This window comes from Hermetia illucens, chromosome 4, assembly GCF_905115235.1.
Source record: "Hermetia illucens chromosome 4, iHerIll2.2.curated.20191125, whole genome shotgun sequence".
NCBI classification, from domain to species: domain Eukaryota; kingdom Metazoa; phylum Arthropoda; class Insecta; order Diptera; family Stratiomyidae; genus Hermetia; species Hermetia illucens.
Window position 1 is genome coordinate 162,942,673 of NC_051852.1, and position 1,153,433 is coordinate 164,096,105.

A 1,153,433-nucleotide genomic window follows, 5' to 3' on the forward strand; every position below is an offset into this window, starting at 1 on the left:
AGTCCTTTAGTTTTTAAGTAGGTAGGATCGTCCGAGCCTAAATGCTTGGCACTTAATGCTAGTATTAGGTAAAATCCGGCATCTGCCGAGATTGTGATAACTCGGAAAGTATACCTGTATCTTCGTTAGTCTAGATAGATAGTCCTACATTGAAATATCTGGAAAAATTGTGCAATACTTACATTCGATTGGAACTCAGGACAAAATTGATGAACTCCTGGTTTTGTGAAATTGTTTTAAATCTTTTTATTAATTCTATTTCAATTATGTGTGGTTTTCTTTTCTAGACAGTAATTTCTAATGATGTCATGAAATGTGTAACATAAAATCTTTTCATAGATAGAAAAGTAAGACCAAAACCATGCAAAACTGGATAATACAAAAGAAACGGAAAATGAAAGGAAATCCACGAGAAAACAGTGGCAGTTGATCCTATATCTATTCATTTTCAGCACGCGATCTAATTAAAATTTATTGTTCACTTGGATTCAGACGAACAGGAATCGATTTAGAAATTATTGAAAATAGATTGAGATTGATCAAAAATACATTATTTTCAAATTACCTATCTAAAATATATAAAAAACGGGACTTATGTTATTTTAATATAAAAACACTTGAATCGCGTTAACGTGCATTTGAATATATTTTTTAAAATTTCTAACAGCTTTTGTGTTCGATTCACCTAATGTTTAGTGGTTTTTTTTTCAGTAGTTTATGTAACGATATCCTCTTTTTTTTTATCCCATAGAAATTGCCACTCAAAATTCTTATTTTCTTCGAAAATAAATTATTTATTTTTCTCATTCTACCATGAGAATATCCTTCATTTATCCAATTATTTATCTACTTACTGATTTTAGCTATTTTTATTATCATGATATAAATTTATTACTATTAAACATCAAATTACTTTACGGGGAAAATGCCAGTGTCAATTTTCCTCGCCTGTTAACCCTTTCGTTTCAACTCCTTCGTGTTGTTGTTTCAGTGCTGGTGGCACTTTGTCCTTGATTGAATGTGTCGGTTCGCTGGCAACACCTTCTCTACTGGACGAAGAAATCCTTTCTAGCAACTCAACTGTGTCAGAAGATGTTCGCTGCTCACTACTTCTGTAATTGAAACGAAACTTGATGAACGGAGGGCAGATAAATTCATTCAACCCACAACCCTTGTTAGTAATGTTAGCAGTGCAAACTATAAATAGTTTAAATCCAGGCCAAGAAATGGAATTGAAAGGAAGATTTAAATGGTTAAAGATTAGGCATGAAACTAAGCATAAGTAAAACCACAAAACATCTGAAAAATAATAATGATTCATATAGGGCTATCTAAGCTATTTGCATTAAAGCTACCCCCGAGGAAATCTTATGCTTTTTGATCGCAATTATTGTTAGTACGAACGCAAATATCATCCTGGAGTCGATTTAAAAGTTACTGGTCAGACTCGTCAGCAATTGATATCATCCTAGGTCAAGTGCACCTTCAGGCAAAGTAGTAAAAGGTTACCCTTCCAATCTAAATCTATGCAGACTGATAGGAAACCAGATACTGATAGTACCAATACTGTACTGACACAGCAGAGCAGAAGTACCACGCATTTATCATGAGAGAATTAATGTGCTCCTAACAGGGATGGGGTTGAAAAAGTAAGAGGAAATTAGAAGAAGAAAAAACGAGGCGGGTAGGATAGAAAATTGCTTGATAAGGTTGGCTAACCCCCAAAAAGGCCCTACAAGTTCGTCGGCCTGAAAGTCAATGTCCACCGCTACATCAAGGTAGTGGTCGAGAATGTTAAGGATGCCTATGAACAGGCCACGTTGGATGAATTCGACGCCAACGATGAACTGTGAGACATCCGCAAGCCCAAAGTAGAGAGCGGCAGAGTTCATAAACGGAAGTAGAGTTGTAAATATTGGACTAAAGCTTCCCAAACAAAACGAGAAAAACCCCAAAGATGGGGGGTATAACCCCATTATGGTGGGTATAACTTTTGGGTATAAATTTTGGAAACGCCGTCTGGGCCTGCACGCACTCCGGATATTTGAATGTGTTAGCGAACACCGCGGTGAAAATCCATGCCCCGCGATCAGAGAAATGTCGCGGGAGGCCACGGACGATGGCAGCCATCGCGGCTACAGTTTTCAAGCAGGCAGCAACAGTAGGGGCTTTGTGTTCGCGAGGTACGAGGTACGTCCCGAACTTGTTCGCGGTCCGCCAACCGAAATTCGCGATCGGATGGTCGCGCGTCGGGGACCTCAACGAGTCCTGCAATGTACTAGTATAATCGGTGGTTACCCAGAACGCAGCTCTATGCCGCTTAACCATGTATAGTCCTTTCAGCAAGCCCTATTACCTAATTGACACAGGCGTAAACGTCTCGGTTCTCCCGGTATCGCAGAATCACTAACTGATTCCGCGAAAACTCAAACGAGCAGCAAAAAATTACAACCATACACACTAACGGCTATAGGCAAGTAGACGTATGTCTAGGACTGACGAACGTTTTCATGGCGTTTTATTGTGGCGGACATCAGCAGTCCCATATGAAATGCAGATTTTCTAGGCCACTATGAGTTGCTAGTGGATCTGCGGACTAGGTCTCTTGTAGACTCCGTAACATCGCTCAGGTCTTCAGGAAAACTTGCCACCTGTTGAACTGTCAGTCTTTTTATCATTTTCAAAGAAGTAGGCGACTCTAGTATTCGTGCGCTCCTTCAAAAACACAGCAATATAACCACCAAAAGTAGTCTATCGCAGCCAGATAAGCACCTCATTCACACAATTGACTCCCATATCTTCTCAAAGGTGCGTTCAACACCCCGGAAGCTTGCTGCTGCTAAGAAAAACTTCAATATACTTTTAAAGCAGGGAATTTGCAAACCATCAAAAAGCTGGTAGTCCTCTCCATTATGCATGGTCCCTAAGCCCAATGGTGAATGCAGACGATACCAGACTGCTACTCCATGTCACTTATCCACGAATTTGCGCACAATCTGGATAACTGCATGCTTTCACGGCCTTAGACTTAACCAAGCCGTGCTATCAAACCCCTGTATGCACACCCTTCAAAGACTTCGAGTTCATACGGATGCCTTTTGGTCTGTGCAATGCGCACAGAGGTTCAGAGGTTCATCCGCTATTCCCTGCGAAACCTTCGTTTTTGCTTCGTGTACTTGGATGATATTTTGATCACCTCTTCGTCCGAGTCTCAGCATTTGGAGCACCTCGAATGCATTTTTCAACGTCCCCTTAAGGTCGGACTTGTACTTAACGCTGAAAAATGCAAATTAGGCCACACGATTTCCCCTGCCGGAATCCAACCGGAACCAGGTAAAATTCAGCCAATCGCAGACTTCCCGCAACCTAAAACGTTGCGAGCATGTTAAAGTTCTATCGTCGTTTCTTGCCCAAAACCGCACAACATCAAGCAATCCTGAACGCGTACTTGTCTCGAGGACTCATGCGCGATTGCATCGTCTACAGAGGCCATCCAGGCATTTAAGCTAGCCAAGCGAAAGCTAGCGAACGCTACACTCCTGGCATTCTCACAATCAGAAACATCCCTAGCAGTATTCGTCGATACCTGGAATAGTAGGAGCTACCCTTCACCAGAAGGTGAACCAAATATGGTAGCCATTGAGCTTCTTTCCCAAGAAATTGAATACAGCTCAATGGAACTGCAGCACCTATGATCGTGAGCTGTCAGCAGCATACATGGCCATAAAATACTTACGATTCTCCCTAGACCACAACCTTCTTACCTTCACTTTTAAGCAAAAGCCCGACCAACCGTCCCTTCGTCAACTTCGGCACCTGAACTTCATAAGTCAGTTTACTTTGGACACTCAGCGCGTGTCTGGCGAGATTAATGTAATTGTGGACGATTTGCCACGCGTTTCGGAGGTTAAAATCGCTGCCATGGTCGATTTTATGGCAATCGCCGAACCACAGAGGGATGACGCAGTGCTTCAGAGCCCCAAGGACAACCCCAAATTCAAATTTCGGCTCTACCTCCGAAACACTCTGCGAAACTTCTGAAAAGGATCTAGACCATATATTCCCATTAGACCATTAGTTCCCAAGGAACTATTCCATGCGGTACACGATCTTGCGTAAGCATTGGGACAACAAACTGGCTGGTCACAAGCAAATATTTCAGGCCTTCAATGAATAATGATGGTAACTCTTGGGTCCGATAGCGCATCGCAAGACAGAAGGGTAAAGTCACCAAGCACATACAGAACGATGTACAAAATGTTTTTACACGATCAACATCGTCATCATTGGCCCCTTGCGAGATTCGCATCAAGTATTGCCTCACAACCATTGATAGGTACATGCGGTGGCCTGAACACTGAAGGGCGCTATGATGGCAGACGATGACTCTTGGTGGTCGCAAGTCCTCCGTTCTACTTGGCCTACGTACAGCCCAGCATGAAGAGTTTGCCGCCAGCTCCGCTGCGCTAGTATACGGGGAGAATTTAAGACTCCCTAGCGATCCTGTGTTCGATACCAGGTCAGTCCTTTCCACCACAGGGCTTTTACGTTTGCCCCGCGGCGCCCTCGCTAAATTAAAGTCACCCTCATTATCCCGTCATTCTTCGACGAAGGCTAACACCCCAAAGGACCTGGACATTTGAACTCGGGCCTTGGTGCGCGTTGATGCTTCGCGAAAGTCTTTGCAACTACCATATGAGGGCCCATATGAAGTATTGAATACAGGAGAGCACTTCTTTAGGCTCGAAGTCGGTGGCAGGCCCAAGCACGTCTCCACGTCCAGACTAAAGCCGTTTGTCCCCGGGGCGGAGATTTCGGGGAAGAAAAGTGCACGGCCCTGCATCAACTGAGCCAGCCCTAAATGCAAATGGCAGCCTTAGAAATTTCCATCCTTAGACCACAATCAGTTGATTCACGTTAAATGAGACCTGCAATGCCCCACCACCATTGCTGCCTAAGTCTACAAGTATTTTGCGGTCCCCCCACTTTCGGCATCATTCTTGCCAGAGTCACATTCACAGTGGATACCTTGTCACATGCATACCGCACGCATTATTGATAACCTAGCTTCGTATCTATCATCAACCCCAAGTATTATTTATTTCTTTTACAGCGCTTGGTAAGGAGGACCGCTTCCAACACTCTTTAATTGGACCTTAGGTAAATGCTTTGCGACTACAACAATTGGCATCATCGGAATGTACGTGTGTGGTATATGTGCCCGGATAAATAGGCGGTTAGAGCACAAGGCTGCCGTACGGAAATTCGCGGTTCAAAACTCGCTGATGGTATTGGGATTTGTATCGCGGCCTGACGTCGGATACAAGTCGACTCAGTTTTGAATGAGTACCCGAGTGCCTAACAACGATTATTATTATGGTAAATAAGGTCGTAATGCCTATTCCAAAATCGGGGCTACATAGAGCAATATCGAGCTCACCTTGACCCACCTTGACAAAAAGTCCAGGAGCCTACAAGTCTACCGCGCTCCCAAAGCCATACCCACCGTAGATGATTTTTCACAAGCATCCGACAAGTGTTGTTTAGAACTTAGCTTTGTGTTTACCATCACCCTAAAAAATTCGATTGTCAACTCGGCGCGATTTTTTTGCAATGCTTAGTAATGAGGACCTTCTCCCGCTATTTCTCCTGGAAGAGTCTATTCAGCGCTCTCTAAGTCTTAACATCAATGGTTGTTTCATTTGAGCATTACGACTACAATCATTTCTATGTCATCGACGTACCCCATCGCAATGGTTTCTTGCAGAATCGGCAGGGGGTCCATTGTGGAGCCCTGTGAGACACCGGCAGAGGCAACGTAATCCTAGAATCAGCATTACGCTCGCCCGAGATTATTAAGCTGATTTGACTCAGATACTATTTCCCAGCTGCGTGGACTGGTATCCGACGTCAAATCACGATGCAAATCCCTCTGCCACCAGTAAGATTTGGACCGCGACCTTCCGTACGACAGCCTAGAGCTCTAACCCCTCAGCTCTCTGAACACTACTACCATATTTGAAAAGTCTCCTTCGTTCCCACAAACCGGCAGTAATCTATTAAAGATTGCTCTCTCTCTCTCTCTAACACTTTTCGCTTAGTATCTAGAAGACATCTTGGTCTGTAGGAGGATAGCCAACATGGAAGTTTACTAACCGTAGGCAACAACCCAGCCTTTGCCGTTTCCATGCTGCAGGAAATACCCCTCAACCATCTCCTTTTCCTTCGTTTTCTTCAGTCTGTTGTCCCCTCACAAGCGGGTTAGTTCATTATGATCGGTTTCGCAATTTCGTTTTATCAAAAGGTTGATCTGGATGCAATCGCAAGGCTTTTAAATCTTTTAATACCCCATGTCAAGCCACCGTGGTTTGGACTGGTCTTTTGGTCCCTTACCATCGTCCATACCTCAAATAACACTGTCTTGGAATTCATGGCGAACTTAAAGCCCCCATTTGATACCACGTTCAGACCCGGAGCTCGTCTATAATTATAGCAGGAATTACAACAAGCGACTTGTGAACGGTGTCAGTGCTTACCTCTTGTTGAGAGAAGAGTTACCGCAACTGTCCGATATTTGTGCAAGCTCGCGCCTACCAAACAGAATGTACCCTCCCCTCACCTTGACGACCTTGACTCTCAGGCCAACACGTTATTCAACAGTTCTACCGATGAATTAGCTTCAAATCTCAACAACTTCCTAAAACCCTACTAACCCTACTTTCTTTCGTCGCCGATGGAGAAAAGACTAGCTCTATTGTCCTTCCTCTTCCAAGTATCTCGTAAATATGTTAACTGAAGTGTCAATTCAGTAATTAGTCGAGAGAAAAGTCATGAATTGTCCAACTTACTTAACAGCTAAAAACCAAACCGACTCCTTCTCACCGAATTCCAACTAAATCCGAAGCATAAGTTTTCCATTCCTTACTATACCATTTTCAACTCTGACCGCATTGACCGCTAAGGCGAAGGCACGGCCATCCACTTGATTCCAACGAATCTTCATTCCAACCACAATACCCTCTTCTCTTCAACGAATGGTCATCTCCATTTCCACCCACTTCTCCATCATATTTCTGGTTAGACTCTGTTGTCGCGATCAATCCATTAACTCCTTCCACATCTCCAACCTAGCGATACTCCTCAAATCCCTCCCAATTAGTCACAATACTAGGTGGCGACATGAATTTCAAACATAACGCATGGTATAACACCCCCATAAACCTCAATGGCAATAGGTTAGCCTACTGGTACGCCCAGCACTCTCATCCTCTCCAACTGACCCTCCTCACCACCAACCAACGTACTTTCCACAGACAAAATATAGGATAATATAACCCATGTCCGGGGTTCACCTAATGATGTTGCGGCTCGCAGCACGTGGATGATGCTTTCAGTTCAACTGGCGGGCCGATACGTTGCGGACTCATTCGGTATAACTGACAGGCCAAACTGAACCTGGGTGACAGGCTTTAGGGTCATGCACTCCAAAAATTTTATCAGCCATCTCAGCTAGTCGTTCTAGCACCGACGTATGGGAAATTGACAAAATGGCCTAAGCAAACTAGACTTCAGAGCCCCAATTTCCATACCTATTAACAGATCCCCCCCCGCTCCATTCGCCTCGTCGGGGTGTGCCTCCATATTTGTTAGATAATTTTTAAGAATAGCGTTCTTATGTTCATCGGAAGGATTTTCCACAACATCCGCTACTTGAGCGAGGACGCCCTGATCCAGTGCTGACAACATGATCAAAGCTCCTATATTGCTACTTACTTTATAAAAGCGAAATTGCGCCTATACTCTGGCGAACTGCTACGATGGAGGAGTTTTCCAAAAAGGATGTATTTTAATCGCCGCTATGCCATGGACGGTCACTGTTGTTGTTGCATAGTAGCATCTCGGCAACTACGTCGACGCATATTTGAATCGATCACTCCGCACGTTGGAAGTTGACAGTTTAGTGGTGCACAAAGGATTGGGGCAAAAAAGATAACAACTTTACCACTAGGACGGGGTACATACTGGACTTCTTGCAATGGCTGCCATTGAAAGCGAGAGAGTGCGCTAAGTCTTGTAAATAGCTACAGTGCCATGGTGTTTAACATAAACCAGGCGTTGGTATGCTCGGATTGAATCACTATTCTGACTTTTATCTTTTATGGCCTGCCATTCGCGGAGATCTTAGAATTGCCGAGCTTCCCCAGAATGGGCCATTCTCTTGGTCCCAGAGTACCTCCTGCTGTCTCCCCCCTTCAACAGATACGGTGTGGATTGGGTAAGTTACCCACCAACGGCCAAGGCAAGAAGAGTACATACAGAAGATGGAAGACAACTCCCGGCGCATTACTTAATTTTGTGTGGCGGAAGAAAACCATTGCGCATATTCGACATTCTTCAATTGTTTTCACGCGAAAAATTTCGCGCATTTGCTACGGGGAAACTTGCGGAAGAGAATCATCTAGGCGCCATCGAAACACTCGCCGGTAGCTACCTCGTACCTAGTCCGGGTATTTCTAACGAAACACAATCGTCTTTGCCGTCTTCTTGGGTCAAGGGCAGAAGATACCCACGACGTGGTCAGAAAGAGAACATTGAAACTGAACTGGCCAGAACCCCGCCCCCTTTCCCTTACGCTCATTCGAAAAAATACTAAAACTTGGCACTACTATAGGCTAGTAGGTCAAATTAGTCTTCTCTGCTGTAAATTTACTACACGCTTAGATTCTTTATGTACCTAGAAGCTATAGGTCACGCATTTGTATCTAAATGACTCTTTCTTTAGTTACTACGCCCCAAAGGATAGTGAGTCAGACTTTAAAGTTTTAAAGCACTAAATTTGCTGGTTTTCATATTTTAATCTATTTCCTTGTTTTGAACAAGCAATGGCTATTGTAGATGCCTACATACCGCATCCAAATGGCTCTGGGAACATTCCAATGGTAGAACTTGGAATCTCTAACGAATTCAATTAAAAAAACGTTTGCATATTAAATGCTAAACTCATCATCCCCGTTGGGCGCTTTGAGACCAGTTCAATTATATTTACTAACCAAATGCACTTTTACGTTCCCTCCCTTTGACAAAGGGAAAATATGCACAATGGGTTCTGGTCTGACCACCGAAAAGCCGGCTGTGCATTTCCCCCGTAGCTGATGCAAATTTCATTTAGGAAGCGATTTAATAAAAGTTGATTGCTTCCCACCAAATTGGTAGCCTACGCATAGCGGAACAAATTCCATTGAAGTTTTTCTTTAATGAGAGTTTTCCAGTTAAACAGGATTGATGGACACGTGGTTTTGTTCCGAGCCTAACCATGGGACGGCTTCGTTCTTCCAACCATCATATTAAATGCGTCAGTCAAACTAACCATTAATTTTGATGTTGCATGATATCTCATATGAACCGAAATGAATGAACAAAAGATACAGATACAAATAATAAAGGAATATAAATCGAAAAATAAGAAGAAAATATTTCCGAGACGCTGATGAAACGTGAAACCTTCCATCAGTCAGCTCGCCCCCTAACCTGCCTGGTGAATCCTTGATGCTATCCATGAAGTCCTTGCCGGTGATGTCGACTAATGAGTTTGGATCCATGTTGGAGAGTGAATCCAGGTCCGGGCCGCTCACCACCGAAACATCGCACAAATTATTCTGCAGTTGACCTACTAATTTCTTCAGCTTGGCATTCTCGGCATCCGTTTGGTCCGCTGAGTGTGGATTTCGACCCGATATCGTCACGTAGTGGGTCGGCTGGTGACCAAGAATAGAAACAGAATGTGAAAATGTAGACAAATGTAAACTTTATTAGCAAAAAGGATTGGTCGTTAACTATATGATAGTGTTCAGGTGGAAAGCAGATGAAATATTTAAATATGTGAAGGTTACGGGGGCTACGATCCTCAAGGACACTGGCTCACTATTCAAAACGATTAATGGAGCGTGTGTCGACTTGACAGTGTTTTAATGGGATTTAGCAAAGTGTAAGTGCTTGTCGGCATGCTTGCGAATAATTTACTGGCATTCGAGGTATGTGTGTCGCTGAATTTAATTATAATAACGTTCTCTCCGGAAGCTGGCTGTGACCAAAGCTGAATCCTTTGAGAATTATTTATATGGTATGTTTCGATTATAATGAATTGAGGCTTCAGAAGGGAAGCAATTTTAATTGTGGATTGCACCATTCATTTGAGGATAATTGTTCCATGGAATAGCCACTCTATCTTTCATCGTTACAGAGCTATTTCATTTTTCGTAAAAAGTGTCAAAAAGCTTGACCTGCCCAACAAAATCAGAATTTTCGACTACTCTAACAATTTAATTCCAGATTTGATACCATTTTCGACAACTAACCCCAACCCAATTCCTGTCCATTTCCCCGCGGAACCACCCCAAAGTATTTCATCTCAGGGTGAACATGGCTCTAGACCCTCCCTTTGCCCATCGATTGCAAACAAATTCTCGCCTCCTCTGCCTCTCTCAACCTGCACTAAGTCCACCCCACCATGTCGTTAACTGCATTCCAGTTCTCCTAGGACGCAAGCATTTCCCAATTAAACTTTCCGAAGCTGCTCTTCCTGCCAATGTCTCCCCTAGACTCTTCTTTCCCACTGCGAATCTAGGATCATGAAAGAAAACAGGCTCCGGCCCTTCCGGAATACCATCGAGGCTGGAACAGTTGGGTGAGTTGTCCAGTTTAAACCTATAGAGGTATTCACGGTATCCGCCATGTCCCGCGAGAGATCATAGTTTCCCTACGTCCGCATTCTGAGACGGTTCCAAAACCACAGTAGGATCTTAAGGCAGCTTTTCTATAAACCGCGCTTATCTTTTGAACATTACATGTGGTATGCAATACAGTTGCCTAGCCAGCAAATAGGATATTGAGAACATCATTATATGTACACGATGTTCCAGAATAGAACCCTGTGGAACATCCTCGGAGACAATGCATTCTCTGGGTCCAGGACAGTTAAGTTACTGGGTACACCAATTGTCGCCAAAGACCTTTTTATAAGGTTCCAACTGGCCGAGTCAAATTTTGCACGTCAAGGGTAATTAGTATACAGTTCTTGCTAGTGCCACCCTTTCCGCGCATAGCATTTCCTGCTAAGTGATCAGTTTGATAGCGTAGATGGTTGATCTGGTCATACGGAAGCCAAATTATCGGTCTGATAAGCCTTCTAGACTCTCTGTAGTAGATTTTCCGCTCCAACATTTTCCGCATAGTCTCCAATAGTCATTCTGTAGGTAAATCGTTCACTGTAGGACAGATCCCACCCAGTAAACCTGTTTCAAACAACTGTACAAATATGTCTGGTTCGATTTAACAACCACCTTAAGGGCTTTACTTGGTATACCGTCGAGGGGCGGTGCGTTGTTGCCTCCCAACTAATCTTTTCAACATGTTCTTGAATTTAACCACCGTCAAGTTTGGAGAACCCTAGGAGCTATAGAGATCTATACCGTCTATTTTTGCCCATAAAAACTAACTTGTGGGTTGCCTCATGCATTTCTGTATGCCTTGGTCCCCGCAAACCCACAAAGCCACACCACCAGCAGGCTCGACTACCCATACTGGGGTTTTTATTGGGTTCGCATATTATAGCAACTTATACCTTTGATTCGTGCATAGTCTGCAAAAGCAGGTCTTGACCGACCCTAGATTAATTGAAATTGACTTGGGTCAACCTCGTTTTCCATTTTTGAACTCAGGAACTTGCCGCTTCCGGCAATATGCCCGCTGTCCAGGCCTTCCCTTGGATCGCAAAATGCTTTGCCTCATAACGTCTGCATCGGTCAAACCAGTCAGCCATATTTGTGCATGCTCACGCTAGATGTTCACTTACCCATCCCATCCAATATCGATCTTCCCGACATCTGGAAGCTTACGCACTTCTGTTGGCAGCCGTATGGTTCCCGTCTGTGTAGATCCATACGTTTTTCTGATGCTAACAATGGATGCCCCCGGCAAGTCGTTGCACGGCTCCGCTAAGGCAGTACCGATTTTCGCCTTAGAAGAGGCTTCATCTAGGTCCTTACAGTGTTTAGCTATCTAATACTTTTGAACACTCACTTCCCCACATAAATTTTTTATTTGGAAGCGGAAACATTTAACTTTGCTTTGTTCGGGCCTTTCCAAATTCAGTATGAGATCCCTGTTTAGGTTCTCCCGAATCCTGCTTACATTTCCCCCAAAGCCTTTGAGATCAAGGTTAGTCTTCACTCCTTTTAATATATCTACGCAGGACATGCGTGCTTGACATCGTCTCGGAACTGACCCTCATTCACTCCTTCTTCTTTTTAGGCTTTTTGGCTCGGACTTAGTCCAACATAGTTTCGCATAGTTTCTGATCAGACATCAACTCCCTTGGTAGTGCTAATGTTCTAGGCACAATTTTCCCGCCTACTGAAGTTTTAGACACCTTTCATAGAGTGGCGAGCAACCTTTTGTTCTTTGGGAACGTGCTAATTTCCTGGATGTTCTCTTTACTTTTCCCGAACCGTCTTTTTCCCCGCCCATCCACGAACATAATCTTGGGTGTCACCTGCGTTAATTACCTTACCATCGAAGAAGTAATTTTAGGGCGCTCCTTCGATTGTTTCGCATCTTTCCGAAATTTGTTATAAAGAACCCTGATGGCGCCCACCATATGCTTGATTGCTTGGTGCACATTGTGTTTATCTATGATAAATTCGGACAACTCAACAATTTTCACTCCAAGAAAAAAGGAAAGATGATCTTTCCAAATCCGACTGCTTCACAGCGTCCATTCTTCTTTCCGCACATTTTGAATCATTAAAGGAATTTCTTTAGCCCAGGTCTTTTTCAGGCTTGAGGAGAGCTCACAATTGTTGAGGAGAGGGGAGCTCATAATCGTTAAGCCTTTCTTAAGCGGATCCGGCTCTCAATCCTGATGAGCCTCTCCTAACCCCTTATACTCGGATGCGGTTGATATCATTATCGCTTTTGGCGGCTCCGTTCTCTCTTGGACAGATTCTTCTGGGCTTTTATTATGGGTGTTCCAGGAAGTGATGTGCTCGGTTCAAATACATTTTTCTCTAAGTTGCTTGCAGCATTAGATGTCACTGTAGTCAAGCTATCCACCAGCGAGACACTGCAGTCGAGGGATGCCGACAACCGGGAGCCTCTTTCCCTATTCCCAAAAGCCGCCTGTACAGTGATTCGGAGCCCCTGAAACATAAGTTTAAACACCTTCTCTTCGCCCATATCGATTTGCTGTTCTGGACCATTTTTCTTCTACCTACCCGACCTATGTATAAACATGCCCATGCGCGAACACCTCTGATTGTGTACAAGAGCATTCCCTTATCTACACGAAGCGACGCACCTGATGGAAGATCAGGCAACTCTCTCGGTCTATCTGTCTTCTTTTTTGTTTTCTAGGGAAACAGATATTTACGGTATTCTCCACGGCCGGCAAGAAACTGAGTGAGATTATAATTCATATCACCAGCCACTCCCTAATGGAAGGGATCAAACTGTAAGTTCAAAGACCCTTTCCTGACTGGTCCCAGGGCAGATGAACTTGGCGCTATAGATGTTCATAGTTTCGTCTGCCAGCATTGCCAATCGGCATCATTCCCTAGATGAAGAGTGGCGCATCATTTGAGATGGTCCTGAAGGTAGAACATATCTTTAGGGCTGTTCTTCTGCAGACAGCTTATGTCCGTTACTTAACATATGCGGCGTTATTTTCCAAATTGTACACAGTAGAGGGCCCAGTAGGGAACCCTGTGGGACACCCGCGGAGACAACGTTCTCAGCAGTGGGCCCAGTAGGGAGCCCCGTGGGACATCCGCGGAGACAACGTACATCTGAGGTCCATCATCGCTGTTATACCAGAGCGTCCGTTTCGCAAGTAGCCGTCCACAATGACACCGAGATAGGTAGGCTACCTTGGCTCTCAACGACCGAAATCAATATATTATATATACCCGCTCTAGCATTTTCCCATAGTGCCTAGAAGACATATAGGTCTATAGGAGGATAGTTTACTTGCAGATTTGCCAGCCTTAAGCAGCAGGGCCAACTTTTGCCAGTTCCATGCTGTAGAGAACATCTCCTTGGACATGTATGCTTCGAACAACTCGAAGGAAATGCCCGGCTTAGATATCGCGGCGAGCTTAAGCTTCCAACAGCTCGTTTGTGGTTACTGTTGAAATTGACGTCACATCCAGAGCAGGACACGTGATCTGCGGAAATAACCGGCCTTTGAATCGTTCCATCATAATTCTATAGGCGCTTCCCCATGGGTTTACATCCGCCAGAGAGCAGAGCTCCTTAAAACATTCCTTTTTGCTCCGCTGGGTGGCAAACTTGAGGTTATTGCAGGCTTTCTTGTTTACATCCTCCTTCTGCACCTGACCGATCCTACCAACAACCAACTCTGGGCCATTCTTCTGGTTCGGGGGCAGGTTAATCGATTCACTATTCCACCACAGTTGGGTCTTCTCCTAGAGAATGTTCCCTCCTAGGCATTCACGCGCCCTAAAGATGCATTGTGTGACATGGAGAACTTTTCTGTAGTGCCGCCAGCCTTAGTCGGTTGGTGCAGACACAGTTCCATGAAGCTCTGTTCATCCAATGCTTTCGCGAACCAACCTGATATCCCTCTCAGCTTTGAATACGTTATTTGCCTCCCGTGTGGCTGTCTCCTTCACTTGAAGATAAATGCTTGATAATCGCTGTGGGTGCAGTCCTCATTAACGTACCAGGTCATACAATGTGGGCTTACAAAGATCAGGCCTATGGTTGAAGTAAACCCTCTTTCCCGTTGCGGTCCTTTGCGCTATTCTCTCCGCTTCCCCATTCCAGGGACCACACAATAAAATCATCGGCAATCACTTACTTTAGGGCTTCATCTCCTTACGTCATGAGCAAGGTTATCCAACAACTCAAACAATGTGACCAACCTTAGTATCTGTACACGTACACGCCGCTTATTTTTGGCCACAAAAAGCCACTGGCCGCCTGACCCATAATGCGTTGAATAGTTTGCCTACCAAAAGACCACATCGCCGCTCCACCAGTCGAGTCAGCGACCTTTACGCCACTATGACGATTCCTGTATGGTTCACGTACGATGATAGCTTCCATCTCAAGCTCGTGGGTGGTACACTCAAGTAAATCCTGAGCAAACCCGCAATGATTTAGGTTTATTTGAAAGAACCTCATTTTCTTATTGCAGTCAACGCTTTCCTAAATTCCAGGCATTTGCTTGGTGCTGCAATATGCCGTTTATTCCGTCCCTTTTTCTCTTCGGCCCAGAGACACTTGGGGCCCCTATTGCATTACGTAGTAATATGGCCTTTCTGCTAGCACTTTCTGTATCAATTGGGCCTTTGCGAAGTATCTAAATATGAAATTTTTAATGAAACTTGCTCTCTCAGACAGCAGACAAGAAAATATGATACATACAATGTCGTTAGAAACAAGATGATCGGACTGAGTCGAGCCGACCCCGCTTTTGGCTGAAAAAAGAAGAAGAAGAGAGCAGTAAACCCAACGAATTTATAGTCGCATTGTGGCTGGTTGAGTGCAACCACAGGCATTCCTCAAACTCACAATCGAGTCTTCGCCCAGTTCTTGCAACTTAAATTGCTCTTTCAATGCAGCGCAAATTTCTCTGAGATGTAGATGGATCCCATGTCTTTGGACCTGTAAAGTGACTTTCTCCCTAATTTGGTTGGTCATCAGTTTTGCCTAAGCTAGATTTTTTCAGCTCAAACTTGAGATCGTCTTTCTGGCTCGAATTTTGCTGACATTTCCGCCCGGATTTTTTATGACGGGGTCGGCTTTGGTCTTTTTTTACTATCTCCGCCTAAGACCGATTTTCCTTGTTGTAGATAACACTCGGCTCTGGGCGAATTCGCACCTTCGATTTCTCCTTTGCCTTTTTTTAGGTGACCCTGGCCCATCCACTATTTTCGCCTGCCTTAGGTGTTGCTGCGCCGATGATCGCACTATGGACTAAGGCTTTTTTCTTTCCCTTCTTTTAGCTCCATTCTTCAGAACTACTAGTGTGCCTTTCTTGATCTTAGGCGCCTGCTCATTCTCTAAAGGCTCAGTATCTTTCTCTGCACTCTTTTATTTAGTGGCAGGTCGATGGTACTACGATTAGGTATCACTTGGATCGCCTATGACACTGTTTGGACAGCCGGTTTCCTAATGACTCTCACCATGTTTTTATAGCTTGGTCCACGCTGTGCTTGTCCTTGCTGAACTCGGACAACTCAACTATCTTTGCTCAAAACTGCATGAAAGGTAGTTCTTCTATCAAGGCTTTATTCTCGACGAGTGCTGACCGAATCACCTTTTTCAAACACTCTGTGTCGTGTTTTGCATTGGTGAGAATTGAAGAATTAAAGAGTCCCTCCTAATTGGGTCGATACCTTGATCTTGGAGTATCTCTTACGGTGATTCTTCTTGAGCAGATAAAGCGGGTGTCCAAACCCCCTTCATATCCCAACAATTTTCTTTCAGCCTATCATTTGTCGCTTTTATTATTGGTGTTCTTGGCAAACTCTTGTTTCGCTTGAGTCCCTCTACCTCCAAATCTAAATCACTTGTGGCATTTGATACCATGGTGGCCAAATTGTCCACCACCAAGGCACTGCGGTCGAGGAATATCGGTCGCCGGGAGTCCGCTTGCTCTCGCCCAAAAGCCACCGATACTGGTGTTCCGAGCCCCTGCACGGTAACTGTCTCTCTGTCTATTTGTCACGTACTTTTGTCAGAAACCACAGTACCGATTAACACCAAACTTGGCAGGAAGATGGGAACTGCAAACCCCCACGTATGAAGTGAGCTACATTGGTCTATGTGGAACGTAATGCGAGGAGGGGGGTTTCAGACATGCAAAAGAGGATGTACATTTTTTTCATCACACATAGTCAAGTGGGGTATCAAATGAAAGGTCTCGATTAGCCAGATTCAATACTGACCTTAGTTCTAACATTTAATGTAAAAGGGGCGAGAGCGGAGACTGGAAACTGGTCATTTCTTCCACGGACCCATTCTCAGAACCTCCGGGGAATGGCAAATTCCCTCCGGGTCCCCGAGTTTTCTCAAGCGAAAAAAAAAGTCATAATTAGGGCCCTGATATTTTTTGCCCCAGATTTGTATAATTTTCAACCCGGCCCCGTTTTTCAGCATAATTTTTCTCTACGACCCTAATGTGATGAAATATATTCATAACTCAATTCTCAACTTTGAACAATGCATCCGGAATTCATCGCATCATTTATCATTCTATAGAGTGCAGCCCTACTCCCCTAGAAAGGCTAAGTTAGCTCTTCCGCTTTCAATATTCACGGAGATAAGATAATATCTCAGAATGGTGTGGTCTGATCTAAACTGGAAATTTTCGCATTCAAATAATCAAATATTTGTTCCTATCATTTATGAAACGGTTGTCCCATTTTCCAACTATTTTGCCGTTACCCTTTCGAAATTTATTATTGAATGGGGTAGCAATCGAGTTCAAGTGGAACAGGCGAAGCTTAGGGCAAGTTTCCGAAAAGTTTTCTTTACAGTGCCTTTAGTATTTTAATATCCTGCTATTGGAAGAGGGAAATATTCGCCTCTATATAGATTGGAAAATTGTTTGCTGCTTTTTAGTAAACGTTTTCAATTCCTATCAATGTCATCAGTTATTCGAAATTCAAGTTGTCCCTTGCATGGTGTGTCAAGGAGTGCTTCTCACTCTTCTGAAGTCCAACCCAACTATGTTGATGTGCTAATTGAATAGTTCTCGTAATTCATGAATTTCCGAGAAAAGTCCTTTGAAAATTCCCTTCATCACTTGCTTGTGCAATTCCCTCCATTCCTTACACTCAAAACTTTCCAACGACCCTCCAGATAGTGTGTCTCAAAGAACTTGCTGCTAATTAGAAGAAAGCAGGTTCAAACCATACTTTCTCCTCTAAAAATCTACTTCAAACTCGAAAGTACTCACTCTACTTACATCAAGCCAACGTTCGCCTGGGAAAACAGCTATCAGTTCAGCGTTTGGCTCTAATGTGCGAAAATATTCTTCATCGTCAACTTCAGTCCCGTCGCAGTCAAAGTGGATTGTTGGCATCGTATCAGTTTTCCCGAATTTATCTGCAGCCTTCGTTCGCATCTCCTCCAACGTTGCAGCCACAACGGCTTTTTTTATATTTCTCGTAACATCCTTAATCTGAAACCACAAAAAGATATAAGATGTAAGAAATTGACGAAGAGAAGATTAAAAGGAAAGCACCTGCTTCCTTCGTTTAGATATAGAGAGTGAAACTGCAGAAATGTTTTTTCGGATCGGAAAAGAGCTGAGCCAAGTTTGAAGTAAGCAATTTAATGAATTTCCTTTTTCACCCTCCGGAAAATGTCAGTAGGCCAAGATGACGGAAAAGAACTTAATCATGCCTCAACTTTTTCCAAGTGCAACCCCTACTTAAGTGGACTCTCAACATTAGTGATACGAAAAATTGGCTATAAATTTAAGAGCCTTTCATAGGTTGTCCTGTAATTGCGGTTTTTCCAAGAATCACTTATTATAAAAGCAAGCAAGCCACCGGAACTTTTGCACCCTTTTGTGCCTTTCATGTAGTGAAATTTAGGATTACTTTCCAGTATGTGAAAATATGTTGAAAACCGAATACCATATCAAACTCTTGTGTAATTGATGATAGGTGTGAGTACAGTCCATTGAGATGGGGTTTTAGAAAACACTCAAGGTATTCTCTACTTGTCGTTAAATTTCTGGAAGTTCGAAATTTCCACTCTACCGAAACGTCAACAGCGCCTCGAATAGGGACCAACCTCCCGGACGCAACCTCCAAGGTCAAGTCAAGTCAAGAGTTGTTGAGAATCCACAGAATGCCCGCTTTCTCCAATTTGACTGGGAATTCGAGAATTCGAGCTAACTGGACATCTTAAGCAAAGTAAGATATTGTGCGAGTGACTCTGGAGATCATCCCTATTCCTCTTACGACACCGTTCATTTTGCACCCCAAAAAACTCAGTTGTAGCACACACGAGTCCAAAGTCAGACTATTATTTACGGCTACTGCGAGGTGCGACCTCATGCCCTGAAAGCAATTAAACGTAGTTCAGGAGAAACTTCCTAAAAGTGACATTTTGATTGTGATAGGTGAATGCCAAGGTGAACTTTGACAGCACTTTGCTCAGACACCTGATGGGGAAGCATGATTTTGGTGACCATAGCAACGACTATGAAAGGTGTGCAAATTTTCGCAACTTTCGCCGCCCGCTATGAAGCTATCTTTGCATATACCTAATCAAAGGTGTGTCGCCATCCGCCTCGGAAAGGACCATCTGCTGGTTGCTTACTTTCGATTGCGTGCCACTACTGAATCTGCTCGCACGGGGACGAAGCCTCGCCCCCGAATTCAATACTTTCGCAGTTGACATTATTGACCACGTTTCAAGAGGACCTCAGAAGGACCTGGCTGACTGCGGGAACGGGAAGACTAATTGATAACCGATGAATGTAAGGGCATGAGAGCTCTGTTGACGGCTGCAAGTGGGGGTCAAAGGCATTCTACCTTTTTTGGAGGTGACTGTATGACTATCAATCGCCTTGTGTGGAGCATTCACGGTTGGCAGGCAGACATCTTTTTTTTTTTTTTGCGCGTACACGGAGGTGGAAAATCTTAGAAAGACACGTCCGCCGCCCGAACGGCGGAACTACAGCGGGCGTGTGTGGGATTCACACCCACTAAAAACCACCCCCGGTCTCTCCAGCCCCAGCCCCGCGGGACCACCATTAATGTATTACTTCGCGGAGTAGGTTTGCTCTTAGGCACTCATCCTTCTCCTATTTGCAGCTTGCCTCCTTCTTTGTTCCTTCAGCAACTCCTCCTGCATTTGGATGATTGCGGAGCCAACCGCAAGCCACTTCTCCTCGGACTCCAGCATCTCAGTAACCAAGCTCTCCGGGGTCCCGCTCCTGCCCAGCACCTGGTTTAAGCTCCTTCTCTCCATCCCAAATCGTGGGCAGTGAAACATCACATGCTCTGGATCCTCCGGTATGCCATCGCATCTGGGACAGTTCGGAAAATCATCCAACCCAAAGCGGTGCAGATACTGCCTGTAGCAACCACCGTGTCCCGTGAGGAACTGGGTAATGTGGTAGTTGGTCTCCCCATGTTTTTGCTCAAGCCACACCCTAATGTTGGGAATGAGCCTGTGCGTCCACCGACCTTTCGTAGACTCGCCCTATCTGCGTTGCCAGAGATCAAGCGACTCTGACCTTGCCGCATTTCTACGCTGTGCATGCCCCTCCATATGTCTTGCATTGTACAGGACACTCATTTCTTTGGCCAGAATGTCAACCGGGATCATGCCTGCCACCACCAATACTGCCTCATCTGATGTGGTTCTAAAAGCACTGCAAACCCTCAAAGCCATCCGCCGGTAAACCGAGTTCCGTCTCTGAGAGTTTGCAAGCGCCTCTGCCCACACAGGCGACGAGTAGAGCAGGATGGAGCGCACCACTCCGGCTAGCACCAACCTCCGGCAATGTTTAGGCCCACCAATATTTGGCAGCATTTTTGCAAGTGCCGTGGTGGCACTGGCTGCCTTTTGGCATGCATACTCCAGGTGTTCCCTAAAACTCAATTTGGTGTCAATTATTACCCCCAGGTATTTGATAGCCGGCTTTGATACAACCGTATGTCCACCGACCTCCACTTCTACTGTGTTATTTTTCCTGCGTTTCGTTATTAAGACCGCTTCCGTTTTTGCGTCCGCCAAGGTCAACCCGGCCTTTTCTAGCCAGGACTTTACCGCTCTCACTGTTTCTGTTGCGTAAACCTCCACATCTTCTGGGTGTTTTGCGGCAACAACCAAAGCTAGGTCATCAGCAAAGCCGACAATCGTAGTCCCCTCTGGGACGGGAAGAGCAAGCACGCCATTAAACATGATATTCCACAACAGGGGACCAAGTACCAATCCCTGTGGTACCCCGGCTGTGACAATGTACTCTTTGGGGCCCTCATCCGTCCCGTACCAGAGAGTCCTCTCTGAGAGGTAGTTTTCCACCAAATTCGCTAAGTATCCGGGGACACCTATGTCAGCCAACGCCCCTTTAATTCTATTCCAGTTGGCCGAGTTGAATGCGTTTTTGACATTCAACGCCACCACGGCACAGCAGCCGCCAGAAATCAGTGCACCTTTTGCCAGGTTTACCACCATGCCAATTGCATCCACCGTAGAGTGGGCGCATCGGAAACCAAACTGGCGCTCCGACAAACCATTGCTGGCTTCGACGATGTGCAGGAGTTTGTTGTAGATGACTCTCTCCATCATCTTCCCCATTGTATCCAACAGGCAGATAGGTCGATAAGACGCTGGGTTTCCAGGTGGCTTGCCAGGCTTCGGAAGCAACACCACCTTTTGCTGGGCAGGGAATATTCCTTCTTTTAGGCACGCCTCGAAGGTGTTGGCAAAAAGTTCGGGCCTAGTCTTCACTGCCAGTTTCAAAGCTCGGTTGGGGATGCCATCCAAACCTGGGGCCTTGTTGTCACCGAACCTACCACATATTTCCCGCAGCTCCTCCACAGTTACTGGCGGTATTATGTCGTCATTTGGTTGGACAAAAATTTGCCTTCCCCTATTTTCGTGGTGAGGGAACAGAGTGGTAACAATGTGTTTCAGGAAGCGCGGACAGGTCACCTGGGGTGATTTCCGTAGCCTTTTCATCACCACTCTGTAAGCCTCGCCCCAAGGGTTTATGTCCGCATGGTCGCACAGCTGTTTGAAGCAGTTCTTTTTGCTCCTCCGAATGGCTTGCTTTAGGCGGCCACGCAATTGCTTGTGTGCCTCCTCTCGACCGTCGCCACCGGGTTTTCCCCTGAGCCTCTGACAAAGCCTCCTTGTCCGAAAACATGCGGCTCGCAAACTTGCGATTTCGTTGTTCCACCAGTAGTTGGGTTGCCTACTGGGGAGCAATCGCCTTCTGGGGATAGTAGCATCGCATGCTTCCGTCACCCATCGAGTGATCTGGGTGGCTTTCTCTCCAGCCGTACCATTCAGGGATATGTCGGATTTGAGCACCGCGGAAAACGTGTAAAACGTGTCCCCCTCCAAAGCTTTCACTGTCCAGCCAAGCATACCACCCGGCATTCTGCGAAAACTCTTCTTCGAACTCGATCCGTCCTTGATCTCTATGCAGATTGCCTGGTGGTCGCTGTGAGTATAGTCCTCACTGACATGCCAAGCGATTCTACTGGCTAAAGTGGCACTCACGTATGTCAGGTCCACTATAGACCCCAGGCCCCTTCCCCGGAAAGTGTACGAAGACTCAACATTCGCCAGTACCACGTCCAGCTCCGCGAATGCTTCGAGGAGAACACGTCTCCTGACATTAGTTATCCGGCTGCCCCATTCAAGAGCCCATGCATTGAAATCGCCTCCTATTATGTTCGGCCAACGTCCTCTTGCATCCAAAACAGGAGCAGCAAGCATCCGCTTATACTCGACGAGTGTAGCGCTGGGTGGAGCATAGCAGCTGTAGATGTGGATGCCCTTCACCTTCGCTCTGATGAAGCCCACCTCCGGGTGCTCCATTATTTCCTGGAAGGCTTGTTCTCCACAAGTCCACAGCACTGCTTGGCCCGTTTGGTCTTTGACCCAAACGCTACCACCACGGTTTCGGTATGGTTCACTTAGTATGGCCACATCGATGTTTTTCTCGCGGATGGTTTGCGCGAGTAGATCCTGCGCCGCCTCGCTGCGCTGATTTGTATCAACCTCATCTGCGATTTGTGCTAAGGGCTCTTCTGTATTCCGGGCACCTGCTGCTGCCCGCAATATGCCGATGGTCCACACCATGCTTTCCTTTGCACAGTAGACAATTTGGGTCAGCTCCGCAGTCCTTGCTGATATGGCCTTCCACTCCGTATTTCCTGCATTGCTGTGACCTGTCATTTGGGTTAGTGCATGCCTTCGCAATGTGACCAAAGCCAAGGCATCTAAAGCACCGTTTTAACGCCACCTGTTCCCTAAGGCGACACATAACCCAGCCTATTCTCACTCTCCCTGCTGCTAACAGTTTGAGTGCGTTCTCCACTGGAAGGCTGATGATGGCGGTTTGTGTTCCCCCATAGGCTTTCCTTAGCGTTTTCACCACTGACTCTTGTAGTCCAGCAAGATCGAACTGTTTCTCCAACGCTTCGCGAACCTCCTCCTTCGTCGTGATTTCATCTATATCTTTGCAGATTATAGTGATCTCCTGCCTACTAGCTCTTATGTCGGCTTCCTGTCCCAAAAAGCCTTCCCGATTTGGCTTAATAATTTGTCCGCGGTTACATCCGTCTAATGCGGATGACGTTGTCTCCCAAATTGGTGAGTTCGGGGTCTGCCTTTACTTTCCTGAGAATGTCGGCGTATGACCCTTCGCCTCGTTTGGAAATGAAAATCACCTCCGATCTAATCTTCCTCCGATAATTTCTTTTCCGTGGTTCTACCTTCCTCCAAGCTTCCGCATCCGCCTTTGAAGGTTCGATCCCTTTTCCCGAGGTAGCCACTGCAGTATTTTCACTGGCAGCTTCAGACGTACTTTTCATGAACTCCGCCTTTTTGGGAGTTGAGTCCTTTTTTCTTTTCGGGGTTTGCTGGCCTGTTGAGTCATTCAGCTTCTCGCGCAGCCTCTTCCCCGGTTTCTCCCCTTTTGTGTTTTGAACCGGCGTTACTTGAGTTGACTGGTTCACTTTTCCAATCGGCGACTTCCCTACTCGTTCATACTCTGCCTTGCCGTACGTCAAACGGATGCCTCTTATCATGGCCCTTTTGGTGAATATTCCTGCGCTCCTTTATAAACTCACACAGCTCCATGATCTTTTTACCGAGGGCAGTAAAGGCAGCTCCAGACTGACCATTACCCAAAACATCATCGAAGACTCCCGCTATACGCTTCCCACTGGGGGTAGCGATCGTGGGGGCTTGTGCCCGTGTGGGAGGGGATTTGCGAAAAATCGAGCTCCTTCTGAACGGGTCCATCACTGGAGCCAGTTCAAGTTCCTCCCGTACGCTTGTAACATTAGATGCCACAGTAGCCAAGGTTCCCACTACTGAGGCACTGCGGTCGTTGGATATTGACGGCCTGGAGCCCGCTTGCTCACTCCCAAAAACCGCTGGTACTGGGTTTCCCAAGCCCTGCACCGTAACTTCATTCTTCTTCTGCTCCTCCATGTTTGGTTTTATTTCTGGGTATCTTTCCCATAACCAATTTTTATCCGGGTGGGCGTTTACTTACCACCTAACCGGCCTGCGAATAAACATGCCCATACACGCACATCTCTGGATACGTGCATTAGCATGGCCATGACACATTCACCGAGCATTCCCTTATCCGCACGAAGGGACGCGCCTGATGGGAGATTTGGCAACTCCACACAGGCTGCTAGAGAAGCTATCATCTGGGGAAGCGAGCATACACGTTGAAGGATAGTGTCGCCACTTGTGCAAAGTAGGCCGAGGGGACTATAGCCTCCTTAGTAGTAGTCTAATTGATATCTCAGCCGATGTTTGGCCTATCTCGCTGAGTTTAAAAAAATAGGAGCTAATTTTGAGTCCTTGTTGTTTGCAACACTTAAATTTTCAGGCTACTTTCAGAATCGACTACCCACTCGCCTTTTGGTATTCTAGGGGTTATTTATATTCATTTTGAAGTGTGTAATAGTTACTAAGTGATTCGTTGGTTATTTATGCAACCTACGAGGTCTTGCAAGAGTTGACGCAAACCCTTATGGGGTTGATCCAGATCGGTGCTAATCAGGTATGGTTCATCTGAAGCTAAACGACCTACCTAATGGTGACAGAATATTGACTGCAGACTCATTACTGGTCGGGGACCACATGGAGGTAAAACCAGAGTTTAACAACAGAGCTCCATGAGGTAATCCAGAGTGTTTTTCCAAAAATGTTGACCACTATGGACCATGTCATGCGGCACATCATGCCAGGTTACATCCTGCCTTTCAATCACATATATTTATATTTGAGATTCTGCATATCCCTTGCCTTATATTCGCTGAATTTTCACCAGTGTTCACGAAACATCCCTCAGTTAAATATCGTTATCCTTTTCATAGCGTCTAAAATCTCTTGAAGGCTCGGCAATGTGCATTAAACGGCCCATATTTTTGCTCTCAACTATCATCTATTCTTCTCATGATGGAAACGCTAACTTCATACGAACTAAGGACATTTTTTTGGCTTCATCTCACAACTTGCTTCCAACGTCGACATTGAAAGGAACGTTGGAAAGGTCAACAACGTTAATTTGCAGTGCTTAAGAGCAGTAAGTTTTCATGGTCATACCGTTTAAGAGGTATATCATATGCGTGTGTAAAAACACATAGTTCAGGGGGGGGGGGGGGTTACTGTTGTTCAAACTAAATTTGAGGGTTATGAGTCCTGGAATTAAATAGCATTAAATTCATTGAGGTTTCCGTTCAAATGTTATTTTGTTCTCAACAATGTCCTTGGAGTTTTCGAGACTTTTCTCTTAATGGGGTGCCTTAAAGATGGTTGGTGAAACTAAGATGAATTTCAGTGATTTCTAACAAACGAATCCTTACTCATTTATCAAATTTATCAGATTTGTGAACATAAAGGAGTTGAAAGTGTCGTTTTGAAGGATTATCCGGAGTATTAACTCATTGTATCCGTTTAATCTAGGGAAATTGATGGAGATTCATTGTTCGCATCTTCAGTTCTATTTCCATCTAAATTCACGAATATTAGGAAATCTTGATTGGAAGCAAAGTGTATTTAAATTCCACTAATCCTCGTGAAACTCCTGGCAAATCCGGAGCTTACTCGGAACGCTTCCGCCAGTGTAAGCCCTACTCGTGACGAATACTAGCAATTAACGTAATTACAATAGTTCAGCATTTCCCCATTTGCCTGAAACCTAGCGTGATACGTGAATACATCAAATTTCTTGTGATGCAGGTAAATCCCGTGTCATTCAACTTCCGTTCATCATGTTAGCATTCCGCATTATATCACAAGGAGCCGTGTTAGTTAAGACCAATCCGAGCGCGAAGAGCTCAACTTCCTCATTATCTTGGCATTTTCCGCTTGCATTGCCTAAGCCGAAGGTGAGTTTTTCCTGCTCTTGGCACCGGATTACACTACACCCCACGTGACTTTCACTGGCAAACCTTACAAGAGCCTTCCCTCTCCACATGGAATGAAGCTGGCGAAATTAATTTGAGAGCGAAACAACTATGGCGGAGAAACTTAATCCCAGAACTTTTCCCATTACATTGTACTCCTTTCGTCTTTGTTCTGAGCAGGATCTTGTAGCACCGTCAACACTTCCGGGAATAATATGTTATTTTGATGTGGAGTTGTCGAGCTCATAATATGATGTTTTGTGATCGTTATGAGAATAGAAGTTGGGCAAAATCCTCATATTCCGCTTAATATGCGAGCAGTGTTCACACCAATGATGCATGTAGTGCTCGCTGGGGGATGCATCCATGTACGCTGCGAATAGTTCTCCAAATGGAACTGGCAGTCCTTGAAATGTGAGGAAGAGTGTGCTTAGAGTGGGTGGATTGTTATTGTGTGCATCTAGGCATGAGTTTTCACAACAAAGGAGTCGTATGTTTCCTTTCAGTGTTTTTGCGTTGGTTACGGCGTAAATGCATTTCTACTGCATGAAATGCAAACCAACTCGACACTATGAGCGCGACAATGCACCTACATACAATTTTCCCAAAGTGGATCTTAATTACGGTTTCAGCCTTACGTGAAAATTGAGTCGAGCTTCCATTCGAAGCTTGTTCCGTTGTATTCAATTATTTTCTTAGCCACGTCTTCTCTCCTCACTTCGGCTACTGTTATCCTTAGAGATAGAATCCAGGCTATTTTCCCTGCTACAGTTGGACTAAAGGAACATCTCATCCTTACACCGAAAACACGCCAACATTCAGCCTAAAGTACCTCTCCCTCATCCAGTGCTAATAACACATTCAAATTCATTCGCTTTCCTTCTGGAAACTTGAAACTTTCCTGTAAATTTCAACCCCTAAGTGATATGATTAAATTTCCATTTTCCACTCCGTAAATAGGATGTCTCCTCCGCGCCTGTGATATCATAAAACTGACTAACTGACTGTCATATTGTTGATGCTTCCATGTCTTTTGGCATCGTCTGGAAGTTTTCAGTTTGTACGTTTTAATTGTTTTATGAGAACTCGCGAACTCTCTTTGCTGGCGACACGGCTTCCACGTTTCTCGCTTTTGACGAGCCAGCAATACGTTGAAGGGAGGTTTATTCCTTCGAAAATGAATTATTGCCTCACCGCCATCAGCTCTCTCGTTTGGCGTTAGCGACGTCAATGCATGGAGTCAAAGTTTCAATTTTTCCCAGGAAAAGTTCAAAGTTGTCTGGATATTTACTAAAGAGAAAAGGCTAATTAAAATTGGCTTTTATCGTTCAGTTAACCTTGAAATAAGTTTCCTGGCACGTTTCGAACACGACATTTGAATTGGCTTTGAGGGTGGATGCCATGAAATGAACCTTTATCAGGCAACTACTAACATTGCTAAATTGACGTGGCCTAGTCGATCAAAGTCATATTAGATCTTTGATTTGACAGATTCATCGAAAACTTCACCATTGGGTGGAAGGAAGAAACTTCGTCTCAACCTCTCAAAAACATAAATAGGAAGTGACTTAAAGGTTGATTTTTATCATAGAATGAAGTAAACAATGGCAACATCTAACCAATGGAACAGTTTGATGTCTAGTTCTACCAGAAGTGACTTCGCTTGTCGTCCTAATTGAAGGGACAACTTACGCTCTTTACTATAATCGGTCCTACATCGAACCTGTGATGTCCTCAATCCCCGCCCTCTTATCTAGGAATCGGTTTCTGAAAGGATCCTCATTTCGACATTCCAGTCCAAATTTAGGAACATCACAATTGTGCAGTGTTAGGCAGCAACGGAGATTTCCGAAGCAAAAGAAACTTTCTATGAGCAACGACATGCAGTTCAAAAGACACTAGCTAAAGTTGATGCTCTGATTGTGGGTACTTTAAACAATTACAATCACGTTACTGAAAAAAGGAAAAATAATAATTAAAGTCAATTAAGGCGGCCTATCTAATCAACTCTATCTGTAAATGCAATGCGAGGAGCCAAATTAGCGCTGTGTCGAGCCATTTTGATGCCATGAATTCCTAAGACCATGAGAGTTATTGCCAGAACAAGGGGAGCAGAATCCAGGCTCCGATATTCAGCGCCAAGCCGTAGTATTTATAAAGTATCGCAGCTCGCCTAAAGAGTTCTTTGAAGTCTCCAAGGAATTATGAACGTAGCACAGCCTGGCTAATTAGAGGTGGGCAATCGAAACGGAAGTTCCTGAGTATTTGTTGTCCCTTATTTTCCCAAATATCGCAATGTGAACGGTGGACCCGAATATGACGGGTCTTGTTATAGGAGGGAAAAATCCTCCTCGACTTGGCGCAGGTGACGAGCCTTTGCCACCCGAGGAGTGTAACTTTGATCATGTCGCCACCAGCCTGGGGGATATCACTGCTGAGCACAAATCCTAAACGGCTGTCAGTCAGTTTGACCATTTTACGCTTGGGGCTTAAATCTTGCTCTATTTATCGACAGGATTTCAGTATCTCAGCTACTTCCGACGAATTCCAAAAAAGCATATGAGTCTGTTACAAGTGTTTAAGTACAATACATTGACAGCACTTACCAGGCATGAGTGAACAGCCGCAGTAGTAGCTGCCTAAGCAGTTCTATGAATTCTATTAGGATTCTATTGTACTTTTTACTCAGTGCTTACTACCACACAATAGAGACATATGTTAACATGAAAAGAAAAACGGCTGATTACATTCAGAGAAACATTCTCGCCCAAAGACCTTATTTTCTTAAAAAGATCTTCTAGCAGGGAACCTAGGATCCGGGTTTATATTCAGGCTTATCTTGCACCTCACACGCGCATCTTTCCCCACGCGCCCTCCATGATTGCACTCAAAGGCAAACATCCCCGACACCAACATCGCTAAGTTCATGGCATGCGTCACCACCTTCACCTCTCCCCTGCCCAATATCCACAACACCAAAGGGATGGTACCGGGCTAAAGCATCCATCTGCTCACAGTTGTGGTCACCCGGAGATGGGCTGTTTTGAGGCCGAAAATTCAGAAGACCATGGCTGCTGCAGGCAAAACAAGGGAAGCAGAATTCCGCCAGCGCAGATCTCCAAAGTGAGGCCGAAGCATTTACATAAGATAGCAGCTCCCCAATTCTACAACTAAAGAACTGTCGGAGATCCCAAAAGGAGCTGTGTATCTAGTGTCCGTAGGACCCAGAGCCGACTAATCAGAAAGGAAATCGAATTCTTCGGCTATACATTTAAAAGTATCTGGGACAAAAGCTCTTGCGATCGGGGCTTCTCTTAGAATGCCCAAATTCCACCCTCGACAATCCCCCAACTGCGCCAATCAAGGGGCTGCTAAGTACAGAGGCTCGCTTGGTCGACCTGTTTATTCCCATCTATGCGTGTCCCTATACTACTCCCACAGCCTAGAGGATATCGTCCCTGAGTAGAAATGTAACAAGGGTAGGGGCGCAGAGCCCATAACTTGCGGAAGTAAGTTTTGAAATAGTGTTGATAAAGTGAATTCGTCCATGCAAATCGTGAAAAACTACTAACACAAACATAGATATTATCCTCACCATAAACTAACAAACTGCCTAATTCCGAATACTGTACGTATCCACGACCATATATAAATTGATCGTACTTATATTCCCAATTTACTTCATGCATAAAATCATACATATGTACATATAAAGTACGTATATTAAATACGGCTGGTTTAATGTACACATATATCTATCTGAATTATACACTACCCGCAAACTTCAAAAGTACCAATCGACCCCTTTCATTTGATACCCCACATGACCACATTTTATGAAAAAAAATGTTGCACCCTCCATTCACATGTATGGGGAGCCCCGCCTCCCTAAACTTAACACAAAATGGTGCCATTTGCAGTATGTGAAGGGAACAACAGGTCACACGTTCTTATCAATTTTCGTGACAATCGGTTTAGCCATTTCCGAATAAATCTGGTGTGACAGACAGACAGACAAACGGACAGACAGACATCGCCTCGATTCTAATAAGGTTTTGTGTTTACAACTTGAAAAAGTGGCAGGAGTAGTAGAATCCCACTCCGCGAGATTTTGCTAGCGTAGTCGGTGTACCGTGAACGTGGCCAAGTAAAGTTTTGCCACTCAGCAACAGTGAACGTTAAAAAAACAGCGGCCAGAACGAATTCACCCTCAGCGGAGGGCGGAGTGCCGTGGGATTCCCCTATATGAAGTACTCGAGTCCGAGTACGAATCGGAGACAGTGGTCGTAACGGATAATGGGTCCGAGTTGCCAATGGACTCCGGCGAAATTCTAGATGAACCCATTGCGAGAAGCAAGAAGGAGCAAGAAGGAGCAAGAAGGAGCTAGCCCTCATGAAGTAGCAAAACTCGCACCCACAAATCAAGTTCCAGGAGGATCTAATCCGGGGGCTTCAAGCGACTATCTTCTCTCTCGAAGCGAGTATCAAAGACACATCTAAGGGACGCAACCCGCAAACGATGTCAGCAACTCAGCAAAATTAGTCAGAATTGATGGAGCAAGCACCCTGTGCAGAAGCTTTCGTAAAAGCAGCCTTATCCTCCGAGACCTTGATTCCACTTTCTCAGCTACAGAAATCGCTGAAGCACTAAAGGCGGAGGGAGTATTCGGCGTTATCAGCGTTGAACCCTTCGTAATGACCTGGACAAAAACGATGAATATCCAGATGGACCTCTGGCTGGTCACATTTCACGCGAAGTTCTCCGAAAAGCATATCAAAAATATTTAAGCCATTCTTACCATAGTTCGATTGGAACAAATTAAGAGCAAAGAGGTACTATAATGCAAAAACTGCCAGCAGGTGAATCATGCGGCAAGCAGCTATCACTTAACCCACCGTTGCGTCAGGTGTGACCAGGTTCGCGATCTCGAAGAATGCTCTAAAGTATCGGAGCATTAATTGCGGGAGAAACGACCACCCTGCAAACTATCGAAACAATCCAAGCTTTGCTCAGGTCATGGCGAGGAGAAATGCTCAAAAGCGAGCACTACCTTCTCGCCTCCCACCCCTTCAAACCACTTGAACGAGTGTTAATAATCCGGCTTTCACACGTCCGTCTGTATCCGTCCCAGATGCCGTACGAAGTACCACTACACCACCCGCCCAGTGCCACCCAGCAGGCGCGATTATGTTATCCACTCCTGATTTCCTTGAATTCGCCAGGAAATGGCAACAATTCCTGCACATGTTCAACGCAATGGTTGGTATTCTGACTTCCATAAATGAACGTTAGGATCATCGAGTTGAACATCAATTCCATCATTGGCCGAGCCCGCAGACCCAAGTTCGAGCTATTCCTTGATGAACACAAGCCCCGAATAGTGCTTTTGTACTAAACTAGGTTGCACTATAAAAAAAAACCTAGCTTTCACAACTTCAACTTTTCAATACTGACCCCCGCGCGCACCCCTCCTTACCGCAGAGAAATTCCTGTCCTACCAATATTTCCCACCCGGCGACAGCTTCAAATCACCCGAAGTTACTCTCATTTCCTTTGAAACAAAATCGTCCCCGATCTTCGTTGCTACCGTCTTGTCTGGACCATTCCCTCAATACCCCCGATTTCCAACGGATTTAATCCTTTTACGATTCCCAACCAGGAGCACAAGGTAGAGCTTGGTACCTGATAATAGGTGGCAGTCTTGGTTGGCGAAAGACTCCACCGTTTCCTAACAAAGACCCACCCAACTTGTCCAACTTTAACCCAGACCTCCCCGCCTTATATAAAGGTTACTATCACTCATATCTGAATCATTTTATCATTAGCAGTAACCCATCCTAATATGTACCCTTTCCTGGAAACCGTCCCCAGCATGAACGACCCCAATGCTCTGATCCCCAATATTAAACTTCCTGAAAGGACCATCCGTCCCGACCCATCCTCAGCTCCTCAGTTCTCAACTACCGTAACCTCATCTCTCTCCCTAATGATATCCTTGACCATATAATAATAATCGTTGGTGCAACAATGCATATTGGATCAGGGCTTTAAAGTGTGTTCGAGCACTTCATTCAAGACCGTAACGGTACAATACAATAGTACACTGTAGGAGGTAATATGGTCAGCATTGCGCTCGCCTGAGATTATTACCCTGATTTGACTCATGTACTCATTCACACCTGAGTCGACTGGTATCCTACGTCAAGTCACAATACAAATCGCACTGCTACTAGTGAGATTTGAACCGCGACCTTTTGTACGACAGCCTGGTGCGCTAACCACTCAGCTATCCGGACACATTCTCGACTATATCAAATTCAAAAAGACCCTTCAAGAGAGACTTTTTAGAAATATATATTCTCCGCTGTCCTCCTACCTTAGTGAGAAAATCCGCAACCTTGACCGTTCAATCCGCCAACGAATTTTAACCTTATATATCTACTACCTCCATAAACGTCCCTCCAACATCGAATTAAGCCTTGGCGGTTTAGAGAAACCAGAAAAACTTGTCCTCGCCTGGACAAAACAACCAAACAAATCTCAATCCTACCATAAACCATCTCCCTATCTGAAAAGGCTAACATCCTAGCGAAGCACTTCCTGCAAGCACATCATTGCGCATATGCGACCAGGTTTTCGAAACCGAGGTCACTGAATCAAGTTCCCGACTTCAATCAATTCCATACTTCGAACGCACCCAAACTACCCAAAACCTCTTCATCCATCCCCTCAATCACCTGGATCGCCAGGGACACATCCCACCCAACCATTTTGTCACACCGTATTGTAGCGTCGAAAAACAGGAAATCCGTAGGGGTGTTCCAAGCATTTCCACCTCCCTTGCTTTAATTATCAACCACTACTTCCTCAACGAGCATTTCCCACTCATTGCAAGAGTGCTCGTATAAGTTCCATCCCAAAAAATAAAAACCCTCTTAATCCCGATAGCTGCAGGCCTAGCTCCATCCTTTCATCTCCGCCAAGACCTTCGAGGAGACCATTAAGTCCATTATCGATAAGCACTGTGACTCCAATTGCACACATAAGAAGTGTGCCACATTTCGATATTCTCCTGGGCATAAAAGCTTCGCAGGCCGTCGTTATCAGGTTCATAACTGACCCTGACAGTGACAGTGTGACCTGCAGCGTCCCCCTCCCCAGGAGTACCCTCCATCGCGGCCTCACCTGTTCCAAGAGTTTTGACAATCTTCCCGGGATTCGACTTCGCGACGTTCCATGCACAGAAAAAACGCCGGTGTAGTACAGCTCGGAAATTTATGTCAACCACGTCGAAGGCAATGTATGGATGTTCACTTACCGACAAGTCTTCTAGAACTCGCCACCTTCCACCAGCGACATCAGTGACTGCGACACGAAAGTTATGTCTGGAATTCTTCCCTCGCAGCCTGGGAGTCGGAACTTTCTCGTGAATCCGGTCTATAAAACTACACGTCCTGTTCTTACCACTATTTAGAAAATTTATTTCCATCTGGAGTCTGGGCGAGTCATGCCCTATTCAAGTGCCCTGCATTAAAGTTACCTCCGACCAAGATCCGCCCCTCTGTGCCCAAGGTACCACCCTCCAGAGTCAAGCCTCAGTCGAAAGTCCGACATTGTCTCATTCGATGTGTGAGATAGACACTCAAAAATGTTACCCCTGAACACCGAATCCAGACAAAGCCGTCCCCTCAAAAACCTAAGGAGGGTGCCGTCCTGAACCCAGATAGCAATGCCACTTGATATGTCGAAGTGCCACGAACCTGGGTCCTTGTTTCTATACTATTCACTGATGAGTACTAGAACAATGTTGATCTCTGCAACAAACTGGGCTAGTAACTGGTGAGCGGTCGCCCTCCGGCGCATATTGATTTGTAGGATGCGAATCATGTTGACCGCGTGCTACCCTTTTCTAGTTCCACTTTGAAGACTGGCCACCGGCCGGAGCCCTCAGTGTGCGCGATGCTTTCATCAGACGCGCCACGGACCCTGCATAGGACGTAGCTCTTCCTTTCGTTGCAGATATTCGATTTATGGCCTATCTGACCGCATTTGTGGTATGTTCCCCTTCTGTCAAGTCTGTCAAGGCCCCGACAGCTTGCTGTCCATAATCCAAACATCAGTAACATGAAGTTGGGACGGCCCGGATTCGTATCCTGCACACTACCCAACCAATTATAATTTTCCGCTGTTTAGAAGCTTCCTAGCATATTGCTCCGCAACTTCCACCACAGCGAGTTTTTGTCCTTGGTAGTTTGCAGAGGTGGAAATTGGACATTTATGTTCGATGGCCTTTTCTACCTTGTTCTTTCCTGAGACGCAGTCACGGTCTCGGATTTCTAGAGTCCAAGTGGACTCGAGGCTGGAAAAAAGCCCCTTTGACTGCTTCACAGAATGTAAGTTTACTTGTTGTCCTCGGGCTTAATTCGACTAGCACTCCAGTATTCGTTCGTCTCCCTAACTTTCTTTTTAGTGCTCCATTATTCGTGCCCGCCTTAATTTTAAGCAGAAGTTTTCCTAATGATGCGGCATGTCGTTGCTTCTTATCCCTCTTCGCATTCTTGTTATGAGCCCTGAAGGGTACCTGAGTGATGTCTTCTTCAGATGCCTCTTCCTACCTTCGTTTTATGCCCAGTTCGCTCTGTAGCAGGCCAGTGTCTGCGATCCGTTTAATGCTCGCAGTGTTCTCAGCGGGAGATAAGGTTTTTTCTGCTTTTCGCGTATTCTGTTGCTCTCCAAGTCCGTCTGTAAAACGAAATTCTGTCCAAGAGATCCTCCTCCCCCATCAGCCCACTCTTCGCCCCTTTGTTGACGTTCTTTTTTAAGAAACTTTGCAGACCGCATATGCTCCACAATTGCTTCGTATTTGTTGATAAACCTCTGCTCTTCAGCTTCCGCCAAAGTAGTCGACAGCGCTCCCACTCTGCTTATATTTGAAACCGTCTAGTCAGTTTCCACAGTTTCCATTGTGCCCCTTTCCACAAAAACAGCACCGCGTGGTACTGTCTGCGAACCTTCTTCTCTGTTTGCACATCCCGATGTCTCGTTGAGTATTTCAGCCCTTGCTGCATCCTTCACTGGGCACTGGGGCGAACAATGGATTTTCGGGCAGCGTACAAACGCCATCAACTCATTCTCCATTCGCCCTATCTCCTCATTTGTATTGTTTGTATTCACCATTTAAGTTTTTGCCAGCGCATCGTGTGCAATAGAGCGGGCTGCAATAATCAGGAACGAGTATACCCCGGGGGACAAAGGCACTTCCCCATTTCCCTGAGGCCTGACCAACGATTAGCTGATCTTGAAACTCACGAACGGATTAGTGCTCGCTCAGGGCAACGTGATCTGCTAATACCAGTTCAATGCACACTACGCGACCAGGGTCCTGAAGGAGCTGACTCACACCACAACCACCACTTCGGCAGGCTCACGTCACCCTATCGACTCCGGCTGTGTTCGAAGCATTTCCACCTTCCTTGCTTTAATTATCATTTCCCAACCGCGAACCACGTCGAAGGCTATGGATTTTAGCTTACCGAGAAGTCTTCCAGAACTCGCCACCCGTCCACCAGTGACACCAGTGACTCCGACGCGAAGTTTATGTCTGGAATTCTTCCCTCACAGTCTGGGAGTTGGAACTTTGGCGTGACTCCGGTGTTTGAAACTACAAGTCCTGTTCTCGCAGCCATTTCGAAAATTCATTTACCTCTGGAGTCTGGACGAGTCATGCCCCACTCAAGTGTCCTGCATTAAAGTTACCCCTGACCAAAATCCGCCCCTCTGTGCCCAAGGTAACATCCTCCAGAGAATCAAACCTGCGTCGAAAGTCCGGTATCGTCTCATTCGATGTTAGATTGAGACCGAAAAATGATATCCCTGAACACCGAATTCAGATAAAGTCATTTCTTCAACCCTTGGCAAGAACCCTAAGGTGGTCCCGTTACGAATATAGATAACAGCAGTACCCGATATGAAGCTAGGTCCCTGTTTCGGTACTGTTTATTGATCAGCACTAGATCAGTTTGATCTCCGCTACGAAATGTGTCAGTAACTCATGACCGGTTTAACTCCAGTGCATATTGATTTGTAGGATGCGAATTATATTGACCGCGTCCAGTTATGCCCTAAAAACTGGACACTGCCCCAAGCCCGCAGTGAGCGCAATGTTTTCATCAGACGTGCCACAGTCCCTGCATAGGACGCAACTCTTGTTTTCGTTACAGGTGTTCGCTCTATGGCCTGCCTAACCGCATTTGCAGCATGTTGCCCTTCTGTCAGGTCTATCAAGATCCCCGACAGGTTTCAGGCGTGTGCCCATAATCCAAACATCTATAACATTTGGTTATGGCGACCCGGATTCGTATCCTACACACTACCCAACCAATTTTGATTTTCCCACTGTTTGACAGCGTCCTCTCGTATTGCTCCGCAACTACCATCACAGGGAGTTTTTGCCTTCGGGAATTCGTAGAGCTGGGCATTGGTTACCTCATACATTCGCGTTTGATGGCCTCTTCTACCTCGTACTTCTCTGTGGAATAATCAAAGTCTCGCATTTCCAGGGAGCACGTGGTTTCCAGACTAGAAACCAAAGCTTTCGCTCCCATAAGCCCCTTGACTGCTTCACAGAACCTAACTGTATTTGCTGTCCCCAAATCTAATTCGACTAGGACTCCAGAACCGATCGCTTTTCGAATGAAAGACACTTCGGCCCCGCTATCTCTGGGCTTAATGTTATAACGGGTTTAGTTGAGGGTTTTCGCAGAAGTCTTGACTTCCATCGGCTTAATAAGCAGAGCTGGCGGTTTAGTCTTCCCTCGTCTCCCCACCTTTTCTTTTAGTGCTTCAACCTTCGTAGCCGCCTTAATTTTAAGCAGAAGTTTTTCTGATGACGCGGCGTGTTGTTGTCTCTTGTCTCTCTTCGCTTTTTTCATTTGAGCCCTGGAGAGTCCCTGAATGGTGTCTCCTTCAGATGCCTCTTCCTACCTTCGCTCTGCAGGGGACTGTCTGATATCCATTTAGTGCTCTCGGTGTTCTCAGCGGGAGGCGCGTTTCTGTTTTTTCATAATTTGTTACTCCCATGTCCGCCTGTAATACGAAATTCTGTCCAGGATCTCCTTCAGCTCCATCACCCTGTTTTTCACTCATTTACTGACATTTTTTAGAAAAACGTCACTGGCCACATGCGCTTCAAAACTGCCTCGTATTTCTTGATAAAACTTTCCTTTTCAGCTTTCGTCAGAATATTAGAAACCATCTGGTCAATTTCAGCAGTTTCCACTGTGCCTCTTTCTGCAACTATAGCCCTTTAGTAAATGACTTTTTCCGCACTTGTAGGAGACTGACCGATGGAGCCCTGAAACTCTTCAGACTTTTATCAAACAGAATTTTGCACACTTCACGAGGCGGAATCGAAAATTGTCCGTTCGCACGACAAGCTCGCTCTTGTGAGATGCCCGGGGAATTTTCGTTGTAACTTTCGGGTGTCGAGGACAGTAAATAGAAAAGTCGAGATCGGATCGAAAGCAAAGAAAAGGTTGGACTTGTAATGATTTGACTTGATTTACTTTAACTATTTAATTCTTATAATATTTTTTTATGATCGCGCTGAAGTGTTCCGTGTCGCGGTTGGGAACAGAAGAGACCGACTTATTTCCATGCGGTCCTTACTGTCCCAACCAACGGCACTTTTTTACCGCTGGCTCTCCACTTCCCCGGTGCGTTCTGAAAACGCGTGAGTGGAGAGTTTCCACGTTCAGCGCCATCTACCCGTCCGCATCCGCAACATCCGAAATAAATTTCGAATGCTGCAGATCCTGCCGCGCCACATCACTCCGCCCCCAGACGAAACCTAGGGGGTTTCGGCGACGGATCCCCGAACTTCGTTCGCCGTTAATCCACAAAGCGGACACGACGTTGCTTCGGGGCGCACACGGGTTTCAGCCTGGCCAAAGAGACCGCCTTTTTGTGACCACCGATCTCGAGCTGGAAGAAATGTTCTCCCCTCTCGAGAACGCGGTACGGGCCCTCATATGGAGGCTGCAGCGGCTTCCGGACGGCATCCGTCCTGATCAGCACGTGCGTGCACGTGTCCAGTTCCTTGAGCGAACAAGCAGGTATGGACGAGTGTCGAGTGGGTGGTGGCGCTTTGATGCGTCGGAGATTGTCCCTCAGCAGACGCACCAACCCCGACTCCGTGAGACCCGATCTCTTGTCGAAGACCGGATCGCTTGGGAGTCTTGGGTTCTCCCCGTAAACCAGCTCCGCGGGGCTGGCAGCAAATTCCTCTCGGCGGGTTGTACGAAGGCCGAGAAGGACGAGAGGCAAGACTTGAGTCCAGGACGGGTCGTCGCGTGCCATAATGGCGGCTTTCAGCGTCCGGTGCCAACGTTCTAGCATCCCATTGGACTGCGGGTGGTATGCAGTAGTCCGCTGGCGTTTAAAACCCAGGAGTTTGCCTAACTCGGAGAAAAGGGTGGACTCAAATTGCATTCCCTGGTCAGTGATGATCACTGCAGGGACGCCAAAGCGAGGTATCCACTCTCGGCAGAGGGCTTCGGCACAAGATTGCGCCGTAATGTCCTTCAGAGGTATTGCCTCAGGCCACCGCGTGAACCTGTCGATGATTGTGAGGCAATACTTGTAACCGTGCGAGTCTCGCAAAGGCCCTATTATGTCGAGGTGTATTGTGTGGAAACGCTTGGTAGTGCGGGGGAATGAGCCCACTTCTTTCCTTACATGCCTGGAGACTTTACACTTCTGGCATGCGATGCACTCTCTGGCCCAGGAATTGATATCCTTGTTCATGGAGGGCCAGAAGTATTTTCCGGTGACTAACCGGTTTGTTGTCCTGATGCCGGGATGCGCCAAGTCGTGAACTGCGTGGAACACTTCCTTGCGAAATGTGGCCGGAATGTATGGCCGAGGTCCCTTTTCCGAGTCTTCGCAGCAGAGCGAGAGGTTTGAGCCGAAGATGGGCAACTCCCGAAATTTGTATTTGGGGTTGGACTTGAGGCTCTGAAGTGCTGCGTCATCCACTTGCGCCTTGGCAATAGCCGAGAAATCGAGTGAGGCGGGGATGTTGACTTCGGAGACACGAGACAAAGCGTCAGCAACAATGTTGTCCTTCCCGGACACGTGCTGGATGTCTGACGTGAACTGGCTTATGAAGCTCAGGTGTCGAAGCTGACGAGGGGACGCTTTGTCGGGCTTCTGTTTCAAAGCGAACGTGAGAGGCTTATGGTCCGTGAACACTGTGAACGGCCTGCCTTCTAGGAAGAAACGGAAGTATTTGATGGACAGATATGCGGCGAGCAGTTCGCGATCGTAGGTGCTGTAGTTCCGTTGAGCGGGATTCAACTGCTTCGAGAAGAAGCTCAACGGCTGCCAAACTTGGTCCACCTTTTGGTGAAGGGCAGCACCTACTGCGATGTCAGAGGCATCAACAAAAACGGCTAGGGGTGCATCTTGATGAGGAAATGCCAAAAGTGTAGCATCAGCCAGTTGCTGTCTGGATTTATTGAACGCGCAGACAGCCTCTTCAGACCACACAATCTCTCGTGTGTCTTTTGTTTTGGGGCCAGACAAGTACGCGTTCAAAACGGACTGGTGATGGGCGGCCTTGGGCAGGAAACGACGATAAAAGTTTAGCATGCCCAAGAACCTCCTCAACTCCCTCACTGTTTTTGGACGCGGGAAGCTTGTTATTGCTTGCACCTTGTCTGGGTCGGGCTGTATTCCTTCAGAGGAAATGGAGTGGCCGAGGAATCTCACCTGTTTTTGAAGGAATTTGCACTTCTCAACGTTTAAGACTAAACCGGCCTCAAGGAGACGTTGAAAAATGCACTCGAGATGGGCTAAGTGCTCAGACTCAGTAGAAGAAGCGACCAAAACATCATCCAAATAGACGAAACAGAAATCGAGGTTTCGCAGGACTGAGTGAATGAACCTTTGAAAGGTTTGCGCCGCATTGCACAATCCGAAAGTCATTCGGGTGAACTCGAAGAGTCCAAAGGGTGTGCATATTGCCGTCTTTGGAATGTCTTCAGGAGCTACTGGGATTTGGTGGTATGCCTTGGCTAAGTCCAAGGTCGAAAAGATGCGGCAATTCGCGAGGTGATGCGCAAAGTCGTGGATGAGTGGAATCGGATATCGGTCAGGAACAGTCTGTGCGTTTAGCCTTCTGTAATCCCCACAGGGACGCCATTCGCCATTTGGCTTAGGGACCATATGTAAAGGGGAAGACCAACAGCTGTTTGAGGGCCTGCAGATACCCTGTTGAACAAGTTGTTCAAATTCTTTCCGCGCGATAGCCAGTTTCTGGGGTGGTAGAGGACGCACCTTTGAGAAAATCGGGGAACCAGTAGTATTTATGTGGTGCTGCACATTGTGCTTTACTGGTTTCGAGAGACTACACTCGGTAGTTATCTGGCTGAACTTTTGGAGGAGTGTCCGAACACGAGAGTCGGAGATGTCTTCCAAAAGAACGGAAAGGTTATTGTCAGCGTGAGATACCATTTGGCCCGACGAATTTAGTTTGGTTGTGGGGTCTATAAGGGACTTATTTTGCAAGTCCACCAGCAACCCATAGTGACACAAGAAGTCTGCGCCTAATATGGGGAAGCTGACATCCGCCAGGATGAAACGCCACGGAAACGTCCTACGCAAGCCAAGACTCACGTCCACTTGCCTGTACCCGTATGTATTGATGCGGGAGGAATTTGCTGCCGCCAGTTTGAGGGGTTGTGGATATAGTCGATGATGCTGGGGTACGGGAAGAACCGAAACCTCCGCACCCGTGTCGACGAGGTAGTTGCGCCTGCTGAGGGGGTCGAAAATAGTTAGGCGACGTGGCGCTGCGCTCTGGGTGGCCGTCGCCAAGACCCCCCGCGGACCTAGTTTTTTGTGGTAGGCGCGAATTTGCAAGGTAGCGTACATCTTGTCGCTTTATCTCCGAAGTTACGATGATACCAGCAAATACCCTGGTCCGCAGGCTGTCTTGACGACCTGCTACCCGAACGCCCTTTTCGTGTGGCAGACCGTGAGCGAGCTCGCGGCCTGGCACTCGAACGCTGAGCGTCCAACGTCGCCCGCATCTCGGCCACGCTGGCAGTTAAGGCCGCGATCTCGCGCCGTAAGTCGCCGACCTCATCCGACGGTGGTTGAACGGCCGCTATGGTTGGGCGAACGTACACCTCCTGTACTTGATCGGCCGTTGCTGCTAGTTCCTCCAAGGAACCGGAGACGCATGCTAGGATCGCCTGGGTGCCCTCCGGGAGCCGACGCAGCCAGAGCGACTTGATCAGGTCGTCGCCGATCTTGCTCCCACCCAATTGCCTCATTTCTCGAAGCAATTGGCTGGGAGTTCGATCACCCAACGTTAAACCCGCCAGCAAGTGGTCTAATTTTGCCGACTCGCTTGCCGACAGGCGCCTGATCAACTCGCTCTTGAGCTGAGCGTACGATGCCGACTTCACTACGTCGGACACCAGAAGTATGGACTCTTCGTCCAGGCCGACCACCGCGTAGTTGAAACGGGTCGCGTCCGATGTGATACCGGACATTTGGAACTGTGCTTCCAAATGCACGAACCACAGCTCGGGGTTCCGACGCCAAAACGGAGGAACGCGTACGGCGAGGGCGGTCACTTGTGGGTCTGATGGGCCTGCCGCGTCTTTATTTTCAAACGACATTTTTCCTAACGAGAAGTACGAGATTGTGATGCAGACGCGGTGAGTTTATACTGAAACGCGGTGAAATTTACACCGACACGGCAGGCCGCACCCACAAATGCACGCACGAAACGAGAAAAAGAAAACGACGACCGAAGCGGACGCTCTCCAGCGCAGACCAAAAACACCGGGAAAACCGAGAACTTGCGATTTGAAACACCTCAACGCCGTCTCTTGCAGCGGCTTTAATTTTATTAATTTCCTTTTTTTATATTTACAATGTATGCACGAAATCACTTAATTTTGCAAATAGTAGTAAATGTAGTATAGTAGTAAATAGTAATTTAGTAAATGACCTTTAGTAAATGACTTAATTGTCCGCTGTGGTAGCGGTGGCTACGGCGTCTGCAGCGGCTACGACGTCTGCGGTGGCAACGTTGGTGGCTGTGTCTGACGAGACGAGGACGACGATGATGATGATGATGAAAGTGTTGGCGGTCTAGTTGTTAGAGATGTCGATGCTGATGATGTAGAATTCTGCTGCTCTAGATACTTCGGCGGCTTCCAACAGTGTAGTTCCTGGGGACGTCCGTTTGCTGCACAATGACGACGGCAATGACGCGGCCACTGACGGCGAGGAGACCGGGCGGTTGTTCAACTTATCCTTTCCGAACGCTGCAGCGCCCAATTGCTCTGAACCTGATCGCGGGCTGGGCACGGACTCGGAACAGCTGCGAGCGACACAGCCACAATTCAAAGCGATAAGCAAAAATGTCTGGCGTTTACAGGAATTCAATGTGGAGATCTCGTCGACACTTTCTTTTTGTTGACGAACGTCGTCAGATTTTTACGCCCTTAATCCGCACACACACATTGGGAACACTTCTGAAGCGCGGATAGTATTTCCTGCAAAGATTGTCGGAATCTCGTGGCAATGATGGCTGGTCCGGTGTGTGAAAGGCGTTTGAAAGTTCTTTATCGGGGTCACCACTTTAGTAAATGACTTTTTCCGCACTTGTAGGAGACTGACCGATGGAGCCCTGAAACTCTTCAGACTTTTATCAAACAGAATTTTGCACACTTCACGAGGCGGAATCGAAAATTGTCCGTTCGCACGACAAGCTCGCTCTTGTGAGATGCCCGGGGAATTTTCGTTGTAACTTTCGGGTGTCGAGGACAGTAAATAGAAAAGTCGAGATCGGATCGAAAGCAAAGAAAAGGTTGGACTTGTAATGATTTGACTTGATTTACTTTAACTATTTAATTCTTATAATATTTTTTTATGATCGCGCTGAAGTGTTCCGTGTCGCGGTTGGGAACAGAAGAGACCGACTTATTTCCATGCGGTCCTTACTGTCCCAACCAACGGCACTTTTTTACCGCTGGCTCTCCACTTCCCCGGTGCGTTCTGAAAACGCGTGAGTGGAGAGTTTCCACGTTCAGCGCCATCTACCCGTCCGCATCCGCAACATCCGAAATAAATTTCGAATGCTGCAGATCCTGCCGCGCCACAGCCCTGCGTGGTGTGGTCCGGGTTGCAGTCTCCGTTGAAGATGTCGCATCACTTTCCGAGTCATCTTCCCTGTTTGCGCATCCCGATGTCTCGTTAGGTATTTCAGCCCTTCCTGGGTCCTTCGTTGCGCCCTGGGGCGAGCGATACATTTTCTTGTTGCATATGGGCGCAGCCAACTCATTCTCCATTGCCACAATGTCCTCATTCGTATTGTTGGTATTCACCATTTAAATTTTTACCAGCGTATCGTGTGTAAAGGAGTGGGACTAAACAATCAAGAACAGGTATACCCTCGTGGACAAAGTCGCTAGCCCAGTTCCATGAAGCCTGACCTACGATTAGCAGATACTGGAACTCACGAACGGATTAACGCTAACTCAGGGCAACGCCGTCTACTAATAGCAGTTCAATGCATACTACCCGACTAGGGTCCCAAAGAGGCTGGCTCCTGATACACACCATAACTACCACCTTGGCAGAGCTAGGCTTAGTTCACCCCATCGACGTCCGGGCTCCGAGACTCCCAGTCTATCCGCCATTAACAGTTCGCTCTTCATCGAGAAACTTTCTCGAGGCTACTACTTAGGACACCAGCTAGGGGGTCAGAACTATTTGCTCGGGCACCTCGGGGGCACCACGCCCTTTATCGTAAGCGACCGGTTAGGGATCGTTAACGACCTTTGGTTTTGCCCAGCCTCACCTCCGAGAGATAGAAGACTAAAGAGCGAGGTCTGACGGCTATAACAATCTCTTGGAGAGAACTTTGACCATGTCCAATAAATCACGCTACACATAGACGGTGCTTCAGAAGAATCGCATAGGATTTCCAATCAGGGCGGAGTGGAAAGCTGGCAATGTGCGGTGGAGTTGTAGCGAGATTTTTTTCGGATACACAATATATCTGAATCAAGAGCATGTTAGCATCTTCCAGATAAAGGTCCTGGTGGCAAGGGAAACGAATGAGGTGTGACGCAAGTCTCAAACGTAATATACTTCTTTTCTAAGCTCAGTGTCAGTGCAAGGACGAACTGTCTGCAACCATATAGTTAATCGAATGCTTCCTGTCTGCCTATTTTAATTGTATCTTATCAAGACACACAAATTATGTTACCGTCTGACAGTGATAGTTTTCAAACTATTGCACGACCCTGCGGTCTTAAGTGAAGGTTTTTCAATTTATTTCCCCGGAAATGAGCTAGTTGTAGCAATGTTTAATGGTTCTTGGAAACCCCACAGTAAAATATTGCCCATCACTGTCTTATTTATGTGGATCCTTCCACCTAACTAAGTGCTGAAGGAAATCTCAATTACACTAAATTATTTCCCATAAAACGGACGTTTTAATTAAAACTTTGATCAGTTGCAGATGCTCCTCTCGTCTCTGAGCAAAAGTGTAAACAGCGAGTATCATGAAATCGTGATCCCTTCACGGAAGTGTACAATAATTCCACCAGACTACAATCTTTTTTTTTCATAAGATTTTCATTTTTAATTCTCCCCACTATGCAAAAACACGGTAAACCCCCGGCTCAATAGTAGAAATTGCTTTTATGCAATTCTGTTGCACCAAGCGAAAATCATACCTGAAGTCTTGGTAATTCCACCGGAGTTCATATAATTTAATGCAAATTTATGGGGTAGTTGCTCACCTTGGAAGGTAGTAGTAAGGTAGGTGGTTCGCAGCAAGAGGGTGGTAATGCAATAAATCTGACAAGTCACGAGAATGGGATAATCCTCAATATATAGTGGTTTGCGGCACGGTGTTGAATTTTTGATATTGCATCCTGGAAATGGTTCCATTTTATTATTCCATTTCGGGAAGAATTTTTATGTACTATGTGGTACCCTTGCTGGACCTCCGAATCCGAAAGAAAATTACAATTCCAGGTCGTTTTTGAAAAGGAAGTCCTTTGTGTATATTTTATAACTCAATCTCATGAAAAAGATATTATCATTTCGATTGCATTCCACTAATTAGTCCGTTAAAAAAATGCCTGACCTACTTTATCTGCATTTATTCGTGAGAGGAATTCACTCTGCATTGCGAATTTCCCGGTTCCCTCCTTATCCTTAAACAATTTCGGCTTGGCTAAGCTTGCGATGCCAATTAAGGTCTACAAGTTTTTATCAGGATAATCTTTTATTCCTTCTCGCTGCATCTTAAATTATATATCTTAACCATTAGTGTCAAGACAATTTATTCTTTCCATCAGCCCAAAAGATTTAGAGTCATTGATAAAAGATACCTCGGAAAGTTATTTATCTGGCGTGTTGTCCTACGCTAAAGTTGGATAAAGATTTGCAGACTAATACAGAGATGTATGGAAAAAATTTGAGACTTTGTAAAAGTTTGATGGAATCTTTCGTGTTTCGGAGAAGAAGATTTAATCCGTTGCCTACACTTTTCACTTGTCAGAAGATACGTAGGAGTTGAAATGGAAACGTTGAGAGCCTAGATGATTTCATAAGTGTTTTATATATTTATAGAAACTTTTATTCGGACACATATACATAAATAATGCAATAGATACGGTCCTTCTCCTTAGCGTTTTTATAATACAGGGTGCGGCAGCATAACTTCCTTTTTTAAAATGCGCGCCACTCAGTTAGTTGATGCCATAGCGGAGCGCTAGTGGTCTCGTTCAAGAGGGGATATGTGTAAAGTTTTGTCCCGACACGGTTCAGTTGCCATCATGCGTTGGAATAGTGAGGAGCGTGCCTTTGCCGTTGAGGTTTACTTTCCAAGCGGATGTTCGGTTATTATTTTCATTTGTGTGGATCGGTTAACAAACAAAACATGCGCTACTGAGCTGACACCAACCCTCGAGAATTGCATCAAAAGCCTTTGCATTCACCCAAAGTCACAGTGTGGTGTGCAATTTCCTTAGCTGGAATTATTGGTCCCTGGTTTTTTGAGGAATATGAGGTTACAGTGACAGTGAATTCGGACCGGTATGTAAACATGCTACAGAATTTTTTTTTTCCACGGCTAGAAAATTTGGATTTGGGGGACACTTGGTACCAACAAGACGGTGCAACAGTACACACTTCAAGAGCATCGATGACTGTTCATGTTCACGCTGTGGCTGGTAATTAAATTACACATTTGACACCTTTAAATCTCAGTTGGTTCATGTTCACTTCCACTATTATGCCTGTAATTACAAAATGTCATTTGTCGAAGCCCAGAATCCCTCCTGAGCGTTCGGAGAAGACGAAATCATTTTGTAATTACAAAGGGCGCCAAGTAGGGTTCAGGCCATCGTCAAATCACATTTTGCCATTACACACCTTATAGCTTCCGCATAGACGACCATACCACAAACCTATATGCGTGAAGTGTCATTATGCGACCAGGAGCCATGCCTGACCATCGTGGAATGCGCCCTGCATTGAGGTCGTCCCTTCCTTTGCGAAAAATGAGCCGTATTCGTACGATTATGGGTACCTTAAAGCCAACAGGAGAGAAAGAGAGAGATTAGTCACCTCACTAAGGACGTATCGTTTATTCGGGGGTGATATCGAGGAAGGAAGATCCACTCAGAACAGGAGCTCGTCAGAGGATGAAGCACATCATAGGCCAAGTACCGACGTGGGAGATTAGTCGATAGTCAACGCGGTAAGCGTTGGAGAAACACCAGAGATTGGTTGTGCTACTGCAATTTCATTGGACTTCCACATGCATTAGTTAGTTTAGTTCAGTGGGGGGAGCCGCAGCACCAAGCACTCAGACCTTTGCTAGGTCCGTTATACTAGCCCTGGAGATCGCCTATTTATTGGCCTCTCGCCGACGGCGCGCATTCGCGCTTTCACGAATCTGAGAACATTCTCCAGAGACAGAGAGCACGCAGACTCTTCGCTGTTGAAAACCTTATCAAAGTATCTTTGTCTGAGGTTTGAGGAAGCCGAGCAGCAGCATACGAAGTACACTGCTGGAAGAAGGGACTCCTCCACGCATTGGCTGCATATGGTCGAGACCACCACTTCGATTTTTTCCATGTGATAGTTTAATGGGAAATGTCCCGTTAAAAACCCTAGTAGGGTTTTCATGTACGACACAAATATGCCGCTCTAGCGACCTTGGACTCCTTCACAAAGATTTCAAAGAGAGAGAAAGTTCAAATTACCACATTCGGCTGCGTAAATCCTTGCCATTTTTCCCTTCAAAGTAGACTTGACAGTAAATGGCCAGATGCCAAAACTGGTTACGGCCCCACCATTGCGGATTCAGAACCTTGACGAGCCAGCTTCTTCATTACCCGTTGGCCAAATTTCAGCGGCATCTGGCGGAAACTCCATACCAACCGGTTTTATATGTCATTGCTGTTAAGTGCTGCCCGACTATCGGAACAGATTCGAATGATGCAACCTCTCCATTCCATCCTTCTGCTACCAATCAAATTGCATACACTCGCTAGAAAAGATGTGCGTACACTAAGCAGTTCCTGGTTATTCGTTAGTAAAACACACGAATAAATTAGTTTTTTAAAAACATTTTATTGTTTGCATATTGCGTGTGGTCTTGTTGCTTTGATAAGGCCACTTTTACGAAATTAGAATTTAAGGAAACTGAAATAAAAAAAGGGAAATAAGAAAAGTCACAAATGTTCAGTAGAAAAAGTCTGCGTACAGCCACATAATTATGTAGGTGATTCCCCGAAATATAAATCCTTGCCATTTGGAGTAAATTGATTGTGAGTTATTGGTTTATGGCTGTGTTTGAAGTGTGAAAAATAAGGACGTTTTTTCGTTATTTTGTGTGTATAATTGTTATTATGGAATTGAAGCGAAAAGAGATTTGTGTAAGTGAAAGAAAAGTTATAATAAAATTATGGGAAGAAGGAAAAAGTTTCCGCGAAATAGCCAGGATAGTAGGAAGGCGACATTCATCTGTTCAAATGGTAGTTAACAACTTTAAATCGACGGGAATAATAACATCGAAGCCACGATCTGGTCGCCCATCGAAGTTGTCGATTAGGGAAAGGCGAAGTATTATAGGTTCGGTGAAAAAGAATCCACGAATAACTGCACCACAAATCGCGAAAGATATTGAACTTAAGTTCAACAAAAAAATTTGTGCTGATACTGCACGGAAAATACTCAAGAGAGCTGGTTACCATGGGCGAGTTGCACGTAAGAAACCATTTATTTCATTAACTAATAGGCGAAAACGAATAAAATTTGCGAATAAGTACGTAAACCAATCAAATGAATTCTGGGAAAATGTGCTTTTCTCAGATGAAAGTAAATACTGCATTTTTGGAATAAAAGGAAGAAAAATAGTGTGGAGAAAAGCATGTACAGCATTGAATAAAGAAAATTTGATGCCAATGGTAAAGCATGGTGGTGGCGGAATAATGATTTGGGGGTGTATGGCAAGTGGTGGCGTAGGTAATCTGCAATTTATAGAGTCTACCATGGACAAATATGACTACCTAAATATTTTAAAACGTAATTTAAAACAAAGTGCTGAAAATTTACGCCTGGGTGACGAATTTTATTTTATGCATGACAACGACCCTAAGCATACGGCTGAGGTTAATAAGCTGTGGCTATTATATCATATAATGTTCCCAAACAGTTACATACACCCCCACAATCGCCAGATTTAAATCCCATAGAACATCTGTGGGATTTATTAGAACGCAGAATTCGCCAATACGATATAACTTCAAAGGATATGCTGAAAAATGTATTACAAGAAGAATGGAATAAAATAAGTGTTGAAGAAACATCTAAACTTGTATCTTCTATGCCGAAAAGATTAAAAGAGGTCATAAAAAGAAAAGGGTATCCTACAAGCTACTGATTTGCTTTTCATATTTACTCAAATATAATTTTTTTTAAATATTTGTTTACTGTACGCAGACTTTTTCTACTGAATTATTGCGATTCTTTTAATTTTTGGCTTTATAACCTGGTTTTTGTAAGACTTATAACTTAGTGAATTAAATACACTAAAACTACGGAACTATTTGTAATGTTTGGATAATAAATTCGCCACAAAAATTAGCTTAATTTTTTTGTTTTACTAAGGAAAAGTATCATACTACTGAGTGTACGCACACTTTTTCTGCCTAGTGTATATCTCCCCCTGGAATATGGTCGCCCATTTCCGAGAAGTCGAGCCAGTTCCGTAATCGGATTTTCGGAGAACACCCCTGCGCCCGTTCCATTTTCCATCACGGACCCGTCGGTGAGTCTGTAATCCCCAAAGATTCGTGCGCCATTTATCGACCATTCTTTTCTTTCGGTGATTACGTCGGAATGTGCCTTTCGAAGACGAATCTGGAAACCATTTAATCAGCGAGCATCAGAGCCACAGAATAGGCTAACGGAGAGTAAAATGTTTTCACTACTAGTGATGTGTACCGCATCTGCAAGAGGTATTAAATGCGGAACTGCAGGCCCACTGCCTTACGCAAATCTGATTCCGAGTAAGTGTATCATGTAGTACAATCCATTATTGAATCTTCTAACTATAAACTAAAAAATTATATACACGACAGCAGAATTCCTAACAGATCCCTGAAGTTGGCAGTAGCAACTACATTCGACCTTTACTCCAACACCTTCTAGGCGTACCTAACAGTATTCCCTCCCAGTGGAAAAAGCGAAAGTTGGTATTGCTTCCTAAACTTAATAAACCATCTGGACATCCAGTAACATATCATATGTTTTGCCTGTTGGACACCATGGTGAAGATGACATGAGAGTCATCTAGAACGAACTGCTACCATCGTCGAAAGCAACAATGGCCTATCAGAGTGCCAGTACTGGTATCAGCGTGCCTACTCTACGGTGGATCCACTAAGATGTACAGAATTCTGATGGCTTCTGCGTCGTGCTGGCAGGCGGTATTAAAAACACATTCAACTCCACCAGCTGAAGCTAAATCAAAGATGCATTGGTGACATTGGTGTTCCTGTATATTTGGGTAAAAGACTTGCTTTCTCCAATAAAATAAAGACCATGACAGTTAACTATGATAAATCTCACAATATAAAACAAAACCTAAAACATAATACAAAGCAAAAATTAAATTTCGATCACGGTGACCCAACCCTAAGTGAAACGGTAACCTTGAGCTCATCAACTCAAGTGTAGACTCAAATTCTCCACTGATACAAATAGGGACCCAGTCCTTAAGAAGCCCTAATTGTCAGCACTCCAGAACGGTAGCTTCAATCAGCGGTATTCGTCTTCAGCCAAAAGACAGCTTCCAGGCAAACCACCTCTGGGTAAACCGCCTTCGGGTAAATGGCTTCAAAACAACCCAGAACCCCCAGGTTGCGCCAAGGTAGAGGCAAAAGGATTGTCTGGGGCTGAAGACAAACCAGAGCGGTAGCGGTCCTCCGGCGGTCCCAACTCCTCAGGCCAAAAAACAGTAAATAGGTCTTGGCCAGCAATAGCTAAGTCTTCATTTGCAATCAAGGTTATCGAAGCCGATGAATTGGTCACCAACGGTTCCACTTACAAAAATGAACGGTATGAACAGCTTATAAGCAAATTCCTACTAGCTACAAGGACTGCATCATTGCAAGGTATCGAACTTCGCCTTGAGTTAGCAGGTATATACCGTAAGATCTTACGATTGAACTTTGCTGACAAAAGGACGAACAATTAGCTCAAGCAATACAGTATCGCCGTCTACGATGTGTGAGAGAATGCGGGATTAACTGTGAGGAGGACTCTTGGCTGCCATTGTCCATTAAGTTCTTTCTCAATCTCCCAGATGAGGAGCATAATGGTACTGAGGCTCTGGGTCTACCCAGTGTGAAGAATATCCTCAACACCTACATTTCGATTCTGCTGGGTAACATAGCAGAAGAGAGAGACGATAAGTTGAAAATTTTTCTTATTGTCCCGTGTCCAGTGTCCTTCATCGGATATTAAGAAGGTTCGGGCAAAACGAGCTGGCAGCTCTCCTACGAACCGGGAAACACGTTAAAAGCGCCGGCTTCCAAGGCTAATGAAAAGGACGTGCGGCTCACGGTATCTTTATCTAAAGCGCAAATGAGGTAAAGTGCTTCCCGAGTAAATTTTAGGGTGTTGTTAATCCGGCACTGCACTAATGAGCCGTTAGATCAATGACTGCAAGCCATCTAAATACCTCATACATGAACCCTGGGGTGGGAATATCACTGATCTTTCGTATGACAATAGAAGTACTAGACTCCGGAGCAGCATGGGTGCTTTCAAACGACCTCCAGGCTATCTTGGTTAACAACCTATTTCCCTTACGACGGGTACGACGTTCCCAGACTTCCCACACTAACTGGCAAGAACCGAACTGTAGATCCTCAACTTGGGAAATGAAACCACTTTTTTCAATGTAATCAACCGAGAGATCAGTTTCTTCCCTTACTTACACATGCCTTCTGTTTGTGAACCCCTTCCTATGGCTTCAAGAGAGTACATAGATATGAGAAATATGAAGAAGACTGGATTAGTGATATTCACTATGAACGTTAGAAGAGGATGCTGCATGCTACCCAACTTATCCGGAGCGGAAATCCAGCACAAATAGTCAAGTACATACCATATTGATTCCAAGCTAAAGTGGAAGCACCATATCCAGGAGTTACACACGACATCCTTTTTTTTCTCGCTGATAAGCGGAAAGCTTCAGAGGATAATTTTGGCTCCTGCCCTGTTCCTCCTTCCATTCTCCCCGCGGGACTTCCGTATGGTATTGCTTCGCGGGCCGAATCAAAATTTATCCTGCACTCCTGCTCACGTTTATGCTCCTGACTCGTTCCTTTTTCCAGCAAACTCCTTCTGTCTAAGCTCCTTGTGAGTGACTGCTATCACCTTTTCAATTGTATTCTATATCCCCTTCAATTTCAGCATATGCTCCATCTTCTTTTCAGATCCCTGGTTGTAGCTTCTAAAACGGCCTTTGGCTCCTTCCACCTCTTCTGCCACTTGGCGATAGTTTCACTTCGTGTGAACTGCTCACGTCTGTCCGTCGGTCTGAGATATGTTACGTTCGATCATCAAGACGTTGACCTTTCTCGCAGGCCACTTCATGGTTTATTGTTCGATAGATGCATCAAGAAGGCGTGCAACAACGGTCAGCCTAATGTGGGTATTGCGGCATTCCATGGTTTCAGGGCATCACCAAAAGTTCGGTCCTTGTTTCAGGGAACCAGCACACTTTGGTGTGGACCCATCGCATGCTTGTCCTAATTTTTTGCCGATCAGGGAATCCTTATCATTTACATTTTCTTCTAGCGTTGAGTTTTGTAGCAAAACCTCTTTGAAAATTTTCATGCCAAACTCGTTGACTGCCCGTGTTACAGTTATATTCTAAGGTCAATTTATTTTGCAAAGCTTTTAATTTCAAAATCGCATTCAACTCAGCCAACTCGAACAAAATTAAACGTTGGCTGACATTGGCGTTCCCCGATATTCAACTAATCTGGTGAAAAATTACCTGTCAGAGATGACTCTCTGGTACGGGTCACATGAGGGCTCATAAAAGTACATTGTCTAGGCTGGGGTACTCCAAGGATGGGTGCTGGCCTCCCGTTGTGGAATACCATGTATCGTTGTCCTGCTATACGTGGCTACCAAATACCCCGAGGTGATAATTGAAGCCAAATCGAGCTTTAGAGAGCACCTAGAGCCCTTATGCCAAAAGCCAGTCAGTGACACCGCAGGAAAAACGTTGTCGAATATTGATGAGCCCAAACACTGCCAGAGGTTGATTCTAGCGGGAATAGTGCGATGCTCGTCATCTGTGCGAGCAGAGGCGCTTACGAACTCTCAATTCAGTTTACCGGCTGATGGCTTTGAGGCTTTCTAGTGCATTTAGAACCACATCAAATGAGACATGATCCCTATGACTGGAGGAGCATACAAAACTCAGCAAAGCGGCAACATCAGAGTTGAATGATCTCTGGAAACCCAGATGGAACGAGTCTACGAAAGATCGATGGACACGATGGTTACTACACTCAGTATTTACAACGCTTTGGATTGGATGATTCACCGAATTGTCCTATATATGGTGGCATGACAGAGGATCCAGAGTATGTCATGATTCACTGCCCAACTGTTTTGAGCAGGAGCGTAAACTCGTAGAACTTAGCTGCGAAGATGCTGAATTCGAAGGAGAACTGGCTTCGATTTCCTCTCCATACTTGGAACTACAGGAGAAGTTGCTGAACGAAGGAAGTCGAAAGAAGAAGAAGGACCAGTGCCTAAAGGCAAACGCAGTTTGCGAAGTAATACTTAAATGGTGGTCTCCGGGGCTGGGGCTGGAGAAACCATTGAAGCATTTATTCTCCTTTTGTTTTTTGGCAATTTGCGCCACAACGTCTCCACCAACCATATTTTAACGCCATGAAGTATCACATTCACCAATTTATCACCACGACTCCATAATTACAGAAGCAGTAATGTGTATTTTCAAACCTAGATAACTAGGTATCTCTGGCTACAGGCAAACCTTTATAGTCCAGAATTTTAGAGGTTTAGGCATGGTTGAGCGTCCTGTTCGCAAGTTGAGATATTATAACCCCACAAATGGAGTTCTAACTGTCAAGAAGACTCTGTTGTTTTCAACAGGAGTTAGTCTTAATTTCAACACTCATAACATATTCAGTCCCATTCATATAACCACCACCCCGTCCTTTAATTACAACGAGCTGTTTACGTCTCACGTCCTGACTATAATGTTTTAATGCTTTGGATTTCCCAGAATTTCAAACAAATCATATTAAAATTTAATTTACAAATGACTAACATGCATCCATCCGTCATAAAACCTTCATTTTACCATTGAATTCCCGAATAATGGATACCCAGAAAGACAACAAGTCAGGCGATGTGCCAGAGGAAATTTTGCAGGTTGCCCGACCGTGTCATTAATAGTTAATAACGGTACCCATTTGGGAACCATAAAGTGACCTTGTTCTGTGTCCAGTTTGAGTCAAGTTCGAATGGAGACATGAACAAGGGTAAGTCAAATAAGGGGATTGCGAAACAAGAAAAAGGAAGAAACTTTATTGTCCGTAACAATTACCTTGGAGCCAGGCACACTTGAATAATTGGTGAGGCTTTGCAGGTTTTCTGTCCTTCTGGTTCGGAGGAGGGGTAGCATGGGGGGTTGGAGTTTTGCACACGAGCATAAATAACATCAACATTAGAGGCTACGCTATCTGCTCTCAAACACTACAAGGATGTGCATCTTGTTAACTTTGTTGAATTGTTGAAAATTGTGTTCCTTAATAATCAATATGTGTTGAATGAATTGCTGGTGAAGGATACCTTCCTTTCCAGTAAGAAAGATGAAGCATCCTTGCTGAGTCTACATCTTACTCGACCACAAACACTCGTCTCCTAAATGATGTATGCATTTTCGAGTAAAACAGAATGTCCTGAATGCAAATTCGCTATAGTTCACCATTCACCAACTCAACTATGACCCACTTTCGTAATAAATTAACTTCGTCCTTTTTCCCATCCATTGAAAGGACTGTCTGACGCATTAAAGAAACAAAATACTCCATGGAATTTCATGATGACATCGTAAAGGTACAACCATATAATGTGGGAATGGATAACTTCAATTTGTAACTGTGGGTGAAACCCAAAAGGAAGTCTAGAATGTTTATACTGGGAGCTGTCACAGCTGGATGGATACATTACCATTTCAGGTATTCGAGGATCTCTGTCACATACATATGTGTGTCATTTGTTTCCATAATATAATTACGGCACGGCAGTCGTGCATATAAAGTGACCCAAAGGTCAACATATCATTTAATGGAAAGGACGAGCATCATCACACCGCCATTCTCATATGGCACTCCCAGTGAGCGCTCGTGTGCAAATTGATACCGTGTTTCAATATTGACAAATTTCGTTACGACCAGGAATGGATGGATGCCACGAGATTGCTCCCTGATGGTATTCGGTTTCGCTTTCCTACTCTGCTTAGGGAAGAGTAGTCTACGACTAGCAGAAGTAACATATAAAGCTACTTGTAGGGGATGATAAATGATTCTGTTAGACCACCACTGTCTTGTCAATTATTGGACAGAAGCTAATATAAAAAGATGGTGATGTTAGAAAACCAAAGGAAATGAGTCTAGACTGTCAAATAATTGTTTGAGATGGAATTTTCACATCATAGTGCGTGGAATAACAACCTAGTGATGTGGAAGCATCATTTAGAGAATATGTCAAACACAACCCCGCAACGAAGGGAAAGAGAGGATCGTCGGTAAGGGTACGATGATTACGATTCCAGAACCAGAACAAGCAACAAGGTCCAGGTCCAGATCTTCTGTATACTTATCGCACTATCCCCCATGCAATATAACCTTATCCAAGTCAGCGGCTATATTCATCCCTACGAAAAAATATTTCTTAACAATTAATCTTCTTCTTCTTCTTAATATCTCTCCTCCTCTAGATGACCATGATGGGAGCAACCCATATCGATCGCGGATGTACATATATTAAACCATCAGACCATACAACGCCCTTGATCCCACGCAACATCATCACTTACAATACTGCGAGGCGTCATTCATCGTATTTAATGGTCGGCAACCACTCTACACTGTGGCGCGGCATGGTTCGCGGCATTCGAAATTTATTTCGAATGTTGCGAATGCGAGCGGACAGATGACGCCACTCAGTTTAGACCTCGCGACAGGAGACTTGCAAAACAAGTCTCTTATAAATTCCACGACCAATCTTAATTCGTCGGGACAAATGGTATCTCACCCACAATAATCTTTCCATTCTTTTAGAAGACGATGCCAACTCTCGTGTTCGGGCACTTCTCCAAAAGTTCAGCCAGATTACTACCGAGTGTAGTCTCTCCAAACCAGTGAAGCACAATGTGCAGCACCACATTAACACTATTGGTTTCCTGATCTACTCGAAGGTGCGTCCTCTATCATCCCAGAATCTGGCTATTGCGCGGAAAGAGTTTGAAGAACTCGTTCAACAGGGTATCTGCAGACCCTCAAACAGCTGTTGGTCTTCCCCACTGCATATGGTCCCTAAGCAAAACGGCGAATGGCGCCCATGTGGGGATTACAGAAAGCTAAATGCACAGACTGTTCCTAACCGATATCCAATTCCACTCATCCACGACTTTGCGCATCACTCCGCGAATTGCCGCATCTTTTCGACCTTTAACCAAGGCTTCTCATCAAATCCCTGTAGCTCCAGAAGACGGCAATATGCACACCCTTTAAACTCTTCGAGTTCGCCCGGATGACTTTCGGATTGTGCAATGCGGCGCAAACCTTTCAAAGGTTCATCCACTCGGTCCTGCGAAACCTCGACTTCTGCTTCGTATATTTGGATGATATTTTGGTCGCTTCTTCCTCAGTGTCTGAGCACTTAGCCCATCTCGAGTGCATTTTTCAACGTCTCCTTGAGGCCGGGTTAGCCCTAAACGTTGAGAAATGTAAGTTCCTTCAAACACAGATGAGATTCCTCGGCCACTCCATTTCCCCTGAAGGAATACAGCCCGACTCAGACAAGGTGCAAACGATTACAAGCTTCCCGCGTCCGAAAACTGTAATGGATTTGCGGAGGATCTTGGGCATGCTAAACTTCTATTGTCGTTTCCACCACTCCGTTTTGAACGCGTACTTGCCTGGCCCCAAAACTAAGGACACACGAGAGATCGTGTGGTCTGAAGAAGCTGTCCGCGCGTTCAATAAATCCCGACAGCAACTGGCTGATGCTACACTCTTGGCATTTCCTCTGCAAGATGCACCTTTAGCCGTTTTTGTTGATGCCTCTGACACCGCAGTAAGTGCCGCTCTTCACCAAAAGGTGAACCAAGTCTGACAGCCGTTGAGCTTCTTCTCTAGGCAGTTGAACCCCGCTCAACGGAACTACAGTACCTACGATCGTGAACTGGTCGACGCGTACTTGAGCAACAAATACTTCCGCCTCTCCCTAGAAGGCAGGCCGTTCATAGTGTTCACGGACCATAAGCCTCTCACGTATGCTTTGAAACAAAAGCCCAACAAAGCGTCCCCCTCGTCGGCTTCGACATCTGAGTTTTATAAGCCAGTTTACGTGTCCGGCAAGGACAACATAGTTGCTGACGCTTTGTCTCGTATCTCCGAGATTAACATCCCCGCCTCACCCGATTTCTCGGCTATTGCCAAGGCGCAGGAGGATGACGCAGCACTTCAAAGCCTCAAATCCAACCCCAAATACAAATTTCGGGAGTTGCCCATCTTCAGCTAGAACCTCACTCTCTGCGGCGAAGACTCGGAAAAGGGACCTCGGCCATACATTCCGGCCACCTTTCGCAAGGAAGTGTTCCACGCGATTCACGACTTAGCGCATCCAGGCATCAGGTCAACAAATCGGTTAGTCACCGATAAATACTTCTGGCCCTCAATGAAGAAGGAAGTCAATTCCAGTCAGTGTAAAATTACCAGACATGTAAGAAAAGAAATGGGCTCATTCCCCCGCACTACTAAGCGGTTCCACACCATACACCTCGACATGGCCTGAGGCAATACCTCTGAAAGACATTACGGCACAATCTTGTGCCGAAGCCCTCTGTCGAGAGTGAATAACTCGCTTTGGCGTCCCTGCAGTGGTCATCACTGACCAGGGAATGCAATTTGAGTCCACCCTTTTCTCAGAGTTAGGCAAACTCCTGGGGTTTAAACGCCAGCGGACTGCTGCATACCACCCGCAATTCAATGAGATGCTAAAACGTTGGCACAGGACGCTGAAAGCACGCGACGATCCGTCCTGGACTCAAGTCTTGCCTCTCGTCCCACTCGGCCTACGTACAACTCGCCGAGAGGAATTTGCTGCCAGCCCCACTGGAACTGGTATACGGGGAGAACCCGAGACTCCCAAGCGATTCGGTCTTCGACAAGAGATCGGGTCTCACAGAGTCGCGATTGGTGCGTCTGCTGAGAGACAACCTTCGACGCATCAAGGCCACTCCTCCAACCCAACACTCGTCCGCACCTGTCTGTGCGCCCAAGGAACTGGACACGTGTACGCACGGATTCGGTCGCTGAAACCCCTCGGTTTCATCTTGGGGTGGACTGATGTGGCGCGGCAGGATTCGCGGCATTCGAAATTTATTTCGAATGTTGCGAATGCGAGCGGACAGATGACGCCACCGGCGCTCTCCACTCAGTTTAGACCTCGCCACAGGAGTGGAGAGCAGAGTGCCATGAAGGGATGGCAGATATGTCAGATATAAAAACATAATGGCTGGACTTCTACTTCAACTGACAAGAGTTGAAGAAGAAGAAGGACTTCGACTTCGACTCAGCTTACATTTTTGAGACGTGAAAAAGTTGTTGCTTGAGATATTGAATTCAATTTGACTGAATGACTGAAAATATTTTACTTAAATAAAAAAATAATTAACAAATTAATTAATGAAATAAAGTAAACTCATACAAAAACACCATTGGGGGTAACTGGACGAATTTCACTGCGGTAAATTTTGGATTGAGAAGTTCCTCGATGCATCGATCACAAAGAGTGTCAGTTGTGGAACGATTTTTTATCTATGGTGCGTTTGCGCATGAAGCAATTTCATTGAACTTCACCCACCCCTGTAAGTTGGTGTTTAAGAATATATTTAAAGTCTCATCTGCTTGTCGCCGCCTAAAAAAGATAAAAATTTATGGGCCAGCAATCTGCAATGCAAACTTCAAAAACTGTTCTGATGGGGACTTACGTCATGGTGCCGGTCTTTGACTATCGAAAATGGGCTACGATTGGTTTCTGGAAGGTGCGTACGCTCCTCAACAATCGTACGAGGTTTCCCAGAATGCTCGCTTTCTCCAACTCGAGGGGGAATGCGAACGATATGGGTTGAGCAATCGGGTCCTAAGTGAAGGAATATAGTGGAATTCTGGAGAGTACCCTTCTCCATATGCTCTAGAAAGACAAGTGGTAGCAGATACGAATCTGGTCTTGGATAGTTTCTGGCAGTTACCCCAAGGTGCATTCACTTGAGCTTGCCATAAGGTCAGGTGGGTTTCAACTGATCGACACCGTACGAACAATCAAATTGACCACTATGTGATCAGCAGCAGAATTAGAAGCAGTTTTCTGGATGTACGTAATAAAAGAAGAACGGGACTGACCTCAATATCTAATGGTCGCCTGCGTCCGCTTGGGTATTATTTCCACTGCCTTTCATAGGGTTGGAAAGATGCGATCCTCCTTCAACTTCGATAGCTTATATGGTCCAATTCACATTCGACACTATCTGGTCTAGGCCTGCTTTAATAAAGAACTCCAGACCTCCCGGTTTTGCGCCGAGGCCCACCAATTCGATATCCTTATGATGAATTCGCCCCTGCCGACGCACTTTACTGCCGCTAAAATAGCTAGCGGTCTGGAACGAGGCCGGCGCAGTTCATTCAGTTCTTTCTCCGCTACGATCGTCGGGTTTTGAACTGGACGCGCGATCCCTCCTATAACGGCGGTTTCAGTCAGGGCGCCTCCTCTTATGGTAACGCAATTTGGTGGCATGGTTCCGCCAAACAACAAAAGCCACGCGTTTTAACCACTTCCTTATCGGTCTCGACGTGGAGACAATTGGTTTGATCACTGGAGGTCCACGAAGTGTTCACACGCCCCGCGGTCGCAGAAGTCTCTAAGACATGCACTTCTGGAAGTGGATCTGCTGGTAGACTTGCAAAACAAAGCCCTAATAGACCTCACAACTTATTTAAAATCGTCAGGAAAAATGTCCAACTGCGCACAACTCTCTTTCCAATATTATCAACGACGTTGTCGACCATCGCATTCGCGCATTTCTCCGAAAGTATCGCATCGAGACTACTGGAACTAGTCTGTACCAGCCCGTCAAACACGAGGTGCAGCACCAGATTAACACTACCCATTCACCAATCTTCTCAAAGGTACGCCTCCTATCACTCCAGAAGCTAGCTGTTGCAAAGAAAGAGTTCGATGATCTCATAAAACAGGGCATTTGCAAACCTTCCAATAACTGTTGGTCATCTCCACTCAATTTGATTCCTAAGTCGAACGGTGAATAGAGACCTTGTGAAGATTACAGGCGTCTGAATGTTCAGACAATTCCCGACTGGTACCCTATTCCACTTATCCATGATTTTGGGTATTCACTAACAAACTGGGTATTTTCACGACCTAGGGTCTATCCAAGCCGTATCACCAAATCCCCGTTGCTGCCGAAGACATACTAAAAACGGCTATCTGCACATCTTTCGGAGTCTTCAAGTTCACCAGGATGACTTTTGGCCTGTGCCCCCACTCTGTCCTACGAAACAAACTTCTATTTCATTTACATGGATGATGTTTTGGTCGCCTCTTCTTCCGAATCTGAGCATTTGGATCATCTCAATTTGGATCCTGCACCTTCAGGCCGGGCTCGTTTTAAACGTTGAAAAATGCAAATTCCTACAGAAACAGGTGAAAGTTCCCGGACACATGATTACCCATGACGCAATTCAACCAAACCCAGACAAAATTGAAGCGATAAAAAAACTTTCCCCTGCCAAGCCCGGTGAAGGACCTAGAAGGTTCTTGTGCATGTTAAACTTCTATCGTCATTTCTTGTTCAAGGCTGTTCATTACCAAACAACCCTCAACGCCTACCTGTCTGGATCCAAAACCAATAACTTCCACAAGGTTGCGTGGTTTGAGTCGGTCAAACAAAAGCTTGTTGATGCTACACTACTGGTATTTCCTCAGCCAGATGCACCCCTAGCTGTGTTCGTTGATGCTTCATACACAGCTTTTCACCAACGAGTGAACCAAACCTGGCAACCATTGAACTTCTTTTCGATGCAACTCAACCCAGCTCGGCGTAACTACAGCCCCTACGATCGGGAGCTACATGCCGGGTAACTCGCCATTAAATACTTCCGTTTCTCCCACAAACTTCTTAATTTAAAAGGATCTAGGCCATTTATTCCGGTCGATTTTTTCAAGGAAGTATTTCATGCAGTACACGATCTTGCGCACCCAGTCATCAAGGCGACGAACCGGTTAGCCGCTGGAAAATACTTCTGGTCGTCCATGAACAAGGATGTTAACTCTTGGGACAGACAGTGCATCGGGTGCCAGAAGACGTGTTCCCTCGGTCGACCAAGCGCTTCCACGAGGCTTGCACGGATACAAGTATTGTCTCACAATCATCGACAGATTTACGTAGTGGCTGCAAGCAATACCTCTGCCCGACATTACGGTACAATCATGCACCGCGGCCCTCTGTTGAGAGTGGATCCTGCGCTATGGTGTCCCAGCCGTAATTACCACGAAGCATGGAATGCAGATTGACCCTACCCTTTTCTCGGAGTTAGACAAGCTCCTTGGTTTCAAACGTCACAGGACCACTGCATACCATCCGCAGTCCAATGGGACGCTGGAACTCTGGCATCGGATACTAAAGGCCGCCTTCATGGCTCGCGATCCTTATCCTTTGTCTTCCTTGGCCTTCGCACAGCTCCCCGAGAGGAGTTCACATCTATCCCATCGGAGACGGTGTACGGGGAGAATCTGCGGCTCCCCGTCGACCCTGTGCTGGATATCAGAAGAGGACTAAGCGACTCCAACATGCTGTACCTGCTCAGGTTTCAAAATTACGGCCATTTTCACCTTCCCAAGACACAACGCCGGGGGTCGACACCCCCAGGAACCTCGAGACATACTAACGAGTCCTCATTCAGGTAGCCACTGCACCCACCATACGAGGACTCATTTAAAGCCCTGGAGCAACGGGAGCAGTCTTTCAACCTCGACGTTCGGGGCGGGTCTAAAGAGGTCTTCTTATCAAGGCTGAAGGCATTTGGCGAACCGGGGGATGCTCCAAACAAGTGCCCGCGAAGCATCAGCGTCACCCAGTAGCTCCATTAGCGCGATAAAGTTTCAAGAAAGTAGAGAATATAAAGTAGTAGAAGTTTAGATAAAGCTGGTTTTCCCTGAAAATGGTGGCATTTTCCCTTAACGTTTCCTCCATCCCAAAATTAATTGGTATTTCCTGGAAAACCACTTCGACTGCTCCCTAATTAGCAAATAGAGACTACCTTCTGCCTGCCCAAATTTACCTATGGACTGATTGGTATTCGTAATAGCCCACTCTGGCCAGGTTAAATTGTAAAATCATTTGGCGCAGATCCAATGCAAACATTCTCGAAAATTCCAATGAATACTCAATAAGGCAAAAATTACGACCGAATCATCCCCGTTTAACTATGATGGAAACTACTTCGCTTACAAACTAAACTGCTGGACGCAAATTCTCTGAATCGGTTGCGAGGATATTTGTATCTGCCACTGATACCAAAAGGACTCTAATGTCAATGACGGCTAATGTTTGGAAGGCAATCTGTGAGGCAATCAAATTCGCATAGTAAATACTATGACAAACAGGAAAGTTAGCGTTCTAGTCATCAATTTTTCGGAATATACCATTTCATCCGTTAATTAAATTAAATTACACCTTCATCAGCCATTCAACGATTACATTGCATTCCAAAGTGCACTTAACGAAATTTAAAATTCGTCCAAATATCGTTTATCCTGCAGAGTTTTACCATTTTCGGATTTTAATCTGTTTCAGTTTCTTATCTACTTTCAATTGATAAAAACTTTTCATCCATTACTTAACATGTCTATTTATTGTTTCATGCACCACCGGGGGTGGGGGAAAATGGAAAAACGTCTCTGCCGAAGAAAGGCAATTCCGCAAAGCCAAAGTCGCGTTGTTTCACCCACTACACTGGCAATGGGTGATGCCATGATTTTGTCAGGTTAGGGACGCAGGAACTAGGAGGCCCGCCAAAAACTATGCTGGAAGGGATGAGGTCAGCACCCTGATCGTCTGAGAGAGAGACGACACTGAGGATGGCTTAGGGCTATAGTCTTTAAATTGCCACATGAGGAAAGTGTACCTTCCTGAAGCCTCAGCGCTGGAGATAGAAGAATTTGTGGCCTCTTGATTGCTCGAAATAATGATCGCATAGCCGCTCATGAAGGGTTTTCAGAAGTAACGTGGAGGGTAAAATAAACTCTTCAGGATCAGGGTAGTTGACCTACCCCTGAAGGCAATCAAACGACGCAACAGGCTTATCAGCTATTGATTCGGAAACAACCCGGAGCAAATGCACAGCAAAAGGCCAAGGAAAGATACTTCGGAAGATACATCGCGTGGAAAGCTTACCGATATCCTCAAAGTAATCGCGGAGGCCATAGACACCGAAAGGACAGGGACCAACGGGGAATCTGACATGGTACCCAATTAAGAGAAGAAGCTGGATGACCTGTACCTGGCCATGGCGGAGGAGGATGAAACCCTGACAGTGGAAAAGAGCTCCAGCATCTGCAGTGATGGCAGGGTCAATCGACAAAGACAACTTTGGAATAATGCAACCTAAAATATACAAATATGTCAGAGTTGCTTACTAGTGACTTTTTGGCTGTCCAAGCTTCACTGGAAGCCGGGGGGAGAACTTGAGAGGCAGCTGTCGCATCAAAATACTTTCCAGTTGACGACACCCAGACCCCACCGAAGTTAGTCGCTAGGCTGTGAAATTTTATGAAAAGAAGGCACTACCACGGCTGCGATGTCATCGTCCAGCACAAAGTCTGAGGAAGCACCGACACTATTCGAAGAGGTGAGTACCTTCCTCAATTTATTCTTGGCGATAAGTTGGAAATATACTACATAGGAAATACTCCAATATACTTGACCAGCACTGGACAGAAATAAACAAGTCGGGAAACCGGAAGCTAGACCCTTCAGGTATGAAAGGTTTTGTGTATTTCTTTTATAAAGACATTTGAGTGGACATTTGTCCCATTAGTACCCAATGTATTATATGAGATTATACACTTTCGGATGATATTGGCGTTCGTCATGAACTTCTAGGGCAGCGACAACGCTAGCCTCATATAACTTTGTTAATAATAGTGCGATTTCTGCAAAACTTGCTAGGATGCTGCTAGGATGAACTTAAGGTAGGTTTTGCATTTCGAGACCTAGGGACCAAACAGTGGCAGCCTCCTGATTTTTAAGATTTGCCGGTTGAGTAGCTTCTGAGAATGGGTCCGTGAAAGAAATTATCACTTTAGACTCCCCGCATTCCCCACCTTTCCAATAAAAGTCAACACTAAGACCGTCTTTGGTAAGTACTCACCGAGACCTTTCATTCATTCCTATGCAAGGCACCTCACCAATAGCAGGGCTCATCAATGGTGACCCCAACCAAGTCGTCATTGATGTATATGAGATCAGCTGTCGCGCCGAGACAGTCACAACATCAAGGGAAACGAAGCCAGAATGGGAACAGAGGACTGAAAACTCTTCAATAGTGCATGCGCTCTTCAATAGTGCAATGCACTGACGGCGTATAGTAACACGATTAGAGAATCAAAACGAAGCAGCTTCAGGGAATTTTGTGGAGGAATCATACAAACCAGACTATACAAAGCTATTACCAAGGATAGGGTAATCTCTTTCGTCTCTCCGAAGAAAAAAGAGGAGAACAGGCTGCATCTATTTCTCAGAACTCATTCCCTCCTACCCTTCTACGGACGAAGACAACATTCTGGCTGACACGCCAACGACGAATAGGAGAGAGAAAAAGAAGAACTAGAAACTAGTAAAACAGGCATGCTCGGAAACTAGGTTAATATGGACAGTGGGAACTTTTAAACCATGGAAATTATCTTGAGTGTATGGCGTTTTTCCAGCACTACTCGAGAAGGGGATAAAAATTAACCAAGCTTCTCTTGTAAGGCAATTTGGTCAGTATTGTGGTCACCCGTGATTATTACCCTAATGTGACTCAGGTACAGGCATTCACAGCTGAATCCACTGGTATCCAGTCACGATACAAATTCCATTGCCACCAGTGATGTTTGAACCGTAACTTTCTGCACGGCAGCTTAGCGGTCCCAACACTGACCCATTCGGATAGGGGCAGCATAGCCTTGGGATATGTACCAAGGTGGGCAAAAGTAGTCTTTATTCCAAAGGTGGATGAAAAGGCTTTTTTCACCCTAATTTTTTGCAGAACAATTTTCCTAGCCTCATTTGTACTCAACACACCGAGTACTCAAGCATTTGTTAGGCCCACTGTATAATCCCCACTACCCGCTTATTCAATGGCTTCCACCAGCAGCGTTCGAAAGCTTTTGCGAATCTGAGAATGTTCTCCAGATGCAGAGAGTGTGCAGATTCTTCGTTGAAGTAAATTTTGCCGCGGTGTCTTTGTCTGAGATCTGAGGAGACCAGACAGCTGCATGGGAAGTGCAGGGCAGTCTCTTCCTCCTTCCAACATTGACTGTATATAGCCAAAACCACCACCCCAGTTTTTCCCCATATGGCAGTTAAAGAGGCAGTGTCTCGTTAAAAGCCCTAATAAGCTCGGGTTACAAAAATGCCGCAATAAGCTGCCCCAATTTCCTTCACAACGATTTTCGCCAGCCAGCAAGGGTCCAAGTTTTCGTTTGGCTGCATGAATCCTTGACAGTTCACCCTTTAGAGTAGACGTGACAGTGGATAGCCGGATGCCAAAGGCTGGTTCTGGTACGATTATGGATCCGGAACCTTGGCGAGCCAGTCGGCCATTTTCGTCATTACCAGCGATCTTTGAGTTCCCTGGCGTGAGCGCCGGGAATGTTTCATTTAGTCAGCCAAGTTTCAGCTGCAACTGGTGGCAACTCCATACGAGCTGATTTGATATACTTTGCTGTGCTGATAGCGTTGCCCGACTATTAGAACAGACTCGAATGGTACGACCCCGCCATTTTTTCCAAAAGCATTCTTCTACTACCAATAAAATGGCATATATCTCACCTAGAATATGGCCGTAATTTTTCAGAAGGTTGGGCCAGTTCCTAAACCAAATAACCCGAAAACACCCCTGGCTCTGATCTGCCCTCCATGACTGACCGCTTGGTGAAGATTATAAGGTCAGTAATCCCGAAAGACTCGTGTTCATTTATCAACCATCCTTCTCTTTTGGTGATTACGACAGAGTATGTCTTTTCAAAGACGAATCAGGAATCGACCGACATCAGAGCAACCGTTATTGCGACTAAATCGTCCGCAAATGCTTGTGCCAAGACTCCAGGAGCCATAGCAAAGTGTCTATTACCAAGAGCCATAACAGAATAGAGTGAACTTCTTCCTATGAACAATCTCTGAGACGTTTTTGACTTTATGGACTTCTGGCCGACCACTATATAGATTTTTCTCCTGGGGTATGGTAATGGATAAACTCCTAGGAGAGTTAACAAATACTGGAGCACAGGTCCAAGGTTATGCTAACGAAATTCTTTCAACCTATAGGCGCAAATATGAGAATGCCTTATGTGATAGAAGCGAAACTGGATTATACTTTACTGGTACCTAGTGCAGGAAGGCGAGACTGTGCTCAAGTTTTGCCAAAGCCACTATGCTACCGTTTAATGGGGAGCGCAAACTTGATCACTTCAGAGCGATTAGGTTACATCGCATGGAGTTGAAGCGATAAAGAGAGGCCACATATTTGCGATTTACATTAGATCAGAAACTACTCTGAAAGGAATATATGTCGGAAAGCTTAAAGGGCTCTGATGACTTGCAGGTCCATTACAGGAAAAAAGTGGGATCCCACCCCGAAATACCACCTTACTATGCACAACAACCTGTGTGTTAGACAAACTGTAAAGACTAGCTTGAATGAATGTCAGAGGATATTTCTTTTTGAGAATTATGGGGTCCCAAGTCCGCATCAACTTGATGCTGGACCGGACCAAATGGGGAGCAACTTACTCCCTCTTTTTTTGGTCCACGGACTCCTCGTTTAGGGTTTAGCACCCAAACTTTAAAAAAATGTCAGGCGATGACGGCTTTACGGTATCTTACCAGGGCAGAGCCAAACCGTCAGACGCTGCCTCACCTCTCCGGAATCAAGTTGATGCGGACTTGAGACCCCACAATTCTCAAAAAAAATATCTTCAGCTCTGGCCAAGCTTTGGTCAATAGAATTGGCGGATTTGCACTCGTAGTCATCTTGTGTTCTGCGAATTATATAAAGGAACACTTAACATCTGCGAGCCGTTTCGGTCACGCTGCCCCCAGGGCAGAGGTTAGGCAGCGATGATGATTTACCTCCTACCCGGTAAGAAACAGTAATGCCGTCATCGCCTGACATTTTTTTAATATCAGAGGAGGAATGAGGATATGCCCAACCGCGTCCCTGGAGGTCCTTCTGAGACTAACTCCTCTTCAACTTCACGTATAGATGCAAAGAAGAATGCCCGAGAGTATCAGTCAAGCGAGGAGTTGCACAAACCGAAGGAAGATTAATATTTTCTCTAGACAGGATCCCGAACTACTGATCCAGTGGAATAGATAAATAGACAACAAGGTTTCATTCCGAGAAGGAATTTAAAGTAGGTTGGAGTAATAGGGCAAACTGGAAGAACGTAGCAATGACCAACGGGTTAAACCTGGAGCTGATTACCTGGTACACTGATGGATTGATCCCTCAAGGCAGAGGGTGTAGGCCCTAAGTCATTAGTCCAAGAGAAACGTATTCTAGGTTGAAATATACTTCATAAATAGATAAGCCTCCTCCAACAACCAAAGAAACTTTAGAGACTGATATTCAAGCAGTCATTAAGGCACTTAGGTCCTACCAGTTGAACTAGAGTTCAAACCGGTATGGGAATAATTTGAGACACTGAACGCGCTTGGCTCGCACGGTGAGGTCTGAATACTCTGGATTTCAGACCATATTGAGTTAGAAAGTAATGACACAGCGGACAAACTGGCCAGGAAAGAAGCAGAGACGCCTCAACACGGACCAGAACCCTGTTTGGGAATTGGAAACGGATTCATGACTACGACGTTGAAAAATGAAAAAGAACGGCTGAAGCTATTTTACTGGACAAACCTACAAGGAAGGGAGTAGTCCAGGGACTCTTTGGGGGATACGAACCTAAGCGCTCTAAGGATCGTTTAAATGCCTCCGAACCATAGTAGGAATCACTGGTTATTATCGAGTAAACTATCACTTGGGGAAGCTGGGGATATCTACGGTCAGTGTCTCAAGATTCTGTAAGGAAAATAACGAAACCACCATACGTGTTCTTGGCCACAATCACCATCTGTGCAAAGCAGGTTGAGGGAGAATGCTTAACACCATGCGAGGACGTTGCGCAACTTCCCTTAACAACGTCATTATTAAGGCTAAGGAAGAAATAAAATAAAATCACTTTACTAAAGATGGCTGAATAAAATTTTCGTATCCCTTAACTACAAAGCTATATAATCCTTATATTGTGAACATGTGGGGTTAAAACAATTTCCAACTCCACTTTATGAGTATGCAACATTCGCAAGCGGAAAGCAAAACAAATCGACCCAATTTAAAGTTAGTTTGCAAACGACAGGTTGTTTGAAATTCACCCTTATCTGTATTCCTCCAAAAAATCTGATTTCCTGGAAAAGAAATTCAAGGATTCATGTATCTCAAAGCAGAACTAGTTGATTTCAAATATGCACGATTTCAGTCCCTGGACCGCACGTTACCTGAAAACCCAATGAGATCATGACACATTATCGAAATACAAGCTTCAGCCTGGGGGAGGATGTTGGGGTGCCTTTGAAACAATCCCCTGGAAAATGTCAGCCAGAGAACAAGGCAATGCCGAGGATATTCCAATAGTGCCTCGAGTATATGTTCGGATCTTGAATTCACAACATAGTCTAATTAAAAGAAAATTATGACGTTACCAGGACCCTACATAGTTGTTTTCCTTGGAAATCTCTACATATTCTCCGTAATTTTTGCTACCTGGTGTTCTAATTATTTCAAGAATGTTGTGTAATCTTAACTTTGTCGGAAATTTACCGTCCATAATGTGTGTTGGCAAGGAGAAGTCCTTGAAAAGGCTTGAGATTATACGTATGTATGCGCCTTGGGTCGGGCCAGAGCAGGTGTTATGACTTCATCCTTTCATTTGTCCTAACGAGTGATACCGCTCATAACCTCTTTCAGACAGGCATAAAATGGCTTTGAAAACATTATAATATCTCTAATGACATTTTTATGTCCCATTTAGGGAAATGTGACCTTTCTCACCAAGAAGTATTTTAGAGTATACCTCCGTAACGGTTGCCTTTATCCTGGAACCAAATTTTCCGAAAGTCCCGCGAGTGTTTTATGTATGGTAGGCAATGTAATTACGACATACATACATGGAACATTTACCAAACTGGCTAGACGATCCCAAAAATAACTAAGTTAGGCAAAAATAAACCAAATTGGTAAAAGATATTAAAAACTTTCTCCAAATTAAATTTTCCCATTACTTTATCATAGCTAACAGGATTTTGGGGAAAGGTTGGAAAATTGAACCCCTGGTGACATTATGGGTAACGAGGGGAATGCGTTTGGGCAGGTAACATTCACCGAATACGTAATGAATGCTACAGAATTAAAGCTCAGTTTAAGCAGGATATATTTCCATATATCTCGCAGTTTCTGTTCAAAACCGTCCTCCTCCTTTTCAGTGGGAAGCCATTGATGATTACCATGAACATAACCATCGTTGTCGGTGCCTGGCAATGCACTTCAACTTTCTCCAAGAGCGTTCGAGGAATTTCCGCTTTTCCTCCGCATTTGCTCTAGGGCGACCAATTTATTGGTCATTCAGCATAGAAAATTCCTTCCTTCATACCGTAGTAAAAATCCCCCAATCAATACCCAAGCATCACCTTTTCCCGGAACAGCATGTAAACTGGGATGACAAAATGCCATTGTCTCCACCCTCTAAAGGCAACCAATCGTCCAACAATGAAAAATAAAAAACACTGAAAACCAGCAATATGGAACGAGGCACCGGTTTAATGAAAAATAAACTCCTAACTAAAAAGCTAAAAAGAAAGCTCAAATTTCCCAAAACCCCCAAATTTTGCTACATTAATTGAAGCCACAGGATACTGAAGATTTACAGAAGGCAGCAGAAGGCAACGCCATCGGTGGCATCATAGGATCAAGCCAAACTGTCAAATAGACTCATCAAAACACTGGAACCTGCCATAATCCGACTAGGTCATACCTGTCAACCCACCAATTGGAATATTTCAAGGAAACGTCAACAGTGCAATTGCTCAACAATACGGTCGACTTCGCGATAGCACAAATGATTTTACGAAGAAATAGATTGAAAGCTTCCTCAATGACTGTTCCATTCGAGTTGTATTGGACGGTGTAATATCAGAACTTCTAACCCAGAATGCCGGGGTACCTCAAGTACTGTTCTGTCACCCACCATCTTTCTCATCTTCATTAATGACTTCTTAGGTAGCACTTTCTATCCAATCCACAGCTTTGCTGATGACAGCACCCTTGACTTCGGATATTCGTTTGATTCGCTGGCTTACTCTCGTCGTAACACATTGGGTGTCTCCTCTATTGTTATTATAACGGTCACTACTCCCAGGAAATATCAGATCTTATCCCTTGTAGAGCCTCTCTCAAACGCAAAACCCGGCTAAGTAACCGCTTCAGTCAGTGCTAGTCGCACCGTGAAATACCACGAATCCTTCTTACCTCGAGCTATACGAATGTCGACCAGACTATCATCTTCTGTCGTCAGACTACAACATATCTATATATTTAGGCAAGGAGTGCATCGCCGCTTCCTTCACGCTCAACTGCTTCCCCATTCCAACCCCGAACTTCATTCCTCCTGGTCAAGGCTATGCTATAGCTTTATAGAATCAAAGGGCATCCCCTGAGCTTCGGCATCACGATAAAAAAAAGCTTGCCACTGCAAAGTAAACCTTCGCTGATATACTCGCAAAAAGTATAATTCGGCCCTCTCTCAGTTAATAAGCCAGTCCGCTCAGCATATTGTGCAATAAGAATGGCGGCCATCCTTTTAAAGCAGACAGCTTTCGCTAAATTGATTGTTCAAAGGTTTTTATCGGGCTCCAGTTGCCCTACATGCTATAGGTCATACGGCAGCAAAGCAGAGATTGCGTAAACCGAAGATAGCACTCAAACTTTTCACAGGGAGAGTTAAAGTAATTTGATTCAGGCGTTTGCCTAGGAAGCGGTGCTACAGCACACTCTGAAGCCGGCTTCTTAAATAATTTCCAACTCCCTCTGAATTGACGGCGATACTGAGCACTCTAGTCATGAAGGCAAAAGAGAACAACCAAGCACTCATAGCCGACGATTTTAGTTCGTTGTCCCATAAGTGGAAGTGGCAAAACGGGGGTGTCGACAAATATATCCTTCTCGAAGCATTTACCTAGTTCGGCATGACACCCTAAAATATCCGGAAAAGAAACACTCTCCAAGGAAATGGCCTCAGTTTACCGACGTTCCAATTGTTGTGTCAGTTAAGTACGTGATTAGGTTGGGCATCAAATTCAAAAATCGCCAGGGAATTAATAACGGTGTAGGTAGTTCGGGATCGTTTTGAAGAATTACCTGTTACAGAAAATTGTCTAGCACAGAATGGACGGTGTAATCACCAAATAGAAATTGAGACCATCCTGTGTGGCTGGAGACGATTAAGAGGGGAGACCTATATCAAAAACCAAACAATTCGCGAAACCGGAAGCTTGACACTTCAGCTACAGCTGTTAGATCTATTAGAAGCAGTAACCTGCCCAGAACTAAGCGATTTAAATACCTCAGGTCAATGCTATCAACCAATGGAGAACTCCGTAATAAAAATGCTTCACGCATTAACGCAACCTGGATGAAGTGGCATTCCACAACTAGTGTTCTTTGTGATCGACGTATCAGCGGACCTCTAAAATTTATCCCAATGTCGTCCGTCCTCTCGCTCGCTATGATTCTGATTGTTGGCCGACTATAAAAGGCAATGGACAGGGTCTTGTGGTAATGGAGACGAAGATGTTGCGTTGGACTATTGGTGTGACACCCTTTGACTACATGAGGATATCCGCGACCGCTATGGGATTTCACTAATCGTGGAAAAACTGCGAGAAAGGCATCTTCGATTGTTTGGTCACGTAATTCGCGCTAACGAGAATTCACTTGCCAAGATTGGGCTAAACATCGAAGTTGATGGTAAGCGACCAAACGGAAACCATGTGCTCGGAGTTGGTTTCTTAGTCAGCCAAGGAATGAAATTTGCTGTTATCGACATTGAAAATATAATCGAAAGGTTATGCACTCTGCGTTTGCGAGGTACATTTAGAAATATAAGCATCATAAACATTCACGTTCCAACAGGGAGACTTCAGATTCGGAGAATGATACCTTCTACGAGGCACTTGAGCGGACATTCGAAGTCTGTCCCACGTATGATATCAAAATGATAATTGGAGATTTCATCAGTCAACTAGGGACGGAGCCCGTATTCAGGTGGTACGTCAGCTCCCATAGCTTACATAGGGACACCAATTATAACGGACTGCCGATTATTCAGTTAGCCTTCACTCCAGGCAAATCAGCAACAGATTAGATTTTCTCTGGGCAGCAAGCGATGGAAAAACTGTTTGAATATGGACATCAGTTGCACCGCCTTTTCATCGACTTTAAAACGGCCTATGACAGCACAACCAGGGTATCTCAATTTCCCAATTTTCAAGTTATACAGTTCAACAAAATTAGAACAAGTCGGGAAACCGGAAGCTGGACGCTTCAGTTACGAAAGGTTTTGTGCATTTCTTAGTACGTAGCACGTAATATATGCATATACAATATAATGTGAGAATATCCACTTTCGGATGATATTGACATTTATAGCCTTGAATTTGCAAAGAAGCGACAACTTTGACGTATTATACCTTTGTTAGCAATAGTGCGATTTCCACCAAACTTGGTAACATCATGCTCTATGTTACACCCTATATTGTTGCGAAATTTCGTCGTCCTAGCATGAACTTAAGGGGGGTTTTGCAGCGAATTACTAAAAATTATAGTAATATACTATTATTAACTTTATTTGTGCAGATATCAGTGTGGAAGGTATTTCGGAGCCCAGGCACCATATAGTGGCAGCCTCTTGATTTTTTTCAGATTTTTCGGTTGGGTAGTTTGTGAGAATGGCCCCCGTAAAGGAATGGTCACTTTCAACCTCCCGCACTCCCCACCTTTCCAACAAATGTCAAAACTAAGTCCGTTTTCGAAAAGTACTAACCGAGATCTTTAATTTGATACCCCACATGACTATATTTGATGAAAAAAAAAATTACACCCCCCTTTTGCATGTATGGGGACCCCCCCCTTAAATTCGACGTAAGAGGATGTAACTCACTGTATGCGTGAGCGTTCACAGTTCCCACCTTTCTACCAAATTTGGTGTCAATCGCTATAACCGTTTCCAAGAAAAATGCGTGTGACGGACAGACAGACAGACAGACAGACAGACAGACAGACAGACAGACGGACAGACAGACAGACAGACAGACAGACAGACGGTAAACCGATTTTAATAAGGTTTTGTGTTTACACAAAACCTTAAAAACTGCACGAAACAATTAATATGGAAAATCGAGATATTCTTTTTAATACAATTCTCTACTGATGCAGAAGGAAAATCGCGGAAAAAGACGTACCAAAACCCAGCCTAAAAGTGCAAGGTTTGAGACCGCTCCACAATGTCAAATTTTATTTGGGAAAACTACTGAAAAGGGCAAGCCGCACAACAAAAATCACATCTTACGTCCAGAAAAAATTTCACGTGCGTTTTACAAGGAACAAAATCCTCCCTGGTTCTCCTTTTCGTATCCTAATTTACGAGGAGCCCGAAATTAAAAACACTATCCAACCTCGACAATTTGCCATCTCCAACCACCCGAAATATCTCACTCGCTCCAAGACACACCATCAACTCCACGGTTTAACTGTTCCGCTGTCCATTGATCAGCCGTTCCCGGTCCCATTCATCCTCAGTCCGCTAAACAGGGCCTTGAACTTAGAAGTTGGAAGTTAAAATTAGAATTGAAAGTAGCAAATTGGGAAGGCTAAGAAGTGTTAGGGCAAGACAAAACGAAGGAGTATTGCAAATCACTAGATAGATTGCCCCCGTCAGATTGTCCCTGAACAAGCAAAGCAAATGTTGTCAATATTGCGAATCCGCGGCTACTACAACGGTGAATACTAAGAAAATATATTGATATCGTGCATTCCACAAGGCTTGATACTGAATACTGTCAGAATCGAAATTTATGGACCAACGATCACCGATCACCGATCTATGGTAGAAAAAGAAGACGAGGCAGACCCCGCCTAAGATGGATATCGAATTGGTGAACCTTGGCGCAAAACCGGGATGTCTGGAGTTCCTTATTAAGGCAGGCCTAGACCGGATACCGGTTTTTGCGCCGTTGATGATGATGACGATCACCGTGTTACTTGCAATAAATGATTCATAGCTAGAATGAAGATATTCACACTGTTATAGGCATCCCCCATAAAGGACGAGGACGCTAATACCATCAGAGTACCAGAGAAAGATAAACTATGCTTACCACCTGATGGCCCAGAGCAAGACACTGACGAGTTAAACAGAAAAAGAGATTACAAAAAGATGAAAGAATATGAGTAACCAACTGATTGAGTTTTCGACCTCTCCCTCCATCAACCTCGAGGAAAGTTTGTAGCGGTCAACCCCTTAAATTTTTACGGTACTTCAAAGCGGTCTTTTTATTTTATCATGATAAAGTTTGATTTGTCAACCCCACCCGGGATGAGTTTAATTTTTAAAACCAGGGGATAAACAGGGTATGGAAGCAAAAGGAATAGATATTTTCCCCAAAATTTTATCGGAAATTGTGCCGCTCCCCCTCTCCCTCAAAAAATTATAGCGGACCAAAAGGGATATGTTTTGGTGAAATCATGGTAAAATTTTATTTCTCAATTTGGGTGGAAGGGGGTAAGAAAAGTCCTCTTTTTAGCTGCAGTGAAAACTCGTGAATTTTGGCCGCTCCTTGTTTCACCTTAAGGGGGAATTTTCATTTCATTAACAAGTTTCTTGGCAAGGCCAATATGGTGCGATTTACTAGGAAAATTGCGGAGGGGGCGGGAGAGAAAACAGTTCCTTTTTAGGGCAATTTACCTTTTTAAGATTTGCGACCACAGCCATTACTAAACAGGATTAGAGAGGGAAAAACTTTACTCTTATTCCTACATACCCCTCTTACACAAATGAAGATTTATTATTAACAGGTTTGGAGGGTGAAGATCTCTCGCGTCCTTTCCTCTTTACTGCCCCCCCCCCCTTTTCATAGGCAGGGTTCAGAAATAAACTGCCCAATTTTATGCGTCATAACTTTTTAAGGGCTAATCTATGCTGCAATTTTTCCACGGAGGTTACAGTGGAATGGCCTTATTCCCTCCTACACTCCTTCCCCTTGCAACACGGTTAAAAGATCAAGGCTTGCCATGATGATCTTAAAAGGACCACTTTTGAGTGCCTTCACTTTTTACCTGCCACAAATTTGATCGAGGTTGTCAATGATGGACCTCCCTCTCTCCGTTCCATAACCTCTCTAATAGCTCTGGGATGGGGTTAAAATTTTAGCCATTACCTAATGATATTTGGTTTTGTTGTTTTCCTTCAACAATATGCAAGATGACATAGTGTCAATAAAATATCTAACCAGGAGAATCCTTCTTCATTTATATACAATTTGCATAAAAGCTGGTGGAATTGAAAACACGGTTGAAAGTTACACCGCCATTCGTGCATGTTTCCCAACAAACGAAGAGTCAACCATTTGTTGATGTGGTGCAGAAAATGGTAATTCACTCCTTCTGGGTTGTTTGCCTGGAACATGCATTTTTGCTGAAATGTGAGTATTGTTACAAACCTTGTTATAAACATATGGAAGGTCAGAGTTCACAGCTGCCGGGAAATTTGAATATAAACTCGTGGAAATTTTTCAAATCAATGGGGTCAACTGTGTTTTTACGTTGAATCGTTTTCCGTTGTTAGTTTTGGGGGTTTTTTGAGAAAAAATTTAAATTTATTTTCAGGAAAAATGAACTGAGGTTTCGTTCATTTATATGAATGAAAATTCTAAGATGTTTGAATCCAATTTTTTGCATCCAGAAAAAGTCATTAGAAATAAGAATTTTGGTCATACATGGCTATCTCATCGATTCAACCTCACAAATAGTATTCCAGGTTTTCTGAAGATTATGGAAAATCATTTAATTTCAGTCATCTTTTTTTTTTAAATGTGAGTGAATTATGAAGAATTGATTTAAAATCCATCAAAGCTAATAAATTTTATGAATTATATGTAAGAAATATATGTGCAATCCCCATAAATAAATATACTTCATACCGCGAGCGAGCAGCCTCCAACATGGACCTTTCATCTCAGTTTTCGAATCATCTGATTCTGAAGACCAAATATCTACAAACCTGTAAAATAAAAAATACATTTTAGACATATTATTATAAACATCTTAAAGTTTTAAGGAAAAAATTGGGGGAAAATCAAGAACTCTATAATGCAGCTGTTATACGGATGCGTCAGAGCCCCAACAGTCCAAGTTCATTTCTCGAAATTTAGAAATTTTCCAGACCAAGACAGATCATTACGAGTGACAAATACCTCGCCGGCGACTGCAGCCAACAAAACTGGCGCCATACCTAAGTCACCCCGGTCGACTAATTCTAATTCTCTGCTTCTATCCAATGTGTCCATAAAAGATGGTATCAACCCGATGACGTCCGCTAGCCTTCTGAAAAATTCTCCCTCCGAGGGACAAGTTCCCTACGCAACATCGGATGCGCTACGAATTTCTGGCGTTTATCCTACAGTCGCTGCATTAGCATCATTGCACGCTTCAACCTGTGTATCATCGACGCCCCCCAACCCTTGAACCTGAGCCTTTCCGACCTCATGTCGTCCAAGCGGACCCCAATTGAACGACGCCTCGCCACTGAAACATATGTTCGTGCCAAGGCTAGCGTACTCCTCTACGCCCGACGAAATTCAGGCCTCCATCAGAAGCAAAACCAACTCAATTTTGTCACCTCTTTCCTGTGAGAAGCTGACGTAAGGATGGCTCTCCTGACCGAGTGATAGCTTCCTTCAAAGTGACATATCCCCATGACTTCGATGCTATCGTCCAATCTTCCTAAGCTTCGTGCAAATTTCCGGCCCGCCCGCCTACCTCGCCGAACTTGAATGATTCCAATAACTATACGCTATTTTATCAAAATGTAAGGGGTCTAAGGACCAAGCTGTCGGATTTCAAACTGTCTGCCTGAGCATTCCAACATAATGTAATCTGCATTTCTGAAACCTGGCTTGATGACAGGATTTTAGATTCTAAGCTCCTCGAAGGTTACTTTGTTTTTCGTTATGACAGAGACTGCATTGCGCTTGGCAAGACAACTGGCGGAGGTGCCCTAATAGCTGTTAAGTCCCCTCTCCGTGCCGAAATCATTTTTTCCACCTCCTCCTCCACCTACGATTCTGTTACCATACGTGTCCTTTCCGCCGTCCCTTTATCATATCGTGTGTATATTTTCCCTGCCTAAGCCCGCCTTCTCTGTACGAGGATTTCTTCGACAGATTATCAGAGGCCCTAATCGTTTTGTTTCCCTCACTTCCTTTCATCTTCTGTGGTGACTTTCATCTTCCTATGCTCTCCTGGCCCATTACTCCTGGCCTTCCCTCCCTCCCTAATAACTCGACCCACCCTTCCCTTCCTCTATCCACTTTCATGTACACCTGTGGCGCCCTAAAATTTAACCTTTCTGGAAACCACTTAGATCGGACTCTTGACCTTGTCCTTTTTAACCTTCCTGTACGCTATCTTTCCCAATCCCTTCATGCTCCGTTTTACGTTGCCCCTGACGTCCATCATCCTTCTCTTGAGTTCGATATTCAGATATCCCGACTCCTCCTGAAGGAAGTTCAACTTTCGTAAGGCGAACTTCGAAGGTCTGAATTCAGCGCTGGCGTCAATCAACTGGGTCCCCCTGCTCTCTCCATTTACGTGTGACCAAGCACTCAACACTTTCTATACCATTTTATCTGATCTTCTTCCTTGTTACATTCCCTCCTTACGCTCTTACCACGTCTGGTTCACCACTGAAATTCACAAAAAACTACGTCAAAAACAGACTGCGAGAAAGAAGTTCCTGTCTTCTAGAAACGTTGCTGACTAAGTTTTTTTTCAAATACCTTCGTTCCTCGGTCAAATTCTTAACACGTGAGTCCAGAAACGAATATTTGTCCAGCGTGGAAGACTCACTAAAGCGCGAAATGTGAAACCTTTCTGGTCCCACATTCGCAACTGCCGCTTCCCTGCCCAGTTATCCCCTCCGACCATTAAATTCTATGGCTTCTCAGCTAACTCCCCCAACTATCTTGTGATTTACTTTCCCACTACTTTTCGTCAGTCTGTACGGTAGTGGATATAGCCTGCCCCGCATCGCCTACCATTCCCCTTCTTATCCCTATCCTTGCCGAATACCCCATTGGCAAACTTGATGCCAATGTCAGACCTGGCTACGATGGTCTTCCAAACCTCTTTTTGTTCAAAACTGGTAAGTCTATTTCCCTTCCCCTATCTCTTATTTTCAACAAAAGCCTCGAAGAGAATCATTTTCCTGGCTTGTGGAAAGGGGCTCTCATTATCCCCATTCACAAAAGTGACGATCGTTCGCTTGCCGAGAATTACCGTCCCATTTCCCTCCTCTCCTCCTGTTCCAAAATCGTGGAAAGATATGTCAGTGACTGGTCGTCCGCCTACTTTGGCCAACACATAGTGAAAGAGCAACACGGCTTCGTTAAACGTAGGTCCACTGCCTCTAACCTGCTTGACTTTACGAGCTTTGTCGACAAATGTCTAAATTCATGGCAATATGTGCATACCAATTAAACTGACTTCGCGAAAGCCTTCGACACTGAAAATCACAGGATACTTCTATCCAAACTCTCGTCCCTAAACGTTCCCATACCACTTGTTTTATGGCTTGCCTGTTACTTTTCTAACCGATCCTGCCGCGTCTCTTTTGACAGCTGCACTTCCCGCTTCTTCTCCCCCTCTTCTGGCGTCCCACAGGGGTCTATTCTGGGTCCTTTGCTATTTTTATTTTTTATTAACGGCCCTCCTACCCTCCTTACTTGTCCCTGTTTGCTCTATGCAGACGACCTTAAGCGGTTTCCCGCTATATCGTCGCCTATGGACTGTGTTTCCCTTCAGTATAACCTGGACACTCTGGTTCGTTGGTGCTCGACTAATGGTTTAACGCTAAACGTCAGAAAGTGTCACTCTATGTGCTACTCCCTAAAATCCTCACCCACTTCTTTCTCCTACCCGCTTAACGGACATTCCTTATCCTGCTTAAATTGCACTCAAGACCTTTGGAATCACTTTCAACAATAAGCTCCGGGTATGATGGACTGCTCCGCCGCTGACGAGATCATCTGCCATCCTGCGTCTTATAACACACGTAGCGCAGACATTTTCAACGATTCCCAAACTTTACCGAAATTATAATGCAAAACAGCTTGGTCCATTTAACTTCCCTACTTTAAGTAGTTTTAAACGTAGGATAAGTTTTTTGCTTTCTCCTCCTCCTGAGGACAATAATTAATTGGAATTTTCTCTGTTTGTTGTCCGTTAATTAAATAAATAAATAAATTTTGTTCGACTATAAACCAGGTCAAACAGAACCTCGAAACTCGACGGAAAAGGAATCCTCTCAGTCGATGCAGGAGGGGAATGCTCCAAAACTTAATTAGGGCAATTAGATCCAAGTCTGTACGAGGACTTATCTTAAGACATTTCGGCCACGAAACCTCACCAGAGATTATCTAATACCATGAAAACTGGGATAGCCCTCTCTCTTCCTGGGACATGCATTCTCTGTCTGGTTATTTCCGGTTGGTCTCCTAGTGGAAGTTTCATGGGAATTGCAGTTACGTCCAAGCGGACAAGGGAGTTTCGGGAGTGGAGTTGCATTTACAACTCAGATACCGTACTCCTCAGTTCGGTAGAGATTTAAGTAGGACATAACTCCTTTGGAAACTCAAAACATATTTCCCATTTGCAAAAGTTGGGCCAACCGTACAATTAGAAATAACCTGCTGCAAACAATGCGCTTCGGCAACTTACCATACCGTCCAGTAAACAAATGGAGCGATACGATGATGGCCCACCAGGCGGTTTGTCACTCTTTGGTAGCAACATCAGTATCTGCTTTTCCACTACGGATTTGAATCGGGAAGACGCCCTTTACCAAACAGGTGGAAATGAGCCACTCCGGTTTTGCTTTTATCGTCACCTTCAAGGCCAGGTATGGTATTCCATACAACCTGGGTGCATTGTTAGCCTCTAAGTTTTCGTGGGTAATGGTAAGTTCGTCTCTTGTTATAGCTGGAATATCTTGCTGATAACTTGCTCAGTTCTTTTTTCTGTGTGGAACTTTCCTAAAATATTTCGGCTAACATTTCCGCGTCAAAAGTCTTCGAACTCCACTTCTTCGTCCGACATGACCTTATGCCCCTCAAATGCATCGTTCTCCTACTTTCCATTACACAAAATAGTACAGCTAGACAGTAGCTGTGATTGCAGTGTTCACTAGGTAGTTTCCCTTATTGACATTGCTTACGAAGGTGATATCTACCACTAAACCTATCCGCTCTTTACGGGAGGTATTGATGTTAGCAAGCAGAAAGTCCAGCAGGGGGAATGCTTCCAGTAATATCAGCTCCATGGAAAACATCCCTCCATCCCCTCCCTCCCCCATCCCCCTTTATTCAATATACTCTCAATGATTTTTTCGTCCTGTTTCGCCACACCGGCTACGTCAATCAAATCGTGCTTGACCGCACTCCGGGATCCTACAGGCTACTCATCCGATTTAAATTTTGCTAGCTTCCAAAAACTTGTTTGCCCAAACAGCCAGCGGGAAGACGATTACCGTTTGCGTCATAGGTTTCTCGCAAGTTCTTTATTGGATCAAGCCTCCCGTCTGTAATTTGAAATTGCCGCGCCAATTCCCTCCATAAGTCTTTTTTCGTCGTAATCTCGTCAATGACCCTGCACTCCACAGCTACCTCGTGGCTCAATTGTTTCATCATAAGCTTCTTACCTACGGATCTACATAACCGGCTCTAGTAGCTAAGCCCCCTCTCGTACTGCGTTATCCAGAACTCCATAAGTAGTTCTCTTTTCTGTGTTCTTCTGATTTTTGTAACATTTTCACCTCACCCGCTTAGCGTCGAATCTTTGCCTATTTTTTGGCTTCAAAATAGTCCAAGCATTTGCTCTCACCTTCTAGGATTCCACTTGTGTACCCAAACTAAAATCCAGATGTTCCGTTTCCTACACTGCTGGCTCTTTACAGCTTCTGCACTTTTTGGTCGTTGGAAGCTTAATGCTAATAGGCCCCATCACTTCCCTACCCCCTTATACTCCTTAAAAATTTCTACTTTGGGCTTTCCGTAGCTTACTCTATCTTTTTAGTAAGAATAGGTACCCATCGCGATGGGGCCATATCCTGAGTTGGTTGTAGTCCTGCTGAACATTAACTCGTCGAACTCAATTTGACAAGTGCCTTTGCCACTAGTAATACTTAATCTTTCATCAAGCTGCAAGAGCCTAGGGGCACAACGTAGCATTTTTCCACTTTGCTTAAAGGGATCCTAGTTCGTTATCTCCTTCTGATCACTTCTTGGCTAACTAATCAACCAGGGCAGCGTCAATATACTCTCAGGCCTCAAATGTTAATGGTAACATGTTTGGATTCAGGCACTGGCTCGCCTTCACGAAACGCAGCCGTGGCAATCACCAGCTTCTCGCTTCCCGCTACCCCTGTATCCCATCGAAAGTCCTAATCCCCCAATCTTAGCCGTATTTGAACTAGCTACCTAGTAAACAGCAGACAGCTACCAAAAGTTCCACAGTCTTTCAGAAATAATTCCTGTTTACAGGGTCGTCCAGGAAATGGGCAAGTCATCAGATGCTGCTTCACCGCTACCCTGGGAGCAGCGTGACCGAAGCAGTTCGCAACATTTGGACATTTGACCATAAAGTTGAGGACACGACTAGCAAGGAAGGCGTCAATACGTGGGATGAGGCTGGAGATGTATTTGGAACGGTCTTTGTTTTTGCGCTCGATCAGGCGGAGTTTTTCATTTCGGAATGGGGAGCTATCGGAAGGAAGGAAGGATTTTGAGTGACAGATTTCTGATGTCACTCTGAATTTTCGGCGATATTCTCATGTTTCCATGGAACACGATGGTTTGGCATTGGTCAGGATTTAAGAAAAGTTTTCAACGGATGAAGTAACTGTAAAGCTCATTAAATAAGAATTTAGACTGGCTTCATCGTAAGAAATAGATTTGGTGGAAGTATAAAGGATGACGACATTACGAGGGTAGATGTCCTCCGATTGATACCAAAAAGGATATCAATCCTGAGGACTGGCGAATCGGAACTCGGGAGGAGTGTTTGTTGGAGTCACAGTGGTCGCAGATGAGGGATTTAATAGTCCCCTCAAAAATTTTGGGGGTGCACTCTTCGAATCGATGGAGAAATAGGCATTTAGATTAATGATTGCAAAAAGTGTGGTGGAAATAATGGGAACGCATTTTTTCAAAACTATAGATGGAATTTTGTCAAGACTCACCGATTTTTTGTTTTTGGAAACTGCAAAAATGGATATGAGGAACATCTTCAGGTTCGTTAGGGTTGATAAGAGGTTAGAAAAAAGGTTTTGGCTGGATAGAGGACGGTAAAAATTTGGCATGGATTAAAGTTGGTCTATGGATTCTCTAACAACGCTTTGGAAACGTTGAACGCCAATATGAAGGGTGCAGCGATGCGCTTCAAGGAAATGGTTTGCAAGGATGTTCACCCTTTTCGCGTGTGGAGATATTCTGCGAAGGATACTAGTTTGTCCAGTGGTTTTACTTAGACGAGGGTAAGTTTTCCTGAGTTTAAAGTTGCAGGGTTCAGTTCTATGTAGTTGGAGGTGTTTGTGAAGGTGATTATTGGAAAAAGTTAAGACTATCTCGACAATTGACCGCACAAGGGAATGAATTTCGTGGTAGAGAGGAGAAAACTGTAGGAAGCATCTATTTCCACATAGTCTCCACCTTACGGTTCGTTTGTATTCGACATCTTCAAGGATATCATTTTGGGAGAAAAATTAGATTGCGGTAGTTAAGGGACCGAGATGGGATCAGTTCGTCGTACACTTGCAGAACTGTTTTAATGTATGGACAACCTGTCCTATCAATGGTATCGTTCGAAACCGTTTCATTGGATGGGACAAGGAGAGGTTCAAGTTTGAATTTGAGGATTCGACAGATAAGTATCAAATTCGCCTTCTGGAAGTCGGGGATTAAGGTTGGAAATGGATGGATGGCTCTTTCGGAGAGTAGCATATCCAGCACCACGGTATTGTGGTCACTGATACCGAGGACTTCTTCTAAGAAGGGATAGATATTGAAATTCGGTTTGAGAGTTAGATTGCTGCTGACTAGAAAGTAGTCAAGGTAGGATTGGTAATATTCTTTACGGAAAATGCGGAGGGCACGGCAGAAGTGTGGTAGGTTGATATTGGGATGAGAATTGGCAAGAAAATGGTGGAAAGTTTTCCGGTTCTTCTTGGGAAAAATACCAGGTCCCGGTTGTGTGTCGCAGAAGGCTAGAATATGGCGAAAACCATGAGTATCGAAGGATTGATTGTTCGGGCAGTAGTAACGAAGGCCAAAGAAGATTTGAAGGATATAAAGTGATATCAACGGACTTAAAGATATTAGATGGTGGGAACATTTGCTTGTCAGTTCGTCAAAGGTTGAAAAATTGAACCAATGTTAATAATGCAGCCTGGTTTTACACGGGAGCACTATGTGGGATTCATGCTCGCAAAGAAATAGCTCGAGCTCGTGTCTACAAGCTCGGCCGATGATTGATAATGTTCGACTCAATAATCCTAGGATCCATTATTGGACGTCAGGACCATTGCGTTGAACATGTGCAGCAATTCCTGCGAATTCCTTACGAACTCCAGGCAATCGGGATTGGAGATACTGTTGGAATGACGTTTGAATTAGATTCTTCCTTCGCACCCCATCCGCGAAGGACACAAATGACCGTGTGAAAGTGAGATTGTCGATGATTCTTGGAGTTTGGTTAGGATGAAAAAGTGGCCCTCGTTTCTGGATATTTCTCTCCCTGCACAACTTGAACGAAACTCGGGCACTTTGATGCTTACTCAGATCTAGGGGTAGATAGGGGTAGAATTCTGCTGTAGAGAGGGGTAGAATTCTGCTGTAGCACACATCCGTGTTAGTAACTGTGTGCCACAGCAGAATACCACTCAAAAGATTTTCTTCACAAAGGTAGTGCTCAGAAGTTAACGCTCCTTTTTATCCACTCGCAAGGTCCAACATGAATGCGAGAGGTGTAGACTTAGGATCTCTCAACTATCTGGATCAGGTATTCCACCAGTCTAAAACTTGCTACCTCCACTAAACTGCAGTTCACTCGTCTCCTAATTGCAACAAAGTGACGCAAACCCGCAGAAATCGTTCACCTCAACCGTTCAATCACATTCCTACCTATGTTACCGTGTCACCCATACGGAGAGTAACATGGACGTCCCACTGACAGGCGCAGGTGGAAACGGCGCCTATGGTTATAACAAACCCATAAACAGATACTGTCGAACATACAACTCACTAAGTGTCCATTTTTTTCCCACGCCTTCAAGGGTAACCTAACAGGAGCTTCCTCAATATACTAGTCTGTTTGAAACAAACAAACTTTGGAGAACCATTTGCCCCAATATACTGAAAGATCCGTTTCCTTCATCGACCACACATTTTAATGCACAATTCTCCGTAAAACTGTCACAGATGTCTCTAAGATTACCAAAATGTTAAATTCATTACAATTCGTTAAATTAGCTACAAATCGGTCACTTTTTGAACCTTTTGGAAGAATCGCTCTTCGCTGGCCAACGAACAAGATTAGAGTGGCTTTGTGACAAAATGTCATTCTTGGCATTTGTCACGTCAGTCTTCTGTCAGGCCATCAGCTGTTTCCACGGCCATTCAATGTGGCGACAAAGGCAAATTCATGGTCAGCGCCTTCAATCAGTCGCCACATATCACATCAACCCAACTCAGCTACTCTATAAAATGTTAAGTGTCCAATTCAGAATATTTCAACGGAATGGACTAAGAAAATAAATTTAAATAAAATAATAAAATAAAATAAATCTAAAATTTACTAAAATAAATAATTTAATATTGGCCACTGTTAAGGAAATCACAATGCATCTGACTTTCAGTTTGCTCTAATCCCATACACTTGACGCTTTACAGATTGAATATGATGAATCCTTGGCAATATATCTTCCACACTCTCGGTCCCATATCCTCCCATAATCCAATGGAAATGGCGCAAATAAATTTAATGTCATACATGTACGAATGTATATAACGAATAATATATTACGAGTGACACAAGCACCGAGCGTGATGCTGGCGAAAATAGAAAATAAAACCCTGGACGAGTAGTGACTATCACGTCCTTAGGGTGAACTCCTGGCCTGATGGTATCGCTACCATTGTTAGTGGCTTCCTTCCACTGCCACAGCAACCACTGCAGACAAGCTGAATCCTTTGTTTTATCGCTCCCGAAGTACTCGAACCCCCTCGCTACTTGCTCCATTCTGTAAAATGAATATATCCCCACAGAAAGCAACATTACTCTCAATATCGCCTATAAACCTCGGTGATGACAACGACACAAATTTGTCATATTGATGAGGGTAATGTCTTCCGTTCGAGAGGAGATGGAACACAGATTGATGGAAATCTTTATCCTTTTAATGATAACCATTTGAAGGATGTGTTTTCACAGGAATAGCAGTTGTTTTGAGTTGGGTCTCAAAAGGCTCGACGCATTGGAAGAGGTTTTTGCATTGTTCAAGTTTACACGCTGCCTTTGACACTTTGTCAATTATCAACAAACCACAACAATTGATGGCAACATCAATTTATTCGTAAACTTGATGCAAAATCAGGGAACCTTGATTGGCTTCAAATATTGATAAAATATGGCACTTCACCGGGGCGCTGTTTAGCACACACGCTCCTCCACTCGAATCACCCTTAAAGTCGGTCAATCGATTTACCGAAATTGTATCCTTTTGCTGCAAATTGCCGACAATTTAGTGATTTTGCATTCCAGATATTGTGTGCGAAACGTAAATTGTTGACTAACAATAATTTCAAATTAGCTCCCCCTCGAATACGCTTCCTGTGGTGATCAGGAAATTGATGGGGAACCTGCATCAGAGAAGACCAAAATCAATATGATGCCCACGTGCTCAGACCGCCCTTAAATTACACAGTTCCGCAGATAATATAATATTTCACCCATACAAGATACATTTATTCACTGATAAGCTTCTGCATATGGTCGGGTATTTCACCTACTAAAATATGCAAATTCAATCAAATTAAGTAATCGTTATTATATCCTCGCTTGAAGCTCTAAAAGGTGTTTCTTTGGGAAATTTACACGAGAAAATTGGTGGCTTAGGGAATTCCAGGGAAAAGCAAATACAAGGAGGGTTCGATTCTTTCGTTTGCGTTGAGAATTCTGAGTTTGTTGGGGTGGAAACTCATACACGAAGGATTTGATTAGAGTGTTCTTAGTCAATTAGGCTTAAAATTTGCAAGACCTGAATTATTTAGAGCAGAGACCGTGAATTTGGAATATGCAAACTAATTCCTATTTCTATTGACTGACTTGGTGTCTCCTCTCAATATACTACAGATTAACTATGCACAATTCAGCAAGTCCTCACATGGGCTCCTGCGTACCTACTGAAAACTAAGGGAGCGGGGTTGGTTGACGCTTTGACATTTTCCCGGATTGCTCGTGGGAACCAACACTTGGACTCTATCTTACGAAAAAAAAAACAAAAGCAGAAACGGAGGAAAATTAATGAAGATAAGTAAAGATGCCAGACGCATCATCGGAGTACGAAAGGACGGCATGCAGGCAGGTCTCCAACAACAGGGACCCGCACGAACGAGGGGACAAAAACTGTAACTGGACGTAGCGAATACCAACCACAGGGTACCTCGACACCGGGAATTCTTATGCAACAAGGGCCGACCAAAATATCGGCGGAAAAAGAGACCGCTTCTGTGGTAAGCGGGATAAGAAGGACCTCGCAGAAATCTGGGGATTGTCGGGAAATACAGCAGAAAACAGCTTCGAAACCGACAAAAAGCTACACTTAACGCCTCCAAATTAAATCAATCTCAGGATGAGATCAAACACCAAAACAACGACGAAGCACGAACTGCGAAATCCTTCACCAACGTGGCTAGAAACCACTTACAGATGGCACTTGCGGATGGTCATCAAGCATCCTGGATGGTAAGGGATAGCAGAGGGATGCATTCCCCGCTTTAATTTCTCTGCAGAACCTTCGTGATAACATGTGAGCACCGATTCTCCAGCAACATAGAAAACGATCTGAGATATGCGACAAGATTTCCAGCAGACGGTGGTCCGTATCTGGTTGGTGATGATCAACATGGATAAGGACATCATCGTCCGATTCCTACGTCTTCAAAACTCCAGGACCCCCCCCCCCCCCCCCCCCGCTGGGGAACTAGACGATTATCAAGGTGAAGAACACCGAAGTGAACAGACAATCTCCTCTACTTCGTATAAGGTTCCCGCAGGCGCTGGAAAGGCAAACTACAAAGTGCGGTTCGAAGTCAAGACCCAAAGGTGAAAGTGTTCTGTTTCATGAAACCAGGCAACGACCTGGAACCAGGCAACATGGCCAATGAACTGTTGGTTAAGATGAAGATCAATAGTCCGACGGGGATTGATAGCAGAATATGCTGAGGGTAGCGAAGATAAATCTGAAACACTCGTAGTGTACCTCAGCTGTTGATCTTCCTCTAAGAGAAGAGCATAAACGTCGCATTAACACAGGAGCCTTTTATATGAAGTGGTTGAAATATCAAACGAATGTTAAGTATATATCATAGTTTACTATACAGCGCAATGGGCACTAATCGCGACAGACATACAGCACCCAGCTTCTCCAGGAAAAACCTCCATGCAATTCTGCGTCCAAACTTGAGTTCCAAAGACCTTATTATGGTCAAACCGGAGGAGGCGGAAGAAGAGAACATGTCTATATTACATATTACGGCTTACATGGCTCAAGAAGAGATCACCTTCACCCAAAAAAAACTACATCACCTGTGAGACATACGCTTGCGTAGTTCGGGGCTCTAAAAAAGGCATTCGAAATAGCCTTTAAAGCCTCGTGATCTGTCCAACCCCAGAACGCGTCGCTTACGATACGAGGAGTGATATTCCCGAGGTGCCCGAGTAAGTAATTCTGACCCCCTAGTAAGCAGTACACCTTGAAGAAAAGCGGTAAAGAGCGAACCTCGAATGACCGGCACACATCGGGAGTCCTTGGGGACAGGTCTGATGGGATGAAGTCAGTCTTGCTCCGCTAAGGTGGTAGTTGCGATGTGTATCAGGAGCCAACCTCTTCACGACCCGGAGTATCCATTAAACAGGTATTAGTAGACCGCGCTACATCGAAAGAGTACTGGTTTGTCCATGAGTTCTGGATTCAGCTAAAAGTAGGTTAGGCCTGAGGGAACTGGGATAGGGATCTTATCCTCGGGGGTACACACATTCCTGACCATTGCGGCTGCTTTTTGCGCACGATGTGCTGATGAAATTCAAATGGAGAACAAAGACACAAAAACTGAAAAAAAAAATGACCAAACATCAGGAAAGAAGGAAGAGCTGACCGCGTTTTGAAAACGCGAAAATCCTTCGCTCGCTCCTTCAACCAACGAAAGAGGCAGCGAGCACTAGAAAACCCAATGCGACCCAGGGAGGCCTAAATAAATAGGAATTCTTACAAAATCACGTGGCTGACGGTGTAGGGACGGCCACTCTAATACGCTCTAAACAATGGATCGTAAATAGCCCATCACAAAGCGTACTGCGGAAAAGTGGAAAGACTATTCAAGGTCAAGGGAAGTCTATATTATGATATCTCTAGAAATCCAAGATCTTAATTGCCTGATAGAAAAGGTCGAAATGGAGGAGCCCATAAAGCGTGAATGTCTCGAGGTAACCAGTCCCCGGATAAGTATCACTTCTGTGAATGCTTCAGGCCAAAATCTCGCTGTGGTAGAAGTCGCCGAACAATATGCAAGGAAACTCCTTAAGAACGAAAAAATCAAACATGGATGGGTAGTATGCAAGGTACGATTGTGAAATCCTACCAAATGCTACAGGGGTCTGGACTATGGTCACACGTCTCCAACTTGCAAGGAACCCGACAGGAGGAGAGCATACCACAGATACGATCAGGTAGGTCACCAAGCAAAGACCTGCAACGAAAGCGAAAATTTCATTCTCTGCAAAGGATCGTGGTACGTCTGGTTAAAGTGTTAGACACACTGCGGGTTCGGGGTTCAGTCTCCAGGGCGGAATTAGAAAGGGCTAGGAAGCGATTAGCATGATCGGCATTCTACAAATTAACATGCACCGCTGCGAAGATAAAAGCTGATTAAGCGGAACTGGAATATGGGCTCGGCTTCATGGCATTTCAACTTATCGGATACTACTGCCATCTGGGTTCAGGATGGCGTTCGACTTCGTCTTCTTGGCCAAGGCCGCGGGAACGGCGTTTTTATCGTTTACTTAACACAGAATCAGACAATGCCGGACTTTCGGCGCGGACTCGATAATCTGGAGGACGTCGTTTAGCGCGCAAAGGGACTAATTGAATAATTGATCTCTCCATGCTTTCCCAACAGCCACCCTACAATAGCGCTCATCAATCTAGGTATCCAGCCACCCTTCTTTGAATTTTCCTGTCGTTTTTGTCATCTGACTATAGATCTCTTATGTTCCCATCCCGCCTGTCAATTTGTCCCAAACCATCATACCTGAGATGAGGAACGCCTTGTCACCTAAGACTGTTCTCAGGATAGTCTATGCCCTTAGAGCTGTTCTTCAGTACGCCGCACTCAGGCGATGTGCTTGCTATAAAACATGCTGGAGGTATACTCCAAATCAGGCAACACACATCAAGATGAAGCCCACCATCTTCGCCCGGAGCAACCAGTCGATATGCGTCGCCCTACCTATGTCCGACATTATTCGGGCTAGAGTCATATTTGTGGTAGAAGCTTTTCAGAAGGAGTGAGTTTTCATACATCATCACCCCCAAGGCCTATCAGTTAGGGCTTAAGAATATCCTCTTTGTTGTAAGCGGCAACTTAAAAGGATTGAAGTTTGTAAAGTTTCAAAAGGACACCATTGGGTATCTAAGTTCAACATGGTATGATCCACAAATTTTTCGCCAATTTTAGAGCTATCTTGTTGATTGGGCGGCAGATACATACCTGAAACGATCAGTAAGCGTAAGGCCGACATAAAAATGCTCTTTCCTGAGATACTACAGATGTCACCGACCACTTTCCGACGTGGCATTATAATTTTCGCTGGCTGCAGCATTGTGGAAACGAATCGATGAACGAAAGGGATTGAAGGCTCTATTGACCGAGTGATGGCGTCGTCACACACTCGAACTCCGATACCGATATCTTACGGAATCCCGGGGGGTCAACGTAGTATGCGCCGTGACAAAAGAGAAATTGTTATCGCACTAGTCAGGGAAGCGGAAGATGCCGCCATTCGCAATGATTTCAGAAGTGAATACCGCATCACGGAAGAGCTTGCGTCTTCCGATGGTCCTTTGAAGGACGTTGAGAGTCGACTAGACGAGCAATTGAAGAAGTAGAAGGAAATCTCATCCAGTGAAGTTTTTCCTCTTGTGGATGGCATGGCTGGCCACCGTAATATGCAGATACGGACTGTTCCTTCAAGCAGAAGAGAAATCATTTCGGCCATCGATCCACTCGAGCGGAGTAAAACCGCTGAGCTTGATGGTCTCTCCCCAGAGTTATCTATCGCTGCACTTGAAATCCGAGACCTCCCCCAGGGAGTGGAAGAAGGAGAAGGAGAGAAAATTTAGAGCAATGCGCGGAGTTTAGATCTTCGCTTCAACTGCTCCACATCGATTTCGAGAAAGTTTCCGACAGAACTTAGAGGAAGAGCATCTGACGTGCAGAGCGGTATACTTTTATGATGACGCAAAATGTCACGTGCTGCCTCGAGATAAAATCTCTGTGGAATTTGCGCTCCAAAGTGGAGTCCGCCAGGGTTGCATCTTGGAACCGATATTATTTCTTCTTGCTATCGGTGATGATTTTCATGTTGCCTTCTCCGGAGTTCAATGGACTATGGCATCTTTAGTCAAACACCTCGACTAAACTGATGATATCTGTTCTCTCATTATCATGGACCTTGGCAAAATAGCACACCCAAACCAAGGTTCTCAGTCTGACTTGCATTAATGGGCAGGATATTAACAGCGCTAGATCCGTTTTCGCTACCCTGTCAAAAATCTCGGAATGCAGTTACCATTCAGTGCACGAAGATCAAGTTGAGACTGTTCTGTGCTAGTGTTATTTCCGTGTTGCTATATGGAAAGTGTCAACACTATGTGCCACATATCATCGGAGCACGCTGGACTGATAGTATTACAAATGAAGAACTTGGTCGGCGCACAGGCCTGGACAGGCTAAACATTGAGGACTGGCGACAACGGCTGACTACGACAATTGGTAGAATCCACTCTCCCAAGATAGCCAACGAGAGGTCGCCCCTAGAGCACTTGCCTCAGAACAGCGGACGAGGAGTGCAGACGTCTGGGAAAGCCGTGAGGGGAGCTGAAGCCCATTTCAGATAACCGCACGATGACGCGTAGGTGTGGTTGACGCGCTATACCCCACCAAGCGGTGAATTGTAACCACCTATATAGATGGGTAAATCGTCCAATTTATATAACCTGCTCGATTCCAGTATTGCATACTCTCGTAATCTTCCCTATTCCTGATAGTTCGGATCATCTTTTTTGCCACCTTATCCGGATTAAATCGAATTCACAATGATCCAATCACCAGCCTATGCAGGTTCCGTCATTTTCCCAAGAAAATTCAAAATCGATAGTATTTCACCTTTGATGCAGAAAAGCCCTATCATTTTACAAAATTAATCCCGCATAAAATTAATTGAGCCCTACGTCAATTAACGTTATTCTCATACATGCCACGTCGTTTAACCTGCTCCGCGCAATCAGTCACTCCTTCTCAGATCAATGGAAAATGTCGAGTTAATTACTTCGATTTTCGATGAAATCACCGCCCAACAGCATTAAATGAGATCCTTTTTACAGAAGTTCGACACAACAGGCAACATTTCAGTGAATTTCATTTTCGTGTAATAGGACCAACACTCATCCTTTTTACCCCCTCCTCGCTCTAGTAAATACTATGCAGGAAACTGATTCCGTATCGTAGCGAAATTGCTTTGATAATACCAATTCAATTTAAGTTATTGGCCTCCTTCCAAATTCTAAGCTAAATCGATAATCCCATCTGCAATTTCCATATTCATTCATTTTTGTGGGTAAGCCTCGAGTCCAGGAAAGCTAGTCCAGCCCAGTGGAATCTCTGTAACTTTTTTATTAAAATTACTTTATCTTGGATAGACAAAATCACTTAATTTAATCACGGACGTTTCATGGTAAATTGACTTTTACAATTCATATTAGCAGTATTTCGTCTATTGGGTTGGCAGTTAAATAATTGCAGATTTCGCAATTAAAATTAACCGAACCTTATCTTTTGGAGTGACATTTAAGGTCTACACATTTTTACGGTCATTTAACTAAAGCTGAAGGATAATAACTGAGAACCAAGCAATCAAATTATCTAAAACCTTAATCGCTTTCTTCCCCTCTCTTTCTTCCATCCTCTGTGGCGACTTGAACCATTCCATGCTCTCTTGGCCTACTATCAGCCTTTTTCCCCTCCCCAATAACTCCACCCACCCTTCCTTTCTATTACCCGCTTTCATTAACACCTGTGCCGCCCTCCAATTTAACCTTAATCTTGTACTTTCTAATCTTCCTGTGCGTTTCATTTTACAATCCCACCATGCCCCCTCGTACGTTGCTCCTGCCAATTCTGGCCGGCAACTTTCACTTTCGTAAAACAAAATTCTAAAGTCTGAACTCAGCCCTGGTCCCTGAGTTCCTTTCCTCCCTCCATTAACGAATGACCAAGAACTCAACACCTTCTACACTTCCTTTTCTTCTTCCCTGTTACGTTCTCTCCTCCCCTAGGTCCATGCGCTTTTACTCTGTCTGATTCACCATTTAAATCCACAAAAAACTTAGTTAAAACACGCTGCGAAGAAGAAATACCCGTCCTCTAAGACCCATGTTGACTTCGTTTTGTCTTCACAACTCTCTCTCTTTCTCAGTCAAATCCTTAATACTTAAGTCCAGAAAGGAATATCTGGCCAGCGTTGAAGACTCACTGGAGCACGGAAACCTGATACTTTTCTGGTTCTACATACACAACTCGCACAGTTTCACCCAGCTATATCCTCCTTCGATTCAATTCCCTGGCTCCTCTGGTCTCTAGCCCCCCAGCTATTTACTCTGGCGCTGCTTCTCTTCAGTCTGTATTCCCTTTCCTCCCTTCTCTTCTCTCTCCCTAGTGGATACAACCTACCCCGTATCTCTTACCACTCCCCTCCTTACGCCCCTCCTTATCGAATACCTCACTGGCAAGCTTGACGCCAATCTCGGTCTTGGATACGACCAGTCCATCTGCTTCCTCCTCTCCATCATTTTCAACAAGAGCTTCGAAGAGAGCCTGGTCTATGGGGAAAGTCTTTTATCATCATCGCCATCATCAACGGCGCAACAACCGGTATCCGGTCTAGGCCTACCTTAATAAGGAACTCCAGACATCCCGGTTTTGGACCGAGTTCCACCAATTCGATATCCCTAAAAGCTGTCTGGCATCCTGACATACGCCATCGTTCCATCTCAGGCATGGTCTGCCTTGTCTTCTTTTTCTACCATAGATATTGCCCTTATAAACTTTCCGGGCTGGATCATCCTCATTCATACGGATTAAGTGACCCGCCCACCGTAACCTATCGAGCCGGATTTTATCATCACCATTCACAAAAGTGATGATCGCACTCTTGCCGAGAATTACCGTCCTATTTCGCTCTTCTCCTCCTGTTCCAAAATCTTCGAATAGTATGTCCACCCTTCCGGCCAACTTATAATGAACGAACAACATGGCTTTGTTAAGCGTAGGTCCACTGCCTCCAACCTACTTGACTTTACCAACTTTGTAGCCAAATATCTAAATTCGCGGCAGATAGTGCATACTATCTACACCGACTTTGCTAAAACCTTCGACACTCTAGATCACAGGATACTTCTGTCCAAACTCTCGTCTCTAAGCAAGTTCCCATACAACTTGTTATATGGTTTACATCTTACCTTTCCAACCGATTCTGCTATGTCCATTTTGATGGTTGCATATTCTGTTCCTTCTTCCCTCCCTCCTGGCGTCCCATATTCTATCTATTCTGGGTTCTTTATTATAAAAGGACGCAACGTAAATTCACCGGGGTTTTCCTCTTTAAGAAAAACTTTCCTCGTTTGGAATACCTCTCCCGCCTCCGCCTTCTGAACATCCCCATCCTACAACAGTAGTACTCCTTAGTTCGATGGAGGGTTTAAATGGGCCTTGCATTCCTTAGTATAAATGCGGACCCTGCACTATGGCGGGGCTCTGATTGTATTAACAAAATCAACCCATGTTAGAAGACCGGCTCAATTATGAGAATTTACTCTGGTTACTACTGGTTTACCAGCGTTTCTGAAGCTGGTAGAGGCAAAGCCGCGGCAAGGAGGGGTCGCCCCTGAAAGTGCCATTGAACACGCTGCACTTTGTGGGGTTCAGGAATGTGGCAGCTAACAATGCTGTCATCGAAGGCACACGAGCTGTGATTAACAAGCAGACGTCCACAAAAAGAGCGTATGCCAAGTGGTTAGGTTTCAGGGTCTGGTTGCGTGAACTACTCCTTGCATGTTTTGGGTGTTGCATCTTTTTGTAACAACGAGGTGCATTGCCAAAATTGTGCCTCACCCTATATACGCCACAAGGGTGGCTAGGCTTGATACAGCCACTAAATACCATATTGCCCAAACTGCTGCAGCTGAACTGAGAGGCTGCAATGATAGCATAACCATGTTACTGGAACCATAGGCAGTCAATGGCTGTGTGAGAGGTTTGCCTGGAGAGATGCGGGAATTCTATGCTAGGGGGTTAACCAAGGAAGCCGAGTCTAGATTGCATATGTGCTGAGAGACTTACCAATGAGTGGGACTTGTTTGTTTCAACCACTAGGCCTTCTAGACCGTAGTTTTGCGTAAACATGTCATATCAACGTAAAGGACCTGGTGCAGTACCTGGATAGGCTGATTCCGCGTCTTCGTCCAAAAAGATATATCCTGGGCGCGAACGCTATTGCAGCTATCGCTATGTGGCACAGCAGCATTGCTCAGCAGATATCCTGTCACTATGCTACATCTAGGAGAAAGGCAAATGCTTATCCGTTTGAGAACTCCAGGGACGTTAATAATATTAGTGTAACATTTGAGAACGCTCCATCAAAGGCGTTTCTACAGTCATCGAGCTTGTTGAATGAACACAATGTGAGTAACCACACTTCCCGTGGAGTCGTGCTGGTCAATAAGAAAATTAATGTCGGCGTTGATCCCCCACTTATGCCGATTCCTTAAGTTAGCTGGTCGCCCTTTCCTCTCAGAGTTTATGCTTCTGACAATGCATGAGAAAGTGGAATTTTTGAATGTGTGGATATGTATCGTGAAGTATAACATGGCAAGGAATCCCAAAACAGAGGACTCCGAAGCATGCCACGCGATGGACGAATGTTCGCAATGAGCGAAGAGAAATTCGTAGTCTGAGGAAGAGATTCCAAAGGGCGTCCAGTGATGTCACTCCTTGGCTGGCTTACAAGCGAGTGAAAGCTTTTGAGGCAATTAAATAGGCAGAAGCTGGAGGCGTTTCATCGATAAACACAGCGATGACACTTAGGGAAGGGAAAAGAAGTGAGGATAATGCAGACATTAAGATGATGGGAGAGCCTATTCTGACATGGCGGAACAGCGGTTATGCCTAGGTGAACTGCTTCTGAGATCCGAACGTTTAATGGGAAATTCACCCTTTGCAGTGTTTTGAGATCGCGAAGAGAATGGTGAGCCGCAGGTCTCGAAAGTCATCTGACGGCCCATCCCATCTCATATGCACTTCCTATATGTGTGTTGTTGGCAGAAGGGCTACTTCCCTGTATTCTCAAAGACTGCCAAGCTTGTTTTACTTCTGAAGCTACCAAATGAGACTAGGAGTAATCCTCGGCCGGATAGGCCATACCTTTTCTCCGGTCCTGAAGAGGATTGTCATGCAGCGACAGGGATCCCATCTCGTATCAGAAAGGTACCACAGCTTCCGAACTGATTGCTCCACCGAACACGCCTGGATTCATTTGAAAAGGTTTGTTGTCCATTGTGTTTATAAGAAACGTTCTTAGACTCTTTGTAAATTTGAAATCGTGCATTTGATTATCTACGAAATTGGTCGTCTGTATTGTCGTAGCTTCGTGAGTGTAGCTATATAGAATTAGCTCTCGGGAAGCGATATTTTCATGGCAGAAAAGTATTCATCAAAGATGTCAATAAGCGTGTATGGATTAATATGAGACTCACAGCCATCTATCGCAAACCCATTCATATGGAACCTGATGATAGATGACTGTCAGGTGACCTTACTTCGGTGGTTGAATACGTGCTTACACGGGCGAACTCCTCTTCTTATTGAGTGGAACAGTCAACTTGAACTCGAGTAGCGAGGGCCTGAGTACATCCGCATCGTAATACGTGATCTCACAAAGTCGATGTCGCGGGCTCAACGGACCAATATATATAGGACTTTTTCTTATATTTCTACGTATGCGTCTGCTCTGCTGTATGATGGGCGGAAAACTGCTTTCGGCTTGTCAATGAGTGACGTTATTAACGTACCGTCCTATATCTCACACTGTTTAGACAGGCACCATGCAGGTATTGTTGGGTATTCCTCCTCTTGATCCACCGAAAGTCCAGCTTTCCACCGCCTACAGGATCGGCAGGTTCAGGAGGAGGGGATAGGACCGCTTACCGCCAAAAAAGTTATATCTAAGTGAGCAAGATCAGACCACATAGAAGTACGTAAAATGCATATCTGAAGAACTACATCGTTCATATCCGAACCAAAAAGGACTGATCTAAAACGGCTCTTGCCACGAAGCCTCAACAATGGTTATTTGGTGCTATCAGAACCGGCAATGTACTCTGAGAGCATATGTTCTGGGAAAATTCCTGGCGGATGTGTTCTCGGTTCACTTTTTTGCGGTTGGCAATAGTATGAGTGCTGAACTTCCACCCAGTACAAAGCAGCACCACTGTACCAGTCAGGTACCGCCGATTGTGGTCCCTAAATGAACCCGTGTCCGAAACGGACCATAGGATTATGCATACACAGTAAGTACTCACGTTAAACCACCACTATCGAGCGGCAATATTCGGTAATCGGAGAACACATGAGTGCGCCTGTATGAATCAAGTATCAGCAGAAAAACTGTCCAAAGAATTAACTCAGATTGTTGTCAACGGGCGCGATGCAGCAAAGCCGGATATAGTTCGCCTTCTCGAACGAAGAAATAAAAGAACTCCACAAAATGCCTGCATGCCCCTAGAATCGTTCAACGATCGAAAGGAAGGTTGCACCTGCAATAACAGCTCACTTTGTCTAAACAATTGAGCGGGGCCTACAGAAAGCAATAAAGAAAGCAAGAACAGGAACTTCAAAGAGGTCTGCAATGAAGCTGACGTAAACACCCGATGCATAGCATACAGAAGGGTGATGTCTTAAATTAAGTGAAAAAAGACCCTGCAGGTAACCTCTCTGATAATACTGAAATTATGAGTGGAGACGCTGCCTGGTCTTGCAAAAATCGAACACCACGAATGAAGTGGAAGGAAAATGCTGGAACCTGATGGTATCCTGTACAAAGCAATAAAAGCTGCCATCCGCATGAGGCATGTTTATAAAAACCGTGGAAGCAGCAAGGTTTAGTTTCGTTACCATATCATCATCATATCATCCAATATAGATCCTCAATTTCAAGCGCTAATAAGTGCCAACCGATTGCTTAATGCACCTAAAAACGGAAGAGTTCCATTAGACATGCAGTGTGGATACAGGAAATGCCGCTCCAATGCCGATGCAAGACAAATGTTGATGGACATTGTAGCTGCTGGAGGAGAAGGCTAGGGATGGCAGCGGGGAACAAAAGATCGGGATATCTGGAGTTCCTTATTAAGGCAGGCCTAGCCCGGATACCGATTGTTGCGCCGTTGATGATGATGATGATTATTATCAAAAGATCAAAAGAAGGCCAATGCGCACATAAGCTGATTTCAATTATGCCTATACAGGTTTGACCTCGACAAGTCTCCAGCATGACCAACTTGCTCAAGCCAAAAAGAAAACACAGAGCACACAATATTCTTTTGCAAAACCCTCTGTAACATGAAGGATAAACATTCCGAGCGTGCGGTTGCTGGTGGAGTAGAGGCTGCAGACAGAGGACGGATGGCAGGGTATAGAAACATTTGTAGCAAAGGGGCAAAGGGAGCCCCGTAGTGTGGAAGGAAGGAATCGAACGATAGCCACTAAGGGATAACAGCATAATTTCAAACCCGCCACGAAGTAATATCTAACGACAATTCTGCTAACACCTAAATACTGATTCACTAAAATGTCAAAAAACACTCACCTATCGCATCTCCAAGCATTAACTAGCGCAAGCGTGCAAACCGCTCCCGGCGGGACACTTCAGTGGAAATGCACTGAAGTCATGTAGATCTACACCGTCCACTTTTGAAATAGTCTGCGCTCGTAGTAATGATTCAATACTAAATGGCGCCCAACGTGGGGCCTAAAACGGTTAAGATTTTCAAGTATCTTTCTGTGAAAGATAGCTTCTTCAGGGTCGTAGTGAGGTGTCAGATCCAGATACATTAGTTTCTCAATTTTGTTCCCGGCTAGACTCCAAACGCACTTGATTTCGTCTTCATTGAAGCAGAAAAATTAGAATGAAACGTTCAGTGTCCCCCTCCAAATACCTTACCGCTCCCTAGAACGCTTAACCTCGATGACCACTTACGTGATTCAGCCAATTAAAGTTCGATTTTTTTACTACTATGACTTGCTACATAGGATGATCGTTTAACAACATAAAGCCGGCGAGAATCGTCTCGTGTTATATATACATATGAATGTATAATAATGGGCCTTTGATACGTCCGACTTTTTAACCTGGATTAGGATTTCCCCCTACGACCCTGACCATATGAAAAACACCCACTAACATTTTCAAACGGATTGCAATTTATGAAATTTCATAACTAAAACCACAGTCTGGATATTTTAACCACAAAAATGGAATGCGATGATCTACTTAAGTTTGTAATATTTTTCGTTAAACTTTAAATTGGAATTTAATTCTCGTGACCTAGGAAACCATTATGCTGAAATTAATTTGCTGACCAGCCCTTTATCTTGGCTAACATACCACACAGGATTCTGCATATGAGCGCTCCTGGTAAATTGTTCAATTAGAGTCTGAAACGAGTGTTCTCTGCTGCAATATAAATTGATTCATGTGAATCCATGCGTTGCGAAAACGTACTTACTTAACAGTTTGTTAATTAAGTTGATTCATTATCTCTCAAGTGAAATAGATTAGTACGTCAAGAAAGGGATTCGGTTTCTGAAGTTTAAATTTAAATTCCACATGACGTAATGAGTGGTTTCTGTTTGTGTTTTAGTATGGGGCTAGGGGGCGTACACTTGACTAATGAATATAACTGAATTCTGTGTTGCAATACTGCAGTATGACGAAGTATAAAATGCATTATCATGAGTAATACCATTTGACAAACTTTTCTTTGAAGATTGACTCTGAATAAAGTTTCGCCCGAAACTGTCGGAAGATATATATATATATATATCGCAAAATTGGGATATTTCCTAGTTTATGAAGGCCCGAATGACAGTATGCAGCCAAGCACAAATTGGATACCACAAATTTGAAGTATGGCGCTCCAGTGAAACTTTTGAGAGCAGCTTTTTCGAATAATAAGGAAAGTGGTGCCAAGCTTTGAATTCAACTACCAGGGATGAAGTGGCCTTCTACAACTGGTGTTCTTTGTGTTCGACGTATCAACGAATGTCTGAAATCAATTAAAATTTACCGCAATATCGTCCGTCCTGTCGCTATCTATAGTTCTGAGTGTTGGCCGACTATAAAAGAGAATAACCCGCGCATCACGGTAATGGAGACAAAGATGCTGCATTAGCCTAATGGTGTGACACGTTTTGATCAGTCATTTTTACATAAGATAATGCTCCCGTTTCGTCTCCTAACAGGCTGGGAGTGTACTGGACCCGCTTAGGGTGCTAGGTTCACTTGAATAACAAAAGTTAGCTTGCCTACTGATCACGTTTAACTGGATGGACCAACTAAAGTAACAGTTGGGGGCTTATCTTCCATACAACACTAAAGACACTAAGCAAGCCAAAATTTAACAGAATACACCCATGGTCCAAGTATGGAAACAATTTTGAAACAAAATACTTCGTTAATTTAAAACAAACTATGCCAGGCCAAACCAACGCTGAGGAATTCGAATGCAAGGTCGATGCCACGACCACTTCAGAGTAGGGTTGGTCAAGGAGGACAATAAATCCAAATTAGCTAACAATACCGGCGATACTAGCAAATCCTCGCAGGAGGTCCTGAAATTGAGATGAGAGAAACAAAACTTTCGCCTCCTAAACTCGACGATTAAGCGTTGATGGCGAACTGTTACCAGGCGTGGCTAATAAAAGCACTAAAGGTGACCACCGCACCACTTTAGGCAACCATAGGTTGTCTCGAAACAACTATCGCCTCAGTTTCGTCTGATAAAAACTCATTGAAGGAGAGGACAACTGGTCCTCGAAATACCGGCATATGAGGAAGAAAAAACTCACTTTTCGGCATTAAAAAATAAAATTTGTCTTTTTTTTTTCATTGTAATATTCTGACAATAGTACAGCCAGGACAACTCCCCGACAGCCCTGATGAATCAGGCAGTCCTTATATGACTGCCAATATTTGTACCTGTAGCAGATTTTGAAGACCTTTTAGGTCACTTTCCCAATGTTGGACAGATCACAGTGGGAATGCCACAAGTTTAAAAGCGATTTCGAAAGCCTTTTGCAGAGCCCCAACCTAAGACTAGTTCGTCTGTCGCAGCAATATCGTTGTGACAAAAACAAAATTTCCTTCTTAATAACGTCACCAAACTTCTTTCAATCGATCTTCTCGGGACCTCTGCTTCTACAGTAAGAATTAGAATGAAAAGTATGAAGGTGTGTTCTAAATGAACACCCTGAAAATGTCATTTTCGACTAGGAGGGTGATGGAAAGGACCTCCCCAAAAACGTCACAGTTCTCCCAACTGAGGAAATCGAAAGTTAGTGTACTGCCATTGTTACACATCGACAGTCAAAGAGATACTCGTATCTTTCGTTGATTTCTAAGCTACCTCAAAGCATGTACCTGTCATCGACATCGTCGCAGCCACCTTTGTTGTGATAAAGGACGTCAGATGTCGAAATTCTTCTAGTGGAGGTAATCGGTCATGAGCCCTGTAGTCTGAGTAGATACACACATTCTCCGCTCCCGTCTGTAACAGATTGATCAAAGGTTGATCGCAGGAACCCAGATTCAGACAGAAAAACGGGGACGCTCTTTCTGACGAGGATATGTGTTTTAGGTCTCTTCCCATCAGCGACTCTGTATGGGTGCCATTCATCTTGGTGAGACATAGCTCGTGAACCACACCTACGCGCCATCGTTCGCAGGTACATGAAATGCTCTGCAGCGCTGCCAAAGACTTCCTGAGACGCTCACATTTCTAGACTTCTGCGCCAAGTGCCTTTTTGGCGACCCACTCGTCGTAGCCCCCCTCGTCAAAGTGTGACCTATCAACTGTCACTTCCGATCACAGTGCCCACAAGTGCCAAGGCTAGGCACCGACTAAGTTCTTGTTTGAGATAGTGTCAGGCCAGCGAATTCCGATGATACGACGCAGACAGGTACTGACGAAAGCTTTGAGCTTTTAGGTATAAGTGTTTAGAGTTTACTTTCCATGTACTACTCCCACATAACACAACATAAGAAGAACACTTGCCCAGAACAGTCTCAACTTGATCTTGGTGTTGAGATAGCTGCATTTCCAGATTTTACACTAGGAAGCGAAAGCGGATCTACCGCTGTTAATGCATCGGGCAATATCCAATTCGACGCCAGTGTCAGAAACCACGCTTCCTAAATATATATCATAAATTGATCGATGCCTTCGATGCTCTGGCCATTGATTCATACACAGAGAGCGCGATGGCCCGGCAGACTGAGAACCTTGGTTCTTGGTTAGTATTTATCTTTAGTCCAACTCTGCTTGCCTCTCTTTCTTAATCCAGAGCCTTTTAGCCAAGATCAATGATCCGCTGAGAGAGCAAGCAGATCTCATCAGCGTATTCGAGGTGTTTGAGGAAATATATCATCCACGTTTGAATTCCTTCACGTTCTCCGAACAAGCCAGCATAAAGAACGCCACCGACAACAAAACGCAATAATATCGGTGACAGGATGCAACCCCAGCGGACTCCGACATTTTGCTTCGATGCAACACGTATTTACGTATAACATTTTTTAGCGTTTACTTGACGCCGAATGTGACAATGCCTCATTTTCGGGGCTGGCTTAATGCTCTGGCGAACACCGTTTTGGGCGCGATGCGGCGAATTCTGGTAGGCGTTGATTTTAATGCAAGGGACCTCCAGAGGGAAACAAATCCTAGAAATGGTGGCAAGAACGAGGGTCGTAGTTTTAAACATCGGATCCACGCCAACTTTTCGACACCCAGGCTGCAAAGAAAGCATCACTGACATTACTACTGCTTCGAAATCTCTGGCACCATCGATGAACGGGTGGCGAGTCCTAGAAGACAAGTGATCACCAGTACATCATGTTGGAATGTTGCGAGAATGAGCATCGGGAAGTTCGTCGCAGCTTTAGTCGCAGAACAGTGAGAGTCGCACTTGAGGGCGCTTTGGGAGTCGTAAATTCAGTGACAAACCTGATAACGACAGCTTGTAAGGCTTGCGTACTCCAAGGGATATCCAGCCGTGGCAAGCTTTCTATGTACTGATAGATGCCTGAAATTGCCAACCTATGAAAGGGGTGCCATAATCGCCGCCGTTTGGCAAAACGTTTACACGCCCGCGAGGAAGCAGCCATAAAGGCATAGTATAGATCAATAAAAGCAAAGCTCGCGGCTGGCAGAACCTAGTCAATGAGGTAAATGAGGAGCTGTGGGAATGGCTATAAGCTTGTCTCACGGATAATCGCACCGACCAGATGGACCGCATTATTCGGACATTATTCCCCAGCCATCCCGTACAGGTTGATGCCAATAGCAAGAGAAGCGTCGAGGATTTCCCTCTTTTCACAATAAAATAGCTCGAAGAGGCAATTCTTGCATTAAAAAACAAGAAGGCGCCTGGTCCTGATGGTATACCGGTGGAAGTTTACCAACATTGTGTTCTGCCAACGGCCAGACTTCCTCGGGGCGTTCAACGTCTGCTTGAAGAAGGGCATTTTTTCTTGTTGCTGTTGCAAAGGAAAAGGAGACCCTGAACTACCGTCTGCATACTGATCGCCGTGTATGCTTGACACGGCCAGAATAGTGCTCGGAAAACTCATCAAGAGTGGGCTCGCTGAAGCGATCCGCGTTGCTAGGGACTTATCCCCAGGCAGTCCGGATTTAGAGCAGGGAGATCCACGGTTTATGCCGTTGTGGTGGTCGTGGATGTTGTTCAACGAGCCAGGCGCACAGCAACTGATCTCGATGGATAGTGGTCCTTATAACACTTGATGTCAAAAATGCTTTGAATTCCGTAAGAAGGAAAGATATGCTAGACACATTAGAAAACTCATTCCACTTCTACGGATATTGGAGGATTATCTAAGAGATCTCTCTCTCCTCTATGAGATGCTAGACCGCCAGACAGGAGTGAAGATCACATCGAGAGTAACACAGGGTTCCATCTTAGGGCACGACCTCTGGAACGCTTCCTATGATAATCTGCTAAGACTCGACATGCACCTCGTTGGACCCCGGACGCATTGTTGAACAGGCGCAAAGTAGACTTGGTAAGAAGGTGAATGACTTCTCATGGTTTCAGCCTTGCGTTGGAAAAAATCTTGACAAGAAATAGAATCCCGAGCCCGCGTCCCATATCAATAGGCGAATTGACTTTAGAGTCAAAACCAGCGGTTAAATACTTCAGTTTAATGCTCGACTCAAAGATAAGCTTCTTCGAGCAATCAAGCAGCGTACAGAACTGCAGCTGGAGTCTCCGCCTTGAGACGGCTAATAGTGAATATAGTATGTATGTATGTATGACAAGGAGCTGCAACGTAAGCGCCTTCCCCAAGTGCAGGAACGGGAAGTTTTGAGAGTGACTTTTGCTTATCAGACTGTCTCAGGATCAGCCGCGATGAGAGAGTGATCCCTGTTGTCCTCCGTGCTAAGGAACGTAAAACTACCTAGAGCACCAAGGACGAAAATTTAAACTGCCCGTGAAGAATGCCATCCCACATTTACCGAGTGGCAGCTGGGCATAAGAGCATGGAGGTTTTCGATCTTAACTGCACAAGACTGAGAAAACGCGATCTCCTGTTGTATGTGAGGCAATGGAGTGACCGACGATGCGGAACACACCCTCTTCTCTTGTGAAAGGTGGGACGGCTTTCAGACACAGGGGAGTTCTCTCCAGATAACACTGTCAAGGAAACGCTGAGGAGCGCGGACAGATGGAGTCCTCTTGCGCATTAACTTCAGGCTCTTCTTATTGCGAAGGAGATTGAACTTGACTGACGAAGGGACCGGATGGCAAAGGGTTCCCTAAAATAACAACTCTCCTCCTCCTTTCCCAACCCGTTAATGAAAGGAATTCCCTAAGCTGAGAGAACGGGAGGATTAGTCCAAAGTAATATGTCAAACGGTTCCAAGCTAATGACAGGGAAGTTTTTAATTAGAGGCGTAAGAAAAGCAGAGATTGGACGAGTTTGTCCTTGTTCATACGGATTTTCAGCAGCAAAATCTAAATCCCTGATCGCCTGGGAATCCCGTCGCATGGGATGACCTTGAGTTTTACGCCCTAGCAGATGTCGTTGACCTTAGTGGCAGTTGAGAGAGTGGTGCGGGAGGGATAGTCCCCATGGGGGAAGCTTTTTTAAGAAGAAGGGAAACGGTAAGATTTCAATTGTGGCCGCAGGTGTCTAGCCAGATTACGAGACATTATTCGAGGATATTTCAAATGAAGGAGTTGAAAGAAGTCAAAATCAGAGGAACCGCGTAGAAAAAACCCTGGAGATTTCGCAGGCCAATTAATGACTTCGAAGCAATGGATGTCGAAACGGAGCTTACTGTCGGAAGTGGTTCCGAAGTGTAGTTCTCATTTGGAAAGGAATATCCGGGGAGAGACTGGGTCGGGTTTTGAGCGAGTAGCACAAAGAGTTATGCATTCTGACGTTTAACTCTAAACCATTAAAAGAGCACCAACAAACTAGAGTGTATAGCTTTAATTGAAGGGGACACAGCCCATAGACGCTGATGTAATGGAAAAACGGCATAGAGCAATGAATGGGGAGGGGGCAAGCAAGGAAGAGGGAAGGTCGTTGATAAATTATAAGAATAATAAAAGGACCAGAATAGAGCCTTGAGGAATACCAGAGAAAGGAGCGAGATGTGCAGCCAACAGCCATCAAAAGATTAGACAAAGTTATCTTGTGTCGAAGTTTTTAGCAACATCAAAGTAGTGCATACTATGCACTTCCTGCGATGCATTAAGAGACTTAGCTCCAAAGTTGGTAAAGTCGAGCAGGTCGTAGGCAATGGTCCTACATTTAACAAAGTCGTATTGATCTTTCAATGAGGTGCCCAAAATGAGCGGACAACCAGTCACGGACATGCCTTGTCGGAATTTTGGAACAGGAGGAGAGGCGCGAAATAGGGCAGTTCTCAGGAAGATTGCGATTACTACTTTGGGAAAGTGGATGATGAGGACCTCTTTCACAAGTTAGGGAAATTGTAATATTCGAGGCTTTTGTTGTAAATAATGGAGAGGTGAAGAGAAGTGAACTAACCACTATTAGACAAAAAGAGGTTTGGAAGATCGTCACGACCAGGGCCAGCATTGGTTACCAATGAGGTACCCGGCAGGAGATACGTGGAAGGCTGCACCCACTCGTGGAAAGGGAGAAACGGGAGGAGACAGACAACAGACTGATTGAATTTGGCGGCAGAGTAAGTCACAAGGAGAAAACTACCAGAGGAGCCAGAGAATTTAATGAACGGAGGAAATAGCTGGACGGGATGGCGGAAGTTTCGCATGAAAGACCAGAGTATGATTTGTTGTTTCCGCGCTCCAGTGGGGCTTCAACACTAGATAAATATTACTTTCTGAGTTTAACTATAAAACATTGGGCCGAGGAGCACAGAGTTTTTTAAAAAAATGAAGTCAGCATAATTTGTAAAGAAGAGAAGGCGCATGTTATGATATGGAATCTACGAACCAACGAGGGAATGTTCCCCTTTGCCGTCCAGCGGATGATCCATGACCATCTCCGGCACCCTGGCCTCAACACTCATCCACACTTCCGGCGTCAGTTTGCCACTAAGAGAATTACCATCCACGACTGCTACCTGTAAGTGACTCCTGGCCATGTCCCGGAAGGTGGCTGCAGCCGACCGTTGCTACTTCATTGTTTTCAGAAGTTGTTTCGCAACCAAGCTCCGCTTGTTTTCTTATTCAACGACCTCCTGAGATATATTGCACTTGAATGGGATAGGTTTCATCTTTTGCTGGTTTCCTCGGCGTTTGTTATTATAGTCCTCGACAATCGCTTGGTATCTAATGAAATCCTTTTCAACCCGCTCTTCAACCATATCATCCTTTCTATCGGAGTTGCCGATTCTTCGCTGACTTCCGTTAGCCAACAATCTTGTTGGGCCTTGTTCACTGGGAGCCTCCCGACTTCAAAGGTCTTGTTGTAGGAGTACTGTGGCAGATACTCGCTATGTCCACTTCGGCAACAGTGGTTTACAGGTAGACAACCCCCAGTTTGTCTACCATCTCATTCTCGGAGGCTGATGGCTCCAGTCATGCGGTACTACGACTGGCACTAGCTGTACTGCTCTCAATTGCTACTGTCTCCTGACTGCATGCCAGCTGTTCGTCCTCTTTTAAGACAGTTGCTAAGTTAGCTATTGCTATAGGAAGGAATAACAAAGAGATGGAATGAATAAAAAACTGTTGCTTCTAAAAAGGTCGACTTTGTTGGATCGAACAGTCCCATTTACTTAATACATTTTCAGCAACTTTCTTCAAGTTCACGACCCTAAAACAATCAAATAGCTATCTTTTCTAATATCGATTTCGGGACTTTGTCGTCTTTTCATTTCAGCGATTACAACTTCAAGGATACCGTCTGAAGCCAGACAGAAGGTGCTCATAATTCATTCCAGTATCGAAACTTTATCTAGGCGGCGGCATTTCAAATTCCTTTTTCATATCAGAAAAGGTTAAAAAGTCCCTCTCCCTTCAGGCATATCTCCTTGAATCCGCCAAAGTTCCCTGCCCTATCAAGTTGATCGCATAAATCAAGGCGCATCCCTACCAAACTAATTTAAATTTCCTTTCTTCACGGTGTCGAGAATGAATTTTGCATAGTCAATAACCAACTTATAAGTAACGTGTTCTAGCTCCAAAATTCACAGTCATAAATCGTGTAATCCTTGAAAGTACGAGGAAAATGTGTTTTGAAAACAAAAAGCATCAATACGCCCGGAAACAATAAGCGTGTGACCGAACAACAAGTTCAAAAGTTCCAAAGTGAAACATGTTCGTTCTGTCCCTTCGGGTTGCAATGTGCATCCCCTGCACAGAGAGGGTGCATTATGCATGCTCTGAAAAGTTTCGTCCAAATCGTTTTCATTGATATTTATGGCTAGCAGAAAACTTTTACGAACGTTAATGTGGAGGACAGCAAACTTGTACCCGGGAGGTTGGTTCTCGTTTGTAGAGGGCAAAAGGATATGAAATGCAAGGCAAGCATCGACTGGCTTTATCAGTGATGGTAGAAGGGTATTCTGTAGGAAACCAGTTGCTCCAGCAAAAAAAAATATTCTTTTCTTCGGTCAGAAGATGCAAAGTTGTTAAAAAAGAAGGTACTCCGTGGGGCTGTGTGAAAATGAAGGAAACATTAAGGAGTGCTGAAGAAGTTTTGCTTCTGCTGAGTCCACTTAGACATCCCCCACACTTGGTAGGCACACACGCCGTGTTCTAAACGCCAACACAAATATCCGGGTTCATCCTTACTTCTGTTCCTTTCCAGGAAAACTTTTTCGATAAGGATCATGTCACAGTTTTTGGACTAAAAAAATCTCTTGTAATTCACTTGGAAATTCAAGATGAGCGAGCGCCTCCTTCGAAAAGTTCAAAAATATCCCAGCATCAATGAATTGCGAATTGGTTATTTACAAGGATATTTCACATGTAACTTAATTCTTATATGAAGGGGGAAGTACTATATAAATATTTTGAATTTTTGCTTCAGTTACTCGTGTTATTTCGTCCTTTCTATGAATATCAAACATTTCGAATTCCTGCGAAAAGATAAGCTCGCCTACATCAGCAAGTAGGTCCTCCAAAGGCAAGGCATCTTCCATAGAATTTGCTCAATGGATTTTATTATCCCGACATCCACAAAATAAGATTCATTCTGATACCGAAAGCCAAATCTACCCTTAACATTTCAAACAGGCGTACTCGTCCTGTCTGCCTTCAACCCTTCGACTGGAGCAATCGCACAAAGTCAACCGCAATCAACTTCTCCGAGAAACCTTCACCCGAGATTATGTAAACCAATGCCATTTCATTTTATTAAATTGACCTGATTTAGGCTGTCTCGTGGTCTGCTCCTCTTCGCCACTCTAAAAAGTTCCATAGCCTAATAAAAAGTTGCAAAACAGGAGCCCTTCCGTTCGCTACGAAACGGGGCCATCATATCTTGCAACGCATAACTCAAGGGCTAGGTCGAAAAGGATACAACCGCTTGTAAGCATGATTTATTGCAGTTTCATTTTCCTCATACTATATTTGCACTGTGGATCTCAATCTCAAGTATTCCAGGAGTATTCAGGGAATTCATTCCTTGTTATAATTCCTGCTGAAATACCAACTTTTATTGTACATGGAAGTACGTTGAATGGAGGGAGGTGAATGCCTGGAAGGAGCCATTGTTTGATTTTGCTTGTACTTATGTAGCACAACAGCCAAGTATACTCTGAACTTTGACGATTCAGCTCAATTGAGTTTTATTTCCAAAAAATTTCCTTGTACGGACTGAAGTGAGCAACCTGTACATGTTCGTCCTGATGGAAACTTTTAATTAAATGAAATTTTATTTGGAAGCGGATTTGTATTTTCTCTCGTTCTCGAATGTCTTTCAAGTAATTAATTAAGCAAAATAATAGCTTGAATGATAACAGGGACGTGAATTGATTTCCAGGAAGTCTCGTGTAGCCGTAGATATTGAGTGAGATATGAAAGGAAATAAAGGATATCGGAAAAGTCATAGGGTCAGGTCCGTATTCTGCGCCAAGAAAAAGTTTACAGCTGAGAACAAATGGGAGATCTTTCATTCATAATTGCTGATATATGGATACTATCGTAAGCACCACGTCAACCACTTCTATGCGCCATCACTGTCAGTTTCTTGAAATGTGTTTCAGCTCGTTCCAGGACTTTCCGAGAAGCTCCCACCCTTCTGCCATAGTTCCAACCCATGTCTTTCTAAACGACCCACTTCCCAGTCATCTTGGGAAAGTAGGGGAGGATCGGAGGCGCGAACCTGGGCGCCATTATGGATTCGCCACCACCGCTGCATCCAATGGCCGCGGAAAATAGCTGACATTCTGACAGTTACCGCAGTAGACAACAGGTCACCTGTCGACTTTGTTTACCTTAAGTGCCAGAAAAGAAAATAAACAACAATTTCCCGTGCGAAAAGAGTCGAGTGGAAAATGTACAAGAAGTAGTTGTAATATTAGAAAGAGTGGTTCGCCGTACTTCATTATGTGTTAAAATGAAAAGGTTGCCAAAAATAATTCCTGAATTCCAAGCGTGGTGTTTCGATGTAAAAGAGTCGGTTTAATCTAGAAAGTAATAAACAAAAGAGCCCCAAAGAAGGACATTTTCCTAAACTTCTATGATGTCACGCTTTCAAGTAACAACAGCGGTGACTTCTCCATACACTGCTCTCAGAGAGGACATGAATATAGACGAATCTCAACTTCAAGCAAATGCTTAGGATAAGATAGAAAAGGCATTTTCGCGTTGTTATTTCCTCATTCGAACGAGGTATCGCCCGCCGAAATCTGAAGATTTAGCATTTTTGGCCATTTTTCCTACCCGGAGGTCGTGAAAATTTTCAATTTTCCTCGAGCTTCCGAAGGCCTCCCAGGTCGACAATGTTGCGTCATATCTAGCCTCCCCGACGTCGTCGCGATAAAGTTTTTGTATTTCCTGAATCTGGGCAGCCTCCGCTTTCGAACAAGGTATCGCTCGCTGAAATCTGACGATTTTGCATTTTTGGCCATTTTTCGTACCCGGGGGTTGTGGAAATTTTCAATTTTCCTCGAGCTTCTGAAGGCTTCCCAGCTCGTGAACTTTGGATCATATCTGGCCTCCCCGACGTCGTAGCGTTAAAATTTTTACGTTTCCTGAATCTGGGCCGCCTCCATTTTTCGAACGAGGCATCGCCCGCCGAAATCCGACGATTTTGCATTTTTCGCCGCTTTTCCTAGCCGGGGTTTGTGGAAATTTTCAATTTTCCTCGAGCTTCTGAAGGCCTCCCAGCTCGAGAACTTTGGATCATATCTGGCCTCCCCGACGTCGTATCGTTAACATTTTTGTATTTCCTGAATCTGGGCCGCCTCCGCTTTCTAACGAGGCATCACCCGCCGAAATCCCACGATTTTGCATTTTTGGCCATTTTCCTACCCGGGGGTTGTGGAAATTTTCAATTTTCCTCGAGCTTCTGAAGGCCTCCCAGCTCGAGAACTTTGGATCATATCTGGCCTCCCCCCACGTTGTAGCGTTAAAATTTTTCCTAGCCGGGGATTGTGGAAATTTTCAATTTTCCTCGAGCTTCTGAAGGCCTCCCAGCTCGAGAACTTTGGATCATATCTGACCTCCCCGACGTCGTAGCGTTAACATTTTTGTATTTCCTGAATTTGGTCCGCCTCCGCTTTCGAACGAGGTATCGCCCGCCGAATTTCGACGATTTTGCATTTTTGGCCATTTTTCCTACCCGAGGGTGTCGTGGCAAATTTAAATTTTCCTCGAGCTTCTGGAGGCCTCCCAGCTCGAGAACTTTGGATCACTTCTGACCTCACCCGACGGCACAGCGCTAAAACCTTTGTATTTCCTGATTCTGGGTCGCCTCCTCTTTCGAACGGGGTATCGCCCGCCGAATTTCGACGATTTTGCATTTTTGGCCATTTTTCCTACCCGGGGGTTGTGGAAATTTTTAATTTTCCTCAAGCTTCTGAAGGCCTCCCAACTCGAGAACTTTAGATCATATCTGGCCTCTCCAACGTCGTAGCGTTAAAATTTTTGTACTTCCTGAATCTGGGCCGCCTCCGCTTTCGAACGAGGTATCGCCCGCCGAAATCCCACGATTTTGCATTTTTGGCCGTTTTTCCTACCCGGGGGTTGTGGAAATTTTCAATTTTCCTCGAGCTTCTGAAGGCCTCCCAGCTCGAGAACTTTGGATCATATCTGGCCTCCCCCCACGTTGTAGCGTTAAAATTTTTCCTAGCCGGGGGTCGTGGAAATTTTCAATTTTTCTCGAGGTTCTGAAGGCCTCCCAGCTCGAGAACTTTGGATCATATCTGCCCTCCCCGACGTCGTATCGTTAACATTTTTGTATTTCCTGAATTTGGTCCGCCTCCGCTTTCGAACGAAGTATCGCCCGCCGAAATCCGACGATTTTGCATTTTTCGCCATTTTTCCTAGCCGGGGGTTGTGGAAATTTTCAATTTTGCTGGAGCTTCTGAAGGCCTCCCAGATCGAGAACTTTGCGTCATATCTAGCCTCCTGGATGTCGTAGGGTTAAAATTTTTGTATTTCCTGAATCTGGGCCGCCTCCGCTTTCGAACGAGGTATCGCCGGCCGAAATCCGACGATTTTGCACTTTTGGTCATTGGCCATTGGTCGTGGAAATTTTTAAGTTTCTTCCAGCTTCTGAGGGCCTCCGAGGTGGTGAATTTTCCGTGATAGCTTAAAATTTTTACATTTCCTGAATCTGGGCGGCTGGGTACACTCTGGCTCGTTGTTCTTATGACAGTTGGCATGGTCTTAGGAGTTTGGGGCGTTAAAATGGCGTACCGCTGTGCAACCTAGCCCTAACCTGGACCGAAATCTTACAGTCAGTTGTTTATCAGAAATCGGCTCGGAAGTCAAGAGAGCGCACTTTGCGGTAGCCTTCATAAGCAACCTGACACCGGAGTCATGTCTGCTACCACTCGGCTTTCCAGAATGCAAAGCACATTGCCATCAATGTGGCAAGGAGGAGAGGAGCATTCTCCAGTCTCCGACCATCTTATTTCGGCTAGGCCCACAATGTTCAGCTTTTATTGTTGGAATTATCGCTCGAATTGAAGAAAGCCAACATCGTGTGGATCCTCACTCCCGAAATCAATGTTCTCCATTTTCGGTAGGCAACAGAACGTCTTCACAGTCCCCGGAGTAACCGAGGATGAACAACTATTGATTTGTGCAGAAATTGGGGATAATAAGGCTCCAAGATTGAATGGGATTCCAAACAAAGCCTTGAAGCTCATCACCATCATCATCAATACCACAACAACCGGTATTCGGTCTAGGCCTACCTTAATAAAGGACTCCAGACACCCCAGTTTTCCGCCGAAGTCCACCAACTCGATATCACTAAAATCTGTCTGGCATCCTGACCTAGGCCATCGTTCCATTTCGGGCAAAATTTACCTCGTCTTCTTTTTCTGCCATTGCTTTTCAGCTCTTATAGACTTTCTGGGCTGGATCATTCTCATACATACGGATTAGGTGACCCGCCCACCGTAACCTATTGAGCCGGATTTTATCCACATCCAGACGGTCGTGGTATCCCTCATAGATTTCATCGTTATGTAGGCTACGAAATCGTCCATTCTCATGTAGGAGGCCGTTGTTTTCATTTGACCAGTGTGATTTGATGTTGTTGGTTCTTTGCTTTTTGGATTTGAATCATGCATAGCGTCTTTTGACACTAAGGAGAAGACGTCAGAGAGGGAGGAATACAACACGCTGCTTCCGTTTATGGAGCTAGCTGGTGGTCTATCGGAGCGGCAGTATGGTTTCGCTGAGCAAGATCTGCTGTCGATGCAATAGTTACGGTCGTAGACCTGACCTGGAAGGCACTGGATGCTGGTAAGTGACGCTAGATGCCGCAATGCCTTTAACTCAGCCAAACAGGGTTGGATTAAGGGCACCATAGCTAAACTGGATGTCCCTGGTTACTTAGCTGGGATAATCGAGAGTTACCTCTCTTGGTGCAAGACGAACGACGGGTCCAAGTAATATGTTGTGACAGCAGGTGTTCCCCACCACCCCTAGGACGTGGAAGTGTATGAAAGTGAAACCATTCATCCCTTCAAAGCACCAAATGGTGAAAGTGGACCTGGCGGAAAATAAGACGGAGGTGGTCCTTATTACCAATCTCAAGAAAAATAATACTGTCAAAATCGGGGTTGGTAATCGCGAGGTCATACCAAAATAGATCATTAGATACCTGCGGATAACGATCAATGCCAAGCTGAGCTTCAAGGGGCAAATCTCTAGCAAGGATGATGCTTAACATTGTAGGGCCAAAATCTAGTCGGCGGCTGCTTATCGCAGTGGTGGTGAAATCCATCCTGCTATATTCGAGTCCTGTTTGGGCGTGTGCACTGGATAGCACAGTGAACCAGGGAAGGGTAAGTTCGACATACCGGCCGATCGCGCTGAGGGTGTGCTGTACATGTAGGACTGTATCCGGTGAGACAGTGTGTGTCCTCTGGGGAATGATTCTCTCGGATCCTCTAGCGAATGAGGTACACTGAATTCACCGGAGAAGCAAGGCGAATCCAGCCGAGGTGATTGCGGCCTTCCGGAGAGCCACAGAAGCTGGTAGTAACGATGGAATAATTCCGAAAAAGGCTGCTGGACCGAGACACTGATCCCTTGTATTGAGAGATGGATCGAGCGAAGCATGATGAGTTGCATTACCACCTAACACAGTTCCTTACGGAACACGAGAGATACAGAAATTACCTACATCGCTTTGGATTGGATAAGTCCGCAGACTATCCCAAGTGCGAAGTTATCGGACCCCAGAATTTCATGGAGGAAATGATGAAGTTGAAAGGAGATTGCAGTGCGATAAACACAACATTAACTACGATACAAGAAAAGCAGCAGGATCTGATCGAACCCGGAAAGCATGACGGACGCGTGACTAAATTGTGCTGGTGTAAACCAGACCCCTTCTGGAGAAGTAATACTTCACTGTGGTCCCTCGGGGATATGGGTGAAGAAGTAGGGGTGGTTCTGGTGGGCGAGAATCCCATACACAGCTGCCGCCTGGCGTAGCAGCGTCTTTTCAAAATTTCCACCTCCACCCATAAACACTTGCGGTCAAAAGGCTGTTAACTGAGAGTGTAACATCTAAGTGGCAGCTTAGATGGGATGAATGTGGGAAAGGTCGGGTCACGTATGAGTACGTTAGAAACGTGTGTGTCAGAGTAAGTTCCATCGTGGACTTCGGACACGAGATGGGCTTCCTCCTGACGGGGCATGGTAGCTTGAATGAATTCCTCTTCAAGCGCAACTTTGCCTCCAGTCAGGGCTGTGTTTTATGTCGGGCTGACTCGGAGGACTGGTTACATGTTCTCTGTGTTTGTCCAGCGTACCGTCACATCCGCAATGTAGACGACATGGGCGTTCACGTATTGAACGGTATCTTCGATGTTAGCCAGTGCCTTGCTAGCAGTGGGACACATAAATGCGTACTGCCTTCCGACGAAGAAGGGAGCTCCTCGACGCTGCTGCCCCTGCAGTTGATGGGCGATTGGCCTAGTGACCGTGGTGGTCAGCCACCAGTCTTGCGTGTTTGGTGTTAGTGTCGTCTTGTGATGTCCTTTGTGTTGTATTGTACGCAGAGCGGTAGTTAGCTGGTGAAAGGTTCCGTTACGGTTCTCCGCCCCGGGCTGATTTCAGTTAACCCGTTGGGGAGTTCCATCCCCATCTGACGTGGCTCTGCCATGAAGCCTCACCGGAGGTTATCTGGTACCATGGGAACCGGGATGGCCCTCTGAGAGCATATGCTCCAGGAGAATTCCTGGAGGATGTGTTCTCGGCCCGGTTATTTGCGGTTGGCGGTTGGGAGTTTCATGGTAGTTGTGGTTATGCCTACATCGCGGGCAGAGCTCCTCGGAGCTCAAGCGTGGAGTTGCGCTCTACAACTCGCACCCCTCAGTTGCGGCAGAGCTGTTAGATAGACCTCGCATCCACTGGTATGAATACTGAGCCTGCACTCAGTATAAACCAGAACCGCTGTGCTTGCATGGCGGGGGCTCTGACTGTGGTCCCAAAATCAATCGGTGTCCGAAGAGGACCGCGGGATTATGCCTACACGGCAGGTACTCATGTTAAACCCCCCCCCCCCCCGGACTTTCCACCCATAAACAAAAAAAATCCTCTTTAATTATTACACTATGTTGCCTGAAGTACGCATTATTCAATGTAGCCGGTAGCTTTGTTATGGTCCTCTAAATACAATTGTGGACATATAACCATTCTCAGGGAGTTCGTTGGATTGAAGGCTCAGGAAAGGTTTGTTATTAATATCCATCGTGGCAGGAGGTCAATTTATCATATCCAATGAGAAGTCGGATGAAGTGGTTGATTGCTATATTTTCGGCGCGGTACCAGTGATGCGAATAATATGAGCTTTTGTTGAGACAGAGTTTGACACACCAGGCGGACACTGTAGACAAACTATTTCCAGTTGAGTACGGTTCAAAAGCAGAAGCACCAACGCAGACTGATGAAGCAAGAATTTAACTGCAACATAAATCGTGATCCCCGGCAAATATGAAAGCAGACGGAATAGTGTAATAGTCACATAATTGTCTGGTTCTAATGAGCGTTATTTTTCCAGATTCCTATTTTCCATTAAAATGAGAAAAATTAAACTAATTTTAATCAATAAATTCTTCAGTGGTTGTAATCAGTACATTGACTAAGCTATTTTGAATTATATAGTACCGTACATCCATCCATGCCCGTCCTCTATGGTTCTGAGTGTTGGCCGACTATGAAAGACAATGATCGGCGCCTTGGGATAATGGAGACGAAAATGTTGCGTTGGACAAGTGGTATAACGCGCCTTGATTCTTGATCCTTGATATCCGAAATGAGGATAGGCTTCTTCGATGGTTCGTTCACTTGCCAAGATTGGTCTGAACATCGAAGTCGATGGTAAACAACCAAAAGTACGGCCGAAACAATGGTGGTTTGATCTGTTGGATGGGATTGGACAGCTTCGCGACTCCATCTAAATCTGGAAAATGACAGAACAAAACAGTACAACCGATCACAACGAACCGACCCCGCTTGTGAACGGGAGGAAGGCTAAAGAACAAGAAGAAGATTTCAATAAACTCCTATTTGGGTCCTTCAATATCTTTTTGGTATTTCTTTAGGTTTTTTCTATCTTTGATGATGATTGCCTGACAACTTTAATGTCAAGTAAATGGAATAAGTTCGAAGCCATCTCCATACGTCTAAGGAAAAGGTTCTCGTCTGTAAGAAAGGGGCATTGTATTTGATGACAATAGTTTTCGTCCTCAAACTAATGGGACGTGATCCCTATTCGATAGATAAGAAATCTGTTCATCTTAGAAGCCAAGTGAATATGAATGTGGTTACATACATATAGGAGCTCTTGGGGCGTACAACCAAGCCTAGAGGCTGCACATTTCCACACATAGTTCATCCTGTGAATCTAATATACTCGTATCTTCACAATTGCTAGATAATTTTCATAAGATTTCATTTTCCTGGTGAGAACGGGAAAAAATAAGCCAATAAACTGTCCCAACATATTACTCCTGCCATCACGCATCCAGACGACGAGGACGACGTTTCCTCACATTCACTAGAACTCGCTTTTCGCTAGGCAATTCCATTATTACAACCAACGTTCCTCAGGATAAAGGACTATCTGCAGTACAAGTAGTTGAGTAACGGAGTATTTTGCAGAGGCATCCTATTTAACTCTTCCTTGGAAAGTTTCCTGGCTCATAAAAAATTCACATTCGCATTACTAGCTCTGTACCTTTGCCTACTTCTGGGTAGGAAAGCATCGTTTATATGGATAGGCATCGGGGGGTGGGTTTGCGTATGTGTCTATACAGAATTTGCATCCCCATAAGGGGTGAGTGGAGCTTCCTGTTCATGGATACTGAACTGAAACGTGATGAAATGTACGAGCACTTCCCCATTATGTTTGGTACTTTCCACGATAATGGAATGTATTAAGTGATATTTGAGTCTGATGAATATTCGAATATTTCGGACAAACGACAAGTGCTGGGAAATTGATGATTGCATGAAAAATTATGGAAGCGTAAATAATGCAATTAATTCATGAATCAATATTATGGGATATGTTTTAACACTTTGAAATCTAGAGAGGATAAAACCGAATGGTGGCAATTTATAATGAAGTTGATGGCAGGTTACAAGGACTTTTTCGCCATAAATACAAGCTTCACATTTTAACAAAAACAACGCTAAAACTGCATGTTGGGAGTAATTAATCACTCGCGACATGAACACCAAAATGCAATTTCCTTTTTAAGTTTCAACCAATAATTATCTAACAATTAAATTGGAAGTAGTTGAAAAAAAAATCTAGCAATCTAACAGAAATTAGTTCGTCCTACATATGATTGTCATTCACCCCTTGGTAAGGTATAGCGCTTCAGCCAAACCTACGAGTTCGCGGCTATCCGAAATGCGCTTCAGCTCCCCCAGGACTTCCCGAGATGCCTGCCTCCTCCTCCACTGTTCAGGGCCAAATGCTCTTGGGGAGACCAACCCGTCACCCACCTTGAGAGAGTGCAATCTTTTTTTTTTATACGTACACGGAGGTGGAAAATCTTAGAAACACACGTCCGCCGCAGCTCCGCCGCCCGAACGGCGGAACTACAGCGGGCGCGTGTGGGATTCACACCCACTAAAAACCACCCCGGTCTCTCCTGCCCTAGAGCCCCAGCCCCGCGAGACCACCATTGAGGTATTACTTCGCGGGGTAGGTTTGCTCTTAGGCACTCGTCCTTCTCCTATTTGCAGCTTTCCTCCTTCTTTGTTCCTTCAGCAACTCCTCCTGCATTTGGATGATTGCGGAGCCAACGCAAGCCACTTCTCCTCGGACTCCAGCATCTCAGCAACCAAGCTCTCCGGGGTCCCGCTCTTGCCCAGCACCTGGTTTAAGCTCCTTCTCTCCATCGCAAATCGTGGGCAGTGAAACATCACATGCTCTGGATCCTCCGGTATGCCATCGCATCTGGGACAGTTCGGAAAATCATCCAACCCAAAGCGGTGCAGATACTGCCTGTAGCAACCACCGTGTCCCGTGAGGAACTGGGTAATGTGGTAGTTGGTCCCCCCATGTTTTCGCTCAAGCCACACCCTAATGTTGGGAATGAGCCTGTGCGTCTACCGACCTTTCGTAAACTCGTCCCATCTGCGTTGCCAGATATCAAGCGACTCTGACCTTGCCGCATTTCTACGCTGTGCATGCCCCTCCATATGTCTGGAATTGTACAGGACACTCATTTCTTTGGCCAGAATGTCAACCGGGATCATGCCTGCCACCACCAATATTGCCTCATCTGATGTCGTTCTAAAAGCACTGCAAACCCTCAAAGCCATCCGCCGGTAAACCGCGTTCACCTGCTTCCGTCTCTGAGAGTTTGCCAGCGCCTCTGCCCACACAGGCGACGAGTAGAGCAGGATGGAGCGCACCACTCGGGCTAGCACCAACCTCCGGCAATGTTTCGGTCCACCAATATTTGGCAACATTTTTGCAAGTGCCGTGGTGGCACTGGCTGCCTTTTGGCATGCATACTCTAGGTGTTCCCTAAAACTCAACTTGGTGTCAATTATTACTCGCCGGCTTTGATACGACCGTATGTCCACCGACCTCCACTTTTACAGTGTTATTTTTCCTACGTTTCGTTATTAAGACCGCTTCCGGTTTCGCGTCCGCCAAGGTCAGCCCGGCCTTTTCTAGCCAGGACTTTACCGCTCTCACTGTTTCCGTTGCGTAAACCTCCACATCTTCTGGGTGTTTTGCTGCAACAACCACAGCTAGTTCATCAGCAAAGCCGACAATCGTAGTCCCCTCTGGGATGGGAAGAGCAAGCACCCCATTATACATGATATTCCATAACAGGGGACCAAGTACCGATCCCTGTGGTACCCCGGCTGTGACAATGTACTCTTTGGGGCCCTCATCCGTCCCGTACCAGAGAGTCCTCTCTGAGAGGTAGTTTTCCACCAAATTCGCTAAGTATCCGGGGACACCTATGTCAGGCAACGCCTCTTTAATTCTATTCCAGTTGGCCGAGTTGAATGCGTTTTTCACATCCAACGCCACCACGGCACAGCAGCCGCCAGAAATCAGTGCACCTTTTGCTAGGTTTACCACCATGCCAATTGCGTCCACCGTAGAGTGGGCGCGTCGGAAACCAAACTGGCGTTCCGACAAACCATTGCTGACTTCGACGATGGGGAGGAGTCTGTTGTAGATGACTCTCTCCATCATCTTCCCCATTGTATCCAACAGGCAGATAGGACGATACGACGCTGGGTTTCCAGGTGGCTTACCAGGCTTCGGAAGCAACACCAACTTTTGCTTTTTCCACTGGGCAGGGAATATTCCTTCTTTTAGGCACGCCTCGAAGGTGTTGGCGAAAAGATCGGGCCTAGTCTTCACTGCCAGTTTCAAAGCTCGGTTGGGGATGCCATCCAAACCTGGGGCCTTGTTGTCACCGAACCTACCACATATTTCCCGCAGCTCCTCCACAGTTACAGGCGGTATTATGCCGTCATTTAGCTGGACAAAAATTTTCCTTCCCCTATTTTCGTGGTGAAGGAACAGAGTGGTAACAATCTGTTTCAGGAGGCGCGGACAGGTCACTTGGGGTGATTTCCGCAGCCTTTTCATCACCACTCTGTAAGCCTCGCCCCAAGGGCTTATGTTGGCATGGTCGCACAGCTGTTTGAAGCAGTTCTTTTTGTTCCTCCGAATGGCTTCCTTTAGGCGGCCACGCAATTGCCTGTGTGCCTCCTCTCGACCGTCACCACCGGGTTTTCCCCTGAGCCTCTGGCAAAGCCTCCTTGCCCGAAAACATGCGGCTCGCAAACTTGCGATTTCGTTGTTCCACCAGTAGTTGGGTTGCCTACTGGGGAGCAATCGCCTTCTGGGCATAGTAGCATCGCATGCTTCCGTCACCCATCGAGTGATCTGGGTGGCTTTCTCTCCAGCTGTACCATTCAGGGATATGTCGGATTTGAGCACCGCGGAAAACGTGTCCCCCTCGAAAGCTTTCACTGTCCAGCCAAGCACACCACCCGGCATTCTGCGAAAACTCTTTTTCGAGCTCGATCCGCCCTTGATCACTATGCAGATTGCCTGGTGGTCGCTGTGAGTATAGTCCTCACTGACATGTCAAGCGATTCTACTGGCTAAAGTGGCACTCACGTATGTCAGGTCCACTATAGACCCCAGGCCCCTTCCTCGGAAAGTGTACGAAGACCCAACATTCGCCAGTACAACGTCCAGCTCCGCGAATGTTTCGAGGAGAACACGTCCCCTGACATTAGTTATTCGGCTGCCCCATTCAAGAGCCCACGCATTGAAATCGCCTCCTATTATGATCGGCCAACGTCCTCTTGCATCCAAAACAAGAGCAGCAAGCATCCGCTCAAACTCGACGAGTGTAGCGCTGGGTGGAGCATAGCAGCTGTAGATGTGGATGCCTTCACCTTCGCTCTGATGAAGCCCTCCTCCGGGTGCTCTATTATTTAATGGAAGGCTTGTTCACCACAAGTCCACAGCGCTGCTTGGCCCGTTTGGTCTTTGACCCAAACGCTACCACCGCGGTTTCGGTATGGTTCACTTAGTATGGCCACATCAATGTTTTTCTCGCGGATGGTTTGCGCGAGTAGGTCCTGCGCCGCCTCGCAGTGGTTGAGGTTGATTTGTATCAACCTCATCTGCGATTTGTACTAAGGGCTCTCCTGTATTCCGGGCACCTGCTGCTGCCCGCAATGTGCCGATGGTCCACACCCTCCTTTCCTTTGCACAGTAGACAATTTGGGTCAGCTCCGCAGTCCTTGCTGATATGGCCTTCCACTCCGCACCTCCTGCATTACTTTGACCTGTCATTTGGGTTAGTGCATGCCTTCGCAATGTGACCAAAGCCAAGGCATCTAAAGCACCGTTTTAACGCCACCTGTTCCCTAAGGCGACACATAACCCAGCCTATTCTCACTCTCCCTGCTGCTAACAGTTTGAGTGCGTTCTCCACTGGTAGGCTGATGATGGCGGTTTGTGTTCCCCCATAGGCTTTCCTTAGCGTTTTCACCACTGACTCTTGTAGTCCGGCAAGATCGAACTGTTTCTCCAACGCTTCGCGAACCTCCTCCTTCGTCGTGATTTCATCTATATCTTTGCAGATTATAATGATCTCCGGCCAGCTAGCTCTTATGTCGGCTTCTTCCCTAAAGTCTTCCCGATTTGGTTTAAGAATTTGTCCGCAGCAATGCAATTGTCGCCCTCTTTAATGTGTGACCTATCCACTGCCACTTCCAACTTCCGATCACATCGCATACAACCAAGTTCTTCGTTTGTAATAGTATCACGCTAGTATACTCCGATGATATGACGAAGACTTGGAGCCAGAATCAACATCCAATTCAGGGCCACCATTGACAGAAACAATGCTTCCTAAATATAGAAACAGATCGACGCCTTCGATACTCCGCCCATTAATGCAGATTGGGAGGGTGCCATGACCCACTGAAAACCTGACTGAAAACCCAGATAATGTCGATAAGCACAACAAAAACCTGCAGGTTTCCACGAACTAGAACTTGGTAAAACTTGCAAACACTTATCACAGCCTTAGATGACCGTGAGTATAGTGAAAAGTCAATGAAATTCGATGTGAAACTGCGCGGGTGGTAAAAGTATTGACATTACCACTAGAAAGAGCACCAGAACAGTTTTTCATGGCTTTGGAGGTCAAAGGGTGGTCTAGGTCCCAGGGCGAAACGAGGATTGGTACCCACAATGGAGCACAAAACCTGGGAAACGCCTGCTGAATCAACACCAACAGCTCTTTCACCAAATCTTATCTCCACCTCCACATGGTGATCGCTGGGAGTTCTTTCTTAATGAAAGCCTGCAGACGGAAAGGGATGAAGACGGGTCTCCCGCGTCTAAAAACGGGACAAATTGTACCAAGTGGTCCTCCAGGTTAGTGGGTGGATAGGACTGACAACACTATACGCAAAACCAAAATTACAAAGCCACGAAAAGTTCCTCGGACAGGATGGACTTTACAATGAAGAACATGGCAACGAAAACGGAATAACTCTATACAGACCGAATACTGCTCAGCAGCTGGCATATACCCTCTCCAAATATAAGACTGATGTAACAGCATTGCAAGAGATGCGTTGCACAGGAACCGACTTTCTGGTGAAGCGCCATTACACCATATATTATAGCCACCATCCAGTAACCCATGTACTAGGAGTAGGTTCACTAGCTAAAAAATGAGACCCGCTGTTATCGACTTTGAAAACATAAGCGAAAGGTTAAGCACTCTGCGTTTCCGAGGCAAGTTTGGATATATAAACCCTATAAACGTTCACTCCCTACAGAAGAGACTGCATAGTCGTAGAAGCTACCTTCTATTAGGCAATTGAGCAGACCGTCAACGCCTGTCCCAAGTACAAGACAATAATCTTGCCAGTCCTCATATATTCCTCGAAGACCTGGGTTCTTAGCAAGAAAAAACTGTCAACTCTTGATTTCGTTCGAGAGAAGAATCCTCCGAAGAATTATTGGCCCCTACATGAGGATGAACGAGAGAGAGAGCCTACTTAACAACGAAATATATGATCGATACAACTACCGTCTGGTTTGGAATAAAATCAATCTCAATAGGTTACGGTGGGCGGGTCACTTAATCCGTATAGATGAGGATGATCCAGCCCGGAAAGTCTATAAGGGCAATATCTATGGTAGAAAAAGAAGACGAGGCTGACCCTGCCTGAGATGGAACGATGGCGTATGTCAGGACACCAGACAGCTTTTAGGGATATCGAATTGGTGGTCCTCGGCGCAAAACTGGGTTGTCTGGAGTTCCTTTTTAAAGCAGGCCTAGACCGGATACCGGATGTCGCGCCTTTGATGATGATGATGATGATATGAGAACGGATGAGCCTACATAACGACGAAACCTATGAGCGATACGACGACCATCTGGTTGTAGATAAAAATCGGCTCAACAGGTTGCGTCGGGCAGGTCACCTAATCCGTATGGATGAGTGTGTTCAAGCCTGGAAAGTCTATAAAGACAATATCTATCGTAGAAAAAGAAGACGAGGCAAACCCTGCCTGAGATGGGGCGATGGCGTAGATCAGGGAGCCTTTTAGCGATATTGAATTGGTGGACCTGATGATGATGAGTAGGGCGGGCCTAGACCGGATGCCGGTTGTTGCACCGTGGATGATGATGATGATGATAATGCCGGCAAAACCTTTAAACACTCTAATCTCTAAGTACGATAAAATAAAAGACACAAAAGTCGAACAGTTGTATACCGGGATACTGTGATCAAGGGAGAGAAACCCATGATGGGCTGCATCAACAACCTCACATTGACCCGAACGACACTATCTGAGCTATGTGGATAACATGTACAAATTCTCGAACTCGAATTTGGTTGGGTGGACCGGACCAAATGGAGAGCAACTTGCTCCTACTCTTTAAGGTCCACGGACACCTCTTTTTGAGTTAACACCCAAAGTTAAAAAATTATAAGAGGGACGAATACCGTCAAAAAGAGGAGTCCGTGGACCATAAAGAGTGGGAGCAAGTTGCTCTCCATTTGGTCCGGTCCTTTATTAAATGGATGCGGACTTAGGACTCCTCAATGTCTAAAAAAATTGTCTAGGTCCGGCCAAGCTTTGGTCCGAACTATAGGCGGATTTACGCTGAATATAGTTCGTACCCTTGTTAGGTTTTACGAATTATAAAAGGGGCGTACAACACCTGCGAGCCGCTTCGGTCACCCTGCTCCCAAGGCAGAGGTGAGGCAGCGTCTGATGAGTTGCATCTGCTCTGGTACGAAACCGTAGCCGTCTTCGTCCCTCTTTTCAGAAATTGAAAAGTCTACCCTACTTGAGGCCCAGGTAAGTATGGGTTTTGCAAATCAAATTCAGAGTTTTTTCAATATTTTAATTATAAAGTTTAATACCAACTTTTTGCTACTAGGTAAGGATGGAGCCGTGATTTTTGAAAAAAGATTAAGCATTAAATCAATTTTATTTAAATATTTTTTAATGGAGATTGTTATGATCTACTCTCTAAAGATTTTGCTTAATTTTTAGAAGGTTAAGTAGAGGGGTCTCTTAATAGAAACGTCAGGTTAACCCTCTTACAATCAAGGACCATTTTAAATTAAAGTAGTTAAGGGAACTCCAGAATTTCTTGTTCCAGGTAGAAGGTAACCATCTATCCATCCCCACAATTTAAATTTTTTAATTCCTGGAAACGAAACGAACGATCATCAGCGGATATTGATAAGGAAACTATGGAATGAATAAGCGGGATCACAATCCCAGGTGCAAGCACGCTCGATTTGCTGCCGCTGCAGATACGCCGGCTAAAAACCAGACGCGGGAAGAACTCGCCGCGGCCTCTGATCAGTGAAGCCCATGGTGTTTTACGTAGGCACCTGTCGTGAGACTTAATCCTACGGTCCTCTTCAGACACGGATTGATTTTGTGACCACAATCAGAGCCCCGCTGAGACAAGCAACAACGGTACCAGTCTATACCAAGTGCATGGCTTAGCATTCATACTGGTGGATGCAAGAATTACCTAAATCTCTACTGAACTATGGAGTACGGCACCCGTGTTGATAAGCAACACCACGTCGAGGCCCGAAGGTCTCTTCTCGCTTGAGCATAACCACAACCACCATGAAACTCCCTCCCACTAGGGGGGCCAACCGCAAATAACCGAACTATCCTCACATACAACAGGAGTTCACCCGAAGTATGTGAGTCCAGGGGCTTTCCCGGTTCCCATGGTACCAGTATACCCCTGGTAAGGTTTCGTGACCAATTTGCCACTGCAGACTCGGGTCTGATCGCCCTGATTAGGCCTTTGGAGCATTCGCCTACTGAATCACGGCCGGCAAACCAAAGTGATTACAGCGTCTCCCTGTGCCACCACTATGGAGGTTCTCCTCGGCCACTTGGTTTTGGTTTGGCCGATAGGGTTGCCGCCCCATCTTCCTCGCCGCCACCTCTGAGCACCCGCAGCCTCTGATCAGGCAAACGACATGGGCCCTTCTATTAAGGCCACCCTTACATCAGCAAGCGTACCAACGGTAATCCACAAACTCACCAAGCCCGTCGCCGGATCAGACCCTCTGTGGAACTCGCCGATTTGCATGTGGCCATCGCACAGCTTGCCAGCCTGACAATTTCATCAGTCAGCATTACAACGCAGCGATGCCGCTCGCCTCGTGTAACAGCAACCATGGTAGTGCCCGTTCTACAACGCCTGATCCAGATCCAAGGGCCGGTTACGGTTGATGGCCCACAAATTTGGTGTCCTGGCTGTACACTATAGGCAACTGTACCCTTTTCCGGCTCAAATCGCTGCTACCGGCACATCGGTAAACTAAAACCGCCGACATTGTATTAGGCGATCAACGTCGGCACTTCTTCAAAGAGCCGTCTCTACGTGGCGGTTCGGCGCACTACAACCAACAATTCCGAAGCAACTCATTGCCAGGTCACTTACCAAACAAAACCACGTGTTACCTACCGGCAGCCAATAAGATGGCCATCACCACTTTCGACACTCAGCGTTTCACCTTCCACCTCGGCCTGCGCTAACCATTCCATTCACCAATCATCATCGCTGGCCTCCCCGACCTTTCCACGAGCAGCACATTCAACCCGCCTCCACAAATTCACACCATCAGCATCGTCTTAATCTTAATCGATACTTCACGGCCTTTCGGAGGACAAATATAGGCAAGTTATTACCAAGTTCTCTCGAACCGCCCTTTTTCCAAGAAAAATGGCAACCTTGCTAGACCTACTAATTCACCACCAAATCATCACCAATGGACCACCGGTTTTCGCACGTAACACACCTAATCGCAACGATTCAGGAGTTCGACATTTCATTGGAGTTTTTTCGAGTCAGTATGCCTGCCCTCTACACATGATACTGAAGGCTGGCGACAAGTGACGCGCTACGGGTAACTACCGACAACTAAATTCGATCAACCGATGAGACTGGTACCCACTACCCTTTATAGAGGATCTGCTCCAGGAGACTAGCGACTCGGTATTCTCGGTCATCGACATGCAATGAGCGTTGAATTAGATTTCGGTCGTTCCCGAGGATGTCTTCAAAAGAGCCGTCACTATGCCTTTTGCCCTATTTAAATTCGTAGGCATGCCAATGGGGCTGAGGAATGTAAACTTTGAACCACCTCATCAAGAATCTCGATTTTTCTCGCAGATATCAAGACGGCGTCCTGGTTTCCTCAACGGCCAAGAAGAACATTAACGTAACCTCAAGAAACTTCTTTTGCTCCTACAGACAGCCGAGCTGGGACCAATGTTCAATCGACCAGTTTGAGGTCACATTTGCTGGTTACCACATCAGTAAAAACAGTTTCCGTCCACCAAAATCACGGATTTCCTGAAATACCCACAGACTTCTTGCAGCTAAGACGTTTTCTCGGCGTCATTAAATATTATCGCTGTTGCGTTCAGCATGCCGTTGAGCTCCAGACCCCACTAGCTGAGCTACTCAAGAATTCCAAAATCAGTTGGACAATCGAGGCTGACTCTGCGTTTGAGTGTTGCAAGTAGGACATCGCCTCTGCTGCCACTTTAGTCTTCTTATCATCCACCCAAAGGATAGCTTTGTGCGGCGACGCATCCAAAATGGTTATCGGTGCGACCTTGGATCAACAACGAGCAGATGATGCACGGGCTCCACCAGGCTTCTTCTCGTGCAAGCGTTCGCAAGCTTAGCAAAGGTATTGGACCTATGACTGCGAACTTCTCACCGTTTTCGCTGTAACCAAATACTTTCAACCGACCCTGGAGGGATGTTAGTTCGTAATCTACACCGACCATCGCCCGTTTACCTTTGCGATGGCACAGCGTTCCGACAAAACCTGACCACGTCAAGTCAGGCAACTTAACTTCATCGACTAGTTTGACACCCGTTTCGAGTGCATGCCTGGCGGCCAAAACGTTACCACAGACGCTCTGTCTCGCTTGAAAATGGTCTCCATTCCCACCACATTGAGTTCCCAACCTCTCAATGAGCCGCAGACAAAAATACAAGTAACTGTCGCATCTCATCGTCAGGCCTTGTCTCAAGTTTCACCGAATCAAGTTGACGGGCATGCGGCCTACTATGCAGAGTTCAATAGTTTTGCTTCGATGTCAGGCTTTTGGCATCGTTCATCAACTGGCACACCCCAGGGACCGGGCCACAGCTAAGTATCTAGCGCTTAAACTCTGTTGGGCGAGTTTCCGCAAAGACGTCTTACGTTGAACCAAGCAATGTGTACCATGACAGCTCTCAAAGGTACACCGCCGCAACAGAGCAGAGTTCAGTAATTTCAAAGCTCCTGACACTCACTTCGGGCATATCTACCTAGATCTCATCCAGCTTCCTCTTTGCAAAAGCTACGAGAGTTGCCTTACTATTATTGATAATTATACACGTTGGTCGCAAGCAGTTCCAGCCCTGGATGCGCCGGTTTCAACATTCGCACGGGACATATACGTTCATTGAGTCTCTATTTTCGACAAGTCTCTGGATCAAAGTCACCAATTTGAGGCCGACCTACTCGTCCAGCTCAACCACCTCATAGGAGCGAAGCACGTCCACCTTACCACCCCCAAGTGTGGAAAGCGTCGTGGATTGCCCCCTTTTCACAATGAGAAAGCTCGAAGAAGCGGTTCTCACTATGAAAAACAGGAAGGCGTCAGGTCCTGATGGCATCCCGGCGGAAGTTTACAAATTGGTATTCCGCCAACGGCCAGAATTGCTGCTTGAAGTGTTCAACGCGTGCTTGAAGGAGGGTATTTTTCCTTGTCGCTGGAAAGTGGCCAGACTCGCGTTGATCAGTAAGGGTACAGGAGACCCGGAGCTCCCGTCTGCATACCGACCGCTGTGTATGCTTAACACGGCCGGAAAAGTGCTCAAGAAGCTCATCAGGGGTAGACTCGCTGAAGCGATCCGTGCTGCCGGGGACTTATCCGCAAGGCAGTTCGGGTTTAGAGCAGGGAAATCTACAGTGGATGCTGTTATGGAAGTCGTAAATGCGTTTAATCGAGCCGGGGCACACAGCCGCCGATCTCGACGGATAGTGCTCCTCATAACGCTTGATGTCAGAAATGCCGTCAATTCCGTAAGATGGACAGATATGCTAGGCACGCTAGAGAACTCCTTTCACGTGCCTTGATCTCTAGCGGATATTGAGGGATTATCTGAAAAACTGTTCCCTGCTTTATGAGACGCTAAAGGGCCAGAGGAGGATGGAAATCACGTCGGGAGTAGCACAGGAATCCATCCTAGGGCCGGACTTCTGGAACGCTTCCTACGATAGTCTGCTGAGACTCGATATGCCCGAAGAGTAGCGCCTGGTCGGTTATGCAGACGACGTTGCAGCACTTGTTGCCGGACGTACTGTTGAACAGGCGCAAAGCAGACTTGGCATATTGATGCGACGGGTAAGCGGATGGATGACTGCTCACGGTTTCAACCTTGCGATGGAAAAAACCGAAGTAGCCATCCTGACCAGAAGGAGAATCCCGGCCTTGCGAGTTGACTATAGAGTCAAAACCAGCGATTAAATACCTTGGTTTAATGCTCGACTCGAAGATGAGCTTCTTCGAGCAAATCAAAGCAGCAGCGGACAGGACTACAGCTGGAGTTGCGGCCTTGAGTCGGCTAATGGCGAATGTCGGGGGCCCTATATCAACTAGGAGACGTCTCCTCATGGGAGCAACGCAGTCCCTTCTTCTCTATGGTGCGGAGGTATGGGCTGATGCCCTTGACAAGGAGGTGCATCGTAAACGCCTCGCTCAAGTGCAGAGGCGGGGAGCTTTGCGAGTGGCGTCGACTTATCGCACCGTCACCGAACCGGCTGTGATGGTGATTGCGGGAGTGATCCCCGTTGCCCTCCTTGGCAAGGAACGCAAAGCTATCTATGGCCGTAAGGGCGAAAACTTAAGAGAAGTGGTTGCCCGTGAAGAACGTCAACGCACCCTTAGCGAGTGACAACTTTCTTGGCAAAATGAGCCAAGGGGCAGGTGCACTGCGTGGCTCATCGACAAATTAGACCCATGGTTGAACAGAAAGCACGGTGGGATTGATTTCTTCCTTACCCAACTTCTAAGTGGGCATGGAGGTTTTCAGTCTCACCTGCACAGAATTGGGAAGGCGCGATCTCCTGATTATGTGTTCTGCAATAGAGTGGCGGATGACGCTGAACACACCTCGACCGGCAGAAGGATCGGACGGTAAGGGGTTCCCTGAACTAACAACAACTCCCTTCCTCCCCTCCCCTCCCGTTGGTGAAAGGAATTCCCTGATTTGAAGGCTGCTAAAGCCGGGAGAGCGAGAGGGCTAGCCGAAGTAATTTGTCAAACGGTTCCAGGCTAGTTCTCTGATGACGAGGAGGTGTTTAGTTGGTAGTCCGCCAGCGTGCTGTTGCTGGAGTGCAACACTCTGTGCGTAAACGCATTCGCCTACCCTGCTCCCAAAAAAAAAAGCTAACGGAATGGCTTTAAAGTGCATGTCCGAGTTTCCACGGCTCCAAGCATTTCCACCATTCCTCCTTGGGTTACGCGATTCTTTCAAAAGCAATCGTCGAGCATCTTCGGCAGAAATAATTTTCAACTCATCGCTCCACATTCCGGGCGAGTTCATCGCTCCACAGGATAAACCAACCACCAGCCCCAAGGACAAGGAACTCCGATGCCTCTTTAGAGCTATTTGCCCAGTGCCAACGTCTAGGCATCAAGAGCACCACCCTTTTGCCTTCAAGGATCGCATCGAGTGACAAAACGGTTTGACGCCCGCACGTTCCTCGTAGACATTAACAGAATTTCAAAGACCCTCTCTACGGACTATCTGAAACCTGCTTATCTGCACTAAAAAACTATCTAAATCCAAAACAAATATTCTTCATCCTCTTTCTGAAGTTTTATGAATATTTTTCAATTTTTAGCCCGAAATCTTCAGTTATATCATAAAATAATCAAGGATTACCTAATCCCTTTTGAATCTTTTCAAACTTAAACAAATTGAAAACAATTAATTGAATTATCCTTGCGAAAGGTAATTTCCAGGCAACAATAACTCTCCTTTGCAGTTTTTCACAAATATGCTAATTGGATCGGAAACAAACCCAACTTTATCCAGAGAATTTCTGGGAGAAGCATGGCCTTGTATTTTCCTTTTTCTTTTATTTATTTCGCCCGAAACTGCTCTGATAAATTTCCGGCTCCAACCTTTGTAAGAAATTCACAGGATCACCGTACTATGCCGTACTATGCCGTACTATGTACATATTGCCGCCTCAAGACTTTTAAGGAAAGTTAATTTTCGCGCCGCAGGCTTGGTAGGGAAAGCGAAATATGGAGATTACAAGATTTTTTTCTGTCTTGAAATTGTAAAAGATGCACATTTTCCAACATCGTTACTTTCACAATTTTCATTATTTTTCTTTTACTAACATCAGTGTCGGTGTGGGGAGTGAGTGAGTTTCCAATTTATCGTTATTCGCTTACGGTAAGCTTTGGTCGAAAGTTATCTCTGAACAATTTTCACGGAGGAACTAGGCAAGAATTTTGGATATTCTGAGAAATTTGGAATTCACAGTTGACCACTTACCCGACAAGTTCCAAACTTCCCAAGCAACCTTGCATGGTTATGCATCATAGTTCAAATAGGGGCGAAATCAATACACGAGAAATAATCGGCAAACTTATCCAAACATTTCCAACTCGCATGAACTCTAGTATCAACCAGAACGCGGTTAATGCTATGCTTCTTGGAGCTTCCCCCTCCCCCGAAAGTGGTTTTCGCCAGCAGCAATTTAGTACCCTGTAAACAAAATCTGGCAGTAAATCGCCTCTATTTACACACTTGAGTATTTATTGAAGCAGGCTGGATCCGATTTCCCATCGTGAGTCCCGTCCCAGACGACAGACATTCAGACACGAGCTACGGCCAAATTCGGTAGCATCATGCATATGAGAGGACGAAAAAGGCATATTCCACTCGAGAGCATCCCTTTTAAGTCCCCCAGGAGGTAGTTGGCGCGACTCGACGCGGCGCTGGCATCGTCCCAACTCTGTATTCATGTCAATGCACCGCACCCTAACTTCGAGACTATGTCTACGTAAACAGTTATTAAGTCTTTTCTTGCTGAAGTACATATAAACGCGAGGCTGAATGAACAACAAAGCCCCCAACTTGTCTTTCCTCGTTTACCAATAAGGAAGTTCGCCTTTGAAGGGAAGTTGCTTATTGTTAGGTTCCTTGTTTGATGAAAGGCTTTGCATTGCTTTCCAAGAGTATTTACTCGTCTTTGTAGGATCGAGGTGAGACATGGACTAATGAGCTCCGATGAGGAGTTGTAAATAATGCAAGGAATGCAGTTTGGCTTATCAGTCGGAGAGGGAGAGAGAGAGAGTCGACAGAGCCTTAAAATAGTCAGTAGCAAGACAGTCCCACCTTAAACGGCTTCCTGGTTTCTGCTTCCATTGGTGCTTCTTCGGTCGCCACGCTGAACACTTAACTATCAAACTTCACAGAAGATAAACAAAAAACCTCGCCAAACGCACTGTCAGACGCTTCAAAAAAAGCGCGAAAAATTGAGGAACACAAGACAAAGGAACTTGTGAACGTAATACACTGTACCGAACTTAATCACAAAACTTTGTCAGACCACTCTCCGCTGAGTGTTCAGTTGGCAAACGAAATAGCACGAGACACCACGCTACTCAGCGAACTCGAACAACGTCCAGACCAACGGGTAGCTTTCAATGCAATAAACAGTTTCTTTCCTGATAATGCTCCAGCCATGGAGCTCTCGGAATCAAGCGAAAAATTCCCAACCTCCAACACAACCGAAGGAAAAAGTCTACACAAGAAAGTATCTTGGATACCTCCAATATCTAAATGGGGAAGTGCGCATGCTTCCATTTGGCTATAGAAGCGTCTGTGCTTGGAAACGCATCGCCGCTCCTAGTGGAGGTTCCATTGCCAAAGCTCCCATGCTGCAAGATGGTAGGGAGCCTGGGTAGGTGGCTAATAGCTAGACTTATTCAGTGTATGCAGTGATAGCGAGCTGTCTGACGGGTGTGGTACTCATGCCTGAAATCTCAGGGAAAACATGTTATGTGTTAGGAATGGTAAGTGAAGTGACGTCTCGTCGATACTTGAAATCTTATGGGATGGGTTTCGCAGCAGCGAGAAGATACCATTGTTGTATTTATCTACTTCTGATGGGTATTTTGTTATCTCTCATGCATTAGATGTGGCTGTACCAGCTTGAAGACTTTAAAGAGCTCATCAACCCAATGATGGCTCGAAAATGTTAAACCACTTAGACACCGTCTGAAGAATAATATATTGCAGCCATTTTGAATAGATTGCTTGCAATGAATTTAATGGAATTCTCCTGCAAAGGATGGTGTACGGGGGTAAAATGGGATTCTTAATTCCAAATTACGGGAAGCAAATTGGCATATGAAAGATTCATTGCATAATGATTACTATTTGAAACGCTAAGCATATAATTTATTGCAAAGATGTTTCCACTCATTCGCCTTGATATGCTTCCACAAAAACCAACTATCCTTGAGTTCTTCAGTTTCTAGAACAAATGGCTGCATATGCATAAAACATGCATATTTGCATCTGGGAGATATGATAATATCCACCATAAATAAGAAGTATCTAATAATGATTTTGAAAATAAAGTGGTCATCTCTGAGTAAAAGAGGTTCAATGCACTACTTTATTAAAGAAATCGCAAACTAGAAGTTCAGCGCTTCACGTAGAAAAGGTTTTGCAGATTCCCCTTGTCCTTTGTCCTAGTCGGCCTGAGTGTTTTTGTAACTGAAGCGCTTCAACCAATCTGCCTGAATTAGTTTTCCTAAAATTTCAGATAAAACCTTACTCTTAGTTGGGAATTGACCAATCCAACACTGCAAGTTTTTGTAATTTCCTAACTGATCCAACATAATATGTCTTTCCAGCCAAAGTGTCATTCTGCCCTATGCTACCAACCAAGTAGGTTACCTGTTCTCTTACTAAGGATTCGCTTGAGTGCCAATTCTTGGAGAAAAAATCTACATCAACCGACAAATCCATCCCAAAAGTTACTTCACGACCAGCTTTCCCAGAAAACTATCCCTACAACGTGGTTTGTAGCGTTGAACCTTTTGGTTGATCTCGTTATTGGGATGAAACGAAAAGATTGTTTTTTGATTAGGGACAACCCTATTGTATTTAATCCCGCAAGGAGCATTGTCATAGCCCCAGAAATCCGTGTTGTGGTGAAGCTGGCCGTGTTCTTCATTCAGTTGGAAGATTGGGTTCTGGTTCTCAGTATTTGGTTTGGTGATCACTTGCTGCCCAATCCTTACGATTGTGGGGCACATGCGGTAATGATTAACTATTCTGGTTGGTGAAATTGTCAGGCATTATTTCCTCTGCGCTAATCTCCATAACCTTAGCTCTGCCAGGGTTGATCGAAGCAACATGCCGTTCACTCGTATTAGACAAGTGCCGCGAGGGTGTAGTGTAGTGGCCGTTTCGAGGATCCCTCTGGGATGCGACACTGTGGTGCGCCATTTTGATGTTTGTTGTTATGAGAGCAGAGAGGCAAAGTCTAGCCGGCTCAGATCTTCAGAGCCAGTCCGTAGCATTCACGAAGGAAAGCAGCTCTCCCACTCTATAGCTAGGAATCTCACTGAGGTCCCCAAAGAATAGTTTATCCAGTGTCCGTTGCCTGACTCTAGCTACAGCTGGGCAATCGCAGAGGAAGTGCCTGAGAGTTTCCTCCCCTTATCTGCAGCTTCGATAATATGAATTGTAGTGTAGGCTGCAGGCATGGTCCCTTATGGGCACGCGTTTGGCACAGGAGCTCTCGTGATCGGGCTATATTATAATCAGACTAAATCCTCCTTGACTTGGCACAGGTGGTAAGCTTTCGCCATTTAAGGCCCACGGCTGCTAAATAGTGGAAATAAATTCCGCCAGCGAGACACCGACTATACCCGCAGAAGGGCTGCCAAGAGCAGAGCTCTGCCTGGTCAATCCGGCAGCCCGCTCATTCCCCTCAATGTTCCTATGCCCGGGAAACCAGAGAAGCGTGCCTCCTAAACTGTCCAACGCAATTCTGCACCGCCCACCAGCCTGGAGGATGTCCTTGCTGAGTACAAGGCCTTAATGCCCGCTTGGCTGTCGGTCAGAATGGCTATGTTACGCTTGGAGCTCGGATCATGCTCCAGTCATCGACAGACTTCCAGTATCGCCACTATTTAAGCTTGGAATACACTGACGAAACCTAGGAGACCATCCGATCACATCATCGGCTGGAGACCCCATTTCTTCACAAAGGTTCTCTTGCAGGCATAGAAGGCTATACAGTTGTTCCTAACCCTGGATTCTATGTTCAATCTCCAATATAGTTTTGGATTCAAGATTACACCCAAATACTTTATATTGGAGGAAAGAACCATTCTTTGTTCATTCAGCCGTGGTAGGTGGAATCCAGGTCCCCTTACCTTGGTGGTAAATAGCATCAGCTCCGTTTTGTTTGAGTTTATGCCTAGTCCGCATCTGGTAGCACACAGGTATACCTTTCGCAACGCTCCTTCCATGAAGTCGCTCATAAAGGATGGAAACATGCCTGACACTAATATCGCCAAGTCGTTGGCATACGCCACTACCTTTACCTCGTTCCTGTCCAATATTCGAAAAATTTCGTCCTTCCTGATTAAAGTTTGAGTAATCGATGACTGTTAGATATGATGATACGATCTGCACACTCAGGCTAGCAGCACCTCATTGAAAAACCAACCATCCATCTTGTTTACTGATGTGTGCACTTCATCCAGATTTTTGAAGAATTCTTCCAACTCGCTAAAGGCAACCGAATTGCATACCCCTATGCGGGCGTTAACCAATACGTTTTGTTGAGTCGTCGTTGTAGATTTCATCATTGACCACAAGGACCGCTGTCAACAGTTTGCCGAGCAGCCCTCTCTTACTTTTCTTCATTGTAGGGATGTCAATAAGCTCGCCGATTTTATGAATAATGCCTTTTGTCTTGAACAGTAGGTGCTTAATATATCATCATCACTAATCTCCCTATGTGCTCGCGCATATTTCGCGTCTGATCCAATACGGCTAACATATCCTGTTTCCTTCAATGTTTCGTTGATAGGAAAATCAACCTCTATTCTGAATATGCTCTGAACCATTCTAGCTTGGCATAATTTTTATAAGTAGTACCCAGTGGGAGGTCTCCATATCTCATACTCGTAGTCATGTGTGGAAATGTTTTTCGGGCATACCACGCTGAATGCAAGGAGCAGTATTGTCAAATTCAGGAGTGTACACGCCAATGTACTTGGTGCATTTTGCGGTTTCGTGGGTCGTTTCATCATCTTCGCATCAACTGTAGCCATTAAGAAATTCGCACTGCATGTTGCCCTTGTGGGCAAATCCGGGCTAAAGGTAGGTGATGCAAATATTCCTGGGACCACCTCTTCTAGAATATCTGATAAACTGCTTTTAACTGCTGCCACCGTTCATGGAGGTATTGCCGAGATCTATCTACCTCCGGTAATGCTCTTAATGGTCGATGTACTAAAATGTGGCCCGGTGTTAATGCTTCGAGATTTTTAGGATTCTTTGATGTTGGAACCAGCGGTTTTGAATTTAAGCAAGCCTCAATTTATCGTAAATTCCTCGAACGTTGGGATTATTTTTGCCCGCCAAACACACGTCTCAGCTGTCGCTTAGCCAGTTTTACAGCACTGCAAAAGTTTCGAATGAAACTGTTGTCAGGACGTATTCCAAAACCGGCATGTCCCTAGTCGATCTGCGCAGTTCACGTTGCAAGTTCGTATAACTTGGTTGAATATTAATCATATGGAATACCTTCTCGGGTGGTCAAAGGGTAGTATAGGTCCCAGGGCGAAACGCGGATTGGTACCCACGATGGAGCATAAAACCTGGGAAATGCCTGCTGAACCAACACCAACAGCTCTACTACCAAACCCTATCTCCACCTCCACGTGGTGACCGCTGGGAGCTCTTTCTTAACGAAAAGCTGCAGACGGAGAAGGATGAAGGCGAGTCTCCCGCGCCTAAAAACGGGACAAATTGTACCAACTGGTCCTCCAGGTTGGGGGTTGGGTAGGGCTGACAACCCTACACGGAAAACAACCTGTTACGAAGCCACAACAGGAGCCTCGGATAGGACGGATTTTAAAATGACGGACCCGGCAAAGAACACGGAATAACGATTTGCGCATTTTCTCATGGAACGTGCGCTCCCTGTACAGAGATGAAGCTGACGAGCAACTAGCCGATACCCTGTCCCAATATAGGGCTGATATAACAGCGTTGCAAGAGATGCGATAGACAGGGACCGGTTTCCTGGAGAAGAGCCACTACACCATATATTATAGCGGTCATCCAGTAAACCATGTGCTCGGAGTAGGTTTCTTAGTCAGCCAAAAAATGAAACCTGCTGTTATCGGCTTTAAAAACATAAGCGAACGGCTATGCACTCTGCGCTTGCGGAGCAAGTTTAGAAATATAAGCCTCATAAACGTTCACGCCCCTACAGAGGAGACTGCAGAGTCGGAGAAGGATACTTTCTACGAGGCAGTAGAACGAACCCTCGAAGCCTGTCCCAGATATGATATCAAAATCATACATGGGGATTTTAACAGTCAAGTAGGGAAGGAGCCCGTATTCAGGCGATACGTTGGCTCCCATAGCTTACACGAAAATACAAATGATAACGGACTGCGGACTATTCAATTAGCAGAGTCACACGAAATGGTTGTTGGAAGTGCCTGGTTTGCGCGGAAAGCGGTCCACAAACATACGTGGGCCCCTCCAGACGGGACCACTTTCAACCAAATTGACCACGTGTTGATCGAACGCCGCCACCTCTCAGCCATGATGAATGTCAGAACATATAGGGGGGCCAATATAGACTCGGATCACTATCTCGTTGGCATGGTGCTCCGAGCTCGAATAACAATACCACCTAGAATCCCCTCTGACAATCAGGTGAGAGTGAACACTGAAGCCATCCACAACACAACCCTCCGCGACACCTATAAGAGGGAAATGGATGCCGCAATAACCGCAGTCAACAGAGGACCTGGAGATGAAGCATCAACAAATGATCTTCACAATCACCTGAAGAACGTTATCATGGATACGGCCACAAACATACTTGGCCCCAGCCGCAAAAGGAGTCGGAACGGCTGATTTGACGATGAATGTAAGCTAGCAACGGAACGGAAGAATGCCGCATACCGAGTAATGTTGCATTCTCAAAGAACGCGGGCACGCGCAGCGACTTATCACGAACTCCGTCGAGCGGAGAAGCGACTTCACAGACGGAAAAAGGAAGCCTGGGAGAACCAACAAGTCTGTGAACTAGAAAAGTACAGGGAGCAACTGCACCAGGCGCGGAAGTTTTACCAACAAGTCAGCAGGCCTTATACACCTCAATGCTCATCCTGCCGAGACAAAGAGGGAAATCTGATTTCCAACAGAATGGGCATATTAGAGCGATGGGTTGAGTACTTTAATGAGCTACTGAACAACCAGAACATCGGCGAGTTGGAGGTCCTGCCAACTGAAGACGACGGACAAATACTGCCACCACCAAGTTTAGTAGAAACAGTCCGTGCAATTCATCGGCTAAAAAATCATAAGTCGCCAGGAGCCGATGGAATTACAGCCGAATTGGTTAAATATGGAGGCGACCAATTACACCAAGTGGTTCATCAACTTGTGCTCAAGGTATGGGACAGCGAATCAATGCCTGACGATTGGCAACGAGGCATTATCTGTCTCATACATAAAAAGGGAGATATCACACAGTGCAGCAATTATAGAGGTATCACGTTGCTGAGTACCATCTATAAAATATTCTCCACTATCTTGCTAGGCCGGATAGCCCCATACGCCCAGAACATCATTGGCCCATACCAAAGAGGCCTCACTCCAGGCAAATCAGCAACAGATCAGATTTTCTCTCTGCGGCAAGCGATGGAAAAACTGTTGGAATATGGACAACAGTGACACCATCTGTTCATCGACTTTAAAGCCGCCTATGATAGCATAGCCAGGGTAAAACTGTACACGCCATGAGGGAATTCGGTATCCCGACGAAATTAATAAAAGCAGCAGGATCACTCTCAAGACCATTCGACATCAACAACGGTCTACGACAAGGGGATGCCCTATCATGCGTCCTCTTTAACCTGGCCCTCGAGAAAGTGATCCGTGATGCTGAGGTAAATGCAAGAGGTACGATCCTCTTGAATTCCACCCAACTACTGGCCTATGCTGACGATATCGACATCATGGGAAGAACCACCCGAGATGTGCAAACTGCCTTCATCCAGATCGAGCAGGCGGCTATGAAGGCGAGCTCTTGGGCTGCACATCAATGAAGGCAAGACAAAATATAATATATGTTGGCAACGTCAGCACCAAAGACGAATCAACCAACAACATCAAACCGCACTGGTCAAACACAAACACGAACAAGAATAAGGATAGGAGAATACAACTTTGAGACCGTTGACAATTTCTCCTATCTAGGGTCGAAAATCACAACCGATAACAACTACGATGATGAAATCCACGCACGGTTGTTGTCAGCCAACAGAGCCTATTTCAGCTTACAAAGACTGTTCCGCTCGAAACGTCTCACCATAGGGTCAAAGCTCTTACTGTACAAGACTATGATCTTGCCAGTCCTCATGTATTCCTCGGAAACTTGGGTTCTTAGCAAGAAAAATTGCGAACTCTTGGCCGCGTTCGAGAGAAGAATCCTCCGAAGAATTTTTGGCCCCCTACATGAGGATGGACGATTCCGTAGTCTACACAATGACGAAATCTATGAGCGATACCATGACCGTCCGGTTGTGGATAAAATCCGGCTCAATAGGTTACGGTGGGCGGGTCACTTAATCCGTATGGATGAAGATGATCCCACCCGGAAAGTCTATAAGGGCAATATCTATGGTAGGAAATGAAGACGAGGCAGACCCTGCCTAAGATGGAGCGATGGCGTGGGTCAGGACGCCAGACAGCTTTTAGGGATATCGAATTGGTGGACCTCGGCGCAAAACCGGGATGTCTGGAGTTCCTTATTAAGGCAGGCCTAGACCGGATACCGGTTGTTGCGCCGTTGATGATGATGATGAATACCTTCTCGATATCGGAGGACACGGCAATTGAAGTTTCTTCCATATAAGCAAAATCTGAGCGAGGTCATCCTGTAATTTGTAGCAGGTCGTTTAAACTGGTACCACTCGATGTGCTTTCCATTACCATTATTACCAGCTGATGTGGAACGTAATATACATCCCTATCCCCCAACGGGGGTCACTTGCTCTGTCTGACCTAGGTCCACTACACGCAAATCATCATTCTTTTCGAGTCTTTTTCGAGTTGCCTCTGACGTCCTATTTCTGGAGTTACCTAGCGGCATTACTTTGGGGGCAATGCAACCGCGTATCTCCCGTCTATTCCAAGCTGCACCGTGCTCTCAAAAATCACCTCACATTCGTTCTCGGCGGTACATCGTTTGGAGCAGCTCCCGTCACGAAGAACCGCTGTAGTACTGCATTGAACTCTACCATGGATATATTGGACACTAATGTGGTAGCTTCTGACCTGATGAGAATTCTGCCCAAAAGTACTAACTTCGTCTTCTGGGCCATCAAAGGATTTCCTTTCTTTATTCACGGCTTGATTATCTATTCAGATACTTCTTCTCCTAATATCAAATCAATGCCCGTCTTGACGTTATATTTCAGATCAGCTAGTCGTAGTTTACTCATCCAACCTGAGCTGGTTTCCGCCATGTCTCTCAGGTCGTTAACGATCGTAGCAGATAACCGTCAACTGTCAGCACAAAGTTCGAATCAAAATTAGGCCTTACCATCTGGGCTGCTTTCCGCACTGTAGCCGCGTGGACACTACTGATCCCTGAGATTGACGCCAACACATTTCTTACTTTTACATAGTTAGTTTGTTTGCCGCACCCAATACGATAAATGATGCCTGCGATCCAGGGCTGATTAAAGCGCGAAGTATCAAACTCTTACCAGTTGGACCTTCTGTTCTTTCTGGAGCGGTTGCTAGCAGCATGGATGTCGTTTCTGTTATCCCCTTTGGTTAACAGACTGTATTTTCACTAAATGCCTTTTTGAAATGCAGCATAGTGGGGGGATCTTTATTGCACTCCAGACACCATACCTTGCTGTTGCACTTCCACGAGTCGAAATTATTCCTTTCCTCGATCGACAGATTCTGGAATCCATCACAGGGATACATTGCATGTTCTCCTTGGCTTGCACCGTAAACCATTTCTTCTTCTTGGGTTGAATTGTCGCAATTCCTGAAAGACTCGATTGAAGTATCTTATACCTTTTCAGAAGGAAGTTGCATACTTTGCTCACTGGAGGTAGTTCCTTGCACCCTCGATGACCTCTTCGAAACACATACATCACAGTTTATTTAATCCCACCAAATCTTCTTCCGCCTCCTCTCGTAGATATCCTAATGAGTTTTGCAGCTTTTGAATGTTACCAATCACAGCTTTGATTCAACAAGAGCAACTAGCTCCCGATATCTGTGAATAATTACCATAAGATTGTCCCTAAACAAAAACAAGTCGGGAAACCGGAAGCTGGACGCTTCAGGTACGAAAGGTTTTGTGTATTTCTTAGTACGTAGCACGTAATATATGCATATATTATGTAAGAATATTTACTTTCGGATGATATTGACATTCATAGTCTTGAATTTGCAAAGAAACGACAACTTTGACGTATTATAATTTTGTTAGTAATAGTGCGATTTCCACCAAACTTGGTGAGATCATGCTCTATGTTATATGCTATATTGTTGCGAAATTTCGTGGTCCTAGCATGAACTTAAGGGGGGTCTTGCAGCGAATTACTAAAAATTATAGTAATATACTATTATTAACTTTATTTGCGCAGATATCAGTGTGGAAGGTATTTCGGAGCCCAGGCACCATATAGTGGCAGCCTCTCGATTTTTTTTTCAGATTTTTCGGTTTGGTAGTTTCTGAGAATGGCCCCCGTAAAGGAATGGTCACTTTCAACCCCCCGCCCTCCCTACCTTTTCAACAAATGTCAAAACTAAGACCGTCTTCGAAAAGTACTAACCGAGACCTTTAATTTGATACCCCACATGACTATATTTGATGAAAAAAAAATTTACACCCCCGTTTTGCATGTATGGGGACCCCCCCCCTTAAATTCGTCATTAAACGATGTAATTCACTGTATGCGTGAGCGTTCACAGTTCCCAGCTTTCCACCAAATTTAGTGTCAATCGCTGCAACCGTTTCCGAGAAAAATGCGTGTGACGGACAGACAGACAGACAGACAGACAGACAGACAGGCCGGGGCTGGTCCGTGAAGGGGCTTGAGGAGGATGCATTCATAGAGATGCTATTGGGAGGCCAAAGTCCCGGTGGTGCGGCTACGGAAAAGGTAGAGCAAATGATGGGACGCATAACAAGAGCATGCGATGCTGCTATGCCGAGGCGACGAGTTCTCGCAAAAAGGCGCTCAAACTATTGGTGGAATGAAGAGATCGCGGTGCTACGGAATGCATGTTTTCGTGCTAGAAGGATCTGCCAACGAGCTAGAGCAAGACCAGACTTCGACGAGAAACGGCTAGCATATGTGAACCTTCGAGGTAGGCTTAAGCAGGCTATACGGACCAGCAAGCGAGAATGCTTCAAGGAGCTTTGCACAGAGGCAGACCAAAGCCCCTGGGGAACAGCGTACAGGATAGTTATGAAGAAGATGAGAGGGCGAACACCACAATTGACCTGTCCGCATCTTCTGCTCGATATCGTGACGGCGCTCTTCCCCCCGGATAAAGGGGAGCGCAAACAACACAAGCGAGCACTCGACGTCTACACCATACCTGCGGTAACTGAGGAGGAACTTATGCAAATTTGCCGGAGAATTGGTGATAATAAAGCACCCGGTCTGGATGCTGTTCCCAATAGAGCCCTTAAACTCGCTGTTAAGACCAGACCCGACTGGTTTATCAGCGTGTTTGAGACATGCATGATAGAAGGAATTTTCCCCGATCGGTGGAAGAGGCAAAAACTAGTTTTGCTCCCGAAGCCGAATAAACACCCAGGACACCCTTCATCATACCGACCGATTTGCCTTATCGACACGGCAGGAAAGATGCTCGAAAGGGTCATCTACAACAGACTACTCCCTATCATCGAATACAAGGATGGACTATCGGAGCGACAATTTGGATTTCGTCAAGCCCACTCAACCATCGACGCCGTAGACGTTGTTTTGAAGCTGGCTCGAGACGCGATGTCGTCTAAAAAATGCTGTGCCGTAGTGACATTGGACATCAAAAATGCGTTCAATTCCGCAAGCTGGGAGTGGATAAAAAGCTCACTGGCTAACACGGGTGTCCCTAGTTACTTGACTAAGCTCCTCAACAGTTACCTTTCGGAGAGGACACTTTGGTACGACACGGATGAGGGATCCAAGCAGTACACCGTCACCGCAGGAGTACCACAGGGCTCAGTGTTGGGTCCTCTCCTGTGGAACGTCATGTACAATGGGGTCCTTGTCCTTCCCGTGCCAAAGGAGGCCACGATAATCGGTTTCGCAGATGATCTAGCTGTGGTTGTCGTCGCGAAAGAACCTGAAGACGTCGAAATGTACGCTAACGAAACCATTAGCGCCATAAAAGCGTGGCTGGAGATGGTTCAGCTTGACCTTGCGGAACAAAAGACGGAGGCGGTCTTGATTACCAATCGTAGGAAGAGGAATACGATTAATATTCGCGTTGGTGGTCACGTTGTCACTTCGAAGCCGGTTATCAAATACCTGGGGGTGATGATTGACGCTAAGATCAATTTCAGGGGACATCTGGACTATGCCTGTGAGAAAGCGGCAAACACCAGCGTATCATTAGCGCGGATGATGCCTAACATTGGAGGTCCAAGATATAGTCGCAGATTACTTGTGGCCGGAGTGGTTCGCTCCACACTATTATACGCGGCACCAGTTTGGGAGGAAGCATTAGCGTGTGAGAGTAATCGTAGGAGAGTAAATATGACTTACCGCTTAGTGGCGCTAAGGGTGTGCAGCGCCTTCAGAACAATATCAGGCGAGGCAGCGTGTGTTATTGCGGGAATGATCCCGATAGACATTCTGGCAAATGAGACACGCTGCCTGTACGAGGCAAGGAAGATGAATCCTCTTGAAAAGGATGCAGAATTCCGAAAGGCGGCAAGGCGAGAGTCGCTGGAAAAGTGGCAGAAACGGTGGGATGACTCGCAGAGGGGTCGCTGGACCCACACTTTGATTCCCCGTATTGAAGAGTGGATCCAGCGACGACACGGTGAGATTAACTACCATCTGACGCAATTCCTGTCAGGACATGGTGGTTACAGGAAGTACCTGCACCAATTCAGGCTGGATGATTCTCCCTTGTGTCCTGAATGTGGTTGCACACCTGAGGACCCGGAGCATGTTATGTTCCACTGTCCACGATTTCTCTCAGAAAGGAGGAGTCTGGAAAACTCCCTGAAAACCACTCTAAGCCCGCAGAGTATCGTCGGGGAAATGTTGAAATCGGAGGGAAACTGGTGTGCGGTGAACACCGCCATCAAACAAATACAAGAGGAACTGGCAAGAGCGGAGCGCGCAAGGAGGACGCCAAGAACGGAAGGCGTGGTCGCGTAAAGCGCAGTCCACCCCGCGAAGTAATGCTTTGCGGCGGTCCCGCGGGGAAGGAAAAAGGAGAAAGTGGGGGTGGTTTTAGTGGGTGAGAATCCCACACGCTGCTGCAACCTGGCGCGGCAGTGTCTTTCTAAGATTTCCACCTCCATCCATAAAAAAAAAAAAAAAAAAAAAGACAGACAGACAGACGGACAGACAGACAGACAGACAGTAAACCGATTTTAATAAGGTTTTGTGCTTACACAAAACCTTAAAAACAATCTTTTCATTTCAGTATCTCATCAACATCGGCCAGACACAGGATCAGAACTTTTAGTCATATATGCCCAGGGTTTGCTTCTGTGTTACATTTTCTTCTTTTCCTCTAGCCTGTGTCCCTTTCACAAGCAAGGTCAGCTCATGTCAAGATCGGTTGCGCCATTTTGTTTCACCAAAAGCCTGAGCTGGATGCAGAAGCGAAGTTTTCAAATCCCCATCCAGCGTATTATAAGCCACCGTTGTTTCGGCTGAACTTTTGGTCGCGTGAATTACATTACTAAAAAATCAAGGATGCGTCTCTCGCAATTTTTCCACGATCGATGAAATCTCATATCGGTCGCGGATATCCTCATTTCGAATATGATGCGTGTTTCTCCAGTGGTTTAACGCAACATCTTCGTCTCCATTACCGCGAGGCGGGGTAATCATTGTTGAGAGTTACACCATGAAGTTGAAACTGGTATTTGATGCATCTGCCAAAACAACAGCCTTAGGGTCCTTAGAATGTCGGTTTTCCCCAACTTGAGCGAAAATTTCAACGATATATAAGCTGGGCATTCCGGGCCTAAGCGTAATAAGATGGTGGCACTCTGAAGAGTACTCCCCTTCCTAAACGTGGCATTGTATTTGTGATGGGTGGTTTTAATACGAAGGTGAACTCTGACAACCGACTGTAATGATAACGTTCTCTCGGGTACCATAGGGAATATCGGCCATGTTCTGACTGACTGTTTAATCTTCTTGTTCTTCAGCCTTTATCAAGTTCAAAAGCCGAGTAGGTCATCTTGATCGGTTGTGTCATTTTGCTTCGTCAAAGGCCTGACTTGAATGCAGTCGCAAGTATTTCTTAGGTTGGTAGATTCCATTGCACAACATAACGAGCTTGCGGTCCTTTTTTGATGCGTTTTGGAATGTCAGGACGAGGAGAATGATCGACACCCTCCACCCATGTAACAGACGGAACACGTAAGCGAAAATAAACGATCATCATCTCTTTCTTCTTCTTCTGAGTCTTTGTAGTTCCTTCTTGTCATATTCGTTAACTTGAACCGAAATCTTGTGGTGGAGATCATGTCGAAAATCGGCTGACCTTACTTTTGGCCATCAGTGCTAGTACAACACGAGGAGTGTCCACTATTACAGTCCCTGCAGAGTACAAAAGCACAGTGTGACAGAGGTGACAGAAGTACTCCCCAGAGTCCTATACTTCGGTTCAGATCCGACAGTTTTACTCTTAGAAAGACTGTCCTGGACTGAATTGAATTGCTCGTGGGAAGCCTACGCATCCTTCGCTTTATCGGAAGTCTCGGTTGATGCATACCACTTTTCTATTGAAATATTCCTCATTCCGGATCGAACTCTAGCACACAACATCCTGTTAAAAGCCGGCTCCTAGGTAGTGATGTACTGAAGGGTAGTTTGTGTGCAGTCCAACAACGGGTTCATTATAATCACCATCTAAAGTTCCATAGCACAGTTTTGCAAGGGAAAGGATCGCTTTAAAAAGTCCCGCGGTCTAACCACCATCCAAAGTCTCATAATGTTTTGGCGGACATCGGAGGCGCAAACCTGGACGCCATTATGGATTCGTCTCCACCGCTGCATCCAGTGGCAGCGGAAAACATTTGACTACCTGACAGTGACAGGAGGAGACAACTGATCATCTGTCAAATTTGTTTACCAAAATATCATGAAAGACAATAGAAAACAATAGCTTAAAATGTAAAGGAAGTAGTTGTAATATTGGAAAGACCGTATTTCATTATGTGTTAAATTAAAAAGGTTGCCAAAAATAAATAATTACTGAAGTTCCAAGTGCAACCACTAAACCAATCAGACACCAAGCTACATTATCCTTAAATTTTAAAATAAGGACTATAATTAGTGTTCTCCAACCACTTGTAAAAACTCTTTACTTCTAGGCCCCTTCCTCCAATCTGAACTCTTACAAGCATTCCCCAGCAAATCATTGAATCGAAAGTTCTTAAGGTGCTTAACATTCTTTAGACAGAATCATGTCCTACCAGAGCCTGGACTTATTTATGTATTTATAGCTGTATATCTTCTATCTATTATGGTATCTCTGAAGACTAGCCGATATTTTCTGGGCGGACGCATTTATTATTGAAACTTGCGGATTCGTGACTAATAGATTCAACATCTGCTCTCCGAAGAGGACTTTCTCTGGGTTCATTGGCCTGTTATTATCGGTCGTTATTCATCTCTTTACATCCTTTTCCGATTTTATTCTGCCACCAGACGGATTTCTGAGTGTAATTTATTCTTTGCGAAGAATATTCGAGACAAGTGTTCAGAAAGTTCCACTTTCTATTTACCATTTTCCTTGAAAGGAGATGTAGGGCTTTGCATTTGAAGGGACTTCAAGGTATTACGATATAAGCTATGTTGGCTTAAGGATTCTGCATAAAATACTTATTTTGTTTGGGAAGAAAACATGTTGCATTTTCACTTTTGCGAAAACATGTTGGCAATTATTTGCGAAAGTGGAGCAGCTAGAAACGAGTGTCCTTAACTGGGATATATAGCATGGGGGCTGACATTCATTTGAGAATGAAGTAATATTGAAAGACATGAAACACTACAGTCTTCTTCTCTGTCTATAAGGACTCGTATATCGAAAGGACGCAAAGTACACTTTACCAAATAGCAACAGATATCGAACAGACCAGCCGAATTCATATTCTCCAAAGAGCTCGGCAGCTATAGAAGGAGCTAGAGGTATGTTGAACTAAGTCGCGTCTAGACGTTTCTCTACGAAAAGCTGACGACAGCATCTGTTGGAAATAATGAAGTACGTGACGTGAGTCCCGTAAAACAAGAAAATGGGAAAATGATAAAAATGGATTCGAGCAAGGTCACTTAGTTGTCAAGCGATTTTCGTTTGATATCGATCCAGGTAGGACTCCATCGACCCAAAAAGTATAGATCAAATAGGCAACGCACGAAGGAAAGGTCCATCTTTCCAGAACTGTTTGATTAATGGGTTTGATTGAAAATGTCAACATGTCCTCCGTCAAAGCAATCCCCATGGCCATATTGCCTTCCTCTCAAATACAACGCTCGATTGATGATCAAATCAAACGGGGGTTGGATAAGAGTTGCCCCAAGTCTAATATTAAAGTAGACGACGAAGTCTGAAACATTAAATTGAATTCACTCTTGAAAGTCAATGGTACGGTTTGGGTTATTGAATATAAAAATTTTCGAATTTATCTACACCCAATATCCTTTGAAATTACAAAATTCGAAAGGATTTGCTATTCGGCTCAACACCTACTTGGGAGCTGGTGATAGATAGGAACAGTCAGACTTTCAATGTCAAGGTGTTGCTTATCTGTTTTCATTTCATTCGCTTGAAAGGATCTAATTCAGTTGGCTCTGACGCAAAAGGGGTTTATTTTTATCCTTCTCGAGTGTACTGCATGGGTGAAAGCCTCATAGTCTTTGTTCTCATGTTCCTAGAAGGAATAATCCGTGGCGCATAATCCCGAAAGCAAACACTGCAGAAAGTTTTCAATCCAACATCCTGGCACTATGCGGAAAAAGTCTTTGTGGGAAGCGGATTGACATGCATACATTGTTACAGTTTGCGTGTCGTTTATACGTCATTCTTTTATAAATAAATAAATAAATCTACTTTTACTTTCCTCAAACTTTTCTGACTATTGCAAAAATAAACGCGGTGCCAATTTAGGACGGCCTGGTCTGATTATGCCTCTGGTTAAAGTTGCATGATTCGGCAAGTCCTCACACGACCTCCTCGTGGTGGCCGCTGAAAAACCATCTTCGGGCGGGCCAAGAGTGTGTAGGGTCGGGCTGGGAGTAGGCTCATCCAACTGACGAGAATCTATTTGTCTGCTGGTCATGTGTCAGGGGCAAGTAGATCTGGCGGGGGGATGGGCCGAAGCAACCACCCGGGGATCGTTCTCCCTGCACCGGAGAAGGTGCTAATAGGACGCCGAGGACTACGTGGCCAATGGAGAGCTTGAACTTTAGTATGCGAACTCTGAATACCTTGGGCTCCTTCAGTTTCAAATAAGACCCTTACCCTGATGGCCGGGCCAGCCAGGGTGGACATCCTTCCCGGACTACTCGTGGGACCAGGACATGGGCTCTTATTCTCAAAGAAACAAAAACAAAAAACGAGGATAGAAGAAGAGGGGGGATGCCAGGCGCATCATTGAAGGACGAGCTGCTGGCCTCCAGCTAGGAGACAGTAGCCGTCGAGAGCAGACACTCGGTGCTAGCCGTGGCACCGTTGTGCTGAAACCAACCGCAGGGACCTCCCGGAGCCAGGCGGCAGACGGACTAGTGGCTTGCAGCCTGGAATCCACTGCCGTCATGCTGGGTGTAGCGAGTACCATACAGAATAATTCTAACCCAAAACCCTCAGCGTCGGAGGATTCCTCAAAAGCGAAAACCGACAAGAATGTCGGTCGCCGGAAACCGGCAAAGAAGCGAAGCTCCACTGGTGTCCTGCTCAAGAGCCAGTAGCAGAAGGCCTTGCATATTCTCAGAAAGATTCCTAAGAATAAGGAGGCCGGTACTGTCGCCGAGCGGGATGAAAAAGACATCGCTAAATACCAGGCGATTGTTGATGAATGCAATAGCAAACGCCTGACTGACGAACAGAAGGCGAAGCCCATCACTCTGAAACGCAATCGATCTCAAGACGGAGTCGAGCAAAATAAGAAGCGGAGCAGAGTGGGCAAGAGCGTAGACGCTAAGCAATATCCGATGGAAATTGCGCAGCAACCGTCAGCCGACGGGCCACGAACTGCGAAGCCCTTCAGGGACGTGGCCAGGAGCCACTTACGTCTGACGCTGGCGGATGGTAATTCAGCTAGCGGCAAACTATCGCTGCGGGTGTGGACCAGCAATGAGGCCAAGCTATCGGGCATGGTCTATGAACATCTCCTGGACACCGAAGGCAAACACCCGGGACTCATCCCCCACTTTGATTCATCTCAGGTGGTCCGTGGGTTCCACGTAATAGCTTGCATGGACCAGTTCTCTAAAGACTTTCTCAGTTCGTGTGTCGCTAAGATCAGTGACGCCTGGGAGGGCGTAAAGTACAAGATTATCCCTTACGACGAGATTCCCAGGAGACCGATCGCTCACATCTGGTTGCCGAAGATCTGCATGGATAAGGACAAGCTCGTCCAATTCCGCGCGTTCACAACCCCGGGATTCCTATAGACATCTGGGTTATTATCAAGGAGGAGGAACCTCAGACGAGCCAGCCTGCACTACTCCGTATAAACGAGGAGTGCCTGGAGGCACTGAAAAAGGCCGACTATAATGTGTGTTCGGGGTCAGGAATGCAAAGGTAAAAGTGTTCCGCTCTGCAAAACCGGACGACGACCTAGACCCAATCGACGCCGCCAATGAGCTGTTGGAGGAGATGACGATCGACGGTCCGACGGGGACTGACGAACCCCCACGCAAGCAGATCATGCTGAGGATAAAGCAGATAAATCTGCAGCACTCGAAGTGCGCCTCGACTAATCTGCTTGTCTTCCTCTTAGAAGAAGACATCAACATCGCACTAATACAGGAGCCTTTGGTCGCAGGCAACCGAACCATCAAAGGGCTCCAAAGCAAATATTTCAATTTATTCCACAGCACAGGAGACGCTGATCAGGATAGACCTAGAGCATGTATTCTTGCGACGAAGAATCTGCACGCTTTCCTGTGTCCGGAATTGAGGTCCAGCGACTCAGTCGTGGTCAAGCTGGAGCAGGTGGGGGAAGAAGATCAGCTCTGCCAGAAGAACTAGAATAGCTGACGAACACCATAGCAACAAAGAAAGCCAACCTGCTGATCGGCTGCGACGCTAATACAAGGCATGCGCTTTGGAGCAGCTCCGAAACCAACGAAAGAGGTGAGTCATTCTTTGATTTTATTATTACTTCAAATCTGTCGGTGTGTAACAGGGGCAGTACACCAACCTTCCATTTCCTCTACTTGGAGAACTGTGGCGGTTGGGAGGAGGTCCTTGATATCACCCTAGTAACCGGCAATGAGATTCTTAGGGTTTAAGACTAGAGAGTGTCTGACCAGAGATCCTTCCCTGATCACAGTTGGATACTCTTCAATCTAGATCTCACCGCAGAGCTCTCCAAGCCCTTTAGAGAGCCCCAGGAGGATCGACTGGAGAATGTTTGGTCAGGTAATTAAGAACAAACCCTCCGGTGCGCAAATTGTCAAGATTGGCACGACAGACGAACTGGAGTCAAAGGTCGGGGCTCTGGAGAAGGCATTCAATACCGCCTTTTAAGTCTCGTGCCCTACTAAGTATATCACAAAGACCCTGCCACCGTCGTCGAATGAAGATCTCTCTAGCCTCCGTAGTGGAATGAAGATCTCTCTAGCTCAGGAAACTGACCAGAGAAATCTTCAACATCTGCTACAGGCAAAAATACTGGCAACCATACAAGGACTGCCCGAAGAAGTACAAGTCGGCCATCAGGACCACCAAGAAGCGGTCTTGCTTGGACTATTGCCAGAACATCGAAAGCACAAGTGAATCCACGAGGCTCAATAAGATTCTGTCCGAGGAACATAAGAGCCCATCCTTTCTTAAAAAGTCGGAAGGCTCCTGGACGGAATCTTCTAGCGAAACCCTCGAGCTGCTGGTTCAAAAGCACTTTCCTCCAGCGAGGAGGACTGTGAGTCAGAACCTTGCTTGGAGGGTTTGCGGCAACCCCAGTAATTACCGAGGATAGGATCGGCTGGGCTATAAACAACTTCTCCGCATACAAATCTCCAGGCCCAGATGGCATAATGCCAGTCATGCTACAGAAGCAGCAGGAAAGGGTTGTGCCGTGACTTGTTGAGATCTACCGGAACTGCATCTCTTTAGGATACGTACCACAGTCCTGGAGGCACGCACGAGTGGTTTTCATACTGAAAGCGAGTAGGCACGATCATGAGTCCGCGAAGGGCTTTCGACCAATCAGCCTAACCTCTTTCATGCTGAAGACCCTAGAACATGTGCTGGATATTCACTTAAGGATGATTATAGGGAGAACGCCTTTCTCTAAGTCCCAGCATGCCTACCTCAAAGGTAAATCCACTGAAACCGCCCTCCACGTGGTAATTGGCACGGTTGGGCGATCACTGCAGTACAAGCAGTATACCCTTGCTGCCTTCTTGGATATAGAGGGAGCTTTTAACAACGTCAGTACCAACGCCTTGACCGGTATTGGATTGAAGGGGTATCTCACGCATTGGATTATATCCATGCTAAGAACCAGGATAATCCAGCCGGATCTGGGAGGCAACCACTTGACAGAGGGCTGTGAACAGAAGCACGCCCCAGGGTGGCGCCATCTCACCGGTGCTCTGGTTAATAGTAATGAACAAAATTTTACGTACATTGGACAGCAGCGGGATGAAGGTGGTGGCGTATGTCGACGACTTGGTGATATTAGTATCAGGGATGTTTCTGTCCATTATGAGCGACATCAAGGAATGAGCGTTGCGAAAGGTATGCCTGTGGGCCGCAAGATGCGGACTCAGCATAAATCCAACCAAAATGCAACTGATGCTATTCACCACCAAGACAAGGATGCCTGAATTCCATCTACCACGGCTGAATGAACAAAGAATGGTTCTTTCCTCTAATGTAAAGTATCTGGGTGTAATCCTGGATCCTAAGCTAAATTGGAGGTTGAACATAGAACTTAGTGTTAAGAAGGCCTGTATAGCCTTCTATGCCTGTAAGAGAACCTGTGCAAAGAAATGGGGTCTCCGGCCGAGGATGGTTCTCTGGATGTACACCGCTGTAGTGTGTCCGATCCTGACGTACGGGTCTATTGTATGGTGGCAGGCTTTGAAGAAGAAATACAATAGAACGAAGCTTAATAGGATTTAAAGAACCGCGTGTGCAAGTGCTACTGGGGCTCTGCAGTCCTGCCCGGCAGATGCTCTCAATGTACTCCTGCGTCTTCTCCCCCTAGATCTCCACATTAAATATGTTGCAGTGTGCAGTGCTGTCGGACTACGTGGGTCCGGATGCTGGGCAGCGAAGTCCTACGGCCACAGCATCATCCTAGATGAAATACCTCGGGAAATCTGGGAATCCCCCACGGACTATGCCACACGCAAGCTGAACTTCACGAGAAACTTTGCTGTGGACCTTCCAACCAGGGCAGTGCGTGTTGCAAGACTATGATACATTATTCTTTACGGACGGATCTGACGGCCTGACGAGTCGGTGCGAGGGTTTTCTCGAATACACACGGTGTATCCAAGTCGTATGGTCTCGCTGGTTTCGCCAGTGTATTCCAGGTGGAAGTACTGGCGATATTGGAAGTCTGTCCGTGGCTGGAGCGAGATTCGAGTCCCAAGCGTAATATAGCCATTCTGACCGACAGCCAAGCGGCCATCAAGGCCTTGTACTCAGCGATGACATCTTCCAGGCTAGTTTTGGCAGTGCAGAGACGCGCTGAACCGTCTAGGCGGCACGCTCAAGGTTACCTTCCTCAGGGTTCCCGGGCATAGGAACATAGGATTGGCCAGGTAAGGCTCTGCTCTTGGCAGTCCTTCGTGTTCCGTTTGGGCTGTTGGGGGCCGGGTCTACTCGCACTACCTAGCAGCCGTGAGCCTAAGATGGCGGTCTGCACGGGGTACTGGCCAATAGGCGACCATGCCGCTAGGCTCGGCATACCCTACAATTCTCATTGCCGAAGTTGCTGCTGCTGAGAGATATATCCAGCTACAAGGTGGGAGAGCTGCTTTCTTTCGTGAATGCTACGCGCTGGCCCTGAAGATCCGAGCCGGCTGGACTCTGCCTCCCTGCTTCCACAACAACAGTCACGGTCTTAGGAGTTTGTGGCATCAAAACGGCGCAATAAAATGCTAATTAGGCTCCTCGGAGCGGCCACTGATACCTACCTACCCCCTACCATGCGGAAAAAGTCTTCGTGGAAAGCGGATTGACATGCATACATTGTTACATTTTGCGTGTCATTTATACGTCATTCTTTTATAAATAAATAAATAAATCTATTTTTACTTTCTTCAAACTTTTCTGATTATTGCAAAAATAAACGCGATGCCAATTTTCAGTATCTTTCTCAACTCAGATATTTGGAACCAACACACGAAGTTGAAAACTCTTTCATATATCTAAATTTTGCCAGTAGCCAAATAATAGATACTTCTTATGACATTTAACTCGCCCACGGTTTGTTTTCGCCATTTTCCTGCGGAATAATCCATTAGGTAATGTTTTTCTAATGTGACTCAGAAACAGTCCTTATCACTCCATCATGGGTTGCAAATGATTTCGCGCCTTATAGACAAAAAGGTCGACAATAAAAAACATTTCAAACTGTCATATCATTACACTCGACATTTATGAATAATTCCAAGTATCTTACAGCGTTGAGTATCTGAGCAAACAATAAGAAGTGTAGAGCGCCATTAATTCGTATAAATAATTTTGTCATTAGGTTGAAACTCTAAACAAGGATATCATTTGTCTGTTTATTGCATGCGACAGGAATGGGCGAAATATTATGTATATTTTTGCCAACGACAACAACACGAATCATTAATATAAGAACAACTCAACTAGGATATACAATAGCTTCCAAAGGAGCCCATCAAGGACGAAATTTGGCACTTTGACATTTCTCGTATGTTTCCTGTTCAGTGGTTGCATTGTTAGTTATTCACGCTACAACGTCATGCCCTTCTGAATTCAGTTAAAAAAGTCAGAATTAATTCCAAAGGATGAGTACAATTTTATGGAAAACTTTCTGACAGGACATTTTAACATTGTCATAATAAGGAGACGAAAATGCTAGGTATATTATGACAGGCTCTACTGCATTTGTGGAATAAGTTAACGGAGCGAAACTCAAACAGTGGAAAAGGGGATCATCTCGCGACGGATGGACGAAGGGCTTTAGTCGAGCCAAGGGGACCCGTTTGGTCGTGCCCTTTCAGGACTACGTTCAAGCTATAATAATGTCAGCATCGCCCGAAGATTTTGAAGTGGCTGCCGCGGCCTCCGAGGGGCGTACGTCCTACCTAGGACGTGCGTACAGGATTCGCATGGTGGTGGCGGCTTCAGTTTTGGCATTGCGTCCTTGAGCAGACACAACAGACCAGTAGTGTTGAGTCCCGACCTGACGTCGAGACCATGGTCACTGGGGAGCCTCAGGTTCTCTCTGTATACCAGCTCCGTCGGACTTGCAACAAACTCTTCGCGATTGGCTATTCGGAGGCCTAATACACCGAGTGGCAGGACCTGCGACCAAAAAGAGTCATCTTCAGCCATTATAGCGGCCTCCAGCGTCCTGTGCCACCTTTCGAGCGTCTGCAGATGATATGCGTTTGTCCGGTGGCGATCGAAGCAGAGAAGTTCGTCCAACTCTGAGAAAATGAAAGGGCTCAAACTGCATTCCCTGATCGGTGATTATAATTACCGGCATACGAAAGCGTGGAACCCATTCTCGACAGGAGGCCTCAGCACAAGATTGTTCAGTAATGTCTTTCAAAGTTATCGCCTCAGGCCACCGTATGAATCGATGATTACGAGGCAATGCCAAAAACCATGTGAGTCTCGGAAAAAGGGCCAATTATGTCGAGGTGGATTGTGTGAAAACGCTTGGTAGACCGAAAAACATTCCTAGTTCTTTCACCATATGCTTTGCAGTCCTGTATTTCTGGCATGCGATACACTGTCTGGCCCAATACTTAATATCCTTATTCGTGAGAGGCCACAAATATTTTGTGGTCACTAACAGATTCGTTCGCCGAATGACTAGGTGGCCCAGATCGTGAACGGCGTAAGATACCTCCTTTCGGAAATCGGCCGGAATATATGGCCTTGGCCCTTGTCTGAGGTGTCACAGTATACGAGTATACTGGATGATAAGCCGAAGATAGGAAACTCCCTAAATGTGTATTTAAAGTTGGTCCACAAGCACTGGAAAACAACGTTGTCCTTCTACGCCAACCGCTCGGTAATTGCCGGGAAATTGGAAGAACAGCACTTACGGCAATGTCTGAGGCATCAACTTATACGGCTAAAGGTCCATTTTTGCTGAGGGAATGCCTGAAGTGTAGCAACGTTAAGTACTAGACCGGCTTCAAGGAAGCGTTGGAAAATGTACTCGAAGTGCCTAAATGCTGGAACTCAGAGTAAGGCGGACCAGAACAACAGAACAACAGAAGTTGAAGTTTCGCACCACAGAGTGGATGAATTTTTGAAAGGTTTGCGCCGCGTTTCACAGTCCAAAAGTCATAGTGAACTCAAGGAGTCCGAAAGGTGTGCAAATTGTCGTTTTCAGAATGTCTTCGGGGGCTACAGGGATTTGATAGTATGCCTTGACTATGTCCAACGTCGAGAAAATGCGGCAATTTGCGATAGTCTGGAATGGTCTGAGCATTCAGATATCTGTTATCGCCGCATGGCCTACATTTGCCACTGGGCTTTGGGATCAAGTATAGTGGAGACAACCAGCAGCTATTCGAAGGTCTTCAAATACCCTGCTCTAAAAGTATGTCGAATCCTTTCTTAGAAACAGTGAGCTTCTGAGGTAGTAATGAACGCACCTTAGAAAAAAACGGGGAGCCAGTAGTGTTGATGTGGTGCTGAACATTATGCTTAAGGAACTCAGAGAGACTACGTAGTGGTAGTGATGTTGCAGTATTTTTGAAGAAGTGCGAGAATGCGTGGATTGGCAACGTGTTCAAAAACCATGGGAAGAGTGCTCGGTGATTAGGATGAGATTTTTCCTAATAACCTAAGGGAAGATGAGGGGTCAATGACGGATCTGTTATGTAGATCCGCTACCAACCCATACTAGCATAGGAAATCCGTGCCTAAAATGGGAATGCTGATGTCCGCGATAATGAAGCACCAAGAAAGTGCATCATTCTATCCTACCAAAAAGGCACACCAGCAATGGTTATCGAACTTGAGATGGAAAAGCACACCTGCTTGGCAACGCAATGGAACTCCCCAGCACCGCGACGAGCGTAGACGAGACCTCCTCGAAGGAAAACGAAATTCTTCTTTCGTGGCTGACCAATACCAGAGGCCACTCCTGCCGAACGGACGTCAGTAAGCCATCACGAAATTAACAGCAGTAGCCAATGCAAGCTGCCTTCCTTCTGGTGCTCCAGTCCAGACTTATGGTTTCTGCATATCGAGTCGCAGTTCCATGACCATCGCATCACAAACGATATTTCGCGGTACAACCTGACTCTGTCGCCTGTAGATATGAACGCCATAAGTGAAATCCGACCGAAACGTACTTATCGCTTAAGTCAGCCATCATTCCCACAATGACAGATTCCCCGGACGCTCAGCTAAACAAGCTGCTTACCTGCGTCGAACTCGGTGACCGACGCCCCTCGCAGCTAATATGCGCCGACAACATCATTAGGGTCAAATGGCTGGACAACTCGCAATTGCGCAAACTCGGAGAACGCTGCTCCGATGAGATGTCCCAGATCAGTCCGAGTGTCTGCGCTACGTACACATGACGCGGCATCGCGCAGCCCATCGGAGAGCCGCGTAGCCGAGGAGTTGTCGACCATACCCATATGTACTGACCCAACTCACCACGCTAACGCGTGACCTTCTCCAGCAACCACGCGACTTCAACCATAGGGGGCGCTCAGAGTCACGAGGGCTCCATCATCAGCGTAGTCGTTCGACAACTCCGGGACCGGACCCCAGGACAAAGTATTGTCGGTACCACAGAAAACATAGCATCCGCCACCGGCGCGGTGATGTACGCTGCGAGCATCACCATCCGAGAAACGGCTCTACGCCTCCGACCGCTGCACGAATATATGTTTTCTAGTCGACTCAACCACTGTTCTGTCCATCGTCTCGAAGCGGTACGCAGCTAAACTCCTCGAGAAGCAGAGCCTGACATTACAAGCCGCCATTTCAACCTTTGGCACCCAGCTCTCCGTCATCACGGGCTTCTCATTGACCTGCGCCACGGATGTCTCCTGGACAGAATCACCAATCTCTCCACGGCCTGTACTATAGGCTTGCTTCCGGACGTGAACACCATTAGCACAGTACCAACACCATTGCTTCCCTAGAAGTCCTCGACGACGCATATTTCGATAACCTGACCAAGCTTATCAAAGCCACCGTCCCATCTGGGGAGCTGGTCTCGATCGCTGACCTGCCGATCCATCGCCGAATTATAACTACGGGACCACCGAGAGCTCCCTTTTGTTCGGGCGTACCAGGAGGACATCTTAGTCTTTTCCGACAGTCACGACCAGCATGAACATCTCCTGGGCCAGCTTTTCGAAGCGCTACGCCAAACCAAGCTCCGGATTAACTGGGCAAGTGCCAAGTCGATCTCCCAGAGATCCTCTTCGCCGGATTCTCTGTTAACAGTGAAGGCTTCCGACCACCACCACCGAAAACTCGTGCTATCATCGAGTTCCCCAAACTAACTCATCGCAGCTTAGGCGCTTCTTCGGAATGATCAATTATTAACGGCCACTACCAGGCGCCTCTCTCCAAATTTCTGAAAGGGTGCAAAGCCAAACGGTCCAAGGTAAACTGGACACCGGACGCCGACGCCACTTTCAAACGCGGCAAAAAAAGCATAATATCTGCAGCAACTACGTCCTTTCTCGAGCCTTCCCAACCGTTAGCTTTCCGGACCGATGTCTCGAACATAGCTCTCGACGCGGTAATCCATTAGCAGTGACCTAATGGCACCTGGGTCCCCTTGGGTTTCTTTTCGAGGAAACTATCGGACAGCGATCAGCGATACTCAACGTACGACTACGGACTCTTGGCAGTCTTCGCGGCCATCAAGTACTTTCAGCGCATTCTCGAAGGGCGGAAATTCATCATTCACACCGATCACTTTCGAATCCGCGCAACACTCTGATAAGGCTTCCCCCAGGTAAACTGGAGTTTACCAATCGATTCGACGCGTCTGGCGCCTGGCGGGGACAACGTGGTCGCCGACGCTCTCTCATGGGTTAAGACTGTCTCTATGGCCACAGCAATATCTTTAAAGAACAGCAGTCACGCCCAGGCCAAATACATTCAGCTTTCTCATTCACTGGTCAGTCCTCGCCAGAAGTTGCACCGCCTCAATCTCACCGGCCACGAGGCCTACTATCCGGAGTTCAATAGGAATATCAGGCCGTACCTGCCGCCTTCCCGTCGTTGCCGAGCCCTCGATACGGCACACCAGCTATCTCACCCGAGCGGACGCGCCACTGCCGAAAGGGTGATAATTAAGTGCTTCTGGCCCAGTCTCCGCAAGAACATCTTTCGCTGGATCAAACAATGCGTTCCGTGTCAGCTCTCGAAGGTTCATCGCCACAACCACACCGAGCTGGGTAATTTTCGAATTCCGGACAGGCGCTTTGACCACGTCCATCTAGATCTCGCCAAAATACTAATGTTGCTGTGTTTCAGCATCGAGCGAAGGTCCTCCTTTAATCCTCTTGTCGACTTTATTTCCCTTTTTCTATTGAGCAGGCCTAATTTGCGTGGTCAGTATGATGTTTGCTTTTATCGCAAGACTTATTTTTTCATAGTACTGTTGTACAGAACCCTAATACCCCTGACCATGTTTTTAATCGTATACGTTGTGTTGTGTGTTTATGGATTCGGGAAGCTCAATTATTTTTCTTCCAAAGAAGGGGAAGGAAGGGTCCGTATTGAGATACTGCTTCTCGGTGTGATTTTATATTTATGCTCTCCAAATTTGATTGTTTTCCAGGAAGCCCACTGACTTCCACTTTTCACCGGCCTTGGCATACGAGAAGTTCGTATAGTTGTTCAGCCCCTCCTAAATGGGTTAGACACTAGCTATGATATTTTTCTACCATCGGACTAGTGCCCGCTATATAGGGAATCTTTTCGCCCCGTTACGGGTGATATACTACCTCGGATTACCTATTTCACCAGATGGCCTCTCTTAAAATGCTCGAAATCCCAATATCTGTCCAAAATAAAATTAATGGTAGTATACTACTACATTTTGCTACGAAGTCCCTTCAAGTTAATCCGAGAAGCAATTTCTTAATATTTCTTAACATCATAGTATGAGCACCATATTTGAAAATGTTGGTAGAAAACCTTCTATTATTAAGAGAGTTAGAATAAGTTGAAGTCGCATTTTTCGCGTGAAATGACTAGACCCGAAGATATAAAATGTCAGTATTATATTGAAGTGAATAATCATACATACTCAATGCATATACCCTACGAGCAATGCAACCATTTTGCACCCAAATAAAATCCACAAAACCCCCAGCTCCTGTTTGCGACTCCTTCCAACTACATAGAAGTAACTAGTAAAATAAATAGAAACTTTTAATATAAATAGATGCACATTATATATATGTTTATATTACTTCCGCGTAAAAAGATTGTTTTATCTTAACAAAAAGAAATTCTTTTCTCTTAAACTTGATTTCGCTTCGTTCTACTTTCTCCCTTATTTCCGCTTTTTGTGCGTCTTTCAGATTTCTTCATCTTTGCTGGTTACATACGGTAAAGAGCTTCCAATGTCCTTAGGATACTTTAATTCTTTCTCCGTTCTTCTGTTCTTTTTCCTTCCAGTTTTCTTCTGTTGACACTAGCGTGACTTATTATTGTCTTTCAACATTTCAAGAATCTCGAAAGCATAAAGCGCAGGATATTTACTTTTGTAAGATAAAATGGCATCTTTTGGGTGTAGAAATGCTAGACAATTAAATGTGTTTAATGTGTCGTGGCGTTAAAGGTGAATTTTATAATGATTATGGATGTTATCTCATATTGCATAGTATAATAAAATATAGAAGCAATGTTGGAAGGGAAAGGACTTAAACCACTTGTGATCAAATATCTCTGCTCGCAAAATATCAGAACGAATAGCATTGGCTTACAGGAAGAAGCAAACCAATAAGATCCTGGATCGGTTTCCTAAAGGTGACATTGCCATCGTGCTGGGTGACCTGAATACCAAGGTGGGCTCTAATAACGCCTTCTACGGACCTATGTTAGGGAAAAACGATCTTAATGACAGATATCTGGGAGTATTGCGGTACTGGTTCATGCTGAGTGCAAGCTCAGCACTCATGCCAGTGAATGCGAGACCTATTTAACAGCTCTGTCTCAAGTAAGGGCCTAAATTTCACCTTCACGCATTGAACTCACAAGGAGCTCTGCCCGCAACTGCCATGAATCCCCAAGGTGACCAACTGCAAGTAACTGAGCCGAGAGTACACCCTTCAAGAATTCTCCTGGAGCATATCTTCTCGGAGAGCTATTCCGGTTCCCATGGTACCAAAAAACTCCCGTTGAGACTTCGTGGAAAAAATCACTTTAGATGAGTCCCTTGCACACTCGGGTCTGATCGCCCCACTGGGGTACGTAGAGATGGCACTCTTCAACGTCCTCTGCTACGTCATTAGCCGCAGGGAGGAAAAGGCAGCTTGCTATAGGGTCAGTTAACATAGATTGCAACTGACCGGCAACGTAAATCTAACTAGACTAACCCCATTGCAGTCAGCAGAAGACTTGAAAATTATCTTATCTTTCAAATGTGCACAAAAAGAAAGTCACTAAAATCTACCAAAAACGCAATCATCAATTGATAACTGTCTGCCTTCCCTTGTTTGTTACGTTGACATCTACTAGTACGATCTCAGAGGTTTGATTCTTCAGAACTTAAACACGGCCCGCTTTCGTGATCCGATTATCATTCAACAGTGGGAGAATGAAACTAATCTCAACACAATCACGTAGAATAGCTCACTGTGGAATATTGACGACGTGTGTTGTCTTCTCTTATGCAGTGTTGACAATTAGATCACTAACAATGGGTACCAATCATCAATTGGGTTGTTAAAGCCAAACGAGCCTACCAATTTTTAAGCGAATGTCATAAAAAAAATTAGACCTCTACTCAATTGGTATACCTTTTTCATTCGGATCTCTATTCCAAGCCTTACAGAAAACTCCAAGCCACTGAGGCAATCCCCTCCCTTTTTCATCAAACCTAGTTAGTGTATGTGAGAAGAAGGATTCTCAATTTTTTAGTTCTTTTTATGGCAAAAATTCCATGTCTCCCCGTATTGTTTCCATGTTTAAACTTAGGTTTGACTGTCCAATGCCCATGCTTTCACATTAGGGAGGTAGTGGACAATCTCGCCGTTTAGTCTGGGTTTCGGTCACTAAACATCATTAAGCCATCGATTCCCCCATTAATGTTTCTAATACATTTTTGGTGGACCAGTAATAAAACCAAAAGAAAGAGGTGTTGGTAGTAGTACCCACCTCATTTGTTGAAGAAGTTCGACAGGAGGGAGTACTTAGAGACCAACAGAAAGACCATTCAGGAGCGACCCGTCAACTCGATATCTTTGCCAATGCTGAAGGTCGCAAAATATGAAGCACAGAGAAGGTCAATAAACGCCAAATGTAATAGACTGTTTTAAAGAAGGAGCAGAGCCCGTCGAGTATATCAAGGACAAGAACAATGTGCCCAAAGTCATAAAAAATGACAAGAGCAATTAGGATCCTCGATAACAAATCCTAGATAAAGAAAGAAGTCGAAAGCTGCTCCCCTAACAATATCACAGGAAACTCAAGTAGTGACAGATTTCCCCTTCAATTCAGAAACCCACTCAGAGCAAAAGGCGCAGTGCGCGCTCAAAAACATGGGGTCTACATACACCGTAAGGATCTCAATGATATGACATCCAAAAGATAAATCCGCACTGCCTTGGAGTAGCAAAAATTGTAGAAATTCGCGGAGAAGTCTGTTGTGAGTTTAGAAAAAGCCAAGGGCGGTATTCGAACGGCCACAATATGATTAACAACAAAGGCAACGCAGAAGTTGCTACCCGAAGGAAAAGTTCGGATTGGATAAGTCAGTCGTTTAACAGAACAGATCACACTAAAGAGACACTTAAAACGCCTCATGCCGGGACACTCCGTGAAGGCTTAAGGCGATCCGATGGATGCGAAAGAAGTGTCCTTCCCCTGTCAGAGGAATTTGAGGTCTAAAGTGAAGTCCTGTCATCGGTGATGTTCTCCATGTTGCTTTGTCAGGAAGAGTGCAATGAACCACAACATCTTTCCTCAAACACCTCGACTACGCTGATGACATCTATTTGCTCTCTCAAGGGATCATGGACCTTGGCCAAATAGTTCTGAATTTGGAAAGAGAGGAAAGTAGAGCTGGATTGAAACCAAACCAACATCCTCAGTCTAACGGATCATTCCACCCTCTCTGTTTGGATTAATGTGCAGTTCATCGAAGTTGTCGGTAAATTTGTATATCTAGGAAGCGATAGTGATGTTGTCCGACGCATTAACTACGTTAGATGCACTTTCGCTGGCTTGAAATTTGGAAATCCAGTTATCGCAACACCAAGATTAAGCTGAGACTGGTTGCTATCTGGGTTTAACACATGGGAAGTAATCCCAATTTACACTCGAGGGTTCCAAGCCTTTGTCAACATCCGTCTGCGTCATTTCAATGAATACACTGGCCTGATACTAACGAAGAACTTGATCGACGCAAAGGCCTAGCCGTACGCGGTGTGATCGGAGGGCAAGACAAGCACTGCGTAGGTCACACAGGGAGGGACGATAATTGCATTTCAGGCTACAGAATGTAGTGGAATCCACCCTCTCGAGATGGTCTTTGTGCAGAAAATGATTACGAGCCTTTTGGGAAGTCCCGGAGGGTAGTGAAACGCATTTCAAGTAACTGCGAGCGATTGTGCGCAAGTGTGCTTGTGAACCCACGAAGTGATAAACGGCAACCATATATAAATGTCTATTGTACAAAGAAGAGAAGGGACAGGATAATCGTCATATTGCCGAAAGTGATAAACGCCCAGAATACAAAAAAGCGTTGAGTACAAGAAAGAAATGAAATTCATTCAAATAAACCTCAATCATTGTAGTCTCCCGCAGGATTTGCTTAAGCGGACTACTTATAAATCTAAGATGGGGATCGCCATCATAAATGAACCATACGGAAACCTTGACGATGGTATATGGCTGACAGACTTGACTGGCGGAATAACGACTATAAGTCAGTCGGCCAGTGGCTTCGTGTAGACGAAAATAAGCGGTATATACCTATACAGCTGCTACGCTTCACACAATCTTTCATCGTCTGAATTTGAAAACATATTACACAACCTTTCTCGATGACCCCTTGCATCGAGAAAGGTGACTTAAACTCGTGGAACCACAAGTGAGGTTGTAAAAAGGCTTTTGCGCAGCTGTCAGCACCTTTCGGAAAGAAGAAGAATTGCCTGGTGCGTTTTACGCCTACTACCACTGCAATCACCAAGCAATTATTTTCACACTATAGAGAAACGGTATACCCAAAGCCGAGAAGGGCATTAGACTGGACTGCAAAAGCAAACGTGGCAATCTTGATAGAGGGGTGGCTTGATCAACTGACTAACGTAAGCAGCAACAATGACGTGACAATGTCAGAAATGCACATTTCCAGTAGAAAACCCAACTATTGGTGGAATTGTGAACTGGCCACAAGACCAATAAGGAAACCCTCAAAACCTCAAACTCACCATCGAGTAAGCAGTAATGTTTCAAGGAGCTCTGCTTCGAGGCGAATAAATTTATTGCAGGCAGATAAACCATTATCTGGGACGATGATATAGGTCAATTACAATTAATATCTAGACAGGTAAGATGACAAACTTCAACTTATCAACGAACCTCCTTAGTCTAAAATTTAGAGCAATGCCATTCCTCCTGTCGCCCCTTATGGTTCTGAGTGTTGGGCGACTATAAAAGACAATGAATGGCGCCTTGCAGTGATGGAAGCGAAGGTGTTACATTGGACTTATGGCGTGACACGCCTTGATCACATCCGAAATGAGGGTATTTGCGATCGCTATGGGGTTGAACCGACTGTGGTAAAGTTGCGAGAGAGGCGTCATCAATGGTATGGTCATGTCATTAGCGCTAAAGAGACTTCACTTGCCAAGATTGGTTTGAACAACGATGCTGATGGAAAGCGACCAAAAAGCCGATCGAAACCACTGTGGATTGAGGGCCTCACAACTACATCTACATCAGGCCTTTGATAAAATACAATGGTGCGGCCCATCAGGCCGAGTCAACTCCGCCTGTGAACGGGACAAAGGTTAAAGGAAAAGAAGAAGGTAAAACGACAAACGGCAAAGTGAAGTCCATCTTTCCTTTATCACAGACGAAAAACGACAAAACGACAAAACAAAGAGATCTGTAAATAGATACCAAGAGCGTTGGGGGGGGGGAGGGAAGGTTTGGTAGACACACAAGCTGACCCCTTCTATCAACGAGTGGTTGAAGAGATGGCAATCACACCCTTATTAGTTATAATCTCACAAAATCTTCCACAGGGCATGGAGGATATTGCCATTACCTGCACGACTATCCAAACTGAGGAAAGATGGTTAGCCTATTGAGTTGGGGTTGGTTTTAGTCAGTAGGCCAGGAAGACAGACAGACATCAAATGCATTTTAATAAGCTTTCATTGTTACAAAAAACCTTAACAATGAACTGACACTACAAAGGCGAACTAAGCTCAAGTAATACATATGAAATTGCTATTCTCCTAATTTACAAAGGCCATTTTGGCTTCCAGGATACCACGTTCTAAATCATCTAAAATTCTGCAGCAGGTGGATTGACTTCGTAGATAATTATGGGTGAAAGCCTGTCATGGGACGATACATGAAGCTCTAAATGCAAGACGGCTGGGCGAAATTGCACTTTTTAATAATCCAAAGAACAACGTAATAGCAAAAGTTACTCTTCTAGCTTCCTTGGTCATTTACTGGAAAGTTAACTTCTGGCCATGGTTAATATGAACTTCACTTTGGAAACTATCGGCAAATGGAGTTTTAATAATTTATTTCAATTTAAGTCGTTAGTGGAGAGTATCCTGGAGTGGAATACCAGAACAGGTCTTCGTAAATTCAAGGTCGAGTTCGGTCCATTTTTCTCTTTCTTTGGAAATAGTTGATATTAATTGCGAGGTTGGTGCTGCATCTGCCTAGCTTTAACTATATTCCAGAGAATGGAGCTTACTAATATTCTTTTGTGGAGAAGGTTGCTAAATATTTATGCAATCTCTTAAGCCTAACTCTTTCCAAATCCACCGATGCAGAACGAAGCAATTTTCTGGCTAGTATGGTATTATTTTCCATTGAAAAGGGGGCCTGTCTGCCGGGGGAGGGGCCAGTCGTCTCCCACTATTTAGATAAAAGCAGCTTAGATGTCAACCCATTTCGAAGGGTTCATATTTGTATAACATTTCTAGGAGCAAATAAACGGACCCCATCATCCTGCATACATACTGGAAAATTGTGAGGTCCTTCGACAATCCAACTCCTCCCTTTGCCTCTGAAGTTATTTCAATTTCTCCATTTGGAGATACGAAAAGCGAATTCCATGTTTATACTTTGCATATTTCATGATTCTCTAAAGTGAATTCACCGTACAAGGAGTTCTTTTTTGCCGAAAAATTTGTCAACAGAATCCTTTAGCATTATTAGTTTGATGATGCACTCCCATGTTTGCGATGTTTTTCCACTGAAGTTTGCCAGACGAACAAAGACGCTTCTGTAAACAGGGACTCGGCAGAAAGTCAATATAAAAGGATTATTATAGGGATTTCAAGTATAATAGGATGGACCTTTATGAATTTTTCCTTTTTGCAGCACAATATGTGGATGGATCGATGCAGTCAACTTTCAGGATCAAATTACTGCTATAATGTCGTATCTAAACTATCTTTTTTTGTAGAAACTGGAAACTGTATCAGAATAACGATAACAATCTGCAGTCTCCGCTTGAGCTCCTGATTCGCAGTAACTGATGAAAAGGACATACGCCAAAGCAATTTTCTCACAAGGACAAATTAAACTGACGTGGGAGCAACAGAGGAATGCGCGTCTCATTTGATGTGATAACGATTTTCAATTAACGCTTAGCTCTTATCGAAGCAAAGTATCCTTCTCGACCTTATATCAGCAGAGCTTCCAACGAGGACATGATGGAAACCATCCACCTCCTAGTAACATCACTAGCAGACGAAAGCATTTCGGCGAATTAATTCAGTTCGACAATTCATCTAAGACACGACATTGAATGTTAGATAAAAAGTAGACAATTTTCTCGATAAAATTGAATTAACTAGCTATCAAGCTGGCAGGCAATCGTAGCAAATTATTTCAACGAGTCTCGATCCTGGAGGAAATTTTCTAAGCCAATGAGTCTTATCCATTCCAAGAGCCATTCAGACTATTCAATTGATTGTTACTCCGCAATGCACCCGGGAAAATTAAATTTTCCTGGCCTTTATTCGGTTTATTTATGAAAAGGAAACAATATATATAGAGGTCGGAGAGTTCTAATCCTCCGACTAAGGTTCTTGAGATACTCTCTTAAAAATAGAGAAATGTCCTTAATGAAGTTATCGGCGAAGATGGATAAAGCAATTCGATAAATAAACTAAAGCTTCGTTATTAATTTCATCATCAATTTCATCATTTCATCATAGATTTTTTCTTCTTCAAAGTACACGCCTTCAGTATCCAGATAACCCCGCACGTTAGACTTAAAGGAGACAATATGATGCAGCTTTAAGAAGCAAACGCTGGACAACTTGTACTGGTATGCCTACAGGATAACAAGAAGGATAAGGCGTAGGCACTTCGAAGTATTTCAATTTTCCATCTGGTATTAAGTATTCTCCCCCTTGGCCCACTTTGCACAAATACCAGACACTGTCCCAGTACGTATAGAGGTTTCATCACACTCCCCACAGAACCTGCAGACAGTGTCCGTAAATATCCCTACCTTCCCTAGGTGATACTTTAGTCGGCAGTCACCAGTAAAAATTCCCCCTATGATTCGGAGGTTCTTCTTGGTGAGGTTTAAACAGTCCTTTGTGTCCTTGGGTTCGTATCCCCCAAAAAGCACCCTGGCTGCATCATTTTTGGTAGGCTCGTCCAGTATAGTTCCCTCAGCCGTTCCTCTTCATTTTTTTAATATCATAGCCATGAATGCGTTTCTGATTCCACAGAAGGCTTTTGTTTGAGGATCGCTCCCAGAGCATAAGTGAGGCAGCATCTGATGAGTTGCCTCTGCCCTGAATGAAACCGCACCTCATGTATCCCCAGAAGCGTTCTGGCCCGTGAGGAGGCGTCCCTGCTCCCTTATTGGCTAGTTCGTCCATTGTCTCATTGCCTTCCAACCCAGCATGGCATGGAAACCAGAGAATTCAGAGTTTATTTTATGGGTGGTGGAAATCTTAAAAAGACGCTGCTGCGCCAGGTTACAGCATTGTATGCATTTGTCAACCACTAGAACCACCCCCATTTCTCGGTGAAGTATTACTTCGCGAGGAGAAGTCTGGTTTACACATGCACAACTAAATCTCACATTCCAGGCTCGTTCGAATTCCTTCAGCTTCTCCTGTATCGCAGTTACTATTCCGCTTATCGCACTCCATTTTGCTGCGGACCTCAGCATCTCTTCCACGAAATTATGGGGTCCGATAACTGCGTCGAGGGCATCGTTTAACCTCCCTCTTTTATTCGCAAATGTCGGACAGTGGAACATAATATACCCCGGATCCTCAGGTATAGCGGCGCATTCAGGAGTCTGGAGACTCATCCAATCCGAAACGATCTAAGTACTTCCTGTACCCACCGTGTCCCGTAAGAAACTATGTTAGGTGGCAATTTAATTCTCCATGCTGGGGCTCGACCAATCTCTCAATGCACGGAATCAGTGAATGGGTCCAGCGGCATTTTTCGGAATTATACCACCGTTGCTGCTATCTCCTGTACAGCTCCATCCTAGTGAGTTTTAGAAATCCCGTAGTCATTTCAATTGGATTCACTCTCCTTCCCCGGTGAAGGCAGTGTGCCTCATTCGCTGGAAGATCCAAGAGAATCATCCCCGCGATGACACACACTGCCTCACCTGATACCATCCTATATGCACTGTACACCCTCAGTGCGATTGGCCGGTGTGCCGAACTTACCATTCCCTGGTTCACTGAGTTATTCAGTGCGCACTCCCAGACTTATAACAGGCTTGATGTCACCACCCCTGCGATAAGCACCCGGCGACTATATTTTGGCCCTCCTATATTTGGCATCATCGTTGCAAGAGGTGAACTAGCCTTTGCTGCTTTTTCTCGCGCATAGTCCAGGTGCCTCGAGCCAAGCTCAACTTGACATTGATCATTACCCCCAGGTATCTAATGATCAAATTTGAAACGCCCTGGTGATTACCAACCCGGACTTTAACAGTGTTTTTTTCCTGCGATTGGTAATAAGGACCGCCTCCACCTTATTTTCTGCCAATTTTACCATTAGAATGAATGGTTTCACTTGCATACAGTTCCACGTCCTGGTGGTGTTTCGCAAATACTACCACTACCAGGTCGTCTATAAAACCAATCAATGTTCCTCCCTTGGCGCGCGAAGACCGAGCCCGCCGTTAGGTATTATGTTCCACAGCAGGGGCCTTGGGGAGCACCTGCTATCACAACATATTCCTTCGACTCGTCGTCCATCTGGTACCAAAGAAGTCTCTCCGAAAGGTAACTCTCAATTATCTGAACTAAGTAAACAGTTTAGCCAGGGTGCCCTTAATCCAACCCAACCACCGCGCTGCACTTACCAGCGGCCGATACCTCCCGGGTCAGGTCCACAACCGCTGGAATGGCATCAACCGTGAGGTCCACTTTCTTCTTGTTGTGGGAAAAGGGTTGCAATTATTTTGAACAAGAGCCGCGGGCACGTTATTTGGGGTGATTTTTGTCCACGAATCTTGTTCATTCCAACCTTGTAAGCAGCGCCTCACGGGTTCGTATTTGCTTCAAGGCGGAACTGTTTGAAGCAATTCCTTTTACTTTCCCATGTAGCCTTCTTAAGGCTATTTCGGAAATCACGGTATTCCTTCTCCGACTGCCGGTGTTCTGGCTTCTCACTAGTCCTTTGGCAAAGTCTCCTCGCTCACAGACACGATGCTCTCAACAACGAGATTTTTTGGCTCCATCAGTAGTGTGGTTTCCTACTTTGATGGAACTTGCGTGGCGGCATTGTAAAGTCGCATGCCTCAGTTATCCGTTGACATAACTGGCTCACTTTTTCCAGCGTTGTTCCTTTCGGGTCATAACCTCTTTCTGAAGCCGCCAGGAATGTTTCGTCCTCAAAAACTCCGCTGGACTATCTAGCCTCCGTTCCTGATGTCGAGAAAGATGGCCTCTTGGTCACTGTGGGTGTAGTGTTCACTCACCCGTCAGACCATCCTTCTTGCCAACAAAGTACTGAGGTAAGTCAGATCGATGATTGAGTCTAGCCCTCACGGAAGGTGTGCAGGCATCCAGCATTGGCTAGTACGATCTCCAGCTCCACAAAGGTTTTAAGCAGGATTTGGCCCCTGGTGTTCGGCACACGACTTCCTCAATCTAAAGCCCACGCGTCTAGCACCTCCTCATATTGCGCTAATGTTGCACTAGGAGGGGTATAGCGGACGCCGTTGACTTTCGCTGCTCCCGGGAATGCCATTGTTTCTTGAATGGCTTGCCTTCCACATGTCCATATAGCCCAAGTAGCACTAACGTAATCTCGCTACCGTTCACAGATTACTGCCACGTCTACATTCTCTCGAATGGTTTGCGAGAGCAAGTCTTGAGTTGTCTCACAATGAATGAGGTTAATTTGTATCAGCCTCATTTCTTTTTCTTCAGCCTTTGTTCCGTTCAGAAACGGGGTCGGCTCTGATATCAACCTCATTTATCCATACGATTCAGTTTCGTTCTATCTGCCGAACACCTTCCACGACCGGAGCGTTGCAGGTCGTCTACTCTGGTTTTCCCTTTCCACAATATGCATCGTGGATCTCCAATGCAATCTTTGATAAGGTGACCCTTTTTCTCTAAACTTCCTGCACCCTCTCGAACTGTCGTACTCACCAGTACATGCTGCTGCAAAGTGACTGAAATCAAGGCATCTGAAGCATCTCGAGAGAGATACTTGCTTCCGAAGTCGGCACACGACCCAAACTATCCTTACCTTACCGGCGGTAATCGGTTTAATCCCTGATTCCACCGGCGAGCTAATAACAGCGGTCTGTGTACCTCCATATGCCTTTTTCATCCTTTGAGTGGCACTTTCTTCAATTTCGCTAAGGTTAAATTGTTCCCTTCGCGCAACACAGATATCCTCTCGTGATATGACCTTGTCTAGGTCTTTGCACTTGATCACTATTTCTTGCTTTCGAGCTTTCACGTCAGCTTGCTCATCACCAACAGATCCCCTTTTGCGTACGCGTGATATAGCTCACACTGCCACCCAGCTCTATTAGTTGCAGATCGGCTTTGGCTTTCCGGGGGATATCGGCGTAGGATACATTTCCTTTTTTGCCAATAATGGTTATTTCCGAACGAAGCTTCTTTTTCTCCTATTGCTGCTTTTTGCCGGCCACCTTTGTCCATTTTTCGGGTTTACAAGCTGTAGGTTCTGCCCCTTTTATCAAAGTTTGACCCGTAATCGAAGAACTACGCGGAACTTTCTCTGATTCAACTTTCTTTGGTGATGAGGCTTTTTTTCCTGGCCACTTGTTGGACACCAAGGGATTCATTTATTCCATCTCTCCTCCGTTTACCCGCGTTCCCACCTATCTTATGTTGTGGTAGCGTCACCTGCGCCTCCCGCGTGACTTTGCCACGCGCTGGTCGTTTTTCTCCTCCACCGCCCTAATATAGGACAACATAATACCTCGTATTAGAGCCCTGATATTTTGGTGGATATTATGCCTTTCCTTAATGAACTCTCAGAGTTCATTTTTGCCTTTCCCCAGTGAAACGCTATTGCAGTTTGCTGCCTTCCACAATCACCTTTTACAGCACCGATAGTTATGTTAGTCCGGGGACTCTCCAAGTTCCATTCCGAGTCCCTTGACGAATGTCGACTGCCAAGGGGTAAAGTTGCCTTCAGCGGTTGAAGGCGCAGCGATTGGACGAGATTGTCCTTTTCATGCGGCAACCAGATGCGAGTGACCGATCTCCTGGGAATCTCGTCGCAAGGATGAGTTTAAGCTTCACGCCCTCCCAAGCGTCACTGATCTTAGCGGCGCACAAACCGAGCAAGTCCCTGGAGAATTGATCCTCGCTATAATGTGGAACCCACGGACCACCTGAAAGGGATCAAATCAGGGGATGGATCCCGTGCGTTTGCCTTTGGCGTCCAGTATATGCTCAATGCACATCTCCGATAGACTGGCCTCAATACTGGTGCACACCACCGGCGCTAGTTTGCCGCTAGTGGAATTACCATCCGCCAACGCCACGCGTAAGTGGTTCGTGGCAACCTGAAAGACCTGAAGGACGTCAAAATTTCTGCCTAATCTGCTCCGCTTGTGTTTTGGTTCGACTTTGTCTTGAGATCGATTGCATTTGAGAGCGTGGGCTTCGCCTTCTGCTCGTCTATCATGCATTTTGTGATATATTCCTCAGCAATCGCCTGGTATTTTTCGAGGTCCTTTTCATCCCGCTCGTTAACAGTAGCAGTCTCCTTATTCTTAGCAACCTTATTGATGATGCGTCTGGCATCACCACCTCTTCTACTCTTCTCAGTTTATTTGTTTTTTTTTTTTGAAAATTGAGTCCATGTCTTGGTCCCAAGATTAATCCGGGGAGAATGTTCAACCTGGCTAGCCCGGCCAACGTATGCTGTTCCACCTTGGCTTGGGTTCATATTAGCACTTTCTCCAGTGCAGGAAGGGCGTTCTCCGGGCTGATTCTTCGGCTCATCCCCCGCCAGATCCACTTACTAAAGACCCATGCAAGCAAGCAGATCCTTGTCAGTTGGATAATTCTACTCCCAGCCTCGCCCTACACACTCTTGGCCCCTGCGAAGACGGTTTCTAGTGAGGTGGTCGTGTGAGGACCTGCCGAATTATGCAACTTAAACCTGAACCGGGGCTGTATCCATAAGTGCGCTCCTATTTGAAGCACTGTCCCATGATGGGACATGAAAGGGGTCCTAAGTATGCTTTAATCTGATATCAATCGATTGTTCGTATTTGCATCATCCATAATGCAGCCAAAAACGAAGCAAATCGATATTGTGCTCCAAAAAAAGTAACGCCAGCAACGCAAAATAATTTTGATCCAATCAGCATCGCTCATATCACGATAAATTAATTTGTGCACGAGTAGTTGCTGCATGGATGCAACGTCACAAACCCTTCCATGCCCAATTTCATCATTGCAGCAAACAAAGGGAGGAACTCCTTCCATGCCTACTCGCAGAACACACCCCCCTCCCGAATGAATTATTATAGTGCTGTACACTTGACCTAATCTCCCGAAACAAGCACGGCACTTATCCTTCTCCTCGACGCAATCTACATCCATACAACAAAGCCTATCTTCCTTTCTGGAGAGCCTACGCTGACGAGCGCTATCCACCATCAAACAGTCGAAAAGATTATGCTAATCGCCCGACTCTATTCAAGCATATTGCTCCAATTTCCTATTCCCCCCCCCCAATCGAATTTAGTGGAAGCGCTACGGATTCATAAACCCAATAAATGAGACTTTATATGGAGTAGCATTCGGGTCATTGAATTATCGATCCTGAACGGGAATCAAAGAACTCTGGGGCTCCTTCCCCTTTTCTTGCTGAAAAATGTCAAGAAAGGAGGAAAGTAGCATCATAACGGCGGGAAGATGTTATTCTGTTCATTGTCTTTCACATATTTTCGAAGCAACCCCGAACCTTTCGCTCCTTTATGGCCAATATCTCTACCCCCTCAATTTCCTGTGTATTCGGGGACCGACAGCCCATCCGAAATTCTCTTCATTCAGAAAACTTCCTCCCTAAGTCTGGCGGATGAAAGGGCTTCGTCCGAGGGGTTGTCAGAAAGCAGCGGTTCATACTCAAGTGTCGTTAAACATTTATCTATTGCCCCATTCAGGCCGGAAAGGAAACTGACCTCTGTGAAAAGATGTCTTTCATACAACCCTCAAGAGGCGGGCATGGAGAATAATCCTTGTGCACTTCTTCAAGCTTTCTTAAGACGAAAGAAATTCTGAGGACGAACAACCGCCCATTGAACTTTTTTCAAAGCCACATTTAACCTCATTTGCGGGAGGTTATGCTTTGTCTTAAGGAACGCAAGAAAACATCGGAGTGGGTCTGAAAGGAAACAGCAAAACAAAGCAGGCTCCCGTTTAATCTTTCTGGGCACTTAGAAAAACAAGCTCAATGTTCACCCACACGCCCGCAAAATTTATCTAGGCCAAACTGGTCCGTATAGTGACGTGTAGGGCAATGCCAGTGTAGTGCGAAATCCATACCGGACGGGTGTCCCAGTGACGTAGTTTCGCACCACAGCTATCTGTGAGCCGCACGATGTAATTCTCTTGCCAGCTATGTATCGAAACGGTCGTTCACCTTGTGCACTCGTCGTTCTCGTCAAGTTTCGCCGGTAACACACTTTTCTGGCCCGAAGTAACTAAGCGGGTCAACCCCCATCAACACGACGTCGACCCAGTTGTGTAGCAACTGCAGGGGAACTTCCTTTTCCACGCTCTACACACTATCCTGTCACTAGTTACTGCACGAGTGTACATAGCATGTACGCTGGTGGAGACTTGCCTGCATCCAATGGTCCACGGTGGAGCAGAACGGCTGGTACTATGGAAATCTGTGGAGGATTCTCTGTGATGCAGAAAGCTTTTGTGGTGTTCAAGTAAACAATGGAAGACGCACGCTGCCTTGGTGACATCTGAACCGGTGGAAGGAAAGGGAAATGACCGAGTTTGCGTAGGACAGAACAGGATGTTCCTGAAGGTAAATGGAATAAATTAGCATCAGAGGCTCCTAATAACATACGTTCAGTCAACCCTTAAAGCGAAATATTAAAGGAAATCTGCTGAAAAAGAGGAAATTGAATTAAAAATGACATTCAAATGACAAACTTAGAAAAAATAATAATAATAAGGACACCGCAGATACCAGACCGATTACTTGCTTACCAACTTTCTTCAAACTCATGACATCTCTTATTAATGGAAGGATCAATGCACACCTCGCGACCAATACCATTTTGTTCGAAGACCGGAAGGGCTGTCAAGTAGGATCGAAAGCTTGAAAATACATGTCATTATCAACAAGTTTTAAGATAGGCAACTAAAGGCAAAAGATATAGATGATTACGCCAACGCCTTTGATAGCATTTTGCATACCAGGCAAATCATTGTTCTACATCTATATTGCATTGATCCAAAATTGTTTCATGAGAAAATTCAGATGTTAGCCAAAAGAGAGGAGCCCATGGACCAGAAAACTGAAAAAAACCATCAAGCGGACGGCAGACTCATGGCTTCCTCCATTCTTAACAAAAATTAGTTCATTCGTTTCTGGCGACAGCTATGGAAGGGTAACATATCACCTTGTCAGCCAGTTCATCAGATGGTGACAATACCTCAGAGTCCATTCGTGTACAGAGAAGCATTTTCCAGGAGGAATCAATGAGTCCCTTGGAAACACCTTTAAGTATTAGAGTGGGCGAAGTTAGCTTACTTTAGCTAGGTCTCCTTCCGTCTACCCGCGAGGTTCGTCACCACGCCTTCCTCATTTCTTCTGCTTTTCGCAGTTTATCCTGGATTACTGCGATCATGGAGTTGATCGGATCCCAATCCTCCTAGCAAGCTATCATTCTCCGGACAAAATTTTCTGGTGATAGCACTTCACCTAGAGTTTTCTCTAGGTTCCTCCTTTCTTCCACGAACCTAGAACATTGGAAGAATACGTGTGCAGTTTAGACAATTAGATGAGGTGTCCAATTTAAACCTGTACAGGTATTGACGGTATCCTCCATAGCCGGTGAGAAACTGGATAAGATTATAATTGATCTCCCTTTGCTTTCTGTCCAGCCAGTCCCCAATGGAAGGGATCAACCCGTAAGTCCAACGACCCTTTTCTGACTGGTTTCATCTCTTTTGCCATCTGCTTATGGATCTCTCCCTTTCGGCTTTTTTAACTTGCTATAAGGGAGAGATGGACCTGTTCATCATCTCGGTTGCTAGGATGTAAATCGGCGACGCTGCATCATACTGAAGGCAGAACACACCCTTAAGGCTGTTCTTCTGTAAACCGTACTCAGTTTATGTGCATTGCCTAAAACATGCAGTGCTTTTCCCCAAACTGTAACTGCTTACAGCAAAATAGAACTCACCACCCTGACTATAAGCAGCCTGCAAGTATGTCGCAGTCCTCCTACGTTCGGCACCATCCTTGCGAGAGCCATACTCGTGGTGGATGCTTTTCCGCAAGTATGTCCTATGTGCTGCTTAAAATTGAGTTTTCCGTCTATCATCAGCCGACTTAGAAGAGATGATACGATTCCCGATTCTAATACAGGCGTTATTTTTCTTGCGGCGCTTAGTGATGAGGAACGCTTCCGACTTTTCCTCCGCGAGTGCCAGTCCAGCACTCTCTAACCAACCCTTAATAACAGTGATTACTTCGTTTGAGTACAACTCAGTATCCTAAAGATGCTTTGCGACCACAACCAGTGCTATATCGTCGGCGTAACTCACCACTGTGGCCTCCTCGAGAACCGGAAGATAAAATACATCATTATATATGATGTTCCACAATAGTGGGCCCAATACAGAGCCCTGTGGGACACCCGCGGAGACAATGTACTCCTTGAGTCCATCATCGGTATTATACTAGAGCGTCCGCTTTTGCAAGTAACTATCAATAATAACGGCGAGATAGGTGGGAACACCAATCGTCGCCAGAGACTTTCGTATAAGGTCCCAATTCGCCGTGTTGAATGCATTCCTCACATCCAGGGCTACCACTACACAATATTAGCTGGTACAACCCCTTCCATGAATTGCATTTTCGGCCAAGCCATTATCCATTTTGATGGCGTCAATGGTTGATATGGCTTTACGGACCCCATACAGCCTATCTGAAACCCTCTTTGGCTCTCGACGACTGGGAGTAATCTATTATAAATTACCCGCTCCGACATTATCCCCATAGTGTCTCGAAGACATATGGACCTATAGAAGGACGGTTCCGCTGGAGGTTTGCTGCCTTAGGCAGCAGCAGCAGCTTCTGGCGCTTCCATGGTGCAGGAAAGATACCCTCGAACATGGACATTTCGAACAACTCTGCGAACGTATCAGTTCTATATTTGACGGCAAGTTTGAGGGCCTTATTCGGTATGCCGACCAGATCCTTGGCTTTGCAGTCGCCTATTCGACTGCAGATCTCCAGCAACTCTTCCCTGATGACTGCTGGAATCAGCGTCACATTCAGGGGGCGCTAGAAGGTACAGTGCCCCCTTTTGCCGGAGAAATAACCCCTAAATAATTATTAACAAGAGTATAGTATCTGCGGAGACGAGCGCGCTCTGAATTGTTCTGTCACCATTTTAAAGGCGCTACCCCACCGTTCCGCTTCCGAACTGAATTCCTTAAAACATTCCCTCTATCTCCGCTGGATGGTAACTTGAGGTTCTTGCGGGCTTCCCTATAAGCATCCTCCTTTTGCCCTTGATCGATCCTATCTAGTGCGTTCTGAGCCATTCGGCTGGCTCGGCGGCAAACCGATCGAAGACTGGCAAGTTCACTATTCTATCAATTGTTGGCTCTTCTAGTGAGGAATGAACACCTTCAAGGCATCGATGGGTCACATGCTTTGAAGATGCTTTGTGTGACTTTATCCGTAGAGGTGTCTGCTTTGCTAGGCAGGTCTAACCACACGTCCAAGAATGTTTGCTCATCCATTGCTTGTGCAGACCATCCTGGTGTTCTTTTGGATTTCGGCTTCGGGGGTGCCGGTATCCTCCTCTGTGACTCCGTTCTTAGTTCAAAGGTGATTGCCTGGTGATCGTTGTACGTGAAATCCTTGCTAATTTTCCAGGACTTATCACGTACCAACGCAGGGCTGATAAAAGTCAGATCTACGATTGGACCAGATCTTCATTTCCGGTAAGTATTTACATTACCTTCGCCGGTCAGAGCTATATACAACTGGGTGAATCCCATGCATTAAAGTCGCCTTTAGACCTCGTCCCTTTGCGTAGCGAACAAGATCGTCCAACAGGTTCTCAAACCCAGGCACTGTGAGGCTTGCTGGGACTAGCCGTTTATTTTTTCCCACAAGAAGCCACTAGCCATCTGATTCATGCTATATTGTATGGCTTGACGACCGCACGCGCATATCGCAGTTCCGCCAATCAAATCAGTGACCCAAACACCACCGCCAAAGTTTCTGTACGGTTCACTAATGGCAGCATTCCAGTTATCCCGTTCCTCTTTTCCATCGCACAAAATGCATTTTGGGTCTCTATTGCACTCTTTGGCATTTTGCTCTTTCTCCTCACACCTTCGACATCGATCGAACCGATATCTGTTCCCTTCGTCGGCAAACAACCCATCCAATGCGGACCTTCCTCAGGACCAAAAACTTCTACGCTGCTTCCACTGGCAGCCTCATTATGAGGAAGAGGACGACAACTGGTCCTCGAAATACCAGTATATGAGGAATAAGAAACTCATTATTAAATTATAAGTTAAAATTTGTCTTTTTTTTCATTATAGTCGCATTATGGCCGTTTGAGTACTGTCGTAAGCTTTTCTTAGACTCACGATAGATTCTTCCCCGAATTCCTCCAACTTGAATCGTTATTTCAAGGGAGTACAGATCTCTTCCCTGGATATTACCTCATCGAGATCCTTGCCTTTATGCTGACCTCATGTTTTTGGAAACGTACCGCGACATTCTCTCCAAGTGAGCGTATAACTTGGTTACGAAAGTCGTCAGTTTTTCCCACGCTGGACTTTTTTCAACTAGAACATGAGATCTCCTTTCCGGGTCCTCCGGATTTTGCTGATATTTTCGCCTAGATCTCTTAGGTCGGGGTCAGATTTAAACTTTTTCAGTATCTCTGCGTACAATAAATATCCTTTACTGGAGATTATAATTGCTTCTGAGCAAATTCGCACCTTTGGTTTCTTGTTCTTTTTTTGTTCACTACCTTACTTCCAGCCACCGTTTTTATGTTCCTTTGGTTGCGGTTCGCTAGCCGGCATTCCCCCTCTTTCTGAACTTTTAGTTTTGTTTGTTGGACTGGTCAGGACCACTTTTTTCCTTTTTGGCGCCTTTTGGCTCCCCAAAACTTCCTCTTCTTTGTCTTGCCCTCTCTTACTTGGTCGAAAGTCGATAACCTTGTGCATTGGTATCATTTGGGCCGCCTGTAAAATTTGAAATTCAAGTTTGGAATCTCAAATTTTATTCGCCAAGCTTTGGCCACAGACGGAAAATTTCTCGTTGTGGCTGCCCTGCCCTGCTTTGCACGCTAATTGGTGTACAGTAAAGTGTTAAGTTGAACTGAAAAGCCTAGAAATCGGAAATCCCAGAAAATAATTATTTTTGGGTGTGTAAAAATAACTAGTGCAGGATGACGAGAGATTATCCAACATTTGAAAACCTATCAAACTTTCCTAACTGGTCCTGTGACCAAAACATTACATTTCATCAGAAAATACCTAAATAAATTCAACTTTAGGTATCAGAAATCACGTCAAGCAAGAAGTACATCGCAAGCTTAGATGGTGCTACTTTTGCCGAAACATTCACTACTCTAAGTCCCGATTAGTAAAAATCTCTAAATAGAACCAAGGACAGGACAAATTTGCTTCAGGGGCGTGATTGCTCTCTGCGGTGCCAGAGGGACATCACAGCAACACGACAGTATCAGGATCATATCATAGTTATAGTCATTCTCATACGAGCTACAACAGCAAAAACATGAATAGTCGCAAGAAAATCCGAAAGTCAACTCAATAAAGCACCACATACCTCTCCCCCCCCCCCCCCCCCCAATCTAATTGAGAAAAAAAATTTAAAAGAAAGGATTTTAAATATTACGTTTAGTCATGCATTGACCTAAGTTATTTTGCGCTCTAACATCCCCAGGGAGGCGTCAGTCCTCTCAAATAATTAGGGTTCCCCTCCATTATATTGGAAGCGACAGACGTGAGCGTTTAGATTGGGGTGGGCCGCCGCAGAGCCACCATGTTATCTGGCCCGCCATGAAGAAGAAAAGAAGACGGAAGCTACTCTTCGGGTAGATGCTGGGAATCGGCTCAGAGGAAGCCCTTCCCCGTCCATCCCTTGCGCGTTAGTTTTTTTTTTGTAACTGTGTCCCCTCCCGTTTGGTAGTTTAGTACCTTTGAGATTGAAATTTTCAGTGGCATCAACCCACCTCGACTTTTTACGTCTCTTTTATAGTAGTTTACCCCGGGTGAGTTTAGTTATTTTTTTACTATGGAGTCAAGGCAAGTGATAAAATCGATGTGTCCTGACAGGAAGATAATATTTGAGAACCAAGAACCTCGGCCCTCATCTCGTCGAATTGCTAGCATTCGTGTTAGCTCCAGCACGTGCCTCCGGTTCCTCATATTATCTCGCGCAGTCGGTGTTCACGACTGGGCGACTTGTTAGGGGAGTTTGGTTGGTTGATACCCTTGGTAACCGTGTTTGTGCAGAGGTGAAGCAACGCCGTACTCTCTTCTTAATATTTTCACCAAAACGAAAGGCATATTCAAATCATTGGCAATAGCCAATCAGTTTCAATATTTGCGCGAATTGAATTTTGTGGGGAATAACGTACATATCATATGTACTTATAGAGAACTTTGGTGGTAATCCAAACTTTGTCATCGTCTCCCTGTTGGCTGTGTGCACATTGTCTGCATTAAAATGCACCCTAACAACAAAAGGTTGGTTTTAAGACTAAAATTCTATGAATTTGATCCGATAGTCCACCGTTCAATTAAAATTTAAAAGTAATTCAAACCATATCATTATTTAGCCCCAACTGGGAGACAAGCGGACACTACAAATACCTAATCTAATCTAATCTAATTTTTCGAAATTGGTTTGCATATTTAAGGTCTTTTTTCATAGCTTCGGGAATAAAATTTAGAAGAAAAACTACTTCAAGTTTAATACCAAATTTAGCTTCAAAATAATGTACTGTGCACGCCACTGGTTCAATATTTTGGGGTATGTATAGAATAGTAGAAACAAAACATCTGGTTTGAACCCTGACTTTTGTCGTATCCTATTTTGAACGATAGATGGCCGACATTTTATGCAAAATTCTATAAATGAAATCTAGCGTTCTGTAATTAAGGGAGTAATAGTTACTTACGAAATTGATTAAATTGATTAGGGATGAAATTTTGACTGTTGGATTGATAGAAACAGGCATTACTGTGAACAGCAACAACAACAATAATAATGCTGAGTGGATCAGCCCCGGAAGCACCAGCCATGCCGCAACGTCTGGCATGAATTTTGCGGATGTTACCGAAGAGGAAGTTCGACGAGCCATAAACAGCTCAAGGAACTAGATGGCATCAGGTCTGGATCAGGTGCAGAATTTCTGATATAAAAAATTTACCAGCGTACAAAGTCGGTTGGTACACATCATAAATCAGATCATGAGTCGGCCGGAGGAATTTCCACACTTCCTCACTGCGGAGATTACCTACCTTATCCCTAAGGACACGGTGCAGAACCCCGCAGACACAAGACCGATTACATACTTACCAACCCTCTACAAATTCAAAACGTTTATTATTAGTGGAAGGGTCAATGCGCATCTCAAGACCAACAACATTCTGTCCGAGGAGCAGAAAGGCTGCCGAGTTGGGTCAAGGAGTTGCAAAGAGCAACTTATTATCGACTCAGTACGTGTAGGACAAGCAACTAGAGGCCAAAGAAACCTCTTTAGTTGCTATATCGATTATGGCAAGGCTTTCGATAGCGTCTCGCATACCTGGCTAATCGATGTCCTACATCTGTATCGCATTGATCCCAAACCAAACCAATAAAGTTTTTGGCGACAGTCATGAAAAGGTGGCACACCACCTTATCAGTGCCTCCATCTGAGGGTGTCAACACCTCGGAGCCCATCCACATACGGAGGAGCATCATCCAGGGGGACTCTTTGAGTCCCCTTTGGTTTTGCATGGTACTAAACCCCCCATTCATAGCTACAGAATGGTGCTAGAGGGCATGGTTTTGCAATAAGATATGGCCTATGTGCTAAGTGCGAACTGACACACTTGATGTACTTAGATGACATCAGGTTGTATGCTGGTACTGAAGACCATCCTAGAAGTCTGTTGCGAATAATAGACATATTCAGCCGTGATATTCGGATAGAGTTTGGATTAGATAAGTGTGGAATCCAACCCATCCGCAAAGGTCATCACGAGCGGCATGCCGGACATTGCATTGGTGGTCCACGTCGAAGCAATGACCGAGCTAGACTTCTATAAGTCTCTAGAAATTCTGCAAGGAACCCATGCTCGAGTTAACGATCTGAAGGATGCTCTCTAACACTACCGATGAATCGACCCTGTTAGTGAAGGGGTGATAATTTACTAAGTTCAATCAGACAATACTGGAGAAAGCAGAGTATTGACTAACAAAAACCAAAAAAGGACTAACGATTTCGTCCAGGGCAGAGGCAACTCTTCAGACGCTGCCTCACGTCTGCCGTGGGAGCAGCGTGACTGGCGGTTTAACTTTAATATAATTCGCCACCTTCTCGTGTTTATGAACTTCCACGCTAGCTTTGGTAGCTTGTGAGTAAGTGCAATTTTTGGTTAATACTTCTTTGGAGAGGATGGTTGGGTTGTGGAAATTTGTTTTGTTTTTTTCGCTTGTGGATCGATCACTGGGAAATTGGTTGCATCCTCTGGCAGCGAACTAAGAAATTCAAACCTATTCTTTGATAGTACCACTTTCTTACTGGTTTGCTTCCTGGAAGTATTTGTTAGGCTCATAATTTTAATTATGTTTTTCTCGGTTGTCTTTTTAGGGCAATCGGAGGACGGAGTGTCGTGTTATCATTGCTATTATAGAGGATACACAGTGTTGTTTTGCAGGTTGGGTTGCTGGCTAGGAAGGAGCCGTATTGAAGGCATCGTTGGGGGATTTGCACCATTTCTTTGTGCGCCCTTGTCTGGCATTGTTTTTGTATTCTTTTACCTTTGGAAGGTAGTATTTAACTTTCTTAACACTAGCTTAGTGTGGGAGGGTTGTACCGCAAAAAGCTATTTTGAATTGTTTTTGTTTGGATAGACGCTAAGGGGTTGTCCCGGTTATATCGTGAGATTCATCCAACTCGGAGTATTGGGAGGTCAGTTTCTATAATTTCATTATGGTACAATGTCGGTTTGTGGTACAGTTCTATTGGTTGTTTGTAGGAGCTGAAGAAATTGCTTACCATCTTCCTCTTTAGAGAGACTGAAGGGCTGCACATTCTCAAAACGGTTTGTATCGATAGAGTAGGGGGATTCAGCTTTTGCCTTTTTTAAAGGCAGGGGAGGGATTCTTGTTAAATCGGTGTTTTTTTATTTTATCATTTTGACACCAATCTTGCAGAGGATCTGCTACTTTCTATTATATTGAGGGGTTGGGGTAAGGCGACTTCACTACACCTTTTTATTTATTTATTTATTTAATGAAGACAATACACAGAAAGCAGATTTCTTATTACATATTGTCCTCAGAGCGAGGAGGAAGTAAATGGCATATTTTGCGCTTAAAGCTAGAGAGGGATATAGAGTCAAAGGAACCAAGCTGTAGGGCATTGTAGGACCGGCAAAACCTCGGGATCGGAGAGTGAAAGTAAATCTCGAGCTCGGCGAAGGGTACATCAAAAATGTCCGCATTACGTGTGTTATGAGACGAGGCGATACGGAAAGTAATATCCGAGTAGGCGGAGCAGTCCATCAGACCATTGCAGAGTTTGAAAAGAGTACACGTATCAAGGAAGATACGGCGTTGCTGTAGGGAGGGGAGATTGAGGGTGCGGAGTTGTGACGGATAATCAACCCGTGGAAGGTTCTTTTTATAAAAGAGGGACCGGGTGAATTTGCTTTGTACAGCTTCAAGAGCGCGGCCGTCACGGATGCGGTAGGGGGACCAGACTACACAGCAATATTCAAGGATGTTTTTGACAAGGGAATTGAATAGTGTTAAGGAGGGCTGGATTGAGGTAAAGTCGGACGAGAAACGTAGGATAAAACCAGACATTTTGGAAGCTCTATTGATGATGTCAACGAAGTGGGAATTGAAACGAAGTTTATCGTCGAATATTACACCCAGGCCTTAGAAGGAAGTCAGTAGTGAAAGGGGTTGACCACTGGAAAAGGACGATGGGGAGGGTTTAAGGGAATAGCGCATCCAGTGGCATTTGTTGACATTCAGTGTTAGCTTTTTGACTGAACACCAACGGGCTAAATTATCAAGGTTGGATTGTAAGAGAGCACAGTCCAATTGAGACGAAACAGAGGCAAACAATTTAAGGTCGTCTGCGTAAAGCAAATACGGACAGGTGAGGATGGAGGCGAGGTTATTGATAAAAAACAGGAAGAGTAGGGGGCCAAGTGTAGAGCCTTGGGGAACACCAGAGGAAGGAGAGATGAGTGACCACGAAAAGAAAGGTATGAGAGATAGGAGGAAAGCCAGGAGATGACTGAGGGAGGGAAGTCTAGCGATGAAAGTTTAGAGAGGAGAATGTCATGGTCAACGGTGCCAAAGGCTTTGTAGAAGTCAGTATAAACAGCATGTACCTCCTGTCGTGAACTCAAGCGTTTAGCAACAAAGTTGGTAAAGACCAGAAGATTTGAAGCCGTTGATCTATGTTTCACGAAACCATGTTGCTTTTTAAGGTTTTGTGTAAACACAAAACCTTATTAAAATCGGTTTACCGTCTGTCTGTCTGTCTGTCCGTCTGTCTGTCTGTCTGTCTGTCTGTCCGTCACACGCATTACAGGTGTTACAGCGATTAACACCAAATTTGGTAGAAAGGTGGGAACTGTGAACGCTCACGCATACAGTGAGTTACATCCTCTTACGTCGAATTTAAGGGGGGTCTCCATACATGCAAAAGGGGGGTGTAATTTTTTCTTTCATCAAATATAATCATGTGGGGTATCAAATTAAAGGTCTCAGTTAGTACTTTTCGAAAACGGTCTTAGTTTTGACATTTGTTGGAAAGGTGGGGAGTGCGGGGGGTTGAAAGTGACCATTCCTTTACGGGGGCCATTCTCAGAAACTACCAAACCGAAAAATCTGAAGAAAATCAAGAGGCTGCCACTATATGGTGCCTGGGCTCCGAAGTACCTTCCACACTGATATCTGCACAAATAAAGTTAATAATAGTATATTACTATAATTTTTAGTAATTCGCTGCGAAACCCCCCTTAAGTTCATGCTAGGACCACGAAATTTCGCAACAATATAGGGTGTAACATAGAGCATGATGTTACCAAGTTTGGTGGAAATCGCACTATTGCTAACAAAGTTATAATACGTCAAAGTTGTCGCTTCTTTGCAAATTCAAGGCTATAAATGTCAATATCATCCGAAAGTGGATATTCTCACATAATATTGTATATGCATATGTTACGTGCTACGTACTAAGAAATGCACAAAACCTTTCGTACCTGAAGCGTCCAGCTTCCGGTTTCCCGACTTGTTGATAATGAGGTGACCGAAGTGCGCGGTCAACCAGTCGTTGACGTATCTTTCTAGGATTTTAGAGCAAGAGGAGAGAAGAGAAATGGGGCGGTAGTTCACAGCAAGGGAAGGGTCTCCGCTCTTGAGGATAGGAATGATAAGGGCCTCTTTTCAGAGACGGGGAAAGTAGCATTCATCTAGACTTTTGTTGTAGATTACACAGGGGGAGGGAAATGTGTTTTCTACAGTTAAGGAGGAAGAGATTAGGAAGCCCATCGGGGCCAGGTCCGACATTGGGGTCAAGGTTACCAATGAGGAATTCAACAACTTGCCACTAGAATCCTCGCTATAACGTCTTTCCTCTTCGGAGGACCAGTTTTGAATGCCCGACATATCTAACTCGCTCAGTTCTGAGCAGGTTACTGCCGCTGACAGTACTAGTGTCTTTTCCATAGGGATCAAACGTCAAAAATTCAGTTTCATTCAGCTTCAATCTGAGACCGTGTTGCATGAAGGGATCGTTCCATTTTTGGACAAGTTGTTCGAGATCATTTTTGCTATTAGACGCCAAGAAAACATCATCTGCATAAAGCAATGTGTAGAGCGTTGGACGTAGGATGTCACATGTGACGGTGTCCATAACTAGAACAAAGAGGAGTGCGCGCGGTGGTGAGAGGGCCTTTCCTTGATGAACATCAATAGAGAAACGAAGTGATTTTGATATATTAATACAATAGCTACCCTATTATCAATGTTTTATCACCGTAAAGTAATTACTGGTGAAATTTGCAAACATTTAGATTGACTAAATACCGTGATTATGGGCTTGGTGTAATTTTAGATTATTCACATTGCTTAAAGATTCAATTGGGATTGGTCATGTAGCTCATGTGAAAACAAATTATACATATTTAAATAACGAGAATCTTATTTATCTGCATAACAATATAAAATCGGAGTCAATTAGACTTTTCTTTATTTCATTGCTCTTAATATGAAAAAAAATATCAAAAAAGTCCTCCCCGGCGGGGAATCGAACCCCGGTCTCCCGCGTGACAGGCGGGGATACTGACCACTATACTACCGAGGACACATATTCAAGTATTTACTGTACTATCAGAACGTAATTGCCAGACTAGACAACTAAAACAAAATTTTTACATAAGCATTTGACGTCTGTCACTTCATGAGAACTTGGTTGTCACTGGTTGTTTACGTTTCTTGAAGGTTTCACTATATTTTACGGGAAAAGGTTTTAACGATTATAGCGAGTAAATAGCTAAGAAAGTCTCCATGTAAGAAGTGCAAGATGGTGTTCGAATGCTTCAATTGCCATGCGACGGAGAATTTGTACAAGTGAGTCTTTCATAGATGATTTCGGTGTTGCCGCCAATTTGGTTTCATTGGTCTCACCCGCGTCTTACGCTCATTCTTGTTCTATAGGGCCCCTCAGTCAACGGAAATGCGTCAAAAATGGTTGGAGTTGTTCCCGGAAGGAGACGAAACGATATTCAGTGATTCTTTCCGGCTGTGCGCCGAGCATTTTGACAACAAATACATCCTCCCGGGAGGCATTTTATCGGCACGTGCAGTACCCACTAAGTTTCTGGTGCACAATGTTTGGTGAGTAGCGAGTTCACTTGGTAGTCAATTATTTCTACTGCATTCATTGGAGACTTATTTCCTTAAAAAGAAGACAATAACGATAATTTAAAGATTTCATATGGAGTCCGTGCATTTAGTGCAACTCGACGGAAGTCGGTTATCGACATGACCTTCCAGGCATCTATGCAAGTTGGGCTCGGGCAGCTTCCACGAAAGAAAGATTTTCCGCATAATTTTCACTCAGTGGACGGCCTTTCTCTCTACGGTCCTGATGTTATGCTGTTCACCGCTTCAAACCATTAAAATCAGCTTCGCCGCTCAATGCAGGACGTGATCTATCAAATTCTATTTAATCATTGTGAGATTCTCCAGAGACTTATTTTACCTCCGAGCCTATAAACTGTGAATACATCCTGCAGAATAAATACTATCAAGTTTGTCAGAGTAGATGGCCTATGGAGTCGGCGCGGGGGTTTTCTCGAATACACACGGTGTACCCAAGTCGTATGGTCTCCCAGGTTTCGCCAGTGTATTCCAGGCGGAAGTACTGGCGATATTGGAAGTCTGTCGATGGCTGGAGCGTGATTCGAGCCCCAGGCGTAATATAGCCATTCTGACCGACAGCCAAGCGGCAATCAAGGCCTTGTACCCAACGACGACGTCTTCCCGGCTGGTGGGGCAGTGCAGAGACGCGCTCAACCATCTGGGCGGCACGCTCAAGATCACTCTCCTCTGGGTTCCCAGGCATAGGAACATAGAGGGGAATCAGCGGGCTGACGGATTGGCCAGGCAAGGCTCTGCTCTTGGCAGTCCCTCGGCGAATACAGTCGGTGTTCCGCTGGCGGCTGTCGGGGGCCGAGTCTCCTCGCACTACCTAGCAGCCGCGGGCCTGAGATGGCGAAGGCTTACAAGCTGTGCCAAGTCAAGGAGAATTTGGCCCGCTTATAACATAGCCCGATCACGAGAGCTCCTGTGCCAGACGCGTGCTAATGCATTCAATATTACGGCGGTCTACACGGGCCACTGGCCCATAGGGGACCATGCCGCTAGGCTCGTTAGGCTACAACTCGCATTGCCGAAGCTGCGGAGAAGGAAGGGAAACCCTCATGCACTTTCTCTGTGATTGCCCAGCTCTGGCTCGAGTCAGGCTGCGGACACTGGGTAAACCATTCTTTGGGGACCTCAGCGAGATTTCTTGCTGCAGGGTCGGAGAGCTGCTTTCCTTTGTGAATGCTACGGGCTGGCTCTGAAGATCCGAGCCGGTTGGACTCTGCTTCCCTGTTCCCATAACAACAGTCACGGTCTTAGGAGTTTGTGACATCAAAACGGCGCACCAAAGCGCTAATTGGGCTCCTCGGAGCGGCCACTGATACCTACCCTACCTTGTCAGAGTAGGACAAAATCCTGTTGAGATAACCTCAATTATTTCGCCTTTGTTAATCTTTTCAAAGTTTCAGATAATGGTCGTACTTTAGTCCACTGTCTGAACATTTATCCATTATTAGAGCCTGCATGGCAACTTACCAGGTATCAAGAGTTTGTGTAACTTTCCAACTGGCTGAAGGTGGCACGGTTGACGATTTTCTAACCATAGAGGAAGACTTCCATAGCCCTTTTTGGAATGGGATACGGGCGGACCTCGGATGAAAATTAGGCGCTCCTCTCGCATTGAAAAGCAGCATACTGTTGATCGCTGGCTATTCTGCTAAACATTTTTTAGCAGCTGTGTGTGACTAAAAATTCTGATAAAAAAGATAAGGTCAGTAACAGTTTTCATTGTAACCAGATCGTGGAAATGTTGGGACGTAACTAATGTTCAGATGACGATCATGCATCGATTGAGGACTCATTCATTGAAATATTTCCTAACAAGAAACCACATTTCGTTGTTTCAAGGTTTAACTTTCAGACAACGAAACCTATCCCACACACATTTTTTTTTCCTTGAAGAAGTGGCGTTCCACAACTGGTGTTCTTTGTGATCGACGTATCAACGAACGTCTGAATTTAAAATTTACCGCAATGTCGTCTATCTTGCCGCTCTCTATGCTTCTGAGTGTTGGTCGACTATAAAAGACAATGCACGACGTCTTGCGGTGATGGAGACGAAGATGTTAGGTTGGACTAGTGGCGTCACATGTTTTGATCACATCCGAAATGAAGATATCCGCGATCGTTATGGGGTTGCACCGGTCGTGGGAAAGTTGCGAGAGAGGCGTCTTCGATGGTATGATGACGCAATGCGGGCAAATGAGAATTCACTTGCCAAGATTAATTTGAACATCGAAATCAATGGAAAACGACCAAAAGGCCGACCGAAACAACGATGGCTCGATAGGCTGGATGGGGATTTAAAAGTCTCGAGATTGCACCCAGTTCCGATGATCACGACGAGCCGAACACGCTTGTGAACGGGACAAATCCTGAAGAAAAAGAAGTCCAGAGTAAATATCACAATTTTCACCTCCAATATTTCTAGTGCAGCTTTGGCGAGAATGGATTTTTCCCGGGAGTATGGAATAGAGGCTTTATTAAAATATAGAGATAGTAGGTGTGTCCGCATAATTTTCACCTTAGGTAAGGATTTACTCTTTATGGTCCTCGGCACATGATAATGATCCACTTATGGTTTTGAAATTGCGGGGGGGATTACGGTTTCCGTGGCCCCGCGATTTGATCTCGGATTCTGCTATAATTGCCCAAAATAAGACTAAAATAGAATAATTCAAATTGGATGAGATAAATCCGCCCTCATTTTCTCCCTCTTATCAGATGAGGCAGTAATGGCGATGGCGGAGGTGATCATAGTTAACATTTCTGGCACATATAACGCAGGAATGCAACAAAATCAGACTAGCATGATCTCTAGCAACGCAGATCGGGCAAGTCTTCGAATGGTCGGCTCATTCCCACTATAAGGTTTGTCTTGAGCGGAAATTCGGAGGGAAAAACTACAGCATTTTCAAGTTCCTCCCGGAGCACTGTTGTTGCGCCGGTTTAAGCTGTATGATTCGTCGAATTATTCTATATTCAATGGCTCATCGAAGCATGCAGAGCATGTGGAATTTCACTACACAGACCCGAGGAATATAATTGCAAAGATGCTGAAGTTTCCTTTGCGACGATGCAGGTGAAGTTTAATGGGGAGGAAAGTTCAAAGGACAAAAAGTATGAGTGCATAAAGGTAAACTCAATCCGTGAAGAGATACCTCTATGGCTCTAGTATGAAAGAACAGATGTGTTGGTCTTACGTTTCCTGCACATATTATCACTGATTACAGCGTCCAGTGTAGGTTTCATCGTGATTACCAGTTTGTCTCCACCTTCCGTCGAAGATTTCGCTTCTTTATGTCCGATTTCCCCGAATATTACCGCACCATACATGATGATGGAGCCGAGGAGAACCTCGATAGTGGTGGCACCGGGAGACGCTGTAATCACTTTGGTTTGCCGGCCGTGATTCAGTAGGCGAATGCTCCAAAGGCCTAATCAGGGCGATCAGACCCCAGGGGCATACTGGTACCATGGGAACCGGGAAAGCCCCTGGACTCACATACTTCGGGTGAACTCCTGTTGTATGTGAGGACAGCTCGGTTATTTGCGGTTGGCCCCCTAGTGGGAGTTTCATGGTGGTTGTGGTTCTACTCAAGCGAGAAGAGATCTTCGGGCCTCGACGTGGTGTTGCATATCAACACCGGTGCCGTACTCCATAGTTCAGTAGAGATTTAGGTAATTTTTGCATCCACCAGTATGAATGCTAAGCCATGCACTTGGTATAGATTGGTACCGTTGTTGCTTGTTTCAGCGGGGCTCTGATTGTGGTCACAAAATCAATCCGTGTCTGAAGAGGACCGCATACATACAGCGAGTGGCATAAATTTAGGTGGAGTTTAAAGGGGGACTCCCCCATACATGCAAAGGGGAGGATTCAAACATTTTTTTCATTGGATATAGTCGGGTAGGGTATCAAATGAAAGGTAAAAGGCTTAAATTGCAAAGTGCGTGAGTAAGGAATCAAAATGTACGCCCTTAAAGTGAGACAGGACTCATTTTCGGAAACTACCCAACCTAAAAATCCGAAAAAAAAACAGGGTAGTGCACTTAGATGAAATCTAGGCCTCAAAATATGTCCCATTCCGATTTCTGCTCAAATAAACTTACTAATAGTATATTACCAACTTTTAGAAATTGACCAAAACACCCCCCTTAAGTTCATCCTGGGAGAACTAAATTTTGCACCGGATGTGTCTGTTACATTCTTCGCATTTGATAATAATATTAAACTCAAAATATGAAGCGTATGAGGTTGACTATTATCAATACAAGGCTTTCCATCAAAAGATTTATTTAAATAGTTTTCTAAAAAATAGAGATCAATGGACTTTTTAGCTATGTGACACCGAGCTGTCATGCACTCGTCATTCCTCACATATTCTTCGTTTTCTTCAGCTGTTGTGTCTTTCACAAGCGGGGTCGGCTGGTCGAGAGTGGTTTTACCATTTTATTTTATCAAATGCCTGATCTGGATGTAATCGCGAGACTTTTAAATCCCCATCCAGTGTATCATTGACTTTGATGTTCAGATATTGGTAAGTGAATTCTCGTTAGCGGGAATTACGTAACCACACCATCGAAAACGCCTCTCGCAGTTTTTTCCACGATCTATGCAACCCTATATCGATCGCGGATATCCTCATTTCAGATGTGATCAAAACGTGTCACGCCACTAGTCCAATAGAACATCTTAGTCCCCATTACCGCAAAACGCCGTTCATTGTCTTTTATAGTAGGCCAACATTCAGAAGTCTAGGGATACGTCGATCACAAAGAACACCGGTTGTGGAATGCCACTTCATTCAGATTGCGTTAATGCGTGATGCAGCTTCATTACCCCGTTCTCCATTGGCTGATAGCATTGACCCGAGATATTTAAATCGCTTAGTTCTTGGCAGGTCACCGCCGCTGACAGAATTGAGCGATTTAAATATCTCGAGTCAATGCTATCGGCCAATGGAGAACTGCGTTATGCTCCTCACATAAGGAAACACAAAACGTTTTATACCTGAAGCGTCAAGCTTCCGGGACTTGTTTTTTAATTAAGTTTATCCTAAAATCATCAAGTTTTGCAGCACCTTATTCTTTAGAGCGCAATACTAACAAGTTTGGTGGAAATCACACCATTACTACCAGAGTTATAATAGGTCTAAGTTGTGCAAATTTCTTGCATTCTAAGACTTTGAATGTCAATATCATACTAAAGTCTGGCAAACTAAATCCATAAACATTACGAGCGAGGTGCAAATGGGACAATGCCCACTCAAATATGCTTATATAATCAATACGCAAGACTTTTCACTCCTAAAGCGTCACGCTTTCCCGACATGTTAGGCCCTTACGGTGGTGTTACCCTTTAAAACGGGAAGTCGGTGCCTATTGTGAGATGGGGGTTGTGGAATTCACTAAAAGTGCTCCCTGTTTGTCTTAAAAGGCGACTAAAAAGGAATAGAGATTTGTGGACTGGCAACCTACAAATCTCGAAATTAATTATGCTTCGGAGACGGCTATAACGTTTGGGAATGACCTTTCGGCTATGACTTCAACGGTTTATGATTGGATTATGGAATGTGCGAACGCTTTTTGACGATGGTATCGAAGCTCTTGGATGGTCGTTTTCTCCAACTTGTTGGGGAGCACCTTTTATCCTTCTGCGGCACTATATTGTTGCGTTCTGACAACGCTGCCGGAAGTGAGCGAAATTCTGATGTTAGATTAATGCTTGCTACATCCGCTAAGCGCGTTCTCTTATTCTGAAAACCGGTAGCAGCCAGAATACTGGAATTCTGATCCAGGATGGGGGACATCTCAATAGTGAAGTGTTAGGCACCAACAGACACTTCCCGATGCCCGCTTGCTTCGACTTGTTAGGCAAAGTAAAATGATAGGACTCTAGGAACCACTCTTTTTCCTCCTGCGGCGCTATATTGCTGTATTCTGGCAACTCTGCCGAAAGTGAGCGAAAATCTGGTGACGGGTTAATGCTTATTGCATCCGCTAGGCGAATCCTCTTATTCTGGGAACCGGTAGCAGCCCGAATACTGAGATTCCGTTCCAGGATGGGGAACATCTTAATAGTACAGTGCTAGGCACCAACAGAGACTTCCGATGCAGAGGAGGTGGACGCTTTCTATGAGCAACATGGAGCGGTCCAGAAGAGGCTTCCTAAAAGGGACATTGCAATCATGATGGGAAATCTAAAGCGCCAAGGTGGGCTCTGAAAACACCATGCTCGAATATATGATGAGGAAATATGGTTTTAAGGATCGTAATGATAATGGTGAGGGCTTTGTGGTTTTGTGCAGTTTCACCACCTTGTCATCGGTGGCACATTGTTCAATTACAGAGCCTGTCATAAAGTCAGTTGGCTTTCAACCGACCGGTCATGTAATCAGATCGACGGCATCGCGATTAGCATTAGATTTAGGAGTTGTCTTTTGGATGCGCGTAATAAGAGGAGGGGTGACATCAAGCGGCGAAATAGCTCACCGAAGAAGATTGATGAGTACTGGGCCGTCAAATGCCTCAGTGCAAATGAGGTTGAGGAGCGATACCGCGAAAAATCTCGTTCCCGCAAACTTGGATTTCACTGCCGTATACCACATCACGAAAGAACTTGCTGGTGATCGTAAGTTTACCGATGGTCCTGTGAGGAACTATAACGGTAGATTCTTTATTCTTGATGACGAGCGGTTTAGGAGGTAGAGGAAACATTTCACCACGGTTCTGTGCGAACTTCTCCTCCAAAAGAGGAATCATCTCGGCCATCATTGCACTCAAGCGGGAGAAGATCGCTGGGCTTGGCGGTCTTCCGTGGAGTTGTTAATCGCAGCTCCGGGGCAATGCGAAATTGTTTCCATACATCCGTAAATCCTTTCAATTTTTCAGGGGATGATCGAGAAGATTTCAAAAAAAGGAACCCGTCTTGAATACGATATTGGAGGGGTATTTGCGTACTTCCTGTCATTGTAGAGATAATAACTAAAATAATCCTGAAATGCAATCAAGAATATTTCGAAACCTTAATCAACAGATACCAGGCTGATTTCAGCTTTGGATCCTCCTGCATTGACCATATTAACACTCAGCGGATTATTTTGGAACACTGCGTGGAGTTTAAAATCTTGGCTTCACTTGCTTTTCATCGATTTCGAGAAAACTGTTGACAGCGTGAACAGGGAGTGTATATGATGTACCCTACGCGACATTCTGGATAAAACCAATAGCTACTATCAGAACGACATAAATTGACGCAAAATGTGGCGCGGTGCATTGAGGTAAAATTTGAGAGGAAAAGCGGAGTCGGCCGGGGTTGCATTTTGTGGCCGATATTATTTTTTCTTTTCATCGGTGACGTTCTTCATACTGCCCTCTCCGGAGGATGTGGAGGATTTCAATGGACCATGACCTCTTCAAACACCTCGATTACGTTGTTGACAGTTGTTTGCTCTGTCACCGGATCGTGGACCCTGGTCAAATGGCTCCGGATTTGGTAAGAGACGCAAATAGAATTGGTCTGAAGAAAAACACAAACAAAAATAAGGTTCTCAGTCTGACGAGTCATCGCACTCCCTATCTACATTAATGGGCAGAGCATCTAGGAAGCGTGGTTTCTGCCCACGACGGTGACATCGAATTGAATGGCGATCGACCCATGATCAGGGACAGAGTCACCGTCGCTCAACACCAAGATCAAGTTGAGCCTGTTATTTCTGTGCTGCTTTATGAGAGTAGCACATGGAAAGTGACCCCACTGTTACTCAAAAGCTTCAACTCTTCCTGAACACTTGTCTGCGACGTATCATCGGAATACGCATCTATAGATAGTTCGCAAGAGAAATATAATGGGAAGAAATGGTCATTGTACATCACACAACAGCGATTCAAGACATTGAAATGTCCTTTGAGTGAAGAAACAAATAATTTATGAAGTGGAAAACAGATGTCAAGCTCATGGAGATGCACCTAAAATATCAGATTTGACAGCGAGTTTTCTTTGTAGCCAAGAATGAGTTGATGATTTTAAGGAAGATACAGAATCTTATTCATCCTTTCACGTCCACATAATGGCGAACAGGTGCTTATGAATGGAGAAGTTTAGTAGAACACGTAATGATCCTTTGCTGCTAATGATGGAACGCCTTGAACGGTCCTACCCGAATTTTCTCTTCAACTTTTATCACCACCTCTAGAGTTAAAGGAAAATTATATTGCTTAGATTTTTGAGATTTCATCGGATATTGATAAAGATTGTTTACAGCATCTTCATATATTGAAAAGCTCAGAGAAAACATTTGAAAATTTTCCTTTTTCTCCTGTAGGTGCGAGATAGAAGATGAATTTGACGATGATGAACAATTAGACTGTATGTCAGATGACGACGTGGAGTTTATATCAGAAAGTATTCCTGTTTCACCAGAACCCATTAACTTCTTCGGAACACCAGGCAATATCACGAGAAACTTAAGTCAAGTTTACTGTACATTGGGAGGCAGTCAGGAAAAAAATCCAAATGACGGAGTAAAGTCTGAACAAATGGCACCTGTTATAGAGAGAAAAACACCAGAACTAATAGCAACTTGGTCGACAGATTCGATGCCTGAAAACTCTCCAGTGATCTCCAAAGTAATGATATTACAGAATGTGCAAAAGGTTGAAAGTATTCGATGTAATGATATAGTCCCCTCTAAACCTCACCCTATAGTCGTGACGCAAATATTGCAAACGCCAGAAATGAAAGTAGGACCACAAAATGATAAAATAATTATTACTCAGCAAAATGTAATTGAGGCAAAAGCATGTAAACCGCCTGCACACTTAGGCAGCTCTCCTAGTTTAGCAGAAAATAAGGTTGTGGGAGGGTTCAAAATGACACCGAAAGATAGTCAAGTGGACGCAAACAGTGTTGTTGAAGTGAAAGTTGTTTTGCCCGCGAAAGAAACAATTACGCCCTGCAGTCCATCGGGCAATGAGTCGCCGCTATCAAAACCTATTGCAAAATTAACAGAGGATAAGGTGGCTGTAAATGTAGCGCCTCAAGAAAAGGGAGCAGTCTCAACGAATCCTACCGTGTCAGTGGTCATTCTTGAAAATACTAATGTGATCGCAACCCCACCATCATCGATACCGACAGCCTCGCCGTTGACATGCCCAGAAAGACCTAAACCTCCACAAAAGCGAGTGAGTTTTTCTCCAAAAATCGAAATTGCGCATCTCTCACCAGAACCGCCGAAAATCCCAAAAATAGATCCAGTGACCATAACGCGATCAGGACGAAAGGTCATGAGAAAACGAAACGATTCACCCGTAATTCAACGCAAACAACGAGCCCCCTATAAACAAGATACACCTCTGAATAATCGAAAGCGGAAAAATGTACAAGCAGCCGTGGTCATGCTGAAAAGGCTGAACTTCCCAAATAACGAAAAACCACCCTTAGGCACCATGTTGGACATCAAAACTTTGGAGAAATTGAATAATTTTAGTGTTTATAAGAAAAAATATAGAAACGGTCATGGCGAGGATGGGAATATCACTCAAAGTAAATCACCTCCTGGACCGAAAAGTCGGCAAGTTATGAGCAAATCAATGGACAAATCTAAAGGGTCAAAGGCCAGTGTTCCTCCTCATGTACCAACGAATCTTCCCATTTGGAAACAATTGGATTTGTGTAAGCAAGAGCTAAAAATATGGGAGTCGCGGGCAGACGCTCTTAATCGACAATTTTACATATTTGACGCAAAACATACGAGGTTAAAAGAATTTTTAGATAAATTAGTGGAAAATAGAATGATCTCCAAAAAAGAGAGTTAGGATTAGTTGTAAGTTTTATTGTAGATTAAGGTTATAATGAATGAACCCTTTGTCTTGTTCATTAAATATTTTATTCAGCGAAAATGGCATTTTTTCTTTGCATCTTTTAGGTATTTTTTTGTTAGATGTATTCTTTTAGGGTTTGGGGCACCTTACTTTGTACTATCCCCAGTAAAACAAAAATAAAATGCTGAGATCAGGGAAAGACATAAATAAAGTGTAGTTGGACTTATCCTACTATTCTAAATCCTAACCTGATCTCTCTTGGTGACAGGTCCCGGGACAGGCCGAGCAAGAGAATGCATCCAACGTCAACGTCCAAAAACAACGTGATCGAATTGAATAACACACCTCGAAAAAATGTCGACGCGGTAGGGCGGGCCCCGGTCCTATCGAAAAATGAGTAAGGTTTCTTGATGCATGGCGTCAGGATGTAAGTAAGTTAGTCCGAGCAAAACAAATACGTGTCTGCACGCTAAATATTGGTACCCTAACTTAAAAGACCGAAGAACTCGCAAGATCCCCTCGGAAAAGGCACATTGGGGGCAAGAAATCTGATATTCCTGAGTGCCAAAGCTGTGACTTAGAGCGCGGACGTAGTAAAAATGGCTGTCAACTATTTTGGTAGCCTACACACTCAATACGGTGTTGTCTCAGAGGGTTTCTGTGATGTCATTAAAGAAATCGAACGATTTGATGACCGATTGATGAAGCTCACTACTATATCAGCTGATCGCACTATCCACCTCCCCTCTGTAGGGGAGGAGGGTAGGTAGAAAGCACCATTGTATCAGCTGATCGCACTATTCACTTCCTCACCGCGTAGGTCGATCTGATGCCGCGAAAGATGCCTTTTGGCAACTTCTCGATGAAAAAACTTGTCACGCGCCTGCTGACGACTATATCACCATTCCAGGCGACCTTAATTGTCATGCGGGTGAAAAGGCAGAAGGTAACAGGTGCCAAGGCGGAAAGGGGCTCAGACCGCACAATGAGGGTGGCGAGTGTAAAAATGATTTTGCGGACACGCATGACCTTGTAGTTATGAATACATGGTTCATCAAATTATTGTCTCGTCTTCCTACACTTTATAGTGGGAATCGTAAAATGCAAATCGATTATATTCTCATAAGACGCCGACATTTTACCACCTTCACTTCCTTACCAGCCGTTAAGCCGTGACGGATAGAAGGCGAGAATATTTCGAGCAGATTTCACCTGAAGAATTTATTTATCCTCCATTTCCACAATCATTGCCGAGATTTGGAACAGTTGGAAGACAGGGGCGGCAACCCTGTCGGCCAAACCAGAACCAAGTGGCCGAGGAGAACCTCCATAGTGGTGGCACCGGGAGACGCTGTATTCACTTTGGCTTGCTGACCGTGATGCAGTAGCGAATGCCCCAAAGGCCTAATCAGGGCGATCAGATCCGAGTCTACACGGGGACTCATCTGAAGTGGTAATTGGCCACGAAACCTCACCAGGGGTATACTAATACCATGGGAACCGAGATAGCTCCTGGACTCTCATACTTCGGGTGAACTCCCGTTGTATGTGAGTGCAGCTCGGTTATTTGCGGCTGGCCCCCTAGTGGGAGCTTCATGGGGGTTGTTGGTTATGCTCAAGTGAGAAGAGATCTTCGGGCCTCGGCGTGATGTTGCGTTTCGACACGGGTGCCGTACTCCTTAGTTCGGTAGAGATTTAGGTAGGTCTTGCATCCACTAGTATGAATGCTAAGCCATGCGCTTGGTATAAACTGGTACCGTTGTTGCTTGTCACAGCGGGTCTCTGATTGTGGTCACAAAATCAATCCGTGTCTTAAGAAGACCATGGGATTAAGTCTCCACGACAGGTACCCACGTAAAATACTCAAGGAAGTTGAGGAAGCAATAAAACGAATGAAATCGGGGAAAGCAACAAGACCTGACGATCGATATGGAGTTGCCCCGATGATGGAAAGATTGCGAGAGAGACGTTTTCGATGGTATCGTCACATAATTCACGAAAACGAAACGCCCAGATTGCCAAGATCCTCCGGAGGATGTACGATTCCGTAGCCTACATAACGACGAAATCTATGAGCGATACCATGAGCGTCCGGTTGTGGATAAAATCCGGCTCAATAGGTGACGGTGGGCGGGTCACTTAATTCGTGTGGATGAGGATGATCCAGCCCGGAAAGTTTATAAGGGCAATATCTGTGGTAGAAAAAAAAACGAGGGAGACCCTGCCTAAGATGGAGCGATGGCGTAGGTCAGGGCGCCAGACAGCTTTTAGGGATTTTCGAATTGGTGGACCTAGGCGCAAAACCGGGATGTCTGGAGTTCCTTATTAAGGCAGGCCTAGACATGATGAATAAATATCGTTACTAATTTTCAACGAAATAGACAATCGATTAAAAAAGTGTGTATAAAGTTTAGTCAGAAAAAAATCCTCCAGTTTGTAACATGGCCGATGAAGCTTTTCAAACCTTATTTGGTCAAGAGGAATCTCCATCAGTGGTTCGATTTTCATTCCCGAAGTATTGATAATTCACGATGGAGTCAAGAATGTAATAGGATGGCTTGATCGTTGGAAAAGTGAGTGGTGTTCAACGTTGTTGAAATTGGTGTGGAGGTGCGGCAACGTGGAACCGTTTAACGAAGATTCACCCGAGCTCCATATTAAAATAGCGTAGCATAATTTACCACGACTCGGCAACTCGAACCTCACCCGCCTGAGTAGCTCGCCTACCTGTCGGTAGCAAGATGATAGCCAAGGGGCCGGCGCAGGAAACGGGTCGAGTCAGTCTAAAAAGTCGCTGTGGTTGCAGGGTCCCGTGGCCAGTGTTGTATCGGAGGAGGACACGGACCAAATTACCGAGCTTCAACAGACGGTGGCCACCCTCATGACTACAGTCTCTAAATTAGCGACAACAGTGGGAGCTTTGCTTTCGGGAAGTAGGTCCCGAACTCATTCGCGGGCCGCCAACCGGCGATTGAATACTCGCGCGTCGGGGCTTTCAACGAGTCCTGCAGTTTGCTGCTACCACTGCATCTTTGCCGATAAGGCAAGGAAGTGTGCCAGCCCCTGCACCTTCATAGGATCAAAAAGCTAAACTCGTTGGAAGCTCCGGCACCGGCTACCCAAAATGCAGCTTAACCATCACCACAACCATCTACGACCCTTTGAGCAAGCGCCCATTACCTAATCAACACAGGCTCAAACGTCTCAGTCTTCCCGGTATCGCGGAATCAACAACTCAAATTAGCGGTGCTAAATCCTCAACCACAGGCAAGTGGATGCAAATCTTGGACTTCGACGAACGTTTTCGTTTTATTACAGCGGATATCAGCAGCCCCATATTAGATACTGACTTCCTAGGCCACTATGGATTGCTGGGAGATCTGCAGAACAGGTCTCTTATAGACCCCGCAACCTAGATCAGATCTTCAGGAAAACTTGCCATCTGCTCAACCGTCAGTCTTTCTATCATTTTTGAAGAAATAGCCAACCCTCGCATTTGTGCTTTCTTTCAAAAATACAGCAGCATAAGTACCGAAAGTAGTCTTTCGCAGCCAGCTAAGCCTAATGTACAGCACTGCATCTGTACTACTCGCTCCCATATTTTCTTGAAGGTCCGTCTATCACCACCACAACAGCTCACTGTTGCTTAGAAAGAGTTTGACATACTTTTAAAGTAGGGCAGCTGCTGGTCTTCTCCACTATACATGGTCCCAAAGCCTTACAGCGAATTGCGATTACAGACGTCTAAATGCTCACCACATTCCAGACCCCTACCCCATACCACTCATCCACGAGTCTGCGTACAACCTCACTAACTGTAGACCTTGGACTTAGCCTTTTGGCATGTGTAATACGGTACAAACTTTTCACAAGTTCATAAACTCTGTCCTGCGAAACCTTAACTTTGGACTTGGATGATGTTTTGATCCCCTCTTCCTCTGAGTCTGAGCATTCGGAAAATCGCGAGTGCATTTTTTCGACGTCTCCTTGAGCCGGTCTTGTACTAAACGTTGAAAAATGCAAAACTTCCTTGAACAGCAGGTGCCATTTTTAGGCCACATGATTTCTCCAGAGGGGATCCACCCGGATTCAGGCAACGTTCAGGCCATCACAGACTTCCTACAACCAAAAACAGTCAAGAATCTGCGAAGGGTTTTAGGCATGGTGAACTTCTATCGTCGTTTCTTGCCGCACAACATCAAGCGATCCTCAACGCCTACTTGTCTGGGTCTAGCCAAATAACAACTAGCGGACGCCGCTGCCCTTCACCAAAAGGTGGCCCAAATTTGGCAGCCGATGAGTTTTCTTTACAAGAAATTGAATACAACTCAACAGAGCTACAGGACCTACGATCGTGAGCTATTAGCCGCGTACATGGCAATCAAATTCTTCCGATATATCCTTGAAGGCAGACCATTCACAGTACTGAGGGACCACAAGCCTCTTACCTTCGGTTTTAAGCAGAAGCCTGGCGAGCACTTAACATCTGCCAGCCACTTTGGTCACGTTGCTCCCAGGGTAGAGGTGAGGCGGTGTCTGATGATCTGCCTCTGCCCTGGTAAGAAACCGTAAACCCGTCATCGCCTAATATTTTGAAAGTTTGGGTGCTAAATCCTAAACGAGGGTTTCGTGGACCAAAAAAGAGGGGGTAAGTTGCTCCCCATTTGGTCCGGTCCGGCATCAAGTTGATACGGACTTAGGACCACGTAATTCTCAAAAAAAATTAAGAGTTCTGAATTTTCTTATATTTGAGAGCCTAATGGAATGCGCAACACGCTTTACCCCCTCCCCCCATCTGTTTTTTGACTCGGTTTCCCAAGAACGTTGTCACTCACTTAGTGTATGTTGTCGTTTTTCAGAAGTAACCACCTCCTTTGAGTCATCTTCCTTGCTGCAGTAGATAGTTTCCGTTCCTTAGTAAGAGGGTGGGGAGCATTATTCCTGTGTTCATCATCACAGGCGGTTCTGAGATAGCGCGGTAGGCAGACGTCACCCGGAAATGCGATACACTTCCTTAATACAAGAGAATCAGCCCAAACCTCCGCGCTATAGACCAGAACGGACTGCGTTGCACTGATAAGAAGACGTCTCTTGCTTGAGGTAGTTTGTCATTAGTCGACTTAAGGGCGAACTTCCAGCGGAGCCTATGACATTCCCTTCACAGGTCGGCAATTTCTGCGGTCCACCAATGTATGGGACGCTTCTCACTATCGCGTCATGGAAGCCCCGCAGGCTGTCAATACTAGGTTCTTTACTGAATTTACAACATTGCAATGTGCAGCACCATCATACGCTGAAGTATCCCCCAGCGTGGCTCTGCTTGTTCCAAGACATTTGACAAATAGCTTGATGTAAGCCATGAGAGGTTTAGGTACAATATTAGTGGAAGGCTTGTCGTTTGGTATATGGCGATCAGTTAAAAGTTGCAGGTCCTAACACACACCTTAAGCACAACTATCAAGTACTGCCTGCGATTCATATCGGGTTGCAAGGTTTTGGTAAATCACGGTACATACAGCATGACTGGCGCCATGAGAGTGCAGCCGGGAATGAGATTGTCCAATGTCTCTCACGTTGAACCACACATTCTGATGTAGCCGTTGTTATTGAGCTTGGGTCTTTTGCGGGATTAATAATAATTTATTCAAGGAAACTGCGTCCCGGGAAATTACCTGTTTACTGGTGGACGTCTGAAATCGCAAGCCCACCGGGACTCAGACTTCGGCGGATTGCACAGGGCGTAAGAGGCCAAGACGAGGCGATGGTTAGAACCGGGGAATATTAGAGTGGGAAACAGGCAGAAGGTACGCTGTTGGCAGGAGCTAATCAACGAGGTAAACCGAGAGTCATGAGGCCTCGGGTATAAGTTGGTTTCCAAAAACTCGGTGCTCATCGATCGCCCTGTTCTATGGAAGCAGCGACGATGGAAGAAATCAGGTCCTTCTTCCTGTCCGTCCCATCCGAACTGACGCTGTCGGTGTAGGACTAAGTACTGACGAATTCCCACTCTTCAATGCAAAGGAACTCGAGGAGGCGGTCCTGTCCATGGAGGACAAAAAAGCACCAGGACTGTCCCAGTGAAGTATTGAAACTGGTATGTAAATACAAACCGGGCTTGCTATTTGGTGCATTCTACGCATGTTTGACAGCGGGTGTTTTTCCCTCCCGCTGGGAGGTTGTGAAACTTGTGCTGATAAGCAAGGGCAAAGGCAACCCAGAGACGCTATCAGCGTATCGTCCGCCCAGTATGTTGGGAAGCTGCTTGAGAAGCTCATCACGCCACGACTGACTCACGTAATATGTGTTGCGGGAGACTACTCACCAACATAATATGGTTTTAGAGCGGGGCGAATCACAATTGATGCCATTGAGGAAGTGGTCCAATTGGTAAAGCTGGCTGAGGCACACAGTTGCCACTTTCGGCGAGTGTGACCCTCGACATAAGGAACGCCTTTAATTCTGTTAGGTGGTGCGTCGTTTCGTTTCCATACTCCAGGCTACCTATTGCGGTTGTTGAGGAACTATTTAAAGCACCGTGCCCTACTCTATGAGACCCGGGAAGAACAACGCAGAATGAAGGTAATATCGGGGCACCTCAGGGATCTATCCTTGGTCCGGACTTTTGGAACGCCTTATACGATAGCCTTCTACAACCCGAGATGCCGGATGAATCGCATCTGGTCGTATACGCGGACGATGTCGCGGTATTTGTTGCTGCACGCATAGTTGAGCAGGCCCAGCGCACACTGGGAATGGTGATGCGGCGAGTAAGCAGATGGATGGCTGAGCATGGATTCTCCCTCGCTCTGGAGAAAACCGAAGTCGTTGTGCTGACCCAGAAGAGGGTTCCAACAGTCCTCCCTATGCAGGTTGGTGAAATCATGGTTTTGTCAAAGCCACCGCAACACCGCAGACAATGTTCCGGCTAGAATATTTGCGATTTGCCGGCTAATGTCCAACGCCGGAGGTACCTTATTCAGCAGGCATCGCTGGACATAAGGACTGATTCCCTCAGTAAGGAAATGTACCATAAGCGTTTATCGCAAGTACAAAGAGGAGGGGGTCTGCGAGTTGCGTCCGCGTATCGTACCGCCTCGAAGCCAACTGTAATGCTGATTGCGGGAGTTATTCTGATCGCCCTCCATGCTGCCGAGCGGAGGTTTATATATCTTAGAAAAGGCGAGGAAAATGAGAAAGCTATCGCGTGTGCATGCTGCAGAGCGAAGGCATGTGGAACCGAGTGGCAGGTTACATTCAAGGCATTCTTAAGACCAAAAAAAGGGAAATAAATAGGAACAAAAACAGGGGTAGCTAAGGCTCCCTAAGTCTACGGAGTTTTACTCCCATACTGAATAGGCCTGGCCTAAAGTAATGTGCCAAAAGGTTCCGGGTCAGAGTCCTGGACGCTCCAGGGGGTCTTTTAGCCGGTAGTCTGTCTGAGATAGGAGTCTGGCACTTTATGCGTAAATGCATTTCACTTTTCTACCTCCCCAAAAAAAGCTAGGGTTGAAAATCAAAACTTAGCTATGACGATATAAAAAATCCACCTTGAGGTTCCATAACTTTTTAAGGGAGGATGACCTTTATGAGTTTTCATCTTGGCTAATATGCCACATGGCTTGCGCATTTGCATGATCCGATCCTCCTTTTGAAAATTTTGTCAATTCTGACGTGTCTGATATACCCAGAATGGGTTATGTAGTCACTGGAACCGCAAGGTTTTCAGGACATTTTCGTTTTTTTCGCGAATTGCGTAAAGGAGGTTCGAAAAGTTTTGATCCCTTAGTTCAAAATCGACTGACAATTTTCGTATCCTTTAAAACGACAAATAAGCTTTAGATTCGCGTCCTGAAAGTTTCATCTTTTCCTTCCGAAGCAGCTGGGTCACCTGCGCTAGAATTTCGGTGTTCAATTCATTGATGACTTTGTTGAATTTGGGATGGTCCTTTTTGTGACCTTGAATGTTTATAAGTTCAATTTTATTAAGAACAATATAAAACGCTCCTTTATTATGAACTCGTAACATTTTATTTGATACTTCTTCTGCTCATCTTTTCAGGTGTTGTTCCCCTTTAGAAGGAGATGACGAAAAGGATTTGGTCTCCGGAATTGACCCCGAAGATCCAGGCAACATTTTAGAATTTATTCTTCCATCAATTGAAAGACAGAAGGCTTCACTAGTAGCTTTGGATAAATCCATTGAGTCACTACGAAACAGGAAGCAGACACCAGCTTCAGGGCAGAGTTGTGAAGATGACAAGGAAGAATTAGAAGAACCAACGGTGACCATCCAGAAGTTGGACATATCTAATCCTTCAGAGCCTTGTTCGTGTGGCACGAGTGATAAGGAAATTTGTAAGCAACGTGGATTTTGCGACGATTTCGGCGAATTTAATCGTAAACGAGACTTAGTAACTCCATGGATTCCGACGAAAGTGATTTTAAAAAGGCTGCAAGAAAGATTGGCTAAAACGGATATTCCTGGCAATGTGCTGGATGTTCGATTGCAAACTGCGGTTAACTATTATACTAAGGAGATGGAGGAAGAGGAAGAAAAGCAGAGACAGGCAATGTTGAAAGTATCCCGCTATGAGAGGGCTTATGTGAAATACAAAAAATTTTTAGAAGACCTCGAGGCAAAAGGACTAATTACTAAAAGGAATTCAAATAATAATGAATTAAGGGAATATTTTCGACATCTTAATGAGAAAGCGGGGGTAAATGTAAGCAATATGACAAAATCGTAAAGGATGATGCACAATGGTAGAAAGGATCTAAACTTTTTTTGTTTATGTAAAGCTACGTCTGTGAATGAGTTGAATAGAAAAGAATGTCCAACAGATATTTTTCGTTAACAATAAAAAATCAGAATAAGTCATAAGAAAGTTATTGTTAATTGTGGTAATCCTTTGATTGGGTACCTCACGTCTCACATTCAAGTTAAGGATCATAAAGATTTGTTCACTCATAGACTACAATTTATATCATAATATTGCGCTGCTAATACAATCAATCAATCTCTGCGGCAAGCCAACCAAAAGAGCCTATTTCAGCTTATAAAAACTGTTCCGCTCGCAACGTCTCACCATAGGGTCAAAGCTCTTACTGTACAAGACTATGATCTTGCCAGTCCTTATGTATTCCTCGGGGGTTCTTAGGAAGAAAAAACAGTGAACTCTTGACTATGTTCGAGAGAAGAATCCTCCGAAGAATTATTGGCCCCTACATGAGGATGGACGAGAGAGAGCCTACATAACGACGAAATCTATGAACGATACAACGGCCGTCTGGTTTGGGGTTAAATCCGGCTATAGGTTGCGATTGGCGGGTCACTTAATCCCGCCTGATTTCCTCCTTGAGCTGGCCGGAAGTGTGCACAAGGGTGTTTCATCCTTATCAACGGTGCAACAACCGGTATCCGGTATAGGTCTGCCTTAATAAGGAACTTCAGACATCCCGGTTTTGCGCCGAGGTCCACCAATTACATATCTCTAAAAGCCGCCTGGCGTCTACGCCATCACTCTATTTCAGGCAGGGTCTGCCACGTTTTCTTTTTATACTTGGGTGAACTTAAAGAGGATCGTACCCCTTCCATTTACCTCAGCATCACAGATCACTTTTTCCAGCGCCAGGTTCTGTCAGCGGTAATGCGCGCAAGAAGCGTAAGACCAACACATCTGCTGTGGCCAACGCTTTATTGTGCTCCGCACCAGGGCTTATATCCACGCGTCTCGCGGGGATTAGGACCGGTGTGCCGGGAGGTGATCAAATCAGCGAGAGAGATCTCAATGAAGCTGGTCCCTCCCACAGGAATACGAACACGAAGGCGGGAAGGGAGAGGACGTATGCGCAAGCTGCAGCCTCTGTTCTGACTGCTGCCTTGGGAGTTTCCTTCAAAGATGGCAAAATGTCAGAGGGACAATATACCATCCTCCGGGAATGCCTGTGGAAAAAAAAATGCTGGAGCCTGCAACGAAGCCACGATTTAACGATCAAGGTTTTCGTGATGGGCTTTTCCATTTGGAGTGCGCTGACGAGGCTGCCTTAAAGTGGCTCCAGCAGGTAATCCCAACTTTGAGTTCCGGCGGTCGGTCCAAGTTCACTATTGTGAACACTGAGCTACGCAGGACAGAACATGTCGGATGTTGGCTACCGGGCCCTCGAAGGAAGGCAGAGGACATCATCCGCATGCTGGGTGAACAGAACTCGGGCATGGACTTTGCACATTGGAGGGTAAAGTTCATGAATGCCAGGAAGGACCAATTTACAAACGTGGAGGGTTTCAACGTGGTATTCGAACTGGACCAACAGAATCTGAATGTGCTCAGGGGAAGTCACCATATGGTGCTCCACTTTTTCCTATATAGACTGAAATTCAGTCATATCAGGAGACTGTAGGGCATCATCTCCATTTTGAGAGTGAAGAACAATGATGGTCTTCGACTCACACAACATAGAGCAAATTGCAGCATCTTCGGTGCGCTCTCCCACAATGGAGACGTGCGCGGAGGATAATGCCTACAGGGGCGGAACCCCCGTATGGGGGCTCGCACTGGGGAAGGGACTACAGAGTGAATCCTACTTCTCCTACACCTTCCAAAGAACAGGCGGAAGGAAGGGAAGCCAGAGACATGAACGGAACTGACTTGATGCCAGTTCGAGTGATCGAATCTATGCAACCCGGACACCGCAAACCAATTAAGGTGCTAAGTGGAAAACCGACGAATGCTCTGCGGGATGAGATGAGATCTTTCGTGGATGAGAACATGGGAATTGCGGTACTTCCATGTACGGCTTTTCTCAGAGAAATCAATCACGAGGGGATCGAGTCTCTGGCGGTATGGTGTGGGGGAAACCCCGTCATACGCGGACTGCCGCATACGCTTCTAACTGTTTTCTATAAGACAATAGACTAAGTTTATGTCGAAAAACATAAAGATTGGTCAAATCAACCTGCAGCATGCCAAAGCTCCCTCCTACCTGTTGGCAGCGAGAATGACAAAGCTACAGGATTTCCCCTATATCTTTCTGGTGCAAGAACCGTGGGTTCGATTTAACAGAATCTGTCGCATTGGATCAGTAAAGGGAGCTAGGATCTTCTACGACGAAAGATCCATAAGACCGAGAGCTTGCGTCCTGATGTCAAGACGGTTAGAGGCAACTATGCTGAGACAATATTGTTCCCAGGACTTAGCTACGGTCATCATACAATACCAGATAAATGGCGAGAGGAAAAACATCATAGTTGCCTCCGCTTATTTACCCTATGATTCTTTGTATCCTCCACCGACGCAAGAACTTAGGGATCTGGTGGCGTATGCAGAATCAAGTGGTCTCGAACTCTTAATAGATTGCGATACGAATGCTCAACGTATTTGTTGGGGCAGTAGCAAATGCAATCCAAGAGGAGAGAAGCTATTTGATTTCATCACTTCAGCTGGTCTTATGACTGCAAACGTAGGGTGCGCCCCTACGTTCGTGGGACCGAGAAGAAGCCAAGTAATTGACCTAACAATCAGCACCCCAAAATTGTTAGAGTTGATTACACACTGGCGAGTGCTAGACGAGGTCTCACTGTCAGATCACCGATATCTAGAATTCAATCTGACTATTGCGGCCGAATAGTCTACAATACAAAAACGGAACCCTATGAAAACGGATTGGGCAAAGTTCAATGAACTTCTTGGCAATAAAGTACAGTTCCCTAGGCGACTAAGGGCTGCTTTGGTGCTGGAAGATGAATTGAAAACTCTGAACTGCACACTTTTAGAGTGCTATGAAGAGGCTTGTCCTATTTCCCGAGGCCAAAGCGGTAAAACGGTTCCTTGGTGGAACCGAGAACTGCAAAAACTCAGGAAATCAACCAGGCGACTTCTAAATCGTGCTTGCAAAAGTAACAAGAACGAAGACTGGTTAAATTTCAGGAACTCACAACGTGAATATAAGAGGCTCGTGAGGTGCTCGAAACGAGACTCCTTTAGAGCGTACTGTGAGGAACTGGAAGGCGAAAGGGAGACTTCAAGGCTGTGCCGAGTCCTCAAAAAGGATGAGTCGACCAAGTTGGATTCTCTTAAAAAGCCCGACGGTACTTTCACGAGCTCCAGACGGGACTCAGTACAGACCCTCCTGGAAGTACACCACCCGGGAGAACGGGTGAGAGAAGTGGTAGGGGGAGAGTTGACGGTTCCTGCAAACCCTTCAACACGCAAGTGTTGCAAGGGGAATTGGAACACTGCGAAAGCGGTTGTCACCCATGAAAAGGTGAGAGTTGCCATACTGTCCTTTGAACATTTCAAAGCACCTGGCATGGATGGCATCTATCCGGCAATGCTAAAGGAGGGTATGGAGCATTTAGAGCGACTTCTAAGAAATATTTTTCGAGGATGTCTTGCTCTGGGCTACGTGCCTTCTTCTTGGCAACATGTTAAGGTAGTTTTCATACCGAAACCTGGGAAAGATGACTATTCTAATCCAAAGAACTTCAGACAAATCAGCTTGACTTCATTCTTGCTGAAAGGTTTGGAGAGACTGGTGGAGCACCCCATTCGTGGAAACGCACTTAGGTCACACCCACTTAGTGAAAACCAACATGCTTACCAACGTGGAAAGTCCTGTGAGTCTGCTCTTCATTCTTTGGTCACAAAGATAGAGGATGCAACTTTGAATGGTGAGTACGCGATGGGGGTGTTCGTGGACATTGAAGGGGCTTTTGACTGTGCGCCTTTTCAAAAACTTTGTGATGCCGCCAGAGCGCATGGTGTTGATGATGCTTTAATTAAGTGGATCCAGGCTATGCTAACGCAAAGATTGCTGTGCGCTGAGGTAGGGGTCGATCGCTACCTGACTACAGAAGCAACGAAGGGCTGCCCCCAAGGAGGTATGCTTTCGCCGCTTCTGTGAAGTATGCTGATCGACTCACTGCTATGCGAATTGCAAAATTTGCCAATACGCGCTTAAGTTTGCGCTGATGACGTGGCTGTACTTGCTGTTGATCGGGATCTTGGAACGGTGTGTAAGAATATACAACGTGCCGTTGATTTGATAGACAGCTGGTGCCTCAGACATGGTTTGTCAGTTAATCCAAATAAACCCACAATGGTTTTATTCACAAAAAGGAGAAAACTGGATGGACTTTGTCTCCCGGAGATGAGGGGTACTACCCTTCAACTCTCCGTCACTCTAGATAAAAAACTTCTTTGGAACAAACATGTAGAGGTAAAGATGAAACGAGCTCTCACAGCTTATGGGCTGTGCAGACGGACCTTTGCCTCGACATGGGGACTCAGGCCTCATGTGGTAATGTGGATATACGTTGCCATCATTAGGCCGATGTCCGTATATGCATCCGTAGTGTGGTGGGTTAAGGTGAGACAAAAAGGTTTTCACTGTAAACTAGACGCACTGCAAAGAACTGTTTGTCTGGGTATCATTGGTGCCATGAGCACGACATCCGGCGCAGCTCTGAATGCACTACTCAATTTGCAGCCCCTGGATATATTTATTCAAAGCACTGCAATGAGAGCAGCTCATAGGCTAATTCGATTAGATCTATGGGAAAACAACGGATGTGGGGGCACAGAGCATTGAAAGAGTTACTGGGAGGACTAAATCCAGTTCTTACAATGCCTTCCGATTCTCGTGTCCCCATACATCTGTTTGGTAGAAGATATGTAGTTACCCTGAAGCGTAGAGAGGACTGGGAAGACCCAGAGGAATGCGTGGCGGGATATACGGAAGTCTTCTACACCGATGGCTCAAAAACAGAAGAGGGTTCTGGAGCCGGAGTCTACCTCTCGAATAAAAACGAGAAGTGGGCTTTTTCTTTGGGACAATATGCAACGGTTTTTGAAGCCGAAGTTCATGCGATCCTAAGGGTGGCAAACTGGGTGATTGACGAGCGGTTGAAGGGCAGGCGCATCGCAATCTGCAGTGACAGTCAAGCTGCACTGAGGGCATTGAGCCGTCCTTTGATTACCTCGAAAATCGTTCAGGAATGCAGAAACCGTTTGAAGTCTATGTCTAGATTCAATACGGTGGAACTACTCTGGGTACCTGGTCACTGTCGCATAGAGGGAAATGAAATCTCGGACGCTTTAGCGAAAGAGGGGTCAATCTCCCCTATGCCGGGACCGGAGCCAGCAATTGGGATATCAGTAGCATTGGCTAAATCTGTTTTCAAAAACTGGGAACAAGTTTCCCGTAATGACAGGTGGCAGAGCCTAAATGCTGCTCGACACACCAAACTTTTCCTGCCAGAACCCAACATACGTACCGCAAAGTTTATCCTGTCGAAAAGCAGGAGGACCTGCAGGTGTATTGTGGGCATTCTGACAGGCCATAATTCACTAACTGTGCATATGTTCAGAATAGGAATTACCGAAGATGATACGTGTCCCTCCTGTAATGAGGAAGCGGAATCCACGGAGCATTTCCTATGTAAATGCCCCGCCTATGATGCCGATGTCCTCCAATTGCGACGGGTAGCATCACATCCACTAACCGAAATCCTGCGATACGTTAACGAATCCGGAATATTCCGTTAGACGGGGGAGGCGAGTACAATGGGCCAACACGGCCTGAGTGCTCAGAAGCTGTAGCTCCTCCCCCACCATAAACACACATACACACACACCCTTTGACCGCCAGGGTGACGTTTAGGCAGTAGAAAACCTCAAGTAAGATTCTTCCCCTTTTATTTGTTTTCTGGCTTCCCCACTCCATTGCCTAAGCATTAACGTCGTAAGTTTGGGGTTACGATCTTTGGCGTCTCTCGCCAGTTTACCTAGTATGTTGCAATATTCTGGGGCGGTATAACAGCTGTAAATGTAGAGGTCATCGATCCTAACCCTTTCAAAATCCTGTTCACGGTGCTTCATTGTTGGGTGGAAGGCTCGATTACCACAAGCCCACACCGCAGCCTTTCCACTTATGTCTGTTTCCTAAATGCCGTGATGGAGGGTTTTGTATTGTTCGCAGATAGTAGCAACATCCATCTCCTCTTCATACCTTTTCTGTGCTAGCAGGTCCTGGGCGGCTTGGCACTGATTTAGATTCAGCTGGGTGAATCTCATCTCCTTTTTTTTGAGGAGGTGGGAATCTTCAAAAGACACTGGTCTGGACACACATGTGTGAGGCATTTTTACCCATTAAAACCACTCCCTGCTCCGCGGAACCACCATAAGTTATTACATCACGCGGGGGAGTCAGCTCACTCTTGCTTAGTCACCTTTCTTCTATACGCGGCGTACGTGATCGCACTTTTCTTCTCTCTTCTGCCTTTCGCAGTTTGTTTTGGATAGATGTGATCATAGAGTTGACCATCGCTCTTGCACCTATTTATGGATCTCCCCCTCTCAGCGCATTGACTTCGCATTGTATATGTTCGCCATTTCATCTGTCAAGATATGAATCGGCATTATTCCAGAGATGACGAATGCTGCATCATCTGAGACAGTCTTGAAGGCAGAGCATAACCTCAGGGCTGTCCTCCTGTAGACTCCACCCAGTTTGTTGGCGTTAACTGACATCCTCAACGCCTCCCTCTAAACTGGGGTCGCACAGAGCATGATTGAGGTCCCCACCCTGGCTATAAGCAACCTAGAGGTATACCAGGTATGCCAGGGCCATACTTGCAGGGGAAGATTCTGTTTATCACCACCTCCAAGTATTTGATAGTCGACTTTAAAGTGATGATGTTCATCTGCGTGTCCGCCTGTCTGTCTGTCTGTCACACCCGATTTATTCGGAAACGGTTTGGCCGATTGTCACGAAAATTGGTAAGAGCGTGTGGGCTCTTGTTCTCTCTCTGTAAGTGGCACCATTTTGTCTAAAGTTTAAGGGGGCTCCCCATACATGTAAATGGAGGGTGCAACATTTTTTTTCACAGAGTGTGACCATGTGTGGTATCAAATGGAAGAAGTCAATAAGTACTTTTCGAAACTGGCCTAATATTTGATATCGGGTGAAATGTAGGGGAGGGAGGGGTTAAAATATGACCCTTAAAAAGTGTAACAGGTCTTGTTCTCAGAGCCTATCCAACCGAAAAATCTGAAAAAAAAAACACAGTGGTACATCCCGTTCCGATCTCTGCGCAAATAAAGTTAATAATATTATATTTCCATATTTTAGAAATTTGGCTGGAAATCCCCCTTAACTTCATGCTAGAAATACACAATTTGACAGTGGTATAAGGTATCTTAGGGGACGTGGTATAAGGGATCGAATTGCGAATTCTTGTCCGCGTTCGAAAGAAGAATCCTCCGAAGACTTTTCGGTTTCCTACATGAGGATGGACGATTCCGTAGCCATGGCCGCCAGGTTGTTGATAAAATTCGGCTCAATAGGTTACGTGGGCGGGTCACTTAATTCGTATGGATGAGGATGATCCCACCCGGAAAGTCTGTAAGGGCAATATATATGGTAGAAAAAGAAGGCGAGGTAGACCCTGCCTAAGATGGAGCGATGGCGTAGGTCAGGACGCCAGACAGCTTTTAGGGATATTTAATTGGTAAACCTAGGCGCAAAACCGGGATGTCCGGAGTTCTTTATTAACGCAGGCCTAGACCGGATACCGGTTGTTGCGCGGTTGATGATGATGATGATGAGGAAAGGAGTGCGGCCTATTGTCATCGTTACCGTCGCGGGAATTCCTAAAGTGTCGTTCGATCTGACATTTTAGCTGCCCGAAACACAACATTGGATCAACTTGAGCCAAGCAACTTCATTTCATTCCCTTTATATTTTTTAAAAATATTCATTTATTTTCCTCTTTTTTTTTTATCAGTTTCATTTATTTATTTTATCTTTGGTTCGGTTTTATTATTTTATTTATTATTATCATTTTTATGTTTTTTAAATAACGCTATGGTCGGCAAGAGTTTTTCAGTTTTTTTTTACATTTCTTCCCTCCGGTCTCTGTCAGATCATTTTCCGCTTTGCTGCTGAGATGTATCGGCGGATGCAATTTCGTGGGGCCATAGCCGTTCTCCGCTCGGTATTCCGTCCCTTTTGTCTCTTTCCTCTACTCTCGTTCAATTATGCGAAATATGTCGCGCGAGGTTAACACCGCGGAAGACACCATACCACCGCTGGCGTCAGTCGCTGTTAGGGTGCCTCCCTTTTGGCGACGCAATCCGGCAGTTGGAGGCGCAATTTGCGCAGTGTGTATGTCGCGGCGGATGCCACCCGGTTTCACCACGCCCTCATCGGTTTCGACAAGGAGACCATCGAGCTTGTTTCGGACATGCTTGAGGAATGTTCATACGTCCGCCTGAAGGAACAGCTAATTTGGCGCCCTTCAGTAAGTGAGGAAGGTAAGCTAAATCACTTGCTGAATGAGCTGACGTTAGGCGACCGTACCCTCAGTCAGTTGCTTCGTGAAATGAGGCGTTTGGGTGTGGATGAGGTTGGCTCAGAGCTCCTGAAGTCCCTCTGGTTGTAACAACTCCTGGAAAGCACCCGCACCATCTTGCCATATACGCCCCATTCCCTTAGGGATCGCTGGTGGTTTTGGCTGGATTGATCCGCAGTCCCACCTTCCTGCACCGGGGACTAGTAACCCTTAGTACAGTTTGGATTGTATCACGTAGGGTATCTTCACATTTGCGCCTACAGATTAAAACAATGTCGTCCGTGTAACCCTGGACTTGTATTCCAGTATTTGTTAGCACATCCAGGAGTTCGTCCAATATTATACTCCAGATAAGCGGCGATAGTACCCCGCCCTATGGACAACCTTGAGTAGTGTTCATGAAATAGAATTTGTACCTGTCGGTACTTCTATTTGCCTGTCTTCTAGCATTTTGCCCATCCAGAATGCCAGGGTGTTTCCCACTGCGGCTCAGGGCATCTTGTATTTCTGTGTGCGATGTGTTGTTGAATGCTCCTTCGATATCCAAAAATGAACATAGCGCTATCTCTTTTGTTTCTATGCCATCCCGTAGTATATGCCGCCAGCTGATACAGAGCAGTTTCAGTTGACCATCATGTCCGGTAATCGTGATGTATGGGATTACGCTTTAGAACTTAAGTTCTAATATAGTTAATATGACCTCCTCCACCGTTTTGAGTGCGAACGACGATAGGTAAATTGGTCTGAAAGATTTAGGGTGAAAAGGATTTTTTTTACCCGCCTTTGGAATAAATACCACTTTTGCCGTCTCCATGCCCTTGGTATATATCCCAGTGCTATCTTCTTCCTTACCACTCTGAGAAGAGACTCTAAGATGATTCCTAGGCCTCTCTGGATTAGTGCTGGGAAAATGCTATCTATTCCGGATGATTTCAGCGGTTTAAAAGTTCCCAATGTCCACTTTATCCTCTCACCTTCTTCTTTCTTCCCCTTTTATTGGTTGTTGGGGTGTCAGGCAGAATGTTGTCACCTGCCACCGGGGGTAGGACTCCGGGAAATGAGTTCTGAGAAGCAGGTGTACCCTGTCCTCCTCATTCGGTAAATGTCCTATTTTCCTTCTTCAAACAGACAGAGGATATTGTCCCGTCTTTGGCTACAGCCTTGCAAAGCCTGGTTGCTTATGTGATTTGTTCGATCCCTTCACAGAATTCCCTGAAATTGTTCCGTTCTGCTTCCCTGATCGCGTTGCTATACGCAGTCAATGCATTTTTGTACCTTGGCCAATCCCCGGTTTGTTTTGCCCGCTGGAAGAGTATTCGTGCCTCTGTTCTCATTCTGGCCAGGTTTCTGTTCCACCATGGTACATCCCTTGATGACTCAACTGTCTTAGCCGGACAGGTGCCCTCATAGGCGTCAATGATGACTGTGTTGAAGTTTTCCACTGTTTCTAGTTTCAGTTCGCTCCTGATGTCATTGCCCCCTTGAAGGTGGGCCATGTTGTTGCTCAAATGCGCTGCATAGGATTCCCAATCCGTTCTCCTGGGATTCCTTATTATTCTTTTTATTTCGGAGTTTATTTGTGAGTTGTGAGTGTGTCTGTGATCAGACATAGAGGGCTCATCCGACACCCTCCAGTTCCTGACCATCCCGTTCATTAGAGTAATTCATAGAGTTATGTCTAGTACCTCCTGACTAGTGCTGGTTACAAATGTTGGAGTGTTCCCTAAGTTATATACATATAACTTATTGCTAAGAATAAATTCAAGAAAGTACTCATCTCTTTGATTGGTGTCGCTGCTTCCCCACACTTCATGGTGGGCGTTGGCATCGCAGCCGAGGAGAAGTGGTAACGCCCTCTTCTTACAATACTTTACTAGTTTAGCTACTTGTTCTCGTGGAGCCCGGATTTCGTCTCCTGGCAAGTATCCCGATAGTGCTGGTCATTGGCTCCGTTATTGTTTGGAGTTCTTCTCCACTGTTGGAGTGTCACCCTCCTCCTCTGACATGGCGCTTTCCTGCGCGTCGTTGTCCACCCCGAGCCCTAGGAGTCCTAGGTCTAGGTCGTCCAGCTTCTGCTTTTCACTGGGCAGCAGGTCTATTTCCCTGGTTGATCCAGTTCTTTCCGCCTCTATGGCTTCCGCGACTTCGGTAAGTTTTTCACCCGATGCCTCCTCCTAGGTCTCTTTCCTTGGCTTTTCCTTGTGCACATGCACGGGTATGTTGCCAAATCGGTAGTTGATATGACAACTCCGACGTTTAATTGCCTCCAGGGATCGGTCATCTACCCCGATCGTGAGGAGTTTACCCTTGCCCTCCACCTTGCTTCTGAAGACTCTCCATAATTGCGTAAGGAGGTCCTCATTCTCAACAATTAGGAGGTCCATGAGAGCATCCGTCCCTATTGTCGCGGCTTTTGGGAGAAAAACTGTCACCATGTGTGCTCCTGGTATATCATCCCCAGCATATGTTGACAGTTCTGCCCCTTCCTAGCCTGGCAATCTAGGAACTATGGTCCTAATCCACTCTGCAGTGTCTTCCGTCGCGCAGTCCACTAGTATAAGACTTAGTCGAAAGCGTATCCCGGTGAACACAAGTTTTGAAGTCCATCCCTTGCATATCTGCCTGACGACAAGGTCTTCGATGGTTTCTTGTTCCTCACGAGTGAGTATTTGCTCGGGAAACATTTATGGCCAGTTGAATGCCCTTGACCGCATTAGCATAGCTAGCGGCAGACTTCGTGAGTTCTGCCTTCCCCCTTGACCTGGCCGGGTCTTCTCCCCCTTTGGGTTCAGGTTCGGATTTTTTGTGGAGCATTCCCTTCATGCGGGCTAATCTCTGCTGCTGCCCGCTTTCTCGGCTCCGGTAAAGATGGCTTAGGTCTATCCTGAGCCTTCTTAAGGGCCTCTTCTAGTTTCAAGACTTCAAGATAATGCAGGCACCATTTAGCATCTGCGCCACTGAGAACTGTCTTCTTCCTGACATTTGATATATTGATCTCAGACGTGCTTTTGGAGCTGTGGTCCTTGTTGGTTGTTCTCCTTGCAGTATACCAGTGTTGACTTTTCATCCACTGCTTGACGTCCCAACTTCTCCCTTATTGGGTGTAATTACCTGGTTCTCAGTATTTCGGAGATGTGCCTTCGCCTGATTAACCAGTTTGTATGCGGTACGGGGTCGCGCTTTATTAGTTTTAGTTTTTTTATTTTTATTGCTGGTACTCATTTGATTCCCACGAGTATGGGGGTTAGGAGGTCCGCAGTGCCATAGCCTCCTGTAGCATGGTAAGGCCTAATTAACTCACTGAGGCGACCAGGTATCAGTTAGGCTCTGTTCGAATACAGTCAGTTACCCCCGACTGTAAAGTATCCAATGGGCACGGTTGGCATGACACCCTGGGTTGGGGGAGATGTTTTTCGACTCCCCAGACTAGATCCCTAACTTTTCGTTAATAGTAGGGTCACCTCGTACAGGGTGTGGCTATCACCACTCACTAACGGTGTTGGTAGACGAGAGGCTTCGTCCCTGAAAAGCCAAACATCGTCTGAGATAAGCGCGATCTAACAGTGCGTAACCAGGTTTTCCTCACACTATACCGTAAAAGACTTAATCCCCTCAATACTTGGTGTCCCCAATGTAAACTGTGGTCATCCTTTGATTGGGTGCCTCACGCAGTCTCACGTTGAGGTCGATAATTACGTGGGGATCACCAACTAAACTGTTGTTGTTTCTGGTAACAATGTTTACAATCGAAATCCTAAAGTCTTTAGAGGCTCCTCAACACGCTAAAGATGTTGTCGCATAAACCATAAAAAGCCAATGCAACGTTCAACTTTGCTAGTTTGCCAATGAAACCATATATCACCGAACTAATCCAAAATGGTTTACTTATATTTTTCCACGAGATCAGGTGGAACAGGTGCGTGCACTAATAGCTTACGCCTATATTCCGACAGTGCTTAGCTATTCTATCTTGATTTATCATTATGTCGACTTATAAACAATCTCGTTAACCACTAAGTCGACATTATTCTCTTTTGCACGAAATATTTTACGAATAAATGACCAACCATAAATACTTTATGCATTTACGTATGCGCGGCATGCATACAATATCTAATATTTAAAAAAAGATACAATCCGCGAACACAGGAGAACATTAAATCCAACAAGTTTTTGGCCTGAAGCGAGTGATTTTGTTGGAAAAATTAGTTGGTTTAGTTTGCATGGGACAATATTTTTGCTGGTCAACATGATTTTCCGGAATGGTTGAGATAAATCATCCAAATTGTGAGAAATATCTTTTATTGGGTTAGCCATAAATTCAAGATTTCGAGTAGCTAAATTGTGGATTTTCACACGTCCGCGATGGTAGTTATTAATTTGCGAAGGTACTAGGATTGCTGACTGAGTCGTGGACCGTGCATGCATCAACAGTTGCATTTTAGGCATCAGCAGTCATTTGAACAATTTCGTTGAGCCTAGACTATTGAAACTTGGGCCTCTGAAGATATTTCCCCGACATCTATTTAGTTAAGTTTAGCTTAGTTAACTGGGAGGAGCCGCAGCTCCGAGCACTCAGGCCATTATTAGGCCCATTGTACTATCCCCGTAAGTTGCCTATTCAATGGTTTCCCGCCTACGGTGTTCGCAGGCTTTAGCGAATCATAGAGAATTCTCCAGAGGTAGAGAGTGTGCAGATTCTTCATTGAAGAAAACCTTGCCAAGATGTCTTCGTCTGAGATCTGAGGATGCCGGGCAGCTGCATAAAAAGTGCAGGGCCGTCTCCTCCTCCTCCTCACATTGGCTGCACACAACCGAAACCACTACCCCAATCTTTTCCATATGGTAGTTTAAGGGGCAGTGTCCCGTCAAAAGCCCTACTAGGGTTTTCATTTCCCACTTCTTAAGGGACAACAAAAATGCCGCTCTAGTGGTCCTAGGCTAATTCACAAGGATTTTCGCTTGCCGGCAAGAGTCCAAATTTCTCCACTCGGTTGCATGAATCCTTGCAATTTCTCCCTTCAGAGTAGACTTGACAGTAGACGGTCGGATTCGAAGAGCTGGTTCTGGCCCCACCATTTTGGATCCACACCCTCGGCGAGCCAGTCTGTCAGCCTCCTCATTACCGGCCATGTTAGAGTGCCCCGGCACCCACATCAGGAATGTTTCGTTCAGTCGGCCAAGTTTCAGCAGGACCTGATGACAACTCCACACCAACTGGCTTGATATGTTGTTGCCATTTAGTGCTGATAATGCCGCCAGACTGTCGGATGGTGCGACCCCTCCATTTTTGTCGCAGACATTCTTCTGTTGCCAATGAAATGGCATATATCTCCGCCTGGAATATGGTCGTCATTTTTCCGAGGGGTCGGGCCAGCTCTATAATCGGATTCTCCGAGAACACCCTTGCACCCGATCCATCCTCCATGACTGACCCGTCGGTGAAGATTATTAGGTCTGTAATCTGAAAAGACTCATGGCCACTTGTCGACCATTCTTCTCTTTCGGTGATTACGACAGTGTATGTCTTATCAAAGACGAATCTGGAAACCATATGATCGGTCGACATCAGGGCTACCGGATGTTTTTCAAGGAATTTCCAGATAGACGCATGCCCGTTGGATTGGCCGCCTTTCCATGCCCCAATGTTATCGAGCCTATATGGGTCGTTGACCGCTTTCCGTTTCACCTCCAAGTGAATGGGGGGTAAATTTAGGATAGCTTCAAGTGCCGCAATCGGCGTAGTACTCATTGCTCCAGTAATACTTAGGCAACCAAGTCTCTGAATCTGCGTTAGCAGTTTCCTGCTGTTAGCAAAGTTCAGTCTTGGCCACCAGACGATGCATGCATACATCAAAATGGGTTTTATTATGGATGTATACATCCAGTATATCCGTTTAGGTGAAAGTCCCTAGGTCTTACCTATCGCATTCCTACAGCACCAGAGCAATCTGCAGGATTTCTGATATTGTTCCTGGATATGGTGCTTCCACGTTAACTTGGAGTCGAAATGTACTCCTAAGCACTTGACTGTTTGTGCCAGCTGAATTCCTGCTCCTGCTAAGGTGGGTAGCGCATAGCTGCCCCACCTGACGTTCGTAGTGAACATAACTAGTCCAGTCTTCCTAGCATTCACCGTGAATCCATTGCGGAGGCACCAGCTGTGGATTACATGCAGAGTTGCATATACTGTGCCCGCAAACTTGCCGGTAATTATTACGGCTAGGTCGTCCGCAAATGCTTGCACGAAGACGTTTTTGTCCTCCAGGAGCCAGTAGGGTATCCATCACCAAGAGCCATAACAGTGGAGAGAGAACCCCTCCCTGTGGGCAGCCCCTGAGACATCCTGCTTCAATAGACTTCTGGCCGACCGATATGTGGATTTTTCTCCACTCTAGCATGTGAAGGATCCAACTGATTAGCAGCGGTTCGATTCCATGCTGTTTTGCCGCATCACAAATTGCCGCAAATGAGGCAAAATTGAAAGCACCTTCGATGTCCATGAATGCCCCTAAGCCGTATTCTTTTTCGGACATCGCCTTTTCAATTTTTGCCGTAAGTTCATGGAGTGCTGTCTCCGTGGATTTGCCTTTCTGGTAGGTGTGTTGCCTATGGTGAAGTGGCCACTTAGGAATGTGTGTATCCCTTATGAACTGATCTACTAGTTTTTCTAGTCCTTTTAGCAGAAAGGACGTTAGGCTGATCGGTCGAAAGCTTTTTGCGTCTGTGTAGATGGGTTTTCCTGGTTTGGGAATGAACAACACCTTCACATCCCGCCATTTAATTGGAATATAAGCGTGTGCTAGGCATGCACGATATATATTCCGAATGTGTAGACCCAGGACATCCATTCCTTCTATTACTAGTGCAGGGATGATGCCATCCGGACCTGCAGACTTGTATCTATGGAACGAGTTAAATGCCCATTTCACTCGCTCCAGTAATACTACTTTGCATGCCAGATTCCAGTCTCCCGGTTGAGGGCTGTATGCACCTGTTGGCCCCGAGATTAGATTTTGGATGCTGCCTGGGAAGTGTACTTCAAGCAAATGATTTGCCGTTTCTTCATTGCTTTCTGTGTAAAGCTCATTCTGTAAACGAAAATAACCCAGTTTCTGGCTACGTTTTGACCAGAATCGGCTTCAGCTTTGAGGTTGCCTCAAGAGAGTTAGTCTTTTCGCAAAAGCGTCTCCAAGATGATCGTTTAGCTGATCTTATGCTCTTCTTTAGAGTCTTCTGTGCCTCTTTATAGCGATTCCAGCTAGTGCTTGATTAACCCTTGAGAGCACGATTAAGGAGCATCCTTGTCGTTCTCCTCTGTTTTGCCAAATCCGAGTTCCACCATGGTGTTTTACCCTTCTTTGGTATCTTGAGTGGACAGCTTTCTTCGAAAGCTTCTCTCATGCTAGTTGTGATCATTTGGGTTGTCTTCTCCATTCCATCAATGGATTTGATGCGCTTCGCAGTGATCGTGACTCGGGCGCTCAATTCTGTTTGATACATTACCCAATCTGTTTTCCTCGGATTCCGAAATGGAGTGGGTGGAGGTAGATCCATGCCCATAACCAAATCAATGCGTCTGTGATCCGAGGGTGTGATATCGTTTGATACTCTCCACTCTCCGATTAGAGCCGCGATGTCAGGAGATGCCACCGTGATGTCGATGACCTCTCGCCTGACCACATTGAAGAAAGTGGGTTCATTACCCACATTTAGGATCTGTAAATCGGTTCCTACTAGATACTCCAGTAGTCTCGATCCTCTTGCATTGATGTTCGAACTTCCCCAGCATATGTGGTGAACGTTGACATCACATCCTGCTATTACCCCCCTGCCTCTACTTTTGGCATATTGGATAGCTCTGATGAATGTTCTACTGGAAAGGTCTTCTGCGTCGTAGGGGAAATATGCAGACCACCATAGTATTTCTTTATCTCCCTGTTGACTTTTTATGGTTAGCTTAGCCGATGTGGTGTCGCCATCACATAGGTCGTTAACCAGGTTAGCCTGGAAGTCTTTGGAGACTACCATGCAGGTGCGGGGTCGATCGCTTCCATTGGCATACAATAGGTCAGCATGTTGGAAGTTTAGGCCCCTGACTGCCCCACCAACAACCCACGGTTCTTGTATGAGGTATATAAATGTCTTGCAGCTCTTGATCCGACGACTGATAAGTGCAGTCGCCGCTTTACAATGCTGCAAATTTACTTGGGAAATGTGGCATCTCATCTACGTTTCAGGTGTAGATACCGGGGGCTGCATGTCCCCTTCAATGGTTTTAGGAGCCGACACTTGTAACGTGACGGTCCCCAGCCCATGGTAGAGCCGGCAACCCGATTTTTCCCGAACCTTCTTCGTTCGGGAACGCCGATAGTGTGAAAAGTTCCCGGCCTATCAGTTCTCTCTCCTGTTTTGCTGCCTAGCAGCAACCAGGTGGAAGTGTTAAGGTTGTTCTGTACACCAAGTTGTTCCAGAACCCCAACACCACTTCGCTCTTCTTCTGGAAGCCAGAGAAAGCACTTTTTGATCGATGGAAGCTCAGAGACCCTTTTCAAGGTTAATAGCGCACCCTCCCACACATCGGTAAGGGAGGAGCAGTACTGCCTGAGCCACTCGTTCGTGTCTTCGTCGGCAAAGTTCAGCCGTAGCATTTTACGGTATACACCTACCGACTCAAGCGGACGCAGTCCTTACAGCTAGAAGGAGTTTCCTCCTAAGCGGTTCGCACTGCTCAGTATCGTAGCCGGATGGATTAGAGTCGTCATACAGGACCCATCCATCGGCTTCGATTGCCTTGAGTGCAAATGAAGGCCTAGCCGTTGCCGGCCGAGCCCTATTTGCTGCCTTTTGTGTCGAAGAGTTAGGATCGTCCGAGGACCGCTGCCGCTTCGGTTTCCCCTTAGCCGCCGGCGCCCAGAACGCTCCTTTCCCCTCAACCTTGGCACAGCTCTTTGGTTGTGCGTTGCCCGGAGGCGGTTTGCCCGAAGGCGGTTTGCCCGGAGGCGGTTTGCCCGAAGGAGGTTTGCCCGAAGGCGGTTTGCCCGAAGGCGGTTTGCCCGGAGGCGGTTTGCCCGAAGGCGGTTTGCCCGAAGGCAGTTTGCTGTCCGTGGACAGGTACTTACCCATGGGCAAGACTTTAGCCTCAGCAGGTGGCGCCGATTGGAGCCTGGGGTCAGGAGTGCTGACAGAAGGGGCCTGCTTCGGCTCGTCTGTTAAGGACTGGGTCCCAACATCTATTACAAAAGCCAGTTAATCGAAAGCGATAAATCGAAACTTGTTAACTGCATACCTGCAAAGGTCAGAAGTCTCATTAGTGCGAAGCAACAATAATTGCTGAGCGCAACATTGACTTTAAATTAAGGGCGCATGAAGCAACTATGTTACGTTGTCATCCAGCCTCTTCCTACAAAAAGCTGGAGTTGAATCTTGTGTACATCATCTGAATCCCAGCCATTATTCCAATTACCACTGGCAGCTATTCAACCAAAATACGTACTCCTGATACCACAGGAAACATTTTCCCATTTCGCAATGCATTCGCGTTCGAATGCACGCCTAGTAGTACGATAATACGCGTTAAATGCACTTTGCGACTTAATAACTCGTTTGCGCTCAATTGCATGTGATGTTCAATAAAACCGATTCATCTCTAATGATTTCTCCTCATCGTTTAATGCCATTAATCATTAATTATTGAACATTTTATTAGATTCATGACTTTGTCGTTTTGGTGCGTGCAATGTTAACATACAGAAGAGATAGTAAAAAGACTGGTAGACTCAGAAATGCGTAGCTAATGCATTATGTTGCCAAATCTGATTAAGATACAACCGTAGCCTGGCATCTTTTAGATACTATACAACAATGTTGTCATATCCCCTGAATAAAAACTAGATAGGTGAGAATTTATAATTATGTCACATTCAAGTCGGTGGTTATTTATTGAGATGTTTGTTAAGTTTTCTTAGTTGCTTCTTGGAACTGTGATGAATCTAGAGCTGATGTTCGACACCTTTGCTCCCCTTTTCTCTGCGGACATTGTTGTCCATCTTTACTCGGGTTTGTTATCGTTCCTCTTTTTTTTTCCTTTTTTCCAAACGTTATAATACTTATATCTTATACTACTTATAAATTACTTACAATACTTATAATAATAATTTTATCTTATCTTAACTAACAATATTACTTTAACCTATAATACTAATTACCTTATAATACTATATATTCTTACAATACTAGTGCCCTTAAGCTAGGATAAGTTTAATTTTTCTGATTTTCTGTTTTTAAAATATTTAGGGTTTTATTCTTGTGGGAATCAATTTTTTTGAATAATTTTAGGGCTTTATCTTTAATATACTATAGGCTATAGGCTATAGTTTCTAATCTTAGATCGCTATGTATGTCTAGATTTCTTATATAATGCGGGACATTAAAAATTTTTCTTACAGCTATATTCTGACATATTTGCAGTTGTTTTTTATATGTCTTACACGTTTGGTAAAAAATACTGCTCCCGTATAGCAGAGATGGGCGAATTACTTGCTTATAAATTAAAAGTCTATTCTTAATGTTTAGTTTCTTAGATCTAATTAAAGGGTAAAGGGAATTCAACGTACCTGTGCATGCGTCTCTTTTCAACTTGATGTGTTTTCTCCAATTTAGTCTGCTGTCGAAAGTCAGTCCTAAATATTTCGCTGTTGGTTTCCAATCGATGGGCTGATTTTCGATTTTCATTTTCCCCGGTTTCTGTTCTCTCTTTCTTGTGATGAAGATTGCCTGGGTCTTCTCCAGGTTTATTTTTATCTTCCACTTTTTGAAGTATTCTAACATTGTGTTGGTTGCCTTCTGAAGATTGCTTGTGATGAGGCGTGCCTGTTTCGATGTGTGGAAGAGGCATGTGTCGTCCGCGAATAAGGAGATCCCTGTGAAGCGGTTAAATTGGCTTGGAATGTCTGCCGTGAATACTGTGTATAACAGCGGGGAAAGCGGCGATCCTTGGAGTACTCCTGCCTCTATTCTTTTTTCCGTTGATTGGTGCCCCTCCAGTGCCACCCTAAAACTTCGATCTGCAATAAAGGATTGGATTAGTCTTATCATTGAATCAGATATTTTAAATTTCTTTAGTTTGGCTACGAGCCCTGCGTGCCAGACTTTATCGAAAGCTTTCGATATATCGAACATTATTAGTCCGGTCGATTTCCGCTCGTTTAATCCACTGCGAATGTGCTGGACTACTCTGGCCAGTTGAAGCTCGCATGAATGATCTCGTTGGAATCCGTATTGTTCCTCTGGGATGATGTTGAGCTCGTTGAGTTAATCTTGCAGTCTGCTCCGTATTACCCTTTCTGCAATTTTTCCAATTGTTGGAAGTAGGCTGATGGGTCTCCAGTTCTGTGGGAAGGTTGAGTTCTTTCCCGGTTTCGGCAGAAGGATGATGATGGACTTTTTCCATGCTTTTGGATATGTTCTGAGACGGAGTACAGCATTTATTACTGCGGTGATTGATTCGGCGATGTTATTCGGTGCATTCTTGATGCACTCGTTTGTAAGCATATCTCATCCTGGGGCTTTTTTGCTGCTTAGTCCATGGATGATGGTTTGGACTTCCACCTGATCTGTTTGCAGTTCCCAGTCTTCTCTTTGTGTTGAGTCATCTTGTGTCTTTGTTTCTGATTCGTACTCTTCTTCAGATTCATCGTCCGATGCGGTGTTCTCCCTGAACTGTAGTTCGAGTGAGTCCGCGAACGCTTCGGCCTTTCCCTCTTTATAGAATTCAAGGCCATTGGGACCATGAATTGTAGGCATTTGCTTTCTCGAGCCTCTTTTAAAATATTTGCTGACCCGTCAGAAGTTGTTGTTTCCCGGCTCTAAGTTTTGGAGGAAGTATTCCCACTGTTCTTTTCTGAATCGGTCAATGTCATCTCTGATGACGTTAGTGAGCCGATTCGCTTCTCTTTTTAGATTGGGATCTCCTGTCATTCCTCCTCTTTTTCTGATGCGATTTCTCTCCCTTATATTTCTTGGGAGCCGGTAGTATTGTTGGTCGTTTACTTCTGTCTCCGTTGAGCTCTCCTGCTTGACTGAAGTTAGTTGGGCGGTTAAGTTTTGAATCTCTGTCTCTACCTGCTCCGATGTTTCTAGTTTTGAGGTTGTGGTGTATTGTCTTAGAATGTGGCGGTAGGTGTCCCAGTTGGTGCTTTTTATCATTTTCGGCGGATTTTCAATATATATGTTGTATATTGAAAATAACACCGGTTTGTGGTCCGACGAGAGTCGTCCAACACGTTGATTGTGATGTGGTTGTTGTAATTCTTTGTAATAGCCACATCGATTATGGTGCCGGTCGTGCTGCGTCCATATGTGTTGGTTCCTCTGGTGCGTGAATAGTTGCTCCGTTTCCGTTTAGGAAAGGGAGCAGTTCTCTCCCCGTTTTGGTGTTTCGGGTTGCTCCCCAGTCTCGATGACGCGCGTTCAGATCCCCGGCGAGAAAAGTAGGTTTGTCCTCGTTGAGTAGCAATTGAAGGTCCTCTGAAAAATTATCTGCTGATGGTGGACGGTAGGCTGATATAATTTTTATATCAGCTGGTCCTGTCCTTGCCTCGATGACTGTAGCTTCCATTCCAGTGATGAGTGGTGTTTCCAGGCGGTGATGCTCGATGCTTCTCTTAATGAGGATTGCGGTTCCTTCTCCACGGCCAGTAAGTCGGTCGTTTCTATATATGTCGTAGTTGGGTACTTTAAGTGGGTCTGTTGGTTGAGGAACGTTTCCTGGATGAGTAGTATATCTACTTCTGCCTCGTAAAGGAATTCTTTCAATTCTCCCATTTTTCCTTTTACGGAATTTGCGTTCCATGAGATAATGTTAAGCTTAATGCTTACCATGGTGGTTCTTAGTTGGGTTGCCTAGAGGGATCTGCGAGCTAAACAGGTTTTGAATCATTTTAGTCATCATTGACTCCATCATGTTCTGGATCTGTGCTTGCATGCTGCTCAGCACTTGATCCATTTGTACGGGCTTCGGGTTCGCTGAGGAAGAGGGAGTTTTCGGTGCTGTTAGAGTTTTTCTTGTCGGTTTGTTGATTGGTTGTGTTATCTGTAATACCTGTGGAGAAGAGTTAGATTTCGCCATCTGGGCGAAGGTTTTCTTAATATTTTTAGGATTTTTTGGACATCCGCCGTAGCTGGCTGGGTGTAGGTTGCCTTCTGCTCCTGCTTCCTCTCGCATTTTGAAAAGTGATGCGATCCCTCGCATTTAACGCAACGTCCGTCGGCGAAACAGTTGTTCGCAGAGTGTCCAAACTGCTGACAGTTATGGCACTGCGATTGGGAAGTCCTCGGTTTTTGGGACTCGATTTTCACGATCAGGTGGCAGATCGATTTGACATTGTATATGCCGGTTTCGTTTTTCGGCATTAACACCTTTAATAGCCTGGAGGGCCCGTTCTTCATTTTAATGAAGAAACACTCTATAGGATGGAAGCCCTGATCCTCAAGGTATTCCTTCACATCTTCGGGCGCTATTCCCTCGAGTCCCCGGATTATAATGTTGATGTTCTTCTCTTCTGGGAGAAGATATGTGTGGAATTGAATTCCACTATCTCTAAAAAATTTAGTGATCTTCCGGTGGTCGCTCGGCTGCTCTGGAGTTATTCTCACTCCCAGGTGTATCCTCCTCGCGTGAAGGATATTAATTTTCCTTTTTCTCAACTCTTTCTCAATGGCTGGCCATTTTGATGGCTGCCTTAAAATCACGGGTACCGTACCCTTTTCGGCTTCTTTAGCCTTAGGACTTTCCTGTCCTGAAGGCTTTGGCTTTTCCGGTGACTTCACTACTGCTTTTTTAAAAATGGGCGGAAGAGTTGGCACTGGTTTCAGTGGCGGCAGAGGTGGAAAGTCCACATCTTCCTCCTCCTCGGTGGCGGTGTTGTCCGTGTTGTCGGTGGACATCTCCTCTTCCGATGAGGAGTTACTTTCAGAGTCCGACACTTGTGGACTCTCGATACGCAAACGCTTGCCGTTTTCTTTCTTCTCCCTGTTTTGCAGGTCTATTGACTCCTGCAAGCTTTTGATGAGGGCTGTCAGACCCTCGTTCTGTTTCCGCTGCTCCTCTATCTCAATTTTTGCAGCGGCTAGCTGCTTGTTGATTTCATCCAGACTGCGTTGCAGACTGGCGATTAGCTTTTCTTGGGATTGGTCCGATAGTAATCGGACCTCTGGGGCTTTCTGGGCCCTCGTCTCCATAACGATTTCTGCTGAAAAAATTCTTCAAAAACAAAAACTATTTTCTACCCACAAAAACTTAACACTATCCACGCTTATCACTAAAGGGTACTTAAAAGATAACCACTCCTGTAAAAAGAAAATAAATTTGTAATTAGAAATTCTCAAAAACTTTTACCACTCTGCTGCTGTCCAAAGACGTCTGCTGCGTTCGGCTGCACTCTCAAGAATGCTTAGTTGCTTCCTTCATCCTCCATATTTTCTTGCGATTTTTCTTTAGGTCGCCAGATGCTGATAAGAGACAGAGGTCGAAACTCCGACATTGTTGCACATGGAGCGGGTTTGGTAATCAAATTTTGAAGCGTAAAATATCACACTGAAGAAGTGAACAATTGACTCCCGAAATGCCGTATATGCAGAAATGCAATCAAAACGTTTGACCGGAATGTTTGTTCCAAAGAAGCTTCTTGTCTAGAATAATTTCCAGATACTTCACTTCTTCGGAGAGTTGAAGGGTTGCACCCCTCATGTCTGGAAGGCAAAAACATTCAGGTGCCTCCTTTTTGTAAATAATATCATTGTGATTTTATTTGGATTTACTGAAAGTCTGTGTCTGAGATACCAACTGGCAATCAAATCAACGACGCGTTGTGTATTTCTACAAATCATTCCGAGATCTCGAGCAACAACCAGCACAGCCACGTCATTCGCATAAGCTTGCAGTCTGCATAGTAGTGAGTTGCTGATATTCCACAGAAGTGGCGGGAGCACACCTCCTTGAGGGCAGCCTTTCGTCGCTTCCGCTGTTAGGTAGCGATAAACACCCACTTCAGCACACAATAATCTCTGCGTTAGCATACCGTAGATCCATTTTATTAGAGTTTCGTCAACACCATGCTCTCTGGCGGCGTCACAGAGCTTTTGAAAATTCGCGCAGTCAAAAGCTCCTTCAATGTCCATGAACACCCCCATCGGGTACTCACCCTTCAGAATTGCATCCTGTATCTTTGAAACCAAAGAATGAAGAACAGACTCACAGGACTCTCCACGTTGGTAAGCATGTTGGTTTTCATTTAGTAGGTGCGCCTTGGCGCCTTCTCGCGAATGTGATGCCAACCAGTCTCTCCATACATTTTAATAAAAATGATGTTAGGCTGATTTGCCTGAAGTTCTTTGGACTTGAATAGTCACCTTTTCCAGGCTTTGGTATGAAGACTACCTTCACTTTCTGCCAAGAGGAAGGCACGTAGCCTAGAGCAAGAAATCCCCGAAAAATATTTCTTAGAAATTGCTCTAAGGGCTCTATACCCTCCTTTAGCATCGCTGAGTAGATGCCATCCACGCCAGGTGCTTTGAAGTCTTCTGAGGATGGTATAGCAGCTCTCGCTTCTCCATTGGTAACTACCGCTCTCGCAGTGTCCTAATTTCCTTCATGTTGAGAGGTTTGAAGAAGCTGGCAATTCTCTTCTTCCCATTTCTGAGGCCTATTCTCCCGGGTGGTTTACTTCCAAAAGAGTCTGTATAGACTCAACTCTGGAGTTCGCGAAAGTACCATCCGGTTTTCTAAGAAAGTTCAATTTGACCGACTCATCCTTAGTAAGGACTCTGCACAGCATAGAAGTTTTCCTTTCACCTTCCACTTCTTCACAGTGCGCTTTAAGGGAGTATCGTTTCGAACGCTTTACGAGCCTCTTATATTCACGCTGTGAGTTCCGGACGTTTAACCAGTTTTCATTTTTATTGTTTTTGTAAGCACGATTTAGAAGTCGACAGTTGATTTTCTCAGACTTTGCAGTTCTCGGTTCCACTATGGAAGTGTATTACCGCGTTGGCTTCGGGAAATAGGACAAGCCTCTTCAAAGCACTCTAAAAGTATACGATTCAGAGTTTCCAATTCTATTGCTAAAGGAGTCCTTAGTCGGCTAGGGAGCTCCACTTTGTCGCCAAGATGTTCATCAAACATTGTCCAATCCATTTTCCAAGGTTCCGTCTTTGCATTACAGACTGTTAGCCTGAAATTGTCACACTTAATTCTAAGTAACGGTGATCTGAGAGTGGGATCTCATCTAGCGCTCGCCAGTCTCTAATCAACTCTAACAATTTTGAAGTGCAGATTGTTAGGTCAATTATTTTACTTCTTCTTAGCCACACGAATGAAGGGGCGCACCTTACCTTCGCGGTCATGAGACCAGCTGAAGTGATAAAATCAAACAGTTTCTCTTCCCTACGATTGCATTTTCTACTGCCCTAAAAAATATGCCGAGCCCTTGCATCACAACCTATTAAGAGTTCGAGACTACTTGACTCTGCATACACTACCAGATTCCTTAGTTCTTGCGTCGGTGAAGGAGACAGAGGATCATAGGAAAAGTAAGCAACTATGACGTTTCTTCCACAATAAGGTCCTGGGAACAGAATTATCTCTGCATGGTTGCCTCTAACAATTGTGACAACAGAAAGCAGGCCCTCGGTCTCGAGAATCTTTCTTTGAAGAAGAATCTAGTCCCTTTGACTGATCCAATACCACAGATTCTGTTAAAACGAACTCATGGCTCTTAAACCAGAAATATATAAGGACAATCCTGCAACTTTGCCAGCCTTGCCGCCAGTAGATAGGAAGAGGCTTTGCAATTCTGTAGATTAACTTGACTAACTTTTATGTTTATAGACATAAGTGCAGGCTTCAGCCTTCAACGAACTGAAAAGTCTGCTGCTTTCAATGTGTATCTCACGGGGGTTACCAGCTTGTCGTTACCTTTCGCCAATAGTTCCGTTTTCTTGCTTTCGATTTTTCTGTATGTCGCCACACTTGGTGGAGTAGCAATGCCCATGGCCTTCTTTCGTAATGCCTTCCATTGCTGCCGGCTAGAAGCCCTTCCAGGTTCACGGTGTCCATGAATCTGTTTCCGCTTTTCATCGTAGAGGCGGAGGTTCTGACAGGCAAGTCTGTAGCCCCTTCTCCTTTGCGGTTGAAGTTTCCTTCTGTCGAGCCTTCCCCTCCCATTTTTTTAAAATAGGTAAGCAACAGTGTCACTGACAGGCTGATAATAGTCAGGTTTTCAGTTCCTCTCATTGAGGGAGTTGCTGTACTACCTTTTCTGGTTGACCGCACACCAGGTGCTGCCTGTTCTCCATAGATTTCTCCATCAGGGAACATGAATCTGCTATGTAAAATTTTCTTGCAGCAGAGTGTCAGAGTGGGCAGTCCAGAGAAGAAAAATTCTTTGGACCTAGCGGTGCTGCATCAGATCTGATCACGAGTCGGTCTCTTAATCTTCGAACCTTGAAGCGAGATGGTCGCAATGAAAAATAATAATGATATAAACTTAAAAATGCACTAACAAATGAAGTTTGACCGTCGTTCCGGTAAGACCACGGAGGAGAACCCCAAGGCTACCAACTCTGGTGGCATCGCCATCCTCGCCTCGACGAAACCAGAGGCAGACCGTCGTTGTCGGTGTAAAATTAATACTAAATAATTACTCTTTATACATTATTAGTAAATATTACAATAAAAAGTGTACATTCGTCGCAAGAGGTGGCGCGAAATTTTTGGTAGTGTGCTCTGCTACCGTGATTCGCTGTTGCAGTTTTGGCTTCGGTTCTGTTAGTTTCGCTTCTTTGGTTGTTTCGGTGAGTGCTCTATTACACTCCACTTTAGCGAAGGCCACTGAACAAAAGAGCGCAACACGACCCGCATAACCCGTGGCCGTATGAGTGAGGCGTGGTTCCGCTAGCTCGACGCGCAATCTGCGCCGGTGGGCGCCACATCTGATGTCAGACGTTTCGTTGGTCGGGCTAGACGAGGAATCTATTGGGCTCGTCTTTGACGTGTTGGAGTATTCTCCTACGACATACTAAAGTAGTATCTAATATGGCTCCTGTCAGTGAGGTAACCAAGCTAAATCACTTGTTGACAGACCTCATGCTGGACGACCGGACCCCCAGTCAGCTGCCTAGGGAACTGAAGTAGCTAACTTGAGATACGGTGGAACCTGTTCTACTCTAGTCTTTGTCGTTGCAGAGGCTTCCTGAGGGGACTCGCGCAATTTCGGCGTGTGCGGACTCTGGGTTGCTGGATATGGTACCGGCAACCGTCGACAAAATCCCTGAGGTTCACTCGCGGCCTATGGCTGGCGAGATGTCGAGCAACGCGTTGGATAAACTCACGGAACTAGAATAATCAATCGCCGACACTGTTGTTGCTCTCCATCCGGGACGAAGCTCGCGAAACAGGTCGAGGTCAGCTCCTCGAAATAGGCACTCGAGTAGTAGTACTCGTCAGGGCCCTTGACAGGTATTGGGTTATGCCGGTAACACCGAACGTGCGCAGAAAAGGCCCACAAAATGAATCAGTCCTTACGCCTTTGCAACAAAAAACTAATCCTGTCGTAGCCCTGGCGACAGTTACCCGAAGCACAACATCACCTCGCCTGCCCGTTTACGACCCCCTGAGTAGACGCAACTATTTGATTGATGCAGATGCTGAGGTTTCAGTTCTCCCTGTATCCAAGTCCATCAACTAGCGCCTCAGGCTTTAAAATTGGCGGCAGCAAATTTATCGTCCATCAGCACTTATGTCTACAGACAAGTGGACCTGAGTTTGGGACTTTGACGCACATATTCGTGGCGTTTTATTATAGCGGATCTTGGCACTCCCATGCCGACTCAAACGTTTGTACACTTCTTCAAAAATGCCGCAACGCAGCTTCCGAGAGTAGTCTCTACAAGCCAGTAAAGCATGATGTTCAGCACCACATCAACACTACCGGCTCTCCCATCTTCTCTAACATACGTCCACTACCACCACAGGAGCTCGCTGTAGCGTGGAAAGGGGTATATGCAGACCTTGACTTCTTCGCCACTCCACATGGTCCCTAAATCAAACGGCGAATGGAGACCTTGTGGTGACTATAAACGACTAAACGCTCAGACAACTCTGGACCCATATCCCATACCGCTCATCCATGACTTCGCGCATTCTTTCGCTGGTGGCCGTATTTTTTCTACTTCTAGCCTACTTCTACTTCTAGGATCTAGCCGAGGACTACCACCAAATTCCCGGTAGGCCCTGAAGACATGCCGAAAACGGCAATATGCACATCCTTCGGACTCTTCGAGTTCACCAGAATGACTTTTGCGCATTGCGGCGCTAAGATTCATCCACTCTGTTCTACAAAACCTAAACTTTTGTTTCGTTTACATGGATGATGTTATGGTCGCCTTCTCTTCTCAGTCTGATCATGTAGCGCATCTCGAATGTATTTTTCAGCGTCTTCTTGAGGCTTGTTCTCAACATTGGAAAGTATTCTTCACAAAAAGGTGAACCAAATCTGGCAGCCGTTGAGCTTCTACTCGAAACCGTTGAACCCGGCCAACCGAATTGAAGTATCTACGATCGTGAATCATTAGCCGCGTATCTCGCAATTAAAGTCTGTCAAGTAAGAGCGTGGTCGACTTCACCGACAGGTAATGGAAGAACTCGCTCTAATTCCTTCGCGAGCCGATAGAGGGAAGCTTTGTCCTTGATGCATTGTCAACAAAGATTCAGTTATCGTTGATCTTTTGAAAGAGAATCACGTTAAACGCCATGAGTGTTAAGTACGCGTCGCGCTACGAGACTGTGTTCCTTTGCATCCACCCGAAAGGTCCCAAAATGTCGCAATCAGCGGTTGCTAAATATATGAGAAAGTCGAAGGCATTTGTACAGAAGTGGATACAGCGATATAAAGTGACTAAACATGTCGATGATTTACCAGAACGTGGCTCGATAGGAAAAGTGAACAAAAAAGATGAAAAAGGTATAGTGAATCTGTTTTCGTGGAATCCTGCTTTAACACTGCGGCAAGGACAAGCAAAATTAATGGCAAAAGGTTTAGATTTATCCTACGAAACTATCCGAACCCATCTTTGTACTTATGATCTGAAATGGCGCAACACAATGACGAAGCCTCTGTTGACTGAAAAACATGTGACAAAGCGACTCGCTTGGGCGCATGAGAATATTGAAAGAGATTTTGAAAATGTCATTTTTACTGATGAATGTTCTATATGGGCACGTTCTGTCCTCACGCGAGCCTGGTCAATTTCCACCAATAAGCTTTTTCAGCGGACCGTAAAACATGGAATAAAGGTGCATCTTTGGGGCTGCTTCTCAAAGCAAGGATTCGGCACTTTGCACCTCTTTACTGGCAACCTAAATGCCGAGAAAATGATAAAAATCTACAAAAAGGCTTTACTGCCATCTGCCAAACGATGGTTCATCACAAGAAATGAAGATTGGATTCTGCAGGAGAACAACGATCCTAAACACCGCAGCAAGGTCTGTACTCAGTGGAAGACTCAATCTGACATCGTTACATTGGATTGGCCGTCGCAGTCGCCCGATGCAAACCCTATTGAAAATGTGGAATGTGGAAGCTTCGTGGAAGACGCACATTCAAGCAGTTGTCTTACGAAATTCGTCGGATCTGGAGATCCTTGCCACTAGAATACGCCGTCAAATTAGTAGAAAGCATACCTCGGAGATGCCAGGCAATTATCGACGCCGGTGGTGACTGGACACATTATTGACCGAATTGCATCATTGTTTGTAATGTGTATAATGAATATATGGATATGAAAGTTTTATTAAATAAACTTTTTAAAAATTAACACGACCACGCTCTTACTTGACAGAATGTAAATATTTTCGGTGTTCCCATGAAGGCAGGTTCACATTATTCACCAACCATAAGCCACTCACTTTTGCTATGAAACAGAAGTCCGACAAAGTGTCCTCTCGGCAACTTCTGTACTTCAGCTAGCCAGTTCTTTTTCGACATTCAACACGTGTTTGGAAAAGATAACGTAGTTTCTGACGCTTTGTAACGTGCTGCAGAGGTGAAGATCCCCACCACCGTCGATTTTCCGGCAATCACCGAGGCGCAGAAGGACGACACAGTTCTTCAGAGCTTGAGGACCAACTCCAAATACGCATTTAGAAAGGAAGTATTTCACGCGGTTCACGATTTGGCGCACCCAGACATTCGGATAACGAATCGGTTAGTCATCGTAAAATATTTCCGGCTGTCAATGAACAAGGACACTAATTCTTGGGCCAGCCACCAAGACTACAAAGCATGAGAGGAAAGAGGTAGGCGTATTTCCTCGGTCCACCAACCGTTTTCACACAATCCACCCCAACATTATTGGCCCTTTGCCAGACTGGCACGGTTTCAGGTATTGTCTCTCAATCATCGATAGGTTCACGCGGTGGCTTGAGGTGATACCGCTGAAAGACATTATTGCATAATCTTGTTCAGAGGCTCACTGTCGAAAATGGATTCCACGCTTTGGTATTTCGCCAATTATAATCACCGAACAGGGATTGCAGTTTGAGTCCTGTCCTCTCTCAGAGTTGGCCAAACGCGCCGGCTTCAAACGTCACCGGACAACTGCGTACCACTTGCAGTCCAGTGGGATACTCGAAAGGTGGCACAGTATGTTGGAAGCCGCTAAAATGGCCCAAGGGCGACCCTTCTTGGTCGCAGGTCCTGCCACTCGTTCCACTTGGCCTCCGGACAGCCAATTGGGAATAATTTGCTTCAAGTTCCGTGGAGCTGGTATACGACCCTGTTCTCGACATCAGATCAGGACTCAACACTACCGCTCGGTTGGGTCTATTCAAGGACACAATAGCTGAAACCGCCACTATATGGGCATCCAATAAAAACTTTATATTTTTCATTGTATATTGTAGCCCCCGGAAGGTTATTCACACAAGAAAATCAAAGTATCTTTTCTTTTCAATTTGCAAATTTATTTAATAAAAAATTGAACAACAATCTTTTTAAGAGACGTATACTTTTTGTTTTTTCATTTTCCTAACAGTATATATACTTTTAAATCAGTTTCTTCAAATGTTCTCATACTTTTTCAAAAAATCAATTCAATTGATCCTTTACAAGGAATTTTTTTTTGTTCCACTATTAAATACTTTTATATTATTTGTATGTCTTTTTTGTCAAGTATTTCTTATATAAACTTTATCACTTGTTGTTTCCCCACACAGAAGAAGAGTATTAAGGATTCTTTTCATTTAATTCTCATTCTATCTATAAAAATATATAATATATAAATGTATATTTCATCTAGTGATTGATAATATAAATCTTTTCTTCATTTTTCTATATAATATCATTCATAGGTCTCTTAGAGAGTTTTCTTTTTTTTTTTAAATAATTGTAGTGATTTATATAACAAGTTTTAAGATTTATTTTCAAAGTAGATACATTCACTTCTCTATTGTTTTTTTTTTGTTTTTTGTTTTGTCATTTCAGCTTTCTGTACAAAGAAGTCATTTAACGATAAATATAAATAAATTGTCTATGAATATACCGTAGAGAGGAATCTATACATAAATAATCGAAAGCATCAAAAATAAAGTAATACTACGAAAAATTAAAATTATTCTGTTAAAATAGCACTGACCCAATTGCCTTCATATTTGATACGATACTGGTCTTCAGAAGTTTAGTTTAAGTTTAGGACATTCGAAACTACTGGATTGTTTCCTTCCTGCATTTGCTAAAACTAGTTGTAGATACATCTATCTTTTAAATAAATTACACAAAATGGGATTTTCAGTTTCAGAAGTATGTCACCTGGGGAGTGATATACTTCCCTTAAATTGGTCTTTTATAATGCCATGTGATTTCCTGTTTTCACAACTCTTATACATTTTAATTTCTAAAATTGATTATGTAACTATTGAGAAAGGTTTGAGACTGAATACTGATCAAGACGGTGTTAAGATACACGAAAGTCATTTCGGTTGAGCATGTTTTCTAATAGAGATAATTCGATCTAAGATAGTAAAAGTTGAAGCCTTGTTAAGGAAGGTGCGAAGTACCACCGAAAAAGATACTTTGCTCAAACGAAATTCTTAAAAAGGTCTGCGAAATAGTATATCTAAAGAATAGTGTGGAATGCACTTGTGAAGATTGGAATGCAAAGGGATTTCGCCGTCCCGTTGACAGCTCTCGAGAGATGGAAAATAGTGAAAAATTTCGTAAAACTACGTCCTCTTTTAAACACAATCCTAACTAGACCCTTACACATAAAGTAATACTCTAAAAAGTAATTCATGAGTACAAAAAAAAACGGAATTATCTACAGAATAAATTACTAAAACTGTAAAACTATAGTATTGCAATTCGTAATCGCATAACAAAGTACAACATAAAAAATCGTTTTGTATATTATAAATATAAAATATAAAGTAAAACAATAACTGGCTATAGTGTACTGGCATTGAAGCTCCTTCTCGTAAACAGAATGTTGCACTACTATATTCTCATTAATATCTATTATAATTAAAAAGAAATCCTAGAATAAATACTTACAACTATAGGCAAAGACAATTCCTTAGTATTTTTCCAATTCGAGATATCTAACGAACTAAAAAGAGCGCCTCAAAGATAGTAGTCCCAACTTGAGTAAGAAACAATGCTCCTATAAAACAGAATATAGGCGGAGAATCAAGCTGAGACTACCCTCTTTGGAACAACCCCTCCTTTTTTAATACTCAACGTATATTTATATCAATTTGCAGTATTTGTTTGTTCAGGCATCGAGTTTTGTAATGTACTTTAGATAATCAAAAACTTAGCCTAAGCATTTTCTAGCTCCTCCTAGCCTCCTTCGTTAGTGTCGTCGCATATGTAGCGATAGATGGTCCGAACGACTGAAAGATCGGGTACATAGTTTACATCGAAACGGCTTGACTCCTGTGTGTTTTCGAAAGTGTCGTGTCAGTTCGTCGGAGCGTGCAAAACGCCATACACATCCTTCCCAGGTACAAACGTAAGGTTTTTCGCCTGGTGAAAATAAGGAAAAAATTTAAAATAATTAATCTCTTCATTTTTAATTTTAATTTAAGGTTAAAAAAATTTTAAAGTTTGTGTAAAAGCAAAACGGTAACTTTGGTGGGTAGATGTAGAGGGAGAGAAGGAGGGGGTCAAGTAGTGCACTGCAGGATACACTGACGCAGAATATAGCTCTCTGGGGTCAACTTATCCCTCTCTGAGAGTGATCTGTCTCTCTTCGAGGATGATATGTGGCTCTCCAGGAACTAGGCCTCTTGTTGACCAAGACCGTTAGTGAGTGGTGATAGCCACACCCTGTGCAAGGTAACCTTACTATTATGAAAATGTTACGGATCTAGACTGGGAAATCGAAAAACACCTCCTCTAATCCAGGGTGTCATACGAACAGTACCCATTGGATAGTTTGTAGCCGTGGGTAACTGACTGTATTCGAACGGAATCTCACTGATATCTAGTCGCTTCAGTGAGTAGCTTTGACCTTACTCAAGGTCAACATTGTCCTACTGCGAGGACTACAACCAACAAAATCCACTACTCAAAAAGCAGGGACAAGCAAAAGCACATCTGAAGTCAGTATATCAGGCATCAGGAAGGAAACAGGCCTCAGTAGCGTAGGTGAAGAAAGACCTAAAACCAGAGGATGCCCTTAAGAAGACTCAGGATAAGACCTAAGCCATCCTTATGGGGCCAAGAAAGCGGGGAGCAGCGGAGACTACCCCACAAGAGGGGAATGCTCCCTAAAACCCAAACCAAACCCAAAAGAGGGAAAATCCCGGGTAGGTTATTGATGAAGGTAGGAGTCAGGAAGCCCGTCGCCGTGGTCACTTAGCTATGATAGTGCGGTCAGGGGCATTCAACTGGCCATACTGTCAAAAACGTTCTCCACTCGTCAGTGGAACGAAATTATCGAAATTTTGCCGACAGGCATATGTGAAAGGATACGCTTTCGACCAGGCCTTATACTAGCGACGGAGGACACTGCGGAGAGGCTTAGGACTATAGTTCCTAAATTACCAGGCTGAAAAGCAGTAGAATTGTCGACATGTTCTGGGGTTTATCTATCAGAAGTGTATATTGTGACAGTGTTTCTTCTTGAAGCTGCGGCACTAGAGGCGGTAGATCTCATGGGTTCACTAATTGCTCAAAATGAGGATCTCCATACGCTATTATTGAGATTCTTCAGAAGTAAGGTGAAGAGCAAGGGATGTACCATGGTGGAACAAGAACCTAGCCAGAATGAGAACTGAGGTACGAAAACTCTTTAACCGGACAAAACAAACCGGGGACTGGCGGAGGTATAAAAATGCACTGACTGCGTATAGCAACGCGATCAGAGAAGTGAAACGGAACAGCTTTAGGGAATTCTGTGAAGGGATTGAACAGATCACAGAAGCAACCCGGCTGTACAAGGCTGTAGCCAAAGACGGGGGAATATCCTCTATCTGCTTGAAAAAGGAAGATGGGGCATTCATCGAGAATGAGGAGGACAGGGTACATCTGCTTCTCAGAACTTATTTCCCGGGGTCCTACCCCTCGGCGGCAGGCGACAACAATCTGCCTGACACCCCAACAACGAATAAAAGGGGAAGGAAAGAGAGCTGGAAACTAACTTAGAAGCTAGGCTAAGACGGGCAGTGGGAACTTTTAAACCAATGAAATCTCCCGGAGTAGATGGCATTTTCCCAGCACTTATCCAGAGAGGCCTAGGAATTATCTTAGAATCTCTTCTGAGGGTGGTAAGGGGGAGCATAGCACTGGGTTACATACCAAGGGCATGGAGACGGGCAACAGTGGCCTTTATTCCGAAAGCGGGTAAAAAGGATCCTTTTCACCCTAAATCTTTCAGACCAATCTGCCTAACTTCGTTCGTACTCAAAACGGTGGAGAAGATCATAGATAACTATACTAGAACTAACGTTCTAAAGCGTAATTCCCTGCATCACTGTCAACACGCTTACCGGGCAGGACGGTCAACTGAAACTGGTCTGTATCAGCTGAAAGAGGTACTACACATCGCCGCTGATGTGGAGTATGGTAGTGGATGAACTCCTGGACGTGTTAACTAATACTGGAATACAAGTCCAGGGCTACGGGGACGACATTGTTTTAATCTGTAGGGGGAAATATGAAGATACCCTGTGTGATAGAATCCAAACTGGACTAAGGGTTACTAGTGCCTGGTGGGAGGAAGGTGGGACTGCGGATCAACCCAGCCAAAACCACCATAGTACCATTCACTAGGAGGCGTAAGCTGGATCACCAGAAAGCCATAACATTACATGATATGGAGATGAAATGAGAAACAGAGGTCAAATATCTGGGAATCACCCTAGACCAACAATTACTCTGGAAGACACATTTCGGAAAGCCACGAGGGCTCTGATGACTTGCAGATCCATAGCAGGATAACCTCGGAGCAGCCCGAAGATACTACTTTATATATTCTGCAATAGTAAGGCCAATGATTACCTATGGAGCGTTAATCTGGGCAGAAAGAACCCAACTCAGCACACAAGCCAGGGAATTACATAAGCTCGAAAGGCTGGCTTGCGTGTGTATCAGTGGGGCAATGAGGACATACCCAACGGCATCCCTGGAGGTCCTTCTGGGATTGACCCCTCTCCATCTGCACATACAGATGCAGGCAAGGAGATCAATATTCAGAATGGCCGGTAGTATGAGTGAGGTGGGGAGCTGCCTAAATCAAAGGAAGATTGATATCCTTTCTAGGCGGTATCCCGAATTACTGATACCGAGGGACAACATGACAACGAGGTTTCACTTCGATAAGAAGTTTGAAACACGTTGGAGTAACAAGGCAAACTGGGGGAGCGTGGCTGCGACATACGGCTTAAATCAGCAACTGATTACTTGGTACACTGACGGATCCCTCACAGTAGAGGGAGCGGGTGCCGGTGTCATTGGTCCAAGGAAAATGTACTTTGAGCCAATGGGCAGGTACACTTGCATATTCCAGGCGGAAATTTACGCCATAGACAAATGTGCCTCCTTTAATCTGCAAAGGAACTACAGGGGGCAGAACATAGCTATTCTCACCGATAGCCAAGCAGCGGTCAAGGCACTTAGGTCCAACCAGGTGAACTCTAAACTGGTATGGGAATGCCTTGAGAGACTGAATACACTCGGCTCATCCAACAAGGTGTGAATACTTTGGGTTTCAAGCCATGCTGGGTTGGAAGGCAATGAGGCAGCGGATGAACTAGCCAAGAAGGGAGCAGGGATGCCTTTACACGGGCCAGAACCCTTCTGTGGAATCGGAAACGGTTTCATGGCTATGAATCTAAGAAACGAAGAGAAACGGTTGAGGGAACTATATTGGGCGGGCCTACCAGGGATGGAGCAGTCCAGGGTGCTTATTGGGGAATACGAACCCATGCGTACAAAGTATTGCTTAAACCTCACCAAAAAGAACCTCCGAATCATAGTGGGAATTGTCACTGGTCATTGTCGGCTGAACTATCACCTAGGGAAGCTAGGGATATCTACGGACACTGCCTGCAGGTTCTGTGAGGAGGAGGATGAAACCTCTATGCACGTCCTGGGACAGTGTCCGGGACTTGTGCAAAGTAGGTCGATACATCTGGGAGAACACTTAATACCAGATGCAAAGCTGAAACTTCTGGAAGTGGGGAACATACTAAAGTTCCTAACGGTTACAGGCCTGCTTGAGATACTATGATCAACAGGTACACTATAACCAGTAAAAGGGGCACAATAGTTCTTCAAGGACGCGGTGCGACTTTCCCTTAACAGAATAATAAGGGAAAATTCCTCACGATCGGCGTGGATGACCGAACACTGGAGGCGATCAAACATCGAAGTTGCCTTATTAGCAATAAATTTGGCAACTTATAGTACAGTAGTACACAAGGAAAAGCCGTGTAAACCCATTTCGGAGTAGACACCAGGTGAAAAACCTACCTAGGTCGGAGGCCATGGAGACTAAAAAGACTGAATCAAGCAGGGAAGTAAACCAGATCTTCTAGGGTGGGGATGCACCCTGAAGATATTATTTTGGATATACACTGCAATAGTAAGGCCCATGATTACCTATGTCACGGTAATCTTAGCAGAAATAATTGAACTCACCACACAAGCCAGGGGTTACACAAACTCAAAAGGCTGGCTTGCGTGTGTATCAGGGGGGTAATGAGGGCATACCCAACGGCATCTCTGGAGGTCCTTCTGGGATTAACCCCTCTCCACCTGCACGTGTAAACGCAGGCATGGAGGGTGATTTCCAGGATGACCGGGAGTATCAGAGAGGCGGAGAACTGCCTAAAACGAAGGAAGATTGATATTCTTTCTAAGTGATACTTCGAATTGTTGATGCCGAGGGTTTATCGGGCAACGAGGTTTCTTTTCGACAGGAAGTTCGAAACACGTTGGAGAGGCGAACTGAGAGAGCGTGGCTGTGACATACAGTTTAAACCAGCAAATGATTAATTGGTACACTGAAGGGTCCCCCATAGCAGAGGGAGAGCCCGCCGAGGTCATTGGTCGAAGGACAATGTACTTGGAACCAATAGGTAAACACACTATAGTCCAGGCGAAACTATACACCATAGACAGATGTGCCTTCTTTAACTTTCAAAAGAACTACAGCAGGCAGAGCATTGCTACTCTGACCGACAGCCGAACATTGGTCAAGGCATTTAGGTCCAGGTGAACTCTAAACTGGTATGGAAATGGCTTGAGTGATTGAATACGTTTGGCTCGTATAAGACGGTCTAGATACTCTGGATTGGCTTGTAAAGCAATGAGAGAGCGGACGAACTGGCCAGGCCGGGAACAGCAATGCCTCTACACGGGGTAGAACCCTTCTGTGGAATCGGAAGCGAGTACACAACGGACTGTTTAAACCTCACATAGAAGAATATGTGGACTATAGCGGGAATTCTCACCGGCCACTGCCGACTAAACTATCATCTGGGGAAGTTAGGGATATCTACGGACACAGCCTACAAGTCCTATGTGAAGTGTGTCGAAATCTCAATACACATTCTGGGACAGTGTCCGGCACCTGTACAAAATAGGCCGAGGCACCACCCTTATGGCAATGTGCTTTTATACAAGGCGCGTTCTCTTGACCTAGGAACCGGTTTCGGACGGATTTTTGACTACAAGGATCTCGTCCAGGTTAAGGAGCAGCACTATTGTATAGTGGTGGTATCAGCGGAGACCTTCGATATAGTTGAAAAGGATACATTACACGCAGTTGAGGCGGGCTTCCTAAAGATGACATTGTGCTCGTGATGGGTAATCTAAATGCCAAGCTGAACTCTGACAACGTCGTGCTCGGAAACGTGATTGGAAAGCATAATCTTGGCGACCGTAAGGATAATTGTGACAGGTTTTTGGGTTTCGCACATTTTTCAAATACTGAACTTGCAATAAAGTCATTTCGAGCTACCGACACCGTATTAGTAATGAGGTCGACCACTTCGCGATCCGTGGCAGAGGTAGGAGTTTTCTCCTGGATGTGCGCAACAAGAGAAATGCTAATATCGGCTTCGAAAGGGGTCACCACTTGATGGTTCCTTACGTTTGCTTGTGTGTTGCATACACTACTTCTCGCAGGGTCAGAGAGCGGCGATCTCCCAAGTTCAACATCAACCGCTTGTATGATCCAGCTCTCGCTCGGCAGTGGGGAGCTATCTTGCTGATGCCACGCCTGAAATAATGAATCTTTTCTCAGGTACTACGCAGGTCGTCGGCCACGTCCTGAACGGGCGTCACAAAATCTAGCTGATTGCGGAATCATGGAAGCGGATCGATGAATGGAGGAGGTTGAAGGTTGAAGAAGTTCAGCGTAATGTGCGCAGAGACAAGAGAATTGCCATTGCGCTGGCAAGGGAAGTGAAAGATGTTGCAAAATGCAATGAATTCAGAAGTCTATACTGCATCACGGAAGACCTTGTATTTCAACAGTCGGCCTTTCTTCCACGATGACGAACAACTAATTGAAGAAGTGGAAAGAATACTTCACAATGGTCTTAACCGTATCACATCCGAGGAAGTTTCGCCTCCTGTGGATAAAATGGTCAGTCACCGTAACAAAGGGGTTACGGGCTGTTTGCCCAAGCAGAAGAGACATCATTTCGGTCATCAATGAACTCAAAAAGAATAAAGCCACTGGTCTCGACAGTTTCCCGCAGAGTTGTTTATCGCTGCACTTGTAGTTACTGTAGATCTGCTATTTCCACTCTTACGGAAATCCTGGGAATCCGAGTCCTTTCCCAGAGAGTGGGAGAAGGGGATGATCATCAAGATTCCAAAGAAATGCAGCCGTTTTGAGTGAGACAATTGGAAGGTTATCTGTGTGCTCTCTAATAACTTAAGTAATCCTGGAACCTATCAAAGCACATCTCGAAAGCTTGATCTTCAGAGAGGAGACTGGTTTTCGCTCCGGGTCCTCCTGCATTGACCATATCAACACCCTACGGATCATTTTGGAGCAGTGCGCGGAGACTAAACCTTGGCTTCACTTGCTATTCATCGACTTCGAGAAAGCCTCTTATGGCGTGAAAAGAAAGTGTATCTGGAGTACTCTCCGGAGAATTCTAATTCCGGAGAAACTAACAGCAGCACCGAGGTAAAATCTCGGAGGATTTTGAGGTCCAAAGCGGAGTCCGCCAAAGATGCATTCTGCCACCGATATTATTTCTTCTTGTTATCACTGACGTCCTTCAGGTTGGCTTGCCCGAAAGACGTGGAGCAATTCAATGGACTTGTGACATCCTTCTTCAAACACCTCGACTACGCTGATGACATCTGTTTGCTCTGGATTTGGCAATTGAGGCAGGTAGATTTGGAATTAAGATAATTACTAACAAAACCAAGGTTCTCAGTTTGACGGGTCACCATACCCTGCCTATCTGCATTAATGGGCCGAGCATTGACAAATTCGATCAGTTTGTATGTCTAGAAGTCGTGGTTTTTGCCGACTGTGGCATAAAACTAGAGGTTGCGGAACGCGTTGCCAGCTCTATGTTAGATCCGCTTTTGCTGCCTTGTCTAAAATCTGGAAATGCAGTAATCTCAACACCAATATTAAGTTGAGGCTGTTCTGTGCTAGTGTTTTTTCCTGTTTTGTTATATGGGAGTAGCACATGGAAAGTAAACTACACTGTTAACCAAAAGTTCCAAGGATAAGTCAATACCTACCCGTGACGCATGATCGGAGTACACTGGTTTGACACTATCTCGAATGAAGAACTCGGTCGGCGCAGAGGCTTGGCAGTCATACCCAATGTGATCATAAGGTAGAGGTGGCAGTAGATTTGTCAGACATTAAAGAGGGGGGCACTTGGCGCAGAACAGTAGTGGAGGAGTGCGAGCGTCTCGGGAAGTCGTGGGAGGAGTTGAAGGGCATTTCAGGTAACCTGCAACGATGGCGTGGTGATGTGGTTGACGCGCTATACGCGACCAAGGGGTAAATGGAGACCATTTTATCTATAAGGGCAATATCTATGGTAGAACAAGAAGACGAGGCAGACCCTGCCTGAGATGGAGGGATGGTGTAGGTCAGCACGCTAAACAGCTTTTAGGGATATCGAATTGGTGGACCTCGGCGTAAAACTGGGATGTCTGGAGTTCCTTATTAAGGCAGGCCTAGACCGGATACCGTTAGTTGCACCGTTGATGATGATGATGACGAATTGACAAAGAAATGAATATTTCAGCCACCCCGAAAAACTTTTGATTGCTAATGCTTGGAGACGACAGAGAAATTATCCGTGTTCTGGGATATCGACGAATTATAAAAGGAAGATCAGAGAATGCTCGAGGACTTCGAAAGTTTAAGGTGCAGGCATTCAACGTCGACGCCAAAGATTATACCGACATTAATATGTGGCGAGACTGTGAGATTACAGACCCTCTTCCTTTGAATGTGTCTGATGAAGTCTTGAAAGTAATTGTCAGGTCTGTTTTAGCTAGTATATTTACGATACCAGGGAACACCGAAATATTGTAGAGAAGGCGTGAGGTCAGACATTTTTACTCTACCTAAATGCGGTAATGACAGAAGTGATTCTTCCTGGAAGAGCAGACCGCATCTGGAAGTTACAATGAGTTGCCATTTTATTCACAGAAAGTAGAACTTAAACAGATAGTATTCAGTGAATAACCGTCGTCAGGAGCAACTTTCACCAGGAAAGCTCTTCATGATCTGTTAATGTACTTCAAGGATTATCGAAGCTTTCACGAGCAATACCACGATGGACACGATATACGGTAGTGCATTTATTGCGGTTCATGGCTTCTCCGACTAGTAAAATGGTAAAATTACCTCTCATATTTTGTCACGGCAGCGCAAATCACGCACATTGCATCCACCCGCTGCTGCCCCCACCCCCAGTAGCCGCTTTTGTCGATTCGTCTTTAAAATTCCCCAGTATAGCGATCTTTGGGAGCTCGCTCCGAATGCGAACTTGTCTAGCGCTTCACTAGTGGTGGAAGTTAGATTGTTCAAGGTTTATGCAATCCGTGAAGCAAGAAAGCTTCCTCAATTCCAGGTTGCTGGACAATAGTCGGATCACGAAAGCAGTTAATATGGAGGTTGAGGGACCAATGCTATCCGCTACTGGGAGCAAACGCGGTTTCATCAGATGATGGTCTGCTTTTAGGTTGATGTCAAGGCCCTTCTTGGTATACGCAATCTATGCACGCTAATGCGGACACAATGAAAGTAGCAGGAATATAGAGCTTTGACAATGAAGACCATGCCTCCCCCATCACATGCGAATAGGCTTTGCCGGACCCACTTTGATACCTATGTAACCTTCAGCGATCACAATCTACGCTGCACTAGATACAGTTGCTAATAGAGATCACCTCTCTGGGTGAGGGGAGTACTGTATAGGGCACCATCATTTTACTCCTCTTGAACCCACATTCTCCAACACATATTGCTGAAATTGTTATCTAAAAAAGACACGACGAGGACCTTGCGTACAGTTTAAAAATCAGTAATAATCATCAAAGTAATACTTTGAATGAATTTTCAACTCACAGTTCAAAGTGTCACTACCCCGACAAGTTTTTAGTGTTCTGCCATATGCCCTCTCTCAACCGAAGGTAGGGTTTACCTCATCGCCCCTACCATAGATCTTCTTCTTTTTTGCAATTTGCTTTGCTAATGACTTGAACTTTTCTAACGATCATGCCAGATTGCAGTCATGTTCAGTGAGAGTTTTTCACCATGAGGTGAAATTTTGAGCAGAAGGATTTTGATGGATTCTAGAAGATTCTGTTAGAGACCAAAAATTGGAACCAACTTGACTTTGGCCTTAGAAAAGAGAATGATTTAACTTCTCTGAAGTTGTATCTTTCTATCTGTAATTGACTAGTTCGTCTAGTAGCTGTTCTTTGTGCTGATGCGGTCAGCAGCACTTTGGCCCTGCTTTCTATGATTTCCATTTGTAGATTTTGAGTTGGTTGATCAATTGGAGCGTCTCGTAGGCCGTAGAGAGAATACTTTATCGGTTGCTGATTTTTCTGGGGCGGAATCTTGTTGAAACAGCCCGGTGATGTTTTCGAAGTATAGGGCTGAACTCCTAAGTGGAATGACGGACAATATCGTATAGACGGAAATTAGCCACCTATTGCACTTAGGGATATCACCTGCTCTATATACGGAACAAACGATGCCTCTGCACCATTCATCTGGCATCAATTCGTTGTTCCATACTTTCAACATTACCTAACAAACCACTTGATAAAGCTTGTCGTTCTCGTATTTCATCAGCACTGCTTGTATACCATCGGATTCAGACGACTTTTTAATTCGTCGTTTTCGCAGGAGGTTCCAACTCAGCAAACTCTCTCAAAGTCCCTCACTCCCCATTATAAATTGACTATTCGATTGGCAGTGCAAGCATCTCGAGAAGTCCTGGAAGAATCTGAAACATCTGGATGACGACTATGCCTCATTTAGGCGAGGTTGGCAGCCATATATAAAAGTGATGGGCAAATACGAAAACATTTTCGAAATGCAAGGACTTTTCCCAAACGGAGTTGTTTGAATTTCAGTTGAGAGGGGACAATTACGAGGGGGTGACCAATTGAAAGGGGAATTGCTCTTTTGGGGGAGACAGAAAGTATATGTTAAATGAAAGTTTCTACTACATTTTATGGAAGTGGTACTACTAATTGTAATCTTGCGATGTTTCTAATAATTAAATTATTTGAAATAATTAAGATTGCTTTTGCGTTTCCGCCATTATTATCTATTATATTTGCATATACCGATATTTGGGGAACCATGTGTTTCCTTCATCAGTACTACAAGTCCCTCTATCTAGACAAAACGGAATATTCGCGGGAGAAGAAGAAATAGGTCATACTGCATCAGTTGACGCAAGTAGAGTGTTTTGTATTTGGAAGTGCGCTGTTGTACCTGTAGGATCAACTTTCCCCACGTTTTTTGCTTTTAGGGCGCCTGTTCTGATTATGTTTCAGGTTAAAGTTGCATTTATTCGGCAGGTCCTCAGACGACCTCCTCGCGGTGGAGACCGTTTTCAAACGGGTGTTCAGGGCCGGGCTAGGAGTAGGCTTCTCTGACTGACGAGGATTTATTTATCTGCTGGTCATATGTTGAGTTCAAGCGGATTTGTTAGAGGATGAGCCGAAGTAACAGTATGAAGATTGTCCCCTCTGCGGTGAAAAAGGTGTTAACAGGGCCGAGCCAAAGTGGAGCTGCATATACCCAGGGCTTGGTCTTTAGTATGCGACCTCTGAATACCTTAGGAACCTTCGGTTTCAAATAAGACCCTTACTCTGTTGGCCGGGCTAGCTAGGATGGACATTTTTCCCGGATTAGTAGTGGGACTATGAGATAGTAATCACATGTAGGGGTTACCATAACCATTGAAGACAGTACAGCCAGTGCCAGCCGTAGGAAGGCTGTGCAGAAACCAATAACAGGGACGTCCGTGGCAAGGTGGCAGACGGACTGGTGGTTTCCAGGTTGGGAACCACTGTCATCGAGCTGGTTGTGGCGAGTACTAGCCATATAACTCCAAACCCGAAACTGTCAACGTCGGGGGTTCCTCCAAAAGCGAGGGTGACAAGAATGTCATTCATCAGAAGCCAGCAATGAAGCGGAGTCCTGTTGAAAGGCCAGTACAAGAAGGCCATACATGTTCTGAACAAGATTATGAAGAATAAGAAGGCAGCTACTGCTGAGAACAACAAATGCTTGGGAAACCAGCAGTAGGCGAGGTCCATTGTCTTCAAGCTGAATCTATCTCAAGATGAGGTCGAACTACAACACAAGCGGAGCCGGTTGTGGAAAGACTCGGGCGCTAAGTAATCTCTGTAAACGAGTAAGCAGCAAAAGCGACCCGATGAGGAACGAACTGTGAAACCCTGCAGCGACGTGGAGTTAAGTGTGACGCTGGTGGATGGTAATTCTGCTACCAGAAAACTGGCGCCAGAGGTGTGGACCAGTGCTGAGGCCAGGCTACCGGCGATGGTCATCGAGCACTTCCGGGACGGAAAAGGGGTGCAGGGAGGATTCATCCTGATTCCTCTTACGTGGTCCGCGGGTTCCATGTCACGGAATGCGGAACCAGTTCTTTAGGGAATTTCTCGTTTCGTGAATTGTTAGAAGGGCATAAAACTGAAAGTCCCCATACGACGGGATCCAGGTCGTCGTCCGGTTTCGTGAAGCGGAGCAGTTTCACCTTTGCGTTCCTGACTCCAAACTGTACTTTGTAATCCGTGTTTTCCTGTCCCTCCAGGCTCTCTCCATTTGTACCGAACAAAAAAGGTTTGCTGTTCGCCTGGGGTTCCTTTTCCTTGAAAACCAACCATTCGTCTATGGTAATCCTGGTGGTTTGAACGCGCAGGAATTGGACGAGTCTTTCCTTATTCAAGCGAATCTTCGCAACCAGATAACAACGACCGATCTTCTGGAGGGTCCAATTCCTGCGCGTTCAAAACACCAGGGTTCTCATGGACGGCTGGCTGGCTATCATGGAAGAGGGACCCCAGACAGCTTTTAGGGATATCGAATTGGTGGATCTCGGTGCAAAACCGGGATGTCTGGTTCCTTATTAAGGCAGGCTTCGACCGGATACCCGTTGCTGCGCCGTTGATGATGACGATGTTCCCTTCTTCATGTACATTCACACATATATGATTTGCAGGGAGAAAAAGGAATAATATTACTATAAACCTACCTGTGTGAGTTCTTTTGTGAGCCTTCAAATGTGAACTCTTCGTATAGACCTTGTCACAACCATCAGCATCACATTTGTGAACCTTGCGATTCTTTGAGAGATCACTGAAACTACTGCCATCGGCACCATCTCGATATGCACCACTAACTCCTAAACTCCGACTGCTACTGCCACCATTATTGCTGCTGTTGTGACTGCTACTACTGCTATTGTTCATACCGGAAAACGATTGTGATGCCATCACCTTCCAGGACGATAGTGGCGAAATTGCAGGTGACAGTCTGGAACTACTGAAGGCAGAGAAAGGATGCTGATGATGCGAGTGGAATATGCTCAAGGCAGTTGTACTATTGTTGCTACTGTTACTGTTGCTATTGTTGCTAATCGCTCCCAGAGATGCGGCCGGACTGGCTAAAGGTGAGGGGCAGGCGGACGGTAGTGAACGTGTACCTAGTATCGGTGGTCTATCGTTGTTGTTGTTGTTATTGTATTTGTACGGGTTCTTAAATAAATTCAGTAGATTCAATTTCTTATCGTAGCTGCTAAATATCGATGTGGATGCATTGTTGTTATTGTAATTTAAACTATTGTTGTTAGTGTAGCTAGTGTTGTTGTTATTAGCCTCGTCCTTGAATCGGCGATAGGTGAAGAGGTACGGGGGTGCTGCTAATAGGGGAGGTATTGGACGTTTCGTTAAGCTAGACGCCACTATACTGGCCATCGATGATGATGTGGACGTGGATGATATCGAAGATGAATGTGTCGCTGTTGATGTTTTATGAGACGATCCTGAAATGGAAGGAAAAGTTCTATTAGTCGAAAGTAGGTTGTGATTCTCTTAGATGGAGAAAGGGAGGGGAAGAAGTTATTGACGATTATACTCTTGGTGGTCTTATAAAAATTTTCCGTGGGTGTGTTGTTTGAAGATAAAAGTCGGCATCCCGTGTATTAGATAAGCGAACCTTGGGAAGAAAAATAGATAGTAACATTAAGGGGGGATGCTAATCAGCAAAATCGTAATGGCAATTCCTCTAAAGGAAATCCGACCCAACAAAGGCTTTACACTATCAAAGTAATATATCAATTCGGAATCTACCATTTCTAGCGAAAACAGAGAGGGAGTAGTAACCATCGTTGAAATAGAATAGAAGTCCAAGGAAAGGAGGAAAGGACGAAAAGGAAATTTAGTCAATGAATTCAGTGGGAAGGTTTCGGCAGATGTCACTGTCAGGTGGATTATTAGTTTAAACAGAGAGCAAAAACCCAAAAATTTTTGTTAAATATAAAAGCCTAGAAGACATCATTTTACTTCTCTTCAGTCCTAAACTACAAATTTGAAGTTCGAGAAGGTGGAACTCAAACATGCGGGGAATAATATTGCTGCACGTTGAATTTAAGGGGTCCCCATACACATGGACATATTTTTTCGACCGAATATATCCATGTGGGATATCAAATCAAAAGGACTCGGTTAGTACTTTTCGAACCAAATGTTAGTTTACACATTGGTTGCAAAGGGGAGAAGTGAAAGTGACGGTTCGGAAAGGGCTGATTACTTTGAACACCCTAGGTAGCGCATAACGAGACGGATTTCACACTTTGAGAAATTTGCTAGACACTTTTCACAAGAGATGACCCTGAGTCAATAGTTTTGAACATACTAACATCAAATTGGTCTTATTTTGAAAGGGAGGAGTGTCGAAATAACATACCCTATGGCCGTGAGTACACCGACTTTCTGGACGTGGCCGGGGGGGGGGGGCATTGTACCTTAACCATCCTTATGCGTTATCGTTGATGATTTTCTAAAAAGTGTCTCACCTCCCTTAGAGACTCCCGGACAAGTTCGCATTTGTCCCTGACCGTTCGGCGTCATGTGTTTCTGAGAGGACTCACTCGTCGGGCACTTCGGAATATTTGATCTGGCTGACATACCCAGTAATGGAGTAGTCGTCCTTGTTTAATATGTTGCTTGTTCACTATTCTTACGGTCTTCTCATTGCAGCTATTTAGTCCGCATACCGACGAAGTTCTTCGTTCGAAATTGCATCAAGCCAAAGTGCCCCGATGATACGATGCAGATTAGTATTGGAAAAGACTTGGACCTTTCTAATAATAGTGGGGGTCACTTTTCATGTGTTATATCCATATAGCATCACAGAAAGAACATTAGGTATGGAATAGCCTGTACTAGATGTTGGTGGATTGGTTGGTGGTTGGTGCGTTCGGTAGTTCGGTACCGCCATTGGCAGAACCGATACTTCCTAGATATGTCAATTGATCCAAACCTTCAATACTTTGGGCCTTAATGCAGGTAACTATGTAGTCAGACTGAGAATCATGATTTTGTTAATGTTTGTTTTCAGTCTGACTCTGCTAGGTTTTTTCTTCAAATGCAGATTAGCTCCTTGATCGGCTTTCAAGACTAAACACCTAGCCAGGTTTTGTCGCACCCTTTCAGGACGTGCCCAACAATTTGACTTGGGCTAGTGAAAATAGTAATTTTAATGGTAATCCAATGCCCCTAGCTGCTCTAAATGTCTGCGGGAGTTTTTTTCAGGAGAAGGAGTCACTCATCAGAGTTCAGGTGGCCTCGTCATGCCACCAAAATTTATACCAATCCCACTACCAGTTTTTATTGACCAAAGTAGAGACTGGAGTCAGTTCATTGAATTGCGCGAAGACATGATTCACAATAATCCATCTACGGGCTCCCTCTTCATAAGGGGCAACTTCTTTGTTTCCCTCATCTTTTCTGAGCTAATATATACGTTATATAAACCTTCGCTCGGCAGCATGGAGATTCATCGGAGTAACTCCTGTTATCACCATTATTGCTTGCTCCGAGACGGTACGATAGGTGGACTCAACTTGTAGATCTTTGTACTTGCGCTAAGCGCTCGCGGTACATCTCCTTACTGAGGGAGTCAGCCCATACATCGGAACCGTAAAGAAGCAGGCGACGCCTGCTGAATAGGAGATCTCCGACATTAGACATCAGTCAGCAAATCGCAAACAATCTAACCGCAGCCTTCTCCGCGGTGTTGCTCTGCTCGACGACGCTTATCTTCATGTTTATCATGATGCAGAGGTATTTCACCGCCGGCTTCGATAAGACCATTGTTTCACGGACCTGAATAGGGAGGGTGTGAGAATCCTTTCTTCAAAGCTACAGATCATCAATGCTTAGTCGTCCATCTGTTGACTCGCCACATCACCATTCCCAGTGGTCGCACAACCGTGCGTGCGATAACCAGTGCCACAACACCATTCATTCAGAGGGAGTGGTATCATTATTTGACGTCGGATACCAGTCGACTCAACTGTGAATGTGTACTTGAGTCAAATCAGGGTAATAATCTCGAGCGAGCGCAATGCTGACCACATTGCCTCCTAGAGGGTACTGTAATACTGTAGTGTACCGTTACGGTTTTGAATTAAGGGCTCTGACACACTTCAAGGCCCTGATCCAATTGGATTGTAGCGCCAACGATTATTATTATTATTATATTCTGTGGATCTACATGTCACCTCATCTTGGCCTCTTGCGTGCTGAGCAATCCGCTGAAATCTAAGGCCACCAGTGCACAGATAATTTCCCGGGACGCAGTTTCCTGTTCCGAGCCGATGCATTGTAAGGCTCATTGTTGATTGAGCTAGCGATTAAGTCGCAGTTCTTCTGTATGCGCCTGGCTCTTGTCGTCGATTAGCCCCTCTTCAGGGAGCTTCGACAAATTTTGAACGCCGATTTTCCCCATGTTCCAACCGATAGGTGCTTGCCAGGTGTCAGAACATTGGGAGGAGTCATCTTTCCGTTGGACCGCTAACACTACGCGTTCCGTAACAAAACTTACGTCAGAGATAGTGCTCTTGCAATGGAATGTCGGAGCGCTACCAGTATTTAGGACAAGAAATCCTATCTTGGCAGCCATCTCCAGAATCTGCTCGTCTCGAGAATTTGGTTGAGGCATGCCCTATTCGAAGGCTCTGGCGTTAAAATCTCTCCTTAAACTATTCTCACTTCCGTGTTTCTAATTTGGTGCTGCAAGGTGGCGGGCCTATTCCAAAAATCAAGCATAGATTCGTTCGATGTGAGGTAAACGCTGAAAAAAGTCACTTCCGCACAACGAACCCAAACGAAGTTATCTCCGCGACCATGGTTCTCAATTAACGATATATATGGGCTTATCACAATGGTGAGCTCCTATCTTAGTACTGCTCACTGAGAAGCAGCAAGTCAGTTTTTCTTTTTTTCACCATCTGTCCCATCAGGTCGTGAGCAGTTGCACTCCTATGCATGTTTGCTTGAGATGTGGATCATAGTGCTTGACTTTTCGCTTTTTGTAACTTTTCGTTGAAGACCTGGCACCACCCAGAACCGGCAACATGAGCCACATTTCTTTCTGCAGACTGCGGTCCTCCAAAACGACACATCGCTTTGTTGAATCACAAGTCTTTGCTTTGTGCTCGGGTTCGCCTCACTTGTAACATAAAGTGCTTTTGTCCTGCCCTTTGCAAGCTTCTGCTATATGTCCGTATGCCCAGCACACACCCAGGGAATTCGTTTCAGTAACGGAGTTGTGGACGATGCCCACCACACTTTTTTTTCTTGAGGAAGGTGGGATGGTGTTCGTCAGCAGCTCTATTTAAACACAGGGGATCTCTCTCCAGACAACATTGTGGAAGAGATGCTGAGGACTGCTGACAGGTGGAACCGTGTTGGCCATTACGTTCGGGCCCTTCTCGTTGCTAAGAAGATAGAACTCGACCGGTGGAGGAGCCGGATGGCAGGGGGTTCCTTGAACTGACAGTTCCCTTCCTCCTCTCCCCTCCCGTTGGTGAAAGGAATTCCCTGATTTGAAGGCTCCGCAAGGCGGGAGAGTTCGGGGGCTGGCCCGAAGTAATGTGACAAACGGTTCCAGGCTAGCTCTCTGACGATGGGGAGGTGTTTAGTTGGTAGTCCGACGACGTACCGAATCGGGAGTCCAACACTGTGTGCGTAAATGCATTCACCTACCCTACCCCAAAAAAAAAACAAAAAAAAAACCCAGGGAATTCGTTTCAGTAACGGGAGGGGGGATGAGGAAGGGAACCGTCAGTTCAAGGAATCCCCTGCCAACCGGCCCCTGCACCGGTCGAGCTCTATCTTTTTTGCAACAAGAAGAACCCGAACGTAATGCCCAACAAAACTCCACCTGTCAGCGCTCCTCAGCATCTCTTCGACAATGTTGTCTGGGGAGAGATCCCCACAAGGAAAAAAGGTGCAAAACACACAAACCGGAGATCGTGCCTTTCCAATCGTGTCATGGTAAGACTGAAAACCTCCATACCCACTTAAGGACTGGGTAGGGAAATAATCAGTCTCACTACGCTGCCGATTCAGCCACGCACCTAAGTGACCAAAGAGTCTCTCAGTGCAATTGCCTCTAGTTTCATTTTGCCAAGAGAGTTGCAAATCATTTCCCCTTTCTTTTATATATGGCTTGACACTCTTTGGCAAAAAGGGCAACGGGGATCGTTCCCGCGATCACCAGCGCTGCCTTCTCATTTTACGACATTACAGGCGATTCTGACGTCAAACGTTATGAGGAGCACCATCCGACAAGCTGGCGGCTATGTGCCTCTGCTTGACGAATGATATCCACAACTTGCATGTCAACATCAACCAAACTGCCGTGGATATAAGTGTCCAACAGTGGATATCGCTTCAGCAAGTTTACTTTTGATGAGCTTTTCGAGCACTTTCGCAACAGTGTCAAGCATACAAAGTCAACGATATAAAGACGGCAACTCAGTGTCCCCTTTGCCTTTGCTGCTCAGTGGAAGCCTTGACACCTTCCAACGAGAAGGGAAAATGACTTCTTTCACCAACCGTTGAATGCGCCGAGCAGTACTGGCCGATGTTGCAGCGCCAGTTTGTATACCATTGCTGGGATGCCACCGAGTCCTGGCGTCTTCTTGTTTTTTATGGAGAGGACTGCTTGGTCCAACTCTTTTATAGGAAAAAAGTGGATAGTACTCCGCGCTATCCGCGGCGACGCCATCATCCCATAAGAGGTGCGCAGGAAATAGTGCCCGTTCGATGCGGTCCATCTAGCACGGCCTTTAGTGAATAGGGGTTCCGTAGAGCTCCGATTTTTCTGGTTACCAGTTTGTAACCTAGTCCCCACGGGTACCCATTCACCTCGTCGACCACATCCTGCCAACAGTGAGCTTTGCTACTGTTTATTACGCTACGGAGTTTCTTTTTGACTGATTTGTATTCTGTGATTATGGTACCCGCCTCCTGCCGATCGTTGCAATTTGCAATTTCCATCATCCACCAATACATTGAGGGTTCGCCACGTCTGGATGCCCTCCTGGGCATGGAAGCTTCGCAGGTCGACTTTATCAGGTTCATAACTGAATTTACGACAGTGTCAGCTGCAGGAGTACGCTATCTGTTCCAAGAGTTTCGGCAAACCTCCCGGTGTTCACCTTCGCCATGTTATACGCACAGAAAGAGCGCCGGGTAGGCGCACACCGAGAGTTTGTAACAACCACTTTGAAGGCAATGTGTCGATCGCATTAGAGTTGATAAAAAAGGAGTTGTTGTACCTGGAGGGCTACGTAGTAAACCGGGTTGATGCCATACCAAAGCTCAATAAAGAATCCTGGAAGTGGAGTCATATCAGGTCAAAAGAGAATCCTGTCGACTGCGCTTCGAGAGGCATCACACCCACTGAGGTATTGAAACATCAGCTATGGTCGCAAGGACCGTCTTGGCTGCTGGAAGGCCGACACTCTGACAAAGTAACTTATTTCACTGGTACTACCAAGGAAGGCAGTATACTAGAATGATACGAATCGACCTTTAAAAGCTGGTAAGATTGGTGACCTACACGTCCTGTTTTGACACTCGGCTGAAGGGATCAATAAGTGGGGCCGAATGTGAACCGATTTGACTTAGGGTGAATTACGAGGAATAGGGATAAGACGCTGACCACCGGGGGAAATCTGAATTCTCCGGGGTGGCAAGGAAGAAAATTGACCATAGTAGGGGGCATTTCGATATAAAGAATATTGAAAGATCTCTGACCACCTATCCCTGTGAAATCTTGGTTCCCTTTTGAAAACAACATTGTACCATTAAAAAGCAACATTGTATCCTCAGCGATGCTCCTTTACATTGTAAACTGTGGTCCGACTTGAGATCCAAATCATCCCAACTATTTTCACCGTATGAAACCACTTATCAGCGGTTTATTGCTGATAATAAAACTGCTAACGCACAGTGAGCGCATATATTTTCTGGTAGATAATGGCCGCCTCGAAGCTGACATCCATGCACTGAGAACATTCCGCAATTGGTGCCACTGTGCCGTTTCGAATTTTGCAACAAACCTGAAGTAATTTTCCTCATCTTTATTGAACAATTAGATTTTCTAATTGATTTACAACGTAATAAGCCGCGATATCGGTGGATAGTGGCTTTTACCGAGGATCGTAACTTTCAATCAAATTGCTCCGTTGGCGGGCGGATCGTGGCAAAAAGGGGGCGATTAGGCCGTTGTCGACTACACTCTCTAATTTTAATTTTGGTTTTTCTTCTTTCTCGCTGAATTTTTCGTAATATCTTACAGATTTTTTTGTTATTCAGATAGGTTTCATAAAGCATCCATAATTCACGTAACTGATGGCTTGTATGGACGCGCAGTGCAGTTGCAGCGAATAAATTAACTTTTACGTTAAATCAACGTTTTTTTGAAATTCACTCAGTCACGTAAAATATTGATTTATCTATAAATTGAATATCCACTTGGGAAAGATACAGGAAATGTGACGATAGTGTGGTGGGTGGCTCATAAGAAGAGACGGAATTGTACTCCAATTTGCATGGTAAGGACTAATTGAGGGACCGTTCTACAAAATTTCTAAAGGAACTAGGAAACTCAGAAAGCAGTATCCTGACTTTAACAGTCCTTAAGGGAGCATCGAACAAAGATACTTCTCTTATACTAAAAAATTCAAGTGCATTCACCAAAGATTTTCCGGCTTTTCCCTACATTGAAGCGCGGTACCACCGAATGGTGGCATTGGGATTTCACTGATGAAGATCTTTTGAAACTTGATTAAATGTTGATGAGGATGATGAAATTGGAGTCGTTGTTTCAATTATCCATAGGCGGATGAGGTGGGTGGAGTTTGACATGATTAAATTAGAGGAACACCACCGAAGTTTTCTGAGCTTTGGCTGCATAGGATCCGACAATGTCTGCAAAAATAGTAGTTGAGGCTGTAGCTCGTTGCTAGCGAACACCTTGATGCCTAGCACCTGCTCGCATTCACCCTGAAGAATCTCATGAATACCTAATCCCGTTTTATTCTTAATGGCTGGCCTACTTTGCGTTTTGTTAGCCATAAATTAATTCAATTTTTCTTTTCAGTTGAGCAAAAGTGAATGTTGGGGATCGATCGATGATGACTATTGCACCATGCACGACTGCTGACATGCAACATTAGGCGATGATCCTATGAATGAGCCAGTTGCGAAGCATGATCTTGTCACCGCAATCGAGGACTGGGATGACGATCTTCATGCTTTCATGCCACTTTTCAAATTGCATGTCTAGCATTCATCTGTAAGCCTCAGAGCAGCCTCCCTGTCATCTCAGCCTTCTTATTTTCCACTCATGACATCTTCATATGGAAAATAGCAATGCATGCAAGATGCACGGAACGAACGAACGTGATCGCGGAGGTAGGTTGCCCGAGAGCCATTGGCAAACAAATAAAGCACAATCGTTCCCAGATTTAATAACAAATATTTTCACTTTAACCAACCACTTCATTGGTTTTCAATGTTATTATACGCTCGACTGTGAGAGGTGCTCAGCAACGCTTTATTCGGGTTATGCCACCATCTGGCCTTCGTAGCCTTGTTACAAACCGCAGGAGCACCAACCAGCTTTGTAATTCAAGATGGTGTGATCAAATAGGCGTGAAATCGCCAACAATGCATGTGGCAGCACGCCTGGAAAGGTCATCGCGATCACTTGGTACAAATCGATTTTCCTGATCTTCGATTTATTGCTGAGTTGGATGCAGCCTCTTCAGAGCTTGATATGGTGTTCCAGTATTCAAATTATATGACTCCTTCAATAGATGTGGTATAGCGTGCGGAACCGAGTAACCGATACCTATGGAAATAAAATGTCTTCACGTAAGTAATTTTATTACTTTTTAATCTGTGCATGGCGTGAGCTTTGTTGATCTCAATTCCAGCTAAGCCATCCCCATGACATTTGGTGGCAAATGACAATGATCAGATCAGAAGCACAGGTGTTATACGGAGCTATAAAACACACATTTGATCTTTATTATTAAAAGTTGTTCCATTAGATAGGAATTTTGTATCTAGTCTACTAAGATAGTTTGTTTTATGATATGTGGCATCACATTATCACATTGTATAGGTGGAAGGCAGTTGGATAGCCACCAACAAGCGCTCTTGTAATCCTACTGCACTTGTAGCAAGTCATCCCTCGCGTAGTGTCTTCGTAATTCCACTCAATTTGTGACAAGACTCACCAGAAAATCAAACCTTTACTGAGTTTCGGCTGTTCATTCAGCGATCACCTAACCTGTCGTGGTCACGCAGCTTGGTAAGGAAAGTCCTCTAGGGAATAAGAGGAGAGACATTAAGCTAAGCGGCAATCAAACCTTAAGACAAGGTATGAATACCGTGTCGAAGGCTGATAGGCACAGAAATTAAAATATGGCCGCGAACAGCAAACGGTGGTGTACTAGGTGATCTCCAGTTTCAACTAGTCTTGTCTAGTCTAAAGGGAACTCTGTGGAAATCGACCTACATTTCGAACATGGTTATCTAACTTCTAATAAGGAAGCAAACGCTTCTAGCTGCAAGGCTTGAGTCGGTAGAAATACACTTTAAACTTTGCCGGCGAAGGTACTAATGATTCTTTCAGGCAGTACTGCTTCTCGCTTAACTATGTGTGGGAGGGTAACGCGTAGCTAACCCCGAAGAAAGTCTCTGAGCTGCTATTGTTAAATATGTACTTTTATCTGGTTTCAAATGGAGGGAGTAATGACGTTGGGGCCTTGGAATAGCTTGGTGTCTAAAACAACCTCAACAACACCACGATGCTGTCAGGTAGCAAAGCAGTGGCGAGAGCTGATTTCATTACTATCAGCGCTCGTGAACCGGATATTAGCAAGCTTAGAGAACGAACAAATGACCAGCTCAAATATAGGCTAGGGACCTTTCTGTTACAAAGTTGGCTCCGAAGGCCAGTCAAAGGGGCGCACATTCCACATCCGGTGAGAGTTCCCTTGGCGAGTCGTCACAAAGGACCTTTTTTTGTCAGGAGGTGGACCTCTGCATAACCTGGATACGCCAGACACTCCTCTCCCTCTTCCCTGTCCCGTGGAACGATCATAAGGTATTATATCATGGGGCAGAGTTAGCTTACTTCAGCTATTTCTCTGATTTTCTATTCGCGTTCCTCACCTCTCCCAATCCTATTCCTCCCGTGAAATTAGCATTCTCCCCACCATATTTTCCGGTATCAGTGCTTCACCTAAAGTTTCTTCTAGATTTCTTTTCTCGTCCCTGAATCTTGGACAGTGGCAGAATATGTGCCCTGGGTCCCCTGAGACTCCCTCGTAGGGGGGGGGGGGAATTGCCCAATTCAAACCTGTAGAGGTACTGGCGATATCCCCGATATTCCGGCAGAAACTACCTTGATGGTAGGGAGTAGCCTATGCGTCCATCGGTCCTTTCCCGAGTGGTCCCAACGCTCCTGCTATCTATTTACAGATCTCTCCTCCTCCCTCCTTACAGCATTCCCTCTTGCTCTGCTGAATGGCAAGCTTACGATTTTTACAGGCTCCCTTGTAAGCATGCTCCTTTCGTTCCTGATAACTCCAACCTACCCCCTATGAGCCTTTCGTCTGGCTCGGTGGCCGGCTGATCAAAGGTTGGCCAATTTACTATTCCACCAGTAGTTGGGTCTTCTATTGAACACCTCCTAGGCATAGACGGGTCACTTGCCTTTGCGAGGCATGGTTTAACATGGAGAGCTCTCTTCGTGGGAAGGCCTGCCTTAGTTCGTTAGTCTAGCCACACCTTCACGAAGCTTCCTTCGTCCAATGCCTTTGCAGACCAGTCGGATTCCCTTCTCGGCTTTAGGTGTCATATTTCCCTGACCCGTAGCTCCCTCCTCAGTTCAAAGTAGATTGCCTGGTGATCGCTGTTGGCGTAGTCCTCGCTAACGTGCCAGGATATATAATCTACTAGTGCAGGACTGACAAAGGTCAGATCTTCGATTGAGAAAGACCCCCTTTGCGAAAGGTGCTTGCAATACCTTTATTGGCCAAAACTAAATCCACCTGGGCAAAAGCCTGTAATAGCCATCGGTCCTTTGCACTACTCCTTGCTTGCCCCCCCCCCCCGCCAAACGTTGAAGTTACCGGCAATCACCCTTTGGACTTCGTCCCCTTGCATCGAGAACAAGGTTGTCTAACATGTCTTCAAATTCAGGCGATGTGAGACTAGGTGGTGTCGAAGCTGTATATGTACACACCGCTTATTTTCGCCCATATGAAACCACTGGCCGACAGACTCATTGAGCATCGTCTAGCTTGCTGGCGACAGAACGCTGATATCGTCGCTCTACTAGTGACGCATACACCAACTTCACGGTTTTGTAGGGTTCACTGATGATGACAATTGAGAGATTCATAAGTGGTCTGTTCAAGTAAGTCGTGAGACACTCTGCATGATTGAGGTTTATTGCAATAAACCACATTTTTACATTGAAGTCAAAGCCTTCCTGAATTCCGGGCATTTACTCCTTCCGGAAATATACCAAGGAAAGGCCTTGGCACAATAGGCATATGGGATCCCTATTGCACTCCTTGGCAGTATGTCCTTTCTCTCCACATTTTCTGCGTAGATCGGATCGACCAATGTTCCTGATACCTGCTTTCACGAAGTATCCAAGCAGGAGGCGCTTGAAGCACTACTTTATTGAAACCTGCTATCGCAGGCGGCAGCCAGGCCATCCGATTCGAACCTTTCCGGCGGACAATAATTTCTGCGCAGCATCAACTGGTAGTCGCATTGTGGCCATTTCAGTATTATCATAGGTCTTCCTCAAGTTTACGATGGATTTTTTCTACAGTTACTCCAAATTAAACTGTTCTTTCAATGCAGTGCATATTTCTTCTCTGGATGTCACTTCGTCAAGATCGTTGCACTGTATGTAGATCTCACGCTTTTGGGCCCGAATTGTGGTATTCTCCCCAATCGAGCTCTTCACTTGGGTGCCCAAGCTGGATTTTTTCAGCTCAGACATGAGATAGCCTTTCTGAGTCCTTCGGATCTTGCTGGCATTTCCACCTAGATCTTTTAGATCGGGGTAAAATTTCACATGCCTACTCCCAAACCCGGTTCCCAGTCAAAACTCCCTCAAATTCGCCCTTCACCCACTACATCTCCACCATTCTCATATGCAGCAGTGGCTAGAAACGCCTCTCGCCCGATACTCACCTTCGACCTCGACTACGAGATCCTCTCGCTGCTCAACACCTTCACCGCCCTACTAGCTTTTCAACTCACCACATTCCTCCCCACATACAACTCCTTTTCTTCACCAATGGGGTATTCCCCCATTCCAGTTTGTCAACAGGCGTGACCACAGCACCTAACACCCTCTTAGTCCTCAAAACTAACATCCTCTTCCAATTAAACAACAACATCCCCACCACCGCTGGCATCCTTTATATCCAGAAAGCCTTCGATACTGTCTGGCACGAAGACCTCACCTTCAAATTCTCCCATACATTCAAATTTCACCCACAACTATGCAGACTTATTCTGAATTACCTTTCCGATCGCCAATCCCTAGTCTGCATCCATGATACCCTATCCACTCCATCACGATACCAATTCCCATCAAGCTGTCAAAATCATTCAATACGCTGACGACTTGATCCTGTATACCACTTCTCGAAGTATACAATCCGCCCAAAACAGCATCAATTCAATGATCGTAATCCTCAACAAATTCCTCCATTCCTGGAAACTCGTCCTCAACCCCAGCAAATGTAAAGCCATTGTCTTCCGCGATAGAGCCATGTTTACCCGCAAGATGGTAGCCGATACCCGTAACCTCGCTATTAAAATCGGGACATCCCTCATTCCCTCCGTCCAACCCATTAAATATCCCGGAATAACTCTCAATACCCGCCTATCACCCGTACCTCAAGTAAATTTCATCCCCTCCAAACGTTAGTTGGGCTAAAAATCTTAAGGCCTATCTTCAAGAAAGACTCCGCCACCCTTCCCAAAGTTAAACTCTTCTGCTATAAGCAGTTTATCCATCCTCTAATTACATATGGATTCGCCGCATGGTGCGTTTCCTTAGCCCACATGGAACGTCTAGCGGTACGTGAAAGGGGGTTCTTCCGCTTGTCCCTTCCCCAGTCCATGACGAGATAAACTGCACACGCATTGACCGGCTCTTCCTTACCTTACTAACCTAAATTTTGCATTAAATACCCATCCCACGATAATGACCTCATCCAGTTTGCTCCCACATTCACAGCGACAGGAGAAAGTGATTCGCGTTGCAGATGTAAATGCGAGAGGCACCATCCTCTTCAAGCTCACCCAACTACTGGCCTACGCTGACGATATTGACCTTATGGGAAGAACAACCCGAGATGTCTATCTTCATCCAGATCGGAATCTCTCACCGTAGGGTTAAAACTCTTACTGTACAAGACTATAATCTTGCCCGTCCTTATGTCTTCTTCTTTTTCTTCAGCCTTTGTCCCGTTCACAAGGGGGGTCGGCTCGTCGTGATCGGTTGCACCATTTAGCTCTATTGAATGCCTGATCTGAGTGCAATCTCGAGGCTTTTAAATCCTCATCTAGCGTATCAAGCCACCGTTGTTTCGGACTGCCTTTTGGTCGTTTACCATCGACTTCGATGTTCAGACCAATCTTGGCAAGTGAATTCTCGTTAGCGTGAATTGAGTGACCATACCATCGAAGACGTCGCAATTTTTCCACGATCGGTGCAAACCCATAACGATCGCGGATATCCTCATTTCGGATGTGATCGAAACGTGTCACGCCACAACGCAACATCTTCGTCTCTATTACCGCAAAACGCCGTTCATTGTCTTTAATAGTCAGCCAATACTCAGAACCATGGAGGGAGACAGGACGGACGACTTTGCTGTAAATTTTCGATTTGAGACGTTCGTTGATACGTCGATGACAAAGAACACCAGTTGTGGAACGCCACTTCATTCAGGTTGCATTAATGCGTGAAGCAATTTCATAACGCAGTTCTCCATTGTCTGGTAGCAACATAAATCCATATCACTACCTGAGGCCTAAGTCCACATGTCGAGGCAAAGGTCCGCCTATATAGCCCATAGGTTGTGAGAGCTCGTTTCATCGTTACCTTTACATGCTTCTTTCAAAAAAGCTTCTTGTCTAGAATAACTCCCAGATATTTTACCTCTTCGGAGGGTTGAAGGGCTGTATCCCTCATCTCTAGAAGGCAAAGACCATTCCACCTTTTTGTAAATAATACCATTGTGCTTTGTCCATGCCTGAGACATTAACGGTTAATGAAATCAACGGCGCGTTGTCTATTTCTACACACCATTCCGCGATCTCGACCAACAGCCACCACAGCCGCGTCATTCGCATAAGTTTGAAGGTGTCTTGGTAGATTTTGCAGTTCGCATAGTAGTGAATTGATCAGCCTACTTCACAGAAGTGATGATAGCACACCTCCTTGAGGGCAGCCTTTCGTCGCTTCGTTGTTAGGTACCGATCACGAAAATACTCCAAAAGTATGCGATTCAGAGTTTTCAATTGATCTTCTATTGCCAAAGGAGTCCTTAGTAGCTTAGGGATCTCCATTTTGTCGCCAAGAAGTTCACTGAACTTTGTCCAATCCATTTTTCTAGGATTCCACCTTTGTATCAGACTAAATTCTAAGTAACGCTGATCTGAGAATGACAGCTCATCTAGCACTCGCCAGTTTCTAATCAACTCTACCAACTTTGAACTGCAGATTATTAGGTCAATTACTTCACTTCTGGTTGGCCCGGCGAATGTAGGGGCGCACCTACGTCAACACACCAGCTGAAGTGATAAAATCAAACAGCTTTTCTCCTCTAGGAGCGCATTCGCTACTGCCCCAACAAATATTCTAAACGTTCCCACCACAAGTTCAAGGCCACTTGATTCTGCGTACACTATCAGATACCTTAGTTCTTCCGTCAGCGCAGGTCACAAAGAATCATAGGGTAAGTAAGCAGACGCAACGGTGACGTTTCTCCTCTTACCATGAACCTAGTATTGTAAGTTGACTGCAACAAGGTCCTGGGAGCAGAATTATCTCAGCATGGTTGCCTCTAACAATTTTGGCATCAGAACGCAGGCCCTCGGTCTGGAGGAGCTTTCATCGAAGAAGATCCTAGTCCCCTTGACTTATCCAATACCACAGATTCTGTTTAAAACGAACCCATGGCTCTTGAACTAGAAATATATAAGGGCAGTCCTGCAACTTGGCCAGCCTTGCCATCAGTAGATAGGAAGAAGCTTTGGCATGCTGCAGGTTAATTTGACTAACTCTTCTGTTCAGTGTGGATTTCACCCGGGGTTACCAGTCTGTCCTCATCTTCCGCCGAATGCGTCCGATTTTTTTGGATATCATCACACTTGGTGGTATAGCAACGTCTATGTCCTCATTCGCAAGAAACTTCGCCTTCTTTCGCAGTGCCTTTCGTTATCGTCGACTAGGAGCCCCCCAGGTTCACGGTGTCCGGGCTGCATGGATCTGTTTTAACATACCGGCATTAGATATGTTGCGTCCACATCACCAGCTTCCCTTCCTTCCGTTTTTCCGGGTATAGGCGGGGATAAAGTTCTGACAGGCAAGCCTGTATTCCTTTCTCCTTTGCGGCTAAAGGTTGCTTCTGCTGAGCCTTCCTCTTCCGTATTTTAGAAAAGTTAGGCAAAGGTGTTACCGACAGGCCGACTGTAGTCAGGTTTCCAGTTCCTCTCATTAAGGGATTTGCTGTACTATCCTTTCTGACTGACCGCGCCGTAAACACCGGTTGTAGGTTTTCCACTGAAGCGGAGAGCCTGTCTTCCACAAATTTCTACGTGGGGGAACATGAATTTGGTAAGGCCTTTAAAATCCGTTCCCCGGGCACGACCTGATTTCTCAAAGTCGCGGGTCGATTCAAAGTCTTCTTACCACTTGGAGAGTTACTGTCTTTTGTTTTTATTTTCATGTGTTTTTCGACACCCTTAGTATGGCAGATAACCCCCACTAGTTCCCCCACCATGATAACGCGGTAATCGAGAGGGAGGGGGTAGGGGTTTAGTCGGGGGTGGTTTCAGTGGATAAAAATCTTGCTTGTCCAGGCCATTGTTTTTTGAAGATTTCCAGCTTCCAAAAAGGAAGACAGACAGGCAGATGTCGAATCGTTTATACAAAACCTTCAAAAAAATAGTAAGATATGCAACCAATAAGATTATCCAACGCAATTGAAATGAAAACGCCACAACCGTTCTTTTTACTGAATGTCCCTGGAACTCATCATCTCCGAGCACTATAATGCTTACACTTGACGGTGCCCTTCAGCCCATACTCTCGATGCAATTGAGTAATATCACCGGCGGTAAAACTGAATAAAAACACTCAAACAGTTTCCAAGTCAGCCGCTGTAAATCCGCTATTATTAGTAAGCAATATCTTCAAAACTAATCCTCGAGTGACACATCTAGAAAGGCCATCATGTTTTCATGCAAATCGTTGAGGTGGAGATGAGATGAGTCGAGCATCATAGATACACCACGGCCTAACATTACACGATCAAGTGCAATATCACCAACAAGGTTCGAGTGCAATGTGGAGTGCATTACTTGCACACCTGAATCAGAAAATGGTGAATGGATGGTAGCAAATGGCATGTAAGCATGCAGACCGTTGTCTATCTTTTTTTTTTTTTCAATCCGCACAAATATAGCGCATATCACCATAATCGTGTCTTCATCTGGAGAAGTGAGATGTGCACATATCATACTTACTACCACCTCTGCCCGGATTCCAGCCAACTCTAGCTAACTCCTCGGCACTCATTGAACATTTTCTTTTTGCTGCAATTTTTTCTTTTTTGCTAATTAAGATAAACACTAAAGAGATGTGGATCACGATCGCGATCATATTTGCTGTGATGTAAGATGCATCTAATGCAAATGCTGCCAACATTTGTCTAGATTAGATACTGGCACATCTGTAGAGTTTTGAGGCAGCTGTTTTTCTACTTTCAATTTTCAGGTTGAGGCGGTAGAACTGGGAAGATGACGACAGTCATGATTAGTGGTGCAATATGTTAGAGATCACTGCGTATGGGAAAAGATAATTACTGGACGCATCGTTTTGAAATAGTTTGATATATGGGTCTGTGCCTTTGCATAACCACTCAGAAACTAACCCCTAGGAGGTTCGCTAGCAACATTTCAACGTTGATGCCTCTCTTAGAGGTCTAAAAGTGAAACTTACGAGAATTTCGAAATAGTATTTGCTCTAGAAAAGATGCATCTGAATCTGAATATGCTCAATATTGTACACAAGAAGAGCAATCAGAAGCGAAAAATGGGGTTTTAAATAAGACTATAAATCTCTATTCCAATCACTCTTTGAGCTGGTGTCGTATTAGTATATTATTCTGGGGACCATGTTTTTCTGATCGTGCAGATTAATTGCTAATCGAATAAACCAAGCAAACTGACTGCTGCAAAAATTGAAATTGATAGTTCTTCCTAGCTAATTCCATGGACTAGCTGTCCTACTGAAGACTGCTGATCTTAACTTTGCCTAGGATCACCGATCGTACTTGATTTGTTGCCTAGGATACGACTAATCGATGTTAAGAGCTGTAACTTAGAGGCAGCTCCAGCCTAAGCCATTTAATATCAAAGGTATGACCATAATGGCTCTTGATGTACGGCTTTTGATAGTATAATTAATGGATTGCGCACGATAATAATTTGCACCCGATAAATAAATTTGCCCGGCGTGTTTGAGACGACAGCGACAGTTTTGTCTACCTTCACTAGACATGGATAGTTGTCAACTAGCGGCTTGTCGCTGGACGCTACAAGATACAAGGAAGGGAAGACATCTTTATCGACAGTGAAGATGCACGGATATACCTGTAGATAGGGAGAAAACAGTTCAAGCGTGATCGAAAAGATACCATGCAATCCAAGAATTTTTTTTCTACACCAAATATGACGATGCTATTTTTTTCCAGCATTCTCATGACCACTTTTCTTTGCGCCATTGGCGCAGTGGAATTTCTATAGAATGTAGAATATCCTGTTTTATGCCTTATGATAATTAGCTTTTTATTGTTCAACTACCAGGAAAAGTATCGCATTAATCGAGCGGATCATTTGCTTTCTTTCATTCACGACCGGACGGATTGACCAAAAACTTAGGAGAAAAAGTTATCTGATTCGTTCTTGAATAGATAAACATAAAGTCTGGGCAGGGAGACCACAGCATTGAAGCTTGCAATTGGAATTTTATCTTGATGCTAGCGTGATAATCATTAAACGGCTTTATTCAAAATTAGGTACAGGTAACTTGTGAATGGCATGGAGAATCAGATTGAGTTGATTGGAGACGATAGAGTTGTTAGCCGCGATCGTATATGTTAACCTGATCAGGAGAGCTAAGAACTGAGTAAATTGCGTGAACATTCAGTTTGAAGCAGTCAATTTAAAATTAACACCGGAGTTTCAATATTGCTGTTTATATGTTTCACAAGATCTTATTTCTAACGCTAACACTGACAACGCCTTGATATTTCAAAGGAAAGAAACTGGGTTGGATAGCAGATTTTGCAAACCTAACGATACCGCTTGGTAAAGGTCTTGATTCAACGAGTACGCATTGGTGGCAGACAGACAAAAAGATACTCCTGTGGGAGTTGCCACATCTTCCATTAGGCGCGACCCCAAGTGACGGACAAGGGCATACCTGTGGCGCAGCAGGGTTAACAACATTCGAAATTTATTTCGAATGTTGTTAATTCGATTGACAGTTGCCAACATCGGTGTTCTCCATATCGGAGTAGGTCTTGATTTGTCGAGAAAAATAATTGAAGTTAAAAAGTTTAATTTGTCCTTTGAATTTCAAGGAAACAGAACGAATTATAAAAAGTTGTGAAGTTTTTCGACTGAGAGAGTCTCGCTAATTATTCATTAACTTTATATTAATAAAACTAGCTGAGTTTCTAGGTTTATTTTAAAATAAGACAAGAAGAAATAGTAAGTTACGATGGATTCCGCTGCAACGGCGACTACTGCTGCGGATAAACAATACCGGGGTGCGTCGGTGGTGTCTTTTTTTCGGTCGTGCGGGCATTTGTGGGTGCGGTCTGCCGTAGTCAGGGTAGAGCCTTTTAGAATTCGGTTTTCGGCAAAACTCGCGTCGTAAACTTAGCTGTTGTGATGGACGATGGACGACAAATACGCAGCAGGCCCATCGCGGGATCACGGCGGACGCGACAAAGTTTAATTACGCGATTGTAGGTCTGCATGAGGAGTCCATCCTCCTGGTGGCCGACATTGTGAAATCGGCCTCCTACACACTGTTGAAGACCGAGTTAATCAAACGCCTGTCGGTAAGTGAGTCAGCTAAGCTGGATCACTTGCTGGCAGGTTTGTCGTTGGGTGATCGAACTCCCAGTCAATTATAATACTTCGCGAAATGAGGCAGTTGGGTGGGAGCAAGATCGACGACGACTTATTAAAATCACTCTGGCTCCGACAACTCCCGGAGGGCACCCAGGCGGTCCTTGTATGCGTCTCCGGTTCTTTGGAGGCGCTGGCAACTGCGGCCGATAAGGTGCATGAGGTGCACGCGCGTCCAACAATAGCGGCCGTTCAGCAGCCTTCTGACGAAGTTGGTGAGTTAAAGCGCGAGATGGCCGCGATTGTGGCCTGTATGGCTGAGATGAGGGCGACCCTGGATGCTCAGCGTTCGGGCGGCAGATCGCTCGCGGTCTACTGCTCGAAAAGGGCGATCGGGTAGTAGGTCGTCAGGATAACCGAAGCATTTGTTGGTACCATCGCATATTTGGCCAAAAAGCTACCAAATGTACGATCCTGTGTAAATTTGCGCCTACCTCGAAAACTAGGTCCGTGGGGGGTCCTGGTGACGGCCACCTAGAACGCAGCGCCACGTCGCCTAACAATTTATGACCTTCTCAGCAGGCGCAGTTATCTTGTAGATACTGGTGCGGAGGTTTCGGTTCTTCAGTACCCCGGCATCATCGGCTATTCCCTTCCCAATCTTTAAAATTTGCGGCGGCAAATTCCTCGCGTATTAACACCCACGTAGGACGTTCTCGTGGCGATTTATCCTGGCGGATGTCAGCTTCCCCCATTTTAGGCGCAGACTTCTTGTGTTACTATGGGTTGCTGGTGGACTTGCAGAACAGGTCCCTTATAGACTCCACAACCAACCTTAATTCGTCAGGCAGAATCTCATCTCTTCCCAACAACAATCTTTCCGTTCTTTTGGAGGACATTACTGACTCTTGTGTTGGGGCACTCCTCCAAAAGTTCAGCCAGATTACAACCTCTCTAAACCACCACAATAACACTACTGATTCTCCTATCTTCTCAAAGTTGCATCCCCTATCATCCCAGAAGCTGGCTATTGCACCGAAAGAGTTCGAATAAATTATGCAACAGGATATCTGCAGACCTTCGGATAGCTGTTGGTCTTCCCCACTCCATATGGTCCCTAAGCCAAATGGCGAATGGCGCCCCTGTGGGGATTATAGAAGACTAAACGCACAGACTGTTCTAGACCTATATCCTATTCCGCGCATCCACGACTTTGCTCATCATCTCGCAAACTGCCGCATCTTTTCGACCTTGGATTTTACCAAAATCCCTGTAGCTCCAGAAGATATTCCAAAGACGGCAATATGTCCACCCTTTGGACTCTTCGAGTTCACACGGATGACTTTCGGGTTGTACAATGCGGCGCAAACCTTTCAAAGGTTCATTCACTCGGTGCTGCGAAACCTCTAGTTCTGTTTCGTATATTTGGATGGTGTTTTGGTCGCTTCTTCCTCAGAGTTTGAGCACTTAGCCCATCTCGAGTGCATTTTTCAACGTCTCCTTGAGGCCGGTTTAGTCCTAAACGTTGATAAATGCAAGTATCTCCAGACACAGATGAGATTCCTCGGCCAATTCAGGAGTTACGGTGTACCACCCGGGTTTTGGGAGTGAGCAAGCGGGGCAAGCGGGTCGATATCCCTCGACCGCATTGCTTTGGTGGTGGACAACTTGGCCACAGCGGAATCTAATGTTACACGTGTTTTAGATTTGGAGAAGGAAGTGTTCAAACGAAGCAGCATTCTGCTAAGAAAACCAACTGCAAAGGCAAAGAATGATGGGCTAAAAGGAGATAGTTGGCCAAAAAAGGCGATTTCGACACCCATCGGATCAAGAGGTACTCCAGCAGCAGCAAATAGATCCATTCAGGAGAAGCTCATCAATTTTACGATTTCCTCCAATACCAAAGCCGGCAAAAGAGAAAGCTCTTGGGAGCTCAGCAAATGAAAAAGGTGAAGGAGTCAGTAAAAGGAGTAATCTGGCTAAGACTCACCGAGAACTGAGCCTTATGCCAGAAGAACCATCATTTATGCAGCTTGGGACTAAAATAGTTGAGCTGTCCGAATTCATCAAGGACAAGCACAACGTGCACCAAACCGTTAAGGACACGGCGAGAGCCATCAGGGTGCTTTACAATAGATCGCAGGAAGAAGAAAGAAAGCTTAAGGAAAGGTCGGGCATCTCAGTCGTAACAGTGTCACAGGCAACCCAATTCTTCTTCTTTTTCTTCAGCCTTTGTCCCGTTCACAAGCGGGGCCGGCTCGTCGTGATCGGTTTCGCCATTTGACTCTATCGAATGTCTGATCTGGGTGCAATCTCGAGGCTTTCAAATCCACATCCAGCGTATCAAGCCACCGTTGCTTAGGTCTGCCTTTTGGTCGTTTACCATCGACTTCGATGTTCAGACCAATCTTGGCAAGTGAATTCTCGTTTGCACGAACTGCGTGACCATACCATCGAAGACGCCTCTCTCGCAACTTTTCCACGATCGGTGTAACCCCATAACGATCGCGGATATCCTCATTTCGGATGTGATCTAAACGTGTGACGCCACTAGTCCAACGTAGCATCTTCGTCTCCATTACCACAAGACGCCATTCATTGTCTTTTATGGTCGGCCAACATTCAGAACCATAGAGAGCGACTGGACGGACGACATTGATACCAAAGAACAAGACTATCGACCTTCGATCAAGTAAGAGAGTGCGAGACAAAGAGGGGGAAGCTTTGGGGAATCAGCAGGCACCAAAAAAGGGGTCTTGACCAGTCCAACAAACGGAACTAAAAGTTCAGAAGGGCCCAAAGTAGGAATGCTCACTAATGAAGCGAAACTGAACGAAAATAAGAACGGTGTTTGGACTAACAAACTGGAAAAACAAACAAAGAAACAAGAGACTAAAGGTGCGAATTCGCCCGGAGGCAATTGTAATCTCCAGCAGAGGATATCTAATGTATGCAAAGATACTGAAGAAGGTGAAATCTGACCTCGACCTTGGAGAAATTCAGCCAAGAATCGATCGTGAGCCTAAGAAAAGCTTATGGCGGTACTCAAACAGCCACAATGCGACTGCCAGTGGAGTCAGCGCAGAAGTTGTTGGCCGTGGGGAAGGTTCGGATTGGATGGGTTGTTTGCCGACTAAGGGAACCGATCTCTTTAAAGAGGTGCTTCAAATGCCTAATGTTTGGACACTTCTCGAAGGCATGCACTAGCGGCAGTGATCGAGCCGATGTCGAAGGTGTGGGGAGAAAGGACGTATTGCCAAGGAGTGCAATGGAGAATGAAAGGAGGGACAGGATAACCGGCATATTGCCAGAAGTAGTTAATGCCCGGAATTTAGGAAGGCATTAACTGTAGTGAGAAATTGAGGTTTATTCAAATAAACCTCAATCATTGCAGGGTCGCACAAAATTTGCTTGCGCAGACCACTTACGAATCCGGAGATTGCTATTATTAGTGGACCGTACATAAATCTTGTGGTGCATCTGGTGTATGGGTCACAGATTAGATTGGTAGAGCGGCGATATGGGCGTGCGGTCGTCAAGCCATACAATATAGCATGGGTCAGGCGACTAGTGGCTTTGTATGGGCAAAACTAAGCGATATATTCGTATTCAGCTGTTACGCCCCACCGAGCCTCACACTGCTTGAGTTTAAATAACTGTTAGACCATCTTGTTCACGACGCAAGGGGACGAGGTCCAAAGGTGATAGCCGGTGACCTTGATGCGTGGGCTATCGAGGGGGCAGCAAAGAGACTAACGCAAGGGGGCAGTGCTTATTAGAAGCATTCGTCCAGTTGGATGTAGTTCTGGCCAACGAAGGTGATGTAAACACTAATCGAGAAGGGGGATCTGGTTTAATTGTAAATCTGACTTTTGTCAGCCGTGCACTAGCACGTGACATTTCCTGGCAAGTTAGCGAGGACTTCACGTACAGCGACCACCAGGCAATCACTTTTGAACTAAAGACGGAGCCACAAGGTAGGAGACCAGCCTCCCGGAAGCCGAAATCCAAAAGAACACCAGGATGGCCTGCAAAAGCGATGGATGAGCAAACATTTATAGAGGTGTGGCTAGACCTGCCTAGCAAAGCAGGCACCTCCGCGGATAGAACTTTCCATGTTACAGAAAGCATATCTAATACATGTGACGCGCCGAGCCTAGGAGATGCTCATTCCCCACTAGAAGTCCCAATTATTGGTGGAATAATGAACTTGCCAGCCTTCAATCGATTTGCCACAGAACTAGACGAACGGCGCAGAGGGCAATAGGTAGGATCGATCAAGGGCAAAAGGAGCATGCCTGTAGGGAAGCCCGCAAGAACCTCAAGATCGCCATCCGGAGTAAGAGGGAAAGTTTTAATGAGCTCTGTTTGGAAGCGGAGGCTCAGAGGGTATGCTCTGCCTTCAGGACTGTGTCAGATGACGCAGCATTCGTGATCTCTGGAATGATGCCCATTGACGTCTTGGCAGATGAGATGACGAACGTGTACAATGCGAGGCCAATCTCTTCCTTATCGCAGATGAAGAACGCTGAAAGAGAGAGATCCATAAATAGATGGCAAGAGCGATGGGAACACTTGGGAATGGGTCTGTGGACTCACAGGCTTTAGTGGGTAAAAATCCCACACACTGGTGTGTCCAGACGAATGTCTTTTTAAGAATTCCATCTCCTCAAAGATTTCCTCCACCTTAAATACGCTCTAGTGTGCAGTGCTGTAAGGTTAACTGAGTCCGGATGCTGGGCAGCGAAGCCCTATGACCATAGTAGCATCCTTGTCGAAGTATCCCAGGAACTCCAGGCGTCCCTAATGCCCATCATCCACGTTCAGTTTGGTCAATAAGTTACGTCTGAAGAGTTCCCAGCTGATCGGCGGCTTTAACGTGGATGGGATGTAGTTGGTCTGTCAGTTTTGATTATTCAGGCGGCCAAGATATGTTTCCTGTGAGCGAGGTTTTCATGTTTGTTGAGGCTATGAGCAAGCATTTTATGGGCATCTTCATTGCTGGTGAACATCAACACAAAAATATCTCAAATTCTTTTCTCAAAGCTTTTCACATCCAGAGTTGAACTAATGATTTTGCGACTTGCCATTACGTGGATGTTGCTTTCAGTTCAACTGGCAACCGGGTGTATTGCTGGCTCTTCCGGCATAACTGATAGGCAAAACTGAACGTGGATAGCCTAAATGGACTACGCCACACGCAAGCCATGTTTTATCTGGAATTTGGTTGTGAACTTTCCAACCAGGGTAGAGTGGAGGGTCGACAATGTGTTGCAAGGTAATGCCAAATATTCTTCACCGGATCAAAGATGGTCTCTGGGGTCGGTGCGGGAGTTTTCTCGGATAGGCACAGCGTGGCTGAGTCATATGGTCTTCCAGGATTCGCCAGTGTATTTCAAGGAGAAATACTGTTGATACTGGAGGCCGGTTGCATGATTGAAGCCTCAAATCTAACATTCTGATCGTCTGTATCCAGTGGCAACATACTTCAGGTTCACACCGCAATGCAATGATGCGCTGAACAGTCTAGATGGTACGCTTAAAGCAACCTTCCTCTGGGTTCCCAATTATAGCAATATAGAGGAGAATGGACGGGCTGACGAACAGGCCAGACGGTGATTTGGTTTTGGCAGTCCTTCGGTGTGCATAGTCTGTATCCCGCGGCGAGTGTCAGGTGCAGAATCTACTCGCACTGCTTAGCAGCTGCCGACTTCAAATGGTGAAGACTTATCACTTCCGTTAAGTATAGGCAATTTGGCCTGTCTATAACTAGACCGGATCGCAAGAGCCCTTGTGCCTGACGCGCGCGAATGCATACAATATTAGGGCAGTCCATAGGGGACCACGAGGCTAGACTCAGTATACCCTCTAATTCGCATTGCTGAAGCTGCGAAAGGCGCATTCGCATTGCTGAAGCGGCGAACATTAGGTAAATCGGAGCGTATGTCCTTGTTCCCGGATTTTATTGTGCTTAAGGTGCGTATTATCAAGTTCAAGTATATGTTGAGGCATGTTATGAGGTGCGTAAGGGGTCTAAGGAGTAGAGTTGCTAGATCTATATAGGTGAGACTCTTTGTTGCGTGTTCTACATAGGGGTCTCCTCTCTTGTACGACTGTACGTTAACTGTGCAGGGCAGGAAACTGCTCTATGCTTGTCAGCAAGTAGCATTTTTAACGTATCTTCCTATGTGTCGCACGATTTCGACCGATGGGTTGCAGGTGCTGTTGGGTGCTCCTCCTCTTAATCTAGGAGTAGTCCCACGTGGCACTGGACTATAGGATCAAGAGAGTCGTACCTTTTCTGCAAACTGATTTAGTTAGGGGGAATCGGGTGGAAGGGTTAGATTAATTGAAAAAGCGGTTGCGGCCAAAAAGTTGTCAGAGGAGAGTGTAACATCTAAGTTTCAGCTTAGATGTGACGAATGTGGGAAAGGTTGGGCAACCTATTAATACGTGAAATGTGTGTCCTACAAAGGGACCTCCATAGTCGAATTTGGGGTTGAGATGGCCTTTCTTCTAACAGGACATGGTAGCTTCTATCCTCGCGAAGTCGGTACGGCACTCGAGTTGTACAGCGTAACTTCATGCTTGAACCCCAAGGAGTTCTGCCTGCGATGTAGGCATAACCACGCCCTATATAACCGGGACGAAAGCAGATCCTGCAGGAATTCTCCTGGAGCATATGCTTTCAGAGGGCCATCCCGGTTCCCATGGTAGCAGATAACCTCCGGTGAGGTTTTGTGGCAAGAGGCACTTCAGATGACATCCTTAATCTAGTCGACTTGGGCGTTTACATGTTTAACGGTATCTTTGATTTTAAGTTGGGCCCTGCTAGTATATACGGTCTTCCGACGTAAAAGGAAGTTTGTCGAAGTTTGTCTCGGGTGTTTTGTGTTAGCGTTGTCAGGTGATGTTCTAAATGTTGTATTATACGCAGAGCAGTATTTGACTGGTGGAAAGCAACATTGGGGAGTGTCGTCCCCGCGTACTCGAAGAATGCGATCTGACTTGAGTCTGCAAGGTATTCATTTGAAGTGGCTTTTGTTACGAAGCCTAATCATCAATGGACACTACAGTTGAGCTTTCTATGACCAATTACACACAATTCATAGGGGCTTCCTAAGGTGACATTTTGAGCGTGATGGGTGATCTGAATGTCAAGGCGGGGTTTGACAAGGCCTTGCTCGGACGTGTGATGTATGATGAAGATGGTGGAATGTTTGTGAATTTCTGCAACTCCCACCGCCTCGTCATTGGTGGCATGTTATTCGAGCACAGAGTATGCCATAAGGTCTATTGGGTCTTAACTTACCGACATTGTGCGAGCAATCAGATTAACCACTTTTTGGTCAGCAGTCGTCTTAAGAGTTGTCGTCTTGATGTTTGTAACAAGAGAGACGCTGACATCGCCTTAATTGTCGTATTTGTTCACTTGCATGTTGCGCCCGCCACTAGCAGGGTTGGAGAGCTACAACCGAGAGTTAACTTGCTCATTTGACTGCAGATACCCTGAATAACTCGTCTGAGAATATTTATGAGCATTGGATTACCATCAAAAATGGTCTTTTCTCGTATGCTGAGCAGTTCATTCGTCAGTTTCCAAAGGGACTAATAAAGATGAGCCTGCTTATAGTTAGGGCGATGAGCTCTAAACTGCCCGATTCATTGCCAGTTGTGGTAGCTGCACTGTCCACCACTGGCAAAAGATGGGACCTATCAAGGTTGGTGTATTAGACTATCCAGTTTACGGGATAGTTGGAATCACGCCGATCGACCCTCTGGTCCGGTATCTACGATGGATCCAGTTCTTCCTTTGATCTGTATGCACAAACATTGAAAGGAAGAAATTGTTGAGCTTGTGATAACCACAATGGGAGAACGGTCGATTGATCCGAGGCATCAAGGCCTGAATGCAGAGAAATCACGTGAGAGTAAAGTATCTTTGCAATGGGATGGATGTATGGGTTTAACTTGTACAGTTGACCTAACTGCCCCAAATGCGATGGTATCCTCAAGGTGGCGGAGCATGTCTTCTTCCATTGTCCAAGATTTACGGAGGCAAGTAAGAGTCTAAAGGAGATTTTGGAAGGAAGTTGTACTGTAACCCTTGATTGGAATGTACTTGGTCACATGCGCGATGCGGATTCAGTGTAGGCTGTAGGGAGGCGGAATTTCACTTCTTCCGCATGGTTGCGAATGCAGTTAGGTCGAACAGGGAGGTGGTATCCACCTCGAAATGTAGTGACTATTTGGCAGTTGTATCCCGAGGAAGATGACAGGTTTTACGGGATAGTTTCAGGGGGGTAAATTTGACAGGCATGTGCCCGTGTCTTTTTGACATTTCCACCTGCGAAAAACAGGGCTAGGTAGACGAAATACAAAACCTTAAAAATCCCGATTATAGGATTGCAAGACCATGCAAAGGAGAGAATTAATTTCTAGGGCTCTACTATGTTACTTTGAAATGTAGGAAATCGTCCTTGAACAGCGTAATGAGCATTTTTTTTTATTTTTTTTATTGTATCTTTGACTTCCTCCGAATTAGCTTTTGTGGACGCAGATAATACTTGCACAATTACCGAGACTTTTCTTGATGCGGATATTTCTATGGATTTTGATGATTCTATTCAGCCCCGATTTGACTTGCATGCGACCTTGGGTAAACTCAATGGCACTATAACCCACCTTGAGACAAGGTGCGGCCCTAGCCACCCCAGCATTATTCGAAATTTCAATATCACGCTGTGTCGCCACATCATATTTCATGTAAATTGCTCCAATGAAATTTATTAACAAAATGCAATAATTCAAATTAGCACAAAATCAGGAGAGAAATCGAACTAGCTGAAGGCCGGCGTGGCGGAACAGCCTACCTGATGTTGTGATTCCTGTGTGTTGCGCGTACGAAACATGATCGAATCTAATCCAAATTAATCGCTCCAACATCAAAATACGTAGTGAATGATTGCATCGGGAGATTTATGGTCATTGCGTCTATTCGAATATCAATTGCATTCATACATAAAATATGGCTGGATATTGAGCCGTTCGATTGTATCTTGACAAATGCTGGTGGTGCTTGGTGACTTGGATTTAATCCCTTGGAGTCATACGTAAGAATGTTTGATTTATTCCGCCTCTTGCATAGTCCGATTACAGGCCTAGTGATCAGTGCAGCTGTAGATGCAATCCAGCTTGGCAATATCAAGAACAAAGATAGAAGATGAGATGTACTGTTCCAATGTTGTAGCCCAATTAGGAGTAGCCGTTCTGAATTCCGTGTCCTGCTGACTTCGGTCCGGTTTCTGTTTATTCTTGGGATATAAATTCACAGATTTTACGAATCACAGGCTGCAGCGCTTCTGGTGATACGCATCTGTTTTATGCCTTTGCATTCCTCATGCACTCGACGCATATCTTGACCAGTTCAACTCGCTAAATTGTAACATTCAGAAATAACAGATTCGAAGATAAAAGTATCTTTTACGTGGAGCAATCAGCGGACGACAAGGTGTTGATAGTAAAATCCATAATAATGATTCTAGCCTGGTCGCTTCTGTGCAGAAATGCGGAAAAATTGATTGCGATGCAGGTGAATTTGTGCAGTGAATGCAACGGGGGGAGACAGATGCAAGACGTATCTGTGACGCAGATTGCGTTCATTTCAAGCCCCACAGGGCATTCCGTGATTTTTATTGCGTTTTTAATGCCATCGTAATAAGTGATTTATTGGTCAGTTTGCGTGTTAAGATGTGATCAAAAGATAGATTTTGAGGTAGGTTCCCCGTTTGTCTTCTCATAGGAGACATTGCAATGGATGTAGAAGAATAATTTGTAAAGAAATTTAGTTATAGGTTTGCTGCTATCTGACTTCCTAGTTATCTCTGAAATGATTTCAATCCTTCCTGCAGATTCCCCATCAGCTTCCGGACTTGGAATAGTTTCATTTGGTTAATTACTGAAGGACATTTTATGCATTTTCCTGGGTCGAAAAGTGAAAGGAATGATTTCATTTGTGGTTCTCTAAGGGTCTTTGGCTGGTATAATATAAAATGAGGCTGTCCTGAACCCTGACAGAGCTAATGTTTGATGACTTTCCCTAAGGTCCATGGTTCTAAATCAATACCATGATTGGACTATCCCAGACGAGGTTGCTCGATGAAACGAGCCTTCAAGAGCCTACCCATAAATGGAAAATCCTCGTAAAATGGAAACCATTAAAATCGACCAGGTTTTTCCAGCACAAACTGTATTTATACAATATAAATATTAAACATTGGATAGGTGGTGTTGAGCATTAACGGTATAAACCAATTAATTATTTGTATTTATTTAAATGTTGCTTGGTCATTTGTTTTACTTTGGACAACTTCTTCTCATGTTGAATGTTGTTTAAGAGGTGTAGCTACAAGGAACTGGCCGTATATGCACTTACTTTGATATTGACGTAGTGAAGGCAGCGTAAGGTAACCTGTTCTACGATAAGTTCATGGCAACAGGGACGGTTCGTGATCTAGTAGAGTAACGGATGTAGTCAAATGATGGAGAGCCTCCGCGGAGTGTTATTACCACATAAATTATGCATTTGATGACTGAAAGTCAATTCAGAAAAATAATTGCGGAATATGAAAGTGACACATGTCAGTGGTGGAATACACATTGTCCCTGTGTATACTTCTGTATGAAATGAGTTAAGCAATATCTCAGTCGGATAGAAAGTCAGTAAAACTCCTCTTGGACACTACTGTTGCAATCACAGTCTTCGAATTCATTCGCGATTATGAGCAATCAGGTCGCGACCGAAGTACGGGTTTGGATTTTCCTGCACATGAAAGCTTGTGGAAGGCATGCTCTCCTTTTCAATGGAAAGCTTGCACTTAGGGTTTGAACTTACAGCCCTTTCTGCATGGCGACTTCTATTTTGAGGCAAACTGAAAATCCGACTGCGGCCGCCCATCTGAGGCATTACTGCCTAAATCATCTAGAAAGCGGAAGAGGAGGGTTTGGCATGAAGGTCCTGGGCATTAACGTGAGTACTTGCCATGTAGGCGTTACTCCGCGCCCCTCTCCGGACAGGGATTGAGTTGGAGACCGCAAACAGATCCCCGCCGACTGATTGACACAGCGGTACTATTTTATAATGAGTGCAGGAGGAAGGTTCCGCAAAAAGAAATTCAGCCGCAGGAAGCTGCCGAAGAGAGGAAAGCGTGTGATGTGGACGCTACTGGCCCAATCCAGATATGTGAAAATGGACAGTGTAAATCTTGGAAGGTTCCCAAGCGACGGCAGTGAAAGATATTGCGGAAGAAGGAGAAGCTTCCTGGGAATGAGAATATGGAGGTGATTGCATCATCAGGTGTGGTAATGTTCAGAGAAATCGGACACAAGGAAGCGAGATCTTCGGCGGAAGGTGGAGACAAACTGGTAATCTCGAAGAAACCTACACTGAACGCATTGATCAGTGACAATATGCACAAAAAGGGTAGGATCAACACATTTGTGATTGGCAACGGCTTGTTGTGTTTTACACTGCGGCCATTGAGATATCCTTTCAGAGATTGAGTTTACCTTTGTGCACTCGTGCTTCTCGTCCTTTGAACTTCCCTTCCCAATACTTCTTCACCAGCAAATTCTGTATAATCGCGAAGGAAACCGCATGTTAAATTCCCTTTGAGTTGAGTTTCTTCACAATTATATTCCTCGAAATACCACATACTCTGCATGCTTTGGTGATCCATTGCAAACAGAACAATTCGACGAATTATCCAGCTCAAACCGGTGCCTACAGTAGCCACGGTGCTTCGGAAAGAACTTGGAAATGCGGTCTGTATTTTTGTTTAAAACATACCCTATCCTGGGAATGAGCCGACTTTTGGAAGACTTGCCCCGTCTGCAATGCTAGAGATCATGTGAGTTTGACCTCTGTTATGTGTGCCAGAATGGTAACCGTCATCACTCCCGCCATCGCCTCACTGCCTCATCTGATATGGTTCTTTAATTTTTTTTTTGTTCGTACACGGATGGAAAACCTTAGGAAGACACGTCCGGCCCAGTTCCGCCGGAACTATAGCGGGCTCGTGTGGGGGATTCGCGCCCTCTAAAACCATCCGTGGCCTCTCCAGCCCCAGCCTCGCGGGACCACCATTTAGGTATTACTTCGCGGGGTAGCTTTGCCCTTAGACACTCCTCCTTCTCCTCCTTTCGGTTTTCCTCCTTCTTTGCTCCTTCAGCAATTCCTCCTGTATTTTCATGATTGTGGAGCAAACTGTAAGCCAGTTCTCCACGGATTTCAACATCTCCGGGCTCACGCTCCTGCCCAACACTTGGTTTAGGCTCCCCCTATCCATTACAAATCTTGGGCAGTGAAACATTAGATCCTCTTGATAATCCGGTATGCCATCGCATTTAGGACAATTCGGAGAATCATCCAACCTAAAGCGGTGTTGATACAGCTGTAGCAACCCATGTTCTGCTGAAGCCACACCCTAATGTTGGGAATGAGCCTGTGCGTTTACTGACCCTTCGTAGACTCGTCCCATCTGCGTTGCTTGAGATTATGCGACTCTGGCCTTGCCGCATTTCTATGATCTGTGCGCCCCTCCATACACTCATTTCTTCAGCCACAATGTCGACAGGGATCATGCCTGCCACCACCAATACTGCCTTATCTGATGTGGTTCAAAAGGCACTGAAAGCAATCAAAGCCATTAGCCGGTAAATCCAGTTCACCTGCTTCCGCTTCTGAGAGTTTCCAAGCGTCCTCCCCACACAGGTGACGAGTAAAGCAGAATGGAACGCACCACTCCGGCTAGAAGCAAACTGCGGGAGTGGTTCGGTCCACCAATATTTAGCACCATTTTTGCAAGTGCCGCGGTGGCACTGGTTGCCTTTTGCATGCACATTCTAGGTGCTCCCTAAAGCACATTTTTTTGTCAATTATCATTCCCAGGTACTTGATAGACGGCTTTGATGCGACCGTATATCCACCGACTTCAACTTTTACAGTGTTACTTTTTCTGCGGTTGGTTGTTAAGACCGCTTCTGTTTTCGCGTCCGCGAAGATCAGACCAGCTCTAGCCAGGACTTTACCGTTCTTACTGTTTCCGTCGTAGATTTGCGATTTCATTGTTCCACCAGTAGTTGGGTTGCCTACTGGAGAGCAATCGCCTTCTGGGCATAGTAACATCGTATGCTTCCGTCACCCATCGGGTGATTTGGGTGGCTTTCTCTCTAGCCGTACCATTAAGGGAAATGTTGGGTTTGAGCGCCGCGGAAAACATGTTCTCCTCAAAAGCTTTCACCATCCAGTCGGGCATACCACCCGGCATTCTGCGAGAATTCTTTTGCGAGCTCGATCCGCACTTGATTTCCAAGCAGATTGCCTGGTGATCGCTATGAGTATAGTCCTCACTGACATGCCAAGCGATTCTACCGGCTAAAGTGGCACTCACGTATGTCAGGCCCAATATATACCCCAGGCCCCTTTGCCGGCAAGTGTACGAGGTCCCAATATTCGCCAGTACCACGTCTAGCTACGCGAATGGTTCGAGGAGAACACGTCTCCTCACATTAGTTGTCCGGATACTCCACTGAGGAGCCTACGCATTAAAGTCTCTTGCAATTATGGTCGGCCAACATCCTCTTGCATCCAAAATCAGAGCGGCAAACATCTGCTCATACCCCGCAAGTGTGGCGCTGGATGGAGCATAGAAACTGTAGATGTGGACGCTTTTCACCTCCGCTCTGATGAAGCCCTGCTCCAGGTGCTCCATTATTTCCTCGAAGGCTTGTTCTCTACAGTAGGTCCTCCGCTCCACATCTCCGGCATAGCTTCGACCTGTCATCGACACTGGAACATGCCTTCACGATCTGACCAAAGCCAAAACATCAAAAATACCGCTTCAGCAACACCTGCTCTCTGAAGTGACACATAACCTAGCCTATTTTAACTCTCCCTGCTGCCAACAGTTTGAGTGCTGCCTCCACTGGCAGACTGATGATAGCGGTTTGTGTCCGTCAGAAGGCTTTTCGTAGCGTCTTTACCGCTGACTCTTGAAGTTCAATGAAGTCGAATGCTTTTTTCAAAGCTTCACGAAACTCCTCCTTTTGGGGTGACCTCATCTATATCTTTGAGACAATAGAGATCTCCGGTCTGCTAGCCCTAATTTCGGCTTCCTGTCCTAAGGATTTTGCAATTTGGCTCAAGAATTTATCCCCCGCTATATCCTTGAACTTCTGAGTCTCCTTTCTGAGACCTTCTAATATGGCTAACATTATTACTCAGTGTGGTAAGTTCAGGGTCTGCCTTCACTCTCTTGAAAATGTCAGCGTATGACCCTTCGACATGCTTGGAGATGATGATAACCTCCGGTCGTATCCTCCTCCTATCTTTCTTTTTCCGAGGAGCCACCTTTCTCCAGGTTTCCACATTCTGCGTGACATCTACATCAAATCAAGAACAAGATGATGGGCATCGGGAGCAACATAGGGAAGAGCAAGAGAAGATTGAGAAAGTAGCCGTTCTGGCATGTTGGAGAGGACTAGGTCCAGAGTACGATTTAGATGATTTGTAGTGCGGTTGAATTGAAAAGCAGGACAGGTGTTCATGAAAGTGAATAAAGGGAGAGACGGATGAGAGGAGTAATTTGAAAGTTGTGGCGGGCCGGGAATGATGGGTTAGGAGAGTAATGGAGGGTTGAAGTGACCACAGACAATCAAGGGAAGAGAGGGGAAAGTTACAGTAAGGACTTCTGAAAGACTGTCGAAGAATTCATTGGGCAGATAGGAGGGGCTGAGGCTAGGGAAGTATACACAACAGATAATAAAAGGACCGACGTCGGGAGGGAAAACACGTAAGGTGATACAATCATAGGGGGTAGAAGATGAAGAAAAGATGGATTCGGCATTTAGGGGGGGGTTTAACGGCGATCAAGGCATCTCACCAGCTGACTTACCTAAAGCTACGCGATTTCTGTCGCAACGAAAGATAGAGAACCCTCGCGGAGCTCAGAGCTTAAAATTCTGTCATCCAATCACGTTTCAGTGATACAGACGAGATGGTGATGGAAAGCCATGGCAGAAAGATTGGTACGAAGGCCTCTCACATTTTGATAATAAAGACTACTTGACAAGTTGTTTATGTTGGTCAGCGAGGCGGGCGGGCGACACAGAAATTTGTTCTCAATTTATTCCGCTGGCAAGGCTTAACCAATACTCCTTACGGCCAAAAAGACGGTTGGATGACGGCATCGAAGTCATGTGAATACCTCACTTTGAAGGATGCAATTACGCGGATGGAGGAGCCAACTTTCATTAGTTTCACGCCCGAAAGAGGCGAGGGTTCGCTGGGAAGGTCGAAGCTATCGGAGCCGCGTCAAAACAGTGCAAAGCAGTTGGAGTAGGCGAGTTACGTGCACGGGGGGACTTAGGTATCATCATCAACAGCGCAGCAACCGGTATCCGGTCTAGGCTCCAGACACCCCGGTTTTGCCCCGAGGTCCACCAATTCGATATCCCTAAAGGCTACCTGGCGTCCTGGCCTACGCTTCTTTTTCTACCATAGATATTCCCCTTATAGACTTTTCGGGCTGGATCTTCCTTATCCATACGGATTAAGTGACTCGCCCACCGCAACCTATGCTATCGCTCATAGATTTCGTCGTTATGTAGGCTATCCACATTGCCTTCTCAATATCCAAGTAGTTTTCGTCTAATACAATGAAGGAAGGAGAAGACGAAAAGCTATTTTAATTTTTTCGAACCTGACTCATTATAAAAACAAGATCCTCGCAAAAGTTCTATAATTGTTATACCTTGAAGCAAACGTCCGAAATGCATTTAATATTATGGGGTGTTATCAGGTCAACAACAACAAAAGTTAATGATCATGTTTGGAATATTTGAAAATTTTTTTGATTTTATTAGAAACTTTAAAAGGATTTGAGGGTTTCGGAAAGTTTCAATGGTGAGAGGGTTTTGTCAATAAAATTAGGAAAAGAAAATTAAAATTTAAAAGTTTCCTGAGCGATTGTTTTTGAAAACTTGTATGCTTTTAAAGGTTTCGGTTTGTATTTTTAAGGTTTCGTGTGAAACAAAACCTTATTAGAATTGATTCAATGTCTGTCTGATGTCTGTTTGTTACACCCGATTTATTCGGAAAAAAACTTTGTGAGAGGGTGTGGTCCGATATTCACTTTACATATAGTAAGTTGCGCCATTTTGTGTTAAGTTTAAGGGAGGCTCCTCATACATGTGAATGGAGGGTGGAATTTTTTTTTGACAGAATGTAGTCATGTGGGGTATCAAATGAAAGGGCTCAATTAGCACTTTTTAAAATTGGTTCTGTATTTGATATTGAGTGAAACGTACGGAAGTAACGGAACAGGTTTCGTTCTCAGAACCTATCCAACTGAAAAAAGTCACTGTGGTGTATCTAAACAAAATTTAAGTGTCAAAATTCATCTCCTTCCGATATCTGCATGAATAAAGTTAATAATAGCATATTAGCATACTTTAAATGCTAAATTCATGCTAGAACAGGTTGAAGTGGGCAAGTACATTCTAACATTGTCCCTTTCATTATCTCTGATTAATACTTAATAATGTAACCTGATATAGTCAGGGAGAAATTTAAGCCATTTAAAAGGTATAATCAGGCAGTCTAGATGCCGAAGCAGGCAAGTCATTGTAAGCTGTTAGGCGTGCAAGAGTTTCTTAAAAATCAATTGCTACCTCTGTCGGCCCCACCAGTTAATGTACAAAATTATGCATCACCTCGAAACCATCACTATCCATATTCAAATGCTTCTTACTTATTTAGCATGCAAAGGTGGTAATGGTAATATAGTGTTAGATGGTCGCACCAGCAGAGAATATTGACTGCGGGAAAGAAGCCCTGTCCACATAGTCGAAGTCCTCCAGACGGCGTTTGTTAAATGTAATTTTAATGCTCTGGGAAAATGCTCACCTTGTTAGCTATGATATCATTATTTAGTTAATATCTTGTACGTATGTACATTGATATGGTACAAGCGGATTATTCTTAGGTTCTTGGTAGGAAGTTCTCATATAATTGGTAGGAACTTCTTAACATTACGCATGTAGGGACAGTTATAAAGTGAGGCACACATTATTATTATTCTGTTAAGGGAAAGTCGCACCGCGTCCTTAAAGAACTATTGTACTCCTTCTGCTAGCTATAGTGTACCTATTAATCATAGTGTCTCAAGCAAGCTTATAACCGTGAGGAATTTTAGTATATTCCCCTCCACCGTTTTGAGTACGAACGATTAGGCAAATTGGTCTCAAAGATTTAGAGAATCCTTTTTACCCGCTTTCGCAATAAAGACGACTTTTTTCCATCTCCATGCCCTTGGTATATATCCCAGGGCCATGCTGTCCCTTACCGCCCTCAGAAGAGACTCTAAGATAATTCCTGGATCTCAGGATCAGTGCTAGCCTACTTTACCCTAGCTTCTAAGCACACGTTTTTTGCTAGTTTTCAGTTCTCCTTTCTTCCCCTTTTATTCGTTGTTGGGGTGTCAAGCACAATGTTGTTGCCTGCCGCGTGCGATACGACCCCGGGAAATTCCCTAATTTTCGGTAAATGTCCCATCTTCCTTCTTCGAACAGACAGTGGATATTGCCCCGTCTTTGGCTACAGCCTTGTAAAGCCTGGTCGCTTCCATGATCTGTTTGATCCTTTCACAGAATTCCCTGAAGCTGTACCGTTTTGCTTCCCTCATCGCGCTGCTATACGCAGTCAGTGCATTTTTGTACCTCTGCCAGTCCCCGATTGAAGAGTTTTCGTACCTATGTTCTCATTTTGGTCAGATTCCTGTTCCACCAGGGTGCATCCCTTGAGGACTTAACTGTCTTAGCCGGACAGCTGGCCTCATAAGCGTCAATGGCGACTGTGTGGTGGTTCTCCATCATTGTTTCTAGTTCCAGTTCCCTCCTGATGACATCGCTCCCTTGAAGGTGAGCCATATTATTGCTCAGGTGCATTGCGTAGGATTCTCAATCCATTCTCTTGGGATTCCTTATTATTCTTTTTATTTTGGAGTTACCCTCAATGTCCAATCTGATCACACAGTACTTCACCAGATTAGCGACTTGTTCCGGTGGAGCACGGATACAGTTTCCTGGGAAGTATCCCGATGCTACGACTGCCTCTCGGGTGTTCCTTCCGGTTTCCAATGAGACTTGGATAGCCACAAGGTCCCCGGCAAGAACTCTGAAAGACATATATATTTTAAATTACGTTTAAGAATTATGCAAGCTCTTGGTTTTTCACAAGAGGAATCCTAAATTATCTGCATGCTTGCTCCTTGCAGACCGTGAATTTGCCCCAGATACACCCAGGCTCCTAAGCCAGCACTATTTCAATGTCCTCCTTGGAACTTGTGCTGGCAATTACCGAAGATGCACCTTTCGCATGGTGGAGGTTTATCTGGGCTATCTTAGTGCTGGCCATTGGCTTCGTTATTGTTTGGAGCTCTTCACCATTGTCGAAGTATCGCCCTCCTCCTCCGATTTGTTGTTATCTTATGCGTCTCTCTCCATAATCGCGTGTGGAGATCCTCATTCTGAGCAATTACGAAGTCCATGAGATCTTCTCCCTCTGTTGTTGCGATTTTCAGGAGAAACACTGTCACCATGTGTACTCCTGGTATATCATCCCCAGCATATATTGACAGTTCTGCTCCTTCCTAGCATGGCAATTTAGGAACTATGGTCTTAACCACTCTGCAGTGTCTTCCATCGCACAGTCCACCAGTATATGATCTGGTCGAAAGCGTATCCCGGTGAACATAAGTTTCGCAGACCATCTCTTGCACATCTGCCTGGCGCCGTTGAAAATGTCTGCGTTATGTGTGTTATAAGACGCAGGACGGCAGTTGATGACGTTAGTGGCGGAGCAGTCCATCAGACCCGAGGAAAGTTTAAAAAATGTGCGTAGATTCAGATAGGAAAGGGGGGGGGGGAGAGGAAAGGTCGTTAATAAAAAATAAAAACAACAAAGGGCCCAGAATAGATCTCTGTGGAACGCCAGAGGAGGGGGAAGTGCAGTCGTCAAAAGAGATGCGGCACGATCGGTTGGAAAGGTAAGAAGCAAGCCATAAAACAATTGGTATGAGAACAATTGAAGACGAGAGTTTGGATAGAAGTATCTTGTGATTTACAGTGTCGAAGGCTTTAGCGAAATCAGTGTAAATGATATGAAATTCTTGCCATGAATTTACACATTTGGCGACAAGGTTGGTAATGTCAAGCAGGTTGGAGGCAGTGGACCTACGATTAACAAAGCCGTGTTGCTCTTTCACTATGTGATGGCCAAAGTGGGCGGACAACCAGTAGCCGATATATCATTCCAAGATTTTAGAACAGGAGGAAAGGAGGGGAATGGGACGATAATTCTCGGCGTACGATCGCCACTTTTGTGATGATGGGAGTCTCTTTCCACAAGCCGGGAAAATGATTCTCTTCGAGGGTTTTTTTGAAAATAAGGGATAGGAGAGGAGACCCTTGGACAGTTTTGAGCAAAAAGAGGTTTGAAAGCACATCGTAGCTAGGTCCGACATTGGCATCAAGTTTGCCAATGAGGTACTCGACAAGGGGAGGGGTAAGAAGGGGAATGGTAGGCGATGCGGGGCAGACTACATCCACTATCGGGAGGGATTCAGAGGAAGGAGAAAGAACATAGACTGAGGAAAACTAGAGGCAGAGTAAATCAAAAAATAGTTGGATGGAGTTAGCTGAGGAACGGGAGAATTTAATGGATGGAGGGGATAACTGGGCAGGGCAGCAGCAGTTGCGAATGTGGGACCAGAAAGGTTTGACGTTTCCGCGCTTTAATGAGTCTTCAACACTGATCAAATAGTCGTTTCTAGACTTACGTATTAAGAATTTGACCGAGGAACGTAGAGATTTGAAAGAAACCAAGTCAGCATAGATTCTAGAAGACAGGAACTCCTTCCTCACAGTCTGTTTTGGACGTATTTTTTTGTGGACTTCAGTGGTGAACCAGACGGGTTGAAAGTGTAAGCACTTAGAGGAGGAGGGGACGTAACAATGAAAAAGATTAGATAAAATAATGTAGAAGGTGTTGAGTGCTTGATCACACATAAATGGAGAGAGGAGGGGAACCCAGTTGATTACCGCTAGGGCAGAGTTCAGACCTTCGGAGTTCGCTTTACGAAGATTGAACTTGGTAGGCTTGCGAGCGACAGGAGAGTGGAGTCGGGATATCTGAGCATCGAACTCGAGAGCAGAATGATTTGCGTCAGGGGCAACGTAAGGCGGGGCATGAACGGATTGGGAAAGGCCACGCACAGGAGAGGACAAGGTCAAGAGTGCAATCTAAGTGGTTTCTAGCAAGGTTAAACTGGGGGGCGCCACAGGTGTACATGAAAGTGGATAGAGGAAGAGAAGGGTGGGTGGAATTATTAGGGAAGGCCAGGTGTAAAGGGCCAGGAGAGCATGGGAAGATTAAGATCGCCACAGAAGATGAAAGGAAGTGAGGGAAACAAAATGATTAGGACCGCTGATAATCTGTCGAAGAAATTCTCGCACAAGGAAGTCGGGCTGAGGCAGGGAAAATACACACACGATATGGTAAAGGGGCATAAGTTTGGCGGAATGACTCGTAAGATGACCGAATCGTAGGTGGTGGAGGAGGAAAAGATGATTTTGTCAAGGGATGGGGGCTAAACAGCTATTAGGGCATCACCGCCGGTTGTGTTGTCAAGCGCAACGCAGTTTCTGTCACAACAAAAGACAGAATAGCCTTCGAGGAGCTTGGAATCTAAAATCTTGTCATTAAGTTAGGTTTCAGAAATGCAGATGACATGATGTTGGAATGCTAAGGCAGACAGTTTGATATCCGACAGCTTGGTCCTTACCCCTTACATTTTGTTAAAAGATTGTAAAGTAGTCGGAATCATTTACGTTCGGCGATGCAGACGGGCGGGCCGAACATTTTCACGAAGCTTAGTCCTCTGATAAGGTTTGACGAATACCTCCTGTGGCCAAAAGGAAGATTGGACGACAGCATCGAAGTCGTATGGATATGTCACTTAGAAGGAAGCTATCATTCGGTCAGAAGACCCATCCTTGTTTAGGAGGACCGCCATGGAGGTCCCCTCCATAGTTAGGGAGTCCGCCGTTTCCAAGCCCCCCGCAGCACGGTAAGGTCAAACTTACTCACTGAGGCGACCAGGTATTATTATTATTATTCTGTGAAGGGAAAATCGCACCGCATCCTTAAGAATTATTGTGCCCCTTCTACTGGTTATAGTGTATCTATTGATCATAGTATCTCAAGCAGGCCTGTAAACGTTAGGAACTTTAGTATGTTCCCTACTTCCAGATCTTCTAGCCTTGCATCTGGTAGTAAGTGTTCTTCCAGATGCCTCGACCTACTTTGCACAAGGGCCGGACACTGTTCCAGGACGTGTATAGAGGTTTCGTCCTCCTTCTCACAAAACCTGCAGGCAGTGTCCGTAGATATGCCTAGCTTCCCTAGGTGATAGTTCAGCCGACAATGACCAGTGAGAATTCTCACTATGATTTGGAGGTTCTTTTTGGTGAGGTTTAAGCAATCCTTTGTGCGTTTGGGTTCGTATCCCCCAATAAGCACCCTGGACTGCTCCATCTCCGGTAGGCCCGCCCAGTATAGTTCCCTCAACCGTCCCTTTTCATCTCATAGATTCATAGCCATGAAACCGTTTCCGATTCCACAGAAAGGTTCTAGCCCGTGTAAAGGTGTTCCCGCTCTCTTCTTGGTAAGTTCGTCCGCTGCCTCGTTGCTTCCAACCCAGCATGGCCTGGAACCCAAAGTACCTAGACCTTGTTGGACGAGCCGAGTGTATTGAATCTCTCAAGCCATTCCCATACCAGTTTAGAGTTCACCTGGTTGGACCTAAGTGCCTTTATCGCTGCTTGGCTATCGACTATCGGTGAGAGTAGTTATGTTCTGCCCCCTATAGTTCCTTCGCAGATTAAAGGATATGGTATCAGTAATTCGGGATATCGTCTAGAAAGAGTATCAATCTTCCTTCGATTTAGGCAGCTCCCCGCCTCACTCATACTACCGGCCATCCTGAATATTGCCCTCCTTGCCTGCATCTGTATATGCAGATGGAAAGGGGTTAATCTCAGAAGGACCTCCAGGGATGCCATTGGGCATGTCCTCATTGCCCTACTGATACACACACAAGCCAGCCTTTGGAGCTTATATAATTCCCTGGTTTGTGTGCTGAGTTCGGTTCTTTCTGCCCAGATTACCGCCCCATAGTTAATAATTGGCCTTACTATTGCAGTATATATTCAAAGTAGTATCTTCGGGCTGCAACCCCATTTTTTTCCTGCTATGGATCTGCAAGTCATCAGAGCCTTCGTGGATTTCCGACAAGTGTTTTCGACATGTGTCTTCCAGAGTAATTTTTGGTCTAGTGTAATTCCCAAATATTTGACCTCTGTTTCTGGTTTCACCTCCATATCATGTAATGTTATGGTTCTCAGTTGATCACGCTTACGCCTCCTAGTGAATGGTACTATGGTGGTTTTAGCTGGGTTGATCCGCAGTCCCACCTTCCAGCACCAGGTACTAGTAACCCTTAGTACAGTTTGGATTCTATCACATAGGGTATCTTCATATTTGCCCCTACAGATTAGAACAATGTCGTCCGCGTAGCCCTGGACTTGTATTCCAGTATTTGTTAACACGTCCAGGAGTTCATCCACTATCATGCTCCACATCAGCGGCGAAGTACCCCACCCTGTGGACAGCCTTGAGTGGTGTTCATGATAATAGAATTTGTAACTGTCGGTACCTCTATTTGCCTGCTTTCTAGCATTTTGAACATCCAGAATGCCAGGGTGTTTCCCACTCCTTTGCGGCTCAGGGCATCCAAAAACTCGCACAGTGCAATTTTTTTTTGTTTCTATGGCGTCCGGTAGTACCTCTGTCAGCTGATACAGAGGAGTTTCAGTTGACCGTCCTGCCCAGTAGGCGTGTTGACAGTGATGTAGGGGATTACGCTTTAGAACGTTAGTTCTAATATAGTTGCCTATGACCTTCTCCCGTTTTGAGTACGAATGATGTTAGGCAAATTGATCTGAAAGATTTAGGGTGAAAAGGATCCTTTTTACCCGCTTTCGGAATAAAGATCAGTTTTGCCCGTCTCCATGCCCTCGGTATGTATCCCAATGCTATGCTCCCCCTTACCACCCTCAGAAGAGACTCTAAGATAATTCCTAGGCCTCGCTCTATAAGTGCTGGGAAAATACCATCTACTTCGGGAGATTTCAGTGGTTTAAAAGTTCCCACTGCCCATCTTAGCCTAGCTTTTGAGCATACCTCTTTTGCTAGTTTCCAGCTTTCCTTCCTTCCACTTCTATTCGTTGTTGGCGTGTCAGGCAGAATGTTGTCGCCTGCCACCCTGGGGTACGAACCCGGAAAATGAGTTCTAAGAAGCAGATGTACCATGTCCTCCTCATTCTCGGTAAATGTTGTAGTGACCGCGGCTGCGCGACGGGAGCGGAATTTCATTCGGCTCTTTCTTAATTAATTTGCCTAAACAATGCATTTAATAGTGTGCAATTGCCTTAAAGTTCGCCGCAGATTGCACATTATTCAATGTATTCAAGCGAATTGATCTTGACAGGAGGGGAATGATTTGCCGCATCTGCAGGCGCATGCGCATGTTGCCGCAACATTGCCGAGTGAGAAAGGCTATGTAGCGGGAATAAAAGCGGTGCACGAACAAAGGCAGCGAGAATGTTGCTGGAGAGAAGGTTTTTGGCGGGAAGAAAGAGGAGTTTGGTTTTGGATCTGGAGGACGGTGGTTGGAGCGTCTTGGCGGAGAATTCGGAGGAAAAAAGATATCAAGAGTTTGGTTTTGGATCTGGAGGACGGTGTTGGAGCGTCTTGGCGGAGAATTCGGAGGAAAAAACTATCAAGAGTTTGGTTTTGGAGCTGGAGGACGGTGGTTGGAGCGTCTTGGCGGAGAATTCGGAGGAGAAAGATCAAGAGAAGGTGACTCATCGGGCTGTGGCTAGAAGTTTTGGTCTTGGCAGAGAATTCTGAGGGGAAAGATCAAGAGAAGGTGACTCATCGGGCTGTGGCTAGAAGTTTTGGTCTTGGCGGAGAATTCTGAGGAGGAATATCAAGAGAAGGTTGCTCATCGGGCTGTGTCAAGAAGTTTTGGTAGTGACGGAGAATTTTTGGATGTTTCGGAGGTGGTTTTTCGGAAAGTGACCAGTTTGTGAGAAGAAAAACAAAAGGAACAATAAGGCTGGGAAACGTGCGAGTTCGAACATGTTATTATTAATGATTAATAGTACTTAATTGTTTTTTTTTTTTATATAAATCTTTTTTTTTTAGAACCTGTTACACCAGCCGCCAGCCGAGCTCGGAGGGACGAACTGGGTGAGTCCTGGTTATCATTTTTCTACCATTTATTTTTCTTTTTTTTGTTGTTTTTTTTTTTATTATTATTATTAGTTGAATTTTACCATATTTTTTTTCTTTGAATTGAATTTTGAATTTTTCTTTCTTTAAATTTTACCATAATTTTTTTTTCAATTTATTTTTTTTATTGTTATGATCTTGAACTCTTATAAATAATGTGTGAATAATATGAAGTAGTTTGAGGACTTCCTCCCCTTAGTTCCTCCTTACTCCCGCGGAATTCTTATGCAAGGGACATCCTCTAATCGAATAACTGGCCGGAGGATGTCGAGGAAGGGTGGGAACCTCACCGGCCGCGCCTCGTATAAGATCTGAGGCGGAAGGGACGGCAATCGGGACGGTGATCCGTCGTGGATCTTCCCCTACGTGATCGCGGCACTCGGGTCCGGAGACAAACGGCTCCACGCGCGCGGTCGAGCCGTTTTTTTTTTATTTTCCAATTTAGCTCGCGTTCTGGTTTTATTCGATAGGCCGTCGCGAATTCCTACGTAAAATCGATTTTAAAATCCGGTGCGGACCCACGCACCGGTAAAGACACGTTGTTTTAAGTAATGAAGCGCGAGGGATCAAAGCGCTCAAAGGACCCCCCCCCACATTCCCGAGCCAGGCTAGCACAGAGGCGTGCAAGAACGTGTCGACCGAGAGCTTTGATAGAGCTGCAATCTTTGTGGGCGGACCTTCACGGTCAAATTTTGCCAATTTGTTTAGCTTTTTGGGATAGCTCTGCCCTCTAGGTCGTTATCGGCCACTCAAGGGATCGACTTGATCTCCTATCTCGATAACTATCATTACAATGTCCCATCTTCCTTTTTCAGACAGACAGACAGAGGATATTCCCCCGTCTTTGGCTACAGCCTTGTACAGCCTGGTTGCTTCAGTGATTTGTTTGATCTCTTCCGTTTCGTTTCCCTGATCGCGTTGTTATACGCAATCAGTGCATTTTTATACCTCTGCCAGTCCCCGGTTTGTTTTACCCGGTTAACGGCCAGGTATCAGTGGGGCTCCATTCAAATACAGTCAGTTACCCCCGACTGGAAAGTATCAGGGAGCTATATTCCGCGTCAGTTTATCTTGCAGTGCACTGTTTGCCCACCTGTGAGGCAGGCATACATAAATTAAGATCTTTCAATTTAAATTTTTTAAATTTCTGCATTCATAAAAACAATTTTTGATGGAAATATCCATCTAGAAAGCATCCTTTATGACTATCTACGATTTTTCAGTAATTCCCTACAATCGACTATAATCGAATACCTATTACCGCGTATTATAGATGCTGATTGAAATCCATGGGAACAATGCGCAACTTCTTTCACAGATTAGGATCGAATTTCAATCGTTTCCAGTAGCTTTTCAAAAATTATTCGGTTTTTTTGCCTCTTTGAAAATTACAAATAATTTCTCTCAATTTACCTGAAAAGATCTTCAAAAAATCCACAATTTTTTTATAAGAATTCAGCAGAATAAATAGCACTATGTATGCATAGATGTATTTACGGATTATTAGGAGCTTAATTCGAGACCTCACACATATCTTCATTGTTCAATCCCGTTGAGGATCGGCCGAAGATGGGCTTTTTTCACCACATTCCTGTATTCATTGTTGGAGAAGGTGATCATCTTCACCTTCTTCGGATCATGTAATGCCAGCTAATCCGTAACCAGACGAGCGAATCAACCAGCAGCACTACAATTGTTATGGCAAACAATTAAACGAATGTGAGAATGATTTATAATATCAAGCATTGTGGCCTATTGTGGCAGCGACCAGCTAATGTGCTCATATATGCACAGTGAAAGTAATTTCGTTATAATAATGCGCGAGGCTTGAATAATGGCGTGCGCAGATCGTGTTGTAATATGCAATGGGGAAATACTCAGATTGTGGCAAATTATGAGTATTGGCAGCTTGGGGCCAGAGGATTCGACTGGGGGTGAGGGGAGCTAGTGCCTCCCCCTCCTTGCTCCGCGCATACGTGCAAGTGCCAATAAATCCATTAAAGAATCTTAAATTCACCCTTCGTCTGAGGCATGGCAAATAGCTCCCGTAATCGCAGATATTAGTTACTCAATCACCTCATTATAGTCAGATCATATGACTTCAGATGCAGTCTAGTGAAAATCTAATATATTCTGGCCTCCTCAATCTTTTTGAGCCCACAAGCGTAATTCCTGGCGGCCTAGTCTGGCAAATAGACTGAATGCGTGTATCTGAGGGGCTGCCCGTGTATCTGTTTGCTCTCCATTAGGTGCATAAATTAAATTTAATCTTTGCACTTTATAAAGTGTGAAATGTTGCTCTACCCATAAATGGCTGCGGGGCGGTAATGCGAGAGCGGTCTTAAATTGTAATCATAGTTAATTTATGGGCTCTGAAAGCACTCCACCCTTGAGAGGTAGCTGCCAGACTGTATTGTGCTCAGTCGTATTGTGGAAATATGCAGATAAGTTTGGCGATAATATGTTGATGCATTGTAGGCTCAGCGGAATTAATATTTGTGCGAGAGAGATAAGCTCGAGTAAATGAACCATTAATTTGTCAGCTCGTAAATATCGTTTTTAACCAAATGAAATATGAATAAGTTAAACGTATTTAACGTGGCATTGCAAATACGGATATTTTCTTAGTGCATTTGCTTGTCAACCCTTCAACTTTTGAATTGTGAAATGTGAAAATTTTCTGATTAAATTGGATGTCTTGAAACCAGAACCTCATAAATAGACGATTTTAGAGTGGAGTTTCTACAAAAAATTTGATGATAATCGGTAAAGGTTGATTTTTCAACCCTTTTCCGGAGGGGGTGGGGATGAAAATGATGGAAGCGAGCTTCAAAATTTAATTCTACCGTGCTGGCTTGAAACGGCCTCATTTTGAGGCGCCATAATTTGTTTAGCGGAGGAGGAGCAGAGAGAGGGTGACTACCAGAATTCCTCATTGGGCTCGGAGAGGAGGAACCCTCCTTTTCTTCGTACATAAACTCTCCATCTGATCCCCTTTCCCGGGTAAAGTTGAAAATTAAAATTTTACCATGAAAAAGGCACAATCATTTTCAGCGGCAGTGACCCGCCCAGAACTGAGTGATTCAAATGTCTCGGGTCAATACTATCAGCCAATGGAGAACTGCGTTATGAAATTGCTTCACTCATTTACGCAACCTGGATAAAGTGGCGTTTCACAGCTGGTGTTCTTTGTGATCGACGATTCAACGAACGTCACAAGTCTAAACTTTACCGCAATGTCGTCCGTCGTATCGCTCTCTATGGTTCTGAGTGTTGGCCGAATATAAAAAACAATGAACGGCGTCTTGCAGTAATGGAGACGAAAATGTTGCGCTGGACTAATGTTTCGATCACATCCAAAATGGGATGCACCGATCCTGGAAAAACTGCGAGAGAAGCGTCTTCGATGGATGGGGATTCAAAAGCCTCGCGACTACATCCAGATCAGGCATTTGATTGAGCCATTGAAGTTGGTGGGAGGAACCGGTGGCGGAGGAGGAACTACTTCCATATCATACATAAGCCTGCTACAATCACGGCGGTGCGAAAGGGGTTGAGTGCGGAAGAGCGCCACTCCTCTCTAACCATCTTGAAAATCGAGGCGATAATGATTCTGTCAATGAACTTATTAATGATATGAAAATAGCCAATTTTCGGATGCCATAACTTTTTAATGAGTAGTTTGCTGTCGAAAATTTTCAATCGTGCTAAGAGACGGAAATGAGGCTGACAAATCAAACATAAACATTACGATCTCAAAATAACACCCCCGCCTCTTTGAAGCTTTAGAACCTTTCGAGGAATTTGGCCCTTTCCCCGCCTCCCGATGATGCGCCAATGAAGTTGCAGAGAAAGAATCTCTTGCTTCTTCCTCCATACCTCTTTTATTCTTTCTGATGGCGCCGTAATTATTTCAGAGGAGCGTGGGCTTCCCATAACGATTCCTCAACGGATTTAGAAAGAAAGAATCTTCCTCTATCTGAGATATCCTAGCTTCTTCTAGCTTAGGTCTATGGTAATAAAAACTGGAAGCCTTACTGTGGCTGATTTGGCTGCTTTTATTATTCTAATCCTGGAATTTACAACTTTCTATATAAGCAAGAAACATAACTCAAAACAAGAAAAAAATATCTTTGCCCTTGAATAAACGCAAAATTCGGGGGTTAGTTTGCTTTACTTTATTTTAACGGGGAGATCCGTAGTTCCCAGTGCTTACGCCTTTCCTAGACCCATTGCACTATCCCCGTAAATCACCTCTTTAATGGCATTAGCGAATGGCGTTCGCAGGCTTTTCCGAATCTGAAAACCTTCTCCAGAGGCAGAGAGTGCGCGGAATCTTCGTTGAAGAAAACCTTACTGTGGTGTCTTCGTCTGAGATCTGAGGAGACTGGGCAGCTGCATATCAAGTGCAGGGCTGTCCCTTCCTCATATTGGCTATGGGAGGTATATAGCCGAAACCTCCACTCCACATTTTTCCACCTTAGGTTTAAAGAACAGTGACCTGTTAAAAGCCTTCTACCGATTTCATATGCCACTTCTCCAGGAATAACCAAAATCTCGCTATAGCGGGCCCCGGTTCTTTCACAAGGATCTTCGCGTGCCGCCAGAAGTTCAAATTTCTCCATTCGCCAGCGCAAATCCTTGCAATTTCCCCCTTCAGAGTGAACTTTACAGTCGATAGCCGGATGCCAAAAGCTGATTATGGCCCCACAATTGTAGATCCATAACCTTGGCGAGCCAGTCTGTCAGCCTCTTGTCATTGCTAGCAATATTTCCTCCTTTCCAATCCTCGAAAGATACGTCAACGACTGATTGACTACGCACTTCGGTTCAGCTTATTGTCAAAGAGCAGCATGGTTTCGTGAAATATAGATCTACGGTTTCACACCTTATGGTCTTTACCAACTTCGTTGCTAAATGCTCCAATTGACGACAGGAGGTATATGCTATTTATACAAATTTCTTCGAAGCCTTTGATATTCTTGACCATAATATTTTCCTCTTTAAACTCACTCTACTCAACTTCCCTCCCTCATTCATCTCCTGACTTTCCTCCTATCTCTCATACCGTTCTTGCAGACTTTCTTTTTCGTAGTTACTCATTTCGTTTCTTCTCTCGTTCCTCAGGTGTTCCCCAAGGCTCTATACTTGGCCCTCTACTCTTCCTGTTTTTTATCAATGACCTCGCCTCCATCCTCACCTGAACGTGTTTGTTTTACACAGACGACCTTATATTATTTGTCTCTCTTGCGTCTACGCTGGACTGAGCTCCCTTGCAGTCCAACCTTGATAATCTGGTCCATTGATGTTCGGTCAATAAGCTGACAGGCATTAAATGCCAGCAAATGCCACAGGATATGCTATTCGCTTCAACCCTCCCCAACATCCCTTTCATATTCTCTTAGTGGACAACTCTTTTCACTACTGACCTCCTTCCAAAACCCGAGTGTAATATTCGACGAAAAAATTCGTTTCAATTCACACTTCGTCGACATCGTCAATAGATCTTCCGAAATGTCTAGTTTTATCCTACGTTCCTCCTCCGACTTTACCAAATTTCATTCCTCCTTAATACTCTGCAACTCCTCTGTCAGAAGCATCCTTGAATATTGCTGTGTAGTTTGTTCCCCCTCTCGCATCCGTGACTGTCGCACTCTCACGGGTTGACTGTCCGCCACGGCTCTGCACTCTCAATCTCCCTTCCTTGCAGCAACGCCGTATCTTCCTTGATATATGTACTCTCTACAAACTCTGAAATTGCCCGATGAACTACTCTGTCAACTCGGATATCACTTTCCGCAGCGCCTCTCATAACACGCGTATTGCGCACATTTTTGAAAACTCTTCGCGGAGCTCGAAATTTGCTTTCACTCCCCGGTCCCGAGGCTATGCCGGTCCTTCAACGCCCTACAGCTTGGGACCTTTGGCTCTGTCTCCTTTGGAATTTGTTTTCTGTATATATTACCTGCGAATACCTCTGCGCCCGATCCGTCTTCCAGTACTGACCCCTCGGTGATGATTACAGGTCTGTAATCCTGAAAGGTTCGTTTCCATTTACCGAGTCTTTTGGTAAGGGAGTGGTTAGAGGTTAGGTTGCGGTTCAAACCTCAGTGGTGGCAGAGGGATTTGTTATCCTAACTGAATGTCGGATATCACTCAGCTGAACGAGTACCTAAGTCAAATAAGGGTAATAATCCCGGGCGGGCGCAATGCTGACCACATTGCCTCCTATAGTGTTCTGTAGTGTGCCCTTATGGTCTTAAATGAAGTGTTCTTACACAATTCAAGGCCCTGATCTAATATGGATTGTTGCCCCAACCTCTATTATTTTTATGTCTTTTCAAAGACGAATTTGGAAACGATACCGGTGGACGTGGAATTTCCAGATGGACGCATGGCTGTATAATTGGTCGCCTTTCCACGCGATAATGATATTGAGTCCTATATGCGACGTTGGCTGTTTTCCATTTCATCTTCAAAGGAATGGAGGGTAGATTTACGATAGCTTCGAGTGCCGCGGTCGGCGTAGTATTTGTTGCTCCGGTAATACCTAGGCAACCGCGCTCTTGTATCTGCCCTAGTAACTTCCCGCTGTTAGCAAAGTTCAGTCTCGGCCACCAGATAATTCAATAATAAATAAGAACGGCATTATTACGGATATATTCATCCTATGAATCCGTTGTAGTGAAAGTCTCGAGGTGTTACCTATCGCAGTCCTACAGCACCAATGTAATCTGCAGGATTTCTGATATTTTTCTTGGATATGGTGCTTCCACTTTAGCTTCGAGTCGAGATGTACTCCTCAAAACTAGACAGTTCGTACCAGCTGGATTTCCGCCCCTGTTAAGGTGGGTAGCGTGTAGCTGCCCTACCTCCTAGTGATCATAACCAGTCCAGTCTTCCTTGCGTTCAACGTGGGCCGGTTACGGAGGCATCAACTGTGGACATCATGTAGAGTTGCCGATAATTATTACGACTTTATCGCTCGCAAATGCTTGTGCGAAGAACTTTGTATCGTCCAGGAGCCATAGCAAACTGTGCATCACCATAAGCCATAACAGAGGAGAGAGAACTCCTCCCTGTGGGCACCCCCTAAGACATGCTGTCTCAATAGACTTATATCTAACCAGCATATGGTTCTTTCTCTATTCCGGTAATGAATTCCATGCTGTCTTGCCGCGTTATGAATTACCGTGAATGAGGGATAATTAAAGATAGATTCGATGTCCATGAATGCGCCTCAGCCGTATTCTTTTTGCCGTGAGCTCATGGCCTGCTGCTTCCGTGAGTTTGCCTTCTTGGTAGGCATGTTGAGCTCGGGTGCGCCGATGGTAAGGAAAATTCCCAGTCTATCAGTTTTCTTCCCTTCTTAACTGCGTTGTTTCGTTTTTTATAGGCAAAGATTAGCTCCAACATTTTACGGTATACGCCTATCGACTGAAAGCGAAGTTTAAAGCCTTGTGAGGATGCAGTCCTTTCAGCTAGGAGGAGTTTCTTTCTATGTTGTTTGCTCTGCTCAGTATAAGAACCGGATGGATAGATGTCACCATACCAGACCCATCCATCGACTTCGATAGCATTGGCAGCAAATAAAGGCTTAGCTGTTGCCGGTTGAGCCCCTTTGGTCCCTTTTGTGTCGAAGAGTTGGGATACTCCGAGGACCGCTGCCCCTTCGGATGACCCTTATCCAGAGATGCTCTGGATGCTCCTTTCCCCTCAACCTTGAAACAGCCCATGGATTGTAATTTGCCCGGAGCCAGTTTGGCCGAAGGCGGTCTGCAGGAAAGCTGTTTCCTGTCCGAGGACAGATGCTAAGCCGTGGACAAGACTTTAGCCCCCGCAGATGGCGCCAATTTTAACCCGGGGTCAGGAGTGCTGATAGAAGGGGCCTGCATCGACTTGTCCATTAAGGACTGGGTCGCAATTAGATTGGTTCTAACTTGAATAAGTGAATCTGAATCTGGTTTATTAGTATGCAGACGGTGATAGACATTGCAGAGTTGTGGAGCCGGAGATACTGAATGTCATCGTCAGTTGTTCGGCCATAAAATCATCCGAGATGTTCGGCAGTAAAGCATGAGCAGCAGGTTTCCTAAAAATCTCATCATATGCAATAAACCTGAGATTTGTATTAATCCTTGATTTAAATGATCTTTTCAGAAAAATCGACTTTAACACATCTACCTGCACGACATGCGAGTGAAGCCTGATAATTTCGCTGAAGAGCTGTGACAAGGCCACACCATTGAGCAGCCATCATAGCTTCCTTTTATGCTGAGTTTGCTCAATCGATTTACTGATGCAATCGGCGACAGGGGACATTTCGCTGTACTGGGCTAAATTCGTTCTCCAGGCGTTTGTAGTTGTATCCACTGATAGCTGCCAAATATAGTTCCATCGTTTTTCACCGTTTTGACCTTTCAAACTTCAGGATTTCATTTGACTGACGTTTTTTCTGTAGCTGTTGGTCGCGGCAAATGGGGTCCTTTCCTGCTTGTTTCCTGGGGTATACCCCGCTGCCAGCGGTTTCATTTCTGATTTTGTGTAGACTTTAGGAGGATCGTCCTTATAAGCGAAGAGAGGGTGCCAAGATTTCTTTATCGAAAGGTTTCGGTAAGTAATTTAGGGTTTTACAAATCAGCATATTCTTTACTTATGAGGATATGTGGAGGTTGAATGAGAACTTGTCTGCTTGTGCAACTTTTACCTGAAGCATCACTCAGGTCTATCTGGGTCTGACTCGGTCATTTATGGTAACCAATCAGGACTAATTATATTAGCACTAAGAGATCCAAGTACAATTTGGTTATTTTGTTGTGAAGGGTATGATGAAGTAACAGAAGAGTTAGCACCTCAAATTATGAGTGGATTCATTTGGAAAGAAGAGGCGATCGGTAGTATTCTTCCAAAAGCCTTGCATTTGAAATAAGAAGTCTGAAGAAGTCAGCTCTGTAAGTTGAAGAAGTCAGCTCTGTAAGTATGGTTAAACTGTTATAAGGTAATATTTGAAACTGAATTATCAGCTGATCCCCCTCTCCCACTTTCCGGCTCTGACCAGAGAGTGTACTAGTGGATTTTCTTCCGGACCAGTGAAAGTAAATATAAGTGGTAGTTCAATAGTGCCGGTTAGCTCCTGGCCAGCCTTCAATAAACAAATCCATGATACCAGTCAATGTCCAATATTCAGATTTGTTTTAAACAAATCCTATCGCACTTTTAAGCCACAAGATACAATTTTCCTCCTTCCGTTCTTTTTCTCTAATTTTTCCATCACGATTTGCTTACATTAGCGTTTTCCAAGCATATCATGGTGTTCTTTTCGCGCGAGTGCCATAATTCACAACACTGGACTCCGCTTCAGTGCACGAAACTCCTCACAAGGCACATATTAGTTGGCTTGTTACCACTCGAGACGACAATGGAGGAAATCTGGGTGCTACCACAAAATAAATCAAAATCCCAGCATGACAATGAAACTGAGAAAACGATTCCACCGTTCACACAATTTACTGGAGCTTCTAGGTCTCATGCAGAATATGCATGCACGGGAGAATCAATTTCATCCTAGGTCCGCCACGGATCAAACTAGATTAGACCCACGGCGCTATGGCTAATTTGTCTCTAACAAGTCAGGCTAATGTTAACAAGGCGCATAGATCACAATTCGTAATGGTTTGGTGGAGTGTGAAGGTTCCTTGGATTGTGGAAGGTTCCTTTGCGGGTGTTGTGAGACTCTGTCAGTGACATTTGAACACGATCTTGGGTATAATGTATTGTTCGCAACGTGTTTTGTCACCTATGTTTATGGGATTTGATTAATGTGTTTTTGGGTTGCTGCCTCCTGAAATGATTGCATCTTGCAGGCATTGTTATAACAATAACAGTAGAAATGAGGAGCAAGAACAAAGCTGAGTTATGAATTCATATCATATACCGCAAGGAGCATGGGTGCATTTTCAATTAGTTGGTAGATATTTCTGGGGAGACATGATTTTTTCCCAGATGCAGTGCCGGAAACCTTACAGAATATGTATAGAGATTTCATTGTTATTCCCACAACGACCTGTAAGTATTTCCACTATGATCCTAAGGATCTTCTTGGTAAAGTTCCAATAATTCTACGAACACTTTGGTTCATATTTCCCCACAAGTACTCTGGACTGTTCCATTTCTGGTATGTTCGCCCAGTATGCTCCTCTAATGTGCCTCTCTTTTTTCCTGGTGACATGACCATGCACCACTTCTCAATTCTACAAGAAGGTCCTGGTCTATTTGGCAACCTTTCTGTTCCTTTCTTGACCAGCTCGTCCGGTGGCTCGTTGCCTTCTATCCGAAATTGGCGTAGAACCCAGAGTACTTAGATGCCATTGTAGAAGCCAGGCGGATTTTAGTTAAGGAGGCATTCACAGACCAGTCTACAGTTCCCTTTGTTGGAACTGTGTTCCTTGACAACCGCCTTACAATCAGTTAGGGTCGCAATGTTCTGCCTCCTATAGTTATTTGGAGGTGAAAGTAGTTAAATCTATCCATGGACTATATTTCTGCAATAATGTATTGATATGCTTATCTATCGGTTCGAGGTAAATGTTCCCAGGATCAATATTCCATCTACTGTCAGAGGCGCGTCAGTGTCCAAGGTAATCAAGGGTTTAGTTTAAGCAGTAGCCCTGTTGGGATACCGGCTATAAAAAATATCAATCTTCTTTCAATTTAGATAATTCTCCGTCTCGATGATGTCCCCCGACATTCGTAAAATTGCTCCCCTGGCCTGCACATATATATGAACATAAAGACCAGCCAATCTTAAAGAACTTCGAGGGATGCTGTTGGACATCTTCTCAGTGATACACGCACAAGCCACTATTTGATTTTTGTGTAGCTTCCTGACAATCGCTGCAAGACATGTATATACCTTATACAAGGACCATGGGTTGTTGGTGAGGAAATAAGCCGCATAAACTTTCGACATGCTGACTTCTTGATGCCAATGGAAGGGATAGATTCCGCTCCTGTGTGGTGTTTTCAAAAAACTTCCAAGCTATCTTGATTAACGACCTATGTGATGGGGGCACCACAACGGTCAAACGGACTATAAAAAGTCAACAGGGAGATAATGAGGTTCTATGGTGCTTTGCTTTTTGTTCCTTATGACGTAGTTGAAGTCCCTAGTGGAACGTTCATCAGAGCTAACCAATATTCAAAAAATATAAACATGCAAAGGAGCAGGATGTGATGTTGACGCCCACTGTATATGCTTGGGAAGTTGCAACATCAACGCGAGAGGATCGAGACTACAGGAGTATCTGGTAGGTGCCGAACTGCACATCTTCAATTTGGGTTATGAATCCACTTTGTTCAAAGTGGTCAATCCATTGCTGGAATTGAAGAAACAACCCAGAGGATCACAACTAGCATGAGAGAAGAGAGGTAACCTCAAAGCTGAAACAGATCCTAGTCAAAGGACACCAGAATCTGATAAGGGAACGGCAAACTATTTGCTTGAAGTGCAGTGAAGGGCTGACAGTTGCATCCAAAGTGGTATCATCTAACTCGTTCCATCGATATCAGTCTGCGGGTTCGGACGGCATTATTCCAGCTATAGTAACAGAGATAATGGATGCCTTGCGTCTACATATTCGGAATGTATACCTTGTTTGCCTAGTACACGCTTTTATTCCCATTAACTGGCGTGATATGAAGGTGATATTTATTCCGAAACCAACCTATATGGTCATACAAAGCTTCCGACCTATGTAGTGACCGCGGCTGCGCGACGGGAGCGGAATTTCATTCGGCTTTTTCTTAATTAATTTGCTTAAACAATGCATTTAATAGTGTGCAATTGCCTTAATGTTCGCCGCAGATTGCACATTATTCAATGCATTCGAGCGAATTGATCTTGACAGGAGGCGAATGATTTGCCGCATCTGCAGGCGCATGCGCATGTTGCCGCAACATTGCCGAGTGAGAAAGGCTATGTAGCGGGAATAGAAGCGGTGCACGAACAAAGACAGCGAGGATGTTGCTGGGGAGAAGAGTTTTGGCGGCAGGGGAGATTGGTTTTTGGGTGTGCAGAGTGAGGACGGAGGAAGGAAAAGAGGAGCGGTTTTTTTTTTTTGTTTGCTGGCTGGAGAATCGAGGAAGAAAAGAAGAAAGAATTGGAGAAGTCTTGGAGAAGAGGAAACAAGGAATTGGAAAGGTCGTGGAGAAGAAGAAGAAGGAATTGGAAAAGTGTTGGAGAAGAGGTTCAGGAACGCAAGTGATTGTTAAACGAAGGTTCGGAAGCGCTAGTGATTTTCAAGCGGAGATGCCGTGAATAAGTTCAAATCGTTGACAAATCGATCAATCGTTAACAGATAATAAAGGCACAGTGATTTGAAGCAAAGACATAGAAAAAACAATTGAAGGGACGGATAACTGAATTATCAAATGAATTAAAGTTAATATTTGGCGGAGAAGTAGAGTTCGGAATTCCCGCGCTGTGTGATTATATATCTTGTAATAATTAATATTTTGAATTTTAAAAGCAAAAAAAATAGGTACTCCAGCCGCCAACCGAGCTCGGCGTGACGACCTGGGTGAGTTATTGTTTGGATTTTCTTTTTATTTGATTTTCTTTTTATTTTTATTTATTTTTCATTTGTTTTATTATTTTCTTTTTTTTTTGTATTTGAACAATTGTTTATTTTTATTTTCATTTTTGGTGTTTATGATTAATATTTTGGAATCTTATAAATAATGATTGAATAATCTGAAGTAGTTTGAGGACTTCCTCCCCTTAGTTCCTCCTTACTCCCGCGGAATTCATATGAAAGGGACATCCTCTAATCGAATAACTGGCCGGAGGATGTCGAGGAAGGGCGGGAACCTCACAGGCCGCGCCTCGTACAAGATCTGAGGCGGAAGAGACGGCAATCGAGACGGTGATCCGTCGTGGATCTTCCCCTCCTTGATCGCGGCACTCGGGTCCGGAGACTTACGGCTCCACGCGCGCGGTCGAGTCGGTTTTTTTTTTTTATTTTCCAATTTAGCTCGCGTTCTGGTTTTCATTCGATAGGCCGTCGCGAAATCCTACTTAAAATCGAATTTAAAATCCGGTGCGGACCCACGCATCGGAAAAGGCACGTTGTTTTTAGTAATGAAGCGTGAGGGATCAAAGCGCTCAAAGGACCCCCCCACATTCCCGAGCCTGGCTAGCACAGAGGCGTGCAAGAACGTGTCGACCGAGCACTTTGATAGAGCTTCAATCTTTGTGGGCGGACCTTCACGGTCAATTTTGCCAATTTGTTTAGATTTTTGGGATAGCTCTGCCCTCTAGGTCGTTATAGGCCACTCAGGATGATCGACTTGATCTCCTATTTCCACTCATATCATTACACCTAACTTTCTACTAAAAGGATCGGAAAGGTTAGTAGATCGTTTCATGTGGGTTACGCATATCCCTAGCTGGCCACTTCACTCTTAGCAACAGCCCTTCCAGAAAAGCAAATCCACGGAGGCTGCACATTGAGACCACGGCAAAAATTGAGTCCAATATACGCCTATGCCTCAGTTGCAGCGATCTATGACGCGGCAGGACAGGAACACATAGAATCGATCCGTTGTTAATCAGTTGGATTCTCCACATGCTAAAGTGGAGAAACATCCATATATTGTTCGGACAGAAGTCTATTGAGGGATGATGTCTTATTGGTTGCCCACATGGAGGGGAGGTTATGGAAGACATAAGGGTCCTCACACAAGCATTTGCTGACGACCTAGGCGTGATAATTATCGCGAAGTTTGCGGGCATAGTGTGTGACCGCTGGAATATCACAGCTGGTGCTTCCGTAATGGAATGGTGAACGCTAGAAATACTGGACTAGTTATGTTCGCCTTAGTTTAAACGGAAATTCAGCTGGTACAGTCAAATATTTAGGAGTACATTTCACTTTCAAACTAACGTCAAAGCCCAATATCCAGGAACAATACCAGAAATCCTGCAGATTGCTCTCGTGCTGCAGGACTGCGATAGGTAAGACCTGGGGAAGTTCACTAAAACGGATTCATTGGATGTTTACATTCTTATTAAATTCTATTGTGATGTATGCAAGCACCGTCTGGTGGCCGAGATCGAATTTTGCTAACAGCAGCTAACGCTAGCGCAAATTTATAGGCCAGGTAACTAAGTATTACTGGCGCAATGAGTATACCTTGGCACGCGAAGCTGTCGTTAACCTCCTCCTTCATTTAGAGGTAAAACGGAAAGCAGCTAACCACGCAGAAAAGCTTGATACCATTGGCGGATAAAAAGGCGGCCAATCATGAGGTCATGCGCCCGTCTTGAAATTCGTTGGCAAACATCAGGTGGTTCTGATACTGGGCGATCATATGGCTTCTAGGTTCACCATTGATACTTTGTCGTATTCGCCAAAAGAGAAGAATAGTCGCCAAATGAATAGGAGTCTTTTGGGATTAGTGGCTTAATAATCCTCAGCAATGGGTTAGTTATGGAAGTAGTGTTCTCGGGAAATTCGATTATGGAGCTGCCCCGAGCCCTCGGAAAAATGACGATCATATTCCGAGCGGAGATATATGTCATTCCATTACCAGCAAAATAATGTTTGCGGCAAAAATGGAGTAGTCGCACCATTCGAATCTGTGTCGACAGTTGGGCAGCATTATCAGCACTAAACACCAACAAAATATCAAGCCAATTGGCGAAACTTGGCCGACTAAACGAAACATTCCTGATATTGGTGCCACGGCACTTAAATAGCGCTGGTGATGAGGAAGCTGACAGATTGGTTCGCCAAGGTTCTGGATCTATAATGGCAATTGGCATACGGCATCCACTGTATAGTCCACTCTGAAGGGAAAATTGCGAGGATTAATTAAGCTGAATGGAGACATTTGAACCTTTGTCGGCAAGCGAAGGTCATTGTGGAAAAATTTGGGGCCGCTAGAGCGCAATTTTTCCTGCCCCTTAAAAAATGGACACGGAAAAGCTTTCCAGGGATAGTACAGTGGGCCTAACAAAGGCCTGAGTATTTGGAGCTGTAACCTCCCCACTAAACTACACTAACTAATTTGGCTCTGTTTGTCCAAATTATCGCCATGGCCATAGGTAAGTTGGGGTAGTATTTGCAGGATGTACTCCTATTTTTTCAGCTATTGGCCTCAAAAATATCAAAACTCTCTACATATGTTTCCAACGTGTGTCTTCCAGAGTGGCTTTTGATCTGGGGATTCCCAAATTCCCTGCCAGTGAACAACTTGGTACCTATTTCTATTTCTACTTATCAGCCTTTTAGAATGTTAATGGTTTCTTCACTCCATTGCCGATTAGGACAGTCTTCGTTTCAGCATGCAATGTGTTGTCGAAAGCAGATTTGATATTCAGAAAAGTACGCAGGGATATGTCCTCGGTATTTGCTGTAACACGTAATACTTCCGTTAGTTGATCCAGCATAGTTTCGTTTGATTATCTTGGCCCGCAATGTGTTGGCTAGACCGTAGAAGTTCTCATGCTGCTGTTCATGGCCTTCTCAACTTGCAGTAAAAAGTAAAAAGGTTGCCAGAGAAATTTGCTTAACTTAGGGTGAAAATCCTTTTTCCTCATTTTCTGGATGTAGACCAGTCTAACCCACCTCTATGTGTTTGGTAGATGTCCCAAACCTATACTGCTCCTTACCACCCTCACGTGGGAACCTAGAATACTTTCCAGGTTCCTGCGCAGTAGTGTGCGGGAGACACTATTCACTCTGGGTGATATCAACGGTTCTAAACTTCTCATTACCCTTCTTACTGTAGCTTTCGGACATATTTCTTTTGTTGTTATCGAGTTTTCCATTTTCCTACCACCACCTGTAATTGGGTAAATAGAATGTTGATCTATCGTAGGCAAGGACCCCAGGAACTTATCTTTCAAAAATAGATGTGCCCTGGAATCCTTATTCTCGCCAAGGTTCTCAGAACATCCTCTTCCTACTCCGATATGGTGAATTATCGTGGCACACTGTCTTCCTTGTGCCCTAGAAGATCCAATGTATCGTCCCGCTTGTGCTTATTCTTTCGGCATCCATGATATGCAAGATTCATTCAGCTATCTCGGTTGGCTTTCTAGATGGATCCTTCAAAGTATTTTTCTTTGATTCCTTTTAATACACGTGAACGGAGATAATACCGAATCTCTTTTCGATGTACGCTTGTTGTTTTTGATTGCCTCCAGGGATCTGTCTCCAATCTCGATTTTAAGGAGTTCACCTTTGCCTCTGCTTTGTTTTCGAATACTCTCCCTAACCATATGCGAAAACTCTCATTTTTTACTAATTCGAGCTTCAGAAGCTCTCTTTTACTGCGAATTCGGGAAGGTAGAAGACTGTCACCATGTTTATACCTGGACATTGCTGCTTTCTCTTAGTTTTGAAATTTAGAAGCTATGGTCCTCAGTCATTGCGTCGCATCCTTTGTCGGACAGTTGCGCAGTACTATACCTGGTCGAAATTGTATACGCGCGAGCCTCGTGGACGCAAAAGTTTCCCGAGACACAAGTCGGGAAGTGGAGGAGTTTAACTGGCGGACGCGGTCACAAAACTCGCAGGGAAAGTTAGCACTTTACGTTCGGGAGGTTGATCTCCAATGCGGTCACGGTTTAGGTCCGTTCTCCGAAAAGGGTGTTCGGGTAGTCGTACGCCGGACCCTCATCGGCCACGACAGTTTGTTAATACCATCGGCAATACGGAGCTTGAGCGGCTAAATATTCCACCCGATATACGTTTAACGCAACAAAAAACTAGGCTGGCAGGGTGCCACGGCGACGACTACCCGAAGCCCAATAGTACCTTACAATTTTCGATCCCCTGAGCAGACGTTGCTTACTCGTCGACACAAGCGCGAAGGTATCGTTCCGAAAACTTTAATACCGCAAAAATAACGATTGGCTGCGGCCAATTCTTCTCCTATCCGCACGTGGACGTGAGTCTCGGACAGCTTCGAACGTTTTCTTGGCGTTTCGTTCTGGCGTACATTAGCATCCCCATATTAGGCGCAGACTTCCTGTGTCACTGTGGACAATTGGTAGTCTTGCAGAACAAGGCTTTGGTAGACCCCGCAAACTCATTACAGATCAGGGAAAATTTCTGCCAAAATGACACTCTTTCGATAATTTTCGAGGACGTTGCCGACCATCGCATTCGCGCACTCCTCAGAAAGTATTTCAACATTACTACGGAAAGTAGTTTCTCCAAGCCGGTTTAGCACGGTGTGCAGCACGATATCAAAACTACCGGCACCCCAATCTTCTCAAAAGTGCGTCCACTTTAACCCCAGAAGCTAGCTGTTGCGAGGAAAGAGTTTGAAGATTTAATGAAACAGGGTATCTGCAGACCATCCAATAACTGCTGGTCCTCTCCACTTCATTTGGTCCCTCAGCCAAACGGTAAATGACGACCATGTGGAGATTATAGGCGCCTGAATGCTCAGACAGATCCAGACCGATATTCCATTCGACTCATCCATGATTTTGGCATTCGCTAACGAACTGCCTTATTTTTACGACCTTGGATCTAACCAAGGCATAGCACCAAATCCCTGTCGCTCCCGAAGACACTCCGAAAACGGTTATCTGCACACCTTTCGGACTCTTCGAGTTCACCAGGATGACTTTCTGCTTGTGGAATGCTAGCCAGACTTTCCAGAGGTTCATCCACTCTGTCTTGCGAAGCTTAAACTTTCGTATACATGTATGATGTTTGGGTCGCTTCTTCTTCAGAATCTGAGCGCCTGGATGATGTTTTGGTTGCTTCTTCTTCCGAATCTGAGCGCTTAAACCATCTCGAGTGCATTTTTCAATGTCTCCTTTAGGGCGGACACGTCCTAAACATTGAAAAAATGCAGATTCCTACAGAAGCAGGAGAAATTTCTCGACCACCAGATAACCGCTGCCGGTATCCAACCTGACCCAAGCAAGGTTGATGCGTTTAAGAGCGTTTTCCCCCTGCCAACCACGGTGAAGGATCTGTGAAGGTTCTTGGGCATGTTAAATTTCTATCGAGATTCTTGCCCAAGGCCACTCATCACCAAGCGATCCTTAACGCCTACTTGTCTGGTCCCAAAACTAGAGACTCCCGCGACCTCACTATCAAATACTTTGGTTTTCCCTTTGAGGGTAGGCCTGTGTTCATGGCCCACAAGCCCCTTACTTTCGCGCATAGATAAAGCGGGACAAAGCGTCTCATCGCCAACTTCTGCACTTGAGTTATATCAGCCAGTTTACTTTTGATAGCCAACACATGTCTGCAAAAGACAATGTTGTTGCAAACCCTTTGTCTCGATTTTCGGAGGTCACAGTCCCCGCCGTGGTTGATTATACGGGAATCGCTGAGATACAAAAAGACGACGGAGCCTGAAGGCAAACTCCAAATACGAATTCAAGGAGTTTCCTATTTTCGGCTTAAACTCTGCGAAACCTTATATAAGAAACCTGGGCCATTCATTCTGGCTCGATTTTCGCAGGGAAGTGTTTAAAGCAATACACGATCATGCGTATCCAGGTATCAGGACGACGAACCGGTTAGTCACCGAAAAATACTTTTGGCCTTTCACGAATAAAGATGTGGACTCTCGTGTTCCCGATGTGCTATTCTAAAAATTTTTGAATCTGGCCGCCTCCCCTCTTGAACAAGATATCCCCCACAGAAATCCGACGATTTTGAATTTGTCACATTTTTACGACACCGGGCTCGTGGAAATTTTCAATTTTCTTCGATTTTCAACAATCCTTCAGCGGCGGATTTACCGTGATATCTCGCTTTCCCGATGTGCTATTCTAATATTTTTGCGTTTCCTGAATCTGGGTCGGCTCCCCTCTCGACCGAGATTTCCCCACATAGAAATCCGACGATTTTGAATTTTTCCCATTTTTACGACACCGGGCTCGTGGAAATTTTCAATTTTCTTGGACCAGACAGTACATCGCGTGGCAGAAGTGCAAGAGCAACAAGCACGTTAGACCACCATCCATCTGGAAAACATTGGCCCTTTGCGAGACTCGCACGGATTCAAGTATTGTCTCACAATCATCGACAGGTTTACGCGGTGGCCTCTGTCTGACATGACGGCCCAATCATGTGTCGAGGCCCTCTGTCGAGAGTGGATTCTGGGCTTTAGTGTTCCAGCTGTAATCATCCCGGACCAGGGAATGCAATTCGAATCTACTTTTTTCGCGGAAATAGTCCAATTGTATTTTGTAAGGTTAGCACCGGACATTGAAGGTCGTCTTAATAGCTCAAGACTGTCCGTCATGGTCACGCCTAGCCTTTCGTCCTCCTCGGCCTCCCTCCAGCCCAACGAGAGGGATTCACTGTCAGCCCCGCGGAAATGGTATACGCGGAGAATCTGCGGCTGCCTACCGACCCTGTGCTAGACATCACAGCAGGGTGAAGCGACTCAGGAATGCTGCCTCTGTTCAGGGGTGCAGTTTGGAAGATGCAACCAATTCCCCCAGGGACCTTGAGACGCCTATGCAGGTCCTCATTAAAGTGGACGCTGCTCGGAGGCCTCTGCAAACACCATATAAGCGCCCCTTCAAAGTGCTGGAACGAGGCGAGCACTCGTACAAGCTCGACGTCAAGGCGGGCCCAAGTGGGCCTCCTTGTTTAGGCTGAAGGCTTCCGACGACCCGCGCAACAGAGTGTCAGATTCGCCCCATTGCCGGAATCAGGTGGTCGTCGGTTTGCTCCGCTAGCCTAAGTAACCTCGCATTTCGTGGGTCCTACCTTCACCTCTAAACCACTCGACGGTTCCTTCTTCTTGGGTTCGGGTTTGAGTTTTCCGTATTTTGGTTGCATTTGCTCCTTTCCAATTTAGTTCTGTCACTGAAGGTGTATGTTTAACCAGAGCCTCCTTGAAAACCCGCTCTTCTCCCAAGGTTTCCTACAGCTGGCGCTGATGTTATTTAGAACCTGTATCACTGAGACTTGCGTTCTTTCTGAAGTCTGATATGCCAATCTCATATGTACTATTGCTGATATCTACATTCTGATCATGGGCCTTTATAGGTTGCGGTATTCGCAGCAGGCCATTGTTGAACTTGGCTCCGATTTCTTTCTTGAGGGTTATCACCTTCTCATCAGTATTGTCGAGATGTGTCCCCGGCTGATGCACCATTTTCTTTTTGCGGGATGGGGTCCTGCTTGGATTCGGAGAGGCTTTTCATTGTCTTCACGGTTTAGATCCATAGTGTTTTGTTAATAGTAGGGTCACCTTCTACAAGGTTTGGGGCTATTACCGCGCACTAACGATCTTAAAGCTTGACTTTCTGAGAGCTATATGTTGGAACCCGCTTGGCGTCCGAAGGGGCGCCTTGAATCCATAAAATAACCCAAAGGTCAACATTTGTCTAGGAAACTGTAACCAGTGGCTCCAATGCTCACATGCTCGGAATAGTCATAAATTTTCGAATTAAAATCAACACCATAAAACTATGATTTATTGTCACAAAAAAATGTAAACTAAGAATTCCAAGTGGAATGTGTTAATGGCCCGCATAAAAACTTAATATTTTTCCTGGATTGTAGTAACAATCTGCCTGCATAGCTTGTTAATCGTTAATAAGTGGTGGATACTGTTAGTACGTATCTGAAGGTTGTCCGTTTGCTTCTCTGTGTTAAATGTTGTTTTGTTTTCAAGTTGTTAAGGTGATATCCTAGGGAGCATTCAATCTACTCGGTGATATTATTCCAAGTGCTCTGTTAAGGGTGGGTAGTGGATATCCAATTCAAAGAGGTTCTTTTCCTTTTCATTCTAGTTGCAGGGTCAGTCTGACCTTTCTGGATGGATACATAGTCCCCCATTGCATTCGATATCTTGAAATTGTCCCATGTAAATTGCACCCTGAGAATCTCAGGAGGAGCTCCCATTTCTGCTGGAGAGTAGTCTCGATCCCCTTAAACAAATTAAAGTAGCAAGCGAACTGGAAGTGCAACAATCTTTCCCAGCGGCAGTCGCAGTAACAGCAGCAATAAGGTAGCGACCATCAGTTATCAATTTACAGCTACAGCTTAGCTAAGTACATTCCATATTTTAAGAGCGCAGCAAGACTACAATCACAATCCATACTTGGAAATTGGAGAATGTAATCTGCACCTTAAATCACCCCGTTGTCGATCGGATTGGATCGATCGCCAAACAACCACAACAGTGCAGCGTATCGTTTTGATTCCTCATTGGGACGCCTTGGTCTGCGGCACCCAAGTGACTGTTGTTGTTGCTCTCATAGGTACTAAGTACCTGCAACTGCTATGGCGTGCGATCCATCGATTAACTCCAAGTCCGTATCATTTAAAACCACTTAATCACTTCTTTACTAATCCGCTAATTGAAATTTACTAGTGATCGACGATAGTCAATCAGTCCAATCTTTGTTTTGTTTTGCACCGGATGGGGTTGTTGTTGGCTCATTGAATTATCCAAGTTGATTAATGCAGTTTTAATTCTGGTGCATTATAGGTTCTACTTGCGATTTTAGTGAAACCGGCTCTTTTTGTGTTATATTGTATCTTTGGTGCAGCAATATGGATTAAGATTTCAGATAGGACTTCAAACATGTGAAATTTGTCACTACCACTGATCCCTTCCATCTTTAGTCTGAATTACTATGTTTTCACTGACCGGGGTCTCTCCTGGATATCCCTTCATTGATAACTGATGTCCGCGTAAAGCGAAAATTCAGCCCCAGAGAGAAAATCAAGCGAGGATTCGAGCACTATTTCGCAAGCTATTATAGAAACCATTTTTACAGAGAAGAGCCTGTAACTGACATTATCTCTCTAGTGACACAGAGAGGAAGTCGGATTTGTTGTGGACATTACCGTCATGTTCCGCTACATTACTCCTGCTGCATCGGAGTATTTTTGCCTTCCCTGCCCTTAAGCCTATGAAGGCGCTAGCTTGTCGCTTTCTTGGGCCCTCCTCTGGGTTGTTTTCCCATCAACTCAATTGGAACCTTTGATCGGAGTCGCCACTATTATCTGGTGAAACATTTTCTCTATGTCAGCCATAAAGATGAACCTCGCGTTCTAAAATAAATGGGGGCTGCAACCAGGTCATCCTGCATTTTAGACATTGTATGGAGGACTTGGTTTAACGATTCACTGGAGTCGGTAGTGGCAGATGCATCGAACACGAGACGCATTTTGGTGGTCGTTCTCTCTGTTTTAGATCTGAAATAGCGTGATTGCTGAACAAACTTAATATCTACCCCCTCCAGGCCAATTTCCTAGAGCACCCTAACTAATTAGTTTGTTTAGCGAAAGTTTACAATGAACCGACCTGTGTAATACCGTTTGTGAGTTTGGTTGTATCGAACCAGGCGTGACCTTTATTTCAAGGTTATTCTAGGATTATTGTCCTTGATTTCTTCGAGATGTCCAAATCGTTTAGTCCTTTGGGTCAGACGTTCGGTTTCGCCTTTATTTGACAGAATATTAACTCATAACGAACCAGCTTGGCATCGACAACTTGAGTCATTTTGCTTGCCAGGCAAGGTTGGTCTGCAAACTGAGTCAGTCTCCCTATTTTACTTGTCCCACTACTAAAATGGAGTAGAAGATATCCCTGGTACGTGATTATATGGTAACTAGCGCTGCACCTGGTGATCGTTGATTATGTTACCTGATTCCTTGAATCTGCAAATTTGCGTGAATCATTAAGAAGGTTTGCTTTCTTTGATAAAGTCTATTTGAGAACCAGAATCAAGGATTGCCCGACAATTAAAACAGTTGGCTACCTTCCGAGAATACTGTGGTCGGTACAAAAAATAGCTCCATCGCAGAAGTGCCCGATGTTTGTTGGCAAAGAGATATTCGATTCGCTTGCACAAACCTTGGTTGTCACATTGTCCCAGAATTTGTTGGATAATGATTCGGCTTGTGAGATCTTGTTGCCTTTTTCAAAAGAAGGAGGTGTTGAACAATTTCTTGCCTTTCAGAACTCTAATGTGTGCTCATGCCGGCGAAAATTTATACAGACCTTCGCTCTTTCAATGATGGTGGGCCTCTTGTTAAGCGGGAGCTATAGAAACTTCTGGCAGATAGGTATTGGATGAGTTCTTTGAGGTGGAGCGCGGGAAGGAGGTGACATAGAAACTACGGGTTCTTTAGCTGGTTGTTCGTGGTGTCGATGGGTCTGGACTTGATGTTCAGCTCCTATGAAGTTGGCGCAGACGAAGTAAAAGGACGGAGAAGTCATTGAACTTAGGCAACTCCATGCCCGGTAGCTCTACTATTGGCCTTGTTGACAAATGCGTTAGTCTCATCTATGCTGTTTGTTGACTGTGTGCTAAGAACATTCCTCATCTGTTCTGTGAGCATCATGGTGCGATCTTGGGTCTGTAAGATGGTCACTAAATATTTGTCGGTATTTTAGGCGCTCATTGCACCTGAGTCATTTATTGCCGCCCATATGCTGTTATACAGTTGTTTCGGTTGGGTTGGGTTCGTCTTACGCCTGCTTTTACCGGTGATAGTAAAAGTGGTTGGTTTGCCGACGTTATTGCCGTGGGTGTGGCAGATGGGGATGGAGATAGCAGCAAATGAAGTGATTTGGAAGATCCAAAGTTAACTTCGAATTGGTAGACTGATACTCGAGGATCAGAATATTGAAGCTATCCTAATAACAAGCTAAGGTGCATGTGTAATAAGCAGACAGAAAAGGCACCACATTTACAGACAGCACTCTCGCGAATGCTTCCAAATATCGCTTGACCTGGATACATCAGCAAGGTATTGCTTTCTCGAGACATTAGCTCGGTTTTGCTCTCTGTCACATTAGCAGCAAAGAAAATCAGGGAAACCCTATCGCGGTTCTGTATGATATATGACCTGAGATTGATTAATGGCTTTCGAGCGCGGCTTAGTAGTAGCCAGTTTGTTGTCGATAAATATTTTAGCTGACAACCGAAAACGAGAAGGAAATTATTAAGATCAAAGAAAGGGCAGCATCAATAGTCAGATGCCAGAAACGATAGAAGAGATCAACGGAAGGCCGATGGACACATAATCTGACTCAATTCATCGATAGGTGGGTTGCTGCAGTTTTAGAGAAGGGGTCCATGAAGTAACTAATCTTTTTCGCACCGCCGCACTCCTCCCCTTTGCAACCAACCGTAAAACTAATACCGGAAGGTACTGATCGAGACCTTTCATTTGATATCCCACTTGACTATACTTGAGGAAAAAAAAATTTTCCATCCTTCCTTTGCATGTACGGGGAATCCCCTTAAAAACTGCAATATACATTTATGTCGTTTGAGTCGGTATAGCCGTTTTGGAGAAAAGTGCGTGTGACATACAGAGATACAGACATTGAATCGGACAAATTGGATTGCTAAGTACCTTCAAAAGAATCTCCTTTTAGTAAAAGAATTGAACGGCTGATTGTACCTGACGTTCCACAGCAGAATGTTTAATAGCCAGAAATATTTTATACCTGTTGAGACAATAAAGTCATTGAGATGTAGCAGAGCCGCTTTTCGTCCAGTTAACTGTCGGTAAAAGCGACAAAAATATTGACAATAGGTAAGGGCCTTCCGATTTGGTCACGAATTTGATGCGGCTAATATCCACACTTCTGGTTAACCGGTAACCAATTTTATGGTTTTAGTGTTCCGATTATTTTTGGAAATCAGACTGTTAATTTGGAAGGCTTCAAAGTCAGATACACAATGAGAAAATTGCCTGCAGATTGCCAGTTTCAGTTACCAACACAAACTTTTGCCACCCCTATTATGTTGAAAAGATTTCCTTGGCAATACTCCTCCGTACAACATGCCCAGCCTTGTCTTCACGTTACGGGTCCGAAATTTAATTTCCTCATTTTTTATTGTGAACTATCAGCAGTTTTTCTCTGGGTAATGTGGTTCGAATCATTAGACTAAGGAGTTTTTATGGCAGTGATAATCCCTTTCTTGTTGAGGGAGTAACCATTGAATGATGGTTAAATGAGTGCATGGCATTCCTTGTATGGCTTTTAGGTGAACCGACTACAACCCTCTAGACACACACTACTCTACACAACCAACTTTTCTTTAGGCTTTCCCTACCAGCTGGCTCTTTTGTTCTTGAGCAGTCTTATCTACGGTCGTCTGGAAAATTGTTCGGTTCGCCCTGTCCTGCTGGGGAATGCTCCTCATATTGACATTGTATTGTGTTTTCTGCTGACATTCGTATAGCCATCATTCTTCCTCCTCAATTCAGAGTCTCATTTTTGGCTCCTCATTGTAGGCATCTATCGGTTGCAGATACTACCGGGTCCAAGATGCATTAAGGGGTTGAAGGGTAGTATTCATTTCAGAGGGCTTAAAGATTCGGTACTGATATTTTTAACAAATACCTGGGTAATACCCACAGGACACCCCCTACTTTCACATGTTACACCTTCATTCTGTAAAACAGCAGACGAGAGATGGTGGACATCAAGTTCTCTGCACCGTAAAACAAAGTCGACTAGGCTTCAAAGTTGGGGCGGCAACCGATAGGATCGAAAATGCAACGACGACTATAGCAGCAGAAAAAAGATTATGAGTTTGGAACCTGGAACGTGTGATCCCTGCTCAGAACTAGCGTTTTTCGGGGACTCATTGAATATGTCGAAAAGTACGTGGTGCTTCGGCGGTCTAGAAAACAAAATTATTAGAGAGTAAGGTATTTGAGCCCCCATTGCACATTAAAGAGTAACTTTCGGCCATGTCATGGTAACGGAATGCGATTCACGCCAGAGGCAAAAAAAGTCAATGCTTTCGAGTCTTCAGGAGATTTTTAGTTCCAGTGGAAGTGGACGGCGAATGGCGAACGAGGTCTTAGGCATGAAATAGTGTCACTGCTGAACAAACTTAACATCTACCACCTCCCACTGCTAAAATGAAGTAGAAGATTTTGACGCCGAGTAATATCGCGAGTTACAGATATTTTGCCGAGCCTTAAGGATTGTCCGGCGGTTGAAATAGTTGCACTGTTCGCCACTTTTGTTGAAAGCTGCGATCGACACAAAGACAATTCCACGATAGATAGAGTTTCGCTCTTCCAATGATGTTGTGGCTCTCGTTAGGCAGAAGCTGCATAATTTATGGAAAGGATGAGTTCCTTGACAGGAAGTAGATGATGCAGGAACCATGGGTGCATTTGCGGCTTGTTCGTTTTATCGGCGGGCCTTGCCTTGATGCCCAAATCTCCAGCAGATTTAATTCTTATACCCTACAAAAAATTCAATTTAAGGAACGTGTCTATCGATTGCAATCCTCTAGAGTCTTGCAATGACTGTTCCCAGAGGGTATACGACGCGCGATCTAGTTTTTATGCCAATAGGAAGAGCAATATCGGATCTCAGTTCACAAGTACTTTCTGAATCCCAATAGGCGTTTCTGCTCGGAATCATCAAGTAACTCAGCTATGACATTTTGCCGCGTTTGTGTTCAGATTAGTTATAAGCTTCCTTAAAAACGCGTTGATCAGTAAGAGACTGTTCTCATAACGCTAATTCATGACTTTCGAAGCTGAAGTTAGCGTCTGATCAAGTGAAGGGACGAAGAAGCCTCCCTGCTTCCAAGAATTATGCTAGTTTTTAAGCATCATAGTTTGTGCCAATCAAGGATATTTGTCTATGGTCCAACTCGGTGAATAAATCAATCAATTGGCATCTTCACCATAATCAACGGCGCAACACCCGGTATCCGGTCTAGGCCTGCCTTAATAGAGAACTCCAGACATCCCATTTTTGTGCCGAGGTCGCATCGTCCCATCTTAGACAGGGTCTACCTCGTCTTCTTTTTCTACCATAGATATTGCCCTTATAGACTTTCCGGGTGGGATAATCCTCATCTATACGGATTAAGTGACTCGCCCACCGTAACCTATTGAGCCGGATTTTATCCACAACCGGACGGTCATGGTATCGCTCATAGATTCCGCCATTGTGTAGGCTAGGGAATCGTCCATCCTCATGTAGGGGGCCAAAAGTTCCTCGGAGGATTCTTCTCTCGAACGCGGCCAAGAGTTCGCGATTTGGCATCACTTTGGATAATCCCTTTCAAACTTAGGTAATTCTAAACTCATAGCTCTGTAATTTACTTTATTGACTGATACTTGAGCTTCATTTTTGGTGGTGTTGCTGTTTGTTGACTATATGCCGATATTGAGTTGTGATTCTGGATTGTCGATAGTTACAACGCTGTTAGTTCATACACTAGTGAGCAGAAGAAATCCTGAAGCATGTGGATTTAGCTCGGTGGTTTGCGGCTGGCTCCCTTGTGAAGCTTCATGGGACTGTGGGTATGTTCAAGTGAACAAGAGACCTACTGGCCTGAAACGTCGTGTTGCGGTTCAACACGGGTGCCGTACTACAAAGTTCGATAGAGATTTAGGTAGGTCATTCAGTATAGACTGGTACCGTTCTGCTTGCCTCCGCGGAGCTCTGATTGTGGTAACAAAATCAATCCCTGTCCACTGGACAGGTGCTCAGTTAAAGCCGATGAAGACATGACTAAGCACTTTTGAACAAACCTCCTCCAAGTACTGAACTTGAACTTTTATGCTGCAGATGCATAATGTACATGACGTTCCACAACAGAAGGCGTAATAGCTAGACCTATTTTATACCCACTGAGGCAATACAGTCCTTGAGACGTAGCAGAGTCGTTTTTCCTGCAACAACCGCAAATTGGTAAAGGTCTTCTGATTTGGTTCCAGCTATATTCACACTCTTTTGGTCAACCGGTAAAAAATTTTATGGTTTCAGTGTTCCGATTATTTCATGGAAATCAGACTGTCAATCTGGAAAGCTTCCAAGTCATCAACTGATCATAGCAGGTATTACCCGTTTCAGTACTTTCTTCATAGGACAGAGAGAGGGTTGCCTGCTGATCGCCAGCTGACGAGAGCTCATTCGTTTTATTGCCTCCTCGACTTCAGTTGCGCTGACAGGTGGAACTGGTCCTATTGTTACTTCCGGGATGTCTCCAGCTCGTTATTAAGGCAAGCCTACATCGGGTGCTGATTGATGGTGATGATTATTACCTGCTGAAACCGTTCTCTAAAATGAAGTAGCAAATGGAACAACGTAGCGATTTAATGCTAGTTCATGCTGAGGAAGGGACTAGAATAAAATCACTAGTGAATAGAAAAAGGTCGTCTCATTCAATGGTTTAAAATACTGCGGGGATGCATTTAGTTAGATGAGGTAGCAGGATTTAGCTATCGTGCGGACATCACCTGCGTGTAATGACGTACATGGTCTCCCCACACAACTGTAACTTAACCAGCTCGTCTTTCCTTATTGTACCTTCTGTATGTAGCCAAGAGCAAGACTGGTCCCATACATTTTTAAAGTTAAAAAATCTTATTAAAATCAGTTCGTTATCTGCTGTTCGTGGAAAGAAACGAAGAGTTTCCAGCCTCCCAACAGGGTTGGCCGGTAAGGTCGTCTGAAGATAAGCCTTCATTTAAAAGAAGACGGATAATATCCAGCCCTCTTCCACCAAGACCTCTGTAGTGGCCGTGGCTTCACGACGGGAGCGGAATCTCATTCGCCTGTTTCTGAATTAACTTGCTCAAATAATGCATTCCATAATGTGCAATTACCGTCATTTTCGCCACATATTGCAGATTATTGAATGCATTCGGGCGAATTGATCTTGACAGAGGGGAATGATTTGCCGCCTCCGTATGCGCACGCGTATTTTGCTGCAACATAAACTCTCGGAGTTCAATCGAGTTCAACGCGAGCGTAGCGGCATGGAGACCAGTTTGCGGGTGGACAGCTGATCAACGGCCGGTGGGATTTAAAAATTTGATTGTTTGTACTGGAATCGTGTAGAGTGGAGTTGGAGGTGATTTATTGGTCTCCTGAATTTCAGCTTCGGAAATTAAGTAAGGAAAGTTTTCTTTTTGAAATTCTAATTAGTAATATACTGGCTTGAGGAATGCATTCCATCCTCGTAATAAGTGGATCCCAGTGGATTTTTTTATAAGAGGAGACATGAAAAACGCTGGGATTCGGAAAAGAAGTTGACCAGAAATGGAATGGTTGTCATAGAGGCGTAGTCGAAAAGTCACGGAATTAGTTAGATGAGGTAGCGGTGCACAGTTTTGATGTTGTAACGACGTTAATCAAGTTTTGACAAATTTGTGCATGGGCGTGAGGCAGCAGGATGAAAAGCCACAGAAAACATAGTTTGCCGAGAAGACGTAATTAACGAACGTCAAAACGTTTGTCAAAGAAGAGGTTGCTTTGCTGCCGCTAATGTGAATGATGGGAGGGAACCTCAGAGGCCGCGCCTAAATAACTATCTGCGGCAGAAGAAGCAATGATTGGGACTGTGATCCTTCGTGGATTTTCCTTCTCAATCGCGACGCTCGGGTCCAGAGACTTACGGCTCCACGTGCGGGGGCGAGCCATTTTTTTATTTGCCAGGATTAGCTAGCGTTCTGGTTTTTTCGTTAGGCCATCGCAAGTTCCTTTGTTTGTTGTCTATTTTTAGATCCGGTGCGGACCCACGCATCGGTATAGACACGTTGATTTTGTACAAATGACAAGTGAGGGGTCAAAGCGCTCAAAGGGAGTGGATTTAGTAACAAAAGGTAAAGTTCCTATTTGCCCCCAACACGGCAAGCGCCAGTAACATTTTTTGCTAATGCCTGTGTGGCGGCACATCGGAGGCGCCAACCTGAACGCCTCCGCGAATTCGCCTGTGCCGCCGCATTGAAAGGTCGTGGAAACGGCTGATGGCCTGACAGACCACCACCGAGGCGAAAAATATCAAAATGACTGTGGCTCTTGACTAGAAGGCCGGAGAGTGCGGACGTCGTCCAAAACGTAAAATAGAAAAACGGAAGAAATAAAACAAATCCCTGTATAACAATTAATATTGTATATATTATACTCGTTATTACTTAATAAATAAACAAAAAATATTAAATATATTTCAAAGTGTAAAAAGTGCCTTCCAATCCCGACAATAAAGAGGGGATATTAAAACCTGAATCAAGTCGACTCACACCGCCAATGGTAGCCTTAGACAAGCATCGGGTGGTGAGCGAACATGAGGGTGGTCTAAGCTTACAATTGAATACAGACACCACTGAACCTGGCAATGGAGGTGTGAATTACGCCCATCCATCCATAAATAATGAAGCAAAATTGATGAAATATACCAGGTGACAGAACAGTTCTGTGAGAAAGTTCACACTCTCAGGTGGCTGGTTCTAGGGATTGTGGGGACGAACTTTTATTGTATTTAATTGATCCTTCTAGTAGGGGTTCGAGGGTTACAAGACCACTACTATGGGTAAAAAATATAATCCAAGGTACCAAAAACATGATACTAATAACGAAGGAAGTGTTAGCGGAATTTACCTTAGTAACGACGTGGGTAATCCTTGTCTCCACCTTACTTCTTTTGGAACCCATGTTTCCGCCGTGGTTATATACCATCGGAGTCAACAGCCAAACACATCTAGGTACATATATTTACTTTGTCTATCTACTAAGCTTAATGACATTACTACAGGTTGTATAGTGTGCATGAGTGGACGGTATTTTCAGAAAATCACCGTTGAGCTGGCCTTTTACGACTAGCAAGGTTTCATTTTTGATAAGTATATGGTAATTACAATTGTGGAACCTGGCAACCAAGACGGTTCACTACAAGAAAAGCGGTTTACTCCAGATTCAAACCTAGTTTCTGACTACCCAACACACACCTTCGTCCATCCAAAGATGAATAGCTTCTGTGAATGATAGGCATATAAAATCTGGTCCTGAAGAGTACAGTTTTCTGTGTTCTACTTTGTAGTCCAGCTTTCCTTTCATAGAATACAAAAAAAAATGTTTTTGCCGGTGTCAACGAAGTGCTGTGGTATTTGCGGACCTACAGGGTTGATTGTCACGGCTTTGCACATTTTTGAGATTGCTGGACCCTCGTGGTTGACCACAGAAAACCCCGATTTTCATTCTGAATCATCTCAAAGTTGACAGTGTCATTACAAAGGCATGTGACATAGTTTCAAAAAATTTTTGGAAATATACATATATTTTATTTCCCCCCCCCCCCTCCCTATATTATTCTGGGCAGTTTTGATCTTTCTACATAACTTCTCCGCTCAGAGGTTGATGACCAGTGCACACCATTTTTGAGAAATTATTGTTCACTGCTGTTCTTGAAACCTGATCCTTTCCCAACATAATAAAGGACAACAACAGAAACCAATAGATTAATTCTGAAAAAAATAGATTCCTTACTTCCAAGAAAACAGGCTTCCAATGTTTTTTTAACAATCCCTCTAACTCCTTCACGTCTATCTATTATAAAAAGAAGCTCTTCAACCACTTAATTCCAATTTCTCCAGAATTCCAACTCGTTCACTCCCACCGTCCTTCCTATAATAATTAGTGAATACATAAGTCCAAAGAATGCAATATATCAGTGAAATCATCTGTGATCTATTGTCCATTCTCTCATAATGATCCCGTCAAATCGTTAATCATTCCCTAGATGGCATTGCCCACTGGTCATTCTTGTCGATCCTCCACAAAAATGGTATGACATTTAACAAATGCGCATAAAATTGTAGCAAAGTACAGACGCACTATAAAAGTGCAACTGGTAGAACTGTCGTTGATCCTCGAAAAGGCTACTACACCTCAACTGAGTACTTTTGCTGCGCAACCACTATTGGGAGAAGACCACCTTAAACGGAAGCCTCGATGTCAAGCATCTTTTCACACCTTTCTTTGCTTCCATTCTGGACCTTTTAGCAATTGCATATGCCATGATCACGCTGATCTTGTCCAACTATCTTACAAATTCGTAGTACAAACAAGAGATATTTAAATGCTATTATGTTGGTAGTGCCAATAATCATCCAAATCGGGGCTCGATCGCCTGGCCTGGCGGTGATATTGCGTAAAAGCATGAGATATACATACTTTGGTCGTCGTTGTCGTCGATATCAACGTGGACGTATTTATTGATATCAGTGCACTCCCGGAAAGGCTCTGTCCGCTCCTCTGACCAAATGGAAGCTGTAACAAATTACTTTGATCTTCCATCTGAAGTGGTAAGGCCCCGTGCGTACTTATCTGCACCGTGTACATATTACGCTGGCTATGGCTTCCAATTGCGTACGGATTCAAGCGGTTTCCGCTCCTATTACTTATAGCGATCCGAAGAAGCACTTCATCCTATTTCCAGGAAAGTTTGCTCGCAATAGCGAACAGTTGTTTTGTGGGGTTTGGTTCAGGGAAACCTTTGAAGATCTCACCAATTCATAACGGAGATATGCCGCTGCCGCGCTTAATATTAACTTAATACAATTTAGTTTAGCTTCTTCCCATAGTAGACTGAGTGCTTCCAACTCAACTTCCAAATCTGTATCTCAATGGCCATTCGAACAGTAACTATTACTTGTACTGTTCACATTACGATTCCAAGATCTGCATTTGGGGAGCGCAATTTGAATTGTCGCACCACAGCGCGACACCAACTGGAGTGGATCGCCTGGCATTAACAACCACGGTTTCCATATAAGTTTGTTTGTGATCATTGGAAACATACTTAAGGTTCCAGCCACTAGGCCAGGCTCGTCTAACTCTGATTGCGCAGGTGTAATAGTGGCCATCTTTGGAATATTGCCTGCTTCTAAGGCGATCTTGTATGGTCTACGATGTTGAGTGATCCTCGGTTTTTACGGGCCTCAGTTTGGAACTTAATTGCCAGCGATCCTGGGAGAGTTTCCTTTGCAACTACTACACTGGTCAAGCGACATAGTGGAAACAGTAGGTGACAAAAATTAATAGGAGTTTTTTTGCATCTGTGACATGACCGTGTTTTCTGGCGCTAGTTATTTTGCGAAATGATAAAGTCCATTTTTGGAGTTCGACCGCTCGGAGATGTGTCCCACTTTTAACTGTGAGAATATAATGCAAGTTTTTGTAGATTTTGGTAAGTAAAAACGAATGTACTTATGTAGATGCCATGTGCAGAGCTGTTTGCCACGATAGTTGCAGTTGGGTCTTAAAAACGTCATTAGGCCACCTATGCAAAGTACAATTCTAGTTTAGGCAATAATTGAAAGTGGAGTTGGCCATGGGAAAATGTTGTGTGAATTAGTTCACATCCTTGTTACATAATCTCTTATATGAATGGTGGTGAGAAAAAGTTACTGATTTTTTATTGTGTTTACCGTGTTGTGAGTTTATACTTCTAAAATCCATCTTCGAAGTTCAACGCCCAGAGGATCCTTATTTGCCTTATTTGCATAGGTGTGAGACTCAAAATCAGAACCGAGTTAAGAGCGTTGGCAGTTAGACCATCAAAAAAGAAAGGGAACAAAAGACACAACATAAAATACGGAGCGAAACGTGCTTCTCTTAAAAAGCACAGTTTCCTTCTTTCCTAGGCAACTTAAGGTCCACAATGTTTGGCGGGGCACTTTTTCTACGTGACCTACCTACCTGATAGGAGGAGGAGGAAGAAAATTGCTTCGAAAACTAAAGGGAGATTTAATAGAATGGCATTATATGCAGAGAACAATGGCTAGCGCGCGGTATTTCTTACCGATACCGATATATTCTACGAAAACCGGGAAGGAAGGGGGAGCCGAAAACTATCGAAATCTATAAAAAACCTGCCCGGAATGTTGGATGAAGTACATAGGATAAACCAAAAGACTAATCTACAACGCTCTACTGAACATCTAAAAGAAGCAGCATATAAGGTCACCGCCAGCAAAACACGTTGTGGAATAGGGACATAAGCTATTATGGGAATACACGGAGATAACCAAAGAAAGCCCACCAACAAGACTAAATGCAGCAGATTCGTCTTTTGACACACTGTTTGAATTTGTATGGTGCAAATCATTGCACATGTTCAATCTTCTTCGGTAGTTGCGTGAGAAAACTTCCTTGCATTTACTTTGGTATTAGTGCCGTCTGTGTAATGCATTGCAATAGTGTGTAACCACGTGGTTGTGAGCACATGGCTGCGAGCACAGTTGTTCATGGTTTGGCACATGAGATAGGGAAATACGTACAAGAAGACCATCTAGGCGCCATCGACACACAAATACACCAAGACATGAACCATATGGGCTACGGGTCGGTTAGTTCCCCCCCCCCCCGCAAATGCGCAATGACGTTCCCGTATCCTAGATACTTGATTTGTTCCTCCTATGTTTAGTTTTCTTAGGTCGCACTATTAAAATCTGTTCAGACAACATAGTATATTGGCATTTTCAGCATTAAATGGAAACACCATATCGAGGCAGTTAGTGTGGAGCTACCACCAATTGATGCTCGAAACCTTCTTGATGAACACTTGGCTCTTTAATGGTTGGGACCGGGTTACATCGGAGGCTTTATTCGATCTGGTTATATTCTGCCTCTTAAAAACCTTTTCAGACTCGCAAAAGCTTATGAATACGCTGGTAAAAGGCCATTGAATAAGTGCTTCAAAGGACAGTATAAGAAACATAATATATGAGGTCTGAGTATTTGCAAGCGCAGCTCCCTAAAAGTCTCTTAACCTAATCTAACTTTCTTTCACCATGGCAAACAGTCGACGTAATCTGCTATGTGGTTATTTTCGAAATATTTAGAAACAAGTCGGGATACCGGAAGTTGGGCTGACCAAATTTCGTCACAGTTGGTTCAACCGTTTCCGAGTTAATCAGTTGCGGCAGACAGACAGACAATGAATTGATTTCAGCTCAGTAAGTTATGGGGGTGCAACACCGCATCATTGTGTTCCTTGGAGGGCGCTAATTGAAAACTTTGTTTCAAACCCTTTCCATTGTTGACTTAGGACTGCATTTCTTTGGCAGGATTAAGACAGCTTTCAAAAGATACCTTTTTAAAGTTTTGTGTGAAACAAAACGTTATTAGAATCCATTCGATGTCTGTCTGTCCGTCTGTCTGTATTTTTTTTGTAAAGAGGTTGAAATCTTCAAAAGACTTTGACCTGGTTACGCTAGAGTGTCTAATTTTTTTCTACTAAAACCACCCTCGGCTCCGCTCCTGCCTCGTGGAACCACCATAAGGTATTACATCACGGGGCGGAGTTAGCTCACTTTAGCTATTTCTCCACTCTTCTATGCACGACGTTCTTAACCGCGCTTTCCTCTCCTACTCAGTTTTGCCCAGTTCGCCCTGGATTCATGCGATTATTGAGTGGATAGCATTCCAATTCTACTGCAATGTTAGCATTCCCCTTACCACGTTTTGCCCTATCAACTAAAGCTTCCTCTAGGTTTCTCCTCTAGTCCCTGAATCTCGGACAGTGGAAGAATATGTGCTGTGGCTCCTCGGGGACTCCCTCGCAGTTTGGACATTTAAGCGAACTGTCCAATTTGAACCTGTAGAGGTAGTGGCGACATTCCCCATGCCCCATCAAAAACTAAAAAAAAATAATCTCCGTATTTTCTCCCCCCAGTCAACTTCTTCATGGTAGCCTGTGTGTCCACCGGCTCCTTCCCGATTGGTCCCAATGCTCCTGCGAATTAAATGCATTCTTCACGTTCAAGGTCACCACAACGCAATATTTGGTGGTACTACCCCTTCCGTGCATTGCATTTTTGGCCAAGCCAGTAACCATTTTGGTGGTATTAATGGTTGATTTAACTTTACGGAACCCATACTGCCGGTCTGAAATGCCTCCCTGACTCTCGACGATCGGGAGTAACCTATTGTAAAGTACCCGCTCCAACATTTTCTCTAGAAGACATATAAGAGGATGGTTCCCCTTGAGGTTTACCAGTCTTAGGCAGCAGTACCAGCTTCTGCTGCTTTCATGCTGTAGGGCACTGTTCGGTATGCCATGCTGCAGATCTCTAACAGCTCGTCCGCTGCAGGAATTGCCGTCACATACTGAGATCTCTGAATTTCCAACAAGAGAATCTGTGATCTGTGGGGATGACCGTTCTCTCAACCATCGCATCACAATTCTATAGACGCCCCCCCCCACCGATTTACATCCGTTTCCTTGCAGAGCTCCTCGAAGAATTCCCTCTTGCTCCGCTGAATGGTAAGCTTCAGGTTTTTGTAGGTTACTTATAAGCATGTCCTTGCAGAGCTCCTCAAAGAATTCCCTCTTGCTCCGCTGAATGGTAAGCTTCAGGTTTTTGCAGATTACTTATAAGCATGCCCTGTTTGTTCCTAATCACTCCTTCCTACTACGTTCCCAGCCATTCGTCTGGCTCGGTGGTAAGCTGACCGAACCCTGGCTAAGTCACCATTCTACCAGTAGTTGTGTGCTTTCTGTGACATGAAGAGGTCTTGTTACCGCTTGTTAGCACTGATGAAGGAAACAAGTGGTTCCCGAAATATCGGTATTTGCTGAAACAGTAAATAACACCAACGAATAGAAAAAAAATAAAGTTTTAATTATTTCAAATAATTTAATCGCTAAAGATACCGCGTAATTACACTCAGAAAAAATTAGTAGATCTTGCAAAATTTATAGTCCTTAAAAATATGTACCAGGCATTTTCGCCTTCCTTTTCTCAATTATCCACCACTGCTTTCTTAACCCATTTCCTAACTGATTTGAAGAATGCTCATATAACTCTCATCGCAAAAAGAAATGAAGGCCCTCTTAATCCCGGTAGCTATAGACCTATTTCTATATTTCTTCCGTCGCCAAGCTCTTTGAGCAGACCATTGAATTCTTTAATCAACGAGCACTATGATTCCAATTGCAAACCTACCGATCGAATTCAGCAACTAACCTTCTCATTTGGTTAAATACACGCTTCTTGTCCTTAGCACGGACAATCAAAAACCTTAAACAATTGGCTGTCTCCAAGATCTAAGAAAAATGTCCACTCCGTATACTCCGAATACTCACTTTTATGTAAGGTTAACCCTAGCTTCTTAAATGGGCATACATACTAGTAGGCATTACGCAGGACTCAGTTCTATCAGCTGTTTTCTCTGTTCACCCCTGACTTTTCTAAGTTCTAACCTTAATCGCATCAAAGTCGTACAAAACGCGATGAGGTAATGTTTTACACGTCGACTAAAAACGCTTCCTTTGATTCTTCACCGATACTTTGCCGGTTGGAAATTATGCGTTAATCCCAGAAATGTGACACCATTGTGTTTTCCAGCGACATTATGGTAACGCCGAAAATAAGCAAGGACATTGTCGCCTATTAATCCAAAATACATGACACGGCAACAATGAAGGCACTGAACCCAGCAAACGGTGGCTGTAAATCTCTGTATCCCGCCCTAAAATAGTACGGCCCAATACCACAGAACATTTACTTCTTCTATTACAAACAACTTATCAGACCTTTCTTCATTTTTAGCTTTATCCTCCGGTTTGACAATTTCCAATTTCCAAACCTACTGACTGAGAGAATGGAAGCTCCTCCGTCAGCGCCCCAAAGTCTACAAGAATGAAGACCATTTCAAATGCCGTTCCATTCAAATCCTATCTGATGCCTGCCAAACTGCCCACATCGACACACCCCAACCACCTTATCAACCAAGTCATACAGATTGGAAATAAAGAGCCTCTTCGACTCGGAAGGTAGAGTTGCTTTTTATACGCGCAATTCCTTCCTTCCCATCATTCATCTCATCTCCTACCCCTCCCCAAGCCTTTCTTGTATATATCCAATTCCTTTTCTGTTCTAATTGAAAATTTCATTGAAAAGTCAAAAGGGTGCAGTGTGTAGGACCCCCATTTCGTCGCCCATATCCTCACAATAACACCGTGAAATATTACTTCGATTTAATCACATATCCGGCTTGCTTTCCAGGCTATATCCAATTCCAGGCGCTTTTTCTTGTATTGCGGTTCTCTTTTTCAGTATCTCCACCACGGGATTATGGGATTCGATAACTATGTTAAGGCTCTACCTCTTCCATTTGGCGGGAAAGAGTCCTTTCAGCATACACAATTGAAGGGGGTTTATGAACCATGTAGCCCTGCTTTTAGCAGCCAACTTGAGAGCTTTGTTAAGAGTCCCGTCCAATCTCAGAGCCTCAAATTTGTTGAGTTCCTGCTAGGTAGCCCCCGGGATCGTGAAGACTCCTAATTGAATCATTGGTTAAAGTTCGCTTTTTTCATGTTACGGGAAAAAGATTCTTATTATTTTGAAGAAAAGTCTGGAGCACATCACGGGTGATTTTAGCACCGAATTTTGTTCATTACAAATTCGTAGGCACTGCCCCATACCTACCTATAGCAACTCCGCTTACTTTTCTGTTGGCCCTTTTAAGGCTAACGACGATCCAGTTTGGTTTCCCATTGTGGTGGGAACCTCGTCGCATCATTCCAGCGCATTTTATTTCGAGTTGTGACTTTCTTCTAAAGCTGTGCGGATTGACCACTTCTTCGAAAGCCATCATGAACCATCCAACTATCCTTGTTTTTTCAATTCTGTTGTGCCCTGTCATGGACTTTGCTTCCTTCGTTTGTAATGTTAAGGTAGGCGGCCTTACAGATGTAGTGTTTATTCACCTGCCAGACCACCTCTCATACAAATTTGGATGGTGACTAGTACAATGTCCAACTCGGCATAAGTTTCAAGGATTAGACTCCTGGTGTTCGTCATTCGGTTTCCCCATTCCAAGGCCCACGGGTGGAAGTGCTGATAATAATTTTAGGGCTGTGATTTCTAGCAGAAGGCGACCAGTTACACCAAGTGGTTCATCAACTTGTGCTCAAGGTATGGGACAGCGAATCAATGCCTGACGATTGGCAACGAGGCATTATCTGTCTCATACATAAAAAGGAGATATCACACAGTGCAGCAATTATAGAGGTATCACGTTGCTGAGTACCATCTATAAGATATTCTCCACTGTCTTGCTAGGCCGGGTAGCCCCATACGGCCAGAACATCATTGGCCCATACCAAAGAGGCTTCACTCCAGGCAAATCAGCAACAGATCAGATTTTCTCTCTGCGGCAAGCGATGGAAAAACTGTTGGAATATGGACAACAGTTGCACCATCTGCTCATCACGGCCATGAGAGAATTCGGTATCCCGACGAAATTAATAAGACTGACTAGGCTGACCCTGACCAATGTGCGAGGCCAGATAAAAGCAGCAGGATCACTCTGAAGACCATTCGACATCAACAACGGTCTACGATAAGGGGATGCCCTATCATGCGTCCTCTTTAACCTGGCCCTCGAGAAAGTGATCCGTGATGCCGAGGTAAATGCAAGAGGTACGATCCTCTTCAAGTCCACCCAACTACTGGCCTATGCTGAGGATATCGACATCATGGGAAGAACCACCCGAGACGTACAAACTGCCTTCATCCAGATCGAGCAGGCGGCTTTCGGCGCGAGATCTTGGGCTGCACATCAATGAAGGCAAGACAAAATATATGGTGGCAACGTCAGCATCGAAGACGAATCAACCAACAACATCAAACCGCACTGGTCAAACACAAACACGAAGAAGAATAAGGATAGGAGAATACAACTTTGAGACCGTTGACAATTTTTCCTATCTAGGGTCGAAAATCACAACCGATAACAACTACGGTGATGAAATCCGCGCACGGTTGTTGTCAGCCAACAGAGCCTATTTCAGCTTACAAAGACTGTTCCGCTCGAAACGTCTCACCATAGGGTCAAAGCTCTTACTGTACAAGACTATGATCTTGCCAGTCCTCATGTATTCCTCGGAAACTTGGGTTCTTAGCAAGAAAAATTGCGAACTCTTGGCTGCGTTCGAGAGAAGAATCCTCCGAAGAATTTTTGGCTCCTTACATGAAGATGGACGATACCGTAGCCTACACAATGACGAAATCTATGAGCGATACCATGACGGTCCGGTTGTGGATAAAATCCGGCTCAATAGGTTACGGTGGGCGGGTCACTTAATCCGTATGGATGAGGATGATCCCACCCGGAAAGTTTATAAGGGCAATATCTATGGTAGAAAAAGAAGACGAGGCAGACCCTGCCTAAGATGGAGCGATGGCGTGGGTCAGGACGCCAGACAGGGATGTCTGGAGTTCCTTATTAAGGCAGGCCTAGACCGGATACCGGTTGTTGCGCCGTTGATGATGATGATGATTTCTAGCATCCAACATCGAGCAGTCTGGCTAGGAAGATCGTAACAGTTAAAGATATGGACGCCGTTGACTTTTGCCCTTCCAAATCCGACTCCCGAAAATGCCATTGTTTTGTGTATAGGTTGCCTTCTGCATTGCTATATCGCTGCGTTTCCAGATGTATCATTCACTTTGGTATCAATAAGGTAATGTCAATAAGGGATTGTGAGGGCAGATCTTAAGCTGCCTTGCAATTGTTAAGGTTAATTGATATTCATCTCATTTAGTCCTACGGTTCAGCTCCCTCCCATATGCTGGACACCTGCAACGTACCGGTCGCCCACTCCCTCTTTGTTTTAGAATAACATGTATTCCGGGTCTCCAGCACAATCTTTATCAGTTGACCCTCTTCTCCACACTTTCTGCACCTTTTCGACATATCGCATGTGAAGCATCTCTTAAGGGATACTTACTCCTTAAGTCGTCACACATTCTTTCTTTCTTAGCTTGCTTGCGTTTATCATATATATACCATATACCTTCTTTATCTTCTTTATTGCACTCTCTTTTCCTCCGCAAAGGTTAAATTGATCCCTCAGCGCCGTATAGGTATACTTCCTGGTGTCACCACGGTGAAAATATTAAATACGAGTGCGCATTCGCCAAAAGATGAGAGATATATATCTCATACTTATTTTCCTGATCCTCAGACAGAGAGAGTTTTAAAAAGAGTAGTACTTTGGGTTGAATAGGTCTCTCCAGAACCTCCATTCAGGAGCTAGGAGGGAGGGGATTAACTCTTTAGTAATTAGTGGCTGCTATTTCAATTTCCAGAGAACATCCTTGTGTTAATTTTAATACACACTGAAATGTTTAGCTGAAACTAACAGACACATTTCAGAATTGTACATTACTATTGAATCGTGTAATACTGCACCAAATGCCTACACACTTTATTACTCTAATATAAAGATTCAATTAAACTTCCCCGCTCAGTATATAGTCATTGAGTGCAAAGCTTTGTACTTTCTAACTGCGTTCGTATCTGCATTCTTGACTCCAGACCATTTAAAATGGACCAAATCCACATACTCACTCACCAATTATCTTGTCCATTACATCTTTTGAAAATCACGCGGTACATGTTCGCGAATCACAGCGCGGATAAATGATTCCGAAAAAAACCTAAACGATTCGGAAAACAGCAAACACCACAGAGTCCTCATAAAAGCCTGCGTGTGACAAAATCTTGAGGAAATAGTCAACGTGGACAACGTTCTCCTCAATTTACATAAACAAATGTGACAGACAACTTAATTATGAATATTTTAAAGATTAAAGACTTAACAAGATATATCTGTCCACATTGCGGCCAGTGCATGTAATTTCAAATGCGTGCAGTAATAAAGAAATTAAGTATTTTATCGCGACTTTATTTTAGATGAAATATCTGACCAGACCAGATCTCCGGAAAACATGAAACGGATCTTGTAAACAAGAAATACGGAGTCAGCTCGAATAATGTCTGTGGATATCTGTATGAGACTTTCAATCCGATCAGAGATTATTCAGTTTTTAATGCGAATATTATCACCTCGGTTTGTGGTAGAATTGGATTAATTTATTGGACAAATTAATCAGTGGTGAGCTTCTGAATAGCTTACTCCGCGATAGATAATCTGTCTGTTAATCTCTTTATAGATGTAGATTTTAGGGTGGAATGATTTTTATTTTTTTAAGGTTTTGTGTAAAACAAAACCTTATTAAAATCGATTCAATGTCTGTCTGTCTGTCTGTCTGTCACACGCATTTTTCTCCAAAACGGCTAAACCGATCCGAACGAAATTTGGTGGACAGATGGGAACTATGAAATCCCACGCATACAGTGAGTGGCATAAATTTAGGTGGAGTTTAAAGGGGGGCTCCCCATTTATGCAAAGGGGGGATTCAAACATTTTTTCCACCGGCTATAGTTGTGTAGGGTATCAAATGAAAGGTCTCGATTTGTACTTTCCGAAACTGATATTAGTTTTGGCATGAATTGCAAAGTACGTGAGTAACGAGTCAAAATGTACGCACTTGAAGTGAGACAGGACTCATTTTCGGAAACTACCCAACCTAAAAATCCGGAAAAAATCGGAGTGGTGCGCCTAGATGAAATTTAGGCCTCAAAATATGTCCCATTCCGATATCTGCTCAAATAAACTTACTATTAGTATATTACTACTTTTTAGAAATTTACTGAAAAACCCCCTTAAATTCATCCTAGGACTGCATCAGCATAGAGGATAATATTTCGTATACACATGCAAAATTTCGTAGAAATCTGGCAATTAACGCCAAAGTTATAGCAGTTCAAACTTAGCAACTTTGCGCGAATTTACCGCTTCCAAAGCCATGCAAATCAGATGCTTACCCGGAATAATTGACATTCGCGTGAAACATTAAAGTCGCATTTATGAAGAATCTACTTATCTGCAGCACTTTTTAAGATTTTGTGTAAAACACTTATGTGAAATCTAATCTTTGAGAGATGTCCTATTCCGGTATCTGCTCAAAAAATTTACTAATAGTATATTATCATCTTTTAGAAATTGACTAAAAAACTCCCCTTAAGTTACTCCTAAGTGTACTAAATTTTGCACCGACATAGAGGACAGCCTCGTGCATACACATGCCAAGTTTCATGAAAATCCAACTATTATTGGGAAAGTTATAGAAGTTCAAACTTATCAATTTCGTGCTAATTAACAGCATCCTAAGCCATACAAATAAGATGCTGACGTCATAATTAACGAGAATAATTGAAATTCGAGTGAAATGTTAAAATTCCATTCAAGAAGAATCTAATTCTCCCTAGCCCTTTTTAAGGTAGTCATCGTTCCGATGCTTGTAGTTCTTCTAAATAAAAATAAAACTAGGTAGCTTGCTCCTACTACAATATATTTTAATAGTTAGTAAATACGTATTTCGAAAGCTACTTACTTTCTTCCTCAGTACTTAAGCTACTAAATCATTGGGAAGTTTTTCCTGAATTTTTAAATAAAACAAATTAAAAGTCTGTAGCGACAGATTATAAAAAGTTGCTTAAAAGCTAAAAATCCGTATGTGGGTACAGATTCTAAAAGGTAAAGAGAAAAACGTAAAAAGGTCCACATGCAGGTAGGGATAATATAATAACTTTTAGGGTTCATGGCCATCAATTATCAATAGTTAGTGGGTGGTGCGGTCTCTGTGTTTGTCAGCGAGTTTTTTGATTAGCCTTGATGCACAATTCCCTCCATCTGTGTTCATCAATTTTGCCGCATCCTTTCGCAGTATTTCCAAGCTTTCCCATGCGTCCAAGGTGTGTGGCTTATTCACTTGTCGTACCAGCTCAAGATTTGCCCTCGTCACAGAATGCCCCTCCTCTATGACGTGCATCGCAACCGAAGAACGCACCGTGTTGGCTCCTCGTCTTTCTCCCCTCTCTACTTCCTTTAGGTGTTCTTGGAACCTAGTAGTGATGAGGCGTTTTGTCTGGCCAATGTAGACCATCTCGCAGTCATTGCAGCTGATCTTGTAGATCCCACTTTTTTCCTTTTCCGTTAATGGGTCCTTTTCGCTCCCTAATTGTTTTTTAAGGGTTGCGTCTCTGCTTGATCCGACCACTTTTATATTATATTTCCCTAGGAGAGATTTCATTCTATAAAAGTCTTTGGATAATGGTATGCTCACCCATTTAGTATCAGCTAGAGTGCTTTCTTGCTCGAACAATGTTGACTGTTGGTTCTTCCATATCTGGTCTTTCTTTCTCTTGATCAGCTTTTCGATTTTTTCGACCGTGTAACCATTCTTGATAGCTGTATCAAGTATGAACATTATTTCTTTATGGAAGCCATCTTTGTTTAGGGGGTATGTGCAGAGACGGTGCACCATTGAGTTGTAGGCAGCCATTTGTTGTGTTGCGGTTTGAGCCGAAGTTGCTGGTATCGTTCTTTGGGTTGCCGTTGGCTTCCTGTATATCTCGAATTCGAGTTTTCCGCTATTGTTAATTACTCGTAGGTCCAAAAATGGTAGCGATCCATGCTCTTATTTTTCTATTGTGAATTGGATCTTCGGGTGTATCCTATTAATTTCTGTTAACGTGTTGTCTACCCTATCCTTTTCAGCTATGGCAAATATATCATCGACATACCTGAACCAAATTCTCGGCATTATCCCCTTTTCTTCGATGATTGTTTCAACGTATGCCATAAACATTTCCGTCACCAGTGGTGACATTGGGTTGCCCATGGAGACTCCCGCTGTGGTTTTATAAAATTTTTCACGAAATGTGAAATAATTTTCACCCATGCATAGTGATGCCAATTTAGTGTATTGTCTCACTTTGGCCACTCACTTTTGTGTAAACACAAAACCTTATTAAAATCGGTTTACTGTCTGTCCGTCTGTCTGTCTGTCTGTCTGTCTGTCCGTCACACGCATTTTTCTCGGAGACGGTTATAGCGATTGACACCAAATTTGGTAGAAAGGTGGGAACTGTGAACGCTCACGCATATAGTGAGTTACATCCTTGTACGACGAATTTAAGGGGGGATCCCCATACATGCAAAGGGAGGGTGTAAATTTTTTTTTCATCAAATATAGTCATGTGGGGTATCAAATTAAAGGTCTCGGTCAGTACTTTCTGAAGATGGTCTTAGTTTTGACTTTTGTTGAAAAGCTGGGGAGTGCGGGGGGTTGAAAGTGGTCATTTTTTTAACGAACCCATTCTCAGAAACTACTCAACCGAAAAATCTGCTACTCTATGGTGTCTAGGCTCCGAAATACCTTCCATACCGATACTTGTTCAAATAAAGTTAATAATAGTACATGACTATAATTTTTAGTAATTGACGGGGAAACCCCCCTTAAGTTCACCCTAGAATGACAAAATTATGCAGCAATATAGGCTAGAGTATAGAGCATGATCCTGCCAAATTTGGTGAAAATCACGCTATTACTAACAAAGTTACACTAGGTCAAAACTGTCGCTCCTCTGCAAATTCAAGACTATGAATGTCAATATCACTTAAAAGTAGCTATTTTCACATAATATATACATATTTTACGTGCTACATGCTAATGGGACAAATGCACATTCAAATCTCTTTATAAAAGAAATACACAAAACCTTTCACACCTGAAGCGTCTAGCTTCCGGTTTCCCGACTTGTTTATAATTTCTTGGGAATCTTCGGAATCCAACACAAAAAAATCAGTTGGCTCGTTTAAAGGTGCCCGCAACATCATAAAGTTTCGAAAAATCACGAATTTTCTCATAGAAACACAAATATTTTATGAACACTGAATTACATCCTGAGCAATGCCGTGTCAATGTAAAATAGATAAGAATACCCTTGACATGTGCCTGTTGAGACCCACGTGTGGCAAGGTGGTGGGGAGGTGATTTCACATTTCGTTCTTCACACTCTAACACTGATCGCATGACATTTAGTCGACTCGCGGGCATATAGCAGTTCACTTGTTTCACGCTTTGAATTTTATGGCTAAAACCGAGATATATGAGTCTTATTTTCTATTTTCTGAATTCGTAATTGAATAATTATTGTTATATTTAAGTATATATTATTTGTCTTGGTTACAATCAAATGTTTCAAGTCAAAACACGACAAATAACAAAAAGTTACCAGCAACTCAGTTACCAACTTATAACGACGTTATGAGAAATTATCTATTCATCGAAAATGAATTAAAGTCTGATAAAACAACAAAAGAGCCGACAGCTCATGACATATCTAAAGGCTCGTCGTAATCGGTTTCGCCATTTGGCTCAATCGAACGCCTGATCTGGGTGCATATGGACAACTCTTGGAGGATGTGTTCTCCTTTCGGTTATTTGTGGTTGGCCCCCTTGTGGGAGTTCTGCGGTGGTTGTGGTTATGCCTACATAGCGGGCAGAGTTCCTTGGAGCTCAACGTGGAGTTTGGCTCGACAACTCGGGTGCGGCAGCGGTGTCAGATTTGTGGCGCAGCGGGGTTAACAACATTCGAAATTTCTTTCGAATGTTGTTAATGTGATTGATAGTTGCCACCACCGGTGTTCTCTGTGGCGGAGTAGACCGTGATTTTGAAATAATAATTGAATTAAAAAAAAATAATTTTGATATGTCAGTTAAAAAAAGAGTTGATACAAAGCTGTATGGTTTCTCGTCAACTTTATGTGATAAAATTAGTTAAATTATGAAATTAAATAAAGTTTTTATGATTGACTCCCCTCTGCGGTTTTAACCAGAAACAACAAGTTTGTAACCTTTGTAAAAGGAGGGGAGGGAGGGAGGAAACGGTTTGACGAATCGCGTTGCATTAAAGACTTGCGGAAAGTTCAAGATTTACTCGAAATTGGTGACCCCGAAGAACTCAGCCGATTGGAACAAGGAAAGCTGCGACCACGGCCTGAGCTGTAAAAGTGCCACCGGCGGACATTTTCGTTGCCCCTTCCTCGAACTCGAGGCCCTACCTAACGGCCTTGCACGCTGGCGTGTCTGCAATTTTTGCAGAAGTCTACTACTTTCCCGGTGATATTTGGATATTTTCACCCAATTTGTGTTTCAAATCTTGTGTGTCGTCAGCGGCGATGAGAACACAAACTAGGTGCGACTGTCCGGTCGTCTGCATCATATAATTTCACAGCAAATTGATTGCAGCCAGTTCGGCGAGACAAACTCAACAACAATCTGACTTCAACGACGTCACCGCATGGAACCAGAGCCGCCGTCAAGGATCAATCACACGCTTAGGAACCCCAACCTCAAGAAAGAAAAAGTTGCCACTGTAAACCACCGAAGGAAAAATTTAAGTTTTGAGTATTATTTCCGAGTTATCACAATCTCGGCAGATGCCGGATTTTACCTAATACTAGCACTAAGTGCCAAGCATTTAGGCTCGGACGATCCTACCTACTTAAAAACTAAAGGGGCGCTGGTGATGGTGGCCGGTGGTAGGTCAGTGGGAGAATCCGTCGAGTACTCCCCGCAACATCGAGCACGTATGCAGTATGGTTTACTTTTGCATGGTTTGAACCAGACTGTGCGAAAGTCCCAGGACATCAAGGGAAGCCGTCAGGGATTTAGGTACAATACCTGTAGCTGACAATATTATGGGAACTACAACCACACGCTCGAGACGCCAAATTTCTTTGATTTCACGAGCCAATGGCTCATAGTTCACCTTCTTCTCCACGCATTTCCGTTCAATGTTGCTATTATGGGGGATAGCAACATCAATAATATACGCGGAGCGACCCGTCTTGTCAACTAACAGTACGTCAGGCTTGTTGTGTGCGGTATGGCGATCAGTCAGAACTTGCCGGTCCCAATACATGCTGTAAGCTGAACTATCAAGTACTGCTTGCGGCTCATATCGGTAAACCGGACATGTTCCCGTGATCAGCCCATGCTTATATGCAAGGTTTTGATGGATAACCTTACATACAGCATTATGCCTGGTGATGTATTGCACCGGTGCCATAACAGTACAGCCAGAAATGAGATGGTCCAACGTCTCTAACGCCGAACCACACATTCTGCACTGGTCGTTCTCCACCCGTTCTTTCATGATGAGCTTTTTATAAGCTCGGGTGGCGACCACGCCATCCTGAATGGCACACATGAACCCCTCCGTCTCAGCAAAGAGCTCCCCAGCACACAGCCATCTGTTCGACAGATGCAAATCGACAAATGGCTGCCAAAGACAATTCACGTGTTTACCGTGCATTGCCTTCGACTTCCATTCATCGATCCGCTCCTGGTCCGACTCCACCCCACTCAGAGGATTGAAAGATCAATCCTTCAAGTTAAGTGGAGTCAGTCCACAGTCTGCCTTACAGACAGCCGCATGCAAGGGACTCGCATATTTATTATTATTATCCGAGTTATTAGTATTGCATTATTTTTTATACAAATAATTTTAAATCGCCGCAAGACATATCATTGATACGATTTCAGAAATTCATCGGTGTAGTTCCTCTCTTGTGGTGAGTTTCTTTTCATTTTGGTCTGCGCATCCGCTTGGGGGTGCATTGTTGGTGTCTTCGTATCGCTCGTGCGGGCATTTGTGGGAGCGGCCTGCCGCGGTCAAAATATTGCCTTAGAGAATTCGGTACCGCCGCGGCTTCGACAAAAACTCGCGTCGGAAAATCAGCTTTAGATACGCCGTTTGACAATAAAGATGCTGCAGGCCCATCAGACCCTCTAGGCGACCGCCCTCGCTGTCTGCGTCCCTGCATGTTGGTGACGGAATCCGGAACTGTGGTTCGTCCATTTGGAAGGGCAATTCCAGATGTCCGAAATAACGTAGGTCTGGATGAGGAGTCCATCCTCCTGGTAGCCGACATTCTAAAATCGGCCTCCTAGACACTGTTGAAGCGCCTGTCGGTAAGTGAGTCAGCTAAGCTGGGGCGCCAGGGCGCGAGCTCGCTCGTGATCTTCTGCTCGAAAAGGGCGATCGGGTAGCAGGTCGTCAGGACAACCTACGGACCGAAGCATTTGTTGGTACCATCGCGAATTCGGCAAAAAGTCACCAGATGTACTATCCCGTGTAAATTTGGGTTCACCTCTAAAAAGTAGGTCCGCGGAGGGTCCTGGCGACGGCCACCCAGAACGCAGGCCAACTTCGCTTTTACGACCTTCTCAGTAGGCGCAGTTATCTCGTAGATACTGGTGTGGAGGTTTCGGTTCTTCCCATACCCCGGCACCATCGACTATTTCCTCAACCGTTGAAACTGGCGGCAGCAAATTCCTCCCGAATTAACACCTACAGGTATAGGCAAATGGACGTGAGTCTTGGCTTGCGTAGGACGTTTTCGTGGCGATTCATCCTGGCGGATGTCAGCTTCCCCATTTTAGGCGCAGACTTCTTGTGTCACTGTGGGTTGCTAGTGGACTTGCAGAACAGGTCCCTTATGACTCCACAACCAACTTTAATTCGTCAGGCCAAATTTCATCTCTTCCCAATAACAATCTTTTCGTACTTTTGGAGGACATTACTGACTCTCGTGTTCGGGCAGTCCTCCAAAAACTCAGCCAGATTACTACTGAATGTAGTCTCTCTAAACCAGTGAAGCACAATGTGCAGCACCACATTAGTACTACTGGTTCCCCTATCTTCTCGAAGGTACGTCCCCTACCACCCCAGAAACTGGCTATTCCATGGAAAGAGTTTGAACAACTTATGCAACAGGGTATCTGCAGACCTTCGGACAGCTGTTGGTCTTCCCCACTCCATATAGTTCCTAAGCCGAACGGCGAATGGTGCCCCTGTGGGGATTATAGAAGGCTAAACGCGCAGACTGTTCCAGACCGATATCCTATTCCGCTTATCCACGGCTTTGCGCATCATCTCGCAAACTGCCGAATCTTTCCAACCTTGGTTTTAACCAAGGCCTATCACCAAGTCCCTGTAGCTCCAGAAGACATTCCAAAGACGAAAATATGAACACATTTTGGGTTCTTCGAGTTTACATGGATGACTTTCGGGTTGTGCAATGCGGCGCAAACCTTTCAAAGTTTTATTTACTCGGCCCTGCGAAACCTCGACTTCTGTTTCGTATATTTGGATGATGTTTTGGTCGCTTCTTTCTCAGAGTCTGAGCACTTAGCCCATCCCGAGTGCATTTTTCAACGTGTCTTTGAGGCCGGTTTAGTCGTAAACGTTGATAAATGCAAGTTTCTCCAAACACAGGTGAGATTCCTCGGCCATTTCATTTCCCCAGACGGAATACAGCCCGACCCAGACAAAGTGCAAGCGAACCCAAGCTTCACGCGTCCGAAAACCGCGAAGGATTTGCGGAGGTTCTTGGGCATGCTAAACTTCTACTGTCAATTCCTGCCCAAGGCCCTCCGTTTTGAACGCGTACTTGTATGGCCCCAAAACAAAGGACACACAAGAGATTGTGTGGTCTAAAGAGGCTGCTCACGCGTTGATAAATCCCGATAGCAACTGGCTAATGCTACACTCTTGGCATTTCCTCGACAAGATGCACCCCTAGCCATCTTTGTTGATACCTCTGACATCGCAGTAGGTGCTGCTCTTCACCAAAAGGTGAACCAAGTCTGGCAGCCGTTGAGCTTCTTCTCCAGACAGTTAAACCCCGCTCAACGGAACTACAGCACCTACGATCGAGAACTGCTCGCCGCGTACTTGAGCATTAAGTACTTCCGCTTCTCCCTAGAAGACAGGCGGTTCACAGTGTTCACGGACCATAAGCCTCTCACATATGCTTTGAAACAAAAGCCCGACAAAGCGTCCCCTCGTCAGCTTCGACATCTGAGCTTTATAAGCCAGTTCACGTCCGACATACAGCACGTGTCTGGCAAGGACAACATAGTTGCTGACGTTTTGTCACGTGTCTCCGAGGTTAACATCCCCGCCGCACTCGACTTCACGGCTATCGCCAAGGCGCAGGTAGATGACGTAGTACTTCAGAGTCTCAAATCCAACCCCAAATATAAAGTTCGGCAGTTGCCCATTTTCGGCTCGAACCTCTCTCTCTGCTGCGTATACTCAGAAAAGGGACCCGGGCCATTCATTCCGGCCACCTTTCGCAAGGAGGTGTTCCACGTAGTTCACGAAGTAGCGCATCCAGGCATCAAAACGACAAATCGGTTAGTCACCGAGAGATACTTCTGGCCCTCCATGAATAAGGACATCATGGCATGTAAGAAAAGAAGTGGGCTCATTTCCTTGCAGTACCAAGCGGTTCCACCCCATACACCTCGACATCGTAGACCCTTCGCGAGACTCGCACGGTTACAAGTATTGCCCTACAATCATCGACAGGTTTACGCGATGGCCTGAGGCAATACCTCTGAAGGACATTACGGCGCAATCTTGTGCCGAAGCCCTCTGGCGAGAGTGGATACCTCGCTTTGGCGTCCTTGCAGTGGTCATCACTGACCAGGGAATCCAATTTGAGTCCACCCTTTTCTCGGAGTTAGGAAAACTTGTGGGATTCAAACGCCAGCGAACTACGGCTTATCACCCACACTCCAATGGGATGCTAGAGCATTCGCACCGGACGCTGAAAGCCGCCATTATGGTTCGCGATGATCCGTCCTGGACTCAGGTCTTGCCTCTCGTCCTACTCGGCCTACGAACAACCCGCCGAGAGGAATTTGCTGCTCCCAAGTGATCCGGTCTTCGACAAGAGATCGGGTCTCACAGACTTGGGATTGGTGCATCTGCTGAGAGATAATCTCGGCCGCATTAAAGCCCCATCTCCCACACGACACTTGTCCGCAACTGCCTGCGCGCCCAAGGAGCTGGACACGTGCACGCACGTCCTGGTCAGGACGGATGCTGTCCGGAAGCCGCTGCAGCCTTCATACGAAGGCCCGTACCGTGTTCTCGAGCGGGGAGAGCATTTCTTCCAACTCGAGATCGGGGGACATAAAAAGGGGGTCTCCTTATCCAGACTAAAGCCCGTTTGCGCCCCAAATCAACGTCGCGTTCGCTTCGCCGTATGATGAGGAACGCAGTTCCGAGTTCAATCGCTGAAACCCCTAGGTTTCATCTGAGGCCGGAGTGACGTGGCGCAGCGGGGTTAATTGGATAGACAGTTGCCACCGTCGGTGTTCTCCGTGGCGGAGTAGACCGTGATTTTTGAAATAATAATTGAATTTAAAAAAATTAATTTTGACATGTCAGTTAAGAGAACAGTTGATATGAAGTTGTTTAGTTTCTCGTCAACTTTATGTAATAAAATTAGTTAAATTATGAAATTAAATAAAGTTTTTATGATTGACTCCCCTCTGCGGTTTTAACCAGAAACAACAAGTTTGTAACCTTTGTAAAAGGCTTTGCGAAATCTTGAAGCGTCGTACGATCGAAGGCATATTTATCGCTACCAAGCTGTACTCCTGAGGAAACGGTTTGACGAATCGCGTTGCATTTAAGACTTGCGGAAAGTTCAAGATTTACTCGAAAGATAGGCCTTGCATTCAGTGGTTTTAATGTTGAGTCTGCACTCAGTATAAACCGGTACCGCTGTGCCAGTCATGGCGGGGCTCTGATTATGGTCTCCAAATTAATCCGCGTCCGAAGAGGACCGTGGGATTATGCCTGCACGGCAGGTACTCACGTTAAACCCCCAGACGGTTTCATTAGGGCAAGACTACTATGGCGTCAACGAATGCTTAACTTCAATACAAAAAAACAATTTGACTTTGCTTCTAAGTAATTTCTACAATAAATGACAAAAATAAATAATTTTTTTTCTGATTTTCCACGGTTTTGGGGCACCTCTAAACATTAAGGCAAGTAGGTAAAATTGTGTACGCTTGATTTATTTATAGTAAGGCGACTTGCCATCGCTATGCCGTTGAAAATAAAAAAAAATTAAAAAAAGTCTATGCAGGATCGCTCCACCCTAGTAGATATATCTGACATAGAGGCAGATGCAAGTGGAACTTCCTAAAAATAATGTATCTGAGTCGAGGTATCTTTTGGGGCGAAGCCCTTTGGCAAACCTGTTGGAATATTCTTGTGATGCTTGAAGAGCCAGCCAGAAGATACTACTGAAGCTGAATCCTTGCACTGCAATTAAGTAGTCCAGTTCTTACCTGAAACAAAAGAATGAACCATATCAATTACGCTGGCTTTGTATACATATTACTTGTAATTATAGTCATTAATTAAAGGTGTTGAACGAACAAGCTTTGCAAATATCTGCGAATAATTTAAATATGGTGTATGCAAAATAAATGCTGAGTTGTTATTCAATGTTGCATAAAATTGATGGTTGCAAACAGACCACCCAGTTTCAGTAGCAAACGAACAAATTAACTGCAAATACGTTGATTTTTATGCGGCTCCATTCGCCGCTAAACCAACTCGCCAGCCATTTTTAGGTTGTTATTGAGAGTGAAACGATTTGCCTTAATATCCTAAATTAATTCTCGGACAAGTCATGTTAGTGGATAGCACACTAAATTAGCTCAACTAACTATCCGCCCATCCCACTATGGTCAACTGGCCGTTCTGCTAGTTGTCCAGCAGCAGCGCCAGCAATCCGGCCCGTTACTATCTCAAGTCGCGAGGTTTATCTTTATTTAGCCTAAGGTCGGAAATTTAAATCTACTTTACTAATAACATTAACTCCCGAGAGCGACAATTAAGATTACGTTTAAAAAATTTATTAATACCACGAACAAGTTTTATGCGATTTCAATTCCACTCTAGATAGTGCAAGAGATCGATACATTTGACCGGGGTAGATTCGCGGGGATACAAAGTCTCCGTATTAGGACTAAGTGCGTACTACATACACTTTGAGTGTATTCAATTAGCCATCAAAACTAATGAATGTCGTTTCCAGCGACCTGATTAGAATGTACACACTTCGAGCTACTAATTGGACACTAAATTATTGAACTGATATCGAACATGGGAATGCAATAGTCGAGCTCCGGCGCAGGAGGATGCTGAAGATGTCAAAGGTTTTTATGGGAACGAATCACGGAAGTTGACACAAGAGTTATTATCAATTCATCAAGTTAGTTTGCATTCGGATTGGAGTTGTTGCTAATAATTAGGAGTAAGCAATTTGTGGACCTCACTACATGACATTTAGATGAATAAACCATTTTCAATCTATAGGTCATCCAAAAGTATCTTCTTTGTTGGCGTTATCTAGTCCTTATTTCACTGAAGCGGCTTCATTACTATTACAATTAGTTCCAGTGATAAAACTACAGTAGATAGTCCACGTGAAGATAGTCTTGAATGTGAATTTATCTTATTCGCTGTTATATAAAATCTTCAAGACATCACATAAGCCGCTATCTTTATTTTCTCTTAGATAACTAACCATGCCATGAATCTCATTCATTTTAATCAATTTCGTAGTTACTATCAGAGTTAAACTTGCCGCCAAGAAAATTAACAGATTTTATCGAAATCTTGCCTTATATCATAGTTGGCTGAGGGTGCTAATATCTTATTTTGAATTTATCCACTTTCAGTACTATAGTCAAAAGTTTATTGCCATTTTCAATAAAATAAAAACAAAATGCCGGGATCAAGGAAAGGTTGAGATTGCATAATTCGGCAAGTCCTCACACGACCTCCTCGCGGTGACCGCTTAGAAACCGTCTTCGGACGAGCTAAGAGTATGTAGGGCCGAGCTGGGAGTAGACTCCAGCTGACGAGGATCTGCTTGTGAGTCGAAGAACAGCCCGGGACCAATGGGGAGGTTGGTCTTTAAGAAGCGAATTCTGAATACCTAAGACACCTTCAGTTTCAAGTAAGACCCTTACCCTGGTGGCTGAGCTAGCCAGAGTGGACATTCTTACAGGACTACTCCTGGGACCAAGATATGGCCTCAATTAAAAAAAACCGAAGGTAGAAGAAGAGGTGGTGATGCCAGGCGCATCATCGGAGGAGGAGCTGCTGGCATCCAACCAGGAGACAGTAGCCGTCAAGAGTTGCGCACTCGGTGCCAGCCGTAGCACCGATGTGCTAAAACCAACCGTAGGGACCTTCCGGAGCGAGGCGCCAGAAGGGGTCTAGCGAGTATCAGACGTAGTACTCCTGACTCGAGATCCTTCACGTCGGGGATCCTCGAAAGTAAAGACCGACGACAACATCAGTCACTGGAAACCGGCTACGAAGCGAAGGTCCGCTGGTGTCCCGCTCAAGAGGCAGTACCGCAAGGCCATAAATATTCTCAGCAAGAAGAATAAGAATAAGGAGGCCGGTAATGTCGAAGAGCGAGATGAAAAAGATTTCGCTAAATAGGTGATTATTGAGGAATACAACAGCAAACCTATGGCGGACGAGCAGAAAACGAAGTCAACCGTAATAAAATGCAATCGAACTCAAAACGAGGTCTAACATGATCACAACCGGATCAGAGTGGGCAAGAGATCGGACGCTAAGCAACATTTGGAGCCAGCCGTCGAGCCACGAACTACGAAACCCGTCAGTGACGTAGTCAGGAGCCATTTACGTGTGGCGCAGGCGGATGGTAATTCGGCCTGGCGGCAAACTAGCGCTGGAGGTGTGGACTAGTGTTGAAGCCAAGCTGTCGGAGATGTGGTCATTGGGCATCTTCTGGACGCCAAAGGCAAACACACGGGATCCATTTACTGCTTTGATTCCTTTCAGGTAGTTCGTGGATTCCACGTTATAGCTTGCGAGGACCCATTCTCCAGGGACTTTCTTGGTTCGGGTGCCGCTAAGATCAGCGATGCCTGGGAGGGCACTCAAAGTCGACGAGATTCCCAGAAGACCGGTCGCTCGCATCTGGTTGCTGAAGATTCGCATGGAAAAGGGCAAGCTCGTCCAATACCTGCGCCTTAAAACCCCAGGATTCCTATAGACGACTGGGTTGTTATTAGGAGGAACCCCCCCGTGTAAATCGAGACTGCCGGGAGGCACTGGAAAAGGTAGACTGGTGTGGTCCGGAGTCAGGAACGCAAAGGTGAAATGTTCCGCTCTGCAAAACCGGACGACGACCTGAATCCAATCGACGCCAACGAGCTGTTAGAGAAGATGAGGGTCGACGATCCGACGGGGACTGACGAAACCCTTACGCAATCAGATCATGCTGAGGGTAAAGTGGATAAATATGCAGCCCTCGAAGTGCGCCTCAGCTACTCTGCTTGTCTTCCTCCTAGAGGAAGACATCGACAGCGCACTATTATAGGAGCCTTGGGTCGTAGGCGACCGAACCATCAAAGGGCTCCAAGGCAAATAATGTTAATTTATTCCACAGCACAGGAGACGCTGATCAGGAGAGACCTGGAGCAAGTATCCTCACGTCCTCCTGTCCGGACCTGAGGTGCTCAGAGGTGGCGGCGAGGAAGATGGGGCGGCAATCCTATTGGCCAAACCAAAACCAAGTGGCCGAGGAGAACCTCCATAGTGGTGGCACCGGGAGACGCTGTAATCGCTTTGGTTTGCCGGCCGTGATTCAGTAGGCGAATGCTCCAAAGGCCTAATCTAGGCGATCAGATCCGAGTCTGCACGGGGACTCATAAGAAGTGGCAAATTGGTCACGAAACCTTACCAGGGGTATACTGGTACCATGGGAACCGGGAAAGCCCCTGAACTCACATACTTCGGGTGAACTCCTGTTGTATGTGAGGACAGCTCGGTTATTTGTGGTTGGCCCCCCTAGTGGGAGTTTCATGGTGGTTGTGGTTATGCTCAAGCGAGAAGAGACCTTCGGGCCTCGATGTGGTGTTGCGTATCAACACGGGTGCCGTACTCCATAGTTCGGTAGAGATTTAGGTAATTCTTGCATCCACCAGTATGAATGCTAAGCCATGCACTTGGTATAGACTGGTACCGTTGTTGCTTGTCTCAACGGGTCTCTGATTGTGGTCACAAAATCAATCCGTGTCTTAAGAGGACCGTAGGATTAAGTCTCACGACAGGTGCCTACGTAAAATACCATGGGCTTCACTGTCCGGACTTGAGTTCTAGCGAAGTAGTCGTGGTCAAACTGAAGCAGGCGGAAACAGAGAACGTGTATACTTCCTCAACTTACATGGCTCACGACCGATCAGCTTCGCCAGAAGAACTAAAACATTTGACGAACACCATAGCAACAAAGAAAGCCAATCTGTTGAGGAGGATCGACCGGAGAGATTTTTGGTCAAGTAATTAGAACATGACAAAATCCGCGCACGGTTGTTGGCAACCAACAGAGCCTATTTCAGCTTACAAAAACTGTTCCGCTCGAAACGTCTCACCATAGGGTCAGAGCTCTTACTGTACAAGACAATGATCTTGCCAGTCGTCATGTATACCTCGGAAACGTGGGTTCCTACCAAAAAAAATTGCGAACTCTTGACCGCGTTCGAGAGAAGAATCCTCCGAAGAATTTTTGACCCACTACATGATAATGGACGATTCCGTAGTCTTTACAATGACGAAATCTATGACCGATACCATGGCCGTCAAGTTATGGATAAAATTCGGCTGAATCGGTTACGGTGAGGGGTCACTTAATCGGCATGGTTGACGATGATCCAGCCCGAAAAGTCTATAAGGGCAATATCTATGGTAGAAAAAGAAGACGAGGCAGACCCTGCCTAAGATGGAGCGATGGCGTAGGCCAGGATGTCAGGCAGCTTTTAGGGATATCGAATTGGTAGACCTCGTCGCAAAACCGGGTTGTCTGGAGTTCCTTATTAAGGCAGGTCTAGACCGGATGCCGGTTGTTACGCCATTGATGATGATAATGGTGTGTGATCAACAGAAAAATAGCCTTATGAGTGTGTTCTGCCTCCTGGACCATCTCAAATGATACAGCGTTCGTCATCTCGGGAATGATGCCGATTGACATCCTGGCATCTGAAATGATGAACATATATAACACGGGATCCATCTCTTCTTTATCGCGGGTGAAAAAAGCCGAAAGGGAGAGATCCATAAGCAGAAGGTTGAATGTTTCCACCTCCTTAAAAAAAAGAGAGGTGGAGATGCCGACATTGCGCACATTGTAGAAACCAGTCACGCATGCTCATCGACAACGGTTGCGATGGTCCCCAGAATGCTCGCTTTGTCCAACTTGAGCGAAAAAAGAAGACGAAGCAGACCCTACCTAAGATAGAGTGATGGTGTAGGTCAGGGCGCAGACAGTTCTTTGGGATATCGAATTGGTGGACCTCGGCGAAAAATTCCGATATCTGGAGTACTTCAATAAGGCAGACTAGACTGGATACTGGTTGTTGCACCGTTGAAGATGGGTGGGAATTCCAGCGATACAAATTAGATATTCTTGACCCAAGCGAAGTAAGATGGTGGAACTCTGGAGAGTACTCCTCTCCCTCTTCCGGCAATGTGATTTTGTACTCTGGAAAGCCTAGTGGTAGCAGACGCGCATCCGATTTAGACACCAAAGTAGGCCTCAGAGAAGGATGCTTTCTAGGAGCAGTCAAACACAGTTCAGGGGAAGCTTCCTAACGGTTACATTGTGTTGATGATGGGTGATCTGAATGCCAAGATGCGGTTTGATAACACCTTGCTCAGACATGTGATGGGAAAACATGGTGTTGGTGGGAGATTCGTGCATTTCTGTAACTTCCACCGCTTCGTCATTAGTGGCACGTTGTTCGAGCATGGAGCCTACCATAAGGTTAGTTGGGTTACACTTGACCGACGTCGTACGACCAATTAGTGTGACCACTTTACGATCATCAATAGATTTAGGAAATGTCTTTTGGATGTGGGTAACAACAGAGGTGCTGACATTGGCTTTGGAAGCGATCATCACCCGATGGTCACTTACATTTGCTTCCGTGCTGTGTCCACCACTTCTCGCGGGGTTGGCGAGCTGCGACCCTCTAAGTTCAATATGGACCGCTTGTATGAACCAGCTGTCGCTTGAGTGGGTGAACTATCTTGTTGACCGAACGGCAGATATACTGAGTGATCTACCTGAAAATATCGATGAGCGCTCGGCCACCATCAAAATTGCTCTTTCCATGGGTGCTGCAGTTGCCGTCCACGCCTCGAAGGACCGTCATAAGATCTCGCTGCGGAATCGTGAAAGCGAATCGATGAACAGAAGGGGATGAAGGCTCTATTGGCCGCTGCGAGTAATTCCAGGCGTGATCTGTTCGAACTCCTCCACCTAGCGAAGCTCCGGGTAGTTCAGCGTAGTGTATGTGACAAGAGAGAATTCGCTACTGCGCTGTTCAGCGAAGCGGAGAATGTCGCTAAACACAATGATTTCAGAAGTGCATATCTTTCCATGGTCCTGTGAAGGACGTCAACGGTCGACTTCACATCTATGATGATGAACAATTGAAGAGGTGAAAACCCACTTCACCACATAGCTGTATCACTTCTGGTGAGGTTCCTCTTCTTTTGAATGAAATAGCTAGTCATCATGACTTGGGAATACGAACTGTTTGTTCAAGCAGAAGAGATGTCATTTCGGCCATCAATGTACTCAAACGCTGTGAAGCCGCTGAGTTTGACGGTCTCCCCGCGGAATTATTTATCGCTGCACCTGCAGTTATTGCTGATCTGTTGCTTGCACTCCTTTGGATTTCTTTTGAATTCGAAACCTCTCTCAGAGAGTGGAAGACGGGGATGATTGTCAAGATTCCAAAGAAGGGGATAGGCTTTGAGTATGGCAATTGGAAGAGTATCGTGCTTCCTGCCATCGCAAAGATAATGGCTAAAATGATCGTGAAACATTTCGAAAGCGCGATCGGCAGAGAGCAGGTTGTTTTCCGCCCCGGATCCTCCAGTGTTGACAACATCGACATGCTACGGATCATTTTAGAAAATTGCGAGGAGTTTAGATCTTCGTTGCACCTGTTATTCATCGATTTCGAGGAAGCCACTAAATTCGATGTTACCTAACGCACTAGCAACGCTAGATTCGCCTTTGCTACTTTGGATTTGGAAATGCAATAAACGCATTAACTAGAGTACTAAGCTAATGTTCTCCCTAGCCTGGAAGCAGCGCATCGAAGGTCGTTACAAGAATACAACCCCTTGTTAACACCTGCCTCCGCTGTGCCATCGGTGTACTCTAGCCTGACACAGTTTCAAACGCAGAGCTGCGTCGACATAGGAACCAGGTACCGGTGAAGAGGAAGCGTGACAGTGAATAGATCACACTTTAAGAAAGGTCGATCACTACCTTACTATTTTTCCAGAGTGTTCACCAACTGGATCGACTTATAACACACATGGCAGTGTGCAGTAGAGGCAGGAGCGTAGACTTCGCAGGAAGACTAGGAAGGAGCTGAAGTGAATCAAGAAATATGGCACGTAGAGGTTGTTGACGCACTCTCTCTCGTATATGGGATAATGACAACGATATATAATAGAAGATTCTGTATTCGAATTTAGTGGCTTCAAAAATAACGATGGTGATGTCATTTACAGTTTTTCTTGGTGATTTACTATCTGCAATGTTAGCCTATAAGTTTAAAATTACACCCAACTAGCCTCGGCATACATGAAATGATGCAGCCTTACATTGCATGCGTAATTCAAAGACTTTCGAAATATCTTTTAACTATTGTAGAAGCAATCTACCTACCTACGTATGTATTCCTTTCTATCTGGGTACGATTGGATATACTATCATTAGACTAACCGATTCAAATGCAATATCAATTCCACAAAATCGTGGTCATTCCGCATGGGCTGCAGTCCTAGCATCCCAGATAATCGTTCATGTTTTTGAATCTAAGCAAACAAATCGTTGTCTTATCAGAAGTCAATTAAAGGCCACGCAAACATTTCAAATCAATTACCTACAACACGAACAATTCGACCACCTAAGGGGTTATACGTTGGGTCAATGGTGCTGCCAACAATCATCAGCAACCCAGATAGTTTGAGGTTTGCGATGATGTTTCTGCTCGGCACTGGTGGTAGACACTAGCAAAATGTTATATTCTTTGGGTTTTCAGAAGCTATCTGAATTTTTACGTATCTAAATGGTTGGTGTAGGTATGTTGGCAGGTAGGTATCAGTGGCCGCTCCGAGGAGCCCAGTTAGCGGTGTGGTGCGCCCTTTTGACTCCAGAAACTCCTAAGACCGTGACTGCTGTTATGAGAGCAGGGAGGTAGAATCCAGCCGGTTTAGATCCTTAAAGCCAGCCCGTAGTATTCAAGAAGGAAAACAGCTCTCCCACCCTGCAGCTAGAAACCTTTCTGAGGTACCCAAAGAATGGTTTACTCAGTGTCCGTAGCCTGACTCTAGCTAGAGCTGGGCAATCGAAGAGAAAGTGACTGAGAGTTTTCCCGTCTCCTCTTGTAAGGTATGCCAATGGTTGGTGTTCATCTTAATTTTTTGTTAAAGGGGCATTATCAGTAGAACCTTTTAATTGTGAACTTTGTATTCCAAAAAGTAATTGACAATTCACCCCATAATGAACCAACCTTTATCCGCATTCGACCACACTCATCTGGAACAGTCTCCATTACAACAATGATCTGACCCAGCAGACTGGCCACAAAGAAGCCACAGGTCGCCTGGGTTTTATCAATTAGCCGCAATAGGAACCAATAGAGCTATCACAGAGCAATCGCAACCATTCATTTGTGAGCTGGATGCAGCCTCATGCACTTCTGCAGACATGGATCCGCGATGGCCGCAATAGACGCTTCCATAAATAAAACTCTCATTATAACTTTTAAAACTGTTTCCAAACAGCCGCGCTGTTGTTGTAAATGCTAAAAGCATGATTGTGCAATTTCGTATTTCACACCGAACTGACCGTTTGTTATTGTTAATGGTGTGCGAAAGAATTTAAACGATGAGCAGTACCTCACTTAGATTAATTGCATGGTTTTAAGTGAACATTCACTAGAACTGACCTTCCTTACCTGTACCTGTACCTTCACCAGCACCAGCACCAGCGTCATGATCTTAATCTCGCGATGTTGCTGTTATTCCACAAAGGCTTCAAGTGGTTTGCGCAGCCAGTCCGCACCGCATTTGCACCTCATTTGCTTTATAGTCCACACTTCGACGTATTCAGATCGATTTTGAAAAATCTCCGGAACATTCTATTGAGCAGACAACGGGCAGCTTGGACGGTAATGTGATTTAATGTGTTACAGTTTGAATACTATGTTCCTCAGGTGAACACATATTTCTTAGACAATATCCACTTGTTTTGTGCGAACATAGATTGAAAGTACAGCTCAGAATTACGCAGATACTAGCGGTGCCAGTGAGCGCTACTAAAATATTTTAGGTCCCGCAGATATTAGATAGTCTGATTTCTGGGTGCCCAACATAAATTGCCATTGCGTTGAATAGGGTATGCCAAATCTCCTTTGCGGATTTCAGTCCTAACTTATACGGATAACTTACATTGGTGAATTACGGAACTTTGGAAACCGTCATACTTCAGACTAATAAGCAGGCTTCGAACATCAAACAGGGGATGGATTGTCCAATTTCCACCCGAAGGTTTCCCCTTTTACAGATGGATGAATTGCTACTTGGCAAAAAGGGTAAGACTTGGTGGCATCCAATCGTTGGTAGTAACTATAGCCCGCCTATAGTACCTTTGTGAGGGTACCAACAAAGGGAGGAGTCATTTGGGGGTTGGGATGTAATATGTGTTGCCTGGCAGCACACCCTCTTGAGCATACATACCTCCCACGTCGAGGCTGAAATGGTGTAGGCCTCGCTCGACGCCTTCGGAGGGGTCCTCGAAAGATGATAGCCAAGATCTCTGGGCAGGCAAGTAGGACGAGTGACAGGGCTTCCGAGCAAGAAGGTCTTGGCCCATTATAGTGGACTTTAGCGTCCTGTGAACTTTTGCAGCATCTCATTGGACTGCGAGTTGTCTGTTGGCGTTTGAAGTCGAAGAGTTTGCGTAGCTCCAAGGAAAGGGGGGACTCGAACTGTTTTGCCTTGTGGGCGATTATAATTATTGACACACCGAAGCGTTGAATCCACTCTCGATAGAGCCCTCCGCACAAGAATTTGCAGTAATGCCTTCCAAAGGTATCGCTTCATGACACTGCGTGAGGCAATATCTGAAACTTTGCGAGTTTCTCAAAGGGGCGATTATGTCAAGATAAATTACGTGAATGGGCATGGTCGACCCAGGGAAAATGCCTATTTCATTTCTCGCATGTTTTGTAGCTTTGCACTTTCGGCATTAATTAACATGGACGGCCGAAAATACTTTGCGGTAACTTACCGATTCGTTGTCCGGATGCGTGCATGCGCTAGATCGTGAACAGTGTGAAACACTTCTTTACAAAAATCGGTCAGATTATATGGCCCTGTTCTCCTATCTGAGGTCTCCCAGTATATACTAAACGTTGAACCAAATATGGGAAAATTTGTAGTTGATCCTGATGCTCTGAAGAACTGAATAATCTTCGGCGCCTTCGTGATTGTCAGATCATTGACGGTGACGGGGATCTTCATCACGTGACAGTTGCTGATTGTCGGAAGTGTACCGGCTGGTAAAACGCAGGTGCGAAGTTCTTTAGGGAGCGTTTTGTCGGACTTCTGTTTCAAAATAAAAATGAATGGCTTATGGTCCGTCAACACTGTGACCACCCTGCCTTCAAGGGAATATTGGAATTATGCGAAGTATGCGGCTAACAACTAACAATCGTAAGTGTTCTAGTTTCGTTGAGGGGGGTAAGCTGCTTGGCAAAGAAAGTCAATGGCTGCCAAACTTGGATCTCCTTTTAATGAAGGGCAACACCTTTGACAATGTCTGAAGGATCAAAGAATACGGCTAGGGGTGCATCTTCCTGAGGAAATTCCAGAAGTGCAGCTTGCACCAGCTGTTGCTTGGTACTCTCAAATGCCTGGCTAGCCTCTGGGGACCACACAATCAGCCAGGAGTCTTTACTCTTCGGCCCAGGCAGGTAAGCGTTAATGATCAACTGATGCTGGGCCCCTTGGCAAGAAACTCAGATCCTTAATTGTTTTCGGAAGCGAGAAGCTCAAAGTAGCTTCCACTTTGATGCGTTCAGTTGGATGCCTCCAGGGGTTACCAGGTGGAAGAGGAATCTCAATTGCGATTCTAAGGTTTGCGTACCATTGTCAAGTCATCCAAGTGAACTCTTAGAACTCAGTTTTCGGGATGTCTTCAAGAGCTTTACGGATTTGTTGATCTGCCCTATCAAAATCCCAAAGCTCGAAAAAATACGGCAGCCTGCGATAGAACGTCAGTGTACTAAATGACGCACGTTAGAAAAGATAGGGAAGCCAATAGTTGTGATGTACTGGTGAACATCATGCTCAACAGGCTCAAAGACTACGTGACTGCGTGATGTTGCGTGCACGAATGCATGGGGTAGTAACGTGTTCAAAAACGATGGGAAGAGTTTTGGGCGTGTAGGTTGAGATTCTTCCTATTGACCTCAGATCGATTACAAGGTCAATGAAAGACCTGTTGTATAGATCCACTAGTGGCACAGGAAGCCTATACCTAGGGTGGGAATACTGATATCCGCTATAATAACTCGCTAAGAAACCGCTCATCCCAATGCTAGACTAATGTCGGTCTGCCTGTAATCATATGTCTGCCTGTAGCCATGAATCGACGAGGAATTTGCTGCTGGAGTATCCGGGAAAAACCAAGACTTCAGCGCCTGTATCGACAATGTAGTGATAACGGCTCAAGAAGTCGTAATTGCGACGTAGTGCTGTATTTCAGGAAGCTGTGGCCAAAGTTCGCGGCAAGCTTAGCTCTTTCACCGAAAAAGTACCAGGTTTTGTCGGCATTTCGGCGAACCTTGGGTAGTATAAGTATACCCCAGCACTTGTCAAGTGTCTGACGAACCACTATCGGTGTCGACTTTGTAACCCCCTAACTGCTTCATTTCGCGCAGCAGTTAGCTTGACGTACGGTCACCCAGCGTTGCTCCGTTAGCAAGTGATAAAGTTTAGTCATTTGACTCACTGACAGGAGTTTAGGGAACAACTCCTTCAGCTTTTTGAAGGATCGGTACTTGAGTAGGGAAATAAGGTCAATTGTCTCTTCAACCCCTTCAATGAATGCATGCTTAAACCATTTGGCATTCATGGTGACGCCAGCTAGAGCAAATTGTGCCTCACGCTGGTGCAACCATCCTGCCAGGTTCCTATGCTAAAATGGAGGGACCTACCTGCGTCTTTCTTCTCTTCTTTTTGTGGACATTTTATGATGAATCAAAGTAACTCACGAGGGCAAACAACACACAAGGCGAACAATGGTAGGGAAGAGTAGAGGAGGAAGAAAAAAGGCCCGTACCGTCACTTGCGACCTTTTTGTTCTTAATTATGAAAATAGATTTTACAAATCATTGCAGATATATAGTGTTTATTGCTCAACGAATGAAAAGTTTTGATTTCTATTTAGCTTTCCAACTTGCTTCCGAAAATTCTTGTCTCTGTGATTTTTTGGGAATCGTCGCTTCCCCTTTTCTGACAAGCACTTGAGTTCGGTTCGACCCTCGTCCGAAGACTTCACATTCCGTAGGGACTTTGCAGGGCCAAGAAGCATCTCAGAATCCGGGGTTACGTTTCCTTCCTCGAACGGAGTTCACTGTTTACTTGGCTAGTTGGGCCGCCGTTTATTCGCCACCAACGGACTCGATACCGATTGGACGCAGACATTTTTTTGAGAGAGCGCTTTCTTGATTCACCCAAGCTGCGATTGCGAAATTCATTTGGGTTTTTCGTATACAGTCGCCTGCGATCCTATACGCAGAGCTGTTGTTCGAGGCTGCGAAGACACTTAGAAGCTTCTTGTTTCAACGCTAACGAAGTTGGATCGAACGGTTCAAATATCGTAGGAAGTACAAATACTAATTGCTAGGATAACCGCGGCTGACGAATCACTCAGAAACGACGCTTAGGAAACACAACATTTGTCTTTAGTGGCATGGCAGTCCTAATGTTGACCTGTAAATCTCTTCGGAGCCAGCACAAAGCCGCTGCGAGTCAGAGGAATAGACGTGGAAACCTCTGCCTTGGATCAATCGCTGAAGCCCCCCTTCACTTTCGTTTTCTCACGCTCTATTGCGTAGCACGCGGTCACAATTAATCCAAATACACGAGTTCTCCTGGTAGAGGGGAAGACGTTGTTACTCGACCCTGGAGTACCATGACAACGAGGATCACGACAACGGTGGTGAAGGCCAGAACCTCCATAATGAAACAAACAGTAATGTGAGTTGAAAAAAGAGCTAGGTTTTTTTTCCTTATCCTGTGTCAAGGACAGCTTGAAGAAGAATGAGGTACGAGTAGCATTTAGCAAAACGAAACCGACGAGGATAGGTTTTAATCCGTGATCCACCCTCTGAAGAGATCAGAATGGCAATACCATTAGCAACGCGACTCAAATAAAAGCAAGATGGTTCAGTATTTTCAGGCCACCTTGAATCCAACGACGACACATTGGTTCCATCTGTCATTCTGGATGATCAAAACGGAGAACAAGTGCCTATACCCGCAACTTGGTACGAAATAGAGGCAGCTTTTTTTAAATTAAAATCAAATAAAGCTCCCGGAGTTGATGGCATCCCAGCCGAGCTCCTAAACGACGGTGGGGCAGAGCTCACCAGTCGAATCTACAAACTAATCAACCGAATCTGGACACCGAACAAATACTTGATGGCTGGAGGAAAAGTTTAATTTGTCCAGCGTACAAAAGGGTGATCGTCTGCTTTGCGAAAACTACCAAGGGATCTCATTGCTGTGCACATGCTACAAGGTGTGGATGAATATAATCGAAGGATGACTGAGAGCGAATACATACAATATCATCGGGAAATATAAAGGTGGCTTCAGATGCGGACGATTAACAACCAGGTGCTTGAAAAGGGCAGGATAGCTGAGTGGTTAGAGCACAAGGCTGTCAAATCTCACAGGTAGCAATGGGATTTGTATCGTGATTTAACGTCGGATACCAGTTGACTCAGCTGTGAATGAGTACCTTAGTCAAATCGGGGTAATAATCTCTGGCGAGCGCAATGCTGACCACATTACCTCCTATAGGGTACTATAATTCTGTAGTATACCGTGACGGTTTTGAATGAAGTGCTCTAACACACTTCAAGGCCCTGATCCAATTGGATTGTTGCGCCAATGATTATTATTATTATTGAAAATTTCTGGGAATATGACATGTGCACCAACTGTTCGTTGGCTTCTGTCAGGCATGCGATAGTGGAAATCTGTACAGAATAATGATGGAGATGGACATTTCACCAAAGCTAGTCAAGCTAGTGAAAACCACAATGGTTAACAACGAGGGCCAGGTAAAAATCCAACGTGAATTGACACAAAGCATTCCTATAGTGTAGGCACTTAAAGGAAGGGATGGTCCCGTCCTTGCCCTCTTTAACTTGGTGCTCAATTAAGTCGTCAGGAAGAAGGTCTTAGCTGATACTAGAGGTACGTTACTACTCAAATCCGCGCAACTGGTGACCTATGCAGACAATGTGGATATTCTTGCCCGATCGATGCTTTGTGAGGAGAAAGTGTTCGGGCAGTTTGCGTCAGCAGCAAGTTAAGTGGGGCTCTTGGTCAATGAATTCAAAAGAAAACACCCAGCTCAAACCCGAAAACTACACAGACGCAATAAGAAAGAAGAAAGCTTTTCGGAGCCATAGAAGAAGGAGATGCCTGGCGAATCACATACAATAATGAATTGTATGAAATATTTGACGACCCGCCAGGATCAACACTAGCCAACATCCGGAATTTGCAATGGGCTGGCCACATCGAGCGAATACACGAGCCGATGGTAGCTGACTAAAAGGGAAGGCAAGGAAACGTTGAGAAGGCTTAGTGGACGCAGATTGCAGATCAATTCTAGAGTTTTCTAACTGAAGGACGCGGTCTTTGGATCGAGATAATTGAAGGCGTTGTATCCGGGAGCCCAAGGATCGATTTGGTCTGTAGCGCCATCAAAGGAAAAGAAAAAGAAAATATTTCTAGGCCATCAGCAACTCAGAATGAAGGTGCCAATAATATAAGGCTCGCCTAGAGGTATATGTACCCAAAAAAATTACTGCCACTCCCATAACGCAGGGAAGATGTTCTGTGCAATGCATGCTGCGAGATGATCTTGCAAGCATCGTCCGAAGAATTTTTGGCTCCTACATGAGGATGGACAATTCCGTAGCATCTAGAATAAAATCCGGTTTAACAATTTGCGGTGGGCGGATCACCTAACCCGTATGGATGACGATGTTCCAACTCGAAAAGTATATAAGAGAAGAAAAAGAAAGCATGGCGCACCCTACCTGAGATGGAGCGATGACGGCCAGCACGTCAGACAGCTTCAAAGGAGATGGAATTAGTGAGGAATATCGGCTATTGTTTAATTGATGACGATCTGGCCAGGATGGCGCCAATGAGATTTATGCTAAACTTCAAAATACATGCGGAGTGTCACGTAACGAAGGCATATGGCAGTCAGAAAAAGGGTGCTTAACTCGCAGAGTCATATAGGGTATTCGGAGATGATTCGGGGCATCCAACGTGCACCACTGCTACACTGCTTTATGCTGATGTTTTCCTAGCACCTAAAAGCAAAAATAATCTGGAGTAAAATGGTCCAGAACGAAGCGATTTAAATATCCCGTGCCAAAGCTATCACCTAATGGAGAACTGCGTTATGAACTTGCTTCATGCATTAACGTCTCAAACCGAAAATTTACCGCGATGTCCTCCGTCCTGTCGGCCTCTATGGTTCTGAGTGTTGGCCGACTATAAAAGGCAATGAACGGCGTCTTGCGGTAAAGGAGATGAAGATGTTGGACTAGTGGCGTGACTCGTTTTTTTCGCCTGACCGGAATTTTTCGAACCACCGCTGTATGGTTCGTTCGCCTACCGTATCAGCTCCAAATGCGCTGTTAATGTTCCTGGTCACCTCCGCTGCTTTGTGACCGAGTTTGAGCTCATACTGAAAAAAGTATACGTTCTTGGCTCTTTTCCATCCTTTTTTTCCTTTTTATTCACTGTTTTCACAACGATGGAGTATTTATACTTCATCATCCGACACCAACAGCGCCAACTGGTGATGGTTTAATACAGGAAAATCGCAACTAACTTCACTTCATTGCCAAATCGGTCATTTCATGTGCAACAACCTAATAGGTTCTTTTCTGTCTACTTCGGTGTTGAGGCCAATTTTAGGCTATCTATTATGATCAGCTCTCTCTCTGGCTTGACTTTATTCCAACTTCTCGACACGTGGTCATCCAGGTTACAGTGATATACGAGGTAATTTCGTAACATGAAAGTATGCGGAAAAAAGGACTTGGGGTGAAAATTATATGGGTTTGGAATAAAAATTATGCGGCCCTTCTTTTATCTCTCTTTCTATAGACATCATTACACCTTTCGATATCAATAAGGTCTGGAGAACGAAAATTCTATCAAATCAAACTGGAGGCCGAAGATATAATGAAGTGTGTCCTCCACCTAAACCTGCATGGCCGATTATAATTTGCCTGATTCTATTTAATTGGAAAATACTAGTGATAACTCCTAAGAACCTTCTTACAGATAAATCTCATTACTCACAATTTATTAGCCAATGGTCATTTAGACGGCATCCCATAGACACTCCTCTCCTCAACTGCGGCAACAGCCATGTTCCTAATGATTTATTGATGCACATTTGCCTAGTTATTAACATGATTTATCGATTTCCTATGAAAATATTCGAAAAACGCTGGTGATTTGTAAATTGTCTTGCCTGATAACGTCATGAATTATTTTGTCGGCCTTAAGCCCGTGGATATGAATACGAGACAAATGGTGCCAATTTCATCAGCATAGTGCCTTAATAAGATCAATAATTTATGCTTGGTAAATTTATTGAAGAGATTCCTTTATTAACAACTCGAACGGGTACTACGACGATTAATATCAATTTTCCGGTTGGTGAAAAACCTCACGCCGAAACGCAGCGCGAATGTGATTAAATTTCTCCTACTTGGCGTCCTCAACAAGAAATTTCCTCATTTGTACGCATATCGAATAGGACGTATCTCAACAAGTCCCGTAAATTTAAACATTTATATGACAATTGTTATTATCTATGCTTACTTCCATTTCTTACAGGAAAAATATTGTATAAGTAATAATTTCACATTTTTCAATTTTAATGAGCTCCATAGTGGCTCGTTGCAGTGTTCCAACAGCGCCACCATCTAAAATTCAGTTTCCATCCTGCGTTCTTGTATCTTCTCGATTGTTAGTACGTAGTACGTACCAGTAAGCGTATCCATACATGAGGAACGGGCACTCGTAAGTGTGTGGACTTTACAAATTGAAAATGCTCGTAAAAAGTTATTACATTGTAAATAATGTAATATATATTCGCCTCGGCCCCCATGTCCGAGCGTTGGTTGTGGAGAATGTTTTATGGAAAGAAAGTCGCGAGGTTCATGTATTTGCTGCATACTAGCTTTATTGCTACTTACTGTAATTATGTACGTGGATGCAGCTGGGGCGTAAAGATAGATACGTCCGTCTGTGATCGTAACGATCAGAGAATGGACTCATAAAATTTTAACAGCTTTCCTCCATGATTTGTTAAGGATGCAGGGAACGCCTGCAGGTAAACCAACTGCGATTACATCTTAGTATACTTGCGAAGGAAGAAAGGAAGGACCAACACTTAATAAAATCGCGGAAGATGTCTAGCTTCAGTATTGCTCCCCTCCTTCATCAGTGACGCAATGAAAGGTGGTGGCCTCAGTGTTAATGCAAGTGAAGCAGACGTGATGCTCTTCACCACGAAAACCAAAATATAAGAATCCAGCCTTCACCGATTGAAAGGTGAGAGGTTGATACTGTCCGCTGTTACAAGGAAGATCCCTTGAGAAAGTTCAGGATATAACTAAGTTTCCAACAGCGAAACTGAAGATGAAAGGAGCAACGAAAGTTAGCCCAGAAGGGGGGGGGGGGCGACCTCGGGTAGGTCAGAAGCGTTAAATAAGTTAGTGCAGTGACTGGCATTCGACTGACCATACTACCAAAATCGTATCCGGGGATGATATACCAATGGCACCCATGATGGCACCGGTGGAGATGGCTGTCCAACATTCATTGGCAGGCAACTTTGGCATAGGGCCACTTTCCAAGAGACCAAATATCGTCAAATATCCCAACGAAATTACCCGTTAGACTGGTGAAGTCGTGAATGGGAAAGCGCTAGCACTTCCCCTCGGTTGAGATCCCAATACGCTTCTGAACCTCTTAATTGCTCAAAAAAAAAGATATTCAGACATGGTGTCCTCAGACGCAAAAGATGCTTCGACTGTTTTTTTGGGGTAGGGTGGCTGAATGCATTCACGCACAGAGTGTTAGATTCCCGAAATGGTACACTGTCGGACTACCAACTAAACACCTCCCCATAGACATAGAGCTAATTCGGAACCGTTTGTCACATTACTTCGGTGTAGTTCTAACTTCTCCCGCCTCGCGGAGCCTGCAAATCAAGGAATTCCCTTCACCGGCGGGAGGGGCGACGTGGAAGTGCACTGTCAGTTCAAGGAAACCCCTGCCATCCGGCTCATCCACCGGTCGAGCTCTACCTTCTTAACAACGAGAAGGACCCGAACGTAATAGGCAATACAACTTCACCTGTCAGCACTCCTCAGAATCTCTTCGACAATGTTTTCTGTTTCCAGACAGAAAACCTCCATGCCCGCTTAAAAATTGGGTAAGGAAATAGTCAGTGTCACCATGTTTCCGATTCAGCCACGCACCTAAGTTGCCGAAGAGCCGCGCAGTCTATTTGCCTCTAGTTTCATTTTGCCAAGAGAGCTGCCACACGTCTAGAATCCGTTGCCGTCCTTCACGAGTAACCAGTTCTCTTGACTTATCTCCCTTGCCTCTGTATATGGCTTGACACTTCTTAGTAAGAAGGGCAAGGGGGACCACTCCCGCGATCACCATCACGGCCGGTTCGGAGACAGTGCGGTACGCAGGCGCCACCCGCAAAGGTCCCAGTCTCTGTACTTGCCCGAGATGTTTACGATATACCTTCTTGCAAAGAGCGTCAGCCCATACCTCTGCGCCGTAGAGCAGGACAGACTGCGTTCAACTCATCAGGAGACGTCGCCTATTAGACGTAGGACCCCCAATGTTTGCCATTAGCCTACTCAACGTCGAAATTCCAGCTGCAACCTTGTTCGTTGCTGCTCTGATTTGCTCAAAAAAGCTCATCTTTGAGTCAAGAGTCAACCCGAGGTGCTTTACTGCTGGTTTTGACTCGATTATCGACTCGCCAAACGATATGGGACGCACGTTCGGAAATCTCTTTTTAGTCAGGATAACTACTTCGGTTTTTTTTCAGTGCAAGGTTATAATCATGAGTAGCCATCCATCCACTAACCCGTCGCATCAATATGCCGAGTCTGCTTTGCGCCTGCTCGACAGCGCGTCCAGCAACAAGTGCCGCGACATCATCTGCATAGCTAACCAGGCGTGACTCTTCTGGCACGTCGCGTTTAAGTAGACTATAATATGTAGCGTTCCAGAGGTCCGGCCATAGGATGGTTCCCTGTGCTACCCCCGACGTGACCTCCATCCTCCTTTGACCCTCTATTGTTTAATAGAGCAGGGAGCGGTTCCTCAGTTAGTCCCCCAATATCCGTAAGAGATAGTTCGGCACGTCGAAAGTATTGTCTAGTGTGCCTAGAATGTCTTTCCATCTTACGTCAAGCGTTACGAGGAGCACCACCCGCCGAGTTTGGTGGCTATGTGACTCCGCTTGTCAAACGGCATCCACGACTTGCATGACAGCATCAACTGTGGATCTCCCTGCTCTAAAACGAAACTGCCGGGAGAGATAAATTTCCAGCAGCGCGTATCGCTTCAGCGAGTCTACCTCTGATGAGTTTTTCGATTATTTTTCCAGCAGTGTCAAGCATACATAGTGGGCGGTATGAAAGCGGCAATTCGCCTTTCCCTTTGTGGATCAGCGCAAGCCTCGCCACTTTCCGACGAGCATGGAAAGTACCCTCTTTCAAGCAAGCGTTGAATGCGCTGAGCTGTAGGTCTGGCCGGTGTTTGAATACCAGTTTGTATACCTCTGCTGGAATATCATCGGGTCCTGGCGCCTTCTAACTTTTCATAGAGACGACTGCCTGTTCTCCTCTGCGCTCTCCGCGGTGACGTCATCATCCCATACGGAGTGCGCAGGGAATAGTGCCCTCACAATGGGGTCCATCTGCTCTTGTTTAAGTAAACAGGGTTTCCGCACAACCCCGATTTTTCGGGTTATCAATTTGTAACCGAGTCCCCACGGGTCCCCATTCACTTCGTCGACCAGATCTTGCCAGCAGCGAGCATTGCTCTTGTTTATTGCGCTGCGGAGTCTCCTTTTGGCGGATTTGTACTCCGTCATTATGGTACATGCCTTCTCGCGCTTAAACGTTGTGTTAAGCGGTGGAGCTTGTGACACTCTTTCCGGAGCTCTGCGATTTCCACTGTCCACCAATACATGGAAGGTTTGCCGCGCCTCGATGTCTTCCTGGGCATGGAGGCTCCGCAGACCGTCGTTATTAGGTTCATAACTGAATTTACGACAGTGTCAGCCGCGGCGCCACCGTCCCCAGGAGTACCCTTCCGCGTGCCCCACCTGTTCCCAGAGTTTCGACAAACTTCCCGGTGTTCACTTTCGCGACGTTCCATACACAGAAAGATCGCTGGGGTGGCGCACACCGAGAGTTTGTGTCCATCACTTCGAAAGCAATGTATTGGTGGTCACTTGCCGAAAAGTCTTCCAGAACTCGCCAGCCGTCCACCAGCGACACCAGTGATTCCGACGCGAAGGTTACGTCTGGAATGCTTCCTTCGCAGCCCGGGCGCCGGAACGTTGGTGTGGATCCGGTGTTTAGAACTACCAGTCCTGTTCTCGCCTCCATTTCCAGAATTCGTTTCCCTCTGGAATCTATCTGAGGCATGCCACATTCAAGTGCCCTAGCATTGAAGTCACCCCCGACCAGGATCCGCCCATCCGTGCTTAAGATAGCGTCCTTCAAAGCATCAAGCCTCCGACGAAAGTCCGGCATCGTCTCGTTCGGCGTAAGATAGACACTAAAAAACGTTATCCCTGAACACCGAATCCAGACAAAGCCGTCCCCTCGGCCTTGGGCAAGAACGGCGGTCGGCATAAACCTGACGTATGTGACCAACTTGACATCTCATTGTCACTAGGATTTTGAGAATGCCATTAAATCCTTCATTGAAAATAATTACAGCCAGAAAACCGGCTATTTCTACGACTTTGGCCCCAGAATGAAGGTGAAGTCCAGATCAATGCATTTAACGACTCATTGTTATTCTGGGTCTCTGCTCCTAAACATCTGTTCAAGAGATCATCTCGTGAGAAGTCTTCGTAGATTGGTTTGATGACTGTTCGAACTTCTTCAGTCAAGGGTCAGTGTGGTGGAAACTATCCAGTTCACCTTTAGTTTCCGCTTTGCGTCATTTGCACCAAGTGTCCTCGACTGCTGGTCAATTTTGATGCTGAGGATTTTCGTCTGTGAACATTTATGGAAGAAAGTTGCCCAAATTTCTTGCTTCATTCCTTCTATCGAATTTGCGTGTCGATGAATAGCTAGCCCAAAAAATATAGTGAGGTCGTTATCAGTAAGTTTTCCAGCGCCGTTTGCACCAATGCCTTTGTGATTCTTCTTTGCATTTCTAAGGCGCGTTCCCGTTCTTTTCTCGACATATCCTACGCATTCCTTTTTTACTACAACGTATATTCTATTGTTTGCAGAAATTTGCAGAAATACCGGAGAAAGCTCCAGTAAAATCAAATATACAAAACTTGTCGCAATTGGAACATCCATGTTCATGCTTACTAAAAGTTTCTTTGCTGAAGTTTATGCGAAGTCCTTTTTCTTCTCTGATAAGTATCGATTCCCATGAAATACTCGTTTTTAGTGCGAGCATGACGTTGAACGTTAAAGCGATCTCCCTCCGTACGATCCATTTAAAAAAATCACTGAACACTGATTTGAAAGCCTCGAGATCAGGCACCCAGATCAGGCATTCACATATTCTCCACTATATATAGATACAATTCATGCAAAAAAAATCGATTTCTACAACCCGCCACACGGGATGGCCCCCTTAATAAAATCGGGATTAGAGCGGTATTGTCCTCCTTCGTCATCAGTGATTTAATGAACAGTATCTAAGATGACTCCTTATTTCAAGGGTGGTCAGTTCGATCCTACTGTATGCAGCCCCAGTATGGGCAGATGTACTGGAAAATATAATAAATAAGAAAAAGATTGGAGCTGCGTGTAGCATAAGTGTACTCCGAACATGTTGCGCTTACAGAATAATTTCCAATAAAGCAGCTTGCGTGATAGCAGGAATGGTCCCGATTGAGATTCTGGCGAAAGAAATACAACGACTTTACGATCGAACTACCTCACCGGAGAATCTCCTGCCCGTCGGCGACAGTTCGCACGAGCTGAAACTGTCGCGGAATGGCAAGAGAAGTGGGACGAGTCAGAAAAAGGCCGTTGGACTCACAAAATCATATGGGATATCCGGAAATGGATCGAGCGACCTCACGGCGAAGTAGGTTTCGACCTAACTCAATTCTTGAGCGGACACGGAGGCTATCGAGCATATCTGTATCGATTTGGGCGTGATGATTCGCCATATTGGCCAAAGTGTGCAAACATTCCAGAGGACGCAGAACACGTCTTTTTTCACGGCCCCAGATTCGAAACCCGAAGCACTTTACACCCGAAAATCATGGAGCTTATGGTGAAAGCCAAGGGGATATGGACCGAAGTTGAAAAAGTGATTACAGCCATCGGAAAGAAGCTTAGGCAGGAGGAAGTCATCCGAAAGAATGAACACTAGAGGAACACGAATGTTGACATGAGCGCAGAATAAATTCTGATCCAGCCCCGCGACGTAATACCAAATGGGAGTCCCGCGGGGAGAGTGGAAGGAGAAGGAGGTGGTTTTAGTGGGTAAGAGTCCCACATAATCGTGTGGAAGGAGCCTACGGTAGCTTTTGAAGCTTTCCACCTTCCATCGGGGGGGGGAAAAAAAAGATGATGTGTACTAGTGACCTGACCTCAGTGTTAATCCAGGTGAAGTCATGACTACTCTAATCCATCAATCCATCACGAAACCCAAAATATGAGAATCCAGCCTTTACCGATTGAATAGGAAGAGAGTGATACTGTCCATTATTACGAGGGTGAGACTTAAGAAGATTCAGGATAGACTTAAGTCTTCAACAACGGAAGCGAAGAAGAAGGGAGCTGCAGAAATCAGCCCAAAAATGGAGTAGTTTCTGCGCCTCTTAAACGCTCAGAATAAGGATCTTGGCACATGGTTGTGGAGAATCTTCAGAAGTAGGGTGAATAGCTAAGGCAAACTTCTCATGTGCGGGATAGATGACCCTTCCCTGAAAGCAATTATACACCATAACTTCCGCATGAATTATAGATCTGGTAGCATCCCGCTCCATATGTACACCGAGAAACCTAGGGAAGATAGCTCGGGTGAAAAGCCTATGAGATACCTAAAATAATCACAGGCTTCATAGGGGCCGAGTTGACAGCTTCCTAGAGTTCAAGGCGGACAGCCAATCACAGGGAAGTGCCACGTTGGGCAAGGAGAACGACACTTCAACATTGTAAAAGTGCCCTAAACGCTAATGAAGCCAATAGCTATCGGCCAAGTTCCACCAAGCGAAAACTCCATTTGCAGTAATTATAAGGGCAATTTCCAAGGACAACACTACATTAGTGTTGACTTAAGGACACTGGGTATACCAACGGCAGGGTCGTGGTCCTCAACGAGGAAACAATGCAGATAATTTGCGATTTTTCTTGCTGAAAACTAAGTCTAATTTAAAATATCTATCCGAGTTTCATTGGAAGCCGGCGCAATAGTTTGGGAGACGGTTGTAGCAACGTGCTACTCGTTACACATGTGAAGTCTTGAGAGAGAATCGCGTTACCACTCTCGGCTGCGATGCCAACACGCATAAGGTGATCTGAAGATGCAGCGACATTAATCGATGAGGTAGGAACTTTTTTGGATTTATCCTTAACAATAGGTTCGACGTATATACTGTAGCGGACACGTCAATACTCGTAACCAGTACCAGGAATACTAGACATAACCCTAGTGTTTCGGCGATATCCTAGACGGCCTCGTTCGGGGGCCATACTGCTTGGGCGTTGGCCAAACTCGCGCACTAGCTCCTGGATTTAACTGTGATGGCCGCAGGTTTGCGTATGTATACTCTAGTGATATTACTAAGATGTATCGGCAGATACTTTTGAGACCGGAGGATCAGATCAGGCTTAGGATTCTCTGGCGGCAAAGCCTGAGGAACCGATAGGAGAGTTTTACCTGAAAACGGTGACCTACGGGTTAGACTGTGCACCCTGGCAAGCAATTCGAAAGCTTCACCAGGTGGCAGACGTCAATGCTCTTGATGAGGAGGTCAACTGGATCATCAAGACCGCGTTCTATATGGATGATCTGTTGTACGGGACGTCCAGTATAAAAGAAGCTCAAGAGGTCATCCGTAAAATCGCAGAAACTCTAGGAAAAGGGAAACTTTCGCTAACGAAGTGGGCGACGAACTGCCCAGAGGTCCCAGGGATGACTGTTTCCTCTACAGTATCAAGCCAAATTTAAATGTTGGGTATACCAAACGAAGAGTGCTTAGTATAGCCGCTTCTATTTTCGATCCTATTGGTTGGCTGTTTCCAGTTGTAATGAAGCTGAGAATAGAAATTCAACGTCTAGGCAGGAAGGTTGCTACTGGGATGACATTATTGAGGAACCGTCCCGAAGGCAACTCGAAAATGTGTTCTCGTCCCTAGAATACGTGAATAAAATCCGGCTCGAAGGACCACCTGTTTCGGCGATATCCTAGACGTCCAGAGGCTGTTCTGCTTGGGCGTTGGCCAAGCTCGCGCACTGGCTCCTGGATTTACCTTTGATGGCCGTGGTTGCTCTCGTTCCGGACTGCCGAAACTTAGCTGTGGAACGATAGGGTATTCGAGAAGTTTGTTGAAAGAGCTAAAGTGTTCTAATCGAGAATAGATTATATAGGAAATTTAGAAAATAGAATAGTCAAAAGTAGAATATTGGTTTTTTTGGAAATAAAAGTAAGTTTTTGAAAGTGGAAACGCGAGTGTTCTTAATAAGTCCAAGAGTTCAAGAGTTGGGCAACGACGTAAGCAGTAATAAATCTTGAGCTCTTCCTTTTCAGGAGTTCGAATACCCTATCGTTCCGCAACTTCGGCAGCCCGGAACGAGAGCAGCCACGGCCATCAAACTTAAATCCAGGAGCTTGGTCAACACCCAAGCGGAATAGCCCCTGGACGAGGCCGTCTAGGATATCGCCGAAACACCTAGAGTATTCTAACTTATAAATTGGCCGTGCGAGAATTGAACAAAACAACAAGAATAATACTAAGGAATCCCAGGGGAACAGATTAGCGTTACTCATCTAAAGTTGATATCAGGAATGAACTGGAACTGGTGGAAGATCTCAACAGAGTCATCATTAACACCTATAACGTTGGGTTCACGACTAATGTCATCACGTCATTAATATATATACCCTAGTGAAATACAAACCTAACCAGAATGAGAACAGATATCCGAAAACTCTTTAAAAGAGATAAACAAACCCGAGACGTGCTGGCTTTGTATAACCACGACAATCAGAAAGCGAAACGGTTTGAAGAAATTTGAAGGGATTGAATAAACGCCAGAATTATCTAACCTTTACAAGGTTATAGTCAGGGGTAGGCTAGTATTCTCTGTCTGTGAAGGGAAAACCAGGCATTCTCCAACAATTAGGAAAGCAGAGTACATCTGCTTCTCGAAACTTATTTTCCGGAACCCTATCGCTGGGCGGGAGACAACAACATTCTGCCTGGCACCTCAATAGCAGATAGAAGGAACAAAAATGGCAGATTTGACACTAACGAAAGAGGTATTTTCGGAAGCTAGGGTAAGATAGGGAGTGGGAGCCTTTATACTAATCAAATCATCCGGAGTGGATGGCATTTTCCTAACACTACTTCAGACGGACCTAGATATCACTTCTGGATTTGTCTTAAGGGTGGTAGGAGTGGCATAGCCTTCAGGTGTAGAAGGGGCATCGAGACCAGCGAAATTGGTCTTTATTTCGAAAGTGAGTAAAAGGGATCCTTTCACTCTAAATCAATTTACCGATTGTACTGAAAACTGTGGAAAAGGTCTTAGATAACTTCATTCGAACAACAGTCAACATGCTTACCGGGCAGGAAGGTAAACCGAAATTGCCGTGCATCAGCTGATGCATATATTATCAGCTCGTGTGGAAACCAAGGGAACGGACAATTGTGCATTTTAGGCTATCAAAGGAGCTAATCCATAAGGAAAGCGGAAACCCCTTGGCCTTCTGGATGGGCACGATGTTATAGAGCAGGCATGCTATTGTCATGAACACTAATCAAAGTTGTTCATAGGAGACAACAACAACTTTGAGACCGTTGATAATTTCTCCTATCTAGGGTCGATAACCGCTATGGCGATGGAATCTGCGCACGGTTGTTGGTAGGCAACAGAGCCTACCAAAACTGTTTCGCTCGCTACTGTACAAGACTGTGATCTTGCCAGTCTTCATGTCTTCTTCGAAAATCTGGACTCTAGCAAGAAAAATTGCGAACTCTTGCCGCGTTCGAGAGAAGAATCCTCCGAAGAATTTTTGGCCCCCTATATCAGAATGGACAATTCTGTAGCCTACATAACGGCGAAAATTGTGAGTGATAACATGACCGTCAGGTTGTCGGTAAAATTCAGCTCAATAGGTTACGGTGGGCGGGTCATTTAAGCCGTATGCATGAGGAAGGTCCAGCTCGGAAAATCTAAAGGGCAATATCTATGGTAGAAAAAGAAGACGAGGCAGACCTTGCCTGACGTGGAGCGATGGCGTAGGTCAGGACGACAGACAGATTTTAGGGATATCGAATTGGTGGACCTTGGCGCGAAACCGGGATGTTTGGATTGACCCAATACCGTTTGTTGGGCCGTTGATGATGATGATGAAGCCGAAAAAATATTAAGGAATTCCAGGGGAATAAATTGTACTTCCCATATAAGGCGCCTGAGGAATAACGTCATTCATCTAAAGGTGATGTTAGGAACAGACTGAACATAAAGATAGTGGTGGAAGACTTCAACAGAGCCGTCATTAAAGTCATTAAAGTATAACAGGTCAGCTATCCGGCAGAGGTCATCGCTCCATAAATGCATATACCCTGGTGAAACAGAAACCTTTAAACCACTGAAATTATCCGAGATGGATGGCATTTTCGCGGCACTACTTCATAAGGGCCAATAAATCATTCTAGGACTTCTCTTGAGGTTGATAAAGGGCGACATATACTTTGGATAAATACCGAAGCCGGCAATAATGGTCTTTCTTCACCAAAGCGGCAAAAAGGATCCTTTTCACCCTACATCTTTCAAACCAATTTGCCTATCATCATTTTTACATTAAAACCAATTATCTAATGCGTAATCCTTCGCATTCATGTGAACACGCTGAGAGCAATTAGATTACTTGGTATGGAAGTGAAACCAGTAACAGGGGTATTTGAGAAACACACTAGACCAAAAAGAATTCTTGAAGAATCTTCTTGAAAACATATGTTGGGAAGCTACAGAGGCTATGATGACTTACAGATCCATAGCATGGAAAAAATGGCGGTGCATCCCGAGAATACTGCATTGGATATACATGTGCAATAGTAACATCAATTATTATCCATGGGACAGACAAAACTAAACTCAGCACAGCAAGGAGAGGAGTTACACAAATATCAAACACTCGTTTTTGCGTATCACTGGGATAATGAGGACATGTCCAACGGCATCCCTAGAGGTCCTTCCGGGATTGGCTCTTTTCCATCTGCACATACAAACGCAGGCAAGGAAGATGATTTTCAGAATATCCGGAAGTATGCAGCTATCTAAATCGAAAGGAGATTGATATTCTTTTTAGGCGGCTAAGGAGGAAACTCGAACTACTGATACCAAGGGATAACATGACGATGAAATTTCATTTTAATAAGAAGTTTGGAACACGTTGGAGCAACAGGGCCAACTGGAAGATTGTGGCAGTAACCAGCGGGTTATACCAGCAACGGATTACCTGATACATTGACGGATTCTTCACATTACATTCCAGAAGGGGATATATGCTATGGATAGGTGTACCTCCTTCAACCTCGAAAGGAACTATAGGGGGCAGAACGTTCCTATTTTAACCGCGGCTATTAAGGCACTTAGGACTTACCTGGTCAATTACAAACTGATATGGGAATGCCTTTGTGGCGGCGCATCGGCGACTTAATGTATCACCGAATGCACGTTTAGCGCAACAAAAATCTAGGCTCGCTGGGTGCTTCAGCGATCGCTACCCGAAGCGCTATACCACGTCGCCTTTCAATTTTCGACCCCCTAAGCAGACGTTGCTTCCTGGTTGACACGGACGCTGAGGTTTCGGTTCTCCCTGTACCCCGTTCGAATATCCTAATTCCGCAAAATCTACGACTGGCGGCCACGAACTCTTCTCCCATCCGCACCTATAGCTAGGAGTCTCGGACTGCGCCGAATGTTTTTGTGGCGTTTCGTTCTGGCGGACATTAGCATCCCCATATTAGGCTAAGACTTCCTGTGTCATTATGGGCTGCTGGCGGACTTGCAGACCAAGGCTCCGATAGACCCCGCAATCTCATTATAAACAACAGGGAAAATTTCTGCCCGCCAAAATGACCCTCTTTCGATAATTTTTGAAGACGTTGCCGACCATCGTATTTGCGCACTCCTCAGAAACTATCGCAATATTACTAGGGAAAGTAATTTCTCCAAGCCGTTTACGCACGATGCGCAGTACCACATCGATACTACCGGCTCTCCAATCTTCTCAAAGGTGCGTCGACTTTCACCACAGAAGTTTATTGTAGCGAAGAAAGAGTTTGAAGATTTAATATCTGCAGATCTTCCAATAGCTGTTGGTCCTCTTCATTTCATTTGGTCCCTAAGCCAAACGGCGAATGGCGGCAATGCGGACATTATAGGTGTCTGAATGCTCAGACTTGCTCTAAACGTTGAAAAATGCAGATTCCTCCAGAGGCAGGTAAAATTTCTCGGCCACTTGATGACCTCTGACGGTATCCAACTTGACCCAAACAAGGTTGAGGCAATAAAGAGCTTTCCGCTACCAACTTCGGTGGGGTGCTCAGAGGTGGCGGCGAGGAAGATGGGGCGGCAACCCTATTGGCCAAACCAAAACCAAGTGGCCGAGGAGAACCTCCATAGTGGTGGTACCGGGAGACGCTGTAATCGCTTTGGTTTGCCGGCCGTGATTCAGTAGGCGAATGCTCCAAAGGCCTAATTAGGGCGATCAGACCCGGGTCTGCACGGGGACTCATCTGAAGTGGCAAATTGGTCACGAAACCTTATCAGGAGTATACTGGTACCATGGGAACCGGGAAAGCCCCTGGACTCACATACTTCGGGTGAACTCCTGTTGTATGTGAGGACAGCTCGGTCATTTGTGGGAGTTTCATGGTGGTTGTGGTTGTGCTGAAGCGAGAAGAGACCTTCGGGCCTCGACGTGGTGTTGCGTATCAACACGGGTGCCGTACTCCGTAGTCCGGTAGAGATTTAGGTAATTCTTGAATTCACCAGTATGAATGCTAAGCCATGCACTTGGTATAGACTGGTACCCTTGTTGATTGTCTCAGCGGGGCTCTGATTGTAGTCACAAAACCAATCCGTGTCTTAAGAGGACCGTAAGATTAAGTTTCACGACAGGTGCCTACGTAAAACACTATGCTTCACCAACTACTATCGTCGTTTCTTGCCCAATGCCGCTCATAACCAAGCGATCCTGAACGCCTACTTGTTTGGGCCCAAAACTAGAGACTTCCGCGAGGTTGCGTGGTTTGCTGAGGCCGTCCATGCGTTTGAGACAGTCAAACAGCAGCTTGTTCATGCCACACTACTGGCATTTTCTCAGCCAGATGCACCCCTAGCAGTGTTCGTCGATGGCTTATTATGAATTGGCTGCATTATGAATTCGCTGCATTCAATGGCCGTAGAAACAGCTGTCGGCCTGACATAGGACTGGGGTGACAAATGTTAAGAATGACAACATATTAACACTCGAGTCCGATCTGCTGGCCAGCTAAGGCTCCCAACAAGTCTGCCGGCCGTTGACCTCATTTAAAAAAGCAAAGTCTAGTTACAATTATTATCGAATTAATTTGTGAATAATATATTATAGTAATAGTTTGAGAGACATCTCGGGTTTTTATGTATTGGGAAAACAGTCACCAAACCTGGCTTATGGATCTCGGGGAATAATTTGATCCTAGGTCTTCTTCTGCAGCTTTTCCCTCATCCAGTTATTGTTCCTTTTATCTCTTTTTCCAAGATGGCTACTGTGTTCCCTTCGTCTGCTTTGATGTAGTAAACGGGCTTCTCCCTAAGTTCTTTGATTATCTTCTTCTCTTCGTTGGTATTTAGCCTTGATCCAGACTTCCCTTCTGAAGGGACAGGTGATGTTGAAGAGTATCCATTGATTCCTGCCGGTATGTCTATGCTGAGAAGTGGAATATCTGCTCGTCCTTGGACGGACAAAATTGGTTTATTGTTTAGAAGGTTCAAGTGTTGCTCTGTGAAACTCTGCGAAATTGGTTTATTATGAATTTAACAATTTAGTGGATATAGGATCCCGCTACCCTCCTCGGCTCCTATTTTTTCATTAGAGCTTCAGCAGTTTCCTCTTCCTTTCATTTTCGCATCTTTCCACCCTTTTCACTTTGGTGGGAAATAACAGCAATGCATGTGTGGGGTTTGTTGGTGGTGCTGTTCGCTGCTAGGTTTTACTGCAGAGATGGCCTAAGGTATGTTACCCGTTTCTGCGGCACAGAGGTAAAGCAATTGATCTACCTAAGGTTAGGTCTTCCGTATATTGACTTAATTGCCGTCTCTAGCGACGCTATGGTAGCAAGTACACGACTGCCTTTTTCTTGGTAATTCTTCCAGGCAGGTATGGATGAGGATGATCCCACCCGGAAAGTCTATAAGGGCAATATCTATGGTAGAAAAAGAAGACGAGGCAGACCCTGCCTAATATGGAGCGATGGATGACATGCTGGACATTAAACCAAACGATGTCCACAAAATCCAAGATATCATGGATCTTTAGAAGACGAAAAAGCAACTCCTTGCAATGTCTAAAACTCGGCGAGAACAAATTGCCGTGTTGACGAAAATCGTCAGACCGTTGGAGTCGAAGTTGAGTCAGATGAGAATTTCCGAATTGTATGGGTGAAAAATGCATGAAAAAACAATGAAAACACGCTTGCCGTAAGACACTCGATCAGGTTTCGCAACTGATTTGCTTGTTTCACGAATATATTTTTGAAAAATTTGTAACTTTAACCATTCCTTTCTTACCCTGGCCTATGTAAACAAGAGAGCGCCAAAATTTAGCTTCATTGGTGTCTATAAAGATGACAGATAATTGAGCTCCATCTTCATCCACACCGAATTTCCCAACTACGAATAGGCAAAATATATTTTACACGTTGATGTCGCATAGCGCTCAATCATACCTACACGCCATTGTTAATGATTATCTTATATGCGCTTCAGCTCACCTCTAAGTCAACGCCCATTAATTAGCTCAACTTTTCTCGCCCCCAAGAACTCGACTTCCGTTCTAGTCAGATCATTCCCAATTCGCTTGCGATTGTCTGCCCAATGTCTCGCTAATTTTTGGTTCAGACAATGAACTTAGAATTCATCATCAACAAGGACAATAACAGCTTCGGTGCTGTGATCAGGTAGAAGGCTTTTAAGCTTTCACATTGAGCATACCGATCGCTGCCCAACAATAAAAATCCCCGAAATATCTCAGCTTTCGTATCTGTATGAATATTTTGACCAGCCGGGCCTAGCCAGAAACGAACACTAGAAATGCATTTAATAATATGCAGCATGATTAGGTCCATATCCGAGCAATGGAATGCATGATGAAAGCAACAATAGAAAAAAGGTTATTGATCATTTTTAATGTATGTAAAATTTGTTTATTTTTATCGAAAATATTTAAATGAATCTTAGAGTTTCGGGAAATCTAAAAGATGAGATGGCTTTGTGGTTCAAATTGAAAAAAGGAAATAAAAATGAATGTCGAGATGGGAAGTAGGAAATTCAAAGGAGAATGATGTAGGTGTTGAAGGAAGCTAAATAGGAAAAAGAAAAGATGAAAAAAATATGAATGTTCTTGCCAGTTCGCCAGAAGACAAAGCGAACGGAATGATGTACGTGCTGCAAGGATACGGACCCTGCAATCTGTTTGTGATTATGAATCCACTCAAAGCCAATAAAGTGGGGATTATCGTTCTCACTGGGGTGTGATCGTCGATTTTAAAGGAGGTGTTACAAGTGCCTCGCCCTCAATGTGACGAAGGGTTTGACGGACAACTTGCAGTAGATGTCTCGGGTTTGCAGATCCTCAGCAATCTCCTGTGCGGAGTAGGTGTGATCCAGACCACGAATAATTAGTGACGCGGCTATTGCTCTTCATGAGAAGTTTCTGGGTTTCGGGGTATTTTTAGATTTGAGGAGAATTTGATGTTTAGAGCTTTCTGATTTGTAAACTAAGATTTCCTTGGTTGCGGCATTGGAAATGGTGGTTTCCCTAACCCTGAAATTCTAACTGGGGTTAATAATGATAAAAGGAGGAATATTGGGACTGTTTCCTTCGAGGTAGGAGTGAGGTTTGTTGCTGAGGTTTGGTTAAAGCCACTGGATGAAAACTCAATCACTCATTAAAACGTTGTTACCCCAATGAAATCAAGATGATTGCTGAAGCATGTACAGTGCAATTATGCATCTAATGAACTCGCCTTTCGACTGTAGATACATGTATCTGAACTATGCTGTATTTTGCGATTGACAGAGTCGGTAATGTTTAGATCATTCAGTGCTAACAATTTACATTGTTGAATAAATAATATTTATCTACAGACTTCGCTAGTCTATCAGTAAGCAATTCAGCAATTTGGCGAACTGATCGGTTCTGGAACCGAATGACAATATCTTCGAATACTTTATATGATTATTATGCGGCTTGGGTAGCAAATTACACTCGCAAGGCTACCCAAAGAAGAAAGGTAGATGTAATTCGATTTTCCTTTTGCGGCATTCCCAGAACCGCAAAAGTAAATGTTGCCATCAACGTCTATGTCACTTGTCTCTGGATGGGACACTCCTCATACTGTCCTAAGATTTTTTCTCTAAATGATTTTACCGCAAACATAGCATGTATGGCTACAGGTGTAATATTTGCACTTGAAAATTGGAAGCGGCAGATAAAAGGGTATCTAATGTGTTAAGTGGTGATTTCAAATTGCTCATAGAAACCTCTTCAGCGTAGCCTGGGTCTATTGGGAAATGATTATAAATTGACAAGCTATTTCTTATGTTATGTTTCTGTTATTTTCTTTCTTGTTCCTTTCCAGAAAATGATTTTCCGAAGGTTAGACGACGTACCAACAACGAGTGAACATCTCGCTGACTGATTTAGGTATCTCAATAACACTGCACTGAGATACTTGCTGCAATTCAACCCGGCCTGGGTTAGATCTGAACACTGTATCCACTTTGTGTCAATTAAAATTGTTTGTAAAAGTACTAATGGAACATTTAATGGGATGTAATTACTACACGAAATGGCCACCTTGGTTTTGTTTTCAAGAAGGTTACCAGGGAGGTCTGTGGAGTAGCTGCCGCCTAATTTGATATGTATGCAATATTATGTTGTGAAGTGGCTATGAACCGTAGTTTGCAGGGAGTATTGTGGAGCTAACTCAAGAGAAGATACTTGCAGACTAAGCGTATGACCCATCCAAATAAAATTTAAATGATCCCCGTAAAAACCGAATAACTTTATTGAAATTTCATTGCTAGTGCAATCAATAAGATACAAGGTTGGTTTGGTTTCGCGACTCTAGTCGAGTTCGAGGAAGTTATCTGAAATTATCCAGTCCATCGACAACATTTTGCAGTCCACGGTGAGAACATCACAGTCCCTAATTGAAATTCTGTGTAGACCATCGTTGGACCAGAATATAAAAAGCATCGAGTTTTCCAAACATTTAACCTAATTATTGAAGATATTTAATCGTTTGCAGATGAAGAGGTTTGCAGCACCTGCCGGAGTTTAGAGAAAGGCGCTCACTATCAAATAATGACTGAAAAAGAGTCATAAAGTGAGAGCAATAAACAGGCGTTCCATCTTTCAGTGGAGCAGCATAAATCCAATTTTTCATTGAATCTATTCCGGTGGATGGATGAAGCTTGTTCCATAAATGTTCGTTAAGTTTCCTAACAACACCAGGAACGTCGTTAGTCTAGCTCATGAGTGCCAACCGCTAAAATCTATGCGTTGGAATCTAAATATATGCGTGAAACGCTTGCATGTAATTTAAATGTGCGCGCATTTGATTTGACCATTTTTCCTCCAATCTGATACGAAGATTGCTCCCGATATCAAGTTCCCCTAGAGAGGCTTCACTATAAGTGACATATTTCAAAACAGAACATTTGGATACCCATGCAACGACCACAAGTGCAGGCATATCGGATTCTCCTTGCTAATCCAGTGAAGGGATACAAAATAATGGAGCAGTTCTTCCAGCAGACGTGTGAGTTTAAATGAGCCGATTTCAGTCCCAGTGACACTGACGAATTCTTCGACGTGAGGCTGAGATTAACGCCTATTGAAGACTCAGTTGGGCTCTTGGCTAGGTGTTGAAATTTTCCCACATATGAAGTTATCTTTTGCATGACCACAAATTTTCTTGGACAGCTATGATCATGGGTCTTCATGGTCTAAGCTATATTTTATCATGTTGTCAGTGTGGTTCCCATCTGCTTACTTGGAGTGCATATAATCTGGGACATTTATGAATATGCACACGTTTATTTGCTTATTCTAGCAACATCATTGTGGGAAGCTCAACATTTTTGAAATTAGATTTATGTTCTCTCAAAACTGTTGAAATCGACGAAGCACATCGTTAACAAAACCTCGAATCTAAAAGTCAATTGATAGTAAAGATGGTAGCTTTCATCTTGCCAAATCCGCAATTGAGATAGATTTACATAGTCGATAATGTATCCTTTAAAAGGCACAGAAGAAAGAGAGAGAAATATTCTTATGATACCATGCACAGATAATACTTTAAATTAAGAAGATCCTGAATCCCTATCAACTTGACGACGGATCGGATTAATTGGGAAAGCTGAGTTCTTTGTTTTTGACTACGTTCCCTTCGTCTCAGTCACAGCTTTTTTTCCGGGTAGAGGTAACTCAGAAGGGATTGGCTCATTTTTGTTGTGGGAGTTGCGTGACAGAAAGTGTCAAGTGCTGTTTGTTCCCTTATATAAATTCGTAAACACGACATGATTGTGCCACCAAGATATTTGACGGGTTGCCTTTGTCCTGGTTGAAAGTGTCTGTCACTATCTTTTTGTGCAAAACAATCGATCCATGACTATAAAGAGAGTCCCCCCTCCCCTTTATTCGGCCCATCATCAAGTTATTGAAGGGAGTTCTGCAACACTTCTTCGGCTTGTTGTAGGCGAACTACTAGCCTTCGCATTAAAACCAACATAAAAAAAAATTACACACATCATCCTACCATGTTCAGCAAGCTCTAACGGCTGACGTGATTAGAAAAGTCTTTCCGTAAATTTCAGGTGTATTGTGTATATCAATTCGTGGTTGATTCGGTGCTCATTTATGCCACTATAATATTGTGGCGACAAAAAGAGCAAAGAAAAGCTGGGATGGTCTCATTCCGGTCTTAAGGGCTCCTCTTTCTCTGCATTACGGGCGCGGTGTGAGATAGATCTACTCCTCCCACGAGAACGTTGTTGCAACTCCCTGCAATCTTGTAATTTCCAGATTCCATCTAAATGGTATATGAGACACCTGAAATGTATCTTTTATAAAATTAATCACGAAATTGCAAAACGAACTCTTGAATTTCCGGGAAAACAACGATCTTAGAAACCTGGGATTTATAGTATAAAATTGTTAGTCAGGCGTCCTAAAATTCGTATCCTCTATGACAACCAGGCAAGCTCAAAGGCTATTGCATAACCCGAAGACAGATCCAAATTTTTGTGGTAACGCCAGTAATGCCTAAAGACCCTGACAATTAACAAAAGTAGTAGTATTGGCGCAGATAGCGGTATTACATGATTATTACACATCCCTATATAGGCACAGCTGATCAACCATACTCATGCGCCATTTTCGTTCCAGTTGGCTCCCGGTTTCGTTGACAAGTTTACAGTCTTCTTCCATTGTTCTGTTTTATCCAGTTGTAGGGCTATCTACTTTTTGGACTTATCGAGATTACCCGACCTTCGATGGGGCAGCGCAATGCAACATAATCTCTATGAATCGTCTTTTTCGCAACCTACACTTCGCAAGAGCATATCACATCATTATCGCTTCCGAGGACCATGCACAGCATCTTCGACATATTTGCAGGTCTTTGAAGTTTTCCGTAGCATGCAGCTATTGATACTAAAAAGCGCTCCCTGAGAAAAGAGCGGGTAACATACTTGGCATATTCCGTCTCTGTCGATGGTTTCAGGTCGCCGCCACAGAAAATTAAGCTCATCGAGACTTCCTCTATATCGTAATCTTTCGTCAATGGAGAAGGCAATTTGGTCGCTAACGCGCTCTCTCGAGTTGCCACCAGAGTCCATTGCCTTGGCGTAAACCGAAGGTCAGGAGCTTCAGCATATCCCTAACACATCAAGATTGGAGCTCCAGCGGCAAATAATCGACGGTTTCCAAATTTCCTGCGAGGTCTCTTTGGGAACAGTCAGACTAGCCTGTAATACCGGAAGGTGAAGTCTACCACGTACATGGTATCCTCAAACTTCATTTGACTTGGCATGCACCGAGATTTCAATCGATAGACGCGAACCCTGTCAACCCGCTAAAATTTTTTGACGTAACCGCGCTTTGGACAACTTCGACACACCGATTACCTGCACACTGACCTCATTAAACTTCCTCTTTGCTAAGAGTTCCAGTATCACCTCATGATTATGTACAGATTAAACAGATGGTCGGAAGCAATACCGTTTTCCAATCAGTAAGCAATCACCGTCGCTACAGTCCTGATATTCATCGATCAGAACTCAGCCTATATGGGACGCCACAAACCATCACGGCAGACCCAAGGGGCTCATTTGAAATTTGTTCTGTTGTCCAAATTAGTGAAACTCCTGGGATTCTCAAGAATACGCTCTACATCTTACCATGCACAAACAAACGGAACTGTAGAGCGCACCCAGCGCACGCTAAAAGCAACTTTCTCATGCAAACCAAGGACGCCTCTGCTTGTAGTCTTACTAGGTCTAAGCACCACTTTTGAGGACAATTTGCAGGCATCCCCTGCTAAGATGCTCCACGGCACGATACTTAGAGTTTCGGGAGAATACTTCTCCGGCCAGGCCTTCCAGACGCTCCACATTCTTCAGAAGTTTCCGTCGCCTTCGCAGACCATAAAACCAGTGGCATCTTCGGGACATATTCCAGAGAAGTCTGCGTTCTTTTTCAGAAACCTACGCTCGTGGACCCACGTTTTTAAAAGGTTCGATGCTATAAGGGAGCCCCTGGATCCGCCATACTCAGGTCTGGGAACCTTATTATTGCCGAGAGAGAGTGTGCGATGACCCGTCAGATTGTAAGCAGTTGTTTTTGTTGCTTTTTGTCCAATTTACTTGCCCTATTTTCTAAATCCAAGGACCAGAATTAGTTAGAAATGGCGCAGATACCATTAACGTAGTTTAGGGGTTTGAGCATATCGAAATCCTCCACATCCTCCCGTCGAGCAATAGGAAATAATATCGGTGGTAAAATGCAATCTAGTCAGACTTAGCCTTGGGCTTTAAGTTACTTTGAATTTTACCTCCATACAGCATGCGACTTTTTGCGTCGTCATATGTCGCTTTGACAATAGCTATTAACTTCTCCGGAATTCCCTTTTCGATTTCAGACACAATTCCCATTCATACTGGGAAAACTCTATCAAAATCGATAAAGAGCAGGTAGAGCGGTGATCTAATCTACTTACTCTGTCCCACACTGAACCTAAGGCTGTCAATGTGGTCGGTACAGGAAGATCCAGAGCGGAAATTAGCGTGCACTCTGTCGATCAAGCTTTCGAGGTGTTGAGAACCCTTCAGAGCGTGCCCTGCGGCAACTTTTGGCTCCAGTCGGATAGTGGTTCGAAATTTGTAGGTTGCCGGCCAAAATTTCTGTGCTGATTAGTCGTCTTTTAAGCGGGGAATTTTTCACCTGCATTCCTAAACCTTAACTAAGCGAGGCAGTACATTCAACCGACTTAAAAGTTGCATCCTTGGGAGCATGACCTCCAAATGAGAGTTCAAATTTTCAACAACCCCACCGTCAACCCCAACCCCACCCCAATCAATCCCACTTTCAACCTTCTTTATCGATTTGAACTTTTTGTGACATTTAACGGCCATCCTGGCTGACGGCTTGCCTATGCAATTTAAAGCTGTTCAACGCCGTTCGTCTTGATACCACTGTCTGAGAAGGATGATTAGTCAAACCTATCATTTGAAATATCTGGAGAGAGTGGTTGAATCTAATATTCGTGAGAAGGCGCAAGGTTCATACCGGCTAAATGAACGCTACACGCTTACCAAAGTGAAAATTTCCGTGAGTCCACTTTCCATTTCTTGGTCTCCAAGAGAGAGGACGCAACTTTGGAAGCTGACTACGTGATGGGGCGCACGTGAACACTGAAGGGGCTTTTGAGTATACGCCTTTCTCAAACATTAAGTTTTATCACAGAGCATAGTGATGACGATACTTTGATTAAGTTGACTTACGCTATGCTAACTTAGACATTACTGAAAGCTGAAGGAGCGTCTATCACCTGTGGTTACAGGTGTTTCCAATGTAAAGGTTTATTGAGTTTCCTCTGTTCTGAAAGAAACCACCAGTCGTCCTTTTGAAAACTTTAGTGCTCAGCTCAAAAAGAGGAGTACGTCGACCACAAAGGTAGACGAAAGTTTCTTCCCAATTGGACCGGTTCATATAAGGTGAATGCAGACTTAGAACTCCATCAATTGTCAAACAAATATATCAGTTCACTTTACTTTAGGTCGGAACATAAGGCGGTGTTCTCTTGGATATCATTCAACCCACATCGTATTTGCGATTAAATATCAAGGAACGATTACCTCTCGTCGTGACTCTTAGTCACGTTGCTTAACTCTACTTTGGTCGCTTTTTATATTCCACTGTCGTTTGGAGGAGCACTAGGTATCTGGATATCACGACGGCCAGCCATTTTAATTCAAGTTATTGACTGAGAATCGTGGTGGAATGTTCGATCCAGCTTTTAAGCGGTTCGTATTTCTACATGGCGCGTCAACCACTTGGAAGTTCTTTTGCCATGCCGTACACCGACTTTATCTAGTGCAGCTTCTGTTTCTCTGCAACAACGCAATAATAAATTCCTTTTTGTCACGGCGTACACTATGTCATGCGGTTACGAATGTCAAATCCATCATGTTTGCCCTGACATTCACCGTCAATGAGAACCTTTCATTCTTTTCAGTCAGTTCTTTTCCGCTTCTAAACTTCGGCAATCACACAGAACATGGTTCTCCTTTGGGACCTCCTTCGGGGTGATGGAAGCTACAGAATGCAACCAGCTTATCACCATTATCGTAACGGTCCCCAAGACAGAGTCCCATCTGACGTCACTTTTAGGAACACTACCTCCCTCCTGGACTGCAATAAGTTGCTCAAAGGATCTGGATCAGAATCTCGTAGCTAATATTCCGTCCGATACTGGTTCCCACGAGATAAGTTTGCGCCTAGCAGATGCGATAAACATTAATTCGACGCTAGATTCACGCTTACTTTCTGCAGGTTTGCCAAAGTAGTACGTAGTGCTACCTCAGAATGCCTAGCTTATGTCGCTCAATTTGAAACAAACTAGCATTCTGGAGAAGATCGATACCATCGCTGAGAAACACTAGTACATTCCAGAAACAGAAGGTCTTAGCCAGAACATTAGTCAATATAGGGATGATAACGGTTCTCGAACTACAAGGAAAGTTGGGAATTGCTTATTGCTAGCTCACAAATTTGAATCCCTTTCAGTTGCCTCTTACGATAATCAGGGAACGCTTCAAGTGAATTCTAAGCCTCAATACTTATGCTGATGACCACTAATTTGATATCCTTCAGAACTATCTGGAGTTCTGGCCTACGCGATCGGTTCATTTGAGCCAGGATCCGCTACATCCTATTTTTCTACCATAGCTTCTCGGGGCTGGATCATTCTCAACAATAGGAATTAGGTGACCCACCCATCGTTGTCTATTTAGCCGTATTTTATCCACGACTAGATGGTCCTGGTGTTGCTCATAAAATTCATCGTTTTATAGGGGGAGAAGGAGCGGCAAGTACAGCCGTGAAAAGATGGGTTGGAAAGGTAAAAGGCAAGCCATGGGTATATTCATCCTATTCTGGGGGGTTAAAAGTTTTTTCTCCTATCTCCATTGTGTTTTGGTGACTAGTACTGTTTGATGTCGTTCTTATCTTGGTTTTTGGTGCTGACGTCGTCACCAAGTATTTTGATTTTACTATAAATGTGCAGCACAAAATCTCGAGCCGATGATCACCTGGATGAATGCACTTTTGACATCTCGTGTTGTTCTTCCTAATATATCAGCATTGTCAACATAGGGCAGTAGTTAGGGGGACTTGAAGAGGATAGTATCTATCACGGCATTATGGATCACTTTTTCCAAGGCCAGGTTAAAAAGGGTACCTGATAGGATATGCCTTCACCTTAGTTTACTTTAATTTAGTTTACGGGGAGGGGGGGGGGGCGCAGCTCCGAGCACTCAGGCCATTTTTAGGCCCATTGTATCATACTATCCCCGTAAATCACCTATTCAATGGCTTCCCACCTACGGTATTCGCAGGCTTTAGCGAATCTGAGAACATTCTCCAGAGGCAGAGAGTGTACAGATTCTTCATTGTAGAAGACCTTGCCAAGGTGTCTTCGTCTGAGATCTGAGCAGGTCGGGCAAGTACATAAAAAATGCGGACCCGCCTCCTCCTCCTCCTCCTCACACTGGCTGTACATAGCCGAAACCACCACGCCAATCCTTTCCATATGGTAGTTTAAGGAGCAGTGTCCCATTACAAGCCCTACTAGGGTTTTCATGTCCCACTTCTTAAGGGACAACAAAAATGCCGCTCTAGAGGCTCTAGGTTCTTCCAGAAGGATTTTCGCCTGCCGGCGAGAGTCCAAATTTCTCCACTCGGCTGCGTGAATCCTTGTAATTTCACCCTTCAGAGTAGACTTGACAGTAGATGGTTGAATTCCAAGAGCTCTGGCCTCACCATTGTGGATCCAGACCCTCGGCGAGGCAGTCAGTCACCCTCCTTATTACCAGCAATGTTATAATGCCCTGGCACCCACATCAGGAATGTTTCGTTCAGTCGATCAAGTTTCAGCAGCATCTGATGACAACTCCACACCAACTAGTTTGATGTGTCGTTGCTATTTAGTGCTGATAATGCCGCCCGACTGTCGGAATAGATTCGAATGGTGCGACCTGCCTTTACCTTAGACCGTTGTTGAAAATGAGGATGATCCTGCTGCTTTTATTTTGACTTGATTGTAAATATTGTCCGGAGTTCCATGTCATAATTTGTGAGCCATATGGAAATCAAAGTTGTAGCATTTGAGGGGACAGTTTTTCTGCGACGCTTGAGGTTCACATTCCCCTGAATGGTACCGTCATAAGAAAAGTTATCCAAATCACTCAATAGGGGACGGAAGCGCGCTATGCTACGATGCCCAGAAGGCGACTTCTCCCCAGTGGACCACCCTGTTTCCTCATCAACAAAACAGTAAAAGGCAAACGATGGTGTAAGTCAACAAGTGCGTGGTACATCTATTTATCGAGGTGCGGTACCGCATCATTTGTACTGTTTCTTGGGTACAATGACAGAACACCAGTGTGGTTTTCGGTTTGCTCATCTTACGCCGGATACAACAATCACGGTGGTAGGCCTGTCAAAGACGCACTTGGTACATTCTGTGTGTTGTTGTCACTGGATGTTAAAAACGCATTCAACTGCAGGGACTGCAGCCAAATTACAGGCGCATTGGATATAGGTAGGTGTTCCTGGATATTTTCGAGTCTGGTTGAGAATTACTTTTTAGGAAGAACTCTTTTTAACGGGACGAATAGGCAGTCCTATGCCTATACTGGGTTTCCTGTTATGGAATGTCATCTATATACGAGTACAGTGAAGTCCTTGCGTTTTCCGTCCGAAAGGAGCCTATAGTTTTTGGCTTTGAAGAAGAAGTGCAGTTGTCGTAACAAAGCATCTATAGAATGTGGAGGTCTACGCCACAGAGACTGTGAAAGCAGTAAAGACTTGACTGAAAAAGGCCAGGCTGACCTTGGTGGATGAGAGAAAGGAAGCGATCTTCAAAACAAACCGGAAAAAACCACTGTGATAGTGGGTGCACATACGGTCGCTTCGAAGTCAGCTATGAAATACCGTGGGTGATGATTGATGCTAAACTGAGTAACTAGTGTCACCGGGGCACTTGGAAAAATGTAGTTGAATATTGAGGCTGTGCTGATGCGTCCTTAACAAACTATTGTGCCGCTTTTACTGGTTATAGTGTACCTATTAATCACAGTATCTCAAGCAAGCCTATAACCGTTAGGAGCTTTAGTATATTCCCTACTTCCAGACCTTTCAACTTTGTATCAGGTATTAAGTGTACTCCCAGATGCCTCGACCTGAGGAGGCACACAAGCAATTGCGTGGCCGCCTAAAGGAAGCCATTCGGAGGAGCAAAAAGAACTGCTTCAAACAGCTGTGCGACCATGCCGACATAAACCCTTGGGGCGAGGCTTACAGAGTGGTAATGAAAAGGCTGCGGAAATCACCCCAGGCGACCTGTCCGCGCCTCCTGAAACACATTGTTACCACTCTGTTCCCTCACCACGAAAATAGGGGAAGGCAAATTTTTGTTCAGCCAAATGACGGCATAATACCGCCTGTAACTGTCGAGGAGCTGCGGAAAATATGTGGTAGGTTCGGTGACAACAAGGCCCCAGGTTTGGATGGCATCCCCAAACGAGCTTTGAAACTGGCAGTGAAGACTAGGCCCGACCTTTCGCCAACACCTTCGAGGCGTGCCTAAAAGAAGGAATATTCCTTGCCCAGTGGAAAAAGCAAAAGTTGGTGTTGCTTCCGAAGCCTGGCAAGCAACCTGGAAACCCAACGTCGTATCGTCCTATCTGCCTGTTGGATACAATGGGGAAGATGATGGAGAGAGTCATCTACAACAGACTCCTGCCCATCGTCGAAACCAGCAATGGTTTGTCGGAACGCCAGTTTGGTTTCCGACGCGCCCACTCTACGGTGGACGCAATTGGCATGGTGGTAAACCTGGCAAAAGGTGCACTGATTTCTGGCGGCTGCTGTGCCGTGGTGGCGTTGGATGTGAAAAACGCATTCAACTCGGCCAACTGGAATAGAATTAAAGGGGCGTTGGCTGACATAGGTGTCACCGGATACTTAGCGAATTTGGTGGAAAACTACCTCTCAGAGAGGACTCTCTGGTACGGGACGGATGAGGGCCCCAAAGAGTACATTGTCACAGCCGGGGTACCACAGGGATTGGTACTTGGTCCCCTGTTGTGGAATATCATGTATAATGGGGTGCTTGCTCTCCTGTCCCAGAGGGGACTACGATTGTCGGCTTTGCTGATGACCTAGCTGTGGTTGTTGCAGCAAAACACCCAGAAGATGTGGAGGTTTACGCAACAGAAACAGTGAGAGCGGTAAAGTCCTGGCTAGAAAAGGCCGGGCTGACCTTGGCGGACGCGAAAACGGAAGCGGTCTTGATAACGAAACGCAGGACAAATAACACTGTACAAGCGGAGGTCGGTGGACATACGGTCGTATCAAAGCCGGCTATCAAATACCTGGGGGTAATAATTGACACCAAATTGAGTTTTAGGGAGCTCCTAGAGTATGCATGCCAAAAGGCAGCCAGTGCTACCACGGCACTGGCAAAAATGTTGCCAAATATTGGCGGGCTGAAACATTCCCGGAGGTTGGTGCTAGCCGGAGTGGTGCGCTCCATCCTGCTCTACTCGTCGCCTGTGTGGGCAGAGGCGCTTGCAAACTCTCAGAGACGGAAGCAGGTGAACTCGGTTTACCGGCGGATGGCTTTGAGGGTTTGCAGTGCTTTTAGAACCACATCAGATGAGGCAGTATTGGTGGTGGCAGGCATGATTCCCGTTGACATTCTGGCCAAAGAAATGAGTGTCCTGTACAATGCAAGACATATGGAGGGGCATGCACAGCGTAGAAATGCGGCAAGGTCAGAGTCGCTTGATCTCTGGCAACGCAGATGGACCGAGTCTGCGAAAGGTCGGTGGACGCACAGGCTCATTCCCAATATTAGGGTCTGGCTTGAGCGAAAACATGGGGATACCAACTACCACGTTACCCAGTTCCTCACGGGACACGGTGTACAGGCAGTATCTGCACCGCTTTGGGTTGGATGATTCTCCGAACTGTCTTAGATGCGATGGCATACCGGAGGATCCAGAGCATGTGATGTTTCACTGCCCACGATTTGTGATGGAGAGAAGGAGCTTAAACCAGGTGCTGGGCAGGAGCGGGACCCCGGAGAGCTTGGTTACTGTGATGCTGGAGTCCGAGGAGAAGTGGCTTGCGGTTGGCTCCGCAATCATCCAAATGCAGGAGGAGTTGCAGAAGGAACAAAGAAGGAGGAAAGTTGCAAATAGGAGAAGGATGAGTGCCTAAGAGCAAACCTACCCCGCGAAGTAATACCTCAATGGTGGTCCCGCGGGGCTGGGGCTGGAGAGACCGGGGGTGGTTTTAAGTGGGTGTGAATCCCACACGCGCCCGCTGTTGTTCCGCCGTTCGGGCGGGGGAGCTGCGGCAGACGTGTCTTTCTAAGATTTTCCACCTCCGTGTACGCACAAAAAAAAAAAGATGCCTCGACCTACGTTGAGCAAGTGCCGGACACTGTCCGCACAAAACCTGCACGCAATGTCCGTAGATATCCCTAGCTTCTCTAAGTGATAGTTTAGCTGACAGTGACCAGTGAGAATTCCCAGTATGATTTGGAGTTTCTTGTTGGTGAGGTTTAAGCAATCCTTTGTGCGTATGGGTTACTATACCCTTATAAGCACCGTGGACTGCTCCATCCCTGGTAGGCCCGCCCAGTATTTTTCCCTCAACCGTTCCTCTTCATTGCTTAGTGTCATAGCCATCAAATGGTTTCCGACTCCAGAGAAGGGTTCTGGCCTGTGTAAAGGCATCCCTGCTCCCTTTTGGGCTAGATCATCCACTGCCTCGTTGCCTCCCAACCCAGCATGGCCTACAACCAAGAGTATCCAGACCTTGTTGGACGAGCCGGGTGTATTCAGTCTTTCAAGGCATTCCCATACCAGTTTAGAGTTCACCTGGTTGGAGCTAAGCGCCTTGATTGCTGCTTGGCTACCAGTGAGAATAGCAATGTTCTGCCCCCTGTAGTTCCTTTGGAGATTAAAGGAGGCACATGACGGACATGATCTTAGACAACATTTAAGCGAAAGAAATGAGAGTGCTGTACTGTGGAGGAGCACATAGAACGCAGCAATGCGGCAAGACTAGAGTCGCATAATTCCTGGCAACGCAGTGGACGCACTGGTGTAATCCCAACAAAGTCAAGTGACAAACTGTTCTATATGCGGTGACATACCGGACAACGCAGAGAATGTGATGTTTCACTGCCCAAGGTTCGCGATGGAGGGAAGGAAACTAAACCAAGGAGCTTGGAGCCGAAGGGTATGGTTGTGGGGTACTGAGAAGAGGTATGGTTTCCTCCGCAATTGTAAAAACTCCTGAAGGAAGAAGGACGAGAAGCACGAGTGCTTAGATGTACACCCACCCCACGAAGTCATATAAAAAAAGGCGGTCCCATGGAGCTGAGGGGGTGGTCTTTAGTGGCATACTCTAGCTCAGACAATTGGTCACGCGGTCATTCAAACCATAGTGAGTCTCTTTTCCCCTCCTTTCTTAAAAGAACGTACAAAGGGTTGTTTGGGGAACATTCGGGGAACTACAAGATAGGGAAAATGGTGTGGTCTCCTCCTTCGACGTGCTCCGAGATATGTATATGTGGAGAATCCTCGATATAATGAGTATCCTGATGAGGTCCTCGGTTCAAAAAAGAAGGTTTGTCTTCAGTGGAAAACTTTGAAACGATTTTACGAAATTTCTCCATACTGTAGACAAACTACATTAAAAAGCCTTTGAGTTCATATCTGCCTAGTTAAAGTGAATTCCTTAATTGGCACCACAGCGAATTGCGTGATATGCAACGGTTTACCAATCCGAAGATTCTGTCTTGAAAAATTACATTTCTCGCGAAGATTATGTCCTTGTTTATGATGATACCATATTAAAAACCCAGTGTGGAGCTATTTCTTCATTCTGCTCGGCTGTTGGGATTACATCGTCACACTTCATCTGAAACCCTTAAACACCGCGAAGACGCGACAGATACTTTGTATGGTGTCTTGAAAATTGAATTTTACACCTTGTGGCAGCGTAAATCTTGCATATAATTGCCATGCATATCGGAACGCATCAATCAGCTTAATTAAATTTTGCAGGAACACCATTAATAGGATTTTCCTAGGCGCTGGCTTGGGGATGACAGGTTACCTAGCTTCATCTTGGAAGATGCTGGTCGAGTGACTTCACCTTATCTCTCGGCATTTCAATGTTTTATTGCATTGTTAAAAGATGCACCAAAGAAGTCCAGAGACAACACGACGACAACATCAAGGTGCTGAGGTTCTGGCCTTGTTTGCATTCGCCGTTATCCAGGCCAAAGACTACATGTATGTTATTAGATGGGTTCAGGTACAGTTGAGGTAAGAAATGTTTGAAATTCAATGCCTTGAGGACTGGTCGGTTTGTAGCTTCCCAGAGTTGTGGGATGGGTATCAGGGGAGACTATTGAGATTACTGGATGTGGAGTGGCCTAGGTTACATCCTTTCATATATGTTTTTTCGGGAAGAACACGCGTAATACAAGCCCAATACCAGAGGTCCAGCTTCCTATCTTCTTCGGTGCGTCAATGTACATACCAGCGGAGAGTCAGTGCGACAATCCTCTCCACCTAACCTATGCTAACTATTCGTTTCGGCCCGCGGGACGTGTTTTCCCGATACCATCTTCCAGCTAAGGAGGCCCAACATTTTCATACCTGAATAGCGAAGAGGCGACGCGACGCGGCTCCGATAAATTGCTGGATCTCTTTTTGCACGTTTTATTATCATTAATTTACCGTGCGTTTGCAAAAGATAGTGATCAGATGAAGTGATCTTGCCGTACAATCACTCGCATAAGTCTTGTTTCTAGGATTCGCATGTGGTACGAGTACCATGCGAATGTTCTACAATGCACGGTTAACACATCCCCAACTACAATACCGTCCCCATGCATGTTACAAGACATCCCAGACTAGCTGAGAAACCACAGATAAATCCGCAGAGATTTGCGGAAAAACGTGCTCACCTCGTCATGATCATCACGATCATAATCATCATCATCTTCATTATAATCATCACCACCATCACGGGGCACATATGGAGGCTGACTGGGATGGGATGGGCATTTGACCATGCATGGATATTAATGTAGGAGCAGCGGCGAACTTTTTGATATATTGACGCTCATTTGTAGCACGCGATAGTTGTTATTATGCAGAGAATTATGGCGAAGGATGTTTATGTGCGGTTTGCACATTATGCGATCGGGGATTAGCCACTTAATCTGCACCGGCTGCCAGGACTAGGACGCAAGGGAGCGGGAGGCTGTGATCTCGATGTGTAAATTCACCGAGTTCTGCACTAAATCATGTTTTCCTTAGGTTGAAAGTTAGTGATTCCATTTCGCAGCGAGTGTTATCCGGGAAGAAGGAAATCTCATTGCGAACGGGCATGAGTGAATGTTTGCCTACACGAAGCGGCCAGGAAACGTTGTAAAAGTTGTAAGACACCCAAAGTGCTTTCACTCCACACCACAATTTCCAGATTTCTCTGAATATTAACAGAACTGATGGAAGTAACCTTATATCAGCGTCTCCTATTTTGCAGCACGAAGAGTGTTCCTCCGCCAATGTCTACCAATCTAGTCTCCATGGGCAATTAGCTAAGGTGGCTTGGAGGGCGTACAGTTCCCATTTCAAACTCGCGGGAGCGATCGAGGGAAGAAAAAGGGAATATGACTGATACTGTGGACAAGATACAGAGGGCCTTTCAATGCGAAAAGGCACGGAAGAGGATAGGAAAAGAGCAAACCATTTGATACAGACGTCTGGCGAAAACATTAATCTGCCCAGAACAGCGATACTTCCAAACTTCGTAGTGAATAAATCCAAACAAATCTTCAATAAGGACCAAAAGGAACGTTTAAACATGGGCTTAAACTTTGCACTCCAACAACCAAGTCTGCCCAAGGAACAGATAGTCATCGATATTGATAATGAGGGACCCTAAGTCCACACCCATTTGATGTCAGACCAGACCAAACGGAGGGCAACTTAGTCTGACGTTATTTGGTTCACGGACCCTTCGTTTGGGTCATAGCACCCCTGAAGGGCAGAGGTGAGGCAGCGTCTGATGAGTTGCCTCCGCCCTGGACGAAACTATTAGTCCCTCTTTTTGAATACTTGGGTGCTATGCCCCAAATGAGGCTCCGGCTTCAGAAAGTACCTTTCATTTGATGTCCCACATGATTATATTTAGTGAAAAAAATGTGCACCCCACTTTTGCATCTATGGGGACCCTTCTTTAAATTCGATGTAGAAGTATGTGACTCACTGTGAGGGTTCACAGTGCCCACCTTTTCACCGAATTTGGTGTCAATTTCTATAACCGTCTCCCAAAAACTGGGTGTGACGGAGAGGCAGACAGATCTCTGGGGAGTTACCAGATCTCCTATCAGGCGCGACCCCAGTTCGCGTCTCTGGTGCGGGGACCAACATAGCTATGGGAAGGACACTCGAAACATAAAACTACCATGGAAGACGAGAGAAGGAGGAAACTTTCGGTGCCGGGGCTCGGAACCTCAGTACCGGCGGCTTTTGGTAGTGAGCAAGCTGGCTCCCGGTGGTCGATATCCCTCGACCGCAGTGCCTCGGTGGTAGACAACCAAGAACAACAGTAACAAAATCGCAGAAGGATGAATTAAAAGCTTGACGAAAAAAACAGCAACAACACCGACCGCACATATACAAGAGGAGCAACAGCAGGAGGTACTCCAGGACCAGGAAAGGGGCCATTCAGAAGAAGTTCGTCAACTTTGAGATCTTCGCCGAAAAAGATAAAACGGAGGAAAGGTCAATGAATGCCAAATGTGAAGGACTATTTAAAAGTAGTAATCCGGTTAGGATTAGGCCTTAAAAAGGCGAAGGAAAAGGCAAAAGTGCGAATTGGTCCAGAAGCAGATCTCAGCAAGGGAAATTTATCCTACGCGGAGATACTGAAAAAGGTCAAAGCGGACCCCGACCTAAAAGATCTAGTCGGAAATGTCACAGTACGGACCCAAAAACATGAGCACTATATACATTGCAAGAATCTCGATGAAGTGACATCCAATGGAGAAATTTGGACTGCCTTGATGGAACAGTTCAAGATGGAGGAACTCGCCGAGGAGTGCATTGTGAGTTTGCGGAAAGCCTAAGGCAATACTCAAATGGCCACATTGCGATTACCAGTTGACGCAGCGCAGAAGTTATTATTACAAGGGGCTGCAGTATACTAGACGCTTTTGTACAGTTGGATATAATTCTGGCCAACGACTACACCCATAGCGATCACCAGACAATCTTCTTTGGGCTATGGGTGGAGCCACCGGGCAGAAGACCCGGATGTGAGGAATGCACTCAATTCGACCATTTGGAACCTAATACGGAAAACCCTGGCAAAGATTGGTATTTCCGCTTATTTTGCAGTTATTGTCAGCAGCTATCTACAAGAATGGAGGCTTTGGTATGACACTGATGACGGACCTCAGGAGTTCGTTGTCTCCGAGGGTGTCCGACAGGACACCGTACTGGGCGCTGCTGTGGAACATCATGTACACGACGTACTTAACTTCCCCTTCCGGTGGAAGCCACGGTGGTGGGTTACGCCGACGATATGGCGCTAATTGTGGTCGAAAAGCACCTTGGGACCCGAAAAGTTTGAGGCTTCCGCGCTTTAGTGGGTCTTCAACACTGGTCAAATATTCTGGACTTAAGTATTAATGATTTGACCAAGGAACGCAGAGTTTTGAAAAAAAACTAAGTCAGCGTAGATTCTACACCACAGGAACTCCTCGCAGTATGTTTTTGACGAAGTTTCCTGTGGACTATGGTGAATCAGACAGGGTAAGAACGTAAGCACTTAAAAGAGGAGGGAACATAACAGGGAAGAAGATCAGATAAAATGGTATAGAAGGTGTTGAGTGCTTAGTCACATGTTAATGGAGACAAGAGGGGAAACCATTTGATTGCCGCCAGGACTGAGGAAGGTCTGAACCTTCGAAGTTTGCCTTACGAAAGTTGAACTTGGCAGGGTTGTGCGCGGCAGGAGGGTGGAGTCGGGGGATTTGAGCATCGAAATCGAAAGCTGGATGATGGGCATCAGGGGCAACGTAAAGTGGGGCACGCGAGGATTGGGAAAGGCAAGGCACAGGAAGGTTAGAAAGAACAAGGTGGAAAGTGCGATCTGGGTCGTATCTAGAAAGGTTAAACTGGAGGGCGGCACAGATGTACATGAAAGTGGATAAAGGAACGGAAGGGTAGGTGGAGTTATTAGAGAGGGAAGAAAGGCCAGGAGAGCATGGGAAGATTAAAATCGCCACAGAGGACGAAAGGAAATGAGGGAAGCAAAATGATTAGTACCTTTGATAATCAGTAGAAGTACAGAGAAGAGGGGCAGAGAAAATATACACACGTTATGATAAAGGGGCGTACCTTTGGCGGAATGACTCCTATGGTGACAAAATCGTAGCTGAAGCAGGAAGAGGAAAATATGATTTCGCACGGAGGAAGGAAGGATTAAACAGCTAGTAGAGCACCTCCGTGGGTTGGCTTGCCAAGCGCAGTGCAGTCTCTGTCACAACGAAAGACAGAGTAACCTTCGAGTAGCTTGGAATCTAAAAGCCTGGTCCTTAGACCCCTACATTTTGATAAAACAGTGTAGAGTTGTGAAAATTATTTAAGGCAGGCGGGTGGGCCAGAAATTTTCATGAAGCTAAATCTTTTGATAAGACTTGACGAAGACCCCCTGTTGCAAAAAGGAATATTGGACGACAACATTGAAGTCGTGGGGATACGTCACTTTGAAGGAAGCTATCACTCGGTAAGAAGAGTCAGCCTTTGTCAGCTTCACACATGAGAGAGGTGACAAGTTTGGGTTGACTTTGCTTCTGATATAGGCCAGAATTTCGTCGGGCGTGGTGGAGTACGCTAGCCTCGACACGAACAGTTATTTCGACGGCGACGCAACAATCAGTTGGGCCCCCCTCGGTGCATGATGTGGGAAGAACCTGCGGTTCAGCGATGGCGGGCATCGTTGATTATGCATATGATGACGTGTGTGGTGACGCTAATGCAGCAACAGTAGGACAATCGTCAGAAGTGCGTACCGCAGCCGCTGTTAAGTAGGGAACACGTCCCTAGGATGGAGGACGATTTTTAAGTTAGCTAGCGAACGTTGCCGGACTGATACTTTCTTCTATAGACGCATTGGAATAATCCTTGGCAGATAGAAGCTGAGAATAAGTCGACCAGGGTGACTTAGATTTGTCAACAGGGTTTGTTATTAGCGGAGAAAAGTGCGCGCGGAATCAAACTCAGCACCCAACGCCCAATAAGACAACAAGAAGCGCGAAAATTAGCCGTTTCACTTGTGGAAGGTATTGACATAACGCACAGCAGCAGGTCAATCGGGAAAAGGCTCAAGGAATAAGGTAAAGACAAACTACAGAATATTAGCGATAAAAGCGCGTGTCGCATGTCCGTTCCATAATAAACTTGCCTTCAAGGAACTACGGATAGCGCGAAGACAAAGACAAGTCTTGAAAGAACTATAAGATAAAAACCTGTATTTTATTTAAAAGCGGGCAAAGGAAATGCGGTCGTAATAGTGAAGAAAACGGACTACGACACGGCTATGTTCGAAAAATTTCACTCGGGAGAATACTTTGAACTGCCAGATTCCATCAAACTGGTAGAAAAAGCATGAAAGGAATGTCGCCACATTAATGAGAGTCTAGCCAAACTTCGGATGACCAACCCCGTATTGCCAAGAATAAAGGGTCTACCAAAGATCCACACGGGAAATTATAACAGCCACAAATTCGCACACTCAAAATATTGCCAAGTGGCAATTTTTAGGAAATAGGAGGACCTTATCAGAAAACTAAAAGATATAGGATTTACGACACCGGATAAACGACTAGTGTCATTTCACATGGAGGACTTGTTTCCAAGCATCGCAGTGAAGGAGGCGCTTTTATACCTAAAGGAGTGGCTACTGAAGAGAAACAGGGGTGCTCATGAAATTTGCAGGGGCATGCATGTCGGAGAGCTACCTGATATTCAAAGGGAAGTTCTACAAAGGAACCAGAGGGTGGCAATGGGGGATAGTAAATAATGTCCAGAGTACATCAGAACATTCAAAGTGGTTAATACAAATCAACCTGAACCACTGCCAGACGGCGAAGGACTTACTCTCGCAAACCATCTATGAGGAAGATGTTGATATGGCCAATAATTTGTGAGCCATATCGAAGTCAAGATGGTGGCATTTGAGGCGGCCACGTTCTCGATGGGGCTAATACACCACAACAGTAAAAGGCAAACGATGGTGTAAATCAACTAGTGCGTGGTACCTCCAGTTACCGAGGAAGCATTGCAGTAAATATGTGGTAGGATTGGCGATAATAGAGCCCCAGATTTGTATGGCATCCCTAAAAAGACTATTAAACTGACAGAGAGGATTGGGTTCGACCTTCTCGGTAACATCTGCGAGGTGTGCCTAAAAGAAGGAATACTATCCTCTGGCCAGTGGAGAAAGCAAAAGTTGGTATTGCTTCCCAAACCCAATAAGTCACGTGGATATGCAGCACCGTGTCGCCCGATCTGCCTGTTAGATGCAATGACGGGGCGCCAGTATGGTTTTTGGTTCACTCGTTCTACGCCGAATGCAACAGGCATGGTGGTGAGACTGGTAAAAGATGCACTGAATTCTAGTGCTTTCTATGCCGTGTTGTCACTGGATGTCAAAAACGCATTTAACTGCGGGAACTGGAATCCCCTTTCACAATTTTTGAGCGACGTATTCATGAACAAGATCGAGAATATTCTACATTTCAAAGACCTACTCCCAAAATTCTGACCAAGGTATGTGGACGACATTTTCACCATTGCCCATGAAGACAAAGTGGATGAAATGCTGGAGGCCCTGAATAAAGTACATCGGAACCTTAGATTTACAATCGTGGTAGAGGTCAATAGAGAACTCTCGTTTTTTGATTTAAGAACCATTAGAGAGGAGAAAGGGATCTCTTTTGCCATCCACAGGAAGCCTAGACATACGTAGCGAACGATACCAGGTAATTCAAACTAGGTTTCTCCCTATTCGCGTGGTCGAAACGAAGCGAAAATTCCGAACACTGTTCCAAAATGATACGTGGGGTGTTAATGTGGTCAATCTTGAAGGACATGGAGCGGAAACCAACCTGTTCGTTGTCAATCAAGCATGCGAAACGCTCTTCAATGCGTTCCAGGATTATTTTATCTATTATACTTCCTACGGCAGAGAGGACGCTGATAACCCTCCAAATGTCAAACTCAAAATGGGTCTCCTTTTTTTCGATATTCAGGATCATCCCCTTCTTTCACTCTGTGGGAAAGGTCTCGGGTTTTCAAGATTTCCGTCGGAGATGTAGATCTGCAGTAACTGCAAGTGCAGTCGTATGTAGAACTACGGGTGGACCATCAAGTTCAGCGGATTTGCTCCGTTTTACTGCATAGATGGTTTTGGAATTTGCTTCCTAAATCACTTCTTGTCACGGTACACACTACATTGAACTCCCAAGGATTTCGCATGGTTCCGGAGGTCAACCACGTCACGCTTCCACCATTCTACAATCAGCCAGATCTTGGGACGTCCCTTCGGCACCTTGGACGTTGACCTTCATAGCATTTGAGAAAAGAACATTTTTGATGGTGGCCCAATAATAATAATAATAATCGTTGGCACAACAATCTATTTTGGATCAGCGCCTCGAAGTGTGTTAGAGCACTTCATTCAAGACCGTAGCGGTACACAACAATGTTGAAGTTAGGACACACAAATCTCCCCCATTATCGTTACGTTACAGACCGTGTTTTCCCATCACATATCCGAGCAAGGTGTTGTACCCAGCTTGGCATCACCGATCACGATTCCAATTTCACCTTTAGGAAGCCTCTCCTGCCTCTCCCTACATGTAACTGCTCATTGAAAACATTCTTCTCCATTATATCTCCGTTGATGGAAAGCAATTGCAATGCTTCTTAACCTGGACGGGAACCTTGCATTTAAAATTCTGTCAGAAATCGCTCCCAGATAAAGAGAGCGCACCTTAAGGTAGCCGTCGGTAACAATGGGACACCGAAGCCGAGTCTGCTACCAATTGGCTTTCATGAGTACACGACCAAATTGCCATTCGTGCCGCAAGAGGGGAAGGAGTACTCACCAGAATTATTTCGCATAGGTTTCCAGTTTATCCTTGCAGTTCTTCCTCGAATTGGAAAAGAACGAGCGTTCTGAGGATCATCGATAGCGTTGTTGAGGTGCATGTTTACGCCCTGTGAGTTGTAGCGTAAAGTTCAAAGCCTTTTCTGCGTGTCGTAAGAGGCGACTAAAAGGGATTGAAATTTTCTGGGCTAGCAACTAGCAACTAACTTTTGAAAATCTACTGGTACCGAAACGTCAAAAACGCCTCGGATAGGGATTGATCTCACGGCAATGACCTTTGACTATCGAAAATGGACTGTCATGCAGGGGAATCCACTCTCCTGTGGCGGCACATCGGAGGCGCAAACCTGAGCACCATCGCTAATTCGCCTCTGTCGCCGCATTGAACGGCCGTGGAAATAGCTGACGGTCTGACAGGAAACGAGGCGAGACATATCAAAATGCCAGGAAGCGGATTCTCTTGCGGAGACAGTTGGAGCAGAACGTTTAAAAAAATGAAGTAAATACACAATTAAAGTAACGGATTTTTCATTTTGGATTTCGGAAAAAACCATCCCAAGCTTCCAAGATGGCCGACGAGGGGGTCGCCCCAAGAGCACTTTGCGCAGAACAGTATAGCACGGTATATGATTAAAGGGAGACATAGCATCACATGGGACAACGTAGATGGCATCAAGGAGTACGGGAACAGGAGGAAATTGGACGCACAAGAGAGCTTGGAGATCTTGAGGGAACCAGATTGCAAGCTGCTGAGAGAGGTGGCATGGGTGACACCGGGCAACATTAGTGTCTCCACGATCTCTAATTAAGTAATCAGGTAGCAATCATTGGACCCAAAAGTTAAATCTTAATATTTATAGTATAGATTGGAAGTTGTTATCTTAGTTGATCAGGTACTGAAGAAGGGCACAACTGGCGCTCGAGATACGTATATACTACCAAATAATTTATCCCGTTTATTTAGATGCTACTTAGTTGTATGCATCCGAAAGAACTCTCTAAATTCCTCGAACAACGATTCTCCATAAAGAAATCGGGGCACGGATAACAGTTTGCTACACTATCTGCCCGCTTTACCATAACGATCTGCGGTTAGTGCCAATTGGCAGTACTTACACTGCATGAACTCTGGTCCCACTAGAATCCGTCTAAGAACTAGCACAACTCGGACACACTTCTAGATCAGATAAGACCCTTGCACTGTGACTATTTTCGTCAATAAATTTACACACTCGCTCCTACTACTTATGGTCAAAACAATTAATGAGATCAGAACATTATGTTCGAATCCACAAGCTGGTGAGACCACCACGGTTTCTTTGGCGTTCTTGCAAATCGTCCGAAATTTACATATAGAATCTGTTACCGACGGCTTATATGGCAATAGTATGGGAATAGTGCATACAATGGAGTGTCAAATGCGAAGTCCAAATGGAAATTGCATGTGTAGACAACGAAAAAAGAGAAAGGAGCCTATTATGGTCCTTCCTAATAAACTGATTTGACAGCCAGGCAAGCTGAACGCTTTGCAAATTGAGTTTGCGTTAAAAATTTGCAATTGACCGCAAAGTAGTGATTGCTCGTTGCCATTGGATCTTGCAGCTTGAAATCAACTTCCAATTTTGCAATAAAAACAACACCATATATGCTCCCGGTTGAAGCATTGTTTGACGCCATTGAAATTGATCGAGATTTTATTGCTGGAAGGTACAAGGTGTTGACAAAGTCAGGTATTATTCCCTGTTGCTATCAGTGCCAAAAAACCGGAAACTTTTCGGGGTTGAAATCCCAAGCCATGCAATAGAGAGAAGGAAACTCTGCTAGGAATCTTATATATTCAACCAAAAAATCCATCAGATGAGACTCCAGACCACAAAATCGTTATATGCACCCTTGGAACACCTAACAACATCCAACATCTCCCACTCGTACACCCTGTGCTCTCCATATATGTGCACCTAACTGTTTACGTGATATGTGCTCCAGTTAATCACGTACCATACGCTAATTAAAATAGCATACTCCAGCATTAAACATAGATTTTTCACTGTCATTTATCAGATTTTTATTATGGGGGAAAATACAATAAAAAAAAAGTTCGCCATTAGTACAACGAATAATAATAATGAAAATATCCATGGGGACTGTGATTTCAAGGTAACATCGTATAAGGAAAAGAAAATGCTGGTGAATGGAGTCCAACTACTTGCATTGGTGGCGCATGCTGGCTATTGTTATACAGTTAAAGGTACCAGAACTAGTTAAAATTGGTTTCTACTTAGATAATTTGCTTTGTGGAGACATTTGTTGGCGGCAGTTAATTGAGGGGTGTAGGGGAAATGCCAGTCATAATTAACCAAATATTAACCAACAATCATCTGACGGCAACCACTGAAGTGATCCACAGCAAAGATCCCCGTAACAATCATGGAATTTTTTAGAGTAGGTGAATGTTGGACTGCCAATTAAATACCTTCCTGTCATTAGAGAGCTAGCTTGGAACCGTTCGATACATTACTTCGGGGTAGCCCTCCCGCTCTCCTCGCTTGAAGAGCCTTCAATCCAGGGAATTCCTTTCCAAAAACGGGAGAAGAGATGAGGAAGGGAGTTGTTAGTTCAGGCAACCCCTTGCCATCCGGTCCCTTCGCCGGTCCAGTTCGATCTTCTTCGCAACAAGAAGAGCCAGCATATAGCGTGTAACATGATCCCATCTGTCGCGCTCCTCAGCATCCCTCTGACAATGTTGTCTGGAGGTCCCTTGGTCCCTTGTGTCTGCATAAACCTCAAGCGCACCTTACTTCAGGTGCCAAAAACTCTTGCCAACGCCCTTATGCGGTTAGCAATATAACAGTGAAATTGGAGTAGCCAACCGGCTGGCAGCCTTACCAGTCCCGCATGCCCACGGTGCAATTCAACATGGCAGAGGAGAAGTTCGATGACGCCCGCAGCTCATCAAGTGGCCAGCAGGAGAGCGAAATCAACAGCCTGACTGCTTTTCGGTTAACAAAGGACGACGCCGCATTCGATAAAATAGTGAGCAAATTGGATACAGGAAATTCTTGGCCAAGTGGCCGGTATCATTGAGTCATCGCCTGACAGGCATCGAACAATCAAAAACAGGATTATTACTGCTTTTACCATGTCGGAGGAGTCAACTGCGTGAGCTGCTTACCGATGTGCAACTCGGAAATCGTCCTCAAATCATTGTGGCTACAACGCCTACCAGCTGGTGTCCAGGCCATCCTCAGCATTTCGGAAGCTACGGATGTGTGACGGTTGTCAGAGATGACCGATAGGATCTTAGAGGTTCGAGAGCCGTTACCAGTATCTGCGGTGGTTGCATCTTCCTCCCCGTGGCCTCCAGCGGAAGAAGAAATCCGCAGTCGCCTCGATCGAATGGGGACGAACCGATTCCCAAGCTGTCGCGATCCCAGCGGGGGTAAATGCACGGGTTCCAAAAACGTCGGGAACCATATGCCACCTCCAGTGCTATTCCGGCCGGAAATTCCCAGAATACGCAAGGAAGTGCCAAACACTTTTTTCTTGAGTTTCCAGGGACGAGTGGCCGTAACTAGCACGGCGCTTGCAGATTCGGTAGATGAAAGTGCCGCCAAACAGAGTCACCTCCATATATGTACTTGACGAACATACCGAATTGAAATTTTTAATAGACACGGTTGCGGACGTATCAAACTCAAAGCTGGCGACATCAAAATTTTCGCCACCAACGGATCGGGTAGTAACACATATGGCCAGCAAGTGATCGCAGTTAGCCTTGGTCTTCGCAGGGAATTCTGTTGGAAGTTTTTCGTCCCCGACGCCTAGAATGATGCGACTTAATAAGAAAAATTGCTGGTACACTTCCAACCGAACGTACTAATTGCATTGGTAACCGATCCAACGGACGGGGCCGTAGCTGGGTTCATGCCCACCTAGAAGTTGGGTTGGGAAGTAATCAATCTCACCATACGTTTGGTTGAGCTACGGATCTAAATTGTTGATACCTCTTGGCTCATTTTGCTAAGATAGTTGCCACCCGATAAGTGTGCGTTGACGTTCATCATAAGCAACAATCTCTTTGAATATTCGCCCCTGCGGCTATTATAACAGTGTGGATCTTCCTGATCTGAACCCGAACTGCCTTGAAGATAAGTTCTGGGCACTTCTTCACTTCTTCGAGCATTTCCTTGGCCATGCCAAGCATTCACAGCGGTCGGTATGCAGGCAGCAGCTCACTGGGTTTTTTTTTCCTTTACCACGTTACCACCTACCTTTGCCAGCTTCCAGCGACAAAGCAAACTGTTTTCCTTCAAACAAGCGTTGAACGCCCCGAGCAGCAAATTTAACCGTTGGTAGAACACCAGTTTGTAAACTTCCGCCAGGATACCATCAGGACCTAGCGTCTTCCTATTCTTCATTGTAAGAACTACTTCTTCGAGTTATTTTATTGTGAAAAGGGGTCGTCGACGCTTTCCACGTTGTTGACATCAACCTGAACGGGATGTTTGGGGAATAGTGTCCGTAAAATGGGGTCCATCTGGTCGATACTCAATATGCTTGGTTTCCGCAGAGCCCCAATATTCCGGATGATAGCTTTGCCACCCCGAGACTCCTTCTTTGAAAAGTCGCGAAGGTAAACATCGGGAGGTTTGTCAAAACTCTTAGAACAAGTGGAAATGATAACGAGGACCTGCGGAGCCTCCACGCCATAGAGGGTATCAAGATGTGGCAAGCCTTCTATGTATTGGTGGACGGCGGCAATTGTAGAGCTCCGAAAGGAGTATCACAAACTCGGCCCCTTGACGCAATGTCTAAACGACCAAGAGGAGGCATACACTATAATCACAGAGTACAATTCCGTCAAAAAGAGATTCTGCAGCACAATAAACAGGAGCAAAGCTCGCTGCTTGTAGGACTTGGTCGACGCGGTGAATGGGGATCCGTGCGGACTCGGTTACAAACTGGAAACCGGAAAAATCAGGATGGACCGCATCGTATGTGCACTATTCCCTGCGCACCCCGTATGGGCGGCGGCGCCGAGGAGTGCCCACTTTTCTCTGTAAAAGAATTGGAAGAGGCAGCCCATTCTATGAAAAACTAGAAAGCGCCAAGACCCGATGGCATCCCAGCAGAGGAACACAAACTAGTCCTGCAACATCGGCCAGACCTACTGCTCGGCGCATTCAACGCTTGCCTGATAGAAGGCGTTGGAAAGTACCGAGGTTAGCGCTGATCAATCAAGGGAAAAGCGACCCTGAATTACCATCTTCAGATCGACCACTTTGTATGCTTGACACTGCTGGGAAAATGCTCGAAAAGCTCGTCAAAAGTAGACTCGCTGAAGCGATACGCGCTGCCAGAGACTTACCCCCACGGCAGTTTGACTTTAGACTGGGGAGATTCACAGTTGATGTTGTCATGTAAGTCGTGGATTTCGTTCGTCGAGCGGCGGCAAACAACCGCCAATCTCGTAACGCTTGACATCAGAAATGGCGTTAATTCCGTAAGATGGAAAGACATTCTAGACACACTAAACAATACTTTCCACGTGCCGAACTATCTCTTACGAATATTGGGGGATTATCTGAGGAACCGCTTCCTGCTCTATGAGACGCTAGAGGGTCAGAGGAGAATGGCGGTCACATCGGGGGTAGCGCAGGGGTTCATCCTATGATAGTCTGCTTAGACTCGACACACCGATGTTGCGGCGCCAGTTGTTGGACGCACTGTCGAACAAGCGCAAAGCAGACTAGGCATATTGATGCGACTTGTAAGTGGATGGATAGTTTCAAACTTGCACTGGAAAAAACCGAAGTAGTCATCTTGACTAAAAAGAGAATTCCGACGCTGCGTCTCATATCGACCGGCGACATCTTGAGACATCTTGACTCAAAGATGAGCTTTTTCGATGATCATAAATTGATCAAGCGCTAGTTCCAGCGTCATCTCCCGACCAGGTGCAGTCGCCCTACTGTGAACTGATGAATGACCACCAAGCAATGCAGCCGAGAGATATCATCGGCCGGAGGCCTGCTTGCAAACTCGCAAAAGCTGCCGGTACTGGGGTTCCGAGCGCTGGATCGTACATTTTTTCTCCTTGTTACTACCATATTGGTTTCTTGTTTCGAATGACTTTTTTGTAACCATTTTTTCTACGGGTGGGTATTTTTCTTCCATCTATCCAATCTGTGCATAAACAGGCCTACCTCCAAATGGGTACAAATCCATGTTCATACCGGGGACGCACCTGATAGGAGATCTGGCTACTCCGGATAGGTCTGTCTGTCACATACGATTTATTCTGAAACGGTTTACAAAATTTGGTGAGAATATGTGGTTATGAATTCCTTTACATATAGCAAGGGGCGCCATTTTCTGTTCTCTTACATGAGAAAAGAGAATGTGATTTTTTTCACAGAATATGGTTATGTGGGGTATCAAACGAAAGGGCTTGATTACTACCGCAACCGGCGGCGAAAACTGGGCTCGAAGTTTAAACCAGATTATTGGAGCACACAAATTTTGGACGCCTGGACAAAAATTATTGTCCATAAATATGGGTAGCATGCCGGTATTCTGACACCCTGGTTGTGAGAGCACAATTGACAGAGTTCTTAGTGTCAGGATATTAACCAGTGATCACCAGTATATTTCCTTCAAAGTATGAAACGTCTCCTCCAAATTTTCCGACATCCGGTAAATACCTACTAGGTGGAACATTGCGCAAGTCCCAAAATAACTGAAGCTCTTTAGCGAGGGGTAAAACAGTCACAAGACCCGGATGCGGATACAAGAACTATGACTGAGTCTTCACTGAATTCAACGATGAGCCTTATCACGGTAGTTAGCTTCACATCGGCGACCAAAAGAATAGAGGAGCATATCTACTGGGGAACGGCTGAAAGTACAAGTCTGTGAAGTAGCTGTCTCAGATTTCGGCAAATTGTACAAAAAAAGCAATAAGCCACGCCACGAAATCAACAGGTATTAGGTCTTAGGTCCTATTGATCACCCTATTGATCACCCTATACGAGCTGACATTGTCGATAGGTAGTATTGAGGAATGTCCATTCTTTACCGCAAGGAAGGACAAAAAATTTCAGCACCAGATGATATTCAAAACGAAGTGTTGAAACTTTTATTCAAATATAAGCCGGGCTTACTATTCAGCGCTTTTCAACGCATATTTAACAGTTGGTGTCCTTCTCTTCTATTGGAAAGCTGTGAGGTTCGTGCTGATAAGTAAAATAAACGGTGACCTCGAGGCGCCATTGGCGTGCCGTCCTCTCAATATATTCAACATGGTGAAGAAATTGCCTGAGAGGTTCATCAAGCCAAGATTGACTGATTCAATACGTTCTGCGTGAGACTTCTCATCAAACCAATACGGTATTGGGTTAGGGTTACAGACGATTTACAATTGATGGGATTGAGGGAGGGGTCCAAGCGGCGGCGAGTGGTGTTTCTTATGAAGGCAGATGCAAGAAGTAATGTGCTATGCTCAAAGTGATGAAGAATTATTTCCATATTTCAACCTACTCTTTCCAGATATTAAGGAACTCTTTAAAGGATAGTGCCTCGCTCTACGAGACTCCGGAAGCACAGCCCAAAATGAGGGTCATATTGGGGGCAGTTCAAGGGTTTATCATTGGTACGGACCTTTCAAAAACCTCATACGAGAGTTTGCTACCGTTCGTGATGCCCGATGAATTGCATCTGTTGGAATATGCGGATGATTTTGCGGCACTGGTCGCCGCAAGCACGTCGAATAAGCTCAGCGCCCAATGGGAATAGTGATGCCTGACCTGAATTCTTCCTAGATCTGGAAAAAACCGAAACGGTCGTTCTGACCAAGGGGAGGGTTCCCACAGTCCACCCTTTCCAGGTTGTGGTTCGTGGTCGTGTCGAAGACGACAATGAAATACCCCGGCATCATGGTAGACACGAGGGTAAGCTCCTTCGAAAAAAATTGAAATGTTGTAGCTAAGGCTGCATTTAGAATGTTTGCGAATTGGTGGCTGATGGCGAATACCGGTGGTTCCTTATTCAGCAGGCGTTGTTTACTGATCAATAAGGTTCGATCCGTTCTTCTTTAGTATGGATCGGCGTCATCAAATTATGAACATTATATTCTTTTATTCTTAAAGGAAGAATTTCGCCAATGTCCTGACTGTCTATTAAATGTTCGTCTCCTCCGGGGTGCCCTTAAATAACCCGCTGAAATCTACTCTGTACCAAACATCAATAAGAAACTTCTCCAGGTCTCGTTCTGTTGATAGCAGCGGTCAAGTCAACCGTATCTTGTGTCGATCTAAAAGCAGCTTTTCCGCAACTCGCATGCCGTCTAATTCAACAAGAAGATATTCGCAGTGGTATCCAGTCTCGTTTAACCCGTCATCCGTAAAACAATGCCTTAGTTAATTATGGACAATGGAGAATGTTAATAGTCCATCGCGTAAACTGTTCAGCCAACGTTAATCTCAGTTTGAAAAATCCAAGTAGCTTTAGGTCTGGCTAGTCGCATGCACTTGGTCCACAGGCAGATACAGATATACAATGTATCTTAACATATATGAAAGGTCACCACCGCCGTGGCTATGCAGGAAACAAAAACAATGGACCACAATGAATGAAGGGAGAATTTATCAAAGCCAAAGTGGAAGGAAAACTTTGAAACAACACGACACAGATATGTTAGCCATGTCGTCGTTTTGCAATCCATTTTAGGTCTGGGCCAGTTAATCTTGGGTTAAGGTCCGGGCTGGCGGCGAAGGAGACCCGGCCTACCCCAATCGGAATAAAAGTTTTTATGTTTATTGGTGTTTTCGATTATCCAGAGCAAATTGATGAGGTGTTTTGCAATCACATTGAAAACCGAGAGAAACAAATGGGGTTCGTTGTGAGTAATTCAATCTATTTTTCCGATTTGGAATGCTATTTAAATGTGGAACTATCGACTTTTCAGATATACTTTCAAATTTTACAGCAGCACAATTAGCTATTATTTCATTGAGATTATGGGATATGTTGGATTTCGAAACTCTGACTTGGGCCACTGTGCAGAGGAATTTCTTACATTCTAAAACTAATTGATAAAGAAATGTCGGAAACATTACCTGAATAAGATACATTTGCCAATTGTGTGGATAATGAGTAACATAAAATATAATAGCTTTCGCTGTAAGGCATGGAAAAGTGGTAATAGTTGGCTCAAAATCAATTATACTCGGACATTTACCATCTGTAATATAAAAAGCTGAAAACTGAGGCGTTTAGTTTGACTTAGCGATATATTTTCCTAAGGCATGACTTCTTAAATAACTGAACACATCAACAAGTATTTTGTTTTATTGGCAGTAAAATGATTAAGTTAAGTAAGGTGAGCTCCTTTTACCTTTGGGCTGCTTTATATTAAGCAATTTCCCGATTGTATTTCATAACCTTTAGTGCGCAGTTACGCAAAGCCGCCTTGTACTGCAACAGATACAAGTAAGCAATACCCTAGTATGTTGCATGCACCACAGCAGGATAAAGCGTACACCATACTCATGCAAGGAATCTAGATACTGCTCCTATTTGTATGATAGCGCAAGGCAAGGTCCTACATAACCCCGCATGGTTTCCAGGTCGTTAGCTAATAGTTAACTGGTCACTTACGATTTACTTGAAAACAAGATATTTAGATCTGAGTGAAATTATCTGAGTGAAATTTCAAGATATGTAGAGATTTTAATCTTTTTTTGGCAAAATGGGAACGAAGGCAATTTTGATTTTGTGGCCCTTTCGTTGAATCAGGATAATAATACCTCCAAGATATACTCATTGGTTTCGATATTCTTGGCTTGAAAAAAAAAAGCTTAGGCATTGCCAGTCGAGCCTTATTTAGTGCCATTTAGGTTGACGAGGTGATGTTGACCCTTCTTAGACACAAATGCCCCGGAAAATTCTTTCCCATCTGCCTTGGTGCAAGTTTTTTGCCCGAGGAAAATGGTTATCGGTTGGTTAAGTTTTCGTCTCAACGGAGGGCGCCAACTGAAGTCCACTATCAAGAATACTGACAGAAGGGACCTTCCTCTGCTAAACCATTAAAGACTGGGTCTTAATTGATACATGGCGCCACAAATGAAGTTTCGTTTTTATTCCTATTTATTTTATTCTTTTTGTAAAGTATTTCATAATTGACAACCTTGTCCTTGGTTGTACTAAAGAAAATAGGTCAACCTTGGGCAGGACCCCTTTTTGCTGAGACAAGGCTAGTAGAAATTGGAGTTTACCCGGTACCCAAGGATCAGTTTACTATTTCCTAGAAATTTTACCAATGTAGCGAACGCAAACGTTCCACCATACTTTTATTTATAAAACTCTATGGCCGTTTAGGTTTCACCAAAAACCTAAAATTCATTATCATTTAAATATTATAATATTTTAAGACAACAAATTTCTAATATTACAAAATGATCAGTTATCCTCTTGTTTTCACATAGCCTAGCTTATTGTATGCATTTCCAACGTTTGTTCCTGGCTGAGGCGAAATGCATGCGACCGCAAATGATGCTAAGAATTTGTTTCTGTAATGAGGCCGATCCGGGGCACACAGATTATGAAAAAATTCAAAGCAGTTTTTACTGTTGCCCCAATCGACGTTGAATTTCGAGTCCAAGGTCGGGGTCATCCGAAACCAAATTAGCGAGACATTGAGCAGCACAGGAAGATGGACTGGTGATCAGCTTGACTCGCGGAATTTCGTTAGGAGCGGTGGTATTTCGGGCTTTCGGGCAAAAATTAGATAGTGTTCCCCTTCTAGGGTTTTGTGTAAAACAAAACCTTATTAAAATCGGTTTACTGTCTGTTTGTCTGTTTGTCTGTCCATCTGGCTGTCTGTCTGTCTGTCTGTCGGTCACACGCATTTTTCTCGGAGACAGTAGCAGCGATCGACACTAAATTTGGTGGAATTGTGGGAACTATGCTCACGCATAGAGTGAGTTAGATCCATTTATGTCAAATTTAAGGGGGGGGGGGGGTTCCCATACATGCAGAAGAGGCGGATATGTTTCTTCCCCAAATATACTCATATGGGGTATCAAATGCAAAGTCTCAGTTAATACTTTCCAACGCTGGTCTTAATTTTGACATTTGTTGGAAAGACGGGGAGTTTGGGGGGTCGAAAGTGATCATTCACTTAACGGGGCCATTCGCAGAAATTGGTCAACCTAAAAATCTGAAAAAAGTCAAGTGACCCCCACTAGATGATAGCTAGGCTCCGAAATACCTATCATACCGATATTCCTTCAAATAAAGTTAATAATAGTATATTACTATAACTTTCAGCAGTTGGCTGCAGAACCCTCCTTAAGTTCATCCTAGTACCGCATTTTGCAACAATATAGGCTATAGTCTAGAGCTTGATCCTACCAAGTTTGGTGAAAATCGCACTATTACTAATAATAGGGCAAAGTTGTCACTTCTTTGGAAATTCAAGATTTTGAATGTCAATATCACCCGAAAGTGAATATTCTCACATAATATATGCGCAAATGTCAAATGGGACAAGTTCACATTCAAATGTCTTTACAAACGAAATACACAAACCCTTTTATACCTGAAGCGCCGAGCTTCCGGTTTCCCGACTTGTTAGCACTTTGTGAGTTTACCTGCAGCCCAGAAGGAATGTGTTGTGTGGGCAAAATTATGTTTGATGAAAAGATGAGTTATACCTGTGTCAATCTATCTTACAGTTCTGGCTGAGAGGTGTTCTAATATTTTATGATTCCTTTCCAACCCGCAGCACTTACACTAAAAAGGGATATACTCCAATTTTATGGGCTGTGGATGCCAAGCCAGGTTAGGAACACGAAAGGTCAGACGCCGTGAAGAACTGAGGCAGAAGAAGCATCGATTGAGGATGCGATCTGCCGTGGACCTTCCCTTTTGGTCGCAGTTCTCGGGTACGGAGTTTGACAGCTCTACGCCAGATGTCAAGCTGTTATTTTTTTTTGGTCTCTCATTTTCAACTTTAGCTTGCGTGCCATATTTCGGTATGTACACTCGATATCCCGATGGTTGTTCGTTTTTCAGATTCCGGTGCGAATCCACACATCGGTATAAGAACACGTGAAGTTTTGCAGAATGAAGTGTTCAAAGGACCTCCTTTACTCGTTCTCGAGCTTGACTAAAGAAGGGGTAAGCAAGCGTGTTTGGTTTGAAATTTTCGAAGGAGCTTCAGTACTTGCGGGCGGACTATCACGGTCGATTCCACCAACTTTTCTCTTTTTAATTTTTCGGGAAAGCTCCCCTTTTTGCCCATTCCCAACCACAAAGGATGATCTTTTAACCATTGACAAATCCACTAAGATATTGCATCCTTCTTAACTCGGACCGAATGACCTGCCTTGCGGAGCATCTGTAGCGTGATCTTTTCCACGAGTGCGCAGATTTAATCGATATTTAGGAATCAGAACCGTCGATCCTGATGAAGTGGGCTGAAAATTCTTCAAAGGATTATTCGCTCGAACGCGGAGAGGGAGAAATTTGTTCGCATATGACCAACATTTCGGAAGAATACGTAAGACAAAATGGAGGGGGGGGGGGGGTCCTTGCTCTTATGGATATACATTTTGTGCGAAACGATTGTGATTAACTGAAGTAGGCGCTATCGAATGCCTTGGGCATCCCTGAGCATTCAATATCATTTTCAAATCCTAAATTTGCAAGATGCAGATTGATTATTAGAGGGTTGTTCACTAGTGTGATAATTAAGCCAATAAAACATTACTTCGAACCTAAGGAGGAACAGTTTGAATTTTATAGAAGCCATTACAGAAAAGACGCCATATTTACCAATCAAACGATGACAGAAAAATTAAGCGACTTTGACTTTGACTTCATAAACCTAACTCAGGAAGACCACACTGTAGGCAAACTATCTGATTATCCTGTCCATTATCAGGCTTAGGTCTCGTACCACATTTGGGAACTCGTGCTGAAAGAAGAGTTCAAGCCTCATCGTTTTCTGAAGCCTAAGGACACCTTACGGTTCTCGGAGGACTTCATGCGACTTCATGAATGTTCATACCGATCGTCGAGGCCCTGCTAGAGCCGATCTAAACAATATTATAACTGCTTTCAGGCGCTTTGAACAACGTTTTCACTATTCCAATCAGTTCTCGAACTCCTCCGCAGCGCCAAGCTCTATACCAACGCCTAAAAGTGGTGAGGCATTTTGTTTTCATTGACGGCTGCAAGCCTTCATGACACAATGTTAAGATGAACATGAACTTTTCTGGTCCGCAAACTCTTGCCGAATTTCATCGTTAAAAAACACCTCTGAATTTCAATCCAGATTATACAGGATGTCAAATGAGGGGCAACGCCCTGCCGCTGTTCTGAAAATTTTTAAATGGCCTTTTACCAAAGAAGAAATAGAAGTAGAAACTGCATCAAGTGGATGGCTGACTCGATTTTCGGACTTTCTAAACAAAATCTAGTATAACTTCGGCCAACCTAGGGCGGCATAATCTTTGGTGGTCAGAACTCAGTTACTAAAATTTGATTGAGAATCGATTCGCATTCGATGGGAAACGAATCAGAAAACCCATCAATGGGCTTCCTAGCCTCTTCCTTCTTAACTATAAAAAACACATTTTCCTTCTCCTATGTATAATTTACAATAAAAGTCTTGAAGAATGCTCCTTTCCCCATCTCTGGAAAGAGATCCTTATCATCCCTGTCCTCAAAAGTGGAGACCCTTCTCTCGCTGTTAACTATCCGCCGCCCTATCTCTCTTCTCTCCTCTTGCTCCAAATCCTTGAAAGATACGTCAAAGACTGGTTGATCGCTTACTTCGGCCACCTCATTGTCAAAGAGTAGCATGGTTTCGTTAAACATAAATCTACAGCTTCAAACCTTCTGGTCTTTACCAACTTCATTGCTAAATGTTTTAATTGACGACAGGAGGTACATGCTATTTATAATGATTTCCCCAAAGCCTTTAATACCATGACCATAGTATTCTCTTCTCTAAAGTCTCTCTACTCAACGTCCCTCCTTCATTCATCTCCTGGTTTTCCTCCTATTTCTCACACCGCTTCTGCAGAGTTTCTTTTCATGGTTACTCATCTCGTCCCTTCTCTCTTTCCTTTGGTGTTCCCCAAGGCTCTATACTTTGACCCCTACTCGTCCTATTCTTTTGTCAATGATCACGCCTTCATCCTTACCTGCCCGTTTTTGCTCCATGCAGACAACCTTAAATTATTTGTTTTTGTTTCGTTCCCGCTGGACTGTGCTCTCCTGCAGTTCAAACTTGATAATCTGGTCCGTTGGTGTTCGGTCAACAAGCTGATACTAAATGTCATCAAATACCGCTGAGTGTGCTATACGCTTGAACCTTCCACAACAGCCTTTTCCTATTCTCTTAGTGGAGAACATCTTTCAGGACTGACCTCGTTCCAAGACCTGTGCGTAGTATTCGACGAAAAACTTCGTTTCATTTCCCACTTCGTTGACATCATCAATGGAGCTTCCAAAATGTCAGCTTTGAACCTACGTTCCTCTTCCGATTTTTCCCCATTTCAGCCCTCCTTAACACTCTTCAACTCTCCAAGTCAGAAATATCCCTGAATATTGTTGTGTAGTCTGATTCTCGTTTCGCATCCGTGACTATCGCGCTCTTGAAGTTGTACAACGCAAATTCACCTGGACGCTATTTTACAAAAAGAACCTTCCACGGGTTGACTATCCCCAACAGCTCTGCACCTTTAATCTCCCGTCTCCGCAGCAACGCCGTATCTTCCTTGATATGTGTACACTTTTCGTACTCTGTAAATGCCTGATGGACTGCTCTGCCAACTCGGGTATTACTTTCCGTACTGCCTCACATAACACACGTAGTGCGAACATTTTTGGTGTCCCCGTCATGGAGCTCGAGATTTACCTCGACTTCCCGATTTGGAGGCTTTGCTGGTCCTACAACGCCCTACAACTTGGGTCCTTTGACTTTGTCTCCTTCTTTAGTTTCAAGCCAAAGGTAAGCCATTTATTTCCTCCTCCCTCTGAGGACGATACGCAACAACCAATTTGGTTTTCTATATATTGCCATAATTAATTAAATAAATAAATGAATAAATAACAAAACCATTGAACGATGCGAAGTATATCCCTTTTCCTGCTACATAGCATTTTTATCATTTTCGTCTTCCCATTTTCAATTTCCAGCAGCCAATCCTAACTTGACAAATACTTCATGACATCGGACAAATTAACGTCCAGGTTCAGGTGATAAAGCCACCTTTGTTTAAAAGTTTTTACGCTAAATCTATTAATCGTACGATCGCCCACAACCCTAAATCCTATTTAGTAATTATACACTTGAAAACAAGAGCCATAATTGACGCCTTTTTTTACTTTTTGCATCGCAATATATATGGCCACGCTAGCATGCAATTAAATGCATTTTGTCTAGGCGATTCGGGTCGAAAATCACAACCGATAACAGCTACGATGATGAAATCCGCGCACGGTTGTTGTCAGCCAACAGAGCCTATTTCAGCTTACAAAAACTGTTCTGCTCGAAACGTCTCGGCATAGGGTCAAAGCTCTTACTGTACAAGACTATGATCTTGCCAGTCCTCATGTATTCCTCGGAAGCTTGGGTTCTTAGCAAGAAAAATTGCGAACTCTTGGCCGCGCTCGAGAGAAGAATCCTCCGAAGAATTTTTGGCCCCCTACATGAGGATGGACGATTCCGTAGCCTACACAATGACGAAATCTATGAGCGATACCATGACCGTCCGGTTGTGGATAAAATCCGACTTATAGGTTACGGTGGGCGGGTCACTTAATCCGTATGAATGAGGATGATCCCACCCGCAAAGTTTATAAGGGCAATATCTATGGTAGAAAAAAAATAGACGAGACAGACCCTGCCTAAGATGGAGCGATGGCGTGGGTCAGGACGCCAGACAGATTTTGGGGATATCGAATTGGTGGACCTCGGCGCAAAACCGGGATATCTGGAGTTCCTTATTAAGGCAGGCCTAGACCGGATACCGGTTGTTGCGCCGTTAATGATTATGATCGGAAGTATTTTACTGCCATGTATACGGCTAATAGCTCACGATCGTAGATGCTGTAGTTTATTTATTTATTTATTAAACGGACAATAAACAGAAAAAATTCCAATTACAAATTGCCCTCAAAAGGAGGAAAAAGCAAAGATCGTAGTGCGCACTTAAAGCTAAAAGGGCAAGAAGGAGTCCACGGGACCAAACTTTAGTGGATTATAACTCCAACATAGTCTCGGGATCGGGGAATGGAAATAGACTTCGAGCTCCACGAAGGACACACCGAAAATGCCAGCATTGGGCTACTAAGAGCAATATCAGCGGATTCGGAACAGTCCATTAAGCCCGTAGAGAGTTTGAAGAGGGTACGAAGATCGAGGAAGATTCTACGTTGTTGGAAGTAAGGAATATAAAAGGTACGGAAACGGGCCGGATAGTCAACACGGGGAAGCTTCATCTTGAAGAAGAGAGAGCGGGTGAATTTGCGCCGGATCTTCTCTAGGACAAGACAATCACAATTACAATAGGAGGACCAAATCATAGAGCAATACTCAAGGATACACGAGGGAGTTAAAAAACATTATCGAGAGTTGGACCGAGGTGAAATCAATACAGGAATATAGTATGGAACTTGTCATTTTAGAAGCACGGTTGGTGATAGCGAAGCAGTGGCTGTCAAAACGGAGTTTATCGTTAAAGGTTGCGCTCAGGTCGAGGATAGAGTTCAGATAAGACAAAGAGCAACCACCGAGAGAGTAGGAGAGGTTTTAAGCGAGAAACACATCGAGTGGCATTTACTGACATTAAGAGCCAATTTGTTAACTGAGCACCAATGAACCAAAAAATCCAGATTTGCGCAGGGATGCGCAATCTATTGGGGACGAAACAGAGGAAAACAGCTTAAGGTCATCGGCGTATAACAAGCAAGGACAAGTGTGAGAGGGAGGGGAAAAAAATAAAGCAGGTCCTAGGATGAATCCTTGTGCTACACCCGGGGAGAGGAAAAAAGGACTAGAAGTGAAACTATCAAAGAAAACGCGACAGGATCGGAAGGAAAGGTAGGAAACAGGCCATGTAATAAGTGATGAAGGAATGTTGAGAGAGGCGAGTTTGGACAATAGTATCTCGTGGCTAACGGAATCGAAGGCCTTAGAAAGGTCTTAGTCCAATTGAGCTGTATTCAGTTCCTTAGAAGAGAAGTTCAACGGCTGCCCGATTTGGTTCACCTTTTTGGTGAAGGGCAGAACCTACCGCGATATCTGAGGCATTGACGAAGGCGGTTAGAGGTGCATTAGATTGAGAGAATGCCACGAGTGTAGCGTCCGCCAGCTGACGTTTGGCATGCCTCTCTATATAACGCAATCACGGGTGAGTCTTTGGTCTTGGATCCAGAAAATTGGCATTGAGTATAGCTTGATGTTGAGCGGCTTTGGGCAAGAAACGACGTTAGAAGTTTAACATGCCCGAAACCCTTCGCGGGTCCTTGAGCGTTTTAGGATGTGTAGAGTCTATGATTTTCTGAACCTTGTCTGGATCTGGTTGGATTCGATCCAGGGAAATCATGTTGCTTAAAAACTGCACCTGCTGTTGAAGGATTTTGCACTTTTCAACGTTAAGTACAAGACTGGCTTGAAGAAGTCTTTGAAAAATGCACTCAAGATGTTCCAAATGCTCAGCTTTAGTGGAAGAGGCGACCAAAACATCATCCAAGTACACAAAACAAAAGTTAAAGTTTCACAGGACAGAGGGGATGAACCTCTGAAAAGTTTACGTCGCATTGCATAGACCGAAAGGCATCCGCGTGAACTCGAAGAGTCCCAAGATTGTGCAGATTACTGTTTTCGAAATATCTTCTGGAGCTACTGGGATTTGATGGTACGCCTGGCTAAGTACAAGGTCGCGAAAGCACGGTAGTTAGCGAGGTTGACGACGAGTGGTATGGGATTGCGCTCTGCAAGGATCTGAGAATTCAGACGTCTGTAATCACATGGCCTCCATTCGTCGTTGAACTTTGGGACCATATGTATTAGAGAAGATCAGCAGCTATTTGATGGTCTACGAATACCCTGCTGTTTATCAAATTCTTTCTTAGCAGTTGGTTTCTGGTGTGGTAAAGGACGCACCCTCGAGAAGATATGAGTGCCAGTAATACGGATGTAGTGCTGCACATCATGCTTAGCTGACTGCGACAGATTATTTTTGGTAGTTATGTTGCTGTATTTTTGAAGAAGCGCGCGAATGTGAGGGTCGCCACTTTTTCAAAAGTGATTGACTGGCAGCAGTGCAGGTGGCAAGTTTTCCTGAAGACCTGAGCGAAGTTACGGGATCTATAAGAGATCTATTCTGTACATCTACTAGCAATCTATAGTGGCCTAGAAAGCTTGCGCCTAATGTGGAACTACTGATATCTGCTACAACAAAACGCCATGAGAACGTTCGTCGAAGACCCAGACTTACGTCTGCCTTCTGTAGCCGTAAATGTGTATGGTTGACGAATTTGCCGCCGCTAGTTTAAATTGTTGCGGAATCAGCTTGTGATTCCCGATACCGGGAGAACTAAGACATTTGCGCCTGTTTAGACCAGGTAATGGCACTCAAGGGATCGTGTATTGTTAAACGGCGTGGAGCTGTATTCTGAGTGGCCGCCGCTTGACCTCCTATCGAGTTCAGTTTGAACGTTCACGGGCTAGTACTCTTCTTTGCTTTATCGGCAAAGATTCGGTGATACCAGCAAATTACTGGATTCCGATAAAGTCCCTAAAGCGCGATTACTCGGGTCCTGGTGTCGACCGCGAACTAGTTCTGAGTGTTCGTCAACTATAAAAGGCAATGAGCGGTGTCTTGCGGTAATGGAGACGATGATGTTGCATTGGACAAGTGGCGTTACACGTTTTGATCACATCCAAAATGAGGATATCAGCGATCGATATGGGGTTGCACCAATCGTGGAAAAATTGCGAGAGAAACGTCTCCGATGGTATGGTCATTTAATTCGCGCTAACTTCACTTGCCAAAATTGGTCTAACCATCAATGTCGATGGTAATCGATCAAAAGGCCAGCCAAAACAACGGTGGCTTAATACGCTCAATGGAGATTTAAAAGCCTCGCAATTGCTGCCAGATCAGGCATTTGATATGACCAAATGGCGAAACTGATCACGACGAGTTGATGAATGGTACAATGGTTGAAGAAAAGGAAGAAGATTTGACAAGGAGAGCTATCGGTGGAGTTCTAGTTTGCAAATACCGAATATCCAGGGGAAATTTTTCTGAGATTGTGCAGGAATTTTGGTTTTTTTTCCACCGCCCCATTTCTAATTTTGGATTCAGTTATTGGATAGCACGTCACGGTTTGTGGTAAAACATCTCAACAATGGATTATCAAGTTTGCTAGCACCAGCAAGGAGTCACTGTTCGTTGGAAGCTTCAGACGTTTATCTTGTGGTAAGGTCTTTTCTTCTTTTTCTTCAGCCTTTGTCCCGTTCACAAGCGGGGTCGGCTCGTCGTGATCGGCTTCGCCATTTGGCTCTATCGAATGCCTGATCTGGGTGCAATCTCGAGGCTTTCAAATCCCCATCCAGCGTATCAAGCCACCGTTGCTTAGGTCTGCCTTTTGGTCGTTTACCATCGACTTCGATGTTCAGACCAATCTTGGCAAGTGAATTCTCATTTGCACGAACTACGTGACCATACCATCGAAGACGCCTCTCTCGCAACTTTTCCACGATCGGTGCAACCCCATAACGATCGCGGATATCCTCATTTCGGATGTGATCTAAACGTGTGACGCCACTAGTCCAACGTAGCATCTTCATCTCCATTACCGCAAGACGCCGTTCATTGTCTTTTATGGTCGGCCAACACTCAGAACCATAGAGAGCGACTGGACGGACGACATTGCGGTAAATTTTAGATTTGAGACGTTCGTTGATATGTCGATCACAAAGGACACCGGTTGTGGAACGCCACTTCATCCAGGTTCCGTTAATGCGCGAAGCAATTTCATAACGCAGTTCTCCATTGGCTGATAGCGTTGACCCGAGGTATTTAAATCGCTCAGTTCTGGGTATTAACCATTATTGAAGCGCGGAGACCGGTGTTAAGATCTATCGATTGTTGCCGCCCACAAAGCTTGCTCTAAATCTCTGCTGTCACCGCGACTGGTGCTATCCTATTTGGTACCTCGAGATTTCAAATATCTTTGTCCTTCGTATAAATGAACGTTAATTTGAACTGTTAAAATACGTTCAATCTTTCTATCTATCAAAAGTAAACTAATAGTGCTAAATGGTAAAGATTACGTCGGCTAGAGCTTAACGAAGGGAGTGGTACTTACTATATAATTGGGTGAAGTTGCAAGAACTTACCTGGAAATTGAAAAAAATAGATTAGTTGTTGTTTACAATGCAAGGTCAATTTTAAATACATATGAAATGAACAGAAAACAACCTTCAAACGGACGTTAAGGTAGGTTGACCAGTAAAGGGTATTATTTTCCAGCAATTTTTGTATATTTAAAAAAAAAAACAATTTTTTATTTTTTCCAATTTCAAAATTTGGAAAATATAATGTTCTTCCCAATAAATAATCCAGAATTATTTTGAAATTCAAAAGATATAAAATTCTTGAAATTTTTCCAACCAACCCACATTGGGCGCAAAAACGACAAACATGTCCTGACCCAATAACTTCAAGAGTATCTGCAAATGCAGTTATTCTTAAATATTATGTTGGGTCTCCATAAAACTGTAGGATCAGTACAAACACTAGATACCCACGAAATAAGCAATAAAACTTCATTGCTGGATTCCTTCTGGCTGCAACCGAACGAAGGTAAATACTTGAGGAGTGCTTTCGGCTCCAGCACAATTCAACGGTTGAAATCTACGAAGTCAATCGCGTAGCTAACAATGGCATAAATTGCCTTAATCAATGCAAATAATGTTGAGAGTAATGTGTGTCGCGTAAATTACTATTTAATATACACACAGAATGCACACAAAACAACAGCTCGTATGGCTTAAATTGTTGGAGAATGGGTGGCGGCCAGATTCAGTATGTTCACAAAAGATAGTGTTGTCGGTTTGATGTTGGTCTGTCTCTTTTGAGTTTTGGATACTGTAACTATCTATTTGAAGTGAGATATCTTTTCATGTATTCTGGCTTTGGTTTTATCAGGGTACGGAGAGTCAACCATGGTTCGCATCTGATAAGTTTCCGTTTAAAGTCAGATTCAAAAACTATCTGGCCTTAAAATCGACTATTGATTACCCAGGATTTAAAGATACTTAAAACCGGTCTCCTAACAGAAATTTCAGAGGGGCGGTCACCATCTGACTACATTATTGCTTTAGTACCATCACCTCTTACCCATAACCAGCAACACTACCTTAAAATTCTCCAGTCAGGATGTAGCCCGTCCCCGGGCTCAGCAGTATCTTGAACCGGACGGACGCCTAATAGTCTCCGTTGAATGCTTAATGCTCATATAGGATGCCAATTTTCTAAGATTTTAATCAGTACACAACGAAAGTTATGACCCTCAGGTGTTTTCCCATTCGCATGCATACATATATGCATATGGACTCTATTTGAGATGCAGAACAGGCTAGAGCCGAACCTACTGATCAACCGCCGCAGTACCGGCAAAATTACTGTGCACTATCCAGACAAGTTGCAACCTATGAAAATTTATCGGTTTCTTACGTTTTAATGAACAATCTCACGTTAGATTTTAATTCTTGTCGGGCAGGGTAGCCGGGCTGGCTGCTGTGCGATTCGCGTCAGGTGTTATTATCTAATACAGAGGTCGGAGTATTTATCAAAAGCATATTTGCAGGGTGTGCAGGATTATTGGTTCACGACTGCTACTCTTTTGGAGGAGATTCATTAGGTGAGAATAAAAGAAAAGTTATCTCTTTTGGGGATCATAAATCACGCCTGATGTTGGAAGATGATCGAGGAATAGAAAGTAAAAGTTCATGGATTCGTAATAACTCATAAGAACTGGGTTCACATGGATGGTTGGTGAGAGTGGCCTACAATGAACTATCTCACTCATCTATAGTCCTGCATCTTTCCATTCAAGCCAACCCTAAAATTGACCTGTATTACCTGCAAAATACCATAAAGTGTCGCTAACACTTTCGACAAAATTCGTGACTTTAAGGAGCTTCGTCGTTGTTTTTATCTGATATCCAAAGACAAAGCAACTAGTTGACCCTACACCAGTACACAGTAGTAATTTGTCTCCAAGTAGTTCCTCCTATGGTCTGACTATACGTATATTGTAACTGCCTTGAAATTGGAGACATGAGTAAAAGCAAAGTCTGCCGTATCCATAATGATAAGAGCTAACTCTGGCAACAAGCATTTTGGGAAACTTGGTATGTCACCAGCAAAAACTGAATTCTGGTGTGCCACTGAAAGTATAAGAAGTGCAAAAACTGGCGGTGTAACCAAAAACAAAAACTCTTTAGCTGGTAGAATACAGCTATGTAGGGCCTTGAGTTTCTTCGTGAGTGTGCCCTATGTACAACTCTCCAACATGGACAATACAGGGGCGGGAAATAACAATGTCGAGTACCTAAGCAACTTTATTATAAATTGGTTCACAGAAAGGGATGAACTAACCTCTAAAAGACAGCAGACTCCCAATACACGGCATAATAGTGGACATTGACAATTCTAGGCCCCACGTTGGGCGCCATTTGTGATGAGCCTAAGAGGTTTAGATGGTAAAATGACCATCTTGAATGGCCAGGGTGACCTAGACGGAAGAGATATCCCTAAACCTAAAAGAAATTGGCTAAGTGGACCCTGAAGGTCTGCCCACAAATATAGAAGCTCCATCAAAGCACTCGGTTGACACGTTCTTGCACGCTTCTCTCTTTGATCCCTCACGTGTCATCATATAAAATAACGTGTATATACCGTTGCGAAGGGAAGGGGGGAGGGGGAATTCGCGACGACATAACGAGTTAAAAGACTAAAACTAAAGTTGGAAAATAAAAAAAAACGGCTCAACCGTAAACTTCCGGACCCGAGTGCTGTGATCGAAGAGTGAAAGATCCCAGACGGATCAAAACCTCAATCATTGATACCTCTGCGAGGAGACGTAGCCTCTGAAGTTTTCTCGTTTTCTCAACATCCTCAGGCCATTATTTGAGAGGATGGAAAAAGGAGGAGGAAAAAAGTGCAAGGAAGTCCTCAGATCAAGGAAACCAACCTCTCAACGTATCGTAATTCAAGCTCGGAGCACCATGCCAACGAGATAGTGATCCCAGTTTATATTGCCCCTCTCTATGTTCTGACATTCATCAAGGCGGCGTTCAATCAACAAGTGGTCAATTTGGGCGAAAGTGGTCCCGTCCGCAGAGGTCCACGTATGTTTGTGGACCGCTTTCCGCACAAACCAAGTACTTCCAACAAGCATTTTGTGCGATACTGCTAACTGAATAATCCGCACTCCGTTATCATTGGTATCCCTGTGTAAGGTATGGGTGGCGACGAATCGCCTTATTACGGGCTCCGTCTCTACTTGACTGTTGAAATCTCCAAGTATGATTTTCTATATCATACTTGGGACAGGCTTCGAGGGTCCGCTCAGCTGCCTCGCAGAAGGTATCCTTCTCCAACTGCAGTTTTCTCTATAGGGCGTGGACGTTAATGAGGCTTATATTTCTAAATTTGTTTAGCAAACGCAGAGCCGATAACAGCAGGTTTCATTTTTTGGTTGACTAAGAAACCTACTCCGAGCACATGGTTTACTGGATGGTCGCTATAATATATGGTGTAATGGCTCTTCTCCAGGAAGCCGGACCCGGTCCATCGCATCTCTTCCAACGCTGTTACATCAGCCTTATATTGGAACGGCTAGCGGCTCAGTAGCTTCATCTCTATACAGGGAGCGCACGTTTCATGAGAAAATGCGCAAATCGTTAATCCGTTGTTGTTGCCGGGTTCGTCGCTTTGAAATCCATCCTGTCTGAGCCTCCTCCCGTGGTGTCGTAACTTTGGTTTTCCGTGAAGGGTTGTCAGCTCTACCCAACCCCCAACCTGGAGGACCAGTTGGCACCATTTTTAGGCGCAAGGGACTCGCCTTCATCCTTCTTCCTCTGCAGTTTTTCATAAAGAAAGAACTCCTAGCGATCACTACTTGGAGGTGGAGATAGGAGTTGGTAGTTGTTGTTGGTTCAGCAGGCGTTTCCCAGGTTTTATGTTCCATCGTCGGTACCAATCCACGTTTCGCCCTGGGACCTATACTACCCTTTGACCTCCTGCATGGTGGTATCCAAAGACCTCCAAAGTATTTTGGTTAACGACCTATGTGATGGTGACACCACAACGATCGAAGTGCCCCTAAAAAGCCAGGAGGTAAGAAGATTCTATGGTGCTCTGCTAATTTCTCTTATGACGTAGACGAAGTTCCCAGTTGAACATTCATCAGAGCTAACCAATATGCCAAAAGTGAAGGCGTAGGAATAATAGCAGGATGTGATGTTAATATCCACCATGTATGCTATCGAAATTCCAACATAAACGCCGGAGGATCGAGACTACTACTGGTAGGAACTGAACTGCAAATCCTTAATTTGGCTAATGAACTCACTTTCTTCAACGTGGTCAGGCATGAGGTCACACGTCACATCACGGCGGCATCCTCTGACATTGCCTCTCTAGCCGGAAAGTGAGGAGCATCAAACGATATCACACTCTCGGGTTACAGGCGCTTGGATTTCGTTATGGACCTGGATCCACCTTCACCTACTCCATTTCGGAATCCACATAAGAGAGATTGACGTACAAAACAGAACTGAGCGCCCGAGTTACGATCCCTGGGAGACGCATCAAATCTATTGGTGGAATTGAGAAAACAACCGAAATGATCACTACCAGGATGAGAGAAGCTTTCTAAGAGAGCTGTTCACTCAAGATGCCAAAGAAGGGTAAAATAACACGGTGGAACTCGGATTTTGCGAAACAGAGAAGAACAGGTATTCCTCAACCGAGTTCTGAGTTCGATGCAAAGAGGATCGAAAAGATCTAAAGAAATGCATAAGGTCAAACGATAATCATGGAGACGCTTTTGTGAAGAGACTAACTCTCTTGAGGCAACCTCAAAGCCAAAACGGATCCTTGTCAAAGAACATAGCCAGTTGGGTTGTTTACGTTTGCAGACCGGGCGGTACACAGAAAGCGATGAGGAAACGACAAACCATTTGCTTGAAAGGAACTTCCAGGCAGCTTCCAAAATCTCATCTTAGGGCCGATAGACACATACTGCCCTCAACCGGAAGATTGGATTCTGGCATACAAAGTAGTTCCACGAGAGCGAATGAAATGGTCGTTTACCTTGTTCTATAGATACAAGTCTGCAGGTCTGGAACCTATTATTCCTGCTCTAATAACAGAGGGAATGGATGCCCTGGGTCTACACATTCGGAATATATACTGTGTTTGCCTAGCACACGCTTATATTTCAACCAGCTGGCGTGATGTCTTTTTCTGCAGTTCACAAGCACGGTCGGCTCGTCGTGATCGGTTTCGCCATTTGGCTCTATCAAATGCCTGATTTTGATGCAATCTCTAGGCGTTTAAATCTGCATTCAGCGTATCAAGCCACCGTTGTTTCGGCCTGCTTTTTGGTCGTTTACCACCGACTTCGATGTTCAGACCAATCTTGGCAACTGAATTCTCGTTAGCGCGAATGGCATGACCATACCATCGAAAATGCCTCTCTCGCAACTTTTCCACGATCTGTGCAACCAACTGGCGTGATATGAATGGTAGTATTTATTCCAAACCACGAATTAATAGCAAGAATTGAGAAGACAATGTTTGGTAAAGAATACGCCTTGGTCACATTTATGGACATGGAATGCGCTTTCGATTATGCCTCCTTCGCAGCGATTTGTAACGCGGCAAGACAGCATGGAATCAATCCACAGTTAATCAGTTGGATCCTGCATATGCTAGAGTGGAGAAACATCCATGTATTGGTCGGGCATAAATCTATTGAGGCAGGATGTCTTATCGGTTTCCCACAGGAAGGGGTTATCTTCTGCTAATGGACATCTTGCTATGGCTTACTGTCCCTCCTACTGAAGGCTAGGAAGACTAGACTAATTATGTTCACTAGCAGCGTCAGTTGGGGCAGCTACATGCTATCCACCTTAGTAGGGGCGGAAATCCAGCTGGTATATTTAGGAGTACATCTTGACTCTAAGTTGACGTGGAAGCACCGAATGGTGATTCATTAAAAAACGATTCGGTGTGCTGACTTGCAGGGAGATCAGGCAAGCCAGTAAGTGGGACGAGGCGTCAGTCCGATAGGTCCTCTAGTTCAAGGGTAACTGGCAGACCTGCGAAAACCTGTATGGCTGGCTGAATGAACTCCGAATATCGAGGTTGTACGACGAAGTCCACCAATTCGATATACCTAGCAGCTGTCTGACGTCATGGGTGCTGTACCATGCACTTTGCTTCCTTTTTTATCCATATATAGTCAAAGATCTCGCGCCATCTGTTCGATTTGAATAAGGCAGTTTGTGCATCTCCGATTATTGCACTCATCTCAGGGTCACATGACAGTTTCTTCTAGATAAATGTAGGTTAGGTGGTTGAGGGCTCCCTTTTCTTAAACGGATGATGATGAAAGTTCATTAGAGCTATATTGAGACACGGCGTCGGTTCTGTGTAGGAGGCGCGTATTCCATGCAAAGACTACCTTAGTGGCTACATGACAGGAAGTTTTTCTTGCTAAGGCTAGATAAAGGAAGAGGATTTGAGGTAACACATCTTGTACTGTGTTAAGTAAATTAGATTGCTGAGATCAAGGATCTCTTTCTTATAGCAAAGGATTTTTCAGAGTCTTACCTAATCTCTGTTGACCGCACTTGCCCCCGACCCAGAAAATCGATTCAATGTCGTTAAAAAATGCCTACCTTGCACAAAACGCCTTGGGGAATGCTAGCGCGTTCACCTCAATCTATGTCAGGATGGGTCCCGTTCCTATCAAGGAATGAGGAAGGGTTTTTGACACATTGACGACATCAGAACGTAAGTAAATTAGTCCGAAAAACAAACAAATCTGAGTCCGTGTCTGCACGCTTAAGATGGATGTACCTTCAGTGGAAGGACGAGGGAACTCGTGAGAGCCTTTAAAAGGAGGCACAATCATATTTGCGCACTATAAGATACTCCATGGTGTAGTGCCGAGAGCTTGACATGGAACGCGAACACGGTCAAAATGGTTATGTCTTGTCCTATTTTGGCAGCTCAGATACTCAATGTTTTCTAATTTGAGCGATTTGATGACTGGCCAACGAAGCTTACTATTATATGAACTGATGGCATAAATCATTTTTTCACCGTATACTCATCAATGTGGAGAAAAATGTCTGCTGGCATCTTTTCCATGAAAGCATCTCTAAGATGCCTGCCGTCATTACGGGCAATCTTAATAGTCATGTGGGTGAAAACACAGACCATAACAGGTCCAATTTGGGAAAGGGTTCCCACAGAAAGGGTGACGAGGATACAGTCAATTTTGCGGACATCCATGACCTTGTACTTGTTGACACATGGTTCATCAAACGATGGTTTCAGTTTTCAACATTTTTTAGTGGGAACAGTAAAACGAAAATCGACTATATCCTCATAAGACCCCGCCATATTACCGTCACTGACTGGAGGGCCATTCCCTATCAGAACATCGCACCTGAATCCCATTAGTGATTACTGTCTTTCGAATCAACCCCAATAAAACGACACGAGGAGCGCACTGGCCGACCGCAAATTGAATGGCGGCAATTTCGTGAGAAAAGGGAGGAAGTGATCTCAGTAGCACGATTGCGAAAGCTGCAAATGACGAAGAATCGTAGAAGCAACCCTCGATGTCACCAAACCTGAAAAGGGGTTCATCAACCGAAATACTTGGCTTTGGAATGACGGTGTCCAAATGAAGGTCGGTGAGAACACCTTTATCATATGTCCATAACAAGGACCTTTGCGCTAAACTGAATACTCAGGTCAGCGAGAGGGATCTATATCGAATTGTTAAAAACCAGCACCAGTGCACACAGGTTATCGCAACCTTGTGTAGCGTTAATGGCAAGAACTGTACTTTGCTTACTGATCGGCAAGCCACTCTAGACAGATGGTGGGAAAACTTCCAGTAGATTTCATTCAAAGGATTTGCTGATCTCCGCTTCCGCAAGCACTGCCTCTTACCACCACAGGAATCGAGGAAGGAATCGAGAAAAGCGAATCGACTTCGCAGCTCAGCTCTACAAAACGAAGAGCAGGGGCTTAACAAAGTGGCTCAGTGACTTTTCCATCAGGTTATTGAGGAGGTTAGAGTATCATCTGCCAAGAAAGCACCACCGTTCTCATAAGGAAAAAGAAAAGCAGTCGAATATCGTTCAAATCACCGTGATCCGGGTAAAGAACTGTGAAGCTACTGACGGAATACAATCTGCGTGATTACCTCATGAAAAATACCACGAGAAAAACTGCCATTTCTAGATAGGTTATCTGGATATGGGCAGGCTGGGACCTACAAAGACTCATCTGGTATATCTTGCGGAAACACCTAGTGCCAAGGGACTCGGGCAGTGAGTTTTATAAATGGCTTTAACGTGTTCCGAAAAGTAAAGTTAAAAGTGTATATAATGATTTCCCGGTGTATCAACAAACAACAAAGGTGATCTCCAGGAATTTTAAAAGTTGAATGATCTTGGATTGGATATTAGCCGAGGCTAACACTTGATGTTCGGCTGTTTTCACTAACGAATCGTGTCCTCATCTTTTCGCTAGGCTGGGGAGCTTCACTCCAAGGAACTCAACACGTTTCGCAGACCCGGTTGTCCTCCAACAGTTAGAAAATTATCTTTCTTTTCTGACGACAAACTGTATGAACAGCTGGAAGGAGAATATTGATCAGCACTATAGAAAGCAGACATGCAAGCTAAACCTAGATAATGGCTCTACCAAGCGGGTGGAGCCAGAAGACTCCAGACCCGAGTGCTGTGATCGAAAGAAAAGATCCGCAACAGATAAAATTCTCCATCAATGCTTCTCCTACCTTAGATGTTCAAGAGGTGCGCCCTTTGATGTTCCCATCCTGCCTTAGCATCCCCCGGCGATAATATTGCAGCAAGAATTATGATATCTTTCCTCAAGTACTTCAACTTCGCTTATGACATTTCGCTGGACTCTCACCAAGTCATGGCAAGAAAGCGTGACCGTTGTCATAAGAAAAAAGAAAAGCGGACCCGAGCCCACACGAGCAGTCGAGTCATCGTTTTTTTTATTTTTTTTTTCAGGTTTTAGCTCGCGTTTTGGTTTAACTCGTTAGACTTATGCGACTCCCTATGTTTGTGCAGTTATTTTCAAGATCCGATGAATTTTGTATAATGACACCTAAAGGATTGGAGCGCTTAAAGGACCCCCACATTCCCGACCAATTTTTCAGGTTTTTCGGATAGCTGTTCCTTCTAGGCCGTCTTCGGCCACTCAGAATGGTCGTTTGTTTATTGCAATTCCCATTAGTTCATTACAAATGGTGCCCAACGTGGGAGCGACATTTTCTGGATTCAGGCCTAAAACTTCTTATTTACAGCTTTCCTGAATCAGTCAAAGATAGCCTATTCCTTCTCGCAATTTCGTTTTGCGGTGCCGGATACGTACCCTTGCCTTCAGCTTTCTAGTTTTCGGTTTCACGCCTTTTGCCCTAGAAGCATGTGTTCCTAAGCCTCAATTTTCCTTCCTACCTTGTAAAGTAGAGTTTCCTGCCCTATTCTTGATATTATACCACATGAGCAAGTCGTTTGCTGTATCTGTCTTTGAGATTTAAAGTCTCATAGGTGATTGCCTTCCTGTCTTCCTGCCTGAGACTTCTGGATCTACGGGCCAGTCAGTCAAGATTTTTTCTTTTTGAACTTGGGTGTTTTGTTTTTTTTTTCGGGTGGGGTAGGTGAATGCATTTACGCACGCAGTGTTGGACTCCCGATTCGGTACGTCGTCGGACTGCCAACTAAACACCTCCCCATCGTCAGAGAGCTAGCCTGTCACATTACTTCGGGCCAGCCCCCGAACTCTCCCGCCTTGCGGAGCCTTCAAATCAGGGAATTCCTTTCACCAACGGAAGGGGAGAGGGGGAAGGGAACTGTCAGTTCGAGGAACCCCCTGCCATCCGGCTCCTCCACCGGTCGAGTTCTATCTTCTTAGCAACGAGAAGGGCCCGAACGTAATGGGCAACACGGTTCCAGCTCTCAGCAGTCCTCAGCATCTCTTCCACAATGTTGTCTGGAGAGAGATCCCCTGTGTTTAAATAGAGCTGCTGACGAACCCCATCCCACCTTCCACAAGAAAAAAAGTGTGGTGGGCATCATCCACAACTCCATTGCAAAACACACAATCCGGAGAACGCGCCTTTCCAATCTTGTGCAGGTAAGACTGAAAACTTCCATGCCCACTTAAAAATTGGGTAAGGAAATAGTCAGTCTCACCATGCTTCCGATTCAGCCACGCACCTAAGTTGCCGATGAGCCGCGCACTCCATCTGCCTCTAGCTTCATTTTGCCAAGAGAGCTGCCACTCGTCTAGAGTGTGTTGCCGTTCTTCGCGAGCAACCACCTCCCTTGGCTCATCTCCCTTGCGCTTGTGTATGGCCTGACGCTCTCTAGCAAGAAGGGCAACGGGGATAACTCCCGCGATCACCATCACGGCCGGTTCAGAGACTGTGCGGTACGCAGACGCCACCCGCAAAGCTCCCCGTCTCTGTACTTGCGCGAGGCGTCTATGATATACCTCCTTGATAAGAGTCGATAATCGAGTCAAAATCAGCGGTAAAGTACCTCGGGTTGACTCTTGACTCAAAGATGAGCTTTTCTGAGCAAATCCAAGCAGCAGCGAACAAGGCTGCGGCTGGAGTTTCGGCGTTAAGTAGGCTAATGGCAAACATTGGGGGTCCTGCGTCTAGTAGGCGACGTCTCCTGATGAGCTCAACGCAGTCTGCCCTGCTCTACGGCGCAAAGGTATGGGCTAGCGCTCTTAACAAGGAACTTGGGTGTTTAACCCAAAGGAGGAGTCCGCGGACTACAAGAGAGGAAGTATGGAGGAGGAAGAAGGGAGAGTTAGGTCCGTCACCAAGTTGACGCAGACTCAGGACTCCCAGCATCCTCAACAAAAAAAAATTCACTTCGGTGTGGTCTAGGTTTGAGCTTAGGACGGATTTCACTTCAATATAATTCGCACTCATGTAGTGTTTGCGTTCATATATAAATGGAGCGATTACCACCTGTTGCCACTTTCTGTTACGTTGCTCCCAGGGCAGAGGTGAGGCAGCATCTGATGAGTTGCCTCTACCCTGGACGAAACCGTCAGTCAAGACTTTTTTTAATTCTTTATTTTATTTATCTCAACTGACGTTCTTTGTGATCGAGGTAATGACGAACGTGTCAAATCTAAAATTTACCGCAATGTCGTCCGTCCTGTCACTCTTTATGATTCTGAGTGTTGGCCCACTATAAAATACAATAAACGACCTCTTTTGATAATGGAAACAAAGATCTTGTGTTGGACTAGTGGTGTGACACGTTTTAATCACATTTCAAATGAGGATATCCGCGATCGATATGGAGTTGCAATGATCGTGGAAAAACTGCGAGAGAGACGCCTTCGATGGTATGGTCACGTAGCCCGCGCTAACGAAAATTCACTTGTCAAGATTGATTTAAACATAGAAGTCGATGGTAAGCGACCAAACTGCCGGGCGACACAGCGGTGGCTTGATACGCTGGATGGGGATTTAAAAGCCCCGCGACTGCATCTTGATCAGGCATTTGATAAAGCCAAAAGGCAAAATCGATATCGATAAGCCGACCCCGCTTGTGAATGGGACAAAGGCTGAAGAAAAAGAAGCAAATTTTATTTATATAATTTGCCTTTTTGCTAGTTGAGTTTTAGCTGAATTTCGAGGTTTGAGTTGAGTTTCCATATACTGACTGGATTGATTTTTGTCTAGTTTTTTCTCGTGCCTTTCTTTTCATGTATATTTGGAGCAGCAGGTTGGCCCATGACCCAACATGATGGAGTACCTGCGAAGCAGCGCTGGACCTTGGCTACTCTCCCAGACTCCCCTTATCCTTCGGCAGAGGACACCCAATGAGGCTCTTATAACACGGGCACTCAAGATAGTCGCTTGATCATTCTAATCCAGAGAGACCGCCTTCTCTACATTGCTTATCTTGATATGGACTAGGCGGTTGACTGTGTTCCACACAAATTCATCTGGTGCGGAAATACTTAGTGCCAAAAGAACTCGTGAAGCTAAGTTACATGAATGGCTTTACCTTGATCCGAAGAATAAATCTCGAAGTGTACATGATGATTTCCCGGTGTTTCTTAGCAAAGATGATCTCGAGGAACGTCCAAAGTTGAATGATCTTGGATCGATGCTATTAGCCAATGGTAAATTGGATTATGAAATTATTTCACGCATCAGCGCAATTTCGATGAACTGGCGTTTCAGATATGGCATTCTTTCTGAACGAATGTCTCAAATCCAACATCTATCTCAGCGTCGTCTGTCGCATTGCCCTCTATGGTTCCGAGCACTGTCCGACTATAAAAGACAATGAATTGCGGCTTGCGGTAATGACGACAAGAATGTTGCGTTGGGTTAGTGTAGTGAAACGCCATAGTCACATCCGAAATGAGGACATGCGTGATCGGTATGCTGCACAGATGGTCGAAAAATTATGAGAGAGGGGACTTCGATGGTATGGACATGTAATTTTCACTGATGACGCTCCGTTGCTTAGATTCGTCTGATGGAAATTTATCTAGTGGGCGGCTGAAGTAATTATGGGTTCACGATGATGATTTGCAAGTCTCTAAACCCCACCCAGATAAGGTTTACAACCGAGCAAAAGGGCGGAATCAATCAAGACGACCATGAGATCCCATGGCCCGATAGCAGTTTTGCCCCGTCTATATTTTCTTAAGAATTTTGAATAGAGGGATAGTTTTCGCTTCGACCATAACCATGACTGCTTTGCATTAAAACCTCTTTGGTAGAGACCAATGAAGTTTGCCTGTATTTTGGTCGCCAAGAGACTTCATAAAAATTTGGCTTCCGCAGGATGAGCATCGATGTTTCCTGGGTTTCTTCTTGGTGGCAATGGCTGGTGCCAGCGTTCACTCAGAATTGAATGGCTGCATTGCCGAATGAGCAGCATTGTCCCTGTCTGTTGTCATAGCCCTACCAGTCACTATAACTATTTTTAAGAATGACAGGTGGTTGTCAAGGTTACCTGTCGATGGTCGATGGTTTATCTGCAGGTCATTCAATAGCTATCGTTAATGCAACAAGAGTTATGAGAGTGACCTAAATGTACTTCTGCAAAGAGACAGAAATATCAAATTGACCCATGAGTCTTTCTGCTGAATAGGTTACCCTGTACCGGCTCAAATTTTCTACCAGTTTCCCACTGTTCCTGGAACCTCTTATTCGGGTTAACATAATAATTTCCTCATTTAATTCACACACATAGTCAAAGCGTGGAAATTTATATCACACACTTTACGATTAACGGCTAGGAAGCCCGGAAAATCGTATAACCAACCAACCGGCCCCTGTCAAGGGGAATACATTCGTAAGCGGTGGTCGCCATAAAGAACTATGATTTTCGTGCTCATACAATCATCGAACATTTGTTAGCAATATATGTCTTCGCACGATGACCGGACCGGTACCAGCGTAACAACGTCGGCCATCATCACAGCACCTCCTGTGGGAAGCGACTGACGACATGAGAACTTGGTTGCATTATGAGGAGATGATATCGAAACCATGAGGAAGGAGAAGACCCATTAAATCTGTTCATATGCAAGCTGCGCATTAGAGATCATAAGCCAGAGGACGTCTTCCTGTGATTCCCAGATTCACGAACTGTTTGCACTGCCTAAGTTTGGCAATTCCCAGAGATCTCCCGCGGATTGCAGTGATTTACGCATGCATCGCATTCAACCGTGAAGGCGTTTTGTGCTAGTTTTGAAATTTCCATTTTCGTGACTCCATTCTAATGAAGTTATTCAGAGAAATATGATCTGATAAAAAAAAGATAAAAATAAGTGGATTTTAGATACTTGCTTGAAAATAGGAAATCATTTGCTGCTGTGCCGATTTGGGAGAGAAAGTACCATTTTCGTAGATTTTGTATATAACATCAACTATGGGGTAAGAGCCTCAAACCTGCATTTCATGTAGTACAGATTAGATTAAAGATAGATTTTAATCTTTTTACTTTGAATGCGAACTTGAGGGCACAAAGCCTTCCACATCGAAACGGCTTTTCTGGGACAGCATTCAAAAGCAGATGGCAATAGGCATTCAATCATTTCCAATTCCCTTTATGCGTTAATCAAAGCACATTCTCCAGGAATCATTCCAGGGATTTCCTCGAACCTGGCACCCATTCGAGCAAGCATTCATTTCAATTTGCGAGCATTAGTCGTCCCATAAAGTTTTCACTAATTTATTATCTCGAAACATGAAACACTTTGGCCGGGTCAACCTCCTTCACCGCTACAAAGTGGATCAAGGGTGGTGGGCGGGTAATTAATTTGTGCGGTACTTTACCTACATTTGCTCTCTTCAGGCCGACGGAATTCAATCAGCAATTTAACCTCTTCAAGTCGTTACTTGGGCTCAATCCATCCGACAAAAAGCCTCTGAAATATTATTTTCCTCCATTTATGTTTTAATGTTTGGATGTTTTTCTTATGCATCGAAAATGTTGATGTTGTGTGTTTGTTCTGTTGCCTTAATCCTGCACGTCAACGAACAATACCTGAAAATGTTTTTTGGGCTATTCAACTTTTGACCTGTGGCTATTTCTCTCGTTTACCACGCATGCCGGTGACCAGGCGGGTTGACGTGGTCATGTTATTATTCAATTAATCTGGCGATGAGGAGTCTTTGGAGCTGTTCCCTGTATTGTTCAGTCAATATTTGATTGATGTCCAAATACTACAGAAAAGTATCCAAAAATTATGACTATTGTTCGTGTTCGACCTTCAAGTGTGACCTAGAAACTTTTTCTTGGATTTTGTGCGAAGCGATGAAATAAAGATGTCTGGGAAAGACGCCAGAAAGAATTTTAGTTGAGTCCTTAAGCGATAATTGTTGGGCATTCAAATACGGAGAAGGAATTCGGGCCAGACAGTTTAAAACATTTTACTATTGCTGCATCCTGGGAGAGCTTTTCGGAAGATAAGATTATTCCTCTCATTTTGCAAATGGATTCTTTTCAGAGATTTTTTGTTTTAACCATTCTTATCCTAACACTTTCCATTGCCCTCTGTTCCAGTTTTTTTTTGCGATTTCATTTCCCTTCTGGCAAAACTGTTATTGGTTAGGTGCTCTTCATCTGACTGACAGAAGCACAAGGACTCAATCTTGCTGCAGGTAATTAACCTTCAAGCAATATTGAGGAAGCCTCGGAGCGCGTTGACTATAGTGGTCCATCCTAGATCCGTTTATGTATCGTTGGATTTCCGCTAATGGGTATAATTCTACACACACTTCGAGTCCACCCTCCTCAATGTTTTACCTACCATAAAAAGTAATACCAGTTTGGAAAAGTACTAATCGAGCTCTTTCATTTGATACCCCACATGACTATATTTTGAGAAAAAAAACTGCCCACCCCCTTTTCACATGTATAAGGAACCCCCCCGGGTTCAAATCTCATGTGTTGTGATGATCAAGAATATCTATATCAAACATTACGACCAAATGTCAAAAAAAAAGATAATGTTGCAAAAATGTTCTCGCGTAGATATTGTTGAGAAAACTCGATAAAATTCAATTTTGTCATGGTATCATCATCATCAACGGCGCAACAACCGGTATCTGGTCTAGGCCTGCCTTAATAAGGAACTCCAGACATCCCGGTTTTGCGCCGAGGTCCACCAATTCGATATCCCTGTCATGGTATGGCAGCTAATGATCCCACACTTGAAATTTACTTCAGCGTTGAGTTTGTAAGTTATGGTATCTAATCAGGAAATCTCTTCTTCAGGGCCTTCAGTGTTTTGTAGTCTATTTTAACCCTGACAACGAGTATCTGCCTCTATACAGCTTGATGTTGTCCACAATAGTGATCAGGTACATTACCTGATAGTTGTGGCCTCTCGATTGACAAGAGAAAACTGTATCGTTCTCAGAAACACTCGCTTATGACCGCCATATTGCAGGTCAACCTGTCCTCGAAACTAATACTGAAAGTAGTCTAAACTGACCTGAAGTATATTGAGCACTAGCTCCAAGGTGAGCTTAAAAGTTCTATCAAAATGATGATGAGGCCTTAACAATGGAGATACTTTTTGCAAGCGAGTCTTCTGCATAGGTTATCGGCTTATCGGGGAGTTCTTAACAAAAAATAATAATAATTAATAACAAACAAAAAACATAAGTCAAGAAGCAATAATAGGGTCATGGGGTTAAATTATTGGGTGCTTTCCAATTCAGTGAGATAAGGATTCCCAATACCAAAAACAAGTGGATTTCAAAAGTGGGCTCGTGCTCAACTGCTTGCTGAACTGATATTGGATTTCCCTAGAGCTCGACCATAACGTGAAAGTAACAGAAGAACGAGAAAAGGGTTTCGTTAATACTTCTAGAAACTCTGCTCATTCAGAGGCAAGTCAAACGAAATCTAAAGGGTGCATTTGAGCAAATGCACTCGCAAGATCGGTAGATACTATGAATGAAATAGCGAAAAGGTAGCTGAAACTCAAACCTTAAAAGAAACAAAAAATCATGTTCTCCAACTGACAAAAATAAGGAAGTAAGACTGCAGGAATTTAGCCGGTTTCGCAATCATTTGCAACAGTGAATCCCAGTTTCTGCTCCAACTGGCCAAGATCGCCAAAATCAACCATTCGTTACGGTTTGGGTCGGATACAGTTGGATTTTTCATTTGATAACCCACATGACCGCAAGGACATCGAACAATTTCCTTCTGGAATAAAAGGACTGCGTCAATCCCAGAAAAAATAAATATGACACACACCAACAACCTAAGGGAAGCTAAATCCGAATCGGAGCGGATGTGCTTCAGATGAAACGTCAGTCGGATCAGACATTCAAGGAGGATTTGACGCTGCAGTTAAAGGAGTTTACAATGTAAAGAAGTTTTTAGAAGAATAGGGCCCAGTCAAAACCAGAAAGTCTGAAATCGCCACACAAGAACACCAAAAACGTCACGGCAAAGGAGAACATTCGCAAAACTTTGGAAAAACCATTCCAACTGCTGAGCCAGCAGAGCGTTTGTGTCTATTAAGCGCTATTGCAGATGCGTCAAAGTTAGCATGGTAGCCTACCAACAAAGACGAATTGATCCCCCCAAATGGTCTCCCAACAACACCTATAACTCGGATACTATAAATTGCCCATCATGACTTTTACAAAGGTTGAGGATGACCCATACATCAATTACAGACCTTCAGTCCTGTAAAGATTCAGCGACCAAGGAAAACCAGACAGTTAGGATAACCATTGTAGGTAAAATTGTTTTTGAAATATTAAGGCCACATGCACTAACAAGGGAAAATGCTTTAGTTTACTTTGCACGGAAGTCGATTTGAAACCTTGGGGAAAAGCATAGGAGGTTGTTATGAAAAAATTTAAATGGCGACCACTATATCTACCGCCATCTTATTCTCAATATAGCAACGGAAATTTTTCTCCCTCAAAGAGGACCTGTAAATACCAACCAACCTTTAGTAACTGGGAAAAAACCTTCGAGCCTCGTTGTTAAAACCAGACCCCGCTGATTTATTAGCGTAATTGAGACGTGCATGACAGAAGGAAGAGAGGAAAGTAATCAGTCCCTCCTCTCTTCTTTTTATTATACATGTCTCAATTACGCTGGAGGAGGAGAAAGAAGAGAAGAAGATGAAAGGATCAGAGTCAGAGCGTATATATCCAGCTTCCCAAAGCAAACCTCAAAAAGACTCCTATTACGTATGTATGTGTTAAGACGCCTTGCGAGGGGCAAACGATTTTGGACGACAGTTTTTTATGGTCGACTGCGTTAAAGGCTTTAGAAAATCGATACCAATGGAGTGCACCTCCTACCGTGAACACAATTGGTAAAGTTAGTTTGCTGTCTGCTGTTAACCAGTTTTTGGTATACCTTTCGAGGATTTTGGACCTAAACCGGATAAGTGCAGTGTAGCGATACTTCTCAATACGTGTAGGGGCTGCTCTGTCTTTGTCAGAAGGAACAATAAAGTCATTTTCCAAAGGATTGGAATGTAACACCCTTTGGATTCTTGTTGAAGATTTTACTTGGAGAGAACGAGATTCACTGTTAGTGTTCAGTAGAAAAGAAGGAGGAATGGGGATAAGGCCGATAGTGGCATCAAGTCTGCCAATGATAGTGGCATCAAGTCTGTCAATAGGAAACTCTACCAAGAAAGGTGCAAGGAAGGTAGCTCAAACCCATGTGGGCTCTAGAAGCGTAAAAGTGAGGACAAACCTAATAACAAGATACTTCCCTTGAATTGGCAGTAGAATTATCAAATATGATGTAAAAGAGGAAGAACTGAGTAAAGTTCCGAGTTTCGCCAGCGTAAAAAGCAATATAAAAATTTAACTTAACTGACTTTGAGGCTAGCTTCATAGGCATCAAATTCAACAGCTAAGTGATGCACACTGATTTTGACATACCAGGATATACACGGAAATAGGAAGAGATAACACTCCCTGACGCGGTAAAGCCGCATCGCATGAATCCGCTGCCAATCAGTTGGATCGTTCACATACTGGAGTGGAGAAAGATTCACATACTGGTCGGACAGAAATCTACTGATGCAGGATGTCTTAGGGACTCCCCACATGGCTCCTGAAGGATACAAAGGCCTTTGTATAAGCATTTAGAGACACGGTATGTGACCGCTCGAATGCAACCCTGCAGGTAATCCACAGTGGGTGCCTCCGTAACAGAAGACTGGACTACATACATAGTTATGTTCACTAGAAACGTCAGGTAGGGCGGTCAAATAAGGTGGGTATTATCAGGGACGGAAATCCACCTGGTACAAAACAGTCAAGTACTTAAGAGGACATCTTTACTCCAAGCCAATGCAGAAGCATCATATCAGAAATGCTGCAGATTGATCTAGTGTTGTAGGATTCCGTTAGGTGAGACTACAAAGGATTCATCTATAATAAAGCCTATTTTCATGTACTTCTTTTTAATTGGCGTAGGGTAGGTGAAGGCGTTTACGCACAGCGTGTTGGACTCCCGCAACGGTGCGTCATGGGACTACTAACTCAACACCTCCTCATAGTCAGGGAGCTGCCCTGGAATCGTTTGTCACATTACCACACTACTTCGGGCTAGCTCCCGAGCTTTCCCGTCTTGCGGAACCTTCAAATCAGGAAATTTCTCTCATATACGGGAAGGGAGAGGAGGAAAGGAACTGTTAGTTCAAGAATCCCCATGGCATTCGGCCCTCTGCCGTTCGAGCTCTATCTTCTTTGCAATGAGAAGAACATAATCCACAACGCGACTCCTTCTACAATAAAAAAAGGTGTGATAAGCGTCGTCCACAACTCCTTTGCAAAATACACAATCAGGAGGTCGTGCCTTTCCAATTTTATGCAGGTAGGACTGAAAACCTCCATGCCTAATAAGCGGTGCAATCTATCACCCTCCAGTCTCATTTCGCCAAGAGAGTTGCCACTCATCTAGTGTACGATGCCATTCTTCACCAGCAACCACCTCCTTTGACTCTTACGCTCCTTAGAAAGAACGGCAACGTAGATCACTCCCACGATCACCATCATGATCGGCTCACAGACAGTGCGGTAAGCAGATGCCACCCGCAAAGCTCCCCATGTCCTTGTGGTAAACGCTTACGATATACCTCTTTGCCAAGAGTGTCAGTCCATACCTCTGCGCGGTAGAGCAGAACGAACGGCGATGAACTCATCAGGAGACGTCACCTGCTAGATGTACTATTTTCATGTATACATACGTCTGGTAACCTAACTGCAGGAAGCTTAAGGCGCGATATTTCAAACAGAGGTATATGTCATTTTATTGGGAAGTGAAAAATGTTTAGAGACAAAACGGGCATGGAGCAGGGTCGCCCAATTCAATCCAGTTAAAGTGGAGTTGATACCAGTTGCTGTTGAAACTTGGCCGACCAATGGAAACATTCCTGATGTGAGTGCCAGGTCACTCGAGGAAATTGAGATAGTGCCTCGCCAGGGATCCACAATTGTTGAGTCAAAACCAGCATCTGGCGTCCGGTCATCCACTGTCAAGTCTATTCTGGAGGATTCACGCAGCCGAATGGGGAAATTTCAATTCCTTCGAGGCGAAAGTCTTTGTGAAAGAACTAAGGGCTACTAGAGCGGCATGTTTGTTGTCCGATAAGAAGTAGGACATGAAAACCTTAAGAGGCCTTTAAACGGGACACAACTTAAACAATCACATGGAAAAAATTGGAATGATTGTCTTGGCTATATGAGCGAATATGAGGAGAAGGAAAAGGCGACCCCGCAGTTCATATACAGATGGCCGGTCTCCTCAGAGTTGACATGGAAATACCTGAGTAATGTTTATTTCAACGATGCATCTGCGAATTCTCTGTGTCTGGAGGATCTCAGATCTCGCATGGCCATACAATCTGCGATTTTAGAAGATAGTACAATGGGTGTAACAACAGGCCTAATTACTTGAAACTTCGGTTTCCCCACTATTCTAACTGGCTAGTCGTGATATTGATATTAGCTCAAAAAGACTTCAGGAAGGATTCCGCCATAGTGAACTTCGACGTCGAAAATCCATTCAATTCCACTGAAATAAGTTTTCCTAGTTATCTAACTGAGCAAGAATTAAATTTCCAAAAGATAAGAATTAAAAACCTAAAGAACGTGACATGTAATGAAGAATGTCGTGGACAATGTGGCTCTCATTGTCGACGAAAAACATCCTGAAAATAATCTCAACGGATAATGGTGGTGGTGGCGGAACGACAGCCGAATTGGTTAAATATGGAGACGACCAGTTACACCAAGTGGTTCATCAACTTGTTTCCAAGGTATGGGACGGCGAATCAATGCCTGACGATTGGCAACGAGGCATTATCTGTCTCATAAATAAAAAGGGAGATATCACGCAGTGCAGTAATTATAGAGGTATCACGTTGCTGAGTACTATCTATAAGATATTCTCCGCTATCTTGCTAGGCCGGATAGCCCTATACGCCCATGGTCCATACCGAAGAGGCTTCACTCCAGGCAAAGCAGTAATACATCGAATTCTCCCTCTGCGGTAAGCGATGGAAAAACTGTTGGAATATGGACATTAGTTTCACCATCTTTTCATCGACTTTAAAGCCGCAAGATCAAACCGCACTGGTCGAAAGGGAAGAGTAAAGATAGGAGACTACAACTTTGAGACCGTTGATAATTTCTCTTACCTAAGGTAGAAAATCATAACCGATAACAGCTACGAGGATGAAATCTGCGCATGGTTGTTGGCAGCCAACAGAACCTATTTCAGTTTTCAAAAACTATTCCGCTCGAAATATCTCACCATAGGGTCAAAGCTCTTACTGTACAAGAAAATGATCTTACCAGTCCGCATGTATTCCTCGGAGAGCTGAGAGAAAAATACTCCGAAGGATTTTTGGCCTCCTACATGGTGATAATAGATAGATAGATGCATAACGACTTACATTGGGGATAAAATCCGGCTCAACAGGTTACGGTGGGTGGGTCACTTAATTCGTGTGGATGAGGATGATAAAGCCCGAAAAGTCTATAAGGGCAATATCTATGATAGAAAAGGAATACGAGGTTGACCCTGTCTGAGATGGAGCGATGGCGTAGGCCGGACGCCAGGCAGATTTAGGAATATCGAATTGGTGTACCTCAGCGTAAAACCGGGATGTCTGGAGTTCCTTATTAAAGCAGGCCTAGACCGGATACCGGTCGTTGCGCCGTTGATGATGATGATGTTTGCTGAGGCATGTAAGGGAAGTTCTGCACCAACAGATACAGCGACAGAAAAATCTGACCAAATTGTCATAAACCTTATCGCAGCCTGTAAAGCCTCTATGCCAAGGCTCAGAAATAATGCTCACAAATTCACAGGAAATTACAAACGCGCGAATGACTGATCGAAAGAGAGCATCCTCCAATGGATATTTCAAGTATATATATATATGGTTTTCGCACTGGCTGTGCAACGGTGGATGCTGTCAATGGAGTGATAAATCAGGCAGACGTTGCAATGACAGATAATAGGTTGCAGGTGGTACTAAAAACACTGTGCTATCATTGCCCTCGATGTGAGGAATGCTTTCAAGTCAACGCAATGGCAGCATATAATAAGATTTCTAAACGAGCTAAATGTGCCCACGTATATTCAGGGATGTTTTCATGGATAGAAAGCGACGAAGGCCCTTTTGAATATTTGGTAACCAGCGGAGTGCCTCAAGTATCGGCTATTGGCCAACTACTCTGGAACGTAATGTATGACCATGCCTTGCGCATCAAATTCCCACAACAAACTACCCTTATTGGGCATGCAGACGACATTGCAATTGTCGTAGTAGAGAATGTTGCCTGGGCATCAGTAAGGCTGGTCAAAGACTGGCTGGTATCACCTGGACAAGAGTTGGCAGAACACAAGACTGAGGCTTTACTAGTCAGCAGTCGTATGGAACAACGTGTGGTACAGGCCAAGCCCTTCATCAAATACCTCAGTGTTGTGATGGATCTTCGATTGATCTTTTAGGAACACATGAGCTACGTGGACGAGAAAGTAGCAGAAAGTTGTAGTTGTTGTAGGCACTATATAGTGGCAGACTCTTGATTTTTTCACATTTTTCGGTTGGGTAGTTTCTAAGAATGGGTCCGTTAAAGAAACGATCAATTTCGCCCCCTTGCATTCCTCACCTTTCCAACAAATGTTAAAACTACTAATCAAGACTTTTTTTTTGATACCCAACATGGCTATATTTAGTGAAAAAAATATACACCCCCTTTTGCATGTATGGGGACCCCCCTTAAATTCAACGTAAAAGTATGTAACTCACTGTATGAGCGTTCACAGTTCCCAACTTTGCACCAAATTTGGTGTCAATCGCTGTAATCGTCTCCGAGAAAAATGTGTGTGATAGACAGATAGACAGACAGACAGCGGGGAAAATAGTGCCTAAGACAACAAGGGAACCGATATATTAAAAGGTACACGGCGATTAGACTAAGGTTGGCCAAAACGCGGTCGTCATTTCAAACACGGGTAGTATGTTCTATGCAAACATTCTAAGAAGATTGAAAGCTGCCGATGATCTCAAGGGTTTGGGGGGAAAGTAATCATGATCCGGAGAAACCAAAAGGGAAATCTTATGCTGGAACTGAAAAGGTCCGAAGAGAGCCAATCTGAAGAGCTCCGCAGCCAAGTCAAAAATTTACTTGGGGAAAGTGCTACCGCGCGTCCTGAAAAGCATGTGATCGCTATACAGTGCAAGGATCTAGATGAAGCCGCTGCCTTAGCGGGGCAGTGCGAGCTGTACGATTTGTAGGAGGAATCCATTGTAAGCCTTAGAAAGGCGTATGGAGGTACACAGACGGCGACCATCCGGCTGCCAACACAAGTAGCGCGCAAGCTGCTGGATGTCGGGAAGGTCCGCATTGGATTGGTAGTATGTCGCCTAAAATCTCGTTGAAGAGATGCTTCAAGTGTCTCTCGTACGGACATCTAGCGAGAGTGTGCACAAGTGAGGTCTAGCCAAAGCAGACATTGTGGTGAAACAGTTCACATTGCTCGGATCCCAAATGCATGTTGTGTGATCAAAACGAGGGTTTGACAATGGGCGTATTGCTGGAAGCGGCAGGTGTCCCGAGCTTAAAGGGACGCTAATTGCAGGGGGTCCGGGTTGGGGTCGGTTGTGGATCTAACTTTTGTTAGTCCTTCACTAGTTTGTGATATGTCCTGGAACGTAAGTGAGTGGTACACTCACAGTGATCACCAGGCAATAGTCTTTGACCAGAAAAGCAAGTCAAGCAGTTGGAAATCTACTTGTCCAAAGATGAGCAGAACGTCAGGTTGGTCTTCTGGTCTCCGAAAGCAATTGACGAGCAAACATTCATAAATATGTGGTTGGACCAGGACACTATAGAAGGTACACCCTCGGAAAGAGCCCTCCATATCACGGAGTGTATCGCGAAGACATGCGACTCATCGATGCCGAGACGTTATTCTTTCCCCAGTAGAAGGCTCAGATGTTGGTGGAATAGAGAATTGTCAGATCTTCGGTGGGCCTGCCATCACACCAGACGAGCGGCTTAGAAAGCAATGGGTAGGGTTGACCAGGAGGTGAAAAAGCGAGTTTACAAGGAAGCGCGGAGAAACCCGAAGCAAGAGGGACCGCTTCTAGCAATTTTTCGCAGAGGCGGATATAACCCCATTGGGTAGCACCTACAAGGTTGTATTGAGGAGATTTAGAGGCCAGGCAGCTACGCAAATTACATGCCCCGATCTCCTACTGAAAATCCTTCAGATTTTGTTCCCTCAGGAGAGCACAAGGGATTACAGTTTACAGACATCTCTGGAAGTGGTTGTAATACCCCCAGTAACGACGGCAGAAGTACTGGAGATTTTCGGTAGGCTGAGAGACAACAAAGCGCCCACCTTCAACGGCATACCAAAAAAAGCCCTTAAGCTGGTCGTTAAGGCAAGGCAACAAAGACAGTGGAACCAAAGAATACATTATCTCCGCGTATTGTGAAACATCATGTATAATGCTGTCCCCAACATCCCAGTTGCTAGCGAGGCCACAATAGTGGGTTGCACCGAAGACAAAGCGATGATTGTTGTTGCGAAAAATCCGGCGGATGTGGAATTAAATTCATCCGAAGTTATCACTGCTGTAAAATAGTGGCTGAAAGATGCAGGTCTTGACCCGAGATGTACAAACTGCCTTCATCCAAATCGAGCAGGTGGCGCCAGATCTCGGGCTGCACATCAATGAAGACAAGACAAAATATATGGTGGCAACGTCAGCACCAAAATCCAACCAACCAACAACATCAAACCACACTGGTCAAACGGGAAGAATAAAGATAGGAGACTACAACTTTGAGACCGTTGATAATTTCCCTTATCCAGGGTCTAAAATCACCTCATTATCTACGACGACGAAATCCGCGCACGGTTGCTGGTAGCCAACAGAGCCCATTTCAGCTTACAAAAACTGTTGGGCTCAAAAAGTCTCACCATAGGGTCAAAGCTCTTACTGTACAAGACAATGATCTTGCCGGTCCTCATGTATTCCTCGGAGACTTGGGTTCTTAGCAAGAAAAATTGTGAACTCTAGGCCGTGTTCGAGAGAAGAATCCTCCGAAGAATTTTACGACCCCTACATGAGGATGGACGACTCCGTAGTCTACACAATGACGAAATCTATGATTCATACCATGACCGTCAGATTGTGGATAAAATCCGGCTGAACAGGTTGCGGTGGGCGGGACACTTAATCAGCATGGATGATGATGATCCAGCCCGAAAAGTCTATAAGGGCAATATCTATGGCAGAAAAAGAAGACGAGGAAGACCCTGCCTAAGATGGAGCGATGGCGTAGGCCAGGGCGTTAGGCAGCTTTTAAGGATATCGAATTGGTGGACCTCGTCGCAAAGCCGGATTGTCTGGAGTTCCTTATTAAGGCAGGCCTAGACGGTATACCGGTTCTTACGCCGTGGATAATGATGACGATGATGATGTTATTCTCAGTAATTACCGAATTGGTAGTCTTGTACGAATCAGGCTACAATCGAGGCTCTGGCTTACAGTCCTCCTTGCCTGTAGAGAAGTGCATCTAAACTAATAGCTACGGAGTTTCACCAGAAGATTCCGTCCAGGAGCGTGGATCCGCCTGGAATCCCTGAAATTCTTTGAGACTTCTGCGGTGAGATCTACACTGAAGAGTGTTCAACTGTAGGAAGGATCTCTCGCCAGACACTAACCTAAGAATCCAATGTGGGTTAGTAGGAATGCAAGACGTCCTCCTAATCGTTATAGTTACCCGAACTAGGAAAATGAAAGATTTGTATACTGCCCTTGTTACACGCCGATAGATTTTTATTAATAATAAAATCAAAGAATGACTGACCTCTTTAGTTGACTTCGACCCGCCCTAAAGCGTATTCATTGCATTGGCCCCGCACTCTATCCAAAGGTTGGCCTGCCTTGTTTCTATAATGAACAAAAAATGTGGCAATTCTTCTGGCGAAACTGGTCATGTTCATAGTAGTAGGAAATATACAGGTTCTCCAATCCCACCTGCTCTACTTTGACCGCGACTAGGTCGCTGGAACTCACGTTCGGAGACAGGAAATCGTGAAGATTCTTTCTGGCGACGATACACGCTCTAAATCTGTCTCCATCAGCATCTTTTGTCTTGTGGAATAAATCATAATATTTGTTTTATTTGTTTCGAAGCCCATTGATGGTTCAGTCACCTTCGATCTAGGTCTGCTATATTAGGGCAACGTCCATGTCTTTCTTTAGGAGGGAGACCAGTAGATTAGCTGAGGTGCACTTCGAGTGCGGTAGATTTATCTGCGGTTGATTTATCTCAGCACGATCTGCTTGCTTGTAAGATTATTCAGTTCCCTTCGGACCATCGATCTTCATCTCCTCCCTGGTTTTGCAGACCGGAATACTTTCACTTTTGCGTTCCTCCTTCCGAACCTTGCTTTGTAATTTACTTTTTCCAGTACCTCCAGCCACTTTCCCCTTATACGGAGCAGAAAAATTTGGTTGTTCGCCTGGGATTCCTCCTTTTTGATAGTAGTCTATGGAAGTCCTGAGGTTTTGAAGGCGCAGGGTTTAGACGAGCTTGTCCCTATCCATGCAGATCTTGAGCAACCAGATGCCAACTGGTCTCCTGGAGATCCCGTCGTATGGGATGACTTTGAACTTTACGCCCTCCCAGGCGTTGCTGATTTTTGCGACGCACGAACCGAGAAAGGTCCAGCAGAATTGGTATGCACATGTTATAATGGGTAACCCACGAACCACCTGTAAGCCTTTGTCGTGCAGAAGATTATCCATAACCATCTTCGAAAACCTGGCTTCAATACGGGTCTAAACCTCCGGCTACTTGACGTCCGAATCCTTGTACACTCTCTTCTGCTTGTGTTTTTGTCCAACTTCTTGAGATCGATGCGTTTGAAGGCGGTGGGCTTTGCCTTTTGCTCGTGTCCCAGGCATTTGCTGGTATATTCCTCAAAAATTCCCTGGTATTTAACGAGTCCTTTTCATCCCGTTCGTCGAAAATACCGGTCTTTTTATTCTTCGCAATCTTGCCCAGAATATGTATGACCTTCCGGTACTGGCTTCAGGGGTTAGGAGTAGTATGGCTGGTACTTGCTACAACCAGCTCCACGGCCGCGGATTTCAAACTGGAAGCAACTAGTCCATCTGCCGCTTCGTTCCCGGAGGTCCTTCTGGTTGATTTCATCACAGCGGTGCAACGGCTGGCATCGACTGCACTGCCCTCGACTACTCATTGCCAGGATCTCGTCCTTCGATGATGTATCTGGCATCACCATATTTTCTTCTATCGATCGTTTTAAGTATTTTTGATATTGTGTCCATGTCATGGTATCAGGAATAGTTTAAAAAAAAAATTCCACCCTGGCTACCTAGGCATCAGGGTAGAGGTCTTATTTGAAACTGAAGATATTCAGAGTTCGTATACTAAAGACCAAGCTCCCCATTGTCTCCACGAAGCTCTCGGCGTATGCTGTTTCACCATGGCATGGTGTAGTGTTAGGGCCTTCTGCAGAGAGGAAAACACCCCCTGGGCTGGACATAAGTTGCTTTTTTTAGAAATTGGGTGTTTTGTCTAAAATGAGGGGTCCATATACCAAAAAAATTGGAGAGCTTCGCCAACATTAGTCCCTTCCGGTGGATAGGTATTCAATCTCCCCCACAATCCTTAAAATCTCCCTCTTAACGACAGGATAAAAATCACTCATTCTGGACCCCGAACAATCTCCATTCGGCCTCAAATTGGACCATGTGTGATTTACTTGTAACCGATCAACGCGAAAAGATTGTTATGTTAGTGGTGACATGACGATCTCCATCAATATATACGCTTACAACAAAATGCTCCACAATTGGATTTTACTACCAAACACCAGAAAATAATTGGCCATAAGGCACAATCGGGACCAACTGAACACCAGATCGTCTCAAGCGGAAATTTCTCACACCTCAGATATTGGTGACTACTCCGGTTAGCGGACGCGATAATCGCGAGATGTTAACCTACACCGACAGCACAGTATCCACAGTTAAGAAAGTCGCGCCGTAAATCTCCGCGGCTGATCTCTGCTTTTAGGCTCGCTACCTTGAATCCGACATCTGTTTTGCAAATTCAGTTCACATGCTATGCCATGTAAAACTTCACACAATTAATTAAGCCTTTCCCGTCAGCGCGATGGATGCAGATCGCGACATGGAAACGCTTGGGATCAGTTAGCTGCTAGCTGTAAGGCGGCTGCTACACGGGTTACATAGCGGTGCAATTGTAGAGCAGCGTGTTTTGCAGCCGTCGCCGTTACCGCCCAGCTCCAAAGACCCCAATCAGGCGGAAGGTATCCACCGACCATTCCGCAGCACTACCTAGTTTGGAGTGCGCAGCGCATACAAAAGCCTCCTTGCAGTTGTGGGGCCGCTGAAGAGAAGACATGGCTCTGGCTTGGTATCTATTCCGACCATGTATAACAAATCGATATCAAATGCTTAGATCAATGTCACAGACCTTGTTGTTGGACCGTTTGCTGTTCCTGCGATTCTTTTGCCAACTTGTCACCTTTTTAGATCGCAGCGATCAAGTGCAGATTGAACCCTCATTTGGAGCCAGCGAACTGCTAGTGCTCGTCGCCGTGTCGTCTCCCCAAACCGGCGCGTCGTTGTACTGAGTTAGACCAGAACCACGGGACCGATTTTAGCCTAGCTCCGCTAATTTGCTGAACTCAGAATAGATCTGGAGATTGGTTCCCACGCTGATGCTGCTGGTTTCAGATGCAAACTGATTACTCAAAGGGCCTCCAAGGTGGAGTTCTGATCGAGAGTTCACAGGCTCCGATTTCTTGGTACCCAAGGTTTACTTGTGATTTCGATGATATACCTAAACTATAGGGACCTTACAGAAGGACACTATATCTTTCCTTCATAGCTGTAACTTATTTGCTCTAGACCAGAAATGTGAACCTAGGTAAGCTAACACTGAGCAAAGGGTGCATATAACTCTGCCATGGAAGCCAGTAGATTCAATGAAACGGTCGCCTACCAAGAGAACCTAAAAAGTCCCAGGCTAATCCGCTATGTGACCTCTTCGAATAAATGACTGACTATCTGACTGACAATTTTATGGATTATCGCGTGACACGCCCAATTGCCAGACGTTGCATCTCTCATCTTGGAATCCGGCGCAATAGTGTATGCAGTCGACCTCCGATAATTGTTTGTCGTGCTGTCGTGGTGTGGCAGCATAAGCAATGACTTGGAAGATCTATTGCTGGTAATTGGGCCTCAACTGTTATTCTGCAGCGTTCCAAAGGTGTTGCAAGTTTCACTCAGGTAAATTATTGAAATTTTCCCAGAAAAAAGAGAATTTGCATGAATATGGATGCAACAAATGAATAATAATGAATTGGAAAGTTACAGAGTAAAACCAGATAAACGAGAGTTGAGCTAGTGGAGCTGGGCTCATTTTCCAATAAAATGGAATCCGATAGTACCAAAGGGAATTTTCGGTTGAATCCTTCCAGATAAACTATGGTCACCATGTGGGATCACCTGCATTGAACAGAACACAATCTAAAGGTAACACCGGTCAATAATAGCGGCTTGGATAGCCCGGTTTCTCGGCAACCGTACAGGTAATCCAAGAGTAGCCTCATAGCAGACGATGCAATGATCGTGAGAAGTCAGTCCCGGATGTATCTAATGTGGACTTGAACGTGTGTTTAAGAACGTTAAGTGCAAACATTCCCAATAGGGAGAATGTGCATGGCAAGCTCACAAATAATCAAAACACGAGGGTGTAAATTACTTGAGGTGTTCATTATTCTAAAGAGGATATTTAATTGTTTGATTGGAGGACGTAGAGTAGGTATTGCCTGGGGATGATTATGGGTTGGCAGCGAAAAAAAGAATATTGGATTTTTTGGTCCAAAATGTTGGTTGGGAAGGAGCAGGCAAAAGCAACTTAATCCGGACCATACAAGGGCATGTTTGGTATGGGGAGGAACTTGGAAGGGCCTTTAAAAAGGAGCGAACACGTTAACAGTTGTTAGAAACCCTTTTGCTTTAGTAGCCTATGCACTAAATACGGTGACCATATTGCTGTCTTTGGGAGTTTCCGTGACAACATTCGATCTCATGAGCTGTTGATATAGGCCAATATTATCCCAACAGCACTCGACGTGCACCTTAACTAATCTGCTGGTGTACCTCCTAGGCAAAGACATAGACGTCGCACTAATACAGAAGCCCTGGATCGGAGCCGACCAAACCATCAAAGGGCTCGAAAGCAAATAGTACAATTTATTCCAAAAGACAAGAGACGCCGACCATATCCGGACCTGAGTTTCACCGACCTTGTCGTAGTCAAATTAGAGTAGGCGGGGGAGGAGGACGTGCATGCTCCCTCGCCATGTACTCACAACCGATCAGCTCCGTCAGAAGAACTGCAACATGTCATGTCGATCATAACAGCAAAGAAGTTCAACCTGCGGGGCCAAGGCAAGACATAGTCATTCCTTGATTTTATTACCAAAATAAATCTATTGAAGTGTAACAGGGACAGTGAACCAACCTCCCATTTTCCTAGCTCGGAAAACTGTGACCGAAAAAGGGCCTCGATATCACCTTACTAACCGACAATGGAATTCTTAAGATGGAGAACTGGAGAGCATCTGACCAGAGATCCTGTTCAATTCGTGGTTGGATGCTTTTCCATCTAGATCTCACCGACAAAGTCCTCAAACCTGTCTGAGACCCCAAAAGGATCGACTGGATGCAGTTTGGTCAAGTTATCAAGAATTATCTCTCCGGTCTGGTAATTGGTAAGATTGTCATCACAGATGAACTGGAGTCAAAGGTTGGGGCTCTGGAAACGGGATTCGAAACCGCCTTCCAAGCCTCGTGCCCTACTACATACATCAAGAAGACATTGTCGCTGAGGTAAAATGAAGATTTGTCCAGCTTCAAGATCTGCTAGAGGCGCAAATATTGACAACCATGAAGACTGCCAAGGGCGGTCCTGGTTGGACTATTTTCAAAACATTAAAAGCACCGGCAAATAGACGAGTCTCAGTAGGATTGTGTTCAAGGAACATAGGTGCCCAACCTTTCTTAAAAAATCGGAACGCTCCTGGATGAAATCTGGAGATGACACCCTGGAGCTGCTGGTTCAGACGCACCTCCTCGCCAGCGAAGAGGACTTTGAGTCAAAGGCTTACTCCAGTCGTACGAGACTATCAAAATGGTTATTACCGAGGGTAAAATCGACTGGGCTATAAACAGCTTCTCTGCATATAAATCTGCGGTCCGGGATGACATAATGCAAGTCATGCTATAGAAATAGGAGGAAAGGGCTGTCAAGATTTACCGGAGCTATATTTCTTTGGGATACGTACCACAGTCTTGAAGACGTACACGCGTCGTTTTCATATCGGAAGCGCGCAGGCACGGCCTCGAGTTCAATCAATCAGCCTCTCATCGTGTTGAAGATCCTAGAGCGCGTCATGGATATCCATTTAAGGATGATTATAGAGAAAACGCGCTTCTTCAAATCTCTGCACGTCTACCTCAATAGAAACCGCTCTCCCCGAGCTATTTAGCATACCTGAACGGTCGCTACCGTACAAGCTTTATACCCTAGCTGCCTTCCTGATTATAAGGAGAGCATTTAACAACGTTAGTACCAGCGTTATCAAGGAAGACTTAATGAGTATATGATTCGAAAGGTATCTTACGTATAGGATAATATCCATACTAATAGGATAATCCACTCTGATTTGGGAGCTAGCAGCATGACCAAAGCTGTGCGCAGACGTACGCGCCAGGGAGACGCCATCTCTCCGGAACGCTGGTTGATAGTGCTGGACGAAATTTTCACGGATGCTGAACAGAAACGAAGTGAAGGGTGTGGTTTATGCCCACGAATTGGTGATATTGGTGTTATGAGTGAAAGGATCATTGGGAGAGATGTCCCTTTGGGCTGCCAGATACGTGCTCGGCACAAAACAAAGTTCATGCTATTCACCATCAAGACGGAGGTCCCGAATTTCACCTTTTCGCACCAGAGATTTACTCTTTTCTTCAACGTAAAGTGTGCGCCTGTATTACTAGATCCTAAATTAAATTAGAGATTGAACATAGAACTGAGGGATAAGAAGGCCTGTGTAGCCTACTATGTCTGCAAAAGGATCTTGGAAAGGAAGCTGTGTCTCCAGCTGAGGATGGTTCTCTGGATATAAACAGCAGTATTTCGTCCCGTCCTAACGTGCGGTTCTATTATGTCAAGGTAGTCGTTGAATTGTAGCACAACAAAATTAAGCTTAATGGAATTCAAAGTTGTACAGTTGCTACCGGGATTCTGCAGTCCTGTCCTGCAGATGCCCTCAATGTATTCCTAAACCTCCTCCCTCTAGAATTCCCCATTAAATACCCGATAGCGTGCAGTGCTCGGAGATTACGTGAGTCTGGATGCTGGACTGCAAAACCTTACGGTCATAGTAACATTCTAGACGAAATACACTGGGTCATCCCCGACGGTCTACGCTACATCCAAACCGAACACGAAACTTTCTTGAGGACTTTTCAACCAGGGCAGAGTGGAATACCGGCTGCGTGTTGCAAGACTATGACAGAGAATTCTTCAACGACGGATCAAAGATGGTCTATGGAGTCAGTGCAGAATTTTTCCCCACTAGGTGCATCGGACTCGTAAAGTTTCTCAGGATTCGTCAAGCTATTCTGACCAAGAGCCAAGCGGCCGTTAGGACCTTGAATTCAACAGAGACATCCTGCAAACTAGTGTGACAGTGCAGAAATGCGTTTAACAGTCTGCACATAAGGTCAACCCCCTCTAGGTTTCCAGTCATGGGAACATAGAAGGGAATGAGCGGACTGACCGACTGGCCAGACCGAGCCCTGCTCTGGGCAGTCTTTCGAGGGTTACAGTCTATGGCAAAAAAGGGTCGAATCTGTTCACACTACTTTACCGTCGCAGACCACGTAGGGCGAAGGATCACCACCTGAGACAAATAAAGGAGAATTTGGGCGGCTATAACAAAAAACCCGATCGCAGGAGCTTTTGTGCGCGCAAATGCGTACAAGATTGCGGGGAACGGGCACGGAACACTGGCCTACTGCCGCTAGACTCGGCATACTCTACATTTCGCACTGCTGAATCTGCGGAGGAGAGGGAGAAACCCACGCTTCCTTTACTATTGCCCAGCTAGAGTCAGGCTACGAACACAATGTAAACCATTCTTTGAGGACTTCTGAGAAATCTCTAGCTAGAGGGTGAGAGAGCTGCTTTCCTTTGTGAATGTTATGGGCTGACTCTGAAGAGCTGTGCCGGCTGGAATCTGTTTCCTTGCTCTAATCATAGTAGTCATGGCCTTAAGCGTTTTCAGCTTCCAACGGCACACAACAGCGCTAACTGGGCTCCTCAGAGCGACTGCTGCTACCCACCTACCTATCCATATCCATCACAAAGCTAAACGGCAACCAATGCCATCTGGATGAAAGCTTTGGCGCACACAACGAGGGTAGCGAGCAATTCACTTTTCACCTGTGTGGGCAGAGGCGCATGCAAACTCTCAGATATGGAACTAAGTGAACTCGGTTGAAGGCTGAGGGCCTTGATTGATGGTACCGGGCATGATCCGTGTCGACATTCTGGCGAAAGGAATGAGTGTGCAGCACCATGGAAGACGAGTGCAAGGCACACAGAGTGTAAGAATGCGGCAAGGTCAGAGTCACATCATCTCTGGCAATGCAGATGGGACGAGTCTACGAAAGGTCGGTGGACGCAAAAGAACATTCCCAACATAAGGGTGTGGCTTGAGTGGAAACACAAGGAGACCACCCACCACATTTTCTTTTGGGAGTAGGGTTGTCGAATGCATTTAAGCACAGAGGTTGGAGTCCCGCAACAGTACGCTATCAGGCCCACCAACTAGACACTTCCCTGTCATCAGAAAACTAGCATGGAACCGTTTGACATATTACTTCGGGCTAGCCTTCCCGCTCTCCCGGCTTTGGGAGCCTTCAAGTCAGAGAATTCCTTTCACCAACTAGAGGGGAGGGGACGAAGGAAATTGTTAGTTCAGGGTACCCCTTGTCATCCTGTCAGCTGTTCTGGCATATTGAGTCCCAACAGACTATCGTAGGGAGTGTTCGAGAGATCAGGCCCTAGGAGGGATCCCTATGCTACTTGCGACATGATTTTCATCCTCCTCTGGCCCTCTACCGTCTCATAGGCAGAGAGCGGTCTCTCACATAATCCCTCAATATCGGGAACAGATAGCTTCGCACGTGGAATGAATTTTCTAATGGACCTAGCATATCTGTCCATCTTATGGAATTGAAGGCATTTCTAACATAAAGTGTTGTGAGGAATACTATCCATTGAGATCGGCGATTCTGTGCCTGGGCTCGATGAACCGCATTTATGACCTACATAAAAGCATCCACTGTGGATCTTCCTGTTCTCAACGGGAACTGCCTTGGAGATAAGTCTCCGACAGCGCGAATTGCTTCAACGAGTCTACTCCTGAAGAGCTTTTCGAGCATTTTCCTACCCGTGTCAAGCATACACAGCAGTAAGTAGTCAGACGGCAGTTCCGGGTCTCCTTGCTGCCCAGTGCGAATCTTCTACCTTTCAGCGACAAGGAAAAATGCCCTCCTTCATGCAAGCGTTGAATGCCCCAAGCAGCAAGCTTGGCCGGTGGCGGAACACCAGTTTGTAAACTTCCGCCGGGATGCGGTCAGAACCTGACATCTTCTTGCTTTTCATAGTGAGAACCGCTTATTCGAGCTCTTTCATTGTGGAAAGGGGCAATCATCGGCGCTTTCCGCGCTATTAACATCAACCCTTACAGGATGCTCGGGGAATAATGCCCGTATAATGCGGTCAATTTGGTTGGTACTTAGTATGCACGGCTTCCGCAGAGCCCCGATTTTTCGGGTGACAAGCTTGTAGCTAAGTTCCCACGAGTACTCATTTATATAGTTGACCAGGTTCTGTCTGCCGCGAGCTTTGCTTTTATGGTTTGAATTAGGAGGTAGTTTGCTGTTGTTGTTTGGAAGATAATACACTGAAGAAGGCAACAGTTGGTTCCCGAAATACGTATTTGTATAGAGTTGATACTTTTAGCCAATAAAAAGGAAAAATATCTTCCAAAGCAATCTTTCATCTTTGCTTTTATTTATCGCGTTACGGAGTTTTTTTTTTGCTGATCTATAATGTGCCTTTATGGTGCACGCCTCCACATTGGGCTGTAAACGTTGTGGCAAACGGTGGAGCTTATGGCACTCCCTCTGTAGGTCGGCAATTTCTGTCATCCACCAGTATATAGAAGGCTTGTCGGGGATGGAAGCCTCACACGCCGTCGTTATCGGGTTCATCACTGAATTTACGACTGTGACGCTACCTGCTCCCGGAGCGCCTCCAGGTTGGCTCCGCCTGCTCTAAGAGCTTTGACGAACTTCCCCATGTTCACCCTCGTGACATTCCACAGGCAAGGCGAGCGTCGGATTAGTGGTCGCCGGCAAGTAGCGTCAACCACTTCGAACGCGATGTACTGGTAATCACTTGCCGAGAAGTCTTTTAGGACTCAACACTGGTCCAACGATGATGCCAAAGATTTCGACGCACAAGTGGTGTGAAGAGCGCTTCCTTCTGAGCCTGGACGCCGAAATGTTGGCGTAGAGCCGGTGTTTAAAACCGAGCTCGGTTCTCGCCACCGTTTCCAAAATCCGTTTCGCTCTGGAGTCCGGCTGAGGCATGCCCCATTCAAGGGCCGTAGAATTAAAATCACCACCTACCAGAATTGGCCCCTCCGTGCTCGAAACGGCGTCCTTAGAGTATCAAGCCGGCTCCGAAAGTCGGACATCGTCTCATTCAGGATCAGGTTAACGCTACATAACGTTATTTCGGCGCCCGATAAGTCGAGATACCACGAAGCCGGGTCCCTGTTTATTGCTCGCTGATTAACACTATATTAGCATTTACCTCCGTAGCGAACTGCGCTAGCAACTGCTGAGAATGCAACCTTTTCCTTAATTTCTGTACGGTCCCTTGCAAGTTGCTAACGTGTGTCCATAGTCCAGACACCTGTAGCACTTGGTGGAGACTACCCGCATTCGTACTCTGTATACAATCAATCCAATTTTGATTTCCCCGAGGAGGCGAGTTTGCGGCCTCGAACATTTACAGAGGTGATACCTACTCGGGCATTTATTACCTCTGGACATTCACGCTTCATGGCTTCCTACACGCCGACATTTTCTGTGAAGCAGTCAAGATCTCGGATTTCTTTCTCAATAAACCTTTGACCGCTTTGCAGAATGTACTCTTGCAAGTCATCTTCGGTCCCAGTTTGACGACGACTCCGCCACCCTTTGTTTTCCACATGGAAGACACCGCTGCGCCGTTGCCTTCGGCGTAGTAGATTTCACTAAGGACTTCCGCAAATGTCTTCCCCTCCGTCGGTTTCATTAGCAGAGCCGACGGTCTAGTCCTTCTTCGTTCTTTTCTGCTACTGGTTTTGATTTGTAGCCTCCTTGTCTTTAGACAGACGGGTCTCTGGTGGCGTAGTCAGTTGTTTCCTTTTATCCTTCCGCAGAAAATTGCGCTAACAACTGGAGAGCGGTTGCACTCCGGTGCACGTTAATTTGTAAAATGCGGGTCATCCCAGTCGCGTCCTAGCCCTTTTCAGTTCCGCCCTAAAGATTGGACACCGTCCCGAGCCCGCACTGTGTGCGACGCTCTCACCAGACGTGCCACGATCCTTGCAGGGAACGCAACTTTCGCCTTTATTGCAAGGTCTTCGCTTGGTGACCTACCTGACCGCATCTCCGAGATGCTGTCCTCCTGTCCGGTCCCTTACAAGCTGCTGATGTGTGTCCATTATTCTGTAGCACCACCTACTACATTACGCAGTTCCTTACGGGACGCAGTGGTTGCTATAGGCAGTATGTGCATTGTTTTAGGTTGGATGACTCTCGGAATTGTCCTAGATGCGGTGCTATACGGGAAGATCTAGAGCATGTGATCTGAACCTAAACCAAGCGGAGCCTGGAAAACTTAGTTGCGGAGATGCTGATGTCGAAGGAGAACTGGCTTACAGGAGGAGTTGCTGAAGGAGCAAAAGAGGAGGATAGCAGAAGGAAGGAGAAGGACGAGTGCCTGAGGGCAAACCTACCCAGTGAAATAATAGCTAAATGGTGGTCACGCGGGGTTGAGGCTGGAAGGACTGAGGGTGGTTTTTAATGGGTGCGAATCCCACACGGGCACGCTGTAGCTTTGGCGTTAATGCGGAGGAGCTGGAGCTATTTCGTTCGATGTAGACGCCCTCGTTACAAGTCAAGGATCGATGTATCTATTGACGTTTTACAAAGATAATATGTCCTTTCGGGTACATCGGCCTTCATTGTTTTCGTAAATTTTTCTTCTGAAATATCTGCGAAAGGCTGCATAGCATGCAATTCCCCTGGGTGCACTAACGGCGGCAAATAAATCCGAATGCGTCCCAATGTGTAACGGTGATATTCCTTGCATTTCATTTTTCATGATTATTGCCTTTGAGAGCATTTCGTTACGAATTAAAACGATCGAGCCATAAAATGCATTGCGGCCATTTCAGCGATTGAACTGCGATTTTATGTCTTCCCGTTCATTATGCATTCACGTTCAATAAGTGTGCATTCGATTGAAAAGTAGCGATAAGTGCGGAAAGAACAGAAAAACATGACAAAAGTGACAATCGTCATTCGGAATGAGGGCATAAAAGTACGGAGCCGTAGGACCAAACTGATTGACAGGTAATGCGAAGGCAATCGACAACAAAATGAAGAAGTGTAGCGTGGAACTGCGACTGACAATGAGTACGTATGGCAATAAAAAAGCTAATGCACTTGGGCAATTTGAGGCTGACGATAATGTTGTTTCCATGTTAGTTGGGGATCAGCCGCGGTACGAGGGGCTCCCAACCAACACTGGAAACACACAGTCGACATGTGTTGCCTTCGATTACGCAACGCTCAATTGACATGACGCGATCGTGCACGCGGTAGCTTTCCTTTTATCTTTGGCAAACTGTTTTGAACTTAAAGTACGTTTTTTCGTTGGTTTCGACATTTTCAAATTGAATTGAAATGACGCCATTAATCGGCGGCAATGCAGCCGAACACAGTGCAACGCGGCACTGCACAGCCCCTGCCACAATAGCGCAATGTGCACTATCGAAACACAATCGAACAATTACCGAAGAACTTATGCAATTTTCTAATTCTCGAAAGTGTACCAAGCCACAGTAGGCCGAAAGTCAGACACTGGCGGAACGCCACTATGACACGATCCAATTGCGCATATATGAATGCGAAAAGCAAAAGTCGATAATGCAATGCGGATCAATTCTCTCGCCTTTGCGATAATAATAATGATTGCACGATCTTTTGTTAGCCGCCATGACATGAGACGCGGCTTATTGCGCGTCACCCCGCCATCTTGAAATTACTGCAACGCCAAGATCGATCTTATTTGAAAATCTGCCGATCATTCCCGCTGATTGTTAATCAATTCTCGTTCAAAGAGGATCGCATCTACCTCCATCTTCACGCTCGAGGTGAGCGCTAGGAGGAATTTCAGATAAAAATTTAATTATTGAAAGTAATGAAGTGTAGGGATTCCAATGGCGGCTTGGTTATCATGTGCTCAGTGCGATTCACACGTTCTTTTCCACTCGATGCAACTTACGAGAACCTTACGCTTCCTGGAAGGCCCAAATGTTGCAGCCACCTCTTCGCCTTCGATAGAACAGTGTTAGATGACTGGTAACCCCCCCTAACATAGGCCTGAAAGCGGCTGACTCGCGATTTTCATCTTTTGTTTCCCTTTCACCATCGGACCCCATTAACCAGAGCCACCAAGTTATTTATTAAATTCACCGCGTGCACGTCTCTCACCTCAAATGAATGTTAATGATTGCACGATCCTCAGCCCAAAAAACTGTTAGCACTTCAAAATATTTACTGTAGATACTTTTCCCCCGATAAAACGTTCCGCGATCTTTTATCTTTCCATTGGATTTTTTCCTCGTTTTCCGCACTTTTGATTGATGGAATCGATCTCTGATAGATCCATCGGATCGGCGAATCCAGCTAAATTGAAACGATTTGCTGACATGCAGATTATGCAGGAATTCAATTTGAACTGAAAACGTAAAGCTGTAGATAGTGCCAAGCGGTTTCGGCCACTTGGAGTATGTGTGTAATGAGTGTTTGCCTAGCAATTGGCAGCTGTAATTAAGAGTGTTTATTCTGCTAGATAGGTAGCCGGTGAGGGTGTTTTAATGGATGTTCGGAATAATAGAGGCGATAAAATCTTGCATATGTGAAATTGATTGCGACTCGAATCGATTGCACGGAAGAGATGATGGTGTGGTGCTTGTTTGAAGACAAGCCCTCTTAGCAGCTTAAGTGATTAGATCTGCACTGAAAAGAACCGTGGGCGCATGGTTAAATGAAACGATTATTGATTCGAACACTTTCAAAAGAGGTCATTGTTTAGCGTACGGTGTGGGATGGGATCACGAACGGAAGCGAACGGTAGATTATTCAATAGTAGCTTACAGCCTTGAAAAGAAAATTGAAATCTAGGAGCAAATACTGTCTATAGCCTTCGACTATGTTAACAATAAGATGACTATACTTTCGGAACCATATTACTTCGATTGAGGTCGACTTTTAACATAAAGTTCTGTCATAAATTCCAAAGCCTGTGAAAGCCCGTCTAAGGTTCCTACTGCATCGAGATGAGGTATACCCGAACTTTGAGGTACGAACAGTGTGCTCGGAGAACTTTAAGGATGCAGACTCTGTAAAATTACAAACCACAATTTCCCTGGAATAGCAAAAAGCAATAAACAAAAAGATAAACTAGGGGTTTAGCCAATGGACCTGCCTCTAGATTGGATAGTAGGCCACCAGGACCCTCGACAAGTACCAGGACCTGTTGGTACCAACATAAGGTCGCCAAAAAGGCCACAAAATGTACAGGCCCCAGCACCTTTTCTTCAAAAAACTAGACTTACCGGGAGCTCCGGCGACGATTACCCGAAATGCAGCACCACGTCGCCTAACAATTTACGACCCCTTGAGCCAATACTGCTCGATAGAGCCGCTGAAGCCTTGATTCTTCCCATATTCTGGAATCGTCGATACGCAAGTATGGCTAGAGGAACTGTTACGAAGTGAGTAGGGGTTGCATCACCTTAGCACCAGCACGGTCACCAAGGCTGTCAATCAACCAAACTTCCCTGACAGGCTCGCCAGTCGTGAACACGGACTACGCGAGAAAATATATGGAACAAGACGACACGTGCGCATTAGTTTTATTTCTAGTTTTTGTCCCCTCCCTTACTAGGCCCTTTGGCAGTTTAATTCCTTTGGTGAAGAAATTTTCGGTGGTATCAATTCACCTTGGAATTTAACGTCTCTATTAGAGTAGTCTACCCCAGGTGGGTTTTGCTTTTTAAGGTTTTGTGTGAAACAAAACCCTATTAAAATCGGTTTACTGTCTTTTTTTAAGAAGATGAGAATCTTCAAAAGACTCTGGCCTGGGCACACCAGAGTGTGGGATTTTTACCCACTAAAACCACCGTCAACACCCCTCCTAGCCTGTGGAACCATTATTACATCACGGAGCGGAGTAAGTTTACTTTAGCTGGGTCTCCTTCCGTCTACCCGCGGGGTTCACAACCGCGCTGTCCTCACTCTTTCTGCTTTTCGCAGTTTATCGTGGATTACTGCGATCATGGAATTGATCTCCTGACAAACTACCATTCTGCGAAACAAATTTTCCGGTGATAGCACCAGAACCTAGAGTTTTCTCCTTTCTTCCACGAACTTAGGACATTGGAAGAATACGTGCGCTGGGTCCTCTGGGACCCCGCCGCAGTTTGGACAATTAGATGAGGTGTCCAATTTAAACCTGCCCAGGTATTGATGGTATCCTCTATGGTCGGTGAGAAACTGGACGAGATTATAATTGATCGCTCCATGCTTCCCCTCCAGCCACTCCTCCCACTAACGATCCTTTTCCGAATGGTCCATCGTTGTCGTCATTGGCTTAGGCATCTATCCTTTTCGGCCTTTTTTTACCTGCGATATGAGAGAGATGGACCTGGTGTTATAAATGCTCATCACCTCGGTTGCCAGGATGGCAATCGGCATCATTCTCGAGATGACGAACGCTGCATCATCTAAGACGGTCCTGAAGGCAGAACACGCCCTTAAGGTTGTTCTTCTGTAGACCGTACTCAGTTTATGTGCATTATCTACAACATGCAGCACTTTTCCCCAAACTGGGATTGCATACAACAAAATAGAACTCACCACCCTGGCTATGAGCAGCCTGCAAGTATGCCGCGGTCCTCCTACGTTCTGCATCATCCTTGCGAGAACCATACTCGTGGTGGATGCTTTTTCGTAACTATGCCCTATGTGCTGCTTGAAATTGAGTTTTCCGTCTATCATCACACCCAAGTATTTGATGGCCGGGTTGGAAATGATGATACGATTCCCGATTCTAATGCAGGCGTAATTTCTCTTGCGGCGCTTAGTGATGAGGACCGCTTCCGTCTTTTTTTCCGCGAGTGTCAGTCCAGCGCTCTCTAACCCAGCCTCAACAACAATGATTGCTTCGCTTGAGTAGCATCGTCGAGATGTTTTGCGACCACAACCAGTGCTATATCGCCGGTATAACCCACCACCGTGGCCTCCTTCGGAACCGGAAGGATAAGTACATCATTATACATGATATTCCACAGTAGTGGGCACAGTACAGAGCCTTGTTTGACACCGAGACAATGTACTCTTTGGATCCATCATCGGTATTATACCAGAACGTCCGCTCTTGCAAGTAGCTATCGATAATAGTGGCGAGGTAGGTGGGCACACAAATCATCGTCAGAGACTTTCGTATAAGGTTCCAATTGGCCTAGTTTAATGCATTCCTCACATACAGGGTCCCTACCACACAATATTTGCAGGTACAGCCCTTGAAAGGCCCCCTTGGCTCTCGGCGACTTTATAGTAATCTACTATAAATTACCGATTCCAGCATTTTCCCCATAGTGTCTAGAAAACATATGGAACTATAGGAGGACGGTTCCCCTGGAGGTTTGACAGCCTTAGACAGCAGCACCAGCTTTTGCTCTCCCGTGGTGTGTCACGATTTTATAAGCGCTACCCCACGGATTTATGTCCGCTTCCGAACAGAGCTCATTAAAACATTCCCTCTTATTCCGCTGGGTATCGCTCTGAAGGTTCTTGCAGGCTTCTCTATAGATATGGTCCTTTTGCGCTTGATCGGTTCTATCTATTGCCCCCTGAGCCATTCGTCTGGCTCTGTGGCAAATTCACTATTCCACCAATAATTGGGTTTCTTAGTGGGGAATGATTATTTCCTAGGCATCGATGCGTTACATGTTTGGAGATGCTTTGTGCGACATGGAAAGCTCTATCCATCGAAGTGACTGCTTTGCTAGGCAGGTCTAACCTCACTTCCATGAATGTTTGCTCATCCATCGCTTTTGCCTGATGATTGCCTGATGCTAACTTGTCAGGATATATCACGTGCCAGCACAAGGCTGACAAAAGTCAAATCTACAATTGAACCCGAACCCCCTTTCCCATAAGTGTGTACATCACCTTCGTTGGCCAGAACTACATCCAACTGGGCGAATACTTCTAGTAAGCACCGTCTCCGCGTTAGTCTCTGTCACACTCGATGGCCAACGCATTAACGTCACCAGCTATCATCTTTGGACCTCGCCTCCTTACGTCTAACATGTCTTCAAACTCAGGCAGTGTGAGGCTCGGTGTATACAGATATATCGCTTATTTTTGCCTACACAAAGCCACTAGCGGCCTGACCCATGCTATATTGTATGGTTTGACGACCGCACGACCCTATCGCCGCTCCACCAGTCCAATCTGTGACCCATACTGTACGGTTCACTAATGATAGCAATCTCCATCAGGGATTCGTAAGTGATCTGCCCACGCAAATCTCGTGCGAACCTGCAATGCAATGATTGAGGTTTATGTACATATATTAACCTCATTTTTTCGTTGCAGCTAACACTTTCTTAAATGCTGGCCATTTACCACTTCCGGCGATACGCCGATTATCCCGACATTTCTACTTTGGGCCCTTCTGAATTTTTAGTTCCCTTTGTTGGACTGATCAAGACCCCTTCTTTCTTTTGTGGTGGCTGTTGATTCCCCAAAGCTTCCGCCTCTTTGTCTCACACTCTCTTACTTGACCGAAGGTCGATGACCTTGTGCTTTGGTGTCACTTGGGTCACCTGTGACACTGTTGGGGCTGAGATGTCAGGCTTTTATTGTACTTAGTCTTTCTTTCTTCTTCTTGCGAGCTATCCTAAAGCACTCTGATGGCTCTCGTCATGTTCTTAATTGCTTAATGCACGTTGTGCTTGTCCTTGATGAATTCGGACAGCTCAACAATTTTAGTCCCAAGCTGCGTAAAAGGTATTTCTTCTAGGTCAGTTCTCTGTTCTCTGCAATGGGACAAATGCACACTCAAATGTCTTTATAAAAGAAATACACAAAACCTTTCATATTGAGTCTAGCCACTTAAGTAAAATTTCTGTGTCCTGATAGAAAGATGTTTGTGAGCCACAAATACCGGGGCTCATCTCGCGTACCTGCCAATAGTCGGGTTAGCTCCAACACGTGCCGTCTGGTTCCATTTATTATATCGCGAAGTCGGTGTTCACGACTAGCAAATCTATGAGGAGAGTTTGCTTGGTTGACAGTCTTGGTGATCTTATTGGTGCAAAGGTGATGCAACACCTGACTCTCATCGTAACAAAGTTGTTAAGTGTTGTGGTTGCCTTTATAAAGCTGTCGTTAGAAGACACGTTAAATGCAACCCCGGAATCATCGCATTGTGAAGAAACTATGCCTGGCGATAGAGACGGACCAAGCATATGACAAATGGGTGAAACAGTTAACTCAGTATCTCCTCTATTCTGGGTTCACCATCACCCTGGTGATGAAAAGCTGCAGGTGGTGAGATGGCCGTTTTTTTATGCAAAGGCAGTGCAATCAGGTTTGTAAATATCCGACGCGCCGCATCCGTAGCAAAATAACTTACGGGGGGCCCGACCCATATCCCAAGGATGGTCACGCTGATGATGATCACGCTCCCGGTAATTCTAGCAAAGAGGGCAGGCAATAGCTTTCAACTGGTTATCAACCTCCTTGACGGTCGAAGCTGGAAACTCCGAATCACTGGAGACCTCAATCACGATGGGTCTAGAGAAGAAGGACGGGGTGAAGGATTCGGCCTCCGATATATTCCAAAGCTTCCCCTATATCGCTTCCTTCTATCCAAGAACTACAGTCCGCCTGCTGGATGACCAAACTGTGCTACGGTGCTAAGACGTTGTCTGAGCAGAGCTGTTTTTAACGTTATGTTCAGCACATCGATGAGTTCGACGTTGGTCTTCCAACTGTAAAATGGCCTGAAGACACGCGCCCGCTCCTCGAAACCAGCTGCTCATAAGCTTGATGATATCTCCTTCGGATGTATGCTGACTGAACCGCTCTAGCAGTTTGTCGCACAGCAAATTACTGGACAGAGGATCAGCCTTCCGTCGACACGGCCAGTACCACTACAGTGGAGGGCCTGCTAACAATAGGTGGAAATGCCGACTCAGGGAGTAAAACTGCCCTCCCGGAGTATCTTCGTCAGCATTGCCACCAGAGCCAGGAAACTGTCCATCAGCATCGAGTCAGGTACTCCCGAGAACTTCCGGACCCTGTTTTAATTAAAAGGTCATCCAGGTGATTGTCTCTTCTGGAGAATCTGTTCAGGTCGTCAGCTGGTCTCCGACCCGAACTCGCAGATGGTAAATGTGATGCTTTAACTAGAGGAGTAGAAGAATTACGATACAACGGGGGATCCGGCGAGTCTTTATTTGATATGGTCGCCGAAGAGCGAAGAGGTGGGACTCCGGTCCGACTACTTTCGGATCTTCTCCCGTAGAGGCTCAATCTGCTGGACGAGACGCACAAGATCGTTCTACGGGTATGTTGCATTCGGTCGTCGAGAGGAATGTGCGGCGTTTTCAGTTCAATCTTTGGTAGATCCGCTTAATACGCTAAAAAGACGGCTCTGGCTCCCTTTTTAGTGTTATGTCAAACGACCATTTGCCCTATGGGAAATTTGGACACAATTCGAAAAATGTTCGGTAGTATCAACTCGTCTCGAGACTTCACGTCTACCCCGGGTGGGTTTAGTTTTTTTAGCATTGAGCCTAGTCACGTGAGTAAAATCTCTGTGCCCCGATAGAGAGATAATATTAGCGAACTAAGAACTCCGGCCTTCATCTGGAAGAACTGCTAGCGTTCGGGATAGCTCCAGCACATGCTGTCTGTTCCATTTATTATTTCGCGGTGTCAGTGTTCACGACAGGCTATAAGGAGAGTTTAGTTGGTTGACAGCCCGTATTGGTGCCATGGGGATGCAACGCTTGACTCTCATCGTAGCAGAACGTTTTCTTGACGCTTCATTAAATTTCCTATGGATTGCTAGTGGGTCTACATCACAGGTTTCTCATTGATCGTACAACTTCCCTTAGTAGGTCATCAAGAAAAATTTCAACCTGCACGCCTAACATACTTTGATTGTTTTAGAAGACGTCGCCGACCCACGTATTGGTGCACTTCTGCAAAAATGCTGCGATATCACTAACGAGTGTAGTCTCTCTGAACCTATTAAACATAATGTTCAGCACCACATCAACAACAACACTACTGTGTCTCCTATCTTTCCTAAGGCGAATCTTTACCACAGTAAAAGTTTGTAGTTGCGCGAAAAGAGTTGGAAGAACTATTTCAATAGGGTTTCCGCAGACCTTCAGACAGTCACTAGTTTTCACCAATTCACATGGTCCCTAAACCTAGTAGCGAATGGGATCCTTGGCGCCATTATAGGCGATTCATTGACCAAACGATTTCAAACAAATACTCTATCGCTGATTGCCGTATTTTCTCTAACCTGGACTTAGTCAAAGCATTTCATCAAATCCCTGTATTTGCCGAAGACATTCCGAAAACGGCAATATGCACACTTGAGTTCACAAGGCTAACTTTTGGACTATGCAATGCGGCACAAACCATTCAGAGATTCATCCACTCTGTGCTGTGAAACCTCTACTTTTGTTTCCTTTATTTGGATGAAGTCTTGGTCTAGAGTTTGAGCATTTAGATCACCTCGAGTATCTTTTTCAATGTCTCTTTGCGACCAGTCTAATACTTAACTTTGAGAAGAAGAAGAAAAGAAAGTGGTGCACTTCAGAAAGTAGTTTGGACGTTTTGGTGTGCCGGCATTGGTAATTACTGACCAAGGAATGCAGTTCGTATCCTCTCTTTTTTCGGAGTTGGGCGAATTGCTCGGCCTCAAATACCACTGGACAACCATGCACCACTAACTGGGATGCTTGAAAGGTCGCTCGTGATATTGAAGGCTTCAATAATAGCTCAAGACGGTCCTTTTTGGTCGTAAGTTTTGCCACTCGTTCTATCCTGCGGACAGTGTGACTGCATATGGGAAACTCTGTTTGCCACGAAGACCTTCCACTTTGCATGCTGGACTGTCAATCCACTGTAGAACTCATAAAAATAGGAGAGAGGATGTTCTGGATGCTTGGCCCTGTCAGCAGGATGTCGTTGAGAGACTGACCGATGTCATCTCTTGGGATGCATTAAAAACCATCCGCAGTTTCGTGGTTGTGCTCTGCTGTTTGTAGACGCCGTGGTGTGGTAAGTAGTAGCTGTGTACTGCATGATTCTCCTCTGCATGGACTTCTATCATGTGGCCCAAACGTTGGTACTCTTTCATGAGGTCGATGTATTGTCGACTTAAAGTCTAGTCACTAACTTTTTTTTCAAGCTAGGAGAACCTTACGTGTGCCAATCTTTGTGAATCGGTTCAGCAGTTTCCTTGAATGGAAGCCTCACACGATATCTCTCGGATTCTTTGCATTAGTTCATTCTCTGGTAGTAATCGACTGCTGCTACTCCTTCTGATGTGAAGATAGGATTGGCTGATGATTCTGTGATTTTCTAGAATCGTGTCGTTAACTAACCTGTTCTCTCTGAGGTGTTAGGACTTAGTGGACGATACCAGTAAAGAGGTGTTCAAATTTTCCAACTGGAGGACGCGATCAAAGGAATGTGATGGTTGGAGGAAGCCTATGCTGGAGGCCAAGAGCCCATTTGGCCTGTCGCGCCTTTGAAGAAGAATGAAGAATACTGCCAAACCGGAACTCGGTGGACATCGGTCGTCTCGAAGCCGGTTAGCCCTGGGGGTAATGCGTGATGGCAGACTGAGGTTTAGGGAACAACTAGACTATGCAGGTGAGAAGGCAGCTTCACTTGCAAAAATGTTTCCGAATGTTGGCGGCCCGAAGCACTGTCGGCGATTGTTTCTACGCGAAGTAGTACGATCCATTCGGCTTTACGTGTTACCCTAGTAGGCGCAGCCCCTGGCAAACTATCAGAGGTTGAAGCAGTTGAATTTAGTTTACCGGTTGGGGACTTTGAGGGTTTCTAGGGTGTTTAGAACCACATCAGAAAGGGCGGAACTGGAAGTTGTAGGCATGATACTAGCCGACGTTCTAGCACATGAACTTAATATCATACTATTGTATATGGAACCTATTAGAGGAATTTGGTTAGTTACCAACCTTGATCGTATTGGTGCCAAGGTGATGCAAAGCCTGACTCTCATCGTAACAGAGTTGTTGGGTGTTGCGGTTGTTTTTATAAAGCTATCGTTAGAAGACACTAGGGACTTATCAGATTCAAACGTATTAAAGACGATAAATGCAGGCCGGAACTCAATCTTTTTTATGTACACGCAATGCAGTCAACTTTGTAAGTGTCCAGAGCGTCGCATCCGTATCAAAATAACTTACGGGGCGCCTGCCACATATCCTAGCAATGGCCTGGCTCCCGGCAATTCCAACACAGAGGAGCAGGCAAATTAGCCTCCAACTGGTTATCAAACTCAAAGACGCTCAAAGGTGGAAACTTCGAATCACTGAAAACCTCGCTCAAAATGGGTCTGAGAACTAGACGAGAGGAAGGATAGAGTGAACGGTTCGGTCTCCGAGAAATTCCAAATCTGCCCCTCCATCGCTGCTCCATATCCAAAAACTCCAATTCGCCAGCTGCCTGACCAAACTGTGCTACGGCGCTAAGAGGATGTCTAAGCAGAGCTATCCTTAGCGATATGCTCATTTCTATTCACAGCACATCGATCAGGTGGTAGTTGATTAAGGACATTGGATAGGCAGTGTTCCAGCTATAGAATGGTCTGAAAATACTCGCCGAAAGGCTCGCCCGCTCCCTGAAACCGCTTTAGCAGTTCGTCGCACGGCAGATTCCAGGGCAGAGGACCAGCCCTCCGCCGACTCCGCCAGTACCACTCCAGTGCAGGTCCTGCTAACAATAGGTGGTAATGGCAACTCAGGGAGTGAAACTGCCTCCCAGAGTATCTTCCGTAGGCATTCCCGCCCGATCCAGGAAACTGCCTATCGGCGTAGAGTCAGGGGCTCCCGAGAACTTTAGGCCCCATCCGGACACTGTTTTACTTACACAGTCGTCCGGCTAATTGTCTCCTTTGGAGGTCGTTAGCTGGTCAGATGACAAATGTGATGCTCCACTGCTATAGGAGTAGAAGAATTACGGTACGACGAGGGACCCGGCGAGTCGTTATTTGATACGGTCGTCGAAGAGCGAACCGTATAGTGCTCCGGTGGGAACTTTAGTTTCCAGATCTCCTCCCGTAGCGGTCAATATGCTGAACAATAGGCAGAGGATCGCTCTGCGCGTATGTAACATCCGGTATTTATTTGTCGAGAAGGGATGCGGCGCCTTTTCAGTTCAGCGCTTGATGGTAGATCCGCTGAATACGCTGAAGAAGCGGTTCTGGCTCCCTTTTCAGTATAATGTCGAGCGACCATTTGACCTATTTAAATTTTAGAGACAGCTCAAGAAATTTTCGATGGTATCAACCTGTCTCGAGACTTCACGTCTCTATTAGAGTAGTCTACCCGGGGTGGGTTTAGTTTTCAGTATTGAGTCTAGGCACGTGAGCGAAATCTCTGTTATCTCTGATAGGGTGATAATATTTGTGAACCAAGAACCCCGGCCCTCATCTGGCCGGTTCTATTTATTCTCTCATGAAGTCGGTGTTCACGACTGGTTAACCTATTAGGCGAACTCGGTTGGTTGCCAGCCTTGGTGATCGTGTTGATGTCAAGGTGATGCAACGCTCGATTCTCATTGTAGCAGAATGTTTTCTTGACGTTTCATAAAATTTCCTGTGAATTGCTAGTGGGTCTACACCAAAGGTTTCTCACTAACCCTACAATTTCCCTAAGGTTTTCAGGAAGAATTTCAACCTGCGCACCCAACACGTCGAAGACGTCGCTGACCCACGTATTCGTGCATTACTTCAAAAATACTGCAATATCACTAACGAGCGTAGTCTCTCTAAGCCCGTTACGCATAATATGTTCAGCACTACGTCAACACTACTGAGTCCCCTAGTTTTCTAAGGTGCCTCTTACCACCGTAGAAGCTTGTAGTTGCAGGTCAAAGGTAGGGGCTCTAGAAAAGGCATTCGATACAGCCTTTAAAGACCCGTGGTCTGTTAAATATTGCAAGGAGACACTGCCACCGTGGTGGAATCGAGATCTCTCCAGCCTCACAATGCTGACCCGGGAAATCTTCATCATTTGCTACAGGCGTAAATATTGGCAGCCATACAAGGATAGCCTGAAGAAAGAAAGTAAGATACTGTCCCATGCACATAGGAGCCCATCCTTCCTTAAAAAAACGGAAGGCTCTTGGAAGAAATTTTCTGGTGAAAGAGGAGCGAAGAGGATTGTGAGTCAGAGCCTAGTTTGGAGGGTTTGCAGCCACCCCAGCTATGGGAGACTATCAAATCGATAATTACCGAGGATAGGGTCGGCTGGGCTGTAAAAAGTTTCTCCGCATATTAATTTTCGGGTCCAGATAGCATAATGACAGTCTTCCTACAGAAACAGGAGGAAAGGGCTGCGCCGTGGCTTGTCGAGATTTACCAAAGCTGTATCTCTTTAGGACAGGTATCACAGTCTTGGGGACACGAACGAGTGGTTTTCATACCGAAAGCGGGCAGGCGCGGCCATGAGTCCACGAAGGACTTTCAACCAATCAGCCTCAACTTTTTCGTGTTGAAGACCCTAGAGCGGTTCCTGGACATCCACTTAAAGGCGATTATGAAGAGAACGCTTTTCTCTAAGCCCCAGTATGCCTACTTAATTGGCACATTTGAGTGGTCAATGCAGTACAAACAGTATACGTATGTACCAATGTTTCAAGGAAGCCTTGCTCAATATTAGGTTCGAAGGATATCTTATGCATTGGAGTATATCCATGCTAAGAACCAAGGTAACCCAGTAAGATCTGGGAGGCAACCACTTGACCAGAGCTGTGTACAGAGGCACACCCCAGGGTGGCGAAATTGTGCGACTGTTCGACTGTAGCGGGATTAAGGTGGTGGCGTATGCCGACGACTTGGTGAAATTAGTGTAAGGGATATTTCCCTCCATTATGATTGACATTATGGAAGGGACATTGGGAATGGTGTGCTTGTGGGCCGCAAGATGCGAAGTAGTCATAAAGACTACCAAGACAATGGTACCTAAATTCCACCTACCGCGGCTCAATTATCAAAGATTGGTTCTTTTCTCGAATGTAAAGTATCTGGGTGCAACCCTGGATCCAAAACTAAATTGGAGATTGAACACAGAATTGAGGATTAAGAAGGCTTGTATAACCTTCGATGCCTGCAAGAGAACCTTTGCAAAGAAACGGGATCTCCGACCGAGGATGGTTCTCTAGATGTACACAGCTACGATGCGCCCATTCCTAACGTACGGCTCTATTGTATGGTAGCAGGCTTTAGGCAAAAGGTACAATAGATTCCCTACTGCGCTTCTGCAGTCCTGCCCGATAGATGCTCTCAATGTACTCCTGCATCTCATCCTGCTGGACCTCCACATTAAATATGTTGTTGTAGTTCCGTCAGAGTGCATGAATCCGGATGCTGGAGAACGAAGCCCTACGGCCACAGTAACATCCTAGACAAAGTACCTCAGGAAATCTGAGCATTCCCCACGGACTATACCACATCCAAACTGAATTTCATGAGGGCACAGTGGAAGACAAGCGGCGTGTTGCAAGGCTAGGATACAGTATTCTTCACCGACCGATCAAAGATCGTCTGTGGAGTAGTATGGTCTGCCAGGTTTCTCCAATGTATTCTAAGCGGAAGTACTGGCGATACTGGAAGCCTATTGATGACTAGGGCGTGATCCGGGCTGGTGCCGCATTGCAGAAATATGCTGCACAGTCTGGACGGCACGCTCAAGGTCACACTCCTCTGGGTTGCCGGTCATAGGAGAATGAGTGGTTTCAGGGATTGGCTAGACAGGACTCTGCTCTTGGCAGTCCTTCGGCGGGTACATTCGGTGTTTCGTTGTCAAGAGCGGAATTTACTCGCACTATTTAGCTGCCGCGGACCAGATGGCAAATTCTCATCACCTGTGTCAAGGAGGATTTGGTACGATCACGAAAGCTCCTATGTCAAACGTGTTCAAATGCATGCAAGTTTACAGCGGTCTGCACGAAGCACTAACCCATAGGGGACCATGCCGCCTGGCCCGGTACATACCGCATTGGCGAAGCTGCGGAAGAGACGGGGAAGCCCTCAGGCAGATCTGTTTTCCTTCGTGAATGCTACGGGTTAGCTCTGAAGATCTAGGCCGGCTGAACTCTGCCTCCCTCCTCTCATAACAGCAATCACTTACCTTCCTACTTTAAATGGTCTTCCTATGAGGTAGGAACGATAATGTTTGGTCGTCCACGTCAGTGCCGATCATTTTTGTTCTGACGTCGAGTAATTTCTTTATGTGTGGTTTAGCATTCGACTCGTGCATGCCACGGGCCATCTCTCCTGTTCCAGTACGGTACCTAATACCTCATCACTAGCGTTTGTCACCAAAGCCAAACTCCTTATCGAATTGCGGGCACGCCAAAACGGGCGGTGAAAAATTGAATTGAATCCCATCAACCTCTCAACAACATTCTCGCATTCTTCGTTCAATTCTTCACTTCCTGTCTCACCAATCAATTAATTGGAACCGCATTATACAATGCCGAAAACTGGTGGACCGAAACACTGTCGGAGATTGCTTCTAGGCGAAGCATTGCGAACCAGTCTACTTGACGAGTCACCTGACTGGGCGGAGCCACTGGCAAACTTTCAGAGGTGGAAGCAGTTGAATTCGGTCTACCGATTGGTTACTTTGAGGGTTTGCAGCGTTTTTAGAACCGCATCAGGTAAGACAGTACAGGAAGTTGCAGGCATGATACCAGTCGACGTTCTGGCGAAAGAAATGATTGTTTTTTACCATGCGGGATGTGTGGAGACGTGTACAGATCGTAGGAGATCGGCAAGGTCATAGTCATATGAATTCTAATAACGCAGATGGCACGGGTTTATTAATTGTTTTCTGGACACTCAGGTTCATATCCAGCATAAGGCTTTAGTTCCAGTTCTTCACCGAACGTGGTGGTTGTTAGATGATCCCTGTTAGAATCATGGGGCCGGTGTCTACTGCAGAGTGCCGTTGGAGTGCGTACCACCCCCCCCCCCCCCACCTTCCGGGATGGCTTATTTTCTGGTTTTACCTGATGGTAGATTTCTCGCAAAAATTCGTCCTCACAAGCCCTTCACCGGGGGATGCGACTCTAGCTTGTCGACTTATTCAACACCACAACCACCTCGAGTCCAAAGTCAATGTTGAGTTTCACACAATGTTGCGAATATGCCACACTCGGCCCCGAGGTTCGCGTTTGCCCCGCATTCCTCTCAGACCGGTGCAATCATCCCTTCGACAGCCTTCCAGAGGAAAAGCATCTCCTAGCTCTACATGGGCTCATTGCCGCCAACTTTGCTGCTGTGGCAACAGCTCAGCCTTTGATAATGCTCGTTTCGCGTTGCTGGCCTCGTTAGCGGGCTATCCGAATCTTCGTGTCCTCTTTTCCCATTCCTTTCTCTTATCCCTTATCTAACCTTCTTCATCTTCCATATAATATTTCCCTTTCGCCCTGTGTTTTTCCTGCAAAACATTTGTGATTCAGTATTTAAACCTGAACCATTTTCCCAGTGTTGCTCCACCGTGCTGACCTGTTTCGTAGTTAACAGGCACGAAAACCTCCTTTAGTTACATTAGCCGAATATTATAATTATCCGTGGGTGTTTTCCCTATATTAAAGTTAAGGTCAAGCTTAAATGTTTAGTATAGACCAGAGGCATTCCCCGAGACAAAGATTTTAGCCCGAGCCTCCCTTAAAAGTTGACCTATGAGCCACGTTTAACTATTTGCCTTGTCGCCAAGGACGGTAATTAACCGGTAATGTCTATATTCTTAAGGTTGCAGCGACTGCTTGTGCTGAACTGGCCTTAACTTCCACTTGAAGTCATCGTGTCCTGTAAGAAATTGGCTTGTAAAATTATTGGCTATCATCCAATTCATTTTCAGTCTCCTCACAATGTCTGGAAGAAAACCCTTGTAATTTGCCCTTTTGACTATTGTTTCATTCCCTCTGCCATTGTCAGCTTGGTTTTCATGCTTATGGAATGGTCTCCATTGAAGACACCTCCTTCCATCATGAACCTGATCCCTCTCCTTAGCATGTACAAATAGAGCTTCTCCATTACTGCCAGCTTTATCGGCAGCTGTCCCGCTAGAACGCAAAGGGCGTCAATCGAGGTAGTCAGATATACTCCCGTAACTGCGAGAAACGTCATTCATTATGCTACCCTGATCGGCCCTATGTATGGGTTACTCGTATACCATGCCCATCCTATTGTTCCACAGGTTAAGATCGGCAGCGATAACCCCTGGCATAGGATGGTTTTTGCCCGATTTGCTAGTCCCCACTCGCAATTTGCAAGGCTGGCAAGCTGACTGAATATTTTCTTTTGGTTTGCTAGCAGTTTCAGCCAAATGTCGCTTATGTCTCTTACATCCACTGATCCATAAGCCTGGGTACTTGAGGTCTGTTATCATTTGAATGTGCTGCTCTGCCCCCTTTCAGCTGGACAATTTCTCTTTCAAGAGGATTGCCTACTTGACAACGCTTACCAAGAGGTAATATTGTCTGTGGCGTTGCGGGCAAGGGTCCGACTCCTGCTCTCGACGAAGATGAGAATGTCATCCGCGTAGTCAAGAGTAGTAAGTTGTTCCGATATAATGGACAGCTTGATGACTAGTTGGTCAAAGACAGAATTCCATAAACACGGCCCAAGTGTGGAACCCTGAGGCAGCCTTTACTAACTCCTTTTTCTTTCCTTAGAAGCAGTATTCCTTTCCCTTGGCTTGAATTATTCTCTAAATTTTGCTGCATACGGAATAGCGGAGGATCCAGAGCGTGTGATGTTTCCCTGCCGAAGTTCGCAATCGAGAGAAGGAATCTGAACCAAGGAACTGACTTAGGGTTTCATCCGCAAATGTAAAAATGCAGAATGAGTTGCTGAAAAAAAAGGAAGGCAAAAAGGAGCACAAATCTGCCCTACCAGGTAATACCTAAATAGTGACGTGCGGGGCTAGGGGTGGATTTTAGAGGATGCAAATCCCACACACTGATCTGAAGCGGATGTGCCTTTCTAAGATTTTAAAGATACATCAATCTAAATGGCTTGACCACCAGTGACCATGAGTAACATTTCTTGTAATTACAACATTGTATTTGATAAATGCATCACGACTTCTATCCAAATACATCCTGCGATCATCGCCTGCTTATGTATCAAATTTATTATTTAAGATTCGCGATCAAACTCTTTAACCGCTGATAGTTATCAGCGTTGACAACCTCAGTGGACACGGTCCAATCGAGTGTCAGGGCATTTATAATCCGCCGTAGGTTGAGTCCGATTTCCACCTATTCAATCAGGTGCAGCGCGATCTTTTACACCTAACAAATAGCCTGACAAGCTCGGCACTTTGAACTTGATAACTCCAATGCGGACGCGCATTGCATTACTCGAGGTGTTGGCTACAAGATGACTGCAAAAGATTTGCAGAAACCATTTACAGTGAAAAAACAGCAAAATTCAAATGTAAAGCGGTGACACTGAAAATGTTCAACTAGAAACGGAACAGGACAGGACAGATGTAAAGCCACGATTTCCTCAACGAAACACGTAAATCAGGTTCGCGAAAGATCAACCGAAGGCTGGCGCGATCGTTAGGAGTTAGTACATAATAACAGTAAGTAATGCATATCTTGTATATCCGCGGTATGAATAGTGTTCATGCCTTGCGATCCCATCTCTGCTGACGTTCTGGATTAATGTTATCTTAACCCACTGATCATGATCATGATTCGAGGGGAATTAATTTCCAGTTAGATCGCGGGAAAATTGATCGTTCGAGAGGCTCCATTATATCCAGCTATCACCCTGCACTAGCGACATTTTTTGAGTTTTTCTCCGGCAGCTTCCACATAATTTGATGCAAGTTGATACCAAGCTTGTTCCGTAGAAGGAAAATCTGTCTCCCCCCTCACCTACAAGGAGGACTCTTTACGGGGTCGACCAGCTTATATGTGCGTAGATCCTCGATGTAATTAAATCATACTGCATTTTTGCGAACAGACCAGTTATTCGAAACATCTATTTCTGCAGATGAGTGCTCTGGGTGATAGTTGCACCAAGCAAGGCAATCCTGCAGTTTCATTTTTTTCTCACCGAAAGGCCATTGCTGGAGATAACCACTCCAGTCACCACATCTCAACCCCGCGCTCGTTATCATAATCTTTGATGGCATTCTTCCATTTGACATTTCGTGCCACCTCACCGCCTCAACTACAAGATATTTGTAGATATCTGAATGCTGGTTACCTTTTCAGAAGAAGATCGAAGATCGGAAACCGCCGATCACCTTGAACGTACTCGTACACAAATAGCAAACATGAAACGCGTCATTGTGAAAAGAAAATGCCAAAGTCATGCTGTGTGAATCTTCCTCAGATTACAACAGTTAGCGAAGAGGAAGAAGCATCTAAAGATTGCACAAGTCGCTGGGTAACTCCCAAATGAATAACCAAATCAGGTGGGGTCAGTCAGGTAAGAGGTTCGACGAAGTTTCATTTGGTTACTTGGTGGTTCTTTTTTTTTCGTGCGATCACCTGAATGGCTGATTTGCTTAGCTCTTCAAATGATGATCATTCCTGAGATGGGTTAGGCTTTCCATGGAACTGGTAATACAGTGGATCTCCGCACTATTCGAATGTGTTATTTTGGTCTTCCAATTCCAGTGGGCTTACATCCTCTTGGGAAATCATCTGAAGGTTTATAATTGGAGTCAATCCCGATTCACCCATTGCGGCTACAGGTGAGAGTACTGCTGACTTTCACTCTTGCAACTCATGCTATTTCGGGGGCTCATTTCCGTTTGCATTCCCAGAGCACTTTTCTGAAGGAACCTAGAGCTAAGTAGGTGACCGGGATATGATTCGATAGACTGTGCCACGGATTAGCACGGGGTATATCTCATCAAATGTGCTCTACGGATATTTTTCCACAGAAGGGAAAAACACCTCGCCCGCAACCACAAACATAGTCAACGTTTGGCTATAGATCGGAAGATGGGAGAGGAATCTTCTTGTTTAGTTAAGTATTGTTGGTACCTTAGGGTTATGCGAAAGGTCAAGTTCGTGAACATTTCCCAACACGACCGGTCGAGGTCTCGTCTTCTTCTGTACTCCAACTGTTCTCTCACTCCCGATCTGCCCCTCATTTAGATTCTTTCGCGACTCGCCATTATCTGTGGGAGATGCATACTTTCTAGCTGAATGTTCTTCACTCTCTAAATTCCACAAGGTGTGTCTACGTGTAAATGCATTTAGCTTGTTCAGGTTCTTTCGGGTTGGCATCCGTAAGCATAATAGAGTACCCAGAGATAATAACAGACTTAAAAATGTACTTTATTGCTCCACAGATAAATTCCATTAGGGGCCCTTTTCTTAAAACGTGAAATAAGGCATATTCGCATCTGTATCTTCGTCTTAGATCTTCGTACAAGTCTAGAAACTTATTGAGAATAAAATCTCATTTTGAAACAGGTCGACAGCGGGAATTGTTTACTAAATCTATAAAAGATCAACACAAAAGGAACTTCAGTAGTTAAAGATGTACATCTTCGTGTTGCAAGCCGCCAACGTTTATTGCAGTGGCCGTCATTTGCATAATTGCAATTATATAGCTGAACACGAAATATAATCTCGGAGATATTGCACTACTTTTACCGCCGTGCGAAGTATAGTGTGTATTGAAAAGTCGAGGGTTGTCAGTACCAAGGATATCTATACATATGAGGCCTGACAGGAGGGGGTCAAAGGAAGAGGATCCCTCCGGACCCGGAATTTTCTCGGGACCCACAAAATTTTCACCCCAGACCCATACAATTTTCACCCCGGGTCCAGATTTCCTCTGTGAGACCCTGACTGCCACTACTTTGAGCACTGTCAACCTACCTTAGTACCACTCTTTGTATTTCCCAGAAATCCTCGGGCTTGCATTCTCCCATCAAGGCTCTAAGTTAGAAACAAACCCACCGAACCCCATTTTCGTCACTAATCCAACTACGACTACTTTCCAAGCGTGAACTGTTTGGATCTTCCTTCCCATCGGCAAAGTGTTAACAACAAAAAGGTGAAGCAGATTTCAGATAGGTGTGTAGTCTTCAACTGGTTTTTCATTGTTTTGCATAAACGAGAGATGGGTTGGGCGCGTGAACATCGCCCGAAGAGTACTGGAAATAGAGGTTGTAGATATTTTCTTACTTTGTGAGCACAGTGTATCATATGTGCTGGTGTTTCCTACTCATTGACCCTTATTTTGTTGAATTATCAACAGAATTTTCGTTCCGATACAATTTCCTTACAGGATCATAGTTGGAACCTTGTAGAGTCTAATTTATCAAGCAGTTTCAGGGACAAGCGATTCCCTAAATAATGAGAGCCAAAAAATTCAAAGGGATCTATTGCCTTTCCTTTAACCCTCTCTTCTGCTGCTATTATTGTTATAATTCGTATCTTATTTAAGTTGTTTACCACATATACATGGTTATATACTGACATGCCAGGGTCAGCTACGAATAACACACATTAATCAGACGAGTTTTCCTTAGCAAGACGCGACGAACTCCATCAGCAATTTCCCTCAGGGGATAGGGGTCCTTTCAATACCTTAGTGTCACCCATATCATTCTAAAAAACTTCACATGTCCCTCTACGAGCTCATGAGTCCGCACCAGAAGCAGAAAACCAAAATGAACACCAGGATATCGCTCGAACCTAGCGGGAGATAACACGTGAACTAAACGAGTAAATTAAAACCCGTAGAACTCACGACCCGGATGGCGTCACCAAGAGGGAAGATCCACAATAGTTCCCATCCTTAATCGATGATTTTCCCGTCTTAGATGTACAATGAGGCGCAGTCTCTAGGTTCCTATCGTGCCTTGGCATCATCAGACCATAATATTTTTGATTCATCCATCTTAGTAGAGCTAGTCTGGGACCGTTTGCAACATTACTTCGAGCTAGCCCCGGAAATCTCTAGCCTCGAGGAACCTTCAAATCAGCGAATTCCTTTCACCAACAGGAGGGCAGAGGGGAGAGGGGACTGTTAGTTCTGGGAACCCCTGCCATTCAACCCCTCAACCAGTTGAGCTCTATCTTCTTTGCAAGGAAAAGAATCCGGGCCTAACATGTAACACGGCTCCACCTATCAGGACTCCTCAGCGTCTTCCTGTTAACGTTGTCTGGACAGAAATCCCCAGTGTTTAAATAAAGTGTGCTAACGAATCCCATTTCATCTTCCAAAAGAAAAAAAGGTGTAATGGGCGTCATCCACAATGCAATTGGTAAACACACAAACAGGAGATCGTGCCTTCCCAATCTTGCCTAGGTAAGACTGAAAACCTCCATGCCCAGCTGAGTAAGAAAATAATCAATCTCACCATGTTTCAGCGACGTACCTAACTCGTCAATGAACCCCGCAGCAACCTCCTCACTTGGCTCTTCTCCTATGCTCTTATACATGGCTTTACACCCCTTAGCAACGAAAATCGTCATCACGGCCGATTCAGAGACAGTGCGACACGGTTTTCCGTTAACACGGCTTTACTAAGCTGCCTTCAACTTATTCGACTTTACCAACTTTTTCGTCAAATGTCTAAATTCACGGCAAGAAGTGCATACCATTTTGCTAAAGCCTTTGACAATGTAAACCACAAAATGCTTCTATCCAAACTCTCGTCTCTAAGCGTTCCAATACCACTTGTTTTATGGCTTGTCACTTACCTTTCCAACCGATCTTGCCGCGTCTCTTTTGCACATCCCGCTCCTTCTCTTTCACCTCTGGCATCCTGCATGGATCAATTCTCGGTCCTTTATTGTTTTTATTTTTCATAAATGTCCTTCCCCCTCCTTACTTGACTCTGTTTGCTCTATGCAGACGACCTTAAGTGGTTTTCCGCTATATCGTCGCCTGTGGAGTGTGTATTCCTCCAATCTAACCTAGACACTCCGGTTCGTTGGTGCTCGACTAATGGTTAGCGCCAAACGTCAGGAAATGATACTCCCTAAAATCCTTACCCACTTCTTTCTGCTACTCTCTGAACAGACATTCCTTATCCTTCTTAAATTCCACTCAACACCTCGGAGTCACTTTCGACAATAAGTTCCGCTTTGACACCCATTGCCTCCAAGTGACCATTCGAGCAGCAAAATTTTCAGGCTTTATACTTTGCTCCTCCTCTGATTTTGACTCCATCCAATCCTCCTTAGCTCTCTTCAATTCCTTCGTGAGGAATACCCTCGAGAACTACTCTGTGATTTGGTCACCTTCCTGTAACTGTGACTGTCTTGCCCTCTTTTAAGAAAAACTTCTCTCATGTGGACTACTCATCCCGCCTCGACTTTCTGAACCTCCGTTTTCTACAACAGCGTACAGCCTATCTAGATTTATTCATATTTTTAAACTTCCCTCAGGTCTGATGGGCTGCTCTGCCTCTTACGACATCTCCTGCCGTTCCGCTTCTTATAATACTTATAATTCTCCTACTGCTGCCCATACCTCTGCACACTGGAGCAGAGCAGACTGCGTTGTACTAATCAGAAAAGTCGCCTGCTAGATGTAGGATCCCCAACATTCGTCATTAACCGACTTAAAGCCAGCTCTTTGTCCATTGCTGCTGTCATTCGGTGGAGAAAGTTCATCTTAAGATCCAGGGTCAGTCTAAGACATTTAACTGTTGGCTTTGACTCGATTATCGACTCGCTAACGATTTGAGACCCAGGATTCAGGATGGCTACTTCGGTTTTTTCAAGTGCAAGGTTGAAACCACCCACTTACTCGTCAATGCGTGCCTGTTCGAAAGGTCATCCAGCCTGTTCTGGTATGTCGAGCCCCAAAATGCCTTTCTGCGCTAACCCTGATGTGACCCCCATCTTCCTCTGACCCTCTAGCATCTCATAGAGCAAGGAGCGGTCTCTCACATAATCCCTCAACACCCGTAAGACGACTCTGAGGTCAGCTGTTACGAGGAGCACTACCCGTCAAGTTCGACGGCTAGTTGACTGCATGACAACATCTATCGTCGATCTCCCTGCTCTCAAGCTGCTTCAGCGAGTCTACTGCTAATGAGGTTTTCGAGCACTTTCGCGGCAATGTCAAGCATGCAACTTTCCCTTTGCTTTCCAATGAGAAGGCAAAATGCCCTCTTTCAAGCAAACATTGAATGCAAAAGCACAGGAAGTCTGACCAATGTTGGAGCACCAGTCTCTTTACCTCTACCGGGATACAGTTGGATCTTGGCGCCTTATTGTTTTTCATTGAGAGAATTCCCTCTTTCAATTATTTTATAGACAAAAGTAAGCAGCTCTCGGCACTCTCCGCGCTGCCGTTTTCATCCCGGACGGGATATCTCGACCTTAAGTGAACAGGGTTTCTGTAGAGCCCAGATTTTTCGGGTTAGCTTGTAACCCAAACCCCGCAGGTCCCATTCACCACATCGACCAGGTCCTCTCAGCAGCGACGTTTAGTTCTGTTTAATGCGCTGTGGGGTCTCCTCCTCGTTGCTCTATACTCTTTCATTGTAGTGGTACATGCCTTCTCCCATCGTTTAAGCGTTGTATCAAGCGGCTGAGTTTGTGACACTTCTTTCTAAGCTTTGCAAATTTTTTGCCGTGTGCCATAGAAGGCTTGTCACGTCTCGATACTCTCATGGGCATGGAAGCTCCGCCGATTGTCGTTCTGAACTGAATTTACGACCGTTGGAACGTTACCTGCACCAAGAGTTCCGACACCTTCACGAAGTTCCACGCACAGAAACATCGCTGGGGTGGCACACCTCCAGAGGTTGTGTAAACTACCCTGAAAGCAATGTATTGATGGTCGCTTGTTTAGAACTCTTCCAAAACTAGCCACCCGTCCACCAGCGACACCAGTGATTCCGATTCAAAGGGTTACATCGAGAATGCTTTCCTCACAGCCTGGGCTCTGAAACGTTCGGTTGGATCCGGTGCTTAAAACTACGAGCCCTGTACTCACCCCATTTCGACAATTTGTTTTCCTCCAGATTCGGTATAAGGCACGTCCCATTCAATTGGCCTTACATTAAAGCCAACCCCAACCAGGTTTCGGCCCTCCGTACGCAAGAAAACATCCTTCAGAGCATCAAGCCTGCGTCCAAACTCCGGTTTCGTTTTATTTGGTGCAAGATTCGACACTAAATAATGTTACTGGAAAACCCCTAAGGTGAGTGCCGAACCGAACTGAAGTGTTACCTGATATGTCAGGTGCCATGAAGCTAACTCCTTGTTCCGGTACTATTTACTAATGAGCGCTAAATCAGCTTTGACCTCCGAAACGAACTGCGTTAGCGAATTCTGAGCGGTTGCGGTCGGGGGCAAATTGATCTATGGGATGCGGATCATGTTAACAACGTCCTAGCTCCTTCCAGCCCTGCTCTGGACACGCCACGATCCCTGTATATAACAAAATCTCCTCTTCATTATAGGTATTCGCTTTATGACCTACCTAATCATATTTGCGTCATGTTGCCCTCCTGTCAGGTCCCCGGCAGTTTCCAGGCGTGTACCCATAATCTTATCATCTGTAACATCGGTTGTGGGGCGCCGATACAGTCACAAGAAATCACTTAAAACATATTCCTGATCTGGTTTTCTCCAACTTGCCTGTGTATTGCCCCCCTTCCTTACGTAGCACCTGATGTTTAACATTTCGTCAATTCGAAGGTCGGAATTCAGCCCAAGCGATCATTGTCTGCGTCCTCAAGTCTCACGTCTTTCACTTGTGGCGAAGAATTCGTGGGTTGAATATCCCGTTCCTTTTTTCTCTCTTCTGGTGTACCCCAAAGATCCACTCTAGGTCCAATACTCTCTCAATGTTTCATCAACGACCTTACCTCTCTCCTCGCGGTGCTTTGATTGCTTTGGACCGGTGACCTCAGGTTTTTTCTCCGTAGATTCTCCTGTAAACTGTTCTTTTGACCAAACTTAGACACACTTGTTCGCTGGTGTTCTATACATAAGTTGGCATCAATAGTTAGCATTCTATTCTATGTGCTACTGTCTCAAATCCTCTGCCACTCTGTCTTCCAACTCTGTTCGAAACCACCCTTTTTAATATCGGAGCCTGATCGAAGACCTCCGCGTAACTTCCGACGATAAACTCTGCTTCGACAGGATGTTTCCAATCGTGCTTCCAGAATATTTGGCCGTCGGTAGAGTGGGCGCGCGTAGGATTTTTACGCACTAAAAAGAACCCCCGCCTCTCCACTCCTAGCCCCGGGAGACCACTATTAAAATATAGCTTCACGGGTTATGTTTGCCTTTAATCACTCGTGCCTCTGCTCCTTTTAGCTTTCCTCCTCTTTACTTCGTTCGTAGCTCGTTCTGTATTTTTAGGATTCGAATGCATATTTAGGAGTTGTATCATTATCGAATTGGTGGACCTCGGCGCAAAACCGGGATGTCTGGGCTTCCTTATTAAGGGAGGTCTAGACCGGATACCGGTTGTTGCGCCGTTAATGATGATGATGATCGGCATCTCCGTAAGTATATTTTCTTGGCTCATGCTCTTTCCTAGCCTTTTGTTTAGATTCCTTCTTTCCACCACGAACTTTGGCCAGTGAAACATCACATACACAAGATCCTCTGTTATGCTTCGGCATTAAGGACAATTCGTCGAATCATCTAGTCCGAAACAATGCAGATACTGCTTATTGAAACCACCGTGCTCCCTGAGGAGCTGGGTAATGTGGTAGTTGGTCTCCTCGTACTTTCACCCAAGCGTGCAACGATCCTCCAAAAACTCATCTCATCTGTATTGCTTGAGATCGTACGAATCTGAGCTTGCCACATTTCTGGGTTCTATGCGCTTCTCTGTACGTCTTGCATGATACAGCACACTTATTTCTCTCCCCGGAATATCGAATGAAATCACGTTCAAAACCACCAATACTGCCTCATCTGATCTGGTTATAAAAGCGTTTCAAATCCTCCAAACCATCAAGCGATAAACCGAATTCACTTGCTTCCGTCTCCGGATCATCCACAAAGTCGACAATCGTGGCTACTTCTGTGACGGGAAGACGCACCCCATTATACAAGACAGTCCACAGCGGACGACACACTATTGATACCTCTGAAAGTATATGAGGTCCCGACATTTATGAGTACCATTGTGGGCCACTAGTTTAGACCACATCGATATCTTTTTCGCGGATAGTTCATGATGACTAGCAGTGTGGTTGATTTGTATCATATTGTCTTGAGGACGTGCCTGTACTCCGGGCGTATGCTACTGAATGCAATTTGCCGATGATTCACACCCCCCTCCCTTTCTACAGTGGGAAATTTAAGCCAGCTTTACAGTCCTTACTGATATGGCTTGCTCCTCCGCATTTCCTCCATTGTTTTGACCTATCATTCAAACTAGTGCATATCTTCGCAATGTGACTGAAGCCAGGACCTCCAAACATTATCGAGCCTATACAGTTCATCATAAGTTTCTCTAAGAGTTTTCACCACTGACTCTTCAAGTCCGATTAGGTCGAACGGCTTTTCCAAGGCCTCGCGAACATCCTCCTTCTTGGTGACCTCATCTACGTCAGACTATTTTCGGACTATAGCGATCTTCCACCTGTCCTTATATCCGCGTCCTGTCCTAAAGGGCCTAATTTGGCTAAAGAATTTGTCAGCGGTTACATCCTTCGGATTTCTTGAGCTAAAACGTAAGGTTGCCTTTCTGGGACCGTCTAATGCGGCTAACATGATTTCCCAAATTAGTGAGTTCTGGGTCTACCTTCATTCCCCTGGAAATGTCAGTGTTTGACCGTTTACCTCATTTGGAGGTTATGATACTTTCATTTACCCTTTCCTTTTCCGAGGTGCCAGCTTTCTCCAATCTCCCGCATCGCTCTTGTGCGTATGAATTAAATTCAAGACAAAAAACGATTAGTAGATTGAGGCTTAAGCCAGTCGAATCTGGGTAAAATTAGTTTAGGAATTGAGTGGCGAAACCATAGGTCGCTCAATTTCAGACAATTCTAACATAGGCGTCTGTGGACCGAAACAGTAGGGGGAACTCTCTTTCCAATAGGTACAATCCACCATCAGGTCATCAATCGATTAGGTGGACTAAGGACTCCTTCAATTCATGAACAATATTTTACTTACCTTATGTGTAAACTGCCCAATTCTGCAACCCCTATCTAGTCTAGCTAGTCACCAGGTAAAATCTATTGGACGAAATCCCTCCCCTAGATACAGCATGATATTACCTTATTCTACTTTTATTGAGAACGTAGAATTTCGAGCACAAATATAGAGATTCACCTCAAAAATCTGACAACATCGACACTAATTACGATATCTATTTAGCGAATCAAATGAATCAATAAAAACTATAAATTAATAATTTATACTGATCGTAACACGAGCGTACGCAACCTTTTGGTTAATCCGTGAAATCCGGTAGAGAAAGATTGAATTTTCCACGCCTGTAATAGGTGAAAATTATGGGGAGTCTAAGAAATTGATGTTGAGAAAAAGCACTTTGTATCGGAATGGAACGGAAGCTGAAAATCTCTGAAACCTTCGGATCTCCCAAATAAACAAAATTATTGCTAATTGGCCTAATCGCGGCGCTCTGATCTACGGACACAGTTGCTGATTTATAAATTGGCGTTGATAATTGCAAGTTCGACTTCATGCTTTTCTTTTGTTGCAGGATTTTTTCGTCATTTGATTCGCCCGAGTATCTTTTTATCTGGAATTAGATCATTCATCTTTAGATCTCAAGTGCATATCTAACATTGGGTGATGCCCAGCAAGAAAATGAGCATTAGCTCCACTGGGTTTGCCAGGATATCTTGGAGAGAGAATTCATATGACCCACGAGACAGAGGTCCTGGCAATGGTGCCCATAATCAAGAAACCTTCTCCACTGTTTTCAGTTATAGGGGTTAGAGCCAGAAGGTGTTAATACGCAATTTCCAATTACCTCCACGTATGGAATTTCCAGAGAGGCTCACTGAAAAATCAGCGCAAAGTATCTTATTATTTCCAGCTCAGATCGATCATCGCCAAACATAGGGGGCTTAGTGAAATGACCAAAAACTTAGGCGATGATTGTTTCAGCATTCCCCAACACATTAGCCGATTGGTTTCCCTCTTTCTTATGCAGGTTCCAGAGTGGATTGCGGCAATGGGGAGGCAAAAAGTCGAGTGTTCAAGCGACAATTAACCTGTTACGGGAGTGATCGCGCTAAATCGCCCAGAACGGCTTAATCGCGTCTATAACAGCCTTATCTCAGTCCAATACATTTGTACTGCATTAATCGATCATGGATGGTTGCCGCACTTCTGGACCATTCAGTCCACCAGGTTTCTTAGACTGTCCACTTCGAGGAGGGCCCGCCTGCATTTGATTGTGATCTAATTTCTGAGTAGTTGTTGAGTAATGACTGACAGGCTCATCAGATCATTGTCGAGATAATGAAATGATGGATTAGGCGTATGGGATCGTGCGCGCAGCGAGCATATGTGTGATTCTCAGTCGCCTGGGAGATGGTTATCGACTGCCATAATAAGCCATTAAACACGGATAGTGTGGACTTGGTGAAAGCTGGCAAAAGGTGTAATGAAAACTACATTTGATCGTAAAAAGAGATAATTGGAACTTTGAAAATTTGTCTGTTGGTTGAAAATTTAAGTCATATTGTTGTGAGTTGCTTTTATTTTAATGACTATTTAACTCAGAAGCCTCTGTTGAGCATCAAATACAAAAAGTTAACGACTCTATGATTATAGCCCCTGGACTGATGTTAAGTTGAATTCAACAATCGAAAGTTGGTGATGGATCTGACCACCTTTTAGGGACAGTTATTATGGGTCCCACGGCGAAAAGTGACTTGGTACCCATGATGAAGTATAAAACCTGGGAAACGCCTGCCGCTACCAACTGGTCCTCTAGGTTGTGGGGTGGTTAGGACTGACAACCCCACACCGAAAACCGAATTTACGAAGCCACGGGAGGAGCCTCGGACAGGCTGGATTTTACAACAGCGAACCCGGCAACGACAACGGAATAACGATTTACGCATTTTTTCAGCGAATGTTTGCTCCCTGTACAGACCAAATACTGCTTAGCAGCTAGCCGACACCCTGTCCCAACATAAGGCAGATGTATCAGCGTTGCAAGAGATGCGCTGTACGGGGACCGATTTTCAGAAGAAGAGCAATTACCCCACATATTACAACGGCCATCCAGTACACCATGTGCTCAGAGTAGGTTGCCTAGCTAGCCAAAAAATGAAATCTGCTGTTATCGGCTTTGAAAACATAAGTGAAAGGCTATGCCCTCCGCGTTTGCGAGACAAATTTATAAACATATGCCTCATTATCGTTCACGCCCCTAGAGAGGAGACTGTAGAGCCGGAGAAGGATACCTTCTACGAAGCAGTTGAACGAACCCTCGAAGCTTGTCCTAAGATAGATATCAAAATCGTACTTGGAGATTTCAACAGTCAAGTAGGGACGGAGCCCGTATTCAGGCGATATGTTGGGCCCCATAGCTTACATAAGGATACCAATTATAACGAACTCCACGAATAACCGCAGCTAACAGATGTCCTGGGGACTAAGCATCAACAAATGATCTTTACAACCACCTGAGGAGTATTATCATTGATAAGACTACAAACATAATTGGCCCCAGTCGTAGAAAAGGTTGGAACGACTGGTTTGACGATGAATGTAAACCAAAAATGGGTGGAGAAGCGACTTCGCATACGAAGAAAGGAAGCCTGGGATAACCGCCACGTCTGTGAACTCGTAAAGTACAGGGAGCAACCGCACCAAGCGCGGATGTCTTAGCAACAAGTCAGCAAGATCAAGCCTGATACACCTCAATGCTCGTCCTGACGAGACAAAGAGGGAAATCTGATTTCCGACAGACTAGGCATAGACCAGTTACACCAAACGATTCATCAACGTATGTTCAAGGTGTGGGGCAGCGAATCAATGCCTGACGACTGGCAACGAGGCATTATCTGTTGCATACATAAAAAGGGAGATATCACACAATGCAGCAATTTTATAGGTATCATGTTGCTGAGTACCATCTATAAGATATTCTCCCGTATCTTGTTCGGTCGGATAGATGCAGAACATCATTGGCCCATACCAAAGAGGCTTCACTCCAGGCAAATCAGTAACAGATCAGATATTCTCTCTGCGGCAAGCGATGATGGGAAGAACCACCCGAGACGTACAAACTGCCTTCATCCAGATCGAGCAGGCGGCGGGAGAAGGCAAGGCGATGTACATGGGGGCAATGTCAGCACCAAAAATCAACAACCAACAACATCGAATCACGCTTGTCAAACGGGAAGAATAAACATAGGAGAATACAACTTTGAGACCGTGGAAAGTTGCTCCTATCTAGGGTCGAAAATTACAACTGATAACAGCTATGACAGTGAAATCTGCGCACGATTGTTGGCAGCTAGCAGAGCCTAATTCTGCTTACAAAAACTATTCCGCTTGAAACGTCTCACCATAGGGTCTCTTACTGTACAAGACAATGATCTTGCCAGACCCCATGTATTCCTCTGAGACTTGGGTATGAAGAAAAATTTCGAACTCTCGACCGCGTTCGAGAAAAGAATCCTCCGAAGAATATTCGGCCCTCTACATGAGGATGGACGATTCCGTAGCCTACATAACGACGAAATCTATGAGCGATACCATGACCGTCAGGTTATGGATAAAATCCGGTACAATAGGTTGTAGCGGGCGGGTTACTTAATCCGTATGGATGAGGATTATCCAGGTGGGAAAGTCTGTAAGGACAATATCATAGTAGAAAAAGAAGCCGAGGCAGACCCTGCCTGAGATGGAGCGATGGTATAGGTCAGGGCGCCAGATAGCTTTTAGGGATATCGAATTGACATCGGCGCAAAACCGGGATGTCTGGAGTTCCTTATTAAGGCAGGTCTAGACCGAACTCCGGTTGATGAGCCGTTGATGATGATGATAGGTTATTTAAACGTCTATCCCCTGTAGAGGATCGAAAATTCTTTGCAGAGTTTCTTTCTGGAATGCGGCTAAGGAATTGGAAATTTTCTTGTTAAGAAACCAAGCTTCTCTGCCCTCATTGGAAAGTCTCCAGAAGAGTTCCTCATGAATTACGGCTTGCGTATGGTGCAGCCCCTACTGCTACTATGGCGGCAAAGTTTTGCTGCCCAATATCTGGACTCGCATAGATTCAACATATTTAACTAGAGGTCTAAGGGAAAATGTAAAAGTACAAAAGTACATTGGAGGAAAGCACCAATTTTTGTTCAGTTAGCTGCAGGAGGTGGAATTCAGGCACCCTTGCTTTGGTGGTGTATAGCATCAGTTCCGTCTTGGTTGGATTTATCCCGAGTCCGCGTCTTGCTTCCTACGATCATACTTTTCTGAACACTCCTTCCATGTTTTCATTCGTAAATGAGCGAAACATACCTGGCATCAGTATCATCAAATCGTCGGCATACGCCACCACCTTTGCTTCGCTTCTGTCCAATATACATAGAACTTTTTCGATCACTATCAACCAAAGCACAAGAGAGGCGGCACCACCCTGGGACGTACCTTCGCTCACAGCTCGGGTCAAGTGTTCCCATGTTCCTTGGACAGAATCGTGCTGAGTTTCTCATCTTCGCTCGTGCTTTCAATGCTATGACAATAGTCCAATCACGACCGCCTCTTGGTAATCTTTTTGGCCGACCTCTACTTCTTCAGGTGGTCCTTGCATGGCTACCAATATTTGTGCCTCTACCACATGTTGAAGACCTCCCTGGTCAGCTTCCTGAGAATGAGCAGATCTCCATTCCACCACGGTGGGAATGTCTTCATGCTGTATTTAGAATGGCACGAGACTTTGAAGGCGGTTTCAAATGCGTCAGCAACGACTTTTAAATTCTGTTCATCTGTCGTGCCAATGTTATCCGACAGTTTGTTCTTGATAACTTGACCAAACTTCATCCAGCCGGTCCTCCTGAAATTTCTGAAAGGGACTGACCTGACCTGTCAGTCGATCCTCGATCTTTAAAAGGGTTGGAGGCTTCTACAGCGAGATCTAGACTGAAAAGTGTCCAATTGTGATCCGAGAAGGATATCTGGTCACACGCCAAATTTTGTAGTTCTTCTGGCGGAGCTGAACAGTCGTGGGCCACGGAAGCCACGGCGCCTGCTCCAGTTTCACCATTGGTACGTCACTGAAACTCAAGTTTGGACACAGAAAAGCATTCAGGCTGATGAGGTGGGGATGCATGGTATAAATTTGTCCCGATCAGTACCTCTTGTACTGTGGAATAAATTGTAATATTTGCCTTGCCCTTGGATGGGTCGGCATCCACCAATCCAGGGTTTCTGTATAAGTGCGCGCATTAGATTAGCCGAGGTGCATTTCTGCCGCAAATCTGTTTACGCTAATCTTAGTATGATCTTATTACGTAGGGGTTCGTCTATCCCTGTTGGACCGTCGATCTGGCGGCATCAACTAGATCCTTGCAATCTTGCCCAGAATATGTGTGGCGGCGCAGCGGAGACACAAACCAGGCGCTGCATTGCCAGCGGGCAGTGCGTCGTACTGTGAGCGCACCCAGCACCGATGCACTGAATCCCCCCTAACACATTTGAGGGCCATAACCTCCAGTGGGTGCAGATGTATTTGCTTTCTTGATTTATATTTGTGTAATAAATACTACTTATCTTTAATCTCTACAAACTTTCCTCTGTGAAATAATATAATATGTATATCCCGGAAGTTCTCGATGGATAGAATTAAGATTGACAATATCATTTCAGTGTGCAATGTTTCCAAAAATAAAGTTCCAGTCGGAAAGCTTCTAATATATTGAATTCAACTTTACCTGGAGCCAGCCATACTGTAATAACCTTATCTTTTTCTGAGCAGCGTGCCAACCAAATGGTTTGTTGGTACTTGCTCTTAAGCAGGACTCCAGTAGGCCTCCGCTTCTTCGCTCGTTTTTAGTGGCTAACATTCCTTTCAGCCCTTGCTTTGTCGGACCTGCTACTCCGACGGTTTCAGGTTATGGCACTATGGTACCTACACGCTAAAACCAGCTCGACGAGAGCGGTTGCAAGCTAGAAACCACTAGTCCGTCTGCCGCCTCGCTCTCGCCAGTCCATATTCTTGATTTCAGTACAGCCACACTATAACTCCGCCATGCTATTAACATAGTATGCTGGTCCCAAGCCCAGGTAAAGGAGGAGGGTTTGAGGCAACGTACTCTGTACTATCCTCAGTAAAACAAAAATAAAATGCTGAGATCAGGGAAAGAGATAAATAGAGTATAGTTGGAGTTATTCTACTATGCTAAATCCTACCTGATCTCTCTTGGTGACAGGCCCCGCGACAGGTCGACCAAGAAAATGCATAGAATGTCGTTACAAACATGATGATCGGATTAAGTCACAGGCCTCGGAGAAATGCTAGGGCGTCCACCTCAGTCGACGCGGCAGGACGGGCCCCGGTCCTGTCGAGAAATGGGCAAGGGTTCTTGACGCATGGACGGCGTCAGGACGTAAGCAAGTTAGTCCGCACACAACGAACAAAACAAATACGTGTCTGCACGCTAAATGTTGGTACCCTAACTGGAAAGACCGAGGAACTCGCAAGAGTCCTTCGGAAAAGGTGCATTGACATCTGCGCTCTGCAAGAAACCCGATGGTCTGGTGCCAAAAGCTGCGACATTGAACGCGAACGCGGTAAAAATGGCTACAAACTTGTCTATTTTGGTAACCCACACACTCAATATGGTATTGGCATTGCCATCTCAGAGGGTTTCCGTGATGCCATTAAAGAAGTCGAACGATTTGATGATCGGCTGATGAAGCTCACCATTATATCAGCTGATCGCACTATTCACTTCTTCACCGCGTATGCACCACAGACAGGCCGACCTGATGCCGAGAAAGATGCCTTCTGGCAACTTCTCGATGAAAAGACTTGTCACGTGCCTGCTGATGATTACATAATCATTGCCGGCGACCTTAATGGTCATGTGGGTGAAAAGGCAGACGGTAACAGGTGCCATGGGGGAAAGGGGTTCGGAGCGCGCAACGAAGGTGGCGAGCGTATAATCGATTTTGCGGACACCCATGACCTTGTACTTATGAATACATGGTTCATCAAACGATTGTCTCATCTTCCCACATTTTATAGTGGGAACAATAAAACGCAAATCGACTATATTCTCATAAGACGTCAACATTTTACCACTGTCATTGATTGCAAAGTCGTTCCCTATGAGACCATCGCACCTCAACATCGGCCGTTGATTGCTGTCCTGCGAATTAAGCCACCGATAAAACGGCGTGAGGAACGCACTGGCCCGCCGCGCATTAAATGGTGGCGATTTGGTGAGAAGAACGAAGAAACGGTCTCACTCATACGATTGCCAACCATTACGAATGTGGAAGAATCATGGAACCAAATGAAAGACACGATCCACAAAGCGGCCTCTGCAACCCTCGGGGTCACCAAGCCGGGTAAGCGGTACATCAACCGAGATACTTGGCTTTGGAATGATGATGTTGAAATGAAGGTCCGTGAAAAGAAACGCCTCTACCACAAATTTCTCGACGATAAAACGCCTGCTAATTGGCAAATTTATAAGAATGCCAACCGGGAAGCAAAGAAAGCGGTCGCTGTCACCCGAGCGAACCATTTCAAAAATCTTTACGATAAACTGGACACTCGGGATGGCGAGAGAGATCTATACCGACTTGCTAAAAGCCGTGATGAACGCACACAGGATATCGAACACTTCTGTTGTGTTAATGACAAGAACGGTACTTTGCTTACCAACCGTCGAGCCGCAACGGATAGATGGCGAGAATACTTCGAGCAGATTTCAACTGAAGAATTTGCTCATCCTCCACTTCCACAATCATTGCCGACGTTTGGAGCAGTTCCACCAGTCAGCGCAACTGAAGTCGAGGAGGCAATAAAACAAATGAAATCGGGGAAAGCAACAGGACCTGACGACATCGCATCTGAGCTCTGGAAAGCAAAGAGCTGGGACCCAACACCGTGGCTCAGTGAATTCTTTAACCGGGTTATTCAGGAAGGAAGAACACCATCTGACTGGCAAGAAAGTACCACTGTTCCAATATGGAAAAAGAAAGGTAGTCCAGCAGAATGTTCAAATTACCGTCCGATCCGGTTACTTTCCCATACCATGAAGATTTTTGAACGCATTCTTGACAACCGTATTCGCGAAATCGTTGAAATAACCGTGAATCAAGCCGGATTTGTCAAGAACTGCGGAACTACTGACGCAATACACGCTGCGCGGTTACTCATGGAGAAACACCGTGAGAAGCATCGCCCTCTTTACATTGCCTTTCTGGATCTAGAGAAAGCGTTTGACCGTGTACCACACGAACTCATCTGGTATGCTTTACGACAACACTTCGTGCCAGAAGAACTCGTGCGCTGGGTTCAATTGCTCTACCACGATCCGAAAAGTAAAGTTCGAAGTATGGCGGGTGTATCAAAACCGCTTCGTGTCTCTGTTGGAGTTCATCAAGGAAGTGCCCTCTCACCACTCCTCTTTGTCCTTGTTATGGACACCGTCACACGGGATATCCAACGTCCAGCGCCCTACACACTGCTTTATGCAGATGATGTTTTCCTAGCATCTGATAGCAAAAATGATCTCGAGCAACTTGTTCAAAAATGGAACGATCGCCTCATGCAACACGGTCTCAGATTGAATTTAAACAAAACTGAATTTTTGACGACCGATCCCCATGAAACAGGCACAATCACTGTCAGCGGCAGTGATCTGCCCAGATCTGAGCGATTTAAATACCTCGGGTCAACGCTATCAGCCAATGGAGAGCTGCGTTATGAAATTGCTTCACGCATTAACGCAACCTGGATGAAGTGGCGTTCCACAACTGGTGTCCTTTGTGATCGACGTATCAACGAACGTCTCAAATCTAAAATTTACCGCAATGTTGTCCGTCCAGTCGCTCTCTATGGTTCTGAGTGTTGGCCGACCATAAAAGACAATGAACGGCGTCTCGCGGTAATGGAGACGAAGATGCTACGTTGGACTAGTGGCGTCACACGTTTAGATCACATCCGAAATGAGGATATCCGCGATCGTTATGGGGTTGCACCGATCGTGGAAAAGTTGCGAGAGAGGCGTCTTCGATGGTATGGTCACGCAATTCGTGCAAACGAGAATTCACTTGCAAAGATTGGTCTGAACATCGAAGTCGATGGTAAACGACCAAAAGGCAGACCTAAGCAACGGTGGCTTGATACGCTGGATGGGGATTTGAAAGCCTCGAGATTGCACCCAGATCAGGCATTCGATAGAGCCAAATGGCGAAGCCGATCACGACGAGCCGACCCCGCTTGTGAACGGGACAAAGGCTGAAGAAAAAGAAGAAGTACAGCCACACTATGGTTGACACCGATTGTATAGTGGTTGACGGTAACTGTCTCTTAGCTGGATGCTAGCAGCTAATCCTCCAGTAATGCGCATGCCATCGCAATCTTTTCATCTTGTAGCGTTATCCTTTAATTTTTTTAATTTGGGATCCATGTATAGGTCCTCTGAGTAATCCAGCTTTCCCCTACCAACGACGGGAAAGGATCTGCGAAGGTTCTTGGGCATGTAGCACTTCTATCGTCGTTTCCTGTCCAAGGTCACTCATCACCAAGCGATCCTCAACGCCTTCTTGTCTGGCCCCAAAAGGTTGCGTGGTCTGCTGTGGCCGTTCATGTGTTTGAGACAGTCAAACAGCAGCTTGCTGATGGAATACTGCCGGCATTTCCTAAGCAAGATACACCCCTAGCTGTGTCCGTCGATGCCTCAGATACATCGGTTGGCGCTGCTTTTCACCAATGGGTGAATCAAATGTGGCAATCGCTGAACTTTCTTTTCAAAACAGGTCAACCTGGCTCAACGCTACTGCAGCGCCTACGATGGTGAGCTACTCCCTTTTCTCCCTTGAGCGCAGACCGTTCACCGTGTTCACGGACCACAAATCCCTTACTTTCGCGCTTAGACAAAAACTCGACAAAGCGTCCGCTCGCCAACCTCGGCGCTTGAATTATATAAGTCAGTTTATTTCTGATATTCAACACGTGTTCGGAAAAGATAATGTTGTTGCAGAAGCTTTGTCTCGAATCTGGGAAGTCACAGTCCTCGCCGCGCGATTATACGGCAATCGCCGAGGTACAAAAAGACGACGCAGAGTTTCAGAGTCTGAGGGAAACTCAAAATACAAATTCAAGGCGTCTCCTATTTTCAGCTCAACCTCTTATTTACTATGTGGGACCTCAGATAAGGGACCCAGGCCATTCATTCCGGCCGATTTTTGCAGGGAAATATTTCACGCAATACACGGTATAGCGCATCCAGGCATCAGGATGACAAGCCGGTTAGCCACTGAAAAATACTTCTGGCCGTCCATTTACTAACCTTTTTAGCACTGATGAAGGGAACAAGTGATTCCCGAAATATCGGTATTTGCAAAGTATAAATCGACACTGGCGAATAGGAAAAACAAGTCTTTGTTATTTCAAATAATGAATCGCTAAAAATACCGCGGAATTACAATCAGATCATCTTAAAAGTTTTACCTGATGATATTGTGACGGCACATCCGAGACATGGACCTGAACGCCTTTGTCGCCATATTGAACGGCTGTGGAAACAGCTGACGGTCTGACAGAGGACCGAGACGAGAGATATCAAGATGACAAGAAAACTCTCGGGTAATCCATCGGCGCAGTGAAAGTCAGATACCAGATTTGATGGTAAGAAATGGAGAAGTGTAACGTTTAGAAGTAAATAAAGTCAAAAAATAAGAAAATAGAAACGAATTTTTATTTTAAATGGGGGGAAAAAATATCCCCAAAATTGATGCCCCCGGGAGAAGGAGACCCCCGGGAGAAGGAGACCCCCGTGAGACGATTTGTATTAGCGATTGTAACGTTGTCCTGCCTGTTAACCTTATATTCGTGGTCCACACGGAGTTTCGCTGAAAAGCCGGTAATAAAGTGCGACGGGAAAGCAGTCCATTCCTTTATTCTCTTTTAGTGTTATTCATTTATTTTCGTTGGACCATTGTTATTATTTTTTTTTCGATTATTATTTTAATATATTCATTTTTACATTTTTCAAATTCCACTACTTTGGGCGGGAGTTTTTTCGGTTTTTGTTTGTCATCTGCTCTCTCCGGTCTATGCCAGACCATGCCAGAAATTGTTGCGTCAGTGGACGCTAATTCAATTGGGCCACAGCCGTTCTCCGCTCCGTTGTGTCGTCCCTTCTCTTTTCTCTTCATTTTCTCCGCTCTATGTCGCACGAGGAGAAATCTGCTGGTGAGAGAAATTAAGCAGCTGGTTGGGGAAAAGGTCGGCTCTAAGCTGCTAAAGTTTCTCTGGCTGCAACGACTCCCGGAGAGTGCACGCGCCATTTTGGTCTGCGTGGACTCGGGATCGCTGTAGGTGTTGTCCACCATGGGTGGCAAAGTGCACGTAGTCGTGCACTCTCGATAGATGTCTGCTTCCCGAAAAGGGCATCATCGGATGCACGTTTAGCGCAACAAAAAAACTAGGCTCGCTGCACCACATCGCCTTACAATCTCCGACCCCCTAAGCAGACGTTGCTTCCTGGTCGGCAAGGGTGCTGAGGTATCTGTTCTTCCTCTACCCCGTCCGAACACCCTAATTCCGTAAAATTTACGACTGGTTGCCGCTAATTCTTCTTCCATCCGCATCCTACTATAGGTAGGTAGCCGCGAATCTCGGACTGTGCCGATCGTTTCCGTGGCGTTTCATTTGGGCAGACATTAGCAACCCTATATTAGGCACAGACTTCCTACAGACGCCAGGGAAAATTTCCACATGCCAAGATGACACTTTTTCGATAATTTTCGAAGATGTTGCCGGCTACCGCATTTGCGAACTCCTCACAAAGTACCACAAAACTACTATGGAAAGTATGGTTTGAATTAGGAGTTAGTTTGTTAGGCGAAGTCTTAAAATGAAAGATTGCCTTAGAAGATATATTTCCTTTCAATTGACTAAAAGTATGTAATCTATCAAATACGAGAAGATAAAACACTGAAGAAGGGGACAGTTGGTCCCCGAAATACGTATTTGTATAGATTAGATACTTTTAGCCATTAAAAAGGAAAAATAGCTTCCAAGGCAATCTTTCATTTTACGGAAAGTAGTTTTACGGTTTAGCACGATGTGCAGCACAACATATTGAAGTGAATTCTATCTGGAGCTAGCCATGCAGTACTTATCTTTCTCTAAGTGGCGTGCCATCCAAATAGCCTTTTAGTAATGGCTCTTAAGCAGGACTCTAGTGGACCTCCACTTCCTTGCTGTTTTCAGGTGGCCGACATTCCTGTCAAACCTTGCTTTTCGTGGACCCCTGACGCCATTTCGAGTTATGAGTACTACGGCTGGTACTCGCTATATCCACCTTGATAGTAGCGGTTGCTAAGCTGGAAACCACTACTGCGATTTAAGCACAGCGGTACTAGGGCTGGTACCGAGTGTACTGCCTTCGACGGTTATTGCCTTCTGACTGGTTTCAAGCAGCTCGTCCTCCGGTGTTGCGTCTGGCATCGCTATCTTTTCTTCTTCTGTTGTTATTTTTTTTTTTTATTTTTAGCTTGGAATCCTAGTCTTGGTTCCACAAGTAATCCGAGAAATATGTCTACATTGGCTGGCTGAAACTGAAAATTTTCCTCTAACCTGAAGTCCGTCTAGAGCTTGCACATCTTTGGGCTTGAAGTCAAAACCCTGGTCCTGTTGCGTGGGGGTGTAAACTGATCTTGAAAGTTTAACGTTATGACACCCCCTCCTTCTATCAAATCCACCTCACAGACTGACCCCTCTTCACTTTTCGTATAAAGCATTTTCCATTATCTGAATACGCATTCCAAGGATGTTTATCTAAACTGAAAATAAAACCATTAGCAATCAGCCTCCGAAAGATGATTAAAATCGGCAAAAAACATCTTCCATCGATTACGTATTCGCTCCTCGAATTCCGAAAAAAACCTTTCTTTAAGAGGGTACTAAATTGATTTCATTACGACTATTATTAGATTCGTTCTACATCGAATCTATTGTTTGTTTACATTTATCTCGCGTGCTGATTTTTTCCCTTCTCTTGCCTTGTCCAATCTCTTTTTTTATCGAATTTTATTCAAATAAATCAAAATTTGACTATAACCACCGGACGTGTAAAAATTGCGAAAAACTATCATTAAATCGGTCAATAGTTGAGCATGGAATCTGCTTTGAAAAAAAGACCACGATCTTCACAATGATTACCGCTAGAGCCCGTCAAAGAAAAGATAGGGACCAAACAAAAAAAGGGAAGCAACATCCACTGGACCAATAGAAAATTTGTTTTCTTCATTTTTAATGAATAATTACTGCCTTTCACCCTGGAAATTATCCAATAAATTTTCAGCACGATCTCTGGACGATGTAACGACACGGCCTAAAGATACAACCATCTTTTCGTGTTGATGCAAATAAAAATTAAATTCAATCAAGTGATCGACAGTCGCTAATTATTATTGTTGTGTGCATGTGTCTATATTATGTCCGTTTTGGAATTCCTGGCAGGAATATTAATCACCTGTTCGGCCAGGAATACCCATTTGGCGGGTCGTTAATGTGAAATTTCCCAAGATACGCATTGTTGTATCACTGCTATGGCTTCATCAGAAGAGCAGATATAAACGAATATTTGATCGCGCCATTTTGACGGATTTTTCGTGATGATGGAGCGTGAAAAATTCGCTGTTTAATCGAATGGAAGTGCGTGCACGCACTAAAGATACTTGAACCCCGAAATTAGGTCGTTTTTGGGGAAAATCTAAATTTTCAGCTGCTTCAGAATATTTAGATGTTTTCCAAAACAGCAATACTGAAGGAGGTTTTTGGGTTTGACTGCTTTAGGTAAGTAGACATTAAGAAGTTAACGGAATACAAAGAAATTGAAAGTGTTTGCTTGTTTGCAGCAAACCGTTCTGCACTTGAAAACTGAAATCACCAAAGGCACTTGTAACACATTACAAATGTATTACCTTTCATGCGAGGCCATCGGTAGCCACTTGAGTTTTTTGTTCCCATCAAACTTCCTTTTGGCGCAACCACTATCCATTACCCAAACGCTGACAATGATGGACAGTTGGATTGCTCTCGATACAAAGAAACCCCTTCTTAGCTCCTGCTTTCAAAAGCGATCTTCGTCACCACTCCGGGCATCATGTTCCTTAGCCTCAGCTCCTCGAATAACATTGTAAAACTCGTATCTAACCCACTTTTCGGAGTACTCTCAAAAACACTATAGATCACCATCTTTAGTATCTCGAGGAGTGGTTAGAGATGAAGACGGCGATGATGACGATCAACGGTCTTCGAGGCCCATTCAATTTACTTAAACAAGACAAGAATTCTCTTGATCTTGCGGATGATGGCGATATTATGCTGATCTCGGCGGTTGATCTTGTCGAAGCGATCTGCAAATAAGCATCCAAACACGGACCGCTCTCTCTCGGAGCCAGGGCCAGACCAGTGGGGCTGCTTAGATACTGTCGATCGGTAGATCGTGGATACTAGATATAGTGTGCTTTTAAAAAACGATTATGAGGTGATATGGCAAAAATGAATGCTTTCGAAACGTGTCTCTGGCATAACATATCGCCTTGTATGTCTTCTAGAAGTCAAGTCCGGACCCGCAAAGATAGTGTACTTCGTTTCAAGAGTCCCGCTAAAAATTACCCATGGCAATTTTGTTAAATAATTAACGTCATTAGTTAAAGCGATCACATATGTAATTTTCTCACGATCGTTCGATCCGCGATGCTCTTCAGGAGGTTACCTGACCAAGAACAATTCCCTTTTACGTACAGTTAAAAGCCGGTTAAAGTGGTTTTGCTAATTAGATATTTAGAGTTGGATGGATTTGCGTTGCAGTGCGTGTCTCCTATGTCGATTTCGGCACCTTCTGGACAGGTAACAAGTACTTGACAAGGCATGAGATTTTCTCAGCTTAGGAATCCAATATTTTTCGGCCGAAGTGTTTGGAAACCATTGCGAGCCAGGTCAACTCCAAATCACATCCACAAAGCCCTCCTCAAGTAGTTTTCGGCCCTCCATTTAGCATAGTTTCCCACTATAAACTGTCCTTCGTAGCTACCATACAGATCTAGGACGTGCACACGCTTACATCCTGAATGGCTCCAGGTCGTCCATTTGGCAGTCTTACATTAAGTACGTGATGCAGTTTTCCAAGAAATTGTGCGTTCTCTCACCTTTTACGGTTCTCTTTCATTAGAATGGTGGAGCGCTCAGATTTCTTGTTTTACAGCGCTCCCAGTGTGCAAATTGCATGCTTATTGGTAATTACTGTGTGAAATATGATGATGATACCATGCTATCTGCCAGATATATGAGGCTTGGTAACTTTGTTTGCGCTTCTTAGAGATACCCCCCGAACCTGGGATTAGGCTGCTTTCTCTTGAGCCACTGCCTAATTGCATGCCGACCAGTTGCATGCAGAACGCGTTTAGTAAACATATGTCAATTATTCATAAAAAAATGCTTAAATTTCCAGTAAATTGTGGGAATGTTAATCGATAAACATCATGGAAACGAGCCATCAGGGTAGGAAATCGGGTTTTACCGGTGCATTAAGCAAATGGTAGCTTTGAATTAGTTTTCAATATAAATAATAACTTTATTGAACACATTTGTAATAAGTTATCACTTATCGGTACGTACCTCTTGGTGATCGTAAGCTGAGATCAACTGGTTCCACTTGAACAGGAGGGCCCTCTGCCTGAAAAGGAGAAAAAAGTATATTAGGGTTATTTGTGAATAGATTTTGGATAATAAATGAAGGCACATGACAAATTGACCATATAAGTCAACACCTGTATGCGTGACACAATTAATACCTCAACGTCGAACCCTTTTTTTGCTGACCTATTGTCTTGGTCAATTTTCCCATCAATCACTCTGCATCTGGTAGTTCGCTCCGAATTCACGAAGCAAACACACATCAGGAGCAAAGGCATCTCGAGAGCTATTAAGTGACCTTTTTAAGGAAGAGTCTCTCCTAAACAAATTTTTTTTATAATTTCAGATCTGCGTGCAACACCAGGCACGGGCTTGGGGACAGGATGCCCGCCCAGAGTTGCAAGCTGGTACTCTCGGAGGAGTTATCATCAGAAGAAGAAGGAAGCCCTTCGGAACTAAAGAACGTAAATGCGACCTTCTCGGAAAAATTGTGGAAGTAAAACATTGGAAGCCCATAGCCGAGCAACGATTTTAATTCCGTGCAGCGGAAGAAGAGAAGAACAACAAAAAATAAGGTCAGTGTTAGTCGTGTAATTATCCCTCCGACAAACTCACAGACACCCACAGCTCGAACTACCCGTCCAAAAAAAGAAAAAATTTCGCTCATCACTGGGTACAAAATTAAAGTACCTCAGTTTCTGCGAATTCTAAAAAAAAGGTTAAAAGCAACCCTAAAGATTACGAGGGTCGGTAGGACCCTCATCTTTGCGCAGAGCATCGAAGATCATGCGCTTATCTCCCACTTTATTAAAGGAAAAGGGCTATATGCCACATCTAGCACCTCACCAGCCTTAAGGACTCAGTCCTTAGTAATCCGCGGTCTTCACAGAGAGACAGACCCGGCTGACATAATGCAAGAGCTCAATGAAGAGTATCCGCAATTGAAGGTCAAAAGCGTGTCGAACCTGGTCACGCGAGCCAACAAGCTTATCCATAGCCACAACCGAGCGCTCCCGTTGAAGTCGCAATCGGGGCTATTTATGGCTACCTTCAAGTCCTCGCAAGAGCTCAATGAAGCATTTAATGTGAAGTATATGCTCCACCAAAAGATTTCGCTTGAGAAAGTCAAACCTATCTAGGAAGTGCAGTGCTGCAACTGCCAAAACTTTGGACACATCGCCCTCAATTGATCCATCGTGCACAAGTGCGTGAAGTGCATAAAACCCGCGGCAGACACACCAACTTGCTGCAATTGCGGTGTAAACACAAAATCTTATTAAAATCGGTTTACTGTGTGTCTGCCTGTAAGATTATAATTAATCTCACCGTGCCGTTTTTCCAACCACTCCTTTATGGCGGGGATGAGCCTGTATATCCATCGACCATTTCCCGACCATTCCCAACCCTCTTGCCATCTATTTAGAGATCTCTCCCTTTTCGACGTTCTTCATCTGCGATAGAGGAAAGATAGACTTCGCATTGCGTACATCTCATCTGCCAAGATGTCAATGGGCATCATTCCAGAACACGAATGCTGCATCCGCTGAGACAGTCCCGAATGCTGAGCACACCCTTAGGGATGTCCTTCTGTAGACTGAACTGAGTTTGTTAGCGTTAACTGTAACCTGTAATGCCTTTCCCCAAACTGGAGCTGCATAGAGCAGGATCGAACTCACTACCCTAGCTATAAGCAACCTGGAAGCAAACCGTGGCCCTCCCACGTTCGGCCAGTGGATGCTTTGTCAAAAGCTTACCGTCTATCATCACTCCCAAGTATTTGACGGCAGGCTTAGAAGTGATGATATGATCTTCAATTTGAATACGGGAATAATTTCTTTCACGGATGAAGATCACTTTCTCCGCAAATATCAGGCCAGAACTCTCTAGCCAACCCTTAACAGCACTGACCCCTTCGCCTGAGTTTAACTCAGCACCTGCGAGATCCTTTGCGACTATAACCAGCGCTATATTGTCGGCGTAACCCATCACCGTGGCTTCCTTCGGAAGGGGGAGATTAATTACATCGTTGTACATGATGCTCCACAGCAGTGGGCCCAGTATAGAGCCCTGTGGGATAGCCGCAGAGACAACCTACTTCTGGGGTTCGTCATCAGTGTCATACCAAAGCGTCCGTTCTTGTAAATAGCTGTTGACAATAGCTGCAAGATTAGCGGGAATACCAATCTTCGCCAGGTATTCCCGTATTAAGTTCCAATTGGCCGAATTAAATGCATTTCTCACATCCAGGGTCACCACCATACAATATTTGCTAGTACTGGCATTTCCGTGTATTGCATTTTCGACCAAGCCCATACTGTCGATCTGAGAAGCCTCCTTGGCTCTCAACAACCGAGGGTAATCTATTATAGATTACTCGCTCTAATATTCTCCCCACAGTGTCCGAAAGACAAACAGGACAGTAGGAGGTTGGCTCACCTGAGGTTTTACCAGGCTTAGGCAGTAGCACTAACTTCTGTCGCTTCCATGATGCAGGAAATATCCCCTCGGATATGCGCGTTTCTACCAACTCAGCAAACATGTCCGGTCTGGATTTCACGGCAAGCCCAAGGGCCCTATTCGGCACGCCATCCAGATCCGCAGCTTTGTTATCTCCTATTCTAGCAATGATCACTGTGGTGATCACTGTGGGTGTAGTCCTTGCTGACGCACCAGGACATACCACGTGCCAGTGCAAAGCTGACAAAAATTAAGTCTGCGATTCAGGAAGACCCCCCTTTCTGAAAGATGTTTACATAACCTTCGTTGGCCAGAATTGTATTCAACTGTGCAAAAGCGTCTAATAATTTGCGACCCCTTGCATTTGTTTCTCTGCTACCCCACTCACGGGCCCAAGTATTGAAGTCACCAGCAATCACCCTTGGACTACGACCCTTTGCGTCGAGAAAAAAACTGTCAAGCATTTCCTCGAATGCGGACAGTGTCAGGCTTGGTGGGCTGTGACAGCTGTACACATATACCCCGTTTATTTTCGCCCACACAAAGCCGCCGTATGTCCGACTCAGAGTACATTGTGTGGCTTGTCGACCGTGTGCCCTTACCACGACTCCACCAGTGGAATCTGTGCCACAGTGGGGTTCGCTAATGATAGCAATTTATTTGGAGAAACCTAATTTTTTCATTAAAGTCAGCACCTTCCTAAATTCCGGGCATTTAGCACTTCCTGCAATATGCCGGTAATCCCGTCTTTCACTTTCTTCACACAATAAGCATTTGGGGTCCCGGTGGCACGCTTTGGCAATATGACCTTGCTCCCCACACCTTCTGCATCGATCGAACCGATCGTCTGCCTGTCCGTCTGTCTGTTTGTTCCTTACATGCACTTTTCTCGGAGATGCTTGTAGCGATTCACAGCAAATTTGATGGAATGGTGGAAACTGCGAACACTCACGCATTCAGTGAGTTACATAATTCAACACCCAATTAAAGGGAGGGGGGGGGGGGGAGGTCCCCATACATGCAAAAGAGGAGTTTACATTTTTTTTTCATCAAATATAGTAATGTGGGGTTTCAAATGAAAGGTCTTGATTAGTGCTTTCTGAAGCCGGTCTGGGTTTTGACATTTGTTGGAAAGGTGGGGAGTGCGTGGGTCGAAAGTGATCATTTCTTTCACAGACCGATGCTCAGAAGCCGAAAAATCTGAAAAAAATCAAGAGGCTCTCACTATATGGTGCCTAGGCTCTGAAATACCCTCCCTACCGATATTTATTCAAATAAAGTTAATAATAGTATATTACTATAACTTTTAGTAATTGGCTTCAAAACCCTCCTTAAGTTAGTGCACCAACAATATAGGGTATAACATAAAGCATGATCCTACCAAACGTGGTGCAAATCGCACTATTACTAACAAAGCTATAAGGGGTCAAAATTGTCATTTCTTTGCAAATTCAGTACATAATGTGGATATTCTTACATAATATATTCGTGTATTACGTGCTACATAGTAATGTGACAAATGCACACTGAAAAGTCTTTATCGAAGTAATACACAAAACCGTTCATACCTGAAGCGTCCAGCTCCCGGTTTCCCGACTTGTTGCAGTTGTAGCGGACAAAATTAACCAGTCACCATTGCTAGGGTCCACATATGTGAGCTGACTTCTGCGATAAGCTTTGGGTTGCCTGCACTGAGTTTTGGACTCCCGCAACAATGGGCCATCGGATTACCAACTAAACATCTTCTTGTTACCGGAAACACTTTTATCCAACAGGAAAGAAGAAGGAAGGGAACATATTAGTTAAAAGAATCTCCTGCCATCCGTTGCCTTCACCGGTCCATCTCAATCTTCTTCATGAAAAGAAGAAATAGAAACTAGTTTATTGCACAGCGACACACATGTCTTAACAACTGACTTTCATCTCAGTTACTACAACGCCTCTTGGGGAGATATCGGGAATGCCACAGCACCCTCCTAGTAGTGACCACATCCGTCACGATGAGATAATCTTTGCAAGCGGAGTCGTCTGGCTGAGGAGTACATACTGGCTGAGGAGTAATATCGTCGTACAACACGCAACAATTAAGCCCACGAAGTGTCTGAAAACTGGAACGAATGCGGGGCGTTACAGAGGTCCAACGTCATTACCGTGAACTCATACAGGCGGAACGGGGTAATGACCGCTGCCTTTAGGATATCGTCTTCCGCAATCTGATGAAAAACCTTGATTACGTCGATTTTGCCAAAAATGCGTTTACCCACCAAACTTGCGGAAATTTCTTTAATGTGTCTTATCGGGTAGCGTTCAGGACGCGTGACTGCACTGATGCGGCGATAATCTGCACACTGGCGCCATGATCTGTCCTTATTGGGTACGAGGTGCAGCAAAATTGCCCATGAGCTGCTGGACGGCCGACAGTGTTCTATCCTGAAGAGGGAAACTCTACCTAAGCTGCCACCTGCTTCTCGGGTGGGAGTCGTGGAACCTGGTATAAAACTGTGAGGCTCATTCTCCCCACCATTCTGCGGATCCGATTCCTCTTGAATCTGAAAGGCGCATTGAAACTCGTATGATGATGGTATGGAAAGGACTAAGTGATCGGTGGCCAGGAGTATGAATTCGCCAGCGGCAGCTGTTTCACACAGTCCCCAATCCATGGCGATGAAATATATATATATACCAGGTGGGGCAAAGCGCACAAACAGACATTTTAGAATTCCCTATTTCTTCCTATTTTTGCCTTTTGCTTAGTTTTAGATATTCCTCCAGGTGTGTTTTCCGGCCGTGCATAAAAATGAACCCCAGAACACATATATAATCGGCAGATAATGTCTTTAGGTATCTTTCATTCCCATAAGTGGTACTTTAACCGTCACTTATTGGTGAGTATTCCTGTTGTGAGCCTAAGGTTCTTTTCGGTTAGGTCCGAACAATGTTGCAACTGTTTTAGCTCAGGTATTCTCATATGCATCTCTTCCTGGTAAGCTCGTATGATATTTCGCTTAATCGCTCCTCCTCTCTCCGGAATCGACAATCCTTGTGCGCCAACAAAACCTTATTAGAATCGATTCAATGTCTGTCTGTCGGTTTGTAGGTGAATGGCCATGTGGGTGAAAAGGCAGAGTAACAGGTGCCATGGGGGAAGGGGTTCGAAGCGCGCAATGACGGTGCCGAGCGTTTAATCGATTTTGCAGACACTCATGACCTTTAACTTAGGAATACATGTTTGTGTGTCTCATCTTCCTATATTTTATAGTGGAAATCGTAAAACGTAAATCGACTATATTCTCATAAGACGCCGACATTTTACCACCGTCACTGATTGCAAAGCCGTTCCTTATAAGACTATCGCACATTAACATCCGCCGTTGATTGGCATCCTGAGAATTCAGCCACCGATAAAACAGCGTGAGGAACGCACTGGTCCGCCGTGCAGAAAGAAAGAAGAAATGATCTCACTTACGGGATTACCAACCATTACGAATGTGGAAGAATCGTGGAACCAAATGAAAGACACGATCCACACCTTCACACCACCTCTACCACAAGTTTTTCGATGATAAAACGCTCGCCAATTGGAAAATTTATAAGAATGCTAACCGAGAAGTAAAGAAAGCGATCGCTGTCACCCGAGCGGACCATTACAAAAGCCTTTACAATAAACTCGACACTCGGGATGGCGAGAGAGATCTGTATTGTCTTTGCGGCGTCTTGTGGTAATGGAGACGAAGATGTTGGAATAGTGGCGTGCACGATGCGATCACATCCGAAATGAGGATATCTGCGATCGATATAGGGTTGCACCGATCGTAGAAAAACTGCGACAGAGGCGTGTTGGATAGTATGGTCACGTAATTCGTGCTAACGAGAGTTCATTTGCCAAGATTGGTCTGAAGTCGATGGTAAACGACCAAAGGCAGGCCGAAACAACGGTGGCTTGATACGCTGGATGGGGATTTAAAAGCCTCTAGATTGCATCCAGGTCAGGCATTTGATAGAGGTAAATGGCAAAACTGATCATGGCGAGCCGACCCCGCTTGTGAACGAGACAAAGGCTGAAGAAAAAGAAGAAGAAAAGAAAGGCAATTAAAAGTTCAAGTTCCGAGAGATGTACAGGAACCGGCGAATCTTGCCACAATAATGGCCTTGTGCTTTTGTACTCTGGAAAGCTAAATGATAGTAGACGCGAATCCGTTGTCGGGTTGCTTTTGACAGCCACCGCAAGGCACTCTCTCTTGACCTGGAAACTGGTTTCAAATAGACTTCCGCTAGATTTCGGTCCAGGTTAAGGAGCCTCACAATTGTACAATGCTAAGCATCAACGGAGACTTCTGACATAGAGAAGAAGGATGCTTTCTACGACCAATTAAACGCGTTTCAGGGGAAGCTTCCTAAAGGTGACATTATGATCGTGGTGAGTGACCTGAATGATAAGGTGGGACCTGACAACACCTTGCTCGGACATGTGAATGACAAGCACGGTCTTGCCGACCGTAAAAGCAATGGTGAGAGGTTCGTGGATTTCTGAAACTTCCACCATCTACTGTTCGAGCACACAACCAAAAGGTTTTCCAATGTCATAAGATCTAGCTGACTGCGGAGTTGTTGAAGCGGATCGATGAACGGAAAGGATTGAAGACTCTACTGACCACTGTTACTGATATTCGGGTGTGACGCGCTCGAACTCTGATACCGAGCGAAATCCCGTTCGGCGTAATGTACGCCGTGACAAAAGAGAATTTGCTATAGCGGTTGGTTAGGAAGCGAAAGATGCCGCAGATGGCAATGATTCCAAAGTGTACATCATCATCATCATCAACGGCGCAACAACCGGTATCCGGTCTAGGCCTGCCTTAATAAGGAACTCCAGACATCCCGGTTTTGCGCCGAGGTCCACCAATTCGATATCCCTAAAAGCTGTCTGGCGTCCTGACCCACGCCATCGCTCCATCTTAGGCAGGGTCTGCCTCGTCTTCTTTTTCTACCATAGATATTGCCCTTATAGACTTTCCGGGTGGGATCATCCTCATCCATACGGATTAAGTGACCCGCCCACCGTAACCTATTGAGCCGGATTTTATCCACAACCGAGCGGTCATGGTATCGCTCATAGATTTCGTCATTGTGTAGGCTATGGAAACAGTGTGTGAAGTGTACATCGCTTCACGAAAGAGCTGGCAATCTTTCGATGGTCCTGTTAAGGACGCTAACGGTCGACTTGTCATCCACGATGATGAACAATTGAAGAGGTGGAAAGACGACTTTACCGGGGTCCTTAACTATATTACATCCGGTGAGTTTCATCCTCTTGTGGATAAGATGGCTGTAACTTGCGGATACAGACTGTTCTTTCAAGCCGAAGAGAAATCATTTCGGCCACTCAAACGAAGTAAAGCCACTGGACTTGACGTACTCCCGGTAGAGTTATTTATCGCTGCAACTGCAGTTACTGCAGGGCTGGTGTCTCCACTTGTACGGAAATCTTGAGAATCCGAGACCTTTCCCAAAGAGTGGAGGAAGGGATGATCGTTAAGATCCCAAAAAAAAAAGAAACTTCTTTTGAGTGTGACAATTGGAGGAGTATCTCCGTGCTCCCTGCCGTCGCAAAGATAATAGCAAAAATAATCCTGGAACGCATCAAAGAACATCTCGAAAGCTTGATCGATAGAGATCAGTCAGGTTTCCGTTCCGGATCCTCCTCCATCGACCACATTAAAATCCTACGGATAATTTTGGAACAGTGCGCGGAATTTAAATCTTCGCTGCACCTGTTCTTCATTGATTTCGAGAAAGCCTTCGATAGCGGGAACAAGGAGTCTATCTGGAGTGCTCTACGTAGAAGGGGGGCATTCCGGAGAAACTAATAGCTATTATCAGAGGGTTATGATGGCGCAAATTGTCACGTACTGCACCAAGGTAAAATCTTGGAGGAATTTGAGGTCTAAAGCGAAGTCCGCCAGGGATGGATTCTGTCACCGATATTATTTCTTCTTGTTATCGATAACGTTCTTCCTGCTATCCTGTCCGGAGGATAATGGAAAATGACATCTTTCCTCACCTCGATTACGCTGATCACATTTGTTTGCTCTCTCAGCGGGACATGGACCTTGGCCATATGGCTTCGGATTTGGAAAAAGAGGCAAGTAAGGTCATCATCATCATCATCAACGGCGCAACAACCGGTATCCGGTCTAGGCCTGCCTTAATAAGGAACCCCAGACATCCCGGTTTTGCGCCGAGGTCCACCAATTCGATATCCCTAAAAGCTGTCTGGCGTCCTGGCCCACGCCATCGCTCCATCTTAGGCAGGGTCTGCCTCGTCTTCTTTTCCTACCATAGATATTGCCCTTATAGACTTTCCGGGTGGGATCATCCTCATCCATACGGATTAAGTGACCCGCCCACCGTAACCTATTGAGCCGGATTTTATCCACAACCGGACGGTCATGGTATCGCTCATAGATTTCGTCATTGTGTAGGCTACGGAAACGTCCATCCTCATGTAGGGGGCCAAAAATTCTTCGGAGGATTCTTCTCTCGAACGCGGCCAAGAGTTCGCAATTTTTCTTGCTAAGAACCCAAGTTTCCGAGGAATACATGAGGACTGGCAAGATCATAGTCTTGTACAGTAAGAGCTTTGACCCTATGGTGAGACGTTTCGAGTGGAACAGTCTTTGTAAGCTGAAATAGGCTCTGTTGGCTGACAACAACCGTGCGCGGATTTCATCATCGTAGTTGTTATCGGTTGTGATTTTCGACCCTAGATAGGAGAAATTGTCAACGGTCTCAAAGTTATATTCTCCTATCCTTATTCTTGTTCGTGTTTGTGTTTGACCAGTGCGGTTTGATGTTGTTGGTTGATTGGTCTTCGGTGCTGACGTTGCTACCATATATTTTGTCTTGCCTTCATTGATGTGCAGCCCAAGATCTCGCGCCGCCTGCTCGATCTGGATGAAGGCAGTTTGCACGTCTCGGGTGGTTCTTCCCATGATGTCGATATCGTCAGCATAGGCCAGTAGTTGGGTGGACTTGAAGAGGATCGTACCTCTTGCATTCACCTCAGCATCACGGATCACTTTCTCTAGGGCCAGGTTAAAGAGGACGCATGATAGCGCATCCCCTTGTCGTAGACCGTTGTTGATGTCGAATGGTCTTGAGAGTGATCCTGCTGCTTTTATCTGGCCTCGCACATTGGTCAGGGTCAGCCTAGTCAGTCTTATTAATTTCGTTGGGATACCGAATTCTCTCATGGCCGTGTACAGTTTTACCCTGGCTATGCTATCATAGGCGGCTTTAAAGTCGATGAACAGATGGTGCAACTGTTGTCCATATTCCAACAGTTTTTCCATCGCCTGCCGCAGAGAGAAAAGTAAGGTCGTATAGCGTTAATCAATTTGTGTCTCTAGGAAGCGTGGTTTCTGCTGAAGGCGGCACCAAACTAGATGTTGCCCGACGCATAAACGGCGGTAGACCCGCTTTCGCTGCCCTGTTTAAGATTTAGAACTGCAACTATCTCAACAATAAGATTAAGTTGAGATTGTTTTACGCTAGTGTTCTTTCTGTGTTGCTATATCGGAGTAGCACATGGACAGTAAACTCCATTGTTACTCAAAAGCTCCAAGCTTTCGTCAATATCTGTTTGCATCGTATCATCAGAGTTCGCTGGCCTGACACTCAAATGAACAACTTGGTCGGCGCACAGGCTTGGCACTCGTATGTGATGTGATTGAAAGGCAGAAGTGACAGTAGAGAGGCCACACATTAAAGAGGGGCGACAATTGCATTGCGGGCTATGCAATGCAGTAGAATCCACTCTCCCAAGATGACCGACGAGTGGTTCGCACCAAGAGCACTTAACGCAGATCAGTATACGAACAGTGCGAATATTTTGGGAAGTCGTGGTGGGAACTGAGGCGCATTTCAGGTGTGGTTGACGCGCCAAGGAGTGAAAGACAACCATATTATTATCCCCTTTTATTGAAATGACTGTTGGGAAATGTAGTTTGGGTGTTATCTTCAGTAGCGGAAACAGTCTGCTCAAATCCTTTTGAAATCAACCAAGGACGCAATGTGGAATATACGAAATTTTCTGCATCCATTGAAAGAAGGTATGCGTCGGACAAACGAGAAGAAAGCTTAATGAGTTGCCGAAAAAAAAGGAGTTGACAGGCTTCAGACCGAAGTTGCCAGGGCATATCGTTTCTGGCGAACCACACCATTTTCAAGGAGAATGTAAACTTAGAGATACACAAAAAAAATAAATATGGCCCAAAGTATAATATGTAGTTTTACAGAACGCAAAAGGATGCACCTCTCAATAAGAGCGAAGGCAACGTATGTTAGCGGCCATTGAAGTTTATCAGCAGATGTACTCGCGAGATTAATTATAACACCAGTTCCACCAGTGAGACGAGTAACCAAGGCGAGGTGATAACGAGAATTAAATTGTTCACCCAGTTCGGGAGGCGGGAAACGAAAATAGGACGATCAAAGATTTCATCCCTCATTCGAATTTTAGCACTGGGGAAGGTGTAAAAGTGGGTTTAGATACAAGATCTTGAATCTGATAAGAATTTAGATACTTTCCACAACTCTAGGCTTTGGGCAATCTTCCTACTTCTGGGGTCGTATTGAAGATTTCATTTTGACTGATCAGATTTTAATACGCCGATTCCGATACCACCGATCAACCTTTCATTTAACTCTCCCATGGTTACACAAAGTATTGGCAGTTTATATAAACATGGTCCAAAAATTTCAATAAATTCTCAAATTCAGCATCCCACGATGCATTCATACCGATTGAATCTCCGCGCATGTATGATACATGATCACTGATCATAACCAATATTACGGCAACCTGATCTCCGAGGATCGCTGGCTTGGTATCTCCAAGTTAAATATTGATCAAAATTGATCACTGAGTGCAATGAATTGGTTCGTAAATCTTCACAAACATTGGATTTGTAGGCCCGGCAAGCCAGCCACTATCCGCAGTCATACCTGCCGGGATCGTTTGCCATCTTCGATCGAGAACAAATCGCAGCTGAAATACTGACAAAACCCAAAGAGGAAAAAAATCCCTCCCGTGAAATATGGGCTAAGGTAAGAATCGCCGCGATTTTTACCACCTTCTCAGTGTTGATGGTATGGATGTGATTTTGCTAAGATATCAACGGTATGGATACAACAAAGCCCCACTGGCCTAGCCAATATTTCAACGAGCACGTAGCTGTCTTTGCCGAGGAGCGCTGTTCCTCTGAGTATCTGGTTTTCGCTGGACCGCGGCACAAACAGAATGTATGACAGCTGCATAATTTGTTACAAGTATCTGAGCTGTTTGTTTCGCGATTTCTCACAACATGTTCCATGTGCTCGGTGTGCGATACCGTGTGTTGTATGCTCATGAGACTTATGCAAAACCGATGTTAAGTGGATTTTCTTGGCTCCGCTCACGGACTCACTCCAAGTTGCCCGTGTACGTATGAGGTACGTGTATGGTGCGGAAGCTCAGAAACATGCATTGTTACCAGTTTCCCGGCTGCTCTGCGGTTTCCATACGTATATTCTAGACAAGTTGCGCCAGAAGAAGGAAGGTATGGTACAGGGAGCAGACTGGGTGAGAAGTTCCTAATGAAAATAACAGAGAAGGGTTTTGGATACGCTACCAATTTCAGGGCACAATGGGTCCGGTTTTGACAATCTTGTTAAGGAGGAATAAAAGCCAGCAGGACACATGGAGCCAAAATACCGCTTCTACCCTGGAAAAGGGAAGTATTCAAATCCTGAGGATCACCAATCAAGATCAGTTCTAGTCCAAGTATATTTGGATGGTCCCTGATCATCTGCTGACCACTTGACTGGATAATTTGAAAATGGATCCACTAGTTTGCCTGATATCTATGGACAGTTTCACTCCCAGTTCACCCTGTCCGCAGCGATGCAGCGGCCACAATGTCTAGCCGCTACACAGTGCACTATGGTTCCTGGCTACCATGTCTAAGAACTGTTGTTTTCTTCCACTCAAAGAGGCCATATCCAGTTTCCACGAAGGAAAATGTGTCGGAGGTGTTTGGATACCATGTTCACAGCCCTGTTATGGAAAGGTGAGCAAATGAATGTTCACCTGAAATCGTGATTTTGAATTTTGCAAGGAAAAACGTTCGTGAGACCACTGCGCCGCCACATCCATAGACGCTGCGTCCACATTAGAAGCTCCTTATTCAGTGTTCATCCCAGCCTTTTTCAATACACCCGCCGCTTTGTACGTACAACCATGGACAGGGTATGAGTTAGTTCATGGGTTTTTATGTCCAACAGAATAACAATATTTGGATGTTGTTGTTGCCTGTGCGAGTGGAAATGGATTTCTTGGATCATGATTTTCTTGAATCTTTGATAGAGAGAGGAGTCATTATGAGGAATGGTTACAATATGTCCCCGGGTTTCCACAGAAGGCGAAACGTTTTATGTTTTGTGATTTCAATTGTGAGGTGAATATTGATTTTGTAGATTTCCTAACAGAATTATGGAATGGTTCCCATATCACGTCTGCACTGGAATTGTAAGAAGTAAAAGTACATGCTCTTTGAAGATGTAGAGACAAATGATTCTAACAAGTACTTAATTGGGCCGATTCCAGGCGATCGTTTTTCAGTGGAGTAAGTGGGAATTCTGCCGGCAGTGTGTGTAACGAATGGCAATGATCTAATGATGTGAAAAAACCTGGGATATTCAAGCCATCATGAAATGCGCAATTATACCTATAAAAGGAAGCTTTCAAACCTGGATGGGGACCTCAGATTTTGCTATTTTCTGGGAGGCTTTTACAAAAAGTGTAGCGGGGTCACTTGGCAGCTGCACAATTAAGGCTGTGACTTATTATTTGTTCTCTTCTCAGGTCCCTCTTCAGGAGGGACACGTATCATATAGGAACATAGGCATATTGTCCCAAAGGAAAAGCCCACTTCTCGTTTTTATTCGAGAGGTAGACTCCGGCTTCAGAACACTTTTCTGTTTTTGAGCCATCTGTGTAGAAGACTTCCGTATATCCCGCCACGCATTCCTCTGGGTCTTCCCAGTCCTCTCTACGCTTCAGGGTAACTACATATCTTCTACCAAATAGATGTATGGGGACACGAGAGTCGGAAGGCATTGCAAGAACTGGATTTAGTCCTCCCAGTAACTCTTCCAATGCTCTGTGCCCGCCACATCCGTGGTTTTCCCATAGATCTAATCGAATTAGCTTATGAGCTGCTCTCATTGCAGTGCTTTGAATAAATATATCCAGGGGTTGCAAATTGAGTAGTGCATTCAGAGCTGCGCTGGATGTCGTGCTCATGGCACCAGTGATACCCAGACAAACAGTTCTTTGCAGTGCGTCTAGTTTACGGTGAAAACCTTTTTGTCTCACCTTAACCCACCACACTACGGATGCATATACGAACATCGGCCTAATGATGGCAACGTATATCCACATTACCACATGAGGCCTGAGTCCCCATGTCGAGGCAAAGGTCCGTCTGCACAGCCCATAAGCTGTGAGAGCTCGTTTCATTTTTACCTCTACATGTTTGTTCCAAAGAAGTTCTTTATCTAGAGTGACCCCCAGATATTTCACTTCTTCGGAGAGTTGAAGGGTAGTACTCCTCATCTCAGGGAGACAAAGTCCATCCAGTTTTCTCCTTTTTGTGAATAAAACCATTGTGGTTTTATTTGGATTAACTGACAAACCATGTCTAAAGCACCAGCTGTCTATCAAATCAACGGCACGTTGTATATTCCTACATACCGTTCCAAGATCCCGCTCAACAGCAAGTACAGCCATGTCATCAGCATAAGCTTGACCGTGTATTGGCAAATTTTGCAGTTCGCATAGCAGTGAGTCGATCAGCATACTTCACAGAAGTGGCGAAAGCACACCTCCTTGGGGGCAGCCCTTCGTTGCTTCCGTAGTCAGGTAGCGATCGACCCCTACCTCAGCGCATAACAATCTTTGCATTAGCATAGCATGGGTCCACTTAATTAAAGCATCATCAACACCATGCGCTCTGGCGGCATCACAAAGTTTTTGAAAAGGCGCACAGTCAAAAGCCCCTTCAATGTCCACGAACAACCCCGTCGCGTACTCACCATTCAAAGTTGCATCCTCCATCTTTGTGACCAAAGAATGAAGAGCAAACTCACAGGACTTTCCACGTTGGTAAGCATGTTGGTTTTCACTAAGTGGGTGTCACCTAAGTGCGTTTCCACGAATGTGACGCTCCACTAGTCTCTCCAAACCTTTCAGCAAGAATGAAGTCAAGCTGATCTGTCTGAAGTTCTTCGGATTAGAATAGTCATCTTTCTCAGGTTTCGGTATGAAAACTACCTTAACCTGTTGCCAAGAAGAAGGCACGTAGCCCAGAGCAAGACATCCTCGAAAAATATTTCTTAGAAGTCGCTCTAAATGCCGGTTAGATGCCATCCATGCCAGGTGCTTTGAAATGTTCAAAGGACAGTATGGCAGCTCTCACCTTTTCATGGGTAACAACCGCTTTCGCAGTGTTCCAGTTCCCCTTGCAACACTTGCGTGTTGAAGGGGTTGCAAGAACCGTCAACTCTCCCCTTACCACTCCTCTCACCCGTTCTCCCGGGTGGTGTACTTCCAGGAGGGTCTGTACTGAGTCCAGTCTGGAGCTCGTGAAGGTACCGTCGGGTTTTCTAAGAGAATCCAACTTGGCCGACTCATCCCTTTCGATGACCCTGCACAGCCTTGAAGTCTCTCTTTCGCCTTCCAGTTCCTCACAGTACGCTCTAAAGGAGTCTCGTTTCGAACATCTTACAAGCCTCTTATATTCACGTTGTGAGTTCCTGAAATTTAACCAGTCTTCGTTCTTGTTACTTTTGCAAGCACGATTTAGAAGTCGTCTGAGTGATGAAATCAAATAGCTTCTCTCCTCTTGGATTGCATTTGCTACTGCCCCAACAAATATATTGAGCATTCGCATCGCAACCTATTAAGAGTTCGAGACCACTTGATTCTGCATACGCCACCACATCCCTAAGTTCTTGCGTCGGTGGAGGATACAAAGAATCATAGGGTAAATAAGCGGAGGCAACTATGATGTTTTTTCTCTCGCCATTTATCTGGTATTGTATGATGACCGTAGCTAAGTCCTGGGAACAATATTGTCTCGGCATAGTTGCCTCTAACCGTCTTGACATCAGGACGCAAGCTCTCGGTCTTATGGATCTTTCGTCGTAGAAGATTCTAGCCCCCTTTACTGATCCAATACCACAGATTCTGTTAAATCGAACCCACGGTTCTTGCACCAGAAAGATATAGGGGAAATCCTGTAGCTTTGTCATTCTCGCTGCCAACAGGTAGGAAGGAGCTTTGGCATGCTGCAGGTTGATTTGACCAATCTTTATGTTTTTCGACATAAACTTAGTCTATTGTCTTATGGAAAACAGTTAGAAGTGTATGCGGCAGTCCGCGTATGACGGGGTTTCCCCCACACCGTACCGCCAGAGACTCGATCCCCTCGTGATTGATTTCTCTGAGAAAAGCCGTACTTGGGAGTACCGCAATTCCCATGTTCTCATCCACGAAAGATCTCACCTCATCCCGCAGAGCATTCGTCTGTTTTCTACTTAGCACCTTACTTGGTTTGCGGTGTCCGGGTTGCATAGATTCGATTGCTCGAACTGGCATCAAGTCAGTTTCGTTCACGTCTCTGGCTTCCCTTCCTTCCGCCTGTTCCTTGGAAGGTGTAGGAGAAGTTACTAGCAGGTAGGATTCACTCTGTAGTCCCTTCCCCAGTGCGAGCCCCCATACGGGGGTTCCGCCCCTGTATGCACTATCCTACGCGCACGTCTCCATTGTGGGAGAGCGCACCGAATATGCTGCAATTTGCTCTATGTTGTGTGAGTCGAAGACCATCATTGTTCTTCGCTCTCAAAATGGAGATGATGCCCTACAGTCTCCTGATATGACTGAATTTCAGTCTATATAGGAAAAAGTGGAGCACCATATGGTGACTTCCCCTGAGCACATTCAGACTCTGTTGGTCCAGTTCGAATACCAAGTTGAAGCCCTCCACGTTTGTAGATTGGTCCTTCCTGGCATTCATGAACTTTACCCTCCAGTGCCCAAAGTCCATGCCCGGGTTCTGTTCACCCAGCAAGCGGATGATGTCCTCTGCCTTCCTTCGAGGGCCCGGTAGCCAACATCCGACATGTTCTGTCCTGCGTAGCTCAGTGTTCACAATAGTGAACTTGGGCCGACCGCCGGAACTCAAAGTTGGGATTACCTGCTGGAGCCACTTTAAGGCAGCCTCGTCAGCGCACTCCAAAAGTAGAAGCCCATCACGAAAACCTTGATCGTTAAATCGTGGCTTCCTTCCAGGCTCCATCATTTTCTTCCACAGGCATTCCTGGAGGATGGTAAATTGTCCCTCTGACATTTTGCTACCCTTGGAGGAAACTCCCACGGCAGCAGTCAGAACAGAGGCCGCAGCTTGCGCATACGTCCTCTTCTTTCCCGCCTTCGTGTTCGTAATCCTGTGGGAGGGACCAGCTTCATTGAGATCTCTCTCGCTGATTTGATCACCTCCTGGCACACCGGTCCTAATCCCCGCGAGACGCGTGGATGTAAGCCCTGGTGCGGAGCACAATAAAGCGTCGGCCACAGCAGATGTGTTGGTCTTACGCTTCTTGCGCGCATTACCGCTGACTGAAGAGTCTGGTGCGTCCAGTGTGGATCTTACCGGGGTTTCCAGTTTATCCCCATCTTCCGCCGGAGATTCCGTTACCTTCCGTCCGATTTCTCTGGGCGTTACCGCGCCTAGTGGTACAGCCACGTCCATGTCCTCATTCCCAAGGTGCTTCATCTTCCTTCGCTGTGCTCTCTTCTGCCGTCGGCTTAGGGCCTTTCCAGGTTCACGGTGTTCGGACCGCTTGGATCCATTTCCACATACTGGCGTTGAACCAGTAGCGTCCACGTCACCAGCTTCCCGTTCTTCCGCTCTTCCCAGTAAGGATGGCGGAGAAGGTTCTGACAGCAGGATTCAGCCTGTAGTCCCCCCTCCTTAGTGGCCGAAGTTCCCTTCTGCCGGGCCTTTCTCTTCCGCTTGCGGGTAGATTTGGGCTGTAGTACCGCGGACGGGCCGGCCGTAGTCGGATTTCCAGTTTCTCCCAATTTGAGAGTTTCCGTACTTTCCTTTCTGGCTAACTTCGCCGTAGGCACTAAATGCAAACTTTCCACTGAGTCGGAAAGCATGCCTTCTACAGATTGCTCCATAGGCAAATATGAACGTGGTGAGGCCTCCAAAATCCGCGCCTCGGCCGCGACATGATTGCTCATGGTCGCGGGTGGATTCGAAGTCTGTGACTTCTTACCACTTGGAGAGTTTATATCCATCGTTTCCATATTCATATTTTTGGACACCTTTAGTGCTCCCCCACCACGACAAGGTGGTGTCCGAGGGGGAGACTGGAAATTCTACTCGAGCCACTCCGTTGGAAGTACTGCTGCCTAATTCGACCAGAAGACGGAACAGAAAGGGTCGACAAAACGAAACTTCACCCACTAAGTACGGGATATTATTTTTTTCTGTAACGAGCCGCTCCCTCATCATTGCCAGGAAGAGCGTAAGAAAGGGAAACTGGTGGTTCGAACGCTACTAGCCTAATGCCGATATCTGAAAAGGAAACAACGCCGACCGGACCCGTGAACTTAAAGAAGGCTCCTACTCGACGGCAGAGAAAAGCACAGGAGAGGAAGGTAAGGCTCCTCCGGCGGGAGAGCATGGTTATGGTAACTCCACGAGGTCTGGTAATGTCCAGAGATACCAGACGCAAGGAAGCGGAATCTTCACTGAATAAAAAAACCTGGAAACCCCGGTCAGATTCACACTGGATGCAGCGGACCCTTTGGTCAACAGTGAGACCACTGTTTTGTTGTGTTACGCACTAGGGCCTGCGTTCACGCTCCTCGGAGCAATGTGCTCAGAGGTGATCAAATCAGGGAGAGGTATATCTTCGAAGGTGGTCTCTCGCATAGGAATACGCCCGAAAAGGCGAGAAAGGAAGGGACGTATGCGCAAGCTACATGCTCATTTCTGACCGCTGTCGTGGGAGTTCCCCTTAACGATGGTAAAATGCCTGAGGGGCAAAGCATCTTCTGGTAATGTCTGCGGAAACAAATGTTGGAATCTGCGCCGAAGCCAACCTTTAACTTATCAAGGTCTTCAAGATGAGCTCCTTCATTTGCAGTGCATTAATGAGGCTACCTTAAAGGGTACAGTAGGTAATGCCAGTTTTTATTTCATTATTGTAAATACCGAGCTGTGCAGAAAAGCATATCGGATATTGAATGCCTCGCTCTCCAAAGAAAGGACATCATTCGCATACTTGGTGGGAATGCTGGGAATGACAAATTCTCAATTGCGGAGGGTTTCATCTTAATGTTCGAACTGAATCAAAAAAGTCCAAAGGTGCGAGAAGCAGTCATCATACGATGATCCACATTTTCCTAGAAAGAAGGAAGGAAGATTGAAATTCAATCAAATCAGGAAGCTGTAGAGGAAAGCGAAGAAAAGTGGCGATCAAAATAGATTGAATTGAGGAATATTTGGTGCACTCCTCCAATGAATCCACGCGTGGGGCATACTGCATACAGGGGCTTTTATTGGCGGAGAGTCTACAGGGGAAATTCTAGTGCATGCAATAATAGGCTCTGATGCGAACACTTGCATATTTGTTGGAAGAGTAGCAAATGCAATCCTAGAGAGGAGCAGTTCACTATCAGTTGTCAGACCACCCTTACTTAGAACGTAGTCTAAATATTGCAGGCAAACAGACTGTAGTTCAAAAGAAGAAATCCTAGGAAAACGGATTGAACAAAGTTCAAAGAGGTTTCTGGCAACAAAGTGCAGCTCCCTAGGTAACAAAAGACTCCTTTGGCCATAGAAAATTAATTGGGAACTCTGAATCATCAATTTCTAGAGTGCTTTAAAGAAGCGGTCCCCTCGTGAAAGGGAGAACTTCAAAAACTCAGAAAATCAACCAGGACCACAGGACTTCTGAGTACTGCTTGTAAAATCAATATAAATGAAGACTAGCTCAACTTTCAGACACTTGCCAGGAGTAAGAAAGCCCGGAATCTCCTCAGCTAGTTTAATTATCTTCCTTTTCCACAAAATGATCTACCCCCTAAAAATTAACGGTAAGAAGGTAACTCAACTGGTAGCTCTCACATTTCAAACACTACAGTAAGAGGTAGGTCCAACGTAATGAATGTTTTTACTGAAATGTTACTGCCAATCATTTATCTACCTGACAATGCCTAAAGTGGTAAACCCTAGTTCAAATGGAGAGTTGCCGGGATCAAGATAAGCATTAAAACGGTCCGTTTTAACAACGTTCCAATGGGGGGGAGGCATGGTTCGACCATTATGGCAGAGCAATTATACCAGCGGATGCGAGGCCTATCTAACACCTCTGCCGCAACTAAGGGGTACGGCATCCGAGTTGTACAGCGCAACTCCACGCTTGAGCTCCGAGGAGCTCTGCCCGCGATGTAGGCATAACCACAACCACAACCACCATGAAACTCCCACTAGGGGGCCAACCGCAAATAACCGGGCCGAGAACACATCCTCCAGGAATTTTCCTGGAGCATATGCTCTCAGAGGGCATCCCGGCTCCCATGGTACCAGATAACCTCCGGTGAGGTTTCGTGGCAGAGCCACTTCACATGAGTCCCTTGCAGACTCGGGTGTGATCGCCCTCCACGAGTACGTGGGGACGGAACTCCCCAACGGGTTAGCTGGAATCAGCCCGAGGCGGAGGGCCTGAAAAACAGCAAAAACACCCCCCCCCCCCCCCTAAAAACCGGCTTCCGACTCAAGGACAAGAAAATCCCCTGATTCACGGCCCTACGGCACACCGCCGCCACATGGGCTCTGCCACAGGTGCCACCCAAGGTTGTGGGAATAACATTGAGAATTACGGTATCAACAAGCTTTGGAAAGTAGAGATCGAGGTCAGACCATTGTCAGCATTTGAGTTTTGCACCACCAATTGATAGGTTTTAGGATCCCTTTCTTATAATTTAAGAAGTTCTTTGGTCGCCAGAAGAAGTCTTCTGAATCGAAGTGTGTTCTTTAGCCAGCGCAAAGACCTGGTGTAAAGGGATGGTTCTGGTCAGTTCTTAAGATTCAAGTAGATATTGAGTTGAGTTTGTTTTCAAAGTACTTTAGAGGGTTCATGGTGGAAGTGGTGACGTATTCTGTGATGAACCTTACCAAAGATCAATGGAGATTATTAGCCTTTTGGGCTGGGAGACCTATAGAGAAAGCGGTTGACAAATTAATCAACCGACCAGCCTTGAGGGTTGTTGGACAGAGTTCAAATGGTCCCTCACAGAGCAAGTCCTCGTTATCTCCCTAACTAAAAAGGAAATGAATTTAACATGGGTGAAGGTATGATCATAAATTTTAATGAGCAGGGGTGTTACTCTGCTTCTTTTAAAGGAGATGATTTGGATTTAGTTAGTTTAATCGGAAGGTCCAATCTATGGGATGCAGCCACGAACTCATTCACCTGTATTTGCAAACATTTGGAGGTCAAATTCCAATCATTTCGTGTGGGCAATATGAGAAAATCGTCCACATATTGGAAGATGGTAATGCTGTCAGAGCACTTACTGTGGAAGGATGCTGCATAAATGTTAAACAGCATTGGACTTAAAGCGCATCCTTGGGGAATGCCATCGTCTACTTGCACACAATTCAGACTTAGCTGAAGGCGGCTCTTGGACATTATCATTGTCATCCATAGAGTAATCTCAGCAGGAAAAGGAACTTTGACATTGTGTTACTCAGCGTCGCCAGATAAGCCTTTTCGTAGGCGTTCTTCACATTGAGCGCCACGACCATAACCTGTTGACCTTTACATTTGACGATTGAGATGTGAAATAAGACATCATTGATGATCGAAGTAGGTGGATTTTCCTGTAGAATAGGCATAACAGTTTGCTGGGGCGAATTTGGATTCTTCATTTGGTTGATTCGAACCTTTGTCATTGAATTAACCAGTTTAGCAAACATATTCATGAGAGCAATTAGACGGTAACTAGTCAAAAGTTCGGGGTCCCTTGAGGTTTTTGGAGATACGACAACCCTAATAATAGACCAATCCTCAGGCGAACTTAAATTGCACCAGATGAGGTTCAGACTCCGCAACAAAGCCGAGAACGTTTAGGTAATATTGTCTGGACCAGGGGGAGAGACTCTTTTGTGCCTAAACAACAAAGTCATTAGCTCTTCTTCGAAGAAAGCCAGAAAAACTGTGGTAAGTCAGGTAGGGAAGGGGATGGGGGGCGGAACAGCCCAGTCAGAAATTCAAGATATTCAAGACTTTTTTGTCAATTTAGGTCGGTCCAAATTTCAGGTCATCGCTTCCTCTTCATATCTGCGACAACCATGTTCCATAATGGTTTAGCCTCCTCAAAAATGAGAAAATTTGTAATGTTTAAGCATAGGTTGTCTCCAAACTCATCCCTTTGCGATTGCTGTAGTAGTCTCCAAGATTTTGGCATTTAAATCCTCAGTGATGAAGGCATTGTTATATCTTTCACAGAAAGAGAGAAGCCTGCTGAGGGCTATATTGAACTGCCTGTTAGAGATCCTGGGAGGGATGTAGACTGAAACAATAACGAAATTAACCGTGAGGTTAGGAGTCTCTGCTATGACAATATCATGATCTGAAACATAGTTATTTTGTCAAAAAAGGCTGGACTTCCGAAACGCAAAAATGACTTTGTCCTCCCCACACTTGATTATTAGGTTAAAACCAGAAATGAAGCTTGAGAGTAGTGAGTGATTGTGTGTGTGTGTTTGAGGTGGAGGAGAGGCAAAGCGTCTGAGCACTCAGACCTTAGTGGTACATTGTACCCGATTGCCCCGTCTAACAGAATATCTCGGGTTCGTTTATATATCGCAGGATTTCCGTTAGTGGATGTGATGCTATCCGCTGTAGTTGGAGCACATCAGCACCAAAAATCTGATGTCTGATGCGTCCGTAAACGGGGCACTTACATTTTTTTTTTTTTTTTTTGTGCGTACACGGAGGTGGAAAATCTTAGAAAGACACGTCCGCCGCAGCTCCGCCGCCCGAACGGCGGAACAACAGCGTATGGGATTCACACCCACTAAAAACCACCCCCGGTCTCTCCAGCCCCGCGGGACCACCATTGAGGTATTACTTCGCGGGGTAGGTTTGCTCTTAGGCACTCATCCTTCTCCTATTTGCAGCTTTCCTCCTTCTTTGTTCTTTCAGCAACTCCTCCTGCATTTGGATGATTGCGGAGCTAACCGCAAGCCACTTCTCCTCGGACTCCAGCATCTCAGTAACCAAGCTCTCCGGGGTCACGCTCTTGCCCAGCACCTGGTTTAAGCTCCTTCTCTCCATCGCAAATCGTGGGCAGTGAAACATCACATGCTTTGGATCCTCCGGTATGCCATCGCATCTGGGACAGTTCGGAGAATCATCCAACCCAAAGCGGTGCAGATACTGCCTGTAGCAACCACCGTGTCCCGTGAGGAACTGGGTAATGTGGTAGTTGGTATCCCCATGTTTTCGCTCAATCCACACCCTAATGTTGGGAATGAGCCTATGCGTCCACCGACCTTTCTTAGACTCGTCCCATCTGCGTTGCCAGAGATCAAGCGACTCTGACCTTGCCGCATTTCTACGCTGTGCATGCCCCTCCATACGTCTTGCATTGTACAGGACACTCATTTCTTTGGCCAGAATGTCAGCCGGGATCATGCCTGCCACCACCAATACTGCCTCATCTGATGTGGTTCTAAAAGCACTGCAATCCCTCAAAGCCATCCGCCGGTAAACCGAGTTCATCTGCTTCCGTCTCTGAGAGTTTGCAAGCGCCTCTGCTCACACAGGCGACGAGTAGAGCAGGATGGAGCGCACCACTCCGGCTAGCACCAACCCCCGGCAATGTTTCGGCCCACCAATATTTGGCAACATTTTTGCAAGTGCCGTGGTGGCACTGGCTGCCTTTTGGCATGCATACTCTAGGTGCTCCCTAAAACTCAATTTGGTGTCAATTATTACCCCCAGGTATTTGATAGCCGGCTTTGATGCGACCGTATGTCCACCGACCTCCAATTTTACAGTGTTATTTTTCCTGCGTTTCGTTATTAAGACCGCTTCCGTTTTCGCGTCCGCCAAGGTCAGCCCGGCCTTTTCTAGCCAGGACTTTACCGCTCTCACTGTTTCCGTTGCGTAAACCTCCACATCTTCTGGGTGTTTTGCTGCAACAACCACAGCTAGGTCATCAGCAAAGCCGACAATCGTAATCCCCTCTGGGACGGGAAGAGCAAGCACCCCATTATACATGATATTCCACAACAGGGGACCAAGTACCGATCCCTGTGGTAGCCCGGCTGTGACAATGTACTCTTTGGGGCCCTCATCCGTCCCGTACCAGAGAGTCCTCCCTGAGAGGTAGTTTTCCACCAAATTCGCTAAGTATCCGGGGACACCTATGTCAGCCAACGCCCCTTTAATTCTATTCCAGTTGGCCGAGTTGAATGCGTTTTTGACATCCAACGCCACCACGGCACAGCAGCCGCCAGAAATCAGTGCACCTTTTGCCAGGTTTATTACCATGCCAATTGCGTCCACCGTAGAGTGGGCGCGTCGGAAACCAAACTGGCGTTCCGACAAACCATTGCTGGCTTCGACGATGGGCAGAAGTCTGTTGTAGATGACTCTCTCCATCATCTTCCCCATTGTATCCAACAGGCAGATAGGACGATACGACGCTGGGTTTCCAGGTTGCTTGCCAGGCTTCGGAAGCAACACCAACTTTTGCTTTTTCCACTGGGCAGGGAATATTCCTTCTTTTAGGCACGCCTCGAAGGTGTTGGCGAAAAGGTCGGGCCTAGTCTTCACTGCCGGTTTCAAAGCTCGGTTGGGGATGCCATCCAAACCTGGGGCCTTGTTGTCACCGAACCTACCACATATTTCCCGCAGCTCCTCCACAGTTACAGGCGGTATTATGCCGTCATTTGGCTGGACCAAAACTTGCCTTCCCCTATTTTCGTGGTGAGGGAACAGAGTGGTAACAATCTGTTTCAGGAGGCGCGGACAGGTCACCTGGGGTGATTTCCGCAGCCTTTTCATCACCACTCTGTAAGCCTCGCCCCAAGGGTTTATGTCGGCATGGTCGCACAGCTATTTGAAGCAGTTCTTTTTGCTCCTCCGAATGGCTTCCTTTAGGCGGCCACGCAATTGCTTGTGTGCCTCCTCTCGACCGTCGCCACCGGGTTTTCCCCTGAGTCTCTGGCAAAGCCTCCTTGCCCGAAAACATGCGGCTCGCAAACTTGCGATTTCATTGTTCCACCAGTTGTTGGGTTGCCTACTGGGGAGCAATCGCCTTTTGGGCATAGTAGCATCGCATGCTTCCGTCATCAATCGAGTGATCTGGGTGGCTTTCTATCCAGCTGTACCATTCAGGGATATGTCGGATTTGAGCACCGCGGAAAACGTGTCCCCCTCGAACGCTTTCACTGTCCAGCCAAGCATACCACCCGGCATTTTGCGAAAACTCTTTTTCGAGCTCGATCCACCCTTGATCTCTATGCAGATTGCCTGGTGGTCGCTGTGAGTATAGTCCTCACTGACATGCCAAGCGATTCTACTGGCTAAAGTGGCACTCACGTATGTCAGGTCCACTATAGACCCCAGGCCCCTTCCCCGGAAAGTGTACGAAGACCCAACATTCGCCAGTACCACGTCCAGCTCCGCGAATGCTTCGAGGAGAACACGTCCCCTGACATTAGTTATCTGGCTGCCCCATTCAAGAGCCCACGCATTGAAATCGCCTCCTATTATGATCGGCCAACGTCCTCTTGCATCCAAAAGAAGAGCAGCAAGCATCCGCTCATACTCGACGAGTGTAGCGCTGGGTGGAGCATAGCAGCTGTAGATGTCGATGCCCTTCACCTTCGCTCTGATGAAGCCCTCCTCCGGGTGCTCCATTATTTCCTGGAAGGCTTGTTCTCCACAAGTCCACAGCGCTGCTCGGCCCGGTTGGTCTTTGACCCAAACGGTACCACCGCGGCTTCGGTATGGTTCACTTAGTATGGCCACATCGATGTTTTTCTCGCGGATGGTTTGCGCGAGTAGATCCTGCGCCGCCTCGCAGTAGTTGAGGTTGATTTGTATCAACCTCATCTGCGATTTGTGCTAAGGGCTCTCCTGTATTCCGGGCACCTGCTGCTGCCTGCAATGTGCCGATGGTCCACACCCTCCTTTCCTTTGCACAGTAGACAATTTGGGTCAGCTCCGCAGTCCTTGCTGATGTGGCCTTCCACTCCGCATCTCCTGCATTGCTTTGACCTGTCATTTGGGTTAGTGCATGACTTCGCAATGTCACCAAAGCCAAGGCATCTAAAGCACTGTTTTAACGCCACCTGTTCCCTAAGGCGACACATAACCCAGCCTATTCTCACTCTCCCTGCTGCTAACAGTTTGAATGCGTTCTCCACTGGTAGGCTGATGATGGCGGTTTGTGTTCCCCATAGGCTTTCCTTAGTGTTTTCACCGCTGACTCTTGTAGTCCGGCAAGATCGAACTGTTTCCCCAACGCTTCGCGAACCTCCTCCTTCGTCATGATTTCATCTATATCTTTGCAGATTACAGTGACCTCCGGCCTGCTAGCTCTTATGTCGGCTTCCTGCCCTAAAGTCTTCCCGATTTGGCTTAAGAATTTTTCCGCGGTTACATCCTTGGATTTCTTAAGTTCCAACATAAGATCTCCCTTCTGCGACCGTCTAATACGGCTGACGTTGTCTCCCTAATTGGTAAGTTCGGGGTCTGCCTTCACTTTCCTGAGAATGTCGGCGTATGACCTTTCGCCTCGTTTGGAAATGAAAATCACCTCCGGTCTAATCTTCCTCCGATAATTTCTTTTCCGCGGTTCTACCTTCCTCCAAGCTTCGATCCCTTTTCTCGAGGTAGCCACTGCAGTATTTTCCCTGGTAGCTTCGGACGTACTTTTCATGAACTCCGCCTTTTTGGGAGTTGAGTCCTTTTTTCTTTTCGGGGTTTGCTGGCCTGTTGAGTCATTCAACTTCTCGCGCAGCCTCTTCCCCGGTTTCTCCCCTTTTGTGTTTTGAACCGGCGTTACTTGAGTTGCCTGGTTCACTTTTCCAATCGGCGACTTCCCTATTCGTTCATCCTGGGCCTTGCCGTACGTCAAACGGATGCCTCTTATCATGGCCCTTATATTTTGGTGAATGTTCCTGCGCTCCTTTATAAACTCACACAGCTCCATGATCTTTTTACCGAGGGCAGTAAAGGTAGCTCCAGACTGATCATTGCCCAAAACATCGCTCGGGTGAATCGGCGTCAGCGATTCTTTCTCATTGAAGACTCCCGCCATACGCTTCCCACTGGGGGTAGCGATCGTGAGGGCTTGTGCCCGTGTGGGAGGGGATCTGCGAAAAATCGAGCTCCTTCTGAACGGATCCATCACTGGAGTCAGTTCAAGTTCCTCCCGTACGCTTGTAGCATTAGATGCCACAGTAGCCAAGGTTCCCACTACTGAGGCACTGCGGTCGTTGGATATCGACGGCCGGGAGCCCGCTTGCTCACTCCCAAAAACCGCCGGCACTGGGTTTCCGAAGCCCTGCACCGTAACTTCATTCTTCTTCTGCTCCTCCATGTTTGGTTTTATTTCTGGGTATCCTTCCCATAGCCAATTTTTATCCACGGGTGGGCGTTTACTTCCCACCTACCCGGCCTGCGCATAAACATGCCCATACACGCACATCTCCGGATGCGTGCATGGCCATGACACATTCGCCGAGCATTCCCTTATCCGCACGAAGGGACGCGCCTGATGGGAGATTTGGCAACTCCACACAGGCGGGGCACTTACATAGAAAATGTTCCGTGGATCCCGCTTCCTCAATACAGGATGGTCACGTATCATCTTGGATAATTCCTATTCTGAACATATGCCCAGCTAGCGAATTATGGCCAGTCAGAATGCCCACAATACTTCTGCAAGTCTTCCTGCTTTTTGACAGGATAAACTTTGCAGTGTGATTGTTTGGTTTTGACAGGAAAAGTTTGGTCTGTCTAGCAGTACTAAGGCTTCGCCACATGTCATTATGGGAAGCTTGTTCCCAGTTTTTGATAGCAGCATCAGCCAATGCTACCAACACCCCAATTGCTGGTTCGGTCCGGGCATGGGGGAAAGTTGAAGCCTCTTTTGTTAAGGCATCCGGAGGTGAATACATTTACGCACAGAGTGTTGGACTCCGGCAACGGTGCGCCGTCAGATTGCAAACTAAACACCTCACCATCGTCGGAGAGCTAGCCTGGAACCGTTTGTCACATTACTTTGGGCTAGTCCCCGAACTCTCTCGCCATGCCGAGCCTTCAAATCAGGGAATTCCTTTCTCCAACGGGAGGGGAGAGGAGGAAGGGAACTGTCCAGGAACCCCCTCCACCGGTCGAGCTCCATCTTCTTTGCAGCCAGAAGGATCGGAACGTAATGGGCAACATAGCTCCACCTGTCAGCGCTCCTCAGAATTTCCTCGATAATGTTATCTGGAGAGAAATCCCCTGTGTTTAAATAGTGCCGCTGACGAATCCCATCCCACCTTTCACAAGAAAAAACAGTGTGATGGGTGTCGTCCAACACTCCATTGCAAAACACATAACCCGGAGATCTTCCCTTTCCAATCTTATGCAGGCAAGACTGAAAACCTCCATGCCGACTTATGAACTGGGTAAGGAAATGGTCAGTCTCACAATGCTTCTAATTCAGCCATGAACCTAAGTTGCCAATGAGCCGCGCAGTCCATCCGCCTCTAGTTTTATTTGTCTAAGGGGGTTGCCACTCATCTAGGGTGCGTTCCCGTTCTTCATTAGCAATAACCTCCTTGGTCTTTCTCCCTTGCGCTTGTATATGACTTGACGCTCCTTAGCAAGAAGTGCAACGGTGATCACTCTCGCAGTCACCATCACGGCCGGTTCAGAGACAATGCGGTATGCACACGCCACTTGCAAGCTCCCCGCCTCTGCACTTGCGCGAGACGCTTATGATATACCTCCCTGACAAGAGCGTCAGCTCATACCTCTGCACCGTAGAGTAGGACAGACTGCGTGGAACTAATCAGGAGACGTCGCCTGCTAGACATAGGACCGCTGCTGTCTTTAGGCTCTGAACGTTATACAGACCTGACTATATAGAAAATCGAGATGACAAGTAACGCGAATGTTTTCCAACCAGAGATACTTCTGGAATGACTTCACAGTTGTAACCAATTTTTTAGTGAATTCCGTTTAAAAAAGTGGGAGGTAACCTTTTCGGAAGAAAAAGATATTTCCCAGTTACTTTCAAGTTTGCATTCAATTTTTAATTTAGTTTCCTAGTTTCCAATGTAAATCATTTCATTTTGAAACGAATTTCAAGCAAAACTACACCATTAGCTCCAACATACTTTCGTAACGGTTCACAATCAAATTCTTTATCAGTTCAGCATGCACATGGTGAGTAATTAAATTTTTGAAAGGGCGTACTTGTAGCTCCATTAAACCCCACATCGTTAACATTCAAAAGCCTTCACAATCCACGTCCGATCGATAAAAGAATTCAATTTTTGCTTAACAAAAGCCGCTCACCACCAGCCAAGTTGCTGTAATGATAAAGGGTACCCCCTAAAGGTAGCCCCGGAAAAATTCGCCGAAGTATACGTTTGAATACGACTATGCTCTGGATATATCTTTTTGTAGTGAAAAGATACCACACGTGACCCAACTAGACTAGTTTACTAGTTTCCTTACAGCCCGTAATTGAGTGCTGAAAGCTATAAGTTCGCCGTAATGACGGTCATCATACAACCTCGCCCAAATCGTAGTCATAATTGGAATAGACGAACTAAGCAATTTGACCGATCGCTGGTAATTAATAACCAAATCAATCGATAGTGACTGTAGATCGGCCCTATTACATGGCGGTGCACGGACCGCACAAAAGATACTTCGATCCATTTGTTATTTGGATATTGTTGTGGAGATTGAGAAAGGTGAGCAGTTCAGGGCGTGAAAGCTTCTTCGATATGCATGGGGCCTGTAATCATCGCGGAGAGTTGATCAACTGTCGATCAACGAAGATCAGTTGGATCCCAGGTTGGAGTGATTAATTTCTTTCCGAGTTCAATAGATCTGGGTGTGATCGCGCCAGGCCCAGCTAAGCTCAAACCGGACGTCTTTGTACACCCATAATGACCACCCAGACTATCTCGGATCTATGGATGCGATCTACTGTACTATTATCTGCAAATGCGAGTGTATTATTCGGATGAAAGGCTCACACCCAAAATTATAACTTTGTTTCAAAATCTACGTAACAATTCCGCTGCGTCGTCCCCTTGCTTCTTAGTACGCTGTTCGGCATCACTTTGCAGTATTGCTGGAGACCCCTTGAATCCACCAGCAACGGAACCAGCCATTCCTTTATATGTGGAAGCATCCGCATTAGATTTGGGTACCTCGCGTCGGCTTCAGAAAACGTGCTGAGTGATGGTCACTAATAAGTATGGCGGTAAACACGATTTTGGAGTATCCCTCGGAAACCAGGTCAGATATTTCAAAATTGTAAATGATTATGGGCCCAGGTACGGATAGAAGAATGTCGAAAGTATGTATCATCAAGACCTCCGAAAATGAATAAAATGTGCCGCAACGCCAAACAGCACGCGGAATGAATGAGATTAAAAAAGAAATTAAAATCGTGAATTTTCTTAATTAGCTGTTAATTTATCAACAATAGTTTGATTGGTATTTGAGCGTGGAATTTTCTGTTGGTAAATGCTTTCATTCTTCAAGAATTTTAATTGCATTGTTGGCATCTTTCTCTTCTTGGCTTCGTGATTTATTTGGACGTGAAATAATAGAGCATTTTTGAAAGATTCGGCAACGGAATAGGAGGTACTGCTGAAGATGAGCCTATGAATTAGCAATTGAAGAAGAGCCAAATTTTCCAAATGTATCTGAGGAAAAACTCCTCCTGACAACGTGGAAGGATGTTGCCAATAGGGTAGCTTCCATGTAAATGTCAACTGCCTTCATAAAGGACAGCATATATGGTTAAAATAGACCCCTATCTGGAGCATAGTGCGTCAACCGCACCTACGCCCTGTCGGTTCCTCGTAATGTGGCTCAGCTCACTTACAATTTCCTAAAAATTTTCTACTCCTCCAGTGATCTTTGCCAGATGTCATCCACGTAGTAGAATGATGAGATAGCTCCTCAAACCCCTTCACTTCCTCCAGCCAAGGTGGCAGGAATAACGTAATCAATAACGAAAATAAAAAGTATTGGTGACTAGATGCAACCCTGACTGACTGCGCTTTCGACTTCAGATTTTTCTGAGATTTCACCTTGATATAACATGTGACATTTCGCGCAATCATGTGTTCCTCTGATAATAGCTGTAAGTTTCTCTACAATGCTCTTCCTGTGTAAGCCACTTCAGACAGACTCCCAGTTGACGGTATCGAAAGCTTTCTTGAATTCGGTTTCCTTGTGGCATATCAAATTCGAGTACCCTGACGCTAACGTTCTCGATTGGTCAAAGCTCTGCTCGGGATGACTTTCAAGAAGGCAACTTTACTCGGTGACTCAGAAAACAAATCAGAGACCGATAATGAATCTTCATCCTTCGCCAAGGGCGGCTGTTCTAAAATAGTAACTGTGGATCCGTCATTGGCTTGTGGCGACACATCGGAGGCGCGAACCTGTGCGCCATCTTGAATTCACCTCTGCCGCTGCATTCAATGGCCGTAGAAACAGCTGACAGCCTGACAGGAGACTGGGGTTGCAAATGTCAAAGATGACATTTGCCAAAAACTCTCTAGTCTCGTCCGCTGACTTGAGCGTTACATTTTTTAAACAATATCTTAAATTAAATCTTATTAAAATTAATAAATTAAATCTTATTAAAATTAATAAAAAAATTAATAATTTTTCATCGATTTCTTGGAATAACAATAAGTAAAAGGCTGTGATACATTCTCAATGAAGAAATGAATAAATTGTACATTGGAAGAACGAAATATCTTTTAATTAATGCGCCAAAGTGGTGACCCCGAACCGTAGCAATGAATAGTGACTAGGATTCGACTTGGCATTTCTTCTGACAAAAGTCGTTGTTTAAAGATACAATTAAGTGCAATCATAATATTTTCCGTTTGAAAGCAATTTCCTACATAACCTCAAAATAAGGAGACCCCAACACAGACTCTCGCAGGCCATTTAAAGCTTTGAACAGGCAAAAATCTGGGTACATAATCAAAACGTTTCATGGTACATCAACCTGGAGACGTATTGCGCATGTCCCAACTACAAATTTATACGTTTTTATATTTTTAAATTCCGCTACGGTCGGCGCGAGTTTTTCAGTTTTTTTTTTTGATATTTGCTCCCTCCGGTCTCTTCTTTTTTTCTCCGCTCTCCCCGAATCTATCGGGATATGCGCGCGAGGGGAAGACCGCGGAAAGCGCGATACTACCATTGACGGTAGTCATGGTTAGGGTACCTCCCTTTTGGCAGCGCAATCGGCGTGGTTCCGACAACTGAGGGCGCAATTTTCACTAGCGGGCAGCACGATGGACGCCACCCGGTTCAACAACAACCTGATCGGTCTCGACGAGGAGACCATCGGGCTTATTTCGCACCTACGCGAGGAATGCTCGTACGTCCGCCTGAAGGAGCAGCTTATTTGTCGCCTTTCAGTAAGTTAGGGAGCAAAGCTTAATCACTTGGCGACCGTTATCCCATTCCACTCATTCATGATTTTGCGCACTCGCGTACGAACTACTGTGTTTTTACGACTTTAGATCCAGCCAAGGGACACTCCGAAGACGGCTATTTGCACACCTTTCGGACTCTTCGAGTTCACTAGGATGACTTTTGGCTTGTGCAACGAGGTTCATCCACTCTGTTTTACGAAACTTAAACTTTTGTTTCGTATACATGGAAGATGTTTTAGTCGCTTCCGCTCCCGAATCTGAGCAGTTAAAGCATCTCAAGTGCATTTTTCAACGTCTCCTTCAGGCCGGATTAAACGTTGAAAAATGCAGATTTCTACAGAAGTAGGTAAATTGTTTCCGCCACTTAGTTACCCCAAACGGTATCCAACCTGACCCAAACAAAGTTGAGGCTTCCCACTAGAAACCACCGTGAAGGATCTGCGAAGGTTCTTGGGCATGCTAAATTTCTATCGTCGTTTCTTGCCCAGGGCCGCTCATCATCAAGCGACCCTGAACGCCTACTTGTCTGGGTCCAAAACAAAAGATTCCGGCGAGGTTGTGTAGCCTATTGAAGCCGTCCATGCGTTTGAGACAGTCAAACAACAGCTTGTTTAGGCAATACTCCTGGCATTTCCTCAGCCAGATGTTTCCCCAGCTGTTTTCGTCGATGCCTCAGATACTGCGGTAGGCACCGCTGTGTACCAACGGGGGAATCAAATCTGCCAACCGTTGAGCTTCTTTCCAGAACAGCTCAACCCAGCTCAACGCAACTACAGCGCCTACGATCGTGAACTACTCGCCCCGTACCTCGCTATAAAATACTTCTGTATCTCCCTTGAGAGCAGGCCGTTCACAAAGCTTCCCTTCGCCAACTTTGGCACTTGAGTTATATCAGCCAGTTTACTTCTGATATCCCACGTGTGTCTGGTAAAGATAATGTTGTTGCAGAGACTTGACTCGAATTTCGGAGGTCGCAGTCCCCGTCACGGTCGATTATATGGCAATCGCCGAGACACAAAAAGATGACGTAGAGCTTGCCAGTAGAGCAAGATCAACAAGCACGTTCGAAAAAAAGTAGGTGTGTTCCCTCAGTCAACCAAGCGCTTTCATACCATCCATATCGATATCATCGGCGCTTTGCGAGATTCGCACGGATTCAAGTATTGCCTCACAATCATCGACAGATTTATACAGGTTACAGGTGGCCTGAAGCAATAACTCCGTCTGACATTACGGTGCAATAATGTGCCGAGGCTCCCTGTCGAGAATGGATTCCGCGCTCTGGTGTTCCAGCCGTCATCATCGCGGAACTGGGAATGCAATTCCTCTCTACTGTTTTCGCGGAGTTATATAGGACTATTGCATACCATGCACAGCCCAATGGTATGCTGGAACATTGGCATTGGACGCTAAAGGCCGCTCTAATGACCCGCGACGATCCGTCGTGGTCGCGGTCCTTGCCTTTCGTCCTCCTCGGCCTCCGTACAGCCCAGCGAGAGGAGTTCGCGGCCAGCCCAGCGGAGGTGGTTTATGGGGAGAATCTACGCCTCCTCGCCAATTATGTTCTGGACATTAGAGAAGGGTAAACGACTCAAAAATGCCGGGTCTGCTTAGGGACGCGATTCCGAAGATGCGGCCGATCCCACCGTCCAGACACGCGGCATTGGAGGTCAACTCTTCCAGGGGTCTCGAGACGTGTGACCAGGTCGTTATCAGGGTGCATGCCCCTCGGAAGCCGCTGCAATTACCACACGAGGGTCCCTTTAAAGTTCTGGAACAAGGTGAGCACTCCTTCCGAGGCGGACCCAATTGGGTGTCCTTGTTGAGGCTGAAGGCCTTCTACCAGCCGGCGGCCGCTTCGAAAGAGCGCCCGCGAAGCCTCAGATTCGGCCGGTGACCCCCATTGGCGTGATCACGAGTACGGTTTTGCTTCGCTGAACCCTCGCGGTGTCAGCTGGGGGCGGAGTGATGTGGCAGCACATCGGAGGATGGAAGATGGTCGACGATGGAACTCAGCCCTCTGTGCCGGAAGGTATGCACGCATCCAACGTTGGCTAGTACGATGTCCAGCTCTACAAAGGTTTCCAGCAGGATTTGGCCCCTGGGACTCACTACTCGACTTACCCAGCCTAAAGCCCACGCGTTGAATATGCGGCAATGATATTGGGACTGTGGTCTCTAGTGTCTAGCAGCAAGAGGTCTAGCATCTTCTCATATTTCGCAGGAACACTCTCAAGACGATTCAACATCAACAACGGTCTACGACAGGGGATGCCCTATCATGCGTCCTCTTTAACCTGGCCTTCGAGAAAGTGATCCGTGATGCTGAGGTAAATGCAATAGGTACGATCCTCTTTAAGTCCACCCAACTACTGGCCTATGCTGGCTATATCGACATCATGGGAAGAACCACCCGAGACGTAAAAACTGCCTTCATCCAGATCGAGCAGGCGCTGATTGACGCGAGATCTCGGGCTGCATATCAATGAAGGCAAGCCAAAGTATATGGTGGCAACGTCAGCATCGAAAACCAACCAACCAACAACATCAAACCGCACTAGTCAAACAGGAAGAATAAGGATAGGAGAATACAACTTTGAGGCCGTTGACAATTTCTCTTACCTAGGGCCGAAAATCACAAACGATAACAGTTACGATGATGAAATCCGCGCACGGTTGTTGTCAGCCAATAGAGCCTATTTCAGCTTACAAAGACTGTTCCGTTCGAAACGTCTCACCATAGGGTCAAAGCTCTTACTGTACAAGACTATGATCTTGCCAGTCCTCATGTATTCCTCGGAAACTTGGGTTCTTAGCAAGAAAAATTGCGAACTCTTGGCCGCGTTCGAGAGAAGAATCCCCCGAAGAATTTTTGGCCCCCTACATGAGGATGGACGATTCCGTAGCCTACATAATGACGAAATCTATGAGCGATACCACCGTCCGGTTGTGGATAAAATCCGGCTCAATAGGTTACGGTGGGCGGGTCACTTAATCCGTATGGATGAGGATGATCCCACCCGGAAAGTCTATAAGGTCAATATCTATGGTAGAAAAAGAAGACGAGGCAGACCCTGCCTAAGATGGAGCGATGGTGTGGGTCAGGACGCCAGACAGCTTTTAGGGATATCGAATTGGTGGACCTCGGCGCAAAACCGGGATGTCTGGAGTTCCTTATTAAGGCAGGCCTAGACCGGATACCGGTTGTTGCGCCGTTGATGATGATGATGAATTGGCACCGCTTAAGACCAATACGGCCACGAAGACGGCGGCTGTGGACGCCTGAGCAAAGCAAAACGTCGCGAAGCAGTATACGACCTCCTTAGTCGAAATCTCAGTTCTCCCCGTTCAAGAAGTTTTCTATCCTCGACTCACATTCCTCTCTCCAATGTGAGATAACCGAAAAGGATCCTAGGCCATATATTCTGGTCGCTTTTAGTAAGGAAGCGTTTCACGCAGTAAACGATCTTACGAATCCCCACATTCGGACAACGAACCGATTAGTCTTCAGCAAGTAGGGTCATCGGTGAACAAGAAGATGAATTCTTTGGCGTAAGAGTACATCGTATTCTAGAAGTATAAGGCTACTAGGCAGACTTGGAAGAAAGTACTTGTGCTCCCTAAGGAAGGAAGTAATTGTGTTCCCTAAGACGACAAAGTACTTTCACTATTCACGTCCACATTATAGGCCCTTTGCAAGACTCGCGGGACTACAAGTAGCTTACGGAGTAGTCATGTTCTGAGGCCCTCCGTCGAAAATGGATTTCCTACTTTGATGCTTCCGCCATAATTATCATAGAACAGGGAATGCAGTTCGAATCTACTCTCTTCTCAGAGCTCGAAAAACTCCACGCTAGTGGACAGCCACATAACATCCGATCCTGGAACGTTGGCAGCGGACACTATAGCCACCCGCGAAGAGTTTTCTGCCAGCGCTACTGATCTGATATAGGGGGCAGCCTGCGACACTTCGCTATTCTGATCTCCGACAAGAGAGGATAGCTTGGCGAGACCGGATTGTTGCGCCCACTAAGGGAGGCCGTTCCCAAATTAAAGCCGCCTTTGCCATCTCATCACGTGCGGCTGAGGGTCTACTAATCTAGGGACCTCGAAGCGTGCATCCACCTACTGGTAAGAAGCCACTGCAGCTACCATGCCAGGGCGCCTAGAAGGTCCGCAAGCGTGGGGGCCATGCGTTCAGTCTGAACGTCAGTTGAAATTCCAAGACAGTCTCCTTAGACAGGTTGAAACCTTTTCTCTAGGAGGCAGACGTCATTGGGAGAAGCGTGAACGACGCGTCGGCTTTGATGTGTGCAGCGTGACCGTCGGCGAAGCAGTGGTGTTCATTCCAGTGAAGCAAATTCCCGGAGAAGAAATAGTCACAAAATACGTAGAGCTGAGAACGTGTTGAGTAAATGTTCACTTAGAAATTTTCCCATCCTGAGGGAAAAAAATCTTTTAATCTTATGGAATTCAACTATACAAAAAAATGAATAAATTCTGTTAAGTGAAAAACTAAAGAAATTATTAAAAGGGACCCCAAACTATAACTTCACGAGGGATGCTCTGGTTTGGACCAGCACAATTAAGTCATGCGTCTGTCGCACCTTCCGTGCTCGTTCTAATTCCTGCAGATTTTCCTGAAACACAGTTACTGTTGCATTTATCGCACTCGAATTTGCTTCGGGCCTCAGCATCTCCTCCACACAATTATGGGGTCCGATAACTGTGTTGAGGGCGTCATTTAACCTCCCTTGACAGTAGAACATAACATGCTCTGGGTCTTCCGATGTAGCGGCACATTCGGGGTGTTCTTGGAACTTATCCAATCCGAAGCGATGCAAGTACTTCCTGTATCCACCGTGTCTCATATGAAATTGTCTTTGGTGGTAATTCAATTCTCCATGTTTTCGATCGAAAAATCTCTCAATAGACATCAGTGCATGGGTCCAGCGGCCTTTTTAGGAATTATCCCACCGTTTCTACCATCTCCTGTACAGCTCTTTCCTAGTGGCGTTTTGAAAGCCCGCAGTCGCTTCGGCCGGATTCACCCTGCTTCTCCGGTAGAAACAGTGTCCCTCATTCGCTCGAAGATCCAAGGGAATAATCCTCGCGATGACGTACACTGCCTCACCGAATACTGTCCTATTTGCACACCCTCTGCACGATTGGTCGGTATGCCGAGCTCACCCTTCCCTGGATCACTGTGTTCTCCAGTGCGCACCCTCAAACAGGAGTCGTATATAGCAGGAATTCACCACCCCCGCGATAAGCTGTCAGCGACTTGATTTTGGCCCTCCAATATTTGGCATGATCCATTCTAGAAATGAGCTAGCCTTTGCTCCCTTTTTGCACGAATAGTCCAGGTGCCCCTTGAAGTTCAATTTGGCATCCATCATTACTCCCAGGTATCTAATGATGCAGCGAATTGCAATCCCTCATCAGCTGCTAGCGCAGTTCGCTGCGGTGGTAAAGCCTGATGTAGTGCTATTCAGCGAGCAATTTCGAAACAGGGATCCGGCTTATGGTATTGTTGCCATTTGGGTTCGGGGCGACGTCCGACTTCGTGTTCTTGCCCAAGGCCGAGGGAATGACGCCAAAGTTTCGGCAGCCAGGCTGTGAATGACCACATTGCCTTCTAAAGTGCACTGTAATGTACCGTTACGGTCTTGAATGAAGTGCTCTAACACACTTCAAGGCCCTGATCCAATATGGATTGTTGCTCCAACGATTATTATTTATGCAGACAGTGGGAATTCTCTCAGAAGAGATTGTCAAAGAGATGCTGAGGAGTGCTGGCAGATGAAGTCGTGTTGCGCATTATGTTCCGGCTGTTCTACCTACCGAAAAAGATTGAGCTCGACCGGCAGAGGGACAGGATGGCAAGGGCTGACTTGAAGGCTCCCAAAGCCGAGAGTGGGCGCGCTAAACCGTAGTAATGTGTCAAACGGCTCCAGACGCGACGTTGTCTGGCATTCATCTTGCCAGTCCTTCTTAATTTTATTCTGCCCCATCCATAGTATTATACATCCTCAGCTGCAAAGGATGAAACCAAAGTTCTTCCGCTGATTGGCGCTACCTTTGGTGCTGAGTGCGTCATCTTGTTTAGCTGAGCTCCATAGTATTCTTATCTCCTTCAAGTTAGAATTCGTTATAGCGTCAATTATTTCCTAGACAATGGGATGTCTGCTGTCTTACTTCTTCAGAAGAGTGCAGGCTTTTGGGGAGTCTGTGATTATTGCTATCTTCTTTTTTATCTGTCCTTTGCCATTTCTGTGGTCATCTTTATCCGATTCAGTTCAACAGAGAGGATCTCAGTGCTTGTATTCTGTAGCCAGCTTCGGCTCAAGGATAGTCAGAGATTACCGTGGAGCTGGAGGCCACAGCCAATGTTGCCGCATCAGTTCTATATAGAGGAAAACCCCCTGTTCCTGAGTTCGTCTGAGTTCGGTTATTTCTATCCAGCAATTTCTGTTCCCATTTCTTCCCTGCCCTGACCCATTCCAGACCAGCAGGTTTTCCACTCTTCTTTCCTCCTCATAGATCTTGAAGTTGTTAAAGGGTCACTTGAAATTCTTATAAGTTTCCGATAAACCATTTTTAGCCATGGGATTATCTATGACCAGACTGTAGGAGGAGGGAGCAGATCTTTTGACCCTTATCAGCTCCTTAGGTCTATTGACGCCTTTTTGAACTTATGGGGGGGTTCGCTCGCGCAAGCATGACCCACATGATGCAGTGAAGACTTAGTCAATCCTAGGCGTCTTTTCAACTGAATCGCCCGAATAGTAGCTATTGTCTTTTCCAGGTATTTAAACATCAAGAGCGTGGAGGCAAGAGCACAATCAAGCACTGATCTCACAATGGTCCTGAAAAGTTTTACGGCTCTCTCAGGTTTTAATCCCCATGAGTAACCTGGAGCAAAGTTTACTACCCTCGAAGCCTGTTTGGTCTCTATGATTGTATTGTTGAAGTGATTTTTGAAGGATAGGGATTTCATTATTGTCCTGCCCAGAAATGTCATCTCCGGTACCTGCTATATAGGGGACTGATGTACCAAAATTTTACATGGGAGATTTTTCACAGGGAGTTTTAGGCTGTTCCATTTGGTCACAAAAAGGTCAACCTGCTTTTGAAATAGTCTAGTCACCTGATCATCTCCTGTACCCATAGCAAGGATGATAAAGTCATCTGTGTTTTGGTAGATGTCAGCAGAGTCGTTAAGTTTGGAGTGAAGCGGGCAATTCCTTGGAGTAGGCCACTGTTTACTGAGTCACTCATCCACCTTCAGTACCCTAAGTGGAATGATACTTAACACCAGGCGCATAGCGAAAACACCTGGAGTTTCTGAGGAGGATATCACTCCTAAACATAGTTAAAAGGTGCACTGTATTCACTAAGAGGTAACAATAGATGTGGATGTTGGACTTTGGAGTGCATATATCTTTCAGGAGTAACACTCCAGTTTTTTCGGTTCATTTTTTTGCGTTGCGTTGGATCCTATGCCGAATATTCTTCCAAGTATTATCAGGATTTTTTCTTTTCCCAGAAACTTTTCCAGATTGTGTGAAGGATATGCCAAACAAGCAGCTATTTGCAACCCATTTCCAAAACAATTCTGAAGGTTTACACTTGGACGGCACATTCCTACCTTTCAACTCTTCAGATATTTTTGCCTATTCACGCTATATTCGTACGTTTTCTCTCCACATTTTCTCGATGTCCCCATGTTCAAATTACCCGAAGTCATCATAAATATTTCCAGCTAGTGTTTAGCGAAAAAACCGCTGAATATTTAATGTGTTCCCATTCATCATTTCTCCATTTCCACGCGGTGTACGCTTTGACCGCTTTGTAAGTCGGCCTTAAAGTGTCTTCTTTCACGCACCTCTTTTCGCTGGGCACACACTTGGTGTCAGTGCGTCATGACATAATATGGTGAGTACGCTGGAATTATTTAAGGTGGGCTCGTTCGTGCTGTCCACCTGAGCCATAAGTATGCGGAGGTAGCATTCGGGTTCCCACGGTAATTCATCAAGCAACCCTCATATGTACGAGGGTCACATTTTCCCGGCGCACGTTCCCAACAGGCATTTCTGTCGCCGGCATGTGGGCTGAAAAGGCATAGCTGAAGGACGTTTGTGCTCCACATACTATTCAACCCTGAAATTGATTGATTTTCCCGCGACGTCCACGTAACTCTTTCACACCTTTCTTCCAATCTGGACGCGCTGTTTGAAACTGTTACGTTTCACCTCTTTCTTAGAATCGGCCCAGGTAACCTTCATTTCCCCACGACTTGGACCCAATTCAAGAGCGTTTCGTTGAGAGTGTACCGGCGTCTAATTGATGTTTCTAGAAGTGTAAACAATTAAACATTAGATGGTGGCGGTGATCCATAAAAGGCAACAATCATTAAATTGCTGGCAATACGTTGATTGCTTACATCGACACAGTTTGAATTGGTTGAGTAGATTTACCAGTAATGAGGCCTTGCATAACAGCGGGCAGCTTTCTCGTATCTCAGGAAGTAAATCTGATTTCGATTCGCAAACCACCAAAAATTATGCCATTAAAAGCAAATCAAATTCAGGAAGTTAATTCGAGCATTAGAGGCTGTAGTTTTTCTTGGCAAGTTCATGGCGTGCAGTGATCGAGTTTTCATTGTTGGCTTTGTGTTAACCATAAATTGCAAGACACCTTTCCATTGTTCTCAAGCCCAAATGGTACTCTTACTTTCATTCTCGTAGCTTGAAGTCAAGATTTCGAGAACGATGGAGTTATGACCCCGATCCGCCATCTACCCTTACAAAATTATGGGACCCAATCTCAATCTTTTTGAAGAGACGCATCTAGAACTACACCAAACTGCAATTATCGGGGACAGGTCGTTCCCTATAGCCCTTAAAGACTAAAAAAGCCGAAATATTCCCATAGGTAGCCATCGTTGCGTCCAGCTCTAGGGTTAATCTTTTTGACCACGAAACCTCATAAAAAACCTTGGTCCATGGGAATCACCTGAGGTCTTGTAATCACATTTCAGTAAAAAGTGGGTTTGGTAGTTAACACTACATAATTGTTGTTCAACTACTGTGTTCGGCGTGTTCAGGGCAGGCGATACTCCATCTAGAAAAAAAACGCATTTTACACGGTTCCGCATTTTTCTTTTCGTCATATAATTTTTAGGTACACAACCGAGTTTTTCCTATTTTCCCCCCGACATCACTTTCGTGGGCAATTACAACCTTTAACTGGCTTCTTGTCGTCTAGCGGTTACGTGCCGTTTGTTTCGGGAGCCTTGATTCCAACTCTCAAACTATTGTCGCAACTAAATTGCTTCATTATGACTCGATATGTAATTAAATTGGATGTCAGTCAATTGTACACCTGTACCTGTATCAACAATGCATGGAAGCCGGGCCGGGAATCGGTGGTACCACCATCGAACTATGTTTTACGAGGCTTGCTGTGCCGCGACAATGGATCAAGTCGATTTTTAGCCTCGAAAGACTTGCAGGCAGGTGGTAATTTGATAGGTAATTTATGATATGACTTAATGAATTTGGCGTGTGAGATTGCCACGCCAAGAAGCCGGGGCTAGCCGGGAAGAAGGTGTAAATTGATTGAAAATTCTTAGACAGAAATTGATTTGAAAATGTAAACTGGCGACTCATTAGAGGTCACGCAATCGCGAGAATGAAGTGGTATCATTAGAGGATGCAAATCAAGTAAATATGTGGCGCTTCCTTGTCGAACCGAGACCAACATTTTCCGTTCCCACTGCACCCTTTCCCCTTCATATACTGGTGACTCCGATAAATGCAACGGATATTGATACGCGCGCACGAGGTCGTAGCCACTATCCAGGTGAATGTAGTGTTCAACATTGACTGTTTCCGCTCGGACGAAAATAAGTACGACCTAATCGTCTATTCCCTCCACCTCAACGTCGTCCTTAAGGTGGTGGACGTCTTCTTGAACCCGCATTTGTCAGACCAACAGTCTCTCACCTTTGACGAAGAGACGACCTCGTTTCTTCAGAGTCTTTCTTCTTAGCCATCGGCACGTGTCGGCCGCACCCTCTCTCCGCCGATCATGTGGTAAAGGAATAGGTAGTGTTTCGGCTCAGCATAGCACAGTTAACATTCCTGACCAGGCAATCGATCGAAAGTCAGATCACCGAGCAGTAGAATAGGCGGATGCGCACCTAGTGTTAGACCCACAACGATACGGCGTCGGACTACCAGCTAAACACCTCCCCGTCATCAGAGAACTAGCCTGGAACGGTTTGACACATTACGTCGGGCTAACCCTCCCGATTTCCCCGGTTGTGGCGACTTCAAGTCGAGAAATTCGTTTCACCCGCAAGAGAGAAAAAAAGGAAGGGAGTTATTAGTTCAGGGAAGGCCTTGCTGTCCGGTTCGTTCATTGGTCGCACTCAATCTTCTTCAAAACAAGAGCGGAATACACAAAAAAGCTCCAACAGTCAGCGTTCCTCAGCGTCTTTGTGACAAAATTGTCTAGAGAGAACTACCCTGTGTCTGAATAAAGTTGCTAATGAAAGCCATCCCGCCTTTTACAAAAGAAAAGGATTTAATTGTACGGCGTTGTCTGCCACTCCATTGCGGAACACATAACCAGGAGATCGTGCCTTTCCAATCTTGCGCAGGTAGGACTGAAAACCACCATGCTCACTTAGAAGTTGGGTGAAGAAGTAGTCCACCTGTTTCGGTCCAGCCACACATCTAAATTACCATCTGCAGAGAGTTCTCACTCCAAGAGTATACATTGACGTTTTTCACAGGCAACAATTTTCTTAAATCTTTGCCCTTCGTGGAAGCAGATGATTTTACGTTCCTTATCAAAGAGGGCAACAGGGATAACTCTTGCGATCATTATTACGGCCGGTTCTAAAACAGTGCGATAAGTAAACAAGACTCCCAAAGTTTCCCATCTCCGAATTTGGACGAGGTGCTTACGATACACCTCTTTGCCAAGGGTATCAGTCATACCTTCGCGCCGTAGAGCAGAATGGACTGCTCTGCTCTGGTAAGAAAAGTCTTCTGGTAGATATAAGGCCTTCAACATTCGCCATTAGCCGAATCAAGGCCGAGACTCCAGCTGTAGCCTTGCCCGCTGATGATTGATTTGCTCGAATAGGCTTCTCTTCGAGTCGAGCGTCCCTCCAAGGTTATTAACCATTGGTTGTATGGTCTATAGTCAATTCGCCGCTCGATATGAGATCCAGGGTCGGTATTCTTTTTTGGTGAAAAAAGCTACTTCAATTTTTTCCAGGGCAAAGTTGAAACCATGAGAAATACATTAGTATGCCAAGTCTACTGTGTGCCCCCCTTTCTCCCTCTAGCGGCTCATAGGACAGGGAGAGATCTCACAGATAATCCCGCCTATCTTACGGAATTGAAGGTATTTCTGACATCAAGCGTTATGATGAGTACTATACATCTAGATCGACGGTTGGGTGGCCCATCTCGATGAACCGGATCAACGACTTCCATAACAGCATCTACCTTGGATTCACCTGCTCTGAACCCTAACTGCCTTGGGGATTATTCCTCGACAGCACTAATCGCTTCAGCGATTCAACTTCTGTCGTGCTTTTCGAGCACTCTCCCGGGTATGCCAAGCACACACAACGGTCGGTATGCAGAAGGCAGCTCAGGGTCTACTTTTCCTTTGCTGATTAGCGCTAGCCCTGATACCTTCAAGTGATGAGGAAAAATACCCTCCTTCTGTCAAGCGCTGAACCCCCGGACAGCAAGTTGGTGGAACACCAGTTTCTAAACTTCCGCCTGAATACCATCAGGACCTGGCGCCTTCCTATGTTTTATGGTTAGAATTGCTGCTAACCCCTTTCATTGTATCATTATAAAAGAGAGCAGTCTTAGATGCCTTCCACGCTATTGACATCAATCAATACAAGATATCTGGGGAATAATTCTTGTACAATGCAGTCCATCTGCTCGGCTTTAAATGAGCAAAATTTCCGCAGAGCCCCGATTTTCTGGGTAGCAAGTTTGTAGCCAAGTGTCCGCAGGTCTCCATTTATCTCGGTCAGTAAATTTTGCTAGCCACAAGCATTGCTTTTATGTATCGTGGCACAGAGTTTTCTTTACTGATCTGTATTCTGGAGTTTGGGTGAGGTATGTCCCATTCAGGGATCCTAATATTAAAGTCGACTCCCACAAGGATTCTTCCCTCCGTGCCCAAAACGGCGTCCTCCAGAGCATCGAAACTGCGTCGAATATTCGTGTTAATTTGTAGGATCCTGAACATGCCTCTACACTGGTAATGGTATCATCAGTCGCACGGTTCGCAGTCGCAGAAATGCAAGGTGCTTTGTTGTTTGAGCAACAGTAACGACGGGCAATCACGAACTCCTTATCGACATTCAAATTAGGGAAATATTTGAATGGACTCATACGGCAACGTAGAAGTTACTTCCATCCACAGTATTTACATCGTTTCTGAAATTGCCAAACCTCTCGGAGAACTGGAATGTCGTTACGTGATCCTCAAGGAAGAGAGGACCACGGCCACCTTGCTTCCGGAATTTCCAGTGAATCATGAGATTTACACACCTGCCCACCGATCATCCAATGCCAAAACAGGTTTCTGGCTCTTCGCTCCAAAGCCGCCAAGAGGTTATTTCGCGATTTACAGGGGCATCGTTAAGTCAGTGGGGTAAACCGCTTCACCTCGTCTCAAAGGCAGAAGGTACATGTCAAATTACTGGCGATTTGAAACGTCTGAACGCTTGCACGATTCTTTATTATTACTCCGTTCCTATCATCAAAAACTTGATACAAGTCTTCTGGTGGTAGTCCCCCACGTCCTATCTCTTGCTTGACTGGCTGTTGGTGGGATGTTACTTGGGCGACATATTCATGGCTTCGGAGGACCATGATTAACACCTCACATTTATATCAAGACGTGAAACTACGTACCAACCTGGAAAAAACCATCTTGGATCGTAACGAAGTAGAGTACCACGCCGACCTTCTCTGTAGAAGGTATCAGACTCCTTCACGCAAGTTCAAAGTCATCGAAAAAGAGGTGCTGATCTCCGTCGATTTCTAGGGATGTACAGTTTTTGCATTTGGAGAGCTGCTGGCATATAGGCTCCATTCACACCAACGATAAAGGGACCCCACCCCCTTATTTCGGACGTCCGAAGCAGAACCTGCATTTCGAAGCAGCAAAACGGCATTCGCTGACGCGACGATAACTTCGTTCGCCTCTCTGACCTTGACAACGAACGCTGAAACATCGACAGCGACGACTCTTTGGTGCAAGAATTCGCCCTTGGTACCCTTTCTTCTCTCCGGGCAACTGTCTAGCATCAAGAAACCTTACTTCGTCTGCTTGTGCTTCTATAAAGTATTTTCAATATTTTATAGAATGTCGCCGGTTTTCATCAACCATCGACTACTGATCAACACCGCGCAGAAACGCTCGAACAGACTCATAAAAATACATCAACTGGACTACATCCATACATAAGTCCGCAACATTGAATATTGAACCTCAAGGCTTAAGCAAAGGCTCAGCACATCCATACTCTAGTCGGAAACTAGTCAATTGGATATCGACGGGCACGCGTCACTTCGACCGGATACATTAGGCCCTATCCCTCTTCCTGACAAACGAGCTGGACCTGTCGGAAATGTCCTTTGATCTGGGTTTGTCACTTACGCTAATGACGGAAAAAGGCGAGTGGCTCGAATTGGAGACCGTCACCGAGCAGGCCAAACTCCTCGGGGCCAATTAGATCCGAACGATACCGTATCACCCGCTTGGTTAAGCACTTAAATCGAACGCTGAAAGTCGCATTCCTATGCAATGGCAATGGCAGCTCTGAGTAGTTTTCAAGGAGGACTCTCAAGCTTATCAAGTCAAGCTGCTTTATGAATGACATTCCAAATCCCAGGTGATTTTTGCTCTTCGAATCATTCCTTGTTCGTAGAAGGCTTACGTCGCTTTCTTCTGATTATTAAGCCTAGGATCGAGGCATATCATGATCCCAGGATTTGGGGAGTAGTTTCCAAGTTTTTAAGCGGATCTACTTCATATGAAAGCTATCAGAGTCGTTTTTTGCAGCCCCGCATAGGCTCATTCACTACGTTAACAACTACACGTTGGTCATTAGCACCAATTGGAAGCCATGCCCTTACTCTATAGACAACCTAAAGCTAACCCCGACGTGAAGACCACTTTCTTTGGACAGCACCGCAACGACGGAATCACGAACATCATCTCCATCAGTTTAGCAACCCATCGCAAGACGACCAAACAAATGGGTATCGTTCTCCCCGGAACTTGCCACCAGCGCCAGAGAGGAAACAGCTGTAGTGCATTAAACGTCGCTTCTAATATCGTGTCGAAAGCATATACTGAAACTGAAATCTGCCTCTGTCGCTATTGTTGGAAAATTAAAACCTGTCACTGACGAAAGAAGTCAAAACCCCTAACTGAAAAAGGAACAAGTTGTTCCCGAAATGCTAGTATTTTCGAAATAAAAAACTTAATTAACCGAAAAATCCTTAGCTAAAATGCATTATTATGACACTCTGGATAGACCGGTATATCCACCTTAATATGGGGGAATAGACGGGCATCACCCTTTTCCAGATTTAGGCCCTTTCATAGGCGCTGATGGTGGATAGATTTTCATAAGAAACCCGTTCTCCCTCTGCTTCTTGTACAGGTCATTGTAGGAGTTGCGCTGGCTGTGCCTGATTTTAAGGCACCACTTCTACTTCCTAGAGGAATTGGTGGTGCCAGAAATGTCCTACATTCTACAAATATTTTCTTTTTTGGGGCGGAGTGGTCCTGAGCCCGGAGCACAGCAGCGGCTCTGACTCGAAAAGTTCGGACCCACCAATTTTCTCGGCCATAAGCTTGTTGCGGTTGGAGTCGAGAGGCTCGGTCGGCATTACGATAGCTTCCCCACAACGATACCCAGGAGAGTGGACGTCAGGGTGAATTATATGACATATCATCATTTATTCCCAACGGATGCAACCCTACATCGATCGTGGATTTGGTCTGCGACAGTAGCATTTCTGGCCGCTGATCTAACTCAAACCCAATTGTGGTAAGACTAGGTGCGTTGTTTTTGGCAGTCAACCAGCACTCAGAACTGTAGAGAGCAATAGGTGAATGACTTTGGTAGATTTTGGATTTGAGATGTTTGTTGTGGAATTCCTCTTCCTCGAAGTTATGGTGATGTGTGAAGCTATTTCTTAGTGTTCACTTTTCGCTGACAACATTAATCCAAAATGCTCAAATGGCCCAATTCCCGGCGGGTCTCGACCACTGACAGTCCCAGCTTCATTGGGGCGGGTCGTTGAAATCATATTATATGGGACGCTCGTTTGCTATGGGGAAAGCACCATCTACATAAAGCAGTGTGAAGGGTGCAGAGCGTTTGATTTTCCGCATAAAAGTGTGCATTAACAAAAGCAAAGAGAGGTGGCTATAGGCGATTCTGTGATAAACCACGCAGAGGTACGGTTTTGATATATTTAGCACACCTCAAACTTCATTCCTCGGATTGAAGCAATAATAACAAAATATACATAGGAATTCAGCTCTCTCTTTGGAAGAAGGTTTGGCCACAGAGAATACCAAATGAGTGCGATTGAACCACAATATGACAACCTCTCTAGATCCTGGAATGTAATGTAGAAACGGCGATGCTCCCTGCAATATATATCCTTGAGTATGCGCATAGAGGGTATTGCGCCGGTGTCTTCGCAATTTTTGAGGAACCCAGCTTGGATCACAGTAATTTGAAAGATATCGTGATTGTGTTTGACAGGAATGTTTCCAAAAGTGCTCGTGGTATGGTGGATTATCACTTTTTCGGTATTGGATCAATTACGTTGTCTTGTCAATCAGATAGTGGTCCCTCCCCAATAATGCAAACTTGCTGAGCCTGATTCGCTTTCCAAATCTGAACTACAATGCCGTCAGGTCCTGATATTTTTCCCAGCTGTATCCTTTTGTTTGCCACTTCAAACTTGTGGTAATATCAGACGGAATTGCTTCTAAGGTCGGCAGCGCTTACAGGAAAGGCAGTTGCCAAAACGACTTCTTCAATAATGTTAAAGAAACGCTCAGAGATAAGAATGCTGAAAAGACTGCCAAGGTATACAAATACCATTTTTCTCGGGCTCACGTTCTTCTGTCATAGCTGTTGACAGGAGACCACCGAGGTTCTTACAGAACGCAAACACCATTGCGTCTCTTCTGAACGGGTCTTACAAAGTCCTTCCGTGTGTGTAGACTATGTGGCTCGGCCAAGTTTGCTTACCACCTTAGTAATTTTGCCAGATTTGTTAATAAGTTTGGATATCAGCGGCATATTGTTCATAGCTTGCCTCTAGGGTAGTTCAACCACATCCTGACCAGCATTAAATTTAAATGTTGCTTCTGAAAGTGTGTACCAAAAGAAATCCTGACATCGGCTTCGACAGGAATCATCATTTGTTAATTATTTATCTTCATCACTGCATTTGGTTGCAGGGGAGCAGAGCGTCGGCCCCCCAAATTTAATACAAGCCACGATAAGGCTGCACTCCAGAAGTGAGAAAACGTTAGGAAATCGGACTAGAATGTTAATGAACACAACCATCGAAAGTACCCTTGTCTCTGGTGCAAGAAGGACATTACAAGACCTGGCCATTCCACCATTACGCTGACGAGGAAAACCGACGTTGCTGCAAATGCCAATGATATAGCCAGTGTATGCCGCATCACGAAAGAACTTGCAACTGGTTGGAAGCCTTTCAATAGTCTTGTGAGGGATGTTGATGCCAGGCTCCTCCTCCACAATTATCGATTGTTGAGAAGGTAGAAGGAGCACTTCACCACAATTCTGAATCGTATAAAACCTAGTCGGATTCCACCTCTTGTGGATCATATGGCAAGCCACCTTATGAAGTGGATACAGGCTACTCCTCAAAACAAAAATAAAATTATCACCGCCATTAACGCAGTGAAATAGACTGAAGCTGCCGACTTGATGGTCTCCTTGCGAAACTTTTCCCTGAAACTCATACAGTTTCTATGGAATTTTTATATCCACCATCTTGGGTCTAGGGTCTCTTGAATGGACTACATTAACATCCTTCTGATAATTGTGGAGTAGTGTACGAAGAAGGCTCTTGATATTGTGAACAGGAAGTGTATCAGGAATGTCCTGGGGGGAAGGAGTATTCCGGAGAAACTAATGGCCATTATCAGAGCTAGATGCGACAGCGGAAAGTGTGAGAATCTCCATCAAGGGGAAAATCTCCAAGGAGTTAATTTTTCGAAACCGGGTTTGGCAGGGTTGCTTCTTGTCACCGGCACTTTTTTTACCTCATTATGAGTGACGTCCGCCATACTGCATTGGCTGGAGGGCGTGGAGGGATTTCACAGAGTATGTTATTTTTCCTCAAACACTTGGATTACGCTGATGGACCTTGGTCAATTGGCTATAGATTTGGAAAAGGAGACAAGCGGAGTTGGACCGAAGATAAACACTACCGAGACCAAAGTCCTTAGTTTGACTAGTCATCGCACTTTTGCTATTTACGTTAATTGGATGAATATGGAAGACGTTGATCAATGTTTGTATATATGTATCTACGAAGCCGCGGCAGCGAACTTGATGTCACACATTGCGTTCGCTGTTTATACAAATTTTGGAAACGCAGTTATCCCAACTTACTCAACACTATGTCGAGGCTGTTCCGAACCAGTGCTTTTATATTGGAATGAATTTTATGAATTCATATTTGCGTCATGTCATCGGAGTAGTCTGGCATAAGACAATAACTAACAAAGAACCTGGTCGGCGATGATTGTGTTGATCAGGAAACAGAAATGACAGTGGATAGGTCCCACATAAAGGAATGGTATTTACTCCTTCGGCGAATGAGTCGTCCATAAACAACTTGGAGTAGAACCGTCGTGGAGGAGTGCAAGGTCCTCGGAAAATCATGAAGGGCGTTGAGCCCTGATGCCAGGAACTGACAGTAATGGCCCGAAGAGGGGCTACAGCCCACATAGGGGACTATGACAACCATTATAAACATATATAGGCTTGCAATTGGGTAAAAGTATTGCTGCTGTTGACATAGAAAAAAAGGGGGGTACCTAACTATTTTGCATCAAAATTAAGGATAAAAATAACCCCAAACAGATTTTTCCAGTAACCTAGGTCAAAAAGAAAAGAAAGTGTTTAAAACTGCGTATGGGAAAATTCTAGGTAGGGTTCAGACAACCTATCTCTCTCTGAGGATGAGCTGTCTCTCCTCTAGGGCGATGCGTGGCTTTTCAGGGGCCAAGCCTCTCGTCTACCAAGACCGTTAGTGAGTGGTGATAGCCAGACCCTGTACGAGGTGCCCCTATTATTAAGAAAATGCTACGGATCTAGACTGGGGAGTCGAAAAACACCTCCCCCAATCTAGGGCTTCATGCGAACCGTGCCCATTGGATAGTTTGCAGTCGGGGGTAATTGACTGTATTCGAACGGAGCCTCACGGATACCTGATCGCCTCAATGAGTAAGTCAAATCTTATCTTGCTACGAGGGTTTATGGCACGGCGGAAATCCTAACCCCCATACTCGTGGGAAACAAATGAGTACGAGCAATATAGAAAAAAAACGAAAACCAATAAGCCCAAGTTGGGACATCAAGCAGTGGATACAAGGTTACTGCGTGGACAACAACCAACAAACGGCACTGCTCAAAAAGCAGAGACCAGCAAAAGCACATTTGAGGTCAATACAATATATCAGACTTCAGGAAGGGGACAGGTCTCAGTGGCGCAGGTGCTAAATGGTACCTGCGCTATCTGAAGGAAGGCCTGAAACCTGAAGAGGCCCTTAAGAAGGCTCAGAATAGACCTAAGCCATCTCTAGCGGAGCCGAGAAAACCGGGAGTAGCAGAAATCAGCCCGTATGAAGGGAATCCTCCCAAAAAATCTAAACCTGAACCCAAGTTGGGAGAAAACCCGGGCAGGTCAGAGGTGAAGGCAGGAATCAGGAAGCCCGTCATTAGCTATGCTAGTGCGGTCAAGGGCACTCAACTAGCCATACTGCTAAAAATGTTTCCCGAGCAAAAACTCACTCGTGAGGAGTAGGAAACCATCGAAGACCTTGTCGTCAGGCAGATGTGCAAGGGATGGACTTCGAAAGTTGTGTTCACCAGGATACGCTTTCAAGCAGGTCTTGTACAGGTGGACTGCGTGACGGAAAACACTACAGAGTGGCTTAGGACCATAGTTACTAGATTGCCAGGCTGGGAAGGGGTAGAACTGTCAACATGTGTTGGGAATGATATACCAGGAGCAGACATGGTGACAGTTTTTTGCCCAAAAGCCGCGATAATAGAAACGGAAGATCTTATGGGCCTCCTAATCGCTCAGAATAAGGATCTTCATACGCGACTATGGAGTCTTCAGAAGCAAGGTGGAGGGAAAGGGTAAACTCCTCACGATCGAAGCAGATGACCGATCCCTGAAGGCAATCAAACGTCGGAGTTGCCATGTCAACTACCGATTTGGCAACAAATCGGATGAAGCCTCTATGTCTGATGAGAGGATACTCAGATTGAACAGGGTAACTCCGAAATAAAACGAATATTAAGAAATCCCAGGAGAACGGATTGGGAATCCTATGCAACGAACTTGAGCAACAACATTGCCCACCTTCAAGGGGGCGGTAACATCAGGAGCGAACTGGAACTAGAAACAGTTGTGGAAAACTTTAACACAGTCGTCATTGACGCTTATCAGGCCAGATGTCCGGCTAAGGCAGTTAAGTCATCAAGGGATGTGCCATGGTTGAACAGGAATCTGGCCAGAACAAAGGCACGACAGTTCTTCAACCGGGCAAAAAAACCGGGGACTGGCAGAGACACAAAAATTCACTGACTGCTTAGAGCAACGCGACCAGGGAAGCAAAACGGAATAACTTGAGGAAATTCTGTCAAGGGATCGAACAGATCACAGAAGCAACCAGGCTCTATAAGGCTGTAGCTAAAGACGGGGCAATATCTTCTGTCCGTTTGAAGAAGGAAGATGGGGCATTTACCGAGAATGAGGAAGACACCTGCTTCTCAGAACGCATTTCCCAGGGTCCTACTCCACGGTGGCAGGCGACAACATTCTGCCTGACACTCCAACAACGAATAAAAGGGGAAGAAATAGAACTGGAAACTTGCAAAGGAGGTATACTCAGAAGCTAGGCTAAGGTGAGCAGTGGGAACTTTTAAATCATGAAAATCACCGGAAGGAGATGGCATTTTCCCAGCACTAATCCAGAGAGGCCTAGAAATCATATTAAAGTCTCTTCTCAGGGTGGTAACGGGGAGCATAGCACTGGGATATATACCAAGGGCATGGAGACAGCTAAAGTGGTCTTTATTCCGAAAGCGGGCGAAAAGGATCCTTTTCACCCTAAATATTTCAGATGGATTTGCCTAACATCGTTCGTACTCAAAATGGTGGAGAAGGTGCTTGGGAGACTTGGGCAAGAGTTAAAGTTTACTGTCAAGATACCGCGAGTTGAATCTACTGAGGAAATGGAGTAATTTTCCTCCAACCTGTAAATTAGATAGCAAAATGTAGATTGAAAAGAAACTGACAGGAGGTACATAGGGTCTCCAAATCATGTAAATAGAACTAGTAGCGGATAGTATGCATTGCAGATTGTTAAAAACTCATTGGGATGGTGATAACTAAAAAAGATAAATGGCAGTAAAAAGATAAGTAAATGAAAAGGTTGTTCAAATAATGTCAGCTCATACTTGTAACTGTCAACTGTTATGCTTTCAAAATTTGTCGGCTTCGTTAGATAGAGGCAAAGAGTTTTTTTTTGCAACAGAGCTTGTTCCTTAAAAAAATCTGTATCTAAATCAGCTAATAAACAAAGCGAACCTTAAATCGGCATTCATTCTACAACCTAAAAACGCTTTAATTAGTATTCGCATAAAAATCCTAAACAGTTTGATTGACAAACATACGAGTCCATTAGTCGACTATGCATTTAATTACTGGACTTGATTATTACATTTTTTGAGTGCTCCCCTACAGCCAATTAAAAGATAACTTGTTCACTTTTATTCACTAATCAATACGAAACTAATTTCAGAAGCAACATAAAAAACGCAGTTCATATAAGAGTATTAAATTACTCCACACTACATGCGAATGCACTGCCGAAACACATTTTTGAGCACTGGGCGGTCTGCTTTGACTCCATTCATACTTCCAGATCAAAGTATCTCATTAGTTGATCGATCGACAGTTTAAATATCACAATTACCGTGCATTTTGTTAATTAGTATTGAGGTTTATTTTCATTCAAGTGTACTAAACGCGTTCTTGTTAATGGAAAACCTAAGGCTTGGAGGCCAGTAGGAAATTTCAAAGTAGGTAATTGCCTAGTTCGCTGAGGAGGAATGGATGCTGTTTTCTGGTGTAGGTTAATGATTGCCAGGACGTTGAGCCTTGGAAAGTTAGATTAAGATTGAACTATGAGTTAGATATTTATGTAATGCCTAAAATCTGTTGCTTACGATGAAATGGCGCTCTCTTTACTCCTACAAGGAAACATCTCATCTCAAAAGATACCTCAGGAAGCAACAAACCTTAAGGACCTCTTTTTTAATTTCCATAGATTAAAAAAATAAATAAGCTGGTCCTCCTTCAACTTTATTGACACCATAATCAAGACATGATCAACCTAGCTAAAAACTGAGGGAGACACTTTCTCTCTCTCCCCCAGTATCTTTCTGGTCTGAGCATAGTATGATCCTGGTCTGAGCCCCAAATTTTCCCAAATTGACACACCTATCGAAACCACGTAATTTCCAGTTGGGAGCAATTCATATTGATATATCTTTTCATCTACAACATACCGACATGGCATGGGTTGTATATGTATCTCAGTAACATTGACCGCACCAATATTTCTGGTCCACAGATATGTAGATCGAAGTAATTGATATGATCGACAATTGTCTGGTAGTTGTTTACTGGCTTTTTAAGTTATGGCTTTTTGTGATTTGTTTACTTCGACAAACTTTTAAAAGTTAATATCTGCATTGTTAAATTGTTAGATACATAGTTTAGTTGGAAAAGATAGGCGTGCGTTTGTTTTTGTACCCTTGCCGAATGTGGAATGAACTAAAGGGTAACCAGCTCACTATTCTTTGAAGCATTCCTCTTATGATAGCAGTGTGAGTCTAGATTATCTAGCAGCACAGAAGTAGCAAGTTGAGCGGCTGCACATCCTTTATTTGGATCGCTAACTTGTCTGTGTATCTTCGTCTGATGTTCATTTTTTATCGCGAGATCGGCTATGCTTCAAGTAACGATACCCATGCAAGTGCAAATCCAAAATGCACCCCGAAGTAAAAGATAGCACAATCAACAAGAGAAAGGGACGTGCGAATTCCGTAGCAGCTAATGAAAGTCTTTGTCAGGTAGATTACCCAGACTTCGATGAACTATCATCCCTTACAATGCATCCTTTTCTGTCCAACAACACATGTTCCTGGCTTTGTTACTTCAACAGAACTCAGATGCAGGTATAGGTACTACCTTCAGCATTGTTAAGAAAATGCAGCTAAAGTATCCTTTTCTGGAAAGACATTTTGAAGAAGTCATGATCGGATCGTCATATAAGGCGTCCACTCATCTTAACAAAACGCACGGAAAGCAGGGCTTTACCTCTGTGGTATTCAACTAATTATGATACTGAGTTGGATGTATTGCCTCTAAGTGCAACTACATAGAATTGCTTGTAGATAAGACCTTGCTGCCTTCACCGTATCTGCAACAAAAAAGCCTTGAATTACAAAACTACTGACAACTTCTCTATGGTGAAGCCACTAAAAAGCGAGAATAATCAAATAGTCCAACCAGCCAAACTACTAAACCCGGAGAATGGAACCAAAAAGGGGGAAAAATGAGAGAGAAATGGTACCCTCGCTTAATTCGCCCTCAGCCTTAGCTACAACGTGGCTTGCTTTTAGGATGGACACCTGCCCCTGTTACCCCTAAACATCAGATTCGACATTGAGGGTAACTCCGAAATAAAAAGAATAATAAGGAATCCCAAGAGAACGGATTGGGAATCCTACACAACGCAACTGAGCAACAACATTGCCCACCTTCATGGGGGAGGTGGCATCAGGAGCGAATTGGAATTAGAAACGGTGGTAGAAAACCTCAACACAATCGTCATTGACGCGTATGAGGCCAGCTGTCCGGCCAAGACAGTCAAGTCATCAAGGGATGTACCATGGTGGAACAGGAACTTAGCCAGAATGAGAACGGAGGTACGAAAACTCTTTAACCGGGCAAAACAAACCGGGGGACTGGCGGAGGTATAAAAATGCACTGACTGCGTATAGCAACGCGATCAGGGAAGCGAAACGGAACAGCTTTAGGGAATTCTGTGAAGGGATTGAACAGATCACAGAAACAACCAGGCTGTACAAGGCTGTAGCCAAAGACGGGGGAATATCCTCTGTCTGCTTGAAAAAGGAAGATGGGACATTCACCGAGAATGAGGAGGACAGGGTACACCTGCTTCTTAGAACTCATTTCCCGGGGTCCTACTCCTCGGCGGCAGGCGACAATAATCTGCCTGACACCCCAACAACGAATAAAAGGGGAAGGAAAGAGAGCTGGAAACTAGCAAAAGAAGTATGCTCAGAAGCTAGGCTAAGATGGGCAGTGGGAACTTTTCAACCAATGAAATCTCCCGGAGTAGATGGCATTTTCCCAGCACTTATCCAGAGAGGCCTAGGAATTATCTTAGAGTCTCTTCTGAGGGTGGTAAGGGGGAGCATAGCACTGGGCTACATACCAAGGGCATGGAGACGGGCAAAAGTGGTCTTTATTCCGAAAGCGGGTAAAAAGGATCCTTTTCACCCTAAATCTTTCAGACCAATCTGCCTAACATCGTTCGTACTCAAAACGGTGGAGAAGGTCATAGACAACTATATTAGAACTAATGTTCTAAAGCGTAATCCCCTACATCACTGTCAACACGCTTACCGGGCAGGAAGGTCAACTGAAACTGTTCTGTATCAGCTGACAGAGGTACTACGGGACGCCATAGAAACAAAAGAAATTGCACTGTCCGCGTTTTTGGATATTGAAGGAGCATTCGACAACAGATCGCACACAGAGATACAAGATGCCCTGAGCCGCAAAGGAGTGGGAAACACCCCGGCACTCTGGATGGGCCAAATGCTAGAAAACAGACAAATAGAGATACAAACAGGTACAAATTCTATTATCATGAACACCACTCAAGGCTGTCCACAGGGCGGAGTACTATCGCCGCTGATGTGGAGTATGGTAGTGTATGAACTCCTGGGCGTGTTAACTAATACTGGAATACAAGTCCAGGGCTACGCGGACGACATTGTTTCAATCTGTAGGGGCAAATATGAAGATACCCTATGTAATAGAATCCAAACTGGATTAAGGGTTACTAGTGCCTGCTGCAGGAAGGTGGGACTGCGGATCAACCCAACCAAAACCACCATAGTACCATTCACTTGGAGGCGTAAACTGGATCACCTGAAAGCCATAACATTACATGATATGGAGGTGAAACGAGAAACAGAGGTCAAATATTTGGAAATGACGCTAGACCAAAAATTACTCTGGAAGACACATGTCGGAAACACTTGTCGAAAAGCCACAAGGGCTCTGATGACTTGCAGATCCATAGCAGGAAAAAAAAATGGGGTCGCAGCCCGAAGATAATACTTTGGATATATACTGCAATAGTAAGGCCAATGATTACCTATGGAGCGGTAATCTGGGCAAAACGAAACCAACTCAGCACACAAGCCAGGGAATTACATAAGCTCCAAAGGCTGGCTTGCGGCTGTATCAGTGGGGCAATGAGTACATGCCCAACAGCATCCCTGGAGGTCCTTCTGGGATTAACCCCTCTCCATCTGCACATACAGATGCAAGCGAGGAGATCAATATTCAGGATGGCCGGCAGTATGAGTGATGCGGGGAGCTGCCTAAATCGAAGGAAGATTGATATCCTTTCTAAGCGGTATCCCGAATTACTGATACCGAGGGACAACATGACAACGAGGTTTCACTTCGATAAGAAGTTTGAAATACGTTGGAGTAACAAGGCAAACTGGGAGAGCGTGGCTGCGACATACGGCTTAAACCAGCAACTGATTACTTGGTACACTGACGGATCCCTCACAGCAGAGGGAGCGGGTGCCGGTGCCATTGGTCCAAGGAAAATGTACTTTGAGCCAATGGGCAGGTACACTAGCATATTCCAGGCGGAAATTTACGCCATAGACAAATGTGCCTCCTTTAATTTGCAAAGGAACTACAGGGGGCAGAACATAGCTATTCTCACCGATAGCCAAGCAGCGATCAAGGCACTTAGGTCCAACCAGGTGAACTCTAAACTGGTATGGGAATGCCTTGAGAGACTGAATACACTCGGCTCGTCCAACAAGGTCTGGATACTTTGGGTTCCAGGCCATGCTGGGCTGGAAGGCAATGAGGCAGCGGATGAACTAGCCAAGAAGGGAGCAGGGATGCCTTTATACGGGCCAGAACCCTTCTGTGGAATCGGAAACGGTTTCATGGCTATGAATCTAAGAAACGAAGAAAAACGGTTGAGGGAACTATATTGGGCGGGCCTACCAGGGATGGAGCAGTCCAGGGTGCTTATTGGGGGATACGAACCCATGCGCACAAAGGATTGCTTAAACCTCACCAAAAAGAACCTCCGAATCATAGTGGGAATTCTCACTGGTCATTGTCGGCTGAACTACCACCTAGGGAAGCTAGGGATATCTACGGACACTGCCTGCAGGTTCTGTGAGGAGGAGGACGAAACCTCTATGCACGTCCTGGGACAGTGTCCAGCACTTGTGCAAAGTAGGTCGATACATCTGGGAGAACACTTAATACCAGATGCAAAGCTGAAACTTCTGGAAGTGGGGAACATACTAAAGTTCCTAACGGCTACTGGCCTGCTTGAGATACTATGATCAACAGGTACACTATAACCAGTAAAAGGGGCACAATAGTTCTTCAAGGACGCGGTGCGACTTTCCCTTAACAAAATAATAATAATAAGATTTACGGGTACCCAAATAGTTTCCCAGTACAAAATATATTTTTCAAAAGATGCTGACTTTGATACTATTTAATAACTGAATATTTAAAATCTGGAACATTAACATTAAACCCCAGTGGTCCTCCCTCGAAGAACTAGCTATTCCCTACAACGCTTAACTTTGCCGGATGTGCAGAACCCAATTAAAATATGTTCACCTTCGTTTTGGAAGCTGTGACTGGAGTAAGCGGGTTTCCGATGGAATGTGTTGATCGTTGAAGACTGGGCAGGATCTAGAAAGTTCTGCTCCAGATGGATCGAAAAACATTAGAGGACACGTGCGTAGATATATCGATGTTGAGCGATTATTTGAACCGTCAAATTAGTGACGAAGTTGGGAAATTTGTCAATTAAGATCAGCATATTTCCGAGTGTGGTGGCGCAGAAACATAAGCGGTTCCAAAGTACATTGAGTACATTATAAAGCGGGATAGAATCGCGTCTCTTAAGTAGGTAAGCGCAGAAATAAATATAAATTCATAAGGAAAAATGTATAGGGCAGTAATAATAAAGCTAGGGGTACAAGGGTCTTCGCTAGAAGCTTGTCCAGCGCTGCAAAGAAAAGTCTTTGAGATACTTGCAGAATAGCAGCCAAAGGAAATCTGTAGAAGGATTGCCGATAACAAGTCATGGGGTTTAGACAAAGCACTTAAGTTTTTGGTGGCCAAAGGGTAGTATAGGTCCCAGCTCAACTACCAACAGCTCTACTACCAAAACCTATCTCCACCTCCACGTGGTGACCGCTAGGAGCTCTTTCTTAACGAAAAGCTGCAGACGGAGAATGATGAAGACGAGTCTCCCGCGCTTAAAAATGGGACAAATTGTACCAACTGGTCCTCCAGGTTGGGGGTTGGGTAGGGCTGACAACCCTACATGGAAAACAACTTGTTACGAAACCACAACAGGAACCTCGGAAAGGACGGACTTTAAAACGACGGACCCGGCAACGACAACGGATCAACGATTTGCGCATTTTCTCATGGAACGTGCACTCCCTGTACAGTGATGAAGCTGATGAGCAGCTAGCCGATACCCTGTCCCAATATAGGCCTGATATAACAGCGTTACAAGAGATGCGATGGACCGGGACCGGTTTCCTGGAGATGAGCCACTATACCATATATTAAAGCGATCATTCAGTAAACCATGTGCTCGGAGTAGGTTTCTTAGTCAGTCAAAAAATGAAACCTACTGTTATCGGCTTTGAAAACATAAGCGAACGGCTATGCACTCTGCCCTTCCGAGGCAAGTTTAGAAATATAAGCCTCATAAACGTTCACGCCCCTACAGAGGAGACTGCAGAGTCGGAGAAGGATACCTTCTACGAGGCAGTAGAACGAACCCTCGAAGCCTGTCCCAGATATGATATCAAAATCATACTTGGGAATTTTAACAGCCAAGTAGGGAAGGAGTTCGTATTCAGGCGATACGTTGGCTCCCATAGCTTACACGAAAAAACAAATGGAAACGGATTGCGGATTATTCAATTGACAGGGTCACACGAAATGGTTGTTGGAAGTACCTGGTTTGCATGGAAAGCGGTCCACAAACATACATGGGCCTCTCCAGACGGGGCCACTTTCAATCAAATTGACGACGTGTTGATCGAACGCCGCCACCTCACAGCCTTGATGAATGTGAGAACAAATAAGGGGGCCAATATAGACTCGGATCACTATTTCGTTGGCATGGTGCTCCGAGCTCGAATAACAATACCACCTAGAATCCCCTCTGACAATCAGGTGAGAGTGAACACTGAAGCCATCCGCAACGCAACCCTCCGCGATACCTATAAGAGGGAAATGGATGCCGCAATAACCGCAGTCAACAGAGGACCTGGAGATGAAGCATCAACAAATGATCTTCACAATCACCTGAAGAACGTTATCATGGATACAGCCACAAATATACTTGGCCCCAGCCGCAAAAAGAGTCGGAACGGCTGGTTTGACGGTAAATGTAAGCTAACGGAACGGAAGAATGCCACATACCGAGTAATGTTGCATTCTCAAAGAACGCGGGCACGCGCGGAGACTTATCACGAACTCCGTCGAGCGGAGAAGCGACTTCACAGACGGAAAAGGGAAGCCTGGGAGAACTAGAAAAGTGCCACCAGGCACGCAAGTTTTACCAACAAGTCAGCAGGATGAAGCCTTATACACCTCGATGCTCATCCTGCCGAGACAAAGAGGGAAATCTGATTTCCGACAGAATGGGCATATTAGAGCGATGGGTTGAATACTTTGATGAGCTACTGAACAACCAGGATATCGGCGAGATGGAGGTCCCGCCAACTGAAGACGACGGACAAATCCTGCCACCACCAAGTTCAGGAGAAACAGTCCGTGCAATTTATCGGCTAAAAAATCATAAGTCGCCAGGAGCCGATGGAATTACAGCCGAATTGGTTAAATATGGAGGCGACCAATTACACCAAGTGGTTCAGCAACTTCTGCTCAAGGTATGGGACAGCGAATCAATGCCTGACGATGGGCAACGAGGCACTATCTGTCTCATACGTAAAAAGGGAGATATCACACAGTGCAGCAATTATAGAGGTATCACGTTGCTGAGTACCATCTATAAGACATTCTCCACTATCTTACTAGGCCGGATAGCCCCATACGCCCAGAACATCATTGGCCCATACCAAAGAGGCTTCATTCCAGGCAAATCAGCAACAGTCAGATTTTCTCTGTGCGGCAAGCGATGGAAAAACTTTTGGAATATGGACAACAGTTGCACCATCTGTTCATCGACTTTAAAGCCGCCTATGATAGCATAGCCAGGGTAAAACTGTACACGGCCATGAGGGAATTCGGTATCCCGACGAAATTAATAAGACTGACTAGGCTGACCCTGACCAATGTGCGAGGCCAGATAAAAGCAGCAGGATCACTCTCAAGACCATTCGACATCAACAACGGTCTACGATAAGGGGATGCCCTATCATGCGTTCTCTTTAACCTAGCCCTCGAGAAAGTGATCCGTGATGCTGAGGTAAATGCAGGAGGTATGATCCTCTTTAAGTCCACCCAACTACTGGCATATGTTGACGATATCGACATCATGGGAAGAACGACCCGAGACGTACATACTGCCTTCATCCAGATCGAGCTGGCGGAGTTTGGCGGGAGATCTTGGGCTGGACATCAGTGAAGGCAATACAATATATATGGTGGCAACGTCAGCACCGAAAACCAACCAACCAATAACTTCAAATCGCACTGGTCAAAGGGAAAGAATAAAGATGGAAGAATACAACTTTGAGACCGTTGAAAATGTCTCCTATCTAGGGTCGAAAATTACAACCAATAATAGCTACGATGATGAAATCCACGCATGGTTGTTGTCAGCCAACAGAGCATATTTCAACTTACAGAAACTGTTCCACTCAAAACGTCTCACCATAGGGTCAAAGCTTTTACTGTACAAGACTATGATCTTGGCAGTCCTCATGTATTCCTCGGAAACTTGGGTTCTTAGCAAGAAAAATTGCGAACTCTAGGCCGCGTTCGCGAGAAGAATCCCCCGAAGAATTTTTGGCCCCCTACATGAGGATGGACTATTCCGTAGCCTACATTATGACGAAATCTATGAACGATACCATGACCGTCAGGTTGTGGATAAAATCCGGCTCAATAGGTTACGGTGGGCGGGTCACTTAATCCGTATGGATGAGGATGATCCCACCCGGAAAGTCTATAAGGGCAATATCTATGGTAGAAAAAGAAGACGAGGCAGACCCTGCCTAAAATAGAGCGATGGCGTAGGTCAGCACGCCGGACAGCTTTTAGGGATATCGAATTGGTGGAGCTCGGCGCAAAACCGGGATGTCTGGAGTTCCTTATTAAGGCAGGCCTAGACCGGATACCGGTTGTTGCGCCGTTGATGATGATGACTTAAGTTTTGTCGTTCTTACAATCATTCGCTTTCCCTGAAATCTTCGAAAATAATGGTTGAATAAATTATTTTTGGGCCATGAAAAACAGAGGCTAGCTCTGGTACCGAAGGCTCTTGAATATTGGGAAAACTATCTTTTTATCACCTAGTATGTTTTCTAGATGTAGTGGCGGCATTCCTAGAAAGACCAACTTACAACAAGCTTCTCTCTGATGCCGAAAATCGAGATTTACTCTCAGAGAACTCGATCTCCAATTAACCAGGTGGGTAGGGTAATGGGATTACTACAAGAATCGATGCACTTTAATGAATGCTTTTTTCAATTCAGTGTACTTAAAATGAATCGCGAAATGTTGCACACATCAGAGAAAACGTGACACTAAACGATTACATCTTTGAATAAGCCGAAGGGTTTGACTGCTTAGGTAGCAGATGGGAAACAAAGGAATATGCGAAATGAACAAGCTGATTATGCTAACGAACAATACATTCTGTTGGCATTGTCAATTGTCAAAAATAAAAATAAGCTCAGGAAAATAAAGTTAACAATATTTAAAACTCTGGACAACGAAACAGACCGGAGGGCAAAGAATCAGTCCTCAGGAGAACTTAGGTCCACTGTGGGTAGATGGTGAATGATATGTAACAGTAACGTGTACCTATTATGCGGCAAACCAGAAGCCGCCATCCATATTAAGATTCGAGAGGCTTCAAGGGGCAGGCGAAGTAGTGTGTCAGGAGGGAAACTACCATCAGGAAAAACTTTAAACAGATTCAGTGGGCACCGTAAATTACACAGTGTTCTGATTTCCGAAATTTGAAAGACGTTGTCGCTAGATCGAGAAGAATGAGACGAAAACTTAGCGAGGTCAACGACCGACAACGGACTGTAGCGCTGTAGAAGAAAGAGGTATAAAATAGTCAATCAAATATTGGGTCCAACCCTGCAAATGAAAAGATCAAGTTGCACTCGCCCTACTCATCAGTGTATTCGTAATCCTGGAATTCAGGTATATATCCTTGTTGTTGATACCCTGATAGCTGGCTTCAGAAGGCGAACCTCCCTCGGATTTTAGCCAGAAGGGTCTGTGTCGCACTCGTATATTTCGCAACGGGTTGGGCCCCCGCCCCCACTGAAAATCACGCGTGAGAAGTAAAACTATCCCGAAGTCCAAATAACGTGGCCCAACCGAAGAGGAAAACTGGTGAGGATCTGGTATCTACCTGGTATCTAGGTAATGATATCTACTTCCTATTTTATTAAGTTAAGCTTCGGTCGCCTTGCCTAGGGTCACGTAGCTCTTGATTTGCTGAAGAAGTTGGGCTAAAGATGTACTATTTTTGTGTGCCGTTATACTTTAGGTCTTGAATCGTCCCCACTCAGTTACCGCGCCCATTTACTATGTCAAGGCCAACCGAGTTCTTCTATCGTTTCCTGAGCTCCCCGATAGATTTGAAGTCCTTGAAAGCCCACTTGTATCGGCATACCGTTGTCCATGTACTAACGAAAGGAATAGGTTGCTCTTGATATATTGGTATCTTCGGAATAAAACGGAGGCGGAATCGGCAAGTGCATAGTTCAAAGGTTCTTACTACCTTGCTTCAAAATGCTTTTATACACGATTCCAAGAAACTAAAATCCGATCCCAAAAAGAAGGAAACCTTGGATAGGTGACGGGTATGTGCGAGGAAACCCGGTGTTAGCTAAGCTAGCGCAGTCAACGATAATCGAGTGACTAATCTACTCAAATCATTTCTGGACCAATTACTCGCTCGTGGGGAGCGCAGTTCGCATATTGCCAGATTAGAAGGAAGCAAAACTGTCAACACGTGCTAGGGCGATATATCAGTGCCCACATGTTGACAGTCTAATCTCCTAAAATTGCAACCATAGACACCAGGAAGGCACTAAACCTCATGAATGCCAAAATGAGGGTATTTTCCTAGATAATCCCTAGTCACACGAAACTAGCTACTTTCACAAAAGCAACTTTAGATTGAAGATAATATTCACTTAATTTTTGGGGATAATAACCTCTAACGGTGCCGTCACAACTTGTCAAAACTTTAAATGTTAAATAAATATTTTTCTAAAAAACTTAGACCGAAAAGCTCACTTTCATAAAAATACAAAATAGGGGTCCTGCTGGGGAAAGTGATCAGCATCAAAGCTGACCAATCCCGGGAGGCAATCAAGATCTACAAATGAAGTACCAACCTGGCACACGTATATATATAAGGGGAAACCGAAGAAACATGCTTCGGAGGAGATTTTGGGTGCAAAGTCCTCTGAAATCCCTGTAAGTTTCGTGATGATTTTTGTGGTCAAAAAGGCAGGAGCGAGCAAGGAAGTATACCAATTGGTTATTGAACAGTAGAGGATAGGAAGGCGGTACTTTGCCACTGGATAAGAGCTATTCTCCATTAGTACAGTATTTGCAGGGATAATTTCGAAGGATGACACTGGAGTAGTACTAGTTCAAGAATGTTGGGGATACCGGGGGGTATATGGGTATACTCATTATATCGGATCATCGAATAATTAGATAGAGTGTTGTCCATGCAGGGCAATTGAGCAATAATGTGGCACAGTTAGGGAAGGAAGGTGATATAAGGAATGAACTAAAATTGGAAGCAAAACAACAACAGAAACAAGTCGCTCTATTGAGGTATAAAGAAGAGAAAGGTTCAACCGGGCAAAACAAACTAAGAACTTGTCAAGATACAAAAACGGACTGACGACGTATAGCAGTTCTTGGAAGCAATGCAAAATAACCTCATTACTCCATTTTATAGCAGGCTTTAGCCATGGACAGAGCAATATCCTCTGTCAGTTTGATAAACGAAGATAGGGCATTTAGGAAGATTGAAGAAGACAAGATGCAACTATTTCCCAAAACTCAGTCTCAAGGTTTCTATTCCAAAATCGAAGCAGAACTGTTCTCTCTAACAACCAATGGCAGACAGAAGGAGTTTTTTAACTACTCAAATTTAACAGAGCAGGTAGTATCTTTCCAGCACTACTACAAAGGGGTGTAGCTGCACATCGGAGGCGCAAACTTAAAAGCCATTGTGAAAATCCGGCCTTAAGGAGATGTTCAAAATTGCATTCGAGATGGTCCAAGTGTTCAGATTCTGAAGAAGAAGCGACCAAAACACCATTCATATAAATGAAACAAAATCTCAAGTTGCGAATAAAGAGTTTGATGACTTAATGAAACAGGGTGTCTGCAGATCTTCCAATAGCTGTTGGTCCTCTCCACTTCATTTGGTTCCTGAACCAAACGGGGAATAGCGCCATGCGGAGACTACAGGAGCCTGAATGCTCAGACACTTCCAGACCGATACCCCATTCCACTAATCCATGATTTTGCATACTCGCTTACAAACTGCCGTGTTTTTACGACCTTGGATCTAGCCAAAGCGTATCACCAAAATTTTGTCACTTCCAAACACATTCCGAAGACGGCTATCTGCATACCTTTCGGACTCTTCGAGTTCACCAGGATGACTTTCGGCTTGTGCAACGCTGCGCAGACTTTCCAGAGGTTCATCCACTCTGTCTTACGAAACTTGAACTTTTGTTTCAATTATATTAATGACGTTTTGGTCGCTTCTTCTTCACAATCTGAGCACTTAGACCATTTCGAGAGCATTTTTCGCCGTCTCAATGAGGCCGGACTTGTCCTAAACGTTGAAAAATTCAAATTGCTGCAAAAGCATGTAAACTTTCTCGGCCACTTAATAACCCCGAATGGTATCCAACCTGACCCACCAACTAACCACGGTGGAGGATCTGCGAAGGTTCTTGGGCATGTTAAACTTCTATCGTTGTTTTACACAAAACCTTAAAAATCGATCAGCTTAAAATACAACAGTCGACAGAATGAGGTTACTGGCTGGCAACTAACGATTCTAAGTATATTCCAACATCCCACCGTAAGTAGTGGAGAAACTAATGAGGCGGGCAACATATTTCGATTTTCCCTCACAAACAAAAACCCAGTAAAAAAAGGAAGAAACCTTGATGACTGACGGTTTCGTCCAGGGCAGAGGCAACTAGTCAGACGCTGTTTCACCTCTGCCCTGAGAGCAGCGTGACCGAAAGTGGTGATAAGTGGTAATCGCTCCATTTATATATAATCGCAAACACGACATGAGTCCAACAAAAAAAAACAGCGTTACTACATCGAGGTTTGTTACGAAAATTTCGTAACGCTTTCGCGCGATTTTGAAGGCAAAACGGGCTAAAATGGTTGGTGAACCGAAAATCTGCGTGAAGTCCGTGGGAGCGAGCCAACGGGAGACGAAAAGTGTTTGGATTGCAAGCAGCGGTTCTGCTTCCATGGGGCTAGATCGGGTCGATTACTAGTGTTTTCAGTCGTGCAAGAGGGCGAGACTAAATGTGTAGAAACCACGCCGAATGTTCATTTTTGCGGCACCCGCCAGACTTGTCGTTGCCATCCCCAGTGTGAGACCTGTGTGATTCGCAAGTAAAGTTTGTTGGGAATCCAAGACCTCTTCTGTAAAGTCGCCGTCACCTTTCGCCAGAAAAGGCCATAGCTACTGACGAGTTGAAGTCGCTGTTCGTCGCCATGGAGGTTGCCTTCACCGAGCTGCAATCAACATTATTGTATTTCTCGTCGGTTAGTCACTAGCTCCTGGCGAGTTTTATTAGTTTGTCAGGCGCCAACAGTGGTGGCCTCAGCGCGTTGTTGCTTGGAGCCACCCGCGTGGGACGCAAACATTTGTTGGAACAAATATAAACCAAGAGCCTCAAAATGCAGCTTTAACGCCGATCAGTTACTTGATGAACAATCGGGCAAGGAAAAATTTTGTTCCAAACGGCCGACAGTTGTCACACAACCAAAACAAGCAACGTCGCAAGCAGACGCAACGCTCGCGGAGCCCGCGAATAAAGGTGAAGGATAATTATTGCTATGAGTATTTTTTTGCTGCATTCTGAAGTCACCCCATTGGCGGGATTACGTAATTGGTTTGCTCTGCTAAACCCTCGCGGTTGAGCAGAGTGGTATGGCGGCACATCGTAGGCACGAACCTAGGCGCCGATAGGAATTCGCCTCCGCCACTGCATTTAATGACCGGAGAAACAGCTGACGGCCTGATGAGAGACTGGGATGGAAAATGTCAAGAATGACATTTCGTCACAAAGAAACTCTAATCTTGCCCGCCGGCCAGCGAAGAGCCATTCTTTTAATAGGTCCACAAAGTGAACGAATTGTAATGAATTTAACATTTTGGTAATCTTAGAGACATCTGTGATAGTTTTAAGGAGAATTCTGCAGTACAGTGTATGGTTCTCCAAAAACTCTTGAACTCATGTCGAGCATTAAGTCTTTGAATTGATATAATCTGCAGAGACTGTTGCTCCCTCTTCCCTTCTTTCAAAATCCCTTTCGCTTGCTTTCATACTGCAATTCCACACTTCAAATTTATATTATGCCCTATTCGCGTAATTTACTAAGTGAAGACATTCGCGTAATACCAAGTAATCTCATAAATAAAATTTCACGCGCACTTGAATAACTTAACGATTCGCAAAATATGTACTCCCCACGCATGGAGTACGCCAACATGGGTGCGATCCCTTATAATCGCGTAAACATTACTCAACCTCAAACCACCCCCGGAGTTACACCCTTGCACATGCCTAAGCTGAGTAAAAGGTAGTGTCAATGAAAGCGGAAACCCTAAGTCTGCCCGATACTCCTCCGTCTGGCTGGTCTCGTAATGTGGAATGGTGTGGTCCCCGCTTAAGCAAGATTTCTAAGCTAAATACAGTTCAGGGTGGAAAAAAAATGTACGGAGGAATGTAAATCACATTGACTAGAACATGACATTCCTAAAGTGCAAGCTTCTGCGTTATGGCTTCAATATGAGGGATTACAGCTTGTTAACGTCGCTTAAATCCTGTTTAAAATAACGAGTTTCAATTATGCAAAATGTCACATTTGTAAACCTTGAATGGGTGTAGCTCTCCATGTCTAGCTCAAAAAGAAAATAGAAATTGCATTGGGTTTTAGATATGTGTACGTGTGTGCAATTGTATGAACGTATTGATCCGCTTAATTGGCATTTATGTCGTCGATCCATTAGTACAATTAGTCAGAGACATACGTATATGACTCCGGAACAGCATTTTATCCATTGCGAGCCATATCTGCATACTTGGCACGCGAGCTAGTTTCCAGCGAACGATAGTTTTGCTATTTTTGACGGAATCCTCTATTTCTCAATTTAGATCCAAACAAGTCGGGAAACCGGAACGCTTCAGGTGTGAAGGGTTCTGTGTACTTCTTATTATGTGGAATATCCGCTTTCGGGTGATGTAGACGTTCATAGTCTTAAATTTTGTGAGGAAACTACAACTTTGACCGATCATAACTTCGCTAGTAATAGTGCGCTTTCCACCAAACTTGGTGGGATCATGCTCTACGTCATTACCTACATTACTACATTACCTATTTCTTAGTACTAGAATGAATTCAAAGGGCGTTTTGCAGCCAATTACTACAAATTATAGTACTCCCTTCAAACAAATGTCCATACCGATATCGGGTATTTCGGAGCCTAGGGTGGCCTCCGAGAATGGGCCCCTTAAAAAATGATCACTTTAGACCCCCCGCACTCCCCACCTTTCCAATAAATGTCAAAATTAAGACCAGCTTCGGAAAGTACTAATCAAGACCTTTAATTTGATACCCCACATGACTATATTTGGTGAAAAAAAAATTTACACACCCCTTTTGCGTGCATGCGGCCCCTCCCCTAAATTCAGCACAAAAGGATGTAACTCACTGTATGCGTGAGCGTTCATAGTTCCCACCTTTTCATCAAATTTGGTGATGGACAGACAGGCAAATAGACAGACAGACAGACAAACAGACAGAGATCTCTAGAAGTAAAACTGAACACTTCAAGAGGTTATGCAAGGAAGCGGACTTCGACTCATGGGGAGGTGCATACAAGGCAGTTATGGCAAAAATCAAGGGAAAGCGCTCACCGCCGATCACCAATTCTGATTTGCTGCGGGAAATCATTAGCACTCTCTTCCCACAAATTTCAAATGAGTCGAACCTACCCACTGTCCAGGTAGATACCGGTGAAATTCCTGAGGTAACTACGAAAAAAGTCCTGGAAGCCGCGAAGAAGATTGCCGAAAATAAAGCCCCAGGCTTAGACGCATTCCGAATCAAGCACTGACAGTGGCCGTCGAAACAGTTCCAAGGTGGTTTTCTGAAACATTTACGACGTGCCTCATAGATGGGATTTTCCCGGAAGAGTGGCGGAAACAGAAGCTTGTTCTAATCCCGAAGCCAAATAAACCTTTGGGTGATCCTTCGTCTTATAAACCTATGTCCCTGCTAAACGACATCCGCAAACTTTTCAAACGGGTCATCTTCAATAGGCTTGTACCAATCACAGAATGGGGGGTGGTCGCTCAGGCAGGCAGTTCGGATTCCGAAAGGCAAGATCTACTGTCAATGCCATCAGCCGTCGGTGACGGAAATTGCGGAAAAGGCAATGGAGGCCAATAAATCTTGCGCGGTAGTTACTCCCGACGTGAAGAATGCCTTTAATACGGCAAAGTGGAGCAAAATAATTGCGGCTTTAGCCAAATTGGGCGCTCCTAAATATCTGGTGCACATTGTCATGGAATTTCTCCGGGAGAGGATATTGTATTACGATTCGGATGATGAACCTAAGACGTATACAAAAACCTGCGGGGTTCCACAAGGATCAGTTCTCAGTCCTCTCCTGTGGATAATAATGTATGACGGAATTTTGAAGTTGCAACTACCCAAAGGAGTGACAATCGTTGGCTTCGCAGACGATATCGGAGTAACTATCGTGGCACAAGACATTGATGAGATCGAGGTTCTCACAAACGAAGCAATTTTTGAAATCAGGTTTTGGCTAGAGGAAGCTGGTCTGACACCCGCGAAGCATAAAACCGAGGTAGTCTTGATTACAAAGCGAAAGAAGCAGACGTACAATCGCAGCCAGCGCTTTAATACCTAGGAGTCATGGTTGACCAAAGACTGAAATTCAAGTCTCATCTTGAAAATTTAGCAACCAAGGCTTCCGGAGTGGCTACATTATTGGTAAGAATGTTACCAAATATAGGTGGTCCTAGGCAAGGCCGTCGACTTCTGATTTCGAGTGTTGTTAGCTCCATCTTGCTTTACGCAGCTCCAGTCTGGGCATCGTCTTTGAAGGTGGAAGCAAACAGAAGAAAAAATCACAGCCCCATACGTCATGCGCTTACCGTGCAACTTCAGATGAAGCGGCTTGTGTGATAGCCGGCATGGACCCCATCGACATCTTGGCGAACGAGGGTTGACGCCTCTATGACCCATCATATGCAATCGGCGAATCCTATATCGTCGACAATTGGCACGAAGTAATTCTATTTTGGAATGGCAAAAAAGTTGGGATGATTCACCTAAAGGACGCTGGACACCCAGGATTATTCCAGATGTCTCTAAATGGATTAAGCGAAGGCACGGTGAGGTTAGTTACTACCTAACTCAATTCCTAAGCGGACACGGAGGGTTCCGTGCATACCTTTATCGCTTCGGGCGTGACGATTCCCCGTATTGCCCGATATGCGTGATGATTCCGGAAGATGCGAAGCATGTTGTTTTTAACTGCCCGCGGTTCGCTGCACACAGAACGGAGGCGGAAATTGACGCTGAGGCACGGTTGACACCCGAGAATATCGTGGACCACATGCTAGCCTCTGAAACATATTGAAGGGCGGTGGAAAAATTAATGAAGGCGATCCACAATCTTCTGAGGAGGGAGGAGCTTCGGAGGAAAGTTACAAATAACGACAGAAGCCGCAGTTCATAGCTGATCCTGCTCCGCGATGTAATACCGAAATGGCAGTCCCGCGGGGTAAGCGAAGGAGAAGGAGGTGGTTTTAGTGAGTAAAAGTCTCACATAACCGTATGGCAGGAGCCAGCGGTAGGTTTTGAACCTTTCCACCTTCCAACGTATAAAAAAAAACAGACAGAGAGACCTGCGCGGAGATGCCAGATCTCCCATCAGGTGCGTCCCTTCATACGGACAAGGGAATGCTAGGCGGATGCGTAGGAATATGTCAATGTACGCATTATGAGGTGTGTGTGTATGGGCATGTTTATGAGCTGATCGAGTAGGTGGGAGAAAAACACAGGACAGCCAGAACATGAAACCAATATAAAAGAAGAAAGGAGGGAAAGAGTTACGGTGCAGGCACTCGGAACCCCAGTACCGGCAACTTTTGGAAGTGGGCAAGCATTACTTGGATTACTTGGGCACCGTTGCATGGAATACTAGAAGTGGCCTGGAAAAGCGGCATTTAAAACGAGTACATCACTCCCGAGAACGCCTGTTCCAAAAACACCGACAGATGCCCCACAAACTGGTCATTCATTAACCCATAGTGGGGTGACTACACCTGGTCGAAACAGGTCGCAGGACTTATTATTTGATCCATTTAAGAGAAGCTCGACGAGCCTGTGATCTCCTCCGAAATCAACGTTCACGAAGGAAGGACATCAGGGAAGCTCCCGGAAGGCTAATAAATACGGAAGTGCCCCGTGGAAAAACCAAGCAGAGGAGCAGTGTCAGAATATGTTCGAATCATCGTTTGCCCTACTCGGAGGAAAAATAGTAGAGTTGTCCAATTTCATAAAGGACAAACACAATATGCACCAGGCCATGAAAAACATGGTCCGAGCCATTCTTGTACTGTAAAATAGTGTCAAGGACGAAAAAAATGCCTTGAAGATATCAAGCGTCACCCAGGCAACACAAGTGACACCTTCTCAAAATCCAAACGGCGGTAAGCTTGAAAGGAGGAGTAGAGAAGGCGCGAATGATTCTTTCGGATCCTCGCAGGACACGAAAAGGCATAAAGGCCTATCACCGGCAAAAGAAAAAGCAAACAAAGTTACCAAAATTGTGGAAACTGCGGTGCTGGCTTCAATCGACCTAAGCGAGGTAACGCCCCAAAAGGAACCAAGGAAGCATGGACCAAGGTTGGCGGAAAGTAAAATGCAACACATAAAAGAAGATTACGGCCCGAATTAATTATCATCCCCAAAAAAGGTGATATGACTTATGCCGATATCCTCAGGAAGCTTAAATTCGATTCTGAACTGATGGACCTTGCAAAAACGTCAGCCGAATCAGATGCTCCCAAAAACGAGATTTGATGCTGGAGCTGAAGAGGTCTCCGGGTAAAACCATTCAAAATTTCCTGGGTAAGGTGGAGAAGTCTTGAGAAGTAGTACGGGCCAGAAAGCAGGAGATTGTTATACAATGTAAAGAGATTGATGAAATCACGACCAAGGAGGATATCCGCGACGTCTTAGAAAAGCAGTTCAGACCACTTGGCTTATAAGATTCCGCAATCAGAGGACGGAGACTGACATACGGAGGCACGCAAACGGCAACTATAAGCTTACCAGCTGAAGTAGCGTTCAAACTGCTGGTAGCTGGTAAAGTAAAAATAGGTTGGGTCATTTGCCGACTCAGGGAGAAGGTGTCCCTCAAGCATTGCTTTAGATGCCTGGAATTTGGCTACATAGAGGCGAAATGCACCGATGACTGTGACAGGTCAACAGTTGCAGAAAATGTGGGGGAGAAGGTCATATGTTCAGGGAGTGGAAAGCTGAGCCTGAATGTGTGATTTGCAAGGGGAAAAAGGGCGTCGACTGTAGGCGCATTGCAAGCAGCAGCAGATGCCTAGTGTTTAGGAGAGGCTTGAATGTAGTAAAGAAATGAGGTTGATACAAATCAACCTCAACGACTGCAAGGCAGCACAAGACCTTCTCTTGCAAACCATCTATCGAAGCTGCCATAATCAGCGAGCCTAATAATAATAATGAGAGCGGTGCCTGGACTGCAGATGTAACTGGCAAGGCAGCAAAATGGGCGTGTGGAAATTAAGCCATTCAAAAAGTGATAGAGTTTCCAGAAGTTAGATTTGTCAGGGCAAAAATAGCTGGTATCTATATATATAGTTGCTGTGCTCCACCAAGTGCGACGATAGCAGAATTCGAAGGAATGCTAGGTAGGCTAGTCTCGGATGCAAGAAGTCGAAACCCCAAAACCATAGCGGGTGATTTCAATGGGTGGGCCCGAAGATAGGGCACCAGGGGCCGTATCCTACTCAGGGTTTTCGCGGAGCTAGGCTTGGTGCTTACAAATACAGGAAATATCTCCACTTTTTGTAGGACAGGGTCGGCCTGAGTACCGCATTGGCGAGGAGAATGGTATGGTTTGTAAGTGAGCATTATGCTCATAGCGACCACCAGGCAATGTTCCTCCAGATCAAATATCAGCTATGCTGCGAAATGCCTTCCCGCGGAGCTGGAAACCAGAGCTAATCCGCGTAAAAGTTTGAAGAGGATGCATTCGTAGAGATGCTATTGTGAGGCCACAATCCCGGCGGGTCCTCGCGAAAAAGCGCTCCAACTATTGGTGGAGTGAAGAGATCGCCGAGTTGCGGGATGCATGCTTTCGAGCTAGAAGGAGGAACGATCTAGAGGAAGACTGGATTTCGACGAGAAACGGCAAGTATATGTGAACCTTCGAGGTAGACTTAAGCAGGCGATACGGACCAGCAAGCGAGAATGCTTGAAGGAACTTTGCGCAGGGGCAGACCAAAGCCCCTGGGGAACAGCGTACAAGGTGGTTATGAAGAAGATGAGAGGGCGAACACCACAGCTGACCTGCCCGCATGTTTTGATTGATCGTGGTGGCGCTCTTCCCCCGGGATAAAGGGGAACACAAACAACACAACTAAACATTGGACGACTACACCATATCTGCGGTAACTGAGGAGGAACTTGCGCAAATTTGCCGGAAAATTGGTGGTAACAAAGTACCCGATCTGGTCGCTGTTCCCAATAGAGCTCTTAAACTCGCTGTTAAGGCCAGACCCGACTGGTTTATCAGCGTGTTTGGAATGTGCATGCTAGAAGGAGTTTCCCCCGAGCGGTGCAAGAGGCAAAAACTAGTTTCCCCCAGGACACCCATCATCATACCGCCCGATTTGCCTCATCGAGACAGTAGGAAAGACGCTCGAAAGGGCAATCTACAATAGACTGCTCCCTATCATTGACTATAAGGATGGACTATCGAAGCGACAATTTGGATTTCGACAGGCCCACTCAACAATCGACCCCGTAGACGTTATTTTAAAGTTAGATAAAGTTAGAAAGTTAGATAAATGTTGTGCCGTGGTGAAATTAGACTAGCTGGGAGTGGTTAAAAAGCTCACTGGCTGAAACGGGTGTCAACAGTTATTTGACTAAACTCCTCGAAAGTTACCTCTCGGAGAGGACACTTTGGTACGATACGGATGAGGGATCCAAGCAGTACACCATCACAGGAGGACTACCACAGGGCTAAGTGAACGTGATGTACAATGGGATCCTTGTCCCTCCCGTGGCAAAGGAGGCCACGTTAATCGGTTTCGCAGGTGATATAGCTGTAGTTGTTGTCGCGAAACAACCTGAAGACGTTGAAGTGTCCGCTAACGAAGCCATTAGCGTCATAAAAGCTGATGGAGGAGATGGTTCAGTTTGACCTTGATGAACAAAAGACGAAGGCGGTCTTGGTTACCAAACGTAGGAAGAGGAATGCGGTTAATATCCGTGTTGGTGGTCACATCATCACTTCGAACCCGGTTATCAAATACCTGGGGGTGATGATTGATGCTAAAATCAACTACAAGGGACACCTGGACTATGCCTGTGAGAAAGCGTCAGAAACCAGTGTATCATTAGCGAGGGTGATGCCTAACATTGGAGAATCCGCTTGAAAAGGATGCAAAATACCGCAAGGCGAGGGTCGCTAGAAAAGTGGCAGCAACGGTGGGATGACTCGCAGAGGGGTTGCTGGACCCGCACTTTGGTTCCCCGTATTGAGGAGTGGATCCTGCGACGACACGGCCAGATTAACTACCATCTGACGCAATTCCTGTCAGGACATGGTGGTCACAGGAGGTATCTGCACCAATTCAGGCTGGATGATTCTCCCTTTTGTCCTGAATATGGTTGCACACTTGAGGACCCTGAGCATGTTATGTTCCACTGTCCACGATTTTACTCAGAGAGGAGGAGCCTGGAAGACTCCCTGAAGATCAACCTAAGCACGCAGAACATCATCGAGAAAATGCTGAAGTCGGAGGGAAACTGGTGTACCGTGAACTCCGCAATCAAAAGGAGGAACTTGGAAAAACGGAGCGCGAACGGAAGATGCGAAGAGCGGCGGTTCCGGGGGAAGGAAGAAGGGGAAAGTGGGGGTGGTTTTAGTGGGCGAGAATCACATATACTGCTGCAACTTGGCGCGGCAGTGTTTTTGAAAGATTTCCATCCATATGTCCTTTATCCTTAAAAAAAGACAAACAGACAAACAATAAACCGATTTTAATAAGCTGTTGTTTTACACCAAACCTTAAAAAGATCTTTCAGATACTTCTTTTTCTAGAACATACACTTGAAAAAGCTCCTGTTATAAAGGGGCGCAGCCTAGCCTTCCATCTTCCAGGAGGTTTATTTTGTGGTCCCCACTGTGCTTCTTCCTCCACATGTGCTGCGCTCCTCAACTCCCTGATTTCTCTCCATTTGCCCATCAATTCAATTAATTGGAGTCAACATTGCGAATTGCTGACAAATACCCGTGGCGCATTTGGACGCCATCCGATGAAGATGGAGAAGTCAGTCATAGTGAAACGAGTCCATCATATGACAACCTGTCGTCATATTTTACTCGTTAGGCTTTCTGACTTTGATTTCACAGTGGCATCAGCGCCGTAACCAATGAATTGCACGTTTTAGTATCTTTTCTACTTATCGTTACGTGTGTCAACTCGGCGAAGATACAATTATTCATATGACGGAGACATTTATTCGATACACCTTATGCGTGCAACTTAATTAGTACACCGCGAACCAATTAGCTGTGATTGCTCTACAAATCTTGCAGATACACTTGTAGTTTACATTCCTCACATTAGATTCGAACGGATGAATTACGCTGAGACAATGGAGCCGACTCGTAAGGGAGAAATGCAGATGAAGTTTATTAGGCTTCACCTTGTCATATTTCAGACTCATTAATTCTAGTGGCGATGAGTTGTTAGAAGTTGACATGCTATAAATTATTTCAAAACATTTTTATGCAGTGGGAATTGCGAAATGGCGTTAAAAGCGTACAGTAGCGAAGCAATTATAAAATGCATAAAGACGCGGCGAATTCAAGGCTCTTTCCATTATCTCGTAATTTGCAGGAACGTTGAAGGAAAGTATCATAATCGGAGCATGCATTATTAAAGAATCCAAGACCGCCACTAAAACAGACCAATTAAGCACGTATGAGCGTCACTTTAACCTCACATGGCCACATAGAGCTATCGCCTTTCCAAATCCAAGATACTTAGCTATCAATCTGGACAATATTGGTCAAGCACTTAAGGTTCATAACGAGAGTAATACCCAAATGATATATTATGTACAATTATGTGGCTGTCCAAGGACATGTAAATGATCCTGATTTAGGTTTCTGAAACTATAGAGAAAGGGACGGTTAAGGGTAGTATTGTCCTTGGGGTGAAATTGGCGCCCAATTACCGTCTGCAGATAAATACTGACAGCTTTGCCACTAAACTCTATGTGGTATCCACTGGGACTCCATATGAGGTGCAAATGAATAAGGGTGAAAAAAAGCTTTTCGCGCTCCAGAACAGAAACAATAACCGGACGGTTCTGTAGGCTCCCTTCTACAAAAACTCCACGCAATGTACAGCAAGAAAAGCCTCTTGGATTGATACTCCCGAAGGGCGGCCCAAACGAACAACAGACTGTTCTCTTGGATCTTTGAATGTTAGATGATTTAACAGAGGTGGTGCTGTTAAAAGCCTCCTGGAAAAATCCTGGACTGGATTTTGGTGACGGCTTCATAATGGGACAAGCAGGGAAGCTAGAAGCTTGGCGCTTCAGGTATGGAGGGTTTTGCTTGTTTTTTCTGTATACCTCATTATCAAAGAGCAGCATGGTTTTGTGAAGCATAGATCTACGGTTTCGAACCTTCGGGTATTTACGAACTTCTTTGCTAAATGCTTTAATTCATGACCATAATATTCTCCTCCCTAAACTCTCATTACTCAACTTCCCTTCCTCAATCATTTCCTGGCTTTCTCTCTATCTCTCATTCTTTTCATGGTTACTCATCTCGTTCCTTCTCTCTTTCCTCTGGCGTCCTCCCCCCCTTATACTTAGCCTCCTACTCTTCCTGTTTTTTATCAATTACCTTGCCTCCATCTTCACCTGCCCGTGTTTGCTTTACGCAGACGACCTTAAATTACTTGCGTCTGCTTTGTCTCCGCCGGACTATACTCTCATGCAGTCCAACCTTGATAATTTGGCACGTTGTTGTTCGATCAACAAGCTAACACTGAATTTCAGCAAATGCCACTAGATTTGCAATCCGTTTAAACCCTCCCACACGACATTTTCCCATTCTCTTTTGTGGACAACCCCTTTCAATACTGCCTTCCTTCGTAAACCTGTTGTTGTTCATTGGTCAGTGCTAACAAGGGAACAAGTGCTTCCCGAAATATCGGTATTTACAAAATATAAATCAACACTAGTGAATAGGAAAAACAAGTTTCTATTATTTTAATTAATTTTATCGCTAGAAATACCGCGGAATTACACTCAGGTGTCTGGTTTTATCGTACGTTCCTCCTCCGACTTTACCTCCACTCTCTCCTTAAAACTCTTCAACTCTCTTGTTAGAAATATCGCAGAACATTGCTGTGTAGTTTGGTCCGCCCTCCGCATCCATGAAGTAGTACAATACAAATGCACCCGGACCCTCTTTTACAAAAAGAACCTTCCACGGGTTGACTATCCGTCATGACTCCGCTCCCTCAATCTCCCCTCTCTGCAACAACGCCGTATCTTCCTTGATATGTGTACTCTTCTCAAACTCTGCAATTGCCTGATGGACTGCTCTGCACTCGAACATTACTTCCCGCACCACCTCTCATAACACACCTAGTGCGGACATTTTTGAAGTACCCTTCGCAGAGCTCGAGATTTAATTTCACTCCCCGATCCTGAAGCTATGCCGGTCCTACAACGCCCTACAGCTTGGGTCCTAAATATGATTATATTCGCTGAAAGAAAATTTACATCTCCCTTTTCGCATGTATGGGGACCCCCTCCCCTTAATCTCAACGTAGAAAGATGTCACCCACTGCAGTTCCCAGTTTTTCACCAAATTTCGTATACTCGTTTGCGAAAAAAATACGTGTGACAGTTAAACAGACAGACAGGGCGGGGGGGGGGGGGGGTCAGGTTCCGATGTAGACCTGACCTTTGACAGCCCTGCCCTGGCACGCGGTATGCCTTAGAGCATCAGCGAACGCTACATCCACATCGATCGTCAGTCAATCTTCTTTGAGACATCTGTCGATCCACAGGCAAAGACCCATCATGCCCGAAGCCGAGAAAGATTTCAGGCTGGTCTGCAAAAGGAGTGATCAGATCAATCTGAGAAAGCAGGCGCCTCTACAGAAAGAGCCGTCCATGTAGCCCATTGCATTGCCAAATCATGTGCCGTGTCTCCGCCTAAGAGGCGTTTATTCCCCCAGTAGAAAACCAAACTACTGGTGGAATGGTGAAGTAGCGGGCCTTCGATCAGCCTGCCACCGAACCAAAACAGCAGCTCAGAGGGCGGTATATAATCGAACAAGGGCATAATCGAACAAGGGCAAAAAGAAAGCGCCTATAAGGAGACCCGCAAAACCTTCAAATTAGTCATCCAGCGAAGCAAGAGGAAATACTTTAAGGAGCTCTGCTCAGAAGAGAACATAAAACCGTGGGGATGTGCTTATAGAATCGTGATAGGGCGATTCAGAAGCCGTTCATCTCCACAGATTACGTGTCCTACTGAGTTGTTCAAAGCGTGCATGTCCGAGGGGATATTTCCAGCGGCAGAAGCTGATACTTTGGCGATGGCAAGGCTCCGGGTTTGGATAGCATCCCTAATAAAGCGCTGAAGCTAGCAGTGGGGCCAGACCTGACTGGTTCATCAAAGCCCTCGAGGCATGCATGGCAGAAGACGTATTTCCTCCACAATGGAAAAGGCAAAAACTGGTGTTGTTGCCCAAACCCGGTAAGCCACCGGGCTACCCAGCATCTTATCGGCCTATCTGTTTGTTGGAAACTATGGGGAAGATGTTCGAGCGCATCATCTACAATAGATTGCTCCCAATCGTGGAAAACAATATGGATTCCGGAAAGCTTGCTCTACTGTTGGCGCGGTGGGAAGAGTGGTGGACTTGGCTTTCTGGCAACTGTTGTGCGGTGGAAATGGTGGATGTAAAAAATGCACTCAATTCCGCCAACTGGGGCCGAATTAAGGAGTCATTGACGAGAATTAATGCACCTGGTTACTAAAAGCTAAAGGCTAAGCTAATCGAGAGTTACCTATCAGACAGGAGCTCTCTGGTACGGGGCAGATGCCGGATCAGCACAAGCCTCGCCACCTTCCAACGAGCAGGGAAAGTGTTCTCTTTCAGGCAAGTGTTTAATGCGCCGAGCAGTAGTTCTGGCCAGTGTTGGAATATCAGTTTGTGTACCTGTGCTGGTGTAACATCGGGTCCTGGCGCCTTCTTGCTTTTCATAGAGAGGACTGCCTGTTCCAACTCTTTTATATAGAACAGTTCCCTGCGCTCTCCACGCTAACGTCATCATCCCATACGGTATACGCAGGGAATAGTGCCTTTACAATGCGGTCCATCTGCTCGGCCTTAAGTGAACAGGGTTTCCGCAGAGCCTCGATTTTTCGGGTTACTAGTTTGCAACCGAATCCCCACGAGTCCCCATTCACCTCGACGACCGGATCCTGCCAGCAGCGAGTTTTACTCTTATTTATTGTGCTGTGGAGTCTCGTTTTGGCTGATTTGTACTCTGTCATTATGGTACATGACTCCTCCCAGTCGCTTCGACTTTGTGTTAAACGGCGGAGCCTGTGACACTCCTTGCGGAGCTCTGCGATTTCCACTGTCCACCAATACATAGAAGGTTTGTCACGTCTAAATGCCCTCCTGGGCATGAAAGCTCCGCAGGCCGTCGTTATCAGGTTCTTAACTGAATTTACGACAGTGTCAACTGCGGCGCCACCGCCCCCAGGAGTACCCTCCAGTTCGGCCTCACCTGTTCCAAGAGTTTTGACAAACCTCCCCTTTCGCGACGTTCCAAGCATAGAAACATTGCCGGGGTGGCACACGCCGAGAGTTTGTGTTCACCGCTTCGAAAGCAATGTATTGATAGTCGCTTGCCGAGAAGACTTCCGGAGCTCGCCACCCATCCACCAGCGACACCAGTGATTCCGACGCGAAGGTTACCTCTGGTGCCGGAACGTTGGGGTGGATTCGGTATTTTGGACTACCAGCCCTTTTCCCGCCGCCAATTCCAGAATTCGTTTCCTTCTGGAATCTGTGTGAGGTAGGTCCCATTTAAGTGCCCTAGCATTGAAGTCACCCCCGACCAGGATCCTCCCATCTGTGCCTAAGATAGCGTCCTCCAAAACATCAAGCCTCCGTCGAAAGTCCGGCATAAGATAGACACTAAAAAACCTTATCCCTGAACACCGAATCCAGACAAAGCCATCCCCGTTGGGTAAGAACCCTAAAGAGGGTGCCGTCCCGAACCCAGATGGGAGCGGTACCTGATATATCAAGGTTCCATGAAACTGGGTCCTTGTTTTGGTACTGCTCACTGATGAGTACTAAATCAGCTTTGGTCCCCGCAGCGAACTGCACTAGCAACTCGTGAGCGGCTGCACTCCGGTGCATATTGATTTGTAGGATGCGAATCGTGTTGACCGCGTCCTAGCTCTTTCCAATTTTGCTCTGAAAACTGGACACCGCCCTGAACCCGCAGTGTGCGCAATGTTCTCATCAGTTACCCGACGGTTCCTGCATAGGATGCAGCTTTTCTTTTCATTGCAGGCGGTCGCTTTATGGCCTGCCTGACCGCATTTATGACATGTTGCCCTTCTGTCAGGTCCCAGGCAGGTTGCAGATGTGTGGCCGTAATCCGAACATCTGCAAGATTTGGTTGAGGCGGCCCGGATTCGTATCCTACACACTACCCAACCAATTCTTATTTTGCCGCTATTTAGAAGCTTCCTTGCGGATTGCTCTGCACCACAACGAGTTTTTGGCCCCGGAAGTTCGCAGAGGTGATACCAATCCGGACATTGGTTACCTCCGAACATTCGTGTTTGATGGCCTCTTTTAGCTCGTTCTTTTCTGTGAGACAGTCAAGATCTCGGATTTTCAGAGAAGACGTGGATTCCAGGCTGAAAATCAAAGCTTTTTCTCCAAGAAGCCCCTTGACTGCTTCACAGAACGTAACTTTATTTATTGTGTTCTAGTTCGACTAAGACTCCACCCCCGTTTTACGAATGGAAGACACTTCTGCACCGTTATCTTCGGGTTTAATCTTGTAACGGATTTCTCTGAGGACTTGCCTTTCGTCGGCTTAATAAGCAGAGCTGGCGGTCTCCCCGCCATTTCTTTTGGTGCTCGTCCTTCGTGTCCGCCTTAATTTTAGGCAAAGGTTTTTCTGATGGCGCTGGCGCATGATGACGTGTTGTTGTCTTTTGTTCCCCTTCGTCTTCTTCTTCTATGCCCTGGAGAGCACTCGAGTGAAGTCTCCTTCAAATGTCCCTTCGTTTCGTTTTTTCCCCACTTCGCTCTACAACGGGCTGTCAGCGATCCGTTTGGTACTCTTAGTGTTCACGCCGGGAAGCGTGTTTGAAGAAAATGGGGTTGCACCCCGAAAATACCACTTTGGATATACACTGCAATAGTAAGACGTGATTACCCCTGGAGGTCCTTCTGGGATTAACCCCTCTCCATCTGCGCATAGAGATGCAAGCAGGTAGGGTACTCTTCAGGATGGCCGGGAGTATTAGTGAGGCGAGAAGTTGTCTAAATGGGAGGAAGTTATTATTTCTAGGCGTTATCCCGGGATAACATGACAACGAGGTTTCACTTTAATAAGAAGTTTGAAATACGTTGGAGTAACAAGACAAACTGGGAGAGCATGGCTGTGACATACGGCTTAAATCAGCAACTGATTACTTGGTACACTGACGGATCCCTCACAACAGAGGAAGCGGGTGCCGGTGCCATTGGTGCACGAAAAATGTACTTGGAGCCAATGGGTAAGCACGCTAACATATTCCGGGCGGAAATATATGCCATATACAGATTGTCTCCTTTAATATCCAAAGGAACTACAGTTGGCAGAACATTGCTATTTTGATTGACAGCCAAGAGACGATCAAAGTACTTAGGTCCAACCAGGTGAACTTTAAACTGGTATGGGAATACCTTGAGAGACTGAATACGCTCGGTTCGTTCAACAAGGTCTGGATACTCTGGGGTCCATGCCATGATGGGTTGGAAGGCAATGAGGCAGTGGACGAACTAGACAATAAGGAGCAGGGACGCCTTTACAAGGGCCAGAACACTTCTGTGGAATGAGAAATGGGTTCATGGGTATGACATTAAAAAATGAAGAGTAACGGTTGACGGAACAATACTGGGTGGGCCTATCAGAAATGGAGCAGTCCAGAGTGCTTATTGTGGGACACGAACCCAAGTGCACAAAGGATTGCTTAAACCTCACCAAAAAGAACATTGCGGGAATTTTCACTGGCCACTGCCAGCTAAACTGTTATCTAGGGAAGCTAGCTATCTACGGATACTGCCTGCAGGTTCTGGGCGAAGTGTGACAGTGTTCCAGACTTGCGTAAAGGCACCGAGGCTATTCATTTATCTCGAAGGTGCAGGCGGACGGTATTGAAATTTCCTCGTAGTTTGTTTCTTTGATGAAGATCTTCGCCTGCCAGATGAGTTGGTTCAGTCGTTCAGCTTTCCAGAACCTGATTTTTCATCCATAAACAATTGCTGAGCAATTGCATCAATTATCGAAGCAAAATGTAACCACTTTGTAGCCACTTTGTTTCAGAAGCCAGCATTCATTACCCAGATCCAATAATCTCAGCAGACATGTCACACTTCATCTTCAAACCTGGTCCCGGGATCTCATCTCTTCGTTTTGGATTGAGCGAATTCCTCTGAAATTCCAATGGGCTGGAAACCAGAGCTCCAACCACTTTTCAGCATCCAATAGACCAGAAATAAATACCCCATTCAATGCGATCGTTCAGAGTCGATTTTCTTGTCGTACTGGTTACAGCGTGCAAGAAATCTAAATTCAATTCCAGATTCAATTAATTCAAATCAGTAATCGAGGAATCAATTGTTTGCCAATGAAGTTATTACTTATTTTACGGATCAATCGAATTTCAAATCTGATTTGCCCGAGGCAAAGTGAATTTCTGGTTGACTCCAGCGGTTTGATAGTGGAAGATTATCTGAAGCAAAAGTATATTTGATGGGATCGATAGTAGTGAGAGGGAAAGATACTCTGTCGGTTTACAAAAAGGATGGGCTTGCAGGATTGGTTTAAAGATCTTGGACTTCCTTCATGGATTTGAAATTGAAAGATGTTCGACAACAGGCTCATTTCAGAGCGCACCTTGCAACTTCTAGGACATTAGTTACATAAATGATACGATCCGGGATCTGATTCTAATCGATCTGGTAGCATCCAGCCGATAATAATCTCATGGACCTCGAATAAGATCAGTGTATCTGAACTCGCTGCTGCATCTTGCTATCAACGACAGGCTACATGGGCCTGTCCACTGTAGTTCAAATTGATCTATTGATCGAGCCCCGCTATCCATCGATTGAGTCCGTAGAGCGTTTGATCGCGTAGCTACCATCGATCAGCATCTCAGTAGCCATTTTTACGGTCGTGAGACTCGCGGAGTATCAATTCGAATAAATTAAATTAGATATTAGATGAGCTTAGGTCCAGGGTGTATGAGTTATTGTGGCGCCTCATTATCATCACTGCGCGATCAGCGAACGATTCCGAGCTATTTTTCTATGGACCAAGTGGTGTCGCTAGTGATTACCCCGGCAATCTTGATCGTCTCCACATTGTAAGCTTTCAACAAAGATATCGGAACGTTTAGGTGCTACTGTATCGACTTCGGCTTCGGCTACTGGGCTTGGAGATTTTTTTTTCTCATCTGGTCGGCCTGGTCTAATCGCTGCACTTGGAAGCTATCTGATCTGGCGATCTTAGAGGTCTTGTCGGTGATCTCCCAGCAGTTGTTAATGGCCATGTTTTTATGATTATTATTATTCATTTATGCAATTTTGATATCAATTTGTAGCAAACGGAACGATCTAATGCGGCTGGCTCCTTGGCCTTTTGCGTGGAACCTACAAGGCGGCCGGACAACGGGGCCGAGCTCGGAAGCGGCCATTTATCTATGTAACCATTCTTAGAGCGGATTGTGCTGATCACGCGTTAAGTAAGCAATTCACGTTGATAGTGTGTCGCCTATTTGTTCGCAATCCAACATTGCATTGCAATTTTTTTTTCATTTCTAGCCGCCGCCGCCACATCGCCCAGTCATTTGAGGTCTATTGATGTTATATGGTCAATTCATTGGAAATTCCTCCAGGTGATTAGAAATTAGCTAGGAATTATCTAAGAGATTAAATGGTTATAAGTGGTTTTGTATTGTGCGCTATTTGTCTAGCTTAGATGAATGGAATTAACCCAGCGTTTGTTGGTGCTTCCGCAAGTTTTGTTCGCGAAATCTGGTCAATTTTCAACAGTGAAATAACCAGCTCTTCCAGCATGAGGGGATTAGCTGCGCCTTCATCACGAAAAAATCTAAAGTGCATGTCACGGATTGTACGAAATCGGAAGTAAATCTCCTACAGTTTTCGTTAGTTCCACCAGCGTTCAAACTGAACACCATCACCCAACACAACTCAGATTGAGTATCTTTTCAATGAAAGGGTTAATCCAAACAATGAAAAATACCGTTCTAAGATGCTGATATGCGTAAATTGAGGATTGCGATCTTGTTTTTACCGTACCCTCACATATATCTTGCGTACACTACCAGTTTTTTCCTTGTCTATTTCTAAGATTCCTCGAATGAGACGAGTACGCGCATTGGTCGTAACGAAACCGAGCACCTTTGCCTCATAGCTAAGATACTTAGTCGCCATTGATACAAGAAAAGATTTTAATCGGTTTCGTGCAAATTGGCTTGGCTGATTAGCTCTTACTATGGTGGAAGCTGATTGAAAAGTTGCTGACAGGAGTTTAGCGCTTCAGGAGAATATCTAATTAACGTTGGTTTGTTCGTCATCTTGGATAGTGTATTTCATATACAATAATTTGCTTCGATTGACTGTTGTAACCGTACCATTCTGGAAGCCCAGACGATGGTAGATATTTTTCAAGGAACATAACAGGATGGAGGTTTTCCACAGAATGTGTTAGGTTCTGCTGTCATCCCTCTAAGGAAAACTATGTTTGGTAATACCAATCAGGCTGTAGAATTGAGGAGAGTGTCATTGATTTCTTGTCATTACCCTAACTTCGCTTTCTTGCCTTCACTGACAGGAAAGTCACGCCCTATGGGGCCAACACAGCTGAAAGTAGCCTAACAGATTCCCCTCGGAAACCACCTTGCTGTTTTAGGGCAGCCTGTAATAGCTTACTACTACACTAAGGGTGTCCAAACATACTCTCTGACTCAATGGAAAGCTTGCATTTAGCGCCTACGGTGAAGCTAGCCAGAGAGGATAGTACGGAAGCTATCAACTTGGGAGAAACTGGAAATTCGACTACGGCCAGCCCGTCCTCGGTACTACAGTCCAAATTTACCTTCAAACGAAAGAGGAAGGCTCGGTAGAAGGGAAATTCTGTCACTAAGGAGTGGGACAGCAGACTGAATCCTGCTTGTCGGAACCTTCTACTGGCTTAACGTCGGTATATCGATATGGATCCAAGCAGTGCGGATATCGTGAACCTGAGAAGGCCCAAAACGGGCAAAGAAGGCAGTGCGAAGGAAAATTAAGCACCTTGGTAATGAAGACATGGATGTGGCTCTACCACCAGGTGCGGTAATATCCTGAGAAATCAGACCAAAAGGAAGCGGAAGCTTCGGCGGAATGTGGGAATAAACTGGTAACCCCAATGGGACCCACACTCTTCTGTCAGCGGTAATGCGGAAACCGAGCAATCGAAAACACGAGCAGTGGGCCAGAAAACGGATTAGGCGGCATTCACATATTCAGCTGCTACGCTGCAGCCAGCCTCACGCAAGATGAATTTCGTACTCATGGTGGTGGACGCTGATCAGGCTAAACCTAGAGCATGTATTCTTGCGAGGAAGAGTCTGCACGCTTTCCTGTGCCCGGACCTGAGTTCCAGTGACCTAGTTGTGGTCAAGCTGGAGCAGGTGGGGGCAGAGAACGTGTATGTTTCCTCGGCGTACATGGCTCACGACCGATCAGCTCCGCCAGAAGAACTACAACATCTGACGAACATCATAACAGCAAAGAAAGCCAACCTGCTGATAGGCTGCGACGCAAATGCAAGGCATACGCTTTGGGGCAGCTCTGAAATCAACGAAAGAGGTGAGTCATTCTTTGATTTTATTATTACTTCAAATCTATCGGTGTGTAACAGGGGCAGTACACCAACCTTTCATTTCCCCTGCTCAGACAACTGTGACGGTTGGGAGGAGGTCCTTGATATCACCCTAATAACCGACAACGGGATTCTTAGGGTGGAGGACTGGAGAGTGTCTGACCAGAGATCCTTCTCTGACCACAGTTGGATACTCTTCAGTCTAAATCTCGCCGCAGAGGTCTCCAAGCCCTTTAGAGACCCCAGGAGGATCGACTGGAGAAAGTTTGGTCAGGTAATCAAGAACAAACTCTCCGGTGCGCAAATTGGTAGGATTGGCACGACAGATGAACTGGAGTCAAAGGTCGGGACTCTGGAGAAGGCTTTTGATACCGCCTTCAAAGTCTCGTGCCCTGCTAAGTACAGCAAAAAGACCCTGCCACCGTGGTGGAACGAAGATCTCTCTAGTCTCAGGAAGCTGACCAGAGAAATCTTCAACATCTGCTACAGGCAAAAATACTGGCAGCCATACAAGGACTGCCTAAAGAAGTACAAGTCGGCCATCAGGACCGCCAAGAGGCGGTCTTGGCTAGACTATTGTCAGAACATTGAAAGCACTAGTGAATCCGCGAGGCTCAATAAGATTCTGTCCAAGGAACATAAGAGTCCATCCTTCCTTAAAAAGTCGGAAGGCTCCTGGACGGAATCTTCTAGTGAAACCTTGGAGCTGCTGGTGCAAACGCACTTTCCCTCCAGCGAGGAAGACTGTGAGTCAAAACCTCGCTTGGAGGGTTTCCGGCAACCCCAGCTGTGCAAGACTATCAAATCGGTAATTGCCGGGGATAGGATCGGCTGGGCTATAAACAGCTTCTCCGCATACAAATCTCCAGGCCCAGATGGCATAATGCCAGTCATGCTACAGAAGCAGCGGGAAAGGGTTGTGCCGTGGCTTGTAGAGATTTACCGGAGCTGCATCACTTTAGGATACGTACCGCAGTCCTGGAGGCGTGCACGGGTGGTTTTCATACCGAAAGCGGGCAGGCGCGGTCATGAGTCCGCGAAGGACTTTCGGCCAATCAGCCTGACCTCTTTCGTGCTGAAGACCCTAGAACGCGTCCTGGACATTCATAAACCCAACCAAAACGCAACTGATGCTATTCACCACCAAGACAAGGATACCTGAATTCCATCTACCACGGTTGAATGAACAAAGATTGGTTCTTTCCTCTAATGTGAAGTATCTGGGTGTAATCCTGGATCCTAAGCTAAATTGGAGGTTGAACATAGAACTGAGGGTTAAGAAGGCCTGTATAGCCTTCTATGCCTGTAAGAGAACCTTTGTCAAGAAATGGGGTCTCCGGCTGAGGATGGTTCTCTGGATGTACACCGCTGTAGTGCGTCCGATCCTGACGTACAGATCTATTGTATGGTGGCAGGCTTTGAAGAAGAAATACAATAGAACGAAGCTTAATAGGATTCAAAGAACCGCGTGTGCAGGTGCTACGGGGGCTCTGCAGTCCTGCCCGGCCGATGCTAATGTACTCCTGCATCTCCTCCCCCTTGACCTCCACATCTAATATGTTGCAGCGTGCAGTGCCGTCAGACTACGTGAGTCCGGATGCTGGGCAGCGAAGTCCTACGGCCACAGCAACATTCTAGATGAAATACCTCGAGAAATCTGGGCATCCCCCACGGACTATGTCACATGCAAGCTGAACTTCACGAGCAACTTTGCTGTGGACCTTCCAACTAGGGCAAAGTGGAAGACCGGCGGCGTGTTGCAAGACTATGACACGGTATTCTTTACGGACGGATCAAAGATGGCCTGTGGAGTCGGCGCGGGGGTTTTCTCGAATACACACGGTGTATCCAAGTCGTATGGTCTCCCAGGTTTCACCAGTGTATTCCAGGCGGAAGCACTGGCGTAATTGGAAGTCTGTCGATGGCTGGAGCGTGATTCGAGCCCCAAGCGTAACATAGCCATTCTGACCGATAGCCAAGCGGCCATCAAGGCCTTGTACTCAACGACGACATCTTCCCGGTTGGTGGGGCAGTGCAGAGACACGCTCAACCATCTGGGCGGCACGCTCAAGATCACTCTCCTCTGGGTTCCCGGGCATAGGAACATAGAAGGGAATGAGCGGGCTGACGGATTGGCCAGGCAAGGCTCTGCTCTTGGCAGTCCCTCGGGGAATACAGTCGGTGTTCCGCTGGCGGCTGTCGGGGGCCGAGTCTACTCGCACTACCCAGCAGCCGCGGGCCTGAGATGGCGAAGGCTTACAAGCTGTGCCAAATCAAGGATAATTTGGCCCGCTTATAACATAGCCCGATCACGAGAGCTTCTGTGCCAGACGCGTGCAAATGCATTCAAGATTACGGCAGTCTGGACGGGGCACTGGCCCATAGGGGACCATGCCGCTAGGCTCGGCTTACCCTACAACTCGCATTGCCGAAGCTGCGGAGAAGGAAGGGAAACCCTCATGCACTTTCTCTACGATTGCCCAGCTCTGGCTCGAGTCAGGCTGCGGGCACTGGGTAAACCATTCTTTGGGGACCTCAGTGAGATTTCTAGTTACAGGGTCGGAGAGCTGCTTTCCTTCGTGAATGCTACGGGCTGGCTCTGAAGATTCGAGCCAGCTGGACTCTGCTTCCCTGTTCCTATAACAACAATCACGGTCTTCGGAGTTTGTGGCATCAAAACGGCGCACCAAAGCGCTAATTGGGCTCCTCAGAGCGGCCGCTGATACCTACCTACCTACCCCATGGTGGAAAAATTTAGCCGCCATAACCCAATAATAATAATAACTGCGAAACAAATGCTAGAGGCCGGATATTGCGTTTTACGTCTGAATGACGTTCTGACGACGTCCATATTTTTCGGAGACGGGACATGGGATCGGTGATAAACCTTACGTTTGTCACCGATACATTATCTAAGGATCTCCAATGGCAGGTGAGCGAGGAATATAGGCACAGAGACCATCAGGCAATCATCTTCAAGATCAAGATGGAGCGTAGGACAGCAGCAAAAGGAATCAAGAAAATAAATGTTCGAGGAAATGCTTCTGTAGGAAGCGATCCCCGTGGGAAATGTGCGTGTGACGTTTCCATATGCCACAGTATACCCAAGAAACGAATGCCCAACTTCTGGTGGGATGCCGAAGTCAAAGAGTTGCGTAAAGTTTGTCGTAAAGCCACTAAACATAGCCAACGTAACAGAAACCGGCGTAAGTCTGAAGGGTTGCACAACCGATATAAGAGGGCGAGGAAAGGTCTGCTAGCAGCCATCTATAGAAGTGAAGCTGAACACTTCAGAAGGTTATGCAAGGAAGCGAACTTCGACCCATGGAGAGGTGCATACAAGGCGTCAATCAGGGAGGGGGGGACGGATTTTCCCGGAAAATGTAGGAAATAGAAGCTTGTGCTAATCCCGAAGTGAAGGAAACCTTTGGATGATCCTTCGTCTTATAGGCCTATATGCCTGCCAAACAGCATCGGCAAACTTTTCGAATGGGTAATCTTCAATAGGCTTGTACTAATCACTGAAAGGCAAGATCTACTGTTAATGCGGTGATGGAATTTGCGGAAAAAGCAATGGAGACCAACGAATCTTGTGCGGTAGTTACTCTCGACGTGAAGGATGCCTGTGTTTGTGGTTCAGGAAAATTGCGATCACCAATCAGTCCTCGGTCCTCTCTTGTGGATAATAATGTATGACGGAATTTTAAAGTAGCACTGCTCAAAGAAGTGACAATCATTTATTTCGCAGAAGACATCGGAGTGACTATCGCGCCATGAGGTATTGATGAGATCGAGATACCCACAAACGAGGCAATTTTTTAAATTCAGGTCTTGGCTAGTGAAAGCTGGAACTGATTCTGCTCCGCGACGTAATACCGAAATGGCAGTCCCGCGGGGTAAGCGAAGGAAAAGGAGGTGGTTTTAGTTAGTAAAAGTCTCACATAACCGTATGGCAGGAGCCAGCTGTAGGTTTTGAACCTTTCTGCCTCCCAAGAAGCGTAAGACCAACACATCTATGGTGGCCAACGCTTTATTTTGCTTCGCACCAGGACCTAAATCCACACGTCCCGCAGGGATTAGGACCGGTGTGCCGGAAGGTGATCAAATCAGCGAGAGGGGGTCTCTATGAAGCTGGTCCCTCACATAGGAATGCACACACGAAGGCGACAAGGAAGAGGACGTATTCGTAGTCCTGACTGCTACTGTGGGAGTTTCCTCCAAGGATAGCAAAATATCATAGGGCAATTTATCATCTTCCAGAACTGCCTGTGGAAAAAACGCTGGAGCCAAGATTTAACAATCAAGGTTTTCGCGATGGACCTCTTTTAAGTATGGCTTAAAGTGTCCCGGCTTTGAGTTCCTGCTGTCGGAGTAAGTTCACTATTGTGAACACTGAGCGGTCGTCGGATGTTGGTTACCGGGCCCTCGAAGGAAGGTAGAGGATATCATCCGCATGTTGGATGAAAGGAACTCGGGCATGGACTTCGGACACTGGAAGGTAAAATTCATGAATGCCAGGAAGGACAAATCTACAAACGTGTAGGGTTTCAACTTGGTATCAGAACTGCACCAAAAGAGTCTGAATATACTCAGGAGAAGTGAGGGCTACACTTTTTTCTAGATAGATTGAAATTCAAATATATCAGGAAACTGTAGAGCATCATCTCCATTTTGAGTGTGAATAACAACAGTGGAATCTCCATATGGGGGTTTGCACTGGTGAAAGGACTACAGAGTGAATCCTACCTGCTAGTAGCTTCACCTATACCATTTACGGAACAGACAAAGGAAAGGGAAGTCAGAGACATAAACGGAACTGATTCGACACCAGTTCGAGTGATCGAATCTATCTAACCGAACACCGCAAACCAGTCAAGGTGTTAAGTGAAAAACTCACGAATGGTGTGCGGGATGAGATCAGCTCTTTCATGAATGAGAACATGGGAACAGCAGTACCTCCAGGTGCTGCTTTTCTCAGAGAAATCAAACACGAAGGGAACGAGTCTCTGGTGGTACGGTGTGGAGAAAACGCCGTCGCGCGGAACGCGACATAGTTTTCCATTACATATCAGAATAAGTTTATATTGAAAAACATAAAGATTGGTCAAATTAACATGCAGCATGCCGAAGCCTTCTCCTGTTGGCAGCAAAGCTAACAAAGCTGAAGGACTGCCCATACATTTTTCTGGTGCAAGAGTCATCGGTTCGATCTAATAGAACATGCGGTATTGGATCAGTAAAGGGAGGTAGGATCTTTTACGATGAAAATCCATAAGACTGAGAGCTAGTATCCGACATGAATGCCCCTCCTATGGACGCATCAGGCATCAGATCCTCATTGTCAATGTTCTCGAGTTGCGACAGGTAGTATCACATCCACTAACGGAAATCCTGCGATACGAATCCGCGATATCCTATTAGATGGGGGTGTCGAGTACAGTGGGCCACTACGGTCTGAGTGCTCAGAAGCTATAGCTTTTCTCCCACCACACACACAACCTAACATGATAACACGAGATATGCGTTGACGGAGATGATTTCACGTAACTGCCGACTACGTGGAGGAAACATGAAATCGAAACAAGAGTACAATCCTCAAAGGGATATCTGGGAGATTACCAAGCCTGGTAGGAGATTCATCGACCGTGATACCTGAATGAAGATATCCAAATGCGGGCCCGTGAAACGTGAACCGTCCGCTTTGATCGCTTTCTTTTGGATGTATTTTTTTTCTACTTCAAGTGTTGAGGTTGGCGACAGCCTCCTTCTAGCCTTCCTTCGCCTCTTTCCTGTTGGAATCAGTGTCCCTATAATAGAATTAGTGCACTGATTAGCGTTCTTTTGAAATGAGATTTCCCATCACCCTGAGCTGAGCTGAGGTTATGGATGTCTATTAACCTCGATACCCAAAGTTTGCCTCAGCCATGTTCTCATATTTGTTAAACCATGTCATTTGTCAGCGCTATCGTATTGTATTGTCTTTTGAAGTTTTCATTTATTATCCTACGAGTATGGTGATAATTGGTAATTTATGATCCACGTGTTCTGTACTTCCTTCGAATTTGCAAGCCTATATGCGCTTTAGTTGTCGCTTCGCAATTGGTATTCATTGTGAACGAACTCTTCAAATCAAAAATTTGCTACTGTGCTGTCCGCTCTGTCATCCTGTATAGTTCTGAATGCTAGCCGACTAGCAAAAACAATGAATGGTGCCTCATGGTAACTTAGACATGCACGACATATTGGATCAAACGAATAAGACGAGCAGACCCCCTTCTTAATGGGGGCAAATGATAAAAAAGAAAAAGAGGAGACTCTTTTAAACATCCCCAATTTTCATTTAACAGTATTTGCTTTAAAAATTTTTTGCTATGTAAGAGTACTGATACTATGGAAAACGTAAAGGTACACCTACCGCTAAAAAATTTCGAGCAGTTGATTATTTGCATATTTTTTTGCATTCTTGGACACACCACCACCAGAATCCAAAGAGAGCTATTGTGTATTTTCTCGAAAATATTATCTATCTGGGGAATAAAATACCTTCATTGTTCTCAACATTTTCTGTTTAGATTCGAAAAAATGGGCATACAAGACTGGCACTGCAGAGGTAACTTTTCCTGCTTTATGGACCATGGACTCGTCTGTCGGGACTAGCACTCAATGTACCGACGACTACGGTTTCCATCCAGGACAGAGAAGTCACGCGGCTCTCAAAGCAGCGTCTGGCGAATTGCCTCTGCCCTGGTACGAAACCGTAAGCCGCCTTCCTTTTAATTTTTGATATTTGCGTGATAAGTCCAAAAACAGGAGTCCTTGAATCAAAAAGAGTGGGAGTGACATTCTCTTTCCGTTGTACCGTAGGTCAGGACGAATCAAACTTTTATATATTGTGAAGTTTGTTTTTATTTTTCAGAATGGCAGTAAGGGGTGAAATCTTTTATTGCAAGCATAATCCGCCTGTTGACTATCGACTTGTTCAACGATGTAGTCACGTTGCGTCACTTTATCTCATTGGTGTCTTTCTTTTGACTTGTGTCCTAATTTCGCTCTTCTTTTTGTTTATCTTTAGATCCACTGGCAACTTTCGGATTATGTATTCTAGAGCGCTGTAAAATAATGTTGAGACCTGCCCATCGCCTTGCTTTCCTCCAGATACTGTGCCGAAATATCTTCCTAAATGGTTCTATATCTTTCAATTTCAAATAATATTTTGTACAGCACCGATCGATCGATACTGTGGAAATCAACGTTATATTCCCAGCACCTCTTCAGTATCTGTTTTACTAAGAATATCAGATCAGCCGCTGATTTTCCATATTGAAGTCTTCCTAGGTATTCGCAAACAATATTTTTTGAGATGGGTTCGAGTCTTCTTTCGATTAGGGACTTTACGGTGTACACAACTACCTCTCTCTGTATTTCTCCCAACAGAGTTCGTCACCCTTTTTATAGGTAAGACAAATGACACTTTTGTGCCAATCTTCTAGCATAGTTTCCTCTGGGCACAAATTTAAGAGCTCATGCAGACTGGTCGCCGTCCTGATATTCCCTAGCCCTATTTTTAGTAGTTCCACCGCTATTTCACCTACACCCGATCTTTTGATATCCTCAGTGTTTCTATTGCATCCTTGACAGCTTCGAGCATGAGTGGTAGCACAGGTGCTTATAGCGCCTCTGCTCTTTAGAAGTGTCGATATGGGGCAGTAGTATTGAGTAGTTCGTCGAGAACAGGAATGTGGTTCTGGGTTGAAATCTTGTAGGTCACTGATATTGTGCAGATGCAGCGTTTTTCGCATCAATAGTCTGCTGGTGCTCTTTGTCAAACCATTAATTCCTTTTACGAAGAGGTACTTATTCAGTGGTTTGCTTTGCAGCTTTAAGTCGACATACTTCTATGTCACTTCTTCGTTTTCAAATTTCGCAACCAACTACTCCCATTATATGTTCGCCGTCACCGAAATCATGACGTGATGAGATCAACTCAAGGATGTTAGATCCAACCTGTTGCTCCATATGAGCGTGACCAATCTGGTTGAATGTTAGCCCATCTGGCAAGGTCTGCGTTCTCTTGGGAACATTGTGAGAGAGGGAAGATTGCCATGTTACTGCTGCAATCGTAGAAACTATAGCCACCACTGGTTCAACGAGAAACTAACTCTTTATCAATCTTTGCTTTGAAGTCACCGACTGTTATCTGCACATTGTTGAGAGCAACGAATCAGCAATCCAGGTAACTTTAGAGTTTGTCTTTTTCTTCCGTTGAAAGGATATACGTTGGTAAGCCAAGCACTGAAAAGTTTAGTTTTTAGTCTTTCCGCACCAATTTTTTCACTAATGTGTCTGACATCTGTGATGTTGGGGACAAAATTCTTGACAACCCCCCCCCCCCCTTCATTTTTAAAAGTAGTGTATCTTTAGGAATAAATATTGCCTAAAGGTTTTTTGAACCACCCAGATATCTATTTGGAAATTTTCGACCTGTTCAGTGAGTGCTCGAAAAGTGACAATTTTGAACAGGGAGCGCGCATTCCATTGTCATTGTTGTATTTCTAATCCAATTCAAGGCTCAATTTCAGGTTGCATGACAATATTATAATGGGAAAAGGTTACTTGTATGTTACACAGCTCCCAAAGTGAAGGCCAGTCGGGTTATCAGGAGGGGGCGGGGGTAGAGACCCCGCTGTTCACCCTCTCTGATCTCCTGCTCTGGATTATCCAGGGGTTATTAGTAGGGAGGGACTTTTCAAGGGGTGTTGCCAATAGGAATAATGTTATGTCTGGTGAACGTCATTCCAGTTCTCATGCCCATGAGATCTTGATTGCGCCTTCTTTTTTCCCATTTTACGCTTTGTTCGAACAATTTTCAACTTTGTGGGTCAAATTAAGACCATCCTGACCTCAGCAGTACGTTGTAAAAAACGCATGTGTAAGCGAAAATTGATTTTTAATATAAATGCCTTCATCCTAAAAAGATTGAAACTAGCAATCATGCAATGAGATTTTGTATCTATCACCAACCACTGACCAAAAAGATAATAACGCCAAGCCATGGACTGATCAAAAAGAAATGTGTGAGTTATCCAGATTATATGCTTGAATCTAAATTGCCCTAATTATCTTGAACGGAACTCTCCTCACCCACTTGAATTCAACAGCGACATTTCTATTTTGATTGTGGCATCTTATATTGTCTGCGGTCACCTTTTGTGCAGGCTTGGCACTTATGAATAGAAGCAAAGCAGAGCTTCAAGCCGCATTTTACGTTCCATTCATGCTATGGCCACTGAACCTAATCCGCAACAATATGTATCTTATCCGGTATGGAATGAATAAAAGGAGGCACACACTAGCGGATGGATTGCAGTAGCTACACCAAATTGGCTACGGTCACTATTTAGGAAGCCTATGGGGCATTTTTGTGGTAGCTATGGCTGCGAACAAAGCTTCGGGTCAACTGGATTTCAAACTGACCAAATTATCGGACTAGACCGATCAATTTGCCAATTTTTCATTCAGAGGTTTTGGGAATGAAAAATTTTTTGTTTGATTAGACATAATCATGGTCCGCTGAGAGGGTCATAAGCGGATTAGTACTTTCATGAAGTTGACATTGGAGATTGGAAAACTATTGGGGTTGAATAGAATTTGCTGAAAATGTTTGGAATATAGACAAAATCTGGCGATCCACAATGGAGCTGAATGGTAGTATGCTTATTCTGAACTGACTGGATTAATTTTAAGACCTTCCGGTGTTCTATTTAGTGTCGATATCAGTGTGTACAAAGACCGAGTTTAGAATAATAAACGAAATTGCCCTTACAGCAGCAGCAAAATGACTTACATAGTATGCGGCTATTACTAAGGTTGAAGTAATGTTTATTGATGAAAATGAAAAAGATAAACTCCTGAAATTATCGAAATTCACATCGCTTTTCCTCTTCCATTCAATCAATGCACATCTTTCGGAGAGAAGTGTTTAGCGCTTTCTACGGTTACAGCCTGAAAATATTGATAAATTTATATGAGGGTGGCAAATAATTCCGCAGAAATCCGAATGTATCTGATTTTCAGGATCACTTATGAAGAACTCTCAACATAGCCCTAAAAATAATTCAATTTCCACTAAACTTTTCGATATGGTACTATATATTATTACGGCCTTTATTATAGTAGTATTGTGTGACTCTAGTCGGAACTTAAGAGGGTAATATACTATTATTAACTTTATTTAAACAAGTATCGGTAAGAAGGGTACTTCGAGGCCTAGATTTTCAGATATTTGTGTCGGATAGAAGAACGGATCCTTGAATTAATTGACCCTTCCGTGACCCCCAGACTCTTCCCCTTTGCAACCAGTGTCAACACTAATAACAATTTCGGAAAGTACCAACCGAGATCTTTCATTAGACACCCCACATGACTATACTCGGTGTAAGAACATTTCATATATATCGGGAACTCCCTTTAAACTCAACGTGGAACTATATTACTCACTGCATGCAATGGGATTCACAGATTCCACCTTTTTACCAAATTGCATATCAATAGGAGTATCCGTTTCTGAGATAAAAGGTGTGACAGACAGACAGACCTGCCCGGAGTAGTCAGTTTTTCCATCAGGCGCCCCCTTCGTGCGGTCGGGTAGGTGGGAGAAAAACACCTACCCATGGACAAAAATGACTACGGGAAGGACATCCACAACAAAAAGCCAATGTGGAGGAAGAAAGGAAAGAAAGCGTACACTGCAAGGGCTCGATACCCCAGTACCGGCGGCTTTTAGGATTGGACAAGCAGCGGCCATCGATATTCCACGACTGCAGTGTCTCGGTGGTGGATTACCTGGTCACTACAATTAGTCGCGAGAAAGGGGCATGACTCTCGGAAACACCTGTTTGAAAAACACGCAAACATCCTTCACAGACTGGTCATTCTTAAGCTCACAGTGAGGTGACTACACCTGGTCGAGAGATGTCATAGGACCAACTGCTTGATCCATTTTGGAAACGCTCCACGACCCTGCGATCCCGTTCCCCCCTTTTAAGTGAACGATGGTGAAGGAAGGAAATCAGGGAAGCTGCCGGAAGGTTAATAAATACGGAAGTTCCAAGTGGGTAAACGAAGTAAAGGAGCAGAGTATGGACGAATCATCGTTTGCCCTGCTCGGAAGAAAAGTAACAGAGTCGTCTGAATTCATCAGGAACAAACGCAATGTGCACTAGACCATCAAAAACATAGTCCGAACCATTCGTATACTACACAATAGTGCCAAAGACAAAAAAAAATGCCTTGAAGAAAGCAAGCGTCACCCAGGCAACAAAAGAGCTAGAAAAGGGGGGGCCCTTCAATTTCAAATGACATTTCCTGCTAGGCTCCTTCTAAAATTCTGCTTGTTTCGACCAAATTAGCACCAATATCTGAGCGTACTGTCTTTGGTTGTCCCAGGCGACTCGTAGACTTCTGGAAGGCAGCTAGGTATGCATTGATACTAAGGTCCGAGAAAATTACTATATGCAGAGCCTTGGTTACCCTATATACAAACACGACCACAAAAATCTTTACTGGTTTCGCATTTTGAGACGACCCCCCGTTTGACCTGCAAGGGACCACATAAATAAGTCCTCAAATCTTCAAACACAAAGTCAGACGATACCCCCTCTACAGGAAGATCAGCCATCTGGAGGGTGGGCCTTTAAATCCGATGCATCTAATGAATTTTGTGATACACTTTTTTACCCATTGTTGCAACACCGGAATATACAACTTTCCCCGAATTAGTGTCATAAGAAGCCCTACCCCGCAATAATCATTCCCTTCGTATAATTGGCGAATCAGTAGCTTTGGTAGATGGCACTTACCTGGGACGATATTGTGCTTTTGATCATAAGAGACTGAGTCAATCGTCCGCCAAGCTGTAGGATTGAGTGAGCGTGCCCTTCTAAATTTTCGTTATCTGACTCTCAAAAGGGATTTTCTGCTGACACCTAATTACCACGTATTCCAACTGCTGCAGTTTCAGCACTGTAAAGGGTCCTTAAAGTCTCATTTTACACATAAGGTACCTCGCAGTCACCAAACACCTCCATCGGGCAATGAACTCTATTGGCTTTGACTTTTCTATGGCCACATCCCCTAATGTGGTTACGACTACAGTAAAAGACGTCGTTGGGAGTCGTCTCTTCAGAAAAGGCGGACCAGTGAACAACAATTCATAATCCTCAAATTTCTACGGCTTCACGCCTCTGTCTTGAAATTATTTCAACTTTTCTGGATATCCTTACGAAATTAGCATCTAAGATTTTTCATCGGTGCCATAACTACCACAATGTAGCGCTTACAGATACAATCCGCCTTCTTCATCAGTACTTGGATATGCTAGCTTCCATTCTTCAGCAGCTAGAACTGCGCATTGACAATACTTCGTGCAAACTTCGTCGGGTCCCAAGAAAAACCAATCCTGGATCTACCTCTTGCAGCTGGAGGCGTCCATAACAAGCTGGCTCTGTTTGTTTCTAGGCTGGCAATCACTACGGGCGAGGTACAGGATTACATAAAAAGCAAGGTCGATGCACTTTCATCGTTACCTTGTGTTAAACTGACAAATGATAGCATCACCGACCGAGTGATAGCTTCTTTTAAAGCCATTCGTACGGATAGAATATGAGACAATTGGCAATCCCTATTCTTTCTTCTGCCCTGAAGGTGTGTTTATTAAGTCGCACAAGCGTAGCAACTCCCTGCCTCGCCGATCAATGTAACGAGTTCTGTATTTACTGTCCGTCTGTTTTATCAAAATATAAGGGGCTAAAGAATCAAGCTGGGGGACTTCAATCTATGTGCACTGGCTCAGCAACAACATGGTATTGATGACAATATTCTGAATTATGAGCTGCCCAGGTATTTAATTTTCTACTGTGATAGGGTAGGACCCTTTCTCTTCTTCCATCAACATTGCTAACTCCACTGCCAATTTGCCACAACAATCCTGCGACCTTCTTTGTTCTTATTTCTCTTCCGTATTTACTCCCGCGACCACTGCGGCCTATACGCCTCTTCTTAGCCCAGAGTGCTCCGAATCTGTCTTGTTGGTAATCTCGACACCAATGTAGTGCCTGCTCAGGATGGACTTCATAACCTCTTCCTTGTTAACTGCAAACGATACATTTCCTTCCCTCGGTGTATCATTTTCAATAAAAGTTTAGAAAAATGGTACTCTCCTCATCTTTGGAAAGAAACCCCTATCATTCCTATCCTCAAGAGCGGAGATCCTTCACTAGCTGTAAGCTACCGTCCCATTTCTCTTCTTTCGTCTTCCTCCAAAATCTTCTATAGATGCGTCTATGATTGGCTGACCCCGTATTTCGGTCACCTCATTATGGAAGAATAGCATGGTTTTGTGAAACACGTTCTACAGCCTTTACCAACTTCGTTGCTAAATGCCTTAATTCACGATAAGTGGTACACGCTATTTATTCCGGCTTGGTCAAAACCTTTGATACCGTTAAACAGAATATTCTCCAAACTCTCTCTACTCAACTCCCCGCCCCTCCCGTCAATCATCTTCTTCAACTTTATTTCAATTCAGCTCTCCTTAACACTCTTCAAGTGTACTGTCAAAAACATCCTTAAATATTTCTGTGTATTCTGGTCCTCCTTTCGCAACCGTGATTGTCGCGCTATTGAAACTCTGCAACGTAAATTCACCCGGACTCTCTTTCTCAAAAAGAACTTTCCCTGGGTGGACTATCCGTCACGAATCCCCAGCCTCAATTTTCCATCCCTGTAGCAATGTGTATCCTTTTCGAACTCTGTATTTGCCAGATGGACAGCTCTGTCAACTTAAATATTATCTCCCGCATAGCCTCTTATAGTACACGTTGTATGGGCATTTTTGAAGTACTCTTCGCGGATCCCGACATTGGCTTGAACTCAACGATCCTGGCCTATGCCGGTCCACGTCCTACAGCTTGTGTCCTTTGGCTCCTTCCTAATCGCAAGATGTTGGGAAATAAACTCTACCCTTCACCACCTTGTTCTCCAGTTGCTTCTGGCTCCGGATCCACGCATGAGTTACTTCTGAATTAGTATAAACAATAAACTTGGTGGGGATGGTCCCCAAATTCCTCTTCTCATCCCGAAATAACTCCGTTAGCAGTACCACGCTTTCTAGTCCCAATGTGGGAATAGTGCAAACGCCGGACTCTTGCTATGCTCAGGCCTTCAATAGGCTGACGCGTCCCTTGGCTGCAATCAACCGAACGACATATTCCCCGTTGGCTTTGACGCGCTGAATCCTACTAACTCCGTAACATTGATCAGGACCCGGTCCACTTTGCAACCTGGATCTGGTTGAGTTAACCCAAAAAGGAAAAGACTTTCGTGAACTGTTCCTGATCATTCTAAGGGATTTTTTCATCCCAGTCATACCTTTCTTGCTAGAGCTTCTGGATCGCAAAGCAAAGCTTCATGACCGCAGGAAGCTGGCATCCAATTGGGTCATATAAGGTCCAGTCATGCTCAGAATTTTACGTTTTGTGAACGCCGCTGCTGATTCATTTTTATACTGTACAGTCCTCCTGTTAATTGATATACAGGCCGCTTGCTATAAATCAATGAATGCGTCACCACCATTACCAATGTCCTCCAGGACATTATTGGGGAACCATTCAGTGAAGGGCAGCTTGCCTTCCTCCAACGTTTCCGATACCTTTCGGATAGATTCCTCAGTCTCGTCCACTGACAAAGCCCCGTACCCCAGATGCATTCTTGATAACCCACTTATTTCCTCATCAAGAGAATTATCTTCGGCCACCAGATGAAAAGTCCTTATAGCTATAATCCACCGAAGCATGAAAAAATGATACATTACTCTGTGGAAAGTATTCCCCAGCTTTAGGTTTAATTGACGACATGGCGTGGGCAAAACCGAGTGTCCATCCTTTCTATGATAATGTCTATCCTGATACAAACACTCACAATTCTTTCATCTGTTTCAACGCCACTTTTTCGCTGACAGACATATCCTAAAATTTTTATAACTCCTGTTCCCACATATGAGACAGCAACCTAGGTGGTGCACCCCTCAACTGGGCCCCAAAATCATCCAGCCAAGCCATGTATTTGAAGTGAGCAACCCATCTTTCACTGACACACCCACTAAACGTAGCTGAGGTAAGATATCAGAACCTAATAGCACAGGAATATGCGAAGTACTTTCTGCTCCGTGACTGGGTCAGCCAACTTTTTGCCTGAGAATAATTCACCGATCCATTAAAGTAAGTGAGGGAATCCTTCCTTGGTCATTTCCCTCACGACAAGTGTCTTAGTCTCAATTTTTGATCCGCTTTCTAACTGAATGGTCAGACCAACAATTGAAGGCTCCTTCCCCGCGGATATTCTTCCTGTTCCTGAAACTTCCACATTTGCGTGTTTCTTTTTAAGATGCAATTTCTGAACCAGATCCTCCACTATGTATCTAAATGGCTTCCCTGATCTACTAAGCAACGGACGGCAACCGCGTGCCCATTCTTTACTTTTATCTTGATCAAGGCTGTAGGAAGGATAGTACCAGAGTGTGCTATTGTGGTCGAATTTTCGGAATGGTGTGATATGCTCCCTATCATGGAAGTACCAGCGGCGGGATCTTAGCTGGATGAAGCATTGTTTCGTGCTGCCTGCGACAAACATCCCAATTTTCGCTTCTTTTGCTTTTCCTTCCAAAATTTGTGGAAACCACACAGAATACACAGCCGGGGCAAAATTTTATCCTTATTTTGGGCCTCCAGGAGCTTCGGAAATCGAAGAACTCTCTGACTTTTCATGCATATGTAGCGCGACACCTGTTTTTTTTTTTCTTATTTTCATTGGCCTTAGCCAACAGGGTAATTTCCTGACGCCCCTTTTTCTTGGTTGAATCGTTTCCTATATTGGTGATAAGCTTATCCAAATTCCCCCTATTCCCCTATAAGGTCCACTTATAGGGGATAGCCAGGGAACATTATTATAAATTGGTTTCCAGAAACTGATCTAAATCGTCTAGTAACACTGGTAACTTTGGACTCTTTAGGGGTGAGTCGAATTCCCTGAGGGTTAAAACATCCACTTTGCTTTTTTTATTGAGGATGCACGGAGTCCTGAGTCCGCATCGACTTGATGACGGAGTATTTGGAATGGAACTTACTTCTCCTCTCATGGCCCACGGACCCCTCTTTTTAAGGTAAACACTCAAGATTTAAAAAAAAAAATTTAATGACTGACCGTTTCATCCATATATCAATTCAGCGTTTAGCACCTGTCATTACTTTCGGTCATGCTGCTCCCAGGGTAGACGTTGGCCAGCGCCCTGGACGAAACCGTCAGTCAACCTTTTATCCATTGCTGGTTAGAAGGAAAGGATTGAAAGGAACACCCTCGAGGTAACCAGTGTCTTCCTTCAAGTCGGTTCTGACACTGGTCAAAGCTGCTTTCAGATTACTGAGATTCTCTTCAGTGTATACCAACCCCGGTGGTTGCCACGTTTCTATCTTAGCCTGACGTCTTGGAGTCTTGGTACATTTTCGAAGTTTACATTACCTTGATATTGAGTCCCTGATGTATACCGGCATTTTGTACGAATTGAACTTGGTCTTCACGGTCTACTTTTCTCTCCCTCCACTTCATTTGATCTTGACGTGGCGGTTTTCCTCCTCCACCTAAATGCTCGATGGGCCTAAAAACCTTAAATTGGTAAATCCATATATCCTGCTCGAGGACTAATTGTTTTAGTAAACCAATATATGGCACTGGCTCTACTGGAGTCCGCCTTACTGGAACTTAGGGCACACACTGGCCTTTCGAGCTGAATCTGACCTAGTGACCTATTGGTGTATAGTCCTCAAATTACAATCAATTAAACTATTTACGCACTCTTTGACTTAAGACATCATCCCCTCTTGTGTACCTCCTAGCTCACAGTAAGACTCACAACTGAAAAAACGGCTTCTTTACAAAATATGGCCTAGAGATATGGAGGTATGGTAGAGACCTTCTAGACCGCGTCTTCTTTATACCTGAGGCAGAAGAAGTATCTACTGAGGATGCGACCGGAGCATAGAGTTGTTCGGCTCTACACATGCGATTGAACTGCCTAAGTTAAGCGTTGTTTGAAGTCTTGAGTGGTTAGATAGGGCACCAGTTGGAATTTGCCTATCCTTAATTTTTTTTGCTTGCTTTTTTTCAATTGTTAAGGGTTTAGTCATTCAAGAATAGACATAGAAAGCAAATGAATAATAAAGAGATCACCTTGGGAATGCAGTAAAGTGCAAGTGCTTCTTACGCAGGAAAACCACCTGAATCGCCCAGTTCCCAGTTTCCTCCCTGTTTAGATTGTATAGTGTTTGTACAAGGATTAGAAACAATGTACTTCCTTTACCTTCTTTATGCGTTTCATGTCTAAAAAATTACCCTTTCTCGGGCCAAATTATGGAAACGCTATAATTCACTGAGTCGATAATCGGTAATTCTGAATTATTTTTAGACTAAAAGCTTGGCAGGACTCTTGGAAGAAATCGAAAAAGGAAATTACTTCAGCGAAATTATCATTAGTTGCTCGAATTAAGTGACAGGGCAACCTCAAATTTACCCTTCAACAAGGTGCTGTGCACTTCAGCTTCGTCCGAAGTCCACCTTACCCTACACGTTCGATATAATTACCTCTTCGAACATACTCACTCGTCCAAGACGATACAATTAGTGGTAACCATCCACCAGAGTGACAGTCAGCCCGACAAATTACAGGCACGTGTTTCGTCCATAAATTGAATCAATAAGTTCCATCTGTCCCCTGTCTGTTACCACTTTCTACGACGGGCGCCATTAGTCCCCCTTCAGCCCAAAATGAATGAGTTAAAGTTGAAAGCTCTTAAGTTAATAACTCGCCCAATTAAATATGAAAGAAATTTAAATGGAGCAACAGTCAGTGGCTTGCCTTGTTTGCAGTTTCATCAGTTTGCAGATTTCGGTTTTTTCACATAGCCAGCGAGTGTCGGCACACCTTGAATACCTGGCGCAGAATTGCAGACGGAGCGCAACAAGGCACGGCTGCCACCTTGCTGACCTTTCTTTAACGCCGCTCCGATTTCTTTCTCTGGCTGGAGGTTTTCTTAATTCGCACCCAGTCAAGTCATAATTGCTCATTAAATAGCATTTTTCTTGATTACTGCACTTGGTCCATGTTTTTCAATTTGACCCGCAGCAGACCGCGCCAGGGCTCATTAACGACAGTCTTTAGCTGCACTAATGATCTTACCAGATCTTGTGGTTTTTCGCTCCTTAGGTGTCCCTGGTGGGAGGGATCTTGCAGACTAGGTTTCTCGGCTTGCATTACTTTTGGCTTAAGAACCTTAGCCGCAGTGATAAATTAGACTCGGAGCTTTAGTTCGATTTTTAGATAGGCAGGCGGCGAAATGCCAGGCCCCTTGGTACCAGCTTCTGGTTTGTCAGATTTTTTCCTGATAGCTTCAGAGCACCAGAGTGCCAATTCGCTAATGGGCCCGTGTAAGGCTGATGTAGTCATAATCAAATTGCAGTTGAAATATTTGCGGTTTTGTTCACTGTAACACTGGGTCGAGGTCGAATGTTTTGTTTGAGGTCGGACCTACAAAACGGTGCTCCACAAGAAGCAGACATCGTGGCCTATTGTCGTAGAGTAATGGAGAAAATATTGACTTTAGATTATGCAATCGCCACCAGACTGCATTGTGTAGTTCTGGTGACGTAAGTTTTCAACAGAGAATTCGATTTTGATTGCCTTTTATTCGAGATACTTTGTATCAGTGGATGCTCTCAAAAAAGCGGATTTATGTGGGCTGCAGATTTGCGAAATGAATGGTTGGAAGTGAAGCAAACACAAAAAGTTTCTGAATGTCATCATCAGCAGGTCCATTCTTAGAAATTTAAACAAATAAACTTGCATTTGATTATCCAAGTAAGCTACACAGCCGATGAGCGGTGGTCTTTGAAGATTATCAAGAACTGTCGCAGAATAAGTGACAAATTCAGACATCCAAGTCTCATAACCCTATGTCTGTACACTTGAAACTTTGGACTCAACCCACTTCCATCAGTCAAAAAGGTGGAAAATATCAAGTTGAGGATTGGACTTTCAACCAATCAACACAATCTCTGTAGAAATTGGAAGGATGTCGAAGGGGAGGAGAGTAGCCTTCTCACTCTTCAACCCAAACAAAACCTCTTTTTGGTCACCCTCCCTTTTTAGTAAATTTTGGCCATTCAAATTCGGGTTTTCTGATACCATCATGGCAAAGTTTGAATTTTCAATCCAGAAGGGTATGACAGAAGAAGCGGAAGGATCCTTATCTTCAACCTTATTGATGAACATCGGCGGTCATCTCCTTTAAGATGTAATAGTGTCTCCAAGGAAGGGGAGGGGGGGATTTGATATACTCATGGAAAATTCCATCTTCAGAGGGGAGGAACCGCAAGATTCATCTCCCCAAACCCACTAAAAACCTCACTAGGTAGATTTCACCTCTCCCCACTTGGAAGATCACCTCCCTCTGAAATCCCGGCGATAATCACCTTAACACAGATTACGATACGAACATAGGAATGCCATAACTCTCTAAGTCTCTAGTTCCCAGTCAAGTTAGGTAAGCCAGAGTTTCCCAGTTGGATAATCAAACTTGAACCCCGATGAGGAGCCGTAACTTTCCACGTGGCGTCCGAGGAGGCCACTACCATTATTTTCCAAAAGTAGAAATTTCCGACGTCCTACTTTCCTCCTATATTGCCCTTTCCTTTCGATTGACAATGGCTCATGGCTGCATGACTAACAGTAGACTCGTTTTACTGGTATGCAAACTTCAAATGCTTTAGCCATCTTACCCTTCAACTAAGCCTTTTCCGTGGTACCCCTCCAAATCGGAAAACAGAAAAGTGGGGAAACTGACGATAACAGAAAGAGATGATACAAGGCACAGTACGGAGGACTTACTGATGGTCCCGAGCCTGGAGACAAAAAAAAATCGAAACAAGCGCACAGTGTACCAGTTAAAGTATGCAAGTGCCTACACCTGAAATATCTGGAATGGAAGCTACATACACAAAACAACCAAGAAGATGAAAACTGGATGGACGATTCCGTAGCCAAAAGAAGACGAGGCAAACCTTGCCTGAGATGGAACGATGGCGTAGGAATTGGTGGACCTCGGCGTAAAACCGGGATGTCTGGAGTTCTTTGTTAAGGCAGGCCTAGACCGAATACCGGTTGTTGCACCGTTGATGATGATGGATGTACAGAACATTGGGGCTGTTTTTGCCGACGGTGGCATCAAACTCAATGTCGTTTAAATAATTATCGTACTTAGATCCGTCTTCTTTATTTTCTCCAAAATCTAGAAATACAACTACTTCAACAGTAACATTCGTGCTAATGTCCTTTCTGTGTTAATCAATGGGGGTAGAACCATGTGATTCAGAATAGTGGAAGATGAAGACCAGCTTCTCTTGCCATCATGGAAAACATGGGGATATCACAAATAACGCCCTCCAGTTTCCCACATTACGCAACTAGTACCTCTCTGGAGTGCTGGTGGAACTTTAGCATATATTCTTGTACCGTCCCTAATTTGTCCTTGTCCTTACACGGCCTCCTTTGGTGCCGCTGGAAACCGTTTTCTTATCGGCCAAGAGGGTAGACGGCCGGGCTGGGAGTAGGATCATTTAACTGACGGGAATTTGTTTGCTTTCTAGTGATGCGTTGGGACAAGTGGACCTGGCGGGCGGATGAGGCGAAGCAACAGCCCGGGAATTGTGCTCCTTGCACTGGATAAAGCATTAACCGCACCCCAAGCTAAGGTCAAATAGCATACGCCGAGGGCTGCGTAGCCAATCAGGGGCTAGGTCTTTAGTATGCGAACTCTGGTGCCCTGGTGGCCGGGCGAACCATGGTGGACGTTCTTCCCGAATTACTCGTGGGACTAAGACACGGACTCAAAAGAAAACAAAAAAAACAGACAATAGAAGAAATGGTGGCGCATCACCGGAGGAAGAATTGGTGGCATCCAGCTAGGAGATAGAAGCCATCGAGGGCAGTATAGTCGGTGACACCCGTAGCAGCACGGTGCGGAAGCCAACCGCAAGGTCCTCCAAGACTGAGGCCGCAGACGGACTAGAAGTTTCCAGCTTCAAATCTATTGTTGTCGAGCTGGGTGCAGCGAGTACCAGCCATAGCACTCCTAGACCAAAACCATCGATGCCGGAAGCCCCGTCAAAAACAAAGACTGACAAGAATCTCGATCAGCGGAAACCGGTTAGGAAGCAGAGGTCCACAGTTGAAGAGCGAGTACCATACATATTCTGAGCAAAATTGCGGGCAATAAGGAGGCCGTACTGTCGACGACGACGAGAAATTATTGTTGAAGAATATAATAGCAAAGGCCCGAGAGAAGAGCAGAAGCAACCGATCTCACGACAAGGTAGAATAAAAACACAAGTAGAGCATAATGTCCAAGGGCTCGGAAGTTAAGAAACCTCTGCAAACAGGTAAGCAGCAAAAGACTGCCAAGGAGCCAGGAACTGGGAAACCCTTCGTTGATCTCCTGGCGAACACAGGGAATTCCCCCCCCCCCCCCCCTGTCTCGGTTCTTGTGGTCCGTGGGTTCTACGTTATGGCATACGAAGACCAATTCTCCAGCGACTTTTTCGGTTCGTGCCTCGCTTAGATCAGCGTCGCTTTAGGGCGTAAGGCTCAAAGTCATCCCATACGAAGCCATCCCCAGGAGATCAGGCGCTCTCATCTGCTGCCGAAGATCCGTATGTATTGGAACAAGGTAGCCCAATCCCTGCGCCTTCAAAACACCAGCATTCCAATGGAGGACTGGGTAATTATCAAGAAGGAGGATCCCGAACAGCGACCTTTATCTGATCCGTATAAACCGGAGAGTACCTGGAGATACTGGAGAAGGCAATCTCGAAAGTGCGGTTCGGGGTCACGAACGCAAAGATGAAAATGTTCCACTCCATGAAACCGAACGTCCACCTGGATCCAGTCGATAACGCCAACGAGCTTTTAAAGAAAATGAAAATCGACGGTCCGGCGGGGACTGACGAACCCTCTGCACAAACAGATCATGATTAGGGAAGTGCAAATAAATCTGCAGCACTCGCAGTGCACCTCCACTAATCTGATGGTCTTCCTCCTAGAGGAAAACATCATTGTCGCACTGACACAGTAGCCCTGAATCGGCGACCGAACCTTCAAACTACTCCAAAGCAAATATTATAATTTATTCCACAGCACAAGGGAGACTGATCGGGACAGTCCTGGAGCATGTATCTTCGCGAGGAAAAGTCTGCATGCTTTTCTGTCTCCGGACCTAAGTTCCAGCGATCTAGTCGTTGTCAAACTGGAGCAGACGGAAACGTAGAACGTCTCTATTTTCTCAGTTAACATGGCTAACGACCGATCAGCTCTGCTAGAAAAACTAAAACATTTGATAGTCACCATAGCAGCCAAGAAGGCCAACCTGTTGATAGACTTGATGGACGCCAATTCAAGGCATACGGTTTGGGGCAGGTCGATCAGCAAAAGAGGTGAATTATCCTTCGATTTTGTTATAAAGCAAATTTATTGATGTGTAACAAGGGCAGTACACCAACCTTCCATTTTCCCAGCTCGGCGAACTGTGACGGTTGGGAGGAGGTCCTTGATATCATCCTACGACATTCCTTGATATCATCCTACTAACCGACAATGGGATTCTCGGGATGGAGAACTGGAGAGTCTTTCTCAAATTAGTAAGGTTCGCACGACAGGCTAACTAGAGTCGAAGGTCGGGGCCCTGGAAAAGGCTTTCGAAATCGCCTTTACAGTCTTGTGCCCTGCTAAATACAGCAAGCAGACATTGCCATCGTGGTATAATGAAAATTTGTTCAGCTGACCAGGAAGATCTTCAATATCTGTTACAGGCACAAATATATGCAGCTATGCAAGGACTACCTGGAAAAGTGCAAGTCGGCCTCTTCAAGGAACATAAAAGCCCATCCTTTCTTAAATGCCGGAAGGCCCCTGGACGGAGTGTTCCTCCAAAACCCAGGAAGTGCTGGTTCAGACGCACTTCTCCGCGAGCGAAAAGGACTGTGAGTCAGAATCTTGCTTAGAGGGTCAATCTCAGTCGGGCGGGACTATCAAATCGGTAATTACCGAGGATAAGATAGGCTGCGCTATTAACAGTTTCTCCGCATATAAATCTCCGGGACCAGATGGCAAAATGCCAGTCATGCTAGAGGAGCAGAAAGAAAGGGTTGTGGCGTGGCTTGTCGAGATTTACCGGAGTTGTTTTCTGACGGGGGATGGTTCTCTAAATGTACATAGCTGTGATACGTCCCATCTATAAGTACAGCTATATTGTATGGTAGCGGGCTCTGAGCAAAGAGTACAATAGAACGAAATTTAATAGGCGCTGCAATCTTGCCAAGCAGCCGCTCTCAATGAATTCCTACACCTCCTTCCCCTGACTCCCACATTAAATAGGTTGTAGCGTGCAGTGCCTCGAGAACTCTGGGCATTCCTCATGGATTACGACACACATAAGCCAAACTTCACGAGAAACTTTGCTGTGGACTTTCCAACTAGGGCAGAGTGGATGACCGGTGGCGTTTTGCAAGGTTATGACATAGTATTCTTCACCGACAGATCGAAGATGGTCTGTGGAGTCGGTGCGAGAGTTTTCTCGGATAGACGCAGTGTATCCGAGTCTTGCAGATTTCACCAGTGTATTCCAAGCAGAAATACTGACTGTACTTTTTTTTTTATGGATGGAGGTGGAAATCTTAGAAAGACGCTGCTGCGCCAGGTTGCAGCAGTGTGTGGGATTCACACCCACTAAAACCACCCCCACTCTTCCGCCCCTCCCCGCGGGACCACCGTGAAGTATTACTTCGCGGGGGAGGCTCTGGTTCGCTATACCAGCTCGTCCATGTCACGTCTCCGTCGCGCCGCCTTCCGAGCTCGATCCAACTCCAGGAGTTTTGTCTGCAACACGGCTACTGCCTCATTTACCGCCATCCAGTTTTCCTCCGACTTCACCATCTCTTCCACCAGGTTCGAGGGCTCGATGACCGCCCCTAAGATGCTGTTCAACCTCCTTTTCTGCTGCAGAAATCTGGGACAATGGAACATAACGTGCTCCGGGTCCTCGGGTGTAGCACCGCATTCAGGACAGTTGGGAGACTCGTCCAACTCGAAGCGATGCAAGTACTTCCTATAGCCACCGTGTCCCGTAAGGAACTGTGTCAGGTGGTAATTCAATTCTCCGTGCTTTCGGTTGACCCATTTCTCGATACACGGGATCAATGTATGGGTCCACTTGCCCTTGTCGGAGTTATCCCATCGTTGTTGCCACTTACCACACAACTCTCTCCTGATGGCTTTTCGGAAATCCGCATTCACCTCGGGTGGATTTGCCTTCTGTTTTTCGTAGAGCCAGTGTACCTCGCCCGTTAGAAGATCTATAGGGATCATTCCTGCGATGACACACACTGCTTCCGTCGACGCCATCCTAAATGCGCTGCACACCCTTAGCGCAATTGACCGGTATGTCGAACTTATCTTCCTCCGGTTGATAGCGTGGTTCAACGCTCCCGCCCAGACAGGGGCCGCGTATAGCAGGATCGACCTCATCACTCCCGCGATGAGTAGCCTGCGACTATACTTCGGCCCTGCCACGTTAGGCATCATCCTTGCAAGGGATGAGCTGGCATTTGCTGCCTTCTCTCGCGCATAATCCAAGTGTCCCTTGAAACTCAGCTTGGCATCGATCATCACCCCCAGGTATTTGACAACCGATTTTGAGACGACCTCACGATTACCAACCTGGATGGTAACCGTGTTGTTCTTCCTACGGTTGGTAATGAGGACCGCCTCCGTCTTTTCGTCCGCCAGGTCCAGCTTGACCATTCGTAACCATGACTTGATGGTATGAATGGCTTCATTTGCATAAAGCTCCACATCCTCGGGATGCTTTGCAATTGCAACTACCGCCAAGTCGCCCGCAAAACCAATCAGCGTTGTCTCCTCCGGCACGCGAAGGCCAAGCACTCCGTCGTACATTATGTTCCACAGCAGCGGTCCCAATACAGAATCTTGAGGCACACCTGCTGTCACAATGTACTCCTTCGGCCCGTCGTCCGTCTCGTACCAGAGAAGTCTGTCCGAAAGGTAACTCTCGATGAGCCGAGCCAAGTAGCTAGGAACACCCAGTTTGGCCAAAGCGCCCTTAATCCAGCCCCAGTTGGCTGAGTTAAAAGCATTTTTGACGTCCAGCGTCACCAGAGCACAGCATTTGCCCATGGCCATTGCATTTCGAGCCAATTCCACGACCTTTGCTACTGCATCGACCGTAGAACGGGCTCGCCGAAACCCATATTGCCGCTCTGAAAGACCACCCGCAAGCTCGATGAACGGGAGCAGCCTGTTGTATATCACCCTCTCCAACATCTTCCCCATGGTGTCTAAGAGACAAATAGGGCGATATGAAGAGGGCACGCCGGGTGGTTTTCGAGGCTTCGGTAGCAAGACCAGCTTCTGCCTCTTCCACTGGGCGGGAAACACTCCTTCCGCCATGCACGATTCGAATGTGCTTGCGAACCACCTTGGTCTGGCCTTGACCGCCACCTTCAGAGCCCTGTTCGGAATTCCTTCCAATCCCGGAGCCTTGCTGGCCCCAATACGTCTGCAGATTTTCCAAAGTTCCTCTTCGGTAACATCAGGGATCGAGAAGACGTCCTGCTGAGCTGCCAGTTGGGGTTCTCTTTCGTCCTGCTCCTGCTGCGGGAAAAGAGTTGTAATTATTTGCAACAAGAGCCGTGGGCATGTCACCTGAGGTGATTTTCGCTCGCGGATCTTCTTCATTACAACTTGGTAGGCTGTACCCCACGGATTCGTATTAGCCTCCATGCAGAGCTTCTGGTAGCATTCCCGCTTGCTTCTCCGAATGGCCTTCTTAAGGTTGCTTCGCAGATCCTTGTATTCCTCCTCACGCTCCTGGTGCTCCGGCCTTCCCCTTGTCCTGTGGGAAAGTCTCCTCGCTCGGAGACAAGAGGATCTCAAGGCAGCGATCTCCGTGTTCCACCAGTAGTTTGGCCTCTTGCCGTGGTGCAAACGTCGTCGTGGCATCGTAGCGTCGCATGCTTCGGTTACACGCTGAGACAGCTGTGTGACTCTTTCCACCGCTGTTCCATCTGGATCATGGGCTCCCTCCAATGCGGCCTGGAATGTCTCCTCGTCGAAAGCTCCGATAGACCAGCCAACCGCCTTAGCCTTTCCACCTCCAGAGCGTCGTTGACTGCTTCCCCGGTTCCCAATGCGGAGGAAGATGGCCTGGTGGTCACTGTGGGTGTAGTGCTCACTCACTTGCCAAGCCATCTCCCTCACCAGTGAAGTGCTAACAAATGTCAGGTCAACAATCGAGCCCGACCCTCTTCCTCGAAAGGTGGGCACGCAACCAACGTTGGCCAGCACTATGTCCAGCTCCGCAAATGACTCCAACAGAATTTGACCTCTGGTGTTCGTCGATCGGCTTTCCCACTCCAGGGCCCACGCGTTGAAATCGCCCGCAATGATTTTAGGGCTGCGATCTCTAGCGTCCAACACCAGACTGTCTAACATCTCCTCATATTGCGCTAAGGTTGCACTAGGAGGAGCGTAGCAGCTGTAAATATGGACACCGTTGACCTTCGTCCTTATAAAACCGGCTGCCGGGAGGGCCATGACTTCCTGAATGGCCTGTCTTCTGGAAGTCTACTGATGGCTGGAGCATGATCCAAGCCCCAAGCCTAGCATAGCCATTCTGGACGGCAGCCAAGCGGCAATTAAGGCCTTGTACTCGGCGGCGACATCTTCCAGGCTGGTGGGACAGTGAAGAAATGCGCTGAACAATCTGTGCAGCACGCTCAAGGTCATCCTCCTCTGGGTTCGCAGTCATAGGAACATTAAGAAGATTGAGCGAGTTGACGGATTTCTCAAGCGCGGCTCTACTCCTGGCAGTGCTTCGGTGGATACCGTCTGTGTACCGCTGGTGACTGTCAAGGGTAAAATCAATTCGCCCTACTTATTAGTCGCGGATCTCAATTGGCGAAGGCTCACCACCTGCCAGCTTCCAACAAAACCCACGAGAGCTTTTGTGTTAGACGCGCACAAATGCATACAAGATTGGAGGGTTGGACAAGACAGGAGACCACGCCAGCAGACTCGGTGTACCCTACAACTGGCATTGCAAAGCCGCGGAGAAGAGGAAGAAACATCACGTACTCCCTTTGAGATTGCCCATCTCTAGCCAGAGCCAGGCCACCGACACTAGGTAAATCATTCTTTGAAGTTCTCAGAGAGACATCTAGGTGAAGGGTGGGGGACTGCTTTCCTTCGGGAATACTATCGGCTGAATCTGAGCCGGCTGGATTCTGCCTAATTGCTCTTATCACAGCAGTCATGGTCTTGGGAGTTTGTGGCGTCAAATTGACGCACCACAGTGCTAATTGGGCTCATTGGAGCGGTCACTATCTCGAAAGCTTGATCGGCAGAGAGCAGGCTTGTTTCCGCCCCAAATTCTCATGCAATATCCTGTGGATCACTTTGGAGCAGCTTCACCTGCTCATCACCGATTTAGAGAAAGCTTTCGATAGTGTAAACAAAGAGTGTATATGGAATGCTCAATACAGAAAGGGCACTCCGGAGAAACTAACAGCCATTATCAGAATGACATATGATGGCGCAAAATGTCACGTCATATATCGAAGTAAAATCTCAGAGAAATTTGAGATTCAAAGCGGAGTTTGCCAAGGTTGCATATTTTCACTGATATTATTTCTTCTAGCTTTTGGTGACGCTCTTCACGCTTCCTTATCTGGAGAGCGTGGAAGAATTCAATGGACGATGGTATTTCTCCTGAAACACATCGACAGTGATGATGACATCTGTTTGCTCTATCATCGGGATACGGACCTTGGCTAAATAGCTCTGGATTTGGAAAGAGAGAGAAATAAACCAAAATTTTGTTTAAGAATCGAGAGATTCCCAAGTCCGCTATCCATTTAATGGCGGACCGGACCAGTTAAAAAGCAACATATTTTCTCGGTTCTAGTCCACGAAAACCCTTATCCTTGGGAAAGCACCAAAGTTGCAAAATATGTGACTTGCGGTTTCTTCCAGGGAAGTAAGGTTGGACTAAAAATGAACACCAAGAAAACCAAGGTTCTTACTCTGATGGGTCATCGCACTCTCTCAATCTACATTAATGGGCAGGCGTTCAGGCGTGGTTTTCGCTGAGGGTGGTACCAAACCTGATGTTGGCCGAGGCATTAGCAGTGCTAAATCCGTTTTTGCTTCCCTGCCTAAAATCGGGAAATGCAGTTAGCTCAACACCAAGTTCAAGTTGGGACTGTTCGGTGCCAGCGTCCTTTCTGTGTTGCTACATGGGATTAGCACATGGAAAGGGAACTCCACTGTTACTCAAAAGTACCAAGTCTTTGTGGGCACCTGTCTGCGTGGTATCATCAGAGTACCTTGGCCTGATATTATAACAAATGAAGAATTTGGTAGGCGGACAGGCCAGCCGCTCACACGCATTGTGATTGGAAGGCGGAAATGGCAGTGGATAGGTCACACATTAAGGGGGGGGGCACCAATTGCAGTGCTGGCTGCGCTATTCAGTGGAATCTACTTTCCCAAGATGGCTGACCAGTGGGTCACTTGAAGAGCACTGGGAACAGCGGGCAGGTGCAGGGATCTTAGGAAATCATGGGGAGTGCTGAAGCGCATTGCAGGTAATGGCGCGTAAGTGTGGATGACGTGTTCTACCTAGGGGTGCTAGGCAACCATTTAACTCGATGATCAGTTTTATATAAAATAAGTCGAGAAAAGTGGAGGAGCTAGTTCCACCCCATGGTGAAATACATTACGGTGGTTCCCTGTTTAGGGCAGGGGGAGTAGATGAGAGTTTCTTAATGCATTTCATTTCTCCGAATATATTTAGTATCGGCAACTTTTGAAACGATTGACAGATGCTGTAAGTATCGGGGTTTCTTATTCGCTCCTCTCAGTAGCAGCACTACCGAGTTCGTCGGTATCCTTCAAGCTTCATATGCTGTATAGTGATTACTAAGTACCGTGACAAAGTATAGAGTATTTGCTCAGAAAGAATGTGCCCGATTTCTTCAAATACAAATTATTCTTTGAATTGCCCCACGACCAACACCTACAGACCCACATTGAATTATCAAGAAACAATTCAAATCATGGCAGCCTCTCGTTAAATTAAAATGAAAACCACTAAAAACTTTTTTTATCACTTACTGGCCATCGTTAAACAATTTAATGTTCAATTGTTCAAATGTTTATTTTTTTGTTTTCCTTCAACTATTCATAAATTTTCTTAGCGGCGCCTAAATAGCCATTTATTGTCACCGCGAAAACGTTTCCACTTTAGAATTACGCCGCCTGCGTTTTGCGGTGTGTCGTGGAAAACAAATGGCGCAAACATTAAAACTCAATTCTAGCGTTAATCTGAACAACTTGCTCAAGGGATCAATAAGCAAATAGTTGTGGGAGTGAACATAGCATTAACAATGGTCGCCGCAATGACAATACAAGACATGAGAAGTACCGCGAGAGTGTAGTACTTACAGAAGTTGGCTATGGTTGCTTCCAACATTTTCTGCTGTGCGGACGGGAGTGCCCGGATAGTGAATGATGATCAATCTTGGAATTACCTGGTATCTATAATATTTTAGATATTTCAAGCGGTGTAGAATTGAGCTTTGATCGTCGATATTAACGAAACCTAGAAAGGATGTGCTAAGAGTAGAAAAACTCGACTCCCTTAAATTTTTAGCATCTGATTAACCGATGACCTTCGGCATTAACACATCTAAAAATTCTAAAACATTCTGGAGAGATAGCAGAAGCGGTCCTGTCAAACTCCGAATGGGTTTCAAGCCTGAGATCGAATTATATAATAAGTCATAATCAACTGAGTGCTTTCTCAGCCCCTACGATGGGATTGCCTGAATAAATGGACCCCTGAACAAGACTACCGTGGATAGGAAGCAGAGAATCATACTATGAACCACTGGCTGTAAAGCATGATGCACGCGTCCATATGTGATCTCAAATGGTTCAGCTAATTACACCCAGCCAAGGTTACATGATCCATGTTGCGTTGCACGCCCACCACACCTGGTCGCAATCAAGCCGGCACTACGCTGCCGTTCCCCAAAGTGATTAATAAGATTTCGTATAGTTTTTAATCGATTGTCAACTGCAAATGGTGCTTAATGTCACCACTGCTGTGATAACTTCAACAAGGCGAAAGACCTTGCGTTGGATATTATAATTATGATTACTACAGATTCGGGTTTGGCTGCAGCCAGTACCACTAGGACCTGGTAGTTCATAGTGACGAAGCCCGGCTCATTCCAGCATTAGACACGTTGGAGTGTAATCGAGTTATTAATTTCTTAGGAAAAAGAATCGATATTTCATAAATCAGACAGTTTTAATGATTTATTTATTCATAAAAGCCATTTCCTCCTGTGGAGTGTGCAATTGAAGTGGTGACCGGTTCCCAGCCAGTTGAAGATGGTTACCTAAGCCTTAATCTTCAGAGTCAGCACCATGTCAAGTGAAGATCGCTTGAGAATGTCATCATACTATTTCTGTGTGTTTCGTAACATTTAATTAAGCCCATTATGACTGTAATAGCAATTGCTGCACTCAAACAGCGGACCAACCAGGGACATTTTGAGAATGGTGAAATACGGCCACCTTACCGACCTACTCCAGTACTGAAAGATACATTGCACCAGGGCAGTTGGAGATTTGATCCAAAATGGGTCTTCCAGATTGCTAAGATTTATTCTTGGTAATAGATGCTCCTACAACTGAGCGGTGATATTATACTAGGGTTTGTGTGGAGTTGCCAATTCTCCCATTAAGATGGAGTAGAACCGGTTCCATTGACGGACCCGTTCAGAAGAAGCTTGATTCTTCGTAGATTCTCACCCTTACAGGAACAAGCTCCTGCGAATGAAAATGCTATTCCCAAGGGGGAGAGTGTAGCAGTTTCCAGCCAATCGATCTGGTGATCTTAGCCTAACCCTGCCAAGGTGGTAGTTGTGGCGTGTATCAGGAGCCAGTCCCTTCGGGACCTTGGTCGGGTAGTGTGCATTGAACCAGTATTAGTAGACCGCGTTGCCCCGAGCGAGCGCTGATCCGTCCGTGAGTTCCGGGATCAGCTAATCGTAGGATAGGCCTCAGGGAACTAGTGTGGGGGCTTTGTCGTCGAGGGGATACCCATTCTTGACTATTGCCATCCGCTCCCTTGCACACGATGTGCTGGTAAACAACTTAAATGGTGAACAAAAACAAATCAAACGAGGAGATAGTGGGAATGGAGAGTGAGCTGGCAGCGTTTATTCGCAGCACGAAAAAACGCCACTCACTCCAGCAACCAAGGTAACAAGAGCTAAAATACCCGACTAGACATCGGGACGCGCAGAAGGAGAGAACGGTCCAGAAAGTGATGCGGCACCTGCAACGGAGACAGGAACCCAGGCCATACCACGTACGCTATAATTGCGGAAGTAGGCACAGTGGAAACTGCCACAACTAACCAAGTGGTTTCGAATATAAGCCGAGTGGGAGGGCTGTCGATCACTCTGCGATCTGCGACGTTCCTCCAGAAAAACCTCAGCAAAGGGGTGAAAAACTGGCTAATGGAACTGGAGGAACTCCTGGACAGAATTTCATATTATAGGCGAACATGGAGAGAAAGAAAAAATCCGCAGGAAGCAGAAACAAGCGCGCCTCCCGATCGGAACACTACTAGTACCAAACGGATCGTAGACAGCCCATTGCAGACCGAACTGGCGAAAAACGAAAAGAGGAAGAGACATCTGAAGGAGACTTCACTCAGGTACTCTCCAGGGCTCAAAAGAAGAAAGCGAAGAGGAACAAAAGACAACAACACGTTAGGCCATCAGAAAAACCTCTGCTTAAAGTTAAGGCGGACACGAAGGACGGAGCACCAAAAGAATAGGTGAGGCGACGAAAGAGGACTAGACCGCGAGCTCTGCTTATTAACTCGACGTAAGGCAAGACCTTTGCCGAAGTCCTCAGTGAAATCCAAGATTAAACCCGAAGATAATGGAGCGCAAGTGTTTTTCATTCGTAAAACGAAGGGTGATGGAGTCCTAGTCGAACAAGGCCCGAAGACAATAAATAAATTTACGTTGTGTGAAGCAGTCAAGGGGCTTTTTGGATAAAAAGCTTTGGTTGCCAGCCTGGAACCCACGTCTTCTCTGGAAATCCGAGACCTTAACTGTATCACAAAAAATAACGAGGTAGAAGAGGCCATCAAACACGAATGTCCGGAGGTAACCAATGCCCGGATTGGTATCACCTCTGCGAACTCCTGAGGTTAAAAACTCGCTGTGGTTGAAAACTCGGCAACTTCAACCACGCGAGGAAGCTTCTAAACAGCGGAAAAATATAAATTGGTTGAGCAGTGTGTAAGATACGAATCCGGGCCACTTTAACCAAATGTTATAGATTTTTGGATTATGGGCACACGTCTGCATCCTGTCGGGGACCTGACAGAAGGGCAACACGCCGTAAATGCGGTCAGGTAGGCCATAAAGCGAACACGTGCAATGAAAAGGAAAGCTGCGTCCTATGCAGGGAACGTGGCGTGATTGATGAGACCGTTACGCACACTGAGGGCTCGAGGCGGTATCCAGTCTTCAGAGCAGAGCTGGAAAGAGCTAGGATGAGGTCAGCATCCTACAAATCAACATGCACCGGAGTGCCGGTTGCACTCCGAGTTGGTAGCGCAGTTCACTGCGGAGACCAAAGCTGATTTAGTACTCATCAATAAGCAGTACCAAAACAAGGGCACAGTTTCATGACAACTTGACATATCCGGTACCGCTGGTGCGGGACGGCGCCCTTGGTAGGGTTCTTACCCAAGGCCAAGGGGACGGCTTTGTCTGGATTCAGTGTTCAGGATTAATGTTTTTAGTGACTATCTTACGCCGAATGAGACGATGCCAGACTTTCGACGGAGCCTTGATGCTTTGGAGGACGCTATCTTAGGCACAGATGGGCGGATCCTGGGGTGACTTCAATGCATGGGCACTTGAATAGGGCATGTCTCGCACAGGTTCCAGAGGGAAACGAATTCTGGAAATGGCGAAAAGAACAGGTCTGGTAGTTCTAAACCAAGGGCTGCGAGGGAAGCATTCCATACCTAACCTTCGCGTCGCAATCACCGGTGTCGCTGATGGACGGGTGGCAAGTTCTGGAAGACTGCTAGGCAAGCGACCATCAATGCATTGCCTTCGAAGCGATGGACACCAGCTCTCTGTGCATGGAACGTCGGGAAAGTGAACACAGCCAACCGCCAACATCGGAGGTTTGTCAAAATACTTGGAACATGTAAGACCGCACTGAAGACGGTGGTGACACCGTCGTAAATTCAGTTATGAACCTGATAACGACGACCTGCGGAGCCTCCGTGCCCAGGAGGGCATCGAAACGTGGCAAACCTTCTATGTATTGGTGGACAGTGAAAATCGTAGAGCTCTGGAAGAAGTGTCACAGGTTCCGCAACTTAACGCAACATCTAAGCGACCGGGATTAGGCATATACCATAGTGGCTCAGAGTGAAATTATGCGGTGTTTCCAACGATTAATTAATTGAAATAATAAAACTTGTTGTTTCTTTTTCGTTGGTGTGGGTATTTATTCTTGCAAATACCGATATTTCGGGAACCACTTGTTCCCTTCATCAGTGCAAACAAGTTTCTTGTTGTTTTGCAAGAATAAATACCCACACCAACGAAAAAGAAACAACAAGTTTTATTATTTCAATTCATAGTGGCTCGCTGCTGGCAAGATCTGGTCGACCGAGTGGGGAGTGGGGACTCGGTTACAAACTGGTAACCTGAAAAGTCGAGGCTCTGCGAAAACCCTGTTTACTTAAGGCCAAGCAGATGGACCGCATTTTAAGGGTATTATTCCCTGCGCACCTCGTATGGGATGATGACTTTGGCGTGGAGAGAGCAGAGAACTGTCCACTTTTCCCTATAAAAGAGTTGGAACTGGCAGTTCTCTCTATGAAAAATAAGAAGGCTCCATGACCGATGGTATTCCAGCAGAGGTATACAAACTGGTATTCCAGCATCGACCAGACCTACTGCTCGGCGCATTCAACGCTTGCCTGAAAGAGGGCACTTTCCCTGTTCGTTGGAAGGTGGCGAGGCTTGCACTGATTCATAAAGGGAAAGGCGACCCCGAGTTGCCGTCTTCATACCGCCCACTTTGTATGCTTGACACTGCTGGGAAACTGCTCGATAAGCTCATCAGAAGTAGACTCACTAAAGCGATAGGCGCTGCTGGAGATTTATCTCCTCGGCAGTTTCGTTTTAGAACAAGGAGATCCACAGTTGATGCTGCTATGCAAGTCGTGGATGCCGTTTGACGAGCGGAGGCACATAGCCGTCGAACTCGACGGGTGGTGCTCCTCGTAGCGCTTGACGTCAGAAACACCTTTAATTCCATAAGATGGAAAGATAATTCAGACAATACTTTCCGCGAGCCGAATTGTCTCTTACGGATATTGAGAGACTATCTGAGGAACCACTACCTGCTCTATGAAACACATCCTAGGGCCGGACCTCGGGAATGTTACCTATGATAGTCGGTCATGCATATGATATCGCGGCGCTTGTTGCTGGAGCACTGTCGAACAGGAGCAAGGCATATTTGATATATTGATGCGACGAGTAAGCGGATGGATGGCTAGTCATGGTTTCAACCTTGCACTGGAAAAAACCAAAGTAGTCATCCTGACTAAAAAGCAACTTCCGACCTTGCGTCCCATATCGTTCGGCGAGTCGATAATCGAGTCAAAACCAGCGGTAAAGTACCTCGGGCTGACTTTTGACTCAAAGATAAGCTTTTTTGAGCAAATCAAAGCAGCAGCAAAGAAAGCTGCAGCTGGAGTTTCGACGTTAAGTAGGCAAATGGCAAACATTATGGGTCTTACGTCTAGCAGGCGACGTCTCCTGATGAGTTCAACGCAGTCTCTCCTGCTCTACGGTGCAGAGGCACAGAAAGCGGGGTCTGCCTCAGTCGCAGACCTAAGTTTTGTCAGCCCAGCACTGGCACGTGGTATGCCCTGCATCAGCAAGGACTACACTCATAGCGATCACCAAGCAATCTTCTTTGGGCTATGGGTGGAGTCACCGGACAGGAGACCATCATGCTCGAAACCGAGAAAGATGTCAGGCTTGTCTGCAAAAACTCTGAATGTGCCAGCAAAAAGCGCACGGATTTCTGGCGACTGCTGTGTCGTGTTGGCGCTGGATATCGAAAACGCATTCACCTCGGCGAACTGGATCAGAATTAAAGAGGCGTTGGGAGACATAGCTGTCCCCGGGTATTTAGGGAATTTGGTGGAACACTACCTCTCATAGAGGACTCATTCGCACGGAACAGATGAGGGCCCCAAAGAGTAGATTGTCACAGGCGGATTACCACAGAGATCAATACTTAACCCTCGGTTGTGGAATATCGTGTATAATGAGTTGCTTGTTCTTACCATCCCAGAGGGAACTACGATTGTCGGTTATGCTGATGACCTAGCTGTGGTTATTACAGCATAAGCGCCCAGAAAATGTAGAGGTCTACGCAGGGGAAACGGTGACCTTGGCGGACGTGAAAACGTAAGCGGTGTTAATAACGAACCGCAGGAAAAATAACACTGTGAAGGTGAAAGTCGATGGATATACGGTCGTATCAAAGCTGGCTATCAAATGCCTAGGGGTGATAATTGACACTTAATTGAACTTTAGGGAGCAGCTAGAATATGCATGCCAAGAGGCAGCCAGTGTCACCGCGGCACTTGCAGAAATGTTTCCAAATATTGGTGGGCGAAACATTGTCGAAGGTTGCTTCTTGCCGGACTGGTGCGATCCTCTACGAAGGGTCGATGGAAGCACAGGCTCATTCCCAACATTAGAGTGTGGTTTAAGAGGAAACATGGGGAGACCAACTACCACATTACCCAGTCCCTCACGGGACACGGTGGTTGCTACAGGCAGTATCTGCACCGCTTTAGGTTGGACGATTCTCCTAATTGTCCTGGATGCAGTGGCATACCGGAGGACCCAGAGCATGTGATGTTTCACTGCGCAAGCTTTGCAATGGAGCGGAGGAGCTTAAATCAAATGTTGGGCAGGAGCATGAGCCCGGAAAACTTAATTGCGGAGATGCTGAGGTCCGAGGAGAACTGGCTTATGTAGGAGGAGTTGCCGAAGGAGCAAAGAAGGAGGAAAGCCTAAGGTCAAACCTACCCCGCAAACTCATACTTAAATAGTGGCCCTGCGGGGTTGGGGCTGGAGAGGCCGGGGTGGCTTTTAGTGGGGGTGCGAATCCCACATGCGCCCGTCAGCCCGTTGTAGCTCCGGCAATTGTACGAACAAAACCCTTTCTCTTAAAAGCCACGCATTGCGTTCCAATGCGTCAGCCTAGAATACCTCTAAGCATACTCAGATATTTCGCAAAGGTTGTACTAAAATGTTACCCACCGTCACGGTTGTGTCATGTTCGATAAAAATAAATTTAACAATTAAAACTCTGTCCAAACAATATAAGTGCAAAAGTCAACAGAGCGGTGGCAATCTCCATTCACTTTGGCTCATTCAGAATTCACTTGACATAAGTAGATACAAGTGCTTCGTATTGAATGCGATTTAATATCTTTTTTTTTCCTTCAAAAAGGAAAACAACATCTCGCCAACATGTTTTCCAAAGTGAAGAACTTATATCTCACTTCTTCAAGATTATTGCAAGGTATGTACGTGTGTCGCGTCTATGCAGTGATAGTCACCTTCTATAAAAAGCATGGACTGCCTGTAGTTAAGCTTCTTTTGGCCGGTTCAAGTGACGGAATAACTAGAAGGTTTTCGACGAGTCAAAATATGGAAGGTACTTAAGATTGTTGCATGTCACGTAGTAATTTAAGATAGGGAAAATTGTAAATATTGTTATTTAGAATGTCGTTTACTCTCAGTTTGGTGTTACAAAAGTCAATAATTTGAGAGGAAAATATTATACCCTTTTGGATTATTCAGTTGATAATTCGTTCAATTACTGCGACTGTCCGTTGGAAAAAGTTAAGGAACGACGTTTTATATACTTTTGTATCTAATTGAAAAGAAATAAATTTTGATTGCTCCAAATATCCTTGGATGGCAAAAGGCAATTTGTTTTTTGCCTTCTATGGCGGTATTGCAACCATTTTGGGGCTACCATTATACATATCTTCTTTCGCAACTTTGTAAATGATCTATAATTTTCCGTAATTGGAGACTTAAACAGCAACAAAATACGTTGTGAGCAGGACGACCTGAATGACCATCCAGGTTGATTTGAACCAAACACGAGAGTATATTTGTCTCAAAATCCGGAATTTCGGGGCCATGCAGGACGACTCGCAAACAAATACGGTTTCACTGAAGTATCTCGTCATACGCGGTTGCCAGTCAAACCCGAGAAGATAGGTCGGAATATTTAAATATTTCAACGCCTCTAGCATTGTAGCCACTTGTTGAGGATCCATGGAGTTCTGAGTCCGAATCCACTTGATGGCGGACCGGACTACTTGGGAAACAACTTACTTTCTCTCTTGAGGTCCACTGACCCCTCTTTTTCGGAGTTAAACACCCAAGTTTATCAAAAAAGTTGACTGACGATTTCGTCAAGGGCAGAAGTAAGTCATCGGATACTGCCTCATCTCGGCCCTCGGAACAGCGTGACCCATATCTACTCATTTTTATCATATACAATAATGTCACGTGCATTACTGACGCAAGATGGTGTGGTAACGGACAGACAGACAGACATTAGTTTAAGCTAACTCAGGAGACGCGCAGGTTTGGCTACTCCTGAAGGTCTACGGAATCTTCGGCGGCTGCCTGCTTGTAGTAGGCAGGCACTTTAAAGAGGGAAAAAGACTGCTGGAGGGACAGGACTTCTTATGGAGCATGGTGGTAGCCGGAGGCAAAATGCTGGCAATTGTCACAGCTGTGGTCCGTGAAAGCGAGTTCGTGCCTGAATTTGGGAGAAATACCCAAAAAATCAAATGGATGCTGACAACAAAATACCACCAGAGCCCAGGAAGAGAAAGGAGCGTGCAAACCAGGCAAGAAAGTCACCCAGGCGACACAGATGACACCTCCTCTGTAAAGGCTACTTGGCGAGAACGCCGAAAAAAGAAGCCGCGAAGGGATGAGTGAAATACCTGGACCCCAACAAATCCCCAAAAAGGTTGAAACGCCCTTCTCCAAAGAAGCCGGAGTAGGCAATGAAAGCAGCCAAAGATGTCAAAGAAAAGGGGGTAGCTGTGATGCCTGCAAATGAGGCAGAGCATGAAGTACGAGGCACGGAGGCATGGAGCAAGGTTACTCCAAGAAGAGGAAGGAGAGGAGAAGGATACGGGCAAAAGTGATGGTCATTTCCAAAAAGAAGGAAGCAACTAATGCCGACAATCTTAAACAAGTTATATCGGACCCAGAGCTTATGGATTTAGGGAACAGCGTCAGCTGAATTAGGCGGTCACAAAAGGAAGACCTCATGGTGGAGCTAAAAAGTCTATTGACAATACAGAAATGAGAGAGAAATACCTCAGTGGAGAAATTCCTTGGCCAGGAGATAGCTATCTAGTGCAAGGATATCGATGAGGTTACCGCGCAGCAGAGATGTCCGCGCAGCACTGGAAAAGATGTTCGAACTACCGACTACATGCATGCTGTGCGAAGGAAAGGACTGAGTCTGGCAGAGGAAAAGAGGAAGGCAATCCTCATTACAAATTGTTTCAGAAGACATGCGACCAGTCTGCGGATTGGAAGCCATATGATCGTCTCAAAGCCGACCATCAAATACCTTGACGTGACTCTCGATGCCAGGCTGAGTTCCAAAGGACATATATCGTACGCCTGTGAAAAAGCTGCAGAGGCCACCACGGCCCTTTCCAGGATGATGCCGAACGTAGATGCCCAAAACAGTGTAGCAGGCTGCTGATAGCTGGGGAAAGGAATGAGGGGGTGAGGAATTTGAGGTGAGGAATTTGAATCTAAAGCCGAATCCATCGCTGAATTGTACAGTAAGAGCTTCGACCCTATGGTGAGACGTTTCGAGGGAAACAGTTTTTGTAAGCTGAAATGGGCATTGTTGGCTGTCAACAACTGCCCGCGGATTTCATCGTTGTAGCTGTTATCGGTTGCGATTTTCGACCTTAGATAGGAGAAATTATCAACGGCTTTAAAGTTGCAATCTCCTATCTTAATCCTCCCCTTTTGACCAGCGCGGTTTGATGTTGATGGTTGGTTGGTTTTTGGTACTGACCTTCATTTGCCTTCATTGGGGTGCAGCCCAAGATCTCGCGCCGTTTCCCTCCTACTCGATCTGGATGAAGGCAGTTTGTATGTCTCGGGTCGTTCTTCTTATTATGTCGATATCGTCAGCATAAACCAGTAGTTGAGTGGACTTAAAGAGGATCGTACTTCTTGCATTTACCTCAGCATCACGGATCACTTTCTGGAGGGCCAGGTTAAAGAGGACGCATGATAGGGCATCCCCTTGTCGTAGACCGTTGTTAATGTCGAATGGTCTTAAGAGTGATCCTGCTGCTTTTATCTGGCCTCGCACATTGGTCAGGGTCAGCCTAATCAGTCTTATCAATTTCGTCGGGATACCGAATTCCCTCATGGCCGTGTATAGTTTTACTCTGGCTATGCTATCGTAGGCGGTTTTAAAGTCAATGAAAAGATAGTGCAACTGATGCACATATTTCTGTTTTTCCGGCGCTTGCCGGACAGAGAAAATCTGATCTGTGTTGATTTGCCTGGAGTTAAGCCTCTTTGCTATGGGCCAATGATGTTCTGGGCGTATGGGGCTCTCCGGCCTAGCAAGATAGTGGAGAATATCTTATAGATGGTACTCAATAACGTGACACCTCTATAATTACTGCACTGTGTGATATCTCCCTTTTTATGTATGAGACAGATAATGCCTCGCTGCCAATCGTCAGGCATTGATTCGCTGTCCCATACCTTGAGCACAAGTTGATGAACCACTTGGTGTAACTGGTCGCCTCCATATTTAACCAATTCGGCTGTAATTCCATCGGCTCCTGGCGACTTATGATTTTTTAGCCGATGAATTGCACGGACTGTTTCTCCTAAACTTGGTGGTGACAGTATTCGTCCGTCTTCTTCAGTTGGCGGGACCTCCAACTCGCCGATTTTCGGGTTGTTCAGTAGCTCATCAAAGTACTCAACCCATCACTCCAATATGCCCATTCTGTCGGAAATCAGATTTCCCTCTTTGCCCCGGCAGGATGAACATCGAGGTGTATAAGGCTTCATCCTGCTGAACTACACAAATCTACCTAAAGTCCATGTAAACCCCGACGAAATTTCGATAGTGGTAGAAGAGAAAATTGTTGATGCAGCGAGGAAATTCACTAAAAATAAGACCCCAGGGCCAGATGGAGTCCCGAATATCGCCCTGAAAGTGCCAGCCACGACAGAACCAGGTATGTTTGTCAAAGTTTTTACGGCATGCCTTAGAGAAGGACAATTCCACAAGTAATAGAAGCTGCGAAAGTTGATACCTATTTCGAAGCCACGTAAACCATTGGGTGACCCCTCCTCATATCGACTGATATGTTTGGTCAATACTATTGGTAAACTATTTGAACGAATATACAAAAGGCTGCTCGTTGTTGCGGAAAAGGGAGGAGACCTATCCAATAAGCAATTAGGGTTTCGTAAGGGGAAATCAAACGTCGATGTAATCAACGTGGTGACTGGGCTGGCTCGCGCTGCAATACAAGATGACAAATGCTGCGCAGTGGTGACACTCGATGTAAAAAATGCATTCAACACTGCAAAGTAGACGAAAATCGTAGAGGCTTTAACCAAACCACAGGCTCCAAAGTACATTGTACGTATCGTTGTTGCATTTCTACTTGGAAGAAGATTATATTGTGACTCGGACGATGGACAGAAATTATTCCCAATGACGTGTGTCGTACCACAGGGGTCTGTCTTAGGTCCCTTACTGTGGCTAATTATGTGCAATGGAGTGCGGTCTCGAGAATACTAACGAACATTGGTGGACCAAGACAAAGTCGACGTCATCTTATTTCAAGGGTAGTTAATTCCATGCTACTCTACGCAGCTCCAGTTTGGGCAAACGTTCTGGAAAACAAGTCAAACTGCGGAAAACTAGGAATGGCGTATCGACTAAGTGCACTCCGGGTATGCAGTGCTTATCGAACAACAGGAGAAACAGGATATGTACTGGGAGGAACAATCTCCCTTGGCGTCTTGGCGGATGATGGTCGAGGTCTCTACGGCCAAATGTATGCAATCGGGGAGTTCATTGTACTTCGACGGCAACTAGCACGGCGGGAATCCATCGCAAAATGGCAAAAGGGATGGAACAAGGCACAAACTGGCCATTGGACCGACCGTATCATTCCACACATTCGAAGATGGATTGAAAGGAGCCACGGAGAACTAAACTACGAGCTAACACAGCTTTTAAGTGGACATGGAGGTTATCGGGTTTATCTACATCGATTTCGATCCACAGGTCCCACCTTCTCACCAAATTTCGTGTCAATCGGTATAGCAGTTTCTGAGAAAAGTGCCTGTGACAGACAGACAGACAGACACCGAGCCAGAAGAGCGGCTCAGAGGGCGGTAGGTAGAGTCGAGCAGGGGCAGAAAGGGTGCGCCTACAAGGCAGCCCGCAAAACCCTCAAGCTCGCCATCCAGCGAAGCCAGAGAAAATGCTTATTGGAGCTCTGCTCAGAAGCGGACGTAAACCCGTGGGGGAGAGCTTATGGAATCGTGATGGGACGATTCAGAGGCCGTTCATCTCCGCAGATCACGTATCCCACCCTCTTGCTGAAAATCAACCAGCGGTTATTCCCCCAGCAAGAGGAGAGCACCGACACATTCCAACCACCTCTGAATGTGACGGCAATCCCGCCAGTCACCAGAGACGAGCTGCTGGAGATCTGCGGTAGAATAGGAGACAATAAAGCGTCGGAATAAGACCCTTAAGCTTGCCGTGAAATCCAGACCGGACATGCTCGCTGAGTTGTTCGAAGCGTGCATGTCCGAGGGAATATTTCCAGCGGCATGGAAGCGGCAGAAGTTGGTACCTCTGCCTAAGCCTGGAAAACCTCCAAGTGAACCATCGTCATACCGACCCATATGTCTTTTGGACACTGTGGGGAAAATGTTAGAGCGGGTAATCTATAATAGATTACTCCCGGTTATTGAGAGCCAAGGCGGCCTTTCAAATCGGCAGTATGGGTTCCGAAAAGCCAGATCAACCATTGATGCCATCAAATTGGTTACTGGCTTGGCCGAAAATGCAATCGACGGAAAAGGTAGTACCAGCAAATATTGTGTGATGGTCACCCTGGATGTGAGGAATGCATTCAACTCCGCCAATTGGAACCTTATACGAAAGTCTCTGACGACCTTTGGTGTTCCCACCTACCTCGCCGCTATTATAGATAGCTACTTGCATGAGCGAGCATTGTGGTATAATACCGATGATGGACCCAAGGAGTACGCTGTCTCCGCGGGTTCTGTAAGGGTCTGCTGGCTCTGTACTGGGCCCACTACTGTAGAACATCATGTACAATGATGTGCTTAATCTTCCGGTTCGGGAGGAGGCCACGGTGGCGGGTTACGCCGATGATATAACACTGGTTGTGGGCGCAAAACATCTCGAGGATGCTGAGTTGTACTCAAGCGAAGCAATCAGTGTTGGTAAGGCTTGGATGGAGAGTGCTGGACTGGCACTCGCTGAGGAAAAGACGGAAGCGGTCCTCATCACTAAGCGCCGCAAAAGAAATTACGCCTGCATTAGAATTGTGAATCACTTCCAAGCCTGCCATCAAATACTTGGGGGTGATGATAGACGGAAAATTCAATTTTAAGCAGCACATAGAGCATACTTGTAAAAGAGCATCCACCACGAGTATGGCTCTGGCAAGGATGATGCGGAACGTAGGAGGGTGGTGAGTTCTATCATGCTGTATGCAGTCCCATTTTGGGGAAACGCACTGCAGGTTTTAGGCAATGCATATAAACTGAGTGCGGTTTACAGAAGAACAGTCTGAAGGGTGTGTTCTGCCTTCAGGGCCGTCTCAGACGATACAGCGTTCATCATCTCGGGAATGATGCCAATTGACATCCTGGCAACCGAAATAATGAACATTTATAACACCAGGTCCATCTCTCACTTATCACAGGTGAAAAAAGCCGAAAGAGAGAGATCCATAAGCAGATGGCAACAGCGATGGAACCAGTCAGAAAAGCGTCGTTGGACTTACAGGTTGATCGCTTCCATCAGGGAGTGGCTGGAGAGAGAGCATGGGGAGATCAGTTATAATCTCACCCAGTTTTCCACCGGCCATAGAGGATACCGTCAATACCTGTACAGATTTAAATTGGACACCGGACCTAATTGTCCAAGCTGTGACGGCGTCCCAGAGGACCCAGCGCACGTATTCTTCCAATGTCGTGGAAGAAAGAATGAACCTAGATGAAACTCTAGGTGTAGTGCTACCACCGGAAAATTTTGTCCGGAGAATGGTAGCTTGCCAGGAAGACTGCGATGCGATCAATTCCATGATCGCAGTAATCCAGGAGAAAGTGCGAAAAGCAGAAGAAGTGAGGAAGGCGCGGTTATGAACCCCGCGGGAAGACTGAAGGAGACCTAGCTAAAGTAAGCTAACTCCGCCCCGTGATGTAATACCTAAAGGTGGCTCCACGGGGTAGGGGAGGAGTTGGGGGTGGTTTAAGTGGGTAAAAATCCCACACTCTCTCCTAACAAAAAAAAAAAGACAGACAGACAGACAGTAAGCCGATTTTAGTAAGGTTTTGTGTGTTTACACAATTGTGTTTACACAAAACCTTAAAAAAAAGGACAGACAGACAGACTGACAGACATTGAACCGATAAACCGATAAAAAAGCAATTCGTGGCACCAATAACCTTTTAGGGGGAAGTGACTGACTTTTTAATCGGGGTTAAAGACAGGGACCCTTTTATTCCCTTTTCATGTCCTCCCTTCCTTCTCCGGGCGTTGTGTTGAAAATACAAGTTTCAACACGGGAAAATCCATGGTGGGTCAACGTTTTTTTTGCCTTTCACTCCATTTAAGGAATTTCTATGCTAACGAAAATTAATCGCTCCACGTGCGATTTCATTGAAAATTAGGATCAATCAATCAGAAATACTTCAGACCGAAAATCGTAATAGTTTTTTACCTGTACAGTATGAAAGATAAACACGGTTAACCAAAATAACTCTTAGTTTCAGAAAAACCCGGTTTTTGCAACCTAGTGTCTGCCAGGTTTTCCAACTTCAGGCAATCCGCAGTCTATGAACTACTGACATTAGTTAAATAATTAGAGCTTCTTACCAAATTGATAATAAACTCAATAGCCACCGTGCAAATATCTATGTCAAGTGCAGCACCCAACGAGCAATTGTGCAAACAAACAGCGAAGAAAAAAGATAAACCTGGAACGTGGCGTAAGAAACAAAAGCGCCAAACCCTCAAGAACTCCATTCAATTGCTCAATTGAGCAACAACCGGAAAAGTAAGATGGATGAAAAGTAATTTATTGTAACCGCAAACACTTTGCTCAATTGATCTGATCATGTGTATTAAGTGTATCTGCATTCATAAAATTGATCAATTGTAACATGTGAAACCGCAGATACATACGAACGTAGATGCATAGATCACTTTTGCATGGAAAAGCAGTAGATGGTTTCCACTCCGTGTGGTGCAACACGAAGGCGTATGTTGCAGGTGCTGCATGCATGCGACGGGGGAGGTTATGTGGTTTACTGAACGCGAAATCCTAATCCATAACCGCTTTTTTTCCATACGAGTAAGACTTACCTCCTTAGCTGGCAGAGGGTCAGATCCAAGTCCATTCTGAAATTAAGAACAGAAAAACAGATTAGTCGCCTTGCATTTTTCCAGAGGATAAATTCTGTATGAATGAGGAACGATTCCTGCGGGGCAAGTGCATCTCTTGTCAACATGCACCTACAACGTGCAGAGTTCGTTCCACTGAGCAATCTTCCCTGATCTCGGGTTTGGCATGAGCTCCGATGACCATAAACAATGTCGCCGATGACCATGATCAAAATCTCCCGAAACAACAAGCGCAATAACATCGCAAATGGAATCTGCTGGAGTCGAGATAAAATGCAAGTTTATCGTCCGTAAAATAACGTATGTGTAAGCGCAGTCATTTGTATCTACTCATGCAATTATTTATTTGGTTTGTTCAGTTGCATCTATTTAGCTCGATCCAATGGGTCCTAGGAAGGCCTGCAGAGTCGTTCCTAGTGTAAGGATGCTGTTGCATAGGATGGGCTCCAATCAGAGAACAGATCATGGGCATATATGGTGGGCAACAATCAGCAATCTCCCAAAAGCGATTATTGAAGATCTAATTGGTTGTCATAAATTCTAGTCGCAAGTGCATATTGGCAGTCCAGGAGGGAAATGAAGGCTGTCCTTTTTCGAATGCGCCTGATGAAACGGCTGTACTTGGGTGGCTGGGGCAAATCGAAAGGTTTGTGGAATCGAAGTTGGATATTTGTGAGTTTCTTACGTGAAAGATGTAGCGGAAAGAAAGTAGAGCAATTAATAGATATTCTTAGAAAAACTTTGCGTCTGACCGCTTCAGTCAGAGAGGACGCTTCGTTAGGGCAGATAAAATTCACGAATGGTTGAGGCAGGAGTGATTGCTTTGTAACCGGAATGGCTATACCCATTTCGACCAACTCGGGATTGCACACTGGTTGACCAATCCTAGCGATAGTAGAGAAGCGTGGAGCAGAGCGGTTATCCCTAAGGGGGGCTCTGCTCATTAAACCGACGGAAGGCAAGACATTTGCGGAAGTACTTAGTGAAATTCGCCACAGGATGAAACTAGAAGACAAGGGAGCAGAGGTGTCCTCCATACGGAAAACGAGGAGTGGCGGAGACCACGTCGAACTGGGCTTGAAGACAACTAGCAAGATTACGTGCTGCGAAATGGTCAAGAGGTTATTGGGGAAGAGGGCTCTTGTTTCTAGCCTAAAGCCCAATCTATTCCTTGAAATCTGGGATCTTGACTATTTCACAGAAAAGGTCGAAGTGGAGGAGGCGATAAAGAGCGATTGTCCAGAAGTAACCAATATCCGGATAGGTATCACCTCTGTAAATGCTCGAGGCCAAAAACTGGCCGTGATGGAAGTTCCCGAGCAATATGCGGGGAAACTCCTTAGCAACGGGAGAATCAAAATTGGATGGGTAGTATTGCAGGGTACCAATGTGGATAGTCTTCAGCAAGTGCTACAAAAGTCTAGATTATGAACACACGTCAGCAGCTTGCAAGGGACTGCGGCCAGATAGGTCATCAAGCGAAGACCTGCCTGTACAGGGATCGTGGTGCGTCTGGTGAGAGCGTTGCACACACTGCGGGCTCGGAAGCGTGTCCAATCTTCAGGGCGGAATCGTAAAGGGCTAGGGTGCGAATGGCATGATCCGCATTTTTCAAATTAACATGCACCGGAGTGCAACCGGTCACCAGTTGCTAGCACAGTTCGCTGCGGAATTAAATGCTGATCTAGTGCTAATAAGCGAGCAATACCGAAGCAGGGACCCGGCCTCATGGCATCTCAACTTATCGATCACCGCTGCCATCTGGGTTCGGGACGACGTTCGACTCGCGTTCTTGCCGAAGGCCGATGGAATGGGTTTGTCTGGATCCGGTGTTTAGTGATAGCGTTTTTTAGCGTTTACCTGGCGCCGAACGAGAGGATGTCGGACTTTCAGCGCCGGCTTAATGCACTCGTTCGTCTCTTTCGACCAGGCTGTGAAAGAAGAATTCCTGATATCACTTTTGCGTCGAAATCTCTGGCATCTTCGGTGGACGGATGGCCAGTCCTAGCAGACTTCTCGGCAAGTGCTCACCAGTACATTGCGTTCGACGCTACTTGCCGGTAGCATCAACCCGACGTTCCCCCTGACTGTGGAATATCGCGAGGGTGAACATCGAGAAGTTCGTCGAAGCTCTTGGAGTAAGCAGAACCGCGCTCGAGGACGCTTCGGAGGATGATAGTGTCGTAGCTGACACCGTCGTAAATTGAATGATGAACCTGATAACGGCTGCGTGTGAGGCTTCCATGCCCCAGAGGGGCACTTGTTGCCGGAACACTGTCGAACAGCCGCAAAGCAGACTTAGCATATTGATGTGACGGGTAAGCGGATGGATGATTGCTCACGGTTTCAGCCGAAAAAGCCGAAGTAGTCATCTTGACCAGAAGGAGAATCCCGACCCTGCGTCTATAGAGGCAAAATCAGCGGTTAAATACCTTGGTTTAATGTTCGAAGATGAGCTTCTTCGAGCAAATCAAAGCAGCAGCGGACAGGGCTGCAGCTGGAGTCCCGGCCTTGAGTCAGCTAATATCGAATGTTGGAGGTCCTATATCTACTTGGAGACGTCTCCGTATGGGAAAAACGCAATTGGCTCTGCTCTATGGCGCGGAGCTATGGGCTGATGCCCTTGCCAAGGAAGTGCATCGTACGCGCCTTGCTCAAGGGCACAGACGGGATGTTTTGCCAGTGGCGTCTGCTTATCGCACTCTCTCCGAAGCGACTATGATGGTGATCCTGAGAGCGTTCCCCGTTCCCCTCCTTACCAATGAGTGTAAAGCTATCTACCGCCGTAAGGGTGAAAACGTAAGAAAGGTGGTTGCCTGTGAAAAACGGCAACGCACCCTTACCAAGTGGCGACTCTCCTGGGAAAACGAGCCAAGGGGCAGATGGATCGCGCTGCACATCGACAATTTACACCCATGGCTAAACCGAACGCATGGTGAGATTGATTACTTCCTTACCCAACTTCTGAGTGGGCATGGAAGATTTTAAGTCTTACCTGCACAGGATTAGGAAGACGCGGTCTCCTGATTGTGTGTTCTGCAATGGAGTGGCGCACGACGTTGAAAAAATCTTTTTCTCTTGCAAGAAGTGGGCCGACTTTCGTCAGTAGCTTTATGCAGACACAGGGAAACTCTCTCCAGTCAACATTGTCAGAGAGATGCTGAAGAGCGCTGGCAACTGGAATCGTGTTGCGGATTATGTTGGGCTATTCTTATTGCAAAGAAGATGGAACTCGACCGGCAGGGGGACCGGATAGTAAGGGTTTCCTGAACTAACAACTCTCTTCTTTCCCTCGGGATGATGAAAGGGATTCCTTGACTTGAAGGCTCCCAAAGCCGGATGAGCGGGAGGGCTAAACCGATGAAATGTGTCAAACGGTTCCAGGCAAGTGCTCTGATGACAGGAAGATGTTTAGTTGGTAGTCCGACAGCGAACTGTTGCGGAAATTTCGCACTCGGTGCGTAAACGCATTCACCTACCCTACTCCCAAAAAAAAGGGGCTAACTAGGTGAACTCTTAACGAGTTTGGGGATGTCTTTATATATTAAATGCAATCGGCTCGCACAAAAAGGTCTGAATATTTTGGGTTTAAGGCCATTTTGCATTAGAAAGCAATAAAGCAATGGATGAACTGGCCAGAAAAGAAGCAGGAACGTCACCATACGGACCAGTGCCCTTTCGTGAAATTGGAAGGCGGGTGAACTTACCCGGATGGCGAGATTGACTATTCCAATACCCTATCTTCACACATTGGTGATTTGTATAATTCATTATGCATTTACTTTGGGCTGAAGGCTTATTATTTTTGTTCACGATTGACGAGAGACGGAACTGCTCCGCTGGCCCCGTGGCTGTGAACCTGCTACCAAGAAGTAGGCGAGCTACTCAGGCGGGTGGGATTCGAGCCGTGGTGAGCTCGCGAGAGTTCGGATGAATCCTTGCTAAGCGGCTCTACACTGCAGCGCCTCAACACTACTCCACCCCACCTTTCTTCCCCGAGACCTCAGTTCCTATGAAAAGGACATTCTTGGTCCTGCGGGCGACGCCAAACCTAAAGAAGTGCTCCCCTCTATTCAGCACTTCATATGGGCTCTCATATGGTGGTTACAAAGAATTCCGTGACTTCAGGATGACCGGTGTAACTTGAGTTTGCTCAGTTGTGGAAAGGTCAGACCTGGTATCAAACACAAAATCGCTAGGGAGTCTCAAATTCTCCCCGTATACCACCTCACCGGAGCTAGTGGCGAACTCTTCACGACGCGCTATACGTAGGCCAAATAGAACAAGAGGCAGAACTTCCGACCACGAAGAGTCATCGTATGCCATTATAGCGGCCTTCAGTGTCCTACGCTAGCGTTCTAGCATCCCATTGCACTGCGGTGGTTTTCTTCGTAAATGCTTCCATAATTCTTTTAGATTTTGGAACTTTCGATCAAAGTACCGTACCTTCGTAGACATCGTCATAAATACCGAATAGAATAGTTTGTACCTTCCCTAGGAATCCCTTTCTTGGTTGGTATGTTCAAAAGCTCATCGATATCACGGAAAAAATTGAAGGAAAGATCCTATACTAAGTTACCACATAGGGCAGTTTGGTATCGGTGCACATCTTCCTTGTCTTATTAACTGCCGAGACTATATCTTAATGTTCCTTCAGCATAGCTACAGTTCTGAGGCTAACTTGCATTTACAAGCATACCCGTATGAGTCTAGCTTGACCCAACTTTTCGACATGGTACCCAACACGAAGTCTCCACAACTCATATTTGCTGTTAGTTATGTTTTGCCTGAAATTCATCCTGAAAGACAGGAACAGGATCACCAAATTAAGTATAGTATAAGAAGAAGGTTCTATCCCTACCTTCTACGAACTCTCCCCCGTAATAACACACGTACCAACCTCGTACTGTCTTGCAGATATACCAACGCCTGCGGTATTTGCCTGGAACATATCCCTATTTCGCGCTGCACTCGATAACTCCGAACAACCTTTTTTCCGCTTCTGAAACATACCCTTTAACAGCGAGATGCTTTTCAGGTTATCCCAACTTCGGGTGGCTAAGGACTAAAATTTACAAATTGCTTCTCCTGGCAACCATGGCAAACCTTCAGCCTACCTCCTGGGTGGACCTCTCGGAATCGTACCAACGGCCACTCCGTCGACAACATGTCATTTTCCCATAGTAGAGCTGGTTCTCCAGTCTTGACATTGGGAGCTCCGCCACACTTTTTTTATCTAGTCTATAAACGATGCAAATGCTCTCGGGCCCAACTTTACCAGAAACACTGGTGTATCTCCTTTAGTTGTTTACATCAAAATCGTCATTTACAATAATAACCTCTCTTGCGATTTTTACCACAGAGGATGAGTGACAAAACTACGAAGCCTTATGCCTCTGGAAGCACAATCTGCTGGGTTATCCTTTGACTTGAGCATCGCAAAAATGAATCCAATTTTGTGTACAAACAGATTCCAGATCTGGAAGCTCAAGTTACTAAGAGGTTACATACCATACCTTTTACCTTTGCATAAGGTCGGAAGGCCCTCGCTATCAAATCAGACGATGGTGCAGAGCGTGGACACATAGAACAGAGTGGCATATTTCACTCAAATCTTCGTAAGGACGCAAAGAAGGAGATTAATAGGGGAAACACCAGGGGAAACTGGTGTCCTATGGAGAGCTGCCAGATCTCACCTATTGATGTGTAAATATGTGTTCATATACTTTTCTTTTCCTACTACGAATAGGCGGGAGTTCGTTCATCTCTGCTACATCGAACAAATTAGTTTTGGGAAAGATAGCCACAAAACAAAAAGGCAAATGGAAGAAGTGGGTAGGAGTTAACTTATGGTGCAGGGGCTCGGACTCCAGTGTCGGCGGCGAGCTCCCGACCCCCGAAACTCTTCGACCGCAGTATTTTGGTGGTTGAAACGGTGGCCGAGCGTGGCAATCATATGAGTGTTTTAGATTTGGAAAAAGAGGTGTTCAAAGAAAGCAAAACTCTGCCGAGAACACCAACTACAAAGTGAGCTGAAAGAATTCAGAAGAAGGTCGTTAATTTTACGATCTCCTTCAATAACAAAGATGACAAAAGAGAAAGGTCATAGAAGTCCAGCAAATGATGAAGGTGAAGGAATCTGTAGAAGGAGTAATCAGACCAAGACTCACCGAGAGCAGAGCCCTTACGCAGAAGAACTGCCTTTCATGCAGGTTGGAGCTAAAGTAGTTGATCAGTCCGAATTCATCAATGGCAAGCACAACGTGCACCAAGCTATTATGAACATGATTAGAGCCATCAGGGTGCTTTCTCATCGCAGAAGTAAGAAAGGAAATGCTGAAAACTACTGCACCAACGGTGTCACAGGCGACCCAAGTGATACGAGCGCAAGTTCGTTGACCTATAATAATAATAATCGTTGGCGCAACAATCCATATTGGGTCAGGGCCTTGAAGTGTGTTAGAGCACTTCATTCAAGACCGTAACGGTACACTACAGTACACTGTAGGAGGCAATGTGGTCAGCATTGCGCTCGCCCGAGATTATTACCCTGATGTGACTCAGGTACTCATTCACAGCTGAGTCGACTGGCATCCGACGTCAAATCACCATGCAAATTCCACTGCCACCAGTGAAATTTGAACCGCGACCTTCCGTATGACAGCCTAGTGCTCTATCCACTGAGCTATCGTTGACCTATGGTCAAGAAAAAGAATGTGAAACAAATAGGGGGAGGGAACTTGCGCCAAAAAATAAAAAAGGCGGTCTTGCCGTAAATGCAAAGAAAAACAAAAAACCAAAGGTACGAATTCGCCAAGAGGCAATTGTAGGTCAAAGCTGCCCCCCCTAAAGTGTCCTAGATGAAAATGTCAGCAAAATTCGGGGGACCCAGAAAGAGGGTCTCATGTTTGAACTGAAAAAATCTAGATAGGAATAACCAAACTATAAACTCGCTTGGGGGCAATGTCACGAGAAGTTCCAGTGAAAGGACATCGACGATGTCATATCCAAGGAAGAGATCTCCACTGCCTCAAAACAATAATTGAATTTAGAAGGACTTATAGAGGAATCCTTTGCCTTTTTGTGAAGAGTTATGGCAGTAATTAAACGGTCACACACGCAGAAGTTATTGGCGGCCGGAAATTGGATGGTTTGTTTGCCGTTTGAGAGAACAGATCTCACTTAATAAGTGTTTTAAATGGATTATGCTTGGACACCACGTGAAGGCATGCACCACCTGCTTGATTGTTGTATGGATGAAAAGTGTATTATTCAGAGTACAATGGTACCGCCGTGAAAACGAAAGGATGGACGGGATAGCCGGCATATTGCCTGAAGTGTTAAATGTCCGGAATTCAGAAAGGTATTGACTGCAATGAGAAAACGAGATTTGATCAGATAAATCCCATTCATTGCAGGGTCGCTCAGGATTTGCTTGAGCAGACCACCTACGAATCGGAAACGAAAATTGCCATTATAGGCGAACCTTATAGAAACCGTCACTGTGAAGAATAGGCAACAAATTTGACTTATGGACGACAAGCCATAAAATCTGCTATGAGTCAGGCAACCAGTAACTTTGTGTTGGCAAAAATAGATGGTGCACATGCTTCTAGCTGCTAAACGCCACCAAGCCTGAGACTGTCTGAATTTCAGGAAATGGTTGACAATCTTGTTTTCGACGCAAGAGTACGAAATTTATGGATCATTGCCGATGACTTAACAATTGGGCACTTGAGTGAGGTAGCAGAGAAACAAATCCAAGGGGGTGCACTCGATTAGAGGCTTTGTGTAGTTGGAATAATCGTGGCCAACGATGGTGATGTAAAAACTTTTTGGAATGGAGGTTCCGCCTCAATCGTAGATCTAACTTTTGTCAGTCCTGCACTGGTGCGTGGTATGTCCTGATGCGTCAGAAAAGACTACACCGATAGCGATCACTAGGCAATCCTCTTTGGGTTACGAGTGAAGCAACAAGACAGAGAACAATCATGCCCGAAACAGAGAAAGATGTCAGGCTGGCCTGCAAAGGTTGTGGATGAACAGAGAGATAGAGGTGTGGTTAGACCAATTTAATAGGCGACTCTGCAAAATGGGCTCTCCATCTGGGACAATGCGTTGCTAAAGCATGTGATGCATCCATGCCTAGGAGATGTACATTCCCCAAGACCCAATTACTAGTCCAATGGTGAATTGGCCAACCTTCGATCAGCGTGTCACCGAGCCACATAAATGACTCAGAGAGCGGTAGTCAAGATGGATAAGAGGCGAAAAGAGCATGTCTATAGAGGAGCATACCTACAAAAGAAGCCCGAAAAGTCCTCAAGCAGACCATTTAGTGAAACAATAGAGAGTGCTTTAAAGAGCTCTACTCAGAGGCGGACGTAAATCCGTGGGGTAGCGCCTATAAAATCGAGATCGGACAGACCGTTCACCTCCGCAGATTACGTGCCCTAATCATTTGTTTAAAATCATCAAGGAATTATTCCCTCAGCAAGAGACAGGCACCGACAACTACCTGTATCCTCTAAATGTAAGGGCGATCCATGCAGTCACTAGAGTGGAACCACTGGAGATTTGCGGTAGAACAGGTTAGAGTAAAGCCATGGTTCTAGACGGAGTGCCGAATAAAGCCCTTAAACTTATTATGAAACCCAGACAAGACATGTTTGCTGAGTGGTTGGAAGCGTGCATGTCCAAGGCGATATATCCTGGAGCATTGAAGCGACTGAAGCTGGTATTGTTGCCTAAGGCTGGTTAACCTCCAAGTGAACCATCCTTCCACAGATCCACCAGTCTTCTGGACACTGTGGGAAAAATGCAGGAGCGAGTTATATGCAATAGATTCCTACCGGTTTTTAAGATCCAAGGAGGCATATCAATAAGCAATACCACGACCGTCTTCCGGTGGGCGGGTCACTTATAAGTCTATAAGGTCAATAAGGGCAATGTCAATGGTAGAAAAAGAAGACGAGACAGACTCTGCCTGAAATGGAGCGATGGCGTAGGCGAGGACGCCAGACACCATTTAGGGATATAGAATTGGTGGATCTCGGCGCAAAACCGGGATGTCTAAAGTTCCTTACTAAGGCAGACCTAGACCGCATACCGGCTGCTCCGCCGTTGATGATGCGTATGGGCTCTGTAGAGCCAGACCAACTATTGATACCATCAAATTGGTTATTAGATTGGCCGAAGATACAATTCATGCAAAGGGCAGCACCATCAAATATTCCGTGATGGTGACCATGGACGTGAGACATTCATTAAAATTGACCAATTGGAGCCTAACACGGAAATGAAAAAGATTGGTATTCCTTCTTACCTCGCTGATATTGCCGGCAGCTACTTATAGCAAAGACTCTGGTATGACACCGATGACGGACGCTGCAATACGGTGTTTCCACGAGTCTCCCACAGAGCTCCTTACTGGACCCGAAAATGCTGAGTTACACTCATGCGAAGCAATCAGTGCTGTTAAGGTTTGGCTAGGGAGTTCTAGTCTGACACTTGCGGGCGAATAAGTCGAAGCGGTCGTCATTACCAAGCGTCGTAAATAAATCAACCTCGCATTCCAACTGGGGATTACATCATTACTTCCAAGTCTGTCATCAAATTGTTGAGAATGATAATAAAGGCATTCGCTGCACGTATGGCCTTGGTAACTGGGAGAGGCAAGGCATACTTCTAGGTTGCCTATAGCCAGGGTGGTCGGCTCGATCTTGCTCTGCGCAGTTCAAGCTTAGGGAAACGCAATGCAGATCTAAGCTAACGCTCATAAACTGAGTGCAGTCTACAGAGCGACAGTCTTAGGTGTGTGTTCAGTCCTCAGGACTGTCTTAGATGATGCAGCATTCGTCACCTCGAGTTCAATGCGGATTGATATCCCAGGAGATGAGATAAAGAACACATACATTGCAAAGTTTATCAATCCTTTATCGCAGATAAAGAAAGCGGAAAGGGAGAGATAGATAAGTAGATGGCAAGAGCATTAGGGTCGCTCGAGAAAGGGTTGTGGACACATAGGCTCATCTCTGACCTTAATTAGTGGTTGGAGAGCTATCTTACTCTCTTCCTTACGGGGCATGGAGGATATCGCCGCAACAGGAAACTTCTTTCCCCCATGGATGGTCATCCTGTATAGTGTTTTGACTGTGAGGAATGTGGCGGCAGCTTCCTTTACTCCTGTACTGTCCTGTCCTTTACTGGCCTATACAGTACTCTTTGGATATCCCTATGACACAACCGGATGATGATCATGCAAAACATCTTCTTGTATCCGAAGAGAATCTGTATTCATGCTTTCTTCATCTCGTCGGTCACTGTAGCTAATTCTGGTCAAGGTCTTCATCAAGGCATTAAACACTGGACGGAATTTGGTCGTTACACATTTCTTTTTAATGATTGGATGATAACCCAAGTAATACACATTTTTGTCCTTTCCTGCGAAGGAAATCGTGGATTCCATATGGTCTAAATCGATGTATTTCTGCATTGCCTTATGATATCAATAACTTCCATCCATCCAGATCGTACTCTTATAAATGACTTTGACCTCTTCCGAATCGAAAAAGCGTTGAAGTGTGATATGGAATTCCAACGAAAATATATTGGATACGCCGGTCGTGCCTTCCCTTCTCTTTTGAATATCTGATGAAGAATTTTGACAGATATAGATAATAGATAGACGGTTGATTTGTAATGAGCATGCACTTCATTAGATAAACCTCTTCTAGACTTCTGTTGTTCCGCGAAATGCCGAAAAAAAAACCTACAGAACTCCAAAGATGAACGGAGCATTCCTCCCGATATCGAGTATGTGTTGTTACAAAGTATCTAAAGTTCTCTTCGCACAAAGCACTACATGTTGTCGCAACTATAATAGATAATAACCTTGTATTGTACTATGTCTCCGTTGCGACAATGCATCCAAATCTCTCCCTGTTGGCTTCCAACATGTTTTGTTTTTTCAATTAAACTATCTATTGTCACTCCACGTTTAACCAGCAATTCTAATCCTAAAATTCTAAACTAAAACATTAAAAAGAGGTCAATGTGATTCAGCATCTTTCCAGATTACAATTTGCTCCGCGTCTAAATTGTTTTTAATTAAACTGCTGGCGAACGGGCGTGGTGCTATCAACACAGGCCATGGGCCCGCAAGATACTCCCCTAAATTGGATGATATTAAATCTTCTATCTCAACATGAAAAAAAAAAATGCCAACAGAATGTCCACATGACGCCATCCCGGGTCTAGCTGGTCTTGTCCACACTCTCTCGATGCAGAGAAAGAAAGGCACCTGTGAAAAAATCTAGCCGGGCTGTGCTGGTCCAGCGACGCTGCTGTATCTGCAGATACAGCCGGGGAGTATATGGGGGCGACCGGTGTGGGGTAAGCATTCTGCCACATACGTTTCTGGTACACTATCCGTCTAATATAGCGCAGCGGTCTACGATTTAATTGAATTTAACTGAGTTATCTAGAACCTCATTCCACACCTTTTGTTGTTAATTATGATCCCATCGAAAGTAGACCTGGTTCGATCCAAATCTGTGCAGGAGTTAACTAAGCGCTAGTGTTGCTGCTTTTGAAAGTGCTCCATATCCGCGGCTAGTAGACCTCAGTCGTTCTATCAAATCCCTGCCTATGGTATTCACACTTATCTTGGTGTCACCTCATCCAAAATCTATCATAGAAATTGTCAGATTCGGTAACTCAGAATCTCATCCCAGCACTCGATTAAAGATAGATACATGCGATACCTGCAGGGGGAATCACTGAGACATATCCACTTCTGTGAGTAATTTGATAAAATGTTATTTAGTAAAGTCCACACACTCCACCTGCACACGCTGTGGCGAGCTCCTTGTACCGTGAAATTATGTTTTCTTTTCAAACGGCCAACGAATATTAAGAAAAGATAGATAAATCCGCCGAACACGACACGGCTACTGGTTTTCCGATCAAAAGGTTATGTTGTGAGCTTCTGGATATGGTGTTCGGGAATGCCATTTTTTTATACTTAGGCACTTAGAAGCGATGTATTCAGTGTAATATGATTGAAAACGGGACTATCTGAACAGCATATTATGATCGAATTAGAAAGGGGAAACATTGGCCTGGCGAATAGCTTGCTCCATTTTTGGGCCAGAAATTTCTGTATTAGAGTCGAACCTTATTGGGGCGTACTTTACAAAGTTAAACAAATACTTTCATCGGTCACTCGTTGGTTATGCATCTTATGTCCTTATAGATTTGATTCAAGCGTGAGATTTGTCTTTGTTATAAGAGAAAGCTTGATTTGATTAAATGAGGCAACTTTCAATAAATTTATAAGCAAATTAGTGGTTTTTGGGTTCACCAAAATTTGTTTGATTTTACTGAAAGATTGACAATTGTATTCCGGCCCTAGAGTTCTTATGAACAGAGGGTATGTCTCCGGGGACGTCTGAGATCTATAAAGGGTCGCTCCCAATAGGGAGAGTGCGTCCCCAAGGTGCTTGAGGGAGTAGTTCAAACCTTACCTTTGCATTATAATTATCATACATCCTAGATAGCAGCCTTGACAAAGTTTTTCGATGTTACTTCGGGATCCACTAGAAGTCCCGAATAGTTCTCTATTCACGCCGATGGAAAGATGTTAGCAGCCGGGAAGTGAACCTTGAACTGGTTTCCAAATGTCCCGAATAGGGGCTGATCGGTCCATGAGTCCTGTGATTAGCTTAGTGTGGATCAGGCCTGGAGAAACTGGAACTGGGGTAGAACCTTTGTTCCTAGGGTATAGGGTATATATAGGCCTGATTAAACTGGAAGAACTGCTCGACGGTATTTGCAGAGAAGGCAAGTAAAAAACGGAAGTAGCTCTAATCCCTGCTGAGAGCACCGTAACCGATAAGCGAAAGGCGCCCCTGGAGAAAATTTATGCAGGTAGTCTCCAAGGTGCAGAACCAGATGGTGAAGAAGTACAAGAAGGAAAACTCTCCGCACAAATGGAGAATTATTTACCTAAGAAAGGCCAATCTACGGAAGACAGGGCCTTTGCGAAAGCCCTTAATAAGAGCCGCTATAAAACAGTGGAGTAGAAGGGTATTCCATACTAAAAAAAAAAGATGGTGGAGTTCTGGTCGATTTAGATCAGATATCAACCGGCAACAATACGTTCTATATGACTATCGGTGAAAAAAACTCTTCTCTCTAGTGTGAAGTCTATGCGCTGTTTGAAAATGCGATGTTTTCACAGCCTTAGAGACGCCAAAAACTATCTGCGTTGGAACTTGTCGAACAGCTTATATGGAATACACACTCGTATTATGAACGAGTAAAGGTAGCCTCACAAAGGATTACTGGTGTTTAGATTGTCGGCCCAAGTCTATAGTCTACCGGGAATCTGACAGGTAGGTAGCTAGGTTAAAAGGCGATAACTTGTAACGAAAAGGAGAGGTGGTTCTCTTCATGAGTTCTGACGCACCTCGTGAGAGCGTTCCAGAAACTCCAGTGAGGAACTAGAAATGATTAAGACGATACTAACATAGTCCGCATCTTACAAACATAAACACCCCGGAAACCAACCACTCATGAGTTACTAGCACAGTTCGCTGCGGAAGTAAAAGCGGATTTAGTATTACTCAGCAAACAGTAGTGAAACAAAGATCCAGCTTCACACTTTTTCACTAATTAGGCACCGTTGCCATCTAAGGTCTAAACGGTGCCCGACTTCGGATTTAGGCGCAAGGCTAAGGAGATTCCTTTGCCTTCACCGAGGCCTTGCCGGATTTTCGGCACACGCTTAATGCACTGGAGGATGCTGTCTTAGGAACGGAAAGGCGGATCTCACTTGGGGAGACTCAATGCCAAGGCACTTGAATGGGGCATACCTCATCCAGCCTTCAGAGTGAAAAGGATCCTGAAAATTATGTTGAGGACGGAGCATGTGATTGTGTGACTCAACGAAGTGAGGATTCAGTTGTGAACTAACTACCCGAAAAATGGTGGTCCTCATCGTGCAGATTTGATTTCCTACGCACATAGGTTAAGGTGACGTCACAGTAGCAAAAGGTATTGAGGATTTCCCACTTCAAGAGCCGAAAGAGGCAGAAAGAGGCCATCCTCTTTTTAAAAAAAATAAAGGAGGCAGGACCTGACGTCATGCCAGTAGAGGTGCACAAATTGACGTTATACCATTGGAAGATGTACTACCCTGATCATTCATACATTTAATGTTAGCCAGAAGAAGGGTATTTTTACGTCTCACTAGAAAGTGGCAAAGCTTCCTCTGATCAGCGAAGATAAAGGATCCCTGCGCTGCTGTCTGAATGCCGACCACTTTGTAAGATTGGCAAAGCTAAGAAAATGCTCGAAAACTTCACCAGCGCTTTAGCGTTTGTTCTACTGGATGGATGCAGTCGTAGAGATGTGGATACAGTTTAGCAAGCTGAGGCGTATAGCCGGCGGTTTCAAAGGGTTGTGTTCATTGTAACGTTGGCTATTAGAAGTTCCTCGAATTACGTAAAATGGGCGGAAACAGTGGACACTAGAAGATTCTTTCCAAATGCCGAATATCGAGTCCATAATCGAGTCAAAACTAATGGTTAAATACCCTCAATCGACGCTTAGCTCAAAGATGAACTTTTTCTAACAAATCAAAGCAACAGTGGACTTAAGTCGACTAATGAGAAACATTGGGGATTCTACATATAGCAAGCGACGTCTTTTGATGAGTACAGTGAAGTCTATTCTGCTCTACAGCGCGGAGTATTGAGAGGGGTGGTTGCCCGTGATGAACGTCAACACACACTTGCCGGGTGGCAACATCTGGCAAAATGAGCCAAGAATCAAATAAACTATACGGCCCATCGATAATTTAGACCCGTGGCTTAACCCAACGCATCGTAAGATTAGTTAATTCATTACCTAACTTCCCAAGTAGGCATAGAGCTTTTCAGTCTTACCCGCACAAGATTAAGAAGGCGTGATCCTCTGATGGGGGTTTTTGCAATGGGATGGAGGACGACGCCGAACACACCTTTTTTTTCTTGTGGAAGGTAGGACGAGATTCGTCAGCAACTCCATTTAAACACAGGGGATCTCTCTCCGGACAAAATTGTCGAGGAGATACTGAGGAGCACTGACAGGTGGGGCCGTGCCGTCCATTACGTTCGGGTATTTCTCGTTGTAAAAAAGATAGAGCGTGGCCGGTGGAGGAGTCGGATAGCAGGGGCTTCCTTGAACTGACAGTTCCCTTCCTTCTCTCCTCTACCATTGGTGAAAGGAATTCCCTGATTTGTAGGCTCCGAAACGCGGGAGAGTTCGGGGACTAGCCGAAGGTAATGTAACAAATGGTTCCAGGCTAGCTCTCTGACGACGGGGAGGTGTTTAGTAGATAGTCCTGACGACGTACCATTGCGGAAGTATAATACTCTGTGCGTAAATGCATTCGCCAACCCCACCCCCGAAAAAAATGGTCTAGCCGACCTTTTGGGTGTCCCCGATAGTTCTATGCTAATGTCAATGGGATTATATACGCCCGGCTCTGGCAAGAAGTTGTTTGTAGCATGTATTAGGGAAACATAGGGACCTTGGTCGGGTATTGTGCGTTGGACTGATATCAGTTAGTAGACCCTGCCACCCCGAGTAAGTACTGCTTCGCATTCGATTTTATAAAAGTACATCTTGATGATTTTCTTTTTCAGATTTTTCGGTTGAATAGTCTCTGAGAACAACTTCTGTCTCACTTTCAGTGGAAGATACTTTGTGGGATGGGGGACTACTATTGACCCAATGAAGAACAAATGGCATCGTAGCGAGTATGATTCCTTGCATATTCCATTCGTGTCCATTTCAATAGCGTGAAAGGTGACACGGACATCGCACTTTTCATCATGAAAGATTTGATTGAGGCAATGGTTTCTCTGGAAAATAGAAGGGGCGGCAGCAGCCGACGGTATTCTTCCTGAGGCGTATAATTTGGTGCTTCAGTATCGACGGATGTACTGCGCAGCGCATTTTCCTTATCAACAAGGTAGCACCTGCATTACGATCACCTTCTATGGTTAATATACCCGAGAAAATGCTCGGAAAGTTCATGAGGAGTAGTCTCACAGAAGTGAGTAAGACTGCCGAAGACTTATACACAAGACGATTTGGTTCTAGTTCAAGGAGATCCACAGTAGATGCTATTAAAGAGGTCGCCGCTGATTTTGACGGATAGTGCTCCTCGTAAGTCCTGATTTTAAAAATGCCTTCAATTCCGTTGAACAGGCAGATATGCCTAACACACTAGAAAATTCGCTCCATGTAAGGACATTGACAGATTATCTGGAAAACTAAGGAGGATGGAGATCAGGTTGAAGTTACCACTAGAAACTACCCAAAGGCCAGATGTCCGGGTTGACTGTTTTATGTCAGCGTGATGCAGTCCATTTTGCTCTAAGGCGTGGAAATATAGGTCTTGGGTAAGCACAGGGACAAGGATTTTTGTGGGTAGCTTTGCCTACCATACTGTCCCAGCATCTGCTTTGATGTTGATCGTTGTAGGCCAGACTATTTATCAAGGCAAGAGAAAGGACTCAAAGGAGATGACTGTTCAAGAAGAACGACGACATACAATGTGGGTCAGTATGAAAAACCCCCGATCAACGCTGCGAAAATGTTTATTGATACGTGCCGGGGTTCTTTGATATATTATCCTAGCGATAGGAAGAAGCATGAAAATATCCCTCCAATTATCGCACTCAAGAGAAGAGGATCCCCTCCTTCATTTCCCTGGGAAGAATTCATAGAATTAATGAACAAGTCGAGGATGCAACTTTACAAGAGTGATCCCGACAAACGCTTTCATAAGGTTCACCTGGATACCGTGGATCCTCTTGCATCGTCGCAAGGCTTTTGTTACGACTTTACGATGCTTGATCTATTTTCTAGATGACCCGAAGCCATGCCCATCCCAGACCAGCCTGCCTTCACTGAAGCCAAAGTGTTCTTTACAAATTGGATTTCGCATAACTAACACCAGCCATCTGGACGACCGATCAAGGCCCACGGTTTAAGTCGTTGTTTTCCAAGTTTCTTGTTGGGTTATTTGAACGCCAGCGTACTAGAAGCAAATGCCAGCGATCCTGTCGAATTTTTGTGAAAAATAGATGGACTGCCAACATCACATTCCACCACTTTTCATCAGAAGTTTCATCAAGGCGATGCAAAAAAGCTGATTCCTCGGCCTATATCTTTGGGTTGTGTTTCACCATCAGGAAAGCGAGTAGCATTCGATAGTGCAGGTGACGAGTCCTCTTCTCGAAGCTCCATCTCACGCTATCAAAGCAGTGCTCAAAGGAATTAAAAACCTCTTAGGCACCATCACCGGATATTCGAGTACATCCCCTAGCCCGGCGTCATCTTAGTGAACGGAATGATCACTGTAGGGCTACCGAGATTGCCAACAGAGCGATTCATAATGAGCTAGTCGCCCTCTCTTGATCGCGATTATTCGCGCAGGACAGACGCGCCGTAAATGTTGTCGATTGTTATTAGTAACAAGCCCTGTGAGTGAGGACTTAAGAATACATTGAAAGCCTTTCCTGGGTATCGTAAAAGGCAACTAAAAGGAATAGAAATTTATGGGCAAGTAACCTGCAAATTGTAAAACTTTATTGCTACCGGAACGTCAAAAACGCCTCAGATAGGAACTGACTTGAAGAGGAACACCTTTAATAATCGCGGGCCAACAATCCATATTGGATCTCACCACTTGAGCCATCAAGACAGACCTTCGGCTATCGAAAACGGACTTTGATTGGTTTTTGGAATGCATGCACATTCTTCGACAACGGTAGCGAAGGTCCTCAGAATGTTCGCTTTCTCCAACGTGAGCGGAAATTCGAACGATATAAGCTGGCCATTCTGAGGTTAAGCGAAGTAAGACGGTGGAACTCTGGAGAGTACTCCTCTCCCTCTTGCAGCAATGAGCTCTTGAATTTTGGGTAGCAGACCGAGGCCGGGTTGCTTCTGACTTTTACTACTCTCTTGACCTGGAAGCCGGTTTCTGACAGACTTCTAACTGCAACACTCCGGTCCAGACTAAGGAGCATGACAATTGTAAAATGCTATGCACCAACCGGGACTTCCGATATAGTGGAGAAGGAAGCTTTCTTCGAGCATTTAAACGCAATTCAGGGGAGGCTTCCGAAAAGTCACATTGTGACCGTGATGGATTATCTGAATGACGAGGTGAGATCGCACTACACCTTGTCCGAACATATGATAGGGAAACACGGTCTAGGCGACCGCAACGATAATGGTGAGAGGTTCGTGGATTTCTGCAACTTCCACCACCTCGCCATTGGTTGCACATTGTTCGAACACAGAGCCTGCTATAATGTTAGTTGGGTTTCAACTGGTCGACGCCGTTCGAGCAATCAGATCGATCACTTCGCAATCAGCAGTAGATTTAGAAATTGTCTACTGAATGTGCATAACAAGAGAGGCGTTGACATCAGCCTCGTAAGAAATCATCATTTGATGGTCGCTTAGGTTCGCTACAGTGTTGCTTCCGCCACTTCTCCCAGGGTTAGAGAGCTCCACTGATATGACTCAGTTGCCGGTCAACAGTGCGAGAGCTATCTTGCTGATTAAGCAGCAGAATAACCCACCTGACAATATCGATGTATATTGAACTGTCATCAAAAATGCTCCTTTCTCGGTCGCTACATAGGTCTTCGATAACGTCCCGAAGGGGCATCATAAGGTGTTCCTGACAGCGGAATCCTAGAAGGAGACCAATAAACAGAAGGTGTTGAGGGTTCTACTGACTACTGTGAGTGATAACGGGCGTAACGCGTTGAAATCCCGAACAGTTCAACGTAGTGTACGCCATGACAAGAGAAAATTTACTAATGCACTGGTCAAGGAACTGGAAGATGCCGCAGATGGCAATGATGTCAGAACTGTACACCACATCACGAGTGATACCATGAGCGTCAGGTTGTGGATAAAATCCGGCTCAATAGGTTACGGTGGGCGGGTCATTTAATCCGTATGGATGAAGATGATGCAACCCAGAAAGTCTATAAGGGCAATATCTATGGTAGAAAAAGAAGACGAGGCATACCCTGCCTAAGATGGAGGTCAGGATACAAGATAGCTTTTAGGGATATCGAATTGATGGTCCTCAGCGCAAAACCGAGATGTCTGGAGTTCCTTATTAAGGCAGGCCTAAATCGGATACCGGTTGTTACGCCGTTGATGATGATGATGATGAGGAAGATACCACATCACGAAAGAGTTTGCATGTGGTGACAAATCTTTCGATGGTCCTCTGCAGGATGCCAACGGTCGACTTTTCATCCACGATGATGAACATCTGTAGAGATGGAAAGAACACTTCATTACGGTTCTTAACTGTATTATATCCGATGAGGTTTCCGCTCTTGTGGGTGAAATGGCTAGTCACACACAAAGATAATAGCTAAAATAATCCTGGAAAACATAAAAAACCACTCCGGACCCTCCTAGATTGACCACATCAGTGCTCTAAGTATGAAAGGTATTCTGACAGCCGTTATCAGAGCGACATATGATTGTATAAAATGCCATGTGCTGCATGGTAAAATCTAGTTGGATTTTGAAGTCCAAAGTGGAGTTGGCCAGAGTTGCATCTTGTCACCGATATAATTTCTTCTTATTATCGGAGACGTTCTTCATGGCGCCTTGCCCGGAGGACGTGCATCTGTTTGCTCTCTCACCGGGTTATGAACCTTGGTCAAAACGATCAAATAAAACCAAGGTTCTCAGTATGGCGGATCATCGTATTTTCCCTATCTGCAGTAATAGGTAGAACATCCGGGTTGATCAATTTATATATCTTGGTTCCATGGTTTTTTGCCGACGGTGGCGTGGATGTTTCTCGTCGCATTTTTAGGGCTAGATCTGTTTTCGGAACATCAAATTGAGACTGTTTCATGCTAGTATTCTTTCTGTAATGCTAAACGGGAGCAGTGCATGGAAAGTGATCCGCACTTCGTCAACACCTGTCGGTGTAGCATCATCGCAGTACCCTAGTCGGATACTATTACAAGCGAAGAACTTGGTCGGCACTTGGTCGGAAATTGGCAGTAGATAGGTCATATATTAAGGAACGGTGACAGTTATATTGCTGGGTATTCCATTCAGTGGAATTCGCTCTCCCAAGATGCCGGGACGAGAAAAGCGCGGACGCCTCAGGAAGTCCTTCAGTGATGGCGCGTAACAACGCATCTGTTTCTCCAGGGATTCCCGGCTTACTTAGGAACGTATCAGGCACAATCCTATAGTTTTTTTAAGAGAGTGTGTCAACTTCGACTTAGGAATCTTCTGGCAAGATTCCCCCAGCTAAAATTGGTGGATCAAACGATCAACCATCAAAGGTTAGTTTAGGTTCTAGGGGGTAAGCGCCCACTGATAACCACGGTCGAGTACAAACCCTGGGAAGCGCCAACTGAACCAACACCAAGAGTTTTACTGCCAAATTCTATCTCCACCTCCACGTGGTGGTCGCTAGTAGTTCTTTCTTAACGTAAAACTACAGACGGAGAAGAACGGAGGTGGGTCTCGTGCCCCTAACAACGGGGCAAACCAGGTAGAGGATTGGTCCAGACTTGACAACCATACTTAGAAAGCCTTACTACCGTCCTCTATACGAAGGAGGATGTCCGAAAGATGGAGTTTCTGATATGGAAAAGACGAAGTACTGTAACTAGGACTGTTCCAGTACCAGCTAAGATTACAAATCCTCCACCTGACCCGCCAAACTAGATACTCTTAGCCCCTTCAGGGCGCGAAACGTACCGAAAAGCCCCCACTTTGGAGTTATCAGGCGAAAGTTCCTATATTGCTTGAACCCAACTAACCGCTAATAAAATGATTGCAGAAACAATTATAAAGAACCATTTGTCTAACCACATCATGTCTCCTTATCACGCCCCTAGTTTTTCTTTCCGGCTCTCACCTTGTGCTATATTTCCAGCCAGAGCCTCATAAGGAAATACAACAAATCTATCTTAATCACAATTAGAAAGGCTAACCTCATATACATACTCGGATAAAACCAATGCATCTGAACAATCTGAACAATATAAAGCCTCCATAGCGACTCTTTGCAGCAGGTGAACCCATAAATCATAATCGGAGGAGCTAAGATAAATAGAGTGTGGTAAGCAAAACAGCGAACAGTTAACAGACTTAACAGACTTAACAGCACTAAGTATTTATTTCGAGTCGTGCAACAAGTAATTACGGCAATAAATTTTATTTAAATAAAACTGATTAGACTTTTTAAATTCACAGACATGCATGCGAATTGTGTGGTAATATCGATTCGAGGGAATTGATTGCATCAGGTGGCGCAGGACACCCATCATCCAGACTTGGAGAGTTATGTCCACATGCAGATGTCTCCCAGTGGCAAAAAGCCCCTTCGATGCTAATGAAGTTGACTCCATCTCCTCAGAGTCCTGATTAGCGAATGTTGAAAAACAGTGCCAAGTGCTCGCCATATTTCATTTCCTGCAACAATTGTCTCCGCAATAAAGTGTCCAACTCGGGGCTTGACTCTCGAAAATTGGAAAAAAAACCCCCATTCGTTTAGCGATTCTGCATCTTTGCGCGTTTCCTCTCTCTCTTCAAAGAGTTGACTAGCAATTTATCATCACGAATGTAACTGAATCCGTAAAACCAATAAATCTTTAAGATCTCATAAATCTTTTTCACTTGTTTTGGATCGATATGACCGCAACCGATCACTTAACAAACTGCTGAAGCCTAGCCAGCCTCAGTACCACAATATGCGAATGCAATCTGCTGTGAATACTGAACACAGATATTGTAGATAGTGCCTGGTATCTGCTATCTACATCTGTGTATCGCATTGACCAGGCTCGGCCCCGCAACTACACATGAGTACCAATGCCCAGGTTAGCCTGGCGACGTAACATTATTCCGTTGATAGATATGAGGAATATATTTTCAACTATGCCTACCGCATGTTCACCTGTGTGATACCTGGGGCTGCAATGATACCATCGACCAGATCAGCGAAACCTTGCCAAGTATATTCAGCGACGCTTCTAAAAATGTCAACAGGGAAGATTAAGATGTTAGATGGATCCAATCAATGGTACCTTCTCCTCTTTTCACCTAATCTATGCAATTGGAATTTTGAAAAATAATTGGTCAATATTGGAATAGGTTCGACTCCTTCAAAGTGTCGCGCGCTATCACCACGAAACCTCTGCATTACTCAGTTCTCCTAAGGTACCCACCTCTATCGCATATCGTTCACAATTCATGGTCTAATAGTAGCGAATCGTTGACTATGTTTTCGTTTTGAAAAGCACAATATATAATATTGGATAAAAGACACAAATGGAAAACTAGAATTATCCTTATTTGGTAGACGAACTGCTTAACCAAAAACTTACATTTTATTATGGCTCTAAGTTATTTGTTTGGGATCACGGCTGGCTAACTCAATGGTCCAGTGGCGACAGTCTCATAAATGCACAGGAGGTCACATGAATTAAAAATCCATAATATAATTTATTATCGTTTGGCAAAATGTTGAGGAGAGAAATATGTTTTGATCATGATTTATTGGGATGAGAGAAGAATTTGAGCCTATTAAGGTTGGTACCCGGCAGTTGACAATGTTGCAATAGGAGGCGCTTAAACATTCAATTATTCATGTATTCATTTATTCCCTGTTGATTTCATCCTTTTTGATAGTCACTTCACTTGCGACTTGTAGACCAAAGGCAGCAGTTTGTCTATAACTCCATTGCTGCAGAAGCCAAGACAAGTCTCCCGAAAGAGACAGGAAAAGAAGAATCCCAGAAAATGCTGGAAGGCTCGGACCCCCCGAGACCCAAAGGGAGGAAAAGGGCCGGCATGTTTTTCACAAGGTTCGAACTTTCTCTTTGCTGCTCTGGTCAACAGCGTATATACCATGGTTGTCCGCCTTTCCTCGTTAGGATTCGTGGACAAAATTGTCCAGGACAATGACGCTGATGACATCTGTTTGTTCTCAAAAGAATTCATGGATCTAAGCCAAATTTGGAACCAGATAAGACTGTTACACTGAAAACACCAAGAGGGGTCAAGCAGTGCACTTCAGGATATACTGACACCGAAAATAGCTCCCTGGGGCCAACCTTTCCTTTTTCCGATGGAAGGTGGAAAGCTTCAAAAGCTACCGCAGGCTCCTGCCACACGGTTATGTGGGACTCTTACCCACTAAAACCACCTCCTTCTCCTTCCACTCTCCCCGCGGGACTCCCATTTGGTATTACGTCGCGGGGCTGGATCAGAATTTATTCTGCGCTCATGTCAACATTCGTGTTCCTCTCGCGTTCATTCTTTCGAATGACTTCCTCCTGCCTAAGCTTCTTTCCGATGGCTGTAATAACTTTTTCAACTTCGGTCCATATCCCCTTGGCTTTCACCATAAGCTCCATAATATTTTCGAGTGTAAAGTGCTCCCCGGTTGTAGCTTCTAATGTAGCCCTTTGGGTTTCGAATCTGGGGCAGTGAAAAAAGACGTGTTCTGCGTCCTCTGGAATGTTTGCACACTGTGGGCAATATGGCGAATCATCACGCCCAAATCGATACAGATATGCTCGATAGCCTCCGTGTCCGCTCAAGAATTGAGTTAGGTCGAAACCTACTTCGCCGTGAGGTCGCTCGATCCATTTCCGGATATCCCATATGATTTTGTGAGTCCAACGGCCTTTTTCTGACTCGTCCCACTTTTCTTGCCGTTCCGCGACAGTTTCAGCTCGTGCGAACTGTCGCCGACGGGCAGGAGATTCTCCGGTGAGGTACGTTCGATCGTAAAGTCGTTGTATTTCTTTCCCCAGAATCTCAATCGGGATCATTCCTGCTATCACGCAAGCTGCTTCATTAGAAATTGTTCTGTAAGCGCAACATGTTCGGAGTACACTTATGCGATACGCAGCTCCAATCTTTTTCTTATTTATTGTATTCTCCAGTGCATCTGCCCATACTGGGGCTGCATACAGTAGGATCGAACTGACCACCCTTGAAATAAGGAGTCGACGGCTCGGCCTTGGGCCACCTATATTTGGTAGCATTCTCGCAACCAGCGCTCCGATGTTATATGCCTTGGTTGCTGCACACTCCACATGCAATCTGAAATTCAACCTCTGGTCAATCATTACACCTAAGTACTTAAGTGGAGGCTTGCAATAAATTGTTTCCGTTCCAACTTTGATCTTCATGGAAGTGCACTTTCTCCGCCTGGTAATAAGTACTACTTCCGTCTTATGCTCGGCGAGCTGTAGACCAGCATTCTCTAACCAGGATTTAATCTCATAGACTGCTTCATTTGCATAGAGCTCGGCTTCCTCGAGAAGGCGTGCAACAACCGTCGCACCAATATCGTCCGCGAAACCAATGGAGGCCACACCAGTAGGAAGGTCTAGGGTCAGTACCCCGTTATACATAATAATCCACAAGAGTGGCCCTAGGACAGACCCTTGTGGAACTCCGCATGTCGTTTGGTAGGATTTCATTCCTTCATCTGACTCGCAGCACAGAGTGCTATCGATTAGGAAGTCGGCAACAATACGCACCAGGTACTTCGCCACGCCTAAGTTCATTAGGGACTCAAGTATCTTGCTCCATCTAGCGTTATTGAAGGCATTCTTCACATCAAGTGTAATCACTGCACAACATTTGCCCTCGTCAAGTGCGGTCTTAGCTGTGTTAGCTACTAGGACAAGTGCATCCGTTGTAGACCTCCCCTTTCGAAAACCGAACTGATTTTCGGAGAGACCGCCATCCTTTTCGGCAATTCGAATTAATCTGTTATAGATTACTCGTTCGAATAGTTTGCCAGTATTATTTAGAAGGCATATCGGCCTGTAGGATGAAGCTTCACCCAAAGGTTTGTTTGGCTTAGGGACTAGAATTAATTTCTGCTTCTTCCATTGTGTAGGAAATACTCCTTCTTTAAGGCATGTGGTGAACGCCTCGGCAAACATATTTGGAGCTATTTTTACTGCTGCCTTCAGAGCTTTATTGGGGATGCTATCCAAGCCAGGTGCTTTGTTTCTAACAATTTTATCCGCAGCTTCGAGGACCTCCTTTTCGCTTACCATTGGAAATTCGGCGGTGTCTATCTCGACAGTGGGAAGGTCAGCGGTACTCACATTCTGTGGGAAAAGATCCGTTACTATTTCATCAAGCAGAGTAGGGGAAGAGATCGGTGAGGAGTGTTTGCCTTTAACTTTCGATATTACGGTTTTATAGGCGCCACCCCAGGGGTTCGTATCAGCTTCATTACACAGTCGCTTAAAGTGTTCGCTTTTACTTTTCATGATGGCCACATGTAGTTTCTTCCGAGCGTTTTTATAATCTTCATGTAATTGCTCGTATCCAGATCGGTTTCTATTTCGCTGACTGCGCCTTCTGGCCTTGAGGCAGGCCTTGCGGCATTCTCCGATTTCAGAATTCCACCAAAAGTTCGGAACTCGCTTCTGTGATACAACATACCTTGGCATGGATGCGTCACATGCTCGTCGCAACTTCTCGCCAATCTGCAGAGCTTTATTTTCTGCGCTTCCTTCAAGCGCTGTATTTTGCTGCAGAACCTCTCCGAAAATCTCCTCGTCAAACCTATTAGCTGCCCACCTTTCAGCTCTCGTCCGAGACCGTTTCATTCGTTTTCCATGTCTGATTTCAAAAATGATGGCCTGGTGGTCGCTATGTGTATATTCGTCACTGACATACCACTGCAGATCCTTAGCTAAAACATCGCTAACAAAAGTGACATCTATCACGGACCCCATTTCTCTCCTACGAAAAGTGTTCACGCATCCAGTGTTAGCCACTACAAGATTCAGACGAGAAAGAGCTTCGAGTAATATTCGTCCTCTTGTGTTTGTTTCTCGGCTGCCCCATTCGTCAGCCCATGCGTTGAAATCTCCAGCCACTATCTTAGGACTATGGTTTTGTGCGTCTGTTGCTAGCCTCTCCACCAAAGAATGGAACTCCTCTGTCGTAAGGCTTGGAGCCGCATAACAGCTGTAAATAGATATTCCGCCTATTTTTGCTCTAGTGAAGCCATTCTCGGGGATCTTGGTGGTTCCTTCTATGGCCCGATTTCCGCATGTCCATATCGCTGCCTTTCCGCTCTTATCCGCGACCCATACTCCAATGTCTAGGTTTTTGTACTGCTCGCAGATAATAGCAACGTCGATTTTGTTTTCGAATATCGTCTGGGAGAGCAGGTCCTGAGCCGCTTGGCAATAGTTCAGGTTTAGCTGTAGGAACCTCATTTGCGCATAGTATTGATCGCCTTCCTATACACCGGACATGTGCTGCTGCCTGTGACATGGGCGCTGTCAATGTCGTTTATTTGCCTGCAGAACAGACAATTGGGTTTTTCTTCGCAGGCTTTTGCAATGTGGCCTTTATTTCCGCATTTACGACACAGGTCGGACCTATCGTGAACGCTAGTACATTTCTTCGCCACGTGCCCAAATTCCAAACACCTGAAGCATCTTTTCAGAGTTATCTGCTCTCGTAGTCGGCAGACGACCCAGCCAATCCGAACTTTACTGGCTGTGATAGCCCTTTTGGCCTCTTCAAGTGTTAGGCTTATAGACGCAGTTTGTGTGCCGCCATATGCCTTCCTCAGCCGTAGAATATCTCGCTCCTGGACCGACTGTATTCCCAACTGGGATCGTAGCTTGACAAATTTCTTCCTTCGTTGTGATCTCGTCCAAGTCTTTACACTCAAAGACCACACGATTTTGACTGAGCTTCACTTCTGCTGCCTCACCCAGTGACGACTCGATTTTTTTCTGCAAGTCTTCTGACTTGTTTTCGCCTGGTTTGAATTCCAGCAATAGGTCGCCCTTCTGTGTTCGCCTTATGCGGTTCACACTTTCACCTAGCTCCATTAACGAGGTGTCTGTTTTGACCTTGCGCAGAATATCAGCGTACGTAAGCTCACTTGTTTTTGTTATTATTAGCGCCTGGGGCCAACCTAGCCCCCCTGAGAGTGAGCTGTCTCTCCTCTTGGGTGATGTGTGCTTTCCAGGGGCCTAACTTCTCATCTACCAAGACCTTTAGTGAGTGGCGATAGCCATACCCTGTACGAGGTGACCCTACTATTAACAAAACGATATGGATTTAAACTGGGGAGTCGAAAACCACCTGCACCAATCCAGGGTGTCATGCGAACCATACCCATTGGATAGTTTGCAGATACGATGGACCTCGAAAGCCCCATATTCATGGGAATCAACTGAGTAACATTACAAAAATAAAGGGAACTACAGCAAAAACAAGCAGGACCCGTACCAACCAAAACGTGTTAACCAGGCGGAAGCACATCTCCGAAACACTGAGAGCCAGGTGATTGCACCCAAGAAGGGAGAAAGTGGGACGTCAAGCAGTAGATCTAAAGTCAACATTGATATACTGTGAGGACAACAACCAATAAACACCACTGCCCAAAAAGCAGGGGAAAGCAAAAGCACGTCTGAGATCAATATATCAAACGTCAGGAAGGAGACCGGTCTCGGTGATGCAAGTGGTAAATGGTACCGCGTTATCTGAAGGAAGGTCTGAAACCAAAAGAGGCCCTTATGAAGACCTAAGCCATCTTTATCGGAGCCAAGAAAGTTTGAAGCAGCGAAGATTAGCCCGCATAAAGGGAATGCTCCTAAAAAATCCAAATTTGAATCCAAGAGGAGAGAAAACCCGGGCAGGTCAGGGGCGAAGGCACGAATCAGGAAGCCCGCCAATAGCTATGCTAGTGCAGTCAAAGGCATTCCACTGGCCATACTGCCAAAAATATTTCCGTAGCAAATACTCACTCGTGAGAAGCAGAAAACTATCGAAGACCTTGTCGTCAGTTAGATGTGCAAGAAATGGACTGCGAAACTTGTGTTCACCAGGATATGCTTTCGACCAGGTTACATACTAGTGCAATGCGGACGGAAGTCACTCTGCGCTTAGGATCACAGTTCCTAAATTACTAAGCTAGGAAGGAGCAAGTCAACCTGTACTGGAGATGCTATACAAGGAGCACACATGGTGAGAGTGTTTCTCCCAAAAGCCGCAACAGTAGAGATGGAAGATCTCATGAACCTTCTAATCGCTCAGAATGAGGATCGCCATACGCAATTATGAAGAGTTTTCAGAAGTAAGGTGGAAGGCAAGGGTAGACTCCTCACAATCTGGGTAGATAACCGACGCCTGGAGGCAATTAAAATCGGAGTTACCATATCAACTATTGATTTGGCAACATACTTGTACACGTACACAAAGAAAAGCCGAGGAAAGACACCTCAGAGGGGACATCGGGTGGAAAGCATATCGAGCTCTCTAAAGAAATCTCGGAAGCCATAGAGGCGGAAAAGACTGGATCAGCCAGGCAAGTAGACTTGCTGCCCAGTGAAGAGCAGAAGCTGTATGACCTAGACCTAAACATTCTAGGGCTTAGGGTGAACTGCGATGCGCATGAGAGTGCCATGTCGGAGGAGGAGGGTGATACTCCGACAGTGGAAAAGACCTTCAAACAATAACGGAGCCAATAGCCAACACTAAGATAGCCCAGATAAACCTCCACCATACGAAAGCTACATCTGCGGTAATTGCAAGAGCAAGATCCAAGGAGAACAATGGAATAGTGCTGGCTCTGGAGCCTTGGGAGTACCGGAGGCAGATTCACAGTATGCAAAGAGGAAGCATGCATGTATTTTGGGACTCCCTTTGTAAAAAACCAAGAACTTGCATAATTCTTGAACATAATTTAAAACATATATGTCCTTCAGAGGTGCCGGCCGGGAACCTTGAGGCTATGCAAGTTTCACTAGAAGCCGGCGGGAGCACTCGAGAGGCAGTCGTGGGGTCGAGCTACTTCCCAGAGGACGACATCCAGGTTGCAAAGGAGCTAGTCGCTAAACTGGTGAAGTACTGTGAAGGGAGGGCGTTACCACTTCTCCTCAGCTGCGATGCCAACGGCGATCATGAAGTCCGGGAAAGCAGCCATACGGATCGAAGAGGTGCGTATCTTCTTGAATTTATTCTTAGCGATAAGTTAGATTCCGTAGCTTACATAACGACGAAATCTATGAGCGATACCATGACCGTCTGGTCAGTTAATCTGTATGGATGAGGATGATCCTACCCGGAGAGTATATAAGAGCAATATCTATGGTAGAAAAAGATGATGAAGCAGACCCTGACCCTGATGTGAGATGGAACGATGGCGCCAAACAGCTTTTAGGGGTATCGAATTGGTGGACCTCCGCGCAAAACCGGGGTGTCTGAAGTGCTAGTGCTAGATCTGCGTTCACTGTTTGTTTAAAATCTGGAACTCAGATATCCCAAGATCACCATCTAGTTGAGGTTGCTATGTGCCGAAGTTCTCTCTGTGGTGTTACATGGGAGCAGAACTTGAAAAGCAACCGCCGATATTATGTCAAAGCTCCAAACTTTCATTGACACCTAGGTCCGTGCCCTTATCGAAGTACTCGGGCTCCACAGAATCTCGAACGGGGAGCTACTTAGGCGCATGGGTCAGGCACCGATGGGTGAGTTTGTAAAAAGGTGGATGTGACACGAGATAGGTCACAACTTAATGAACGGTGACAAAGTTATGGCTGACCCTAGAAACATAAGGCGTAGAACAGTAGACCTGAAGGTAGTTAAAGCACATTTGGGCGAACCTGCTACAATGCCACATAGACATGGACGTACTATGCTCCATTATTGAAAGCAGAATAAATCGTTTCGCTAATATTGCTAAAAGGATGTTTTGATCACTCGCAAATTTTAAGCCGGCTTGTTGGCAGTTGACCCTCGCAACTACTAAATTTTATCCTCGCTAACTGTGATGTCTTAGCCTTAGTGAACTTAGTCGAGAATTTCACATAGGAAGGTAGCGAATTCGGAATGTTCAACGAGTATTTTCAGTAAGAAAAAAACCGTAAAAGTAAAAACCTTCCTCAATTGTATTCTAAAAAAACTATCCAAACTAAGTGTGAATCTCGTAAGGAAGGGGATGGCAAAAATTACCCAAATAATGAAAATCCACCGAATAAATCTGCTCATTTCGAAACAACCCAACTGCGTCATAAAAAGAATCGCAGCGTTTTCCCAGAGTGTGACAATATCGCGAACAAGCGAGGAAGAATCCGCACGCTTTTCTGTGTCCAAGCGACCTAGTCGTGATCAAACTGGAGAACATGGTGTATATTTCCTCGGCTTACATGGCTTATGACCGAACAGCTTAGCCAGAAGAACTACCATATTTGACGAGCACCATAGGAGCAAAGAAGGCTAATCTGTTGATAGGCTGCAACGCCCGAAATCACCAACCTTCCATGACTGCAGCTCGAAGAACTGTGGTGGTTGAGAGGAGGTCCTTGATATCATCCTACTAGCCGATAATGGGAATCTTAACTAAAGAGTGTCTCACCAGAGATCCTCCTGAGAACATCAAACCCTTTCAAGACCCCCGGAGGATCGACTAGAAAAGTTTGGTGAAGTAACAACGGAAAAAGTTTGGTCGAACAAACTCTCCCGTGCGGTGGCAAGATTGGCACGACAGATGAACTGGAATCAAAAGTCAGGGCTCTAGAAGGCAGGCATTTGATACCGCCTTTACAGTCTTGTGCTCCGCTAAATGCAGCAAGAAGGCACTGCCGCCATGGTGGAATGAAGTCATTCACCCTCCTTCTCCAACCTCAGGAAGCTGACCAATATCTGCTACAGGCACAAATATTGACAGCTATACAAGGACTGCCTGAAAAAGTACAAGTCGGCCATCAAGGCCGCCAAGAGGTGCTTGGACTATTGTCAGAAAATCGAAAACACCAGCGAATCCGCCAACCTCAGTAAGATTCTGTCTAAGGAACATAGGTGTCTATCGAAAGGCTCTTGGACGGAATCTTCAAGTGACAAATTAGAGTAGCCGATTTAGACGCATTTCCCCGCCAGCGAGGAGGACTGTGTGTCAGAGCTTTGCTTGGAGCCACCCCGTGCCGTGCCGTGCGAGACCATCAAAACGGTAGTTACCGAGGATAAAATCGACTGGGATATAAACAGCTTCCCCGTATATAAATCTCCAGGTCCAGATGGCATAATGGCAGTCATGCTACGGAAGCAGCAAGACAGGGTTGCGCCGTGGGTTGTTGAGATTTACCAGAGTGTATCCCCATAGGATAGGTACCATAGTCCTGGAGACGTGCACAAATAGTTTTTACACCGTAAGCAGACAAGCGCGGCCATGAGTCCGCGAAGGACTTTGGACCAATCAGCCTCACCTCTTTCGTCTTGATTACCCTAGAGCGCGTCCTGGACATTAACTTAAGGGCGATTATGGCGAGAACGCCTTTCTCTTAGTCGCAGAATGCCTATTTCAAAGGTAAATCCACAGAAACCTGTATAACCTGTATAACCAAGTATTTGATTGGAGGAGTACGCAGGATAATCTAGTCGGATCTAAGAGGTAACTACTTGACTAGAGCTGTGTATAGAGGCACGCCCAGGATGGCACCATCTGTTCATCTAGTGACAGACGAAATTTTACGAATATTGGGCAGCAGCAGGGTGAAGGTAGTGGCGTGAAGGTAGTGGTATATGCCGATGACTGGGTGATATTAGTGTCAGGAATGTTTTCGTCCATTATGAACGACATCCCAGAAGGAGCATTGCGAAAGGTATGCCAGTGGGCCACAAGATGCGGACTCGGCATAAACCCAACCAAAACGGAACTGATGATATTCACCACCAAGGCAGGGGAATTTACCTACTACGACGGAATCGACAAACCCTGCTTTTTCCCTCCAATGTAAAGTATCTGGGTGTAATCCCGGATGCAAAACTAAATTGGAGATTGAACGTAGAAGACCTGTATAGATTTCTATGCCTGCAAGAGAACCTTTGCAAAGAAATGGGGTCTTCGGCCAAGGATGGATGTTGACCGCTGTGGTGCCTCCAATCCTAAAGTAGGGTTCTATTATATGGTGGCAGGATTTGAGCAAAAAGTACAATGGAACGTAGTTTACAAGAACCGCATGTACAGGTGCTATTGGGGCTCAGCAGTCCTGCCCTCAATGTATTCCCGCATCTTCTATCCCTAGACCACAACATTGAACACGTTGAAGCATGCAGTGCCGTCAGACTACGTGAGTGCGGATGCTTGACAGCGAAGCCCTACGGCCACAGTGAAATTCTAGACGAAGTATCTCAGGAAATCTGGGTCTTCTCCACGGACTATGCCACACACAAGCTGAACTTCACGAGAAAGTTTACTGTGGACCTTCTGACCAGGGCAAAGTAGAAAACTGGCGGCATTTTGCAAGGTTATGACACAATATTCTTCACCGATGAATTAAAGATGGTCTGTGGAGCCGGTGGGGGGGGGGGGGGATTTCTCTAATACATACACTGTATCCGAGTCGTATGGACTCCCAGGTTTGAGGCCCATAGAGGACCATGCCGCCAGACTCGACATACCCTAGAATTGCCGCATTACTGACACTGCGAAGAAGAGGGGGGGACCCTCAGGCATTTCCTTTGCAATTGCCCAGCTCTAGCTAGAGTCAGGCTACGGACACAGGGTAAATCATTCTTTGGCGACCTCAGGGAGATTTCTAGCTGCAGGTTGGGAGAGCTGCTTCCTTCGTGAATGGTATGGGTTAAAGTCAGATCTTTTTGGTATTACCTGAATGGGACTCAATTATACTATTGGAGGTTTCAGGTGTGAATTTTTCATATCTACTTTTATAGAAGAATTTCGTAAGTTCTATTGCTTCTGAGACCTAGAAACATGCTAACTGATACCAAGAGAAAGAACTGCAAAGCAATAGTGAAAAACCAGAGCCTAAGATTGAATGCTCGACCTATGAGTAAGCCTGATTTCATGATTTATCACAATTTAATCGCAACTAATTCAGTGTGACTTGGGCAACGGCATGTATGCAACAAAGCAGAATTATCCACTTCCTCAAGTCTGAAATCAGGTTAGACGCTGATACAGAAATGCATGTTGGTATTCATTATCAGATATGGGCGCAGTCCGAGTAATTGACACGCGGCCGTTGCGTACATATCAAAACAATTCACATATTCGTTCTAATAAATGAATTGTATAATGGCCACGAGCACTGAGTGACTGGCGGCCGTGTTACCAAACCAAGAATACTCACACTAGACTAGAACAGCACGAACATGAGCACAATCTAATTACGGACAAGATAAATTAATCAGGCGCAACAATGTTGCAACGAGCTGCAAACAGATAATGCCATTGTTATGCAAGTTGCTTACATATTTAAGCTAGTTTCAAGGGAAAGCATTTACTAAACTGTGCAGACTTTCTGCATTTGCACTTGCAATAATTGTTTATCAAGTGAGCATACATGCGCAAAATCATAATCTTGTTTTCAAGAAAAATCTACAAGTTAGCCCTAGCCCTATTCTTAACAATAAAGCCAACTTGTTAGCATGGGCTTTGGACATCGAAGATCCAACACTATCCGAAATAATTTCGTGACAATATGGAGTGCACTTTTTTCCGATAAATAATAAGCCCCCCTCCCCACCTCCTTAATCTAGGTGACCACCTTCTAACCCATCTACTACCCCACTCTATAACCGATGCCAAATTTAAAATCTTTTATCTTCTAGTACTAATCAAGATCTTTAATTTGATACCCCACATCGCTACATTCCCTCCTTACCGCATAGCCCCACCCCCCCTTAAGTTGAGGTCAAAACTATGTTATTCGCTACCTGCATGTCGATTTACAGTTCCAACATTCCCACCAAATATCGTGTCAGTGGGTGTGACTGTTTCTGAGAAAAGCAGGTGTTATAGACAGACAGACACCCGTGTGAAATTTAAAGATTTCGCATCAGGTGCGCCCCTTTTTGTTGATAAGGGAACAGTTAGGGAGTCCGAACATGACTTTATAAGTATCTGGAGGTGCGCATGCAAGGCGTGACTAAGCGCGGGTTGGACAGGTGGAAGGGAAACGTCATCCATGGACAAAAAGAGCTATAGAAAGAACACCCAGAATAGAAAACAAAAGTGGTTGATATGCGACCTAAGCACCAATCTAGATCGCCTAGTAATCGGCCTTGCAACTGGAATTTCTCAGTATAAGATCGATGCTCCTCTTAGCATGGGCGATACGGCGACCCAAACAGGGTTGTGACTGATCTTGGATCGCAGACAAAGGAAGAGGTGTTTCCGTCCTCCTCCATCGTAACTTGGACAGTTCAGGATCCAATTTCGACCCATACAGAATTTACGGTATCCCCCAAACCCCGTGGGAAATTTCTTGAGATTATATGTAGTCTATCTTATCGGAATCAATATGCAGCCTCATCAAACCTTTTCGACCTGTTTCCACCGCTCGTTGTTGCTACTTGTTGAACCTTTCTTCCCTTTCAGGGTTATTCACGTTCGAATTACAGAAAGATGCGCATAATTTCGTCCGCTAAAATGTCAATCGGCATCATTCCGGCTAAGCTGGTCCTCCAGTTATCCAAACTGGCGCCGTGTGTGTGAGAAACACTTTCAACTCTGCTCGTGATATTTGGAGAAGGTTGTTTCTAGCCAGAGTATGTGCTCTCATTCTACTATAAGTAGCCCCAGTTTAAACGAAACCCCTTCATGTTAAAGCATATAATGGGCAATCATCGGCACTATATGACTGAGGGCGTTAAGAGTTGCTAACGCATTCCGAACAAAATTAGACGAAACAGTATTCGGAGTTACAAAAAGACACCTATTAATCTTTTGACTGTGGAGATCCGGAGATTGTACGATTGGAAGCTACCATAATACCTATAATGCCACAAACTCCTCAAACCAGGACCTGTTATGATAAAAGCAAGGGGTTAGATATTAATAGATAGTCCATACTATTTAGCAGCTTTCCTACCCTGCAACTGGAGATCTCTCTGAGATGTGACGTACCCCTGCTGTGTACATCCAGAGAACCATCCTCAATGACCGTCTCCGATAGCCTCGCCACAACACTGGGCCACACCTTCAACGTTAATTTGCCGCTAGCGAGATTGCCATCCGTCAGCGCCACACTTCTGGGACTCCTGGCTATATCGCTGAACGTTTTCGCAGTTCTTGGTTTGGCGGTTGACAGTTGTTGCTTACTTGTTTGCAGAGATTGCTTCGCGCTCCCCTGCTTGTGTTGTTGTTCGACCCTATCTTGACATCGATTGCGTTAGAAGGCGGAGCACTTCGTCTTTAGCTCGTCTCTTAGGTATTTGCTCTTATATTCTTCAACAATCGCCGGGTATTTAACGAGGTCCTTGTTATTTGCAAAATTTCTCAGAATATGTATGGTCTTCTGGCACTGGCTTTTCAGTAAGACTCCAGTGGACCTCCGCTTCTTAGCAGGTTTCCGATCGCCGACATTCTTGTCAGCCCTTGCTTATGATTAGGAGTACTATGATTTGTATTCTATATACCCAGCTCGACCACAGTGGATTCTAAACTAGAAGCCGCTGGTCCATATGCCGCCTCACTCCCGGAGGTCCCTACGGTTGATTAGCACCGACTGTACTGTTCTCGATGGCCACAGTCTCTAGGTTGGACATCAGCGGGTCGTTCTCGAATGATGCACACGGCACTTCTTCTTCAATCGTCCGTTTTATGTATTTTTTGTTGAATCCTTGTTTTGTTCCCAAGAGTAGTCCGGGGAAAAATATTCATCCTTCCTAGCCCGGCCACCAGAATTTAGAAATATATACTCTCCGCAACATTCCTTCCTAGAAACCGAAATCCACCTCCTCGAAACTTTAATTGATCGCTACTGTCCTGTACTACTTTTCTTAGTCGTCGTCAAAATGTTTGATCTAACCGTCAAATTAACGACTGATCAGCAGTACACATTGACAATATTATCTCAGGGCCCTCGGGTGAACATGCTCCGGTAATCTTGAAAACCGACGACTTACAGATTTGACTTCCTACCTAACACAGAATTATCCAGAAGACCCCCCCCCCCCCCCCCCGCCTTCGCTGAAACCAAAGAGGGTCTCAGCGCGGAACCAGACGGCTATTCGGAGGACAAAAAGAACGACTGGCAGGACCAACGTCGACCATGGTCGTCTTGGGCCATTATAGCAGTCAAGCCAAGGAAACCCGTTTGGTCATGCCCCGACGTTGAGGCTAAAATGATGTCGGCCTCGTTCGAGACCCTCGAAGGAACTCTCGAAGAGCGACTGTCGCAATTAAGACATGCGTACAGGATCCGAGATCCCTGGGCACGTCAGTCACGGCTTCAGCGTGGTTGGTGGGTTGTAGCGTTTCCAGCTTTGGGGTTGCGTCGTTGAGCAGGCGAAACCGATCAGTAGCGTTGCGTCCTGACCTGATGTCGAGAACAGGGTCGCTGGGGAGTCTTGAGTTCTTCTTGTATACCAGCTTCGCGGGATTTTCAGCAAGTTCTTCGCGATTAGCTACTCGGAGTTCAAAAAGAACGAGTAGCAGGACCAGTGACCAAGAATGCTCGTCTTGGGCCATTATAGAGGCCTTTAGCGTCCTGTGCCAACTTTTGAGTATCCTATTGGACTGCGGGTGGTACACGGTTGTCCGGTGGCGTGTAAGGCCGTGGAGTTTGCCCAACTTTGAGAAAAGGGAGGACTCAAGCTGCATTCCCTGGTCATGAATTATAATTTCCAACACACCAAAGCGTGGTATCCATTTCCGACAGGGGCTTCTGCACAAGATTGTACAGAAATATCTTTCAGAGCTATTGTCTAAAACCACCACGTCAATCTATCTATGATTGTGAGGCAATACCTGCAACCATGCGAGTCTCACAAACGCTTGATGGACCTAGGCAACACTCCTACCTCTATCCTCACATGCTTTGTAGTTTAGCACTTCTGGCATGCGATGCATTGCCTGGTCCGAGAATTAATATCCTTGTTCGTAGACGGCCAGAAATACTTCGCGGTGGTTAAGTGATTCGTTGCTCAAACGTTTGGATAAGCCAGATCGTGAATGGCGTGAAGTACTTCTTTTCGAAAATCGGCTGTAATGTATGGCCTTGGTCACTTGTCTAACGTTTCGCAGTATATACTGGATGTTGAGCCGGAAATAGGAAACTCTGTAAATGTGTATTTGAAGTTGATCCTCCAGCTGTAGAGAACTGCACTGTCCTTCTACGTCTTGACGATTACCGGAAAATCGACGGTGACGGGGATCTTGACCTCTGCAACACGTGATAAAGCGTCAGAACCACGTTATCTTTTCCAAACACATGTTGAATATCGGAAGGGAACTAGCTGATAAAGTTCAAGTGCCGAAGCTGGCGATGGGACGCTTTGTCAGGATTTTGCTTCCAAGCAAAAGTGAGTGGCTTTTTGTCCATAAACAATGTGAAAGGCCTGCCTTCAAGGGAATACCGGAAGTTATTTAATTGCGAGGTAGAAGCTCAACGGCTGCCACAGCACACAGCAATGTCTGAAGCATCAACGAATACGGCTACGGGTGCATCTTGCTGAGGGATTGCCAGAAGTGTTGCATCCACCCGTTGTTGTTTGGGGATCTCAAATGCCTGGACTGCTTCTGGGAACTACACAATCAGACGGGAGCCTTTGATTTTCGGCCCAGACAAAAAGGCGTTAATTATCGATTGATGGTGAAGGCGTTTGTAAGAAACGACGATAGAAATTTAACATGCCCAAGAACCTTCTGAGATCCTGAACGGTTCTTGGACGCGGGAAGCTCGAAGTCGCATGCACCTTGACTGGGTCTGGTTGGATGCTTTCAGGGGTTATCAGATGATCGAGGAATCTTGCCTGCGATTGCAAGAATTTGGACTTCTCAACGTTAAGAACTGGGCTGACCTGAAGGAGACGGCTGATAGCATTGACCTGAGATTGTGGTATTAAATTGATTTCCAATATTGCCTGTATTTCCGCCTCGAAAACACTCACGAATCGACCGTACGACTCAGATACATGGTGTGATCAGACCATCTTTGATTTGGTTGGAAAGTACACAGGAAAGTTCTAATTGTGTGTGCCGCAATCCATGGGGAATGCCCAGAATTCACCAAGTACTTTGTCTAAGATTATTATTATGGTTGTAGGAATCACGTAGTCAGACAACATTGCATGCTATTAATTTGGATTTCTAGCGAAAGGAAGTGCAGGAGTACAGTGAGAGCATCTGCTGGGCTGGATTTCAGAGCCCCGGTAACACCTGCATACGCGGTTTTTTGAATCCCATTAAGGGTTGTTCTATTTTACATTTTCCTAAGAGCCTGCCACCATACATTAGAACCGTACGCTAGGATGGGACGTACCACAGCTGTGTACATCCGGAGAAATACCACTAATGACTATCTTCGACAGTCTGGCCTCAACACTGGTCCACATCCCCGGCACTAATTTGCCGCTGGTGGGATCGCTTCAGTTCATGGTTCATCCGCCGGCCGGCTTAGCACTGCTCCATTTGTGCTGTTGCTCGAGCTTGTCTTGAGATCGATTGCGTTTGAAGTTTATATTCTTCAGCAATAGCTTGGTATTTAACGAGATCCTTTTCATTCCACTCGTCGAAAATACCGGCCTCCATATTCTTCGCAATATTTGTCAGAATATATATGGCCTTCTGGTACTGGCTTTTGAGTAAGACTCCAGTGGACCTTCGGTTCTTTGCAGGTTTCCGGTCATCGACATCCTTGTCAGTCCTTGCTTTTGAAGAGGCTCCCGACATCGACGGTTTCGGGTTGGGAGTACTATGATTGGTAGTCGCTATACCCAGCTCGACGGCAGTGGATTCCAAGTTGGAAGCCGCTGGTCTATCTGCCGCTTCGTTCTCGGAGGTTCAGACTGTATTGTCCTCGACGGCCACTGTCTCCTGGTTGGATGTCAACAGCTCGTCCTCCATTTTATGTATTTTTTTGTTGAGTTCATATTTTGTTGCCACGAATAGACCGTGGAAAAATATCCACCCTTGCTAGCCTGACCACCAAGGGAAAAGTCTTATTTGAAACTGAAGATGCACAAGATATTCAGAGTTCTAATACTAAAAACCAACCTCCCTAGTGACCATGCAATCCTTAGCGTATGCTACTCAAAGCCAAGGAGTCCTGTTAGCACCTTTTCCAGTGCAAGGAGGACGTGATAATTGACATGTACGTTGACAAATTGCAAAGGTAAAAACGTCCACCCGTCCCGTATAACTGCAAAGTGATAGCTCGTCGCACCTATGCGTGATATACGTCGAGGGGGTGATTTACCGCATATTTAGTACTCCCAGGACAGAAGTGAGGAAGCATCTTATGAATTTACTCTGACTCTGTTCTGGACGAAACTACAATATAAATAGTCTTCCTTGGAAACTCGAGTGTTCAAGTCAAAAACACAGGTCTGTGGACAACGATAAATAGTCCGGACGAAACTATTATATTAGTAGTCTTCTTTGGAAACTCAGGTGTCCAGCCCAAAAAGAGGAGTCTGTGGACAACAAAAGTGGAAGAAAGTTTCTTCCGAAATGGTGCGATCCATTATCAAGTGAATGCTGACTCGCGCTTCCTTCACTTCCCGAACACAACTAAAGAAGTGACAATTCGCAACTTTCTCTGATAACGCCGGATTTTAAAGTACTCATGGTGACAGGTCAATCGATTTACCTGAGTTAGATTCTACCAGATCTAAGTACCTCGAAATCAACGGGTATTAAATGATACTACAAGGAACACAGTTCACGAATACCCTGAATTGGTTCAGGAAATATGTGAGGACCTCCTGCCGATACACACTCTCAACTTCCATAACCTTATCTTCTTTACGGGCAACAGCTTTCAGGACAATCATTACCTAAAGAGTCTACCGGAGAGGAGAGTAATTTAGAAATTTATACTCTCCGCAGCATTCCTTTCTAAAAACCGAAATCCACCTCCTCAAAACATTAATTGATCGCTACTGTCCGGTATTAATTTTCTTAGTCGTCGTCAAAATGTTTGATCTAACCGTCAAATTAACGACTGATCAGCACTGTGATATTGACAACATTATCTCAGATTTCTAGTTCACCAGCTGATCAGGGCCCTCAGGTGAACATACTCTGTTAGTCTTGAAAACCGACAACTTGCACAAGATTAACCCCAAAAAAACACAAACAATGATCTACAGTTCCCTAGATTTGAAAACTTTGCTTCCCTATGCAACACAGAATTATCCAGAAGACCACTACTATCTTCCAATTCATCTGTCCTTTTACAAACCAACTTTTAGCTTGGAAGTCAATAGCAGGTCTCCTGCAGCCCTGCAGATTTGAGGAACTTTGGGAAAATGTCCTTTTCTGGGACTTTTTTTTATTACTTTCTAAATAAAACCGGCCCTTTTATATCGCAGCACAACGCTTGGAACTTCAGTAATTATTTATTTTTTGCAACCTTTTTTATTTAACACATAATGAAATACGGTAAACAACTCTTTCTAATATTACAACTACTTCCATTATATTCTCTACTCGACTCTGGTGGCACTGGAAATGGTTCTCCATTTTCTTCCTTGACAATTAAGATAAACAAACTCGACAGGTGATCAGTTGTTTCCTTCTGTCATTGTCAGGCCGTCAGCTGTTTTCCGCGCCCATTGGATGCGGTGGTGGAGGCAAATCCATAATGGCGCGCAGGTCCGCGTCGCCGAAGGCACGCCACATAGGTGTCCCACAGGAATCCGTCGTCTCCGTAACTCTTTTCTCACTATTTACTGCAATTATCTTGGAATCCACCCAAGCTTCTAACGCAAATCAAGGTCCTGTAATATATCGACGATCATCAAATACATCCCTGAAGGGCGGAAAACTCTTCGAAATAAATATTCAGACGAACTTTAAAGATACTTTACCAAACACAAACTTAGGGTAGGTTATCTTCAGATGATTGTCTTTCGGAGAAAATTGAGATAGCCACAAAAATGGGATCCAACCTCAAAAACCCGTCCTTGAATATCCACACTATTTTCTCAAAGTTGATACCAATCGCCATTGAATGGAACAAGAAGAATATCACGTAAAAATGTTCTATTGACGAACAAACATTGTTTGTCCATTAAAATTAAAATGCATCGCGATACTTTGTATTGTCAATTAATTAGAATTCAATCAAAAAGCCTTTTGTATGCTAATTGCATTCGATTTAAGGTTAACGTGGACTCGGACACACTGAATGAACCATGTCAAGCTGTTATTACTAGATTTATTTCCTGATCTTTATCTTCTAATCGAAAAGATAAGCTTTTTGTAGATCAATTGATATGTGTCCTTGATCGGCAATTTATTCGCCTGTAATACACACGTAAGTATGTTTGTCCGGTCTGTCTAGATTCGTCAAAACATTGATCTATTTGGTGCGCAAAGTGAATGGCTTATTCATTAGTTGCATGTTTAGTGCTCAGACAATATGAAATTGAGGCAATAGTGCAAGTGCATTAAGTGCACTAGTTTTTAGTCAACCTAGAGTTTAGCAGCAGCACTCGTAGAAGCATTGTCGCAAAAAGTTAGTATTGAAGTAAGAGAAGGACAAAGAGTGTTCAATTGTTTGGATTTTATAAAAAATAGATACTTCCAATGGGTGATACCTCTATGACCTTATAAACATTAACAACAGATATAAAAGTTTGGATGGGAAACTGCCAATGAAAGTTAAAAATTCAATTGTATACTATTTTTCAAGCCCGGAATCTGGTGTTTGGTATTCTACTAGGTACCTTAACCTAGTTTACGCACCGTCCCAGAGCATGCTTGGAGGTTCCTTCACTATCCTCACAGAATCTTCAGACAGCGCTCCCAGATTATCCTAGCCTCCCCAGGAGACAATTTATGATTTTAACACTCTCCTTGGTGAGGTTGAAACAATCCCTTAAGCGTCTGGGTCTGTAACCTACCATCAACACTCTGGTCTGTTCCCTTCCTGGTAAATTCCCCCGTATTTTCCAAGAGCTACATACACTACTAATTCGGAAATAATCCACTTCCGTTAGTATCTAGCTTTACAATGAAAGTTAAGTATTGTTTAGCGCGCAAGCGAAATTTGCTTAAAACAGACATCCAAATGGATGGATATATACCAACCAATCTCGTTAATTATGGCATCAATATCACAGTTGTCCGCCTTGTGTGGTAGTCATCGGTCAGTGAAATCATAAAAAATCGATAACTTTGATTGCTATAACTTTATCTGTAATAGTAAGATTTGTAACAAAAACACTCAAGTAAATGAAGTTTACCAAGCAAATCCTCCTGCGACGTCTCAAGCATTTCATTCAAAGCACAGATAATTGCAACAGGCTCTGAAAACGAGACATAATTTACCTTGTGGTGAGTAAATTTTGGGTTTCCAACATTGATTGAAAGTTAGACCAATTTCGCAAAATATAATACTAATTGATTCTTTCCTATGATATTTAATATCCAATCCAATAAAACAAATAAAGTAATAGAGCATGAATCGTAAGCAGAAACAACAAGGAGATACCGCAAGTAGAGATCGGATTTCTCGCGTGCCACGACAGGATTTGTTCATATCTATAGGTATTTTGCAGGACCAAATCTCACATTAGAGGAACTTATGTCGTTGATGGAGAAAGTATCCTTCAATTCAAGTCGCTATCCCCCACAAAATGACTTTAATGAATGGGCCGAAAAATAGGGTAGTAGAGGAACTAATTCAAAAGGAATATTACTGGAAACGCCCGCACAATTGAAAATGGTACTTGCGAACTCTGACGGAGTCAATACATTCCAAAGAGGAGAATTACAGTCGGTAAAAGACCTAACCTTCGTCAGCAAAATAATAGTCAAGAACCTACCGCGGCATTTGCGAGGAATTTACAGAGCGATTATCAGGCTATCACCTTCAAAACTACTTATTGGAATAATAAGCCTAAATTTTATTTTCACTATATGAGGGAGTCCAGATAGCGGACCGGACCAATGGGAAAGAAACTTTCTTCCTCGGTCTCTGGTCCATGGACCCCTCTGGTCCGGTCCGTTATCAAGTGGATGGAAGACTCAGGACTGCCTAATATCCTTAAACAAAATTTAGATCAGCATCAACCAGCTTAGGTCTGAACTTAAGAGGTGGTTTTGACATGAATATAATTCATACACATGGCATGTTATTATAATTCATAAGGGACAAACAACACCTAGTATGTCACCACTTTGGTTACACTGCTCTCAGGGTACAGGTGAGACCGCATCTCAAGTGTTACCGCTGCCCTGGACGAAACCGCAAGTAATATGAAGCCTACAAACAGAATAACGATGACCTGGATAATTAACAAATTGGACCTGGGGACTTTCACCAAAACGGATATATTGGATGTATACATCCATAATAAAACCCATTTTGATGTATGCATGCATCGTCTGGTGGCCAAGACTGAACTTTGCTAACAGCAGGAAGCTGCTAACGCAGATTCAGAGACTTGGTTGCCTAAGTATTGCTGAAGCAATGAGTACTACGCCGACTGCGGCACTTGAAGCCATCCTAAATTTACCCCCCATCCACTTGGAGGTGAAACGGAAAGCAGCCAACGACGCATATAGGCTCGATACCATTGGGGCGTGGAAAGGCGGCCAATCCAACGGACATGCGTCTATCTGGAAATTCCTTGAAAAACATCCGGTAGCCCTGATGCCGACCGATCATATGGTTTCCAGATTCGTCTTTGAAAAGACATACACTGTCGTAATCACCGAAAGAGAAGAATGGTCGACAAGGGGCCATGAGTCTTTTCAGATTACAGACCTAATAATCTTCACCGACGGGTCAGTCACGGAGGATGGATCGGGTGCAGGCGTGTTCTCGGAGAATCCGATTATAGAACTGGCCAGACCCCTAGGAAAAATGACGACCATATTCCAGGCGGAGATATACGCCATTTCATTGGCAGCAGAAGAATGTCTGCGACAAAAATGGAGGGGTCGCACCATTCGAATCTGTTCCGACAGTCGGGCGGCATTATCGGCACTAGATGGCAACAACATATCAAGCCAGTTGGTGTGGAGTTGTCATCAGGTACTGATGAAACTTGGCCGACTGAACGAAACATTCCTGATGTGGGTGCCGGGGCACTCTAACATCGCCGGTAATGAGGGGGCTGATAGACTGGCTCGCCGAGGGTCTGGATCCACAATGGTGGGACCAGAACCAGCTCTTGGAATCCGACCATCTACTGTCAAGTCTACTCTGAAAGGTGAAATTGCAAGGATTCACGCAACCGAGTGGAGAAATTTGGACTCTTGCCGGCAAGCGAAAATCCTTGTGAAGGAGCCTAGGGCCACTAGAGCGGCATTTTTGTTGTCCCTTAAGAAGGGGGACATGAAAACCCTAGTAGGGCTTTTGACGGGACACTGCCCCTTAAACTACTATATGGAAAAGATTGGGGTAGTGGTTTCGGCTGTGTGCAGCCAATGTGAGGAGGAGGAGGAAACTGCCCTGCACTTTTTATGCAGCTGCCCGGCATCCTCAGACCTCAGACGAAGACACCTTGGCAAGATTTTCTTCAATGAAGAATCTGCACACACTCTGCCTCTTGAGAATGTTCTCAGATTCGCTAAAGCCTGCGAACACCGTAGGCGGGAAGCCATTGAATGGGCAACTACGGGGATAGTACAATGGGCCTAATAATGGCCTGAGTGCTCGGAGCTGCGGCTCCCCCCATTTAACTAAACTAACTAACTAACAAATTGGACGCAGAAATGTTCATGAAAGTACTTGTTATCAAAAAGCGCTCAAGAAAGTATTTCACAGGCGTGAAAAAAATACAACGTACGTGCAATCTCTCTATGCCTCGGGGTAGGACCTTCCTTGAGGCATAACGGAAATCTACCTCAAAGCTTGGATGTGCTCTGTGGAACAAATCAACCTGAATTCGAGTAACTAGATGAAGAGAAAACAGGTGGGTACTGAAGCAAACTCTGATGCATGGAATGACGGGAAGAGGTCGGTTATGTCATTGCTGAAAGGCGAACGTGCCCCACAGATTACTTGTCTAAATTCCTAAATGCTGCGCTTTTATCATAGGAAATTAGTAGGTAGGTCAACTGTCAATGCAGTCAGTATGTTGACTAAGGCAGCAATAGAAGAAGACAAACAAACAAAACACTATATCGTAACAAAGTGACTTATATTTTGGACTCATAGAGTTGATATAATTCCTGCAACACCAGTGAATTCGTTCAACGAGGCTTTGGTTTTTTGAAAATATGCTTCCTACTGTACTTAACGGTATAGAATCAATGTCATTTCGGGAGTTTATGCAACAGGTCTCGCAATCTAAGTTGATTTCGAACACCTCTATACAAAGACCTTTGCCGGAGCTTTCATCGACAATGCCTTCCTACATCAGGGATGCTTCAACTGGCTCTGCATCTCTGATTCAGCACCCCTACGCGATAAGTTACGGTCCACCTAGTCTCCCATTCTTTCTCGCTCCATAGGGACAAAATATACAACCTCTTCAGCACGTCAGGAGTCGAGTTGACATCGTTCCTGTCTTCAACGAAACTCTTTTTCCCCGCTGTTGCTCTATACTCCAGTACTTCATCCACCCGTGCCAGTGGCCCCGACTTAAAGATGGCCTCCCCAATTAACAACTGTTTATCTCCAGACTGGCGTTCGCTACTTCAGCGGACGATGTACTGAAGTGCATCAAGAACAAAGTTGGATTACTTTCATCTTTCTCATGTGTCTGACAAAAAAGACAGCAACCCCGAACGAGTGATACTGTCTTTCAAGGTTACTTATCCCCATGAATTTGACGTCATTAACAACGCTTCATTGTGATCTGAACATGTGTTCATTAAAGTATAATATGCAATCGCACTAATTCATTGGTAAATTTCAGGACAGCCTGCTTAGCTTTCCGATCAATGTAACTGGATCCGTGATTACTGCCCGCCTGTTCTATGGAAATGCTAGAGATTTAAGAACCAAGCTGAAGACCTTCAATTTCTTCGCGCTGGCTCAGCAACAGCACGCCAGCTATATTTCTGAAAGCTGGCTGGACGATGCCATATGAAACTACCAGTTTCTCGCAAGGTACTCCACTTTCCCCTGTGGCAGGGGGGTGCATTAAGTAAGTTCACCTGGGCTGGGTCCTAATTGCAATAAAAGGTCAGTTAAGCGCCGAACCCATCTTCTCCTTCTCTGGCTCTCCTTTTGACTTTGTTGCTGTTCATGTCCCCCGTTCAACTCCCTTTCATGGTATACTGTATATACGTCCCTTAAGCTTGCCCTTACCTGTACGAAAAATTGTTTGACGGTTTCTCGGAACTCCTTACTGTCAAGTTTCCTTCCTCCCTTTTTTTACGGGGATTTTAGCCCATTCTTCTTCCCTTCTACTTTCTTCCTTTATGAACATGAATTTCAGCACCACCAAAAACTCCTTGGGCCGCACTCTTGAGCTATTCCTTTCCTACCTCCCCGAGCGCCACCTCTTTTCACTTCCTGGCACATTCCTGTAAGTCAACCGAGCTCCCCACCTTCCGCAAAGCCAATTTTGGCGGTCTCAACTCAGCTTTAGTGTCAACCAGCTAGGCTCACATATTTTGGAACTGTCCGGTTTCCTACTTATCTCTGTTTTTACCAAATTGGTTCACTACGGAGATCCTTAATGACATCCGCGTGAAACATGCATTGCGGGCTTCTAAGCATTACGTCGACCTTGCTAACTTGAAGGCTATGCGTTCCACTATGAAGTTCATGATTAAAAAAGCGCATAATAATAAGCATTGGCACAACAATCCATATTGGGTCAGAGCCTTAAAGTGTGTTAGAGCACATCATTCAAGATCATAACGGTACAATACAATACACTATAGGAGCATTGCGTTCCCCCGGGATTATCACCCTGATTTGTCTCAGGAATTCACAGATTCAGATTCACAGCTGAGTCGACTGGTATCCAACATCCAGTGACGATAACAAATCCCCCTGCCACAGTGAGATTTGAACCACGAACATCCGCCTCGACAGCTCAGTGCTCTAACCACTTGAGCCATCGTTTTGGTCCCACACTAGCTATTCTCGTAGCCACACCCAATCTCTCTCTTCTTCAATAAGTTTTACTGACTCCACTGACAACTCCCAAAACACAAGACCTACACTCACGGACAATCTATGAGAAGTGAGTCGAAGTGGTCGTAATCAGCTAGCCTTACCGCAACAATTACCTGGACAAAAGATGTAACTAGCAAGGCGGCAATATGGGCATGTGGAAATCAAGCTACCCAGGAAATAGTGGAATTTCCGGAAATTCGATTTGTCAAGCCAAAAGTCGCTGACATCTATGTACCTACATATCTAGTTGCTATCCTCTACTAAGCTTGACGATGGCATAATTCTAGGAAATGCTGAGTATGCTTGTCACGGGGCGGGCTTTTGGTAGGGATAGTCGAATTATTAACACCGCGGGTCGTATTTTGCTCAAACTTTTCGCTAAGCTAGATCTGGTGTTGCGAATACCTGAAATGACTTTTTTAATGCCAGGATCAAGCGCGATAGTCGATTGAACATATGTGAATTCTATATTGACGACGAGAATGGTCTGGTTTGTCAGTGAACTCTATACTCATAGCAATCGTCAGGCAATTTCCGTCCAGATCGAAAATGAACGACGCAGCTATATGCGCTCCCGCGAAGTTGGAAATCAGGGCTGATCCGTGAACGTGATCCTTGAAGAGGATATATTCACAGAGATGCTACTGAGAGGCCATGATCCCGGTGGAGCGGTTTCAGAAAAGGTAGCACATATAATGAGTCACATAATGAGAAAATGCGATGCTATCATGCCGAGGTAGCAAATGCTCGCCGGGACAAAGTGCGAAGGTTATTGCCGGTTACTTCAGCACTTTGGCACTTGACTGGGGAAGCAGGGAGAGTAGTACAATGGGCCGAAGTCTATTAGAAGCTTTTTCCTAACTGGATTTAGTTTTGGCCAATGAAGGTGATGCAAGCAGCTTTCGAAAAGAGGGGTCTTCTTTAATCATAGACTTAACCTGTGTCAGCCCTGGAATGGTACGTGGCATCTCCTGGCATGTTAGCGAAAACTACACCGGCAGCGATCACCAGGCAAATATTTTTGAACTGATGAGGGAGCAATAGATCAAGGAAACAGGATCCCTAAAGCCGAAAGAGAGCCTCTTAGAACTGAGGTTAGGCCAACCTCCTAAGACAGACGGTCCCACGGAGAGAGCTCTCCATGCCACACAATGCGTCACCAAGGCATCTGATGCATCCACGACTAGGAGGTACTCATTCCTCAGTAGAAGATCCAACTACTAGTGAAATAGTGAATTGGCCAGCTTTCGCTCAGCCCGCTATCGAGCCCGACAAAGGACTCAGAGGACGGTAGGAATGAGTGATCAGGGGCCAAATGAGCATGCTTACCAGGTAGCCCGCAAAAACCTCAAGCTTGCCATTCTGTGGGGCAAGAATGAATGCTATAAGGAGCTCTGCTCGAATGCGGTTATCAATCCGTGGGAGAACGCCTATAGAATTGTGATGAAATGGACGAAGGACGAAGGTCGATCATCCCCACAGATCACGTGCTCTCTCTTGTTCAAAATCATCCAGGAATTATTTTCCAAGCAAAAGACGGGCATTGGCACATTTCAGAGATCTCTAAATGTGACGGGAATTCCTGCAGCAACCACGAACGAGGTGTTGGAGATCTGCAGCAGAATAGGTGACATCAAAGTTCCGGCCCTGGACGGCTTATCGAACAGAGCCCTTAAGCTTGCCGTGAAATCTAAACTGGACATGTTCGCTGAATTGTTCGAAGCATGCATGTCCAGGGGAATATTTCCTACAGCATAGAAGCGGCAGAAGCTGATACTTCTTCCTAAGGCTGTTAAACCTCCAAGCGAATCATCCTCCAATAGGTTCCTTATGTCTTCTAGACACCATGGGGAAAATATTTGAGTCGGCAATTTACAACAGATTACTCCTGATCGTCGAGAGCCAAGGAGGCCTCTCAGATCTCCGGGACGAGAGAAGAAACCTAGAAGAAACTTTAGATGAAGCACAGATACCGGAAAATGTGGTGAGGAGAATGCTAGCATTGCAGGAGGATTAGAATGCGATCAACTCAATGATGGCATCAATCCAGGGAGAAGCGGAAGAAGTGACGAAGGCGTGGTCACGAACGTCGCTCATGGAAGTGTGGAGAAACAGCTAAAGTGAGCTGACTCCGTCCCGTGGTGTAATACCTTATGGTGATTCCACGGGGCAAAGGAAGTCGGCGGTGATTTTAGTGAGTAAAAATCCCACACAGAGTTTTTTGAAGATTTCCACCTTCTTTAAAAAAAAAAAGCAGACAGAAAGAGGAACAGACAGACATCGAATCAATTCTGATAAGGTTTTGTCTCACATCATCATCAACAGCGTAACAACCGATATCCGGTCCAGACCTGCCTTACACCCATACACCCCGGTTTTGCGCCGAAGTCCACCAATTCGATATCCCTATAAACTGTCTGGTGTCCTGACCTACGCCATCGCTCCATCTTAGGCAGAACTGCCTAGTCTTCCTTTTTTACCATAGATGCCCTTACAGACTTTTCGGGCTGGATCATCCTCATCCATACGGATTAGGTAACCCACCTACCGCAACCTGTTCTTCTCTCGATCGCGGCCAAGAGTTCGCAATTTTTCTTGCTAAGAACCCAAGTTTCCGAGGAATACATGAGGACTGGTAAGATCATAGTCTTGTACAGTAAGAGCTTTGACCCTATGGTGAGACGTTTCGAGCGGAACAGTCTTTGTAAGCTGAAATAGGCTCTGTTGGCTGACAACAACCGTGCGCGGATTTCATCATCGTAGCTGTTATCGGTTGTGATTTTCGACCCTAGATAGGAGAAACTGTCAACAGTATCAAAGTTGTATTATCCTATCCTTATTCTTCCTGTTTGACCAGTGCGGTTTGATGTTGTTGGTTGATTCGTCAGCGAAACTTTAGCGTAGAACCTGTCGTGGCATATCAGAAAGGAATACACACAACGGCCATCTGGCAATCACCTGTGGAACTTTGCACTGCAATAGCATGAAACCTAAACTTTATTTAAGGATGTAAAGGAGTCCTGATAGCGGGCTCAGTTACGGTTCAGGGGCCCCCCTGTTCCGAACCGTTATCTAATTAGGCACGCCCCTTCGTGCGGATTAGGAAATGATCGCCGGTTGCGTATGAAAATGCAATTTGCTTAATTGAATGTATGCGTGAATGTCTGGCAGGTGGGAGGAAAATAGCCTCTCAAGAAAAAGAGTGTAAACTTACTGTGCAGGCACTGGGAACCCCAGTATCGGCTTTTGGGAGTGGACAAGCAAGCTCCCGGTCGTCAATATCTCTTGATTGCAGTGCCTCTGTGGTGAACAGCTTGGCCATTTTGCATCTACACGCACCTCAGAAAAAGAGGCTTGTAGACCCATCACGTCGCTCCCAACAATATCCATAACAAAAGCGCATAAGAATACGCCCAGGAACAAATAATGATCACCACAGGCCGAAATCGCACCAATCGTAACCAAACGTAAGGGGTCATAGGAGGTTTCTCAGAGCCAAGAGGCGACCCTTATTAGAAAAGCGCAACGACCATGAAAGCTTCTCCAATAAGTATCGCGACAGAAAACATGAGTCAAAGGAGCACTTTGAATATCCCGAGTGCTGGAATAGGAGGAATGGAGTTCACTCTAAAGTGCTGACCATGGAGTCAAAACTCTTGAGCTGTTGGAATTTGTTAAGACAAGCAAAACGCAATCCAAAATATAGTGAGAATCATCAACGTTCTGTGTAATAAATCGAGGGAGGATGAGAAGTAGCCTAAAGAAAACCCCAAAAATTGCTTCTGTGATATTGACACTAGTACCTGATCATATATTCCTAGATGTGCGACGAAATAAGACGGTAAGAAAAAAGAGGGCGAAAACCCAGGCAATTACCAGCTTGCCAAAAACAGAAAGTCATGTCGTCCACTTTGAGAAAGATTGGTAAGGCCTCGGTAGATGGAAAAGTAGAATGCAAAACAGTAGCACCATCAAGGATGCCATGGAACGTACAGTAAAGAAAAACATGATGACTGGGCTGGTTGTGCCAAAAAAGCTAACAAGGAGAAGGATAAAATGAAGATTCGTCTGGAGAAAATTATCATTCTTAACACTGGCAGTGGGTCCTTCGCAGACATACTAAGAAATTTGACAGTTGACCTCGATTTTAAAGATTTGAGAGGAAATGTCAACAAGACACTAAATGAAGATCCCAAATCTGCCGTGCGTAGTCAAAAGCATGAAACCACTATAAAGTGCATGGACTTAGGCGAGATCACTTCTAGGGAAGTAGTCTGTACTGCCTCTGCACAGCAATTTCGGCACGACCCCACTGCAGAATACACAGTCAGGGAATCGTACGTTTCCAATCTTAGGCGACTAGCACGGAAAGTCTCCATGCCTTCGTCAAAGCTGAGTAAGCCGCCCCATATACCTGTCTGTCCATTGTCGTTCCTCGCGAGCAATCACCTACCTATTCCTTTGCACTTTTAAATTGTTTTGTACTCCTTGGACGTCTCCTGCTAAAGGCAGGACCCCCAACGATTCTCATCGGCCGACTTAAGGCCGAAACTCCAGCTCATCTTCAGGTTGAACGTCAATGCAAGGTACATAACCGTTGGTTTTGACTTTTATTATTAGATTACATCATTATCTTGGGGATCGCTGTGGGATTCACAATCGGGATTTACTTTTTAGTCAAAATGAATACGTCGGCTTTTGCCAGCGCAAGGCTGAAACTATTAGCCGACATCGATCCCCTTACCCACTCACCAAGCCGACTTCGGCCAGCTTGTCTAACTTTTCTAGCATTTCGAGCCTTAGGAGACTATCGCAAAAAGTGTTCGAGAGGTCCGTAATTTTCACCCATGCCCACTCTACGATGGATGCAATAAGCCTCGTAATGAACCTAGCTACTGCTGTGCCGTATTGGCGCTGAATGTCAAAAACGCATTCAACTCGTCCAAGTGGAACAGAATTAAAGGGGCGTTGGCTATTTAGTGAATTTAGTGGGAAGTTGCCTCTTAGAAAGAACTCTCTAGTACGGGACGGATAAGAGCTCCAAAGAGTTCATTGCCCCAGCTGGGGTACCACAAGGATCGGTACTGACACCCCTGCTGTGGAATATCATGCATAATGAGATGCTTGCTCTTCTCGTGCCAGAGGGGACCACGATTGTCGGCTTTGCTGATGACTTAGTGGAGATCTACGCGATGGAAACAGTGAGAGTGGCAAAGTTATGGCTAGGAAGAGCCGGGCTGGCCTTGGCGGACAGGAAAACAAACCACAGGAAAAGCAACACTGCGAATGTGGAAGTCGATGGATATTCGGTCATATCACCACCAAATTGAGCTTTAGGGAACACCGAGAGTATTCATACCAAAAGGAAGCCAGTGCCACCACCCACTTGCAAAAATGTTGCCAAATATTGGTGGGCCGAAACACTGCCGGAGGTTACTTCCAACCGGATTGGGCGATCCATCCTGATTTACTCGTCACCTGTGTGGGCAGAAGCGCTTACAAACTCTCAGAGATGGAAGCAGGTGAGCTCGGTTTACCGGCTAACGGCTTTGAGGGTTTGGAGTGATTTTATAACCGCATCAGACAATGTAATGTTGGTGGTATCGGGCATAATTCCTGTTAATATTCTGGGAAAAGAAATGAGTGTACTGCATCATGCAAGACTTAGGGGCGACGAGGGGCATACACACAGAATGTAGGAATGCGGCAAGGTCAGAATCGCATGATGGGGTGAGTCTACGAGGGGTCGGTGGACGGACCGGCTCATTCCCAACATTAAGGCTTGGCTTGGGCAGAAACATCAGGAGACCAACTACCGCATTTCCAAGTTCCCCGAGGTTTGAATGATCACAGGAGTTAAGATGTGGCCATGAACGGTGAACTCTAGGTACCGGGCGATCCCCAGTTTCAACTAGCCTTGTCTGGGCAAAAGGGGACTCTGCCGAAATCAACTTATTTTCACCGATAAAACAATGATCATGGCAGCCAACTATGAAGTAACTAGAAACCTGGAAAACAATAACAAAAGAATGCAACAGAACTTTGACCATGACGATCCAAACTGAGCGAAGGGGCAACCCTGAGCTGAACGATGGAGAACCTAAGTCTAGACTTAGATTCACCACTTATTCAAGTGGAAACCAACCCTATTAGGACTCAGTACTTAACGGACGAGCCCTACTATCAGCAATCGTGATCCCCGGCTCCAACCCGCTCTACCTGCTGAGGCTAAGTCTTACCTACGGGTAAGCATCTGTCAACAGCCTCCGGGCAAACGACTATCGAGCAAAACAATGCCTCCGGGCAAACCGCCTCCGAACAAAACTCGGGGTTGTGCCAATGTTTGAGAGGAAGAAACGTCTGGGGCATTTGCGGCTAAGGGCAAACCAAAGCGGTGGCGATCTTCTGACGCTCCCAACTTTTCGGTTCAAATGGTTGCAAAGAAGGCTCGGCCAGCAACGGCTAAGTCTTCACTTGCTGCCAAGGCTATCGAAGCCTCATCTTGTATGACGACACCAATCCTTCCGGTTACAATACTGAGCAGTGTGGGCAGCTTAGGAAGAAATCCTCCTAGCTGTGTGGACTGCATGCTTGCAAGGGACTACACTAGGCTTTGAGTAGGTGAATACCGTAAAATGTTTCGAATAAACTTTGCCAACGAAAGCCGCAGCAGTGGCTTAGACAATACCGCTCCTTCTTCAACAATGTGTGAGAGGGTGCGCGACTGACCTTGAAGAGGGTTTCCTAACTACCATCGTTTAGAAAGTGCGTTCTCTGATTTCCACTTGGAAGTCCAGAGTAGCAACCACTTAACGTAACTTATGCACTTATCAATCGTCGGATCAATAGCTGCAAGACATGCATTTACCTCAAACAAGAACCGTGGGCTGTTGGTGCGGAAATTAGGAGCTAAAATTCCGCAATGCTGGCTTGTTGTATGCAAATAGCAGTGATAGACCACGATCCTGTATGGTAGTTTTAAAAGACCTCCAAGCTATCTTGGTTAACGACCTATGTGATGGCGACAAAGCAACGATCAAATTGACCCTAGAAACCCAACAGGGAGATAAGGAGATACTACTCTGCTTATTTCCCTTATGACGTAGACGAAGTTCCCAGGTATTAGGCCAGTTGGTGTGGAGTTGTCATCAGGTGCTGCTGATTCAACGAAACATTCCTGATGTAGGGTGTCAGGGAACACTCAAACATCGCTGGTAATGAGGAGGCTGACAGACTAGGTCGCCAAAGTTCAGAATCCACAGTGGCAGGGCCAAAACTAGCTTTTGGCATCCGGCCATCTACCGTGGAGTCTACTCTGAAGGGGAAATACCAAGGATTCACGCAGCAGAATGGAGAAATTAGAACTTCTGCCGGCAGGCGAACATTTTTGTGAAGGAACCAGGGGCCATGGCGTTTTTGTTGTTTCTTAAGAAGTAGGATATTGGAACTACCACAGTTAAGTCCTTGGGTGTTTAACGTAGGTACCTGTCGTGGAGACTTAATTCTACGGTCTTCTTAAGACACGGATTGATTTTGTGACCACAATCAGAGCCCCGCTGTGACAAGCAATAATGGTACCAGTCTATACCAAGTGCATGGCTTAGCATTCATACTGGTGGATACAAGACCTGCCTAAATCTCTACCGAACTAAGGAGTACGACACCCGTGCTGAAACGCAACACCACGCCGAGGCCCGAAGGTCTCTTCTCGATTGAGCATCAGGACAGCCCCCATGAAGCTGCCACAAGGGAGCCAACCGCAAACAATCGAGCTGTACTCATATATGACCGGAGTTCTCCCGAAGTATATGACTCCAGGGGCTACCTCGGTTCCCATGGTCCCAGTATACCCCTGGTAAAATTTCGTGGCCGAAGCCACTTCAGATGAGTCCCCGTGCAAACTCGGGTCTGATCGCCCTAATTAAGCCTTGGAGCATTCGCCTACTGCATCACAGCCGGCAAGCCAATGCGATACAGCCGACAGAGTTGCCGCCCCGTCTTCCTCCCCGCCACCTCTGAGCACCCTTAAACTACCACATGAAAAAAATCGGAGTGGTGGTCTCAGTCGTACGCAGCCAATGCGAGAAGGAAGAAGAGACGACCCTGTACTTCGCATGCAGCTACCCGGCCTCCGCAGACCTCAGACGAAGATACCTTGGTAAGGTTTCCTTCAACGAAGAGTCTGCGCATCCTCTGCCGCTGGAGAATGTTCTCAGATTCGCGAAAGCCTGCGACCCTGCCTTCGGCGAGAGGTCTATGAATAGGCAATCTCAGGGGATAGTACAATGGGCCTTTCTTCAGCCGTTGTCCCGTTCACAAGCGTGGTCGACTCGTGCTTGCAGCTGCAACTCCCCCCACTAAACTAAACTAACTAGCCCCCCTTTGTTATGTATGAAGATCCCCTCCTGAAGCTCTTCGCAGAACGATATGATTAGTCGAATGCGTATGAACTCCATCCGGAATTTCGTATCAGTTGGTATCACCATTAATGAGAGATGTGGTGGTGACAAACAGTAAAGATATTTTGATAAGAATTTGTTTTCCATAAAACCTTGAAAAGACCCGTCAGAATCTCAACTACCTAGTTACCCGCAGTAACATAAACTCGTCCCATAAATCAAATGCATTCAGTAGATCTACCACTTCATTTTATTAGGTAGGCAGCATCATAAAGGTTTAATAATGGTTGATAATTAGATACAAGTGAAAATTGCATAACGGAAAACTTAATAAATTACGCGATTTGTAATATGCAAACGACTCAATGTCAAGAGGTGAATATGAACATATAAATTTTTGAAGCTAAGATTGGAGCTGACAGAGTACGTCCCAATGAAACCAGCCAAAAGATTGAAGTTGCTTGGTTTACCACAATCACAGTTGGACCTTTCCAACTAGAATTACAATTACGACTTCCTGAATTGAGACCAGGAGTCGATCAAGCTCGAATTTATCAAAGAACTATAGCCGAGACAACATTTTCTCAGTAATTGCATTGAAAAGCTAACAAAAACCTCTTCACCTCAAAGGCCGTAATCAGTCCCCTTGTGCCTCCAAAACAAAGTAACAAAATTCCATAACAACTTGCCACCTTCACCGACTACCTTACCAATAAAAGATTTACATGGAGCATATTATTACCTGGTGGACTCCAAACAGCTTATTAAAAACCATTTTAATTGCAAGCCATTGTCTGGTGAAAAACACTGGTGGCAACTACTCCCAGACAGCCGGCCTTAGTCCGTGAGAACTTCTCCGGTAATGTATTATCCAGGCTCACTTGGCAGACAATTTATTATGATTACCATTAGAACGAAAGCCCACCTGACAAAACACCTGCGCTGATTGACAATCGATTGTTTTTATTTCGCTTCCAATTCCAGTGCTAACTTGGTGAGAAACAAACATCCAGCGCGGATTACGACCGGCCACAAAAACTGGCAGAATGCGATTAAAGTTAATTTACTCCGGCTATGAAAGTATGGAAGACTGGATTGGAGCACCTAAGCCGGGCTAGACAACGCTAGGAAAAACTACTCGCAGCCTCGAGAACGACTTGGAAAGGTACTGACTGGGCTGCAGAAGGGAAACACGCCGACTTAGCGCTTAATGGTAATAAACGTCATTTTCCGCAATACTCCACCCAAGTCAATTGCAAATTGACAGCGAGGACTTTTTATTGTTCGCCAATAAATCTTGAATCTAGTCCGCTAGCTGAAGGTAATCGCTTGGTGATTAGGAGAGTCCCTACATAGTAGGAACCAGCTGGGATAGGTGAATGTCAAGTCTAGCTTTTACCAGCTCCATGGGAGTTTGTCTAATAAAAGTGACGCGGAAGGGTCCTAAGGAGTTTAATGGACACTTGGCCCAAAGTTATTACAGTAATCATGTAGGCGGTATGGTCAGCGGCTGCAACTTCACTACTTCCAATTGTTCCTTCAATACGCGAACCAGGTCTTTATGACTCCAGCTCCGAATGGACAACTTAAAACTTCCGTGGGACTGACGGTTTGTCAGAGAGCTAAATCTGGTCATAACTGTTTACCAGCAGTTCCTGTATCTTATTGGGTACATTTCAGATCAATCGGAAAAATTTGCATTATTACCATTAGTAAAATTTCCAAGCATCATGCAAAGACTGCAGCCAGGCTCCGTGAAAGCTCTCCAACTGCAAATCTCATACTTTCAAACTCAGCAGAAACGCGATCCCGTCACATAATATTGCACGGTTGCCGATTCAATATCTGACATTTATCACTGACAAACCTGTCGATAAGATATCTAATGGCTACCGCTCAGTGATTCAGATGAAAATGCAATATTAATAACATGCGGAAGATATGACGGCCTCCGAGACATATCCATAGACATTATGCTGTGGATGCCATGCGGAGCTGATTCTTGCACTGTCTGAGTCTGCAGCCTCTAGTGCCACCGGCACAAGGAATGGGTAGGTGCATGCTGCATAGAATTAAAAAGCAATTTATTGCGTCAATCAATTAACTGGATTAAGGTGATTTTGAAGATAAAAAAATCATGTTTTGCATATTGGAGAGCCAGTGGCGTAAGACTGGGCCAGGCGGGGTTGACAAGGACGACTGATGATGAAGCTTCTCTGAATGTCTATCCCTGAAACTATGTCCTCCCAAAATTTCCCCTTAAGGGCCAGTCTTGCCTCAAAATCTTCTCCTCATTCAAGAAAATCTTAAATTTATAGCTTTCTCCCAAGGAAGAACCAATAGAGTCCTCACTCCAGTCTCCATGCACTACTACCACATACTATTCCTGATAGTGCCAATTTCCTGTCCTCTACGCCACTGGTCACCATTTCCCAGTGACAATGAACAGTTGAGGCAGCTTCGCGGCTTAGCTCCGACATATTACCATAAATCCATACTAGAACCAGCTTGCAGTCGGCTTTTGGTCAGATTAAGAACCGAACCCTGTAACGAGGTGGATACTGGCTGACCGGTGACCGGCATGCAACGGGATTGTGACTTACTTGGACAGCTTTGTCGAACAGGTGATTTATGCCTGCATCATGCACGGAAATTACTGCCTGATAATTTCATATTTGCATATGTAAACGAATACTCGTATGGCTGAGGGATTTGGGGACGAAAAATTAGCTGAATGGAGACAGAAGTTCCGTTTTGAGGCATGGGACTAAGGCGAGTCTGTAAGGGTTTGAGAATTTCAGATAAGGATCATACTTTTTTATGAACAACTACAGTAACAAATGGATTAGTTTTTAGGCTTGACCCAGCCACATATCATCAAAGGAGTCTACCTCGAGCCATGGTCTCCAAGTCACCACCAGTACAGAAAAGACAAGACTCCTCATATCTCTAAAGATTTCGAAAATTTAGTTTCAAATAGCAAACCAAAAATAATTATGTAATTTGCAGACTAAATTAACTTGCGTAATTACAGTTCGAAGGGCTGGTGTCTTTTCCTAGACGAGGGACCGATAGAGACGGATCTGGCTTTTGAGGGAGGGTGAGGGATGAAGAGTTGAACGGAGCACCATTGATCTACTGGAATCTCTATTCTTGTGAGAAACCCGGAGGGAGCTGACCCCACCATATCAAAGCGCTCCTTTCATTTGAAGCTGCCTCACAAGACTAAGCCACATTCTTTCCCCCACTAGACCCTAGACGCTTGACCAGATTGACCAAGCTCTCCTGGTTCCTAATACCGTGGGTTTCAGCTGGGCAACGAAAACGCCCTTTTTCTAGCCGTAACGTCGATAATAATAACACCCTATTCGGCGCGACGAATGCTACCATGAGAGCCTACGCTATGCTGTCAACTCTCTCATTGCTCATTAAGCCGACAGAGGGCAAGATATTTTCGGAAGTCCTTAGTGGAGTCCTCTACATAATGAAACCCGAAAACAGAAGTTGGAGCAGAAGTGGCTTCCATACAGAAAACGAAGGATGATGGAGACCTCGTTGAGGGAGCCTTCTCCCCCTGTAACCCCTTGACCGCTTCGCAGAGCGTACTCTTGCTAGTCGTCTTCGGATCTAGTTCAACGAGGACACCACCATCCTTCGTTTTCCGTATGAAAGACGTTTCTGGCCCAAACTTTTGTTTTCGGGTTTCATCCTGTAGCGGACTTCACTAAGGACATCCGCAAATATCTTGCCCTCCGTCGGCTTAAGGAGCAATGACAGAGTTGACAGCATTGCAAGCCGTTCGAAATACCAAGTCTAGAACCTATGTGCTGTCATGAAACCTGAGATCTTGACTGCCTCACAGGAAAAGTCGAAGAGGAGGAGTCCGTAAAGCGTGAATGTTCAAAGGTAAACAATGCCCGTATAAGTATCGCTTCTGTGAATGCTCTAGGCCAAAAAATCGCTGTGCTGGAAGTGCTCGAGGAATATCCTTGGATACTGCTTAACAGTGGGAAAATAAAATTGGAGGGGTAGTATACAGGGCACGAATGCGGATAACCCCAGACGAAGAACTTCAATGAAAGCGAAAATTACTTTCTCTGCAAGGATCAACACATGTTTGGTGAAAGTGTTGCACACATTGCGGATGCAGGGCAGGGTTCAATCTTTTCGGCGGAACTAGAAAGGGCTAGGGTGCGACTAACATGATCCGCATCCTAAAAATTAGCATGCACTCACATAGAACCCCTCATCAGTTGCCAGCCCCGGTTCGTTGGGAAAGTAAAGGCTTATCAAAGCGGCAGCGGTCCTCGGACGATCCTAACTCTTCGACACAAAAGGCGGCAAAGAGGGCTCGGCCGGCAACGGCTAGGCCTTCATTTGCAGCCAAGGCTATCGAAGCCGATGGATGGGTCCTGTATGTCGACTCTAATCCATCCGGCTACGATACTGAGCAGTGCGAACAGCTTAGAAGGAAACTCCTCCTAGCTGTAAGGACTGCGTCTGCGCAAGGCATTAAGCTTTGCTTTGAGTCGGTAGGTGTATACCGTAAAATGTTACGGCTGAACTTTGCCGACGAAGACACGAACGAGTGGCTCAGGCAGTACTGCTCCTCCCTTAACGATGTGTGGGAGGGTGCGCGACTAACCTTGAAAAGGGTCTCTGAGCTGCCATCGATCAAGAAGTGCTTTCTCTGGCTTCCAGAAGAAGAGCGAAATGGTGTCGGGGTTCTGGAACAACTTGGTGTACAGAACAACCTTAACACTTCCACCTGGTTGCTGCTAGGCAGCAAAACAGGAGAGAGAACCGATAGGCCGGGAACTTTTCTCACTATCGGCGTTCCCGAACCTGATGTTAAGAAAGTTCGGGAAAAATCGGGTTGCCGGCTCTACTATGGGCTGGGGACCGTCACGTTACAAATGTCGGCTCTTAAAACCATTGAAGGGGACATGCAGCCCCCGGCATCTACATCTGAAACATAAATGAGGTGCCACATCTCGCAAGTAAATTTGCAGCATTGTAAAGCGGCGACTGCACTTATCAGTCGTCGGATCAATAGCTGCAAGACATTTATATACCTCATACAAGAACCGTGGGTTGTTGGTGGGGCAGTCAGGGGCCTAAACTTCCAACATGCAGACCTATTGTATGCCAATGGAAGCGATCGACCCCGCACCTGCATGGTAGTCTCCAAAGACTTCCAAGCTAACCTGGTTAACGATCTATGTGATGGCGACACCACATCGGCTAAGCTAACCATAAAAAGTCAACAGGGAGATAAAGAGATACTATGGTGCTCTGCATACTTCCCCTACGACGCAGAAGACGTTCCCAGTGGAACATTCATCAGAGCTATCCAATATGCCAAAAGTAGAGGCATGGGGGTAATAGCAGGATGTGATGTCAACGCTCACCACATATGCTGGGGAAGTTCGAACATCAATGCAAGAGGATCGAGACTACTGGAGTATCTAGTAGGAACCGATTTGCAGATCCTAAATGTGGGTAATGAACCCACTTTCTTCAACGTGGTCAGGCGAGAGGTCATCGACATCACGGTGGCATCTCCTGACATCGCGGCTCTGATCGGAGAGTGGAGAGTATCAAACGATATCACACTCTCGGATCACAGACGCATTGATTTCGTTATGGGCATGGATCTACCTTCACCCACTCCATTTCGGAATCCGAGGAAGACAGATTGGGTAATGTATCAAACAGAATTGAACGCCCGGGTCACGATCCCTGGGAGGCGCATCAAATCCATTGCTGGAATTGAGAAGACAACCCAGATGATCACAAATAGCATGAGAGAAGCTTTCGAAGAAAGCTGTCCACTCAAGATGCCAAAGAAGGGTAAAACACCATGGTGGAACTCGGATTTGGCAAAACAGAGGAGAACGACAAGGATGCTCCTTAATCGTGCTCTGAAGGGCGAATCAAGCACTAGGTGGAATCGCTATAAAGAGGCACAGAAGGCTCTAAAGAAGAGCATAAGATCGGCTAAACGATCATCTTGGAGACGCTTTTGCAAAGAGACTAACTCTCTTGAGGCAACGTCAAAGCTGAAGCGGATTCTGGTCAAAGAACGTAGCCAGAAACTGGGTTACTTACGTTTACAGAATGGGAAGTACACAGGAAGCGATGAAGAAACGGCAAATCATTTGCTTGAAGTACACTTCCCAGGCAGCATCCAAAATCTAATCTCGGGGCCAACAGGTGCATACAGTCCTCAACCGAGAGATTGGAATCTGGCATGCAAAGTAGTATCACTGGAGCGAGTGAAATGGGCATTTAACTCGTTCCACAGATATAAGTCTGCAGGTCCGGATGGCATCATTCCTGCGCTAGTAGTAGAAGGAATTGATGCCCTGGGTCGACACATTCGGAATATATATCGGGCATGCCTAGCACACGCTTATATTCCAGTTAAATGGCAGGATGTGAAGGTGTTGTTCATTCCCAAACCAGGAAAACCCACCTACACAGACGCAAAAAGCTTTCGACCGATCAGCTTAACGTCCTTTCTGCTAAAAGGACTAGAAAGATTGGTAGATCGGTTCATAAGGGATACACACATTCCTAAATGGCCACTTCACCATAGGCAACACGCCTACCAGAAAGGCAAATCCACGGAGACAGACGGCAAAAATTGAAAAGGCGATGTCCGATAAGGAATACGCTTTAGGCGCATTCATGGACATCGAAGGTGCCTTCAATTATGCCTCATTCGCGGCAATTTGTGATGCGGCAAGACAGCTTGGAATCGAACCGCTGCTAATCAGTTGGATCCTTCACATGCTAGAGTGGAGAAAAATCCACATATCGGTCGGCCAGAAGTCTATTGAAGCAGGATGTCTCAGGGGCTGCCCACAGGGAGGGGTTCTCTCTCCACTGTTATGGCTCTTGGTGATAGATACCCTGCTGTGGCTCCTGGAGGACAAGGACCTAGCCGTAATAATTACCGGCAAGTTTGCGGACACAGTATGTGACCGCTTGAATGCAACTCTGCATGTAATCCACAGCTGGTGCCTCCGCAATGGACTCACGGGGAACGCTAGAAAGACTGGACTAGTTATGTTCACTAGGAACGTCAGGTGGGGTAGCTATACGCTACCCACCTTAGCAGGGGCGGAAATCCAGCTGGCACAAACACTTAGGTACTTAGGAGTACATTTCGACTCCAAGTTAACGTAGAAGCATCATATCCAGGAACAATATCAGAAATCCTGCAGATTGCTCTGGTGCTGTAGGAATGCGATAGGTAAGACCTGGGGACTTTCACCTAAACGGATATATTGGATGTATACATCCATAATAAAACCCATTTTGATGTATGCATGCATCGTCTGGTGGCCAAGACTGAACTTTGCTAACAGCAGGAAGCTGCTAACGCAGATTCAGAGACTTGGTTGCCTAAGTATTACTGGAGCAATGAGTACTACGCCGACTGCGGCACTTGAAGCCATCCTAAATTTACCCCCCATCTACTTGGAGGTGAAACGGAAAGCAGCCAACGACGCATATAGGCTCGATACCATTGGGGCGTGGAAAGGCGGCCAATCCAACGGGCATGCGTCTATATGGAAATTCCTTGAAGAACATCCGGTAGCCCTGATGCCGACCGATCATATGGTTTCCAGATTCGTCTTTGAAAAGACATACACTGTCGTAATCACCGAAAGAGAAGAATGGTCGACAAGTGGCCATGAGTCTTTTCAGATTACAGACCTAATAATCTTCACCGACGGGTCAGTCACGGAGGATGGATCGGGTGCAGGCGTGTTCTCGGAGAATCCGATTATAGAACTGGCCCGACCCCTCGGAAAAATGACGACCATATTCCAGGCGGATATATATGCCATTTCATTGGCAGCAGAAGAATGTCTGCGACAAAAATGGAGGGGTTGCACCGTTCGAATCTGTTCCGGCAGTTTCGGCGGCATTATCAGCACTAAATGGCAACAACATATCAAGCCAGTTGGTGTGGAGTTGTCATCAGGTGCTGCTGAAACTTGGCCGACTGAACGAAACATTCCTGATGTGGGTGCCGAGGCACTCTAACATCGCCGGTAATGAGGGGGCTGATAGACTGGCTCGCCGAGGGTCTGGATCCACAATGGTGGGCCCAGAACCAGCTCTTGGAATCCGACCATCTACTGTCAAGTCTACTCTGAAAGGTGAAATTGCAAGGATTCACGCAACCGAGTGGAGAAATTTGGACTCTTGCCGGCAAGCGAAAATCCTTGTGAAGGAGCCTAGGGCCACCAGAGCGGCATTTTTGTTGTCCCTTAAGAAGTGGGACATGAAAACCCTAGTAGGGCTTTTGACGGGACACTGCCCCTTAAACTACCATATGGAAAAGATTGGGGTAGTGGTTTCGGCTATGTGCAGCTAATGTGAGGAGGAGGAGGAAACTGCCCTGCACTTTTTATGCAGCTGCCCGGCATCCTCAGATCTCAGACGAAGACACCTTGGCAAGGTTTTCTTCAATGAAGAATCTGCACACTCTCTGCCTCTTGAGAATGTTCTCAGATTCGCTAAAACCTGCGAACACCGTAGGCGGGAAGCCATTGAATAGGCAACTTACGGGGATAGTACAATGGGCCTAATAATGGCCTGAGTGCTCGGAGCTGCGGCTCCCCCCATTTAACTAAACTAAACTAAACTAAAGGCTTATCAAATTCTAATCAGCGAGCAATACCGGAACAGAGATCCGGCTTCATGGCACCTCGACTTATCGAGTGCGCGTTCGATTTCATGTTCTTATTCAAGGCCGAAGAAAGTTAGTTAGTTTAATTTAATGGGGGGAGCCGCAGCTCCGAGCACTCAGGCTATTGTTAGGTCCATTGTACTATCCCCATAAATCGTCTACTCAATGGCTTCCAGCCTACGGCGTGCAGGGCCATCTCCGCCTCACATTGGCTGCACATAGCCGAAACCACCAACCCAATCTTTTGCATGCGGTAGTGTAAGCAGCACTGTCCCATTAAAAGCCCTACTAGAATTTTCCTGTTCCACTTCTTAAGGGACAACAAAAATGCCGCGCTGGCGACCTCAGCTTCTTTCACAAAGATTTTCGCCTGCCGGCAGGAGTTACAATTTCTCCACTCAGCTGCGTGAATCCTTGCAATTTCGCCCTGTAGAGTAGACTTGACAGTGGATAGCCGGATGCCAGAAGCAAGTTCTGGCCGCACAATTGTGGATCCAAACCCTCGTGGTGCCAGTCTGTCAGCTTCCTCATTACCCAGGATGTTTGAGTGCCCTTGCGCCCGCATCAAGAATGCCTCGTTCAGTCGGAATTTCAGCTGTACCTGATGACAACTCGACACCACCTGGCTTGATATATCGTTGCTGTTTAGTGGTGATAATGCTGCCCGACCGTTGGACAAGATTCGAATGATGCGACCCCTCCATTTTCGTCGCAGACATTCTTCTACTGCCGCAAACGCAACTGACCGGCCGCGTTGAATCTCGACCTAATGTCAAGAACAGGGTCGGTGAGGAGTCTCAGATTCTCCAGGTATACCGGCTCCGCGGCCGAAGGCCAAGAAGAACGAGTGGAAGGAATTGCGGCCAAGAAGGGTCTTTTTGGGCCATCATTACTGCCTTCAGCGTCCTGAACCACCTTTGATCCCATTGGACTGTGGGTGGTAAGCAGTTGTTCGGTGGCGTTCTAAGCCTAGGAGGGAGGACTCAAACTGCATTCCTTGGTGGTGATTATAATTTCCGGCACATCAAAGCGTGGAATCCATTGTCAACAGAGGGCCTCTGCGCAAGATTGTGCATTGATGTCTTTCAGAGGTATTGCCTCAGGCGGGGTCCTGAGCCCATCGATGATTGTGAGGCAACACCTGAAACCGTTCGAGTTTTGCAAAGGTCCAATGATGTCGAGGTGGATTGTGTGGAAACGATCGGTGGACCTAGGAAACACTCCTACCTCTTTCCTCACATACTTTGTTGTTTTGCACTTCTGGCTTGCGATGCACTGTCACGCCCAAGAATTAATGTCCTTGTTCATGGACTGCTAGAAATACTTTGCGGTGACTAACTGATTCATTGTCCGAATATCTGCGTGCGCCAGATCGGGAACGGCGTGAAATACTTCCTTTCGGAAAGCTGAATATTGAACCGAAGATTGATCTTCAAGCTCTGAATAACTGCGTCATCCTTTTGTGCCTTGGCGATTGTCGGAAAATCGACGGTGACGGGGATCTTGACCTCTGCAACACATGACAAAGCGTTAGCAACTATGTTATCTTTTCCACACACGTGTTAAATGTCGGAAGTGAACTGCCCGATAAAATCCACGTGCCGAAGTTAGCGAGGGGACGCTTTGTTGAGCTTTCGTTTCAAAGCAAAAGTGAATGGCTTATACTCCGTGGATAATGTGAACGCCTTGGCTTCAAGCGAATACCGGCTGTATTTGATTGCCAGGTACGCGGCAAGTAACTCACGATCAGAAATGCTGGCGGCTTTCAGCGTCCGGTACCAGCGTTCTAGCATCCCATTGGATTTCGGGTGGTATGCAGTAGTCCGCTGGTGTTTAAACCCCAGGAGTTTGCCTAACTCCGAGAAAAGGGTGGCCTCAAATTGCATTCCCTGGTCAATGATGACTGCAGGGACGCCAAAGCGATGTATCCCCTCTCGACAGAGAGCTTTGGCACAAGATTGCGCCGTAATGTCTTTCCGAGGTAGTGCCTCAGGCCACCGCGTAAACCTGTCGATGATTGTGAGGCGATACTTGTAACCGTGTGAGTCACGCAAAGGCCCTACTATGTCGAGGTGTATTGTGTGGAACCGCTTGGTAGTGCCGGGGAATGAGCCCACTTCTTTCCTTACATGCCTGATGACTTTACACTCTTGGCATTTCCTCTGCAAGATGCACCTCTAGCCGTTTTTGTTGATGCCTCTGACACCGCAGTAGGTACCGCTCTTCACCAGTCCGCTGGTATTCGAAACATTCGAAATAAATTTTGCATGCCGCGAATCCTGCCGCGCCACACTTTAGTTCTGTTGAGCGGGATTCAGTTTGGAGAAGAAGCTCAACGGCTGCAAGATTTGATTCACTTTTTGTTGATGAGCAGGACCTACGCCAATGTCTGAGGCATCGACGAATACGGCTAGGGGTGGATCTTGCAGAGAGAATGCCAGAAGTCTAGCATCCTCCAGCTGTTACTTGGTGATCTCAACCGCCTGGACAGTCTCCAGAAATTACATAATTAGAGGGGAGTCTTTGGTTTTCGGACCAGACAAAAAGGCGTTAAGAATTGATTGATGGTACCGGCCGACGATAGAAATTTAACATGCGCAAGAACTTTCTCAGATCCTTAACAGATTTCGGAAACGGGAAGCTCGAAATCGCTTGCATCTTGACTGGGTCCGGTTAGATGCTTTCAGAGGTCATCAAGTGGCAGAGAATTCTCTCCTGCGGTTGTAGAAATTTGCACTTTTCAACGTTGAATACTAGACCGGCCTCAATGAGACGTTGAAAAATGCACGAAACAGAAGTTGAGGTTGCGTAGCATAGAATGGATGAATCTTTTGAAGGGTTGCGCTGCATTGCACAGTCCGAAAGTAATTCTTGTGAATTCAAAGGGTCCGAAAGGGATGCATATCGCCGTTTTCGGAATGTCTTCGGGAGCTACAGAAATCTGATAGTATACCTTGATTAAATTCAAGGTAGAGAAAATACGGCAGTTTACGATAGAGTGCGCTAAGTCGTGGATGAGTGGTATGATGAGTATTCAGACGACTGTTGTCGCCACAAGGTCTATTCACCATTGGGTTAAGGGACCATGTGAAGGGGCAAGGAACTCCCTGAAGGTCTGCAAATACCCACCTCAAAAAGTTCGTCAAATTCTTTCCTCACAACTGCGTTGGGAATGGACGCACCTTAGAGGGATTTGGGGGCCACTAGTGTTGATGTGGTGCTGAACATCATACTTAAGGGGTTCAGATAGACTATGCTTGGTAGTGGTGTTGGGGTACTTTTGAAGAAGTGCACGCATCGTGTTCAAAAACAATGGAAAGAGTGCTGGGCGAACCGGATGAGATTTCTCCGGATGACTTAAGGGAAATCGTGGGTCAATGAAGGGGACCTGCTATGAATCTCCACTAGCAAACCATAGTGGAACAGGAAATCCGCGCCTAAGATGAGTATACTTATGTTCTCTCACTCAACTCAAGTCTACCTGTCTGTAACCATACCTACGGATCGACGAATAATTTACTACCGTGTCATTATTTTTTCAAAAATTATCTAACCCTCCCACCGCTTTCTCACTCTATAACTGATGCCAAAACTGAAACGTGCTTTGGCGAGTACGAACTAAAACTTCTCATTTGATTCCCAACATGTCTAGAAACATTAAAAAAAATGTACTCTCAGCCTTACTTGTATGACGGCCTCTTTGAGCTCAAGGCCGAACGATAACACTTACGGCATATAGATTCACAGCCCCAATTCCCACCGAATTGTCAACAGATATCACATTTTTTGAAAACTGGTTGTGAGAGACGGACAGGAAAAAAATGATAAGGCTTTACAGATTGACAAAAGGTCGCAGGGGGCAGATGACGCGTCCATTCCAAGCTATTATAGTTCTTGAACCGGAGTACCAAATTTTTGATGCAGCTCTCAAATCAAGGATCAAGGCCTGCCTCAAGGCAGCTGGAACCTGATCTGCATACGAGCTGCTTCATGAGCAGTACAAATGGGCCTAGAAAAAATGACATGCGGTTATTATAAAATGCAAAACTGGACATTCTAGACCATCGTGTAAAGAAGCTGACTCAGATTTAGTCACTGAGGTAGCACCTACGAAAAAATAATGTCGAAAATCAAAGACAAATGCTCTTCAGCGATTTCTCATCCTAACCTGTAATGCGAAGTAGTGATGAATCTTTTTCCGCAAAATGTGAGTATCGCTATCCTTGTAGAAAAAGGAGACGAGGTGGACCCTACCTGAGATGGAGCTGTGGCGTAGGTCAGGACGCCAGACAGCCTTTTTGGATATGGAATAATGCAAAACCGAGGTGTCTGGAGTTCCTTATTAAGGCAGGTCTAGACCGGATACCGGTTGTTGCGCCGTTGATGATGATGATGATGAATGTGCGCCATGTCAGCTCTCCAATGTACACTTCTTCATTTTCTTCTTTTTCTTCAGCTTTTGTCCCGTTCACAAGCGGGGTCGGCTCGTCGTGATCGGCTTCGCCATTTGGCTCTATCGAATGCCTGATCTGGGTGCAATCTCGAGGCTTTCAAATCCCCATCCAGCGTATCAAGCCACCGTTGCTTAGGTCTGCCTTTTGGTCGTTCACCATCGACTTCGATGTTCAGACCAATCTTTGCAAGTGAATTCTCGTTTGCACAAATTGCGTGACCATACCATCGAAGACGCCTCTCACGCAACTTTTCCACGATCGGTGCAACCCCATAACGATCGCGGATATCCTCATTTCGGATGTGATCTAAACGTGTGACGCCACTAGTCCAACGTAGCATCTTCGTCTCCATTACCGCAAGACGCCGTTCATTGTCTTTTATGGTCGGCCAACACTCAGAACCATAGAGAGCGACTGGACGGACAACATTGCGGTAAATTTTAGATTTGAGACGTTCGTTGATACGTCGATCACAAAGGACACCAGTTGTGGAACGCCACTTCATCCAGGTTGCGTTAATGCGTGAAGCAATTTCATAACGCAGCTCTCCATTGGCTGATAGCGTTGACCCGAGGTATTTAAATCGCTCAGATCTGGGCAGATCACTGCCGCTGACAGTGATTGTGCCTGTTTCATGGGGATCGGTCGTCAAAAATTCAGTTTTGTTTAAATTCAATCTAAGACTGTGTTGCATGAGGCAATCATTCCATTTTTGAACAAGTTGCTCGAGATCATTTTTGCTATCAGATGCTAAGAAAACATCATCTGCATAAAGCAGTGTGTAGGGCGCTGGACGTTGGATATCCCGTGTGACGGTGTCCATAACAAGGACAAAGAGGAGTGGTGAGAGGGCACTTCCTTGATGAACTTCAACAGAGACACGAAGCGGTTTTGATACACCCGCCATACTTCGAACTTTACTTTTCGGATCGTGGTAGAGTAATTGAGCGCGGATCGTGGTAGAGTAATTGAGCGTACGAGTTCTTCTGGCACGAAGTGTTGTCGTAAAGCATACCAGATGAGTTCGTGTGGTACACGGTCAAACGCTTTCTCTAGATCCAGAAAGGCAATGTAAAGAGGGCGATGCTTCTCACGGTGTTTCTCCATGAGTAACCGTGCAGCGTGTATTGCGTCAGTAGTTCCGCAGTTCTTGACAAATCCGGCTTGATTCACGGTTATTTCAACGATTTCGCGAATACGGTTGTCAAGAATGCGTTCAAAAATCTTCATGGTATGGGAAAGTAACCGGATCGGACGGTAATTTGAACATTCTGCTGGACTACCTTTCTTTTTCCATATTGGAACAGTGGTACTTTCTTGCCAGTCAGATGGTGTTCTTCCTTCCTGAATAACCCGGTTAAAGAATTCACTCAGCCACGGTGTTGGGTCCCAGCTCTTTGCTTTCCAGAGCTCAGATGCGATGTCGTCAGGTCCTGTTGCTTTCCCCGATTTCATTTGTTTTATTGCCTCCTCGACTTCAGTTGCGCTGACTAGTGGAACTGCTCCAAATGTCGGCAATGATTGTGGAAGTGGAGGATGAGCAAATTCTTCAGTTGAAATCTGCTCGAAGTATTCTCGCCATCTATCCATCGCGGCTCGACGGTTGGTAAGCAAAGTACCGTTCTTGTCATTAACACAAGTGTTTTCGATATCCTGTGTGCGTTCATCACGGCTTTTTGCAAGTCGATACAGATCTCTCTCGCCATCCCGAGTGTCCAGTTTATCGTAAAGATTTTTGAAATGGTTCGCTCGGGTGACAGCGACCGCTTTCTTTGCTTTCCGGTTGGCATCCTTATAAATTTGCCAATTAGCAGGCGTTTTATCGTCGAGAAATTTGTGGTAGAGGCGTTTCTTTTCACGGACCTTCATCTCAACATCATCATTCCAAAGCCAAGTATCTCGGTTGATGTACCGCTTACCCGGCTTGGTGACCCCGAGGGTTGCAGAGGCCGCTTTGTGGATCGTATCTTTCATTTGGTTCCATGATTCTTCCACATTCCTAATGGTTGGCAATCGTATGAGTGAGACCGTTTCTACTTCCTTCTCACCAAATCGCCACCATTTAATGCGCGGCGGGCCAGTGCGTTCCTCACGCTGTTTTATCGGTGGCTTAATTCGTAGGACGGCAATCAACGGCCGATGTTGAGGTGCGATGGTCTCATAGGGAACGACTTTGCAATCAGTGACAGTGGTAAAATGTTGGCGTCTTATGAGAATATAGTCGATTTGCGTTTTATTGTTCCCACTATAAAATGTGGGAAGATGAGACAATCGTTTGATGAACCATGTATTCATGAGTACAAGGTCATGGGTGTCCGCGAAATCGATTATACGCTCGCCACCTTCATTGCGCGCTCCGAACTCCTTTCCCCCATGGCACCTGTTACCGTCTGCCTTTTCACCCACATGACCATTAAGGTGGCCGGCAATGATTATGTAATCGTCAGCAGGCACGTGACAAGTCTTTTCATCGAGAAGTTGCCAGAAGGCATCTTTCTCGGCATCAGGTCGGCCTGTCTGTGGTGCATACGCGGTGAAGAAGTGAATAGTTCGATTAGCTGATATAATGGTGAGCTTCATCAGCCGATCATCAAATCGTTCGACTTCTTTAATGGCATCACGGAAACCCTCTGAGATGGCAATGCCAACACCATATTGAGTGTGTGGGTTACCAAAATAGAGAAGTTTGTAGCCATTTTTACCGCGTTCGCGTTCAATGTCGCAGCTTTTGGAACCAGACCATCGGGTTTCTTGCAGAGCGCAGATGTCAATGCACCTTTTCCGAAGGGCTCTTGGGAGTTCCTCGGTCTTTCCAGTTAAGGTACCAACATTTAGCGTGCAGACACGTATTTGTTTTGTTCGTTGTGTGCGGACTAACTTGCTTACGTCCTGACGCCGTCCTTGCGTCAAGAACCCTTGCCCATTTCTCGACAGGACCGGGGCCCGTCCTGCCACGTCGACTGAGGTGGACGCCCTGGCATTTCTCCGAGGCCTGTGACTTAATCCGATCATTATATATCTTATGATGATGACGTTATAACTTTCAACGTAGCGGGTGACTGCCGCGATTTCAGAACGGATTTGGAGAGAAAATGTCTGTCCTCTAGTAAAGGACTTAGATTCTGAACTCTATTGTTGTGACGTCAAAATACACATGAAAGAGATCTTCTCCGCCTCTTATTTACATATGTTACCCTTCTCAAAATACACATGAAAGAGAACCTTCTCCGCCTCTTATTTACATATGTTACCCTTCTCAACCCCTCGTTCTCCGGGACTCGTGTTGAAAATTCAAGTTTTAGCATGATTTCATCCAAAACAATCCCATTTTAAGACGTCATAACTTGTAAAAAGGCTCAGCGCCATAAGATTGCTTCCAAAACGTCAGGAGAGTATAAAATCGGAACCTGCAAAGCACGGTTCGGATCCAAGGATTGGTTATTATTGGTATTATATCGAATTCGATGCGCTGGCTGCTCCGGCACTCCAGAAAACTAAAATGGCCGGCGTCGTACTCTGCAACCAATGCCAGTATTTCCTCTGAGCACTGAATCCCGCTTGCTGGAAGAAGCTGACTCCCTGTTTTCCATCATCCGAAAGCGGCTTATCATCTGACTACTTAGAAATAATGACAAAAATGACAGATCAGGTACCGCTGCCATGTGGGTTCTGGACGACACCCTCCTTAGGATGCTTACCCAAGGCGGAGGGGACGGCTCTGTCTGGATTCGGTGTTCAGGGATAACGTTTTTTAGTGTCTATCTTACGCCGAATGAGATGATGGCGGGCTTTCGACGCAGGCTTTGGACGATGCTATGCTTAGGCACAGATGGGTGGATTCTGGTAGAGGGTGATTTTAATGCTTGGGCACTTGAAGGTGAGGTTTGTCGAAACTCTTGGACCGCGGTGGACGATACTTCCCTGGTCGTTGGAAGGTGACGAGGCTTGCGCTGATCCAGAAAGGGAAAGGCGACCCCGAGGTGCCGTCTTCATACCGCCGACTATGTATGCTTGACACTGTTGGAAAAGTGCTCGAAAAGCTCATCAGAAGTAGACTCGCTTAAGCGATACGCGCTGGCGAAGATATATCTCCGAGACAGTTTGGTTTTAGAGCAGGGAGATTCACAGTTGATGCTGTCATGCAAGCGGTGGATGCTGTTCGACGAATCAGAAACGCCTTTAATTCCATAAGATGGAAAGACATTCTAGGTACACTAGACAATACTTTCCATGTGCCGAACTATTTCTTACGGATATTGAGAGACTATCTGAGGAACCGCTCCCTGCTCTATGAAACACTAGAGGGTTAGAGGATGATGGAGGTCACTTCGGGGGTAGCAAAGGGATCCATCCTAAGATTATACCTCTGGAACGCTACCTATGATAGTTTACTTAAACTCGACATGTCAGAAGAGTCGCGCCTGGTCGGCTATACAGATGATGTCGCAGCGCTTGTGGCTGGACGCACTGTCGAACAGACGTAAAGTAGATTCGTATATTGATGCGACGGCTAAGCGAATGAATGACTACTCATGGTTTCAACTTTCCGCTGCAAAAAAAAACCGAAGTAGTCATCCTGACTAAAAAGAGAATTCCGACCCTGCGTCCCATATCGTTCGGCGAGTCGATAATCGAGTCAAAATCAGCCGTAAAGTATCTTGACCTGACTTTTGACTCAAAGATGAGCTTTTTTGAGCAAATCAAAGCAGAAGCGAACAAGGCTGCAACTGGAGTTTGGGCGTTAAGGAGGCTAATGGCAAACATTGGAGGTCCTACGTCTAGCAGGCGACGTCTCCTGATGAGTTCAACGCAGTCTGTCCTGCTCGATGAACCAGAGGTATGGGCTGACGCTCTAGGCAATGAGGTATATTGTAAACGTTTCGCGCAAGTACAGAGACGGGGAACTTTTGCGAGTGGCGTCTGCGTACCGCACTGTGTCTGAACCGGCCGTGGCGTTGGTCGCGGGAGTGACCCCCGTTGCCCTTCTTGCTTGGAACCGTCAAGCCATATTCAAGCGCAAGGGAGATGAGCCAAGAGAGGTTGTTGCTCGTGAAGAACGGGAACGAACCCTAGAGGAGTGGCAACCCTCTTGGAAAAATGAAGCTAGCGGCAGATGGGTTGCGCAGCTCATTGGCAACTTAGGTTCGTTGCTGAATCGGAAGCATGGTGAGACTGACTATTTTCTTACCAAGTTGTTAAGTGGGCATGGAGGTTTTTAATCTTACCTGCACAAGATTGGAAAGGCACGATCTCCGGATTGCGTGTTTTGCAGTGGAGTTGTGGACGGCGCCCATCACACTTTTTTTCTTGTGGAAAGTGGGATTGGATTCGTCAGCAGCTCAACAACACAGGGGATCTCTCGCCAGGCAACATTTCCGAAGAGATGGTGACGAGTGCTGACAGGTGGAGTTGTGCTGCCCATTACCGACCGGGGGAGAAGCCGGATGGTAGGGGGTTCCTTGACCTGACAATTCCCTTCCTCCTCTCCCCTCCCGTTGGTGAAAGGAATTCCTTGATTTGAAGGCTCCGCAAGGTGGAAGAGTTCGAGGACTAGCCCGAAGTAATGTAACAAACGGTTGCAGACTAGCTCTCTGACGATGGGGAGGTATTTAGTTGGTAGTCCGACAACGTACGGAATCAGGAGTCCAACACTGTGTGCGTAAATTCATTCACCTACCCTACCACAAAAAAAAGTTACAAAGATTCTTCGTGCTAAAATTTAACCGTTTATTGCCTTTACTATGCAGAAATTCTTATATCACAAAGCCCCTGAGCTGAAATGATTGACAATAGAACATGAAGGATTATTAAAAGATTGCTTAAGACAACACGAACCCAAAAAAAATTGCAGAGAAAAGAAATCATCAATCTCTCCCGCTGATGACTACCGCGAAGACGGTCCAAATGTGTTTGTATTAGCCTCTGAATTTTTCAATTAACCCACCCAATTACGATATGTGGTTTCTATCGGCTACCGCGGACAATGTGAAATGCTAACCAAACGTAATTTACCTCGCCTATTTCATTCACCTTAAATGCGGAGCCTTCTGCCCTCCTCCCCACACAATACACACTCTTGACCATCAGCAACAAGAAGAAATCCGCGAAAAAAAAAAACAATAAGAAATCAAAAGACAATCTTCCGATAACGGTCAGACCATCTACGGATAAACCACATGATCATTTAACAGTAATTTTCGGTGAAGACGAAATATTACCAGCCAAAAATCTAGACAAGGGAAAAAAAGATACAGGAGGGTCCGAGAAAATCAGCAACCTGAGGAAGAAAAGCAATCCATCATGGAAAAGATTGTTATGGTTTAAGACAAAAAGATGGATTTCTTGGGGGCACGGTTACAAGCGTTACACCGCAAGGGGTTATGCTTCGATGGAGAACATTTACTTTGCATGGTGGGTAACTGTGGAACACGACAAATCCGTATTCGTTGGATAATAGTATTGCACGCAGATATTAGGGGAGTGAAGCCTACAGTGACTGGGCAAATGAGCAAAAGATACTCAGCGAAGTCGGGTTTCTTTATTTAGAGGTTCAATGGAGTGCGAAACCCAAGGTGATTCAAGATACTCATTAACAGTTTTGAATATTTATCTGGCAAGTTTAGGAATAGATTGATTTGATGGTTTTTTGGAAGAGGCCTGAATGGTCCAAGTTCGGGCGATCTTCTCCTAAATATCAAAATCATCTTGAGCATACTAAGTGATCACTAATGAATCAAACTTTTAAGTGAGTCATCAAAATTGCTGATTTTTTTCACACATTCTTGTGGTATTTACTTAAAATTAGGAGGTAGATGAATTCCAAGGAAAAGTCAGTTAATTTCAAAGCCAAGCTGAGCAAATTTCACGGATCTAAATGCTTTCCATATCTAATAGCTCTTATGAGCCCATTCGATTGGTCATCCACTGATTGTTACCACTAAAAGCACAACAGTGGACCCATTAATTTGCTTCATACTTAACCTCCAATTATAATCTTCGGCTCCCATGAAGTATCTGCGCGGACACCTACAGGCACCCCGTCCAAGTGCTCAGTACCACCGGCCCCAGAAGTCTCGGGAATGACTAATTCGGAGAAATGGAGAATTAGTAGAAACTGCACTTCGGTTGGAGACCAGCCAAGACATCCATCCCATTTCGACGCCAGGGAGGCAGTGCTCAGGACCCCGTTTCTGATAATTGCCTTCGTGATCATATTCGTACCTCAGGGCGTTTGTGGGAGGGTCAGTTTTTAAGTTCTAATCATTAATTCCAAATGTCTGCATGCAAACTTTGGAACATGCTTATTTTCTAAAATTTCAGTCGATTAAAGGAAAGGTTCGCTAGTTTCAGGCAATCCGCTAAGATGGCTATCGGAGCTCACACCGGAATTTCGATAGTGGAGGACGACAGGGTCTTGGGGAGCCATCACTCAGAATAATCCCCAGACCGACACCCATAATGAAATTAATGTGACCTGAGCGAACACTGACACTTTCCCAAACGTACCCAATCAGCAAAATAATGAACGCGGATTCTGCAGGCGGATGCACGCTGGACCGCGCGGCCTTGCATCTTGTGGGGCATCGATTCAGATCTGTGGGAATGAAAGATGCCAACATTCAGCCCGGCCCCATCCCAATCGTACTAAGTGTCTGTTTGGTATGATATAAAAAGCCCTCGTTTTTCTCTACGTGTTTTCATGTTCTGCTTCTCCTCCTCCATCGTCTTATAGTTTAGAAGCAACATCTTCGCCGTAGCGCATCTTAATTTGAAGGCCATTGTCTATCGCTCACGGGCTAGAGGCATCCATATTGCTTGTAATGTTTGCTTTAAAACGTTTTTACTAGACCTCGCACAATTGATTGACGCATCGTGACTACAAGCCTCAATGTTACCTACTTACGTTCGTCAAATCACATTAGTTTGAGGAAGCATTTTGTGACCGGTCACATATGCGAAATTGCATTGCGCTGTCTTCCAGGGGCCGCATTTCAAAAAGACCAAGTGGCCGAATATCGCGGACAGGGTGTAAGATGTGCGAAAGTTGGCAAGTTGGCGAAGTGAGGCTTGGAAAGGCGAAGACACTTCTCGAAATGGGATAGGAAATGTGACGAGCCAAGCCTAAGAGGAGACGTTTCAGACATATGATGGGAACCACTTTAAATGTTAAAACATTAGATGAATAATCTTGAGTGTGGTCAAGAAAAGTCACTCAAGTGGTAAACGTTCAAATATGAAACTTTCCCTTGGGTCAACAGGTAACCAACAGATCAACGTGTCCGCACTTGGGATGATTAAAGCAATTGAAGCCACAACAGCCGTTCGAGGATGATTTTTGCTTTTATATATTTTGATTTAATCGTTGTATGCATAATCGTTTAAGTGCTGTTGGAGACAGGGAAGGTGTACTGAAATCGCAGTATCTGTTTTCGGATTGCAATAACTTTTTTCTCATAGGCATTTCTGGTTCCAGTCTCGGCGACAACTTTTCCACTAGTTGAGAGCGAAAGTGGATCGGACCTGAGTCGGAAACAATCGGAAGACCTCTTTGCCTTTTCTAACATACCCGAATTCACCTCAGGGGTCGTCAGCGACGGGGGTCCCCGAGGTGCCCGAATAAGTATATTCTGACCCCTAGCTGTCAGTATACCTGCGCCCTCGCCTTGAGAAAGCCTCTCGATGAAGAGCGAACCGCAAATGACCGGTAGACGCTGGGAGTCCCTGGAGACATCGACAGCTCTCTGTCGACGTCGATAGGGTGATGTGAACCTAGCTCTGCCAAGGTGGTAGTTTTGACCTGCATCAGGAGCTGGCCCCTTCGAGACACTGCTGGGGTAGTTTGCATTGAACCGCAGGTCAGGCCTCAGAAAACTGAGGTAGGGGCTCTGTCCCCGAGGGTACACACGCTCCTGACTATTGCGGCCTCCCTCCCCCTCCCAGCAAAAAATCGACGAAATATCAAGGAACGAGGGAGAGCTGCGGGCGTTTGAACGCAGCACAAAAATGCGTCGTTCACCGCAGCGATCACCGATAAAGGCAGCGAGCGCTAGCATACCCGATGTGATACCGAGATGCCCAAATAAAGAGGAAGCCTTGTGTGTGTGTGATTGAGGTGGGGAAGATGCAAAGCCTCTGAGCACTCAGACCTTAGTGGTCCATTGTACTCGATTCCCCCGTCTAACGGAATATCCCGGATTCATTTATGTATCGCAGGATTTCCATTAGTGGATGTGATGCTATCCGCTGTAGTTGGAGCACATCAGCACTAAAAATCTGATGTCTGATGCGTCCGTAAACTGGGCAATCACATAGAAAATGTTCCCTCATTACAAGATGGACACGTATCATTTTGGAGATTCCTATTCTGAACATAAGCCCAGCTAGTGGATTATGACCAGTCAGAATGCCCACAATATTTCTGCAAGTCCTCCTGCTTTTCGACAGGATAAACTTTCCAGTATGTTTGTTTGGTTCTGTCAGGAAGAGTTTGGTCTGTCTAACAGCATTAAGGATTCGCCACCTGTCATTATGGGAAGCTTGTTCCCAGTTTTTTGATAGCAGCATCAGCCGATGCTACCGACACCCCAATTGCTGGTTCCGGTCCGGGCATGGGGAAAGTTGAAGCCTCTTTTGCTGACGCATCCGAAATTTCATTTCCCTCTACTCCACAATGACCCAGAGTAAATCCACCATATTGAATCTGGAAACAGAATTCAATCGGTTTCTACATTCTTGAACGATTTTTGAAGTATTACTCAACTCCCTCAATCCACCTTGACTATCGCTACAGATTGCAATGCGCCTGCCCTTCAACAGCTCGTCAATCATCAAGGCTGCAGCCTTTAGGATCGCCTACACTTCTGCCTGAAAGACCGTTGCGTATTGTCCCAAAGGAAAAGCCCACTTCTCGTTTTTATTCGAGAGGTAGACTCCTGCTCCAGAACCATTTTCTGTCTTTGAGCCATCGGTGTAGAAGACGCCAGTATATCCTGACACGCATTCTTCTGGTTCGTCCCAGTTTTCTCTCCGTTTCAAGATAACATCATATCTTCTACCAAACATATGTAAAGGGATTTGAGAATCGGAAGGCATCGCGAAAACTAGATTTAGTTCTCCCAATGACTCTTCCAATGATTTGTGCCCCCCATGTCCATTGTTTTCCCATCGAATTAGTCTATAAGTTGCTCTCATTGCAGTGCTCTGAATAAACAAATCCAAGGGCTGCAAATTGAGTAATGCATTCAGAGCTGCGCCGAATATGGTGCTCATGGCACCGGTAATACCCAGACACACATTTCTTTGCAGTGTGGCTAGTTTACAGCGAAAACTCTTCTGCTTCACCTTACTTACACCTCCACCACACTACGGATAAGTGAAATTCGGCCTAATGAAGAGGAAGCCTTACCAAGTGGCGCGGCTGACGGTGCGGAGAAGGTAGCTCCAACACCTTGTAGTGCCCTTGTTCGCGAAAAAAAGCAGGTGGATTCGGACACGAACCGAGTGAAAGTCCAGGTGGTCTAGAGCTAAAGCCGAAGAGGAAAGGCTCATCAGATAATGCGCGGCAGTGGTGGAGCGCATGCGGTCGGCAACGTTCCTGCAGAGAAACGTCACCAAAGGCGTCAAAAACGGGTTGATGGAACTGGAGGAACTATTGGATCGCATCTCTTTCTACACGCGAACGTGAAGAGCAGCCGAACACGACTGGAACCCAAAAACAGCCACACTCCCCACTGAGAACGCTGCTTGAGCCAGACAGATCGCAGATAGCCCATTTCAAAACGGAAAGAGGACAACATGCCTAAACGAGACTTTATCAAAGTAGTTTTCAGGCCCAAGAAAAGAAAGTGAAGAAGAACAATTGTAAACAATTGGCTACACGGCCAGACACCCGTCTGTTCAAAGACAAGCAGACCGGAAACCAAAAGCCACAAAAGACGAGGAAACAAAGAAGGACTAGACCGTCGGCTCTGCTCATTAAGCCGACGGAGGCCAAGAAATTTGCGGAAGTCCTTAGTGAAATCCGCTCCAGGATGCGAATAAGGAGGGGTGGCGAAATCCTCGTAGAACTGGGCCCGAAGATGAGTAGCAAGAGTACGCTCTGCGAAGCGGGCAACGGGATATTAGGGGAGAAGGCTCTTGTTCCTAGCCTAGAGCCCATGTACTCTCTAGAAATCCGGGATCTTGACTGAACCACAGATAAGGTCGAAGTGGAAGAGGCGATACAGTGGGAACGTCCAGAGGCAACCAAGGCCTGGTTAGGTATCACCTCTGTAGACGCTCGAGGCCAAAAAACTCGCCGTAGTGGTAGCCCCCAAGCAATATGCGAGGAAACTCCTTAGCAGCGGGAAAATCAAAATTGGATGTGTAGTATGCAGGGTACTAATGCGGATAGTCCGCATCTAATGCTACAGGTGTCTGGACTATGGACACACGACAACAACTTGCAAGGGACCGTACAGGAGAACAGCATGCCGAAGATGCGACCAGGTAGGTTACCAAGCGAAGACCTGCAATGAAAGCGGAAGTTGTGTTCTCTGCAGGGACCGTGGCGCGACTAGTAAGAGCATCGTACACACTGCGGGCTCAGGACGGTTTCCAATCTTTAGGGCGGAACTGGAAAAGGCTAGGGCGCGAATAGCATGATCTGCATTTTAAAATTTAACATGCACAGGAGTGCAACCGCTCACCAGCTACTAGCGCAGTTCGCTGCGGAGGTAAATGTTGATCTAGTGCTAATCAGCGAGCAATACCGAAACGGAGACCCCATTTCATGGCATCTCGACTTAGCGCGCACCGCCGCTATCTGGGTTCCGGACGACGTTCGACTTCGTGTTCTTGCCGAAGGCCGAGGGAATGGGTTTGTCTGGATTCGATGTTTAGGGATAACGCTTTTTAGCGTTTATCTGACGGCGAATGAGACGATGCAGAACTTTCGGTGGCGGCTTGATGCTGTGGAGGACGCCGTTTCGAGCACGGAGCGGCGAATCCTGGTAGGCGGCGATTTTAATGCTAGGATCCTTCAATGGGGCATGTCTCAACCCGACTCCAGAGAGAAGAGGATCTTGAAAATGGCTGCGGGAACTTGACTCATAGTTTTAAACACCGGATCCAAGCCAACGTTTTGGCGCTCAGGCTGTGAAGGAAGCATTCCAGACATCACTTTTGCGTCGGAATTTCTAGCAACAGCAGTGGACTGGTGGCGAGTCCAGGAAGACTTTTCGGAAAGTGACCACCAGTACATTGCGTTTGAAGTGATTGACACTACTTGCCAGCGAGCACCAACGCGACGCTTCCCCTGCCTGTGGAATGTCGCAAAGGTGAACATCTAGAAGTTCTTCGAAGCTCTTGGAGCAGGCAGAGCTACGCTGAAGGGCGCTCCGGAGGGTGAAAGCGTCGCAGCTGACACCGTCGTAAATTGTGATGAACCTGATAAGGACGGCGTGCGAGGTTTCCATACCGCCGCGGAGGGGCCCCAGCCGCGAGAAGTCTTCTATGTGTCATAAGCTTCGCCGTTTGGCACAACGTTTACACGCCAACGAGGGGGCATGCGCCATAAAAGCACAGTATTGATCAGCAAAAAAGAAACTCCGCAGCGCGATAAATAAAAGCAAAGCTCGCGGCTGTCAGAACCTGGTCAACGAGGCGAATAAGGATCCGTGAGGACTTGGCTATAAGTTTGTTACCCGGAAAATCGGGGCTCTGCGGAAGCTCGCCATATTAAATACCAACCAGATGGACCGCATTGTACGGGCATTATTCCCCAGACATTTAGTACGGGTTGATGACATTAGCGCGGAAAGCGTCGAGGATTGCTCCCTTTTGACAATGAGAGAGCTTGAAAAAGCGGTCCTCACTATGAAAAACAAGAAGGCGCCAGGTCTTGATGGCATCCCGGCAGAAGTCTACAAACTTGTTTTCCGCCAACAGCCAGCCAGCTTGCTGCTTGAGGCATTCAACGCTTGCTTGAAGGGGGACATTTTCGGAAGGAAGGCGGACTCACGCTGATCAGCGAGGGAAAAGCAGACCCGGAGCTCCCGTCTGCCTCCCGACCGTTGTGTATGCTTGACACGACTGGGCAAGTGCTCGAGAAATTCATCAGGAGTAGACTCGCTGAAGCGATTCGTGCTGCCGAGGACTTATACCCAAGGCAGTTCGGGATCAGAATAGGAAGATCCATAGTGGATGCTATTATGGAGGTGGTAGATGCAGTTCATGGAGTCGAGGCACACAGACGCCGATTTTGACGGATACTATTCCTCATAACACTTGATGTCGGAAATGCCTTCAATTCCGTAAGATGGACAGATATGTTAGGCACTTTAGAAAATACATTTCACGTGCCAGCTACCTATTGTGGATATTGAGGGATTTTCTGAAAGACCGCTCCCTGCTCTATAAAACGCTAGAGGGCCAGAGGAGGATGCAAATCACGTCGGGGGTAGCACAGGGATCCATCCTAGGGCCGGATTTCTGAAACGTTTCCTACGATTGTTTGCTGAGATTCGATATGCCCGAAGAGTCCTGGTCAGTTATGTCGGCGACGTTGCGGCGCTTGTTGCCGGACTCAGTGTTGAGCAAGTGCAAAGCAGAATTGCCATGTTGATGTACTAGGTCGGTCGTAAGGGATGCATATATCTCCACTGTAGGCAACCTGCCTACCAGATAGGTAAATCCAGTGAAACAGTACTCCATGAACCAACGGCAAAAATTGAGTAGGCGATGTCCGATAAAGAATACGGCTTAGACGCATTCATGGACAGCGAAGGCGGCATGACAGCATAGAATCGATCCGCTGTTAATCAGTTGGATCGTTCCCATGCCAGGGTGGAGAAAGATCTACATTTTGATCTATTGAGGAAGGGTGTCTTAGGGGTTGCCAACAAGGAGGGGTTGTCTGCCCTCTGTTATCGCGCTTAGTTATGCTAGAGTACATTTCGGCTCCAAGTTAATGAGGAAGCACCATATCTAGGAACAATATCAGAAATCCTGCAGATTACTCTGGTTCTGCAGAACTGCAATAGGTAAGACCTGGGGTCTTTCACCAAAACGAATTCATTGGATGTATACAGCCTTTATAAAATCTATTTCCATGTATGCACGGACAGGGGGTTAAGGAGACTTCAGAGACTGCTTGCGTGCGTATCTGAGGGGCAATGAGGATGTGCCCGACGGCATCCCTAGAGGTCCTTTTGGAACGAAAATGAAAAATGCGGGAACGAGAAAAATGACGCCTAGCAGACAAAATATAACAATAGATGAACACAGTATTTATGGACACATTATAATAAGACCTGTGCTATGCTACGGATATGAAACATGGATCCTAGCACGAACTTCCGAAAAACTAGTCAACACCTTCGAAGGGAGGGTTCTGAGGACATCCTGACGGCCAAAGGGAATGGGCTATTTTTATTAATATTGGCAATCAAATGGTCCCCTTTTAAGTTAGCCACTATGTGGAGATTTCGAAAGGGTGAAACATCCAATCCTAAGCGGCTCCTGGAGGAAATGATCCCGAGCACAAAAGGTCTGCGGCATACTCTTACCCGACCTGAGGAAAGGAGAGAAGAAACGGTTGGTTTTCATCATGCTTGGAATTTTCTGGCGGGCCTGAAGTAGAGGCACGCGACGAGGTAGCTGAAGGATAATAGAGGGGCCCGGGTTGTTTTCACTCCTGGCCCGGATTTCCTTCCTCTAGTTCTAATTGCAATAGCTAAGTGGTAGTGGAAGATAAATATTCATTCCGAGTATCTTCAACTTACTGAACTACCGCTGATGGAGACTGCACATTGCGAAATAAAATAACTCTGAAAATTAAGAAACGCATTGGAAATTAAATTCATTAATCAGTTTCCTGGGGATGAAGCAAGAAGAAGAAGCTGCAAACGGATATAATCCCGGCCAAAGCGGAGTTGAAATAGCACATGAGTTCCGCTAAAGAAACCTGAAAGACATTACGGTTGCGAATATTGTGTGAATTTCGGAGGCTACAGATAGCTCTGTCTGACCCATTACAAAGTTTAAAAGGGACACATGCGTCAGTAAAGGATCCTCTGGGCTGTAGAAATATCAGGTTAAGGAAAACCAGACGCTCAGGATATGTTGAGTAGGGAATGGTCTTTTTAAAGGTTAGGAATCTAGTAAACCTCCTCTGCGCAGATTCAATTGCGGGGCAGATTATGATAAAGGGACGGAAGCATACTCAAGAATATTAAGAGTGAAGTATTTATAAAGGATGTCTGAGGAATGGGTATTCATGAATTGATAGGAGGAACGAAGGATAAAGACAGACTCAGCGCAGCAGCAGGCAGGAGGCCAGGACTGGTAAATAGGAAAGGACGGTCATTCCCGAAAAATTAAAACAGAAATGGACAAAGGATGGACCTTTGGGGTACTCCCGATGAGGGGAAAAATGGAGACGGGAGGATACTATTGAAGAAGACACGATTTACTCTACCAGCTAGGTAGGATCTTAACTAGGGGAGAATACTTGCTGGAAATCCATACGATTGGAGTTTGGTGAAAAGCAAGGAGTGGTCGATCAAATCGAAAACTTTGGAGAAGTCATCATAGATTTTATGGGGACTTTGCAATATACTCGTAGTTGGTAATTCCAACAAATTGGTTACAGTTGAAGGACCGTGTTGAAACCCATGCTGCTCTTTCACAATGAAGTGACCGAAATTATATTAAAAGGCAGTCTTATACGTATCTTCGAAACATTTGAGAGGACAAGGAAAGGATGGGTATAGATCGGAAGTTTGCGACACAGGTATTGTAACCTTTATTGTATAAGGAGAGAGAGAGAGAGCTCCCTTCCACGTATTCGGAAAAATACCTTTGGAGTAGTTCCTATTATAAATGGTAGTAAAGGGAAGTGGGATTTCCTTTTTATATTTTTTTAGGAAGAGGTTCGGAATAGCATCGAGACTACAACCGCCACTAACGTCAATATTTCCAAGATGGAATTCAACAATTGAGGGACTCAGAAAAGGATTGGAGGATTTACTAGTTGAAGGGGAATCTGCCGCGTCAGAAGAAATGTAAGATGAATGGTAGGGAGTAAAAACCGAGGAAAAGTGACTCGACGAAGGACTCAAAAGTGAGTATGAAACTTGCAAGGATAATGCTGAACCTGGGAGGGTCGCAGTAGATTTGTAGGCTATTTATTGCCAGAGTGGTGAGGTCGGTTTTGCTTTATGCCACCCCTATTTGGGGAAGGTACTCGTATTTTGCACATCATATAATGCTACAAACAGAGTGCGGTCTACAGGAAGGCAGCCCTAAGTGTGTGTTCTGCCTTCAGAACCGTCTCAGATGACGCTGCATTCGTCATCTCAGGAGTGATACCTATTGACATATTGGCAGATAAGACGACAAGTATATACAATCGGAAGTCAGTCAGTCTTTTGTCGCAGGCGAAGAACGCCGAAAGGTAGAGAGAGATCTGTGAATGGATAGCAGCAGCATTTTAGTGGATAAAAATCCCACACTCTAGCATGTCCAGGCAAGAGTTTTCTGAAGATTTCCACCATCTTACAAAAAAAAGATTTGGTATGATGATATTAGTAATTGTGCTAGTAGATGACCATCACCCAGGACCTCAATGATCTAATGTCCCAGAAGAAGTATGCTTAATAACAGCCAAAGAGGGTGGGCGCCGCACTTTGTGTATAGTACCAGTTTCATGAGGATTATTTTTCTCGGCGTATGTTCAAAGAGCCGAAACTAGTGCTCTTGTAGTTGATTCATCGTGGCCGGACTGAACGGATATCGGGGTATACCCAGCTAAGGATAAAATCGCAGGACAATGTAGGCAAATTTTTATTAATGTTGGAAATCACAAGGTTCATTGTATGTGGAAGTAATGAAAGGTAAATTGTCAGTTTCAAGCAGCTCCTCGTGAGGAAACACCCAGCGACATTATGGCCCAAGAGAGGGCAATTGCGGTATATTATTCGATTACTCCGGCCACCTGAAGAAGGAAGAGGTGGACGATCTTCAGGCCTACAATTTTCTCAGAGGCCGAGAATAGGAAGGCACAACCAGATAGCCGAAGGCTAACAATGAAGCCGGTATAATTCTTACTCCGAGCCCGGCTTTTCCTTCTACAGTTCTGGCTGCAACAACTCAGTGCGCTAAACAATTTTCAAACGGAATTTATTTATTAATTTATTTAATGAGGACAATACACAGAAAGCAAATTTCTTATTACATATTGTCCTCAGAGGGAGGAGCAAGTAAATGGCATATTTTGCGCTTAAAGCTAGAGAGGGACATTGAGTCAAAGGAACCAAGCTGTAGGGCATTGTAGGACCGGCAAAACCTCGGGATCGGAGAGTGAAAGTAAATCTCGAACTCGGCGAAGGGTACGTCAAAAATTTGCGCATTACGTGTGTTATGAGACGAGGTGATACGGAAAGTAATATCCGAGTTGGCGGAGCAGTTCATCAGACCATTGCAGAGTTTGAAAAGAGTACACATATCAAGGAAGATACGGCGTTGCTGTAGGGAGGGGAGATTGAGGGTGCGGAGTCGTGATGGAGAATCAACCCGTGGAAGGTTCTTTTTATAAAAGAGAGTCCGAGTGAATTTGCGTTGTATAGCTTCAAGAGCGCGGCCGTCACGGATACGGTAGGGGGACCAGACTACACAACAATATTCAAGGATGTTTCTGACAAGGGAATTGAAGAGTGTTAAGGAGGGCTGGATTGAGGTAAAGTCGGACGAGGAACGTAGGATAAAACCAGACATTTTGGAAGCTCTATTGATGATGTCAACGAAGTGGGAATTGAAACGAAGTTTATCGCCGAATATTACACCCAGGTCTTTGAAGGAGGGGGGGTTGTCCACTGAGAGAATAGGAAAAGGATGATGGGGAGGGTTTAAGGGAATAGTACATCCAGTGGTATTTGTTGACATTCAGTGTTAGTCTGTTGACCGAACACCAACGGGCTAAATTATCAAGGTTGAACTGTAAGAGAGCACAGTCCAAAGGAGACGAAACAGAGGCAAACAATTTAAGGTCGTCTGCGTAAAGCAAATACGGACAGGTGAGGATGGAGGCCAGATCATTGATAAAAAACAGGAAGAGTAGGGGGCCAAATATAGAGCCTTGGGGAACACCAGAGGAAGGAGAGAAGGAACCAGATGAGTGACCATGAAAAGAAACTTTGCAGGAACGGTATGAGAGATAGGAGGAAAGCCAGGAGATGACTGAGGGAGGGAAGTCTAGCGATGAAAGTTTAGAGAGGAGAATCTTATGGTCAACGGTGTCAAAGGCTTTGGAGGAATCAGTATAGACAGCATGTACCTCCTGTCGTGAATTCAAGCGTTTAGCAACAAAGTTGGTAAAGACCAGAAGATTTGAAGCCGTTGATAAATGTTTCACGAAACCATGCTGCTCTTTGACAATGAGGTGACCGAAGTGCGTGGTCAACCAGTCGTTGACGTATCTTTCTAGGATTTTGGAGCAAGAGGAGAGAAGAGAAATGGGGCGGTAGTTCACAGCAAGAGAAGGGTCTCCGCTCTTGAGGATAGGAATGATAAGGGCCTCTTTCCAGAGACGGGGAAAGTAGCATTCATCTAGACTTTTATTGTAGATTATACACAGGGGGAGGGAAATGTGTTTTCTACACTTAAGGAGGAAGAGATTAGGAAGCCCATCGGGGCCAGGTCCGACATTGGGGTCAAGGTTACCAATGAGGAACTCAACCAAGGAAGGTGTAAGAAGAGGAATGGCTAGTGATTCGGAGGAGTCTGTGGTTGTGAAAGGTGTAGAGGGTGAAGGGCTCGAGGGAGAAAACACTGAAGAGAAGTAGGTGCAGAGAAGGTCGCAGGATTGTTGTGGGGAGTTGGCAGTGGAGTCAGCGAAGCTGATAGAAGAAGGGACAGATTGAGTTGGATTACGAGAGTTGCGAGCGTGAGACCAAAAGGGTTTTAAGTTACCGCGGGCAAGGGCGGCTTCGACGCTAAATAGGTACCTTTTACGCGCTTTTCTGACCATTGACTTCACAGTAGATCGTATAGCTTTAAAGTGAGCAAGGTCGGCGTCATTTTTAGAAGCCCGAAACTTCTTCCTCAGTGTATGTTTCAAGCGAATGTTAATATGAAGTTCCGGTTTGAACCAAGTTGGGTAGGAACGTAGGCAGGAGATCAGAGAGGATGTTGTAGAAGGTGTTATGAGCTTGATCACACGATGAATTACTTAATATACTCAGTTGAAAGACGCTAAAGCTGAATTCAGACCGTCAAAATTGGCTTTGCGGAAGTTCAACTTAGTGGGTTTACGCTTGGTTTTGGGTTTCGAACGAGGGAGCTCCGCTTCAAATTCAACCGCGGGATGGTGAGCGTCAGTTTTTACATACGGGGATGTGCCAGGAAATAAAGAGAGGTGGCGCTCGGGGAGGTTGGAAAGGAAGAGATCGAGAGTGCGGCCCAAGGAGTTTTTGGTGGTACTGAAATTCAGGGCAGAGCAAGTATACATAAAGGAAGAAAGTGGGAGGGAAGAATGGGAGAGGTTGTTGGAAGGAATTGGAAAGCTAGGATGACTAGGCCAGTTGAGCATGGGGAGGTTGAAATCTCCACAAAGGAAGAAAGGGAGGGAAAGGAATCTGACGGTAAGGAGTTCAGACAAACTGTCAAACAATTTTTCATACAGGTGAGAAGGGCTAGCACAGGGGACATATACACAAGAAACAATGAACGGGAGGAAGTTGGGAGGGGAAACATGAAGAGCAACACAATCAAAAGGAAAGCCAGAGGAGGATAAGACGAGTTCGGCAGTGAGTGAATCTTTTATAGCACTTAGGACCCCACCGCCGGTGGACTTACGAGAAGCATCCCGGTCCCTGTCACAGCGGAAAGTGGAGTACCCTTCGGGGAGCTCGGAGTATAATATGGCATCGTCTAGCCAGGTTTCGGAGATACAGATGGCATGGTGTTGCTGAGCCAGCGCGGATAAATTGAAGGCCCCCAGCTTGGTTCTTAAACCCCTGACGTTCTGATAGAACAGGCGGACAGTGAACATGGATCCAGTTATATAGCCCGGCGAGGCAGGCGGGTTGCCCTGAAATTTACCCGCGAATTGGGGCGCTTATATGGCTTGATGAACACACCTTCAGGCCAGAAAGAAAGGTTGCCGAGGATATCAACTTCGTGTGGATAAGTAACCTTGAAAGATGCAATCACCCGGTCGGTGTTGTTGTCTTTTGTGAGTTTAATGCAGGACAGAGGAGAAAGTAAACCAACTTTGCTCCTTATATACTCCAGAACATCGTCCGTAGAAGTTGTGAACGCTAGCCTGGAGATGAAGAGCTGTTTAGGTGGGGATGCCACCTTTAGCTTGGGGCCACTGGTATGGATGGATGAAGTACCAGCATATATGGCGGTAGCGGGAAGCGAAGCTTCGTTGGCGACAGGAACGATGTCAAAAAGTGGGGCGGCTGTGTTCCGATTCGAAACTCGCTGAGGAGGCTGCGCATATTGTCCCGTCGTAGGCGCGATGGAGCGAGACAGGATCGGAGGCTCGGTGGACCATAACTCGTCGCATGGGGGCCGCTGGATTAGGGGTGTAGAGCCAGTGGAAGAAATATTGAGGTTATTTACACTTTCTAATTAGTGAAAATGGAGTTCGTCATTTAGTTCACAAAGAATGAAGATGGTTTATTGTCTAATCTAATAAGATGAATGAAGTCATTATTTTTTTGGTACCAAAGGTTGCTTGCCTCGTTATGTTTCGACAAAATATACTTCTCATTGGAATTAGTTTAGGTTTAATGGTTGAGTTATCGAGATCGAGATCGAGATATCGGGCTGGACCAAATGGAGAGGAATTTGATCTCACTGTCTTCGGTCGGTGGGCCTCTCTTTTTGGGATTGGGACTTAAGTATTCAAGAGACGGTTTGGCTTAGGATCTTAGAAATCAGATTCTGCCTCCGCTTCGCCCGAATTTTGTTTTGCAAATTATAAGAAATGGGGCTGTCAACGGTTTCAGTTGACTTCTTCCTCGGTAAGGGTCAGGTAGCGACTGATGAGTTATTCCTGCCCTAGACGTCAAAATTCAGTTAAGGAAATAATTAATCTTGCAAATACTATTGAGGTAGCAATACTCAATTCTCGGCGAAATGTATCCTGTTTTCGTAGGTGAGAGCTACCTGATGAGTTCAAGGGGCTCTATTTTCGGTCCTACCATTTGGGCCATGTTTTCGCCTTCCGCAGATAATGTCATCACTGTGTATTTTTGGTATGAATTTATTGATTTCTTTAAAAAGATTTAATTGCAGTAAAAAGATACGGATCAAAAACTTCTTCAAAGGAACATCGGAGTCAACATTTCTGATAGCTAAAATTAAACCACCTTCGATCTATTATGTGAACCCATCCAGGGAGGAAACAGCAGTTAGTACTCACCATGTAAACCATTAAATATTAAAACACGTTGAAGTAACACAGCGTGGTTTTTCACCAAATTAGATAGTAGCACACTTCTCGGATTCACACGTAATTCACACACATTCTGGATATGGGAGAGAACCAATAGCATTGACACGAGCACAAATATTACGAAGGAGCCCCAAGAATTTGTTTGTCCGTAACTTTCCTCCAGGTCGTGAGAAAGCGCCACTACTATCACAAAAGATTCTTGGTCAATTTCATTAGATATTTCGTGTACTTTATAATGGCCGAGGATGGAGTGCGTATGTTGTAAGTTTAAATTAATAATGGTCAAATTAACGAGCGAATTTCAATGTTGTGGTAATGCCTCAACTGCACGGCGTAACTCATTTTAATATAACTTGGTTGGTTAATTCATATTTAATATTAAACAGCAATTAATTAACTTTTCACACTTGAACATGAAGGCCTTCGTTGGAGTTTGTTTACGTACTTTTTTCTTAGCTCTTTTGTACCTTTGACTGCGTTGCTTTTACGGCGTTTTAAAGGCTGAGTTTATAACTAGCGTACATCGCGGTCGCTGCCTCAAACAGGTGGCGCTTTCTTGAATATACGCGGATTGTGTCGTAAAGTCGTATAATGTGAGTCGGTATTTCCTCTTAATTACCGCCTGGTACTCCACACTGTAGGCACGTTAAGTACAGGCATGCATGCACGCTTCAATTGCGCGGCTGCTGTACCTCTTTCGATTTTTACTGGCTTTTGTGGATTCCAGCAAACACTGAGTCGGCTCACTCTCATTACTGGCCACTAATTGCATCCGAGTTCCGAAAGTATCTGAATTCCACTCTGGGATACGCACTTTGCGGTTGTCAGCTGATCAAAGGACGCGATAGGGTAGACCAACTGGGGGAGTAGGGCACGGAGGATTCAGTGAGAGCGTTGCACCCTGATAGTCACCAATTAAGTATCACCGCGCTTAGATGAGTGTGTCCTTCAAAAGGGATGTAGTCCGGCTTGGATGTTTGTAGTATGACCTTTGGGGCGCCCGGTCCACCCGCCACCTTGCAGGCCAATTAGTTTATAAGGTCAAACACTTTGTACTTTTGATGTGCTATTAGTCAGCAGCCAGCCAAGCATGTATATAATGGGGGAGCGTGGTCGGCCCTTTTCGCCGTAGTAAAACGCCAGGAGAGTCACAGTCACAGCTCATAACCTCACACAGCAAAACAACCGTTTACCGACGGAATAACGCAAAAGATATAGCGGCATGCAATGACATCTTAATTGTATGTACGCATGTCAGACGCGCGCGCGCTCTCTTTACAAACATTAGCACAACGTCACGATAAGACCGGAAAAGCGAACAGACGAGGAAAATAATCAACGGATGAATAACAATATCAAAGAAAACTCGAAGGAGTTAACAATGAGTTGGGGAGAACATGCGGGTGGAGTGGGTGGTCTCGCGAAATCTCGGTGTCCCAGGTTCAAACCCAGTCGGGAGCAAGGACTTTCGTAGGCTCGCGCGCGGTATAAAAGGAGTTACATCCGCTGGTCAGACTTCGGGGGTGGCTCTTCCTGATTCTTATCGCCAACTCCGATTCGGACCAATTCCTGGCTAGCGAGGGATCCCACAAGGAGGCAAGTGTTGCTTTGCTTTCAAATCATTGACCATTTACAACATTTACAAAATCTATCTTTCTCATCTTTTTTGGAATTTTGAAAAATAGCAATTAGTTTCTATCTGGAATTCTTGGTGACGAAAAACGTACGTATCAAAGGAGGAAAACTTAAGTGAGTACAATAAAGGGAGAAAATGAATGAAAAAGCAGCGCACGTTATGCCGCCTCGCGGGACAGCTCAGTACTGTTTCGTTTCGATTGTTTTCCTCGGCTTTAACGCCAGCTCCAAAGAAAAAACGCCAACAACAATAACTTGTTCCGTCCGAGCTTTGATTTTCCACTTGCACGGCTCCACTGGAACTCCATACACATTCTACCATGCTCCAATAGCTCCATACGCGCTCTACAACCCGACGACGGTGCTGGCCCATTAAAAACAAGCGTCGCATTCGCAACGTAAACTACGGCGAAATAGTTGAGCCATGAAGCCGGTGGAGCCACGACATGCGGTCCCTATTCGCCGTTCAACTGCTCCCCAAGAAAGCTAACAACTTTAAGGGAGCACTCGTAGAAAGTATCTGAACTTTTGCTGTAGAGAAATTTGAATCTAACATGGGAAACAAAATAAGATACAATTGAGATCTTTGACTTGGGTTTTAATCTGATTCAGACTTCAATCAGTCACTAGATAGGGTATAACCTCAGAGGGGGGGGGGGGTATATGCCTCAGGTTAGAGTACAGATAGGTTTATCACTTGTATGGTGTGAAAGATAATGAGAATGTACCAAAGATCTTAGTAGAAATTAGAGTATTAAACAGCGGATTTGATTCGACCATTCTGATAAGCTGGTAAAGGAATGTTGGCAATCAGCAAAAAAGGATTCATCATACCCTCAATATTACACATGTAGGCCTGACCGAGGTGAAACTGCTGAAATTTTGATACAATCTGCAACAAGGTGTCTTGGCGACAAATCCAAACGGCCATCTGGGCTAGGGGTTTCAACCGTTTCAACTAATTATAAATGGCGCCCAACGTGGGTCGAATTTACTTAAGCTTATTGAAGTGATATTTATTATGGTTGCAAATACCGATATCTCCGCAACCACTTGTTCCCTTCATCAGTGCTAACAAGCCCTTAGCGACTAAACTAGTTGTTCCCTTCATCCTCAAGTGATTTCGGCGATATCGCTTTCTGAGGACTTGTTAGCACTGATGAAGGGCAGAAGTGCTTCGGGAAATATCGGTATTTACAACCATAATAAATACCACTTGTGAATAGAAAAAAGCAAATCTTAATTATCTCAGATCCTCCAATAAACTGAACTAAACTTGACCCACGTTGGGCGCCATTTGTAATTAGTTGGTTGAAACCCCTATCCCAGATAGTGCATAGTGTTTTCCACATTGCGAGGCTGACCCATTGACCGAATGCTGAACTGGTCTGGTGTAAGACTTGTTTAAAGTAGGTTAAGGCTAAAATATAAGTAGGTCTGTCAGGAAACTCAGGGACAGGTTGATGTTCATCATGTTAGAAAACGAGAGCATTATCAGGGGGGCGGCCAGAGGGTAGTATAGGTCCCAAGGCAAAACGTGGACTGGTATCCACGATGGAGCATAAAACCTGGGAAATGCCTGCTGAACGAACACCAACAGTTCTACTACCAAACCCCATCTCCAATTTCACGTGGTGATCGCTGGGAATTCTTTCTTCATGAAAAACTGCAGACAGAGAGGAATGAAGGCGAGTGTCCCGCTCCTAAAAACAGCACAAAATGTACCAACTGATCCTCCAGGTTGGGGGTTGAGTAGGGCTGACAACCCTACATGGAAAACCGATGTTACGAAGCCAAGGAAGGAGCCTCGGACACGATGGATTTCAAAACGACGAACCCGGCACCGACAACGGAATAACGATTTGCGCATTTTTTTTAGAACGTGCGCTCCCTGTATAGAGATGAATCTGACAAGCAGCGTAGAAATATAAGCCTCAGAAACATCACCGCAGAGTCGGAGAAGGACCTTCGACGAGGCAGTTGAGTAGATCCTCGAAGCTCTCTAAGATAGCATGCATTCCCACTCTTTACACAATTGAGGAATACGCTCTTTGGATCCTCGGGCACACAACTATCTAAATTTAATACGCAGTCTTACAATTTAGAAAGCTCGGTCACGAGGGGCACAGATTTTTCACCCGAGGAAGATAGAGGAAACTTTAAGACAATGTCTATACCTTGTCGTATACTTCGCTTTCTAGGTTAGCAATGTCCTTACTATTTTTCGCAATATACTACACTCAAAGTCTTTCTTCCCCCCCTAGGGCTAGCACCCTGTAAATTTCGAAACCTTACTGCTACCAAAATGTCAACAATGCCTCGGATAAGGACTGACCTCACGCCTCAAACCTTTGAATATCAAAAGCGAACTATGATTGGTTTCCGGAATTCGCGCACGCTCCAGGGGGGGATATGATGGGTCGCCAGAACGCGCGAGAATTCCACCGATATAAGTTTGACATTCTGGGCCCAAGTGAAGTGAAGTAGTGGCGCTCTGGAGAGTACTCGTCTTTCTCTTGCTGCAATGTGCTTTTGCATTCTGGGAGGCCAAGTAATAGCAAACGCAAATCCGGTATCTGATTTTACTGACGGCTAGGCTAGGCCTAGTTTGGGAGCTGCTTTCTGACAGCATCTTGACTGCCAGGTTGAGGAGCATCATAATTGTAATGTACTACGCACCAATGGAGACTTCCGATATAGTGAAGAACGATGCGTTTTACGGGTAACTAGTGATAGTGATCGTGATGGGTAATATGAATGCCATGCAGAACACGGTCTTCGCGGTGGTAGCGATAATGGTGCTCGGTTTGTGCAGCTTCCACCGCCTTGTCATTGGCGACATATTATTGAAACACAAAGCTCGTCATAAGGTCGGTTGGGTTTCATTTGACTGGCAATGTACGAGTAATCAGATTGACAACTTAGCGACCAAAAGCATATTTAAAAGTTGTCTTCAAGCGTTGACACCGGCATCGAATGGAATCACTAACTAATGCCTTGCCTTCGTTTGCATGTTGCGTCTATCGCTTCTCGCTGGATTGGAGAGCTGCGACGCCACAAATTCAAAACCTATTGCTGGTATGATCCAATTGTCGCTCGACAGTGGGAGTACCGGATGGTAGATACCCTATGTAACTAGCCTCAGGATAGCATTAGGGCGCCATCAGAAATGCTATTTACTCGGGCGCTACGGAGGTCGTCGCCGATATCCCGAAAGGCTCGAATGATGGCGCAAAATATCACGTCCTGTATCAAGAAAAAATCTCAGACGAATTTGGAAGCGGAGTCCGTCAGGGTTGCTTTTTGTCATCGATATTATTTCTTCTTACGATCGGTGACGTTCTAACAGCTGCTTCATTCGGAGGACGCGGTGGAGTTCAATGGACCAATACATGTTTCCTCGAACACCTCGACTACGCTGATGATTCTCTCACCGACCTAAAAAGAGAGGCAAGTAGAGTCACATTAAAGGAAAAAACCAACAAAACCATGGTACTCACACTGATGGGGAATCTTACTATGTTTATCGTTGGACAGAATCGAAGGCAATAATCAGTTTTTATATCTAGGAAGCATGGTTTCTGCCGACAGTGGCATCGATGTGGATGTCGCATGAAACATTAGCAGCGCCAGATTCGCTTTCTCTCCTAGAAATGCAGATATCTCAACATCAAGATCAAGTTGAGACTGTTCTGTTCTAATGTTCTTTCTGTGTTGTTATATGGGAGTAACGCCCGCTGAACCAACACCAACAGCTCTACTACCAATTCCTATCTCCACCTCCACGTGGTGATCGCTGGGAGTTCTTTCTTCATGAAAAGCTGCAGATAGAGAAGGATGAAGGCGAGTCTCCCGCGCCTAAAAACGGGACAAAATGTACCAAGTGGTCCTTCAGGTTATGGGCTGGGTAGGGCTGACAACCCTACAAGGAAAACCGATGTTACGAAGCCACGATAGGAGCCTCAGTCAGGATGGACTTTTTAACGACGAACCCGGCAATGACAACGGAATAACGATTTGCGCGTTTTGTCATGGAACGTGCACTCCCTGTACAAAGATGGATCTGACAAGCAGCTAGCCGACACCCTGTCCCAATTGATCACGTGCTGATTGAACGCCGCCACCTCTCAGCCTTGATGAATGTAAGAACATATAGGGGGCCAATATAGACTTGGACCACTATCTCGCTGGCATAGTGCTCCCAGCTCGAATTACGACACCACCTACAATCCCCTCTCACGGTCAGGTGAAATTGAATACTGAAGCCATTCACAATACAGCCCTCTGTAGCGCCCACAAGAGGGAAATGGATGCCGCAATAACCGCGGCTAACAGATGTCCTTAAAATGAAGCATCAACAAATAATCTTCGCAACCACCTGAAGAACATTATCATTGATATGACCACAAAGATACTTGGCCCCAGCTGCAAGATGATGAATGTAAGCTAACAGGGGGACGGAAGAATGGTGCATTCAGAGTAATGTTCCATTCTCAAAGAGCGCGTCCCCACGTACTCGAGGAGGGAGATCAGACCCGAGTCTGCGAACAACTCATCTGAAGTGGCTCTGCCACGAAGCCTCACCGGAGGTTATCTGGTACCATGGGAACCGGGATGGCTGCTGCAGGAGAATTCCTGGAGGATGTGTTCTTGGCCCGGTTATTTGCGGTTGGCCCCCTAGTGGGAGTTTCATGGTCGTTATGGTTATGCCTACATCGCGGGCAGAGCTCCTCGGAGGTAAAGCGTGGAGTTGCGCCGTACAACTCGGGTGACTTACCCCTTCGTTGCGGCAGAGGTATTAGATAGACCTCGCATCCACTGGTATGAATGCTGAGCCTGCACTCAGTATAAACTAGGACCGCTGTGCTTTCATGGCGAGGGGGAGGGGTCCTACACGGCAGGTATTCACGTAAAACCCCCAGGGCTTTCATCCCCTAAAAGTGTCTATTGAATGGCCTCCCACCTGCTATATTCACATGCTTTTACGAATTTGAAAACATCTTCCAAAGTCAAAGAGAGCACAGATTCTTCATGGTGAAAAAAAAATCTTACCAAGGTATCTTCGTTTGAGATCTGAGGCAGCCCAGTTACATACGACTTGCAAACAAAGGCGAGACCAGCCCCCCCCCCCCCCCCCATCTTCTTCATGCAGTATTTTAAAGAGGAAGATTCTGTTAAAAGAGCATTCGCGGTTTTCATGTAATAGCATAGGTGAATTGTCGATGGTCGTCGATTCTTAGTGACCGGGGACGATCCAGAGGGGAGAGCTATCCCAAAAACCGGAAAAGATGGTGAAATTTTTTATCGTGAAGGTCCGCCCACAAATTTTGAAGTTCCATCAAAGTGCTGCACCGACACAAGCTTCAATGCCTCCGTGCTAGCCAGGCTTGGGAATTTGGGGATCCTTTCGAACTTTTCGATCACTCAAATGTCGTTTCATCAAATTCACGTATCCCTTCGCACCAGATCCTGAAATAAAAATCACAAGCACGGGGATTCGCGTACCCCCATCGAAATGAACAACAGGCGAGCTAAACCTGGAAATGAAATAAAATGTAAAAAAGATGCGCGCGTGGAGTCCTAAGACTCCGGACCCGAGTGCTGCGATCGAAAAGGAGAATCGACGACAGATCACGTCCTCGATCAATGTCTCACCTGCCTCAGATGTATAGTGAAACTCAGCCTTTGAAGTTCCCACCTACCCTTGACATCCTCAGGCCACGATATTAAAGGATGTCTCTTATTTAACAGTTTCGCGAAAAAATTGATAGGGAAATCAGTTCAGATTCATTCCAAGCACAAAAAAAAAATTAATTGATAAAAATGTAAAAACTCCTACGTAGCTGGTCCCAAGTCCGATTGTGAAAGGAGGGGGGTAGATAGCTTCTGTTTGAATGGCTGTACGCCACCGCAGCATCTCAGGCGGTAGGTGAGGAAAGTGCAGTTCTGCAGATTAGTCACTGAGGAAGCTATCACCACACCGGCGGCCTGGTCTGATTATGCTTCAGGTTAAAGTTGTATAATTCGACAAGTCCTTAAACGACCTCCTCGTGGTTACTGCTGGAAACCGTCTTCCGACGGGCCAAGAGTGTATAGGGCCAAGCTGGAAGTAGGCTCATCCAACTTATGAGGATCTGTTTGCCTGCTGGTCATGTGTTAGGGGCAAGTGGATCTGTCGTGGGAATGAACCAAAGAAACAGCCCGGGAGGACCCCAAGCCAAGCTCGAACAGCCGAGGGTTGCGGGGCCAATGGGGAGCTTATTGTTTAGTATGCAAACTATGAATACCTTGCGCAATTCAGTTTTAAATAGGAACATTACCCTGGCGGCCGGGAAGCCCGGGAGGACATTTTTCTCGGACTATTCGCGGGACCAAGACATGGGCTCAATTATTAAGAAAAAACACAAACAAACCGACAATAGAAGAAGAGATGTTGATACTCGGTATCATCGGAAAACGAGCTGCTGGCATCCAGCCAGGAGACAGTAGCCGTCGAGAGCAGTTCACTCAGTGCCAGCCGTAGCACCGGTGTGCTCAAACCAACCGCAGGGACCTCCCGGAGCGAGGCGGCAGACGGACTAGTAGCGAGTACCAGACATAGTACTCCTAACCAAAAACCCTCAAAAGTACAGACCTGCAAGAACATCAGTCACCGGAAACCGACTAAGAAGTGAAGGTTCACTAGTGTCCTGCTCAAGATCGAGTACCAGAAAGCCATGCATATTTTTAGCAAGATTGCTAAGACTAAGGACGTTGGTACTGTCGACGAGCGGGATGGAAAAGACCTCGCTAAATACCAGGCAACTGTTGAGGAATACAACAGCAAACGCCTGGCAAACGAGGAGAAGACGAAGCCCACCGCTCTCAAACGCAATCGATCTCAAGACGAGGTCGAGCAAAGTCACAAGCGGAGCAGAGTGGGCAAGAGCTCAGGCGCTAAGCAACATCCGAAGAAAAGTACGCAGCAACAGTCAGCCGTCAAACCACGAACTGCGAAACCCTTCAGCGACGTGGCAGGAGCCACTTACTTGTGCCACTGCGGGATGGAAATTTCACTAGCGGCAAAGTTACGTCGGAGGTATGGACCAGTGTTGAGCCCAGGCTGTCGAAGATGGTCTTTGAGCATCTCCTGGATGCCGCGGCTCATCCCCTACTTTAAATCCTCTCAGGTGGTCCCTAGGTTCCACGTTATAGCTTGCGAGGACCAATTCTCCAGGGACTTTCTCGATTTTTGCGTCGTTAAAATCAGCGGCGCTTGGGAGATCGTAAAGCTTAAGGTTATTCCTTAGGACGAGATTCCCAGGAGAAAATTCGCATGGATAGGGAGAAGCTCGTCCAATTCCTGCGCCTTCAAAACCTCAGGATTCACATGGATGACTGGGTTGCTATTAAGGAGGAGGAACCCCAGACAAACAGCCAACCTTTTCTACTCCGTATAAACGACAGTGCCTGGAAGAACTGGAAAAGTGTTTCGTTCTAAAAAAACCGGAAGATGAACTAGATCCTATCAACGCCGCCAAGGAGCTGTTGGAGGAGCTGTGGATCGACGGTCCGACGGAGACTGACGACCCCCTCACCCAAACAGATCATACTGATCGTAGCGCAGAGAAATTTGCAACACTCAAAGTGCGCCTTGGCATATCTGCTTGTCTTACTCCTAGAGGAAGCATCGACATCGCACTGATACAGGAGCCCTATATTAGGAACAACATAAGAGCAGGCAGGCATTTGTCGAATTGCATCTGTCGATGCAAATCAACTAAGGACTGTTTTTTGATAATCGACAATTCATCTATGCCATTACAGAACCTTTATGGCAAATTTGTTCTTCCGAATATTCAATGTCAAACCAGCGCGTCCCATACAGAGAGCCTCTTCGCAGCAAGTGCTGGTCGAAGATTTCTGTAACGAGAAGCAAGTCATCTAATTGTGCGAAGACTTGATAGTGCAAGTGGACAGGGAGGACTTTCTTCATTAATTGCTGCATGCTTTAAGGTGCATTGCAGAGCCCAAAAAAGCATGGTCGTGAACTGATAGAATGGTCGCCCAGTAACTGTGCAGACAGTCTTATCCTTGGACGTTTCATCTAGTAGAATTCGCCAGAAAGCATCCTTCAGATTTAGACTCGTAATAAATCTAGCCTTGGGGAGACGGCTGAAAATCTCCTCGATGAGAGGTAAAGGATAAGCATCCTTCACGGTGATACTGTTCACCTTACGCGCATCAAGGCAATGCCGCACTTACCAGGTTTCATTATAAGGGTGAATGGTAAAGACCAGGCGCTTTTCGATTCGTCGGTGACTCCCAAAGCCAGCATGCGATCAATTTTTCCATAGAGGAGCTTCACGGTGATGGGAGATATTGAGAATTGTCTCCACTTTATGTGTGTCGTTAGACTTTTACGTCCTAAGCCCTCTGACTCGAAAGACAGAAAACTGTCAATGATAGCCCTGACCTTTGTTCGCTGGTGTGTCATCAACTGGTGTTGGTTGATGTTCTCAACATTTTATAGTAAAGATAGAGAAGGGGCAAATAAGTCCTGTGCAAGACCGAATTCGCGCTCAAAATCAGAACCAAGGTATAAATTCTAGATTAGCGACGGGATAAGCAGGACCGGCATTGATTCGGTCTGATCACGACACTCTGCCTACTGTCTACACTGTCGAGCGGCTAGTCCGGCCGGCTGTCCTAGGATCGATGCGTAATCTCTAATAATTTTCCGGGGAAAATCTGAAGCCAAGCAACTTACGTAGCTCCGGTGTCAATCAGTCCTGAGATACGTTCACCCAAAACTGTGACATTAGCATATGGGCATAGAGTAGTGCTAGATAGAGTGCGGTGGTTGCGCGTTATTCGCCGCTAATAATGATTGTTCAGAATACCAAGTTTTTCCAGGGCCTTAGCTCCATTACGCTCCTTCTATGGGAGCTAAAAAAGCACTTTTTGGACGATGGGAATTCAAATATCCTCTCCAAGTTTAGCCAAATACAGTCCCTTACACATAGTGGGGAGCAATCCTACCTAACCCAGTCGATCGTATTTTCGTTGCAATCCTTATAGCTGTCCACACAGCTCACTATTGTGACCGCATGGACTGGTGTCGGCTTCGAAAGCCTTACCATAACTGCAAATCATAGCCGGCTCATCTCCCAAGAGTTGGAATTATCAGAGGACAGGTGCCACTTCGGTCTTGTGCCACATATACCGAAGACGATCCTTGCTTCTCAACCTCGGCAAAACTCGGTGGTTATGATTTACCCTGAGCCGTGTTGCTCGAAAGCGGATGATGCTAAGAGCTTACCATTCACAGATTCATCCTAACTCCTGGGACCATTCAGCCCTAAGGACGGCTTGGAGTTATGATTACCGCTTAGCTTCAGGTTTCATCTCTGGTTCACTGAGTTTCCTCTTCAAGCAGGTAATTATCAAGGGAGCCCTGGGTGGTGGGAGGGGGATGTTAGTTGCCTATTTTTGCCTCGGTAAACGTGCATAATGCCGCGGAGCGAGGGTAATAGTAATTTTAATGGAAGTCAAAGCTATTATCGGACTAAGGCTGAGGTAATGTTAAGGGAGCTTACTCGGTAGGACTCTAACAAAAAACATGAACAGAGTCCAGTTACTTTCTCAGCAAGCAGAAGTTAAGATTCAAACAAAACACACTTTTCATTAGTGGCGCCCAGCGTGAGCATTTTCTGACTTTTATAATTTCGATAAAATGGAATGTTGGTTTTTGATCAAAAATGTTCCTCCTACTTAAGCATTCCCCTAGTAACCGTCCCTCCTGGCTGAGGGATTTCATTGATAAAACCCATGGCGCTTTAGGCAAGTACCTATACTCGGGAAAAACAATGCTTCCCTGTTTAGATATATTTCTATGCTCGCATATTTGGTAGTTTTCCGAGAGCTTCTCTGACCTGGCTTTGACATCGGAGGAGATCCCAAGAACCTCGAGCTTAAGTCCGTTCAGTCCTAGCTCGGTCTGATGTAGACTCTGGACTTTGAAGTGGTGAATGCTCAGCCGGAAAATCACCTCTCCGCGATGTTAGATGCAACAGTGGTCAAGTAATCCATCAGTAAAACATCGCTGTCGAGGAATTTTGGTGACCGTGACGGTGCTTGTCTCAAAAGGGGCTCGAGAAGGGTCCGATGTCCTTTCTTCTCCGAGGGACGGACGGCTTCCACCCAGTTAACCGTTTTTTGTCCTTCATACACCCGTCGAGAATTCCCCGATCTGCACAAAGGGTCGCACCTGATGGGATATCTGAAAATTCTCCAGGAATGCCGTCTTGAACTTAGCCCCGCCTCAATAACTCTACTGTATCTAATTCTAAGCCAACATTCAGAAATCATCAATCGGATGAAAAGGTAAACCAACCCAAGGTGGCCCCCTTAAGTTCCGAAGCTCTCAGTAACAAAGCTTACTTTCAAGAACTCAACACCAAGTGAATTCGCTCGGCCGAGAACACATGTGAAGGTAGTCAACGGCCAAGCGAGGGTACCGCAAGATGCAATGCTGGTTATGTGAAATGCGTCAGTTCCTCCACTTGACGCTATTATAGTATCTGAAGTGCACTTATAGTGTGTCATGCAAACATCTCTCACTACAATGCGGAGGAGAGGGAGCCTCACACTATGCGAGCATTCGGAAGAAGCTTAACGGAGCATCTTGGGAAGGTCTATAATTACCTTGTCACACACGGGCAGGTCACGTCGGTAAACATACATTTAATTGGGGAGGCAAGCGAACCGCTACGGCAGACGCCGGACCCCCACACTACCCCCTCGCAAGTTGCACTCCCGACATTCAGAAGTGGGTGGTGGCGACCGGTGATTTGTTTTTCCTCAGTGTCTACTCTTTCTTTGCTGTTTACGCTCTATCCTCTGCCCGAGTGTTCATATCTGCTCTGTTCGAGGGCCCTCTCCCATTGTATTTAATTGTTGCATTCATTACAGATAATTCACCTGATATGAAAACGGAAGTCATGTGTGTGCCGACAATTGCATCGGCGGTTTGTGGCCAGATAAACTTGACTCGATTGTTTGGGTTGGGCTGGGTGGCAGCTCGAATAGCCAGGGGAGACTAGTGAATTGGCCCGTGCCCGACAGTTCGTTCTAATGACCTTGAGCTTTAAGCTTTGTTATGAAACGGAATGATATGCATTCATAGCGAAATTGCTGGGGAGACTCGTTCGGCGACATGTAGTGTTCGTTGCAACAATGCAGTTTGTTGCATTTACTGGGTTTTCGAGATAAATCTCGCGACACGAAAGGGAATACTGATATTGGCAGTGAATATGTGGTGGAATCCATTTCCATACTTTTTTTCTAAATTAAGTGAATATTTTGGAATTTAAATTTCTTTTGGTCGCAAAGAAATATTTGGGAAATCCCCAATATCCATATCAGCCAAGTGCTTCTGTGCTTCTGGAAACAATCTAGTAATTTTCTAAGATGAATCAATTATCAATTAGTTCAATATGATCCTCTACGCAATTATTGATAAACAGCAAGAGTACTTTCTAAAAATAAAAAATATTCGGGAATCCTTGTGCAAGCTCAGACAATAAAACTGAACCACTAAGAAATAGGAGAGCGCGGGCCGCCCTACTGTCAATAAGGTTGCCACTGCGATCCGCCAAGGAACATCCAGCGTCAGGGAGAAAGCGGTGCTAAACGATAGGGCTCCCAGTCACAGTTTCGGGAACCTGACAGACTCAGCAGGTACTCCTATTACTCCAGATGGTTGGTGACGACTTGTACACCAGACTACCCGGAGCGTTCTGGCTAGCCAGCAGGCAAGGTATCGCAACAGAGGAAAAAACATCTTTCAAAGACGATCAGTCTTTGCCTAGTCGGAGAAATTTGGTTTTCGTGGAACGAAACTCACCGCCCATACCCTACCCCTCTGGTACCTAATATCCCACTCTTCGGAGCTGACATTTTCCAATACGAGTCCTTCAAGAGCATATTTAATTTGATTTATCAAGGCTCGGACATAGGTTGGGCCGAGAGACTAACAATGTTTCAAAATAGCCTTCTGGGTGACGCCAAGCGCGTAATTGAGCACCTTGGGGTCCCAGGCATGGCAACTGTTGGACCAAGAAAATAATAATCAACGGACTCTGGTGGAGACGGAGTTTTAAGCATTGATTGACCTCCCACAAATCACTCAGGAAGCTAAAAAACCTTTGGAAGTTCTTTGGATACAGTAAGATCGGTAATTCAGAACTTCCGGAAAGATGGTTTCAACCCCGCCATTGGTGTTCCCTTCATTCTTTTGGTGCTAGGAAGGAAAATGGATATTGGAACTCGAAGGGAAATCGACACAATGCTCAGAAGTCTTAAATTACCGGTCATCATTGACATTACACAATTTCTCAAAAACTGGCATTACATATTATAATGACACCCAGCTTGGACGGCAGGAGTGGTATGCAAATTCAAACTGAAGTGAGTTCTAAGGGCAACTCTGGTTCCTAGCAAATGACGATGGGGAAAAGATGAAATCGGTCAAATGTTCTATCTGCATACCACCTCATAGCACACCAAAATGTAGAAAATTCGGCTACTGCGGCCTGCCCAACACTGTTCTCTTCACAGCTGTTACCAAAATGAGGGCGGAGAAAGATTGGAAAGAGGCAGTTCGGTCCCTAGTGCACCAAGGTAGTGAAAGCAATTATAATATATTGCTAAGAACTTGGTCCAGAAACTAAGGTTAGCAATGAAGTACACGGATAGGGGCATCCGCCTTGGCAAACCTGAATATTCAGTTAGAGGATCCGACAACCGTCCCTGGCAACTCACTTTGGAGGGATAGTTGAAGTCATCATTGTCAGCCTAAAATGATAAATTCAAGCGATGTCCCATTTTATATACCAGGAATTCCACACGGCCGTCTGCGCTTGGAAAACCATATTGAACAGCCGGACCTTATACCTGCTAGTCGACTATAGCCATGATTTTCAGGTATTGACGTCGGTAATACCTCAAAATTTAGATATGTCTGTGACCGTGACCCATGGGGAATGGAGCAAATGGAGGAATGCTTTTCATAAAATGCAAGAACAAACAAGAGAGTAGATTGGAAGAAATACACCCGGACACTCACCTAGTACAATCCAGAGACTCGTAAGGGTAAGGGGGATTTATGAAGGAAATCCTAGGAGGAGAAAAATACCTTGCCAGGAAGAATCGATTTTCAGAAAATATTAACTGATCATTTAGCAAAAGATTGAACTGATTCCGTTGAGAGATCTCACAGAAATCCCATAATATATGCAGAAAAACTGGGAAAAAAACTCCTTCGCAAGCACGATTATAACTTTGTGCGAGTGGCTAAATACCGATGATAAGGAGGTAACTAAGATTAGCCAGAAAGTCCTACGAATACCATATCTAAGCCACAACTTATAGACAAAACGATCGCAATAAATTGACACTTTTCACGACTCCGGGGTCATAGATAGCGAAAATTGCAGATTCGTCGAACTCGCTCCACCGAAAATGCCAATCCATCGGATTTCCACTGGCAGACCTCGTTCAAAAGGGGAGGCAGCGCAGATTCAGGAAACCTAAAGATGTTCACGCTACGATATCGCGGAAAATCGGACGCCTGTCAAATGGGTATAAAGCCCGAGAAAATAGGCGGCCCAGATTCAGAAAATCCAAGAATGTTCACACTCCGAGGCCGGGAGCACGAGATTCTGTGGAAAATCGGGCACCCACCCGACCTGCACAAAGCCCAAGAAAATTCGATGAAATTGAGAATTTCCACGAACCCGTGAAAATGATGAAAAAATGCAAATTCGTCGAATCGCTGCCGGGGGAGCTTCATCCGAAAGCAGAAATGACCCCGATTCAGGAGATTCTAGATCTTTTACGGAACGATATCGGGGACGTGAGATAACGCGGAAACTCGGGCGCCTGTTCAACCTGCGCGAAAACCCCGGGTCGCAAAGATGACGAAAAATTCAAATTCGTTGGATTCCCATCGACAATGCCACATTCAAAAGAGAGACGGCCCAAATTCAGGAAATCCAAGAACTGACTACGACATCGAGAACGCAAGATACCGCGGAACATCCGACGCCCATCCACCTACATAAAACCCAAGAAAATGCAAAAAATTGAAAATTTCCATCACTCCCGAGTCTTAATGCAAAAAATACGAATTTGACAGATTCCCGCCAATGTGAGCCAACCCAGATTCAAGAAATCCAAGAATTTTCACGTTATGACATCGGGGACATGAGATATCACGGATATCACGGTGTCCGTCCGGCCTGCATAAAACTCAAGAAAAGCCAAAAAAACTTTCCACGACCGAACGTAGTCCATGAAAATGTGAGAAAAATGAAAATTTCCACGACCTTCGGGTCGTAAAAATGATGAAAAATGCGAATTCATCGAATCGCTGCCGACGATGCCTCGCCTGAAAGGAGAGACGGCCCAGATTTTGGAAATACAAATATTTCTACGCCACAACATTGGGAACGCGAGATTTCGCGGAAACTCGGACGCCTGTTCGACCTGCACAAAACCCAAGGAAATGCAAAAAATGATAATTTCCGAGGCCCTCGGGTCGTAAAAGCGACAAAAAATGCAGATCCCCCATATTCACGACGGCAATATCACTTTCGAATCCGGCGACCACCCAGATTCAAGATCCAAGAATTTTCACGCTACGACATGAAAATGCGAAGTACCGCGGAAAATCGGAGGGAGAGAGAAAACGTGGAAAAATAGAAAATTTCCACGACCCCTGGGTCATAATAATGACAAGGAAATGCAAGTTCGTCAGATCATCGCCGCTGACGCCTGTCCACGTTGTAATGTCGTAAAGTCCACGAAACCCAGGAAAACGGGGAAAAACAGAACCATCTTCGTCCAAAGGCCTCACCTTCACCCTGCGCTAGCGTGTTTTTTATTGGTTGTAGTGTCGCGGTCACCCTGCCATACTAATTACCTTGTGAAGAGCCGTGGTGGTGGGCATGCTGAGATTTGGGGTAGTGCGTCCTCTCCATGAGCGTCCTTAAGTGAATGTCCACGACGCACTCTGTAGTCTCCCACAGGAAAATGGGGCTGATTCGCCGAAGGTCCTACAAAGACTCATGGCTTCAGCTGCCCACTTTCGGCAAGGAAACCACGCGTTAGCATCTCCAGGAATCCAATGCGTATCCGAAAGAAATGCAACCCCGGCAAATCTCTACAAGCATGACTGGGATTATGTTGTCTAGGGCTGAAAATTTATATGTAGGGAAGCAGTTTATAACTCAGCTGATTTTATCCTTGGTAGTTACCAATTGGTGGTCAAAGGGTAGTATAGGTCCCGGGGCGAAACGTGGATTGGTACCCACGATGGAGCATAAAACCTGGGAAATGCCTGCTGAACCAACACCAACAGCTCTACTACCAAACCCTATCTCCACCTCCACATGGTGACCGCTGGGAGCTCTTTCTTGACGAAAAGCTGCAGACGGAGAAGGATGAAGGCGAGTCTCCCGCGCCTAAAAACGGGACAAATTGTACCAACTGGTCCTCCAGGTTGGGGGTTGGGTAGGGCTGACAACCCTACACGGAAAACAACTGTTACGAAGCCACAACAGGAGCCTCGGATAGGACGGATATTAAAACGACGGACCCGGCAACGACAAAGGAACAACGATTTGCGCATTTTCTCATGGAACGTGCGCTCCCTGTATAGAGATGAAGCTGATAAGCAGCTAGCCGATACCCTGTCCCAATATAGGGCTGATGTAACAGCGTTGCAAGAGATGCGATGGACAGGGACCGGTTTCCTGGAGAAGAGCCACTACACCATATATTATAGCGGCCATCCAGTAAACCATGTGCTCGGAGTAGGTTTCTTAGTCAGCCAAAAAATGAAACCTGCTGTTATCGGCTTTGAAAGTATAAGCGAACGGCTATGCACTCTGCGCTTGCGAGGCAAGTTTAGAAATATAAGCCTCATAAACGTTCACGCCCCTACAGAGGAGACTGCAGAGTCGGAGAAGGATACCTTCTACGAGGCAGTAGAAAGAACCCTCGGAGCCTGTCCCAGATATGATATCAAAATCATACTTGGGGATTTTAACAGCCAAGTAGGGAAGGAGCCCGTATTCAGGCGATACGTTGGCTCCCATAGCTTACACGAAAAAACAAATGATAACGGACTGCGGACTATTCAATTAGCAGGGTCACACGAAATGGTTGTTGGAAGTACCTGGTTTGCGCGGAAAGCGGTCCACAAACATACGTGGACCTCTTTCAACCAAATTGACCACGTGTTGATCGAACGCCGCCACCTCTCAGCCTTGATGAATGTCAGAACATATAGGGGGGCCAATATAGACTCGGATCACTATCTCGTTGGCATGGTGCTCCGAGCTCGAATAACAATACCACCTAGAATCCCCTCTGACAATCAGGTGAGAGTGAACACTGAAGCCATCCACAACACAATCCTCCGCGACACCTATAAGAGGGAAATAGATGCCGCAATAACCGCAGTCAATAGAGGACCTGGAGATGAAGCATCAACTAATGATCTTCACAACCACCTGAAGATCGTTATCATGGAGACGGCCACAAATATACTTGGCCCCAGCCGCAAAAGGAGTCGGAACGGCTGGTTTGACGATGAATGTAAGCTAGCAACGGAACGGAAGAATGCCGCATACCGAGTAATGTTGGATTCTCAAAGAACGCGGGCACGCGCAGAGACTTATCACGAACTCCGTCGAGCGGAGAAGCGACTTCACAGACGGAAAAAGGAAGCCTGGGAGAACCAACAAGTCTGTGAACTAGAAAAGTACAGGGAGCAACCGCACCAGGCGCGGAAGTTTTACCAACAAGTCAGCAAGATGAAGCCTTATACACCTCGATGCTCATCCTGCCGAGACAAAGAGGGAAATCTGATTTCCGACAGAATGGGCATATTAGAGCGATGGGTTGAGTACTTTGATGAGCTACTGAACAACCAGAACATCGGCGAGTTGGAGGTCCCGCCAACTGAAGACGACGGACAAATACTGCCACCACCAAGTTTAGGAGAAACAGTCCGTGCAATTCATCGGCTAAAAAATCATAAGTCGCCAGGAGCCGATGGAATTACAGCCGAATTGGTTAAATATGGAGGCGACCAGTTACACCAAGTGGTTCATCAACTTGTGCTCAAGGTATGGGACAGCGAATCAATGCCTGACGATTGGCAGCGAGGCATAATCTGTCTCATACATAAAAAGGGAGATATCACACAGTGCAGCAATTATAGAGGTATCACGTTGCTGAGTACCATCTATAAGATATTCTCCACTATCTTGCTAGGCCGGATAGCCCCATACGCCCAGAACATCATTGGTCCATACCAAAGAGGCTTCACTCCAGGCAAATCAGCAACAGATCAGATTTTCTCTCTGCGGCAGGCGATGGAAAAACTGTTGGAATATGGACAACAGTTGCACCATCTGTTCATCGACTTTAAAGCCGCCTATGATAGCATAGCCAGGGTAAAACTGTACACGGCCATGAGGGAATTCGGTATCCCGACGAAATTAATAAGACTGACTAGGCTGACCCTGACCAATGTGCGAGGCCAGATAAAAGCAGCAGGATCACTCTCAAGACCATTCGACATCAACAACGGTCTACGACAAGGGGATGCGCTATCATGCGTCCTCTTTAACCTGGCCCTCGAGAAGGTGATCCGTGATGCTGAGGTGAATGCAAGAGGTACGATCCTCTTCAAGTCCACCCAACTACTGGCCTATGCTGACGATATCGACATCATGGGAAGAACCACCCGAGACGTTCAAACTGCCTTCATCCAGATCGAGCAGGCGGCGCGAGATCTTGGGCTGCACATCAATGAAGGCAAGACAAAATACATGGTGGCAACGTCAGCACCGAAGACGAATCAACCAACAACATCAAACCGCACTGGTCAAACACAAACACGAACAAAAATAAAGATTGGGGAATACAACTTTGAGACCGTTGACAATTTCTCCTATCTAGGGTCGAAAATCACAACCGATAACAACTACGATGATGAAATCCGCGCACGGTTGTTGTCAGCCAACAGAGCCTACTTCAGCTTACAAAGACTGTTCCGCTCGAAACGTCTCACCATAGGATCAAAGCTCTTACTGTACAAGACTATGATCTTGCCAGTCCTCATGTATTCCTCGGAAACTTGGGTTCTTAGCAAGAAAAATTGCGAACTCTTGGCCGCGTTCGAGAGAAGAATCCTCCGAAGAATTTTTGGCCCCCTACATGAGGATGGACGATTCCGTAGCCTACACAATGACGAAATCTATGAGCGATACCATGACCGTCCGGTTGTGGATAAAATCCGGCTCAATAGGTTACGGTGGGCGGGTCACTTAATCCGTATGGATGAAGATGATCCCACCCGGAAAGTCTATAAAGGCAATATCTATGGTAGGAAAAGAAGACGAGACAGACCCTGCCTAAGATGGAGCGATGGCGTGGGCCAGGACGCCAGACAGCTTTTAGGGATATCGAATTGGTGGACCTCGGCGCAAAACCGGGATGTCTGGAGTTCCTTATTAAGGCAGGCCTAGACCGGATACCGGTTGTTGCGCCGTTGATGATGATGAGTTACCAATTTGATAATCTCACACGAACGGGGCTGTATATCTTAGAAGTAAGCTTCCCACTCGCAGTCAGCTTCAGGGAGATGCGTATGAAAAAGCAGCTGCAGAGACTGGCTAGAAGATTCCTTTCAAAAGTCTTGCTTCTTTTTAAAGAAAGGATTGGATCCTGTGCTCTTTGGCCAGAATCTGACTCAGTTTCACTGGTAGTGCTTTAAATGTTTTAACAATAGCCGAGCCAGGACTGCTTCCTGCCAGTCTTGCCCTCGTTTTTCGACCAGTATTCATTCCATAGAAATTGAAGGTCTCCCTGGTGGGCTTCCTGAATTTAGACAAATCTTCGTCCCAGCACAGTGATTTCGGTTGCGAGTACCGAAGAATTTTTTCTTTGATAACTCGACTAAACTCCTTTCAGTCGATCCTCCTGGGGTCTCTGAAAAGGTAGGAGACCTCTATAGCGAGATTTCGACTATCCATCTGGGATATGAATCAGATCATATCAGACGCTCTCCAGTTCTTCAGCTTAAAAACCTTATTGTCTGTTAGGAGATTTATGTTAAGGACCTCCGCCCAACCGTCACAGTTCCTTGAGTTGGGAAAATTAAAAGTTCTTATAATAGTAAAGTTAAATAGAAATTCACATCTTTCATCCATTTCCGAGTTTCCAAACCATATGTCTTGCAGTTTCGCAGCCTATCAACTGGTTGGCCTTCTTTGCTGCAACGGTGGACGTCAAAAACTGTAGTTGTTTTAGTGGAGCTAAACGGTTCTGTGCTATGTAAGCCGCGGAGATATACATGTTCTACGCTCTCGCGTGCTCCAGTTTGACTATGGTTAGGTCCGAATGCAGAAAGGCGCATAGGTTCTCTCTCTCACTCCAGGTTGGAGCTGTTTAATGGTTCCGTTGCCTCCGATCCAAGGCTAGCGTATTAGTGCAAGGTCCATATTTTTCTTTCGAAAGGCATTTATCTCCTCCGATAGCTTGTTGGTGGCGTCGACAAGATCCAGGCTATTGTTCGGTTTCTCGGATCAGAAGACTTTTATATTTACATATTTTTCCAGCGCCCCAGGCACTCGCTATCTACTCGAGGCTTTAAAGATGGAATGATTGTACCAGAAAAAGGAATAGCATCGACGTCGGTCTTGTGGAACTTCGCTTTGGACATCAAATTATTCTGAATTTTTACCTCCATACAGTACGTGCGACTTTGCATCATCATATATTGTCCTAGTAGGCTAGGTAGGTATCAGTAGACGCATTGAATACCCCAATTACCGCTGTGGTGTGCCCTTTTGATACCTTAAACTGTTAAGACCATGGCTGCTGTGGTAAGACCTAGGGATGGAGTCCTACTGGCTCAAATCTTCAGAGCCTGTAGTGTTCATGAAGAAAAGCATCTCTCCCATCCCGGAGCAAGAACTCTCTGAGGACCTCAAAGAATTGTTTGCCTAGAGTTCGTAGTCTAGCTCTGGCTAGAACTGGGCAATTACAAAGGAAGTACTTGAGCCCTTGAGAGTTTCTCTCGCTTCACTGCAGCTTTGGCAGCGCGGGTTGTGGAGTATGCCGAGTCTGGCGGTATAACCCTCTATTAGATCGTAGGTTTGTTGCCTTGGTAATAGCTATGAGTTTCTCCAGAATGCCTCTCCTACGAAAAACATTCTGGATACAGTCTCTGTTTGTCTTCTGAATATTGATGACGGATAAATAAAGGGCAGATCTGATCCACAAGGATTGGTCAATGCAGGAAGATCCTGAACGGAAACCACCCTGCTCTCTGTTCAGCAAACTTCGTGGTGTTTCTTAATGCGATACAGAATTATTTTATTTATTTTCCTTGCGTCGGCAGGGAACCTTGGGTGAATTGTTACAATCAAGACGGGTCCGATCATTCATATCTTCCGCCCATTCAGAAAGATATCAGATTCCAAGTACATCGATGGCCGAGATTATTTCACTTTTGTTCACTTGTTACTGTGACTAGCCACTTCATCCACAAGAGGTGGGACTTCATCGAATGTCATATGCTTGACAATCATGGAAAAATTCTCTCTTCACCTCTTGAGTTGCTCGTCATCGTGGATGAGAAGTTGACCGTTAACATCCCCCACAGGACCAAATAAGGACTTGCGACCACCTGCAAATTCCATTGCTATTTATGTCTTCTCATCAACAGTTCCCTGGTTGTAAGTCCGTTTGAGGGAGAAGAAGAAGAAGAAGTCACTATTAACATATTAGAATGGGTAACACTTAGGCATCTCAAGTAGTAGGTGGAGTAGAAACTGCTTCCGAATTAATAGTAATTACTATTAGTGTTAGTTAGGGAACTGAAACCTGAAATTATATTATTTCTTTCACAATGCTCATTGATTATAATTAATTTAATGGTCGATTCGAAGATTTTGTGAAGAGGACATATGCTTGTAGTTATCAAAAGTAAGTAGCATTTATTTTTTGGGACAAATATGATCTGGATATATTTTTAATTCGTGAAGAAGGGTCGTTTCCAATGGTTTTTTTGTTCCTCTTAAGAGACTTTGAGACGGTTTGCGTTTTAACGAAGTTACCTTATGGGATCGTTTTGTAGACACCAGGATTGGACAAACTTGAGCCTTACACACAGTCGTCAGCAATTTTAGGAACACACGAAGCGAGAAAGTTCCTTAAGATTTGATCCTCACACACAATCACGTCGAACCTACGGTCCACCTGGGAGGAATCAAAGCAGCAGGCGCACACGGTGACCATCCTAGAGATACCCGACGATCATCTCCGTCAGCCTCGTCTCTAACTCTAATCCATATCTCCGATTTCGGAATTTCCACGCAAGTGATTTTTGACCACGTCACTGAAGGATTTCGCAGTGCGTACATCATCGGCCGGCGGTCCCAGTTTCACTTTTTATAGATTTTGTCTTCCAAACCCTTGCAGACTCTGCCCCCTTTGTTTTGTTGTTCCGCCTCATCTTGAAGGTACGTCGGTTTACATTCTGCTGATTTCCCAAGTGTTTGTTGTTGTATGTCTTCACCATCGCTTGGTATTTAGCGAGGTCCTTCCCATCCCATTCGTCGACAATATCGGCCTCTTTATTTTTCGCAATCTTGTTTAGAATATCCTTCGAGTACTGACTCTTGAGCAGGAGTTCAACGGCCTTCCACTTGTTCTGGCTTCCCGTGGCCGACATTATTGTCGACATTGGCTCCTGGAGGTGTTTGTTATTGGTTTCAGCATGGTGATGCGAATGGCTGGCACCAACGGCACTGCCCTTGGCGGAATGGCATCAAAAACTCTTCTTCGGGGCTAAGATGAGCTGTGCGAAGTCCTGTGTCAGACGCGTGAAAATGCATTCAAGATTGCGGCGATCTGCACGGGGTACTGGCCCATAGGGGACCATGCCGCTAGGCTCGGTATACCCTACAGTTGGCATTGCCGAAACTGCGGAGAAGGAAGGGAAACTCTCATGCACTTTCTCTGCGATTGCCCAGCTCTGGCAAGAGTCAGGCTGCAGACACTGGATAAACCATTCTTTGGGGACTTCAGAGAGATTTCTAGATGTAGAGTGGGAGAGCTGCTTTCCTTCGTGAATGCTACGGGCTGGCTCTGAAGATCTGAGCCGGCTGGACTCTGTCTCCTTGCTTCCATAACAACAGTCACGGTCTTAGGAGTTTGTGGCATCAAAACGGCGCACCAAAGCGCTAATTGGGCTCCTCAGAGCGGCGACTGATACCTACCTACCTACCCCAAGCACCTCTTCCAGTGAAAGGAGAACGCCAGATCTGCTTGTCCCTAACACATGTCTAGCAGGCAAACAGTTCCTCTTCAGTTGGATGAATCGACCCCCACGTTGGACCTATATACTCTTGGCCCGTCCGAAGACGGTTTCCAGCGGCCAATAAATGTCATTTCCAGGGAGGAGGTCGTGTGAGCCTTTGACCAGCTTGCATGCCTACGTTGTTGTAAGCAACTTTATCCAGTAGATTTTCCAGAAAGAACAGTGCTTCTGAAGGTTATCTTTTTTACATCATCGAAATTTCATGATTTTTTGGTATCTCACACTATACTTCATCTCTTCAGATAGGAACTTCCCCTGTCTTCCCCTGGGTTACTTCTGTGCCCGGAAACTTTCTGTAACTCCGAAAAGCTGAAAAATATTGATTAAAACTTGCGCAAAGCAAACATGCAGATATCACGATTTTCTTAATTGTGTAACGAATGAGCACGCTGGAAAAGTGTTTTCCACAAAACATCATTCAAACTGCAGCAATTCAATGATCCATTTTAAATTATTCTCATAATTCGTGTGCCACGATCGCGGATCGCAGCCACTCGCACTCCCAGCCGCATCAGCTCCAGCCTGGAGAGTAATATGCTGCATGTAAACAGATCGGAATCATGAAAACAAACATCATCTTAATTTGAAGCTCCCCTTCTGAACCTGAAATATCGGTAGTTATAATAACATACGTTATGTAACATTGATTTTCGTCTGCTGCTACTCACTCCGTCGAGGCCCCTAATGGCTCTTGGAGAAAAACCCAGAAGATCGTGCATCAAGATCTTTCACATCACCCACGATCGCGGTGCAGCTCGAGCGGCTGCAACCAAGGTGCAGTCGAACCTCTCAAACTTGCGACAACCGGGTTTTTAGGCTTCCCTCGCCGCTCGATTGACTACTTCAACGCTGAGCCCAATAATACTTGAAACTAATAACTTTATTACTCCATAGTACCTTGTTTCACTTTGGGACGCAGATCGATTGGAACCCAGCGAGATCTGAGTTATGCCACCGTGGGAATATCCTAAAAAGGCCCCGAAAAAATGAAAGTTGGATTCGGAATCGAACTGATCCCATGGACGTTGCAGGCAGAAATGGTTTGGTGCACATGGAGGGTGTGTAACAGTGGGAAGCCTTTCTGGGTAGGATCAATTATAATTTTTCTCAGGCTGCAGGCTGCGTCTTTGGGAGTCGTTTTCTTTTTTTCCCATTCGAACCGGACATAGACCAGTATTTGCATTTTTACAGTTTCTTGGTCATCCTGTATAACGAACCCGCATTGGGCTTACACGATTTTGACTAGCGCAATTTATTTTTTCTAGAGGATCAGCGCACTCTTTCTCCTTGATTCGCCTCCACCACAAAGATCCATGCAAAGTAGAGGATCAATGATCCGAAAACTTCACTATGTCGATCAGATCAATAGAGATCGGATCCCACTGTTATGTTCCTCTCGTAAGATGCGGGACATCTACAAGAAATTGCCAGGCTGACAAGAGGAAAACCTTCGGCAGGATGACATTATCAATCAATTAAATCCGTTGCACGATAGACCTGAGAAGGCCTAGCTACTAGCATCGGAGGCAAATCAACCCGCTGAGCCTACATTCAGTTGGCTACCGATCAAGTGAGGATCAGCCGCGGAAATGGCTGAACAGAGACACACAAGAAAAATGGGTTATGGGAATATTCTTAGAACTGCGCGACTTTGGAGCTGAAAAGCTGATGGCGAGCGAGCAAGGTCTTGTTCCATGTCGGCTGGATGCTTTGCATGAATCGATGATCAAGTGATCGTGTTCGCGGAGACCTCCTTTTTGAATCTTTCTGATTAGCTGAGACCTTCTTTCCAGCTCGATATCTCTTGAATTTGGTTTCGGGCTGCATCGCGTTTCGATTCTCATTTGAAATGTTATTGAAACATGTAAACGTGCAATTGCCATAAAAGGCTTCGTGGCTAATCATTCACTGGAGTTCTGGTTGGAACTGTTGAGTTGGTATCGTCACATTAGAGGAGACGATGATTGAGATGTGGAGGTTATTGATATGAAAGTGTTTAATATGAATGTACAATTATTACCGTTTGTTTGGAGAGTCTTGGGTTACCCAACAAAGTGAGCAATGATTTAGGCCTTGTATTTCTTTGAACATGCACCCCCTTGGTAAAATTGGATCTTTAAATAAAGGACTCAACATACCTTGCCAGAAGGAGGATACTTGTTAACCAATGATCCAACCACTCGAAGGAACACAAAAACTGTATTTCGGGAACCAGCTTTTCTAAAATAGCGTAGAGAGTACACTACTGAAGGCAACCTCTCGCTTCTTCAAACTTGTTTGTGCAATTTCCTAAGAGTTTACCTCATCTCTGCATGTAAACCTTTTTTTAATCTGTAAATTTGTGGATGATGAACTCCAGGATCCCCTTGGACGATTGGATGTTAATCAAGGAGGAGGAGCTCTAAATAAACAGCCAACCATTTCCACTGTGTGTAAGTGGATAAGTCCTGAAAAACGCAGACTACCACAAAAAGTCAGTACCAGTGCAGCTACGTACGAGTGGGGACGCACGTTTTGGTCACGGTTCGAACCTTGAGCACAAGTGAATATTTGAGAAGTAGCACGTCAGCTATTTGAGTGATTATCTGCAACTTGAACAGTTTTAGTGAAAAGGCGCGTCAACAACGGTAATATCGACAGGTCCCTATTGCCCCAGGAGCTGGATCCTGGCCCTAAAGAATATATCCTCTGGGGATAGTGAAGAGGACGCTCGTTCGAGCGTTATCGAGAGCCATCGGATGACCTACAGTAGCGGTTCTGAAATAGAACCGGATATGTCAGAAGAGGGAAACGAGGTCGCTGTGCTGAGGCGACAAGCCCATGATCTCACGAGAGCCCTCAAGAAAATAACGAGCCGGTACGAATGCCTCACATCTCTTTGGAACCGAAAAGAGCGGCTCGATGCTTCACAAATGATCTCCAACTATGAACAACTAGAACTACTTCCTAAGAAGATCCCCGGTTCCAGTGAGAACCAAAAAAACGCACAGTCCTTTAAAGTAACCCACAGCCCGCTTGAAACAACAATCCCACAGTCGCTTAACAATGCACAGTCTATCCCCTTTAGCAATCCAGTTCACCCGTTCTGAAGATCCAAACACCGTTCTCCATCACATCCAATCAACACCCCACTCCAGCGTTCAACCTCAATCCTCATCAAGCAACACTAATTCTAAAGGGGTAAATCAGGAAAAATTCCCTTCGCTCATTATTCGCGTGAACCCTGCTGCTTTGCCCAAAAGTATTACAAACAAATTAATCTCAGCTATCCCAAACAACTTGACCCCTAGCCCAGTCAATTCATGTGCTTGCCTCGTCCCAGGCAGAATATAAATAATTAGGCAAAAGCACTAATTAAAGAAGGGAACCATCCCTTTTCTACGAACACGCCGGCACACCTTAGGCCGATGATCCTAGACGAACTTCATTATCTAGGAGCTAGTGAGGCAACCAATATCCGCCCACAAGAGACAAGCACATCGCGTCGTAACGTAAAACCATTACACCTCTTCCTCATTACCTTTTCCCCCAAGTTCCAGCAGTTCTCACTTTCAAAGGCCAGAATTGAACAAGCCGCGTCCAATTGCAACCTACCCTGCCAAAAAGCAGGGGGATAATCTGACCTGAATCAACTGCGGCAAGTTATCGCAACCGCCCGATGTTTATTCAATCTCGCGTTCGCCAAACTAAATTTTTCTATTCTTCCAAACCTAGCCCTGTTTTCTCCACCCAAACCCTCTTACATTTCTTGCTCCCAAACCTCAATCCCTGCCTTCATCTTATGCATCCATTGCTAGGAATGCTGTGGCGTAACAGGGTTCCCCTACACCACCAAGCGGTTCCACACCATACACTTCGACATAATAGGCCCTTTGCGAGACTCGCACGGTTTCAAGTATCGCCTTACAATCATCGGCAGGTTAAAGTGGTGACCTGAGGCAACACCTCTGAAGGACATTACGGCGCAAGCTTGTGCCGAAGCCCTCCGGCGAGGGTGGATACCTCGCTTTGGGGTCCCTGCAGTGGTCATCACTGACCAGGGAATGCAATTTGAGTCCACCCTTTTCTCGGAGGCAGGCAAACTCCTGGGTTTCAAACGCCAGCGGACTACGGCCTCACCCGCAATCCAATGGGATGCTAGAACGCTGGCACCGGACGCTGAAAGCCATCATTATGGCATGCAACGATCCGTTCTGGACTGAAGTCTTGCCTCTTGTCCTACTCGGCCTACGAACAACCCGCCGAGAGGAATTTGCGGCCAGCCGCGCGGAACTGATATACGAGGAGAACCCAAAGCTCTCAAGTCATCCGGTCTTCGACAAGAGATCGGGTCTCACATAGTCGGGATTGGTGCGTCTGCTAAGGGACAACCTTCGACGCAACACAGTCACACCTCCCACCCAACACTCGTCCGCACCTGTCTGTGAACCCAAGGAACTGGACACGTGTACGCACGTCCTGGTCAGGACGTTGCAGCCTCCATATGACGGCCCGTACCGTGTTCTTAAGCGGGGGCAGCATTTATTCCAACTCGTGATCGGAGGACACAAAAAGGCGGTCTCTTTATCTAGGCTGAAGCCCGTGTGTGCCCCAAAACAATGTCGCGTTCGCTTCGCGGAATGATGGGGAACGCAGTTCCGGGTTCAGTCGCTGAAACTCTTAGGTTTTATTTGAGGGCGGAGTGATGTGGCGCAGCAAGGTTAACAAGATTCGAAATTTATTTCGAATGCTGTTAATGCGAGCGGGTAGATGACGCCGCCAACTCGCCACGAGAGCGGAAAATCAGCGGTAAAAAGTTCCAATAAGGATTTCGAGTAGCGGCAATTCGCCTCCGCGAGAGATTTGCAGCAGAACATCAAAAATATTTGTGAAAACTTTTAAGATGCTGCTCCCCCCCCCCCCCCCCCCCGCCAGCTTTCAATCTAAATTCCGAGATCCAGTCAATTTTCGCAACTTGCCGCCCAACTCAACTCTTTCTTCCCCGCCTACAACACCCTCTCCTCTCCGTTGGAGAAGCACCTGGCGTTACTCTCTTTCCGCTGTCAAGTCTCCCCGGACAATGTCTACTAAGGTCATTCTGCTGAATGTCAGCAAACAGAAACGTCACAAATTATTCGATTTCCTCTCAACTCATAAAATTGATTTCCTTCTCCTTAACGAAACCAAACTTAATCCCAGACATAAGTTCTCCATCCCCAATTAGATCACATTCCACTCCAACTAAAGTGGCAGCTGAGGCAGGTGGAGGAACTGCTATTTTGGTAGTAACTTCAAGCCCAACACATTTACATTCCCGCCACAATCGCCGCTTCTGTCGTCTCCGTCTCCACCCAATCATCGGTTATATTCCTCGCCAGCATCTATTGTCCTAACCAATCCCTTGATCCTGCTGATATTACACATCTAGCCCACCATTTCAGAACACAACCAATTGTCCACAATACACGCTTCCCTCCTACTAGGTGGCGACCTTAACGCTAAACATAGTTAATGGTATAATACCGGCATGGACCGGAACGGCAACAGGTTGACCAACTGATACTCCCAAAACTACCTTTTCCTCCAACCAACCCTCTTCCTCACCATCCGAATATGCAGTCATACTTCCACCCCTTCTTAGTAAACAACAACTTTTTTACTCTGTTCTATGGCACTACTAATCCTATTGATGTTGCAACCATCCCGGGCCTCAGTGACCACGATGATGTAGTGCTGCTAGTCAACCTTTTCAAACAACTACCCAAAACCCCAAAACCCAAACTCCTTCATAATTATGTGGCCACTAATTGGAATCTCCCCAATCAGCGACTTGCGGACAAATTGTCCGCCGTCATCCTCCCTCCTTCCCCATCCCCTCCCCAAATCGACTCTGTACAAAAGTACACAGAAAGTACGCAATATGTTTGTACCATCCCTTCAAGACTCCTAAATTACAGAGGTTTAATCACACTCCCTCCCCTAACCTTTAACCTCATCAAGGAGAAAGCCACCGGGTGTTCTTCACACTTTAATCACCTTAAAGTCCACATACACATCATTACCCAACGAATCCGATCCAACGCCCCCGTCTGGCCAAATCCAGATCAGGCAGCTCCCTTCCACAAATCACCGCACCCAAAGATCACGTAGATTACATTGCCGAGATTTTCCTTGCAGTACACCGTATTACACTCCATATTAACAACCTCGATATATCCAAAACCTCACAGCATCCCGTCCCCCTTCTCTGCACTTCCCACTCCCCCCACCCGACCTTATAGCTGAAATCTGTTTCCCTATTCAATCCGTCTCTCCCCAAACAGTAGAATCCATTACAATATCCCAGAACAACAAGAAATCCACCGGCCCTGGCCAAATCCCGATCTCCGAACCACTACCGACCAATTTCTCTCCTCTACACCACATCCAAAATTGTTGAGCATGCCTTACACGACAACATCCTTCCCCACATCTCCAAGAAGGATATCATACCTCCTTTCCAATTTGCTAATAAGCGTGCCCATAGTACCTCCCACGCCCTCCTTATCCTATAGGCATATGCTCCAACCTTAACAAAGATATCCCTAACACTGCCTGCCTCCTTGATATTCAGAAGGCCTTTAATTCCATCTGGCATGAACGCCTCATCTTTAAACTATGCAACTCCTTCAAATTGTACCCCCCACCTTTGAAGATTAATCCTTAGTTATATATTCAACCGCCAATCTCACGTCCGCATTTCTGACTCACTATTCTCCTCCTGCAGGTATCCTACATGGATGAGTCTTGTTGGCTGCCCTTTTCTCCCTCTCCATCGCCGACATGGATCAGTCTTGTCAGGTGCCCTTATCTCCATCGCCGACATCCCTATCGGACACTCTACCAACACTTCCTACACCGTTAAAACCATCCAATATGTAGACGATTTGAATCTGTACACCGTATCCCGTAGCATTCCAGCTGTGCAAATCAGACTGAACCTCTCCATCCAATCCCTCGAGAAATTACTTCACTCCTGGAAACTCCTTCGTAATCCAAGTAAGTTCGAAGCCATCGTCCTCCGTGATCAAATTTACCCGGAAAATGACAGACGATTCAAGAAACCTGAATTTTATTATTTTGGCAGCGTCCATCCTCTCCACCCATTCTAGTGAATACATGAGTGTCCACCAAACTTCCCCCCCCCCCCCCCCCGACTCAATTACTCACTGGCCACATCCTTAACAGAAACTCCTCAATCCTCTCTGAAATAAAGCTTTTTTGCTATAAACCACTGATACCTTTAATTGCATACGTTTTTGTCACCTGGTGTGACCTCCCGTCGCACGAAATGGAGCGATTGCGCTTATGCCACAGGAGGTTCTTCTGTTTAGCCACGCCTGAATCCTATTTCCGTTTTAACCAGTTCCTTTATGACTCTATCCGTATCGACAGATTCCTTTTCGACTCCCTTATTAAGTTCCTCCCCACATCCCTATCTGACGATAACGACTTAATCTATTCCTACGTTACTATACAACAAGACTCCACGACCCACTCCTTCAGACGTTCCCAATCGGCGTTGGCAAAACTGTCGTATCTGTCTGTCGCACGCACTTTTCTCAGAAACAGTTGTCCCAATTCACACCAAATTTGGTGGGAAGGTGGAAACTGTGAACGCCCACGCATGCAGTGAGCTACTTCGTTCTATATGAAACTTAAGGAGGAGTCCCCATATGTGCTAAAGTGAGGTGTACATTTTTATCACCGAATACAGTCACGTAGGTGTGTCCGAAGAGGTATCAAATGAAATGCTTTGATTAGTGCTTTCAAATCAGGGCTTAGTTTGAAGTCGATTGCGAAACGGGAGAGCGAGGGTGGTATAAGGGGGCTACTTAAATTAAGGAGTTTCAAAATACAATAAATACAATAAAATTTATCGCGAACTCCCCTTAATTTCATCCCAAACCTACAAATTATTATTTGTAGTATTAATATGGGCTTTATTATGGAGCAGCCTACTGAAAAGGTTAGTGGAAATCCTGCTATTATTAACAAAGTTACAGCAGGTCAAAGTCCTTTTGCATCAAATTGGTACCCCCAAAAAAGTTGGAATGACTTTGTGTATGTTTGAGGTGGGGGAGATGCAAAGCCTCTGCACATTCAGACCTTAGTCGCCCACTGTACTTGACTCCCCCCTCCAATGGAATATCCCCGATTCGTTTACATATCGTAGGATTTCCGTTAGTAGGTGTGATGTCATCCGCTGCAGTTGGAGCACGTCAGCATAAAAAATCTCTTGTCGGGTGCGTCCGTAGGCGGAGGGCTCACATAGAAAATCTTCCGTGGATTTCACTTCCTCATTACTGGACACGTATCATCTTGGAGAAATCCTAGTCTTCCTGCCTTTCGATAAGATAAAATTTGCAGTATGTTTGTTTGGTTCTGACAGGAAAAGTTTGGTGTGTCTAGCAGCAATAAAGCTTGGCCACCTGTCATTATGGGAAGCTTGTTTCCAGTTTACAGGTAGAATGTCAGTACCACATCGAATTGAATATCGCGCGCTTTCAAAATACATACATTACAAGCTATATATATGAAATCATCCTATACCCAAATATTATCATATGAAAGATTGACGAAACCTTTCAGACCTGAAGCGCCGAGCTTCTGGTTTCCGACTTGTTTTGTACTTCTATCTAAGTTGCTTCGATTTTTCAGTATCGTTAAATTTATGAACATTCCTGCTGGTTTGCCAGAGCTTATTGACAGTTGCTGTATATTTAAACCATATACCGGTGAAGCTTTTGAAGCTTTTCCATTGCGCATTTTGGTTTTAGGATCAGATAAAAGTATTTAGTACTAAAAAGTTGACTGCAAGCACTAGTTGAGACATAAGAGCTCATTCTAGTGTGCTTTCATAATGGAAGCTTCGATTCAAACTGTTACACGAGATATAAGTGGGACTTGTATCTTGATGGTCAGCTAACGTCAGAATTCCGGGGTGAACGGTTTACCAGCTTTAATAGATTCTGATGGAAATAGTTGCAGAAATGCATCAAAACAAAGAAGAAAATATCAGACTTGACAAAAGAGTGAAAAGAAGTCGGATGCCAAGATGTCAAGATGATGGGAATTCTCCAGCAGAAAACCCAACTATTGGTGGAATAGTGATGAAAATGGCCTTCGTTCGGGCGGCTATCGAGCCAAACGATTGCTTAGAGGGCGCAAGATAAGACTCATTAAGAAGGCATAGATGTAGGATTATGAAGAAGTCTAAGGAAACCTGAAGTTAATTGTGAAGGAAAGTAGACCAGACGTTTGAAGGGACTCTGCTCAAAGACGACGCCGGTGAATCTGTAAAAGGCTGGGGCAGTTTAAATGCTGATGATCACGTGCATTTTTTTTATCATCATTCAGGGGTTATTCTCTAAGCAAGGAAGGGACCGGAACAGTCATGTGAGAGTGTAAAAAGAGTTCCGTGAAAGGCACCTGGAAAAAGTAGGAGGAGTAGGATTTGCGATCTAGAATTCAATCTGACTATTGCAGACGAACAGTCTGCAGTACAAAGACGGAACCCTAGGAAAACTGATTGGGTAAAGTTCAATGAACTTCTTGGCAATAAAGTACAGTTCCCTAGACGACTAAGGATTCCTTTGGTGCTGGAAAATGAATTGAAAACTTTGAACTACACACTTTTAGAGTGCTATGAAGAGGCTTGTCCTATTTCCCGAGGCCAAAGCGGTAAAACGGTTCCTTGATGGAACCGAGAACTGCAAAAATTCAGGAAATCAACCAGGCGACTTCTAAATCGTGCTTGCAAAAGTAACAAGAACGAAGACTGGTTAAATTTCAGGAACTCACAACGTGAATATAAGAGGCTCGTGAGGTGCTCGAAACGAGACTCCTTTCGAGCGTACTGTGAGGAACTGGAAAGTGAAAGGGAGACTTCAAGACTGTGCAGAAACCTTAAAATGGATGAGTCGGCCAAGTTGGATTCTCTTAGAAAACCCGACGGTACTTTCATGAGCTCCAGACTGGACTCAGTACAGACCCTCCTGGAAGTACACCACCCGGGAGAACGGGTGAGAGAAGTGGTAGGGGGAGAGTTGACGGTTCTCGCAACCCCTTCAACACGCAAGCGTTACAAGGGGAACTGGAACACTGCGAAAGTGGTTGTTACCCATGAAAAGGTGAGAGCTGCCATACTGTCCTTTGAACATTTCAAAACACCTGGCATGGATGGCATCTATCCCGCAATGCTAAAGGAGGGTATGGAGCATTTAGAGCGACCTCTAAGAAATATTTTTCGAGGATGTCTTGCTCTGGGCTACGTGCCTTCTTCTTGGCAACAGGTTAAGGTAGTTTTCATACCGAAACCTGGGAAAGATGACTATTCTAATCCAAAGAACTTCAGACAGATCAGCTTGACTTCATTCTTGCTGAAAGGTTTGGAGAGACTGGTAGAGCGTCACATTCGTGGAAACGCACTTAGGTCACACCCACTTAGTGAAAACCAACATGCTTACCAACGTGGAAAGTCCTGTGAGTCTGCTCTTCATTCTTTGGTCACAAAGATAGAGGATGCAACTTTGAATGGTGAGTACGTGATGGGGGTGTTCGTGGACATTGAAGGGGCTTTTGACTGTGCGCCTTTTCAAAAACTTTGTGATGCCGCCAGAGCGCATGGTGTTGATGATGCTTTAATTAAGTGGATCCATGCTATGCTAACGCAAAGATTGCTGTGCGCTGACGTAGGGGTCGATCGCTACCTGACTACGGAAGCAACGAAGGGCTGCCCCCAAGGAGGTGTGCTTTCGCCGCTTCTGTGGAGTATGCTGATCGACTCACTGCTATGCGAACTGCAAAATTTGCCAATACACGCTCAAGCTTATGCTGATGACGTGGCTGTACATGCTGTTGATCAGGATCTTGGAACGGTGTGTAGGAATATACAGCGTGCCGTTAATTTGATGGACAGCTGGTGCCTTAGACATGGTTTGTCAGTTAATCCAAATAAAACCACATTGGTTTTATTCACAAAAAGGAGAAAACTGGATGGACTTTGTCTCCCTGAGATGAGGGGTACTACCTTTCAACTCTCTGAAGAAGTGAAATATCTGGGGGGTCACTCTAGATAAAAGACTTCTTTGGAACAAACATGTAGAGGTAGACTCTCACAGCTTATGGGCTGTGCAGACGGACCTTTGCCTCGACATGGGGTCTCAGGCCTCATGTGGTAATGTGGATATACGTTGCCATCATTAGGCTGATGTTCATATATGCATCCGTAGTGTGGTGGGTTAAGGTGAGACAAAAGTTTTCACCGTAAACTAGCCGCAATGCAAAGAACTGTGTGTCTGGGTATCACTGGTGCCATGAGCACGACATCCGGCGCAGATCTGAATGCACTACTCAATTTGCAGCCCCTGGATATATTTACTCAAAGCACTGCAATGAGAGCAGCTCATAGACTAATTCGATTAGATCTATGGGAAAACAACGGATGTGGGGGGCACAGAGCATTGGAAGAGTTACTGGGAGGACTGAATCCAGTTCTTACAATGCCTTCCGATTCTCGTGTCTCCATGCATCTGTTTGGTAGAAGATATGTAGTTACCCTAAAGCGTAGAGAGGACTGGGAAGACCCAGAGGAATGCGTGGCGGGCTCAAAAACAAAAGAGGGTTCTGGAGCCGGGGTCTACCTATCGAATAAAAACGAGAAGTGGGCTTTTCCTTTGGGACAATATGCAACGGTTTTTCAAGCCGAAGTTTATGCGATCCTAAGGGTGGCAAACTGAGTGATTTACGAGCGGTTGAAGGGCAGGCGCATCGCAATCTGCACTGAGCTGCATTGAGCAGTCCTTTGATCACCTCGAAAATCGTTCAGGAATGCAGAAACCGTTTCAACTCTATGTCTAGATTCAATACGGTGGAACTACTCTGGGTACCTGGTCACTGTGGCATAGAGGGAAATGAAATCTCGGGCGCTTTAGCGAAAGAGGGGTCAATCTCCCCTATGCCAGGACCGGAGCCAGCAATTGAGGTATCAGTAGCATTGGCTAAATCTGTTTTCAAAAACTGGGAACAAGTTTCCCATAATGACAGGTGGCAGAGCCTAAATGCTGCTCGACACACCAAACTTTTCCTGCCAGAACCGAACATACGTACCGCAAAATTTATCCTGTCGAAAAGCAGGAGGACCTGCAGGTGTATTGTGGGCATTCTGACAGGCCATAATTCACTAGCTGGGCATATGTTCAGAATAGGAATTACCGAAGATGATACGTGTCCCTCCTGTAATGAGGAAGCGGAATCCACGGAGCATTTCCTATGTGAATGCCCCGCCTATGGACGCATCAGGCATCAGATCTTTGGTGCCGATGTTCTCCAATTGCGACGGGTAGCATCACATCCACTAACGGAAATCCTGCGATACGTTAACGAATCCGGAATATTTCGTTAGTTGGGGGAGGCGAGTACAATGGGCCAACACGGCCTGAGTGCTCAGAAGCAGTAGCTTCTACCCCACCATACACACACACACACACAAGATTTGCGGGCGTTATCTACATAGAGCCTTGGAAATGAATTGCCCAATAGGCGGTGGCATAGTTTATAAAGGATGCTTGCATCAGCCAGACAGTCAGGACCACAATCGCCATTAATGTTAAGGTTAAAAATGAGGAATTCAACAATGGCAGCAGATAGAAAAGAAATGGAAGATTCTTAGGGTCATAGGATATGGGAGAAAAGATATTGGAAACTCAGATATGGGGATGAGGAAGTGAAATTTCATTGTTCAGGAGTCAAAACCAATGAAGTCTTGAAACTCGCGGTAAATACAGGGCCCCATATGTTCGCTGGGATATGCGAGCACGTATTATGGGGGCCGCCATTGCATTATAGGAGTGGCAGAATTTGTGTTGATAGTAAATCTGGTTTTTCAGATTGATATTCCGATTTCCTCATAGTTATCCTTTGGCTTTCGTCGACAGCTACCCGGAAGTATAACAGCTCTGTTAAGACATTGCTGAAGAACTTGAGACGTGATATCGTCAAAACGTAATCATCCCACTCTCTGTAGGAGTGTTCCTGAATTGCCTTCAGTACATCTACAGGGGAGGGTTCGACCAAACTTTGGGAATTAAAGCCCAAAGCCTCACAGGCCTCTACATTGGCCCAGTTTATTTAAACAGTTTCCCGCGTGCGCGAGGAACCATAGAACTTTTAAAGATTTAGAAAGGGGGTCAGAAGCAAGGGCATATATTTTGGCAGCTAGGCGATGCGATGGTTTGTTTGAGTAATTTACAAGTATGGCGAGAGTCTGTAATGATAGCAATCTTCTCTTTACCCATCCTGAAAGCCATCTTGATGGTCTGAAGCACGCCACAGGTGGCCCCCAAATCATATGACAGGATTACCTGAATCTTATTGGAAGTTGCGGGAATTACATTGGGAATTACAGTGTCAAACATGCTGTGGAATGGCTTATTAGACGAGGAGAGGCCATTTTCAGCATCGGGTTCTGAATCACCAAATGATAGGTTTTGGGATTTTCTTCCTTTGATTTAAGAAGTTATTTGGTTGCCAGGAGGGACCTTTTGAAACGGAGAGGGGCTTCCTTGGCAAAAGCAAAAACCCGATGTAATGGGGTGGTTCCGGTCAGCTTCAAGCATCTTCTCAGGATATAAGCAGATATTGAGTTAAGCTTCTTTTCAAAATATTTTGGTGGATTTATAGTGGATGTAGTGGAATACTCTATAAAGGGCGTTACCGCAGACCTATGGAGATTGATAGCCTTACAAGGCGCGAGACCCCAAAAAACCCAGTTAAAAAATTAATTAACCAGCCTGCCTTTACGGTTTTCAGTATAATAGAGTTCAAGTGGTCTCTGGCCGAACTCGGCCTCGTTATCACCCTTCTCAAAAAGGTAATGGATTAGACATGGGCAAGAGTAAGATTATTAATTTTAATGAGCAGGGGTGTTACCCTGCTTCTCTTTGGGATTTATCAACAAACGCATTTACCCGCCTTTGCAAACATGTGGAAGTCGACAACCAATCGTCTCTAGTGGTCAAAATGAAGAAATCGTCCACAAATTGGAAGATTTCAATGCTATTAGAGCAGGGATTTCGTATAGATATTAAACAAGAATGGACTTAAAGCGGATCCTTCGGCAATGCCATTTTTAACTTAGACGCCCTAGTTGTAGGCGTTGATTGGACATTATCCTTAGCACCTATGAAACCATCTCACCATGGAAACAGAAATGTGATATTATGTCGCTAAGGGTAGCCAGATTTACTTTCCGATAGGCGTTCTTTACACTCAGCACCACAGCCAACACCTGTTGGCCTTTATCTTTTGCTATCGAAATGTGAGAAAGGATATCATTGATGCAAGCAGATGCAGACTTGCCGAATAGGCGTAGAAGTTAGCTGGTACGACTTTGTATTCGTCAATGAAATTATTGATACGAACCTTGATCAGGAAGTTGAATTGTTTGACAAACGCGTTAATGAGAGAAATAGGGCAGTAACTGGTCAAAAGCTCTGGGTCCTTCAATTTCTTTAAGATGGGCACCAACCAGTTCTCAGGAGAACTCAACCTGCACTAGATGAGGTTAAGCCCTTGTAGCACTGCTGAGAATGTTTCTGGCGCCAACCAGCGTTCATGTTGATAAGTGATATTATCAGTACCAAGGGCGGAGGCACGTTTGTGCCGATGCTTCACAGACTGATCGTTCATTAACTTACAGTGGCATGACTACAGCAGGTCGGGAGATATCGCGGGACCTAGTGCTTCATCCAATTAGTTGAAGCTTTACCATCCTGCAATCTCCCCCGTAGTCAACGGTGGTGAAGGAGGGAAATCAGCGAAGCTCTCGGAAAGCTAATAAATACAGAAGTACCCAGTGGGAAAACCAAACAGGAAAAATAATAGAGTTGTTCGAGTTCATAAAGGACAAACACAATATGGACCAGATCATTAAAAACATGGTCCGAGCCATTCGTATAGTGTACAATAGTAGCAACGACCAAAAAAATGCCTCGAAGAAAGCAAGCGTTACTCGAGCAACATAAGAGACGCCCCCTTAAAATCCAAAAATTTGGAGTTGAAAGGGTGCATATGACTTTTTCGGATCCTCACAGGACGTGAAAAGGGCTCTCATCGGCAAAGAGGAAGGCAAACAAAACGACCAAAATCGTGGAAGCAACGGTGTCGGCTCCAATCGACCAAAGGGAAGTAAAGCCCCAAAAAGGAACCAAGCAAGCAGCAGATCATCAATAAGAACGGGACCGAAGTAGCCACAATCAGGGGGTCTTATTGCAACAATAATGGCGGAAACTGGACGAAAAATGTAATTGGTGGAAGTTAAGCCTTCCAAGAAGTGGTAGAGTTTCCAGAAGTTGGATTCATCAGAGCAAAAATATGTTTCACCAAGCGCGACAATAATATAATTAAAGGAAATGCTACGTATGCTGGTCTCAGGTACAGGAAGCCGAAAATCATGGCGGGTAATTTAAACGCGTGGGCTGTGGATTGAGGCTGTCGAACTACGAACACCAGGGGCCGTATCCTCCTCGAGGCTTTCGCGAATAGGGGAAATGTATCCACTTTTCGTGGGACAATAGTCAATCCGAATTGTCAGTAAACATCATACTCATAGCGACCACTAGACAATTCCCCTCCAGATCGAATATGGGCCATGTGGCGATGTGCGTTCCCGCGGAGCTGGAAATCAGGGCTGGTCTGTGCAAAAGTTTGAAGAGGATGCATTTCACAGAGATGCTGTCGGGGGGCCTCAATCCTCTATTAGTAGAGCAAATGATGAGACGCATAATGAACTACTGAACACTCCTTTACCGAGGCGGCGAGTTCTTGGAAAAAGGCGGTCAAACTTTTGAAGGTGTTTTGTAATTAACCAATTTACGTACAAGGCGGTTATGAAGAAGATGAGAGGGCGAACACCACAACTGACCTCGTGGAGGCGTTCTTCCCCCCGGATATAGGGGGGCCCCGAAAACATGAACACGTATTGGACGTCTATGCAATACCTGCGGTAACTGAGGACGAACTTGAAGAGATTTGCCAGAGTATCGATCATAATAAAGCTCCTGCTTTGAATGCTATTCCCAATAGAGCTCCTAAACTTGCTGTTAAGACAAAACCCGACTGGTTTATCAACGCATTTGAAACATGAATTGTGGAAGGAGTTTTCCTTGTCTAATAAATGCTATGCCGTGGTGACGTTGGACGTCAAAAATGGGTTCAATTCAGCTAGCTTCTTTTGGGAGTAGGGTAGGTAAATGCGTTTACGCACAGAGTGTTGGACTCCAGCAACAGTACGCTTTCATATAACTAACTAAACGCCTCCCTGTCATCAGAGAACTAGCCTGGAATCGTTTCAGGTGTGTTCAGCGTCGTCCGCCACTCCATTGCAAAACACATTATCAAGAGAACGCGCCTTCCCAATCTTGTGCAGGTAAGACTGAAAACCTCCATGCCTGCTTAGAAATTGATTAAGGAAGTAATCAATTTCACCATGCGTTCGGTTCAACCTTGGGTTTAAATTGTCGATGAGTTGGCAGTGCCTCTGCCCCTTGGCTCATTCCGCCAAGAGAGCTGCCACTTGGTAAGTGTGACGTTCTTCATGGGCAACCACCTCTCTTAAGTTTTCGCCCTTACGGCGGTAGATAAAGCCTTACGCTCCTTGGTAAGGAGGGCAACGGAGATCACTCCGTCGATCACCATCACGGCCGGTTCTGAGACAGTACGATAAGCAGACGCCACTCTCAAAGCTTTCCGTCTCTGCGTTTGAGCAAGGCGTTTACGATGCACCTCCTAATTCAGCTAGGTGGGAGTTCTTCGAAAATTAGCCGATATGGATGAGGAAACAAAACGATATATCATCATAGCAGGAGTATCATAGGGCTCGGTGTTGGGTCCTCTCCTATGGAACGTAATATATAATGGGGTCCATGTCGTTTATGTGAAAAAGGAGGCTACGATAATCGGTTTTGCAAATGATCTAGGCGTAAAGTGTACGCTAACAAAACCATTAGTGCCATTATCCCTGCAGAGCAAAAGACAGAGGCGGTCTTGAATATCAATCATAAGAGGAGGAATATGGCTAGTATTCACTTCATTACTGGAAAGCCGGCTATCAAATACCTGGGGGCGATGATTGACGCTAAAATGAATTTTAAAGGACACCTGGAGAAAGCGGAATATACTAGCGTATCGCTAGCGCGGATGATGCCTAACATTGGAGGCCGAAGATACACTCGCAGATTACTTGTGGTCGAAGTGGTTCGGTCTACACTATTATAAGCGGCACCAGTTTGGGAGGAAGCATTAGCGTGTGAGAGTAATCAGAGGAGAGTAAACATGACTTACCGCTTAGTCTTGCTAAGGGTGTACAGTGACTTCAGATCAATCTCAGACGAGGCAGCGTGTGCTATTGAGGGAATCACCCCGATGGAAATCCTGGCAAGTGAGGCTGTCCGTACGAGAAGAGGAGAATGAATCCACCTGAAAAGGATACAGAATACCGAAAAGCCGCAAGACGGGAGTCACTGAAAAAATGGCAGTAATGATAAGATGGCTCCCAGAGAGGTCGCTTGGCCTATATTGAGGAGTGGATTCAGCGACGACAAGGGGAGATTAACTACCCTCTGACGCAATTCCTGTCAAGGGCATGGTGGTTACAGAAAGTATCCGCACCAATTCAGATTGGATGATTCGTCTTTTTGTACTAAATGTGGTCGCACACCTGAGGACCCACAGCATATTGTGTTTCACTATTCCCGATTTTACTCAAATGAGAGGGGCCTGGAAAACTCTCTAAAAATTAGCATAAGCCCGCAGAACATCGTCGAGGAAATGCTGAAATCGGAGGGAAACTGGTGTACGGTGAACATTGTAATCAAAAGAATAAAAGCGGAACTTGGAAAACCAGACCGCGCCTGGAGAGCGCAAAAAACGGAAGGTTCGGTTGCTGAAAGCGCAGTCCTCCCCGTGAAGTAACGCTTCGCGGCGGTTCCGCGGAGAAGGAAGAAGAAGAAAGTGCGTGTGGTTTTAATGGGTGAGAATCCCACGCACTGCTTCAACCTGGCATGGCAGAGTCTTTCTAAGATTTCCACCTAAATCCATGAAAAAAGGACTGATTGGCGGGCAGATGGACAGACAGACGTTAAATTCAAATAATGTTTTGTTACACACAACACCTTAAAAATATTGTCCATGACAGCCGAAGCTACCCTAAATATACCTCCAATATTTTTCTAAATGAAAAAAAAAAACAACTAGCCAAACACATTTGGGCACCGTTGGTAATGATAAAAGCGACCAATTTTTAAACTCAGGTGCAATCATTAGGAGGCTTTAATGGCTGCGAATTACATAATTCAAAATTTTACTAGTAGAATACATCTAAAAAGGAACTTTTCGGAAAAGTGGCGACCATATTCCAAGTGGAAGTTAGTTCATATCGGACTGGTACTCGATGCTGTCTAAATTCGAACAACGTAATCGTTTCTGAAAGGGGCCATCAGGATAGTCAAACGACGTTGGTAACCTTGAAACTTCTTCAACAATGGTAGAATCGGCACGGGAAGTTAAAAGGACCAAGCTGTTTTGCATTATAATTTCGACAAAGCCTGGGAATCGGGGAATGAAAGTAACCTTCGAGTTTTGTGAAGGGCACGTTGAAAATGTCTGCGTTTCGTGTGTTATAAGACGCAGGACGGCAGGTGATCTCGTCAGCCGCGGAGCAGTCCATCAGACCCGAGGAAAGTTTAAAGAATGTGGATAGATCCAGATAGGATCTACGCTGTTGTAGGAAGGGAAGGTTCAGAAAGCGGAGGCGGGAGGGGTAATCCACGCGAGGGAAGCTTTTCTTAAAGAAGAGGAAACGGGTGAATTTACGTTGCACATTTTCAAAGGCAAGACAATCACAGTTACGGGAGGGTGACCAGATCACGGAGCAATACTCGAGGGTATTCCTCACGAGGGAATTGAAGAAAGCTAAGGAGGGTTGGATGGAGTCAAAATTAGAGGAGGAGCGAAGTATGAAGCCTGACAATTTTGCTGCTCGATTGATGACATCGAGGCAATGGGTGTCAAAGCGGAGCTTATTGTCGAAAGTGACTCCGAGGTCTTGAGTGGAATTTAAGCAGGATAAGGAATGTCCGTTAAGAGAGTAGGAGAAAGAAGTGGGTGAGGATTTTAGGGAGTAGCACATAGAGTGACACTTTCTGACGTTTAGCGCTAAACCATTAGTCGAGCACAAACGAGCAAGAGTGTCCAGGTTAGATTGAAGGGAAACACAATCCATAGGCGACGATATAGCGGAAAACACCTTAAGGTCGTCTGCATAGAGCAAACAGGAACAAGTAAGGAGGGGAGGAAGGTCGTTAATAAAAAATAAAAATAACAAGGGACCCAGAATAGATCCCTGTGGGACGCCAGAAGAGGGGGAGAAGGAGCGGGAAGTACAACCGTCAAAAGAGACGCGGCAGGATCGGTTGGAAAGGTAAGAGGCAAGCCATAAAACAAGTGGTATGGGAACGTTTAGGGACGAGAGTTTGGCTAGAAGTATCTTGTGATTTACAGTGTCGAAGGCGTTCGCGAAGTCAGTGTAAATGGTATGCACTTTTTGCCGTGAATTTAAACATTTGGCGACAAAGTTGGTAAAGTCAAGCAGGTTAGAGTCGGTGGATCTACGTTTAACGAAGCCGTGTTGCTCTTTCACTATGTGTTGGCCAAAGTGGGCGGACAACCAGTCGCTGACATATCTTTCCAGGATTTTGGAACAGGAGGAGAGGAATGAAATGGGACGATAATTCTCGGCAAGTGAACACAAGCTGGGAAAATGATTCTCTTCCAGGCTTTTGTTGAAAATAAGAGATAGGGGAAGGGAGATGGACTTACCAGTTTTGAGCAAAAAGAGGTCTGGAAGACCATCGTAGTCAGGTCCGACATTGGCATCAAGTTTGCCAATGAGGTATTCGACAAGGATAGGGGTAAGAAAGGGAATGGTAGGCGATGCGAATTTAATGAACGGAGGCGATAGCTGAGCAGGGCAGCGGGAGTTGCGAATGTGGGACCAGAAAGGTTTCAGGTTTCCGCGCTTTAGTGAGTCTTCCACGTTTCTGGACTTACGTATTAAGGATGTAACAGAGGAACGAAGGGATTTGAAAAAAACTTAGTCAGCAACGTTTCTAGAAGACAGGAACTTCTTTCTTGCAGTCTGTTTTTGATGTAGTTTTTTGTGAATTTCGGTGGTTAACCAGACGGGGTAAGAGCATAAGCACTTAGGAGAGGAGGGAACGTAACATGTAATAAAGTTATTTAAATTATAAAATTAAATAAAGTTTTTATGATTGATTTCCTTGTGCGGTTTTAACCCATAAACAACAAGTTTATAGACTTTATAAAAGGGCTTTGCGTGGTCCGATCGAAGGCATATTTATAGCTACCAAGCTGTACTTCTGAGGAAACGGTTTGACGAATCGAGTTGCATTAAAGGCTTGGGAAAAGCTCAAGATTTCCTTGAAATTTCACTCCGCCCCCAGATGAAATCTAGGGGTTTCAGCGCCTTTGAGAATACGCTTTCGTACCAAGGCAGAGACAACTTGTCAGGTGCTGTTGCAGATCTGCCCTGGGAGCACTGTGGCCGAAGCGGTTCACAGATGTTAAATGCTCCTTTCCGCCCTGGATCTAGGCCGTAATGTGAGAGTATGTTGCTCCCCATTTGGTCGGATCCGACATCAAGTGTATGCGGACTTAGGATCCCTCAATCCTTAAACTCTTCACGCTTACCAAAGCCTTTCTGTCCATCTCCAGATGACACGGTGATGTTTGTAGCATAACAGTAATATGTGTTATTATACATCTATCATGGCGTTTCTGCCGTTCAGAGAAGGAGGCTCTTCCAAATGAGTATATATCGGAGGCTAAGAATTATTCTTCGTAATAGGCTATTAACCAATTTATTAAATCATAGGTAAGGTGCCGAAAGAACCCTCAACATAATCCCCAATCACAGTTCAGATCCTATTTCCAGTCAGAGTTATTGAAATGAACATATCCTTGCTGACATTGTGAATGGAAACGTAAGAGTATTATCCACATCATATTTTTTGCTGCCTTAACTGATAATTATATTACACCTCAAGGCGCACATATCCTATCATACCTTCCAGGGGCTGTTCGATGAAAATAGCCTCATTATTCTCAGCCCGGGAACGCACAAATATAGCAAGTAACCAATCAACTTCTAACAAATATCTTCTCCGAAAATCTCTGTTGGCACATTTTAATTTAACGGGGACATGCAGGAGTTTCATCAGAAAGGATAAAGTCGTTTTCTGCAGGAGCGAACGTACTCAGATGGGTCATGTTCATAAGCTGCTTAGGTGGCCTTGCAACGTCAACTCTTCTTCTCAACAATGGCTCAGATAAGAAAGTACAACGACTTTGTTTTCGCCCTGTTGACCAACAAATCTGAATGGAATCCATGCAAGTGGAAGCTTGTGATACAATACGAATGACTTATGGCATATTATGCTCCTGCTGTCGGCACCTTTCACGCTGATGTGGTTTGTTATTTATAGGTAAATCAAACCTCAAAGAAACTCCGCTTTTTAGAGCTGGCGGCGAGGAAACTAATCTGCTCTCCATCTGTTGTCCTTGGTGAGCTTTCTATTGAGGTTTTTGTTCGCAAGGCTTCAAATTCAAAATCCATTCTATACATGACCTTATTTCCGATCCTTTTCTCAGAATTTTGAAAAATAGCCAAGCGAGCATGGAAAGGGGTGACACAGTATTCAAGTGCACGAAGCCTTTCAAGTGCTCTTACCCCCATGCAAATTCGATATTGGCTTCAAGATGCAATACATATTTAATCGGTGCAAAAAGCTGTGACGTAAAAGTTGCCGAGGCACGTAAAGGCTCTTGGTCGTCCTTTTTCAGGTATTGTGGCGGCATTCGTGCACGTAGTCAAGGCTATTCAGTGGAATCTGGAAACATGACTTTGTAAATTGTGAAGAAGTGAGAGATTTCATGCAAATTTTGCTAAATAATTTACTTTGTTTGATTATAGTGTCTGACAAATTCGATAATAAATTTCTATCATTTATGAAAAATGTATGATAACTTTTCGGACAATATTCAAGTGGTTTCCCTTTGAAAAGTCATCTACACGATTATGGGAGTTTCATGTGAATCCATTTGAAAGGATAGCCCCCATCATTTTTACAAAAATTCATAAATTCATGATTCTTCGATGAACTTAAGGGGGTTTCGCAGTCAGTCAGTTAACTTTATTTAAACAGGTATCGGTATGAAGGGTATTTCGGAGCCTAGGCACCATATAGTGATAGACTTCTGATTTTTTGGTTGGGTAAATTCTGAGAATGGATCCGTAAAAGAAATGATAACTTTCGACCCTACGCACTCGCCATCTGTCCAGCGAATGTCAAAACTAGGCCCGGCTTTGGAAAGAACTAACCAAGACCTTCCATTTGATACCCCGCATGGCTACATTTACTGGAAAAAAAACTTACACCTTCTTTTTGCGTGCATGGGGACCCCCCCCCCCCCCCCTTAAATTCAACGTTGAAGGATGTAAGCAACTGTATGTGTGAGCGTTCACAGTTATGTTAGTTAGTTAGTTAGCTATGGCCGTCTCCGAGAAAAATGCGTGTGACGGACAGCCAGACAGACAGTAAACCGATTTGAATAAGATTTTATTTTACACAAAACCTTAAAAATGTCTTAATTTTCAGCAGATTGAGGCAATTGCTTGCAGGGTAGACTGCGCAATATACCTACATGAACACATTGCACATAGTTCCTTGGTAGCCAACCTGTCTCTCTCTGATGGTGATATGCTACGAATCTAGAGTGAGGAAACGATAAACACATCTCCAATCCAGAGTGTCATGCGATAGTTTATAGTCGGGCGTAACTGGCTGTATTTGAATGGAGCCTAACTGATTCCTGGTTGCCTTAGTGAGTAGCTTTGACCTTATCCTGTTACGGGGGGCTACGGCAGATCTCCTAAATCCCATACTCGTAGGAGCCATAAGAGAACTCAAACGAAAAACCGTACACATACTGGCCAACCAGGCGGAAACACATTTTTGAAGCACTGAGTTAATCATACCCCAAAAGGGAGAAATTGGGGCGGCAAGCTGTTTAGTTAAAGTCGACATTGGCCTACTGCGAAGATTACAATCTATGAAGACCACTTCTCAAAAAGCTGAGACAAGCAAAAGTACGTCTGAGGTCAGCATTCAAACGTCGCAGATGCTAAATGGTACCTGCGTTACCAGTAGGAAGACCTGGGACCAGAAGAGAGGTCTTAGGACATATCTAAGCCATCATTAAGGATCACATAAGGGGAATGTTCCAGAGAAGACCAAACCCGAACGCAAGACAGGGGAGCCCACCATTAGCTATGCTAGTGCGATCAAAAGCATTCTACTGGCCATACTGCCAAAATCGTTTCCAAACCAAACACTCAGTCATGAGGATCAGGAAACTATCGAAGACTTTGTTTTCAGCAAGTTTGCAGAGAATGGAGTGCAAGATTTGTGTTCAACGAGATACGCTTTCGATGAGGTCATATATTGGTGGACTGCCCGACGGGGGCCACGACAGAATCGCTTAGGACTATAGTCCGTAAATTGCCACGCTGGAATGGAATAGAATTGTCGACATGTGCTGGGGATACACATGGTGACAGTCTTCCTTCCTAAAACCGCAATACAAGAGACGGAGGATCTTATGGGACTCCCAATTGTCCAAAACGATTATCTCCATATGCGATTATGAAGAGTCTCCAGAAGTAAGGTGAAGGGCAAAGGTAAACTTCTCACGATCTGGGTAGACGACCGATCCCTGGAGGCAATCAAACGTCGAAATCGCTATATCACCTATAGATTTGGCAACATAGCGGTGCATTGCTAAAAAAACTTATCGAGGTTATTAAAGGAGTCTCAGAGGTCATAGAGGCTGAATGGATTGGATCAAGCAAGGAAGTTGCCCAGTGAAAACGAGAAACTGGAAGATCTAGACCTGGATTTAAGGTGGACAGCGATTTGCAAGAAAGTCGCATGTCGGAGGAGGAGGATGATACTCCGACGGTGGAGAAGAGCTCCAAACACCAACGGAGCTAATTGCCAGGACTAAGGTAGTCCAAGTAGACGCACACTAGGCAAAAGCTGCATCTGCAGTAGTTGCAAGTTCCAAGGCGAACCTTGGAATAGTGCTGACTCTGGAGCCCTGGGTGTTTCGGGGTCAGATTCGCGGTCTGAAATAGGAAGCATGTAGGCAATTTGAGATTCCTCTTGCGAAAAACCAAGAACTTGCATCATTCCTAACTGTAATTTAAAATATATAAGGCCTACAAATAAGTTCTGTCGGTTTTTTTTTTAAATTTGAAGCTTTATTGTGAAAAATTGGTTATACATACAACTTTCTTCCATCTTTCAGGCAATTCATAGATACCATCGCTCCAAAAATTGGCCGGCTTGGCCGCTATCCACTCATCGAGCCATTTTTTGAGTTCGTTGTAATTGGAGAAGTGCTGGTCAGCCAGGCCATGCTGCATCGACCGGAACAAATAGTAATCAGAAGGAGCAATGTCTGGAGAGTACAGCGGATGGGATAGGACTTCCCATTTCAAGGTTTCTAGATATGTTTTAACGGGCTGTGCAACATGTGGACGAGCATTGTCATGTTGCAAAATAACTTTACCATGCCTTTGCTGGTATTGCGGCCGTTTTTTCTTGAGTTCGCGGCTCAAACGCATCATTTGACGTCGGTAGACTTTGCCCGTGACCGTTTCGTTCGGTTTTAGCGGCTCATAGTATACCACACCCAGCTGGTCCCACCATATACACAGCATGATCTTCTCACCATGAATATTCGCTTTGGCCGTCGATGATGAGGCATGGCCGGGGTATCCCCACATTACCCGACGCTTAGGATTATCGTAATGGATCCACTTTTCATCGCCAGTAACTATTCGATGCAGAAAACCCTTCCTTTCTTGTCGTTGGAGCAGTTGTTCGCACGTGAAAAAACGACGTTCGACGTCTTTTGGCTTCAGTTCATACGGAACCCAGTTTCCGACCTTTCGGATCATTCCCATTGCTTTTAAACGGTGGGAAATGGCTTGCTGAGTGACTCCAAGTGTTTTTCCAAGTTCTTCTTGCGTTTGCGATGGATCTTGGTCGAGCAATGCCTCTAATTCTTCATCTTTAAAAATTGTTGGCCGTCCACCGCGCTCTTCGTCTTACAAGTCAAAATTGTCACTTTTAAACCGTCCAAACCGCCTCTGACACGTTCGCTCAGATAGAGCATGGTCACCATAAACTTCCACCAAAAAGCGATGACTTTCGGTTGCTTTTTGCTTCATATTGAAATAATGAAGTAGAACTCCCCGCAAAAACACATTATTTGGTACAAAGCTGGCCATTTTCGTTGACGAAAAAAGGATTGTTGTTTACACTTCAATTAAATAATTCATACTGACGTTTGTGCCTATTGACAGTAGCTTTCCGATGAATGTTTGGAAATGTGGATCAATGGAATAAAGAACAAGCTACGCCATCTATTGTGAAAACCGACAGAACATATTTGTAGGCCTAATATATGTCTTTCAAAGTACTTGAACGTGGACTAGCCACAATATCCAAGTCTCACTGGAAGCCGGAGAGCACTAGAGAAGCAATCCTGGCATCGGGCTACTTCTCAGGAGACGACATCCGGATCCCACCGGAGCTAGTCGCTAGACATGTAATCTATTATGAGAGGAGGGCGTTACCACCTCCCTCGGCTGCGATGTCAAAGTCTGTGGAAGCAGCGACACTGATCGAAGAAGTGAGTACCTTCTTGAATTTATTCTTAGCAATAAGATAGAAATATATAACTTAGGGAACATTCCAACATCCGTGACCAGCAATAGACAAGAGATCCTAGACATAACTCTAGGAAATACTCTAATGTAGGGATTGGTCAGAAAGTAGAAGGTATCGGATGACATTTAGAGCAACTTCGAAATAAATAGAATAATATGGAATCCCAGGAGAACGGATTGGCATACCTATGCAACGAACTTAAGCGATAATATGGCTCACCTACAAGGGTGCTTTTATTTCAGGAACGAATGGGAACTGGAAACCGTGGTTGAAAACATCAGCAAGGTCTTCAATGGCACATATGAGACCATCTGTCGGGCTAAGACAGTTAAGTCATCTAGAGATGTGCCTTGATGTAACAGAAACCCAGCCAGAGTGAGAACCTAGGTCTGGAAACTTTTGAACCAAGCGAAAGAAACCGGAGGTCGGCCGCGATACAAAAGTGCACTGACGGTGTATAGAAACGCGATTAGGAAAGCAAAACGGAACAGTCTTGGGGAATTATGTGAAGGGAACGAACAAACTACAGAAGCAACCAGGCGATAAAAAGCTGTAGGGAAAGGTAGAGCAATATCAACTGTCTGCCTGAAGTCTACCGAGACTGAGGAGGACAGAGTACATCTGCTTCTTAAAATTCATTTGTCGTACCCGGAAGGCAATAAAATTCTGCCCGACAGCCCGACAACGAACAAAAGTGGAAGACAGGAGTACTGTAAACTAGCAAAAGAGGTATGTTCGGAAGCTAGCATAAGGTGGGCAGAGGGAACTTTGAACACTGGAATCACCCGGAGTTGATGCCACCTTCCGAACACTACTCCAACGAGGCCTAAAAATCATCTTAGAGTTTTTTCTAGGGGTGGTGAATATATATGAAGTTGATGGAGGTGGTCTTTATCCTGAAAGCGGATAAAAAGGATCCTTTTCACTGTAAATGTTTTAGATCAGTTTGCCTAAAATCATTGGTACTCAAAACAGTGGAGAAGGTCATAGACTGCTATATTAGGATTAACGTTTTAATGTGTAATCCCCCGGCGTGTGAATGTTGTGCCAAATGGCGGAGCTTATGACACTCCCTCCGTAGGTCGGCAGTTTCTGCCGTCCACCAGTATATAGAAGGCTTGTCGCCCCTGGGGCCCCTCCGGTGCATGGAAGCACCGCCACGCCGTCGTTATCAGGTTCATCACTGAATTTATGACGGTATCAGCTGCGACGATACCACCCCCGGAGCACCCTCCAGCGAGGCTCTGCTTGCTCCAAAAGCTTCGACGAACTTCCTGATGTTCACCCTCGCAAAATTCCACAGGGGAAGCGTCGCGACGGTGCTCGCCGGCAAGTAGCGTCAATCACTTCAAGTGCGATGTGCTGGTGACCACTTGCCAAAAAGTCTTCCAGGACTCGCCACCCGTCCAACGATGGTGCCAGTTATTCCGAAGCAAAAGTGATGTCAGGAATGCTTCCTCCACAGCTTGGGCGCCGAAACTTGGGCATGGATCCGGGGTTTAGAATTATGAGCCTGGTTTTTGCCATAATTTCAAGAATCCGTTTCCCTCTGGAGTCTGGCTGTGGCATGCCCCATTCAAGGGCCCTAGTATTAAAATCACCGCTTACCAGGATTCGCCTTTCCGTGCCCGAAACTGAGTCCTCTAGACCATCAAGCCGGCGCCGAAAGTTCGGCATCGTCTCATTCAGAGTCAGGTAGACGGTGAGAGACGTTATCTCTGAACACCGAATCCAGATAAACACATTCCCTTTCTTTCGGCAAGAGCACGAGCCGGGTCTCTCTTTCGGTATTGCTCGCTGATTAGCACTGGATCAGCAGCTACCTGCGCAGCAGTGGTAAATGAATCGGATAGTGCCAGAAGGCAGATTGAGTTGATGCACAACTGCTTCGTGATCGCTGGTCCCTGAAATTGTAAGGACCTTGAATTGGGTTCAATTGATTAGCGATCAAGGTACGTATTGGAGTATTGGCCAATCTAGCTGGGTAGGGCTGGACTAAAGTGCTAAAATTTTAGGACCACGGGAGAAGTGTTGAGTCAGTTGTGAAACCAAAAGCTGTTGTAGTAGTATTAGAACCAGGAAAGGGCGGTTGAAAATGGAAATGTATCGCGGTTTCACATAGGACAACTATGTGAGGGTTGTGGGTTTTGATAAAAAGTTCCAACTGAGGAGTGCTGCCCTCACGGATACGCGTACAATAAAGTGGCCATTTAGCAATATATGTCTTCCTTGTGAACGGATCTGCTAGTCTTTCCAGTCCTTTTGGGGGGCTGTTCAATCGGAAACTTTCTGCGTTCGTGATTGCTATTTGGGAAATGCGTTTAATCGATCTTATGCTCTTCTTAAGCGCCTATTGAGCCCATTTGAACCGATTCTACCCAGCAGTTGAACCTTTGTCGTTCTCTTCTATTTTGTCAATTCCAAGTTACATCTTAATGAAGGGTGAAATCTTTGGCTCCGTTCGACAGTATCCCTTGATACTAATTGCAATTATCTGGGTTATTTTGTGGTTATGTGATGGTCAGTAACATTGCATTCGGCTGTCTCAAGTCCGTAGGATAATGGTAGGATGGTTCAGAAACGCCGATAGTAAAGATCGTTCCCGGTCTATCGTTTTTTCTCCTGCCGTGCTGCTTGATGCTCTGAGGTGGTGGGAGAAAGGTGGGGCCCTGTTGGCCAAACCAAAGTCATGTGGCCGAGGAGAATCTTCACGAGGTGGTAGCGAGAGACACTGTGATTACTACGAAATGTTGGTGTTCTTAGTTTTCTGAAATCGGTTGGTCCTTTAGTCGGAGTTTCGTGTGGTTACGTCCAAGTAGACAAAAGTCCTTTGGGACTCAAACGAGGAGTTGCGTTTACAAGTCGGGTGCGGTACTTTTTAGTTCGGTAGAGGTTTATACAGGTCTTGCACTCACCAGCATGAATGCTGAGCCATGCACTCAGAGGAGACTGGTGCCGTTTTTGTCAAAAAAAATCAATCCTTGTTTTAAGAAGGCCATGGGGCTAGGTCTAAACGATTGTTGAGTTCTAAAGGGCAAGTTGCTCCAGAGCCCCAGCGCCATTACGCTCGTCATCTGAAAATTATTTGAAGCATCTGTTAGACGATAGCACCTCAAAATTTATTTCAGCATTAGTCGCACACCCTTCAACATATCCTTAAGAGTGGGGCCAATCAAAGTATCGACAAAGTTTAGCCATAACATTTTATGACTTTCACCTACCGCAAAGTAAAGTTTGATGCCTTGCGATGATGTAGTCCTTATGGCTAGAAGAAATTCCCTGTCAAGCTATTCGCACCACCCACTAACATAACCGAATGCATTGATGTCGTTATACAAAACTCATCCATCGTCTTTGATAGCTTCAGGTACAAATCAAGAATTATCATTTGCCGGACGAGTCATCTTGCTGTCCTTTGGGATGGAAAGTTGCGATCGCCAGAGGACCGGTGGTGCCTCTGATATTAATTTTCACAGAACTTCAGTATGTTCAGGGGGTTGGGGTTAGCTCGAAGGTAGTTTGCCCAGAGGTGGTTTGGAAGAAAGTAAATTTTCAGCCCCAGCAGGGGTTTGGAGTGCTGACACAAGGGACCTTCTTCAACTCACCCGTTAGTAAGTGTCCCGATTGGATTTATCCCCAATTGAATTAGTAAACAATCTCCGTCTAGATTCAGGTCTTCTTTTCATGATTTCAGGGTTGTCCCTTCAGCCAGGCTTGGGCTGTTGCGATCAAAATTTAACTTTGATTTTTTTTAGTTTGTTTAGTTTCTTTTTTTCATAATTGGCTGTCATGGCCTTTGACTTACCGGGGAAAATAAGCCAATTTCGTCGGAGCCCTTTTTTGACACAGCAAGGCTAGTTAAAACTGGAGGGTTTAATATTTCTTACCAGTCAGCGTTCGGATGGTGTTCACACCTTGGCGTGGGATTTCTAGTTTATGAGTACCGTGAAGAGATTAGATAAGGTATCACAATCTAGTAGCTGATTACCAACGACGATCTGCGTATGGTGTGAAAATCATTCAGTTTCCACGAGAGAGCATTGGCGAAACCTTTCCATATTTAAAATTTAGAATGCTGTAAGCCGAGGCCAAGCGGTAATCAAAACCCTAAGCCATGCAGTGACTACCGTGCCGAGGGCTGAATGATCACTGGGTTTAAGATGTGGCCATAAACGGTGAACTCTGGGTTCCAGGCGATACACAGTTTCAACTAGTCTTGGCTTGGCAAAAAGGGCTCTGCCAGGATCGACTTATTTTCCCCGATAAAACTGAGGCCGTGGCAGCCAATTATGAGATACCAAACCACAAAAGCCTATTCAAAAACTACAATGAAATCTCGATCATGACGATCCAACCCCGAGTGAAGGGGCAACTTTGCTAACGCAGATTCAGAGGCTCCTAAGTATGCCTAAGTATTACTGGAACAATGAGTACTACGCCGACTGGGGCATTTGAAGCTATCCTAAATCTACCCCGCATTCATTCGGAGGTGAAACGGAAAGCACCCAATAACGCATATAGACTCGATACCATTGGAGGGTGGAAAGGCAGCCAATCATACGGTCATGCGTCTATCAGATTCTTCTTTGAAAAGACATACACTGTCGTAATCACCAAAAGATAAAAATGGTCGATAAACGATTACAGACTTTATAATCTTCACCGACAGGTCAGTCATGGAGGGCGGACCGGGCGCAGGGGTGTTCTCGGGGAATCCGATCATGTAACTGGCCCGACCCGTCGGAAAAAGGACGACCACATTCCAGGCGGAAATATACGCCATTTTATTGGCAGCAGAAGAATGTCTGCGACAAAAATGGACGGATCGCACTATTCGAATCTGTTTCGACAGTCAGGCGGCATTATCAGCACTAAATAGCAACAACATATCAAGCCAGTTGACGCCGAGTTGTCATCACGTGCTGCTGCAACTCGGCCGGGGCTGACATACTGGCTCGCCAAGGGTCTGGATCCGCAATGGTGGGTCCAGAACCTGCTTTTGACTTCCGGCCACCCACTGTCAAGTCTACTTTGAAGGGTGGCATTGCAAGGATTCACGCAGCTGAGTGGAGAAATTTGAATTCTTGCTGGTCGGCGAAAATCCTTGTGAACGCACGTGGAGTCGCCAGAGCGGCATTTTTCATGTACCTTAACAAGTGGGACATGAAAACCTTAGTATGGCTTTTAACGGGACACTGCTCCTTAAACTACCATATCGAAAAGAGTGGAGTGGTGATTTCGGCTATATGCAGCCAAAGTGGGGAGGGGATGAGACGGTCCTGCACTTTTTATGCAGCTGTCCGGCTTCCTCAAATCTCAGACGCTTGGTAAGGTTTTCTTCAATGAAGGATCTGCCTCTCTATCTCTGGAGAATGTTTTCAGATTCCTTAAAGCCAGCGAACGTCGTAGGCGGGAAGCCATTGAATAGGCGATTTACGGGGATAGTACAATAGGCCTAGCAATTGCCTGAGTGCTAGAAGTTGCGGCTTCCCACAGTAAAATAAACTAAACTAAATCTAAATTTTTTCAGAATATTTCCCACAAATTTACAGTCAGTTATTCAATGCTTGAGAATCGCCTCTAAAGTGAAAGTTGCTGGCCCAGCCGTCAATCCATTAACCGGTCTCGGTCCAGCTAAGTCTGACCTTGAACTTTGAAGTTTGTGGCGCGGCACGATTCGCAGCATTCGAAATTTATTTCGAAAGCATTCGAAATTTATTTCGAATGTTGCGAATGCGAACAAATAGATGGCGCGGAACAATCCACTTTGTAGAGCTCGCCACGGGAGTGGAAGACTAGCGAGAAAAGGGTGCCATGAGTTAGGGGCAGAAAAGAAACATATGAAGCGAGATAATTCTCTTCTGCCTCTAACGAGAAAATAGTCACTTCACTTTTTCTTCATTCTTTAAATAAATTAATTAATAAAGTCTAATTGTTAAATCTATCGAGTATTGATTGTAAAAACCTAGTCTATGTTCCGGTGTACCTAAAAATTGTAGTTTTGCAAAGAATTGAACTATTAAAGTTAAATTGGTGACCCCGAAGAGCACAAAGCCCTAGTACTATCAGTATCCAAAGTGAAGAAAGAGAGGCTGGACCCTCACCTGTAAACATAACTATTGAACAACCTGTGCAGCCGATACCTCAGATGACTCGTTCTGTTCCTCTGATCTCGAGCGCGTTTTATCAAGTTAACCAAAAATCAGCACCGCAGCCCCAGACGCCAGCACCGCAGCGCCAGACGTCAGCATCACTGCCGCAGCCACCATCGTTGCCGCCGCAGCCGCAGCCATCACCATCTCAAACGTAGCTGACATCAGCATTATTGCCGCATCAGAAATTCAACGAGCGCGACCACCTTTCAACATTGGCAGCAACAACCTAGAAAACGAACGATTATTTGGCAACCAATTTACTTCATCTCAACAGCCACCGCTATCAGGTAGAAGCCGAAGACTCCGCCACCATCGCTGCTGCAGCCACCATCGTTTCCGCAGCAATCACCAGAGACGCCGCCGCAGCCACGCTCGCCGTCTCCAGCATCAACGCCGCCGCCGCCTTCACCATCAACACCGCAGCCGTTGAAGCTAGCGCCGCCGCAGCAGCGAATCATTATTGTAATTTGTTGTTTGAATTTTAATTTGTTTTAGTTAAATTTATTTATTTAAAAAAAAAAAAATCAATAAATAGTAAGCCCGCTGCAAGAGACGGCGTTCAGGCGTTTTAGGTGCGGTTCATCGTTGGTTGTCCGCTCTCTGGGCGAAGTTCTGGGAAGTGGTTTCGGTCTGCGCTTAAAAGCGTTCGCTTCGGTGGTGATTTCTTTGTACGTGCGTGAATTTGTGGATTCGGCCTGCCGTGTAGTTAGAACAGTTTCACTACGTTTTCATTTTAACACTCGCGTCGAAAAGAAGTTTCCTTTTTACAAGTCAAGATGTCGATCGACAACAAAGACGCGGCAGGCCCATCGAACCCACAAGTGACCGTCCTCGCCGTGCGTGTTCCTCCATTTTGGCGGCAGAACCCGGAGCTGTGGTTCATACATTTGGAAGCGCAGTTCCAAATGTCCGGAATCACATCGGACGCGACCCGCTTCAACTATGCGGTGGTCGGTCTGGATGAAGAGTCGATTCTTCTGGTGTCCGATGTAGTGAAGTCGACATCATACACGCACCTTAAGAGCGAGTTGATCAGGCGCCTGTCGGCAAGCGAGTCGGCAAAATTAGACCACTTGCTGGCGGGTTTAACGTTGGGTGATCGAACTCCCAGCCAATTGCTTCGCGAAATGAGGCAATTGGGTGGGAGCAAGATCGGCGATGACCTGATCAAGTCGCTCTAGCTGCGACGGCTCCCGGAGGGCACCCAGGCGATCCTCGCTTGCGTTTCCGGTTCCTTGGAGGAACTGGCAGCGACGGCCGACCAGGTGCAGGAGGTGTACGTACCCCAACCTTGGCGGCCGTTCAACCACCGTCGGATCAGGTGGGTGACTTGAGGCGCGAGATAGCCGCTTTAACAGCCAGTGTGGCCGAGATGCGGGCGACGTTGGACGCTCAGCGTTCGGACGCCAGATCGCGAGCACGCTCACGGTCTGCCACCCGGAAAGGGCGATCAGGTAGCAGGTCGTCAGGACAGTCCACGGACCCAGGGATTTGCTGGTACCACCGCAGATTCGGGGATAAAGCGACAAGAGGTACGCTACCGTGTAGATTCGCGCTTACCGCAAAAAACTAGGTCCGCGGGGGGTCTTGACGACGGCCACCCAGAACGCAGCGCCACGTCGCCTAACTATTTTCGACCCCCTCAGCAGGCGCAGCTACCTCATAGATACTGGTGCGGAGGTTTCGGTTCTTCCCGTACCTCGGCAACATCAACTTTTCCCACAACCGCTCAAACTTGCGGCAGCAAATTCCTCCCGCATAAACACATACGGGTATAGGCAAGTGGACATGAGTCTTGGCTTGCGTAGGACGTTTTCGTGGCGTTTCATCCTGGCGGATGTCAGCTTCCCCATACTAGGCGCAGATTTCCTGTGTCACTATGGATTGCTGGTAGACTTGCAAAACAAGTCTCTTATAGATTCCACGACCAAGCTTAATTCGTCGGGACAAATGGTATCTCACGCTGACAATAATCTTTCCGTTCTTTTAGAAGACATTACCGACTCTCGTGTTCGGGCACTTCTCCAAAAGTTCAGCCAGATTACTACCAAGTGTAGTCTCTCCAAACCTGTGAAGCACAATGTGCAGCACCACATTATCACTACTGGTTCCCCGATCTTCTCGAAGGTGCGTCCTCTACCATCCCAGAAACTGGCTATTGCACGGAAAGAGTTTGAACAACTCGTTCAACAGGGTATCTGCAGGCCCTCAAACAGCTGTTGGTCTTCCCCACTGCATGTGGTCGCTAAGCCAAACGGCGAATGGCGCCCATGTGGGGATTACAGAAGGCTAAATGCACAGACTGTTCCTGACCGATATCCAATTCCACTCATCCACGACTTTGCGCATCACCTCGCGAATTGCCGCATCTTTTCGACCTTGGACTTAACCAAGGCTTATCATCAAATCCCAGTAGCTCCTGAAGACATTCCAAAGACGGCAATATGCACACCCTTTGGACTCTTCGAGTTTACCCGGATGACTTTCGGATTGTGCAATGCGGCGCAAACCTTTCAAAGGTTCATTCACTCAGTCCTGCGAAATCTCGAGTTCTGTTTCGTATATTTGGATGATGTTTTGGTCGCTTCTTCCACTGAGTCTGAGCACTTAGCCCATCTCGAGTGCATTTTTCAACGTCTCCTTGAGGCCGGTTTAGTCCTAAACGTTGAGAAATGCAAATTTCTCCAAAAACAAGTGAGATTCCTCGGCCATTTCATTTCCCCTGAAGGAATACAGCCCGACCCAGACAAGGTGCAAGCGATAACAAGCTTCCCGCGTCCAGAGTAGTGAGGGAGTTGAGGAGGTTCTTGGGCATGCTAAACTTCTACCGTCGTTTCCTGCCCAAGGCCGCCCATCACCAGTCCATTTTGAACGCGTACTTGTCTGGCCCCAAAACTAAGGACACTCGAGAGATCGTGTGGTCTGAAGAGGCTATCCGCGCGTTTGACAAATCCCGTCAACAACTGGCCGACGCTACACTCTTGGCATTCCCTCTGCAAGATGCACCCCTAGCCGTTTTTGTTGATGCCTCTGACTTCGCAGTGGGTGCTGCCCTTCACCAAAAGGTGGATCAAGTTTGGCAGCCGTTGAGCTTCTTCTCGAAGCAGTTGAATTCCGCTCAACGGAACTACAGTACCTACGATCGCGAACTGCTCGCCGCGTACTTGAGCATCAAATACTTCCCCTTCTCCCTAGAAGGCAGGCCGTTCACAGTGTTCACGGACCATAAGCCTCTCACGTATGCTTTGAAACAGAAGCCCGACAAAGCGTCCCCTCGTCAGCTTCGACATCTGAGCTTTATAAGCCAGTTTACGTCAGATATCCAGCACGTGTCCGGCAAGGACAACATAGTTGCTGACGCTTTGTCTCGTGTCTCCGAGGTTAACATCCCCGCCTCACTCGATTTCTCGGCTATTGCCAAGGCGCAGGAGATGACGCAGCACTTCAGAGCCTCAAATCCAACCCCAAATATAAATTTCGGGAGTTGTCCATCTTCGGCTCAAACCTCTCTCTCTGCTGCGAAGACTCGGAAAAGGGACCTCGGCCATACATTCCGGCCACCTTTCGCAAGGAAGTGTTCCACGCAGTTCACGACTTAGCGCATCCAGGCATCAGGACAACAAATCGGCTAGTCACCGAGAAATACTTCTGGCCCTTTATGAATAAGGATGTCAATTCCTGGGCCAGAGAATGCATCGCATGCCAGAAGTGTAAAGTCTCCAGGCATGTAAGGAAAGAAGTGGGCTCATTCCCCCGCACTACCAAGCGGTTCCACACAATACACCTCGACATAGTAGGGCCTTTGCGAGACTCGCACGGTTATAGGTATTGTCTCACAATCATCGACAGGTTTACGCGGTGGCCTGAGGCAATACCTCTGAAAGACATTACGGCGCAATCATGTGCCGAAGTCCTCTGTCGAGAGTGGATACCTCGCTTTGGCGTCCCTGCAGTGCTCATCACTGACCAGGGAATGCAATTTGAGTCCACCATTTTCTCCGAGTTAGGCAAACTCCTTGGTTTTAAACGCCAGCGGACTACTGCATACCACCCGCAATCCAATGGGATGCTAGAATGTTGGCACCGGACGCTGAAAGCCGCCATTATGGCACGTGACGATCCGTTCTGGTCCCAAGTCTTGCCTCTCGTCCTACTTGGCCTACGTACAACCCGACGAGAGGAATTTGCTGTCAGCCCCGCAGAGCTGGTATACGGGGAGAACCCGAGCCTCCCAAGCGATCCGATCTTCGACAAGAGATCGGGTCTCACAGAGTCGGGGTTGGTGCGTCTGCTGAGAGACAATCTCTGACGCATAAAAGCCACACCACCCACCCGACACTCGTCCACACCTGCCTGTTCGCCCAAGGAACTGGACACGTGCACGCACGTTCTGGTCAGGACGGATGCCGTCCGGAAGCCGCTGCAGCCTCCATATGAGGACCCGTACCGCGTTCTCGAGCGGGGAGAACATTTCTTCGAGCTTGAGATCGGTGGACACAGGAAGGCGGTCTCTCTGTCCAGGCTGAAACCCGTGTCCGCCCCGAAGCAGCGTCGTGTCCGTTTTGTGGATTGACGGTGAACGAAGTTCCAGGATCAGTCGCCGAAACCCCTAGATTTCATCTGGGGGCGGAGTGATGTGGCGCGGCACGATTCGCAGCATTCGAAATTTATTTCGAATGTTGCGAATGCGAACAAATAGATGGCGCGGAACTATCCACTTGGTAGAGCTCGCCACGGGAGTGGAAGACTAGCGAGAAAAGGGTGCCATGAGTTAGGGGCAGAAAAGAAACACATAAAGCGAGATAATTCTCTTCTGCCTCTAACGAGCAAGTAGTCACTTCACTTTTTCTTCATTCTTTAAATAAATTAATTAATAAAGTCTAATTGTTAAATCTATCGAGTATTGATTGTAAAAATCTTGTCTATGCTCCGGTGTACCTAAAAATTGTGGTTTTGCAAAGAATTGGACTATTAAAGTTAAAAGTTCATGCCTCGCAACGTTAACAGCAACATATAAAGTTGTGTGAACAAGTCACCCCCCTTAGCCACGATCAATTGCCTGCATTCAGTAATGTGCAATATGGGCAAGTCATAAGGGTCAAGGAACAGTTGCCCCAGTGAATTCTGGCTTGAACTCATTGGAATTACAGAAAAGAATGTCGAATTAAAATTGTTTAATGCAATTTAAGGGAAATGAACCAGTTGGTGGAGTGTTTTAAAAATAAATTAGTTTAAGTATATATTTAAAAGAAGATGGATGGATGGATGGATGGGAATTGTGAAATAAAGAAGGATAAATGGGGAAGGGGTAGGGAAAAACGTGAGGGTAAAGGGACTATTGAACGTTATTGACCCCGGGAAAAAGTAAATGAAATCCCACTCCCGTTGCTTAGCCCCGGAGACTACAAGCAGTGCTAACCTTTTTCTTCAATGAATATCAATTTCACCATCCATTCCAGTGCTATGTCCCTTTTTGCTCTGTAGCCTTCCCAAATTTCGATTAGGTTCTGGGCAAAAGACGTATGAAATGCCAAGTAATCTATAGTCCATTTCTCCCCCATGGATATAAATATCCCGAATGATTTCAAATTTTTCCCCAGTACTATCCTCTAAAAATAAAAATTCAGGATCTATTCATAAAAGTATTTTTTCTAGACCTATAAAGTGCTTCTCACTCTCCGGTAGGAAGCCCAATTTGAGCAAACAAAAATATCATCTCCCACCAATCAAATTTCTCGCACCGAAACACTCCATAAATCAAATTGACTCAATTACGAATTCCTTCTTTCTTCGCGCCATAAGAACATGTTTAATCATTGTCCTAATTAATCTACTCCTTTTCTCGGCCGAAAGTCAAGACAAATCAGTAAATCGATTAGTCCACCCGTCGCGCTATTCACCAACGAGACCATAAAAATGTAAATTAACATACCATTTCGGCGGGGGGTGGGGGAGGCTTGCCTAATTTCCTTAATAGCGGGGTTTCATTCTTGGTCGGTCGAAGATAAAATCCTTGGAACAACAATGCCGGCAAAATCCTGGGAAGATGAAGAGGAAAATCTCTGGCGCGCTCCAGTTATTCCTGGGAGATATAAAACAAACAAGAAAGGAGCCAACAAAAGCGCACGATGATGCCGTAGAAACGCTATTAAGTGGCTTTCATGCCGTTGTTTGCCTAGTACGCTATTTGACTAATTAATTACACGGAACGATACCTTTTCGACTTGTGTACCCTGCCAGACTCCGGCATAGACCTCATCTCACTTACGGTCGTTAACCCTAAACTATGCGAACGACCCCCTCTGGTGATTGAATCGGAAAAGGATGGTATTTTACGTGTAGCATCCCTCGATGTTGTTTACTCGCTTTGATCTGTTGGACTAACAACGGCACTCTCCAGTCAGGTGCATATTTCAGAAGGTATCCTGAACAAGCCTGAACCTACCCTATATCCTTAATGCAACATGTATCTTTGTTTGGTTCAACTACCCTTTGTCCGTTCAGCAATAAGGTCCTTGCTAAATCAGCCACATTCTGGGGTTAAGAAGTAGTAATTAGTACATTTCCCTCTTCATGGAAAAAAAGACAAACAAAGAAACCACCGAAGATGACTGGAAAAACACGGAAGCTGGAAAAGTTTACTGAAAGATTTCCACTTAAGGAATTCAACAAAATTCAAGGATACGCCGCTACCTCGATTGCGGGCCAACTCAAGCATATAATTTGGAATTATGTTTTATAAGAAAAGTTTCCTGCAAAATTCTCACTTGGTGATATTTGAATAGATATCCAGCGTCATTGCTGCGATGAGGACATTTGGGGAGGGGGAAAAGTTTGCAGCAACCACGCTGGCTGGTTTGAATTAAAACTTTTCCATTGTCACGAATGCTTAGCGGATAAATACAAAATATTAACCTGTTTTGCTCAATGTAACTGCTCTTTCCAGGAGTTTCTACACCTTCCCGTTGAATCCCAAAGTTTCTGATTCCAGCCTGGAGGACAATAAGTCTTTAGTAACTTTCCCGTCAGTTTGAGGAAGTCACTATGACTATGTAAGCTCGTCGGCATGAGAGATCCAGATTATCCTCCCTTTATTCTAATTTTTGGGGTATTCCCACCTTGTTCTCTCCCACGAATGGGTCTCAGTTCATAACTTTCAACTGTGAATTGCCAGAGAGGCTCATTTCGGGGCAGGAAGGAGCCTAAACGTGGCAACACGACATATCCTTGAAATAGGATGCATTATTAATGGGGATGTTTGCAGTACCCTCTCGGCGTATAATTAGAAAATTGCTACTAATCTCTTCTCGACCTTGACTCCACTGAGCGGAACAAATGGGATATACCGAAATCTCTAAGGGTGTACCCTTCATTAACGATCAACCCAAGTGTGATCCTATTACACACCGCAATTTAATTATGAAAGAATCTTCTTTGAACTTCAACTTTCGAGCAAAGTCCTTGAGGCTCTCGTCATGAAGTACTATTGAATTTATAATCTGAACATGAAGCAAAGCAACAGGAAGGTGAACAGAGCGGTACACAAGAACTTCCTTCGCATAAGATGCATTGCATTTCCCTCCTTCAACCCTCTACTTATGAAAGTCAGGAAAACCCGTGGTATAGCTCCTTGAATGCCGGCATCACGGAAACGTAAGTGTGTTTGAGATGTTCGTGCAGAATCCATACAAGCCACCATCACCGTTCATCAATGTGACCTGCATAGGAAATGAGGAGTGCTAAAGGTTGTAAGGCAGGACGAGGTGAAATTTTTAGCGTTCTCTAAGGCTTCCGCCGTCAAAAACCTCCTCACTCGCATACGACAAAGTCTTGCAGTTTCACTTTTTTCTCCTGGAGAAGTGAGAAAAACAAAAAGTCACTCATACACCGCACACTTGTCCTATCCTGATACGGTAAACGTGCTGGAAAGAAAGTTTAATATGGTGAGGTGCCGAAAGATACTTCCGGGTTTGTTCCGAACAAGAATTGATTTCTAGGAATTTCGAAATTTGATTCACGTCGTGAATATATTTTGGTAACTGTGGCTTATTTGGTTCGATGGGAGGAAAAGATTTTCTGTTTACACTGGATTCCGTAAGTATTTTATTTTGTAATAAGGATCTCAAATAGTGTGCATATTGAAATGATCCAGGACTTGAGGATGAGCTGGTCCTTGTTGTCCAGTTTGAATGTCATTTGAGGTAGCATTAAGGGTCCTGAGGATTTAGGCAACGTATACAAAGTGCCGATGGTATTCACTTGAATTTTAGGGCCACCTACCTATCTCTTAGTATTCTTTTTTTTGCTGCTGCGCCAGGTTGCAGCAGTGTGTGGGATTCACACCCACTAAAACCACCCCCACTATTCCGCCCCTCCCCGCGGGACCACCGTGAAGTATTACTTCGCGGGGGAGGCTCTGGTTCGCTATACCAGCTCGTCCATGTCACGTCTCCGTCGCGCCGCCTTCCGAGCTCGATCCAACTCCAGGAGTTTTGTCTTCACCACGGCTGCTGCCTCATTTACCGCCATCCAGTTTTCCTCCGACTTCAGCATCTCTTCAACCAGGTTCGAGGGCTCGATATCCGCCCCTAAGATGCTGTTCAACCTCCTTTTCTGCTGCAGAAATCTGGGACAATGGAACGTAACGTGCTCCGGGTCCTCGGGTGTAGCACCGCATTCAGGACAGTTGGGAGACTCGTCCAACTCGAAGCGATGCAAGTACTTCCTATAGCCACCGTGTTCTGTAAGGAACTATGTCAGGTGGTAATTCAATTCTCCGTGCTTTCGGTTGACCCATTTCTCGATACACGGGATCAATGTATGGGTCTACCGGCCCTTATCAGAGTTATCCCATCGTTGTTGCCACTTGCCACACAACTCTCTCCTGATGGCTTTTCGGAAATCCGCATTCACCTCGGTTGGATTTGCCTCGCTCGCTAGAAGATCTATAGGGATCATTCCTGCGATAACAAACACTGCCTCCGTCGACGCCGTCCTAAATGCGCTGCACACCCTTAGCGCAATTGGCCGGTATGCCGAACATATCTTCCTCCGGTTGACCGCGTGGTTCAACGCTCCCACCCAGACAGGGGCCGCATATAGCAGGAGCGACCTCACCACTCTCGCGATGAGTAGCCTGCGACTATACTTCGGCCCTCCCACGTTAGGCATCATCCTTGCAAGGGATGAGCTGGCATTTGCTGCCTTCTCTCGCGCATAATCCAAGTGTCCCTTGAAACTCAGCTTGGCATCGATCATCACCCCCAGGTATTTGACAACCGATTTTGAGACGACCTCACGATTACGAACCTGGATGGTAACCGTGTTGTTCTTCCTACGGTTGGTAATGAGGACCGCCTCCGTCTTTTCGTTCGCCAGGTCCAGCTTGGCCATTCGTAACCATGACTTGATGGTATGAATGGCTTCATTTGCATAAAGCTCCACGTGCTCGGGATGCTTTGCAATTGCAACTACCGCCAGGTCGTCCGCAAAACCAATCAACGTTGTCTCCTCCGGCACGCGAAGGCCAAGCACTCCGTCGTACATTATGTTCCACAGCAGCGGTCCCAATACAGAACCTTGAGGCACACCTGCTGTCACAATATACTCCTTCGGCCCGTCGTCTGTCTCGTACCAGAGAAGTCTATCCGAACAGTAACTCTCGATGAGCCGAGCCAAGTAGCTAGGAACACCCAGTTTGGCCAAAGCGCCCTTAATCCAGCCCCAGTTGGCTGAGTTAAAAGCATTTTTGAAGTCCAGCGTCACCAGAGCACAGCATTTGCCCATGGCCATTGCGTTTCGAGCCAATTCCACGACCTTTGCTACTGCATCGACCGTAGAACGGGCTCGCTGAAACCCATATTGCCGCTCCGAAAGACCACCCGCAAGCTCGATGAACGGGAGCAGCCTGTTGTATATCACCCTCTCCAACATCTTCCCCACGGTGTCTAAGAGACAAATAGGGCGATATGAAGAGGGCACGCCGGGTGGTTTTCGGGGCTTCGGTAGCAAGACCAGCTTCTGCCTCTTCCACTGGGCGGGAAACACTCCTTCCGCCATGCACGATTCGAATGTGCTTGCGAACCACCTTGGTCTGGCCTTTACCACTACCTTCAGAGCCCCATTCGGAATTCCGTCCAATCCTTGCTGTCCTCAATACGTCTGCAGATTTCCCAAGGTTCCTCTTCGGTAACATCAGGGATCGAGAAGACGTCCTGCTGAACTGCCAGTTGGGGTTCTCTTTCGTCCTGCTCCTGCTGCGGGAAAAGAGTTGTAATTATTTGCAACAAGAGCCGTGGGCATGTCACCTGAGGTGATTTTCGCCCGCGGATATTCTGCATTACAACTTGGTAGGCTGTACCCCACGGATTCGTATTAGCCTCCATGCAGAGCTTCTGGTAGCATTCCCGCTTGCTTCTCCGAATGGCCTTCTTAAGGTTGCTTCGCAGATCCCTGTATTCCTCCTCACGCTCCTCGTGCTCCGGCCTTCCCCTTGTCCTGTGGGAAAGTCTCCTCGCTCGGAGACAAGAGGATCTCAAGGCAGCGATCTCCGTGTTTCACCAGTAGTTTGGCCTCTTGCCATGGTGCAAACGTCGTCGTGGCATCGTAGCGTCGCATGCTTCGGTTACACCCTGAGACAGCTGTGTGACCCTTTCCACCGCTTTTCCATCCGGATCATGGGCTCCCTCCAATGCGGCCAGGAATGTCTCCTCGTCGAAATCTCCGATAGACCAGCCAACCGCCTTAGCCTTTCCACCTCCAGAGCTCGTTGACTGTATCCCCGGTTCCCAATGCGGAGGAAAATGGCCTGGTGGTCACTGTGGGTGTAGTGCTCACGCACTTGCCAAACCATCTCCCTCACCAGTGAAGTGCCAACAAATGTCAGGTCAACGATCGAATCCGACCCTCTTCCTCGAAAGGTGGGCATGCATCCAACGTTGGTCAGCACGATGTCCAGCTCCGCAAATGACTCCAACAGAATTTGACCTCTGGTGTTCGTCGATCGGCTTTCCCACTCCAGGGCCCACGCGTTGAAATCGCCCGCAATGATTTTAGGGCTGCGGTCTCTAGCGCCCAACACCAGACTATCTAGCATCTCCTCATATTGTGCTAAGGTTGCACTAGGAGGAGCGTAGCAGCTGTAAATATGGACACCGTTTACCTTTGCCCTTATAAAACCGGCTGCCGGGGAGGCCATGACTTCCTGAATGACCTGTCTTCCGCACGCCCAGATTGCGGCGTTGCCAGACGCATCCACCGCCCAAGTCGCACCGCCGTGGTTTCTGTACGGCTCGCAAATAACCGCGACATCGACATTCGACTCTCGAATGGTTTGCGAGAGCAGGTCCTGAGCTGCCTCACAGTGATTAAGATTGGTTTGTATCAATCTCATTTGCCTGTGCGGTTCAGCTCCCTCCTATATACCGGACATCTGCTGCTTCCCGCAATATGCCGGCCATCCACGCCCTCTTTCCCACTACATAACATACACCGTGGATCTCCGGTGCAATCTTTGATGAGGTGGCCCTCTTCCCCACACTTCCTGCAACTCCTTGACCTATCATGCTGGCTAGTGCATGCCGCCGCAAAATGGCCGAAATCGAGGCATCTGAAGCATCTCTTTAGAGATATTTGCTCCCTGAGCCTGCACACGACCTAACCTACTCTTACCTTGCCCGCGGTAATTAACTTAATAGCTGATTCCGCCGGCAAACTAATAATAGCGGTCTGTGTGCCACCATATGCCTTCTTCATCCTTTTTATAGCACTCTGGTCTATATCGCTAAGGTTGAACTGCTGCTTTAGCGCAGCACAGATGTCCTCCCGTGAGGTGACTTCATCTAGGTCCTTGCATTCAACCACTATCTCCTGTTTCCGAGCTCTTACCTTAGCTTCCTCTCCAAGTACACTTTCCACCTTCCCGCGGAAGTTATCGGCCGACTTGTCGGCGGATTTACTTAACTCCAGCATCAGATCCCCTCTCTGTGTTCGCCTGATATGGCTCACACTATCCCCCAAATCCTTCAATTCCGGGTCTGACTTCACCTTTCGGAGGATGTCGGCATAGGACATATTTCCCTTTTTGGAAATAATTATTATTCCCGGGCGGAGCTTCTTTTTGTCCTTTTTCCTCTTGTTGCTCACCTTAGTCCATTGTTCGAGCCTCCGGGCGTTGGTTTCTTCCACTTTTGTAGGTGTTGTGGCTGCAATCGTGAGATTACCGACTTTCGCGGGTACTCTTGCCGGCTCCGCCTTCTTTGGTGAAGAGGCTTTTTTCTTCTTCGGGACTTGCTGTGGTCCAAGAGGTTCGCTGGTACCGTCTCTAGCCCGTTTTCCTGTCTTCCCGCCTGCTTTATCACGGGGAGGCGTCACCTGCGTTTCCCTTGTGACCTTGCCAACTTACGTTTGGGAATTCTTTTCTTCGAGTGCCTTGATATAAGATAATTTAATGCTTCTTATCAAGGCTCGAATATTTTGGTGGATATTCGGCCTCTCCTTGATGAACTCGCACAGTTCATTTATTCGTTCCCCGAGTGTAACGAAAGCCATTCCGGTATGTTCCCGTTTGCTTTCGCGGCTTACGTCACAGGAAATGATCTCGATTAAGGGACTATTCGTATTTCTTTCAGAGTCCCGCGACGAATCTCGACTACCAAAAAGAACCATTGTTCTCGGTGGTGATCTCCCAAGCTTCGAACTCCTCCTAAAAGGTTCCGGTGTGGACCTAATTTCCACTCCACCATTATCTCTTGTAGCATTATATGCCACAGTAGCCAAGTTTCCCACTACTGAGGCACTGCGGTCGTTGGATATCGACGGCCGGGAGCCCGCTTGCTCACTCCCAAAAACCGCCGGCACTGGGTTTCCGAAGCCCTGCACCGTAAAAAAAACTACTTTTCTCCTCTTCCATATTTGGTTTAATTTCTGGGTGTCCTTCCCATAGCCAATTTTTATCCACGGGTGGGCGTTTACTTCCCACCTACCCGGCCTGCGCATAAGCATGCCCATACAGGCACATCTCCGGATGCGTGCATGTGCATGCCCATGACACATTCGCCGAGCATTCCCTTATCCGCACGAAGGCACGCGCCTGATGGCAGATTTGGCAACTCCGCACGCGTCTCTTAGTATTCTAAGGATATCCTAATTAAATGATGTCTCCCCAAATTTAAGGGTTAACAAGAAGCTCTGTTGTCAGTATGGGTATAACCACTCCCACTATGTAGCTCCGGCAAAGAGGCCAACTGTAAACAACCGGGCCGAGACCACATTGTGCACGAATTCTCCTGGAGAATATCCTCCCGATACTCATGGCACCAGATGGTCTTCGGATTCATGGACACAGTCACTTCAAATAAGGGCTTTCCATTTTTAAATCTGATCACCCCCCACAGGGCTATACAGAGTGGAAGCTGTTGATCGGTCTGATGGTGGAGAAAAATGAGTCATTGCCTGCAGTCGAAAAAATGCAATGTTTGGCGACTCATTTGGTTGAAGAGGTAGCACGTGTCATCCAGCAGATGGTTATTAACAATGACAGCTAGGAGACAGTGATGGAGTTGCTCCGTAAAAGATTTAACAACAAACGAGCTATCGTGTGGAATTATTTACGCAAGGCAGGTAGGTATCAGGGGCCGCTCAGAGGAGCCCAATTGACGCTGTTTTGGTGCTACAAACTCTTAAGACCCTGACTGCTCTTATGAGAGGCACATAGGTAGAGTCTAGCCGACTGAGATCGTCAGAGCCAGCCCCTAGCATTCACGAAGGAAAGCAGATCTCCCACCCAGCAGCTAGAACTCTTTCTAAGGTCCCCAAAGGATGGTTTACCTAGTATCCGTAGCCTGACTCTAGCTAGAGTTAGGAAATCGCAGAGGAAGTGTCTCTTTTCCGCAGCTTCAGCAATGCTAGGCCATGCCAAGCCTGGCAGCATGGTCCCCTATGGGCCAGTTTCCCATGCTGAACGCCGTAACCTTGTATACATCTACACGCGTCTGAAATAGGAGCTCTCGGGATCGGATTTTGGTTATAAGCCATCCAAGCCAGCCGTCAGCTCACTCTTTCCCCTCTATGTTCCTTTGACCGGGAACCCTGAGGTAGGTGACTTTGAACGTGCCGCCCAGAGTATCCAGCGCGTTTCTGCATTGCCCCACCAGCCAGGACGATGCTATCGCTGAGTAGTTTAATGGCCGCTTGGCTGTCGATCAGAATGGCTTTGTAACGTTTAGAGTTCGGATCATGCTCCAGCCATCGACAGATTTCCAGTATTGCCAGTACTTCCGCTTGGAATACACTGGCGACATATGGGAGACCATAGGGCTCGGACACACTGTGTGTATTGGAGAAAATCCCCACACCGACTCCAGCACGCAGCACGCAGCCGGTCTTCCACGAAGCCCTGGTTGGAAAGTCTACAGCAAAGTTTAAACTTGACGTTCAGTTTGCGTGTGGTATAGTCCTTTAGTTCCTTTGAGAATGCAACATTACTCATTATGCAGCATTCTTCTGTTTCATTGCTGGCTTCCATTCATCGTCGAACCAGTCGTTTCGACTCTTTTTGCGACTGGAGCCAAGTATGTTTGTGGCCGTATTTATGATAACGTTCTTCAGGTAATGGTGAAGATCAATTGTTGATACTTCATCCCCAGGATCTTTATTGATTGCCGTCATTGGGGCATCCATTCATAGGTGTTGCAGAGGGTAGGCTGTGGATGGCTTCAGTGTTAACTCTCACTTGATTCTCAGAGGGGATTCCGGGTTGTGCGAGCTTGTTCGAGCCCAGAGCACTATGCTAACGAAATAATGATCCGAGTCTATATTGGCTCCCCTGTATGTTTTGATATTCATCAAGGCTGAGAGGTGATGGCGTTCGATCAGCATGTGGTCAATTTGGTTGAAAATGATCCCATTCGGTTTCCGGGCAAACCAGGTACTTGTAACAAGAATTTCCTGAGGCACTGCTAATTGAATAATCCGTAGTCTGTTAGTTATTATTTGTATTTTTATATAAGCTACGGGGGGTGATCAGAGAACTAGGCTGGAACCGTTTGATGCATTACTTTGGGCTAACCCTCCCGCTCTCCAGGCTTTGGGAACCTTCAAATCAGGGAATCTCTTTCACTAATGGGAGGGAAGGGGGAAGGAAGTTGTTAGTTCAGGGAACTCCTTGCCATCCGGCTATTCTGCCGGTCGAGTTCAATCTTTTTCGCAATAAGAAGAACCCGAACATAATGCGCAACTTGACTCTTCCCAATGATGTGCAGGTAACACAGAAAACCTCCATGCCCACTTAGAAGTTGGGTAAGGAAGTAATCAATCGTTCGGTTCAGCCACGGGTCTAAATTGTCGATGAACCCCAGCAGTGCATCTGCTCTTTGGCTCATTTTGCGAAGAGAGTTGTCACTCACTAAGGGTGCGTTGACGATCTTGACAGGCAACCGCCTCTCATAAGTTTCCGCGCTTACGGCGTCAGATAGCTTTACACTTCCTAGCAAGGAGGGCAACGGGGAATACTACTGCAATCACCATCCCGGCCGGATCAGAGACAGTGCGATAAGCAAATGCCGCTCGCACAGCTCCCCGTCTCTGCACTTGAGCAAGGCGCTTACGATGCACATCCTTGTCAAGGCATCAGCCTATACCTCTGCCCTATAGAGCAGAACCGACCATGTTGCTTCCATAAGGAGACGACTCCTAGTACCAGCATTCGCCATTAGCCGACTCAAAGCCGAGGCTCCAGCTGCGGCTCTGTCCGCTGCTGCTTTGATTTGCTCGAAGAAGCCCATCTTCGAGTCGAGCATTAAACCAAGGTATTTAACCACTAGTTTTGACTCTATTGTCAACTCGCCGATCGATATGGAACGCATAGTCGGGATTCTCTTTCAAGATTACTATTATACTTCGGTTTTTTCCAGCGTAAGGCTGAAATCGTGAGCAGTCCTTCATCCGCTTACTCGTTGCATCCATATGTCAAGTCTGCCTTGCGCCTGTTCAACAGTGCGTCCGGCAACAAGTGCCGCAACATCGTCTGCAAAACCGACCAGGCGCGACTCCTCGGGCATATCGAGTCTCAGTAGAGGTTCGTAGGAAGCGTTCTAGAGTCCGGCTCTAGGATGGATGCCTGTGCCACTCCCGATGTGATTTCCATCCTCTGGCCCTCTAATCCCTTAATACCTGCAAGAGATAGCTTGGCTCGTGAAATGAGTTTTCTAATGTGCCTAGCATATCTGTCCATCTTACGCAATTGAAGGCATTTCTGACATCAAGCGTTATGAGGCTGTGTGTCTCGAGCTCGATGAACCGCACCTCCATAATAGCATCCAATGTTGAATTTCCTGTTCTGAACCTGAACTGCATTGGGGATAAACCCCTGGCGGTGTAAATCGCTTCAGTGAGTCTAATCCTGATGAGCTTGTCGAGCACTTTTCTGGCTGTGTCAAGCATTCACAGCGGTCGGTATGCAGACGGGAGCTCCGGGTCTCCTTTACTCTTGTTGATCAGCGCGAGTCTAACCACCTTCCCGCGACAAGGAAAAAGTACTTTCTTAAAGCAAGCGTTGAGCGCCCCAAGCAGCAAGTCTAGCATCTTTGCTGGGCCTTAATGGCGCCTGCCTTGTCGTTGGCGTGTAAACGTTCTGCCAAAGGGAGCACCTTATGACACTCCCTCCGTAGGTCGGCCATTTCTACCGTCCACTAGTACATAGAAGACTTGTCGCGGCTGGGGTCCCTCGAGGGCATGGAAGCCTCACACGTCGTCGTTATTAGGTTCATCACTGCATAACGACGGTGTCAACTTTAACGCTACCACCTTCTGGAGCGCCCTTCAGTGTGACTCTGCTTGCTCTAAGAGCTTCAACGAACTTACCGATGTTCACCCTCGCGATATTTCACAGGCAGCGGGGAGGGGGCATCAGGTTGGTGCTCGTCGGCAAGTATCGCCAAACACTTCGAACACCATGTACTGGTGATCAATGGCCTAGAAGTTTTCTAGGACTCGCTACCCGTCCACCGATGAGGCCAGAGATTCCGACGCAAAAGTGATATTAGAAATGCTTCCTTCACAGCCTGGGTACCGAGGGATCTAGCATTAAAATCACCGCCTACCAGGACCATAAAATTTTATCGATGCTTTTTCCGCAACTCTGCTACGGCAACAGTTACATGTATGCAGTGAAGTAAGACAAAACGACCAAAGCGTGGACGCCAGAAGCTGAGGATACTAAAAGTATAGAAACAGCCTAGCTCAGGGTAATGCACCCCTTGGGCTTGCTACCGGCGTATCCTATATTCCAGACAGCGCACTCCCGGAGCAGAAACAGAACAGCCAGTAGTTTCCATTAGCGTTCTATCAAAGAAAGCTCTCTGACCTCAATCCAAGATGGAGTGTATTTGACCGCGAGTTGTCAAATATGCGCCACAGTCAAAACCCTAACTGGGCAGTCATACTGTCCACCATCTTATCGGGGCTTCACGTCGATTGCAAAGAGGATTTGCTTTTTGCGCAGGAATGCTGTTCAGGACTATATTGTCGCTCCCAGGGGAATTTCTTGTTTTTAGCGGTAGAATAAGCTCCTGACTAGCTTGCCTAATGTTATGGGCGAAATTAGCTTGGTACTGATTCATTAACAGCGCCAGTACATAAACTCATCAATTCCCGGCCCGTTGGCACAAGGACCTTCCCATTAAGCCCAGCTCAACTACGACTCTAGTAACCGTTTCTCGTGTATCTCCTATGGAATGTCCTTAAACTTTTGGGGTTGCGCGATTGGTGGAAACAAGAAGGCATTGGATGTCTTTCCCGTCATCAGTGGTTCAACCTTGCTCTGTACTTTCATATAATGACGAATGAACTTTCATGAATCCTTTTCGTTTGCATGGTAGATCACTACCTAGGTGGACTGATGGTAGGCATATCGTGTTGTGAAATCACCATTAAAAAATGTTGTAAATCCGAAGCAACACATTTGTTGCCACACGAGGAGGAGAGAGGAGCATGTCCTCAGAACCTACAGTTTCTCTTTCGGTTGATGATATGTCCCCAGCCATTCTATATGCATACGCGCCAGTAGAAACCGTATCATCGCAAATAGATACTTTATGGCTGAAGAGAGCCCTCTCAAGTTGATATTTTCATATGAATGGAGGGCGCAAATTTTTTTTTTTCCTAAAATGTGGCCATGTGGGATATCAAATGAAAGAGCTCAATTAGTACTTTTTGAAACTGGTTCCATATTTGATATTGGGAAAAACATAGGGGAGTGAGGGCGCAAAATATGACAATCAAAAAATGTAACAGGTCCCGTTCTTAGAACCTATCCAACCTGAAAATCTGAAAAAAAATCATAGTAGTGCATCTCTACGAAATCTAGGCCTCAAAATAAATCCGTTTCCGATATTTATACAAATAAAGTTAATAACAGTGTATTTCCACATTTTAGAAATTTACTCGGCAACCCCCTTATGCCCATCCCAGAAGTACAAAATTTGACATTGGTGTAAGGGATAGCATAATGCATAGTTTGGTGAAGTCTGAAGAAAACCCAACTATTATTAACAAAGTTATAGGCGGTGAAACTTTGCCATTTTTGGTGAATTTCGTGTCTTCTACAACGTGTATGACGTCATCATCACATATCAATTCGTCAATACCACAACGAAATGAGTCGGTATAAATGGGACCGTTTTATGTAAAACAAAACCTTATTGTCACTGTCTGTCTGTCATACGCACTTTTCTCCAAAACGGCTAAACCGATGCGAAAAAAATGTGGTGGACATGTGGGAATTATCAAATCCTACGCATACAGTGAGTGACATAATTTTCGTGCAGTTTCATTACTGTTTTCCTGTCTGCCCGTCACACGCATTTGGCTCGGAGATGGTTGTAGTGATTGACACCAAATTTTGCGAAAAGATGGGAACTATTAACGCTCACACATACAGTGAGTTACATCCGTTTACATTGAATTTAAGGGGGGGGGGAGGGGGAAGGTTCCCCATGCATGCAAAAGGGATGTGTAAATTTTCACAGAATAGAGTTATGTGGGGTATTAAATGAAAGGTCTCGGTTAGTACTCTCCGAAGCCGTTGAGTTTCGACATTTGTTGGAAAGGTAGGGACTGCGGTATATTACTATAATTTTTTGTAATTGGCGGCAAAACCTCCCTTAATTTCATCCTATTATCATAAAATTTCACAGTAATGCAGGCTATAACATAGAGCATGATTCTACCAAGTTTGGTGGAAATCGAACTATTACTAACAAATGGTTCTCGGCGGATTACTGCTATTGACAGAACTGAGCGATTTAAATATCTCGAGTCAATGCTATCAACCAGTGGAGAACTGCGTTACGCTCCTCACAAAGGGAAACACAAAACTTTTTATACCTGACGCGTCAGGCTTCCGGTTTTCTGATTTGTTTTACTTAAGAACCACCTTTTCGGCGGATTGGGAGGTTCGTATACGTAATTGACTGTTGAGGTATAAAACTGACTATTTGGTATTATTGGTGTATGCAAACAGCATAAAACCTCCCACTCCCCGAAGCCCTACTACTTAAAAGATTCAAGTTCGAGTTAGTTTCTGTCTGCGGTACAAAAAACAACCCCCATTTGGCCTCAACGAGAAAACGAGAAATTTACCGACTCAAACCACATCCAAATATCTCAAACTGAGAAATTTCCACCGAGACAGACTGTTGATGTGACTTGCATTAGTTTTTCCTCTTTTTCAGTCAATTTTCTACCTTTTTCTCAGCCGGTAAATATTTGAAAAGTTTTAATAACTTTTATTAGATTTTGATGTAGGAGATGTCCGTCTCTGTGGTGTCTGTAAGTCGCAAGTTTCTCCACGAATTACGTTTCATTACAATCTGCAGATACCAGAGTCTACGTATGTAAATATGAATGGAATGGAGTCTCGAAGAGCGAAAACTTTGGAAAACGAAAATGCTGAAATCGGACATTGATATGGGGCATGCAAATTTCGGATTTCAGTTGTCCTTCAGATTAACTTTCTCGAGACTGTATTTTTAGATAGTCGTCTATCTTTTAGTAATTTGGATCAAAAAACTGAAATTTATATATAAAAGATTCTATTCTCGACTCCGTTTCGAGGGTAGGTGGGTAACTACGGTGTCCATAATTTAAACGACACAATTTATGAATCAACTTTTCGAGAGTTCGATTTTTTGCGTTTTTTATCATAAATTCATTGAAATCTAATCTTTGCCGCCCTTGGCTTGATGGTAACTTAGACTACGATAAAAATTTTATGGCATCGATTGGCAGTCACTGAACAAATTTTCAAAGTTTCATTGACTTTTACCCGATATTATGTTCTCTCTTTCCAGAAATAAATATAATACGAGCAATAATAAAGATTTTATCATTAATTTCTCATGGATATCAAATTGATATGTTTTTATCTGTAAGTTGACCAAGAAAATTGCTGGAAAGATATACTGGTTTCACTTGGTCAATCAAATAATAGAAAACCAAATGTAAAAGTATCTTTCAAAGGACAAAAATAATTATTCTGGTAAATAGCATTTGAATTAGTTTGTAATGACAGCTCCTATAGTTTAATTCTGTCCTATTATGTAGACAGCATGCTAGTTATTCTGTAACAAAGAATTGTGCACCCCCCTTTCGCATGTATGGGCAGCCCCCCCCCCCCCCCTTAAACTCAACACAAAATGTCGCCACTTACTATATGTAAAGAGATTCACAGACCCCATGTTCTCACCAAATTTCATGGTAATCGATTTAACCGTTTCCGAATAAATCGGGTGTGACAGACAGACTGGCGGGTAGACATACATCGAAGTGATTCTAATGAGGTTTTGTTTCATACAAAACCTTTAAAAGGTAGGGCTTTTTTGCAACCTAACTGATCACACCCTTTGGTCAAGAGCTAAAGTGACTGATCCAGTCCTCTAGGTTGGGGGTTTGAAGTTTAGGCCTTAGAGGTATGAGAAATTTCTGCTGCCAAGAAACTAGAAGGCGTGGTGTAATTAATTAATGAATATGATCGTCAAATAACTTTCTTTGCGATGCACTGGAAACCGAAAGTTCGGTTCTTCTGATATGGGAGGTTTTGTGAATTTTTTTCCATTGCAACTCATGTGCTCTTTGCATAAAAAATGATGAAAGGGAGTCCAAAGGGTAATATAGGTGACAGGGCAACAACGTAGATGGAGTACAAAACGTCAATGGAGCATAAAACCTGGGAAACCCCTGCTGAACCAACATGGAGGAGGCGATTTTCCTGGGCTTAAAAGCGATACCAACTGGTAGCGAGTTTAGTAGGGCTGATAATACTCCATTGAAAACCATTTGTTAATAAGTCACGAAAGGAGGCTCGGACTGAAAAAGTAGAAACAATTTGGGCATTTTCGTTAGCCAAAAAAATGAAACCTACACTCATCGGCTCTAAAAGCGTAAGCGAACAACTGTGCAGCAGCATTCCTGGGGATAAAGTATTGGCAAAAGTTTTCACAAGCATGGAAAACGGTATCATTGGTATGCCACAAACATATTTGGTTTCGGTTGTAAAAAAAAATTGAAATGGCTGATTTGACGATGAAGGTGTGCTAGCAACAGAAGAACGCATCACTCTCAAAAAACGCGGGCCCGGGTAAAAACTTATCATGAACCCCATCATATGGAAAAGCGACTTCACATTTCGGAAAAATGTTGATCTTGGCAGGGGTATATGTTATATTTTGGCGGCCGTGAAATGTCCGCAACAGAATGGCAGGGAGTATCATTCGAATATGCTCCAACAGTTAAGCAGCGCTATTAACAATAATAATACCATATCGATGAAAGGAGTGCTGGGACCAAAAAGAGTGGGAGTAAGTTGCTCTTCATTTGGTCCGTAACCGTAAGCCGTCTTCGTCCCTCTTTCAAATCTAGAAGATGTTCTCAGATTCGTAAAAGCGTGCGAATACTGGAAGGTCGTTGAATAGGCGATTCCGAAGGATAGTCCAATGAATCCAACATTAGGCCTCAGTGCTTGGAACTCTGTCCTCTTCCATACCTCATCTTTAGAATATCTTTAACTTCACCTTTCGACATACACAGATTATGCAAAATGATAAAATGGATAGCGTACACAAAGGTTCGGGGAAGTTGGTTTATGAAATATTATTCTGATCATTTGTCCTGTCGAGGAACTCGTCGCAACACCATATATATTTCGCCTAGCTCTCTTAGAAAGCATACCGAATACTTTGAAAGCAATGGGAGTTCTCTACGAAAAATAGAGTCGAGACTCATTAAACCTTTTCTCCCCCGCGGCCACCATCTTGTCGTGGTGGGGAAGCCTTAATGAGAGGAAGTGGAAAGTTGATTACGTCCGGCCAGTGATGATACTGTTGCCTAACTCTTTCAAAAAACGGGGGAAGAAGGTGTCTATCGTGCGGTCAGTCAGGAAGGATAGTGCAGCAACTCTCTCAATGAGAGGAAGTGGAAACCTGACTACATCCGGCGGGTGATGACACTGTTGCCTAATTCTTCCAAAAAACGGGGGAAGAAAGATCGGCAGAAGGAAAAATCAGCCGCATAGGAAAAGGGACTACAGACTTGCCTATCAGAACATTCTCCTCCGTCTCTACCTGGAAAAGCGGAAGAAAGGCAAGCTGATGATGTGTACGCAACTGGTCTGGAGTGCTCCCAGCCATCTAATTAATACTGTGCCGTAGTGATAGGGACGTTCAAAATGCGTTCAATCCCGCTAGCTGCGAGCGGATAAAAAGTTCACTGGCTAAAACGGATGTCCCATGTTATTTGACTAAGAACCTCGAAAGTTACCTCTCGGAGAGGACACCTTGGTACCATAAGGATGAGGGATCTAAGCAGTACACTGTTGTCGCAGGAATAACACAGGGCTCAGTGTTAGGACGTGATGTATAATGGGGTCCTTGTCCTTCCCGTGCCAAATGAGGCCACGATAATCGATTTCGCAGATGATCTAGCTGTGGTTGTCGTCACGAAACAAACTGAAGACGTTAAAGTGTACGTTGACGAAACCCTTAGCGCCATAAAAGCGCGGCTGGAGATGGTTCAGCTTTATTTTGCGGAATAAAAGACGGTGGCGGACTTGATTATCAGCCGTAGGAAGAGGAATAGGGTTAATGCTCATGTTGGAGGTCACGTCATCACTTCGAAACCGGCTATCAAATACCTGGGAGTAATGATTGACAGTAAAATCAATTTCAAGGGACACCTGCACTATTTCTTTGAGAATTGCCGCTTTCTACACCAACGTATCATTAGCGGCGCTGATGCCTAACATTGGAGGCCAAAGATACAGTCGCAGATTACTTGTGGCCAGATTGGTTCGCTCAACACTATTATACCCGGCACCAGTTTGGGAGAGTGAGAATAATTGGAGGAGGGTAAATATAACTTACCGCTTAGTGGTACGTCTGTACAACGCCTTCGGAACAATATCAGGCAACGTAGCGTGTGTTATTGCGGGAATGATCCCGATAAACATTCTGGCTAGTGAGAAACACTGCTTGTACGAAAAAAGGAGAATGAATCCACCTGGAAAGATGCAGAATACCGAAAGGCGGCAAGGCGAGAGTCGTTGCGAAAGTGGCAGCAATGGTGGGATGACTCGCAGAGGGGTCGCTGAACCCACACTTTAATTCGTATTAAGGAGTGGATCTAGCGAAGACACAGCGAGGTTAGCTATAATCTGATGCAAATTCTGTCAGGACATGGTGGTTATAAGAAGTATCTGCACCAATTCAGACCGGATGATTCTTCCTTTTTGTCCTGAATGTGGTTGCACACTTGAGGACCCGAAGCATTTTATGTTCCACTGTCCACGATTTTACTCAAAGAAGAGGAGCCTGGACGACTTCCTGAAAATCATCCTAAGGCCGCAGAACATCGTCGGGGAAATGCTGAAGTCGGAGGGAAACTGGCGAATGGTGAACTCCGCAATCAAAAGTATACAGGAGGAACTTGGAAAAGCGGGGCGCGCAAGGAAGAGGCGAAGAACGTAAGGTTTGGTCGCTTAAAGTGCAGTGCACACCATGAAGTAATGCTTTGCGGCGATTCCGCGGGGAAGGGAGAAGGAGAAAGTGGGAGCACAGAGCATTGGAAGAGTTATTAAGGGAACTGAATGCAGTTTTTGCAATGCCTTCTGTTTCTTGGGTCCTCATACTTTTGTTTAGTAGAAGATATTAAACGAAGAGGAAACTGGGACGAACTAGAAGAACGCGTGTTAGAATATACTGACGTCTTCCACACCGATGGCTTAAAAACAGAACAGGGTTGTGGAGCAGGAGTCTACCTCTCGAATAAAAACGAAAAGGAAGCTTTTCTCTTTGGACAATATACAACGGTCTTTCAGGCTGAAGTGCATGCGATCCTAACGGCGACAAGCTGAATGATTGACGAGCGGCTGAAGGGCAGCCGCATCACAATTTGCACCGATATTGAAGGTGCATTGGGGGCGTTGAACAGCCGTTAGATAAGTTCAGAAATCTTTCAGGAATGTAGAAATTGATTGAACTCTGTTCCTAGATGCAATACGGTGAAACTACCTAGGTACCAAGTCATTTTGTGTGTTCAATTTCCCCATTGCCGGACCGGAATCAGTTAGTAGCATTGGCTAATGTTGCTATCAAAAACTGGGAACAAGCTTCCCATAATGACAGCTGGCGAAGCCTTAATGCTGCTAGACCCCCCAAACTTTTTCTGTCAGAACCAACGCAAAGTGTATCCTGTCGAAAAGCGGGAAGACTTGCAGAAGTATTGTGGGCATTCTTACAGGCCATAGTTCACTCGCTGGGCATTCGTTCAAAAGAATAGGAATTCTCCAGGATGATACGTGTCCATCCTGTAATGAGGAAGTTGATTCCACGGAACATTTTCTATGTGAGTGCCCCGCCTATGAACGCATCAGACATCAGATTTTTGGTGCTGATGTATTACAACTGCAGCAGGTAGCATCAAATACACTAACGGAAATCCTGCGATATATAGACGAATCCGGGATATTCCGCTAGACAGGAGAATCGAGTACGATGGACCACTGAGGTCTGAATGTTCAGAGGCTTTGTCTCTCCTCCACCTTACACACATACACTAAACCTTTGTTAACACTTGGATTTTACTGAACTTACTGAAAGGGAAAGCCTCGTATCGACGATGGGTTATGTTGACACAGTGCAGGCTCCTTTACCAAAAGAAAGGTAATGGAACTTTGCAACTGAACTACTAAGCGACTACCCCAATATTTGGAATAAAAAGTATTACTTTAACTCTGCTTTAACCGCCATCAACCAAATCATCATATATACCGATAATCGCTGGAAACTCGATATTCTGCTGGAATTCCTTGATTCCTTCACAAATCCGCAACCAAATCATAAAATTTTCCCAAAACTCCATAAAATCATTCTTAATTTATGTCACAATCAGTCGAGACTATTCACCTCAGCGCAACAAACCTTTAAATCATTGAACATATACGAAAAAAGGAAACCCGATGCCAATTTAAGGACACAGACAAGTTGAGAGACATACATAGATTTTCAAGAAATTCATTCTTTGCCAGTTAGGAGGAGATGGCTCCTCCATGGATACTTGCCTCGGAAGTTTTCTTATTCAAGATATATGGAAGGACGAAAAAATATGGACACTTTGTCTTCATGTATTCCCGAAGGAGGTGGAAAAACTACTGTTTTGGGACATCAGTTGAGGGAAGAAGAGTAAAAGAAGAAGAAATCAGAAGTGCCGGACGAAAAAATCAAAGAATCATGTGGTTAATACGTTTTTCAATTCAGAAATCAAAGAAATTCAGAAAGGGTAGCGCAGGGTGAGACCATAAAATTTGTGAATGATAGGAAATTGATGAGATGCCAAACAAGGAATTGGAGCTCGAAAATTTCAGTGACTTGCACTCTCTATTCAAGATTTTCTCCTTGAGGTCAACAAGATATGTTAATCCAGTGAAAAACATCCCCTTGCTAATTGGGGGAAGGATTGTTTGCAAATTGGAAGGTAACATCCAGAGAAAGTATACATAGCCCTGTATTTCCATCAGAAACCTGAAGAAAATGAGACCATTCTTTGAAGTCAACCATCGGAAAAGCAGACCTTTTTGTCTACATTTTCTCTACCATCTTATTGCAGACCTTCCAAGTGCATAGCATCCCTATATCGCCGGGAACTTCTTAGCTAGCCCACAGTGGAGTAACACAAACAACACGAGGCAGTCTTTTTTCAGCCCTTGCTCATTGCCAACTATCTGACTTCATTTACAAACGGTTGTCTGGTGGAAAGTTTGCAGATATACTTTCCTTCGGATGTATCTTCGTGGTACATGTATATGCACGGCCATGCTAATTGAAGATAGCGAACCACTCTGCCTCCACCAACCCCCGTCCCAGACCGCCTGACGACACATTTCCAGAATTTCTCATTGAGATATTTTGCACACTTCTTTGGTGGGTTGTTAGTTGGATCTTTTATGTGAGCTTGTTGCTTCCATTATTATTCCCAAAATGCTCGTCCTGTGGGAGTTAATCTTAATTAACGGACTTGCAAGATACAAGTCGTATTTTTTGCTTCTTTACACAAGTAGTTGCGGTGGATAGTTTTGTTGACTCGGTTTCTTTGCAGATGTTCCAAGGATCGGCTGATATTTCGGGGGAAGGAGAAATGAAAGAAATGAATTTATTCGGAACTATTTAGAGGAGGATTTCCTTAAGTCCACGATAAATGGGAAACTCGAAATGAGCAAACAGGATTTTCACTGCAGTTTTTCAGTATTGGCCAACGTTAGTTTGGAATGGTAACTAGAGATTTCCGTGGGTTGAGGATTATTTTCGAGTATTGTTACTTCTGCAAAAATATTTACAGTTTTTATATGAATATTGATTGGGGTAGTTTTGGAGCCAATTTTTCTCGACATCAGGAACGAGGGGGTGGCACAGTCGACTAAGCAACAGAAACGGGAAAGCTAGTATAGCTTGGTTGTCCATAGGAGCTTTCGAGGAAGAGACATTCCTGAAGGTCCTAGAAAGAGCTTGCAACCCGGACGGAGAGGCGCTGGAAAAAGTGAGCCATTTTTCTAAACGAGTAACTGAGGCCTGCGACCAAATACTGCCAAAATGTCAAAACACTTGTGGAACCAAGAAATCGAGCTGTTGAGGGCAACGTGTCTGCAAACGAAGGGGCTTCGCTAAAGGACCAGAGGGAAGCCAGTACATCGACAGTCGGAGCAGAAATACCGCGATCTTCGAAGTAGCCTTAAGAACGCTATACAGCAATGTAAGCGGAATTGCTACAAGCAGTTGTGCCTTGATACAAATACAAACCCGTGGGGCGCTACTTTCAAGGTTGTAATGAACAAGATTCGCGCATAAAAATACCCCAAGTGACGTGCCTGCAACTCTCGTTCAAAATAATCGCATTTCTCTTCCCTCAACAGGAAGAATGTGGACCTTAACCAACGGTGCAACAGAACGTCTTTATACTCCCAGGGGCTACAGTGGAGGAACTACGGAAGATCTGTGGACGAGTTGGGCATAATAAGGCTCCGGGATTGGATGGGATTCCGAACAAAACCTTGAAGTTGACAGCTAACATTAGGCCCGCATGGTTCATAAGAACATTTGAATCGTGCATGGTGGAAAGAGTGTCTCCCGCCCAGTGAAAAACGCAGAGGTTGGTTCGGCTACCGAAGCCCCAAAAACCACCTGGGGCACTCTCTTTATATCACCCTATTTGCCTTTTAGACACTATGGGGGGAATGTTGGAGAGGCTAGTATACAACAGGCTGTTTCTGTTCGTCGAGTTAGTTTGTGGTCTATTTGAGCGACAGCACGGGTTTCGTAGAGCGCGGTCCACAATCGATGCCATTGCAACAGTCGTAGACCTGGTCCGGGAAAAGCATCAGTCGCTCGTAAGTGCTGCGCGGGGATGACGCTGGATATCAGGAATGCTTTTAAGTCAGCCAACCAGGGTTAGATTAAGGACACCCTGACAAAGCTTGGTGTTCCTGGCTACTTAGCTCGGATAATCGAAAGTTACCTATCGGAGAGGCTTCTTTGATACGAGACGGATGGTGGGCCGAAGAAATATGTTATGACAGCAGGTGCTTCCCAAGGCTACGTACTGGGACCCAACCGTGGAACATAATGTACAACGGAGTGCTTGGCCTTTGCGTGCCAAAGGAGGCAACATTGATTGGTTTTTGCAGACGACCTGGCAGTGGTAGTAGTTGCGAAACTCTATCAGGACGTGGAATTGTACGCAAGCAAAACCATTCATGCCATCAAAGCATGGCTCTAAATGGTGAAATTGGGTCTGCCGGAAGATAAGACAGAGGCGGTCCTTATTACCACCAGCAGGAAAAACAACACAGTCAAAATCCAGGTTAGCAATCATGAAGCCGTTTCAAAATCTATCATTAGATAACAATAATAATAATCGTTGGCGTAACAATCCATATTGGATCAAGGCCTTGAAGTTTGTTAGAGCACTTCATTCAAGATCGTAGCGGTACACTACGGTACACTGCAGAAGACAATGAGGTCAGCATTGCGGTCGCCCGAGATTATTACTCTGATTTGACTCAGGTACTCAATCACAGTTGAGTTGACTGGTATCCGACGTCAAACCATGATAATACCCACTGCCGCCAGTGAGATCTGAACCGCGACCTTCCGTACGACAGCCTTGTATTCTAGCCACTCAGCTACCCGGACACATTATTATTAGATATCTGGCGGTAATGATCGACTACAAGTTGAGCTTCAAGGGGCACCTGGACTATGCGAGCGTAAAGGCAACAATGACTAGCTCATCTCTAACAAGGATGATGTCTAATATTGGAGGGCCAAAATCTAGTTGCCAGCTGCATATAGCAGGGATGGTGAAATCCATCCTGCTATACACGGTTCTTGTATGGGCGTACGCCCTGGATAACATAGTGATCCAGGGAAGAGTAAGTTCGGCATACCGGCCAATCTTGCTGAGGGTGTGCAGTGCATATTGGACGGTAACTGGCGAGGCAGTGTGTGTTATCGAGGGGATGATTCTTTTGGATCTTCTACCGAATGAGGCGCAGTGTCTCTATCGGAGAAGGAGGGCGAATCCGGTCGAAGTGACTGTGGGCTTCCGAAAGGCCACAAGGAACGAGCTGTACAGGAGATGGAAGTAACGGTGGGATAATTCCGAAAAAGACTGCTGCATCCATACATTGATTCCGTGTATTGAGAGATGAGTCTAGCGCAAACATGGAGAATTAAATTACCACCTAACGCAATTCCTTACGGGACATGGTGAATGCAGGAAGTACTTACATCCCTTCGGATTGGATGAGTCCCCATTCTGTTCCGAATGCACTGCTATACTCGAGGGACCGGAACATGTCATGTTCCACTCTCTAAGATTCGCGAATGAAAGAGGGAGGTTAAACGATGCATTCAACGCAGTTATCGGACTCCATAATTTCGTGGAGGAGATGTTGAGGTCCCCAGCAATTTGGAGTGCGATAAACGCAACAGTAGCTGCGATGCATGGCAAACTGCAGGAACTGGAACGAACCTGGAAAGCCCGACGGACGTGTAACTTAGTTTTCGCGAAGAAATACTTGACGGTATTTCTGCGGGTATATGGGCGGAGAAGTGGGGATGGTTTTAGTGGGTGAGAATCCCACACATTTCTGCAACCTGGCACGTTAGGCCACAATATTACCGCTGGTAAAATCCAATCAGACCCAACCAGATCTACAGATCAGGTTTCTGGGTATGTTAAACTTTTATCGTCGTTTTTTGTCCAAAGCCGCTCATCATCAACCTCTCTCTCTCAGCGCTTACTTGTCTGCGCCCAAAACAAAAGACTCTCGTGTCATAGCATGGTCTATATGGGCCGACTAGGGGTTTGAGATTCTCAAACAACAGCTGGTTGACGCTGCACTTTTATCATTCCCTAACTGTGTTCTTCGCTGCCTCAGACACAGCGGTGGGCGCTGTTTTCAACCAGCGGGTTAATCAAACCACATAACCGTTGAGCTTCTTCGTCAAGCAGTTGAACCCAGCTCAACGAACCGACAGCACCTACAATCGGGAGTTACTCGCCACGTACTTTGCCATTAGATACTTCCGTTTCTTGAGAGCAGGCTGTTCACAGCGTTCGCAAGCCCCTCGCGTTCGCTTTCAACCAGAAGCCCGACAAAGCATCCCCTCGCAAACTTCGGCAACTGAGTTTGAGCAGCCAATTCACTTCCAATATGCAACACGTGTTTGGCAAGGACAACGTGATTGCAGATGCTTTGTTACGTTTCTCCGAGGTTGTCCAAACGCTTTCACATCATTCACCTTTAAATTATTGGCCCTTTGCGAGAATAGCACGGACTTATTGCCTCACTATTACCGACACGTTTACGCGGTGGCCTGAAGTAATAGCCCTGATTAATATTACTGCACAATCATGTGCTGAGGCCCTTTGTCGAGAGTGGATCCCGTGCTTTAGTGTGCCACCTGTAATTATAACAGATTTAGGAATGCAGTTCGAGTCTGTTCTTTTCTCGAAATAAGGTAAGCTCTCTGGTTTCAAAAGCCATAAGAAATAAGAGATGTTGGAACGATAGTACCGGACGCTGAAAGCCGTTTTAATGGCTCACGACGATCGATCTTGGTCGCCGCTCCTGCCTTTCGTCCTAGTCGGCCTGTGAACAACCCAGAGAGAGGACTTCACGAACAGTCCTGCGGAAATGATGTTCGGAGAGAACTTAACACTGCCCACTGACTCAGTGCTCGACCCCAAGACGAGTTTAAGCAACACTGATGTGCTACGTGTACTTAGGGGCCGAAATCTATTGGAAGATTTTGCCCAGCTGGATTTATTTTTGGCCAACGAAGGTAATGCAAGCACCTTTTCGCAAAGGAGGTCTTCCTCAATCGGAGATCTGACCTTTGTTAGCTCTGGACTGGTACGTGAGCGAGGACTACATCGGCAGCGATCACCAGGCAGTCATCTTTGAATAGAGGAGAGAGCCACAGGCCAGGCAAATAGGATATCTAATGCCGAGGAGGGCATCAGGCTGGTCTGCAAAATCATTGAACGAGGGAAGCTTCTTGGAAGTATGGCTAGGGAAACCAATTAAGGTAGACTGTCCCACGGAGAGAGCTCTCTATGTCACACAATGCATTGCCAAGACATGCGACGTATCCATACTAGGAGGTGCTCATTCCCCAGTAGAAATCCGAGCTACTGGTGGAATAGTGAATTAGCCAGCCTTCGATCAGCATGTCACCAAGGGCGGTAGGAAGGAGTGATCAGGAACAAAAGGAGCATGCTTACAAGGTAGCCTGCAAAAACCTCAAGCTTGCCATTCAGCGGAGTAATAGGGAATGCTTTAAGGACCTCTGCTCGGAACGGATGTAAATCCGTGAGGAAGCCCTAATAGAATTGTTATGGATGGTTGAGAGGAAGGTCATCCCCACAGATCACGTGCACCACTCTCTTGTTGAAATTGAAATCCAGGGGTTATTTCCTCAGCTAGATAGGGGGACTGATACATTTCAGAGCTCTCTGTTTGTGACGGCAATTCCTGCAGTGAACACAGACGAGCTTTTGGAGGTATGCAGCAGAACAGGTGATAACAAAGCTCCGGACTTGGATGACATATCGAACAGAGTCCTTAAGCTCGCTGTAAAATCCAGACCGGATATGTTCGCCGAATTGTACGAAGCGTGCATGTCCGAGGGGATATTCCCCACAGTATGGAAGCGACAGAAGCTGATATTGCTGCCTAAGACTGATAAACCTCCAGGTAAACCATCCTCTTATAGACCCATATATCTTTTAGACACTATGAGGAAAACGTTGGAGCGGGTAATTTACAGCAGATTACTTCCGATCGTCAAGAGCCTGGGATCAAAATGGTTACTGGATTGGCCGAAGATGCAATTCGCGGAAGGGGCAGTACCAGCAAGTGTTGCGAATATAATTTGGCCTATTGGAATCTTATATGAAAGTGCCTGGCCTTCCCGCCTATCTCGCAGCTATTGTCGATAGCTACCTGCAAGAACGGATGTTCGAGGAGGAGCCCACAGTTGTGGATTATGCCGATGATATAACATTGGTTGCAGTCGCAAAGCATCTAGAGGATGCTTAGTCATACTTTTGTGAAGCAATCAGTGCTGTTAAGGCCTAGTTAGACAGCACTGTATTGGCACTTGCGGAGGAAAAAACGGAACCGGTCCTCATCACAAAGCGCCGGCCGAATTAGAATTGGCTATCATATCGCTTCTAAGCTGACCATTCAATACTTGGGAGTGATGATAGATTCGAAGTTAAGCTTTAAATAACACATGCAATATGCCTGTGACAAGACGAGTATGGTTCTGGCAAGAATAATGCCGAATGTGGGAGGGCCACGGATACTTGTAGGATACTTATTGCCAGGGTAGTAACTTCGATCTTCCTTTACGCCATCCCTATTTGGGGAAAGGCATTTCGCATATGCTCATTAACTGAGTGCGGTCTATAAGAAGACAGCCCTAAGGGTGTCAGGTTAGGGTATTAGGAACAACGAAATCGCAAGTTTGCGAGCCGCATGTTCTCGGGCAAGGAGCCTTTGCCAGAGACTCAGGGGAAAGCCCGGTGGCGACGGTCGAGAGGAGGCACATAAGCAATTGTGTGGCCGCCTGAAGGAAGCCATTCGGAGGAGCAAAAAGAACTGCTTCAAACAGCTGTGCGACCATGCCGACATAAACCCTTGGGGCGAGGCTTTCAGAGTGGTGATGAAAAGGCTGCGGAAATCACCCCAGGCTACCTGTCCGCGCCTTCTGAAACAGATGGTTACTGCTTTGTTCCCTCACCACGAAAATAGGGGAAGGCAAATTTTTGTCCAGCTAAATGACGGCATAATACCGCCTGTAACTGTGAAGGAGCTGCGGGAAATATGTGGTAGGTCCGGTGACAACAAGGCCCCAGGTTTGGATGGCATCCCCAACCGAGCTTTGAAACTGGCAGTGAAGACTAGGCCCGACCTTTTCGCCAACACCTTTGAGGCGTGCCGAAAAGAAGGAATATTCCCTGCCCAGTGGAAAAAGCAAAAGTTGGTGTTGCTTCTGAAGCCTGGCAAGCCACCTGGAAACCCAGCGTCTTATCGTCCTATCTGCCTGTTGGATGCAATGGGGAAGATGATGGAGAGAGTCGTCTACAACAGACTCCTGCCCATCGTCGAAGCCAGCAATGGTTTGTCGGAACGCCAGTTTGGTTTACGACGCGCCCACTCTACGGTGGACGCAATTAGCATGGTGGTAAACCTGGTAAAAGGTGCGCTGATTTCTGGCGGTTGCTGTGCCGTGGTGGCGTTGGATATCATAAACGCATTCAACTCTGCCAACTGGAATAGAATTAAAGAGGCGTTGGCTGACATAGGTGTCCTCGGATACTAACTGACATAAGTGTCCCCGGAAACTACCTCTCAGAGAGGACTCTCTGGTACGGAACGGATGAGGGCCCCAAAGAGTACATTGTCACGGCCAGGGTACCACAGGGATCGGCACTTGGTCCCCTGTTGTGGAATATCATGTATAATGGGGTGCTTGCTCTTCCCGTCTCAGAGGGGACTACGATTGTCGGCTTTGCTGATGACCTAGCTGCGGTTGTTGCAGCAAAACACCCAGAAGATGTCGAGGTTTACGCAACGGAAACAGTGAGAACGGTAAAGTCCTGGCTAGAAAAGGACGGGCTGCCCTTGGCGGACGCGAAAACGGAAGCGGACTTAATAACGAGCCGCAGAAAAAATAACACCGTGAAAGAGGAGGTCGGTGGACACACGGTCGTATCAAAACCAGCTATTAAATACCTAGGGGTAATAATTGCCACCAAATTGAGTTTTAGGGAACACCTAGAGTATGCATGCCAAAAGGCAGCCAGTGCCACCACGGCACTTGCAAAAATGTTGCCAAATATTGGTGGACCGAAACATTGCCGGAGGTTGGTGCTAGCCGGAGTGGTGCGCTCCATCCTGCTCTACTCGTCGCCTGTGTGGGCAGAGGCGCTTGCAAACTCTCAGAGACGGAAGCAGGTGAACTCGGTTTACCGGCGGACGGCTTTGAGGGTTTGCAGTGCTTTTAGAACCACATCAGATGAGGCAGTATTGGTGGTGGCAGGCATGATCCCGGTTGACATTCTGGCCAAAGAAATGAGTGTCCTGTACAATGCAAGACATATGGAGGGGCATGCACAGCGTAGAAATGCGGCAAGGTCAGATTCGGTTGATCTCTGGCAACGCAGATGGGACGAGTCTACGAAAGGTCGGTGGACGCACAGGCTCATTCCCAACATTGGGGTGTGGCTTGAGCGAAAACATGGAGAGACCAACTACCACATTACCCAGTTCCTCACGGGACACGGTGGTTGCTACAGGCAGTATCTGCACCGCTTTGGGTTGGATGATTCTCCGAACTGTGCCAGATGCGATGGCATACCGGAGGACCCAGAGCATGTGATGTTTCACTGCCCACGATTTGCGATGGAGAGAAGAAGCTTAAACCAGGTGCTGGGCAGGAGCGGGACCCTGGAGAGCTTGGTTACTGAGATGCTGGAGTCCGAGAAGAAGTGCCTTGCGGTTGGCTCCGCAATCATCCAAATGCAGGAGGAGTTGCTGAAGGAACAAAGAAGGAGGAAAGCTGCAAATAGGAGAAGGATGAGTGCCTAAGAACGAACCTACCCCGCGAAGTAATACCTTAATGGTGGTCCCGCGGGGCGGGGGCTGGAGAGACTGGGGGTTGTTTTTACTGGGTGTGAATCCCACACGCGCCCGCTGTAGTTCCGGCGTTCAGGCGGCGGAGCCAGTTTCTGACGGAGCGTGGGGGATATCGCCAGCACTTATACAGGTTCAAATTGGACAATTCGCCCAATTGTCCAAACTAAGAGGGAGTCCCCGAGGACCCAAAGCACATATCCTTCCACTGTCCGAGATTCAGGGATGAGAGGAGAAACCTAAAAGAAACTTTAGGTGAACCACTGATATGGAAAATGGGATGAGCAAAATTGGGAATTGGGATGCGATTAACTCAATCCAGGGCAAACTGCGAAAAGCGTAAGAGGTGAGGAAGGCGTGATTACGACCATCGCTCATAGAAGAGTAGAGAAATAGTTTAAGTCAGCTTATGGAGGTGAGGCAACGTCTGACGATTTGCCTCTACCCTGATAAGAAACCTTAAAGCCGTCATCGGCTAAAATTTTGAAAGTTTGGGTGCTAAGCCTTAATTGAGGGTCCGTGGACCAAAAACAGAGGGGTGAGTTGCTTCCCATTTGGTCCGGTCCGACATCAAGTGGATGCGGCCTTAGGGTCTCGCAATTCTTAAAGAAAAAAACAAAAACCTTATGGTGGTTGCACGGGGCAGGGAGGCGTCGGGGGTGGTAGGTAAAAATCTGACACTCCGGCGAGTGACAGACAGTGAACCGATTTTAATAAGATTTTGTTTTCAATGAAGGCAATTTAACTTCTCCCGTGGGTTTTCCGGGCGATTTATGTACTGAATAGTAAGGGGAACGAAAAGAAGTTCTACCATCAAATTTATAGAATCATTTCTGTCTTAGAGCTGTTTTCAGATGAATATTAGCATAAAAACACTTGGTCACTTCTTTGTGGCCAAAACATATGTACATATGCACACGTACATAAACATTAATTTCCTGGTTTTGGCCAACAACACACATAAATTACCCTTAAATAGTCGGAAAATTTCTTCCCATTAAGGACGTTTTAATAGGTCCTTACGGCCATAAAACGCTCCCGTTATTGCGCTAATACAACAAAAGATATCCGCTAGTGGGTATACCACAAGATGCCGAGAATCTGCGAGTCGGCCGAGATATGCCATCCAAAATAGGCGACGAACTGACGAAAACTTTGAGATACAGAGCGACGGGCGAGGGTGTTAATATTGCGCCTTCTTATGATACTGCCACTGACCGAAAACTTTCCACAAAGTTTTGTGTCCTAATTTGCTTTTCATCCCCAGGCTTGAATCGAGTGGAGCAGTCATTGCTTCTGTGTCCAGGATTATGCCTTGGGTTGATGAACAAGAAGGAGAGTCGAGTAGTGAAAACTGTTGTTGACGGCAACAATTCCTTTCTGAGGATTTTCTCGCAGGGGTTGTTAATGGATGACCAATTAGTGTCCTGTTAAGAATCTGTAGAGTTAGTTGCCATTGATGATGGCTTCTATATAAAGTTGCCCTATATACAGAAGTCCTCACCCGACACTATCAAACCTATTTTTAGCCAAAGTGCCAAAAATATCCTTTAATCCTGACAAGTAGGAAGGAGGCTTGCCAAGCTGACGCTCAGCCACCGATACAGGTGTTAAGAGACCTCTCAATTACCTCAAACTCCTAAACAATGAAAAGTATTACTTCAATTATCAACAGTATCCTATTTTTCTCCTACCGAAATACAACCCTCAGCCATACCATGGAGAAAAAGCCAAACCAGAGGAGAGTCCTTGTAATTGTCACAGAAGATGTTTACATTTGATTTTGCTTGTTTTAATACCGTGTACCTTAAGATTTCGAATCACTATCGGATTCCGGTCCGTAACTGTCGGTTTTAAGAAGGATTTAGAGTATCAGCTAAACTGAATTTAGCCAGGATTACACCGGAAGTAGTACGAAGGACTTTCAACAAAAACGTTTACTATAAATTCCATTGAATTGTCCCGACTTCTGGCTTCCATTCGAAATTAAGCAATAAAGTAGGCTAGAGATGCGATAAACGTAGGACAATGAAACCACTGAAACGGGAGGCGAGATAGTGCCATTGGATATTGCTGAAATAGAGCTAGACTTCCTAATTTTCAAGCTACAAGATTACAGGGCTCCATAGAAACAGTAGCCAGAGGGATCCTTTGCATAAGATAAGGAAGTTGGAATCTCGTCCACATTAACATTTTCTCACCTGTTTGACACAAATATCCGAATATGCCTGATCCTTGGTGGTGAAATCTTTAAGGTTACATAATTTAGCTTCCAGACGCTGGTATAGATTTCATCCCCTAATATATCACTGCGTTGAATTCATTGGCCTCGTTTCGAATCACAAACTCATCCAATTTTTCTTCCACTTCCTTGTTGTTTCGCATGAGTAATTATCGTTTTGCACATTTTTCAAGGAAAGGACGAACAAATCCCTCCAAAAGGGATTAAGGTCACACTTCAGATAATAAGGAGGACAACATTTGGGAGGACTAAACGCATGACAAATTTATGGTAGTAAACTGCTGAGTAAAAGAATAGAAATTGCTGGAAGTAGACAAGCATTTCCTTTATCAAGAAAAAGATATATTAGAATGTCGACACATAGGATCTAAGATACAGCTTCAAGCCAACTGAACCAAAGGACCCAATGCCAATTTCGTAAAATTATTCCTAAAAGTTAACTACGCTAGTTAGTTTAGTTTAGTGAGGACAGCTACAGCTCCAAGCACTCAGACCTTTGCTAGGTCCATTGTACTATCCATGCTGATCGCCTATCCATTGGCCTCTCGTCGACAGTGTTCGCAGGCTTTCGCGAATCTGAGAACATTCTCCAGGGACAGAGAATGGGCAAACTCTTCGCTGAAGCAAGCCTTACCAAGGTATCTTCGTCTGAGATCTGAGGGGGCCGGTCAGCTGCATGCAAAGTGCAGGGCAGTTTCTTCTTCTTCCTCGCTTCGGCTGCATATGGCGAGACCACCCCTTCGATTCTTTTCATGGGGTAGTTTTTTTTTTTTTTGAGTTAGGGTAGGTGAACGCATTTACGCACACAGTGTTGGACTCCCGACTTGGTACATCGTTGGACTACCAACTAAACACCTCCCCATCGTCAGAGAGCTAGCCTGGAACCGTTTGTCACATTACTTCGGGCTAGTCCCCCCTTGCGGAGCCTTCAGATCAGGGAATTCCTTTCACCAACGGGAGGGGAGAGGAGGAAGGGAACTGTCCGTTCAAGGAGCTCCCTGCCATCCGGCTCCTCAACCGGTCGAGTTCTATCTTCTTAGCAACGAGAAGGGCCCGAACGTAATGGGCAACACGGTTCCACCTGTCAGCAGTGCTCAGCATCTCTTCCACAATGTTGTCCGGAGAGAGATCCCCTGTGTTTAAATAGAGCTGCTGGCGAACCCCATCCCACCTTCCACAAGAAAAAAAGTGTGGTGGGCATCGCCCACAACTCCATTGCAAAACACACAATCCGGAGAACGCGCCTTTCCAATCTTGTGCAGATAAGACTGAAAACTTCCATGCCCACTTAAAAATTGGGTAAGGAAATAGTCAGTCTCACCATGCTTCCGATTCAGCCACGCACCTAAGTTGCCGATAAGCCGCGCAGTCCATCTGCCTCTAGTTTCACTCGTCTAGAGTGTGTTGCCGTTCTTCGCGAGCAACCACCTCCCTTGGCTCATCTCCCTTGTGCCCGTATATGGCCTGACGCTCTCTAGCAAGAAGGGCAACGGGGATAACTCCCGCGATCACCATCACGGCCGGTTCAGAGACTGTGCGGTACGCAGACGCCATCCGTAAAGCTCCCCGTCTCTGTACTTGCGCGAGGTGTTTACGATATACCTCCTTGCCAAGAGCGCCAGCCCATACCTCTGCGTCGTAGAGCAGGACAGACTGCGTTGAGCTTATCAGGAGACGTCGCCTACTAGACGTAGACCCCCAATGTTTGCCATTAACCTACTTAACGCCGAAACTCCAGCCGCAGCCTTGTTCGCTGCTGCTTGGATTTGCTCAGAAAAGCTCATCTTTGAGTCAAGGGTCAACCCGAGGTACTTTACCGCTGATTTTGACTCGATTATCGACTCGCCGAACGATCTTTAGTCAGGATGACTACTTTGGTTTTTTCCAGTGCGAGGTAGAAACCATGAGTAGTCATCCATCTGCTTACCCGTCGCATCAATATGCCGAGTCTACTTTGCGCCTGTTCGACAGTGCGTCCAGCAACAAGCGCTGCGACATCATCTGCGTAGCCGACCAGGTGCGACTCTTCTGGCATGTCGAGTTTAAGCAGAAGTCTTCCAGAACTTGCCACCCGTCCACCAGCGACACCAGTGATTCCGACGTGAAGGTTACGTCTGGAATGCTTCCTTCGCAGCCCGGGCGCCGGAACGTTGGGGTGGATCCGGTGTTTAAAACTACCAGTCCTGTTCTCGCCGCCATTTCCAGAATTCGTTTCCCTCTGGAATCTGTCTGAGGCATGCCCCATTCAAGTGCCCTAACATAGAAGTCACCTCGACTAGGATCCGCCCATCCGTGCTTAAGATAGCGTCCTCCAAAGCATCAAGCCTCCGACGAAAGTCCGGCATCGTCTCATTCGGCGTAAGATAGACACTAAAAAACGTTATCCCTGAACACCGAATCCAGACAAAGCCGTCCCCTCGGCCTTGGGCAAGAACCCCCAGGAGGGTGCCGTGCCGAACCCAGATGGCAGCGGTACCTGATATGTCTGGATGCCATGAAACTGGGCCCTTGTTTCGCTACTGCTCACTGATGAGTACTAAATCAGCTTTGGTCTCCGCAGCGAACTGCGCCAGCAACTCCGGTGCATATTGATTTGTAGGATGCGAATCATGTTGACCGTATCCTAGCTCTTTCCTGTTCTGCTCTGAAAACTGGACACCGCCCCAATCCCGCAGTGTGCGCAATGCTCTCATCAGTCGCGCCACGATCCCTGCATAGGACGCAGCTTTCCTTTTCATTGCAGCTGTTCGCTTTATGGCCTGCCTGACCGCATTTACGGCATGTTGCCCTTCTATCAGGTCCCCGACAGTTTGCAAATCATCTGTAACATTTGGTTGGGGCGGCCTGAATTCGTATCCTACACACTACCCAACCAATTGTTATTTTCCCGTCCTTCGTGTCCGCCTTAGTTTTAGGCAGAGGTTTTTCTGATGGCGCGAAGTGTTGTTGTCTTTTGATCCTCTTCGCCTTCTTCTTTTCAGCCCTGGAGAGTATCTGAGTGAAGTCTCCTTCAGATGTCCCTTCCTCCTTTCGTTTTTTACCAAGTTCGCTCTGCAATGGGCTGTCAGCGATCCGTTTGGTACTCGTGGTGTTCTCCTCGGGAAGTGCGGTTGTTTCTGCTTCCTGCGGATTTTGTCTTACTTTCCATGTTTGCCTATAGTATAAAATCCTGTCCAGGAGCTCTTCCAGTTCCATTAGCTCGTTTTTCACCCCCTTACCGACGTTTTTCTGGAGGAACGTCGAAGATCGCATGTGCTTCACAACTGCCGTGCATTTTTTAATAAGTCTTTCCTCTTCAGCTTGCGCCAGAGTAATCGACAGTCCTCCCACTCGGCTTATATTCGAAACCATTTTATTAGTTTCCGCAGTTTCCACTGTGCCTCTTTCCCCAATTAAAGCACTGTGCGTTATGGTCTGGGTTCCTATCTGTGTTGCTGGTGCCGCATCACTTTCCGAGTCTTTCTCTCCGTCTGCGCATCCCGATGTCTCGTCGGGTGCTTCAGCCCTTGTTGCGTCCTTCGCTGGGCGCTGGGGCGAACGGCGCATTTTCGTGCTGCGAATAAATGCAGCCAGCTCACGCTCCATTTCCACTATCTCCTCGTTTCGTTCGTTTTTATTCTCCATTTGAATTGTTTACCAGCGCATCGTGTGCAAGGGAGCGGGCCGCAATAGTCAGGAACGGGTATACCCTCGGGGACACAGCCCCTACCCCAGTTCCCTGAGGCCAGACCTACACTTAGCTGATCCCGGAATTCACGGACAAATCAGCGCTCGCTCGGGGCAACGCGGTCTACTAACACCAGTTCAATGCACACTACCCGACCAGGGTCCCGAAGGGGCTGGCTCCTGATACACGCCACAGCTACCACCTTGGCAGAGCTAGGCTCACATCACCCCATCGACGTCGACAGGGAGTTGTCGACGGCTCCGGGGACTCCCAGTGTGTGCCGGCATGTATCGGTCATTAGCAGTTCGCTCTTCACCGAGAAACTTTCTTGAGGCTACTACCTAGGACGCAAGTATTATGCCAGCTAGGGGGTCAGAACTACTTGCTCGGGCACCTCGGGGACGCCACTCCCCGTATCGTAAACGACCCGTGAAGGATCGTTGACGATCCCTGAGGAAGAATTTAAGGGGAAGTGTCATGTCCCAATTCTTTAGGGACAACAAAAGTGCCGCTCGGGCTCTTTCAGAAAGATTTTCGCCTGCCGGCAGAAGGTTAAATTTCTCGATTCGGCTACGTTAATCCTTGCCATTTCACCCTTCAGAGTAGACTTGACAGTAGATGGCCGGATGGCAAAAGCCGATTCTGGCCCCACCATTGTCGATTCAGAACTTTGGCGAACTAGTCTGTCAGCTTCCTCATTACCAACGATGATTGAGTGGTCTGTCACCCACATAAGGAATGTTTCGTTCAGTTGGCCAAATTTCAGCAGCATCTGATAACAGCTCCTCACCAACTGGCTTGATATGTCGTTGCTGTTTAGTGCTGATAATGCTGCCCGACTGTCGGAACAGATTTGAATGGCGCGACCCCTCCATTTTTGCCGCAAACAATGTTCTGTTGCCAATAACCTGGCATATATCTCCAACTGAAATATGGTCGTCATTTTTCCGAGACGTCGAGTCAGCTCCATAATCGGATTTCCCGATAGCATCCTTGCGCCCAATCCGTCTTCCATGACTGGCCCGTCGGTGAAGATTAGTAAATCTGTAATCCCAAAAGATCCGTGACCATTTCTGAACCATTCTTCTATTTGGGTGATTACGACGGACTACGTCTTTTCGGAGACAATTCGAAAACTATATGATCGGGGGGCATTAGAGCCACCTGATGTTTGCCAAGAAATTTCCAGATGGACGCATGACAATATGATTGGTCACCTTTCCACACGCCAATAGTACCAAGCCTATAAGCTCCTTTTGAGTTTTTTGATCCTCTTCCTACCTTCCTAGTCAGACTTTAGAGCTCCGTTGTGGAGTACCCTTGTCGTATTCCTCTGTCTCGCCCTATCCGAGGTCCACCATGGTGTTTTACCGTTCTTTGGAATCATGAGTGGACAGCTCTCTTCGAAAACTTCTCTGATGTTGATAGTGATAATCTGTGTTTTTTTCTAAATTCCAGCAATGGATTTGATGCGTCTCCCAGGGATTGTAACTCGTGCGCTCAGTTCTGTTTTGTACCTTGTCCAATCTGTCTTGCGTGTATTCCGAAATGGAGTAGGTAGGGTGGGGTGGAGTCTGCACGAGGACTCATCTGAAGTGGCAATAGTCACGAAACCTTACCAGGGGTATACCAGTACCATGAGAACCGGGATAGCTCCTGGACTCTCATATTTCGGGTGAACTCCCGCTGTATGTGAGTACAGCTCGGTTATTAGCGGTTGATCCCCTAGTGAGAGCTTCATGGGGGTTGTTAGTTATGCTCAAGCGAGAAGAGACCTTCGGGCCTCAGCGTGTTATTGCGTTTCAACACGGGTTCCATACTCCTCAGTTCAGTAGAGATTTAGGTAATTCTTGCATCCACCAGTATGAATGCTAAGCCATGCACTTGGTATAGACTGCTACCGTTGTTGCTTGTCTCAGCGGGGCTCTGATTATGGTCACAAAATCAATCCGTATCTTAAGAAGACCGCGGGATTAAGTCGCAAGATAGATGCCCACGTTGAACCCTCAAGGACTTAACTTAACTGTCAGCGCAGCTGAAGTCGAGGAGGCAATAAAACGAATGAAATCGGGGAAAGTCACAGGACATGACGACATCGAATCTGAGCTCTGGAAAGCAAAGAGCTGGGACCCAACACTGTGGCTCAGTGAACTCTTTAATCGGGTTATTACGGAAGGAAGAATACCATCTGCGTCTTGCTGTAATGGAGTCGAAGATGTTAAGTTGTACTAGTGGCGTGACACGTTTTGATCACATCCGAAATGAGGATATCCGCGATCGTTATGGGGTTGCACCGATCGTGGAAAATTGCGAGTGGGGCGTCTTGAATGGTATGGTCACGCAATTCGTGCTAACGAGAATTCACTTGCCAAGATTGGTCTAAAGTCGATGGTAAACGCCCAAAAGGCAGGCCTAATTAACGGTGGCTTGATACGCTGGGTGGAGATTTAAAAGCCTCGAGATTGCACCCAGATCAGGCATTCGATAGAGCCAAATGGCGAAACCAATCACGACGAGCCAACCCCGCTTGTGAACGGTACAAAGGCTGACGAAAAATAAGAAAAGAAGACTCTCCATACTGCAATTAGAGCCGCAATGTCAGGGGATGCCCCTGTGATGTCGATAACCTCTTGCCTGGCCATGCTGACGGCTCATTAGTCAAATTGAAGATCTGCAACTTGGTTTCTATCGGTTTCTATCGAACTTCCCAAGCATATACGGTGGGCGTTAACATCACATCCTGCTATTATTCCCATGCCTTCACTTTTGATATATTGGTTAGCTCTGATGAATGTTCCACCGGGAACTTCGTCTACATCATAAGAGAAATAAGCAGAGCACCATGGAATCCCCTTATCTCTCTGTTGACTTATTATGGTCAATTTGATAGTTGTGGTGTCGCCATTGCACAGGTCGTTAACCAAGATAGCTTGAAGGTCTTTTGAAACCAATACGCGGAAGCGGGGTCTACCAATTCCATTGGCATGTCGGAAGCTTAAACCTCTGATTTCCCATCAACAACCCATGGTTTCTGTTTGAGGTACATACGTGTCTTGCAGCTATTGATCCGACGGCTGATAAGTGCAGTCGCCGCTTTACAATGCTGGAAATTTATTTGAGAAATACGGCATTTCATCTACGCTGCAGAAGAAGATGCTGCACGCCCCCTTGATGTTTTTAGGAGCCGACAGTTGTAATGTGACGGTCCCAAGTCCGTAGTAAAGCGTGTAACCCGTTTCTCCCCAAACCTTCTTAATGTTCGGTTCAGCAACGCCGATAGTGACGAAAGTCCCCGGCCTATCGACTTTCCTCCCTGTTTTGCTACCTAGTAGCGGCCAGGTGGAGGTGTTGGAGTTATTCTGGACTCTAAGTTCAAGATCTCAGCAGTACTACCCTTTTGTACTGGAAGCCAGGGAAAGCCCTTTCTAAGCAATGGTAGCTCGGAAACCCTCTTCAGAGTCAGCCGCGCACCCCCCACAGATCGTTGAGAAGGGAATATTACTGTCTAAGACACCCGTGTGTGTTTTCATCGCCAAATCCGTAACATTATACGGTATACACTTACAGACTCAAAGCGCAGTGCAATCCCTCAGAAGAATGCAGTCCTTACAGTTAGGAGGAATTTACTCCAAAGCTACTCACCCAGCTTTGTATTGAAACCGGAAAGATTGGCGTCGTCATGCAAAACCCATCCTTCGGCTTCGATAGCGTTGGCTGCAAATGAAGACCAAGCCTTTGGCGGCTGAGCCTTCTTTGCAGCCATTTGAACCGAAGAGGTGAGATCGTCAAAAAACAGCTGAAGACTTGGTTTGCCCTTAGAGGCAGATGCCCTAGACGATCCTATTCCTTGAACAAAGGCACAACCCGTTCATATTGACAATTTCACCAAGAGGAACTTAATTCGTGATCACTGGTATAGAGGAGAATTAGACCTATAGTATATAGGTTGGGGGGTCAGGGTAGTGGGAAAATGGCCGTAAAGTGGGCGAGGTAGGGTAGGTATCAGTGGCCGCTCCGAGGAGCCCAATTAGCGCTTTGGTGCGCCGTTTTGATGCCACAAACTCCTAAGACCGTGACTGTTGTTATAGGAACAGGGAAGCGGAGTCCAGCTGGCTCGGATCTTTAGAGCCAGCCCGTAGCATTCACGAAGGAAAGCAGCTCTCCGACCCTGTAACTAGAAATCTCACTGAGGTCCCCAAAGAATGGTTTACCCAGTGTCCGCAGCCTGACTCGAGCCAGAGCCGGGCAATCGCAGAGAAAGTGCATGAGGGTTTCCCTTCCTTCTCCGCAGCTTCGGCAATGCGAGTTGTAGGGTAAGCCGAGCCTAGCGGCATGGTCCCCTATGGGCCAGTGCCCCGTGCAGACCGCCGTAATCTTGAATGCATTTGCACGCCTCTGGCACAGGAGCTCTCGTGATCGGGCTATGTTATAAGCGGGCCAAATTCTCCTTGATTTGGCACAGCTTGTAAGCCTTCGCATCTCAGGCCCGCGGCTGCTAGGTAGTGCGAGTAGACTCGGCCCCCGACAGCCGCCAGCGGAACACCGACTGTGTTCCCCGAGGGACTGCCAAGAGCAGAGCCTTGCCTGGCCAATCCGTCAGCCCGCTCATTCCCTTCTATGTTCCTATGCCCGGGAACCCAGAGGAGAGTTATCTTGAGTGTGCCGCCCAGATGGTTGAGCGTGTCTCTGCACTGCCCCACCAACCGGGAAGATGTCGTCGTTGAGTACAAGGCCTTGATGGCCGCTTGGTTATCGGTTAGAATGGCTATGTTACGCTTGGGGCTCGAATCACGCTCCAGCCATCGACAGACTTCCAATATCGCCAGTACTTCCGCCTGGAATACACTGGCGAAACCTGGGAGACCATACGACTTGGACACACCGTGTGTATTCGAGAAAACCCCCCGCCGACTCTATAGGCCATCTTTGATCCGTCCGTAAAGAATACCGTGTCATAGTCTTGCAACACGCCGCCGGTCTTCCACTTTGCCCTGGTTGGAAGGTCCACAGCAAAGTTTCTCGTGAAGTTCAGCTTGCGTGTGACATAGTCGGTGGGGGATGCCCAGATTTCTCGAGGTATTTCATCTAGAATGTTGCTGTGGCCGTAGGACTTCGCTGCCCAGCATCCGGACTCGCGTAGTCTGACAGCACTGCACGCTGCAACATATTTGATGTGGAGGTCAAGGGGGAGGAGATGCAGGAGTACATTGAGAGCATCTGCCGGGCAAGACTGCAGAGCCCCCGTAGCACCTGCACCCGCGGTTCTTTGAATCCTATTAAGCTTCGTTCTATTGTATTTCTTCTTCAAAGCCTGCCACCATACAATAGATCCGTACGTCAGGATCAGACGCACTACAGCGGTGTACATCCAGACAACCATCCTCGGCGGAGACCCCATTTCTTGGCAAAGGTTCTCTTACAGGCATAGAAGGCTATACAGGCCTTCTTAACCCTCAGTTCTATGTTCAACCTCCAATTTAGCTTAGGATCCAGGATTACACCCAGATACTTCACATTAGAGGAAAGAACCAATCTTTGTTCATTCAGCCGTGGTAGATGGAATTCAGGTATCCTTGTCCTGATGGTGAATAGCATCAGTTGCGTTTTGGTTGGGTTTATGCTGAGTCCGCATCTTGCGGCCCACATGCACACCTTTCGCAACGCTCCTTCCATGATGTCGCTTATAATGGACGGAAACATCCCAGATACTAGTATCACCAAGTCGTCGGCATACGCCACCACCTTCACCCCGCTGCTGTCTAATGTACGTAAAATTTTGTCCATTACTATTAACCAGAGCACCGGTGAGATAGCACCACCCTGGGGCGTGCCTCTGTTCACAGCTCTGGTCAAGTGGTTGCCTCCCAGATCGGATTGGATTATCCTGGTACTCAGCATGGATATAATCCAATGCGTGAGATACCCCTCCAATCCAACACCGGTCAAGGCTTCCTTGATGGCGTTGGTACTGACGTTGTTGAAGGCTCCTTCTATATCCAAGAAGGCAGCAAGGGTATACTGCTTGTACTGCAGCGACCGCTCAACCGTGCCAATTACCTCGTGGAGGGCGGTTTCTGTGGATTTTCCTTTGAGGTACGCATGCTGGGACTTAGAGAAAGGCGTTCTCTCCATAATCGCCCTTAAGTGAATGTCCAGGACGCGTTCTAGGGTCTTCAGCACGAAAGAGGTCGGGCTGATTGGCCGAAAGTCCTTCGCGGACTCATGACCGCGCCTGCCCGCTTTCGGTATGAAAACCACCCGTGCGTGCCTCCAGGACTGCGGTACGTATCCTAAAGTGATGCAGCTCCGGTAAATCTCAACAAGCCACGGCACAACCCTTTCCTGCTGCTTCTGTAGCATGACTGGCATTATGCCATCTGGGCCTGGAGATTTGTATCCGGAGAAGCTGTTTATAGCCCAGCCGATCCTATCCTCGGTAATTACCGATTTGATAGTCTCGCACAGCTGGGGTTGCCGCAAACCCTCCAAGCGAGGTTCTGACTCACAGTCCTCCTCGCTGGAGGGAAAGTGCGTTTGCACCAGCAGCTCCAAGGTTTCACTAGAAGATTCCGTCCAGGAGCCTTCCGACTTTTTAAGGAAGGATGGACTCTTATGTTCCTTGGGCAGGATCTTATTGAGCCTCGCGGATTCACTAGTGCTTTCAATGTTCTGACAATAGTCTAGCCAAGACCGCCTCTTGGCGGTCCTGATGGCCGACTTGTACTTCTTTAGGCGGTCCTTGTATGGCTGCCAGTATTTTTGCCTGTAGCAGATGTTGAAGATTTCTCTGGTCAACTTCCTGAGACTAGAGAGATCTTCGTTCCACCACGGTGGCAGGGTCTTTTTGCTGTACTTAGCAGGGCACAAGACTTTGAAGGCGGTTTCAAAAGCCTTCTCCAGAGCCCCGACCTTTGACTCCAGTTCGTCTGTCGTGCCAATCCTACCAATTTGCGCACCGGAGAGTTTGTTCTTAATTACCTGACCAAACTTTCTCCAGTCGATCCTCCTGGGGTCTCTAAAGGGCTTGGAGACCTCTGCGGCGAGATCTCGACTGAAGAGTATCCAACTGTGGTCAGAGAAGGATCTCTGGTCAGACACTCTCCAGTCCTCCACCCTAAGAATCCCGTTGTCGGTTATTAGGGTGATATCAAGGACCTCCTCCCAACCGTCACAGTTCTCCGAGCAGGGGAAATGAAAGGTTGGTGTACTGCCCCTGTTACACGCCGATAGATTTGAAGTAATAATAAAATCAAAGAATGACTCACCTCTTTCGTTGATTTCAGAGCTGCCCCAAAGCGTATGCCTTGCATTTGCGTCGCAGCCTATCAGCAGGTTGGCTTTCTTTGGTGTTATGGTGTTCGTCAGATGTTGTAGTTCTTGTGGCGGAGCTGATCGGTCGTGAGCCATGTAAGCCGAGGAAATATACACGTTCTCTGCCCCCACCTGCTCCAGCTTGACCACAACTAGGTCACTGGAACTCAGGTCCGGGCACAGAAAAGCGTGCAGACTCTTCCTCGCGAGAATACATGCTCTAGGTCTATCTTGATCAGCGTCTCCTGTGCTGTGGAATAAATTAAAATATTTGCTTTGGAGCCCTTTGATGGTTTGTTCGCTTCCGACCCAGGGCTCCTGTATTAATGCGATGTCGATGTCTTCCTCTAAGAGGAAGACGAGCAGATTAGCCGAGGCACACTTCGAGTGCTGCAGATTTATCTGCGTTACCCTCAGCATGATCTGCTTGCGTGGGGGGTTCGTCAGCCCCCGTCGGACCGTCGATCGTCATCTCCTCCAACAGCTCGTTGGCGGCGTCTATTGGGTCAAGGTCGTCGTCCGGTTTTGCAGAGCGGAACACTTTTACTTTGGCATTCCTGACTCCGAACCACACTTTGTAATCGGCCTTTTTCAGTGCCTCCAGGCACTCCTCGTTTATGCGGAGTAGTACGGGCTGGCTGTTTATCTGAGGTTCCTCCTCCTTTATAACAACCCAGTCGTCCATGGGAATTCCGGGGTTGTGAAGGCGCAGGAAATGGACCAGCTTGTCCTTCTCCATGCGGATCTTCGGCAACCAAATGCGAGCGACCGGTCTCCTGGGAATCTCGTCGTAAGGGATAGTCTTGAGCTTAACGCCCTCCCAAGCGTCGCTGATCTTAGCGACGCACAAGCCGAGAAAGTCCTTAGAGAACTGGTCCATGCAAGCTATTACGTGGAACCCACGGACCACATGAGATGAATCAAAATGGGGAGTGAGTCCCGGGTGTTTGCCTCCGGTTTCCACGAGATGTTCATAGACCATGCCCGACAGCCTAGCCTCAACACTGGTCCACACCTCCAGCGTTAGTTTGCCGCTAGCAGAATTGCCATCCGCCAGCGCCACCCATAAGTGACTCCTGGCCACATCGCTGAAGGTCTTCGCAGTACGTGGCCCGCCGGCTGACGGTTGCTGTACAATTTCCTTCGTATGTCGCTTGGCGTCTGCGCTCTTGCCCACTCTACTCCGCTTTTTATCTTGTTCGACCTCGTCTTGAGATCGGTTGCGTTTTAGTGCGATGGGCTTCGCCTTCTGCTCGTAAGCCCGGCGTTTGCTGTTGTATTCATCAACAATCGCCTGGTATTTAGCGAGGTCTTTTTCATCCCGCTCGTCGACAGTACCGGCCTCCTTATTCTTGGCAATCTTGCCGAGAATATGCATGGCCTTCTGGTACTGACTCTTGAGCAGGACACCCGTGGACCTTCGCTTCTTAGCCGGTTTCCGGCGATTCTTGTCGGTTTTCGCTTTCGAGGGATCCCCCGACGCTGAGGGCTTCGGGTCAGGAGTACTATGTCCGGTACTCGCTACACCCAGCCTGACGGCAGTGGGTTCCAGGCTAGAAGCCACTAGTCCGTCTGACGTCTCGCTCCGGGAGGTCCCTGCGGTTGGTTTCAGCATAACGGTGCTACGGCTGGCACCGAGTGTATTGTTCTCGACGGCCACTGTCTCCTGGCTGAAGGCCAGCAGCTCGTCCTCCGATGATGCGCCTGGCATCATCGCCTCCTCTTCTATCGTCGTTTTGGTTTTTTTATTAATTGAGTCCATGTCTTGGTCCCACGAGTAGTCCGGGAAGAATGTCCACCCTGGCTGGCCCGGCCACCAGGGTAAGGGTCTTATTTGAAACTGAAGATGCCCAAGGTATTCAGAGTTCGCATACTAAAGACCAAGCTCCCCATTGGCCACGCAGCCCTCGGCGTATGCTGTTCCACCTTGGCTTGGGGACCTATTAACACCTTCTCCGGTGCAGGGAGGACGATCCCCGGGCTGTTGCTTCAGTCCATCCCCCCGCCAGATCTACTTGCCCCTAACACATGACCAGCAGACAAGCAGATCCTCGTCAGTTGGATGAGCCTACTCCCAGCCCGGCCCTACATACTCTTGGCCCGCCCGAAGACGGTTTCCAGCGGCCACCACGCGGAGGTCGTGTGAGGACTTGCCTAATTATACAACTTTAACCTGAAGCATAATCAGACCAGGCCGCCAAAGTGGGCGAATCTTTTGAAAAATTTTAAACGCTCGTATCTCCCTTAATAGTGAGAATTTAGCGAAAAGGAGCTTAATTCGTGTTCACTGGTATAGAGGAGAATTAGACCTGCAGAATGGTGTATAGGTTGGGGGTCTGGGTGCTGGGAAAATGGCCGTAAAGTGGGGGGATTTTTTTAAAAACTTTAGACGCTCATATCTCCCTTAATAGTGAGAATTTCGCGAAAAGGAGCTTAATTCGTGGTCACTAGTAGAGAGGAGAATTACACCTGCAGAACGGTGTATACACTGGGGCTGGGGAGTCTGGGCAGTGGGAAAATGGCCATAAAGTGGAGCAATCTTTTGACAAAATTTAAACGCTCGTATCTCCCTTAATATTGAGAATTTCGCGAAAACGAGCTTAATTCGTGATCACTAGTATAGAGGCCTGCGGAGTTGTGTATTTGTTGGGAGTGATGTCGGCAAAATGGAGGACCTTGTTCGACTTCGTGTTGACATCTATTGGGTTTGAGAGCCGTGGGACTCGCCTTGTGTTTGTCTGTCAGGTATTAGGTCCTTTTCGACTCGCTCGCTGACAATACCGACCTCCTTATTTTTGGCAATCTTGCTGAGAATATGCATGGCCTTCTAGTGCTGGTTCTTGAGCAGCACTTCTGCGGTCCTATGCTTCTTAGCCGGTTTTTGTCGGTGTTCATCCAGCAAGTGCAGTCTCGCCTTTTTTCTTGTTCTTTACCCTGGTTAGTCGCACTCTTGAGCCAGTTTTATGAATACAGAATTGGAGCCTTTAATGCACTATAGGCTCTTCTGTTCGGTGTTATTTCTCGACATTCATACAACATGCTCCGCTGATTCAAGTAGTACCACTTCAACCGTGGGGACGTTTGCATCGTTTTAGAAAATCAACAGAAGAGAAGTACTTTATTCGGCAATGAAAGCAGAATTTAAAATTAGAAACTTCAAAGCTAGAATAGTATGTTCTGGAAGTCCTAGAAAGCATCACTGGGGGATTTTAGAAAATGAGCACAATCTCTACAAACGCTTCAAAGTATTCAAACTTGCCTACATTACGATAACCCGCACAAAGCGCTCATTTTAAATACCTGTTTGAGTATTTGCCGCTTGGAAATTTGAAAGCGACACCTTCATTTCTCACTCTGATTGCTTCAGCAAGGACCTCCAGCAAGGTGAAGGATCTCTCCTTCTATTGTCCGCCAAGCATCCTACAAACACCATCCATCATTCCAAGGAGACTTGCGTTAATATCTTTCGACATAATTTGCACGAGTGCGAGCATATTGTTCAAATTTTTTGTTGCTTCCGTCTCTCCCTCCTTGCAATTATTATTCCCGCTTTGTAGTCGCAAAATGACATTGTTATCCGACCTTCAGGGACCTTGCTATTCCCCGGTTGGTTCCTTTAAAGCAATCAAGCGGCATTTAAAGTTCAGGAGCCAGAAGTACGGGCGAACCAGCTCAATTTTAATTATATGTTTGCAATCCAGACAAAACTCAAAGTATCTGCAAAATGCACTGATTTCTCTTAAGGATACTTAACAGATACTTTCCTTTCGCTAGAATTGACGAGAAGAAAGCGAAGAGGCAAAACCAAACTTTTTAGCTAAATGAGTACGTCAGAATGTTTTCTACAAAAGTTTTATTAATTCGAGTACCTACTTCCATTTCAGCGATGGAGTGACTTCGAACAGAAAAATTGAAGGATTCAATGGGGAAGTTCAGAGAATAATGAGTGAAATTTTAGTTTAGACAGATTTCAGATAGTTGGGAATGCGTCGAAGGACTTCGGAGCCAGGGGGTGTTTTCAACACTGTACGTTATTGATTTTGATAAATTCATGTAATGGCGTAAAGTATGAGGGCCCCGAATTCTGTCAGCTTTGGAAACTTCGTCAACCTTTCAGAAAAGGTTCTTCTACGGTACTTTATCTTTAATGACATTAGTTTTACAAGTCTTATTCAACAAAGATTGGTTCTTTCCTCTAATGTAAAGTATCTGGGTGTAATCCTGGATCCTAAGCTAAATTGGAGGTTGAACATAGAACTGAGGGTTAAGAAGGCTAAGAAATGGGGTCTCCCACCGAGGATGGTTCTCTGGATGTACACCGCTGTAGTGCGTCCGATCCTGACGTACGGCTCTATTGTATGGTGGCAGGCTTTGAAGAAGAAATACAATAGAACGAAGGTTAATAGGTTTCAAAGAACCGCGTGTGCAGGTGCTACGGGGGCTCTGCAGTCCTGCCCGGCAGATGCTCCTGCATCTCCTCCCCCCAGACCTCCACATCAAATATGTTGCAGCGTGCAGTGCCGTCAGACTACGTGAGTCCGGATGCTGGGCAGCGAAGTCCTACGGCCACAGCAACATCCTAGATGAAATACCTCGAGAAATCTGGGCATCCTCCACGGACTATGTCACACGCAAGCTGAACTTCACGAGAAACTTTGCTGTGGACCTTCCAACCAGGGCAAAGTGGAAGACCGGCGGCGTGTTGCAAGACTATGACACGGTATTCTTTACGGACGGATCAAAGATGGCCTATGGAGTCGGCGCGAAGGTTTTCTCGAATACACACGGTGTATCCAAGTCGTATGGTCTCCCAGGTTTCACCAGTGTATTCCAGGCGGAAGTGCTGGCGATATTGGAAGTCTGTCGATGGCTGGAGCGTGATTCGAGCCCCAAGCGTAACATAGCCATTCTGACCGACAGCCAAGCGGCCATCAAGGCCTTGTACTCAACGACGACATCTTCCCGGTTGGTGGGGCAGTGCAGAGACGCGCTCAAACATCTGGGCGGCACACTCAAGATCACTCTCCTCTGGGTTCCCGGGCATAGGAACATAGAGGGGAATGAGCGGGCTGACGGATTGGCCAGGCAAGGCTCTGCTCTTGGCAGTCCCTCGGGGAATACAGTCGGTGTTTCATTGGTGGCTGTCGAGGGCCGAGTCTACTCGCACTACCTAGCAGCCGCGGGCCTGAGATGGCGAAGGCTTACAAGCTGTGCCAAATCAAGGAGAATTTGGCCCGCTTACAACATAGCCCGATCACGAGAGCTCCTGTGCCAGACGCGTGCAAATGCATTCAAGATTACGGCGGTCTGCACGGCGCACTGGCTCATAGGGGACCATGCCGCTAGGCTCGGCTTACTCTACAACTCGCATTGCCGAAGCTGCGGAGAAGAAAGGGAAACCCTCATGCACTTTCTCTGCGATTGCCCAGCTCTGGTTCGAGTCAGGTTGCGGACACTGGGTAAGCCATTCTTTGGGGACCTCAGTGAGATTTCTAGCTGCAGGGTCGGAGAGCTGCTTTCCTTCGTGAATGCTACGGGCTGGCTCTGAAGATCCGAGCCAGCTGGACTCTGCTTCCCTGTTCCTATAACAACAGTCACGGTCTTAGGAGTTTGTGGAATCAAAACGGCGCACCAAAGCGCTAATTGGGCTCCTCGGAGCGGCCACTGATACCTACCTATCTACCTTATTCAGAATTTTTCAAATTAGTTTCAGAAATTTCTAACTTCAGATTTTTTCAAGACAATTTCCAAATTTTTCATTTCAAATTCGGACTTTTCCATTTCAAATTCAAACTTTTCCACTTCCAATTCAGAATTTTTTCAGAGGAGCTTGGGTTCTTTGAAGAAAATCTGAGCAATATATCAACTTTCCATCATTATTTGTTCTGAAGGACCATGGTATTTCGTCTGGGAAAAAATCTGATAGCTCCAATCTTCTATTTATTTCGGGACCCCTAGATGTAAAATCGTAGACTTGCCAATAATTCTGTCGTTTCCTGAAGAACCGCATTAATGTCCACTGACAACCAAGAGAATTTCTCAACCATTAAGAGGTTTACATTGTGGGGTCAGATACTAACCCGTCCTAGAGGACCCCATTGGATCATTATATTCTCAGACCAGTTCTTTAAGGCAAATGATGAAAGAAAATTGATGTGCAGCCCAAATTTGTTCAAAGAATCCCAGCTCCATCCTTATCCAATGGTAAAAGACTGGTATAAAACTTTATATTGAAAATATTCTGAATTAGAAATGCAAAAGTCTGAATTTGAAATGAAAAATTCTGAGTATGACTTGGAAAGTCTGAAATTAGTTTGGAAATTTCTGAAATTGGTATTCATACAAGCAAAATTGTAAGGAAGGAATTCAACGTTTCTAAAGTTTCTTCTTCGGTACTAACCTTGACCAGGCTGGACGGCACTGTTTGCTTGGGGCTAGGTTATTGACTTAGATTCTTCTGATGGATAATATTGATTTGCATCTGGTTGCGTTGGTTGCTCCGTTGGAAGCGCTGCTAATCGATGGATGGGCCGAGTTATTACTGAATCAGCTGTTTTAAATTCAGCAACTGGTACTAAGCCATTGTGGCCCTTCTGTGTACGCATACGATTTGGCCCAGCGGCCACTTCATAACCATTAAGTTATCATCTTTGATAACGGCATTCCTGCCTTCCAGCCGTAACGACGTTGAAGAAGATGTAAATATTCCTTGGGTCACCGTTGCCAGAACTCATGTTTGATTGGTTAAACTTATATGAGACCGTGGGTTGCCAAGTGTTATTAATGGTTCTCCGATAAGGAAATGGCCCGATGCCAATGCCGCTAAGTCATTTGGATTCGAAGAAAGCAGCGTTTGAGGCCTTTAACTAAGAATGGCCTCGACCTCTACCAGCAGAGTTTCTAATATTTCGTGGGTCAATGTTGCTGGTTCTATTGTTTTTCGTAGCAATATCTTAGCACTTTTTACTGCGGCTTCCCAAAGACCCCCAAAATAAGGTGCCCTTGAAGATATGAAATGGAAATCTGTGTATGCCTTTTTAGTTCAATCCGCAATGTCGTCCGTCCTGTCGCTCCGCTCTCTTCTGAATGTCGGCCGACTATAGAAGACAATAAACGGCGTCTTGCGGTAATGGAGACGAAGATGTTGCGTTGGACTAGTGGCGTGACATGTTTTGATCACATCCGAAATGAGGATATCCGCGATCCCTATAGGGTTGCACCGATCCTGGGAAAATTGCGGGAGGGGTGCCGTCGATTGTATGGTCACGCAATTCATGCTAACGAAAATTCACTTGCCAAGATTGGTCTGAACATCGAAGTCGATGGTAAACGACCAAAAGGCAGGCCGAAATAATGGTGGTTTGATACGCTGGATGGGGATTTAAAAGCCTCGAGATTGCACCGAGATCAGGCATTCGATAAAGTCTAATGGCGAAACCGATCACGACGAGCAGGCCCCGCTTGTGAACAGGACAAAGGCTAAAAAAAAGAAGAAGTACATTACGCGAGTGCACAATATATTCTGTTATGATCTTTCCCTTGAGCGGCCAGTAGGTCTGCTTGCAAAACCGAACGACGACCGCTAACGAGCTGTTGGATGAGATGAGGATCGACGGTCCGACGAGGACTGATGAGCACCCCACGCAAGCAGATCATGCTGAGGGTAACGCCGACAAATCTGCAACACTCGAAGTGTGCCTCGGATAATCTGCTTGTCTTCCTTCTAAGGGAAGACATCAACATCGCACTAATACTGGAGTCTTGGGTTGGAGGGACCGAAACATCAAAGGGCTCCAAAGCAAATATTATAATTTCTTCGACAGCACAGGAGACACTAATCAGGATCTAAAGCATGTATCCTCACGAAAAAAAGCCTACATGCTTTTCTGTTTCCGGACCTGAGTTTCAGCGACCTAGTCGTGGTCAAAGTGGAGCAGGCGGGAGCAGAGAACGTATATACAATATTTCCTCGGCTTACCTGACTCTCGACAAATCAACGGGAGGCAGTTTTGGTTGGACTATCGTTAGAGTATCAAAAGCACCAGCGAATAGGCAATGCTCAGTAAGATACTGTCCAAAGGAACATCGGATCCCATTGTTTCTTAAAAAGTCGGAAGGCTCCTGGACAGAATCTTCTGGTGAAACCTTGGAGCTGCTGGTGCAGATGCACTTTCCCGCCAGTGAGGAGGACTATAAGTCAGAGCCTTGCTAGGAGGCTTTGCGACCACCCCAGCCGTACGAGACTATCAAATCGGAAATTACCGAAGATGAGATCGGTTGGGCTATAAACAGCTTCTACGCATATAAATCTCCGGGCCCCAATGGTATAATGCCAGTCATCCTACAAAAGCAGGATGAAAAGGTTGTGTCGTGTCGTGTTGAGATTTACTGGAACTGTATCTCATTGCGATACGTACCATAGTCCTGGAGACGCATGCGAGTGGTTTTCATACCGAAAACGGGCAAGCACGGCCACGAGCCCGCGAAAGACTTTCGACCAATCAGAATCACCTCTTTTATGTTGGAAACCCTAGAGCGCGTTCTGAACAACAACCTAAAGGTGATTATGTAAAGAACGCCTGTTTCTAAGTCCCAGCATGCCTACCTCAAAGGAAAATCCGCAGAAACTGCCCTCCACGAGATAATTCACACGGTTGAGCGGCCGCTGTAGTACAAGCAATATACCCTAGTTACCTTCTTGGCTATAGAGGGAGCATTAAACAACATTAGTACCGTCGCCATCAAGGAAGCTTTGACCAGCATTGGATTGGAGGGTGTTAAGAACCAGGATAATCCGGTCGGATCTGAGAGGCAACCACTTGACCAAAGCTGTAAACAGAGGCACGCCCAGGGTGGCACCATCTCTCCGATGCGCTGGTTGATAGTGATGGGCGAAGTTTCACGAATATTGGACAGCAGCGAGGTGACAGTAGTGGGGTATGCCGACGACTTGGCGATATAAGTGTCGGGGATGTTTCCGTCCATTATGAGCGACATCATGGAAAGAGCATTGCGAAAGGTGTGCCTATTGGCCACAAGATGCGAACTCGGCATAAACTCAACCAAAACGGAACTGATGTTTTTCACCACCAAGCTAAAGGTGCCTGAATTCTACCTACCACGGTTGAATGAACAAAGATTGGTTCTTTCCTCCAATGTAAAGTATGTGGGTGTAATCCTGGATCCAAAACTAAATTGGAGATTGGACATAGAACAGAGGGTTTAGAAGGCCTGTATAGCCTTCCATGCCTGGAAGAGAACCTTTGCAAAGAAATGGGGCCTCTGGCCGGGGATGGTTCTCTGGATGGTCACCGCTGTGGTGCTTCCAATTATAATATACGGCTCTGTCATATGGTGCTGAAAAGCGGAGCCCTACGGCAATGGTATCATTCTAGACGATGTATCACGGAAAATCTTGTCATTGTCTACACACTATGCCACACGCAAGCTGAAGTTCACGAGAAACTTTACTTTGTACTTTCCAACCAGAGCAGAGTGAAAGACCAGCGGCATGTTGCAAAGTTATGAGTGCATACGAGTTGCATGGTCTCCCAGGTTTAGCCAGTATATTCCAAGCGGAAGTACTGACGATAATGGAAGTCTTTCAATGGCTGGGGCAAGATCCGAGCCCCAATAATAATAATAATAATCGTTGGCACAACAATCCATATTAGATCAGGGCCTTAAAGTATGTTAGAGCACTTCATTCAAGACCGAAACGGTACACTCCAGTATACTGTAGAAGGAAATGAGTTCAGCATTGCGATCGCCTGAGATTATTACTCTGATTTGGCTCAGGTACTCATTCACAGTTGAGTGGACTGGTATCCGACGTCAAATCACGATACAAATCCCACTGCCACCAGTGAGATTTGAACCGCGACCTTCCGCACGATAGCCCTGTGCTCTAACCACTCAGCTATCCGAGCCCCAAGCCAAGCGGCAATTAAGGCCTTGGTGGCGCGCTCAAGGTCACTCTCCTCTGGGTTCCCAGGCATAGAAACATAGAGTGGAATGAGTGGGCCGACGGATTAGCCAATCGGGGTTCTGCTCTTGGCACTTCTTAAGCGGGTACAGTCGGTGTCTCGATGGCGGCTGTCAAGGGCGAGATTTATTCGCACTACCTCGCAGATGGCGAAGCCTTATCACCTGTTTCATGTCAAGGAGGATTTGGCCCGCTTATAACATATCACGATCACAGCCTCAGCGTACCCCACAATTCGCATTGCAGAAGCTGCCGAGAAGGGGAGAAAACCCTCAGGCACTTCCTGTGTGACTGCCCAGCTCTAGCTAGAGTCAGGCTACGGACACTGGGTAAACCATTATTTGGAGGCCTTAGAGAGATTTCTAGCTGCAGAGCAGGAGAGCTGCTTTCGTTCGTGAATGCTTCGGCTGGACTCTGCCTCCCTACTCTCATAGCAGCAGTCACGATCTTAGGAGTTTGCCATATCAAAACGACGAACAATAGATAGAAGACTCTGTGGACCAACATGGCAGTGTCGTTTGTGTATTTGATCCGTTATCATTTTTGTTACTGCCACCAACTCTCATTATCTCATTTTCATCTAGAAATGGTGTGAGGTTACTCAAAGAGCTGGACAACTGAAGCTCCTTGTTCTTGCTCAGTTGGATTGGATTTCTACCTTAAACTTCTCGCTATGAATAGCTTTGATTATACATTTTAATTCCCTTTGCCACTGTTATTGACGTAACACTGATCCCAAGCAGGATGAATTGTGAGCTTATTTTCTGCATTGGCTTACAAAATTTAATGACTAAAATGGATTGTCGATGGCCAAAAGAGTATCCTGAATGCCCGGAGATGACCAAGAGATAACCCAAAAATCTAAAAACATAGCGAAATAGACCGTGAATGTCGGCCCGCAAATATTAAAGCTCCATCAAAGTGCCCCCCTCCCTCTCCCCGTCTTTTTTCCTCCGGGGACTTCCTCCCGAAAACAACGCAATCTGTTTCAAGTGAATTATGTTCAAATCAGCGGAATCCGGGGATGACCAGGTATCAGCAATAGAATACAATTTCTGCTTACGGCAGCTTCCAATCATTTTTATACGCTGCGACCGAAAGAGTGAAGCGAAGAACGCAGTCAACATTGAGTCGAGCGTTTTGGGGGGGGCACCGAATAAATTTGTTCTATTTCGGAACTGCGGCGCACTCAAGACAACTGAGAGCGTCCAGATATCAAGATATTAGGAAGACACAATCCTCCTTTTCGACGTTTGCGCGACGAAATTTCGAAACAATTCCACTCTTTCCCAACCAGTGCTCGCATATTTTTCAATTTTAATATTTCGTCGGCGCGCTAGCATCGATATTCCTGCATACGCTGAGAGCGGAAGTAAAATATGACCCCGAGCGGAGAAAAATGCATCTATTCATCGGTCGGTCGTGCAGCAGTAACAGCACAAAAGAAAGCTTCAGAGCAAAATGCCAAATTAAGCTCCCTTTTTAAATTTCGATTATTAGCCATTCCCCCTCACATCGTCCGAGACCCCCACGGTAACTAATTTTCCACAAATTTGATTTTCCTTGCAAGAAAGGATTGTGTTCATCAGATTTTCCCCCAGAAAACGATCTAACCTCCATAGCGGCCCTAAACCAACCCGGGCAAGCTGTTCTGCTGTACATCGATCAACCGGTCGCGGTCCCGTTGATTCCTAAGCAAAATGCATATTGGCTATCTTCAATTTTCTGGCTTGTAGTGGCCGCAGATTCGCGACGGGAGCGGGATTTTATTCGCCTTTTTCGGGATAAATTTGATCAAATAATGCATTCTATCGTGTGCACCTTCAAATTCCCCCCTTATTGCACATTATTGAATGAATTCGGACGAATTGGTCGTGACAAAGTGGAATGATCTGCCGCATCCGCCAACGCTGGCAACATGAACTCTAGAAGTTCAAGGCCAAGTTTAGCGGGACCGGCTGATCGAGAGACAGTTGATGGACAGAGGAGATCATTTTTGGCTGTTGGTGAAGACGGTTCAGATTTCGCATTTGCTAGAAGTGAGTGTGGTTTGACAGTTGTGCCGACAAACGAGGAGCAGGATTTTGACCGCGAGAAATCACGAAGAGGTGAAAGATTGGTGAGGTTCGGAGAACATTGTCCGAATGGATCCAAACTGCTAAATTTCTGTAAAAGCATTTATTTCGGACCTCTAAGGAGCAGTTAGGCCGTCATCCCTTGCGAAGTTGAGCTCTTTGATTTCTAAGGGTGCCACAATTGAAAGGGGAACGAGATTTTTCCGGAACGGAGTCATATCCTCCTCCTTTATCTCTGCAAAACTCTCTCACAAAAGGACATCCTCCAGAACATTGGCCTGAGCATGTCAGGGGCCGCGCCTCAATAACCATCCGAGGCAGGAGAAGCAAGGGTTGAGACTGCGGTCCATGGTGGATCTTCCCCCTCGATCGCGGTAATCGGGTCCGAAGATTTACGGCTTCACGCGAGCGGTCATCTTTTCTTGAGGTCTTAGCTCACGTTTTGGTTTCACCCGTTAGGCTTACGGGAATCCCTTTGTTCATTTGATTATTTTCAAGATCCGATGCGGACCCTCGCACTGGTATCGGCACGTGAATTTTGTATAATGACACGTGAGGGACCCCACATTCCCGAGCCTCGCTAGCTAGATGCGTGCAAGCACTTATCGACCGAGTGCTCCGATGGAGCTTCAGAAACTACAGGCAGATATTCACGGTCAATTTCGCCAGATATTCAGGTTTTTGGGGTAGCTCTTCTCTTTAGGTCGTCTTCGGCCTTTCAGAATGGTCGTTTGACCATCGCAATCACCTTAGTTCATTACAGGCTTCCCACGGTGTTTGTTTAGGACTAGTCTTACACAATCCTGGATTGTGCTAAGTTGGAAGCATTTGAGCATTTGATAATGAGTGGATGGGACTGGATTATATAAATTGAATTCCCGAAAATGCGCCATAGATTGTAGGCTCCATTGTCGGCTCGCTTAAATTGTTTAAAGTTAACGGTGTCCATTTATATGAGTTAAACGTGCTTTTACCTAACGAAAATTCACCTTAAAACCATTTACATAAAATTCAATTTGCCTCCTATTCTGGTTCTGTCCGCCAACCCCCTTGTTCACCGTCTAGCACTTTCCCCCTCCAAAAGCGTCTTTTCGAACCCCGTTTAATGACCCAGAACTAATTCTTGTGCCATAACTTCATTTCACTTTGTTTCATTTCATTTCTCGTCGACGTCGAATCCTCACTTCAATAAAAGCGAATGTGAATCCTCAGAATGTTCCGTGCAATGTGAAGCCCCGACCGTTATATAAGAGCTAATCGACATTTTCTTAATTTGATACTTATCGTATAAAATTTTCCGCAACGACTTTTCACTTTGCTACGCTGATTTTTCTTTTTCGGAGGTTTTCCTTTTTTTTCTTGCTTTAAAGTTAGTGTCCTGGGATTATTACGAGGCATTGCAGAGGGAAGCAGCCATTCTCGATATGAAGGAAAGTAGAAAGTACGGTCCAAAATGATTTTTGTTTCAGCAGGGTTCAGTGCTGGTGGAAATAGAGTCATTGTCGTGGCCGTAGTCGACGTCTACACCGATGAATGGGCCCTTCGTTGACAATTATTCCATCCTGTTCGTGGAAGTAAGGAAAAACCCCGCAAAAACTCTGGCTATAAAATTCTGACCAGGGGGAACTTTTATTAAAAGTTTTCACTGGGGCCTCGTCAAATAATTCCTACATGGTGGGCTGGGTGAATTCTAGTTAGTAACCGAAATGGTAAGAGGTATTGGCATACATATGGCGCTGAGGATGTGCGACTCACTCTCCTACTATGTTCAAATGGAAAGTTTAACTTTATATCATCAAAGATTTTCCCAATTTCTACATTCCAGATATGACGATGTGGGCAATGAATGTTCAAATCATCGCCGTTATAATGAGCGACTTGAAAAGGGGATCTTTAGTTGAAATTAAGAAAGATGGAAGGAAGGAAGGAAGTCCAGTCTTGCAAGAAGTGTTTTCTGTTCACTCCATAGTGGAGGGAAGGTACGATGCGTCCTTCAACAACTGGTTACTGGTTTTAGTGTACCTATTAACTAGAGTATGTCAAGCAAACCTATAACAATCGGGAATCTTAATATATACCTTACTACCAAGTACTTCAGGTTGACATCTGGTATTACGTATTCTCCCAAGTGCCTCGACCTACTTTGCAGTGCCTGACACTGTCCCAGAACGTGTGTGGAGATTTCGACATACTCCGCACAAAACCTGCAGGCAGTGCCCGTAGATATCCCTAGCTACCTCAGGTGACAATTTAGTCGGCAGTGACCAATGAGTACTCCCACTATAATCCAGACATTCATCTTGGTGAGATATAAACAACCCTTTACACTTATGTTCATGTTCCCTCATATGAACCTTGGACTGTTCCTGCTAGGCTCACCCAATATAATTCCCCAGAGATTCTTATTTTTATCATAGCTACGAACCTGATTCCGATTCCATAGAATGGTTCTCCCATAGAAGCGAGCCCAGCGTATTCAGTCTTTCAAGGCATTCCCATGGGTTCAGCTGGTTGGATCTCAGTGTCTTGATAGGCGCTTGCTATCGGTCAGAATAGCAGTATTCTATCTCTTATAGTTCCTTTGGAAGTTGAAGGAGGCACACCAACCTATGGCGTATATTTCCACCTAGAATACGCTGGTTCCAAATACCTTTTCCTTGGATCCCAGCACTGGCACCCTCCGCTGTGAGAGATCCATGAGTTTTCCCTGTTACTCCAATGTGTTCCAAACAACTTATCGAAATGAAATCTGGTTTTCATGTTATCCCTTGGTATCAATAATTTGGGGTACCGCCGGCTAAGAATATAAACCTTCCTTCGATTTAGGCAACTTCCCGCCTCATTGATACTCCGGGTCATCCTGAAGGTCGCCTTCCTTGGTTGCTTCTTTAGGTGCAGATGAAATGGAGTTAATCCCAGAAGAACCTGTAGGGATGCCGCTAGACATGTCCTTGTTGATCCACTGATGCACACACAACCCAGTACTTGGAATTTGTGTAACCCACTGGCTTTTGTACTGAGTTCATTTTTTTCCGCACTGATTACCACCCATGGTAATCATTTGCCTTACCATTGCATTGTATATCTAAAGTAGTATCTTCGAGATGTAACCCCACTTTTTTCTTGCTATGAATCTCCGAGGGCGTTGATCCTCGTAGCTTTCTGACCAGTGTTCCCGACATGGGTCTTCCAGAATTAATTAATTTGGCCTTTGTGTAATTTACGTTTCACGTTCCAGCCATGTAACCTTATCGCTCTCCGGTGATTAAGCTTACGCTTGCTAGTGAATGGTACTTTAGGGATTAAAGCTGTTCTCTCGCTAACACAGACTAAATTAAAATGACGCCTTCACTTTTGACATAATATATTTCGTATATTCTGTAGAAGGAAGTTATTAATAAATCGATGATCGGAGCGGTTCTTGGTGTACGCGTAGGCTCGCTCATCCCGTAAAAGTTATTCTGAATGGTCGTTGCCTGGACGCCTCCTTCGCTGTTCATTCAAGACGAAGAAAGGACGGAAAGGTGGGCTACATTCCACCTGAAGCACGCGTCAAGGGTGCCTTATGACAGTGAAAGGACCGCTGGAGGAAGAGGCATTCGGAAAACTCCAAAGTCTGGCGCAGAATCCAGTTGTGCCAACAATGGCGTTGGCATCCACGATACTATGATGGTTTTGGCTGTATTGATACGCACTCCCTTCTTGCACCAGGAACTAGTAGTTCTTAGTCCAGTTTGGATTCTATGACGTAGGGTATCCTCATATTTGCCCCTAAAGATTAAAACAATATCGTCATCGTATTCCAGTATTTGTTAGTTCGTCTAGGAGCTGATCCTTTACCGTACTCCACATAGGCGGTGATAGCACCCTGCCCTGTGAACAATCTTGAATAATATTCATGATAACAGAATTTGTGCCTGTTGGTACTTTTATTTGCCTACTCTCTAACATTCTGCCCATTCAGAAAGCCAGGATGTTCTCCATTCCCTTGCGGATCAGGACATCTTGTATGATGTGTTATCGAATGCTCCTTCCATGTCAAAAAGGCTGACAGTTCTATTTCTTTTGCTTCTATGGCATACCGTAACATATCCTTCAGCTAATACAAGCCAATTTCGGTTGACCGCCCTGCCTGGTAAGCGGGTTGACATTGATGGAAGGGATTACACATTAGAACGTTAACTTTACTCTAGTTGTCTATGAACTTTTCCACCGATGTTAGGTAAATCGACCTGAAAGATTTGCGGTGAAAAGAATTATTTTTACCCACTTTTATATAGGAAGAAGCTGAATCGTAGGGCAAAATGAAGTTGATACAAATCAACCCTCACGAGACACCCACCTTCCGAGGCAGAGGGCTAGGCTCTACCATCGATCTGACTTACCTTAGTATCTCGGTGGTAAGGGGGATGGTCTGGCGAGTGAATGAACATTACACCCACAGTGACCACCAGGTCGTCCTTCTTGTCATCAGACATATAGAAGGCGTCAGTCGAATGTGCAGCAGAAATGGAAAAACCAGGATAGCTACTTGACCCCCTGGAAGTTTCGAGGAAGAGACATTCCTGGTGCTTTCGAGGAAGAGGCATTCCTGTTGGCTTTGGAAGGACGTCATTACCAGAAGGAAACGCCACAGGAAAAAGTGTGCTGACATAACTAGCCGGTAACTGAGGAATGCGACTCTACCATGCCGCGATGAAAGTGTCACCACAGTAAGAAACCAAACTACTCATGTCTGCCAGCGAGGGGGTTTGCCAAATAACAAGAGAACATTTGCAGTTGGGGAAAGAATAATGCGATCTTCGAAATAGCCTTAAGAAGGCTATACTTTAAAGTAAGCGGAATCGCTACAAGGATTTATGCCTTGAGGCAAATACGAACCCGCGAGGTGCTCCTTAGTAGGTTGTAATGAACACGATTCGTAGACAAAAATCACCCCAAGTGACGTACTCGCGATTCTTGTTCAAAATTATCGCAATCCTTTTCCACCACCGGAAAGAGAGATCTGTGGACGAATTGGAGATAACAAAACACCGGGAATCAGGTCCACGTGGTTCATAAGCATGCTTGGTGGAAGGAGAGGTTGTCTCTGCTAACCGAAGCCGCCCTAGCATGCCCTCTTCGTATTGCCCCAGCTGCCTTTTAGATATGATGAGGAAGATCTTGGAAAAGGTGACATGCAACAGGCTGCTTCCTTTCGATTTCGTGAAGCACGTGTTTGGTTTCGAAGAGCGCAATCTACGGTCGTTACAATAGCAACGGTTGTGAAACTGGCTCGATAGGCATCGCCCGCTTCTGAATGACTGGAATGCCTTTAACCCAACTAGGGTTGGATTAAAGGCACACTGGCTAAACTAGCTATCCCTGGTTACTTAGCTTGGATAATCGAAAGTTTTCTCGAGGAGGGATTTCTTCGATAAGAGACATACGACGGGCTGGAGGAATATGTTGTGACAACAAGTGTCTCTCGAGGCTCAATATTGGGGCCTCTGCTGTGGAACATGATGTATGACGGAGTGCTCGGCCTTTGCGTGTGAAAGTAGTCAACGTTGATATAGAGGTAAAACCATTCATGACATCAAAGCACGCCCACAAATGGTGCAACTGGACCTGCTGGACGATAAGATGGAAGTGATCCTTATTACCAATCGCAGGAAAAGCATGATGCCTAGTATTGGAGGGCCAAAATCTTGTCGGCGCTACTTATTGCAGGGGTGGAGAAATCCATCCTGCCACACGCATCTTCTGTCTGAAGAAAGATGAGTTTGGCATACTGGCCAAATGGCGCGGAATGTGTGCAGCGCTTATAGGACAGTATCCGGTGAGGCAGTGTGTGTCATCGCCTGGATGATTCCTTTGGATCTTCAAGCGGATGAGACACACTGTCTCTACCGGAGAAGGGCTTCTGAAAAGCCACTAGAAGGAAGCTGCCACTAGAAAGAAGATAGGAGCAACGATGGGATAATTCTGGACCCATACATTGATCCCGTGTATCGACAAATGGGTCGAGTGAAAAAACGGAAAATTGAATTTCCACCTAACAAAGGACACGGGGGATACAAAAAGTACTTACATCGCTTCGGATCGGATGACTCCCCTGACGGTCCGAATGCACCGCTACACCCGAACACCCGGAGCATGTTATGTTCCATTGCCCGCAATTGGCAATCGAAAGGGGGAGGTTAAACGATGCCCTCAATGGAATTCTCGGATCCCATAATCTCGAGGAGGAGATTATGATCTTGAGGTCGGAAGGGATTTGGGGTGCAGGAACAAGATCGAGCCAATCCTCGTAAAGTAATAATTTACGGTGGTCCCACGGAGAAATGAGGGTGGTTTTAGTAGGTATTAAGAAATGGCGCATCAGCGTCTTTATCAGATTTCCAACTCCACCCTTAAAAAAATCTAAAAGTTGGTAATGGCAACTACGTCGCTAGATGATCGGCCATCCACCCCGATCATGAGAATTCTACCCTTGGCCTCAAACTCGCCTCTGAACACTCTCCATAATCACGCATGCAAATCCTCATTCTGAGTATTTAATAATAATAATAATCGTTGGCGCAACAGTCCATGTTGGATCAGGGCCTTGAAGTGTGTAAGAGCACTTCATTCAAGACTGTAACGGAACACTAGGAGGAAATGTGGTCAGCATTGCGCTCGCCCGAGATTATTACCCTGATTTGACTCAGGTACTCATTCACAGCTGAGTCGACTGGTATCCGAAGTCAAATCACGATACAAATCCCATTGCCACCAGTGAGATTTGAACCGCGACCTTCCGTACGACAGCCTTGCGCTCTAACCACTCAGCTATCCGGACAGCTCAGTATTTAGGGGCCCAAAAGATCTTCCGTCTCTAGCGCTGCGGCGCTGTGTATTCCTGGTATATCTTTTCCTGCACATATCGACAATTCTGTTTTTTCCCAGCCTGGCAATTGAGAAACTATAGTCCTAAGGCACTCCACAGTGTTCTGCGTCGCACGCACCACCAGTATGTGACCTGGTCGAAAACATATACCAGCGAACACAAGTTTGACACGCCATCCCTTGCACATCTGCCTGACAACAAGGTCTTCGATAGTTTCCTACTCCTTTCGAATGAGTATTTGTTCCGAAAACGTTTTGGGCAGCATGGCCAGTCGAACGCTCATGACCGCACAACATAACCAATGGCGGACTTTCTCACTCCTGCCTTCACCCCTGATCTACCCGGAATTTCCCCATTGTAGGTTCATGTTTAGATTTTTTTGGCAGTAGTCCCCTCATGTAGACTAATCTCTGCGGCTTCCCGCTTTCTCCGGTAATAATGGGCTAGGTCTACCCTGAACCTTCTTAAGCGCCTCTTTTAGTTTCAGACCTTCCTGCAGAAAATGTAAGTACAATTTTGAACCTGCATCACTAAGGCCTGTCTCCTCCCTGAGGTGACGTCTGATATACTGATCTCAGACTTGTTATGCTTCTTCTTGCTTTTTGAGGAATTGCTTTTATTGGTTGTAGTCCTTGCAGTGGGCCAATGTTTACTTTGACTCCACTGCTTGACGCCAAAACTTCTCCCTTTTTGGCTTGAAGTATTTCGGAGTTGTGCCTCCGCCTGGTGGACTAGTTTGTGTGCGGTACGAGGTCCCGCTTGTTTGTTATTTGCTTTCGTTGTACTCTTGATTTCTTTACTCATTTGATTTCCCCGAGTATGGAGCTAAGGAGGTCTGCTGTACTCTAACCCTCTCGTAGCACAGTAAGGTCAAACTGCGGGCATGCTTATGCGCAGGCCGGGTAGGCGGCTATGGGAAGGACACTCAAAAATTAAACCAAATATGGAAGAGGAGAAAAGTAGTTTTTTTACGGTGCAGGGCTTCGGAAACCCAGTGCCGGCGGTTTTTTGGAGTGAGCAAGCGGGCTCCCGGCGGTCGATATCCAACGACCGCAGTGCCTCAGTAGTGGGAAACTTGGCTACTGTGGCATCTAATGCTACAAGAGATAATGGTGGAGTGGAAATTAGGTCCACACCGGATCCTTTTAGGAGGAGTTCGAAGCTTGGGAGATCACCACCGAGAACAATGGTTTTTTTTGGTAGCCGAGATTCGTCGCGGGACTCTGAAAGAAATACGAATAGTCCCTTAATCGAGATCATTCCTTGTGGCGCAAGGCGCGAAAGCAAACGGGAACATACCGAAATGGCGTTCGTTACACTGTGCGAGTTCATCAAGGAGAGGCGGAATATCCACCAAAATATTCGAGCCTTGATAAGAGGCATTAAATTGTCCTATATCAAGGCACTCGAAGAAAAGAATTCCCAAGCGTCAGTTGGCAAGGTCACAAGGGAAACGCAGGTGACGCCTCCCCGTGATAAAGCAGGGGGGAAGACAGGAAAACGCGCTGGAGACGGTACCAGCGAGCCTCTTGGACCACAGCAAGTCCCGAAGAAGAAAAAAGCCTCTTCACCAAAGAAGGCGGAGCCGGCAAGAGTACCCGCGAAAGTCGGTAATCTCACGATTGCAGCCACAACACCTACAAAAGTGGAAGAAACCAACGCCCGGAGGCCTGAGCAATGGACTAAGGTGAGCAACAAGAGGAAAAAGGACAAAAAGAAGCTCCGCCCGGAAATAATAATTATTTCCAAGAAGGGAAATAAGTCCTATGCCGACATCCTCCGAAAGGTGAAATCAGACCCGGAATTGAAGGATTTGGGGGATAGTGTGAGCAGTATCAGGCGAACACAGAGAGGAGATCTGATGCTGGAGTGAAGTAAATCCGCCGACAAGTCGGCCGATAACTTCCGCGGGAAGGTGGAAAGTGTTCATGGAAAGGAAGCTGAGGTAAGAGCTTGGAAACAGGAGATAGTGCTTGAATGCAAGGACCTAGATGAAGTCAGCTCACTAAGAGTAGGTTGGGTCGTGTGCAGGCTCAGGGAGCAAATATCTCTAAAGAGATGCTTCAGATGCCTCGATTTCGGCCATTTTGCGGCGGCATGCACTAGCCAGCATGATAGGTCGAGGAGTTGCGGGAAGTGAAGGGAAGAGGGCCACCTCATCAAAGATTGCACCGAAGATCCACGGTGTATGTTATGTAGTGGGAAAGAGGGCGTGAACGGCGGCATATTGCAGGAAGCAGCAGATGTCCGGTATATAGGAGGGAGCTGAACCGCACAGGCAAATGAGATTGATACAAATCAATCTCAATCACTGTGAGGCAGCTCAGGACCTGCTCTCGCAAACCATTCGAGAGTCGAATGTCGATGTCGCGGTTATTTGCGAGCCGTACAGAAACTACCGCGGTGCGACTTGGGCGGTGGATACGTCTGGCAACGCCGCATCTGGGCGTGCGGAAGACAGGCCATTCACGAAGTCATGGCCCCCCCGGCAGCCGGTTTTATAAGGACGAAGGTCAACGGTGTCCATATTTACAGCTGCTACGCTCCTCCTAGTGCAACCTTAGCACAATATGAGGAGATGTTAGACAGTCTGGTGTTGGACGCTAGAGACCGCAGCCCTAAAATCATTGCGGGCGATTTCAACGCGTGGGCCCTGGAGTGGGGAAGCCGATCGACGAACACCAGAGGTCAAATTCTGTTGTGGTCATTTGCGGAGCTGGACATCGTGCTGGCCAACGTTGGATGCGTGCCCACCTTTCGAGGAAGAGGGTCGGGTTCGATCGTTGACCTGTCATTTGTTAGCACTTCACTGGTGAGGGAGATGGCTTGGCAAGTGAGTGAGCACTACACCCACAGTGACCACCAGGCCGTCTTCCTCCGCATTGGGAACCGGGGAAGCAGTCAACGATGCTCTGGAGGTGGAAAGGCTAAGGCGGTTGGCTGGTCTATCGGAGCTTTCGACGAGGAGATATTCCTGGCCGCATTGGAGGGAGCCCATGATCCGAATGGAACAGCGGTGGAAAGGGTCACACAGCTGTCTCAGCGTGTAACCGAAGCATGCGACGCTACGATGACACGACGACGTTTGCACCACGGCAAGAGGCCAAACTACTGGTGGAACACGGAGATCGCTGCCTTGAGATCCTCTTGTCTCCGAGCGAGGAGACTTTCCCACAGGACAAGGGGAAGGCCGGAGCACCAGGAGCGTGAGGAGGAATACAGGGATCTGCGAAGCAACCTTAAGAAGGCCATTCGGAGAAGCAAGCGGGAATTCTACCAGAAGCTCTGCATGGAGGCTAATACGAATCCGTGGGGTACAGCCTACCAAGTTGTAATGAAGGGGGCGAAAATCACCTCAAATGACATGCCCACGGCTCTTGTTGCAAATAATTACAACTCTTTTCCCGCAGCAGAAGCAGGATGAAAGAGAACCCCAACTGGCAGTTCAGTAGGACGTCTTCTCGATCCCTGATGTTACCGAAGAGGAACTATGGGAAATCTGCAGACGTATTGAGGACAGCAAGGCTCCGGGATTGGACGGAATTCCGAACGGGGCTCTGAAGGTGGCGGTCAAGGCCAGACCAAGGTGGTCCGCAAGCACATTCGAATCGTGCATGGCGGAAGCAGTGTTTCCCGCCCAGTGGAAGAGGCAGAAGCTGATGTTGCTACCGAAGCCCCGAAAACCACCCGCGTGCCCTCTTCATATCGCCCTATTTGTCTCTTAGACACCATGGGGAAGATGTTGGAGAGGGTGATATACAACAGGCTGCTCCCGTTCATCAAGCTTGCGGGTGGTCTTTCAGAGCGGCAATATGGGTTTCGGCGAGCCCGTTCTACGGTCGATGCAGTAGTAAAGGTCGTGGAATTGGCTCGAAATGCAATGGCCATGGGCAAATGCTGTGCTCTGGTGACGCTGGACGTCAAAAATGCTTTTAACTCAGCCAACTGGGGCTGGATTAAGGGCGCTTTGGCCAAACTGGGTGTTCCTAGCTACTTGGCTCGGCTCATCGAGAGTTACTTTTCGGACAGACTTCTCTGGTACGAGACGGACGACGGGCCGAAGGAGTACATTGTGACAGCAGGTGTGCCTCAAGGTTCTGTATTGGGACCGCTGCTGTGGAATATAATGTACGACGGAGTGCTTGGCCTTCGCGTGCCGGAGGAGACAACGCTGATTGGTTTTGCCGACGACCTGGCGGTAGTCGCAATTGCAAAGCATCCCGAGGACGTGGAGCTTTATGCAAATGAAGCCATTCATACCATCAAGTCATGGTTACGAACGGCCAAGCTAGACCTGGCGGACGAAAAGACGGAGGCGGTCCTCATTACCAACCGCCGGAAGAACAACACGGTTACAATCCGGGTTGGTAATCGTGCGGTCGTCTCAAAATCAGTTGTCAAATACCTGGGGGTGATGATCGATGCCAAGCTGAGTTTCAAGGGACACTTGGATTATGCGCGAGAGAAGGTAGCAAATGCCAGCTCATTCCTTGCAAGGATGATGCCTAACGTGGGAGAGCCGAAGTATAGTCGCAGGCTACTCATCGCGGGAGTGGTGAGGTCGATCCTGCTATACGTGGCCTCTGTCTGGGCGGGAGCGTTCAACCACGCTGTCAACCGGAGGAAGATAAGCTCGGCATACCGGCTAATTGCGCTAAGGGTGTGCAGCGCATTTAGGACGGCGTCGACGGAGACAGTGTTTGTCATCGCAGGAATGATCCCTATAGATCTTCTAGCGAGCGAGGCACACTGGCTCTACGAAAAACGGAAGGCAAATCCAGCCGGGGTGAATGCGGATTTCCGAAAAGCCATCAGGAGAGAGTTGTGTGGCAAGTGGCAACAACGATGGGATAACTCCGACAAGGGCAGGTGGACCCATTCATTGATCCCGTGTATCGAGAAATGGGTCAACCGAAAGCACGGAGAATTGAATTACCACCTGACACAGTTCCTTACGGGACACGGTGGCTATAGGAAGTACTTGCATCGCTTCGAGTTGGACGAGTCTCCCAACTGTCCTGAATGCGGTGCTACACTCGAGGACCCGGAGCACGTTATGTTCCATTGTCCCAGATTTCTGCAGCAGAAAAGGAGGTTGAACAGCATCTTAGGGGCGGACATCGAGCCCTCCAACCTGGTGGAAGAGATGTTGAAGTCGGAGGAAAACTGGATGGCGGTAAATGAGGCAGTAGTCGTGGTGCAGACAAAGCTCCTGGAGTTGGATCGAGCTCGGAAGGCGGCGCGACGGAGACATGGACGAGCTGGTATAGCGAACCGGAGCCTCCTCCGTGAAGTAATACTTCACGGTGGTCCCGCGGGTAAGGGCGGAAGCGTGGAGGTGGTTTTAGTGGGTGTGAATCCCACACACTGCTGCAACCTGGCGCAGCAGCGTCTTTCTAAGATTTCCACCTTCATCCATAAAAAAAAAAAAACTTATCTGCTGAGGTAAGCATGTATCAAAGAGGCTCCGTTCGAATACAGCCACTTACCCCCGACCGCAAACTATCGGGGTTCGCCGACACCTTGGATTGGTGGAGGTGTTTTTCGACTACCCAGTCTTAATCGTAGCGTCTTGTTGATAGTAGGGTCACCTCGTATAAGGTGTGGCTATCACCCCTTACTAATGGTCTTGGTACACGAAAGGTTTAGCTCCTGGAGAAGTACATATCATCCTCGATGAGAAATAAATCACTCTCAGAGGGACACATGTTGGCCCTTGGGAGATATATTGCGCGTCAGTCAATCCCGTAATCCAGTATTTGACCCCGTCCCCAATCAATGATGATGGATAGATAGGATAAATTTTCAAAGGTCTCAAAGATCATCTATCCTGGTCAATCTGGATGGAGGTAGCTTGGACATCTTTGGGTGGACTTGAAAAGGATAGTGACTCCCGCATTTACATCCGCATCATGGATCACTTTTTCCAAGACCAAGTTCAAAAGGATCCACGATAGGGCATCCCCTTGTCGTACACGTTGTTGTCAGTCAGGCCTATCGGTTTAATCGGTGTACAGAATTCTCTCGTGGCCTTAAACTCGATGAAAATATGAAGCAAAGATGGCTATATTCCAACAGTTTTTTTGAAGATTGCCGATTTGCTTGGAGTAAAGCCTTCTTGGTATGGTATCATGATGCCTTGAGCATGTGGGGTTATGTGGGCTAGCAAGACGGTGGGGAACATGTTACAGATGGTGTTCAACGTAATAATTCAACCCTCCAAATCATGAGCATTGTGTTGATGTGTGATTGTGTTGGTCGCCTCCATATTTGACCAGTTTGGCTGTAGTTCCACCGAGTCCTGGCGACTTATGATTTGTATGCCAATGAATAGCAGCGTTTTGCTCGTGCTTGGTGGTGGCAGTACCATCACCCTTAAAGGAATAGTCAGAAATTTCGGAGAATAAATTTAGTATTCCCTTTAAAAAATGTATTGGAATTGTTGGTGATTGGTAATTCCTCCGTAGATAAACCAGTCTAAAGACCCACAAAGTTCTTTGAGTTCATGCTGGGACCAAAACCTTATTGGAAATTTAGCTGTATCTGTCAGGAATATAACACCACAGAGCTTCGAAATCGAAATTAAATCTGGTCTCACACCGGATGGCTTTCCTTCTCCTTTTTTGTCCTGGCATTGTATCGCTCTTATTGAGAAACAATTCACATTTGCTCCTATGCAGATGTAATGCAAAATAATGCAATGTAATCCTCCACCTCTTCCACCGAATCCCCGTCCCCTAAAAACCGTTTACAATAAACGACAGATACAAGATACAAATCCACAACGCAAGTATCTGACTTGGGTATCTTCTATCTGTGCATTCCAATCTAAATTTTTCAACTCAACAGTTTTCTCTTTAACGTGGAGAACATTTGGAAATGGGACACGAAATTTCTCGGGAGCTGGTATTGAAGAGAAGCGGCCGAATTAAGAGATAGCTCTCTCCGTTGAAACGCAGATTGCGCAGAAGCGTTCACCATGCGTTCCTACCACGTGGTTCCGGCAGTTACGTTGTCCCATTTTGTAATAGCCTGAATGTAAACATTCTCGGACTTGGCGGGAAATAGATGCATGACTAGCTCTGGATTGTCGGCGAACAAAAAAAGGTTGAAAGATTTATTGGAGGCAACAATTAGATGAAAGATACCGTGGGAAACACATCGGAACCAAGTGTTCGCAAGAAAGTATGGAGTTTCTTTTGAACTCGGTAGAATGGTAGACGCTGAACGATTTTCCCTCGCAGGGATTAATCAGGATCCTTGAGGACGATTGAGCTATTGTTGCGAATATCCTGTGGTGATGATAGTAAAGGTGTCACTCTCAGGACCGGTTTGTTTACCTCAAATGTAAACAAAACGACCACTAGGCCGGGATTGTGGCAGGCGACCGTTTTGGAGGACGGGTACTGTGGCGTCACGCATCATATGTGTATCCTAGGTTAGTTCTGTGTACTACACCACTATGCCAGGAGTTTCACTTGAATGATGGTGACAAGTGCTGAGATTGCGCACAGCATCACCTTCAAAAGCGCCTCTTGTATCACTCAAAGAACTGCTGGGAGCTAGCACTAGCGACAGTATCAGTTGTAGCAGCAGCGGCTTAACAGCTTGGAACCGCAGAGTACTGCTGGTGCTAGTCGATAGCAAGCAATTCAGATACGTGTAGTGATAGTGCGCTCATGCAAAGCTACTTCACATAAGATACACGAAAACGGTTTTATATAGTTGATACGCGGCATGTTCCGGACTCAGTCAATGCTTGGCGGTTGTCGTTATTTCAAGCTCCATATTTGTGGGTCTTGGACTCTCTGATTCTCTTCAGCGGAATTTTCAAGCACAATATACTTTACGAAGATATCTTGTGGGGCTCAGATACGTAAGCTTCAAGTGGAAGATCTTTATTTTGTGTCGCCTGTGTTGCTCTACGGTGGAAGCAGCTTACGTTTGCCACCGATTGTCGCCAGAATATTTCACTGAAACGTGCGCGGGGTGACCTACACCGGCAAAAACCGCGAATGTTCTTCTAAGATATTTTGCGAGAGATACATCTAGTTTATTTTAGTTCTCGACCGAGCCATCAGACAGACTATAGGACATTACCAGGAAAGATAATTTTATTCTTGGTGGTAGACGCACGCTGCCTGAGACGCTCTCATTGAACCAGTTTTTGTTGACGTGTTCCGTGGCTTAGTTTATCGATGAAACGCTATAACTTTTCGGTTTATCAACTCGAATTGTTGCCATAGTTGGAAGTTAATTTGCATTCTTTATTGGCTGGTCAGGTTCGGACTGGGAACGCGTTACTGTTGTGAAGTGTCTCAGCTAGCGAGTTTCTGGAGCTAGTATAGTGGGTTAAGCGTCTTTGGGCTAGAGGCTTGGTATGGGTGCAACTGACTGACCAACTAGCGACGACTTGCAAGTGCCGTGCCTCCAACTTTCTAGCACCAGAGACTGAAGTTGCTGAAGAAGTGTTTGCTTGTTAGGAAGCCCAAGCTCGGAACTTTTCCCACCTGGAATGTGAGGAATTCGAAGCTGCTTAACGTTAATCAACTGAGGGGTGGTCACGTTGGATATTGTGGACTCATTCGAGCATATTGTATAATATATTACATGTGAACCCACGAATTGGAAAGAAACATCCCTATTAAGAGCACCTCCTATGCATATCGAATAACAATTGGTTGGAAAGTTCTTGCGGTGGAACCTGCCGTACTCAGGAGTTACATTGTTTCTCTCATAACTCGAAACGACTTCAGCTTGTCGATTCGCATCACTCAGCGCCTTCCGTAGGCACCAGAAGTACAGGCGGCATTCCTGTCCACACTCTTGCCAACACACTCCTCAAAAGCACTCGTGCTACTCTGGCCTCCTTATCACCCTCTTCTCATTATATTTCGTGAAGGAAAGGCGGAAAACATTGCAACACGTGACTAAAATATCGATGATCGAACTCTATAACGGTCTCCATTCAGAAGAAAATTGAAAAGGAAAAGTCGTCTCGTCCTAGAACGACAAGCAGAAAAACGGAGCAGGCATAAGAACTTCATCAAATTCTCATCATCCTGTTGCCGGCTTTTCGTCGTCTGCTCCAGCTCTACGGTTGCTTCCTTCCTTCATTGTTTTGATCCGGGACGCTGTTGTTTTACAGTCACATTGCCGTGGCGAGGTGCAGAGAAGGTTCGGTTCGCAAGGATTATTCGAGTGTGAAAGGACCTTTAAACTTTAAATCCGAAACGGGGGATTGCAAATTGTTTCGTTAGTGGACTCTTTATCGAGTTGTGTACAACTGAACATAGACCGACTCGGAAAACCCGGGAGGACTGGCGAAGGACAAGCACGTAGAGCCCTTGATCTTAATAGCCCTAACGGCTTTTCAAACAGATGATTTAATTAGATTGAACTTCAGGAAAGATACCCATTTCTCTACGAAATTTCAGGACCAACTATTTTGTCACACGACAACTCAGTGGATGCATTAAAACCTTTATCTAAAAACCCATTTAAGACAAAATAAATCGAACGACTTTTATACGGTGAATGATAATAGATAGATAGTGGAATCTAAAATTTTGCAAGTTTATCTTTTTGCGGGCCTTGTTTGTGTTCGGTGTGTAAAGTGAATTCGTGGTTGATAAGAAAAAGTTTGATAACATTTGCTTGCCTTGTTGAAGCCTTGAACGGAAAAGTCAGCGAATATCACCCGATATTACTAGGAATTTTCGGTCTTAGTGGTTGGAGCAGCGAAGATGAACACTCATCGGAATATGATTGCAAAAATCATCACAGGTAAGAACGCAGGTACTGCAAGTCACCTGTTTAGATAGATAACATTGAATGTTTCACTTCAGGATCGTGATAGATATGAATGTTTATTTCCAACCATATTATGTTAGTCGTGCTTTGGTAATAGATAGAAGAGAAAGTGGAATTCAGTAAGCATACTCAGCAAATTTATTCAGAGTGAGGTCGAGGGGTTTTTTTTTTATTGCGAATTGGTTTGGAGTATTGAAGAAAAAGCTGCAAAATGATATATAGGACTAGGGGTGAAGAAATTAGGAAAATTGGCTATATGGGACGGATTCTTTGGATCCTTTGGATCAGAGCGATCATCCTAATTGGCCGACAACGACCTAGAGGGCAGAGCTATCCGAGAAACCTAAAAAAAATTGGCGAAGTTGACCGTGAAGGTCCGCCCGCAAAGATTGAAGCTCCATTAAAGTGCTCGGTCGACACGTTCTTGCACGCCTCTGTGCTAGCTAGGCTCGGGAATGGGGGGAGTTCTTTAAGCGCTTTGATCCCTCACGCTTCATTACTACAAAATTAACGTGTCTATTCCGATGTGTGGGTCCGCACCGGATTCCAAAATAGACAATACAAGGGAATTCGCGACGGCCTAACGAATAACGACCAGAACGCGAGCTAAAATTTAAAAATAAAAAAAAACGGCTCGACCGCGCTCGTTGAGCCGTAAGTCCCCGGACCCGAGTGCCGAAATCAAGGAGGGGAAGATCCACGACGGATCACAGTCCCGATTATTGCCTCATCCGCCTCAGATCTTGAATGAGGCGCGGCCCCTGAGGCTCCCACCCTTCACACCCTTGACATCCTCAGGCCAGTTTGTCTTTTTGAGGATGTCCTTGAACAGGTTCTGCGGGAGCAAGGAGGAAAAAAGAGGGAGGAAGTCCTCAAATCAGAAAAAAAAATAAAACAAAATTAAATCAAATGAACAAAAAAAAGAAATTTGAAAAAAAAAATGTTGACTTACTTTTGCTATTAAACACTCCGAGCTCGGCGTGGTAGCTGCTTCTGTAGTGGGAAGAAATTAAGAACATTAGGAATTCCTAAACAAAATTTACAATTGTTTATATTTTTCCCTTTTTTTATATAATAAAAAAGCAAACCTCTTTGGGTTCGGTGACTTCAAATGCTGTACGCGAGAATTTTCCCGATCGGCTGCGAAAACACACTACCGAGCCCGGCTAGATGAATAGTTTGTGGCGGGCAAGCCTCCCCGAAAATTTTACATCAATTGCAGCCGTCTCTTTGCCTTTCTTCCGCTATTTTCTGCTGTGACAATTTATTTCCACAATTTTCTACCGTCAATATTAATTTAAGCCCAAGTCCCAAAGGTTTGCTTTGTCTAGAACGGAGAGGACAGAAGGTTCGCGCTGTGCATGTCCTTTCACAATCTTCTTTTTTTTGTCTCCACAATCTCCTCGCCAACCAAAAAAAATCCAATCACTCTCCTTGTCACGAATTCGGTTTTTTTCAAATAATTATTTAATTGAAATATTATCTATTTTGGGGAAAAATAAATCACTAACAATTCGTTGGGGAGTGAGAAGTCCCCAGGCCTTCGACCTATCCTCAACCCAGCACCGCTTCGCCTCCCGCTACATTGCCTTGAACTCTGTCAGTTCATGTTGCGGCAACATGCGCATGCGCCTGCGAATGCGGCAAATCATTCGCCTCTGTCAAGATTAATTCGCCCGAATGCATTCAATAATGTGCAATCTGCGGCGAACATTAGAGTAATTCACATTATGAAATGCATTATTTAAGCAAATTAATTAAGAAAGAGCCGAATGAGATTCCGCTCCCGTCGCGAAGCCGCGGTCACTACACGTTGCTAGACAGAATTCAAAGAAAGCGAATGAAATTCGTGGTGACTAGTTGAGAGAGGACCAAGGACTTCAAAATCGTACTTAGCTTAGATTGTCAAAAAAAAACACAAAATTTGCGAAAAATGGAAAAAAAGATTGAAGCTCGAGTTTTCCTTAATAATGCAAAATTCAGGGAAAAGTGGAGGAATCCATAATCCCAGTTAAGCGAAAGTAAGATATTAAAAGGGATGTAAATTGGCGGGTACGATAGTTATTGGGGGTTGATGAAAAGAGTCTTTTGGAAACTTGTCTGTCTATAGTACACCACTGTTAATACGTTGAATTCATGGAAAAATTTGAGAGGAGAATACTGCAGAATACTATATATTTGAGAACCCCCTACGTCATATAGTATACAAGGATTCATTACCATTGGCTTAGAGGACAAAAACAGTTGCAAAGTAGTACCTCAGTTTAAAGGTCACAAAGATACGTCTGAAAAAAACGGAGGAGTAATCTTCCTTAAGACTTAAAATGCCAGCACTAGTGTTATTATCCAATATTCCCAGAAACCGAGCAACAATCATGACACTATATTGTTATCAAAAATTTAGGGAGGAAAAACCGGCTTAAACGGTTTAAATGCGGATATTTCAGGTATTAAGTAGGATTTGTGGCAAAAGAGCGAAATTCACGACCACTAGTTTAGTAGTAGGAACAAAGGATGCGAAATGGTAGGGGAAGTCTTTGCCTTGTTATGTAAGAAACATGCTGATTCCAAGCCCAAGAAAAGGAGAAGAATCTGATGCACGCACGTAGAGCACCATCTTTACAACCTGTAATCGGTAAAACGAGAAAAAAAGTAGAAGTTGACACTCAGCTTAGTCGTGGTAACCCCACTATACTGCATTCAACCTGACCACACTCCTAATGTCAAAGGAGCTCTAAAGCAGTTGATGTGGTCCTCTAGGTTAAGGGTACGATAAACGATGAGTAACATATGCAACATACGCTGAGACAGGATGAGCTGCCTCGGACAGGATCGATACCATGAAAACTGATAAATACCTACGCTCTTAGATCCTGGAAATTTGGATCGTAAAACCCTTCCAATCCAGACTCAGGGTTCTAGCAGTCCAGAAAACGAATTGGAATGGTTGCGAGATTATATTATGCTGGCCTCAGGGAGGAGGAGGATTTGAGGCAACGTACTTTGTACTACCCTCAGTAAAACAAAAATAAAATGCTGAGATCAGGGAAAAAGTTAAATAAAGTACAGTTGGAGTTATTCCACTATGCTGAATCCTACCTGATCTCTGTTGGTGACAGGTCCCGCGACAGGCCGACCAAGAAAATGCATACAATGTCGTTACAAACAAGATGATCGGATTGAGTCATAAGCCTCGGAGAAATGCTAGGGCGTCCACTTCAGTCGACGAGGCAGGACGGGCCCCGATCCTGTTGAGAAATAGGGAAGGGTTCTTGACGCATGGACGGCGTCAGGACGTAAGCAACTTAGTCCGAACTAAAACAAAACAAATACGTGTCTGTACGCTAACTTTTGGCACCCTAATTGTAAAGACCGAGGAACTCACAGGAGCCCTTTGGAAAAAGCGCATTGATATCTGCGCTTTGCAAGAAACCCGATGGTTTGGTGCCAAAAGCTGCAACATTGAACCCGAACGCGGTAAAAATTGGTTTAAACTTCTCTATTTTGATAGCCCACACACTCAATACGGTGTTAGCACTACCATCTCAAAGGGTTTTCGTGATGCGATTAAAGAAGTCGAACGATTTGATGATCGGCTGATGAAGCTCACCATTATATTAGCTGATCGCACTATTCAGAGAAAGATGCCTTCTAGCAACTTCTCGATGAAAAGGCTTGTCACGTGCCGGCTGACGAGTTTATCATCAGTCCCGGTGACCTTAGTGGTCATGTGGGTGAAAAGGTGCAAGGAAGAAACGGTCCCACTTCGGCGATTACCAAGCACTACCAATGTGGAAGAATCGATGAACCAATTGAAAGACACGATCCACAAAGCAGCCTCTGCAACACTCAGGGTCACCAAGCAAGGTAAGCGGTTCATCAACCGAGATACTTGGCTTTGAAATGACAATGCTGAAATGAAGGTCCGTAAGAAAAAGCGCCTCTACCACAAGTTTCTCGACGGTAAAACGCTCGCCAACTTACAAATTTATAAGAATGCCAATCGGGAGCAAAGAAAGTGAGCGCTGTCACCCGAGCAGTTAATTATAAAAATCTTTACGATAAAGACTCAGGATGACGATGAAGATCTGTATCGACTTATTAAAAGCCGACAGGAGTACACATAGGATATCGAACATTTCTTCCGCATTAATGACACGAAGTTATCGACCGTCGAGCCGCGACGAACAGATTTCAACTGAAGAATTTGTTTATCCTCCACTTCCACAATCATTGCCGACATTTGGAGCAGTTCTATTTGTTAGCACAACTGAAGTCGGGGAGGCAATAACCCGAATGAAATCAGGGAAAGCCACAGGACCTGATGCATCGCATCTAAACTCTGGGAAACGAAGAGCTGGGACCCAACATTGTGGCTCAGACAATTCTTTAATCGGGTTAGTCAGAAAGGTAAACCACCATCTGACTGACAAAAAGGTACCACAGTTCCAATATGGAAAAAGAAAGTTAGCAGAATGTTCAAATTACCGTCCAAAAATGGAATGGTTGCCTCATGCAACATGGTCTCAGATTGAATCTAAATAAAGCAGAATTTTTACGACCGATCCCCATGAAACAGGCACAATCACTGTCAGAAGCAGTGACCTGCCCAGGACTCAGTGATTTAACTTCTGGCCAACGTTATCAGCCAATGGAGAACTGCGTTATGCAAATATTTCATACATTAACGAAAACTGGATGTGGTTGACATATCAACGAACGTCTCAAATCTAAAATTTACCGCAATGTCGTCCGTTCTGTCGATCTCTATGTTTCTGAGTGTTGGCCAACTATAAAAGACAATGAACGGCGTCTTGCGGTAATGGAGACGAAAATGTTACGTTGGACTAATGGCGTGACACGTTTTGATCATATCCGAAATGAGAATATCCGCGATCGGTATGGGATTGCACCAATCGTGAAAAAACTGAGAAGCGTCTTCGATGGTATGGTCAGCTAAATCGCGCTAACGAGAATTCACTTGCCAGGGTTGGTCTGAACATCGGAGTGGATGGTTAGCGACCAAAGGGCTAGCCGAAACAACGGTGGCTTGATATACTGGATGAGGATTTAAAAGTCTCGTGATCGCATCCAGATTAGGCCAAATGGCGAAACCGATCATGACGAGCCGACACCGCTTGTGAACGGGACAAAGGCTGAAGAAAAGGAAGAGGTCGCCTATAATCTTCCTAAATCAAAAACTATAAGAGAAACGTAATTTTTGGGTTGCTTTTATCGTGGACAAGGACTTCAATGCAAATGCTATCGACTTTAAATCTATACACGAAAGATTGTGTGCTCTTGTCAGCATACATGCCCCAAATGAAAAAGAAATCAAAGAGCCATTTTAGTATAGCCTGGAATACTGCATCTCGTCGAAATATTGCTTCCCAAGGTTAAGAACGAGCAGGCATGTGGAGGAACGACCGAGGGGACAGTCTCCACAATAAATCAAACAACAACGCCTCATTCACATTGAAAATAGCAGAAATTTTATTGTAAAATCGACGTCATTCACATATTCACTAAAAGATGGTCATCTAGCGTTCTCAAGGTGGGATCTTATTGAAGAGCAAAGTGTCCCAATGGTAAAAAGCGTTTACAGGCGCCGAATCTCAAAGATCGTCGGAATGAAAACTAACTCACTTTCAAGATTTGAGGCTGGAAAACTAAAAATTATTCAATAACTGGAAAATTCTCCAGAAGTTCGCAAAGAAGGTCGTAAATGACACCTGGTATGACATAAAAGACGTTATCAAAAGAAAAGTGAATGCAGTGGTTGGATAAGAGTTCAAAAGTCGAGAAATGATTTTTTTGATGATGAATGCCAGGAAGCGCTTTAGAAGAAAAATGTGGCATAGAGCCACTATATGGAACGAAACACAAGGACCAAGGAACCCCTCGGACAGTTGTTATTATGGTCGAGCTCTTATTATGCCTCATTGAATCAACAATATTGGAGGAAATAGAGTCAGTCATCAAATGTCGAAAAACGAACAAAGTGTTGTGGATAGACGACATCCGCGCTGAACTTATCAGATCAGACTGTCCCTGGGCCATAAAATATATTGCTTCGTGGAGTATAGTGCATAAACCACACCTACGCACCACTGTTTGCGGTTACCTAAAGTGCGCTCTCCAGGCGCTCCAGCTCGCAGCTTTCCGAGACACCCGCAGTCTTCCTCTGCTGTTCTGCTCCAAGGGCAACCCACTCGTTAGTCATCTTTGGACAGTGGATCCCATTGCATGGCGTAGTCCGCAATGCAATTGCTGCCCCTCCTTAATGTATGACCTATCCACTGCTATTTCCGTTTTCCGATTATAATGCGGACGGGTGCCAGAAGAACACTAGCTTAGAATAGTCTCAACTTGGCGTTGAGATAATTGCATTTCTAGATTTTTCACAAAGCAGCGAAAGCGCAGCGTCTGGCAACATCCACTTCAGTGCCCCCGTCGGCAAAAACTATGCTTCTTACAAATCGATCAATGCCTTCGATGCTCGGCCCATGTAGATAGGGAAATTACGATGACCCATTAGGCTGAGAACCTTGGCTTTGTTGGTGTCTATTTTCGGTCCAGATGTACTTGCTTCACTTTCCAAATACAGAGCCATTGAGCTAAGGTCCTTGACCCCGTGGGCGATCAAACATATGTCATCAGCGTAGTCGGCGCGTTTGGGGAAAGGTATCATAGTTCATTGAACTCCCCCACATACTTCGGACAAGGCAGCATGAACAATGTCACCGATATCAATAAGAAGTAATATAGGTAACAAGATGCAACCCTGGCGGTCTCCGCTTTGGACCTCAAAATCCTCCCAGATTTTATCTCGATGCATGGGGACCTTATTTCTTGAGCAACTTCCGTACATCATATAAAAATAATGGGTGTGGGGCTGCCACCATGCCATCCAATTTCGGTCTACTCTGAAGGATGAGGTTGCAAAATCTTTATGAAAGAAAACGAAGCATCAAGCACGGCGCCTTTAGCAACCCTTAATAGAAGGAACATGAAAACCCTAATAGGACTTAACACATTACATTACTCCTTTGTCTACCGCAAAAAAATTTGAGTGGCTGTCTCCACTATGTGCGTCAAATATGAGGAGCAGGAGGAAGAGGGCCCTAAATTTAATTCGGAGGTGGAATTAGAGTACTTCCTGCCTCTGAAAGGCCGACCCTCCCGCAAGACCAGTTTCTTTTAGCGGTTGCCCAGGCAAAACAAATTTTAAATAAGATATCTGAACTGCACATCCGGATGTCGCAATGATAGCAATAGCAAGTGAAGGAATAAGGAGTTTTAGAGCAAATATTATATGAGGGAGAATTTTTACAAAAAAGTGAAGTGTAAGTGTATCTTTTTTATTAAAGCTTACTATGTGATGTACTGAGAACGTTTTCAAACGAATTACTCCATATCAGCGTTCGCATCTGTATCTAAATATATTTTTATATAATAGAAGCAATAGGTTGTTATCATAAGATACAAATAAGAGTGTCTCAGGTGAAAAGATTGTCGTGAATAAACTTTTACATTGAAAAGTTATCTTAATGATAAAGTTAGATGAAAAGCGCGGAGTCACAATTTAGGTCATCGGAAGTCTAGACAAAATCGAAAATCGATTAGATTCCGTTCAGTTTGAAATTTCACTGGCAATCATTGCGATTTGGTCAACTCACTTTATAGCGTCTAATTCTCTAAAGCAAAAGTTTAATTCTCCAAAGTTTCCAGCAAGAAGTATATTCCAATTGACACCGCTCTCCATGGTTACGACCAAGGGCCCTACGCTATTCACTTATATCCACTTGCTACCCAATTCATTAAAGTCAATTAAAGATTGAGCAAGATTGTTGTGATTCCGTGGAACTCAGGGCTTGCATTAGACCATGGCATTGCCATGAATAATAAATACAATAAACGACCAGATCTCCTGGAGAGCGGGGCGAACAGTTGATTCTGGTCTGTTCTTCCCGAGTTTTCCCCGATAATTTCTTTGGATTTGTAGGGGAAGGGGACCAGATGGTTGTGCACCGACATTAAATAAGCTAAAATATTGAATATGTATGGCTTGGGATGTGTACTTCAAATGTTATTTAATTAGCTGAATCAATTAATGAACGAATCGTTTAATTAAACGTTTAATTTGTTGGGTCTAGACAAAAAGTGACCTTAACTCGGTAAGACCGACCTGAGAATTTTGTCAGGCATATTGCACTTAAACGTATACAAATTGGGGCAGAGCCTTCTTTTCTGTTGTAATTAAGAAGTAAATATTCTTATTTACAACGAGCCAGTGAATGATGTAAAAGTATCAGTTGACATTTTGAAAAAGACAGAACAATGTGTACAAATACGAGACGAGTGGACCAGAATAGACCATAATGAAACTGGTTGCGAAAGCAAAGGAAAATAACAATATTTAGTACATAAAAATAGCATTTAAGAAAAATTTCAAAATTCGGAAACAAATACAGGAAAATATTTTGTTTTCGTTGCCAATTTTATGTGGAAATTTCTAATTAGGAGAATATTATATGAACCCCCAAACATTGAGGCAAAGGACATACTCTATATAGGATGAATTATGTATAAAGGATGGGATTTCCAAGGTTCTTTTTTCTCTGCTGGAAATTGGAAGAAAAACTGGTCGGAAAATATCTGAATGATAGTACCAGCCATTTCCTTAATGTAAGCCTGGTTTGAATTGCAGTTGAATTAATAGAATTTTCACTACGCGTTGAATAATTCGATACATCCTAGTTTCATTCCAATAAATAATCGAATATCAATTCATTTCAATATGAAATGCTTCCATTCTAATTAGTTGCATAATTAAATAACTTTCTTAAGATGGTTCATTTTCAATTGAAGCAAGGATTTTCTTGGAATGCGCTCTCATAAGGAATATGTGATACCACCTACGGTGAGTACTAGACTCTACTGCATGGTATGAAGGTCAAATCAACGGAGAATTTTTCCTTACTGTGATGAACATGAGTTTGCCTGAAATTCCAAAGTTCCAGTAGTATTTTATGCCTTGTCGAGGAATCTAGGTGGTCCATCATTTAGATCCACAAAAAAATCAATCCCAGAGGGTTTGCCTGGGGGTTTTCCCCTCGTCTCCGCAGCTTCGAAAAAGCGAATTGTGTGGTTTGCCAAGTCTGGTGATATGGCCCCCATGCGGACCGTCGCTCTCACAATCAGGATTTATTATAAGTGGGCCAAACCCTCCTTGACTTAGCATAGGTGGTGATTCTTTGCCATCTGAGGTCAGCGGATGCTACATGGTGAGAGTAGATTCCACCCTTGACAGTCACAGCTGGGCACCGACTATACCCGCCGAAGGACTCCCAAGAGCAGAACCCCGCCTGACGAATACGTCAGCCTGCTCATTCCCCTCTATGGCCCTATGACCGGGAATCCAGACGAGGATGACCTTAAGCGTGCCACCCAGACTGTTCAACGCCGGTCTTAATGGCCGCTCGACTGTCGACAGATTTCCAGTATCGCCAGTATTCCGGCTTGGCATACACTGGTGAAAGGTTTGAGACCGTATGACTCGGATACAGTGTGTGTATTCCAGAAAACTCCCCCAATGACTGCACAGATCATCCTTGATTCGTCGGTGATGAATACTGTGTCATAGCTTTGCAACACGCCGCCGATCTTCCAAGCTGCCCACAGCAAAATTTCTCGTGCCCTTGCCCTGATGGGGAATAGCATCAGTTCCGTTTTGGATGGATTTATGCCGAGTCCGCTTCTTGCGATACATCTTTCCCATCGCTCCTTCCATGGAGTCACTCACATTACTAATACCACCGGCTGGAACTACAGTCAACTGCCGAGCGATGTTAGATTCCGACTCTCAAGTCAGCATCGTATCAGAGAGACTACTGCGGAAATTGGGTATGCCACTAGAATGTAATTCAAGGGCAATGCGCCTGCAAGGATTTGGACATTCTAAGCTGGAGATGCATAGAAGGGTCAACATCGAATTCTAGTCAGGAGTGACCAGTTATTCAGTGGAAGTTGAGGCAATTGTTCTTCCCCAGATCGTGGCTGCACTACTGTCGTGGACCTTTGATGTGTCAATCAAATTGCCGAACGCAAAATTGCTAATAGGATCAAAATACTACCACCAGCTTTTGTGCATTGGACAGATTAGGCTGGGGAAAAAGTTACCGTTGCTGCAGAACACATTACTGGAGAGGATAGTAACAGGGAAGCTCATGGGATCGAATGAATCTTCTGCGACAAGCTCTCCCGCATAGATTAGCAGAGCAACGAGGTAAACAGATGTTCAATCAGACCACCCGCTTAGGGAACGGCCGATTCATTGTAAGCCTGTCATTTTTCGACAGCGTCAGGAAACTTGGAACCTTGAGGGTTATAAGGAAAAATTAAAACTTGAAGAAGCATTACGCCGAGTTCATGAAATCAACCCGATTCGGATACCTTATCCTCTTTATTTCCTAACACATCACTGCATGCTTCGACTAGAGAGCAACAGTACGAAGTTAATTGTCGTGTTCGACGCCTCGGCAAAAACATCGGAAAATCGGCGAATGCCTCGTTAAACGACATTTGCCAGGTTCATATTCAAAGCACACACCAAAATGGTATACCCGCAAATTCAAATTCAGATAGAGGATTCCATTTGCTTTGCTGAAGAGAAGATCCATTGTTACCCTTGAAGTGCTGTGAGGTTCGTACGGTGACTTATGGCCCCATGTTTGGCTACAAGATGCCTTCAGAAGCTCCCACATGAATACAACACAAGTTATCCGTTGGGCTGTGAAGCTCTTCAACAAGACTTTTATATGAACGATTTAATGAGTGGGACAGTCTTCCCACTGACAAGGAAATTCAAAACCAAATAGTGACAGTCCTACAAAAGGGAAGCTTTAAATTTAGGAATGGAGTTCACATCATGAAACCCGACCAAAGATTTGAAGGTATGAAGAATCAATAAAAATGCTGGGACTGATTTGCTTGCCAAAATCTGACGTATTCCAAATAAGGTCACTCCTGTAGAGCAGGGTCTGGCAACCAAAAGGACAGTTGCGTCGAACATAGCAAGAAGAAATTTTCAATTCACTGGACACGGTGACAACAGTGGTAATTGTTGCAAAACCCTTCCTTCAGGAGGGGGGTTGGGATGCGGCCCTCCCATTGGAAATGCAAACACGAAGGTGTACACACCGAGAAGCGTTGAAGTCGCTAAACAAGGTGGAGATCCCAAGACACGTGTTTACTCAAGGTGTACCAACGTCCGGACAGATTCATACATTCTCAGATGCGTCTGAAAAGGCATATATCAGTCGGCGGTACAGTCAAGGGTCGAGTAGTGCCCATATCCAAAACAGCAGTAGGCGAGCCTGCGGTATTAGCCGCATAGTTATCTTCACGCATAAAGACAGGAAAACTTCTTATGCATTACTTATGGTTATATAGACTGACATTCTTGCATAACCAAGAGTCATTGTGGTTCCCAGTCTTTAAACCAAACACAAACCATCAACTCCGAGAATGCCAAAACAACTTATACAGGATGCTGTAAATGCATATTTCCATAGGAGGTCATAGATTCACGTTGATTGTGAAGAATGGCTTCAACTCAGGAAGCTGATCGCGCACCAAAAGCTATTTCGCACAATCTGAGGTACATTGTGGCTAGCTGCCTCATCGGCAGGAAACGAAAACCGCGTTCTATATATATATGCAGTGAAAAGGCATCACTGTTGAGAGCACTCTCAGAAATACTACCAATGTCGGTGAAGCTAGATACTTTAATAGAGTATTGTTTTCTTAAGTTATTAGCTCGGTTTTGCTCTAAGCCGCTCCTGTATAGGAAGGAATAAGGACCAAAGAAATCAAAAAAAGCCTGTCATGTTCAACGATGGGTAGGGCAACGATGATGTCCGCTAGCCAACTTAAAAATCGGCCTCCATCCGTGGGACATGCGCTATGCACTTCTAACGATTGTGTGTACTATCACTGCATTAGCGTCACCACACGCTTCCTCCTGTGCATCGTCGACGTCCGCCATCGCTGAACTGCAAGCTTTTCCGACCTCATGCCGCTCGAGCCGCTCCCAACTCAACGTCGCCCGCCGCCGAAAAACTGTTCGTGTCGAGACTAGCATACTCTTCCACGCCCGACGAAATTCCGGCCTATATTAGAAGCAAAGCCAGCTCAACTTTTTCACCTCTTTCATGTGTGAAACTGACGAAGGATGGCTCTCCATCCTTTACAGTGATGTATACCCACGACTTCGATACTATCGTCCAATCTTCATTTTGGCCACAGGGGGCTTTCGTCAAGCCTTATCAGGGGGCTAAGCTTCGTGAAAATTTCCGGCGCGCCTGCCTCGCCGAACATAAATGATTCTGACAACTTTCCATTTTTTTATCAAGATGTAAAGGGTCTAAGAACCGCCGAACTTGAAACTGTGTGCTTTAGCATTCCAACACCACGTTATCTGCATTACAGGAACCTGGTTGGATGACAAGATTTTAGATTTCGAGCTCCTCGAAGGTTACTCTGGCTTTCGTTGTGACAGAAACGCGCTGTGCTTGGCAAGACAACCGGCGCAGCCCTAATGGTTGTTAAGCCCCCTCTCTATGACTAACTCATCTATTCCTCCTCCACCTACGATTCTACCACCATATGAGTCATTCCACCAAACGTATATCCCTTTATCATACCGGGTGTATATTTTCCCTGCTTCAGTACGCCTTCTCTGTACGAGGATTTCTTCGACAGATTATCAGAATTCCTAATCGTTTTGTTCCCCTTAGCTTCCTTTCATTCTCGGTGGCGACTTTAATCTTCCCATGCTCTTCTGGCCCATTACTCCTCGTCTTCCCTCCCTGCTTCGTAACTCTACCAAATTTCCCTTCCTCTTTCCACTTTCATGTACACCTGTGGTGACCTCCAGTTTAACCTTTCTAGAACCCAGTTAGATTGCACTCTTGACCTTGTTCTCTCTAACCTTCCTGGGCGCTGTCTTTCCCAATCCCCTCATGCCCCGTCTTACGTTGCCCCTGAGGCCCATTATCCTGCTCTCGAGTTCGATGCTCAGATATCCCGGCTTCATTCTCCTGTCGCGCGCAAGCCTACCAAGTTCAACTTTCGTAAGGCCAACTTCGAAGCTCTGAACTCAGCCCTGGCGACAATCAGCTGGGTTTCCTTTCTCTCTCCATGAACATGTGAGCAAGCACTCAACACCTTCTATACCATTTTATCTGATCTTCTTTCTTGTTATGTCCCCTCCTCTCCTAAGTGCTTACTCTCTTACCCTGTCTGGTTCACCACTAAATTCCACAAAAAAACTTCGTCAAAAACACACTGCGAGGAAGGAATTCCTGTCTTCTAGAACCTATGCTAACTTAGCTTTTTTCAAAACTCTTCGTTCTTCTCTCCTTGTCGAGTACCTCATCAGCAAACTTGATACCCATGTTGGTCCTGGCTACGATGGCCTTCTAAACCTCCTTTTGCCCAAAACTGGTAAGTCCATCCCCCCCCCCTATCCATCTCCCTTCCCCTATCTCTTATTTTCAAGAAAAGCCTCGAAGAGAGTCTTTTTCCCGGCTTGTGGAAAGAGGCTCTCATCATCCCCATACATAAAAGTGGCGATCCTACGCTTGCCGAGAATTACCGTCCCATTTCCCTCCTTTCCCCATGTTCCAAAATTTCGGAAAGATTGGAAAGATATGTCAGTGACTGGCATGGTTTTGTTGCCTGCAACCTGCTTGACTTTACTAACTAATGTCTAAATTCATGGCAAGAAGTGCATACCATTTACACTAAAGCCTTAGACACTTTCGCTAAAGCCTTCGACACTGTAAATCACAAGATACATCTATCCAAATTCTTGCCTCTAAAACAAAGGCAAAACAGAGGAGAACGACAAGGATGCTCCTCTATCGTGCTCTGAAGTGTGATTCAGACGTTAGCTGGAATCGCTTTAAAGAGGACCAAAAATTCACGGCAAGAAGTACATACCATTTACACTGACTTCACTAAAGCCTTCGACACTGTAAATCACAAGATACTTCTATCTAAGCTCTCGGCCCTAAACGTTCCCATACCACTTGTTTTATGGCTTGCCTCCTATCTTTCCAACCGATCCTGTCGCGTCTCTTTTGACGGCTGTACTTCCCGCTCCTTCTCCCCCTCTTCTGGCGTCCAACAGGGATCTATTCAGGGTCCTATGTTATTTTTATTTTTTGTTAACGACCTTCCTCTCCTCCTTACTTGTCCCTGTTTGCTCTATGCAGACGACCTTAAGCTGTTTTCCGCCATATCGTTGCCTATGGACTGTGTTTCCCTTCAATCTAACCTGGACACCCTGGTTCGTTGGTGCTCGACTAATGGTTTAGCGCTAAATGTCAGAAAGTGTCACTCTATGTGCTACTCCCTAAAATCCTCACCCACTTCTTTCTCCTACTCTCTTAACGGACATTTCTTATCTTGCTTAAATTCCACTCAAGACCTCGGAGTCACTTTCGACAATAAGCTCCGCTTTGACACACATTGCCGCGATGTCATCAATCGAGCATCAAAATTGTCAGGCTTTATACTTCGCCCCTCCTCTAATTTTGACTCCATCCAACCTTCCTTAGCTCTCTTCAATTCCCTCGAGCACTGCTCCGTGATCTGGTCACCTTCCCGTAACTGCGATTGTCTTGCCCTTGCAAATGTACAACGTAAATTCACCCGTTCCCTCTTCTTTAAGAAAGGCTTCTCTCGTGGAAACTACCCCTCCCACCTCCGCTTTCTGAACCTCCTTTCTGAAACTGTTTTTACATTTAATATTTGACAAGTTTGTATGTAGTAGAAACGTCCAGCAATAAATGCAACGCATTAAGAAAATTAAAGTTTTGTTTATCTTCAGATTTCCAGGAAAGATTGCTGATCAAATCTACAGCATATTTGCAGACATTTTAGCACCTCCCAAATTGCAAAATTTACATAACGCACTAACACTTGGATGGCGGTTAATGTCTTATGAAAAAACGGTCCACCAGCAGAGCCAATTTCACTTTTGTATTCATTGATATTTTCCCCAAAATAATATCCTCCACCCACGTCTTGTTAAGACTTTATCCGTGGAGACAATAACGATTGCCAGATATTCGCGGAAAATTTTTATCATTCTTTAGAAAAAATGACTTATTTATTGGTAACGAGGAGCTTAGACCATTAACAAGGGGTGTGTCAGTATCCATGCAACAGATGCTGTTGGTTGTGGACTCAATTGATATTTAAGAGATACATAATTGAGGATAAACGGAATATTTGCAGACAATAAAGAAGTATCTAATAATTTAGTTGCTATGGCCAAAGGACCTAAGGTACCAGATTGGGAGGAAGCAAAGGAAATTAAGAAGTTGAATTCCATAAGAACAGGTTCAGGCCTACATGTGTTTACAAGATTTTCCTAATTCGAAATGAAATCGGATACGTTGTAATTAGAAAAAGGAGTTCGATTTTCGACTCATCCTTTCATTTCCCTAGAAGTCCCCCAAAAGACCATCACTGGAGGAGGCATCGAACTTCGAGGGATCCCACTTGGGTATTGTGTGGCCACCCAAGTTCTTTCCGAGGAGAATTTTCTTGGCAATGTGAAACAACCTTGGGCGTATGGGAGAACTTGTGCGGATCTGGCGATTAGCTCCACCAAAGTGTACCTAAGCCAGCCAACATGCGCTAGTGGGGCCTCCTAATTCTGAACTCTGTTTACCCAAAACATTTACGCGTAATTCTACTCTTTGGCTCTACCGCAAGCACGAGTACGTTAATACACAAAAATGCCGAGAACGAGCGTCATAATATTTTCAAGCACATTACTCAGGGAGGAATATAAATAAATGATTTATTTCAGTCATCTTGCGAGTCAGACAAATTGAAAGCGTACACACTGACGCGCTAGCTTGCCCATCAACTGCGCTTGCCAATTTAGAATTCTGCTGTTGGTTGACCTTAACAATAAACACAGCTCGAGTCAGTAAACAACTTCTAGATTGATTCTCTGACAACAGATTGGGTCTCCCTAACAACTGAGGGGCTCGACACTCCATTCTACTTCCAAGATTGGAGGTGGTGGGTTAAACTAGCGAAAAAAAAGCTGGTTCTGTTTTGTCTGGTTCACTGAAGCTGTAGGTACTGAAATTAATTGATTTGAAAGGCAAGCTCATATCAGAGTAGATTGAAACTTGATTGCTGGACAATTGTTCATTAAAACGTGAGTAAGACGCAGATACTCTTATTGAGTATTTCATATGACATTGGAAGTTTGGTACTACGCAGAAACAGTGCTTGGAAATCAAGTCAAGCATAAATAACTTTTCACCACATTGCCATGATCTATATGGGCTGAAAAGTTCGTAGGCTTACCTCCAAAAAAAAATCTTTTTTTGCTAAAATTTGATTTTATTATTCAAGATAGTTGCCTTCCAGGACAATACAACGATTATAGCGGTCATACAATTTTTCGGTACCATTTTTATAGTACAATTTGTCTTTAGCCACAAAATGTCTTAGTTTGCTCAATCCGGTTCGTCGGTTCCGGGTTTCCGAGCCCTGCACCGTAACTTTACTCCTTCTCAATTCGTCCATGTTGGTTTTATTTTCTGGCTTCCCATAACCATTTTGGTCCACGCACCAGAGATGAGCAAACACTTGCCCATGCACAGTTAGAAAAGAAAAGTGCATGAACACATAATTACACATCAATAGGTATGCCCCTATCCGCCACTAGGGGTTGCGCCTGATGGGAGATCTGGCAATTCCTCACAGACAACCATAGGGTCCGCCTCAAGCGAAAACACGGGGAGACCAATGAAGACATTACCCATTTTGTCACAGGGTACAGTGGTTGCTACAGGCAGAATCTGTATCACTTCGGGCTGAATGGTCCATTGAATTACCTTGAATACAGCGGGGCAAAGAGAAAATCTGAACCGAGTGCTGGGAAAGATCGTGAGCTCGGAAGCTATAGAGATGCTAACTTCGAAGGAGAACTGGCTTACGACTTTCTCCGCAACTATAAAAAGCATGAGGAAGGACCAGCAACAAGCGTGCCTAGAGGTAAACCCACCCCGCGAAGTAATACCTAAATGGTAGTCCCTCGGAGTTGGGGCTGGGAGGTGGTTTTTAGTGACTGCGAATTCCATACGCCCCCACTCTACCTCAAACGCCTAAGATAAGTTCTTCTTATATAAGCGAAGAACTTTGCTAGGTGCTACCGCGCTCGGAGTCGCTATGGTCTTTGCTTCATTGGTTGCTTCAAATTATTATACCTGGGGTTATGGTTGAGTGTTAGCACAAACCATCGCCGACATATGATGAAGGCAGCTGGCAAAGCCAAAAGGATATTCAGCAACCTTGTTAGACTTGCTAATGCTATTTGGGGATTAGGTCACAGGGCCAAGACCGGAGGATTGTCGGTTCCCGTTCTAACGCATGGGGCGGTAGGGTGGGCACCATTCACGAGCGACACGAATATTGAGCCAATTAGATCTGCCCAACAAATGGCTCTCATGCCAGTTACAGGTGCATACCGGACTGCCTCAGCGGATGTTCTGTGTGTGATGGCTGGTGAGCTACCGATAAAGCTTACGGCAATTGAGAGACACTTTGACTACCTATAAGCTTTGGAAGGATGTTAGGTTCTCGATTGAAGGAGAGGTCTTCAACGAGAGTTTGTCTGAGGGATGGAAAGAAAAGGGGAGCCTGATAGATGCCATCTAAAAGAAATGGCAGAGGGAATGGGATAGTAGCGAAAAGGGAAGAATTACGAAATGTCTCTTCCCAAATGTCGCAAAGAGAGTGAAAATGAAATGGCTCCATATTAACCATTAAGTGAGTCAATTCCTTACGGGACACGGGGATTTTTGAAGCAAATTAGCTCAATTTGGACTCGGTAGAAGCAGTGTCTGCGACTGCGGTAAGGAAGAGATTGCACTACACGTATTATTCGAATGTCCCACGTACGGGGATGAGCGACATAGGGTGGAAATTAGATGTATAAGGGAGCTTTGGAAATGGCCTGTTTCCCCTGAGGAGCTGGTGGGAAATAAGGTCTTCCTTGCATTTAATGATTTCTGCGGGGAAGTCCTTAAAACTAAAAAGGGTTTTAGACTCAAAAGAATTGAAAGTTGCGAATGAATCAGGAAGGGAGTGAATAAATACGAAAGTGGATGAATGAACTTATGGAGAACATTAAGTGAGGGAAATTCTATAAGTTAGAGGACAGTATGATAATCGAATGAATGGACGAACGGGGCCACAGGGAGTTGAATGGGTGTTAAATGGATGAGTTAGAATTAGGATTAGAGGGGGGGTGTTTTCTTTTTTTTCCTGATTTGGGTAGTTGAATGCGTTTACGCACAGTGTTGGATTCCCGCAACAGCACGTTGACGGACTGCCAACTAAACACCTCCTTGTCATTAGAGAACTAGCCTGAAACCGTTTGACGGAAGTAATGTTGATATAGGGCCCCCGACATTCGCCATTAGCCGACTCAAGGCTGGGACTGCCGCTGCAGCCCTGTCGGCTGTTGCTTTAATTTGCTCGAAGAAGCATCTTCGAGTCGAACATTAAACCAAGGTATTTAACAGCTGGTTTTGACTCGCCGATCGATATGGGACCCAGAGTCGGGATTCCCCTTCTGGTCAAGATAACTACTTCGGTTTTTTTCCAGCGCAAGGCAGAAACCGTGAGCAGTCATCCATCCGCTTACCCGTCGCATCAATATGCCAGGTCTGCTTTGCGCCGTATGCAGACGGCAGCTCCGGGTCTCCTTTACTAACTGATGAACGCGAGTCTGGCCACTTTCCAGCGACAAGGAAGGAAGGAAGGTTGGCGGAACACCAGTTTGTAAACTTCCGCCGCGACGCCATCAGAACCTGGCGCCTTCTTAATTTTCATAGTGAGAACCGGTTCTTCGAGCTCTCCCATAGTGAAAAGGGGGCAATCCTTGACGCTTTTCGCGCTATTTACGTCAACCCGCATAGGGTGTCTGGGAAACAATGCCCGCACAATGCGGTCCATCTGGCCGGTACTTAGTATGCAGGGCCTCCGCAGAGCCCCGATTTTCCGGGTGAAAAGCTTGTAGCCAAGTCCTTACGGGTCCTCATTCACCTCGGTTCAAGGTTCTGCCAGCTGCGAGTTTTGCTTTTATTGATAGCGCTGCAGAGTCTCCTTTTTGCTAATCTATAATAATAATAATAATCGTTGGGGTAACAATCCATGTTGGATCAGGGCCTTGAAGTGGTTTAGAGCACTTCATTCAAGACCGTAACGATACACTAGGAGGCAATGTGGTCAGCATTGCGCTCGCCCGAGATTATTACCCTGATTTGACTCAGGTACTCATTCACAGCTGAGTCGACTGGTATCCGACGTCAAATCACGATACAAATTCCACTGCCAACAGTGAGATTTGAACCGCGACCTTCCGTACGACAGCCTTGCGCTCTAACCACTCAGCTATCCGGACACATGCTGATCTATACTGTGCCTTTATGGGACATGCCTTCTCGTTGGCGTGCAAACGTTGTGTCAAACGGCGGAGCTTATGACACTCCCTCCGTAGGTCGGCAATTTCTGTCATCCACCAGTACATAGAATGCTTGTCGCGCCTGGTGCCCCTCCGAGGCATAGAAGCCTCACACGTGGTCGTTATCCAGCTCATCACTGAATTTACGATGGTGTCAGCTGCGACACCACCACCCCTGGAACGCCCTCCAACGCGGCCCTGCCTGCTCCAAGAGCTTCGACGAACTTCCCGATGTTCACCCTCGCGATATTCCACAGGCATGGGAAGCGTCGCGTTGGTGCTCGCCAGCAATTAGCGTCAACCACTTGGAACGCGATGTAGTGGTGATCACTTGCCGAGAAGTCTTCTAGGACTCGCCACCCGTCCACTGATGATGCCAGAGATTCCAACGCAAAAGTGATGTCAGGAATGCTTCTTTCACAGCGTGGGCGCCGAAACGCTGGCGTGGATTCGGTGTTTCAAACTACGACTTCGATTCTTGCCGTCATTTTCAGAATCGGTTCCCCTCTAGAGTCTGACTGAGGCATGACCCATTCAAGAGCCCTGGCTTTAAAATCACCGCCTTCCAGGATTCGTTCCTCCTTGCTCGAAACGGTGTCCTCCAGAGCATCAAGCTGCGCCAAAAGTCCGGCATTGTCTCGTTCGGCGTCAGGTAAACGCTAAAAAACGTTATCCCTAAACACCGGATCCAAACAAACTTGTCCCCCCGGCCTTCGGCAAGAACACGAACGTCGTCCCGAACTCAGATGGCAGCGGTGCCCGATAAGTCGATATGCCATGAGGACGGGTCCTTGCTTAGATCAACATTTACATCCGCAGCGAACTGTGTTAGCAACTGGTGAGCAGTTGCACTCCGGTGCATGTTAATTTGTAAAATGGAGATCATGTCATTCGCAGCCTAGCCCCTTTCCAATTCCGCCCTGAAGATTGGACACCGTCCCGAGCCCACAGTGTATGCGACGCTCTCACCAGAGGCGCCACGATTCCTGCAGAGAACGCAATTCTCGCTTTCATTGCAGGTCTTCGCTTGATGACCCACTTGGCCGCATCTCCGGCATTCTGTTCTCCTGTCTGGACCCTTGCAAGCTGCTGACGTGGGGCCTATCCGCATTCGAACCCTGCATACTACCCATCCGATATTGATTCTCCCGCTGTTAAGGAGCTTTCTCGCATATTGCCCGGGGACTTCCACCATAGCGAGCTTTTGGACTCGAGCATTTACAGAGGTGATACCTACCCAGGCATTGGTTACCTCTGGACATTCACGCTTTAGCGCCTCCTCTACTTCGACCTTTACTGTGAGGCAAGCAAGATCCCGGATTTCTAGAGAGCACATGGGCAAGAGAGAGGGTGTGAAAAGACTCGCGTAGCCCGCTGGCGAGGTCAGCGATGCGAAACGAGCATTGCCTGGAACTGTTGTTGGAGGTAATGATCCTACGTAGAGCTGGGAAATTTGTTTCTTTAATCTACGAGAATAGCCTAAAAGCTCTCGAACGGATGATCGCAGCGGATGTCGAGGAATGTACATCGAACGCGTACTTCGGGGTTGAGTATGGGCCATTCGTGCCATAGCGGTTTTGGACTCGAGGTGCTTGTGGTGTTAAACAAGTCGACAAGCTAGAGTCGCATCCCCCGGTGAGGGACTTGTAAGGACGCATCTTTGCAAGAAATCTACCATCTGGCCCAGCCAGAAAGCAAGCCATCCCGAAAGGAGGGAGGTGCGGCCGAAAGGCTCAGGCACTCCTAAGGCACAATGCGGTAGACACAGACTCCATACTACAAATTATTAACCCGTTGCCCCCCGGGATCTTTCACGACTTCAAACTTTCCTTCAGAAAGTGACCTATAAATTGAAGGTGATTTGCATTGATCGCTCACTGCAATTTCTTTAATTTAACATCAGAAACGTGCACCGTGCACACTGCACCAAAGAATCTTTATCTCGAATTATTTCTAAACAATCAGCTCCTGATTGCAAAATGGGGGGCGTACCATGCAAGTCGTCAATTGCTGCTCAATACACGCTCTACTTAGGTACAATATAAGTAATTGCTTGTGAACAATCACAAGATATAAATACTTCTCTTAATTGAAATTCATTGTGTGCCTGCCTGCATTCAAACAAAAAAGCCTCCCCCCCCCCCCCGGGCAGGATGCATTTAAAATGAGAGATATCGATCCAGATTGTTGCTGTTGTGCAGCAGAGCCTCCGTAAAACGTACTTTTAATTAGCCAAATGCATAGAAGTGCAAGCAGGTCTTGGGCAGGAATTATTGAATTCACGTGTGCAGTTAAGTTGTTTCGAGCAAATTGTTTAAATTTTGTATCTTTATTGATGGAATTGGGGAGTTAGGAAGGGGATGGCAATTGGAGGAAGGTCGTGAATTTAGGAAATCAAATATGGTTGTGAAGGCTGCCCGAGAAGAGAAGGCTTTTTGATGCAAAACATGTAAATTCCCAACTTTATCAAATTTCATTTGATCATCAATTACTACCCCAGGAGCATATCACTCTGGCTGTCGGAATGATGTAGGAAAGCAGCGCTCCTGGCTATCTCAGTGGTATCAGTTTACCGAGCGCATATTTTCGGCATACAGACATTTGCAATTTGCCTCGTTTTTCACACGTCGTGCGAAATTCCGCTTTTAATTAGCGTATGCTCGTCAATTGCACAATTTCACCTAATGTACGTACGCGTTCCGAACGTGACCGCAATTACACATGAACCTTTCAGCAACCCCATCCTGGACGCTTACCACGCAATCCGGGTGTACATATTCAAGAGCATTGTTGAAAAGTTTGCTAACCGGAACATGCGCTGGCACCGGACTCCATTCACCCTCACCGGTTAAAGGAATTCCTGATCCGGTTTCACAACATTCCTTTAATCGATTTATCATTGATTTCCTTCTAATAAACTTCCACACATTGCATATATAGTTGGCATACTCATATGAGGTGTTGCAATGGAATCAGTCCCGGGTAGTATACATATCCTGGAAAACGATAGATCCTCCAGATTCAAATCGAATTTGAGCCGTATCTAGCTATCCGGAAAAATAAGTCGCCTTTTTTGCTTGAGCTCTCGGTAGCCGAGACAGAGTGTCATTCACTGAATCCAAATCGAATCGCTGGATTATCCCCAACACTTCTTTCTGCTCCGTGGACGGGAAGGGTTGTAAAATTTTTCCTATGAGCCATATATCTGAGAAGTGTAGATTCTGCCTTGTATGCCAAGGGGACCCTTGAACAGGGGACAGTTGTGGGGAGAATAGAGTGAAACAGACCGAGCAAATCAAATCAAATTCGGATTGAACGGGAATTCACCTCACGTTCATCTACTAATGGTACACTAACTGCAGATGAAGTGAACATTTCTAGCGTGAGCAAACTAAGAGCTTGAAGGACTCTTGCCTGGAATGAACACAGGCAGTTGTCCTTCAGTTTGCGGTGGAAGCAAGTTTAAGGCAGGCTAGGCAAAAGGATATTTCCTTACAATACATTCTTCCTGGAGAGATTCAAGTGAAAATCGATACCTGTTTGAAAAGTGAAAATTCTTCAAGTATCTTCAATCTGCTTCAGTCCTTTAGATTACAATTTGAAACAAGAGCAAATAGACCAGAATTGGCTACCCCTTTGCTGAGGTCGGATTCTCGAAAACTGCCCCAGTTTGTCAGGTAGCAGGCACCCTTACTCAGACGTGAGTTCTGATGTATGTCGAGTATATCATCTCAGCCTTAAAAGCTGCTGGAGCGTAATGGATGAATGATGGTGTCTTTATAGGGAACATTCCATCTTTTCGTCCTAACTCAACTCCATACTCCATAGAGAGGCCACTTAGGGTATTTTTTTATAGGAAGCTCATTGACTGTTCGTAAACATCTGCCCATTCTAGGGTTCAATGATTTTTTGGGTTTGATTTCCGCCATCTCAGGACTCAGGCACTGTTTTATGTCCTTTCTTACTCATTTATGATTTCGGATCCAAGACGTATTTTTATTTATAGCACTCGAAGGCGGATGAGATGTTTACTATTCCTGAAAGATTTCAATCGATTGCCTCATGGAATACAAAGAGTGCGAAGTGTTCAAAATAATAAATTGTCGGGGATGAGTAATTCGGTTATAATCCCTTCAGACGATCAATTCCTTGGTGTACTTTTAAACTTGCTTGGCTTGTTCAGTCAAATTGATTAATGAATGCTAATGTAAACGAATGGAAAGTTGAAAACAAGATACTGACTTTTTTCTGGTTTACAGGTGGGTGTTTGCGTTGTTAAGAACGTGAACGGCCTTAAGATTGTTTTCACTGTGTACACGCAGCACGTTTGCTTTGCTTGGAGCGCGATTCGTTACGCCACTTTGGCACATGATCCGCTGGGTCTTATTGTATTGATTTCAATAAAGTTCCGGCTGGATTGCTAATGCAACAATTGATTATATGGTAGGAAAGGTAGGTTCAATTACTGGTGTTGTGATAAAAGCAATCATTACAGATTAACTACGAGCAGTGATTAAAGATACTTTGCTACCGCCTTTAATGTATACTGACAACTTTTCATCAACGTTAAGCCGGTTCATAATCAGCTATAATTCGAAACCACATTAGATGATGTATAAGAACTCCGTCATGCTATTAACATAGTATGCTAGCCCCAAGCCCAGATAAAGGAAGAGGGTTTGAGGCAACGTAATTTGTACTATCCTCAGTAAAACAAAAATAAAATGCTGAGATCAGTAGACAAGCCCCGCGACAGGTCGACCAAGAAAATGCATCCAATGTCATTAGAAACAAGATGATCGGATCGAGTAACAAGCCTCGGAAAAATTCTAGGGCGTCCAACTTAGTCGACGCGCCAGGACGAGACCCAGTCATTAATGGGCAAGGGTTCTTGACGCATGAATGGCGTCAAGACGTAAGTAAATTAGTCCGAACAAAACAAATACGTGTCTGCACGCTAAATGTTGACACCCTAACTGTAAAGACCGACGAACTCTCAAGAGCTCTTCGAAAAAGGCACCTTAATATCTGCGCTCTGCAAGAAACCCGATGGTCTGGCGGCAAAAGCTGCGACATTGAACGCGAACGCGGTAAAAATGGCTACAAAACTTCTCTATTTTGGTAGCCCACGCACTCAATACGGTGCCATTGGGGAAAGGGGTTTGGAGCGCGCAATGTGGGTGGCGAGCGTATAGTCGATTTTGCGGACTCCCATGAATTTGTACTTCTGAATACATGGTTCATTAAACGATTGTCTCATCTTCCTACCTTTTATAGTGAGGCCAGTAAAATGCAATTCTCATAAGACGCTGACATTTTACCACTGTCACTGATTGCAAAACCGTTCCCTGTGAGACCATCGCGCCTTAGCATCGGCCGTTGATTACCGTCATACGAATTAAGCGTGGAATACGTACTGCCCCGCCACGCATTAAATGGTGGCGATTTCGTAAGAAGAAAGAAGAAATTATCTCACTTACGCGATTACCAACCATTACGAATGTAGAAGAATCGTGGAACCAAATGAAAGACACGATCCACAAAGCGGCCTCTACCATCCTCGGTGTAACCAAGCCGGGTAAACGGTACATCAACCGAGGTACTTGGCCTCTATTATAAATTTCTTGACGATAAAACGTTGACTAATTGGCCAATTTATAAGAATGCCAACCGGGAAGCAAAGAAAGCGATCTCTTTCACCCGAGTGGACCATCACAAAAATATTTACGATAAACTGGACACTCGGGATGGCGAAAGAGATCTGTATCGACTTGCCAAAAGCCGAAAGTAACGCATACAAGATGCTGAACACTTCTGTTGCGTTAATGACAAGAACGATACTTTCCTTACCAACCGTCGAGCCGCAACAGATAGATGGAGAGAATACTTCGAGCAGATTTCATTTGAAGAATTTGCTGATCCCCCACTTGCACAATCATTGCCGACATTTAGAGCAGTTCCCCCTGTCAGCGCAACTAGTGCTCTGAGGTGGCGGGGAAGAAGACGGGGTGGCAGCCCTGTCGGCTGAACCAAAACCAAGTGGCCGAGGAGAACCTCCACGTGGTGGCACCGGGAACCGCTGTATCGCATTGGCTTTCCGGCCGTGATGCAGTAGGTGAATGCTTCCAAAGGCCAAATCAGGGCGATCAGACCCGAATCTGCACGGGGACTCATCTGAAGTGGTAATTGACCACGAAACCTCACCAGGGGTATACTGGCACCATGGGAACCGAGATAGCTCCTGGACTCTCATACTTCGGGTGAACTCCCGTTGTGTGTATGTGAGTACAGCTCGGTTATTTGCGGTTGGCCCCTAGTGGGAGCTTCATGGGGGTTGTGGTTGCGTTGGAGCGAACAAAGACCTTCGGGTCTCAGCGTGGTGTTGCGTTTCAACACGGGTGCCGTACTCCTTAGTTCGGTAGAGACTTAGGTAGGTCTTGCATCCACTAGTATGAATGCTAAGCCATGCACTTGGTATAGACTGGTACCGTTGCTGCTTGTCTCTGCGGGGCTCTGATTGTGGTCACAATATCAATCCATGTCATAAGAAGACCGTGGGATTAAGTCGCAAGACAAGTGCTCACGTTAAACCCTCAAGGACTTAACTGTCAGCGCAACTGGTGCTCAGAAGTGGCGGTAGGCCACCCTGTCGACCGAACCAGAACCAAGTGGACGAGAAGAACCTCCATAGCGGTGCCACCGGGAGACGCTGTATCACGTTGGTTTGCCGGCCGTGATTCAGTAGGCGAATGCTCCAAACTTCTAATTAGGGTGATCAGACCCGAGTCTGCACGGGGACTCATCTGAAGTGGTAATTCGTCACGAAACCTTACCAGGGGTATACTGATACCATAGGAACCCGGATAGCCCTTGAATTCACATATTTCAGGAGAATTCCTGTTGTATGTGCGTTCTGTTTGCGGTTGCCCCCCTAGTGGAAGCTTCATGGGGGTTGTGGTTACTTTGGAGCGAACAGAGATCTTCGGGTCTCAGCGTGGTGTCGCGTTTCAACACGGGTGCCGTACTCCTTAGTTCGGTAGAGATTTTAGCAGGTCTTGCATCCACCAGTATGGATGCTGATCCATGCACTCGGTATAGACTGGTAGCGTCGTAGCTTTCTCTGGCGGGGTTCTAATTGTAGTCACAAAATCAATCCGTGTCTTAAGAAGACCGTGGGATTAAGTCCACGAGACAGGAACCCACGTAAAACGTGTTAGTGCAACTGAAGTCGAAGAGGCAATAAAACGGATGAAATCGGGGAAAACCACAGGAGCCGAGGAGATCGCATCTGAGCTCTGGAAAGCGAAGGGCTGGGACTCAACACTGTGGCTCAGTGAATTCTTTAATCAGGTTATTCAAGAAGGTAGAACACCATCTGACTGGCAAGAAAGCACCACTGTTCCAATATGGAAAAAGGAAGGCAGTCCAGCAGAATGCTCAAACTACCATCCGATCCGGTTACTATCCCACACCATGAAGAGTTCTTGACGACCGTATTAGCGAAATTGCTGAAATGGCCGTGAATCAAGCCGCTAGCACGCTACGCGGTTACCCATGGAAAAACACCGTGAGAAGCATCGCCCTCTTCATATTGCATTTCTGCGTCTAGAGAAAGTGTGGCGCGACAGTCTGAATTTCAATTTCATGAGCGGAAGTGCAATCATCGACAAGTTCACGCGGTGGCCTGAAGCAATACCTCTGGCTGACATTACAGCACAATCTTGTGCCGAAGCCCTTTGTCGAGAGTGGATCTCGCGTTTTGGAGTCCCGGCAGTGATAATCACTGATCAGGGAATGCAGTTTGATTCCACCCTTTTCTCGGGGCTAGACAAACTCCTGGGATTCAGACGGCATAGGAACACTGCATTGATATCGCTTGACTGCCATGTTTTGGTAGTGGACACCACAAGAGGGTGTCTGAAACCATCACATCGCTCCCTAGAATACCCATAACAATAGGAGAACGGTGGCCGTCAGAAGCAGCTGTGACATCTACCGCATTCAAGCATAAGGGATTATGGGAGACCCCTCAAGATCGAGAGCCGGATCCTTTTAGCAAAAGTCCAACAATTATGAAATCTCCTCCAATAACCCCGTTAATGCTTCAAAATGTGCAGACAGAAGTTCGAGCTAAAATAGGCATTCTTCATTTTGATTGGAGCGAAAACTGTTGAGATATCAAAATTTATAAAAGATAACCACAACGTGCACCAAACAATCAAGCATATGGTGAGAGCCATCAGCGGAAGATGCGAAAGAATTGAAGAAAAGCCAGCAAAGCAACCGTATACCGGTCGATGGGAAAAGGACGGAAATCAGCAGCAAAAAACAAAAAAGCAGATCACCCACTTTGATTGGCAGCCTCAGAAAGGCGTATGAAGACACACAGACGATGACCTAAAAGAAGTAGCGCGCAAGCTGCTAGATGTCGAAAAGGTCCGTACTGTGTGGGTTGTCTACCACCTGAAAGGACAAACCTGTTTGAAGAGATGTTCTAAGTGTCCCTTCTCCGGACATCTGGCGAGAACATGAACAAGTGCGGTTAATCGGTTTGACCGATGCAAACGTTTTGGGGAAACTGATCACATTACCCAGGACGACCTGCGGCGAGTGTCCTGATTTCAAGAAGGCGCTAAATGCAGTGAGAAAGTCAGGTTGATCCAAATCAACTTCAATCACTATTGGGTTGCTCAAGACCTGCTTTCGCCGACCACGCACGAATCTAAGGTACAAGTGGCTATAATGAGCGCCGATCCCACAGGTGGGGCGGCTTTGTGGGCGTGCGCGATGACAAACCATTTCTGTATGGCTGAAGTAGTCCACAGGTTGCTCCGTATGGAGATGAATAGACGGCATATACGTGACATTGGCCTAATTCGATGACATGTCGGGCAGATTGATTTTGGGTGCAAATGGACGGAGACCAAAAGTCATCGCCGGTGACTTCAATGCATGGGCCACAGAATGGGGAAGCTCACGGATGGATACAAAAGGGCGTTGCCTCTTTGAGGCTTTAGCGCAGTTAGACATCATATTGGCTTACGGTGGTCAGATTACTGCTTACCGGAAAAGGTAGTCTGATTTGGTTGTTGATCTGACTTTTGTTAATCCTTTACTAGCTTGTGGTATATACTGGAACGTCTGTGAGCAATACACCGGTAGTGTTCACTAAGCAACCGTCTTTGCCCTAAAAGCAAGCCAAGCGGTTAAGGAGAACTTCAGGTTGGTCTGCGAAATCAATTCACGAGCATGAGTGTATGGTTGGGCCAGGATAGTATACCAGTGAATTGTGGTCAGCGTGTCATCGGGGCAGATGAGCGGCCCAGAGAACAGTGGGTAGTATTGACCAGGAGGTAAAGTAGCGAACCTGAAAATTACATGCTCCGATCTCCTACTGAAAATTGTTCAACGTTTGTTCCCCCAAGAGAACTGGGAACTGAGAACAAACCACCAGGCTTCGATGTTACACCAAAGAAAGCACTTAAGCTGGTCGTTAAGTCGAGGTCGCATATGCGTACAGTTGTTGGAAGCATGCTTGGTGGATGAGATCTTTCCCGGAACATGGAGAAGATTAAGGCTAGTGTTGTTGCCCTAATCTGCTAAGCCTCACTTACGGGGACATTACGGGGAAAACATTGGAGCGAATAATCTACAACAGATTGCTTCCGGCTGTAGAGGGTCTGGAACGCTTATCAGGCCGGCAATTTGGCTTCTGTACTTCCAGAGCAGTCGTTGACCCCATCAAACTGGTCTCTTTGGCTTCGCTGAAAATGCGATGCACGGAAGGGGTAACACTAGCAAGTATTGTGCTGTGATTACCCTTGACGTGCAAAATGCGTTCAACTCAGACAGTTGTAACCTTATAAGGATGTCTTTGGCAGTTATTGATATACTCAGTTGCTTAACTGCGCTTGTCGAAAGCTATTTAACAAGTATAAGGCTCTGGTATGACCCAGACAATGGAACCAAGAAATACATTTGCTCCGCAACTTACAACATGTTTTCACTAAGGCATCCAATTTTAAAATGGCCCTGGTATGGATGATGCCAAATGCTGGGACACGCGGTGAACTTGTAGACCGCTTATAGCAAAAGTGGTGAGTTCTATACTACTCTACGCAGCGCCGATTTGGTCGACCGCATTATGCAATACTCAAAAGATGCCTGAAGAGTGTGCTGTGGTTATAGAACCATCTCAGAAGAAACGGCCTACGCGGTAGCCGGAACGATGACGCTGATGAGATGACGTGCGTCTATGATGGACCCAATTCGTGAAAAACATCGAAAGGGAAGAATCGTTAAGCAGGTAGCAACAATGGTAGAAACGAGCTACTGGGTTATTTACGTTTACAGAATGGGAAGTACACAGAAAGCGATGAAGAAACGGCAAACCATTTGCTTCAAGTGCACTTCCCAGACAGCATCCAAAATTTAATCTCGGGGCCAACAGGTGCATACCGCCCTCAACCGAGAGACTGGAATCTGGCATGCAAAGTAGTATTACTGGAGCGAGTGAAATGGGCATTTACCTCGTTCCATAGATACAAGTCTGCAAGTCCGGATGGCATCATCCCTGCGCTAGTAATAGAGGGAATGGATGCCCTGGGTCTACACATTCGGAATATATATCGTGCATGCCAAGCACACGCTTATATTCCAATTAAATGGCGGGATGTGAAGGTGTTGTTCATTCCCAAACCAGGAAAACCCACCTACACAGACGCAAAAAGCTTTCGACCGATCAGCCTAACGTCCTTTCTGCTAAAAGGACTAGAAAGACTAGTAGGTCGGTTCATAAGGAATACACACATTCTTAAGTGGCCACTTCACCATAGGCAACACACCTACCAGAAAGGCAAATCCACGGAGACAGCACTCCATGAACTTACGGCAAAAATGTAAAAGGCGATGTCCGAAAAAGAATACGCCTTAGGCGCATTCATGGACATCGAAGCAGCCTTCAATTATGCCTCATTCGCGGCAATTTGTGATGCGGCAAGACAGCATGGAATCGAACCTCTGCTAATCAGTTGGATCCTTCACATGCTAGAGTGGAGAAAAACCCACGTATCGGTCGGCCAGAAGTCTATTGAAGCAAGATGTCTCAGGGGCTGCCAACAGGGAGGAGTTCTCTCACCACTGTTATGGCTCTTGGTAATGCTGCTGTGGCTCCTGAAGGACAAAAAAGTTTTCGCGCAAGCATTTGCGGACGACCTAGCCGTAATAATTACCGGTAAGTTTTCGGACACAGTATTTGACCGCATGAATGCAACTCTGCATGTAATCCACAGCTGGTGCCTCCGCAATGGACTCACGGTGAACGCTAGGAAGACTGGACTAGTTATGTTCACTAGGAACGTCAGGTGGGGCAGCTATACGCTACTCACCTTAGCAGGAGCGGAAATCCAGCTGGCACAAAGAGTCAAGTGGGAGTACATTTCGACTCCAAGTTAACGTGGAAGCATAATATCCAGGAACAATATCAGAAATCCTGCAGATTGCTCTGGTGCTGTAGGAATGCGACAGGTAAGACCTGGGGACTTTCACCTAAACGGATATATTGGATGTATACATCCATAATAAAACCCATTTTGAGGTATGCATGCATCGTGTGGTGGGCAAGACTGAACTTTGCTAACAGCAGGAAGCTGCTAACGCAGATTCAGAGATTTGGTTGCCTAAGTATTACTGGATCAATGAGTACTACGCCGACTGCGGCACTTGAAGCTATCCTAAATTTATCCCCCATTCAGTTGGAGGTGAAACGGAAACAGCCAACGACGCATATAGGTTCGATACCATTGGGGCGTGGAAAGGCGCCCAATCACACGGTCATGCATCTATCTGGAAACTCCTTGAAAAACATCCAGTAGCCCTGATGCCGACCGATTATATGGTTTCCAGATTCGTCTTTGAAAAGACATACACTATCGTAATCACCGAAAGATAAGAATGGTCGACAAGTGGCCATGAGTCTTTTCAGATTACAGACCTAATAATCTTCACCGACGGGTCAGTCACGGAGGATGGATCGGGCGCAGGTGTGTTCTCGGAGAATCCGATTATAGAGCTGGCCCGGCCTCTCGGAAAAACAACGAACATATTCCAGGCGGAGATATATGCCATTTCATTGGCAGCAGAAGAATGTCTGCGACAAGGGTGGAGGGGTCGCATCATTCGAATCTGTTCCGACAGTCGGGCGGCATTATTAGCACTAAATGGCAACGACATATCAAGCCAGTTGGTGTGGAGTTGTCATCAGGTGCTGCTGAAACTTGGCCGACTGAACGAAACAATCCCGATGTGGGTGCCGGGGCACTCTAATATCGCCGGTAATGACAAGGCTGGCAGACTGGCTCGCCGAGGGTCTGGATCCACAATGAGGCCAGAATCAGCTCTTGGAATCTGACATCTACTGTCAAGTCTACTCTGAAGGGAAATGCCAAGGATTCAAGCAGCCGAATGGAGAAATTAGAACTTCTGCCGGCAAGCGAAAATCCTTGTGAAAGAGCCTAGGGCCACTAGGGCGGCAGTTTTGTTGTCCCTTAAGAAGTGGGACATGGAAACCCTAGTAGGGCTTTTTACGGGACACTGCTTCTTAAACTACCATATGGAAAAGATTGGGGTAGTTTTTTCGGCTATGTCCAGCCAATGTGAGTAGGAGGAGGAGACTGCCCTGCAGCTGCCCGGCATCCTCAGATCTCAGACGAAGACACCTTGGCAAGGTTTTCTTCAATGAAGAATCTGCACACTTTCTGCCTCTGGAGAATGTTCTCAGATTCGCTAAAGCCTGCGAACACCGTAGGCGGGAAGCCATTGAATAGGCAACTTACGGGGATAGTATAATGGGCCTAACAATGGCCTGAATGTGTGGCCCAGTTAACTAAACTATGCTAACTAACTAACAATATTACCGTAAACTGAACAGCTTATCCAACTGCTCCACCTGCGACGGTATATCGGAAAGATTCCGTAGATATTCCGGATTTTCTTCTGTTTTCTTCCATTGTCCTAGATTCGCAGAGGAAAGGAAGAAGCTAGAGGAGACATTGAGAGGAATAGTAGCACCGGAAAATATCACTAAGAAAAAGCTTGCATGCCTGGAGAACTGTCATGCAGTTAACACCGTAGGGCGAACTCAGTATAGGCTGAGAGAGGCAGAGACAAGAAAGGCGCGATTGACAATCGATGGGCAAAAAGAGAGGCTAGAGTCATGTCCACCCCGCGACAAAATACTTTGCAGTGGTTCCGCGAGTAAAAGGGCAGGAGTTAGAGTGTGGTTTTAGTGAGTAAAAATCCCGCACGTTGGCACATGTGTACCAGTGTCTTTGGAAAATTTTCACCTCCGGAAAAAAATAAGGTAGACAAGAGGTTTGGCCCCTGAAGAGGCACCTATCACCCTTGAAGAGGGTCATATCACCCTCAAGGAGAGACAGGTTAGCTCCCAGGGAGCTATATTCGGCGTCAGTCCATCTCTACATGTATCTATGAGTGTAAAATTCGCGCATATCCAAGTAGCACTAAGTACCTAAACATTTACCTTGGCAAGGTTCTACAGCTACGCTATTAGCGCTTATTAGCGTGCAAATGATAGATATGCAAAAATGAATGCAAAACGTTCATTTGACTCACTGATTCATTGCCATGTTGGCTTGACTTGTAAGTCAGTCTCCGGTGAACTGCAGGCAGGAAAATCTAGGTTAGAGCCACATCAATCATGGTAGATGCAATGCCGCGGGCCGTGACTCAGTAATAACATTGCTTGCGACATACACTTGTAATTTCTGCATTGAACACGCCTCAGTTCTCGTCTTGCTTCGAAAACAACTCATAATTAAATTTAAATTACGAAACGAGACAGACAAATTCACAGTGTCTAATCCATTGCCAGTTCCATGTTAATTATTTTAAAGTAGTTCAAATTTAATATTGTCTTTCCAGATACGACTCACTGCGTTGCCATGGCTATGTGCGTCTACGACTGGGTTTTTGGGAACACTCCGCTCAGTCACGTTCCTATTAATTATTGAAAGTTTTGTAGATTTCGTCTTCAGGGTGGATTCCCTTCCGCTTCCTCGTGCTTTTCAGCCCTTTTTTGCGCTGATTCTTCGAAGCGGATGCATTAACAATGCGGTCCAAGTTCATGTAACCTAATTATAGTCCTGATCAAGTAGTTAGCACTAGATGTGTGGGGACTATAGTAGTGACCGTTGACATGGTCATGAATGGGTAGCACGAGCTGCTGGAGATGTTCTTGACTCCTACGTGCTTCTGGAAACCTAAATAATTGACATGGTCCAGTTTAAATTCTTTAAAGTGGGCGTAGGGTATGTGATCGATGTCGAGAAGTGTTGTCATCTGTATGAATCAGTCACTGTATGGTTACCATGAGTCATATGAGGATGATGGATTACTTGGGAAGGAGCAAGGACAGCGCCTGGAATTCTAAGAAAACTGAGCTCACCTTCATCAACTTGACAACACCTCGCACATCTCCGACAATATCTGGCCACTAATTTATGTACTTAAGAATACAAAATGAGGTAAACTCCATGACCTTGCTTTGGATGAGTTTTCCAGAGGAGTCAATTGGCCATGAATATGTTCATCAACCAACTCCACAAACAATTTCTTTTCATCCGCCTCCTCTACATTTGCTGAACAATAAGAATCTTACGTTGCTTTTCGTTTTTCTTTTTCTTCTGATAATAAAGAGTTCATTTGGATACTCCCGCCCGAGCAGGGATCAGGAAAGGTCAGGAGTTGAAAAGGGTGGAAAACTGGCTGCCTCGGTACGGGGGCTTTCTTGTGTTCATAAGTCAGATGAGGAGCGAGAGTAACTTATGAATACTAACGTTAGCTCGTCGTTGACTTTGTAATAAGTTGAGTAGGGAAACGTTGAGGCACTATATCACCCTCTAGCCATTCGCCATGGATGCCTTGGAATATAATAGAAGATCCGAAAAACCAACGTAAGGTCGAAGACTGCCGCGGTAGTGCGGCATTTCTACTAAGAAAATGTTTTCGTATCTTTTTGCTTGCCGTCCAGATACCAGACTTTAAGAAACAGGACCCATTGAGATTCCAAGGAATAACTTCAGTGTCATGATTAACGCTCCATAAAACGCTAATTTCGTGTACATAAGCAATGAAGTAATTTGCTGTTAATTGTGCCTTTAGGTTTCTCCAGATGCTGTGTCCCAGCAAAAGATACTTTCTTGCGCATTGACAACTTTACCGGAGTTCGAGCACTTTGCACTAAGGGTTGGCAATTCAAGCCACTCCCTGACTATACACTCCTCCTACATCGCCCATGTGAGAGCCGTAAAAGAGATGTGGCGACCCCGTCTTTATCTAGGACCTTCCATAATCCTTTCAGCCACTTGCTTTAATATAAATTGACTTATTAATTACAAGTGTTATAATTATCTAAAAATTTCATTAGAATGCCGCCTTCCGAACGACTTGAGCGCTTACCTTTGCATGTTATTAGACAAGTTAACTAATTACACACGAGTTTTCCCGTGGGAAAGCTGACGATAATAATTTTCCTAACACGTTCAAGAAAGCTAAGGCTCTCGGGTAATATGGTATCCTTATGGCAGTGACGGCAGGTGCGAAAGAACTTAATCCTCATGCCTGCGACTGAGAAAATTGGTATGAATATTATGATAGCAGCGATTTTCGTCCTTTCGATATGACAGGCAACGTATGTACACAGAACAGCATCTCCATATGCGAAGGTCACATTGTTCTACCACAAAATTACGGAGGGAATATGAGATTTGAGTTTAAATATTGAAACATTTTCATACGAAATTCCAACGTGAAGGATAGAATCGTTATTATCTTCTAGGGGCGCCTCACAGTATTACATTTTGTTGTTCATGGTCTCGAGTCTCTACTGTCCCGAAAACTTCGCCAACATCTTTCACAGATGCTTTCCAATGCAACACGACCCGGTATCTTCGAAGGTGGATAACTTACAGGTGTGAAAGGTAGCGGGACCGGGCAGGACGGTGGGAGTATGCTAAAGGACGCCACTTGAGGATTGTACGACAATCTTTAGTTCGGGCTCTATCTTCGTCGTCGTCCTCCTACTTGAATTTCTGCTTCTATAAAACGCAAGTGTGAACAAGTCCCCAGGGTGATGGTTGCTCCTGTATAAAACTTGTTGTATCACTCTCCCAAGGATCTGTACACTTTTTCCTTGTGTAACGTGGCATTGTCCATGGGACGCGGGGTCAGGCGACACGGGGATTCAGTAGCTTCGGGAAAGTTCATTTAATGCTGCCTCATAGCTTCTTTCTGGGAGACATCTTATTCAGGAGAATTCTGGAGTCGCCCACAAGGATAAAGGCAGCGTATAATCTATGTAATTATAGCAACGGATTTATGTGTGCTAATATTATGGTCCCCATCCTAATTCTCATTTATTTTTGCATATGTCTTCCAGGAAGATTTGATTTCAATGAATTCGTGGGCTACTGTGGAAAAAATCTTCAATTAGGATACAATTAGTTGAAATTGGAGAACAGTCAGAAAGGCTCATTATTGAACTGAAATTAAGCCAAAAAATATAAAGGGAAATAAAGGATGGTTAAGCGGCAATAAATTGAAGAGTCCTCTATGAACTGAGGGTTGATTAAAGCCAACTTCAGGGAGAGGGGGGGGACCATAGCTCCAAGTACTCAGGCCCTTTGTTAGGCCTATTATACCATCCTCTAAAATCGCTTATTCAGGGGTTTTCCATGTGATTATTTAGGAAGCAGTACCCTGTTAAAAACCCCACTAGGGTTTTCGTGTCCCTTTTCTTAAGGGACAGTAGAAAAACTACTCTGGGTTCTTTCGTCTGTCGTCCGGAATTCAAATTTCTTCATTTGGCTTAGTGAATCCCTACAATTTTACCCTTCAGAGTAGGTAGGTATCTGTGGCCGCTCCGAGGGCCTAATTAGGGCTGTGGTACGGCGTCCTGATGCTGCAAACTTATAAGATCATAGCCACTGTGGTAAGAGCAAAAGGGTCAGAGGGCAGTCGGGTTAGACCTTTAGGGCCAGTCCGTAGCATTCAAGAAGGATAACAGCTTCCAGCTTCCCTATAAAGAGAGATCTCCTTGAAGTCCCTAAAGAATGATTTACCTAGTGTTTGTAGTCTGGCTTTAGTTAGAGCTGGGTAATCATCCCTCCCTTCCGCAGCTTCAGCAACGTGAGGTGTAGGGTATGTCAAGTCTGGTGACATGGCCCCTATAAGCTAGTGCCCCGTGCAGACCGCCGTAATCTTGTATGAATTGGAACATGTCTGACACGAGATCTCTTGAAATCAGATCTTACAACAGGCTAACGCAATATTCCTTAACTTGGCGTAGGTGGTGAGCGCTGGCCATATAAGGTCAACGGCTGTTAAGTAGTGCGAGTAGATTCTGCTTTTGCCAGTCACCTGCAGGACGCAAAATGTGCCCACTGTGGAACTGCTTAGGGCAGAACCTCGCCTGGTCAGTCCGTCAGCTCCCACGATTCCTTCTATGTGTTTAGCTGGGCACCAAGCGAAGGGTGGATTTGAGCGTGCCGCCTAAAAAGTGCAGCGCATTTCTGCATTGCCCCACCAGCCTTATGTATGCCGAGTGCAAAACCTTAACGACCACTTGGCTGCCGGTCAAAATTGTTATATTGCGCTTGAGGCTCGGATCATTACTACTACTGGCAAGTCTTAGGGGACGATACAACTCAGCTGAGTTGTGTGGATCCGTTAAAACATACGCGATGTCTCCGTAGACCACCTTTGATCCACCGTTGGAGAATACTGTATGATAATACATCGCTGGTCCTCCGTTCTGCCCTGGCTGGGAAACCCAGAGCCAGCTCCTCATGAAGCTCCACCTGTGTGTATCGTAGATCATTGGGAATGCCCGTAGTTCTCGAGGTCCAGCATTCGGACATGTAGTGTGCTTACACTGCACGCTACAGCATAATTAATATGGAGGTTTACGGAGAGAAGGTTTAGGAGTACATTTAGAACATCTGTGGACAGGACTGCAGACCCGACTAGCTATTATTATCACGTGGTTGTTTGAATCCTATTAAGCTTCGTTCTGTTGTGCTTTTTGCTCCCCTACCACTAAACAATGGAACCGTTTTACACTAGGATTGACAGTAGATGACCGGATATCATGCTTCCTCTAGTCCTGCTACTGCGGATCCGGACTCGAGCCAGTCTATCAGCTTCCTCATTACCGGTGATTTTCGAGTAGCCTTGTTCATTTAATATACCAAATTGTTGGGATTGTTATTCAAAAGCACAAATTCTTCCTGAACATCTGTCGGTGTTCGCCGGCCTGATACTATCTCGAACGCAGAACTTAGTCGGCGCACAGGCCTGATATTCGACAAACTATGATCGGAAGGCGAAAGCGGCAGTGGATAGGTCACACATCACGGAGAGGTGATAATTGTATCGCAAGCTACTGCATGTAGTGGAATCCTCTCTCTCTGGATGACCCAGGGGGGGGGGGGGGTATAAAATAAAAGGTGAGAACTTGGAAAATATGAAAAGGAGGACCAGTCTTATGTCAAGAAACCTTGTAGAATTGGAAAATGATATGATCGTTCCTCTCGTCTACACCATAGCTGTCGCAGACTGACAAGGGAATCGCACCATTCTTGGCGAGGAGGGTTTTACACAAGAAAAAATTGGAGAAAATCCATTAAGTGTCTTGACATATCTTATCCTAGGGTAAGATTCGGAGAGAAAATTTACCTTTGCCTATGGAGGTGAGTTTTAAAGGCCTCGTTTCATTCAGAGCGAATAGGGTAGCGGACCGAGAGCCAGGTGTCAGAAAAACCAGAAGGAGGGGTAATCAATGAGTCAGTCACCCTGGCGGCCTCGTCGCCATTTTGTTATGAAAATTTCCGGTGTGCCTAGAAACCCAGAGTACATACAGGCTATCTAGGACTGGAATTTGCCAAAAGCTGCCGATAGGGTGTTGGAGGTTTCACGATTGTTTCTGATTTTATATTTTTTATATTTTTATATTTTATTTAGAATTTATCTTACGGCCAGCAGATATTTTCTGTAGTAGGGTGCAGGCTCTCTGGGTCGGGCAAAGATAGTATGTGTTGGGATGGACCTGATGAGCCCAATACAGCGTCTCAAGAAGGCCGTAGTTAGAGATCCAATTTCCTTCTCAAGAATCGGTCTGACAATCCTTTTAAACAATTTGTGGGCCTCTCTAAGCTGGAGTTCCCAGTTGGCTTCAGTAACTAAGTTAGTGACTTTGGTCGCTTTCTTGGCTTTGACCGAGATGGACTCCTGTGGCCCTGCTCTTCACTGTGAGATAGGCTGCGATGATTCTTTCCAAGAAAAGTGATTGATTTGTCGTGTTCAAAGCGGACATCATTAATGTTTACCCAAGCGGGAATGATCAAAAGCAATCGTACACGACTTCTCCAGGTTAACCGGTAGTTTTAGGGATTAGCAGTGGTTTATAAGGAGAAGAGCCTGCAGGCGGAGAGTATTTTATGCTTCTTCTCTGGGGTCTCCATAGGCCATAATGATGAAGTCATCAGCGTTTTGAAAAATCTCCACTATACTGGAGCATTCTTTATGAAGAGAGGTCGTGTAAATGTTAAGCGGAACCGGGCTGAGGACGCACCCTTGGTAAAGGCCATTGTTCGTTAAGACGTTATGGCAGTGTATGGGCAATTTCCTGTTGTGCATAATTTGCCATGTCCAAAGGATGTTGTCGGAAAAAAGTCTCATATGGGCCATGATTCACATGAGGAGGGACAGGTCCGCCTTCTCATAGGCTTTGCTAATGTTCAATGCCGCCAATAACATGCTTTTTGGGGCTCAACACAATGGAGTTATGAAGAAGCAGGTGATTGAAGCAAGAAAAGGTGGACCTATGCCTCCTGTTGGCAAAACAATTGTCCGGGAACGGGTGGGGATTCTAGTGGAGTTAGATAAGTCTAGTTTTAACCATTGATTTTGTTAATTTGGAAAAAGTATTGAGGAGGGATCATTTTGAGTTTCTCCCTTCTTCTTCCGGCAGAAGTTTAAATTTCTCCATTCAGCTGCGTGAATCCTTGCCGTTTTCCCCCTTAGAGCCGACTTGATAGTAGATGGCCGTATGCAAAGAACTGGTTCTAGTCTCACCATTGTGGATCCAGATTCTTTGCGAGCCAGTCTGTCAGCTTCTCTATTGGCGATGTTTGAATGCTCTGGCACCCACATCAGCAATGTTCCGTTCAATCGGCTTCAACTGCCTTGATATGTCATTGCTGTTTAGTACTGATAATGCAGCCCTAATATCGGAACAGATTCGAATGGTGCGACTCCTTCATTTTTGCTGCAAACATTCTTTTGATGCCAATAAAGTGGCATATATTCCCGCCTCAAAAATGGTCGTCATTTTTCCGAAAGGTCGAGCCTATTCCATACTCGGATTTTCCGAGAACACTCCTACGTTCGATCCGTTTTCCATGACTGATCCGTCGGTGAAGATTATTGAGTTGGTAATACCAAAAGACTCGTGGCCATTTATTGACCAATCTCCTCTTATGGAGATTATGACGGAACACGTCTTTTCAAAACCAAATCTCGAAACCATATAATCGACGGACATCAGAGCCACCGGATATTTGCCAAGAAATTTCCAGGTGACCGCATGACCGTATAATTATGCGTCGTTGGCTGCTTTCCGTTTCACTTCCAAATGAATTGGGGCAAATTTAGAATAGCTTCGAGCGCCGGGGCGGTGCACTACATATTGCTCCGGTAATACTTAGGCAGGTAGGTCGAGATCTGCTCCTAAATATTTGACTGTTTGTACCAGCTGGATTTCCGCCCCTGGTAAGTTGGATAGCATGGAGCTACCCCACCTGTGGTTCCTAGTGAACATAACTATAACGTGAGTCTATTGCGGAGGCACCAACACTGTGTCCGCAAGCTTAACGATAATTATTACGGCTATATGGTCCGCAAATGCTTAAGCGAACACCTTTATGTCCTCCAGGAGCCTTAGCAAGGTGTCCATAGCTAGGAGCAAAATCAGAGGAAAGAGAACCCCTCCCTGTGGGTAACCCCTAAGATACTCTGCCTCAATAGACCTCTGTAGGCATGTTTCCTACAGTGAAGTGACCACCTGCGGGTATATGTATTCCATTTGTTCTAGTAAAACTGCATACCAGAGTCTAATTTTCTGGTTGGGGGCTGTATGCATCTCTCGGCCCCGAGATGAGATTTTGGATGTTGCCTGGGAAGTGCACTTCAAGCAAATGATTTGTCGTTTCTTCGTCGCTTTCAATGTACCTCCCGCTCTTTAAATCTAGATAGCTCGCCTACAGGCTACCTTCTTTGACAAGGATCTTAGAGGTTGCCTCAAGAGAGTTGGTCTCTTCAAAAAAGCGTCTCCATGATGATCGTTTAGCAAGCGTTATGCTCTCAGAGCTATTTCTCTATTTTCTCAAATTCGAGTTCAACCATGGTGTTATACCCTTCAGTGGCATCATGAGTTAACAGCTCTCTTTGAAAGCTTCTTTCATGCTGGTTGTGATCATCTGAGTTGTTTTCAATTCCAGCAATGGATTTGATGCTTCTCCCAGGGACCGTAACTCGGGCGCTCAGTTCTGTTTTCTACGTCGTCCAATCTGCCTTACATGGATTCCGAAATGGAGTAGGTGAAGATGGATTCATGCCCATTACGAAAGCAATGCTTCTGTTGTGATCCGAGAGAGTGATATCGTTTGATACTGTCCACTCTCCAACAAGAGCCGCAACGTCAGGGGATGCCACTGTGATGTCGATGACTTCTCACCTGACCACGTTGAAGAAAGTGGGTTCATTACCAAAATTGAGGATTCGCAATTCGGTTCCTACCAGATACGCCAGCAGTTTTGGTATATCCCCAGCATATGTGCTGAGCATTAACATTACATCCCATGCCTTTTGGCATATTGGCTAGCTCTGATGAATGTTCCTCTGAAAATTTCGTCTACATCATAAGGGAAATAAGCAGATCACCACAGAATCTCCTTATCGATCTGTTGGATTTTTATGGTAAATTTCATCGTTGTGGTGTCACCATCCCACAGGTTGTTAATTAAAATAGTTTAGATGGCTTTTGAGACCATGATGCAGGAGCGGGGTCTTTCACTTCCATTGGCATACAAAAAGTCAGCCTGTCGGAAATTTAAGCCCCTTATTTTCACACCATCAACTCATGGTCATTGTATGAGGTATATATATGTCTTCGAGCAATTGATCCAACGACTGATAAGTACAGTCGCCGCTTTACGACGCTGCAAATTTATCCGACAGATATGGCACCTCATCTACGATTCAGATGAAGATGCCGTGCGCTGTACGTCCCCTTCGATGGTTTTAGAAGCGGACGCTTTTTTAATGTGACGGTTCGAAGCCCGTAGTAGAGCCGTTTGCCCGTTTTTTCACGAACCTTCTTAATACCCAATTCAGGAACGCCGATAGTGGAGAAGGTTCCCGGCTTAAGGGCTCTTCCTCTTGTTTTATTGCCTAATAGCATCCATGTGGAGCTGTTGAGATTATTCTGGACTCCAAGTTGTTCCAGGACCTCAGCACCATTACGCAACTCTTCTGGAGGCCAGAGAAAGCACTTCTTAAACGATGGTAATTCGGAAACCTTCTTCAGGGTCAGTCGCGCACCCTCCCACGCATCGTTGAAGGAGGAGCAGTACTGTCTGAACCAATCATTCATGCTTTCGTCGGCAAAGTTTATCTGTAACATTTTACGGTATACATCTGCTTACTTAAAGCGTAATAGATTTCCTTGCGAGGAAGCAGTCCTTGTATGTGTGGTGGAGGAGAAACTATCGCTTCTGAGCACCAAGGCCGTGGCGGCCCATTGTACTCGTTTGCAGTCCTTACATCTAGATGGAGTTTTCTCGTAAGCTGCTCGCACTGCTCTGTATCATAGCCGGATGGATTGATGTCATCATACCAGACCAATCCATTGGCTCCGATAGCCTTGGCTGCAAATGAAGATTTGGCCGTTGCTGGCCGAGCGTTCTATGCAGCTATTTGAGTCGAAAAGTTGGGATTGTCAGAAGACCGTTGCCGCTTTGGTTTGCCCTTAGTCCCAGATGCCACAGACGATCCTTTTCCTTCAATATTGGCACAATCCGGGGGTTGTGTTTGGTCCGGAGGTAGTTTGTCCGAAGACGAGTTGCCCGGAGGTGGTTTGTCCGAAGTCAATTTGGCCGAAGATGGCTTGCCCAAAGGATTTTTGACCAGAGGCATTGTTTTACCTGAAGGCCGTTTACCTGGAACCTGTTTAACGCCTGAAGATAGATGCTTACCAGTAGATAAGACTTTAGCCTTAGCAGGTGGCACCGATTGCAGCCCGTGGTAGGGGGTTCTGACAGAAGGGGATTGGTCCGGCTTGTCCCTTAAGGATGATAGGGTTGGTTCCCACCTGAATCAGTAGACTATCTGAGTCTCAGGCTCTACATCGAAGAGCTCAGCATACCCACCTTAAGCTTCCTAATGAATGGCATCATAGCATTTTTAATCTCATTAATGTTCAGTTCCGCCCATCTCCGCAAGTTACTAGCAATTCTTAGTCCAAGCTGCCCTCATATTTCCCCTTAAACTATATTACAGTGCCATCAGCGTAACCTTTCGCCTTTATATCGGTTCTCGTAACCTCTTCTAAGCATATTTCCCCCACCATACTCCACGTGATTCGTAGGTAGGATTGGAACCTGGTGGTGCTTCTACTTGTCTGCTTCTCAAGATTTGACGCATCCAGAAGAAGGCCACGGTATTCCTGGCTTGTTTGCGGAAAATGGGTATTCTCTTTTTCGCGTGCGATGTATTTTTGCTAGCTCGTTTGATATCCAAAGGCGCCCGAGGGCTATTTTTTGGTATGTGTCATCTGCCCAAATTTGAAAAAATTGTGCTCCTTTTCTAGGCACTAAAGGGTAGAGATCAGCTAGTTCCCAATTAGTGCAGTCTGCCATTAAGTGGGTTGGTCAAACAAAACATTTATCTAAAGAGACACGTTTGACTGAATCATGCAGATTCCAGACAATCTACTGATAACGTGTTGTTGGTTCCGCCTGGTTGATATCCAAGGGAGAAATGTTGATCTTATGTGATCCGTGATTTATAAAAGTGTCATACATTGCAAAATCTGAGGTTGCTACACATTGCATGTTGTCAAGCCACTTAGGTTTATTAGGCTCCAATTTCGAAAACTACAAACAGTGCTTAGTCTATGAACATGTTTCATATCTAATTCCTCAACAATATCCAGGTTGGCATTCCTTCGTTATCTCCTAAAACCCAAACATGTTTCAGACCTCGCACATGGTCTAATCACATTTCAAACTTTGCTCCAATTAGCCACGCATTCTTCCAGATAATACCCAGCCGGGCAAGACCACCGGACATTCCATTCCATCAGTGACGAAGCTGAATCTTTAATGACACTAACTGCAACGAAAACAAATTGGTAATACGCCGCTGACATTGCAGGTCAACCGAAAATTAAAATTGAGCCGGTTCACATCAGTGATTCTCGCCTGTTATCGCATATTTCAAATGGAGTCTTCTGCGCGAAATATTCTAAACCCGTTTCACATGCTCACGTATTCCACCGCACTGCGAACGTATCTATTTTTCGGGAATAGGAAGCTGGATTCAATCTATTTATATATATCTGACATAGATAAATCGCATCGTATCCGACTTTATTCTTTGGCCCGAGATAATCGCGAATATAAATGCAGAATTGGTATCCTGCCCCCGGCGAAGCAAGAGTACAAAAGTGGGTGGTGGTGATTTTTTTTATTCCTTTCTTCCTTGTTTTTGCACTGGTTGGTTGGGTTTCCTAGTAAAACGCGGATTTTCTACTCGTTCGCTCTTTATTTTCCTCCGGTACATGGATGGTCTGCGCGATATAGCGCATGGTGTGGAGTTTTTCTATCAGAAAACAGCGAAAATATTTTCTAAAAAATCCCAGCATCCACGAATCGAAAATAATAAATAAATAAAGTTGCAACGAGAGAAGTATGACTACAATATGCAGAGGTGGTTTAGGGTACATACAGGGATGGGGTGGAATCAGATATTTCGGCCCCGGGTAGGGACGTCTGCCAGGGTACAGGGTCCGTGCAATCTCCTGTGATTGCATCTCACCTCGATTTCCACCAGTGCTTCGCCGCCTAATATTTTCGATCGATCAATTTCACAGGACAAACAATAGTAAAACGCGTGGTGCAGACAACTCCAGGTACACATGCAAGTATACATTTGCCGGCACAGATAATATTTCTGTTGTGCATCCTCTCATGGCCGAGTCCTTTTTTGTCAAATATTTCCTACGGACACGATTTTCAATTAATTTTTTTTACCTTCTGGAATTTCACTGTTTGTGATTTCGAGCAAATAACGACGGAGGACAGAATATATTTGCTGGTGTTTGTTGCATTTTCGAGGGGATGATGAAGGCAACTAAAGATTTGAGAACAATAATATAAACAGACCGGGAATATTGCCATCTAATATCGCCTTATCCTGGAAATATCCTGATGACATCGAAAAGTGCAGCATGGAGCGAAAGCTTAGCTCCGTTCACACCAGATTGGGAAGAGTAATAAATCGATCAAATATTATTTTCGGAATGTGGACTACAAATTTTGAAATCGTCCTTTTATTGTTCCGGTGTTTGTAGAATTCGAAATCGATATCAGAATTTGTAAATTTTGAATTGAATTTGAAAGTGTAAAGCGGAAAGATATCTCCTCGGAAAAACAGCCGCTAATCTTGGATTCCAATAAGCGAGAGGAGGGAAGGGGAGGGGTCCACTTCGGATAGAAGGACCCCTGGTGGGCCGCTGGCTGGTCACATTTGGCTCGACGTTCCCCAAAGAACATATCAAAAATATTAAAACCAAACCTACCAAACAAGCAGGAATTGCAATGGAAGAATTGCCATCGTGTGAGCCATATGGCAACCAATATGCACATAACCTTTCGCTGCGTCAAGTGTGACCGGATTTATGATCCGAACTAATGCTCAAAAACACCGGAACAGGCGTCAAAGTGCACCAATTGTGGAAGCAATGGCCAACCCACAAACTACCGAAACTGCCCAAGTTTCGTTAATGTCGTGATGAGTAAAAACACTTGAAGGCGAGCACCAACTTTTTGTACTACTCCCTTTCAAACTACTTAAATTTCGAGCCTTCCTATTACCAACCCCCGCTGTGCGTGTTACTCACAGAAGCCGTGTTGTCCCACACGATATACCCCAATCCAATCTCTATCTCTACGAACTCCCCCAGAAATCGCGAGAATTTCTGCAGGTATACAACGCGAATTGGTGGACCTCGGCGCAAAACCGGGATGTCTCGAGTTCCTTATTAAGGCAGGCCTAGACCGGATACCGGTTGTTGCGCCGTTGATGATGATGATGATACAACGCGACGGTTGGTATTCTGACTTCCATCAATGAACGTAACGATTATCGAGTTGAAATCAACTACATAAATAAGCAGGCACGACTTTGAGTTTTTCCTTGACGAACACAAGCCCCTCATGTGCGAAACCAGATTGCACAATAAGTACAAACCCGTCATTCGTAACTTAAACCTTTTCCCTGCAGATAGCTTACAATCGGATGCTCGCACCGTTGGTAATGGCACGACAATCTTTATCTCCGAGATATTCCTGTAGGGTAGGTAGGTATCAGTGGCCGCTTCGAGGAGCCCTATTAGTGCTTTGGTGCGTCGTTTTGATGCCACAAACTCCTAAGACCGTTGTTATAGGAATAGGGAAGCAGTGTCCAGCTGGCTCGGATCTTCAGAGCCAGCCCGTAGCATTCACGAAGGAAAGCACCTCTCCGACCCTGAAGCTAGAAATCTCACTGAGGTCCCCAAAGAATGGTTTATCCAGTGTCCGCGGCCTGACTCGAGCCAGAGCTGGGCAATCGCAGAGAAAGTGCAAGAGGGTTTCCCTTCCTTCTCCGCAGCTTCGGCAATGCGAGTTGTAGGGTAAGCCGAGCCTAGCGGCATGGTCAAGTGGTTGCCTTCCAGATCAGACTGGATTATCCTGGTACTCAGCATTGGATATAATCCAATGCATGAGATACCCCTCCAATCCAATACCGGTCAAGGCTTCCTTGATGGCGTTGGTACTAACGTTGTTGAAAGCTCCTTCTATATCCAAGAAGGCAGCAAGGGTATACTGCTTGTACTGCAGCGACCGCTCAACCGTGCCAATTACCCTCGTAGAGGGCGGTTTCTGTGGATTTTCCTTTGAGCATCTGGGACTTAGAGAAAGGCGTTCTCTCCATAATCGTCCTTAAGTGAATGTCCAGGACGTGTTCTAGGGTCTTCAGCACGAAACAGGTCAGGCTGATTGGCCGAAAGTCCTTCGCGGACTCATGACCTCGCCTGCCCGCTTTCGGTATGAAAACCACTCGTGCGCGCCTCCAGGACTGCGGTACGTATCCTAAAGTGATGCAGCTCCGGTAAATCTCAACAAGCCACGGCACAACCCTTTCCTGCTGCTTCTGTAGCATGACTGACATTATGCCATCTGGGCCTGGAGATTTGTAGGCAGAGAAACTATTTATAGCCCAGCCGATCCTATCCTCGGTAATTACCGATTTAATAGTCTCGCACAGCTGGGGTTGCCGCAAACCCTCCAAGCGAGGTTCTGACTCACAGTCCTCCTCGCTGGAGGAAAAGTGCGTTTGCACCAGCAGCTCCAAGGTTTCGCTAGAAGATTCCATCCAGGAGCCTTCCGACTTTTTAAGGAAGGATGGACTCTTATGTTCCTTGGACAGAATCTTATTGAGCCTCGCGGATTCACTAGTGCTTTCAATGTTCTGATAATAGTCTAGCCAAGACGGCCTCTTGGCGGTCCTGATGGCCGACTTGTACTTCATTAGACAGTCCTTGTATGGCTGCCAGTATTTTTGCCTGTAGCAGATGTTGAAGATTTCTCTGGTCAGCTTCCTGAGACTAGAGAGATCTTCGTTCCACCACGGTGGCAGGGTCTTTTTGCTGTACTTAGCAGGGCACGAGACTTTAAAGGCGGTATCAAAAGCCTTCTCCAGAGCCCCGACCTTTGACCCCAGTTCGTCTGTCGTGCCAATCCTACCAATTTGCACACCGGAGAGTTTGTTCTTAATTACCTGATCAAACTTTCTCCAGTCGACCCTCCTGGAGTCTCTAAAGGGCTTGGAGACCTCTGCGGCGAGATCTAGACTGAAGAGTATCCAACTGTGGTCAGAGAAGGATCTCTGGTCAGACACCCCCCAGTCCTCCACCCTAAGAATCCCGTTGTCGGTTATTAGGGTGATATCAAGGACCTCCTCCCAACTGTCACAGTTCTCCGAGCAGGGGAAATGAAAGGTTGGTGTACTGCCCCTGTTACACACCGATACATTTGAAGTAATAATAAAATCAAAGAAAGACTCACCTCTTTCGTTGATTTCGGAGCTGCCCCAAAGCGTATGCCTTGCATTTGCGTCGCAGCCTATCAGCAGGTTGGCTTTCTTTGCTGTTTTGGTGTTCGTCAGATGTTGTAGTTCTTGTGGCGGAGCTGATCGGTCGTGAGCCATGTACGCCGAGGAAATATACACGTTCTCTGCCCCCACCTGGTCCAGCTTGACCATAACTAGGTCACTGGAACTCAGGTCCGGGCATAGGAAAGCGTGCAGACTCTTCCTCGCAAGAATACATGCTCTAGGTCTATCCTGATCAGCGTCTTCTGTGCTGTGGAATAAATTAAAATATTTGCTTTGGAGCCCTTTGATGGTTCGGTCGCTTCCGACCCAGGGCTCCTGTATTAATACGATGTCGATGTCTTCCTCTAAGAGGGAGACGAGCAGATTAGCCAAGGCGCACTTCGAGTGCTGCAGATTTATCTGCGTTACCCTCAGCATGATCTGCTTGCGTGGGGAGTTTGTCAGCCCCCGTCGGACCGTCGATCATCATCTCCTCCAACAGCTCGTTGGCGGCGTCAATTTGGTCAAGGTTTTCGTCCGGTTTTGCAGAGCGGAACACTTTTACTTTGGCATTCCTGACTCCGAACCACACTTTATAATCAGCCTTTTTCAGTGCCTCCAGGCACTCCTCGTTTATGCGGAGTAGTACGGGCTGGCTGTTTATCTGAGGTTCCTCCTCCTTTATAACAACCCAGTCGTCCATGGGAATCCCGGGGTTGTGAAGGCGCAGGAAATAGACGAGCTTGTCCTTCTCCATGCGGATCTTCGGCAACCAGATGCGAGCGACCGGTCTCCTGGGAATCTCGTCGTTAGTGATAATCTTGAGCTTAACGCCCTCCCAGGTATCGCTGATCTTAGCGACATACGAACCGAGAAAGTCCTTAGAGAACTGGTCCATGCAAACTATTACGTGGAACCCACGGACCACCTGAGATGAATCAAAGTGGGGAGTGAGTCCCGGGTGTTTGCCTCCGGTCTCCACGAGATGTTCATAGACCATGCCCGACAGCCTAGCATCAACCTCCAGCGGGAAGGGCAATGAAAAAATCAAATATTATATTCCGAATGTAGACTACAAATATTGAAATCGTCCTTTTATTCTTCCGGTGTTTGTACAATTAAAAATCGATACCAAGATTTTGGCCTTAAGTGTTGAATGCCAGGCAACCCATAATGTATTAATACATATTAGGCAGCTTTTCCAGAGAACAGCTGCTGATCATGAATTCTAATGAGAGGAAGGAAGGAAGGATGTAATTCCCCTTCAATTGGTTGGTAAGATAGAAGGACTCCTATTCAACCTAGATCCGAATTTTCTCTCTAGAGGCCAGCTCTTTAGTTTAAAACGGGATCCAAATAGCATTGCTCGGTTTACCAAGGAATATTATACGATGTCAAACCCATGATGCGCGAGGAAGAAACTAGTGCCAAATATTCAGATTTGGTCCGGTCCAACATCTTGTGGATGTGAACTTAGGATCCCCCATATCCCAAACAATAACTTAGAAGTTCAGTGTGCAAAAATACCATTAATTCGACATGAACATTTGAAGGGCCGCTCAGGATTTCCATTTCCAGATCACGGCCAAGGGTTAGGTAGGTAGGTATAAGTGGCCAAAAACTGCTAAGAGTATGCCTGCTGGGCGAAGGGCCAGGGGAAGAAAATCCACATGGCTCAGATCCCGTAGCATTTACGAAGGATAGCAGTTCCCCTATTCGGCAATCAGAGATCTCTTTGAGGTCTCCAATGACTTGTTTACCTAGTATACGCAACCTAACTCTAGATAGAGCTGGGCAGTTGCAAAAATATGTTTGAGAGTTTTCTCTCCACTCTGTAGGATATGCCGAGTCTAGCGGTATGGTTCTTCATAGACTAGGGTCAACCGCAGTAATCCTGCACGCATTGTGCTCAAACGCTCTCAGATTGGATATTGTTATAGAAAGATCAAATCCTTTTCGATTTGGTACAGGTCATGATTCTTCGTCATTTGAATTCAATGATTGTTAGGCGGCGCCAATAGATTCTACTCTTCTTAGTCGCCACCGCCGACGACGACTGCATAGACCAAATTTCTATCAAGGGCAAAACTTCGCCTGCCCAGTCCGTCTGCCTTTTTATTCCCCTTTATTTTTTATGGCCGGAAAACAAGAGTAGGATGACTTTCAGCATGCTGTCTATATAAAGAGAGTTTTGCGGAACTAGAGAGGAAGCCATCTCGGTCTTTAACGGAAAAAAACGGGTCTCTCTTCAGCGCCAATCTTGCATAGCGCTGACTTCTCCAACCCTTTCGCCATCCATTGTGATACAACTCAATATGGCGTAGGAGCGGTGCTGATGCATAAAACAGTGGAGGGAGGCGAAGTTCCGATAGCGTATATATCGAAGAAGCTTACTCAACGAAACTACACTGTCACTGAACAGGAATGTTTGGCAGTGCGCAAATTTAGAGCGTACATAGAAGGCACAACGTTTGAGGTGGCAACTGACCACGCTTCGCTCAAATTTCTGATGAACCAGTCAAACCTCCACGGTGGGTTGGCCAGATGAGCATTGAAGCTTCAAGTATTCCCCTTCAAGCATACTCCAGATCTCTCGCCGAAAACATTAGAGCAATAGTCGTTCTTGATTCTTTCTCGAAGTTTCCACTGGTAGAGCCGATTCAACGGTTTACCGCGAACGTGTTGGCCGAATACTTGGAAAGAAGAATCTTTTATGTATTTGGAATCCTTGAATCAAACGCCTCGGAGAGAGTAAATTGCTCACTGTTGGCTGCTATGCACCGTTATATCGGTCCTATTCAAAGAGATTGGGATAACTAGATGGCACGCTCCAACTGTGCACTTCGTTCAACAAAATCCGTCTCGATAGGAATTCCGCCATATCACATCGTTTTTGGGCAAAGCATGGTCACCCATGGGAGTACCTACGGCCTTTTACGAGGAATGCTTATATTCTTAGGATAAACTTGCTACTCTGAGAGCAGAAATGCAGAGGTACATCCTCCAACCAACAGAGAAACAGAAGAAGGCTTGCGACTTTCCATTTTGAGCTGGTCAGGTTTAGGTAGAAAATATCGTGTATAAGTGGCCCTTCAACTTAAGCAGTACAATGCCAAACTGGATTAAAAGTTCGTCAAAGCAAAGGTCATCAGCAGGGCCAAACCGGTTCGATACTGGTTGGAATACATGTACGGTCGTAATCTGGACATCGCTCACGCGAAGGATCTCAAAATCCAACCCAATATCTGGATCTTTGGCTGCCTTTCCTTAAACAGGACTCAAATGTCCCGCGGCTTACTAAGAGTGATTGCCTAATTGGTCTTTAGCTGTCTTTTTTGAGTAGGTCTCGGAAAATCAGCAGTAGTGCCACGGACATTGCCTCCACTTTCCTTGCCTTGTCCAAGGACAAACTGACGAGAGAATGCGATTAATAGTATGCAATATTCCTTCGTTTTCCCTCGTCCTAACACTCATTAGTTACCTTCCCAACTTTTAAATTGAGTAATTTTATTTATTTTATAAAAAACAAACTAACAACTGGTCCCTTTCCCTTAACCTCAAGAATTTATTTGCACAACTACAAATTTTATTTTGATTTCCCAAATAGCGGAAGTCAGTATTGAACGGTTGCCGCATTGTTGGGTGCATGCTCTAGACGTTCTTTTGTTTCTGAGTGAGGCATGGGGTGTTGTTGCCTTCGCTGAGCCAAGGCCCTGTTCAGCGGAATTAGAATGAACGGGACCGGGACCGGTTGATCCGTTCTGAGCTCTTGAAGGAGAGGGTACATATGAATTATATGACTAAATTTATTTAGTTTGAGGACTTCCTCTCCTCCTATTTCTCTCCAGTCCCGTAAAACTCTCTTTATAAAAGGATGTCCTCCAACATCATGGCCTAAGGAAGTGTTATGGCAGGGTGAGAACCTCAATGGCCGCACCTCACGTCGTGGATCATCCTTTTCGATTGCGGCATTTGGGTGGACGCACGCAGTCGACCCGTTATTTTTTTTTATTTTCAGGCCAGGTGTAGCTCACGTCTGACATATTTTGATAGGCCGTGCGAACCCTCGTTTTGGTTTATTTTTCAGGATCCGGTGCGGACCTACGCATCTTGGAAAGGACACGTAAATTTTATGCAATGACACGGGCTGAAAGGAACCCCCTACATTCGTAACCCTGGCTAGCACAGTGTTCATGGAGCTTCAATATTTGCCATCTTTTTAGGTTTTTGGGATAGCTCTCGCCTCTTGATCGTCTCCGGCCACTAAAGATGGTCTTTTGGCCATCGATAACCCACTTTGCCATTACAGCTGCCCAGTCTATTTTGTGCGTCTCTGCAGTGCCCCATTAGCCTAGAGGATGCCGGCCACTGAGTATCAGTTCTTAGTGGCTGTTTGGCTATCGGCGAGAACGACTATGTTATGCTTAGGGTGGTGTTGCCCCAGCCATCAACAGACTGCTGCTCTGTGTGTCAACTATGGGGCGGGGGAGCGGCAAAGCTTCTAAACGCATTATTACTGTAGCCGTAGAATTTTACTGTCCAACAAAGGACCTACGGAGTTTGGAAGCACTGCACCCTTCAGAGTAATTAATGTTGTGGTCCTGGAGGAGGAGGTGTTGGGTGCACTGAAGGCATCTACCCCACAGAACAGGAAAGCACCAGTAGCATCTGCACACACCGTTCTTTGAATTCTACCAAAGATGGGTCACTCGAACCCGAGGGTCAAAGAAGACCTTGTCCAGAAAGACTATAGAGGAACTTACATATCCTCCTCGAAATTTCTTTTTCTGCAAGCAGGTCGAAGAAAAGAAATGTTGAAATGCGAAGTGGGATTATTCCCGGCCCAAACTAGGATGTCAGTGGCAAAGAGGGATAATAGAGCTTCCACGTAATTTTCACGCTGGAAAAACCCGAAAGAACGTTATGAAGAGCACACTTTTCGAACCATTGTATGTAAAGTTAGTTCTAAGAACTCAATGCAATCAGATTACCACGTTCGATCTACCTTTGAAATATTGAACTGCTTTTAGGACCTTCTAGTTTTTAAATGAAATATTTCAAATGGAATTTTCGCCAATTGATATTTTTCCATTGTATATTTTCAGGTACTTTCTCAATTTCCAACATGAAAATTATTTTCAAAAGTTAAGTAAGTTATCATCAAAAGTTAAATATGAAAACCTATGCAGCTTTTTAAGTTCCATTTGAGCACTTTGAAAATAAAACGATACGAATTCTTTTGCCTTTTTAAGATGTAATTCCTTTAAGTGGGTCATCCCATGTCGCTCGTCGTTTCTTAGTAAAAATCTTTTTCTTCATTATCGCACTTTCTTCCATTAGTCATCTGTTACTGACCACCATGAAAAAATATCTCGCATTCAATTCCGTTTATACCCTGAGTCGCTCAATATTTGCACCATCCATCCATTCAGTTGCAAAAAGTGACAGCAATAGCATTTTGATAGTAGTAAGCGCAATAAAATGTAAATTGCTGATTCCGGTATAGAGTAAATTCAGCGTTTTTTGTAAAGGGAACCAATGAAATGACAAGAACCAATAAAGAAGTAGAAGAAAGGAAAGGGATTACAGCCACCAGATCTAAATTCTAGGCGACAACGGAGCAGGATGCAGGCCGTGGGTTACAGGTGTGCAGTGAGACTTAAGGGAATATTTTTTCTCTCTTTCACGAGGCTGGCCTTGAACTCCAGTCGGTGGGCTGAGCGGAGGCCGAGGAGTATGAAAGGCAAGGACCGCGACCGCGGATCGTGGCAAGCCATTAAGGCGCTGACGTCCGGTGCAAACGTTCCAACATACCATTGGACTGTGGATGGTATGCAGCAGTTCTATACCATTTGAAGTCAAAGAGCTTGCCTTACTCCGCGAAAGAATAAACTCGAATTGCATTCCCTGATCCGCGATGATTACGGCTGGTACCCCGAAATGTGGGATTTACTCTCGACAGAGGTCTTTGGCACATGAATACACCGTAATGTTCATCAGAGTTATCGTCCCAGGCCACCGCATAAAGCTGTCGGTGATTGTGAGGCAATATTTTAATCCTTGCGAGTCTCGCAAAGGGCCGATGATGTCGAGATGGATGGTGTGGAAACGCTTCATCGACCTAGGGAATGCGCCTACTTCCTTTCACTTGCACTTCTGGTAAGCGATGCACTGTCTGGCCATGGACGGCCAAACGTATTTCCCAGTGACTAACCGGTTCGTCGTCCTGATACCTGGGGGATGGGCAAGACCGTGTATTGCGTAGAATGCTTCTCAGCGAAAATCGGAATAAACGACCTGGGTCCCTTATCTGAGGTTTCGCAGAGCAAATAAGAATTTTATCCGAAGATAGGAATCTCCTTGAACTTGTATTTGGAGTTTGCCCTTACGCTCTGAAGGTCTGTGTCGTCTTTTTGGGCCTCGGTGCGTGGCGATTGACTGTGACTTCTGAGATCCGAAACAAAGCGTCTGCAATAATATTGCCTTTTCCAGACACGTGTTGGATATCAGACGTAAACTGGCTAATATAACTTCAGTGCCGAAATTGGCGAGGGAACGCTTTGTCGGGCTTTTGTCTAAGTAAGGGGCTTGTGGTCCAAGAACACGGTGAACGGCCTGCCCTCGAGTGAGAATCGAAAGTATAATACTTTGATAGCGAGATACGCGGCGAGTAGCTAACGATCGCAGACGCTGTTGTTGCGTTGAGTTGAGTTGTTTTGGGAAGAAGCTCAACGGTTGGCAGATTTGATTAATCCGTTGGTGAAGAGCGCCGTCTACCGTTGTTTCTGAGACATCGATGAACACAACTAGGCGTGCATCTGACTGAGGACATGTCAGCAGTGTTGCATCAACAAGCTGTTGTTTGACCGACTTAAATGCATGGACGGCTTCAGTAGACCATGCAACCTCGCTTCTTTTGTTTTAGGCTCAGGCAAGTGGGCGTTAAGGATCGCTTGGTGATGAGCGACTTTGGGCAAGAAACGACGATAGAAGTTCAATATGGCCAAGAACCTTTGCAAATCCTTCACAGTGGCTGATAGGGGAATCTTAATCGCCTCAACCTTGTCTGGGTCAGTTGGATACGGTCAGGGGTTGTTAAATGGTGGAGAAATGTTATCTGTTTCTGTAGGAATCTGCATTTTTTAACGTTTACGATAAGTCCCACCTGAAGGAGACGTCAAAAAACGCACTCGAGATGGTCCAAGTTCTCCGAACGAAAAAGCGATATCATCCATATAAACGAAGAAAGTTCAAGTTTCGCAGGAGAGAATGGATGAACCTCTGGAAAGTCTACGCAGCGTTGAACAAGCCGAAAGTCATTTTGGTGAACTTGAAGAGTCCGAAAGGTGTGCAGATAGCTGTTTTCGGGATATCTTCGGGAGCGACAGGGATTTGATGGCTAGATCCAAGGTCGTAAAAATACGGCAGTTCGTATGTGAGTGCACAAAATCATGGATAAGTTGAATGGAGTATCGGTCGGGAACTGTCTGAGCATTCAGATGCCTATTATTTCCGCATGGCCGCCATTCGTCGTTTGGCTTAAGGACCAAATGAAATGAAGAGGACCATCAGCTATTAAAAGGTCTGCAGATACCCTGTTCCATCAAATCGTTAAACTCTTTCTCCGCAAGACCTAGCTTTAGGGGTGACAGTAGACGCACCGTTGAAAAACTTAGGGAGCCGACAATATTGATGTGGTGCTGCACATAGTGTTTAACCGGCTGAGAGAAACTACTTTCAGTAGTAATTTTGCGGTACTTTTTGAGAAGTACGCGGTGGTCGGCAACGTCCTCGAAAATAATAGAGAGAGAGTGTCGCTTTTGCTGGTAGAAATTTTCTCTGTGATCTGTAAAGAAATTGCGAGGTCTATCAAGGCCTTATTCTGCGGATCCATCAGTAGCACCATAATGACACAGGAATGCTGCCCTTAAAATGGGGACGCTGATCTCCGCTAGAACGAAACACCACGAAAACGTTTGGCGCAGCCCGAGACTCACATCCACTTGCATCTAGCAATAGGTGCCAATGGAAGAGCAGTTCGCGATAGCCAATCGTAGGTTTTGCGAGATTAAAGTATTGGGACGGATCACTGGAAGAACTGACACCTCAGCGCCCGTGTCGAACAGGAAGCAACACCTGCTCAGAAAAGTCGAAAAGTGTAAGGTGACGTGGTACTGCGCTTCGAGTAGCCGTCGCTGATGCACCCAGCGAGCCTAGTTTTTTGTTGCATTAAAAATGCATTCAATGGTATGTTTAGTTGCTTAAGCTCCATATTTATGATGATATCAGCAAACCCGCATCAGTGTCCCGCCCTGCGACTACCCGAAGGCCCGCTTTGTGATTGAGGTCGAGATCTACCCTCCGAATTCAAAGTACCGCCTGTCGCTACGAGCTTTGTAACCGCGTCGACTAATGTCGTCGACATCCCGAGTCGCGTCTCGGGGCGTGCGTACACTTCGTGTACCTTGTCGACCGTGGCAGACAATACCTCCTGCGACCCCGACTCCACGCAGGCCAAAATGGCGTGGGTGCTCTCCGGAAGCTTCGATTAAGCTTCGGTTCCTCACTTACTGATGCGCCGCCACAAGAGGTTTTTGTCCCAAAATTCGGTTTTCTCAGAAATGAAAATGAAGGTTTAAATATTAGTCACAAGCGATGGTCGCTGCTGGTAGTTTCAACTTAGTAAAATGGAAGACGTGTCCAATTAGTTTTGAAGAAGGCAGCCTATGAAGGTCTACCTGTTACTAGTTTACTGACGGCTTGTGGAATATCAGCTACCAAAACTACCAACAACTACTTGTTAAACATGAGTTTTGGCACTTCAGAGTCAACTTAGTTTTTAAAGCACGTCGAATTATAGATACAAGTCAGATATAAATATCTTTATATTTAAAGTGGGTAAGAACTTATACAACAGGAATTCATTACTGAACTACGAAGTTCAGTGAGGTGAACCCGCGACAGTATATATATACCATATGTATGGATTCCCTCCTATCTCAGGTATAGTGCGTCAACCATGCCTATATGTCCTGTTTATCGATTCCAGACGATGTACCTCGCCCTAGAGGGAAGTGCGGTGGTCCCTCCTCATGACTATTGGACCATTTGTAAGAAGAACTAACAATCGTACAGTAGGTCCGGGGTTTTGGTTAACGGGTAGCTTTGAAATTCCAGGGTTTTATATAACGTCAACCTTCTCCACTTTCACGTAATAATTCTTTTAGAATAATACATAGAATTTTAATAATCTATTTCTGTGAATATCCCATATCCCTGACCTTTCAAGCATTCCAGTATCTGTACGCAAATTAATTCATCTCCAACGTAATGAGTTCACCTAATATCACCTCATAACGCCTATTACGCTTCCATCGCAGTAGTCGACAAACAAGGGGCAAAATTTGAATTGTTTATCGCTCTGTCGTCCATTGCCAGTGCCAAATACAATGTAAATATATGCAAAGTATTAGGAAAGTTTAAATTTTTTAATTAGTGCAAATTAAACACTTGTTCAATCGATTCGCAATCGAATCTATTTCGACGAATAATTATATAACCGACCCCACAATGAAGAAGAGCTTTCAGTGATTATCATTATCATTGTTTATTTTGGACGCTATCCATCATTTGTTAAGCACGTGGATTATCAGCAGATACGGCTATCAACTGTGATTTCATGATACCAAAATTTTCAATCCCATTCAAGACAATCTGGATTATTCCGACCAACCATAGTGCACACCGAATCAAAGGAACTCTATTTATAATATCACCGGCAAGACGTAAGAATATCTATAATTATCACTGAATAAACAAGCAACGCAGAAAAAGTAGCAACTTGAAAGTAGTCCCATTGATATTTCGTTTGAATGTCACGAACAAAGTAACTATAAATTTTTAGATAAATCACTGCGGAAAAGTGCAGGGATTTTTATCATGTTTTTAACCAGATTTTATGCCCGGGAAGTATTTGTGATGATGGTTTCCAAATAGCAATAAAATCTATTAATATGAAAGATGCAATCAAGTTACATTATACTCGTACTTCGAACTTTTAGTGTTACTTAAAATATATACACTTTGTGCGGTTTATTATTTGTTCAGCATGACCTTAACATTGTATGGCTCTGAAAAAGATCGAAATATCTTTAGAAGGGACTTTGCCTCTGTTACCCAGTTGGAGACAAGTCAAAACTAAACCACCACTGCTTTGGTTGTATATATATAGTCTGTGGAACTTCACGCATACAGTTAATGACATGATTTTGGGCGGAGTTTAAGGGTGGAACCCTATATAAGAAAAAAGAGGTTATACATTTTTGGGGTGCTGATTTTCCCCAATCTTATATAAAGATGATATTTGCAACTTCTGTGATTACTATTATGCGCATTTTATTTATTTATGTTGGGGTTGTTTCCACACTTTATTTTATTATTATCTAGGTTTCTTTTGTCAATTCAGTTGTTACTTTACTGTTTTTATGTCTTTTACTGGTCGGCGGACAGGACTCGGGTGTTTTACAGAGAATCTTGACAAATGTCTGTTTTTGACATTTGTCGCCCCAATTTCATGTCAGTCTGTCAGCTGTTTCTGCGGCCATTGAATGTAACGGCGAGAGCGAATTGATGATGGTGCCTAGATTCGCGACTTCGATGTGCCGCCACTCATTTTCAAGGTGTGGTATAAAACAAAACCTTATTCAAATCGGCTCACTGTCTGTCTGTCTGTCTGTCTTTTTTGTATTTTTTTTTTTGAGGTGGTGGAACTGTTTTTTGAACACACCAACGTGCCACCACCCCCGACTCCCTCCCTGCCTCGCGTAACCACTGTAAGGTATTACATCACGGAGCGGAGTCAGCTCACTTTAGCTTAGTCACCTTTCTTTCGATCATGGAGTTGACCGTATCCCAATTCTCTTGATGTGCTACCATTTTTGGCACCAGCACCTCTTTTAGAGTCTCCTCTAGATTCCTCTTTTCTTCCACAAATCTCGGACAGTGGAAGAATCCATTCTCTGAGTCCTCTGGGACTCCACCGCAATTTGGACAGTTGGGTGAGGTCTCCAATTTAAGCCTGTGCAGGTCTTGGCGATATCCTTCGTGCCCCATGAGAAATAGGGTGAGATTATATCTAATTTCACGGTGTCGACTCTCCAACCACTTCTTAATGGCAGAAATGAGCCATCAACCCTTTCCCGAGCGTTCCCACCGTTTCTGTCATCTATTTATGGATCTCTCCCTCTAAGCCTTCTTCGCGCGATTAGGGAGAGATTGGCTTCGCATTGTATGTGTTCGCCATCTCATCTACCAAGATGTTAATCGACATAATTCCCGAGATGATGGATGCTGCATCAGCTGATACAGTCCTGAAGGCAGAATATACCCTCAGGGCTGTCTCCCTGTAGACTGCACTCAGTTTGTTAGCGTAAATTGACACTCGCAACGCCTCCCTCCAAATTGGGGTCGCATTGAGCATGATTGACGTTACCACCCTGGCTATAAGCAACCTATAGGTATACCGTGGCCCTCGTACGTTCGGCATCATTCTTGCCAGGGCCATACTTGCAGTGGATGATTTGTCGCAAACATACTGCACGTGTTGCCTATAACTGACCTTCCTGTCTATCACCATCCCCAAGTATTTAATGGTCGGCTTGGAAGTGATCATATGATTTCCGATTCTAATACAGGCCTAATTTCTCTGCTTTCGTTTTTTCCTCCGCAAGTGTCAGACCTGAGCTCCCTAGCCAACTCAGCATCTTCGAGATGATTTGTGACAGTAACCAGCGCTATGTCGTCAGCGAAAGCCACCATCGTGGCTTCCCCGAGAAGGGAAGCCAGATAGGCGGGAATAACAACCTTCGCTAGGGATTTACGTATTAGATTCCAATTGGCGAATTAAATGCATTTTTCACGTCCAGGGTTACTACCACGCAATATTTTCGACTTGACGGCGATATTGTGCCGCCACGTCAACCACGCCCCTACCTCCAATATCACGAGGCAGGTTCAGCCGCTCTACGGCAGAGTTTGGATGATGCATCCGGAATGTTGAAATTGTAGTCCGTATCCACCGGTGGACGTTTTCCAGATCGGTCTTCGTCCACGCCAATATTCCAAATGCGTAAACCAGGGAAGAGATAACGAATACATTCAATGCGATTATTTGTTTCTTCATCGAGTGAGGCGATTTCAGTACTACCTTTACACGTCGCAGAAATTCGGCCAGCAGAGCATCCTTTAGATCACCAACTCGAGCATGGGTTCCTTGTAGGTTTCCTAGGTACTTTTAGAAATCCCGAAGTCCCGACCATATCTTCCATGTGGAAGTCATCAAGGCTCTGTCCGACATGCGGTTCGTGATGACCTTTCCGGATAACTTGAATTCGACACTTGTCTAATCCAAATTCCATCCGAATATCACGCCTGAACATTTCTACTTTTCGCAACAGACTTCGAAGATGGTTGTCAGTACCAGCATACGACTTGATGTCATCTAAGTACATCAAGTGTGTCAGTTCGTACTTAGCACCTAGTCCATATTTTATTGCAAAACCATGCCCTCTAGCATTAGTCAGTAGCCATGAAAGGGGGTTTAGTCCCATACAAAACTAAAGGGGACTCAAAGAATCCTCTTGGAATATGCCTCTACGTATATGGATAGGCTCTGAGGCATTGACACCCTCAGATGAAGGCATTGATAAGTTGGGGTGCCACTCTTCCACGATTGTCGCCAGAAACTTTATTAGTTTCGGATCAATGCGATACAGATGAAGGACATCAATGAGGTATGCGGGACGCTATCGGAAGTTTTGACATAATCGATATAGCAACTAAAGAGGTTTCTTTTTCCTGTAATTGCCTGCCCTATAACTACCGAGTAGATAATAAGTTGCTCTTTGCAACCCCTTGACACAACTCGGCAGTCCTTCTGCTCCTGGGACACAATGTTGTTGGTCCCGAGGTGCGCATTGATCCTTCCACTAATAATGGACGTTATGAGTCTGTAGAGGGTTGGTAAGCAAGTAATCGGTCTTGTGTCTACGGGGTCCTCCACCGTATCCTTTTTTACGGAAATTCCTCCGGCCGACCAATTACCTGATTTATACTATTTGCCAACTGATTGTGTACGCTGATAAATTTTTTATACCAGAAATTCTGCATTCGATCCAGACCAGGACACCTCCAATTCTTGGAGCTATTTATGGCTTGTCGAACTTCCTCTTTAATAACATCCGCAAAATTCATGCCAGGCGTACTGGCATGGCGTGCGCCTTCGGCGATGATTCACTCAAAATGCTGGGCAGGTAACCCCCAAAATCCACCCCAATATTCTTTCGTTTCCGTCACCGAAAACTGTACTTTCTGGACGCTCTGTTGGGATTTGTTGAGTGATCTGAAAAAATTCCGTTGGTTCCTCGTATACGTTGCATTCTAAACACATCTGGAGTGACTTTAACGCAACCGACTGCATATGACAGAAAGTTTCTGGTTTAATGTGTCCAGAATTTCAACCGGGGCGTTTCACTGGAAATGGCATAGTTCGTGCAGACCCTCTGCACCTTATTCTTTACCTGCGTACTGGCATTGCCAGTGCTGATTTGCCTAACAATGTCCGGACTTAGCGAGCCACACCGACATTCCAGATGATTGTTCCATGGGGAACGTCTTCGATTATTCAAACCAATAATACAAAAGAGAATCCTCCGTGCAATCTGACAGCTGTAACTGCACCACAATGCACAAGTGAGTGTAGTTGCAGCAGCGATATAATAGCACACAGTCGAGACGCAGTCTCATCGGAGTTGCTGGAGATGCAAAGAGCCTGGGCATTCCCGGTCTATGCAAAAGATCCATTTTCGTGGTGTAATTGATGTCACCACGTCTACCCCCATCGACTCTTGGCCCCCAATTTCCAGGATGACATCAAGTCGAACATGATGACTCCCGGGATTGTGTCGCTGCGAGTAATAAAGCGGTTCTAGTCTCGGTACTCATTCACTTGCATGTATTGCGGGAAGCGCTGGGCCATCCTCTGCTACATTAAAGCGCGGTAAGATGTTATACCCGCCCCGGCCTTTATTTCGTAGTAGGAGCGGATGAAGAAGAGGTTTGTTTCCTCAGTCCACGAACCTGCTGAAGTGATCGCCACAGATTGTTGCGAAACAGCTGCAGCAGGCGGAGCAATGCTCCTGATCGTCGTGGCGCCTAGACGTCGAACTGCCTCTCGACTAGCGGTTTCGACGCCGTGCTGTCCATTACGGAAGCCAGACCTAGTCGCCAAGTCAGGCGACTCCCGCCGTTTATCCGTACCGGACCTTAAATTACTTCTTCTTCTCATAAATGGATTTGGGTTTTATACTACTAAGAAGGTAACCCGCAATGGCGGTTAGGCCATACAATGGAATCCATTATCCTAAGATGGTCGACAAACAGGCCCCCCGAATGGTGAAGGGAAGCTGAAGTATACCACCAGTAACCGTCAGCGTTGGCATGTAGGTATTATTGGCACGCTATATACTTCTCTGAGCTCAAACTCATAACTGATTGCGAGATTAAGTTGGTATTACAATACTCAGAGCTTCTTATACTCCATATGCTAAGTTTTCTTAACATCTCTTCACCTCTCATTCTCTTCATTCTTCATTTCGGTGTCCGAAATGGTCGCATACGCTGTCAAAAAGATTTGATGAATACCCAGAAATTTCTTGAAATATTTCCTTATTAAAAAAGAAAAACTACGAAAAAAAGTTGGAAAAGTGATAACCTCTATGATGCTACCGAAGGAGAGGCTTGAGAAATTGTTGAATGCCAAATTCGCTGACGGTATAAGGCATTTGACAGGAACAGATTGGTTGAATCTAGAGGTTAGAGATGGAATCAAAGGGTAATTCTTGAAAATATCCTCGCCTTGATTCAAATACTTGCTCAACACAATCTTTCCGAACCTCCTTTTCTCGTAAAAAGTTCAACAATTTTTCATCATCATAATCAACGGCGCAACAACCGGTATCCGGTCTAGGCCTGCCTTAATAAGGAACTCCAGACATCCCGGTTTTGCGCCGAGGTCCACCAATTCGATATCCCTAAATGCTGTCTGGCGTCCTGACCTACGCCATCGCTTCATCTTAGGCAGGGTCTGCCTCGTCTTCTTTTTATACCATAGATATTGCCCTTATAGACTTTCCGGGTGGGATCATCCTCATCCATACGGATTAAGTGACCCGCCCACCGTAACCTATTGAGCCGGATTTTATCCGCAATCCGACGGTCATGGTATCGCTCATAGATTTCGTCATTGTGTAGGCTCCGGAATCATCCATCCTCATGTAGGGGACCAAAAATTCTTCGGAGGATTCTTCTCTCGAACGCGGCCAAGAGTTCGCAATTTTTCTTGCTAAAAACCCAAGTTTCCGAGGAATACCTGAGGACTAGCAAGATCATAGTCTTGTATAGTAATAGCTTTGACCCTATGGTGAGATGTTTCGAGCGGAACAGTCTTTGTAAGCTGAAATAGGCTCTGTTGGCTGACAACAACCGTGCGCGGATTTCATCATCGTAGTTGTTATCGGTTGTGATTTTCGACCCTAGATAGGAGAAATTGTCAACGGTCTCAAAGTTGTATTCTCCTATCCTTATTTTTCTTCGTGTTTGACCAGTGCGGTTTGATGTTGTTGGTTGATTCGTCTTCGGTGCTGACGTTGCCACCATATATTTTGTCTGGCCTTCATTGATATGCAGCCCATAATCTCGCGCCGCCTGCTCGATCTGGATGAAGGCAGTTTGTACGTCTCGGGTGGTTCTTCCCATGATGTCGATATCGTCAGCATAGGCCAGTAGTTGGGTGGACTTAAAGAGGATCGTACCTCTTGCATTTACCTCAGCATCACGGATCACTTTCTCGAGGGCCAGGTTAAAGGGGACGCATGATAAGGCATCCTCTTGTCGTAGACCGTTGTCGATGTCGAATGGTCTTGAGAGTGATCCTTCTGCTTTTATCTGGCCTCGCACATTGGTCAGGATCAGCCTAGTTAGTCTTATTAATTTCGTCGGGATACCGAATTCTCACATGGCCGTGCCCAATTTTACCCTGGCTATCCTATCATAGGCGGCTTTAAAGTTGCTGATTTCCCTGGAGTGCCTGTTTGGTATGGGCCAATGGATTCTGACTCTCACTCTTCTATAACCTTTGCATTCACGCGTAGATGCCGGTCATATGCGGGTTTAATCTATCTGCAATGTATGTATAAAGTAGATCCAATTCATCGTCACTTTAGTCCTACATGTTTAGGCACGCCTTTGTGCCGCCGTGTCGACGGGACTTTTGGATGGAGCTTCAATATTTTCAAGCGGTCATTCACGCTCAATTTCGCCATTTTTTTTAGGAGTGGAATAACTCTGCCCTCTTGGTCGCCTTCGGCCACTCTGGATGGTCTAATCATCACAAATCCTATTAGATCAATTCAAAACTTTAGATCTTCTGCATGTTTGAGATCACAAAGAACGAGTTGATGGCGATGAAAAACTCGATGAATCGACTCCTCATGAATTTAGTGCAGAAAATTTGTCGTCGTCGTAGAAGCACTGCAACCCATTTCGAGCCTTAACTTTCAGGATGTCCTTGTTCCTACCATCTTGATCCAGCGATCACGTCCTTCAGTTTTGGAATCAGTGTTGTGATGTGCTGTTTTTGTCAAAAAATTCTACCCAACACCTTCGATCTACGTCCTTCTGCGTATCCTTCGAATACCCTTTCAGACATCCCAATATCACCTATGCGCTGAACGTGGCCAGCCCATTGCAACTTCCGAAGTCTTATCAATTTGGAGTCTTCAGGGTCGTCAAATATTTGGTACAACTCATGATTTGGAAGGACTTTTAGAGTAACGTGCTTTTGTGTCCACATAACCTACTCAAGTGCTGGATTGAACAGTAGAGGGGCCATCCTATCTCCTTGCTTTTTTCGATTCTGACCTGCGCTGTTGTGTGGGACATTGTCATTCTGGTAAAGCTTACCAATTTTACTGGATTTCCCAAGTCAAGCATTGCATTGTACAGTGCATTTCGCCATATGCCGAATATTTGATGAACATTGATGCTGAATTCTCAGCGTTCTTCTGGCACCATAAATAACTGATCAATGGTCGATCTTCCAGTCCGAAACCTCCTTTGTATTCACCATTGATCTTAGCGGCACATAGTTGTAGTGTTCACGTCTTTGGGACAAGCACAGCCTTCATTCGCCTTTCCAGAGTAACAGCAATGTTCAAATATTGTATGAACGGCCAAAAAGGAACATTGACCCTGCATTTAAACTTGACTGGTTGATATATTTCGGAATGCAGCCCTAACAGTTGATCTGGTTAAGGCGAGTGAAATTGCATTTTGCATGGAACTGAGTGGGACCGGGACCGGCTGATCGAGGAACAGAAGAACAGCTGGACAAAGAGTTGAGTTTTAAGTGATGGCAACTGTACGATACAACATATTGTTAATATTACACATTTTCAGAAAAAGTTGGATGATGTTATTAATGGCGAACTTTTCCCGAAATTTCTTCAAAGAAATCTTGTGCTGGTGGAGGTGTGATTTTCGAAATCCTTCTGGAAACGGGCTTAGTTAGTTTGGGCGTAAAATGTTAACGAATAACCTCGATTTCAGGTTGTTCTTTGTTGAAAAAAACATTGCAGTGCGTTTTCAGTTTTGTAGGATTCACGAAGAGTTTGTATTAATCGACTGTACAACAAAAGAAGAAAATCTGATGGGGACACTCCTTTCTTGCGAGAAAAATCAAATATGTGGCAAATTAGTCAGCGTGTGAGTTTCGAACGGGTGACCTTAATTTGACGTTGTACTCTGAAACTTGGGTAGATGAATTTTTCTCAGCTTATGGTCTTGTTTCGCCTGTGTTCTTCAGCACTGGATTCCGCTTCTGGATTCTGCTGGTTAGTCAACATAAGTCAACATAATGAACATAATTCACTCGAAATAGATCGTATTATTCACCCTAAAAACGAATCGTGTCCACAGGTAAATGGTAATAACGTCACGCATATTGATAACTACGTAATAAACGAAACCAACATTGAACTAACCGATAAGGAGATGAAGTTGTTAGATAAGGGGCTTGCGTTTATGGTACCACCAACTAAGGTTATCGACGAAACCGTGGCTAACATCGAGGCAGGTATAGAATTCTTGGATAATGACACTAAGGATGAAATTCGTTGGTATAAGTAAGATCATTCGGAATAACGCACCGCTAAAAATTTATAAACGCGATTTAAACACAATACGCAAACTTCGTGATAAACCGCTATATTTTCTCAAGGCGGACAAGGGAACAACGTCGTCGTTATAACCAAAGATAGGTATGACCAGGCTGTTTTTCGGAAACTGGAGAGTGGAAACTTCTTTCAATTGAAGAACAACCCGCTTCCCGAATCTATCAAAAGGGTCGATCGAGCGTCGAAGGAAGCTAGTGCGGTATTGCCGAGCATTGGGCGACTCCGAATGCCTAATCCTGCGCTTCCAAGAATCAGATGTCAACCGAAAATCGACAAGGAGGGGACGAGATGTGAGAAATCATGGCCGACACGAACTCACCGACGTACAACATTGCCAAATGGTTAATCAATGAGTGCCAGGCCCTTGGGACGACGAATGGTAAGTATTCAGTGACTGACTCCCATGAACTAATACCGAAGCTGCAACACATTGAGAGGATGGATGAATGTGGATGAATGAGGTGACGGTGTCGTTTGACGTAAAGGCATTGTTTCCCAACACACCAGGGAAAGAGTCAATTTTCAACCTCTAGAGATGCCTGAGCAAGTTTAGGTTTGGCCCGAAATGGAGAAGAAAAGTTCGAATCTATGCAAACCTTGCCAGGGTCTGTCTGAACAAAAACTATTTTACGTTTCAGGATAGACTCTACAAAACTGCTTCGAGAGTAGCGATGGGGAGCCCCCTCTCACAGTTACTTACTAAAACGTACATGTCATCAATCCAATGCTCGGCGGCTGGTAATCTCACTCTTTCTCTTTTGGGCAATTTGCGGCACTACACATACCCCTGTTGAGCAGAGTTTCTCAGAGTCTTCTTATCTATGGACAGTGAAAAGTCAGCTGTAATTTTAATTTTTAACATTCGAAATCGAAAAGGAAGGAAATCCATAAAAACGGCAAAGTTAAAATCAAATCCAAATAAAGGAAATTTGCCAAGCCAACCCTCTCACGATGTCTCAAGCATTTCACGTAAGCCGCGGACTATTTCAAGTTTGCGAGAATAAAAGTTACCACCGGTAAGCAGATAACTCATGTTAAAAGGAAAATGCTCACCAGCCACAGAAAAAAATCATTGAAATAAAATCTGTTGTCCCATTTTAAGAACGATATTTTTCAAGGATTAATATCTAGATCGCGGTATTATTCCTTATTGGAAATGCTTTTAATTTGAAATCTCATCAGCGATATTTCCTCTTTACTTAAGTCCCTATGGGAACGATTAATTCCAATTCGCTTCAAAAAGTTCCCTTGAACTGTCCTTGCTGGCGAGGTATTCCAGGAAAATATGTTTTTGAGTAAGTCCCATTGCAATTTCCTATCAGGAACGCTTCGCAAAACAATAATAGACTGGAAACTAGGTTGATCGACATGCAAACCTGCCGCCATTGTATTTCTTCAGGGAACGGTACACGTCACAGCAAACAATAAATAAATCCCAAATGTTCTAACCACATGCTTGTAATTATGGCTGAAAAAATCCCAACTATTATCTTTAATCGCAGGCAATTTTTCATTGTTTCTCACACTATATCCTGGATAAGGCACTAATTCAACAGCCATACGAAGACCCTGCGAACTATGAAATATGACCCAGATCCGTCAATCATCGTATTTGCATGCAGTCGCTATTTAAACAACAAGGACCAAGTGAGCTGAAGCCAAGCAGACCTCCAACATATGCCATACGCATTGGCAAACACACTCTTCCGAATGATGCTGATGCAGCAATTATGCCCCATGTAATTTCACCGTCACTCTAGTAAATAATAATGCTTCAAATGTGCAACAGAACCGCTCCCCTAATCGACAGGGGTGGCTGGGAGGATTCTAGCTCTCGTCACAACCTGCCTGAATTCGGTAGAAATGCGAAGGATGCAGAGTGCATAATGATCTGACGTAGTCATATAGCTATTCAAGGACTAATATACGGCTATCTCCACGAAAGCTGCATCGCCTGCCCACCCCCCTGGAAACCCTAAATACGAAAGGCAAGCATGGCAGCCTTGGGAAGACATGCATCGAAAATGCTTTTTGGTTGAATTTCGCGCATCTACATATGACAGTTTTGAATAAATGAACGACGTCAGGAAGCATGAATACTGTAAGTGCAGGATATCCCGTCTGTGTTTGCACAAAATGACGATATAGAGAGGGAATTGCATCACACAGGATCATGTTTTATTCGTTATAAGCTTTCAAATTGCACAGGACGTGAATATGCTGTTTTCGGTTCAGTAGCAATAATAGTTTGATAGGATTATTGTAAGTGATTTCGGTCGTCTGTAAAGGACAGTAAAGACAAGAACAATACTAAGCTGATAAGTGTAAATCCTTTCTGATTTACAGTTAGAATTTCAAGGAATTAAAGTGATTTATTGGAAAATTTAATAAATCTAAAATAGACTGTCAGAATCCATTGGGAAGTTTGAAAAATGTATTCCTTAATGGAGGACCATCTTTATCCTGCATAGTTTCTGATTCTGTTCCCGAATCCTAATAAAAACTTACTATTTCCAATTCGCTTTTCCACTTGTTCTGCCTGCCCCGTGAATAGGACCATATTCAGATATAAAACTCCTTGAATTCCGCATGCCCTCAACCCTGGCTTCATCGCAACAGCCCCATTGCAAATATTCCAACAGAGAGAGAGGGAGAGAGAAATTGAGGAGAAGTGGATAACTTTCGAGTCCCAGCAGTAGGTCACTTACCGACCATCTTCACTCGAATGTCAAATTGTCAATACCTTGCCTTATTTTTTCATCCGCTGGTAAAATATATAAGTATACGAAGGGCTGTTAGTTTGAGTTTCCTGTGAAAATGGGAAAACTTGTGACGGCAGGCAAACTCTATCTTATTCTGCAGACTGCATTGGGCAGGATTTTTTTGAGAAATGGAGAAGAAATTGAACGTGGATTATTACAAAAAGGACCTCAGGGTTTGACACAGAAGTGATAATGATCCTTGCGTATCAACCACTGTCGAATTCGCAGAAAAAATAGGAAAGAACTCCTGCTTAAATCGGCATCTGATTAGATGATATATTGCCGGGTGCCTTATGGCATATGAGCGAATACAGGAGTCATTGCTCCAAGGAATAGGTACTTCGTACCAATGAGGGGTAAGCACATCAGTTTATCTCAGGCAGAAATATATACGATAGGTGTGCCTACTATAACCTTCAAAGCGGAGAGGCGGCGGGGTTAGAACATTGCGGACTAACTGGCAGCCAAGCTATCAAAGCACTCAAATTCAACTAGGTGAACTCTACACTCGCATGAGAATGCCTTGGTTTACGTATCAAAAACGGTTAACTCGTACAATGAAGTCTGAACACTTTGAAGTCCAAACCATATTGAGTTAGAAGGCAATAAGGCAGTTATTGAGCTGGCTAGGAAAGGAGCAGAAATGCTTCGAAATACATCAGAACACTTCTACGAAACCGGAAAAGAAGCAAAATGGTTAAGGGAGTCATGCTGGGATAACTTACCAGGAATGGTATACACTTCGGCACATAGTTAATAGCGGACGCATGACTAAAACACTTAGAAGAAGGAAACCTCCTCAAATATCTGCGGGTCAATGGGTCACTATAACCATTTAAGTTTTTAAGTAGTAGTTTTTAAGACGGAGTGCCATTTTCCTTGGTACCATTATTATTAATAACATCCTCAAGGGCCATCTGGAACCTTTAACACAGTGGGAGTCCTCTATGCCGTTGATGGGATGATGTGAACCTAGCTCTGTCAAGATGATAGTTGTGGCTTGTATACGAAGCCAGCCCTTTCGAGTGAACGTTGCCTCAGGTAACTTGTGTGGGACTTTGTCTCCATTTCTGACTATTGTGACTGGCTGCTTGCACACGATTCACTGGTACGGCTTTCATAGGATGCGCACGCCCAAATAAACTCCCGCAAAGTGATCCAGATTCCCTGCAGTCGGACTTAAGCCGACTATATACGAACTTAAGCCGATTGGATGGGCTTATCAGCAAATGCGCATGTGAATGGCATATGGTCTGCAATTTTCCTAAAAGAGGTCAACAAGAAGAACTTCTGGGTAGCATTTCTTTCTACAGACCGACATGGATGGTAATGGAAGATGCGTGAAGTGAGAACGACCACGCTTCCCGCTAAGAACCACGTGAGCATCAAACGGACCGCAGATAGCCCGCACGGCAAACTGGGGAAAACGTGAAAAATATCAAGGGGCTACTGGACGAGAAAGCTCTGGTTTCTAGTTTGGAGCTTATGTGCTCTTTGGAAATCGGAGAACCTTGGTTTCGTTGGTGTTTATCTAAAACTCTACCTGCCTCTCTTTCAAAATCTAGAACCATTTGGCCAAGGTCCATGACCCGGTGAGAGAGCAAGCAATTACTGTCAGCGTAGTCAAGATGTTTGAGGAAAGATGTCATTGTCCATTGAATTCCTTCACGTCCTCTGGAAAAGATGGCATGGAAAATGTCACCGATAACAAGCAGAAATAATATCGGTGATAAGATGCAACCTTCGACTTTAGACTTGAAAAGTCCCCTTCTGCAAGAGGATACGGACCAGAAACCAACCTGCACTCTGTCGATCAGGCTTTCGAGATGTTCATTGATGCTTTCCAGAATTAGCTATTATCTTTGGCAGGATACACGCAGATACCACTCCAATTGCAACACTCAAAATGGGTCCCTTTCTTTGGGATAAATCATCCCCTTCTGCCACTCTCCGGGAAAAGTCTCGGATTCCCAAAATTTCTGTACGCAGAAGTCAACCGTTCACATCTTTCACAGTCCCATCGAAAGATTTGCCACCACATGCAAGCTCTTTCGTGATACGATTTCGCTTCTCTGTTCAGCGCAATAGCAAATTATTTTTTGCCACGGCGTGCACTAGTCCAAACTTCTCGGAATTTCGCTCGGCATCGGAGTTCGAGCGCGTCACACGTGCCGTTGCTCGCAGCGGTCAGTAGACCCTCGAACCCCTTCTGTTCATCGCTCCGATTCCGTGATCCCGCAGTCAGCCAGATCTTATAACGCCCCTTAGGGACGCAGCCGACAACCTGTCCAGGACCCGAGAAAATGGCACTTTTGACAGCAGCCCAATGCTCATGGATATTCAGTATATCTGCCGTTCCATCGGCAAGACAGCTTTCCCACTGTCGACCGACAGTTGGGTCATAAAACTGGAGGATATTAAACTTAGGTATGTGTGCTTCTCCATCATATGTCCGATCACCAATCACGATCACAATGCCACCTTTAGGAATGCTTTAGGATGCTTGAAGATCTACTATATCGGAAGTCTCCGTTGGTAAATAATATGTTAAATTGTGATGCTCTTTAATCTGGACCAAAATCTTGCAATTAGAAGTCTGTCAAAAATCGACTCCCAGGTGAAGAGAGCGTGCCTAGCGGTAGCCGTCGGGGGCAACACACCTGATTCGCGTCTCCTACCATATGACTTTCCCAAGTACAAAAGCAATGTCCAGTTTATATCACTGGAACTTCCGTTTATAAAAATCGTTAGAGCAACAATCCATATTGGATCAGGGCCTTCAAGTGTGTTAAAGCACTTCATTGAAGACCGTTACGGTACACTACAGGATTATAGTATAGTATAGGAAGCCAGGCGGCCATCATTGCGCTCGCCCGAGATTATTACCCCGATTTGACTCAGGTACTTATTCGCAGCTGAGTCGACTGGAATCCCACATCAAATCATGATACAAATCCCACTGCCACCAGTGACGTTTGAGCCGCGACCTTCCGTATGACAGTCTTGTGCTCTAACCACTCAGCTATCCGGGGGGAATCCCCACTTAAGTTGGCGAAAGCGAGAATTCTGAGGACCCCCGCTAGCGTTGTCGAGGAGTGTACGGACATTCCAGAAACCAACATAGTCCGTTTTTGATACACAAAGGTCGCTGCCGTGAGGTCAATCCCTAGTCGAAGCGTTGTTGACGTTTCGGTAACAATAAATGTTCAAAATTTGCAGGCTGAGTTCCACAAGGCAAGCAAAACTTAACCACCCCACTGAGCATTCGTTGTTGGCCGGTGCCAATATCGAGGATGGAAGGTCAACTCGGAAAGGAAGTTGGTCGAAGGCCGAACCCTACCGCAAGTCAGTAGGTTGGTCATTCGCTAATTCGACAAATGAGAGCTTGCTCTACCCTTCTGAAAGAAAGAGATCGATGCCATAGAGCACTTGTATTCCATGCAGCGCGGTATAAAAAGGAGAATCAGAGAAAAGCGTTCGGCAAAGGGGCCTGGATAGTGAGTTCTTTCCACAGAACTAGCGAGTTGCCGTTTTAAGCTAAAGCAGTGGAAGTAACCCGGAACTTTTGTAATAGAGTGTGGTGTGAAACTCAGTAACCAGATGTCTCCTTTGGTAGCAAACCGATTCATTGCATACACCCTAGGGCTTCATAATCTCTCATGAATGCTACATAATGACCAAAACGACAATTTTCTGGAAGCGCATTTGTCACCAGAAGCATTAAATAAGATTGTCCTGGCAGAACTACTCATTACTAAGTAAGCAACTGCAAAGGAGAAGGATAAGTTCATAAAACTAATCGTAGAGATAATCACTGCATTCGAGGTCCTTCGACTGTAGTGTGAAGTGTAGATCTGCATAATACGACGAGGTATTCTGATCCCCCCATACTAGGTTGCTGAACTACATATCTACATTTCTTGCATGAATATCCTGATCTAAAGTCGGCAAAAAAAAGGCATGAACCTCCAATCGTTAGCGAACCACGAGTGACTGGTATACCTCGAAAAAAACTGAAAGTCTTCGGGGCAGTCGACTACTTTTGTCGGATGTCGATGGGGTGATATGAGCTAGCTTTGCCAAGGAGATGGGTGCTGTTTGTTCTGGGAACCAATCCCTGGAAATCAATTCTATGATACCATATCCACGTGGCGGAAAAATAATGAAATTGAGGAAACGAAAAGGAAGGAGGGAAGATTAACTGCGTTTGGGCATGTCGTTCACTGCACCGCCCAGCGAAAGAGCCAACTACGAAACATAGGGTCTGCAACCTTCTTCCAAAAAAACGTCAACAAAGGTATAAAGGAAGAAGGGACTTCTGTATCACATTTCATTCTACGGGAAGATATAGACAGCAAACGGAGACGCACTAAAAACAGAAAAAAATTGCACTGCCAACTGAGAACACCGTAAAAGCCAAACAAACGGGAAATATTCCGCTGAAGAGTAAACTGAGTAAAGGGAAAACGCATTTGAAGGAGACTTCATCCCCAGGGTTCAATGAAACAAGGCAAAGAAGGACAAAAGGAAAAACAAGCCGCACCGTTCGAAAACCATCTGCCTAAAGCCAAGGCTGGTAGAAACGGTGAAGCACCAAAGGCAAGGACGAGGAATAATAGTTAAGCCATCGGCAGACAAGACATCTGCTCCGCTATAAGATCAAGTCAGAAGACAGTGAATCAAAAGCATCTTCCATACGTCTTCATTGAATTAGATCCGAAGACAACAAATAAGCGTTCATCCTGCGAAGTGAGACCTTCCAGTTTAGAATCGAAGTGCCTCTGGAAATGCGAGATTTTGACAGCGAAGATCGAAGTGGAGGAGGCCATCAAGCGTTTACGTCGGGGTTCTGACAGAAGGGCACCAAACCGTAGATGGACCAAAGAGGAGAGTTGGATTCTCTGCAGGGATCGTGGCACTTTTGGTGATAATTCACATCCATGAAATGAATATGCAGTTACTAGCGCAGTTCTCTGTGGAGGCAAAATTACCAATCAAGGCCCCCAGCTTAATGGCATCCCAACTTAGAGAGTTCTGCTACCATTTGGCTTGAAGGGGGGCATGCCAGAGTTATGAACTTGATAAACACAATCAGCGGAGCTTTCATTGCCCGGAGTTCACTCAGCTGTGATAAACCTAATATGTTTTAGTGGAAGGCCAGAGTTGTTGACGTACCCCGAAAGAAGTATCATAATTCCCCCGTTTGGCACGCCCAGAAGGAGTCATGCTCCAGAATGGTATAGCCCAGATCGGTTAAAGGAATACCAGGCAGCGCGGACTTATCTCTAAGGCAGTTCGATTTTAGAGTAGGGGGATGTACGGCGGATGTTGTTAAGGAGGTCGTGGGTACTGCTCCTAGTAACGCTTGATGTCAGATATACCTTCAATTCCGTAAGATGAACAGACATGCTAGGCACACTAGAAAATGCAGCGTGCAATGTCGTGCATTTCCTAAAAATATAAGCTGGAAAAACATTTTGACATCGTTGTCGCGATTAAGAGGGCCCTAACCAAGTCGGTGAAGAGCTTTCCAAAAGATGCAAAATGAAAGGTGCATCGCCTGTCAAGAGGGTTACTTTGAAGAAATTCAGATTTATTACTAACAAAAGCTGCAACAGCTGGAAAAAGTATACAAAAAGTATACGCTTTTGTGTTTTGTTATCATGAATTTTGGACTATCTTTTCTTACAGGTGATGTTTATTTTTCACTCGATCCAAACAAAGATCTGCTGTCTGATGCTCCCTCATTACAGGATGAACGGATGTCATCTTAAAGAATCCCTATTCTGAACATATAGTCTGAATTCCTACAATACTACTGCAAGTTTCCCTGCTTTTCGACAAAATAAACTTTACAGTATGCATTAAGGCTCTGCCACTTACCATTATGGGATACCCAGAGCAGTTCCACTGTACTTAATCCAGAAACAGGGTTCAATCGATTTTTACAGTCATGAACGAGTTTTGAACTGATCAAAGGACTGCTCAACACCCTCAATACAGCTTGACTATCACTTTAGATTGCAATGAGCCTGCCCTCAACCGCTCGTCAATTACTATGGTTGCCACCCTTAAAAACCCATAAACCCCAGCCTCACCCCACACCCAAGCCTTCATTCCCAAGAAGCTTCGTCTTCTTTCGCAGTGGCTTCCCATGTCACCGGTTGGGAGTCTTGCCAGTTATTCGGCCTGCATGGATCTGTTTCCATATACCCGTATTAGACCAGTTTCGTCCAAATCACCAGATTCTATTTTGTACTTTTAAAGTATGCTGGTCCCAAAGTGGGTCTTATAAGAAAAGTAACCTGTTTTTTAACTCACAAAGTTTATTTATCGATGAATAATACCGCATCAGCCTAACCGACGCTTTTGTATCAAGGATAGTCCTCTTCGCTCTGAGGAGGCGTCAACGATCCTTAACGAGATGCCCGAGCAAGTAAATCTGACCCTCTAATTGGCTTAATATCCACATCATAGGTAATGGCCTTGAGAAAATTTCTCGGTAAAAAGTGAACTGCTAAGTCCCCAGAACCGTCGACAACTCTTTGTCGACGTCGATAAGGTGATGTGAGCCTAGCTCTGCCAAGGTGGTAGTTGTGGAATGTACCAGAAGCCAGCCTCTTCGGGACCCTGTTCGGGTAGAATGCGACGCTGCTCCAGAAAAATGTCAGCAAAGGGATCAAAAACGGGCTGATGGAGCTCCTGGACAGAATTTGGTCCTACAGGCGAACACAAAAATAAATGCGCGAAAAGCAGAAGCAACCGCACATCCCGCTGAAAACACCGCGAACGCTGAACGGATCGCTGACAACCAGTTACAGATCAAACTAGGGAAAAAACGAAAGGAGGAAGGCACATCTGAAGGCGACTTCACTCACGTACTCCCCAGGGCTTACAAGAAGAAGGCAAAGAGGGACAAGAGGCAACAATACCCCGCGAAGTCAGAATAACCTAAAATTAAGGCGGGCACGAAGAATGGAGCATTTAAAGAAAAGCTGGGGAGACGAAATAGGACTAGGCCGCCAGCTCTGCTTATTAAGCCGATAGAAGTCAAGACCTTAGCGAAAATCATTATAGGATCAAGCCCGAAGGCAGCGAAGCAGAAGCAAAAACCAAGAGTAGAATTAGGCCCGAGGACAGCGGACATAGGTTCTGTGAATCAGTAAAGTGGTTACTGGAAGAAAAATCTTTGGTATCTCAAACTTACATGTTCACTAGAAATCCGAGACCTTGGCTGCCTCACAGAAAAGAACAAAGTGGAAAAGGCAATCAGGCGCAAATGCCCAGAGGTAACCAATGTCCGAATTAGTATCACCTCAGCGAACTCCTGAGGCAAAAACCTCGCTGTGATGCAAGTTGCCGACCACTACGCGAGGAAGCTTTTTAGCTGCGGAAAAAACGGAATTCGTTTAGAAATATGCAGGATATGAACACGGGCCACCCCAATCAAACATTGCAAACGTTAAAATTATGTGCGCGATAAACAAGAGCAAAGTTCATCGCAGTCCGTACCTGGTCGATGAAGTGAAAGGTGACCCGTGGGGACTATTTTACAAGAAATCGGGGCTCTGCAGAAAGTCCATTCACTTAAGGCCCAGCAGATGGACCGCTTTGTATGGGTTATATTCTCTGCGCATCCTGTACGGGTTGATTCAGGGGGGCCGAAGAGTACCCTGAATAAAAGTTGGAAGAAGCGGTTTTCTCTATGAAAAACAAAAAAGACACAAATCCCATCTCAATTACTCCCACACAGGACACCAAATTTAACGCCAACTTGTCCCTGGATTCCGTGGTAGCTACCACATACTACCACACGAGCTACCATCTGCAACCCACTAAGTCGTCATCAAAGCATAGATTGAGACCATTTAGGGAGTTGCGGTAGGGCCTCCGAAGGTACACTCGTTCCTAACTATTACGGCCCACTCCTCAGTGTATCGTATCACTGGTACCATTTCCGTGGAGTACAAAAGTGGCCCCAGTATGAAAATGAATCGTTCACCGCGGCACTTAGCCGAGGAGACAGCTGAAACCCCTGATGAGACGCTCGGACCGGCACGACCAAATAAAATGAAAGTCTTTCGTAGTGAGGGAACTAATGCTGCAAGAAAGGGAAGTCTAGCACCATGTAGCGCTTCTGTTCTGCAAAAAAGCCCAGGGAAAATTGCCGAAACTGGACAGTGGCGAAACCCATGCGGTTAGCAATTATCCTCAGAGAAACGTCAGCAAAAACGTGAAAGACGGACTGAAGGAACTAATAGAACTCATGGATCGCATTTCAGTCTACAGGCGGATATGGACAACAATGGAAGACACGCGAAAAGCAGAAATAACCACACTTCCCACATAGTAAATGTCAAACGAGCAAAAGGTAGGAAGACGCGTCCCGGCTTAATTTCCAAGGCTCAAAGCAAAAGAGCAAAGATGAAAACCGTGAGAAAACCGCCTCCTCAAAGTCAAAGCGAATATGAATGGTGGAGCACCAAAGGCAAAGACGAGGTATCGAGGGAGGCCTAGACAGTCGGCTTTGCTCGATAAACCAACGGAAGAGAAAATATTTGCGGAAGTTCACAGCGAGATTCGCTATAAAATCAAGTTCGCAGCCAATGGATGAAAAGTGTTTTCTAAACGAAAAATTATGGATTTCAGAGTTGAATTAGGCCCGAAGAAAACTAACAAGAGTACGTTCTGCGAGGCAGTCAAGGGGCCACTTGGAGAAAAGATTCTGCTTTCTAGTCTCGAACCTACGTTCCTCTGGAGGTCTTGACTGCCTCACAAAGCAGGTCGAAGTGGAAGAGGACATCATGCGCGAATGTTCAGAGGTAGTGCCCGGATAGGTACCATCTCTGTGAATTCTCGAGGCCAAAAACTCGCTTGCGAAGAAACTCCTTAACACCAAAAAAAATGAAAATTGATTGGGTGGTATGTAGAGTACGAAGGCGTTACAGGTGCTTAGACTATGGGCACGCGTTTACAATCTATCGTGATTCTGACAAGAGGACAGCATACCGCAGATGTGGCCAGGTAGGTCACAAAGCGAAACGAAGAAGGGAGTTCTTTGCAGGGATCGTGGCGCGTCTAGTAACTACATTAACGGAACCAAGACGCAGCTACATGGAATTTCGAAATATCATGTGCCACTACCATCTGGGTTCAGGACGGCATCCAACTTGGGCTTAATTATGATATACCTTAGCCAGGCTCCAGAGGCAAACGGATACTAGAAATGGCTGCGAAAATAGGGATCATAGCTTTAAATACCGGATCTTCGCCAACTTTCTGGAAGATTTCTCGTCAAGTGCGCCTGAAACGTTTTGAAGATCGGGAGATGAGGGCAATGTAGCTGACACTGACCAAAGTGCAGTTATGAAATTAGTAAAGATAGTCTGCCGGGGTTCCATTCCCCGGAAAGCTTTGCAGTTTAGCACAACGTTTTAACGTCCGGAAGGAGTCATGGATCAGAATGCTATAGTGCATATCCGCTATAGAGAGACTCCGCAGCGCGATCACCAAAAGCGAGGCTCGCTGCTAGCAGAACCTAGTCGACGAGGTTAATCCGTGGGGTTGGTTATAAACTTGTCATCCGGAACATAAGGATTCCCTTCTCACTTAAAACAGAGCATATGGACCGCATTGTATGAACATTCCGCTCTAAACATCCTCTCCTATGAAAATAAGAAGGCGCAGTTCTCGATAATATCTCGGCAGAGGTATATAAATTGGTGTTCCACCAATTGGCCTAATATACTGCTCAAGGAGCCTCAAGGAGGATATTTTTCCTTACCACTGGAAGGCGACGGGAAAAGGAAGGAAGGGAAGGAAATCCTGAGCTGTGTATACTGAACTCATCAGAAGTAGACTAGCTGGAGTGATCCTGCCGGAGGCCTGTCTTCATGCCCACTTAGAAGTTGGGTAAGGAAGTAATCAATCTCACCGTGCTTTCTGTTCAACCATCGGTCTAATTTGTCGATGAGCCGTGCAGTCCACTTGCCCCTTGGCTCATTTTGCCAAGAAAGTTGCCACTCGGTAAGGGAGCGTTGACGTTCTTCACGGGCAACCACTTCTCTTAAGTTTTCGCCCTTACGGCGATAGATAGCTCTGCGCTCCTTGGCAAGGAGGGCAAGGGGGATCATTCCCGCAATCACCATCACAGCCGGTTCGGAGACGGTGCGATAAGCACTCGCAAAGCTCCCCGCCTCTGCACTTGAGCGAGGCGTTTACGATGCACCTCCTTGTCAAGGGCATCAGCCCATACCTCCGCACCAAAGAGAAGGGCGGACTGCGTTGCTCCCATGAGGAGACGTCTCCCAGTTGATATAGGGCCGCCGACATTCGCCAGTAGCCGACTCAAAGCCGCGACTCCTGCTACAGCCCTGTCCGCGGCTGCTTTGATTTGCTCGAACAAGCTCATCTTCGAGTCGAGCATTAAACCAAGGTATTTAATCGCTGCTTTTGACTCTATAGTCAACTCGCCGATCGATATGGGACGCAGGGTCGGGATTCTCCTTCTGGTCAGGATGATTACTTCGGTTTTTTCCAGCGCAAGGTTGAAACCGTGAGTAGTCATCCATCCGCTTACCCGTCGCATCAACATGCCAAGTCTGCTTTGCGCCTGTTCAACAGCGCGTCCGGCAACAAGTGCTGCAACGTCGTCTGCATAACCGACCAGGCGCGACTCTTCGGGCATATCGAGTCTCAGCAGACTATCGTAGGAAGCGTTCCAGAGGTCCGGCCCTAGGATGGATCCCTGCGTTACTCCCGACGTGATTTCCATCCTCCTCTGGCCCTCTAGCATCTCATAGAACAGGGAGCGGTCTTTCAGATAATCCCTCAATATCCGCACGAGATAGCTTGGCACGTGAAAGGAGTTCTCTAGTGTGCCTTGCATATCTGTCCATCTTACGGAATTGAAGGCATTTCTGACATCAAGCGTTATGAGGAACACTATCCGTCCAGATCGCCGGCTGTGTCCCGGCTCGATTAAACGCATCTACGACCTCCATAACAGCATCCACTGTAGATTTCCCTGTTCTGAACCCGAACTGCCTTGCGGATAAGTCCCCGGCAGCACGGATCGCTTCAGCGAGTCTACCCCTGATGAGCTTGTCGAGCATACACAGCGGTCGGTATGCAGACGGAAGCTGCGGGTCTCCTTTACCCTTACTGATCAACGCGACTCTGGCCACTTTCTAGCGACAAGGAAAAATGCCCTCCTTCAAGCACGCGTTGAACGCTTCGAGCTGCAATTCTGGCCGTTGGCGGACCACCAGTTTGTAAACTTCCGCTGGGATGCCATCAGGACCTGGCGCCTTCCTGATTTTCATAGTGAGAACCGCTTCTTCGAGTTCTCCCATTTTGAAAAGGGGGCAATCCACGACGCTTTCCGCGCTATTTACATCAACCCATACAGGGTGTCTGGGGAACAATGCCCGCACAATGCGGTTCATCTGGTCGGTGCTCAGTATGCAGGGCTTCCGCAAAGCCCCGATTTTCCGGGTGACAAGCTTATAGCCAAGCCCCTACGGGTCATCATTCACCTCATTAACAAGATTCTGTCAGCCGCGAGCTTTGCTTTTATTGATAGCGCTGCGGAGTCTCCTTTTTGCTGATCTATATTGTGCCTTTATGGCACATGCCTTCTCGTTGGCGTACAAACGTTGTGCCAAACGGTGGAGCTTATGACACTCCCTCCGTAGGTCGGCAATTTCTGCCGTCCACCAGTACATAGAAGGCTTGTCGCGCCTGGGGCCTCTCCGGGGCATGGAAGCCTCACACGCCGTCGTTATCAGATTCATCACTAAATTTACGACGGTGTCAGCTGCGACACCACCACCCCCCGGAGTACCCCCCAGCGCGGCCCTACCTGCTCCAAGAGCTTCGACGAACCTTCCAATGTTCACCCTCGCGACATTTCACACGCAGGGGGAACGTCGTGTTGGTGCTCGCCGGCAAGTAGCGTCAAACACTTCGAACGCAATGTACTGATGATCACTTGCCGAGAAGTCTTTTAGGACTCGCCACCCGTCCACCGATGATGCCAGAGATTCCGACGCAAAAGTGATGTCAGGAATGCTTCCTTCACAACCTGGGCGCCGAAACGTTGGCGTGGATCCGGTGTTTAAAATTACGAGCCCGGTTCTCGCCGCCATTTCTAGAATCCGTTTCCCTCTGGAGTCTGATTGAGGCATGCCCCATTCAAGAGCCCTGGCCTTAAAATCACCGCCAACCAGGATTCGTCCCTCCGTGTTCGAAACGGCACTAGATCAGCATTTACTTCCGCAGCGAACTGTGCTAGCAACTGGTGAGCGGTTGCACTCCGGTGCATGTTAATTTGCAAAATGCGGATCATGGCGTTCGCACCCTAGACCTCTCCAATTCCGCCCTAAAGATCGGACACCGTCCCGCTTTCGCCAGACGCGCCACGATCCCTGCAGAGAATACAACTCTTACTTTCCTTGCAAGTCTTCGCTTGATGACCCGTTTGGCCGCATCTCCGGCATGCTGTCCTCCTGTCCGGACTCTTGCAAGCTGCTGACGTGTGTCCATAGTCCAGACACCTGTAGCACTTGGTGGGTGCTATCCGCATTCGTACCCATCCGATTTTGATTCTCCCGCTGTTAAGAAGTTTCCTCGCATATTGCTCGAGGACTTCCACCACGGCGAGCTTTTGGCCTCGAGCATTTACAGAGGTAATACCTACCCGGGCATTGGTCACCTCTGGACATTCACGCTTTAGCGCCTCCTCTACTTCGGCCATTTCTGTGAGGCAGTCAAGATCCCGTATTTCTAGAGAGCACATGGGTTCTAGGCTGGAAACAAGAGCGTTCTCCCCCAATAGCCCCTTGACCGCTTCGCAGAACGTGCTCTTGTTGGTCGTCTTTGGGCCCAGTTCGACGAGAACTCCACCACTCCTCGTTTTCTGTATCGAAGACACCTCTGCTCCGTTCTCCTCGGGTTGCATCCTGTAGCGGATTTCACTAAGGACTTCCGCAAATGTCTTGCCTTCCGTCGGCTTAATGAGCAGAGTCGACGGTCTAGTCCTTCTTCGTTTCCTCGTTTTTTTCGCTACTGGCTTTGGGTTGGCAGCCTCCTTATTTTTGGACAGACGTGTCTCTGTCAGCATTAAGAGGGTCACAATTAAGCAGCTGACGACCCTCCGAAAGATCCCTTCCAACCGCATAATCGGCTTTGAAGTAGGTGCACCGTCTGTCAAGAAGGTTACTTTGATGAAATTCTCCCTTAAAATGGGTGCTACCTGAGAAAAAATAGATCTATTTTGACAGATATGTGCTACGCAAAATCAAATTTCAGAGTATCTTTTCTTACAGGTGATGTTTATTTTCCACTCGATCAAAGAGAAACTGGAGGCGTTTAAAATTACCAGTTTGGCTACTACACTAACATATACGATTGTATCTAAAATGAAACCATATCGCCCGATTAGCCACAACATTACGTAAACAAGTTTGAAGTCATTCGCCCAAATCAAAATGCCAAACACTGAAAAAATGGTATCAACACCGAATTCCAATGATCCACTCATTGGAGCACCCACCGCTGGCTCGTTCGCTATTCAGCGTGGGGCGATGTTTGGCTTTTCTCGCTGTCATCGTACCCAACCTCTACCAGCTAAGAAGTCGCTAAAAAACCAACACCGAACAACAGATTTCCAATCTAGATACTCCCATCTGAATTGCTATAATTTGAGAAAAACACCCGAGATTATCTGCGGAGTGGCTGCTCAAGGTTGCCGCTGAAATTGTTCACGCATTGGTGAGCTTTTGAAAGTCGGCACCCGAAATATTAGCATTTAAATCTGCGGAACGAGAACCACTTTCCTCACCTGCAATGCAGCGTGACGCCACAAAGGTGTTGCATTCAAATGAGAAATGCAAATAATGGAGACTTTCGTAGCTAAATCTGAGTCTAAAGGGTTCGTTCTGTGCCACCAGGTGCTCTGCGCTCCGTTGCACATACCTTGCAGCAAATCAACGATCGAAGCGTAGAAGTCGAGCCTCCTAGAGAGGTTGCAGTCGACTCTTTTACCTGACCGCATTCTACGTGAATGCATCTAACCCACACATGTGAGCAGGTGCATCAGAAAAGTATCTAAATTTCTACTTGGCATGAAGTCAATGAATCGCAAGAGGTAGTCGATCGAGGGAGGTCGCGGACATTTCGGGGGCAAGGTATCTATGGTCTGATCGTTTGCAGCCAATGGGAGACATTCTATGGCATGACGTCACCGTAACAGATTTCCTTTGAATGCATTTCAAAAAGAAGTTTAACGGCCACTTGCAGTCGTGAAACGTAGCGGATCAAGCGCAGATTGTTACAAAACAGGTTATTGGCAGTGCACCTGAAGAGAGAAGGTGTCTCACTGATAAGAGGATAGTTGAAGAGAACTGGTTGCAAGTAAAGAGAAATTCTTTGAATAAAAATAACTTTGCAGTGTGGAACGAGGGAAACAGAACCTGACAGTGAACATTTTCAAAAATGCCTTCGCCATTAATTTCCTCCCACATAAGAAAGTGAAGGTTTGCCAAATTGTTCATCTTTTGCACAAGATTTAGAAAGAAATTTCTTATTTCTTGAAAAGATACGCTTTTCACGTAAAGCTTCGTAAGGACAACATTATTAAACTATTAAAATCAATGGGTCTGCCTTTTTCTTTTCATCATCATCAATGGCGCAACAACTGGTATCCGGTCTAGGCCTGTCTCAGTAAGGAACTCCGGACATTCTGGTTTTCCGCGAGGTCCCCCAATTATATATCCCTAAAAGATATCTCAAGTCCTTAGGCAAGGTCTGCCTCATCTTCTGTTTCTACCAAAGATATTGCCCTTATTGACTTTCCTAGCTGGATCATCCTCGTCCATACGGATTAGGTGACCCGCTCAACGCAACCTTTTGAACCGGATTTTATTCACAACTAAACGGTCGTGGTATCGCTCATAGATTTCGTCCTTATGTAGGCGTCGTTACTGTCCATCCTCATAAAGGGGGCCAAAAATTCTTCAGAGGATTGTTCTCTCGAACGCGGTCAAGAGTTAGTAATTCTTCTTGCTAAGAACCCAAGCCTTCGAGGAATACATGAGGACTGGGAAGATCATTGTCTTGTACAGTAACAGCTTTGACAGCGAGACGTTTCGAGCGAAACAATTTTTGTAAGCTGAAATAGGCTCTCTTCACAGCCAACAACCGTGCGCAGGTTTCATCATCATAGCGGTTGGATTAGGGTTAGACAGCCACTTCCTCAGTCTGACACGTAACAGTTCGATCATATGCGGAATTATGGGACAAACTCCGGAGTAGTGGAGAAGTTCACGGGGTGCAGAAGCATATTATGGAGGAAGATGTTAAAAACTTTGGGGCCAAGGATGGAGCCCTGAGATACTGCTGACTGAGAGCACGTGAGTAGTCCTGTTTGAGATAAAGTCTACAAGTATTCTAAATAAGGAGAGGAGCCAATTAGTCTGGATTAGCGTCAAAAGTAGGCCCTCTTTCTACACTGAATCTAATGCCTTTTCAAGGTCTAGGGCACAGGCTACGGTGTATTGCCTATTTTTCTGATCTTACAGGTAAAGGATTGCCTGTTCGATAGATCTGAGGTTTTCGAAGCCGAATTGATTAAGTGGAATGATAGAGGAGTAGCGCCCATAGAGGTGAATTAGTAGGATATTATCGAAAATTTTTCCAACATTGGATAGAAGGGAGATAGGCCTCATATCTTTGAGAACGCCAGAGCACCCCTTCTTGGGAATAGGTATTAGGAGAGCTAATTTCCAAAATACAGGGAAGTGCCCGTTATTCAGGCAGTTGTTGAAGAGGATGGCAAGACGTTCACTGATGGTGGGCGCCGACTTCCGCATGATGAGGATGTAGATACAGAAGTGGAAAAAGAAGAAGGAGCGGCTGGTATTTCGGTAAAGGTGTCACGATTTTGGTGGCGGAACCCGGAGGCGTAGTTCCTCCAGTTGGAGCGGCAGTTCGCGCTGGTAGGCGTCATTAAATTTTATCATTTGAGAGATTTGAGAAGTTATAGGATGCATTCAGTTCGGATCTGATAGCTCCGTTAATTTTGCTAGACAGAAGACAGGTTTTTAATATTTTCGGAGTAGAGACGGTAATCAGCTTTGCATCTGTTCAGCAGTCGGTGAAATAATCGTTTCCTTCGCTGCAGCAGTCTTTTTCTGTCGTGGACTAAGAATAGGGTTGTATTTGTAGTGCCAAGGCTCTTTGTCGGGAGCATGTTTGCCAATTGTGGTTTCGAAGGCAGAGTTGAATTTCCTTATGTAAGTGGCTATCTCTTCATTTGAGTAAATGCACGATCTGTCCAGAGGAGGACCCAGCTCTGCATTTCTGCGGACGGAGTAGGCAGGGAAGATTTTGCCGTAAATGTATAGCAAGACTGAGGGTATGGCGGTCGCAGGAGTGGGGAACAGCTAGTGACACATGCTGCGAGATTGGACGATATTATAAAGCAGTCTAGGAAGGAAAACCGTCGTGGAAAAGTTGATATACCGGCATTAATGATGTCCACGCTAGAAAATGGGCCTGATTGAATCCAATCGAACTGAACTTTGCCGTTTTTGTTGTTAACTGAGTCGCATGCTTAGTGTTGAGGTTACCGCTGAGGAGGAAAGCGTAGAAAAACGGAGGGACAATGGAGAGCTGAGGGTTTCAGGTTTTACTCAACCCCTGAAAGAAGAGGTAAGTGAGGGAGGAGTAATCTAGTTGGAGTGAGGCAGAAGGCCAGACTGAGATTCATGAACAGCGGAGAGTCTGCCTAGGGATGCTTTTAGCTCTCTCTTTACATTGAATCGATTCCAAGCTACGGGGACCTTTGGAAAAATTGGCTAGGCCACCCGGTTGATCACAGTTTATGCATTAGAGGAGCGCCATCGACTCCTTATCGGCCTTTCCTTTGACAGTCGAGCGAGGACACTTCCTAGAAGCATGTGGGCCCGCGTATTTGACACATCTGGGGTTGTAGCCGCAATTTGACATAACGTGGGCAAATGGTTGGCAATTAAAGCTGATCCGTTGGTAGAGTAGGGTTTTTAGTCTAGAGATTATTGTGCGATCTCCCGCAGAATTAAGAGTTACGCGAAAGGGGCTTAAGTTTGTACCGTTGGTCTGTGACCACGAGGTGGTGAGCCTTAAGGCGCGAATCGGCGTAACCTGTGATAATTTCTTGATTTCCATTGCCACGTCGTTAGAAGTGTATTCGTGGGGGGAGCCGGATCTCACCTAAGTTCCGGCCATCGGTCAGCTGCGGGCTGTTTAGGCGCAACTGACAAGCCGGTCTGATTGTGGATGGCGCCCTTTCCTAGTTTGCGTTAGATTGATCCGACCAGATTTTTCGATATTAGCGCCTCACTAAGAGTTCTTTTGGTCTTTGATTTCACAGTTTTAACAATGGAGAGAAGTGTTCAATTTAAACTTGGAAGGATACTGGCGATATCTTCCATAACCTATAAAAGGGAGTTTGTAATTAATCTACTCTTGCTGTCGCTCGAGCCACGCCTTGATGATAGCGAGCAGTCTGTGTGCCCATCATCCTTTCCTAAGCATTCACAATGCTGTTCCCCTCTATTTATTGATCCTTCCCTTTCGGTATCCTTCGTTTTAGATGAAAGAGAAACGAACTTCACGTTGTATATGCTGTACATTTCCCCCTGGTTTGCAAATATATCCCAACCCTCCTACGTTAGGCATCATCTTTGTTAGATTTATATTCACAGTGGATTTTTTATTGGAATCATTTTACATGTGTTGCTTATAACTGAGCTTCGCGTCTATTTCCACGTATGACCTATTTAAAATGATGACATGATACCCAATTTTAACGCGAGTAAAATGGTGAGAAACGCAACCATTTTTTTCTATGTATATTTCCAGCGTAAGGAGACTACATACAAGAGGTTCGTCTTCCGCCGGATTGCTTAAATTTGTATGATGGGTAAAAGCATTGCACATTCGACGATCTTCAATCAATTGTTCGTGCAAAATTTCGCTAATTTACTATACTGTTAGTGCCATATGTGTGATCCATAGGATGAAAAAACACAAGGAAACCAACCCGCTTATTTGCAATAACATTCTGTTTCGCCTAGAAACCCGATTTGGTTCTCCTGTATATAGTCTTCTTGATCCAGCGCTATCAAACCAAGCCTTAAGAGAACTTTTGGCTTCACATATGTATAACTCAGCTCTTCTAGATATTTTAGCCGAATTCAATCTATTTCCCTCGTCTGCAATCAAAGGTGCCTAAAAGTTGCCAGTGTCATTTTCCTGCTGGAGAAATAATGCTTGGATAAATTTCAGCAAGAGGAAAAAGGACATGACCTACGGAGATGAACAGCCTCTGAGTCGTCCCAGCACAATTATATATACGCTTCTCCTCTGAGCAGAGGTACTAAAAATACACAAAAACACAACTCTTGCTCCGCTGGAGGTTTTCGGAGGTTTCCTTAGAGTCGTGCTCTTTTCCCCTGAACTGTTCTACGTATCACTCATAGACCCATTTGTCTGGCAAACTGATAGAAGGCTGACTAGTTCACTATTGTATCAGCAGTTGGGTCTTCTACTGAGGACTGTTGTTCCCGTCCAACTGCGCCTCTGGCATTCGTTATTTTGCTACCCCACTTGAGAATCTAAGCATTGAAGTCCCCAGCAATCACCTTTGGGTTTTGTCCTCTTGAGTTAAGAAAAAGGGTATTGATCATATCCTCACGTTTAGACAAAGTTGAACTTGGTGGAGGGTAATATCTGTACATATACTAATTACCTTCGCCAACACAGCTGATCCACGTTGATGCTGTATCACCTGCCGACCGCAGGACTATATGACCGCTCTACCAGTCGAATTGGTAACCCATATAATACCATTAATGTTTCTGTATGGTTTGCTTATAAAGTGAATCTTCATTTCAAATTCGTAAGTGGTCTACACAAGCTAAGCTACTAAGGGACTCTGCAATGATGGAGGTCTTTCAGAATAAACTTCATTCCTCATCGCCATTAACGCCTTTCTTAATTCCCGGTATCCCGTCCCTCCATTTGGGCTTCTAATTGGAGCCCATCAGTTTCACTAAGATTGAACCTCTTCAGCTTGAATATGAGATCTTCTATCCGGGCTCTTTGGCGTTTTTGTCGAATCCACACCTTTTTTCTACGACTTTTTATTCGTAACTTGGTCCATCTTCACAGCCTTAGTGACACATATATTCCTTCATTCGAACCTTAGTTCCGTTTCTCGGATTTACCAGAATGAATCTTTCTCTTTTGAGCGTCTGCTAATTCCCTAAAGAATGCCCTTCTTTTTCCCGGAATCTTTTATTTGACCCTGAACACTGTGGGCTTAGATGTCACGTGGGTCACCTGCAATACTGTTGGGGCCTCTGTGACACTGTTGGGCGAGCAGAGTTTGATGCTGGGGTACGAGCTAATTGATGTTGACAGGCTTAATGTAGACTAGGCAATATAAAATTAATAGGTAATTGACACCTACGCGAGGATTGATTGCCGAAATATTGGTCCGACGCGGTTAGCTTCAGTGAAAGTCCGGGGAAGAGCTTTGATAAAAGGGAGGGGGTGGAAGGAGGGGGGAGGAGGGAGGAGGGAGGGGGGGAAGCATGCTGGTTGAGAGGAGAATTACTGTTCGAAAGGAGAGCCAGCCCTAACACGTAGTACCTCCCCTCGTCCAACGAGGCGTAGCAAGATTCTTTATCAGTGGATTAGAGCTGGGCAGCCACTTCTTCAGTCTGACCCGTGACAGTTTGATGATATGCGGAATTATAGGACAAACCCCAGAGTATTGGAGAAGTTCACGGGCCGCAGGGGCATATAGTGAAGCAAGATATTAAAAATTTTGGGGCCTAGGATGGAGTCCTGAGAGATTGCTGAGTCTACGGGGAAGTCGATGGAGCGAACTCCCCCAAAGCACACGTGAGTAGTCCTGTTGGAGGTAAAGTCTACAAGTGTTCTAAATTAGAGAAGTTGGCAATTAATCTGGATTAGCGTAAAAAACCAGCCCTTTTTCTACACTTAATCGAATGCTTTTTCAAGGGTGTTTCGAAGTCAGAGTTGAATTTCTTACTGTAAGAGGCAACCTCTTCATTGGAGTAAATGAGCGATTCGTCCAGAGGAACACCCAGCGCGATAAGTCGCGTTGGAAATTGTCCTAGTTTGTCAGATTGAAGTTTCTGCATTTGTGCGGACGGAGGAGGGAGGGAAGAGTTTGCCATGAATGAATAGAAAGACTAAAGGTATGGTGGTCGCAAGAGTGAAGAACAGCTAGTGACATATGTTGGGAGATTGGACGATAATATAAAGGCGTCTAGGAAGGAGAACCCTGAATGGAAAGGATGGTACTCCCTTGCTAATGATGTTTGCGCTAAGAAATGGGCCTGACTGTAACCAATCAAAAACAGCTTTGTCGGTTTCGTTGCTAACTGAGTCACCCCAAATTATATGCCTAGCGTTGAGGTCAACGCCGACGAGAAAAACGTCGAAACTGGCTTCGATTTTCCAAAATTCGAACAGAATGCGAGTGAGGTGGCGACTTGTACAACCCGGGAACTAGCTACAGTCGATTAGGATTAGGAAGACGCCGCCGCCCCTGATAGGTAGTCTGACCTCTGCTAACAGGCAGTTTTTGGCTTTTGTTTGCTCTTAGTCCCAATCTGACTAGAATGGCGACGCCTCTGTCCGCGTCATTGCGGAAAGTAATACAACTGGGAACATGTAGTTTAACGGTGAGGGCTTCCCCAAGTGCGGTTTATTTTAGGAAAGCGAGATTAGGGACAGTTTCCTCGAGAACGAAACGTTTGTCGTTTGAAATGAACGAATTAGTGTTGAGTGTGAGCACCTTCATTTAGATTGTCTGGCAATTTAAGGAGAAATTGTAAGTACACTTCGGGTCTATCTTTAGGGGGGAGAGGGAGGTAGTTGTGGTATAAGTAAGAGATTCCCTTCCAGACGGAGAATGACATGTTGAAAAGGGACCTGGCTTCCATGAAAAAAGCCCCTGGCAATGGAAGAACCTAGGGGCCATGAAGAACTGAGGGTTTCTGGTCTTACTCAACCCCTGGCTACTGCGGCGAAAGAAGGGGCCAGTGAGGGAGGAGTGGTCCAATTGGAGTGAGACAAAAGGGCAGACTGAGATTCATGAACAGCGGGGAGTCTGCCTAGGGGGGTGGGGGTCGGGAGAACGGAGCAAGGTGCGAGTGCTAAGTGGATACTTTCAGCTCTCTCTCTACGTTGAATTGATTCCAACCTACGGGGACATTTGGAAAAATTGACTAGGCGTCCCGGTTGGTCACAGTTTACGCATTTGAGAGCCGCCGCCGACTCCTAATTGGCGTTGCCTTGGACAGTCCAACGAGGGCAGTCCTTAGAGGCGTGTGGGCCCGCACATTTGACACATCTGGGGTTGTAGCCACAATTTCAAATAACGTGGCCAAATTGCTTCCAGCTGATCCGCTGGTGAAGTAGGTTTGCGTTAGATAGATCCAATTATATTGTAGACCCGCCAGCATTCCCGATTTTTCGATATTATCTCACATAGAGTTCTTTTGGTCTCTGATCTCACAGTTTGAAGAACCGCATCTATTTTTAAGGTTCTGTGTACGAGCAGTATTTATAATTTTAACTGCGTCTATGTTTCCCGTTAGGTTCGGGTGAATTTTCCTTTTTTTTGTCCGGATTCCGAAGCCACCCCATGCAGTGATTAGAAAACACGTCAAGTTTTCCAAAATGACACGTAAGGGACTGAAGCGCTCAAAAGAACTTTCCCCCACATTCCTGAGTCTGGTTAGAATAGAGGCGTGCAAGCACGTGTCTACGGGACACTTCAGTTCAGCCTCAGTATTTACTGGTTGACCTTTAGGATCAACTTCGCCATTTCCTTTAGTTTTATGGGATAGTTCTAATACGTGCCAGCCCGCGTATTATACTTTTTGCAGAACAAAAACGTGAATAGGATTGCAAAATGGACCGAGTAAAGAGGTATCAGTGGCCGCTTCTAGGAGCCTAATTGGGGTTGTGGTGCACCACTAAGATGCCACAAACTCCTAAGACCATGACTGCTGTGATAAGAAGGAGAAGGTAAAATCCAACCAAAGCCAGCCCCTAGCATTCACCCTCTTCCACTCTACAGCTAGAGATCTCTCTGAGGTCTTCAAAGAATTGATTATACTGGCTCTTGAGCAGAACTCCAGTGGACCTTCGCTTCATAGCCGGTTTCCGGTGACCGACATTCTTGTCAGCCTTTACTTTTGAAGGGCCTCCGATGTCGACGGTTTCGGGTTAAGAATACTACACCCAGCTGTGAATCCTAAGCTGGAAACCACTAGTTCGTCTGTTGCTCCCCTCCGGGAAGACCCTGCGGTTGGTTTTAGCACAACAGTGTTACCGCTGGCGCTGATTGTATTGTCCTGGACAGCTATTGTCTCCAGACTAGATATCAACAGTTCGTCTTCTAGCGATGAGCCTTGTATTACCACCACTTCTTCTATGGTCTATTTTTTCTCTTTTTTATTAGCCTCCATATTTTGATCCCACGAGTAGTAACAGAAAGAATGTCCATCCAAACTAGCCCGGTCACCAGAGTAACGATCTTATTTGAAGCTGAAGATGCCCAAGGCAGAGTTTGCTTACTAAAAACCAAGCCGCATTGGCAATGCAATCCTCGGCGTATGCTGTTCCATTTTGGTATGAGGTCCTGTTAGCACCTTTGCAGTGCAGGAACAACGATCCCCGGACTCGTGCTTCGGCTCATCTCTCCATCAAATCCGCTTACCCCTAATACAGAGAGGTAGAGTTGGATGAGCCTATTTCCAGCCTGGACCTATACACTTTTGGCTCATCCAAAGACGGTTTCCAGCGACCACCGCGAAGAAATCATGTCAGGACTTACCGAATCGTGCAACCTAAACCTGAAGCATAACCAGACCAGGCCGCCCAGAGTAAGCTAAGTATTAATTTGTGTAGGTAAGTAGAAGTTTAGGATGTGCTTGAGCTAGTGGACTAGGCCGTATTGCCACACAAAAAGCAGAAAGTTTCCTTTGTGCAAAGAGGTACGCTATTCTAGGTGTTTTGTCGTTGGTCCCGAAACGAACTGGGAAAAAGCGGAGAGAGGACGACGTGTCTGAAGGAGACTTTATCAAAGTAGTTTCCAGGGCCCAAAAAAAGAAGGCAAAGGAAAAAAGGAAACAACTGACAACGCCAGCAGAGACCCATCTGTCCAAAGGCAAGGAGGCTGCAAACCAAAAGTCAGTAGCTGAAAACACGATGAAACGAAGAAGAACTAGACCGCCGGCTATGCTCCTTAAGCCGACGGAAGGCAAGACATTTGCGGAAGTCCTTAGTGGAATCCGCTACAGGATGGAACCCAAAGACAACGGAGCAGAGGTACCTCCCATATGGAAAACGAGGAGTGGCGGAGTCCTCGTCGAACTGGGCCCGAAAACGGCAAGCAAGAGTACGTTCTGCGAAGCGGTCAAGGGTTTATTGGGGGTAGGGGAGGCTCTCGTTTCTAGCCTAGAACCCATGTGCTCTCTAGAAATCCGAAATTTTAACTGTCTCCCAGAAAAAGTAAAGAATGAATGTCCAGAGGTAACCAATGCCCAGATAGGTATCATCTATGTAAATGGACTTCTTATTATCTTATTTGTACGCTTCAACGGATGTATGCAGCACACGCGAATGCTTCAAAATATCTATTGTATTGAAAAGGCTCCACAGAAATTTTTACTGTGTCAATGGACCTTGATAAATTTTCTGTTTCCATGGCCGTCTGGGCGCTCCCAATTTACCATCGCTGTCTGGACACTCTTAACTTTCCATCAAAGAAACATCCAAGGATTTCCATTCAAATCAAGCTTTGAATGATAATCTTATCAAATTTTATTGCTCAATTTGTAAATTGAAACTGAAAATAACTCAAAAATCCACCAGATTCAGATTCATTTTAAATTCCTTCCACTTTCCATTTTCTTCGTCCCTTTTTGTGCTATTGTTTTTCCTACACTTCTTTGCATTACTTCTCAAGTTTTGTCCCTCCCTTGGAGACTTCCTTTGTCAACACAATTGTCATTTCTTCTTTTCCACCGTGATACAGCCAGCACTTGGTGTTTTGCTTCCATTCTCCCGGCTTCTGTGTTTTATTCAACGTTGTTGTCCTTTGTATCAAGTGTTTCAAGAATTGTTTGTTTGTACTGACAACAAGATCTGGTAGTTAACACTCTTATACCCTTCACCCGTTCCTGAAAAAATGTCAGGGATTTCACGCTTATTCTGGTCCCTGGAGGACTGTAATGCACTTGGGTGGGGGACGGGAAGCTCAGCTCGGTAGGAGATGCACAGTAGGAAAATTCACTGGGAAGGATACAACAGGAACGGATGAACAACAAAATAAATAAGTAAGGAATCAGGGATGCTGGTCGAGGTAAACAATGAAGAAGGACGTGAGGAAAGTGAATTGGTGAGTGAATTTCGGAAAAGGTCTAGTGACTAGAAACGTTTCCTAATATTTTCACAGACACTTGAATTGCCATTGTTCTCCGTGCCGACAAGCAGGAAGTGCACGTAGGATGATTCGAAACGTTAAGTAGAATGTGAATACCTTATGGGGATACCAACTGACAAGCTGTGTTTCGTATTGGCAGGATCTTTCAGCGAGGATTTCGATTTTGCCGGTAAGGAGTAAGGGAGGGAAAAATAAAACAACAATTGACAACTCAATTTTCGTTGGTCTGTTATTATCACAAAGTTAGTCAGAAGCCAGAGCGCTTAAAGGATAATCACTGACAACCCAGGTGAACACCAAATGGCATCTCCTTATCCGGGTGGATGCACAACACATCACACACGCTCAATGTTTCCCCATAAATTAATCTTATGGACAAAATCCACAATGCAGTGATCCTTCTCGTGGTAGCCAACCCAATGCAAAGAGAACCACAGCCAAAATATCCGTTAGACAAATCAGGAAATCATACTTCATAATATTTGCAATAATACCCACTTCCACTCGGAAGCGGGCCTTTGTATATTTTGCGACTGGTTAGCTAAAGCAGAAGCGCAAATATTTGGTCTTCTCTCAGCCCCCGTGGAACACTCCGCATACAGTAGTCCTGCCAGTTTCAACATCATCCGACTGGAACTCCCCCTCCACCCTGTCTTCCTGCTCGTCATCCCCATTGCAGTCCTACACACTACCAAGTGCCCAGCTTCATAAATAATCCTTCAGAGAAAAGGAGACCGAGTGGCAAACTTTTCGAGATTATGAAAACTTTTTCTATTCGACCGAAGCAAATCTAATGAATTCAAGGAGCATTCGTATCCGAATCTGAAGACGCTACACATGTATCTGTATCTGTAAACTGAATTATCGGAACGACTGGAAGCCATGTTTGACTTGCCCTAGCGAGAAACGTAATGTGTTCACATCCTGACGACCCTCTTTAGACCCGACCGAATCCCAAGTGACATGAACTTGTTACGCCTTTTCAAATTATACCGGGAAACCGATATACCCCGGAATGTTAGGACATAAGTAGAGAATAACTGAGTCTGGGATAACTTTTTGACTATCTGCGACCATGATTGTAGCGGAAGTAGTCCCTAATCTTGCATGAGGATGTTCAGCATTAAAACATATTTCCAGGGACACGAATCAGTGTGAATTATTAACGTAGTTGGAAGCGCGACTGAAATATTTTGTGTCCAAGGAATGTATATTTTGGTAACGTCCATAGTAAGCTGGCCAACCTCGGGTCCTCCTAGTTAGGCGAAGTCTTTAAGCGGCGAATTTCTACTCCTTCAGCCTGGACTCGCCAGAAGTTTAACATTGTGTCTCCAAGTTCCACCAATGAGAGCCTAAATTATTATCCTTAATGACTTTCCTAATACTTTTTCAACGACTGAGGGAGTCAAAGTTGCAAATTCCATCCCTTAAAAGCCAGGGAACAACTTTTCCCAAAGCAGGCTCCTTTCCTCTGCATTGGCTGGAAAAGGGAATAATATGGAAATAACATAGAACAAGCCGAAATTCCGCAGGATGAGACCAGTCGACAGAGTAGCAGCAACAGCAACAGATAAGACATTCCAAGAAATTATCTTAATTTTATATAAGGATGTTTAAGAAGAGATGTTGCTTTCCTAATGTGATTTACCGAAAAAGATCTCGTTAGGCGAGGCGATCTCCTCTCATCCCTGGTCTGTAACCTCCGCTCCTTGGAAACCGGTCGAAATCGAAGGTGGTATGCGCTTCGAGAAAAACTTTTTCTTGTGACAGGGACACTTGGATTGAGTATGCTCAAAAACTGGGTAACGAAATAGTCGTGCTAACGCTCTGTTTAATACGAAAGAAAATTCGTTACGAAATATATATCCTTTCCCTTTTCTCTTGGTTGGGTATTTGAGAAACTTATCGATGGTCAGTGAATGTAGGTTCAAGCGTATACCATGAGAAAGATACAGAAAAATTCTAAGCATATCCTCCATTGACTACCTAACGAAGATTTACGAACCAATATAATGGCCAGGAGAAATGTAGCTATATCAGTTTACGGACTACGACTTTCCAGATCCTTGATGATTGACGTTAAAGTGTTTAAGTCAACCCAATTTATGAATTTAGAAGTTATTTACGGTATTTCCCAACGACATCATAGTACAGAAAGATCATGTTGGGAAAATCTATCTATTCTTGTGTAATTCTCGCGGAATTCGAGAGCCGTCGAGTGATAGTTAACACAAAGATAGATATACCATTAGCATTGAATCTGAATTTCAATCAGAATATCTTATTCGATGGTAAGCATTTTGTCCTATTAAACAACTATACACGTGGTCTTCTTCTTTTTCTTCAGCCTTTGTCCCGTTCACAATCGGGGTCGGCTCGTCGTGATCAGCTTCGCCATTTGGCTCTATCGAATGCCTGATCTGGGTGCAGTCTCGAGGCTTTCAAATCCCCAGCTAGCGTATCAAGCCACCGTTGTTTAGGCCTGCCTTTTGGTCGTTTGCCATCGACTTCGATGTTCAGACCAATCTTGGCAAGTGAATTCTCGTTGGCACGAATTGCGTGACAATACCATCGAAGACGCCTCTCTCGCAACTTTTCCACCATCGGTGCAACCCCATAACGATCGCGGATATCCTCATTTCGGATGTGATCTAAATGTGTGACGCCACTAGTCCAACGTAGCATCTTCGTCTCCATTACCGCAAGACGCCGTTCATTTTCTTTTATAGTCGGCCAACGCTCAGAACCATAGAGAGCGACTGGACGGACGACATTGCGGTAAATTTTAGATTTGAGACGTTCGTTGATACGTCGATCGCAAAGAACACCAGCTGTGGAACGCCACTTCGTACGTGGTCTAAAGTCAGCATTAGAAATTTTTACTATCCTCGAAATCCTTCTGCTTCTGGGGTTACTCTACGAAAATGCATCTGCAAGTTCAGTTTAGAAGAAATGACGAAGAAATCCATCCACTTGTATGGGATCTATAGTAAGAGTACGTCACTCCCTTGCAGACTCGTTGGGATTATGACCCCCATAAATCAAGCCATTAGCATTATTCTTACCCTCCTCTTAGTTGTAGTTACTCTACTATCTCTCCTGATGAGTCTCTTACAGAAACTAGGGAGTCCACCTCAGTCGATGCGGCAGACCGGACCTGCAAGAAGCATTTTTGATGCATGTACTGCGCCAGGATGTAAGGCATTCCGAACCACAGAAATTCGTCCCTGCACCTAAACATTGACAGCTTTACTGGTGGGACGAAGGAATTTGCATTAACGCTTCTGAAGAGAGTACTGATATCCACACTCTACAAAAAAAATCGATGGTGTATTGCCAGAAACTGCGATATTGAATGCAAATGCAGTAAGCTCCTGAGCGCCATAACTAATACACTCAATCTGGTGCTGACATTGCCTGCTGAACGTTGCCTCACCGCACAAACAATTATTCCTCTCAAGGCTAGCTTACTCCATCACTTCGGACGAAGTTCTTGCAAACATCAGAAGCAAGACCAACCCAAATGACAAAGATGGCAGAACGGATCAGAAGGCCAGCAAAACTTGACGCACGATCGCAAGGAGCCTTACTGGCCTCTACATGAGCAAGTTCATTTAATCGGTGCTCCGCATGAGCCGGCACCAGAAAATTTTCAGCGACTTAAAACAGGGGTCAGAAGCCCGTGCATGTATTTGGCCCACTAGTTACCTCGATTTCAAAGTTTGATTGAGTAATTTAGAAAACTAGAGAGAATCTGTAATGAAAGCAAACTTCGTCTCACCCATCCTGAGGACCACCTTCATGGGTCGAAGAACAACAAGAAGTTCAGCAGCCAAAACCGAACTAAAATTCAAGGAAAAGCATGACATCTGGGTCCGAATCATCGCACCTGAAGACAACATCCAACCTCAGGACCAAAAAGCCTTTAATGCCATCGGCCAACTTATCACAAGCAACCGCTACGTGGGCCCTGCCACAGGTTCCTCCTAAATCATAACACAAGACAACCTGAACCTTATTTTAAGTCACCGGAACTTTTTCGGGAACTGCAGTGTCAAACAGGCTCCTGAAAGACTTAAAGATCGAGGACCGACCACTGTCAACGTCCGTTTTTACCACCAAATTATAGGCTTTAGGTTCCTTTCCTTTAGCTTGAGCTCTACCAAAAGGAGCCTTCTGAAATGGAGCAGCAGCTTGTTAGCCAAAGCAAAAATCTGTTGCAAGGGGGTGATTCTGGTCAGTCCCAGGTATCTTCGCAGAATACCAGTAGATATAGATTTAAGATTGTTTTCAAAGTATCTGGGCGGATTCATGGTGGCCTTCTGAGGTGTAAGGCCCCGAGAGAAACGAATTACAAAATTAAATTTAAAGTTTTCGGGATAATAGAGTTCAAATGATCACTGATCGAACAAGTCCTTGTTATCTCCCTGCCTAAGAAGGTGATGAACTTGACATGAGCAAGCGTGTGATTACTCACTTTAATGAGCAGTTTCACTTAAAGGGTATAGATTGGGATTTGATTGTGTTTATTGGTAAGCCCAATCTGCGGTAACGATAGAGCAGTAACTCGTCAAAAGTTCAGGGTCCTTAAGTGCCTTAGGGATGGTTACTACCCTAATAATGGACCAATTCTCCGGTGTGATCAAATTGCACCAGATGAGGTTAAGCTCCTTTAGCAAAGCCTAGAAGGCTTCAAGCGCCAACCAGCGTACATATAGATAAGTGATGTTGTCAGCACCAGAGGCAGATGCATCCTTGTGCTTGAGCAAAACGGTAGTAAGTTCTTCTGAAGAGAAGGGCAAAGACATTGCTGGATATCTGAGGACATCAGGAAGAGAAGGGAAGGGAAGGGTGTACTGCCCAACTAGATAGTCGACATATTCAACATTTTTTCTAGGATCCCAAGTTGAGGGCCTGTCACCAAAATAGCGAGGAAATCCCGTCATGGATTTCCAGAAGGACATAACATCTTTTGTCTCAGATAAATCAGACCAAATTTCACGTCAACGCTTCCACTTAGCGTTCGCAACCACCATCCTGCACAGTCGTTTGGCCTCTTCAAAAAGGAGAAAATTTGTAGTGATGGACCTAGTCCTAAAACGTCTATACGTGATTTGTTCCACATCTATGGCTGGCCGGTGTGATTAGTCCAAGGTCTGGTTAGATGGGCAATTTTCCTTTTCAAAAGGTTCGTTAAAGTTGGAATATCCTCTTATGGCGTTGCTGACCTGCGCCTTTAACCTAGTCAAATCAATCTTGAATTTAGGAGAGACAGTGAGCACCTGCGTGGTGTTGCAGATGGGAGTGCGATGACTATTAGATATTTTGTTCGTACTGGGATTCCACTGCCAATATTGACTGGTAGAATTAGCAAGAGCCTAATTTGTTTGACATTAACGGTGAGTTGTAAAAAGTGGGCATACCATTATTAAGTAAGATAAATGAGGAATTGAGGCCCGCGGCCTCTAGACATCTGCCCTAGCCATTGCTGAGATATTCGGCCAGATTGATGTACTGTGTCACACTAAAGCCAAACATTAACCGTCTGGTCCGCTGGTGCCCTGCTTATGGATTAACGTTAAACATCAGCATGCATTCGATGTGCTATTCGCCAACTTCCTTCTCCTATTCTCTTGGCGTATATTCCTTATCCTATCAGAACCCCACAAAAGAACTCGTAGTCACTAGCTCCTGTGCTAGTCAGATTCGGAAATTAAGGGGTCAAGTCCTTTTCGACACTTCAGTCCTTCATATGTCATTTACCAAAGGTTCACGTGCCCTTAAACCAATGAGTAAAACCACACCGGAATCTGAAACAAAGGAGCCATCGAAAAAACGCACGACGATCAAACTGAAAAAAAAATTCAGCCCAACCGCGCGCGTCAGGCTATAAAAACGCGGCCAAGGGGAAAGACCCAAGACATTACACATGCCCAAACGATTCGATTCTTACCTCAAATCTCCTTAAGGGGCGGTCTTCAAAGTTCCTACTCTTCCTTGGTATCGTCAGGAAAAAAAAAATGGAGGGATGCTCCTTGTGGAAGTTCGCAATTTCGCTTTGGTGGGTCGAGTAAAGGGACAAAGGTCTCTTAACTTCCCTTATGTCATTTCAGCATCGCCATCATCATCAAAATCGACCACTGATTGTTCTCCTGCGGATCAAGAACCCGTGCGGGGCGTGCAATACTGCCAAGAATTAAACTGAGGAGATGTCGCATGAAATAGAAAAATTAGCCACCTTCGCAACCCATGGGGTCACCAAGTCTTGTAAGCGGTTCATTAACCAAAATTACTGGTTTCGGGCCTGCTACCGCTTCCCGGAAATATGTGTCAACTGTCCCAACGATTGTCCGAGAAGCTTACACTCTTCGTCGACTGTTCATTGTCAGGTAGTTCTACGGCGAACGACTCGTTATCCATCCTTGTTGAGTTGATATCGTTTTTAAGGTGTGGCCTATTCACTGGCTTATCTGCTTGCACATCAACACGTCCAAGGGCATCTGATCAGTACGACGACGAAATTGTTCGATTTCTATTGTCTCAGGCCAGGATACTCCGATGCCATTACTCAGCCAAGAGATTAAGGATGCTTGGAGCTTTTGAGTAGCAGTAGTGGTCGTAACTTGGTTTTGTTGTTAAAATATTTGGCCTTCCATATTTTGAACAAACTAGCCAAAGCGGATTTGACACTGTCAATAACGCAACCTAGATATACAAGTTATTCATCTGCAATGACTAGTTAGGGTGAGAACCTTGGTTTTGTTTATGTTTACTTTCGATCCGATTTAGCTTTTCTTCTTCTTTAAGTTCAGAGCCATGTCGTCAATATCCAGGACTCGGTTTGAGACCATTGGCTCCGTTATTGTTGGGAGCTTTTCTCCACTATCGAAGTATCGCCTTCCTCCTATGACGTGGCGCTTTACTGCGCGTGGCTGTCCACCCTGAAATGCGAAACCTGACGTGCACCGCTTACACAAAAATAAGACTTTTCTCAGCAGAAGACGCTCCAATCTTACTTTCCACGTGGGCACAGATTGGGCAAGGGACACGACTAAGCGGAAGTCGATAAGTGATCATCAGAGAATACATTGTAGAAAGTTTTCAAAGACGGGCACATCCCAGTGAGAGAGTCAGCATATTCGAGGACTACCTTGGTTTTGGAGTAGCCAGGAGCATGGACATTCACGTCTTTTCTCATCCTATGAGAGACCTGCTGGAGAAAAGGTTTATCGATGTCCTGTACTGTCCAACAAAGCAGATCTTAGATGATATCCTGACGAAACCGTTGTCCAGAGACATATTCGAAGAACTGCCGAAGGGACTGGGATTGTCTAGATTCAAGCATTCTAAAGCGGGAAAGAATATTGGAAATTGGCGCTTCCAGAATATTTAAACAACGCTCAAATAATTGCGCGATGGTCGACAACCTCTAGTGATTTCGCTCTAGCTACTGGACAAACCATCAGTCAGCAAATGCCATATACTAAACCGTATTTTTGTATTACTAATCGTCGGATTTCTCATCCCGCATTCATAATAAACCTCCATTCGTGCTTAAAATCGTGCTGGCTGTTACTAAGCCTCACGATTCTTCCAGAGATCTCAGTAAGTTCATGGATGCGACGAAGTATCCTTTTTTGGTTTCTCCTTTGTGTGCCTCCTCATTTCTCTTCAACTGGTGCCCTAAGACCCACCTTAGCTAGTAAGTTTTCATCAACACCAATTCTATCCCCATACCATCGAAGGCGCCTCCCTACAATTTTTCGACCACGGATATCCCTTCTTCCAGAGTGTTCATAGTCTAATCCTGCGAAGTGGAGTTTATTGCCGTTGGTAGTCAGTTAGCATTCGGAATTAGGAGGGGCAACAGAACCAACAACATAGTCACGTATAGAGACCTTTATTTCGGGCAATCGTAAGGCTTGCAAGCTTTTCTGTTTTTCTTATTATGGCATTGAGAGAGTTCACTGTCATTATTGTGCCAGACACACATCCTCAATTTCGCTTTTTCCCAGCCTGGCGACTTGTGAAGTATGGTTCAGAGCCTTTCCCATCACCAGTATTGTCACCAGTGTATCGAATCCGATAGAAAGTGTATGCCACCGAAAATAGAATGGCCGTCCTGTGCCCTGTATATAATACATGCAAGACGATAATATTTTAAATTTTACCATCCCTTTTACAAGCGAGTATTACCTCCGAAAATTACCCGGATAGAACAGCCTATCGAATACCTTTCATCGAGCTGGAATAACTAGCCCCGGGTCTCCTGCTTATTATCTTAGCTCCAAACCTAACCGATATTTCCTTCCTCTTGGCTTTGGATGTGAGTTTCTTGAAAAAGCTCCTCTCTTGCGGGATAAATTCAGTTACTCTAATCTTCTTGAGCTATGCGGTTAGGTCTATCCAAACCCGTTTTTAGGACTTCCTTCGGTTCCAGGTATCCCTTCATATAACAGGGATAACATTTACCTCCTCCGCCACAGAGTCTTATTTTCTTCCAAACATTTGATATACCAACCTCAGAGACCATCTGCCTTCTGACCAGTCTTCCTGACAGCTCAATATTGAGCTTGGATCCGCTGTGTCAGTTTCTCCCTTTTTTATTATTGTCACCTAATTATCAGTGCTGCGAAGTCCTAGTTCAATATTGCTTCAGTTGTCATTATTTTTTTATTCATAGTACTGAAGGGGTGCCCCAAGTCACAGCTTCACTACTACGGCAAAGTAAGGCTCACTTACAGAGGGGGCTTAGTATCAGTGCGGCTTCTTTCAAAATCGTCTAGTTACCTCTGAAAGAAAAAATTAAAAGGCATGGTCCACATAACCCTCTGGATTGTACAAGGTATTGTTCGACTCCTCAGTCTAGACCGCTGACGTTTTGTCAATAGCACGGTCTCCTGGTTCAGGAGGTGGCATACCCCTACTCACTTTGACTCCAGGAGAGCTATATTTTGCATGAGACTGCCCTGCTGTCCGCTATATGATCTCGTCCCGTGGTAGTAAAGCGTTGTATCCTTTATAGAATGGAATCGTGAAGCAGGTGTTGTCATTAGTTGGGATGCATAGGTGCGATTCCATTACAGGAGGGTTTTCCTTAATTGATGCTCCTTTAGGTATCTTCTCGTAACTTAACTCGTATATAATAAAGGCATTAAGCGCTGATCCGAAAAACCTCTGCCTAAAATTAAGGCGGACACGAAGGACGGAGCACCAAAAGAAAGGGTGGGGAGACGAAGGAGGACTAGACCGCTAGCTATGCTTATTAAGCCGACGGAAGGCAAGACTTTTGCGGAAGTCCTCAGCGAAATCCGTTACAAGATTAAACCCGAAGATAATGGAGCATAAGTATCTTCCATTCGTAAAACGAAGGGTTGTGGAGTCTTAGTCGAACTAGGCCCGAAGACTATAAATAAAGTCACTTTCTGTGAAGCAGTCAAGGGGGTTCTGGGAGAAAAAGCTTTGGTTTCCAGCCTGGAACCCTCGTGTTCTTTGGAAATCCGAGACCTTGACTGTCTCACGGAAAAGAACGAGGTAGAAGAGGCCATCAAAAGCGAATGTCCGGAGGTAACCAATGTCCGGATTGGTATCACCTCAGCGAACTCCCGAGGCCAAAAACTCGCTGTGGTGGAAGTTGCCGAGCAATCCGCGAGGAAGCTTCTAAACAGCGGGAAAATAAGAATTGATTGAGTAGTGTGTAGGATACGAATCCGGGCCGCCCCAACCGAATGTTACAGATGATCTGCAAACTGTCGGGGACCTGATAGAAGGGCAACATGCCGTAAATGCGGCCAGGCAGGCCATAAAGCGAACACCTGCAATGAAAAGGAAAGCTGCGTTCTATGCAGGGACCGTGGTGCGACTGATGAGAGCGTTGGATCGGCGTGGTGTCCAGTTTTCAGAGCAGAACTGGAAGGAGCTAGGACACAGTCAACATGATTCGCATCCTACAAATCAATATGCACCGGAGTGCAACCGCTCACGAGTTGCTAGCGCAGTTCGCTGCGGAGACCAAAGCTGAATTAGTACTCATCAGTGAGCAGTACGAAAACAAGGGCTCAGTTCCATGGCAGCCAGACATATCAGGTACCGCTGCCATCTAGGTTCGGGACGGCACCCTCCTGGGGGTTCTTGCCCAAGCCCAAGGGGACGGCTTTGTCTGAATTCGGTGTTCAGGGATAACGTTTTTTAGTGTCTATCTTACGCCGAATGAGACGATGCCGGACTTTCGTCGGAGACTTGACGCTTTGGAGGACGCTATCTTAAGCACGGATGGGCGGATCATGGTCGGGGGTGAGTTCAATGCTAGGGCACTTGAATGGGGCATGCCGCACACAGGTTCCAGAGGGTAACGAATTCTAGAAATGGCGGCGAGAAGAGAACTGGTAATTCTAAACACCGGATCCACCCCAACGTTCCGGCACCCGGGCTGCGAGGGAAGTATTCCAGACGTAACCTTCGCGTCGGAATCGCTGGTGTCGCTGGTGGACAGGTGGCGAGTTCTGGAAGACTTCTCGGCAAGTGACCACCAATACATTGCTTTCGAAGTGGTGGACACAAACTCTCGGTATGCGCCACCCCGGCGATCTTCCTGTGCATGGAACGTCGCGAAAGTGAACACCGGGAAGTTTGTCGAAACTTTGGGAACAGGTGGGGTCACGCTGGAGGGTACTCGTGGGGGCGGTGGCGCCGCAGCTGACACTGTCGTAAATTCAGTTATGAACCTGATAACGACGGTCTGCGGAGCCTCCATGCCCAGGAAGACATCGAGGCGCGGCAAACCTTCATGTATTGGTGGGCAGTGGAAATTGCAGAGCTCCGGAAGGAGTGTCACAGGCTCCGCCGCTTAACACAACGTCTAGGCGACCGGGAGGTGGCATGTACCATAATGATGAAGTACAAATCAGCAAAAAGGAGACTCCACAGCGCAATAAACAAGAGCAAAGCTCGCTGCTGGCAAAATCTGGTCGACGAGGTCAATGGGGATCCGTGGGGACTCGGTTACAAACTGGTAACCCGAAAAATCGGGGTTCTGCGGAAATCCTGTTCACTTAAGGCCGAGCAGATAGACCGCATTGTAAGGGCACTCTTCCCTGCGCGCCCCGTATGGGATGACAACGTCGGCGCGGAGAGCGCAGAGGACTGTCCACTTTTCTCTATAAAAGAGTTGGAAGAGGCAGTCCTCTCCATGAAAAGCAAGAAGGCATCAGGACCAGATGGTATTCCAGCAGAAGTATACAAACTGGTATTCCAACACCGGCCAGATCTATTGCTCGGCGCATTCAACGCTTGCCTGAAAGAGGGCATTTTCCCTGCTCGTTGGAAGGTTGCGAGGCTCGCGCTGATCCATAAAGGGAAAGGCGACCCCGAATGGCCGTCTTCATACCACCCATTATGAATGCTTCATACTGCTGGGAAAGTGCTCGAAAAGCTCATCAGACTCGCTCTAGACTCGCTGAAGCGATATGCGCTGCCGGAGATTTATCTCCCCGGCAATTTGGTTTTAGAGCAGGGAGATCGACAATTGACGCTGTCATCCAAGTCGTGGATGCCGTTCGACGAGCAGAGGCACATAGCCGCCGAACTCGACGGGTGGTGCTCCTCGTAACACTTGACGTCAGAAACGCCTTTAATTCCGTAAGATGGAAAGGCATTCTAGGCACACTAGACAATACTTTCAACGTGCCGAACTATCTCTTACGGATATTGAGGGACTATCTGAGGAACCGCTCACTGATCTATGAAACACTAGAGGGTCAAAGGTGGATGGAGGTCACGTCGGGGGTAGCACAGGGATCCATCCTAGGGCCGGACCTCTGGAACGCTACCTATGACAGTCTACTTAAACTCGACATGCCAGAAAAGTCGCGCCTGGTTGGCTATGCAGATAATGTCGAACAGGCTCAAAGCAGACTCGGCATATTGATGCGACGGGTAAGCGGATGGATGACTACTCATGGTTTCAACCTTGCGCTGGAAAAAACCGAAGTAGTCATCCTGACTAAAAGGAGAATTCCGACCCTGCGTCCCATATTGTTTGGCGAGTCGATAATCGAGTGAAAATTAGCGGTAAAGTACCTCGGGTTGACTCTCGACTCAAAGATGAGCTTTTCTGAGCAAATCAAAGCAGCAGCGAACAAGGCTGCGGCTGGAGTTTCGGCATTAAGTAGGCTAATAGCAAACATTGGGGGTGCTACGTCTAGCAGGCGACGTCTCCTGATGAGTTCAACGCAGTCTGTCTTGCTCTACGGCGCAGAGGTATGGGCTGGCGCCCTTAACAAGGAGGTATATCGTAAACGCCTCGCGCAAGTATAGAGGCGGGGAGCTTTGCGGGAAGCGTCTGTGTACCGCACTGTCTCTCAACCGGCCGTGATGGTGATCGCGGGAGTGATGCCCGTTGCCCTTTTTGCTAAGGAGCGTCAAGCCATATACAAGCGCAAGGGAGATGAGCCAAGGGAGGTGGTTGCTCGCGAAGAACGGCAACGCACTCTAGACGAGTGGCAGCTCTCCTACCAAAATGAAACTAGAAGCAGATGGGCTGCGCGGCTCATCGGCAACTTAGATGCGTGGCTGAATCGGAAGCATGGTGAGACTGACTATTTCCTTACCCAATTTTTAAGTGGGCACGGAAGTTTTCAGTGTTACCTGCACAAGATTGGAAAGGCGCGTTCTCCGGATTGTGTGTTTTGCAATGGAGTTGTGGACGACGCCAACCACACCTTTTGTTCTTGTGGAAGGTGGGATGGGGTTCGTCAGCAGGGGATCTCTCTCCAGACAACATTGTCGAAGAGATGCTGAGGACTGCTGACAAGTGGAATCGTGTTGCCCATTACGTTCGGGCCCTTCTCGATGCTAAGAAGATAGAATTCGACCGGTGGAGGAGCCGGATGGCAGGGGGTTCCTTGAACTGACAGCTCCCTTCCTCCTCTCCCCTCCCGTTGGTGAAAGGAATTCCCTGATTTGAAGGCTCCGCAAGGCGGGAGAGTTCGGGGACTAGCCCGAAGTAATGTAACAAACGGTTCCAGGCTAGCTCTCTGACGATGGGGAGGTGTTTAGTTGGTAGTGCGACGATGCACCGAATCGAGAGTCCAACACTGTGTGCGTAAATGCATTCACCTACCCTACCCAAAAAAAAGGGCTGATACATATCCAGCCATATTGTAAAGAAAATAGGATAGGAACTAACTCCCACAGAGTTTCAGTTTCCTGGAATATCAATTGACATTTTAACGAGCGGTTCCTCATTTAGGAGCAGGATCTTCCTACTTCCCAGCACAAAGCAGCAAAAAAACAAGGAAGTTCCTGACTTAGTTGAATATGCACCGAGCACTTTCCCCAAGTTTAACTAGAAACAGTGGGCGGAAGGCATCTACATAACAACTCCATGCATCAACAGAAGGCGGAAAAAAATCCTTCCTGGCACTTCTTATGATTGTTATGCCTATTCCTGGACAATGATTGCTTTCGTCAAGAGAGTGTCGAAAAATGTGTCAAGTGTACATACGACGATGGGTAGTAGCAAAGAGCAAAGGTTATACCCACCTCGTCGTGTATTTATCCACGACAAACATATTAAATATGGAACAAATAGAAGCTGCCATTCCTTAATGTTCGGCTTAGTCCTGGCGTGCAGTCATATGCGAAGTGTTGAGGAGAATTCATGCGGAATGGAAGGAAAAGACGAAAGCATTAAATTGAAGAGCTCAACACGAGGACATACAATACGATTTATAAGGACGTGTGATGCCGTTTTTTTTTCCTGAACTCTTCAGTTCAGCTCCCCATCTCGTTTCAGTATGGAGGAGGAGGTGAAGGACACTTCTGCTGACGTATTGTGCAACTCCTAAGCGTTAAGCATCGGCGAAATCATAACAAGTTGTTAGCATTGTTTTGATTGTTTGTTGAATGTTTGCTTTTAGAGTGATGAATGTTTGAAGAGCGCACGTTGTTTTCGCTGAGTAACGAGTATGATGAAAAATTTCCGTCAAACAATTATTCACTCCATTTATTATTAATGTCCTTCAGTGCGAAAACGGAATGTTGCAATTGGTATATTTCTATCAAAAAGCAGGGGGAGCCTAATACCCGCCATCAACATTTCCCATCAAACATGCAGGATCTATTATGGCCCCCCATAAAACCCAATAAATTTCTGCGAAAAACATATTTCCACCCCCATTATCCCTAACGACATTAATCGTTGCATGCATCGTCGTCCTTATTACCATGAAAACAAAACACATTGCTCACATCGAATGTCTCAGAAGTCATAGCCCCGAATACCATTTTTCCGCCAAGTCATCCAATTCATTTTCCCAAGCTGTTCCAAGATTTTCCTTTTTAGACGATTTCGCCTCGTTCATTGGAATGTTTGGGAATTATTATTGGTGTCGACTTCATGGCCGGGAATAGATGACAATATCGCGTTACAAATATTTCAAAGAAAAGGGAGGTCAACCGATAACGTTCTGGGAGACGTCTTGCATGCGTTTCAGACTGCCTTAGTCCCATAGATGTGGCTTTCCAGCATGTTTGAGTTTTCAACATAAAAAGGACGAAAGTTTCGTAGTACGTTGCTCGTAAATGTAATAATGAAGCCCGGATAGCATAGGAATTGAAACATCCCCTTTTCGTGGAGAAAATTTCATATTTAACGCTTTTGAAGACATGAATGAATATCAAGATACGTGTTTAAGGGTTTTGGGTACTTTTTTATTGTAGACCATAAAATCTATACATGTAAGTATATGTGCATATTGGTAGTGAAGTACTTTATCGGTAGCTATGGATTGGTTCACGTTTCAATTTAGTTAGCTAGGTTCTATCCTAACTTTCCAAGGCATTGTTACAAACGTGTTTAAGTTTCGTATGCACACATTCGATTAACAGATCAGTTAAGACTAGATTCCGGTGAGGATATATTGATTTATTGGTGCTCCATTCAGAAAACCATATGAGTCGGTACCGCGAGGCGGCGTTTATTACCTTTAGCAGTCAGTCAACACTCGGAATTAGTAAGGACAACAAAACGAGATGTCACTCACGACAATATGAGACCATTTCATTCAGATCGCGCTGATGGCTTTCTGACATGTGACCATACCCCTCGACGATAATAATAATAATCGTTGGCGCAACAATCCATATTGGATCAGGGCCTTGAAGTGTGTTAGAGCACTTCATTCAAGACCGTAACGGTACACCACAGTACACTGTGGGAGGCAATGTGGTCAGCATTGCGCTCGCCCGAGATTATTACCCTGATTTGACTCAGGTACTCATTCACAGCTGAGTCGACTGGTGTCCGACATCCAGTCACGATAACAAATTCCTCTGCCCCCAGCGAGATTTGAACCGCGACCTTCCGCTACGACAGCCCAGCGCTCTAACCACTTGAGCCATCCGGACACAACGACGATAATACTCAAGCTTTAAGGAGGAATATCCCTCTTGTGAGGCAAGATCTCCGCTATGGAACACTAATCCAAATTGCAAAATAGAACAAAAGTCTAACCTAAACAAAAGAAAAGATGGGCTCCATGAAAAGCTTGGTACAGCCGCAAGGATTCCCTCTAAAGCTGACATTGTCATCAGGGAATGATTGAACGTGTGACTGAAATGAACGACACACAAATTTCAACGACCTGGTGCTCGGCTTATACGTATAACCTACTTTGCACATGGTGTGCTAAAAGCAGTCGAAATCAACCAGTTCCAAATTCTACTAAGCGCCTAGGCCATCCTGCCGCTTGATGCGGTTTGTCGTTCTCTGATGCTTTCCAGCGTTTGAGTCATACAGTGACACTAGCGGCGATCCAAAAGGCAATCAACACAGTTCCTCAAATACCACAGCCACTAAGAGTCATTTTCCATGCATAACTCCTCTCCAGTGCTTCATCGGGTGACAGGGTTTCGTCGGCCACTGAAACCCACCCGGCTTCCTATCAACACTTCGAACCAAAATTGAGAGTGATAAACTCTCCGTCCCTGCCCACTCCGCACGACTTCTATAAGACTGTAGTCGCAAGTGTCAATCCAACTGACTCTTCAAATGAAGCTCCATCCAACATTTGTGCTTCATTAATGGGCGACAACCTTCACCCGATGGCAGTAAAACCGTACAGCACCACAAATTACCTTGTCGACGTCGAGCTAGCCCCAACATGCTTGCCCTCCATCAACAGCTTAAACTCTTTCATCAACATATGAGAGGTCTTCGAACCTGGCTTTTGCGTGCTCTGGTTTACCAGCACCACATTATTTGTATTTCTTAACTCAATGTCAAGTGGCACGAAGGCTGCTTGATTGGTTGGCATTGGTTAGGCCCACAGGCGGGGGTGTGCTGTAATCATCCCCACAATACCAAACCCATTCTTGCCTTGAACCCTTCTCCTTGTGAATGCATTACTCTGCACATTTCCCCACCTAATACAAGTCTATTTGTCGCTTCTCACACCGCAAATTGCTCAACCAATTATCATATATTATCACTCTAACCGTAGTTTCTCTCTTCTCCATTGTTTGTTGTGACTTCATTCTTGATACGCTTAGCTGGCCTAATGTTCCCGACTCTTCATCATTCTCCCGTAACTCCTTCCTGTGCTGCTCTTCAGTTCAACCTCAACAGTCCAACCTGAAATCTCTTAAATCGCATTTTTGATACTGTCCTCTCTAACTTGCCTGTGCGTTGCTTTTCCCTATTTTCAGATGCTCCCCCCGCCTCGCTCCTGATGCCTATCATTCTGCTTTTGAATTCCAAACCCCCTTTTTACGATAGTGCTTAGGTTGGTACATCTTCTTTGCTTATCGGCATATATCAGAAATTTCTTAGTTTCTGTTCAAAGTCCTCTAGTAACACATGTGCGACAGCAACCTAGAAAACGGATGTCTCAGCAGGACCTGACACCATCCAACCAACAACCAATTGAATCGAAAAAGTAAAGTCTGTAAAAGCCCCAAGAGCGATCGCAAGAAGAGGAACAAAGAGTCAACAGAGTCATTAATTAATATTTGAGAAAACCACTCCCCCAAAAGATTGGCCTTCTTTAGTCTTTGCCAGCTACAATAGCGAGGTTGGCTCGGCTTGATCAAATTCGTCGCTTTTTTTGGCCTTCGTTTCGTGGTGGAGTCGAGAGACTCCTAATTCCCCATTCAGCGAACCTTGGCTAGTGAATTTTTATCAACATCAGTTCCCATCAAATGCCCATACCGTCGAAGGCACCTCTCTCCGATCTTTCTACAATCGGCGCAACCCAATAACGACCACGGATATCCTAACTTCCAGCGCGATCATAACCTGTTATGAAACTCATCCATCGTAACATCTTTGTCTATATTCCCGCGAGGCGGCCCTCATTGCCGTGGGTAGTCGGTTAGCACTCGGAATCAGAGGGACCAACAGAACCAACCACACTACAGTTGATGTTTTTTTTGAGACGTTAATGGAATCGTTAATCGCAAAGGACGCCAGCTATGATATGCCATTTCTTCCAGATTGCGTTGAAAATATTCCGGTCTACCGAATCATTTGACTTTCTGAAGACCACACCACACCAGTCTGCTGATTGACTGGCTTTAATAATATCCACCAGTCGCGGCTTATTTTTATTTTTAGCAGGATCCCCACATTGATATCTTAAGATCAAGAAATGTAACAAAATTCCGATATATTGCACAAATGAAAACTTCTTAGACAAAATAAAAGGCAGATTCTATGAAGAACTCAATCCAGTTGAAAGGAAACCCTCTTAAATTGGCGTTGTTCTTAGTGCAGAGGCAAATTTACAGACAGTGCACTGAGGAGGACTGCCAAATAAAGCAATCGGAGTAGGAAAGATTAGAGGAGGATGCGTCCCTAAACAAGGTGATATCTTTACTTCGGCAACGCCGCGAGGTCACATTGTAGGCGAGCGGTGTATACCATCGTCATATTTTAGGCCACAGAAAATGCCCGGAATATAAGAGAGCCCTCAACACAAATTGTAAATTGGTACAAATCAATCTCAACCATTAACAAGCGATACAGGACCTACTCCACCATCCACGAGAAAGGTTTCACTGTGCCCATAATTACCAATATCAATATCACGACGCGCCAGTTGTGTTAGAGATGAAGCGGGCCAAGCAGAGCTATGGGCTTGTGGGTAACAATATGATTACCATTTTCCACTTGGTGGCGTTTAGTGCGTCAACCGCACCGCGTTCTTTCTCGGTTACCTGAAATGCCCTTCAGTTCGCCCCACGACTTCCCGAAACGTTCGCGCTGCTACTTTACTATTCTGGCCTAAGTAGCCTTAGGGCGACGCACTGGTCGCCATCTTGGGAGAGTAAATTCCGCTACATGGCGTAGCCCGCAATACAATTGTCACCTCTCCGTAATGTGTGACCTATCCACTACCACTTCCGATCACAGTGCTTACTAGCCTGTGCGCCGACCAGGTCCTTCGTTCGAGATAGTGTCAAGCCAACTTACTCCGAGATTACAATGCAAACAGGTATTAACGAAAGCTTGGAGCTTTTGAGTAACAACTGAGTTCACTTTCCACATGCAGATAGGGAGAGTGCGACGACCCTCTGAGTAAAAATCTTGGTTTACTTGGTGTTTATCTTCACTCCTCGCTCTCGCAGAATGCTGAATAGTTTTCCCGGATAAACGGCGGAAGCTTTTGAGGAGACACGTTTCCTGCTGCCCTCAAACCCAATAAATCTCTGGTACTCCCAGAAGGGCCCCAGTAGGAAGTCCAACTATTAATGGAATAATGAAATCCCAACTCCACGAAAATATAGATGTAAACACTTGAGGTACAGGTCCCCACAGATCCCCATTCACCTTGTTGTTGTACCAGCCGCGAGTTTTCCTTCTATTTAACGCATTGCAGAGTCTTCTTTTTGCTGATCAATACTTTACCTTTATGGCGCATGCCTCCTCACGGACGTGTAAACGTTGTGCTAAACGCGGAGCTTATGACACTCCCTCTTCATAGAAGGTTTGGAACGGCCATTGCCCGACGGGGCATGGAAGCCTTATATGCTGGCGTTATCAGGTTCATCACTGAGTTATCAATATCAACTGCGAAACTACCAACCCCCGAAGCGCCCTCCAACGCGACTCGGTTCCAAGGGCTTCGACGAACGTCTCGATGTTTACCCTTGCGACATTCCACACGCATGCGCAGTTGCAAGTAGCGTCCTCTACTTCGAGCGCGAGCACTTGCTGAGAAGTTTTGCAGGACGCAAAAGTGATGTTCGACGCAAAAGTGATGTCAGGAATACATCCTTTGCAGCCTGGGCGCTAAAACGTTGAAATGGATTCGGTGTTTAAAACTTCGAGTCCAGTTCTCACCGCTATTTCCAGGATCCGTTTTCCTCTGAAGTCTGACTGTAGCATGCCCTCCAGAACATCAAGCCGGGGCCGAAGTCTTCACTTGGTTACTTGCCTGACCGCTCCTGGGGCATGCTGTGCTACAATCGGATCATTTGTAAGTTGCTCACGTGTGTCCATAGTCCAGAGACTTGTAAAATTTTATGGGGATTATCCGCATTCATACCCCGCATATTGCCCATCCACTTTCGATTTTCCCGCTACTGAGGAGTTTCCTCGCATATTGCTCGGGGACTTCCACCACAGCGAGCTTTTGGCCTTGGGTATTTACAGAAGTGATGCCTATCCGGGCATTGGTTACCTCTGGACATTCACGCTTTATGGCCCCCGCCACTTTGGCCTTTTCTGGGATTCAATCAAGATCTCTGTCTTGCTGGTCGTCTTCGGGCCTAATTCGACGAGGACTCCGCTGCTCTTGGTTTTCCATATGGAAGACAGTTCTTCGGGTTTCATCCTGTAGCGGATTTCACTAAGGACTTCCTATTGTTAGCGTCCTAACCTTTAGGCAGGAAGGTCTTTGGTGATGTAGCCAGTTGTTTTCCTCTATCCTTCTACGATTTCCTTTTTTGGTCTCTGGAAACTAATTTGACAAGGTCGCTTTGCAGTGGGTTATCTGCGACCCGTTTGGCGCTAGCAGTGTTCTTAGCGGGAAGTGCGGCTGTTTCTGCTTTCCAAGCGTCTTCCGCTGCTCTCCATGTCCGCATGTAGAAAAAGATACGGTCCAGTAGTTTCTCCAGCTCCATCTGCCCGTTTTTGAAGCCTTTGCTGACGTTCCTCTGGAGGGCATACACTTCTCCACTGTCGGACGGTTAACTTCCATTTGATTCGTGTCCGAATTCATCTGCTCAGGGGTAGCGATTCTGATTGGGCTTTTTTCCAGAACAGGGACACTACAGGGTATTGGAGTTACCGTCCTCGCACCGTTAGCCACGCCACTTAATAACACTACCTCTTTATTTGGGCGTCCCGGTATCACATCTGGTATTTCAGCCATAGCTTCCTCCTTCGCCGGTCGCTGCGGTGAGCGACGCTGCACCCAAAAGCAACCAATTCTTCCTACTTCCCGATTTTTCGTCGATTTTTCTTTTGCGTAATTGTTTATTTTTCATTGAAATTTCATCAGCCCATCTTGTGCAAGATAGCGGGCCGCATTAGTCAGAAAAGGGTGTACCCTCGGGGACACAGCCCCTACCCCAGCTCCCTGAGGCCTGACCTACGCTTAGCTGATCCTCGCTCGGGGCAATGTGGTCTACTAATACCAGAAGGGACTGGCTCCTGATACACGTCATAACTACAACCTTAGCGGAGCACATCACGCAGTCGACGTCAATAAAGGGTTGTTGTTCCGCTTGTGTGTTCCGATGTGTACCAGCGTTCGCGATTCGCTCCTAACCGAGACGCTTTCTCAAGGCTAATACCTGGGACGCAGGTATTCTGTCAGCTAGGAGATCAGAACTGCTTACTCGGGCACCTCGAGGACGTCACTTTCCGTATCGTAAGCTACCCGTTAAAGTTCGCTGATGACCCCTGAGGCCCCAGGTTTGGATCCCATCCCTAACAAAGCTTTGAAACTGACAGTGAAAACTAAATCCAATACTCTTGTCAACACCTTCAATGCGTGCTTCGAGGAACGTTTGTGAACCAGGTGGCACCTAATCGTATTGCAATCAACCTGCCACCAAACAAGAGAGTGCGGGAAAAGGATGTGGATCCTCTGGGAAATCAGCCGGCGCCTAAGAGTGCGAGCTCCGGCTATCGAATTGGCAAAATTCAAGGGGAATGAAAACGGTGGATGGACTCCGGTATGCTGAATAGGGCCCTTAAGCTTGCCGTGAAATCCAGACCGGACATGTTCGCTGAGTTGTTCGAAGCGTGCATGTCCGAGGGTATATTTTCTGCATCATGGAAGCGACAGAGGTTAGTGCTACTGCCTAAGGCTGGCAAACATTCAGGTGAGCTAACCTCCTATAAGACCTATTTGTCTTTTGGACACTGCTAGAGCGAGTAATCTATATTAGGTTACTCCCGGTTGTTGAGAGCCAGTCTATCTCTCCTTTCTCGCAGACGAAGAACGTCGAAAGGGAGAGATCTCTAAATAGATGGCAAGAGCCTTGGGAATGCTCGGGAAAGCGACGGTGGACACAGAGACTCATCTCTCCCATCAAGGAGTAGTTGAAGAGACGGCATGATAAAATTAATCGTGTTTCTTATGAGGCATGGAGGATATCGCCAGTACCTGTTCGGGTTTAAACTAGATATCTCAGCCGGTTGTCCAAACTGCAATGAGTCCTATGACCCAGAGCATGTATTTTCCCACTGTTCAAGGTTTGTGGAGGAAACGAATAGCCTAGAGGGAACTCTACGAGAAGGACTCGTACCAGAAAATCTGGTGCGAAAAATACTAGCATGTCAGGAAGACTGGGATGCGATCAACTCCATGGCCGCCTCTATCCTGAGCAAATTGCAAAAGGCAGAAGAGACTAGAAAGGCGCGGTTACGTACGCCGCGTAGAAATGATAGATGAAAGGTGAGATAAAGTGAGCTAACTCCGCTCCGTGATGTAATACCTTATGGTTGGTGGTTGCACAGGGCTTGGGGGAATGGGGGGTGGTATTTCCACCTCGTCAAAATAAAAGGACAGACAGACAATGAACCGATTTTAATAAAAAATAAAAAATAAAACCGCTCGACCGCATAAAGGGTGCCGTACACCTTCGGACCGGAGTGCCGTGATCGAAAGGAAGGATCCACGACGGATCACGTCCTCGATGATGCCATGATGTTTCTCCTGCATCAGACGTTTAATGTCGTGCAGCCTCTAAAGATCTCACCCTTCCGTGACATCCTGAGGCCATTATTTGGTGGCATTCAGGTCCAGAGTTTTACGGCTCCACAAGCGCGGTCGAGCCGTCTTTTTTTAAATTTCTATTTCCAGGTTTAGCTGGAGTGTGTTTATTTGGTTAGGTATACGCGAATTCCCGCATTTATTTAAGTATTTTTCAGAATCCAGTGCGGATCCACGCATGGAGATCGTATATGGTATAGTGACACGTGAGGAATCGAAATACTCGAAGGAACCCCCGCCCCAGATTCCTGAGACTGGGTAGCACAGAGCCGTGCAAGCACGGATCGACAGACCACTTCGATGGAGCTTCAATGATCAGGAATGGACCTCAAGCTCAATTTAGCCAATTTTTTTAGATTTTTTGGATAATTCTTCCCTCTCGGTCGTTTCCGGCTACTAAGGATAAGTCTTTTGACCATATTCAACCCATTGTGCCATTACAAACCCGCGGAGGCTAACTATCATATTATCTGTGAGGAATTGACAGGACACGCTGGTTGCTAAGTACAGTATCAACATAGCTTCGGGCTGGAAGATTCACCGGATTGTCCTGAATGTGGTGGCGTGCCGGAGGATACAGAGCATGGGATGTTTCACTGCCCAAGGATTACAGCAGAAAGAGTAAATCTGAACCAAGCACTGGGAAGAATCATGAGCGCGAGGACTATAGTTGCGGGAAATGTTGTCGAAGGAGAACCCACCCCACGAAATGACACCTGAATGGTGGTCCCGCGGGGCTGGGGCTGGAGATATGGTGGCACCTTTGAGTGGGTGCAAATCCCACGTGCAACTGAGCAATGAGAAGAGTTACTTTCTAATCCGTGTGGTAAAGGGTTCTCAATTGCTGCAATTACATGGACTCCTCACTCTTCTCCAACGCGACCAATTCCTACCCTTCCTTAATTAGAGCTCGAAGGAACTAACTCCAATCCAACATAGCACTTGGTATCCTTAAATACCACCCAGCAATCCATTTCGCATAACGTTGTCGCGTGTTCTTGATATCACTTTTGACTGCGACGATTTCAGTCCCACTTGCTCCTTTTTGAGTATTTTCCACTTTTCACAAGTAGAAACGTATTCCCACAACCAGTAACAGGAGGGAGGCAATTATTGTTATTTCGTCGGGCGGAAGGAACTCTACTGTGTAGCACACTCGTGTCAACGTGTGTGCATGCTTACGAGGGATAAGCCTTTAAAACGTTCCAAGTTCAACGGAATCCACTGTAAATCACAAATTCCAGCCCCCGAAATTATGAGGAGTATCGATTGCAAGCGAGCCCGGATGGAGAATAGGCAAGCGGGCGAACGTTGGTAGTAATAGGATACAGGATTTATTGATATCGAAAACGATCCTCTTATTTTGCTTTTTAAGCTAATTTAGGAGCGATTTCGAGAAAATCTATCAAGAGGGAAATGTGCCAGATAAACGCAAAATGGAAACCGGTGGTGGAATTTTGAAATATGTAAATTGTTTCTTGTTGCTTTTTTGCTTTCGTGTGTTGTCTTCTGAGGGGGTAGGAAGGGAGGGATATTTCCTGGAAATAATTATTCGTTTAAGCCTTGGAATTTTCCATGCAATCGGATTTATTATATTTTTGAATGTCTTCGTTTTGTATCCAGTGGCTGCAGGATAAGAACCAGGGGTGGTTTGAAGGGAATCAACATTTTTAATTCAGGCGGCCCTCCACCGACGTGAGCCTATATAACTGAAGGGTATCTTCTGGTTCCACAGGCAGATAAAGACCAACCGGGAGATGAGTTCTTATTATCTTATTACGCGATAGTAAGAGGTAACTTGTTTGTCCTTGGTGAGTTTCCGACATCATGTCTAGTATCGTTATTATTATTATTCTGTTAAGGGAAAGTCGCACCGCGTCCTTGAAGAACTAGTGTGCCCCTTTTACCGGGTATAGTGTACCTATTGATCATAATATCTCAAGCAGGCCTATAACCGTTAGGAACTTTAGTACGTTCTCTACTTCCAGATCTTTCAGCTTTGCATCAAGTATTAAGTGTTCTCCCAGATGTCTCGACCTACTTTGCACAAGTGCCGGACACTGTCCCAGGACAAAACCTGCAGGCAGTGTCCGTAGATATCCCCACCTTGCCTAGGTGATAGTTCAGCCGACAATGACCAGTGAGAATTCCCACTATGCAATCTTTGGGCGCATGGGTTCGTATCCCCCAATAAGCACCCTGGACTGCTCCATCCCTGGTAGGCCCGTCCAATATAGTTCCCTCAACCGTTTCTCTTCGTTTCTTAGATTCATAGCCATGAAACCGTTTCCGATTCCACAGAAGGGTTCTGGCCCGTGTAAAGGCGCCCCTGCTCCCTTCTTGGCTAGTTCGTCCGCTGCCTCGTTGCCTTCCAACCCGGCATGGCCTGGAACCCAAAGTATCCAGACCTTGTTGGAAGAGCCAAGTGTATTCAGCCTCTCAAGGCATTCCCATACCAGTTTAGAGTTCACCTGGTTGGACCTAAGTGCCTTGATCGCTGCTTGGCTATCGGTGAGGATAGCTATGTTCTGCCCCCTGTAGATTAGTTCTTCCTTTGCAGATTAAAAGAGGCACATTTGTCTATGGCGTAAATTTCCGCCTGGAATATGCTAGTGTACTTGCCCATTGGCTCAAAGTACATTTTCCTTGGACCAATGACACCGGCACCCGCTCCATCTGCTGTGAGGAATCCGTCAGTGTACCAAGTAATCAGTTGCTGGTTTAAGCCGTATGTCGCAGCCACGCTCTCCCAGTTTGTCTTGTTACTCCAACGTGTTTCAAACTTCTTATCGAAGTGAAACCTCGTTGTCATGTTGTCCCTCGGTATCAGTAATTCGGGATACCGCCTAGAAAGGATATCAATCTTCCTTCGATTTAGGCAGCTCCCCGCCTCACTCATACTACCGGCCATCCTGAATATTGATCTCCTTGCCTGCATCTGTATTTGCAGATGGAGAGGGGTTAATCCCAGAAGGACCTCCAGGGATGTCGTTAGGCATGTCCTCATTGCCCCACTGATACACACGCAAGCCAGCCTTTGGAGCTTATGTAATTCCCTGGCTTGTGTGCTGAGTTGGATTGTTTCTGCCCAGATTACCGCTCCATGGGTAATCATTGGCCTTGCTATTGCAGTATATATCCAAAGTAGTATCTTCGGACTGCAACCCTATTTTTTTCCTGCTATGGATCTGCAAGTCATCAGAGCCCTCGTGGCTTTCCGACAAGTGTTTCCGACATGTGTCTTCCAGAGTAATTTTTGGTCTAGCGTGATTCCCAGGTATTTGACCTCTGTTTCTCGTTTCACCTCCATATCATGTAATGTTATGGCTTTCAGGTGATCCAGCTTACGCCTCCTAGTGAATGGTACTATGGTGGTTTTGGTTGCACTAGTAACCCTTTCCCCCCCCCTTCCGTAGCCTACACAATAACGAAATCTATGAGCGATACCATGACCGTCCGGTTGTGGATAAAATCCGGCTCAATGGGTTACGGTGGGCGGGTCACTTAATCCGTATGGATGAGGATGATCCCACCCGGAAAGTCAATAAGGGCAATATCTATGGTCGAAAAAGAAGATGAGGCAGACCCTGTCTAAGATGGAGCGATGGCGTAGGTCAGGACGCCAGACAGCTTTTAGGGATATCGAATTGGTGGACCTCGGTGCAAAACCGGGATGTCTGGAGTTCCTTATTAAGGCTGGCCTGGACCGGATACCGGTTGTTGCGCCGTTGATGATGATGATGAGTAACCCTTAATCCAGTTTGGATTCTATCACATAGGGTATCTTCATATTTGCCCCTACAGATTAGAACAATGTCGTCCGCGTAGCCCTGGACTTGTATTCCAGTATTAATTAACACGTCCAGGGGTTCATCCACTACCATACTCCACATTAGCGGCGATAGTACTCCACCCTGTGGACAGCCCTGAGTGATGTTCATGATAATAGAATTTGTACCTGTTTGTACCTCTATTTGTCTGCTTTCTAGCATTTTGCCCATCCAGAGTGCCAGGGTGTTTCCCACTCCTTTGCGGCTCAGGACATCCTGTATCTCTGTGTGCGATGTGTTGTCGAATGCTCCTTCGATATCCAAAAACGCTCACAGTGCAATTTCTTTTGTTTCTATGGCGTCCCGTAGTGCCTCTGTCAGCTGATACAGAGCAGTTTCAGTTGACCGTCCTGCCCGGTAAGCATGTTGACAGTGATGTAGGGGATTGCGCTTTAGAACGTTAGTTCTAATATAGATGTCTATGACCTTCTCCACCGTTTTGAGTAGGAACGATGTTAGGCAGATTGGTCTGAAAAATTTAGGGTGAAAAGGATCCTTTTTACCCGCTTTCGGAATAAAGACCACTTTTGCCCTTCTCCATGCCCTTGGTATGTAACCCAGTGCTATGCTCCCCCTTACCACCCTCAGAAGAGACTCTAAGATAATTCCTAGGCCTCTCTGGATAAGTGCTGGTAAAATGCCATCTACTCCGAGAGATTTCAGTGGTTTAAAAGTTCCCACTGCCCATCTTAGCCTAGCTTCCGAGCATACCTCTTTTGCTAGTTTCCAGCTTTCTTTCCTTCCCCTTTTATTCGTTGTTAGGGTGTCAGGCAGATAGTTGTCGCCTGCCGCCGAGGGGTAGGACCCCGGGAAATGAGTTCTGAGAAGCAGGTGTACCCTCGGTGAATGTCCCATCTTCCTTTTTCAAGCAGACAGAGGATATTCCCCCGTCTTTTGCTACAGCCTTGTACAGCCTGGTTGCTTCTGTGATCTGTTCAATCCCTTCACAGAATTCCCTAAAGCTGTTCCGTTTCGCTTTCCTGATCACGTTGCTATACGCAGTCAGTGCATTTTTATACCTCCGCCAGTCCCCAGTTCGTTTTGCCCGGTTAAAAAGTTTTCGTACCTCTGTTCTCATTCTGGCTAGGGTCTTGTCCCACCATGGTACATCCCTTGATGACTTGACTGTCTTGGCCAGACCGCTGGCGTCATACGCGTCAATGACGATTGTGTTGAGGTTTCCCACCACCGTTTCTAATTCCAGTTCGCTCCTGATGTCACCGCCCCCTTGAAGGTGGGCAATGTTATTGGTCAGGTGCGTTGTGTAGGATTCCCAATCCGTTCTCTTGGGATTCCTTATTATTCTTTTTATTTCGGAGTTACCCTCAATGTCGAATCTGATTATTCTGTGATCAGACATTGAGGGTTCATCCGACACCCTCCAATTCCTGACCATCCCGTTCATTAGGGTATTTCCTAGAGTTATATCTAGTACCTCTTGTCTGGTGCTGGTCACAAATATTGGAGTGTTCCCTACATTGTATAGTTCTAACTTATTGCTAAGAATAAATTCGAGAAGGTACTCACCTCTGCGATTAGTGTCGCTGCTTCCCCACACTTCGTGGTGGGCGTTGGCATCGCAGCCGAGAAGAAGTGGTAACGCCCTCTCCTCGCAATACTTCGTCAGCTTTGCGACTTGTTCCGGTGGAGCCCGGCTCTCATCCCCTGGGAAGTATCCCGATGCTACAACTGCCTCTCGAGTGCTCCTCCCGGCTTCCAATGAGACTTGGATAGCCAGAAGGTCCCCGGTTAAGAACTCTGAAAGACATATGTATTTTAAATTACGTTTGAGAATTATGCAAGCTCTTGGTTTTTCACAAGGGGAGTCCCAAATTACCTGCATGTCTCCTCTTTGCAGACCGCGAATCTGCCCCCGGTACACCCAGGACTCCTGAGCCAGCACTATTCCAATGTTCTCCTTGGAATTTGCCCTTGCAATCACTGCAGATGCAGCTCTCGTTGGAGGAGGTTTATCTGGGCTATCTTAGTGCTGGCCATTGGCTCCGTTATTGTTTGGAGCTCTTCTCCACTGTTGGAGTGTCACCCTCCACCTCCGACATGGCGCTTTCCTGCGCGACGCTATCAACCACGACCGGTTGTTGCGCTATTGCTAATGATGATGTCCTTGTGAGCTCACATTCAGAGGTGTCTTGTGCCGATTCGCCTTCTTTATGATTACGTTTTCTGCCATGCTTAGCTTCCTCACGAAAATCCGTTGCTTCTTCGATATTCTGTGTTGGCGGCTTAATTAGGGGTGCTAACTTGTGAATCGGCCGTTTCAGGATGCCAGACTTTGTGTGTACGTTGACTACTCTCGCTAAACCATCTTCGCCATAATACACCTCGATGATTCTGCCAAGTGGCGATTTCGTCACGGGAGAGTTGTCTTCCTTGATGATAACTATTGTCCCTTCTTCAATATTTCGTGACTTTGTTTTCCATTTATTCCGGTGCTAAAGTTTGCTTAAGTATTCTTGGGACCAGTGTTTCCAGAATTCTTCCTTGATTTGCAAAACCAGCTTTCATCTTGTGGTAAGATCTCCCCTTGAGGGTTGTGCATGTGGATCGACAGTAGCTTTTAATGGCTCGCCGATGAGAAAATGGACCGGTTTAATGTGGCTAAATCGTTTGGGGCACTTGATAGCGTTGCAAGCGGTCTTTAATTGAGAATTGCTTCTACCTCGATCCTCAATGTACATAGTTCTTCGTCGGTTAATGATCCTGAGACCACCTTATGTTGCAGCTGATGCTTCGCCGACTTGACGGCAGCCTTCCATAAGCCACAAAAATGTGGTGCTCTGGGAGGGATAAAATGGAATCACTTGCAATGCATTCCTTTGGAAGCCTCTCCTGTGCGTCTTAAGAGTATATCGTTGACATCAGTTCTATTAATTGACCCTTCGCCCCCTATGAAATTAGTGGCATTATCACAGTAAAGGTTCTGACAATGTCTGCGCCGTCCAATGAACCTTTTAAGAACACCAGGAAAAGTGTCCGTGGACGAATCGCTAACAACTTCAAGATGAACAGCCTTGGTGCTAAACAACTTTTCTTTGGACGACTTCCCCGCGAATGATGGTGGATTCAGATGGGGCCGCAGAAGTCGACTCCATAATTGATGAAAGGACACGGTGGTAGAACTCGATGGGGTGGTAAATTACCCATCATCTGCGTATACATCTTTGACCTTGCTTTTATACAATAGGTGCATTGTTGAACAATAGGTCGCGCTATATTTTTCCCCTGTATAGGCCAGAACCGTTGTCTTGTTATTGCCAGTAGTCCGTCAGGCCCTATATGCATATCCTTCACGTGCAAACCAGTCATCAGCATTTTCACGAATAAATGGGCATAAGGTAGAAGTCTGGGATGCTTGGCTTCGAACGAAATATTGGATGCTTCAAACCTTCCTCCTACTCGTAATAAACCTTCCTCGTCCAGGAATACTGACAGTCCCAGAAGAGCACTTTTCTTGTCAACTTCCTTGTGCTGTCTTAAATGAGTTATGTCACCCTCGAAATCTTGATGCTGGATTCCCTTCACTATAACCCATAAAGCTGCATCCAATTCTTGTGGAGTCAGTGGTTTATTGTTTACCACCAACCTTGAACCTGTCCGAGTGCTTTTTGGAGGTTCAGTTTTGGCATCCTTATTTCTTAAAAGCTTTATGAAATGGAGGCAATAGGCTGTCACCCTTTGAAGCTTTCGAAACGAATTCGAATATTCGATTTTGTTCACAAAACTGCCTATCGACCAAACGATCTTATTCATCTTCTGTCTAGTTCCCAAACTGTCCTGTTCTAGTCCTGGTTCACTGGGCAAGCTGATTTCTTCCTTCTTCCCCTTTGCTTCGTCCGTGGCCCATAGAACCATAAGTAGTGCTCGAGAAGCTTCTCTGGGGTAGTTCCTCTTGAAAAAACATCTCACTGGTCTCACTGGTCTTTGTTTGACATTGCATGAATTCTGGCAACTCTTTGGCCGACAAAGGCTGGACGCACTTCTGTTTGACCGTGAATCCAACAAAGAACAATCTGCGATCTGTCCATAGGTAGGAAGTAGCTCCTTCGATCTTGAGATCTGCTTTTATACGGGATGCCAGCTCTGCGGCTAATACTGCGGCGCAAAGTTCCAGCGGTGGAATCGTGAGATTTGTCATCCCTGCTGTCGTCTTGGCTATGGAAGCTACTCGAGTCCTTGAGCACAGTAGTCTGCTTATTACAATACCGTCGGCCTTGATGGATCTCACCTATGCCGCAGCTCCATATGCTTTCCGAAGCATCCGCAAATATATTAATTTCTACTGACGTTGGCACTCCTTCAACGAACACATGTCTCGGGATCTTCACTTTGTCTTACTTTCGCAAGCCTTCCCGATATGTGCACCACCGTGTCTGCAGCTCCAACGGGAGAGCCGCATCCCAATCATGTTTGAGTGCCCACAGCTCTTGAAGAAACAGTTTGGCGACCATTATCACTGGTGTCACTACACCCAGTGGATCGAATATCTGTGCTATCTCCGAGGTGATTGTCCTTTTAGTTGCTCGCCGCTGTTCTAAGGGATTCACCTGAATCTGGAATACGTCGGACTTTGGCAGCCAGATCAGTCCAAGTGTCTTTAATAGAGCTTCATTGTTGTCATCATTAAGACGCACCTCCAAATGTTCAGATGGGATGTGACCTTAATGTGACCAAGGACGAGATACTCCTTCATGAATTTGGTGTATTGTTTTCTCAAGTCCCCATTCTTCACAAGCTTGCGTTCCAGTGCTTAGAATCTGCTCAAAGCGATGTCCGCTGAAGATCCAAGTTTCTCAGGACTGTCGGAGAATGGCAAGCTTACCATGAACTGGTTATTGCTTAAGAGGGTGTCGTGATTGAACATTTCTTAGCATTGTTGTTCTGCGGGCGTCTGTATTGCGGAGGTCTCTGATAGCTGCTCGATCTGCCAAAATCTCGCTCTAGAGGTTCGTCCATCGTGCAAATGCCGCATGAAGCAACAGATGCATCTCCTTCCGTCAGCTTTCCCGTAACTATCCCTCCAAGTAACGTGTTCTGCAGCAGCGGCAAGTTCTTCCCTAGTTTGATTTGTCCAACGCACAAAAGCTCATGGTGGTATCCTGCTCAAAAATGTCATGGGATGACGGCTTTACGGTTTCTTACCAGAGCAGAGGCAAATCATCAGACGCTGCCTCACCTCTGCCCTGTCAGCAGCGTGACCGTAGCGGCTCGCAGATGTTGAGTGCTCCTTTATATAATTCGTGTCATCCCTTGACATTTTTGAAAAGTTTGAATGCAAGCCCTAAGCGAGGGATCCGTGGACCAGGAAAGAGGGCGTAAGTTGCTCCCCATTTGGTCCGGTCCAGCATTAAGTGGATGCGGACTTAGGACCCCATCATTCTCAAAACGAATAGTATCCTGCCCCTATTAGCATATCGACTCGTCTCGATTCATTAAACCTTGGGACCGACAGCTTAATGTTTTTAGGAACATCCCATAAAGAGACGTCAAACGTTCGCGAAGGCTGCGGAGCCACGATCTGAGGCAAAACAATCGCTTCAATTCTCGTTGAATACTTGGTCACTCCTGATTGAACCTCAACGCTCACTCTTCGATGCGTCTCCAGCTTCGAATGTCCCACTCCTTGTAGGCGCATTCCTCAACAGTCTTGCTGATACGATGTTGATTTGTGAGCCAGAATCTAAGATCACTCAACAGCTGACTTTATTTCTATCGGATCCCTTTACGTTAACTAATGCTGTACTAAGGAACACATAATAGTCAGGTGCATCGCTGTCGTTGCTAACCGCCGCTAATGTGTCCTTCTCGCCTACCGCCTTAGAAGGCTTTCGACTTGAGCTAATTTTCTCAAGATCCTGTGTTTGGTCGTCGCAATGATGTTTCTCCCGGGGCCTAAAGTGAACCAGCGTATTGTGTTTCTTGAAGCACTTCGTGCACCCTCTCGAAGACCAATATGATGCAAAATGGCCACCTTTCAAACAATTGATGCAGAGCTTGCGTTTCCGGAGATGATGAAAACGATCCGTGGGTGACAAGCGCAAAAAGTGGTTGCATGCAAAGATTTGACGCGCCTCTTGACACATTGTCCAACCTACGCTGACGGTAGCGACTGACACCATTGTTCTTGGTAGCATCCTTTTGCTGTCCTCCGCTTTAATATCCTCGCCCCCCAGCGCTTCCAGCGGCTGGGAACGAGTTTCTAGGAATTGCAGAAACTCGGTTAGCGATTGCAAGTGTTTAGGATTTGCCAACGACTACTCATACAACGTGAGGATCATTTTATCCAATTTCCTGAGTACTATGTGTAGGAGTAGTGGATCCCAGATGTCAACCGCAACTCCCAAATTTTTCAACCCGCTCTTGTGTGGTTCTTTGAGGACCTCAGAAAGATTTCTAGCTGCAGGGTCGGAGAGCTGCTTTCTTTCGTGAATGCTACGGGCTGGCTCTGAAGATCCGACCCGGTTGGACTCTGCCTCCCTGCTTCCGGTCACGGTCTTAGGAGTTTGTGGCATCAAAGCCGCGCACCAACGCGCTAATTGGGCACCTCGGAGCGGCCACTGATACCTACCTACCCTACCTACCCTACCTACCCTTGTGTGGTGTCATGCAAGGACTTTAGAGTTGCGGCCAATGTTATATCTGATGATTGAGGTGGTTGGCCCAGAATTTTGTTGAGGATGGCTGCCACTAGAAGCCGAGGGTTGTTGTATCGGTTTTGCAATAATTTCCAAGCCGTTGCGTAGTTTAAATCCGACAAAGCTAAATGTCGTCTTGAACGTTCCGCTTCGCCTCAAAGATTCATTTTCAGGTGTGGCTGATTATCCACCATCTGGGTGAACAGGCCGAAGAACTGCTGCCATTGTAAAGAATCTCCTTCGAACTTGGGAATAGTAATTTTCGGTAAACGGGTCCTTACATTACTGGTAACAGCAGGCCGCTGTTTGGATAATGAATCAATTGCCTCCGCTATCATAACGAGCGTATTTTGAACTTGCCGCTCTAACTGAATATATGCCTTCAAATTGTATCCTGTTGCCGCTGGATCCTCCTTGGATCCTGGATGCCTCCCAGATGTTGTTGTGGATCTCTTCGATCTAATTCCAGTAGCGCTGAATGGTTGTACCCTGCAACTCATAGTATTGCCGGGATTGCTCCACCTGAAGGGCATTTTGAAACACTCGATCCTATGACTGACTGTTGTCGTCTGACCTGTTTCTGCAGCCTGGCTTCCTCACGAGATATGACGACTGGTTGCTGCTCCATCGTCGTTATTTATTTATTTATTTATTTAATGAGGACAATACACAGAAAGCAAATTTCTCAGAGGGAGGAGCAAGTAAATGGCATATTTTGCGCTTAAAGCTAGAGAGAGACATAGAGTCAAAGGAACCAAGCTGTAGGGCATTGTAGGACCGGCAAAACCTCGGGATCGGAGAGTGAAAGTAAATCTCGAGCTCGGTGAAGGGTACATAAAAAATGTCCGCATTACGTGTGTTATGAGACGAGGCGATACGGAAAGTAATATCCGAGTTGGCGGATCAGTCCATCAGACCATTGCAGAGTTTAAAAAGAGTACACATATCAAGGAAGATACGGCGTTGCCTTGGGAGGGGAGATTGAGGGTGCGGAGTCGTGACGGATAATCAACCCGTGGAAGGTTCTTTTTATAAAACAGGGTCTGGGTGAATTTGCGTTGTACAGCTTCAAGAGCGCGGCCGTCACGGATGCGGTAGGGGGACCAGACTACACAACAATATTCAAGGATGTTTTTGACAAGGGAATTGAAGAGTGTTAAGGAGGGCTGGATTGAGGTAAATTCGGACGAGGAACGTAGGATAAAACCAGACTCTATTGATGATGTCAACGAAGTGGGGATTGAAACGAAGTTTATCGTCGAATATTACACCCAGGTCTTTGAAGGAGGTCAGTAGTGAAAGGGGTTGACCACTGAGAGAATAGGAAAAGGATGATGGGGAGGATTTAAGGGAATAGCGCATTCAGTGGTATTTGTTGACATTCAGTGTTAGCTTGTTGACTGAACACCAACGGGCTAAATTATCAAGGTTGAATTGTAAGAGAGCACAGTCCAATGGAGACGAAACAGAGGCAAACAATTTAAGGTCGTCTGCGTAAAGCAAATACGGACAGGTGAGGATGGAGGCGAGGTCATTGATAAAAGACAGGAAGAGTAGGGGGCCAAGTGTAGAGCCTTGGGGAACACCAGAGGAAGGAGAGAAGGAACCAGATGAGTGACCATGAAAAGAAACTTGTCTTGTGTTCCGACTGGGCCTGCAGTATTTCAATATTTTCCGCAAAGTCCCCTGAGTATTTTTGAAAGGCCTCTCTCATGAAATGGTAGTACCGCTTTGCAAAGTATGGATGGGTTTGATCATCCCCGAACTGCTCTCGTATTTGGCTGCCGCCTTGCTCGAACAGCTCCTACAGCTCAAGTAGTTTTTGTTGTCGCTCCCGAAAATAGTTCAATGTTTTTTTCGAGGCTCCATCTTTCCGGTAGTTGGGCACAAGGGACTCTATCTGCTTCCCAGTCGCTCCCTGCTTCTGGGTATAGTATGAATGAATTAGAGGCATAGAACTCAGCAAAATGATTTAGCTTCGTTCAGAAATCCTGAAAAAAACTCAAATGGCTGAAGAGAATTGGCTTGTGATTATCCTCTCCAAAAAGGACTAAATCCACTTTTTCGACTCCGAAATCCAACAGAAGATAAATGTGAAAATTTTTAATTCTGGTACTCAAAAGTAATTATAATCTTAATAACCCACATGTAACCTCTGTGAATCAGATTAAAAGCTGACTCCAAAGCCTACTCAATGGGGATGAATAAAAAACGCGTTTCTCTCCTTCAAAATCACGATAAAAAAGGAAACCGTTTACTCTAACCACATCCATTCAAAAGTCTAGTCAAAGCAAAAAGCAAGCGCCAAATCACACTTGAAATGAGCCTCTCCCTCTTTGAAAAAGTGTCAAAGGACAGGAGACGCTTCCTTTATGAATTCAGTCGGTCCTCATACACCCTTGAACTTCGCTGTCGTGTATTCATTGAAAATTCCCACTTGAGGAAAATATTTAATTTTTTCCTCAATTTTCACTCACTCACTTTCCGACCCGGGTCCGTTTTGCATTCAATGTACATGAAAAGGGGATCCACTTAACGAAAAATTTACTTTCGGCGTAAGTGGTTAGCTTTTCAAGGCTCTCATTACCTAACACTCTCACGAGCTCCGAATCCTGAATAATGCATCATGTTCTTTTTTGCCCTCGGCCTGGCTTCAACATCCACTTGAGTGTATATACCAGGTACCGGCTGGCACTCCCCCTTCGTCCTGCCAACACTTTGTTGGCAAGTTTTCCTATTGGAACTCTAAAATTAACTCCCGTACCCGCAGCCATTTACTATTCACTGTAACTTACTTCGAGAGGGGATGAAAAAGAAAAGATGAAAAAAGCGAAACAAGTCCTTCGTAGGCAGCTTAATCATTTCCATGGGAGGCAAATGGCGAAGGCCTAGGAACGGAGATTGTGCAACAAGAAACGCAAGTCCTCGAAGACTACCTGGGACGAGTTAGTTTATGTTGAAATCAAAATGAGTCCTTGAAATGCTGGCTGCCGCGATGGAGAGGATAAGGCAGCAAGAGATACCAGGGACAGGAGGCTCCTCTGGAGCGGAGAGGATGTTTCCTCTTTTCTTCTGAATACTTGATGTCAACGAGTTCCATCCGTGTGCAGTCTAAATATTCCCTACCACTTACGTGTGCGCCTGCATGTCGAAACTATTAAAAAATTCAAACAGCGCACTTTCACTTACACTCTGATGAATTGTTTACTTGATATCTGAAAAGAAGGATCAGCTCTTGGAGCTGCATTCAAGTGCCTGCAAGCGTGTTCAAATTGTATCCTTGACATATAAGGTTTGTATCCTTAGTCAACAGGGCATATATCGCACTCTGGCGAGATGCACAGAAATGGGTTCAGTGGGTCGTGACGAGATGTTACTGTGCGAGATTTGGCAGATAGAATTGAATTTTGGTCCTTCTGGTTTTCACACTCCACAGATCCCTGAATGCAGCTGCTTGATTAAGCATAATTTTTTCGCAAACATCACTCAAATATTGCGCCATGCATATGAATGCAGTCAAGTTTAATTAATCCGTGATAGAGGTACCGAAAAACTTCCTTTGGATAAGTTCCCTTTGCCGCTGAAGTTGGTGGTTCTTGCTTCATGTTCGGAAGGAATGACTTTGAGCCCATTTATGAGAATCCTTTTTTGGAATGTCGTTGGATTTAATTAAAAGTTAGTTCGGTGCAGGCATGGAAAATTATTTTCTTTATGAAGGAATATACACAAGTGTCTACAATTAATGTGGATCCTTAGAAGATGGGCCGAAATCAAAAGAGACAGATGTGGGCGAGTGGTAAAGCTGTCAACCAAACTCAGAGAGTAGGAAAAACGAAGGAAACATTTTAGTTCCAAACTGCACTCGACCAACTTTTCCATTTCGAATGCATTCAAACCAAATTTGGTCTGATTCTAGGACTTGAGAGGAACCAGCTCATGATTTTGGCTAATAGTCTGAAGTTTGGTCCTTTTTCAGGAGTTATGTAACGCAGAAACAATTGGAGCTAGATTTTCTACAAATATAAGACCAGCCTTCCTATTCTGTCACCTAGAAATTGATTAACTGTCTTCCTCAGAATATATGAATTTTTACATGATATCGTCCCCCACCAACGGAAAAATTCAATCCTTATCAATGTCACCACGCGGAACAGACGACTAGGAATATCTGCCAAGGAAGTACTTATCAAAAGTTAGAGACATTGTCCGCCTGTCTCCATTTGAGCCCTTTTCGTATGGAATAGGTGAAGCTACTGCAAACGCGCTTTGACATTTTTTAGGGTCACTTGTACATTGTAGCACGTAGAAGACGAAAAAAAAGCTGAAAACGGTTTTAGGGTCGCTTCTATTCGATGTTCCACAGGTAAAGTCTTTAGTTCTCAGTACAGGAGGTAAATGACAAAAAGCTGTACTAGTCAATTACATTCGCAGAAGTGTAGTGTCCCTGTCTATGCGACAGGTGCAGTCCTTCCTTCGCATTTTCCAGAGACAATAAAAAAAAGGAAGAAATCTATCTACTAATATGCACTATGCTCCCCTTTTCTTCCATTTTCAACACCCCTTACCTTTCCCAAAATATACCTCTCCCAATTTCCTTTTTCCCTTCCCCAACATACATTTACATAAACCATTTAAAATTTTAAAAATCAATAATTTCATTATTTCATTTATCGAAACCCTTCATCTGTTACCTCTCCCTAAAAATTCTAAAGCTCATATTTATATACAAATTGTCGATTTCTATATAATAACAATGCAGGACCGGTCAAAAGGTAACATCGACCGCGCATTTAAACGTGATCCGTTTATGTATTTCGGAATGCAGGCCTAACGGTTGGTCTGGTTGAGGCGAAAGAGGTCGCTTTCTTTGCAGAGAGCGGACCGGGTGATTAGAGAGACAGCTGATTGGCTGGATCGACGATCTTCAATTGGTAATCGATTCTTTGAGAGTGAAGTGGTGATTACAGAGAAAGAGCGGGCGTTGCTTGAAAATTTGTAATTTTGTGAAAATCAATCCGTGAATCAAAAGCCGCGAAATGGGTCATATTCAAGCGGTTAATGGGGAAACCAGATTAGAGCCAAGTTCTGTAAAATCATATGTGAGTGTAATTACGCGGTATTTTTAGTGATTAAATTATATGAAATAATAAAAACTTATTTTTCCCTATTCGCTAGTGTTAATTTACTTGTCTTGTAAATTCCGGTATTTCGGGAACCACTTCTTTCCTTCACCAGTGCTAACAAGGGCTTGCTCCATCTCCAGGACATCTGTTAGCTGTGGTTACTGCGGCATCCATAGGTGTTACAGAGGGCTGTGCCGTGAATGGCTTCTCTCATCTCTTACCTGATACATATATTGAATTTGCATGAACATTGATGACCTTAAGTCTTAGCTCCCAAATTTCCGCATTTTGAAGTGTAGGTAGATAGGTATCAATGGCTGCCGAGGAGCCTAATTAGCGCTGCGGTGCGCCATTTTGATGCTAAAAATTCCTAAGAGCAAAGAGGTTGAGTTCAGCCGGTTCAAATCTTCAGAGCCAACTCGTAGCATTCACGAAGCAAAACAGCTCTCCCACCCTGTAGCTAAAGATCTCTCTGTGGTCCTCAAGGAATAGTTTACCCAGTATCCGTAGCCTGGTTCTCGCTACAGATGGGCAATCGTGAAGGAAATGAATGAGGATTTCTAGTTTCTTTAGTCAGTCGGTGAAGAAAACTCATAGCCTTACAACACGCCGCTGATCTTCCACTCTGCCCTGGTTGGAAAGTCCACAACAATGTTTCTTGTCAAGTTCGACTTGCGTGTGGCGTAGTCCGTTGGGAATGCTCAGGGTTTCCAAGGTACTTCGTCTAGGATGTTGTTATGACCGTAGGGTTTCGCTGTCCAACATCCGCACTCACGTAGTCTGACGCCACTGCACGCTGCAACGTATTTAATAAGGAGGTCTAGAAGGGTCTAGGTGTAAGAGTACGATGAAAGCATCTGCCGAGCAGGGATGCATAGCCTCGACAGAACCTGCACATGCGGTTCTTTGAATCCTATTAAGTTTTGTTGTATTGCACTTTTTGCTAAAAGCCTTCCACCGTGTAATGGAGTCATACATCAGAGTGGGACGCTGTGTACATCTAGAGAACCATCCGCTCCGGTAGACCTCATTTCATTGCAGAGGTTCTCTTCCAAGCATAGAAGGCTATACAGGCCTTCTTAATTGGCAATTCTATGTTCAATCTCCAATTTAGCTCGGATCCAGGATTACAACCAGATATTTGATATTGGACGAAAGAACCAATTTCTGTTCATCCAATCTCTCCTGTCCAATACCCGTAAAATTTAGCTTTCCGATTTTTAAGAATAGAATGGACTCCTATGTTTCTTGGACAGCATCTAACCTAACCTCGCAGATTCGTTGGTGCTTTCAATGTTACGACAATATTGAAACCGCGACTGCCTCTATGTGCAGTTGCCAATATTTGCGGTTGTTGCAGATGTTGAGGATTTCTCCGGTCAGCTTCTTGAGGCTAGACAGGTCTCTATTCCACCACGGTGGCAATGTCTTCTTGCTGTATTTATCAAGGCACGAGACTTTAACGGCGGTTTTGAATTCCTTTTCCAAAGCCCCGAACTTTGACTCCGGTTCGTCTGTTGTGCCAATCTTACCAATTTGCCCAAACTTGCTTCAATTGATCTTTCTGGGGTCTCTGAAAGATTTGGAGACGTCAGTAGCGAGATCTAGACTGCAGAGTATCCAACTATAATTTGAGAAGGATCTCTGGTCGGACACTCTCCAGTTCTCCCCTTAAGAATCCCATTGGCGATTAGAAGGGTAATATCAAGGACCTCCTACCAGCCGTCACATTTCTCCGAACTGGGAAAATGGAAGGTTGGTGTACTGATAATAATCTGCTTGCGAAAGGGGCTCGCCAGTTCCCGTCGAGCTAGCGATTTTTATCTCCTCCAACAACTCGATAGCGACGTCGACCTGATCCGGATCTCGTCGTTCGGTTTCACGGAGCGGAACAATTTCATCCTTTGTGTTTCTGACTCCAAACTGCACTTTGTAATTGTTCTTTTCCAGTGCCACCAGGCACTCTCCGTTTATATGGAGCGAAAAAAGTTGGCTCTTCCTCTGGGGTCCTCCTCGTTGATAACCGTTCTTGGAATCCGGGATTTTGAAGGCGCAGGGATTGGACAAACTTGTCCTTATCCATGCAGATCTTCCACAACCAGATACGAGCGACTGTTCTTCAGGGGATACCGTGGTAGGGGATGACACTAAGCTTTACGCTGTTCCAAGCGTCACTAATCTTAGCGACGGACAAACCGAGAAAGTCCCAGATTGGTCCACCTATGCTATGACTTGGAACGAACGAACCACCTGAAAGAAATCGGACGAGGGGTGAATCCCTTTTTGTCTAGGCGATCCTCGGTGGCCATCCCCGACTGCCTGGCCTCAGCATTGGTCACACCTCCGGCGCTAGTTTGCCAAAATTTAACGAAGGTCTTTTTCATCTCTCTCGTCGACAATACCGGTATTGTTTCTTCGCAATCTTGCTCAGAATATGTATGACCTTCTGGTACTAACCCTTGAACAGTGAACCTCCGCTTCATTGGCAGCTTTCGGTGGCTGACATCCATGTCAGCTTTTGCTGTGATTCCCTGTGCTGCCGGCCGCATTCTTCAAGGTATTTTCAAATTTGCCTCAACCCCAGCCGCCGCGTGAATCGACAGGGGATCATCTATTTGCATCTGGCCCAATACCATAATTGGATCCAGTTTCTCAAGATGTCACCGGGCTGCTCCGATAGCGGCTTGAGAATTGACAATTTCAAGGTCTGCAGTCTGTACTCAGTTGAAAGAGCGAAATACATACATCCCTGTGAATGTGAATAGCCCACTTCAGATAGTTTTGATCAGTTCTGATTCCGGCATGGAGCACTTCACCTATTTCGCAATTTTATGTGCAGCTCTGGAAAACCCACCAAAGCTCTCATCTGGCTGGTCATAGTCGGAACGATGGTGAAAGGATCGCACAGGGCAGTTTTCAACAAGTTGAAAATCAGCTGGCCAATACCACATGGGTAAATAGCATTTCGGTATGTTGGCACTACAAGTCCAAATTTTTGCCTAGTGTGGGACGAGCCAGTGGTTCGGCCTGGGACGGGAAATGCTCCACTGGAATAGACGATAATGAAGTCAAGAATTTTTCCTGTTAATGATGGAGGACGGATTCGAGGATGTTACGGAAAAGGATGGTAGGCCTGAAGTTGATATGACTGGCATCGCCCCACTGTCTATGCTCTGCCACAGAGGAGGAGCTGAAAAGTTAAGCTTTGCCAGTTCTTCTTGTATACGATCATGCGCCAAAGTATCATTCCTAGCTGTCAAAGTCGGTTGCGCCTGGGAATCCCGAGAAGAGATTCAACAAAGGGGAGAGAACATTCGTTAACGGTTAATTGAAATAAAGGATTGCTTACAGTTTACTTTTGATTTGTTTTTTTTTTTGTTTCTTCAACTTTAATTTAAGATGTCATTGATACTGGTTGAATGGTGTCTCCAATATTCACCGTTTTAAGCCATTCAGGTCGGTGCTGGGATGAGTTTTCAATTTTTTTTAACAGAAAGTAAAATTAGAAAAACCATTAAAAGCTGGCATGGACATTTTTTGATCTGGAATGTAGTATGAAACTGTGAGTTTTGTCGGCACCGTTCCACAGACTGCCATCAAGAATCTCTCGATCCTCCCAGAATCTCAAGTCGTTCACCGGCCCACCTTCCTCAGTTGGTCCAGGTCCTGCTAATTTTACTTTGATTGACCCGAACGTTAAGCTTGAAATTCGACGTCACTTTAACCATAGCAAAAACTGCCTTGAATTTCAAAACAAATTCCCATTTGCCTTAGTCAGAAGCAAACGTTGGGTATGCACTCAATAATATGCAGCGTGAATACATTTATGTCAGAGCAAAAAGTCAAGGATAATGGCACATGACGCAAAGTCGCGGTCAGTAGATTTTCGAGTGCGTGTGGAAATGATTATTCCATCTGGAAAGGATGAGGTGGTTAAAAAGGGATATGGCTTTAGATTGCCGCAACAGGACCACCACAGACGCAACAGCTGCATAGTGTAAGTCCGGAGAAACTTCGCATAATCAAAGCAGAAGTTTAGGGTATGTTAGTTCTAGGCAAATGTTGTTATAAGTGTTGAGGCAGAAGGCAGGTTTCCCCCGAGCTGTGCTACATGCCCGTAGAAGAAAGTGCGCACTGGCACACGTAGATGCATAAGATATGAGAAGACTCGGACTACGGCGTACCACTCCGCACCGAACGGGATTTTATAATGCGGGTACCACCATAGGAGTCATGAGTAATCGGTACCAGGAATAGACAGGAGAAAGCATCGCCAAATTTTCAACTGCTCCTGGAAAAACGCTACCAGAAAACCCCCCAGATAAGTATGGTGGTTTCTTAAGATTGGCGATCGGAAACAATAAGTGGAGAATGGAGAAAAAGGAATTCTCTTGTCAACTTATTTCTGCGGAAACCGTTTTCCTCATTCGACTCACTGTGGCGGACAACACCTCAAGCGATCCCGAGTCTGCGCAGCCCAAGATAGCGCGGGTGCTCTCCGGGGGTCGCTGCAGCCCGAGAGATTTTAGCAGCTCGGAGCCGACTTTGTCCCACCGCAGTTGCTTCATTTCTCGTAGTAACTGACTGCGGGTACGGCCGCCTAGCGTTAGCTCATTCATTCAGTCCAATGGTCCCCTCGTCGAGACCGATAAGTGCGTGGTTGAACCTTGTCGCGTACGCAATAACGCCCGTCAGCGCAAAAGCCGCCCCCTACTGGCGAAACGAGGCAACAGAATTGCGTCGCCAAAGGGGAGGCACCCTAACCTGCGACTGCCGCCAGCGGTGGATTTCTCCTCGCGAGATATATTTCTCGAGGTTCCGGGAGAGCGAAAAGAAATGGACGACCCACCGGAGCGGAAAACGGCTACGGCTCCACTGATTTCGCGTTCGCCAACGCAACAGTTTCGGACGCCACGCGGAAAACGGTCTGGCAGAGACCAGAGTGAGCAAATAACCGGAAAAATAATGGAAAACAGAAACTAGTGGAATTTAAAAAGAGACAAAAAAATAATAAAAATAAATATAAAATAAAAAAAATGTAAAATAAAAGAAAGACTCTAGTTAGCGCATCTGTGGCTCATGCACACGAAATTCCTGGTCCGGCTGCTGGCTGACCCACGAAAACGGCGGCTATGTCGACGCCCCTGATGGTTGCTGTTACTCTCGTTGGCACCACAGCAGATAGCGGTTGCCTCACACACACAAAGTACCCACTACAAAACGAGACAAAAAAGTCGGTGCAGCGGAATAAGACGGGCGCTATTCAAAATGGCGGGCCAATTCCTTTGGTCGCTGGAACTGTAATTGATCCCGCTCTCAACGCGAACAATAAAATGTTTGTTTCGATCAGGCGCCTTCAATGAAACGGGGTCACCATTTTGGTGTCACGAAATTTCTATGTAATAACAACGTCACCATAATATATTTTAACTTCCAATATTGTTCAATCCATTACATTAAATTTCTATCTTAAGTTCCGATATGTTCATTCCGTTAACATTAAGATTTCTCTCTCTTCGGCCTTTGGATGTGACTCGAATCCGTTGACACAAAACTGCCATTCCTGACATTTTATTCGCCTCTCATGTCAGTCCATCAGCTGTTTCTGCGGCCATTGGATGCAGCAGTGGAAGCGAATTCATGTTGGCACTTAGGTTCGCGCCTCCGATGTACCCTACAAGGTGTTGAAAAATGGAGTATGGTCAACAGGACCGTCACTGCCACAACGGGTGCATAGAATTAATCCGAGGAAACTTATATAAAGTAGATATAAAGTAGAATTTGAGAGTTGGTTCTAGGCATCTTCTAGTTCTAGTCAGTGCTGAAGCCAGTGGTGGTCACCACCTTTGGTCTATTTGAGTTCAAGGTGATGATCCATTACCACGGTTGTATGCGGCGCTACGATACTCAGCGACGCATTGGAACAATTCAATGGAAAGCAATGAGTACCCTTGACTTACTCTTCCAGGAAACTCAGCAGAACCCAAACATGATGCAGCACTTATCATCGCGAGCTGCAAATGATCTACCCCTAAAATGCCATTAAATACTTCAGGGAACTTATCGAAGCCAGAAGGTTTATTATCAAAACGGACCACAAACTGGTAGCATATGCGTTGAGGCAGAAAGCAGGTTACTCTAGAGCTGCACTACATGCCAGAACAACAAAAGGAAGTGCGGCCTAGCACGCGTAGAGGCATAATTTGTGAGAAGGCTAGGATTAGGGCGCTCCACCCCGCATCGAACAAGATTCTTGAGCGCGGATACCACCGTAGGAGTCATGATTACTAGGGACCAGGAGTAGATACAACTGTTCCTGGGAAAACGCTACCAGAAAAACCCCCCAGATAAGTATTGTGGTTTCTTAAGATTGGTTTCCGCAATTCCTGTCAGGACATGGTGGTTACAGGACCACCACCAATTCAGGCTGGATAATTCTCCCTTGTGTCCTGAATGTGGTTGCACACCTGAGGACCCGGAGTATGTTATGTTCCACTGTCCACGATTTTTCTCAGAAACCTATGCCCGCAGAACATCGTTGGGGAAATGTTGAAGTCGGAGGGAAACTGGTGTGCGGTGAACTCCGCAATCAAAAGAATACAGGAGGAGCTTGGAAGAGCGGAGCGCGCAAGGAGGACGCAAAGAACGGAAGGCTTGATCGCTTAAAGCGCAGTCCACCTCGCGAAGTAATGCTTTGTGCCGGTCCCGCGGGGAAAGAAAAAGGAGAAAGTGGGGGTTGTTTTAATGGGTGAGAATCCCACACGCTGCTGCTGATAGGTGGAAACAATAAGTTAGGTAGCATAAATTCATAGATTATTTAAACATATGACATGAGAAAAAAATTGAAAAAATCAAAAATGACTGACGGTTTCGTCCAGGGCAGAGGCAACTCATCAGACGCTGCCTCACCTCTGCCCTGGGAGCAGCTATGACATGAGAAAAAAGGGATTCTCTTCTCAATTTGTTTCTGCGAAAACCATTTTCCTCATTCAACTCAATGAAGCAAACAAACGACACATCTTTTCCGGAAAAAAAGGACATACAAACAACAGATTCGAATTTATGTTGCAATTGCAGGCACAATTACCCGAAACATAGCCGAACAATGTATGAAATCCTCTTGAAAATTTTGTCATGCATATAGCCCAAGGTTGACTTAACACCTCAACTATAATTGTACACAATTTTCAATTAAATTAAGCGTTCAATACATGGACGTTGTCATGGAAATGTGGGAACCAATTAGTCACGTTAATTGCATAAAATAAGTCAGTTCACTGGCGTTCACACATGTTCCAATTCAATTAGTTCACGTTCAATTACACGTTGCTTTATGACTCTCCGGGAAAGTTTCGAAAATGTGCGGCGAAACCAGCCAAAAAATCGCCTGAACAGTGGAAGTTTCTAATTGCGCCTTTCAGGAAACTTGAATCAAGTTCTAAAGATACAAATTGTATCTATTGCTGCTATCTGTTGTCCTGCGTCGCTGATATCTATTGTCCTTAAAGGATAGGATCTGAGTAATTCACAACCATGTGATTGCCGTGGGTGTCTGCATAGTCATCAATTCTAGGCTCATCCACCCCCACCCCCCGCCCCAAAAAACAACAAAAAATTGTCTGATGAATATTTAAATTCGCAGCTTTACCAAAAACCTGCGTGGGCTATTGTTAATATGAGCATCCCCGGAACTGCTGGACTAATCAATTCAGCTCGTTGGCTAAGTCCGCCAGCGTGGGCTCCACTAAATTAGTTCCCGTCCGCCAGCCCATACAGATGTGTAAATTGCAACCCTCCGTACCGCACCCCCTCGCCGCAATTATTTCGCTCCCGCTAGTTAGCACTGACTGCGAATTCATCGAGTCGAAATGGTCCATTATTGAAATTAATTGACGTATGTATATCAGGACCGATGTAAATCACTCGGCATTGATGATTCCTCATGGTTACAGGAACGATTTCATCGACATCGATTCAATAGGAAATTGGCGTGGCAATTTTTCACGACGGAGCTGGAGAAGAAAAAACTCATATGAAAAGTGCCATGCATCAAGTTTTATGTCGGAGCCGACACATTACTATGTCGAGCGTTATCCTGGGCCAGGAGGAGGCAGACAACAGCCACTCTTATGCAGCCTGAATGTGTCATCACTCCCAACGTCAGGATATTCGTTTGATGGAATCCTTGTTCATGGATGCCTGCGAACGCAATCATGATTGCTCATCGATTTCGCTTTGGGTTTTTATGAGGATACATGTCTGCAGAGACCTGGTATGAGCAAGGAGCAAGGACTTGTTTGGTGAGAAAAGAATAGGCTGGGATATCCTTGATTGATCAAATCTTCACTTGATGCGCACAGCTCGTTGCCATGAGTACTATGTTAACGCATTCAGTGGCAGATGCTAGATTTGCAAGGAGGATTAGGATGATGAGTGGTTTCATATTCAATTGAACTCCGAGATTCAAGTGAAAAATGAAGATGACCAGATGCTGAAATCACCAGAAGAAACAGCAAAAAAAGTTTTTCTTGAAATTTGATTGTTAGAATCAGACAATGACCCAAATAGACATTCATCGCATTGTTGGGGTTGTGGACCTGGAAAAGTTGGGGCTTCTCTTGTTTATGCCTTTGCGAAATGGCCAAGAAGTTTTACGCCTTCGCGAAAACAAAATGTCTAGACATTCAGTTTATTTATTTCTTGAATAATTGACATTCAAATAATTGGTTTTGAAAGTTTTAAAAAAATGTAATCTGCTTATTGTCTATTGACGACAGAGGGGATCTATCATGTTCGAAATCTTTCACAGGGAAAAATTAGTCGCAGTATTTCATCATCATCAACGGCACGGTATCCGCACTACGCCTGCCTTAGTAAGGAACTCCAGACATCCCGGTTTTGCGCGGAGGTCCATCAATTCGATTTCTCTAAAAGCTGTCTGGCGTCTTGACGTAGCTCCATCTCAGGCAGAGTCTTCCTCGTCTTCTTTTTCTACCATAGATATTGCCCTTATAGACTTTCCGGGCTGGATCATCCTCATCCATACGGATTAGGTTACCCGCCCACCGCAACCTGTTGAGTCGGATTTCATCCACAACTAGATGATCCTGGTATTGCTCATAGATTTTGTCGTTATGTAGGCTACGGAATCGTCCATCTTCATGTAGGGGGCCAAACAATTCTTAGGAGGATTCTTTTCCCGAACGCAACAAGAGTTCGCAATTTTTTTTTTTTTTTTTTTTGCTAAAAACCCAGTTCCGTCAGCTGAGTCATTACAGCACAAGGCTATCGTACGGAATGTCGGAATCTTCAACCAGTGCGATTTAATGTTGTTCGTTCTTTGGTTTTTGGCCCTGACGTTGCCTCCATGTACTTCGTCTTGCCTTCATTAAAGTGCAACCCAAGATGTCGCACCCCCTGCTCAATCTGGATGAAGGTAGACTGTACATCTCGGGTTCTTCTTCCAATAATGTCAATATCGTCAGCGTAGGCTAGTTGTTCGGTGGACTTGAAAAGAATGGTACCTCTTGCATTCACATCTGTATTGCGAATCACTTTCTCCAGAGCCAGGTTAAAGAGGACGCATGATAGAGCATCCCATAGTCTTAGACAGTTGTTGATGTTTAATGGTCTCGAGAATGATCCTGGTGCTTTTATCTAGCCTCGCACATTGGTCAGGGTCAGCCTACTCAGTCCTATTGTCGCTAGTTCGATAGATGTCTCAAACTAAGAGCCAGAATTCTGACCGCATAATCCGTTCCTTTATTTTTGGCACTAATTGTTGATATCGCGAAAGATTATCTTGCAAAAGGATACTGCAGGTTTAATTCAAGTACAATTTCGTTACATATGAGTGAACTATAGGAGAATGTATGGAGAAGAGTTTAACTATATAGCGAAGTGATGAAAACAATTAGAGAAAAGTTTCTCAGCGTCAATAGTTGGGCTATCTACAATGTTGCCGCAGACATTGGTAAAGATTCGATCTACCAATTTACTGTTTTGATTTGAAATTGAAAGTTATTAGGATCAAGACAGGATCAGATTATATTGGAAGGAACGAGTTATTATTTTCATCGATTATGAACCTGTGGCGGCACATCGGAGGCACGAACCTGACCGCCATTGTGAATTTGCCTCTGCCGCTGCATTGACAAGGATGACATTTGTCAAGAACACTTTGCCCTGTCTGCTGACCAACTAAAGTCTATTGAAATTTGAGCTCAGAAAGAGATAGGAATATTGAATTTTAGCCAACGAATTATTTATATAACAATGTAATTAAATCTGTGATAGTAGAGTGGTTAATTGTATAATAAAGTGTATTTTTGTGCAGAACCGTTCTTTTAATTTATTGGAGGAAATAGTTTCTCCAAAAGCCTAATGTTCAGGTGATTGAATTTCCCGACACAATTATCTTGTTATCCTCTTCTAAGGAAGTAGTGATGCCCGATCAGGGCGGCGAAGGGCATAGACGATATCGATATAAAGGAAATATTTTCCTAAGAGGACTCTTGAAAATCCACCTTTAAAAGAGGAATTATACATATTGATTGCAAGAACCTTACTAGGAAGAGAATCGTAAATGGCGGTGAGAACCTTGCTACGGTTACCTCTATAAATGGTCCAATTGCTGTTGCTGAGGATTTCTTTATTTTTGTACCAATCATTCAACCTTTCCAGTGGTAACAAATACATTGAACAAGAAGGATTTTAGTATCCAAAAGAAGTTGGTTTATTTTTCCTCCAGGGTAAAGGGACCTAGAGGTCTTAAGAGAAATATTCTTGGGGGTTATTGAGAGAACTTTCTCATCAGGAGTAATACTTCCTTTAGTCATCGTGGGTCTTTTTCGACGAAGAGATATGCTTCGAGTTCACAAAAGAGGGTTAAGTTTCAAGGTCACGTCGGACCTTGTTTTGAGTTGTGATTGAGGTAATGTCGTAAGAAATTCATATCAGTGGGTAACTCCTTTTGTTGAGTCCTTATTCTGAGGTCAGTTTGTTCTCCTTGAAGTACGTGATGTCGTGAGCATCGTGCTTGCATGCTAAAAAGGCGCACAAAGACGTAAATCTTATGATTCCTGCATTTGAATAGAAGGTACCTCTTTTCTAGATCATTTTTGAAGTTGGTAGCCATCCTAACAACAGCTACCACAAGTGGATCAACACATCTCAGGGCAGATGGTTTACAGATGAAAGGATTTGCAAGAAGGCCGAGCCAGAAGTATATGGAATCAGCTTATCCTGACGACCAAAACAAGATACCGTGCCGGTATTTGTACTCAATAAATTCTCAGACGGGTTATCAGACATACATCTAGGTTATTTTACGGGTGTAGCCTGGTATGTCCTGTTATAGTTTTCGTCTGAATGTGAAGTAGTTGTACGATATGTCTTCACCGTGCTATTTTTATAATTGTTGAATGAAGGCGGGAGGGAAGGCTTCCAACTCGAAGTAGCTGCCACGGGGTATGTAGCTGTGGATATGATGTCACGGGATTGAATTTTCGGAACACCAGTTTTATGTATCTGGTGTTATAGCTGTTTGTCCTATAAGTGTCCTTGCCCCTTCAAAAGCTGAGCTCCATTTCTTCCTGTTTTATGTGGCTTTACTGTTCCAATGATTACATAATCAGGCCTGGACTGTAAGGTGAATGCATAAGAAAGTCCGAACCAACCAACGAAGCTTCCGGAGCTCCTGGCAGATATTTATAGACGTATGACACCTGGCCTTATCCTGCCCGAACACGTTGCCTCCTCTTTTGACTAATTCAAGTCGCTTCTAGTCAGTTCATCATCAACGGCGCAACAACTGGTATCCGGTCGAGGCCTGCCTTAATAAGGAACTTCAGACATCCCGGTTTTGCGCCGAGGTCCACCAATTTTTCTAGTCAATTCCTGCCTTCAATTGGTCTAATTGTTGTTAGTAGATATCTGAATTCAGCATTTGGTTATGGAAAATAACGTCCTTATAGTCCTCCTGACCATTAACCTTGGTTTGGCCACCGCGCTCCAAACATCATGGGCCGTGGCCTCTTTCGGTTGCCATTTTCAATATATCCACTTCCCGTGGACAGTGATCATCCGCTCCAAAAATACTTCAATTTTCTTTTGCTCGGTGTTTGCAGATGGAAACACAGTTTTTCCCTGATAACTCGTGCTATCTGATAACTCGTGCTTCTTTGTGATGTCTTATGTAAACGGTTAACACTCAGCTCCTGGACGATGATACTACAAATCGTTTTCTCTGTTTTTTTTTCCGGCATTTCTGACGATTGGTTTACCAGTGCCGTGGTGCCATGCTCTCTACATTGACATATTACAGGATATACATATGTCCCTGGTGTTCCAACATCATCTAGCTGCAAAATAATGGATACCCCCCAAACTAATATATATATCATAGAGTTAGGAATTTCGCTATAAAAAAACATGTAATTTTTCTAGGCAGCCTCTCCATGAGTATGTGATGTCACTATCGCGAGTATCCAGTGTCCAGTTTTTACGATTCACTCTTAATTTTTCTAATGCTTTTTTCATTGTGATGTTCACATAAGCACATTTCTCTTACCTTCTTGCCAACAGTTTAAGGCCAGCCTCCCTGTGTTTCTTGTCGGCCTTCACAGAATGTGTCCATTCCATCCCGTGCGACTTCCATTTTTCATTTGAAACTGCAACCGTTTCTCCTTTGAGCTTTCGGGATACTGTACCTCCTAATAACAGTATCCAGAATCCGTAGGATACTCGGTTTTTCCAACATGAATGAAAATTCCGCCACTGCGAGATCGACATTCTGAAGTTAAACAAGATATTTGGACTCTGAAGAACACTAATCTCCCTCTTGCGGCGCTTTGCTACTGTAGTGCGGACCATCTGACCGACATAGGTATGAATCCTGTGTCGAATAAGTACTTACGGCAACTGCAATGAGTGGTTTCATTGCATGAGAGCCGGTTTAAAACAGGATACTGACCGCCAGATTTCGTTCCAGAATGAGAGGTCTTTTAATAGTATATTGTTAAGCACCGACAAAAATTCCCAGTATATGAAGAAGGAGGCTCTATATGAAGAATTGAATGTTGTCCAAGGGACTATAAGTGACATTGCGATCGTGATGGGGAAACACGCCTTGGGAGACTTAGTCCTAGAGAACTACTCTAGTTTAGTTTTCGGCCAACGAATGAATCGTAGGTAAGCTGTAAGCGTAAGTTACTTAGGAAACATCCCTACTATGACGGTTAAAACGAGAATCTGCAACCTCAAATTTTCCTAAGGAGGTCTGCAGTGCCGAAAATGTTAAAGCACTGATAATGCAGGCAAGTTCGGGCCTTTCAGGCTCATTGTGCGAAGTCCTTGGGTATAACTGGTCACCCGCACTTGGTGGAGATCATAAGAACTTCCAGGGCGTGGGATGGACTGTAAATAATGTCAAATATGTGTCTACGAAGGGGTGCAGAAATGTAATGAAAAAAGAGACGCAATGGACTCGCGCATTAAGAGCATCTGCTCTCTGCTTAGCAAGTTTCAGGTTCAGGCTGGTTTCAAGAAGGCGGTTCAGCTCGATTTCGGGGATCTGAGCAGTCTTCAGTTCCAACTAAAACGGGACAAGTCATCCACTGAATATTACCTGATTATGCACCCCCGAAATGCGGCTGAAAAATCGTGAAGCCATGGGACATTGAAGCAGTTAGAAATCGTAGCTGCATCAAGATTTCGGTAGTCCTCATATGGTCGTAATTCTCAGTTACTCTTGGAGGCTAAGTGTAACACTCGGGATCAAGGACTGCTCGAAGGTTGGCATAAACCGTTGACAATATAGTGCTACTAGTATGGCCGGACTATCTTCAACTTGTAAGGAGAAAGGCGTCTGGTTGTATAGGCTGCTTTAGAGCCCGTTGGAATATGATTTCTTACGCTACGTTTTTTGGCTTTTGATAGTTGTGATGGACGCAGGATATCGATGAATTCCATAGGGACATCCTTATAAGAGAGAGAATGTAGGCAGCCTAATGAAGACGATGCTTTCGGGGGTGGAAATTACTGTCAATTTATCTGTGGCCTTCTTACTCTGCAGAGCTCTAAGGATTCTAATGTGGGAAATGAAGTTTGTTCCAAAAATTGGAGCGGCTGTGTCTACTTGGATAAAAATCGAGTCCTTGAGGTTTTCGAGTTTGTTTATCGCAAAGAGCTCCCAGCGATCACCACGTAGAGGTGGAGATAGGGTTTGGTAGTAGAGCTGTTGGTGTTGATTCAGCAGGTGTTTCCCAGGTTTTAGGTTCCATCGTGGATTCCAATCTACATTTCGCCCTTCGATCTACACTACCCTTTGACCGCCCCCGCTTTGGCATGCTGCAGATTAATTTGACCAATCTTTACTTTACTTTACCTGCTGGAGCCACTTCAAGGTAGCTTCATCAGTGTACTCCAAATGGAGAAGCCTACCACGAAGTCCTTGATTGTTAAATATTGGCTTCGATCCTGGCTCCAGCATTTCTTCCACAGGCATTCCCGGACGACGCTAAATTGTTCTTCTCACATTTTGCCATTCTTGAAGAAAACTCCCACGGATTTGATCAGAAATAAGGCTGCAGCTTGTGCATTCGTCCTCTTCCTTCTTGCCTTCGTGTCCATAGTCCTGTGGGAGGGATAAGCTTCGTTGAGATCTCTCTCACTGATTTCATCATCTTCCAGCGCACCGATAAACCAGTAGTGTCTAGGTCTGCAGCTTCCCTTTCTTCTGCTCTTCCCGGTAAGGGTGAAGAAGAATGTTTTAACTGGCAGGATTCAGCCTGTAGGCCTCCTGCTTAGTGGCTGAAGTCTCTTCAGCCGAGCCTTCCTCTTCCTCGGGTAGTTTTGGGCTGTAGTACCGCAGACAGGTCGGCCGTAGTGGAATTTTCAGTTTCTCCCAAGTTAAGAGTTACCGTACATTCCTCTCTGACTTCCTTCCTCGTAAGGATTAAATTTAGGTTTTCCATTTTGTCGGAAAGCATGCCTTCTACCGATTTCTGCATAGGGGACATGAATTTGGTGAGGTCTCCAAAATACGCACCTCGGCCGCGACCTGATTGTCTCATCATAAAATTGACACCGTTGTGAAATAATCCGTCTTAAGCGTACTCAAACTACTCCGGAAAGAAATTAACAAAGCGGTTTCAGAAGTAGCATTTCCCAGGGAGAACTAATTCTCCGATTAACATTCATCAAGAGCTTTAAATTGATTTGGTGTCAATCACATCAACGGAATCCGACCATACTCGTTCACAGCCTGAAAAATCTTTTTATTACACCACTTGGCCGGAGTAAAACTAGACAATACAAGCCAAGTTGTCCAATCATAAATTCCTGCATCCAACCCCTATACGAATTCCATACAACGCCCGGCAGACTACTCAATTTCATAGCACTTGATTGTAATTTTATTGATACCAATCATATCAAAGAAGGCCTATGGGACCGGGGCTGTCCGCAGAAGTGGCATTCCAGTATGACATCACACACTCTCGGTTTAATACCCGCCGAACCCACATTTCAGTTGGTATGAAACCCACAATTCACATCTACGCAGAAGGGCCCTCCATACTCGTATATTGTTCGTATCCCATTGAACCATGGAAAACAATCGTAAGGACTTTTAAAAGCCGCAGTCACTTCTGTTGTATCCATTCAAAGCACGACCGACATTGATTGGTAATTTAAACGGCTATTAGTCTGCGTTTGACACCCCCCACAGGGATTCAGTTGCCGAATGTCTGGAATATTTTTGTTTTGTAAATAAAGCGCAAATCACAATCTTATCTCATAAATAAATCATATGAAGCTGCTAATGTGGATAAATTGAATTTAAGGGAGCCGCTGCTTGGGTTCTCACGATTTACGATGTTATCCCAGTTGTGGACAGATAATTGACATGGCAAACAGAGGGTCAAGATTATTCAATTGTCTGGCAAACGTGGATACCTAAATGCATAGAGAGATGTCGGGAGAAATTTATTGATCGGGTTTCCAGGTTTTATTGTTATTTAATTCGCTTGAAAGGTTGAATATAGAAAATAAATTAACTCCTCCGTACGTCCACCAAACCACTGGAACACTAAGTAAAATAGATGCGCACTCGTAAATATCCGCCTTCACCAAAGGCATTGTTTCGTCCTATCTAATCACCCAATCTCCTGCCAAGCCAAGATACTTTAAAAAATCATTCAACTAGGAAGATACTATCTGAAAATTCTGGTCTCCAACTTTCCCTTTTTCTCATAAATCCTGTCAAAAAAAAAATTATCTTTGCCCAGGACAATAGGGAACGCATCGACCGTACACAACCCTCAAATGTCCTCGCTATCTAGCCCCGAAGGCATACCATTCCTATTATTCCAGGCAGTTTTCATACTCCTTGAATCAACGACCACTGAATAACTCTTAGGAGCCGAATTGACTTGCCAAATTTACGTGCAAAAGTATCTCTCGCACCTGTCCCTATCGCACCATTGAAATCACCGAAAAAGATTAATTGGACCGACTGGAATCCTGATAAACGGAACGCCATCCAGTTCCCGACATCACGGACGAGAACTTTTTCCAGTTCACAGGACATTCAAACGGAGGGTGAGTCCTCTCTTTTACACGTTTTTCGATTATTTTTCACCCCTCCCGAACCCTGCAGTCAGCGGGGTTTATTTTTCTTCTTCGTCCTATTTTTTATTAACATCCCATTTCTGTTCTTTGTGTGTAAAGCTAATAATTATATGGTGAGAAACTTTACCTTCCACCGTGTTCTGTTCTGCTGCACCACATTGCTAATGTCAGTATTGACCCCAAGGACATACGAAGCGTACAAATCCTCTGGCTGAGATAAAATTGTACCCAGAGTCCATCTACTCGTCTGTGCTTTTTTCCTTCGCTCCATCTCAGTCCTGTGATTCAGCTTTTCAATCCCCAGAAAGTGTGGACCAGAAAAAAAGGACGAGAATCCAGAAAACTTTAAAGCGAAGTCGTTGGAAGGACGTGCACATCGACGAAGGCAAGGACTCTGCGTGGAATAGAAAAAGTTTTCTTATCGATATCACTCGCCCTGGCGAGGCTCTGATCTCTCGCGGGAACACAAAAAGGACATGCATTTACGAGCGTTTTATTAAATTTTTTTTTCTATCCATCGTCCTGGCAGACGAGCAGAAATAATAGCATCACTTTTTCGATATTTCTATAGTTTTTTATGGCGGATTTATGGCGACTGTTCCTTCAAAACAGATTTCCCCGCTTCGTCCGTCTTTCCAGGATGTCTGTATGTTTCATCTTCATCTTTTCTTTTCAGTGCTTTCGATTATCGTGTGTTATGTGTCGAGCGAGGACTGTGGTCAGGAGGAGCTGACAAACTGCGCCAGGCCGCTACAAATCCTACAATCGACGTCGGAATTGTCAATTGCCGCCAAGAAGGAGGAACTGGAAAAACTTTGTCCGTAAGTTTGATGAATTATTCATATCGATTTTAAAGTTTCCATTTGATTTGCTGGATATTTTCGTGTTGTTCGGGGTGTTAAAATATGGCAGCTGGAAAAACATTTAAAAAGCAAACAAATGAAATTGAAAACGACCAAAGTTGCTGCCAAACGAATGTTTATTACGTGGTTGTTAGGCTACCAGCATCAACCATAATGAGTGGGCCCATATGAGACCAGACACCTGGTACCAACCAAGAGAAGCCATGCATTTCCACATTAATAGCTCTTGATAATTTATGTGCGGACCATGCCGGTTCAAGGATGTGAGTCAGTAAAAAAATTATTCTTAATCTTCGTGATGATTTTTGAGTACCGGACCTTCACCTACAAATGCACTCATTATCCTTAACACTTAAATGACAACAATCGTTGGGAATACTAAGGCTTCCAGTCTTGACATTTCCAGCCTTTTGTCTCAGAAACATTAGTTCCCAACTCCCATAGACCGCCCTCACGACTCTCCTCATGATACCGACAGGTAGGCCAGGTAGGTCAGTCGTGGTGAGTTATCCTACGATTTTAATATGGAGCCCGGGTGAACCCTCGCTAAGTCACTCACACACTACAACGCCTCCGCACTACCCCACCAGCAATTGATACTGGATTTCAACGACAAAACCCGACTCCTGTCCCGCCAGCTTTAGGGGCGCGGATCGAATTTCACGCGCCGTGCACCTCACTTCTCGACGACCTCAGCCCCGGGGACAAAAGGTTTTAACCTGGACACAAAGAGGTTCCTGGGTTTGCCGTAGACCTCAAGCCTAAAGAAGTTCTCACCCTCTGTTCAAAACTTTATAAGGGCCCTCATATGGTGTTTGCAGGGACCTCCGGCAAGCATCCACATGAACCAAGACATGTATGCAGACATCCAGGTCCTTGGAGGGATTAGACTTCCTCGAAGAATGACGGGATGGCGGGTTGATTTTAACTTGTCCCAGAGCAAGCGCAAAATCCCAGTGGTTGAAAAGACTGACCTAGTGTCGAGCATAGGACCGATAGGGAGTCTCAAATTCTCCCGGGACACTAGCTCGGCGGAACAGATGACAAACTCGTCACGAGAACGAAAGGCAGGACTTGCGACCGCTAAGAGTAATCGTTTGCCACTACAGCGACCTTCAGTGTCCTATGCCAGCGTTCCAGCATCCTATTCGATTGCGGGTGGTACACAGTCATCCGATGGGGTTTGAAGCCTAAGAGTTTGCCTAATTCCGAGAACAGGGTAGACTCGAACTGCATTCCCTGGTCAGCAATGACTTAGGCTGGAACCTCCAAGCGTAGGATCCATTCCCAACAAAGGGCTTCGGCGCACAATTGTGCAAAAAGGTCGACCAAGGCTATTGCTTCAGACCACCGTGTGAACCTATCAATGATTGTGACGCTATACTTCAAGCCATGCAAACCTCGCAAGGGTCCAATGATGTGGGTGGGGATTGTGTGAAAACGCTTGGTAAACCGAGGGAATGAGCCTACCTCCTTTTCTACGTGCTTGGTCACTTTCTTATTTATTGAGGGCCAGAAACATTTGTTAGTGGCCAGACGATTCGTTGTCCAAATGCCTGGGTGCGCGAGATCCCCTACCCAATGGAATACTTCTTTGCAAAATGCTGCCAGAATTTATGTCCTAGGTCCCTTTTCAGAGGTCTCGAAAGTATTTTATAGGTTGAGCCGAAAAGCGGCAACTTCCGAAATTAGCATTTGGGGTTGTCCCTGAGGCTCTGAAACACTGCGTCATCTTTCTGTGCCTCGACGATTGCCGAAAAATCGACAGTGACAGGAATTTTGTCCTCTGAAATGCATGGCAGGGAGCTGGTTATGTTGACGCAACTGATTTAATACCGGTATGTGCAAACGGATCCATGCAGTCCAGACACCATGAACCTGAGAAAGCTCCCGGAAGATACAGCAAAAAAAAGCGAAACTTCTTCGGAATGAGGACATGGGCGTTGTTGCGCCACCAAATGTACCAATATTCAGAGAATTCAGATGCGATAAGCCGGAACTTTCGGCTGTCCCCACAAGTTGGTACCGTCAGTGAAACCCACCCTGGATGCAGCATACTCTTCAGTTAGCACGAGTTTTTACATTTATGTCTGCAAAAACAAACGGTAGTTAAATTAACTGGGAGCAAACCAAAGTCTCTTCCCTTCTACTAACAGCAAGGCCAGCAAAATTGCAGGATTGCCCTTATATCTTTTTAGAACATGAGCTATGGATTTGGCTTAAGAAATTTGTGGTACTGAATCAGTAAAAAGGGCTAGGATCTTCTTCAATAAGAGACATGTCCTGCTGCCAAAATTATTAGAGAAAACCTTGCTCAGACAATTCTTTTCCTTGGACCTAGTTGCACTCATCTCAAAACACCAGCTCGTAACAAGAGGGAAAACGTCATAGCTGCTTCTGCTTACTTACTCTATGATTCTTTGTGTCCTCAACCGTCGCAAGAGCTGACAGATCTGGTAGCCGCCTCAGATCTTCATAACCAACTTGTAGCATTCACGAATAGTAGCAGCTCCCCCGCCCTGTAGCTATAGACCTGTTTGAAGTTCCCAAAGAATTATTTACATATGGTAGTTTCCCCAGCCTAGAATAATCGGAAAGGGGATGCCTGAAGGTTTCTTCCTCCTCTTCGCAGCAGTAGCTCATGGTTATAATCCTGTGCACATTCTGCTTTTATAGGAAAACCAAATTATCATGGACTTGGATGAAGTCAACGGCTGTTAACTAGTGCGAGTACATTCCAGCTGTGACAGTCGTCAACGGGTTTCAAATTCTGCCTACAGGGTTAAGTCTGTTTAAACTCCCTCGGAAGCACATCACCTGGGAAAAGAGGGGGCAGAACTAGGAGGGAGACAGTTGACGGGTCCTGCAAACCTTTCAATTTAAAAGTGTCGCAAAAGATATTGGAACTTAACAAGAGCGGCCGTTACCAATCAAAAAGCTTGAAAACTTTAAAACACCTGTCATTGATGGCATCTACCTAACGATGCTAAAGGGGTACTACTGCTTGGATTACATGCCTCCCTCTTGGCAGAAGGTTAATGTAGTCTTCCTACCTCAGCCTGGGAAAGACGACAATTCAGTTCCAAAGGACTTCAGACAAGTCAGCTTAACATCAACTCAAAGTGGAAAGGCCTCTGAGTATTGGTTTCAAAAATAAAGTAACCAACCCTGAAAGGAGAGTACACGATGGAGGTGACCGTGCACATTGGCGGGGCCTGCCTATGTCCCTTTCCAAAGACTTTGTGATGCCGCTAGAGAGCATGGTATCGATGAATCTTTAGTTAAGTGGGTCTAGTTTAGTTTAATTTACTAGGAGGGGCCGCAGCTCCAAGCACTCAGGCCATTGTCAGGCCTATTGTACTATCCCCGTAAATCGCCTATTAAGTGGCTTACGCCTACGGAGTTCGCAGGCTTTAACGAATCTGAGAACATTCTCCAAAGGCAGAGAATGTGCAGATTGTTAACTGAAGAAACCCTAACCAAAGTCTCCTCCTCCTTACATTGGCTGCACATAGCCGAAACTACCACCCCAATCTTTTCCATATGGTAGTTCAAGGAGCAGTGTCCTGTTAAAAGTCTTACTAGGGTTTGATATGTCCCACTTCTTAAGGGTCAATAAAAATGCGGCTCTGGCGACCCCAGGTTCTTTCACGAGGATTTTCGGCTGCCGGCAAGAGTTCAAATTTCTCCACTCGGTTGAGTGAATCCTTGCCATTTCACCCTTCAGAGTAGAATTGACAGTGGATGGCTGGATTCCAAAAGCTGGTTCTGGCCCCACCATTGTGGATCTAGACCCTCGGCGAGCCAGTCTGTCAGTCTCCTCATTACCAGCGATATTTGAGTACCCCGGCACCCACATCAGGAGTGTTTCGTTCAGTGGGACAAATTTCATCAGCACCTGATAACAACTTCACACCAACTGGCTGCATATCAGCCTGTTTAATGCTGATAATGCTAATGCTGCCCGACTTTCGGAACAGATTCGAATGGTGCGACCCCTTCATTTTTGTCGCAGACATTTTTCTGCTGCCAATGAAATGGCATATATCTCGGTCTCTTTGTTATACGTGGACAGGTGCTTACCTATGAGTAAGATGACTTTAGCCTCAGCAGGTGGCGTCGATTGGCGCCCGGGGTCAGGAATGCTGACAGAAGGCACCTGCTTCGGCTTGTCCTTTAGGGACTGAATCCCAATTAGATTGGTTCTCACTTGAGTAAGCAGAGAATCTGAGTCTAGACTCAGGTTCTCCATCGATGAGCTTAGGGTTGCCCATTTTTTCAGGGATGGATCGTCACGATTGAGATTTAATTTTAGTTTTGGACTAGGTTTTTGTTTTTCTGGTTTCTCATAATTGGCTAAGGGCCTCAGTTTTGTCGGGGAAAGTAAGTCGATCTCGGCAGATCGTCTTTTTTTTTCGAGATAAGGCTAGTTAAAACTGGGGCCGCCTGGTACCCCTGTGACCATTTAGCCCTCCGCACGGTAGTCACATCTTGGCTTGGGGTTTTGATTAACGCTTGCCTTCAGATGTCACCTCTCATTTCCTAGACGATCTTCCTTACTGAACTTCCTCACCACGACAAGGTAAGCAATTGTCCAGGGAGGATTGCGGGTGGAATGCAGTCATCCGATGTCGTTTGAAGCCTAAGCGTTTGCCTAACTCCGAAAACAGGGTAGACTCGAACTGCATTCCCTGGTCAGCAATGACTTCGGCTGGAATTCCCAAGCGTGGGATCTATTCCCAACAAAGGGCGTCGGCGCACAATTGTGCGGGAATGTCAGGCAGAGGTATTGCCTCAGAACACCGCATGAACCTATCAATGATTGTGAGGCTATACTTCAAGCCATGCGGATCTCGCAAGGGGCCAATGATGTCGATGTTGATCGTGTGAAAATGCTTGGTAGACCGAAGGAATGAGCCTACTTCTTTTTATACGTGCTTGATGACTTTACACTTCTGGCACGCGATGCACTGTCTGGTCTAGGAGTTAACATCCTTATTCATTGACGGCCAGAAATATTTGCTAGTGAGCAGCCGATTCGTTGTCCAAATGCCTGGTTGTGCAAAATTATCTATGGCATGGAATACTTCCTTGCGAAAAGTGGCCGCAATATATGGCCTAGGTCCCTTTTTAGAGGTCTCGGAGGGATTTTGATGTGTGAGCCAAAAAGGGAAAACTCACGAAATTAATATTTAGGGTTGCCCCTGAGGCTCTAAAGGACTGCATCATCCTTCTGTGCCTCGGTGATTGAAATCGATCGAGGCAGGGATTTTGACCTCAAAAATTCGTAACAAAGCGTCTGAAACTACATTGTCCTTGGCGGATACGTGTTGGATGTCTGAAGTAAACTGGCTTATGAAGTTCAGGTGCCGAAGTTGGCGAGAGGATTCTTCGTCGGGCTTCTGCTTAAAAGCAAAAGTAAGAGACATCTATGGTAGAAAAAGAAGACGAGGCAGACCCTGCCTAAGATGGAGCGATGGCGTAAGTCAGGACGCCAGACAGCTTTTAGGGATATCGAATTAGTGAAGCTCGGCGCAAAACCGGGGTGTCTGGAGTTCCTTATTAAGGCAGGCCTAGACCGGATACCGGTTGTTGCGCCGTTGATGATGATGAAGAGACTTGTGATAGATGAACACTGTTAACGGCCTGCCTTCTAGGGAATATCGCAAGTATTTGATTGCATATTCGCGGCTAATAGCACACGACCATAAGTGCGGTGGTTCCATTGGGCTGTATTCAATTTCTTGGAAAAGAAGCTCAACAGCTGCCAGATTAGGTTCACCTTCCGGTGAAGGGCAGCACCTACTGCGATGTCTGAGGCATCGATGAATACGGCTAAGGGTATATCTGGTTGAGGGAATACCAGGAGTGTAGCGTCCACCAGCTATCGTTTGACTAGCTCAAATGCCTGGACACCCCCCGTGAGACCACGCAATTACGCGCAAGTCTTTGGTGTTGGGCCCGGACAAATAAGCGTTGAGGATCGCTAGATGTTGTGCGACTTTGGGCAAGAAACAACCATAGAATCAGAGTGAAATTATGCGGTGTTTCCAACGATTAATTAATTGAAGTAATAAAAACTTGTTGTTTCTTTTTCGTTGGTGTGGGTATTTATTCTTGCAAATACGAATATTTCGGGAACCACTTGCAAACAACTTGTTTGCACTGATGAAGGGAACAAGTGGTTCCCGAAATATCGGTATTTGCAAGAATAAATACCCACACCAACGAAAAAGAAACAACAAGTTTTTATTACTTCAATCAACCATAGAAGTTTAACATGTCCAAAAACCTTAATAGATCATTGACTGTTTTTAGTTGTGACAAGTCTGTGATGGCCTGAACCTTGTCTGGATCAGAGTGGATCCCTTCAGGGGAAAACGTGTGGTCTGAAAACTTCAGCTGCTGTTGAAGGAATTTGCATTTTTCAACGTTAACTACAAGACGAACCTCAATGAGACGTTGACAAATGCATTCGAGATGTTTCAAATGCTCAGTCTCAAAAAAAGACGCAACCAGAACATTATCCAAGGACACAAAACAAAAGTTAAGTTTTCGCAGGACAGAGTGGATGAACCTATAAAAAGTTTGCGCCGCATTGTACAGACCAAAAGCATCTGTGCGAACTCAAAGAGTCCGAAAGGTGTGCATATTGCCATATTCAGAATGTCTTCTGGAGCTACAGGAATTTAATGGTACGGATTGGCGAAGTTCTGCTGGGGTAACAGTGTAGAATGGTGCGAACATTCAGACATCTGTAATCGCCACATGATCTCCATTTGTCGTCGCTTTGGGACCATGGAGCGAAGAAGAGCAGCAGCTATTAGATGGTCCGCAAATATCCCGCTTTAAAAGTGTGTCAAATTCTTTCTTACAAACAACAAGCTTCTGTTGTGGTAATGGACTCACCTTCGAGAAGATATGGGAGCTAGTGGTAAGGATCTGATGCTGTACATCCTGCTTAACTGGCTGAGACTATTTCCGGTAGTTATGTTGCGTGAAGACGAAGGTCGGCTTCTTCTTCAAAACTGGTAGGAAGACTGATGGTTGAGCAAGTGGTAACTTTTCCTGAAGACGTGAATGCGGTTATGGGGTCTATAAGGGACCTATTTTGCAGATCCAGGAGCAACCCATAGTGGCCTAGGAAGTCGGTGAAAACGTTCATCGAAGTCCAGGACCTACAACCACTTGCCTGTAGCCGTAAGTATGTATGGTTGATGTGGGATCAATTTGTGATTCTGCGATGTCGGGGGAACCGCCTGCTTCTGTGTGAATTAGGTAATGGCGGTTGTTCAAAGGGTTCTAGATACTGAGGTAGCGTAGAGCTGCTTTCTCGATAGCCTTCGTCGGAGCTCCCATCGAATTTAGTTTTTTGGTGCTGTGAACGTACACGGGCTGATACACTTCTTTGCCTTGTCGACGAAGACGCCGTGGTACCAGCAAAGTGCAGGACTCGTTCAGTTCCCCGACCCGTGACTACTTGATCGCCTATTTCGGTTGGTGGACAGCGAATGGTTTCAAGACCTATCTTCCGAACGCAAAGTCAGCTGATGTTTGGTAATTTAGGCCGTAGCCTCCCACAGCACTTCACTGACCACGTGGCGCGCATGCGCCTCGTGGATCGTGTCAGCGGTGTTTTATACCTCCTCCAAAAGCTCGGAGTCCGCACAAGCCAAGATGGCTTGAGTGCTTTCCGAGAGTCGTTGCAACCAGAACAACTTTAGAAGCTTCACAACGACCTTGTTCCTGAGCAACTGCATTATCTCGCGCAGCAGTTGGCTCGGAAAGCGGTTGCCTATGGTGAGCTTCATCAGCAAGTGATTCAGTTTTGCTGACTCACTTACTGCCAGTTGCTTGTTGAGCGTGCTCCTTAACTTTGTATAAGAACATTCTTCAAGCACGTCAGCGACGAGGCCAATCGACATCTCATACAAGCCGACAAGCGCATAATTAAATCGCCTAGCATCAGTAGTGATGCCTTCGAGTGCGAATGGCGCCTCCAACTGGTGGAACCTCGCCTCCAGGTTACGCCGCTAAATCGGTGGCACCCGAGCCGCCATTACAGCCACGGGCGGTACGAAAGCGCCTGCAGCGTTGTTGTCCTATAACATTAGGCGAACTTAACGTAAGTTTCCAAGGAGCCCAGCGAAGAATCCTTCCTGCCTTCGAGCAAGCGGAACCTTCGGCTTTTCCCTGGTCAGTTTTCGTCTTTCGATCGAATTGGCACTTCTTCGCTCGGTTGCGGAAAACTCGACCGTACTGGGAACTTTTTTCTCGGTGCTAGTACAATAGTTCCGTGTTAATCTGCTTCTTAAAACCTCGGTCTCACAGTTCTATTCATGGACATTATCTTCTTTTGCAGCGGCTAAGCACGGCGTTAGCAGTCCTTATTCCGGGATCACAATTATAGGTTTACTAACCAATTGAATTTGATAAAATTTTTATTTTGGATTTTTCGGCCAAAATCCGAATCCCTGGCTAATATTTCCAGTGCTCAGCAGCAGCAGCAGGGATTGAGTATTCCTGTTCTCTTCACTTCGCATCGACCTTTATCTGATTCGTGGCTTAAGGTTCAAAAGCGATTATCCATGCTCAAGCTTTTGCCTGCATATTGGCGCTATTAAGAGGACCAAACTCGTGACATAATTCACCGAGCAGGGATAGAAACGTCACCGTCTCGATCGCTGCAGCTTGGGGAAGGTATACCGTTCCCTTGTGTGCCTCTGGTATATAATCCGAGCACATGTCGACAGTTCCATCCGCTTCCACCCTGCCAGTCAAGGGGCTATAGTCCTAAGCTAGTCCACTGTGTCCTCTGTCGCGCAGTCTATCAGTATAAGACTTGATCGAAATGTATGCCGGTGAATACGAACTCCTTTTTCCATCTTTCATACTTCTGCATGACGATGAGATCCTCAATTATTTGAAAACCGGGAATACTTTCGGCAGTATGGCTAGTCGAATGCTCTTTATTGCGTTAGCATAGCTAATGGTGGGTTTCCAGGTTCCTGGCTTCACCGCCTGCTTATATTGATCTTGGTTCCACTGCTGGATCTCCCATCTTCTACTTTCTTGGGTATAACTGTCTGGCTCCTAGTGTTGTAGGTAGATAGGTATCAGGGGCCGTTCCGAGGACCCCAATTAGCGCTTTGGTGCGCCGTTTTGATGCCACAAACTCCTAACACCGTGACTGTTGTTATGGGAGCAGGGAGGCAGAGTCCAGCCGGCTCGAATCTTCAGAGCCAGCCCGTAGCATTCACGAAGGAAAGCAGCTCTCCCACCCTGCAGCTAGAAATCTCTCTGAGGTCCCCAAAGAATGGTTTAGCCAGTTTCCGCAGCCTGAATCTAGCCAGAGCTGGGCAATCGTAGAGAAAGTGCATGAGGGTTTCCCTTCGTTCTCCGCAGCTTCGTCAATGCGAGTTGTAGGGTATGCCGAGCCTAGCAGCATGATCACCTATGGGCCAGTACTCATTTGAATCCAACGAGTATGGGGGTTAGACGGCCCACCGTGTCATAGCCCCCCGTTCACGGTAAGGTTAGCCTTACTCACTGAGAGGACCAGGTATCAGTGTCAGTTAACACCCACTGCAAACTATCCAATGGGCACGATTCGCATATTGGATTGGGAGAAATGTTTTTTGAGTTCTCGGTCTAGCCCCATAGCGTTTTATTAAAAAAAAGGGTTACCTCACACATCAACCACAAACGGTCTTGGTAAGCGAGAGGCTTGACTCTCAGAAGGCTATATTTCCTATCTCCAGAGGGAGATAGGTTAGCTCCCAGAAAGCTGTATTCCGCATCAGCTTATCCTGCAGTCCATTGCTCTATCCCTTATGTGCTTCATAGTTTTACGACCCTCTGAGTAATGCTGTGGTATTCCAAGAAGAGGCGCTCCATCTCTTTGTCATACTCCTGAATTGGTTATTCGGTCGATTACGTTCCCAGTAGGATTTGAATCTGACTGCTCCTACAACTGAACACGACGTCAAATCATGTTTCCACAGTTTTCATTTCAACAAAATGAAGATTTGGTTAAACTCCCATGCAATTCCCCTTTTAAACTGTAGATCTAGAGTAAGCTCAGCGGGCGCTTGAAGTTCCCTTACATTTGTCCATCAAATTTTTCAAGATCTGATTGGTGTACTTGCTAAGTCTTTGGCTCCTTTACCGTGTTCTCTGCAGATACGGGGAGAGGTTTGCACCCGATGAATCATGTATTTGAAAGAGGTGACCTTATACTGACGGGTGTGGTTCAATGTATTAAGGGTAATTCGTTTGGTATCGGTCGGTCATCAGACCAAAAGTGTTCATCAAGTCGGCACATGATGATCTCGCTGGCTAGGCGGAGTTGATCATTGGATGATTGAGCCCCTCTTCTAGTAGAGTGGTAACTTCTTGGACCAGATTACTCACAAAGGGAGTCTTGACGCCAAAGAACACCAAGGCTTTGTCTTCCTCGAATTTTCTAATCAATTGGGATTGGAGGATGGGTGGTTGGTGGTTGACGCACTATGTTCCGCAAAGGTGTGGTATCAACCATGTATATAGACTGAACACACTGGGTGCTGACGATATCCCAGGTTGTTAAGGGAGACTGCTACCTTATATTAAAAGACAATTCTTTCACTGAATCCTTGCAGCTCGGGAGAACAAAATGCTGGGGTCTCTAGAAACCCATGCTGAGGAGGTAGGACAGAGGAATAAAATTCATGAATGATACTGTTCATTTCCAACCCTTTCAATTCGAAGGTCGGAGGCGCCTAGTTGAGCTCTCGTCTAGAATATTCTCACTTAAATTTTTGATCCATACTTGCGCCTTTAATGTCCCAAACACAATATCCTTGGAGTGAGAAATATTTGCCCACAGGAAGTGCCTCCCAAGCTACTTTGCTTGTCTCCTTATTGTGGGTGCTGATATCGACAAAATCCTCCTGAAAAGTACGTAACTATCCGCTTCCAAAGTTAGCTGGAACATTGTGATATACATCGATAACAAGGGTTGTTATTCAAAACCACATAAAAAAGTCACAATTCATATTACGCCCCATTAATTAAGAAAACTATAAACTGCCGGCTCAATAGCACCAAGAGCCTGTCAAAACAATTTCACAAATCCTTGACATCTCTGCTCTGTCGACTTCCCACTAATCATCACGAAAAGATTACACCGAGAAAATATGAAATGGCCAACTCCTGAAAATTGCCTGCCCTCGAAAAATACACTTGAGAGGAAGTGCCACCTGTGCCAAAACAGAGTTCATTCCTGCTCACCGGCATACCATACCAAATCCCCGCAACAATCGTAATCTTGACAAACATCTTGATGTTGCTTCCGAACAAAAAACATCAGCGAAAAATGAAGTCAAGCAATTTGCCAATCCATCACAAAGTTTACGGGACTTTTCTACCCTCCTGGTGGCTTTCCCTAGGAAATGTAGCACAAACAGCTCCAGTCTCCAAGCTGGGGGTGGGAGGCCTCGACAGAGAGAGCCGAGCGTGAAGAAAAACGCTGTGTCAGGTGTTCTCGTCGACATATCATTAAATCAATTTCCACACCAAACTTTCTGGTTTTCCCACCGAGCCCCCGCCGTAGGCTGCATGCCACTCAACAATCGCCTACCCAACTAACAAGGTCAATTCTTATTCCAAGCGAGCCTTATCGCTTTTCGCCAAACGGAAAATATACTTCTCAGCCTGCCAGAAGGATAATCATTAGGGAGGGCCGGCGTCGCGACAAGGCTCTGCAAAAGCCAGGCAGGCATTATTACAAGGCGGAAGGTTTACTCTTCCGGAGTCGTTAGCATAAATGGAGTGTATTGATTCCAGGCCGCTAACGATGATGGCAATTAAATTTCACCGAATGAGCCGTAATAGTTCTCCACACTCAAATTAATTTCAGGCGTCTTGAAAAGGACCTCGTCTCCAATGGAGTGCATCGCTCCTCCCAACTTCAACGTGGAGCCTTTTGCGATATATCATGTCTAAGATCAACCACAATGATAACATGTCAGCGAAATAATTAATTTAATGATAGTGCGGCCACGTCATGATTAAAATCGTAAAGGATGGTCACCGGACACAATGGTATCCTAGTCGAAGGGCGCTTGCAGCCATCCCCGGTCCGAGAAATCCTCGTTATATTGCCGTAATCGCTCACGGTGCCTATTAAGGTTAATTCGTATCAGGCGTCCGGGGGCAAGGACTCAGTGAGGGATTATCGTATAGCGGAGCATTAGCTCCAGATTCGAATGAAAAGAATACAGGAGACAGTGCGCTATCTTTTCGTCCATTCCACAAAATTAATTATTGTCTCGCTTAAATGACCATTTAAACCAAACACCATACAGCTATGCTCGAGAGCAGATCATTAGTTCTAATGGTGTCCTTGTTCTTATCCTTTTTTTCCAGAGACCTGCACAATGGACTCCATTGCATTCGGAGCTACACGCGACGCTGTATGACCCTTCAGCAGCGCAATCAATTCAACAAAATGTATCACGGGACGAATCAGGTCATTCGGGATTTGTGCAAGGAAGGACAGTATCAGGATGGTAAGTAGATGGTGGACTATGTAATGGCGTATTTCAATTGTGTGACTTTATTTTCAGCTAATGTATTTATTCTCACCTGGCATATCTTATAATGTCTGAAGGATATTTAGTCCTAAAGCAGAAGGAGAAACCTCTTCCAATTAAGAAGGAATTTTTCGAGAATTCCAATCATTCAGGATTAGGGACCTTCAGATCTGCCTGGTTTCATTTCTTCGGACCGGGTTTTGTGTCCCTACCAAAGCGAACAATACTGCCCTATGCGCTTTCCCAAACCCCTTTTCAGGATCTGTTATTTCTCAAAGTATCTAGTATGCCTCCACTGCCTAAACGTAGCTGTCTCGATATCCTCAAATGCAAAATCTACAGAATCTTCCAGAGCAAAATCTACAAGGATCATGTGCAGATACTACCGTGGCTAGCAGTGACCTGCTATTCGGCCTATTAATATCCCGATTTTGATTCAACCATTGGATTTCGTCCTTTTTATTTCGCCGTCCGCCGTGTATCTTGGATTTGCTGTGCCTACAGACACCTACCTCAGTAAGGAACTCCAGACATCCCGGTTTCGCGCCGAGGTCTACCAATTCGATATCCTTAAGAGCTATCTGGAGTCCTGACCTACACCATCGCCCCATCTCAGGCAGAGTCTGCCTCTACCATTAGATATCGCTCCTATAGACTTTCCGGGCTGGATCATCCTCATCCATACGGATTAGCTGACCCGCCCACTGCAACCTATTGAACCAGATTTTATCCACAACCAGGCAGTAGTGATATCCCTCATAGATTTCGTCCTTAAATTTGGCTACTGAATCGTCCATCCTCATATAGGCTGCCAAAAATTCATCGGAGGACTCTTTCCTTAAACGCGGCGAAAAGTTCGCAATTTCCCAATCTTCCTCAGCTATCGGTGTCTCGTTAGACAACGTAAAATCCCTCTCAAAGTTACTTTTATATCTCCGAAGGTAACCTTGCCACGTTTGTACGTCGCGAATACCCATATGCCAATTAATGGCGTTCTACATGCTGTACCCCCCATTCTCCATTAAAGATAGGGTCTAGCAACAGGGCTTCCAAATCAAGGCTGGTGAACTTTTCAAGTCACATGTCAGGCAGATGCCTTTGAAGCCGGGATAAGTCCTTGGTAGCTTTGCTTAATTATACCTTTGGCCATCATATTCAAGCTCCATAGATAAACATTTCTCCCTGACTTGATGCACTCAGTACACCATGGGTCGTCTTAATCCCACTTTCCAAGAAAGATGCGAAGCTGCCCCATGCCGCCCGTATGTAACCAACGCATCATTAGCTCTATATACTCTAAGAAGGAGACTAGGATTAGTTATTTGATGGTTTTGTCACCATTTCACCTTACAGGAACCCTACCCTTATGCGCAAGGTCGATTCGTCCAACATCCATCCAGCAGAAAACTCCGCAGCGCGATAAAGAAAAGCAAAGCTCTCGACTGACAGAACCTGGTCAATGAGGTGAATGAGTATCCACGTGGACTTTACCTGTTACCTGTTACCTGTACAATCGGGACTCTGCGGAAACTCTGCATACTAAACACCAACCAGATGGACCGCATTGTACGGGCATTATTCCCCAGACATCCTGTACGGGTGGGTGTCAACAGCGGGGGAAGTTTCGAGGGTTCCCTCCTTTTCACAATGAGAAAACTCGAAGAAGCAGTTCTCACCATGAAAAACAATAAGGTACCAGGTCCTTATGGTATCCTGGATAAGTTTACAAACTGGTGCTCCGCCAACGGCCAAACTTATTGCTTGGGACGTTCAACGCTTGCTTGAAGGAGGGCATTTTTCCTTGTCGTTGGAAGGTGGCCATACTCCCGTCTGCAAACCAACAGCTGTGTATGCTTAACACGGCCGGGAAAGTGCTCGAGAAGCCCACCAGGAGTAGGCTCGTTGAAGCGATCCGCGCTGCCAGGGGCTTACCTCAAGGCGATCGACAAGTTGACTATAGATTCAAGATCAGCAGTAAATATCTGGATTTAATGCTCGGCTTAAAAATGAGCTCCTTCGGGTAAATGAAAGCAGGAGCGGACTGGGCTACAGCTGGAATTTCGGCGCTAAGTCGGTTAATGGCGAATTTTGGGGGCCTTATATCTACAGCGAGATGTCTCCTTGTGGGAGCAACACAGTCAGTTCTGCTCTATGGCGGTCAATGCCCTTGACAAGGAGGTGCATCGTAAGCGCCTTGCATAAGTGCAGAGACGGGAGCTTTGCGAGTAGCGTCTGCTTATCGCACTGTCTCCAAACTGGCCGTGATAGTGATCGCAAGAGTGGTGCCAGTTGCCATCCTTGCCAAAGAGCGTAAAGCTATCCACCGCCATAAGGGCGAATGGAGACCATGTGGGATTACAGACGTCTGAATGCTCAGATCATTCCAGACCGCTACCCCATACTACTGCCGTATTTTGACGACCTTAGACTTAGACAAGGCTTGTATTTAACGTTGACAAATGCAAATTCCTTCAACAGCAGGTGAAGTTTTTAGCCCACACGATTTCTCCTGAGGGAATCCACCCGGATCCATACAAGGTTCAGGCCGTCACAAATTTCTTACAGCCTAAAACAGTCAAGGATCTGCCAAGGTTTTTAAGCAAGTTATACTTCTGTCATCGTTTCTTGCCCACAGCCGCTCAACATTGACCAATCGTCAACGCCTGCTTATCTGGACCCAAAACCAAAGACTCACGCGTAATTGCGTGGTCTACATAGGCCGTCCAGTCATTTGAGCTAGCCAAGAGAAAACTGGCGGGCGCTACACTCCCGGTATTCTCTCAACCAGATGCACCCCTAACCATATTCATCGATACCTCAGACATCGCAGTAGGTGTTGCCCTTCACCGAAAGGCGAACCAAATCTGGGAGCTGTTAAGCCGAGGCATAGAAGATTCTCGGAGACAACCCTAAATGCAAATTTTGTGAGGTTGCTCTTTCCGGCTCAACCTCCGAGATACTCTGGAAGACCTCTGAAAAGGAACCTAGGCCATATATTCCGGTCACTTTTCGCAAGGAAGTACTTGATCTTGCACACCCAGGAATTTGAACAGCAAATCGGCTTGTCAGTGTCAGATATTTCTGGGCCTCAATGAATAAGAATGCTACCTCTTGAGCCAGACTGTGCATCGCATGCCCGAAGTGTAAAGTCACCAAGTGCGTGCAAAAAGTCGGCTCATTCCCTCGCTCTACAAAGCGTTTTCACACAATCCACATCGACATCATTGGCCCATTGCGAGATTTGCACGGCTTCAAGTATCGCCTCACAATAATCGAAAGGTTCAATCGGTGGCCTGAGGCAATACTTCTGGCCGGTATTTCCGGACAATCGTGCCCCCAAGCCCTTTAGCGAGAATGGATCCCAGGCTTTGGAGTTCCAACCGAAGTCATTACTGACCAAAGAATGCAGTTCTACACTACCCTGTTCTCAGAGTTAGGCAAACTCCTTGGCTTCAAACTCTATCCGACGACTACTTTTCGTTCTACTTGGCTTGCGTACAGCCCATCATAAGGAGTTTTCCACCAGCTCCGCCGAGCTAGTATATGGAGAGAATTTGACACTCCCTAGTGACCCTGTGCTCGAAACTAGGTCAGCCCTTTCCGCCGCTGGGCTTTTGCGCTTACTCCGGGACGTCGTCGTGGCCAAATTAAAATTATCCCACCATTCTTCGACACTGAAAGGCTAACGCCCCCAAGGATCTGGATATCTGCGTGGTGGCTTCTGCAACCACTGATAGGGGGATAGGGTAGTGTGGAGTCGCTGCTTTGTTTAGCCGCTTAGTGAAGATTCACTCGAGCTTGACACCAAAGCATCTCAGCACAACTCACCACGACTGACACTCACCTGATCAACTCAATTACTTGTCGATGTCAGGATGAGAGCCACGAAGCCGGCATGTTAACCGGCCTGGAGTCCGTCATTTGGGAGAGTTAGAAAAACAATTTGAGCATCTAGGATCGCGTTTGATGAGAGGTAGAGGTTGTGATGTTAACTTGCAGAGCTCCACTGTTCTCACATAGCATGTATAGCAGAGAAAGTATTGCTGAGGAAGGTGGAGGAAACTACACTACCCTATTTTAGGTAAACACGATTGATCAATGCCGTGATGGCGTCACAAGAGCCATGATTTTACTATAGTTAATCTTCAGTCCAACTTTCGTGCCTTTTCATCCGCGTTCTTAGTTATTTGACCTTCGTTAATGACTCCAGAGAACAGGTAGATTGCTTTGTCTCAATCACTGGTAAAATGTGCTAAGTGAACTGTGAATGGACATGGCTGGAAAAAGTATCTATAGCGACCCATGTTGACCGATTTCCGCGATTTTATCCAGAGGAGGAATATACTTTAAAAGTAGATATTACCCAGCGAAACACTATCCTGGAGGCCCTGAAAACAAAATACAAATTGAAAACCAGAGTCTATCTGAAAGATATAATTTTGATCTACTACGACCTCGTTAATAATAATCAGATTTCTACCAAACTTTCTAGAATCCTATATTCCATATTGTGGCCTGTAGTTCTTGGAGTGGGGTTTCCAGTTTTAGTAGTATGCTCTTACTACGTTCTACAGAGTTTATCTTTTTTTTCAGAATTTACGATAGTGCAGTTTCTAAGAATGAATCCTTGATTTAAGTGCATGCTTTCTTAATCCCCACTCCCTGCCTTTATAGTCTAGGTTACGTCTGAATGAATATAAGCCAAATCAGTACTATAAATGTTATACTACAATCGAATCCTTTAAATTTCTTATTTTTTTCTTTTTTAGAATTTCTAAAACATGCCCCATGTCTCCGTGTAGTCCAGGCTGAGTACGAGGTTTGCACCAAACGCTATCAGGAAACAATGGCATTCATCAATCAGGCTAAAACCCAAGAAAACGTCACACTCACAGAAGACGAAAGTGTTAGAACCGTTTGTTGGTATGTAAAAATTATATTCCTTATTTAATTAACTTACCCTCAAAAGGAAGACCAAAGGGAGAAACTCTAGGGAATTCGAATGAATTTCGAGGGTTGAAAATGGTCGATGCTCGTTCGCTATTGATTCTCTCCTCTTCTTCTCTCTCTTTTTTTCTAACCTTTCAATCGGTACAGATCTTCCAAGATAAACCTTAGGCTAGCTAAGGAGGGAAATGCCTTTGAGGCTCGTCGACCATCTTCGGAGAGTGGCTTCCACTGCCTGTCGTAACTAGCAATGCAATTGTACACCACACCTTTGCGTCATCGTTTGCGTTTACCCGAAATACTTTCCAGCTCCTCCCATGACTTTCCGAGACGCTCGCACGCCTCCTCTACTGTTCTGCATCAAGTACCTTTGGGGCGACCCAATCGCGGACCATCTTCGGAGAGTGAATTCAACTGCATAGTGTAGCCAGCAATGCAATTGTCGGCCCTCCCTAAAGTGCGACCCATGCACTGCCAACTCAGTCTAACGATCACAGTGCGTACAAATGACAGGCCTCTGCGCCGACCACTCCGATGATACAACACAGACAGGTATTGACGAAAACTTAGGGTTTTTGGATAACAGTGGAGTTCACTTTTCAGGCGCTACTCCCATATAGCAACACAGAGAGAACACTTGCACAGAAGAGTCTCAACTTGACCTTAGTGTTGCGATAACTGCATTTCCAGATTTTAGACAGGGCAGCGAAAGCGGATCTGGCGCTATTAATACGTCGGGCAACATCCAGTTCGATACCATCATCGGCTGAAACAACGCTTCCTAGATATACAAATTAATCGCCGTCTTCAATGCGGCGATGAGGCGATGACCTGTTAAATTGGAAACCTCGTTTTTGTTGGTGGTTATCTTCAGTTCAACCCTACTTGCCTCTCTTTCCAAATCCAAAGCTATTTGGCCAAGGTCCATGACCGGGTAAGAGAGCAAGCAAATGTCATCAGCGTAGTCGAGGTGTTTGAAGAAAAGTGTCATCGTCTATTGAATTCGTCCACCTCCTCCGGGCAAGGTAGCATGAAGAACGTCACCGGTAAAAAGAAGAAAAAATATTGGTACCAGGATGCAACCTTGCGGACTCCGGTTTGGAACTCAAAATCCTCTTGAATTTGCCTCGGTGCCGCATGTGATATTTTTTCATCATCATCATCATCAACGGCGCAACAACCGGTATCCGGTCTAGGCCTGCCTTAATAAGGAACTCCAGACATCCCGGTTTTGCGCCGAGGTCCACCAATTCGATATCCCTAAAAGCTGTCTGGCGTCCTGGCCCACTCCATCGCTCCATCTTAGGCAGGGTCTGCCTCGTCTTCTTTTTCTACCATAGATATTGCCCTTATAGACTTCCCGGGTGGGATCATCCTCATCCATACGGATTAAGTGACCCGCCCACCGTAACCTATTGAGCCGGATTTTATCCACAACCGGACAGTCATGGTATCGCTCATAGATTTCGTCATTGTGTAGGCTACGGAATCGTCCATCCTCATGTAGGGGGCCAAAAATTCTTCGGAGGATTCTTCTCTCGAACGCGGCCAAGAGTTCGCAATTTTTCTTGCTAAGAACCCAAGTTTCCGAGGAATACATGAGGACTGGCAAGATCATAGTCTTGTACAGTAAGAGCTTTGACCCTATGGTGAGACGTTTCGAGCGGAACAGTCTTTGTAAGCTGAAATAGGCTCTGTTGGCTGACAACAACCGTGCGCGGATTTCATCATCGTAGTTGTTATCGGTTGTGATTTTCGACCCTAGATAGGAGAAATTGTCAATTTTTGCCATATTTTTTGCGATATCATAAATCGCTCTGATAATAGCTATTAGTTTATCCGGAATGGCCCTTCTGCGTAGAGTACTCCACATAAACTCCCTGTTCATGCTATCAAAAGCTTTCTGGAAATCGATAAAGAGCAGGTGCAGCAAATATCTAAACTCCGCACACTGTTCCAAAGTGAACCTTAGGATGTTGGTGTGGTCAATGCAGGAGAATCCGGAGCGAAAACCAGCCTGCTCTCTATTGATCAAGTTTTCGAGACATTCGATAATGGGTTTCAGAATTATTTTAGTTAGAGCACGCAGATACCCCTCCAATTGTCACACCCAAAACGGATTCCGTTCTTTGAAATTTTAACGATCATCCCCTTCTTCCGCTCTCCCGGAATGGTCTCGGATTCCCAAGATTTCTGCACGAGTGGAGGCAGCAGATCTGCAATAAGTGAAGGTGTAGCGATAAATAGCTCTGCGGGGAGACCGTCAAGCCCAGTGACTTTATTCCTTTGAGTGCATTGATGTCAGGAATGATTTCTCTTCTGCATGAAGGAATTGTCCGTATCTGCGCCTTACGGTAACTAGCCATTTCATCCAGAAAAGATGGAACCTCACCCGTTAAGAACCATAGTTAAGTCTCCTTTCTACCTCTTCAGTTGTTCATCATCGTGGATGACAAGTCGACCAATAATGTCCTTCACAGGTTCGCCGATAGATTTGCGACGACATGCAAGCTCTTTCGTGATGCGGTATAAACTCTGCTATATTTTCAGTCCCCTTGACCCTCACAAGAGAAAATTTTGCTTTGTCATGGCGCACACTACGTTGAATTTCTTAGGATTTCGTTCGGTATTGGAGTTCGAATGAGTAACGCCCGCCATCACCTACAGCAGTCAATAGAGCCTTCAACCCCTTGCGTTCATGGATCCGTTTCCAGGATCCCACAGTCTACCAGATCTTATGACGCCCCTTCGGGACATGGCCAACGACCCGTGTAGCACCCGAGAAAAGAGCATTTTTTATGGGGATATTCGACATTCTCAGGCGAGTGACTCAGTATATCTGTCATTCGATCAGCAGATCTCCAACTATCGAGCGACGGCTGGATCATACTGGCGGTCGATGTTGAACTTACCAGGTCACAGCTGTCCAGCCCTCCGAGAAGTGGCAGACACAGCACGCAGGCGAACGTTCGCGACCATCATATGGTGAGCCTTTTCGAGGCCGACGTCAGCGCCACCCTTGTTACGTACATCCAGCAGACAAATCTAAAAACCTACTGCTGATCTGGGAGTGGACGATCTGATTACTTATACGGCGTTGGTTAGTTGCAATCGCCAAGATCATGTTTCCCCATCACATGTAAGAGCAAGGTGTAGTCAGATTCCACCTTGGCATACAGATCACCCTTCACGATCATAATGTCCCCTTTAGGAAGCCTCCCCTGAACTGCCTTTAATCCACTATATCAAAAGTCTCCAAAGTCTGTCAGAAGCCGGCTCCTAGGTCAAGAGAACACACCTTACAATAGCCGTCAGAAGCAACCCGACACCGGATCCGGATCTGCTACTACTTGGCTTTCCAGGGGTACTCTTCAGGGTCCCACCATCTTACTTCGCTTAGGCCCAGAAGGTCCCACTTATATTGCTGGAGAAAGCGAGCATTCTGAGGATCCTCGCAACAGGGATCGAGGAGCGTGCTTACATTTCAGAAACCAATCATAGTTTTCGATATCCAAAGGTCGTTGTCGTGAGGTCAGTTCCTATCCGTCCCTGCTACGTTGCGGTAGCAGCAAAGTTTCAAAATTTGCAGGTTTCCATCCCTTTTAGTGGGCTGTGACGGCAAGCAGGGTATTCTTAAGCTACGACTCGCAGGGCTACATTCCCGTTTAGCCAAATTCATTATACGATTGGATCACGACTTGGGTTCAGTTCATCAGGTATAGCTTCAATTAGATCAATTAGCCGTTATTAGCCCGTTTCGGAGTAGGAAACTAGAATATAAAGGGCAGCAAAAAATCAATTTGCATTCGAGATAGGATGGGTACCATCCCCATCCTGGGCTTTTTCATCAGGCAGAATACATTCTGGTTGAATTCTAGCTCTTAATGGAATGACTATCACAGTAAGTGTCAGCTACACTCATGTTGTCACGATACACTTCCCAACTGGAGTTCCTCATTACCCGTATATAACATTTTTGCGGAATCCCCAAGGTCTCGCTATCTGGATAAGCCAGAAAAAAAATTACTTATCACCTCTTCTATAGAGAGTTATAGCTAAAAGAGCTAACGAGGTAATCGACTATTCATATGACCCAATAGTAGACCTGGACCTTGCTTATATCTCAGAAATTCTTCCAGGGGGACAAATAGACCTCATGTGATCTATTCGCTACAACCACCTTATCTTATCTTTTAACAATTTTATTATCTATTTTATTCATATGAAATCTCTAAACATTTTCCATTTTCTTTTAAATTACAGCTCATTCACGGAATACCTTGACTGTTCCGAGCAAGCAGCAAGAAAGACATGTGGAGAAGAAACAGCACAATTTACTCGAGGATTTTTGGATAAAATGTCATCGACGCTAGTAAAGGTAAATCCCGATAACATTTTATTTAGAACAAAACCCGTGGAGATGAAAAATGGTGCCCATATGCATGATTGTTTGTATCCAGTCCCGGGAAAAGGGCTGATTTCCTTTATTTAGACCCGAAAGTTGTCTTCGATCTTATTTTAAGGGTTAAAGCTAGAAGTATCTATTCCCAAATTCGCGGATTGTAGGAGTTTTGTGCGTAGATGGATATGGAAGGTCATTTTATATTTAATATTGGAATATTCCTGACGTAGAAGAAGGATTCATTCTATTTTCGAAGGAACAGTCATGGTGGCATTAAAATTTATTTAAGGTGCTCCTGCTAAAATTAATATGAATTCAATAAGTTCAATTAGTCTTGAATGAGAATCTGAGGAGATTTTCTAAATATGTAAACGAAAGTGGCGAATGTTGATCATATAGGAACGCCATCTCCCCAGGATAGCTCAACTCAAGTAATCGCTGACATACGCTTGAGGCTGAGAAAAATATCACTTTGAACGCGACCATGGCACCGGAAGGTGACCTAAGTGCCACCATCAAAAACGGGAGATCTACGGTGGACCACATTTTCGTCAGGTGTCTCTTCTAACTTAAGTATCAATGAGACACACCTTTTAGGGTCTTCTCCCTGCCTCTGCATCCATAGGTCATTGTTATACGTGATCCCCCTTAAGGGTAAAAGTGGGTTTACAGGAAGCTGGGAGGAACGGTAAGAAGAGTCCTTAAATGAAGGAATTATTGATGTTGGTTCATTTAGGACCACCACTAAAAGTTTCTCGATCTCGTCAGCCGATTGTTTTTGACGGCTACCGTAAGGCGTGCTCTCTTGACCTGGAAACCATTTTCTGGTAAACTGTTGACTATAAGATTCCGATCCAGGTTAAGGAACATCATAATTGTACAGTGCTATGCACTAACGGAGACTTCCGAGGTAGTGAAGAAGGATGCTTTCTACGAGCAATTATGCGCCGTTTAGGAGGGGCTTCCTAAAGGTGATATTGTGAGCATGATGGATGACCTGAATGTAAAGACAGGCTTAGAAAACACCATGTGCGGACAGCTAAAGGGAAAGGCCCGTTTTGGCGACCGTAACGGTAATCAAATTGACAGCTTTCCAATCAGCAGTAAATTTACGAGTTTTCTGCTGGATGCAACCAGAGAGGCGTAGATTTCGACCCCGGAGCAGATCATTATTTAATTGCCGCTTACCTTGGCTTACGTGTTGCGTCTGCCACTTCTCTCAAGGTTGGAGAACTACGACCTCCAAATTTCACCATCGACCGCTTGTATGATGCAAATTTTGCGGTGATCTTGAAAAGAACGTTAACGGTCGACTCATCTACGATGACGAGCAACTGAAGTAGTTCCTTCACTTGTGAAAGAAGTAACTAGTCACCGTTATATGCGGATACGGGCTGCTCCTCTAACCAAAAGAGAAATCACCTCCGCCATGAATTCATTCAAACGAAATGAAGCCGCTGGGCTTGACGGTTCCCCGCAGAATTATTTATCACTGAATCAGCAGTTACTTTAGATCTGCAGCTTCCACTCGTACGGATTTCGTGAGAATCCGATACTTTTCTGAGACAGTGGAAGAAGGGGATGTTTGTTAAGATTCCGAAGGAGGGCAGCTACTTTTAGTGTGACTATTTGAGGGATAAGATATTAGTTAAACTAATCCTGAAATGCATCAAACACATCTAGAAAGCATGATTGACAGAAAGCAGGCTGATTTCCGCTCCAGATCCTCCTGCATTGACCACATCAAAACTCTACAGGTTATTTTGGAATAGTGCGTGGCGTTTAGATATTCGTTTCACCTGCATGAAAGGGAGAATATTCGGGGCGCTCGACGCAGGAGTCGTATTCCGTATAAAATAATAGGCATAGACAAAAACTTGCTGAGGAAGAGCACAACCGGGCCCCGGAACGCCGGTATATATGGAATAAAAAAATCATTATTTGCCATTCAAAAATAAAATTTTTTTAAGGCTTTGTGTTTCTTAAAATCGGTTTACTGTCTGTCTGTCCGTCATACACATTTTTCTCGGAGACGGTTATAGCGATTCAGACCAAATTTGGTACAAAGGTGGGAACTGTGAACGCTCACGCATATAGTCAGTTTCATCCTGTTATTTCGAATTTAAGGGGGGGTCTCCATACATGTAAAAGGGGGGTGTAAAATTTTTTTCATCAAATATAGTCATGTGGGGTATCAAATTAAAGTTCTCCGTTAGTACTTTTCGAAGCCGTTCTTAGTTTCGACATTTGTTGGAAAGGTGGGGAGTGCCGGGGGTTGAAAGTGATCATTTCTTTAAGGGAGCCATTCTCTACTTAACCGAAAAATCTGAGAAAAGATCAGGAGGCTGCCACTATATGGTGCCTGGGCTCCGAAATACCTATATTATTATAATTTTTATTAATTCGCTGCAAACCCCCCCCCCCTTAAGTTCATCCTAGCACCATGAAATTTTGCGGTGATATAGGCTATAGCATGATCTTACCAAGTTTGGTGGAAATCGCACTATTACTAACAAAGTTATAATACGTCAAGGTTGTTGCTTCTTTGAAAATTGAAGACTATGAATGTCAATATCACCCGAAAGTGGATACTCTCACATAATTTATGGATATATTACGTGCTACGTACTAAGAAATACACAAAACATTTCGTACCTGAAACGTCCAGCTTCCGGTTTCCCGACTTGTTTTCATTATAAAATAAGCCGGAAAAACGACACACGCAACCAAAAAATAATAGCCATTATCAGTGCGACATATGATGACGCAAAATGTCACGGAGTATTTTGAGGTCCAAAACGGAGCCCACCAGAGTAATATCCTGTCACCGATATTATTACTTCTTATAATGGTGACGTTCTTCATGCTGCCTTATCCGGAGCACGCGAAAGCGTTCAATAGAGCATGACATTTTTCCTCAATCACGTTATAGTGACATCTCTTTGCTTTCTCATCGAGTCATGGATCTTGACGAAATGGCTCTGAAAAGAAACCAACAAAACCAAGGTTCTCAGTTTGACCAGTCATCACACTCTTGGTATCGGAATTGATGGAAATGCAATTCCCTCATCACCTAGATCACGCTGAGACTGTTCTATGCAAGTATTCTTTAAGTGTTACTGTTGGGAGTAACGCATGGAAAGTAATCCTGACGCTAACATCTGTCTTTGTCGTATCATCAGAGTACACTGGCCTGATACTATTTCAAACGAAGAACTTGGTCGGCACATAAACCTATCGCCCGTACGCGATGTAATCGGAAGGCGAAAATGGCAGTGGATGGGTCACAGATTATGGAGGGGCGACAATTGCATTGCGGGCTACGCCATGTAGTGGAATGCATTTTCCCAAAATGGGCGATGTATGTGTCACACCAAGAGCACTTGACGCAGAACAGTAGAGAAGGAGTGCGGTCATCTCGGGATATTCTAGGGGAAACTAAAGCGCATTTTAGTGAACCGCGAGTGACAGCGGGTAGGTATGGTTGACGCGCTATACCCCACCAGGGGGTAAATGGTAACCATATGTAATAATTATTGTAGTGCCTCCAGGGAGTTTTATATATGTTTTCATTGGATACCGTTTATCAGTCTTTAAAAGATAGCAGCTTGGAAATGTAAAATTTGACGGTAACGCAATGTGGTTTCGCAAAGAAGCACTATATACGATTTTGTTCACCTAGTAACCATTTGAACTCGTGTCTATAAGCTAATTGTGAAGTTGATATTTAACTCAATGAATGTATGAATCGTCCCGATTGCTCCGCATACTCAGCTGGAAAGCAAGGTTACCTAAAACTGGGGCCGATGTGAAAAGGCAGCTTGAACCTACAATTCGACGAAAAATATTAATCTCGAATTGATACAACATGTTGTGAATAAGCAATTTGTCGGCTTCTTTTTTGGGATCGGCGGGGTAATTACTAGTCCTGTCAATGACGTATGTTGAATTTTCATCCAGCGTTATCTTCTTAAGGATTGAAGCAAATCCTGAGTCCACGCTTTTCTGACGACAGACCAGGAAACATGGAGAAACTTTCTCCCATTTCTTCAGTTCACGAACCCACCCCACGTCAGGCTTGCAAATATATATAAAAGAGCGATCAGAACCTATAACCAGTTTCGATTACGCTGCTTCCAGAGTAGAGGTGAGACAGCTTCTGATGCCCCGCATCCGCCTTGGATGAAATCATAGTCGTCCTTCTGTTTCTTACGACATGTTAGAGCAATGACCTTACCTGTGGATCATATTTTGCAATGTTTGTTTCTTATGTACTATCTCAAAACGTATCAGGATGCTGTTTATCATCTTGATTTGGTCCAGCTACACTATGCCGGAGGATGCATTAAATGTAACTGGTTACAGATCCATTTCTTTGCTTCACTTTGATAAAGGGCTGGATGAACTATAAGCCGACATTATCTTGGAACTTTCAGGCCTTCAACCATTTCCAGTTCGGAGGAAGTTATGAGTCCTCGCGGTTAAAAAATACCTATCAAGAGCAACTGACGGGAGCTTTACACTCACTTTTTTCAGATGTTTTCTATTTTTAAGGATATGGAATACGCTAGTATGTAAGATTTCGAACTACCTAAATTCTAGTGAAGGTTGGTCAGGCTATTGATTACAGAGATTCAAGAAGAGATATTGTTGGTCTATCTCACCATATTTTTTTTTTTTGGGGTAGGGTAGGTGAATGCATTTACGCACACAGTGTTGGACTCCCGATTCGGTACGTCGTCGGACTACCAACTAAACACCTCCCCATCGTCAGAGAGCTAGCCTGGAACCGTTTGTCACATTACTTCGGGCCAGCCCCCGAACTCTCCCTCCTTGCGGAGCCTTCAAATCAGGGAATTCCTTTCACCAACGGGAGGGGAGAGGAGGAAGGGAACTGTCAGTTCAAGGAACCCCCTGCCATCCGGCTCCTCCACCGGTCGAGTTCTATCTTCTTAGCAACGAGAAGGGCTCGAACGTAATGGGCAACACGATTCCAGCTGTCAGCAGTCCTCAGCATCTCTTCCACAATATTGTCTGGAGAGAGATCCCCTGTGTTTAAATAGAGCTGCTGACCAACCCCATCCCACCTTCCACAAGAAAAAAAAGTGTGGTGGGCATCGTCCACAACTCCATTGCAAAACACACAATCCGGAGAACGCGCCTTTCCAATCTTGTGCAGGTAAGACTGAAAATTTCCATACACAGAAAGATCGCTGGGGTGGCGCCGAGTTTGTGTCCACCACTTCGAAAGCAATGTATTGGTGGTCACTTGCCGAAAAGTCTTGCAGAACTCGCCACCCGTCCACCAGGGACACCAGTGATTCCGATATGAAGGTTACGTCTGGAATGCTTCCCTCGCAGCCCGGCCGCCGGAACGTTGGGGTGGATGCGGTGTTTAGAACTACCAGTCCTGTTCTCGCCGCCATTTCCAGAATTCGTTTCCCTCTGGAATCTGTGTAAGGCATGCCCCATTCAAGTGCCCTAGCATTGAAGTCACCCCCGACCAGGATCCGCCCATACGTGCTTAAGATAGCGTCCTCCAAAGCCTGAAGCCTCCGACGAAAGTCCGGCATCGTCTCATTCGGCGTAGGATAGACACTAAAAAACGTTATCCCTGAACACCGAATCCAGACAAACCCGTCCCCTCGGCCTTGGGAAAGAACCCCCAGGAGGGTGCCGTCCCGAACCCAGATGCCAGCGGTACCTGATATGTCTGGGTGCCATGAAACTGGGCCCTTGTTTCGGTACTACTCACTGATGAGTACTAAATCAGCTTTGGTCTCAGCAGCAAACTGCGCTAGCAACTCGTGAGCGGTTGCACTCCGGTGCATATTGATTTGTAGGATGCGAATCATGTTGACCGTATCCTAGCTCTTTCCAGTTCTGCTCTGAAAACTGGACACCGCCCCGATCCCGCAGTGTGCGCAATGCTTTCATCAGTCGCGCCACGGTCCCTGCATAGGACGCAGCTTTCCTTTTCATTGCAGGTGTTCGCTTTATGGCCTGCCTGACCGCATTTACGGCATGTTGCCCTTCTGTCAGGTCCCCGACAGGTTGTAGATGTGTGTCGATAATCCAACATTGGATTCATACCCTAAACACTACCCAACCAATTCTTATTTTCCCGCTTTTTAGAAGCTTCCTCGCGTATTGCTCGGCAACTTCCACCACAGCGAGTTTTTGGCCTCGGGAGTTTGCGGAGGTGATACCAATCCGGACATTGGTTACCTCCAGGCATTCGCGTTTGATGGCCTCTTCTACCTCGTTCTTTTCCGTGAGACAGTCAAGGTCTCGGATTTGTAAAGCACACGTGGGTTCCAGGCTAGAAACCAAAGCTTTTTCTCCTAGAAGCCCCTTGACTGCTTCACAGAACGTGACTTTATTTATAGTCTTTGGGCCTAGTTCGACTAAGACTCCACCACCCTTCATTTTACGTATGGAAGACACCTCCGCTCCGTTGTCTTCGGGTTTGATTTTGTAACGGATTTCGCTGAGGACTTCCGCAAAAGTCTTGCCTTCCGTCGGCTTAATAAGCAAAGCTGGCGGTCTAGTCCTCCTTCCTCTCCCCACCTTTTCTTTTGGCACTCCGTCCTTCGTGTCCGCCTTAGTTTTAGGCAAAGGTTTTTCTGATGGCGCGACGTGTTGTTGTCTTTTGATCCTCTTCGCCTTCTTCTTTTCAGCCCTGGAGAATACCTGAGTGAAGTCTCCTTCAGATGTCTCTTCCTCCTTTCGTTTTTTACCAAGTTCACTCTGCAATGGGCTGTCAGCGATCCGTTTGGTACTCGTTGTGTTCCCCTCGGGATGCGCGGTTGTTTCTGCTTCCTGCGGATTTTGTCTTACTTTCCATGTTCGCCTATAGTATGAAATCCTGCCCAGGAGCTCTTCCAGTTCCATTAGCCCGTTTTTCACCCCCTTACCGACGTTTTTCTGAAGGAACGTCGAAGATCGCATGTGCTTCACAACTGCCGTGCATTTTTTAATAAGTCTTTCCTCTTCCGCTTGCGCCAGAGTAATCGACAGTCCTCCCACTCGGCTTATATTCGAACCCATTTTATTAGTTTCGGCAGTTTCCACTGTGCCTCTTTCCCCAATTACAGCACTGTACTGTATGGTCTGGGTTCCTATCTGTGTTGCAGGTGCCGCATCACTTTCCGAGTCTTTCTCTCCGTCTGCGCGTGCCGATGTCTCGTCGGGTATTTCAGCCCTTGTTGCGTCCTTCGCTGGGCGCTGGGGCGAACGGCGCATTTTCGTGCTGCGAATAAACACAACCAGCTCACTCTCCATTTCAACTATCTCCTCCTTTCGCTCTTCATTTGAATTGTTTACTAGCGCATCGTGTGCAAGGGAACGGGCCGCAATAATCAGGAACGGGTATACCCTCGGGGACACAGCCCCTACCCCAGTTCCCTGAGGCCTGACCTACGCTTAGCTGATCCCGGAATTCACGGACGGATCAGCGCTCGCTCGGGGCAACGCGGTCTACTAACACCGGTTCAATGCACACTACCCGACCAGGGTCCCGAAGGGGCTGGCTCCTAACACACGCCACAACTACCACCTTGGCAGAGCTAGGCTCACATCACCCCATCGACGTCGACAGGGAGTTGGCGACGGCTCCGGGGACTCCCAGTGTGTCCTGGCGTGTATCGGTCATTAGCAGTTCGCTCTTCACCGAGAAACTTTCTCGAGGCTACTACCTAGGACGCAAGTATTATGCCAGCTAGGGGGTCAGAACTACTTGCTCGGGCACCTCGGGGACGCCACTCCCCGTATCGTAAACGGCCCATGAAGAATCGTTGACGATCCTTGATGATATAAGTGTGCGGATCTTCATCTTTAGTTTTGATAAGGTTGAGTTGCTGGCTGAGTTGTAAGTCACCGAAACCTATGACTTGCGGTTTCGTCCAGGGCAAAGGCAACTAATCAGATGCTGCCTCACCTCTGCCCTGGCAGCAGCCTGGCGAAAATGGTTGAATTTAGTCATTTTGTGTTCTGCGAATTATATTAAGAAGCATTCAACATCTGCGAGCCGCTTCGGTCGCACTGCTCCCAGGGTAGAGGTGAGGCAGCGTCTTACGATTTGCCTCTGCCCTGATAAGAAACCGTAAAGCCGTCATCGCGTAATATTTTCAAAGTTTGGGTGCTAAGCCCTAAGCGAGTGGTCCGTGGACCAAAAAAAGAGGGAATAAGTTGTCCTCCATTTGGTCTGGTCCGGCATCAACTTGATGCGGACTTAGAACTCCGCAATTTCCAAAAAAATACTCAGAAAGTGTTGCTAGCATAGCACCAAATGTATCTATCCACAATTCATCGAAAACTATTTTATTATACTTCACGCATAAATTTTCAGCATGAATATTCTTCTGGTCTCATAAGATTCCTGGTTTTCCTTGTCTCTTTCCAGACATACTGTGACAGCTACTACAAAGGTTCTGGTAGGTGCCGCGAGTTCGAGTCAGCCGCACCATCTCTAGGACTCTCCACTTCGCTCATCCTATCTGCGTTACTATCTTATTTACTGTTAAACAGATAGATTTCGATTTAAAAAAATTATAAAGGATTTCATCTAATCTAGCACTAAGTAGATCATATCAACGATTTGAATAAAAGCTATTTATGAAAGATAATAATATTTTATTCAAAATTACTGTACTCACCATAGAATGGAAAGTGAAAAATGAAGTATCTAAAGATGAGTCGTTTGGGTAGATATACGGTGGGAGGATGGAACCCTCCAAATATTCGTGAAAGATACTCCTTGTGTACTTCGAGTAGCTGATCTTTAGATACACCATTTTTCTCTTACACAATTCTTTTTATTAAAATTACCAAGACAAATTGTTCAAACGAAGTTTTCCAAAAACACAGAAAATTTTTTCAAATTCACACAATCTCACATTACAAAGACAACGTTATATACGAGGTATTCAAAATACACCATCTATTTAATGATATTTTTATACATTTATAGAGATTCGATTGAAAGATAGCAAACTGTTATTATCATTCTCTCCTTTATTGTTCTTAATTTTTTTGCTATTATTGTTAAAATCTAATGTAGGCACAGATAAAACGTAGATAAAGGACATTTTTTCATTAGAAAAAGCAAGTTAACGTTAGTTAAGAATTAAAATTGATTAGAATTAATAAAATTGAAAAAATTAGGATAAAACCAACTTCAGATGCAGAATACAATTCAACAGTTTCATGTAAGCAAACCTGTATTAGTCATAGGAAGCTGTACGAGTAGATACTTTGGATGCAACCAATCTCATCCTCATTTGCATGTTTGTTGTAGTTAAACTTTTTTGAAATTATGCAAAAACACGTTCTATACTTTCGAAATAGATAAAGTATCTATTATAGATAAATGCACTTCAGTTTCCTTGGCATGTTTTGATATTCTTTCATATCTTTCTTGTTACTCGCATTCAGAACGGTAAAGATACATATGTATATTCAGAGTTACAAACAATTACACAATAAATATAAAAAAGATACAACAACATTAATGTTAATAGTCCAAATAGTATTAAATAGTAAATCCATCAAAAGATATTTAAATCTTATTTTCACAGTTTATCTTTCAAACTTATACTTTTTTTCCGGAAAATCTAGATAACGAATCTGTACCCGAAACTGATTCAAAGATTGTTTTCGTAGTCCAGTTCTAGGTTCCAATTAAAACTTTATTTTTTCTTTGAAGTCGTAGAAAAGGACTCGTCTTAGTTTGACTCCTCCCAAGACTTTACTTGAAAGGGATATTAAAAGATTGAGAAGGTTTTTTGCATGGTTTATTGTTTAAGTTATATTTGCTGTTATAGTCTTAGAGGAACTGTTAGTTTTTAGTGGACTATCTTTTGTATATACGTAATTAAAGATGTTATCTTTCGTTATAAAATATATTATATTTGCAGAATTAGTTGTTGAGATATTTTGTTGCCGATGAGGGTGCTTCGAGAGTTTATAATTTGCGTGATCTTTTCTTCCATTTTCATTCACTTTGTTACCACATAACCAGAAAATACCAATATCTATCTGATTCTATCCACTCAAAAGAAAGGAGTTATTTGAAATTTGTCACTAACTGGATGATGGTGAACAGATAGCCCCAAAGACCTTATCAAGCCTTAACCTTACAAATAAATTTCCACCAGGAATTTTGGCCCATCCTCCAATTTAAACTCCTTAGAAACGATCTTTTATCCGTATTGACTTTGCCTCGCTTCATACTGGGAGCGCTACCTTAAATATAATACGACCGTGGGTTTCGCTGAGTTTTGTGATCTAACGCGTCCTTACCGAGTCGAACCCTTAAATAATTTTTCAAATTTATGACTTTTGAGTCACACTTCATCTAGTTTTGGCTCCAACTCTCAGTATACTGTGGACATCATTTGCACATACCACCAATTGCGCAGATCTTACGAACAGTGTATTTCTAGTGTCCATCGGTATCACCCTCTCCTAATGTACACCTGGTTCAAGAGAATGGAAGCAAGACCGTAACCTCCTCCGGAATCAGAAGGTTAAGTAAATTCCCCATCAGCTTCGTACTGCAGCTTTATGAAATACCTGCAAAGTCACCACACTTCTTGGGTTTAGCTACAGTGTCATACCAACACAGCGCCTTCGTTTTAACAAATAGCTATCGACGAAACCTTTTTCTTTTGGGGGGGTAGGGTAGGTGAATGCATTTACGCCCACAGTGTTGGACTTCCGGTTCGGTACGTCGTCGGATTACCAACTAAACATCTCCCCATCGTCAGACAGCAAGCTTGGAACCGTCTGTCACATTACTTCGTGGTAGTCCCCGGAGTCTTGCGGAGCCTTCAAATCTTGAAATTCCTTTCACCAACGGGAGGGGAGAGGAGGAAGGGAACTGTCAGTAGTTAGTAATGAGAAGGACCCGAACGTAATGGGCAACACGACTCCATCTGTCAGCACTCCTCAGCATCTCTACGACGATGTTATCTCGAGAGAGATCCCCTGTTTAAATAGAACTGTTGACGAATCCCATCCCACCTTCCACAAGAAAAAAAAGTGTGATGGGCGTCATCCACAAGTTCATTGCAAAACACACTTAAAAATTGGGCAAGGAAATAGTAAGTCTCAACAAGCTTCCGATATAACCACGCACTTAAGTTCCCGATGAGCCGCGCAGTCCATCTGCCTCTAGTTTCATTTTGCCAGGAGAGCTGCCACTCGTCTAGAGTGCGTTGCCGTTCCTCACGAACAACAACCTCCCTTGGCAATTCTCCCTTGCAAGAATGGCAATGGGGTTCACTCCCGCGATCACCATCACGACCGATTCAGAGACAGTGCGGTACGCAGACACCATCCGTAAAGCTTCCCGTCTCTGCACTTGCGCAAGACGCTCACGATATACTTCCTTCCCAAGAACGTCAGTCCATACCTCTGCACCGTAGAGCAAGACAGACAGACAGGCGTTGAACTCATCAGGAGACGTCACCTACTAGACGTAGTACCCCCAATGTTTGCCATTAGCCTACTTAACGTCGAAACTCCAGTCGTAGCCTTGTTCGCCGCTGCTTTAATTTCCTCAAAAAAGCTCATCTTTGAGTCATGAGTCAGCCCGAGGTACTTTGCCGCTGGTTTTGACTCGATTGTCGACTCACCGAACGATACGGGATGCTCGGTCGGAATTCTCTTTTTAGTCAGAACGACTACTTCGGATTTTTCCTGTGTAAGGTTGAAACCATGAGTAATCATCCATCCGCTTACCCGTCGCATCAATATGCCAAGTCTCTTGTGCGACAGTGCGTCCAGCAAGAAGCGCCGCGACATCATCTGCATAAACGACCAGGCGCGACTCTTCTAGCATGTCGAGTTTAAGTAGACTAACATAGGGTTCTAGAGATCCAGCCCTAGTATAGATTCCTGTGCTATCCCCGACGTGACCTCCATCCTCCTCTGACCCTCTAGTGTTTCATAGAGCAGGGAGTGGTTCCTCAGATAGTCCCTCAATATCAGTACGAGATTGTTTGGCACGCGGAAAGTATTGTCTAGTGTGTCTAGACTCTCTTTCCAACTTACGGAATTAAAGGCGCTTCTGACGGCGGCTATGTCCCTCCTCCCGTTGAACGACATCCACAACTTGCATGACAGCATCAACAGTGGATCTTCCTGCTCTAAAACCAAACTGACGGGGAGCGAGTCTACTTCTGATGAGCTTTTCGAGCACTTTTCCAGCAGTGTCAAGCATACATAGTGGTCGGTATGAAGATGGCAACTCGGGATCGCCTTTCCCTTTGTGGATCAGCGCAAGCCTCGCCACCTTACAACGAGCAGGGAAAGTGCCTTCTTTCAGGCAAGCGTTGAATACGCCGAGCAGAAGTTCTGGCCGGTGTTGGAATACCATTTTGTATACCTCTGCTGGAATTGGGTGCTGGCGCCTTGTTGCTTTTTATAGAAAAGACTGCATGTTCCAACTCTTTTATAGAGAAAAGTGGACAATCTTCTGCGCTCTCCGCGCCGCCATCATCATCCCATACGGGGTGCGCAGGGAATAGTGCCCTTACAATGCAGTCCATCTCATCATCATCAACGGCACAACAACCGGGATCCGGTCCAGGCCTTCTTTAATAAGGAACTCCAGAAATCCCGGTTTTGCGCCGAGGTCTACTAATTCGATTTCCCTAAAAGCTGTCTGGCGTCCTGACCTACACCATAGTTCCATCTCAGGTAGAGTCTTCATCGTCTTCTTTTTCTACCATAGATATTATTAACTAAACTAACTAGCTAATTTAACCATAGATATTGCCTTTATAGGGGGTAGGGTAGGTATCAGTGGCCGCTCCGAGGAGCCCAATTAGCGCATTGGTGCGCCGTTTCGATGCAACAGACTCTTAAGACCGTGACTCTTGTTATAGGAACAGGGAAGCAGAGTCCAGGTGGCTCGGATCTTCAGAGCCAGTCCGTAGCATTCACGAAAGAAAGCAGCTCTTCCACCCTGCAGCTAGAAATCTTTCTGAGGTCCCCCAAAGAATAGTTTACTCAGAGTCCGCAGCTTGACTCTAGCCAGAGCTGGGCAGTCGCAAAGAAAGTGCATGAGGGTTTCACTTCCTTCTCCGCAGCTTCGGCAATGCGAGTTGTAGGGTATGCCGAACCTAGCGGCATGGTCCCCTATGGGCCATTGCCCCGTGCAGACCGCCGTAATCTGGAATGCGTTTTCACGCGTCTGGCACAGGAGCTCTCGTGATCGGGCTATGTTATAAGCGGGCCAAATTCTCCTTGACTTGGCACAGCCTGTAAGCCTTCGCCATCTCAGGCCCGCGGCTGCTAGGTAGTGCGGGTAGACTCCGCCCCCAACAGCGCCCCAGCGGAACACCGACTGTATTCGCCAAGGCACTGCCAAGAACAAAGCCTCGCCTGGCCAATCCGTCAGCCCGCTCATTTCATCCCCCTCTATGTTCCTATGCCCGGGAACCCAGAGGAGACTGACCTTGAGCGTGCCGCCAGATGGTTGAACGCGTCTCTGTACTGCCCCAACAAGCTGGAAGATGTCGTCGCTGAGTGCAAGGCCTTGATGGCTGCTTGGCTTTCGGTCAGAATGGCTATGTTACGCTTGGGTCTCGAATCTCGCTCTAGCCATCGGCGGAATTCGAATATCGCCAGTACTTCTGCTGGGAATACACAGGCGAAACCTGGGAGACCATACGACTTAGATACACTGTGTGCATTCGAAGAAACCCCCGCGCCCACACCACAGTCCATCTTTGTTCCATCAGTAAAGAATACTGAGTTTTAAAATCCACAACAAAGTTTCTCGTGAAGTAGTCCGTGGGAAAAGCCCAGACTTCCCGAAGTACTTCGTTTAGGATGTTACTGTGGTCGTAGAACTTCGCTGCCTAGCATCCGGACTCACGGAGTCAGACGGCACTGCACGTTGCAACGTATTTAATGTGGAGGTCTGGGGAGAGGAGATGCAGGAGTATATTGAGAGCATCTACCGCATAGGATGGGGAAGCATATACAAGAAAACCGTCTAGATGTGATCCAATTAGCTACCGCGCACATAACCCGTGTACTGTATTCAAGCAAAAGTGCACTAGCATAACCCATAGGCTGTGCGAGCTTGTTTCATCTTTGCTCTATATATTTATTGCAAAGAAGCCTCTTATCCTTATCTTATCTCTAATTTGTCATGATTCAAGGTGTGAAAATGTGGACTCCATTAAAGCCGTCCTAAAGACCAAAAGTTAGGTTTTTTTTATGGGTGGAGGTGGAAATCTTAAAAAGACGCTACTGTGCAGGTTGCAGCAATATGTGGGATTCTCACCCCCTAAAACCACCCCCACTTCTCCCCCATATCCTCGCGGGAGCACTGTGAAGTATTATTTCGCGAGGAGGGCTCTGGTTTACACCAGCACAACTAAGTCACGCGTTGGTCGCGCTTTCCGAGCTCGTTTCGGTTCCTTCAACTTCTCCTGTATCGCAGTTACCGTTCCGTTTATCACACTCCAGTTTGCAGCGGATCTCCTCCACGAAATTATAGGGTCCGATAACTGGCGTTGAGGGCATCGTTTAACCTCCTTCTTTCATTTGCGAATCTCCAGACAGTGCAACATAACATGTTCCGGGTTCTCGGGTGTAGCAGCGCATTGGGGACATTCTGGAAACTCAACCAATCCGAACGCGAAGGACGAGCACTCCGTCGTACATTATGTTCCACAGCAGGGACCCCAGTACGGAGCCTTGGGGAACACCTGCTGTCACAACTCATTCCTTCGGCCCATCGTCCGCCTCGTACCAAAGAAGTTTCTCCTAAAGGTAACTCTCGATTATCCGAACTAAGTAACCAGTAATCCAACCCGAGTTGGCTGAGTTGAAGACATTCCTAACACCCAGCGTTACCACCGGGCACAGATGGTTTTTGGTCCTAATTAAAAAGAAAATAATAGAGGGCCCAATGCGAAGTTCTGAGGCATCTCAGAGGAAAGATCATATATCGCTTTTAAACGATGCTTCGCAAAGTTAATTGGAACATATGAGGTGACCCATGTGGAGAGCACATTGCCTTAAAAGGTGATGTAATATTACATCATTCTTGGGAGAAAGTGATTGTAATATCACAGACATCACCTTTCGTCACTCTAGCCGTGCATACGATGTTATATCACCAACACGACATATTTCTCTAGGCGGTCGATATTAGTATAATAAATACTGCTTATCACTAGAATGATGTTTGCTCTGCATTTACCGCATTCTAAAGTGTCCCCCAGTATCCGAATAGCAGATTGGTTAGAGCACAAGGCTGCCGTACTGAAGGTCGCGGTTCAAATCTCACTGGTGGCAGTGGGATTTTTATCGTGATTTGACATCGGATGCGTGTCGACTAAGCTGTGAATAAGTACCTGACTAAAATCGGGATACTGATGTCGGATGAGCGCAATGCTGACCACATTTCCTCCTGTAGTGTACCGTAAATGGTCTTGAATGAAGTGCTCTAACACACTTCAAGGCTATAATCCAATATGGATTGTTACGCCAATGAATATTATTAATATTAAAGTGCCCAGACACTGCCAGTTGTCCTGGAAAGAACGGAGTGGTATGTTCAATAATACATTACAGTATCACTCGGTGATGTTTAGTGAAGTAATATCACATCGACACGGACACTGCAAAACATTGCTTACTGGTGCTTACTGGGATTTGTATCGTGTCTCCAAACCACTTCCCGAGAAAACCTCTGTGAGGCCACTTTTTGTTAGCTATGGTTGGCAACTGGTCTATGTATAGCTTCTTTGCGCCTCCGAGTCCCATTTTACCAGAGTTTGAAAGTATGTTTCGGCGGCATATCCTCCAGCCAAAGAGATTGTAAACTGTTGGTGGAATAGTGAATTGCACAACTTCTGCCTGGTCGTTATTGAATGACCCAGGAATTTCATGCTAGTTGTGAAAGTATGCTGCATTGAGACAAATATAAGTTTGTGGTGGGTTTCTAGAAGATAGTGATCGGTTCAATCAATAGCCATACGAGGGATCACGTACATTCATATTATCGTCATTCAGAGGCACTCATTGAGAAAGCAATGGGGTTCAAGCTGTCCTGTGTTAATTGAAGAAGTTGAGAAATGTTGCTCTTGCCCATGCGGTTGCGTAATGTAACTAACGAGAGGCCCTTTTACCTTACATATTGCGTCTCTTAGCAAAATGACTGAACCTCGTCTCCTTGGCAAAATAGAATGCCCTTAATATCCCCAATTTGAAAGCTTCAGACTTGCTAGCTTTCGAGGACCTATTCTTCTGCTGAAGCAGAAGTAAATTCTCTGACAGGCAAAATGTAGCCTGTAGTCCCCTCTACTTTGCGTTCTACAGGGCCGTCCTTTCCTATTTTCTGGAAGAATTATGTAGCGGTACATCGCCAGACCGGTCGTAGTCGGGCTGTCAATTTAATAATCTCCTTTCAAACCGGACCGGACCATAGACGCTGGACGTAGGCTTTCTACCAAAGTGGGGAGCATATCTTTTACAGATTTTTCCCTTTGGCGACATGAGGCCACCAAAATTCATACCTTAGCCACAACTTGATTACCCAAATTCGCTGGTCAATTCAAAATTCGTGACTCTTTACCATTTAGAGAGTTAAAAATCCCTTTCTTCCATCTTCATTTGTTGTAGATACTCCTTGTATAGTTATAAACTACAACAGGCTACCCCACTACGACAGAGTGGTGTGCAAGGATACTTCAAATCTATTACTGAGGACAAATTCAGGGAAGTTCTCGTCCATGATATCCCCACGCCCCCAGATCTCGTTGGGCATGATGGTATCGTAGCCGATAAGCCGATAGTCGTAGCCTTCCGCTTGAAGTACCCCATCAGTTTCAGCTATAACCCAGGTGTCATCGTGTTTTGTGATGCCACGCTTGCTTAACTAGTTCTCTTGCAGGTTTCCAATGACACTTGGATAGCCACAATATTTTCAGCCAGTAACTCTGAAAGATATGCAGATTTTAGTTTGGCCTTAAAAATGATGCGGCCTCTTGCCCGTTCACAAGAAGTACCTTAAAATTACCTGAATTCGGATCAGTCCCTGTACACCCAGGAGTCTTTCACCAACTATATTTCGATGTCATTCTTGGAAATCCTTGGCAATTACTACAAGCACAGCTTTTAATTGGTGGAATTCTACCAGGACTATCTTAGTGTTAGCCGTTAACTCCATTAATGACCGACACTCTTCTCCGTTGATTTGGCAGTTGCCTGTAACTCGTTGAATACCTTAGGACATCTACGTCGAGGTCGTCTCTCCTTCTTAATAGTAATCTATCTCGGTCGTATTTGGGGGTGGCAATATTTGTTCCTCATCTTCATTTAAGAGGGGCCGCGTCAGAGAAACAAAGTCATCTTTTTGTGGATCGTCGAGCCAATCTAAAAGATAGCAAAGGGAGTCAGATAAGGTTTCCCACTGGAGATCCTGCACACGTCAGTTCTGAGCGGTTTCGTTTCACCACTTCGTACTTTTATAGCTGTGTTAGGGGTTTTCTCTAAAGTAAATCAGTTTAATCCACTCAGAAAATCAATATTGCTAAAAAGGGAAATATTATAAATCATATATTTTATAAATAGAGGAAACAATATTCAGATCATTCCAGTAAATAGTTAAGACCGTATAAAGTAAGCTCCAAGGTCATCATTTTTTGCTTCTTATTAAAGGTTCATAATTGAATCATATTCGCTATTTTGACATTCAAAATGAGAAGAGGTTTCTTCGTAAGCACGACCAAAATTATATCCGAGAAAAATATCAAAAATCAGATTAATAAAAATAATATCTAAAAAAAAATAATTTAAGTCAATATAAAGGAAAAATCTAAAATTATAAAAGATTTATCTATCATAAAACACGAAAATTTGGAGATTATATACACCAAAATTCAAATTATTTCTTAAATAATTATAAAAATGGTTTTTCACTTTGAAAATAAATTTTCTTTATAAATAATTGAATATAACACCAAACAATGAAACACAATCTGTAGCGAAAAATTGCCCGAAAAGCACAATATTACGAAGTTTATAGAAAAATTCAACACTTTACACGCAATTAATATGGAATTATACCATCGTATACTTACTTTATATTAGTTACTTGAAAAAAAGATATATTTTCAGACCATACAAACAAGAGTTATTGTTAAAACTAAAAATATGCGTAAATAAAATATATATATTTTCTAACGAAAAGATGTTTTGAAGCATCCATCCAACACCTCATCAAGCACGTAGATTGTATCTTTAATCTCGCCCTAAGAGGGGTAACATTGAGACATATCCTTCTTAGATATCCTCTGTAACTAGGGCGGTCAGACAGGAAGCTTTCACCAACTGGTCTGTCAAGCTGGATTGGCTTCCTTGACCCTTACACCTAATATCGAGCCAAAACTTCAAAAAAAATCATAGTCTCCTGCCAGCAGTTCAAAAGGTGATGGTTGGGTACATATTGAAGGAGCAGAAGGACACAAAAGAACCTGAAACCTTCGGGAAGAATTATAAAAAGGTAGACCTGCTCGAAGGACGACTGAGTACCTAGCGAAAAGGCTTCAAAGGCTTAAAGAGTTAGTGGCCAATTTTCGGGCTAATCATCGATGGTTGTAAGGTCATCATCATCATCGTGGCACTACAGCCCGACGTCGGGTCCTGGCCGCCTGGATCGTTGGCCTCCAATTATTTCGGTCATATGACCGCGTCCTCCAATCTTGAAAGCCCAATAGTTACTCACAATCAGTATGTATTTGTTCTCCCACCGTACTCTCGGTACGGTCCAAGTAGTCTTGCTCCGTCAACACGTCATTAATTCAGAACCTTTCTAGGCATGCGGTAGTCGCTCAGTCGTTGGACATACCCTGACCCATGAAGGCATTACAGTTCAACGAATTTCGAGACTTCATGCTCATCGTATAGTTCATACAACTCATGGTTGTACCTGCATGCGCCATCGAACACGATCGCGAACTCCTCCGAAAATTCGCGGAAGGACTTTCATTTCGAATGTGTTTTCGGAGTCTTAGGTTAGGGTCCAGGTTTCGCATCCATAGCTTAGCACTGGTCGTATAGTGCACATCTTTCGATTTCATTATTGGAAGGACTGGCTGTATCCGCCGCTTGACCTTGTCAGTCCCATTGGCGTCCTTTGACAGGCTGCTAGCCAGATATATAAAGCAATTTATGAATTGGCCGATTCCGTAGCCTACACAATGACGAAATCTATGAGCGATACCATGACCGTCTGGTTGTGGATAAAATCCGGCTCAATAGGTTACGGTGGGCGGGTCACTTAATCCGTATGGATGAGGATGATCCCACCCGGAAAGTCTATAAGGGCAATATTTATGGTAGAAAAAGAAAACGAGGCAGACCCTGCCTAAGATGGAGCGATGGCGTAGGTCTGGATGCCAGACAGCTTTTAAGGATATCGAATTTGTGGACCTCGACGCAAAACCGGGATGTTTGGAGTTCCTTATTAAGGCAAGCCTAGACCGGATACCGGTTGTTGCGCCGTTGACGATGATGATGATGAATTTACGAATTCGATGCTTAGGTCCCCTACGTTGATGGTCGAATGAGCTTGAGTCCTCCTTCTTGATTGCATTATTATTCTCGTTTCCTCCTTATTGATGCGTAGTTCAACTTCTTCGCAGCAGTGTCAAGAGTATGTAGCAGTTCCTCTCGGGACGGCCTAACAATAAAAACCAGAACGCTAGCTAAAACTGGAAAATAAAAAAAACGGCTCGACAGAGCGCGTAGAGCCGTAAGTCTCCGGACTCGAGTGCCGCAATTGAGAGGGAATATCCACGACGGATCACAGTCCCGATCATTGTTTATTCTGCCTTAGATAGTTATTGTGGCGCGACCCCTGATGTTCCCCCCCAAGGGGTGTAAGGTGGAACACCATACGCCGAGCACTGCGTGGCCAATGGGGAGTTTGGTCTTTAGTATTCGAACTCTGAATACCTTGGATACCATCAGTTTCGAATAAGACCCTTACCCTGGTGGCCAAGCCAGTTAGGGTGGACATTATTTCCATACTACTCGTTGAACCAAGACATGGACTCAATTTTAAAAAAACAAAAAACGACGATAGAAAAAGAGGGGGTTATGACAGGTGCATCATCGGAGGACGAGCTGTTGGCGTCCAGCCAGGAGACAGTAGCCGTTCAGAGCAGTACACTTGGTACCAGCCGTAGCACAGCTTTGCTGAAACCAACCGCAGGGACCTCCCGCAACGGGGCGGCAGAGGGACTACTGGCTTCCAACCTGGAATCCACTACCGTCAAAGTGGGTGTAGCGAGTACCAGGCATAGCATTCCTAACCCGAAACCCTCGACGTCGGAGGATCCCTCGAAACTGAAAACAGACAAGAGCGTCGATCGCCGGAAACCGACAAAGAAGCGAAGGTTCACTGATTACCCTAATAACCGACAATGGGATTCTTAAGGTGAAGGACTGGAGAGTGTCTGACCAAAGATCCTTCTCTGATCGCAGTTGGATACTTCTCAGTCTAGATCTCGCCGCAGCGGTCTAAAAACCCTTCAGAGACCCCAGGACGATCGACCGGAGAAAATTTGGTCAAGTAATTAAGAACAAACTCTCCCCTGCGCAAATTGGCAAGATTGGCACGACAGGCATTCGATAACGCCTTTAAAGTCCTGTGCCCTACTAAGTACAGCAAAAAGACACTGCCACCGTGGTGGAATGAAGATCTCTCCAACCTCAGGAAGCGACCAGAGAAATCTCCAATATCTGCTAAATATTGGCAGCCATACAAGGACTGCCTGAAAAAGTACAAGTCGGCCATCAGGACCGCCAAGAGGCGGGCTAAGTTGGACTGTTGTCAGAACATCGAAAATACCAGTGAATCCGAGAGGCTCAGTATGATTGTGTCCAAGGAACATAAGAGGAAGGCTCCTGGACGGGGTCTTCAAGTGAAGCCTTGGAGGTGCTGGTTCAAACGCACTTTCTCACCAGCGAGGAGGACTGTGAGTCAGAACCTTGCTTTTCCGCATATAAATTTCCAGGCCCAGATGGCATAATGCCAGTCATGTTATAGAAGCAGCACGAAAGGGTTGTGTCGTGGCTTTCTGAGATTTACCGGAGCTGCATCTCTTTAGGATACGTACCACAATTATGGAGACGCGTACGAGTAGTTTTCATACCGAAAGTAGGCAGGCGCGGCCATAAGCCCGCGAAGGACTTCCGACGAATCAGCATCTTTCGTGCTGAAGACTCTAAAGCGCGACCTGGACATCCACTTAAAACGATTATGGAGAGAACGCTTTTCTCCAAATCCCAGCATACCTACCTCAAAGGAAAATCCACAGAAACCGCCCTCCACGAGGTAATTGGCACGGTTGAGAGGTCGCTACAGTACAAGTAGCATACCCTAGCTGCCTTCTTGGATAGAGGGAGCTTTCAACAACGTTAGTACCAACGCCATCAGGGAAGCATTGTCCAGTATTCGATTGGAAGGGCATCTTACGCATTGGATTATATCCATGCTAAGTGCCAGGATAATCCAGTCCGATCTGGGAAGCAAACACTTGACCACAGCTGTGAACAGGGCGGCGCCATCTTTCTGATGCTCTGATTAATGGTAATGGACGAAGTTTTACGAACATTGAACAGCAGCGGGGTGAAGGTGGTGGCATATGCCGACGACTTGGTGATATAAGTTTCAGGTATGTTTTCGTCCATTATGAGCGACATCATGGAAGGAGCGTTGGGAAAGGTGTGCCTGTGGGCCGCAATATGTGATCTCAGCATAAACCCAACCAAAACCAAAACTGATGCAATTCACCACCACGACAAGGATACCTGAATTGTAACTACTACGACTGAATGAACAAAGATGGGTTCTTTCCTCAAATGTAAAGTTTCTGGGTGTAATCCTGGATCCAAAACTAAATTGGAGATTGAACATAGAATTAAGGGTCAAGAAGTCCTGTATAGCCTTCTATGCCTGGAAGAGAACCTTTCCAAAAAATGGGGCCTCCGGCCGAGGATGGTTCTCTGGATGTACAGCTCTGTGGTGCGTCCGATCCAAACGTATGGCTCTATTGTACGGTGGCAGGCTTTGAGCAAAAAATACCATAGGATAAAACTTAATAGGATTCAAAGAACCGCGTATGCAGGTGCTACTGGGGCTCTGCCCAGCAAATGTTCTCAATGTACTTCTGCATCTCTACCCCCTAGACCTCCACATGAAATATGTTGCAGCGTGCGTACCTCAGGAAATCTGGGTATTCCCCACGGACTATGCCATACAAAGTTGAACTTGACGAGAAACTTTGCTGTGGATTTTCCAGCCAGGACAAAGCGGAACACCGGCGGCGTATTGCAAGGTTATGACTCAGTATTCTTTGCCGATGGACCGGGGGCCGGGGTTTTCTCGAATACACACAGTGTATCCAAGTCGTATGATTTTCCAGGTTGCGCCAGTGTATTCCAAGCGAAAGTGCTGGTGATATTGGAAGTCTGTCGATGGTTTAAGCGAGATTCGAGGCCTATACGCAACATAGCGATCCTGACCGACACCTAAGTGGCCATCAAGGTCTTATACCCAGCGTCGACATATTCCAGCCTGGTGAGGCAGTACAGAACCATCTGGCGGTACGTTCTAGGTCACCCTCCTCTGGGTTCCCGGGCATAGGAACATAGAGAATTGGCCAGGGGAGGCTCTGCTCTTAGCAGCCCTTAGGTGAATACAGTCGGTATTTCACTGGCGGCTGTCAGGGGGGAGTCTACTCGCACTGCCTTGCCGCCGCGGGCCTCAGATGGCGAAAGCTTACGAGCTGTGCCAAGTCAAGAAGAATTAGGCCCACTTATAACATAGCTCGATGACGAGAGCTCCTGTGCCAGAAGCGTGCAAATGCATTCAAGATTACGGCAGTCTGCACGGGGCACTGGCCTATAGGGGACAATGCCGCCAAGTTCGGCATGCCCTACGGTTCCCATTGCCGAAGATGCGGAGAAGGAAGGGAAACCCTTACGCACTTTCTCTGCGATTGCCCAGCTCCAGCTAGGGTCACGCTACGGACATGGGGGAAACCATTCTTTGGGGACCTCAGAGAGATTTCTGGCTGCCAATTATGATAAGCTGACCACTCTGCTGTATGGACATGGGGATATTCTGGATCTAGTGACAGTGGAGGTACTAGTTAGCACTATCAAAGAAATGTTGTCAAAGATCGGTCTCTTCTATGAAATAGCTCGGATCCCTCAAGATGGGACATCACTACGGAGGGCGAAGGATCAGTTTGTAGTATTCGGCAAGCATACTTATGATCTGGCCCACTTTACAGCAGTACCCCAGACAATTGTCGATTCTGAGCTCAAGTCATGCCCGCTACAAGAAGATATATTTTTGGGCTCCCCAAAATTCATCAAAGATATTAATCATATCCCCAATTTTGCGGTAGATACAATGTACAAGCGACTGAACAAGCCAACATGTCGTCCGGACAAGGTGGAGTGCAGTGAACTTACTTTATACAAGCAAGAGTTATTGTTAAAACCAAAAATATGCCTAAATAAAAACGTACATATTTTCTAACAAAAAGATGTTTTGATGCATCCATCCAACACCCCATCAAGCACGTGAATTGTATCTATAATCTAAGGACTTCAGATGAATACCAAAATCCCGCCCTAAGAGGCTCTCTGAAATCGGTTTATGGGTATAAACGAGAAACCATGTGCGCACAAAGCTACCCCAAAAAGGAGGGTTTCATTGATTCATTATTCGTACACAAAGAATTCAAATTGATGTTAAATCGCTTAACCATAATCTCCGCCCTCAAAGTTCAAACTTTTCCAAATACCCCGGCACACACACACATGCAGGCATATCCAAGTACTTCCCAAGAAACGGTGGTGAACCTGCTTATTTAACTTCCTCCCTTTCAATCGAATACTTCCTACCCTTCCGCTATCTGATTTAAACTTTAAAGTTGCTGCCGGGCTGCCGCGTGGTATTTCTATAATATTTTCTCAGCCTAGGATACGGATGTATCTATGCATAAGTGAACATATGAATCTGTGTATGCCAGAAGGGCGGACGTCGGGGGTCGTAAATTTTTCCTTTGCTAAACCAAAAAGCGCGCCAAGAGGATTTCAAATCCTTCTTTAAAATGAAATATTGCCAGTAATTTAGGCAATCCCCTCACCGAATCCCGGCTATCCTTCCACTATTCCAGGACTTTACTAACGAACAGTGCGACCTGCAAAAGTGTGAGTGGGGTTGCTGTTGCTCTATATTTACTCCTCCAAATGACTACCGAAAAACTCCCCAAGACCAAGTACGAAATCATCGTTTTATTTTGTACAGACACAGGAAAATTGCAGCCATAGATTTAGTGTTAACCCGGCCACCGACAGTTTTTGGATATTTTTCGCCATTTTGAATCCTTCCTTGCCTGCCAGTGCTTCGGCAATGATAGTTTGCAATGATGACACGGAGTTGAGAAGGGGTATATCCTGAATTAAGTGTTTAAAGGATAAATACACGAATAATTCATTGGATCAGTTTGAAGTTGTACAATAAAATTTGTCCTCTCGTTAGTGAGTTTTCGGAAGCCAGGTTTGAGTTTGTTAGAAACTTTTAATGAGAAATAATGAAAAATGACACAAACACATATTTCGCATCACGATGCGAGGAATTAGAAATAAATTGCAGGATATTTACTAAAATGTAAACCCAGAAGTCGAAAACTTCGGCATCATAAATGATTCTTATTTTGGAAGTGCTGATTGAGCTAATGGTCTAGGTCCCCTTGACGAAGTATTTTTGGTTTGTCCGGTTTTCATTAATGTTGTAAAACTTGTTTTCTAATAATGGATTTTGGGCTGAAAAGGGAGACTGTGATGCCTACAAATAGCCATGTATATGTAAACGTCCCAGTTCAGTCAGCAAATCAATATTGTCACATCATCCCATATAAATTAATCAGGAAAGAGATGAGACCACCGCTGGTTATGGTCCACTGCTGTAAATGCATATGATTGCCAATATGCCCTGCATGGAGCATAGCATGCCAGACATGCATTTGTAGAAAGTAATGTGGTCAGTATTGCGCTCGCCTGTGTCGCTCGCCAAACTGCCGGATTTTAAAATTTCTACCTTAGCATTCCAACATCACATCATCTGCATTTCTGGAACCTCGCTGGATGACAGGATTTTAGATTTCGAGCTCCTCGAAGGTTACTCTGTCATTCGTTGTGACCGAGACTGCACTACGCTTGGTAAGACAACCGGCGGAGGTGGTTGTCTTATTAGCTATTAAGTCCCCTCTCCGTGCCGCAATCATTTTTTTCTCCTCTTTCACCTACGATTCTGTCATCATACGAGTCAATCCGCCAAATCTATGCCCCTTTATGATATCGGCTGTGTATTTTCCCTGCCTTAGCCCACCTTCTCTGTACGAGGATTTCTTCGACAGACTATCAGAGGTCCTAATCATTCCGCTTCCCTCACTTCCTTTCATCCTCCGTGGCGACTTTAACCTTCCATGCTCTCCTGGCCTTCGCTCCTTTCCTAATAAATCCACCCACCCTTCTCTTCCTCTATCCACTTTCATGTACACCTGTGCCGCCCTCCAGTTTAACTTTTCTAGAAACAATTTGGATCGCACTCTTGACCTTGTCCTCTCCAGTGGACCGGTGCGTTGCCTTTTCCAATCCATTCATGCCCCGTGTTACGTTGCCCCTCATAATCATCATCCTGCTATCGAGCTCGATGCTCAGATATTCAAGTTCAATTTTCGTAAGGCGAACTTCGAAGATCTGAACTTAAGCCCTTGCGGCAATCAACTGGGTTCCCTTCCTCTCTCTATTTATGTATGACCAAGCACTCAACACCTTCTATACCATTTTATCTGATCTTCTTCCTTATTACGTTCCCTTTTCTTACACTCTTACCCTGTCCGGTTCACAGCTGAAGTTCACAAAAAGCTACATCTTCTAGAACCGATGCTGAGTTGGTTTTTTTCAAATCTCTATGTTTCTCGGTCAAATCCTTAATACGTAAGTCCAGAAACTAGTGTTGAAGACTCACTAAAGCGCGAGAACCTCAAACCTTTCTGGTCCCTTATTCGGAAGTTCCGCTGTCCTGCCCAGCTATCCCACCCCCTATCCGTCCATTAAATTCACTGACTCCTTAGCCAACTCCCCCCAACTATCTTGTGATTTGCTCTGCCGCTACTTTTCCTTAGTCCATGTTTCTCCTCCTTTCTCCGAATCCCTCCCGAAAGTGGATGCAGCTGCCCCGCATCGCCTACCATTCCCCTTCTTACCAGTCAACTTGACGAGTATCCCATTGGCAAACTTGATGCCAATGTCGGATCTGGCTACGATGATCTTCTATACCTCTTTTGCTCAAAACTGGTAAGTCCATCTCCCTTCCCCTATCTCTTATTTTCACCAAAATCCTCAAAAATAATAATTTTCCCGGCTTGTAGAAAGAGGTTCTCATCATCCCCATACACAAAAGTGGCCATCGTACGATTGCTGAGAATTACCGTCCCATTTCCCTCCCCTCCTCCTATGCCAAAATCTTGGAAAGATATGTCAGCGACTGGTTATCCCCCCACTTTGTCCACCACATAGTGAATGAGCAACGCGGCTTGACTTTACCAACTTTGTCGCCAAATGTCTAAATTCAGAGCAAGAGTACATACAATTTACACTGATTTCGCTAAAGCCTTCGACACTGTAAATCATAAGATACTTCCATCCAAACTCTCGTCTCTAAGCGTTCCCATACCACTTGTTTTATGGTTTGCCTCTTACCTCCCCAGCCGATCCTGCCGCGTCCCTTTTGACGACTGCACTTTCCGCTGCTTCTCCACCTCTTCTGGCATCCTACAGGGATTTATTCTGGGCCTTTCGTTATTTTTTATAAACGACCTTCCCCCTCCTTACTTGTCCCTGTTTGTTCAATGCCGACGATCTCAAACTGTTTTCCGCTATATCGTCGCCTATGATCCGTGTTTCCCTTCAAACTAACCTAGACCCTCTGGTTCATTGGTGCTCGACTAATAGTTTAGCACTAAACGTCAAAAAGTGTCACTGTATGTGATACTAGCTTAAATCATCGCCCACTTCTTTCTCCTACTCTCTTAACGGACATTCCTTATCATGGTTAAATTCCAATGAAGACCTCAGAATCACTTTCGACAATAAGCTCCGCTTTGGCACCCATTGCCTCGAAGTCACCAATCGAGCAGCAAAATTGTCAGGTTTTATACTTCGCTCGTCCTCTGATTTTGACCCCATCCAACCCTTCTTATTTCTCTTCAATTCCCACGTGAGGAATACCCTAGAGTACTGCTCCGTGATCTGGTCACGTAAATTCACCCGTTCCCTCTTCTTTCAGAAAAGCTTGCCTCGTGTCGACTACTCCTCCCGCCTCCGCTTTCTGAACCTTCCCTTCCTACAGCAGCGTTGATCCTATCTGGATATATGCACATTTTTTAAAAATTTTCCTCGGGTCTCATGGACTGCTCCGCCGGTAACGACATCACCTACCGTCCTCCGTCTTATAACACACGTAGCGCAGACATTTTCAACGTGCCCCTGGCAGAGGTCGAAGTCTACTTCCATTCCATAATTGGAGTTTACTCTGTTTGTTGTCCGTGAAATTAAATAAACAAATAAATAAATCACCACCCTCAATCACCCCCTATTACTTATTCACAACTGGATCGGCTGGTATCCGGCGTTAAGTCAGGAGTAATACTTCAACCGAAAGAGGCCCCCTTCCTAAAGCTGGACCTATCCATTCCCATTTCCGCTTCCTAGTGAGAACACCTAACGTCGCACGCTGACGCAGCTCTCTGTCATGCCAGAGTTCATCGATGACACTGCAAAGGCAGGTGTTAACGAAGGCTTGGAGCCTTCGAGAAACAGTGGTAGTCACTTTTCATGTGCTGTTCCCATGTATAACTGAGAACGGAGAATATAGAGAACATTAAAGAATAGCGAATGCGGATCTAGCACTGCGTCGAGTAACACCAAGCTTGCTGCCAGCTTCAGCAGAAACGATGCTACTAAAACAGGAAAACCTTGGCCACCCTTGGTGTATTGTCCATTAATGCAGATAGGAAAAGTGCACTGATCCGTCAGGCTGAGAACTTTGGCATTGTCGGAGTTAACTTCAGTCCGATCCTGATTGCTGCCAAGATCCTTGAGCAAACAGATATCAACGCCGTAATTAAGATGTTTGAGTAAAGATGTCAACCTCCACGTCGGACCAGCTACCATGAAGAATTCAACCTTGGAAGACTGCGCTTTTCACTTCAAATTCCACCGAAATTTTACCTCGTTGCAGCACGTGACATTTTACGCCATCGCATATCACTCTAATAACTCTTAGTTCCTCTGGAATCTGTTCGTGCGGTTGAGTTTTGGCAGTCTGACAAATCTCCAAGACGTGGCCAACAGCACAGAGCGCCTTTGATGACTGCTCAATACACAACAATATTCTCTGACGAACCGAGGAGATAGCTTCCCCACTGCCAAACGACCGCTGGGTCCTGAAAGAGGACCTTATTGAGGCAAGCAAGATGTTATCAGAACATGAGGAAGCTTCTTAACAGTGGAAAAATCAGAATTAAGTGGATAACCTGTGGAATACGCTCCCAGGCCGCCCCAACCAAATGTTACAAATGTTAGGATTATGGACACACTTCTGCAACCTGTCGGGTACCTGATAGGACGGTAACATGCCGAAGAAGCGGTCAAGCAGGCCATATGGCAAATACCTGCAACGAAAAGGAGAATTGGGTTATATGCACGAATCATGGCGCATCTGGTGAGGACGTTGCACACACTGAGAACTCAGGGTGGAGTCCAGTCTTCAGAGCAGAACTAGAAAGAGCTAGAACGTGGCCAACATGGTTTGCATCGTGCAGATAAGTATGCACCAGAGTGCAACCGCTCACGAGCCGCTGGTACAGTTCGCTGCGCAGACCAAAACTGATCTAGTGCTCATCAGTGGGTAGTACTAAAACAAGGACCCAGCTTCATGACACCCCCCCCCCCCCGCCCCCATATACAGTTAAGCTGCCATCTGGGTTCGGGACGGCACCTACATTAGAGTTCTTGCCTAGCGCCGGGGGGATGGTTCCGCCTGAGTTTGGGGTTTGGAGGTAACGTTTTTCAGTGTCTATCTAACACCGAACGAGACAATGCCGGACTTTCGACACAGACTTGATGCTCTGGAGGACGCTATCTTGGACACAGAGGGGAGGATTCTGGTCTGGAATGACTTCAATATCAGGGCTCTCGGATGGGCATACTGCACACAGACTCCAGAGGGAAACAAATCCCCGAAATGGCGGCAATAACAAGACTCGTAGTTATAACAAGAGGATCCACCCCAACGTCCCGCACCCAGGCTGCGAGAAAAACAATCCCGATGTAATTACTGGTTTCGCTGGTAGATGGGGGGAGGGATGAGTTCTGAAACACTTTTCGGCAAGCGAACATCAATATTTTGCCTTCGAAGTGGTTGACATAAACTCTCAGTGTGCCCCACCCCGGCGCTCTTTCTGTGCGTGGTACTTCGCGAAGGGTGAACAACAGGAGGTTTGTCAAAACTCTTGGAAAAGATGGGGCCGCCCTGAAGGATACCCTTGGGGTGATGGCGCTACAGCTGACACTTTCGTAAATTAAGTTATGAACCTGATAACGACGACTAGCAGAGTTTCCATCCCCAGGAGCGCATCGAGGCGTGGCAAGCAAGAGAGGAGGAATGTACCATAATAGTAGAGTATAGACCAGCCAAAAAGAGACTCTGGGGCACAATAAACAAGAGCAAAGCTCACTGTTGGCAGGGGTTGGTTGATGAGGTGAATGAACCCGTGGGAAGTCGGCTATAAACTGGAAACACGAAAAACCGAGGCCGTTCGAAAACCATGTTCACTAAAGCTGAATAGATGGGACGCATTGAACCAGTACTATTCCCTGCGGACCCCGGGATGACAACGGTAGTGCGCCGAGGACTGACCACTTTTCTCTATAAAAGAGCTGGAAGGGGGAATCCTCTCTATGAAAAACAAGAAGGCGTCCCGACCCGATGGCATTCCAGCAGAAGTATACTAACTGATTCTGCAACTTCGGCCAGACCTACTGCTCGGCGCATTCAATGCTTGCCTGAAAAAGGGGATTTTAACCTTTTCGCTGGAAGGTGGCAAGGCTCTGTTGATCAGCAAAGGGAAGGGCGACCCTGAGTTCATACCGCCCACTTTGTATACTCGACACTGGGAGGAAAGTGCTCGAAAAACTCATCAGAAATAGACTCGCTGAAGCCATATGTGCTGCCGGGGACTTATCCCCAAGGCAGTTCGGCTTTAGAGCGGGGAGCTCCACCGTAGTGAATGCCGTTTGTCGAGCTTAGGCACACAGCTGCCGCTTTCGACGGGTGGTGTTCACTGTAACGCCTGACGTCAGAAATGCCTATAATTCCGTAAGATAGACAGGCATTCTTGGCACATTTGACAATACTTTCCGCACGCCGAACTATCTCTTACGATTATTTTGCGATTATATGAGGAATCGCTCCCTGCTCTATGAAACGCTAAAGGGTCAGGCGAGGATGGGGATCACGTCGTAGGTAGCGCAGGGATCCATCCTAGGGCCGAACCTCTGCAATGTTTCCTATGATAGTCTAATTAAACTCGACATGCCAGAAGGGTTGCGCCAGATCAGCTCTGCAGATGACGCCGCAGAGTTTGTTGCTGGACGCACTGTCAAACAGGCGCAAAGCAGACTTGGCATATTAATTCGGTGGATAAGCGGATGGTTTCACCTTTGTGCTGGAAAAAACCGAAGTAGTCATCTTCACTGAAAAGACAATTCCGACCCTGGGTCCCATATCGTTCGGCGAGTCGATAATCGAGTCAAAACCAACGGTAAAGTACTTTGGACTCAAAGATAAGTTTTTACGAGCAAGTCAGCAGCATATAAGGCTGCATCTGTATTTTCGGCCGTAACTCAGCAATGGCAAATATTGGGGTTCCTAGGTCTAGCAGGCGAAGCCTCCTGATGAGTTCAACGCAGTCGATTCTGCTCAAAGGCACAGAGGTATGAGCAGGCGCTCTTGGCAAGGATCTATACCGCAAGCACAGAGACTGAGAGCTTTTCGAGTAGCTTTGCGAGTGGAATCTGCCTACCGCACTATCTTTGAACCGGCCGTGATGTGTGTGTTCGGGTTCTTTTCGTTGCAAAGAAGATATAACTCGACCGGTGAAAGGACCGGATGGCAGGGGATACCTTGAACTGACAGTACTCTTCCTCCTCTCCCCTTCTGTTGGGTGAAACGAATTCGCTGGTTTGAAGGCTTCGCAAGGCAGGAGAGCTCGAAGGTTAGCCTGAAGTAATGTGACAAACGGTTCCAGGCTAGATCTCTGACGGTAAGGAAGTGTTGTTAGTCCGACGACGTACCAGGGAGCCAACACACTGTGCGTAAATGCAATCACCACACCCAACCAGTCAGAAACGCAAGACATCTCACCGAAAGGATGGGCCCCACCCAAAAGACAAGGGAAGAGGAAAAAAAGCGGCTGAAAAAGTGTTGGGTAGTCTTTCAGAAAACTAAGGTGTCTTCAGCCCCAGAGAGGGAATGGACAATTGATAGAAGAAAACGAAGGAAACAGCGTAGATTTGCCGCCAAGAATGCAGTAAAAGAATTCCGCAAAGTGAACTTGGGACGTGTGCCCTAAACTCTTTTCCGAACAAAGAAGAGGGGGAGGAAGTGATAAAAAGGTATTTTTCTCAAGTGAGCAATCGCAACGTGGGAGATACATTTATTAACTGTTACATAGACTAGAAAATTGGCCATTGTCACCGTTTCTGAGTAAATAGCGAGCCAACTCCCTTTTTGCGGGAAAATAAAGGTCGAGTGGGAGATGGTCATCATGATAGGACTTTTCCCCATAAATATAGGTAGCAGATGTACGAATTTAGAGCTGTGCGTACATAAACGAGGAGGGAAAGTAGATACTTATAATTAAGGGGATCATAACCTCGGTACCGGCGGCTTTTGAGAATGGACTAGCAGGTTCTCGGTCGTCGATATACCTCGACAACAGTACTTGGGTAGTGAACAACTTGGCCACCGTTGCATCTAAGGCGGCACACAGTTTACTTCGGCGGATGTCCTAAGAGAGTGAGATAGGAGCGCACCACAAGCCAAGCGCTAGGAGTCATTGGAGCCGCCTTAGGATCGAGCACTGGATTCCTTCAGGGGCAAAGGGTCACATTGCTCGAGAATGAGGGAAGAAAAGGAGGGTCTGGGTAGCAGATTTACGCTGGGAACGGCAAGTGACCTGAGTTCAAAAAGGCGCTAATTGCGGTTGGAAAATGGGGTTGCTTTTCGCAGACCTCCTACAGATCGGAAGTGAAAGCGGCTGTAACAAGCAAACCCAGTAGAAATCGCTATAAATAATGTCTGGGTGGTGTTCCCACAACAGGGTTCACATGGGCCAAATTATACTGCATATGTGTCTATAATTACTATGCTCCTCCAAACCTGATGTTGGCTGAAATCGAGCATCTGTTGAGTCGATTCGTGTGATACGCAAAAGAGTAGTGACTCCAATACATGGGCCAAAGGATGGATAAGTTCACTGACGAAGACAAGAAGGCGTCTTTTTCGGACGCCCTTGCGCAGTTAGACTTCATATTGGCTATGTGTCTGTGGTGGGGGAGAATCTATAGCTTCTGAGCACTCAGGCCGTATTGGCCCATTGTCATATTGCCTAACGCTGGTACGAACGATGGTGGCACTTTCCGGAAAAAATAGTCCAATGCAGTTTTGAACCTGATTTTTGTTAGTCCTTCAATGGTTCGCGATATTTCCTGAAACGTCAAACACCAGGCAATCAGCCTTGATCTGAAGAGCAAGCCAAATTGAACGAGAAGGTCTGAATGGTGTGTAAATGCAATTAACCAGCAAAAAAGCAGTAAATATGTGGTTAGACTGCACTACACCAGGCGCATTTTCAGAGAGAGCCTTCTATATAATGGAGTGTATCGTGATGGAATGCAACTCAGTCATGCCGCGATGGTATACTTTCCTCAGTAGGAAGCCCAAATGCTGCTGAAATGATAAATCATCTGATCTTTGGCCCGCATGTCATCGCACCAGACAAGCGACCCAGAGAGTACTGGGTAGGAATGACCAGGACAACGAGGCTGGAAGGAACCTCAAGCTAGCTATACAACGAAGCAATAGAGACTGCTTCAAACATCTCTGCGCAGAGGCGGATATAAACCCATATTAAAGCACCAACGTAGGTGTAATGGGAAGGGCAACTCCGCATGCCATACAATATGTCCCCATGGCCTACCGAAAGTTTTTTTTACAGTTTCTTTCCCCTAAAGAACTTTAGATATGACGAAAGACTTACTGGACATTTGCAGTAGACTGGGAGACAACAAAGTATCGGGTCTCGACGGTATACCAAACAAAGCCCTTTAGTTCGCCTGTTAACTAGAGGCAGGACATAATTATAGAGTTGTTAAAACATGCTGGGTGGGAACAATATTTTCTAAGATATAGATCACCAAAGGCTAGTCTTGTTGCCTAACCTGGTAAACCTCCTGGTGAACAATCTTCCTACAGACCTATATGTCTATTGGAAACTATGGGGAAAATCTGGAGCGAATAACATAAAGTAGACTACAACCGGCTGTAGAGAGACTGGAAGGCTTATCAGACCGATAATTCGGCTTCCTCAGTACGGTCAATTGGAACTTTATAAGGAGGTCTTTGGCGGTAATTGCAATAACCAATTACTTAACTACACTTTTCAACGACTGTTTAACAGAGAGAAAGCTCTGGTACGACACTGACAATGGACCCACGGAATACATTGTCTCCTCGAGTGTTCCACAGGGCTCTTTGCTGGAACTGCAATTAAGGACATCGTTATACATTGTGGAACATCATGATAACAATGTCCTCAATGTTCAAATTGCCAGCGAAGCTAGACAGTGGGTTACGCCGATGTCTTGTGGTTGCACAAAAGGCCTGGCGGGAAATCACGGATACCGTGAATACTTGTACACGTTTAAACTGAGCAATTCGCATAACTGTCCCCGCTACGGTGATATACCCTTGATGGACCCATTGGATGATATTCTGGTAATTCGTTGGGACGAGAACAGGAGTCAGGGGTGATTTTAAAGGGTAAAAATACCCCACGATCGAATATGTATGCACAAGCGTCTTTTGAAGATTCTCACCTCCAAGAAAAAACCCTAATAATGTCCCGCCTAAATGGGTCACACAGACGTTCCAGATGTATTTCCCTTGGTGAATCCCTCGACCGTGCTTCCTGATAGCTACAACTTCACCACAGTACACAAATGGCTGGTTACCAGTTTCCACAATGGCCTTAACTCGAATATGCTCCATGTTGGGAGGATTGTGTTGCTGCGAGCGATAAAGCGGTACTGATCTGCAGGGAAATGCCTCCTATTTCGTAGTGGGAGCAGGTGATGATGAGGATCATTTCCTGAATTCACTTCATCCCCTGCCTACGTGAATATTCTGAAGTGGTCATCACGGCTGCAGCAAGCGGAGCTATGCTCCTGGTTGTTGTGACACCTAAACGTCGTACCGCTCCGCGATTAGCGGTTTTGACGCCCAGCTCTCCATTATGGGAGCCCGGCTCAGTGTATGTAATATTCTGGCCTGGAGGAGGCCCCATACACTCTTCTAGTCTACAAAACAGAAATAGGACCTTCTTCTCTTCAAATCAATGTCTTCCCCCCACCCAGTTACATAATGACTATAAATATCCATGTTTTTCCTGTGATAAAAGTTCAAACTCTAAAATAACCCTCCATTCTGCAAAACATCATTGTTCACAGCACATGTTACGAATTATCCTCGTTCTGTGCAAAGATAGCAGTCAAGGGTTGTATCCCTCTTGCTAACTAATTCAATCTTCCTATTTATACACAGCATATTATAAAAAGGACTTGAGAGAAGGATGTCCAGTCACAACTGGTGACCGTCCTGGTAACCATATAAACTGAAAGTCCTTCTCCCGGAACAATGGCTACTACGACCCTGAAAATTTAATCGAATATTATATTCTGTAGACAAAAAGGCGACAGTGTCCTTCTATTACGATATAGTGAGCGGTTATGAGTTTAAGGTCGTTTTTCAGTTAGTGCAAGACATTTTGCTCCTCAGGGAAAACCTCCCCGGTGCCGATTCCAGGGAATTGCACTCAAACCTCCAAAAAAAAAATCAGGACATTCTCGGAGCTCATATTCTATTTAGAAATCACGTACCGAAGTTTTGTACGCATCTTCATTTAGTTCATGAAATATGGCATGAATGGGGGCATATCAAAGTTTCCGTTTGGCATCCCCATAAAAGGAGCTCTACAAAGAGCAGACATCCAATGGATTGTAGTGTCCCAAGAGTTTTATCCATTTGATTTCGACCGAGTCCTCGTGAAGTTGCATTCAATTGAATTAGAATACGGTGGTGTGCGGTGATGCCGGGACAGCAGAGAAACAAGCCATTCCCAAAAGCATTTTAGAACCTAATGACTATAATGGAATTAAATGGTCCAGTCTCTGGGATGGGACAACTTCTGCATTCAAATTTATTTCTGCTTTGGAAGGCTCCGTTTATGAAAAACTATTTGATCCTTGTGCGTGCCGGCGCTGACTAGGACAATTTTTGGAAAAACATTTCTCTTAAATTTCGTTTTTTTGATGGGAGAGGGTTGAAATTGGATTCCTGATGCAATTAAGCATGGTCATGTGGTTCACAAGCGACAAAATAGTAAAATAAGGACAGATATGAGGTGGTGAATGTATGCACTCTGTAGTCGCCGCGGCCCTGCGGCATTGACAACATTTTCTTTGCCTTGTCCAGAGACAATCTGAAGCGGGAATGCATTTAGTAATATGCAACATTATTCCGTTTTCTCCCATCCTAACACTTCTTAGCCTTCCCCAACTTACCCATCCCCATCCCTACTTTTGTAACTTTTTGATTAAAAACTTTTATTAACTTTATAAAATGACTAACTACAGGCTCTTCTTACCTAACCCAAAGAATTTACTTACATTTGCACAATTCCACTATGCAACCGAACAACGTGAAAACGTTCTTTCACCTTATTTCCTTATACCCACCTAAAGTTGAGACGTTGAAGTTGTTGTTTTCGCAACGTAACCTTCCGGCAAAGGGAAGGGATCACCGTGTTATTGGGCGCGTGCCCTTTTCTGCGTCTGGGCGACGCAAAAGGTGATGTTGTTGCCCCTGAGACGGCATGAGCTTCGGAGTTCAACGTCAGATTTGACTAGACCGAGACCGGTTAATCGATTGACGGCTGATGAGCTGGACCGGCGACAGCACTTGAGGAAAGAGAGTCGAAATTTAATCGTCGGAGGGTTCGGACGTGATGTGGGGGAGTGGCTGGCTCAAATGAAGAATTCAGCCTTTGTGGACTAGTTTAGCTTTGTTTTTGGTTATTCGAATTTGAACGAGTTTGTTTTTTTTTTAAATCTATTATTTTTCTTCTTTCTCGCGTTCGTGTGGTGTGGGTTAGCCCGAAGTCGATGCAGCGAATCTGGAAAAAAGAAGCAGCTTTCTATCATCCACCGTCCACCGCCGTCTCAATATAGTGAGGAGATCCACAGCCCGTGCCAGCCACTGCATCAAATAGAAAAAGAGCGGATCTCATCCCATTGTCGCACTCTTGCGTGAAATTTTTTTCACGCAATTTCTCGGTCCTTGTGGCAAGGAGCACAGTCGTTCTGTTGATCTAGAGCAATAGTTTCTCAGGAAGTTCGCAGGCAAATGTCCTGGTGCGTCTGTTCTTCCGTTTTTCGCGGATCAGCCTTGGTTTACGTTGTTCAATCAAGTGGTGTGTTTGAGATCCTATGAAAACAGTGAATGAAAGAATCAGTGGAAAGCTCAAAGAGCGACATTGCAATAACTGTTCGTTGCAGCGAGTAAAAAGAGGCTGTTATCCAACTTGATATTTTAAGCACTGGGTTCACCGACAACGTGAGTGCCCGTAATGCTTTCCGAGATCTCGGTGAAAACTCTCGACAGTAGTCGCCCAAGCAAGCTACGTTTTTCGGTGTGGTCTCGCATGACATTTTCGCTAAATTTTCTCTGTCTTGTTCGCCGTCAATTGTTGACTCGTCCTCCTTTCGGTGCGGAACCGGGGCTGGAGAGGCACAGTTGAGTGGAACATCGGCCGGCAGAGCTACTTATTTTGACTGATTTTGACTCATTCTGGTAGTCAGCAGCTGCATGTTGTGCGTAAGTCGTTCCTCGACTAGACTGGAATCTTCAAAAAAACTGGACGTTTGTTGTTTTTGTAACCGTTGCAGTATTTGACTGGCTTCTTACGGAATAAGGGATGGAAAGCCGTGAGGGATTTAGGTAAAATACCTGTAGTTAACAATATTATGGGAACTACAACCACTTTCTGGGGATGCCAAATTTCTTTGATTCCGCGAGCCGGTGGCTCATAGTTCACCTTCTTCTGCACTCTCTTGTCAACTAACAGCAGACAGGCTTGATGTGTGGTATGTGGCGATCAGTTATCACTTCGGTCGGTCCCAATAAGCAGAACTACCTGACATGTTCCCATGATCAACGCATGCTTGCATGCAAGATTTTGATGAATCACCCTATATGCAACATGTATTGCACCAGTGCTACCACAGTTTAGTCAGAAATGCGGTGGTCCAACGTCTCTACCGCTGAACCACACATTCGGCACTGGTCGTCCCCCACCAGCTCTTTCATTATGAGCTTTTTATAAGCTCGGGTGGTGACCACGTCGTCTTGAATAGGATACATGAATCCCTCCGTCTCAGCAAAGAGCTCTCCAACACACAGCCATCTGTTCGACAAATGGCTGCCAAAGACATTACCTTCAACTTCCATCCATTGATCCGCTCTTGGTCCGACTTCACCCCACCCAGAGGATTCAAAGATCGATCCTTCAAGTTAAGTGGAGTCAGTCCACAGTATACCTTACAGACGGAAGCATGCAAGGGACTCGCCTGCTCTTTGTTGTAAAAATAAGCGCGCAATGAGTCGACTTGGCGATGATGTTGTGCCGCCACGTCAAACACGCCCCTACCTCCGATGTCACGAGGCAGGTTCATCCCCTCCACGGCAAAATTTTGGTGATGCATTCCGAATTTAGACATAATTGTCCGTATCCGCGAATACATTCAACGCACTCGCTTTATTCTTCCCCGAGAGATGCGATTTCTGCACCAGCTTTACACGTCGCAGGAATTCGAACAGCGGAGCATCCTTCAGATCACTAACTCGAGCATGGCTTCCTTGTACAATTCCTAGGTACTTTTAGAAGTCTGCCACGATTGAATATGTCTAATATTTGCAAAAGACTTCTAAAGTGATGTCATCTAAGTACATCAAGTTTGTCAGTTCGCACTTAGCACGTACGCCATACTTTATTAAAAAACCAACCATGCCCTCTAGCATCATTGCATAGTCATGAACAGGGGTTCAGTGCTATTCAAAACGAAAGGGGACTCCACCTTGACCCGACTCGACATCCCTTCTGCTCGTCGAACAGATTGTTGTTAGTCTCGAGGTGCACATTGACTCTTCCACTAATAATGGACCAAAAAAATTACAGACGGTTTTGTCCAGGGCAGAGGCAACTTATCATACACTGCCTCACCTCTGGGAGCAGCGTAATTGAAAGTATCGACAGGTGGTAATCGCTCCATTGATATATGATCGTAAATACGACATGAGTACGAATTATATTCAAGTGAAATCCGTCATTAGCTCAAACCTTAATGAGGATGAAGTGAAGTCACCTTTTTTTATAAATTTGGGTGTTTAACCCTGAAAAGAAGAGTAAGTTGCTTCCCAAGTGGTCCGGTCAGTCATCAAGTGCATACGGACGCAGGATTCCTAGCATCATCATCATCATCAACGGCGCAACAACCGGTATCCGGTCTAGGCCTGCCTTAGTAAGGAACTCCAGACATCCCGGTTTTGCGCCGAGGTCCACCAATTCGATATCCCTAAAAGCTGTCTGGCGTCCTGACCTACGTCATCGCTCCATCTTAGGCAGGGTCTGCCTCTTCTCCTTTTTCTACCATAGATATTGCCCTTACAGACTTTCCGAGCTGAATCATCATCATCCATACGGATTAAGTGACCCGCCCACCGTAACATACTGAGCGGGATTTTATCCGCAACCGGACGGTCATGGCATCGCGCATAGATTTCTTCGTTACATAGGCTACGGAATCGTCCATCCTCATGTAGGGGGCCGAAAATTCTTCGGAGGATTCTTTTCTCGAACGCGGCCAAGAGTTCGCAATTCTTTTCTTACTAAGAACCCAAATCTCCGAGGAATATATGAGGACTGGCAAGATCATAGTCTTGTACAGTAAGAGCTTTGCCCCTTTGGCGAGACGTCCCAGCATCCTCAACCTATAATAGAAGGTATGAATTTGTAGAGAGTTGGTAAGCAAGTAATCGCTCTTGTGTCTGTGGGGTCCTGCATTGTATCCTTCTTAAGGATAAGGTAGGTCATCCCCTCAATGAGGAAGGGTGGACATTCCTCCAGCGAACTCATGACCTGATTTGTGCTGTGTGCCAACCGACCATGTATACTGGTGAACTTTTTTCTACTAGAAGTTCTGTACCCAAGCCAGACCTGGCCCCTCCAGTTCTTCGAGCTTTTTATGGCTCGTCAAAATTCCTTTTCGGCCACATCTGTAAAATTCATGCCAGGCATATTGGCCTGGCAGATGCCTTCGGCGGTGATCCACTCAGCATGCTCAGCAGTCCACCCCAGTGCTCTTTCGTTTCCGATACCGAAAACTGAACTGTCTGGACGCTTTGTTGGGATTCGTTGAGAGATTTGAAAAAGCACCGCTGGTTCTTTGCATATTTTGTACTCTGGGCACGTCTGGAGTGACTTTCGACATACCGTCGTAACTGACTGCATACCACACAAAGTTTCTGCTTTAGTATGTCCAGAATTTCAACCACGGATGTCTCACTGAGGATGTCATGGTTCCTGTAAACCATCATCATCATCATCAACGACGCAACAACCGGTCAAGGCCTGCCTTAATAAGGAACTCCAGACATCCCGGTTTTGCGCCGAGGTCCACCAATTCGATATCCCTAAAAGCTGTCTGGCGTTCTGTAAACCATCTACACCTTATTCTTCACCCGTCCGCTGGTATTGCCAGAGCTGAATTGAATCAGTCCACCGATGCCCTGCCTTAGTGAGTCACGCCGACATTCCAGACGAACTTTCCATGGTGGATCTCTTCGGTCACTCAAACCAACAACGCAAAAGCGAATCTTCTGACCATGTAATCTGGAAGCCGTGGCTGCACCACAGTCACAAGTGATTGTAGTTGCAGCCCCGACGTATCAGCACACAATCGGGGTGCAATCTCATCATTGATTTGAGATGAAACTCTCGGAGTTGCTGGAGATGCTTAAAGCCTGGGAATACTTGGCCCATGCAAAGGATAAACTTCCGAGAATTATATTCACACTCTTTCGAATTTTTCCTGAATAATAATAATAACCATTGGCGCAACAATCCATGTTGGATCAGGGCCTTGAAGTGTGTTAGAGCACTTCATTCAAGACCGCAACGGTACACTAGGACGCAATGTGGTCAACATTGCGCTCGACTGAGATTATTACCCTGATTTGACTCAGGTACTCATTCACAGCTGAGTCGACTGGTGTCCGACGTCATATCACGATACAAATCCCACTGCCAACAGCGAGATTTGAACCGCGACCTTCCGTACGACAGCCTTGCGCTCTAACCACTCAGCCATCCGGACAACTTTCCGGACAAATTTTTCCTGAACCTCAGCGGAAACCTGGCCGGTGGAGAAGAGTGCTTCGGTGAGTACTGAAAGTGTCACCTGCAGTGCGGAGTACTGTTTTTGATGCCCTCATCGACCCTTGGTCACCAGTTTCCGCGATAACCTCAAGTCGAACAAGCTTCCTGATTATGGCGGGGGTTCTGTCGCTGCTAGTAATAAAGTGATGCTGGTCTGCGTCTCGCTGCACAGTCACGTAAGCGAATTGTGAGAAACGCTCGACGAATCTCTGGTGCAACAAGGGGCGGTATGAAGTTATACCTGCCTCTGCCGTTATTTCGTAGTAGGAGCGTCTGATGAATTCATATTCATTCATATTCATATCCATATCCTCAGTCCATTTCATCCGCTGCCTACGCGAACCTGCTGAAGTGGTCGCCAAAGATTGTGATGAAACAGCTTTAGGCGCCTAGACATCGAACCGCCCCATGATTAGCGGTTTCGACGCCGAGCTGTCCTTAACGGGGGCCCGACTGTGATGCATTTTATACCTAACTGACAGGTGTGATGATAGGTTTCTCAGTGAGTTATCTGTAAGGCTGCACTTTCTTCATCTACCCATGAGACGCTGAGGTGGTGTACAGCCATTCAGACTGAAGCTATCCATCTCTCCTCCTTTCACAACCGGGCTTACCACCGGCTACGGCACGAAGTGACAAGCATTTAGGCTCGGGCAATCCTACCTACTTAATAACACTGGGGCGTTGGTGGTGGTGGCCGGTGGTAGGTCAATGGGAGAATCCATCGAAAACTCCCCCCAACATCGAGCACGTATGCCGAATGGTGTACTTCTGCATGGTTTGGTACAGACTGTGCGAAAGTCCCAGGACATCAAGGGTAGCCATGAGGGACTTAGGTACAATGCCTGTAGCTGACAATATTATATGAACTACAACCGCCCGGTCGAGTCTCCAAATTCCTTTGATTTCCCAAATGGTGTGCTTCTGCATGGTTTGAACCAGACCGTGTGAGAATCGCAGGACATCAAGGGTTGAAATATATTTCGGCGCTATCAATGTTAACTAAATTCTTTTAATCTGAGGACTTCCTTCTCCTCTCCTCCTCCTTAGCCCCACAAATCTCCCATATTGAGGACATCCTCTTCACTGAACATCTGAGACATAAGGAACAATGACCAAAGATGTGATACATATGAAGGATCTTCATTTCGATCGTGGCACTCTGGTCCGGGGATTTGCGCCTCCTCGCGCTCGGTCAAGCCGCCTTTTTTTTATTCTGTTAGGTTCGCGCGACTTCCCGTGTTTAATATAGTTTTCAGGATCCGCGGCCGACTGGCCATAACACGTGAATTTTTGTAGAATGACACGTGAAGGATCGAAGTGTTCGAAGACATCCCACATTCCCGACAGCACAAACCAGGACGACTTATCTGGAGCTTCAAGATTTGCGGACGGACCTTCACGTCTGTCTTGCCAACTTTTTTTGATTATGTGATAGCTCTTCCCTCTAGTTCGTCTCCGGCCACTCACGATGGTCATTTGACAATTACATTTAAGTCATTACGAATCTATGTAGAGATTTTCAAAGATTGGATAAAAAATCTTTTCACTTTTGGAAGAGGCAAATGAATGACTTCCAAACAAATCTATAGTGAGTTCTACCGAGCCCCATTCAGCTGGTCTCACCATGCAATCAAATCACGTAAAACAATCCATTGTCTGTGGTCGAAAACAAACTAACACAAAATAATTGTTTTAAAATTTTCTTCCATTTGAATCGACTTGAAAATCAACGACCAACATCCTTACCTGCAGTGCAGGAGTATCTTAGATAGCATTTGTTTTCAATTCATCAATGACCCTCGATGCTCGTCTATCTGTTGCACTGATCCACCGGCTGTCAAGCTGCTGCCCAAAAAGAGTCCTATTCGTCCTGAACAACTTGTACCTAACAAAAGCCCATATATCAACAACCTACTGGTCGAAGCAAATATCTTGGAGATCCTTGTCCAGGTGTAGTTTACTCCGGGCGGACCGGGTACTAGTCCCTGAATGCTACACTTGTATCTAAGCGAAAGCAACACAGCATCATATCCATTTACATGAGTTCTGTTTGGAATTCTTTGATGAATTGCTCGCTCAAAAGGATTCAATGGACGCATGGAATGGTATCGACCAAGTTCCGGAAATGCAAACTAGTAACTACCTCGGAAAATGGGCCAGTTCGAGCAAGTTGTTGTCCACTTTATTGCGGAGCGACAACGAAACTCATTGCAGCCCCTGAAATGATAGATGGAAGGATATTTATGGAAAGCTGGTGCTAGGAGAATTTATTGGAAATATAAACATTTTTCTGGGCATAGTGCAGTATGGGAGCTGTTGGCCTGTCGATGCACTTTTGGTATTTCAACGTATCTTGGAAATCAGTATTAACGCCCCCCATATATTTAGGGCAACAGCTTGTTGCTCCCGAATCTGTAAGATTGAAACTCGGTTGTTGGTATGGCAAATGACCTTATGTGGACCCGGATAAGGCGCTCCAGTAGCTTACGAATTGCGTCGACGCGCTTCAAGACGTCGGGGTAATTCCGTGGGTCTATAAAATTTAGGGTTTCTGGACCGCTATGTGTCTGGATGCTCGTGAGGTTTTATGGCCCGAGCGAGGTGTCACAAGTTTTCTACGAAAGATGAAGGGTTCGGAGTTTATTCCATTGCTGAAGCAAAGAATTCGCCTGAAATTCGGAGGCTTCCAAACGGCTCTCAATTGGTGATGCTTGGAGACCTTCCTTAAATGCCAATCGGAGGCCGAGGAGTACTTTTGACAGTAGATTAGGCCGTAGTTGTCTGTCTTAGCTGCAGATGAGTGCGGTTTTGAGCGTTTGATGGAGACGCTCAACCATCCCGTTTGATTGCGGGTGATACGGTGTTGAGCGAATCCGGTTGGTGCCGAGGAGTTTTGTCAGCTCGGGGAAGACCGTTGATTCAAATTGCGCTCCTGGGTACGAAGCGAGCGTGAACGATGCAGACCCATTGCACGTATAGAGCGTTTACGACAGTCACAGCTCTTTGATCCGGAAGAGGGATGGCGAACAGCGACCTGAAAAATCAGTATTGCATCCCCTGAACTAGCGGCAGCTTTAAATTGGTGACGTGAATATGGTCGAACCGCACATCTGGAGTATCAAAGGATCCTAGTGCAGTGAAGCCCATAGTGTTTTACGTAGGCACCTGTCGTGAGACTTAATCCTACGGTCCTCTTCAGGCACGGATTGATTTTGTGACCACAATCAGAGCCCCACTGAGACAAGCAACAACGGTCTATACCAAGTGCATGGCTTAGCATTCATACTGGTGGATGCAAGAATTACCTAAATCTCCACCGAACTTTGGAGTACAGCACCCGTGTTGATACGCAACACCACGTCGAGGCCCGAAAGACTCTTCTCGCTTGAGCATAACCACAACCACCATGAAACTCCCAACCGCAAATAACCGAGCTGTCCTCACATACAACAGGAGTTCACCCGAAGTATGTGAGTCCAGGGGCTTTCCCGGTTCCCATGGTATCAGTATACCCCTGGTAAGGTTTCGTGACCAATTTGCCACTTCAGATGAGTCCCCGTGCAGACTCGGGTCTGATCGCCCTGATTAGGTCTTTGGAGCATTCGCCTACTGAATCACGGCCAGCAAACCAAAGTGATTACAGCGTCTCCCGGTGCCACCACTATGGAGGTTCTCCTCGAATACTTGGTTTTGGTTTGGCCGATAGGGTTGTCGCCCCATCTTCCTCACCGCCACCTCTGAGCACCAGGATCCTAGTGCACTGCGATTGTGCCGATGCACCTCGGAGCGTTGGCCGGACGTACTTTTGAGTAAGTTGACGTTGGGGCATGCCAAGTTTTGAAGCGCCTCAAAAACTGTCTTACTTAAGGTCGCCGGTAGGTAGGGTAAAATGCTACCAATCGAAGCTTTGCATAGGATGGGGTTTATCCACTTTCAGTAAGCACATCCCCCTTAAAACTCCAACTACGGTGCCAACCACAAACCACACCGGCTAGAAGTACATGAACCAGGAATTTTTCTGGGGCATGCAAAGTCAGAGGGCTATCTTTGCTCCTATGGTACCAGTGTACCCCTGGTAAGGTTTCGTATACGAAGCCACTTCAGACAGGTCTCCTTGCACACTCGAGTCTGATCACCAATACATATAAGGCTTGGAACATCGCCTACAGCATCACGGCCATCAAAAGAAAGTAAGTACAGCGTTTGCCCGTACCAACTCGTGGCCACTTGGTGTTGATTCGGCCGACCCACCACCTTAGAGCACCAAGCCCACAAACTGCCACCCCTGTCGGAACCCTAAGACACCATCGTTACCGCCGACCTCTTTAAACAAACACCACGCCGAAAGGGTTTCATTCTGCGGCCGACCTGATCCTCCATACCTCCGCTAAAAACATCTCGATTCTCCAAACGGCGTGCCAGGCCGCCAGCGGTGTCGACAGCAGTACGGTGCGTCAGTGGAGGCGAATTCACCACTGGCAATGCAGCCGGGGTTCATGGCTCCAATGTACCGCCACATCACTCCAGCTGAAGCGGAGGAACCCGGAACGTGATCCCGCTAATTGGGTTACCGGGCGAACCTGACGCTTCGCAGGCGCTTGTTTAGAACGTCCCCCGTTCGGTAAATGCCTTCAGCCTCGACAAAAGGACCCATTTTGGTCCGCCATGAACGTCGAACTTGAAGAAGTGCTCCCGTCGCTCTAGGACTTTAAAGGGGCCCTCGTATGGTGGTTATAAGAATGTTTCAAGGTCCCTGGGGATATCGACCTCCGGCGTCGCATGTCGTGAAAGTGGAGTTGGCCACAGATTCGAAACCACGTCCCTGCTGAAGTCGCTTAACCCTGCTTTGATATCCAGCACAGGGTTGGCGAGAAGTCGCAGATTCTGCCCGTGCACCATCTCCGCGGGGCTGGCCATAAACACCTCTTGGTGAGCTGTCCGAAGGCCGAGGAGGACGAAAGGTGACCACGATGGATCGTGGCGAGGCATTAAGGCCTAGCCAAAAGTTTACGTCCTCGTTCATGAAGAAGAAGAAGTATTTTCCAGTGACTAGCCGATTTGTCATCTTGATGACTGGGTACACTAGATCATGTACTGTGTGAAATACTTCCTTGTGGAAAGCGGCCTAGGTCTCTTGCCTGAAATCTCACCGTAGTAGGAATTTGAGTCGAAGATTGGAATATCCTTGAACTTGTATTTGGAGTTTGCCCTCGGGATCTCAAGCTCTGTATCGTCTTTCTGGACCTCGGTGATTGACGAGTAATTGACCGCGGCGGAAATAAACTGGCTAATGAAGCTCAGTTGCCAAAGTCGGCGAGTAGACGTTTTGTCGGGCTTTTCTTGAAGCGCGAAAATGAGGGGCTTGTGGTCCGTGAACACGGTGAACGGCCTGCTCTATAAGGAGAAGCGGAAGCATTTAATGGAGAGGTATACGGTGAGTAGCTCATGATCTCATGAGCGCTTTAGTTACGCTGAGCTGGATTGAGTTGTTTCGAAAAGAAGCTCAACGGTTACCAGGTTTGATTCACCCGTTGGTGACGATCGGCACCTACCGCTGTATCTGGGGCATCGACGAACACAGCAAAGGATGAACCTGGGCGAGCAAATGTCAGTAGAATGGCATCAAAAAACTGTTGTTTGACCGTTTCAAACGCCTGAATCACCTTACTAGACGACGCTACCTCCGGGAGTCCATGGTTTTGGCCCCAGATAAGTAAACGTTGAGAATCGCTTGGTGATGAGCGGCCTTAGACAAAAAACGACGATAGAAGTTTAACATGCCCAAGAACCTGCACCGTGGTCGACAGGGGAAAGTTTTTTGTCTTGTCGAATTCCGTCTGGGATATTCAGGTGGCCAAGAAATTTCACCTGCTTCTGTAGGAAGCGTTGCATAAGCCAAATATCATTCTGGTGAACCCGAAGAGTCCGAAAGGTCTGCAGGTAGCCGTTTTCGGTATGTCTTCAGGAGCAACAGGGATTTGATGACACGCATTGACCAGATTCAAGATCGTGGAAACACTTCAGTTTGTCAGTGATTGCGCGAAATCATGGATGAGTGGATTAGGGTACCGGCAGGGAATTGCCTGTAATCTCCACAAAGCCTCGATTTGCCATTTGGCTTAGGGAACAAATCGAGTGAAGATAACCCACAGCAATTTGAAGATCATCGAACTCCTTCTTTGCAACAGCTAGCTTCTGGGGTGATAGGGGACGCACCTTTGAGAAAATCGAGGAGCTGGTAGTGTTGACGTGGTGCTGCACCTATTGCTTAACCGGCTGGGAGAATCTACTTTCAGCTGGATACTGCTATATTTTCGAAGGAGTGCACGAATGCGATCTTCGGCAATGTCCTCGGAAACAATGTAAAAAGTGTCATAAGAAGTCGCAGGGTCTACTAAGGCGGTGTTCTGCAGGTCCACCAACAGCCCATAGTGACACAAGAAGTCTGTACCTAAAATGGGGGTGCTAATGTCTGCCAAAACGAATCCCCACGAAAGTCCGAAACTCACGTCCATCTACCTGTAGCCGTAAGTGCGGATGGGAGAAGAGTTCGCTGCAGCCAGTCGCCAATTTTGCGGTATCAACGTGTTTGACGGGGTATGGGAGAACCGACACCTCAGCGTCCGTGCCGACCAGAAAGTAACTCCTGCTTAGAGGGTCGAATATGTGTGGTGACGTGGTGCTGCACTTCGGCTTCGCACCCAACGAGCCTAGTTTTTTGATGCGTCGAAATTGCATTTAGTCACTCGAGTTCCAAATTGCGATGGTACCAGCAATTCATCGGGGTCGAACGGGTTCCCGGCGGTAAGTAGACCTCGACCGTGACTGCGATCGATATCTACCTCCCAAACGTAAATTACCTACAGTCGTCGTAATTTTGAACCGGCGTCCGTAAGTGTCATTATCTTTGCTTACACGACTTCCCCTTCCTGACTTCCGCGAACACGAGGCGAGTGTACACCTCGTGGACTTTATCGGCCTTTGCGGACGACATCTCCAGCGACCCCGACTCCACGCAGGCCAAGATGGCGCGCGTGCCACCGAAACAATAGGGCCTTCAAAAGCTCTGAGCCGACCTTATCCCCACCCAGCTGCCTCATTTCTCGAAGCAGCTGGCTGGGAGGGGCCTAGCGTGAACTAGTTCAGCATGTAATTCAGCTCTCAATCACTTACAACCGGCGCATGAGCTGTTCTTTCAGTTTGACATAGGAGCAGTCCTCCAACACGTCCGTGAGCAAACCAATTGTCTCCTCGTCGAAGCCGATAAGGACGTGTTTGAAAGACGTGGCGTCTGTTGTGACGCTTGCCAGCGCAAATTGCGCCTCGAATTGGGGAAACGGGCCGCCGCGAAAAGGGAGATACTCTGACTGAAACTGCTGCCACACGGGGGCTTCCCGTGGTTTTTTCTTCTTGAGACATGTGAGCTAGTGAGCGAAGCAGAGATGGAACTCCAGAACGGAACCAGACGACTGAAGCGGAAAAAAACAGAATGAACTCACGCCTCGTGGATGCAAAAAAACCACCGCAGCCACAGGCAAAAAGGACTCAACGGAGACCGGAGCCAAATTTTCAAAAATCTTCCAATAAACGCCTTTTTGACCACCGCAGTAGAGTGGTCTTCTACACGGGTAACTTCCCCCATTAGTGTCCAACATATGTTCAAGTCCTAAAAACTCCCCGCCCCTAATGGAGATTAGAAACTATGAACCCTGAGGGGTTAAGTAAACCACTGCATATCTGTCCCGTCCTTTTTCCATAACAACCTTCAGAACGCTTCTCCCGAGTAAGTGAGAACTTCCTCAAATCTATCGCGGTTACATTACCGCTTACCGCTTTCACCCCAAATCATTTCCTTCCACCCAATATGCAGCAACTTCCACATTCAACTTGTTAACATCTTCACTCGCTCGAAATATCCTGAACAAACTTAATGTTCGACGTCCTCCAATGTTCCCTACGCATCCTTCTCGCCGGTCGCCTACAATATGGTTTCCTTTCGGTTCCAGCACAATTCCATCCAATTTAATGGAAACGTTCAGTCAATTTACATTTTGGCTATCAGAAACACTAAAAACCATTCGAGTGAACGCGGTCCAATGTTCCGCTCCTAACGCTCGCGCAACGGAGGGTAGACACCCAGTAGTAGTGTTTTTGTTGACTTTAGTCGTACCTTTTCGCAAGGACGACCCACGACAGCAATGCGAAAACTTTACAGGTGTTGTGACAACCATACACCTGTGCTTCTCTGGGAATATTGTGCCATCATCAACAAACATACAGATCCCATGTAGTCCACATCCAGCTCTCCCGGTTCCCATTCGTCCTGACAGCCCCCACACACCCCAACTATCCTGGCAACGAGTTGTTTATTTCAGGACAAGAGTGATGCAAACAATGCGAGCCTGGACTGCGACCTATGCTGGTGACGACGACAATTCTACCATTTCTCAGGTTTCCTATCCTTGGAGAGCTCCGACGACATGCCGTTTGCATCCATTTCAACTGAGCCATCTTCCCTGGCCTGACCATGCTTCTTGCCGAGTTCTCCCAGTGACGGCTTGGGGAGTTTAGGTTTTATAGCAAAAATCAATAGAAATTTCCTGTCACATGAGAAGGAGACGAGACAAGGATAATTTTTCGTCAATTTTCTAGTAAACAGGCGACGACCGGATATTGGAGTCATTCCAGATGAGGTACAGGAACGTGACCAGGTGATATATTGAGAAGAAAATTGTGGTTGAACGAGTCCTTGGAGCGTGGACTGGGCTGATATTGACGGCAGCTTTGATGGAAGATTTCCTTGGTTCGTGTATTTCAGGAACGCCAAGGACTTTTAATTTCTTTGATTGCTGTAAGCGGAAATCAGGCTTGGAATTAAATCATGTTGTGATGTGGAGTGCGTGCAGAAGTATGGATACTTTGGTCTTTTGAAATCTTTTCTTCGAATTCAAGAGTTGAATCACTAACTTCTATGGAATGTAAGGTCAGAATCCTTAATCGTTGAGAATTTGAAAGAAAGAGTAACACAAATGATCAGTCGGGACGCTTTAGGAAGGACGAACAATTTTCATAAAGAATCAAGACCAAAAATAGACTATCCTTGCAACAGAGGTTGTCGTTCCGCCCCTGAGGTACCCAAGCAAGGAGTTCTTATCTCCTAGTTCTAGGTAGTAGCCTTGAAAAGCAATCCCGCGAGTGACTGAGCCATCAATAGTTCTCTCCCGACATCGATACCAGCAGTCAGTCTCTTCGGCACCTTAGCCGGGTGGCGCACGTTGAAAATCGGTATGAGTAGACTGTGTTATGTCACCGGAGCTGAAAAGAAATGGCTCATTCGGAAATGCGCGGCAGTTGTGGAGCGCCCATCCTCCTCCTTTAGACGTCTGCAAAAGTTTGAAGAATGATGGGACCGGAAGAGCTACTGGGCCTGAGAGCTACCACAGGGCCGGATTTTATTCTACCGACGGGTATAGACAGCAATAACGTCGTAAGTGTCAAAAGGACCATAGACCGCCCTTTCCAGAGTGAACTGAGGAGGAAACAAAAGAAGAAGGAAGTGCACAAAACAAGAAAGTGAGGAAGCGCAAGGGGAAGCAATCGGCCGCACCAATAGAAAACCATGTAACTAAAATCAAGGCGGATACAAGTAGTAGAGTAAGGAAAGAAAAGGCGAGAAAGCGAAATAGGCCTGTGCAGAAGTTCTCAGCGAAATCCGGTGAGGTCAAGTCCGAAAACAAGGCGGGCAGAAGTATTTTCTATACGGAAAACGAAGACTGGCGGAATCCACGTTGAGTTAGGTCCGAAGACAACAGATAAAGGTACTTTCTGGGAGGTGATCAAGGGCTACCAAGAGAGAAGTTGGTCGTTTTTAGCCTAGCTCCTTTACTCTCGCTGGAAGTACCGAAGTTGGAAAGAACCGGAGTGGAGGTCACCCAGCGTGAATTTCCAGAAACCACCAATCATACGACCCACCTTTGTAAATTCTTGAGGAAAAAAATTGGCTATGGTGGAATTTGCGCCTTCAAACCAAGGAATTCCTCCCACGAACGGAAGGGGTGAGGAGGAAGCGAACTGTCAGTTCAAGGAACCCCCCGGCATTCGGCTTCTCCGCCGGTCGAGCTCTATCTTCTTTGCAACGAAAAGAACTTGGAGGTAATGCTCAACACGGCTCCACCTGTCAGCGCTCCTCCGTATCCCCTCGACAATGTTGTCTGGAGAGAAGACGAATTCCACCTTACCTCCTATAAGAAAAAAAGGTGTGATGGGCGCCGTCCACAACTCCATTGTAAAACACACAAACCAGAGATTGCGCCTTTTCAATCTTGTGCAGGTAAGACCAAAAACCTGCATGCCCACTTAAGAACTGAGCAAGGAAGTCAGTCTCAACATACTTCCGATTCAACGACGAACCTAAGTTGTCAATAATAACCCACGCAGTCCATCTGCCTCTAATTCCAGTTTGCCAAGAGATCTGCCACTCATCTGGCGTGCGCGGGTCCTCTCCCTTGCGCTTGTATATGGCTTTACCCTCCTTTGCAAAAAGGGGAACGGGGATAACTCCCGCGATCACCATCACGGTCGGTTCGGAGACAGTGTGGTAGGCAGACGCCAACCGCAAAGCTCCTCGTCTCTGTACTTGCACGAGACGCTTACGATATACCTCCTTGCCAAAAGCGTCAGCCCATACCTCTGCCCCGTAGAGCAGGACAGACTGCGTTGAACTAATCAGGAGACGTCGCCTGCTAGATGTAGGACACCCAATATTTGCCATTAGACTACTTAAGACCGAAATTCTAGCTGAAGGATTGTTCGCCCCTGCCTTGATTTGCCAGAAAAGCTTATCTTTGCGCCAAAAGTTTGTCCGTTGGTTTTGACTCCATTATCAACACGCCGAACGATGTGGGACGCAGGGTCGGAATTCTCTTTTCAGTCAGGATGACTACTTCGGTTTTTCAGTGCAAGGTTGAACCATGAGCAACCATCCATCCCTTTTCCCGTCGCATCAACATGCCAAGTCTGCTTTGCGCCTGTTCAACAGTGCGTCCGGCAACAAGTGCCGCAACATCGTCTGCATAACCGACCAGGCGCAACTCTTCGGGACATCGAGTCTCAGTAGACTATCGTAGGAAGCGTTCCAGTGGTCCGGCCCTAGGATGGATCCCTCTGGTACTCCCGACGTGGTTTCCATCCTCCTTTGACCCTCTAGTATTTCATAGAGCGTGGAGTGGTTCCTCAGATAGTCCCTCAATATCCGTAAGAGATAGTTCGGCACGTGGAAAGTATTATCTATTTTGCCTGCAATGTCTTTGCATCTTATGGAATTAAAGGCATTTCTGACGTCAAGCGTTACAAGGAGCGCCACCCGTCGAGTTCGGCGGCTATGTACCTCCGCTCGTCGAACGACATCCACGCCTTACATGACAGCATCAACTGTGGATCTCCCTACTCTGGCGGAGAGATAAATCTCCGGCGGCGCATATCACTTCAGCGAGTCTACTTCTGGTGAGCTTTTCGAGCACTTTTCCAGCAGTGTCAAGCATACATAGTGGGCGATATGATAACTCAGTGTCGTCTTTCCCTTTGTTGATCAGCGCGGGCCTCGCCACCTTCCAACGAGCAGGGAAATTGTCCACTTTCAGGCAAGCGTTTAATTAGTCGAGCAGTACTTCTGACCGGTGTTGGAATACCAGTTTGTATACCTCTGCTGAGATACCATCAATGCGATCCACCTGCTGGGCCTTAAGTGAACAGGGTTTCCGCAGAGCCCCGATTGTTCGGGTTACCAGTTTTTAACCGAGTCCACACGGGTCCCCATTCCCCTCGTCGACTCTCTACCAATCCTGCAGTAGCGAGCTTTGTTCCTCTTTATTGATCTGCAGAGTCTCCTTTCGGCTAATCTGCACTCTGTCATTATAGTACATGCCTGCTCCCGGTCGTTTTGACATTGTGTTAAGCGGCGGAGTCTGTGACGCTATTTTCGGAGCTCTGTAATTTCTGCTTCTCCGTTAATACATAGAAGGTTTACGTCTCGATGCCTTTGTGGGCATGGAAGCCCCGCAGGCCCTCGTTATCAGGTTCATAATTGAACATAACAGTGTCAGCTGCAGCGCCACCTCCAACCGGTAGTACCTTCTAGCGTAACCCAACTATTCCAAGAGTTTCAACAAACTTCGCGCCAGAGTGGCGCACACCGAGAGTTTATGACAACCACTTCGAAGGGAATGTATTGATGATCGCTTGCCCAGAAGTCTTCTAGAACTTGCCACTCGTCCACCAGCGACACCAGCCACTCCGACGCGAAGGTTACATCTGGAATACTTCCGGCGCAGACTTGGCGCCAAAAGGTTAGGGTGAATCCGATATTTAAAACTACAAATCCTGTTCTCATCGCCATTTCGAGAATTCGTTCCCTTCTGAAGTCTGGCTCACCCCATTCAAATGTCCTGACAATGAAGTCACCCCCGAACTGAATCCGCCCCTCAGTACCTAAATTAGCGTCCTCTAGAGCGTCAAGCCTGCGTCGAAAGTCGGGCATCGTCTCATTCGGTGTTGGACAGACATTGAAAAACGTTATCACTAAACCGAATCCGGATAAAGTTATCCCCTCAGCCTTGGGCCAGAATCCCGAAGCCAGATGGAAGCGGTACCTAATATGTCAGCGGCCCATGAAGCTGTTTCGGTACTGCACACTGATGAGCACTAAATCAGTTTTGATGTCCGGTCCATATTAATTTGCAGGATGCGAAGCATATTAAACGTTTCCTGATTATTTCCAATTGGGCTCAGACGACTGGACACCACCCCAGCTCGCAGGATGCGCAACGTTCTCATCAGATGCGCCATGGTTCCTACATAGGACGCAACTCTCTTTTTCGTTTTATGGCCCGCCTGACCGCATTTCCCGCATGTTACCCTTTTGTCGAGTCCCCGACAGGTTACAGACGGGTGCCTATAATCCAAACATCTGTAACGTTTGGTTGCACACATTAGGGTTGGTATCGTACAAACTACCCAACCAATTCTTTCCCACTGTATAGAAGGTTCCAAAACTCGCTTCCATTATAGCCAGTTTTTGGCGTCGGGAGTTCGCAAAGATACCAACCCAGATATTGATTACCTCCGGACATTCATGTTTGGTGGCCTCTTCTACCTCGTTCTTTTCTGTGAGGCAGTCAAGGTCTCGAGTTTCCAAAGAGCACGTGGATTCCAGGCTAGAAACCAAAGCTCTCTGTCCCAAAAGCCCCTTGACTGCTTCACAGAACGTTGTTTTATTTATTCTCCTCGAACCTAATTCGACTAGGAATCCCCCACCCTTCGTTTTTTGAATGAAAGACACTTCTACTCCGCTATCTTCGGGCTTAATCTTGTAATGGATTTCATTGAGGACTTCCGCAAAAGTCTTGCCTTCCATCGACTGGCGGTCTAGTCCTCCTTCGTCTCTCCTCCTTTTCTTTTCGAGCTCCATGCTTGGCGTTTGCCTTAATTTTAGGCAGAGGTTTTTCTGATGGCGCGGCGTGTTGTTGCCTCTTATCCCTCCTCGTCTCTCCTTTTGAGCTCTGAAGAGTACTTGAGTGAAGTCTCCTTCAGATGCCGCTTCCTCCTTTCATTTTTCCCCATTTCGCTCTGCGACGGGCTATCTGCGGTCCGTTTAGCGTGCGCTCGCATAGCTCCATCAGCCTGCTTGTTTGAGTAGGTGTTTGCGGGGACTACAGTACACTAGGAAGAGCCGTTTGTTAGTTCGAAGGAAATGTACTGATGATCATTGGTCGCGAAATCCTCCAGTGCCCTGTATCGTTACACTGCTAACCCAAAAGACTTAGTAGCAACAGTTACTCCAGGGATAGTGCCCTCACAACCAGCACGTCGGAATGTCAGAATGCTGCAAATATTTAGGACAAGTCCTCTCCTGGCGGCCGCCTCCAAAAATGTGTGTGCTTCGAGGGCTCTCGCCTTAAATTCTTTTCCGACTTGAACGCCCCCTTCCGTGATTCTAATCTTATCCTCTCAGGCGCCGGAAAAGCGCGTGTAGACTTGTTCGGTGTGAGGGACTTGCTGGAAAAAAAATCACTGCCACAACGAACCCAGTCGAAGTCATCTCCTCGATCATCGGTCCTCACACGCAAGTTAACCGTATCTCTGACCCAGATATATGGAAATACCACGATGGTGAGCTCCTATCTCGGTACTGGCCGCTGAGGAACAACAAGCCAGCTTTCCTTCCGTGCACCAACTGCTTCATCAAGTCGTGAGCAGACGTCAAACGATTATCTCGCATTCCTACATTTTATAGTGGGAGCTGCAACATGCAAATGAAGAAAAAGAAGAAGATTCTCTCGTTTGCAGCATCGAAATTATCCCTGGTAACAACATAGTATTCTGTGTCCCCCTCGGACCACGCACTGCGCTCCGAAACATCGGATGAACTCCACTATCCAATCACTATCTGCTTCTTACTGAAATCCCAGGTTGCTACTCAGGATGTCCACCGAGATCGGCGAGCGACCCGTTGTAAATATCTCTGGCAGAATCGAGCTCACTTGTTCCAATTGGTAGAAACGAAACTCGTTTTGGATTATTTCAATCCAACTATATGCTAGAAAGGCACAAACCGAGAGTACACGTTTCAACCCTTGATGAGGCATCTACCACCCTCCAAATTCCCTACCAAATTTCGACTTCAACATGCAAAAACGAAAATACCAAATTGCCCTCACCGGCACAGAAATAGCGCTACTAGCATTCGACAGTCTCATATCTTACACACATAAACAGTTCTTTATTACTTGGATCGGCTGCCTAGATAAGATGCACTTAATTGCATGCTAACATGAAATCTGTATAGCATTACAGTGCTAAACAAAAGAAAGGAATCGATTATGTAGTAGAAGAGGAAGCGCTGCGTACAATCAAATAGACAATAAAGAAACAAGATGATTTACATATCGTGTAACCGCGGTTACGACAGGGCAGCTGGGTTTTCGAGATCCGCTAGAGAAAACAAAGCTGAGAACCAGCATATACGCGACTACTCCACATCCCTTAATCTATTAGGCGATTTTGAACGTTATTTGAAGGTGATATATAAGTGAACTCGGTAGAAGAGGTTATATTAAAAGTCAAGAGATTGCATGTTCTAGATTGCGCTATTCCCGAGAGACTATGCTTCCACTGCGTTGTATATTACCCTAGACTAGGCTGCTCAACTTTTACCAAAGCATCAAATTCATTATGTAAAAGGTTAGAATCTACGGATCAGAAGCATACCTGATCGGTATCCTTAAAGGATAAAACCGAAACCACTTTGCTGACAAAAGGACTCCAACCTAAACAACGGCATTCCAACCTGTTGATCTCAAATTCGAAGGACTTTTATGACAATCTCAAAAGGACTCATATCCTATGTCAGTGTCAACCAGTGCTTAATTACTACCATCTGCCATGCTCATTTCTCATGAACTTTATTGAAGCCTGAAGTCATTATTCAGCCTATGAAGTAATAGGAACCGAAAAAGTTTCCTTCCCTCGCATAGGTTTACGTTCCCAGATACTCAGCGAACCAATGACCATCATTAATTTTTGGAGGAAATCATCACCCAAGAATGTAACGTTAACCATCCACATCACGTAATTCGATTCCCTGCAAAATTATCCAGGACCCAACTTCATAGGTTATTTTTCAGTCTCAATCAGTTTTCATCAGTATCCACTCAACATGGACTCCGACCCGCACTTTCCACTAATGAAGATGAAAAACAAGAAAACTCGTCAAAACACTCGCTTGACTTTTACGCAATCTTTCACTTAAAACCTTTTTCGGGTCGACGAATCCAAAATTAATCAAATGTAATCCTAACCACATTCCACAGTCTCATCAGACATCTCTAATCAAAGCGAAACCCAACAAGAGATTAGCAGCAACAGTACCAGGACTAACGCCAACAGCAACCCCATCGACAGCATGTCAGTCGTGGGGTGCCTACGCTTTCGTTTCCGTTGGTCTTAACTTAATGATACCCAAATAAAAGGATTACATCAGCGTGGTGAAGGCACAAGGGCAGGATTCCTCCGGTTTGAACAACATTTGCTTAATTTCGGAATGACTTGCTTACACCTCCCCTGCCAACAAAAAAAAGCAGCTTCCGCTTTTGACTGCTTCCTCCAGGAAAGAAGAGAGTTATCCTTTTTTACCACACATAATGACTCCTTTTTTGCTGCTCGCAGTATTTAAATATTCACATCGGAGTCATTATCCTTAGTGCGTTTCCCATTCCAATTGCCATTGAAAAAACTCAAATAAAGTGGAAAGTTGAATGAAGTGAGCGCTGCTGCTGGCTCTAAGGATACTTCTGCAAAGTAGTCCTTTTCCGTTCTGAGCGAGTGCCTCAGTGGAATTTCATGGAAAAAGCAAGAAGTTAGACATTAAGTGACTGGAAGCCGAGGGGTTAGAATCTTCCCGAAAAAGCTAAGGCTGTGATTTGGAACAAGGACATTTTCACTTTTCAATGCTGGGGGCACCACAGTCAAGGCGACACCGCAGTGAAAGTGAATGGCAAAAGGACATAGTTTGTTGGAAGTCCATATTTAGAGCCCAGAAGCCGCAAACGAATTGTTAATTACATTCTCCTTGGCAGGATTGTGGTGCGGCATCTTGAGTGAGTTGTGTTGAAATGCTTTCAAGTTCAGGGGTCGCTCCTTGCTCTCTTGCATGCGCCACTCATGGATGCTATTAAAATTTAAATTACAACCCCGCAAGCTATTTAACCTTAGAGCCAGAAAACCTTCGTTGCTCAGCTCTCCGTTTGTTTGGAATCTAGTATCCTTGCGACCAGAAGAGCCTACTCTGGTATGAATGTGAAGCGATTATTAAAGAACAGGTCATTATGTTGTTGGCAGTAGCAATTTCAGGGGTGGGTACATGTGAGTTTTGTTATTTATAGGACTTGAAACAATAGCGATGTGCAGGACGAAGTGGCACCGGCCTAGCTTCAAGTGGAACTGCAGGGTCGAAATACTTGGAAAACAACTTAATAGTACACAAGCATGAAATGTAGTTTAATCAGTGTAAAGATACAAGGACTGAGGAGCAATTTTCTGTACAATTAACCGGAAGTTCATCCAAAGGGGTAAAGGTTAATGCATACAATGAGATTGAAAAACGGAATTTATTCCAACCCATAATGAGCATTCCAATTTTTAAAGGATCGTCATTACTGTTGATGAACACTTCCTGTCCTGTATTATGATGATAATTCCCGTAACCGGAGTGAGAGCTACCTCAATCGGCCAGGACTGGAAACTAGGTGGCCGATCCTCGTGATCATCGGAAAGGTTGGAGCAGAGCTGTTACCCTGATTAGCTTGTCACTCGTCAGGATGCATTTCCTTCGTAAAGGCGTCAATACTTCTCCCGGATACTGAAAATGTCATCCGAAGTGTCACACCAAAGACTGACAAGACAACTACGCTTAACATGGATTATACCCACATTTTCCAGCGATACCTCGCCCCTTTCTCTGTTACAGACCGCCTATGTCGGTTTGTTTGGAGCCATCGATTCCTTCCAGGAAGGTTTTTTTTAAGGTTCAGGGCTTCTGAAACCCAGTACCGGCGGTTTTAGGAAGTGAGCAGGCGGCCTCCTAGCCGTCGATATCTAGCGACCGCAGTGCCTCAGTAGTTGGAAACTTGTCTACTCTGGCATCTAATGCTACAAGAGATCTTAGTGGAGTGAAAATGAGATCTACACCCGATCCTTTTCGCAAAAGCTCGAAACCTGGGAGGTCACCACAGGGGGCAACATGGCCCTTAGATAGTCGATATTCATCGCGGGACTCGAAAAGAGACCTGGATAGTCCACGGATTGTCTTAATTACCGAAGCTGCAACAGATGAACGTGGAAGGCAGCAAACTACAATAGCACTTGTTTCACTGCGCGAACCCATAAATAAACTCTGTGAGCCCATCTAGGAGAGGCGGAGTATCCATCAAAATATCAGGGCTCTAATATGTGGCATTAATTTGTTATATACTAGGGCGGTGGAGAAGAAAAACACCTAAGCGTCATGTGGCAAAGTCAGGCGAGAGACGCAGGTGACGTCTCCTCAACCTAAGGTAGGAGAGAACCCAAGCAAACAGAGTAGGGACGGAATGAGTGAACCTCTTGGTGCCCAGCAAACAGCCAAGAAGAAAAAGGCCTTTTTACCGAAGACAGCCACGCCGGAGAAAGTTCCAGATAGTTCTTTGACTACGGCCCCAACTTTGACGAAAGGGGAAGGGTCTACAGTTCGTAAACCCGATGAATGAACAAACATGGACCGCAAAAAGCGGCAGAAGGAGAAAAAGAAAATTCGTCCGAAAATAATCATTAGTTCCAAAAAATGAGACATGTCTTACCCCGATATCCTTCCGAAAGTCAAAGTCAAACCGAAATTAACATACCTGGGTGGCAGTGTGAGTCGTATCAGGCATACGCAGACGAGTGATCTGATGCTAGAACTAAACAAATCCAGCGAGAAGACAGCGGATAGTTTTCGCGGTCAGGTGGAAAAGGTGCTAGGTGAGCAAGCTGAAGCAAAACCTCGAAAGCAACAAATAGTGTCGCGGTATTCTTTCTCCGGCTGTCAATTTTGTGACTTCCCTCTTGTCCTTTGGCAAAGCCTCCACACTCGCAGATACGATGCTCTCAACAGCGCCATTTAATAGTTGCTTGTCTCAGTTACTCGCTGACATTGCTGGCTCACTTTTCCAGTGCGTCCCCTTCGAGTGATGGCGTCCTTCCATAGTCGCCAGGAAAGTTTCCTCCACGAAAGCTCCAATGGACCACCCAGCTATCCTGGTTTTTCCGCTTCTGCTGCTTGCTAGACAGTCACCTTCCCCCTTCCTGACGACGAGGAAAGCAACAAACAACCTGTGCTGCGCTAAGGGAACAATTTAATCTTAGCGAACTATAAGAAAGCACGATAAAGAGAATTAAGAAGGCGCAAATATCTCTCAAGAGATGTTCCAGATGCCTCGATTTCGATCACTTTGCAGCATCATGTACTAATGAGCACCATCGGTCAAGAAGCCGCAGGAAGTCTGGAAATAAGGGTCATTTGAACAAAGACTGCACTGGAGATCGGCGTTGCTTGTTGTGCAAAAAGAAAAAGGGGGTGGACTACCGGCATGTTGCAGGTGGTGACAGGTGCCTGGCATGCAGGAAGGAGCTGAATCGGAGGGTTAAATGAGGTTCATACAAATTAACCTTACCGAAATTACGGTATACTACGTGGGTGAAAGGCTCTTCGGGAAACCCGGCGATATGGGCATGCAAGCTATTTAAAAAACAATGGCATTTCCGGGAACCAGTTTTGTAAGGAAGAAGTCAAAGGCGTCCATATCTATAGCTGTTATGCTCTTCCTAGTGCAACATTAGCACAATATTAGGAGATGCTAGAAAGCTTATATTGGACACTAAGGACCACAGCCCCAAATCATTGCCGGCGTTTTCAACGCGTGGGCCTTAAACTGGGGAAGTCGAGTGACGAACACCAGGGGCCAAATCCTGCTTGAAACCTGCGTGCCCAACTTCCGAACCAGAGGGATAGGCTCGATTCTCTCTCTGACGTACCCCAGTGCCTCGTTGGCGAGAAGGATGGTCTGGCGGGTGAATGAACACTACACCCACAATGAACACCACGCCATCTTCCTCGACGTCAGGAAGGGGGAAGGGAACTGTCTAGCAAGCAACAGAAGCGGGAAAACCAAAATAGCTGGGTGGTCCATTGGAGCTTTCGTGGAAGAAACTTTGCTGGCGACTATGGAAGGACGCCATCACTCGAAGGGGACGCACTGGAAAAGTGAGCCAGCTATGTCAGCGAGTAACTGAGACAAGCAACTATAAAATGCCACGTCGGAAGTTCCACCACAGTAGGAAATCAAACTACTGGTGGAACCAAGAAATCACGCTGTTGAGAGCATCGTATCTGCGAGTGTGGAGGCTTTGCCAAAGGACAAGAGGGAAGTCACAAAATTGACAGTCGGAGAAAGAATCGCGATCTTCGAGGTATCGTTAAGAAGGCTATACAGGAAAGTAAGCGGCACAAGCAGTTGTGCCTTGAGGCAAATATGATCTCGTAGGGCGCTGCGTACAAGGTTGTAATCAACAAGATCGGTCGATAAAAACCACCCCAAGTGACGTGCCCGGGACTCTTGTTCAAAATAATCGCAATTATTTTCCGGCAACAGGAAGAAACTGAACCTCAACCAACGGTGCAGCAAGACGTCTTCACAATCCCCGGGGTGACCGAGAAGGAGCTACGAGGGATTTGTGGACGAGTTGGAGATAATAAAGCCCGAGATTGAATGGAATTCCGAACAAAGTCCTGAAGTCGGCTGCTAAAATCAAACCCGCATGGTTCATAAGCACTTTTGAATCGTGCACGGTAGGAAGAGTGTTTGTTGCTTAGTGGAAAAAGCAGAGGTTGGTTCTGCTACCGAAATTCCAAAAACCACCTGGCACACTCTTTTCATACCGCATCTATTTTTAGACACTTTGAGTAAGATGTTGGAGCGAGTAATATGCAACAGGCTACTTCCCTTCGTCGAGCTAAAGATGGCCTATCGAAGGAACAGTATGCTTTTCGCAGAGCACGGTCCACTATCGATGCAGTAACAACGGTACTGAATCTGTCTTGGGAGGCATCAGCTGCTGGTAAGTGCTGCGCGGTGGTGACGCTGGATGTCGGAGATGTCTTTAACTCAACGAACTGGGGTTGAATTAAGGGCAACCTGACTAAACTGGAAGTCCTTGGTTACTTAGCTCGTATAATTGAGAGTCACTTTTCAGAGAGACTTCTTTGGGGCGAAACGGACGACGAGCCAAAGAAATATGTTGTTACAGCAGGTGTTCCCCAAAGTTCCGTACTGAGGTCTCTGTTGTGGAACATAATGTATGACGGAGTGCTCGGCCTGCGCATGCCTAAGGAGGCAAAGTTGATTGATTTTGCAGGCGAACTGGCACTGGTGGTAATTGCCACACACCCCCAAGACGTGGAACCGTATGCAAGTGAAACCATTCATGTCATCAAAGCATGGCATCAAATGGTGAAACTGGTGATGCCTATTATTGGAAGGCAGTGTAATCCATCCTGCTACACTTGGCTCCTGCCAGGGTCTGCGAACTGGATAACACAGGGAACCAGGGAAGAGTTAATTCGGCATACCGGCCAATCGCACTGAGGGTGTCCTGTGCATATAGGACAGTATCTGGTGAGGCAGCGTGTGTCATCGAGGGGATGATTCCCTTGGATCTTCTAGCGAATGAGGCACACTGTCTTCACCAGAGAAGGAGGGCGAATCCGGGCGAAGTGACTGCAGGCTTTCGGAAAGCCGCTAGGAAGGAGCTGCCCAAGAGATGGCAACAGCGATGGGATAATTTCGAGAAAGGCCGCTGGACCCATACTTCCTACCCACTCCAGTTAGAGAGGAGCTTAGGCCGGTCAATCGATTTGTCTCCATGCAAACAAGCCTCTCTTTTGCAGATAAATATGCTAGCGGCTGTTGTCCACCAATAAGGATCGATAATACCACGTTCCTTGCAGGAACGGTAGCACCCTTGGTGTGGATTATGTCGACGTCTTCCTGCGATACCTCAACTCTTTTTCCGTCCCAGACCACCGACATAGGAACTGGTTTGTTTACCACATATAACTAGCTGTTTGGAGTCATCGATTTCTTCGACACGGATACAGTAGACGTCACCATACTCAGGCGACATTTTGGTTTGTTTGGTTGCCAGTACACTGCGTCTAACGGCCAATTAGGGATATTATTAACATTCTAGATGAATTTTGAGGTGATTGTGCCTCGTCAGCCCACTTTGTTCTGGCCTGCAGATGTCATCGATTAAAAAGGAGTGGGAATGGTAGCCAATACTCGCCGGTGATTCCGAAACAGACGGAAAGGTGATCAGTGGTGGTAAAGAGCGTGAAAAAGGAGGCTACACAGAAAGAAATCGCGGAGGTTGTAATGCACAGGATAGTACCCTGCGCTGAGAGTTAGTGGCAACATTGTGAACCCGCTGAAATCTGGGGAGGTGGTCCTAACAGTGAGACGAAGAGAGAAGGAAGGTTATGGCGAACCCCAAGCTCTCCAAGTACGCCTTGGAACCTAATGTGGCCAAAAAGCTTGAGCCGAAGACCATCATATATAATATCCACGGATGTATTAGCGCTGGGAAGCTAATGCAGGAGATATCCGGGAATTAACTCGTAGATGCCGTTCGGCAGGTTTAAGAAGAAAGCTAAATTTTCAAGTTGACCAATCCCGTTAGGCTCCAAAGCAGTCAGCAATGTAGTTCTGGAGGGAACTCCAGTTGTAATTGATTGGCTGACATCTGCTGAGCAAATATATGCTAAGCGGTTTAGCTATTGCATAAGATCGCAAGACATGCTCTCCGCATGCCTAGATTTCGCTGTCTGCAAGGCCAAAGACAATGTGTGCACTCATTACTTGCATAGTGGCCATATGGCCATCCTGCACTAATGAAGTGCTCTGCCGGAACTGTGGTTTCCGGGGCTTTCCGGCGGAGATAAGCTACGGCCAATGCTTTATCCTATTTCCGTCGCAAGGGTGGCTAGGGTTAATGCCGCCACTGAGCGCAATGTCGCTCACATTGTCGCAGTGGAATTGCGCTGGAGCGACTGGATGACGCAAGCACTGTATTAGCTTCGCCAGGGTTCCTACAACTTCCACGCGTCAGAAGCCTGCCTACAGATATGCAGCCATATTCACTACGACTCATCGATGTCGAGACGTAATACTTTTCCCAGGAGAAGTCCCAACTGCTGGTGGAATATGGATTATCTGATCTTCGGTCGACGTGTCATCCGGCTAGACGGCGGACTAGAGAACAATGGGTAGGATTGACCGGGAGGTGAATCAGCGAGCTCACAAGGAAACTCGAAGAAACCTGAAGCTAGCTATAGAGCGAAGCAACTGTGTCTGCTTCAATCAACTCTGCGCTGAGGCAGATATAAACCCATATGGAAGCACCTACAGGGTTGTCATGGGAAGATTTAGAGGGTAGCTAGTTGCGCAAATTGCATGTCCTGATCTTCTAATGAAAATGGTTCAGGGTTTGTTTCCTCAGGAGAACACCAGCGGTTACGGACTACAGACATCTTTATATGTGCCTGAAATACCCCCAATAAGAGCGAAAAAAGTACTCGAAATTTTTGGTTGGCTGGAAGACAACAAAGTGCCTTCTGTTGAAACATCTTCCTGCAGACCTGTACATAAATAGATAAACAGATTGCTGTTGACTGTAGAGACTCTGGGAGGCTTATCAGACCGACAATTCGGCTTCCGTACGACTAGATCAACCGTCGACGCCATCAAACTGGTCAATGGTTTAGCTGAAAATGCGATGCACAGAAGGGGTGCCACTAGCAAGTATTGGGCTGTGATTACCCTTGATGTGAAAAATGCCTTCAACTTTGTTAGTTGGAATTTTAAAGGGGGGTCATTGGCGGCAATTGGTTTACCAAGTTACTTAACTGCGTTGGTCGACAATTATTTAGCAGATAGAAGGCCCTGGTTCAACACAGACAATGGAACCAAAAAATACATTGTCTCCGCGGGTGTTCCACTGGGCTCTGTTTTGGGTCCGTTATTGTGAAACATCATGTATAATGATGTAATCAACGTCCCAGTTTCTGGCGAGGCCACATTGGGGGTTATGCCGATGACATAGCGGTGATTTGGAGCTATCAATCCCTTCCATACGGTCACGTTAGACATCTCCTGGTCCGGGCGATATTTTGGATTGTTTGTTTACCCATAGATAGCGTCCACGCCATGACTGCTGAAAGAATACAGGTCTTGCCCTTGTGGAGGATAAAACAGAGGCGGTGCTTATTACGAATCAAAGTATAGAAACCACTGCCGGTATCAGAATGGGGAAGCAGACCATCACTTCAAAACCAGCAATTAAATACCTTGGAGTGATGATAGATGCGAGGCTAAATTTCACGCAGCACTGACAACATGTTTCCCCCAAGCCGTCCAATGTTAGCATGGCCCTGGAAGGATGATGCCAAATGTTGGAGGCCCGCGATGCACTCACAGACTGCTTATAGCTAGGGTGGTGAGCCCTATGCTGCTCTATGCAGCACCAATTTGGTCAACTGCATTGCATACCGGATGCAATGATCAGCCAATAGAAAGGCTGCCTTAAGAGTGTGCAGTGGTTGTAGAACAATCTCGGACGAAGCGGCTTACGTGGTAGCTGGAATGATGTCGAACGACATATTGGCAATTGAGAAGGCACGTATCCATGATGGACCCGCTTCGTCCTTTGATCGGGACGTGAAAAATGTCGAAATGGAGGAAGCAGGTGGAAGCAACGGTGGGAACGGGCGAAGAAGGGTTAGTCGACCCACAGGTCCAACAGGTTGGACGCAGAGAACGCATGGTGAGATAAACTATGATCTCAAGCAGTTTCTCACGGGACATGGCGCTTGCCGTAAATACCTCTATAGGTTTAAACTGGGCAACTTACTCAACTGTTCCAGCTATGACAGTATTCCGGAGAACCAGCTGCATATTCTCTTCCATTGTCCTTGATTCGCAGGACAAAGGAGGAGTCTAGGGAAGACATTGGAAGGAACAGTAGCACCAGAAAATATAATTGAGTACAAGGAGAAAGAGATTACAGACCTAATAATCTTCACCGACGGATCAGTCATGGAGGGTGAATCGGGCGCAGGGGTGTTCTCGGAGAATCCGATTCTAGAACTGGCCCGACCCCTCGGAAAAATGACGACCATATTCCAGGCGAAGATATATGCCATTTCATTGGCAGCAGAAGAATGTCTGCGACAAAAATGGAGGGGTCGCACCATTCGAATCTGTTCCGACAGTCGGGCGGCATTATCAGCGCTAGATGGCAACAACATATCAAGCCAGTTGGTGTGGAGTTGTCATCAGGTGCTGCTGAAACTTGGCCGATTGAACGAAACATTCCTAATGTGGGTGCCGGGGCACTCTAACATCGCCGGTAATGAGGGGGCTGATAGACTGGCTCGCCGAGGGTCTGGATCCACAATGGTGGGCCCAGAACTAGCTCTTGGAATCCGACCATCTACTGTCAAGTCTACTCTGAAAGGTGAAATTGCAAGGATTCACGCAACCGAGTGGAGAAATTTGGACTCTTGCCGGCAGGCGAAAATCCTTGTGAAGGAGCCTAGGACCACTAGAGCGGCATTTTTGTTATCCCTTCAAAAGTGGGACACGAAAACCCTAGTAGGGCTTCTGACGGGACACTGCTCCTTAAACTACCATATGGAAAAGATTGGGGTAATGGTTTCGGCTATGTGCAGCCAATGTGAGGAAGAGGAAGAGGAAGAGACGGCCCTGCACTTTTTATGCAGCTGCCCGGTATCCTCAGATCTCAGACGAAGACACCTTGGCAAGGTTTTTTTCAATGAAGAATCTGCACACTCTCTGCCTCTGGAGAATGTTCTCAGATTCGCTAAAGCCTGCGAACACCGTAGGCGGGAAGCCATTGAATAGGCAACTTACGGGGATAATACAATGGGCCTAACAATGGCCTGAGTGCTCGGAGCTGCGGCTCCCCCCAGTTAACTAAACTAACTAAACCAGGAGAACTGGGATCCAGTGAACTACCTGGTAGAGCGGATCCTGTGCAGGTTGAGAGAGGCAGAGGGAGCGAGGAAGGCGGGGCTGCGAATGCAGTCGATGGGCTCAAGGGGAGACTAGAGCCATGTCTACCCCGCAAGGAAATACTTTGTGGTGGTTCCGCGGGGAAGAAGGAAGGAGCTAAGGAGCAGTTTTTGTGAGTAACAATCTCAACACACGTCGTTATATGTTAATGATTAGCAACATCTTCTCGACATCCTATGAAAATGCACACTTATAGTTCCTCAATGCCAACACAATCATAGCAGAGTCATCCTGCAACTTGAGAAGTATGAGTCGCTACATCTTGCATCGCCCTGTGGAACCATATTCGCAGTTCCTACCCTTATTAAGCCTCTCGAGCTGCCTATTTATCTCGAATTCTCTCTTGCCTAAATAGGAACCTTGCGAGATACGATCTAGCAGAATCTCTTCTTCTGGGTAAGCAAAGGTCTTATCCACTAAATTGGGGGCTCTACCTCCGCGAATAGTTAAGCACCTAGATCAGATCCATGGCCAACTTGGTTCTGTAGGTTGGATCTCCAAGTTGTAACCTCTTCTTCCATTCAGGTTTAGGCTCAGCCAGACTCTCAGTTGGAAGATATTTTCTTAGCACCTCCAAAACCTGTGCCTCAAATAGATGACTGACTTGCATCCAAAATTGGATGCGAGGTTGAATTCACCTCTCCGAAAAAATTAAAGTTATCTAGTAAACTCAGGATAATGACAAACCTTAGTTAACTTCCAGGATAAATCCATGTGTCCTTTCGAGATATCTCCCTATCAAAGCCACTTCAAAATCTCGCACGAAAAACTGGTTGGAACTCAAAGAGATCGTCACATCGTAACCATTAAACTTTTTCGCAAAGGACTAAAAACGCTCACACACCAACTTGGTTGCATGCAGGACTAACTCCTTAGATTGATTCATGTATCACTTATCGTATGCATGAATAAAGTTTTTAAAAACTTTGACAGAGAATAAATTTCTTCGACGAGGACGTTTGCAACTGCCTTTTAACCTCCACCCCCTGTCTCCAGCGCCCTATTTACAGCGTGGGTGTAGGTACCGAGAGCCTGGGATCCAACTTCTACCCTTTATCCTGCTCGCATGATGATGATTTATATATCCTTTTTGTAAATCGTTATGGCGAGGAAAATTCAGGCTTTCGTCGTGGTGCGGTTGGAAAAATTTCATGGTCGGATCACACATAGTAGAACTCGGGGGCGGAGTACAAGGTTGTATTTTAATCGGAGTCGCAAGAAAGGATAGCTATAGTTGCCGAAGAATTTCGAAGATGCCGAAGAAGGGGTGGCAAGAGTTATGGAATTAAATGGGTAAATAAAGTTGCGTATTGTTTTGATTGAGTTGTGATTGTGGCAGTCTAAGTTTGGGGATTTCGGATCCTTGGATGAAGTTAAATTGAAGTTGGCATGTAAAGGGAAGATTCCTGGTGTAGGAGGTAGATGAACATTGTTTACTGTTTTCTACATGCTCTGAAGAATCCTGAAACTTGAGCTTCTAATTGAATTTTAATGAACGAAATTAATAGGAGCCAATATTATACTGAACCCACTTCACCAAAGTTCCTAATGGAATCAAAATATTAAAAGCTTCAGGAGAGGAAGTTCACAATATCCCAACCACAATAGATCACCAGACAATTGTCTATAAAAATTCCTCATAAATCTCCATAAATTACTAGTCCTGGCGCTAAGTTGATTACGATCCAGCCCGAATCATCATTCTCACCGATGTCGGTCATAATGGAATCTAATCAAATCAACTACACACGGCTGGCTCTGTAATAATAATTTAATTACATGTCAACATGCTCCAGCTCCTTGCCATCCTGGCCCTGGAGCATTCCTGGGCATAATTTATCGTGGACCTCCCCCCGACTGGGCAAGTGCTCAATGAATCACATTGTGCATTCCAATCATTGGCGAAGCTCATTCTCGCACCTCAAGTGGTTGATAATGAATCCTTCAGATCGGGACTTTCCATTGAATATTTGCTTGAGGATTGTTAATATTAACCGCTTGGGTCTATATAGGGACAAGTTGCATACCTCAATCTTAATGGTAATGGCAGGCCTTGCACTGGAATTTGAAAGGACATTGAATACCATTTCCCTTCTGGGTATCCAAATGATTGCTCCACCATCAAATGGCAGATTCATGTTGGCTGGTTGGTTCCTGGACGATTTAAAAGTAGAATTTAGTGTTAGCCAATAGCAAAGGATATCAGAGAGTTCATAAACGACCACCGAATTTCCCTTCGTAATGTTTACCACTTTCAACGACTCCTTCCTGTATCTTCTTCTTTTTCTTCAGCCTTTGTCCCGTTCACAAGCGGGGTCGGCTCGTCGTGATCGGCTTCGCCATTTGGCTCTATCGAATGCCTCATCTGGGTGCAATCTCGAGGCTTTCAAATCCCCATCCAGCGTATCAAGCCACCGTTGCTTAGGTCTGCCTTTTGGTCGTTTACCATCGACTTCGATGTTCAGACCAATCTTTGCAAGTGAATTCTCGTTAGCACGAATTGCATGACCATACCATCGAAGACGCCTCTCTCGCAACTTTTCCACGATCGGTGCAACCCCATAACGATCGCGGATATCCTCATTTCGGATGTGATCTAAACGTGTGACGCCACTAGTCCAACGTAGCATCTTCGTCTCCATTACCGCAAGACGCCGTTCATTGTCTTTTATGGTCGGCCAACACTCAGAACCATAGAGAGCGACTGGACGGACAACATTGCGGTAAATTTTAGATTTGAGACGTTCGTTGATACGTCGATCAGAAAGGACACCAGTTGTGGAACGCCACTTCATCCAGGTTGCGTTAATGCGTGAAGCAATTTCATAACGCAGCTCTCCATTGGCTGATAGCGTTGACCCGAGGTATTTAAATCGCTCAGATCTGGGCAGATCACTGCCGCTGACAGTGATTGTGCCTGTTTCATGGGGATCGGTCGTCAAAAATTCAGTTTTGTTCATTCCATTTTTTGACAAGTTGCTTGAGATCATTTGTGCTATCAGATGCTAGGAAAACATCATCTGCATAAAGCAGTGTGTAGGGCGCTGGACGTTGGATATCCCGTGTGACGGTGTCCATAACAAGGACAAAGAGGAGTGGTGAGAGGGCACTTCCTTGATGAACTCCAACAGAGACGCGAAGCGGTTTTGATACACCCGCCATACTTCGAACTTTACTTTTGGGATCGTGGTAGAGCAATTGAACCCAGCGCACGAGTTCTTCTGGCACGAAGTGTTGTCGTAAAGCATACCAGATGAGTTCGTGTGGTACACGGTCAAACGCTTTCTCTAGATCCAGAAAGGCAATGTAAAGAGGGCGATGCTTCTCACGGTGTTTCTCCATGAGTAACCGCGCAGCGTGTATTGCGTCAGTAGTTCCGCAGTTCTTGACAAATCCGGTTTGATTCACGGTTATTTCAACGATTTCGCGAATACGGTTGTCAAGAATGCGTTCAAAAATCTTCATGGTATGGGAAAGTAACCGGATCGGACGGTAATTTGAACATTCTGCTGGACTACCTTTCTTTTTCCATATTGGAACAGTGGTACTTTCTTGCCAGTCAGATGGTGTTCTTCCTTCCTGAATAACCCGGTTAAAGAATTCACTCAGCCACGGTGTTGGGTCCCAGCTCTTTGCTTTCCAGAGCTCAGATGCGATGTCGTCAGGTCCTGTTGCTTTCCCCGATTTCATTTCTTTTATTGCCTCCTCGACTTCAGTTGCGCTGACTGGTGGAACTGCTCCAAACGTCGGCAATGATTGTGGAAGTGGAGGATGAGCAAATTCTTCAGTTGAAATCTGCTCGAAGTATTCTCGCCATCTATCCGTCGCGGCTCGACGATCAGTAAGCAAAGTACCGTTCTTGTCATTAACACAACAGAAGTGTTCGATATCCTGTGTGCGTTCATCACGGCTTTTAGCAAGTCGGTACAGATCTCTCTCGCCATCCCGAGTGTCCAGTTTATCGTAAAGATTTTTGAAATGGTTCGCTCGGGTGACAGCGACCGCTTTCTTTGCTTCCCGGTTGGCATTCTTATAAATTTGCCAATTAGCAGGCGTTTTATCGTCGAGAAATTTGTGGTAGAGGCGTTTCTTTTCACGGACCTTCATTTCAACATCATCATTCCAAAGCCAAGTATCTCGGTTGATGTACCGCTTACCCGGCTTGGTGACCCCGAGGGTTGCAGAGGCCGCTTTGTGGATCGTGTCTTTCATTTGGTTCCATGATTCTTCCACATTCGTAATGGTTGGCAATCGTATGAGTGAGACCGTTTCTTCGTTCTTCTCACCAAATCGCCACCATTTAATGCGCGGCGGGCCAGTGCGTTCCTCACGCCGTTTTATCGGTGGCTTAATTCGCAGGACAGCAATCAACGGCCGATGTTGAGGTGCGATGGTCTCATAGGGAACGACTTTGCAATCAATGACAGTGGTAAAATGTTGACGTCTTATGAGAATATAGTCGATTTGCGTTTTATTGTTCCCACTATAAAATGTGGGAAGATGAGACAATCGTTTGATGAACCATGTATTCATAAGTACCAGGTCATGTTCAAAGACAGCCACCCCAACACCATTTGACCTGGTCACCCTCCAGACTTTTAGATTGCACAACGCAGCGCAGACATGCCAACGCCTGGGCGACGAGGTCATCCGGTTACCCGATTTCCATCCATCCACCCATAGATGAAGAGGACCATCTGAAGCACCTACCGATCCTGCTTCAACGCCTCCATGGCTACGGGATCATCACAAATATGTCAAAATGTATTTTGGGAGTGTCTGAAGTACTTTTTCTTGGCCATTTAGTCAACGCTGAGGGTGTTCGTCCACCACCCGAGAAGGTCGAAGCCGTCCCCAGCTATACAAAACCGAACACTGCCAAGGAGGTACGTCAGTTCCGTGGCCGTTTCGAGGAGCTGAATGCCGGACTGTGCTATAACACAAGCACCACTCAACAGTCTTCTCGTCGGCAACGTCAAAGGAAAGACTGAACTTCGTAAAACTTCTGAAGCTGAAGCGGCTTTTCAGAAGATAAAAAACAACCTTGCGCAAGCCACCTTACTCGCCCACGTACGCCTCTGATTTCAGCGCTGGCGTGGCCCTTCAGCAGGAAGTTAACGGAGTGTAGAGCCACTAGTATTCCTTTCAAAGACTTCTGGCCCTGCCCAACTTGCTACAGCGCATTCAACCGAGAGTTTCTCGCTGCCTATCTGGCTTTCAAGCAGTTCAGGCACATACTCTAGTGACAGACCTTCCATGAGGAGCTCGACAAAACTTCAGCACACCTAGCTCAATACCTGGACTTTATCGGCCAGTTTTCCACGGACATCCTACACGTCACTGTAAAGGATAACATTGTGGTCGATGCGATCTCTCGAATTGAGGAAATATCAAGATCCCCGCGACTATGTAGCGATATCACGATCGCAACAAGATCACAAGGAACTGAAGTAACTACCCCTTTCTCCATCTTCACTTCAGCTGAAGGAAATAAACATTCCATGTGTGGACGCTCGAATTTACTACGATATTTCCACAATAACTTCTCCACCATACATGCCTCCAGCTTTCAGAGGAGGAGCCTTTGACTCAATCCATCGTCTACCTCATCCAGGCATCTAGGCGGCTTCGTAGGCTGTCCGCAAACACTTCATCTGGCCAACCATCCGAGGGTGTATCCAGTGCCATCGTTCACTCGCACACCGGTGGGTAGCTTCTCACCACGACCATTGCCATTTGAGCATGTACACATCGACATCATCGTTATGCCATGCTCAGAGCGGAAACAGTATTGTCACACGTATGTAGACAGATTCTCTCGCTGTCCCGAAGCGCTCCAAATGTCGGACCAAGAAGCTGACACCGTTGCTCAGGCATTCTATAAAGACCACATATATCGTTTTGGCATGCCTTTTCGAGTGAAAACTGATAAGGGAAGACAGTTCGAATCGCACAGGTTCAAATCGCTCAGTCAGTTGACAGGTAGAACTCATCTCCGTATAACGCCATACCACGCTCAAGCCAATGGACTTGTGGAGCGTTTACATCGACAGCTTGAAGCTGCTATCCGATGTCATGAGAACGCGCAGTGGACACGCGTATTATCAATGGTTCTTCTAGGCAGTCGCGTAGTGTGGCCCGAGTATTTAGGAAGCACTACCACTGATCTTTTCTATGGCCAGCCTCCCCGACTTCTCGACGAATTACTTACGCCGTCAAATCTGAATAGCCAGGATCAGGTTTCTTTCATCACCGGTCTGGGTCAATATTTCCAACAGCTCAGGCCAAAAACCAAACTTGCCAAGGAGTCTATTGTGAGTTTGCGGAAAGCCTATGACAATACTCAAACGGCCACATTGCGATTACCAGTGGACGCAGGGCAGAAGTTATTGGCGGCCGGGAAGGTTCGAATTTGTTGTCTGCCGTCTGAGAGAACAGATTTCTCTAAAGAGGTGCTTCAAGTGCCTTGCGTTTGGTCATTTCACGAAGGCATTTCAGGGGGTATTGATCGATGCGGAAAGTGTGGGAGAAAGGCCATATTGCCAAAGCGTGCAATAGGGACCCCAAATGCTTATTATGCGAAGGAAGTGAAGGACGGGATTACCGGCATATTGCCGGAAATGTTAAATTAAGGAAGGCGCTGACTTCAATGAAAAAATGAGGTTGTTCAAATAGACCTCCAATTATTGCTGGGTCGCTCAAGATTTACTCCAGCAGACCAGCTACGAGTCCGAGGTGGAAATTGTCATCATTAGCGATCCCTATAGAAACTATCACGGTGGCGAATCGGTTACAGATTCGACTGGTGGAGCCGTGATATAAGAATGCGGTCGACAAGCCATACAATGTACTGAGAATCAGACAGCTAGCGGATTAGTTTGGGTGAAAATAAACGGGGTATATGTGTACCACTATTAGGTCGCACGAAGTCTGACACTGTCCGAATTCGAGCAAATGCTTGACAGTCTTTTTTTCGTCGCAAGGAGTCGTAGTCCAAGGATGATTGTAGTCTACTAAACGCTTTTGCACAGATAGATATAATTATGGCCAGAAAGAAGGGTCTGCCTCAATCGTGCACCTAACTTTTGTCAGACCTGCACTGGCACGTGGTGTATCCTGCTGCCAGTCACCGAGCAGAAGACCTTCATGCCCGAAACCGAGGAAGATGTCAGGCTGGTCTGCTAAATCTCGGGATGAGCAGACCTTCATAGAGGTGTGCCTAGACCAACCTAATAAAGCAAGGGCCTCCACGAAAAGAGCTTTGCATGTTACCCAATGCATCGTCAAAGCATGTGACGCATCCCTACCTAGAGGTGCTTCTTCCCCAGTAGATGACCAAACTACTAGTGGAATACTGAACTGGCCAGCCTTCGATCAGCCTGTCACCAAGCCAGAAGAGCGGCTCAGAGGGCGCTAGGTAGAATCGACCAAGGGCAAAAAGAACGCGCCCAGGAATCCTGAAAAAACCTCAAGCTCGCTATCCAACTGACCAAGAGGGAATGCTTTAAGGAGCTATGTTCCGAAGCGGATATAAATCCGTGGGAGAGCGCTCATATTATCGTGATGGAACGATTCAGAGGTCGATCATCTCCGCAGATCACGTGCTTTTCACTCTTGTTAAAAATTATCCAGGGATTATTCCCCCAGCAAGAGGAGGGCACAGACAGCTTCCAGCGACCTCTGAATGTGACGGGAATACCATTAGCCACCAGTGACGAGCTGCTGAAGATCTGCGCTAGAATAGGAGAAAACAAAGCTCCGGGTCTGGATGGCGTGCCGAATAGGGTCCTTAAGCTTGTCGTGAAATCCAGACCGGCATGTTCGAGGGGATGTTTCCTGCATCATGGAAGCGACAGAAGTTAGTGCTACAACCTAAGGCTGGTAAACCTCCAGGTGAGCCAACCTCCTACAGAAATATTTGTCTACGATAGATTACTCGCGATTCTTGAGGCCTTTTAGATTGGCAGTATATATTCCATAAAGCTAGATCAACCTTTGATGCCATCAAGCTTGGTCGAAGATGCAATCCACGGAAAGGGCAGTACTAGCAAATATTGCGTGGTGGTGACCCTGGATGTGAGGAATGCATTCAATTCGGCAAATTGGAACCTAATAAGGGAATCTCTAGCGAAGATTGGTATTCCCGCCTACCTTGCAGCTATTGTCAACAGCTGTGTACAAGCACGGAGGCTTTGGTGTGACACTGATGACAGACTCCAGGGGTACATTATCTCTGCGGGTGTCTCACAGGGCTCCGTACTGGGCCCACTACTGAGGAACATTATGTACAACGATCTACTTAATCTTCCCCACGGTGGTGGATTACGCCGACAATATAGCACTGGTTGTGGTCAAAAAGCATCTCGAAGATGCTGAGTTATATTCACGCGAAGCGATCAGTTCTGTTAAGAGTTGGCTAGAGAGTTCTGGCCTAACACTTGCAGAGGAAAAAACGGAAGCAGTCCTCATCACCAAGCGCCGTCAAAGAAATTTTGCCCATATTCAAATTGGGAATCATCACTTCTAAACCTGCCATCAAATATTTGGAAGTAATGATAGACGGGAAGATTATCTATAAGCAACACGTGCAGTATGCTTATGAAAAAGCATCCACCACAAGTGTGGCCCTGGCAAGGATAATACCGAAAGTGAGAGGGCCACGACATGCTTCCAAGTTGCTAGGGTAGTGAGTTCGATCCTGCTCCACGCAGCTCGAGTTTGGGGAAAGGCATTGCAGCTTATATTTAACGCTAACTGAGTTCAGTCTACAGAATAACAGGCCAAAGGGTGTGCTCGGCATTCAGCACTGTCTCAGATGATGCAGCATTCGTGATCTCGGGAATGATGCCTTTTGACATTTTGACAGATTAGATTACGAATATATACAATGCGAAGTCTATCTCCTCTTTATCGCAGACGAAGAACGCTGTAAAGAAGAGATCTATAAATAGATGGCAAGAGCGTTGGGAACGTTCGGTGAACACAGAGACTCCTCCCTGCCATCAAGGAGTGGAGAGACGGCATAATGAGATTAATTATAATCTTACCCAGTTTCTCACGGGGTATGGAAGTATGACCAGTACCTGTTCAGGTTTAAACTCGATACCTCACCCGATTATTCAAACTGCAATGGAGTCCTAGAGGACCCAGAGCACGTATTTTTCCCCTGTCCGAGATTTTTGGAAGAAAGAACCTAGAGGAGACTCTAGGAGAGAGTACCAGAATAACTGGTCCGAAGAATGCTAGTATGTCAGGAAGCCTGGGATGCAATCAACTCCATGATCGCATCTATCCATAGCAAAAGTCCGGTTACGTACACCGCGTTGAGACGAAAGGTGACCAAGCTAGAGTGAGCTGACTCCGTCTCGTGATGTAATACCTTATAGTGGCTCCACGAGGCTTGGAAGGAGTCGGGGGTGGCTTTAGTGGGTAAGAATCCCATACGCTGGTGTATCCAGGCCAATGTCTTTTGAAGATTTGCACCTCCTCAAAAAAAAAGACAGGCAGCCCATCAGACCCGAGGAAAGTTTAAAGAATGTGCACAGATCCAGATAGGGTTTACGCTGTTGTGGGAAGGGAAGGTCCAGAAAGCGAAGTCGGGAGGGGTAGTCCACACGAGGGAAGCTTTTCTTAAAGAAGAGGGAACGGGTGAATTTAGGTTGCACATTTTCAAGGGCAAGACAATCACAGTTACGGGAGGGTGACCAGATTACGGAGCAATACTCGAGGGTATTCCTCAGAAGGGAATTGAAGAGAGCTAAGGAGGGTTGGATGGAGTCAAAATCAGAGGAGGAGCGAAGTATAAAGCCTCACAATTTTGCTGTTCGATTGATGACATTGAGGCAATGTTTATGAAAGCGGAGCTTATTGTCGAAAGTGACTCCGAAGTCTTGAGTGAAATTTAAGCAGGATAAGGAATGTTTGTTAAGAGAGTAGAAGAAAGAAGTGGGTGAGGATTTTAGGGAGTAGCACATAGAGTGACACTTTCTGACGTTTAGCGCTAAATCATTAGTCGAGCACCAACGAACCAGAGTATCCAGGTCAGATTGAAACGAAACCCAGTCCATAGGCGACACTATAGCGGAAAACAGCTTAAGCTCGTCTGCATAGAGCAAACAGGGACAAGTAAGGAGGTGAGGAAGGTCGCTAATAAAAAATAAAAATAACAAAGGGCCCAGAATAGATCCCTGTGGGACTACAGAAGAGAGGGGAGAAGGAGCGGGAAGTACAGCCGTCAAAAGAGACGCGGCAGGATCGGTTGGAAAGATAAGAGCCAAGCCATAAAGCAAGTGGTATGGGAACGTTTAGGGACGAGAGTTTAGATAGAAGTGTCGAAGGCTTTCGCGAAGTCAATGTAAATGGTATGCACTTCTTGCCGTGAATTTAAACATTTGGCGACAAAGTTGGTAAAGTCAAGCAGGTTGGAGGCAGTGGACCTACGTTTAACGAAGCCGTGTTGCTCTTTTACTATGTATTGGCCAAAGTGGGCTGACAACCAGTCGCTGACAAATCTTTCCAGGATTTTGGAACAGGAGGAGAGGAAGGAAATGGGACGGTAATTCTCGGCAAGCGAACGATCGCCACTTTTGTGAATGGGGATAATAAGGGCCTCTTTCCACAAGCCAGGAAAATGATTCTCTTCGAGGCTTTTGTTGAAAATAAGAGATAGGGAAAGAGAGATGGACTTACCAGTTTTGAGCAAAAAGAGGTTTGGAAGACCCTCATAGCCAGGTCCGACATTGGCATCAAGTTTGCCCATGAGGTATCCGACAAGGATAAGGGTAAGAAGTGGAATAGTAGGCGATGCAGGGCAGGCTACATCCACTGTCGGGATGGATTCGGAAGAAGGAAGGGGAACATAGACTGACGAAAAGCAACGGCAGAGTAAATCACAAAATAGTTGGGGGGAGTTAGCTGAGAAGCCAGAGAATTTAATGGACGGAGGGGATAATTGGGCAGAACAGCGAGAGTTACGAATGTGGGACCAGAAAGGTTTCAGGTTTCCACGCTTTAGTGAGTCTTCCTCGCTGGACAAATATTCGTTTCTGGACTTACGTATTAAGGATTTGACCGAGGAACGAAGTGATTTGAAAAAAACCTCAGCAGCGTTTCTAGAAGACAGGAACTTCTTTCTCGCAGTCTGTTTTTGACGTAGTTTTTTGTGAGTTTCAGTGGTGAACCAGACGGAGTACGAGCGTAAGCCCTTAGGAGAGGAGGGATCGTAACAAGGAAGAAGATCAGATAAAATGGTATAGAAAGTGTTGAGTGCTTGGTCACACGTAAATGGAGAGAGGAGGTGGACCCAGTTGATTGACGCTAGGGCTGAGTTCAGAGCTTTGAAGTTCGTCTTACGAAAGTTGAACTTGGTAGGCTTGCGAGCGACGGGAGAGTGGAGTCGGGATATCTGAACATCGAACTCGAGAACAGGATGATGGGCGTCAGGGACAACATAAGACGGAGCATGAAGTCAAGAGTGCGATCTAAGTGGTTTCCAGAAAGGTTAAACTGGAGAGCGCCACAGGTGTACATGAAAGTGGATAGTGGAAGGGAAGCGAGTGGGTCGAGTTATTAGGGAGCGAAGGAAGGCCAGGAGTAATGGGCCAGGAGAGCATAGGAAGATTAAAGTCGCCAGAGAGGATGAAAGGAAGTGAGGGAAACAAAACGATTAAGCCCTCTGATAATCTGTGGAAGAAATCCTCGTACAGAGAAGGCGAGCTTAGGCAGGGAAAATATACACACGATATGATAAAGGAACATACGTTTGGCGGAAGGACACGTATGGTAATAGAATCGTAAGACGAAGAGGAGGAGGAAAAGAAGATTTCGGCACGGAGAGGGGACTTAACAGCTATTAGGGCACCTCAGCGAGGGGCTCAGAATCTAAAATCCTGTCATCCAGCCAGGTTTCAGAAATGCAGATGACATGATGTTGGAATGCTAAGGCAGACAGTTTGAAATCCGACAGATTGGTCCTTACACACCTTACATTTTGATAAAATAGCGTATAGTTATTGGAATCATTCAAGTTCGGCGAGGCAGGCGGGCGGGCCAGAAATTTTCACGAAGCTTGGACCTTTGATAAGGCTTGACGAAGACCCGCTGTGGCCAAAAGGAAGATTGGGCGATAGCATCGAAGTCATGGGGATATGTCACTTTGAAGAAAGCTATCATTCGGTCAGGAGAACCATTCTTCGTCAGCTTCACACAGGAAAAAGGTGACAAAGTTGAGTTGGTTTTGCTTCTGATATAGGCCAGAATTTCGTCGGGCGTGGTGGAGTACGCTAGCCTTGACACAAACAGCTGTTTCGGTGGAGAGGCGACGTTCAATTGGAGGCCGCTCGGGTGATATAAGGTCGGAAAGGCCTGCCGTTCAGCGGTGGCGCGCGTCGATGATACGCAGGAGGAAGCATCCGGTGGTGCTAATGCAGCGACTGTAGGATAAACACCAGAAGTTCGTAGTGCATCCGATACTGCGTAGGGAACCTGTCCCTCGGATGGAGGACGATTTTTCAGTTGGCTAGCGGACGTCAACGGGTTGATACTATCTTTTATGGACGCACTGGAATAGTGCGTGGCAGATAGAGGCAGAGAATTAGAATTAGTCGACCGGGGTGACTGAGGTATGCCGCCAGTTTTGTTGGCTGCAGTCGCCGGCGAGGTATAAGCAGAGCCAGTCAGCGGTATCTCATGAAGAAGCAGCTTGCGGGAAAGTATGACTTCTGTCGATGAAGGAAGTTGCTTCGATCAAATTCTAGCCCGCCATGCCCTCAACTTCTTAACCAAGTACTAATCTCAACCCAAATCACTCATTACCCAGATAATGTAGCTGGAGATTATTGAAGAGATCCTTCTTCGTACTCATCGGCTCCCTCAATAGCTCCTAGCACTCCAATCCCAAAACGGCCTTTTTCCACCCAAGGTAGTCCCCCTCCCAAGTAGTCTTCTACACAGGTAGCTTTTCCGAGTCCCAATTGCATTCCAGTGATCTCAATTTTTTCCATATTAAGGACCTCTCGGCGAGTTAGGTTTTATTCTAAATATCGAATAAGCAGGTTCCAACTAAAATTCCCTCAAGTCTCCGCCAATTTTTACCAAAACATTCCATACGGGTGACTGTGCAAGCATGCAGCTAATAAAGCTGCCATGGTCAATAGACAGGTGAAGTGCATGTTGTGTGCACATTCGACTTAATTCAACGGTACACAAACGGAGCTCGTGTCCACTTCATATACGAGTTGTCCTGGTCAACATACGACCATTGCCATTGATACTGAGACATGTCCTCTAAGTGTGGTCAGCATTATGCCTGAATAGATATGAGCAACTAACGAACGAGCATATACCATTGGACAATTGCATTGCATTTGCACAGGATCCTCTTGACTTTGCCTAAATTCACTCATTCAACCAGCTCGCCAGCTACCTGTTTGAAGAAAGGAGAACTTTGCATTTTCCATTAATATCAATTATGCAGATTACTCTGGCTTGAGTACATCGATTGCAATCGAAATTATATTTTAGGTTGAGGTTGATGGCTCTAGTCAGGACCTCGACCTGGGAAGGCATCTCCAGGGAATGCCAGACACATTTTGAAAGCAAGACAGTGTTGACATGAGCAGAGATTTTCCAGCACTTAAGCTGGTTTTTGTTATGGTTTCCGCAAGCTCTAAAAAACGGATGACTACATTAGACCATTAGCTGCAATTTGCAGTCCCAGTAGCACTTAGTCCTGGATCGATGCATGGCTTCGTTACCATTCAAATCAACTGAAAACCTAGCGAAGTGCCATGCACTTATTGGGCCTAAGGCCATATTTTTTCAGCTTCAATTTACTGTTGGAAAATTCCTCATTGTCTAACCTTTTTCCTATTGAAGCTGTTGTGCTAAATAAGGCTCCACCCGGAAGGCTCATCGACTCATCCCCGTGACTTCAGCAACCCCGAAATCTGAGGCATCATTCCTGCTATTGAAATCAGAAGAGCGAACTAATCAAAAACGACATTGGAAGGCATTTAAATGTTGAAGTATTTCCAGAAATATTAGTTTAGAGAATTCTCGAATTTCAAGTGGACTAGGTGGAGCCAGGACACCGCAGAGTTACCGAGGAAGTTGTCCAAACTGAAAACTGATTAAGTCGATATTGATTAGGGACATATCTAGGAGCTTCCCTTCGCCGCCCTTTATTTTGATTAACTTGTTCTCCCGTTTGATTCCATTACCTGCTCCACTCACCCCGCAAGGACTCGGAAGCATAATTTATATCCGGAGCAGTTATCAAAATTATTGAGTTAGCATTTGAAATTGATTCAATGGTGCTTTTGGTGTGGTTGGCCGGTTCTTTCGCTCCCAGGAGGACGTTGAAAGGGTTTATTTGGTACTTTGCAGGCACAGGATCGAATGCGAGCAGGCTTGAAAGAGGCTAAATATTAATTGAAATGGATCCGGAAATTTGCAATGTGTTGTGAGCGATGAAATTGATATGGTTTGGAGGTGACTGTTATGCGAGTCATTTCAGCAGAAGTGGATGTTAATGCAGGATGGAAATTGATTTCATTGGTACCATGAAAATTACAGGAGTGTTTTGCTGGCATGTCAAATGCAGGAGGTTATCCGGCTGCTATTGTTGGAGAATTTCCCTGCTCATGCTGTTCTATTGTATTTAATGCTATCCGAGAGTCATTAACTTTCACTAGGTTCATTAAGGATAGGAAGAACATCCACCAAAATATTAGGGCTATGATCATAGGTATCAGAATGGCGTATAGCAGAGCCCAGGGAGAGAAAGTAGCTTGTAAACCAGGCAAGAAGGTCTTCCAGACGACTCAGGTGACACCTCCTCTACAAAGGTTACTCGGCGAGAACCCCGGGAAAAGAAGCCGCGAGGGGATGGCTGAAATACCTGGACCCCAACAGATCCCCAAAAAGGAAATGCGGTAGCTATGAAGCCTGCAAATGAGGCAGAGCATGAAGAGCCAGGCAAGGAGCAAGGTTGTCTTCAAGAAGAGGAAGAAGAGGTGGAGGATACGACTAGAAGTGATCGTCATTTCTAAAAAGGAGGAAGCACCTTATACCGACATTTTTAAGCAAGTTAAGTTGGACCCAGAGCTTAGGAATCTAGGAAACAGCGTCAACTAAATTAGTCAGTCGCAGAAGGGAGACCTCATGCTGGAGCAAAAGAAGTCGAATGATAAAACAACGGTCAGGTGGAAAAATCCCTTGGCCAGCAGGCTGAAGTAAGGGCCAAACGGCAGGAGGTAACTATCGAGTGCAAGGACATCAATGAGATTACCACGAAGGAGAATGTCCGCGCAGCACTGGAAAAGGTGTTCGAGCTTCCGGCACAAATCGATGCGAAAGGCTTGTGGGAGGACCCAGACTGCAGTTATCAGCCTGCCAACAGAGACAGCGTCGGGCAGAGTCAAGATGGGCTGGATCACCTGTCGGCTCAGAGAGCGAGTGGACATGAAGAGATGCATGCACCAGAGCCCACAGTAGATCAAAGCGGTGCAGAAAGTGCGGAGGAGGGGGATATATCGCCAAGGAATGCACTGCTGACCCGAAATGCATGCTGTGTGAAGGAAAGGAAAACATCAACAACCGACATATTACTGGCAGTAGCAGATGTCGAGTGTTCAGCAGAGCGCTAAATGCAAGGCTCAAATTAGATTGATTCAAATCAATCACAACAGTTGTGAGGCGGCGCAAGACCTGCTCTCACACACCATCCGAGAGAAGGGATTTGACGTTGCCATTATTTGTGAACCCTATCGCAACTATGGTGTCTGGACCAGGGACCAGACCGGAAAAGCAGCGATATGGGCGTGCGGCGGGCAGGCCATTCAGGAAGTTATGCAACGTCCGGAAACTGAATTCGCTCCTTCTAACGCAGCACGTGCGCAGTACGAGGAGATGCTTCACCATTTGGTGCTGGATGTAAGAAATCGGGTGATTTCGATGCCTGGGCCTGTGAGTAGGGTAGCCAAACGACAAACGAGAGAGGACGTATCCTGCTCGAGGCATTTGCTGATTTGAATGTTGTACTTGCCAATATTGGGAACTCATTTACGTTCAGAGGGAGAGGCCTGGGCTCTATCGTCGACCTCACGTACGTGAGGATCGCATTGGCAAGGGGAACAACCTGGTATGCCAGTGAGCATTAAACACACAGCGCCCGCCAGGCGATCTTTATTAAAGTCGCTAGTGGGGCAATGCACGCAGAAAGCGAGTAGGGAGGCCGAACAGTACGACGAGGGCGTTCGAGCATGATACGTTCTTTGAAGCTCTGGCGGGTCATGACGACCTGAATGGCACGGCGACCGAAATGGCATCGAGAATCATACAATGGGTGACCGAGGCATGCGACGCTGCTACGTCCCGGAAGCGAGAGTTTCCAAGCAAACAGCGAAACTATTGGTGGAAAAGCGAAATCGCGGAGCAAAAATCGGAATGCCATCGAGCAAGAAGACAGTTCCAGCGATCCAGGGGAAGACCTGATCACAAGGAGCGCGAACGGGATTATAGGACGTTGCGTAGCAGAATAAAGGAGACAATTCATAGGAGCCTAGACTGTGTGTGGATGCCAACATAAATCCCTGAAACATGACGTACAGGCTGGTTATGAAGAAGTTTCAGGGGCGAAAGGCTCAGGTGACCTGTCCACGGCGTCAACAAAACATTGTAACTACGCTCCTTCCTCACCATACGGGTAGCAGGTATCAAACGAAGGCCCAATTCGAGGTGAATGTAAAACCTCGCGTTACCGAGGACGAACTCCGGGAGGTCTGCGGAAGGATCGGCGATGACAAGGGTTTGGATAGCATCCATAATAAAGCGCTGAAGTTGGCGGTGGGGACCAAACCTGATTGGTTCATAAATACCTTCGAGATGGGTATGGCGGAAGGGGTATTTCCGCCACAATGGAAAAGGCAAAAGGTGGTGTAGTTACTTAAACCAGGCAAGCCACCAGGGGACCCAGCATCCTATCGGCCTATCTGTTTGTTGGACACTATAAGGAAGATGAACTAGCGCATCACCTACAATGGGTTACTCCCATTCATGGAAGATGGGAATGGTCCTGCGGATGAACAATATGGGTTCCGGAAAGCTCTTCTGTTGGCGCGATGGGAAGCGTGGTCGACTTGACTCGAAAGGCAACGCTTTCGGGCAAGTGCTGTGCCGTGGTGACGGTGGAAGTAAAAATTCCATTCAACTCCGCCAACTGGGACTGCATTAAGGAATCATTGGCCAGAATTAATGCACCTGGTTACTTGGCTAACCTAATCGAGAGTTATCTGTCGGGCAGAGCTCTCTGGTACGGGACGGACGACCGACCCAATGAATACACCATTACAGCGGGGGTACCACAAGGTTCGGTATTGGGCCCACTACTCTGGAACGTGATGTGTAAGATGAGGCCACGTTGTTCGGTTTTGCAGATGACCTAACCATAATAGTCTTTGAAAAACTCCCGAACGATGTGGAAGTTTACGCCACCGAGTCGGTTATGGCTGTAAGGTCCTGGCTTGAGGGGCCCAGACTGAGCCTGGTGGAGGAAAAGACGGAGGCAATCCTCATTACAAATCGTCGGAAAATAAATACGATCAGTCTGCGGGTTGGAAGCCATATGATCGTCTCAAAGCCGAGCATCAAATACCTTGGCGTGACTCTCGATGTCAGGCTGAGTTTCAATGGGCATATATCGTGCGCCTGTAAAAAAGCTACAAAGGCCAGCACAGCCCTTGCCAGGATGTGCGGTCCATATTGTTGTACGCGTCACATGTATGGGCGGAAGCTTTAGACAACGTACAGAACTGAAGAAAGATAAATTATGCTTATCGTCTGATTGCGCTGAAGGTGTGCAGCGGATTTCGAACTAGTTCGGATGTTTGTAATGGCAGGGATGGTCCCCATTGACCCCATTGCCTGTATGGACGGAGGCAGGCGAGTCCATCAGGAACGGAAACAGATCACCAACGAACGGCAAGAGAAGAGTCGCAAAGATTCTGGCAACGACGGTGAGACGAGTCGTCGAAGGGTCGATGGACATACAAGCTTATTCCTCAAATTAGGCCCCTTTAACGGGTCGCTTACGATACGGGTTGTGACATCGCCGAGATGCCCGAGTAAGTAGTTAGGGCCCCCTAGCTAGCAGTATCTCTGCGTCCTAGGTAGTAGCCTCGGTGAAAAGCGAACCGCGAATGACCGGTACACGTCGGGACACACTGGGAGCCGTCGGCAGCTCTCTGTCGACGTCGATGGGATGATGCTAGCCTAGTTCTGCCAAGGAGCAAATACGCAGCAGTGGTGAAACGTATGCGGTCGGCAACATTCCTTCAGAGGAACGTTAGCGAAGGCCTCGGGCTGATGGAATTGGAGGAGTTATTTGACCGCATATCCTTCTATAGGCGAACGTGACAAGCAGCGGAAGACGATTGGAGAGCAGAAGAAGCAGTACTCCCCGCTGAGAACGCTACTTGCGTCAAACGTACCGCATATAGCAGCACTGCAAAGCGAAGGGGGAAAAAGCGGAAAGAAGACGACATGCCTGAAGAAGACTTTATCGAAGTAGTTTCCAAGGTCCGAAAAAAGAAAGCGAAGAAGAGAAAAAGGAAACAACTAACCACGCCGCCAGAGACACGTCTATCCAAAGGCATGGAGGCTGTAAAACAAAAGGAGTAGAAAAGGACTAGATCGTCGGCTCTGCTCATGCGGAAGTCCTTACTGAAATCCGCCACGGGATGAAACCCGAAGACAACGGAGGAGAGTGGTCTGTGGATAGTTCCCACCAAGTACTACGGGTGTCTGGACTATGGACACACGTCAGCAGCTTGCAAGGGACACAGGATGCCGGAGATACGGCCAAGTAGGTTATCAAGCGGATTCCTGCAATGAAAGCATCGTAACGCGTCTGGTGAGAGCGTAGTACACACTCCGGCGGAGGGATCGGATGGTAAGGGGTTCCCTGAACTAACAACTCCCTTCCTCCTCTCCTATCCAGTTGGTGAAAGCAAATCCCTGATTGAAAGCTCCCAAAGCCGGAAGAGCGGGAAGGCTCGCCCGAAGTAATGTGCCTCTGATGACAATGAGAGGTTTCTTCCCAAATTATGCAACTTTAACCTGAAACATAATTAGACCAGGCCACCTTGCACGGTATATAGACGTCATATTTTTGGGCCCGTACTGAGACATCCTCCCCACGGGGTTCCTAGCTTTGATACGAAAGCCGTCAATTTCGCCCAAGATAGATTTTTTCAACTCTAACATGAGATCGTCTTTCCGGACCTTTTTTTATCATACTAACACTTTCACCTTATCCTTTTAGGTAAGAGAAAGCGTTGACCTTTTTAAGTATAGCCTCCTAAGACTTTGGAACTATTAGTATGCCTTTTCTTCTCTTAAGCACTGATTGGTGATTCCTTCCCCTATCTTTTACTGTGGTTAGGTGTGACTTTGGTCACCTGGGACTGCTTGGGATCTCTATCCTCGTTGTGCGACCTTTTACAGTGGACCCTAACAGCTCTCACCATGTTCTTGATAACTTGGTGACGTTGTGCATATTCTTGATAAACTCGGAAAACTCAATTATTTTTGTTCAAGTTCATGACGGGTAGTTCGTCCATCTCTCTATTCTTCATGAGCCATGGTCAGATTACTTCTTTTAAACACTCCTTCGAACTTATTATTCTTATTCTGTTAAGGGAAAGTCGCACCGCGTCCTTGAACAACTATTGTGCCCCTTTTACTGGTTATAGTGTCCCCATTGATCATAGTATCTCAAGCAGGCCTATAACCGTTAGGAACTTTAGTATGTTCCCTGCTTCCAGATCTTTCAGTTTTGCATCTGGTATTAAGTGTTCTCCCAGATGCTTGACTGTCTTAACCGGACAGCTGGCCTCATATGCGTCAATGATTGTGAGGTTTGTGTTGAGGTTTTTCACCACCGTTTCTAATTCCAGCTCGCTCTTGATGTCACGCTCCCTTGAAGATGGGCAATGTTGTTGCTCAAGTGCGTTGCGTAGGATTCCCAATCCGTTCTCCTGGGATTCCTTATTATTCTTTCTATTTCGGAGTTACCCTCAATGTCGAATCTGATTATCCTGTGATCAGACATTGACGGTTCATCCAACACGTCTCCTGGGAAGTATCCCGATGCCACAACTGCCTCCCGAGTGCTCCTCCCGGCTTCCAATAAGACTTGGATAGCCACAAGGTCACCGGTTAAGAACTCTGAAAGACAAATGTATTTTAAATTACGTTTAAGAATTATTCAAGCTCTTGGTTTTTCACAAGAGGAGTCCCAAATTACCTGCATGCTTCCTCCTTGCTGACCGCGAATCTGCCCCCGGTACACCCATGCACCCATGGCTCCTGAGCCAGCACTATTCCAATGTTCTCCGTGGAACTTGCCCTTGCAATCACTGCAAATGCATCTCTCGCATGGTGGAGGTTTATCTGGGCTATCTTGGTGCTGGCCATTGGCTCCGTTATTGTTTGGAGCTCTTCTCCACTGTCGAAGTGTCCCCTCCTCCTCCGACATGACACTTTCCTGCGCATCGCTGTCCACCCTGAGCCCTAGGAGTCCTAGGTCTAGGTCCTCCAGCTTCTGTTCTTCACTAGGCAGCAGGTCTATTTCCCTGGTTGATCCAGTCCTTTCCGCCTCTATGGCTTCCACGGCTTCTTCAGGGACTTCGGTAAGTTTTTCACCCAATGCCTCCTCCAAGGTCTCTTTCCTCGGCTTTTCCCTGTGCACATGCACGGGTATGTTGCCAAATCGGTAGATGATATGACAACTCCGACGTTTAATTGCCTCCAGGGATCGGTCATCTACCCCGATCGTGAGGAGTTTACCCTTGCCCTCCACCTTGCTTCTGAAGACTCTCCATAGTCGGGTATGGAGATCTTCATTCTGAGCAATTAGGAGGCTCATAAGGTCTTCCGTTGCTATTGTCGCGGCTTTCGGCAGGAGAACCGTCACTATGTGGGCTCCTGGTATATCATCCCCAGTACATGTTGACAGTTCCACCCCTTCCCAGCCTGACAATCTAGGAACTATGGTTCTTACCCATTCTACGGTGTCTTCCGTCGCGCATTCCACCAGTATAAGGTCTGGTCGAAAGTGTATCCCGGTGAACACCAGTTTCGGCGTCCAACCTTTGATCATCTGCTTGACGACAAGGTCCTCAATGATTTCCTGCTCCTCACGAGTATTTGCTCGGGAAACCTTCTTGGCAGTATGGCCAGTCGAATGCCCTTGACAGCACTAGCATAGCTAATAACGGGTTTCCTGGGTCTTGCCTTCACTCCTTACCTGCCCGGGTTTTCTCCCGCCTTGGGTTCAGGTTTGGATTTTTTGGGAGCATCCCTTCATGTGGGCTGATCTCTGCTGCTCCCCGCTTTCTCGGTTCCGGTAGAGATGGCATAGGTCTGTCCTGAGCCTTCTTAAGCGCCTCTTCTGGCTGCATGCTTCCTTCAGATAGCGCAGGTACCATTTAACACCGGCGCCACTGAGACCTGTCTCCTTCTTGACGTCTGCTATATTTATCTAAGACGTGCTTTTGCTGGTCCCTGCTCTTTGAGCAGTGGTGTTCGTTGGCTGTTGTCCACGCAGTATACCAATGTTAACCTTGGATCCACTGCTTAACGTCCCGACTTCTCCCTTCTTGGGTGTAATCACCTGGCTCTCAGTAATTCGGGGACGTAGCTCTGCCTGATTAACCAGTTTTTGTGCGGTACGGGGCCCCGCTTGTTTGGTTTTCATTTTCTTTTCTTTTTTTGTACTCATTTGATTCCCACGAGTATGGGGGTTAAGAGGTCCGCCGTACCATAGCCCCCCGTAGCACGGTAAGGTCTAACTTACTCACTGAGGCGACCAGGTATCAGTGAGGCTCCGTTCGAATACAGTCAGTTACACCCGACTGGAAACTATCCAATGGGCACGGTTCGCATGACACCCTGGATTGGGGTAGGTGTTTTTTTGACTCCCCAGTCTAGATCCGCAGCGTTTTGTTAATAGTAGGGTCACCTCGTACAGGGTGTGACTATCACCACTCACTAACGATCTTGGTAGACGAGAGGCTTGGCCCCTGAAAAGGCACGTATCGTCCTAGAGGAGAGGCAGCTCATCCTCAGAGAGAGATAATTTGGCTCCAGGGAGCTATGTTCCGCGTCAGTCAATCCTGCAGTGCACTGCTTGACCCCTCCTTCGAATTTAGCATCTAATGTATTTTCCTGACTTTAATTGTTTCCTTATTTACCGTTGGTGGATATCGAAAAATTAAGTGGTTTCTCCTGAATAGGTCCTTGGTTTTGGAGTATCTCCTGCGGTCGCCCTTTTGAACAAGTGCGACTGGTGTCGAAACCTTGCTCGGCCAGAGTTTTTTTCAGTCCATCGTTTTGACGTCCATATCAGAAAGTCGTTAGCAGAAATCCCCCAACCCCCTTCCAAGATAGTATCGACGAACAAAGGAAAACGACGAGCCTAACTGCACGGATCTCCGAAAGGGTTATAACTATGGAACATCAATATACAACCTTATCCTGTCCTACCATTCAGACTCATCCTTTGCTCCTTAAAACCCGAAATATTGCCCAATTTCCTTTTTCCCAAAATGGTTATTAATATCTCCTTCGTTCCCAATCCTTAAGAGGCTCCTTATTTAATCATTAACTAAAGAGAACAAACTGCCATCAGCACCAAAGGCGTGACGGCTGCAGCCATCTGTACGGCCCAAGCTCTACAGCCGTTTCCCAACGAAAATAACTAAATTAACTTTTCAATTCCATTTAATTATTATTTATGTCCTCTAGACACTTATTGCACGAGGAACGAGGTCTGCTTTAATTGCGAAAAATTTAAGTTTTTAATGTCCCACTTGGGCGCTCGAAAGAAATCGGATTCCTTCATCGTCCTTTCGTGCTACGGTTCGCCCGGTTCTCCTTATTTCCGTTCCTGCCGTTTGATAACAATTAAATTCACGTTTAAATGGTCCATTAGGTTGCAAAATCCATTCCGGTGCTGAGGTGAGAATTGCCTCCGTGCCCAGCAAGGACCGCGTCTAGGGGATGCTTTTCAAGGAACTTTTCAGCCAGTTCCCACAGTTTTTCATATTTTCGGAAAGCCATTAGACGAAAATGAGAATTTGTGGAAGCTTACATTATTTATTTGGTTATTAGAGGCTGAACTGAGATGGCAATTTAGTCATTAGTGGAATTAGTGGTCGAGGTCAAAAATGAAATGACTACGGCAAGGTTGCTCCTAAGTGGGCCCGAACCAATCTCTGCTTGTCGACGGTTTCACGTTTGGTATCGCGTCTTCAAATTTGAAATTACGAGAAACTCATTTCTCTCCATAATTCCCTCCTTTGAAAATTGAGGGAGCCTTCCGAGAACCAACCAGGACCCTTTTGTATCCAACCTCAACAGGCATCAAAGCCATCACTACTTGGCTTCCCGACTAGCCTATAATTACGCCAATAATGATGGCAGCAGTCATTTCTCACTGAAGGCAACAGCTCTTCAGCAAACTTATCCCTTTCGTTATCCTTGTATGAAACGGAAAACGTGAAAAAGGAAAACTCTTCCGGGAAAAAAATGATACTTTTTGACTTGTAAAAGTCATTCTTAGTAGGAAAGTGGAAGTGCCACGGAGACTCATCCCGCCACGGAGACTCATCCCGCCCCAGGACGAGATCATTGTGGCACGTACGAAAAGGGAGTCCGTCTTACGATGTACTTTTGAGTTAGTTCAAGGACCGTATTAGAGAGTTCTACATATTAAGACGCTTCTATTGTTGTTGCTGTTGGGCACCCTTTCCAGGAGTGAGCTCCAGTTATTCCGAGTTCTGAGAGCCAGTTTTATGTCTTTACAACGAATCCGCTTCATGAGTCCTGTTTTCGATACTGTGCTCAGCAGAGTCGGTGGCCTCTTCTTCCACATGTTAGGTTCCCTCCTTGTTGGGTGAGTGAGCTCGTCGCAACTTTTTATATTTACTGTTGTCTGTTGCCATTGTGTAGTCTTTGTTGTGTTTTATCTCCGCAACTTTTCGAAGGACGATTCGTGGTCCTGGCTGACTGTTCAAGTTTCGGGAATCCCTCCCTTGAATCAGATGGATATGAATAAGTTTTCGCGACTGAAGCGAGTAATTTAGCACTTCGTTGACGAGTGTTTTGTCAACACCTTGGCTCGAATGCACGTACATTGTCCTGGACAGTTAAAACTCATCCGCCGTAGTGGGGGTAGTTTTACGCACATTTGGTATGAAATAAAAACATGAAAAAAAATTTTACTATGTTCAGAGTTCGTAAACTTTTAATTTCCCTACAGAGTGTTTGGAGAAATATGTGAAACCCCTTACTCTTTAGGGAATGCGTAAGGACCTTTTAACGACCAAAAATTCGACGTACTTTCAAGTTCTAAACACTTTGTGAGTGCCACCCAAGTTGTCCACCCTACCTAACTATAGAAAGTATCACAGACAAGATCCTTAATGACTGCTGACCTTTCTTCCTCCATGAATGGTCAAACAGGCATAAGTACCAAAGGAGTGTGTCGAAGTACTTAGGTGGTCTCACCTAAGTTGTTTGCCACCGTCCTTGGGTAGCCGGTACATTTTTGTGATACGCCGGCTCACTTTACTTCGTTTTGTCCATATACTATAGGGGACCAATTAGGAGCGGGGGCAGGTTGCTGCACTGTGCTTTGCTGAATCCTTCCGCCTACCCTGAACAACTGTTTCGAACCCAGAATTGGTGGCAATGTTACAAGGCAACCCAATTTCATTAATTTTTGGTTATTCTCGACAGATTTGACCTCCATTGAGAATGCTTCCCGCAGTACAAACAGAAAAGCAAGGATTTCTGGATCTCTTAAGTCCTTGGAAGGTGCTCTTTTGTTTCTTTATCCGTCTCCAGCAGTAGGCAGTATTATTATTCTGTTAAGGGAAAGTCGCACGGCGCTCTTAAAGAACTAGTGTACCCCATTTGCTGGTAATAGTGTACCTATTAATGATAGTATCTCAAGCAAACCTACAACCGTTGGGAATTTTAGTATACTCCCTACTTCTAGATCATTCAATTTTGCATCTGGTATTAATTGTTCCCCTCAGGTGCCTCGACCTACTTTGCACAACGGCCTGACCCAGAACGTGTATAAAGGTTTCATCACACTCTGCACGGAACCTGCAGACAATGTCCGTAGATATCCCTAACTTAATTAGGTGACAGCTTAGCCAGTGATAATTGCCACCATGATTCGGAGGTTCTTTCTGGTGAGGTTTAAACAATTCTTTATGCGCTTCCCCCAATAAGCACCCTGGACTGCTCCATTCCTGGCAAACCCGTCCAGTATAATTCCCTCAATTGTTCCTCTTCATTTTCCAATGCCATAGCCATGGAACCGTTTCCGATTCCACAGAAGGGTTCTGGCCCGTGTAAAGGCGTCCCTGCTCCCTTCTTGGCTAGTTCGTCCGCTGTCTCATTGTCTTGCAGCCCAGCATAGCCTGGAACCCAAAGTATTCAGTCTCTCAAGGCATTCCCATACCAGTTTAGAGTTCACCTGGTTGGACCTAAGTGCCTTGATCGTTGCTTGACTGTCGGTAAAAATAGCAATGTTCTGCCCCTGCAGTTCCTTTCAAGATTAAAGGACGCACATCTGTCTATGCCGTATATTTCCGCCTGGAATATGCAGGTGTACCTACCCATTGACTCCAAGTACATTTTCCTTGGACCAATGACACCAGCATCCGCTCCCTCTACTGTGAGGGATCCGTCAGTGTGCCACGTAATCACTTGCTGGTTTAAGCCATACGTCCCAGCCACGCTCTCCCAGTTCGCCTTGCCACTTTAAGATTTTTCAAACTTCTTATCAAAGTAGAACCTCATTGTCATGTTATCCCTTGGTATCTATAATTCGGGATACCGCCTAGACAGAATATCCTGGCCATCCTGAATATTACCCTCCTTGCCTGCATCTGTACATGTAGAGGGAGAGGCGTCAATCGGGCTGCAACCCCCTTTTTTTCCTGCTATGGATCTACAAGTCCTCAGAGCGCTCGTGGCTTTCCGACAAGTGTTTCCAACATGTGTCTTCCAGAGTAATTTTTGGTCTAGCGTAATTCCCAAATAATTTCGGAATAAAGACCACTTTTGCCCGTGTCCATGCCCTTGGTATATATACCAGGGCTATGCTCCCCCTTGCCACCCTCAGAAGAGACTCTAAGATGATTCCTAGGCCTCTCTGGATTTGTGCTGGGAAAATGCCACCTACTCCGGATGATTTCAATGGTTTAAAAGTTCCTGGTTATCCTAGCTTTTGAGCATACCTCTGGCTAGTTTCCAGTTCTCCTTTCTTTCCGTTTTATTCGTTGTTGGGGTGTCAGGCAGAAACCTGAAATGAGTTCTGAGAAGCAGGATATTTCCCCGTCTTTGGATACAACCTTGTAAAGCCTGGATGCTTCTGTAATCTGTTCAATCCCTTCACAGAATTCCCTGGAGCTTGTCCGTTTTGCTTTCCTGATCGCGTTGCTATACGCAGTCAATGCATTTTTTTACCTCTGGCAGTCCCCGGTTTGTTTTACCCGGTTGAAGAGTTTTCGTGCCTCTGTTCTCATTCTGACCAGGTTCCTGTTCCACCATGGTACATTCTTTGATGACTTAACTGTCTTAGCCAGACGGCTGGCCTCATATGCGTCAATGACGACGTGTTGAAGTTTTCCACCACTGTCTCTAGTTCCAGTTCACTCCTGATGTCACTGCCCCTTTGAAGGTGAGCCATGTAGATTCCCAATTCGTTCTCCTGGGATTCCGTTTTTTTTATTTCGGAGTTACCCTCAATGTCGAATCTGATTATTCAATGATCAGACATAGAGGGCTCATCCGACACCCTCCAATTCCTGACCAGCCCGTTCATTAGAGTATTTCCTAGAGTTATGTCTAGTACCTACTGTCTAGTGCTGGTCACAAATTTTGGAGTTTTCTTTATCATATATATTTCCAACTTATAGCTAAGAATTCAAGAAGGTACTCACGTCTTCGACTGGTGCCGCTGCTTCCCCAGACTTCGTAATAGGCGTTGGCATCACAGCTGAGGAGAAGTGGTAACGCCGTCTTCTCACAGTACTTCACCAATTTAGCGACTTGTTCCCGTGGAACCCGGATGTCATCTCCTGGGAACTCTAATCCCAAATTACCTGCATGCTTACTTCTTGCAGCCCGCGAATCTGCTCCTGGGCCAGCACTATTCCAATGTTCTCCTCGGAACTTGCCCTCGCAATTACCACAGATACAGTGCGAAAGCTGGAAAGGTGGAGGTTGATCTGAGCTATCTTAGTGCTGGCCATTGGCTCCCTTGTTGTTTGAAACTCCTCTCTACTGTCGGAATATCGTCCTCTTCCTCCGACATAGCACTTCCCTAGGTCACCTTCCAGCTTCTGCTACGCACTGGGCAGCAGGTCTACTTCCCTGGTTGATCCAGTCCTTTCCGCCTCTATGGCTTTCGATACTTTTTTGGGGACCTCGGTATGCTTTTCACCCGATGTCTCCTCCGAGGTGTCTTTCCTCGGCTTTTCCCTATGCACGTGCACAGGAATGTTGCCAAATCGATTATTGATATGCCAACTTCGACTTTTGAATGGCTCCGGGGATCAGACATCTACCCCGTTCGTGAAGAGTTTACCCTTGTCCTCCACCTTGCTTCTAAAAACTCACCATAATCGCGTGTGGAGATCGTCACTCTGAGCGATTAGGAGGTCCATGATATCTTCCGCCTCTATTGTCGCGGCTTTTGGGGGAAAAATTGTGTGTGCTCCCGGTATATCATCCTCAGCACATGTTGACAGTTCTCCGCTCCTTCTCAGCTCCTTAAGCCACTCTGCAGTGTCTTCCGTCGCGCAGTCCACCTGGTCGAAAGCGTATCTCGGTGAACATAAGTTTCGCAGTCCATCCCTTGCACATCTGCTGACGGCAAGGTCTTCAATGATTTCCTGCTCTTCACAAGTGAGTATTTGCTCGGGAAACATATTTCGCAGTCTTACCAGTCGAATGCCCTTAACTGCACTAGCATAGCTAGTGGCGTGCTTCCTGTTTCCTGCCTTCACCCTTTACCTGCTGGGTTTTTCCCCCCTTGGGTTCAGGTTTGAATTTTTTAGAAGCATTCCCTACATGCGGGTTAACCTCTGCTGCTCCCCGCTTTCATGGGTCTGATAAAGATGGCTTAGGTCAATCCTAAGCCTCTTCTAGTTTCAGGTCTTCTTCAGGTAGTACAAGTACCATTTACCACCAGCGCCACCGAGACCTGTCTCCTGCCTCACGTCTGATATATTTATCTCAAACGTGCTTCTACTGGTCCCTGCTTTTTGAGCAGTGGCGTTTGTTAGTTGTTGTCCACGGAATGTACCAATGTTAACCTTGGATCCACTGCTTGACGCCCCAACTTCTCTCTTCTTGGATGTAATCACCTGGCTCTCAGTATTTCGGAGATGTGCCTCCGCTTTGGTTGAGAATCGCGTAGTGTTTGTGTGGGCTTAGTAACCGCCTTTAATGAAAGTCTTACTTTGTACCTCCCAGATTCCTCGAGTGTAGTTGTTTTGGTCTATCATTCAACTGTGAGTATTTCTTCTGAGATCCAAGGTTGATTAACTGGTGCATTCCCAGAACCTTCGTACTAGCTTCTCTGTTCTTTCTTCTGTGCCGATAAGGGATGTGACTTCTCTGATAGGGTTTAAGTTGGGGAAAATCCAGTGGGATGTTTTGTTGATCCTGCAAGGATATCCAATACTTCCTCGGGACTGCTGTATGAACATTGGTTATTTTTGGAACAGCAATATGGCCACATTGATGAATTCATCTTCAAGGCTGGCCTTTAGCTGCAATCTCTTATGTCTCTTGTTCGCACACTTACGGCTGCTTTAAGACCTCAGACTCAGCAATAATGTCTCTGCAACCGGATAGAGTCTCGCCGGTCTGCACCATATTGCTGGTGTGAAGTAAGGTATAGTGACGTGTGGCACACATGCGGTACCGAGATTTGGATGGGCAATTGTTGATTGTATGCCCCGTGCTATCATTCAACGGTTACCTTGCCACCATACGAGGTTAATTAAGGGAGATCCCCGAGAAAATAAGAAACAATCTGAAACTAAACTACAATCAAACCGGGTAATCCCATGCTGACGTTGGCAAAGTCCAACAAAAGCAAACCTGAAGATTTCGCAACTTGCTGGCATGCGTTTCCAAAAACATTAAATCTCTGTCCTGCTCAAGGAATTAAGTAAGGTTACTTCTAATCCGGAAACCTGCACTGCTTTAGCAGAATGACGCATTGAATAAAAAGTCTGACACATTAGGCAATAGCATGTACAAGTGCTATTGTTCGATCGCGGTCGGTGTGGGAAAAGGGGTCAAATTGTCCAAGATTGTGGCAAGGACCCCAAGCAGAAGTGGTGCGATAAAAAAAAGGCCTGGATATCGGGCGTACTGCCAGAAGCGGCAAGTATCTTGAGTTCAAAAAGGCGCTGACTATGATGGGACATTAAGGGTGATTCAAATCAACCTCAAGCACTGCTGAACCTGCTCTCGTAAACCACCTATGAATCAGGGATGCAAGTGGCTGCAGTAAATGAACCCTAACAATAATGAATGGATAGCCAATCTACAATCTACAGGTAGAAGAGTCCGCGGACCACAAGAGTGGAAGTCAGTTGCTTCCCAAGTCTGGTGCGTCATTAAGTGGATGCGGACTCAAGACTCCCAGCATCCTCCAAAAAAAATTCACTTTGGCCTGGTTTAGGTCTGAACCTACTACGGATTTTACTTCAATATAATTTGCACGATCGTCTGGCCGTGGATAAAATCCAGCTCAACAGGTTGCGGTGGGCGGGTCACTTAATTCGTATGGATGAGGATGATCCAGCCCGGAAAGTCTATAATGGCAATATCTATGGCAGAAAAAAAGGACGAGGCAGTCCCTGCCTGAGAAGGAGCGATGGCGTACGTCAGAACGCCAGACAGCTTTTAGGGATATCGAATTAGTAGACCTCGATGCAAAGCCGGGGTGTCTGGAGTTCCGTACTAAGGCAGACCTAGACCGCAGGCAAAAGGCATGGCATAGAATCATGAGCTAGAGAGTGTCTTCCTAGAAGGGGAAAGAACAGAGAAAGGTCGGAAAGAGAATTGCATTCAGCACTCTCTCAACGTTAAGTTGATTCCATCCACCGGGGACATTTAGAGCTAGTTACAGTATACACATTTAAGGAGCGCCGCCAACTCACTATCGGTCCTATCTTGAATAATCGAGCAAGAGCATTCCCTAGAAATATGTGGGCCCCCTTGATATAGAAGGGCTTTTAATGTAGAGGAATTGAGAGTTGCATGAATGAGTCTTAGGTTGGTATCGTTGGCCCATACTCAGAGGGTAAGGCAAGGCGTAACTTGGACTGAATCCCTGGTTTACGCTGCCACCTCGCTAACGCTAAAGTCATAAGGTGAGGTTACTCTAAGTATGAGGATTGGCTTTCTCTCATCCTTAATGGTGTAGGAGTGGCTTTCGAACTTAGAAGTCTTAATAAAGTGAAAGAGTGTCTTGTATATGACAGGACAATTAGGCGGGACTTTCAACCTGTCGGCAGGTAAGCTAGTGATCTCAAATTTTACGTTTTTATCTAGGTTCCTAATAACTAAACCCAATCCCCTGACTAAACGGTTTTTATTATCATTCTTGTCGTCCGGCGGTCTGACCGATTCAGCTAATTTCGATGTTGTGGGCAGCTTCGGGGTGGTGTTTGTTATCTGAAAGGAGATGATATCGATTTTTGCTTGGCGGTCTTTTGATTTCCGAGTTGCCGATGAAGCTCCGCACCCTTTTCACGAAGAAGTTTAACGTCGCTCAAGTAAAGATGGATGCCACACCCGCGGCGAGAAGCCTCTTCGGTCTAAATATTCGAGATGACAAACTTTTTGAGAAATTTGACAACAATGAAGGAGCGCGTTCCAAACGCAAATGCGATATATCGGCCTACCAGACCAGCGGCTTTTTTCCTCCCAGATGATCCGTGGCCTCCAGATTATAGCTGCGAGGACCAATTCTTCGGGGACTTTAAGGGTTCATGCGTCGCTAAGGTCAGTAACGAGTGAGATTCCAGGAGTCCAGCGCTCCCATCTGGTTGCCAAAGATCCGCATCGGCGTGGGCAAGCTCGTCCAATCTTTGAGTCTTCAAAACCCCAGGGTTCACATGGACGACTGAGTAAACAGCCAAACTTCTCTGCTCCAATTAAATGGAGAGTACCTAGAGGCATTGGAAAAGGCAAACTACAAAGTGCAATTCGGAGCCAGGAATGCAAAGTTGAAAATGTTCTGCTTTACGAAACCGGATAATATCCTAGATACGGTCGACGCCACTAAAGAGATTTTGAAGGAGATGAAGATCGCTGGTCCGACGGTGACTAACGTGCTCCTAGGCTAGCAGATGATATTGAGAGTAGTTCAGAAAAATCTGCAGTACTTCCCCTCAGCTAATCTGCTCGCTTTCCTTCGAGAAGAAGATATTGACGTCACATTAATACAGAAGCCCTGCATTGGCGGAGACCGAGCCATCAAAAGACTAGAGAATGTATCTAGAGACCTAAAGTATGTATCTTTGCCAGGATAAACCTATACGGCTTTTTGAGTCCGGACCTAGGATCGGGGAAATTAACTGTGGTCATCGCGAAAAAAGTCAACCTATTGATAAGCTGCTACACCAATGTATGGCTTACGCTTTGGAGTAGCTCGAAAATCAACAAAGGAGATGAGTCTCTCTTTGACTTTATTAGTAACATAAGCCTGTCGGTGTGTAGCAAATGCTGTGCACATACTCTCCCATTCCCCAGCTAGGAGAACTGTGACAGTTAGGAATAAGTGCCCCATATCGCTGTGGTGAACTGAAGAGTACCTGGCCAAAGTTCTGATCTACTGCCCAACAATATCTAGGTGGTGGTGTGGAAGTCGTTCTAGACATCAAGTGGTTCCAGAGTCTCAGCAGAAGAGGACAGAGAAAGCAATTTTTGAACGATGGCAGCAGTTCAAAGACCCCCTTCACAGTTAGTCGCACACACTCCTCCTCCATCATTGAGGGTAGAGCAGAACTCCCTGAGCCAATCGCTTGCACCTTTATTGGCAGAATACTGCTGTGTCATTTTCCTGTATACAACCACTGACTCAAAACACATCTTGATACCTTGCTATGATGCAGTCCTTACAGCTAAGCTCTCTGTCGTAACATGATAAACTGATGTCGTTAGGGGAAAGCTTTGACGATCAAAAGAGAGACGAAGACACCTACGGTTTCGTACCCAGACACAAGCAACTCATCAGACGCTAGCTCACCTCTATCATGGGAGCAACGTGACCGAAGCGGTTCGCAGGCGTTATATGCTCCGTTTTATAATTTGCAAAACGCGACAAGAATGCGAATTATATCCAACGTAAATCCGCCCTCAGTTCGGACCAAAGCTTGGACGGAGCTAGACAGTTTTTGTTTAGGGATTGAGGAGTTCTAAGTCCGCATCTACTTGGTGTCAGACCGGACCAAATGGAGAGCAACTTACTCCCACTGTTTATGGTCCACGGATTCCTCTTTTTGGTTTGAACACCAAAAGATGGCTACGGTTTCGTACCAAGACAGAGGCAACTCATCTTTTGATTTTTGAACTTTGGGTGTTAAACCCAAAAAGAGAAGCCCATGGACCATAAAGAGTGGGAGTAAGTTTCTCTCAATTTGGTCCACTCCGACATCAAGTGGATACGGACTTAGGACTCCTCAATCCCTTAACAAAAAATAGAAGTCTTAGCGATTGTTGTTAGGATAGTCGGAAGAACGCTCCCGTTTCGTACTGCCCTTAGACCCCGATTCCCCCGGACGATTCTTTTCCTTCGAACTTAGCACAACTAGGGCGTTATGGTTTGCTTGGAGGCAGTTCGCTTGTAGGTGGTTTGCCCAAAAGCGTTTCAACCGAAGGCTAGTTAGTTAAAAGCATTTTTCGGATGGCCGTTTGGCGTAGAGTCAATTGATAGCGCTGACTGGAGTACAAGGTCAGAAGTGCTGAAAGACGGGGCCTGCTTCAGTTCGTCCATTAGGAATGGGGTCCTTTTGTTGCTAGTTCTTGTATCATAAAGGCTGTCAGAACCTTTGTTTTACTGGGGAAAGTAGACCCATCTCGGCAGAACTTCTTTTTCCGAGACAAGGTTAGTTGAAACTGGAGTTCGTCCGATATAAAGTGTTCACCATTCGTGGCCACGTCTTATCCACTGCGGCTTTTCAGCCCTGGGCACGAGAGTCACTCTTGGGCTTGGAGTTCTTTTTTACTGAGCTCCTTCAAAAGGTCAAGGTAGGTAGTCGTCTGCGAAGCAACAAAACGAGGACGTGTGGTACCAAATGACAGGCTGGCAGTTGAGCCTCCTTTAGACATGCGTTGTGTGCTTCTAAAGTGAATAGAGTTTGTTGTCCTAGGAGCAACGGGCGGTGTTAGACTATCTCAAATCACGACTAGGCAAGCTCTTTTAATCTTATATTATCCCCCCCCCAGGCAAAACTCTTTGTCGCTTTCATCCCTTTAGTTGAATTTTAATCTGAATCTACATTAAAGGGCTGGATTAGATTTTCTTTTTGTTTTTTAATCTTTGACTCAATTTACAAATATCCATTTAAAAAATTAAATCAATTTCCAGCCCAAATAAATTAAAAATCGAAAATGAAGAGGAAAGTTCCATTGGGGGTGAAAAAATATTTTCCTTTTCCTTTCGCCTTTTTTCAATTCCGTTCGTAATCTTCGATGGCCACTTGTCTTCCTGCAACTTGACAAATCACCGGGGTCAGTTTAGATAAATGAAACCCATTGTGAAATAGTCAAGTTCTTTCAGGAAATAACGTAACCTCGAGCACACATCTATGCCCACATATATGGCCTCATCCCGTGACCTGAACGTTCATCTGCCAACTTGTCCGTCCAGAGAGTAGCTATTAGTTCAATTTACGCTCCAAGGATCGATCCAATTCTCAATTCTTTATGTGCATTGCCGCTGACGACGACGACATATGAATTGATGGCGATAGCCACTGGCCAGGAACCAGGTGAACCGGGAGTGCTTCCATTGTGGAGACGTTTTACTCCTTTTGGTCAGGAGAGTAATCGAAAAGAATGTCCTGCACGCTTGGCAAACTGTTCGACAAATAAACCGAAAGGTGAGCAATGGCGGAATATCGTAGAGAATTGTGTACGGAGGAACAGGAAAGGGATTCTGAGGCGCAACCGACTTCAGATGTTTAAGGACTACGACCTGCTCAATATTGAGTGAGACCCAGTTGTTTATTTGTTCTATGGGGGACACTTATGGACTTTAGTTTTCGCAGGGACAGGTTTCGAAAAAGAACTAATTTCCCGGTAATGTTGATCAAGGATATTGTAAACTCTATCCCGAACTGCCACCTGAGTCTCCTTCAAGCCACCGCACACTTTCAAGTTTTCCTTAATCAAAAAACTCTATCAGGTGAGTCCATGCAATTCACAAAGGAAGGAACGGACCCACCCACCCAAAGGAACGAAAGGATAAAGGAAGCAAAACGCAGCGTCCGCCAAGGAAGCACTCCATTGTGTCGAAAGATGCAATTCCACATTTATACGTCTTCCTGTTGTGTCCAACCACAAACCAAACTCGCTACCAACAGCCAAAATTGTTATTCACAATAGAATCCTTTTTCTGGTTTCTTTCTGCTACTCGGGGCGGTATAGCCATGCAGGCACGTCTGCAACAATGTGCTACCACAATATTGGAATAATTTCTATTGAAGTTTCCTTCGATGCTCCTTGGCCGTGCACTCCCTTATTGCTTTCTGCCACTGTATTTGAATTTTCAATTTGCAAATCTTCGGGAACAGGAGCAAAAAGGACACCAGAATGTCGGGAAGGAGGCTAAAGGAATATTGCATCTTCCAATAGTCGTTATGGACGAAAAGTCGATGGGATTCAGAGAAATTTGGAAAATTGTTATGAATCTAGTTTGCAATCGAAGCAACGACTGGAGGGAAGGATTTCAATTCATCCCGTTGGCAGCAATAAGGATAAGGGTGTTCAGTAGGACATTAGTGTTAGCGGTAAGTGGTGAATTGGTTCATTTTAGAACAGATGAGCTATCAAAGGTGAATTTAATTTACTTTTACGATAACTGTTATGGAGGGTGATGATAACTTGAAAAGGACATGACCAGTAGGAAAATCCTTCCCGGGACTCCTAAAGAGTCGAATTTCTGAAACGATTTTCAGTAGCTGCAACCCAGACTCTTGACCCTTCGAGGAACGTTGTATTCCGAAAGCAAGACCTCAAAAGTGCCAAACATGCAAACTTCAAACAGGATCTTCAGGGATCCAATCTTTCAGCTCCCATCGTCTGGCACATCAATTTCCATTGTGGAGACAACTTCCAACTTCTAATGGGCCCATCATTCCCAACGTCGATGCAACTTGTTTTGACTAGCAATAATGTGTTTGATGGTGTTGATATAATTTCCCTTGACATCCTTAGTGCATGGCTGGTACCGAACTCAATTCCTGGTCCCCATGTTCCAAAATGGATGCATGTTGCTTGCCTTTCCTATTGTGTGTATTTTTCCATAAGTAGCGCTCGTTGTCTGGCTTGGCTCGTGCGAAATTCGAGCGTACGTAAATGAATTCTCGACTATAAAATGGAAATTGACTTTGTGAGGCTTCTTGGATCATTTCATTTCCGAGCAAGGAGAGAGGATAACCGTACAATATGAAGTTACACATGTACGAAAGCTCTGGGAGAGAAAAAAAAAGGAGGAGTCGAAAAACAGGAGCAAGCAACACTTATATGGAATCCAGACTTGAGTCGCAATAACGAGAAATTACTCTGGGGAATTAGCAGTTTGCAGTGACATGATGGTGTTTCGGCAGCAATTTCAAAAGTGGCAGTTTTAAAGTGGTTAAATTTAATGGCTCAGAAAGCAATGAAAATTAGTCCAGATGACTGGGAACGCTGTCATGATTGATAAACTGATTCGTGAACGATGATAAGTTTGGGGTGTGGATTACCAGGACAATATAACTTAAGAGCGATTGCAGATGACACATTTTAGGAGTTTGCCTAGGACTTCTACAAGTTATTGACTCTGAATGTTTTACTACCCAGACAATCTGCTCCAATGATTTTTCTAAATTATAGCTTATGTGTAACTTCGACATATTTATCATCATAAGAGAATAGGCTTGTGGCGGCACATCGGAGGCGCGAACCTGGGCGCCATTATGAATTCGCCTCCGTCGCTGCATTCAATGGCCGCAATGGGCTATCCATGCACCCAAACGCAGCAAAGCTGCTGAGGTGGACGGTCTCAGAGTTATACATCGCCATTCCTGCAGTTTCCGCAGATCTGCAACTTCCACTTATGAGAAAATCTTTGGAATCGGAGGCCTTTTCCAGACAGTCGAAGAAGGTCGATGGTGGTCGTTTAGATTCCAAAGAAGGACACCCGTGGGAGTACGACCATTGGTGAAGTATATGAGGTCTCCCTGACGCCGCCAAGATAAAACCTAAAATAATCCTCAATCGCATCAGAGAAAACCTCGACGGCTTGATCGACAAAGAGCAGGCTGGTTTCCGGAATAGTACGGGGAGTACATGGATCTGGCACCTGCTATTCATGGATTTCGAGGAAGCTTTCGATAGTGTGAACCGGAAGTGTCATTCCGTATAAATTATGGTAATTGCGGTTACCAAATACGGTTCTTCTTTTTCTTCAGCCTTTGTCCCGTTCACAAGCGGGGTCGGCTCGTCGTGATCGGCATCGCCATTTGGCTCTATCGAATGCCTGATCTGGGTGCAATCTCGAGGCTTTCAAATCCCCATCCAACGTATCAAGCCACCGTTGCTTAGGTCTGCCTTTTGGTCGTTTACCATCGACTTCGATGTTCAGACCAATCTTGGCAAGTGAATTCTCATTTGCACGAACTGCGTGACCATACCATCGAAGACGCCTCTCTCGCAACTTTTCCACGATCGGTGCAACCCCATAACGATCGCGGATATCCTCATTTCGGATGTGATCTAAACATGTGACGCCACTAATCCAATGTAGCATCTTCGTCTCCATTACCGCAAGACGCCGTTCATTGTCTTTTATGGTCGGCCAACACTCAGAACCATAGAGAGCGACTGGACGGACGACATTGCGGTAAATTTTAGATTTGAGACGTTCGTTGATACGTCGATCACAAAGGACGCCAGTTGTGGAACGCCACTTCATCCAGGTTGCGTTAATGCGTGAAGCAATTTCATAACGCAGTTCTCCATTGGCTGATAGCGTTGACCCGAGGTATTTAAATCGCTCAGTTCTGGGCAGATCACTGCCGCTGACAGTGATTGTGCCTGTTTCATGGGGATCGGTCGTCAAAAATTCAGTTTTGTTTAAATTCAATCTGAGACCGTGTTACATGAGGCGATCATTCCATTTTTGAACAAGTTGCTCGAGATCATTTTTGCTATCAGATGCTAGGAAAACATCATCTGCATAAAGCAGTGTGTAGGGCGCTGGACTTTGGATATCCCGTGTGACGGTGTCCATAACAAGGACAAAGAGGAGTGGTGAGAGGGCACTTCCTTGATGAACTCCAACAGAGACACGAAGCGGTTTTGATACACCCGCCATACTTCGAACTTTACTTTTCGGATCGTGGTAGAGCAATTGAACCCAGCGCACGAGCTCTTCTGGCACGAAGTGTTGTCGTAAAGCATACCAGATGAGTTCGTGTGGTACACGGTCAAACGCTTTCTCTAGATCCAGAAAGGCAATGTAAACAGGGCATGCTTCTCACGGTGTTTCTCCATGAGTAACCGCGCAGCGTGTATTGCGTCAGTAGTTCCGCAGTTCTTGACAAATCCGGCTTGATTCACGGTTATTTCAACGATTTCGCGAATACGGTTGTCAAGAATGCGTTCAAAAATCTTCATGGTATGGGAAAGTAACCGGATCGGACAGTAATTTGAACATTCTGCTGGGCTACCTTTCTTTTTCCATATTGGAACAGTGGTACTTTCTTGCCAGTCAGATGGTGTTCTTCCTTCCTGAATAACCCGGTTAAAGAATTCACTGAGCCATAGTGTTGGGTCCCAGCTCTTCGCTGTCCAGAGCTCAGATGCGATGACGTCAGGTCCTGTTGCTTTCCCCGATTTCATTTGTCTTATTGCCTCCTCGACTTCAGTTGCGCTGACTGGTGGAACTGCTCCAAATGTCGGCAATGATTGTGGAAGTGGAGGATGAGCAAATTCTTCAGTTGAAATCTGCTCGAAGTATTCTCGCCATCTATCTGTTGCGGCTCGACGGTTGGTAACCAAAGTACCGTTCTTATCATTAACACAACAGAAATGTTCGATATCCTGTGTGCGTTCATCACGGCTTTTAGCAAGTCGATAAAGATCTCTCTCGCCATCCCGAGTGTCCAGTTTATCGTAAGGATTTTTGAAATGGTTTGCTCGGGTGACAGCGACCGCTTTCTTTGCTTCCCGGTTGGCATTCTTATAAATTTGCCAATTAGCAGGTGTTTTATCGTCGAGAAATTTGTGGTAGAGGCGTTTCTTTTCACGGACCTTCATTTCAACATCATCATTCCAAAGCCAAGTATCTCGGTTGATGTACCGCTTACCCGGTTTGGTGACCCCGAGGGTTGCAGAGGCCGCTTTGTGGATCGTGTCTTTCATTTGGTTCCATGATTCTTCCACAGTTGTAATGGTTGGCAATTGTATGAGTGAAACCGTTTCTACTTCCTTCTCACCAAATCGCCACCATTTAATGCGCGGCGGGCCAGTGCGTTCCTCACGCTGTTTTATCGGTGGCTTAATTCGCAGGACGGCAATCAACGGCCGATGTTGAGGTGCGATGGTCTCATAGGGAATGACTTTGCAGTCAGTGACAGTGGTAAAGTGTTGGCGTCTTATGAGAATATAGTCGATTTGCGTTTTATTGTTCCCACTATAAAATGTGGGAAGATGAGACAATCGTTTGATGAACCATGTATTCATAAGTACAAGGTCATGGGTGTCCGCAAAATCGATTATACGCTCGCCACCTTCATTGCGCGCTCCGAACCCCTTTCCCCCATGGCACCTGTTACCGTCTGCCTTTTCACCCACGTGACCATTAAGGTCGCCGGCAATGATTATGTAATCGTCAGCAGGCACGTGACAAGTCTTTTCATCGAGAAATTGCCAGAAGGCATCTTTCTCGGCATCAGGTCGACCTGTCTGTGGTGCATACGCGGTGAAGAAGTGAATAGTGCGATCAGCTGATGTAATGGTGAGCTTCATCAGCCGATCATCAAATCGTTCGACTTCTTTAATGGCATCACGGAAACCCTCTGAGATGGCAATGCCAACACCATATTGAGTGTGTGGGTTACCAAAATAGAGAAGTTTATAGCCATTTTTACCGCGTTCGCGTTCAATGTCGCAGCTTTTGGCACCAGACCATCGGGTTTCTTGCAGAGCGCAGATGTCAATGCGCCTTTTCCGAAGGGCTCTTGCGAGTTCCTCCGTCTTTCCAGTTAGGGTACCAACATTTAGCGTGCAGACACGTATTTGTTTTGTTCGGTTATCAAATACGGTTGCCTAATACAATGTCGAACAAAGGACTTGATCAATGTAGAGGCCCATCACCCTTAGGCCATGTGAACGGAAGTGGCAATGGATAGTTGACACATTAAGGAGGGGGACAATTGTATTGCTGGCTTCGTGTGTGCAGTGGAACCAACTCTCGAGGGCAATGAATGGGTCGCCTCAAGAGCACTAGGCGCTGAATAGCGGAGGGAAAGAGTAGGTTTATTGGAAAATCCTGATAGTAGTTGAAGTTTATTTCAGCGGACCGTATCCGTTGGCGCGTTTTCATGCTTCACGCGCTATGCCCTAGTAAACGATCAATGACAGCCATATATGTCTTCTCATGGGTAAATTTGGTGAGGCAGGTATCAGGGCAACCTGATGTCCAGAATTTCCAGACGGACACTTGATTGTATGAGGTGTTACCTTTCCACAGGCCGATAGGGTCAAGTCTACATATATGCGTCAGTAGCTGCTTACTGCTCCATCTCCAATTGAATAGGGAACAGTTTTAGGATTGCCGCGTAATGTTTAGGCGAACGATGCTTTAAATCTGTACGCCAAACAAATTCTTCAATTGAAATAGTGTCAGGCCAGCACACTAGAACGATACGACTCAGATAAGTATCGGCAAAAGCTTGGAGCCTTGGTGTAACAGTGGAGTTCATTTTCATTTATGCTACTCCCTTACAGCAACACAGAAAACACAAAAACTCAACTTGATCTTGGTATTTAAATAGACGCATTTCCAAATTTTAGACAGGGCAGCGAAAGCGAACATCCATTTCGACACTACCGTCGGCAGAAAACACACTAGATATACAAATCGATCAATGCCTTCGATGCTCTGCCCGTTAATGCAAATGGGGAGAGTGCGATAATCCATCAGAATGAGAACCTTGGCTTTGCTGATGTTTATCTTCAAGAAAAGTCCACCTGCCTCACTTTTCAAATCCAGAGTTATTTGGACAAGGTCCACGACCCAGGCCCAGACCTCCCGGAAAAGGCAGCATGAAGAACACCACCGATAACAAGAAGAAATAATATCGGTGACAGGATGTAGTCCTGGCCGACTCCGTTTTGGACCTCAAAATCCACCGAAATTTTACATTTTGCAACATTATATATCGCTCTGATAACCACAATCGGTTTTTTCTGAATGCTGCTCCTGCATAGAGCACTCCGGATACCCTCCCTGTTCACGCTATCGAAAGCTTTCTCGAAATCACTGAAGAGTAGGTGCAACGATGATCTAAACTCTGCGTATGTGATCAATGCAGTCTGCTCTCTGCCGATGAAGCTTTCAAGTACCTTGATGCAATCGAGGATTATATGAGCTAATCTTTCTACGACGACAGGGAGCAAGCAGATATCCCTCCAATTGTCACACTCACAACGGGTGCCCTTTTTTGGAATCTTAACGGTCATCTTCTTATTATACACTGGCAAATATCTCAGATTCTCAAGATTTCCATATGAGTAGAAGCAAAAGATCTGCAATAACAATAACTGTTTTGAGTGAATTTATGGCCCAAATGATTCCTCTTTTGCTTAGGAGAACAGCTGACGGACTGTCATGAGACTGGGGTGATAAATGTCAACAATGACATTTTGTAAATTTTCTGATGAATACTCTAGTCCTTTCCGCCGACCCACAAAAAGTAATAACAGTAATGTGTATTAAACTAATTTGTAGTGATTTAATTTATATTTTTCAAATAAATAGAAGCCTGAATAATAGTAATTTCGGAACTTTCAAATTTTATAATATATAAGATTGGGGGAAAATCAGTACCCCAAGGGCTTTTCAGGTAAGAAAGGCCTTTCAACGTTAGCTTGATACCGCCAATCTATAACGTTTTAGGGTGGTATAAATTCGTATTAAAAGTACCAAATTATTCGTTAATTATATTGGGATTTGCACCAAATGCTGCATAATTCACCATAATCTTCCTCTCTGGGTTTTGGTTGGTTACCCGACTCCTGCCTTACTTGAAGCTTGCACTTATTGACACCTTACTACGTTATCACGCAAAAAATGCGAAAGCTAAGACATATTTCAGAAAGTACTAATCCAGATCTTTCATTTGATATTCCGGATGGCCATATTTGGTAAGAAAATTGACGGTTCTTTCTCGTATGTATATAAAATTTATTTGTTCCAAATTTCGCACGTTGCACATGTCCACTAAATATTATGTGGATTGTCAAACCCCCCTCGCCTCGAACACTACGTTACCATGGTTGAAGCGAATCACCAGCAAGAAGTACTCAAACATTAATATGGAAGCTTATAATCAAGTAATAGGAGGTGACAGCTAGAAGGGAGATTGTAGCAACTCCCCTAATGGGAGGAACCGGATAGTCGTCTTCGCCTAGTCTGTCCGTGGTATTATAACATAAATCTTCCAGAAAACTACGGACCGGATGCCAAAAAGAAGATAATCAGTTACAAAAAGGAGAGGATTACAGGCTAAACCACCCTGTCAGAGCCTTTCCTTCACAGACTGTCCTGATGAGACTTTCCTAATTACCCAGGATAAATGTGGTAAGCTAGTTCCCCGGTAAGATGGAGAACTGCCAAAACTCAGGAAATCGGCCACACAACTGGTAAACCGCATTTGTAAGCGGTAAAAATGAAGACTGTTTAAACTACAGGAACTTCGCTGGAAATACAGGGGCAGGAGACGACAATTCAAACTCAAACAAAATCTCGTTGAAATCTCTGGGGAGACTGATTGAGCATACCATAAGCATACTTTTGCGATAGGCCAGCTCTAACTAGAATCAGGTCACAGGCATTAGGTAAATCATTCTTTAACGACCTCAGAGAGATCTCTGACTGTAAGAAGAGAGAACTACTTTCCTTCGTGAATGCTACGGGCTGGTTCTGAAGATCTGAGCCGGCTGGACTCTTCCTTATTCCTCTCATAACAGCAGTCATAGTCTTAGGAGTTTATGGCATCAAAGGGGCGCATCACAGCGCTAATTGAGCTCCTTTGAGCGGCCAGTGATACCTACCTACCTACCATTCCAGAAGCTAAGGTGGTACCTGCTAAATGAAAACCGACTTGCTTATCAGTACGAAAAGTCCTATAAATCCGCTCTTTAAACATTTTCTAACCCAGAGGACCCAACTCTGAAAGGGCTTCTGGCTTCGCCCCTTCCAAAAACTTTATGATGCAACAAGAAAGGATGGGGATGATGATGCATTTGCAAAGTGGATCTATGCTATGTGCTGGACGCTGTATTGTATATATTTAACTTCACGATAGGCGGTCCTAAGCCCGTTAAGGAGAGGAGGAGAGGGAGGCCAATGTGGTTTGAAAGGCGTGTTGGATCTGACGGTTCCAAAGTGGTCCAAAGTTCCATCAAAGGACTGCCTACTTGTCATAAAAGGTAGGTTAAATCGATCGATTTCAAGAAAGCTTCTGACAGCGTGAACTGGGAGTATATCAGGAATGCTCTACGCACTCCACAAAAAAATGGTTCCCTGTCTGACACTCTGACACTCATACCATTTGCATTAATGGGGAGAACATGGAAGGCGTCGGTCTTTGTTGGCGCTGAACTTAATGTCACTCGTTGGCGAAAGAACGCATTGAGAAAGCAGATGCAGCAGTAGACAGGTCACATATTAAAGATAGGCGGCAAGTCGATTACTTGTTATGCCATGCGTATCCCGTCCGTCCCAAAATGAGCGACGAGCGACACAGAACCCATTTGTTTGGTTGGGACTAATTTACTTACGTTCTGCTCTCCATGCATTAGGAACCCTTGGCCACAAAGCCGAAGCCCATCCTGTCGCATCGACGGAGCCTAAACGCCCTACCATTCTGACATTCGGGCGATTCCCCTCATACTCCGTGAAACTACCTTTAGGTATTACATCACGGGGTCGAGTTAGCTCACTTTAGCTACGTCTCCGTCCATGTGACCGCGGGGTTAGCAACCGCGCCTTCCTCAATTCTCATGCTTGATCGCATCCCAATCCTCCTGGCAAGCTACCATTCCCCGGATAAAATTGTCTGGCGATAATACTTCACCTAGAATTTCCTCTAGGTTCCTACTTTCTCTCACGAACCTAGGACGTTGAAACAATACGTGCACTGGGACCTCTGGGACCCGTCGCAGTTTGGACAATTAGTTGAGGTATCCAATTTAAACCTGTACAAGTATAGACGGAAAGCTCCATGGCCGGTAAGAAACTGGGTGAAAGGGATTAATCCAACGAACCTTTTCTGACTAGCCCTATCGCTGTTGCTAACTGCCTAAGAATCTCTCTCTTTCGGCTTTTTGCACCTGCGATAATGGAGAGACAGACTTGGTGTTATATATGTTCATCATCTAAGTTGCCAGGATATCAATCGACATCATTCCTGACATGACAAACGCTGCATCATCGGAGGTAGGACACACCTTTAAGGCTGTTCTTCTGTAGACCGCACTCAGTTTATGTGTATTGCCTAAAACATCCAAGCTCGGACTGCATACAGCAGGAAAGAACTCACCACCCTCGCTATGAGCAGCCTGCAACTATGCTGCGGTCTTCCCATGTTTGGCGTCATCCTTGCCAAAGCCATACTAGCGGTGGATGCTTTTTCGCAAGTATGCTCTATGCGCTGTTTAAAATTGAGTTTTCCGTCTAACATCGCTCCCAAGTATTTGATGGCCGGCTTGGAGATGATCATACGATTCCTGATTCTAACGCAGGCGTAATTTCTTTTGCGGCTCAGCATCTTCGAGATGCTTTGCGACCACAACCAGTGATATATCATCAGCGTAATTCACCACCGTGGCCTCCTCCGGAAGCGGAAAAGTAAGTACATCATTATACATGATGTTCCACAGTAGTGAGCCCAGTACAGAGCCCTGTGGGACACCCGCGGAGAAAACGTACTCTTTCATCAGTATTATACCAGAGTGTTCGCTCATGCAAGTAGCTATCGATAATAGCGGTAAGGTAGGTGGGAACGTATGGGTCTATGGGAGGACGATTCCCCTAGAGGTTTGCCAGCCTTAGGCAGCAGCACCAGCTTCTGCCGTTTCCATGGTGCAGGAAAGATACCCTCGGACATGCACGTTTCGAACAGCTCCGCGAACATATCGGGTCTACATTTGACGGCAAGTTTAAGGGCCTTATTCGGTATGCCGTTCTGATCTGGGGCTTTGCCGTCGCCTATTCGACTACTGATCTCTAGCAGCTCGTCCCTGGTGGCTGGTGGAATCGTCGTCACATTCAGGGGAGGGTGGAAGGTGTCAGTACCCCCTCTCTTGTTAGAGGAGAGCTCTGTCCGTAGAGGTGCCTGCTTTGCTAGGCAGGTCTAGCCACACTTCCATGAATATTTGCTCATCCATCGCTTTTGCAGACCATCCTGGTGTTCTTTTGGATTTCGACTTCCGGGGTGCGGGTCTCCTGCCTTGGGGCTCCGTCCTTAGTTTAAAGGTGATTGCCTGGTGATCGCTGTACGTGAAGTCCTCGCTAACTTACCAGAACATCTCACGTGCTAGCGTAGGGCAGACAAAAGTCAGATCTACAATCGAACCAGTTCCTCTTTCCAATAAGGGTTTACATCGCTTTCGTTGACCAGAACTACATCTAACTGGGCAAATGCAGCACTACCCCCTTACGTTAGTCTCTTTGCTGCCCCACTCGATAGCCCACGCATTAAAGTCACCGGCTATCACCTTTGGACCTCGTCCCCTTGCGTCGCGAACAAGATCGTCACACAGGTCTTCAAACTCAGGCAGTGTGAGCCTCGGTGGGACGTAGCAGCTGTCGAATATACCGCTTATTTTTAGCTACACAAAGCTGCTTGACGCATGCTACAATGTATGGCTTGACGACCGCACGCCCATATCGCTGCTCCACCAGTCGAATCTGTGACCCATACACCACCGTACAGATTTCTGTACGGTGGTCTGCGCAAGAAAATCTTGTGCGACCCTGCAACGATTGAGGTTTATTTGTATTAACCTGACTTTTTCCTCGGCAATTAACGCCTTCCTGAATTCTAAGCATTTACCACTTCCGGCAATATGCCGATTATCCCTTCCCCCTTTTTCTTCGCACAAAATTCATTTGGGGTCTCTATTGCACTGCTTGGCAATATCTCCTTTTTCCCCACACCTTCGACATCGATCGGACCGATCGGTGTCGCTAGTGCATGCCTTCGCGAAGCTTTTCTTAGGATCACGATAGATCCTTCGCTGAATTCCTCCAACTTGAATTGTTGTTTCAAGGCAGTGCAGATCTCTTCTTTGGATGATACCTCATCGAGATCCTTGCACTGAATATAGATCTCGAACTGCGACATTCTCCCCAAGTGAGTTTAAAACTTTCAGCTCAAACATGAGATCCCTTTCTGGGTCCTCCGGATTTTGCTGACATTTTCACCTAGGTCTGTTAGGTCGGGGTCAGATTTCACCTTCTTCAGTATCTCCGCATACGTTAGATGTCCTTTGCTGGAGATTACAATTGCCTCCGGGCGAATTCGCACCTTGGGTTTCTTGTTTCTGTTTTTTTGTTCACGACCTTAGTCCAACCACTGCTTTTATTTTCTTTCGGTTTCGCTTTGCTAGCCGATATTCCCACTTTGGGCACTTTGGGCCCTTCTGAACTTTTAGTTCCGTTTGTTGGATTGGTCAAGACTCCTTTTCTCCTTTTTGGTGCCTGTTGATTCCCCAAAGTTTCGCCCTCTTTGCCTCGCACTCGCTTACTTGATCGATGACCTTGTGCCTTGGTGTCACTTGAGTCGCCTGTGACACTGTTAGGGCTTGGTTGTCCGGCTTTTCCTTAGGCTTTCTTACTTCTTCCTGGAACCTATTGTAAAGCACCCTGATGGCTCTCACCATGTTCTTAATGGCTTGGTGGACGTTGTGCTTGTCTTTGATGAATTCGGACAGCTCAACAATTTTAGTCCTAAGCTGCATAATAGCTTGTTCTTCTGGGACAGGGCTCTGTTCTCAGTGAGTCTTGCCCAGATTACTCCTTGTACTGACTCCTTTACCTTTTTCAATTGCTGAGCTCCCATGAACTTTCTCTTTTACCGACTTTGGTATTGGACAAGATCGTAAAATTGATGAGCTTCTCTTGAATGGATCTATTTGCTGCTGCTGAAGTACCTCTTGATGAAATCCGATGAGTGCTGAAATCGCCTTTTTAACCAGCTATTTCCTTTGAGCCCATCATTCTTTGCCCTTACAATTGGTGTTCTTGGCAGAGTTGTGCTTCGTTTGAACACATCCTTCTCCAAATCTGAAACACTTGTTGTATTCGATGCCACGGTGGCCAAGTTGTCCACCACCGAAGCATTGCGGTTGAGGGATATCGACGACCGGGAGCCCGCTTCCTCACTCCCAAAAGCCGCCGGTACTGGGGTTCCGAGCCCCTGCACCGAAACCTTACTCCTTCTGAATTCGTCCATGTTGGTTTTATTTTCTGGGTGTCCTTCCCATAGCCATTTTGGTCCACGCACCAGAGATAAGCAAACACTATGGGCTAGCCAGAAAAGAAAAGTTCATGAACACATATTTACACATCAATAGGTATGCCTCTGTCCGCCACCTGGGGTGGCGCCTGATGGGAGATCTGGCAACTCCTCACAGGCTGTCCGTCTATCTGTCTGTTTGATTGTTTGTCTGACTGTCTGTCCACCGCACGAATTTTTATCAGAGGCGGACATAGCGATTGACACCAAATTTGGTGGAAAGGTGGGAACTGTCAACGCTCACACATACAGTGAGTTAGGTCCTTGTACGTCGAATTTATGGGGGGTACCCATATATGCAAAAGTCATGTGGGGTATCAAATGAAAGGTCTAGGTTAGTACTTTCCGAACTAAAACGGAAAGCAGCCAATGACGCCTATAGACTCGATATCATTGGAGAGTGGAATGGCGGCCAATCACACGGTCAGGCGTCTATCTGGAAATTCCTTGACAAACATCCGGTAGCACTGATGCCGGCCGACCATATGGGTTCCAGATTCGTCTTTGAAAAGATATACACTGTCGTAATCATCGAAAGAGAAGAATGGACAAACGGTCTTGAATCTTTTCAGATTACAGACTTAATAATCTTCAGCGACGGGTCAGCCACGGCAAGCGGATCAGGCGCAGGGGTGTTCTCGGAGAATCCGATTATAGAACTGGCCCGACGAGTTGATCCTAGACGTCACGGACGAATCAGCGCTCGCTCAGGGAAAGGCGGTTTACTAACACCAGTTGAATGCACACTACACGACCAGGGTCCCGAAGGGGTTGACTTCTGATACACGTCACAATTACCACTCTGGTCCAGCTAGGCTCACCTCACCCGAGACACAGAGCTGTCGACGGCTCCGCAGACTCCCATTATATCTCGACATTTACCGGCCCTATACGAGAGTCTCTCTCTCTCGCTCTTCAGGAGATGCTTTCTCAAGACTACTTCCTGGGACACAGGTTTACTAATCGGGCACCTCGGGGACGTCCCTTAAAAGCCGCATACCAAGATTCAGTAAAGGCTACAGAACTTCCATTACTTTAATGACCTAGTTCACCAGAATGGTATGGTATGTCAATGTTAACACCATGACTCCTTTGCTTCTCAGTACCCAAGTTTCACAAGTATCTGGTTGCACTTCGTTTCCAGGTTGAGCTTTTTGAACAAAAAAAAGCGAAGCGAACATAGTTTTCGTCCCTTGCTTATTGCAGAAATAATAACCACAATTTTCTGGTATATGAAGTGCATGTTTTGTGCCTCCACGCTCTTTTGCAAAAATCAGATAGAAATCATAAACTTGTCATGTTCCTCAAATATAAAATCACCTCCAGGGAGAAAAATTTGTTCCACTTCCTTCCAGCAACGTTCATGCAACGACCATTAACCGCTGCACGTCGAACATTATGCAACTTTTAATTCTCCCGAGTTCACTTTCCAATCATGCCGCTCTCTCCTTTATTAAGGATAATTCCCCGGAATTGTTCTAAACGATCCCAGAAGACGTCCATTAAGATGATTTTTCCATTTTCATCATCGTCCTTGCGTCGCACCCCCCTCTACCTCTGCGCGCCCTTCCGCCGCTCCGCCATTACAATCCCATCCCAGATGAGAGCCATATCTGGAGATAGCGAAACTTAAACAACATTCTGCTGTTGGGATAATTTTTTCATCTCCCAAAGGAAATAATAATTGAAAACTATGCTTGTAGCTGGCAAGGGATGAACGAGGGCTAGTCACTCGAACGGATAATTTGCATGCAGAACATGTTTCAGGTCGAGGGCGAAATTGAGGAAGGCTTGAACAGTTTGGAGGTGGCGGCAAATAGGGGTCGAATGGAAGTGTGTAGGGTATGCTTCCGGGATTCAATATGAATTAGGATTTTCCGTCGTATTAAAGTAGATTACGACCTTTGCATTTATTGTTCGAACTGGTTGCAGATGGGTGGCGTTAATATTCAGGAGTTTCATGAATGGGGAGGAAATCACCACGGAGCTGGAGTTGCACTGGACTTTGGTTGAAATAACAAGGATTGTATTCCTTCCTTCCATTTTGCAGCCATCAAACTTTCACAAGCCAACAAATAGGGTGCATTTTCCTAATCACTTATAACCCTCCTGTAACCCGGGATATCCCGACTAAACAATTTGCCAAATCCTTGAATTCAGCAAGTCCTCCCGGTGCTCGATAAAATCATGAATGGAGGCTAAATACAGTCGAAGCAATAGACGTAATTCATCTCCTTCTGAATACCTCGGTGAATTCGCTATTCATAGTTTGGTTTCACCCTAAAATTAGCCCTAACCTTAGTCCCATCAAAAAAGCTGAAACTTAAAACATCAGCCCCCATTAGCCCCTAAACGTTTCCCGCAAAGTAAAGTTTAGTGACGGTCTCCTCCCTGTTGAGTTTCACAGGAGCAATGGGGGTCTATTCTGTCGTACGCTGTCATTACCTAAGGCTTCGCTTCCCTACCACATGTACATGTGTAGGTTTCGATTTCAATTCCTGCTTTCTTCCTGTGAAATTGTGAAATCTGGTTCGGCAGCTCATTTCGAGGATACGAAATTAACACTTGAGTGCCAATTAATTGAGAGCGAAGTACTTGACTGGTTGACTACGTGTGTTGCTTCCTGTTTGAAGCAGGACAAGTGCTTGTACGTAGCTCTACCGGATTCTCCGGTTTCAATTGTGGTTTCACAATGCGAGAAACAATAAGGGGTGTCTGCCTGATTTACACGCTGAACGATAAAGTTTTGTTATTAGTCAGATAACGTAAGAGAAACATGAGGAGATATCAATTAGGTTGGAGAAAATGGGAAATCCAACACGCATCCAAGGAGCAAACAGATTTCTGGGACAGGGTAGGAGGAACGAACAACCGACATATTTAAAAGGGATGTCTATAAGAGCACACTGTTGCTCAGTATAATTACCACAAATGGTTTCCAAATGGAGTCCCCTAATGGTGCACAATATTATCGTCATCCTTGCATAGGACTATCCACTTGCATCCTTGAATTAAAGACCATTAAAATGCCATAAACTCCAACTGCTGAAATTGACGAATGCGGAAAAAATGGGGAATTGTCAATAGTTTAGATAATTTCAAAAATCTCCCTCGCTCTATTTTAAAACTACTTAAAAACCATTAGCGATCCATTAGTCAAGCCACTTATTGCGGAATCACAGAAGTCCTTTTTCGGGAACTAGAAACAAAATCACTTAAACTTCAGATGATAAACTGATCCCCATCCCGGGCCTTCTATCCTCAAGACATAGATGGCTCATTTCCGACAGCTCTCTCTTGACATGGATGGAGTGATGTGAACCTAGTTCTGCCAAGGTGGTAGTTATTAACGTGTATCAAGACCCAGCCCCTTCGAGACCCTTGTCGGATTAGTAGATTAGTAGACCGCGTTGCCCCGAGCGAGCGCTGATCTGTCCCTCAGTTCCGAGATCACCTAAGCGTAGGTCATACCTGAGGGAACTAGGGTAGGGGTTATGTCCCCGAGAGTACACTACTTCCTGACTAATATGGCCCGTTCCCTTGCAGACTAATTATACAAAAAAATCGACGAAATACCAGCAACGGAAGAAGAGCTGACTGCCTCTGAACACAAAAATGCATTCCCCACCGCAGTGATCAGCGAATGATCCAGTAACACCCGGGCGAGGAAGAGGAAGCCTTTCCAAGCGGCGCGACTGGCGGTACGGGGACAGCAACTCCAATACCTGGTAGTGCCCTTGTTCCCAAAAAGCCCAGTCAGAATCGCTAGTCCTGACCAGAGGCATTCGGACTTGCAGCGAGTAGAAGTGCAGTCGACCGTCCTAGTTAGACCCGAAGGGGAAAGGCTCATCAGGAAATGCGTAGCAGTGGTGAAGCATATACGATCAGCAATGTTCCCCCAGAGAAACGTCAGCGAAGACGTCAAAATCTGCCTGACGGGGCTGGAAGAACACCTGGACCGCATCTGCTCCTACAAGCGAACGGTGAGAGCAGCGAAGACGCTTGAAAAGTAGAAACAGCCGAACTTTTCGCTGAAAACACTGCTAGCGTCATAGGGATGCAAATAGCCCACTACAAAGCGAACTGGGGAAAATGCTGAAAGAGAAAGACGGGCTAGGAAGGGTATTTAACCAGAAAGAGGTGTCTTTCATACAGAAAACAAAGGGTCGCGGAGTCCTCGTCGAACTGGGCCCAAAGGCGACTAACAAGAGTATGTTCTGCGAAGCAGTCAGGGGATTACTGAGGGAGAAATCTCCTCCTCCTAGTCAAGAGCCTGTGTGTTCTCTGCAGATCCGAGATCTTGACTGCCTCACAGAAAAGATTGAAGTGGAGGAGGCCTAAAAATGTGAATGTCTAGAGGTAACCACTGCCTGGATAGGTATCACCTCTGTAAATGCTCGAGGGCAAAAACTCACTGTGGTGGAAGTCTGCGAGCAATACGCAAGGAAACTCCTTAGCAGCAGGAAAACCGAAATTGGACGGGTAGTATGGAAGGTACGAATGGGGATAATCCACATCAAGTGCTTCAGGTGTCTGGACTATGGGCATACGTCAGCAACTTAAAAGGGAACGGAGATACGACCAAGTAGGTCACCAAGCGAAGAACTGGAATGAAAGCAAAAGGTGCGTTCTCTGCGGGGATCGTGCTCGGCCGGCGAGAGGGTCGCACAAACTGCGACTGGACAACTGGACGATATCCAGCCTTTAGGGCGGAACTAGAAAGGGTTAGGGCACAAATAGCATGATCCGCATTTCAAAAATTAGCATGCACTCGAGTGCAACGAGTCACTAACTATTAGCGCAATTCGCTGCGGAGGTAAAAGAGAACCTAGTGCTATTCAACGAGCAATACCAGAACAGGGACCTGGCTTCATGACATCTCGATTTGACGGGTACCGCTGCCATCTGGGTTCTGGACGACGTTCGACTTTGTGTTCTTCCCCAAGGTCGAGGAAATGGGTTTGTCTGGATTCGCTGTTTAGAGATAAAGTTTTCAAGCTTTACCTGACGTCGAATAAGATAATGCCGGACTTTCGGCATTGGCTTGATGCTCTGGAGGACACCGTTTCGGGCACGGATGGGCGAATCCTGGTAGGCGATGATTTTAACGCTAGGACCCTTGAGCGGGGCATGCCTCAGCCAGACTCCAGAGGGAAACGCGTTCTCAAAATGGCTGCGAGAAACGAGCTCGTAGTTTTAAAAACAGGATCCACGCCAACGCATCCAGACTGCGAAGGAAGCACTTTTGCATCGGAGTCTCTGTCACCATCGGCGAATGGGCGGCGAGTCCTAGAAGACTTCTCGGCAAGTGATCACCAGTACATCGCGTTCGAAGTGGTTCAAACTACTGGTCGGCGTGCATCAACCCGGTACTTCCCCTGGGTGTGGAATGTCGCAGGGGTGAGCATCGGGAACTTCGTTGAAGCTCTTGGAACAAGCAGGGTCGCGCTGGAGAGCGCTTCCTGGGGTGGTAGCGCTGCAGTCGACACTGCCGAAAACTCAATGATAAACCTGATAACGACAGCGTGTGAGGCCCTGTACCATCAACCCCTCTACAGGTCAAATTCAACCTTCTTTGCAATAAAAAAAAACCTTAAGTAATCCGCAGCACGGTTTCACCTGTCAGCACCCCCAGCATCGCCCTGAAAATGTTATCTGGAAGGAGCTCCTCTGTTTTTAGATATAGTTGTCGACGAACCCCACCCCACACCCCACCGCAAAAAAGTTCTGTTCGATGTCGCCCATAATCCTATTGCAGAATATATAGTCAGAGATCGTGCCTTCCAATCTTGCGCAAGTAACATTGAAAATTCCCGCGCCCAGTTCTAACCTGGGTCACTTTTAACTCTTTCGATTCAGCTGCGCACCTAAGTTACCAATGAGCCACGCAGTCAACTTGCCTCTAGTCTCGTTTTGCCAAGAGAGTTGCCACTCATTTAATGTACTCCGCTGTTCTACATTAGCAACCTCTTGTGCTTGTACATAGCTTTACACTCATTAGCGAGAAGGTCAATGGAATAACTCCGGCAACTACCATCATGGCCCGCACAGAGGCAATACGATAAGTAAACGCCACCCACAAAACTCCCCGTCCCTTTACTTGCGCAATACACATACGATATACCACTTTGCTAAGGGCGTCAGTCCATACCTCGGGGCCGCAGAGCAGAACTGACTACGATGCACTCATTAGAGGACATTGCCTACTAGGTCTTGGACCCCCAATGTTTCGTATTAGCCACCTCAAGGCCGGAACTCTAACTGCAAACTTGTCCGCTGCTGCTTTGAGTCAAGTGTCAATCCAAAGTACTTACCCATTGGATTTGGCCCGAGTATAGATTCACCGATCGAAATGGGGCTCAGGGGGGGTTTCTAGCGCATCCACCCGCTAACACGCATCAATATACCAAGTCTACTTGGTGTCTAACCGACCAGACGCGGCTTTTCTGACATGTCGAGTCTTAGCAGACTATCGTAAGAAACTTTCCAAAGATGTGGCACTAGGATGGATCCCTGTGCTGCCCCCAACTTTACTTACATCCTCCTCTGACCCTCTAGCATCTCATAGAGCGGGAAGCTTCCCAGATAATCCCTGAATATCCGTAAGATATAGCTCGGCTCTAGCTAAAATCTGTCCATCTTACGGAATTAAGGGCCAAGCGCTACGCGTAGCACCGTCGAGGTCAGCAACTGTCCTGCTCTACAACCATCTTAAGGTCTCTGGCAACAAGTGTCGCTTCAGTAACTCTACTCCTAATAAGTTTTCCAAATACTTTTCCTGACGTATCAAGCATTCAAAGTGATCGGTAAGCAGACGCTAGCTCAGAGTCGTCTTTCGTTTTGCTCAGTACAAGCCTCACCACCTTAAAGCGGGAAGGAAAATTCCCTGTCATGCAAGTCGTGGATGCCATTCGACCACCGAAGGCACTAGACGCCAAACTCGACAGGTGGTGCTCTTCGTAACGTTTGACGTCAGAAACGCCTCTAATTCCGTAAGATGGACATTCTAGGCACACTAGACAATATTTTCCACGTGCCGAACTATCTATTACGGATATTGAAGGTCTATCTGAGGAACCGCCCCCTCCTCTATGAAACACTAGAAGGTCAGAGGAGGATGGAGATCACGTCGGGGGTGGCATAGGGATCCATCCTAGGGCCGGACTTCTGGAACGCTTCCTATGATAGTCTACTTAAACTCGACATGCCACAAGAGTCGTGCCTGTTCGGTTATGCTGATGATGTCGCAGCGCTTGTTGCTGGACACACTGTCGAACCGGCGCAAAGCAGACTCGGCATATGACGGATAAGCGGATGGATGACTACTCATGGTTTCAACCTTGCACTGGAAAAAACCGAAGTAGTCATCTTGACTAAAAAGAGAATTCCGATCCTGCGTCCCATATCGTTGAGAGAGTTGATAATTGAATCAAAACCAGCGGTAAAGTACCTCGGGTTGACTCTTGACTCAAAGATGAGCTTTTTTGAGTAAATCAAGGCAGCAGCGAACAAGGCTTCAGTTGGAGTTTCGGCGTTAAGTATGCTAATGGCAAACATTGGGGGTCCTACTTCTAGGAGGCGCAGTCTGTCCTGGTCTACGGTGCAGAGGTATGAGCTGACACTCTTGGCAAGGAGGTATATCCTAAACGTCTCGCGCAAGTACAGAGACGGGGAACTTTGCGGGTGACGTCTGCGTACCACACTGTCTCTGAACCGGCCGTGATGGTGATCACGGGAGTGATCCCCGCTGTCCTTCTTGCTAAGGAGCGTCAAGCCATATACAAGTGCAAGGGAGATGAGCCAAGCGAGATTGTTGCTCGCGAAGAACTGCAACGCACTAAACGAGTGGCAACTCTCTTGGCAAAATGAAACTAGAGGCAGATGGACTGTGCGGCTCATCAGCAAGTTGGGTGCATGGCTGCATCGGAAGCATGGTGAGACTGACTATTTCCTTACCCTCTTTTTAAGTGGGCATGGAGGTTTTCGGTCTTATCTGCACAAGATTGGAAAGGCGCGATTTCCGGATTGTGTGTTTTGTAATGGAGTTGTGGACCACGCCCATCACACTTTTTTTCTTGTGGAAGGTAGGATGGGGTTCGTGTGTCTATGATTGTCTCACTTATGAGTGGGGTTGTGCGAATTAACCACGAAATATTTAGGAAGGTAGTTTTTCGCAAGCATGTATTGTCCTCCCGTAGACGACCTGGAACAGAATATCGCGTACCTGGATGATATGGCTCGGCATTTTCGTGGAACATCATTCATCCTGGGCATGGACGTTAATGCTACCGTACTATACGTAGGGGATTTTTAGCCGTGCTGGTCAATATAAATGTGAAGTTGAAGGTTTATCCCTCTATTACGCCGGCTCTTTGGAATACACGTGGATTATGGCGGGATCTATCGCAGGCCCATTTATATGGAACCTGAACTGCAAGGTGGGTTTACCTCCGAATAAGGTCGAAGCAGAAGAGCTTCATATGTGGGGAACCCTTTCTTACGTGTTCTGCCTACAGGTCCCCAGTGTTGCGATGAAGGTGAAGGAAAGAAAACTGCCTGTACGTCGCATGGTTTCAAACGCCGCCATGCAGGATTTGTTAGTTTTTCCTCTTCTTGATCTATAGATGGTACACTACCTACAGGATCAGGAGGCGCGTATCTTTGAAACAAACAGATCTTGTTAGGAGTAGTGAAGTCAGGTCACAAATCCGTACATGAAATGTTTATCTGCCAGCGGGAGGTCTATCGTGGACGTTAGTCTTCCTCCAGCCGGGTAGTTTCTTGACGCTGGCTCATCTGCAGTATGACCATATTGTCCATTGGGGACACCCACCAGTTCCTTGTGGTTTGTGGTAGTGTTGTCTTTTGTGTTGTGTACGCAGAGCGGTAATTGACTAGTAGGAAAGTCTCGTTCCGGGCTGCTTCCAGTCAAGCTACTGGGGAACGCCTCACCCAGATACTCAAGAGGGCGTTGCGGTGAATTGCTCTTACCACGAAGCCCCATCGGAAGTTATTTAGTGCCATGGAAACCGAGATTGCCCTCTGAGAACATATTTTCCAAAAGAATTCCTGTAGGATGTGATCCTAGCCCGGTTATTTCCAGTTGACCTCCTCGTGGAAGTTTCATGATGGTTTTCGTTGTGTCAATAAATCCGGCAGAACTCCTAGTGGGCTCAAACGTGGAGATGGGCTGTAAAACTTGGACGCCGTACCCCTTAGTTTGGACTGTGGCGTTAGATAGGCCTTATATCCACTGGTATGAATGTTAAGTCTGAATTTAGTCGAACTGAGGATTGTTATACCTCCAGGATTTTCATGTGACCTTTCAGCCCTCGATACGGTAGGGATATCTTGGCTTGGGGTTTTCATTACCGCTCAGTTTCAGGTGTCACCTCTGGTTCCCTAGAGGATCTTCCTTCCCAAGCTCCCTCATAAAGGTAGGTAATCACGGGCGGTTGGGCTTGAAAGGTTCTACTGCATTGGGTAGATAAAATTTCCGGTTTGAACTTGCATTTGGTTATGAGTTCATCTGCACATATTCCCACAATGGAAATGTTTAGGATACTTTCATTCCCTAGGAAATTACAGCCACGAAATTAATGATACCCCGATAAAAAACATAAAAAAATGCAAATAAGGTTCACCTTCACTCTACAACCGAAGTAGAAAATTCGCCTTGCAAGGCATTTGGCTGCTGGCGCCCCCACTTCTTCTCAAAAACTGCCACTACAACTGTTCATTTTAGTCCATTCACATG

The 1,153,433-nt window shown here is 45.5% G+C and overlaps 4 protein-coding genes and 1 non-coding gene across 8 annotated transcripts; 2 read left to right on the forward strand and 3 right to left on the reverse strand.

The window, feature by feature from the left end:
• Positions 1 to 221: 221 nt before the first annotated feature.
• On the reverse strand, positions 222 to 133,143 carry LOC119655704 (DNA fragmentation factor subunit alpha-like). 3 transcript variants are annotated; one of them, XM_038061719.1, is made up of 4 exons: positions 132,760 to 133,140; positions 17,984 to 18,208; positions 9,529 to 9,755; positions 222 to 1,112 (listed from the first exon to the last, which is right to left on the reverse strand). In XM_038061719.1, the coding sequence occupies exons 1-4, from the start codon at positions 132,787 to 132,789 to the stop codon at positions 935 to 937; spliced, it is 660 nt and encodes a 219-aa protein (XP_037917647.1). In that variant the 5' UTR covers positions 132,790 to 133,140; the 3' UTR covers positions 222 to 934. The 3 variants fall into 3 exon arrangements, with proteins under 3 accessions (XP_037917647.1, XP_037917648.1, XP_037917649.1); XM_038061720.1 differs by having other exon boundaries at positions 231 to 1,112; positions 17,993 to 18,208; positions 132,760 to 133,131; XM_038061721.1 differs by having other exon boundaries at positions 924 to 1,112; positions 9,533 to 9,755; positions 132,760 to 133,143.
• Positions 133,144 to 186,952: 53,809 nt separating this feature from the next.
• On the reverse strand, positions 186,953 to 187,024 carry Trnad-guc. Its single transcript has one exon. It is a non-coding gene; the product is annotated as a tRNA-Asp (tRNA).
• Positions 187,025 to 187,133: 109 nt separating this feature from the next.
• Positions 187,134 to 197,479, forward strand: LOC119656012. Its single transcript, XM_038062261.1, has 3 exons — positions 187,134 to 187,290; positions 187,378 to 187,557; positions 195,915 to 197,479. Exons 1-3 carry the CDS (start codon positions 187,244 to 187,246, stop codon positions 197,404 to 197,406), a joined length of 1,719 nt encoding a protein of 572 aa, XP_037918189.1. The 5' UTR covers positions 187,134 to 187,243; the 3' UTR covers positions 197,407 to 197,479.
• Positions 197,480 to 237,181: 39,702 nt separating this feature from the next.
• LOC119655658 (Krueppel-like factor 6) lies at positions 237,182 to 728,143 on the reverse strand. Of its 2 annotated transcripts, XM_038061643.1 has the most exons (6): positions 727,961 to 728,143; positions 726,106 to 727,411; positions 635,966 to 636,001; positions 503,838 to 503,895; positions 251,061 to 251,849; positions 237,182 to 238,842 (listed from the first exon to the last, which is right to left on the reverse strand). In XM_038061643.1, exons 2-6 carry the CDS (start codon positions 726,115 to 726,117, stop codon positions 238,670 to 238,672), a joined length of 1,068 nt encoding a protein of 355 aa, XP_037917571.1. In that variant the 5' UTR covers positions 726,118 to 727,411; positions 727,961 to 728,143; the 3' UTR covers positions 237,182 to 238,669. The 2 variants fall into 2 exon arrangements, with proteins under 2 accessions (XP_037917571.1, XP_037917570.1); XM_038061642.1 differs by lacking the exon at positions 727,961 to 728,143 and having other exon boundaries at positions 726,106 to 727,951.
• Positions 728,144 to 856,766: 128,623 nt separating this feature from the next.
• Positions 856,767 to 1,039,796, forward strand: LOC119654676. Its single transcript, XM_038060179.1, has 6 exons — positions 856,767 to 858,954; positions 1,007,767 to 1,007,911; positions 1,020,362 to 1,020,504; positions 1,025,298 to 1,025,451; positions 1,029,739 to 1,029,853; positions 1,038,282 to 1,039,796. The coding sequence occupies exons 1-6, from the start codon at positions 858,915 to 858,917 to the stop codon at positions 1,038,408 to 1,038,410; spliced, it is 726 nt and encodes a 241-aa protein (XP_037916107.1). The 5' UTR covers positions 856,767 to 858,914; the 3' UTR covers positions 1,038,411 to 1,039,796.
• Positions 1,039,797 to 1,153,433: the final 113,637 nt, after the last annotated feature.

What these genes read in the sequence shown, in the direction of transcription:
- LOC119655704 (XM_038061719.1), bottom strand. Translation starts at nt 132,789, where the DNA reads ATGGAAGCAGAAACCAGGAAGCCGTTTAAG. An exon ending in AAACCAGGAAGCCGTTTAAG is followed by an intron (nt 18,209 to 132,759) that starts GTGGGACTGTCT and finishes TTGTGGTTTCAG; the next exon opens with ATTAAGGATGTTACGAGAAA. An exon ending in ATCAAGGATTCACCAGGCAG is followed by an intron (nt 1,113 to 9,528) that starts GTTAGGGGGCGA and finishes TTTCAATTACAG; the next exon opens with AAGTAGTGAGCAGCGAACAT.
- LOC119656012 (XM_038062261.1), top strand. Translation starts at nt 187,244, where the DNA reads ATGGTGTTCGAATGCTTCAATTGCCATGCGACGGAGAATTTGTACAA. An exon ending in GCGACGGAGAATTTGTACAA is followed by an intron (nt 187,291 to 187,377) that starts GTGAGTCTTTCA and finishes CTTGTTCTATAG; the next exon opens with GGCCCCTCAGTCAACGGAAA. An exon ending in TTTCTGGTGCACAATGTTTG is followed by an intron (nt 187,558 to 195,914) that starts GTGAGTAGCGAG and finishes TTTCTCCTGTAG; the next exon opens with GTGCGAGATAGAAGATGAAT.
- LOC119655658 (XM_038061643.1), bottom strand. An exon ending in ACCCTCTGCCAGCTAAGGAG is followed by an intron (nt 503,896 to 635,965) that starts GTAAGTCTTACT and finishes TCTCCTTTTCAG; the next exon opens with GCAGAGGGCCCTCCTGTTCA. An exon ending in CAGCTTACGATCACCAAGAG is followed by an intron (nt 251,850 to 503,837) that starts GTACGTACCGAT and finishes CTTCCATTTCAG; the next exon opens with GATCGTCTCATAAAACATCA.
- LOC119654676 (XM_038060179.1), top strand. Translation starts at nt 858,915, where the DNA reads ATGAACACTCATCGGAATATGATTGCAAAAATCATCACAG. An exon ending in GGAAGGACAGTATCAGGATG is followed by an intron (nt 1,020,505 to 1,025,297) that starts GTAAGTAGATGG and finishes TTTCTTTTTTAG; the next exon opens with AATTTCTAAAACATGCCCCA. An exon ending in TGTCATCGACGCTAGTAAAG is followed by an intron (nt 1,029,854 to 1,038,281) that starts GTAAATCCCGAT and finishes GTCTCTTTCCAG; the next exon opens with ACATACTGTGACAGCTACTA.